The sequence below is a fragment of the Ambystoma mexicanum genome, chromosome 11, assembly GCF_040938575.1.
Source record: "Ambystoma mexicanum isolate Mex_15411 chromosome 11, UKY_AmexF1_1, whole genome shotgun sequence".
Lineage (NCBI taxonomy): Eukaryota > Metazoa > Chordata > Amphibia > Caudata > Ambystomatidae > Ambystoma > Ambystoma mexicanum.
The window spans coordinates 1,328,806,965-1,329,960,397 of NC_090934.1; the positions used below are offsets into that span (position 1 = coordinate 1,328,806,965).

At 46.8% G+C, this 1,153,433-nt stretch overlaps 3 protein-coding genes across 6 annotated transcripts; all 3 read right to left on the reverse strand.

Moving 5' to 3' along the window:
- Window positions 1-4,232: 4,232 nt before the first annotated feature.
- On the reverse strand, window positions 4,233-51,125 carry ARPP19 (cAMP regulated phosphoprotein 19). Its single transcript, XM_069624848.1, has 3 exons — window positions 50,865-51,125; window positions 31,166-31,288; window positions 4,233-5,754 (listed from the first exon to the last, which is right to left on the reverse strand). The coding sequence occupies exons 1-3, from the start codon at window positions 50,922-50,924 to the stop codon at window positions 5,584-5,586; spliced, it is 354 nt and encodes a 117-aa protein (XP_069480949.1). The 5' UTR covers window positions 50,925-51,125; the 3' UTR covers window positions 4,233-5,583.
- A 153,801-nt stretch (window positions 51,126-204,926) lies between these two features.
- Window positions 204,927-867,686, reverse strand: ATOSA (atos homolog A). Of its 2 annotated transcripts, none has more exons than XM_069624850.1 (12): window positions 865,026-867,686; window positions 744,653-744,837; window positions 695,706-695,908; window positions 567,405-567,530; window positions 565,387-566,878; window positions 493,547-493,663; window positions 420,377-420,456; window positions 352,272-352,380; window positions 348,316-348,474; window positions 345,977-346,045; window positions 306,704-306,903; window positions 204,927-205,579 (listed from the first exon to the last, which is right to left on the reverse strand). In XM_069624850.1, the coding sequence occupies exons 1-12, from the start codon at window positions 865,039-865,041 to the stop codon at window positions 205,426-205,428; spliced, it is 2,910 nt and encodes a 969-aa protein (XP_069480951.1). In that variant the 5' UTR covers window positions 865,042-867,686; the 3' UTR covers window positions 204,927-205,425. The 2 variants fall into 2 exon arrangements, with proteins under 2 accessions (XP_069480951.1, XP_069480950.1); XM_069624849.1 differs by lacking the exon at window positions 865,026-867,686 and adding an exon at window positions 776,187-776,317.
- A 140,973-nt stretch (window positions 867,687-1,008,659) lies between these two features.
- On the reverse strand, window positions 1,008,660-1,108,878 carry LOC138504390 (uncharacterized). Of its 3 annotated transcripts, XR_011279834.1 has the most exons (3): window positions 1,108,776-1,108,878; window positions 1,108,520-1,108,646; window positions 1,107,595-1,108,033 (listed from the first exon to the last, which is right to left on the reverse strand). XR_011279834.1 is itself a non-coding variant. In XM_069624851.1 (2 exons), exon 2 carries the CDS (start codon window positions 1,011,756-1,011,758, stop codon window positions 1,010,799-1,010,801), a length of 960 nt encoding a protein of 319 aa, XP_069480952.1. In that variant the 5' UTR covers window positions 1,011,759-1,012,057; window positions 1,108,776-1,108,872; the 3' UTR covers window positions 1,008,660-1,010,798. The 3 variants fall into 3 exon arrangements, 1 of the variants encoding a protein (XP_069480952.1); XM_069624851.1 differs by lacking the exons at window positions 1,107,595-1,108,033; window positions 1,108,520-1,108,646 and adding an exon at window positions 1,008,660-1,012,057 and having other exon boundaries at window positions 1,108,776-1,108,872; XR_011279835.1 differs by lacking the exon at window positions 1,108,520-1,108,646 and having other exon boundaries at window positions 1,108,776-1,108,872.
- Between the last annotated feature and the right edge of the window lie 44,555 nt (window positions 1,108,879-1,153,433).

Sequence of the window (1,153,433 nt, forward strand, 5' to 3'; positions counted from 1 at the left end):
GCTGGGTAGGGTTGCTCTTGCTAAGATGGTCGTGGTTCCTAAATTACTGTATACGTTTCAGAACATTCCTGTATGGCCGGGTGAAGCCTTTTTTTGCATATGTGAAGACTGTTGGTGGGGTCAGTGTGGCACTGCAAGCCTTCCCAAATTATTTGGGACACCTTGGTCGTCCTGTGGGTCCAGGGTGGCATATGAACACCTGCTGTGAAACTGAACTTTCTGGCAGCACATGTGCATTTTGCCTCCTATTGGATGTCAGGATCTCCAGCATACCCACATGTGCTTATTGAAAAATGCTCAGTGCGTCCCTATGCGATTCAAGGAGTTCTGGTGTCAAGTAAGGTTGCTGATCAGTGCAAATTCGATCCAGTTGCTTGCACGGGGCACGCATGGAACAGGATTCTGAAGAGGTTGGGTGTAGACATCCTGTATGACCCAGGGCTCCAGCTTTGGCATATTTAATTCCTTAAACCTACCTGTGATAAGAGCCCTAATGAACGAACAGAGAGGGGTGCATATAGGAACTATGGCGGATCTGTATTCCGATGGGGGTGATTGTCTAGCAAGAATTGTTTATGGCCTAGATGGGTGGTGGTTTCTGTAGAAGACTTCAATGTTTCCGCATGAGGGCTGTATTTAAAGCATGGTTCCATGCGCTTTCAAACTTCCTCACAACCACCACTCCCACTCCTAGAGCATCTCCTTAATTCGGCCTCTGCCAAGCGGTTGGTGTCTTCCATGGGTTGGTACAAGAGCCTCCCCAAGTGCCGTTGAAGTGTACAATACATTGGAAAAAGGATGCAGGAGTCACATTTACGGATAGGCACTGGAGGGCGCTGTGCATGAGGGCATTCAATACCCGACTCCAACTGATTCAGCTTAAGACTCTTCATACAGTATACCTTGCACCTGTCCGCCATGTTTTGTTTGATTCGACTAAGAGCAACAAATGCCCACACTATCAAGTGCACTGTGCCAACTTCCTCCACATGCTGTGGTGGTGCCCTCAGTTTTCAATGAAACTGAACTGTGCACTACCTCATCACATGCAAATGCTAAAAACCTTTAATTTTTTTTTTTTTTTTAAACTCCCAAATCTTTCAGGTATGTGGGGACAACATACTTCATGAACTGCTGTGCTACAGGCTTGGGTGGTTCCTAGGGGCCACAGATCCTGGCCAGAAGCTCTTGGCTACTAGTAGCATAGTGGCCCGGAACTGTGTACTGATGCAGTGGAACAATCAGGGCCCCCGCCCCTTCTAACCAGGCATGGTTCAATGATCCAATTGGGCTGAGTGATCTCAAGGCATACAGACTCCTATGTGGGCCGCGGACAAGGCCCAAGAACATATGGGCCCTTCTGGCTCAGTGCATGGACACTGCTGCTGCAAAATTGGTGTCATCGGACTGAGGATTAATAATGCTGTTGCATACCTCTCACAACAGTCTCAACTGCAATATTGTTGTGTCTGGTATTGTAATATATGATGTTCAACTGTGCCCATCATCAGTAACTGCAGTATTGTTTTGAGACGTGAATCTTAAGGACAACATATTCAACTACCAGTGCTGAGCACAATGGGAGTCCAGACCTGTAGGCCACCTTAAATAGAAACATTTAACAATTCATTCAATGCCTTGACTCTAGTTTTTCTATATTTAGGGGAACACCACATGTAAGCACACACAGGGGTGATCTGGCAGCAGAGATAAGAAAAATAGCTTCACAAATCAAACCATTTTCCTCAAACGTTTGTTACCATTAAAGAGTTTAAGTGAGAGTATCAAGTGTTCCAAGATCCTGCACATACGAGGAGATCGAGTGCTCAAATCAATGAAGATCGCAGGATGAAGACAAATAGGAATAAACACTTTAATAGATGTTAAATGTTGTGCTGTTCCCATATGCATTGAGAGAGTTGGTCTAAAGACGATGTATAGTTTTACTGAGATTTGTAATTTTAATATTTACTATTCATGAATATAAAAATTGAATATTGACCAGGAGCACAATAACTCGCTAGTAAGGGAAGAGAAATCGCAGGAAATCCCTCAACTGCTGCTTTATGTATATCTGGCAAGAGACTTCAGGCCCAACGCTTCGCAGAATCCATTATCAGGCCAGGATCGTCCTTTGGGAGCTCATCTCTAGAACAACAACCAAAAAAAATAGTAAAATCAGCGAAAGACTCTAGCAGTATAGCCGAGGAAGCCGATGACAGATGTCAGCTGGGTGGAGCCAGAAGCTTCATAAATGCATATCAGAGGAGCAAATTATACAAACAGCTGAACCAGTGAACCAAGGTCTAGGTACAAATTAAGGTTTTCCATCTGGTCTGATATATATAATAAGCAACTCTTTTTCTGCATGTCAACTTGTACTGGCTGTGGCGTCAGTTGCAGTTTAGAGTGGTATCTCTTTCTGGAGAGCAATGTCTCTCCGGGATTCCACAAATAAGAGTTTAGATGGATACTAGAGTCCTGGCAGTAAATTGAAGGCTACTGCAGAACACGCAAGAGTCTGCCATGATGCCCAATTATCTTTTTCGAGCCAAACTCCCTCATCAACATGGAAACACGAACCACCCCCACCCTAGACCTGGATCAAGAGCAATGGAGTTGAGTAAAAAGGCAATTCACATTCATCTCTGTAGTTACTTCAGATTACATTTTTCCTGGCATCCGCGTACATGATTGCCCGTGCTTTATTCCAGATGTGAGAGCAAAGAGCGTTTTCTGGCATTACGCAAAGTGTGGGGTTGCGAGCCAAGCGACCCCTGGCTGTGCAAAATTCCTTTACAAATGGATTGTGTGTGAATCTTAGAATTGTCTTAATTTCTTGGAATATCTATTCGATTTTCTAGGCTGTAGTTCCGGAACGAGTGTTCACTTGGGTTATATGCCTCGCATTCATGGGCCACCTGTAATTCTTTGTATGAAGATCATGTCGCACTGTGCTCTAAAACAGACAAGGAAACTAATCACTGAGTGGCCAGGGGTGAGGATGTGGTCTTGCCTCGGGTAATCGGTTTCAATTTTTATTTTGGAGAGGGACCCTTTACTTTTGCTAAATGCATTCTGGAAGCAGTTACATGCGTTTATAACAAAAATAACGACAACTTTTTCTGTGACACCTAAGTAAGGAAAAAATATTTTGCCTTTTAATGTGGGACCCCCGCCGCAAGCCTCCCGTTTCTACAGGTCCACCCCAAACTATCCTCACTCTTTTTGATCCCCGCCCTCTTTTTTCCGTTCTTTAGGTGTCACTGAACAAGCGTTACTACATACCTCTGCAAGCAAATGCTGGCTTTTATGTTATCTCTCAAAATACCTTCAGTCCCCTACCACCATTTGTTTTGTAAAGTTATACATCACATTGCTTGCCTTGCATACCTTACGGAAAGAAGCAACATTTGTTTTTTAAAAGGGATGTTTTCAGACCAAGTCCATTTTGCATGTGCATGTTTTTAGTCCTTTGTTTTTCCAGCAGTATACTTTTTAATGAATAATGGCCTTCATGACGTTTCAGTAGCACTTCAGCACCTTTAGTGCCTATATCCTTCAACGCTGGCAGCTCGGTTGCAGTCGTTCCACCAACCCCCTCGTGTTTAACAATAGTTTCTCCTTTAAAGAAACTCGAGTTCGTGGAACCATTTTTACATAGAAGACTTCAGGATTATTTTGACTAGGGGGATTGTAGAAATTGTTGGCGGGAAAAAAATTGATTTAACATGTATTAAGCGTTACCACTCAACAAAAAACACTTATTTCTTGAGACATTTAAATACAAATGTATTAAAATGTTCTGAAAACTTCCCACTTGTCATTTTGAAAGGGGATTTAGTTCTGTGTGCAACAAACTGTAGGCAGTCTAGTATTCACCAGGCATATTATGCAGTAGCTGAAGGCTATGTAGGCTTATGACTGAACAAGGAATGGTTTAAATTGGGGTGGTAAGTTATATGATAGAATGACCAGACCATTTGCATAATGAAGTACCCAACCAAAATTACTATCTGTCACGATAATAAAGAAAATATGGCTTACCAGGTTATATTTTTAGCCAATATCTGCATTAGATTTTATAAAATGGCTAATATAATTGGCTGATGCTCACATCTTGGTCAGAAAACAAAAATATTCTAAAACAGTGTGGTATAAATGTACCCCGGCTGCTTGTTAATTGCGTGATGCGATGAAGAGAAACGTCCATAGTAACCAGGGACAAGCAGTATTGTGTTAATGTTTATTGGCATTCATGAATGTTCAGTAAATTTAGCAAGGAGGATTGTAAAAATGTTGATAATAAATAAAAGCCAATTCTAACCCAACATATGGCAGAAGCTGAACACTTATAAATGACTCATAGCCACAATCAGCCAGGTAAACAATGATTACCATAACTCTTCCGGATTTCTAAACCGAAACTAATTTTTTAGCACCATCCTAAACTCTGGTATTGAAAACTGTGCATCTTTTTGGCCTTGGCATCGATCAGTATGCACCACCCTGAAAATTCGTAAGCGTGCCAAAACTTCTCATTCACAAATAACCGGAAATGGCATTTAACGGAAGGAAATTAGCAGACGAAAGCAGTTAGTGCCCTCGGTTACTATGTTCTGAAAATTTGGCAAATGTGCTTTGAGGATTTTTTTAATACACTGACATTCCAAGTTCACGAATGTACTTGTACCATGCTTTCCAAATTCAAAGTGTTACTGCCAAAGTATTTTTATTAAGGGGAGGTATTTAAGACGTGGATCCACTTCTGCAAGAGCCCACACTGCTACAAGGATTATGCATGCCACTTTTTTAAAACTATAAAAATTACGCACTTGCAAAAATGTGTGCAAAACTATTGTATTTACAAAATGGCACAAGAGTGAATTGAACAGTCTATGCACATGCACACTTCATTCACATCTTCAACGAAAGAACATTCTAAGTGACACAAATGAAGGGATGCCAGTTTCAACAGGCTTTTCAGAGCACTAGATTCACAAAAAAGTTACTTCAAAATGGGCAAATATTGCCCAGGTCAATCTATTGTTAAAGCTGAAACAGGATTTAAGGCTGTTCAAGTCAAAAGGTCTGAGAGCGGAGATATCAACCCTTTAGAACCCAGTCTATTTTAACACATGCTTTACCTTCAAATAGGAGTATGTGGATCAAACCTATACTATCTACACACACACAAAAAAAAAACTATGAAAGCAAAACTACTAACAGTCTAATTCTACTGAAACAAGGAAGGCAGACATTAAAAATGGTAAAAGCCGCTGAAGTATCACTTGCCGGAACCATTCCTATAGTAGGAAATAGAAATTATGTACATTTTATTTTCAAGTAGATTTACATTACCTTAACAAAACGTTTCATTTATCAGTGCATTGTTCTCTTTAACAACTAGCCAAGTACTACACGTTAGTTTTAACGGCACACTCCCTCACCATAGCAGCACATGCTACCGTTTACCTGCAAAGCTGTCAGTCTCAGTGATTTAGTGTAATAAAAAAGCTGAGAAATAATGAACATTAATAACATAATGGGAATGGAGAGAGTCATGCAACATAGACGTGTTTATCAGCCAGCTAGTTTGCTCGCAACAAGGGAGGGCTTTCTCTGCGGAAGGTCCTGTGGAGTGGGAATGTGGTCTCCAGTAACTTCTGCCTTGTCAGCAATGGCAGTAGGAAGTTGCTTGTTCTTCATCTTTGCTTTTGCCATATTGTAGTCTCCAGAATCAAAGTACTTTTGCTGCAAGAAAAAAAAATCAATAGATTAAAAAAGCAGTTCAACATACACGCACGACCATTTATTTCAAATCAAACATTCCCAATTGGCGTTCTGCAAATGCCACCACAGACCACTGCAGAATTGTGGCGATATGAATAAACTTTATATTACCCACTTCAATAACACTTATTTTATCAACCTCAGAAAGATGAACAGTCTGCCCTACTAGGATTACCCATAACGTACGGATGGAAAACCCTTAAGTAGGCACTTGCCTAGCCAAAATGAAAACAGAGAGTCTCCACACACGAAACTTGCAGCATCCTTTAATTTTGGATGCATGGGTATAAAACAGCATTTTAGTATTTAAGGCCCTGGGTTGCAAAGTTACGCTAATGAAAATAACGGCAACCTCAATCATGTAAAAGGAAACAATCATAGTACATTTCCACACTTGAAAGCATGCTTTAAAAAAGGCGGCAAGTTTTGCATCCAAGAGGGGGAGCAGAGGAGCCACTTCACCAGCAAGAAAGCACAGTCAGACCTGCCCCCAGCAGATACAAGTGGTGGTTTCATCTTTAACACCAGTACCAGCAGTCTCTACCTAAGACATTCGTTTTGGGTGTCATTACAACTAGGAAAACACATCACGTTCATTCCTCTAGGCTGGATGAGAATGCAGAATCCCAGATTCCACACCACCTTTCCTAACAAGGTCTTAACAGCAGACAAGTGCTTCCTCGTTTCACAGTCTTCCAATAAGCATACACTCGAGTACCCAACCTTTACATTAGCTAGAGCTGCTTTCAGTGGAGGGTCAATAGTGGAGAGCTACTTGCGGGTGATATCAGGGGTGGGGATTTTCATTGTTTATTTTCCCCCATTATAAATTGGAGGGACTAACATATGCATTCACAGTGTTCTTAATGTTCAAAAACCTCTTTATTGCATTATTTACTATCATTAGCTGTCGCACAAAAAGACTTCTCACAATGTAGGAAAACGATTGGGACATTCAATGTGAAGGATGACCCTGCATGCTATCCATTAGTGCTCTGTAGGCTGATTTGTAACTTGATACCGCACTCTGATGGAGTAACTCAGATATTCATCAGTCAGGTGGGTTCGAAATTTCGATTTGGGGAAGTTCATATCTGAAAAGGCAGATTCATAGAAATGGGCGGAACTAAACAGGGAAGTCACTTTTAATGCATTTATGCAAAGGTTACTGTACTCCTAATCAACAAGGCTGCTTTTCAGCAGAATGTTCCGTTGCAGGCTGACTATCTCCATTTCCATAGCAAAACTGTTCAGGTTAAACGGCTCACTCATTTGATCTGCAAGTTCAAACATGTACTTCCATGAAGTGGTTTGCGATGATCTCACACTGTTCAATCTTTTAAAAATCCCTGAACTGGTAACTGAACTCTTCCTTAAGCCGGACCAGCTCAGGAGTTCAGCACCAGCTGTATTCTCCGTCAGCATTTGGATTACAGAAGGAAAATGCCGCCTTTTCTTTTCACCACTTGTTCACTGAGAGCTTGGACTTAAATGTCTTACTGCGCTCATCATGTCTGCAATGGTTTTACTTTTGCCTTGAAGTTCAGAGTATTTATTTTCTCAGTAATTTCTATCAGAAATCTCAAATCAAGAAGCCACAAAATGCTGCATAATTGGCAGATATCTTCCTTTCTTGACCCCATTAAGTCTGATTTCTGAAGTGAAAGAAACTGACGTAGCATTTTTTCCCCTGATAAGCCACCGGATTTCCGTGTGTAGCAATATATCAACATGTGCGGCAGATAGTTCTTCCAGGAATATTTTGAACATTCTGTGCCGTTTGGCCTTTGCACAAATTAAATAACTCACAACAGGGGCCATTACATGATCAAACCCCCATCACTTTGGCACAAATTGCCAGTTTATGGATGAAGCAGTGGTAGTGCAATAATGGAGGGAAATCAGGGCCGGCTTTAAAACAAAACCAAAACGACACCTTGTCGTTGCTAGTGCACCATCAGTTCTTATTGCCACCAACTTGTTCAATGGAATTTTTGTTTTGTCAAAATAAGACCTTGTTGTAGATAAACATTTCTGGTTGTGGATTTCGGAGTCAACAATATCAAGAATTACTCTTTGTTGGTCAAGTCTTCAAACACCATTCGAGCAAACACTGCCAGGTGGGTAGTTTGGATCAATTTTATCACATTGAATGGAGAGAAAAAATGTGCATATGCTCAGATCTTTCCTAGCTGCCCCATAGTGCAGATACCCTCCTTCCATTGTGTTTGCACCCAACTACACATCTGAAAGGGCAGACAATTTCAGGGCCCTTTTTAAAACCTTTCACAACTGCACCATCTGTATAAGTACATTTTTTTGGCCAAATTTGCAACTTGAAAGGACTGTTGCAGCATTTGCTTTGCTAGATGGGTTAAAAAAAAAAAAAGGTTGCATCTGCAAAGCAGCTTTTAGCACAGCTACTTTCTGGGATCGCAGACTGCTTCCTTTAGGAACATTTTCTTCATAATTTGTCTGCATTGTTGCAAAATTCCTCTAGACATTGCCCCCCCTCCTCCCACTGCAACTTTGGCACTGTAGATAAGCATGCACACTTCCCTTTTACACTTGAGAAAAAGAAACCGGTCTCCCACTCTTGATGGAAATAAGTCTCGCCTTTTGTTGGATGGTCTGCCTACTTCTGCATCCATGATTTCAAGTGTAGTTTGCACGTTTCTTTTGGGACAGCATGTGCAATGTAATCTGGGGAGGATTTCAATGTGTTCTGGTTTTAAAAATAATTGGGCACACAAAGTTCTGCTTAGTTTAAAACAATAAAAAGTGCCTTTTTTAGCACATGCCCAATTCCTACAAATATGAACTTTGTGGCATGCACCTATGCCAAGTCACAGAATTCAGGCTTTGACCTTGTTCATCCTTGGCTGCCCTTAAAAATTCTAAAGTCAAAATAACCGATTGAAAGAATGATCATGGCAGAGGGGGAGAACATTATTGTTGTCTCTGCTACAGTAATAAAGTAATTGTAGGTGACAGCATGGGGCTATGAGCAGGCGCACGAGTACACACAATTTTGTCTCTATAGATCTGCCTTAATCTAAGGGCATGCAGGCCCGAAACCTCTCCTCACAATTGCACCTTCACTTCTTTAAGACACACAAAGAAGTTTTGAAATAGTCAGGTAGGTATGGCGATTGTTAAAAACTTCTAGCTTGTTATGACTATCAGAATACTTTACTGAGGCCACAAAAGCAAACATTTTCCTGCATGCCAAGCTCGTCAGCATGGATACAGGCTAACAATTCAGGGGTGGCTAACAATACAACTGTCGGAGAGGGGCAAAACTTACTTGTGTGGGGGGCCTCCATTGTCTTTATGCATTCCAATTAGATTATTTTAGTGACGTTTCAATTTTACAGTTAACTCTCCTTCACATCTGAAGCCCCACTTAAGGACTTGAGGATGAGCCATATCCTATCCCCCTGTCCTGCCAATTACCCCCCCAGCAGGGGCAGACATGTCCACACTGAGGGAAGTGAGGGGGCCTAGGTCAAAACAGAACCATTTTGGAGCAGTGCGCAGCAAAAATAACGCAAAAAGCCAAAGTATTTACACACAGGTCTAAACAGGAGAATTTAGCAAGTCGCCTAACCTGCCAAACAGCTTTGGGCTGTCCAGCTCTCTCCTCCAACCATGCAGTCAAGCTACAGTTGCCATATTGATGAAGCTGCGTTCCCACTTAAGCGAGCAGCACTTGCTAATTTTACAAGATGCATTTCAGACCAGCAAGGGGGGTGGGGAGACCAAAAAAAAAAAACTATTACACCAAGTGAATTGAAAGAACAGCACCCACACCTCCTTCGTTTTCGTTTTGGGTGACAAACAAGCAGAATATCCACAGGCGAAAAGGGAAACTCCTGCCCAGGCTCGGACAGGCCTATAAGGCAATACCCAAACCACAAACAAACAGTGTGGGCCAGTTCTGATACTTCCATCATGCGGCTGGTAGTTTTGATCAGCATCATTTATATCACATTTGATCAAAATCCTCCCCCTTGGGTACTAATCAAACAAGTCGGTGACCAAAGGAATTAATTGCCATTTGTAACTGTGGGCCACTTTCATTGATTCGAGACAATTTTATGCTGCAGTCCAACCCTGCTCCTGCCCCCATGATTCAACCAGGACAGAGTTAGCTGCCCCCTTTTCCACCATGCACTCCACAACTATGCCCCTGGCATGCAAGTACTAAGCATACATCACTATTTGAATTGATAAAAATGTATGCATATGAAGGGAGGAACTACCAATGAAAATGAGTCCAGGATGAAACAGGCATTTAAGCTAGCATGCTTATGTGTCTCCGCTTCATCCTGGGCTAATTTTCAGTTACAGGAGCAGGAGCCACATTAGGAATGGTGGGGCTCTGGGGAGAAGCCCTGCTTTTTTCTAATTGCGTCAAGCTGAAACAGTGTCTGTATGACGGTCTTTCACACAGACACCATTTTAGCCTGCCACACTTTGTAAACGAGCAGGGTTTAGTCGCTGGAGATCTGCCGTTTCTAAATGTGGCTCCTGTGACAGAAAACAAGCCCAGAGCAAAACAGATTTAGCCATCATGCTTAACGTCTCCTCTTTGTATTGTGACCTCATTGTGTGCTGCTACAATCCACCTCCACTGACCCTCCCAACACATATCTTTGGATGATTGCGCCTCTTTCCGATGCCCTGAGACCGGACTGAAACCTTTGCTGTTCCAGTTGGAATTCTGCAACTGGACAGGCCACCAACATGGCCTTTTAAAAGAAAAGGCCCGGGCAAAGACATTCTAGTGTGCGCACAAACACACAATGGAAAACAGTACAACATATGGGGGCAAACTTGCTCAAGCCAATCACAACATTCCTTCTATGTGGTATTGAGATATGCTGTGCTGTGATTGGTCAGAGCAGCTTGCTTTTTCCGTGTCTGTTCAGCCCGCAAGGGACTGAAAATGCTCACGCGAGCTACTGGTCGCCTGTGATCGACTGTTTGGCGAGCTCTAATATAAAGTAAAACAAGGGTGCAGCCAAGTCTTCAAACATGCAGCAAGAATATTATATGAAGGGATACATGTCTAAATTGATAAGGAGAAACCTGTACACCGACTTTGTGAAATTCTATTGCCAGTACCTTGACTCGCTGGATGGATTTGGAGGACATTTTCTACAAAAAATGTCACGCCCACCCAAACTAGGCATTTATGGGAAAACTTGCAAAGAAAAAGTTAAGAAAACAAAAAACCTGCGGTTTTCATCCTAATCCCATTAACTTTCCAATAATAGACAAGAGCATTGAACACCTGCAGCACAGAAACTGCTGTACAGATGTGTACCAAATCAGAAATAACATGAGCACAAAGCATTGCAGTGGCTTCCTTTGCTGATTTGTGGTAAATCCATCCAATAGTTTACAATTCATGGTGCCTCCTCTCCCAAGCTCTTCATGGTGCATTGCAGCACCTTGGTACAACACTAGGAGACTAAATAATTCACAATGAGATTTGCAATGAATGTTCTCATTAAATAGTAGTCATTGATGTTGTACTTTAAAGAATACTTTATACAGCCCCCCCCACTATTTTATATTTTGTTGAAAGCGCAGACCTAGCGCGAGTGCAGCTCGCTGTACAGATCGGTAGCTAACATTTGGGTTGGTATACAGTAGCACAGTACTGTGAGGTCTGTGCAGCATTAGTCTTTGGTCAGGTGTTGTGAAAGCCATGTTTTGAGGGATTTGCGGAAATGGAGAATTGTATTCAATTCTGGCGAGTAGTTGTGTAGCAACTACTTTATCAAAGATTATGCCAATAAACAGGAGGTTTGTAAAGTGTCTGTAGTTGGACAGGTTGTCTGGATCTTGCTTTATTTTTCAAGAGAGGTCATATGAGACAATGTCCTCAAGAGAGTTTTCCTAAAGTCCACTTGAGGTAAGACTTCACAAAACTATTCCTTGGCATACAGGTCCAACTAAGTCTGTACTACCCAAAGAATTGTTGTAGAATGGAAGACCAGCCAGGCTTATCATAAGGATGTGAGCTGTAGATAAGTACACTGAACCCAAGAAACGTACACATTAAATGTTATATTAAAATATACATTATATTTACACAAGGAAGGTAGACAGTTCACCTAACAAACAGGAATTCTTAATGCTTTTCTTTTTCAAGGCCATTGTTTCAATGGTAGTTGCTCATGGTACAAGTTTGACACCAATGACAGTTCTATGTATTATCAGTACTACCGCGCACTGGCGTTACTTCAAAGATATACAGCCATTGTATTATGTTAGAAAAAATACACAAGATAGTCTTTTAGGAAGAAAAAAAGGTTGGTTAATCACAGCAGCTGAGCTTAACGTTCTAGAGACACTTTTCGGACAAACTAATGCTTTAAAAGTCCAATCCCTAACTTTGCGAAAACGTCAGTGTAGGAGTGGATCCAAAGTCTTGAGAAGCAGAACAGCAAAGGTTCCAGAGAATAGCTTAGGTCTCTAGGATAAGTTACTCAGCAATATTACACAACCAGGGGGACCCTGCAAAATAACTCCCTAAAGGGACACAAGCTGGCAAGCCTGGGTCAGAGGTATAGTGGACACCCTAGATACATCTTCACGCTCTCCAGTCACACTGAAACAACTTCTCAGTTCAAGTTATACCTTTCACCACACAGTACCTCAGGTTAGAAGAAGTGCTCGTAGCTGGATTCTCAGCTGTACAGCAGCGATCGGGCCAGTCTCCAGATTCCAGTCTGGTGACGAAAGGAAGGACTCTGAAAGGGATGTCTCAGCTGCAGCCTCAACAGAGGACCATTTGCACGGATTTCTTCAATCTCCTTGGTCCGTTTGGGGTTTTAGCGTCTTTTCTCAGCACCAAAGAACGGAATTCTCCCAGTCGCTTCTTTAGTACTGCACTCTGTTGATGGAACTCCGATGAGTCGGGTCACGCCTCTGGAGGTCCAACTGGAGCTCAAAGTTCTGGACGGATTCAGCCTCACAAATACGTTGCACTGCAAATGGCTCGGCAGTCTCCTGGTATTTGCAGTCTGCAGCTCTGAAAAGCACCTCAGGAGATGGCTCAATTTGTAGTTCGCCTCAGGGCAGGTTGTGCCCACCAGCCAAAGAGGATGAGTCCTCTTCGGAGCTCCTCTGTCAAGTAGAAAACTGGTCTGCAAGCATCTCTCGTCGTCTTCAGCTTCGGGTCTTCTGTTCCAGTGGTCGACTTGGCTTTGACCTCAAGAACCTCACTTTATTTATTCAATTTTCCCACACTCCTCTTCAAACTCAGCATTTTACAGAAAGGGGTGTATGGTTGTCCAATCAGGACAGCCAGCCCCTCAATGGGAACTGTTACATTCAGGCACTCAGGTAGACCAAGGACGGTTTATAGTGATAATATCGAATACAAAAAATGTCATAATTTCGAAAAAATGTCGGAAAAAAAAACCAAATTTCTTTTTCACTACGTTTTTTTATTAGTAAAGGGTGGGTTCGCCCCAACCCCCCCTTTTTTTATTTTTGTTTACCTTTTTTTAACTCTCGAAACCCCAAAAATATATATAAATAAAAAAAAATAAAGAATTCGATTTTTTTTCAGACATTTTTTCGAAATTGTCCTTCGACATTTTTTTCTCGATATTATGACTGAACACCAAGGACAGGGGGAGTGAATAACTCCTCCCCCACTTCCTGCCTGCCCAGACACACTGCAGCCTAGGCACGGACAAGGATTCCCATGACAGATAACCAGTCACAGAACCCCCGCCCCTCCCAGAAACAGAACCCTCACCCACTCCTAGAATGGTAGAAGGGCTAACAAAGAACCACCATGATAGAAATGGCGAAAAAAAGAAAGGTGTCACCATGTTACAACATAGGTGACCCTATTGTGCGTAACAGACTGAATACAGCCTGCAGTAAAAAGAAAATAACACAATAGTTGGTAGAACACATCCACTGCCACCAGCCCTAACTATAGGGTTGTTGATGTGACCAAAAAGTCACTGGAGCAGAGAGGAGGGGAATACTTAGCCCTCCACATAAGGTGGTGTGTGATAATCTCTCATAGTATAATTTTTACGAAGGACACAAATTATCCCTCCATCCTTAAGAACTGTAGTTAGTAAGGATAAAGAAACTCTCAAAGGAGAACCCAGAGGGTTCCCAGCAACACTGCAGATAGGTGCTGTGTGCTGAACACAGATGCCTTTAAAGAGATTTGGAGGAAAGCAGACTCCACAGTAAGGGTAAAACATTCCAAATGTCATAGCAAATGGGAATATATGGGGGTGGGGGGGGGGTGGCTCCCCTCATTTAGCATAGAAGTCCAGCAAAAAGTGCTGAGGGGGCTCACTAGTGGAAGGGATGAAACATAAAAATGATAAATCTTCTGCGAGAGAGGCATTGATGATGCTGTGGAGCGCATTGAGCGCCGGGCCCATCATTGTTTAATGATGGAGACCGGAATTATATTGTCAGTGTAATAAGTAGGGTTGAGGGAGGCAATCATTTTTAGGAGATCTGGAGGAAGCAGAAGAGCTTTCAACAATGTGAAAGGTGGATTCAATGTGCTCTTGGATTTTATTTTTTCAATAAAGAAAGTGTTGATTCAATTGCATGGTTCCTGGTTGCTGGTACCTCTGGGTCAGGTGAGGTTTGGTACAATGTTTTACTACTTCAAAGGGGGCTATGCTCCTGTTAGAGCCTGCTACAATGGTGGTGGAGTTGTAAGCAGCTTGTGTGCGGCAAAGATTCCACTTGTGTGTCCCTGTTTTGAAATGCAATTAATCCGAATAAAAACACTTAAGGGGGAGGAACCAGCATAAAAAAACCTATTTGGAATCGGGGGTGCAAGTCGTATACAAGCAACATTTTTTAAAGCAACATTTTTTAAAAGCATGTAAAAGGGAGTTAATTGCCAAGTCCAAAAGAGAAAACACTGGAACAGCATGTCTTAATATTCAGCAAGACCAGCAATTCACCAAAGCAATTCAGACAGTACAAATAAGCATCGAAAGAGTGGCCGAAATACCTTCTCAAAACAAAAATTTCAAAAAGTTGCACATTAGCATACCAATGCTGTACTAAAACTTAAATAGTGCCGATATAAGTGATGCACTCACCTCAGACACATTTCCTCTTTTAGCAGGCCACAAGCTCAAACCAAGCAGAATGAGCCACTCAACTAACCAGGTCCAAAGAAAATAAACAGTACCACTCCACTGGGTAGGAATAGCTCAACTGCTGGACGAACCGGACATTTAAGTGCTGTATACAAATGTGATTACCTTTGTAACGCTGACAATTCTTCTCCTGCGCTTAACCCCAAGTGGTGCTAGCTTGAGTTAGTAGACAATTTGATAGTGGAGGTTAAAGAATGAAGTTGCAGCCAATAGGGTGTGTATATATAAGGGGAGCCAGAGCTCCAGATAAGATTTGGAAGCAGGAGTATTTTACTCCCTATTTTTTAAAGTTGGGATTAACATTTTTTTTTTAGGGAGTAAAAATGTAAGGCCAATTCCCATTGTGTTTGATAAGCGAGTAAAAATATGATTTAGCACATTTTTTTTTTAATTTTCATTTCTTTACACCCGTTTCTTCGTGCACATTAGTATACGGCACAGGTTTTTCGCTCGAAAAAACATGCACTGATGTACATTTGCGAGCCTGATCAGACGGTAATCCCGCTCACGTACTTGCGCGTCCCTCACGCCAGTCTTTTTTTCAGGCAACAATGGAAAGGGAGAAGGGACCACATGTAGGCCCTTCTCCCTGTTCCATGGCTGGCATTTTTGCCGTTTACTTTTTCTTTCAATGTAAGTGAATGGCCACCATGGAAGGGGAGAAGGGACTACGGGTAGTTACTTTGCCCCTTGCATGGCAGCCATTTTGTTTACTATGGCCGTCACGGAAAGGGAAAACTGACATTTTGTCCGTGGCGGCCGTGTAAAACTTTTTTTCTGGCTGTGAAACACAACGCCTCTCGCAGCATGGGACAAAAAACATTAGTTCCCTGGTCTAACGGGCCAAGGTACTAACAGCAATAAGCCCCAGTTAAGGACCCTCGCTACGCTTGGGTCTGTAACTATGGGCCCTGGGGGCATTACCACAGACGGTAATGGCCTGCAGTCTCTGGGCTTATTGCACATTAAAAGATACATGTTTACCTCTTCTAATCAGGCAGTTCAAATAGTAGTTTTCTTCCTGTTTTACTATGTGCACTACTGGTCCAAATATATCCATGGAGCTGCATGGCTGAAAGCAAGGGCGCAAGATTCTGTTGGGAGTATCTTTTTTGGGAGTATTTGCCAATTTTATGGGAGTAAAAGTGGCCAATACACACCTTATCTGTAGGGATGAGGGGAGCTTTGCATTATCTCATAGAGGCTCTTGGCATCAATTAATCTAAAGGCAGATTATGTTGCACCTTCAGGTTGGCGGGGACCAGAAAATGTGTCCATTTGCCACTCCATATGCCAATGAACCCGGTGGCAGTCCTGATCAGGCAATTCAAATTACTGAGCGACACATTTAGGGGGCAACAAGCGCAAGGCCTCGATTTACCAACCAACAATCAATTTCAGTGGTTAGATAATTTGCATCTGTATAGCATATCATCTGGCAACAAAGTGAACTTTTCAAAATGTTGGGGTGGTCAGGAAAGGTCCCAAGTAGAAAGGGGTTCACGTTGTGCGTGCCATGGAGTGGCGAGGTTGGCACGATGTTGCAATTTTATATGTATCCAGCATAGTAAGGAAAGATTGTGTTCAAGTTGATACACTTAAGATTTGCATCTGCGCAGCAAGATAAAATGTCAAAATCAATGAAATATTAATATAATCTGGGTATGGGGTGGCACAATGCCCCTAGAAGCTGGGTAATGAGGAGCTTCATAGTGCGCATGCAAGGAAGGGGATTAGTCATTAAGAAACCACTGTAAAGAGGACACAGTAGTCTTAAACATGCATGCACACTGATATACATACATGGGGAATTGACAATCTATATGCAGAATGCTCTTTTTATAAATTGGCTAAACTCTGCAGTCAGAGGTTTATAAGGTGAAATCTGAGTGACTGGGGAAACATTTTTTGCAGGGTTTGAAGGCCAAAGGAAAGGTAAGAATTAGCCACAACATTAAGCAGATGTTAAGCCAAAAGGCCAGCCTGAGGTTTTTATGGCTTGGCAGTATCGCAGAAGGAAGAGGTTATCCCAAGTGCATAGGAGCTTGTTTTTTGTTCAGGGGGACCCAGCCATTTTCTTTTTGACCCACAATAAACCTGGAGCGAAGGACGCCTGAGGGCAGAGTGACTAATACTTCATGGGTTTCAATCGTTTTCTCAGGATGCTACCAGAGGTCATGTGTGTTGAATTGGTAGTCGTTTAGATTAGAGTGTCGGCATGGGAGATGGTGATCACCAGTTCAAAATGAACTGGTTCATTCTTCCTCTCCTCATATTGTTTGAAGTACTCTTGCAAACCACGTGAAATTACGTCTGGGGTTAGGAGCAGTCAGGCCAGCTGGGACTTGTAAGTAATTACATTTGTATGTGAATGTAACTATGCAAAGTCATCACCTACCACAGACAAATCCTAAAAAAAAGGGGCAGGGCTTGCTAAATCTTTAAAATTCCATTAGACCTGCAGGTCGAGTATCTTATCTAGTCCACCTAAGAGAAATTCACTCAACCCAGACAATCATGAGATGAACACCATTTGAAAAAACATTGCGACGGGTGGCCCAACGTTTAACAGTGCTGTTGATGTGCCTTTCCATAAGTGTAAGAACAAGTAGTACTTTTTAATCACAACTAATTTGAATATAATCACAAGCACTTCTTCTTGAAAGGAAAAAGACAATTAAACATTGGCCAGCACGGTCTGCCTGTAATATGTGCCTTCAGCTTTTCTTAACGATTGGGAAAAAAGTGTCAGGCTTAAATTTGTTTTAAGTTATGAAGATTACATTTCAAAGAACTAGTTGTTGCCTTCTGACAAAACTGCTTCTACTGCTTTTTTGCTGTGGGTTCATGGGGGCCAACTTCTGAGCTTCACTACAGGGGCAGACATATCGCACTACCGCCCAGATTATATTACAAGCAACAGGCCAACCCATGCTCTGGCCAAACACATTTTATAGCACCGACTTGGAATGGCAAACAAGTCATACGATTTAACTACTAATAGATAACATCCCCGCAATGAACCAAAGCTACCCTAGTAGCCTTCTGTAGAGTCTCTACAGATCCTTTAATGTACTAAAAGCTGCTGCATTACTAACATAATTTTGGGTGCACCACTGGCATGGAAGTTATTTTACGTGGAATTGATGTACAGCGTGGTGTCTGGAAAGAAGCAGTACGAAAGAAATTGCACCAATTTTAAACCATTATTTTGAACATTTCCTTTGAGCAGAGTTCAAATGTCCACTCTGCCCCCACTCTTTTCTATTTCCACCCCTCGAGCTAAGGCCACTCCTCATGGTGCAGGGGGCTACAAATGGAGTGCCATGTTGTCAACAATAAAGACATGTTAGGGCAAAAAGTCGGTACTTATTACACTTGCATGCTTAGTGGAGTGAATGGCACTTGCAGGCAGTCTGGGGAGTTAATAAGTGATGGTTACAATTAGGCTATAAAAGAAGTGAGAAAACATTGTAAAACATACAGTCATTAGCACATGCTGGTAAATCTGTGCCTAGAGTAGCCAGGGTACTTCGTGCGCAGACTTTACGGGAAGGTTCATCCAGAAGTGGGGTTGATCGCAAAAGTCAACTTGACGGACGTCTTGGTGAATGGAGGCACCGTAAACTGCAAAAGGATTTGGAGGATGATGGGGCGACTGAAGGCCTAGGCATAGGGCAAAACAGTTGCCAGGAAGAACACAGTTGCTGGGTAATCTAAATGTAGGTAGGGTGCCATTAGGAAGCGGTCAAGGGTAATTAAGGGCAGAAACGTTGGGCCAAACAGTGGCAGAGCAGACGGCAGCTGCCGGGCAATCTTAGTGCGGGGCAGGGATGGCACAGAACGTTGGCACAGGAGGGCCTGCAGGCGGCAGCGCTGTGGTAACAAGAACATGAGACATGCTGTCGCTGGCAGGCAAGTGTGGATAAGAGCTGTTTATCTACATGGTAACATTGTCTTGTATCGTATCTTGGCGGGAATGCGAGGAGAGAGGTGGGGTTGAAATCAGTAGACACAGCATTGAGCACTGGCAGTGGAGAAGGGGCGTAAACGTATACTGCTGGGTTAACCGAATACCAAAAGGCGTGCTGGCCGTAGGATTTAAACTGACGGTATTGGATACACATTTGAGTGAGCTGTGTAAACGAAGCAGAAGTATCTTTATTCTTGATACCTTTGTTAACGGAAGTGAAGGCTGGACATGAGTAGGTTTGCCAAATGGCGTTATTCCAACTTTCAAAGTACAGCCGAGAACTTTCAGCTACTGAAAAGCTGCAACTGACAGCCTCAGATCAAAGAGCTTCACCCCAACACACCCAACCCCCACCCCCACACCGACTGCACATGGTTGACATTCATCCCGCTCTAACACGTGGTGCTCTGGGCAGAAAGTCTGTGTCGGTTTCACGGGGCAGGCAGCACAATAATCAACTTAATGGGAAATTTAACACACCCATTAACACCAAGATGCACTACTCCTTGCTCACGTTGGGCCTCAAATCTGTAGGCGGCAGGTGAGAGATTTCCATTATCGCATCATTCTCGCCAGTAAGGTGAAGTAGCAAGGAAAAAGCTTGTCCTTTATACAACTTGATTTTGAGGCCCGATTTGTGCTGTACACACGAGTGGAAGAAGGTAGTTAAGATACTTGTGACCAATGAGACCGGTGGTACTGGAGAAAGACTAGATTTCTTTCGTACAGGTTTTGACCAATCGCGTGGGGGCGATATGTAATGCATGTTGTTGCAAAAGTGTATATTATGTGCCAACCTGTGTGGTTCGGAGAGACCAGGGTTAGTTTGACTCTTATAGAGTCCCTCCCGGCAGATTGTACAATAAATTTGCTTTGCACTTGCGTAAGTGGTGGCCCTGCTTTGGGTTAAGGTGATTGGAGGCCCATCCCCACAAAAAAAATCTGTAGTTTCTGCTGAAATCTGCTAACGGGATTGCAATTTTGGAAGGGCCCTTTACCAATTCAGAATAAGACATTTAAATTAATTAATCTGGATAGCCCAAGCAATGGACTGCCCATACTCAACTATGAACCAGTACTGCAAAAAATAAAATGATGCGACTCATTCAGTCGCAGGTAGATACACTGCTCAAACAAAATACCCCGAAACTATATCTACAACAAAGGCCACCCATCTGTATACCGGCAACATTCTTTTGTGATGTAGAAACAGTCTAGATTAACAATTTCCATCAAAAAGGCAAGTAAAGTTATGGGTGGCAAAGCCTGCCCCGATTGGAATGTGTGTCACAGATCAGCTGTAATGAAAGGGCGGATAACAAACTGGAAAATAATTGAAAGAGGAGTTGCTAATCGGTGATCCAGATAAGAGATTGACGTGCAAGTATTTTACCCCGCATTTTTTTTTTTAAAGCTGGGAGTAAAACGATGTTTAGGTCATAAAAAAGTAAGCCCCATTACCAGCGGGAGTATAATAAGTAAAAGTGAGTAAACATGTTTTATCTGTAAAACAAATAGTTTTGTAAGAAATAATTCTTTGCACCTAGTTATTCACACACATTAAAGGGTACATTTTTACCTCTTCAGATCAGGCAGTTATAGTAGAGATTTCTGAGGCACTAAAGTAACTGCTAGTACAAACATATCCATTGAGTTGTGTGGGTGAAACAAGAAGACATGCTCCGATTTGTTAGTTTCCCATTTTTGTTGGGAGTATTTGTATTCCCCATTTTTAATTTTTGCGAGTATTTGCCCATTTTTATGGTTTTAAAGTGGTTGATAAACCCGTTTGCCCTAGTTTCTTCACTGATATCTTGTACCAAAATATTTTTAAAAAACCTTTCCCATAAGATATACACTAACAATTTGGAAATTAAATTGAGTATTGCAAGGTCGTAAAGTTAAGCAAACAGTGAGCATTGCTCCAGGGGCCATAGTAAAGGATTTGAAGTTTCCTAACAGAACTGCACACGTAATTATTAAATATATTTTTGATTGGCCAAATGTATTACCATACACGACAATGCAAAAGAGGCATTGTCCAAATATTAGATTGGCTGCTTTAGAAGTTTAAGATTGAACAAATTAATAGTAGACACATGGAGCAATAAGCCCACATGCCTAAACCAACACATAAGAGGTGGCGAGGGACCTGGATGTAGAATACCCACACAAAACAAAGATGTATATGCTTACAATACGTCAAGGTTCGTAGCCATAGCCTCTCTTTGGTCGCAAGATATAAAATGTACAGCTCGAGGTCAACATGGCATATAGGAACTTAAGCCAAGATGTCTCACTCTCAACCAGCCTTGGGGAAAAGGAGTGTAAAGAAATAATGCAATTCCATTGTGCCGAGGGTAAATCGTTAATTTGATTGAGGAAGTCACAGTTATGCTGGCATGGTTGTGAATTACTGGAATCTATAGGCCATATGGTGTGGTCTTGTATTAACACACCTTTTATGGAGAGTGGTTAAAAAGGAAAAAAGGAGCGTTCTGTGAACCGCGCAGATCTGACATTTCCAATTTGTGGCGTAAAATATTAAAGCCACGAGATGTGTGCAATAAATCAGTTAACTGCAGCCAGGAAAACCATTATCTGGTCGTGGAAATAAAAGAGGCACCACTGCCCAAAGTTGGCGCGGACAATTAACATTGGCTGAAAAAGAGAAAGATATGCACCAAATAAACAACTTGGGCACAAAGCAATGTGGGTGCGTCTTTTGCTGGTTTGCGTTAAAAACCTTACAGTAGTTTTTAAATAATTAGATTGAGAATGGAATACCCTCTGTCCCAATTTTTTTTTATGACAGTGCATTGCAGCACTGAGACTTTAGGCTTTCCAGAAGGGACTGTTTCCATAAATAGTAACCAGAAGGCTCTTGCAAGCCTCCTGGCATATAGTAGTAGTTAAGTTCATGTACCATTTTCCCCCCCAATTAAAAATAAACAAAAACATGCCTACCACAAAATCCACAGCTTCAAACCTACAAATACCCTATTTTTAATGATTCTAAAAAAAAGTGCCTAAAGCATCATTTCGTTTTTTTAAGAGAGAACATGACTAACGCGAACTACTGAACTCAATATTATGTTTTAATATGGTCTCAAAAAAAATCTCCACATAAGCATATTTTCGACAACCTGCCAAAAAATGAGCAATTTCCCTCCAATACTACAATTACAGTATGCAAGTCAATCGTTTCTTCCATCTTTAATTCTTACTCCTAGATTTAAATGTACTCAACTAGACCAATGTATTAGTGTTTTAAGCAGCAGGGACTTATTCATTAGAGAAGTGTTGCTACCAAATGAAACAACATCTCACACACATATATATTATATGTACACATCCAGCACACCTCAAACCATCCACATGCAAAGGTGATATCCGTCCACCTATCATTTAAGATAGCGCCAAAGCCCTGGCCCTCCTCATCACTGCATTCATTAATGCATCATTCACCTCAGCTATTGTCCCTTCCAGCTTAAAAGAAGTGTGGGTCCGGCCCCTTGTAAAGAAACCCTCCCTTGACCCATCCTCCCCCAACAACTACCGCCCCATTACCACTGTCCCATTTCTGCTAAAGATCTTAGATGAAGCCACCCACAACCAGATCCAGCACTACCTTGAAACCAACTCCATTCTAGACAAAAGACCATCTGGATTTCGCAAAGGCCATGGCATCGAAAACTCCCTCTGACTTAAAAACCAAATAACTAAGATAATGGGCAAAGGCAAACTAGCCCTCTTGCTGCTAATCAGCTGCATTCAACCTCGTGGATCACAAAATACTTACGTCCCACCTCACCAATGCAGCCCACTTTTCTGAACAGGCCACATCATGGATAACCTTCCTAGAAGGCAGAGTGATGAAAGTCTTCTCAGACACGGCTAATGCTGCTCCCACCACCATCCACTGCGGTTTAACACACAATGGCTACAATAATGCCCTACATGTACGAGCCCGAGTATACCGAGGAGGAACTACTGGAAAGGGAAGCGCGCGAAAACGATGGGGATTCAGACGGCAGTTGGCAGGACGAATCAACAGATGAAGAGCCTGGGTCTAGCCGAATGGACGGCGTCTCCACCTGGTGCACATGCAATCGGTGCGAGCTAATGCCAACTGAGGACGAGAACTGCTGCTGCCGATGCCTGTCCTACATTTCGGAAGGCGAGCCACGACCGCAATGCATCACCGAGCTGACAGACTTCAGGGCAGCCTGCCTCACACGGGGCGTGTTGAGAATAATGATGGTGCTTATGCACGAACTTCGAGCAACTGTTCGTCCTCGTAATCCGAGTAACGAGTACGTATACTCTGCTTGTCATGCCACTCCTATTTCATGGTCTTCTACTATATCCAAAATTACATCTACATATCATTGTAAAGCATGTAAGTCGTTGAATAGTGTGCATTGTCTAGATAGCATTTGTCCGTGTAAAATGCCATTAGTTACAAGAATTGTCATTGACAACAAACGTTTATTAAACTTATCTTGGTAATTTCATTCCTTTTCACAGGTGGTACAGGCTGGTGGCCTATCGTTCCTTTACATGGTGGCTTCACGGGAGGCTTGGACACCGCGTTCGAAGAGTGATACCCGCCTGTGCCGTTCGTGCCATTAGAGAAACGTTCCCGAGTGACAGCGGTCAGTACAGGGGATTTTCTCTCGCTGACCTGTATAATCTTTAAAGTCTTGTATTTTTGTGTCATGAAAATAAGATACAAAATAAAACACCACATATATTTTAACAACGGTTGTCTCGATTTTTTAAATGAATCAAGTGCGTCTCCATTCAAGGATGGACGTCAGACATCTGTGCTCCGAATGGGTGAAGGTCTGGTTGCTGTGAAGCAGGGTGGTCACTATCTATCTAAGCTAACATAACATATTCTCGATAATGCATGCACTAAAACACACTTGTTCAAAGTCTTTCAGTAGGTTATGTCTCTATAAAAGTCACACATATATCTATACTAACATTTACCATTGGATTATACAGTCTTGACCACTATAATACACCGGTTGAAGTGTGGGTCTGTGCTCACAAGAATCTCCGGTATGTGGCATTTGTTATTTATAAGCAACGATATACTATCATTGATATAAAGGCGATATACTGTATATTGATACAAAGGCGGTTTGCGCCGGTGGATGCGCGCTGGCATGGGGGGCTGTCAGGGGCGCGAAAGGCCAAGGTGCCAAACTACATGTACACTTCAAAAGGTGTCCCACGCCAAGGGGCCATCGGTCACATGGCCTCCTCAGACCCCGTGTCTCCAGCCAGGCCTCCCCTTGAAGCAGGCCGCTCCCCTGCTATCCACATAAGTGTGTCTCCATTCAGCAGTCTTCCTGTGCCTTATCTGCACGCCCCAGGGCCATCCATCCCACACCCCTGTATCAAAGGCGGTTCGCGCCGGTGGATGCGCGCTGGCATGGGGGGCTGTGACGGGCGCAAACGGCCAAGGTGCCAAACTGCATGTACACTTCAAAAGGTGTCCCACGCCAAGGGGCCATCAGTCACATGGCCTCCTCAGACCCTGTGTCTCCAGGCAGGCCTCCCCTTCAAGCAGGCTGCCCCCCCCTAATACCACGACATACACACGTCATTCATTCACAAACACCCCAGTTTCTAATACTTTAAAAACCACTCGATAAGTCTCATGAGAACATCTTTGTGCTTTGCAAGTCAACTCCTGAATGTGCTACCTGGGAACCACTGAGATCTATGCTAATCTGCTCGTAGTCATGCTATCCGTGAACTTCTGTGACCGCTTCGAGCATACCCATCAGTGCACTACCTGTGGCCATCCACAGAAAATAGTCGTTGCAGCGCAAGAGGAAGGGAGGACATGCGGAAACGAATCGGAGCTACAGCGTGCAGATGTTGAAGGTCGAGCCAAAAAAATTGCAAAGAAAAAAAAAACAAAAAAAAGGTTACAAACAGTTCATAACTTTAAAAACATGTTTGTGCTGGGGACTATTTTATGGTTTTTTTTCCAGTCAATTCTACTACACTCCATCTTGTGTTTAAACTGAACATCCCTTTTCCAATCTCTCCTCCAGTTACCCGTGGGTGTCAGAACTATACACACACACAGACAGTGAAGCGAATGAGAGATGTGGCTTGCCAGACCGTGTACACTATGAAGGAACTATTAATTGAGGCAAGGCGTGTTCAGGCTCGAGATGCTCATGTCCAATGGCTAGAACATGAATTAATTGTGTTTGGAGACTACAGCAAAGTTGCATTGGACCATAGCTACAGTGCGACCGCACCACCACAAGATGTTATTGAATGTATTGAAGATAGCTCTGAAGTAGTTGCAGATCAATTTACACAATCTGCACCCGCCAAAAATTTGCCACCAAAAAACCTGTCAACATTGTTGTGTTCTCCCATCAATGTTGAAGTAATAGATGTTGAAATGACAGAGAATGAACCAGCCGCAGCATCCATAGACGCATCAGAACTTGATATCAGCGATATTACTTTCCAATGTGTTGAAATCTCCACAACGGCAAAGGCCGAAACAACGTTGACGCAGGATGACAGTCTAATGAAAGAGCAAATACATTGTATTCAACAGTTGTTTGATGGAAATTATAAGTATGCTGAAATGTGTGCATCCCATTAGAGGGAAAGTATGTGGGAAGCCATTGATTAATGTGACTCGTCAAATAAAAGGCAGTAACGTCAAAATAAATGCCGCCTGTAGATTAAATCATAGGTTCTCATAGTCTGCACAACCGATGCTGGGGAAACTGCCAGCAGGCAATCTACTGTGTGCAGCTGCATCACTTTTTAGTGGCTCCAGTTTTAGAAAGTTAGAGGCTTTCTTTCAGTTTGTGGGACTCCATTTCATTTCTAAAGCGCTGTACTACACATACCAACGTGATTATCTGTTTCCGGCCATTAGTGATGCTTGGAAAATTGAACCATTGTCTCTAGCAAGTACATTCGAAGGCAAAGGTTTCAGGCTAGCCGGCGATGGACATTGCGACAGCCCTGGATTTTCTGCCAAGTACTGCACCTACCACTTTCAGGACATGGATAGTAAGAAAATTGTGAGTTCGGTGGTCGTTCAGGTAACACAATGTACATCCTCCGTGGCCATGGAGAAACTAGGTTTTATAAAATCAGTGGAATATCTACAATCGAGGGGAATGCACATCGACCTCATAGCCGCGGATAGACACGTTTCAATTGCCAAGACAATGAGGGAGCAGTTCCCACATATTAAACATCAATTTGACGTATGGCATCTTGCTAAATCAATAAGAAAATCTCGGCTGCAGGGAAAAAAAAAAAAAGGTTTTGAAAGTATTTTGCAGTGGTCACATTCTATCACCAACCATCTTTGGTGAAGCTCAAAAACTTGAGGGGTCAGTGGAAATACTACTTGAAAAATGGCGGTCACTGATGCACCACTGTACCAACGTTCACCGCTGGACAGCAAATGAACATTTCCACCAATGTGAACATGGCCCTTTTGTCCCCAGAGGAGGCACGGAAGAAGAAGTGGTTGATTCCATCTTCACCGACACACAAAGCCATTGAGAAGATTGTTTTCGACAAAACTATCAAGAGATTTGAGAGGACTAACAGAATTCTGTCACACAGGAGATTTGGAGGTGTTCCACAATATGTGCCTAAAGTACAGGCCAAAGTGCTTGCATTTTAGCTTTCGGGGCATGAAACATCGCGCTCTACTAGCGGTCTTGCCCATAACAGCAATGTCGGACGTGAACAATCTAGGACTAGGGGTAAAGTAAGGATGCCTCGCTACACTAAGGTGTTTTCAAAACGAAGTAAGCAATGGGTGATCAAACCAGTCTATGATGAAATGCAGTTCGACTTTGTGAAAGGCCTTATTGTTGCTGTGTTAGAGAAGCACAGATATGGAATTTTGGATGTTTCTGTGCAGAGCAGTGATCCATTGCCACCGAACATTGCGACTGTGCCATGCCCACCCGAAGCACAGCTGATTGTGAAGTACAAATCCCGGTTTAAATAATTGCAATACGATTGTCTTTTTGTAAATAAATGTTATTGTACAGTGTACCTGTAAACCTAACCCCTACCTTCACCATCATGGGTGGCGAACAAGCTGGGTGTCGTCTTTGAATTCCCTCTATTCACCTCACATATGTGTATATATATATTTTTCTCATATCTCATGTAAATGTAAATACTGCGCACTGTTAACGGAGGGGAGGCTTGCGTATTGCAAATAATAAAACAAACAATAAATCTCACTTTTAACTCAACTCCTGTGGTACTTTATACTTTCCCCGACCTTCTGCCAAAAATTAAATGTCTCAATTTGGGCTGCAAAGCTCGCAGACAACGGGGTCAAAATTGGGGCAATTAGAACGTGCCAGCCAAGCGGGCCGTGGCATTTGGGAGAGAAGCCAGTTCGCATTTGCACATTGAGGCGCACTACATAGACCGATTCTAAACTTCAAGTTCTCACAGATGCCTATACTACGTGATGTTGCAAATAAAGAATGCGAAGGACAGCGCCCAGATGAGGCCCACAAGTCGCACTGGAAGTATAAGGGTCTATTGTTTTTTGACCTTGAGACAGGGACCATGCCGAAAGAACTACATTTGAAGGGAGTGCGCAATAACTTAAGAGACGATAAAGGCAGAAAATTCAGAAACTGGACCGAGTTTCATTTTAGGTCAGTATACGAAAAATCGAGCACGGTCCGTTTTACAGACTGCATTACGAAGAGACACAATGGAAATTTCAAATATAATGCAAGTAAATCTTACACGCTTTTATACCGGAATGAAGATTTAATTAATGGATGCATGAATAAATGAATGAATGAAGAGCTAGGAAAAGCAAGTAAAACTGTTCGTAGTGGGCACATGGGCATGCAGGTCCACTGGTCTCACCGATCTCGGTCCTTGGCCCAGCCACTTTTCCCTGCACTGCCTACCTGCACTACGGGACTGTCTCTGTATCCTTCAGCCCCTTCTCCCGGCATTTACCTTGCACTTGCCACCAGCTGGCCCTATTATTTAATTTGTATTCAACTAACCATGTACAGCCCTTCCCCAAGCGCGATCAGAAAGACACCGGGCCTAGTAGGATCGTTGTCTGTCTGCCCGCCCTTGTTCCCCACCTGCCTCGTCACACCTAGAAACACTTGAGTATAGGCGCGTTACACATGCCATATCATATATCATATCATTCCTCACGCATGTAGACTGTCGTTTATCATTGTGTGTTGGCCTCAATTTAGCTCGTTACTTTTCGCATTGATTTTAGAGACGAACATTCCATTGAACTATCCTTGCAAGCAAATAGTTTCTGATCGGCCGTAATAAATAAAATGAGTAATATTAATGAAGTTCGGCTAGCGAGACTAATTATCATTTTTTTGTTTTCATAACAGGTATTTGATCCCTTTCTGCCACTGCCATCTGTTTGAGACACCGGCGGATGGATTCTTCAGCAGACACCTGCAGCTTCGTGTCAACAACTGGAGCACGATCACCATATTATGGGACGATCGACAAGGGCCCACATGCCCTTACGCTGTACTAGTGGCTAGAAGCAACATATCAACCTTTTGGCTGGACTAGTGCCTAGTTGATGGAACAGCCTTGCGGTTCACCGTGCTTCCAAAGTGATTCTTTTTACGAAAATGAACACCCTGTGTACCATAAAGGAACAGCGCGTGACTCAAGATGAAACGGAACAGTTATTGCGGATACAGATAAAAGAAAATAAATGGCTTCCGGAGTTCATATGTCAATTGCTGAATATTCTCTAAACATTTAATGTCAAATAAATGTACTTTACCAAATGTACCGTGTTGCCGTTTCATTTTAAAGTACAGTTTCATATTCCGAATTGTGGCGCGCTGTGTTGTGAGTTGATCTGTGTTGGTTTCCGGGTTCTGTGTGGAGTCGCGTAGAAGACGACTGGGCGCGTTTGCCTAGGCAGCACAGTAACGTCACGGGGAGAGGCGGGGAATATGAATGTTTTGATAATGTCAGGCTCAGGGGCGGGGGAATTGATTTAGTGCCGCAAAAGCAGGTCAGCCAGGGCGATCGGGGAAAAGATAGGATTATCAGAAAATGGCGGCTCCCTGGTGCTTGTTTTCGCGTGCGTTTAATGGACGAAAACTCGGGTAAGGTCCATAGGAAAGTTTTCTAAAATCAAGCCACTTAGGCTTAAAAAAACATGGCCGACCCGTAGGGACAATACAAATTTTTACTAGACCATGCCTTTAAGACCCTTGGGGTTCATCTTGACTCCACCCTCTCCATGAACAGACAGGCCAGGGCCATTGCCTCTGCCCACACCACCAAACTAATAAACGCCATCAAACCATTCCTCTCTAACCAAAACTGCCTCTCTAATCGCTAGAGCCACTATGTGTGACAAGTTAGGCACTGCAGCAAAAAAAAATCTAAACCGTCTCCGAATTGTCTAGAGTAGCGTACTCAGAGCAGCCCCAAAACAGACCACATTACACATGCCAGACAAGATGCCCACTGGCTCCCAGTTAAGGAAAGAATCACATTTAAGACTCTTACCTTAACCCATAAATGCCTCAGCCCTTCTACCCCCTCCTACCTACCCGAAACCAACAGACCTCTGCGCGTCCCAAAAGAGCGCACCACGCTAACCAACAGCGCATCCTGCCCATCAAAAGAGCTAAAGCAGGGGGCATAAGATTTCCTCACCTAGCCCCCAAACTATGGAACGCTATGCTCAACGCCCTTCGAGCTGAAACCTCCCTCACCACTTTCCGCAAAAGTCTCAAAACCACATTTTTCAACTGACTCCTACTGTTGCCTCCTACGCACCCCCTTGTATTGACTATGTATGTATAACCAAACAGACCATCTGTAATTAAACTTACTTATTGCCTGTATCTGTTGACTTATTCTCCCTGTAATCAGACTTGTGGACCCTCCCCTTAATCTCGTTTTCCCAAATGTACAGGGAAAGGACACCACAGGTGAAAACACTGGCTGGCTGTAACTCATCAATGACCAGCTTGGGAACATATTGGATTCAGTGGGATATTGGAACAATTGAGAGAGACGCCAGAGTGGCAGAAGAGAAAAATTAAATGCAACTGATAACTGGGATATTGTTTTAAATGTGTATTGCAACACGTACTGAAGTAAAGCGTTGGACTCAGGAACTTTTTAAATATTCATATTAAATCAACAATCATGAACAAAATAAAACTCAAAATGCAGAGGGTCACAACTACGATTTGATGCAACTTCCGAAAACATATTCAAAACAGTTCTTCAAATTTGAAGTAACCAGCAACAGTAAAGAAAAACATCCCTAGGGTTTACAACCAACACAACATAAACTCCAGACACAAGACACACATCTACCCCTCACCCCTGCAACACAGCACAAAGTAATTCCACAACATCTTTCATAATGCACCCCTGCAACAAATGTCAGTTATACAAATCATTAAACTGTCCACAACTCAAGGTAAATCTCTTCACAGGCCCCGTTCAACAACATCAGGAACTTATTTGTAGTGGAGGGCAGAATGAAAGACAGAAAGGGGTCAACAAAAAAGTTTTGCTGTTCCAATTTACAATGCTATCATGAACAAGTGGTTATAGTCAGAGGATCTTTCACGAATCCAAGAAAAAGGCGAAGGAAAAAAAAACAACACACTGCATCACACACAGTCTTCGAGCAGCAGCTAAGCAAATGAGTGTTTTCAAAGTTGCCTTAAAAACCTTGAGATCGAAGAACCCTGAAAGATGTATTGGCAAGGAGCTAGGATAGCAATTGTGATTTAGGTCATCAGAAGAGAAAAAGGCAACCAGTGGTTAGCGACCAGTTTTCTGTTAAATGAAGATTACCAAAACAACCCACTTACTAGCTGTGATGGTTACATCAGGCATTGGGAATGAAATCACAGCAGTATCAAAATATTTAACTTCTACCAAGACCATTTACCCATATCTACTCAAAGCAAAACCTATGCTCCGGTGAACATCGGCTTTGGCAGATTTCAGAAGCAGATTGTACAGGTATACAGTGCCGCAAAAACCTCATCATGGGCCAAGAAAGTAAAACCTGGTCGTTTTTTTAAAATTGTTTTTTTTTTTTTAGCAGAAACAGATATTTACTTAAGACCACCTTACTCTGGTGACTTAAAATAAACCCATGCAGGCAATTTTCTCCATATATGGAACTCACTCCTTTTTGAAGTCGTTTTCTCAAGAAGTCAGATCCCCCAGGCTTTGGTCCCAAATGTGGATACCGCGATTTCAACTTTGCTTCTTCAACCTTTTCTGGACTGATAACCTTGTCATCCATTTCCTGCAAGAAAAGCTTAGTTAAAAAAGGCTTACTACTCTGTTCTTCGTGTGTGCTCACCTTTAATGCACTATAAAAGAAATGTAAAGCTACAATATAACATTCGAATGTTCTAAAAGTACACCTATTTTAGTGCTGTAAGATTATTTCACATTTTCAGGCATTGACTTTGCAATCTACATTAACACTGAATAAAGCGCAACTTTAGTGCCTGTATATCAACAGTCCTGCAACACAAAATTTAAAAAACACATTGTGCCAGAGTACAGCAATTTATTTTTTAAATAAAACGAGTGGATTTTTCCTATATTAGGAACTAGGGAATCACTGTTAAGGGGAAAAAAGGTTATCCTTATCTCAGCAGAATTGTATTTCCTTGTTTATAGGTAGTTACCTTAATGAAAGAATAGTAAAATAGCCAATTTAAAAAACACGTGTACATAAATTCTTTGCGACAAAGGATGATCTCAACACTACAACCATACACTCTCTAAAGCCGCCTTTTTTCTTTAATTGTCCTCACCGGATTAAGAAATACACGATTTGTTTTGGTTTTACGAAAGAAATCAAATCAATGATTAAGTAAAATATGAGCAGCACCTACGGTACCCTCACCAGCTTTGGTTTAAGAAACTCATGCAAGCATTTAATGTACTATCTACAATATTGACTCCAAAAGAGAACGTTCGCAGGAGCACAAATACATTTGACTAAAATCAGTCCTCCTGATTCTAAGTTAGTACAATATCAAATGTGCTTAATCTGTACAAACATTAATTTAATAGGTTTACATTTGTCATATCACTGCATATATACTGGAGATCAGACAAATGAAATTTGGGATTTTATGATGCTCCTGCAAGCTATTCATGTGCAGGGATCGAACTTATGTGGAGCAAGTTCACAGCTTGTTGCTTTAATCAATCAGGCTAGCTTAAACTTTGAGCCATTTGTCTTAATTTCCCTGCGTACCCATCTAAGAACTGGGTTATTACTGGGGGACAATACTAGAATCAAGTTCTTTTCTGCCTCAAACATCCACAAGTTAAGTGAATCAGCGGTGCAAACCTAGCATTCTCCGCAACCACAGCCCAGATTTGGAATGCTTTGCCTTGCATCAACAAATCCTAATAAAAATGCATGTGCTGTGTCCCAACTCCAGTATTCCCTGAGGAACCTCCCACTTTCTGGGCAATACCAGACACACAGGAGCTACTTTTAATGGCTGCTCAAATATTTCAATCTCTGGGGGTGAATGGCTGTAGTAATCTAAATGGCGGTGAGCTGGGGTTTTAGGAAGGGTGTGTTGATTTAGAGAAGCAATCAGCGAGCACCAAAAAGGTGATGTTCATGCCTCTTTTCCTAAATGGCGATGTTCCTGCCTTCCTTAGTTTCTAAAACCAGGCCAAAATGCCCAACAAAGGAGATGGGGAACAACAGGTACGCACGTTTGTAACGGTCTATGCCACCTCCACTGCTCTAGCGATGTGTTCAGACTAGTGGCAATAGAAGACGTCCCTGAAAAAAAACCCTGGCGTTAAGGAACAGAACTGTTTTATCATGTAGGCAAACATAAGGCCTGTAGGCCGTAGCCTCCCCAGAAGACCGTTCCACCAGACGGCCACAAAGTGCATGTTGCAGAGGAAAGTTCCTTGAGAGGTCAAAGGTAAGGCTCCTAGGCTGAAGGAACTTCCGTTTCAGTAACGTGAAAGAAAGTCAGTCACGAGAAGCAAAGGCATCGGGATGATGCAAAGCACAACTGTACTAAAAGAAAGCATACTAAATTGATATGACATTAAAGCAGGGCAAATTAGGAACAAATACATAGCCAACAAAATAAAACCGTCCTCAGCTGTGTTCAGCAGCAACGGCATATTACTTTGGCACCATTTATAAAGAATACAGCAATTATTCTGTGCTCCACAAGAGGAGACAATGTCCTTTGAAACATCACTGCTGCCTTGGAGAAACTATTAGCAGAGCCAACACACACACCATTTAAAATTCCGTCATCTCTACTGGCATGTAATTTACCAAGTGGTATTTTGCCCTGGTGTGGTAGGGTCAACCTCATCAGGTACAGCATAAATATATTTGCGCACAATGCATTCACCGTTTCTATGGCAGCACAATCATCTGATGGGCACATCAAAGATTTGTTGCAGGTGAATGATTCTGTGTACTGTTGGTAATCCGTCATATGAGGCACTGGGATATTACTAGATCCCCCAGAATTGCTCCTGAATCCTAGGGCTTTTAATTTAATTTTATCTGAAATAATTTCGATCTATTTAAAAAGGGAATGTTAGGCGGAGAGGTTAACACCAGAAACCCTCCTGACTCGCTTCCTTCGCTTGCATGCATCAGGGTTAAAAACCTTATACCACAGCCACCCCTATGTTATACTTTTAATTTTGAACAGTTCAACGATGCAGTCAGCGAGAGGTGTATGTAGGCCCAAATTGTACCATAGCCAGAGTTTCATAACCTTACTTTGCGGTAATTGCTAGGTACACAGAAAGTTGATTAATAACACACAGAAGATGGGAATAAGAGACTAGCGTTTACTTCTTCAAAAATCTCTGCACTCCCAACTTTCCACATGTAAAATATGCCAAAAGCTAATTCACAACTGGAACCCTAGACATTAGTTATGTATTAAAATAATTACATAGGGACAGGTACAACACACTTACCAAATATTGACAGGTCCTAGCAGTACCGGCAAATGCATGACGAGATACATATATGCATAGGTAAACATGCACAGACAAGCCCACACCATAGCCGAAAAGGCTGCAAACCCCACGCACAAGAATGGTGGAAGCAGCAGAGATTCTCTGCAAGAATCCGACATCCCATCAAATAGGGGTTCCAAAGGAATATGATCACAGAAGCAAAACTCTAAGCAGCTCATGAGTTCCTGCATCACCCAGAAAGCAAATATGTACACTTTCTCCACTATGTCACGATATATTATCTGATTAAAATTGTCAGTCTAACCAAAAAAGTGATGGGAGGAAGGTTTTGAATAAATCTGACCCACTAGCACAACTCTGGGCAACCTTCCACATCACTGTTTTTTTGCCCGCCTGCGCCACTACAAAAGGGGTCCAACCATATGCAAATCAGTCTGGTACTGCAATGGCAGTAGCCCTGCTTGGCCAGATCCCCTCTGCATGAAAACACAAGCAACCCCAGACAGGTTTGGCCTTTTTGGGGCTCATCAGTGAGGTGCAGCTTGGATCCCTACCTTCCACCCATCACTTTTTTGTTTACAGTTGGTCTTCGTGACGTGGGGTCCTTGCTTGCTGCGCCACAGGGCGCCAAGAGTAAAAGGAGGGCAGCAGTGATGGTTTGTCGAGGTGGGAATGGCCTGGAATTGGAGGGGAAAAGGAACTGGGCAAGGTAGTGGTCATGGCCAGTGGGATCAGATCATAGTGAGGGGGAGGGATAGGCATCAATCCCATCCCACTGCTAATGAGACAATGGACTCCAGTCAAGGCCTGTGAGCTACAATATGGGCCATGGCCTTAGTCCACAGGATGCAATCTTTCGCAATATTGTTGCAAGCCAGACATTGGAAACAGGAGATGGATGTGGTTGCCGTCCATGGTCCGGCCCTTCGGCCATGGCCTTTTATACAAAGTGTTGCTACAAGAAGAGGGGCTACGGCTAAAGGTTTCCTCCCCACGGCTCCAAGAGGAGTTGGCTGTAGGCTATGGGTTGAAATCTTTTGCCTTTTTGAAATTAGAGTTAGGGGCTTATCTGCAACTGCTGAATTTCATGCGTTTGTTGAGAACTGCTCATGGGTAGCAAAGCTTGAGCGATCTTCAATATGAAAATTCAGTCGCAAAGATGTCAGCCGTGACCAACCCACGATTAGGAGTGATCAACCTGAATATTCACAAGCCCCAGAGTTTTTTAAAAAATTAAGGAACTGTGGTTGACCATGGAGAAAGAACCAAAAGGAAACTTATATTTTAAGTTCTTCACTCCTACTATACCAAACCCCGCCAGTCTGACTTTTGAACCACATGTCAGCAAATGTCTTACAAGACTGGAAATCTATACGGATCATGCACAAATGGCCCTTTAAACTTAATTTTAACCTGCCCACACTTAGTCATTTACCTAAATATAACTGAATTCACTTTAAAGCAGAGGTAGGAAAGTTGGACTTGACTCCACTAACGTCAAACTGAGTGTGAGTTTACTACCAGGAACAAAGGAAAATAGTATATTGCACAAGCTGACAAGCACATGGTGGAAACGCAGGAAAAAGCAGAAGTGTGCAATAAAAGAACCATGCGAGATCAAGTATGGCACCAAGATTTCAAAGACGCCAATCTAGAGCATTAGGAACCCTAAATTCGACAAAATGTAAGAAAAACATTTCTTGCAGGAAATATTCGGCTGTTTGATCAGATTATTTTAGGAGGAAAGTCCTGAGCATGCGTGGGGAGCCTTGGGTGGAGGAAAACAAGCCAGCCATGGGCTATGCCGTTTTTTTTGTTGCCCCACGGGATGTTTTTTCAACCAATTTATCTGAAAATATACAGTAGAAGTTTAAACTTTGCCCCCATTTTCCACCGATTAAAACTTACCATATCGTGTGCTGGAAGTCACCAGGCACAGAAGAATTCTGTATGTGCCCTTACGAGTAAACTGCAGCTATGAACTAAACTAGAGCTGTAGTGAAAAAGCACATGGACAAGTTGAATGTTTATGCGCACCGGTGCCATCGGTTGATGAATAAGCGATAGAGAATCTTCAGAAGAGGGAAGTTCAATACTCCTTACTCACTTCAGCAGAAGATATTTATTGGGTAAATGCATTGAATTATTATTAGGAGACTATAATTAGAAGCTATGAAAATAGTTTTAAAAAATGACAGTTTAAAATGACTAATGTTCGCCAAAGGCTTGGTCTCCCGACATGAGCTGACAAAAATATTAGGGTACGGGAAGACTGTGGCCCAGAGGTCCTAAATCAGACGGCAACATTTGAAATAACATCCTAGGAGTAGGAGCTAGATCCTAGCCATTTCTAACCCTGGTCAGTTTCTTTGTAGCCGAGACACGTTACAGAGCTTGCAGGCTCGCCTCCCCTAGCCAAAAAAAATAACTATGTGGATGTCACGTTTAGCTCAGACAGCCCTTAAATGATATGTGATGCCCTCCCCTTTAATTGCATCTCCCTTCTGAATTGAGAATGAACTAAAATGGAGGCAGACAATATAAAAATAAATAGGTGACGAGAAAAGTGATTTGTGGAGAACGAAATGGCAATTGTCAATACATATGAGGTTACTGGTCTGTGTATCTTGTTGGGACTACAATCCACTGGGCACCCATGCCCTTGCTTGTGGGCCATTCCTTTTTATTTCTACCAGTTTTCTAAAGTGTCCTTATTGTGGGGCTTCTAGCTGACCGCTGTCAAATAAGGGGGCAGGGCTATTCAGAGCAGTTATGGCGGTGCTTAAAGCCTTGCCGTTGTGGATTCTAAAACTGATTTTGCTGTCAACATGCCATGTGGACATGCTGGGCCGGATGAACGTGCATGCTTTTCAGCATTGGTGGCTTGAAGGGCCCACATATTGCATTCTCGAGAGGTGCATGCTTAGGACTTGCTCCAATACCATTTCACTCACCATCGGGTCATGGAGTCATATTGGGTCTCCCAAGTGGATTGCTCAGTTAATAGTGCTCCATAAAAACACCAGTGGGTACAAGGGCTGAAGCCACGTGGCTCAAACGAGTGAATAGTGGGTGGCACTAACCTATACAAGTCAGCTACGGGTAATGCATCTAGATCATCGACGATGTGCTAGATGGTTAAAGGTCTTGAGTGTATAACCAAAATCACAGGCGGATTACAACACATGGAAGTGAATGTTCAATTTACTACAATCTTACCGTGCATGAAGGCAAATAAAGCAGCCCATCTTGAATGTCCATCTCCCCAATTCAAGTCCTTTGGCTGGTTGACTAGTTGGGAAGTTCTGATGGTACTTTCTTCCAGATATTCGAGTGTGTCCCATGATCGACACCCCCCGTCTCTACATCTCTCGAATCAATTTGCAACCCCCACCCAGCAGTCAAAGGATCCCAAAACTTCAAACACTTGAGCTTTCCCATCTAGCAACAAATTTTAGGTTGCACATGGATCAAAATTATTGGGCGCTGGGAGACAGTCGTTACCTGGTTGTGTTAGTGTGGCTTCTACTAGTAACCTCCTTGGTGGGCAGACCCTGCCAACGGCCTCTGCATTTAAGTGCTACCACTACAAAGTACCAAGAGTGGAAGACCAAGGCAGATGTTTGCATGGAGCGGTGACAAAGTGCTTGCTAATCGGTCATGGAAACTTAGCATGTAAATCACATCGCCTGCTCCCAGGTATAGGATTATATCCTATTGATAAAGGTGCCTTGAAAATGGCTCAGAGAAGTGCAGGCCTGCCGTGAGCAGCATGTGCCTAGGCACACCTTTTATTGCATTTTCATATGTGCACTGCATCAGCCACAACTGAATATGCACATCATTGTTTTTAATCAGGCATTCTTGCATCGTATTTATTGTTACTCCTAAAGTATTTACACCTAATGAATTGGTGCAATCAAATTTAAAATGACAAGTTAACACCTAAGCAGAATAGAAAGAAAACCATAAAGACAAAAAAAGGTAAATTGGTGTGTAAAATTTGCACTCCCCACTGGACTTTCAAAAAAAAGCTTTCAGATACACCCAAGAGAACTATTTTCAAATGGTACAAACAGATGGTAACCTATCGTCCTACATACCCACAGAAGATGAAAAGGTTATTGAAAGAGGAATGTGGTTCGTCTCGACTAATCTACACGACCCATTTAGCTTCCGTCAGGAATTCTTCAACTTTATGAGGAAGATTCATCTCTTCCAACATTTCTAAGGCACGAAGCATGAACCAGAGATATCCGACTCCAATTTACACCACAAATCCACCTACTGTGTACCCAGCCAGTCACAGAGTGCCGAGGCTAAAGTATTCCTGACGAGTGTACTACATGATTTGGAAGCACTTGAAAAAAAGACAAGGGGAAATCTACCTTCACCAACATGAGCACCCGAGAGAAAGCAGCAATGAAAAATCTCCTAGTCTCTGTACTGGAACCATTGTCCAGGTTTGCGGATGCATTCCTTCAACCGCTGGTCTGCAAAATGGCTTCATACATACAAGACACCATGCAGATTATCAAAGAAGTTGAAGGTGCCCGTTTGACCCAGAGATGGAGATCCTTGTAGGCCTTGACGTGGTGGCGCTTTACACAAGTATCCCCCAGAGAGCCTCCATAGAGATGCTAGAAGAAAAACTCAGACCATACACCCATTTCATGTATTCTATGATGTGCTGAAATGAGCCTGCAAGAAAGTTATTTCCACTTTAATGGCGATTTCTATCAACAGATCCAAGGTACTGTGATGGGTACCACTGGCACCTAGTATTGCTAATTTGTAAATGGAGCTATTCGAGCAGACCAAGATCAAGCATATTAACAACCCCTTTTTCAAAAACATAAGAAAATGGCTAAGATACATTGACAATATTTTTGTCATTTGGCATGGCTTAAGAAATGGCTTTCTGAATTTCTTGTCTGGATCAAGACCCAAAACAGTTTTCTTGAGTTCACCTCTAACTTTAGTAGCAACAATTTGAATTTCTTAGACATCACAATCTTGGTAGATGCCACCTCAAAAGCCTCGTTTGTGAAACCTTACAACAAACCTACCGACAGAAACTCCATGTTGCACTATGAAAGCTTCCATCCCAAACACGTTAGGGATAATCTCCCACTAGGCCAATTTTTAAGGCTTAAACGGAACAGATCAAACAAATCCGACACTTTGGATGGTGCCAAAAAAAAATGCAAGAAAGCCTGGAAGAGGATACCCAAGAGAGGTCACGAGGAAAGCTCTGAAGAGGGCGAAGAACAACCATCGTGAGGCCCTCCAGGAATATAAAGAACACAGCTCTATTAAAGAGCACCAAGACAAATTGGTATTCGTCAATACATATAGCAATATGTCAAACAGCATTAAAAGAAATCTTGAAGAATTGGAAAATTCTGGACAAAAGTGAGACACCAGTACCCAGACCAATTGTAGCATTCAAACGGAGCAAGAATATTAAAGACCTTGTAACCCGGAACAACATTTCCTTGAAAAAGCGTAAACAAACATTGACAGAGACATGGAAAACGCCCCTGTGATAGGCCATTTCCCTTGCGGACACTGCATCCATTGCTAATTCACCAGCAGAAGCACAGAGGTCGATCTGAGATTCCTTTCACCGTGGAAACAGAAGCACACCAACTGTAATTCAGCAATGGTGATCTATGCTATCTGGTGCCCGTGTCCCAAAGTTACATCAGCAAAACTGACAGAAAAGTCAAAGAATCGGGGTGACACAAAAGCTGTCAAAAAAAAAAAAAAATAGAACCAACAATGCCCCCTATGGTGGACCATTGGGTAGAAAACATGCGTACACCTGGTGATTTTAAGTGGACAGTTCTGTACAAACTTGCCAAGTATGGTTGCAAAGAGACAAAAAAAACTATTACGCAAACAAATCATTTTCTTGACCAAAAGCGCAGTAACTGGCCTCAATAAAAAAAATTGATTGGCTTCACGTGTAAATGCACGGGGAACGTACCAGTTTGCCCAACACAACTGTCAACTTCCATGGCCACCGCACATTGGGCCACCCAATGTACATTGTTTTGCAAATGGGCGCAGGGGTTAACTGCTTGTGTACACCCTCCACCACCCAGGAACCCAATTGAGCCCTCCACACCGACTACTAGATATGCGGAGCAAGTTTGTCTTGCCACACGTTTAATGTGCAGTAAACATCACAAATAATTTTGATCCGATACACTTACCGCCACACCTATTAATAGGTGGTCTTTTATTGTAATACGAAGAGATCCTTAACCCTAATGTAACCGTGACGGACACATCGCCCCCTGCCTGATCCAGAGTGGGAGTGGCTAGTGTTCCCTCGGGGAGAGAGTATATCTACGTAGTTTAATGTAACACCCCCCCAACCAATGGAGAACACGACGCCGGTTGACGTACGATCTAGTATTTCAGATGGGATGCGAGGCACATGACCTCACACTTCCGGGTCCTAACCTGTCAGGATCCGGTCTGTGCATGGCAGAGAACACAATTCGGGTAAGCTCCCCGTCCATTTGATGGCATGCTTGTCATGCTCATGAATCTTGAGGAGACAGCAACGGCTAACAGGAACAAGACCTGTGGCGTGGCTACTTTGCCCTCCAATATATCTGAATTTCTTTCCCCCCTTCTTCACAGCCCGCTGTACCGCTGAGCTGTACAGCACATCGAGCCGACAGCCACTGCACAACGTAATTTGTCTGCTGACAGTGTACAGCGACGCTGCTGCCCGACAAGCACACCAGGCAGCCGCGCACAAGATCTGCCCATAGAAGCCTTGAGCGGAGGATTTTCATATCGGAAACAAGGTAAACAGAACGTGCCGTTTAAGACGATGTGATTTGCATTTTTCTACATCACCTTGAACGGATCAACCTAACAAGGAAGCCCCGTGTAGCTCACTAACCGGTTTCCCTATGTGCTCTTCAACAGATACCTCTTTCCACAACTTGCGGGACCCTCCCATGCACACAGCTTCCATTTTTGTTGGCCTGCTGTATGAATGAAAGCCGTAATTTGTCCAATATCCTCTAGAATACCCTCCTGAATCTTCTGCCTAAAAGGCTTATGATAAGCTTTTTCCTCTAGTCATTAGGGCGCATGTGTAGGAATCACTTATGTTAAATCACAGTTGAACAGCACATTGCACCTTCAGGCCCATCACAAATTTCTAGTTTAATCCACAACCATTAAACGAGATGTTGTGAATAATGATGATACAAAATGTAGAATTCTTGTTCAGCTTTGCCTCTCCTTCTGAATTGCTCTCTACTAGTGCATGCCCGATAGGCAATTGGGTTGCCCTTTTAGCATTGTCCCATTTGATTTCCGAGACCGGGAGCACATATTGTTGATTTCTGCACATATGTTTAAAAAACAAATGGGCATTGACCCCATTGTCTTTTCTATTGCAGGTGATACGCTGTGTTACCAGTTGTTGCGTTTTGGACACACCCTCAACCTTCTATTCTCTTTTAGGTGCATGAAGTGATCTCAAAGCACTACTGTAGTGCCATATGTAATTTAGATTATGTGGAGGAGTGAGTGATGGTGAGAATGAATGGAGTGTCGGATGTGGTTCAATTGCGTATTTGCACAGCACAAGACACTTTTTGACACTACTGACTTTATAGGGCAGTGGTTTAGAAGCCCATAATTTAACCAAATTGCTGTCCATCATACATTTGCACTGTTGTACCAGTTTTCAGTAATTATTCCATTTGGATGACTACATTGTGTTGGTTTCATCTCATTTGTATTTTTACTTCAAAATCTACTACAATCTTTTTATCATTGTGACTACTGACTGGTGCTATTTGTACGTTAATAAAATGGTTTCTTTTTTTGCTACATTTGCCTTGCTTCACAATTTAATGTACTAGAGGCATATTTTCTCGCGCTTCACTGGTTTTTCCCTGGCAATCACTTGGTAACAATAGAGCTTGCTGCCCCTCCAACCCTTTTTTGTTTGCGTCTAAAAGGTTACGTACCTATACAAGGGTTGGTTAGAAGTGGGCATTTTATTTCCCCTCAACCTCTTGTTGCTTTTTATGGTGCGATATTCTTAGTCTAGTCCTACAGCTCCTTTGCCCAATGCTTGCCATCTATTGACCTTACAATAGCTCCTTCGCCAGGCTGTAAGATGTACATGCGTCTCGGTGTATCGCAGCTCAGAGATCATTAGGAGAAATTAAATTAGTTAATACTAAGAACTACGATATGGAATTACACCATCCTCCCTTCCCCCTCTTCAACTAATCCAAAATAGGACTGCAAGACATATCCTTGGCCTCAAGCCTAGGGGCCGCATCTCTTCAGCCCTAAAATCTTTCTCTGGCTCCCGGCTGCTGCGAGGAACAAGTTCAAGACCCTCTGCATCCAACCACAAGGCTTTCTGGGGGCTGGGACCCCTCTACATCCAACTCTCCCTAAATACTGTCCAGTCATCTAGCTCCAACTCTCTGCAGATCAGATGATTTCCAAGCAGAGTGGGGGGTAGATCTCTCCTCCGCAGGTGCCTCCCTCAAGAACGTGCTGGGCTCCTTCGCCCTCTGACTGACTCTCCTTTAGTTCCGGAAGCTTCTCAAGACCTTCCTTTTCTCTTCTTCTTGACTGGGCGACTGCTTCCTCCAGTATTCACGACACCAGGCCCCCCACCCCCATTCCAGTCTACCCCTGCACTTAAGACTCTCCACCCACCCTGCACCCCCCCTTCCCGGCCCCACACTTGCCTGGCTGGGCCTGCACCCTTGTAGACCTTCCATCCCCTTAACTTGCACTTAGCTTGTGGAACTTCCTTCCCCCGAGCACTCCGCTTTCCCAATGCTCTGTCCACCTGGCCTCCCCTGGTACTCGTTTTTCCCCACGGGCCCTCCACCCTGAAAAGCACTGCCCTTCCCCAGCACTTCTCTTATTGCATTTGTACGTTCTGAATGTCACAAAGCCTAGTAGAATCGTTTTTTTTGTTTTCCTACCTTCCCCCACCCCCTTGTCTTTTTGCGCCTTGAAACACATTGTGTATAGGAGCATTATTTAATCAGGTACGCTACTGAAATCTGTCAATTTGCCGAAAAAGTGGCGTTTTTACAAAGAGTGTCACTGTTAAATTAATGTTGGGCGGAGCCTTTAAAAGGAGTAACTGGAGTTGAAGATATAAGCAAGGCAAGAGTACAGGATTCTGTCCTTAAAACCCCCAGAACTTCTATCACCACCTCTGGCAATTATGTGGCACCAGATTCCAACGCTGCTTTATGCATTTCCAGTCTCTAAAAAAAATAATAATAGCGGTTGGTGTTAAACAAGGAGGAGGGTGGGGGAGGGGGGGTTGCTCTAAAAAGGAGGTGAATAGTAATTAAGGCGAGTACAAAGAGATGGGACAGTCGCTGAACCATTGGTTTTAAATGTGCCCAAAATCTTGTGTGCAGTAGTCAAAGAGCAGGTAAGAAAACAGGACCAGAAAAGTTACCAATCTACGGATTTAAGAATTGAGCAGCTCTTTGATAATTTTGCTAAGAAATAAATGCAATCTGCATGAATTTGAGATCTGAAATTCATGCAAGCTGGCACGAGGCCTAGATCAGTTGCGTAGTGGGGCACCCTTAGACTTCAGAGCAAATATTTCTGCTCTGCTTGTGTGCACGAGATGGAGTCGCTACAGCTCCTCCGAGCATGACAAGAACCAGGACGCGCTCATCGTCTGCGGAGAGTGCAAACCTGCCTGGAGAGAGGAGGCCCCTGGGACACAAATCGGGTGGAAAAAGGTAAGGGAAAAAACATTTGTTTTGTAAACATGCGTGTGAGCATTCTATGATGCCGTATGTTTGTATGCGTGAAAGGGTGTGCATCCCTGCCTCCCTTAAATTGAGCATCCCTGCAGCCCTTAAATAAACCATCACCGGTTCCGGAAGCAACTCAAGACATCTCTTTGCTTCTGCCTTCTCTCTTCCACTCCCACGATGATCACCTGCCTGATCCATGCACTGGTCAAGCTCTGAATTCGGGCCCAGGTCCCTGCCGGTCCTGTTGCAATGCTGCACTGCCTCTTGGCTCCCCTGCACTTGTGGTCTGTATCTGCAACCCTACAGTCCCTCTCTTGCACTTATTCTCCACCCGTTGGCTGCACTCTTGTTTGTCCATTCTTCTTGCACTTTTGCATCCTACCCCACCCTAGGCATTTCTCCCCTCCCTTGCTCGATCTGAATGACACAAGGCCTAGTAAGAGCTGTGCGTTGTCCTACTCTTGTTTCCCCCTCCTTGCCTTGTTGCGCCTAGAAACACTTGTGCACTGTACAGGCACGTTATAAATTACGTATTGTCCGCGCATTAAAACACATATACACAGTGACCAATTATGTACAGTGGAGGCTGGTACATTTCTGAACTTGAGGTTTAAAAGTTTGTGCCAGTTAGGTAGGATCAACAGAGCACAGCGAGGAAGCACAAACCAAACAAGGGTTGCTTGAGAGGAGGAGGGGGGGGGGGGGTCTCACTCCCAAGAAAATGTTTGAAACATTGGGTTAAAATTATGCATTTTACAGCACTTTCTTTGCAAAATTTGGTAGCAATCCATACAGTTTGCAATTGGTTTTGTATGGAAGCACATGGAAAATCCCAATAGTTGCAAATCACAAACCGTGCACAGGAACATTTTTCAATACATTTCATGCTGCCTCTCCACGCAAGATAGGCTAGTACAAAAATATTCATGCTGGTTGTTCTCATGTATGTGCCCATGCAGGCTGCGTCAATACATGTCATTGTTACCATGCACGGACTCCCAGTCAGTAAAAATGCCATGCCACAGAAGGTATATCCAGGCTGACTGTGTACGATAAGTGTTATTACTGGCTAGATTGGCCTACATTCAATGTGGACCAATTTAGTCAAGTAGTAGGTTTGCTTTAACCTTGATGCATAGTCCTGTGCATCAAGGGTAAATCGAAAAGAGCATTGGCAATGCTAACAGTTTGGGCATTCGTGTAGGCATGGGAAAGACACTTCTGTATTGGTATTAGCTGGCCATTAATAGTGCTGGTGCAAAATGGTTTGAGTACCTGAGCAGCTAATAGCAGTGCCTGGCAAATGCCTAACACTTATACACAAGCCAAAAGTGTTGGCTTTGCCAATTCTTGTTTTTAACAGGACTTCAGCGAAAGACACGCAGGGTGTTTTTAAATCGAGTGGCCAATGGCAGACCTGATTAAGACATTTTTATTACACCAGTTCCGTGTTTACAACTCCAATGAAGTCATGAACTCTCGGAAGACTCCTTTGAGAGAACATGTGCAGGCACATTGATGGCAAGGCTTGTTTAAAGCTAGCTCAAAGAGTTCCAGTGAGGAGGTGTTTTGGGTGGGGAGGGCAGGAACTGGGTGAGAAGTCAATGGGTGGGCAAATAACTAAACATCTACAAGTGCCTCCTCATATTAATAATAATTTGGCATTTATATAGGGCTACGAACCTTCAGGTATCTGAGCGCTGCTTATTATTACCCACAGTGTGTGGTGCTCATTTATCGACCTCGGAAGGATGAAAGGCCGAGTTTGGCCCTGCCGGGATTCGAACCTGCGTTAGCAGACTCTGCACCGATGTCAAAGCGAGCGCTCTACTCGCTGTGCCACTTGACCGGCATATTGCATTTCTTCCTATCTGTACTAAATGCTGTCATTGGGACGGATCTTCCCAGACCCAGGATCTGAAATAATTACTCAGATTGGAAATACAGCTCCACAATCTGGGAAAATCTGTGCACTATGTTTATTTTAGAATGCGCTGGTGTGTTGTTGTAAACTATGTTGGGCAGGGATTTAAACCGTGGCTGCTAGGTTCCAAAGTGAGACACTTCCCCACAAGACCACTTAAGGTTCTCAGCGGGAGCCCTGTGAAATCCCTTGCCAATGTTGCACTGTACTGGAAATATTGATGTGCATTTTTAGGTTTAAAAGGGGTGCAGATTTTGAAGTTTGCTGATGATAAATCCACTGAGTAGAAGAGGCAAATGTTCATGGGGAGACTAGAATACCTGCCCAACACCCTTGTAATCCTCCTGTCGCTGGACCTGGCCTCTATCACTGCAGTAGGGGGGATGCCCCTGAAAAAAGTCTATTTCCACCACTGTCTGTTCGCTAAAGCAATAGTTTGGCTTATTGGTGGCACACCTAATAACCCAAACAAATGCCATGCAGTGGCGCAACACCATTGAGCAGATCGGGCTCTAGCCGCTTCCTGAAAAGTTGGGCTTTGTTGACTCGAGCTGGGTCCATGGGCGGCGCCAGCCCCTGGCCACTTTGAGGCAGAAGGCATCTTTCAATGTGTCGCCAGCCCGTAGCACTCGTTAAGAAGCAGCATAAGCAAACATGCAGAGCACAAAAACTTATCCATGCGATATCAGACTCACTTTGATAAAACCAAAATCTTAACTTCTGGTCTCAGTTTTTAGATGGCCCACCTCTCCAGAGATTAGCATAGCACTATGAAAGTAAACAGCCTCTGAATTGGGGTAAAAAGGTATGACTAGCGGACAAAGGGAAGGTGAAATAGCTTTTTCGGCTTCCTAGCTGGGCTCAGGGAATTCAGAGGGAAATGGGAGCAGGGCTAGCTAAAGATGTATCAGGGTTGGTGGGGCCCCAGTTCTTTTTGATGTTTGGGGCACCCCTTACTGATTGGAACAATGGTCCAAGGCAACTGTGGAGTGCTTAAATCAATAATTAAGTCAAAACAATGCAGTAAGGAGGTTCAAAGCTGCAGATTATCAGGGGGTTTTCTGTTTCATAAGACTGCCAACATGGGGGCAGCTACTTGGGGGCCCATTTCAACTGTAAAAGGTTAAAGGCCCAGATGCCATCCCAAGGGGGGGGGGGGGGAAGAGACTTAAAGTGCAATGGGTTTATTGGCCCCACTCACTGTCTGCTTTCAAAACAGTCGTGCATCCCCTGCCGGGTTGTCCGACAGTGCCGTGGTCAGACCGAACAACACACAAACGTTAAATGGTGCCTTGGCTTCGCTGTTAACAAAGGCCCTGCAATAACAAACACATTTTTTACTGTTAGCACCTGCATTCATTTGCATAAATTTTTAGGTAATTGAAATCATGATGTGGGGTTAGCACTTGCATGCAAGGGGAGTGATTAGAAGGGAAGTGGTGACATAAGACATCTCATTCTCACAGCAGTCCTTAAGTGTGATGTCTCAGAAATGAAGGCGAGAGGTAGCTGCTTGTAACATTGAAGCTTCACCAGAATAGTCTCATTCGAATGTGAAAAGATGTTAGAAGTTTGCCCCTCCCTCACAGCCTCTGATGTTAGCGCCTCTCCCAACATTTGAAGTGTTAGTCACCACCCCCAGCCCCCTTAAACACCCCCTGACACTTTAGCCTAGGTGCACCTCCGATGCCATGAACCCACCCCTTAATGAAGTGGTCCCCAAGAAGGCTAAATTTTGGGGTGGGGCTGAACACACATTCACCTAAAACTCTTCCCATGCATTCATCTACCAGTTACACAACTCCATACATAAAACCAAACAGCATTGACCCAAATGCACGCATGCATTCATACATACACATATAAATACAAATTTAAATACACAAATTTAATTTAAAATAAAAACCACTTACCTTACCTCCATTCACCCTTTAAAAGCATCCACACAGCCGACACGTAGACATTATTTTGCTGTTTGTTGGGGAGCCAAACGGCTTCACAACAAACAGTAAAATCATTGCAGGGGCAGAGAGCAGACAGCACAGCCCCCTGTGTGAATAAAGGACATGGGAGACTGTGCTGCCTTCTGATTCGGGAGAGGGAGCAGCAAGGCCCCCCCGCAAGCGCGAGGCCAGGGCAATTTGCCCCCCCCTCCCCCCTCGTGACAGCCCTGTGTGCATGAATGAGTATCTATGGCTGGGTGAATGAGCGAATGGTGTGTGTAACTGAGCAAGGTAATATTGATCAAATGTGTTGTGCCTTTAATGCTGGACTGAGGAGATTATTTAGGATGGGGGCGGGTGTGGAAGTATTATTTTTAATGTGCAGACTGGAATTTAGGTGCATCCAGTCTGGCCTCTTCTTACAGTGGGATGGCATCTTTGAGGTAGGCCTGTTAAGTGTTATTACGTGGCTAGACTGGCACCTTGGTGCAGTGTGCTAGCTGTTTCTTACCGCGGCATGGCATTTTTAATGCATTTTTAAGGGTAATGCAAACATGATAAGTGTTGTGTCTAGACTGGCCAACATTCTGCAGCCAGTCTGGACAGGATTTCCTATTGTGGCATGGCATTTTTAACAGCAAAGCCAACAGGAGCATCTCCTTACCTGCTATGCAGAATTGGCTGGTACATTTGGGTTTAGGGAGAATGGCACAGTCCTCGTTTCTACGCTAGGTGAAAGATTTAAGATTGGAGCACATTTGTATCTTTGCCCCAGCATGGCCACGTACATGCATGGTGGTCCAGGCCTGGCCAGCATGTGGTGTAGCACATGTGTGTAGGGGGCACCCACATTGTGTTATGCCACTGGCTTAGATTATACTACAGCCATCTAAAAAGAAAACATGTGTACCCTGCAACTTATTGGCCTATCAAATTTACGGACAGCAAAGCTAAAATATGTAAAAACCTACTTCGCGGCCAAGAAACTGAGGACAGGAATAATAATTCTGACCACAGAATGGTTTTCAGCACAGGCTGGGTACCATGGAGCAGCTATTCTATTCGTTATTGCACACAAGGGCCCTATTAAGAAAACAAGCTTCATACTTCTCTAGATGCAGTAGCTCACAATAAATGTTGGGAGTATTTTCTTTAAGCTAGGAGGATCCTCATAGATGCTGTCTGCAATCTCTAAATTATGCAGTAGAAACTCAGCCCGAGTTACATGTGGAAGAGGTGGAGTGACAAGGCATTTCTCCCATTCAGACATTGAATTTGGTGCATTAGGACAGCCCAGCTCTTTTTGATATATTAACATCAACTCTAAATAACCTAGAAGTTGGCATACCAAGTTGGCGAACAACCGGGCATTTCTTTTGCAGAGGACACAATCTTAATATCCAAGACACCATTTGACGCACACAATTCAGTTTGTTTCTGACTAGATGGATTTCTGCAGATCTAAATGTAAAGATGCATTGCTTGTCATGCAAGAAAAGAACTGCAAAACTCTTGAGAAAGCACACCAATGTGTTCACCTGGATGTCTGGTTTAGCAAGACTGTTAGATGACACGTATCCAAAAGCACCAAGATATTTACAGGCCATATGCAGTTTGGTTGACATCAGGCAACAGAGCCTTTTCAAATTAAGGTTCCATTTGATGTTTAGAGCAGATTGTCTGGGGCTTCAAGGAACTATTCCCATTGAAAAATACGTTTCTAATGTCTGCTCCCAACTGCAGGACACTCACAACAAACGCTTCCAGGCCTCGAAATGTGCAATTGTCACTGGCTGTTGACCATGAACTCGTGATTAAGAAATGGTGTGACGTGGATCATTGAGGGTGCGATTGTCTTCATCCCATGCCTTAGACTGGAAGAGCATACATGTGAAATAAAGTTTGAAGATGGATGAGGCCTTTCGCTGTATGGGGTCAAGATTGTGTGCTCTCCTCTTCTCCATTATAAGAGTACTTACGCGAAGTTTGAGAATATTCCAGGAGAAAGTGACTACCTTTGGTTGATTAACCAGACCATGGTTTTCATCTATAATAACCCAGGGTCACCCTCATTCACTTATTTAGTTTTAAACAAGCATGTAGGTGCAACTAGGCAAACATTTGAGTGGGGCTAACCGTTCTAATGTTGGGAGAGGGGCTAGCTTCAGAGACTGTCAAGGAGGGGCAAACTTGAGCAGGGGAATTTAGCTTCTTTACACATTTTAATGAGGCTATTTTGTTGCAGCTTCAATGTTACAAGAAGTTAACTCTCCTTCACTTCTGAAACCACACACTTGACTGCTGTGAGATTGAACTACCCCCGGTCCCCCATACATACCCCTCCAATCACTTCCCTAACTCGCTCCAATCACTTCCCTAACACGCAAGTACTAACACCCCATCACAATTTCAATTGCCTAAAAATGAATGCGTAATAATACGGTTGCTAAATATGAAAAGCCTTATATTATTAATTGCCGTGCAGCTGTTAACGGTACAGCCGAGGCAGTGTTTATGGTCTGTGTCCCGTCACGGCTCTGAAGGTCAACCAAGTGAACAAAACCGACAATTTCGGGTGTTGTGCACCACTTGTCTTAAATGAGAGGATACACGTATTATGCATGTTGTGTGGACTATCATCTGTATAAACAGGTTTGCTTGTATGATGCATTTGGTTACAAAAAACGTGTACACATGAAACTGAACGAGGCTAAATAACCACTTGTGTGCTGCATCCCAATTGCACTAGCCCGGAGAATCACAGAACGCGGGCCAGGCCCTGAGGCAAGAAGCTTGGACGGAAGACCGCCTGCAAAAATAGGGCAGGGAAGGTCATGCAGTATCATGTCAGCGAGCAAAGCGAGCCAGGGCTGCGAGTGGGGGCCTACATCGAAGCCAGGGACCGGGGTGCTGCCTGATTATTTTCCACCATTATCGAAACAGAGGGATGGGGCGCTCTGTGGATAAGCCATCATAGCACCGTCTGAAAATCCCGCCAGGTCCCGCCCTGCGCGCGCCTGAACAAGTTCCAGCCAAGGAAGGGGTACGCTGGGGGAGGGAGGATAAGCAGGGTCCGTGCAGGGGGACAGGGCGCGTAGACCTGGAACTACCTACCACTCCTTCCCGTGGCAGTATAGTGACAGGGAAGCCGGGGCACAGAGCCCAACAGCGGGAGCGGTGTGTATAGAGGGTGGACCAGAGGAACAAGGCGCTCACCTTCTGCTCGTCAGACAGGTTGTCCTGGAAGGCCCGGGGTGGCTGGTACTCCGCGGACATGGCCCTAACACCAAGCAGGGAGCCCTCACAGCAGCGACAACGACAAGAGACAGACCACCCGCCGTACCCCTCTGCTTCCTCGGTAAGCTCCGCCCCCCTGCGGCCGCCTCACGCCTTGAAACGTCAGCGCGCAACGAGCGGCCGCAACGTCCCTTCCGTCACAAGGCCGGCCGGACGGATAGCTGTCACGATCCACATCCTGGTTGCCATGTTTAAGAGTTTTTGTATAAATGGTACTGCAGGGACTATGTCCAGAAAAACACAAGTTTACATGTGCAAGCCCCTTCGATAGAAATGACTTGCTAGCTTATAGCTAGCTTATGTTTAAGAGGATTTGTATAAATGGCACTGCAGGGACTATGTCCAGAAAAACACACGTTTACATGTGCAAGCCCCTTCGATAGAAATGACTAGCTAGCTTATGTTTAAGAGGATTTGTATAAATGGCACTGCAGGGACTATGTCCAGAAAAACACAAGTTTACATGTGCAAGCCCCTTCGATAGAAATGACTAGCTAGCTTATGTTTAAGAGGATTTGTATAAATGGCACTGCAGGGACTATGTCCAGAAAAACACACGTTTACATGTGCAAGCCCCTTCGATAGAAATGACTACCTAGCTTATGTTTAAGAGGATTTGTATAAATGGCACTGCAGGGACTATGTCCAGAAAAACACAAGTTTACATGTGCAAGCCCCTTCGATAGAAATGACTACCCAGCTTATGTTTAAAAGGATTTGTATAAATGGCACTGCAGGGACTATGTCCCATGTCCAAGTTTACATGTGCAAGCCCCTTCGATAGAAATGACTACCTAGCTTATGTTTAAGAGGATTTGTATAAATGGCACTGCAGAGACTATGTCCCATGTCCAAGTTTACACGTGCAAGCCCCTTCGATAGAAATGACTAGCTAGCTTGTCGGATTCTAACTCCTCTCATATGTTATACAGCACACAATGCTAGTACGTTAGGATTTAATTAACTGTTGCATGAGAGCCAATTCATGAATTTGTCGGCAACTAGATTTTAGGGAAGTGCCGTTGACGTCTATTGATATTTAGGGCAGATTGCTTTTCCCTGGGGATGGGGTGGTAGCCGGGCCCTGGAGCACCCTTGAAATGTTGCTTAATTTGCTGTATATATGTGTTAGAGTTTGATCCAGGCACAAAAGCTTGGATAAACAATAATTGTATTATTTGGAGATACTATTTCTAAATCGATAAATGTCCTGTTTATACTTCTTTTCACAAAAATCAAATTTTGGTGTATTAAATCATTAATCAACAAGAAAATGTGGCCTTTTCGGGAAATCATTGATGCCTTTCAAGTCTGACATTTTGGTAATTATTGTGTATCAATTGTATGAGGTGTGTATACTACTTTCCGCTACCCTGATCATTTTTCTATTTTTTTATCATTAACCTACCTGGGTAGATCAGTGCCAATCCAGGAGCCCCAATATTCACTCCCTTGCATACCTGCCAGCTAGCCCCATCTCCTTCGTAACACTGTGCCAGTCCAGGCAATTTCTGTTAAATGCTAGGACTGGTAATTTTGTTTTTCCCATTATAAATATCGGCTGCAAGGACCAGCACGTAAAGTGAAAATCCAGGACTGACTCATGGGGTCAAGCATGAAATGGGGCTCCCACTTGGCAGCAACACCCTTGAGAGTTGCTCCTCTTTTCTGTCGCCCCTTTGGTCCTTGACTCCCTTGTGAGTCACTCTCCTCTGGTCAGTCACACTTCTGGTCTTGGGCAACCTGGTTGATCCCTCTCCTCTGGTCCTTGGTTCATATGGTCCCTCACCCCTTTGGTCATTGGCTCCCTCATGAGTTGCTCCTTTAGTAAATCACTCCAGAAAAACACAAGTTTACATGTGCAAGCCCCTTCGATAGAAATGACTAGCTAGCTTATCAGATTCTAACTCCTCTCATATGTTATACAGCACACAATGCTAGTACGTTAATGGATTTAATTAACTGTTGCATGAGAGCCAATTCATGAATTTGTCGGCAACTAGATTTTAGGGAAGTGCCGTTGACGTCTATTGATATTTAGGGCAGATTGCTTTTCCCTGGGGATGGGGTGGTAGCCGGGCCCTGGAGCCCCCCTGAAATGTTGCTTAATTTGCTGTATATATGTGTTAGAGTTTGATCCAGGCACAAAAGCTTGGATAAACAATAATTGTATTATTTGGAGATACTATTTCCAAATCGATAAATGTCCTGTTTATACTTCTTTTCACAAAAATCAAATTTTGGTGTATTAAATCATTAATCAACAAGAAAATGTGGCATTTTCGGGTAATCATTGATGCCTTTCAAGTCTGACATTTTGGTAAGTATTGTGTATCAATTGTATGAGGTGTGTATACTACGTTCAGCTACCCTGATCATTTTTCTATTTTTTTTTATTATTAACCTACCTGGGTAGATCAGGGCCAATCCAGGAACCCCAATATTCACTCCCTTGCATACCTGCCAGCTAGCCCCATCTCCTTTGTGACACTGTGCCAGTCCAGGCAATTTCTGTTAAATGCTAGGACTGGTAGTTTTGTTTTTCCCATTATAAATATGGGCTGCAAGGACCAGCACGCAAAGTGAAAATCCAGGACTGACCCATGGGGTCAAACATGAAATTGGGCTCCCACTTGGCAGCAACGCCCTTGAGAGTTGCTCCTCTTTTCTGTTGCCCCTTTGGTCCTTGACTCCCTTGTGAGCCGCTCTCCTCTGGTCAGTCACACTTCTGGTCTTGGGCAACCTGGTTGATCACTCTCTTCTGGTCCTTGGTTCATATGGTCCCTCACCCCTTTGGTCATTGGCTCCCTCATGAGTTGCTCCTCTAGTAAATCACTCCTTAAATTTTGATGTAATAAAATAAATGGGTGGTTAGCAAGGATCATTTTGAGCAAAATAAGAAAAAGAATAGCCATGCAGAATGTTCACAAAGCATCCACTTGTACTCCCCAAGTGAACTAGCCAGGTGCTATGGCAGAACTGGTGACATGACTCAGTCATCTAGTTCACGCTAGAGTTGGCCTGTCAATGTACTGAGCAAGAAGGAAAATTAAACCTACAGGAAAAATAACAACATATGAACAAAAGTACACATTAGAAGACAGAATCATACCTGACCAGTAGAACAGGAATTGGAATAGTCCTGTTTTTATAATATGCCATATGCATACTTGTATGCAGGGACGGCGTATGACAGATGCTGCCCTTGTGTAACATGTACTGGCATCTAAACCCAGCACACTGTCAAATGTCCAGCCACAGCCATACATGAAGAGGTACAGCTATTATATGGCTCTTGTATGGTCAGATGTTTCCATTAAAAGTCCAAGTGTAGCCCATGGTTACGTAAGTAAGTACAGGTACTACTACCATATGCTATGTTATAGCGTCACACGCTCAGGCTTTGCCATCATGTGCCTGGTACTGGTTCACATGCCAGTGAACGTTTCATATGCCAAGGTACTGCCATAATGTACCTTCATCCCTCATATGCCTATGTAAAGCTGTACCCCACTTCCCTGTATCCCCAAAAACCCCATCTAGCCTCCTGAGCTTAAAAGGTGACTGTCCTTTTTAATTGTGTTTCTTATAAGCCAAAACTATTGCATTAGAGTACAGAGAGGGGGAAATCGCATATACGTGAGACACAGCTTGTAGGTGTTGTTTGGTTAATAGCCCACCCATTTGACCTCCCATTGCCATGCTAATCATCCACCCAGTTCTGGATCCTCCCTGCCCAAAACCCCTTCTCATGGGAACTCTTCGAGCTCTCTTTAATCAAGCCTTAACAACAAGCTTTGCACTCAAAGTGCATGCCTTCGTTTTTTCAAAGCAGTCTTCTGAGAGTTGATGACTTAATTTGAGCTGTAAATGCTACTGGTGTAGTAAAAATGTCTTAACCTGGACTGCCTCAGCCAATAAAGTTATAAGCACTGTGCGTGTCCTTCAGTGAAGTCCTGTTAAAAAAAAAAGCACTGGCAAAGCCAACAGTTATTGGCTTGTGTAAATGTATTAGGCATTTGCCAGGCACTGCTATTAGGTGCCAAGGTACTTGCACCATTTTGCACCTGCTACCGTTCATACCCTTTCCCATGCCTACACAAAAGCCCAAACTATTGCCATTGCCAATGCTTGTTTCCATCAGGACTACACTTTAAAAGTGTTGCCTTAAATACCCTGTAATTGTTTACGTCTTTGCTAGGTAATGAGTCTTCAAAAAGTCTTTCATACTGAAAGAGGCAATCAATGCAAAATGCCTCCACACAAACCTACAAAGGGAGTGCTGGTGATAAAAAAAGGAGTACTTGCTGGTTGATAAGGGGCTGCAGACAGCAGCGTGTAGCGTTGCACTAGAATGGCAATCAGTCCGAGCCTCACAGCGTGTGCTTAACTGGATATGGGCGGACGGGACGTTCACCTTTCATATGCATTTTTTTTCCTTTTTTGTGAATGGAGCCAAGTCAAACAAGGAATGGCAGAGAAGCACAACAAAACGCACAATGAGGGGAAAACGCAGACAAAAACCGCAACAAGCAATCTGAAAATATTATAAGCGACTTTGGGCAAAAAGAAGCCCAAAGTCGCTTATAATAAGCAGACATGGCAACACGGACTACAAATCCCAGTCTATCCAGTTACAAAACCTAAACTCATCAGGAAGGATATATCAGCCAAATTCTCTATCCGTTATCATGTAAGAGCACCTCTGACATTAGAGCGTTGGAGATCAACAAGAAAAGTATATATGAATGGGGTGACATTTTTTATTTCCAGAATAACTAAGACAGGATTGAAGTCTATATCATATGAATTCTTTTACCGATCAGCCCAAACTATGCCCAGTCAGATGTTTGACGGCATACAAACATATTACCAGGGAAGTGAGACCCCTAGGGATATCTCAATTATTCATAGCCTTCTGCAAGCCCTATAAAGCTGTGACACCGGCGACAATAGCCAGATGGTTAAGATGGGCGATGGCACAAGCAGGCATTGACATAGTTACGGCGCTCACTCTGTGAGGGGGGCGATGGCCACCAAGGCTTTTAAAATAGGTGCTAGGCTGGAAGACGTCATGAGATCAGCAGATTAGTCTAATCAATCTACCTTTAAGACATTCTATTTTAAACCGATGGGGAGTATGGCATTGTTGGCGGTGAGTAAGCTTTGAACAAGCATAATTCTAGCCTCCGGTCTTGACATAGATTTTCAACACATTAGTTCCAGAAAGTCATAATTCTATTAAAGACACAAAGTCAAAGGATTATCCCACCCATACAATCATATGGTTAATTGAAGCAATGTGCAATGTTACCCATGTTATATTATACCAATATGCTTATGTGATTTTGAATTGTTGTGTTAGTACGATTGTCCCAACCTTTTGGCTTTCATTTCACAGACTATGGGCCTCATTACGAGTTTGGAGGTAGTAAGGTCATGGCTGCCTCCAAACTCGGGTCCGGGTCCTTGGTCCCTAAATGGGGAAATACCGAGCCATTCCGACTTTGGAGGGCCCGGTATTTCCCCATTCATGGAACCCGGACCATCCCCATTCCCATTTGAGCCCCCATAGGGCTCAATGGGAATGGGGAGCATGCTAACAACAGGCACGTTAATGACGGCCCGTTGTTAGCATGCTTGTCCCCTCGCGGGACCCGCAAAGGACGTCTGGTAAAACCAGACATCCAGAGCGGGTCCCGCGAGGGGACCTCGTAATAGGGTAGTACGGGGTTAACAGCGCCAGCACCTTTACCGGCATCGTTAACCCCTTACCGCCCTCCTCGTAATGAGGCCCTATATCTAGTCAACTAGGTACCGTTGTGGATTCCAAGCCGTCTGGGAGTTGAGAAACAGAGCTGATCATGCATCGGGATTGTGGTTACCAGTTGGACGCAGTTTCGATTGAGCAAAGAAAGAGGAAGTAATGGAGGATTTACAGGGTTTATGGATATGGACAGTTAAGGTTTGGTTATGTTTATCACATGGTTATTTCAGAGACCAATAACATTTTCGACTACCAAAGACACTGGGCCTCATTACAAGTACTCCGGTCCGGAATTAACACTGCCGGTAAAACCATACCGGCACCGTTTCCATGTCCGCGCAATCATGACCCGCGGCCCCGGTAATAGCACCACCCTAAACCGCCACCGCGGAAATAGGGTTCCCGTTAAGTCCGTCTGCATGGAAACCCCTCCGTTACCGTCAACACGAAACACCGTGAGCATCACAACTAGCGCGGACACGGAAATACCGGCAAAAAAATGGCGTAAATACCGTGATCACGGTGGCGGAACCGCCGCCACCGCGAACATGGCGTTATACACTGCCTGCTGAACTGAATCAGGGCACAGGTGCACCAAATCAACCCAGCTGGACCTAGCAGGCCACTGGGAGCCTACAAAAGGGCCACACCCAGCCCAACACAACACAGAACCATGCAGGCAGCAGGTCTAGTAGCACTGGGACTGGGCCTACTCAACCAACAGGCAGCACTGCACATGGTGGCAGTAATGGCGCAGAGGAGGAGGCGTAGGCGGAGGAGGCGCAGGTGGCAACCAGCCAACCCTGCAGCTATGGCAAACCCCATTGCCCAGCCAGCCCGACCCCGCCGCCAGCCACCAATACCACGCATCAGGGCCTCACCCTGGAACCTCACCCCAGGACAGATCCACACCCTATACCGGCTGGACCGCGCAACAATCCTGCACATCACCGCCATGATTGTGGAAAACATCAGCAGCCTAATTGACACCCCCACCGCCACCCCCCACCCTCTTGAAGGTTGTCTCAGTTCTGCATTTCCTTGGCACTGGCACCTATCAACACACGATTGGTGAGCTGCATGGCATATCACAACCGTGTTTCTCAAAAATCCTGGTACAGGTACTGGATGCCCTGTTGCGCCATGTGTCGGAACACATAGCCCTACCCCGCACCCTCCCCGAGGTCATTGCCACCAAGTTGGCCTTCCATGCCATAGCAGGCATGCCAAATTGCATAGGCGCAGTTGACTGCACCCACGTCGAGCTGACAGTACCACATGCAATTGAGGCGGTGTTCCACAATAGGAAACAGTATCACTCTTTGAATGTCCAGATGGTTTGTGATGCCATGCAACTGATTACACACTGCTGCGCACGTTTCCCAGGCTCATCACATGACTCAATGGTACTGCGGAATTCCACGTTGCCACGGTACATGGAACGCTATGCCGGACAAAGCACATGGCTATTGGGTGAGTACAGCTGACGATGCTACAACCCTGTCGGAGTGGTGTGTGTGTATCCAGGCCAATGAGCATTGTGAGTGTGCCGCTGTGACCGCACATGCATCACCCCCTTCCATCTACCAAATACACAGCGGATGCCAAACATCATGAAGGAAGACATGACAGGGCACCACAATGTGCCCGTGCACACGCTGCCACAGCCAATCCCGTCACTGTCCCATGAACCCTGTGCCACTGCAGACACCCACCCTCAATTGAAACACTGCCCCAAAAAGCATGAGAGGCGTGTAAATGAGACGACGTGTATTTACTACTTCCGTACAGTGGAGTCACTCTGCCATGTGTGGACAGCACTGCACCATGACATGCACACAATCAAATGTCACCCGCAGGGCACAGTAAACATGCAAGTTAATGTGTAGGCCCATATGCAGTCAGCGACATACCTCGTGATGCCCAAGACATACCTCCATACACTGCATGGTACATATGCATGAATGAATGAATGATGATACACGAATGCACAGCAGCAGATGAGGACATGATGCCACAAACACTGACATGTTCCCCCATCTACATCCCATGTAGGTGATGCGGGATATGCACTCACGCCATGGATGATGACACCTGTACGGAGACCAAGGAACAGGCATGAAGAGGCATACAATAGGGCACATATCCGCACACGTGGAATGATTGAGAGGACATTTGGACTGCTGAAGGCCCGTTTCCGCTGTCTGAGCAGATCTGGCGGATCACTGCTGTACAGCCCAGTGAAGACGGGCAAAATCACGCTCGTATGTGCCATGCTGCACAATATATGCCTGCGCAGGAACATCCCAATGCCACCAGACGCAGATGAGGAAGATGGGGATGGGGATGGAGATGGGGATGGGGATGGAGATGGGGATGGGGATGGAGATGGGGATGGGATGGCACCGCCTCCCCCTGGGGGTCCACATGATGGCCAGAGAGCACGGGATGCCCTGATTCGCATTTACTTTTGAGTCACAGCACATTCACAGAAATGCACAAACATGGTGACGACAATGAATTAATAGTTGCACTGCAAAATAAATGATCAATGTCCACACATGTATGTCTTGATTTGAAATTGTGATGTATTGATGTGATAACAACAGGGAAGAAGGTGCATTGGTTAGGGAAGCTGTACACCCGGGGCCACCCACCACCCAAACGTGCCCACCCCCACCCAGAGCCCATTGTCCAAACCCCCAAAACTACCTACCCCACCACCCAAACGTGCCCACCCCCACCCAGAGCCCATTGTCCAAACCCCCAAAACTACCTACCCCACCACCCAAACGTGCCCACCCCTCTCACACCCTTGTAGTCCACATGTGTCCTGCACTGCCCCACACACATGCCATCACTTCCGTGTGCGCTTCTGTGCCTGTGCAACCTTGCCCGAAGGACCCGTTAGCCTACTCGAGCGCCTCCTTGGACTGGCAGTAGTGGAGCTGGATGGGGTGGTAGTGTTTGATGGGCCAGAATCTGGGATTGAGGGCATCCGTGCCAGATTTGCCTGTTGGCCAACCAACATGGCCTCTACAAGCCTGGAGGTGTGGTCGTTGCCCTCCCGCACATGGCGTGCAAGGGTCACTATGGTGCTCGCAAAGCGTCCAATGGACCTCGACAGGCGACGCACTGAAGCGCTGTAGCTCTCCCTCTGCAGCCTGGATTCCTCTAGCTGCCTCTCCACCAGCTGGGTGAGGGTAGCCTGCTGGTCCTCCATCCGCTGCATGCGGGCATTCAGTTCGGCCATCGATGGGGTGGGCGACCTCATGGGACTCCCCAGTGAAGTGGGGCTGAACCCCAGCTCATGGAAGGAGCCCAGGTCTTCCAATGTGGGCATCTCCCCCTGTGGCCCCGTTTCCGAGTGCTCTTGCGGGGCACTGTTATCACTGCAGGCCGCCCCCTCTGCAGTGCTGCTGCCTTCGGTGTTGTGTTGGGTGTCCATGATAGGTTCCCGTGGCACCTGTCTAGACTCAGCCAGTGTGGAGACGGTGGGGATGTCGGTGGTGGTGGTGTGCCGCACATCTGTAGTGGCTGGTAATGTGGCCAGAGGTGCAGAACTGCCAGCAGCATCCTCCTGTGTGGTGGCGGTGGCTAGTGTACTTGCCGATGCAGATTGGCTGGCCTGTTGTGCAGTATCACTGTCACTTGAAACGGCTGTGGGGACACAAAGGGCATGCAATTAGTGTTGTTGTGGTGGCAGATGGGTGCATCACATGTGTCATTAAGATTGTACATTGAATAGTGTTTGTCACATGCATCTGATTGCTGGTGTCTGCGTTCAGTGATATTGGTTGCCATACGGATCATGATGGGTCCTTTGGCCCACACATGCACTGCCTGGGGGGGTTGTTAATGGGTCCTTTGGCCCACACATGCACTGCCTGGGGGGGGGGGGTTGTTAATGGGTCCTTTGGCCCACACATGCACTGCCTGGGGGGGGGGTTGTTAATGGGTCCTTTGGCCCACACATGCACTGCCTGGGGGGGGGGGGGTGTTAATGGGTCCTTTGGCCCAGTACTCACAACTGCATATTTACATGTGGCATTCATGTTTGGGCACTTACCGGCATCTGCAGGTGGGCTCACTCCTGCCTCAGCCTGCCCGATCCCATGGATTCCCTCTAGGTGGAGGACGCTGCTGCAACGCTCCTCCCATGCTTGCAGCCTCAGTGGGGAAGGGGGTCCTCCGCCTGTCCCACTGCTGCGTTGGCGGTGTGCGTGGAAATGAGGTTGCGTACCCTCAGCCTCAGGTCGTCCCAACGCTTGTGGCAGTCCTTCACGCTCCTCACAGCCACGCCCACGGCGGTGCACTTGCGTGCAGCTTCGGCCCACACCTCCTTCCTCCGCTGCTGTGTGGCACGCCGTTGGTCGGCGCTGAACAGCATCTCAGCATTGTCCACAATGTGCTCCACCAAGACGGTTAGCTCCGCCTCGCTGAAGCGCTGTTTGCGCTGCCTCTGAGCAGGAATCCTGGCAGACATGCTGGTGGTCCCTTTTGGCTTCTCAGAGTTAGGATTGTGCTTGTGCTGGCTCTGGATGGCAATGGATTGTGCTTTTATATGATGGCCGCCTCTCTGTTTCCTGTTTTGGCGATCATGGTATTTCCGGTTCCGTGTCCGTGGTGGCGGAGGCGGAAACGGGTTTTGCGCCACTTGTGGCTTCGTTATTTCCATTTCCGTGGGGTTTTCTGTGACGGCGGTAACAACGTTTCCGAGTCCGTGTGGTGCGCGCGACCGACAGCGTGTAATTGGACGGTTTTTCCGCAACCTTGCGGACACGGAAACGTTTTTACCGCCGTCACGGATTTTGCACGGTCCCGGACTGGCAGGTTGTAATGAGGCCCACTACCTAAACTGAGATTTGTAGTTTGATCTTTGTTACTGTTATTTTATTGGTTTGTTTATGCTGCTCGAGTAGTAAAATGAAAGAGAAAGCATTATCCGAGCCTCTGGTCTTGACATAGAATACAAAATACCTTTGTTTGTTGATGCATGCCACATACATGCCAACATTTTAGTTCTCGAATGGAGCCAAGAGTACCAATTGGAAAAGGGCCACTTTCTTACGTATGCTAGGGTGGTGAAACGGATGGCGCAATTATGGGAGGATATCCCAGAGGAACATCCATTGATGCAGACGCTACTGGATCTGGAGGAGGGCAGGGGCAGGGTGTCGAGAGTGTAAAGCGTATTGGGAGCAAGTTAAGAAGTCATCTAGGAATGCACACTTCCAACTCACCCAATTCTACGGTCTACATAGAGTGTATCTGACACGGGAAAGAATACATTAGATCAATCATGAGGCGTCACATGCTTGCCCGCGATGCGGGAGGGACCACACTGGTTTTTAGCACATGGTTTGCGAATGCCCAGTAGTGGCAGGGTATTGGAAAACGTGGTCAGTAGACTGAATCCCCTGCTGCGTGGGAACCTATGAATGCTCGCACGAAGTGTGCCTGTGGGGCCTCCTACCGGGCGCAAAGAGATATAGACATCAAAATAGAATTGCACGGTTTCTGTTAAAATTGGCCAAAAGACAGATCGTGATAGAGTGAAAAAGGGAGGCGGGCCCATCAGTGCAACGGTAGCTACACAAGGTACGGCATTGGGGCATGGCCGAAATGGAACACCTAAACAAGTATAGTTACCCGGAGGGGGAAAATACACTGGTGGTGGACTGGGGCCAGCTGCTAAATGAGCTGGCTTCCACACAAGATCTTAAGCCACCGTAAATGCACAGGAGGATGCAGGCATGGAAAGGGTGGAGAGGGGACTGGGGTTGGTTGAAAGGGGAGGGGTCCTGCACTTGGGATGGCAAGAGATTGAGGAGGGGAGCCACGGGAAGAGGTGGGGCGAAGCAGCCCTTGGGAACGGGAGGATGGGGTTGGGTAAAGTTAGAGGAAGGGAGGGATGGGGGAGGGGAGAGGAAGGTGGGCAGAAGAGGAGGGGGAGTTCCTGGAGTTAAGATTGAAGTTAGTTGGTTTCATAAGCACGATAGTAGGCATGACAGCCATGAGTAGGTTGACTTTAAAAATGGAGGACATCTAAAAGGAACAGGGTGTCTACAACCAATCTGGAGAAAGTGCCAGACTGGTACGATCTGGGAACCACACTAATCTGCTGTCACAGTGTTCCAGTGGGAAAGCCCCTTGGTAGCGGGTTAGACGAAGGGATGAACATTGTCCACAGATCTGGGGGTAAGGAACATGAGGTACCCATGGTCATTGCAGGGGTGAAACAAATGGTGCAACATGCATTGGAAAACTGAATGTCTCTGTACCCTGTTTAACCTCCGACCCATGTATGATATTTATGGCTTGTTTAAATAAAATTATAAAATGTTTTTTAAAAAAAATCTTTCTCCTTTGAGGGAGATTTCATTTAATTTCAGAAAGCAAGAGAATACATTTTTCCCCTTCTTTTGCATTGGGGCTAGGATTATGTAAAAAAAAAAATAGCAACATTTTTGATACAACATTCTTGAGTCACCCACCTAAATCGGCAGGGCTTACATGTATGACGCAATGTGGCAGTACCCAGGTGCTCAGTGGTGGGGCTGTTTCTGTGTGCGTCATATTGAGTACACTTGATGTATCTGTCCATAGTGGAACTTCATATGGCCATGGTCAGAACTGAAAAGGAAGTGCCAAACATCATCCACACTCCAGCCACTCCCTTCGAAGTGCCTGGTACGTTCACACCAAAATATGTAACATATGACGAACAGATAAACTAGCAAAGAGCTGCAGCTGGGCTCTGCCCAGTGCCTATAAGAGTAACAGCACCTATTGAAGTACCGACATCTAAGAAAACCTGAACAGTAAGGTACCCATTGAGAAAGCCATATCTACAGACAAGACAAAATGACATTTGTCAGAATGGAATACCCGAAGCAGCCAAGAAGATATTAAAGGAAGACGAAAGGTGATGTCATAAGAAATTGGAGGGACACACATATAGAAGACGTAATGACTTTAGAATACTGAAAAAGAGAAAATACCATGGATAAGTGGAATCTTGAGCCTAAGGTGAAGCAGTTGATGTCAAGATGCAGAAACATATTCCATATGCACAATGAAGATATTAAGTTAGTTTAAAGGTGTACAGACGCAAGGAACCGCAAGAAGCAAAGAAATCGTGAAGCTTTCTTATGCTTAGTAGTACAATAGATTGCGGCAAGTGCCAACTATACAGATATATACCTCAAGAGCACTTTATAGATGAGTGTAAATCACTATGCCCATGAGCAGAATTGAACAAAGGTTACTAAAGGTCTCGAGGGAAGTGCTGCAGCAAACAAATTGAGAATTAAGACGGAGAGAAACCCAGCTGAATGTAACCATGCCAAGAAGCCAAGGTCGTATCGGGCTGGAAGAGGCCAACAGTGGATACAATTAAAGAGAAAAAGAACAGAATATCCTGTTCAGAAAGGTCAAGATAAGCCACAGATGGTAGAAGACTGGCAGAATTAAATCAACTATACGAAAATGCATGAAGAAGAGGCCGATTTCAGTTTCTGAATCACGTGACAAGGCAGGCAGGAAGGGATGAAACTTTCACACCTACCCATGGACCACTGCCATACCCATACTCCTTAATTTTCTCAGACCAAGAGCAGACTCAAGGCCAAACTACAAAGTAATTGAAACATGACCACTGAGGTGATGAATGATTGTAACATAATTGGAGGGAAAGATGGGGTGCAGACTAACTCCCTGCACCTGGCTGGTTATTCTGCATGCTGCTAGGCGCAAGTGGAAAAGTATGAGTGGGGTTGATGCTAACCCAATCATAGTGGACCGTGTAATCTAGGGTCCTATCGTGAGTAGAACCAATGAGACATCATACTTTTAGTGACGTTTATAGTGCCCATTTTGAAAGAAGGGCTTATTTGCCCCACCTGACATTGATTATCCAATCCCCTCTCCCCATTACCACATGCAGTTATAGTACCTATGTTAAAGTTACCTTCCTATAACCAATCACGTTGCATGTCAGGATTTTAAGATTGTGCGTCAGTGATAACGAGTTTTTGATATATATACTGTGTTTTTTCTGAAATTAAGTGGAGTTTAAGTGAGAAGGAAGATCGACCGTTTTTTGTACTTGTCCTTAAACTATTGAGTTGTCATAATTATTTGGTGCAAGAGTACGAATCTGCATCCCTATCTATCTCGTGAGTGCTGCTACTCATCTTAAAGGGCTGTTTGGAGAACCCCAGTCTGGGGTCCATCCAGTTCACCTGGTAGTAGAGAATAGATGGTTAAGATTAGATAAGACACCCATTGACCGTCGACATAAGTAACTTCGGGTCCTCGGCAATATCACAAGTCCTTTGCCATCCGGCTGAAAGAACGAGAAGCTCCCCGTAGATAGTGGTTAGTTTAATTGAAAACCCTGCAGGTTAGGTGTGAAGGGACCTTTGCTTTCCCCCAAGAACCCCTTCCCACATCTACGAGCAGCTGATTGAATGAGCGGCACGGAAAGGTGGTAATGAAGGCGGTGATTCCGAGCGTCCAGAGAGGAAAAACATGCGAGCGGTGAGTGAAAAAAACGGAATGCTTTGGCAAAAAAGTTGCATGTCTTAAAACAAGTAAAGGGAAGGTAACGGAGGGAAGTGGGACAAAAATAATAACGTCAGAGTAAGAGTATAATGTATATATAAGGGGAAAATATTGACTCGAGGGTGGCTGAGCAATATAGAGAGATACCGGTAATGACTGAGATAAGTGTATAGGTTTTAAAGAGCGCTAGCAGAAGCCTTCATTTAAAATCCTGAACTGATAGGATGACGTAGACGACCAGATCGATTAAAGACGACCCGAAAGAAATGGGCTTAAATTCCATGTCGGAATACAAATTAGGGGCAGGATGCATCTGAGGAAGCAGATGCATGACATTTGTGTAGCCGGCCGGAGTTTGTCTGTCTGTTTTATGTGTTTTAGTAGATCTATGACATCATAAGGTAAAAACATTTTTAAAATAGCATGAAAATTGCACGATTGGGATGATAAAATGTTGCATGGCATGGATTGATGGTTGTAGTTAACAAAAGTAAAAGTGAAATTATTGTAGGAAAAACAGGATTGGAGCTTTCAACGATTGGTGCTCGCTCATATTGTTGATCTTGTTTGTGAAACGTAAAGTATAACAAAGTGCTATATAGAGGAAAGGATAAACAGGTTAAGCATGGAAGACATTACACCATTGATACACATGTGCAAACAGCTGCCGAAGCATGCACCCAAGCTTAAACAGTACAGTGCAGAATGGGTTAAAGGTAACGCAAACAAAATGTTTATACCATGGCCACAAGGCGGATCGCTACCTAAAACAGTTCTGGGGTACATGATGACATATTTGCACGCCACGTATACCGGCAAAAGTTAGACAAACACCTAGCTCATTTAGAGCTTTGGAAAATGTACCAAGAGGAAAAGGAGGAGGAGCCACCATTAGATTGGATACTGAATATATGCACAGAGGGGGTAAAAAGCCTTCTGCGCCACCCGCCCCATCTGAAAAGAAAAGTGAAGCTAGTAAAGACAAAGGATTATACCCTTTGAGGGAACTTAAAGCAGCCACGGGATATAGCAACCCGGCATATGAGTTGCCTATGCAAAATGGTGACGAAAGCCCAGAGAAAGATAGAGAAAGAGATATTACCCCCAAAGTCCCAAAGGATAAGGAGAGACGCGAAAAGGAAAAAGGAGACGAAGCACAAGCAAGTACATCTCTAGATACGGGAGAGAGGGAAAGAGATGGAAAGGGGATGAGGATAGGACTGATGAGACGGCATTCACACAGAACGAATGGATGAGAGAACAGATTTTATTGAAGCTCGATGGTAAAGGCATTAAGGATATGAGACAAAGGGGAGAACAAGATGAATTAGAAAGGGAAGAGAAGGAAAAGGGAAAATGATAAGAGATGAAGGGGCTAAGAAAAAAGATAGGCAGACACAAAAGCAGTTATATCGTGATGAGCAGGTCAAAAAACAGGAAAAGGCAGAAGAACAAAGAAAACGCGATCATAAGCAGAGAACAGCTGGTGATCAGGATAGAAGAGAACAAGAAGAAAAAAAGATATGGGAGAAGAGAATAAAAAGACAGAGAGGAGGAACTGCGAAGGGCAAATGAACAAAGAGGTGCGAGGAAGCAAGAAAAAGACAGGGTCATAGAGGAAGCGAGGAAGCGTAGAGAGTTTGATGATGACATAGAACGTAAGCGAAGACAGAGAACACGGGATCTCGAATATCTGGAAAGAGAGGATAATAAAACCCGATCCAGTATTAGACTGGGAAGATATAGAAGAATTCTTCCCCGAGGACAATTCAGTACCAGGCACATCTAGGGCAAATATCGAAGATGACTTTGATACCAGAAGCATCGGAGAGATGATCAATAGAATATAAGATGAGATGGGGCTAGAAAAGGTACCCCAATGGAAAGGAGAGGATGAGCGTCTTGAGAGCACTCAGCTGCACGATACTGAGGACGCTTCCCGAAGTAGCAGAAATAGAGAGCTGTCATTAGATAGGCTAACTCTAAATAGAAATGAGGAGGATGAGAGAAGTTGCACGAGTTGGGCACAAACAATATCGGATGCAGAAAGAGAAGAATGTGAAGAAAGAAAAGACGAGAGAAGGCGCGAAAAACACTCCTCTAGGGGAAAGGGAATAAGATGGTTTTATTCTAGTGGGTCTGCACCCAGACATCAGAATTAGCCATAAAATCAGATTGGCATGAAGGAGTATTATACGGTCAGAGGGGGGTGTTTCCACCACCCTATGTGAGCAGATTAAGGACATTGCCAGGTAGACGGCAATGCAGGAATATTACCCCTGCGATAGACAGAAAAATGATGAGAGAGGAAAAGGTGTGTCATGTGTCAAAGTTCCCTTTACTAGAAAAAGGAGGCACGAGGCCACAATATATACCTTGGACACACATGGATAGAGAAAATCTAAACAATAAGCTCCCAATGTTGACATCTGGAACTGGAAAATGGATACATGAGTTAGAAAAAATGACGGGAGGGAACACGTTAGCTATAGGGCATATTAAGGGTATTTTAATCGCCATACTTGGTGATAGAGCTGACGATGTGTGGACACGTCCAGGCTACCCTGGGGTGACCACAGTTAATACTACGCATGACAGAGCTCCGTTTAACAATTGCAGAACCGCGGTATGGAAAGCGCTTCAAGTGCTATATCCAGGCACTTCTGATATGGGAGCTATAATGACACATAAAATGAAGGTGTCAGATGATCCGTTGATTTACATTCAGAATTTCCAAGATGCCTGGGTATTGGAAACTCATGTATCTTGGGGGAAATCTATACCCATGTTTTACCATATATTATGCCAAAGGCTGCCAGAACAGGTACAGAAACAGCTCAAGAAATTGGTAGGGATTGAGGTTAAGCCATGTTCTGAAATACAGTTGACCATCGCGCACTATTGCAGATTGCTGCAAGAGAAGAATCGCAAAAAGGATGCTTCAAGAAAAGGTGAAGAGGCTAAATTAGTGCAGAAAAAAATATCAAAGTATGCCATTGAGGGGCGATGATACCTAACACAGATGGATCAAATACACAGCAGATCAAAAATCAAAGGCAGTTTGATCAAAGCAATAACAGGCTTTACCCAAGGGGAAGAGGCTTTTGAGGAAGAGATTGGCAGAGTAATTAGGGAGTTTTTCAAAACAATCGGCGAGGTTTTCAAAATATGCAAAGCGGAAACCAGGATATGCAAAATTGGCAAATAATCAGGCCACCGCCAACATGTTGGACATGTGGGATGACAGGGCATCTAGCACGCACGTGCAGAAGTCAAACAATGAGAACCCCAGATGAGTTTCTGTTCAGGCCAAGAATACCTATGCATGAGGAAAAGAGGCGATTGTTTCCCTTGACAATACAAGCAGCCATAGTACGAGGAGAGATGGCTTTGCTTGATGATTGTGATGATGAAGGCAGACAATGGTGCACAGTAATCGCCATTGGGGAAGGTTACAGATTGACTGACGTCACTGATGATAATCTATTTGAAGAGCAAATAGGTGAATATGAGATGACAGTTGAGGTTAATCTCATTTATTGGGTGCAAATGATCAAAAGAGAGGTGCCTCAGAGAATGACGCTGGCACAAAAACGTCCTGAATATTTTGATGACGACATAGCAAAGGTGCCAGTCTCAGTATGTACTACAGGCCCTTCTGACGTATGCTTACTGAAAGGAGTCGGAGAAGTGAAGATTAAATTGAAACCAGGAGCAATATTACCAAAAGCACGACAGTATCCCATGTCTAGGGAGGCAGATGAAGTAATTTTTAAGACAATTTTTGGCATGATGGAGCAGGGCATCGTAGTAACGTCAGAGTCGACATGCAATACTTCGGTTTATCCGATTAAAAAACCAAAGGGAGTGTCTTGGCATTTAATCCAAGATCTTCGCCCGATAAACCAGATAGTGGAGGCCGAGTTCCATCTAGTCCGGAACCCGTCCATGATTCAATGTAATATACCTGTTGAAGCGAGGTATTTCACAGTGATTGACTTGAAAATGCATTTTTCTCAATCCCATTGCACAAAGACTCACAAGATTTGACATTGTTCACGTTTAGACAAGTTTGTCTGAAAAGCATGAGGCTGCTTCAAGGTTATTGTGAGTCTCCTTCGATTTGTAAACAGAGTCCTGCAGATGGACCTAAGCAATATCGCATTAGAGAGTGTTGTCTTGCAATACGTGGATAACATTCTAATTTGCAGCACAATAGAGGAAAAGTGCATACACAATTCTATTCAGCTATTAACTATACTGGCTGAGAAAGGATATAAAGTTGACAAAGAGAAGTTACAGTATTGTCAACAAGAAGTGCTGTACATAGGCCAGCTGATCTCACATGAAGGAAAAAAGGTTACACCTGAAAGAGCTGAAGCCATTTCAAAAACAGCCAAGCCACACAAAATAAACAAATGCAGAGTTTTCAAGGATTATGTAATTATGTCAGGTCATGGGTCTTTGACTATAGCTCTTATACCAGGCCCTTGTTACAAGCCTTAAAGAAATCACAGTCAACAAAAGAAAAAATCGTGTGGCCCGAGACCATGGAAGAAGGGTTTGCTGAACTAAAAAAGGCCATTTGCATGGCACCAGTCTTGGGGATCCCCAATTATGCAGAGGAATTTTACCTGTTTTCACACATGAATGGCAGTGTTATGACAGCAGTACTCACACGGAAAACCACGCTGGGGTACAAGCCCCTGGCATACTACAGTGGGAATCTAGACCCAGTGATGAGGGGTTACTTCCCGTGCAAACAAAGTTTGGCTGCCTCAGCGTTCACCATAGAAAAGGCTACAACCATTGTGATGGGATGCCCAATGACGTTATTCATCGAGCACAGATTATTTGCCATTTTAGAGAAACCAAAAGGCACATCTCAGAGAGCTTCTGCTTATGAAGTGGTTATATCAAATCCAGCGACTAAAATAGTTTGATGCAAAATAGTGTACCCAGCTATGTTTGTAACAGAGCCAGTCACTGAAGGAGAGCCAATACATGATTGCGTGAACTATGAAGAATTCTATGATGAGATTCCCAGAGTAAAAGGAAATGCATTGGCAGAAGGAAAAATTGTCTTCGTTTTTGGTTCTTCGAAGATCGATCAAAATGATGAACAGAGATATACAGGCACCGCTGTGGTAAAGCACATGGCAAATGGGGAGTTTTGAGTACTTATTAGTGCATGTTTACCCTCACATTATTCAGCACAAAGTTGCAGAATTATTGGCATTGATACTCGCACTCAAGAATCACGCAGACCAGGAAGTAACAGCATACAGTGACTCCGCCTATGTGATGTCTATGTGACGTCAACAGTACACGCAGGCCTAGCATGCTGGAAAAGGAGGGGCTATCTCTGTGCGGATGGCACGACAGTGCAGCACGCAGCCTTATTGGACAGGCTCATTAAGGCACAACTCCCAATGAGCATAGCAGTCGTGAAATGGGCCGCCCACAAGAAAGGGACAGATTTTATCTCACGTGGAAATCAAGCAGCAGACACTGAAGCCAAGCGTGTGGCAACCAAAGACAAAATAATAATGAATGTGGAAATAACTGATTTTCATGAGAGAATGATTGTTGCACGAAGCAAGCCGGAAGGCAATAGCAATATGTCAAACACTCAGTTAATGGAGCTCCAAGGAGAAGCACCACAGGAAGAGAAGAACCTATGAAAGCGACAAGGGTGTTCTTTAAACCCCTCCGAGAGCTTGTGGTGACAAGACAGCACTGGTAAACCAGTGATGCCTATAGCCTTATTGAAAATAGCACTGGAACAGTTACAATATGCAGCGCACATGACAAAAGAGAATCTAGCAGCAACCATTGCAGAAGACAGGTTCATACCGAACTTGGCAGAACACGTTGCATTTTTTATGGTAAACTGTATGATCTGTCAACAGTTGATGGGTGGGCATACACTACGTGTGATTATAGGAGTTATCCCAAGGCCAAATGGACCTTTTCAGCACTTGCATATCGATGATGTCGATATGATTCAAGTATGTAACGGGTATAGGTATCTAATTATTGTGGTGTGTCCATTCTCTAGATGGATAGAAGCAGGTCCATGTACACACCCAGACTCTACCTGTGAGGCCAAATACCTGGTGAGGGAGGTGTTTCACAGATGGGGTGTGTGTGAAGTCATGAGGTCAGTTAATGGTCCTCATTTTGTTAATGCAGTATTTGAACAGATTAGCTTGTTGCTTGGTATAAAGCACCAGTTTTCTGTGGCGTTTCATCCTCAAGGGAACGGGATATGCGAGAAGCTTAAGAGTTTATTAAAGGAAAGGATAGCCAAGTTGAAGCTTACTCTGAAGAAGGGATGGCTGCATTGTCTTCCACTGGCACTGTATGCATCCAGAAACCAGCCTGGTTCTGACCATCATCTCACACCGCATGAACTTGTGATGGCAGGAGGATGCACACGCCATTAACATCTCGAAATAGAGCTAGATGTGATGCTCAGCTAACAGGAGAAGTGTTAGGATCGGAAATGCAAACCTACTTGAATTGCATGACCTCTTGTCTTACTGTAATTTCAGGACGACAAGAAGGGTGTAGGGCAGTACAGAACACAGAAGGAGATGCTGTAACAGACCATGTTCCAGAATTACGTGTTACTCCAATATTCCCTGGGGACACGGTCCTGGTTAGAAATCACACGAGAAAAAAGTGGGACGAGCCAAGGTTCAACGGCCCTTTCAGAGTGGAGGACGTCACACCCTCTGCAGTGAAGCTACACGGTAGGAGAGCTTGGATCTTTCTGGGTGACATCAAGCCATACATCGGAGAAAACCCTCTGCCTGCACTCCAACGCGTAGAGACTACAGACAATGGGGAAGAATCACAGCACATGCAGACGAGATCCATGACGAGGAAGAAGGACGCATGACCAGCAAAGCACAGACAAATAACTTTTTGTGCAAGTTGTGGCTTAGTTTTGGACACTTCCTTTGAACAAAATAAGGGAAAAAGGGACATAAAAACACGGATACTCTGTGCATCCTAGTTGCAAGGTGAAGAAGAAGGATTGTGCGTGTAAACCACAACATAGCTTGTTGACTTTGAACTTTGAGGCACACTGAAGCCTAGATAAGAAAAGAGATGCCAAATTTTGATCGAGGATATATATCAATTGGAAGAGAATACAGTATCCTGATTCTTTTGACACACGATCCCTGTTTGGACTTGCTTATGGTATCATGAAAAAGTGACCTCACCCAGAACATTCTGATATATTTCGAGTTAGTATTGAGATCATACCCGTCATTGATGGGAAGGCTCACAAACATAACAGAGTTTCTTCAAGATCCTGAGAACGAAAATACAATAAAGAGGCTACTCACAGTGATTGCAGAGCAGTTCCTTCTGCTCCCGGAGTACAGCCAGGACAAGACAAATATGCCTGTCACCCTAGAATAGCAGACTAGCCAGTAATGTATTTTTTCGCTTGATTGAAGACTTTCCAGAACTTGTGGGGCGACATGCCAATGTCGACGTCCTCACATTCATCAGGGACCCAGCGAACACTACACATCTGAGTATGCTTCTGCATGGTATCGTAATGCAGGTGTTACGCTCACCTGGCTCCCACAGGGGTGTCGAGCGGAACTGGACAGCCACGGTCTCCACCAACGTGATGCGTAGTGCCGAGATGACTGACTGGACTGGCCCACCTAGCTTTGTCTGCTTGACCAGTAGAAGTAGTCTCCTAAAGACGGGGAAAGGGAATTAGCCACCCGTGGATTTGAGTATTAACACCTCACTGCGTCCCCACTTATCACTTCTGACATTCGCTTTCACAAAGCTCACTTTATAGTTTTGTATGATGAGCTCTCCATCCTGCGAAGAATGCAGGGGCGCGTTGATGGCCAGTTACTTCACTGGCTTGAGGATATTGGAAGAGTTCTGGATACATCTTGGCTCCAAACCTCCGGGTGAAAGGCCGTAAATATATAGTTCTAATGAGTTCAAAATGTCCGATTAATCACTTTTAAACACCCAGATAGCCCCTAACAGGGGTTGCTGGGTTTGCTCCAGGTAACATGATACCTGCTTCCGGGGTTGATGGACTTGGTATGGCTGCCCGGGGGTAGGCATCATGACAGCACCCCCCCCAAGGCCCCTCCTAAAGTCGTTCCTCCCCTTGGCCTTGGTTTGTCTGGGAAATTCCGGTGGAATCTTCTCACCAACCTAGGTGTATGAACGTGGTCACTAGGTTCCCATGACCGTTCTTGTGGTCGTAACCTTTCCAGTCGATTAAATAAAAAAGTCTTGACTTAACCATTTTGGAGTCCAGGATACTTTTCACTTCAAATTCGGGTTCCCCGTCTATAAGGACGGGGTCAGGTGGCTTGGTTAGTCTTGTCCCAGGTTGTACTGGCTTCAGAAGTGACACATGGAAGACGGGGTGAATTTGCATACTAGCAGGTAATTCCAATTTGACGCCCACCGGGTTGATAATGGCCTTAATAAGGTAAGGTCCCAAATATCTAGGGTTAAAGGTCCGCTTTCCTTTTAGAGGTATGTGTTTTGTGGCCAACCAAACTTGATCCCCAATTTGGTATTGTGGAGCATCACTTCGATGCTGATCAGCGTTTTTCTTGTACTTTTCTTTCGCATGTTTCAAATGTTCAGTTGCTTCCTTAGAGGCTTGTGTAATAGTAGCGTGCAGATGGTTCACTGCGGGTATTTCTAAGTGTTGAGGCGAGTCAAGTTCTGAGGTTCGAGGGTGGTGCCCGTATATGATATAAAAGGGGCTTTGTCCAGTTCCAGAATGTACAGAGTTATTGTGTGCATATTCAGAGATCCATAGAATGTCCTTCCAATTACTTTCAGTCTGGTGTAACATACAACGCAGGTACTGTTCAAGAGTCTGGTTGGTCCTCTCCGTTTGACCATCGGTCTGGGGATGGTGACTGGTTGATAACCTCACGTCGATTTGCACCAATTGACAACATTTCTTCCAAAAATGTGAAATGAATTGACTACCTCGTTCAGAGACCAATACGGAGGGAAATCCGTGTATTCGAACAATGTTTTCGAGAAACTCCTTGGCCAGAATTGAAGCAGAAGGTAATCCCTTTAAAGGAATAAAGTGGGCCACTTTGGAAAAAAGATCCACAATAACGAGAATGGTGTTAAATCCATTACATGGAGGTAGGTCTGTAATAAAGTCTAACAATAAGGTGTGCCATGGTGTAGGTGGAATATCCAAGGGTTGTAAAAGGCCAGTTGTTTTTTTCTTCTGACTTTTGTTTTGGGCGCAAATGCCACAGGACATTACAAATGACTTCATGTCTTTTCGCCAGGTGGGCCACCAGAATTGTCTCTTAATTTTAGCTTCAGTTTTTGCGATACCTGGGTGCCCTTCCATCAGGGTGTCATGATAATTGGAGATGACTAGTTCTTGTAGTTCCTTATGTGGTAGAAATAGATGCCCTTGATAATAAGGTAGGTCATTGATGACAGAGTAGTCTGAGCCTTTCTTTACCCAGTCCTGCAGGGCTGTTGGATCGAAGAGTTGTTGGATCTTTACCTGAATATCTTCCAGGGTTTGTAAAGTAGTTATGACAAGAACTCTTTGTTCTGAAATTATAGGCACCGGCTCTGGGTTCGCATATGCTTCTTCCATTCCTATTCGGTATAAGGCATCTGCCTTGCCCTTTTTACAGCCTGGTCGATAAGTGATCACGAAATCGAACTCGGCAAAGAACAATGCCCATCGAAGTTGGCGTGATGATTGGGCTTTGGCTGTCTTTAAATACTGCAAGTTCCGGTGATCAGTGATTACGGTAATGGTATGCCTGGCACCGAGAAGATAATGCCGCCAAGCCTTCAAGGTGGATTTGATAGCTAATAGCTCCTTATCAGTAACCACATAGTTTAACTCGGGTGCCGAGAACTTTCTGGACCAAAATGCTACTGGGTGAAGTTGACCGGTTTCAGGATCCTTCTGGGACAGGACAGCTCCCATGGCTAAACTGGATGCGTCGGTTTCAACTATGTATGGGAGTTCAGGACGAGGATGCTTTAATACAGGTCCAGAGGTGAATTTCGCTTTCAGTTCTTGGAAGGCATTCTCAGCTTCTTCAGTCCACAGGAAGCGTTTGTTTTTTGCAAGAGCGCTGTGATAGGGTGTACAACGTGCAAGAAATCCGGGATGAATCTGCGATAGAAATTAGCAAATCCGAGCATGCTTTGTACTCCTTTAACTGAATTGGGTGATGGCCATTTTGAGAATTGCGTCCACCTTTCGAGAGTCCATTCGAACTCCTTTTGGAGTCAGGATAAATCCAAGAAATTCAACTTCTGTAGTATGGAAAACGCATTTTTCCAATTTTGCATATAACTTGTGCTGGCGTAGTTTCTCAAGGACTGCACGAACGTGCTTCACATGGTCAGATTCTGAAGAGGAGTACACTAGAATATAGTCTATGTATACGACAACACAGACGTCAATGAGTTCACGCAGGACATCGTTCATAAAATACTGGAAGGCTGCTGGTGCATTGCACAACCCGAAGGGCATCACCTGGTATTCGAATAACCCGTACTTAGTGCGAAAAGCAGTCTTCTATTTGTTTCCTTTCTTTACACGTACCAGATTGTATGCCCCTCGGAGATCTAATTTAGTGTAGATGCAAGCGTCCTTTACTTGATCTAGTAATTCTGGGATCAGAGGCAATGGGTATCGGTTCTTAACCGTGATCTGATTTAAGGCGCGGTAGTCTATGCACGCTCTGAGGTCACCTTCCTTTTTTGGCACGAAGAACAAAGCTGAAGATGCAGTGGACTTGGATGGACGAATGAAGCCATTGGCAAGGTATTGGTCCAAGTATTGTCGTAGGTGAAGGTTCTCGGGTTCCGTAAATACATAGATCCTACTACATGGAGGTTGTGCACAAGGTATGAGATCAATTTGACAATCATATGATCTGTGAGGTGGTAAGGTGTTTGCCTGTTCTTTTTGGAAAACATCCTGGAATTCTTGATATTCGTGCGGTAACTGCACAACTGGAGTAGCGACTGTGGCCAGGTCCTTGTTCAAGCTTTTTATTGGGTAACAAGTATGTGCACAATCCGGGAAGGTTATTCTCTTCTCTCGCCAATCAATAAAAGGATTATGTGTTTCCAACCAAGGTATCCCCAGTATTATTTGGAACTGCAGGGCTTTGATTAAATCAAACACAATAGTCTCTCGATGCCCATCCTGACCCAATAATGTCATCTCTGCGGAGGAATGAGTTACAGGCCCAGAGTCAATTTCAGTTCCATCGACTGTGGTGATGACATCCGAAGTGGTCTTTCTGCAGAGAGGTAGATTCATCCTAGAAGCCAATTCGTGGTCCACATAGTTTCCTATGGCCCCGCTATCAATGTATGCCCTAACTGCGTGCAAACGTGATGGCTGCCTTGGATCTATAAGGTCCATTGGTATGATGAAATGCGAGGTCTGAGTATCCTTCTTCAAGCTCGGCAAGCGGACCTCTACGCTTGTCGGACGTGGTCGTTTCCCGAGTCAGGCTCCATATGGCTTTCATCAGCAGCTCCTACTTGGGTGGTTTTACAGGGCAATCCCGTAGAAAATGTCCCGAAGTTCCACAGTATAGACATAATTGCATTTGCCGCCTTTTTTCTCTTTCCTTCTGTGTCAAGGGTCCTTTAACTCCTCTGATTTGCATGGGTTCTGAGGCATCTGTTCCTTTGGGGTTAGCGTTGGGTTTAACCAACACCCGGTTCTCGAACTTGGCTCGATCAGCCTTTCGATTCTGAAGTCTGTGATCTAACTGGACCACTAAGTCTATATATTCAGCACAGTCTTGAGGTGGGTTCACAACTTGAGCCAAAACATCTTTGAGTTCTCCTCGAAGTCCCCGATGAAACAACGCAATCCGTTTTTCCTCAGGCCATCCAGTTTCCACCACCAACCTATTAAAGGTTGCTATGTAGGTTAGAAGGTCTTGGTTACCCTGTCGTAGGGACAAAAGTTTGTTATCCAGGGCCTGTCCTTGAGAGTGCCAGGCAAATAGTCTTTCCATGCTCATTTGAAAACCCTGAAAATCCCGAAGAATAGGGTCATCCTGATTGACTAGTGGGATTGACCAATCCGCTGCACTGCCGCTGAGATATGATAATACGAAGGCTACTTTGGCTTGATCATTTGGAAAGGCTCCAGGTCTGCATAAAAAGTGCAAACGGGATTGGTTCATGAACACGGTGAATCTTTTCGGGTCCCCCGCAAAGCGTTCTGGCGGGGCTAAAGGGATATTGCCTGGTAAAATCACTTGCACAGGGTTGCTTGGTGAAACAGGGTTTGGAATCCCCCCGAGTCCCGGTAGGGGTGTTTTCCCCGCTTGGTTTTGCAGTAATTGTCTAGCAAGATCATCAGTGCGTTCCTCCGAAACAATCAACTCTCTCCTGAGTGTATTAGTTTCTTGGCGAGCGGCATGTACTTCAGCCCTATGTTCCCCTAATAATTGGGCCAGTTGGTCAGTTTCTGAGGTCTCCATGACACCCAGGTGAGAATTTGTAGGAAGGCTTTGCGTTCTGTTACGCTCACCTGGCTCCCACAGGGGTGTCGAGCGGAACTGGACAGCCACAGTCTCCACCAACGTGATGCGTAGTGCAGAGATGACTGACTGGAGTGGCCCAACTAGCTTTGTCTGCTTGTCCCGTAGAAGTAGTCTCCTAAAGATGGGGAAAGGGAATTAGCCACCCGTAGATTTGAGTATTAACACCTCACTGCGTCCCCACTTATCACTTCTGACATTCCCTTTCACAAAGCTCACCTTATAGTTTTGTATGATGAGCTCTCCATCCTGCGAAGAATGCAGGGGCGCATTGATGGCCAGTTACTTCACTGGCTTGAGGATATTGGAAGAGTTCTGGACAAATCTTGGCTCCAAACCTCCGGGTGAAAGGCCGTAAGTATATAGTTCTAATGAGTTCAAAATGTCCAATTAATCACTTTTGTCCAATTCCTTGTTTCTTTTGCAGCTTAGACCCAAAAGATGATCGTCTTGTGGCAGCTGAAAGCGTTCAGGTAAGAGTCTGTGTTTTGTAACACTGTCCGGTAAATGATGCCAGGGTTCAACTCGCTGCTTTCTCTTTTCTTGCAGGTGCAGCGTAGGAAGATTTGGCGTGCTGGTGGATAATACCTCCTGCGGCAAAATCAGGTAAGCATATGGTGGCAAGAGATTGTCCTTGTTTGTTCCCTTGGCTCACCTTGTTGTTCTCTTGTCCCCCTTAGGCGCTGGAATGAGGCAACCAGGTGATGGAGACAGCACCGGATCGTAGAGATGCTGCGAGGAACGGTGAGTATGGCGCGGCGCTGCTGCTGGCGATGCGACGTGTTTAAAATGAAGTCTGTTTCTGGTTCAAAGATTCGCTGAATCCGAAATCAGGTAAGAAATCCAGTAAAGTTCTTGTTCTAACCTTTCTTCATCTTCTTTCCCTTCTTTCTAGGCGCTCTGAACTCAAGGTGGGCGTGGCAGGATGCTGTATGCTGACTGCAGACACGGTGAGCGTTACACTGCTGGATGCAGAATAACGCGAAGCATGTGCTGCTCTTCGGGTGTGGTTTAAATAGCCTTCAAAGTAGTCCCAGGTAAGTATTCCTCCACAGCCACAGCCACACCCGAGTAACAAAATAGTCCCTAAGATAAAATAGTCCCTTCAAGCCTCACCAGGGCTTGGATGCTTGATTCCCTTGCAGCATGGTCTGCATCAGGTAAGTTTTAACATATGAGCCTGGCGCCTATGGCGCCAGGACTGATGTCCCATATGAGCCTGGCGCCATAGGCACCAGGACTGTACCCAGATAGCCCCTAACAGGGGTTGCTGGGTTTGCTCCAGGTAACATGATGCCTGCTTCCAGGGTTGATGGACTTGGTCTGGATGCCCGGGGGTAGGCATCATGACAGCAGGTTGAACTTTCTAGTCAGGATCAGAATCACAGGTGAAGAGTGTAAACATTCCTTCCAGGGACAGATCGTAAAGGTGTTGCAAAGGACTTCACTTTTGTTTATGCTGACAAAGAACCAACATGTTTTCTGGAAGGAAACAGATTAGAGGCATAGACTGGGAATTGGTTTACATGGAACATGCAAATTAGGGACTTACTGAACTTATTGCCTCATTTGGAACTTTCGTTAATGGAAAATGAACTGTTTCCAGAGACAAGAGACAGTCTTTTATTCAGATAAAAAGGATAATCAGTCCAGCATTTGTGACCTGCAAGCCGAGGCAGCAGAATCCAGATAAAATGGCTATTTTTAGCATTTATTAAACATTTTGTTTTGTTTCTTTAGATGATCGAGATGGGAAACCAGAACAGTAACGTTGTCCTCCCTCATAAGGAAAGACATTCATATTGGACCAGTCACAAATGCTGTAAATTAACGTATAGGTGCATCATCTACAGATGCATTGTGTTCATTATCACATTACTGTCATTGACAATTAGAACTGCATTTTTCATTGGTGCTCAAAGCGTTCAGTCTCCCGTGCACCCACCTAATGATGTACGCATGAAACCACCAAAGGTACCCAGACCTTACTAAGTCATTCCAGTTCCTAGAAAGAATGATAGAGTGACTGAACTTGAGATGGATGTGATAAATAATGACACACACAAGACACTTGTGATAATAAATGAATTGAAACGCCGGAGACAGGGTCGGTAAAGTAAACCCGAGAAGGGGTTGATGAAAGGTACACGTGCACAAATAATGAGTACATGCACACCTGATCAAGTGTCAATGACTGCAGAATCACATTTCAGAAAATGGGGAGAGTTTGGACAGAGCTCAGCAAGAAGCTTGTTACCAAGGGGTGTCACAAGACACATGGAAAAGAAACTATTAAGCAGACAAAAGACTCTAGAGAATGAACAAACAGAGACAGCACCGACGAGCACACCTGATGCAGTGATGAAAAGGTCAAGCTTAAGTCCTGCAATACAATCAAGTGCTGAGATAATGGAAGAATTAATATGGACGTTCATAAACAGAGCCAAAAAGAGACAGAAAGACAAGGAAAGACTTACCGGACTTCCTTCTACTCAAATGGTACAGATGAAAATGCCAGGATCATTGATGGAGATACCTGAGAATCTTCCAGCAAGAAGAAGCTATACGGATGTGGTTAAGGATGTGGTTATAACAAACTAAAGGAAGACCTTAAGAATTAGAAGAAGGCCACAAGAAGACAATAACGAATTGAACGATTACCTGGACAGCACAGCACACTTGGGAAACAACATATAGTACAAACATATGAAGAAAGTTGGAAGACGAACTTCGGAGGAAGAATGCATTGTGTGTGCACTCCTACCCTACAGCATCGGGAAGTTAAAAATCTTCATAGCTGTTGAAATAGATGTCAAGACAGTGCACTGCCTATCACATTTTGCAATGTGCATGACCAGAGGCCAGTTCATTGGAAGTGATGCTTCACTCAAATGGGCAACTGAAGCAACTGACCCAGATGAAGATGATTATGTCCAATACATAAAGACGAGAAACAATGGCAAAACAAAGAACTTTGTGATCAGATATGAGAAGCCTGGAGTTAAAGGAGCAGAGATCAGGAGAGAAACCAACAAAAAGCTGAACGTCAAAGGGAAATCTACAGAAGAAGTTCGAAGATGGAAAGACAGAGGTCAAGTGCAAATATGGGGAACAGTGCTTCCCCAGAAGGATGGGAGAAAAGAGTAGTGATCTGCAGAGCATGGATGATCATTGGATACTATAAAGAAACAATTGAAAATGTACAGATGATATGAAAACCATTATGGCCAAGACTTGCAAGACTGCTAACATGGGTCGAAGATAGAGGAGGACCCCTACAGATAGTGCCATTGGAGAATTCTAAACTGTGCTTCAGAAACAATGGCACAAGAAAAATGGGAGAAAATCAAAATTGTGGACGCATCTTCGATGCTACAGGAATGATGCATGGAACAGCAGTGATCATGGATCATTATTGGGTGTTTGGATACAAAGCATATATCAGATTGCCGAAGAATTGGGGAGGTATATGTACTTTGGTAAATGTCCATGTTCCAGCATTGGTGATTCCAAGGAGTGATCTGAATGGTGTGCAGTCATAATGTCGACATCAATAATGTCGACAGTCAAAATGTCGACAAATTAATGTCGAAAATCAATAATGTCGACATACAAAAATGTCGACATTTTACATTAATGTCGACATTTTTTCGAAATGTTGTATAAATAAATAAATATATATTTATTGTTGTGTTGTATGTGTTGAGTATGAGGGGTGGGGGGTGGCAGGGGGTATTGGGTGAGAGGGGTTGGGGGGACATCCCCATAGTAAATGATATTCTTTTTATTTATTTGTTTATTTATTTATTGAATAATAAATAAATAAATAAATATATAATTACTATGTGTTGGGAATGAGGGTGAGAGGGTGGTTGGGGGGGGTGTGGGGGGGTGTCAGGGGGTGTTGGGTGAGGGGGGGTTGAGGGGGGGTTGGGGGGGGACCCCCCCCATAGTAAATTAGACTCTTTTTGGTTATTTATTTATTGAAAAAATAAATAAATAAATAAATAAATAATTAGATTGTGTTGAGTATGAGGGGTGAGAGGGTGGTTAGGGGGTGTGGTGGGGTGGCAGGGGGGTGTTGGGTGAGGGGGGGTTGGGGGGGGGACCCCCCCATAGTAAATGATACTTTTTGTTGGTTATTTATTTATTGAAAAAATAAATAAATAAATATATAAATAATTAGAATGTGTTGCATATGAGGGGTGGGAGGGTGGTGGTGTGGGGTGTGGGGGGGTTGCAGGAGGGTGTTGGGTGAGGTGTTGATAGTGTTAAGGGTTTATAGTCATATTGTCGAAAAAAAAATGTCGACATTTTTTTTTCGACATTATGACTTTTTACATTAAAAGTATAGAATGTCGACATTATTATTTTCGACATTATTTTTTCGACATTTTTGTCTGTCGACATTTTTTTGTCGACATTATGACTATAAACCGATCTGAATATTGACAGTTTCCCGAAAGCAGATACTCACCTGAGGAAGAAGAGATCTGTGGCACTGATAACCAGGGTGAAGCGAGAAAACTACTTCTCTGCCAAATCGATAGAAGCCTTTGATGCAATTCCATATGAACATAGGTTGTTCAGTTTAACCTCATCAGTGTTCACGACAATCCTGATGCCAAGAATTCAGGTTGGAGCAAATACTAAATGGTTGCTGATAACCAGATGGGAGTTACTACAGACCATCAACACAATCATAAAGGGATTTAATGCAATCAAAGAAGAGCTAAGAGCAGTTCGACTAATGACGCTCCAGAACAGATATGTCCTAGACATGATCACAGCTATGGATGGAGGTGTTTGTGCAAAAATTGGAGGATCATGTTGCTGTCACAGGTTTCCCCCCTTCTCACCTGTCTATGTTGTTTACTGGAGTTCTTTGAAGGAGTCTTCTTGCGCATGGTTAGGGTCTTGTATAACCCTGTACGAACGTCCTCGGGTTCCAGCGTGCGTTCAGCGTTCTGACTCCTGGAACATTTAGAATGTATGGGAAGTCCTGGAAGTGAAGCAGAGTGTACTCGGAGACGGTTACACGGAGGTCCAGGATACAAGAGGTAATAAAGAGGAAGGGAATGAATGAGGAAGGAAAAATAGGGGCCAGGAATCAATTAATTCAGCGAGAGCAAACTACGGCAGCACACGTCTAGCCACTGCAAGCGTTAGGGTTGAGACACACGGGGCTGCAGGGGCGTGGCTTCTTTATAGAACGTGCTACGTCCGACGCCGAAGCTGGTAAGCAACATTCTGTGTTTGACGGCCATGTTGGGAGTACTGCTGAGTGCAAGCCCCGATGTGTCAGAGACCAGGAAGTCCAAAAGGGACGCGTCCGACGGTTCATGACAGCATGCCTCCTCCGAAGGCCTGTCCCTCCCGATTTGCCGGGTGTATGAGATGATACCTTCTGAGTAATCTGAGGGCATTTAAGTTTGAGATTGGTTCCCAGGTGTGTTCACTAGGAGGGTACCCTTTCCACTCAACCAGGTACTGTAGCTGACCACGTTTGTACCTGGAGTCACATTCTCTGGACACTTCGTATTCCAGCTGGTCATTGATAATTACAGGGTTAGGCCTAAGGGCAGTCCGGGAGGACTGGATGTATGGTTTCATTAGAGACATGTGAAACACTGGATGGATCCTCTTCCAAGAGTCTGGTAGTTTGAGTCGGAAGGCCACTGGGTTTATGATTTCCTTTATGGAAAAGGGGCCATAGTACCGGGGGGCCAACTTATTTGGCCGTAAATGTTGAGGCAGTAGTTTTGAGGATAGCCAGAACTTATCACCCACTGCATAGGAAGGTCCTGGTTTTCTTTTGGAGTCCGCATAATGATTGGTGTGAGTTCAGGCCCTTTCTAAGTGTTCTTTGGCTTCCTTGTGTACATTGATGAAAGTTTCGATCCAGGAGTCGACTGTAGGTACAGGTGTAGGATGTGGGAGAATGGAAGGCAGAACCGAAGGGTGAAATCCTTGGCTGCAAAAAAAAGGGCTGGTCTTGACAGCCGAATGATCCGAATTGTTGTAGGCGAATTCAGCCACAGCTATTAAGAGTGACCAATCGTCCTGTACCTTGATAGTGAAGCAACAAAGATATTGCTCTAGGGTTTGGTTCACAGGTTCAGTAGCTCCGTTAGTCTGTGGATGATAACCTGAGGAGAGGGCGCGTTGGATCCCTAATATACAGCATAAGTGTTTTCAAAACTGAGAAATGTATTGAGGTCCTCTGTCTGATATGATCTTGGAAGGGAGTCCTTGAAGTCGGAATATGTGTTCCAGGAAGATTCCAGCAAGTTCTGATGAAGATGGTAGTTTATACAATGGGAGCCATATGATTGAATAAATCAATGGTGACCATGATAGTCGTGTATCCCCTGGAAGGTGGCAATTCCACAATGAAGTCCGTAGCAATGAATTCCCAGGGTCTTGTTGGTAGCGTAGGTTGAAGTAGGAGACCCGCCAGTCTCTTGTTATCATGTTTGTTTTGATTGCAGACTGCACAGGCTTGGATGTACAGTTGAACATCAGTTTTAATTCTTGGCCACCAAAATTGTCTTTGTATCAGATGGAGGGTTTTGGTGATGCCACAATGTCCTGAGTGAAGGGTATCGTGACAGAGGTTTATAATCCTTTGTTGTAGTCTCTGTGTGGGAATGACCAGGCCTTTATCCTTGAACAGATACCTGTCCTTTGTTCTTAGATTCCATCGATTCTTCCCTGTAAATTCCTTCCAGAGCTCAGAGGACTGGGTTTGCATCCGAATGTCTTCCAGGAGGCTGATTGCTTGGGCTACAAAAATTGTGTGGGGAAACATCTTTGGGAAGGACCGATCTTCAAGAGTTTCGTAGTCGGGACGTCGGGATAAGGCGTCAGCAATTATGTTCTGTGTTCCAGGGACATGATGGATCTGGAACTGGTACTGGGCAAAGAAGAAGGCCCAACGGGCTTGATGGCTATTTCTACATTCCAGAGACGTAAAACTTGAAGATTCCGATGGTCCGTGCGGACCTGAACAGGATGTTTTGCTCCCAGAAGTAGATGACACCACTCTGTGAAGGCTTGACGGATGGCTAACAGTTCCTTTTCCAAACTGAATAATGGGTTTCGCTGGGAGTTAGAGTTTGTGAAAGATACGCAATGGGATGTTCTAGATTATCCTCGAATTCCTGCTTCAGAACTGCTCCAATGGCATAGTTAGAGGCATCTGTTTCCACTAGGAAAGGTCGATTGATGTCAGGTTGAGCCAGGATGGGGGCTTGTGTAAACTCTGTCTTTAACCGTTGGAATGCTTCATCTTGGGCTGCTGTCCAGAGAAAGGGAGTATCTTTTTTCAACAATGTAATGATCGGTTGAACTATCTCAGAAAAGGAAGGTATGAATTTCCGGTAAAAGTTGGCAAGTCCCAGGAAGGATTGAATCTGTTTCAGGGTAGTTGGAACAGGCCAGGATAGTATGGCTTTGACTTTTGAGTGGTCCATTCCGATTCCTTCTGGGCTAAGGACAAATCTTAGATAGTGAACAGTAGAGACAAGGAAAAGGCATTTCTCGGGTTTAGCCAGGAGCTTGTTTTCACGTAGCTGCTCTAACACTGCCTTAACATGCTCTTCATGCTTAAGATGATCCTTAGAGAATATTAGGATATCGTCCAGGTAAACTATGACGAAGAGGAACAGCATATCAGAAAATACCCGATCCATGAAACGTTGGAAGACCGCTGGGGCATTGGCGAGTCCGAAGGGCATGACCAGGTATTCAAAGTGACCAAAGCGTGTTATAAAGGCCGTTTTCCATTCATCACCCTCCCTAAAACGGATCAGATGGTAGACACCTCTGAGATCCAATTTCGTGAAGACTACAGCTCCTCTCACCACTTCCAGGATATCTGAGATTAAGGGCAATGGGTAGCGGTCCTCGAGGGTGCACTGGTTTAAACCACGATAATCAAGACAAGGCCTAAACTCCTTAGTATATTTCTTAGGAACAAAAAACCACAAAGCTCCTGCTGGTGATTTGGATGGTCGTATGGTGCCATTTTCAAGGTTGGTATCCAAGTATTCACGGAGGGCCCTTTTCTCTGGTTCGGATAAAATGAACATTCTTCCAAAAGGAATCACGGCTGAGGGTTCAGTATCAATAGCACAGTCTTCAGGTCTGTGAGGGGGTAGGGCCTGAACTATGGCAGTTGAGAACACATCAGTGTAATCCTGATCGGCCTTAGGAACCTGGATGATATTTGAGACCATGAATGGGCTTTGCTGGTCTGTCAGCGTACCTTCTAGAAGATGTCGGTGAGGAATCCAGGGATAGACAATGAGACATACAATGCTCGGAACCAAGGAACTGTTACGCTCATCTGGCTCCCACAGGGGCGACGGTCGGAACTGGATAGCTGCGGCCTCTACCAACGTGAATTGTAGTTCAGAGATGACTGGCTGGACTGGCCTGATCAATTTCATCTGCTTGACCCGTAGGAGCATTCTCCTGAAAGCGGAGAAAAGGAATTAGCCACCCGTGGATTGAGCGAGCACACCCCCACCGTTTTCCACTAATCACCTCCGATATTCCCTTTCACCAGTCTCACCTTATGGTTTTGAATGATGAGCTCTCCTTCCTGCATGGAGTGCAGGGGCATGTAGATAACCAGTTACTTCACTGGTCTGAAGGAATTGGGTGAGTTCCAGATGAATATTGACTCTGAGGTAAGTGGAGAGGAGCCGTAAGTATTTGGTTCTTAAGAGTTCAAAATGTCTGTTATTCACTCTTGTCCGATTCCTTCCTTTGTCTTGCAGCTTGATTCGAGAGGAGGTTGTCCCGTAGCAGCTGATTGCGTTTAGGTAAGAGTCTGTGTTACCCAACACTGTCTGGTAAAAAAGGCCAGTGCTTAACCTGTTGCTTTCTCTCTCCTTACAGGTGCAGCGTAAGACGATGTGGCGTGTAGAAGAATAATATCTCCGGTGGTAACTCGGTAAGTCTATAGTGATAATAGAAATTGTCTTTGTTGGTTTTCTCGGCTCACCTTATTGTCTTTCTTCGTCCCCTTAGGTGCCGGGAGTTCGGCGATGAATGATGGAGCAGCGCCGGGTTGAGGAGGTGCTGTGAAGACTGGTAAGTATAGCGCGGCGCTGCAGCTGGCGGTGAAGAATGAAGGTAATGTTCTTGCTCTAACCTTTTCTTCTTATTTCCCTTCTTTCTAGGAGCTCCGGATTCGAGGCGGGCGTGGCAGAAGACTGGATGCTGGACTGACGGGCACGGTGAGCGTTACGCTGCAGGATGCAGAATAACGTGAAGCATGTGCTGCTCATCGGGTGTAGTTTAAATAGCCTCCAAAGTAGTCCCAGGTAAGAAGTTCCCCAAGACCACACCTGAGTAAAAAATAGTCCCTGAAACAAAGTAGTTCCTTCCAGTCCTCACGTTGGCTTGGATTCTTTGCAGCATGGTCTGCATGAGGTAAGTTTCTTCATATGAGCCTGGCGCCTATGGCGCCAGGACTGATTCCATATATGAGCCTGGCGCATACGGCGCCAGGACTGAACCCAGATAGCCCCTAGCCGGGGTGGCTGGGTTTTCAATAGGTGTCTGGATGCCTGCTCCCTGGACTGATGGACTTGGTCTGGATGTCCGGGGTAGGCATCATGACAGCACTCCCCCCCAAGGGCCCTCCTAAGGTCGTTCTTCCCCTTGGTCTTGGTTTGTCTGGGAAATTCCGATGGAATCTTTCCACCAATCGAGGTGCATGAACATGGTCACTAGGCTCCCATGACCTTTCTTGTGGCCCGTAACCCTTCCAGTCAATTAAATAAAAAAGTTGTGATTTGACCATCTTAGAGTCCAGGATATTATTAACTTCGAATTTGGGTTCCCCGTCTGTTAGGATGGGGTCGGTTGGTTTGGTTAACCTGGTTCCGGGTTGTACTGGCTTCAGAAGTGAAACGTGAAAAACGGGATGAATTTGCATATTAGAAGGTAATTCCAATTTCATGGCCACCGGGTTGATAATGGCTTTAATGGTGTAAGGTCCCAAATATCTAGGATTAAAGGTCCGAGTTCCTTTTAGAGGTAGGTTTCTTGTAGCTAGCCAAACTTGATCCCCAACCTGTTATTGTGGGGCTTCACTTCTATGTTGATCTGCATTTTTCTTGTATTATTCTTTTGCTTGTTTCAAATGTTCAGTTGCCTCCTTAAAGGCTTGTGTAAAAGTAGCGTGTAGATGGTTCACTGCGTGCATTTCCAAGTGTTGGGGCGAGTCGAGTTCTGAGGTCCGAGGATGATGCCCATATATGGTATAAAAGGGGCTCTGTCCGGTTCTGGAATGTACAGAGTTGTTGTATGCGTATTCGGAAATCCATAAAAATCCTTCCAATTGCCTTGGGTTTGGTGTAACATGCAACATAGGTATTGCTCAAGAGTCTGGTTGGTCCTCTCGTTCTGACCATCGGTCTGGGGATGATGACTGGTTGATAACCTCACGTCGATTTGCGCCAATTGACTGCGAAATAAACTGACTACCTCAGTCAGAGACCAACACGGAAGGAAATCCATGTATTCGGACAATGTTTTCAAGAAATTCCTTGGCCAAAGTTGAAGTTGAAGGTAATCCTTTTAAAGGAATAAACTGAGCCATTTTGGAAAAAAGATCCACTATAACTAGAATGGTGTTAAATCCACTACATGGGGGAAGGTCAGTAATAAAATCTAGGGACAAGGTGTGCCATGGTGTAGGCGGAATATCCAAAGGTTGTAAAAGACCAGCTGGTTTCTTCTTCAGACTCTTGTTTTGGGCGCAGATACCACAAGATTGCACAAATGACTTTACGTCTCTTCGCCAGGTGGGCCACCAGAATTGTCTTTTAATTTTGGCCTGTGTCTTTGCAATTCCTGGGTGTCCCTCAATCAAAGCATTGTGATAATTGGAGATAACTAGTTCTTGTAGTTCCTTGTGTGGTAGGAATAGACGACCTTGATATTAGGGTAGTTCATCGATGACTGAATAATCTTGGCCTTTCTTTAGCCATTCCTGCAAGGCATCTGGATCGAAAAGTTGTTGGATCTTTAAATGAATGTCTTCTAGAGTTTGTAAAGTAGTTATACCAAGGATTCTTTTCTCCGAAATTATAGGCACCGGTTCAGGGTTCGAAATATGCTTCTCCCATTCCTATACGAGATAAGGCATCTGCTTTGCCATTTTTACTTACAACCTGGTCGATAAGTAATCACGAAATCGAATTCCGCGAAGAACAAGGCCCACCTAAGTTGACGTGATGATTGGGCCTTGGCTGTCTTCAAATATTGTAAATTCCTGTGATCGGTGATTACAGTGATGGTATGCCTGGCACAGAGAAGATAATGCCGCCAAGCCTTGAATGCAGATTTGATGGCCAATAACTCCTTATCGGTAACTGCATAGTTTAATTCTGGTGCCGAATATTTCTTGACCAGAATGCTACTGGATGAAGTTGGCCGGTTTCAGGATCCTTCTGGGAAAGAACAGCCCCCATGGCTACACTGGATGTATCAGTTTCAACTGCATATGGAAGTTCAGGGCATGGGTGCTTTAAAACAGGTGCAGAAGTGAATTTCAATTTTAGTTCTTGGAAGGTCCTTTCAGCCTCTTCGGTCCATAGGAAGCTCTTATTCTTTCGCAAGAGTGCTGCGATGGGGTGAACAATATGTGAGAATTCTGGAATGAATCTGCGGTAGAAATTAGCAAATCCAAGCATGCTTTGTACTCCTTTAACTGAACTAGGGGATGGCCACTTTAGGATTGCGTCCACCTTTCAAGAGTCCATTCAAACTCCTTTTGGGGTCAGGATAATCCAAGGAATTCGACTTCTGTAGAGTGAAAAACGCATTATTCCAATTTTGCATATAACTTATGCTGGCGTAGTTTTTCAAGAACGGCACAAACGTGCTTAACATGGTCTGATTCTGAGGAGGAGTACACAAGGATATCATCTATGTATACAACAACACAGACGTCAATGAGTTCTCGAAGGACATCGTTCATAAAATACTGAAAGGCTGTTGGTGCATTGCACAACCCGAAAGGCATCACCTGATATTCGAACAATCCATACTTGGTGCAAAAGGCAGTCTTCCATTCGTCACCTTTCTTTACACGTACCAGATGATATGCCCCTCGGAGATCTAACTTGGTGTAGATACAAGCATCCTTTACTTGGTCCAGTAATTTGGGGATCAGAGGCAATGGGTATCGGTTTTTTACCGTAATTTGGTTTAATGCGCGGTAATCTATGCACGTTCTAAGGTCACCTTCCTTTTTGGGCACGAAGAATAAAGCTGAGGCTGCGGGGGACTTGGATGGACGAATGAATCCATTAGCAAGGTATTGATCCAGGTATTGTCGTAGATGACGGTTTTTGGGCTCCGTAAGGGCGTAGATCCTACTGCATGGAGGTTGTGCACCGGGTAAAAGATCGATCTAACAATCGTATGATCTGTGAGGCGGTAACATGTTTGCCTGTTCTTTCTGAAAAACATCCTGAAATTCTTGATATTCCTGAGGTAACTTCGCAATTGGAGTAACGACTGTGGCCAAGCCTTTATTCAAGGTTGTTTCCGGGTAACATGTGTGTGCACAATCGGGGAAGGTCATTCTCTTCTCTCGCCATTCAATACAAGGATTTTTGTGTTTCCAACCACGGCATTCCCAGAATTATTTGGAACTACGGGGCCTTGATTGAGTCAAACACAATGCTTTCTCGATGCCCATCTTGACCCAACAGTTTCACCTCTGTAGTGGAGTGGATTACTGGCCCAGAGGCAATTTCAGTCCCATCGACAGTGGTGATGACATCAGTTGTGGTCTTTTTGCAAAGAGGCAGGTTCATCCTTGTAGCCAATTCGTGGTCCATGTAATTTCCGATGGTCCTGCTATCAATGTATGCTCTCACTGCGTGCATACGTGATGGCTGCCTTGGATCAATAAGGACCATTGGCACAATTAGGTGCGAGGTATGAGTGTCCTTTTTTAAGCTCTGCAAGCGGACCTCTACGCTTGTTGGGCGTGGTCGTTTCCCGAGTCAGTCTCTATATGGCTTTTGTCCGCAACTCCTACCATCTTCTTGGGTGGTTTAACAGGGAAATCTTGCAGAAAATGTCCCGAAGTTCCACAGTACAGACACAATTGCAATTGTCGTCTCTTTTCTCTTTCCTTTGGAGTCAAGGGTCCTTTAAGCCCCCCGATCTGCATGGGTTCTGATATATCTGTTCCCTTGGGGGTAACGTTGGGTTTAATAAATACCCGATTGTCAAATTTAGCTCCATCAGCCTTTCTATTCTGAAGTCTGTGATCTAACTGGACCACCAAATCTATATATTCAGCGCAATCCTGGGGTCGATTCACTACTTGAGCTAACACATCTTTGAGTTCTCCTCTGAGTCCACGATGAAATAACGTAATCCGTTTTGCCTCAGGCCATCCGGTTTCCACCACCAATCTATTAAAGGTGGCGATGTAGGTAAGCAGATCCTGGTTACCCTGTCGTAGGGACAAAAGTTTGTTATCCAAGGCCTGTCCGTGTAAATGTCGGGCAAATAGTCTTTCCATGCTTATTTGAAAGCCCTGAAAATCCCGAAGAAGAGGATCATCCTGGTTGACTAGTGGAATTGACCAATCAGCTGCGCTGCCACTGAGATACGATAGTACAAAGGCTACTTTGGCTTGATCGTTCAGAAAGGCTCCAGGTCTACATAAAAAGTGTAAGCGGCAATGGTTCATAAATACGGCGAACCTTTTTGGGTCTCCGGCAAAGCGTTCAGGTGGTGCTAAAGGAATATTTCCAGGTAAAACTATTTGCACAGGGTTGCTTGATGGAGCAGGAGTTGGGTTCCCCCCGAGTCCAGGTAAGGGTGTTTGCCCAGCTTGGTTTTGCAGCAGTTGCCTAGCAAGATCATCAGTGCGTTCCTTAGACACAATCAGTTCTCTCCTGAGAGCATTAGTTTCTTGGCGGGCGGAATGTACTTCTGCCCTAAATTCCCCTAATAATTGGGTCAGTTGGTCAGTTTCTGAGGTCTCCATAATGCCCGGGTGGGACTTTGTTGGGCGCCTTTGCGTTCTGTTACGCTCACCTGGCTCCCACAGGGGCGACGGTCGGAACTGGATAACTGCGGCCCCTACCAACGTGAATTGTAGTGCAGAGATGACTGACTGGACTGGCCTGCTCAATTTCGTCTGCTTGACCCGTAGGAGTATTCTCCTGAAAGCGGAGAAAAGGAATTAGCCACCCGTGGATTGAGCGAGCACACCCCCACCGTTTTCCCACTAATCACCCCCGATATTCCCTTTCACCAGTCTCACCTTATGGTTTTGAATGATGAGCTCTCCATCCTGCGTGGAGTGCAGGGGCACGTAGATAACCAGTTACTTCACTGGTCCGAAGGAATTGGGTGAGTTCCAGACGAATATTGACTCCGAGGTAAGTGGCGAGGAGCCGTAAGTATTTGGTTCTTAAGAGTTCAAAATGTCTGTTATTCACTCTTGACGGATTCCTTCCTTTGTCTTGCAGCTTGATTCGAGAGGAGGTTGTCCCGTAGCAGCTGATTGCGTTTAGGTAAGAGTCTGTGTTACCCAACACTGTCTGGTAAAAAATGCCAGTGCTTAACCTGTTGCTTTCTCTCTCCTTACAGGTGCAGCGTAAGACGATGTGGCGTGTAGAAGAATAATATCTGCGGCGGTAACTCGGTAAGTCTATAGTGATAATAGAAATTGTCTTTGTTGGTTTTCTCGGCTCCCCTTATTGTCTTTCTTCGTCCCCTTAGGTGCCGGGAGTTCGGCGATGAATGATGGAGCAGCGCCAGGTCGAGGAGGTGCTGTGAAGACTGGTAAGTATAGCGCGGCGCTGCAGCTGGTGGTGAGACACGCACAAAAAAAAGTATTTTTCCTTGTTCGGATGCGCAAAGGATCCAGGATCAGATGAAGAATGAAGGTAATGTTCTTGCTCTAACCTTTTCTTCTTATTTCCCTTCTTTCTAGGAGCTCCGGATTCGAGGCGGGCTTGGCAGAAGACTGGATGCTGGACTGACAGGCACGGTGAGCGTTACGCTGCAGGATGCAGAATAACGCGAAGCGTGTGCTGCTCATTGGGTGTGGTTTAAATAGCCTCCAAAGTAGTCCCAGGTAAGAAGTTCCCCAAGACCACACCCAAGTAAAAAATAGTCCCTGAAACAAAGTAGTTCCTTCCAGGCCTCACGTTGGCTTGGATTCTTTGCAGCATGGTCTGCATGAAGTAAGTTTTTTCATCTGAGCCTGGCGCCTATGGCGCCAGGACTGGTCCCATATATGAGCCTGGCGCCTACGGCGCCAGGACTGAATCCAGATAGCCCCTAGACGGGGTGGCTGGGTTTTCAATTGGTGTCTGGATGCCTGCTCCCTGGAATGATGGACTTGGTCTGGATGTCCGGGGGTAGGCATCATGACAGGAACAAGGATACTGCTGCCTAGTTGATGTATGGGTTGTGCTTTTGTAACCAGGGCATACCCAGTACCATTGGGTAATGAGCAGACTTTATGATGTCAAATTTGATCACCTCTCGATGATGGTTTATCGAGAGCTGGATCGCTTTCGTTTGTAGGGTTATGGGTCCTGAAGAGAGAGGTCTTCCATCAATAGCCTCTACAGGTTGCGTGATGCCTCAAGTTTCATATGGAATGGGGTGGGTAGTGACGCAATCTTGATCTATAAATATCCCCATGGCTCCACAGACTGATGGACTTGGTCTGGATGTCCGGGGGTAGGCATCATGACAGGAACAAGGATCCTGCTGCCCAGTTGATGTATGGGTTGTGCTTTTGTAACCAGGGCATACCAGTACCATTGGGTAATGAGCAGACTTTATGATGTCAAATTTCATTACCTCTCGATGATGGTTTATCGAGAGCTGGATCTCTTTGGTTTGTAGGGTTATGGGTCCTGAAGAGAGAGGTCTTCCATCAATAGCCTCTACAGGTTGCGTGATGCCTCAAGTTTCATATGGAATGTGGTGGGTAGTGACGCAATCTTGATCTATAAATATCCTCATGGCTTCACAATCCACCAATGCCAAAATGGGGTAGGTTTCGTTCTTGGATGGCGATAGAAAGGCCTGTAAAATACCAAGATTGTTTTGTCCAGGAGAGTTCAAGGATGGAATAGATGTGGAGCAAACATCTCTCTCCCAAAGCTGTGCTCCATCTAGGATCGGGAGCTGGCGTTTCCTGAACGCCGTGGAGGAGCTAAGGGACATTCTCTCACTAGATGTTTGTCTGAGGCACAATACATACATAGCCCAGTGTGAATCCGTCGCATTCTTTCTTGCGGGGATACGGGTCCGCGGAAGGCCCCCAGTTGCATGGGTTCTGGGTCGTTAGTGGAGGCAGGGGTGGTCTCAGCATTTGAGGAAGGTTCTATGGGGGTCTTTTGGAAAGGCATTCTAGCCTTCTTCTTTTCTGCCTTCCTTTCCTGTATATGGAAGTCTCTCTGTAGAGAGAGGTCCATAAGTGCCTGGAATGAACCTCGGCGAGCCACTCTGGCTAGCTCATCTTTTATTTCTTCATTTAGTCCTCTTCGAAAAAGGGTAAAGCAGGCTTCTGAGGACAAATCTGCTTCTTTAGCCAGTTGTATAAAGCATGTCACATTTGTAAGCATATCCTGGGAACATTGGTGGAAATTCAGTAGGCGTTCATGGGCACCTTAGACCTGTTCTGGGCGATCAAACATAGTCTTTAGAGCCTGTACGAATCCATCATAGTCATCCAGGAGGGAATCTCCAGAATTAACTAAAGGCGTAGCCCAAGTTAATGCATTCCCGGAAAGATGCGAAACCATAAAGCCCACCTTTGCCCTGGGGGTAGAGAAGTAGTAGGGCTTAAAGGTAAAGTGGACTAAACACGAGTCAAGGAATCCGCAATGGGTTTTTGAAGAACCATCGTATTTATCTACTACTCCGCCCATTAATACGCTTTCCTTGGTCGCGGAATCACGGGACAAGACTAATTGTTTTAATGTGGCATTCTCGGCTTTAAGATTCTGCACTTCAGTTGTTAACTCCTGCATGCCGCGCATGAGATCTTGAACTGCTGCCTCCATGTCCATATCAATTTCAGTTTGTTGGCGTCTCAATCTCTCACAGTCCCCCCCCCCCCTTATCACCTGTCTATGTTTTTTTACTGGAGTTCTTTGAAGGAGTCTTCTTGCGCACGGTTCGGGTCTTGTATAACCCTGTGCGAACGTCCTCGGGTTCCAGCGTGCGTTCAGCTTTCCGACTCCTGGAACGTTCAGAATGTCCGGGAAGTCCTGGAAGTGATGCAGCGTGTACTCAGAGATACAAGAGGTAATAAAGAGGACGGGAATGAATGAGGAAGGAAAAATATGGACCAGGAATCAGGAATCAATGAATTCAGCGAGAGCGAACTACGGCAGCACACGTCTAGCCACTGCAAGCGGTAGCGTTGAGACGCACAGGGCCGCGGGCTTGGCTTCTTTATAGAACGTGCTACGTCCGATGCAAAAGCTGGTAAGCAATGTTCCGTGTTTGACGGCTATGTTGGGAGTACTGCTGAGTGCAAGCTCTGATGTGTCAGGGACCAGGAAGTCCAAAAGGGACGCGTCCGACGGTTCATGACAGTTGCACATTTATACCGTCACACAATGACGAAACTGGAACCTTAACAGAAGCCATAGGTATGCTGACAAAACTACAGAACCAGATGATTGATGAAGTTGACGAAGTTGATGATGACAGTTGGCTTGGATCACTGTTTTCATGGGTTCCACAAGGTATGGCAGACGCGTTCAAGTTCCTAGGAGCCCTGTTGGTGATGATATTGCTTGGATTCTGTATAATCAGGCTAATAATCTCTCAGTGCCAGAAAACTGCAAAAAAGGCGATAGGGATGAAAATCATGATTGATGTCGAGTCAGGAAGGAAGCCCAAAGACCTAACTGATGAAGAAATAAGAGACTTTGTGAAGGCCAGCATTTATGCACCAGAAGGAACAAAGTTCAGATATCTGGAGAAACACAGGAAATATGTGGGAAAATTATCTACTATAATCCAGGTGGAGAATGTCAACTAATGACATGGGACAAAGATGAGCACGTCAGAACAGCAGGATGCGTGAAGGGAGTCGTAAAGATATGGACCCCAAAGAAGTATTTCTTCAGACCTAGATGTTGAGAGCCAGAGGATGAAATACAAGTGAATGCCAGGAAAGAAGTGAGAGTGGTCGATGAATCGCCCAGAGGGGGAGTAAAGAGGAAGTGCCAAACATCACCCACACTCCAGCCACTCCCTTCGAAGTGCCAGGTACGTTCACACCGAAATATGTGACGTATGACTAACAGATAAACCAGCAGAGAGCCACAGCTGGGCTCTGAACAGTGCCTATAAGAGTAACAGCACCTATTGAAGCACCTAAGAAAACCTGGAAGTAAAGTACCCAATGAGAAAGCCATATCTACAGGCAAGACAAAATTACATTTGTCAGAATGGAATACCCGAAGAATCCAAGAAGATATTAAAGGAGGACGAATGGTGACGTCATAAGAAATCGGACGGACGCACACATTGAAGACATAATGACCTCACAATACTGACAAAGAGACGAAATAACATGGATTAGTGGCCTAAGGTGAAGCAGTTGATGTCAAGATGCAGAAACCTATGCCATATGCACGATGAAGATTTGTTAGTTTAAACGTGTACAGATGCAAGGAACTGCAAGAAGCAAAGAAATTGTGAAGCTTGCTTATGCTTAGTAGTACAATAGATTGCGGCAAGTGCCAACTATACAGATATAAACCTCAAAAGCACTTTATAGATGAGTGTAAATCCACTACGCACATGAGCAGAATTGAACAAAGGTTACTAAAGGTCTCAAGAGGAGAGTGCTGCAGCAAATAAATCGAGAATTAAGACGGAGAGAAACCGAGCTGAATGTAACTATGCCAAGAAGTCAAGGTTGTATCAGGCTGGAAGAGGCCAATAGTGTATACAATTAAAGAGAAAAAGAACAGAATATCCTGTTCAGAAAGGTCAAGATAAGCCACAGATGGTAGAAGACTGTCAGAATTAAATCAAATACACGAAAATGCATGAAGAAGAGGCCGATTTAACATTATCTGAATCACGTGACAAGGCAGGAAAGAAGGGATGAGACTTTCACACCTACGCATGGTCCCCTGCCATACCCATACTCCTTAATTTTCTCAGAACAAGAGCAGACTCGAGGCCAAACTACAAAGAAGTAATTGACACATGACCATTGAGGTGATGAATGATTGTAAAATAATTGGATGGAAAGCTGGGGTGCAGACTAACTCTCTGCACCTGGCTGGATATTCTGCATGCTGCTAGGAGCAAGTAGAAAAGTATGAGTGGGGTTGATGCTAACCCAATCATAGTGGACAGTGTAATCTAGGGTCCTATAGTGAGTAGAACCAATGAGACGTCGTACTTTTAGTGACATTTATAGTGCCCATTTTGAAGGAAGGACTTATTTGCCCCACCTGACATTGATTAACCAATCCGCTCTCCCCGTTACCACATACAGTTATAGTACCTATGTTAAAGTTACCTTCCTATAACCAATCACGTTGCACGTTAGGTTTTTAAGATTGCGTGTCAGTGATGACGAGTTTTTGATATAAACACTGTGTTTTTTCTGAAATTAAGAGAAGTTGAAGCAAGAAGGAAGATCGAGCAGTTGCTGATGTTCATTGAACTCCCCGTTTTTTGTACTTGTCAATAAACTGACTCCCTTTGCCAAACTATTGAGTTGTCATAATTATTTGGTGCAAGGGTACGAATCTGCATCCCCATCTATCTCGAGGATGCTGCTACTCATCTTAAAGGGCTGTTTGGAGACCCCCAGTTTTATAGCCCGGCTGGGGTCCATCGAGTTCAGAACAGTGATTATTTATGTTGGTTGAGCAGGTGTAACATTCTGATGTTTCAGTTCTGTTGGGAGGGGTGTGCAATTGCCATGTTTGGGTCACTTAATCGGTATGCGTGTTATGTATTGGGCCATAGAATTTGATTGCATAAGTGGATACCTCAATGGGCCTTTGAAACATCCATTTGGTTTGGCAATGCCAACATCCCAACTAGTGGTGGACCTTGACTAGGGTAATTGTGAGGAGAAATTCTCAGGCATGCAGGAACAGGATGGTGTACAAATGGTAGCAGCTGCTCCTTAGTGAGATTGGAGAAAACAAGATAAGACATACAGGAGTAGGCACCACTGGGTTCCAAGCCAACAATGGAGTGAAACCACTCCATGGGAAAAATCACAGTAGGGACACCTAGGAGTAGAATTGTAGCAGGTGGACAACTCTTTGTTTGTTTGTTGTTGAATACATCAGGCCCTCGAAGACAAGAGATTTAAAAAAAAGAGTCTTAACCATCGAAGAACCTGATAGCTGGAACAGAACTGTCGGCTCGTGCTGGGAAAGCTCGAGCGTGTGCTGTGCTCTAAGGTCCCATCTTGTCGCGTGCTGAAAACGGGGGGATGGGGGACCCCTAGCAATCACATCCTGACGTATTATTTGTGAACACTTCTTTATTGAAAACCCTGTCCCACACTCTTTCTGTAATTAGTTGTAAAGTTTAGGCAATAGTTTTAGTTTTTATTTAGTATAGGCCTTTTTTTTTTTTTACTTTGTCAAGACGACACAAGGTCTGCCGTATTTTTCATTTGATGGTCGAAGCTTGCTCCCATCATAGATTTAGGCTTAGGTTAGGCGTTTTTCCACCCTGCATTTACAGTTTAATAAACGGCCTTGAACTGTAATCACATGTGTCTGTCTTTACTGTTGCCACCATGAGTTCCTTACAGCACCTAGAACCAAAAGCGCAGCAGGGCAAAATGACAGTGAGGCGTGGGAGTAAACCCCCAGCTGGCAGATACACAGGACAATTTAGAGCAGAAGCGCAAGTGTAAAGTAGAAGGACAAGCTGGTTGGTTAGGGTGCACCATGAAATAAGGTACTCACATCAATGCCAGGTACTATGATATATTGCCAGCTTTTGCCATCAGATACCAGAAACACAGTTTACTAGTTATTTCAATAGGTTGGCATTATACTTATATCATACAATAGTAATTTGCTGATTTCACAGAGCTTCATGCAGATGGGCCGCTTCTATGTTCTGTAATAATGGGTGTTATTAGTAGTCATTGTTCACATTTGATTCATCGTCCGCAGGAGGATGAAGTGCCTAGCGGGCCCAACCATGGTTTCAAACTTGTCGCATGCAGGGTCCCATTCCTAAAACAAGCACATTGCACATGAGCTATCCAATCCGCGTCTAACTCTTCGCTAGAAGGTAGCATTATATGCCTGGGTACTTCTATAATTTGGCAGCTATTTCAATCACATGCCAGAGTACTCATGCAATATTCTAGCTATTATACTCAGGTATTCTCACTATATGGGACATTTTAACATTAAATACTCCTGCACTTACCCCCATTTGGCAGGTGTTATTGTAATGTGTCGATGTAACCAGATGATATGGCAACATGACCGATTCCTCTGAAGCATCTTCCAGGCACTCTTTCTAAACTAACATTTTTTAATATAACTGGGAACTGTCCTACTGCCTAACTCTCACCCCTCTTCCATTCTTCTTGTGGTGCATTTTGACTGGCTGCTGTGTTCGCCAACGGAAGAGATCATTTGACTCTTGCTCAGTAGCGGCTCATCTGTAATAGGTGAGGGGGGGGAGCACTGACCCACTAGTACACTCACCCATTATGGCGGAGCTAATCCTGCCCATTGTTAAAACGGAGTACTCCCTTAGCTGCTTTCGGCAGCTGAGGGAGAGCTCCTGTGCTGGCTTAACTTGTCAAAAGGAGTTGTGGTCTCCCTTTGACAGTTTATGTTTTTCAGCCCGCTTGCCCAATGGACCATTCAAAGACAGGGACGTTTTGTTTTCCTAACATTGTATCGCCCATTGCGGATGAAGGTTGGGAATGCACCTCCAAATGCACACAGGGGATGCTGCCATGCCTCTCTGCATATTCGGAGTGCTTGAGGCTCCTGCAGGCATGTGCAGGGACTAGGAAGCACTCTGCTTTCTGTTTGTGTGGTGCGAGAGCCGGAGTGCTTCTGTGTTCCCTGACAGGCAAGCATGCAGCAAAGAGCAGAGTCTGGACCAGGGCTGAAGGTAAGAAGATTGTATCCTGTATGCATGCATGTGTGAATGAATGAGCGTATGATGCATGGGTGGGTGCTGGGTATGAATGAGCAAGTGTATGGGTGTGCGAGTGCAAGTTTATGGGTGTGCGAGTGATTGTTGTGTGGTGTGCACTAGTGCAAGGCCGGCTGCTGATTTTGGGCGGGGAGGAGGGGCGAGGATATGACACACAGTGGCATTTTTTTACTAGGCCATCAACGATGAAAGTAAGCATGATATGTTATGATGGTTAGACTGGAATTTTGGTGCAGCCAGTCTAGCTATTTCTTACTGTGACGTGACATTTTGTTTACTGCCCGTCTATGAAAAAGCAAGATGTGTTATTACATGGCTATATTGGCAGTTTGGGCATGTTTTCATATTGTGGCATGGCATTTTTAATTGCAAAGCCAACAGGAGTATGTTCTTACTTGGGGATGCTGGCATATATTGGCAGAACCAGCATAGACATGTTTTGTTATAGTATCATTAATGGCATTATGCAGTAAGCAAACAGGAGTATGTTCTCCTATGGGGAATAGTGGCATATATAGGTGCATCCAGCATGGAAATATGAACAATTACCTTCATGGTGATTCAGGTTCTCTTAGTCCAGGCTCTCCCTCCTTCACAACTGGTTGGGAATGCCTGCATCCGCAGGCGGGCTGGAAAAGCTGGCTACAAAAGATAGCTGTCACTTTATGAATTTTGAAGGTGTGGGGCCTATGTCACGCATGCGTCCCTCCGCTCGCTGGACCCACACCTTACTCCCACGTCACCAGCGTTCCACACCCAGTTCCTGTGTTTCCCCTGATTGTGGTAGAATTTTAAGTATATGCTTACTAAAGGGGATGGCTTGTGGGTGTTGTGAAGGAGAGAGAGCCTGGATTAAGAGAACCTGAATCACCATGAAGGTCATTTTTCATTTCTCTTTTGTCCTGGCTCTCCCTCCTTCCCAACTGGTTGGGACCAGATTAAAAAGCCTTAGAATAAGTAAGGGCGGAGGAGACCACTTCGCCGAATTTTGCATAATTTCAAGAGGATGTATCCATGGCATAGTACTTGCAAAAAGCAAGCAAGGTAGCCCAGGTAGCAGCTCTACAGATTTCTACAACGGGAACATGTCTGGTGAAGGCTACGGATGCTGCCCTGGCTCTTGTGGAATGAGCCCGAAGACTCTGCAGAGTCGCGATTCCTTTCATATAATTAGCCTTGGAGATACAGGAGACAACCCATCTGGCGATGGAAGCTTTAGCTGCTTTATTGCCAGGAGATGGACCACTGTAAGTCTTGAAGAGCTGGTCTGCGTTTCTGCATGGTTTGCTCCTTTCTAGATAATATTTTAGAGTTCTTACAACATGTAGGTTATGTAATGTCTCTTTGGCCGTGGAAGTATGCGGCCTAGGAAGAAAAACGGGAAGACACATTTCTTGATTCAAATGAAAATTGGAAACCACCTTTGTTAGAAAGGAGGCGACCGTACAGAGGGCTAAGGTTCCTTTTAGGAGCGAGCATGGAGCTCTCCAATCCTTCTAGCCAAAGTAATGGCTACTAAAAATGCTGTTTTCCAGGTTAGAAATTCTAATTCACATGATGCCATAGGCTCAAATGGTTTTTGCATTAGAGCTGACAAAACTACGTTGAGGTCCCACTGAGGTGGAGGTTCACGAATAGGGGGATGCCAAAGTAGAAGGCCCTCAAAATGCCTACAAATGGCTTTGTTCGAAAGAGAGAAAGACTCATGTTCTCTGTTTAGGTATGCTCCAATAGCCGATAAGTAATGTTTGCAAGTGTCTACTTCGACAACTGTGGAAACTAGATAAGACATAAAGGACATGACATTATCAATAGAAGCCTCTAGAGGATTTAGGTCACACTCTAAGGCCCAGTGACAAAACCGTAACCATTTGCTATGATATTGCTTCTTAGTAGAAGCTTTCCTGGAAGCTGACATGATGGTTACTTTTTGATCTGACAATTTTAAGTGGGAGAAGGCGAGTTTTTCAGGAACTAGGCCTTCAGGTTCAGCAATTGAGGGGAGGGATGAAAAACCTGCCCTTTCTGTTGAATTAACAGATCCCTCGATGATGGGAGATGTAATTTGGAAGTCCCTGCTAATTCCAGGAGGTCTGGAAACCAAATCTGCCCAGGCCAGAACCAAGCTTTAAGAATCACTGTTAGATACTATGGCATTTTGAATTTCAGCAATATTTTGCGAATCAATGGAAGAGGTGGCAACGTGTAAAGTGCTAGGTTCAACCAATCCAGCCAGGTGTAGAGCATCGCCCAGGGGCTGAAGACTCTGACCTTGCCTTGACGCAAATTGAGTGTTGTGCTGGTTGGCCAAGAGGTCTACTGATGGATGGCCACACTTCTGAAATATCATCTTTGCTACTGACAGTTTCAGCTACCTCTCATGCGGAGCAGACTGTAACCTGCTCAGTTTGTCTGCTAGGATGTTCTTCTTTCCCTCCAGATGCGACGCCAACAAGAACATTTGATTCTGAATGGCCCAATACCAACTCTTCTCTGCCAGGAGACACAGGGGAAGGGAACAAGTACCCCCCTAGTTGTTGATATAGAACATTACAGTGGTATTGTCCATTAGAATTTTCACCACCTTTCCTTGAAGTGAGGGTAGAAATTATTTTAGAGCGAGAAATATGGCTCTTAGTTCTAGAACATTTATGTGGTCCCTTGAAAAGACCAAAGACTGTGTGCTGTTAGACTTAACAATGGGCTCCCCAACCGTACTCGGAAGAGTCTGTGGTAATAACTATTTGATGAAGAGGAGGCTGAAAAGGCGACCCGATTAATAGGTTCTCTGGGGAGTTCCACCAGATTAGTGAGTCCTCAACTTGCTTTGGAATTCGAATGATCATTTCCTGTGAATGCAACTGTTGGTTCAAGTTGCAGGCAAGATGCCACTGGAATGTTCTCATACAGAGCCTTGCAAAGGGAACTATGTTTATACAAGAGGCCATTAGCTCCACGAACCTTTGAAACCAACAACCTGTTAGAATCTGATGTGTTTTTAGAATCTGATGGGTTTTCAACTTTAATATGGCTTGTTGAATTACTTCCACCCTTTCCAGGAGAGGAAAAGCTCTGTGTAGAGTAGTATCTATAACTGCTCCTAGAAAATGGATCCGTTGTGAAGGGATGAACTTGGATTTTACCACATTTATGGAACACCCTAGGTTGAAAAGAGTGTGGCATGTTAATTGCAGCTTTTGAAGCAATTCCTCCGGTTTCACTGGGCCTTGAGAAGCCAGTGGTCTAGGTAAGGATATAGATGTACTGTCCTTAACCGAAGGTAAGCTGCCACTGTTCCCAGAATGTTTGTGAATACCCTGGGAGCAGAATTGAGTCCGAAGGCCAGACATGTGAACTAGTAATGAGACCTTCCTATGGTGAACCTCAGGAACTGACGGTGATCTTTAAAGATGGGAATGCGAAAATAAGCATCCTGTAGATCTATAGATGCCATCCAATCTGAGGTCACGATTAACAGAAACTGATTGAGTTCTGAGAGGTCCAGAATTGGCTGGATCACGCCAGTTTTCTTTGGGATCAGAAAGTAACAGAATAAAACCCCCAACCTAACTCCTCTTGAGGACCCAAGTCTTGGGAGGATAGCTCAGCGGCAACGTGCTCGCCTTGGAAGCAAGACGATGCAGAGCCACACAGGTTCAATCCCCATGCCCGCGCTTAGAAACCTCTGGGTATTAAGCATGTTATAAATATCATATCAATTTCAATATTCCTGTTAAGGAAAGGAGTTTTTGAATCTCTTCTAGGAGCTTGGGGGGGGTGATTTTTGGAGCTTCGGAGGAGAGGATGGGAGAATAGCCCGAACAGCAAGATGGTAACCATGTTGAATGATATTCAGGACCCATTCCTCTTGAGTAATGTTTTCCCAATGGGGAAAAAATGTTGACACCATTCCTGCTACCAGGGATGTATTCTCCTTGAGGATAGTAGGAGCGGAAGGTATGTACATGCCCGGAAGGAAGTCAAATAGAAGGCCCAGACTTAGATTTGGGTCTATATCTTCTTTTTTTTAGAAGAGTAATACAACTTTGTGGAAGTGGCAGTACCACTATTTCCTTGAGGACGTGGTTTGAATGATTTCAGGTTTTGGTGATAGGGTTGTTTCACCGAAATTGAGCTAAGGGTTTTAGTGGTAGTGACACTGGATTTACATTTTTGAAGGACCTCATCAGAGGAGGGATCAAAAAGTGTCTTGCCATCAAAAGGATGGTCAAGCACTTTCTCTTGGATATCCTGGTGAAGAGAAGAGGCTGAAAAGTATGCGTGTCTATGCATGCAGACTGCATTAGTGACTGCTTTTGTTGTATTAGTGAGGTCTATAACCACTTGAAGCTGCTGGATAGCTGCCTCTCTACCTTCTGAAATCCAAAAGGAAAACTCATGAGTGGCTTCCTGGGGGAGTATGTCTGTAAAGCGTTCCAGATTCTCCCAATTAAGGATATTAAATCCTGCCAAAATTGTAGCAGTGTTTACTTGCTTGAGTTGTAAGGTAGCACATGCGTATCAAGAACTGAAGGTAGAGAAGGACCTTTTCCCTTTGTGCCCAGGGCAGCGGAAACTACAGCAGATTGTGCAGGAACATTTACCATATGTATGAAAGGTTCTTCCTTAGGCACCTTATAATTGTTGTCTAAAATGTTGGAGATGTGTGGATCTGAATGAGGTTTTCCCCAACATGCTAATGCTTGCTCTAGAACCGACAACTCCATGGGATTATTTTACTTCTGAGATGGCAGTTTACCAAAAAAAACCTGCAGTTTCAGGCTTATCCTTAGGAAGGATTTCTAATGCCTGCATGGCTTTTGTCACTTTCTCATGAAACACCTTAGACGGTGACTGAGTGGTGTCATCATCCGAATCTGGGTCAGAGTCTTTGGAAATTCTTTGTTTCTTAGACGGAGGAGCTGAATCCTCGTTGTCCACTGACACAGTGATTGGCTCAGGAATAGGATTGGTGGGCACTGATCCTTGAGGGGGTATAAAAGGTGACATTTTGTCTTTAATGCGTTGAGCCAGAACTTCTAAGAAGGGCTCAGAAAGCATGCTTTCCAGAACTGTATTAGTTATATCATTCGACATTTGAGAAGGGCTAGGTTGAGGCTCTTGTAGCCTAAAAGGAGAAGTAGAAGAGTCAACCCTGATAGGCAGCTGGTTTGGATTGTAGATGTTAAAAACCACAGGTCTAGGTACTTGGATATTAGTTAAAACCAACTGTGGTCCACATTGTGCTGGAACTTGAGTTGGTTGAGCCAAATTGTCCTCAGACTGAGGAGAGCATTGTGACAAAATTTGAGGTGAATTCACTCTGACAGGAGTGCTGAATAATTTTTCCAGTGGAACTGTAAAAAAAATGTGGAAGCATCAAAGTCTTCCGATTCAGAAACTAGAATGGAATTATCTTTTTGACTCTCCGGCACCAAATCAGAGATAGATGCAACGGGTGAGTTTTTGCACTTGTGCTTCCGTGGAGAAGTCTGTACCGGACTGGATCTTGAGTGAGAATGTTTATGCGTCTTGTGAGAGGACTTATGTGACTTCTTCGGTACCAAGGAACTTGAAAGCTCAACTGCGATTACCGAGGATAAGACGTTGTCCTTCGGTAACGAAGTACTGGAATTTTTACATGCAGCAGCTGACTTGGCTGTAGCAGATACAGGGGAAATGGAATGTACTGAGTCAACCCCGGAGGCATGGACCTCTTTGAAGAAACCCTTGCCTGTTCAGTTTACCGAGGCATTGGAGGTTTTCCCAGGTATGGTCGTAATTTTCTCTGGTGTAAATAATTCTTCTGGTACCAGATGAATAATCTCTGAACCTTTCCCACCTGGAGGTACTAACACTTTCCCACCTGGAGGTACTAGTGCTTTCCAACCAAGAGCTACTCTCAGGTGAACAGGCCCAGGGTTATCCCTTGAATGGTCCTGTGAAGACCTCGGAAATGAGGAGGCAGTCTTCCCTTGGGTACCAAAGGTCGGTGTCGAAACATGTACCTCACCTGAAGGTACGGTCCCCGTTTTACCGATGTTGGCCTCCCTCCTGTTCCGTACGAAGTCTTCGGTCCTCTTTGGTACCAGTCCCAGTTGTAACATGGAGAGAAGACGAGTCCACAGAGACCTTGGATGAATCCTACAGAAGAAGACACAGGTACTCAATGGGTGATGTATACCCAAACACCGGATGCAGTCATGATGGGGATCGGCTGCAGAGAAATGCTTCCGCAATGTTGCATTGCTTGAATGCTGTTGCATACGGCATACATAGAGGGAGGCACAATGAACTGAAATAAAAAAATGAAGGGGACGAACGGCAAAAAGTAACACCCCAAAAAGGAGGGAGTCGCAGCGCAGCAATATTCCGACCTGCCCAGTAGGCGGAAAAACAGGAACTGGGTGTGTAACGTTGGTGACGTAGGGGTAAGGTGTGGGCCCGCGTGTGGAGGGACACACGCGTGACGTAGTCCCCATGCCTTCAAAATTCTTAAAGTGACTGCTATCCTTTGCAGCTAGCTTTTCCGGCACGCTTGCATATGCAGGCATTTCCAACCAGTTGGTAAGGAGGCAGAGCGAGGACGAAAGAGAAGTATGGGCACATCCAGCTTGAATTTTTTGTTGTTGCCGATATATATTGTGAGCATGCTTCTGTGCACTTTTGATGACTTGCATCTATTTGATATTTTCACGAGTTAGCCTACAAAACCAATTGCAAGCCGTCTGGCTTTTTACCCAAATTTTCACTAAAAGTGTGCTGTAAAATGCACCATTTTAACCCATTCTTCCAAAAAAAAATTCTTGGGGGAGAACTCCCACCAGGCCTCCCTCAATTGGTTCAGGGCCCCTTGCCAGGCTCCATCGCTCAGGCATATTTGGGGCAAATATTTACACTGCCCCAATTAAAAGATTCATCTGCTGTCATTGCTGTTGATACATTTTCAATTGAGAAGGACACTGTTAGATAAACAGATTGCATATCATTAATAGGTGCTTTTACAGAAGCAGCATGAAGAAGGCTTACATTCATTTTGATAATAAACAGCATGGGGTAATGAAAACAAATCTTTGTTTTTAATATTTCTGTATATATATAACTGAGAAAGCAGCGGAAATCTTTGAGAGATAGAGGTGATTGTGAACAGGGTCGAGTATACACTTTTGCACATCGGTTTGACCACATGAGACAAAAAGTAAAGGAGACAGCGGTACCATCAGGGTCTGAGAATGAAGCAAACCAAGAGTCGACAGCCTCTACTTCCGAATCAGATATCACGGAAAATGAAGAAGATGAACCAACAGTGCGCCTCAATTTTTTAGAGGAAATGAGGCTGTTATGTCAAGACGGCCCCTCAAACAAAAAATCTGAGGATCCACTACCGCGACAAGTGGACGAGGAAGAGGGGGACGAAAACAGCGAGGAGGGGGCAGAGCAGCAACAAGTTTAAGCAGCAACCCTCCACCAAGATCACTACGCTCTGGCAAATAAATGAAGACATTACACAAAGTTTGAATGAGCAACAAATTGTCAATCTATCCGATCATGTCTTAACACTAGAAGAGATTAAAGTTTTCAAGTTAGGTCTGAATTTTTGTCCCTTGGCAGGATACGACTATGTGCAGACAAGATTGGATTTGGACAGCTTTGTACGCAAGTTGCGTTTAAAAAAGTTTTTTGCAATCAACACACATCAAAAGAAACCTAAACCAATATTGGAGGGACAGACAGATATTATTATTGCAGACATGGGCACTCTCACTAAATGAGTCACTCTACAACAAGAAAGTGAAGATCCCTTGGATGTAGTGTGTACAGACTTAGAAACTTTAGGCATTTGCACTGATTGGCCATCCAAAAGCAAACTAAAATGCGAATCTAAGTTTAACCCATTGAGTGCCCAAAATATCCCTATTGAATCATTTTCCAATATGGTTGTTGATGAACTAAAACTAGAAAGAAGGAGAAATAAAAGACATATTAAAAGCAATCTATCGTGGAAACTACAAAAGGCTTGATCAGACATATGTAAAATGGACAAATATATAATAAAACTAGTGGATAAAGGTTGCAACATAGTCCTAATGCACAAACAGGACTCTGTAAAAGAAGCATATAGACAGCTCAGCGACGTGAAATGTTATGAAAGACTTACAAAAAATCCCATTCAACAAATGGAAAGTAAAATCTGGGATTTCTTATTAAAATGACAGAACGCAGGCATTTTGGAGGAAGAAATGGTGAAATTTCTATTCACAAAGCCCTCAGTGACCCCCGCGATATACTTCCTCCCAAAAGGTGCTTTGTGGTTCATTCCTCAAAAATATGTCTACATTCGTGGACAAAGTGCTTTGTACCTTTGTCTCTATTTTACCATCATATGTGAGAGACACCACAGACTTTTTATGTAAAATTGATGATTTACCATGGGAACCGACATACTTATTGCCCACCATGGATGTGGTATCACTTTATACATCAATACAACATGTACGTATCCCATGGCCAAACATTTTTCAGAATTTCACAACAGTGACCCTAAGGTTCTTACATTTTTTGGCATTTATAAAGTTGCAACAGGCTTGAGACGAGGTGATAGTGAAAAACGATTACGACAGGAGGAAATGAAATATATAATTGATTTTGAAAGTAAAAACTCAACAGGCCACGTTTTCCCCACTTGGTTTTGCAGTAATTGTCTAGCAAGATCATCAGTGCGTTCCTCCGAAACAATCAACTCTCTCCTGAGTGTATTAGTTTCTTGGCGAGCGGCATGTACTTCAGCCCTATGTTCCCCTAATAATTGGGCCAGTTGGTCAGTTTCTGAGGTCTCCATGACACCCAGGTGAGAATTTGTAGGAAGGCTTTGCGTTCTGTTACCCTCACCTGGCTCCCACAGGGGTGTCGAGCGGAACTGGACAGCCACGGTCTCCACCAACGTGATGTGTAGTGCAGAGATGACTGACTGGAGTGGCCCAACTAGCTTTGTCTGCTTGACCCGTAGAAGTAGTCTCCTAAAGATGGGGAAAGGGAATTAGCCACCCGTGGATTTGAGTATTAACACCTCACTGCGTCCCCACTTATCACTTCTGACATTCCCTTTCACAAAGCTCACCTTATAGTTTTGTATGATGAGCTCTCCATCCTGCGAAGAATGCAGGGCGCATTGATGGCCAGTTTCTTCACTGGCTTGAGGATATTGGAAGAGTTCTGGACAAATCTTGGCTCCAAACCTCCGGGCGAAAGGCCGTAAGTATATAGTTCTAATGAGTTCAAAATGTCCGATTAATCACTTTTGTCCAATTCCTTGTTTCTTTTGCAGCTTAGACCCAAAAGATGATCGTCTTGTGGCAGCTGAAAGCGTTCAGGTAAGAGTCTGTGTTTTGTAACACTGTCCGGTAAATGATGCCAAGGTTCAACTCGCTGCTTTCTCTTTTCTTGCAGGTGCAGCGTAGGAAGATTTGGCGTGCTGGTGGATAATACCTCCTGCGGTAAAATCAGGTAAGCATATGGTGGCAAGAGATTGTCCTTGTTTGTTCCCTTGGCTCACCTTGTTGTTTTCTTGTCCCCCTTAGGCGCTGGAATGCGGCAACCAGGTGATGGAGACAGCACCGGATCGTAGAGATGCTGCGAGGAACGGTGAGTATGGCGCGGCGCTGCTGCTGGCGATGCGACGTGTTTAAAATGAAGTCTGTTTCTGGTTCAAAGATTCGCTGAATCCGAAATCAGGTAAGAAATCCAGTAAAGTTCTTGTTCTAACCTTTCTTCTTCTTCTTTCCCTTCTTTCTAGGCGCTCTGGACTCAAGGCGGGCGTGGCAGGATGCTGTATGCTGACTGCAGACACGGTGAGCGTTACGCTGCTGGATGCAGAATAACGCGAAGCATGTGCTGCTCTTCGGGTGTGGTTTAAATAGCCTTCAAAGTAGTCCCAGGTAAGTATTCCTCCACAGCCACACCCGAGTAACAAAATAGTCCCTAAGATAAAATAGTCCCTTCAAGCCTCACCAGGGCTTGGATGCTTGATTCCCCTGCAGCATGGTCTGCATCAGGTAAGTTTTAACATATGAGCCTGGCGCCTATGGCGCCAGGACTAATGTCCCATATGAGCCTGGCGCCATAGGCACCAGGACTGTACCCAGATCGCCCCTAACAGGGGTTGCTGGGTTTGCTCCAGGTAACATGATGCCTGCTTCCGGGGTTGATGGACTTGGTCTGGATGCCCGGGGGTTAGCATCATGACAGCAGGTTGAACTTTCTAGTCAGGATCAGAATCACAGGTGAAGAGTGTAAACATTCCTTCCAGGGACAGATCGTAAAGGTGTTGCAAAGGACTTCACTTTTGTTATGCTGACAAAGAACCAACATGTTTTCTGGAGGGAAACAGATTAGAGGCATAGACTGGGAATTGGTTTACATGGAACATGCAAATTAGGGACTTACTGAACTTATTGCCTCATTTGGAACTTTCGTTAATGGAAAATGAACTGTTTCCAGAGACAAGAGACAGTCTTTTATTCAGATAAAAAGGATAATCAGTCCAGCATTTGTGACCTGCAAGCCGAGGCAGCAGAATCCAGATAAAATGGCTATTTTTAGCATTTATTAAACATTTTGTTTTGTTTCTTTAGATGATCGAGATGGGAAACCAGAACAGTAACGTTGTCCTCCCTCATAAGGAAAGACATTCATATTGGACCAGGCACAAATGCTGTAAATTAAGGTATAGGTGCATCATCTACAGATGCATTCTGTTCATTATCACATTACTGTCATTGACAATTAGAACTGCATTTTTCATTGGTGCTCAAAGCGTTCAGACTCCCGTGCACCCACCTAATGATGTACGCATGAAACCACCAAAGGTACCCAGACCTTACTAAGTCAGTCCAGTTCCTAGAAAGAATGATAGAGTGACTGAACTTGAGATGGATGTGATAAATAATGACACACACAAGACACTTGTGATAATAAATGAATTGAAACGCCGGAGACAGGGTCGGTAAAGTAAACCCGAGAAGGGGTTGATGAAAGGTACACGTGCACAAATAATGAGTACATACACACCTGATCAAGTGTCAATGACTGCAGAATCACATTTCAGAAAATGGGGCGAGTTTGGACAGAGCTCAGCAAGAAGCTTGTTACCAAGGGGTGTCACAAGACACATGGAAAAGAAACTATTAAGCAGACAAAAGACTCTAGAGAATGAACAAACAGAGACAGCACCGACGAGCACACCTGATGCAGTGATGAAAAGGTCAAGCTTAAGTCCTGCAATACAATCAAGTGCTGAGATAATGGAAGAATCAATATGGACGTTCATAAACAGAGCCAAAAAGAGACAGAAAGACAAGGAAAGACTTACCGGACTTCCTCCTACTCAAATGGTACAGATGAAAATGCCAGGATCATTGATGGAGATACCTGAGAATCTTCCAGCAAGAAGAAGCTATACGGATGTGGTTAAGGATGTGGTTATAACAAACTAAAGGAAGACCTTAAGAATTAGAAGAAGGCCACAAGAAGACAATAACGAATTGAACGATTACCTGGACAGCACAGCACACTTGGGAAACAACATATAGTACCAACATATGAAGAAAGTTGGAAGACGAACTTCGGAGGAAGAATGCATTGTGTGTGCACTCCTACCCTACAGCATCGGGAATTTAAAAATCTTCATAGCTGTTGAAATAGATGTCAAGACAGCTCACTGCCTTTCACATTTTGCAATGTGCATGACCAGAGGCCAGTTCATTGGAAGTGATGCTTCACTCAAACGGGCAACTGAAGCAACTGACCCAGATGAAGATGATTATGTCCAATACATAAAGACGAGAAACAATGGCAAAACAAAGAACTTTGTGATCAGATATGAGAAGCCTGGAGTTAAAGGAGCAGAGATCGGGAGAGAAACCAACAAAAAGCTGAACGTCAAAGGGAAATCTACAGAAGAAGTTCGAAGATGGAAAGACAGAGGTCAAGTGCAAATTTGGGGAACAGTGCTTCTCCAGAAGGATGGGAGAAAGGAGTAGTGATCTGCAGAGCATGGAGATCATTGGATACTATAAAGAAACAATTGAAAATGTACAGATGATATGAAAACCATTATGGCCAAGACTTGCAAGACTGCTAACATGGGTCGAAGATAGAGGAGGACCCCTACAGATAGTGCCATTGGAGAATTCTAAACTGTGCTTCAGAAACAATGGCACAAGAAAAATGGGAGAAAATCAGAATTGTGGACGCATCTTCGATGCTACAGGAATGATGCATGGAACAGCAGTGATCATGGATCATTATTGGCTGTGTGGATACAAAGCATATATCAGATTGCCGAAGAATTGGGGAGGTATATGTACTTTGGTAAATGTCCATGTTCCAGCATTGGTGATTCCAAGGAGTGATCTGAATATTGACAGTTTCCCGAAAGCAGATACTCACCTGAGGAAGAAGAGATCTGTGGCACTGATAACCAGGGTGAAGCGAGAAAACTACTTCTCTGCCAAATCGATAGAAGCCTTTGATGCAATTCCATATGAACATAGGTTGTTCAGTTTAACCTCATCAGTGTTCACGACAATCCTGATGCCAAGAATTCAGGTTGGAGCAAATACTAAATGGTTGCTGATAACCAGATGGGAGTTACTACAGACCATCAACACAGTCATAAAGGGATTTAATGCAATCAAAGAAGAGCTAAGAGCAGTTCGACTAATGACGCTCCAGAACAGATATGTCCTAGACAGGATCACAGCTATGGATGGAGGTGTTTGTGCAAAAATTGGAGGATCATGTTGCTGTCACAGGTTTCCCCCCTTCTCACCTGTCTATGTTGTTTACTGGAGTTCTTTGAAGGAGTCTTCTTGCGCATGGTTGGGGTCTTGTATAACCCTGTACGAACGTCCTCGGGTTCCAGCGTGCGTTCAGCGTTCTGACTCCTGGAACATTTAGAATGTATGGGAAGTCCTGGAAGTGAAGCAGAGTGTACTCGGAGACGGTTACACGGAGGTCCAGGATACAAGAGGTAATAAAGAGGAAGGGAATGAATGAGGAAGGAAAAATAGGGGCCAGGAATCAATTAATTCAGCGAGAGCGAACTACGGCAGCACACGTCTAGCCACTGCAAGCTTTAGGGTTGAGACACATGGGGCTGCGGGGGCGTGGCTTCTTTATAGAACGTGCTACGTCCGACGCCGAAGCTGGTAAGCAACATTCTGTGTTTGATGCCCATGTTGGGAGTACTGCTGAGTGCAAGCCCCGATGTGTCAAGGACCAGGAAGTCCAAAAGGGACGCGTCCGACGGTTCATGACAGCATGCCTCCTCCGAAGGCCTGTCCCTCCGGATTTGCCGGGGTGTATGAGATGATACCTTCAGAATAATCTGAGGGCATTTAAGTTTGAGATTGGTTCCCAGGTGTGTTCACTAGGAGGGTACCCTTTCCACTCAACCAGGTACTGTAGCTGACCACGTTTGTACCTGGAGTCACATACTCTGGACACTTCGTATTCCAGCTGGTCATTGATAATTACAGGGTTAGGCCTAAGGGCAGTCTGGGAGGACTGGATGTATGGTTTCATTAGAGACATGTGAAACACTGGATGGATCCTCTTCCAAGAGTCTGGTAGTTTGAGTCGGAAGGCCACTGGGTTTATGATTTCCTTTATGGAAAAGGGGCCATAGTACCGGGGGGCCAACTTATTTGGCCGTAAATGTTGAGGCAGTAGTTTCGAGGATAGCCAGAACTTATCACCCACTGCATAGGAAGGTCCTGGTTTTCTTTTGGAGTCCGCATAATGCTTGGTGTGAGTTCAGGCCCTTTCTAAGTGTTCTTTGGCTTCCTTGTGTACATTGATGAAAGTTTCGATCCAGGAGTCGACTGTAGGTACAGGTGTAGGATGTGGGAGAATGGAAGGCAGAACCGAAGGGTGAAATCCTTGGCTGCAAAAAAAAGGGCTGGTCTTGACAGCCGAATGATCCGAATTGTTGTAGGCGAATTCAGCCACAGCTATTAAGAGTGACCAATCGTCCCGTACCTTGATAGTGAAGCAACAAAGATATTGCTCTAGGGTTTGGTTCACACGTTCAGTAGCTCCGTTAGTCTGTGGATGATAACCTGAGGAGAGGGCGCGTTGGATCCCTAGTATACAGCATAAGTGTTTTCAAAACTGAGAAATGTATTGAGGTCCTCTGTCTGATATGATCTTGGAAGGGAGTCCTTGAAGTCAGAATATGTGTTCCAGGAAGATTCCAGCAAGTTCTGATGAAGATGGTAGTTTATACAATGGGAGCCATATGATTGAATAAATCAATGGTGACCATGATAGTCGTGTATCCCCTGGAAGGTGGCAATTCCACAATGAAGTCCGTAGCGATGAATTCCCAGGGTCTTGTTGGTAGCGTCGGTTGAAGTAGGAGACCCGCCGGTCTCTTGTTATCATGTTTGTTTTGATTGCAGACTGCACAGGCTTGGATGTACAGTTGAACATCAGTTTTAATTCTTGGCCACCACAATTGTCTTTGTATCAGATGGAGGGTGTTGGTGATGCCACAATGTCCTGAGTGAAGGGTATCGTGACAGAGGTTTATAATCCTTTGTTGTAGTCTCTGTGTGGGAATGACCAGGCCTTTATCCTTGAACAGATACCTGTCCTTTGTTCTTAGTTCCATCGATTCTTCCCTGTAAATTCCTTCCAGAGCTCAGAGGACTGGGTTTGCATCCGAATGTCTTCCAGGAGGCTGATTGCTTGGGCTACAAAAATTGTGTGGGGAAACATCTTTGGGAAGGACCGATCTTCAAGAGTTTCGTAGTCGGGACGTCGGGATAAGGCGTCAGCAATTATGTTCTGTGTTCCAGGGACATGATGGATCTGGAATTGGTACTGGGCAAAGAAGAAGGCCCAACGGGCTTGACGGCTATTTCTACATTCCAGAGACTGTAAAACTTGAAGATTCCGATGGTCCGTGCGGACCTGAACAGGATGTTTTGCTCCCAGAAGTAGATGACACCACTCTGTGAAGGCTTGACGGATGGCTAACAGTTCCTTTTCCAAACTGAATAATGGGTTTCGCTGGGAGTTAGAGTTTGTGAAAGATACGCAATGGGATGTTCTAGATTATCCTCGAATTCCTGCTTCAGAACTGCTCCAATGGCATAGTTAGAGGCATCTGTTTCCACTAGGAAAGGTCGATTGATGTCAGGTTGAGCCAGGATGGGGGCTTGTGTAAACTCTGTCTTTAACCGTTGGCTGCTGTCCAGAGAAAGGGAGTATCTTTTTTCAACAATGTAATGATCGGTTGAACTATCTCAGAAAAGGAAGGTATGAATTTCCGGTAAAAGTTGGCAAGTCCCAGGAAGGATTGAATCTGTTTCAGGGTAGTTGGAACAGGCCAAGATAGTATGGCTTTGACTTTTGAGTGGTCCATTCCGATTCCTTCTGGGCTAAGGACAAATCCTAGATAGTGAACAGTAGAGACAAGGAAAAGGCATTTCTCGGGTTTAGCCAGGAGCTTGTTTTCACGTAGCTGCTCTAACACTGCCTTAACATGCTCTTCATGCTTAAGATGATCCTTAGAGAATATTAGGATATCGTCCAGGTAAACTATGACGAAGAGGAACAGCATATCAGAAAACACCCGATCCATGAAACGTTGGAAGACCGCTGGGGCATTGGCGAGTCGGAAGGGCATGACCAGGTATTCAAAGTGACCAAAGCGTGTTATAAAGGCCGTTTTCCATTCATCACCCTCCCTAATACGGATCAGATGGTAGACACCTCTGAGATCCAATTTCGTGAAGACTACAGCTCCTCTCACCACTTCCAGGATATCTGAGATTAAGGGCAATGGGTAGCGGTCCTCGAGGGTGCACTGGTTTAAACCACGATAATCAAGGCAAGGGCTAAACTCCTTAGTATCTTTCTTAGGAACAAAAAACAACAAAGCTCCTGCTGGTGATTTGGATGGTCGTATGGTGCCATTTTCAAGGTTGGTATCCAAGTATTCACAGAGGGCCCTTTTCTCTGGTTCGGATAAAATGAACATTCTTCCAAAAGGAATCACGGCTGAGGGTTCAGTATCAATAGCACAGTCTTCAGGTCTGTGAGGGGGTAGGGCCTGAACTATGGCAGTTGAGAACACATCAGTGTAATCCTGATCGGCCTTAGGAACCTGGATGATATTTGAGACCATGAATGGGCTTTTCTGGTCTGTCAGCGTACCTTCTAGAAGATGTCGGCGGGGAATCCAGGGATAGACAATGAGACATACAATGCTCGGAACCAAGGAACTGTTACGCTCATCTGGCTCCCACAGGGGCGACGGTCGGAACTGGATAGCTGCGGCCTCTACCAACATGAATTGTAGTTCAGAGATGACTGGCTGGACTGGCCTGATCAATTTCATCTGCTTGACCCGTAGGAGTATTCTCCTGAAAGCGGAGAAAAGGAATTAGCCACCCTTGGATTGAGCGAGCACACCCCCACCGTTTTCCCACTAATCACCTCCGATATTCCCTTTCACCGGTCTCACCTTATGGTTTTGAATGATGAGCTCTCCTTCCTGCATGGAGTGCAGGGACGTGTAGATAACCAGTTACTTCACTGGTCTGAAGGAATTGGGTGAGTTCCAGATGAAGATTGACTCCGAGGTAAGTGGCGAGGAGCCGTAAGTATTTGGTTCTTAAGAGTTCAAAATGTCTGTTATTCACTCTTGTCCGATTCCTTCCTTTGTCTTGCAGCTTGATTCGAGAGGAGGTTGTCCCGTAGCAGCTGATTGCGTTTAGGTAAGAGTCTGTGTTACCCAACACTGTCTGGTAAAAAATGCCAGTGCTTAACCTGTTGCTTTCTCTCTCCTTACAGGTGCAGCGCAAGACGATGTGGCGTGTAGAAGAATAATATCTCCGGCGGTAACTCGGTAAGTCTATAGTGATAATAGAAATTGTCTTTGTTGGTTTTCTCGGCTCACCTTATTGTCTTTCTTCGTCCCCTTAGGTGCCGGGAGTTCGGCGATGAATGATGGAGCAGCGCCGGGTTGAGGAGGTGCTGTGAAGACTGGTAAGTATAGCGCGGCGCTGCAGCTGGCGGTGAAGAATGAAGGTAATGTTCTTGCTCTAACCTTTTCTTCTTATTTCCCTTCTTTCTAGGAGCTCCGGATTCGAGGCGGGCGTGGCAGAAGACTGGATGCTGGACTGACGGGCACGGTGAGCGTTACGCTGCAGGATGCAGAATAACGTGAAGCGTGTGCTGCTCATCGGGTGTAGTTTAAATAGCCTCCAAAGTAGTCCCAGGTAAGAAGTTCCCCAAGACCACACCCGAGTAAAAAATAGTCCCTGAAACAAAGTAGTTCCTACCAGTCCTCACGTTGGCTTGGATTCTTTGCAACATGGTCTGCAAGAGGTAAGTTTCTTCATATGAGCCTGGCGCCTATGGCGCCAGGACTGATCCCATATATGAGCCTGGCGCATACGGCGCCAGGACTGAACCCAGATAGCCCCTAGCCGGGGTGGCTGGGTTTTCAATAGGTGTCTGGATGTCTGCTCCCTGGACTGATGGACTTGGTCTGGATGTCCGGGGTAGGCATCATGACAGCACTCCCCCCCAAGGCCCCTCCTAAGGTCGTTCTTCCCCTTGGTCCTGGTTTGTCTGGGAAATTCCGATGGAATTTTTCCACCAATCGAGGTGCATGAACGTGGTCACTAGGCTCCCATGACCTTCCTTGTGGCCCGTAACCCTTCCAGTCAATTAAATAAAAAAGTTGTGATTTGACCATCTTAGAGTCCAGGATATTATTAACTTCGAATTTGGGTTCCCCTTCTGTTAGGATGGGGTTGGTTGGTTTGGTTAACCTGGTTCCGGGTTGTACTGGCTTCAGAAGTGAAACGTGAAAGACGGGATGAATTCGCATATTAGAAGGTAATTCCAATTTCATGACCACCGGGTTGATAATGGCTTTAATGGTGTAAGGTCCCAAATATCTAGGATTAAAGGTCCGAGTTCCTTTTAGAGGTAGGTTTCTTGTAGCTAGCCAAACTTGATTCCCAACCTGTTATTGTGGGGCTTCACTTCTATGTTGATCTGCATTTTTCTTGTATTTTTCTTTTGCTCGTTTCAAATGTTCAGTTGCCTCCTTAAAGGCTTGTGTAAAAGTAGCGTGTAGATGGTTCACTGCGGGCATTTCCAAGTGTTGGGGCGAGTCGAGTTCTGAGGTCCGAGGATGATGCCCATATATGGTATAAAAGGGGCTCTGTCCGGTTCCGGAATGTACAGAGTTGTTGTATGCGTATTCGGAAATCCATAAAAATCCTTCCAATTGCCTTGGGTTTGGTGTAACATGCAACGTAGGTATTGCTCAAGAGTCTGGTTGGTCCTCTCGGTCTGACCATCGGTCTGGGGATGATGACTGGTTGATAACCTCACGTCGATTTGCGCCAATTGACTGCGAAATAAACTGACTACCTCGGTCAGAGACCAACACGGAAGGAAATCCATGTATTCGGACAATGTTTTCAAGAAATTCCTTGGCCAAAGTTGAAGTTGAAGGTAATCCTTTTAAAGGAATAAACTGAGCCATTTTGGAAAAAAGATCCACTATAACTAGAATGGTGTTAAATCCACTACATGGGGGAAGGTCAGTAATAAAATCTAGGGACAAGGTGTGCCATGGTGTAGGCGGAATATCCAAAGGTTGTAAAAGACCAGCTGGTTTCTTCTTCAGACTCTTGTTTTGGGCGCAGATACCACAAGATTGCACAAATGACTTTACGTCTCTTCGCCAGGTGGGCCACCAGAATTGTCTTTTAATTTTGGCCTCTGTCTTTGCAATTCCTGGGTGTCCCTCAATCAAGCATTGTGATAATTGGAGATAACTAGTTCTTGTAGTTCCTTGTGTGGTAGGAATAGATGACCTTGATATTAGGGTAGTTCATCGATGACTGAATAATCTTGGCCTTTCTTTAGCCATTCCTGCAAGGCATCTGGATCGAAAAGTTGTTGGATCTTTAAATGAATGTCTTCTAGAGTTTGTAAAGTAGTTATACCAAGGATTCTTTTCTCCGAAATTATAGGTACCGGTTCAGGGTTCGAAATATGCTTCTCCCATTCCTATACGAGATAAGGCATATGCTTTGCCATTTTTACTTACAACCTGGTCGATAAGTAATCACGAAATCGAATTCCGCGAAGAACAAGGCCCACCTAAGTTGACGTGATGATTGGGCCTTGGCTGTCTTCAAATATTGTAAATTCCTGTGATCGGTGATTACAGTGATGGTATGCCTAGCACAGAGAAGATAATGCCGCCAAGCCTTGAATGCAGATTTGATGGCCAATAACTCCTTATCGGTAACTGCATAGTTTAATTTGGGTGCCGAATATTTCTTGACCAGAATGCTACTGGATGAAGTTGGCCGGTTTCAGGATCCTTCTGGGAAAGAACAGCCCCCATGGCTACACTGGATGCATCAGTTTCAACTACGTATGGAAGTTCAGGGCATGGGTGCTTTAAAACAGGTGCAGACGTGAATTTCAATTTTAGTTCTTGGAAGGTCCTTTCAGCCTCTTCGGTCCATAGGAAGCGCTTATTCTTTCGCAAGAGTGCTGTGATGGGGTGAACAATATGTGAGAATTCTGGAATGAATCTGCGGTAGAAATTAGCAAATCCAAGCATGCTTTGTACTCCTTTAACTGAACTAGGGGATGGCCACTTGAGGATTGCGTCCACCTTTCAAGAGTCCATTCAAACTCCTTTTGGGGTCAGGATAATCCAAGGAATTCGACTTCTGTAGAGTGAAAAACGCATTATTCCAATTTTGCATATAACTTATGCTGGCGTCGTTTTTCAAGAACGGCACGAACGTGCTTAACATGGTCTGATTCTGAGGAGGAGTACACAAGGATATCATCTATGTATACAACAACACAGACGTCAATGAGTTCTCGAAGGACATCGTTCATAAAATACTGAAAGGATGCCGGTGCATTGCACAACCCGAAAGGCATCACCTGATATTCGAACAATCCATACTTGGTGCAAAAGGCAGTCTTCCATTCGTCGCCTTTCTTTACACGTACCAGATGATATGCCCCTCGGAGATCTAACTTGGTGTAGATACAAGCATCCTTTACTTGGTCCAGTAATTTGGGGATCAGAGGCAATGGGTATCGGTTTTTTACCGTAATTTGGTTTAATGCGCGGTAATCTATGCACGTTCTAAGGTCACCTTCCTTTTTGGGCACGAAGAATAAAGCTGAGGCTGCGGGGAACTTGGATGGACGAATGAATCCATTAGCAAGGTATTGATCCAGGTATTGTCATAGATGACGGTTTTTGGGCTCCGTAAGGGCGTAGATCCTACTGCATGGAGGTTGTGCACCGGGTAAAAGATCGATCTAACAATCGTATGATCTGTGAGGCGGTAACATGTTTGCCTGTTCTTTCTGAAAAACATCCTGAAATTCTTGATATTCCTGAGGTAACTTTGCAATTGGAGTAACGACTGTGGCCAAGCCTTTATTCAAGGTTGTTTCTGGGTAACATGTGTGTGCACAATCCGGGAAGGTCATTCTCTTCTCTCGCCATTCAATACAAGGATTTTTGTGTTTTCAAACACAGCATTCCCAGAATTATTTGGAACTGCGGGGCCTTGATTGAGTCAAACACAATGCTTTCTCGATGCCCATCTTGACCCAACAGTTTCACCTCTGTAGTGGAGGGGTTACTGGCCCAGAGGCAATTTCAGTCCCATCGACAGTGGTGATGACATCAGTTGTGGTCTTTTTGCAAAGAGGCAGGTTCATCCTTGTAGCCAATTCGTGGTCCATGTAATTTCCGATGGTCCTGCTATCAATGTATGCTCTCACTGCGTGCATACGTGATGGCAGCCTTGGATCAATAAGGACCATTGGCACAATTAGGTGCGAGGTATGAGTGTCCTTTTTTAAGCTCGGCAAGCGGACCTCTACGCTTGTCGGGCGTGGTCGTTTCCCGAGTCAGGCTCTATATGGCTTTTGTCCGCAACTCCTACCATCTTCTTGGGTGGTTTAACAGGGAAATCTTGCAGAAAATGTCCCGAAGTTCCACAGTACAGACACAATTGCAATTGTCGTCTCTTTTTTCTTTCCTTTGGAGTCAAGGGTCCTTTAAGCCCCCCGATCTGCATGGGTTCTGATATATCTGTTCCCTTGGGGGTAACGTTGGGTTTAATAAATACCCGATTGTCAAATTTAGCTCGATCAGCCTTTCTATTCTGAAGTCTGTGATCTAACTGGACCACCAAGTCTATATATTCAGCGCAATCCTGGGGTGGATTCACTACTTGAGCTAACACATCTTTGAGTTCTCCTCTGAGTCCACGATGAAATAATGTAATCCGTTTTGCCTCAGGCCATCCGGTTTCCACCACCAATCTATTAAAGGTTGCGATGTAGGTAAGCAGATCCTGGTTACCCTGTCGTAGGGACAAAAGTTTGTTATCCAAGGCCTGTCCTTGTAAATGTCGGGCAAATAGTCTTTCCATGCTTATTTGAAAGCCCTGAACATCCCGAAGAAGAGGATCATCCTGGTTGACTAGTGGAATTGACCAATCAGCTGCGCTGCCACTGAGCTACGATAGTACAAAGGCTACTTTGGCTTGATCGTTCAGAAAGGCTCCAGGTCTACATAAAAAGTGTAAGCGGCAATGGTTCATAAATACGGCGAACCTTTTTGGGTCTCCGGCAAAGCGTTCGGGTGGTGCTAAAGGAATATTTCCAGGTAAAACTATTTGCACAGGGTTGCTTGATGGAGCAGGAGTTGGGTTCCCCCCGAGTCCAGGTAAGGGTGTTTGCCCAGCTTGGTTTTGCAGCAGTTGCCTAGCAAGATCATCAGTGCGTTCCTTAGACACAATCAGTTCTCTCCTGAGAGCATTAGTTTCTTGGCGGGCGGAATGTACTTCTGCCCTAAATTCCCCTAATAATTGGGCCAGTTGGTCAGTTTCTGAGGTCTCCATAATGCCCGGGTGGGAATTTGTTGGGCGCCTTTGCGTTCTGTTACGCTCATCTGGCTCCCACAGGAGCGACGGTCGGAACTGGATAACTGCGGCCCCTACCAACGTGAATTGTAGTGCAGAGATGACTGACTGGACTGGCCTGCTCAATTTCGTCTGCTTGACCCGTAGGAGTATTCTCCTGAAAGCGGAGAAAAGGAATTAGCCACCCGTGGATTGAGCGAGCACACCCCCACCGTTTTCCCACTAATAACCTCTGATATTCCCTTTCACCAGTCTCACCTTATGGTTTTGAATGATGAGCTCTCCATCCTGCGTGGAGTGCAGGGGCACGTAGATAACCAGTTACTTCACTGGTCCGAAGGAATTGGGTGAGTTCCAGATGAATATTGACTCCGAGGTAAGTGGCGAGGAGCCGAAGTATTTGGTTCTTAAGAGTTCAAAATGTCTGTTATTCACTCTTGACCGATTCCTTCCTTTGTCTTGCAGCTTGATTCGAGAGGAGGTTTTCCTGTAGCAGCTGATTGCGTATAGGAGAGAGTCTGTGTTACCCAACACTGTACGGTAAAAAATGCCAGTGCTTAACCTGTTGCTTTCTCTCTCCTTACAGGTGCAGCGTAAGACGATGTGGCGTGTAGAAGAATAGTATCTCCGGCGGTAACTCGGTAAGTCTATAGTGATAATAGAAATTGTCTTTGTTGGTTTTCTCGGCTCCCCTTATTGTCTTTCTTCGTCCCCTTAGGTGCCGGGAGTTCGGCGATGAATGATGGAGAAGCGCCAGGTCGAGGAGGTGCTGTGAAGACTGGTAAGTATGGCGCTGCAGCTGGTGGTGAGACGCGCACAAAAAAAGTATTTTTCCTTGTTCGGATGCGCAAAGGATCCAGGATCAGATGAAGAATGAAGGTAATGTTCTTGCTCTAACCTTTTCTTCTTATTTCCCTTCTTTCTAGGAGCTCCGGATTCGAGGCGGGCGTGGCAGAAGACTGGATGCTGGACTGACAGGCACGGTGAGCGTTACGCTGCAGGATGCAGAATAACGCGAAGCGTGTGCTGCTCATCGGGTGTGGTTTAAATAGCCTCCAAAGTAGTCCCAGGTAAGAAGTTCCCCAAGACCACACCCGAGTAAAAAATAGTCCCTGAAACAAAGTAGTTCCTTCCAGGCCTCACGTTGGCTTGGATTCTTTGCAGCATGGTCTGCATGAAGTAAGTTTCTTCATATGAGCCTGGCGCCTATGGCGCCAGGACTGGTCCCATATATGAGCCTGGCACCTACGGCGCCAGGACTGAACCCAGATAGCCCCTAGACGGGGTGGCTGGGTTTTCAATTGGTGTCTGGATGCCTGCTCCCTGGAATGATGGACTTGGTCTGGATTTCCGGGGGTAGGCATCATGACAGGAACAAGGATACTGCTGCCTAGTTAATGAATGGGTTGTGCTTTTGTAACCAGGGCATACCCAGTACCATTGGGTAATGAGCAGACTTTATGATGTCAAATTTGATCACCTCTCGATGATGGTTTATCGAGAGCTGGATCGCTTTGGTTTGTAGGGTTATGGGTCCTGAAGAGAGAGGTCTTCCATCAATAGCCTCTACAGGTTGCGTGATGCCTCAAGTTTCATATGGAATGGGGTGGGTAGTGACGCAATCTTGATCTATAAATATCCCCATGGCTCCACAGACTGATGGACTTGGTCTGGATGTCCGGGGGTAGGCATCATGACAGGAACAAGGATCCTGCTGCCCAGTTGATGTATGGGTTGTGCTTTTGTAACCAGGGCATACCCAGTACCATTGGGTAATGAGCAGACTTTATGATGTCAAATTTCATCACCTCTCGATGATGGTTTATCGAGAGCTGGATCTCTTTGGTTTGTAGGGTTATGGGTCCTGAAGAGAGAGGTCTTCCATCAATAGCCTCTACAGGTTGCGTGATGCCTCAAGTTTCATATGGAATGTGGTGGGTAGTGACGCAATCTTGATCTATAAATATCCTCATGGCTTCACAATCCACCAATGCCAAAATGGGGTAGGTTTCGTTCTTGGATGGCGATAGAAAGGCCTGTGAAATACCAAGATTGTTTTGTCCAGGAGAGTTCAAGGATGGAATAGATGTGGAGCAAACATCTCTCTCCCAAAGCTGTGCTCCATCTAGGGTCGGGAGCTGGCGTTTCCTGAACGCCGTGGAGGAGCTAAGGGACATTCTCTCACTAGATGTTTGTCTGAGGGACAATACATACATAGCCCAGTGTGAATCCGTCGCATTCTTTCTTGCGGGGATACGGGTCCGCGGAAGGCCCCCAGTTGCATGGGTTCTGGGTCGTTAGTGGAGGCAGGGGTGGTCTCAGCATTCGAGGAAGGTTCTAAGGGGGTCTTTTGGAAAGGCATTCTAGTCTTCTTCTTTTCTGCCTTCCTTTCCTGTATATGGAAGTCTCTCTGTAGAGAGAGGTCCATAAGTGCCTGGAATGAACCTCGGCGAGCCACTCTGGCTAGCTCATCTTTTATTTCTTCATTTAGTCCTCTTCGAAAAAGGGTAAAGCAGGCTTCTGAGGACAAATCTGCTTCTTTAGCCAGTTGTATAAAGCATGTCACATTTGTAAGCATATCCTGGGAACCTTGTTGGAAATCCAGTAAGCGTTCATGGGCACTTTAGACCTGTTCTGGGCGATCAACCATACTCTTTAGAGCCTGTACGAATCCATCGTAGTCATCCAGGAGGGAATCTCCAGAATTAACTAAAGGCGTAGCCCGAGTTAATGCATTCCCGGAAAGATGCGAAATCATAAAGCCCACCTTTGCCCTGGGGGTAGAGAAGTAGTAGGGCTTAAAGGTAAAGTGGACTAAACACGAGCCAAGGAATCCGCAATGGGTTTTTGAAGAACCATCGTATTTATCTACTACTCCGCCCATTAATACGCTTTCCTTGGTCGCGGAATCACGGGACAAGACTAATTGTTTTAATGTGGCATTCTCGGCTTTAAGATTCTGCACTTCAGTTGTTAACTCCTGCATGCCGCGCATGAGATCTTGAACTGCCGCCTCCATGTCCATATCAATTTCAGTTTGTTGGCGTCTCAATCTCTCACAGGTTTCCCCCCCCCTTATCACCTGTCTATGTTTTTTTACTGGAGTTCTTTGAAGGAGTCTTCTTGCGCACGGTTCGGGTCTTGTATAACCCTGTGCGAACGTCGTCGGGTTCCAGCGTGCGTTCAGCTTTCCGACTCCTGGAACGTTCAGAATGTCTAGGAAGTCCTGGAAGTGATGCAGCGTGTACTCAGAGATACAAGAGGTAATAAAGAGGACGGGAATGAATGAGGAAGGAAAAATATGGACCAGGAATCAATGAATTCAGCGAGAGCGAACTACGGCAGCACACGTCTAGCCACTGCAAGCGGTAGCGTTGAGACGCACGGGGCCGCGGGCGTGGCTTCTTTATAGAACGTGCTACGTCCGACGCAGAAGCTGGTAAGCAATGATCCGTGTTTGACGGCCATGTTGGGAGTACTGCTGAGTGCAAGCTCTGATGTGTCAGGGACCAGGAAGTCCAAAAGGGACGCGTCCGACGGTTCATGACAGTTGCTGGAACCTTAACAGAAGCCATAGGTATGCTGACAAAACTACAGAACCAGATGATTGATGAAGTTGACGAAGTTGATGATGACAGTTGGCTTGGATCACTGTTTTCATGGGTTCCACAAGGTATGGCAGACGCGTTCAAGTTCCTAGGAGCCCTGTTGGTGATGATATTGCTTGGATTCTGTATAATCAGGCTAATAATCTCTCAGTGCCAGAAAACTGCAAAAAAGGCGATAGGGATGAAAATCATGATTGATGTCGAGTCAGGAAGGAAGCCCAAAGACCTAACTGATGAAGAAATAAGAGACTTTGTGAAGGCCAGCATTTATGCACCAGAAGGAACAAAGTTCAGATATCTGGAGAAACACAGGAAATATGTGGGAAAATTGATCTACTGTAATCCAAGTGGAGAATGTCAACTAATGACATGGGACAAAGATGAGCACGTCAGAACAGCAGGATGCGTGAAGGGAGTCGTAAAGATATGGACCCCAAAGAAGCATTTCTTCAGACCTAGATGTCTAGAGCCAGAGGATGAAATACAAGTGAATGCCAGGAAAGAAGTGAGAGTGGTCGATGAATCGCCCAGAGGGGGAGTAAAGAGGAAGTGCCAAACATCACCCACACTCCAGCCACTCCCTTCGAAGTGCCAGGTACGTTCACACCGAAATATGTGACGTATGACTAACAGATAAACCAGCAGAGAGCCACAGCTGGGCTCTGAACAGTGCCTATAAGAGTAACAGCACCTATTGAAGCACCTAAGAAAACCTGGACAGTAAAGTACCCAATGAGAAAGCCATATCTACAGGCAAGACAAAATTACATTTGTCAGAATGGAATACCCGAAGAATCCAAGAAGATATTAAAGGAGGACGAATGGTGACGTCATAAGAAATCGGACGGACGCACACATTGAAGACATAATGACCTCACAATACTGACAAAGAGACGAAATAACATGGATTAGTGGCCTAAGGTGAAGCAGTTGATGTCAAGATGCAGAAACCTATGCCATATGCACGATGAAGATTTGTTAGTTTAAACGTGTACAGATGCAAGGAACTGCAAGAAGCAAATAAATTGTGAAGCTTGCTTATGCTTAGTAGTACAATAGATTGCGGCAAGTGCCAACTATACAGAGATAAACCTCAAAAGCACTTTATAGATGAGTGTAAATCCACTACGCACATGAGCAGAATTGAACAAAGGTTACTAAAGGTCTCAAGAGGAGAGTGCTGCAGCAAATAAATCGAGAATTAAGACGGAGAGAAACCGAGCTGAATGTAACCATGCCAAGAAGTCAAGGTCGTATCAGGCTGGAAGAGGCCAATAGTGTATACAATTAAAGAGAAAAAGAACAGAATATCCTGTTCAGAAAGGTCAAGATAAGCCACAGATGGTAGAAGACTGTCAGAATTAAATCAAATACACGAAAATGCATGAAGAAGAGGCCGATTTCACATTATCTGAATCACGTGACAAGGCAGGAAAGAAGGGATGAGACTTTCACACCTACGCATGGACCCCTGCCATACCCATACTCCTTAATTTTCTCAGAACAAGAGCAGACTCGAGGCCAAACTACAAAGAAGTAATTGACACATGACCATTGAGGTGATGAATGATTGTAAAATAATTGGATGGAAAGCTGGGGTGCAGACTAACTCTCTGCACCTGGCTGGTTATTCTGCATGCAGCTAGGCGCAAGTAGAAAAGTATGAGTGGGGTTGATGCTAACCCAATCATAGTGGACCGTGTAATCTAGGGTCCTATAGTGAGTAGAACCAATGAGACGTCGTACTTTTAGTGACATTTATAGTGCCCATTTTGAAGGAAGGGCTTATTTGCCCCACCTGACATTGATTATCCAATCCGCTCTCCCCGTTACCACATACAGTTATAGTACCTATGTTAAAGTTACCTTCCTATAACCAATCACGTTGCACGTTAGGTTTTTAGGATTGCGTGTCAGTGATGACGAGTTTTTGATATAAACACTGTTTTTTCTGAAATTAAGAGAAGTTGAAGCAAGAAGGAAGATCGAGCAGTTGCTGATGTTCATTGAACTCCCCGTTTTTTGTACTTGTCAATAAACAGACTCCCTTTGCCAAACTATTGAGTTGTCATAATTATTTGGTGCAAGGGTACGAATCTGCATCCCCATCTATCTCGAGGGTGCTGCTACTCATCTTAAAGGGCTGTTTGGAGACCCCCAGTTTTATGGCCCGGCTGGGGTCCATCGAGTTCAGAACAGTGATTATTGCCATGTTTGGGTCGCTTAATCGGTATGCGTGTTATGTATTGGGCCATAGAATTTGATTGCATAAGTGGATACCTCAATGGGCCTTTGAAACATCCATTTGGTTTGGCAATGCCAACAACCCAACTAGTGGTGGACCTTGACTAGGGTAATTGTGAGGAGAAATTCTCAGGCATGCAGGAACAGGATGGTGTAAAAATGGTAGCAGCTGCTCCTTAGTGAGATTGGAGAAAACAAGATAAGACATATAGGAGTAGGCACCACTGGGTTCCAAGCCAAAAATGGAGTGAAACCACTCCATGGGAAAAATCACAGTAGTGACACCTAGGAGCAGAATTGTAGCAGGTGTACAACTCTTTGTTTGTTTGTTGTTGAATACATCAGGCCCTCGAAGACAAGAGATTTAAAAAAAAGAGTCTTAACCATCGAAGAACCTGATAGCTGGAACAGAACTGTCGGCTCGTGCTGGGAAAGCTCGAGCGTGTGCTGTGCTCTAAGGTCCCATCTTGTCGCGTGCTGAAAACGGGGGGATGGGAGACCCCTGGCAATCACATCCTGACGTATTATTTGTGAACACTTCTTTATTGAAAACCCTGTCCCACACTCTTTCTGTAATTAGTTGTAAAGTGTAGGCAATAGTTTTAGTTTTTATTTAGTATAGGCCTTTTTTTTTTTTTACTTTGTCAAGACGACACAAGGTCTGCCGTATTTTTCATTTGATGGTCGAAGCTTGCTCCCATCATAGATTTAGGCTTAGGTTAGGCGTTTTTCCACCCTGCATTTACAGTTTAATAAACGGCCTTGAACTGTAATCACATGTGTCTGTCTTTACTGTTGCCACCATGAGTTCCTTACAGCACCTAGAACCAAAAGCGCAGCAGGGCAAAATGACAGTGAGGCGTTGGAGTAAACCCCCAGCTGGCAGATACACAGGACAATTTAGAGCAGAAGCGCAAGTGTAAAGTAGAAGGACAAGCTGGTTGGTTAGGGTGCACCATGAAATAAGGTACTCACATCAATGCCAGGTACTATGATATATTGCCAGCTTTTGCCATCAGATACCAGAAACACAGTTTACTAGTTATTTCAATAGGTTGGCATTATACTTATATCATACAATAGTAATTTGCTGATTTCACAGAGCTTCATGCAGATGGGCCGCTTCTATGTTCTGTAATAATGGGTGTTATTAGTAGTCATTGTTCACATTTGATTCATCGTCCGCAGGAGGATGAAGTGCCTAGCGGGCCCAACCATGGTTTCAAACTTGTCGCATGCATGGTCCCATTCCTAAAACAAGCACATTGCACATGAGCTATCCAATCCGCGTCTAACTCTTCGCTAGAAGGTAGCATTATATGCCTGGGTACTTCTATAATTTGGCAGCTATTTCAATCACATGCCAGAGTACTCATGCAATATTCTAGCTATTATACTCAGGTATTCTCACTATATGGGACATTTTAACATTAAATACTCCTGCACATACCCCCATTTGGCAGGTGTTATTGTAATGTGTCGATGTAACCAGATGATATGGCAACATGACCGATTCCTCCAATAACCCTCTGAAGCATCTTCCAGGCACTCTTTCTAAACTAACATTTTTTAATATAACTGGGAACTGTCCTACTGCCTAACTCTCACCCCTCTTCCATTCTTCTTGTGGTGCATTTTGACTGGCTGCTGTGTTCGCCAACGGAAGAGATAATTTGACTCTTGCTCAGTAGCGGCTCATCTGTAATAGGTGAGGGGGGGGGGCACTGACCCACTAGTACACTCACCCATTATGGCGGAGCTAATCCTGCCCATTGTTAAAACGGAGTACTCCCTTAGCTGCTTTCGGCAGCTGAGGGAGAGCTCCTGTGCTGGCTTAACTTGTCAAAAGGAGTTGTGGTCTCCCTTTGACAGTTTATGTTTTTCAGCCCGCTTGCCCAATGGACCATTCAAAGACAGGGACGTTTTGTTTTCCTAACATTGTATCGCCCATTGCGGATGAAGGTTGGGAATGCACCTCCAAATGCACACAGGGGATGCTGCCATGCCTCTCTGCATATTCGGAGTGCTTGAGGCTCCTGCAGGCATGTGCAGGGACTAGGAAGCACTCTGCTTTCTGTTTGTGTGGTGCGAGAGCCGGAGTGCTTCTGTGTTCCCTGACAGGCAAGCATGCAGCAAAGAGCAGAGTCTGGACCAGGGCTGAAGGTAAGAAGATTGTATCCTGTATGCATGCATGTGTGAATGAATGAGCGTATGATGCATGGGTGGGTGCTGGGTATGAATGAGCAAGTGTATGGGTGTGCGAGTGCAAGTTTATGGGTGTGCGAGTGATTGTTGTGTGGTGTGCACTAGTGCAAGGCCGGCTGCTGATTTTGGGCGGGGAGGAGGGGCGAGGATATGACACACAGTGGCATTTTTTTACTAGGCCATCAACGATGAAAGTAAGCATGATATGTTATGATGGTTAGACTGGAATTTTGGTGCAGCCAGTCTAGCTATTTCTTACTGTGATGTGCATTTTGTTTACTGCCCGTCTATGAAAAAGCAAGATGTGTTATTACATGGCTATATTGGCAGTTTGGGCATGTTTTCATATTGTGGCATGGCATTTTTAATTGCAAAGCCAACAGGAGTATGTTCTTACTTGGGGATGCTGGCATATATTGGCAGAACCAGCATAGACATGTTTTGTTATAGTATCATTAATGGCATTATGCAGTAAGCAAACAGGAGTATGTTCTCATATGGGGAATAGTGGCATATATCGGTGCATCCAGCATGGAAATATGAACAATTACCTTCATGGTGATTCAGGTTCTCTTAGTCCAGGCTCTCCCTCCTTCACAACTGGTTGGGAATGCCTGCATCCGCAGGCGGGCTGGAAAAGCTGGCTACAAAAGATAGCTGTCACTCTATGAATTTTGAAGGTGTGGGGCCTATGTCACGCATGCGTCCCTCCGCTCGCTGGACCCACACCTTACTCCCACGTCACCAGCATTCCACACCCAGTTCCTGTGTTTCCCCTGATTGTGGTAGAATTTTAAGTATATGCTTACTAAAGGGGATGGCTTGTGGGTGTTGTGAAGGAGAGAGAGCCTGGATTAAGAGAACCTGAATCACCATGAAGGTCATTTTTCATTTCTCTTTTGTCCTGGCTCTCCCTCCTTCCCAACTGGTTGGGACCAGATTAAAAAGCCTTAGAATAAGTAAGGGCGGAGGAGACCACTTCGCCGAATTTTGCATAATTTCAAGAGGATGTATCCATGGCATAGTACTTGCAAAAAGCAAGCAAGGTAGCCCAGGTAGCAGCTCTACAGATTTCTACAACGGGAACATGTCTGGTGAAGGCTACGGATGCTGCCCTGGCTCTTGAGGAATGAGCCCGAAGACTCTGCAGAGTCGCGATTCCTTTCATATAATTAGCCTTGGAGATACAGGAGACAACCCATCTGGCGATGGAAGCTTTAGCTGCTTTATTGCCAGGAGATGGACCACTGTAAGTCTTGAAGAGCTCGTCTGCGTTTCTGCATGGTTTGCTCCTTTCTAGATAATATTTTAGAGTTCTTACAACATGTAGGTTATGTAATGTCTCTTCGGCCGTGGAAGTATGCGGCCTAGGAAGAAAAACGGGAAGACACATTTCTTGATTCAAATGAAAATTGGAAACCACCTTTGTTAGAAAGGAGGCGACCGTACAGAGGGCTAAGGTTCCTTTTAGGAGCGAGCATGGAGCTCTCCAATCCTTCTAGCCAAAGTAATGGCTACTAAAAATGCTGTTTTCCAGGTTAGAAATTCTAATTCACATGATGCCATAGGCTCAAATGGTTTTTGCATTAGAGCTGACAAAACTACGTTGAGGTCCCACTGAGGTGGAGGTTCACGAATAGGGGGATGCCAAAGTAGAAGGCCCTCAAAATGCCTACAAATGGCTTTGTTCGAAAGAGAGAAAGACTTATGTTCTCTGTTTAGGTATGCTCCAATAGCCGATAAGTAATGTTTGCAAGTGTCTACTTCGACACCTGTGGAAACTAGATAAGACATAAAGGACATGACATTATCAATAGAAGCCTCTAAAGGATTTAGGTCACACTCTAAGGCCCAGTGACAAAACCGTAACCATTTGCTATGATATTGCTTCTTAGTAGAAGCTTTCCTGGAAGCTGACATGATGGTTACTTTTTGATCTGACAATTTTAAGTGGGAGAAGGCGAGTTTTTCAGGAACTAGGCCTTCAGGTTCAGCAATTGAGGGGAGGGATGAAAACCCTGCCCTTTCTGTTGAATTAACAGATCCCTCGATGATGGGAGATGTAATTTGGAAGTCCCTGCTAATTCCAGGAGGTCTGGAAACCAAATCTGCCCAGGCCAGAACCAAGCTTTAAGAATCACTGTTAGATACTATGGCATTTTGAATTTGAGCAATATTTTGCGAATCAATGGAAGAGGTGGCAATGTGTAAAGTGCTAGGTTCGACCAATCCAGGTGTAGAGCATCGCCCAGGGGCTGAAGACTCTGACCTTGCCTTGACGCAAATTGAGTGTTGTGCTGGTTGGCCAAGAGGTCTACTGATGGATGGCCACACTTCTGAAATATCATCTTTGCTACTGACAGTTTCAGCTACCTCTCATGCGGAGCAGACTGTAACCTGCTCAGTTTGTCTGCTAGGATGTTCTTCTTTCCCTCCAGATGCGACGCCAACAAGAACATTTGATTCTGAATGGCCCAATACCAACTCTCTCTGCCAGGAGACACAGGGGAAGGGAACAAGTACCCCCCTAGTTGTTGATATAGAACATTACAGTGGTATTGTCCATTAGAATTTTCACCACCTTTCCTTGAAGTGAGGGTAGAAATTATTTTAGAGCGAGAAATATGGCTCTTAGTTCTAGAACATTTATGTGGTCCCTTGAAAAGACCAAAGACTGTGTGCTGTTAGACTTAGACAATGGGCTCCCCAACCGTACTCGGAAGAGTCTGTGGTAATAACTATTTGATGAAGAGGAGGCTGAAAAGGAGACCCGATTAATAGGTTCTCTGGGGAGTTCCACCAGATTAGTGAGTCCTCAACTTGCTTTGGAATTCGAATGATCATTTCCTGTGAATGCAACTGTTGGTTCAAGTTGCAGGCAAGATGCCACTGGAATGTTCTCATACAGAGCCTTGCAAAGGGAACTATGTTTATACAAGAGGCCATTAGCTCCACAAACCTTTGAAACCACCAACCTGTTAGAATGTGATGTGTTTTTAGAATCTGATGGGTTTTCAACTTTAATATGGCTTGTTGAATTACTTCCACCCTTTCCAGGAGAGGAAAAGCTCTGTGTAGAGTAGTATCTATAACTGCTCCTAGAAAATGGATCCGTTGTGAAGGGATGAACTTGGATTTTACCACATTTATGGAACGGAACACCCTAGGTTGAAAAGAGTGTGGCATGTTAATTGCAGCTTTTGAAGCAATTCCTCCGGTTTCACTGGGCCTTGAGAAGCCAGTGGTCTAGGTAAGGATATAGATGTACTGTCCTTAACCGAAGGTAAGCTGCCACTGTTCCCAGAATGTTTGTGAATACCCTGGGAGCAGAATTGAGTCCGAAGGCCAGACATGTGAACTAGTAATGAGACCTTCCTATGGTGAACCTCAGGAACTGACGGTGATCTTTAAAGATGGGAATGCGAAAATAAGCATCCTGTAGATCTATAGATGCCATCCAATCTGAGGAATGGTCACGATTAACAGAAACTGATTGAGTTCTGAGAGGTCCAGAATTGGCTGGATCACACCAGTTTTCTTTGGGATCAGAAAGTAACAGAATAAAACCCCCAACCTAATTCCTGTTGAGGACCCAAGTCTTGGGAGGATAGCTCAGCGGCAACGTGCTCGCCTTGGAAGCAAGACGATGCAGAGCCACACAGGTTCAATCCCCATGTCCGCGCTTAGAAACCTCTGGGTATTAAGCATGTTATAAAAATCATATCAATTTCAATATTCTTGTTAAGGAAAGGAGTTTTTGAATCTCTTCTAGGAGCTTGGGGGGGGTGATATTTGGAGCTTCGGAGGAGAGGATGGGAGAATAGCCCGAACAGCAAGACGGTAACCATGTTGAATGATATTCAGGACCCATTCCTCTTGAGTAATGTTTTCCCAATGGGGAAAAAATGTTGACACCATTCCTGCTACCAGGGATGTATGCTCCTTGAGGATAGTAGGAGCGGAAGGTATGTACATGCCCGGAAGGAAGTCAAATAGAAGGCCCAGACTTAGATTTGGGTCTATATCTTCTTTTTTTTAGAAGAGTAATACAACTTTGTGGAAGTGGCAGTACCACTATTTCCTTGAGGACGTGGTTTGAATGATTTCAGGTTTTGGTGATAGGGTTGTTTCACCGAAATTGAGCTAAGGGTTTTAGTGGTAGTGACACTGGATTTACATTTTTGAAGGACCTCATCAGAGGAGGGATCAAAAAGTGTCTTGCCATCAAAAGGATGGTCAAGCACTTTCTCTTGGATATCCTGGTGAAGAGAAGAGGCTGAAAAGTATGCGTGTCTATGCATGCAGACTGCATTAGTGACTGCTTTTGTTGTATTAGTGAGGTCTATAACCACTTGAAGCTGCTGGATAGCTGCCTCTCTACCTTCTGAAATCCAAAAGGAAAACTCATGAGTGGCTTCCTGGGGGAGTATGTCTGTAAAGCGTTCCAGATTCTCCCAATTAAGGATATTAAATCCTGCCAAAATTGTAGCAGTGTTTACTTGCTTGAGTTGTAAGGTAGCACATGCGTATCAAGAACTGAAGGTAGAGAAGGACCTTTTCCCTTTGTGCCCAGGGCAGCTGAAACTACAGCAGATTGTGCAGGAACATTTACCATAAGTATGAAAGGTTCTTCCTTAGGCACCTTATAATTGTTGTCTAAAATGTTGGAGATGTGTGGATCTGAATGAGGTTTTCCCCAACATGCTAATGCTTGCTCTAGAACCGACAACTCCATGGGATTATTTTACTTCTGAGATGGCAGTTTACCAAAAAAAACCTGCAGTTTCAGGCTTATCCTTAGGAAGGATTTCTAATGCCTGCATGGCTTTTGTCACTTTCTCATGAAACACCTTAGACGGTGACTGAGTGGTGTCATCATCCGAATCTGTGTCAGAGTCTTTGGAAATTCTTTGTTTCTTAGACGGAGGAGCTGAATCCTCGTTGTCCACTGACACAGTGATTGGCTCAGGAATAGGATTGGTGGGCACTGATCCCTGAGGGGGTATAATAGGTGACATTTTGTCTTTAATGCGTTGAGCCAGAACTTCTAAGAAGGGCTCAGAAAGCATGCTTTCCAGAACTGTATTAGTTATATCATTCGACATTTGAGAAGGGCTAGGTTGAGGCTCTTGTAGCCTAAAAGGAGAAGTAGAAGAGTCAACCCTGATAGGCAGCTGGTTTGGATTGTAGATGTTAAAAACCACAGGTCTAGGTACTTGGATATTAGTTAAAACCAACTGTGGTCCACATTGTGCTGGAACTTGAGTTGGTTGAGCCAAATTGTCCTCAGACTGAGGAGAGCATTGTGACAAAATTTGAGGTGAATTCACTCTGACAGGAGTGCTGAATAATTTTTCCAGTGGAACTGTAAAAAAAATGTGGAAGCATCAAAGTCTTCCGATTCAGAAACTAGAATGGAATTATCTTTTTGACTCTCCGGCACCAAATCAGAGATAGATACAACGGGTGATTTTTTGCGCTTGTGCTTCCGTGGAGAAGTCTGTACCGGACTGGATCTTGAGTGAGAATGTTTATGCGTCTTGTGAGAGGACTTATGTGACTTCTTCGGTACCAAGGAACTTGAAAGCTCAACCGCGATTACCGAGGATAAGACGTTGTCCTTCGGTAACGAAGTACTGGAATTTTTACATGCAGCAGCCGACTTGGCTGTAGCAGATACAGGGGAAATGGAATGTACTGAGTCAACCACGGAGGCATGGACCTCTTTGAAGAAACCCTTGCCTGTTCAGTTTACCGAGGCATTGGAGGTTTTCCCAGGTATGGTCGTAATTTTCTCTGGTGTAAATAATTCTTCTGGTACCAGATGAATAATCTCTGAACCTTTCCCACCTGGAGGTACTAACACTTTCCCACCTGGAGGTACTAGTGCTTTCCAACCAAGAGGTACTCTCAGGTGAACAGGCCCAGGGTTATCCCTTGAATGGTCCTGTGAAGACCTCGGAAATGAGGAGGCAGTCTTCCCTTGGGTACCAAAGGTCGGTGTCGAAACATGTACCTCACCTGAAGGTATGGTCCCCGTTTTACCGATGTTGGCCTCCCTCCTGTTCCGTACGAAGTCTTCGGTCCTCTTTGGTACCAGTCCCAGTTGTAACATGGAGAGAAGACGAGTCCACAGAGACCTTGGATGAATCCTACAGAAGAAGACACAGGTACTCAATGGGTGATGTATACCCAAACACCGGATGCAGTCATGATGGGGATCGGCTGCAGAAAATGCTTCCGCAATGTTGCATTGCTTGAATGCTGTTGCATACGGCATACATAGAGGGAGGCACAATGAACTGAAATAAAAAAATGAAGGGGACGAACGGCAAAAAGTAACACCCCAAAAAGGAGGGAGTCGCAGCGCAGCAATATTCCGACCTGCCCAGTAGGCGGAAAAACAGGAACTGGGTGTGTAACGTTGGTGAAGTAGGGGTAAGGTGTGGGCCCGCGCGTGGAGGGACACACGCGTGACGTAGTCCCCATGCCTTCAAAATTCTTAAAGTGACTGCTATCCTTTGCAGCTAGCTTTTCCGGCACGCTTGCATATGCAGGCATTTCCAACCAGTTGGTAAGGAGGCAGAGCGAGGACGAAAGAGAAGTATGGGCACATCCAGCTTGAATTTTTTGTTGTTGCCGATATATATTGTGAGCATGCTTCTGTGCACTTTTGATGACTTGCATCTATTTGATATTTTCACGAGTTAGCCTACAAAACCAATTGCAAGCCGTCTGGCTTTTTACCCAAATTTTCACTAAAAGTGTGCTGTAAAATGCACCATTTTAACCCATTCTTCCAAAAAAAAGTTTTTGGGGGAGAACTCCCACCAGGCCTCCCTCAATTGGTTCAGGGCCCCTTGCCAGGCTCCATCGCTCAGGCATATTTGGGGCAAATATTTACACTGCCCCAATTAAAAGATTCATCTGCTGTCATTGCTGTTGATACATTTTCAATTGAGAAGGACACTGTTAGATACACAGATTGCATATCATTAATAGGTGCTTTTACAGAAGCAGCATGAAGAAGGCTTACATTCATTTTGATAATAAACAGCATGGGGTAATGAAAACAAATCTTTGTTTTTAATATTGCTGTATATATAACTGAGAAAGCAGCGGAAATCTTTGAGAGATAGAGGTGATTATGAACAGGGTCGAGTATACACTTTTGCACATCGGTTTGACCACATGAGACAAAAAGTAAAGGAGACAGCGGTACCATCAGGGTCTGAGAATGAAGCAAACCAAGAGTCGACAGCCTCTACTTCTGAATCAGATATCACGGAAAATGAAGAAGATGAACCAACAGTGCGCCTCAATTTTTTAGAGGAAATGAGGCTGTTATGTCAAGACGGCCCCTCAAACAAAAAATCTGAGGATCCACTACCGCGACAAGAGGACGAGGAAGAGGGGGACGAAAACAGCGAGGAGGGGGCAGAGCAGCAACAAGTTTAAGCAGCAACCCTCCACCAAGATCACTGCGCTCTGGCAAATAAATGAAGACATTACACAAAGTTTGAATGAGCAACAAATTGTCAATCTATCCGATCATGTCTTAACACTAGAAGAGATTAAAGTTTTCAAGTTAGGTCTGAATTTTTGTCCCTTGGCAGGATACGACTATGTGCAGACAAGATTGGATTTGGACAGCTTTGTACGCAAGTTGCGTTTAAAAAAGTTTTTTGCAACCAACACACATCAACAGAAACCTAAACCAATATTGGAGGGACAGACAGATATTATTATTGCAGACATGGGCACTCTCACTAAATGAGTCACTCTACAACAAGAAAGTGAAGATCCCTTGGATGTAGTGTGTACAGACTTAGAAACATTAGGCATTTGCACTGATTGGCCATCCAAAAGCAAACTAAAATGCGAATCTAAGTTTAACCCATTGAGTGCCCAAAATATCCCTATTGAATCATTTTCCAATATGGTTGTTGATGAACTAAAACTAGAAAGAAGGAGAAATAAAAAACATATTAAAAGCAATCTATCGTGGAAACTACAAAAGGCTTGATCAGACATATGTAAAATGGACAAATATATAATAAAACCAGTGGATAAAAGTTGCAACATAGTCCTAATGCACAAACAGGACTCTGTAAAAGAAGCATATAGACAGCTCAGCGACGTGAAATGTTATGAAAGACTTACAAAAAATCCCATTCAACAAATGGAAAGTAAAATCTGGGATTTCTTATTAAAATGACAGAACGCAGGCATTTTGGAGGAAGAAATGGTGAAATTTCTATTCACAAAGCCCTCAGTGACCCCCGCGATATACTTCCTCCCAAAAGGTGCTTTGTGGTTCATTCCTCAAAAATATGTCTACATTCGTGGACAAAGTGCTTTGTACCTTTGTCTCTATTTTACCATCATATGCGAGAGACACCACAGACTTTTTATGTAAAATTGATGATTTACCATGGGAACCGACATACTTATTGGCCACCATGGATGTGGTATCACTTTATACATCAATACAACATGTACGTATAACATGGCCAAACATTTTTCAGAATTTCACAACGGTGACCCTAAGGTTCTTACATTTTTTGGCATTTATAAAGTTGCAACAGGCTTCTATATAGTGAAAAACGATTACGACAGGAGGAAATGAAATATATAATTGATTTTGAAAGTAAAAACTCAACAGGCTACAATGTCGATGAAGAATTGTACACATTTTTATGGGTCTAGTTTGTCATGACAGTTGTCGATAGTTTTGAGAGTCAGTGCCCAATGATTTAGATTTAGATTTTGGTTTTTGTGCTTTTCTTTCTCTTCTTTTTCCCCCTTTTTCTTCTCTTTTTTCTTCGCTTTCTGCTTTTTTCTTTTCTTCCCTTTTCCCTCTCTTCAATTTCGCTCTCCTTTCTTGGGATTCCTTGCTGTGTATCATTGTAATTATCATTTTTACATATAATTTTTTGACACATACTAACAAATACTTTTGACTCTTGGCAAAACATGTAACATAATATGATGTCGGCTGAAATTAAGAGGTGAATGGAGGACTCAGAATACCTTGTGTTGAACCATAAGGTTTTTCTATAGGGTTTTTAATCTTGTAGTGAGTGAAAATGATATGATTTCCTTGTTGAATATGCAATTGTATATGCAACATGGTTACTATTACTGTGGTGACTTCTCTATAGATTGCATTAGCACTTTACTATTGGATTTGTATACAATGCAGATATTGAATGAATATCTAATATCTTAGCATAATGCACTTACACTTTATTACATGATGGATGTACATTCATATAGTTAAAAGATAATGTTGCTTATTCTTGCACAATGCACTTGCATGTTATTATTGGATTTGTTTACAAAGTAGATAATGAATAAATATCTAATATTTTAGCACAATGCATTTGCACTTTATTATATGATGGATGTACATTCATATAATCTAATGAGTATTTTGTCTAACTTTGCATAATGCATTTGTACTTTAGTATATCAATTCCATGCATTTGCACTTCAGTCTATGATATGTTTACAGCTATGAAAGTGGGACATATATATCCTTGTTGCGGCTTATTATAAGAGCACTTTGCACTTTCTTCTAATCATATTATTATTTTTATTCTAGATTGGATAGGGGTTTCCTAAACAGTATGAAGATCTCAATATTGGGATGTTAGTGTCTATGTTCCTATATGTCGCACTTGTATCCTATTGGGGATGATGCCCAGATCGACCATGCCGGGGAGTAGTATTTCTGTGTGCAACATTTACTTAAGATGATATGCACATCGTCTATGCAGACTTGGACAGCAGGGTCCTTGTTTTTTCTTTATGACCATTACATGTGGCCATATGATCCATTACAGAGCACTTTGCTACTACTATCACCCATACGCATGACCCATGATAAATACAAGGCAAGGTCGGCGATTAAAAAAGTCTTACCGGCATACATATGATATATCTCACAACAGATATAGGTGCGATATTGTATGAGCATAGCCACAGCATGCATAATATGGTAACCGACTTTTGCATCAAATCCATTGAAGTGCAAACTAAGGCACTAATGTTTATTCATCGAATGATATACAATTGGTATTGTTCATTGCACTGCTTTTTTCAACAATGTTTAAAACCGATTGTGGATGGGAAGTGTGTATTTTCACTAATTGCTGGTAAAGCCTCATATAAGTTTTGTTAAAAACATACTAGACAAATGGAAGAGTTATCTTTGGATTACATTTGTATATGCTGGACCAATTAGGACTATTCAGCAAACAGAGCGCCTACATATTTTGTGTGGTCCTTGAGTCCCTTCAAATATGGCCGACGGAAATACCAGAAGCCAGTGAAATTCACCTTTTCATTGTCAATGAATGTTTGTATGTGTTCAAATGGGCTCCCAACACTGGGAGGAGTCACTGTGAGCAAGCCACAGCAGTGTTGTGAAACGCACCAGTCAGCCTCTCTGGCATTAACGATTTTGGGAAGCTTTTTTAAACTGCATTGCTAATAAAACTTATATTTTCTACGACTTTGGGCAGTTTATGAATTGGTTTCTCCCAACATATTTATTTTTCGGCAATTTTTGCCGTTAATCAGTTAAAATCCACATCAATGGGAGTGCAGCTCTAAGGAATGGAGGCTTCACCACCTTTTTGACTTGTAAATATATATATATAAAAAATCACAATGTATATTTATTAGTTTTAAGTACAAATCAATAAACATTATTTAAATTGCAACGAGTAGCATGTGGTGTAATAGTAGAGGAGCAATTTGATGGCAGTGGCAGGGGGTTGGGGAGGGGGGTTGGTGTATTTTGCTGTTTTGCCTTTGGAGCAATATTGTCTAGAAACTGTCCTGGCTCCAGGACCTGGTGGCAGATGTCAAATCTAAACATGAGCAGTCTCTGGTTATGACATGGTGGTCTCTGGGACTCTACAATTATATTGGCTAAAACATATTGATGTCATTTTTCTCAGCTTGATTTCTATGATATGATATGATGATAGGTTATTTATAATGCGCTTAATACCTAGAGGTTTCTAAGCGTAGACCGGGATCGAACCTGTGTTGCTCCGCGTTATCTTGCTTCCAAGGGGAGCATGTTGCCCCTGAGCTATCCTCCTGAGACTACTGAATCTTCTGGTCAGAACCTCCTATGTATTAACTGTCTGGGATGGGTTTCACTCATAACAACCCATTTGGGCTTAGTCCCAGCAAAAACCCTGTTTTTCCCTGGGAAATGGTTGTCACCTCTGTGGTGGGACAGAAGAAGGAGTCTGGCACATTAAGGTCATTTTGAACTATATTTAATTAAATTATATGAACAAACCTAACTTTCGCTATTGCTAAAGGAATCACCCTGCCTATCTTAAGAAACTAAGGGTGCTCGTCTGTCATCAGGAAGTCCCAAAGTAAAATGTCCTTTGTCCAAGTCTAATTCTACCTGACCCTACCACCTACCATCAGCCAAGAGAAGGTATTTCTTATTCTGGGTGTCTCATAGTTTCTTATAGTCTCCTTCTTGAAACGTTTCTCTCTTTCACTTGAGTTTCTTAATACAATCGTCTTTGCTAAGCTCTGGATATCTCCTCCATGAGCTCTTGTAACCATGAGCTCTTGTAAAACACTTCTGGGCTTGATGCAAAGTTATGCTGCTTACAGCTTGTTTTGAGATGGTCTCTCGCGCTCTTGTTTTTACTTATGATCCTTTTATAGTCTCTCAATTCATCCTTGACTACTTTGCATGGGACTTGATCTCCTTTTACATTCCTCCACTCCTGGGTTCTCTCTTTTATACTCTTTCTTCTATTATCTGGTTCTCTTGATAATATTATATCATGTTCCTCAGAAGCCATTGTTTTATCCACTCTTGGTCTCTTTGTTCATAAGAACTTTTCCCTTCTTTCCCAGGGTAATTATCTCCAGTTTCTCTTTATTCTCCTCATGCTCCCAGCTGTGATAGTCTCTGGGTCGCTCAGCGGGTATCTCACACACCACAACACATTCATGGTCACACCACCACCAGTTCCTGGACACTCATCTCCTCTCGGGCAGCGGGGTTTCTCCGTTGCCATTCTCCGGGAATCTCACTGTGGCATTTCTCCACAATTTGAAAGCTGTGGGCTCTGCGGACTGTCTCTGCTCCGCCACTCCAAGGCACCATCACATTAAGGGGCTTTCCCCTGCATACCATACTATCCGCTCCGCCTTCCTACACTCGTCTCAGTTAAATACAGTCTCTTCTTAAAGAGACATCCGCTTTTCCTTTTTCTAATAGATTCAGTTCAGCATTGCCTGCAGCCAAATAAAATGATGTTGCATTCTTCTTCCCAGCAGGCTGTCCCATGTGTACTGATATGTTGGGTAATCTAGGGAGTTCCCCACAAGAATGAGAGTTCTTGTCCCCTAAGGCGAAGTCACTTCCAGTGAGGTCCCACTTGCCCATACACCTATTGAGGGTACTGCGCAGCTGGCTCGCCTCCCTAGCCTCAAAGGGGGGTGGCTCATCCCTTGGGGAGAAGGGACGAATACCTTTCATTCATTAACACTTCCTATAAAGGCAATCTCACCTGAGTCTGATGCCGGATTCGTTCCGAGGCTTTCGATTTTTCCTTCTTAGTCTTATTCTTGTCACAAAGTTGTTCTTCATAGAGGAAGGGCCTATCCTGACCTGCCGCCACTATGGCCTACTGTGGGTGACTATACAGAGGGCAAAGCAGTGGTCAGGAAGAATATGTACAAATATAAAAGAGGGAAAAACCCGAAGGCACTAAAACCTCTCCAGGCGGATGGTATGCACAGATGAAGGCACTGGAGTAACTGGAGTTGGGACCAATGAGAAAGGTCCACAGCGAACTGTCACAGCAAACTGTCAATAGTATTAGTGCAAAGAGAGCATTCCCCAAGGAAAGCAAGAGAGAACCAGGAATAGGGCGAATAAACAAGCAGGAGCGATGAGGAGCAAGTGGGGGCCAAGGCACAGAAGAAGGAATGCGAGCAAAAGTAAAACTAGCATCTTACCCAAAGCCAGAGCCGGGAGGGTTGCAATGCAAGGAGCTCTGCGGCTTACCAGCTAATGAGGAAAGTTGCAGCTGTGAGCAGCCATCTTGGAAAAGAACTAGACCGCTCGCAGCAGAACATGATGGAACATACGCTGCTCCGAGAGAAACAACTGCGTTAAAGGCTGTTAGCTTCCCTCTACGCCACCGATGCCACAGCAACCAACAGGCAGCAGTGACAGTATGCCCCCTCCTCATCCAACCAGGTCCCGGTTACCAGGAGAGGTACTTGCGGAACTGATGAACCAACCAAGGTACATGTAAATGGGAAACCGGTTCCCAGGTGCGCTCACATAAGGTAAACCTTTTCCAGTGGACTAGATATTGCAAATAACCTCTGTAATATCGTGAGTCGCAGATCTTTGAAAATTTGTACTCTGCAGGTTCAGAAATGGTGGGGGGGCTTCTTGTATTAGCGATCTCAAAGGACGATGGAATGAATCCGGTCAGTAGTTCTCGAGGAAGGATGTGTGGAAAACTGGGTGTGTGCGTTTCCATGAGGGTGGTGTAAGGAACTCATGGTGTCAACAGTAAAGACAGACACAAGTGATCACAGTTCAAGGGTGTTTATTGAACCACTAATGCAGGGTAGAAAAACACCTAACCTAACCCTAAATCTAAGATGGGAGCAATCGTCGACCATAAAATGAAAAATAAGACAGGCTTAGTGGCGCTGTGTCAAAATAAAAGGGCCCATACTTAGAAAAACCTATTGCCAATTCCTTACAACTAATCACAGAAAAAGTGTGGGATAGGGTACCAAAACAAAGGAAACAGTGTTCAAATAATAAGTCAGGATGTGATTGCCGTGAGGTCTCCCTTCCCCACATTTTTAGCATGGGACAAGGTTGGAGCACAGCACACGCTCAAGCCTTCCCAGCATGAGCTGATAGTTCTGTTCCAGCTGATACAGCATACGCTCAAGCCTTCCCAGCACAAGCTGATAATTCTGTTCCAAGTATCAGGTTCTTCGATGATAAAGTCTCTTTTCAGGAAAAGGCTCTTGTCCTCGAGGGCCTGATGAATTCCACAACAAGCAAACACAAAGTTCTGCTTCACGTATGCTTTGGGTGACAACTTCACCCCTGGGCCCCCCCCCCAATGGGCACAAACTCCTCAGTAATTATATTCAACAAATTCATAAGACAGTTCCCGTCTAAATTAACTTTTGGGTGACAGCTTTCCACTCCTGGATCTCCCGCAACCGGGCTCAGATCCCAAATGATAAGGGGCACATTCCCCTTCCCCTTGTCTTGCACTACTCCTTGCTTTCACAAACCTTAATGTCTTTTCAAACAGTTTTTTGGGCTTTACACCATGTTACTGGTTTCCCTCTGCCGGGTTCACTCTCACCGACCTTTTGGTTGTCGGTTTCCTTCTGCCGGGTTCACTTTCGCTGATGGTTATAGACAATTCATCACACAACTTTACAATTCGCCCCTGCTCATTAGCATCCCTCTGCCATGATCATTCTTGCTAATCTTTATGAAATACAGTTCATGTATTAATCTACACCATGTGGGATTCACTTCCCTTCACTTTCTCAATCATGTGCCGGTCAAAGACTTTCAACGGTACAGAGAATTTTACAAGACCCATGTATGCCTACTTTGACCTCTTCCCAAGGGCTTCTGGTTAGGGTAGTCTTTCTACCCTCAGGTAATCACCCAGAGTTTCCTGCCTGAGCACCCAAATGGTGCCGGCCTCCTCTGCTGCTTGTTTTGCCCATTTTTGTTACCAGTCTTGCTTGCTTTTCCAAGTTCAGTTAGCTCTTGGCTACTTTTCATTCAACACAGTTTGGCCTCTTCTCGATAATCCCCTAGACTCACCAGCTGTGATGAACCGCTTGGCTTTCTTCCTCTTTGGAGTCAAGGTTGGTACCACAGAGACAAGCATCTATCCACGGCTTGGTAATCAGTGGAGGAGGGTCTTGTGTACCATTCGCATCTGCTGTAACACAAGCTGGCTAGTGTTCACAGACTTATCATTCCTCTGCGGAGGTTCCATGGGCCTTGGTCAGAAAAGGCAGGTTCGACTCTCTCCTCGTCGCCCTCTCGGTCTGTGCCGTCTTTCTCCTCCTCTTGAACTGCTGTGCTGAGATAGCTCTTACGTTGTGTTCTGCATTGCTCGTCCTGTGCTCTCTTGCTCCACCTTTTATCCCTGTGGGCAAAGGAAAGGGCTGTCGGGTGTGTGCGATTCTGGTCAATTGCCTGACGTTCCCTGACCCTTGGGTTGGGACATGTCCGGTAAACAGGTTTTGCATTAGTCTGTTGTCTTTTATATTGCAAGAAAGTGTTGCTGTCGGAAAAGAGGAGAGAGTTTCCAAATATCCTGCAGGGTAGGAGGTGGTAATGGTGTACAAAATTATAACCTTCGACGGAGGGCATTTGGTAAATTCAGAAGGGCAAGATTTGTAAGGGGTGTGGAACAAACAGGAATGACCAGGATTATTGTCAAAAAATAAACAGGGGGGATTGTGGGAATGGTAGTGTTTGCTCCACGTAGACTAGGTGTGTGACAAACCATAATCAAAGGGGCATGGAGAAGTATTGACTGGGAGTGTTCAGATAGGAAACAAAAAAACAGAGATTCAGTGAGTTGTGGTTTTTGAGCGTTACAGGCTTTGGGGTCATAGGGTATTTGTCAGATATAGAGGGGTAGTTGGATTTGGGTAAGGGAAAGTCTGTGGGTGGAATAGAGGTAGACGTGGAACAACCCATAAAGGTCTCAGGGACTTCGTCCTCCTCACCTTCGACGCTGGTCTAATACCGCGTCTCACCTTGGATATTCCCCCCAAACAAAACTCTGGGCTCCCCTAACCAGGTGATCCTTCTCGCTCGTCCACCCCCAGGGTTGGGATCGGAGAGCGCCAACCCATCCCTGGCAACCTGAATAAGGGATTCTCAAGGTCTATCTGGGAGAATACCCTCATGTTCCTCACAGTGGTAACTTAAGCTTAAAGGCCACTGGGTTTATTTTGGCTTTGAGCAAAACAGGTCCAACATAACGAGGAGCAAACTTTGATGGTCGTATCCTTCTTGGTAGATACTTTGTAGACAACCATACTCGGTCTCCAATGTTTCATTCTGGGTTATCTTTTTGGTGTAAGTCTGATTACCTCTTTCATTCCTTAGAAATATTCAGATGGTGGTGAGCTGTCTTTTGGTTTTCTTTGATGTTCTTCAGGTATTCATTTAAGGCAGGGATGTTGGACACACCTTCTCCGGAAATACCCTGGGATGGCTATCTGAGAGGCAATAGAAGGGGCACATTTCTGTGGCAGTGTGAGCCGTATTGTTATAGGATAATTCTGCAAGTGGAAGTAGATAAGACCAGGATGAATGCACATTGGTGGTGTAACAACGAAGATATTGTTCCAAAGTATGGTTGAGCCCCTCTGTTTGCCAGTTTGATTGAGGATGATAATCGGAAGATAGTGCCCTTTTCATCCCCAGCAGATCACTGAGTCTTGCAGAACATGGAGGTAAATTGTGACCCCCCTATCAGTGGGTATCGATAAGGGAAAACCCTGTAAAGAGAAGATATCCCAGAGAAATACCACTGCCATAACAGGAACAGACGGAACTCCAGGAAGGGGAGAGAAATTAGCCATCTTGCTGAATGAATCTACTGTTACCATTATGGCAGTATGTCCATTGGAAAGCAGAAGAGCCACAATGAAATCAGAAGAGAAATGAGTCCAAGTTCCTAAGGGGAATGGAGCCTGCTCCAGTTTCCCGATGGGTTTGGATGTGAGGAACGTGCTCCTGGCACAGACTGGGCAAGACAAAACCTATTCCCTTATGTCCTGGCTAATGGTAGACCACCAGAATGATCGAGAAACAAAATTGTGGGTAGAAGCTTTGCCCTTGTGACAAGCTGTTGGATTGTCATGGCATCAAGTTCATATCTTGGTTTGCAAACAAGAGGTAGGTACCACTAGGCGGTTCAGGTAGAAGTATATCCCATCCTGCAGTACGAATATAGGATCACTTTGGAAGAGCCAATGGATGTCCAAATTACAAAAGGCTTCTTTGATCTGCTGTAGATAAGAAGTGATCTCACCAATGAAGGTTTTATTACCCAAAATCCTTTCAGAATAGTGTGGTTCTTTTCTCCTTTCTTTCTAGAAAGTGCATCAGCCAAAGTGTTTCGGTTCCCTGGGCTGTTAGTGATCCTGAAATGGTATTAGGAAAAGAAGTAAGCCCACTGGGCTTGCTGACTATTGTGACTTTCCATTTTCTGCAGCATCTGTAGGTTCTTGTGATCAGAGCAAACTTCAAATTCATGTAGGGATCCTAAGAGCAAATGTTGTCACTCTGTACATGCTGTCCGGATGGCTACGAGTTCTTTTTCTATGACTGGTTCAGCTCACTGGGGTTCAGCGTTTGGGAATAAAAGGCTACTGGATGTTCCAGGTTGTCATCTCCCACCTTTTTGAAAACAGGTCCCAAGGCTCTGTATTAGGCATCAGTGTCAACTATGAACATCTTTTATTGGTCTGGCTGACAAAGTATAGGAGCGGAACCAAATGCCTTCGTTAGTGACTCAAAGGCGTGTTCAGCTGCTTTATCCCACTGGAATGTGCTTCACTTTTTTTTATTTTTTATAATTTTTATTTTTGTTCAGAGAGTTACAACAGTACTAAACTGGTTGGCAGTTGGCGAAGCACATCGATCACAACAACAGACACATATTAACAGTATAGGTTGCACGTTTTCTCATTGCATAACAGTACTAGAGTGGCGACGTCGGATTATCTTCTCCATCAGATATCATATTAAATAAATATAGCCTGAACAGTGCCCATATATCTTTGGGACGGCATCTCGATGGCAATGTTATAATAAATTGTTCCTCCAATTCGTTAATCATTGACAAGTCTTTCAAAAAGTCCAGCCGCCTTAGAGGATGTACTGATTTCCAACATTTCAGTCTATTACGTTTTGCAACCACACATGCCAAGTTAAATAACCATCTAGTGGTGGTAGCGGCTTTACCGATATCCCCAAAGAGATATTTCAGTGGGGAAGGTGTGGCAGGTATCGCTGTGATGTCTTCCAGGATCTCCGCCACCTCCCCCCAGAATGCAGTGACCGGCAGACAGTCCCAATACATATGATAAGAGTTTGCATCAGGGGCATCGCATTTAGGGCATTTTCCTGTGTGACCTTGTACAAATTTAGCTAACTTAGCTGGGGTATAGTGTAGCTGGTTAAGAACCTTAAACTGAATGAGCCGTAGCCCTGAGTTCATGGATACATGTTTGGTCAACTGGCAGTATCTCAACCACGTGTCTTCACCCAGTTCCACCCCCAGGTCCCGTTCCCAGTTCCCTTTAATATCATTGCTTGACTTGGAGTGTGTTTGAAGAAGGCTATAGAGCGCAGACACACTTTTACCATGTCCACCCAGTTCCGTCATGGCTGCAATACATTCATGTGTGGCCGGCTCCTCTGGGAACAAGGGCCATTTAGCGGCAAAGGCAGCCCTCATTCTATGAAACTGAAATCGCTTAAGGTGATCTCCACCCACCGGCCCAATAAAATCGTCAAGAGCACAGTATTTCCCTTCCGGAAACATATCTTGCATTCGAAATTGCTTTTGTGGGTCCCAAGCACCCTGGAGGGCCTTAGCAAACGTGGGGCTTATGCCTGGGAAGTTCCATAGTGGCACTTCTGGGTCATACAGGGTTGTAAGGGCGAGCCTATTGTATATCATAGACCATGCACGTACAGTGGCGTTGACAGGGTCATATTTGCATGGCTCTTTTCGTTTAAGATCAAACATGACCGCTTGTAGTTCTATAGGGGAAGCTGCAAATCTTTCCAGGGGAATGTGTCGAGCAGTGTCTTCCGGGTCAAACCAGTGTCTCGCAAAGTGTGCCTGAGATGTTAAGTAATAAAGTTCAAAGTCTGGGGCTGCAATCCCACCCTTTTCAAACGGTTCTATCATTTTGGACCATTTCAACCTAGGCGTCTTCCCTCCCCATACAAAAGTGGTGGTTAGAGTGTCGAGTTTATTAAAGAAGGCTCTGCCCGGCCAGATCGGTATATTGCAAAAAAAATATAGGAGTTTGGGTAACACAGTCATCTTAAGTAAGGATATTCGCCCATATAGGGATAAGGGGAGCCTATTCCAGGATTGTAGTTTAGCTGTAAGGGATTGTAAAAGTTCACCGTGATTTTCCGTGTACAGTGTGCTCCAGTCTTTTGAAACCATGATCCCCAAATAGCGGATATGTATAGGTGACCATTTAAATCCGTGTGTATCCGACATTTCTCTAGTACTGGGCGTGAGCGGGAACAGTTGCGACTTGGATACGTTGATCTTGTATCCCAAGTATTCGGAGAACGTCTCATCCTCCAACATGATTGGCCCTAGGTTTACTTCCGGGTTCCTAATGTATAATAGGGTATCGTCCGCATATAGGGAGATGATTTGCGGTTTCCCAGTCATGCGAAGGCCTCTACATGCATGGTTTTGTCGGACATATTCAGCCATGGGTTCTATGGTAAGCGCAAAAAGGATTGGGGAAAAGGGGCAGCCCTGTCTTGTGCCTCTACCCAGACGAAACAGGGACGACATGGTTTGATTAGTTAGTATTTTCGCTCCCGGGGAGGTGTACAATAGCTTAACACAGTTGACAAAGTAGCTTCCCAACCCAAATCACTCAAGGACCTGAAACAGATAGACCCAGGAGACAGAATCAAACGCCTTCTCGGCGTCAAGGGAGGCCGCCACCGCGTCTGCCGCCGGATCTACATGTGCCATAACTCCGAAGAGTCTGCGCAGATTGAGAGCAGTAGACCTCGTTGGTACAAAGCCCGCCTGGTCGGGATCCACCAGTATGGGCATATAGGGCAGCAGTCTGGTGGCCAGGATTTTGGCGAAAATCTTCGCATCTGTGTTAATAAGCGAAAGGGGTCTATATGACCCCATGTCATGAGGGGGTCTACAAGGTTTAAGCAGAACAGTTATGACTGCCTCTCGCATTGGTGTCTGGTAGTATACCACATTCCATTGCTTCTTCCCAAACTGTCAGTAAAAGGGGGGCTAGTATGTTGTGATATTCTTTGTAAATTTTCGGCACCGAGTCCGTCAGGACCAGGGGTCCTACCAGAGGTTAACGCTTTTATTGCCTCCGTAATTTCATCTAGTGTTATGGGGGTATCCAATAACAGGCGCGTATCAGAGGTCAAGGTCGGGAGATCAATAACATGCAGGTACCTTGCTATTTCTTCTTTAGTTTTGGTGTCTCTATTAGAGTATAATGTTTTGTAGAATGCAGCAAACATGTCATTGATTTCTTGTTCACCATTTACTATGTCCCCACTAGGCACCTGGATGGCTGCAATAGGGGGGTGACCCTGTTCGGTTTTGAGCATCTGGGCCAGAAGTTTCCCTGCTTTATTACTTTCCCCGTATCTACGAGCTCGGATCGGGGCAGCCATATACTGTACCTCCCTTGCAGCAAGTTTATTAAAGTCTGCCAGGAGCTCGAGTTTGGCTTCTGTGGTGTCCAACTCTTGTCTAACTGTTTTAAGTGAGCCTGTGGTTTTAGCCATAATTGCTCCCCGAACCCACACCTTAAATGTTTCCCATACCGTGGCGCACCGTTTCACCGACCCCTCGTTTAGTTGAAAAAATTCTTCTATTTCAGTGCGCAATGATTCGCAGACATTCGGGTCTCTAAGTAGGGCAGGGGGCATTCTCCAGCGTCTGGCCCTGGGAACAGCCTCATCAACACTCAGAGTAAGTGACACAGGGGAGTGATCTGAGAGGGTGCAGGGATACATCTCACAGTGCTGGATCATATTCACAAGTGTGGAGCTCATTAACCAATAATCAATTTGAGACTCTGAATCATGCACTGATGAGTAGAAAGTGAAGCGCTGCTCTAGGGGGTGTAATTCTCGCCAGATGTCTACCATAGTCATTTGTTGCATTATTTGTCGTATGGCTAATGCGGCTCGGGTTAAGGGTCTGTATGACGTTGTAGACCTGTCAAGAGATGTGTCAAGGATTGTATTGAAATCTCCCCCCCAGACCACCGCTCTATCTTCAGCTTCAATCAACATATTATATATAGCATTATAGAAGTCGGGGTCATCTATGTTGGGGCCGTACGTGTTAACCAAAACCACATTTCGCCCTGCCAACTCTCCCCATACCAACACATATCTTCCCTGTTGATCGATCTTAACGTCATGAGTGCGGAAGCCCAGTTTCGGATGTATTAGGGTGAGGACTCCTCTAGATTGGGAGGAGTATTCAGTATAATATCTCAGTGGGCCCCACCTAGACAGGAAATTGGAGCAAACCTGCCCTAGTGCGTGCGTCTCCTGCAACAGTATAATCTGGGGGCTACGTCTGGTAACATATGCTGCAATTTTCCTAGATTTAATTGGGTTGTTCAAGCCTCGTATGTTCCATGAAAGGAGTTTAACACTTACAACTTTGTCACTCAGTACCATAGCATAAAGTCAATATCAATGAGTGAAGTAGTTCGCCCGTGCCACAAACCGTAACTGTCGTACCTGTTGCAACCTGACTCTGTATTTTAAAACATTTGCCAACTATGGCAACAATTTGTGCCCATCCCCAACCCCCACCCTCACCATCAACCCCAACCCGATGATGTATCCCTTCCCCCATAACCTGTGGAACGTTCCTGAGGGTCGCTAGTCACAGTCGCCAGGCCTCCATCAGTAGAGGCTCACGATCCCAACTTTTCCAAAACAATAACAACTGGGGCCGTTATACCCAAGAGGGTCAGCCACATGACTTGAACAGGATGTTTCCATAATCTCAATTCAGTCTGCTGAGTCCGGGATGTCATCCCCCCGTCGCGGGGGCCTATTTCGATCTCATGGATAATCTTCCGGAGGCATGGGGATGGACGACTCAATATACGAAATGGCATCCGCAGGGTTCTCAAAGAAATGCGATCTGCCTCCATGTTGGATCCGCAATTTCGCCGGGAAGATGAGGGCGTACGGGACTTTTTGGCCTGTTCGTAGGATCTGCGCTGCATCTGGACACTTGTCGAAAAATCAGGATATATGTGGACTTTGTGGCCTTCGTGCTGCAGAGAGCCCTTTTCCCTGGGCAGCCTGAGCACCGTGTCTCTAGCTCTATAATTGAGGAGACGGGCAATGATCGTGCGCGGTGGTGCCCCAGGCTTGGGCGGTGGCGCAAGTGTACGATGAGCCCTCTCAACCAGAAAGTGGTCAGAGAAGGATTCCGTTCCCAGAAGGGTTTTCAACAGGGCCTCTACCTGTCTCTCCATCGGGCCCTTGCAAAAGGATTCTGGAACGCCGACAACACGGATATTGTTTCTCCTGGATCTAGATTCAAGGTCCTCGTATTTTGCTTGAGTGTTGCGCAGTTCATCTTTAAGCTGTGCTATGTCACGGCCATGCTGTGTTATCGCATCTTTGTTAGTACTGATTCTGCTTTCGGCCTCTGTAATGCGAGAGCTTTCCTTGTCCACTCTAGCCTTGAGGGAGCTGATGGTCGAAACAATATCGTCTAACTTGACATTCACAGCTAGGAAGCCGTTCTGTACCATGGTCATAAGACGGTCTTCTCTGGCGTCATGCCCCGTCTCAGCAAGTATGTCATTTTCCATGGTTGTGGCTGCTGGCCTCCCCTGAGGATGGGAGCTGGCAAAGGAGTCCATCGGGCCAGTTTTTTTCCCCCCAGTGCTTTTCTTCTCGTTTCGGCCCATGAGCCGTCTTTACAGAACAAGGACAGATGACGTGGGTCAGGCCAGACTCACACGATGGTATAGTATCGTTCGTGCAGTTGGTTCTGTTACATTACACAATGAGTGCCGGTATATTGACTCTCAAAGCCCAAAGGAGTCGTTGTTGCCTGGGTTCCGGGCTGATATAGCATGCAGCAATATTCCCATGTATCCTGCCTGATAATGTAGATTGAAGGTAAGTTACAGGCAGGGGTTATGCCCGTTATAGGAGCTGCCAACCAAAGTACCACAGTGGGTCTGGGGCTGAGCCGCAGCACGGCGGCAGCGCCTCTGATCGCACCTGTCTTTATATATGGAGGACTACCACCACTCACGACCCTCCAACGGATTACTGGTAGTGTGTCGGGTCGCCTTTAGCGCTCATCCATGGCAACTGATGTCCAGCCACTTGTGGCGCAGTTTGGCCAGCTTTGTTAGGGAGCCAAATTGCCACGGATCACATACTTCTCCCAATGGTGGAGGTCTGCTAAAGGATCAGTAGAAATGTACAGGCCTCCTCCCAGCGACAAAACAAGGAGCAGCACCCTCAAGTTAACAGCACAGAGGTTTTGCCAGTATAATATAGCGCAAAGTCCCCTCTACGGATGTATTGTGCTCTCCCACGTTAATCAGGGTCTCCGATTGACGGGCGCTGCAAAAAGGATATTAACGCTGTATATACGCTCCGATGCAGCTGGGTCTGTGCACTTTCAAGCCCCTCACCTGCTTTCGTAGCGCCAGTCGGATCCCGATCGGCAGCAGACCCACAGAACTAGCTGGGGCCCTGCGTGGGAGACCGCGCGTCGACCCAGCCGTTGTTCGGGAGGTGGGCAGTAGCAGCAGTCAATCTTCGTCTTGCAGGGACCTCGGCACCGACACACACGGTCTGCTCGTAGGCCCGTGTATCAAGGAAGCTCTGCCGAGATCAGCGCCCCTGCCCCAAACGGCCCTCCAGCGTTTGCAGAGCCTCGGACTGGCGTGTGACTCTTCCGGATCTCAGGGGCGGCTTGCAGTCAGCCGGCTGGGCCGCCCCGCGAAACGAAGCTCCGAACTCAGCCGCGCCTCCGCGGTTTCACACTGGATTTGCACACAACGTGCAGTGGGAATGCCGGCAACAGCAGATGTAGTCACTTCCTATCTTCGCGGGCCCAAACAGGATTAATTTATGATAAGGATGTCATCGGGAACGGAGCACTCCAATCAGGCTGCCATTTTAGTTGCGCGCAACAGCGCCCCCTGATGTGCTTCCCTTTTTAAGAAGTTTAATAATGGGAAGAACGTTTCAGAAAACTGTCTTATGAATCTTCTATAGAAATGTGCTACTCCCAAGAATCTTTGGACTTCCTTAACTGAAGTAAGGGACTGCCATCATAGTATGGCAGACATCTTCCTGGGATCCATTTTGATACCTTTATTAGACAAGATGAATCCTAGGTAAGGTATTGATTGTACTTCAAACATTTTTCAGGCTTGACTAGAAGAATGTTTTTGTGTAGCCAGTCCAGAACGTCAGCTAAGTGTTTCCTATTGTCAGATAAGAGTAGTGGAATAGACCAAAAGGTCATCCAGGTAGACAATTACATGGTGGAAAGAACATCCGAGAACAGTTCATCCATAAACCATTGAAATACAGCAGGTGCATTGAGTAGGCCAAAAGGCATCACTTGATATTCAAAGTAGCTGAAAGGAGTGCGGAAAGCCGTCTTCCCTTGATCTCCCTCATTTATGCAAAGTAAATGGTAGGCTCCTCGTAGGTCGAGTTTCGTAAACACTACGGCAGAATGCACCACGTCTAGGATGTCATTGATAAAGGGCATGGGATATCTGTTATTAACAGTGTTCTGATTAAGGCCCCGATAATCAATGTAAGGTCTAAGTTCATGTCATGATCCCTGCTTCCAAGGGGTCAGGACTTGCCCCACGACCTTGGAAGCAGGCCCATTTTTTTTTTTTAAAAGTATTTTATTGGTTTTTTCAAGAAAGTGAGAAACATTACAAACTTACAAGTGTGGTAATAAAAAAAAAGCGATACAACAAACAAACAAAAAAGGAAAAAAGAAATAAAAAAAAGTAACGTGAGAACAACCAAAACAACAGCAGTCTACGTGTAGCGTTAATTATGAGATATTTGGTGGCAAGTAAAAATTATAGTTCCGATGTTACAGGAAGCGAGGGGAACAGTTTCGGGTAATTCCATCTCTGTTTCAGTATGAAAAATCGGGTGTTGCAGGACGCTACAGTCCCTCAGGGAGGCTTATAGTTCGCCTTGAAGCGCATGTCACTCAGGAGGGCTTTCCAGGAGTCCAGGGTCCCACTTGTGGCTTCTCCGCTGGTTGTGATCCCGTCTTGCCAGGCCCTGGTTTCAGCAGTCGTCCATCTCGCCAGTTCGCTCAGCCACCGAGCATGGCTGGGGCCCGCTGGGGTCTTCCAGGCCATCGCTATTGTTCTCTTGACCAAGATGCATGAGATGTCCATTAGTTTCACCAAATGTTTAAGTTTGCCCGGTCTAGGATATATACCTAGTAGGCACTCACCGGGCGTCCAGTCGTATCTTACCATGCCAGCTTCTGCGCAGGATTGTTTGGCTTTGGACCAGAGAGTTTTCACTTTGATGCAGGACCAGAACATGTGGATCATATCTGCCTTGTCATTTCCGCACCATGGGCACGTCGGGGGTATTTTCGGGTTGAATGTGGCAATCCTGTGGGGAGTCATATATGTTCGGTAAAGGACATTCAGCTGTATTTGTCCGAATCTGGAATTCCGGGACACTTTCTTGGGGTAAATCAGTGCTCCCTCCCATTCCTTGTCAGTAAGTGGTGATTCAAGATCTGCCTCCCATTTCGCCTTCAGTGCCTGACCTTTGGGGTTAGGCTTGTCTATGAGTCTGTTGTAAAGTTTGGAAACTGGTCTCCAACCATCTGAGAGGTCATGCATTTCCTGTAGCAGTGGGTCTGGGGTGGGCTCTTCCGGCCAACTGTTCCACTGCTTCTTAGCGATCTGTTTGATCCTGTGGTACCAGAGGAACTGGCCCTTGGAAAGTCCTTCAATGTTCTGTAACGACTCGAAGTCCCTGAATTCCCCATCTGTGAACATGTCTCCCCATGTGTATATGCCTGCTTCTTCCCATCTCCTGGGCGTGGGAAGTTCCGCCTCTGACTTGCACACATCCACCATTATGGGGTTATCCGGTGAGTACGGATGTTTCACTTGCCTTATGTGACAGGCCCTGGCCCATATCTGCCTGCCCAGTTTGACAATCAGCGGAGCTTCGGGAGGTAGCCGAGGGGGAAACCATAGAGTTTCTTTAGGTATTAAGTTTGTGGAAGATTGCCTGAGTAGCTCCAGTTCGGCCGATGTGTCATCAGACAGCCACTTCGTAATGTGACTGAGCTGGGCCGCCAAGTAGTAAAGGTGAAGGTCTGGGAGTTTTATTCCACCTTCCTTATGTGGGAGAGACAGCGTGGCCAATGTGAGCTTGTGTCTGCGCGGACCCCACAAGAAGTCCTTGATGATGGCCTCTAGTGTCTTGAAGAAAGGCGGGCGAACGTAGTGGCAAATATTGGCAAAGAAGTACAGAAATCGAGGAAGGATTATCATTTTGGCAATCGCCGCTCTACCCACCATTGACAGTGGTAGTTTGGACCAAAATTTGATTGAACGCCGAAGGCCGGTGACTGCTGCTATAGTGTTATGTTCGTGTGTGAGTAGCGGGGTGTGACCCACATTGATTCCCAGGTACCGGAACTTGTCAAGTTGCCACTGTATTCCGATAGGCGGGAGGTCGTCTACTGCAATGCCCCTCAGGCTAGCTAGGGGGAATGCAGTTGATTTGTGTCTGCTGAATCGTATCCCTGAGTACTTTGCATAATTGTCGAGAACTTCTAGCGTTGTGGGTGCGTTGAGCTCAGGGTTCCTCAAATAGAGAAGTACATCATCCGCGTATAATGAGATTATATTGTAAGCGTTGCCCACCTTAATGCCCGCATCAAAAAACTGTTGGCGAAAGTATATGGCTATTGGTTCTAGGCCCAATATATATAGCATGGGCGAGAGTGGGCACCCCTGTCTCGTGCCCCTTTGTATTGCCCAGGATCCCGAGACAATTCTGCCTGTTTTAACCCTTGCCATTGGCGAATTATAAAGTACCTGGATCCATCTGATGAAGCCCGCACCAAAGCCGAAGCCCCTCAAAACCTCCACAAGCCACTCCCAATAGATAGAGTCGAAGGCCTTGATGGCATCAAGTGACAGTATCGCCAGGTCCTCCTCTCGGTCGTGGGTTTCGGCCATGATATGTTGTAGTCTCCTGAGGTTGGCCGTGGTATTGCGTCCTGGGACGAATCCATTTTGATCTTCGTGAATTATGGATCCTACCACTCTGGCGAGTCTGTTGGCTAATATGGAAGTGAGGATCTTACTGTCGTAATTCAGCATAGCCAAAGGTCGATAAGAATCACATTCGGTGGGTGACTTGTGCGGCTTGAGCATTGGAATAATTATGGTCTCTTTCATGGTGTTGGGCAGGATGCCATTTGTGTAGGCTTCTTGATAAACTTCATGCAGGATGGGGGTGAGTATGGGTTCGTAGGTCTTGTAGAATTCGGGCGGGAGACCATCACTGCCGGGGGCTTTACCATTAGCGAGCGATCTGATGGCCGCTGTCACATCTTCGGAAGTGATTTCTGAGTCCAGTTCCTCCCTCTGCTCGCTGGAGATTTGAGGGAGGCCTATCTCCTCCAATGTTTCAATTAGTTCTGCGGCGGGCACCTGGGACTCGTGGGCATACAATTTGGAGTAGAACTTAGCAAAAGTCTCGTTGATCTCCATCTGCGTCTTGTGTGTTGCTCCTTTTTCGTCCTTTATCTCCGTTGGCAGGTGTTTAGGGTGTTCCCGCTTGCAGAGCCAGGCAAGCAATCTGCCGGGTTTGTCAGACTCTCTGTGGGATCTGGCGGTACGTGTTGCGAAGTCAAATTTCTCCAGTCTGACCCATGATTCCTGGCATTTTATACGGGCTGTTTTAAGGATCTTTTCGGACTCTGGAGAAATGTCAGGGGCGGACTCTAGTCTTGCGATCTCTAATTCCTGGGCCTCGAGAGAGGACTGTAGTTGTCTGCGGGTTCCGCCCGCTCTTGAAATGATTTCTCCCCTGGTAACTACCTTCATGGCCTCCCACAGTGTGGACCAGGTAGCCACCGATCCCTTATTGATTTCGACATATTCCTCTAGCTTCTCAGCAAGGTCCTCTCTGAACTCCGGATCATCCAACGCTGCTGTAGGCATCCTCCACATGGGAATTGGAGGTTTGGGTCCACGCAGCTGCCAATGCATGGCAAGCGGGGAGTGGTCGGAGATCGATCTCCCCAAATATTCAGTGGATGTGGCCAGTGGGGATTGTTCCTTATCAACAAACAAGTAGTCGATCCTTGTGTGGACGCCATGTGGAGCTGAGTAGTGTGAGTAAATTCTGGCCTCTGGGTGTTGCACTCTCCAGATGTCTACCAGGTTGAGCTGGTCGAGTGTTTCCGTCAAGGAGGTGGATGCGGGATTGCTTGGCTGAGGAGGAGGGCGCGATCTGTCCTTGCTTAAGTCCATGACGCAGTTGAAGTCTCCCCCCCACACGAAGGTCCTGCCTCGGTGTTGTGCCAGTCTAGCACTCAACGTGCTTAAGTGTGACGGGATTCCGTGTTGCGGAAAGTATGTGTTAATGAAGCACACTGGGGTTTGTTCTATGGTGCCCCACATTGATGTATATCTCCCTTCGTTGTCAGAATCCCATCCTTCTAGCTGGAAAGGCACATTCGGGTTCACCCATATCAGTACGCCTCTCGCATATTTGGAGTAAGGAGACCCCCTCGTGGTCCCATCCCATCGGTCTGTTAACTTAGACATGGAGTCCGCTGTAAGGTGGGTCTCTTGTAATAGCGCAATCGAGACCTTCTTCCTCCTGAGGTAGGACTGTACGCGGTTCCTTCTGAGGTATGAAGCCATCCCCCTCACATTCCATGTCATTACAACAAGTTGCGACGCCATCGGATCGGTGTTCTGAGTTCGTCTTGGGGTTCTGGCCCTCTGGCTCGGTGGTACGACGAGCCACAGGAGGCGTTCTGCGGGCGGGGGGCCCCTGGTTCATGAAGTCTTGTGTCGTAACTTGCCACCATCTTGTACTTTAACAACATTGATGATTCGTAGACTGCAAAACCAACTAAACTAATGATATAACACAAACTGGTGCGCCCAGCGACTACAACACTGTCGCGGTGCTCAGGCGCTCTCGAGCCGTCTGAACCCATCCGGGAATCGGGCGCGAGCTGGGTCGGGCGATGAACTGGCCCAATTGGATTTTCTGCTGGGGGTAGGGTTGGTGCGAGGCGGCAGGGCCGTGCGAGGGCCGCTTCCATAAGTTAAACTGTTATTTGGATTACCTGCTGGGGTCCGGTTACTGGTGGTGCGAGGAGACTCGGGACTTAATCTTCATTCCGAGGGGGATCCTTGCCATTGGCTAGGTTATTATATTCTAGCCACATATTGGCCGCCTCCGGGTTTTCAAGAAATATCGCTCGCCCATTATGAACAACTCTCAGGCGCGCGGGGTACAGCAGCCTGTATTTAATGTCCAGTTGGCGAAGCTTCGCCTTGATCGGGACGAATGAGTTCCTTTCCCTCTGCACTTTCTGGGTGTAGTCGGGGTAAATAGTAATTTTTGAGTCCCCCCTTTCTATGGGACCTGCTTCCCTGGAGTGCCGTAGGATGGTTTCTCTATCTTGAAAATTCAATATTTTGGCTATTATTGGCCGTGGATGCGAGCCGGGGGGAGGACGTCTCTGGAGGGATCTATGTGCCCTTTCAACCGCAAAGCCTTGTATTAGTTTTCCGGCCCCGATCTCCTGTAGCAGAAGGGTTTCGACATAGGATGTGGTGTTTAGGCCCTCTGTTCCCTCCGGGATACCCAGGATCCTGATGTTCCCCCGTCTGGCCCGTCCTTCGGCTTCCTCCACCCTTCCCTCCAGGAAGGCGACCCTCCTCTTTAGATCGGAGACTTCGGACTTCAGGGTTGTGGTGGCCCCGGACAGCTCCGTCGTGGAATTCTCGACGGTCGTTACCCTCTCCGTCAAGTTGCGGGCATCCTGGCGGATGAGTTGTATGTCCATTTTGAACTCATCAATCTTGGCGTCAATGTGGGTTCTCAGTGAGGCAATGGCATCTAATATCTGAGAGCGATTGTCGTTGACCTCCCCTTCGTTCGGATGGGTGTTTTCGGAGAGGCTAGGTCGGGACTGGGTGGAGGTCTTCGCCTTGGTCGAGACAAAGGAGTCCATGGTGGCGGCCCTGCTCTTGTTCTTGGTGGCCATCTTGAAGCCGCTGGACGTGGATCGCCGAACCTGCAGGGCAAGTGCGTGCCCCGGGCAGCCGAGTCGGGGAGCCAAGTGCAGGCGGCCCGAGGGTGCGGTGGTGGTCAGGGGCCCACCAAAGGGTGTTATGTAGGCTCACGCGCCTTGAGTTTCCGGGCCACCGAGTGCTTCAGCTGGAATCAGATCGTTCGGGTGATGGCCGTGGGGTGGGGTGGTGCTTCACAAAGGTGGCGAGTTTCTCTTTATGTGATGCCATGCACGTGGTTCTAGTTGTAGTCCGCGTTGCATAAATTGGGCCAGCCGAGGGGTAACGGGGTCAGGTACCTGGGGGCCTGTGTCGATTCAGCGTCGGACCGGGGTCACCCCCCCCGGCCTTGTTGCCAATCCCCAAAGCGCTCCGTCAGGGGACTCTGGTACAGGGGCTGCGTGAAACTGTGCCAGGCGCCATCTTGGATCAATGCGCGGCGGAGGGGAGGGTGGGATCCGGAGCCCACCGTTCCTCCCGGGGGCACCGAAAATTCCAACACTCGAGTAATTCCCAATGGGGAGCACCTCCCCCACCGATGCGTGCTTTTCCGCAGGCTGCAACCACTCTTGTACCGGAGAAAAAGGATCAGGAAGCGGCGTCTCGGCCGGAGCCCGGCAGATCAGCTTCCGCCCTCCATCGGCTCCAAGCCACGCCCTCTTGGAAGCAGGCCCATGACTCTGATCCCAGGAACCAGCCAGTCCCTATAGGGACCCTCTGGACCTTGTCCTGGCGCCAGTGGCGCCAGGCTCATGATGGTGACTGGTCCCGGCACAGGAAGCGCCGGGCTCATATTAGATAAGAGTGCTTGGTGGACCTACCTGTAGCAGACCATGCTGCTTACTTACCAGCTAACTGGTCTCCTGATCCTTCTCCGCCTGGAACTACTTTTTCTGTCTGGGTGGAGCAAGAGCCACTCCCTGGAAGCAGAACACAGGAACTCTTCTAGAAATCTGGAACTCTTTTCTTACCTGGGTGGGGCCGTGGAAGGAGATGCCTAAGCACTACAGAAGGCTATTTAAACCACACCCGATTGGTTTCACGTGCTTCGCGTTATTCTGCATCTGCAGCAGGACGCTCACCGTGTCAGCTCCAGGAAACCTCCAGCTCCAGATCCTGTGAACACGAAATAACCTGCTGGAATCCAATCTTCAGTCTTCTTCAGTCTTCTGCAGCTCCTGCAAAACAAAGGCACAGGTTAGGCTAAAGTAAAGGCAGCAAATCTACTTACCTAATCCAACGGCAGCATCCAAGGCGCCTTTTTCTGCCTTTCTCTTCCGGCATCCGACATCTGCAAAGAGAAAGAACATCGGTCAGTAATATTCAACTACAAGTTCTGCTTACCTGTGTTACGCCTGTTCCAACTCAGCTCGCGCTGCAGTCCGGCACCTGCAAGGCAAGATACATCGGTTAGTAACGCTTAGTTACAAGACTGCTTACCCGTCGCTTTCAATCTGTTCGCGCTGCACATCAGCACCTGCAAAGACAAAAGAGACATTACGGAGCATTCTCCAGCGCTAGTGCAGTCTTTCTACTTACGTGCCATTAGAAGGATAATCTTCATCGTCACAGCATCTGAAAAAGGAAAGACATAGACTTTACAGACTTAAGACTTTTGAAGGAGAAGAGAACAATGCAAAAGGAACTTTAATACTTACAAGGCACGCTCGTGCATTAACGGCGTCTTCGCTCTCAGCAAATCCTCTGCTATCAAGAGGCAGAGCTCGCATCCAGTGAAGCAACTGGATCCAGCGCCCCTGCACAAGACGCAGGATGGAGAGCCCGGCATTTACCTATATAAGGTAAGCGCAATATCAACCCAGTTCCACGGGGAAAGAAAGGGCGAGAGGGGCTAGGAACTTTCCGAATCTTCCAAACACTAATACCTTGGTTTACCCTTGCAGACATCTCACTCTTCAGCTTAAACTGTCGGTGGGAAGGGGGCCCAGTCCGGGAGCAAAACGAACCCTGCGCCTAACACTGAAGACAGTATCCACGCCAGATCAAGACCGGCGCCTCCGGGGGAACCAGGTGAGCGTTACAGAACGCGAAGCCTTACCACAAAATTCCCACCCAGGCGCAATGGAAACCTCAGACACAGACCAGTTGGCCCAATTACTCGGGGAGTTGAGGGCGGAAGTACACGCTGCACGTCAGGAAACAAATGCCCTAAGGAGGGAGTTAGTGGTCTCCAAAGAGCGAACAGACGATTTGGCTAGACAATTGCTGCAAGCCCAAGCAGGACAAATTCCTCTACCAACCCCAAGTGGGGGCCACGCTCCTCCAGCTTCCTCGAATCCAGTACAAATCAATCTACCAGGAAATATACCTTTGGCTCCGCCCGAACGCTTTTCAGGTGATTCAAAAAGGTTTGCTGTGTTCTTCAATCAATGTCGCTTGCATTTTTTGTGCAGACCCGCCGCTTTTCCAACGGACCAGGCTAAAGTGGCCTTCGTGCTCTCTTATCTCAATGGCAGTGCCGCAGATTGGTCTGTTCCTTTAGTGTCTCAAGATGACCCCATTCTCCATAACTTCCAGGACTTCCAAGCCAGTATGGAGAAACTGTTCGCAAGGCACTATCAGGGACAGGCCTTGGACAATGAACTTCTTTCGCTACGACAGGGCAATCAAGATCTTCTGACTTATATTGCATCATTTAACAGACTAGTGGTGGAAACCAGATGGCCGGAGGATAAGAGGATCACACTGTTTTACAGAGGTCTGCATGGGGAATTAAAAGACGTTCTGGCTCAAGTGGTAAATCGTCCACAAGACTGTTCCGAATATATCGATCTGGTAGTGCAATTGGATCATCGACTTCAGAATCGGAAAGCCGATCGATCCAGATTTGAAACCCGACTTTTTTCAAGGCCACAAAGTTCTACGAAAGGAACTGATTCCGTGGAACCCATGCAAATAGGGGGTGTAAAAGGACCTTTAACCCAAAAGGAGAGGGAAAGGAGGAGACAACTGCAATTATGCCTCTATTGCGGAAACTCAGGGCACTTTCTTCGAGATTGTCCAGTGAAGCCCAAGAAGAAGATAGTAGGGGCGTCTGATAAAGGTACCGAGAATTCTGAGCCGGGAAACGACCTCGCCCGGCAAGTGTAGAGGTCCGCTTGCCGAGCGTTAAAACCAGTTCTTTGACCTCGCATTTCATCATGCCCATGGTCCTCGTGAGTCCTGAACAACCTAATCGTATGCATGCCATTAAAGCATACATTGACAGTGGCGCAATCGGGAATTACTTGGACTGTGAGCTGGCCGCCAGGATGAATCTGTCTCTTTGTCCAAAGACGGTGAAAGACGTCATTACCACCGTGGATGGGACGGAAATAGCTTCCGGACCCGTAACTCACACCACCATGGAAGTAACGTTAGTAAGCCAAGATGGGCATCAAGAGAAGATCGTGTTTGATGTGATCAAGGCCCCTCAGTTTCAAGTCATCTTGGGAGTTCCTTGGTTGGAGAAACACAATCCTCAAATTGATTGGCGAGCAAAGACAATACGGTTTCCAGAATGCGCTTCTACCTGCTACCCTCAGCTCTCCACCAAACTAGCTGCAACTGTTTCTGAGAGTCCGCAACTGCCTCCTGAATACCAGGAATTCCAAGATGTCTTTCGGAAAGACCAAGCTAATTCTTTGCCTCCTCACAGATCATACGACTGTCAGATAGACCTGATTCCCGGATCCACTCCTCCGTGCAGTCGGATTTATGCCCTTACTGAACCTGAAAATCTCCACCTAAGGCAATATTTGGACCAGTACCTGGCTAACGGATTCATCCGTCCTTCGAAGTCCCCGGCCTCCTCAGCTCTGTTCTTCGTGCCAAAAAAGGAGGGAGACTTAAGAACGTGTATAGACTACCGTGCCCTGAACCAGATTACAATTAAGAACAGGTATCCATTGCCATTGATCCCAGAACTACTTGACCAAGTCAAAAACGCCTGCATATATACTAAGTTAGACCTCAGAGGAGCCTACCATTTGGTGCGAATAAAGGAGGGCGATGAATGGAAGACGGCCTTTCGTACCAAGTATGGACTGTTCGAGTATCAAGTGATGCCCTTCGGGTTGTGTAACGCACCGGCCGCATTCCAGTTCTTTATGAATGACGTGCTCCGTGAAATCATTGATGTGTGTGTAGTTGTATACATTGACGACATTCTGGTTTATTCGTCCTCCGAGGCAGAACACTCAAAACATGTAACCGCAGTACTGGAGAGGCTCCGCAAACACAAACTTTTTGCAAAATTAGAGAAGTGCGTCTTTCATGTTACGGAGGTCGAATTTCTGGGATTTATTTTGTCACCTAACGGAGTTCACATGGACTCGAGGAAAGTAGATGCAATAATCAAGTGGCCCTCACCATCATCTGTAAAAGGGGTTCAAAGTATGTTGGGCTTCGCCAACTTCTATCGCAGGTTTATTCCAGACTTTTCTCGGGTAGTCCAACCCATTACAGCTCTCCTCAGAAAAAACAAACGTTTTGAGTGGTCTACCGAGGCAGAACAAGCCTTTCAGGAGCTAAAGACTAAATTTACCTCAGCCCCGATTTTAAAACATCCCCGCCCGGAACTACCTTACATCGTCGAGACCGATGCCTCCAGCCTTGCTATGGGAGCAGTGCTTTCACAAAGAGATCCAGAAACCAACCAGTTGCACCCCGTGGCGTTTTGGTCTCGTAAATTATCAGCCCCAGAAATCAATTACACCATTACCGACAAGGAACTGTTGGCTATTAAGTCCGCCTTTAAGGCCTGGCGGCATTATCTCTTAGGAGCCCGACACACAGTCACTGTCATTACTGACCATCGTAATCTACAGTATCTTAAATCAGCCAAAGCTCAATCCTCCAGACAACTTCGCTGGGCATTATTTTTTGCCCAATTTGATTTTATAATCACCTACCGACCAGGCAATAAGAATGGTAAAGCGGATGCCCTCTCTCGAATCGGAGTAGAGGAACACATGGTTAACCCTGAGCTCGTGCCTATTATTCCTGAACAAAGAATCCTGGGTTTGATCAGCAGGCAATCCATTGAAGAAATTGAAAACCAGGTTAAACAACTCGTAACTCCAACGGACATACAAAAATGGCAGCTTCGGGGGGAAGACTTCACAGTAAAGAACGACTTATTATACTTCAAGGAACGACTTTATCTACCCTGTACCAGCTTACAAGATCAAGTCATCTCTTGTTATCACGACTCCTTAATGGAAGGACACCCGGGTATGGCCAAGACCTCGGAAAAGGTCAAGCGTCACTTTTGGTGGCCATCTTGGAGAAAAGACATCAGAAACTTTGTCATGTCCTGTGGAGTGTGCGCCCAGAACAAGAGTCCTAAGGAAAAACCAGCAGGCCTCTTACAACCACTTGAAATCCCACCTCATCCCTGGCATACCCTTTCCATGGACTTTATCACCGATTTACCTCCCTGTTCCGGATACAATACAATCCTGGTAATCGTAGACTTATTTTCAAAAATGGCACATTTCATCCCACTAAAGGGGTTACCGTCAGCAGCAATCCTGGCTCGAGAATTTCTTGAAAACATTGTTCGATTGCACGGCTTTCCTTCAGTTTTAATCTCAGACAGAGGAAGTCAATTCATCTCCCACTTCTGGTGGAGTTGCTGTCGGTTAGCTCAAATTGATGTGAGGCTTTCCACCAGTCACCACCCACAAACCGATGGTCAGACCGAAAGGACCAATCAGACTTTGGAACAGTACCTACGCTGCATGCTGCAACAGACAGGAGGAACTTGGAAGGACATCCTTTGGATAGCCGAGTACGCTTACAATAACTCAGTCCACTCTGGAACCGGAAAGACCCCGTTTTTTCTTTTGTATGGTAATCATCCTCGAACCTCTAACCTGGATCCACCTCAGGATCTTGGAACACCAGCAGTTGACCACCTACATTCAACCATCACCCAAGCCTTCAAGGAAGCTACTAGCCACCTTCAAAGGGCCAAGGAACAATACAAGAAAGGGGCAGATCAACATCGAAAGGAAGCCCCTCAATACCAAATTGGAGATCAAGTCTGGTTATCTACCAAATATTTACCCCTAAAGGGACCACGCACCTTTAACCCAAGATACCTGGGACCCTACTCTGTTACTGCCATAATAAATCCAGTAGCGGTCAAGTTGGATTTACCCCCTCGCATGAAAATGCACCCAGTCTTCCATGTTTCACTACTAAAACCAGTTCAACCGGAAACCCGATTGACTAAATCTCCTGAACCTATCCTAGTTGACGGAGAACTTGAGTTTGAAATCAAAAATATCCTGGATTCCAAGATCTCCAAATCAAAACTACACTACCTGATTGACTGGAAAGGCTACGGCCCCCAAGAAAGATCTTGGGAACCTGCAGAACATGTACACGCACCCCGACTAATCAAGAAATTTCATCGGACATTTCCTAACAGACCAAGACCTCCGGAGAAGTCAACCTTGGGAGGGGCCTTGAGGGGGGGTGCTGTCATGATCCCTGCTTCCAAGGGGTCAGGACTTGCCCCACGACCTTGGAAGCAGGCCCATGACTCTGATCCCAGGAACCAGCCAGTCCCTATATGGACCCTCTGGACCTTGTCCTGGCGCCAGTGGCCCCAGGCTCATGATGGTGACTGGTCCCGGCACAGGAAGCGCCGGGCTCATATTAGATAAGAGTGCTTGGTGGACCTACCTGTAGCAGACCATGCTGCTTACTTACCAGCTAACTGGTCTCCTGATCCTTCTCTGCCTGGAACTACTTTTTCTGTCTGGGTAGAGCAAGAGCCACTCCCTGGAAGCAGAACACAGGAACTCTTCTAGAAATCTGGAACTCTTTTCTTACCTGGGTGGGGCCGTGGAAGGAGATGCCTAAGCACTACAGAAGGCTATTTAAACCACACCCGATTGGTTTCACGTGCTTCGCGTTATTCTGCATCTGCAGCAGGACGCTCACCGTGTCAGCTCCAGGAAACCTCCAGCTCCAGATCCTGTGAACACGAAATAACCTGCTGGAATCCAATCTTCAGTCTTCTTCAGTCTTCTGCAGCTCCTGCAAAACAAAGGCACAGGTTAGGCTAAAGTAAAGGCAGCAAATCTACTTACCTAATCCAACGGCAGCATCCAAGGCGCCTTTTTCTGCCTTTCTCTTCCGGCATCCGACATCTGCAAAGAGAAAGAACATCGGTCAGTAATATTCAACTACAAGTTCTGCTTACCTGTGTTACGCCTGTTCCAACTCAGCTCGCGCTGCAGTCCGGCACCTGCAAGGCAAGATACATCGGTTAGTAACGCTTAGTTACAAGTCTGCTTACCCGTCGCTTTCAATCTGTTCGCGCTGCACATCAGCACCTGCAAAGACAAAAGAGACATTACGGAGCATTCTCCAGCGCTAGTGCAGTCTTTCTACTTACGTGCCATTAGAAGGATAATCTTCATCGTCACAGCATCTGAAAAAGGAAAGACATAGACTTTACAGACTTAAGACTTTTGAAGGAGAAGAGAACAATGCAAAAGGAACTTTAATACTTACAAGGCACGCTCGTGCATTAACGGCGTCTTCGCTCTCAGCAAATCCTCTGCTATCAAGAGGCAGAGCTCGCATCCAGTGAAGCAACTGGATCCAGCGCCCCTGCACAAGACGCAGGATGGAGAGCCCGGCATTTACCTATATAAGGTAAGCGCAATATCAACCCAGTTCCACGGGGAAAGAAAGGGCGAGAGGGGCTAGGAACTTTCCGAATCTTCCAAACACTAATACCTTGGTTTACCCTTGCAGACATCTCATTCTTCAGCTTAAACTGTCGGTGGGAAGGGGGCCCAGTCCGGGAGCAAAACGAACCCTGCGCCTAACACTGAAGACAGTATCCACGCCAGATCAAGACCGGCGCCTCCGGGGGAACCAGGTGAGCGTTACAGTTCACTGGTGTCCTTCTTTGGGATAAAAAATAGTGAAGTCCCTGCAGATGACTTTGATTCCCTGATTAGACCGTTCACCAAATTGTCATCACGGTATTGACGCAGTACCTTCTTTTCCGATAGAGAGAGGGAATACATTCTTCTGAATGGAACCACATCTGAGTTTGGTTTAAGATCAATGGCACAGTCTTCTGGACAACAAGGAGAGAGTTCTCATGGAAGTATGTCTTCAAATACTGCTAAATATTTATAGTAAGCGGATGGGATCTTGGTAACTTTTTGTACGAGAGAGGGTAAAGAGGATCAGGTCCTTGGACTGAGTCAAGTCCCATACCTACAGTGCCTTGAGATTGGTAACATTTCTCCTTGCACAGGGGAGAAATTAGCTGCACTGTACTGTTTGTCCAGTTTATCAGCAGATTGTTATATCGTAACCATGGTATTCCAAGAATGAAAGGGAAACGGGCCGCTCAAATGATATCAAAGACCGGTTGTTCTTGGTGATGGTTAATGTCCATCCGAAGGGGAATGGTCTGTTTTGTGATGGGGCCCGAACACAACGGACAGCCGTCTACTCCTTCGACTGGTTGAGCGTCCTTCCTATCGACTAAGGAAATAACTTGAGTAGATGCCCATTCGCTGTTCATAAATATGCCTGCGGCACAACAATACAAGAACTGTTAGGGGGCCTTTATAAGGTTCTCGAAGGACCAACTGAAGGACCATCAGGTGGTCATCCAGTAATTCCTTGAAAGTCGCGGTGTGGATGTGTGGATGTAGGGACAACATCACCCTGGTCACCTGTCCCCACTAGGGCCAGGGTCTGGTGTTTCCCTGTTTCCTGGGTGGAACTTCAGGACAATCTCGTAGGAGATGACCCTTGGAACCACAATACAAGCAGAGACCTTGATTCCTCTGTCTTTGTCTTTCGGCTGGGATTAGGGGGCCTCTTGCTGATCCTATCTGCATTGGTTCATCCGGATTAGGGGAGTCCCTAGCAATGGGTGAGGGTTTTTGACAAGGCACAAGAGAATAACCTTGATTCTTCTTTCTTTCTTCTTTTCTTTCGTGTTGTCGAAACTTGATCTGTAACACCACTGAGATCAGTTCGGCCAAAGAGGGAGGACATTGGATCTGTGACAATTCATCCTTTATTTCCTCTGTTAATCATCTATGAAAAATGTTTCATTGGGCTGACTCAGGCAATCCTGCCTCTGATGCCAGATGCTTGAATTTCGATATGTAGGTCAAGACCTCCATGTTTCCTTGTCGCACATCCAGGAGTCATTCGTAAAAATTGAAAGTCAACTCTTGCCTCTCAAAAATGTCCTTGACCGACAAGTTGGAAAGCATGAATCCAATCTTCCCCTTGTCAGTGGCAACGGTAGTACCGCGGAAAAGAAAATTAACAGTACAAGTGTCCAGGAACTCCTTCAGATGTCCTGCAGTCCCATCAAATTTACCGGAATTGAGCCCTTCTACGGGAGTATCAGAGGACAAGGAATCTCTTGCAGTCATCAGATGTCTTGATGTAGCATTCTCTGCCTTTAGATTCTGCACTTCCGCAGAAATCCCTTGAACAGCATTAATTAAGCATTACATTTGAGCTATCGTGACAAAATCATCTAGGTGTTGCAAACGCTCACCTGAGCCTGATGAGTCGGATCCTTTCAGAGAGGTTTTAGATTTTTCCTTCTTAGTCTTATTCTTGTCATGAAGTCGCTCTTTGTAGAGGAAGGGCTTATCCTGACCTGCCGCCACTATTTTTATTTATTTATTTGAATTTGTAAAGCACCCACTGCCCTCGAGCATCGTGGCGCTGTTAAAAAGGTTTGCTTGGTTACACAAGTGAAATTAGAAGGCATACATACATAGATGATTGCTTCAGACAATTACAGTAAGAGCATAAAAGTGATTACATAGATTGGTGGGCAAGTATATGGTGCCAGCCACATCTTACACAGCGGCAGCTACATAAAGTTGCAAGGTCAGCTTTGGTAGGCAAGAGCATGGTGCCAGCCACATGTTGCATGGCAGTAGCTACAAAACAGTTGCAGGGTCAAGAATAGTATGCATACTTTAGTGCTGCCTAAGGGTTGAATGCCGGCAGCATCTCATGAATGCGTGGTCATGTTCAATGGGCAAGTGTGTGGTGACCGGCACAGATACATAGGAGAGAAGCTACAGATAGGTGCATGGTTGGTTTCATACATAGAATAGCATGGGGCCAGTCCCTTATTGGACGGTGGCAAGTGCATACTATTACATAGGTTTCAATCAACGGGCACTTGCCTAGAGCAAATCTCATGGAATGGCGGGCAACTACACACCCTTACTGGGGTGGGAGGAGAAGGGTGGAAGGAACGACTAGGGGGTAGGTGATGGAGGTGGGGACAAACATGGGCAGACGGGGGGGAGAGTGGGGACATGAATGGGGGAGAGGAGGGTACGGGGCAGCGGAAAGGGTGGGGGGCATTCACTCTCACTAGCGACCAATTGGAGGGGGTGGGGGTTATTCACTCGTGCTGTGACTAGGGGGAGGTGGTGGGGGGCATACACTCACACAGGCGACCAAGGGGATGGGGTGGGGGGCATACACTCTCACTGGTGACCAAGGGGAGGGGGTGGGGGGCATACACTCACACTGGTGACCAAGGGGAGGGGGTGGGGGCATACCCTCACACTGGCGACCAAGGGGAATGGGTGGGGGGCATGCACTCATGCTGTGACCAGGGGGAGGGGGTGAGGGGCATACACTCACACTGGTGACCTGGGGGAGGGGGTGGGGTGCATTCACTCGTGCTGCGACCAAGGGGAGGGAGTGGGGACATACACTCACACTGGCGACCAAGGGGAGGGAGTAGGGGCATACACTCACACTGGTGACCAAGGGGAGGGGGTGGTGGGCATACACTCATTCGGGTCCCGGCGTACCATGGTGGACAGGGGTAGACAGGGCCTTAGGAGTGGGCCTTGTGTGGAGGGCCGGCCAAGCCTGCCGGCCTTCCCATTGGCCCTGATGTTACATGCTCCAGCCAATCAATACCCCCCAGCAGCACCAGGCCCTGCACTCCAGTGCAGGGTAAAAACGAGAGGCCATCTTGGAAAGGCAACTCCACATCAATACGGAGCATAAAGGACAGCAGAGGAAACGGAGCAATTTCTGGCTCACAGTCTGCAATTTACAGATGTAGCACAAGCCTGCGCATAAAATATCATTTGCAGAAATGTTCGATTTCGAGCATCCTTGCGAGCATCTTGGAGTGGCCCAATGGTAAAGGCCTTACCTTCCAGGGTGTCCGGGATCGTAGTGCACAGAGTGAAGAGAAGGTCAGGTGGGGGGAGCTGAAGCCGCTCCGGCAGCCCTATCAGATAGAGGAATAGTGAGGAAGAGTGAGCTATGGCCTACTGTGGGTGATTATACAGAGGGCAAAGCAGCGACCAGGAAGGATATGTCCAAATATAACAGAGAGAAAAGCCCAAAGGCACAAAAACCCTCTTCAGGTAGATAGTATGCACAGATGAAGGCACTGGAGTAATTGGGAGTCGTAAGAGAGGACCAATGCGATTGGACCACAGCGAACTGTCAATAGTATTAGTGCAAAGCGAGAATCCCCCAAGGAAAGCAAGAGAGAACCAGGAATGGGGCGAATAAACAAGACCAGAGAAGGATAGAGCAAGCCCAGTAAAGATCCAGCAGGGGGAATCCAGGATAAGAGGCAAGATGGTAAGAAGGAGAGATGAGGAGCAAGGGGGTGGGGGGCAAGGCACAGGAGAAGGAATGGAAGCAAAAGGAAAACTAGCATCTTACCCAAAGATGGAGCGAGGAGAATTGCAATGCGAAGAGCTCTGCGGCTTACCGGCTAATGAGGAAAGTTGCAGCTGAACGTGATTGAACAAACGCAGCTCTGAGAGAAACAACCTTGTTGCAGGCTGTTAGTTTCCCTCTATGCCACCGATGCCACAGCGACCAACAGGCAGGTGTGACATGCAGGAACTGTCCCCAGGAGGGAGGGAGAGGCAAAGTGCTTCAAAGGACAGTCAGGCCAATTGATGTCACAACGGGTTGTTCATTAACAGAATCCCTTTAATAAAGGCAGACCTAGGTAGGAGATAGAATAGGGAAGCACAGGAGAGGACTTTGCAGTTATTGAGGATTTCCACCATCTTGGATTTTCCTAGGGCTCCCAAACTCCCTGTTCTCCTCCTCAATTCCTGCAGACAAAGCATTCTGTGTACAACATCACCAGGCAAGAAGATTCTGAAATGGCAGTCACGACTGGGTCCTTTACAGAAGTCGAAAAAGGAACAAATCTGCTGTGGCCTTTTGCCCCTTAGTGGATTAATCTTTGGACACTTGAGGAAGGATTCATCTGGACTCTGGTTTGGAGTATAGTCTGCTCCGAAATCATGTGAAAGGGGTGAAGACCAAGATTTCTAAGGAAGAGGCAAACTCTTCCCCCTAACCATCCCAGAAAAATATTTTGGGGTGACCTGCTGTTGGGACAAGGCCTGATTGCAACCAGCATACTTGTACCCAGGGTCTTACTGGAGGTATCAGCCCCTGCAAGTGCTCTCTGGAACCTTCCTGGTTGGAAAGGGCAGCAAAAGCACCTCCCTTATTGTTGGAGACCCAACTAAACTGCTGCAAGGGAACCACCAGAGCCATACTAGAATTCAACCACCTCCCGTATCTCTGAGTTACGCTCAACGCTGATGCTCTGCTCCCTTGACATCTGATATCTAATGAATCTTATGTCATGCCCAACTCGACAATGCCAGCCTGGTTCCCAGCCCCTTTGATCCACAAGCCTTCTCCACTGCAAAACCACACCACTATGTGAAGCCAGTTGAGCCTGCTCACTGCTGAAGGCAAATCTTTGCTTCTCCGTGCCAAGATGGATTTCTAGAATCTGGTCAGGAGGGCAGATTTTAAAAGGCCACCCTAGTTATAGGGAACAGGGGAACTCAGAGGTTAGCCAAACCCAATCACGGGAAGTGTAGAGAGTGGTTAAGACTTAGTCTCGGAAGAAAGTGAGTGGGGTCAGGGGTTCACACTGAAGCACACACTAACTCAATTTATACAGATAAGTACAAAATACTCTTCTTATTATAGCCCCAAAAACACAAACTAGAAAAAAGAAATAAGCGGGTGGTCATATCACACACAACACTGAATTATAAAACATACATACAGTCACCTTTAGGTTTGCATAAAATAATTTAGATGACCAGAAAGAAGGTAAGTAGTGATGCAGTAGCATGGAACTAGTTCACAAGAAAAATTGTCATGCGCTAGTCCCCTTGGCGCTTGTGGTACAGAGTACGTCTGGGTGGCCATTGGGCGGTCCCACCCGATACGGTGCTAAACCATATGCTACGGTCTAGTGTTCTACGGTGGCCATTGATGGGGCTTATAGCCACACCTTCCCAAGCCACCGGCATGTTGCAACCTTTGCGGATAGCCCCGCAGCCTTTGGGCCGTTACGCAGTGTTTTTCCTTTCCGTTCTACAGTGGGAACATTCTCTCTCCTATTTTCTCTTTTCCTGTCTCAACTTTTCCATTTCCCTTGGATCCGCTTATGCTAATCTGACCCCTCTTCCTCCCTCTTTCTTATGAATCTGCGCATAGCTCTCCTTTTCTTGCCGTCTCCTGGCCGGCTTCAGCGATTCCTCTCTCTCTCAGGTCCTTTCGGAACCTGTGCATGCCTCTGTGCTTACTTGTGGTCTCTAATGCTAGCGCTTGCTTCTTTGCTAACCATCTAGTCAGTTCTGCTGGTCTTGCTCCGGTGGAAGCTCCCCCTACTCTCACTGAGTTTTAGCACTGCTGAAATATATTTCATGGAACTCCCGCTAGCTCTTATTTCAACATACTCATCATTGGAGCCTATCTTCCAGCGGAACCACCTGAGGATACGGAGCTCTGGAGTTCTACTTATCGCTACCTTCCCAATCATCCCATGGGGTTTTTTGTGCCTTTGTGTGGCTTTTTCCCCTGAAATCTATCCCGGAAGAGAAGTCACAGGACTGCAGGTGGGATAGCATTCACTGTGGCTTCCCACCGGGGTAGGCACACTCTTCATTAAAAAAAAAGGACTACCGAGCCCGCCAACCTCTACATTCCAACACAGAATCAAGTCTCTCAGGTGAGCAGGCCAAGGTGCTTGACAAAAATACCCTAACTTTATAAGTCCAGTCCCTATGATGTATGGGGCCTTGTGCCCAAAAGTCTCAAAGCTTCTTCTTAGGAGGAGGACAGATGTAGGAAGAGTTCTTGTGGTGGTGAACATTTTCCACAAGATACTTCAACTATGTTACAGGTCAGTAAAATTATTTCCCTATCTTTAGGTACAGCATTTAGATCAAACTATCAAAAGGTGATGGAATGGAATAACCAAAGTTTATTCTAAAATGTATTCTAAGGAGAAAAGGCAGAGGTGAATTTGTTGCAATTACTTACCCCATAACTCTGATTTTCCCTAGTGACTCTGCAGGTCGACTGGGGATTGATGGAGGTAGGTTTTCCCACTGTTGGATCCAATAGAAGATGCCCAAGAGCTTTGGGTGCAAGGATTCTTATGGTCGGTTCCAGAAGCAGAGTACAACCCTTTGCGAAGAAGAAATGCAGAAGGCACCAATGCAGACCTCTTCAGGACACTACACCAGACCGGGGAAGGCGAGTTCCAGCACTGGCTACCGCACAAAGGCAACAGCAGGTGTCTGATTCCAGTTGTGGTTGAAGAACTTCCAGAGCAGGATCCCTTGATGCTGGGAAGCTGAAACCTGGCAGGAAGGTGACTTTTGAGACACGAGCAGGCAACCACCCAAGTTTGGGGTGAAAATGCAGAAAAGTGACGATTTTACTGAGGTAGCCTACTGGAGAGCTGGTCAGTCCACTGGGTGGTCCAGGGACACTTCCAAAGGCTCAGTATGGCTGGATCCTTGAGAATGCATCAAGACTGGTTGGTACCACCAGCCCAAGGGTTGAAGCAGCCCAGATGACCTTTGCAGATTGAGTAGTCTAGCAGGGCTTTACCGCGACAGTTACAGGAAGGGATGCCATGACTCTTCGGGAGTCATCCACGGATCTTCAGTTGGCTGCTCTTCTTCACAGGCTACTTGGCTCCAATGCTGATCCCAGGAAATCACTGCATGAGTTGTACTCCTAAGAGAAGAAAGTCCAAGCCCACCAATGGTAAGGATCTGCACCATTCAAACAGCCAGCAGTGGTCCAATTGGGGACCACTGTGGGTTTCACTCATGCCCAACACCCAGACTCTCTGGCACCATGGATGTGGAGTGGGACCAGACAGTCCCGCCCACTTCCTGGGTCAACACACACCAGGCCAGCAGCAGCCAGTGAAAGCAGCAGCTTTCATGGGTGAATGCATGACCAGATAAGGGATTTCATGATCTGAGAAGGCAGGAAGAAGGACAAACAACAATATGTCCAAAAGGAGAATCGAGAAATCTTGTGGCATGGGCATTTTAGGACACCAGCCACGTTTAGTAGCCATACATGGTAAACATCAATGTGCACACTAAAAAATAATGCAAAAATGGTAACCAGAAAATCCCTAGTGTAGAACACTAAAGTGATACAAAAGTATCCCTACAGGAATTGCGTTGTAAGATGCTGTGTGCACTGTTAAAAAGTTAATAAAAGGTAAAACAGTAAAAAGCCAAAAGGGAAACATTTTCCCAGTACTGATAGGAGTAAAGGAGTGATCGGTTTCCCCTGGACCAGATGAGCAAAAGGCCACAGTAGTAAAGCTGAAGGCTTCGCTTCCCTTTAAAAAGTCAGGACAGGTTTAAAGTCAAAAACAAAATGTTTGGCGGTGCACAGAATATGGAGGGAAAGTTGCCTAAAGAGAAATCTTTCCTAACACTCTGGGAGGCAGCTGAGCTGAGTGATCCAGCACTGCAGACGCTGCACAGGTTGATGATTCCCAATGCTGAACTGCCCGGCATTGTTCAACACCGTCTCAAAAGCACCCAGACTCCTGGCTTGACATGGAAAATCTTGCAAAGCAAGAATAAAGGACCTGATAGAGGTTCCGTGCCCCATGCCTGATTGAAAGGGCATTGTGACTAGTCAGATCCAATCCTTACCTTTTAAACAAATACATCTTCCATGACTTGGACATTGCTGCTGAAAATATTTCCTGTGCACCCTGGTCTTCAAACCCAGGATGCCTCCTTATTGCAAAGTCTGTATTCTCTTTGTTTTCCCATACAGCAGTGGATCACTTAGAGTTTTTGTTAGTTGTGTCTATTTTGTAGTTTATTAAAAGTATCCTATTTTTTATAGAACTTTGGCTGTACATTACGGTACAATTTTTGTTTGCTCTTCTTCCGTACCAAGTCACAACTCACCTGAAGTGCATAGCCTGCTCTTGGTCTGCGCTACCCAAAGAGGCGAAAGTGGTATACCAGTCAGGCTGTGCCGGTTTCAACTACTGGATTAGGGTTTGTGCGCAGCTGAATAGGCGTTTTACTCACTACTCATCTCTGTATTGTATTAGAGCATGTGTCATTTTGTCACACCAATGCCCTTTTCAGTGACCAAGTTCACCCCCCATTCGCATAGCTCTGTTTTTCTCTACTATCAGGTTGCTCCCCGTGTCCCTCCATGTTGCTCCCCAGGCCTAATTCTGCTCCACGTTGCTCTCCTCGTGCAGATATGCCCCCATGTCATACTCAGGGTACAGTTCTACCCCCACCATATATTTCACAGAGCACAGGAGTGTGCCAATGTCGCTCTCAGAAATCGGTTTTGCCCTGATGTTGCCATTTCTGCTCCACACGGGCACTCCACACGGGCACTCTCCAGTCCCAGTTATGCCCCCATATCATCTCAGAGTCTATAACTTCTCTGATGCTGCTGTAAAACCACCACCACACATGCTCAGATACATATTGTGATGATCCTTCAGATGGTGTCCCTTCTCCCCAGAGGGGAGCCCCTTTCCACGAGGATAGGGAGGTGAGGTGCTAACAGACAGTCCCCCAGAGGTTGTAACATGCAGCAGGAACTCATGAAGAGAGACTCCCCTCGTTCGGACAATGGCATGAGTCTTGGACACGGCCCCTTTATCGCCCAACCTGACAGGGTTATAATAACACCCAACCCTTCCTTATGTGTGCCAAAATCCAAGATTATGGGCCTCATTATGAGTGTGCCGGTCTGGTAACAACAGTGCTGGTAAGCCTACCGGCACTGTTTATACCAGACCGGCACACTACGAGGCTGCGGGTGGCTGCCATCCCGCCCGACTGGCCTGTCCTGGAGGCCGAGACGGCAGCCATCCGCAGGCTTTCCGGGAAGCACCAGCACCATTATCAACCGTGCCGGTGCTTCTGTCATCCCCATTCCCATTGAGCCCTATGTGACTCAAATGGGAATTAACATTTTTCCAGGGTCGTAATACCCCAGTGTTTCCGTGGAGCCAGGCGCTGGAAAAATGCAAGAGTCTGGTGGTAGCCTGCCGGTTTTACCGGCACGACTACCGCCGGGCTCATAATGAGGCCCTATGTGTTACTGTGATGTGTCAGACATTCTCTCTATGATAAGTACTGGGATGAAGGAGAACTCAAGAATGCCACAATCAAACATGAAGAGTGTTCGACCAGCTGTTGTCAATAAAACTGACATTACACAGGGCAGTCCTGGCTACTTAGGCTAAACAGTAAAGAAGGACAAGGAGCGCAATATCCAAAGGAGCATGACACCCGGGAGGAGAAGTCTGCATGCTAGGAGGCTGCCAAAAAGCCTGGGAGTCGGAAACAGAACTTTCGAAGGTTGCACTGAGGCAGTCATGTGAAGTGACGAGAATTAACCAAGGGATGTGAGGAAAGCGTCTCATCGGTCGGCAGTAAGCCAACAACGGGGAAGCCGAGAATCAGTGTAGTGACCTGTAGAGGGTTGATCGTGCGGTCCAAGAACTAAACCGAGACCACCAACACTAGCCTACTGGGGAGTGTAAGGGACTCATGGTGGCAACAGTAAAGACAAACACAAGTGATCACAGTCAGTTCAAGGGTGTTTATTAAAGTGTAAATGGAGGGTGGAAAAATGCCTAATCGAAACCTAAATCTAAGATGGTGCAAGCTTCGACCATCAAATGAAAAGTAAGGCACTCCTTGTGGCGTCTTGTCAAAGTAAAAAGGTCTATACTAAAAAAGAAAACGATTGTCAAATCCTTACAACCAATTATAGCAAGGGTGTGGCATAGGGTTTTCAATAAAGAAAAAAGTGTTCACATATATAGGTCAGGATATGATTGCCAGGGGTCTGCCTTCCCCACGTTTTGAGCACGGGACAAGGTGGATCTCCTGAGCACAGCACACACTCAAGCATTCCCAGCACAAGTCGACAGTTCCGTACCAGCTATCAGGCTCTTCAATGGTTAAGCCTCTTTTCAATAAAAGTCTCTTGCCTTCGTGGGCCTGATACATTCAATTAAACAAACAAAAAGTTCCTCTCCAAATGAGCGTTGGCGTGATGCATTTCCACCCCCTGGATCTCCCTCTGCCAGGCTCAGAGCCTAATGCTATGGGGGACAATCCACTTCCTCTGGTCTTATAATCCTTTTTGCACTCACAAACCTTAATGTCTTGTCAAACAATTCACTGTGGACATCCCTTTGCCGGGTTCATTCCTGTCAACACACTGTTCGTGGGACTTCAGACTTCGTCTCTTCTTGTTAGCATCCCTCCGCCGGGTTCACTCTTGCCAACCTTTGCAACGCACTGTTCATGTACTAATTTCACCATGCAGGATTAATTTCCCTTCGCTTTCACAATCATCTGTCGGTCAAAGACTTTCAACGGTATAGAGTATTTTACAAGATCCCTGTATGACCACTTTGACCTCTCTTCACCTCTTCCCAAGACCTTCTGGTTACGGTAGTCTCTACCATTGGGTAATCGCCCAGAGTTTCCTGCATGAGCACCCACGTGGTGCCGGACCACTCTGTTGCTCTGGTTTTCCCCCTTTTTCATCAGCTGTTTCTTTAAAACCTTAACTGCCAACGGACCCCCACCCCCGCAGTGCCAAGGCCTTTTTGGTGATTTCGGTATGTTGCCATTCAATCCCTTGTAACCTTTTTGTTACATGATATATAGTGGCCCCTTTTCTTCCCACATGTAGGCGGTCATTACGCCACCAAGGAATCCTATTTTGCTGTAGGGAGGTGAGAGGAAATAATCAAAAAGGAAGCCAATTTTGGGTTTTTTCAGAAAATAGCAATAAAATGATGTACAAAGCCGCCTGTGGTTTTTTTCCTTGTAAGAGCTAGGAACTAATGGTTTGCTGTGCTGAATTCACAATTTTCCAGGCTTTTAGGAACAGGTTGAGTGGAAACCAAAAAAAACATATTTTTATATGGTTACCAGCCGTATTGTGAGAGGTAGGCCATTTTGCCCTTTTTTTCCAATAGGAAATGCATGGACGGAATGGAAGAGGAGGGGAGAAAAGCTGAATGGGAAGACAGAAAGGAATACAATTTTGAAAAGTAGACACAATTCCAAGTTTAGGAAGGGTTAATTGGCACAGGTCAACAACTATGTAGGGAAAAATTCCATAATTTGGGGAAAAATTACAGATAAAAAAGGTATGTGGTGGACATGGTTGGCCCAGTAAGGCAATGGCTTCTGTGAATTTTGAGAAAAGCAATGCCCCGCTACATTTCCCCCACCCCCTCCCCCGACTCTTCCAGTTAGGAAATCACAAATTTATTTCGGAATGTTTCACAAAACAAGCAAAACCACAAGCCAAAAACGGAGCCATGGTACACAAGTATTTTATGCTTACGGCCTAATCAGACATATTTAGCATGCGTATGTAAGGAAAGCAAATGTGATGAGGAATGGCACGCATACATTTTTTGAAAGAGCACAGGCAGACCTTTTGAAGGGTAGGGGACTTGTGCAGGTTACAAAAGTGTATAGTGCCTAAAGCAGCGACTAAATGTAGGTCACATTTGGGAAATTAAAGGGTTGTGTGACAAAGTGCAGCAGCAAATATTCAAAAACGTTAAGAAAACCACGCAAACACAACACATGTCCTACCTTCCAGCGTATCCACAGGTGTCCCGACGAAAACGGTACCTCACATGTGTGGGTGCACCTACCTGGGTGCAAAGGGAAAAGGCTCAACCACTGCTATCCCCAAAGGGTTTAGGGTACCAGCCTACAGATATGGGCCTGGGGTATTGCAGCCACCAAGGAAAACAGGGAACTCCATGCATTTCAGAAAAGAGGACACCAGTGGGAATTCACAGAGGTCTGACTTGCGCAAATCTCCCCAGAACTTATTACCCACGCCCCCCCCCCCTTTCCACTAAAACATCCATGGTGGTTTAGTGCCCCCCCCCACCCACAACACATTTTCTTTTTTGTTTTACCTCTTCCTTAGGGGCAGAGGGGAACATTAGTATGCCCATCTGCCCCAGGATGGGCAAAACGTACTGCCCCATGCATTGTGGAGCCATTACAATGTTTTCTGATGGCCCTCTCCCTCCCACCCCAAATGGATGGGGGGGCATCTCATGTTCCCCTTCCTAGGGGCAGAAATCTGCCCCTAGGGAGGGCTACATGAGGTGCCCCCCATCCACTTGGGGTGGGAGGGAGAGGGCCACCCCACTTTTCATTATACAAGATCACTGGTGGTTTAGTGTCCCCCCCAAATCATCTTTGTTTTCAAATGTTTGTTTTGCCCCTTCCCTAGGGCAGATGGGCACATGATTGTGGCCATCTTCCCCTAGAGGGGAAAAACGTACTGCCTGAAGCTTTGGGGTGGGGGGGGGTCTGCCAATATTTCTGTTGGCCTCTCCTCTCCTCCCCAAATGGATGGAGGGCATCTTATGTACCCCTTCCTAGGGGTAGAAATCTGCCCCCAGTGAGGGCTACATGAGATGCCCCCCATCCACTTAGGGTGGAGGGAGAGGGCCACCCCCCTTTCATTGTAAAAAGAATTGTGTGGTTCTAGTGCTCCCCCTGCCCCAAATCTCAATTTTTTGGCCTGTTCCCTAGGGGCAGATTGGCACCCATTTGCCCCCCGGGGGGGCAATACGTGTGGCCCCATGCTTCAGGGGCCAGGGGCTTCACTTCACAAACAGATCCCTGGTGGACTAGTGGCATTGATGGGTGTGGATCGAGCCCACTGCGCCCGATCCACGCCCAGCAGTACTTCAAAAAAGTTGTCGTTAGAAAGGGGAGAGTCTCCCCTTTCCAACACCACCTCCCTTGATCTGAACGGCACAATAGTGCCGCAGATCGAGGGAGTGAAAGGTGGAGACCCATTTTCTCTTTTCACCGCAGCAGACGAAAATGGCTGCCGCAGTGAAAATTACTTTCAGTTTCACGTCAGCACGCACTATGTGTGCTGACGTGAAACTGAAAGAAATCCAACCCCCGGGCCGTCCTCACATAGCCTGGGGGTTGGATATAACGGTTCGCACAAAATGACGTGTCAAAAAGGATGAGCTATCTCGTCCTTGGCAACAGAAAGGTAATGCTAAGGACGATATAGCTCATCCTTGGCACTTAAGAGGTTAAACCTTTCCAAGTTCAAATTAGCCGTTTGCTATTTTTCATTCAACACAGTTCGGTTTCTTATCAACTCTCCTCTCAACTCAATGGCAGTGATGAACCGCTTGAATTTCTTTCACTTTAGAGTCAAGATTGGTACCTCCGAGACAGGCTTCTCTCACTGGCTTGTTAATCAGCGGAGGAGGGTCTTGCGTACCGCTGACCCCTGCTGCACCACACCCTGGCTATCGTTTGTGGTCTTATGCATCCGTCTGCAGAGGTTTCAAGGGCCATGATCGGAAAGGGCAAGGTCACTTCTCTCCTTGTCACCCTCTCGGTATGCGCAGTCTTTCGCCTCCTCTTGAACTGCCATGCTGGGTTAGCTCTCACGTCATGTGGTCTGACTTGCTTATCCTGTGCTCTCGGGCTCCACTTTTCATCCCTGTGGAAGGGAAAGGGTCATGAGGTGTGTGCGATTCTGGTCAATTGCCTGACCCTTGTATTGGGACATGTCAGGTAAATGGCTCTGGGTTTAAGTCTGTTGTCTTTCGTGTTTCGCGAAAGTGTTCATGTCAGAAAAGGGGGGGCAGTGTTTTGGAATATCCTATGTGTCAGGAGGGGGGGGGAAGGTGTTGAAAGAAGGGGGATACCGCGTCTCACCCATCGGGGTCCCACTCCCATGAACCCCCCATCCAGGTGATCCTCCCTCACTGGTCCACCCCCAGGAACTGGATCCAATAGCAATTGCCGGGTCCTGGTCCCCTGGATGACAGATCACCGGGGACTAGCTAGGGAAACAGCCTCAGGTTTCTCACAGGAGCCACGCATGCGATTGTATGAAGTACAAGGAACTGTGTTGATGGCATGACCTGTGGTGGGTGGACCATGCAGACCAAGTACTATGCCGAACCTGCGAACAGTAACGAATCACAAAGCCAAGCGGGCTGAAGAAGAGAAAAAACTACCCCGTGAGCCCTGGCGAAACCAGTGAAGAGTTCCCTGAGAGAAGGTAATGGGAACATTGATACGTCCGGGAGGGGGCCGGGAAAACCTGAGAAGGTGAAACAAGAAGACAGGAGAGAAGTAGATCACTTTGTGAGGCAAATCCATAAGACTGCGGTATTGAAGAGTCAAGAAGGACTCCGGGAGCCTCTTCCTCATCCTGGTGCAGGGAGCTTGCAGAATATTGAGAAAACTCTGAAGAGTTAAGGAGGGCTCAGGAAGTCTCTCCTTCTTCAAGGTGGGGACAAGTTGAAGGACGGTTACAAAAGGACATACTAAAAAATTTGTGAAAGAACCTAAGAGTTGATGACGAATCAGAAGTTGCAGTTACTCAATGAAAGCTTGTTAAAACACTGGATGTAAACTAGGAGAAGGGAGCTGTTCTCCTAGTACCTTGGAATTTGTGGAAGGGTGTGAAACCAAACTTTGAGAGACTTCTACCCAGGATAAGGGAGTCATTCTCCTGGTATGGTATAAAAACTCTTCAGTTAGCTTAGTGTTTTTGTGTTTAAGTGATAGGGATAGAATAGGAGTTTTGACTAGAACAATACCTTTTCTTTTGGACACAATAGAGTTCCTGACAGGCCCAAGTTTTAGTTTTGGTGACATAGGGAAACTACTGCTAGTTTTACAGATAGATAGGATTGCATTTTCTTTAAAATAAAAGTCTATAACCCAAAACATGCCTTCCCTTGGTCAGACAACTCATTCCAGATCATCACAATATACACCCAGCCAAACAGATCTCTCTCTTGCAAAATCCCACACCAATCCACCTACCTTAATACACAGTCCATGGGTCTCTTCTCTATGGTACATTGTAGCGACTGGTTGCTCCAACACACTTAATGTTGGACTAGCATTCTTCCCTCTTGGACATGGCTGGAATACCTTTACCCTTCTCTCACTATGCTTCTTCACAACCTTGGTGTGGGATCGGCAATCTGACCCCATTTCTGTCTGAGGCAGGATGGTGGAGGGGTTAAGAGCTTAGTGCTCAGGGGCACTATATTTTTAGAGCTGTTTGTCACCAATACATCGATCCAATAAGCTACACAAATCAGTACTATGCTTGTGCAGAGGGTTTGACTCAACAAGGCATACCATAATACAGCCACAGTACATTAAGCATTAAGGCAATATTTATTTCATGTATTGGACATTTGTATAGCGCCTATACATAAGTGTTTCCAGGTGCCACAAGGCAAAAAAGGGGGGATGGGGACAGAGAGATGAACACACAAAAAGCAACACAAATGGTTCTACTAGGCCTTGTGGCATTCTTACAGTGCAAGTTGTAAGGAAGGTTTGGTAGCAAGAATAGACGGACACAAGTGATCACAGTTCAAGGTTGTTTATTAAACTGTATATATAGGTAGGGTAGAAAACGCCTAATCTCAACCTAAATCTAAGATGGGAACAAGCTACGACCACCAAATCAAAACAAAGCAGTCCCAATAGTGTCTTGTCAAATAAAAAGGGCCTATACTAAGAAAAACCTATTGCCAATCCTTATGCTAAATACAAAAGAGTGTGGGATAGGGCTCATAAGAAATAAAGAAGTGTTCACAAACAACATGTCAGGATGCAGTAGTCGTGGTCTCCCTTTCCCACGTTTTGAGCACGGGACAAGGCGGGACTCTGGAGCACAGCACAAGCTCAAGCTTTCCCAGCACGAGACGACAGTTCCGTTTTCAGCTATCAGGATCTTCGATGGCCAAGTCTCTTGCTCTAAAAAAAGTCTCTTGCCTTTGAGGGCTTGATGCATTCAAAATAACAATAAAGGTTCCCTTCTGCTTGCATTTTAGGTGATGCTTTCACCCGTGGGCCCCCCTCTTCCGGGCGCAGACCCCTCAAACAGTTTCTACCATTGTTAAGATCTTTGGATGTTCTCTCCTTCTTCTGGGGACCTGATAGGTCAAATAATAAAAAGTTATTTCGGATTGCACTTGGGCGACGATTCTTCATCCTTGGATCCCCCTATTCCAGGCACATACCCCACTCGAATATCAGCCTCCCTCCCGTCGGGTTCACTCTGGCTTTCTTTCCTCATGCTTCCATTTGCTGAGTACCAAGGGGGACAATCCACTTGCCCTGGTCTTTCTGACCTCCCTCGATCGGGCTCAGGTCTTTCTTTCGGGATCTCTCTCTGCCGGGCTCGGACCCGAGTGCCAAGGGGGACAATCCACTTCCCATGGTCTTTCAAACACCTTCCCCTGTTGTACTTCACAGTTTTCAACTCCCTGTTGGACGCCCCTGTCGGGTTCACTCCTGCCCCACAGTGCTTTCCTTGGTTCTTATTAAGCGGGATCTTTTCTCCTCAGCGTTTCACTAGTATTAATTCAATGTGGACCACCCTCTGCCGGGTTTACTCTGGTCAACACACTGTTCCCTTTGGGACTATAGACTTTGCCCCTTTTCATCGGCAACCCTCCTTCGGGGTTCACTTTTGCCAATCTCACAGTTCTTTCTACTTTCTTACGATGTGGGATTCACTTCCTTTATTCACAATCATCTGCCGGTCATAGACTTTCGACTATACAGAGGATTTTACTAGACCCCTGTATGACCACTTTGACCCTCTTCTCGTCTTTCCCAAGGCCTTCTGGTAATAGTAACTTCAACAATTGGTAATCGCCCTGAGTTTCTCGAGTGAGCATCCATGTGGTGCCTGGCTCATCTGCAGCTGGCTTTCCTCTTTTACGTCAACAGTTCTTGTTCAACACAGTTTGGTTTCTTTACCAGTCCTCCCCTCAACTCACTGGCTGTGATAAACCACTTGACTTTCTTCCTATCAGGAGTCAAGGCCGGTACCACGGTAGCAGGCGTCTCCCTCTGTCCTGCTTATCAGCATAGGCACACTCTGTGTACCGTTGACATCTGCTGCAACACACTTGGGCTATTGTTCACGGTCTTACAATTAGTTTCACTGAGGTCTCACAGGCCTTGGTCAGAAAGGGCAGGGTCGCTTCTCTCCTTATCACCCTCTTGGTTTGCGCGGTCTTTCTCCTCCTCTTGAAACGCAGTACCTGGATAGCTGTCTCGTCATACGGTCTGTCTTGCTCATCTGGTGCACTTGTGCTCCACCTTTTATCCCTGTGGGGAAGGGGAAGGGCAGTCGGGTGTATGTGATGCAGGTCAATTGCCTGACCGTTGTGTTGGGACACGTCAGGTAAACAGCTCTGGTGTTTGTACGTCATCTTTCATGATGTGCGAAAGTGTTAAGAGTTGGAGGGGGTAGAGTGTTTGAATATGGGGAAAACATGTTAAAGAAGGGGGATACCGCCTCTCACCCGTTGGTGTCCCACTCCCTGAGGTCATCCTTATCCAGGTGATGCTCCCTCACTGGTTCACCCCCAGGAACTGGTTCCAATAGCGATGGCCGTGTCCTGGCCACCTGGATGACAGATCCACGGGGTCTAGTATGGGGAACACCTTCAGGTTTATCACAGAGTGTAGTGAACAATAAGTGCAGGGGGTGGTCTGGCTGGGATAAGGAGGTAGGGGGGGGAAGTGCGGGAAGGAGTGGGCCCTAGGGGCTAGGCAAGAGAAAGGGGAAGCCACAAGGAGGGCAAGTGCCAGGGGGAAACCAGGGGTAAGCGTCCACTAGCTATCCACGAGGGAGACCATTTAAGACTCCTACCATTCATGTACAATGGCTTGAAAAGAGTTGCTGCACCACCCACTCTTCCTTCATGGGGCAGCCACCACTGCTTTGCATCCATACATATAGGTGCCTCCAGGTGTCAGGGTTCCTCACTACACAGTCAGGGTCCGACGATACAATCCACGTTTTAAACATTCTCACTAGAGATTTAGGAGTGGTGGGCAGTCTAAGGTTTAGGCTGGTACTGAGGCTGAGTCTTGTTCTGGGTGGTGATGAATTGGGAATTTCTTGGATATGTGAGAGATTTCCTTAATGTTTCTTTCAGGAAGCCTTTGTTTCCCCAGGCCAGGATGGAGGCCCAATTCAGCAGCATTGATTGGATAAGGCTGGGAGTGAAGTAGTTTGGCATTCTTTTCAGGATTTTAAACTGCCATTCATTTGAGTTTTCTTCAGAGCAGGTCACAGCCCTTTTAGCTCCAGTAATTGAAGTATATTAAACCCTTCATAGAAGTATTAGTTATCCTATTTCTTAGAAAACTAACCTATGAATATCCATCTGAGAATATTTTAGAGATTGTGCAAGTAGCTGTCAGGTCCCTGTGTACCCTCCCAATCCTCCTCACCTGATTCCACTGAAGTAAGGTCCTCGGATACAATACCAGATTTGCTCTTCCTTTTCTTGTTGAAATATGGCTTTTCTTTAGGCTTTTGGTCCTTCCGTTCGTGTAAATAGGGTCTGGCTCCCCCAGAGGCCACCTTGGCAGAGCTGGAACCTGTCCTTGGGGTACCCCGGGGAGCCAGCCCCAAAGCAGGGAAAAAACCAAGTGGCGGAAAAAACCCTGATGTCCAAGAGTCTTGATTGGAGTTAAACGTTCCGGAGTGCAGAGTAGAAACAAATGGGATCTTAGAACTGAAACGTGGCAGCAGGAAGTTTAAGCAGCTATTCCCTGGGATAGGAAGAATCGCCTCAAAAATAGAAACAGGAAAAAACACTGAGAGATTAAAGCAGGTGAGTGGTGCGGTAAGGAATAACTAACACCAAACCCAATGATGCGGAGGTCAGCGTAAGGATCCCTGGCGCACGAGTGCTCCAGGCAAAGAGAGCGGAGACCGCTGAAAGAAGGAGGCGAACCGCAGGAAACGAAGGTAAGAAATGAGCGGCAATAGATGCCGGAATAGTACTAGAAGTGAACCGCAAGACAGCGGAAGAAACCCGGGTACAAACTGGACGCGGATAGTAGGAATGCCGGCAAGACGCCGAAAGAGAAAAAGGTAAGGAAAGACAGAAAGAAACAAACCTTAGAAGGGAGGCAGGAATGGAAGAAAGTCAGGGCGAAACTGACAGGTAAGAGGACTAACGTTTAAGTCGCACAGAGCGTTGTGCCAAGAACAACAGATACAACGCAATGAGCGCGGGGGCGGGGTCTGGTAATATACTAGACGCCGCCATTTTGGATGAGGACTAGAGCGGTAGGAGAGCTAAAGTTAATGCCTCCAGCGCTCCCACAGCTTCCACCCGCAGTTCCTGACAGTAGCAGACATCAGCTGAAGCATTTCCAAGGAAGAAGAGGAGGCAAGTCTGCAGAGAAAGAAGAGAAGACGAAGCTAGGTGCAGTTTGATTTTTCTCCCTGAAGTTTCCAGTTTGCCCTTTCTGAAGACAAGTGATTTAATGTTTTTATGTAGTAATTTTAAGGAAGAGACTTTTAAGAGTGCTGTGTTAAAGAGGAAGAGTGTTCATTGCATGTTTAACGTGACATGGTATCACGGTGTAGTAAACCATGAGCAGGAACTTCAATCTGCAGTCTTTTATTAGCGCGAGTAACATCTACTAACAGTGGCATGCGGTCGATCAACGCCGCATAACATGAACATAAATTTAAATGTGAAATATTAACAGATAACCTTAGGAGCTGCGTATCATTTTCCGTTCATTGTTGTAAGCGCTGGAGGTTTATTCGTCGCTTGAGGAAAGGAACTAAAGACGTGGCGTGCATGCCTTGCTCTTTCGTCCAGAATGCCGTTTGACAGGAAAGAAGTCAGAAGCCTTCAGATCTGTTGCGCCAGCGGCAACTGTTTTTTCAAGATTATATGATTCCGACTCCACAGCTGAGAGAGAAGCAAAGTTCTGAGGTTCATCGTAAGTAAGCAGACATTTGTTAATAGCTGCGCAAGATCGCGCAACATTTTCGTTTGCAAAGAGAATTTTATGAAACACAAGTGTAAATATTCTGAGGCACAAAAAGAAAGACTAAATTGACTTTTGATCAATTCTTACAAGTTGCTAGTGTTACAAGGCGAGAAGCAGCAGCAAGTGAACTACCAGGCAGCATTAATCTACAAGAACCTTTGAAAGGGTGCTGCATTTCTTCAGTCAGTTCACAATTCAAGAGCCTATCAGAAATTAAGCACAGGCTGCAGGTATTGAAGGGAGACTGGGTTAAATTATAAATAAGTACAGTTTAGTTGTAGTACACCAGAGAGAGTAACATGTTTGTGATTGTTTTTTAGGTCTTGTACAGAAGAGTTCTCATCACGGACTGATCAGGAGACAAGGGCAGTAGAAGAATCTGTGTTCGTTATTTTCTCCAATTCCCCTTCACCCTTGGATTTGCTAGCTTGATAGTTGCAACTAAAGGATTGTTAGGCCGGCAGGCTTAGGGGATCTGGTGGGCAATCATCACTTCTGAAGGAAATTTCGGGCTGACCTGACAGAATGAAAGGCCCAAGTAACTAATCCTGCCTGAGTGAAGATGGACCCAGAGTCAGAGTTGAGTTTGGGAGCATTAGGGAAGTGTAACGCTCACCTGGTATCCACGAGGAGGTCACTCAGCCTGTTTTGACCTCTTACAACCTCAAACCCTTCCCTGGAGTCTACTTGACTGGAGACTGGGCCTGAAACACAGGACTGGTAGAGTTTAACTCCCTATTGTCTCTGTGTGCTTGAACCCCTTCTTCCCCGGGGTCCAACCCATCCCTTTGATCCACAGCTCACCTTGTTTTCTTGGAAAGTGTGCTCTCCATCCTGCTTTCAGTGCAGGGGCACGTTGATTGATGCGGGCTCGTTGATGCCTAGTTACTTCACTGGCAAGAGTCCTACAGGTAAGTATAAGGAGTCTTTTGAACAGTTCTCTAACTTCGTTCCTTTCCTCCCTTAGATGATGGCGTCGTGCTGCTGATTTGAGTTGCGCTGAAGGTGAGTGAGAGCATGATGCGCAATGCCACCCTTTCATATTTGTATTGAACTGAGTTATTTTTCTGTGTCTTTTAGGTGTTGCGACGTTTTCAGCGTGGATGCCGGTTATGAAGAAGAAATGCGGCGAGTAAGCGTGGTATGCGGCGCCTCTAGATGTTTCCACGCTAACCTGGAGTGTCTTTTCCCTCTTGCAGATGGATGAGAAGTTCCGGAGACAGAGTTCCCCCAGAGCGGCTGGGATTCAGGTAAGCGTTTGAAGCTCGTACAGTCTTTAAAAATAAGCGAAGATTTGCTGAATGCTTACTAATGCCTTTTTTCTGTTCTTTTCCCTTTTCCTTAGGAAGCGGCGTGCCGGGATGGGAATGACACCGTCGAAGATGCCCGCAGAACAGAAGGAGCGATGAATGATGGGCAGAAACCCCGCAGGGTAAGGCTGTTCCTAACAGTGTTCTTGTTCTTGCAGGAGCTGAGCGCAGAAGAAAGATGCAGGCCTCCTGGAGACCGATACGAACATGGTGAGTGTCACGCTGCAGGTGCAGAAAATGCAAAGCATGTTTCTCAGCCTGGGCGTGATTTAAATAGTCTCTGGGTATCCCAGGTGTCTCTGGGCTGAACCACACCCAAAACATGAGAACCGAACTATGTGGGGGCATCCATCTTGTCCCCATCAATGCACTACAAGTCCAATCCCCAATGTTATCCTATGGGAGTGAGTGAGTCTGGTGCCACAAGCGCCAAGTCTGACTCCAAGTGGGTCTTTGGAGGGATGGGGAGGCCCATGAGGGCCATGTAGGTGATCGTGGCCTGGCTCCAGCCTGACATCTTGGAGGGCTGGGGACATGAGGGGCAGGAATCATGACAGGAAGATGATGGAGATGAGGGAGGACATGAAAGAGGCTAGAAAGGAAACCTTGTCTTTAGGAGCTCGGATGGAGGAATTAAGTAGTTTTGTACAAAAGGCAGATTTGGCAGGCCCCTCAAGGTTGAGTCTGTAAACTGGAAAGGAACCTCCCGTTTTGTATCCTGAAGGAGGATTGGAGGGGCAGAAGAGTTTGTCTGGGGAAGAGGGCTATTACTACTTTGGGCATATGACAATGCATTACTTACCGTAAAAGCATTTCTGATGGTTGTATCTGCTTAGATTCACATGCTGTGCATAGATCCGACATCCAGTGGTCACTGCGGAGTATTGCATTTTGTTTTTCGTAGTCGAAAAGGGGACGTCGACAAGGCGTGTCTGTAACACTATCCCTATAGTGACGTGCGTTGTACCCACAATCCCTCACGCGTCGAGGTCCCTCTGTTTGTATTTTTTCTGCCCTGATGGAGCCTTCTATACGTGAGTGAGTACAGAAAAGAGAGAGATGTAGAAAGATGTCTATGTTCCTTCCATCCGAGCGGGGAGGAAGGGTGGGCGCATGTGAATCTAAGCAGATACAACCATCAGAAATGCTTTTACGGTAAGTAATGCATTGTCTTCTGATGTTTGTTAATCTGCTTAGAATCACATGCTGTGCATAGACTAGCGAGCAGTACCCGGAGTTGGCAGTGGGTTATGAGAAGGAACAGTAGAGAAAAGATGTCTTAATACTGCCTGTCCCACCTGGGAGTCAGATCTAGAGTGTGCATCTAGACAGTAGTGTTTTGTAAAGGTGTGCACAGAACTCCAGGTAGCCACTTTGCAGATGGACTCAAGGGGAACATTTGCAATGAAAGCTATGGAAGCCCCAGTGCCTCGAGTAGAATGTGCTCTTGGCTTGAAGGGTAGTTCTCTCTTAGCAAGAGTGTAACAGAGAGTGATGCATTGAACAATCCATCTAAATATAGTGGACTTTGAGACTGCATCTCCTTCTCTTCCTGCTGCCACTGAGACAAAGAAGTGATTAGTCTTTCTCAGTGGCCTGGTTCTTTCCATGTAGAACATGACAGCTCTGCGTACATCCAGTGTATGCAGACTTTTTTCTCCCAAGTTGGAAGGGTTTTGAAAGAACGTTGGTAGTTCTATTGACTGGTTTACATGGAATTTAGATATGAATTTCGGTGCAAATCCTGGGTGTGTGCGTAGAACCACCTTATCTTTGTGAACTGTTACGAAGGGGTCTAGAACAGAAAGAGCCTGTAGTTCACTTACTCTCCTAATGGAGGTGGTAGCTATTAGGAAAGCGGTCTTTAAGAGTTGCCTTGTGCATGGGTTCAAATGGCGAGCCCATGAGTCTGGAAAGTACCACATTTAAGTCCCATCCGGGAGCTGGGTTAGCTATCGGAGGGTGTATTCTCTTTACCCCCTCCATGAAGGCCTTGATAACTGGTATCTTCCACCACGACACTTTAAGTTGGGAAGTGGTGTATGCAGAAAGTGCCGCCAGGTGGACTTTAATGGAATTGAACACTAGACCTGAATCCAGTAAATGGGTCAAGTACAGAACAATATGTGTGGGAGAGCAGTCAACCGGGTTGATGCTCTTACCTCTACACCAGATGACAAATCTTCTCCTCTTGCTAGAATAGCAGTGGCGAGTATTAGGTTTTCTGGCTTCCCTGAGGATGTCCATACATCTCTGCGGAAGTTGTAGATGTCCAAATTCTATGATCTCAGGAGCCAGGCCGCTAAGTTCATGGTCTGAGGGCATGGATGCAGTGTCCTGCCCTTGCCCTGTGACAGCATGTTGTACGGGCAGGGAAGTTTCACTGGGGGAGATAGGGACATCTCCATCAAGTGCGCGAACCATGGCTGCCGGGCCCACATTGGGGCCACTAGTATCATGGTAACTTGTTCCTGGTGCATCTTGTGCACAACTTTGTTGAGAAGGGGAGTCGGGGGAAAGGCGTAGACAAATTTCCCTGACCATTGAATCAACAGACCGTTCCCCTTGGACTGGTTCTGGGGGTACCTGGAGGCGTAACTTTGGCAATGTGAGTTCTCCAGAGTTGCGAACAGGTCTATTTCCGGGAATCCCCATTGCGTGAAGACGTCTAAGACGATGTCTTCGTGCAATCACCATTCGTACTCTTCGGGCAGGGGGAAGTCTCTGCTGAGTTCGTCTGCTAGCAGATTGAGTTCCCCTGGTACGTGTTGTGACAGTAGGAACATGTTGTGTCTGAGAGCCCACTTCCATATATTCTGGGACAGCTTGGACAGTCCTGGAGAGTGGGTGCCCCCCTGTTTGTTGATGTAGTACATGGCTGTGGTGCTGTCTGTAAGGACCATCACTGTCTTCCCTTGTAGGTGTTCCTGGAAGGCTTTTAGTGCTTTCAACACCGCCAGTAGCTCCAGTAGGTTTATGTGCTTGGATGCTACGCTCGGAGTCCACACTCCGTGAGCAGTCTGATGGGATAGGTGAGCCCCCCATCCTGTGAGGGATGCGTCCGTGGTTAGAGTGGCCTTCACTGCGGGTGTGGCAAAGGGTTTTCCTATTATCAGGTTTTCCTTTGTCCACCACCGTAGCGAGAGAACCAAGGCCTGCGAGACCACCACTAGATCGTCCCATTGTCCGCTGGCCTGACACCACTGGCTGTTGAGCCACACTTGCATTGGGCGTATGCGCAGGCGCGCGTGAGGTACCAAGTAAATACACAACGCCATCATTCCTAGCAAGCGCATCGCTTTGCGCACCGTCACCTCTCGACCTGCCCCATATTGGGGGATCTGAAACAGCATGTTTTGGACCCTCTCGTTGGAGGGGGAAGACGAGGCCGTCCTTTGTTCGAATTAGAGCCCCTAGGAATTGTTTGACTTGGCTGGGGTCTAAGCTGGACTTCTTCTCGTTGATGGAGAAGCCCAGTTGGAACAAAAGGTCTACAGTCTTTTGGGTGTTTGAGAAGCATGTCTCGTAAGAATCCCCTGTTATGAGCCAGTCGTCGAGGTAAGGGTATACTGGGATGGATAACCTGCGCAGGTGGGCCGCTGCCACTGCCAGTACTTTCGTGAATACCCTTGGTGCAGATGCTATGCCGAAGGGTAGCACTCTGAACTGGTAGTGTTTGCCCTCTATCATGAACCTGAGGTATTTTCTGTGCGCTGGCAACATTAAAATATGAAAGTATGCATCTTTCATGTCCAGTGTTGTCATGTAATCTCCCTGTGATAGCAGTGGGATCACTTCCTGTAAGGTCACCATACGAAACTTTTGGGGTTTGACAAACTTGTTCGCTGGGCGCAGATCTAATACAGGGCGCATGGTTAGATCCTTTTTGGGTACAAGGAAGTACACTGAATAAATACCTTCCATTACCTGAGATAGAGGCACAACCTCTATGGCTCCTTTTTCCAGCAGTTGGTCCACTTCTTGGAGAAGGATGGCGAGGTGTTCCGATGTCATGCGGCGTCCCCTCGGGGGTCTGTATGTTGGGGAACTGTTGAACTCTATACAGTAGCCGCGGGCTACGGTGGAAAGTACCCAGCGGTCTGATGTTATTCCCTCCCATGCTGGAAGAAAGGATGTTAACCGGCCCCCGACCGGTGTTGCATGGGAGGGAACGCGAATCTTCACGTCACTTGATGGTGTTGGTGGCTTGGGAGCCTCTGGGGGTGGAACCCCGGCCTCTTCCTTTGCCACGGCGTGGACCCCTCTGATTGCACTGGCCGCTATTACCCTGGTAGTTGCTGGCAGAATACTGTTGTTGGTTTTGTTGCTGGCGTTGTCCATGAAAAAAGCGCTTATTACCAAATCCCCGCCTGTTAGGTGGTTTTGAAATCTAAGGTCTTTATTGTGTCGAATTCTTTCTTCGCGTTCTCCAGCGCGTCATCCACTGCTCTCCCAAAGAGGTTGGACTCCTCTATGGGTTTGTTAATAAGGGATGCTTGTGTTTCCGCCTTAAATCCGGAATTGCGAAGCCAGACGTGACGCTTCAGAAAAATTTCTTGTACCAAAGTGCGGCCAGCCGTCTCTGCTGCATTGAGGGTATTCTTGACGATGCTTTGATTGACCAGAGAGCCCTCGTTAACTGTAGCCAGCAAACGAGTCCTTAGGGGTTCGGGAACTTCTTCGATGTCCTGTTTGAGCTTAGCCCATTGAGCATCGGCGTAGCTTGCCAATAGGGTATTATTATTGGCGATTCTGGTAGAGAATGCTGCAGAGGTGGTGATTCTCTTGGCTAGGGCGTACAGCTTCTTCCCCTCTTTAACTGGGGGTGCCTCGCTGGTAGATAGTGGGACGCCTGCCCTTTTCCTGGTGTTGGTCACGACCAAGGAGTCCGGGATTGAGTGACCCTTAATATATAATGGGTCTGATTGAGAGGGAGAGAACAGTTTCTCAATCCTCGGATTGACCCCTCTCACCAATGCAGGAGTGGAAAGAGAAGGTGTAATACGTCTCTTAACTGAGGCGAGGATGGGTATAATTTGGCTAGTGGGGGGTTTTCCTTGATAATCCTCTCCACAAAATCGGTGTCTGGGGTGACTTCCCCAGTTTCAATTTCGAAATGTGCTGCTGCCTTCTTCAGCAGTGCATTGAAGGTGGGTTGATCATCGACAGGCGAATGGTTCCTGACTGGTGTAGTTTCAGTAGACCTGATGACTATACTGCTACTGCCTGTGTCTGTCGACCTAGCCGGTGACTGCCAGGGATTTGGGTCGCCCTCGCCTGTGTCCTCCTGGAATCCCTCCTCACATAGGTTAGTTTCATCATGAAAACCTTCCTCTTCTTGTTGGTCTTCAACATAGGTGAACTCATCTTCCTCCTGGAAGAAGGTGTCTTCCTCAGTGGGATTGTAAGAGTATATGTCCTCCTGTATGGGGTTATAAAACTTTTGGTATTTAGCCCTTGGACTCTCCAGGGGTGTCTCCCTTGGTCTCTTGGGTGCCCTGTCTTCTGGGATGAACATGAACCTGTCTAGTTTATCTATACAGTTCTGGAACCTTTCAAAGGTCCACTGAGGTCGGCCAGGACGGTCTGGGAATGAAAAAGGAGTTTCTTCCTCCTGTAACTGTCTGGTTCTGTCCCATAACGTCGAAGAAGGTGAGCCTTCGCCTTCTGAGTAGCCTTCTCGCTGGCTAGGGCCTTCTGTCGGCTTCGGGAACTGGCCTGATCTGTTTTCCGGCGCTTTCGGCGTATCTTTGGCCTTGTGCGCAGTTTTCGGAGTCTCACTCGCCGTACGTCTCTGGCCGTCCTTAGATGCTATGCGCGCAAGGCTTTCGGCGATCATTCTCTCTTCCGAGGGATCGGTCGCCGTCGCGCTATGTAACGTCGAGCCTTTGGTCGTCGAGTCCTTGCTCGTCGAGTCCTTGCCCGTCGAGTCCTTGTTGGCAACGTGAGCGCTCTTGCGATGCGCTTCGCCGGAGGTTTTGGTGTTAGCGCCCTTATTTTTAGACTGCCCAGTCGCCTGTCACGGAAGCGGTGCGGGGAGGGCCGACGACCCTTACGGTCGGTGGAAGACACCGGTGGGCCCGGCGCCCCCGTTGGCGCTATGGCTGCCTTCGTCTTCGACGAATGCGTGCCGGGGGGTATGTGCTTTGGTGTTTTTCCGTGTGCGTCCTTGTCGCCGGGGTGTTCATCCCCATAAGCTGGGCATGAGCCGGGCTTGTCGGGGCCAGGGACGGACGACGAGGAGCGTGAACGCTCCTTTGAGAGGTCTACATCCTCCGTTACAGGGGCCGTGTAGTCACTGTCCTCGTCACACTCGACGGCGGCGGCAGCGGGCGAGGAGTCAGGCCTAGACATGGCGTAGGCCGCCCACCTTTTGACCCTGCGGTCTTTTAGAGTTTTGGGCTTTAGTAATTTACAGGCCGCACAGCTGTCCTCCTGGTGATCGAGGGGTAAGCAACGGTTGCACCGTTTGTGCTTATCCTTCCAGGTATATTTACCCTTGCAAAGCGGGCAAAACCTAAATGGCGTCCTCTCCATAGCTGAGGGCAATAAGTGTGACTACGACCTCGAAAGAGAGGGAGGAGAAAGAGAAAGGCATTCTTAAAGAGAAGAAAGACCACAAAATCCCACTCTCCCTACTGTGTATGGCCGGCGAGGCCTGGTCACGTGTTCGGCAGCGCCGAAGGATCCCCTCCGCTCGTCCTTCCGTTGAAGATCTTGCTCGGTGGAGAAACAGCACTGCGTCGAGGGAGTGATCTACGTTATTGATATTAATAACAAACAACCAAAGGTCGAAGAAACTATTTGGCAATGTCTCTCGAGGAGCTCCGCGTAAAGGCGACCAGTAGCTGGGCGGAAAAAAACAATCTGAGGGACCTCGACGCGTGAGGGATTGTGGGTACAACGCACGTCACTATAGGGATAGTGTTACAGACACGCCTTGTCGACGTCCCCTTTTCGACTAGGAAAAACAAAATGCAATACTCCGCAGTGACCACTGGATGTCGGACCTATGCACAGCATGTGAATCTAAGCAGATTAACAAACATCAGAACTCTAGTTACTACCCCCTTAGCGCCTCCCAAAAGATTTGGTTGAGATTTGAGGAAATACAAGTCATTCCTTATGCAATGTGAGTTGCACTTTATATGTAGACCAGAGTCTTTCCCCACGGAAACTTCTACTAAAGGTAGCATTTCTGATTTCCTATTTAACGGGAGAAGCGGCAGCATGGTCGGTTCCCTTATTGGAGAAGGTGGCTGCTTAGTTACACAGTTGGACAGAGTTTCAAATTGAGTCTGGTAAGATGTTTGACAGGAAAACGTCATCTCAGTGTGTTGATGGAGTTACTGACAATACGCCAGTGAAATCGAGAGCTATTGGCTTATATAACTCAGTTCAGGGCCTTGGTATTGGAGAGTGGGTGGCCTGAGGAAAAGAGAGCTTCACTTTTTTATAGTGTTACGTGAGGAACTAAAGGATGCACTGTCAACATTAGTTGAGAAAACAACCTCATGTGAAGATTTGATTTCCTTGGTCATTCCATTAGATGTTAGACTAACCGAGAGGTGGTCTGAAAGGAGGAGACATTTTTCTTAAGGTAGGGTTTGGAGTAGGAACGAGCGAACTAAGACAGATCAGGCAGTGAGAGAGGTAAGAGGTCCTGTGCGGGAAGGTCAAGAGAGGCCGCCTCTGACCAAGGAGGAGAAGAATAGGAGGCGTAAGGAAAATATGTGTTTATACTGCAGGGACAGTACTCATTTCATAGGTAGATATGCACGCACCCCAAAGCGATTCCCACCATTCACTGGAAGAGGACAACTGGTGGCTAATACTATTCAGACAGTGGTGCCACATATCACTCTCAATGAATCCTTGACCTGGGAAGGTAAGCTTAGATGTGGAGGTCTGTGTCTGATTGACTCAGGAGCAACTGGGAATTTTATGAATTTTACATTGGCTAATAGAATGGGGGCGCCCGCGGTTAAAAGGGAGTTCCTGAACAGGTGCGAGCAGTAGATGGCACACAACTTACATATGGATTAATTACACAAACAACTAGTCAGTTGGAAATGTGGATTGGAGAAGGGCATAGTAAAGACAGTCTTTGAGCTTAAAGATGCACCACAGGTACAGATTATACTTGAAATGCAATGGCTTACTTTACACAATCCCATGATAGATTGGGGAAAGAGATTGTGGAATTTCAGTCAGAGTTTTCTAGAGAGCAATGCACAGTGGAGGATGAGGAGGGGGAACAGGAAGGAATTTTGGAGGTCCATGGGGTGTGTTTGGCAGCAGGGGGGGCGGGGGTGAAGGAACATATTGTAGGAGCCGTAGAGAGTTATTTGGAATTCCAATATGTGTTTAGCAAACAGGAAGCTTGTGAATTACCCCTGCATCGCCCATATGAGTGTACGATTGACCTGGCAGTTGGAGCGCCAATTCTGCGTGGTAGGATTTATGCTCGACCGAGAAGGGGCAACGTGCATTTGAAGGAATATTTAGAGGTGAATCTCACTAAAGGGTTTATTCGACATTCAGAGTCACCAGCAGCTTCACCCATATTGTCTGTGCCTAAAAAGGATAAAACCTTAAGGACATGCATCGATTAAAGAGCATTAAATAGGATTACAATCAAGAATCGCTATCCGTTACCTTTAATATCTGCAAGGCTTGATCGGATCCAGGGAGCGAAGGACCTTAGGGGAGCTTACCATATGGTGAGAGTTTCAGAAGGTGACGAGTGGCAGACTGCATTTATAACTCGCTATGGATTAATTGAATATCACAACATGCCATTCGGCCTTTGTAATGCTCCAGCAGCTTTTTAATTTTTCATCAATCGGATGCTTTGTGAATATTTGGGTGTCTTTGTAGTGGTGTACATCAATATTTTGATTTTTTCTAAGGAGCAAGATCAGCATGAAGTACATGTAAAGAAGGTATATTTTGGCAGAGAATCATCTGTTCGCTAAGCTCGAAAAATGCCAATTTCACACGGATCGTGTGGAATTCTTGGAGTTTGTTCTATCTACTGAGAATCTTGAAATGGACTCAACCAAGATTAAGGCAGTGAAGGATTGATGAAGATGAGGGAGGATATGCAAGAGGCTACACAAAGGAAACAATGGGCCTCATTATGACCCTGCTAGTCCGGAATGAACGGTGGCGGTAAAACCGATGCCACTGTTGTTTCCGGACAGGCTGATTAAGAGTCCTGCAAGCGGGCGGTGTCCCGCGGAAAAACGGAACTGAGCAACGGACGCTGCGCGCGGCCTTTATAGGCAGGATGACGTCGACGTCGGCACGGAGGCCGTCGAGGGTCATCGACTCGGCGATCATCGACGCGCAGCGCCCTCTGGCGAAAAAATTTTCCGAGGCCAGCAAAGCTGAAGGATTTATATCTAAGATAAGGAATGCGTCGGAGGACACAATCCCTTCGAATGGGGATTTACAGAATTCCGCCTCCGGAATTACCAAGTCACCGGGGTTGTAATGCCCCGGTGATTCCGGCAATCACGGAGGCGGAATGGTAATACGGGTCGGGCAGCAGCCTGCTGGTTTTTCCGGCACGGCTACCGCCAGACTCGTAATCAGGCCCCTTGTCTTTAGGCACTAGGATGGAGGAATTAAGTGTACACCAGACAGAAATCTTCTTTGGCCCCTTTGACTGGCCATTCCTCTCACACTTCCAACTGAGTAGGAGTAGCGAAAAGATCTACCCCTCCAAGGTTGTGCACTAGGTCGAAAAGGCTGAAGTTGCCCAATAGCGGTGCCTAAAGATTTGGCTGCCGCCTTCAAGGTCTGCAACTTCTCAAGACTCTCATCAGCCTTGTTGCCAAAAAAGGCGAGATCCATCAAAAGGCATGTTGAGAAGTCTGGGCTGCACATCCGGTGCAAAACCTGACTTCCGCAATTACGCAAACCTGCGCATAACGGTGCTGGTAGCCATGGATCTGCTGGTGCTATCAGCAGAATCCAAACCTGACTGAAGCGACTCGCACATGGCTCTTTTGCTGTCTCTAACTATGGCTAAGAACCAGTCTCTTTCATCCCCCACTGGAATGTGCTCTGGAGCTATGGAAATGCAGTCCCATAGAGTGAATGTAAATTTTGTGAGGGCACATGTGGAGTTGGCAGATTTGAGTGCTATACTACCTGCGGAAAATACCTTCCTTGCCCATCCATCTACTCATGTCGTCCCTATCTGGAGGGATGGTAGGGTAAGCAGCTTGTTTAGATGTTGCAATAGCTGACTGCACCACCAGACTCTCTGGAGTGGGGTGTTTTGACAGGTAGTCTGGGTCACTAATGGAAGGGCGGTACTTCTTGGGCAAGTTCTTACTCACAGCCGAATTGGTTTCCGGTGTTTCCCAATTCGTTGCCACCCTTTTCTACAAAGCAATATGAAATGGTAATATGGGCTCTGACTGAGGACCCTTATCTAAGATGTCAGTTTGATCATCTTGTTAGAATAGACAATGGAGGTCTATTCCACGCCATGTTGTCCATTACCTTAAACATGAGTGGTCTGTAGGACGCATCTGCATGCTCCCCAGCCTATTGTCTCCCAAACTCCAACTCGGGAGGTTTCCACCCCACTTGCAGTCTGCAGGTTGTCATAGATGTACCTCAACCTGGACTCCTCTGCAATAAAACTCTCGGGTACATTTGGCGTACCAAATTGGAGGCAAATGGAGCGTATTCATCTGATGGCTCATTCTCTTCATAAATGGAAGAAAGAGACTTAAAATAGTCTTTCCTTGGTAGTGGTACATAGGTTTTCTCATTTTGCAAATAATGGGTTTGACGCTGGAATAGTAAAAACCTTCAATGGCGCTGTAGATTTTACTGGGGGGATCGGAGTCGATGGTGCAGCTGACAATGATGGTGCAGCTGGCAATGATGGCGCAGCTGGTGTTGATTCCTTCGGCATCAATGTTGACGGTTTGGCTGGAGTCGAAGGCGTCGACGACGTTTTCGATGGCGTTGACGACCTCGACTTATGCTTCTGGCTCGAATGATCCTTCGATGAGACTTCATCGGATCGAGGCCTCGACGGCTCTCGATGCGGATCGGGTCTTCGTCCCGGGCACAAGGGTGTGCCGCATTTAGGTCGAGCCCTTTCCTTCCTGGTTTCTTTCGAAGGCGCGGTAGGAGCATGGCTTGGAGGCTTTTGTGTTTTTAAATATTTTCAGCATCTCAGCTCTGAAGGCCTCCCACTCGGCCGGAGTGGACTTTTTGGTTGGGCAAGAAACCCTCTCAGGGGAAGCGTCCGACGACGGAGTCGATGAAGGCGGCGTAAGGTGCCTTTTCTTCAACTTCTTCGAGGACGAAGAAGAGTGGTGGGTGTCACTCCTTGATCTCAACTGCTCAGCCTTTTCCTCCGAGGGGAGTCGCCTCTCGACTCTCCGGTCGAAGGTTGCTTGATCGGGGTAGGAGATTTAGGGATTCGACCTACCTTAAACTTCCCCTTACATTACTTCAAGGCCTTTCCAGTCATAGACTGGCACTTGGAGCAGTCCGAGGTGTTATGGTCTGCCCGAGGCACCACTAACTGATTCGATGGGGATCGGTCCAAGAAATTTTTGACCCACAATCCTGGCTTTTTGAACCCGGTCTTCGGGGTTGTCGGTGTCGATGAAGAAGACATCTCGATTTCTCGAAATAACTAAGTCGCCACGAAAGTGAAGAAGAGCGCCGTATTTCTCAAAGCTAAATCGGTCACAGAAAAACGGAACTGAAGCCAACGGGCTCTGCGCGTGCTATATATGCCTTTGATGACATCATATTCGAGACGGAGGCCTTCGAGGGACATTGAATCGATGCCATCGACACACAGCGGCCTCTGACAAAAAAAAAATTCTGAAGCAGCTGAAGCTGGATATCATATATCAAAGATAAGGAATTTGTGCGAGGACACTATCCATTCAAAAGTTTACTTTCTCTCTGCTACCCATTCTGGGTGTGTTCTTTAGTGGGCCAGTTGTGTTGCTTAAAAGATATTTTTAACAAGCCACCCCCAGATTTGTTCTGGAGGTTCAGTCAGAAAAAGGAGCATTGTCACGCCCTCTTTTCTGTTTAGAATCCTGACCCAATGACATGTTTCCTGCTCTGCTAACCAGCTCAGGGATAGATCTTTCTATACCGGTTGTCCGTCGTATAACCAGAAGTTGTTCAGAGGATCACAATGATCAGGGACTAACAGCAGTTTCATACAGAGGACTCATGTGAAAAGCACTGACTCGCCCAGAGGTCCTGTAAGGAGGGCAGAGTATCAAACAGTGAAAACAGACACAAGTAATAACAGTTCAAGGACGCTTATTGAACTTTAATGGGTTGGATGAATGCCTATCTAACCATAAATCAAAGGATGGGAGCAAGCTACAACCATCAAAGTAACCATAACAGTCCTTGTGGAGTCTGTCAAAATAAAAAAGGGCCTATACCAATAAACCTATTGCAAATCCCTACTTCTGAATAAAAATGGTGTGGGGAAATTATGTATGCAAAAGAAAGTGTTCAGGAAACAATATGTCAGGACAGCCGGAAAATTAGCTTCCATTTCCCACGTTTTCAGCACGGGGCAAGGTGGCACACTCGAGCTTAGCACAGACGCCGGCTTCTCCAGCACGAGAATGGAGTTGAGGATATAAACCAGGGTCTTCTGCGACAGTCCCTTTCCGTTCAGAAGTCTCTCATTCGTAGAATGCCTTGGATACAAAACACAACATCAAAGTTCCTTTCTCTTCAGGAGTCTCAAGCTTACAAAGTCTCAGGTGCACGGTTCACCCTGGGTCTCCCTCAGCCGGGCTCGGACCCCTTTTATACACCAATTAACAATAGGTCTCTCTTCGATCAGGCTCATACCTTGCACTCTCGCTTTCTCTGTATTTCGAAGTTTGATAAATTCACAATAGGTCTCCCTCAGCCAGACTCAGAGCTTGATGCATTTATTCATAATGGAAGGCTTTCCATTATGTGAGGGATTTTACTTATACCCCCGCAGGACCACTTTGATTCATTTTAACGTGATTTCTATTCTTCGTTTTCACATTCACATATTGCAGTCCCTTTTGCCACTTCTTTGTGGGATACATCAGTCAAGAGACCTTCGATTGGGCACACACAAAGTGCCGGACCACTCTGATATCTTGTATCTTAGTTCAAGTTATATGTTCAAACAATTCATCAGCCGTCTTGCCTTTGCCCGCATCTTTCATCAAATGCTTCAGTGTTCGCTCTTTCGTGTAACAATGCTGCCGCTTGCAACCTTCACTTTAACACAGACCAACCTCGTACAGTTTCGTTCAACTCACAACTCACTGGCTGTGTTGATTTCTCTGTTTGCGGCTTTGATCTCAGAGCCAAGGACGATACCATGGCGGCAGCTGCTGCTCCCCTGCTCGGCCAGTCATGCAGGAGGGCTACTGATAGCTCAGAGACACAATGCAGGATTCTTCAGTTTCCCTTCTTGGCCTTACAAGTGCTGCTTTCAAGGTCCTAGGAATATAACAATTACTTGTCAAAAAAGTCAAGGGCATCTCCTTCTTTGTTCTCCTTTCTCAGTCTGCCATCTCTCTCCATCGGCTCAGCTGCTGCCTGGGAAGAACTGCGCCTTTGTGTGCTTTGCCTCGCTCAAACTGTGCATCGTCTTTTATCCGAGTGGGGAAATTCAATCGAAGTCAGGTGTGTGTTGTCAAAAGTAACTGCCTGACTCTGCCCGACCATGGTAGTGTGTACTAGTGTGTTTTCTCCCAAAGCGAGCTGTCTGTGTAGCAGTGTTCGTGTAGGGAATGAGGGTTAGTGGGGGGTGAGTTAAAGTTCCCTGGTATACTACCTGGTAGGAGGGTTTGAAAGTGTTAGGGGAAAGAGATACTGCTGTCTCACCATCAGGTGTCCCACTCCCCAAGGACCCCTCAGCCAGGCGATCATCCCGCACTGGTCCACCCCCAGGGTCTGGATCCAAAGGTGATGGCGGTGCCCTGGCCACCTGAGAGATCGATCCCCACAGACCAGTGGGTGAGACACTCTCTGGTTTCCCACATACTGCATCAGCAATCTAAGGCTATCTGTAAAAGGGCTAAACCCTGGAGTACTACTTCCACAGGTCAAGTGCCAGGGTCATTCTCCAACTTCCTTTTAGAACCACCAGGGTTTTTCCCCGAAAGGCTTGAGTCTGGCAGAGCTGCGAGTTCAAGGTCAAGCTGAACTTCCTCCACGTTCATCCGGTGACGCACATCAAAATTGTGCACAAGCTGGTGGACATAGCCAAAGCTTTGGTGAACAGTAAAGGCAACATAATAGAACCTGTTGTCCCACTGAAGTTTTCCCATAGGAGTATGTAGGAGTTCCTTAATCATCCCACTTTGCCTCTATCTTTTCACTCTGGTCTCGTCACATCTTCTCTCAGCTCTTTCTAACGGATTGCATCTTTTGTCATTATTGCTGGACTGTGTACCAACTTCCTACATATACAGCGATTTGGCCAAAACGCAATAAAAATCCAGATAAATACAAATACTGCACAGACAAATGATAAAAGAACCAGTGGGAAAAGCAAGAGAGCAAGTGTAGAATGGGAAGGTGTTTGCCCAGGACTTGCACCCTTGCTTTATTGCTAAGGTTTTGCTGTGAAAAAATAGCTGTGGATCCGTCCCCGTAGAACAGATATCCCACAAGTATGCAGGAAAGGGTAGGAGTACAGAATTCACTACAGTGAGTAACTTACATTTGTTACTCACCAGAAATATCATAGAACAAGAAGATGCATTTTACATAATGTTGCTTCTATTTAACATTCTTGAATTCACTTTTACATTAACCCAATTATAGGGCATATATACATGCCCCTTGTCCTCCTTAAAATGTCAAAACTTCTGTACTGGGATAACATCATTTTAGAAGACAATCTGAAAATATGAGTGGTAAGTACCATAGTATTTGTGTAGTTTAGAATCTATGGGAAAACATTTGTGTCACTTTTAAGAGAAGAGAATTGCAAAATAAACATTCCTGCATAGTAAGACTGTCTTCACAGTTTATAAATTCAACATTTGTTTTAATAAATTAATTGCTTATCACATAAAACATCATACTGGATTAAAGACCTCTGTATATATATTTCAGATTTCAATATAATTAATGTCAAAAATACAATATGATTTTACATAGACGTTGTGCTACATTAGAACACTGAAGACACACATCACTTGCGTAATAAATGAAACATTAAATATTAAATAACCAAAAATAAAATAAAAATGTGTAAACACTAAACTAACAGGAAACGTTGCTATTGCAGCAAACCCAATAAAGTGGTTTTACATAGTACAAAAAAAGATTAGGACATAAGTATTAATTTCCAGTCTACAAAGAGTACACAAAGCGCATTCAGGAAACCTTTTACAAATTGGTCCATGATCGGGAGAGATTTATCTCTCGTTGACCACAATTGTTTGCCTGTGTTTTTTAAACTCTGTTCTACTCCAATTTTTGTTCTATGATTTGACATCTTAACAAATCCATGTTGCTGCTCATTAACATCTGGGTGAAAATTGAGGATTTGTTGGGGATTCAGTGTAAGATTTGAGTTTATATACGGCTCCGCTGTCAACCTCCATGGACTTCCGAGAAAATAGGAGTCTCACATCTCTGTGGAGGTAGATCTTCCCAGATTTTGAACTCTGGAACCTAAACAAAAATAAGAATAATGGTAAACCATTCAATTTTGACAGGTTTTAAAATATGAATTGTTTACATCAGTGAGGCATAACTTCACTTAGAACTCTTAAACAGACATACCCTAAACATCGTAAAAAAACATTTTGGTGTCCTTAAAGTTAATTTTAAGCTTTGGTAGTTGCAACACAAAATTATCTGATGAATAAAGGGTCAGATTGATGAAGCAGTTGAGCTAGAAGAAATTCAACTCAAGCAAATTGCAAAGAAGTAAAACTGCAATTGCTGAGGCATCAGTGAACTTATTTATACAAAGAGGATGTGGTGGGGTAAGACAATGTGCAGAGATAGGTTCAGTTAATCTACAACACTACCTTTAGGGAGTCTTACTAAAGTCGACCTGTGGTAGGATTGTCAAAGACTCACGCTTGGGGGCACAGGGTTCCAACTCTTAGTATAGGCCTAAACTACACAAATAGGTTTGTAGCAATGGCTGAGCAGCCAGGCTTTGTCTGGGAGGGAGATGGGCTGTAGTTGAGTAATACGACCTTTGAGCACAATTTTAGGAAACACAAACGCAGTAATTATTTAAAAATATGCTTTATTAAATTCAATGTGCCGGAGAGCGAGAGATTCAGATATACCCAGCTTCGCCACTGGCTCTCGAGCAGGGATATGAAACACCTCAGAAGCAGAGAACTTACTGCCCTGGAGCTCACTCTCACAGGATCCCCACCAAAGGGCAGAATAGCTACCCTCTACAGGCTCCTGGATAGAACAGACCCAACCTGCAAAGAGCCGTACATGCTGAAATGGGAGAAAGATATTGGGAGGCCAATCGAGCTGGAGGAGTGGGACCACATCTGGGCGAGGGCAAACAGAAGTTCGAAATGTGTTTCCAACAAGGAGGGGGCGTTCAAGGTATGCTTCAGGTGGTACCGGACCCCAGAAACACTCAACAAATGCAACCCGACAATTCCTCCGGTGTGCTGGAGAGGATGCCCAGAGGTGGGTACACTCTACCATTTGTTCTGGACCTGCTCCAAAGCCACCCAATTCTGGAGATCCGTGCTGGATAACATCAACAGGATCACAGGCCTGACTATCCCATGGGACCCGGGTATTGTTTTACTGGGAGCAAGTGGGGAGGGTCAATTCCCCCTTTCAGGGCACAGAACAGAGCTGTGCTCTCACCTGCTGACGGCCGCTAAGATTTCTGTGGCTAGGTTGTGGAAAAACCCAGAGGGCCCAGCAGTACAAATGTGGTGGACGAAATGCTGGGACATAATTGCAGCAGAAAAAATAACTGCCCTCCGGTTCGGGAATAGAGACAGGTTCCTCCAGACGTGGACCCCCTTCCTAGATTACACCCAGAAATTCCCAGGTCTGGCCCGTCAACCCCCCTCCTTATGATGGATGGACAAAACTGACTGAAAAGCAGAGGGGGCAGCGTACAGCAGGGGAATCGATCAGGGAAGCTCCCTTCCTGCCCGCAAGACCAGGAACGAAACATTGAAGGCCGAGGATGCCGGTGATTCCCCTTTCTCCGTCCATTGCCCAGATCCCGAAGCATGTACAATTCCCCTGGTCCGCCACCACTCAACTAACAGCGACTATCTTGGCGCCCCTACTCTTGTGGCTTCCCTCACGAACATTGCTCTGACCTGCTGATGTTTATGTTTTTTGTTTTTGTTTACCACATGCACTTCTAAAGCACGATCCCGCTGCTTGCAGCGATCTTCAAGTATTTGCCACATGTGATACTGTGTATGTATAAAACCAATAAAAATATATTTTTAAAAAAAATATATATGCTTTATTATATACGCTAGGCAATGTTAAATACAAAACAATTCAGGTAAGTAAAAACAGTTTGCACAGATAGATATTTAAACAAGATATTTGCTGTAGCAATAGCCATTTAAAATAGTAGACCTTTAGATGATAGTCGGGTAAGTACAAGAGTAGTTTTAGGTTAGCAAATCATACATTAGTACCCGGCAAGTGGGGTGTGGCAGCCTCCCAGTCATTGAGGAGGCTTGGACCGGGGGTCCTTACCACACAGGGAAAGAACCCACTCCAAGCCTCCTCTGAGCAGGAGACCACCATCTTCCCTTGCTGGGACTGAAGGTAAGTGCACTCCCTGCATCCACTGCCCCTTCTCCCCACCCTCTTGTCCACATATCTGTTCTCCTCCCTACCCAAACCCCACTTACCTGCACTCCTCTGTCCCTCGCTGGCGCGGCAAACAGGACTGTTCCCGACGCATCGCTGTCGTGTGAATAGCCACCATGGAAATAGAGAAGGGACTATAAATAGTCCCTTCTCCCAGATCCATGGCAGACATTTGTTTTGCTTTTTTTCCTCGAGACGAGAAACAGTTTCACCACTGTTTCTAAACTCGGGAAAAAAATTCTCTTAGTAACCGGGAACGACGTGCCGAGGTACTAACAGCAATAGAACCCTCAAAGGGGGGGAATTACTGGTCAGGTAATGCCCCCGGGGCTACGTTAAAGTCCTCGCCTCGCTCTGGCTTCTAACTATCGCGCTGCGGGCATTACCCTGCCGGTAATGCCACCCACTCATCAAGTTCTACTGTTTAATTAACCAACAATTACTCAACTAGCAAAACTGGGAAGTTAATAACTGTAGGAAAGCCTTATCTTTAGAAGTCCAACCCATTCGGGTGAATGGGAGTTTCAAAATGTCAGCAGATGGCAAAGGTAATCAAGGTAAGTAAAGAGCCTAGTATACTTTTAAGAATGGCATTCAGCAATTACAGGAAAGTAAGAGCTCGTATACTTTTATTAAGAGGGCTACAAGCAATTAACACCAAGACTATTTTAGAAATGCTCTAAAACAGATTCGGGAAAGCAAAACTCAATAACACACATTTAGAAAGACATTTATTTCAAGGAGGGTACATTCTATTGGTGAGCTTTTACACTCATTCACTTTAGAAGTAATAAAACACTACCAACACTTTTTAGAAGAGTGAAACAATTCAAAGCTAGTAAAATAACGTCTATACTTTCTAAAGGAGCAACAAGCAACTTAAAAAGTATGAACTTCAAGGACACTTTGTAACTTATTTTGTACAAGAACCAAAGTTACTTAACTCATTTATTATAAGTAGGCACTTTCAACACTTGTTATATATTTCAAGACAGAAGCCTTATCTTTTTAAAGTCCTTCCCTAGTTTATTGCATGAGTTTTCTCAGAGGCAGAAGAGGGACCCTAGTGGTCTAGGAGCCAGCTGTAGGCAGGTCAGGACCCATCATAGGGTTCAGTTGCAGGAAAGTTCCAGAGGATATCGCTTCACACATTTATCACTTCAGAGTTAGTTGAAAAGTGGTTAGAGACTTCACAGAAGGCTCCGGTTCCAGCATTAGGCCTGGTCGACTGGTATAGGCAAACTCTCAACTACATGAATCACCCAATCAGCCTAACAGGATTCACACAAGACTTAAGGTAAGTATTACCCAATCCAACACAGTACCTCAGCAAAGAAGAAGAGCTTCAGGGTGGATGCTTTCAGGATGCAGCAGCACAGAACACAGTCCTTGGGTTTTTTGTCTGGAGACCTAAGAAGGCTTCCAACAAAGGATTCTTCACAGCTTCTCCTGCCTCTGTTGATTTGGTGCCCTTTTACAGGTACCGGATGAAGAACGGTCAGATTCTCTCCACTCTCTCGGCCCTGCACTCTTGTGATTCACACCGTGTCTCTGGAGGTCCAGCAGGAGTCCACCAAAGATTTCGACAGGAATCAGACTTTGGAAGACATTGCACTGCACTCAGGCTCCAGGTCCCCGGGTATTGGCGTTTTGCAGCCCAGCAAAGTCACAGCATATCGAGGGATGGCTCGTTCTGCAGGTCTTCTTGAGACTAGTTGATCTCACCAGCTTCTCGGTATGAGTTGTTGTATTCGGGACCCCCCAGGTCGTTTGAAAGCAAGGGTTACTTCAGGCTCCGGTTACATAGCAGGCTCTCCGGTCGCTGGAAATGGTTACACCCCTCGTTTTCGAGCCTTTAATAGTTCTGACAAGGAGATTTTGAGAAGACGTTTTTTCATTGCTTGGATGCAACATGATTTACATTAAAAAAAGGCACATTTCATATTCCATATTGTACATTTGCCCTTTCATCACGGCTGCCTGTTAAAGAACAGTACATTTTAATCATCCAGAATGTTTGCAGGTCTAGTTGTTCTTACGCAACGTTAGGTTGATAGGCATTTCCGATTGCGTCTGGACAAACTTGAACATTGCAGTTTGTGAAGAATCATACAGATCCCTCATTGAAATCCTGCCTAAAGTCTCTTCCCAGGAGGCCAGGGAAAGGCAGACGCTTCCTGATCCTAACCTTGGGGGTGGTGTACTGTGAGGTAAGAATTGGTGCAGTCCAACTGGTGTGGGACTACACAAGACTTATCTCGTGGTATTAGGTAACCCACCTTTTAATATAAATCTGCACTAAAAAAGTTGGTACTGTGGCTGAGCAGCTAGGCTTATCTCAAGAGGGGTAATGGGTGTTGTACAATGAAATCAGTAAACACATGGGGACTCATTACGAGTTTGGAGGCAGCCATGCCCTTTGCAGCCCATCGAGAGCAGGAGCTCCCGACCACTGCAGGAGCAGTCGGTCGTAGCACCCACCTGAAGTGAAGTCCATTCCTGGGGTATGCCGACTATTGCTACCAATTGTAATGCAGCCAATTTAATTTGGCGATTCTTAGCGCATTAGGCGCGGTAACCCACGGCATTTCCGTCAGTAAATCTGTGCATTTATTAATAATGCACCCGTGCCGCACATAAGCTGTGCCGACCGCGTTTGCCTCCAGCATCCTCCACAATGCCATTACAACACACGAGGCGTTAGTCATTCTAAGATGGCCACCCGTGCTACTTGATTGATCTGCCCTGCTTAGTTTCCTCACCAGAGAACAGCCCTCTGCTGATTGGCCTCTCTTCTGATCATCTAAGCCTATTGGACGCCGGCAGGCGTGAGCCGGCTCTTCCTGGAAAGGCCCTGACAGCAAGGCCAGCGACTGTCCCGAGCTGACCAGTGCCCAGGGCCAGAGCCCCCCCGCCCCTGCCCGTGGGCGCCCAGAGAAAGTGAAGCTCCCTGTGTGCGCCAATAGAGGTAACTTATGCCAAATACCATAACCCTCGCCCTACATCGAGCTAGTGTCCATGTTTCACCCCCATATGTGACACCAGCGCAACCACACTCGTGTCAACGCGCCCCTCTGGCAAGTCTGCACTAACACACCTGGAACGCTATGGTCCCAACGATCCATCTCTGCATAAATCCACTTATAGTCTCTCGCAGACACTACAACTGTGTGCGCACACGTTACGCGTGCTCTGCAGCCTATGCTCCCTCACCTTCACTGCAGAATACCCGCAACAACTCTCAACATTGTCTAACTATCTAACTTTGAACAAACAATCTAATCAGGCAAGTCCCCTGGAACATGCAGAACCTCAACATAGAGCTTCCCCACTCTACCATGCTCGACATGTCTAACAAAGTACTGTGTGACCCACTGTGATTTATGCTGTTTGTGGAAATTCAAATCTAGATAAGCCAGAGCCCTTGCTAGCCACTGTGCTACTCACAACCGCCTTACACGAGTTGCTGCGTCCCACCTGATGTTAGTCGAGGTGCTATATCTCTACTGTCTCTACCAAATGTAACCTGAGACAACCACTGTTTATACAATGTGCGCTAGCAAGAGTCAAACAGCCACCCTACTGTACCTCCTCATGCCCCTACTACACCTCACCACCTCTACTGCTCTAGGAACCATGCACCCAGCAGGAAATGTACCTTGTCCGACCACAGAAAGAAACATCAGGCTTCACGCCAGAAACCCTGTCTCTATGAGCCCACCTGCCACAACAAAATCCCTAAACCTCTTCTGAGATCTACCTCAAGCCACCCTAAAGTATGTCCTAACCTAACCACGCCCTGCAATAACTCCACCCAACCTAAACCCATCCCTATAACTATCCAGGACTCACCCAACACAACCACACTATCCGGAGCCTTGATCAACTCTAGATCCCTAGTAGCCCACGCCACAGAAATAGCTGACATCTTATTCACCAACAACCTCGACCTACTAGCTATCACCGAATCTTGGTTACACGAAGCAGCCGGCACAGCACTCTCAATAGCCATCCCTGAAAACTACCAAATAATCAGAATGGACAGACCAAACTCGAGCTAAGACCATTCACTCAATCACCTCTCAAATCATGCGAGCTCCTCACAGCCAAAATACCCATCTCCAACTGCCGCACCTTGACCACTTACCTAATATATAGACCACCTGGCCCCATTGGCTCATTCGAGGCAGACCTATCCAGCCTCATAGCCAATAATACAAAAGACACCTCTCAAATACTATTATTAGGCGACCTCAATCTTGGTCTGAACGACCCTGATGACAAACCAGCATAAGTCATAGCCAACATGCTAGCTGAACACGGCCTATCCCAAAAAGTGCTTACCCCTACCCATAATAAAGATAGGACCCTGGAATGGATCACTGCCTTGAACTGCGATACCACCATCGCCAAAACCACTGGACAGACCACTACCTCATTGACTTCCCATTATCACTCAAAGAAGTCAGCAAAGAAAAGATCATGGCACCTCCACTGCCCACTAGAGCAAAAAAAATATATAACTCCCGAAAACCTCCTACCACTTCTACTGCCAACCCTCAATGCCCTCCCCGTCTAGTAGAAAGCTACAACAAGGCTATGAAAAAAGGACTAGACATCATTGCCCCTTTAAAAATGCAAAAAAGCCAACAACAAGCTCACCGAACACCTGGTTCACCCCCCACCTGAAAGAACTAAGAATGCACAAAAGGAAACTAGAAACCCAATGGCGCAACACGCCCACAGAAGAAAATAAATTACAACTTAAACTCTTCGCTGTCAATTACAGAAAAGAAATCTTGCTCACAAAAAAGAACCTATTCAACGAAAGAATTGAAAAATCCAGCTCCAACACCAGGGAACTATTTACTATACTAAGGGAACTAGAATCCCTGATACCCCCACCAGAGAACATAACTGAAGTCAAACAACGGTGTACCAACCTCCAAAACCCTCTAACCAATAAAATCAAAACTCTCCAATCTAAAATTGCACTGAAAAAGGGCTCCCTAACCACTAACGAATCATCTCCTAGCAACCATGCCAAAACAACCAATCCTTCTGACCCGAACCCTTTCAGATTTGCTAAAATCTCCATCCCAGAAACAGAAAAAGTCATCGCCTCACTAAAACCATCCAACTGCAAAGGGGACAACTGTCCACCCCAGATAATCAAGGATGCTGCCAGGGACTTGGCTCCCTTTATAACCAAACTGATCAACACATCCTTCTCCGCCAACACCATACCAAATAATCTCAAAAAATCATGGGTTCTGCCTCTCCTCAAGAAGCAAACTCTAGATCCCGCGATCCCCACCAACTACAGGCCCATCACCACGGTACCTTTCCTATTAAAGATATAGACAGAGTAGCATACCTGCAAATCCAGCAATATCTAGAAACTCACAAACTACCAGGCGCCCGACAATCTGGATTCAGACCGCAGCACGGCACTGAGACAGCCTTAATCGATCTTAAAACCCAAATTAATGAGACCAATGACAAAGGAAACATCGCCATGCTACTCCTCCTCGACCTATCAGCGGCCTTCGACCTTGTAGATCACACAGTCCTGTGCGAACACCCGGCCTCGGCTGCCCACTTTTCTAATGATGCCATAACCTGGATCCAATCATTCTTGGACAATCAAACCATGAGAGTCTTCTCTTCAGTAGCCACAACAGACCCTATCAAAATAACTTGTGGTGTACCACAGGGCTCCTGCGGCTCCCCCACCCTCTACAAAACTTTTACCAAGCCCCTATTTGACGAATTGGACAGACTAGGTGTCACATACACTAACTATGCAGATGACACCCAGATCTTCGTACCCCTTTCGGGCAACTTTGATTCAGATACGGCCTTGGTAAACAAAATATATCTCATCATTCAGGCATGGATGGCCACACATGGCCTATGCTTGAATGATGACAAAACTGAAATCTTGCTCCTCGGTTCCAACGCCAACATAAAAAAACTCATCTCCAACTACGAGGCTTCCAACATCGATGACAACACCATCACAGTAGCCAAAATAGTAAAAACCCTAGGCTTTCACTTCGACTCAGCATTGTCACTAAAAAAACAAGTAAACTCACTAGCATCCTCTACCGCCTACTCATGCAAGTTAATCAGGGCAAGCAGAGCATTCCTCTCCCAAGCTAGCTGCATCATCATCGCTAATGCCCTAATATTATCCAGACTTGACTATTGTAATGCCATGTAGCTAGGAGCCAACAAATGCATAACCAACAAACTTCAAACATTGCAAAACAACGCACTCAGAACAGCCCTTAACCTACCATCCAAGGAACACATCTCCAATAAAAGAAGAGAACACAAATGGCTCAAAATCGGTGATCGCATCTCACTCAAAACAGCATCACTCACTTTCAAATGCTTAAGCAATGCAGCACCCCTCCTACCTCGCAGCCAGAATAGTAAAAAGAAATTCCACCTGCCCCACCAGAATAATTAACTCTCACTGCCTTCAGGTACCCAAATTCAGACTGAAAAGAACGGGCGGAAGTAGCTTCCCGGTCATGGCTGCTCAACATTGGAACGCTCTCCCAATCAGCATCAGAACAGACCAATCCAACTATAGCTTTAGGCAAAACACTCTCTCCTGGCTGCGATCCAATGATTCCCTTGACTGAACCATGCCAACCTGACTGTATTTATGTACATTCCTAACTGACCCACTGCAATGTAATTAACTGCATATATATATGTAAATATGTCCCCTCACCAGCCTGCAATGTAACTATATATATGGGATACATTACTCACCGTAATCGTATTTCTGATGCTTGTATCTGCTTAGATTCACATGCTGTGCATAGGCCGACATCTAGTGGAAGCTGCGGAGTATTACAGTTTGTTTTTCGAAAGTCGAAAATGGGCGTCGACACAGGCGTGCCAGTAATACTATCCCTAGTGTGACGTCCACTGTACCCAAGATCCCTCACGCGTGTAGGATCCTCAGATTGTATTTTTTCTGACATGAGGAAGCATGAGGAGTAGCGTGAGTACAGATAATCCAAGCAGATAGACAGAAAAGGTAAGACTACAAGCAATCATGCGCCTTCTCTCGGAGGGGAGGAAGGGTGGGTCGCATGTGAATCTAAGCAGATACAAGCATCAGAAATACGATTACGGTGAGTAATGTATCCCTTCTGAGGCTTGTGGAATCTGCTTAGATCACATGCTGTGCATAGATTAGCGAGCAGTACCAGAAGAAGGAGGTGGGATGTGAGAAGGGTCATGAGTAAACAGGTGTCTTAGAACCGCTTGTCCCACTTGTGTATCTGTCTTGGAATGAGTGTCAATGCAGTAATGCTGAGTAAAAGTGTGAATAGAGCTCCAAGTAGCCGCTTTGCAAATGGTGTCGAGGGGAACATTTGCAATGAAAGCCAGAGTGGCACCAATGCCTCTAGTAGAGTGGGCCCTTGGCGTAAAAGGCAGAGTCTTGTCAGAAAGAGAGTAACACAGCTGTATACAGTTGATAATCCACTTCGAGATAGCGCCCTTAGAGACGCGATCCCCCTCTCTGCCTGTAGCTACGGAGACAAACAGTTGATCTGTTTTCCTTAGCGGTCTGGTTTTATTTACATAGTATAGGACCGCCCTACGCACATCTAGGGTGTGTAGTTTCACCTCAGCCGAGCTTTGCGGGTTCTGGAAGAAAGCCGGAAGCTCGATGGACTGGTTTACATGGAACTTGGATATGAATTTAGGTGAGAACCTAGGGTGTGTGCGTAAAACCAGTTTGTCCTTGTGGATAGTAAAGAAAGGATCCTGCACTGACAGAGCCTGAATTTCACTGACCCTTCTTATGGAGGTAATGGCTACTAAGAAGGCCGTTTTATAAGTCAGGTGTTTGAGACTACTTTTATGCATGGGTTCGAATGGGGGTCCCATGAGCTTAGCTAGCACCACGTTGAGGTCCCATCCTGGCGGTGGGTTCGAAATAGGAGGGTGAAGTCTCTTTACTCCTTCCATGAAGGCTTTAACCACTGGTACTTTCCACCACGAGACCTTGTTATGGGATGTGGTGTAAGCCGAGAGGGCTGCCAGGTGTACTTTCAGCGAGTTAAAAACCAACCCTGCATCCAGCAGGTGGAGCATGTATGTCACAACGTTGGAAGGAGTGCAATCAACCGGGTTGATTTGTTTATTCTGGCACCAGATAACGAATCTTTTCCACTTATCAAAGTAACAGTGCCTTGTATCTGGTTTCCTGGACTCCTTTAGAATGTCCATACACCTCTGTGGTAATTTGAGATGTCCAAACTCTATGACTTCAGGAGCCATGCTGCTAGGTTCATAGAGTTGGGTTCCTGATGCACTGTTTGACCCTGTTGCTGGGACAGTAGGTTGTACCAGGCTGGGAGTCTGATGGGTTCGCACACCGCCATCCTGCGTAGGTGTGGAAACCATGGTTGTCTCGCCCACATGGGAGCAACTAGGATGAGCGTCATAGATTCCTTGTTCATCTTGTACACCACCTTCCTGATGAGAGGAGTTGGTGGAAAAGCGTACGCAAACATCCCTGACCAGTTCATCCACAGGGCATTCCCTTGGGAGTCCGGCTGGGGGAACCTGGATGCAAATCCTGGGCATTGTTTGTTTTCGCTTGTGGCGAATAGGTCTATAGTGGGGAAACCCCACTGAGAGAAGAGATCTTCTACTACGTCTCTGTGAAGGACCCATTCGTGTTCTTCTGGGAGGGAGTTTCTGCTTAGAGCATCCGCTAGGGAATTGAGCTCCCCTGGAACATGTTGCGATGACAGGAAGATGTTCCGTCTGAGTGCCCATATCCATATTTTCTGGGCAAGCTTGGACAGATTTGGCGAACGAGTCCCCCCTTGCTTGTTCAGATAGAACATGGCTGTCGTGCTGTCCGTCCTGATCTGCACCGACAAGTTCAGTAGATGGGGCTCGAACGCCCTTAGCGCTCGGAATACTGCCAGAAGCTCTAGCAGATTGATGTGGTTCTTGGCTACTGAGTGAGACCAGAGACCCTGAGCTGTGTGGTGGAGATGGTGAGCTCCCCACCCAGTCAGGCATGCATCTGTAGTCACCACGGCTTGTACTTCGGGATCGTAAAAGGGTTTCCCCTTTGCGAGATTCTCTCTTGTCCACCAGTGTAGGCTCTGTACGAGTGTTGGCGAAACGACCACTAGATCGTCCCAATGACCACTTGCCTGAGACCACTGTTTCGCCAACCATTCCTGCATGGGACGCATGCGCAGACGCGCGTGGGGGACCAGGTAAATGCATGACGCCATCATGCCCAGTAACCGCATAGCTTCGCGTACTGTTATCTGTTGACCTGACTGATAATGCGGAATTTGCAGAAGTATATTCCGAATTCTCTCTTCCGAAGGGAAGGTCAATCCTTTCTGAGTATCTAGGATAGCTCCTAGAAACTGTTTTGAGGTGCTTGGCACCAGACTTGACTTTTTCTCGTTGATGGAGAAGCCTAATTCGTGGAGGAGGTCGATAGTCCTCTGAATGTTTGACCTGCAAATTCCTGGGGTTTCCCCCGTTATGAGCCAGTCGTCCAGATAAGGGTACACCGGGATTGCTTCCCTGCGTAGGTGTGCAGCCGCCACCGCCAGTACCTTGGTGAATACCCTTGGTGCTGAAGCTATCCCGAAGGGCAGTACCTTGAATTGGTAGTGGCGACTGTCCACCTTGAAGCGCAAGTACTTTTTGTGCGCTGGGAGCATGGAAATATGAAAATAAGCATCTTTCATATCCAAGGTTGCCATGTAATCCCCCTTTTTTAGGAGGGGGATTACCTCTTGTAGCGTGGTCATACGGAATTTTTGGGGCTTGACATATTTGTTGGCAGGCCGTAAGTCCAATACTGGGCGCATTGTCAAATCTTTCTTTGGCACAAGGAAGTAAGTTGAATAGATACCCTTGTTTACCTGGTGTCCTGGGACGAGTTCTATCGCGTCCTTTTCTAGCAGAATGGCGATCTCCTCGAGAAGGATCCTTTGATGCTCTAGGGAGTGCACTCTTTGTCGTGGAGGATGATTCCGGGGACGCTGCAGTAGTTCTATACAATATCCTGCGGATACTGTTGACAGCACCCATCTGTCTGAGGTGATCCCTTCCCAAGCCTGGGTGAAGGTGGAAATGCGTCCCCCTACTGGGGTTGCGTGGCAAGGGACCCTGAACTGAGCGTCACTGTTTTGGTGGAGGCGTGCCACCGCCCTTGTTGGGGCTGCCTCTGCCTCTTCCACGACCTCTCTTGTTACCCCTGCCGTAACTCTGGGTAGACTGCTGGTTGTTATTCCATTGTGTACCTTGTCCCTGGGCATAGTTGCCTCTTTGTGAATTTTGGCCGCGTGGGCGACGAAAATTATTGTTCCCCCTCTGGTTAGGGGGTTTGTTGGTAAGCTGGCCAAGGGATTTGAGAGTCTCATATTCATCTTTGGCATTTTTAAGTGCGTCTTCGACCGCTTTCCCAAACAATAGGTCGGGTTCCACTGGCTTGTCTATTAAAGAAGCCTGGGTTTCTGTCTTGAATCCCGACTGCCGTAACCACGCATGTCTCTTGATAACAGTACCTTCTGCTATCAATCTCCCTGCGTTGTCAGCGGCGTCGAAAGTTGCTTTTAAAATGCAACCAGACACGGCTCTCCCCTCTGCCGAGATCCGAGCCAGCTGGCCCTTAAACGGTTCTGGAGCAGAGGCAATGAGCGCCGCGACTTCTTCCCATTGATGGCAATTGTAACTAGCCAACAGGGTGGTGGAATTCGCAATCCTTGCTTGGTAGGCGGACGTTGAGGCTACCTTTCTGCCAAACCCGTAAAGTTTTTTGCTCTCCTTGTCGGGAGGAGCTTCTGATGAAGATAAGGGCGTGCCAGCCCTCTTTCTAGTGTTGGTCACCACTAGGGAATCTGGTTTAAGATGTCCCTTTATATACAGAGGGTCAGACTGGGCTGCCCGGAAAATCTTTTCAATTCTGGGGTTGACAGCTCTGGTGAGGTTAGGATTCACCAGGGAAGGATCTATTCTTCGTTGGATGGATTTGAGGATAGGGATGGTCTGAGCGACCGGTCTTCTCTCTCCTACAAACTCCTCCGCGAAGTCCCTTTCCTCCTGTACACCGTGGGTGTCGATGTGGAAGTGTTCCGCTGCTTGAGCGAGAACCTCGTTAAGGAGGGGCTGGTTATCAACTGGAGAGTCAGTAACTGGGGCTTCGCTTTGTACTGGGGAATCTACTCTGTAAATTTCCTGCTCATCTTCTCCCTCCTCCAGGTCCTCATCCTCTGCATAGTAATCTGTCCCGGTTTGTTCTTCCATAATTGCAAACTCCTGGTCCTCTTCAGGGAAAACTTGTCCCTGATAACTGGGGAGTGGAGTAGAATATGGAGTGGAGTAAGGCTGAACCTCGAAGGGTTCAGGTCTTTCGACCCGGGGCTTTTTACTTAGCGGGATAGGATCGGAGGAGCCTGAGGGTGTGGCCCCTTGAGGGTTATATGAAAGAAAGTGTTCTGGGTTCTTATCATAAAAATCAGCCAAGGAAGACATCCTAGACATAACCCTGTCTATGTCTTCACTGGACCATTCCCTGGAACAGGGTAGCTTTCCGCTGTTTCCCCCCTTCTCCGTGCGTGGAAAAATGTTTTCCCTGTCCCTTGGGGGCCCCAGAGACTTTCGACGCCTGGCGTCGAGGGTCTGGAAAGGTATCTGTGTGCTTCGGGCGTGGGGCCTCACTGGTGTTAACCGCGGTCTCGGTATCTTGGAGCGCGGCCTGGGGGTGGAAGTCGTCTTCGTCTCCCGACGATCGAACTTCCGTTAGTGTGTGTAGCGAGGCACTCTTGGCAAGAGTGGATGATTGCCTTGCGTCGTGAGGCGATCTCGATCGAGAGCGCCCAGAGGACACCGAGTCGGACCGTTCTTTTTGTGCCTCTTTCCGGGAAGTCGACGTCGTCGAGGTCCGGTTGGTCTTAGTGTGTTTAGTGTGTGTTAGGTGTGTAGCGCTTGCGTCGCCGGGGGTCTTCCCCATAGCCGCCTTGCCGGACGACCTTCCGAGGTCGGGGACCTGCGCTCGTCGGCTGTCTTTCGACGCCGTAATGCCCTCGCCGTCCGAAAGTACGGCGTCGCTGCCATCGCTGAAGGCGCCCTCCGCTGCCATGGCCTCCTGCCTGGCGTGGTGGGCCCAACGCTTTGTCGAACGGTCCTTAAGTGTCTTAGGTTTAAACCTACTACACGCTCTGCAGTTCGCTTCGGGGTGATCCCTCGGCAAGCAGAGATTGCACGTGGCGTGCCTGTCGACCCAAGGGTATTTGCGATTGCACTTGGGGCAGAATTGAAAAGGGGTACCCTCCATACGCACCTTAAGGCAGCGGGCTGCTAAGTGTAGGAATATATATAAATGTAACTATATATCAAGAGTGAAGAGTATGTACCACCCCCCACTCTCCCTACTTGTAAGGGCCGAGGCCAGCGGCCTACTAGGCCCGGGCCGAGGCCAGCGGCCTACCGAGGCCCAGATCCGTCGTGCAGCAGTCGACGGTCGATGACTTCTCCAGCCGTCGTCGAGGTTGAGGGTCGACGTTGGGGTGGGGAAGGGAATGAATAAGAATTAAAATTATAATAACAGCAAAAGTATGGCTAAGGCCAGGGAACTCCGCAAGATGCTTCCGACCAGTATGGCGGAAAAAAACAATCTGAGGATCCTACACGCGTGAGGGATCTTGGGTACAGTGGACGTCACACTAGGGATAGTATTACTGGCACGCCTGTGTCGACGCCCATTTTCGACTTTCGAAAAACAAACTGTAATACTCCGCAGCTTCCACTAGATGTCGGCCTATGCACAGCATGTGATCTAAGCAGATTCCACAAGCCTCAGAAATATATATATATATATATATATATATATATATATATATATATATATATATCTCCTCTCACCAGCCTTTACGAAATGTAATGCTTTGCTTTATATTCACATGTGCCTTATCCTACAACTAAGCTTTTATGTAATCTTGCTTTCCTGTTCTCTGTTTTGCCCTGTTACCTCTGGGCTTTGCGTGCCATATTAAATAATTAAACAAACAAACAAACAATAAGGGCATGGCTGCCTCCAACCTCGTGTCCTGGTTCCCTGAATGGGGAAATACCGGGCCCTTCAAAGTCGGAATGACCCGGACGATACCCATTCCCATTTGAGTCCCCATAGGGCTCAATGGGAATGGGGAGCATGCTAACAACGGGCCGGTTAACAATGGTCCCGTTGGTAGCATTCTAGTTACCTCGCAGGACCTGCAAAGGATCAGACCAGACGTCCAGAGCGGGTCCCGTGAGGGAACCTCGTAATAGGGCGGAATAGGTTTAACGGCGCCGGCACCATTACTGGCGCCGTTAAACCCAATCCGCCAGGGTCCTAATGAGGCCCATGGTGTACTGCAGGAGTGTTGGGTAAGAATTGGTGCAGTCCAACTGGTGTGGGACTACACAAGACATTTCTCTAGGTATTAGGTAACCCACCTTTTAATCTAGGCCTGTACTAAACAAGTTGGTAGTGTGACTGAGCAGCTAGGCTTATCTCAAGAGGGGTAATGGGAGCTGTACAATGAAATCAGTAAACACAAGTATTCAAGTAAACACTTAATACATTATTTATACACCAAGATATTTAAAGCATTCTTTAAAAAGCAGTAATTAGCTGTAACATTAATTCCAAGTTAGGACTAAATTCAAGAAGTGAACAATAAAGCAGGTGAGTAATTCATTCATATCTTACACATGTTCCAGCACCTGAAGGTGATGTCATTTGAGGTCAGTATAGCATTTATATAGTATCACCTTTCCAATATTGAGTTGTTTAAGGAAGAAAAGGTTTAGGTTAGGTCAGAACAGATTGATAGGTTATAAGAACAGTGATATTCTTCCAAAGGGATGCAGGCAGTCAATTATCTCATCATTAAAGTGTTCAACATTTAAAACCTGTAAGGGAACAATCACTGCCACAGCCAATAGGATCAGAAGGAGGCCTTTAGGGAGCCAGGACAGCCAAAGTCAATGGACAAAGTCAAAGTTCTGATGCTCTTCTTAGAAAATTGTTCTTAAATAGTGTTCAAAACAGAAATCACAGCAACTCAAGAGGAGTCACCTTTGGAAAGCACAGGATGTAAGACTAGTGCAGGTAAGTGGAGGTCAACTTTGTGTAGGATTAAATTGCACTCGCAAAGATAGGAAGCCAAATGGCCAAAGGATGAAAGCACCCCAAGACCCACAGTACCTTTGAAAGGAAAAAGTTGTTCCAGCTCGTTGCCATCACGATGCAACACAGTTAACCCTTGTTCCAAGTCCTTGGTCGTGGTGACGAAAGGGAGGATGCCTGGAGGGCTCCTGTAGCAGCACTCGAGAGAGGTACTCTGCAGCAATGGATTTCCATCGATTCAGCATCTCTTTGTGGTTTTGGCGCCTTTTTCTCAGCACCAAAGAAGAACGAAAAGCTCTGGTTAGGATTTCCTTGATTCCTCGGTCCTGCAGTCTGGTGAGGGGACTCTGGATGCGGTGTTCTTGCCTCTGTGGGGTCCTTTGGATGTCTACGAAGATCTGGCCGGATTCAGACTTTGGAAGACAATGCACTCACAAGTGGTCGAGGTACCCCGGGTATTGGGCTCCTGCAGCCTTGGAAAGTAGCAGCAAGTCGGGGGTTGCGCCAAAATAGAGTTTGTCTCGAGGCAGTTGGTCCCACCAGCCTAAGGGAGTTAGTCGTCCTTTAAGGGTCTTCCGAGTCGATTCGAAAACAGGGTCAGCACAGCTGCAGGGCTTCACCAGGAACGTGCGGTCCAGGACGGTGCTGCTGGCGCCGTCTCTGGTGTTCTGCTTCAGATGTTGTCCTCCAGTGGTGGACTCCCTCTTAGTCCCGAAAACCTCACTTTTTATGCAAGTTCCCATTCATTCACAGCCCTGAACTGTCAATCACACAGAAGGGTGGCTATCCTTTTAGGGACCCTCCCTCACCTTCCTGCCGTTCCAGACACACTGGAACCTGGGATGGCTTCAGGGCTGAAGCCCGCCAAAGGCAAACTACACAAAGGACTCAAAGCTGATGCAAACAACAGAGTAAAATCCCAGAAGAAACTATCAAGAAATGGCGAAAAAAGAAGACAGGGACCATTTTGAGAAAATGGTCACCCTTGGGTGCAGCACTGCAGCTGAGGTATCAGCCTGCAGATACATGTCACCGGGTAGTAAAAAAGCAACCACTGCCACCAGCCATTCAAGTGAGTTAGTGTAACAAAATGTTCCATGAGTAATTGGTTAAAGGAATTACTAGGTAACCTCCACCCCCAGCACTCCACATGGGGTGGTGTGTGCTTGACCCATAAAGTAAAGTTAATACAGGGGTCATCTTACTATTCTTGGGAACAGTAGTTCACCCAAGAAAAGGTAGTTATACATTAAGAGAACCTGGAGCACTGCACAAAAGGTGCTGTGTGTCACAATGCAAAAGCAGATGCATATGGAGTTTTACCAGAGTCCATAAAACAGTAAGGAACATAGAAAATCATAGTCAGGAAAACACAGGAGTGAGTGAGAAAAAGGTCCCACACAGGAGTACAAATTAAAAAGTCCTGAGTTCAGCAAAAGAGCTGGGGGTCTCTGAGGTTAAAGAAAATGGGCACAGAAATGAAAATTCTCCCCAACAGGGAGGATCACCTGGGAGGAGACAGGGCCCATGGAGGTGAGAAGATCCTGTGGGAAGAGACACAGTATATGACTTCTGAAGTACCTTTCTGGGTTGCCCAAACAGGTAATGACATATTGTCATTATAATGTCCCTGACCCACATATAAGATCTATGACTTGGGGTACAGGTTCTGTTAAATCAAAATGAGCACCCTCCTTAGGTATAATGTGAAAGGATCTAGCAAGCGTGTCTTAAATCAAATGTCTTGCTCTGTAACAACCAATTCTAATGGTTTACCTTTTAAGAAGTTTAAGGGAAATAAATCTACTCTTAAAAGTAACTCAGTTCTTAAAAGAACTAACTTTGTTGAAGGAGACCACATGCTCCCATAATCCCACGAGTACTGGGACAAGGAACCTGGGAGGCAAAAAAGGCCCCTTCAGGTGCAGGTAATTGGTAGGAGCTGAAACTGTGACTGGAGTGTGAGTTGTAGCAGTAGTAGCAGAAATAATAACACACAAGGCTGGCAAACCAAGCAGAAGTGGGAGAACAAGAGGGATGCCGGAATGTGGAGACAGCAGATTTCACCTGCATGTTCTGAGAAGGTCCCGTTTCCCCAAACTCTGAAGTCCAGAGGCTGTGCAGCAGAAGGCATGCAGAGAAACAGTCTTTCCCCATGTGAGCATGATTGCAGTGCAGCAAACGTGTTGGAGAACGAGGCGAGGAGCTATTGTCAAGCCGTGCATCTCAGGAGCGAGAGGGGCTCCTTAAACGTGTGGCCGGACCAAAGACACCTACAGAGAGGAAAGGTGCGGGTCCCTAAGAAGCCATAAGCAGTAGAAATTGTGGCAGAAGTTGTGGAAGTGGTGCGATCCGCAGAGCAAGTGTTAAAGAAGCTGGTGAGTAAAGCCTATTCACTTGTGTATGATTCAACCCCTTAACTGCCAAGGATCCCCCCGTGCCAAGGCCTTTTTTGGTGATTTCGGTCTGTTGCCATTCAATCCCTTGTAATTTATTTGTTACATGAGTTATCTTGGCCAAATTAGGCCCCTTTTTTCCCACATGTAGGCAGTAGTAACGCCACCAAGGAATCCTAGTTTGCTGTAGAGGGCTGAGAGAAAATAACCAAAAAGAGAACATTTTTTTTTTTCTCAAAAAATGCCAATAAAATGAAGTACAAAGAAGCCTGAGGTTTTTTCCTTGTAAGAGCTAGGAAGAAATGGGTTGCTGTGCTGGAATCGCCATTTTCCAGGCTTTCAATAACAGGTTGAGTGGATACCAAAAAAAAACATTTTGATATGGTTAGCAGCCATTCTGTGAGAGGTAGGCGATTTTGGCCTTTTTTTCCAATAGGACATGCATGGACGGAATGGAAGACGAGGGAAGAAAGCTGAATGGGAAGACAGAAAGATAAACATTTCTGAAAAGTAGACAAAATTCCAAGTTTAGGAAGGGGTGATTTGTGCAGGTCAGGCAACAACTATGTAGGAAAAAAAAAAAAGAAATCGGGAAAATGACAACAAAAAGGTATGTGGTGGACATGGTTGACCCAGTACGGCAATGGCTACTGTGAATTTTGAAAAATGCAATGCCCCGCTACACTCCCCTGGCGCTTCCGGTTAGGAAATCACACATTTTTTTGTACTGTACTAGAAAACAAACGTGGTGAGGAAGGGCACACATACATTTTGTGAAAGAGCACAGACATACCTTTTGAAGGTTAGGTGACTTTTGCAGGTACAAAAGTGTATAGTGGCTAAAGCAGTGACTAAACGTAGGTCACATTTGGGAAATGAAAGGGTTGTGTGACAAAGTGCAGCAACAAATGTTCAAAAATGTTATATAAACAACGCAAACACAACAAATGTACTACCTTCCCGCATTCCCATAGGTGTCCCGACGAAAATGGTTGTGTGGGTGCACTTACCTGGGCGCAAAGGGAAAAGGCTAAACCACTGGTAACACCAAGTCTTTTGGCAGAGCAGATTGTGAGGGATTTTGCTCATGTGGACAACCTACAGATTTGGGCCTAGGATGTCGAAGCCACCAAGGAAAAAACAGGGAACCCCATGCATTTCCAAAAAGAAGACACCCGTGGTAATCTACAGAGGTCTGACTTGCGTGAATCGGCCCAGAATTTTGCTACCCACAATCCCAGGCAAAGTCTGAAATTTGGCGAAATCCCCCCACAATTTTCAGACATTTCCCTCTGCCCACCCACAGAAACACACCTCCAACACATGTCCTACCGCCCCGCGTTCCCACAGGTGTCCTCCACACATGTGAGGTGACGAAAACGGTACCTCACATGTGTGGGTGCACCTATCTGGGCGCAAAGGGAAACAGCTAAACCACTGGTAACCCCCAAAGGGTTTGGGGAGCCAACCTACAGATTTGGGCCTGGGGTGTCGCAACAACACCAAGGAAAACAGGGAACACCATGCATTTCAGAAAAGAAGATACCCGTGGGTATCCACAGAGGTCTGACTTGAGTGAATCGCCGCAGACTGTATTAGCCACAAGCCCCAGCAAAGTCCCAAATTTAGGGAAAAAAAAACACAACTTTCAGACATTTCCCACCTGGAAACTACTGAAACATGCCCCCAACAACACATGCCCTACCTTCCCACAGGTGTCCGGATGAAAACAGTATCTCACACATGTGTGGTTGCACCTACCTGGGAGGAAAAGAAAAAGTGTCGACCGTCCACCAGTCCAACGGCAGTCCCAGGGATTCCTGGGAGGGTCCCCATACATTCCCAGAGGGAAATTCTGTAATGCTGCCTAGACAGAGTTCCAGGATGGTCAGGGTGATGTCCCTGGCCTTGGGTGGTTCTCCCTCATATGGGTTGACCGTCCACAAGTCCAGCAGTGGTTTCAGGGAGCCTCAGCGGGCTTGCCGTCCTTTCCCAGAGGGAGAAGGTGTAACGCAACCCAGCCAGAGCACAAGGATGGTCGGGGTGATGTCCCAAGCCTTGGGCACCCGTCACCCATGTTGGTCGACCATCCCCAAGCCCAGCCTGGAGCTCTGGCTGGGCTGTGTTACAGCTTCTCCCTCAGGGAAAGGTCGGGGACCCTGCCGGGGTATCCTGGAACCGCTGCTGGGCTTGGGGATTGTCGACCAACATGGGAGACAGGTGCCTAAGGCCAGGGACATCACCCCCGACCATCCTGGAGGTCTGGCTGGGATGAGTTACAGAATTTACCTCCGGGAAGGGATGGGGACCTTGCCGGGGCTCCCTGGGACTGCTGCTGCACTTGGGGATGGTCAACCCACATGGGAATCAGCCAACCAAGGACAGGGACATTACCACCGACTTTCCTGGAGCTCTGACTGGCCTGTGTTATAGGTTCTCCCTCTGTGAAACAACGGTATATGTCCTGCGCCTACCTGGAACCAACGCTGGGCTTGGGGACGTTGCACCCACATGGGAGTCAGCCGCCCAAGGCCAGGGATATGACCACCCTACCACCCTGGATTTCTGGCTGGGTTGCGTTACAGCTTCTCCCTCCGGGAAAGGTCTGGGACACTGCCAAGCCTCCCTGGACCCACCGATGTGCTTGGGGATGGTCAAACCACATGGGAGAGAGCCGCCCAAGGACAGGGACATCACCCCCGACTATCCCGAAGCTCTGGCCTGCGTTACAGAATTTCCCTCAAGGGAGGAAAGGGGACCCTGCCAGGGCTCCCTGGAGTTGCCACTGTGCTTGGGGACGATACACCCACATGGTAAACAGATGTCCAAGGCTGGGGACATAACCTTCAACAGTCCTGGAGTTCTGGATGGTCTGTGTTACAGCTTTTCCCCACCAGTGAGCCCAGGCAGTGTGCCAATACCTCCCCGAAGGGAAAAGCTGTAACACAGCTCAGCCAGAACTCTAGGACAGTTGGAGGTGATGTCCATGGCCTTGGGTATCCATTTCCCATGTAGGTTGAACATTCCCAAGCCCAGCGGTGGTTCCTGGTAGGCCCGGGACATTCCCCAGCCTTTGCTGGAGGGAGAAGCTGTAACGCAGGCCAGCCAGAATATTGGATGGTTGGGGATCAAATATCTGGCCTTGGGCACTTCCATTTGGGTTGACCATCCTCAAGTGCAGCGGCAGTACCAGGGATACCCAGCAGGATCCCCATTCCTCCCCGGAGGCGACATCTGTAACACAGGACAGCTAGAGGTGCAGCCTGGGCTTGCGGACGGTCAACCCACATGGGAGACAGCCGCTTCCAGGGAAACACCAATGTTACACTGGCATTGGGGGACAATTTGTGGCCTGACCCTGCAATTGTATCCCAGCCCACCAAAATACCTCCCCAAACGGCCCACTCCCACCCACAGCACCAACTATCCAGCCCCAGTCCCACCCACCCCACTGTCAATGGGCCCTGACCGTAGAATACTAAAAAACAGTACTCCCATAACGTTGCAGCTGCTCACCAAGAAAAAGCTGTAAAGGAAACAAAACATTTGTTACCTATAGTCGGCCCAGCAAAAACAAAACCATAACTACTACTCTATGATCACAGCCCCCCTTTCAAGCCATCCATGGGTGTCTACTGACCCTCACCCACCCAGTAAAAACACATGTGCCCCAATTCTAGGGGCAGATTGCCAGATTGCACTAGCAATCTGCCCCCCATGGAGGGCTATATGAGAGCCCCCCTTCCATTTTGGGTGGGGGGGGTTCTGAGGGCCACACCCCTTTCCATTACAAACATCTGTGATGGTTTAGTGTCTCCCCCAAACCTCCAACTAACTCACGTATATTTCTATAATTTCTTTTTTGTTTTGCCGCTTACGTTGGGCCAGATGGGCACATTAGTGTGCCCATCTGCCCCCGGAGTGGGCAAAACATACTGCTCCATGCTTTGGGGGGCCATTCCAATGTTTTATGGTGGCCATCTCCCCCCACCCCAAATGGATGGGGGGCATCTCATGTACTCCTTTCTAGGGGCAGATTGCACTAGAAATCTGCCCCCAGGGAGGGCTACATGAGATGACCCTCATCCATTTGAAGTGGGGGGAGAGGGCCACCCCCCTTTCCACTAAAAACATACATGGTGGTTTAGTGGCCCCCCAACCAAAACAAGTTATTACTTTTTAAAATATTTTAGTTTTGCCCCTTTCCTAGGTGCAGATGGGCACATAAGTCTGCCCATTTGCCCCTGTCGGGCTGGGGGAGAGGGACATACTGTTCCAGGCTGGGGGGGCCTCTGCCAATATTTACGGTGGCCTCTGCCCCCACCCCAAATGGATGGGGGGCATCTCATGTACTCCTTCCTAGGGGCAGAAATCTGCCCCAAGGGAGGGCTACATGAGGTGCCTCCCATCCACTCAGGTTGGGGGGGGGGGGAGGAGAGGGCCACACCCCTTTCATTGTGAAAAAATCCTAGTGGTCTAGTGGCCCCCCAACCCCACCCAAATCTCCTTTTATTTTTTATATGATTTTTTATTATTTTGTTTTTGCTCCCTTCCCTGGGGTTAGATTATCACCCATCTGCCCCCAGGGGGGCCAATACGTGTGGCCCCATGCTTTGGGGGCTGGGGGGAGGGAGAGATGGCTGCCCTCCTCTCACCTCCACTTCACAAACAGATCCCTGGTGGTCTAGTGGCATTGCTGGGTGCGGATCGAGAGTCTCCCCTTTACACACCTCTCTCGATCTGAACGGCACAATAGTGCCGCAGGTCGAGGGGGAGAAAGGTGGAGACTCACCTTTCGTTTTCACTGCGGCAGCCAAAAATGTCTCCTGCTGTGAAAATGACTTTCGGTTTCATGGCATTACGCACGCTGACGTGAAACTCAAAGAAATCCAACCCCCGGGCTATGAGGAGGAACCCCCTCCTCACATAGCCCGGGGGTTGGATTTGAGTTTTGTGCGAAAAAGGTCGAGCTACATCATCCTTGGCAACACAAACGTAATGTCAAGGACGAGATAGCTTGTCCTTGGCACTTAGGGGGTTAAAGTGAGCTGAAGTTGTTTGTTGAAGTTATAATACATGAACAATGGGAAAGTCTTTACTAGCGTTGAGAGCAAACGCTGCATTAAACCCATTGTTAAACCCTCAACAGACTATATACCTTAAGGACTGGTCTCATGTCATTAATTAAGAAGAATGAACGCAGCGAAGGCCATTACTGAATACCTAACCGTAAGAAAACAATTGTTGGAGTCTTTAACTTATGAAAATTACCTTAAGAAGTGGTCATAAGTGCCCAATTGTAATTCCTAAAGAAAGGCTGAACTATATCCTTTACTTTAACATTGCATACCTTTTCATATCAAAGAAGCTAAAGTGTATCTACTATTAAAGACGAGAACACACATTACCCAAGCCAAAAGCCTCCGTATATTAAAAGTGAAACTAACCTTTCTCAGAGTCAAAGAGCAATCTAAATATTACTGTGAAACGATCAATAGTTTAATGGGCCTAAGTTACAAGTGTACAAATATTACCTGAAGCCAAGAGTGGCACAAAGGCTTTTAGGTAATTACTTGGGCTGACAGCTGGCAGAAAGGTGAAGGTAAAGCTGGGGAAGGGAAACTGGCTGCGTGTAAAGACTATTTTGAAGTTCACACAACCTGTAGCACCAAAGACTGTGCAAAACAAAGATAAGTGATTCTCAAAGCAAACTCAGGTTATTAATGTGGCAGACAGACGAGAGGCAAAGAGGCTGCCCCTTTTTGAAGAGAGATATTCAGTGGACGAATGCCTGGCCTGCAAGTATATCTTGTCAAAGCCTATCTTGAAGTACACATCTCTGAAGTAACAGTAGTAGTCTAAAGTACTGAAACTGTGGTGGTATATCTGGTTGTCAGTAGATGCAACATTGTAGTAGCCTAAATAAAGCAGAGTACTGTGTGACAAAGGGGACAATTCTCATGGCGAATCAAGCAGAAGTGAAGTTGTAGAAGTGAAATTGTTGAAGTGGAAGCAGCAGCACTGAGAAATCATTCTATACCATTGTGAATTCTAAAACTGTAATTGAGGAAATACTAATTGTTAACCAAGAACTATATATCACTGACATGGCAAATCGTCGTGCTTGGGATTACTATTGGTACTATTTGGTGCAAGTGGAGATTTCACCAAGGAGAAGAGATTTGCTGTGATTGGACCTTTGGTTAACACACCTTACTTTGACTGAAACATCAAGAACTGATTTGAGACATTTCTTTCTTTGGTTAAACATTAGCAGACTTGACCTTGAATCCTGGGGAAGGGAATGTACCCAGGACATCGGAAAGCTATTCAGAAACTGTGAATGTTGTTTATGTTATGTTATATTGCCATATATTTTCTTTGTATATGTGTTGCTTAGTGTCAGGGCCAGAAATCCTGTGTTAGATTGTTTTCTCTAAGCTTTGGTTAGGCAGGGAATCCTTAGGGATAGTGAGGCATTTTATTACATTTATTTTGAGAATAAAATGGCATGTTTTGATAAATCATCAAACAGTTGTCCTTCTCTCATTACTGACCCCTCACAGGTTGCAGTATTTTTCCAACTTGGGCTCTAGGGGGAACTATGCCTGTATGAACATGCAGACATTGGCCTAAAATTGGCGTAAGTAATCACAGGCCCATATACATCTCAGTTCGGTTTTAATCGACATGCTGGGAGAAAAACGGAGCATTTACATCTGCTGCGTACTGCTTTATATTGCAGAAGCAGAACATGCAGGATATATTTGGCAGCATGGGAACAGTTTGTTCATTAAACAGCGATACATAGACGATGGTCCCTACCTCTGAGGCATTTCATTTGTGATCAAGGTATGCTATTGATCTATATGAAGCCTTTTAAGATGTTTGTCAGGGACTGAAACTTTCAAATCAGTTAGGAATGCTTTGTATTTCGTTTAGGCCTGCTTATCTCTCTACTGCAGCTGTTCTCTCCAGAGGGGTGATGATATGTCCCATCCATCAGAGTTTAATCCATGTGATAACTCTACATATTTGTGAGTGTCCAAATGACCTTTGGCTTGTACTCACCTGGGCGCACTGTGAGAGTTAATGATACACTTATTTGACAATTTTTTATCTTTTGGGTGGCAGAGTGTGATTTTTGGCACCGATGTGAAGGACTTTTTTAGTAAGTATTCTGCTTCTCATTATCGGTCTCACACAGTGGTCTCATACATTTCACCTTTAAAATGTTTACATGGCATTTGTCGTTATTTTTCAGAATTGTGGTCTTATGTCCTTGTGAAAACTACAGCACAGATCCCTGGAAGTTGAAACTAGACAGGATGACCTGGTGCTTTAGTGCCTCTGGAATGAGCCCCTTTCAGAAGACAACTAGCATTGATTCTGTTGTCTCATCTAGTAGACGTTTCTGATCTTTTATACATTATGAAATGACCTTTGATGTAATTGATTTATTCCATCTTATTTTTTTTCATTGATCAGGCGATAGGACTCACATGATGCTGTTTGGTTTAGTAATGGTTTCTATTTTCACTATAAATAGTGACAGAGTTATTTTATAGGTTCATTGACGGCTTTTAATTGTTTTACATTTGCAAGTGATGTTTTGTATGAATTGAATACAAAATATTTTTCATTTTCGAGACCCACATGCGATTCTTGTCATGAGAGCAAACACATATACTCTGATAGCTATGGTATAGATAGCATCATTACTTAGTATTTTCCTTAGTGTGTTCTCTTCAAACAAAATACCTTCTTTTGTTGTTTCTTACAGCCATCGTTTCCTCATCTTCCTCTTCAGATTTGGTTCCAGTGGTCGATTTGTCAGCAGCTTCCAGGATAAGAGATTTTTTAGTAGGAACTACAGCACAACCTCTGCAAACTCTCCCTGCAGTTTACAGAAAGGGGCAGTCTGGCTGTCCAATTAGGACAGTTAGCCCCCCCCAGTGGTAACTGGTTCCTTTCAGGCAAGGTGAAAGACAAAAGCCTGCAGAGTTTTGGACTCCTCCCTCGCCTCCTGCCTTCACAGATACTCTGGAGCCTCGGCAGGGGATTCACAGGATTCCTGCTGAAGACAAAACGTCAACCAGGATCCTTCCACCTTAGGACCGCAGAAGAAGACCCAAGAAACAACAAGCAAACAAGAAATGGTGAAAAAAGAAGGAGCCCACCATTCTAACAGAATGGTGACCCACCTTTGCATTACCGTGGCTGATTTGATAGCCTGCTGGTAATAATGACTACAATTCATAAAAGTAGTTTCAATGCCACCAGCCATTCAAGTTTACTTGTAATTGTAACACAAATGTTACCAGGTATGTGAGAAAGGGGATACAGTGCATCTCCCCAGCACTCCACTTAAGGTGGGGTGTGCTGGCTCAATATATAAAATATTAAAGGGATGGAAATCCCACTTTACCCCTTGGAAACAGTAGTTCACCCAAGTACATTAAAGAGAAATTATAAGGGGAAGCTCAAATTGCAACCCAGAACCACCGCATTTAAATGTCTGCTGCCATACAGGAAACTATAACTCCAATCACACACTATGGAGAGACATAAAAAGGTCATCCATAAAGAGTAAAAGACTAGGCGAGAGGGGAAAAAGATTCCCACTCACCTAGGGACAAGGAAAAATAATAAAGTCCAAGCAAAAAGGTTCTGGGGTTGACCCAGGCCAGGAAGATTTATGAAAATCTTACTTAATATAAGGCTTCTGTAAAGGAAATATATACTTACTTGCTATTTGTTGGTGCTGTAACTGTATATTCCTAAAATAGAATAAGTTACACGTGTTGCAAAGTTATTACATACCTGTGAATTGCTTACTGCCATTCTGAAAAGTATTACAAAATTATTTGCTCACCACTGCTTGAAACAGAATACGTGTAGCAGTTTACTACCAATAAGGTCTGCTTACCTTCAATTGCATACTGCCATTCTAAAAGTCTAATAATTTGGTTTTACTCACCTTGAATTTCATACTGCTATTCTAAATGTGTTAGATACTTTGCTTTACTTGCCATAACTATTGTGTTGGTTTTTATATTAGGTTTTTGTGACTTTTAATAGTACTTGTCTTCCTAAAGAATTCTCTTTGCCTGTATATGGGATACATTACTCAGCGTAATGGTATTTCTGATATTTGTATCTGCTCAGATTAACATGCTATGCATATGCCGACATCTAGTGGTAGCAGCAGAGTATTACATTTCTTGTTTTCGAAACTCGAAACGGGACGTCGACAGGGCGTGCTAGTAAAACTATCCCATGTGTGACGTCCACTGTACCCATGCTCCTTCACGCGTCGAGGTCCCTTTGTTTCTGACATGAGGTAGCATGAAGTGTAGCGCAAATACAGATGTAATAAAGCAGATAAGAATAGATAAAGCCAGAAACATCTATGCACCTTCTATGCCACAGGGGAGGAAGGGTGGGTGCATGTGAATCTAAGCAGATACAAGCAACAGAAATACGAAATATCATTACATTGAGTAATGTATCCCTTCTGCGGGTTGTGGATCTGCTAAAATCACATGCTATGCATAAATTAGCGAGCAGTGTCTGGAGAAGGTGGTGGGTTGTGAGATGGTATAGTGGCAAATAGATGTTTTAGCACCGCTTCTCCCACCTGTGAATCTGCTTTAGAATGTGTGTCAAAGCAGTCATGCTGAGTAAAGGTATGTATAGAACTCCATTTAGCTGCTTTGCAAATGGTGTCCAGTGGGACGTTTGTAATAAAGGCCAAAGTAGCTCCTGTACCTCTGGTAGAGTCTTTGGTGTGAAAGGCAGAGTCTGGTTTGATAGCAAGTAGCAGAGCTGTATGCATTTCACTATCCATCTGGAGATGGCATCATTTTAAACGTGATCACCTTCGCAGCCAGGTGCTATGGAGACAAACAGGAAGTTCAATGGACTGATTGACATGGAACTTGGATATGAACTTAGGTGAAAACCTATGGTGTGTTCTTAGTACCAACTTGTCTTTGTTGATAACAAAGAAAGGGTCTTGCACTGAACAAAGCTTGTAGTTTACTCACTCTCAGAAAAGCTGTTTTATAGGTTAGGAGTTTAAGGCTGATTTGTGCATAGGCTCATAGGGGGACCTAGGAGCTTTGTCAGTACCACATTTAGATCCTGTTAGGAAGAATTCTCATACATGTGCCAATTCTTCCCACCTTAGAGCCCTCCAGCTCTTTTGCTAAACTTTGAACTTTTTAATTCTGTTTGTTTTCTGTGTTTGTTTCTTTTGGTTATGGAGTTTAGACAACTCCATAGGCATCATCTTTTCATTTGTGACACACAGCACCCTCAGTGCAGTGGCACAGGAAAAACTTTTCAGGCTTTCCAAGGTGTAAATACCTTCTATGGGATAAACTACTGTTTCCCAGAGTAAGAAAAGTGAAATTGACTTTACTGGTCTTTTTTAAATTCCTAGACCCAGCACACCTTATCTTACAATAGGGTGCTGGAGAGGTTACTTAGTATCCCCTGTGTCTAGATACTCATCTAGCAGCCAAATGCTACCTTTCCCTCTCGAAATGGCTGGTGGCAGAGGTTTTACAACAAACTACCATGATTTTTCCCGACCGAACACCGGTAGCGTTAAATCACAGGAGCCATGTTTTTCAAGATGGCGTCTGAGCCCCCTCTGTAAAAACAGGTCCCGGTCTTCTTTTTTTCGCCATTTCTTTGTGGAAAGGTCCTTCTAGAGTTTTGCTCTGCACGCCAAACCAGGTTTAGTTCCTTTGTTCATTCGCCTTTGGTGGGCTTCAGGACTGAAGACCGCCTCTGGCGCCAGAGTGTCTGGGGTGGGCAGGAAGAGAGGGAGGTGCCCGTAACTCCCTGTGCTTAGTCTCCCAGGAGACCCAAATGCACTCTGTGGCGATTGGCTGGCTGACTGTCTGACAAGGCCAACCGCCCTGCTGGGTGAGTGACAGCTAGGCTGGAATGAATGGGAGAGAACTGAATAAAAGGCGAGTCTCTTAGCTTGCAAGGCAGAGTCGACCACTGGAACGAAAGAACCAAAGACAAGCTTGAAGAGGACGGCTGCTGCAACTCCTGGACCGTTGGTTTGCCCGGTGAAGCCCTGCTGCAGGTCCGAATCGCTAAGTTCATCTCGACAGAGAAGCCCTGCAAGTACGACTTCTCCCTTTGAGTTGGTGGGACCAATAGACTCGACACCAAGCCATCTGAATACCAATCTCGAAGCTGGTTGTATTTTCCTCAGAGTGCTGCAGGAAACCGAATACCCAGGGAGAGGGGCACAAGCTTGTGTGCTTGACTACAGCTACCAGAATCGAAGATTTGCCAGTTGCCAGCTTTTTGTCCAGCCCGAGTGCAATGCAGGAGTCCCCCCGATGTCCTCCCTCTTGTCTCCACGACTGAGACCCAGGTACAGCGAGATCTGCAGGAACTGCCAGGAAGAGAGGTCACCAGCTGCATCTTTTTCTTCATTTGTAAAGGTACTGTAAAACCAGACAGTGGGCATCATCAAGAGTTGGGCTGTAACCCTTAAATGCGGTGGTAACGGTATTAACGCCGCATTTAAGGGCTGGCCCTATCACGAGTTGGGCGCTAAATCGGCTGTTTAACTTCCAGCTTTTTTCTGGAGGTGAAAATCCCTGTTTTCGGCGGTATTAAAGCCGGCTGTATTAGCCTGCAGCATTAGCACCGAAAATTCCAAATTGGATCCAATAGACCCAATCAGGAATGGGGATTTGCCGTTAAGACCCAACCCGTGATCCGGTGGGAATACCACCGGGCCAGTCGGTGCTAGGGCTATTACAGCGGGCGGTATTACAGCCGGGAATACAGCCCAACTCGTGATGAGGCCCAGAGTACTTACCTCTCGTGGTGAAAGTGCTTGAAACTTTCCCAAATCACAGGCCTAATCAGCTTGTGACCCAACATATGATTCTTTTTACAAACTATTCTGGAGAACTTTGGCAGAGACTTTTCCATTTACTTACCAGAACTGCTTTATCCTATCCAAGACTTTAGCCCATTGACTTTGGTCTAGCCTACTGAATTTAATTGAATCTTCTGGTGAACTCAAAATATCTGCACTGCCTAAGAAATAACTGTATTCTTTCTATGTTCTGATAACCTATGCCTTTTTGCTCCTCCTTCAAAGTATTCTGAATGCCTCAGAAACTTAGAGTGTACAGTACTGAAGTATATTTGTGTACGATTATAGTGCCTCCTTCTTATGAATGTTTTATAACTGACAGTTAAATAAATTAAATAAAGTATTTAACAAAGAAACCTTGAGTGTAAGAGTTTATTTGAACACCTATGATTGTAGACCTCGGTGTAACATTACAGCTTACATTCCCTCTTGAGCTAAGCCTGGCTGCTCAGCTCTGCTACCTAAAACTCTGTAGTACAGACTTATACCAAAGGTTGGTTTTACTTACACCTGGAGTCCTAGTTGTGTGTAGTGGTCCCAAAGGGTACTGCATACAAACTTTGCCTCACAGATCCCACCCTGGAGGCGGGTTTAAAATGGGGGTCGGGGGGAGGGTAAAGTCTCTTTACTCCTTCCATGAATGCCTCAATGACAGGGACTTCCACCAGGACACCTTGATTTGAGAAGTGGTGTATGCGGATAGAGCCGCTAGGTGAAATTTGATGGAATGGAATACTAGGTCAGAGTCTAGTAAGTGGAGCATGTAATAATGAATTTGTGATGGAGTACATTCGATAGGGTTTACATATTTTGTCTGGCACCATATCACAAATCTTTTCCATTTGTTAAAGTAACAGTGTCTGGTGTTTGGTTTACGTGCCTCCTTGAGGATTTCCATTCACCTTTGAGTTCGTTTTAAATTACCAAACTCTATGACTTCAAGAGCCAAGCTGCCAAGTTCATAGATTGAGGATGTGGGTGTAATGTTGTCCCCCTGTGTTGAGTGAGCATTTTGTAGAGGCACAGAGTTTGCTTGGATTGCACATTGCCAGTTTGCACAGATGTGGAAACCATGGTTGTCTCGTCCACATTGGAGAAACCAGAATTAGAGTTACTTGTTCCTGGTGCAATTAGTTTACTATCCTGCTCTGGAGCAGTGTTGGGGGGCATGAGGGGGGGCGTAAGCAAATTTCCCTGGCCTGCTCATCCACAGGGCGTTCCCCTTGGATCTGGGTTGGGGACATCTGTATGCAAAGTCTGGCCATTGTGTGTTTAGGCTTGTGGCGAACAAGTCTGACGGAGGATAGCCCCAGAGGGAAAAGATATTGGCTGTAATTTCTCTGCTGAGCTGCCACTCATGCTCTTCAGGTAGGGGGTCTCTGCTTAGTGAGTTTGCTAGAGAATTCAGTTCCCCTGGAACGTGTTGTGATACTATGACCATGTTCCAACAAGTAGATAATGAGGTTTGCAGCCTGTCAAAGCTAACCCTTGGCGATTCCACTAGCAACATTAATAATTGCTGTTTATTTCTCCAATCCACACTTTGCTAACTTCATACCTTACCAGGATTACTAGATGCTTTGGTGAGTCATCTATCAGACTAGTATGAAACAATCAATCTGCTATTCTAGTAACATGTTTACTACTTGCAGTGACCATCTTCCTATAAGCTGAATTTTCTAACAATAATTTATGTATCTCTGAAACTAAGAGTAATGCACACTTTTGTTACAATATTTGAATTTTTTGAAACACCCTGATTAACACAAAGATAGAAGAAATGTGTTGATGAGCTTTTATTATTTTTGGCAATTTTAGAACAACCGATGTATAATATCTCTCCTGATGAACCATTGGATCTAAAATGGTGCAACACGTGTCGAGAGATTCTAAAACAGTTCAGCAATCATTCCTGTCAAAACTTAAGGATGAAAAGATTACTTTTTGAATTAAACACTACTTATTTGGCGCAAGAACATTGTCAGATTATTATTTGAACCTTGACTCACCGCGTCAACTTTAAAAATTCGAAATGTAATTAACAGTTCTACTACTGGTTGGCACATTTGAGAATATCCCTCCCCACACAGCAGTAGGAACGTGTCCGCTTCAGTGCCCACTTCCAAATTGTTTTGGGCTAGCCTGGACAGACTTGTAGAGTGTGTGCCTCCCTGCTTGTTTAAATAAAACATAGGAGTAGTGCTGTCTGTTAGGACTTGTACTGCATGACCTGGGAGGTACACTTGAAATACTTGTAGGGCTTTGAACACTGCTAACAGTTCAAAAGGTTTAAGTGTTTTTGGGCTGTGATCTGCGTCCACAGGCCATACGCTGTGTGGTGAAGGTAATGGGCTTACCTCACGGTGAGTGATGCGTCTGCTGTAACAATTGCTTGTACAGTAGGGTTGGGAAATGGTTTTCCTTTTAACAGGTTTTCCTTTGTCCACCAGCGTAGCGCTTGTTCTAGGGTTAGCGAAACAACCACTCGATCGTCCAAACGACCGCTTGCCTGAGACCACTGTTTCGCTAACCACTCTTGCATTGAGCACATGCGCAACCATGCATGCGGAACCAGGTAAATGCATGAAGCCATCATCCCGAGCAAGCGCATTGCTTTGCATATGGTTATTTGGCGACCGGCTAGATACTGAGGTATTTGCAGCAGTATGTTTTGCACTCTTTCATTTGACGGGAAGACTAGGCCCTCTTCCGTCTTTATGATAGCTCCTAAGAACTGTTTGGTTTTGCTTGTGATTATTTTTCTCGTTGATTGAGAATCCCAATTGGAACAGCAGATTGATTGTTCTTTGGGTATTTTTCTTGGCAATTTGAGGGTATTCCCCTGTTATCAGCCAGTTGTCCAGATAAGGGTACACCGAGATGGATTCTTTGCGTAGGTGCGCCGCCACTGCCGCTGGTAACTTGGTGAATACCTGTGCAGCAGAGTCTATGCCAAAAGGAAGCACCTTGAATTGGCAGTGTTGATTTGCTAATTTTGAAGCACAGGAGTCTTCTGTGCACTGGCAACATTAAAGTATGCATTTTTCATGTCCAAGGTTGACATGTAGTCCCCCGGTTTTAGCAGTGGGATTACTTCTTGTAGCGCGATCATGCAGAATTTGTGTGGGTTGGCATAGGTGTTGGCAGGGAGCAGGTCTAGGACATGGCGCATTGTTAGGCCTTTCTTTGGGACAAGGAAGTACATTGAATAGATACCCTTGTTTACCTGGTTTGCCGAGACAATGTCTATGGCATCCTTTAGTAGCAGTGCCTTGACTTCTTCAAGCTGGATGTGCTGTTCTTCCTGCATAGTTGGTCTTTGTCTTGGCGGGTGTTTGGCTGGTGTTTGTAGTAGCTCTATACAATAGTCCCATGCCACGGTGGAAAGTACCCACTTGTCCGATGGGATCCCCTCTCATGCGTGGGTAAAATGAGAAATACAACCTCCTACTGGGGAGGCATGGGAGGGGACCTGTAGTGGGTGGTTATTGCTTAAAAGGGGTGGATCCCCTCTCGAGGAGGAGGATCGACATCTACTTCTGGACCTTTTGTGGGCAATTTTGTTGGGAGGACTGCCCCCGTGAGGAACCCCAGGATGAACTCGGTCCCTGGTTGTAGTTGGAGGACCGCTTGGAGTTCTGTCCTCTAAACCGGCGTATATTAGAACCTCCTCTTTGCACAAATGTTTTGTTTGTGAGTTGGCCCAGGGATTTGAGGCTGTCGTATTCCTCTTTAGCGTTCTTCAGAGCGTCCTCTACCGCTTTACTGACCGCTTTACCAAATAATGTGTTGGGCTCAATGGGTATGTTCAAAAGGGTGGCTTGGGTCTCCAACTGAAACCCGATTGACGTAACGGTGCGTGGCATTTGATGAGTGTACCCTCCACCACAATCCACCCCATATTGTCTGCTGCATCTACATTATTTTTAAGATGCAGCCTACTACTTGTCTCCCTTCAGCAGTTGTTTGCAAGAGCCGAGTCTTTATGGGTTCTGGTACCGAGTCTAATTGCTGTGAGATTTCGTCCCAGTTGTAACAATTATAACTGGACAGTAGTGTAGTATTGTTGGCTATCTTAACCTGGTAGGGGGGCTGAGGAACTCACTTTTCTGCCTAAGGTGTAAATCTTTTTGCTCGCCTTGTCCGGAGGGGGTTTGGCAGAGGCTAAGGGTGTGCCCGCTTTCTTCCTTGTGGTGGTCATTACAAGAGAGTCAGGCTTTAGCTGGCCTCTAATGTACAATGGGTCTGATGGGGCTGGTCTAAACATTTTCTCAACGCGTGGAAGGACTGTCCTTGTCAGCAAAGAAGGCTGAAACCGTCTTTGGACAGATTGGAGCAGTGGGATGAACTGTGCTGCAGCTCTCTTATCCCCAAAGGATGTCCTCTACAAAGTCTTTATCGACTTGAGCCTCTTGGCTTTTAGAAGATTGTTATACTGCAGTTGTTTGTCTACAGGGCAATCAGCCACTGGTTGATCGCCTTGGTAAGCTAATGAGCCAGGGTCTTGGGAACCTTGAGTGGCATCATAGTATAGGTCATTAGGCACAGTTTGATAGGTAGATGTACTAAGTTGAGTTAGGTCTAGGTGGGCTCTTTTGGCATCAGGTTGCTTGCTACCTGCTTCGCCTTGAGGTGGCCCCTGGAGGTTGATAAATTGTTGTGGCTGTTGATCCAGAAAATCAACAAAAACTAGACATTCTTTTCATAACCCTATCAAACTGTTCTGGGGTCCTTTGGGAGGATGGTAACACTATGGGGGTAGGTGCAGGCAAAGGCTCTGGAGCAGGGGGCTGATTGTGGTGCTAAGGCTGTCCTTAGGGGCAGAGTATTCCTTATCCTTTGAACCTTGTGATTTTGAGGGTAGGTGCGCCGAGGATTTTGAGTTTTTCTACGTCTTTGCCTTAATGAGGGTGTCAGAGATGTGTTTTTTTAATGAGTGCACTCATTTTTTAAATTTTGGCAGGAGCCGTCAACGTGTCTTTCGACGTAGGTTCGCTGGAACCAGAGGGCTTTCCTGATTTTGTTGCAGTGTCAGAAACGGATGTCAACATTGTTTTCGGGGGTCTGTCATGTTGTGATCGTGAACACGATGGGCCAGAGGACAGGGATTTATCAGACCTTCCCTTCGGCACCGCAAGTGGCTTATCGGTCGACGACGTGGTCGACTGTCGGCCATGGGGTGTGCGTTTAGTGTGGCATGCAGTGGAAGTACCTGAGCCACCACCGGGTGTCATCTCCATAGCAGGACCGGCAGCCTGCCTCTTGTAGTAGTGGTCTTGCACGCACAAATCCATCGGGTCCCGATCGCCCTCAGCGTCACTTAGGATGCCAAGTGTTAGGGAGAATTCTCGGAAATGTGCCAATTCCGTCTACCTTAGAGACCCCCAAGCAACTTTGCTAGATTTTATTTTTTTAACCTGGTGAGAGTGAGACCCTTTTTCCCCACTCTATAATGTATTTTAATGTGATTTTGTACTCTGTTTCTCTTTTGGTTATGGAGTCTGACAAACTACATTAGGCATCATCTTTTACATTGTGTCACACAGCACCTTCAGTGCAGTGACATAGGTAAGTCGTTCACATTTCCCAAAGTAGAAAAAAAAGGTCAGGCGCGCACTCTAGTTCCCAGTGATTTAATCCTGATGCGAGTAATAACAGGGTTAAATCCAATTTGTAGCTACAGCAGGAATACTAGACTGGGAACCAGAGTGCGCACCTTGCCATCATTCTTAACACTATGTTCCAGGAGTCCCGGGCTCAAGAGGCTGCAGCACCAGGGCCATCATGCCTTACTATGGAGAGCCATAAAGATGGTTTTCCCCCTCCCCCTATCAAGGGAAATATGTATGCTTTGGAGGGAGTTGTTTCCCAGTCAGCTGCAATTGAAAAAAAAGTGAGAGAATACAAGTACCAGAATCCTTAGAGTCATCAATGTAAATTAACCTGAAACACCTGAAAAGGAAATGTAACTAGACACGCCTGAAAAGACAAAAAACCACAGCCTCCCTGATGATCGATAGAGTCAAGAAAACGTTTGGAGGAGAAGACAATTTGTTGCTACAGCAGGAATACTAGACTGGGAACCAGAGTGCGCGCCTTGCCATCATTCTTAACAGATTTCCCAAAGGTTTAAATACCTTCCAGGGATAAGCTTCTGTTTCCCAGAGCAGTAAAGTGAAATTGACTTTACTTACATTTGTAACTTTCTAGACCCAGCACACACTATCTTACAATAGGGTGCTGGAGGGGTTACCTATAGTATCCCCTTGCTCTAGCTTCTCATGCAACATTTTTATGTTACCCTTTCCTCGCTGAATGGCTGGTGGTAGTGGTTTACCTTTTACTTCCATTATGGGATTTTACCGCAGGGTGCTTCGCAGCCATGATAAAGCACCGATTGGTGCCCTTTTTGTCAAAATGGCCCGGTCTCCTTTTTTTGCAATTTCTTGTGGAAAGTCTTCTTGAGATTTACTCAGCGCGCCAAACCAGGTTTGATCCCTTTGTTCATTTTGTCTTTGGCGGGCTTCGTGAGTGAAACCCGCCTCTGGCTCCAGGGTGTCTGGCGGGGGCAGGAATTGAGGGAGGTGCCCGAAACTCCCTGTGCTTAGCCTCATGGGAGACTCAAATGCATTCTGTAGTGATTGGCCGACTGACTGTATGGAATGAATGGGAGCAAGCTGCATAAAAGGCAAGGCTTTTTGGCTTGGAAGGCAGAGTCGACCACTGGACGAAGGAATCCAAAGAGAACATGAAGAGGACACCTGCTCCAACTCCTGGACCGTTTGTTTGCCCGGTGAAGCCCTGCTGCTGTGCTGAAACTCCAAATATGTATCAAAAGAGAAGCTCTTGCAAGGACGACTTCTCCCTTTGAGTTGGTGGGACCAATCAACTCCAAAGTAAGCCTCCTGAACATCCTCTCTGAGCTGGTTGAATTTCCACAGAGTTGCCGAATAGCCAGGGAGAGGAACATCAGTTTGTGTGCGTTGCTTTTAAGCTGGACAAGAAATCAAGGAAGATCCTCCGGACTCCCAGGAAGCAGGACTGACCAAGCCTGAGCCCCCTCAACAGAGCGCGGGACTCCAGAAGCAAGGAAAGTCCACATCGACAGCCAGGAACCGCAGAGTTGCCATCTGCGGTAGACACAAGGATGTCACGCTTACCTGAGTTTCTGCAGGAGCAATGGAGTCCCCCGGATCCTTCTCTGGTTCTACAGCACCCTTCAGTTAGTGAGAAGTCTGACCTGCCAGAAGAATTAATTGTTAGGGGTGAACTCAAAAGGATAGCAACCCTCCTTCCCCCTTCCAATCCACCTAGATATCTAAGCACCCTGGCGCGTGTCTCACCTTGTGCTTAATTTAGTGCCCCCTCCATCCTGCTCATGCAGGGGCGCTAGTTCTTGGGAGTTGCTCAGGAGTTGCTGTCAAGTTCACTGCTTTAGCTCCAAGGGTTCGTGTTACCCAGTTAATGCACTGGGATTTTATTTCAGGAAAGTGTGCAGGTAAGTTCAGGCAAGTAGAGTCCCAAGGTTCGTAACTGCCCAGTTACCTCACTGGGTTTATTCAAATCTGGTGGTCCCGATCTGCTGCGATGCTGTTTGCCAGTTCACAGCACTGGACTGCAGCAATAGCGGTGAGCGGAGATGGCGAAAGAATACTAACGTCTTTTCTCTTTCTTTGCAGGGTACCTGAGGCGGGCAGAAGGTGCGCGAAATGAACAAAAGTTGTTTCTGCTGCTAGCGATGTTCGAGATAAGTAAACGTTCTGCTTTAGAACATGCTGCGCCGAGATTTGCAGGCGCGCGTAACTCATTGTGAGCTAACTGTTTTATCTCTCTCCTTCTTCTTGTTGTTGCAGGGTTAATGAAGCGAGCGCTGACTCCGGTCGTCAGAAGGAATCGAATTGGGAAGGCTGAAGACTCAGAACCAGGCGGCGGTAAGCATGTGTTCTCGAGCTTACAGGAAGCACACGAAGCACAGGCTCCTCTTCGGGCGTGGATTTTATAGACAGCCACACCCAAACACTAGAATGCCTTGTAGCTTCCTGGATGCCAGGATGTCCCACAATGCACATATTGGAGTGGCAGGAAGTGATGCAACAACCAGGAAACATGTGTGCAGCTACCCTAAGAGACAGGAGTGTTTATTCTGGGTGAATGCTGTGAGTGTCTTGAATGCCCGGCTTTTACCCACTTGGCCCCTACCTGATCTCCCCACCGGCCTCTACTTGCCAGAAAAGGGGGTAAAAGTTTAAAGGAGACCCCAAGTCTAGTAATCATGACAGAGGAGCTGAAACACTGAACAGCCACTTGTTTGAAGATTGCCGATTGTGAGCGGTGACCGTCCCACTGCAGTGCAGGAGTCCCCAGAAGTCCTCCCTCTTGTCCCCCCAAATGAGGCCCAGGAACAGGGAGATCTGCAGAGCTGAACAGGAACAGAAGTCATCTGCTGCACTTTTTCTTCAATCCAAAGGTACTGTAAAGTCTGAGAGAACTTCCCTCTTTCTGTAGAGTTGCTTGCATTTTCTACTACTCACAAGTCTAACAGCTTGTGGCCCTACATGTATTATTATTTTTCTTCAAAGACTTCTAAAAACATTGTGCAAAGACATTTCTTACTTATCTGCAAAAAAGTGCTTCAGCTCATATATACTTTTGCCCACTGACTTTGGCTTAGCCTGTACCACTGAATAATTCTTGTTGGGGGATCCAAAAGGATTTGTCTGGTTGGGAATATTTGTGATCTGTTGTATGTTCCAATAACCTTTTCCTTTAACCTAATTCCTAAGCTCTTCTAAATGCAACAGTGATATATCAATGTCCCCAGCACCCTAGCTAATGAAGTCACCTGTGGGTGTAGGTTGTGTCCGTGGGCCATCCCAAAAGGGTACTTCCTGATTTAGAAACTTAAGAGTGTGTATTTTTGGAGTGTATTTGTGTGTTGCTTTATATTGCTCCCTTCTGAAGAAGGCTTACTCTGACTGGTAAATACATTAATAATTGTTTCATCAAGAAACCTTGTGTGAAAGAGTTTATTTGAATACTTGTCACTCTGAATCTCTGTGCAACTCCCCTGCAGCTCACATTGAACCCTCTTGAAATAAGCCTGGCTGCTCCACACACTACTAACCTGTGTAGTGCAGACTTATACCAAAGGTTGGGTATCTATTGCCAGGAGGTCAGGGTTGTTGTAGTGTACCCAAAGGGTACTGCATACAATCGTGCCCAAAATCCATGGCGCCCTCAGCTTGCATGGCGCGCTGGGACCAGCGTTTGGTTTTCCATACCTTTAAAGTTTTGGGCCGAAACATATTGTGTAAGGATGGAAACCTGGCGAAATAAAAAGGAACTATAGGGGAATATGCATTCTCTAAATGAGAAAGGAAAGAAAGAAAGTCTAACTTTAAACTTTTTCTAAGTAATGGCGTCAGCCAGAAAGAACTCTGCGATATGTGTCCGACTACAATGGCGGAAAGAAAAAAAAATCTGAGGGACCTCGACACGTGAAGGACTATGGGAACAGTGGACGTCACACTAGACTAGGGTATTACTGGCACGCCCTGTCAACATCCCTTTTTCAGTTTCAAAAACAAGAAATGTAATACTCTGCGGCTACCCCTAGATGTCTGCCTACATATAGCATGTGATCTAAGCAGATCCACAAGCCATAGTAAATATAGTAAATATATACAATAAACCTTTATTTTTTACAATACATCAGTGTATAAGTGTTTCTTTGGACCATGTGCATGTTACAAGTATTTTTTACCTTCTTACAACCCTTTCTCCCACCTAAGATAATCCTGACTTCTCTGTCATAGCTTCCACTACCTTGAATAGTACAGCCTTATACTAAGAGTTGGGGCTTCTATATTGCCCAAGCGATAGTCTTATAAAGTCTTGCTTAGGTGGACTTTAGAAAAACGGTCCTAACAGAGTGCCTGAGAGTAACCAGTTCTGACTGGACGGTTGGCTATCCCCATTGGACATCCATCCCCAAGTTTTGAATGTTGCATGGGATACGATTGGTGGGCTCAGCCAGTGTTCCTGCATACATTCTGAGGTCCTGGAGCAGAAACTGAGAATCAACCACTGGAACAGAAGAATCACAAGAAGAAGCCTGAAGGAAGAAGACGCAGCCACTTCCAACTACCGCTGAGTAACTGCTGCTGTCCCGACCTCCACATCCTCCCTTGGACTGGTGGGCCAAGACGAACAGCATTTTTCAACCTCCTGTGCTACTGTGCTGCGCATCGTCGCCCGAAGAACAAATCCACACTGGAACTTTGTGGTCATCTTGTTTGACATGCAGAGACTTGACCCGGCTGCCGAAAGTCCCCTCACACGAGGTGAGGACCGAGAAAAGCAGAAGAGTCTAATGTTGCAACATCCTTGCTTCAACCAAGCCTGGGAAAGGCACTAAGAAGCCAGAACAGAGAAGATCATTTGCTGGGCATCTGTCTGCACGAGAGCTGTCGCCAGATCCACCGAAGTCCCCTTCTTCTGTTGCCAAGACCGAGAAATCTGTGACAGGGTCGGCTGCCACCTCTCCACTTGAACCATCCTGCTGAAACTAAGCATTTTAAAACTGTCCTGATCCCTGTAAAACATACCTGGAGCATTGCTTGCTGATCCTGTATTCCTAGGGGCTGTAGGCTGTATCTCGCAACCCCCTCCAGTTCTCCCATAGAGATACATTGGGGTGGACAACTCATTGTACTCCCTCCTGCCCTCGGACGCTGGCACTTGAGGCAACTCCACAAGGAAACCACTATGTTCCCTTGACTTGATAAACCTAACTTTATCTACCTAAAAACCCAGATGAGATCCTGCAGAACTCTGCCCCTTTTGAACCCTGAACACTATATCCTGTCTATCCTGCTCAACTCTAATTTCTGGTAGCCTAGGGCCCCTCTGAACATTGTGAGACTCTCACAAGCTATTGTTGGACTCTTTAAGAGCAGTTGGAACACAGTTATAAAATGTTATAAGGTGGAAAAGTTTGCATATATGTTTCGGATGGTTTTACTATGAGATTTGTTACTGTACAAGTTATTCTGAAAGTTACTATTCCTATGGTCGTTTACTTAAAAACATTGTAATTGCGTTCTTCATGTCGTACTGTGTTTTAGTACTTCCCTTGAAAATATTTAACAGTGCGCCGTGGTGGATATATCAAATGACTATTTTTTATATAACTAAGTGTATTAGTGTTCTTTTTGAATAAGCGTATGCTCAGAGTTCTTTGTACCTTCCTACATCCCTACTCCCCTCCTAGATTAAGCCTGGCTGCTCAGCCATTCTACCAAACCTTTGTGTGGTTCAGGCCAAACTTAAAGAGTTGGAAACCTGTACATCCAAGGTGGACTCTTCTAAGTTCTGTCACAGACAGTAACTTGTAAAAAAAAAAAGAAAGAATAACTCCCTAACATCTAGGAAGGTTACAAATCCCCATTCTCCTTTGGGTTGTTGGACAGGGGCCTCACGTACCTTAAATGTGGATGTCTTAAACTGGCTTCTTCACTTTCCAACTCCTCTTCCTCTTCTACCTCGTCTGATGATGTGATATGATAGTTTATTTATATAGCGCCTATACACAATGTGTTTCAAAGCGCTTCAAGGCAAGGGAGGGAACAAGGGAAAAAACAATGACATTCTTACAAGCCATGAACAGTAAGGATGTGAAATTAACTATTGTACTCGGCCTGACGACATTTCAGATAGTGCAAGAGCTAAGACATAGATAAGGAAGGGAGGGGGAGAGTGGGAAGGAAATGGAAACAGACAGGCGACTACCATACTAGGCCTGACGACATTTCTGGTAGAGTCGGAAAAAAAACAAGAGGTGAGGGAGAGGGGTGCAGAAAGGTAGGGGAGGAACAAAACAAATTAGGCCTGATGACATTTCAGATAGTGCTTGGGGGGGGGGGTGTTGTAAAAAAACAGTAAGGGGAGGGAGGAGGTTACAGACGAGGTTGCTATCATACTAGGTCCAGGGACAATTCTGATAGAGTAAGTGCATAGAAGAAAGTAAGGGGAGGAGATAGGAAAAGGAAGAAGGGAAAGGAGGAGAGAACAGAGAGTTAGCAGTCAAAAGAGTGGAGAAGCAAGAGGGGAGAGTGAATAAAATTGCAGAAGTCAGTAGTAACACATAAGGTTGCAAGCCAGGATACAAGATGAAGATGGGAACAGCATGAATCAGGGCCACCATGAGTACAAGATGCAAAAGAAGTTCACCACGAGAGTTGAGAAAGGGTGACGCATCATGAATGAATGAAGTCCATAAAAGTCAAATCCAGCATTGTCCATAAGATACATTCTGGTGAAACCAGAATGTATCAGTACAGACTCCTGCAGAAGTAGGCTTGAGTGGGGTGAGGGGGGGGCACGGTAGAAGATGTGGAGGACTGTAAGAGACCCTTATTCTAGAGTCTTGAGAGTAGGGTTTCATCTGCCTCTGCATGTATCTTGCTGTGATAGTGATTGGCTTTCTCTAAAACCTACTGTCTTGCTCTGTTAGGCCTCCTTTATAGGCCTACTACTTGTATGCTTCACATTGTCTGTATGGTGTGGGAATTTCTGTTTTCTCTTGAGTTACTAAGTCAGCGCCCAACATTCACTACAGATCAGTCGCCACTGATTTCAGAGCAATGCAGATTTCTTGTTGCTACTATCAGAGTGGGTATGTTTGGCGTTTTGTTGTAAACAGTCTTGTGGTTGCCAGGTAATTTTCCCTGTAGGTCGGCTTGACGTGGACCCTTTGGAGATGGAGCACTGATGAAGAATACAGTCTTTCGTCTGTGATTGTGGACAAAAAAAGCCTGCGTACCTTTACCCACAGACTGTCGAGGCTGGGCTCTGTCCCACGCTGCATACAAGTGCGCACAGAGGCTTTCAGGCCCGTCCTCAGTGTCCCGGAAGAGGTAAGTCTCGGGCGCTGAGAGCAGGTGTGTTTGTTGGTGGGCTACAGGTGCAGTATTTGAGGGGAGGTGATAGGGGGGACACACGGCAGACTGAAAGAGTAGTTTGGTAGCAGAAACCTCCCCCATACAAAACAATCCTGCCAGAGCAAAAATTGAGGGAGCAGCTACAAGGGGGTTCTAGGGAAAATAACCTCAGAATTCGGCATGTTCTATCCCTTGATGACTGCTCCAAATCTGCTTAAATAAAACAGCCGTTTTGGGTGCGGGCTTCAACTGGCAGTATTTCTACTGAGGATATCCCATTTAGGACCTCCTTTAAGGACTGCATGGGGTCAATCGCGACCTTGGCCTATCACTACTCAACCTAAATATCCCCTTGAGGTAGAGGCCGTAGCCTGCACCTACTGGTCCTGCATGGCGTAGGCAGCACAGAGCTTGACCCTGCACTGCTTGAATGGCTTGGTTTTGAAGCGATTCCAGGCAGAGTACTTGTCTTTAGAGTTGTTCATGTTAGGTAAGATTTTCATAAATGTGAATAATCTTCCTGACCTGTGTCAACCCCAGACCATTTTGTTTGGACTTGGTAATTGTTTTACCTTGTCCCTAGATGAGTGGGAGTCTCTCCCCCCCTCTTACCTAGTCTTTTACTCTTTTCTATGGGTGTCCTTTGTATGTGTTACCATAGTGCGTGAATGGAGTTATAGTTCCCTATAACTTTATACTGACTGTAAAGTACTATGGCAGCACACAGCATTTTAAATGCAGTGGCTTCCTTTTAAATTCTCTTATTTCTTGTTCCCAAGAAGTAAAGTGGGATTCCCACCCCCTTTACATTTATTTTAGTGAGCCAGCACACCACACCTTATGTGGAGTACTGGGAGGCTACACTGTATCCCCTTTCTTACTTACCTGGTAACATTTTTGTTATAAATCCAAGTTTACTTTAATGGCTGCTGGCAGTGAAACTACTTTTATGACTTAAAGACATTTGTCGCAGGCTGTCAAATCAACCTCAGTAATGGACAGGAGGGCACCATTCTGCTAGAAAGGTTGGGTTCCTTTTTTCACAATTTCTTGTTTGCTTGTTGTTACAGAGCTCTTCGGCCATTCTAGGCAGGAAAGACCCTGGTTCAAGTTTTGTCGTAGGCAGGAATCCTTTGAATTCCTTGCAGAAGCTCCAGAGTGTCTGAGAAGGCAGGAAACGAGGGAGGAGTCCAAAACTCTGCAGCCCTTTGTCTTTCATCGTGCCTAAAAGGAACCAGTTCCCACTGGAAGCTGCTGACAAGTCGACCACCGGAGCTAAATCCGAAGAGGAAGATAAAGAGAAGACATCTAGCGATTTCCAGCGACCGGTGAGCCTGCTGTGTAACCGGAGCCTAATGCAACCCTTCCTTCGAATCGATCTGGGGGTCCCGAATGCACCGATTCCTACACAGAGGCTGGTAGGACCCTATAGTCTCAAGAAGACCTGCAAAACAAGCCATCCTCGACGTGTTGCAACCTTCCTGGGCTGCAAACCGCCAATACCATGGGGCCTCAAGCCTGAGTAGATGCATGGTTTTCCGCAGTCTGAATCCTGCTGAAACTTTGGTGGACTCCTGGACCTCCAGAGTCACGATTCGAATCCCTGAGGTCCCCTCAACAGAGTGCAGGACCTAGAGACTCAGGAGAAACCGATATTTGTTCTTCGTCTGGCTCTTGTAAAAAAAAGTGCCAAATCCACTGAGTTGCGAGAAACCACAAAGAATCCTTTGCTGGAAGCCTCCTCTGGTGACCACTGCTGCAAGTTCCCATCCAGTGTCCATTTCTTCTGTTTCCAGACAAAGAATCCACAGAACGGGTCCTGTGCTGCTGCATCCTAAAGGCATCCACCCAGAAGCTCTTCTCTCCTAAGGTACTGTGTTGGCTTGGGTAATATTTACTTTAAGCCTTGTGTGACTCCTGCGAGGCTGAGTGGGTGATTTGTGTTGTTGGGAGTTTACCCACACCGTTCACCCAGGCCTAATGCTGGAAGGCATATAGGGAGCCTTCTGTAAAGTCCCTGAACACTTAACTAACTCTGAAGCCAATACATAGGTGTTGAAGAAGATATCCTCTGGCGCTCTGCCTTTCCTGTACATGAACCCTATCCTGACATGCCTACAGCTGGCTCCCTGACCACTAGGGTCCATTTGCTGCCTCTGAGATCACTCATGCTTTAGAATAGGGAAGGACTATAAAAGATAAAGACTTCTGTCCTGAAAACATAACAAGTACTTACTTATAAAGGAGTGAATATAACTATCTCTGGAATGGAATAAGTTAGAAAGTGTTACAAAAGTTATTACTTGCCTTTAGGTTGCTGATTGCTCCTTTAAAAAGTATATAAGTTGCTTACTTTGAATCGTATTCCACTCTTCTTAAAAGTAATAGTGTTGGTACGGTTTTATTATTCTTAACTGAATGAGTGTGTAACATTGTTTACCTAACTTGAACAACAATGAGTTCTTCTTAAAGTGTACTATTGGGTTTTTCTTTCCCTGATCTGCCTTGTGCATTTCTAAAACAGTCTTGGAGTTGATACTTGTTTTTGAATTGCTGAATGCCCTTCTTAAAAGTAGACTAGGTTCCTTAATTACCATGAATAGCTTTGCCATTCTTAAAGTGTATACTTGGATTATGCTTTCCCTGAACTGCTTTCGAGCACTTCTAAAATAGTCATAAAGTTCCCACTTACCTTATACTTCTGACAAGTATCCTTGGTTAAACGGTGTATTCCTATGCTCAGAAATAGTGTAATAGTTTAAAATACCAATAGGTTATACTGACCTTGAATAGCTGATGCTCTTCTAAAACTAATCCTGAGTTGTGCTTTCCCTGAACTGTTCTAGGGCACTTCTAAAATAGTTTGCTGTATTCATATCCATCATTTAGAAGCTTTAGGCCTATAGGTAGTATACACGTTAAGTTACTCCCTTTTAACTGTGTTCTGAAAAGTCACATTGGTCTGGTAACTGTATGCATTCTTGATAGAAGAAAGTTACATGGGTTGCAAGAGATACTTGTAACCAGTGTTGGCATAACTAAGTGACTCTGCAAGTGAATAATACTGTGTTATAACCAATAGGGTCTACTATGCTTGAATTACTTATTGTAATCTAAAAATAACTAACTGATTTTACTCCCCAAGAATAACTGAATGCGATTCTGAATGTGTTATAGGTTTGACTCACCTAGAACTGCTTATTGCTATTCTTAATAAGGTTATACTTTGGGTTGTATCCCATAATTATGGAGTTGTTTTTTATAATTTTGTTTATATGATATGTTATAGTATGTACCCTGGCCTACTTGTATTTAAATAAACCATTTATTTTTACAATACATAGTGCTTCAACGTTTCTTTGGATCATATGTGTGCTACCATTTCTTTGTAACAAGCTACAGCCCTCTCTCTCTCTCCTAAGAGGAGTCTGGCTGCTCTGTCCATGATATCAAGAGTGGAGCTTATGTAGTGTCTCAGATGTATGGTTTTATGAAGCCTTTAGTTGGACTTTTGAAAAACTGCTCTAACAATAGCAAGAACTATCTTTATATTATTTGTGTTTTGCAGGAAATCAGCTATTTTTTAAACATTTATACTGCAGGCCATGTTAGACCTATTAATATACAGCAAACAGTGACTTTGAGGTGGAATATATTTACACTTTGAAGGATACAGCACTCATCTGAGACTGTTATCGATCAGCGGTATGGCAATACATTTGGCATCATGTTGGTGCATTGGCACTCTTTACATTTGAACTTGAGAACAAGTCGGAAGGTATGCACTGAAACTGGTTTATGTGGTAATGAGGTGTGTTAAACCTCTGTTTTCTGCATGTATGGGGCACATTTCATACCCTGCTGGTTTCTTGTAACAATGGGAATTCAGGATGAAAAGATAGGAGTTATTTTATTGGTGGTAATGTCACTGTCAAAACAGTTTTTCTCAAGTCCAACTAACGGCTTCATAAAACCATACATCTGAGACTGTACAGAAGCTTGGTTAGGAAGGAATTGGTGTAGTAACACTGTGTGAGCCTACTCAACACTTATCTGCTTGGTATTGGGTAACACATCTTTTGGGACAGGTCTGTAGAACACAAGCTGGTAGTGTGACTGAGCAGCCAGGCCCATCTCAAGATGGGTAAATGTGAGCTGCAGAGCTGTAGCAATGAAATTCGCAAAACCAAGTAACACTCACACTCAAGGTTTCTGTTATAAATAGTTATTTATTTAACATCCATTTTTTAAATAAGCGTTCTTTAAAAAGGGCAAGATAAGTAACAATCAAATATACTTTAAAATACTTTTCCAGAATCAGCACAAGTTAGCGGATACTCTTAGTCATCCAATGAAATCTAGACAAGCCTTTCCGCGCCATAAGTCTAAAACAAGTTACCACCTATGAGGGACAGAAATATCAAAGTCAATGGATTAGAAGAGCCTGCAGAAAGCCAGGACAGCCAAAGTCAATTGGAGCAGTCTATGGAGCTGAGGCACTTCTTAGATAATAAAAAGTCTTGCACAAAGTTAGAGTTTTGTAGAAATCAACTGTAGGGTCACAAGCTGTTAAGCCAATGAAAAGCAAAGCTAGAAACAACTCTAGGGTAAGCCACTGCAAGTCTCAACTGAGAAAAGCACAGCTTAAAAAGACACTGAGGTTAAGTACCCCAAGTATAAACAGTACCTCTGGTTTGAAGAAGAGTGGACCAGCTGGATTCTGTCCTGTTGCAGCAGTGCAGACCCTGAGTTCCTGAGCCTCAGTCGTGGGGAAAAGAGGAAGGACACCTGGAGGGCTTCTGCGGCAGGAATTTGGATGCTGTCGGCAGCTACGGGCTCTTTTTGGATCAGCAACTCTTCACGGTTTCAGCACTTGGTAAGCAGCATCACTGCGGATCTTGGATACCGGTTGGGCTTCCTTCACTCCTTCACTCCTTGGGTCCTGCACTCTGGTGAGGGGACTCAAGTTCTGGTCGTCCTGCTTCGGGGGGATCCTTAGGGGACTCCTGGAGCTTCTGGCTGGATTTCAGACGTTGCACTCGACTATGGATTTCTCGACCCCTGGCACTCCGTTCTTGCAGCAGTGAAGAAGTACAGCCAATCAAGGAAGATGGTCCAGTGGTGTTCGTCTCGGGGTTAGTTTGTCCCACTAACACCAAGGAAATAAGTCGTCCCTTCCGTAGCTTCTCTTGTTGATTAGAAAAAGGAGTTTCAAGACACTGGAGCAGGGATTCACTGGTGAATTCAAAGGTCTGGGAGGATGTACCTAAGATGAGCCTGGCAGCTCTATCTATGCTACAAAACGTTCTCAGGTGGTACAGCCTTGTACTAAGAGTGGAGTTTTGTACCTCCTCAGATATGGTTTTATGAAGCACTTAGTTGGACTTTAGAAAAAGTGTCCTAACAATCCATTGAAAGGCAGTTATTACACACCATACGAGTGTCCTTCCAAGGTAACATGGTATTACACTCTGGGAAAAATGTAAATGGGGTCTTCCCAATGGGTAGGCTGAAAGGTAAGGTCAGATGGGAACGCATGTGGGAAATAGTAGCATTCTAGTACCACATGAGGAATGTATTATTGTGTCCCAGCCCACTTTCTCTTCTGTGTGGTTTTTCAGCGGCTGCGTCAGTGGTGGTCGTTTGGTGACTTTACTTGTTGGAGCTCCATCGATGAGGCGATTTCCGGTCTTGACTGTAGCAGACCTATGGCGCTGGACCCAACCAATGGCATAAAAAATTATCTGAGGACGTTAACCAATGAGGGATCATGCATACCTGTACACTTAGAGCAGGAGTAGCATGACTGAACACCACCTTCAACTCCGTTTTCAAATTCAAGAAAAAGTAAGTGACATGCTCTGGACCAAACACTACATAGCGGCCTATAGCAGATTTACAAGCCTCAGACATTTTGATAAACATCTGTGTAGAAATGTGGATACTTGACAATCCATTCTTTGAACTGTACTCTACTCCAAATTTCAGATCTCATAAATGTAAGCCTTACTACGCAGTCTTGTTACCAAGTGAGACTTTGGTTAAACCACTGTGTGAAAACCCCTTGTAGGCTCCCTAGGTTGGCTTCCTCCCAGAACCCTACACCAGTACACTTGTTTGTTTTATTATTTATAATGTGCAGCATACCCTAGGGTAACAGGGCGCAGCAATTACATGTATATGCAAAGCTTAGTTACAGCAACAAAGTAAAAATGTACATACAAGTATTAATTACATAGTGTATATACAACTGGTACCTATTCACAGGTAGATGGTACAAGAGCAAATATACAAATTAAACAGACAAGTTACATCAGCAATGTATGCAAGGTATAGGTGTTTGTGGAGTACAAGTATAAAGTCGGTGGGAAGGGTAGTTGTAACTACCAGCAGCAGTGAGTCCTGGTTACCTGCCAAGCAGGAGTTATCATTTAATGGTAATTCGATTTCAGCCACAAGATAATGTTGGTCCTGAAGTTTTGGTAGTTAAAACAAGGTAGTTAAAAGTTGATTGACTAAATGTTGAGCTAGTGATACAAGTGTGGCTTCTTGGGAGGTACATGATTCTCTACTGCCATGGAACCAGAGAAAAGGCTGCTCTCCATTTGCCCGCACCAGAGTCTATCGGAAATGCCCCAAAAGACTGTATCCATTTGTATGAACGGCACAAAAGACCAAAAAAAGGCCTGCACCATTCATACAAATGGATACAGTTTTTTTGGGCATTTCCATTGAGAATCTGAAAATGCCAAGCATGAGGAGCGAGTGTTGCTCCTCATGTTCGGCATTTTCGGATTCCAGGGTTGCGGGGGAAGAACAAGTTACTTACCAACTGTAACGTTCTTTCGACTGGATGTTCCTCCCACGTATTCCTCATTTTATGATAATTCGTTATCTCCAGCTTCGCTGCTACGGAAAACATTTTTCTCGGCAGAGGGCGCTGTGCTCGAGGTCGTGGCTTCGATTGTCCCTCGATGGTCTCTGTACCGTGTCGACGTCACTGATGGTATAAGTAGCTTGAGCCGCGCCCGTTGCTCCAGTTGTGTTTTTTTGATGAACACCCAGGCATGCCCCATGACTGATGCACACTTCGTGAGAGGAAAGTGTAAGAAAACGTAAACTGTACTGCGGGGTAGGATGGGAGGGTCGATGAGGAATACATGGGAGGAACATCCAGTCGAAAGAACATTACAGTTGGTAAGTAACTTGTTCTTCAAATGGATTGTGTCCTCCCACGTATTCCTCATCTTATGATAGACTCCCATAGCAGTAGTAATTTTGGAGGTGGGAGTATTAGTTTTCAGTTTTAATGGACAGAATGCAGAACTGCCTTGGCAAATAAACCCTCATTAGAGGAGGCAGTATCCAAACAATAATGTTTTACAAAAGTGTGTATTGTTTTCCAAGTAGCAGCTGAACAAATATCTGCTGCCGGGACTCCCCTCTTTAGAGCCGTAGAAGTAGCCATACCCCTTGTAGAATGGACACGAAGCCCATCTGGTGGGTCTTTTCCTGCTAACCTGTAGCATTTAGTTATGGCTAAGATGATCCAGCGGGATATGGTCTGTTTTGTTACAGATAATCCTAGTTTATGACCAGTATAACCCACAAATAGTTGGTCATCTTGCCTCAATTTAGCCATTCTTGAGATATAGAAGGTAAGAGCCCTCTTGGGATCTAGTCTGTGCAATCTCTCCTCTTCCTTTCCCAAATGAGGAGGATAAAAAGTTGGTAATATTATCTTTTGCGACAAATGGAAGTCTGAAACTACCTTTGGTAAAAAGGAAGGTTTAACTTTAAGGATCCTTATAAAAAGTAGTAAATGGCGGTTTGCATGAGAGAGCCTGAAGTTCGCTAACCCTGCGGGCTGATGACAAGGCCACAAGAAGTACCGTTTTTAATGTTAAGAGCCTCAATGGGCAGGAATGCATAGGCTCAAAAGGTATACAAGTCAAGAATTTTAGTACTAGATTTAAGTCCCAAGTTGGGACATGAAAAGGTACTGGGGGGTATACATTAGTAAGCCCCTTTAAGAATTGAATGATCAATGGAATTTTGAAATATGAAACCTCTTCTGAGGTGCGCTTGAAAATGGACAGCGCAGCAAGGTATCCTTTAATTGTCCCTATCTGGAGCCCCAGATTGGCTAGATGCAGTAGGAAAGAAAGCACCATTGGGGTGCCACATTGAAAAGGGTCCAGATTCTTATCTTTGCACCAGTTACTGAACTTGTTCCAGCGACATCGGTATAAAGATTTTGTTGCTGGCCTTCTGGACGAAAGGGAGATCTCCATTACGTCATCCGGAAGATCCCAATCCTTGTATCTCAACCTCTCAGAAACCATGCGTTAAGGTTGAGTGTCTTGACCTCTGGATGGAGAACCCGACCTTCCTCTTGCGAGAGAAGATCCTCTCTTTGCGGAAGACGTATTGGAGGGCAGATGGACATGTCTAGAAGGTCCGGGTACCACGTCCTCCTGGCCCAATCCGGGGCAATTAGGATCATGGTTTTCCTGAACTTTCTCAACCTCCTGATTACTTGAGGAATCACGGGGACTGGGGGAAATGCGTACAGCAGTGGAAACTTCCACTCGACTACGAATGTGTCTCCCAGAGCTCCTCTTTGAGGAAATTCCCTTGAGCAGTACTGCTCGCACTTCCGATTGATCACAGTGGCGAACAGATCCACTTGAGGGGTTCCCCAAAGGGCGAAGATCTCTTGAAGGACTTCCTGAGCTAGCTCCCACTCGTGGGAGACTGTGCTCTGCCTGCTCAGAGCGTCTGCCACCGTGTTTTGCTCTCCGGCTAGGTGAATTGCCGATAGAAAGATTCCTTTTCGTATTGCCCAGAACCAGAGCTGCATTGCCTCTCTGCACAGTGGTAGTGACCCTACTCCTCCTCTCTTGTTGAGGTAGTACATGGCTACTGTGTTGTCCGTCATTATCAGGACATTCTTTCCCTGTACAGAGGGCAGAAAGGCCTTCAGCGCTAGTCTGATTGCCCTCAGCTCCAATAGGTTGATGTGTAGTTTGGACTCCGATGGAGACCAACGACCGCTGATTGTCAGATCGTTGGTGTGTGCTCCCCACCCCGTGAGTGAGGCGTCCGTCACTACTGTTATCTCCGGCCATGGTTGCCAAAAGGATTTTCCCTTGAGAATGTTGTCGTTGCAAGCCCACCATAGTAGATCCTGAGCAACTGCGCTCGGGACTTGCAGAAGATCCGACATATTCCCTGAGAACTGGGACCACTGAGTTCTGAGTGCCCATTGAAGGGATCTAATTCTCAACCTGGCCTCTGGTACTAGGAAAATGCAGGATGCCATGAGGCCGAGCAGCCTGAGAAAATCGAAGGCCGGTAGATGTTGGGCATTCTGAAACTTCGTTACCATCTGCTGGATGTGGAGAGCTCTCACTTCGGGAGGCGAGGCTTTTCCCGATGAAGTGTCCAAGACTGCTCCGATAAACTGGAGTTTCTGGGTTGGTATCATGTGGGACTTCTTGAAGTTGAGGGAGAAGTCCAGTTTGTGGAGGAAGTGGTAGGTGATCGAAAGATGTTCCTGAGCTTGTTCTGGAGAACTTGCTCTGATCAACTCGTCGTCCAGGTAGGGATATATGTGAATACCTCCTCTCCTGAGACTTGCTGACACAACCGCCAACAGTTTGGTGAAAACCCTCGGGGCGGAGGTCAACCCGAATGGCAGAACTCAAAACTGATAATGAGAATTGCCAATCGCGAACCTCAGGTACTTTCTGTGCCCTGGATGGATTGACACATGAAAGTAAGCATCCTGAAGGTCCAATGATACCAACCAGTCTTGGAGCTGTAGAGCCTGTAGGATCTGAGAAAGGGTCACCATCTTGAACTTGTCCTTCCTGAGGAACTTGTTCAAGTTTCTTAAGTCCAACATGGGTCTCAATCCTCCGTCCTTTTTTGGGATGAGAAAGTATGGGGAGTACCAACCCCTGTTCCTCTCCGCTACAGGTACCTGTTCTATGGCACCTTTCTCTAGCAGGGTTAAAATTTCCTGCAACAGGAGCGGGTCTGGAATTTTTACGGAGTTGGGTCCCGGTGGATGATTCTGAGGCCTTTTTAGAAAGGGGAGACAGTAACATTGAGCTACTGTTTCCAGTGCCCAAACATCTGAGGTAATGCCTCGCAATTCCTTCAGATGTTGAGAGATCCTGCCTCCCACTGGTGTCTTGTGGAGCAAGGTCTCAGAGATTTGGAGGCGGCTGCAGGAGTGGCTGAGGGCAAAGATTCCGCTCCTGAGGCTGATTTCACACCTCTTCCTCGTCCACCACGAGGGAAGTTTTTTCTGCCTCTTTGAGAAACCTGTCCTCTTCCTCTACCAAATGAGGAGTACTAGCGAAAAGAACGACCTCTCCAGGAAGATGATCCTGAATAGGTTTTCTGAGGCTGGCGCATGGAGGCACTAAGAGATTTAGCTGCCGCTTTCGAGGTCTGGAGTTTTTCTAGGCTTTCGTCAGCCTTACTGCCAAATAGCCTCGAGCCATCAAAGGGCATGTTAAGGAGTCTGGATTGCACATCCTGTGCAAACCCCGACTTCCTCAACCACGCAAATCTGCGCAACACAGTGCTTGTAGCCATGGATCTGCTGATGCTATCAGCAGTATCCAGTCCAGACTGGAGACATTCCCCCATTGCCTCCTTTCCGACTTTGACTATATTCAGGAAGCCTTCCCTTTCCTCGCCTTCCGGAATATGCTCAGCCGCCGCCGAAATACAGTCCTCCCAAAGGGTATGGGTAAACCTGGCCAGGGTACAGGTGACATTTGTCGATTTCAGGGCCATGCTACCTGAAGTGAAAACTTTACGGGCCCAGGCATCAACTTTCTTGTCCTCTCTATCCGGAGGGATAGTGGGATATGCAGTTTGTTTTGCTGTGGATGCAGCCTGAATAACCAGACTTTCTGGAGTCGGATGCCTGTTTAAATATTCAGCATCCGTACCAGCTGGTCTGTATTTCTTTGGGAAATTACTATTTGTAGCAGCAATGCTATCAGGATTTTCTCAATTTTTTTCTACTGTTCTCTGAAGAGCCCTATGAAAGGGGAGAACTGGGTCTTTTTGGGGACCTTTGACAATTATATCTGTCATGTCGTCCTGTTCAAACACGGGTGAAGTGTTACCCCAACCCATGTATTCTACTACCCTGTTCATTTCATAACACCTCTGTACCCTGAGTCTGCATGTTCTGCAGGGTCAGGTTTGGCCAATTCTAACTCTGGGGAGGTGTCAATTCCACTAACAGAGTGTAGAGTATCAATCAGGTCTCTCATTCTAGATTCCTGATCAATGAGACCCTCAGGAACTTGTCTTGTGCCATATGAAACTCCAAAGGGAGTGACTTCGTCTTCCTCCGAGCCAGATTCCTCATAAATTGAGGACATAGCTTTAAAAAAGTCTGTTCTGGGCAACGGAGTAAATCTCCTTTCTTCCTCAACAATTTCCTTCGAAGGAATAGAAAAATCCTTCGAGGTTGTCGACGGGAACTTCGAAGACTTCGAAGAAGACTTCGATACAGGTGTCGAAGATGCTCTTGGCTTCGATGCTGAAGCAGTCGACGCCGATGGCGTCGATGAAGCCGTCGAAGCCTTCGATGACTTGAGCTTTTTATGAGGCACCGGAGATGTGCTCGACTCTCGAGGAGCCTTCGACGACTTGGCGTCGACTCGAGTAACTTCGATACTACTGAATTTTACCAAGGTAGTTCTCGACTTCTCTTTGTCGTCCAATGGAGCGACCTTAGAGGAATGGCTCTTCCATGGTTCTTTCGAGGGGGTAGGGGCCGCATTCTCGAAAACCTCCATCATCTTTTTACGGAATTCCTCCCATTTTCTGGGGAATACGATTTTGTCGGACATCGAATTTCTTCGGTCGACTCAGAAGATGATGACGATGAGGGAGATCTATGTCTCCTCTTCAGTTTTTTTGACGAGGAAGAAGAGTGTCTCGATCTACTCCTAGATCGAGATCTCTTGGAGTGTCTATGTCGATCAGATTCTTTCGAATCGGTCGCTTTCTTATGCTTTTTGGACACAGCCTTCTTAGAGGCTTCCCTCCCTACTGACAGTTTACCCCTCCTCTCACGAAGGGCCTTCTCGATCATGGACTGACAGGAACCACAGTCGTCGGTTCGGTGACTAGAACCGAGACACCAGAGACAAACTCGGTGAGGATCAGTGATCGACATTTTCGATCCACAATCGATACACTTCTTGAACCCAGTCTTGGGTGTCGAAGGAGTTGAAGAAGATGACATTTTCATGAAGAAAATCTCAGAGCGCGCCGTTCACGATAGCAAAGCAATTGGAAAAACGGAACTGAAGCAACGGGCGCGGCTCGAGCTACTTATACCATCGGTGATGTCGACACGGTATGGAGACCGTCGAGGGACAATCGACGCCACGACCTCGAGCACAGCGCCCTCTGCCAAGAATTTATTTTCCAAAGCAGCGAAGCTGGAGATAACGAATTATCATAAGATGAGGAATACGTGGGAGGACACAATCCATTTGAATAAAGTTTAAAAAAAAGATTTAAAAAAAGGGAAAGGACCTTGTGGCGCTGGTTCCCAAGCACGTAAGTGAAGGGAACCGGTGACGCAGGGAGTCGGAGGCACACAACGAGGAATGCCGCCAAAAGCAAAAAGGTAGAAGGGGTATTTGTGGGGTATTTTTGAGACATTTACTTTGGGTTGTTTGGCCTTAACAGTCAAATTAGCTATGGTCATTTCGGCTGCACACTTTTCCGTTATGGGCAAACAACCCAAATCCGAGACTAGGCTTGACTGCCAGGTCTCAGATACTGCAGTAGGACTGGCAAGGTAGATTTCTGCTAGTTCTACTTCGGAGATCGAAATTAAGATTGGCTAAGCAGGAGCTAAATACAGTCTTGGGTATCCAGAATTAACCAGAGACCAGGTGCTATCACTGGGGAATGAAGAGCTAGTGCATAGCATTCCACAAATCAAACTTCCACATAATGGACAAAATTATACGTTTGCATCATCTGTATTACCCCTTACCATTTAAATGTTGTATAGATGTGTGCCAACGTTCATTTATAGACTGTCCCAAATTCACAGAGCTAAATTTACATAGGTGCGTTCGTTCAGCATTCGATGGTCAGGGTCGCAAAAAGTAGCTTTTTGTAGGTGTTGGTATTAAGCTAACCAGGCTCTTCTAGGCTACTAGCAGCAGCTAAATCGCTCCAAGCTCCCCTCAATTTTGAACCCTGTACTTTCTGCTTTGCCACTGCCTTGCCCAGAAACACTTCCAAATACATTGCTGAATCCTTGAAATGGCCGGGAAAGAGGACTATTGGGAACAAAACCAAGAGGCTAATGGAAGTATGAAATAATGCAATCAGTGGCAAATTGAAGCAGTATAAACATTTTACACCAATATTTACGAGTAAATGCAGGAACAGAAACCAACCCAAGGAGCCCGGATAAGGAACAAGTTATTTACCTGTAACTATTGTTCTCCAGCATGGGTCTGGCATGGATTCACATGCTCATGAATATTCCCCGTCGTCAGGCTGGGAATCCTCGGTAAAGAAAAATCAGTATCAGTTTCGTTTCTGATCTGTCTTTCGTAGTAGTAACCAATCACTGATCTCTGCGTCATACTGACCACAGCCAATGACTGCCATCTCCCTAAGCCCCACCTCTGGCAGCCATCTTCAGATTTGATAGCACGTGAAGTGGCAGTATGACCAAGTGAAGAGCCGCAGAGGGGTAGGCGGGAGGGTTTGCATGTGAATTCATGCCAGACCCATGCTGGAGAACAACAGTTACAGGTAAGTATGGGGTCTGGCATGGATTCACATGCTCATGAATAAAAGAATACATAGCAGTACACACATGCACAACCACGGGAGGTGGCAAAGGCTTAACATTGAGCTTTACATCCAAAACTCAACATTAAGCAATTCTTACCTCCTCAGCAGGCTCACCTTAGGCGAACAGGTTGCGCAGCACTGCTTGGCCGACCCTGGACTCCTCCCTGGAATCCCGATCGACGCAGTAGAATTTAGTGAAGGTGTGCGTCGACCTCCACGTAGCAGCCCTGCAGATGTCCAGCAAGGGCACACCAGATAGGAACGCCGTGGTAGCTGCGATCGCTCTGGTGGAATGGGCTCTCGGACGGCCAGGCAGCGGTCGGTTTGCCAACCGATGACAGTACATGATACAGCCGGAGAGCCATCTGGAAATGGAAGTCTTCGAGAGAGCCTTCCCCTGGTTGACAGGTCCAAAGTTCACAAAAAGTTGTGATGTCTTCCGAAAACTCTTCGTGCGGTCCACGTAGAACTTCAGCACTCTAGCCACATCCAGCGAGTGCAAATTCCTTTCAGCCGGCGACAAAGGCGATGGGAAGAAAACAGGCAACACCAAGGGTTCGTTGAGGTGGAAGTCCGACGGCACCTTGGGCATGAAGGAGGGGTGCGCCCTGAGCACTACCCTCGTGTCGTGAAAAGTCAAGTACGGGGGCTTGCAGGAAAGGGCCTGGATCTCTCCCACCCATCGTGCAGAGGTGATGGCCACAAGAAACGCTGTTTTCCACGACAAGAACTTCAACGGAGCTGAGTGCAGAGGCTCGAACTGAGGTCCCATGAGCTTGGTCAGCACCACGTTGAGCTCCCACGCCGGGGCCGGTGCCTTCACCGGCGGGAACGATCTGAACAGTCCCTTCATGAATTCTTTCACCAGACGATGAGACCACAAAGACGTCCGCCCCGTGGTTCTGGTGTATCGGGAGATCGCAGCAAGATGAATCTTGATGGAAGCGTGCGCCAGTCCAGCCTTGGCCAGCGTCAGCAGGTACGGCAGTACTTGAGGAGCCGTAATCCGTAGAGGGTTAATCTTCTGTGCGTGGCACCAGACAGAGAACCTCTTCCATTTGTGTCCGTAGCATTTAAGAGTTGAGGACGCCCTGGCCTTTGCAAGAACCTCTCTGCAGTCGGCCAGTATGTCGTAACCTCCAAACTCTAATGCTGCAGGAGCCAGGCCTGCAAGTTCAGCGACTTCGGATCGTGATGGAGGATGGCGCCTCCTTCCCTGGAGAGAAGATCCGCGTCCACTGGCAGCTTGATTGACGGGACGCTGACAAGTCCAGAAGGTCCGGGAACCATATCTGCCTCGGCCACACAGGTGCGACGAGGATCATCCTGCACCGTGACCTCTTGAGCTGGTTGATGAGCCGGATCAGCAGCGGCAATGGAGGGAACGCATATAGGAACAGGCCCTCCCAGGGGAACGAGAAAGCATCGCCCATGCTCCTCGGCTGGGGAAACCTGCTGGCGAACCTCCGGCACTTGGAGTTCGTCGCCGTCGCGAACAGATCGATCTGGAGTGTGCCCCACCGTTGGAAGAGGCGGTCCACTAGATCCTGTCATAGTTCCCACTCGTGGCACGAGCGCAGCTCTCTGCTGAGCAAGTCGGCAATGGTGTTTTTTTTTTATCCCTGCCAGATGAAACGGCACCAGAAACATCCCTTGGGCGACGGCCCATTGCCACAGATGCTGAGCCTCCTTGGACAGGGCTGGAGATCTGGTACCGCCCTGCTTCCTGATGTAGAACATGGTGGTGGTGTTGTCGGTGAAGATCCTCACCACCTTGCCTTTGAGGGACGGAAGAAAGGACCCGAGGGCCCAAAACACTGCACGGAGTTCCAGGACATTGATATGGAGGGACTACTCCGTCGGCAGCCAAAGGCCCCTCGCGTGCAGATTTTCGGTGTGCGCTCCCCACCCTCCCAGGGAGGCATCCGTGGTCACTGTCTTCTGGTGGCCCGGGGTCTGGAAGTCCATGCCCGCCGTCAGATGTGCACGGGTGCCCCACCACCGGATCGCTCGTCGGAAGCTCTCGTCGAGTGTGATCCTGTCCTCGAAGCTGCCCGTCATCTGGATCCAGCGAGCGTCCAGGAACTCCTACAATGGGCGCATCCGAAGCCTGCACAGGCGGATGAGATAAATGCAAGAAGACATCATTCCGATGAGGGGTTTGATGGACCTCACCCTGGCCGCGTCCGCAACCAGCATCCGCTGCACCTTGCCCAAGATGGCCCTCGTCCTTTCCTCCGACGGAGAGGCCAGAAGCGCCACTGTGTCGAGTTTCGCTCCCAGAAACAGCGCGTCTTGCGCGGGCACCAGGTGGGACTTGGCGTAGTTTATGGAGAATCCCAGGTCCGTGAGTAGTTGGACGGTCCTCGCCGTGTGCTCCGCGGCGAGCTCCTTTGTCTTTGCTCGGATGAGCCAGTCGTCCAGGTAGGGGTAGACGTGGATCCCCTCCAGGCGCAGCCGCGCCGCCACCGGTGCGAGGCACTTGGTGAACACCCTGGGTGCCGACCTCAATCCAAAGGGAAGGGCTCTGAACTGGTAGTGACGCCCTTGGACCACGAATCTGAGAAACTTTCGGTGTCTCTTTAGGATGGGGATATGGAAGTAGGCATCCTCCAAATCCACGACGACAGGAAATTGCCCTCCTCCAGTTGACCCAGGACGTGCTGGAGGGTGACCATCCGGAACTTCTGTGCCTTGATGAATTTGTTCAGTCGTCGTTGGTCCAGGATAGGACGCCATCCTCCCGTCTTCTTCTTCACGAGGAAGTATCTTGAGTAAACTCCGGAGCCCCGAAGCCTCTTTGGGACGAGCTCGATGGCGCCTTTCTTGAGCAACGCCTTTACCTCCAAGAGAAGTTGAGGGACGTGATGTTCCTTCCTTGCCACGTGGGGGACGTGCGGGCACTTCTTTAGAATCTCGAGCGCGTGACCCTGGGCCAGGGCGTCCAGCACCCAACGGTCGGTGGAGATGGACTCCCACACGCTGACGAAGTTCGCCAGCCGGCCTCCCACCGGGGTGCTTCGGTGGGGGCCCGACCCCACGGCCGGTTCAGTCCTGCTTCGACGAGGCTTTGCCGCCTTGTCCTCCTTGGCGACGACGGCGGGGTCCGCCCGACTTGCCTCGTCCCCGTAGGCTTCCTGTGACGACGAACGGGCCGCTTGACGATAGGTGGAAAATCCGCCGCCGGAACCTTTGGAAGGACCCTGCTTGCCTCCGCCGCTCCGAAAGGGCAGCCATCTGAAGAACACCAAGAGCCCGGGCCGTCTCCGTGTCCGTCTTGATGGCTTGTAGGGAATCGTCCACTGTTTTCCCAAACAGGTTGCTCCCGTCGAACGGCATGTCCAAGACTCTGGTCTGCACGTCCTGACGGAAGTCAGTTGCCTTGAGCCATCCACGCCGTCTAAGGCACACGCCGTTGCCCAACTGGCGAAATCCAGGGTCAGCAATGTCCGTCGCTATCGTAATGGCGTGGTCCGACGCCACTTCTCCTTCCTGCAAGATCTCTAGGGCCTCTGCCCTCTTATCGTCTGGTAGGAAATCCAGCAGGGGGGCAATTTTGTACCACAACTCCCTGTCGTAGCGGGCTACGATAGCCAAGGCGTTAGCAGCCTTAATCGTCATCGCTGCTGATGAGATGACTCTGCGTCCCATCGTGTCCAACTTCTTTTGACGTAGAGGCCGAGGAACCCCCCGCTTTCTTCCTGGCTGCCGCGGAGACGACCGAGTCCGGGGTCGGCTGTGCCCGAAGGCACAAGGGGGCCGCGTCCGGGACTCGGTACTTCTTCTCGTACCAATCCCTTCTCGCAGGCGTTGTGGATGGGTTCTGGAGGAGGGCGAGACCCTCATCCCAGATATCGTCCAGTAGAGGTACAGCGAGGACCGTCTTCCTCTTGGTCTCGCGCCGTTGATAAAGGAAACCTTCCTTCTTCTTCTCTTCCGGGCAGAGCTGGAAAAGCTCGGATGCCCTGGCGATCATGGCATGAAACGATCCAATCTCGTCGGGCGGGAAAGCCCGGGGAGGAGGTGACGACGGGAGATCCTCGTCGTAAAACTTGTCGTCTGTGCCTGTCGCGGCCGTGTCAGTCCCCGTATCATCCCCACGGGTCGTGGACGGGGAGGAGGGCTGAGCAGGGCGCGGTGGTTGAAAAGGAGGTGGAGGATGGATCCTTCTTCTCTTAGGAGGAGGGCTCCCAGAAGGGCCTGGCTCCTGGTCCCCCGTGGGGAGAGGTTCCTCCGTTGGTGGTAACGGCAATCTCGTCCTTATCTCCGAGCATAAGGACTGTATAGCCAACAAAATGGCTGCCGAGTTGTCTTGCGGCACTGGTTGAGGGGAGTCCGACGGGCGGTCAGGAGCCCCGTCAGCACCCTCGACGTTCTCGTCGTCTCCTATGTCGGGGTCCCTCCCGATGGGCTGGTCTTCTTCCATGCCAACGCCGTGGCTTAAGACTTCGATCAGCTCCTCCTCAGAGGTTGAGGCCGAATCCACGACGACCTCCTGCCCCCCCCCCCTTTTTCTTCTCCGTCGGAGGTTTCACGGGGGTCCTGTCGATGGGCATGAAAGGGGACTGTCATGATCTCTGCTTCCAAAAGGTCAGGGTTTTCCCAACTCCCTTGGAAGCAGATCCATAACCCAGGTTCCGAGTGCCAACCAGTACCAATTGGGACCTTTTGGACCCAGTCCTGGCGCCAGTGGCACCAGGCTCATAAATATGCCCAGTCCCAGCGCTGGAAGCGCCGGGCTCATAATGCTTGGGTGGACTTACCTACAGCAGACCATGCTGCTTACTTGCCTGCCAGTTGAGCCTCTGATCCTCTTCTGTTTGGAACTACTTTTCCTGTTGGGTGGGGCAGGAGCCACTCCCTAGATTCAGAACACTGGAACTCTTCTGGAAAGCAGGAACTCTTTTCTTACCTAGGCGTGGCTGTGGAAGGAGACACCTAAGCACTACAGGAGGCTATTTAAACCACACCCGATGGATGAATCTTGCTTTGCGTTATTCTGCATCCTCTGCAGCAGAACGCTCATCGTGTCTTCTGCATCTGATCCTGGGCCTAAGGAAAAAGGCTTACCATCCTGAATCCAGTCTTCAGCAACACCTATAAAGACAAGAAAGAACAGGTTAGCATTACGGTCTTCAGTGACAGCTCTTCACTTACCTGGTCCATCGGCTGTCACCAACGCCTCGCGCTGCATTCCGGCATCTGAAAGACAAAGGCTTACCTACTCTTCGTGCGCTCCGGAGGTCTTCACACTGCATTCTGGCATCTGAAAGACAAAAGCTTACCAACTCTTCGCACGCTCCGGAGGCCTTCGGCGCTGCATCCCGCATCTGAAAGACAAAACAAGGTGCGTTTAAAGACATTGGGGAACTTTAATACTCACGTGCCATTACTCCTTTCCACATCTAACCCAGTGGGTATTCCGGCACCCTGCAGCCGCTCCGAACTTGTACCTGCAAAATAAAAAGACAGTTAGAGCGCATCGTGAAGCAGGCAACAAGCGCTTACTTACGTGCTTCCAGGCGCTTCTATTCATCACACGGGCTCCATCTTCAACTCACTTCAGCCCGTCATCCGCCATCGCCGGAACCCTGCGAAACAAGAAACATCATTACTAAAGACTTTAAAGACATTAGAATTACTCGAAACTTACCGTTCGTGCAGTAAACGACGGACAGCAGTCCTCTGAAGTCAAGAGGCCTGCTCCCCTTATCCAGTGAAGAAACTGGTTACAGCACCCTGCCCCGAGGCAGATGGAGAGCACGGCGTTCACTTACCTAAGACATCTTACCCTTCGAGTTAGACATACAGTACACAGAGGTCCAGCCCAAAGAGCCAGCCGTGTGTTACACATCACCTTTGAAGATACGGTATACGCCCAGTCAAGACCGGCGCCTCTACGGGAATCAGGTGAGCGTTACAAGGACTCCCTCTACGGTGGCAGGGAGACCCTGGGCCCCGAGGTCGCCACCACTGGTGTAGCCTCCACAGGCTGAGCCAGGGCCGCCGCGACTGTCTCGATAGAGGCCTTGGCCGGATGGATTAAGGCTTTCACCACCTTACGTGCGCTCACCGCCTTCTCCTTGGGGGGAGGGTCACTGTCTCGCTCCCCCTCAAATGGGGCCTTCGAGCTCGACCAGGGTCTCTCCAGGAGCTTCACCGGGTGCTCGGCCTTCCTCTTACCCGAGCCAGAGCGTTGGCTCGTGGTTGATGGCGCCGGGGAGGATGCGCCCTGCCTGGCGCCCGTAGAGCCCGACAGTTCGGCGCTCCCGGTGCCAGCGGACTCGCGGTCCTTGGCCTTCTGTTGGACCCCCGTCGCCGGGGCGCCCTCAAAGGTCTAAGAAGACCGCTCGGACTTCTTCTTCTTCTCGCCTGACGGGCTCTTCCCTTCCAGCCAGTTGGTGAGACGCAGATGGCGGTCCTTCATGGTCCGCTCCGACATATTGCCGCATAAAGCACAGTCCTTCTCCACGTGCGTCTTGTCCTCATGCAGGCAGTAGAGGCAAAGGGAGTGTTCGTCCTCCTTAAAGACATTCTGAAGCTGGCATCCAGGGCAGACCCTGAACAGCTTTCCGGGCATCGAGCTTCCCTTCTCCTGGGCCATGATCGAGATGGGTCTGAGAAACTTCTGGAGTCCTCCAAAAGCGTGGCTCGACGAAATCTTCACCCTTGAGGGGCGTAGAAGAATCCGACATGGGTCCCCGTTCATCGGATAAAGAAACGGTGGAGCTTGAGGCTCTTTTGACCGAAAAAGAGAACATTTTCCTAAGAAAAAGCGCGAAAAAAGCACTAAAGCTCGAGAGCAATAGCACGAGGATCCCAACACTTGAACGTGCAGTAAAAATCTGAAGATGGCTGCCAGAGGCGGGGCTTAGGGAGATGGCAGTCATTGGCTGTGGTCAGTATGACGCAGAGATCAGTGATTGGTTACTACTACGAAAGACAGATCAGAAACGAAACTGATACTGATTTTTCTTTACCGATGATTCCCAGCCTGACGATGGGGAATATTCATGAGTATTTGAATCCATGCCAGACCCCATGCTGGAGAAAGGAGTAAAATGTTGCGTTTCACAGCACAATTGCTGTGAACACTAAGTTAAAGAAACACACAGTTTACAATTAGTTTTGTAGGGTAACATGGAAAAATCGAATACATGCCAAATTACCAACAGTGCAATGTGCTCTCATGATGCCTTTGCACACAATATTTGCCAGCATTCAGCCAGTGTAAAAATAAAACATTTTCCTGCTGGGTGTGCCCAAACGTTTCAATGTTGACTTCCCCAATATATGCCAATATTCAGGTTTACTTTGCTCATTATACCTGAAGTGATGCTTGATGAAAACATGTCCATGTTGGCTCTGCCAATATATGCCAGGCAGTATACTCAAGCAAGAACAAACGGCTGTTAGCTCAGTAAATAAAAAAAGCCACGCCCCCTGTAAGATCACATTTTCAGGCTGGTTGCACCAATGTATCCCAACTCCATATACTCTCTTCATTTTGGCTTTGCCCGTAAAGGCAGTAATATTACAATACTAGTGTATGAAAACATGTCCATGCTGGTGTAAACCACCCACTCACAAATCACCCCCTCTTTACAACCCCCCGACCCTGATTCTGTTCACTCGTCATCACATCCAGGTCAATGATGTTTTCTCCAGAGGACTCCATAAGACATGGGCTGAGCAGTGTAAGTCAGTAGTCAGAAGCCTCCCTTCATCCACCTACTTTGTGCTGTGAATCAGCCCTGAGGCAGATTATTACTTTCTGAGGTGGAAGTGAGAAGACCAATAACATGCTTGAAGACATATAAAGCTCTAGGGATTGATAAAATACGAGGTGAATTGTTACTACATGACTCATCAATCTGGAGTCCAATATTACAGTGATTTTCTAATGTAATAAATTGCACTGGAGAATCCCCCAAGAGCTGAACTTGCATCAATATTAACCAGAGAATTATCGCTCGATCTCTGACTGATTTTATGGCTAGAGTGTACGGGGAAAATAGTATTGGTACGATTAGAAGATTGGGTGGAAGAAAAAAAAAGCTGATCATGGTTCTCCATGTTGGATTTATGAAGAATATCAATACAATGAGGCAATGTTCTCTGTTGAGCGCATCAAGTATAAATAGTGTGCAAAAGAAGGTATTTTTGTATTTACATTTTTATCGATTTTAAACGGCTTTCGATAGGGTATTAAGGGAGAAGTTGTGGGATGCCTTAATCCTATTAAAAATACCAGATTAATTATTGGCTATGAAAATAGCATTCAAATAATATGGCACGGGTAAGGTTTGCGCGAAAGTGAGAGTGCACTGCCTATTTTATCATTTTTAACATCGTAAGGCATGGGTGTGTGTTAGCCCCATTTTCTTCTTTTATATATTAATATTCTAGCAGATGCAATTCAGAAAGTAGATTTTGAGGCTCCAAAATTAGGCAGAAATAAGGTAGGCATCCTGTTTGAAGGCAGCCGATGATGCGGTGCTTACCTAAAAATCAGAAGCTTGGATTGACAAGCAACTTAAAGCCTTTTATATTTATTGGCAGGAGTGGGCACTGAAGGATAACCTGAAAAAAATGTATATATGACATGTCATCCATTTTTTTTAAATGAAGTAGTGTCTTTATTCAATTCTGAAGTCATTATTCAAATATATCCATTTGATTATATGGGCCCAAGATGATCCGCAAACAGCACTTGGTCTAACCAACTAACCAAATGAATAAGGTTGCATATTAAGGCAGAAGGTGGCCACAGTGTCAGTTATAAAATCATGGGTTCTTTCAGTTCGTTTGGGGTCATTGGAAGGTGGGCTAGTAGTTTATTTGAGGCTGCTTGACCTCTTGTATTCACACAGTTGTAGTTGCCTGGTATACTCTCCAGCCAGGACTTCTGTTCATACGGGTTCCCTGCCAGAATTGCACATATAGTTTGTTTGGTAATGTATCTTCTTGATATATTATCCTACTCGGGTTTCCCATACACATGAATTGTATACATTCACATGTTTTTAAGGGTTTTGCTTGTAATTCAATTTCCCCATTAACAACAAGGCCTTCTGTTCTTTCTCGCTCAGTTTTATTTATAATGACTCTTTCAGTGTGGAAGCTGATACTCACAGGTGTCTCCTCTGCCTCTGTGTCGACTCACTGAGCTTCTGTCTCTTTCCTTCTCGCAATCACGTCCTCTCGGTTTTCCAGTCTCTCGCGGCATCCGCTTGACCCATCTGCTCCGTGCCAGGCTCTGGTAAGTGAAGCGCTGCTCTCTGTCGCCTGCGAACGCCCAGGAGTCTCTCGTCAGCTCCTGGCATTCCAGCAGCATGTCCTTCATGTGCAGCAGCTTCTTTCTCCATGGTCGGTAAGCCACCGCCTCCACCTCTCAGATTCTACGGTTTCTTCCCTTGTTGAATCCTCACCTGAGGTTTCGGATGCTTCGCCAGTCGCTACTTCCCTCTTCTTTCTTCTAGATTCCACTTTCTTTCCTTTCTTCTTTTGGAAGAGATAAGGGCGAGCTCCCTCGGAGGCCACTGTGCCTTAATTGCTGTTTGCCAGGCAGTGGGGACTTCCGGGGAGCTGGCCCCAGCCCAGGGAAAAGCCAAGAGACAGAAAAACACTGGCAGCGGTGGTACGTCGGTGAGTAGAAGGGAGGTTCTTCTGTGGGCTCAAGTAAAGGACATGACTTCCTCCGATTCCTAAGAATATAGTGTTCCGGTGTATGGTTGGTAGAGCACCAGGAACAGTTCAGATAGAAGAGACCGGGAACACAGAATTATTGTAGCACACAGGAGCAGGCAGAGGACAGGAGTACAGAGGGGAGTCCAGAAGGAGAAACTCTAGTCATGACAGAATACCAGGCAAAAATGCTTCCGAGGCGAAGCATGCAGGGTAGCGAAAGGGAACAAGCAAATGATCAGACAGCGGATCCCTTTACCCAGCAGGGCGTTCGTGCAGCACGGTGCACAATGTGATCCCTTGAATGGCGCAAGCGGCGAAAAGGCAATGCAGCAAGGAAGCCGTGGAGCAGCAAAGAAGCAATGCTGCAGAGCAGTGAAAGTAGCAAAGCAGAGGAGAGTCAGAGCGGCAATGCAGCAGTGCCCTGGTCGCCGCAGTGTGGCGAAGGTAGCAATGTCGTGAGAAGCCACAGAGCAGCAAGGAATCAGTGCCGTGGAGTTGCAGTGCAGTGAAAGTCATGACTGCAGCGGGAGAGGAAACGAAACAGCAGGCTAAACACACAGGAAGGACAAAAGATAACCGGGACAAGAAGCAAGACTACGGAACATCTTACCCAGAAGAGATGTGAGGGTTGCAACGCCCCGAGCCAGTGACTGCTTGCCAGTATAAGCCGGCAGTAGCCATGATGGTCTGAGAACGAGACCGCTGATGCATGTTCGGAGAAGAACATGTGGGGAAAATAAATGGGAGTCTCCACTTGTTCCATACTTTCCAAGGTTGCCGCGTGACACCACGTCAGTCTCAGCCTTTCAGTCTTTCGATTCTCACGGAGAGATGCAGCTCTCTCCTGCCAGCAGCAGCCCTGAACTCACTGCTCTTTAAATTTCCCAGGCACAGGTGTACGGGAGCAACAACTAGAGCGCTTGCATGGCTTGTGGCTTCCTTTGCTCTGCATTGCTCAATCCCCCGTCGCAGTATTTTGGTAATTCTGGGAAAGGAAGTCAATTTTTGGCAATTGGCTCAAAAAACTTGGATAAACATTCTCAATGGTAAGTTGTTCCTGGATTATTGATAGGTGGAACTGCAGAAGGCAGATTCAGAGGTTTCACAAGGCAGGCCAAAGTTGGAAGGTTAGGCTATAGGTCTTCATAGGAGGACGAGTAGATGTACGACAATAGGCCATGAGGGTTTTAGATATGGGAGGGTCGGTTATATGTGATTTTACCAAATCTAAAATACTGAATGTAAAAAACAGTGCGACCAAATTAGAGAGGCATTAATCAGTGCAACCCCATAGTATTGCAGAAAGGCTCAATTACATTGGTGGAAAAACGTGCACGGCATTTGCGAAAAAGGCACCTCGAATATTGAGCGAAGAGCCAGAGTGATGTAATAGAAAGCACAACCACCAGCTAACATTCTAGAAGTGTCAAATAAACTAAAGCATTCGGCTGAAAAGGGAGTGATATCATATATATATGTATATATATATATATATATATATATATATATATATATATATATATATATATATATATATATATATATATATTTTATTTGCATCACGCTCATACACAAGTGTTTCAGAGCGCAACAAGGCAAGGGAGGGGAACAGGGGACAACAAATCAACAATCTTACTAGGCCCAGTGACATTGAGAATGCGCAAGTGCATGAGAAAGAGAAAGGGGAGAAAGTGCATGGAAGGGTGTAACACATAACAGAGTGCAGTGTTATAACGTATGATTTGGCATAGAAATTAACAGGGTAAGACACAGTTTTGAATTGCAAGGGAATTATTGTAAGAATGCAGTGTGAATCAATTTGGACAGGGAAGGAAATGGGTTGTCCAGGAATATTAACTAATTGGTGCATTTAAATTACAGGTTAGGATATGGAAGAGGCACGATTGGATTTTGTGTCGTCTAAGAAATGGATATACGTTCAACAAGGAGCGTAAGAGCAAAGACCGTATTTATTGGAAGCGTACAGGATATCATTCACATTGTTGTTGCGGAAGAGTGTTAACGCAGGGCGAAAACGTAATTCATGATAGTGGACATAATCATTTGCCCAATGGTGCAAAGGTTTAAGTAATCTGCTGAATTAAAGGAGCGAGCAGAAGGAGAAAATGCATGTGGCAGTGTAATCAAAGAAATATGTCAGTCAGTACCATTTCATATTGCTGGGCAAATGCCCAATGTGACGCTGCTACAAAGAAGAATAGGTCATAAAAGACAGTTGAAAGAAAATTACCCACCACCCCCTCAAACGTTCGAAAACATACACATCCTACAAGACTTGCAGGTTCCAGGCAAGCAAGTACCATTAATTTTATACAATAACAAATCAGAAGGGCACCTGATAATATTTGGAACTAACCAAGGTCTAGAATACTTTAAAAATTTGCAAACGTGGCAGGTGGATGGTACATTTAAAGTGTGCCCAAATCCTTTTTCTCAATGATACAGCGTACATGGGGTGATTAATGGAAACAAATCCCTTTAGTTTATGGATTATTACCATCTAAATCGTTCAAAATATTTAAGGAACTTTATTAATACATTATGCATGCTAAGTGTCCTGGAGAGCCAGAGGTGATTATTTCGGATTTTGAACTGCAACAATTAAAAGCAATCAAACAGACCAGTCCCATTACAGCAATTCAATGATTTTTTTTCCACTTAACACAATCAGTCTGGAGAAAAATACAAACGAGTTGTTTGCAAACAAAACATACAAGTGTCACAGAATTTGAATTTAATGTAAAACTGCTGTCGAACATTATTATGATTACACATCAAATGAAGAGATATTTGAACTAATTTTAGATTACTTTGAGATCAACTGGGTTAGACGGTAAACACGAAGCGGTAAAATACGTCGGCCAATGTTAGGTAAGAATTGATGCAGTCACACTGTGTGGGACTACACATTATTTACCTGCTTAGTATTAGGTAACCCACCTTTTGGTATAGGTCTGTACTACACAAGTGACTGGTCTGTGACTGACCCTCTCAAGAGGGTTAAATGTGAGCTGTACAAATGAAATCTGTAAATACAAGTAACCAAGTAACACTTATAACTCAAGGTTAGTTATATTTATTTAACATCAATTTTTAAATAAGCTTTCTTTAAAAAGGCAATTTGTTTAACAAGGTAAATATACTTTAAAATTACTTTTCAGAATCAAAACAGGGTAGTGGATAATCTTTGGATATGCTTCATACACAACTCCTAAACCCTGAGGTGACTTCAATCACAAGGACATTAATGGCATTCATATATCACTAATTATACTTTGCAGATTCTGAGGTTGCAGAAAGGAAAAGGTTTAAGGAAGGAAAAGGTTAAACAGGTTCTCAGAAAATGCAAGGACAACTAAATCTTCCACTGAAATCTAGACAAGCCTTTCCCAGCAGTAACAGTTCACAACAAGCTACCACTTATGAGGGACAAACAATATCAAAGTGAATGGACTAAAAGTGCCTTCAGTGAGCCAGGACAGCCAAAGTCAATTGGAACACAGTCTATGGAGCCGAGGAACTTCTTAGATCAGAAACAGTCTGAGTTTGTAGAAAATCACTTGTTGGGTCACAAGCTGTTAAGCCTGTGACAAGAGAGTTGGAATCAACTCTAAAAAGGTAAGCCACTGCAATTCCCAACTGAGAAAAGCACAGCTAAAAGGCAATAAGTTAAGTACCCCAAGCCTAAACAGTACCTCTGGTGTAAAAAAAGAGTGGTCTAGCTGGATTCTGTCTTGCTACAGCGGTGCAGAGCCGGTGTTCCTGAGTCTCAGTCGTGGAGACAAGAGGGAGGACGTTGGCAGCTACGGGCTCTTTTCGGTTCACCGGCACCTCACGGTTTCAGCGCTTAGCCAACAGCACTGTTGCCGATCTCAGATACCAGTTGGGCTTCCTTCACTCCTTCGGTCCTGCAATCTGGTGAGGTGACTCGGGATCTGGTCGTTCTGCATCTGGAGGGTCCTTAAGAGACTCCTGGAGCTTCTATTTGGATTAGTTACCGCTTCAGACGTTTCACTCGACTATGGATTACTCCACCCCTGGCATTCTGTTCTTACAGCAACGAAGAAGTACAGCCATTCAGGGAAGATGGTCCTGTGGAGTTTGTCTGGGGGTTAGATGGTCTCACTAACCCAAGGGAAGAAGTCGTCCCGTCCAGAGCTTCCTCTTGTCAAAATGAAAAAGGAGTTTCAGCACAGCATCAGGGCTTCACCGGGCAATTCAAAGGTCCAGGAGGATGCAGCAAGCTTCGTTCACGGTTTTTCATTGGGTGTTTCTCCCAGTGGGCGACTGCCTCTAGTTCCAAAACTATCGCCTTTTAAGAAGGTTTCTCCCATTCATGCACAGCCTAAGCTGTCAATCACACAGCAGGATGGCTGTCTTGAAAGGACAGACAGCCAGCCAATGAGGACTAGTTGCATTCAGGCATTCCTAGAGACCAAGGACAGGGGAGTTTTGGGAACCTCCATCCCAGACACACTGGAGTCAGAGGCGGGATTCAGGGCTGAAGCCCGCCAAAGGCAAGACGAGCAAAGGGCTCAAATCTGTTTCAAAGCACAGAGTAAAATCCAAGACATCACACACAGAAAATGGCAAAAAAAGAAGACGGGGCCTTTTTGACAAAATGGTCACCCATGGATGTTGTACTGGAGCTGAGGGTACAGCCTGCGGTAGAACCAACAGCCATTTAAAGTAGTGAGGGTAACATAAAAATGTTACATGAGAATGTAGGATAAGGGGCTACTAGATAACCACTCCAGCACTCCACATAAGATGGTGTGTGCTGGACCTACAAAGATAATAGGCAAGTAAAGTCAATTTCACTTTACTGTTCTTGGGAACTGTAGTTCACCCAAGAAATTGTATTTAAACCTTACAAGAAATCTAAAGGATTTCTCTGGGACAATGCACTAAAGGTGCTGTGTCTCAACATACAAAAAGTAGATGCTTCTATGGAGTTTGTCAGACTCCAAAAACAGTTAAAAAACAAAATCCAAATCATGTCAAAACACATGAGAGTAAGAAACAGGTCTCGCTCACTCCCGGGTTAAAATGAAGAAGTCCTAAAGTCCAGCAAAAGAGCTGGGGGTCTCTAAGATTGAAGGGAATTAGCACAGAAATGAGAATTCTCCCTAACAGCCACAATTTAAAAAAGGCAATTTGGAATTGTTACAAGGCTAGCTTAGAAAGGACTGCTAATCCGACACTATGGACATTTTTGAAAGCACTAAAAAAAGAACAAATGTTCCAGGAACTTCAAATAGCACAGACAATGTCGAGAGAGAAAACAAGTGTAACGAGAAGAAATACAGAGATACAGCACACAGGTTACAAGAATGTGGACCGGAGGACTGTTGACAAGTCAGCAGTAATGTAGGGGGAGAATCCTCACAGAGGAAGGAGGGTGCAGAGGTGACACAACCCAGACAATGCAGGACCCTGGGAGGACAATCTGGTGGCGATACAGAACATTGAGGATATGGGCGAGAGAAGCCACTGAAGCACGCCAAGAAAGCCGATAATGGAGAGCGGAATCCCAACATGAAGTGACAGTTTGTGTGTGATGTTTGTTGTTGTTGGTTGGTATATTATAAAACAATAAAGAGTAAAAAAAAAAAAGATATACATAGGATACATTACTCACCGCAATCGTATTTCTGATGCTTGTATCGGCTTAGATTCACATGCTGTGCATAGGCCAACACCTAGTGGAAGCTGCAGAGTATAACAGTTGTTTTCAAAACTCAAAAAAGGACATCGACCGAGCGTGCCAGTAATACTATCCCTAGTGTGACGTCCACTGTACCCCATGGTCCTTCACGCGTCGAGGTCCCTCAGATGAACAAGTTACTTACCCATGTTAATGTTCCTTCGACTGCATGTTCCTCCCACATATTCCTTATATTGGATATATCCATTTCCAGCTTGCTGCTTCAGAATTATTTTTTCAGCAGAGGGCGCTCTAACGTCAACGTCATTACAGGCATAAATAACCGCGCGCAGCATCCGTTGCTCAGTTCCATTTTCAAGTTTAGGTTTGTCCAGGATAAGAAAGTTACTACCCTTGAGGGAACGCAGACTGCAACTACAAGGGAAGTCTTACTGCGGGGAAGGATGGGAGGGGCAATATTCCTTATCTTTAATAAACTTCCAAAGCAGTATTGTATAGGAGGAGGGAGTAAAATTAGACTTCTTTAAGTGTGCCCAGAGTGCAATACAGCTATACTGAATTTTGTTTCTTGGCTAGTGGAGGAATCCAAACTATAGAATTTTGTAAAGGTGTGTGCAGATGCCCATGTGGCAGCTGCACAACTGTCTTTTATTGGAACTCCCCTTTGGAGAGCTAACGAAGCTGCAATACTCCTGGTTGAATGAGCTCTTGGAAGTTGAGGAGGGTCTTCATCTGCCAATTTATAGCATTCCAGAATTGTTAGGATAATCCATCTTGAGATGGTTTGTTTGGTGATGGCTAGGCCCAGCTTATGACCTGTTTATCCCTCAAACACTTGGTCTGCTTGTCTTAACTTTGCCAGTCTGCTAACATGGTAACTCAAAGCACACTTTGGGACAAGTCTGTGCAGCCTTTCTTCGTCTTTTCCCAGATGTGGGGAGGGTAAAAGGAAGGTAGTTATTTTTTGAGTGATATGAAACTCCGAAACGACCTTTGGGAGGAAATTAGGCTCCACTTGAAGCTCACTCTTCTGGCGGAAGTTATAGCCACTAGAAAGACAGTTTTGAGAGTAAGAAATCTTAATGGGCATGAATGGGGGGGTTCAAAAGGAGTACCCATTAGAAATTGTATAACTAGATTTAATTCCCAGACAGGAGATCAAGGGTATACATTAGTCAAACCTTTCAAAATTTGAATGACTAAAGCCATCTTAAAATATGAGGGTTCATCAGCCGTGCGTTTGAAAATTGATAGTGCGGCTAGGTAACACTTGATTGTGCCGACTTGTAGCCCTAGATTTGCTAAGTGTAGCAGGAAAGATAACACCATCGATGTAATGCATGAAAAAGGATCAACATTCTTATCTCTACACCAGCTGCAGAATTTTTTCCAACGGCAGCGGTATAGTGATTTGGTTGCTGGCCTTCTGGTCGAAAGCAACACCTCCATTATGTCAACCGGAGGTCCCAATCTTTGAACCTCAGCCTTTCAGAAACCATGCATGAAGGCTGAGAGTTCTGCTATCCGGATGGAGAACCTGACCCTCCTCTTGCGAGAGAACATCCTCTCTTTGTGGAAGATGAATCGGAGGACAGATGGACATGTCTAGAAGATCCGGTTACCATGTTCTCCTGGCCCAGTCCGGGGCAATTAGGATCATGCTTTTCCTGAATCTTCTCATCCTCCTTATTACATGAGGAATGACTGGGACTGGAGGAAACGCGTATAGAAAAGGAAACTCCCAGTCTACCACAAACGCATCTCCTAGAGCTCCTCTCGGGGGAAATTTCCTGGAGCAGTACAGTTCGCATTTCCTGTTGAGACTTGTTGCAAACAGATCCACTTGACGGGTTCCCCCAAAGGACGAAGATCTCTTGAAGGACTTCCTGAGCTTGTTCCCACTTGTGGGAGACTATGCTCTGCCTGCTCAGAGTGTCTGCCATCGTGTTCTTCTCTTCGGCTCTCTCTGCACAGTGGGAGTGACCCTACACCTGTTCTTTTGTTGAGGTAGTGCATGGCCACTGTGATGTCCGTCATTATCAGAAAAATGTTTCCCTGTACCGATGGCAGGAAAGCCTTCAGTGCTAGCCTGATTGCTCTCAGCTCCAATAGACTGATGTGTAATTTGGACTCCAATGGAGACCAATGACCGCTGATGGTTAAATCATTGGCATGGGCTCCCCACCCCATGAGTGAGGTGTCCGTCACTACGGTTATCTCCGGCCATGGTTGCCAAAAAGGTTCTCCTTTCAATATGTTTTCCCATCAGGCCCACCACTGAAGGTCCAGTGCGACTCTGTTCAGAATTTGTAGGAGATCTGATATCCTCCCTGAGAATTGTGACCACTGGGTCCTGAGAGCCCACTGAAGAGATCTCATTCTCAGGCGAGCCTCTGGCACTCGGAAAATGCAGGATGCCATGAGGCCGAGCAACCTCGAAGAATCGAAGGCCGGAAGATGTTGGGCATTCTGAAATTTGGTCACCATCTGTAGAATGTCTTGAGCCCTCACCTCTGGTGGCAAGGCTTTTCCCCAGGGATGTGTCGAGGACTGCTCCAATAAACTGGAGTTTCTGTGATGGTATCATATGGGACTTCTTGAAGTTGAGGGAGAAGCCCAGCTTGTGGAGGAAGTGGCAAACATAATCAAGATGATCTCGAGCTTGTTCCGGGGACACCGTTCTGATGAACCAGTCGTCCAGGTAGGGGTAAATATGAATCCACCTCTCTTGAGACTTGCTGCTGCAACCACCATTAGCTTGGTGAAAACCCTCGGGGCAGAGGTCAGTCCAAATGGCAGAACCCGAAAATGATTGTGAGAGCTGCCAATGGCGAACCTCAGGTACTTTCTGTGCTTAAGATGGATTGGCACATGAAAGTAAGCAACCTAAAGGTCCAGAGATACCAACCAATCCTGAAGTTGGAAGGCCTGAAGGATCCGAGAAAGTGTAACCATCTTGAATTTGTCTTTCCTTCGAAATTTGTTCAATTCCTGCAAGTCCAAGATGGGTCTCATTCCTCCATCCTTTTTTGTTACTAGAAAATATGGGGAATACCAACCCTTGTTCCTCTCTGTTACAGCTACCGGTTCTATAGCACCTTTCTCTATCAGGTCCAAGATCTCCTGCATAAGGAGCGGGCCCGGAAACATCAAAGAGTTGTTCTCTGGTGGATGACTCTGAGGTGTGTGCAGGAAAGACAGGCAGTAACCTTGGGCAACTGTCTCCAATGCCCAAGCATCTGAAGTAATAGCCTGCCATTCTGTCAGATGTTGAGTTAGCCTGCCTCCTACTGGTGTCTTGTGTAGTAAGACCTCAGAGGGGTTTTGGGGCAGCTGAAGCAGATGCTAAGGGTAAGGCAGCACCTGCGGATGCGGACTTGGTACCTTTGCCCCGTCCACCATGGGTGAATCGTCTCTGGCCCCTTTGAGCTGACTGTCCTCTGCCTTTTCTGAATGCAGAGTAACAGTGAAAGGACCTACCCCTCCAGGGTGTACCTGCGGGGCAGTTTGGAGTGTGTCTAATTGCAGCTCCAAGGGATTTGGCAGCCACTTTGGAAGTTTACAACATCTCCAAACTGTCAACCGCTTTGTTACCAAATAGATGGATGCCGTCAAAGGGCATATTCAGAAGTCTGGATTGCACATCAGCAGCAAATCCAGATTTCCGCAACCACGCAAATCTGCGGATTGTTGTACTAGCCACCATGGCTCTGCTGATGCTGTCAACAGAGCCGAGACCGGTCTGGAGGGACTCAAATATCGCATCCCTCCCGTCCTTGATAATGCTCAAAAAACTGTCTCTCTCCTCTCCTTCGGGGAGATGGTCAGCTGCCATCAAAGCACACTCCCAAAGGGCGTGGCTGAATCTTGCCAGCGTGCATGTGGCGTTAGCAGTCTTAAGTGCCATGCTGCATGCCGAGAAGACCTTCTTGGCCATGGCGTCAAATATTTTGTCGTCACGATCCTGAAGGATTGTGGGGTATACCGACTGTCTGCCTGATGAAGTTGGAGCTTGGACTACTGAACTCTCTGGAGTCGGGTGTTTGGATAAATAAGGAGGGTCTACAGTCGACACTATTTTGCAGAGAGCTTTTTACCGACTGCAGCAATCACCTCCCATTACCCTGTTCATAAGTGATCTATAGTTTCCTTCTGCATGGTCACCAGGTTCCGGTTTACTAAGGTCTACCTCTGGGGAGGTATCAATACCACTTGCCTCCTGTAAGGATTCTTGCAGATCCTTTAGTCTGACTTCCTCTGGTATGAATTCCTCTGGTACAGGAGGTCTTTTAGATCCTAAACTAAAAGGCCTTTCTGACTCTGAATCTTCCCCTTCTTCATATATGGAAGATAAAGTTCTGAAATAATCAGAACGTGGGAGAGGTGTTTAGCCTTTTTCAAGTGATGAAGGGGCGATATTAGTCATTACCGGCTGAGAAATACTTGAAATTATCGAAGTAAACATCATAGATCTCGATGGAATTGTAAAAGGCGTCAATGTACTCGATATTGGCCTTGATGTCGTCGAGGGATTTGAGGTTTGCTTCAATGTCGCTGATAGGCCTGACAGCAGTCTCAGCGTTCTCAAAGAAGACTTTGACGGCTCAGGCGTGAGTGGCGTCGAAGGAGTGGGCGTCCGAGGCGTCGGTAACTTTTCCTTCGACAAAGTCACTGATGGTGTTGATGATGCAGTTTTCGACTTCGAGAGTAATGTCGACTCCTTATGAGTCGAGGAGGCTTTTTCCCTACTCTAAGGTTCATGACGCTCTCGAGGAGTATATTTTGCCGAGGTCAACGACTCACGGCTTATGTTTATCGAGTTTTCTACCCAGGGTATCGCCTATAAGTATCTCCGACGGGGGCAAGGCTGCGATCTCGAAGACCTTGGGGATCTGTACTTGGTGGAGAATGTAACTTTGTCTGGTGAAATGGAGGACGGCTTCTAGCCTCTGATGGACATTGACTCGAGGGACATCGACACGCAGCGCCCTCTACTGAAAAGATTTTTTCGAGGCAGCAAGCTGGAGATGGATATATCAAAGATAAGGAATACGCGGGAGGACACAATCCATTTGAATGTTATTTTTCTGACATGAGGTAGCATAAAGCGTGGCGTGAGTACAGTTGTATCCAAGCATATACGTATCAGACAAGCTCAGAAGCATCCATGCGCCTTCTCTCTGCAGGGAGGAAGGGTTGGCGCATGTGAATTTAAGCAGATACAAGCATCAGAAATACGATAACGGTGAGTAATGTATACCTCATGAGGCTTATGGAATCTGTATAGATCACATGCTGTGCATAGATTAGCGAGCAGTGTTAGGAGAAGGTGGTGGGATGTGAGAAGGTTCATGGATGAACAGATGTCTTAGATCCGCTTGTCCGACCTGTGCATCTGTCTTGGAATGAGTGTCAATGCAGTAATGCTGAGTGAAAGTGTGTATTGAGCTCCATGTAGCTGCTTTGCAAACGCTGTCTAGAGGGACTTTTGCAATGAAGGCCAGAGTGGCTCCTGTGCTCCTTGTGGAGTGAGCTCTAGGCGTGGAAGGCAGTGTCTTGTTTGATAGTGAATAGCACAATTGTATACATCTGACTATCCATCTGGAGATGGCATTTTTGGAAATGCAGTCTCCGTCTCTGCCTTCTGCTATGGAGGCAAACAGTTCTGTTTTTCTTAACGGTCTGGTCTTGTTTACATAGTAAAGATCGTCCTCCTCATATCCAGTGTGTGGAGTTTTACCTCAGCTGAGCTGGTGGGGGTCTGAAAGAAGGCTGGTAGCTCAAACTGGTTTACATGAAATTTAGCGATGAACTTAGGGAAGAACCTAGTGTGAGTATGTAAAACCCGCTTATCCTTGTGTACAACAAAGAAAGGATCCTGCACTGACAATGCTTGTATTTCACTAACTCTTCTTATGGAAGTAATAGCCACTAAGAAGGTAGTTTTGTAAGTTAGGTGTTTAAGACTACACTTATGCATTGGCTCGAACGGAGGACCCATGAGCATAACGAGTACAACATTGAGATCCCATCCTGGCAGCGAATTAGAAATTGGGGGGTGAAGTCACTTTACCCCCTCCATGAACGCTTTGATGTCTGGCACCTTCCACAATGAGATCTTATTGTGTGAAGTGGTATAGGTGGTTCCATGTCTTAAAATCGCGTTAAAAATGGCTGGGTTTACAAAATATTGCGGCAAAAATGCAGTGGTTTTGCTGCCACAATCATGTAAAGGATGCAGGGGACACCCCTGCAATCCCCAGACCCATTATACCATTTAAGGGTGCAGGGACCCCTTAAATGGTATAATGGGGTACACCTTTACCAGGTGAAACCACTTTTTGCCGTGACTTTTTGCCAGCAACATTTTTGCCGCAATTTTATTACCTGATACCGTAAAGGCTGACAAGGCTGCCAGGTGGACCTTGAAAGAGTTGAATACTAACCCTAAATCTAGCAAGTGGAGCATATAAATTAGAATGTGGGATGGAGTACATTGTATGGGGTTAATTTGTTTAGACTGGCACCAAATTACAGATCTCCTCCACTTGTCAAAATAATAGTGCCTAGTGTTAGGTTTTCTTGCTTCTTTCAAGATATCCATACACTTCTGAGGTTGGTTAAGATGTCCGAACTCTAGGACTTCAGGAGCCATGCTGCCAAGTTCATTGAGTGAGGTTGAGGATGCACTGTTGGCCCCCCCGTGCTGAGAGAGCAGATTGGTCGGGCACAGGAGCTTGATGGGATCGCACATCACCAGTTTGCGAGATGTGGATACCAAGGTTGTCTTGCCCACACAGGAGAAATCAGGATGAGCGTCATTTGATCCTTTTGGTACTTGTTCACCACCTTCTTCATTAGAAGTGTTGGGGGAAAAGCGTAAGCAAATAACCCTGACCAGTTCATCCATAGGGCGTTCCCTTTGGAGCCTTGATGGGGGAATCTGGCCGCGAAGTCTGGGCATTGACTGTTTTTGCTTGCAGTGAACAAGTCTATTGTGGGGTAACCCCATTGAGGTAAGAGGTATTCTAAGACACCTGCGTGTAGTCGCCATTTGTGTTCTTCTGGTAGGGGATCTTTGCTCAGTGAGTCTGCCATAGAGTTGAGTTCCCTTGGATTGTGCTGTGACAATAGGAATATCTTCAGTTTGAGTGCCCATCTCCAAATTTGTTGCGCAATCCTGGCCAGATTTGGAGAACGTGCGACCCAGTTTGTTGATGTAAAATATCGCTGCAGTGCTGTCTGTCAGGACTTGCACAGCTTGGTTCGCTAGGTGAAACTCGAATGCTAAAGGGCTTTGAATACTGCCATTAGTTCCAGCAGACTGATGTGGTTCTGAGCAGCCGCCCAAGACCACAGACCCTGAGCTGTGTGGTAAAGATAATGAGCCCCCCAACCGACAAGTAGAAGGAATTTGCCCTTCAGCAGATTTTCCCTTGTCCACCAGTGAAGATTTTGTACTAGTGTTGGCGAAACAACTAGATCGTCCCACTGACCACTTGCCCGAGACCACTCCTGCCTGGGCTGCATGCACAGGCGCGCATGTGGCACCAGGTAAATGCAATATGCCATCATGCCTTGCAAACGCAAAGCTTCTTGCACCCTTATCTGGCGGCCGGCTTGATAATGTGAGAATTGCAGTAAGATGTTTTGGACTCTTTCCTCTGACGGAAAGACCAACCCCTCTTCTGTGTTTAAGACAGCTCCTAGGAACTGTTTGGTTGTGCTTGGCACTAGCCTTGATATTTTCTCGTTGATGGAGAAGCCCAACTGAAAGAAAAGATTGATAGTTCTTTGAATCTTTCATCTGCAAATCAGGTGAGACTGTCCCCTGTAATCAGCCAGTCGTTCAGGTAAGGGTACACTTGGATTGCCTCCCTGCCACCACTGCCAGTACCTTCATGAATACCCTTGGAGCAGAAGCTATTCCGACGGGCAGCACTTTGAATTGGTAGTGCTGGTTCGCTATCTTGAAAAGCAAGAATCTTCAGTGCGCTGGGAACATTGAAATATGAAAATAGGCATCTTTCATATCCAGTGTTGCATTGTAATCCCCCTTTTTTAGAAGAGGGATTACCTCTTGTAGCGTAGTCATGCAGAACATTTGTGGCTTGACATTTGTTTGCAGGGCGCAAATATAATACTGGGCGCATTGTTAGATCTTTCTTTTGCACAAGGAATTAAGTTGAATAAATACCCTTGTTTACCTGGTTGGCCGGGATGATTTCTATGGTGTCCTTTTGGAGCAGCATGACGATTTCCTCGAGGAGGATGCGTTGGTCTTCCTTGGAGTGGGATTTCTGGAGTGGGGCTGATTCCAGGGTTGCCCGAAAAGCTCTATACAATATCCGCCCGCTACGGTGGACAGCACCCATCTGTCTGAGGTGATTCCCTCCCATGCTTGGGTGAAGTTGGAAATGTGCCCTCCTACTGGAGAGTCATGGGAGGGCACCTGAAGCAGGATGTCACGGGCTGACTAGAGTAACGCTGAGACTTTGTCCCAATTATGCAGTTATAACTAGCTAATAAGGTCGAGTTATTAGCAATTCCGGTCTGGAATACAGCAGAAGAGGCCACCTTCTTGCCCATTGTGTAAAGCCTCTTGCTTTCCTGGCTTGGGGGAGCCTCAGATGAGGCTGCTCTTTTTCTTGTTGAGTAACGACTAGCGAGCCAGGCTTTAGCTGGCCCCCAATGTACATGCCGGTCTGATGGTGCAGCTATGAAAAGTTTTTCAATGTGTGGGTTCACTGCCCTCATCTGATTGGGTGTCTCCAGCGAGGGTGGTACCTTCCGCTGGACAGACTTTAGTAGTGGATAAACAGAGTAACAGCTTTTTTATCTCCCAAGATTTTGTCAAAGAAATCTTTGTCCTGTGGATCCTCTTGGGTAGATATTTGAAAATGTTTAGCCACTTTGATAAGTACCTCGTTCAGGAGAGGTTGGTTATCAATGGGTGAATCTACAATAGGGGAGTCTTGATCAACTGGTGAATCTACGATGTACATGTCTGTATCAGGGCCGCCCTCATCCTCTTCATCCCTATAATAAGGGTCTGCGGCTTCTTGGTCATAGAGGTCTTCATGATCAGTGTGCGGGTCATATAGTTCAATACAGTTGGATCCTTCGCTGGTTCACCGGGGCGAGACCTTTTAGCTGGTGATTCAACAGGGTTCTGCGACCCAGAGGCCGCTGTTGTGGCAGGGGTGGAGTGAAAACTTGTGAAGTAGCTAGGGTTTTTCTCATAAAAATTTGCCATGAAAGACATTCTTCACATGCCCCTATCTATATCTTCAGCTGACCATTGGGCAGAACTAGGAATGACCCTAGACTGGGGTGGGAGACCTAGATCTTCTGGAGTGGGTGGGATTACCTTAGAAGGTGTAGCCTTTTTCTTTAAGGCTGAAGACAGGGAATCCTGTGTCTGAGGTTCGTTACTCTTATGAGGGGACCTACCCATCTGTGTCTTACCCCTATAAGGGGTCTTAGAGGAGCTCTTTTTAGACTCCCTTTGTTTTACAATGCCTTCCGGTACATGCTTTTTAACTAACTGAGCAAGTCCGGCCTGTATGGGTTTTTTTACTGCAATCGACGAGGAAGGTAAAATCTCAGAATCTCGGCTATGGTTAGCTCCAAAGTCTCAGCCGACTCACGATCTTCGGGAATATTTTTATCCACGTCTGTTCTGTCTTTCGATAGTCGGGAACCATCATGTGGTGATCTCGATCTGGAGTGCCCAGAGGACAGCAATTCAATGGACCTCTCCCTAGACGTCGCACGTTGCTGTTTGCTCGACATGTGTGTTGAGTTTCGGCAGTGGGTTGTGTGTTTGGTAGGGGACTTAGTGAGCGCTTTCGCCGCCGTGTGTTGTCCCTGTAACATGGCTGCCAACCTGTCTGTTGGGATTGGGGGCCTGCGCTTGGGAAACCAGAGTAACCCTGTCACCTTCGGATACCGCTGTGTTACTGTGTCGCTGAATGCAACTTCAACCTCCAGGGTCTTGAGTTGCCTGGCATAATGGGCCCAGCGTTAAGTTAAGCGGTCCTTCAATGTCTTGGGTTTGAAGAGCCTACACGATCGACAGGAACCCTTGACGTGGTCCTGAGGTAGAGACAAGTTACACACAAGGTGTCTGTCGACCCATGGGAACTTTTTGTTGCACTTGGAGCACAATTTAAAGGGGGTCCTTTCCATAACAAAATGACACGGCAGTTAGGCGAATGTAGTGTACGAAAAGGGGTATATACATTCTACTACGACCTCCCCCTCTCTCCCTACTGTGTGGGCCGAAGCCCGGAGCGGCCTTCCAAGGCTGGAAAGGATCCGTCGACAGGAGTCTTCAACAGTCGTTTCTTTTCTCCCTCGCTGTCGGATGGTCTCGATAGCCGGTGGATATAAAGGGCTATAAAGGATAGTAAGAAAAACTATTGTTAATTGTAGAATAATTAATGGCGATAAGCTGAAAGGGAACTCTGCGAAACAGCCTCCATTTATGAGGCCGGAAAAAAACAATCTGAGGATCCTCGATGCGTGAAGGACCATGGGTACAGTGGACATCACACAAGGGATAGTATTACTGGCACGCCGTGTCGATGTCCCTTTTCAAGTTTCAAAAACAACAACTGTAATACTCCGCAGCATCCACAAGATGCCGGCCTATGCACAGCATGTGATCAAAGCAGATTCCACAAGCCTCAGAAATATATATATGGATTATTGTACGTTCTAAAATATACAGTCTACAATCTAGACATACTACCATAGAGCTGTGCATATGATACATTACTCACCGTAATCGTATTTCTGATGCTTGTATCAGCTTAGATTCATGTGCTATCCATAGGCTGACATCTTGTGGTAGCTGCAGAGTATTACAGTTTTTGTTTTCGAAACTCGAAAAGGGACGTCTACAGGGCGTGCCAGTAATACTATTCCTAGTGTGACGTCTACTCTACCCATGGTCCTTCACGCGTTGAGGTCCCTCAGATGGTTTTGTTTCTAACATGAGGTAGCATCAAGTGCAGGGTGAGTATAGGTGTACAATGCAGATGATTGCAGATTAAGTCAGAGAAACATCTATGTACCTTCTACTCCACAGGGGAGGAAGGGTGGGCACATGTGAATCTAAGCAGATACACGCATCAGGAATACGATTATGGTGAGTAATGTATCCCCTCTGAGGCTTGTGGGCACTGCTTAGATCACATGCTGTGCATAGATTAGTAAGCAGTGTCTGGAGAAGGTGGTGGGATGTGAGAAGGTACAGCGGCAAATAGATGTTTTAGCACTGCTTGTCCCACCTGTGAATCTGCTTTAGAATGTGCGTCAATGCAGTAGTGCTGAGTAAAGGTATTAATAGAGCTCCATGTAGCTGCTTTACAAATGGCGCCTAGAAGGACGTCTGCAATAAAGGCCAAGGTAGCTCCTGTACCTCTGGTAGAGTGAGCTCTTGGTGTGAAAGGCAAAGTTTCATTTGATAGAGTGTAACAGAGCTGTATGTATTTCACTATCCATTTGGAGATGGCATTTTTTGAGACGCGATCACCATCCCTGCCAGGCGCTATGGAGACAAACAGTTGGTCTGTTTTCTTTAGCGGTTTTCTTTTGTTTATATAGTAAAGGACCGCCATCCTTACATCTAGTGTATGGAGTTCTCTCTCAGCTGAGCTTGAAGGGCTTTGAAAGAAAGCTGGTTGTTCTATGGACTGGTTGACATGGAACTTAGATATGAACTTAGGTGCAAAACTAGGTTGTGTTCTTAGTACCAACTTGTCTTTGTGGATCACAAAGAAAGGGTCTTGCACTGACACTGACTCTTCATGTCGAGGTGATAGCCACCAGAAAGGCTGTCTTATATGCAAGGTGTTTAAGGCTGTATTCATGCATAGGCTCAAAGGGGGGTCCCAAGATCTTTGCAAGTACAACGTTAAGGCCCCACCTGGAGGCGGGTTTGAAATGGGAGGGTATAGTCTTTTACTCCTTGCATGAATGCCTTAATGACCGCGATTTTTCCATCAGGACACCTTGCTTTGAGAAGTGATGTACACGGATAGAGATGCCAGGTGAACTTTGATGGAGTTGAATACTAGCCCAGAGTCTAGTAAGTGGAGCATGTAGTGTAGAATGTGTGATGGGGTATATTCTATCGGGTTTATACTCTGACTGGCACCATATCACAAATATTTTCCATTTGTTATAATAACAGTGTCTGGTGTTTGGTTTACGTGCCTCCTTGAGGATGTCCATACACCTTTGAGGTTGTTTTAAATGGCCAAATTCTAGGACTTCAGAAGCCAAGCTGCCAGGTTCATAGACTGAAGTTGTGGGTGGAATGTTGTTCCCCCGTGCTGTGTAAGCATGTTGTAGGGGCACAGGAGTTTGAGTGGATCGCACATCGCCAGTTTGTGCAGATGTGGAAACAAAGGTTGTCTCGTCTACATAGGAGCAACTAGGATTAGGTGTTACTTCTTCCTGGTGCATTTTGTTTACCACCCTGCTCAGTAGCGGAGTCGGGGTGGAAAAGCGTAGGCAAATTTCCCTGACCAGTTCATCAACAGGGTGTTCCCCTTCGACCTGTGTTAGGAAAACCTGGATGCGAAGTCTGGGCATTGCGTGTTTTGGCTTCTGGCGAACAAGTCTAAAGGGTGGTAACCCCATAGGGAGAAGATATCGTTTAGGTTCTGTCAAGCTGCCATTTGTGCTCTTTGGGCAGAGGATCTCTGCTTAATGAGTCTGCCAGAGGATTGAGTTACCCTTGAACATGTTGCGATGTTAGGAACATGCCCCGCTTGAGTGCCCACTTCCAAATATTTTGTACTAGCCTGGACAGATTTGGAGAGTGTGTGCCCCCTGCTCGTTTATGTAAAACATGGCAGTTGTGCTGTCCGTGGGGATTTGTGCTGTCTGACCCGACAGGTGCACTTGGAAAGCTTGCAGTGCTTTGAGTATTGCTAGCAGTTCTAGAAAGTTTATTGATAGTGATTTTGGGCTGTGATCTGTGTCCACAGTCCATACGCTGTGCGGTGAAGGTAACGGGCTCCCCACCCGGTGAGTGATGCGTCTGTTCTGACAACTGCTTGCGCTGTAGGGTTATGAAAAGGTTTCCCTTTAACAGGTTTTCCTTTGTCCACCAGCATAGTGCTTGTACTAGGGTTGGCGAAACAACCACTAGATCTTATCACTGACTACTTGCCTGAGAGCACTGTTTCGCTAACCACTCTTGCAATGGACGCATATGCAGCCATGCGTGCGGTACCAGGTAAATGTATGATGCCATCATCTCACGCAAGCACATTACTTTGCGTACGGTTATTTGGTGACCGGCTAGAAACTAAGGTATTTGCGGCAATATTTCGTTTGATGGAAACATTTGACACGCTTCTGTCTTTATGATAGCTCCTAAGAACAGTTTGGTCTTGCTTGGAACAAGACTTTTCTCGTTGATTGAGAATTCCAATTGGAACAGGAGATCGATTGTTCTCTGAGTATTTTGCTTACAAATTTGGGGGGATTCCCCTGTTATCAGTGAGTCTTCCAGATAGAGGTACACTTGGATTAATTCTCTAAGTAGATGCACTGCCACTACTGCTAATACTTTGGTAAATACCCTTGGAGCGGAGGCTATGCTGAAGGGTAGTACCTTGAATTCATAGTGTTGGTTCGCTATTTTGAAACACAAGAACCTTCTGTGTGCTGGGAACATTGAAATATGAATGTATGCATCTTTCATATCCAAGGTTGCCTTGTAGTTCCCTTGCTTTAGCAGTGGGATTACCTCCTGCAGCTTTGTCATGCATAATCTGTGCGGTTTGACATAGGTGTATGCAGGGCGCAAGTCTAGGGCATTGAATAAATACCCTTGTTTACCTGGTTTGCTTGGACGATTTCTATGGCGTCCTTTAGAAGCAGTGCCTTCACCTCTTCCAACAGGATACGCTGTTCTTCCTGGGATGTGTGTCTTTGTCTTGGCAGGTGGATCAGCTCTTTACAATACCCCCCGCCGCGGTGGAAAGTACCCACTTGTCCAAAGTGAACCCCTCCCATGCATGGGCAAAGTGTGAAATATGACCTACCAGAGTGGCAGGGGAGGCAACCTGTAGTGGCTAGTCATTGCTTAGTGGGGTTTGAGCCCCCTTTTGAAGAGGAGGATCTACACCTACTTCAAGACCTTCTTGGGTCTCTTTGAAAACCCTGTTGTGAGGACTGCCCTTGTGACGTACCCTAGGACGAACCTTGGCCACTTTGATTGCAATTTGAGGCCCGTTTGGAGTTCTGTCCTCTGAAACACAGAGTTAGAGCCTCCTTGTTGCCAAAAGGGTTTGTTAGTGAACTGCCCTAGGAATTTGTGGGTGTCATATTCCTCTTTCGCGCTCTTGAGAGCGTCCTCCACCGCTTCATGTCAAACAAAGCATTGGGTTCAATGGGCATGTTTAGGAGGGTTGCCTGGGTTTCTAGTTCAAAGCCTGATTGGCCTAGCCATGCATGCCATTTAATCAGTGTGCTTTCTGCCACAAATCTCCCTGCATTGTCTGCTGCATCCAAGTTGTTTTTGAGGATGCAGTTGGCTACTTGTTTCCCCTCTGCAATGGTGAGTGAGAGCTTTGTTTTGAGGTGCTCTGGGACAGAGTCTTATCTGTGGAGCGATTTCATCCCACTAGTGACAATTATAACTGGCTAATAACGTTAGGTTATTAGCTATCCTTGTTTGGTAGGCTGCTGAGGAAGCCTCCTTCGTGCCCAGGATGTAGATTTATTTACTCTCCTCTGGGGTAGAGAAATCCCTGCTTTTAGTAGCTTGGACTTCTTCCATCTGGGATGTGGAAGATTTGGGGTCTTTCGACATTCGGGCCTTTAACAGGGTGTAAGGAACGTGTTTTTTGATTAACTCGCTCATCCTCGGCACCCGAGGACTTTGCAGGTTTAGACACAGTGTCGGAAACGGACTATCGGCTGTTTCTGTTGTGTGGTGATCGCGACCGCGATGGCCCAGAGGACAGGGAAAGTTCAGACCTCCCCCTCAACACAGCGTGTGGCCTATTGGTCGGTGGCGTGGTTGACCTTCGGCCGTGGGAGGTGTGCTTAGTGTGATGAGACTTGGTAGTGCTTGAGTTGCCGGGTGTCGTCCCTGTAGCGGAACCGCGGCCTTCCTCGGGTCGGGGGCTAGCACGCAGAAACCCGATGGATCCCAATCGTTCACTTAAGATGTCGATGCTGCCGTCGCTGGAGGCTCCCTCGACGTTCATGGCGGCCTCAGCCTGCATGGCGGGCCCAGCGTTTGGTCTTGCGGTCCTTTAGGGTTTTAGGCCTGAACAGTTTGCAAGACTTGCACTGTCCCCCGGCGTGATCCCTGGGGAGACAAAGATTGCACACCCACTGCAAGTCTTTCCAGGGGAACTTCCTATTACAGGATGGGCAAAATGTAAAAGGTGTGTTTCCATGATGCATGGGGGTGGCAGACTGGCGAAATAGTTGGGAGGAAAGGGGAATATACATTCTCTTAATGAGACTCGAATACAAGCCCCCCGCGCGAAGGGCTGCGGCATGGTGGGGCCTTCAGAGGCAGTAGATAAAGGGTCGCTGAGATGGGGGGGGTTTTGCTGTCGTTGACAATTGAAAACTCGTCCTTGAAGCCATCGCCAAAGATCTTGCGGTAAACAGATATCGAAAGGACAGAATTAAATACTAGAATTAAACTTTTTCTAAATAATGGCGTCAGCCAAGAAGGAACTTCACGATATGCGTCCGACTATGATGGCTGGAAAAAAGAATCTGAGGGACCTCGACGAGTGAAGGACCATGGGTAACAAACTAATACTCCGCAGCTACCACTAGATGTTGACCTATGCATAGCATGTGATCTAAGCAGATTCCACAACCCTCAGAAAAAATATATAAATATATTTAAAGTAAGTGTTTATTGCGGTTATATGTTTTTTAATAATACAGATTTCGGTATTAATGAGTATTTGAATTTTGATTTGATGCTATTTTATTTAATAATATCAGTGGATACCGGGAGGGTCCTCTTCAAGGGAAAATGGGTGATACCATGTCTCACCCAATGAAGCCATGACATCTCCCCAGAGGTCGTCTCCCCCCATGTGACCCTCCTTCATACAGCCACCCCCAGGGTCAGGATCATGTATCGGCTGCCGTCCCGTGGCCACATGGGAGGAGATCACTGCCGGGAAATCAGTGATGACTCCATCACAGAACCTAGTAAGCAAAGTGAAGGTACACAATCAAAATGTATTGTTTTTTAATACAAAGTGTTTATATTACCTCAATCTTATGCATTTGTGGAATTAATCAACTTTTCTATGAATAATTTAATATGATTAAGCTAGCTTTTAATGGATGGTTTCTGACACATTCACATTCTAATACCTCTTCAGGTTCACAATCCTTAAATTATTTATGCATGAAGTCAACATGGGGATGCAAACCATATTTACGCTGGATTATAATCCCCCAAAAACGAGCACTTTAAGATGTCAGTTTGGCATTTTGACAGACTGTTAACAAGTCTTGTGGCAAAATGGTATCGAACAAGACAAAATACTTGCACTTTAGGAGTGGAATCAATTATTAATCTCGTATTCTTCAGTCCTTAAATACAGGATGACGTTTCTCATACTCCATATTGCCAAGATTAAGATCTTGAGTTCAACTGAAGCATATGCATTTTTAGAGCATTGACAGAACAAGACTTGTTAAAAATCAGTGTCTAGCTTCTTGATTCTACATGGCGAATGAGGAAATGATGTATGAACATAACTAGTTAAACTGATATAAATATGCTTTATCTCATATATGTCATCTATGTTTTAAATTATTTGAAATGTTTGATTAGTGTATATTTGTGATGATGCCATTGTTATGCTTTTATAGATATCCATATATTATCCGGGTAAAGCTTTATAAAAAGAAAACACACAAGAAATATAATTAACAAATGTTACTGGTGCTCAACAGCTCAACAGTGTAGGTGGGGTTTTAACTCCTATAGGGCCAAGAAATTATATATGAAACTCACAGGGGAATAACTATACTGAAGTGTCAGGATGGATAACTTAGGGATGTAATAAGCAACTGACTACAGCGGTAGTCCACTAAGTTTCTCAAGCATGGAAAAAAGACCTAAGCACGAGTGAGGACAAAAAGAAACACAAACTTTCTGTGGAAACAATAGAGGGCTAAGCAAATAATGGTTGAATCTAGAATAAAAGAACTACAGACAGAAGTGAAGGACTGGAATCAAGAACTTCAAACGTAGAGTAAAGGGGACTTCATGCAGAGAGCAGCAACAGATTAACAATGATCCAGGGATAGTGCAAAAAAGACTTGGAGGGAGGACCAGGGAAGAGTGAGCAATGAGCAAAGGAATACAGGGACATAAATAGAACAGGTTGAATTTAGGAAAAAGGACCACAGACAAAATATTAACATGTCGATCAACCCAAATATCAATGAAAATGTGGCGTATAAAAATATATGCATATACTTCTTGCTTTCTCATTCCTTCACTTTCAAATAACTAGAACAACTTTTCTGACTGATTCACATGTGCTTTGACCATGCTTAAATGCAGCTATCTTGCTTTTTTACATCCTGGTTCTCCACTTGTCCCCTTAACCTTACCCTCCCTAACCCCAAAAAAGAGTGATTTCCATTGTGCTGATCTGCAGGCCTGCTATACAATTCGTTTTATTAGGTGGGTTGTCTTTCAGTCCTGTGGTAAGGGTCTTTATATAGGTCTTCCTGACATAGGCAGCAGCTAGTTGTGTGGACTTTGGCAGTCTTTTGAGGAAGTTAGTCTTTGTGCTCCAAGGAACAGTTTATGGAGTTCAAGCCACAGAAGATCTTCGTAATGAAGAGAAGAAAATTCAAGTGAAGAAAATACTTGTCAGCAGTGCAAGAGAGTCAGCAGAGCAATTATTTGGCTAAAATAGCAGTTCTGCAGCAAGCAATTATGCTTTTTCCAGAGGCAGTCAACTATGCATGTTTGGTGATCGCAGATTCCAGAGACAACAGACCGGCGCAAGGAGTTCACCAAAACCCTTGGCAAGAAAGATCAATCGAAATTCGGTGCTTCTCCCATCAAGGGCCTGAGCCAGAGGCACTGCTGTCGGTTGTAGTCGGTGATGCAAGGTTTCCCTGTCATTCTCGGACACAGGATTTGGCTTCTGAAACCGCAGTTGACTTGAGAAGACCCCAGGGAAAAATGAATATTGAAGATAATCTTGCCAAGTCACACTGAAGAACAGCAAGTCACAGAAGATGACAGGGAGGAAAGTTCAGCCATGCGGTTGCAGCAAAAAGGTCAGCTTCCCAGATAGGGGAGATGGAATCGCAGTGCTTTACTGAGGTCCTGGGTTGAAGAAGCTCTCGTTGGTTTCACATAAAGTGCCTTCAAATTACCAGCAAAGAGGCTACCAAGTCACGATCAAGCAATGCAGCACAGTCAGGATTAGGGGGGCGGTGGGTGGGGAAGAACTCTGCAATTGGTTCCTTCTGGTATTCTTGGAGAGTCAGAGCTTCTCTGCTGCATTCACAGGCACATAAAAGGATGCTGGTGGAGCTTTTCATTCATTCCCGAGCTGAATGCCTTCCAGAAGTGCAGATCAAAATTACAGTAGTAGTCAAGGTAAGTGAGTGAGTGAGTGAGTGAGTAAGGGGTCTGCTTTTATCCTCCTCAGGAGGCAAATACTAAGCACAGCACCCAGTCACACACAATGTATCATTGTAATAGATGGTAACCCAATGGTGAACCATTTCTCCAAACACAATTATGCACTCAGGAAGGGCTCTCACACAAAAGAAGAGATGCCACAATATCCCCGACAGACATCTGGAATTGTCAGTTGGAACTGGTTTCAGATTGACTACTGACTCGAGTTCTGTGATTCAGGCATTCAGTCGCCAAATATAGCCATCTCCTCTTCCACACACAAAGACAAAAGGAATAGTCCTGTGACCCACCTTAGGTCATGGACTTTCACTTTCTTTGCCTACATTTTTTTAAATGGAGGAGGTGGTTAAAAACGACCCAGCCAGTTAAAATGGGTTTCAACAAGTGAAGCTATTTTACACAGAGCACAAAGAGATACTGCCTCAGTCTAGCTACATAACTTACAAAGGTGTGGGGGCCCCTTTCTGGGACAATATGGGTTACCTTTGGGTACCCCTGCCTTAGGAGTAACAAGGATGCTTAAGGCACAGCACATAAAAACAGATCCACTCTCTCAGTTAGGCTTTAAATTAAGTCTTGCAGAGAGGAAACATAAAAACCAAAACCCATAAAAGCCATCAAATAGTAAAAAGGGGCTCTCTCATAAGGTACAAATGAGCTTTTCTACCCAACACTCTTGCCCCCATTTTTAATATCTTGCTGAGCCCATCCTTGTTGAACATAGAGAACTCTTGGACTGGAGGGTGGTCCTTCGAAAGCATTATTAGTAATAGCCAAAGCAAGAGGAATCCATGTGCTCAAGCCTAAAACCTGTGCACCAGTTCTTTTCAACTACATTTGAATGTACACTGGTACCGTCTAGTGTATAGTGCGGGGCAATGCGAAAGGTGGCCTGAGAGCTACTTGTATGTGTTAGGACAGTTTTTCCTAAGTCCAGTAAAACCATACAACCGAGACAGTAGAAGACTCCACTCTTAGTGCAAGGCTCTACCACCTGAGTATTTGCTAGAGTAGACAGAGCAGCCAGGCTTATCTTAGGAGGGAGAGAGGGCTGTAGGAAAGTACAAAGAACCTGTAGCATACAAATGGTTCAAAGGAAACACCGATACCCAGAGGTATTATAAAAAATAAAGAGTTATAATAAATACAAATAGGCCAAGGTAAATCTTGGTGGGTAAGTACTTTGCCATAGAATTATAAACACAATATAAAAATACAACACAATGCTTAAGGTACATAGACCAAAGCATGGACCTTGTTCAGAATAACTAACAGCATTTCTAGGCAAGTCAAACCTAATCATACACATTTAGAATAGAACACATCTATTCAGGGGTAGTAAAACAGCAAGTTACTCTTAGATTACATACAGTAATTCAAGGGTAGGACACCATGTCAGTTATGTAGTGACACTCAGTTAAGACAACACATAGTAAACTAACCCTGTTACCAGGATACCTTTCTGAATAGTGGAACACAAATTCATAGAACATTATGAACCTATAACTACATTCAGGATAACACTCAGTTATACCAGGTGTGCAAGACCTGATGTTGTAATATACTATTACAGTTGCTATTCAGATCATTGGAACACGGATTGAGGTAAGCAATAACTCTCTTATTTTAAGCTGGCATAAGGCAGACCAAGGTTAGTAAAACCCACAATACACTTATTAAGAATTGCACACAGCTATTCAAGGTAAGTAAACCCCAAGGCAGACTTATTCTAGACAGGCTAGACAGCAGGTCAAGGGAAGCAAGAATCAGGTGGTAAACTGATGCACTTATATTCTGAAAGAAATAGTTAGGTGAAGCCAATAACATTACTTTTGGGAAGTGGGTGAACCAATTCTCAAGTGAGTAAAATATATCTACTTTTAAGAATGGCAGAACACATTCAAAGGATAGTAAGAACCTTTGTAACTGCTCATATTTCAGAGAGACAGTTACCAAACCAACTCTATCACAAGTAAGTAACTTTTAAACACTTGTTGCATTAACTAGGCAAAAGGCCCAAACCATACAATGCCTTCCCTATTCTTGGAGCATGAGTGTTCTCAGTGGCAGGAGGAGGTCACCAGGTCTCTAGTGGCCAACAGACAGGTCGTGATAGGCACAATTTGAAGGAAAAGTCAGAGTTCCTAAGGAAAGCTGTCCAAACCAGTAAGCATTTTACTTTAGAGTTGCAAAAGGGTTCCAGGGACTTCAGAGAAGACACCCTAGATGGATTCCAGCAATGGGCCTGGGTGAACTGGATGATTGGACTCCCAATCACACGAATCACCTCCAAAGCTTCACATGAATCAAAAGCCTTAAGGTAAGTAATACCCCAGCCAACACAGTACCTAAGCACAGAAGAGGAGTTTTCAGCTGAAAGTCTTCAGGATCTGCAGCCAAAAACCCAGTAGATGAATTCCTTGTTGTGATGACTGAAGACAGGACACTGGAAGGATATTTGCAGCAGGGATCAACAGGGGAGACTCCAGGCAAGGGTTTCTTCATGGTTGGATGTGGTTCTCTGGTTTTGGTGCCCTTTCCAGGAGTCAGGAGAAGGCTTAAGGTCCCAGGGTTTTTGGGTATTGCAGCCCAGCAAAGTCGCAGCATGCTGTGGGATGGCTCAAAATGCAGGTCTTCCTGAGACTATTGGATTTAACAAGCCTCTGGGTAGGAGTCATTGAGTTTGCGGCCCCCGGGTCGATTGGAAGGAAGGGTTACAGCAGGCTCCGGTTACACAGCGGGCTCTCCGGTCGCTGGAAATCGCTACAGCCATCTTTCCTTCATCTTCCTCTTCGGTTTCAGCTCCAGTAGTCGACTTGTCAGAAACTTCCAGGTTCGGAATATTGACAGGAACTACAACACAACCTCTACAATCTCCCCCTGCATTTTACAGACAGGGGTGGTCTGGCCATCCAATCAGGACAGCCAGCCCCCCACTGGTAGTTGGTTCCTTTCAGGCAAGGCCGAAGACAAAATGCTGCAGTGTTTTGGACTCCTCCCTCACTTCCTGTCTTTTCATACACTCAGGGACAGGGGCACAGAAAACAAAGGATTCCTGCCGAAGACAGAACTTCTACTGAGGTTGTCATCTAGAATGGCGGGGGGAGGGGCGATCGGGGGGCGGGGGGGGGTTGAGATCCAAGAACCAACACTTCAAAATGGCAAAAAAGAAGGAACCCGTCATTCTAGCAGAATAGTGGCTCTTCTGTGCATTACTGAATTAACAGCCTGCAAGTAAACATGACTAAAAGTCAAAGATAAAACCACTGCCACCAGCCATTCAAGTAAACTTGCTATTGCAACAACAATGTTACCAGGTAAGTAAGAGAGGGGATACATTGTATCCCCCAAGCACTCCACAAAAGGTGGCTGTGCTGGCTCACTTGTAAAGAGGATGAGTATCTATTTATTCGGATTTGTAAAGCACGCAGCAGCCCAAGGGCATTCTGGCGCTTGTTACATACATAGCTTAGTTACATATACAGGATCAAAACATAAGTTACAGGCAAGAGTGATGTTGTACATATTTACAGCGAGGGTTCGAGGTTGGTTATATTTTTACTGAGCAAGCAATGAGATCTTGAGTTTCCTACGAAAAACAGGGAGTGAGTTTTCTGCTCCGATATCTGTGGGTAGTGCGTTCCAGGATTTGGCAGCAATATATGGGAAACCTAGGCCACCGGCTTTGGCTCTATTGATGCGTGGGATGTGGAGTTGGTTGGTGTATTAAGTCCTAGTGGGACAAGTGGAGGAGGATTTGGTGATAGTTTCCGATAGGTATGAAGTGCAGAGAGAGAGGCATTTATGTGTGAGGGTGAGGATTTTGAAAGTGATACGCTCTTTGACCGGGAGCCAGTGAGCCGATTGGCTGGCTTGGGAGATGTGATCCCTTCTTGAGATGCTGATGGCGGCACAGAGAGCACTGTTCTGCGTGACTTGTAGTCTGTTTAAGTTTTTTGCGGATGTGCATGCCAGAAGGGATTTACAATAGTCTAGTTTGGCTCCAATGGTCACTCTAGCAATTGATAGGCTGTTAGGTTCGGATAGGTACGGTTTTATGGCGTTTAGTAGATATGGGGATGATGGAGTTGTCAATGGTAAAGATGGCGTACAGTTTATCAAGTTTGGCTAGGGTGTTCTTTTGACCTAGTATCAGGATGTCTGTCTTGTCCCCGTTGAAACAGAGGCCATTAACTGCCATCCACGCCTGGATGGTGGAATAGGTTATGTAGAGTGCCTTGGCGTCATCTTGGTATGAGCCTATGAGAGGTAGAAGTACTTGTGTGTCGTCCGCATAATTCGAACATGCGATACCCAGTGAGTCAAGCTTGTCTAAGAGAGGCTTCGTGAACAAGTTGTATAGTGTGGGTGTGTGCAAGATCCCTGAGGGACTCCGTAGAGGATTGTGGTGGGTGTAGCATATGCTATATCCGAGAAGACTTTCATGGCTCTTCCTTCGAGGAAGGAGGTGACCCAGAGAGCTGCTTCTTTGGAGAAGTTGGCTGAGTGTGTAAGGTGTGATGTGAGAGTGTTGTAGGTACACCAGATCGAAGGCGGCTGAGAGATCTAGGAGAAGCAGCAAGGCTGGCTTGCCTTTGTCCATGATTTTGGTGATCTGATTCTTAAGATCGACCAGAGCTGTTTCTGTGCTGTGTCCTTTCCGGAAGCCACATTGCCTGGTCCGTAAGATGGAGTGGGTTTCCAGAAAGTGTTGGATTTGGCTATGAGCCGCTTTATCCGATAATTTCAGGAGGAATGGCACAGTGGTTATTGGTCTGTAGTTATTAGGCTGTAGTTGGTCGAGAGCCGTTTTTTTTTTTTTAGGAGTGGGCGGACCCAGGCCTCTTTGAGGCTGGCTGGGATAATTCCTGTTTTGAAAGATGCATTGATGAAGGCTGTGAAGAGCGGTGCGAAGCAGTCAGCGTAGTCCTTCATGAGCTTAGGAGGGCATATGTCTCATTTGCAGGGAGAGGGTTTGAGATTTTTGGGTAGGCTTAAGACTTCTGATTCTGTGATGTCTCTGAAGGAGAAATCAGGTTTGGTCGAATTGGTTTGGATATGAGTTGGGTTGCTTGGTTTAGGTAGTGCTGTGCAGTGGTCCTTAATTTTCTTTTGGAGGAGGTCAATTTTGTGTAACATGGCAGATTGGATACTAGCACACCAGGCTTCATCTTATTTCATCAGGTGTATTGGGTGGGGAGATGCGCTCATTGAAAACTGAGAACATTTCTTTAGAGTGCGATTTAGCATTTGAGATGCGCGAGTTGGAAGCATTGGCTTTGGCTGTGGTGACGGCTGCTTTGTATTGGTGGGAGAATAAGTTGAACTCGTTTTTAGCATTGTCATTTGGGTTGGTTTGCCACTTTTTTAGTGCTACTCTTTTGCAAGAGCGCAATGCCTGAAGTTCTTCGGAGAACCAGGAGTTGGTGAGTAGTGATTTCCTTTCTTTTTTGCATTCGAGTGGTGCTATTTCGTTTATGGCTTTGGTGATAATATCTTTGTAGATGTCTGCTAGGGTATTAGGGTCTTTGGCGAATGGGGTGCTAGTTCAGGGATATATAAATAGGGGCGCAGGTTGTCCTCGGTGAGCTTCTTGGAGCTCCTCACTTGCGCTGCGGTAGCAGGAGTGAGAGTTTTGTGGCTTTTGATGATGGGTATGGTGAATTTGATGCAGTTGTTATCAGTCCATGGCAGGGTGGTGTTAAAGGTGATGGTAGCGTGGCAGTTATGGTCGGCAATCCAATCTAGGATGCGGCCTTTGGCGGGAGTGGGATTTAATACTTTTTGGGTGAATCCTAAGTCATTAAGTTCCTTGGTGAGGGTATCAGCAAGTTTGTCTTTCGCATCATTGAAACCTAGGTTGAGGTCACCTAACAGGAGTGTCTTGGTGGAGCTTTTGATGTTATTACTGAGTATGTGGATGAGGGGTTCCTGAGAGTCTATGGGGAGGCCTGGGGGGCATTACAGTACATGGATGTTGATGGTGCTGGTGGGGGACAGTGTGAGTTTAGCAGATAGGAGGTCAGAGTTGCTGGTCGAGGGGGTGACTGACAAGTCGGAGGTGGAGGCTCTCATTGTAGGTGAGGGCTACTCCGCCGCCCACTCTTGCGATTCTATCATGTCTGAGGATGGTGAAGCATGGTGGAAGTGCCAGTGCGACAGCGGGGCCAGAGGCTTCATGTAGCCAGGTTTCTGTGATGGCTAGTAGGTCAATGATATTGTCGGTTATAAGGTCGTGAATCTCAGATGCATGTGCTGAGAGGGAGCGTACGTTGATGAGAGCACATTTGATGTGAGGTGTGTGTGAATTGTTCGAGGTGGTGGAGGTGGAGTCTGGTGTGACGTGTGTAGTGGCAGTGTGGATCCTGCTGTGGTTTGTGGGTGACTGTTTGCATGCATTGGGGTGTTCGAGGCCAGGGGTGTGATTATGGGTAGAGCGGGAGCCTAGTCTATTGTTTCTGCGTGCTGTGGGAATGGGTTGGGTGCTGTATTCTGCATTCAGAGTGCGAGCTCAGAGTCTTTCCAATCTACACATAGTTCTGATGCCTGATGGTGCATTGGATGCGTCTGATAGGGGTGGGTGTGTTTGCGCTGGCGTGTCCATGGCTGTGTGGTCCGTGGGAGTAGTGGCAGGCTTGGTGGTGTTCTTAATGGAAGGGGAAGTGTGAGGGTAGGGTGTAGGGTGCGAGAGCCGAGAGTGTGATAAGGAGGGTGAGCAGCGTGGTGAGGAAGGCAGAGAGCTTACTGGTAGCTATTGATATCATTGTATGCAGAGTGTCCTAAAGCACTAGTGAGCAGATACTGTTCTGAGCAAGGTGGTCTAAAGTACAACAGTTGGCAGATTCGAAATTGCGCAGGGTGGCCTAAACACAGCAGTAGGCAGAGTCAATTCTGAGCAGGGTGGCCTAAAATAGAACAGTAGGCAGATTCGAAATTTCACAGGGTGGCCTAAACACAGCAGTAGGCAGAGTCAATTCTGAGCAAGGTGGCAACAGTAGACAAAATCTAGTCTGAGCAGGGTGGCCTGGAATACATCCGTAAGCAGAGATGGTTTTGAGCAGGAGTGGTCTAGGATGGTAGTTTAGTAGACATGGGGTAGGCAGGATGGGCTGTATAACTACAACAACAGCCTTAGTCTGCAGTCTGGAGATAAGTGAATGAGGCATAATGCATTAGACTTTCTGGCATATGTTAAGCAGGCATTGATTAGGCAGGTATAGCTGCATATAGTAGAGAATGCACAGTTATGTGCTTGCATATTATGAGGTGCAGATTGCTTGATAGATGCCACTGTCAGCAGGGTGGCAGGAATACAACAGTGTGTTATCGCATGCCATGTGCCTGATAGGTACTGCAGGGAGATATTACATTGCAATGGTGTAATACCAATTGGGAATGCACATAGATTGGGTACCAGCAATCTAGAGTCAGTAGGGCATGGTCAGATAGGGCCCGTTAAGGTTAACAACAGCGAGCAATATTAGACATCAATTACTAACATAAGCAGTCGTTCAAGGTAATGCGACGTAGACCTTACCAGGTAGTAAGTGTACCGGCATTGGGGAGATTCAATGTCGAATGTTTGCGGCACGGACGGGCAGCGTTCCTGTCCCTGGCCTCTGCAGACTCTGGACAGGCTCAGGACAGGAGCCTTCTTCCGGGGCCTTACTCCGGTGGGCCGGGCCGGCGCTCACCTGCCAGCGCAGGCTGATTGGCTATTGAAGTTGCCACAGCAAATCCTGGTGCAGCCAGTCTCATGCACAGGAGACGATTGAGGCTGGGTCAGACACAGGGAAACGTGGCGACCATTTTGATGCAGGCATGCGTTTCGTTGCAAAGTGGGCGATTTTCCGCAGATGAGTAAAAAAGAAAGGAACGCCTGTGTGTCACAGAGCGGGCAGATTCACAGGATGTAATGTTATGAGAGGTAGATCATGCTCAATAATTAAAGCATATTGCAAGGCAGATTTCGGGAAGGGGCTTGCTGGCACTCGTTAAATGTGCCCAGCAGCATACCTTGCTGTGCATCCAGGGAATGGTTTCTCTGGCTGCTCCTGCAGCGTAGGCATCACTGATGAGCTCCTGCTCAAGTGGACGGAGCGTGTGATGAAATGGAGGCTCTTTACTACTTGTGAACAGTAGTTCACCCAAGGACATGAAAGAGAAATGAACAGGGGAGCCCACAGGGGCAACCCAGCCTAAGCCCAAAACTTGCAGTAAACTATAGCTCCAACCAAACACTATGGAGAGACATTAAAAGGTCACCCATAAACAGAGTAAGAGATCAGGTGAGAGGAAAAAGATTCCCACTCACCTAGAGACAAGATAAAGTCCAAGCACAAAGTTCTGGGGTCGACACAGGTCAGGAAGATTTATCATGAATATGAAAATCTTACACAACAGTATGCAGCTGGCTAGCTCCAAGCCCACTGGTTGGAGAGAGGTACATTAAACAAAATGGCGAGCCATCTCTAGGGATCTAGTTCTCAGCAGAAAGGTATAAGTCAATCATTGAGAGCTGGGAATCAGTTCCTTTAGCCCATACATTTCTTTGGAGGGTAAAGACTAGTTCAGTTACTAAGTATGGGGAGGAGCGGGGAGAAGAAAGAAGACCTAATTGAAAACAGGCAATTCAAACGAGACACTGTTGCCCTTTGGACCACCTGACTAATCTAATTTTCAGGCACTATTGATGCTCTGGAACCGGTCACTGCACAAGTGATGGATGTGGTGAGGGGGCATAGTAATGCTGTCTTTGCACACTCCCTAATAAACTAGATGAAGACTCATTTCATTTTTGTTTGCACATATTAAACAATCGGGATGTGGTTAGAGCATATATCTATTAAACGGGAGTGAGGATAAAGAGGACTCCTGAAGATCTATATAGGGCTGCCTTTTGAGGATGCACTGAACCCTATCCCGATCTTTTGGTTGTTGAGAATGTGACCTTCTACAAGGGCATTCCAGAATTAACCCAGCCAATTCTTGGAACTTTTGGTCAGGATACCTTGCCACTGGTCTGTGGTATCAGACAGATGCGAGATTGGGTGAAATAACCTTCGGTCCAAGGCCACACGCTATTGCTCTACATGCAGTACTGTGGTTTTGGTATCTCTAATGGGTCTATGACTATGTGATATTGTTAACATTTCAGTGCTATTGTTTCGATTACATTTTTACATGGATCCAGTAGTTTGGTGCAAGTGCTTTTCAGTTACGCACAGTATCTGCTCTGTAGGGCTATTTCTGTCTACTCCTTCCTGACACAAACTTTAAATGTTGCCCTGTTTGCACTTCAACCTGATGTACTAACATTGATTGCCCAGTTGACGCTACCACCCATTTGTACCTAGCCTAAATTAATACCAGCAGTGACTTAATTATTATAATTTATTTTAATGAGGTTGCTTAGAAGAGTTTCCATTTGAAATGGATAATTTAGTTAAGAAAATTAAAAATAACCATGGATGCATATCACAAACGTTAACAAAATCAAGTCGTAAATCTGAAAAATGGATTAACCTTTTGCTCACAATTTCTTCTGTATGAACATGTATCTTTACAAAAAAATTACCTCAGATGTATGAGGTAGCGTAATGTCCTTTCTTCAGTATTTAACAGGCTTTCTTCTTTGACGTTTCCGCTCACTTCTTTTTTCACAGGAATAGAAAATGTTCTCTGTCGTAGGAATGTTTGTTGATTGGCTGGCATTTCTCGTAAATCATATATCACAACAAACATTTTGACCACAGTATTGTTGGGATTAAATAAGGTCTGAAAAATAACAGGTTTTGTTTTTACTATGCGAGAACCAACACAATCATGTTTTATTTTATATAACTAAAGTAATGTCAGCCCATTTACAAAAGAAAATCCAAGTTTCAACATGCTGTTAGCAATTTAATCAAACATTCCTTTTTACCAATTTTAGGTAGAATTTCCTTCTCGAGTGCAATTCTTACCACTTATGAGTCCGCCAGCATCTTTGCTGGACTATTGGATTTTTGGGCTATTTCTCCTCATCCTTTTACTCTCTACATGGGAACCCTTTCTTATCCTTTTTGGATTCTTTTCAACAGAGTTATGCTTTCCTCCATGTTTGCTGGCAACTACAGTTATCAGGGCAGCGGGATACCATTTTGTCCCACCTGTATTTTATTTTGTGAAATCAGCACTCCTCAAACTTATGTGGATGGCTGAGGGGAAACATCGTCTCCCTTTTCTCACGATTCCAGTAACCTTTAGTTACTGTTACAAGTCCAACTGACAGGCTGGTGGCAGTGAACCTTTTTGCATGACTTTTTGTGGACTTCTACCTCAGGCTGTCTACACAGCTGTAGCAGGAGCACAGGGGCCCCCATGTGCCTAAAATGGGGCTGTACTTTAAGCCATGTTCATAATGACTTGTTCTTACCTGAGCTTTCTTCTACCTTTCTGTGTGGAGGAGGTCTTGATTGGTCTTTGGTCGTTGATGGGCTTCCCTAGAGTGCCTTAAAGGACAGGAAGTGGGGGGGGGGGAGGTAACGAAAAAAAAGCCCTTGGTCTTTGTCCTGCAGTGTGTCTGCCGAGAAGCAGTTTTAACTGGGAAGCTGGCTGTCCCCCTCCCACCCGCCCCTGACTAGCCGCCCCCCCCCCAGATTTGCATGAGGCTTGAATGACGATTGAGGTTCAGCTCCAGGACCCTCGGTTTTTATGCAAGAAAACTGTCTGAGCCCACCAGAACATTGCACTGTAGATCCGATGAGGAATTGGAAGGACGACTTCCCAGCAACTTCCAATTCACTTTCGAAGCAGTTGAGTGACCACTGAAGACCCGACCCCGAATTCCGAGCGACAGGGAAGATCTCTTGAAGACAACTTCCGCCCATAGACTGGTGGGACCAACCAGTCTGAAAATCACCTGCATTTTGAGCCATCCCACGAAGAGGCGTGACCTTCCTGGGCTGCAAACTTCCAATACCCTGGGACTTGTGCCATTTGGATTTTGCGTTGCAATGTCGTGTGAAGTGCAGATCCGGCTGAAACCTTGTGGGCATCCTTTTGGGCCTGCAGTGACACTTTCTCATCCCTTGAAGTCCCCTCAGCTGAATCGAGGACCAAGAACCAAAGAAAGGTCTGATGGGCTTCCCTAGAGTGCCTTAAAGGACAGGAAGTGGGGGGGGGGGGGAGGTAACGAAAAAAAAGCCCTTGGTCTTTGTCCTGCAGTGTGTCTGCCGAGAAGCAGTTTTAACTGGGAAGCTGGCTGTCCCCCTCCCACCCGCCCCTGACTAGCCGCCCCCCCCCCAGATTTGCATGAGGCTTGAATGACGATTGAGGTTCAGCTCCAGGACCCTCGGTTTTTATGCAAGAAAACTGTCTGAGCCCACCAGAACATTGCACTGTAGATCCGATGAGGAATTGGAAGGACGACTTCCCAGCAACTTCCAATTCACTTTCGAAGCAGTTGAGTGACCACTGAAGACCCGACCCCGAATTCCGAGCGACAGGGAAGATCTCTTGAAGACAACTTCCGCCCATAGACTGGTGGGACCAACCAGTCTGAAAATCACCTGCATTTTGAGCCATCCCACGAAGAGGCGTGACCTTCCTGGGCTGCAAACTTCCAATACCCTGGGACTTGTGCCATTTGGATTTTGCGTTGCAATGTCGTGTGAAGTGCAGATCCGGCTGAAACCTTGTGGGCATCCTTTTGGGCCTGCAGTGACACTTTCTCATCCCTTGAAGTCCCCTCAGCTGAATCGAGGACCAAGAACCAAAGAAAGGTCTGCCAGAAGACAACTGTCGCTGAACCGAAACCTGTGAAGGTCTCCAACGCACCAGTGCCGTGAAGAATGACTGCTGTGCATTTCACTGATCAAGTGCATCTGTCTGTTCCCTCCAATGTTCCGTCTTCAGTCATCCAGGTCAAGAAACCCGAACAGGCGACAACTGTCGCCTCACCTTGGTGATACACCTGCTGCACTAAGTTCTTCATTGATAAGGTACTGTTCCAAGCCTAGGTACATACCTTGGGTCTTGTTGCGTTGCTCAGGTGTTCCTGAGTCCTGCAGTTTAACCAGGTTACTCACTGTAGTGACCACATTACTCCTAGTCCATAGTCCACTTTCCTCCATACTTATGGGACACAAAAGCATCAAAATTTTGCAAAAATGTGTCCTTCCTCTCTTTTAGGCAGGGTACTGCATGCGGCCGTAACCCAGCCCATCTTACCTCCGCCCGCGCATCGCCCATCAGTCCTTTTCTATCGCCAGGTCAGAGACCTTTAAGCAATAATAGAGGAACCTTATTAGAGGGGACGGCGGGCTTATGGAGGAAAGGGGACTATGGACTAGGAGTAAGGTGGTCAATACAGTGAGTAACCTGGTTATACTCCTATGTCCCGTCCCCTTTCCTCCATACTTATGGGAGATTCCCAAGCACTCCTCACAGGAACTACGGGTAGATGGAAAACCCCTTATTGAAAAAGGTTCTTCAGCACAGCCTGGCCAAACTGAGTGTCAGATCTGGAGTTCAGGTCTAGACAATATTGTTTACAAAAAGCCGATGGGGAGGCCCATGTAGCCACTTTTGCGATGGTCTCCCAGGGGACATATTTCTGAAAAGCAACCGCAGCTGCCTTGCCCCGCACCAGGTGTGCATGAATACCTTTAGGAGGCTGCAGACCTTGAACGGTGTAAGACTCCGTAATACAGGCAGCAATCCATCTGGAGATAGTAGCCTTAGAGGCCTGTCTACCTTGTGGATTACCAAAGGTCACCAACAGTTGAGAAGAGCTCCTAAATTCAGATGTTCTGTCCAGATAGAACTTAAGAGCCCATTCTAACATCCAAACAATGCAGAACCCTTTCCGCTTCTGAAGCTGGGTTTGGAAAGAAGACCGGCAGGGAGATTGACTGATTCAGATGGAAATCAGAGACCACCTTTTGCAGGAAAGAAGGATTTGTCCGTAGGACCACCTTATCCTTGTGAAAAACCAAGAAGGGATGCTCCACCGACAGAGCTTAGAGCTCACTCACACGCCTTGCTGAAGTAATGGCGACACAAAAAAAGACACCTTCCACGAAAGGTGCTTAAGGTCCACCGTGGCCATTGGTTTGAACCGTTTATGGCACAACACCGTAAGGACCACATTCAGATCCCACGTCGTGTGCGGCTTGCGAACCGGAGGATAAAGATGCGTCAAACCCGCAAAGTGTCTCCTAATCACTGGATTTGGCAGTGAATAAGAGCACTGGTCCGTGGATAGGTAGGCCGCTATACCCAAAGGATCAGTCCTGCATGACAGAACATGAATGCCCGACTCTGCTAGGTGAGACACGAAGGACAGCATTGTGTCAATCGTAGCCACCCTGGGGTCCAGCTGTTTGGCTAAGCATTAGTGACAGAACCAAAGCCACTTGCTCTTATACTGAGACCTCGTCGAAGGCTTCGTGGCTGCCTGAATTATTTGCATGTTATCAGCAGACAGGTTGAGATGCTCTAAAGATCTGAACTCAGGCACCATGCCACCAAGCTGAACGATTGTGGGGAGTGGTGCCACAGCTGTCGATCCCTCTGGTGAAGTAGATCGGGACACACCAGTAGCCTGATCATTGCACACACCGACAGGTGTTGATGTTCTGAGAACCAGAACCTGGCAGGCCACCACGGGGCTATGAGCAGAAGAGAACAGTTCACTGTGTTCCTCAGCTTGCAGATCGTCCAATGAATCAGAGGCAGAGGTGGGAAAGCATAGGCCCTCACGTTGTGCCAAGGAATCTCAAGAGCATCCCCCAGAGAGGAGGCTCACAGACCATTTCTGGAGGCATATAGAGGAAGTTTCTTATTTGCCGATGTTGCGAAGAGGTCCACTTACGGAGTGCCCCAAACAGGAATATCCATGAGAGGATCTCCGCCTTCAACTCCCACTCGTAGCTGACCATTGTCCGCCGACTGAGGGCATCTGCCGTGATGTTCAGCTGGCCCGGGATGTGTACTGCTACCAGCCAGACACCATGACGAACCGCCCACTCCCAAATCTGATTGGTCAGGTCCACAAGAGGAGGAGACTTGGTGCCCCCTGCTTGTTGATGTAATACATTGCCATCACATTGTCCGTGCGGATACGGACCACTCTGTTGCCAATGACCGGCCTGAACGCCTTGAGCACTAGGATAATCGCCAGAAGGTTCAGATGATTTATGTGAAGGAGCTTGTCTTGAGGCGACCAAAGGCCCGAGACCTGAATAAGATCCAATGTCACACCCCACCCCAGAAGGGAAGAGTCCATCGTGACCGTCACCATCAGGGCAGGGTCTTGAAACCCTGCACCCACCGACAGGTTGCCGAGAGACGACCACCACAGCAGGTCCGCTCTCATGGAAGCCGGAATCAATATCATATTGCAGTCTGGATCCACAGCCTGGCGCCAAGAACTCCGAAGAGCCATTTGAGTCCACCTCATCTTGAGTCGGGCAAGAGGAAGAGCCAATACGCACAAGGCCATGAGGCCCAGAAGCCTCTGGAACCACCAGGCCGACATGCTTTCCGACTGCGCAAACATCTGACACGTGGCCAACAGATCCGCCATTCTGTCCCGGGTCAGGTAAACTCTGCAGTCGATCATGTTCCAGCGAAAACCCAGGAAAATCAAGTCCTGAGAGACCGTCATGGAAGATTTCCACCAGTTCACCGACAGCCCAAGGCGGAACAGGAGCTGGAGGAGAGACTGACGATTGCACGCGGCTTTCAGCGGGCAAGGGCTGCGTAACAGCCAATCATCCAAATACGGATACACATGGATACCCTGCAGACTAAGATGGGCCGCAATCACCAACATTAACTTCGTAAAGACACGCGGTGCCGAGCTGAGGCCAAAAGGAAGCACTCGGAACTGGAAATGCTCCTCTCCCACAAAGAAACACGTATCGGCGGTGTGGATTCCAGATCAGAATATGCATATATGCATCCTGAAGGTCCTCCACACTGAGCCAATCACCCATCTGCAAGGAGGACTTTATCTGACCAGGCGTGATCATCTTGAATTTCTCTTGGGGTAGGAAAAGATTGAACTGGGAAAGTTCTAGAATGTGCGCAGGCCAGCCTGGTTGGATTTGGGCACCGTAAACAGTCAAGAGTAGAAGCTCTCCCCTCGTTCCCCTAAGGGAATGGGTTCCACTGCTCTGAGATCCAGTAACTTCTGAATCTCGTCAGAGGACGAACCCGACTGCTGGAAAGCAGGATTTATGGGTGGCGTAGCGGGAAGGGGTAAGAGGAAGGCCACCCAAGTGACTGACAAGACCCACCTGTCCTCGGTGATAGTCTGCCACGCTTCCCAATGAGACGCAATGCGTCCTCCCACCGGGGTCTCATGCGAGCGCAGAGAACTATCATTTGGCTGGTTTTTCGGTGGCGGCACCTTCTGAACCTGAGGAGGAGGCTAAGGAGCGGGAGAAAAACCGACTCCGTTGCTGCCTCCGGTGGGAATTTCCCATAGGAGTATCGACTTTGCAGGATTTTCGATCTAGAAAACCCCTGAAACCGGAGGAGGGCCGGGATTGTGACAACGAGTTCTGTGTCCTAAAAGGTGGTTTTACCAGGACAGACAAGGACTTGGCGGTCTGGGTGCTATCCTTTGTTTTGGTCAGCTCCACATCCGTTGCGGAATGAAAAAGCTCCTTGCCGTCAAACGGCAGGTCCAAAACCTTGTCCTGCACTTCCTTAGAGAACTTGGTGGCATGCAGCCAAGCCTGCCGAGAGGTATCCACTCCAAGCATAAGGCCCCGGGCCAAAGTGTCAACGCGATGAGCCGCGGCCTCCAGCAGATCTTGAGCCAGGACCCTGGCATCCGACAATCCCGCCATGAAGTCCTCAAGCTTTTCACCAGGGATGAACTCCTCAAACTCCGACAGACCTTTCCACAATTTCACATTCGCCCCCGCTAACACTAGTTCTGCATTAGCCTGACGCAATTGCAGGGCATAGTTAACAAAAATTTTCCTCCTAAGGGAGTCGAGAAGCTTATCCTCTTTGCCCAGGACCTGAGTAGCCGTCGTAGAAGAGGATGCCGCAGCCACCACCGTGGAGGAGGTAGGCGGACATGATGCTAAGGCCACCTCTTCCGAAGAATGCAGCTTGTAGCGAGCGTCAATTTTCTTATTGACGAATAGTCCAGAGTGTGGTCTCTCCCAGACTCTACGGACCTCGGCCAAAACGTCCTTCTTCAAGAATAAGCCGGTACGCATCGACGGAGACAAGGTGAACGTCCCCGAAAGCACGCCCTCCTATTGGAGCGGGTGTTTCGGGCACTTCAACATCCAACAGACACATGTCCAGCACCCGGTCGTGAAAGGCTCTGATAGAGCGGGGCTGGCCTTCGCTGTCCTGATCGCCCTGCTTGTCATCCGAAAGGTCAGGGTGTGGCTGAACCACATCGGGCACCACAACAACCTCGTCCACTGGGGACACCAGAGGAAAGGGTGGAAGAGTAGGGGGAGGCCCCGCAAGCAAAGGCGGCATCGGCAGAACCACCAGAGACGCAGGTGGAACTGATGGCGCAGGCAGCCATATCTCCCTAAACAAGCCTTTAAAGTACTCCTTCATGGGGTCAGAATGCATACCTTTTTGACGACTTTGGGGCGGCCGCAGGAGGCCTCTCATGAGGAGGGTAATTCCAGGGATGCAGGGGAGCGGGTTGCCAAGAAAGCCCATCCCGAGAGGTGTCCACATAAATCAAGGGCGCCAACGCCACAGGCAACGAGACATTGTGAGGAAGGGGCATCCGGGCGTTCCAGTAAAACTGGATGAGACGGATGTGCACAAGGAAACCGATGTTCACCTACCGAACCAACCCCTACACCTAAGGCCGATGGCGTAGTTGTAAGGTATGTATCCAAAATGGCCGCCGTGGTCTTGGCGGGAATGGCCGTCATTTTGTCAGCACCTGAGGAGAACTGCGACACGTGAGGCAGGGGTCCCCACAAGTGGGTCAGGTGTCTTCATTGTAGCCTTAACACAAGGAATCTCGGTCGAGCCGGTACTGTGTGGCCTAGGATGTTTTTGTGACATGCTAATAGCCAAACTAGCCTTCTCTGGAAGGACCTCGGCACTGCCGATAAAGGAGGAATTACGGTTCAACACCTCACTCCTTGCTCCCTCAACAGTTCTGGAGTCACCGCAAGAGCGGGAACGATGAGGAACACCTTTCACCAAGAAAGCCTTAACAGGCCTCTCAGAACTGTTGGTCATCTTAGCCTCTAAGTGAAGGAACTCAGACCCGAGTCCGGTAGAAGCCTCTTCACGTCGGGCCTCGAACTTCCGTTCGGTATCAACAAGCCCAGCCGAGGCCTCGGGGCGCACCCCGGTACTTTTGAGAGAAGCTCCAATCAAGGAGGCCTCAGAGCGAGCTCCGGTACCCCACGACTCAGTAGAACTAGGTCTACAAACAGCCCCCACAGGAGGGGCCTTGGATTGTAATCCGGTGTCAACAGGCCCCTTACGGAGACCCTCGGAGAAACCTCTGGTACACTTTTTAGGCCTAGATGGCATCTCAGGGCAAGCACCGGTAACAGAGCTTTTGACGCTCCTCCCAGACCGGGAAGACATCGGGAAGGAGTCTCCCGGCTGGGGTGCCCTAAAAAGTAAGGTACTTACCGGCGTTTCTTCTTCTCGTCGATGAAGGAATTAAAAAGGGGAAGGAGGAGTGCGCTGAAACACCTCCTCCCACCGCTCTAACCGACGTTGAAGCGCCTGGACCGAAAGGGAATCGCAATAAAAAAACAAGTCCCACCGGTGGTCAGGGCCCAAACACTCTAAACAAAGAGGATGGGGATCCACCCTAGCGAAGCATCACTGACGGGAAGAACAATTTGGGAAGTCTAGCTGAAACGGCATAGACGGATTATCACACGATCGCTAGCGAGAGCCAGAGAGGAGGAAAATTGGAAGAAAAAACCTTCCGCAGATGCAAGTGCGTTCAGTCTCGAACGAGAAGGGAAAAGGACTGATGGGCGATGCAGAGCTAAGATGGACGAGGTTACGGCTGCGTGCTGTACCGCACGAAAAAGAGAGGAAGGACAACAAATTTTGCAACATTTTGATGCTTTTACAAAGTGCTCCGGTCCCGTCCCACAGGAAGGAGGAATGCCCCATAAGTATGGAGGAAAGGGGACGAGACGTACGTGTGAAGCCGTTACCTGCACCTCCCCCCCAACCCTCCAGTGCACCATGAGTCCCATTGGGGTGAACAACCAACTGGGCTCTTAATTGCTAAAACAAACTATTACCTACCTGCAAACCTGAAGACATCCTCAGACTTTGTTCTGTTTGCTGCTTACCTAACTCTTTCCTTCTCAGCCCTTGGTCGCTGGGCCCCCCAGTGCCCCTTTGACTCTGTGTCACTCATTTAGTATAGGGTTGGACTTTTGAAGCGTAGTTAAGAAAGAGCTAACTAAAGTTGCAAGGGTTAATTTAAGTTTGCGTTATTAGTATTGGTAGTTTTCACAAAATTTTAAGTGTTCTACCTTTTATTCTACTGTGATTTTACTGCGTGGATAGTACTTACATAACTTATTTTCTAAAGCCTTAGTTTATATAAAATAAACAAATATTTGTATATAACTGTTAGTGTGTCAGCGTTTCCTTGAACCACTTGTGTGCTCCAAGTACTGCGTGCCTCACTACAGCCCCGGTCTCACCTAGACTAAGTGTGGCTGCTCAGCCATTGCTACCAAACCTTTGGGTAGTTCAGGCTGAACCTAAGGGGTTACAACCCTGTGATGTAAGGCGGGCTTTTCCAAGTTCTGTCACAGACAGTAACTTGTGTAAAACTCCCTAACAACCAAGTTGGTATGGTTGAATATGGTTACTTAGAATAATGCATCAGTTACATTAATAAGCACATGCTCTCCAGAGTACCGCTTCTTGTTAGGGAGAATTCTCAAAAGTGTGCCAATTCCCTTCACCTGAGAGACCGCCAGCAACTTTGCTGGATTTTGAGGATGTTGATTTTTTTCCTGGAGGGAGTGTGATCCTTTTTTCCTCAATCTCTTTTGTGTTTTGAAATGTGTTTTACTCTTGTGTTTTATTTGGTTATGGAGTTCTAGACAACTCCATAGGCATCATCTTTTCATGTGTGTCACACAGCACCCTCAATGCAGTGGCACAGGGAAACCTTTTCAGGCTTTCCCAAGGTTTAAATACCTTCTCTGGGATAAGCTACTGCTTCCCAGAGTAAGTAGAGTGAAATTGACTTCACTAGTCTTTTTAAATTTGTAGACCCAGCACACCCTATCTTACAATAGAGTGTTGGAGGGGTTACTTAGTATCCCCTGTGTCTAGATACTCATGTAGCAGTCAAATGCTACCCTTCCCTCTCGAAATGGCTGGTGGCAGTGGTTTTACAACAAACTACCATGATTTTTCCCAAACGCGAACACCGGTAGCGTTAAATCGTGGACGCCACGTTTTTCAAGATGGCGTCTGAGCCCCCTCTATAAAAACAGGTCCCGGTCTTCTTTTCCCACCATTTCTTTGTGGAAAGGTCCTTCTAGAGTTTTGCTCTGCGCGCCAAACCAGGTTTGGTTCCTTTGTTCATTCGCCTTTGGTGGGCTTCTCTGGCGCTCGAGTGTCTGGGGTGGGCAGGAAGTGAGGTGCCCGAAACTCCCTGTGCTTAGTCTCCTGGGACTAAGTCTTAGACCTGCTGAGTGAGGGACAGCTAGACTGGAATGAATGGGAGAGAACTGAATAAAAGGCGTGTCACTTGGCTTGGAAGGCAGAGTCGACCACTGGAACGAAAGACCCGCAGATAAGCTTGAAGTGGACGGCTGCTGCAACTCCCGGACCGCTGGTTTGCCCTGTGAAGCCTTGCTGCAGGTCCGAATCCCTAAGTTCATCTCGAGAGAGAAGCCCTGCAAGGACGACTTCTCCCTTTGAGTTAGTGGGACCAATCAACTCGACACTAAGCCACCTGGATACCATTCTCAGAGCTGGTTGTATTTTCCTCAGAGTGCTGCAGGAAACCGAATAACCAGGGAGAGGGACACCAGCTTGTGTGCTTAACTACAGCTACCGGAATTGAAGATTTGCCAGTTGCCAGCTTTTTGACCAGTCACAGTGCAGTGCAGGAGTCCCCTGACGTCCTCCCTCTTGTCCCCACGACTGAGGCCCAGGAACAGCGAGATCTGCAGGAACTGCCAGGAACAGAGGTCACGAGCTGCATCTTTTTCTTCATTTGTAAAGGTACTATAAAACCAGAGTACTTACCTCTCGCAGTGAAAGTGCTTGAAACTTTCCCAATTCACAGGCCTAATCAACTTGTGACCCAACATATGATTCTTCTTGCTACAAACTATTCTTAAGAACTGTTGCAGAGACTTTTCCGTTTATCTACCAGAACTGCTTTATCCTATCCAAGACTTTAGCCCATTGACTTTGGCCTAGCCTATGAATTGAATTGACTCTTCTGGTGAACTCTAAATATCTGCACTGCCTAAGAAATAACTGTATTCTTTCTATGTTCTGATAACCTATGCCTTTTTGCTCCTTCTTCAAAGTATTCTGAATGCCTCAGAAACTTCGAGTGTACAGTACTGAAGTATATTTGTGTGTGATTATATTGCCTCCTTCTTATGAATGTTTTATAACTGACAGTTAAATAAATTAATAAGTATTTAACAAAGAAGCCTTGAGTGTAAGAGTTTATTTGAACACCTGTGATTGTAGACCTCTGTGTAACATCATTACAGCTCACATTCCCTCTTGGTTGGTTTTGCTTACACCTGTGGTCATAGGTGCGTGTAGTGGTCCCAAAGGGTACTGCATACAAACTTTACCTAACACTACTATATAGACCAGAAATGGGGTAAAAGACCCAAAAAACTTTACAAACCAAAATGATAGATATTGGCCTCTTGAAAAACATATACACAATAGAATAAAGGTGTATCAAGAGGAAAGCATGGAATTCTTCTAGCTGAACCGAAAAGAGGAAAGGCTAGACAAGCAGGGTCTCTCCACTTATTCAATGTGCTATGAATGGAAAGAAGTGAGCCGATTTTGTTCTTCGAAGACTCTGATATACACAAATATGTAGATGAACAAGTTACTTACCAACTGTAACGTTCTTTTGACTGGATGTTCCTCCCACGTATTCCTCATCTTGTGATAATTCGTTATCGCCAGCTTGGGAAAAAAAAAATTCGGCAGAGGGCGCTGTGCTCGAAGCCGTGGCGCCGATTGTCCCTCGACGGACTCCGTACCCCATCGACATCACTGATGGTATAAGTAGCTCGAGCCGCGCCCGTTGGCTTCAGTTCTGTTTTTTCAAGGAAATACTTGTGGAACATCCAGGCGTATGCTGTGACTGCTAGGCCCATTGTGAGAGGAAATTGTAAGAAAAAACATAAAACTGTACTGCGGGGTAGGCTGGGAGGGTTCGATGAGGAATACGTGCGAGGAACATCCAGTCAAAAGAACGTTACCATTGGTAAGTAACTTGTTCTTCGAATGGATTGTGTCCTCCCACATATTCCTCATCTTGTGATAGACTCCCATAGCAGTGATCAATTTGGAGGTGGGAGTGTTAGTTTTTGTTTTCATGGACAGAGTGAAGTACCGCTCTGGCAGATAGCCACTCATTGGAGGAGGAGGCATCTAAGCAGTAATGTTTGATAAAAGTATGCGTTGATGCCCATGTTGCAGCCGAGCAAATATCTTTTGCAGGGACTCCCCTCTTCAAATCCGCAGAAGTAGCCATTCCCCTAGTGGAGTGAGCACGTAACCCATCCAGTGGGTCTTTTCTCCTGCTAATCTGTAGCATTCCAATATAGAATGATCCAGCGGGATATAGTTTGTTTTGTCACCGCTAACACCAATTTACGACCTGTGTAACCCACAAACAGTTGGTCGTCTTGACGTAATTTTGTCATTCTTGAAATGTAAAAGCTGAGGGCCCTCTTGGGGTCCAGTCTGTGTAATCTCTCCTCTTCTTTTCCCAAATGAGGAGGAGGATAAAATGTTGGTAAAACAATTTTCTGTGACAAATGGAAGTCGGAAACTACTTTCGGTAAGAAAGATGGTTTAACTTTTAGAACTACCTTGTCCTTGTAAAATGTGGTATATGGAGGTTTACATGAGAGAGCCTGTAGTTCACTAACCCTGCGGGCTGATATTAATGCCACAAGAAGAACAATCTTTAGTGTTAAAAGCCTCAATGGACAGGAGTGCAGAGGCTCAAATGGTATACGTGTCAGGAATTTAAGAACTAAATTTAAATCCCAAGTTGGAACATGAAATGGTATTGGTGGATATACATTTGTAAGTCCTTTCAGGAACTGTATTATTAATGGTATTTTAAAGTAAGAAACCTCTTCCGAGGAGCGCTTAAAAATGGACAGCGCAGCAAGATATCCTTTTATTGCCCCAGATTGGCCAGATGCAACAGAAAAGAAAGCACCATTGGTGTGCTACATTGAAAAGGGTCCACATCTCTATCCTTGCACCAGTTACTGAACCTATTCGAACAATACTGGTACAAGGATTTTGTTGCTGGCCTCCTGGCCGAAAGCAAAATCTCTGTTACGGCATCTGTAAGATCCCAATCCTTGCATCTCAACCTCTCAGAAACCATGCAGGAAGGTTAAGTGTGTTGACCTCTGGATGGAGAACATGACCTTCCTCTTGCGAGAGAAGATCCTCTCTTTGTGGAAGAAGTACTGGAGGGCAGATGGACATGTCCAGAAGGTCCGTGTACCACGTCCTCCTGGCCCAATCCGGGGCAATTAGGATCATGGTTTTCCTGAACTTTCTCAACCTCCTGATTACTTGAGGAATCACGGGGACTGGAGGAAACGCGTACATCAGGGGAAAATCCCAATCAACTACGAACGCATCTCTTAGAGCTCCTCTCGGGGGAAATTCCCTTGAGCAATAATGATCGCACTTCCGGTTTACTGTGGTTGCGAACAGATCCACTTGAGGGGTTCCCCAAAGGGCGAAGATCTCCAGAAGGACTTCCTGAGCTAGTTCCCACTCATGGGAGACTGCTCTGCCTGCTCAGATCGTCTGCTGCCGTTTTCTGCTCTCCGGCTAGGTGAACTGCTGATAGAGAGATTCCTTCTTGTATCACCCAGAACCAGAGCTGCATTGCCTCTCTGCACAGAGGTAGTGATCCTCCGCCTCCTCTTTTGTTGAAGTAGTATATGGCCACTGTGTTGTCCGTCATTATCAGGACATTCTTTCCCTGTAAGGAGGGCAGGAAGGCCTTCAGCGCTAGTCTGAGTGCCCTCAGCTCCAATAGGTTGATGTGTAGTTTGGACTCCGATGGAGACCAACGTCCGCTGATTGTCAGATCGTTGGTGTGAGCTCCCCACCCCGTGAGTGAGGCGTCCATCACTACTGTTATCTCCGGCCATGGTTGCCAAAAAGATTCTCCCTTGAGGATGTTGTTGTTGCAAGCCCACCATGATAGATCCTGAGCAAATGCACTCGGGACTTGCAGAAAATCTGACATATTCCCTGAGAATTGGGACCACTGAGTTCTGAGGGCCCATTGGAGGGATCTCATTCTCAGTCTGGCCTCTGGCACCAGAAAAATGCAGGATGCCATGAGACTGAGCAACCTCAGAAAATCAAAGGCCGATAGATGCTGGGCTTTCTGGAAATTTGTTACCATCTGCTGGATGTGGAGAGCTCTCACCTCGGGCGGCGAGGCTTTGCCGAGGAAGTGTCCAAGATTGCTCCGATAAACTGGAGTTGTTGAGATGGTATCATGTGGGACTTCTTGAAGTTGAGGGAGAAGCCCAGGTTGTGGAGGAAGTGGCAGGTGATCGACAGATGTTCTTGAGCTTGTTCTGGAGAACGTGCTCTGATCAGCCAGTCGTCCAGGTAGGGGTAGATGTGAATCCCCCCTCTCCTGAGACTCGCTGCCACTACCGCCATCAATTTGGTGAAAACCCTCGGAGGGAAGGTCAGCCCGAATGGCAGAACTCGAAACTGATGGTGAGAACCGCCAACTGCGAACCTCAGGTATTTTCTGTGTTTGGGATGGATTGACACATGAAAATAAGCATCCTGAAGGTCCAATGATACCAACCAGTCTTGGAGTTGGCGAGCCTAAAGGATCTGAGAAAGGGTTACCATCATGAACTTGTCCTTTCTGAGGAACTTGTAGAATTTTCTTAAGTCCAAGATGGGTCTCAGTCCTCCGTCCTTCTTCGGGATGAGAAAATAAGGGGAGTATCAACCCTTGTTCCTCCCCGCTACAGGTACATGTTCTATTGCACCTTTCTCTAGCAGGGTTATAATTTCCTGCAAAAGGAGCGTGTCTGGAATTTTGGTAGAGCTGGCTCCCGGTGGATGATCGTGAGGTCTTTTTAGGAAGAGAAGGCAGTAACCTTGGGCTACTGTTTCCAGGCCCAAGCATCTGAAGTAATGCCTCACCATTCTTTCAGATGCTGAGAGATTCTGCCTCCCACTGGTGTTTTGTATGATAAGACCTCAGAGATTTGGAGGCTGCTGCAGGAGCGGCTGAGGGCATAGATGCCGTTCCTGAAGATGGCTTTGTAGTCTTTCCTCGTCCACCACAAGTGACATTCCTTTTGCCCCTTTGAAAAGCCTGTCCTCTTCCTCTACCAACAGAGGAGTAGTATCGAAAAGGACGACCCCTTCAGGAAAATGAGCCCGAATAGGGTTTCTGAGGCTGTCGCATAGAAGCACTAAGGGATTTAGCTGCCGCTTTCAAGGTCTGTCGTTTTTCTAGGCTCTCATCAGCCTTACTACCAAAAAGCCTTGAGCCATCAAAGGGCATGCTGAGAAGTCTGGTCTGCACATCTAGTGCAAACCCCAACTTTCTCAACCACGCAAATCTGCGTAGTACTGTACTGGATGCCGTGGACCTGCTAATACTATCAGCAGTATCCAGTCCAGACTGGAGACATTCCCCCATTGCCTCCTTCCTGTCATTGACTATATTCAGGAAGCCTTCTCTTTCCTCCCCTTCCGGAATATGTTCAGCCGCCGCCGAAATGCATTCCCACAGGGTATGTGTGAACCTGGCCAGGGTACAGGTGACATTGGTCGATTTCAAGGCCATGCTACCTGAAGTAAAAACTTTACATGCCCAAGCATCAACCTTTTTATCCTCCCTGTCCGGAGGTATGGTTGGGTATGCTGTCTGCCTGGAAGTAATAGCGGCCTGAATAACCAGACTTTCTGGCATAGGGTGTCTATTCAGGTATTCTGGATCAGAAGTAGAAGTTCTGTACTTCTTTGGAAGATTGCTGTCTACTGCAGCAATGCTATCAGACTTTTCCCCATTTCCTTTCAACTGTCCTATGGAGCGCCCTATGGAAAGGGAGAACTGGATCTTTCCGGGGTCCCCGGACTATAATGTCCGTCATATCGTCTTGCTCAAAAGTAGGGGAGGCTCTTCCCCAACCCATATATTCAATCACCCTATTCATCAAATTCCTATACCCTGAGTCTGCATGTTCTGCAGGATCAGGTGCAGCAAACTCCAATTCAGGTGATGTGTCAACACCACTAGCAGAATGCAGAGTTTCACATAGGTCTCTCATTTTTGTTTCAGGGTTTATAAGTTCCTCTGGAACTTGTCTAGTGCCATATTTTACTCCAAAAGGAGTGACATCTTCATCCTCTGAGCCGGATTCTTCAAAAATTGAAGACATGGACCTAAAAAGTCCGATTTGTGTAAAGGTGTAAACCTTCTTTCTTCCTCCTGATTTTTCGTCAGAAGGAATAGGTGTTTTCTTCAAAGGGGTCGAAGGAACCTTCAACACACTTGATGAAGCCTTCGATAAAGGCGTCGAGGATAATATAGGCTTTGTTGTCGAAGCTGACGGCGCCAATGGCGCCGACGAGGATGCACTCGACTTCGCCAATGTCTGCCTTTTATGAGGAATCGGAGAAACACTCGATCCTCGAGGATCTCTCGACGATTTGTCGACTCGAGTTGTATGGGTACTACTGGGTTTTACCGCCGTAGTTCCCGACTTCCTGTATCGTCCTGTGGAGCGACCAGGGTCTGGCTTTTCTGAGGTTTCTTTGAGGGGGTCGAGGCCGCGTTCTCAAAGACCTGCATAATTTTTCTTCTAAAGCTCTCCCATTTTGAAGTGGAATCCGATCTTGTTGGACATAGAACCAATTCGTCTATGTATCGGATGATGACGATGGAGATCTATGTCTCCTTTTTAGCTTTTTAGAAGAAGACAAAGAAGATCGTCTCGACCTGCAACAAGATCGGATCTCTTCGAATGTTTTTTTATGACGTTCCGATTCTTTTGAATCGGAAGATTTCTTATACTTTTTTGACAAGGCTTTCGAAGAGCCCTTCACCCCTCCCGCCCCACCGCTAACTTACTTTTCCTCTCACTGAGGGCCTTCTCCGTCATTGACTGACAGGAGCCACAGTCGCCAGTTCGATGGTCTGAGCCCAGACACCAAAGACAGATACGGTGAGGATGGGTGATAGACATCTTCGACCCGCAGTCAATACACTTCTTAAACCCAGTTTTAGGAGTCGAAGCGGTTGATGAAGAAGGCATTTTCTTGACAGAAAATCTCAAAGCGCGCCATTTATGCGAGAGAAGCAATCGGAAAAACAGAACAGAAGCCAACGGGCACAGCTCGAGCTACTTATACCATCAGTGATGTCGACACGGTACGGAACCCGTTCGAGAGACAATTGACGCCAAAGCCTCGAGCACAGCGCCCTCTGCCAAGAATTGTTTTTTTTCCGAAGCAACGAAGCTGGCGATAACAAATGATCACAAGATGAGGAATAAGTGGGAGGACACAATTCATTCGAAGTATATCTATGTATATGTGCGTGCTAGGAGGAAACCCCAGTCCTAGGGTTAGGATCTGGCATTGCGTTTCCAAATCTAGGCAACCTAGTTATCTCTTTGCTTAGCTTCCTCGCTAAGTGATTTTATTTTTAAATTTCTTTATTGGCATTTGTTATAAATGCAACATCAGTGTGGTCAAGTGGCCAACCGCAGCATGATTCATCTTGGATAAAGTAGAATAAGGTAAAAACAATTAGGTAACAGTAACAGAAACTTATAACAATAACAGTGGTTATCGCCATGTGGTTTTAGAATTAGTCCAGGATGGGGGGAATTATAGAGAAGTAGGGTAGACGGGGGAAGAGGGAAAGATGAGGCCAGGATAGGCAATTGGAAGCAAAGCCAGAGTCTGATTAAGGGAGTTGCATGCATGGGTATCGTTGGGGAAGCGGAACTCACGCAACAGGGAACAAATCGTTCAGGGGGGCTTCTCATCGTCTGAGGAGTGGAGCACTGCCCACGTCAGGGCTTTCCAATCATCCAGTGCCCGACTCTCCATGTCGGGAGATTTGGCCACACTGTCTTACCATGCTGTTGTTTCTGCCCCCACCCATCGCTCAAACTCCTTATTCCAAATTTGGAATCGTGGGCCTGCTGGTCTTTTCCATGCCATTGCAATGGTCCTCTTAGTTAGAATATAAGCCATGTCCATTAGCTTCACAGAGTGTTTGATTTTAGCAAGCCTGGGGTAAATTTCCAGTAGACATTCACCCGGGGTCCATTCATATCTGGACATACCCGCCACCGTACAGGCCTGTTCCACGTTGGCCCAGAGCGGCCGGACGCTGGTGCATTCCCAGAACATGTGTATGAGGTCTGCCTGGTCTCCGTTGGACCAGGGACAGTTATGATGAGGTAGTTTACTGAACCTCGCTTGTCTGTATGGGGTTAAGTAGGTGCGGTATAACACATTCAATTGGATCAGTCGGAACCTGGAATTCCTAGAAACTTCGTTGGGGGAACGCTAGGGCCCTCTCCCATTTCTTGTCGGTCATTTTGCACCCCAGATCGGTGTCCCATTTGGATTTCAGCTCTGGGTTACGTGGATTAGGCCCATCTATTAAGTGACCGTATATTTGGGACACTGGTTTCCAGCCGTCTCCCAAGTTGTACAGTAATGTTAAAAAGGGGTTTGTTTCCGGTTCCTCGGGCCACGTTTCCCATTTGGTTTGCGCCATTTTGCAAATCCTTTGATACCACAGGAATTGGCCGCTATGTATGCCATCTTCAGATTGCAGGGAGGAGAAATCCCGGAAGGAGCCATCTCTGAATAGGTCTCGCCACGTGTAGACCCCGTTCCTTTCCCAGTGTCTGGTGGTCGCCAAGTCGACTGTGGTCTTGCATAGGTCAGAGATCAGTGGGATGTCTGGGGCGTATGTGTGCCTCAAATGGAGGAGCGATTGTGTCCTGTGCCATATTTGCCTACCCAGGGTAGCTAGTAGGGGTGTTTCACTCAAAAGATGCTGAGGTGCCCAATTGAGCTCCTTAAACTGCATTGGGGTGATTGGGTGTTGTAGTAGTGCCGTTTCTGAAGTAGCTTCGTCGGCTAAGCACTTGGCCACAAAACTGAGCTGGGCCGCCAGGTAATATTTCTCCAGGTCGGGGAGTTGAATGGGAGAGTGAGTGTGTTTAGGGCCATCTTGTGTCTGCCCGCGCCCCATAGGAAGTCTTTAAATATCGACTCAAGCAAGCGGAAGAAAGGTGCTTTAATATAGCGGTATACGTTTTGGAATCCATAAAGGAATCTGGGGAGGATAATCATTTTAATGATGGACACCCTGCCCATCACGGATAGATTTACGTAGAGGGGGTAGCGCCACCAGAGTGTTATTTTCATGCATTAGCTCAGGAGTATGCATTATATTGATTCCGAGGTATCGGAATGTGGTCTGTTGCCATTGTGTTCCTAATGAGGGTAGGTCGTTGACGGGTTTGTTTCTGAGGCCAGCCAATGGAAAGAGACAGCATTTGCCGTATTCCAGAGACTTTGGCAAAATTATCTAGAACCTCTAGCATGGTAGGCACATTTAGGTGTGGGTCCTTTACGTATAGGAGGACATTGTCTGCGTATAGGGAGATAATGTGATGTACTCCACCTAGTCGTATGCCTGCATCGAAAACATTTCCTGAAGTAGATGGCAACAGGTTTTAGCCCTAGTATATAGAGCATGGGAAAGAGTGGGCAGCCCCGTTTAGTGCCTCTTTGTATGTCCCATGCTGTGGAGATTAGCCCTCCAGATGTTACTCGTGCTTTCGGTCTGGTGTAAAGCACATCAACCCATCTAATGAATGTCTCCCCAAAGCCAAAACCCGAGGACCGCCAGCAGCCATTCCCAATAGATGGAATCAAATGCTTTGAAAGGATCTAGTGATAGCAACGCGTAGGAACCACTGTTGTGGTTGGTCTGGGACATAATATGCTGGAGCCGGCGGAGGTTGGCAGTAGTGTTACGGCCTGGCACAAAGCCGTTTTGGTCAGTGTGTACTATCCTTCCTATCAACCTGGAGAGCCTTCTGGCTAGGATTGTAGTCAATATTTTAATGTCATAGTTGAGCATTGCTAATGGGCGATAAGAGTCGCATTCGTCTGCCGGTTTGTTGGGTTTAAGCACCGGGACCACCAGTGTCTCGCGCATGCCTTCGGGGAGAATTCCCAAATCGTATGCTTCTAGAAAGACCTCGTACAACAGTGGGGTCAGTGTTGATTCGTAGGTCTTGTAAAATTCAGGGGGTAGCCCGTCGCTGCCCGGGGCCTTACATGTGGCCAGGGATTTAATAGCCGCAGAAATGTCCTCCAAGGTGATATCTGTATCTAGGGCTTCACTGTCCGCTGGTGCTAGCCGGGGCAACCCCACCTCTTCTAGTGTGTCAAGAATCTCGGCAGGGGAGATCTGAGTGCTATGTGAGTATAATTGGGCATAAAATTGTCTAAAGGTGTCATTAATGCTCTGTTGGGTCTGGTGTAGCCCTCCCCCTGCATCTTTCAAGGCCACGGTTATATGCCTAGGGTGTTCCTTTTTACACAACCAGGCCAGAAGCCGGCTTGGTTTGTCTGCTTCAATGTGTGCCCTATTGGTTCTAGTGACATAGTCAAACTTGGCTAGCCTGCCCCAGGCTTCATTGCAATCATCTCTGATCTGGGCGAGTTTATTCTCGTCCTTCTGGGTGCCCTGGGTGTCAGATTCTAGCTCCCCAATCTCATTTCCCCATTGTTCCAGTTCAGCCCGTAGTTGTCTCCTGATTCCACCTGCTTTTGCTATGATTTTTCCTCGTATTACTACCTTCAAGGAGTCCCATATTGTGCTCAGGTGGTCTACACTGCCCATGTTCTCTTCGATAGGAGTTTCTGAATGCCGGGTCTTTCAATGCGTCTGTGGGCATTCTCCATGTGGGTATCGGGGATCTGGGTCCTGTGATATTCCAATCTATCATTAGGGGTGAGTGGTCAGAGATGGTTCGGCCCAGGTATCGTGCCGCACTGATTTGGGGTAGGTGTTCCCTGCCAGTGAATATGTAATTAATCCTGGTGTGAAGGGCATGTGGGGATGAGTAAAAAGAATAGGCCCTTTCGCTCGGGTGTAGTTCCCGCCAAAAATCCACTAGGCCGAGGCGGTTCAGCATAGTGCTTAGTGCTGCAGTAAGGGTTGACTGGCCTCTGGGGAGGGGTGTGGACCTGTCGAGTTCGGGGTTGCTCACACAATTAAAGTCCACTTCTGTATTGTGCGACTTTGGCATACATCGAGTTAAGGTGGGCTGGTATGCTGCTATCGGGGAGGTATGAGTTCACAATGCACACTTCAGTGTGGTCGATATGACCCCATAATATCACATATCTTCCTTCAGAATCAGACTCCGTTCTAGTTAGCTGGAAGGGGAGTTGAGGGTTGATCTACGTAAAGACCCCTCTAGCGTACTTGGAGTAGGTGGCCCCAAACCCTTGGTCGCCCCAGTGCTTCTGTAGCGTTGCCATGGAGTCCTTTGTAAGATGGGTTTCTTGTAAAAGGGCCACCGCGATCATCTTCCTGTGTAGGTAAGATTTAATCCTATTTCTACGGAGGTATGTGCCCAGCCCTCTGACGTTCCAGGTTAATACTTTAATGCATGCGGCCATGGCTGTTTCTGGGGGGGTTTCAGTGTCCCTTTCTCGTTGTCGTTGTCGTTCTCCCCAGTGAGCAGACAGTGCGGGCATCTGGCCCCAGGGTCACATGGTTTCGAATTTCCTACTTTTCTTTCCCGTGTCTTTGACAGAGATGAACAAGTTACTTTCTTACCTGGTAACGTTCTTTTGACGGGATGTTCCTCTGACGTATTCCTTATCTTTGATATACATTTCCAGCTTGCTGGCCTCGGAAATTTTTTCTGTAGCGGGCGCTGCGCGTCGACGTCCGCCGAGTCGATGTCCTTCGACGGCCACCGTATCCGCGCCGACGTCACCATGCCCATAAATAGACACGCGCTGCGTCCGTTGCTCAGTTCCGTTTTGTAGTATAAGAAAAGACATGCCTGAATTGGTTAGTAACCTTGAAGGAGCGAAAGCTGCAACCACAAGGGAAGTTATCACTGCAGGGATGGATGGGAGGGGCGATAAGGAATACGTCGGAGGAACATCCCGTCGAAAGAAGGTTACCAGGTAAGAAAGTAACTTGTTCTTCGAAGGGATTGTGTCCTCCGACGTATTCCTTATCTTTGATAGACTCCCATAGCAGTGGTATGTAATTGGATGAGGGAGTGATAGTGTTATGTATCCCTTTAGGGATGGACCGAGTGTAATACAGCTTTGCCAAATCTGGTCTCTTGAGCAGTGGAGGAATCCAGATTGTAAAAGTTTGTGAATGTATGTGCGGACGACCATGTGGCAGCCGCACATATGTCCCGGACCGGTACCCCTCTCTGGAGAGCCGAAGAAGCTGTGATACCCCTGGTTGAATGAGCCCTGAGGTTTTGGGGTGGCTCTTTCCCTGTTAGTCTATAACATTCCAGGATGGCCAAGATAATCCACCTGGAGATGGTTTGTTTTGTTATGGGTAGTCCCAACTTGTGACCCGAGTATCCTACAAACAGCTGGTCTGCTCTGCTTGCCTGATTCTAGCCATTCTGCTGATGTAAAAGCTGAGAGCTCGCCTAGGGTCCAGCCTGTGTAGCCTTTCCTCCTCTTTCCCCGGATGGGGAGGAAGGTAGAATGAAGGCAAAGTAATATGGAATTCAGAAACCACCTTTGGGAGGAAATTAGGCTTCACCTGGAGGACAACCTTGTCCTTGTGGAAGATTGTATGTGGGGGTTTACAGGAGAGAGCTTGTAGCTCACTCACCCTCCTAGCAGATGTTAGTGCTACAAGTAGGACAGTTTTAAGTGTGAGAAATCTCAATGCGCAAGAGTGAAGTGGCTCGAATGGAGTGCCCATTAAGAAGTTTAAGACTAAATTTAAGTCCCATAATGGAACCTGGAATGGTTTTGGAGGGTAAACATTAGTCAGACCCTTGAAAAATTGTACCACTAGAGGAATTTTGAAATACGATGGTTCCTCCGCAGTGCGCTTGAAATCTTGAAAAGCGCTGCGAGATAGCCTTTTACAGTGCCAACTTGAAGGCCTGAGTTTGCCAAGTAGAGTAGAAACGATAACACTGTTGGTGTATCACATGAAAAAGGGTCGATATTCTCTTCCCTACACCAGCTGCAAAACTTGTTCCAACGGCAGCGGTATAAAGACTTTGTTGCTGGTCTTCTGGCCGAAAGCAACACCTCCATGACGTCATCAGGGAGATCCCAATCCTTGTACCTCAACCTTTCAGAAGCCAAGCGTGAAGGTTGAGGGTTCTGATGTCTGGATGGAGAACCTGACCTCCCTTCTGTGAGAGAAGATTCTCTTTGAGTGGAAGACGGATTGAAGGACAGATGGACATATCTAGAAGGTCCGGGTACCACGTTCTCCTGGCCCAGTCCAGGGCAATTAAGATCATGGTTTTCCAGAATCTTCTCAACCTCCTGATCATTTGAGGAATAACAGGGACTGGTGAGAACGCGTAAAGGAGTGGAAACTCCCAGTCCACTACGAACGCGTCTCCTAGAGCTCCTCTCGGGGGAAATTACCTTGAACAGAACAGATTGCACTTCCTGTTGGTGCTTGGGGCGAACAGATCCACTTGAGGGGTTCCCCAAAGGGCGAAGATCTCTTGAAGGACTTCCTGAGCTAGCTCCCATTCGTGGGAGACTGTGCTCTGCCTGTTCAGAGCGTCCGCTGTCAAATTCTTCTCTCTGGCTAGGTGGACTGCCGACATAGAGATTCCTTCCCGAATTGCCCAAAACCAGAGCTGCATTGCCTCTCTGTACAGTGGCAGTAATCCTACGCCTCCTCTTTTGTTGAGGTAGTGCATGGCCACCGTGTTGTCCGTCATTATCAGGACATTTCTCCCCTGTACTGATGGCAGGAAAGCTTTCAGCGCTAGTCTGATCGCTCTCAGCTCTAATAGGTTGATATTGTAACGCTCACCTGATTCCCGTAGAGGCGCCGGTCTTGACTGGGCGTATACCATATCTTCAAAGGTGATGTGTAACACACGGCTGGCGCTTTGGGCTGGACCTCTGTGCACTGTATGTCTGGCTCGAAGGGTAAGATGTCTGCAGATAGAAAATGTGGGATTAATGAACTGGGTTATTGAATGTCTCTCTCTTCTTCCCTTTCTCTTCTCCTGTAGAACCCCAAAGGTTAACGCTCTCACCTTAGGTAAGTGAACGCCGTGCTCTCCATCTGCCTCGAGGCAGGGTGCTGTAACCAGTTTCTTCACTGGATAAGGGGAGCAGGCCTCTTGACTTCAGAGGACTGCTGTCCGTCGTTTACTGCACGAACGGTAAGTTTCGAGTAATTCTAATGTCTTTAAAGTCTTTAGTAATGATGTCTCTTGTTTTGCAGGGTTCCGGCGATGGCGGATGGCGGGCTGAAGTGAGTTGAAGATGGAGCCCTTGTGATGAATAGAAGCGCCTGGAAGCACGTAAGTAAGCGCTTGTTGCCTGCTTCACGATGCGCTCTAACTGTCTTTTTATTTTGCAGGTACAAGTTCGGGGCGGCTGCAGGGTGCCGGAATACCCACTGGGTTAGATGTGGAAAGGAGTAATGGCACGTGAGTATTAAAGTTCCCCAATGTCTTTAAACGCACCTTGTTTTGTCTTTCAGATGCGGGATGCAGCGCCGAAGGCCTCCGGAGCGTGCGAAGAGTTGGTAAGCTTTTGTCTTTCAGATGCCGGAATGCAGTGTGAAGACCTCCGGAGCGCACGAAGAGTAGGTAAGCCTTTGTCTTTCAGATGCCGGAATGCAGCGCGAGGCGTTGGTGACAGCCGATGGACCAGGTAAGTGAAGAGCTGTCACTGAAGACCGTAATGCTAACCTGTTCTTTCTTGTCTTTATAGGTGTTGCTGAAGACTGGATTCAGAATGGTAAGCCTTTTTCCTTAGGCCCAGGATCAGATGCAGAAGACACGATGAGCGTTCTGCTGCTGAGAATGCAGAATAACGCAAAGCAAGATTCATCCATCGGGTGTGGTTTAAATAGCCTCCTGTAGTGCTTAGGTGTCTCCTTCCACAGCCACGCCTAGGTAAGAAAAGAGTTCCTGCTTTCCAGAAGAGTTCCAGTGTTCTGAATCTAGGGAGTGGCTCCTGCCCCACCCAACAGGAAAAGTAGTTCCAAACAGAAGAGGATCAGAGACTCAACTGGCAGGCAAGTAAGCAGCATGGTCTGCTGCAGGTAAGTCCACCCAAGCATTATGAGCCCGGCGTTTCCAGCGCTGGGACTGGGCATATTTATGAGCCTGGTGCCACTGGCGCCAGGACTGGGTCCAAAAGGTCCCAATTGGGACTGGTTGGCACTCGGAACCTGGGTTATGGATCTGCTTCCAAGGGAGTTGGGAAAACCCTGACCTTTTGGAAGCAGAGATCATGACAGATATGTAGTCTGGACTCCGATGGAGACCAACGACCGCTGAGGGTCAAGTCGTTGGCATGGGCTCCCCACTCTGTGAGCGAGGCGTCTGACTACTGTTATCTCCGGCCATGGTTGAAACAGTTCTCCTTTCAAGATGTTCTCTGAATAGGCCCACCATTGAAGGTCGTGGGCTACCTTGTCTGGAATCCGGAGGAGGTCTGACATTCTCCCTGAGAATTGTGACCACTGACTTCTCAGTGCCCACTAAAGAGATCTCATTCTCAGGCGAGCCTCTGGCAAAAGGAAGATGCAGGATGCCATGAGGCCTAGCAACCTCAAAAAGTCGAAGGCTGGGAGACGCTGGGCATTCTGAAACTTGGTGACCATCTGTAGAATATCTTGAACCCTCACCTCTGGTGGCGATGCTTTTCCCAGGGAAGTGTCCAGGACCGCTCCAATGAACTGGAGTCTCTCAGATGGTATCATCTGTGACTTCTTTAAATTGAGGGAGAAGCCCAGTCTGTGAAGGAAGAGGCAGACATAATCTAGCTGGGTCCGGGCCTGTTCCGAAGATACGGCCCTGATCAGCCAATCGTCCAAGTAGGGATAAACATGGATCCCTTCCCTCCTTAGACTCGCCGCCACTACCGACATCAGCTTGGTGAAGACCCTCGGGGCGGAGGTCGGCCCAAATGGCAGAACTCGAAATTGATAATGAGAGTTGCCAATTGCGAACCTCAGGTATTTCCTGTGCTTGATATGGATTGGCACATGGAAATAAGCATCCTGAAGGTCCAGAGATACCAGCCAGTCCTGGAGTTGGAGGGCCTGAAGGATCTGAGAGAGAGTTACCATCTTGAACTTGTCCTTCCTGAGGAACTTGTTCAATTCCCGTAAGTCCAAGATGGGTCTCAGTCCTCCGTCCTTCTTTGGTATGAGAAAGTAGGGGGGGAGTACCAGCCCTTGTTCCTGTCCGCTACAGGTACCGGTTCTATGGCACCTTTCTCTAGCAGGTCCATAATTTCCTGCAAGAGGAGTGGATCTGGATTCCGTCAGATGGCGAGTTAACCTGCCCCCTACAGGTGTCTTGTGTGCAAAGGCCTCAGAGTGGTTTGGGGGCGGCTGATGCAGATGCCGAGGGTAAAGAGGCACCTGCTGCTGCTGCAGTCTTAGTACGTTTGACCAGTCCACCTCGGGTGGATCTTCTTTTGCCTCTTTGAGCCGGCTGTCCTCTGCCTTTTCCGAATGCGGAATAATAGCGAAAGGACTTTCCTCTCCCAGAGGTTCCTGAGGGGCGAGAAGGAATTTGGCGGATAGCAGCTCCTAAGGATTTTGCTGCTGCTTTAGAAGTCTGTACCTTTTCCAGACTGTCATCAGCCTTTTTTCCGAATAATGACGAGTCGTCAAAGGGCATATTCAAAAGTCTGGCCTGTACATCTGGAGCAAAGCCAGACTTTCGCAACCACGAATGCCTGCGGATTGTTGTACTAGCCGCCATGGCCCTGCTGATACTGTCAGCGGAATCAATGCCAGTTTGAAGAGACTCGCACATGGCATCTTTGCCATGTTGAATGATGTGAAGGAAGGCTTCCTTCTCCTCTCCATCGGGTATGCAGTCAGCCGCTGATGAAGCACACTCCCATAATGTATGACTGAACCTGGCGAGCGTACAGGTGGCGTTGATGGACTTCAACGCCATACTACAGGCAGAGAAGAGTTTCTTTGCCATAGAGTCGTACCTCTTGTCATCCCTGTCCTGTGGGACAGTAGGGTAAGCAGTCCTACTGCTGGATGAAGTTGCCGCTTGAACCACCAGGCTCTCTGGGGTCGGGTGTTTTGACAGGTATTCAGGGTCAGCAGCCGCTACCCTATACTTTGTCGACAGTCTTTTATTGACTGCTGGGATGACTTTGGGAGTCTCCCAATTGGATGCAATTTATATTTGTAGGGCTGCATGGAAGGGGACCACCGGGGCCTCCTGTGGGCCTTTGTCCAATATATCCGTTAGATCATCCTGTTGGAAAACAGGTGAAGGCGCAGACCAACCCATAAACTCAATTATTCTTGCCATCAGGGTTCTATATGGTGTTTCGGCATGTTCCCCTGGGTCTGGCTTTACAAATTCCACTTCTGGGGAAGTGTCAAGTCCACTGGCCTCATGAAGTGAGTCCTGTAGTTCCTTCAGCCTCCTTTCTTCAGAGGTGAAATCCTCTGCAGCAGGCAGTGAGGATCTCTGTAAACCAAAAGTTTCTTGGTCAGAGTCTTCTCTTTCTTCATAAATTGAAGAAAGACCAGGGTATTCTGATCTCTGAAATGGAGTAAAGCCCATCTCTAGGGCCGAAGGAGCCAAACTCGTCGTTATTGGACGAGAAAATGTCGAAGTCGTCGACGCCGATGTAACCGGCCTCGAAGGCGCCGAAAATGGCGTCGAAAAAACTGGAAGGAGCCTCGAAGAATTCGAGAGGATCGGGATCCTACTCGAGGGCATCGACGACGGTCACGGCGTCGTGCCGGAGGCCCTTGAAAACACAGTTGTGGCTGTGGAGCCTTAGTCCTCTCTCATCGATGTCGACGTCGACGATGGAGTCGAGTCGATCGACCGATGCGACGAGGAACCCTTTGACAATGGAGTCGATGGCGCCGACCCGTGCGTCGAAGGAATCTTCGACGACAAAGGAATCTTCGATGACGGCGTCGAAGGAACCCTCGACGACGGCGTCGAAGACGATGCCTTCTTACCCGATGGCTCATGGCGCTCTCGGGTGGAATGGTTCGCTGGGTGCTGCGACTTGCGGCTTTTCTGATTTTTTGGGTTTTTCACCTGGGGTATCACCCTCAGCTGTCTTCGAGGGGATCGAGGCCGCGTTCTCGAAGACGCTTAACATTTTCTTTCTGAATTCCTCCCACGCAGCTTGAGAAATGTGTTTGGTGGGGCAGGAAACTCTTTCTGGGGACACCGAAGACGACGAGGAATGGGACCTTCAACGTCTCTTTTTTGAGTGTCTAGATCTCGACGAATGGTGCTTCGAGATCTAGAATGGGAATGTTTTCGACGGTGAGGAGACAAATGCCTCGACTCGGCCGACGAAACCTTCGAGGAGGATTTGGCTGACTTACCTCTCTCGAGCTTCCCCTTTCGCTCCTTCAGGGCTTTCGCCGTCATCGACATGCAGTCCCTCACACTCCGAACCATGGTGCTTTGACCCCAAGCACCATAAACAGACCCTGTGTGGATCCATTATTGACATTTTTTTACCGCAGTCTCGACATTTCTTGAAGCCGGATCGCGGCGTCGTCGGTTCTGATGAAGAAGCCATCAAGAACGATAAGGAATATTCGTCGAAATAGATTTAGATAAACCTGACTGAACTGAGCAACAACGTTCCGAGGCCCCACGAAGCGCGAAAAAACAGAACTGAGCAACGGACGCAGCAAGTGTCTATTTATGGGCATGGTGACGTTGGCGCCGATACGGTGGCCGTTGAAGGACATCGACTCGGCGGACGTCGACGCGCTGCGCCCTCTACAGAAAAAATTTCTGAGGCCAGCAATCTGGAAACGTATATCAAAGATAAGGAATATGTCGGAGGACACAATCCCTTCGAAATTGATCCATATATTGGAGAATGTACCACTGTTTGAACTGTGACTTCAACGATTGAGTTAACAAACTTTAACAACATTGAACTGCCCCCAGCAGTTACAGTGAAGGGGCAACGCTCATGGGTTCCCACACCTCGTTGGCCTATCCTGGTCGTATGGCGCGTGTATAGTGCTGGCAACAGGCCGGCACAGATTTCATTGGGGTGGGTTGTGGCGATTCTCATAAGTGAGCACGTGGGCTCCCGTCCTTGGTGGCATGATTCGTGGTTGTAACGGTGGGGTGTCCCCCGAATCCGGTGCCTTGATGTTGTGTTTTGTGGTTGCTGCTTATGCTAGGTCAATGTTACACTCTTAACCCAGGAGTTCTTGGGATGCTTGTGACATCAGAGCATCATGGTGTATCATCGGCTTTGTCAGCCATGTTATTGTGCTCTAACCACATATTGGCCGCCGCTGGCGATTCCAGGAAGATTGCACTGCCTTTATGGATTATTTTGAGCCTTGAGGGGTACATTAGCATGCATTTAATGCTCAGTTGTTGTAGCCGCGCTTTAATTGGAACAAAGGAGTTCCTTGCTCTTTGTACTGCAGGTGTATAGTCTGGGTAAATGGCAATATTGGCATTATCCTTCCTGATTTCTCCGCCTTCTCGTGAATAGCGTAAGATAACTTCCCTGTCTTGAAAGTTCAGGATTTGGGCAATCATTGGGCATGGGCAGCATCCCGGGGGTGGTTTTTTCTGAAGGGACCTGTGGGCACTTTCGACAGCAAATCCCTGCGAGAGGTGGGAGACTCCCATTTCTTGTTGTATGAGGGAGGTGGGATTAGGGCCCTCCATCCCCTCCGGGATTCCACACATTATTGCTTCTGGAACGCCCATCGGCGTCTTCTGCCCTCTCCTCAAGGAACTTGTTGCGTTTCTCAAGGTCCAGCACTTTGCTTTGTATGTCTTTAAGTGCTTTGGTGGTCTCCCATTGCATCGATTCTGTGGTAGTTACCCGGTCTGCGGGGTTGCACAAATCTTGGCGCAACAGCTGTACATCTGACTTCACTTCTTCGATTTTATTATTTATGAAAGAGCGCAGTCCGTTGATGGCGTCTAGTAGTTTGTCATCTCTGCTCGGTTCCGCCGGTGTTCGTGACTCAGGGTCAGTATCCTTGGGCTTTTGGGTGTTTTCTTTTGGCCCCGGAGAATGAATCCATAATTGTAGTCTTGGCTGACCTTTTGGAGGCCGCCATTGTGGAGTTCGGTGCATCCACTGCCCAGTGGGGTGGGGGAGAGACGTGTAGCTTTCTAGAGTTCGAGGGAAGTTTCTGTCTGCAATTTGGTGCTGTCTTCAGGGGTACCCAAGAGAAAGTTTTATTGGTGCCGAAAGGCTGCCATTTGGCATTGGTGGCAGCTAAGGGTAAAGGTATCCAGGGGGTAGGAGTGGTCAGGTGCGTGTCAGCAGGACTTGTGTGTGATGCTGTTTGTTGCCGGACTTTTCATAAGGCAATGCTGTCCTCGCCAGTCTCTCGTCAGCAGAGGGCTGTGCCGGGGCTCCAAGCAATTCCTAACCCGGGAGGGTCAATTCGCAGGCCAACGTGGGGTCTTTGTGGAGGGCAAGTGGGCTAGCCGGTTATAAGTGATTGAGCCCAGTTCTCGCCTTAGTTGCCACAGTTAGGATACGTGGTGACATCCGCTCGTGATGGATTTGGACATGGACCAGGCGTGGACCGGCCTGGTGGTTATTCTTTTTGTTGGGGTGTGAGTTCTGATGTGTGCTTCTCCCGGGCGGTGGGTGCCCTCAATAATGAAAGACAGAGGATGGGAGGGGAACGCCGTACGCCCCGGGTCACCAGGTTTGTGTAGCTCTGCTGGTGGAGCTTCTCAGGCACTGCCCTTAGTTAGTGGATGAGACGTTGGCCTATGTAGGCCTCTTCAGCTGCTTCTAATCACTGTGAGGGCGGCGGGGTGCAGTGCGGGGCCGGGGAGCAGCGCTGGCCAGGGCGTCTCCGGGGGCCACACGTTTATGGTGTCTCTCCCCCTGCTCCTCTCGCCCGCGCGTGCACCGACTCCTGCAGCCGGAGCAGGGTGGGCAGGGGGGTCCGTCAGCACGCTGTGTGTGGGATCAAAGCAGGGCAGGTAGGGCGGGCAGGCGAGATCCAGGCTGCGATCGGGCCACCTGCCAGGGATGCCGCAGTGCACACCGCCCCCTGGTCCACTCCTAGCCGCGTGTTCAGGCGTCCCTGTTTGCCGGACAGCGTTCAAGGTTACGGCGGGTCGCCAGCTCCAATAACAAGGGGGTGTTCCTGTGAGAGGGGGTGTTCAGGGGCCCGGGTCCGCTGGTGTCAGTTTGAGCCGCAGGCTTCCAGATGGCTTCACGTGTGATCGCACGGCTCCTCCTCAGTCTTCGGGTCAGCCTTCTGTGGCAGCCGCCATCTTCATGCGCTGGGGACTTGCGTTCGGGGGCTTCGTTTTTCACTTTGGGAGATCCGTTTCTCGTCGGAATTGCTGCAGGGGCGTGCAGAGACGGTTACTCTACTCAAGCATCTAATTTCTGTAGCAAATATGTTAGTCGGGCCGTGTTCTCGGAGGATCAGATGCAGCTCCACAGTAGCACGGCTTCACACCATGCGCGTAGGCCACGCCCCCTTCCTTGCTAAGTGATGGCTCTGATCGAGGCAAGCTCAGATGTGAAACAAAGCATACAATAAAAACGGGTAACAGCATTATTTCAGAAAAAAAGGAATGCCTATAGAGAAGTAGAATGGGAAGTATACTTTACATCTCATAAAACGTGGGAAAACCTATACTAGCTTTTAAGCAGAAGCCATTGAAGTCTAGACAAATTTAAGCCCTCGAGGGGAATGATCATTAGTCTTGATCCTATTTGTTTGGGTCAAGAGCAAGTTCAACTGGAGCTCTGAAAACAGATTTATCAAAGGGTGCTGGGTGGCATGGCAGGATCTGTATAAGCTCAGTTCAAGGTTAATGTTTCATGGGAAACAGTGGGATTGATGGAGGCTTCTGAATGGCTGAGCGGGACACTGGTCCTGATGCTGCATGGCATGCCATTTCTAAAGTATAGGCCCATGGTTTAGTGACCAGAATGCTGCAACCCTTGCGATCGGGTATCTTTGGCAATTCCCTACAGATTAGAGGTCTATGGGGCAGTTCCAAGTGTTCCAGTTCTCCAGTATTGATTCAGGAGCAGCCCTCAGAGACTCTTCAAGCCAAAATGCCCACCCTTTTGTATCCCCTAACCAAGGCAAGAATTTGATGGTATTATTAGGCTGTTGTCTTTCTGCATATCACCTGTGTTCTTTACGGTGAGTGTTTGGGATGGACTGTTAAAACTCCAAGTTTCTTAACGGGGCTGGACTCTCTTTTGTATAGGTGTCGACTTTTGAAAGGCATAGGTGTCATGTAGCGATCCCCTATCACCCGTTGGTGGCATAGTGGGAGAAGACCGGGGATTCTTCCTTTGCTGCCCTTGGGAACAACATCACACGGCTTGTAGCGGCACTCCCCACCATGCACAGCTTTGGCAGGGGACTTCGCCCCCTGTCTGCATACCATAACAATTCGACAAGCTATGCATGTGAGCAGTGCAAGGTTTTGAATTGGCAGTATTTTACTCCTTTTTTTTTCAATGTTGGGAGTAAAGTTATTTTCTTGGGAGTAAAAATATAAGTGCATTCCCCAGTGGGAGTATTTTCAAAGTGAGTAAACATTTAACAGGAAAACAAATGTGTTCGCAATAATTATTTCTTTGCACCTAGTTATTCATGTACATTAAAAGATGGAACAAGTTACTTAACTGTAACATTTATTCTCCAGCATGGGTCTGGCATGGATTCACATGCTCATGAATATTCCCTGTCAGGCTGGGATTCCTCGGTAAAGAAAAAATCAGTATCAGTTTTGTTTCTGATCTGTCTCTTAGTAGTGACCAATCACTGGTCTCTGGGTCATACTGCCCCCAGCCAATGACTGCCCTCTCCCTAAGCCCCTACCCTGGCAGCAATCCTCCGATTTGGTAGCACGTAAAGTGGCAGTATGACCAAGTGAAGAGCCGCAGAGGGGTAGGAGGGAGGGTTCGCATGTGAATCCATGCCAGACCCATGCTGGAGAACAACAGTTACAGGTAAGTAACTTGTTCCTTCTCCAGCATGAGGTCTGGCATGGATTCACATGCTCGTGAATATAAGAATACATAGCAGTACACACATGCACAAACAAGGGAGTTGGCAAGGCTCAACATTAAGTATTACATAAACTCGACATTAAGCAACTCTTATCTCCTCACCAGGCCCACCTTCAGGCGAACAGGTTGCGCAGCACTGCTTGGCCGACCCTGGACTCCTCCCTGGAATCTCGGTCAACGCAGTAGTATCTCGTGAAGGTGTGTGTCGACCTCCACGTAGCAGCCCTGCAGATGTTCAGCAGAGGTACACCAGACAAGAAGGCCATGGTAGCAGCGATCGCTCTGGTCGAATGGGCTCTCGGACGGCCGGGCAGCGGTCGGTTTGCCAACCGGTGACAGTGCATGATGCAGCCAGAGAGCCATCTGGAAATGGAAGCCTTCGAGAGGGCCTTCCCTTGGTTCACAGGTCCAAAGTTCACAAACAGTTGTGATGTCTTCCAAAAACTCTTAGTGCGGTCCACGTAGTCCGACGGCACGTTGGGCATGAATGAGGGTTGCGTCCTCAGCATCACCCTCGTCTCGTGAAAAGTCAAGTATGGAGGCTTGCAGGATAGGGCCTGGATCTCTCCCACTCGGCGTGCGGAGGTGATGGCCACCAGAAATGCTGTTTTCCACGACAGGAACTTCAACGGTGCCGAATGAAGAGGCTCGAAAGGCGCCCCCATGAGCCTGGTCAGCACCACGTTGAGCTCCCATGCCGGGGCCGGAGCCTTCACCGGCGGGAACAAACGGAATAGTCCCTTCATAAACTCCTTCACCAGCCGATGAGATCACAGGGATGATCGTCCCGTAGTTCTGGTGTAGCGGGAGATCGCTGCCAGATGTATTTTGATGGAGGCATGAGCCAGCCCCGCCTTGGCCAGCGACAGCAGGTACGGCAGCACTTGAGGGGCCGTAATTTGCAGAGGGTTAATCTTCTGTGCACGGCACCAGACAGAGAACCTCTTTCATTTGTGTCCACAGCACTTAAGAGTTGGGGACGCCCTGGCCTTTGTAAGCACCTCCTTGCAGTCCGCTGGGATATCGTACCCTCCAAACTCTAGTGCAGCAGGAGCCAGGCCTGCAAGTTCAGCGACCCGGGTTGTGATGGAGGATGGCGCCTCCTTCTCTGGAGAGAAGATCTGCGTCCGTCGATAGTTTGACTCGGGGGGACGCTGACAAGTCCAGAAGGTCCGGGAACCAGATCTGTCTCAGCCACGCCGGTGCGACGAGGATCATCCTGCACTGGGACCTATTGAGTTTGGTTGACGAGGCAATGGAGGGAAAGCATACAGGAACAGGCCGTCCCAGGGGATCGATAAAGCATTGCCCATGCTCCTCGGCTGGGGAAACCTGCTGGCGAACCTCAGGCACTTGGAGTTCGCCGCCGTCACGAACAGGTCGATCTGGGGTTTGCCCCATCGTCGAAAAAGCCGATCCACTTGGTCCTGACGCAGTTCCCACTCATGGCATGAGCGCAGCTCCCTGCTCAGTGAGTCGGCGATGGTGTTCTTTATCCCTGCTAGGTGGAAGGGCACCAGAAACATCCTGTGGGCAACGGCCCAATGCCACAGATCCTGGGCCTCCTTGGATAGGGCAGGGGACCGGGTTCCTCCCTGCTTCCGGATGTAGAACATCGTGGTGGGTTCATAGTGATAATTTCGAATGACATTATGTCGAAAGTCATAATGTCAAAAAAAAGGTCAACATTTTTTTTTCGAATGTCTATTTTTGTTTGTTTTTGGTTCGAAATGGGGGGGGTTCCACCCAACCTCCCTTTTTGTAATTCTTTTTTGTTTTACCCCTTTTTTTTTAACTTGCGGAACCCAAAAAAACATGTAAATTAAGAAATAAAACATTTGAAAAAAAATGTTTTTCGACTTTTTTTTTCTTCGACATTATGACTTTCGACATGTTTTCAACTTTTTCACTGCACACCATCGTGGTGGTTTTGTCGGTGAAGATCCTTACCACCTTGCCCTTGAGGGATGGGAGAAACGACCTGAGAGCCCGGAACACTGCTCGGAGCTCCAGGATGTTGATGTGGAGTGACCTCTCCTCCGGGAGCCAAAGGCCTCTCGCGTGAAGATCTCCGGTGTGCGCTCCCCAACCCTCCAGGGAGGCATCCATCGTCACCGTCTCATGGTGTGCTGGGGTCTGAAAGTCCGCGCCCGCCGCGAGATGCTTGCGGGTGCCCCACCACCGAATAGCTTGGCGGAAGACTTCGTTGAGCGGGATCCAACGGGCGTCGAGGAACTCCTGTAGAGGACGCATCCGCAGCCTGCATAGGTGCACCAGGTAGATGCAAGAGGACATCATGCCGAGAAGTGACTTGATGGACCTCACCCTGGCCACGTCCGTGGCCAGCAGGCGCTGCACCTTAACCAAGATGGCCTTCGTCCTTTCCTCCAACGGGGAAGCCTTTCGTGCCACTGTATCGAGCTTGGCTCCCAGAAACAGTGCGACCTGCGACGGAACCGGGTGGGATTTTGGGAAGTTGATGGAGAATCCCAGGTCCTTGAGCAGTTAGACGGTCTTCGCTGTGTGCTCGACGGCGAGCTCACTTGTCCTTGATCGGATGAGCCAATCGTCCAGGTAGGGGTAAATGTGGATCCCTTGCAGGCGCAGGCGCGCCGACCCCGGATGCTAGGCACTTGGTAGATACCCTGGGCGCCGATTCCATCCGAATGGCAGGGCCTTGAATTGGTAGTGCCATCCTTGGACTACGAATCTGAGAAACCTTCGATGTCCTTTTAGAATGGGGATGGGAAAGTAAGCATCCTCCAAGTCCAGCAACGATAGGAAGTCCCAGCACGTGCTGGAAGGTGACCATTCGGAAATTCTGGGCCTTGATGTATTGTTTAACCGACGCAGGTCCAGGATGGGGTGCCATTCGCCTGTCTTTTTGACGAGGAAGTATCTGGAGTAAACTCCGGAGCCCCGGAGCCTCTTCAGGACGAGCTCGATGGCCCCTTTCTTGAGCATCGCCCTTACCTCTAACAGCAGTTGTGGGATGTGATTTTCCTTCCTGGCCACGGGAGTAATTCGGGGGCACTTCTTTAGAAATTCGAGAGTGTGCCCGTGGGCCAGGGCATCCAGCACCCAACGGTCGGTGGAGATGGACTCCCACACGCTGACGAACTTCGCCCGTTGGCCTCCCACCGGGTTGCTCAGGTGGGGGCCCGACGCCACGGCCGGTTCAGTCGTGCTTGGAGGCGGCCTTGCCGCCCTGGCCTACTTGGCGACGGGGTCCTCCCGATTTGCCGTGCCCTCTGTAGGCCTCTTGTGACGAAGAGCGGGCTGCCTGGCGGTACGTTGAGGAGCCACCGCCGAATCCTTTGGATTGCCTCCGGAGTTCCGAAAGGTAGGCCGTTGTTGCTGCAAAACTCCCAAGGCCCGAGCCGTCTCCTTGTTGGTTTTGATGGCCTGAAGTGACTCATCTACTGTCTTTCCAAACAGGTTGTTCCCGTCGAAGGGCATGTCCAGAACTCTGCTTTGCGCGTCCTGGCGGAAATCTGTTGCCTTGAGCCATCCCCGCCGTCAAAGGCAAACACTGTTGCCCAACTGGCGGAACCCGGTGTCTGCGATGTCCGTGGTCCATTGCCACCTCATCTTCCTGTAGGATCCCCATGGCCTCCGCCCTCTTGACGTCCGTAGGAAGTCCAGCAGGGGGGCGATCTTGTACCACAACTCCCCGTCGTAGCGGGCCATAATCGCTAGGTCGTTGGCCGCCTTAATTGTCATTGCCGCGGACGGGGTGACTCGTTGTCCCATGGTGTCCAGTCTCTTTCCCTCGCCGTCAGGTGGGGAGGTTAAAGTCGAACCCGTAGCCCCCGTCGCTTTCTTTTTGGCCGCCGCCGAGACGACCGAATCCGGGGTCGGCTGCGCCCTAAGGCACAAAGGGGCGGAATCAGGGACCCGGTACTTCTTCTCGTACCGATCCCTCTTGGCAGGCGTCGTGGATGGGTTCTTCAGGAGAGCAAGCCCCTCGTCCCATATGTCGTCAAGCAATGGCACCGCGAGGACAGTTTTCCTCTTGGCCTTGCGCCGTTGATAGAGGAAGCCTTCCTTCTTCTGTTCTTCGGGGCAGAGCTGGAAGAGCTTGTATGCCCTGGAAATCATGGCGTGGAAGGAGCCAATTTCGTCAGGCGGGCAGGCCCGAGGGGGTGGTGATGGAAGGCCCATCCCGTCGTCGTATCTGTTCCCGTGTCATCCCTAGGACCAGGGGAAGGAGATGAAGGCTAAGCAGGCCGTGAGGGCTGGAAAGGCGGGGGGGATGAACTCTCCTCTGCTTGTTTGGAGGGCTTTCCGACGGGCCCGGCTCTGCTGGGTCGTGCGTTGGGGGTAGAGGCAATCTCGTCCTTATCTCCGTGCATAAGGTTTGGATTGCCATCAAAATGGCCGCCGAGTCGTCCGGCAATGGTTGCGACGGGCACAATGGTTGCTGCTCCTCCTCGGGAACCTTTTCAGCACCACCGTCGCTTTCTTCGTCCGCCTCCCCGGGGTTCCACCCGTGGGACCAGACCTCCTCAAATCTCTTGTTGAGGCCTTGCACGACTTCAAATAGCTCCTCCTCAGAGGCTGTATCTGTGTCCGTGATGGCCACCGCCCCCCCCTTTTTCCCCTGGGGTTTTCACAGGGGTCTTATCGATGGGCTGAAAAGAGGATTCCCTCCGCGGTGGCAGGGAAACTCTGGGCCCTGAGGTCATCTCCACTGGGGTAGCCTCCACAGGCTTCGCCAGGGCCGTCACGACTCCCTCGATAGAGGCCATAGCCGGGTGAATCAGGGCCTTCACGACTTTTGGCGTGCTTGAGGCCTTCACCTTGGAGGGAGGGACACCGCCTTGCTCCCCCTCGACTGTCTCCGTCGGGATTGACTGGGGCTTCTCCAAAAGCTTACAAAGGATCTCTGACTTTATCTTCCCCAAGACAGAGCGTTGGCTCGTGGTTGATGGTGTCAGTGAAAGTGCGCCCTGCCTGGCAGCCGAGGAGCCCGACCGTTCGGCATTCCCGGTGCCCACAGACTCGCGGTGCTTAGCCTTCTGTTGGGCCCCTGTCGCCGGAGCGCCCTCAAAGGACTTAGAAGACTGCTCGGACCTCTTCTTCTCACCTACCGCTGGGCTCTTTCCTTCCAGCCATTTGGTGAGGCGGATCCATCGATCCCTCATGGGCCGCTCTGACATGTTCTTGCAAAACGCACATTCCTTCTTCACGTGCATTTTGTCTTCGTGAAGGCAGTATAGGCATCTAGAATGCTCGTCCTCCTTGAACACATTCTGTAATCTGCATCCAGGGCAGTTCCTGAACAGCTTGGATCTGGGCGTCGAGCTTCCCTTGTCCTGGGCCATGTCCACAGGGTGGGCCTCAAGGTCTTCTGGAATCTTCCAAGAAGCGTACTCGATGAAAACTTCGCCATTGAGGGGTGTAGAAAATTCCGAAACGGGTCCCCGTTGATCGGAAGTAGAAATGGTGGAGCTTGAGGCTCGATTGACTGAGAAATTAGATTAAACTCTTTGTAAAATCGCAAAACACAGTAAATGCTCGAGAGCTATAGCAGGAGGACTCCCAACACTTGAACGTGCGGTGAAAATCTGAGGATGGCTGCCAGGGGAGGAGCTTAGGGAGAGGGCAGTCATTGGCTGGGGGCCGTATGAACCAGGGTCCAGTGATTGGTTACTACTAAGAAAGACAGATCAGAAACGAAACTGATATTGATTTTTTCTTTACCGATGATTCCCAGCCTGACGACGGGGAATATTCCTGAGCATGTGAATCCATGCCAGACCCCATGCTGGAGAAACAGGTTTACTTCTTCCCATCAGGCCGTGGTAATTTTTTCCTTTTGTAGTACATGTACTACTGGTCCAAACATATCCATGGATCTGTTCGGGTGAAAGCAGAGGCACGAGGTGCTATGTGCCTGCAGACAGATAAGTGGCTGATACACCCCTTATCTGTAGGGCTGCATGCGAGAGCTGGACAAAAGCACTGTGAAAGTGCTTCATGACATCCATCACTCTAGAGAGTTTATTTTAATTAAACGCAATATCAATGAATTTAGTCATGCAACTTGCTGAGATTCTTTTTAGTACAAGCACAGCTAGAAAGCCCTATATATTATGTATATGCTTTTGTAGGGTTTTAACAAAACAAAGTTCTGTAGAGTAATAACTGAACCATTCCTTGATATAGTGTTAAAATGAAAATGTTAACTAGGCAAAACCCAATTTTAGTTATTATACAGAAAAGGAGTGATAGTCCAGGAAGGTCCCACAGAAGGATGAAAATGTATTGCCAACAGTTAATAAACAAGACTTACCACTTGTATTGTTCCAGAAGGTGGTACTCGATAGCCTCTTTTGCCAAGGGATTCCAAAGTTATCACACCCTTTAAAGAACCAAAAATGTCAGTTTACTTTGCTGCATATGGTCATCTAAGGCAATAAGATGCTAGGTAAACATCAGAAGATCCCCGCCCCACTCCCTTCCCAACAAAGGGCCTGATTCACAGAAGCATTTTACAATGGTGAAATCCCATTGGAAAACGCTTTGTGAATCAGGTCCCTAGTGTGGTAAGCCAGACATAGGTAACAGCCATAAAGACATAGTTGAACTACTCTTCATTGATAAAGATAAAAAGAAACCTACTTGAATCCCCATCACTCAGAGTTTCCCTGCTCTATAAAACAATAAAAACAGGTGCTCGTCAGGATGCGTCACAAAATCAAGTTCAGTCCTCGCTACAAAACCTATGTTAACCTATCACTAATCTGATTGGTTTGAGAAGATAGAAAATAACCCCAAAGTTGTGTGCTTAATCAGGGTCCTTTCACTCTGGTGGGGCTATGACTAGTTTCTTATCCTTCCTTCAATGGTTCGGTCAAGTCTCTGGTAGTTTCAAACCACCAGAAAACTGGTTAAAAATGTCTCAAAGTTTCTTATGGCCACAAAACAATGTTCCATCTAGGACCTCAATTTTTATCCCGTCTCCAGGAATATGTCACTCGGTCCTGGGAAGGTCTGTATTCCAGAGTCCTATATTGTTTGTTCTCAGGCCCTCCGGGTCTCTTTCTTATGGTTTGCTGGGTGTTCCTCTTCGTAGCCCCGGGTGGGCCTCAGGTGACTTTGGTCCAGTTAGTTTCTCAGTCTTTGTCAATTACTCGTAGGGTGGGGCATTGGTGGGCCCCTCACGGGTTATGGGCATTATTGGCCCTTGCAGTTCTTGGTTCCTGTTCACACAGCCTTGGGATACTGCTTTGGAGAGCCCCTAGCAGGCTTTGGGCTTCTCTTGCCTTGACATTACACTGGTTTTGTTCACCTGTGGGTCGAATATCGCTTTGGTGAGAGCCTTGTGGGCTTTTCTGGTCCCTGTGGTTCTCATGTCTCCCCTTTCACGCCCCCCGGTGACGGTACTGCTCTGGTGAGCCCCTCGTGGGCTTTGGGATTCTCTAGCCCCCTGTGATTCTCTGGCGTTGTTCCCCGCTTGGTGGGGTATTGCTTTGGTGAACTCCTCTGGGGTTGTTGGCTTCTCTGACCCCTGCAATTCTCTGCCATTGTCTACCCACATCTCACCCCGTCCATTGGTGGGGTATTAATCCGGTACACCCTTTGTGAGCTATGGGCTTCGCTTGCCCTGTGGTTCCTTGGTTTGTTCATCCCTCAGTGGAGTGTTGCTTTGGGGAGCCCCTCATAGGCTATGGGCTCCTCTGGCCCTTGCAAGTCAGCATCATTGGGTTGATTCAGTCTGCAGTTCTGAGTCGCTTCCCCCTTTTGGGAGCCTCAGAAAGGGTTTGTTGTAACGCTGGATCCTCACGCCCTTTGTGGAGGTGCTTCCTGCCTCAGCAGTCCTCCAGTCATCAGGGACTCTGCCTTCATCGAAGCTACAGCACACCGTAGGCATCTTTGTCTCTCCACCCACAAGTGTTTCTGACTGACACTCTGTATTGCCTCTGCACAGATTCGGAATGCTGCCTTCCTTGCTCTTCGGTGGATGCCATCTCTTCTAGCTGGTTTCCGGTCAACTTTAAGCTATGGTCCATAACGAAGTTAACAATTCCATTGGCTATCACTCTTAGAGACGGTAAGGAGTACAGGTCAGAAACCCAGCTATCCCTCTTGAAGGGGCCCTTTGTATTATTGGTAGGATCAAGTCCCATATAATCAACAAACATTGGGGTGGAACCTAGAAGGGAGATGTGAAATTTTCATTTGGGCATACCTTGCCCCCAGAGGAGAGTCACCCCCAGTGGGATCCCGCATGCTCTGTCCCCTGGGGAGGGTATTGCGTAGTCGGCTTACCTCCTAGTCCCAAAGAGGGTGGACCCCCCACTTTGAGAGAAGGGACGAATTCCTTATATTTGTCAAAACCGTCATTTTCAAAAGACAAATATTAAACAAAATACATATGTGCATAGTAAAACACACCAATGCAACAACTTTATCCAACAATATACACAAAATGTATAATGCATTTAAAATATGGCTTCTATTTCCCAAAATATCAGAAATTGTCCTTTTAAAAAGATGCCCTGGGGTACCAAAAAACACACCATGGGTAAGGAAGTAACTGTAATAGCAAATTCTCTGCATTTATTTTTTAACAATCTTATCTTATCTGTCAACTTCCCAATTAACACTTAAGAAATAAAACACACTTACCATGTAAGGTGACGGTGCATTGTCATCAGAAACACTATAAAACGATACTTCAACTGGAAGGGTCATGTGAGTAGGGCAAAAGAGGCCACTGGCCCCTACATCAGCTGTAAAACCATCAACAATGCCCAAAGGTTCCAATCGATAATTCAAGACAGACTCCTGCAATACAAAAACGTTCTTGTTGGTCTTTGTTGGCATTCAAATGTATAAAGATTTGTCACATAATTCTGCATAGCAGTGGTTTTTCCAACACTTTTAGCCTAACGCATCATGCATTCTCTGAAAACCCAGACAACATTGCTGACTGTATTAATGCACTTCACAGATGTATGAATAATTTTATGAAATTAAATCCTCAAAAGCTGGAATTTTGGTAGCTGGCACACATTTAGATTTAGCTTTGGGATGGCAACAGCTACATCTTTATTTCCACAACATGTCCCTGTGTTGAAAATACTAGCTATTGCCTTGAATAAAGGCTTATCCTTCCAACTGCAAATCAAGCCATTTTACTGACCAACTTCACAAGTTACTCCTGTATAAGGATCACACCTTCCAGAAACAGGCTGTGATCTTTCCTGTACCTCCTTGATTTGTCAAATAGAATTATCTGGGTGAACCTTATATTTTTATCCGAAGAATGTAGACGTTGTAGAATGAAGCAGCTCACCTTCATACTGATACCAGATGGTCATGCTACATCTCCATGGTCATCAGCACCCTGCCATAGTGGAAAGGGGACAGGCCCATCAAGTTTAACATAAAGTGAATGTTCCACAATGATATGCAGAATAAAGATCCTGTGTTCCTTGGAGTGTAAATCCAACCCTACATACTAGCCAAACACACAGACTGGCTATAATCCCTCGTTTCAAATGTGCCCGAATAGGAGATCTGATGATGTTTTCCCATCAAGCCCCTTTGCAGTGGAAATCTTTACTTCAGTGTCTTAATGACCCACACATCTCTTATTGGGAAGCCTTGATGACCTGGCTCTTGCTGCCGTAACATAGAAGGGAATTGGAGCCCCTTTTGCATGGGCTCCAGGAAATAACATTGCCCTTCTTCTAATGGCTTGTTGCACCTGCTCCACTCATCTATTTCCACACCACCTCCACTTAATATCTTTTGGTCTGTCCTTTTATTTTTATATGCATGGCTCTATCTATAGTTAGCAAGCCAGATCAATTGGCAGTGTAAGAGGGGTGCTGTCCAGTTGACAACAACTGAATTCAAGACTGAGGCCATCTGTTTCAATGTGCAAAGACATCTAAAAAAAACATGCTTATCAACTCATGCTTCACCTCTTTCTCCAGAGCCAGCATAAAGCTTAAAGGCAAGGTAAAGACCTTGGGTAAAAGGTGAGACAACACCTACTCTTCAGCATTACAGGTGCAAGTCCTAGCTAACTCTGTATTCAACCAATTTCAACATTTGAAGGATGCTCTTCATTGCATTTCCAAGACTAATCAAATTTGCAGTGGCAGGAGATATGCCCAATTCAAGCCTAGAGAAATGGAGTAGCCTTAATGCCACTATGCTGGTTGGGCTTTTCTGCCCGTGTTGCGGTCTAGGAGTGTGCACCAGCAGATCCAACTATTGGCTAATGAAGGCTCTAGATTGGCTTCCTCTTAAAGCAAGAATTCAATTTAAAATCAGGACGCTTGACCCAGAAATTCCTCCACAGACAGTCCTGAATACATGAAAAGAAGATTTCTAGAAAGGTATCCTCATGCTCCAATAGGTTTCACACTCAAGAGCAATTTGTAATTTCTTCTATTGCCAAGAAAAGACTGGTTAGCTGCAGGTTTAGGGGACTGGAGCTGTAAGGAAGGCATGGTATCAAAGTAAGACAGACACAAGTGACCACAGTTCAAGGGTGTTTATTGAACTTTTTCAAGGGTGTGATAAACGTCTATCTAAACCTAAATCTAAGGATGGGAGCAAGCTACAACCAGGCAGTCCTAGTGGAGTCTCGTCAAAATAAAAGGGTCTATACTAAAAAAAAAAACTATTGCCAAACCTTACTGCTAAGTTACAAATAGTGTGGGGAAATGTTCATCAAAAAGAAAGAAGTGTTCACAAAATGGTCACGATGTTCAGGCCGTTGGCCTCCCTTATCCACATTTTCAGCATTGGACAAGGCGGCTCACTCAAGCATTGCACACTCTTGGGCTTCTTTGGCATTAGGACACAGTTCCATTACCAACATCAGGGCCTTCTGTGCCCATGTCTCTTGAGTTATCAAAGTCCCTTGATTCATAGGGCCTGATGTACCCAAACAAATAAATAGTTCCTTTACGAATATTCAAGTCGGGCGATTCACTCTTCACCCTGGATCCCCCATCAGTCGGGCTCAGATCCCTTTTGTTCCACAATCTTCACCTTGGGTCGTCCCCCCTCAGCTGGCCTCAGATCCCCTTTCCACAATTAGTCTCCCTCAGCCGGGCTTGGACCAATTACAGTTAGTATTAGCTATCGAAGAATTTCCAATGTGCACAGGGTTTGGCATGACCCGTTGCAGGACCACTTCGATTTCACAGTTCAAAATGTTACACTCTCAGTGGATACCTAACGGAGACCTTCAAATGAGCACCCATTTGTGCCGGACCAGTCTGTGTATGGCATCGACTTTGTTTTTAAAAGTTCTGTCACTCGCTGGATATTCAATTATATTTGCGTCGCTCATCACATACGCCTTACATTCAGTTCTTTGCAGATTTGTTCATACAATGTCGCTGCTTGCAACCTTGGTTCTAACACAGACCGGTCTGCTATCAGTCTCCCCGACTCACCAGCTCTGCTGACTTTACTGGAGTGGCTTTTTTGTAGGAGCCAAGGTCAGTACCACAGCAGCAATTGCTCCTCCCCGCCTCGGCTATCGATGCGGGAGGGCCCCGGGTACCTTCTACACACAATGCACCTTTCTTCAGTTTTAATTCCCAGTCTTATGTTTCTTATTCTCGAGGGCTTGTGAAAGTAGCAGTTTTCTTCCTTTGAAAAGGCCAAGGGTAATTCCCTCCTTGCAACCCTTTCTGGTTTTGACGTCTTTCTCCTCGTATTAAACTGCCATCTTGGAACTACTTCTTCCTTGTGTGTTTTGCCTTGCTCAGAGTGTGCTTTCATGCTCCGCCTTTTATCCATGCGGGGACGTGTGATGGAAGTCAGGTGTGTGTAGTTATCAGTAATTGCCTGACCCTTCTGTTGGGACATGTCAGGTATGTTGTATGGTATACAGCTCGGGTGTTAGTCCATTTTCTTTCACAATGACCTCTCCATGAGAAAGTGTTTATGTCGGGAAAGTGGGGTGGGGGGTTGAGTTCGTAAGTATCCTACCTGGTAGAATGAGGAAAAGGTGTTACAGGGAGGGGGATACCGTGTCTCACCATCCGGTGTCCCACTCCCACAAGACCTCTTATCAAGGTGATCCTCCCGCACTAGTCCACCCCCAGGAACGGGATCCAAAAGCGATGGCTGTGTCCTGGTCACCTGGATGACAGATCCTCTGAGATTAGTGGGTGAGACACCTTCACAGAACTCAGTTTGTGGATCAATCTACAGGGTCTGAAATTAAGATTTCATAAGCAGAGGCTAACACCAGCTCCTGGGCATCAGGCATGACCAACAATAGAGCTACCCTAGAAGACCAAAACGTTTCAGGATTAAAATGAAATATATTGGAGCCAATCTGCATATCTACAGTGCATTTCTCAGTGGCTTTGAACTGGAGGTGACCTTCCTGGGGTACCTACTGGATGGCACTGTGGCATATGCGGCTTGTTGGCTGAAATGATCTAGGTATACATTTTTGGAGAGCTACCTCCTGCATCATTTTATGAAAGACTCGGTCATAATTCATAAAAAAGACAGGCATCAACCTGGCATTAAATCTCATTACAATAAGATCATTAGCATTAGGAGAAATGGTTAAAACATTCAGAAAGTCAAACGTTTACCTCAAAATTTCCCAAAAGGCTTAAACTTGTAGCTGGTGGAGCACTTGCACTAAGCAGATATGAATCAAAGCTGTCTGGGAAATCCTCTGTGTTTAAATACTGCTGCGTACTACAAAGGAATCAAGAAATAACAGTGTGTGAATATATCTTAATAGATCAAAGTGTTTAGGAATGTTCAAACCAATAGGTCCAGAATAAAGGCATAACTTTCAAGCCTACAGCGCAAAGAGGTGATTGTGCATGCTGAGAGAGTTCAAGGCAAACCAATGACGCTTTATTGCCTGGTTGAATATTGTAAAATAAATATATACCTGTACATTCCAAAATAAGTACAAAAAAGAAGATGCCATACGATGGACATAAAGAGACAAATAATCACTCTTGTATCTATAGATTTCTAGGACCGCTCCATGGCCTTTCCTGCTGTGTGAAATAAAAATATGAGGGCACAAATTCCGAAATAATATTTCTATGTATTCCCAATGAAAATTACATAGTAGGCTTTTGTTACAACTTTGACTTTGGAGCAGAGTTGACAATATTGATCCTCAATTCAAGTTTTGTAAATAATTTGAGATTTCCATTGTTCCCTCATCCATGGAGGGATTTCAGACTAAAGTTATTGATAAGAACTACTATGGCACGTAAGAGTGTTTATTTATTGTTACTTTGGGTGCCTTTCTGCTCATGTGTGTCCTGAAATAAATTCTACTGTTGCCCATGTTGCCCATGTTGTGAGTGGACATGGGCAGCAGGGCACAGTTTGAAACAGTAATGCCTGAAACAGCAAAGTTTTAAAAATGAATTGGAAACATCACAATTACTTTTGTATGCTTTTCATTTCAATGCCTTGATGTTTAAAATTTCGAGTTTGAAAATATACATTTTCTTGGAGCATTTCCTTTGTTGTTGTTCTTTTTCAGGCAATTTTCTTTTTGCTATTCACGTTTGTTCCTTCCCCCAGTCCAAACTCGTATTGCATAGCCCAGGGTGGAGCATTTTTATATTAACATAATAAGGGAACAATCCCTGGGCCCTTTCACATTGATGCCCTCCCTACCTCTTTTCCAAAATTGTGTACCATTCTGCCCTTATTAAAAAATGTTGTTTACAGTGTCATGACCAGTTGAAACATCTCCATCCCCTGCATCTCTCAGACCGCTTACTCCTGATTACTTTCACAAGTCTTCTGATCCACCTGTGTCCCTGCTGTTGTTGTCTAAATCAACAGATTGTGATGTTTGCACTGTAAAAATTAAATTAAAAAAACAAACAAGTAAAACAAAACGTTGAACTATGGACTATAGTGCAAAAGGCCTGGGACCATTTTGAACAGTAACAGTATTACAGAAGCTATTGGATAGAGGGGGGGGGGGTCTGTGGAATATGTGTGTTTAAGAGTAGAGAGAGAGTAGGGGTAGCGGTAGCTGTGTAGTTGTGGGAGTAGTAGAGTGGAAGTAGGAAGTGGTAGTAGTGGACAGTTGTGTTAGTGAGTGATAGTTGCAGTGGAGAGAGCAGCGGTAGTGAGAAATAGTGGTAGTAGCGACAGAGTAGAGGAATAGGGGGAGTGGTAAGAACAGAGAGGGTGTAGCGGTAGCGAAGGAGTAGTAGGAGCGAGGAGGTAATATAACAACAGAGGTAGTGACAGTGAGACGTGATAGAGTTGAGAAGTGAGAAAAGTCAGATGAAAGGGTGGAGGTGGAAAGGCAGAGTGAGAGATCAGAGGGACAGTAGTATGGTCGAAGGAGAAAATCTGTTGCGACCAGGGTAGAAAAGGGTCAGGATAAAAAGGGGGTGAGAGACAGGAGAGCGACACCAGTTGAAAGAAGGCACCATCTCTAATCCCCTAAGACTACTAAGCGGGATCGGTCAAGGAAAAACTAGAAGACCATGAGGCTGTTAGGTAGCCACCGTATAAGGGAAAACACCAGTAGTCCCAGGAAGAAGAACAGGCAGCAGGAGCCACCTGGCGGAAGTACAAACATCCTGTTACCGACGTCTGGGCTAGGGAGGAGGGAAACGCTGGGGTAGATGAGTGCAACGAATCCCGAGATGTCGTCACTCTTCCCCGAGGACAGAGCCCCTTTCCATGAGGTCAGGAAGGTGAGGCCACTACCCAATAGTCCCCCTGGGTTGGTACTCAGTGGCAGGATCTCATGGGGAGAGAATTCCCCTATAGGGATCAGGGAGGACATCTTGGAAGAACACATCATGACACTCCTCACCCAAGACCCTACCCACCTCGCTACCATGTAGACCCTAATACTTTGTCTAGTACCCCCATGTACTTGTATAGGGCCAGTGACATAAGACCCACATAGACGAGGAACAGTAGGGAATACCTAAGGATGACTCCCTCGACAAGTATTGAGACAAGGAATAGGCGCGGAACAATGAAGAGCCATAATGAGAACATGAATGGACATTCTAGTTGTCAGAGTCCATTTAGCATAAAGAGGAAGGAAGGAAGGACTTAGTTGCGTGTCCAGCCCTCCCTGGGGGAACTGTGAGCGAGGAAGCGGTTTGGCAGAGTACAGAGCAGAGACCGCTGGTTAGGACATGAGCGAGGGAGTCTTGACGACCCTGCTGGGTCCATTAAGAAAGGCCCACACAGAAGACTGGCAAGTCCAAGGTCCAGGCGTGCGAGAAGCTGGGGCTCCTGCCAAACAAATATCTCAGCTGCAGAAAGCTCAAAATGCAACAGTCAGACTGCTGTTTGGTGTTAAAAAGTCCTCACCAATGTCAGGGCTCCAACAGAGAAGGGAGTCATTCTTATGGACCAAGGAGGCCTACTTTAGTTTAATATTAAGTGTAACGGACAGAAGAAAAAGTTACTTACCCATGGTAACGTTCTTTGAACTGGATGTTCCTCCCGTGTATTCCTCATCTTTGATATTCAAGTCTGCTTCCAGCTTGCTTCGGAATTGTTTTTCATAGGGTTGAGTGTCGTGCAGAGCGAATCTCGGTCTTTGACGGCCTCCGTAGCGTCCTTCGTGATGTCGACGCTGATCTATATAGGCATGTGCAGTGACCGTTTCCTCGGTTCTTAGTTTTTCCTCCTCAAGTAGCATGCCATGTTCCAGGAGGAGATAGTCTTGGTGTTGCGAGAAAGTAAGGTGTAAGACAGGGAAATTCTAGGCAAGAGGGGATGGATGGGAGGGCGATGAATACGTGGGAGGAACAACCAGGGGCAAGTAACTTGTTATTTGAATGGATTGTGTCTTCCCACATAGTCCTCATTTTTGATAGACTCCCAAAGCAGTTTGAGTTTGGTGGAGGGTGATAAGAATTTACTTTATTTGTAATGCAGCTTTGCCAAATGTACCTTCTTCTCCTGAAAAAGAATCTACACAGTAGAATTGACTAAATGTATGCAGGGACTTCCATGTTGCCGCTCTGCAAATGTCCCTCACTGGTACACCTCTTTCAAGAGCCAATGAAGCAGACACTCTTCTAGTAGAATGCGCTCTTAGACCTTCAGGTGAATCCTTGCCAGCCAATGGGTACACTCAGTTATGCACATAACAGTTCGTCTAGAGATGTTTTTTTTGTGACAGCTAATCCTAATGTATGACCAGCCTACCCAATAAAAAGCTGATCATCTTGGCGAATATTTGCAGTCCTTGTGATATAGAAACTTAGAACCCTCTTTGGGTCTAAATGATGAAGAGCCTTAGATGGATGAGGAGGAGGATTAAAAGATGGTAGTGCAATATGTTCTGCCAAATGTAATTCTGACAACCTTAGGCAAGAAAGAAGACAACCCTTAAAACTACCTTATCCTTGAAGAAGGTAGTGAAAGGTTGTTTGGAAGTCAGAGCCTGTAGCTCACTTACCCTACGAGCAGATGTGATAGCCACTAAAAAAGCAGTTTTTATGCTGATCAACCTTATAGGACACGGATGTAAAGGCTCAAAAGGGAGCTCCCATAAGATCTCTTAGTACCAGGTTTAGATCCGATGATGGCATGATGAAGGGAGCAGGCGAGAACACATTTGTTAAGCCTTTCAGAAATGGTGTCACAATTGGTACTCATTCGGAGATCTTTTGAAAATTGAATGGGCCGCCAAATAGCCCTTCACTTTGGCTAGTTGCAACTCAGAATGGGTCAAGTAAAGTAGAAAAATAAAACCTGGGAAAGTTTACATGAGAAAGGATCTAGTTCATTTTGCCTGCACCAGTTGCGAAATCTATTACAACGGTAGCGGTACAGGGATTTAGTTGCTGGTTTCCCGCCGAAAGCAACACTTCTATTCTGTCTTCCATAAGGTCCCAATCCTTATATCTGACCCTTTCAGATACCAGGCATGAAGGTTTAGAGTCCTGATCTATGGGTGAAGAATGTGACCTCCCTCTTGCGAGAGTAGGTCTTCTCTTTGGGGAAGACCGCCATTTCCAGAAGGTCCAGTTATCACATTCTCCTGGCCCAATCCGAAGCAAGAAGATCATGGTTTCCCCAAACTTCCTCAACCTCAATTTTACGTGAGGAATGATGGGGACTGGTGGGAAACTGGAAACGCATACAGGAGTGGAAATTCCCAGTCCACTATGAACGTGTCTCCTAGCTACTCTTTGGGGAAAGGCCCTGGAGCAGAACAGCTCACACTTCCGGTTGCCACTGGTCACAAGCAGATCCACTTGAGGGGTTCCACAAAGGGCAAAGATCTCTTGAAGGACTTCCTAAGCTAGTTCCCACTCGTGGGAGATTGTGCTCTGCCTGCTCAGAGCATCCGCTGCTGTGTTCTTTTCTCCAGCTAGATGTACTGCCAGAAGAGTTATTCCTTCTCTTATAATGCGCAGAACCAGAGCTGCATTGCCTCTCTGCACAGGGGGAGTGACCCTACACCACCTCTCTTGTTGAGGTAATGCATGGCCACTGTGTTGTCCGTCATTATCAAGACACGTTTCCCCTGTATCGAGGGCAGGCAGGCCATCAGCGCTAGTCTGATTGACCTCAGCTCCAAAAGGGTGATATGGAGTCTGGACTCCGACTGAGACCAGTGTCCGCTTTTTGAAAGCTCTCTCATGTGCGGTCCCCAACCTGAGAGGGAGACGCCTGTCACAACTGTCATCTCCGGCGATGGTTGCCGAAATGGTTCTCCTCTCATCACGTTCTCTCGGCCGGCCCACCACAGGAGATCCTAGGCGACCTTTGTCGGGATCTGGAGAAGGTCAGTCATTCTGCTGGAGAATTGAGACCAATGGGATCTCGAAGTCGTAGGCCAGAAGACATTGGGCACTCTGAAAAGATGTTGAGACCTTAACTCGGGTAGGTCCGGCTGAGATGATCCAGGCACTGTTGTAGAGAAATGGCTCTGATCAGCCAGCCGTCCAGGTAGGGGTAGATGTGAATCCCCCCCCCCATTCTTAGACTTGCTGCCACCACTGCCATAAGCTTGATGAAAACCCTTGGGGTGGAGGTAAGCCCAAATGCCAGAGCTCGAAACAGATAATGAAAACCGCCAACCGCGAACTTCAGGTACTTTGTGCTTCTGATGTATCGGCACATGAAAGAAAGCATCCTCGAGGTCCAATGACACCAACCAATTCTGGAGTCGAAGGGCCTGAAGGATCTGCGAAAGAGTTACCATCTTGAACTTGTCCTTCCTGAGGAACTTGTTTAAGCATCTAAAGTCCAAGATGGGTTGCTCTCCTCCGTCCTTCTTTGGGATTAGAAAGTAAGGAGAGTACCAACTTTGGTTCCTCTCTGCTACAAGTACCAATTCTATCGCACCTTTCTCCAAAAGGGTGAAAATCTCCTGTTAGAGGAGCAGATTTGGAACCAAGGTTGATCTTACTCTTGCGGTGCAATAAGGAGGTATTTTAAGGAATAGCAGGAAGTATCAGTCTGATACTGTTTGTAGGACCCATGCATCCAAAGTTATGCTTCGCCAACTCTAGACATGGTAAGACATTCTACCACAGTTTTGTGGTTTAAGGAGTCATTTTGCTGTTCCACCTGCAGCTGAGGGTAAATCTGCAGATGCTAAACAGGGAGCCCTTCCTCCTCTACCTCTTCCACTATAGGGTCTTCTTTGTGAAAACTGACCTCCTCATCTAGATATGGAACAATAGAAATGAAAAGAATGACCTCTCCATCCTTTACTTGTAGATTGAGGTTGTCTTTCGCCGCCCCCAAAGATTTTGCTGCAGCTCTAGAAGCTTGCAGTTTTTTCTCGACTGCTATCGGCCTTCTACCCAAAAAGAGAAGTACCGTCAAACAGCATGTCTAGCAGATGTACCTGGATGTCTGCCGAAAATCCAGATTTTAATCAGCCTGATCATGCGTCTAAGTACCGTGCTGGCAGCCATGGCTCTCCTGGTTGAGTCCACTGTATCTAAACTAGATTGCAGCGATTGCCTCATGGCATCTTTGCCATCTTGTATCAAGCTTAAAAACTCTTCTCCCTCTGGTATGTAATCTGCTTCCAAAGCAGCTACACCCCAAAGGGTATGAGTGTATTTTGCTAATGCACTAGTAGCCTTGGCAGATTTCAATGCCATACTTCCTGCAATAAAAACTCTTTTACCCAAAAGTCAATTCTCCCATCTTTCTTATCTGCTGGAGCAGAAGAATAGGCTACAGCCTTTGAAGATGCTGTTGCTTCTTGAACCACTAAGCTTTCAGGCATTGGGTGCCTGTTCAGAATTGGAGGATCTATGGAAGCAGTCTTGTATTTCTTTGTCAATAACTTATTAAAAGATGGAATAAAATCTGGTTTCAACCAGTTCTCAATTATCCTTACTCTCAGGGCTGCATGGAATGGTAATATAGCTTCCCGATTTGGCCCACTGTCTAAGATGTCAGTGTCACTGTCTAAGATGTCACATCAGTTTCTACAGTGGCTGCAGGTCTAGACCATCCCAGATATTCAGCTACTTTACTAATAACCATTCTGTAAGAAGGATCAGCATTACCAAATTCTGTTTCTGGTGAGATTTCTCAACTAAGGGTTTTTGTATCGACAAGATATTGCATCTTAGACTCATCTGAAATTAATTCTTCTGGAACATTTGGGGTTCCATATTCATACCCAAAAGGAGGCTGATCCTCTTCCTCCTCATCATCTTCAAAGACAGAACCCCTCTGCCTAAAGAAATCAGGTCTTGTAATGGTTTGGAAGAATTTAAGCTCAGGAATGGATTTTACAGTCTTCGAGAGCGAAGAATGCTCCAATGAAGTCGAAGGCGTTGAATGTTTCGACATTGGGCCTCACTACGAGTACGGCGGTAGGGGGTTAACAGCACTGGTAAGGATGCTGGTGCCGTTAACCCCCTACCGCTGCATTCCAAGGTCCCTTAGCGGGTCCCACTAGGGCCGGCTGGTTTTACCAGCCACCCTTAGCGGGACCCGTTAAGGGACCAGGGAGCTAATAACGGGCCCGCTATTTGCGGGCCCGTTATTAGCTCCTTCCCCATTCCCATTGAGCCCTATGGGGGCTCGAATGGGAATGGTTTTCAGAATGGGGACTTACTGGGTCCTCCAAGGTTGGAATGACCCGGTAAGTCCCCATTCTGACTACCCGGACACGGGTTTGGAGGCAGCCTAAAAGCACCATGGCTGCCTCCAAACTCGTAATGAGGCCCATTGTCTTCGAAACTGTCGACGAATGCCTCAACAACTTACGTTGCTTCGAAGGCTCAATATGAATGATATGCCTCGAAGGTTCAGGTGACAAACATGAACGTTTGCGATTCCTGAGTTCAGGAGAGAAACTATTTGGCCTTAGCCTCAAACAGGTTGGCAGATTTTGCAGGCAAATTTCCTGTTCAATAAACTGCAAATAGTCACTTATTTCCTTCCAAGCCTGCAGGAATAACAATCGGCTCCCTCACACCAGGTGGGAAAGGATGGGGAAGAAAAGCCAATATTTTTTGGAGGCGGTAGCATATCAATTCTGAAAAGGGTTTTTTTATACAGTGCTCAGGTTAGGAGTGTACCTAGACCCATCTTTATTGAAGTAAAAGAATGTCAACCAAGTTTGGTCAAAACATTCTCAATGGTAACGCAGCAGAGAAGTCTGGCTTCACCCTTAGGTGGGGGGGTCAACTAGTATCAAGGTAAAATTAGGTCATACACATACCAAACAAAATACACTAGAGATAATATACTGTAACAATATACATAATGGGCCTCATTGCGGGATTGCTGGTAAAACCCGAAGGTAGGCAGAGGGTTACGTTAACCTTGTAACACCCTTACCACTAGCGGATATCCCGGTGCCACCGGGATATCACAAGCGACGGCGGGAAGAGGTAATCCCCATTTCCATGGAGTCCATTTGGTGTCCATTAGGTATCAAAGAAGATTGACCGGGCAAATCCATTAGGACTCCATGGAAATGGGGTCACTGAAGCACTGGCAACGGAGTGAACGGCATTCTCATAATATGGCGGTCCGGAAAGGGTGCCGGTACGTTGCTACCGGCACCCTTATTTCCGGACCGCCATACTTAGAATGAGGGCCAATGTTTATTAAGTATTGAATGAAGGTTAAAACATTACTAGATAAGTACTTTGGGTAGACAGATGACAATGCAATTACAATAAAACATTAATGGGTTGAATAAATGCTCCTACATACCTCCAAAGCTCAGTATAAGAGATAAATCCTAAAAGTAAGTATTAAATACATTATAAATGAAAGGAAGGCAGAAAAAAACAGTCAACTGGCAAGAACGTGGTAGTTATCAAAGTCAGGCAAGTACTAAAAAAGGCAACACAGTACTGGGTCAATGAAGGACCCAGGCCATCCCTCAAAACTCAGCAGAAACGAATAACACTTTGTTAGGGAAATCTATCATTTTTGTGCTTCGTCTCCTCTCCTAGCGAAACTCCTAGAACTTTTTTGCTGGACTTCTGGGCCTTTTTCTTTATATCCTGAATGAGTGGAGCCTTTTCCACTCATTCCCTTCTTATGGGTCCTACCTTTTGGAACTCTGTTCTCTGCATTTTATTTTTTCTATGGAATCTACTTTCCTCCATCTCTCTTAGGGCATCTGTATTTTACTTTTGCAGCACACAATGCTCTTTATGGGCAGTGAACCTTTGGGTTCTCCTTTGAGATCCTTACCTTATCCTCAATTTCTACAGTTCTTAAGACTAGAGATATACTTTGTATCTCTCCTAAAACTTTATATTCTGAGAGATTGGCACACACTATCTTATGTGGAGTGCCAAGGGGATACTTAGAATCCCCCTTCTCTCTGCTCCTGTGACAACCTTCTAGTTATGGCGGGTGGCAGTGGACATGTTCTACCGACTATTGTACTGCAGGCTGTATTCACAGTCCCGGTTGTGCACAATAGGGGCACCCAAGTACTAAGTTGTGAGCTTCTTTCTTTTTCGCCATTTCTAGCGTGTTTGTTCTTAGTTAGTCCTTATTCTAATATTCTGGGAGGGGGAGGTCTGTCTGAGTGTTTTGCCTTTTGCAGGAACCCTTGGGTGTCCCTGCCTAGTCCCCAGTATGTCTGAGCAGGCAGAACATGGGGGAGGACTTTTTCCACTCCCCTGCTCTTGGTCTGCCTGGAAAACTGAAGAGAAACGGCTCCCCGCTGGGCGTCTGGTTGTCCTGATTGGCCAGCGACCCGCCCTTTTCTGTAAACTGCTGAGAGAGAGATTGCAGATGATTGTGTTCTGAAACTGAATAAAAGGTGAGGTTCCTGAGGTGAAAGGCAAGTCGACCACTGGAAACTGAAGTAACCAGAGAAGACGACCAGAGACGCCTGCAGACCCTTTGTAGCACCGTGAAGCGACCACTGCTGTCCTGACCCAGTTTACTATGAGAGACAGGAACTGCAAAGAGGACTCCTTCCCTTTGGCTGGTGGCACCAACCAGCCCTAAGATGAATTACAATCTGAGCTATCTTCGGAGGTGCTGAAGTTTCCAGAGGTGCAGACCACAAACATCAGGAGACCTCCAACACAATCGTAGTGCAGAGTCTTGCCAAGACCGAATCCATCCAAGTCTTTGCTGAGCTCCAGAGAAACAATTCAACTCATCCAAGTCCCTTCACCCGAGTGCAGGACTCCAGGTATTGAAGGAGATTGACTGGGCGAATTGTGTCCTTTGTTGGTGCTGCAGAAAAGGCACTAAAACCGGACACTGACCAGAGAAGTTGATGAAATCTGTGCCAGTGGGCCTCTCTCGTGACTGCTGCAGAGAGATGCCGTCCATTGCCCTGCCATTGGTCAACAGACCAAGGAATTCGGAGGTCGGGTCCAGCACTGCCACATCGAGGAGAATCCAGCCACGAACATTTCTTCAAACCAAAAGATACTGTGGGGAAAAAGGTATAACTTACTTGAATCCAAAAAGTCACTGCAGAGCGTTGGAGTGCACGTATAGGTGTCTAGGGTATCCCCCTCTTACCTCCGACCCAAGCTGCTGCTTGTGTCCCTTTAGCAAGTCCTTTATCATGGAATCTAACATTGGTTTAATCCTCTTGCATCTTTAAGACTAGAGACTAGAAAATATCAACAGGAGTTTTCGTTGTTCTGCTGCTTTACAAGACTTTGAGGCTCTCCGAACTGCCTTTTAGCTAGAGTTGCGTTTTGGACTTAAAAAGCCTTGCTGTTCGAGGAAACTGCCTCTAGAACCTTAAACTCTGCTAATATACACCTAATCAAATGTTTTCCTTTTGAAAAAGACTATCTAATGAGGTTTTGCTCACTAAATACAACCATCTTATATCTTTGTTTGTGCGCGAGTGCACGTTATTATCGATAGTACAGTAGAACTGTCATTAGAGCCAAAACCATTTCTTTTTGAAAACGGAGCGTGGTCCGCGACTTGAGTGTGAACATTAAGGAGGGGCCAAAGAACCCAAAGGGCTTTTGGGAAGAGAGACCAGAGTGGAACGTGGAGCTGAGACGCCGACTCAGTGCTGGAGAGAGGCTGTGGCATGGCTAGGGAGATGTATCTCCGGGAAACTGCTGGCGATGCCCTGAATAAAGGCGAAATACAGATGAACTGAACACAGCAACCAGTTAATTTGAGAACGAAAGAAACCCCATGCGTGGAAGTGTCAAAGGAATTCATGTGAAATACATCGAACGGGTCATGCGGAGGCTAAGCAAAGGCCACGCACAGTCGAAAGTCTTCGATTATCTAAGAAGGAATTGTGAACAACAGTTGCAAGCCCAGCTGAGGGAGATCTGTAAATGTGTGAATAAGGGTTCTGAGCCCGAACGAGGGAGACCAATTGTAAACACTGTGCTTAAGGGGTCTGAGCTTGAATGAGCGAGACCAATTGTGAACATTGTGCTAAAGGACCCCGAGCCGGAATGAGGGAGATCCGTGGTCTGAGCCTGATCAAGGGAGACCAATTGCAAACAACTGGTCCAAGTCTGGCTCAGGGAGACCTATTGGGAACTTGTGTTTTGAGAGGGTCCGAGCCCGGCTGAGGGAGACCCAGGGTCCAAGCCCAGCTGAGGGAGACCCATTGAAAACTGGGAACCCTTAAACTTAAAAACCTGAAGAAGAGAAGGAACTTTGTTTTGTTCTGTATGTGTCCAGGCATCCTGTGAACAAGAGACTTTATTTTGAGGAAAACACTGTCGCAGAAAGCCCTGACGTATGTCCTGAACTGCATCTTCGAGCAACAGAAGCCAGAGTTTGTTTGAAACTCAAGTGTGCCACCTTGTCCCGTGGGGAAGGGAACACATTCTGACCTATTATTTTTTTAACACTTTCTTTTGCATACATCCTTTTCCCACACCATTTGTATTTAGAAGTTCGGATTGGCAATAGGTTTATTAGTAAAGGCGCTTTTTATTTTGACAAGACTCCACTAGGACTGCGTCATTTTTGCTTTGATGGTTGTAGCTTGCTCCCATCCTCACATTTAGGGTTAAATAGGCATTCATTCAACTCTGTTGAACTGTGATCACTTGTGTCTGTCTTCACTGTTTGATACCATGCATTCCTTACATTACCTACAGCTCACATCTTCCTCTTATGATAAGCCTGACTGCTCTACCACTCTACTAAGGCTCCATGAGTAATACGGACTGATACTTCGAGTTGGGGATCTACACACCATTGGGATCATTTTGTAACTTCTACCTCCAAAGTGGACTTTGGGAAAACTCCCCTAACACTGCTGTTACAGCTGGTGGGATTTTTGTAGGTTGGATTACATTGACTCCTGGTTGTATTGTATTGAAAGAATCTATCCTCAAGAATACTATACTGTAAAGTACTAAACCAGGTCTACTATGGAAAACTATATGTCAGCAGCTTTTGTACCTCTTACTGTTGAAAATCTAAAACCATTGTGTCAAGAAAAATGCCTTAGTACTAAAGGAAAGAAAGCCGAGTTAATCCAAGGTTTGTTGGATTACCAAGAGTCTTAGAGTAGGTCTGTAACCCCTACTCCCAGAATCAATCTAGAAAATAATGATGGTCAAAGATTAACCCTTAGCCCTCATCTTCCAGAAAGTGAGGTGGATGATGATGTGGATGGAAATGTGATTGTTAATCCACCTACTAATCCTCTGACCTCATCCCTACCTATGTCTAAAATGTCAACTGAGCTGGTTCTAGAAATAGAGAAAATGAAAATGCAGCTTGGATTTAGAAAACTGGATATACAGTCGGAAATGAGCGGCAAATAAATGATGACGTAACTGCAACTTGGGGAAAAGGAGATACAGCATAAGCTTGACATTAAAAAGTTGTCCCTTGATTCCACTTCTGTTTCAGAGTCCTCTCTGCCTGACAACACCAGGAGCAGGACGCCTCATCTCCCGAAAGATTTGGCGAGTGTGTATGATGCTAAAACTAATATTCTAGATTGGCTGGGTACAGAATGATGTTGATAGAGAAGATTACCAATTGGCAAAAACTGCTCTCATAGCAAGGTTTGGGAAGACCCATTCCCAATACCTAAAAAGGTTTAGGGACAACAGGAAGAGAGAAGGTACCTTGTGGGCCACTTAGGTGTGTGAAAGCCTGAAAAACTTAAATGGTGGATTAAGGGCTACAAGGTGAGCACTTATGATGGTTTGAGATGTCTCTATGTTAGAAAGTATTTGTATGCCTGTTACCCAGAGCTGAAACAGCACTTTACTGACTCCAAGGAACTGGACCCCAAGAAGCTAGCAATAGCTGTTGACTTGCGGGTGGCTAACAGGGCTCCTCACAAGGATTCTGGGGCTCCTCACAAGAAAGAGGACGGGGAAAAAGCACAAGAAATATGAGAAGGATCATAACATTAAAATAAAACCCAAAAGAGGGCCACAAACATAACAAGGGTAAATAATCCCCTAAAACAACCTTATAGGGCTTGTGAAACCTCTGGGCCCAAACCAGAGTAGGGAGGTCCAGGTCAGCCTGGCTGGAGCCTCCCCAGTGACTGTATGTTGTGGGTACACCCTAGGGGTGGGACCTGTGTGAATAGAGTGTGTGACCAATATGCATTCTAGGTTATGGCTGTCTGGGTGTGTGACACAATGAATGGGACTGCGCTGCCTTGAATGGACATGAATGTTATGTTAATTATATTTATAGAGCGCACGCAGGCCAAAGCATCTTGGCGCTAGGAATGATGCAGGAAGTTTAAAAAACTAGCTGGCAAATATTATTTTAAAACAGGTATGTTTTTGAAAGCAGATGAAAGATAAGTGGCCCGAAGTGATACAGGCAAATAATTCCATATTTTAGCACACACTACAGAAAAGGAGCGGCAACCACAAGCTCAAACTGATAACGGGAGAAGATAGGAGCCTTTAGAGCGTAGTTCATTAGAAAGCACACAAGGGCAGAACTTTTCCTGTAAGTATTCAGCACCTGATCCATAAAAAGCCTGATGAACTATCACCAGCGATTTAAACAATCCCGCTGAAGGACAGAAAGCCAATGGAAGACCGGAGGATGGGAGAAATATGGGCACCATTTGGTGTACCTGTAAAAATGCAGGCCTCATAATTCTGGAGGAGCTGCAAGCGATGAAGATACAGAGGTTGGGCCAGCAAAGGAGTTACAGTAATCCACCGACTTAAAACTAGGAAGTCTGTTACAATGGGCTTACGCCAGATAGGAAGAAATGGTAAGACTTTGCGAAGAACTCAAAGTTGGAAGAATCCAGCCCTACAGATAGTCCTAGCTTGAGCGTCCAGAGACGGAGAGGCTGAAAAAAATGCACTCCCAGATTTATTACCTCTGACACTGGGGTAGGGCAAGGACCAAGCTCATTGGACAAAAGGCTGCAGAGCAGGTCAAAACAGGGGAAGAAGCAGCTGAGTGAGAACCGTGCGGGGCTACACCACCTGGACCTCCATCTTGTCCCCATTTAACTTCAGCCAGTTATAACCCATCCACTTACTCATGGCCAATAGGCACCCCCTAAGCTGAGATGCTAGGCCTGGTTGGGTAGAGTCCAACCGGACAATGATTTGCATATCATCAGCATAGGAGTAGCACCAAAAACCGTGAGAGCGGATGAGCAAAACAAGAGGCTGAATATAAATGTTGAAAAGAGCCGGGGACAAGGCGGATCCTTGGGGGACCCCACCACAGTAAGAAAGAGGTGGCCGAGAAGGAAGAAGGAAGCAAGCATCAATGTTTGGCTGCGGTCAGCGGAGAAAGAGGCGAATCAAGCCAAGACCTGACCTGAGAGGCCAGCCACTGCAAGACGATCCAGTAGTACCTGGTGGTCAACCGTATCGAACGCAGCCGATAAGTCCAACAAAATGAGGGCTTCCCACCCCGCCACTGGCTGCTAGTAAACTGAGATCATCATGCACTGAAACCAGGACACTCTCCGTCCCTCCACCAGGACGAAACCCAGATTGGAACGGATTTAAAAAAGATGAATGCTCCAAGAAAGAGGCGAGAAGAGGTTAAACAAGAGATTCCAACAACTTTATAAAGAAGGGCAAAAGTGAGATGAGATGAACATTTGCAGGCAAGGAAGGGTCCAAAGAAGGTTTTTTCAAAAGGGGGATAACAATCGCTTGTTTAAGCTCTAAAGGAATGGATCCAGTTTGGCAGGATTCATTAACTGCTTCTGTCAATCATATAGAAATTTGCAGAGTGACATCAGAAGGCGAGGCAGACTTTAGGCGACCAATAGCAAGCTCCTCCTCCTGAATTGAGAATATGGGAAACACCGACCAACTATGGTCAGATAAACAGGGGAGAATCTCCTGCTCAAGAGTGTGGGAGCAAAATAGGTGAATCTGCTCGCATATGTGATTAACTTTGCTGATTAAAAAAAGCCGCCATGTCATCGCAAAGAGTTTGAGAGTGAGTGACCTGAGAGCCAGTGTCCGGGAGGGAGGAAAGTGACCGAACAACAGAGAACAATTCTATGGGTTGGTTGAGGGCATTTTCAACCTTGCAAGTATAGAAGGGGCTTTTAATCATCTGAATTGCAAGATGATAGGAGTTGCATATCAGGTTAAAAGCAGATTTATCACTGGCAACATAAGTGCGCCGCCATTTCTGCTCGGTCAGCCGTTTTTTTGCCCGTAAGGCTTTCAGCTCATCCGTAAACCAGGGCTGGGAAGGGCGGCCCCTCAATTTACGATGGGCGATGGCAGCTAACGTATCTGCTACAAGGGTGAAAATGTTTGTCAGCGTCGAAACATTGATGGCACCTGCTGCCTGACAATGTGCCTGAATGTTAGAAACAATGTCCACATCAAAGGTTTTAAGCAATTGCGGGGCAGCTGATATTTACCTTCCGGACAGGTACAGAAGACCTGAGCCTGCACAAGAACAGGAACAACAAGGTGGTCAGACCAGAGAAAGGAGAAAGGTGGGAATGTAGAGACCAAGGGAGTTCTGGCAAACAATAGGTCAAGTGTGTAGCCAGCTGAATGAGTCGGAGCTGTAACCAATTGAGCCAGACCCAAGACATTCATTGCTTCAAAAAAGTGTTTCTCAGACATCGTGGCAGAAGTAAAAATGAAGGTTAAAATCACCTGTAATAACTGGTGTGGATACCTCAGTTCCAACTCTATGATAAACACAAAGAATTGGTCACAAAAGGAGCTATCTGCTCCAGGGGAACGATAAACCACAAAGATGTGACGACTAAAGTGGGCAGAAACAGTGATTTTTTTTATAAAAAGTGCTTCCATTTTAATGGAGTGGATCAAAGGAATAGGGATGGCACTACACCAAGATTTAACAATCACAACAATACCACCACCTGTTTGCACGGAGGTGAGATCCAGTGGGAGAATACTGTAGTCAGGAAGAATCTGAACCACTCCAGGGCCATATGAGTCATTCAGCCACGTCTCTGTGACGCATACCACATCCGGGACCAAATCAGCCAGCCGGTCAAAACAGGCAGGTGTATGTTTAGCAAGAGAATGGGCATTGACAAAAAACCCTGTTAATATATTACGCTGAGTATCTTGAAGAGGGGTTACCAAATCATCTGGGAAAGTCAGAACTGTGCAAGAAGGTGCTAGCGCCAGTAGCTTCTCATTGGACCATGTGATGAGTGCCTTAGTCTCCATGCCATCAGTCCATGGCACGGAGTGCGCACGGACAAGCAGTGTAGTGTGCTGAAAGGCTGGCTGCTTGCCCCAATCCACATTCCTTGTTATGGGTGTCTGGGTGGAAGTGAATGGCCTGAATGACTGTGAGCCTGACTGGCTGCCTGCATGCATGAGCGCCCTTCTGTGCGATTGGCTGACTGAGCCTGGCTCAGCCAGAGTGAATGAGGGACAGATGTGTTTTGGGGACCTCTCACTTACCAATTGGTTCAGAAGTTGAAGTCTAAACTTGAAGCTCATCCTTGAAGCCCAGCTGGAGGAGAAGAATGCTGCTGCATTTCCTTCGAGGTAATCCAAGAGCTGTCGGAGTCTGTTGATGACTGATCCAAGAGAGGGCCTGGCTAGGAGCCCTCTCGCCGAGTTACGAGGGACCATCATGCAAAAACTTCTATTCTTCATCGAGGCACCCTGGGAGTCAGTTCTGCGAGTTTGACATCCGGAGAAGGTGTCCGCCGAGAATCCTGAAGAGAGGGTCTGGACATCCAAGGATCGTTGAAGTCCATTGGCGTCGACCGTAGTTCGGAAGATTTCCGTGACCGCTGGAGGCCAAGTCGAAACGTGTCGCCCAGAAGCGGGGACACCTTGACGCTGTGCTGCTCGACACCCGGAGCCGAGAAAGCTCCACCTTTGCCTAAGGACATTTGACAGAGGGCTCCCTTGCCATCACCGCCGACCACTTTGTCCCACTGGAGAAAGTCGAGGTCGCTGGCTACTGAGGAAAGACCGCTAGTGCCTTTCCCGCCACCACAAGCCGACAAAGATGTCCCGAGGACACTGACTGAGTGAAGACCCGAGGTCCAGCCCATGGTCGAGTCCTGATCGTCAAAGCTATACCAAGGTATGTGCTGCGGCTGCAGCACTGACAGGCCAGAGGACAGGCTGGGCCCGCGTCCATCACCGCCGAAGGTCTTTCAAGTCCACAGCATCTTACTTGCGGCACCAAACATTTTGCATTGAGGTCTACTGCATGCCTCATCTTCCCAGGACTTCCACCATAGAGGAAACTATCATCGAAGAGCCTTGCGAAGGTCAAGGCTGCTGTATCGACGCCAGTGTTCCACTTTTCCTCGAGGTTCATGAAGCGCAGTGGCTCCTGCTTAAAAGGGAGTCCCCCCTCGAAGGATCCCGTCGACGAACCGTCAAAGAAACTCTTCCACTTCAGGTACATTGGGGTGGTTGAACTTTTTAATCAAGAAGCAAGATTTATTGAGCATTATGGACTGGGCTTGTTAATTATTTTATTACATGTTGCCCAGGTGGGGGGATCCTCATTCAGAATTGTGCATCTATATCCAAAGAAGGCATTCTGCATTGCTTAACCTTAACCTGCCTTCGTAATTATCTATGCGAATACACCTTACTGAATGATTTCTACCACGTAGAATTGTATAGATTTATCATTATAGAATTACCAGAGTACAAAGTGTGTTATTAAATTGTGTATTTATATCTCTGAACCTTATTTTTATATAAAGAACTGTGTTAGCACATAACAGTGTGTGGACATTCCTTTGTTGGGGCTTGGGGACTCGCTGTACTTAAGAACCAGCCTGCATCACCTCCTGAGAGCTTAAGCCTTGGTTGCTCGTCCATAGCTACCATAGAGAACCTTGGCTGGGATGCTCTGTGCCTCTACTCTGCCATATAGAGGGCAAAAGTACAGATACCCCCCTCCAGTCCTTACAGAAAAAACAGAACATTGAAGTATATAATTCCATTCCTGATAATACTAAAGAGTATTATAAAGAGTATTATACTTGTAAATGGTCAGGACACCGCTGCCATTAGAGGCACCGGGGCCAGAATAACTTTGGTAGATGAACGTTTCTTTCAACATGAGGAAGGCTTACCAAGTTAGCAGGAGGTCCAGTACAAATGTGTCTCATACTGTCAGCTATCAGATGTAATGACATGACTGTTCTAATCACTGCGAGGTTCCAGTCTGAAGTGCCAGGTAGGGTACTCTTGGCCAATTAATTGAAGGCCCTGTGTGTAGTTTCCAGCACCCCAAAGCCTCCTTCTAAGAAGAGAAGGGAGCCGACAAGGACAGCAAGGGAGGCAACCTTATGAGACCTTTCAACAGAGACCAAGAGGAAACCCAGAGTCACCAAAGCCCAAAGCTTCCTCAAGGAAGAAAGTTCCTGTAGAACAGAAGTAAGAGGCCACCCCTGTAACCCCAACACAAGCTGAGGCTGAGTTGGTGCCAGAGGAATCCCCATAAGAACCTGCTTCTGATGAGTCAGAGGTGGAGGAGATTCAACCCTTGAGACCATCTAGAGATCATCCTAAGCAGCAGACTTTGTTTACAGAAGGTGGACCCTCAAGGACAGAGAGAGGATCCCTCTCTAGAAGGTCTGCGTCAGCAGGCAGCTTCCCAGAGTGAGGGGCAAGACCCATGGGCTTTACTGGGAGGATGGAACTTGTCTAAGGGCATAGCGTGAGCGTATTATGGGCTAGGAAATCTTTCCTAGCTCCTCTTTTGGGGATTTTATACCTTCTTCTGCCATGCCTTCTCTTTGCCTAAAGAGAAGTACCTCAAGCGGGAGTGGGCTTCGGTTACTTTCTCGTCATCCTGTGAGAGGCCCTTTGGCCCGATTAAGGAGCGTCTGGAGAGTGCTCCTTCCCTCAAGCCAGTAAGGATTAATGATGATATGCTAGGCCTCAGAGGATGGCACAGATTATGACAACTTGAAAGCTAGTCAAACAATGGCATGGCCAGCATGCTAACATGGTGGAGCTCTCATCATGGTTCCAGTAAGACAGAGGGTCTTACAGGACAAATGGACAGGAACCTTCAAAGTTGTAGGGAGACGTGGAGAGGTCAATTATTTGTTAGACTTGGGCAACACCAAGGTGGCCCCAGGGTCTTTCATACCAATCATCTGAAGGCTTATGTTTCCAGACCAGATGTAGGAGGTTTGCTCTTAGCCTCTGATCAAGAGAAAGAGGAGAGTGAACCTCTCCCAGATCTTCTAAGGGGACACACTCCAGATGGATCAGCAGAAGCGGGAGAACTCTCTACTAATCTGACAATGTAGCAACAGGAGGGGTTCAGAACTTTGCTAACTCAGTTTGCCCCTCTGTTCTCACTTACACCAGGCTTGACCCCTTGGGTCCAACATGACATTGACACTGGCGATAGTGTATCTGTAAAAAGCAGGGGCTACAGAATGTCAGATAATGTGAGAAACCACATTAAGGAGGAGGTTAACCAGATGCTTGACTTTGGAGTGATTGAACATTCCACAAGTGTATGGACTAGCCCAGTTTTGTTAGTGCCAAAGGCAGGAACTAAGGAACTTAGACTCTGTGTGGTCGATAAGCTGGGTTCAGCAAAATTACCCAGGACCTTTGACCTGACAAGTGGTTATTGGCAGATTTCCATGATGACCATGCCAAGAAGAAGACAGAATTCTCAACCCCAGAAGGCTTGTACCAGTTTAATGTCATGCCCTTTGGATTACAAAATGCACCTGCCACATTCCAGAGAATGGTTCATGTTCTGAATGGGTTAGAGAACTTCTGCATGGCATACTTGGATAATATTGCAGTGTTCAGTCCTACCTGGGAAGAAAATATTATTCACCTGGGACATGTGTTGCAGGCCCTTCAGCAGGCGAATCTGACCATGAAAGCAAATGCCAAGTTGGGCAGAGTATAGTGGTCTACACGGGTCATGAGGTAGGAGGAGGGGAGATAAAGCCCTTACCCAGGAAAGTACAGGCTGTACATGACTGGGCCACACCAACTACTCAACCCCAAGTAGGAGCCTTCTTAGGATGTACTGGGTGCAACAGGAACCTCATAGGGAAGTATGGGACCATAACTTCTCCTCTGAATACTGCATCCTCTCCCAAGTACCCCAAAAAGGTCAAGTGGATTGAGGAATGTGAAAAAGCCTTCCAGGGGCTGAAAGACACACTCTGTAAAGCTCCAGTGCAAAGAGTTCTAGTTTATATTCAGGCCTTCTTAGTCCAGACTGATGCTTCCAACACAGGGATAGGATCAGTCTTGAGTCAATCTGATAGCAAAGGCAGGATGCACCCCATCTGCTTTATTAGTTGAAAACTAAAAGATAGGGAAATGTGGTGGGCCACAATTGAACGTGAATGTTTTTCGATTGTATGGGCCTTGAAGAAGTTCAGGCCATCCCTCTATGGAACGACTTTCAGGATTCAAACAGACCACCAACCCTTAAGGTGGTTGATGCAGATGAAAGGAGAAAACCCAAAATTGCTCAGGTGGTCCATAAGTCTACAAAGCTATGACATCACCATTGAGAACAGGTCAGGTACCCAACATAAGAATGCTGATGGTCTCTCCAGAAAGTATGACCAATTGTATCAAAAGGTTTATTTAGGATTGGATTAGATCCTCCTGTCACTTAGGCTGGGGGGACCAGCGTTGGGGAGATTTATCATTTTTATGCTTTATTCCCTCTCCCAGTGAGACACCCAACACTTTTTGCTGGACTTCTGGACCTTTTTCCTTTAATCCTGAATAAGTGGAGCCTTTCTTCCCCTCACTCATTTTTACTTGTTGTGACTTTTGGAACTCTGTTCTCTGTGTTTTATCTTTACTATGGACTCCGTTTTCCCCATATCTCTTTAAAGGCATCTGTGTTACTTTTGGAGCACACAGCTCCTTATGGGCAGTGTTGCTGGGAACCCTTTTTCTCCTTTGATATTCTTAGATTATCCTTAATTTCGAGAGTTCTTAAGGACAGAGAGATACTTGGTATCTTTCCTAAAACTTTATATTCTAAGAGACTGGCACAACCACCTTGTGGTGTGCGAAGGGGATACTTAGTATGCCCCTTCTCTTTGCTCCTGTGATTTTTTTAGTCGCATAGCATCATTCTAGTTATGGCTGGTGGCAGTGGACGTGTTCTACAGACTATTGTGCTATTGGTTACCGCAGACTGTATTCACAGTCCCAGTTGTGCACAATAGGGGTAAGTACTAACTTGGTGGCTTCTTTCTTTTTTTGCCGTTTCTAGCATGGTTGTTCTGGTTAGCCCTTCTTCTACTATTCTGACGCGGGAGGTTTGTGAGTGTTTTGCCTTCGGCAGGAACCCTTGGCTGTCCCTGCTTAGGCTTCTGTGTGTCTGGGCAGTGTGAGAAACCGGAGGATATTCTCCCAAGTAGACCTCGGGAGACCCTTATTCAGGTGGCCAGTGGAGGGCTGGCACTCTCAGATCCCAACCCTTGGGGTGGCCGAATGAGGCAGGAACACCTGGATAGGGGTGCCTGGGGTTATGCTCAGAAGAATAACTGAAGGGAGACGCAGTATTATACCAAAGAGGGTTAGGGGGACGAAGTCCCAGAGGTTTTCCTTGGTTATTCCACATCTACCCCCCCTTCCAGCCAAAGAGGTTTCCTTAAAAACATCCTACCACCCTGTTACCCTCAAAACCCATAAATGCCAGAATTCTTGTTTCACTGCTCTTCATTCAAATACTCCCCATCCTTCCGCTCCACGCCCCTATGGTTATTCTTTTCCGCACACCCAATCTATTTCTGACAGAAAACTACCGTTCCCACAACCCCCTTGTTTATTTTTTTATGTTAGTCCTGATCATTCCCGTTTGCTTCCCAACCCCTATCAATCTCAACCTTTTAACTTTACCATCACCCTTAGGACGAAGAATATAATTTCCCCTGACAAATCCTCTCTTTTTGACACAAACACTTGCTCACCCCATGGAAGACAGCAGACTAACACCAGAGCCGCTCACCTGACATGTCCCAATAAAAGCATCAGGCAAAGTCAGGCAATTGACTTAAATCACACACACCTGACGGCCCTTCCTTTTCCCCAGAGGGATAAAAGATGGAGCAAGAGAGCACAGGACAACCAAGGCAGACAATGAGACAGCTATCCAGACCCGGCAGTTCAAGAGGATGAGAAAGGTGGCAAACATCGAGAGGCTGGTGAGGAGTGACACAACCTTGCCCTCTTTGACAAAACCCTGCAGACCCCCCGCTGAAGGAATCGTAAAGCCGAGGACAATAGCCCAAGTGTGCTGCAGAAGATGTCAACAGTACACGGAGTGTATCGACGCTGATAAGTTGGAGCGAGGGAGACTCCTGCTTGTGTGGTACCGGCCTTGACTACAGTTAAAGAGGAATGCCAAAGTAGTTCATCACAGCCGGTGAGTTGAGGGAAGTGCCGCTAAGAACCGGGCTTTGGTGAATGAAAGTCGCAAAGAGGAAAAATAAGAAAACCTTAAGGAACAGTAAAGGGCGATCAGCTGCAAAAGAGAGCCGTCACAATGTGGGTGCTGCTCCGACAAACGCTGGTCAGTACCCGTCTGAATGAAACTACTGATACCAGAAGGCCATAGGAGAGCCATCAAGATAGGTCAAAGTGGTAATACAGGAGAACAAGCAAAATCCCTGTACAGTGGAAAGCCTTTAACCTAAGAACTGTGAGAAAGCAAGGGAAGTGAATCCCCCAAGCATTGAAAACAAATGGGAATGTGAAGTTGGCAAGAGTGAACCCGGCTGAGGGATGTCCACTGGAACTGTTTAAAAAGACAGAGATTTGTGCGTGAAGGAAAAGCAATAGTGAACCTGGAGGAGGGAGGCTGAAAGTTAGAGAAGGGTCAGCGCGTGGAAGACGGGGTCCCAGGGGTGAACCCACTGTTAGGGAGAATTCTCAAAAATGTGCAAATTTCCTCCATCTTAGAGACCCCCAGCAACTTTGCCGGATTTTAAGGACTTGCTTTTTTACCTGGAGAGAGAGTGAGCCTTTTTCCCACTCTCTCATGTATTTTGATATGTGTTTTACTCTTGTGTTTTCTTTGGTTATGGAGTTTTAGACAACGCCTTAGACATCACCTTTTCATTCGTGTCACAAAGCACTCCCAGTGCAGTGGCACAGGGAAGCCTTTTAGGCTTTCCCAAGGTTTAAATACCTTCTCTGGGATAAACTACTGTTTACCAGAGACAGTAAAGTGAAATTGACTTTACTAGTCTTTTTAAATTCCTAGACCATGCACACCCTATCTTACAATAGAGTGCTGGAGAGGTTACTTAGTATCCCCTGTGTCTAGATACTCATGAAGCAGTCAAATGCTGCTCTCAGAATGGCTGGAGACAGTGGTTTTACAATGAACTACCATGATTTTTCCCGACCGCGACTATTTGTAGCTCTGGAAGCGTTAAATCGCAGGAGCGATGTTTTTCAAGATGGCGTCTGAGCACCCTTTGTTTAAACAGGTCCCGGTCTTCTTTTTTTGCCATTTCTTTTTGGAAATGTCCCTCTAGAGTTTGTCTCTGCACGCCAAACCAGGTTTGGTCCCTTTGTTGCATCACCTTTGTCGGGCTTCAGAGGTGAAGACCGCCTCTGGCGCTCGAGAGTGTGGGGTGGGCAGGAAGTGAGGTAGGTGCCCTAAACTCCCTGTGCTTAGTCTCCTAGAAGACCCAAATGCACTCTGTAGGGATTGACTGGCTGACTGTCCGGCAAGGACAGCCACCCTGCTGGGTGAGTGACAGCTAGGCTGGAATGAATGGGAGATAACTGAATGAAAGGTGAGTCTCTTGGCTTGGAAGATGGAGTCAACCACTGGAACGAAAGAACCGAAGACGAGCTTGAATCGGATGGCTGCTGCAACTCCTGGACCTTTGGTTTGCCCGGTGAAGCCCTGCTGCAGGTCCGAATTGCCAAGTTCATCCCGACAGAGAAGACCCCACAAGGACGACTTCTCCCTTTGAGTTGGTGGGACCAATCAACTCGACCATAAGCCACATGGACACTTTATTGCGGAGCTGGTTGTATTTTCCTCAGAGTGCTGCAGGAAACTGAATAAGCAGGGAGAGGGAGACCAGTCTGTGTGCTTGACTTACAACTACCAGAATCGAATATTTGCCAGTTGCTAGCTTTTTGACCAGTCCTAGTGCAGGAGTCCCCCCTTGTCCTCCCTCTTGTCCCCACGACTGAGGCCCAGGAACAGTGTGATCTGCAGAAACTGCCAGGAACAGAAGTCACCAGCTGCCTCTTTTTCTTTATTTGTAAGGTACTGTAAACCCAGACAGAGTACTTAACTCTTGCAGTGAAAGTGCTTGAAACTTTCCCAACTCACAGGCCTAATCAGCTTGTGACCCAACATATGGGTCTTCTTGCGGAAAACTATTCCTAAGAACTTTTGAAGAGACTTTTCCGTTTAACTACCGGAACTGCTTTATCCTATCCAAGACTTTAGCCCGTTGACTTTGGCCTAGCCTACTGAATTGAATTGACTCTTCTGGTGAACTCTAAATATTTGCAATGTCTAAAGAATATTGTAACCTTTCACGTTCTAATAATCTTTACCTTTTACTCCTCTTGAAAAATATTTCTAAATTGGTATTGAAGTGTATTTGTGTGTATGATATAATTGCCTCCTACTGAATGTTTTATAATTGAATGGTTAATACATTAAGTATTTTTAACCAAGAAACCTTGAGTAAGAGTTTATTTGAACACCTGTGATTGTAGACCTTGTGTAACAATCATTACAGCTCACATTCCCTCTTGAGATAAGCCTGGCTGCTCAGCCCTGCTACCAAAACTGTGTGGTACAGACTTATACCAAAGGTTGGTTTTGCTTACACCTGTAGTCATAGTTTTCTGCAGTGGTCCCAAAGGGTACGGGTACTGTATTCAAACTTTGCCTAACACCCACCACCAGAGAAAAGCCATAGTGAAGCCGGAGGATGGAGGCTGAAAACAAGGTGGGTCTAAGCTCGGAAGAGGGGGACCCAGGGGTAAAAGCAGCACCGAAAAATATGTGAAGCAGAAATTTGAGTTTCTTTGTTGTTTTTCTTGGCAAACCTTTCAGGCCTTCGGGACCAGGAAATCATGTCACACGGAAGGCCTTGATATTGATGGGAACTGTTTTGGGATCCAAGCCCGGAAGAGGGCGATTCAAGTGGTGAAAAGCTATCACCCAAGACCACGAAGAACAGGGGTTAGCACCCAAAAGAGAGGCACCCAGTGGTAAAAAAAATCCTCTCCATAAGTGAAACCAAGAAACACATTTTCATTTTGTTGAAGGAACCTTTTGTTTTGTTATTTAAATACGTCTCTCAGGACCTCTGCCAGCGCCTGGTCTATCTGGCATCAGTGGAGAAGGTGACATCCCCATGGGATTCGGTACCCTCCAAGATGGTGGCGGATTGGGACGATCAGCAGGAACTCGGACAACGCTCCAGCGCTTTCCAAGATGGCGCCCGGGAATAGCGTGATCTCTTCACAGGACCATCATATAAAACTGCGGTTCAGGTGAGCGCATTGAGTTGCTTCTTTCTTTGGAGCACTGATGCGGTTTTGCCTTCCTTATACTCTACCTGGTTACTTCTCTTACCTTGACTCTCCTTGCCATCTGAGTCACGGTGTGCGCACTCCGGCGCAGTCCTGTATCTTCCTCTGATTCATTCCTTCTCCGTTTCCTACCCTCCTCCTTGGATTCTCCCTTGTCTCCTCCTTGGACACTCTCTTTCCTGATACTTCCACTTTGCCTGGTGCAACCTTTTTGAAAGACATTTTTCTCATCAATTCGCCTGGAGGATTTTCCTGCTATCAGTTTGCCTATTCCACAAAGGATCTGGCCTCCATTCTCTTCTCTCCATCAATCTGGACAAGGGTTTTTTGTTCCCCTTACAGGTTTTTTTCCCTTTTGTGGCATAGCTCACAGAGCATCCCTTGTTGCCTTGTTGCCATAGGGCTCATTGGAGACTTTGTGGGCTTAGTTTTATTGCTGCTAACATCGGATAAAATAGTGGAGGAGTCATCACTGCTTGTTCAGGTCAGTCCCAGATACTGAATCCTAATAGCAAGCAACGCCCAAACACTCCCTCAGTATGGATCAAATGCAACAGGTATTGGCGGCTCTTCAAGATCTTACACAGGCAGTCCAACACTTGAAGAATGAAAACACAACGCTTCGCCAAATGGTTACAGCTTCCAATACTCGGACAGAGATTCCTCCAACGCCATCGATGGCAAGAAAGTTCAATGGCAATCCCAAAAGACTTGAGTTTTGGGAATCCTGTATAGTACAATTTACCTTAAAACCTTTTTCCAGACTGACCGTTCCAAAGTTAGTTTTATGATATCCAATTTGACTGCAGGGGCCCTAGCCTGGGCTACCCCTTTAGTGGTGACCATTAACTAAATTCTGGATTCCTACCCAGCCTTTGCTAACAGTATCCAGGACATGTTTGGTCAACAGGAACTGCCCATTTCAGCACAGGAGCAGCTTTTAGAAGCAAGACAACGGTCTTCGGATGTATCGACTTAAATCACCACTTTCAAACAATTAGCATCTGAGACTGCCTGGCCTGTTGACGCCTTGATTACGCTTTTTCGGCGTTGCTTATCAGAAGAACTGAAAGATGAGCTCTCGTGGGGACCGAGACCTTACAATCCAAAAGAAATTATAGCTTTGGTACTGCAGTTGGATTGCCATCAATAACGGCAGTCGGAGAAACAAAAGATTTGTCAGCCAAGAACGTCTGAACTCACTCATCCCAGTACTCACCAACCTTCAGAGGAAGCACCTATGCAAATCCTCTTAGCCAGAGGAACCTCGTCACCAGAAGAACAGAACCGACCTAAGACACTCAGTCTTTGTATGTACTGTAGGTCTATTAAACATCTGCTGAAGGATTGCCCCATAGTTCCACCTAGACGGGTGGTAAAGCCAAACCCTGTCCATAAAGGGAACCACGGCTCGAGGGGAGGAAGCTTCGCATGCTCCCAAACCACCAATCCTTAGGACAAAGTTATGCTGGTGCTGAAGGTTGATTTACAGCTACACGAGACACTCATACCAGACGTTCCTGCTCTCATTGATTGTGGGGCAGCAGGATATTTTCTAGATGATGGTTGGGCCAAGGGTACCCATGAGCCTACCTAAGTCTTTTTTTTTTAAACTCTTTATTTATGATTTTCAATAAACAATTAACTCATGTAACAACCAAACATTGAGCTTGAACTATGTAGTTACAATAACCAGTTTGTACAAGCAAAATAACATGAAATCACAGCAGTATATCCACTATTTAAAAAAAAACAAACTCAGATACTTTTAAAGGTACAACTTGACTTAACAAAACAGACAACATAAAGAGACAAGACGAGACGAAAGACAACAAATACATACCCATACCTACCTTCGTTCTTATCCCCATTGTCTTTGGGTCCTTTAAAGAACAGACTTGCAAACTCTTAATGAGTCTTTCTTCTCATAATGAGACCATCCGGTTCGACCTGATAAGAGCAGCCCATTATCTGATCATCCTGGGCCTTCCATGCCTATGGCTGCACAACCCCTTCGTGAACTGGACGGCTGGAACAATGTTCTTAGGTTTGGCATACTGTCTGTCTCATGGTCTATACAAAGGAGCTATAGGTTTTCACACACAACACGAAAAGCAAGAGAACAAATCAGTGCGTCAACTACAAAGGCTTCACAAGGAATATCAAGCATATCATCAGGTCTTTTTGGAAGAGCAATTTAAGTTTCTACCTCCCCATAGGAATGAGGATTTCTCTATAGATCTTATTCCTGGGATGCCAGTACCTTTTGAGCACAAGTATAAGTTATCCGAACCTGAGAAGCAAGCCTTATGGTCCTACCTACAGTCTAATCTCGAAAACGGTTTGTTACCCGAGTCAAAAGTCCCCTGCGGGAGCCTCAATGTTTTTTATCCCTAAGAAAGGTATGGCTGAACTACGGCTCTGTATCGATTACAGAGGAGATTTCTGTTAAAGACAAGTATCTGCTTCCTTTGATCCCTGACATCTTAGAAGCCGTCCGTGGGCCTCCATATTTACGAAACTGGACTTTAGAGATGCTTACTATCTCCTCTGGATTCGTAGTGGCGAAGAGTGGACAACTGCATTCCGCACTCCCTTCGGCCACTACGAATACCGTGTTATGCCCTTTGGACTGTCCAATGCTCCAGCAGTCTTTTAACAGTTCATGGATCATCTCTTCTCTGACCTCATCTTACACTCCGTTGTCGTGTACCTTGACGACATTCTGATTTACTCCAACAACCCACAAGAACATTGTATCCATGTCTCTGAAGTTCTGTCACTTCTTCTTAAAAATCATCTTTACGCCAAACTGGAAAACATATTTTCCACCAACACTCTATGACATATCTAGGGTTTGTGTTGTCTGCAGAAGGAACCTGCATGGTTCCAGCCAGGGTTCAAGCCATTCTACACTGGAAAGTACCCAGTTCAGTAAAAGAAATACAAAGATTCCTGGGTTTTGCAAATTTTTATAGGAAATGTATCCCAAATATTTCCCTGAAGATCCAACCCCTGACTGCTCTTCTCAAGAAAAGGCCTTTCAAGATATTAAGGAACATTTCACAAAGGCTCCCATATTGCATCATCCGGACGCAAATCAACCGTTCTTGTTGGAGACAGATGCGTCTATTGCCTCTGTTGGAGCAGTTCTTAAACAACTTTGGAAAGGTTGCGAGCATCTCATTCCCTATATGTCCAAAACCTTATCCGCTTCCTAGCAGAACTACACCGTCTTGGAAAAGGAACTCTTGGCTATAAAGAAGCCCTGGACGGAGTGGCGAGATCATCTTCTTGGATCGAAACATCAGGTGCCTGCGAGAACTGATCACTGTAACCTGAAGGTGCTACAACAGCTAGAATGTCAGAACAGCAGACAAGCTTTCTGGGCTTACTTCTTTTCCCAATATGATCTGTCATTTACTTTCCTTCCCACTATCGAAAACCATATAGCAGATGCGCTATCTCGTCTGCATTCCGGTGCTGGATTCTCTTTCCACCAGTAAAAGATATTACCTAAAGCATCATTTATTTTTTCTGTGACTACCTTCAAACAGCGGGTAGTACAAGATCCAACCACATCTCTCGACATCAAGCAGTATGGTTTGACTGAAGATCAGGGTCTCTTATTCCAGGACAAAAACCTTTTTATACACACCTCGGCATTTCGATGTGAGGTGTTACACATGTGTGAAGATGCCATGACAGCAGGTCATTGTGGAGTTTGCGTGACTTTGCAGAACATCAAGAGACACTTCTGGTGGTCCAACCTTCAAGAAGAAGTAAGGAACTATGTGTCTGCCTCTCTCGTTTGTCAACAGGTTAAGACACCTCGCCGACTGCCTTTAGGGAAATTAACACAGTCTTCGCTACTGTCACGTCCCTGGCAACACACATTAGTACCAACTTTATAGTAGACCTACCCGTCTCGAACAACCAGACTGCAATCATGTCGACTATAGATTGGCTCACTAAATTGGCTCACTTTGTCGCGCTCCCCTGAATACCCTCTGCTCAACAGGTGGCTGAAGTTTTTCTACAAACCATCTTTCACCTCCACGGATTATCAAACACTATCCTATCAGATCAAGGACCCCAATAGACCTCCACCTTTTGGGAGTTATTGTGTCAAAGGCTTGGTATTCACAGGACTCTAACTTCGGTATATCTTCCGCAATCCAACATTCAGACGTAGAGGCTAAATCAGTCCTTTGAACAGTACCTCAGATGTATCACCACAGCTTCTTATGACAATTGGGCTGATTAACTCTTATCCGCAGAATTTGCGTAGAATAATTCAATCCATTGGATCAGTCCGTTCTTATGTACTTATGGCTTACATCCCACTTGTATAACTGCCATTGATTCTGCTGATACCAAAGCTCCCTCATTAAAGCAGCTAACTGACAAGATTCAGACAGGCCATACTACAGCCCTACCAACCTTAACGAATGCTAGAGTTGCCAGCAAGAAACAAGCTGATCTAAGACGACTGCAAACACCCACGTTAGCCATTGGTGACCTTGTTTGGTTTTCGTCTTGTTGCCTTCCAAGACATTTAGGTTCCATCTAAATTGGCTCCACGCTTTTTTGGTCCCTTTAAGATCTGTCAACTGGTGGGTCCATTTGCCTCCAAAAGTTACCAGAGTCCTGGTAAATTTAACCAGTCTTTCACGTTTCTCAGCTGAAGCTGCATATTCCTGATCCTTTTCATAGGTAGGACCATAGACCTCCAGCTCCGATCAATACCACCTCTGGACCCAAGTACGAATTCAAGACCTTATGCAATTCCAGATACCATCAGGGTCAATTACAATATCTGTTGGAATGGAAAGGTTACGCTCCTTCAGACCGTACCTGGGAACCTGCTTCTGCTATGCATGCACCCAGGCTCCTTTGAAGGTTTTACAGGTTACATCTGTGGAAACCATGGCCCTTGCCTCCTCGGAGGGGGCATACTGCCAGGACCTCTGCTAGCTCCTTGTCTATCTGGCATCAGTGGAGAAGGTGATATCCTACAGGATTCGGTAACCTCCAAGATAACAGAGGATTGGGACGATCAGCAGGAACTCCGGCAGCGCTCTAGCGCTTTCTGAAATGGCGCCCGGGAGTAGCGTGATTTCTTCACAGAACCGTAATATAAGGCTGCAGTTCAGGTGAGCGCATCACATCGCTTCTTTCTTTGGAGCACTGACGCCGTTTTGAATTCCTTCTAGCGTGTATTGTTACTTCTCTTACCTTGACCCTCCTTGCCATCTGAGCCACGGCGTGTGCACTGCGGCGCAGTCCTGTCCACCTTCCTCAGATTCATTCCTTCTCTTTGTTTCCTACGCTCCTCCTTGGATTCTCCCTTGCCTCCTCCTTGGACACTCTCTCTTTCCCGATACTTCCATTGTGCCTGGCGCAAACCTTTTAAAAAGAAATTCTTCTCATCGATTCGCCTGGAGGCTGTTTTTTCCAGCTATCCATTTGCCTATTCCATGAAGAATCCTGCCCTCCATCCTCTTCCCTCCATCATCTTGGACAAGGGTTTTTTGTTCCCATTTGTTCCCATTTGTTTCCCTTGTTGCCCTGTTCCCATAGGGCTCATAGGAGACTTTGTGGGCTTAGTCACATTGCTACTAACCTCGGATGAAATCGTGCAAGAGTCATCACTGCTTGATCGGGTCGGTCCCAGATAGTGAATCCTAATAACGTCAGGCCCTCGAAGGCAAGAGACTTTCAAGAGAAATGAGACTTGGCCATCGACGGTCTTGATAGCTGCAAGTGGAACTGTCGTTTCGTGCTGGGGAAATCCTTGAGTGTACTGTGTTCCAAGATCCCGCCTTATCCTGTGCTCAAAACGTGGAGAAGGAGGTCCCAGCCTACCGCATCGGGACATATTATTTGAGAACACTTTCTTTTCTTGAGAATTATCCCACACCCTTTTTCTACTAGTTGTAAGGTTTGGCAATAGATTTCTTATTTTTTTATTTGACAACGCCACTTTGACTGCCTTATTTTCATTTAATGGTTGACGCTTGCTCCCATCTTAGATTTAGGTTTAGATTAGGCGTTTTTCCAACCTGCACACAGTTTAATAAACAGCCTTGGACAGTGATCACTTGTACCTACAGCAGGCAGGAGTTTTTCACTCCCCTGCTCCTGGTCTGCCTGAGCATCTGAATGGAACCAGCTCCCACTGGTGGTGTGGCTGTTCTGATTGGATAGCCACCCGCCCCTTTCTGTAAACTGCTGCGAGAGATTGCAGAGGAGTGTGCGCCGAAATGAATAAAAGGTGAGGCTCCTGAGGTGGAAGGCAAGTCAACCACTGGAAACTAAAGTAACCAAAGAAAAGACAACCAGAGATCCCTTCAGACCCTTTGCAACACCATGAAGCAACCACTGTTGGCCTGACCCCTTTTTCTATGAGACAGAGGAACTCCTACGAGGGCGACTCCTTCCCTTTGGCTGTTGGGACGAAACAACCTTAAGACGAACTACAATCTGAGCCATCTCCCGAGGTGCTGAGGAGTCCCAGAGCTGCAGACAGCAAATACAATGAGATGGCCGACCCAATCAGAGTGCATCGTCTTGCCAAGGTCGAATCAGTCCAAGTCTTTGCTGAGCTCCAGGTGAACCTCCAGAGACACAATTCGACTCATCCAAGTTCCCTCACCAGGGTGCAGGACTCCAGGAATCGAAGAAGATTGACCAGGCGAATCAGGTCCTTTGTTGGTGCTGCAGAAAAGTCACCAAAACCACAGACTGAACAGAGAAGCTAATGAAATCCGTGCCAGACAACCTCCCTAGGGACTGCTGCTGTGACATCCCATCCATTGTCCTTCCTTTCATCACCAGACCAAGGAATCCGGAGGTCGGGTCCAGCGCTGCCATATCGAGCCCCAAACATTTCTTCAAACCAAAGGCGTACTGTGGGGCAAAAAGCTATTGCTTACTGTGAGAAACCTGAAGGTGTCTCCCTGTCTAGTGCCCAGGGATCTGTCAATTAGGAGGCCAGGACACAACCATCGCTATTGGATCCAGTTTTTGGCGGTGGAGCAGTGAGGGAGGACCTCCTGGATGGGGGGTCCTTGGGCAGTGGGACACCGATGGGTGAGATGAATATCCCCCTTCTTTCAACACCTTTTCCCCATCCTACCACGTAGGATATTCCAAAATACTGCCCCCCCCTTTTCCGACACAAACACTTTCGCACAACACGAAAAACAACAGACTAACACCAGAGCCGTTTATCTGACATGTCCCAATACAAGGGTTGGGCAAAGGCAGGCAATTGACCAGAACCACACACACCCGATGGCCCTTTCCCTTCCCCACAGGGATAAAAGGTGGAGCATTAGAGCACAGTATGAGCAAGGCAGAATGCACAACATGAGGGCTAACTCAGCCAAGCAGTTCAAGATGAGGCGAAAGACGGCGAATACCGAGAGGGTGACAAGGAGAGACGAGACCTTGCCCTTTCCGATTCAGGCCAGTGAAACCTCTGCAATTGGAAACATAACACCACGAGCAAAGGCCCCCGTGTGTTGCAGCAGATGTCTACGGTACACAAAACCCTTCTCCGCTGATTACCAAGCCAGAGAGAGACGCTTGTCTCGTGGTACCAACCTTGACTCGAAGGAGAAAAAAGCAAAGCGGTTCATCACAGCCGGTGAGTTGAGGAGAGCGTTGATAAGAAACTGAACTGTGTTGAACGAAAAGTAGCAAGATCTGATTTGAACTTTGAAAGAAACTATTGAGAAAAGAGGGGGAAAACCTGTAACAGAGGCGACCGGCACCACATAGGTGCTCATGCATGAAACTCTGGGCGATTACCCACTGATAAGAGACTACCATAACCAGAAATCCTTGGGAAGAGACGAAGAGAGGTCAAAGTGGTCATGCAGGGGTCTTGTAAAATCCTCTGTACCGTTGAAAGTCTTTGACCAACCGATGATTGTTAAAGAAAGGGAAATGGTGAAAACTAATACATGAACTGTTTGTAAAAGTTGCCAAGAGTGAAGCCGGCGGAGGGATGCTAACAAGAAGGGGGACAAGTCTAAAGTCTCATAGTGAACTGTCTGTAGAAGTTGGTGAGAGTGAACCAGGCAGAGGGAAGCCGACAACCAGAATGGTGCGATAAGCGAAGTGAACCCGACCAAAGGTGCCTACAGTGAACTGTTTGAGGAAACATTGGCGAGAGTGAACCTGGCAGAGAGAAGCCGACAATCGGGGGCAACGCCTGAAGAATTGTTTAAAAAAGACATTGACTTGTGAAAATAAGAAGCACTGGAAGACCAGGGGAAGTGAATGGTCTCTCTTTGTCAAGTGGGTCTGAGCCCGGTCGAGGGAGATCCAAGGGTGAAAAGTCCTCACCCAAAGTCCATTGATAAAGGAACTTTTTGTTTGTTTGTTTGTTGTGGACTACATCAGGCCCTCGAAGGCGAGAGACTTTCTATTGAAAAGAGACTTAGCCATCAAAGAACCTGATAGCTGGAACTGAACTGTTAGCTCATGCTGAGAAAGCTCGAGCGTATGCTGTGTTCCAAGGTCCCAACTTGTCCCGTACTGAAAACATGGGGAAAGGAGACCCCTGGCAATCACATCCTGACTTATTATTTGTAAACACTTCTTTTTTTATTTAACTCTTATCACACACTCTTTGTGTAATTAGTTGTAAGGAATTGGCAATAGGGTTTTCTTAGTATAGGCCCTTTTATTTTGACACAACGCCACAAGGACTGCCTTATTTTTCATTTGATGGTTGACTTTCTCCCATATTAGATTTAGGTTTAGATTAGGGGTTTTTCCACTCTGCATTTACAGTTTAATAAAACACCCTTGAACTGTGAACACTTGTGTCTGTCTTTACTGTTGCCACCATGAGTTCCTTACATTACCTTAACCGGAAAAGTCGCTTCAGAGCGTTGGAGTGCACGTAGAGGTGTCCATGGTATCCCCTTCTTACCTCCGACCCAAGCTGCTGCTTGTGTTCCTTTAGCAAGTACTATACTAGGGTCCCCAACGTTGGTTTAATCCTCTTGCACCTTTAAGACTAAAGACTAGAAAATATTCTCAAGAGTTTTTCGTTGTACTGCTGCTTTACAAGACTGAGTCTCTCCAGGCTGCCTTTTAGCTAGGGTTGCTTTTGGGCTTTAAAAACCTTGCTGTGTGAAGACACTGCCTCTAGAACCTTCAGCTCTGCTAGTATATACCCAACCCACTGTTTTCGTTCCAAAAAGACTATGGGCCCCATCACGAGTTGGGCGGTAGCCCTTAAATGCAGCAGTAAGGCTATTACAGCATCATTTAAGGGTCCGGCCAAACATGAGTCTAGCAGCATTTACCCCCAGCTTCTTGTGTTTGTGTCTACTGTTGATACCATGCCTTCCTTACACTAATCACCCATCACTATCTTATGAAACATCCACCAACATTTAAATATGTAGGCAGACATTTCAGTAGGCATAGATGTCTTAAGGAGACCTCATCATTGTCCCCAGAAGCTGTAAGCACACCGCCGCATGGTCAACGAAAGTTGCTTGACCACAACCCTCCGGACCTCGCTGAGGGTGATGTCGTCAAACCAAGGAACTGTCCAGACTACGTGGGATTCACAATTGAAACAAGATGGAACATAAAAATAGTCCAAATGTGCTAAATCTGATGGCCAAGTTGGCCCAGGATTAAACAGCCTTACTGAACAAATGGGCAGAAAAAAAACAGCAGCAGCTGTGGTCGTAAATGAATGAAGGAGTCCCTACGCAAGTTTCTGTGTCTTGATTAACACGAAGGCGGGACACTGCAAAGGGGAAAGCACATACAACCACACAGGTGCATAAATATATCTGCCAAACTGGCGATGCACAAAGGGATAGAAAATAATTCTGTGCTTATTGCCTATTTACACATGTTATTCTTCTTCTAACGGCCCCGGGCCGATCGCACAACTAGCCTCTGTGGCTGTTTGGTCAGGGAAATGGAAAAAGGTAACATCCATTTCCCAGAACACCATGCTGGAACAGGCACAACTTTAGGTCTAAGTTGTGAACATCCATCATAGTTGGAAATAGGACCTGGAATGTGCACAGCCAATATGAGGGGTACATCATTATGTAAACCGAGCTGACGGTCCTTTAAAGATGGAGATATGTAATTTCTATAATGAACTATTTTTGCATGTTAGCTTCCTACTCACAGGCATGGGCGGGTCACACAGCCCGGCCTGTCTGGAAAGTGAATAGTAAACTGCCGAGGTAGGCGTGGAAACAGAGAAAAAAGGAGATTGAACTTTGTCCCCCAATTCGCCATGTTGGAACGGGCAGCACTATAAACATTGCTAATGTACGTCCCCCATTGGAAACAAATCATTTGCATCCCAACACTGAGGATGCTACTGAATAGGAACTTAGTGAGAAACTAAGTGACCGGAATAGACCTAGGAAAGTTGTGATATTCACAATTTCGTTTTTGTTATATTGGTTCATGTACACTGCAATTTTGTATGAGTTGGTTGTGTATATGGTTTGAGTGGGCATGTTGTGTGAATTGATTGATTGAAGTTCAAGTATGAATAAGTCTTTATTGTCAATTGTTATTGTATGTAGTATTCATGAGTTTTTCATTTGTACAAAATACAATAAAATGCTTTAATATTTGAGAAAAACATTTAATTAATTGTAGATTTATTGTTCCAGACTTTAACTTTCAGGTGTTTTGTTGTTGCTCCCATAGTTTAGAAGACAGGGACCCGTGCCTTCTGTATACTCATTTTGGGGCACTAGCCACATTTAGCAGCTATATGTGGCAAACACGAATGTGCACACTAGAAATAACGCAAACATTGTAAAAAATATATCTGCTGCCACCAACTTGTCTTTTGGCACAAATAAAAGTAACCAAAAATACCATGTGTAAAATGCTAGGGTGATGCAGAAGTAGCCCCATTGCACTGCATTGTAAGATCCTGTGTGACATGTTAGAAAGTTACAAAAAGTAAAGATAAAGGGAAACAGTTTCCCAATACTGATAGTCTGATAGCCAGTTTCTCCATAACAAATGAGTAAAAGGCCAGGACAAGTTCAAAAACAAAAGCAAAAAGTGTGGCAGTCCATAGAACTATGAAGGGAAAGTTGCCAAAAGAGAAATCTTTCCTAACATCCACAATGAAATATTCTTAAAATCATTCATAAAAACAAGCAAGAAGTTTGTGACAATCTCCATACCCAACTGTGTTTCTTACAAAACATCTTCTAGTACGAGTCTTAAAGTGGGGAACGTGCAGCAGGGACGTCATTCCACCAAAATACCAGGGGTAGCGGAAGTGACGGTTAAGTAGAGTTCGTGTGCAGTACCTTTTGGGACCACTACACACAACTATGACGACAGGTGTAAGCAAAACATACCTTTGGTTTAAGTCTGTACTACAAAGTCTTTGGTAGCAGAGCTGAGCAGCCAGGCGTATCTCAAGAAGTAATGTGAGCTGTAAGGATGTTACACAGAGGTCTACAATCACAGCTATTCAAATACACTCTTACACTCAAGGTTTCTTGCTTAAACACTTATTAATTTATTCAACAGTAAGTTATAAAACATTCACTAGAAGGAGACAGTTAAATATAATACATCAATACACTTCAATACTATACTTGTTAAGTTTCTGAGGCATTTAAACTACTTTGAAGGAGGAGCAAAAAGGAATAGGTTCAGAACATAAAAGAATTATGCGCACCTAGCGAAGTACCTTGGAAGTGTTTCTTTGCCTGGTACTCTCTCTTGCTGTGAACTCATAATTGTGGACAATACTGGACTTAATTATGGTACCTCGTGCATTTGCCATCTCAAGAAGCAAGGATTTTTCATCAGTATGTGAACGATATCCTCTAATAGACAGTTTTTTTCCTTTTTTAGTGTTTATTTGGGGCTTTAACAACTTGTGCGCCCTAAGCCACGCCCCAACGGTGTGATGAGATAAAACTGAGCTCGCGCGCGCACCTAGCGAAGTACCTTGGAAGTGCCTCCTTGCCTCTTCACCTCAGCACAGTGGCTAGTCAGCACTCCCAAGGATTACTTCAGTCTGTTTAGTTAATTGGCGCCATTATGTCGCATCTGCCAATCCCCACTCTCAAAACAGGCATGCCGCCTTGTACCCTACCCGTGAAACGGTCGGAGATAAAAAGATCACAAACTCCAAAATCACGGAAGTGGCCCTTGAATCTAACCTGCTCCACGCCCATTGAAACTGAGAGTTGGAAAAACATCTAGGTTTGTGTTCAAAGACACCTCTACATCTGACATACTAAGTTCTGTTCGGCTAATCCATTGAATTCAAATCATGATGGGCTCTTAGATCCTAACATTATGCCAAATGAACTATACCCGAGGGTTGTGGTGAAATGTATAACTGTGCAAATCTGCCAACGTTTGTCCGGGTGAAAAGACAAACACGTCGCCTGTTATAGATGTTGCTAAAGGAGTGGTCGATGCAAAATGTGCTGATACCGAAACTCATGTTTCACTGTATGATAGTGTTCTATTGAATAATGTCCCTGCCACAGCAAACAGAAGTAAGGACATCAGCCATTTTAGCTCTATATCTTCTGATGTTGCCGTAATTGATCTAAATCTGAGTAACTGTCGTTGTTCAGCCCAGCTGCTATCAAATCACCTTTCGAATAACCTCTCAAGATCTCCCATCATGTTTTCTGATATCGAAAATGTTTGCTCAGTGGTTGACATTTCTTATCTAGCACTTACTCTGCGGCGCCCCAAAAGCCCTTTAGTGGCGCCCATTATTCTAAAACAAGCGGAAATTGAGTCGAATTTGGTGGAAATTATGCTGAATGCGATGAATTTGGTGCTACAGTCTGTGTTTAAACTGTTTGAAATGCTTGATGGTAAACTAACAGATCAAGCAAGAAAATTTGACAAACTGTTATTATGGCAAATTGAAACTAGTTTGTTGTTGAACCGAAGAACGGGAGAACAGGTCGCTGCTCTGAAATTACCAGATACTTCTGTTGATGTGTGTACCCAAACCTATTGTGCAACTTTGCAAGAGTCACTTTTAACTCATCCAACAAAGCACCAAGTAATTAAACAAGTCAACATGGTGCCTTCGGTTGAGGGAATTATTCACGACCCCCATGCAAACATTGTCCCTACATCTGATAGATGGTCCGGCTGATCTGCAGCATATGGGAGTGAAGGTTCCCAAAACGGCTTATACCATTTTTACTAATGGTGAGAAAAAGAAATCGCGGGTAAATGAGCAAGTTAAATTGCAAAAAAATCTAAAAGATCCGAAGAAAAAGAATTTGACACAAACAAAACAATTCTTAATAAGTATAAATGTCCCTGGTAAAAGCACGATAATTGCGTTGAATGCAGTTGCTAAGAAATACCTTCACCAGGCGCAGGTCCGTGCCATTCTCAACTCACCTAAAACAAACAAGAATATTTTGCCCTATGCCCCACTAGATGCTCTGGTAAGTGTGGTAACCGTGCATGAATCAGCCCAAAACTATGCAAGCGCTAATACAATAGGAAAACAGATCAGTCCCTCAATTAATAATAATGGGGATACAACGTAACTTGCTGTAACTGAGTTTCATAGACAGGAAATTAGACGGGCAGTTGATGCATATATAGGAGGTCAACTCTTACTTCCAATATTGGGGACGTACCCTAGTAATGCTGAGTGTCAATCCAACGGGCAGGTGAATTTGCATGCAAATCAACCAATAATGGAACGGCCGGTAATAATGTCTTCTCGTCCAAGCTCTTCACTAAGTCATGTCAGCACTATGCCTATTGCCATAAAAACAGCGATGAAACCTCGAGGTCAAATGGTCAGTATGCCTCAGTGTAAGGATAGCGAGGAGCAGCAATCACATGTGGCCCCGATAATTAACAAAAGTCCTCTGGCCACATTAGAGAAACATCGCACTGTGCTTGCGGAAGTTGCTCCAGAGCTTTTCCAACTGATGCAAACAGTGTTGAACAAAGACACTAGAAATGTAACTACCCATATAAACAGTACCAAAAGGCCCATAGCTGCAAATCATGGAAAAGTGAATGAGCGAGTTGAGAAGTGACTGGCTACTTACTCCTTGAACTTGGCCTGTAGACCGAGGCCGTTCACACAGTATGATTTAAACCGTCAGTCAATTTTGGCCCACTTCTCTGACATTCCACAGTTGGAGGATATCATTTCTACTGACATTGTCTTAGTAGAGTTTCTGAATGATCAAAATCTGAATTCAGTCAGAATATGGATGAACTCCAGGGTAATCCAAAACACAATATGGTTGGCAAAACATCACCTACATGAAATGGGCTTTGACATCTTAGTAGAGTCCTCACTGATGGAATCACGCATTGGTAACAAACAGGATCAGCTAAGTCAGAAAAATGACATTACCATTCTGTCACAACAACATCCAGTTTCAATTACCTATTTGGGTAGTCAATGTAAGTGTATGGTTGCCCAGAATTAACTAGATTCAGTGGTTTTTGCTTAGTTGGAACACAAAGGGCTTTATTAATTTGTTAAATAACAATGAAAGTTCACTAAGCAAATATAACATTATCATGTTGCAGGGAACGTGGCTGATGACTACTCCAATATGGGACAGTTTTGATATTTTTCTGAATCCTGCCCAAAAGGGAAATCATGGGAGACCCACCTCAGGCCTATTAACAGCTATCAAACCGAGCTTAGGCACTAGTGCAAAACTATGGGCATCACACCTAACAAATACATGCAATTGGTCAAAATGCAAATTCATTCAATCACTTATGCTCTGCTAAATGTGTATTGGAATCCGGTGGGAATATCCGACAGATGCTTTTTGAAAGATCTGAGCAAGTTATTAAATTTGATTACACTTGATCCAACTGTTTCACAAGTCCTTACTGCGGGAGATTTTAATCTTGATTGTATTAATGACAAAACAACAAGCAATACATTTAGACTGGCAAAGTGGAATCAATTCATAAAATTTCATAATTTGCAGAGGCTCAATGGGGCCTTTAAATCGGATATTCCCCCCCATCCAACATGGCGCAGAGGCGAGAGTACCTCAGTAATAGATTATATATACACTAATGAAGTGCTCTTTCATGCTATTGCAGAATTTGGTATTTTGGCGACAATGGCTACTGATCACCACCAATTGATAGCAAAATGGTTGAATACAAATAGCAACTCAAATGACAGAATGATGCATCAACAAGGCTTTGTCACTGTAAATACTGGCTGTAACAGGCTATGATGGTCTGAGGAGTCCTTTGGGCAATTTTGACACATATTTGGTCGCACAATCTAAAAATGTTGGAACAGAGGACCTTGCTGACAATGTGGTTTACTCTGACACGATGCAAGCATTTCAGAGTGGCTCGAGGGCAAGATCTTCAAATCCAAAAAATCAATACCCTAAGACCCATGTGTACAACCATGATGTGAAATTAAGGAAGGCCTTATATAGAATGCAAAAGCGTGAAGCAATGAAACAACATCAGGCAGAGTCTTTTAGTTAATATCAAGACAAAATATAAGAATTGGCTAAAGACAAAACGAGCTAAATTATGTCTAAATGATTGTGCCTTAATGCTTTGCGCGCTGCAAACGAAGAACATAGGGAAGAGTTGGCACATACTGAATCAGGCAACTCATGGCTCGCAAGTCATTGTACAAGCCAATGGAGTCACGGAATAAAACTGGATCAATCACTTTTCTGAGCTATACTCTGTCCCGGAAGGGGCCCAAAGTTTAGATTCTCTTATAGCATCCAAGAGTTTCTTTCTTAAGTTTGATATAGAGGATATTCATTTATATATCAAAAAAGCTAGTCAATCAAGAGCTTGTGGTCCGGATGGGCTATCTAACCAAACTTTGAAAAGGCACCCGGAACTATGGGCAAATATACTGTTTAGCATCTATACAACTATTAATAAATCTCAATCAATACCACCAAAATGGAAACACTCTATTGTAATTCCTATTTACAAAAAGGGTGACAGACAATTGCCCAATAGCTATAGACCAATAGCACTCTTAGATGCGCCGGGGAAAATATTTTTGAGAATATTACGGAAAGAATTAAATGACTGGACTCTTCAAGTTAAACTTAGGGACCCTTTTCAGTCAGGCTTTGTGGCTGGCCTTGGCACAATCCTGAACATTTCCACACTAAATATGATTCTATCAGATTATGCTACTCGGAATCAACTACTATACTTAGCATTTGTTGATTTCCGAGTCACATTCGACCCCATTGACCGCCTATTCCTATATAATCAACTGGTTGATTACGATTGTCCACAATCTCGTCTTGCATTGATCATGTTGTTGCACACGAATACGACCATGCAAGTCAGCTTAACTTTGGAAGATCATCTATCCACTATTTTTTCTACCAAACTTGGCCTCAAACAGGGGTGTATTCTTGCATTCACAATTTTCTATATGTTTTTGTTTGACTTGGGTATTTCGCTTAGAAAGATCCTTAGTGACTCTCCTAGTTTGACTGATCATAATATCTGCTATATGCAGATTACCTAGTACTCATTTCTAAGACACATATTGGGTTGCAAATGTTGAATGATCTAGATGCATATGTGACTGTAAATCATCTTGTGATCAATACAGACAAGACTCAAATAATGGTTTGCAAACCAAATGTTGGTAGAAAAATACGGTTGTATAAATGGAAGTTACAGAATGTAGAACTCCTGAGAGTATCAGAATGTAAGTATTTAGGAGTCACAATAACTGACAATATGTCAACTGCGGTATATGAACAAGAGCTAAAAGCTAAATTAAGTACCCTAATATTGCAAGCAAAAATACTTACGGGTAGATATGGAAAATTCTCAGTGCAACACGTTATGTTATTCTATCAGCAAAAGGTGACTGATCATAACCTATGCCATAGAAGCCTCAAAGCCAAAAGACCGCAAATGGTGGGATACTTTGGAATCCTGCTTTTGGAAACAAGTACTTTGTCTTCCAAGTTCTACGCCATTACCAATAATTCGATTTGAACTTGGTTTACTTTCTTTGTATTCTCAAGTTGTGTGGAAACTTTGTGCCTTGTTAAGAAAGTGTCTATTGGGCCTGAAGTCACCTAATATATTGGGAGCATTGGCCCATCATTTACTTGCTCAGAATCAGATCTCTTCCAAAACTTGCTGTCAATATACCTTAAATGCAATGGCCGATGCCTCAGTTGAGTTGGAACTTCTTGTACAAAATCTGTCTCGCTCTAAAGTTAAAATCTTTCAGCATGATTGGTGTGTTAATCGAAGCAAATGTCTACTGTATAAGGATTTTGATACAAAACTGTTCGGTCATAAGCAATATCGACTAATGGCAGATTATTTAAGTGTCCATCTCCCTATACATGTAATAAATATCTACGTTTTAGACTAAATGTGTGGCCTACGTTGGATGTGATGGCAAGAAGAAGGTTGATTCCAAAAGAACAAAATGTTTGCCGTTTTTGTCAAAATGAATCACAAAAACTCTGGAACACTGTATGGTGTTTTGTCCTCAGTTAAAGTGTCAACGAAAGTTGTTTTTAAAAAAATCTAATTGCACAACATTGTACAATGAAACCGAATGAAATATGGCAATGTATATTCTCTAACACAAAAGTTAGAGTGGCCATAGTTCAGTATTTAGATGCAACCTTTTCAAAAGATCTTGAGCAAACATGCAAAAAGGATCTTTACAAATGCATTGTGAAGAATACATTGAAAAGAAATCTGTAAAATACTGGAGAGTATTATTCATTGCTATTCATTGGTACATGTATCTATGAGCATGATTTTATATAAGACATCACTTGTAGTTTATATTTATCTTTTCTTTTTTTCTCTCAATTGTGATATATATGTATGTCATTAATATGAATGTGGAATATTGTTATAATTTGAAAGGTTGATTTTATCAACCAAACAAATGTTTTAAAAAAATACAATTTCTTGGACAGTGCAGATACTTTAAGTTCACCAGACGAGTCAATTCAATTCAATTCAATAGGCCAAAGTCAATGGGCTAGAGTCTTGGATAGGTAAAGACGGTTATGGCAAGTAAACGGTAAAGTCTCAGTAGTTCTTAGAAGTAGTTTGTAAGCAGATGGGTCACAAGCGGACTATGCCTGCTACTTGCGAAAATTTCAAGCACTTTCAGCGCGAGAGGAAAGTACTCTCAGTCTCGTTTCACAGTACGTTTCAAATGAAGAAAAAGATGCAGCTGAAGACTTTTCCTGGCAGTTCCTGCAGATCTCACTGTTGCTAAGCCTCAATCGTGGGGACAAGAGGGAGGACGTTGCGGGACTCCTGCACTGCACTGGGACTGGGTGAAAAGCTGGCACTTGGCAAATCTTCAATTCTGGTAGCTGTAGTAAAGCATACAAACTGGTGTCCTTCTCTTGGTTATTCAGTTTCCTGCAGCACTCTGAGGAAAATACAACCAGCTCCGAGAATGGTATCCAAGTGGCTTACGGGCCGAGTTGATTGGTCCCACCAACTCAAAGGGAGAAGTCGTCCTTTTAGGGCTTCTTTGTCGAGATGCACTTAGCGATTCGGACTGGCAGCAGGGCTTCACCGGGCAAACCAACGGTCCAGAAGTTGGAGCAGACGTCCTCTTCAAGCTTGTGTTCGGTTCTTTCGTTCCAGTGGTCGACTCTGCCTTCCAGTCCAAGAGACTCGCCTTTTATCCAGTTTCCTCCAATTCATTCCAGCCAAGCTGCCTCTCACCCAACATGGTGGCTGTCCTTGCCTGACAGTTAGCCAGCCAATCACGCCAGAGTGCATTTGGGTCTCCTACGAGGCTAAGCATAGGGTGTTCCTGGCACCTCCCTCAATTCCTGCCCACCCCAGACACTCGGGCGCCAGAGGCGGTCTTGAGTCCTGAAGCCCGCCAAAGGAGATGAAACAAAAGGGACCAAACCTGGTTTGGCGCGCAGAGCAAAACTCTAGAAGGACCTTTCCATAAAGAAATGGTGAAAAAAGAAGTCCGGGACCTGTTTAAACAAAGGGTGCTCGGACGCCATCTTGAAAAACATGGCGATTTAATGCTAACGGTGTTTGCGGTCAGGAAAAATTATGGTAGTTTGTTGTAAAATCACTGCCACCAGACATTTCGATAGGAAAGGGTAACATTTGACTGCTACATAAGTATCTAGACACAGGGGATACTAGGTAACCCCTCCATCACTCTATTGTAAGATAGGGTGTACTGGGTCTAGGAATTTAAAAAGACTAGTAAAGTCAATTTCACTTTACTTACTCTGGGAAACAGTAGTTTATCCCAGAGAAGGTATTTAAACCTTGGGAAAGCCTGGAAACGCTTTCCTGTGCCACTGCACTGAGGGTGCTGTGAGACGCAGATGAAAAGATGATGCCTATGGAGTTGCCTAAAACTCCATAATCAAAGAACACACATCAAAATACATAAGAGAGTGGGGAAAAAAGGACCACGATCTCTTCAGGTAAATAAAATCAAGTCCTCAAAATCCAGAAAAGTTGCTTGGGGTCTCTAAGGTGAAGGGAATTAGCACATTTTTGAGAATTCTCCCTAACAGTGACACATCACACGACCCTGACCTCTGATGATTTCACAAGGATATCACAGGAAACTATGGAACACTACCTTTCACCCCTTGCTAAAACAGGAAGTGGCATCACATAGCATTGTTGTCCAAGTTTTCCAAGTATATTACTCACTGCATTAGCATTTCTGATGATTGTATCTGCTTAGATTCACATGCTGTGCATATAGTCTGACATCTAGTGGAAATTGCAGAGTATTGCATCTTTCTTTCAGCGATCGAAAGGGGACATCGACATGTGCTTGACTGTAACACTATCCCTAACATGACGTGTAGTGTACCCAAAATCCCTCACGCGTCGAGGTCCCGCTGGTTGTGTTTTTTCAGCCATGAGGGAGCCTTATAGTCAGCGTAAGCGAGTACAGAAGAGAGAAGGTGTAAGAAGTCTATGTTCCTTCTACTTGACGAGGGGAGGAAGGGTGGGCACATATGAATCTAAACAGATACAATCATCAGAAATGCTATTACGGTGAGTATACAGGTCTTATGATGCTGATGCTTGTGAATCTGCTTAGACTCACATGCTGGGCATAGACTAGGGAGCAGTATCCAGAGATGGTGGTGGGATGTGAGAAGGAACAGTAGCAAAGAGATATCTTAGCACCGCTTGTCCCACCTGAGAATCAGACCTAGAGCATGTATCTAGGCAGTAGTGTTGTGTAAAGGTGTGTATAGAACTCCAGGTTGCTGCTTTGCAAATGGAATCAAGAGGAACATTTGCAATGAATACTATGATAGCCCCTGTGCCCCGAGTAGAGTGTGCTCTAGGCGTGAAGGGTAAATCTCTCTTGGCAAGAGTGTAACAGTGTGATGAAGCTTACGATCCACTTGCAGATAGCCGATTTAGAGACAGGGTCCCCTTCTCTACCAGACGCCACTGAAACAAAGAACTGGTTTGTTTTTCTTAGTGGCTTTGTTTTTTCCACATAGTAGATAAACGCTCTCCTTACATCCAGTGTGTGGAGGCTTCTTTCCGACCACGTAAGTGGGGTTCTGGAAAAAGGCGGGTAGTTTATATGGAACTTTGAGATAAATTTAGGCGCAAAGCGAGGGTGTGTGCGCAAAACCACCTTATCTTTGTGAATCGTGACGAATGGGTCCTGAACTAAAAGGGCCTGTAGTTCAATAATTTTCCTTATAGAGGTGAGCGCTACCAGGAAGGCGGTCTTGTAGGTGAGTGCTTTGAGGCTACCCTTGTGCATTGGTTCAAAAGGAGGCCCCATTAGTCTGGTAAGAACAACATTCAGGTCCCACCCGGGAGCTGGGTTGGAAATAGGGGTATGAAGTCTCTCTACCCCTTCCATAAAGGCTTTCATTACAGGAATTTTCCACAATGAAACTTGTCCCTGGGACATGGTGAACGCCGAAAGCGTGGCTAAGTGGACATTTAGAGAATTGACCATCAGTCCTGAATCTAAAAGGTGGGTAAGGTGCAGGACAATATCTTTAGGTGAGCATTCAATAGGATTGATGCCCTTGCCATTACACCAGATGACAATGCTCTTACCATTTGCTGGAGTAGCAATGTCTGGTGTTAGGTCTCTCTGCCTCCCTGAGTATGTCCATGCATCTTCGAGGGAGCTGGAAGTACCCAAACTCTATGACCTCAGGAGTCAGGCTGCTAAGTTGAGAGTTTGAGGGCATGGATGTAGTGTTTCCCCCCTGGTCTTGAGACAGCATGTTGTACGGACACGGCAGCTTCCTGGGAGGGGAGACTGTTATTGCCATGTGATGGGAGAAACAAAGCTGGTAGGCCCACCTAGGGGCCACCAGAATCCTCCTGAATGGCTCTTGGTGTATCATGTGCACTATTCTGGTGAGCAGGGGAATCAGGGGGGGCTGGAGAGGTGGGGAGGGGGGTGTAGACACATTACCCGGACCATGTTATCCAAAGACCGTTCCCCTTGGAGCGGGACCGAGGGTACCTGGAGGCGTAATCTGGGCATTGGGTGTTCTCCAGAGTGGCGAGCAAGTTGATCTCTGTGAAGCCCCAATCTGTGAAGACGTTGAGTACAATGTCCACCTGTAGCTACCACTTGTACGGGCAGGGGGAAGTCTCTGCGGAGTACGTCTGCCAGAAGATTAAGTTCCCCTGGAACATGTTGTGAAAGGAGGAACATTTTGTGTTTGAGAGTTCACTTCCATATGTTCTGGGACAGTTTGGACAGCCCTAGAGAGTGTGCCCCCTTGTTTGTTTAAGTAATACATGGCCGTAGTACTGTCCATGAGGACTAAACTGTTTTACCCTGGAGGTGTGTCTGCAAGGCCTTCAGGGCCTTGAACACAGCTAGCATTTTCAACAGGTTGATGTGATTGGATGCTACCGCTGTGGACCATACACTGTGCGCCGTCTGTTGGAGGAGGTGAGCCCCCACCCCGACAGAGATGTGTCTGTGGTGAGAGTGGCTTCTACTGCAGGGGTGGTAAAGGTTTTCCCCTGCAGAAGGATTTCCCTTGACCACCACTGCAGAGAATGAACGAGGGCTGCCGAGACAACCACTATATCGTCCCACTGGCTGCTGGCCTGACACCATTGGTTCGAGAGTCACTCTTCCACATGGCGCATGCGCAGACGAGCGTGAGGAACTAGGTAGACACAGGAAGCCATCATCCCCAACAGTCACATGGCTTTACGTACGGTCACCTGGTGACTGGCTACATAGTGAGGGATTTGGAATAGCATGTTTTGCACTCTCTCATTGGAGGGAAAGATGAGGCTGTCTTTGGTCCGAATCAGAGCTCACATAAACTGTCTAGACTGTCTAGTAAATACACGACGCTTGATGCCAGAATTGTGACTTTTCAGGACGTACCTCGTCCACTAGTCTTACGGGACTCTCTCCATTTGTATCACCCACGTCATTTAGAGAAACCATGAACAACAAAAGATCGTTTGGATAGTAATTTGTATAAGAATAATTGCCCAGATTTGAGAAAGGCAAAGTTAGAATGCCGAAACACGTGTCATCAATATGGGCTGCAACTAAAAATAAACAAGGCTGAAAATGAACAAACATAACTGCTTTTGAACAATATTTTTTTGGTGGCGCAGTAATGGATGCGTGTAGAACTTTATAGTTTCATTTTTGACAAGCGAAGTGGGGGAACTCTATGTCTTCGCTCTCTACACACATCATTGCGACACGATTGAGTTATTACATATGTATTAAGTCGCCGAGGTTTAAGAGTGCAGCTAGAAAAGTTCCCCAAATTTGCAAACCTTGATAGGGTTGTAGACTGTTTTTTTTTCTCATTGATGGAGAAACCTAGGTTGAAGAGAAGATCTACTGTCTTCTGGGTATTTGTTTGGCATGTTCCGTATGAATCCCCTGTTATGAGTCAGTCGTCGAGGTAAGGATAGAGTGGGATGGACTGCCTGTGCAGGTGAGCAGCTAGTACCGCCAGTACTTTTGTGAATACCCGTGGCACTGAGGCAATGCCGAAGGGAAGAACCTTGAACTGATAATGGGTACCCTCTATCATGAACCTGAGGTACTTTCTGTGTGCTGGCAACATTGAAATATGAAAGTATGCATCTTGCATGTCCAATGTGGCCACGTAATCCCCCTGCTGCAGCAGTGGGATTACCTCCTGCAGAGTTGTCATTCAGAATTTTTGAGGTTTGACATACTTGTTCAGGAGGGGCAGGTCTAAAACATGGCGCATGGTGAGATCCTTTTTGGGTACAAGGAAGTACATTGAATAAATACCCAGCTTTACCTGGAGAATGGGGATGACTTCTATGGTGCCCTTTTCCAGCAGGACCGGAACTTCTTCCAGCAGGATGTACAGATGTTCTGGCGACAGGCATCTGCTTTTTGGTGACTGGTATCGAGGTGGCTGGTGAAACTCGATACAGTAGCCGTGGGCAGCGGTCTTTAACACCCCTGATGTGATCCCCTCCCAGGCGTGGATGAATGACAAGGGACCCCCGACTGGGGAAACGTGGGAGGGGATCCGAACCGGCGAGTCACTTTGAGGTGGAGGCCGGGGAGTCTCTAGGAGTAGAGTTCCTGCCTCTACCCATGCCTCTGCGAGGGCCTCTTTGTTCATACTGGTTGTTACTAGAAGAGCCTTGGCCTGAGGACTAGGGGGTACTTCCTGAGCCGTATTGTCCATAGAGAGAGCAGGAAAATGATTGCTCACGAAAAGACAGGCGTGAGTTAGAGTCTTCACACTGGTGGTAAGGCTTAGCTGTGATCTGGCTGAGTGATGTTAGTGTTTCGTGCTCTTTTTGCACAGTGTCCAGGGCCTCATCAGCAGCTTTTCCAAAAAGGTTGGCGTCCTCAACTGGTTTGTTGCTAAGAGAGGCCTGAGTTTCGGGATTAAAGCCAGAGTTCTTTAACCAGGCGTCTCTTAAGTAATGTCCCCTGGGGTAGAGTGCGTCCAGCGGTCTCAGCATAGTCCAGAATGTTCATCAATATATTATGGGTAACCTGTCTGCCCTAAGCCACGATCGCCAGCAGGCGTGATTGGGTGGCCTCTGGGACATCTTGAAGGCCATCCGGGACTAGGTCCCACTGCACATCGCTGTAACTTGCCAGGAGAGTGGTATTGTTTTTGCGATCCTAGTAGAGTAGGCCACAGAGGGGGTGACCAGTTTACCCAGAGCATAAAGCTTTTCACAGTCCTTGCCCGGAGGGGCTCCCGCTGAGGACAGTGGAATCCCTGCCCTTTTTCAAGAGGTAGTAACCACCAGGGAGTCTGGTGTAGCATGACCCCTTATATAGAGTGGGTCGGAAGGTGATGGGTGGAATACTTTTTCACCATCCGTGTGAGAGACGGCGACAGTAAGGAAGGGGACAGGCCCCTCTTTATAGAGTTCAGTAAAGGGATAGCTTGACTAGTCAGAGGCTTCTCCTTCAGGATATCCTCAACAAAGTCTGAATCTGGAGCTGCCTCATGTGTAACAATCTGGAAATGATCGGCTGCTCTTTTTAAAATAGCGGTAAACAACATCTGGTCATGAACAGGTGATGAATCCCTCTGTGGACGGGAAGAAGGGGGGAATCTAGACAGATGATGTCTGGGTCCGGGGTATGTGTAGGTGATAACCAAGGGCCCTGATCCCCCGCCTGATCTTGATCTCGGTCTGGCCCCTGATCAGGTGTGCCTTGTGCAAAAGGATTGATATCCTCATAGGTATCTTCCTGTGTTGGGTCCTCTGGGACATCCAAGATTTTCTCCTGGTGTCTCTGTGCAGAGATGGGGAATTTCTGTATCTTGTAAGGAATTGGGCAGGAGGTGTCCTGCCTGGGCCTTTTGGGTAACGTACCTGTCAGAAAAGTCAATAAACTGAGCCATTTTGTCCATGTATTGTTCAAATCTCTCCCTAGTCCATAAGGAAGAGGAAGAAGGGCCTGAAGGTGGAAACGGCTGCCCAGAAGGGGGAGATGTTCCCCAATAAGGCCTTAAAAAGAGGCTGGGGGGGCTTCAGAATACTCCTCTCGAGAGGGGGTGCCCTGGTGCTCTGTGGCTGCCAAAATGATAGCCGCAAAGTTTTAGCAGATTTTTGGTGGTTGAATCGAAGGTCTCAATGTGCCTAACGGCTCTGTCGCGGTCAGTGACTCCACCAAGGCCTTAGGGCTTGTGCGCCTTTATAGAAGACTGTATGTTTTAGGGTGAACACCCTTTCCAGAGAAATGCCCAGTCACATGCCGCGAAAGCAGGTGTGTGGAGGGTGCCAGAAGGTACTGTTGGCAGTGTGCACTTCGACGACTCTGTCGAAGAGGCCTTAGGGGTTGTGTGCTTTTGTATTTGTGGTGCGTGGGTGCCCTTATTGCCAGGGTGTGATGAACTCCCCATAACAGAGCCAGTGGCCTATCTGTCGGGGCCGGGCATCTGGGAGCCTGAAGGTTCTGCTGAGAGGTTGATGGCTTCCAATTCGGAGCTATGGCTGCCGATGGATTCCTCGTCATCTGAAGCGACGGCGCCAACTGGGGATGGGCTTTCGGCCTGCATAGCGTAGGCCGCCAACCGTTTAGTCCACTTCTGTCCTTCAACGTGTTCGGTCGAAAGAGCTTACAGGACTTGCATGAGCGCTCATCGTGGTCTCGAGGAAGACACCATTTGCAACGGCGATGGGTGGCCTTCCAAGGAAACTTGTCGTTACACGACGGGCAAAATTTAAAGGGCGTCCTCTCCATAGCAGAGGGTAGCAGCAGCCAGACCAAAAAGAGAAAGAGGGGTAACAGAAATACATTCTTAGAGAAGAATAGACCCGGGGCCCCACTCTCCCTACTGTGAGGGCCTGGCCTGAGGGCCAAAGCCATGCGGACAACAGTCGAACAGTTTAACAGTCGCCAAGTAGGTGTAATGTCTTCGGCGGCAGGAAACCCACAAGGTAGTCGGCAAGAAGATTAGTCGGGAGACTAGACGACCGAAGGTCGTGGGGACAAAGTTAGCAATATTAACCTCCTGCGAGCTCCGCATAGGCGACCAACTAGGTTGGCATAAAAAAAACAATCTGAGGGACCTCGACGCATGATGTATTTTGGGTACTATACACGTCATGTTAGGGATAGTGTTACAGTCATACCCATGTCGACGTCCCCTTTCGATCTTTGAAAGAAAGATGCAATACTCCACGATTTCTACTAGATGTCGGACTATAGGCACAGCATGTGATTCTAAGCAGAATCACAAGCATCAGAAAAGATGGTTACGATATCACTGTAAAGTGATATACATTTCATACAAGAATGGATCACCATATGTATCATTAATATCAGTGCGTATAGGCCAATGTTCCCAAATTACTTGAATGCAAGCAGACGTCGCAGGCCAAACGATAATGATGTGTTATTATATAGCACGTATCCTTAAGCCCTCCACATGGAACAAATATACATACAATATCACCCAACCTGTGTTGGTGCTCATTTATCAACCTTAGTTGGATGAAAGGCAGAGTTGACCTTGCCGGGAGTCAAACCTGCAACCTACAGATCACACACACATTGCAGCAGTGAGCACTGAACCCACTGAGCTATCTCATCGGCTGTAGCTATCAGAAAACCAGCCACTCTAGAAACAAAGCCGCATGCTGGTGGCCACGGCCCAGGAGCCTCAATTTAAAAAAAGAGAACAAGTTACTTTCTTACCTGTTAACGTTCTTTCGATGGGATGTTCCGACGACGTATTCTACATCTATGTCAGGTAATCACCACAGCTGTGCTGCTTCGGAAAATCTTGGGCATCTGCGTCGATACGCTCCCTCGAGGGCCTGCGTCGAGCTGACGTCACCGGATGTTTTAAGTAGGACACACGACGCCCATAGCCTCAGCTGTAGTTTTTTCCCAGAATGTGTGGCCCCAATCTTCTGCCAGTATGACTATAGAAAGCCTTGCGGAAACGTAAGCTGCAATCGCATAAGAAATTCTGTAGAGGGGCAGGTCGGGAGGGTGCGATGTGGAATACGTCGTTGGAACATCCCATCGAAAGAACATTACCAGTTAAGAAAGTAACTTTTTCTTCGAGGGGATTGGTTCCTCCGACATATTCCACATCTATAACAGACTCCAAAAGCAGTACCAATGTTTGGGGGTGGGAAAAGAATTTCGAATTTTAGAATGCCCAATCAAATTTCAGAATAGAGGACTGCCTTACCAAAGGCCAAATCTTGCTCATGGATGGAACTCAGGGAGTAGTGTTTGACAAAAATATGGACAGAGGCCCATGTGGCTGTTTCACAAATGTAATGATGGCAACACCCCTCTGCAGAGCAGTAGAGGCAGCCACACCCCTAGTAGAATGGGCCCGTAAGCCTACTAGAGGGTGCTTAACCGCCAAACAGTAACATTCAGAGATTGCCAAAACAATCCATCTAGACAAAGTCTGCTTAGTAACAGCTTGTCCCAAATGCCTTCCAGCGTATCCTACAAAGAGCTGATCGTCTTCTCTGACCCGGGACATGCGTGAGATGTAGAAACTTAAAGCTCTCCTAGGATCCAACCTATGGAGCCTCTCCTTTTCCTTACCAGGATGCGGAGGAGGATAGAATGCCGGAAGAATGACCTTCTGGCTCAAATTAAATTCCGACACAACCTTCGGAAGAAAAGAAGGACGAACCCCAAGGACAACCCTGCCATTATGGAACACCGTGAAAGGTGGCTTAGCAGATAGCGCCTGCAACTCAATCACTCTGCGAGCGGAAGTAACCGCAACTAAAAATACAGTTTTAAAGGTCAACAGTCTCAAAGGACAAGATTGTAAAGGCTCAAACGGAGCTCCCATGAGGAATTTTAGAACCAGGTTCAAATCCCAATCGGGCACCTGGAAAGGCGACGGTGGGAACACATTAGTGAGCCCTTTCAGAAACTGAGAAATGAAAGGAATCTTAAAATAGGAACACTTCTCAGACGAGCGCTTAAATATGGACAGCGCCGCCAGGTAACCCTTAGTGGTACCCACTTGCAGGCCCTTGTGGGCTAACGAAAGCAAAAAAGATAGGACCACAGGAATGGCACATGAATAAGGATCCACATTCTTTACCCTGCACCAGTCGCAGAACTTTCTCCAACGGCAACGGTACAGGGACTTTGTTGCAGGCCTTCTGGCCTAAAGCAACACCTCCATCACATCTTCAGGGAGGTCCCAATCCTTGTACCTCAACCTTTCAGAAACCAAGCATGAAGGTCGAGAGACTTCACCTCTGAATGGAGAACCCGACCACCCCTCCCGTGAGAGCAGATCGTCTCGAAAGGGAAGACTGCGTGGAGGGCAGATAGACATGTCAAGAAGGTCCGGGTACCACGCTCTCCTGGCCCATGCCGGAGCAATGAGGATCATTCGGGAACCGAACCTCTGCAACACTTGCGGAATGACGGGGACTGGAGGAAACGTATGAGCAGTGGGAAGGACCACTCCACCACAAATGCGTCCCCTAAGGCTCCTCTTGGAGGAAATTCCAGCTAGCAGAATCTTTTGCACTTACGGTTGACACTGGTGGCAAAGAGATCCACTTGTGGGGTCCCCCAAAGGGCTAAGATCTCCAGGAGAATCTCCTGAGCCAGCTCCCACTCGTGAGAGACTGTGCTCTGCCTGCTCAGAGCGTCGGCCACCTCATTTTCGTCTCCGGCAAGATGAACTGCCGAGATCGAAATTTCCTGCTGGATGGCCCAGAACCAGAGCTGCATCACCTCTCTGCACAGAGGGAGAGACCCTGCCCCCCCTTTTTGTTGAGCTAGTGCATGGCCACTGTGTTGTCCGTCAGAATCAGGACATTCTTCCCCCGCACAGACGGCAGAAAAGCCTTCAGGGCTAGCCTGACGGCCCTCAGCTCCAACAGATTGATATGGAGTCTGGACTCAGACGGAGACTAACGACCGCTGACTGTCAACTCATTGGCATGAGCTCCCCATCCCATGAGGGATGCGTCCGTCACGATCGTCACCTCCGGCCAGGGTAGCCAAAATGGAGCCCCCTTCATCAGATTGCCTTTGACGGCCCATCACAGAAGGTCATGGGCGACCGAGGGCGGCACTTGAATGGGATCAGACATCGTGCCGAAAGGCTTGTGACCACTGCAACTTGAGAGCCCACTGCAGAGATCTCATCTGCAGCCTGGCCTCTGGCACCAGAAGAATGCAGGATGCCATGAGGCTGAGCAACCTCAAGAACTCGAACGGCGGGAGACTCTGGGGACGTTGAAACTTGTCCACCATCTGCAGAATGTGATGAGCCCTCACATGGGGAGGCGAACACTGCCCCAGAGATGTGTCGAGCACTGCTCCGATGTACTGGAGCCGCTGGGTAGGTGTCAAGTGGGACTTCTTTAGGTTGAGGGAGAAGCCCAGCTTGTGAAGGGAGTGGCAGGTGACTGACAGATGATCCAGGACTTGCTCGGGAGAGCGCGCCCTGATCAACCAATCGTCCAGGTAGGGGTAGACGTGAATCCCCCCCTTTCCTGAGATACGCTGCCACCACCACCATGAGCTTGGTGAAGACCCTCAGGGCGGAGGTCAATCCGAACGGCAGGACCCGAAACTGAAAATGCGAGTCGCCAACCGCAAACCTCAGGAAACTCTTGTGCTTGGGATGAATCAGCACATGAAAGTAAGGATCCTTGAGGTCGAGAGACACCAACCAGTCCTGCAGTTGAAGGGCCTGGAGGACTTGAGAAAGAGTAACCATCTTGAACTTGTCCTTCCTGAGGGGCTTGTTCAAACCACGCAAGTCCATGATGGGTCTCAATCCCCCGTCTTTTTTTGGGCTATAAAATATGGGGAATACCATCCCTTGTTCCTCTCCGCTACAGGCACCAGTTCTATGGCGCCTTTCTCCAGCAGGGATTTGATCTCCTGCGCAAGGAGCGGATACAGACTCTTCAGAGAATGCTTCCCTGGTGGATTGTTGTGAGGCCTCTGTCGGAAAGGAAGAGAGTAGCCATGGGCTATGATCTCTAGAACCCACACATCTGAAGTAATGGCACGCCATTCTACAAGATGCTGCGCCAGCCTTCCCTCAACCGGCGAACTATGGGACATGGCCTCATGACTGAGCTGAAGCGGCTTTGGCACCTCGAGTACCTTGTTTTCCACCTCTGGTACTCCTACATTCTCCCCTTTGATTGCCCCCCCCCCCCGCAATCTACCAAAGGACAAGTAGTATTGAAAGGAACCTCCCCTCCATTGCTGTCCTCTTAGAGGAAAAGGCAGAGTTTGACGCACTGCAGCGCTCAGCGACTTTGCTGCAGCTTTGGAGCTCTGCAACCTCTCAAGGCTCTCGTCAGCCTTGCTGCCAAAAAGATGGTCACCATAAAAGGGCATGTTGAGAAGCTGAGCCTGTACATCAGGAGCAAACCCTGACTTCCGCAACCATGCAAACATGCGCATCATGGTGCTTGCTGCCATGGACCGGCTGACACAGTCTGCCACGTCCAGACCCAACTGAACGGATTCACAAATGGCATCCTGTATGAGGGCAAGAAAACCATCCCGTTCCTCCCCTTCGGGAATATGTTCAGCCGCCACAGATACACAATTCCACAGAGTGTGATTGAATCTTGCCAAGGCACAAACGGAGTTGGCTGCCTTTAAAGCCATACCCCCAGATGAAAACACATTCTTCGCCTAACCGTTGAAACGCTTGTCGTCCCTATCAGGAGGGATTGTAGGGCATGACGCCTGCTTTGCTGGGGCCGTAGCCGCCTCCACCAACAAACTCTCCGGAGTGGGTTGCAAAGTCAAGTAGCCGGGGTTGCCACTGGCTGGACGGTATTTTTTCGGCAGTGAATAAGTCGCTGCCGGGAGACTCTCCGGAGCAGTCCAAGCCACAGCCACCCTTCTTTGTGAGGCCATATGAAATGGCAGCACCGGGTCAGTGGGTGGACCTTGGTCCAAGATATCTGTCAGGTCATCCTACAGAAAATCCACGGGTGGAGCAGACCACCCCAAATACTCTGTCACCCTCAACATGAGATGCCTGTATGAAGATTCAGTGTGAGTACCAGGCTCAGGCCTACCAAATTCAACCTCCGGGGAGGTATCCAGACCACTGGCGTCATGCAAAGATTGATGCAGGTCTTCCAACTGGCTATGACCAGACAACAGGCCATCAGGAACCTCCTGAGGAACCAGACCTTCCACATCCGACTCTTCATCCACCTCAGAGATGTAATCCGGAGGCTGGAATAAATCCCAGGATGAGGGCACAGAAAAAGGTTCAAATACAGGCCTCACTGACTTCCTCAGGGCCTTCCTTGGAGTTTCCACCGATGCACGGGGTACCTCCGGTAAAGCCTCCTCAAAAGGCATCGACAGAATCGGCATCGACGTTGAGATGGCGCTGACAGCTTCAACACAGGCCTCAACACAGGCCTCGAGGCCGGAGCCCGAAGGGTGTCCTTCGATGGCCTCGGCGCCTATGGTGTTGATGACTTCCTCGGAGGTGGACAGGCAGACGTTGTGCAAGTCCATAAGCGATATCTTGGAACTGCAGCCTCGGCACTTCTTGAAGCCCGACCGCAGGGTAGAAGAAGACAAAGACATGATATCTTCACAAACAACCAAGTTCGAAGAACCAAGAGAAACCAGAAGAACCGAGGCGTGCCGAGATGTCCGAAGCTAACACGTTCGCAGAAAAAATGGAACTGAGGCTACTTAGGCTACGGGCGTCGTGCATCCTACATAACATCCGGTGACGTTGGCTCGATGGAGGCCCTCGAGGGAGCGTATTGACGTCATCGAGGCAGGACGCAGACGACAAAATTTTCCCAAGCAGCACTGCTGTGCTGATTACCTGTCATAGATGTAATACGTCTGAGGAACCAATCCCCTTGAAATTATGTTTTTTTTGGGGTAGCAAGGGAGACCTCAGGATGGCAGGTGCGACCCCTAAATGACGTCCCTGGCGTGCAGTGGTGTTAAATTGACATTTCAGGCTTGCATTATATGTTGGATACAGGAACTTATAGTTGGAGGATGTGAAAACTAAGCTACAATGATAGTCCTTTAACTTAACATGTTCCTAAGGTTGCTACAATGTACGAATTTTGCAAGTAAACTGTAGAAGACAATATTGTAGGCCATGAAGCCCAAAAGATAAATATTTATACCAAGTCAAGTTTGAAAGGTGTGCGGTCAGATGCTTATATTGTGCAGTAGGATAAAATCCCAGCTTCACTCTTACGGCATAGTGTGTTCCTCGGCACATAATGTTCTCCTAACTTAACTGCAGGAAGTATTAATGATTGTAGAGACAACATTGTGCACTCTGATTCTCCTGTGAGTGGCCACCTAGAAATCCATTCTTGCACTGGCCCTCCGTCAGTCACATATAAATTGATTTGATAGAGAGGAGATAGATAGTCTCACCAGCCATTCAGTGCACCAGAGATTCGAGTGTAGCTGGGGGAATGTGGCAGTGCTAGCATTAATTTCCTCCCCTGCTGTCGGTCACTGAAATTGCATGGGCAGTCTAGAGCTCTGCCCAAAAGGAGAATGAGCAAAACTCTTTTCAATGCCCCCTATGAGCTTCAGGAACTACAAGAGGTGAGTAAGGGGAATAATGTTTTAGCAGAATGCTTTGTTACACACCAGCTTAGAGAGTACTGGTGCATAGCATGCAGTGTCAAACTTCACATTGAATGTCCCAATCGGGCTCATACATGCGGATAGTCTTTTTACGAGACTGCTGCTATTAGAAAATTAAATAAAGACATTTTTGAAGTTCTTAACAGAAGGATGAATGCATACGGGGGCGTGGCTACGAGGGCCATGTAGGAGGACGTGATCTGGAGGAGCTCCCGAGATCCTGTAATGATCCGGGCGAAAAAGTGCGTAACGATGGGCCGACGACTGTTGAAAATACATATGTCGGCGTGTGAATGATCGGGCCACGCGTGGTAAACTTCTGGATGGTGCAGGAAGAACGGCGGCAGAGATCCGTGCGGAAAAGATAAGGAGCGCTGGAGACGAAAGACGACACAAAATGGCCGACCAATGTCCGGAACAAAGGAAGGAGCAGGCCGCACGGTGACCGAGCGAAACGGGCATACTGAGTGCGCATTTGTCTTTTGTGCAAAATACAGGTCCTCTGGGTCATGTCGAATAGAACGGTGAGGCCGAAGGCGAAACAGCCCACCTTAGACGACTTCGCTAAGACGTCCCCGGGTCAAGACAATACCAAGGGCAGGGACAAGCCGCCTGCAAGCGGCATGACGACATCGGGCGCTAACCAAGAAGTCCTGGCTGCGATTGCGGACCTAAGGGCGGCCTAGGAATCTAAACTCGAACTAGCCGTCACTGAACTGAAAACGGCACTGGACCTCAAGGTCAGAGAGGTGCAGGAGGACGTTAATCTACTCCGACAAGACGTCAGGGCCTTGGCGGAGCGCACAGAGTCCCTTGAGAAGGAAGTTAGCCCGAATACTGCGGATTGCGCCTCCCATAAGGCCGAATTGCATGCCCTGATACAAAGAGTGGGCAACTTGGAGAGCAGAGCGGAGGAGGCGGAAGGACAAGCCCGACGAAACAACATCCGCATCGTGGGCCTGCTAGAGGGATTGGAGGGCCATGATCCCACGGAATTCATTGAGTCCATGCTACTGCAAGAGATACCCGGAGGAGCCCTATCTCAAGGATTTGCGGTGGAAAGGGCACATAGAGCTCTAACAAGGAGGCCGCCGCCGGGGAACCTGCCTAGGCCGGTGATAGCCAAAATTCTTAATTACCGAGATCGGGAGAGGATATTGGAACACTTTCGTAAGGGAGGAACGATTACACGAGGAGCAGCAAACATCACGGCCTACCTGGACTATACCCTGTCTGCGCAGCGTAGTCGCATGAACTTTGGGACGGTAAAGCGGAGATTGAGAGAGGCGGGCCACAAATATATGTTACTGTATCCGGCAAAATTGAAAGTCATTCATAAACACAAAACTTTCTTTTTTGAGACCCCGGAGGATGCCATGGGATGGCTCGATGCGCAGGGATGTCCCCAGGAGTCAGAAGTTCGGACCGAGAAAGAGCACGGAAGAGATAAGTAATGCACGAGGAAGGTGCCACAAGATGGCGAAGCACGTGGAACTTGATTATAGTCGTTTGCACAGCCTTCAGTAGAGAAGGTCAGACTATTGCACTAAATGTTATAAGCACTGTAGTTATTATTGAATTAACGGGAGCCTTACAGAGCGGATCTCTTTACCCCACAACAATTTTAGTTAAGTGGCCATTAGGGCGACTTCACCCTACTGAGCTCTGTGCATTGTTTGGTGCTTGCAGGGCTAGATGTGGGGGTGCCCGAGTTCCGAGAATGGAGCTGGGCAGCAGTTGGGGTGTGTGATGTTGGGGAAGGGACGGGTGGGGGGGGGGAGGGAAGTTGGGAATTTGCTGTGTACATAGTTATGGGGAGTTTGACCTGGTACGAGAAGCTACAAGCAAAGATGGAGAGCTGTATCTGTATCACGTTGGCAAAGGGGAGTTGCTACACGGAGGGCAGGAAGACACTCATGAGCCATGGGGGACCTTAAGATCGTAACATGGAATGTCAGGGGACTTAACAGTTACTTAAAGAGAAACAAAGTCATGATGTACTTAAAAAGACAGAAGATTGATATTGCGTTGTTGCAGGAAACACATTTGACCCAGCAAAAATTGGAACTGGTGGGGAAGAAGTGGAGAGGTACTGTAGTAGGCTCTCCGTATTCTGCCTACGCTAGAGGAGTGCTGGTCTGGGTGGCACCGCACGTTCCGCTCCAACTTACACAAGAGGTGGTGGACACGGAGGGGAGGTTGCTCATATTAAAGGCTTTGGTAGAGAATAGAGAGGTGTGCATTATAAATACGTATGCCCCCAACCAAAACACTGCGACGTATTTTAGAACCCTGTGTACTCATCTGGGCGCGTGTATAGGAAGAGTGGTTATCTGGGGAGGGGATTTCAACTGCGTGCTCAACCCAAAGGCAGACAGATCTGATGGGAAGATTGATAGGCCCACCCCAGCGGCCAGGGTATTGCAGACATTACTAGACGACTTTGGGCTGGCAGATGTTTGGAGACTGAAACACCCTAATGAAACACAGTACTCGCATTACTCAGCTCCGCAGCAACTGCATACGAGGCTGGATTACTTTTTTGCCACGCCAGATGTGGTGATAGAGACCACCCAAATAGACTATAGAGTAAGGGTTGTGTCGGACCACTCGCCTCTGGTGCTGAGTTGGCAGTGCTGCCGCCCCAGGGCGCGGATACCGACATGGCGCCTCCGGGCGGAGGCGCTCCAGGACCCGGTCTTCAGGGAAGATATCAGGGATGCGATCACACAGTACTTTGAGGTAAACACAGGCAGCGTAGACTCAGCGCGCATGCTCTGGGAAGCCTTTAAGGTGGTATTGCGGGGTGGTGCTTTTGCTAAGTCAAAAGGCCTACAGGGTGGGGTCCTAACGGAACTAGAGGAAGCAGAAGAGAAACTGGAGCGCGAAAGCAACAGGGCGGGAGGGGATCCGGAACTTGTACTCGAGTTACAGCAGAGGTGCGCAGAGCTTTGGGAAAGGCTCTGCAACCTTAACTATAAGAAGTATGTCGAGAGGCAACATGCAGGAGGGGATAAAACTGGCCGCTTGTTGGCGTGGTTATATAAGAGCGAAACCCCCAGGCCCCCGATTAGGACAATAACTAAAGAAGGCGGGGAGGTGGTTGACACCCAGGAGGGAGTCAACGAGGCATTCTTGGACTATTATAGGACATTATATGAGGACAGAGGAGGGGACAATCGAGAGGAGATTAGAGAAACTCTAAAAGACATGGAATTACCTAAGATTAGTGCTGAAGAAAGGGAGGAGCTGGACGCACCGATTACCTTAGAGGAATTGGAGGAGGTGGTGAAGCAGCTGCCCACCTGCAAGATCCCAGGCGCGGACGGATTCCCTGGCGAGTTTTATAAAACATATAGAGTGGAAGTACTCCCCCTATGCTAGAGATGCTCAATGAGTCTTTTGAGATGGGTCGGATGCCGGAATCGCTTAGAGAAGTGTTAATTGTGCCGCTCCCTAAGCCCAACAAGAAAGGGCATAGCTGCGGCTCCTATAGGCCGTTGTCAATGTTGAACCAGGATAGGAAGATATTGACGGCGGTCCTGGCCAATAGGCTTCGTAGAGTTATTAGCAAACTCATACACCCGGACCAGACAGGTTATGTCCCCAACAGAAATATAACCCACAACCATAGGCGACTCCACCGGGTGATTGAAGAGGGAAACAGGAGCGAGGGGGAAATGGCGGTGGTGTCCCTAGATGCAGTCAAAGCTTTTGATTCAGTGAGGTGGCCATGGTTGTTGGAGGCCCTGGAAGAATACGGGATGGGGCCGGGTTACGTTAGGTGGGCAAAATTACTATACAGTGAACCACTGGCCAGGGTACGCACAGGTTTGGTGATATCTGAGAGATGGCAACTCAGTAGAGGCACCAGACAAGGGTGCCCCTGGTCCCCGATGTTATACATTCTAGCCCTGGAGCCCCTGGCAGTGTACCTAAGACAACAATATGACATGGTCGGTATTGAGGTAGGGGGAGAGAAACACCTAATATCTTTGTATGCTGACGATTTACTACTATATTTGAAATATCCGGAGGAAAATCTTCAGTATATTCTAGAGGTTATGGAAAGGTATGCAGAACTATCCGGCATAGCGGTGAACCCCCAGAAATCGAGCATGATCCCATTGGGGAGCTACATAGGAGCCCCTTTGGAGCGGTTGCCAGTGTTGCCCGTACCTTGGGCGGCTGATTCCTTCCGCTACCTTGGAATAGATGTGTATCATACGGTGGAGGGGGAACACTTGCATAATACCGAGGTGGCTGTGAAAAAAATCCGAACAAATATGAAGTTTTGGGAGAAGCTGCCGCTGGCGATGATGGGACGGGGGGCGATGCTCAAAATGGTGGTCCTGCCCAGGCTGTTACATTTCTTCAGTAATATACCATACTTGATACCCAAAAAGTTTTTTGTCAAACTGAACAGCATGTGCAGGGACTTCCTATGGCATGGCACTCGCAATAGAGTGGCGCTATGGAAGCTTCAGAACTTCCATGATAGAGGGGGCATTAAGCTGCCAAATTTTGAGGCCTATTATGTAGCTAGTCAGTTGCAATATGTAACCAAATGGCTCTCTGATGAGGTAACTCCTGAATTTAGGCTGTTTGGGCGGGACTGCACCCCGTTTTACCTAAAAGGAGATTATCTGGGTGCCTAGACTTGAAATTAAAGAACGCCCGGGTATGATGTTGCTTGGGTGGAAGATGTGGCGCAGAGTATGCCAACTGATGGAGAACCCGTACCCGTGTTCCCCACAGGTGCCGCTAGTCGCCTTAGCTGGGGGAGACAACCAACTCAGAATGATAATTAGGACCTATTGGGAATCGGTCGGGCTGGTCACATTGGGAGATGTATGGCAAGAAGGGATTATTAAAGATTTCGAAGAACTGGGAGAAGAGGCAGGTTTGCACAGAGGCCAATATGTCACGTATCTCAGGCTAGTGCAGACTATTCGTAAAACCTGGCCAGAGACTGTACTGGCGGAGGAGCCAGACATACTAATGGGAACAATATATGACATATCAAAAGGAGGGCATGAGATCTCTAGACTGTACGAGATGGTGATGACCCGGGTGGGGAAGGATTTGACTCATTTGAGGCTGGACTGGGAAGCAGAGGTGGGGGCACAGATGACCGATGGGATGTGGGAACGTGCTATGGGATACCACAAGAAGGTGTCCAGAAACGCCAGATTGCAGCAGATACAGTTATACATAACGCATAGAGCCTATATGACCCGGAAAAGAATATCTAAGTTTGTAAACGCAGGAAGACAAGCATGCCCAAAATGCGATGAAGAAGATGCTGATATGACACACATGTTCTGGTCTTGCCCAGTGATTGAAGCTTTTTGGGGGGAAGTGGGACGAAAACTAGCGGATAAAGGGGTCACGCTCAACATAGATACGGCCTGGGCCTGCCTGTTAGGAGGGTTTCCCAGACCACGGAATACTAAACATGTTGGGAAACTGAGGGACCTGGCATATGTGCTTGCTAAAAGAAGGATTGCCATGGGCTGGAGGCAGTGCCACAAGCCACGGGTTGAGGTATGGTGGCGGGACTTGCAAAAATGGGCAGAGGCTGAAACGGTAGTGTGGCAGGAGGCATGTAGCAAATGCGGGGAAGAAGAAGTGGGTAACCTGATGGCTTGGAGAATGTTAATAACAGGACTGTTTGGCACATTGGTGGATTCTGCAGCTTCGGAAGGAAGCGATACCCGGCCACACACAGCAGATACAGAACGAGAAACGCAAATAAGCTCTTGAGGGGGGAGGGATTTGGGGAGCAGTAACGTGCGTTAATTGATGTTCACGAGTCTGTTGTAAATAATGCTGCAAGTTTGGTTTGTATTGTTTATTTGTTTTCAAAATAATAAAACTTTATTAAAAAAAAGAAAAGGATGAATGCATACGGGTTTCCCTTCTGTGCAAAAAAGAAATAAACAGCCCAAAAAATACTGGTACAAATGGCAATGCTCATGAACTTCCGCCACTAGGGCACACTCGCCAGTCACACCCCCCTGTGAGCCCTCAACTACATGTAGATCTCACCAACTTAAAGGTTGGAGACCCCTATTCTAGAGCTACCAACATGTAATTGTGCTAAAGCATGTTCTTGTTCACTGATGCCTCTAAATTTAACTTTTCTTTACACTAAAAACCTTTTATCCCAAGTGGATACTACATGGCAGAGTATTCAAATAGAGGACTTGGTATAAAGAGTTAAGTTTTACGTTCTTGTTCATTAGCAAGAAAATAAACTAGGGGATTGGGTCTTAAATGAGCCCACAGGGTGGGTTCAGGATACCAGGATAGTTGCACTCAATCTGGCTTTCTACTGGACCACAGTCCTCAGTCCTTCTTGTCCCCCTGCTGGCAAAGCATCCACTCAATCTTTGGTAAAGTGTTCTGCACTGCTTTCTTTCATTGGGTCTTTATTGGTTTCTTCTTAATGTGTCTCACTGTTGCCTCTGGTCTGGTCAGGTCCTCCTCGACTTGGAACGTACATGGCAGCACTACCCCCCCCTTGTCCCATGGGTCATGTGGACCAAAATTATGCCAACTGATTTTATGACGCAAAATGCAGTGCATGCCCTCCACACTGCTGCTCCTACCTTTCCCTCTCCCCGTCCAAACCTATCATCTATCTTTTGCAGACACAATGGTAAAAAATGTGCAAACAAATAGCCTATAAAGATATTGGAAACCGTCTTTATGGGTGTCCGGAATCTGACTCTTTAGAGAAGTTGGGCCCCAGGGTTTGGCAGCCCCCCCACCAACATCCAAGAATGATAGGCAACCACAGCTAGTTGGCTTTGTAGTAGTCCTCAGTTGCCTCTCCCCCACTGGATTATCCTTTACAGGACCAAACCACTTATTTCCCTCTCCTCCGTCTGTCTTTTAATCTCCCGGTCACTTCTCTCCTCTCCCCCTTCACCCTGTCCTCATTTCGTCCCTTCCCTTCTTCCATCAATTATCCTATCTTGTACCTTCACTCATCCTTTCCCACTCTCCTCTGCAGTTGTGTATTCCTCCCATCACCTCCTTGTCACTCTGCACTGCTCCATCTTGGTCTTCTTCTGTTCCTCCCTCTATTCCTTTTTTCCCTTTCCTTATCCATTCCTCTTGTCTTCCCCTACTCGGATCTTCCCTCTTTGTACTTTCCTTTCTTCTCTCCTCTGTTCTGTCATTACCTCCTCCCCTCCACCCCTCCACCTAAGCTCTTTCCACTGACTTCGTAGAACTTGTGTGATATACTTTTAACCCACCTGTGTGCATTATTGTGCCAACAGCTCCAAGAGCAGAAGCTACTATGTGTGCCTCCACCTTCCTGACCTCACTTGGCGACTACTGCATGACTTTGCAGATGCATCCTCCATCCTGTGTGACTGCCAAGTATAAATGCTGTGTCGCCTGGATACTCACAGGTTCATGGGTATGAGTGGGGTCTGTAGCAATTCTCAGGAGCAACGCCGTGCAACGTACCATTCTACGGGTGTGCAGTTAAAAAGTCGAAAACATTATGTCGAAAGACAATGTTGAAAAAAAAGAAAAAAAAAATCCAATGTTTTATTTTTTTAATTATGTTTATTTTGGGTTCCCTTTAGTAAAAAAAGGGTAAACAAATAAAATAAAAAAGGGGGTAAGGGGAAACCCCCCATTTCGAACAAAAATCAATTTAAAAAAAATTTGAATTTTTTTCTACTTTTTTTTTGACATTATGACTTTCGACATAATGTCATTCGATTTTATCACTATAAACCCATTCTACGTCTAGTCCTGACTTACAGGTCTTGCAACTGCTGGTGGCTGCAGGCTTACAACCTATGGGATATTCTTCCAACAGCTGGTGAATCATTACAGAGCAGATGTTGGTCCCCAGCCGGTAGGCCCCATTACATAATCTCCAATTTGTCACAAACTCACTCAGCCTGTTAAAGCAGCTTAAAATGAATGCAATGCCTGAACACATTTTGGAACTTGACTGAAATTCTAATCACCACCACCATCTCCTAAAGCTTGTAAACAGGTGTCTTTAGAGATTAAAAAATAAAATCATACAACTATTATTAGTAATCAGATTTACTGCAATTCATGCAGGATTCTCCCTGCTTATAAGCACAATAATGTTGGCAGTCATTATTACCCAATTTAATCATACTCAATTTATCTTCCATGGTATGATGAAAAGCGGGGTCAGCTGTGCTTAGATCCAATCCTGTCTCTTCAGGTGAAACACAGATATCCCAAGTGAACATGTAACTCACTGAATTAGCTTACCTGAATGTGTGTTCTGAAGAATAGGGGTTCAGTATTTTGTAAACTACATTTTCTTTAATTTTTTGAGAGCACTTGCATGTTTTGCCCATTTTGGAGAGTAGAGGAATTGTTTGATCCCCAGGTGAAGACATTTGCATCATATTTAGATTACATTACATCTAGAATTGTGAAAATTAGCTTCGTCAGATCTAGACAGAATTGTAATACTAGCTCGTGTCACATCTAAACAGAATTGTGTAAACGACGAATTGTGTAAACAACGATGCCACCAACCAATCCACTAAACAACCTCACCCCTCTGTATACACATCTCTAACTAAACACAACCATATCTCCAATGCACAACAAACTGCACACACTTCGCTACACTGCACTGCAACAACAAAATATACTACACATAGCCTCACATGACAGAACACGATGACTTCCAACCGAAAAGCACACCTAAGATCAGCGAATGTTGCAAACTGGACTGGAGCTACCAACAGCACATCACTGCTCTCTTGCCTTTTCCCCACTCAATCGTGCTAATAATCTTACCCTCTTCCCTTTTCCAATCCGCCAGAGCGCCTAAGGGCCACTCTGGTGGTGACGGTGCACTGTGCAAATATCTTTAACAACATTTGAGGTGACATACATTTTGCAGGCATTGCCTGGTCCCTTGGTTTAGAGTAGGGTTTTTCTCTGCGACTAACTATCCGACACTGTATAAAACATTCTATGTACTTCTCCATGGGTTACGCAAACAAAAAATTCTCTGGTAAATTGGAAACTGCTCACATTTTCTGCATTCCAACTTCCGTAGATTCTGCAAAAAAGATGACTCTGACTCACTGCACTGCTCCTGCGGGCAATATGAATATTTTCATCATGCTATTTCCATTAAAAAAAATGGTATATCCAATTCTTGTTTTCCCCGATTCCTAGACCAAATAAATATACAAAAACTGCCAAATGTAGTCATTTCCAAATTTGATAGTGGCTTGTTTGATCCGAATGCGGTGTAAATTTACACAACATTTCACCGACCAAAGTCAAATTTATCAGAAACAGGCCTGATCATAGGTTACAAAAACATCTCAAATGAAATATACACAGTCGACAGGTTTAGAATGCCTTAGTTTTTGGTGTAAAGAACTGACATTCTATCCACTTTGTAAACCAAAAATGACTAGTTTTAACATAAATGTGTTAGACCCCTCCAATTAGCCTTCCTCTTTTTTTCTTTATTGAGCATAGGCCCTATTCTCAGAAATGACAAGCACATGTTTAGCTTGTAATGTCTTTGTAGAATGGTTAAAAATGCCCAATAGGACTTGCAGCTAATTATTTTAAATATCATATAACAGTTATCAAAATGGATAAATACCTTCTTGTGGATAAACTTTTAAGTTGCAGAAAGGAGGTGTCCAGGTCAAAATATCCAGATTTCGTTTTTCTTTGTGGAACCTAGAAATAAAAATGGAAACATTATATAAACTTGAGATATGAATTTTGGCACACAACATCGTACACACTGGCTCAGGTGTATAGGTAGCAGATTGAGCCGAAAATATTGGATAGTGCCATCTCCAAAATTACTCATTGTAGTGGCTCTTGTATTACTAGTCCAAAGTCGTCTTTTCTCCATACTCATGAGACATTATCTGTGAAGGGGCTGGTACCAGAGCAACTGCACCACAGCAGGGTCTTTAAATTTAGATAAAATAAGCTATTCCCACACGGCTCCTCACCTTCGAATGCCCCAATCTTCATCCCACGAATCGTTAAGTCATTTAACGTATTGCCTGAAAGAAGCCTAGCTAAGGGTAATACAGCAAGGTCCCCATGAAGCAAAGGGGACTATAAAACAGAGGCAATATGGTGAGAAATATGTATATCCTGTCCCCTTTCTTCCAGGAATTTTTGAGGTTATTCAATTTTTTGGGCTCTTTTGCTTAACTTTGCCAGTCTTGTACATTTTTTCCTGGCTTCCAGGTTTTTTTTTTAAACCTTTTATTTTATCTAAAGAAGAACTTCTACAAACGTCTCTGGTTACTGCAACCTTTGTATGTGCTACCATAAGGCCACCATATCATTTGCCCATGGTGATTCCATCCCCCAGTAAGTGTGTTGGGGAGTAGGCTGGCGGCAGCTGTAACTTTATTTTGGCTACATGATGGTTGTAGCCATTTGTAAAGCTTTAATATCATATAATATATGGTGGACATTTCTGTAGTAAGGTATTTACTTTTAGGTTCCACCCATGGACATTTTGTTTTGTGGTCTTTCTTTGACGGACCACAAGGGATGGTTAAAATGATTGCTTTGCTCACACATCTTGAGCATAGCATGCCACCCTCATTTGGGTTTAAGCAAGTCAAAATTAGTTTAGGGTCAGTGAAATCTCTAAAAATCCTGGTGTTGGAGTACTGTTTTTGGTGGTTTTTCTGACCAGCTCTTGTTGGCTGGCCTCCAAACCTTTGTGTATTGGCTTAGCCAACCTTTGTTTGAATGTGCTCATCAGTGGGACACTCTGAACATTCCTGAGATAGGGTTTACTACACAAGGTGTTAGTGCGACTGAGCAGCCAGACTTACCTCAAGAGGGGTAAATGTGAGCTGTAGAGCTGTAACAATACAAGTAGCCAAGTAACATTTATACTCAAGGTTTAGGTCATCAATAATTATTTATTTAACAATAGTTTTTAAATATGCATTCTTTAAAAAGGCAATATATGTAGCAATCAAATACACTTCAAAATACTTGTTTAGAATCAACACAAAGCTTAGTAGATACTCTTTAGAGATGCTTCTTACACACTTCTTACACCCTGAGGTGACTTCACTAACTAGGACAATAATTGCATTTATATATCACTAGTAGACTTTGTCAATTCTCAGGGTTGTAGAAAGGCAAGGTTAAAGGAAGGGAAAGGTTAAGCAGGTTCTCGGAGCATGTGAGCACTTTAAATCTTCCAATGAAGTCTAGATAGAAATGTTTCCCAGCAATATTAGTTTAAAACCAATGCATCACCCATGAGGGACAGTAAGTACCAAAGTCACATGAAATAGAAGAGTCTGCAGGGAGCCAGGACAGCCAAAGTCAATTGGAGCAAAGTCTATGGAGCTGAAGCAGTTCTTATATAGTAAAAGCCTTGAGAAGTTAGAGTTTGTTGAAAAAAAAAACAACACTGTAGGCTCACAAGCTGTTACACTTGCGAAGGGCGGAGCTGAAATCAATTCTAGCAAAGCAGCTACTGCAAGTCTCAACTGAGAAGAGCAAGCTACAGACAACGAGGTAAGTACCCCAAGTCAGAACAGTACCTTTGGTTAGAAGAAGTGGTCCCGCTGGCTTCCGTCTGGTTGCAGCGATGCAGATCCTGTGTTCCTGGGCCTCAGTCGTGTGGTCAAGAGGGAGGACGTCTGAGGACACCTCAGCAGCAATTCGGAGGTTGGCGACAGCTACAGGCTATTTTTGGATCAGCAGCACTTTGCGGTTTCCGCTGTTGTTTAACAGCACCACCGCAGATCCTGGACACCGGTTGGGTTTCCGTCACTCCTTGAGTTCTGTACTATGGTGAGGGGACTCGAGCTCTGGTCATCCTGCTTCTGGAGGGTCCTGGAAAAACTCCTGGAGCTTTTTCCCACCTTACAGACATTGTACTCAACTATGGATTTCTCGACCCCTGGCACTCGGTCCCTGCAGCAGCAAAGAAGTACAGCCAGTTGGGGAAGGTCTTCCAGTGGAGTACGTCTCTGTGTTAGTAGGTCCCACTAACCCAAGGGAAGAAATTGTCCCTTCCAGAGCTTCTCTTGTCGCTCAGAAAAAAGAGTTTCAGCACAGCAGCAGGGCTTCACTGGGCAGTTCAACGGTCCAGCAGGATGCAGCAAGCTTTGTTCAGAGTTTCTTTGCCGGGTAGTTCTTCCCAGTGGTCGACTGTCTTCAGTCCCAAAATCCTCACATTTTAAGCAGGATTCTCCAATTAAAGCACAGCCTAAATGTCACTTACACAGCAGGGTGACTATCCTGCAAGGACAGCCAGCCAGCCAATCAGGACTGGGTGCATTCAGGCATTCCTAAAGACAAAGGATAGGGGAGTTTTGGGAACCTCCCTCACTTCCCGCCCTTCCAGACACACTGGAGCCAGAGGCGGGTTGCAATACTGAAGTCTGCCAAAGGCAAAATGAACAAAGGGCTCAAACTTGGTTTGGCGTGCAGAGTAAAACCAAAGAATGACCTCACAAACAGAAAAAGATGAAAAAAGAAGATGGGGGCCATTTTGACAAAATGGTCACCCATGGGTGCTATACTGCAGCTGAGGATTTAGCCTGCGGTAGAAAAGCACAATGGTAAAAAAATTAAACCACTCTAGGTAACCGCCCAGCACTCCACATAAAATGGTGTGTGCCGGACCTACAAAGAGGAAAGGTAAGGAAAAATAATTTCACTTTTACTATTCTTGGGAACAGTAGTTCACACAAGAAAATGTATTTTAAACCTTATGGGAAATCTAAAGTATTTCTCTGTGACACTGCACTGAAGGTGCTGTGTGTCACCATAAAAAAGCAGATGCCTATGGAGTTTGTCAGACTTCAAAAACAAAGGAAACAGATCATACAAATCAGGTAAAAGCACATGAAAGTGGGAAAAAGGTCTCGCTCTCTCCAGGATTGAGATTAAAATTCCTAAAGTCCAGCAAAAGAGCTGGGGATCTCTAAGGTTGAAGGGAATTAGATTAGCACAGAAATGAGAATTCTCCCTAGCACTCGTCCCCCCCTCCTTACCCCCCCAGAATAAAGGATAGGACGATTTAATGCACTCCAGGGTGAATATCCTAATCCAGTCGGTCATAACTTCTGCAGACACCATCAGCATTTTGGTGATTACACCATGACCTGTGTTCTATGGTGAAATCCAACCCTTGGAGGCTGACTGACCACCTTAACAATGTTGGATTATCCCCCTTCATCTGCATTAACCATCTCAAGAGTTGGTGGTCTGTCTGAATAACAACGGTAAAACCATACAAGTATGGCCTAAACTTCTTCAGAGACCACACAATGGCAAAACATTCACGTTCAATTGTTGCCCACTTTGTCTCACGGCCCTTCAGTTTCCTCCTGATAAAGCAAATAGTGTGTTCCCTGCCTTTCTAATCCAGTTGACTCAAAACTGCACCTATCCAGGTGTTAGAAGTATCTGTCTGTACAATGAAGGATTGGTTGTAGTGCACTCCTCATTCCACCTGACCACCTTGGGGAATTTGGGTGAGGAGATCACATTCAAGGAAGAAGCTATGGTCCCACAGTTCTCTATGAAGTTCATGTAGTGCCCAGTGAGACCTAGAAAGACTCACTTGGGCCTGAGTAGTAGGGGTTGCCCAGTCTTGTACAGCGTGTACCTTGCTAGGCAATGGCCTTATTTCACCTACTCCTACCTCATGTCCAAGGTAGACCACTTTAATCTGACCAATTTGACATTTACTAGCCTTTATGGTCAGATGGGCCTGTTTCAGAGCCTGTAAAACATATCCTAGGTGGTGAAGATGCTCTTCCCAAGTGGGACTGAACACTGCAATGTCATCCAAGTATGACATGCAGAAGTCCTCTAACCCATTCAGAACGTGATTCACCATCCTCTGAAATGTAGCAGGTGCATTATTTAGTCCAAAAGCATAACTTTAAACTGGTAGAGGCCTCCTGTGGTGGAAAATGCAGTTAGTTTTCTCATTGGCATGGTCTGTAAGAGCAATTTGCCAATAACCTCAGGTCGGGTGAAATGTACTGAGTAACTTGGCTGGAACAAGTTTGTCCACCTGCTCATCTGTCCTGGGTAAAGGATGGGCATCAGTCGTGGTGACTGCATTAAGAGTTCAATAGTCCACACAGAAGCTCAACTCTTTGGTTCCTGCTTTTCACACTAGTACAAGTGGACTAGCCCATGGACTTGTAGATGGCTCAATAACCCCAAGATCAAGCATCTTCTTGTCCTCTTCATTTATGTGGGATCTTACATGATCTGACATTCTGTAACCCCTGCTTTTGACAGGGAGACTTGTCACCAGTGACAATATCATTCTGGCCCCAAGCAGTCAAGCCTGGTGTCCCTGAGAACAGGGAGGAAAACTGATTCAACAGAGCCTTGCACTCCTCCTGTTGTTGTAGAGTTAAATCTGAAGAGTTTTACTCCTTCAACTGTCTCAACGGAGGGTTGTCCCCTGAATAGATCAGGGAGACGCTCACTCCGCTCCTCTTGATCAGAGGCTAGAAGCAAAGCTCCTAGTTCTGGTCTGGAAACATAAACCTTCAGACGGTTAATGTGATAGACTCTATGGGCCTCCTTAGGATTGCCCAATTCCACTAAATAATTGACCTCTCCAAGTTTACCCACAATTTTGAAGGGTCCAATCCATTTGTCCTGTAAGGCCCTCTGCCTTGAAGGTACCATAACCAAACACACCATGTTGGCCGTCTGGCCATGGCAATTTTGACCAGACCCTGACCTGCTTTCAGGTTATCTGAAGCTACTGTCATCATGAGCGCCATCCTCTTCCTGAGGCCCAGCACATAGTCAGTGACTCTCACTGGCTGTAAGGAAGGACCACTCTCCAAACCTTCCTTGATCAGCGCCTAAGGGTCTCTGACCGGATGACCATAGAGAAGTTTAAAGGGGTTGTATCCAACCCCTGCGTGAGGGACTTCCCTATAAGCAAAGAGCAGGCATGGCAGTAGAAAGTCCCACTTTCTTCTAAGGGGTTCCTCTAAGGCACCTATCATGCGCTTCATAGTTCTGTTAAACCTCTCCACCAACCCATTTGTTTGGGGATGGTAGGCTGTTGAGAACTTGTAGGTGAATCCACAGTTTTTCCACATAGTCTGCATGTAGTAGGACATAAAATGTGATCCCCTGTCAGATGACCTCCTTAGGAAAACCTACCCTGGTAAAGATACCAAGGAGGGCCGTATCCACTGCCTGAGCAGTAACAGTTCTCATATGTATGGCTTCAGGATACCTGGTAGCATGGTCTACCACAACCAATATAAATCGGTTTTCTGAAGAAGTTGGAGGGTCTAGCGGTCCAACAATGTCAATCCCCACCCTTTCAAAAGGGACTCCCAACACAGAGAGGGGCACTAAAGGTGCCACATTCTTGTACTCCCTCTTGCCAGATGTCTGACAAGTGTGGCAGCTCTTAAAGAACTTTTCTACATCAGCCCCCATCTTGGGAAAGTAGAAGTACAGAGATAACCTCTCTTTGGTCCTCTTAAAACTCAAGTGGCCAGCCAAAGGAATCTCATGTGCTAAATGTAAGAACCTCTGTCTCATCTCCTGGGGCACTACCAGTCTCCTGTAGTCCCTTGGGGTAGACTCAGTTGGTTCACTGTAGAGGAGGCCATCCTCCCAGTAAAGCATATGCTTCCCTGGCTCTTGCCCTTCCAGCTGGGAAGCTGTCTGCCTGCACAGACCTTCTAGAGAGGGGCACTCTCTGTCCTCTGCTGAAGTATGCCCTAGAGGGCACACCTTCTGCAAGTAAAGTCTGCATTTCAGGATGGTCTCTAGGTTCCAGATCTCCAACGCAGGGAAGGTTTTCTTCCAGCTCTGTCACCAGTAGCTGTCTCATCAGAGTTTGGTTGCTCCTCCCACTCAGCCTCAGCTGGAGAAGGGGTCACTGGTGTGACCTGGGACTGTCCTCTCGGGATGTCCATTTCCTGTGAACAGGTTTAGGTTTAAGACCTTTCTTTCTCCAAGAGACTTTATATTTCTTTTTTGTCCCTTTCATTTTCCTAGAAATAGAAGGGTGGCCTTCCTGTGGACTGGGGGTATTGGAAATTTCAACCTCCCACTCAGGGTTGCCTCTCTGGCCAATCTTCTTTGTTCCTGCTCCCATTTGCTGGGAGGCGTGGGGGTACTTGATACAACTCCAAGAGTTTGCAAATCATTTCCCAACAGGACTCTCCCTGCACTTTATTCTGTACACCGATAGGTATTATAACAGTCATATTATTGCAGTGGATGAGAGCTGGCAGAATAGAAACCATTTCAATAGGGCCTCCTGCAAGTTTAGTGGGACCTTTCAGTGCGTGAGCCACATCCTCAGATTTGAAAAAAACGTTCAGCAACCACTGTAATGCTTGACCCCACAGTGTCTATGGTGGCAGTGGTCTCCTGTCCATTTATAAGAACACTGCCCTTATAATATTCTTTTCCGTTATCTGGTATGGAGTTGCTCAGATTCACATTCTGTTGTTCCAACATATCCAGGGACACTAAAGAAACACTGGCTTGAACTCCAAAGTAATTGAAAGTGTGCAATTGCCATTTGTGCTCCTCCCACAGGGATGAAGACTAATGGGCAGTGGGACCCCTGAAGGTTTACCCTTAAATCTGGGATCCCCTTTCACATGATCTACAGACCCACAGACAAAGCATTTCCCAAATGTTCTCTGGAATGGAGGTTTCGGTTGACCTTCCTCTGGTTTGGCACCAGAGGTTTCACTAGACTTACCAGGTTTCCATGGAATGTACCCTTACTATGTTTGTGGCCGTCTTTGGGATGGTTGGAATTAGAATTCTCTTTCCCCTCTTTCTTGTGTTGTTTCCCTTCTACCTTTTTCTGAGTTGCCCTGTGGTCCTTGTGAGTGGCCCTGTTGGCTACCCACAAGCCAGCAGCCTGTGCTAACTTTTTGGGATCAATCTCTCTTGAGTCAGCTAAGTGCTGTCTCAGCTCAGGAGATCAGGCATCAAAAATAGATTCTAACAAAAAAGATTCCTCATTCCTTCAACGGAGTTCACTCTGTAACCCTTAGCCCAAAAATCTAAATTCTTCAAACATTCACATACCCAGGTAGTGGGTGCAGTCAGTCTTTTTGAGGGTCCTAAACCTCTTAAGGTACTGGGAAGGAGTTTTCCCAAATCTGGCTATTAATGCCAGCTTCACCGATTCTTAATCCTTTCTTCGAATTTCACCAAACTCCATTACAGCATCACAGCCATTTAGGGGGAACCTAGACATGAGCCATGGAATTAAATTATTTCCACTGATTCCTTGAAGGCCATAGGTGTATTCAAACATACCCAGCCAATCCAACACATCAAGTTTAGGTTCATACATACTCACTGCTTCTTTGGGGAGGCGAGGCCTCTGGGGACTAGCCGACCTAGAGGACCCTAAAAAGGAAACAGAATCAAGGGACGTCCTTTCCATATCCTTTCATGTTGCATCTCTCTTTCTCTTAGATTCACCCCTTGATGTTTGGCTTCAGCTTGGGCATTTAACTTTTTGAACTCCAACTCGAATCTCAGTCTTTCAACAGAAACATATTCTGGGCTTAACTGTGGACCTTGTCGGGTCCCCAATGGAAAATGGCTGAGGCATAAGGGCAGGCTGTGGCAGAGAAGGTTTCTTTTCCTGAGACTCTTCTACCTCCTCCGACTCCTCTTGTAGATTGGTGCTCAACTCTAAACTGTCATCCGCATCATTATTTTCCACATTTGTTGGGTGAGTAGGTGTTACAGACCTGCTACCCAAACTTTGGTGATTCAACAACCTTGTAATCAATTCACATTTTTTTTCCTTTCAGATTAAGCACATATCTTTCAGTTGATCTACTGTCAGAACAATTAGGGATGCCTCATTGAAGCTATCCATAGTTGAAACCCACCAATACAAGTAGTCAAGTAACACTTATAGTCAAGGTTTATGTTATAAATAATTATTCATTTAACAATAAGAATTCTTTAACCTTTTAAGTGCCATGGGTCCTCCCCTCCCCCCAGTGCCAAGGCCTTTTTGGTGATTTTGGTATTTCGCCATTCAATGCCTTCAAATGTTTTCTGTTTCATTAACGCCTTAAGTGCCAAGGACGAGGTATCTCGTCCTTGGCAATGGGGAGGTAATCCCAAGGATAAGATGCCTCGCCCTTGGCACTTGAGGGGTTAAAAAGGGCAATATATGTAGCAATCAAATACACTTCAAAATACTTGTTCAGAATCAGCACAAAGCTTAGTAGATACTCTTTAGAGATGCTTCTTACACACTTCCTACACCCTGAGATGACTTCACTAACTAGGACAGTAATTGCATTTATATATCACTAGTACACTTTATAAATGCTGAGCGTTGTAGAAAAGAAAGGAAAAAGGTTAAGACAGGTTATCAGAACATGTGAGCACTTTAAATCGTCAAATGAAGTCTAGATAAAAACATTTCCCAGCAATATTAGTTTAAAACCAATGCATCACCTATGAGCGACAGTACCAAAGTCAAATGGAATAGAAGAGTCTGCAGGGAGCCAGGACAGACAAAGTCAATTGAAACAAGTATATGGAGCTGAGGCACTTCTTAGATAGTAAAAGTCTTGCACAAAGTTAGAAAATGTGTTGAAGAAATATCACTGTGGGTCACAAGCTGTTACTCTTGTGAAGGGTAGAGCTAAAATCAAATCTAGCAAAGCAGCTACTGCAAGTCTCAACTTAAAAGAGCAAGCTACAGACACTGATGTAAGTACCCCAAGTCAGAACAGTGCCTTTCGTTAGAAGAACAGTGGTCCAGCTGGCTTCTGCCTGGTTGCAGCTATGCAGATCCTGTGTTCCTAGTCCTCAGTCATGGGGACAAGAGGGAGGACGGCTGGGGACTCCTACGGCAGCAATTCAGAGGTTGGCGACAGCCTCTTTCCGGATCAGCAGCACTTTGCGGTTTCAGCGCTCGGCAAATAGCACCATTGCGGTTCCTGGACACCGGTTGGGCTTCCTTCACTCCTTGTGTCCTGCACTATGTTGAGGGGACTCGAACTCTGGTCGTTCTGCTTCTGGAGCGTACAAGACTCCTGGATCTTTTGTTCGGCTTACAGATGTTGCACTCGACTACGGATTTCTCGACCCCTGGCACTCGGTTCTGCAGCAGCAAAGAAGTACAGCCAGTCGTGGAAGGTCTTCCAGGGGTGTTCATCTCAGGGTTAGTTGGTCCTACTAACCCAAGGGAAGAAGTTGTCCCTTCCGGAGCTTCTCTTGTTGATCAGAAAAATTTCAGCACAGCAGCAGGGCTTCACCGGGCAGTTCAACAGTCCAGGAGAATGCAGCAAGCTTCGTTCACGGTTTCTTTGTCTGGTAGTTCTTCCCAGTGGTCTACTCTGTCTTCAGTCCCAAAACCCTCGCCTTTTAAGCAGGTTTCTCCCATTCATGCACAGCCTAGTCACTCAAGCAGCAGGGTGGCTGTCATGGAAGGACAGCCAGCCAATCAGTACTGGGTGCATTCAGGCATTCCTAAAGACAAAGGATAGGGGAGGTTTGGGAACCTCCCTCACTTCCTGTCCTTCCGGACACACTGGAGCCAGAGGCGGGTTTAAGTACTGAAGCCTGCCAAAGGCAAAATTAACAAAGGGCTCAAACCTGGTTTGGCGCGCAGAGTAAAACCCAAGAAAGACCTCACCAACAGAAAATGCTGAAAAAAGAAGATCGGGGCCATTTTGACAAAATGGTCACCCATGGGTGCTATACTGCAGGTGAGGATTCTGCCTGCGGTAGAAAAGCACAATGGTAGGAAAATTAAACCACTGCCACCAGCCATTTAAAGTAGTGAGGGTAACATAACAAATGTTACATGAGTAGGTAGGACAAGGGGCTGCTATGTAACCCCCAACATTCCACATAACATGGTGTGGGCTTGGCCTACAAAGAGAAAAGCTAAGTAAAGTCAATTTCACTTTGCTATTCTTGGGAACAGTAGTTCACACAAGAAAGGGTAATTAAACCTTATGAGAAATCTAAAGGATTTCTCTTTGACACTGCCCTGAAGGTGCTGTGTGTCACCATACAAAAAGCAGATGCCTATGGAGTTTGTCAGACTCCAAAACAAAGGAAACACATAATCCAAATCAGGTCAAAAACACATGAGTGGGGAAAAAGGCTCACTCACACCAAGGTTAACATTACAAAGTCCTAAAGTCCAGCGAAAGAGCTGGAGTCTCTATGGTTGAAGGGAATTAGCACAGAAATGTGAATTCTCCTCAACAGTCTCCTGTCGTTTCTGAGCTGGAAAGAAACTGTTGGTCTGTGTTGTACCTTGCTGGAATCTCTGTGCCTGCAGTGCTAGTGTTCCCTGGAAACCCAGTTGTCCTTGCTGGATCCCAGAGGGGAGAGCTCCTGCTCTCATTCTGGAGTTTTGAATGACTTGCTGTTACTCCCCATTATCTCTACTATGGGATGCACTGGGTTGTCTTCTGCTGCTGCTCTGGTCCGTGGGATTGTTTCCTGCTGCTTGGCTGATCCTTTTTTTCATCTGAGCTTTGTGTCACCCTTGCTTGATTTCCCTTCACTGCTGTGGCTTTAGTGGTGGCCTTCTTTATAGTGGGTCATCTAAAGAGGGTCCTAGTTGGGCTATTTGCTTGACCCTTAGCAACTGTGACTGGCTGAAAGCCAAATTCAATCTTGAAACCGAAACGGACCTCTGCACCTGTAATTCATCGATTGCTTTCACAGCAGCTGGCTCTGTAACGTGTCCGTTGTTCCATCCTTGAGGATTCCCTAGATCTGGGTGGACAGTAGTTTTCATAGCCACCCAGCACCACATTTGTGATAGCGTGTTAAAGTTACACACTGCATCCATCCTTCTCCAGGGCTCTGGTTCTGCAACTATAGTCTGAAACTCTTCTGTGTGAGTTCCCAAGACTCCCCACTCGGTGGTCACCACATCTACCACATCTATAGACTTTAAGTAGAGGTTACCTATAATCACAAAGACCTTTTGGGTTGAGCCCGTTCTCGCCTATGGGAGAACTTTGAGGACCTGAAAAGCTCCCATTAAGTGACTGAAACGTACCTGTTACGGTGATCCATAATTGATCCCTGTTCCCTGGAGTTTCTGGGCAATCACCATATTTGAAAAGTGTGCTAGTGATGTTATTTTGATTTTAGTATAAGAAAGCATGGCTTTTTATTCTGAATGCATTCCCTGTGACAGCTAACTTGTATTTATTTGTTGCCACGTTTTACTGGTGGGTTTTCAGGATGAACTGGGTCCTTCACTGACTCATAAGTGGGTGAGATAGAATGTGAGCTGAACTGAACTGGCTGTTTAATTCTTGGAAACCAAGACCTCCATACCTGGCACACTGTCTCCCCACATATCTACATCAAAAGCCATATTTATCCTCCGAAATCCTGAAAATCTACAACTGAAACCTTGCACCCTGCTCCAACTTCTCACGACACAAGCCATAACTGGCTTCCTAATTTTGGCAGATACCGCACAGTGAGGTCACATGATTTGCCCCAGAATCACACATATGAGCCCATTTTGCATTTTATGCCAACATGCTTATTTCTATTCAGGGAGTGCTAGCCCAGTTCTGTTAATTTTCTTTGCATTCTGGTACTGGTAGATGTGGATTTATAATGGGGAAATTCAGCATAAGTCCCAGAATGCACAGTAAAAAACTGGACTCGGCTAGCATCTCCTGAAGTGAATAGGGCATGTTGGTGTGTATGCAAATAGGTGTTATTTAATGGCTTTCAAAAGCTAAAGTATTACACAGCAACAAAAAAGAACTGTCAATGTCATGATATGAAGGCAATTTAGCTCCACAAAAGACAACCCAGTTTTTGTGTTCGAAAAAAGCAATGCAGATATGAATATGGTTTAAAAAGCAGGGATTATTATGTAACTTCCTTGAAGGCACAGACTGCCTGTTGGGAAAGCGGGGTGCATGAAGTTTAAAGCAGTGGGGGTTTGGTGGGACAGAGCCTTTCATTTTCAAATGTTCGTTTCAGCTGGGGAAAGGAGGGGGCTTCCAAGTACAAATGACTGCTCCTAGAAGGACAATGATTTGAGTGCTTCTCATATATGATGACGTAAGTTGCAATGAGATGCTAAAAAGCTGGTAGCAATGCCCTGAAACACTCGAAAGAGCAGGGGCATTATAAAAAGTCCCAGAGGGGGGCCTGGTGAACCCCCTTATATACATCCTGTGTGCTCAGCAACCCCTTATTTAAACTTCCAAAGCTCCACCCGTAAACAGAATAATGCCTTCTTACCTTTACTACAACTCTAGCCCACGACTGAACCACCAATTGGTGAATGCTAGACGGGAGCGCTGGAACCTACTGTCCTACAGAACTAGTGACATTTTTCCACATGAAATGAGAACTCCTATCATGCCAACATGGGTGAGCATGAGGGGCATTGGATTGCAGGCCCCTAGAAGCAGCATTAATCTATGCCACAAGATTGTTTTGAAGGTTTTGTCGAGCAGGCAGGTGTGTCAACTTGGACCCCACAACCTACTGACTTGAAGCATGAGTCAAGCTGAAATAGGCTCCCTGACCAGCAAGGAATCAGGCCCCGGCTGGCTCTCTTGCCTCTACCTCAGTACAGTACTTGCGTCAGTTACTTACCCGATTAGTGACTATTGTGGTCTGCCCGATTGATTTTACCTTCTTTCTTCCTTCCACAAACTGTATTTTGTTTAGTAGTGCACTGTTAAATTGTGTCTTGCTCACCAGGTTCTGGGGGGTGTTGGGATTCTTTCAACCCATGTGTGTACATATTGGTTTGTGTATTCTACTTCTAGTACTCATTTGACCTTATATGTACTTTATAGCATAAACCTAGCACACTTTGTTTTGTATGGACCTAACTCTACCTTGATACTAGTCCACTCCCCTTTTAAGATGGGAGCCAGATTGCTCGGCTACATTACCACTGAGAATTTTGGACAAAGTTGGTGGGAACTGTGAGAAACTAGAGGGCATCTCACCCGCTAGTCCCCAGAATCTCCCTCTCAAGTGGCCAGGGCACGGCCATCACTTTTGAATATAGACCCTGGGGGTTGACCAGTGCGGGGGAATCACCTGGGTGAGGGGTCTTCGGGGGGTAGGGGTGAGATAGCCGATGATTAAATGCAGTATTCCCCCCTTTTTTGTTAATCCACCCCATCCCATTTTTAGGATTTTCCGAAGTCCCAACGTACCCATCCTCCCCTTTTTACACAAACACTGGGCCGAGGAAGAGGGTGACAGAGTAACCAGACTAACTCTCTCACATCATACTGGACATGTCCCGTTATCGGGTCAAGCAAAATCAGGTACATCACCCTAACTGCATACACCTGATACCAATTAGCTCTCCTCACACAAATAAAAGGCAACCCCTAAAGACACACTCTGAGCAAGGCAGAACACAAGAATGAGCAGGACTTCCAGGATGATGGAACACCTACTGGAGCAGAGCAAGAGACCAAGGGACGAGAGAAGCGGGCCAAAAACCCCAAGGCTTCCCTATTGGAGGTTGTTGCCTCAGACAGACCGCAAAAGACGTGGGGTGAATGTCAGATCCCACAAGTGAAGATTGCATTGTGTTTCAAGGATGCCAGTGACCCTCACGGGTGAACGTTCGAGTTGGAGAGGCGAGGTCAAGCCTGTGGTACTAACCTTGACTCGAAAATCGGAAAGCGGCAAATAAGAAAGACGCGCACATAGTTGGCGAGTTGGCAAGCGACCGGAGAGACCGGTGCGAGTTAAAATGAATGAAGTAGCAACATCATATCACAGGTAAAGCCTGCACGCGTGTGGATGAAACACGAAGAAAGACCGACCTGTAAATGATCTTTAAAGTGAAATACAGCTGCAAGATAAGCGATACTAAGTAAACAGAATGGTCTGGTGAAACGAAGTAGCCCATTCGAAAGTCTCCGTGAAAGGTGCATTGTTTGAAGCTAAAGGGCAAACAAACAGCAAGAGTGAAACTAAATGGTGAACAATGAATCGAAGTGGTCCTGCGGTGGTCTACAAAGAAAGCCACACACATCCGAAAGACTTCGACATCCGAAAATGGTTTGAGCCCGACTTAAAAAGAGACCAGATTTATTTTATTTATTGTATTTGTTTGTAGCTCCCAGACCCGAACGTATCACTGCGCTTGGAAAGCGGTACCTGGGTTACATAGGATGGTTCGAACAAAGGTCACAGCAGACTTCCATAAAGAGAGATAAGCAGGTACAACATAGATAGTCAGGCAATATGGTTACACATTTTTTGGAACAGTGAGGCTTTGACTTTCTTTCGGAAGAGAGGGTAGGCAGGTTCATTTTGGATATGCTGGGGAAGAGCGTTGCAGAGGGAGGTAGCGATGGTGTTGAAGCAAGTAGGAGCCCCTTGTTCTCTTTCTGGCATATCTGGGTGTGAGCAAGGCTGATGTGGAGCAGTAGCGGAGAATGCAAATGTTCTGTTTCTTGGTGATATGGTTCGTGAGGTGGGGGGCAGTATTGTGTAGGCAGCGGTAGGTGATAGTGAGGAGTTGGAATTCAATACGTGCTTTGATGGGGAGCCAATGTACCTCCCGGCGGATTTGCGAGATGTGATCTGAACGTTTCAAGCCCCAGACTGTTCCGAGTGCGTTGTTTTGTAGCAGTTGTAATTTATTGATGTTTTTGCTTGAGGTCCCTGCTAGGATAGGATTACACTAATATAGTTTACTACCTATGATGGCTCTAGCTAGGGCGATACAGTTGTTCGGGGTAAGTTATTTTCTGGAGAGGTTGATAATTTTGGTGGAATAGGCCGCAGAGAGGCAATTGCTTTGACATGTTTCTGCATGTTAAGTTCTGCATCCAGATACACACCAAGTGTTTATACATGGGCGGAGACATGGATGGTGTTTCCGTCAATGCAGAAGGAGGTGAAGGCAGGGCTGAGGTGTTTGAGGCAGCGAGGGGAGCCTACGATGAGGCACTCTGTTTTTTCGTCATTCAAGCAAAGATGATGGGTGACCATCCATGCCAGAATGAAGATGAAGACGCAGTTAATATTAGAAGAGTCTATCTCGTAGTTGCCTGTGATTTTGAGGCGGACCTGCGTATCATCAGCAAAGTTGGTGTAACATATGTTGAGGCTGTCAAAAAGGTTGAAGAGGGGCTTGGTATACATGTTGTACATGTTGTAATGCCCACATTATTTTGTCTCATACAGTTTGCTCCTTCCCCTCTTTACCTCTTACTCAATATTGCCAGTTTCCATTTGGTTTCTCAATGTCTTTTACAATTCTCAGTCTGTCTCAAATTTGTCAAATGAGATTCATTTCTTCTTTTGGGACAATGAGTGTCCTTGGGTTCCCAGCATTTATCATAATAAATCGCTTTTCTCAGTTTACCATTCTCATACTTCTCATTCTCAAGTGCCATTATTTAAATCTCTATTGAGCGCTCCTCTAATTCTAGGCATCTTTCAGAGGTCTCAGCAATCCTGTTAGCATGTAGGCTTTTTGTGGGACTTCTCTGCGTCCCTCACAGGTTCTTGGCATCTTCTCAGGAGCATCTTTTAGCATCACCCTCCCCAAATGTCATGCAAGTATTGGGCGCCAGAGACTGTTTCCCTCAGCCTCTCCGTACAGCAGCTTGATGCTCCCACCGTAAGAGCTGCAAGATGGATCACCACCTTCCAGCACTCTTGCTCGTTGAATACACCTCCTCTTGAGCCCCAATTGGTGGAAAACATTCCTCCCTTTTCTTTTTCATTTGACTGTCATTGGAACGTTTAACCTTGCCCGGGTCACAGAAGATGGTACTGCCAGAGGATATAAATCAAGTTGGTAAGACTTCGTTTGTGCAAGACACCACATGGCTATGCTACGCCTTAACACAAAACAAATTGGTGAAACTAACAAGTATCCAGTTAGCTTAACATCTTGGGAATCTATCTTATTTCCATCCCTAGCCAATTAAACTAAACAGAATGCTTTGCAGGGCATAGGATAACCATTGAAACCAAGTTCAAGAAATGGTGAATTTTCTCTTATTAATTATGGAACTAGTTACTTACCTGTAACTCTTGGTCTCCAGCATGGGTCTAGCATGCATTCACATGCCCATGAATATTCCTCGACGTCAGGCTGGGAACCCTCAGTAAAATTAAAACAGTTTAGCTTTTAGCTAAAACTGCTCATCTCCTCTGCAGCTCATCAGTGTCACTTTGGGTCATACTGCCCCAGGCAATGATACTCATCCTCCTGTGCAGTAGCACCTGGGGCGCATCAAGTGCTAGACAAGATTACCACTAACTAATTTCAGGCCCAAATATCAGGACAGACTCAAAGAATTCAGCAAAAAACTACTTTATTATCAGTTCAACAAAGAAGGGAGATCTGGCAAGCATAACATCGCTGCTCACACTCTCAAATACATTTCAGTTACACAAAGGCTTTATACGTCAGCTATGATGCCATCCTTCGTGGCAAATAGTAAAAACCTATAGGGTGGAGGGATAGGGCAAGGGAACATGGGATACGTTACTCACCATACTCGTATTTCTGATGCTTGTATCTGCTTAGATTCACATGCTGTGCATAGGCCGACATCTGGTGGAAGCTGCGGAGTATTACAGTTTGTTTTTCGAAACTCGAAAATGGGCGTCGACACAGGGCGTGCCAGTAATACTATCCCTAGTGTGATGTCCACTGTACCCATGATCCCTCATGCATCTAGGACCCTCAGATTGTATTTTATCTGACATGAGGTTGCATGAGGAGTACCGTGAGTACAGATAATCCAAGCAGATAGATAGAAAGATAAGACTACAAGCATCCATGCGCCTTCTCTCAGACGGCAGGAAGGGTGGGTCGCATGTGAATCTAAGCAGATACAAGCATCAGAAATACGATTACGGTGAGTAATGTATCCCTTTTGAGCCTTGTGGAATCTGCTTAGATCACATGTTGTGAATAGATTAGCAAGCAGTGTTAGACGAAGGAGGTGGGATGTGAGAAGGGACATGAGCAAATAAATGTCTTAGAACCGCTTGTTCCACTTGAGTATCTGTCTTGGAATGGGTGTCAATGCAGTAGTGCTGAGGTAAAGGTGTGAAAAGAGCTCCAAGTAGCTGCTTTGTAAATGGTGTCAAGGAGTACATTTGCATTGAAAGCCAGGGTGGCCCCAATGCCTCTTGTAGAGTGGGCTCTTGGCGTGAAAGGCAGAGTTTTTTCAGAAAGGGAGTAACATAGCTGGATACAGTTAATAATCCACTTAGAGATGGCACCTTTAGAGACGCGATCTCCCGCTCTGCCTGTAGCTACAGAGACAAACAGTTGGACTGTTTTCCTTAGCGGTCTGGTCTTGATTACATAGTATAGGACTGCCCTACGCACATCTAGGGTGTGTAGTTTCACTTCAGCTGAGCTTTGTGGGTCTTGGAAGAAAGCCGGAAGCTCGATGGACTGGTTCACGTGGAATTTAGAAATAAACTTAGGTGAGAACATAGGGTGTGTACGTAAAGCCAGTTTATCTTTATGAACCGTAAAGAAAGGGTCCTGCACCGACAGAGCCTGAATTTCACTGACCCTTCTTATAGATGTAATAGCTACTAAGAAGGCCATCTTATAAGTCAGGTGTTTGAGACTGCTTTTATGCACGGGCTCGAATGGCGTCAGGTCCAGTCTTGTATCTTCTTGCAGGAGTGATGCTGGCCCACCAGACCCCCTTGATGTGCCTGCTCAATAGTCTTTTAAAATAAAACTACCAAACTGGCAAACCCAAGGGGAAAGGGGAATGGAGGAGAAAATAACTGCAGATCTTCACTGGTTCTCAAGACACGACACAGGCTCCCAGAATAATTAGACTCAGTAGATGGTTTACTCTCTCTGGAACTGGATTGATGAGGTTTCATCAGTATGATGTGTCTGTGAAATTTAAGCACAAGAATACACAGATTAAAATTACTCTATTCTGTATGTAGACTACTTCTATTTATATGATTACAAACTATGATCTTGTACCTGCTGCCTATGCTTGATTGCTGATAGGCATTAATAGTCTTAAGATACTCTTCTTATTTTCTTCAAATAAATATCTATTAAGTGTAATTCAATATTCTTATATTCTTGAAAACTTTGGTTTTCCCGTGGCTTAAATGTTGCTGTAACTCCGAATTGACTTGCTTGAAGATTTAAGTTCTAATAACCTTCTGATGAAGATTGTATTTAGTCACTTGTAGTCTTTCACTTTTCTTTTCTTTGCAGATAAACAAAATATGGAAGAATATTTGTTGAAATAAAAGTTCATAAGTCACTAAATACAAAAGCTCTTCTGATAGAATTACTTTCAGCTTTCTTACTTATTTGTACTCCTTTGAAGGAAAAAATGTATCTGCATATATATTTAGTTAAATTCTGTAGGCTTCCGATGCTCCGAAGGAATTTGATGACTTGACGCTCTGCAAACAAAATATCAGCTGATCTGAAGAACACGACGTTACGTGCAAACAGGACGGAGTTGAAAACTGAGACACGAAGCAAAAATAGAACCACGCTCTCAGGAAGTTACTGGTTACACGTTACGATGCTCAGCCGCTCCACATTAGGAAACCTAGGAAACAAATAAACAGAAAATGGCGGAACTCCAACACGACGCCACTAGAAAACGCTAGTACACCAAACCAGGAAGTGAAGAACACTAAAATCGGGACATACGCAACTTACGCAAACGGGTCATTTACTCGAACTGAAATCCAACGTTAAAACGAATATGAAAGACGCCCGTGCAATCTAATAATTACTACTCAATAGAAGTTAGAATTACACGCGTATGATATCCAAAAGATATTAAACTAATACAATACTAAATATTGCGTTCTAAATAATCCTATCTTAAATACACGATACAAAACAAACACTTTACTATAATTTTCCGCACACGCAGCCGCGACAGAAAAAATAAACGTACATTTGTTTTCTTTCATAAGTTACACGCGCAATAGAGTACAAGTAATAGTTCATTTAACAAATGCAGATAAGTACAGTTTCTTAGTTCTTATAAAATTAACTTCTCCTTGAGTTAAGCCAAAGGTATGAATATTTCACTTTAAAAACTTAGCTTGCTTCAACTGTAGGTTGTTCTTGAATTTCAACAATGACTTCTTCTTGAAGGATTTTTCTGTAGTAATTATTCTCACTAGATATTCTTCTCAAAGAGGATTACTATAATTACTTATACTAAATATTAAGAGAACTATAAAACTGCAACCTTCCTCTATGGAAACTGGAATGAAAGGCAGTTTAGAATTCTGGCCAATGTTCCAAACTACCTCACAATTCTTCTCCTCCAATCACTGTTGCTGAACTGAACCTCCATCTTGGCTTGGGGAAATAGGCATCTTCTATATATTTATAATTAAGGAAACTTATATAAATATTGACATGTTTAAATCTGAACCAAAACCCAAACATCACTCAACCAATTCTCTTACATAAATATGTGATGATGAAGGCTAAAAAATAAATGTTTACTAAACTCTGCTTAATGAAAGTTTTCTAGTGTAATGTCTCTTTGAACATCTGTAAATGTGCCATGGGATCCTGACAAATGGGGGGCCCATGAGTTTAGCTAGCACCACATTAAGGTCCCATCCTGGTGGTGGGTTTGAAACTGGAGGGTGAAGTCTCTTTACTCGTTCCATGAATGCTTTAACTACTGGTACTTTCCACCACGACACCTTGTTATGGGAGGTGGTGTATGCTGACAGAGCCGCCAGGTGTATCTTCAGTGAATTAAAAACCAACCCTTCGTCCAGCAGGTGGAGCATGTATGTGACAATTGTGGAAGGAGTGCAATCAACTGGGTTGATTTGCTTATTCTGGCACCAGATTACAAATCTTCTCTATTTGTCAAAGTAGCAGTGCCTCGTGTTTGGTTTCCTAGATTCTTTTAGGATGTCCATACATCTCTGCGGTAAATTGAGATGTCCAAACTCTATGCCCTCAGGAGCCATGCTGCCAGGTTCATTGATTTGGGTTGAGGATGCACTTTCTGAGCTTGGTGCTGGGACAGTAGGTTGTACCAGCCCGGGAGTTTGATGGGTTCGCACACCGCTAGTCTGCGTAAGTGTGGGAACCACGGTTGTCTTGCCCACATGGGAGCAACTAGGACTAGCGTCATTGATTCTCTGTTCATCTTGTTGACCACCTTCCTGATGAGATGAGTTGGTGGAAAAGCGTACGCAAACATCCCTGACCATTTCATCCACAGGGTGTTCCCCTGGGAGTTTGGTTGGGGGAACCTGGAAGCGAATTCTGGGCACTGTCTGTTTTCGCTTGTGGCAAATAGGTCTATAGTGGGGAAACCCCACTGAGAGAAGATATCTTCTACGACTTCTCTGTGTAGACACCATTCGTGTTACTCTGCGAGGGGGTTTCTGCTCAAGGCGTCCGCCAGAGAATTGAGATCCCCTGGAACATGTTGAGATGACAGGAAGATGTTCCGTCTGAGTGCCCATATCCAAATTTTCTGGGCAAGCTTGGACAGATTTGGCGAACAAGTCTCCCCCTGTTTGTGCAGGTAAAACATGGCTGTAGTGCTGTCCGTCCGGATCTGCACTGACAGGTTCAACAGGTAGGGCTTGAATGCTTGAAGCGCTCTGAATACTGCCAGAAGCTGTAGCATGTTGATATGATTCTTGGACACTGGGTGGGACCAGAGACCCTGAGCTGTTTGGTGGAGATGGTGAACTCCCCACCCTCACAGGCATGCGTCTGTCATGACTACCTGTATGTCGGGATCGCAAAAGGGTTTCCCTTTGGACAGATTCTCTCTTGTCCACCAGTGAAGGCTTTGTACAAGTGTTGGCGAAACGACTACTAAATCGTCCCACTGACCACTTGCCCGAGACCACTGTTTCACCAACCATTCCTGCATGGGACGCATGCGCAGGCGCGTGTGGGGGACCAGATAAATACATGGTGCCATCATGCCCAGCAAACGCATTGCTTTGTGTACCCTTATCTGGCGACCGGCCTGATATTGCGGAATTTGCAGCAGTATATTCCGAATTCTTTCCTCTGATGGAAAGGCCAACCCCTCTTGAGTGTTTAGGACAGCTCCTAGGAACTGTTTGGAGGTGCTTGGCACCAGACTTGATTTTTTCTCGTTTATGGAGAAACCTAATTCGAAGAGGAGGTCGATCGTTCTTTGAATGTTTGTTCTGCAAATTACTGGGGTCTCCCCCGTGATTAGCCAGTCGTCTAGGTAAGGGTACACTGGGATTGCCTCCCTGTGTAGGTGTGCCGCCGCCGCCACCACCTTGGTGAATACCCTTGGAGCTGAGGCTATTCTGAAGGGCAGTACCTTGAACTGTCAGTGCTGACTGTTCACTTTGAAGCGCAAGTACTTTCTGTGCGCTGGGAACATGGAAATATGGAAATAGGCATCTTTCATGTTCAATGTTGCCATGTAATCCCCCTTTTTTTAGGAGGGGGATTACCTCTTGGAGAGTAGTCATGTGAAATTTTTGGGGCTTGATATACTTGTTTGCAGGCCGTAAATCCAATACTGGGCGCATTGTCAAATCTTTTTTTGGCACAAAGTAGTAAGTTGAATAAATACTCTTGTTTACCTGGTGTCCCGGGACGAGTTCTGTCGCGTCCTTTGTTAGAAGATTGGCGATCTCTTCGAGGAGGACCTTCTGGTGGTCCTATGAGTGTACCTTTTGACGTGGAGGGTGGTTTCGGAGACGCTCTAACAGTTCTATGCAGTATCCTGTGGACACTGAGGACAGCACCCATCTGTTTGATGTGATCCCTTCCCAAGCTTGGGTGAAGTTGGTAATGCGTCCCCCTACTGGGGAAACGTGAGAAGTGACCCTGAACGGAACGTCACTGTTTTGGTGGAGGCGTGCCGCCGCCTCTACCGGGGCTGCCTCTACCTTTGCCACGTCCTCTTTTATTGCCCCTGCCATAACCCTGGGTAGACTGCTGGTTGTTGTTGTTCCATGGTGTACCCTGCCCCTGGGAATAGTTGGATCCTCTCTGTGAATTTTGGCCTCGTGGGCGACGAAAATTGCCATTCCCTCTCTGACTGGGGGGTTTGTTGGTTAGTTGGCCCAGGGATTTGAGAGTCTCGTACTCATCCTTGACATTTTTCAGCGCGTCCTCTACCGCCTTTCCAAACAGTAGATCCATCTCCACCGGTTTGTCTATTAGCGATGCTTGGGTTTCGGGTTTAAACCCAGATTGACGTAACCAAGCATGTCTTTTGATGACAGTGCTTTCTGCCATCAATCTGCCAGCGTTATCCGCGGCATCGAAGGTTGCCTTCAAGATGCAACCGGACGCGGCTCTTCCCTCCTACGCAACCTGTGCCAATTGGCTCTTTGAGGGTTCTGGGGCGGAGTCTATGAGTGCCGTGACTTCTTCCCACTTGTGGCAGTTGTAACTCGCCAGTAGGGTGGTGGAGTTGGCGATCCTTGCCTGGTAGGCGGAAGTGGAGGCTACTTTCCTACCCAAGCCATAAATCATCTTGCTCTCCTTGTCGGGAGGAGCTTCGGACGACGACAGGGGTGTTCCCGCCCTCTTTCGGGTGTTCGCAACTACCAGGGAGTCCGGTTTCAGCTGCCCCCTTATGTATAGCGGGTCTGATTGGGCTGCCCTGAAATCTTTTTCAATCCTGGGGTTTACCGCCCTGGTGAGGTTGGGATTTAAAAGGGAAGGGTCTATTCTCCTTTGTATTGATTTAAGGATATGGATGGTCTGGGCAACAGGTCTCCTTTCTCCCACTAATTCCTCGGCAAAGTCCCTCTCTTCTTGTGCTCCCTGGGTGTGTAACGCTCACCTGACTCCCACGGAGGAGCTGGCCTGGTTCGCGCTGCTGTGACCTCTTCTAAGGTGATGCGCAGGGTTCGGAAGACGGACTGGACCGGGCCCCCAATTCTGGCTTGTCTGGCTCACAGAAGTATCCTTCTGTAGGCGAAAATAGGGGATTAACTGTCTGCGGGGTAATGCAATCAGCCTCCCACTTTCCCCTCTCACCCTCCTCGAAACCCTTCTGTGATTCCTTGTAGCGTCTCACCTTAGGGTCTGGAAGGACAAGCTCTCCATCCTGCTTCTGATGCAGGGGCGCGTTGGTATCCAGTTACTTCACTGGATTTTCAGATTGGTGAGAATCAAACTTGCTTGGCTTCCAGGTAAGTTTTTTGATAAGAGGTTCCCCTTGTGTCCATGCATTAATGTACTAATGCTAGTGTCTTTTTCCCCATAGGGGCCTGAGTACGGAATGCCGGGGAACAGGCACCAACCCGAGATGAGAGGTGAAATCCTTGTAGAAATCAGCTAAGTCTTTAATGAGCGTTTTTTGGTAATGTCTTTTCATTCGCTCATTAACGCTGATGTCTCTTTTCCCCTTAGGGGCCGGGGTCTGGAAATGCCAGGATGCGGCGCGGACCCGAAATGAAGAGGGAATGAATCAATAGGTAAGTCTTAACATGGAGATTTAGCTTTCCTTATTCCCTTCTCTCTCTCACCTTTTGATCTGATCTTTTTCTCCCTAGGCGCTGGGGCGTGACTGCGAATCCGGATGATCGCTGCTGAACATGGAGGCGCCCTGTAAAGGTGAGTGGAATGCGGTGCTGCAGCGATCGACGCGATGAGCTTTTAAATAAAAGTCTTCCTTTTCAGGATTGTCGGCGAGATGTCTCCAGGATGCGGGTTTAGCAGGTAAGGACTTTTCCTTCTTCTGTTCTCTTCTTCTCTTCCTTTGCAGGTGATCCAGGATGCTGGCAGGCGTGGCAGAAGTCAGGATGCAGGAGCAGACATGGTGAGCGTCCAGCTGCTAGATGCAGAACAACGCGAAGCACGTGTGGCTGTTCGGGTGGGGTTTAAATAGCCTTGGAAGAAGTTCCAGGTATGTATCCTTCCTCCAATCAGGTATGTATCCTTCCCCGGCCACGCCCAGATGGTAAATTAGTCCCACAGGTAAAGTAGTTCCTTTCAGGCCTCAAGGAGGCCGGGATCCTGCAGCATGGTCTGCATCAGGTAAGTGCGCCCAAGCACTTCCATAATGAGCCTAGCGCCTATGGCGCCAGGACTGATGTCTTTTATGAGCCTGGCGCCATAGGCGCCAGGACACTGTCCAAAGGGCCCCTATATGGGGTTGCTGGGTCCTTCCTTGGGGACTGGATGTCCGCTTTCGGGGACGCAGGGCTTGAACCGGCTCCCCGGGAGCGGGCATCATGACAGCGTGTCAATGTGGAAGTGTTCTGCCGCTCTGGTCAAAACTTCATTCAAGAGAGGTTGGTTGTCGATAGGGGAGTCAGTAACCGGGGGATCTTTGTCTACTGGGGAATCTACCCTGTAGGTCTCTGAGTCGTCCTCTTCCTCCTCTTGGTCCTCGTCATCCCCATAGTAGCCCGCCCCAGATTGGTCTCCTAACATGCCCGATTCAGGATCCTCAATAAAGGGTGGATCCTCATTATATTGAGAGTAGGGCTGTATACAGAAAGGGTCCGAAGACCGTGTTGGTGCTTCAACCCGGGACTTCTTACTTGGGGGTATGGGGTCCTTAGAACCTGAGGGTGAAGCCCCGTCAGGGATATATGAGAGGAAGTGTTCAGGATTTTTGGCATAGAAGTCTGCCAAAGATGACATCCTAGACATAACTCTGTCTATGTCGTCACTAGACCACTCCTTTGAGCTGGGAATGACTCTCTCCTGTGAGTGTTTCCCTGTCTTGTCCTGAATGGACCTATGTGTTTGTGCAGGGGTCTTTAAAATGACAGAAGACTGAGACTTGCCCGTCTGTTTTTGCCTGTCTGACTGCTTCTGAGGTGTGGAAGAAGTTAGAGAATGCTTCTTTTGTTGTTTTCCCCCCTCCCCGTGGGTGGAAGAGTATTTTCCCTGTTTTTCCGCCCCTTCGGAGCCTTTCAACGTCTGGCGTCAAGGTTCAGGGGTAGTGTCCCTATCTCTGAGTGTGGAGTTTGGGACTCGGGAACAGCCGTTAAGCGGTCTGCTGACGCCGACTCCTGGAGTGCGGCATGGGGATAGAGGTTGGCTTTGTCTTCCGACGATCGAACCTCCGCTACCTTAGGGAGCGAGGCACTCTCGGCAACAGTGGAAGACTACCTGGAGTCATGTGGCGATCTAGATCGAGAACGCCCAGACGACACCGATTCGGTGGACCGTTCTCTGTGTGCCTCTTTCCGAGAACTCGACGTGCACGTCGAATCTCGGTGGGACTTATGTTTGGTGGAAGTGGTGTGGGTACCGCTTGTGTCTCCGGGTGTTTTCCCCATAGCCACCCTGCCGGACGACCCTCTGAGGTCGGAGACTTGCGCTTGGCTGTCTCTCAACGGCACATTGCCCTCGCCGTCCGAAAGCACGTCGTCGCTGCCATCGCTGATGGCGCCCTCCGCTGCCATGGCCTCTTGATGCGTGGTGTGGTGGGCCCAATGCTTGATCGAACGGTCCTTTAGTGTTTTCGGTTTAAACCTACTACACGCTCTACAGTTCGCCTCGGCGTGGTCCCTCGGCAAGCAGAGGTTGCACGTGGCGTGTCTGTCAACCCAAGGGTACTTGCGGTTGCACTTGGGGCAAAATTGGAAAGGGGTACCCTCCATATGCACCTTATGGCAGCGGGCTTAAGATTGTAGGAATATATAGAAGAGTACTGCTGCTATTAGAACTGCTACCCTACGCTTGCGATTCAACATCTGGCCCACTCGTGAGGTTAAAACAAGAAGGAAGCAAATTCCCTCGGACCTCAATTGGTGTAGGTTTTGTAAAAATGCAGCGATTGTCGAAACTCTGCAACATATAATATTGGATTGTCCAGCCCTCACGAGCTTCAGAAGTTCTCGTTTTGTTAATCATTTTGCGTACTTTGCACAAATTGACCCAAGAAATAGATGGGCCGCCTTGGCAGCAACTGAATGCATGAGCATAAGAATTGCCACCATTCATTTTTTAAAGGCCTTGAACATGGAATGAAAATTGTGTCACATTGTTTATTTTCACAATGATAAATTTGTCTGTAATAATTTTATCCTATCGTGAAAATATTTTGTCAACTCATGAAATTATCTGAAGGTTTTTTCTATCGTGAATATGAATTACCTTTTCTCGTTTTCAACTATATTCGATAAAAAAAATAAAAAAAAATAGAAGAGTACCTATACATTAAAGAGTGTAGAGTATGTGCCCCCCCCCACTCTCCCTACTTGCAGGGCCGAGGCCAGAGGCCTTCCAAGGCCCGGGCCGAGGCCAGAGGCCTTCCGAGGCCCAAGTCCGTTGTGCAGCTGTCACAGTTGATTCCTTCTCCGGGCCGATGTCGAGTGTCGAACTTCGGTGGCTCGCCGTTGGGGTGGAGAAATGGGGAAATATTAAGATATTTTAGCAAAATTGTGTCTAAGGCCAGGAACTCCGCGGGATGCTTCCAAGCAGTATGGTGGGAAAAAAACAATCTGAGGGTCCTAGACACGTGAGGGATCATGGTTACAGTGGACGTCCACTAGGGATAGTATTACTGGCACGCCCTGTGTCGACGGCCATTTTCGAGTTTTGAAAAACAAACTAATACTCCGTAGCTTCCACTAGATGTCAGCCTATGCACAGCATATGATCTAAGCAGATTCCACATGCCTCAGAAATATATCTATAGTTTATTTAGGTGTTAGTAACATCATTGGCTGCCCCTTAGCAAGTAGGCACGTGTCGAAGTACCTCCAACTACGTATAATACAGACAACAATTGAATAATAACAGCGGATTGGCTTCTGCAAAAATAACAATATATAGTTCATCATCACATAGGCCAATACAGATTTGTTGGCACTCTCTTCCAACCTTGGACATTTGGCTCGTTAGCAACAAGTAAGCTAAACAAAACCGAGGTGCGGGGTACAACTTCAGACAACTGCCCGCTTGGCCAATTAGCCTACCGTCTCATCAATTAGGCCCTAAGTCAAGGCCTCTTATTTGTAGTTGACCTTGCTGACTGTTCTCTTCCTCAGAACTTTAAAGGGAGTGAAGGTACATTGCTATCTTTGTCTGGAGCGTTATGAATAGCCCTGGTTTTGCACCACGTGTGAGGACACCATGATTTTGTCCCTCATCCTCAGGTTTAGTGGCATTTGATCCAATTATATTGGATGCTATTACTCCTCGTGATCTCTAGAGACTTGCTAGCTCCATCTTGCATATGCTTTCTGCATCTTTGCTTGTCCAATACTTAGCACTTGCAAATGTTTACTCCTTTACTTAATATAAGAGAAATAAGTCTTACGTACATGGCTTATCCTCTTCGACTCCTTTTGTGCTTTGCAATTGCTTCTTGCTGCAGCATCCTTGATCCTGAGTCAAACAAATATTCCTTGTTTTTGCACAAATTTGTATTTCACTGCCCGTCAGCTCTGCAGCCTTGGTCTCTTCCTTGGGGCTATTAGCTTGCTATTATACGAAACTGATGTCCATCTTATCATCATGGCTGTTTACCCGTGTTACATTTCCTACATTTTAGCAAGCTTCTATATGTCTCATCTACGTTGCGTTCCTACGTATATACATTTACTGCATCTCTTATCTTCTCAGTGTATATAATTTCTTCAAATTTGCATATTTTTTTACTTTATTACTTCAGTCACATCTTCATTCTTTAAGTATTTGTGTATCATTTCAGTGTGTCCTCATCTCTTCTCTTCACGACGTCACTTTACATCTGTCAGACTTTACTTCTAGTTCTTCCATGTCCAGTGGTGTCTGAAGACTTCCTTCCACCACATCAGTTTGAGGGTACATTCGGCACAGTTGTCTGAGCGTATAACGTCTTTCATATCTTCAATGAAGTATTGGGACGATACCAGGTGTTATGCACAATACTTTCTTGCTGTTATTCCAAAACGACAGAGGTGAGTGGGTAGATTCCATGGGTTACGTGTACATCTGCTTCTCTACATTCCCCTTTCTGGTCGGGTCCCCCACCACCTCATCAATTTTCTTCACCTTTCCTTCACACTGTGGTTTCTTCGGAATCCATATCTTTGTCCCCCCCCAGGTTACCTGCATTCTTTGTGTGTTCATCCACACTCCAGGTCGTGTGGCAACAATCCCCAGATGGTTGACAGAATACCAAACGTCCAACCTAGTTCTTATGATCCTTAGGGCAATAAAACTTCATTCCTGGGGGTGCCAGAGGACTTTTTTTTAAGGTGCACATGGGTGGTGCTTTCGGTCTGTGTGTGCTCGTCAGTTTCAGCATTCACGTCCATCATCTTCATCCCAATAGCTTTCTTTGCTGTCTTCTTGCACTGTCCTATGGGTATCTTTAAAAGACTGTATCCAAGCAATATTAACACTAGTATTGCTCCAAACAACTTAAAAGGCATTCGCCAGCCAGGTTGGAACCCATGAGAACAGAGACGAAAACTAGTCTTCATTTTCGGTTTCATTTACTTCTTCCTCCATTTTAATATGCAGAGTTGTCAGCATAGTTATTGTTTCTCCCAGGGTTCCATTTTCTCCATCATGTGCAGGTATGTATGTACAGCAAGAACACCCGATCTTGACGCACACGCCTCATTCCATATCCGTAATTAAGTCCAAGACATAGCTTTTCTGGAGGGTCATGAGCCTGATGGCCCTCAATTCTTCTCTAATTGCATTAAATCCTTTTATTATCGTATTGTTTGTAGCAGTGCCCATCTGGTTATCTGTAACCAATTGGCGTTCGCTGCCGTCTGAATTTCTGGCATGAATATAGCTGTAAATATCACTGCCATTCTACTGAACAATTTGTGCTCATCTGAAATGTCATGGTATGCTTCTATTGATTTAGCCAAATAATTATTCTCTCTCTTCTGTCGGGTGAGGTTGAGTGACCTCCCTTTCCTTTGGTGAGCATCCATTTTCAGAAAGCTGCTTATGTGAAGGTCTCTTTGGGGAATCACCAATGCAGGAACATGTGTGATAACTACAGAACACATTCCTCCCCAATTTTAGGCAGCTGCATATAAGCTTTGGATCCACAAGCCCAATAGTGGTCCATTAGCATGCCGGTTCCTCCATTCATTCCTGTTACATCAATTATTTGCTTGCATTGGCCTCCCTTGGACCTGCACCCACCTGCGAAGCAAGGAACCTGGGTGTCATCTTTGACTCCACTCTCTCCTTCTCTGCTCACATTTCAGACATCGCTAAAAAAAATCCTAACTATCAGCTTCACCTCAACAGAGGTACTCTATCCTTTCTCACTTTCCCAGAGGCTCACTGTCTCCAGAGCCCTCGTTCTCTCCAGGCTGGACTATTGCAACAGCCCCTTCCTCAACCTCCCTTCTTCTGCTCTGGGCCCTCTGCATCTCATCCAGAACAGAACCGCATGACTTATCCTTGGCCTCAAGCCCAGGGACCGCATCTCTCTGGAGCTGAAATTCCTCCACTGGCTCCCCGTGACTGCAAGGATCAAATTCAAGACCCTTCGCATTATTCACAAGGCTTTCCGGGGCCTGGGACCTACCTATCTGCAACACTGCCTACCTAAATACTGTCCATCAAAAGCCCTCCGCTCATCTACCTCCAACCTTCTGCGAGTGAGCTGGTTCTCCAAGCAGAGATTTGGAGGGAGATCCTTATCCTCAGTAGGTGCCTCCCTCTGGAATAGCCACCCTGCCGCCCCCCATCTTAAGACGGATCTCCTTAAATTCCGGAAACGCCTTCTCTCTCCCTCTACCCTGCTAACCTACTTCTCTGTTTTTCGCTCTCTCCCTCCTCTTCCTTTCAGCATGCTGACTGGCCATCAGGTTTACCTCTGTCTCACTGGTCCCTGTCAAATCCACCAGTCCTCTTTTGCACTTGTCTCAGGGCCCTACACCCCACCCACACTCAATGCACTTGAGAAATTAACCCTAGAGAGTAGCTCTCTCTGCACTTAACCCAGTCTCAACCGACCGGGTGCACTTAATCTCCCACGCCCCCTGTGACCCTCTGTGCACTTGCTCGATCGGTACGCACCACGCCTGAAGATCCTCTGTTCTGTTCTCCCTTGTCTTCACCCCTTATTTGCACTGTTAAAACTGCAGAATCGTAGCCAGGCCTATTTGCTGTCTCCCAAACTGTTAAATATATTTTTTACTCACTTACTCTGCCTGTGCAGACTATTATCGTCTCAGAATTTCAAGGGCTTTGAGCGATTGTTTATTTTTTCCCCATGTTCCCACCATCCCTGAGCGCTTTGAAACACTTGCATGTGTATAGGCGCTATATAAATAAACAATACCATATCATACCATTCTTTGTTTTCTCCAACTTTGGGCACACACTTGTTTCTGAAACAGTGTTGTATTATTCATGGGCAGTATGGATACAGGTCCTGCTTCATTTTTAACCCATGTTCATAATTTCGAATACTTGGTCCATTCTTTCAGGAATTTTTCATTCACTATTTGCACTATCTATACTGGTACTGTCCTCAATAAATGTGCACTGCATGCTAACATTCCGTCTTCCCATCCTGTACTAGTGGCTACTAGTCTGTATAACAATAGCAGATGTCTCTCCCTGGATCCGGGCATTTCCCCATGTGTCTGCACAACCCAGTCTCTTTTGTTCAACAGTCCTTATCTGTTCTCCAGTTATACCACTGAACGAATATAAGAGCATTGCACTTTTCCAATCTAGGTCCTTTTGCATTTTCTGCGTTTGTATGAATGCATCTTCATATTGTGAGAAACCGGGAGGTACTCTCACATTTACTCCCCAGGGATCTTCTGTTCAGGTGGCATGGGAAGGGCCATTGCTTTTGGATCCCAACACTGGGGGTGGACAAGTGAGGGAGGATCACCTGGGTTGAGGCTCCTTGGGAATTGGGGAGAGGGTGCCTGAAGGTGAGACATAGTATCCTCCTTCCCGGACACTGACCTACCCTCCCTCAGTCTTCATGGGGTATTGTCAGTCTTAGCCCATTTTTCCCAGTAGTTTCCCACCAAATACTGAGAAGAGGATGTTAAGAGCAGCACACACTTCCTATTGCAAACACCACTCTAGTAATGGGGTGGGGGGGAGAAAGAAAGCGAGAGAGAGAGAGAGAAAGAGAGTGAAAGAGACAGAAAATCTGCCATGTTGAGACAAGACCAGGAAGTCGAGACGCCGACAACGATCCCAGGAGAGCTGCAGGAGGGACTTTGCAGGACCGGAAGCCCTCCTACTGGACCGAGAGCCCTCATATTGGAAGGCAGGCAGCAGGCGCTGCCGTACATCAGAGAAACGAGAAAAGCCGTCCGTGCCCACGCCCGGGTTCAGCTGGAACTGTGGAAGCCGCCGGGCCCAGAGGTGACGTGGAGCAGAGAAGCTGGTGTGTGTGTGGAGACATGCCCAACAAACTGGCAGTCTGTTTCCCGTTCAGGGAGAGGAGAAGAGAAGATCAGCGGGAACGAAATTCTATGTTTTTTTTTCCCTTCTCACTCTTGGAGGATCTTCCTAGCAGGTGGCCAAGGGAAGGCCATCGCTTTTGGATCGCGACTCTGGGGTGGACTAGCGAGGGAGGATCACCTGGGTGGAGGGTCGCTTGGTATTGGGGAGGGATTACTCGAGGTTGAGACATGGTATCCCCCCTTTAAAATAAACCCCTACCGATATTCCCTCAGTCTAAAATCAGCCAGATCCCAATTTTCCCCAGAGCCCTGAAACGCTTTTCCCTTTTTAATGGTATTAGCCTATTTGGCCTAAAACAATTGACCTAATGACCAATTTGATCAAATTTTGCATGGGTTATTTGGCCTTCGGGGCAATTTGGTTGCATATATTGCAAAATACCAACTCTGGAGAGCGGGGGCTGTGGTGGTGTTCCCCCGCTCCGTATGTTTGATATTTTGCAATTTTGGTGGTGCGGTGGTGTCCCCCGCTTCCTTTAAATTGAAGGCGGGGGACAAAAAAATAAAAATAAAATGAATGTGCGTTTAAATTGGGCCCCGAGCAAATAAATAGCGGTCAGTTTGCCACGATAAAAACAAATGTGGTCAAACACACCCAAACCTTCTTAATAACATTATGACTGAACACCTGCACTGAAAAGGACTTCTCTCTTTCTATGAATGTCCCTCTAATGAGGACAGGCGAAGTCAGGCACTTAGCTACAATCACAAACACCTAAATTCAGTTGTGAACCGAACTAAGTATAAAAGGTGGAGCACGGAAAACCAGGAAGGCAAAGTTCGAGAAGGAAAGCAGGCGAGACGGCGAGCAACTGAGCAGAGGCTATTGAGAACCAGGCTTGAGAGAACGGGATGCTGAGATGCTACAAGGCTGCAGGTTGAAGCAGGAGAAAGTGTGGCTAGGGAGCCGTGTCTCCAGGAAGCCAAAAGGGTTTGTCCCGGGAGGATAGCACAGCGGCAGCGTGCGCGTCTTGGAAGCAAGACGACACAAAGCTACAACAGGTTCGATCCCCGGGTCCGCGCTTAGAAACCTCTGAGTGTTTAAGCGCGTTATAAATACGTAACTAAGACAAAGAAAAAAACACAATTGCACAACTAAGAAAAACTAACAATTCCTGTAACAGCGCCTCGATGCCTGCGGGCTGTGTGAGCGCTTTATAAATGTAAAATAAAAAAAAAAAAGGAAGCCGAAAAGAGTGTTAATTTCTCTGAATGTTGTGCCAAGAAATTGCTCGTTTCCCTGGGACAGCGAAGCCGCCCAGGAAGGTCTGAGGGTCAGGAGGGGAGAGACCCTGACCTTGAATAAAAGAATCCTGAAGGAGGTGTTGTCAAAGTACAGCTAGTGAGTTCAAAGTGATGAGTCCAGTTTGTAACAACGCAAATGATTACGGAGTTGAAAGCAAGGTTACACGTAAGAAGCGAGACATGTTGAAAGAAAGCTTCGATTTTTATGAACTGTGATGAATCAAAGTAACAGAGTGGTCCTGTGGAATACTGCATTGTATAAAGTCTCTGGGAAATGCAAAAGTTCAACTAAGCATTGCTGAGGTGGAAAGTGGGTTGAATAAAGTTATTGGAAGTGAAAGCCGGAGAGAAAGGCTACAGAAGAGAATATTGAGTGAAGCAAGATCCCGATGGGAATCGAATGAAACAGAACTGAGTGATTAAATTAATTGACAAGAAAGTGGAACTTGTCGGCGTCCAAAGGAGCACGCTTGATAAAGAGATAAGGCAGTAGAACTTGTTGTGGTGCTAGAAGGCACGTTTGAGGAAAGACTACGAATAAAAGAAATATGATAACCAGAATGCAACAGTGTCGGAGTGGTCAGGCATGGGAATGAGTAAAGCTGTGCCGTTTCAAAAGTCTTCAACATAAACCACATGATGAAAACAGGAAGATTGGGGAAGGGAACCATGTATAGCAAGATGATTAAATCATGTAATTAATAATGTAGAATAGTAAAAGTGTTGAAAGTAACGAGTAAAGAGGTTCTAAGCTCCACTGAGGCAAGCGCGAAAGATCCACCAAGGAATTTAATTTTGTTAAAGTAGAACTCTGTTGGGTCAGAAAGCACTGAATCAGGCGAGGGAAGCCTGAAAAAGAGAGCATCGTTAGAACAGAATTGTGTTGTACTAGAGAGCATTGAATAAGGCGAGGGAAGCCTGAGAGAGGTACATGAACTGTGCCTAAAATAAGAAAACGATTGAACTGCGTTTTTGTGAACGGTTTGGAACGAACTGAACTTTTGAAGATCCTGAGTGACCTAAGCTTGGGGAAGGTAGTTGAGAGGAAACTCCATGACCATTCCGATATTCTTTTGAGGCACATATTGTATCCATTACCCTACAGATTGTTAAGTTAGAACGTGAGGGCAAGTATAGGTTTGACACAGGCAGATACTTTACTTTTGACAGATATACTTTTGGACGATTTATAAAGGGGTGTCGGAAGGTACAGTGGGGAGATCCGACATGCACCTCACAATGCGTGAGAGAACTAGCAGGCGCCTCCAAGGCAGGCCTGCATCGGAACACTGACAGCAGACGCGGAATAGGAACCACGTCAATGGGGAAGGTGGAGTCCGATGCTGGACCACGGCCCCATCGGCTCTCCAGGTCCACCACACCGCGTTACCCAGAGGCAGCAACGCCGTGGTGTTTGCGGAGCAAGGCACAACAGTCAGGCATGGCAGGGACATGGAATTACCGGCCTACTGTTGCCCTTGCACAGAGGTGGCTACAACAAGGCACAACTTACCCAGGCGGTACACCGATCAGACGGGGAACCAAGCCCACTCGCCAAGCAGTTTGGAGCCTGGTAGAGTCCGACCGGCAAAGGCGGCAAGGCATCATGGCAGCCCTCTACTCGGCAAAAGGGGGCAGGGCCTGGGAGGGGTTTTATTGCCAATCACCACACCTGGGCCCTGATTGGCCACACTGCACCATCCTCTATATCAGGCAGAAAGGGAAGACGGACTAAGTGTGGTTTTCTCTTCGGATCACAGGAGAGACGAATGCCGGAGGAGGAGGAGACAAGGAATTACAGCTGAGCGTATGAGGATTGAACTGCTACATCCGTATCGCAGAAAACGGACTTAAGCCATGTTACTAGAGACTGAGTTCAAGCCAAGACGTTCTACAAGGAGGGGAACTCTGTTCTTATGTTCCTTTTTATTGAACCTACTACCCAGAATAATCAGCAATAAAGCAGTTATTCTGTTCAGGCAACCGGAGTCACGCTCATCATTTCACATTCCTTCTTCATTATTTTAATGGTCGAGACTACTCCCATTTAGAAATAGGGCAAGTTAGGCATTCTTCAAACACCATTTTTATAAAGGTTTTCAAAACCTGTATCCTTGTGTCTGTGTCTACCTCTGAACACCATGCCTTTCTCCCACAGAAGACACTGGGGAGACCGTAGCGCTCCAAAGGGATCGCAAATAAGTAATGGTCCACGAGCACCAGTAAATGCTACATCCATTGAATACCAAACTGAAAGAAAATTAGCTATTTGAGTAAACTACTATGTGCTGAATGGTGAATGAACACTCCAAGTCAAATAAACATATCAAACGACACACTGCCAATAAAATGCAGTGTGAGCAGAACTAAAGGCATGTGTAGGATTGAAGAGTTGTTTTGAGTATTACAAGTGCAAGGATAAGAAAGGCTTTCAATTATAACTGCAAACGTGAGAAAGAGTCACTAGTATATGACAAGCCAAGAACTGGTATGGAAGAGTGTGACGGCTCGAAGTCGGAGGAAGGGGCCGTGAGGAAGGAGGAGGTGGACTCCGAGGTGGAGACGTGGTGGGGTGCCGACTGCGGCTTGCACGCTTCTCAGTTCGAACCAATGCCGGCTGTGGGTGACTGCACAGTTGGTTGCGAACAGAGGAGGGAGGAGACTGGAATCAAGAGTGTGGCTGTGGTCAGGACCCAGACGAACAAGGAGGGAGACTGCCAGAGCCTGGCCTTTGCGCCGCAACAAGATAGAGACCCGGGTTTCGCGATGTCGGCATGCAGCCCCTGTGAGGAATGTGACTACCGGCTCCGCACGCGGCAGAGAAAGGAATATCTGGGTACTATCAAGTCGGCACGCCGACACACAACCATGGCTCGGGAAAGGGCACAGAACCCATACGAATTGCCACAAGAAAGACAATTAAAAGTCAAGTATAACACTCCCCAAAACAACGAAGCCCCAATACACACCAGAATCCTTACCTCATGGCACGCGGGTGTAGTGCATCATGGCGAATGGCCTCAAGGAAGGAAGGGGGCAGGGCTTGGGGGGGTTTATCAAGGCTTAGCTGGGTAAAGGACTCCGATTGGACCAGAAGTGTCCAGCCCCTATATAAACCAGAGAGAGATGTAGGACTAATGGTGAATTCTCCACTTCTTTGCAGAACCAACTGGAAAGCGAAGCAGCAGGAGCCTTTTACTGTTGGGTTTACAAGGACTAAGCCCAGATTTAGTCCATATTCCAGAAGGAAGCTTACAAGGACTACCTCCCAGGCACTAAGAAGGAATACTTGGAAGCCTGACTGAAAAGATTAATTTCTTTATTTTTTTTCCTTTTACATGCTATAACTTGAAGCTGTTCAAAAGTCAATAAAGACTAGTATTTTGGTTATATCAAACTACTTGTGGATCAAACTACTTGTCGGAGTGATCCCTTACAAAGAGTGTTACAAGGAATAAAACTGGAAAGTGAAAGGCCAAGGCAGAAGAGCCTATGAGGGGTCCAACAGCTTTGGGGAGATTTATGGTTATGCAACCTGTGATGTGTGGAGTGTGCGGTCTAACAACTGCACCTAGACCAGAAAGTCTCCTATTGCGAAAGTTACAAACATCAAGAAGCAAGCCAAAAAAAAGTATAGGGATACTGGTTGCGTGACCTGTGAAGGGTGGATTGTGTGGTCCGACAACTGAGTCTACACCAGGAAACCCTGAATGTTGAACAAGCTGTAAAGAACTGTGAAACAATTGGTGAATCAAACCTGAAGGTGGGCCAAACAGACCCAGATTTTTCTTTTGAACTTTGAGCAGATGAAACCAACGTTGAGTGCTATGTTAAAGTCTTGGGGAAGAGAACCCCGAGAGCCAAATAACTGGAGATCTTCATCTTGGGGAAGGGATGTCGCAATTCGCCCCCATTCCTGCCACTTGGAGGCCGGATTTGTGGTTTATTCCCAACTGGACTTTGCTTCCGGACTTCACGCGACAGTGCTGTGGTGAATTGGGAGCGCTAAATCCTTATTTTCCATGTAACTTCCTTTACGGATCCATTCCAGGTTTTTGGCAGCCAGTATGCTGCTTTAATCAAAAGACTATGCCTCCCAGAATGCCTGTCACACTGCTTCATCCCCACCCTTTCAGGTCAAGGTTGGGTAGAGGATAAGCAACACCTGTGGCTGGCAGGTGCAGCAAGCAGCACACCTGAAGCATGTGCTCGTTAGCCAGCTTTAAGCGCCTCAAGTTTGCTTCAGTCAAGCCCTGGTCATTTATGCAGTGTTCGGTTTGTGACTGGTCCCTTATTCCTGGTTCCTAGCTTAGTGTCTAGCTCCTAGTTTCTATGTTCTTGTTCCCCTTTCCCTGGATTTCAAATTTAGAATGCTTATTAGTAATTTCTGCTTCCTGGATACCTTTTTTGTCTTCCTATGTTTTGCAGTCAGCACTTCCCAGTGCTTTCCTTTTTCTGTGCAGCCCAGTTTGTCAGTGTTCGTTAGTCCTTTGACTTATCAGCAGCAAAATCTTGATCCTTTAGTCACTACTCATTTATAGATGTAGTATTTTGTCCCAGTTTGCCTTTCCTACCTGGTCGGGGACGGGGGGTGATAGTTGCCCTTGTCATTTCGTTTTCCTTGTTCCTGTTCCTTTAATTTCACTCGGAGTCTGTTCCAGGTTTTCTCTTGCACGTCTCCCTTTGTTCCCTATTGATTGATCGGTCTGGTTTGCTGTTGTAGCCAGCTCCTGCGTGAATGCCTATGTTTTCCTCACTATTCTGTAATCACTAGTCCTACTTGTCCCTGGTCAGGTGTCTGAGGTATTAAGTTATCCTCCCTTTGCTGTTATAGCCTTTCTGGGTCCTTGTTTGATCAACAGGGTTCGTGGGCTTCGCTGACATTTCAGGTGCCATTTCTTTTCCTTTTGAGTATGGTCTTTAAGTTACCTTATACAATACCATCAAGGGTGTTCGATCACAGATCCCGCTGTTGTATGCCCTGTATGTGGGCTTTGTGCTGACAGAACTTGTAACAGCAATTGTGGGTAAGGAGCTTGACGACTTTCTTTGTAATCATAAGGAGCTTTTTAGCGCTTACCCCACATCCCTTTTCATATATTTGTATTCTTATCACGCTCTACTTGCACAACCTAGGTTTCAATGTACATGTGTCTTGATTCCTGAGGGCATGTTATTTGACTCAAGGCTATTTACTGTGTGATCTTATGCACATTCCCCTTGCAATATTCACTGCCTTTGTCCTCTCATGAGAGAATGACCAGCCTATTATTCCCCCACAATGCCTACGTATTCCTAACATTCACTTGTGCACTTTGATTTGTTTGTTTGAATATGGCAAATTGTAGAAAGAAAGGCAGCAGAGTCTCTAACAAGTTTATACAGAATGCTTCCCCTACATTTACCTGCGACAATCAAAACACCAGTTCTAACATAAATGAACTCCTTGTCACGAATGGGCATTTACGTGCAGAGTATTTTTCCCACAGCATAGCACATCCTACATTGCCAGACCCTAATTATGTCTATTATTCCGATCCGGTTTCCATATCTGCACAAGTCTTAGCAGCAGAAAACAACACGATTAGGCTTATTATACAAGAGTACCTCTGTTGTTGAACCTCATTTTTCCAGTTACACTTCTCAGATTTAACAGTTTAATTATAGAAGAATGTAGGGTTTCCTTACATAACCTATGTTTTCTACCCTTAGTCTACAGCATACTCCTCTGCACAAGTACATACTGTTGTCCCTAATGTCAAGCAGTCCATTTTTAACAGTTTGTTTAAAGGAAACACAGACAAAGTTGGTAAAAGAAAGAAGAAATCACAGAACCTACAATCAGTAAACGACAATGTGCAATCAATGCACATCCAGGTTGGTAGTGCAGGAGATGCTAAAAGCTAAGCTTCATGAGTTAAAACAAGAATGCGTTTCTTTATAAATGACTGAGATCGTGCATGTTAAAATGACCCAGACAAATCAAAGTTGCATTAACTTGATACTAATGTATTGTCCCCGATCACCAATGTCTGGCTTCAGTGAAGAAATCATCCACATTTTCAGCAACTTTTCCGGTCGAAATTGTGCAACATTCTTTTTGGGAGATCTGAATCAGTGGGCAGGAAAACCAACTGGACAAAGAAGCTATAGAACTAGAATTAAAAAACATCAAGTTCAGAATAATGGAGCCCACCACTGGGAAAAAGAGCATCTTGGACTGGGTAGTCACTAGAAATCTCACATCCAACATCGACCGCGCCACTCTATGCATACATTCAGATTATTAGTTCATAGATTTCCATATCCAACTGAAAGATACTCTTCTAAAAATAATCAACAACCCCAAAACAGTTACCAGACGAAATATTAGCAAAGTACACACCCAAGATATACAAACTTGCTTGGATTCAATCATGGCATGCTCATTAGTCACAGACTCAGTAGGACTTCTGGTAACCACTTTCTCTAGTATTTGTTTCTGAGATGCTAGAGAATATAGCCACCCGCCCTTGACCAAAGATGGTAAGGGAAAACACTGGACATCAAAAATGGTTTACGCCACAGTTTTGCTCCGTAAGAAGACAAAAGCGTAAACTCAGTGGCTAAAATGCCCATCCAAGGAAAACAGAATTACTTGGAAAGTGGTTGAAAAAAAAAAACGTACAAACTTGATATAGTGGATACCAAAAAGAACTAATTTAATATCCTGATTAGCAAATCCTTAAACTGCACAGGAAAACTGTTTGAAATTTAAAAATGACTGGAAAAACCTAGGGCATTTCAAACAATTTTCCTGCCCACAAGCCAGGACTGTCGGTCCAGACCGCTTTTGAAGCCAAAGTCTTAAAAGCAAGAGATAAAATTAAAAACTCACTTCCCACGGTCACAATGAGTGAGGACCTGCAGATCTCAGACCCTATGGCTCACAAACAGCCTGCTTTTATGTTTGTTCCAATTTCAATAGTGGAGATGCAAAATACACTGTCCTCTATGCGACCTACTTCTTGCCCTGAAAACATACTCCTGCCAAAATTAATCTTCGAGCACAAGGAATTATTTGCGTTCTTCCTCACCAGATTAGTCAACGGCTCTTTTAAAGACAGCCTAGTTCCGGATTTAATCAAGGCAGTTAAGGTTACTCCCCTGCCTAAGAAGCCTGGCCTGAACCCAAAAGACCCAAATAACCTCCACCTATTTCGAATTGTAACGTCCTCCTTAAGATTGTTGATAAATATGCAACTTCTCAATTCCAATCTTTTGTGGAACAGAACGGTATTCTCCACAATAGGCAATTAGGCTTTCAGCTAACATAGTACAGAGACAGCTCTCGTGGATCTCCAGTCCCATATGTTAAAGATCATGGATGAGGGAAAATAAGGGATTCTGATCTTACTCAACCCGTCAGCGGCTTTTGATTTAGTTGATCACGACGGCCTCCTGCATTTCATGTCATCTGGGTCATTGTTCTAAAGAGGCCGCAGGTTGGTTTCCCTCTTATCAAATCGAAAGTCAAACATTCAGTGGGGCACAGCTTCTTCACCAGCGGCACCTATCTTGTGTGGGGTACCCCAGGGTGCATGCCTATCGCCTGTTTTGCTCAACTTGTATATAAGGCCTTTCTGCTCGCTTCGAGGATCTTGGCGTATTTTTCACAAACAAAGCCGACGATACCCAGCTAGTTCTTAAACCAGTGGTGATTACATCCAAGACTCTGCTGCTTTGGCAAATATTTATGATAAAATCGAAGCGTGGATGTCAATAAACTGGTTATACGTGAACAGTAGCAAAACAGAGCTCCTCAAGTTTGTCTCTCGGCAAGCATTGTCTATATTAAGCCCAGACTACAAAAGCTTATAAATAGGGAGAAGTATCACTCCAGTGCAAAGCAAAGAACGAACTCTGGGCACTCAGTTGGAGGCCTCACTAAATATAGATACCCAAGTTAATCATGTTAGCCAGAAATGGAACTACCACCTTCATCTGCTCAAAAACATCTGCCCCAACATCACTGAAAAGAAATGCGTAATCATAGCCAGAACCACTATCCTCTCGAGGCTCAATTACTGTAACTCTTTACTAATCGGAGCCTCAACGTCCAGTTTGAAAAAATTCTTGCAGAAAGATGGCGTATGCATTATCAAGAGAATCCCAAGAAGGGATAACATCTCAGATCACAGGAGGGATCTCCATTGGCTACCGATACGGGAACGTATAAACTTCAAAGTTGGCACCATGGTTCATCTGGGTTTATTTGGAAGAGCTCCCCTGTACTTAAAATCGATGGCTCGGTTACACTCCACTCAGAGCACTGCTATCTTCCAAGCCAGCACAGGTGTTTTGTCCTGGTTTCAAACAATCAAACGGCCTGGGAAGGTCTTACTCAATAAAAGAGGCCAAGCTCTGGAATACACTACCTTTAGCAGTTAGTTGAAGGGAAACAAGGAACTTCTGAAAAGCTTTAAAAACCTTTTTATTTCGGTAGTTCTGTTAATTATCTTTGGCCTGTCTTCTGGATCCGATTATCCTGTCTTTGTTCGTACGAGTGTGTAATTGTTTTGTGCCACAATGCCTGCAGGCTTTCGGCGCATTATAAACAAATAAATAAAGAGGAGAATAAAACCTTACAGTCTTTACTGAATACACCTCATACCTTATCCGTTGTTGTTGATGTGAACACTGTTCAGTTCGTGAGTGCAAAGACTTTAGTAGACCGTGCCATAAGTATTTCTTCTAGTACAACACTTAATCGGGGCACAGTTTCTGACATTTGTCCTCCTGTTTGTCAGGAATTCCAGTTAGCTGAATATTTACTATGCACTCCTTTACCTAAGATTTCCTGTGTTGCAGCTTGTCACAACCCTGATCTAGCACACACAAAAATCTCTGCTTTCCAAACATAATCCACATAGATTTAGTCACTACACTAGGCTTAGGGTTAAGCTCTGATCTTGATCCAGCTGCTGAAACTAAAGTAGATGATCTAGCTGATGTGGAACACAATGCTAACTGTTTGTTCACTCTTCCTCCTACCAATTTGGGTCACAACGAACTGTTCTAGAAGGTACAGATTCCATGTTCTGATGAACTCAATCGACAGAACTAGAAACCTTGCAGGCGATTCCTGAACTGTTGGTTGTTAATCTGCTACTTTCAGAGGCTAAGACAGATGAGTGGACAATTATTAAAAAAAACATAAAACAGGGAACAAGCAGGGTATATAAAACATTAATATACAAATACACACAACTGCATAAAAGAACAGGGAGTAGTGAAAAACTAAAAAAATCAGATGTACTTAAGGACCAGAAAAAAGAAATCTCCCTAAACAGTGGAGGAGATCAAATCAGTGTTTGGTTACTGGTACCAAGGAGTCTACTGTCCTAGAGGTGCCTTCCGTTCCTGAGCCACCAATGTGTCTGTTGATTTCTGAGACTTCAGGCAGTCTTCCTACAGCAAGGGACTCTTCTACGTTCCAGTCCCCAGCTCTGCAGTCATCTTTGGCACAAGTGTCTTCAATCAATGAACCTCTGCCATTTACAAGAGCCTCCACCATGTATGTGGTCAGCCCCAGAGACCTTTACATGCTGTCTTCAGCTGCTGAGATAGCTCCAGCATGCATGCTTTCAGCCTCAAAGTCCCTCTGGCATGCCTGTCTTCAGCTACAGCGACTCATCCAGCAGATCACCCGTCAGCCATACAGCCTCTGGCAGTCCACCCTAAGTGCATGTATTCAGTCCTAGAGCCTACTGCATGTCGGCCTTCAGTTCATGAGACACCTGTGGCATGCTTATCCTCATTGCCAATATCCGAGGTATACCTGTCTACACTGCCAGATCCGACTGCATTTCCTTCAGCTCCAGAGATTCCCCCTGAATGCCACCCATTTACTACCCAAGAACCTCCAGCATGCCCTTCTTATGCTTCACGGGGACCACCAGAATGCCTGCCTTCTACACAAGATGATTTCCCCCAACTGCTTGACTTCAGTATCAGAGCCTCCAGAGTATTCAGCATCGGATATTGAGACTTTTGCCAGCATGCCTGCAGTTTCTTCGCTTCCCGCCTGTCTGCTATTGGCAGAAAGACTAACAGACAGTTTACTATTGTCTACTGAAAGTTACACTAGCCTGCCATCAAGGACGTACAAGTGTCCACTCCCAGTGACTGAGTTTCCTGTGCCTTCCAACTCTGCTTGAAATCCTGCAAGTCCTTCAAACCTTCCTTCGACGGATGAGTATCTTCCTCACCAGAGCCCTGCCTATGATTCCTCTATGCTGCAGCCTGATTATATGTTCTCCAGTCCATCTGCTTTTGCCCACCGGCCACCATTTCCATCAGTGTCACCTCCAAAGAAAAAGCATGGAAACAAGAGGCCTGGTGAGGGTGGAGGGTGCCAGAATACGGCTGTGGGATGGGGAAGGCGGTAATGATTTTCTCCCGTGCCTGCCACTTGGGGGCCTGATTTGGGGTTTATTCCTTACTGGACTTTCCTTCCAGACCTCATGCGACAGTGCTGTGGTGAATTGGGAGCTCTAAATCCAAGGTTGGGTGGAGGATACGCATGCACCTGTGGCTGGCTGGCAAGTGCAGCAAGCAACACACCTGAGGCGTGTGCTCGTTAGCCAGCTTTAAAAGCCTCAATTTGCTTCAGTCCAGCACTGGTCATTGACAATGTTCCACTTGGTGACTGGTCCTTTGCTTCTGGTTCTTATCTTAGTGTATAGTTGTCATGCTCACCTGGTCTCCACGGGGGCGTAGCACGTAGTCGTATGACCGATATCTGTACTGGCGTAGTTTTGATGGTATGATGGTGTCTTCTCCCATGTTATCTCCCCAGGAGGCGTTACCCTGCAATGTTGAAACAAGATGTTAGCTAATGAGTGGGTTGGATTGGTCCCACTTCCTGCAACCTCCTGATGCCCGACTCCTCTCCGGCTCACCTTTGAGTTTGGTGAGATAGGCTCTCTGTCCTGCTTGACCTTCAGCAGGGGCGCAGTAGGCTCAGTCTTTCTCTGGGCACAGTTTCTTCACTGTTCTGAGTGCCTGTTGCTGTTTCGGGAATGCTTGGATTAATCAGATAAGTCTCTATCCCAATGACAGCTTGGTATAGATGCTCAAGTCTTATTGTTCCAAGGTTTAAACGTGTTTTGTCTTCCTTGCAGATGCGGTCTCGTACAGAAGTTTAGAAGAAGAATTGACTCTCATAGAATGCTGAACTGGTTGTCTCCAGGTGAGTATGAGCGTGGATGAGTGGCGCTGGATGGCTGAACAATTGTTCGTTTTTGTATTGTGCGCGACTAACCTGCTGTTTTCTGTTCCCTTTTTGCAGGCGCGGCCCCAAGGTGAAGAATGGAAGAACCGCTCCGAAGTAACACAGAGGAACGCAGAATCCCAGGTGAGTATTGGATGCCTGCGCAGAAGTCCTTTTCCAACGGGGGCGGTGATCAGAAGTCCAGCTGGAGACAGAACCGATGGACGGAATTGCAGGTAAGGCCTTTGACACTGAAGTAACACCAGTTCCTCTCCTTTTCTTCTTCTAGGCACCGATAGATGAAAATCTTGGACGGGCGTGGCTGCAGAAACCCGAGGACAGAGCAGACAGGGTGAGCGTTATGCTGCAGGAGTGCAGAATAACGCGAAGCGTGTTCTGCCTGCAGGGTGTGGCTTAAATAGCCTTGCAAGTAGTCCCAGGTAAAGTAGTCCCTTTACCACACCCTGTCTTCTCAGGAAAAGTAATCCCTCTGCCACACCCTGGATATACAGAAGGCTCAGCCTCACTAGGCAGATTAAATAGTTCCATAAATTCAGCCCATTTCATGAGCGTGGCGCCAACTGTGCCAGGAATGAGTCCATGAGGCTCTGGGGCACTTCCTTGGGGGCTGACAAGTCCTTCTGGGTGACAAGGACTGGGGTGGGCCCAACAGCTCCAGGGGTTTGGGAGCGCGCATCATGACAGCACTCCCCCCTAACACCCCCCTAATTGCAGGATCTCCCCTTGGTCCTGGTTTGTTTGGGTGATTCTGATGAAACCTTTTCAACAACCGTGGTGCATGAATGTGTTCACTAGGTTCCCATGATCTTTCATGTGGTCCATTTCCTTTCCAGTCTATTAGATAAAACAGCTTTGATTTGACGATGTTCGAATCCAGGATATCCTTGACTTCAAATTCGAGTTCCCTGTCGACCAGGATTGGTTTTGGTGGTTTCAGTACTCGGGTTCCTGGTTGCACTGGTTTCAGAAGTGAGACATGAAACACGGGATGAATTTTCATCTGCGAAGGTAAATTCAACTTCCCAACTACCGGATTGATGATGGCCTATGTATCTGGGGTTGAAGGTTCAGGTTCCTTTCATTTGTATGTGCTTCGATGCCAGCCAGACTTCATCTCCGACTTGATACTTTGGAGCTTCACTCCTATGGATGTCTGCTGACTTCTTGTATCTTTCGTTGGCTTGTTTCAGCTGATCCGTTGCTTGTCTGAAAGCTTGAGTAATCGTAGTGTGCAAACTTCTTACTGCTGGCATTTCCAAAGGTTGAGGCGAGTCTAGATTGGAGGTTCGTGGATGCAACCCATAAATGGTGTAGAAGGGAGTCTGTCCAATGCTGGAGTGCAGGGAATTGTTGGAGGCGTATTCGGTTATCCATAAAATGTCTTTCCAACTGCTTTCAGTTTGATGTAACATACATCTGAGGTATTGTTCTAGGGTCTAGTTGGTCCTCTCATTCTGACCATCATTCTGGGGATGGTGGCTTGTAGATAGTCTTACATCGATTTGTGCTAATTCGCAACACTTTTTCCAAAATCGTGAGATAAATTGACTGCCACGATCCGAAATTAGCATGGAAGGGAATCCATGTATTCGGACTATCTGTTCTAAGAATTCTTTAGCCAGGATTGAAGCTGAGGGTAACCCCTTCAGTGGAATGAAATGAGCCATCTTCGAAAACAAGTCCACCACCACCAAAATTGTGTTGAACCCGTTACAGGGAGGAAGGTCAGTTATAAAATCAAGAGACAACGTATGCCAAGGCGTAGGCAGAATATCCAGTAGTTGCAGTTGACCTGGTGATCTTTTCTTCAAGGCCTTGTTTTGTGCGCAAATTCCACAGGATAATACAAATTGTTTGATATCTTTATGCCATGTTGGCCACCAATAGTATCGCTTGATCTTGGCTTCGGTCTTCGCTATCCCAGGATGACCTTCAACCAGTGATTTGTGGTAATTCGAGATGACCCTCTCCTGAAGTTCTTTGCTGGGTAGGTAGAGACGTCCCTGAAAATATGGTAAGTGGTTTGAAACAGAATGATGAACACTTTTGGTAGACCAGTCTCTCAGAGTGTCTGTATCCATGAGATATGTGATTTCTTTGTGGATGTCATCTAAGGTTAGAGACGTTGTCACTCCTAAGATCTTTTCGCCGGGAATGATGGGCACTGGGTCTGGGTTGGTGGATTCCTCTTCTACCCCAATGCGAGATAGAGCGTCTGCCTTGCCATTTTGACAACCAGGTCGATAAGTACTCACAAAGTCAAATTCAGCAAAATATAATGCCCATCGGAGTTGGCGGGATGATTGGGCCTTTGCCACCTTCAAGTACTATAGATTGCGGTGGTCAGTGATTAATGTAATTGTATGTCTTGCTCCCAGAAGGTAATGCCGCCAAGCCTTGAAGGCCGCCTTGATGGCCAGAAGTTCCTTGTCCGTAATGGCATAATTAAATTCTGGTGCCGTGAATTTCCGTGACCAGAAGGCCACTGGATAGAGTTGACCCGTTTCAGGATCTTTCTGCGAGAGGACCGCTCCCATTGCCGAACTGGAAGCGTCGGTCTCGACCACGTACGGTAGGTCTGGACGTGGGTGTTTCAGGATCGGGGCTGAGATGAATTTTTGCTTTAAGTCCTGAAAGGCTTTCTCGGCTTCCTCAGACCATTGAAAACGTTTGTTCTTTCGCAGAAGAGAGGTAATGGGATGTACTAACTGCGAGAAGCCCGGAATGAAGCGGCGATAGAAGTTCGCAAATCCGAGCATACTCTGAGCTCCTTTAATCGAGGTTGGAGAAGGCAGTTGAGAATGGCGTCAACATTCCGTGAATCCATGCGTACACCATGTGGGGTTAGGACAAACCCAAGGAATTCGACCTCTGTAACATGGAAGAAGCATTTTTCCAGTTTTGCGAAAAATCTGTGTTGTCGAACTTTGTCCAAGACTGCATGGACGTGTTTCACATGTTCCTGTTCAGACGATGAATATACCAGAATGTCGTCAATGTTTACTACGACACACACATTAATCAGTTCACGCAGGACATCATTCATGAAATACTGGAACGCCGCTTGGGCGTTGCAAAAGCCAAAGGGCATCACTTGGTATTCGAATAATCCGCATTTGGTGCGGAAGGCGGTCTTCCATTCGTCCCCTTTTTTTATTCATACCAGATGATATGCCCCTCTAAGATCTAGCTTGGTACAGATTCGGGCATCTTTAACTTGGTCCAAAAGTTCAGGAATTAGTGGCAAGGGGTAACGGTTTTTAACTGTGACTTGGTTTAATACGCGGTAATCGATGCAAGTCCCAGGGTCTCCTTTTTGAGGCATAAAGAACAAGGGCGAGGCTGCTGGGGACTTGGATGGGCGGATAAAGCCGTTAGCCAGGTATTGGTCCAGATACTTTTTTAAATGCAGATTTTCAGGTTCCGTAAGTGTGTAGATTCTGCTACATGGAATCTGTGCGCCAGGAATAAGGTCGATCTTACAATCGTACGATCTATGGGGAGGAAGAGTATTCGCTTGGTCCTTCTGGAAAACATCCTGATAGTCTTGGTATTCTGGAGGTAGCGGATTAGTCTGATTCATGATAGTTGTGACTTCCTTAACTAAAGGTTCCTTTGTTTGGTAACAGGTACGAGCACATTCGACTGAGAAGGTCAGCCTCTTAGCACGCCAGTCGATGCAAGGATTGTGTGATTCTAGCCATGGCATTCCCAGAATTATTTGAAATTGTGGAGCCTTGATTAAATCGAACACGATGTCTTCCCAATGTCCGTCTTGGCACAAGAGTGTCATTTCTGTTGTTGAGTGCATCACTGGACGCAAAGCGATCTCAGTTCCATCGACAGTGGTGACTAAATCTGTAGTTGCCTTTTCGCATAGCGGAAGATTCATCCTTGTAGCCAAATCGTGATCCATATCATTTCCAATGGCTCTGCTATCGATGTATGCTCTGACTGCATGCATTTGAGACGGCTGTTGGTGATTTATGAGGATCATTGGCAAGACGAGGTGCAAGGTCTGACAGTCCTTTTTTTCGCTTGACAAGCGGACCTCTACGCTTGTCGTGTGAGGAAATTTTCCGCTTCCACTTTGCCAGCAACTCTGACTGCCTTCTTGGGTGGTTTTACAGGGCAGTCTCGAAGAAAGTGGCCGGCTGGAACGCAATACAAACATAGCTGTTGTCTTCTTCTACCTCTTTCTGCCTTGGTTAACGGCCCTCACACTCCTCCAATCTGCATGGGTTTGGCCAAGTTGGAAGTCTTGGATGCATTCTCCTTTGGGCGTACAAAAACCTGAGTATCCATTCTAGCCCGATCTGCCTTACGGTTCTGTAGTCTATGATCAAGCTGAACCATCAGATCTATGTATTCCGCACAATCACTAGGAGGGTTGACCACTGGAGATAAAACATCCTTCAACTCCCCTCTTAAGCCCCGGTAAAACAGAGTTGCTCTTTTGTCGTCAAGCCAATCAGTTTCTACTATCAGTCTATTAAAGGTGGCGATGTACTTCAACAGATCTTGATTGCTTTGGCGCAGGGACAAGAGTTCATTCTCCAATGCCTGACCCTGAGAGTGGCGGGCAAACAACTTCTCCATGTTCATTTGAAACCTCTGGAAGTCTCGCAGGATGGGATCGTCCCGATTGACTAGAGGTACTGACCAGTCCGCAGCACTGCCACTGAGATAAGACAATACAAAGGCTACCATTGATTGGTCGTTTGGAAAGGCCTCTGGCCTACATAGGAAATGTAGCCGGCACTGGTTCATGAAAACCGCATACCTTTTTGGGTCTCCTGCAAAGCGTTCTGGAGGTGCCAAAGGTACGGCTCCTGGAAGGACCACTTGAACTGGATTGCTGGGTGTAGTCGGAACCGTTGACCCCAATCCAGGTAACAGTGTTTGCCCCGCCTGGGATTGAAGCAATTGTTTAGCAAGCTCATTGGTACGATCTTTAGCCACAATCAATTTCCTCCTTAAAGCATTTGTCTCCTGCCGGGCCGCATGCTCCTCTGCCCTGAGTTCCCCCAAAAGCTGGGCTAGTTGGTCTGTCTCTGAGGTTTCCGTGACGCCCAGGTAGAGAATTTGTAGAAGGCTTCACGTTCTGTCACGCTCACCTGGTCTCCACGGGGGCATAGTACGTAGTCGTATGACCGATATCTGTACTGGCGTAGTTTTGATGGTATGATGTGTCTTCCTCCCCTGTTATCCAGGAGGCGTTACCCTGCAATGTTGAAACAAGATGTTAACTAATGAGTGGGTTGGATTGGTCCCACTTCCTGCAACCTCCTGATGCCTGACTCCTCTCCGGCTCACCTTTGAGTTTGGTGAGGTAGGCTCTCCGTCCTGCTTGACCTTCAGCAGGGGCGCAGTAGGCTCAGTCTTTCTCTGGGCACAGTTTCTTCACTGTTCCTGAGTGCCTGTTGCTGTGTTTCGGGAATGCTTGGATTAATCAGATAAGTCTCTATCCCAATGACAGCTTGGTATAGATGCTCAAGTCTTATTGTTCCAAAGTTTAAAGTGTTTTGTCTTTGTTGCAGATGCGGTCTCGTACCGAAGGTTAGAAGAAGAATTGACTCTCATAGAATGCTGAACTGGTTGTCTCCAGGTGACTATGAGCACGGATGAGTGGCGCTGGATGGCTGAACAATTGTTCATTTTTGTATTGTGCGCGACTAACCTGTTTTCTGTTCCCTTTTTGCAGGCGCGGTGCGGCCCTAAGATGAAGAATGGAAGAACCGCTCCAAAGTAATCGAGAGGAATGCAGAATCCCAGGTGAGTATTGGATGCCTGCGCAGAAGTCGGTTTCCAACAGGGGGGGGGTGATCGGAAGTCCAGCTGGAGACGGAACCGATGGACGGAATTCGAGGTAAGGCCTTTGTCGCTGAAGTAACACCTGTTCCTCTCATTTTCTTCTTCCAGGCACCAATGGATGAAAATCTCGGACGGGCGTGGCTGCAGAAACTCGAGGACAGAGCAGACACAGTGAGCGTTACGCTGCAGGAGTGCAGAATAACCCGAAGCGTGTTCTGCCTGCAGGGTGTGGCTTAAATAGCCTTGCAAGTAGTCCCAGGTAAAGTAGTCCCTTTACCACACCCTGTCTTCTCAGGAAAAGTAGTCCCTCTGCCACACCCTGGATATACAGAAGGCTCAGCCTCACTAGGCAGATTAAATAGTTCCATAAATTCAGCCCATTTCATGAGCCTGGCGCCAACGGCACCAGGACTGAGTCAATGAGGCTCTGGGGCACTTCCTTGGGGGCTGACAAGTCCTTCTGGGTGACAGGGACTGGGGTGGGCCCAACAGCTCCAGGGGTTTTGGAGCGCGCATCATGACACTAGTTCCTAGTTTCTATTTTATTGTTCCTTTTTCCCTGGATTTCAAATTTAGTGTGCTTATTAGTAATATCTGCTCCCTAGATTCCCTTTCTGTCTCCCTCTTTTTGCAAGTAATCCATAGGGCTCATGGCTAAACCCCAATCTACCCAGGTGGGTCAAAAATCAAAATAGCAACAGATGATCAGGGAGACCGAATGAGAACGACACACTTCAATAATCATCCAATTCAACAATGAATGCCTTTCTTTTGAGGTTGGGTAAAATGACATTTTGTTTTAAGCAATTGCTTCAATGCATACATATGTGATGGGATGAAATTATAACAGAACATACAAATAGTGAAGAAAACAGTGTTTTCTAAAATCCACTTCGAGTTTATTGGTGAAGGAGAAGGAATGATGCTAAACTTTCCTGCTCCCGGGGTCTCCCACATGTTTAATCTCGGCCCAGCAGCATATCCGCTTGACTCTACTGTGGAGGGGACCATCAAATATCCCGCTGAGATTAAACATACAGGAGAACCTGGGAGCAAGAAAGTTTAGCATCATTCCTTCTCCTCTACCAATGAACTCGAAGTGGATTGTTGAAAACACTGTGAAATTATGAAAACTCAAGAGCAACAGGACTCCATCACTGAACCCCTCCTTTCCGTCCTGATGAAGGTAATCCATTCCTCAGCACAATAGATCAGCTATCAATTGGCCAAAACACATCCGTGTCGACATCCCCCTCAGTGTTTAATGTCAACACTGTAAATGTTGTAATTTGGCTCACGCTAATGTTTTTGTTGAATTAGATCACCTTGATCCCAAAATGTTAAATGGGACCCTGTTTTTTTCTAGATGTATGTCCAGGCCCAAAATGCATGGACAAAAATGTTAGTGTATCATGTTAGGATACTGTATCTTCACTATTGTATGCCGTGTTCTAATTTCGTCCCATTATGTATTTATGAATTGAAGAAATTGGTTAACATTTTAATTCATTTTACCTAATCTCAAAAGAATGGCATTCATTGTATGAATTGAATGATTATTGAAGTGTGTCGTTCTTGCTCAGTCACCCTGATCATTTGTTGCTATTTTGATCCCTCTGTTCTGCAGTCAGCACTTGCCATTGCTTTCCTTTTTCTGTGCAGTCCAGTTTGTCTGTTCTTTATTCCCTTGACTTTGCCCTATACAGCAACAAAATCTTGATCCTTTAGTCACTCCTCATTATAGATTTAGAGTTTTTCCCAGTTTGCCTTTCCTTCGCTGGGTTGATCATTTCAGGTGGTATTTCTCGTTCTTGTGAGTATGGTCTTTAAGTTACCTTATACAATACCATCAAGGGTGTTCACTCACAGATCCTGGTCTTGCTTGCCCTCTATGTGGGCTTAGCGCTGACAGTACCTGTAAGAGCAATTGTTGGTAAGGCGCTTGCCAACTTTCTTTGTAATCATAACGAGCTTCTTAGCGCTTACCCACATCCCTTTTTATATATTTGCATTATCATCACACTCCACTTGCACATCCTGGGTTTTAGTGTACATGTGTCTTGGTTCCGGCGTGCATGTTTGACTCAAAGCTACTCTGATCCTGTGAACATTTCCCTTTCTATATTCACTGCCTTTGTCCTCTCATGACAAGGGAGTCCCAGGACCTTAGTTTTGTGTGAACTGTGCTACATTTGAACTTGGGGAAGTGAATCCCAAGACCACCTCTTTGTGTGAATTGGGGTACATTTGAACTTGTACAAGGTAACTGCAGAAATTGAGAAAACACTATTGAAGTGAACCTCTATTGGAACTGTACCGAAATTGAGATAGGGAACTAAAGAAGAACTCAAGCTGAAATTAACTTAGCCTTTACTTTTGAACACTTGTAGGGAAACTCCCACTATAGTATAGGGCAAGTTAGGTGCTACACCATCCTGATCATTAATAAAGTTTTGTTTAGAACTGCACATATGTTGTCCGTCTCATCTCTCTTGATACCATGCCTGTCCCACAATATGGGAACATCCTTTTCGACCTCCATAGTAGGGTTGCCCATCTTCCTTCAAACTGTCCTCTTGTTGTGCATGCTACTAGATGGCTGAGACACTTTGCATCCCGGATAGATATTTCTGTGGCAATAAATGTTCTGGCTGTGCTCATGGCATAACGGATGAGAGAACATACTTTGCAGCTTCTCCCCACCTCCTTCATGTGCTGATACCACATGTTATTCTTTAAATGGGCTGAATTATCAAGGTATTTATTTATATCCTCATGATCTTCTTCAGCAACCCTTTTAAAATGGATAGTTTGCTTGGAAATATCAGGGAATATATCACTTTTGCTTTTGTTTGGGATAAAAATAGATGTCCCATTGCAAAACACTTAATCTGTATAAAACAACATTATTTGACAAAATGCCATAACAATAAGGAAGAAAAGACAAAAGTTTGTACAGAATGAGGTTACAAGAAGTATTGGAAAAGAATGTATTGATCTTCCCGGCAATGTGTCTCTTATGAATTCGAATATTTCCCATTTTCTATCCTTCAATGTGTAATTTCTTTCACTTTTATAAACCACAATTTTTTATAATACAAATTGTAAAATTATTACAATTCTGATTCTGCAAATGATAGGACTGCTTTTAGGATTTCCCAAAAATTTGACAACATCAACGGGTCGTCTCACTAGAGCTGGATAAGATCAAAGTATGTATACGAAAACAGCATGCACATTGTCTCTTTAACCTAACGGGAATAGTTTTGTTCGAATACTGCAGTTTTGTTTGTCTCCTTTCAAACTTGGAATAACAAAGTTCAAGTTGTTTTTTCTTCATCCATTCTTTGTTGGCCCTTGGTAGCCGATCTGGTCTGCATTCGTGGAACTTCTTCTCTTGCTTCATAGTAAGCGGGAGGGGGGGTGAGGGTCTCTCCCTTATAAAGCTTTACATCATTCAAGTGCAGCTAAGCTCTTCTTCCTTCGAGTTTCACAGCAGTGGGAGTGACCCCCTCTACTATGTACGGTCCATCAAAGTGGGGCTTTTAGGCAGAATCCAGTGGAGTTCCCTTAGGGAGCACTACACCAGATTAGGACTACATGTGAGAGCAATAAATCCCCTTTGGTATCAGTCTGTACCACAAAGATTTAGTTGGTAGCTGTGGCTTAGCAGTCAGACTTATCTCAAGAGGGAGATGAGCAGTATTCAGGGTTTACACAATAGGCAGTACAGTACTATGGAGCAAGGAAACTCTGACCAAAGCTTTGTATCAAAAAGAGAATATATTTATTCTATACACATCTAGTTTCAACACATAGATCACAGTTGATAAAGTAAATTAATTTTAGTCAAGGAAAAACATATACAACTCCCTATTCAATTGTAGACAAGTTTGCGGTAGAGTGAAAACTGAGCAAAACGGCACAGTGAAAATCAACTACAAATGGCACTTTAACGAAAGGGAGGGAAAGCACAAGTTAAATTGAAATAGACACTCCCTAGCAACACTTCCCTGAAGTTTTGTGAACAAGTAATGCACAGTAACACTTTAGCAGAAAGATAAGTGAATGAAAACTGAGCAAAATGGCACTCCACAAGTTAAAACAGTAGGAAGGAAGAGGGGTTTAGAAGATTCAGGTGCATCCACACATTTCTCATTGAAAACCAATCTAGTGAGAGCAGATCTAACAAATCAGCCAGAGTCAATAGGCCTGAGCCAGAGTCAGTAGTACAGGACCAAGAGCTTGGGAGCCAAAATGTTCTTGTAGCTGCAGTTAAGTCTTTAGTAGAAAAATATTGAAGAGGTAGATGTGAGGCGAAAGACAATGTTAAGAGAGAGGGCGGCCGACCCCACAAGTAGTTAAAGTATTTAAAACACCTTTAGGGCTACCACGGAGAAAGGGCGGCCTGGCGGTACAATGTACCTTAAACGAGAAGAAGTGGCTCCTGCAGTGGCGGTTGTTCCTGGTAGTTCCTGCAGGTCAAGGTGTCCAACAGAGGAAGAGAGGCTCTCGTCGTGGAGGAAGGTTCGAGTCGCTGCACTACCCAGGGATGAAACCAGCCGCGTTGCTGCCAAACAAAGTTTAAAAGGTACGCTCCTTTTAATCGCGGTCCGGGTCAATAGCTACCTGGCTATCCGGTCTCCAAGTGCGGGGCACTGTCGATTCGACCAAGGCAGGTCCGAGGAAGCGATAGGTGAACTGGTTGACCCTACCAGCTCAAGGGAAGGATGCTCTTTCGCTGAAGATCTCCTCTCGTCGTGTGGAAGAAAAGTGGTAAGATGATCCGGCAGGGCTTCACCGGTTGTGTAGATGCTGAAGATGTCTGTGGCTTCTCTCCCCTTCGGTTCCATAGTTCCAGTGGCGACGTCTTGCTCTTCCAGTCCTCAGGACCCTGCTTTTATGCAGAAAGAGACCCATTCATACAGCCTAGCTGTCACTCACACAGTGGAGTGGTCTTCTTGGCGGGTGACCCTCCAGCCTATCTGGTTAGAGTGCGACCTGAGTTACTGTGGCAACTCGGTCCAGGGGTTCTACTCCCCCTCGCAAACAACAGACCCACCCCAGACTCAGAGGCGCCGAAAGAAGGGCTTCTTCGCAGAAGCCCGCCAAAGGAGCGAACAAAGGATCCCCGGCCTGGATTAGGAATATGGAGTAAGACTCGAGAAAGAAGTTATATCAAAGTTCTGGCAAATAAAACCTACTGGAGTAAAGTTAGTAGTAAAATAAACCAGCGGTATGTTAGAGGCTGTCAGTAAAAGTGTTGGCCTCGAACAATGGCAAAATCCCATAGGGAAATATTCGCCGTCGAATATAAAAGGTAGTAACCACTGCCACCAGCCAGAAACTTTGTAGAGGGGGACTTTAAGGTACCCTCTCAAAAATGAGCATAGGGGAAAAACTATTAACCTCTTCCAGTACTTCCATATTAAGATGGGTTGTACTGGTTTAGTCCATAGAGATTGACTAGTAAAGTCAATGGGGACTTTACATGCCCTGGGAGACAGTAGTCAGCCCCAGGGTATGGAGTCTATGTTTGGAGGTCGCTACGGCACCCCTGTGTCACTGCACAGAGGGTGCTGTGTAACACGTGCATAAAGATGGTTCCTATGGGTGAGAGAAAAGATCCCATAGGCAAACACAAAAATAGCCTAGAACACACATAGCAAAGATACCTAAGAGTGGGAAAAAGAGTCTCACTCTTAGCAGGTAAAAAAGAAATACACCCTTCAGATCCAGCAAAGCTGGTGGGGGACTCTATAGGTAAGGGAAACTAGCCAGAAGTGAGAATTCTCCCTAACAGGGGCTTATTCCAAGTGTGTACAAAACATTTTACAAGCACTTGGTCCCCTGGATACAAACTAGGTTGCTGTAGCAAATCTATCAGATCATTTATTTGGCTGTCTTAATCAACCTCCTTTGACCCTTCCCTCCAATTTTTGACCTGTTGAGAAAAAAAAAACATTAGCTGTCATATTTGTCAAATAATCATGCATCTCATTCCCTAATGTTTTTGCTACACTATGGGCCTCAGTTTTTTTTTTGAGTGGGAGGAGCTAGGGGTACTCTTATACACAGTCCAGTCATAAACTCATGAGGAGTCAGATAGTGATCTGAGCCAGGCTAGTTTCTCAGGGCAAACAGAGCAAGGTTTTGGCAATGGAGCCATCCTTTCTTCAAGGTAATTTTGATCTTTGCTATCCTTTCTTTAAAGAGTCTGTTTAGCCTCTCACAGACACCATTTGCCTGTGGTGATAAGCAGATGAAATGTGTGCTTTATGCCTAATAGAAGAACTAATTTTTAGAACAATTAATTTACAAAATGCGTCCCATTATCAGACCGCAGGACTTCGCACACACCCCATCTAGGAAATACCTCATGTACGAGAAACCTGGCAGCACAGGTGGTATTGGTGTGAGTACATGGAATGCCTCAATCCATCTGGAAAAGGGCCATACTGCCAATGACATGTATCTGTAGCCATTGCATGTCTGCAACATATCCACATCATCTATATGTAGATGCTGAAAAGGACCGTTGGGTCTGGGAATTTCTCCTCTCACTGTTCGCAAGGTGTGCCCTGCTGTGAACATCTATCTGGCAGACAATGCAGTTCACAATAAACTGTGCAACATGTTCTAAAAAATTTGGTACAACCCAATCTTTTGCAATCATGCCAGCAACACTCTCTCTAATTGTGTGTGCAGGATAGTGAAGCTGATCCAGTCCCACTTTCAATGATGTTAGAGTCAGGACTGGATTTCCAGTGCTATCTTGTCTGCATATAGCCTCAGTGGAGGATAAAGAACACCCTCGTCTCTTCCATAGATCCTGTTCTTCCAGTGAAGCTAGACCTTGCAGCTCAAATAATTTCACAATGGGTAGCATATTAAAAACTTCTTTTATCAGCATGCAACGTTCTGACATTTGCTGAACATCTTCTACTTCAAAATTAGAAATATTTGGAAAATATGCTGCTGTTTGGGCTTCAACGCTTGTGGCTTTGTTACAGCGAGAAATCATGTCTGCCCCTTTAGTATGGGCTGCACATTTCCCACGGCGATAGCCGATGGGAGCTTTAGCTGGCTGCACACTTAACCACAAAAACCCTAGCCATCCTTTCCACCCTTTCTTCGATGCCACAGCATTCACCAACAACAGAGCCTCCTCCTTGGTCCCCCCTCCTCTCACCTGTTCTTTTCTTTCGCCCGTCATACTGGATGAGGTCACCAGACAAGTCACCAGACAAGTCTGATTATAAAGGCTTCACCAAACAGGTGAACCCCTGACCCTCCAAAACCATTAGACAATACTGACTCCCTCGCTCCAGACTTGGCTGATCTCTGCAATCTCTCCTTTTCCACTGGAGCCTTCCCAACCACCCTGAAGCACTCACTTGTGCACCCTCTGCTCAAAAAACCCTCTGCCGATCCCTCCATTATGGCAAACTACCACCCCATCTCCATCCCTCCTTTCTTGGGCAAAATCCTGGAGAAACTGGCTATCTCTCAGCTTACCTTCCACAATGAATCTATTGGTTCCTTCCAAGACAATCAATCTAGCTCTGGAGCATCCAGAGGCATGGAAACTGTTCTTTTGAACACCCATGAAGACCTCCTCTCAAATCTTGACACCAACACCCCCTCTATCCTCATTCTCCTTGACTTCTCTTCTGCTTTCGACACAGTTAACCAAGACATCCTCATCGCACAACTCCGTGACACCCCGAGAATCACATGTCAGGCTCTGGCATGGTTAACCTCCTTCCTCTCTGACCGCCCATCACATGTGGAGCTTGGAGCCTTTCATTCGACTATCACTCTCTCAACCTGTGGTGTTCCCCAGGGATCTAATCTATCCCCCTGGTTCTTCAATGTCTATATGGCTACCCTGGCACATGTGATCGCCACTGTCACCTCTAACTTCCAGTGCTACGCCGATGACAACTAACTTTGAGGCTACCCTCTGCCGCCTCCTCCTCGCTCATATCGGATTGTCTGTCCGCTATTCAGTCTTAGTGTGCTGCAAACGACCTCTTCCTCAAAGCCACTAAGACTGAGATTATTCACATTGGGACCCCTGATCCCACTTTCCCACTGGCCGGCCTCCCTTGGCCATTCGCCCACACCCACCTGCGAGGTAAGAAACCTTGGGGTCATCTTCAACTCCACTCTCTTATCCTCTCACATTTCAGACATCTCTAAAAAAATCTAACTATCAGCTACACCTCCTAAGAGGCACTCTAACTTTGCTCAATTATTCCCAGAGGCTCACTGTCTCCAGAGCATTGGTTCTCTACAGGCTGGACTATTGCAACAGCCTCTTCCTGAACCTCCCTTCTTTTGCCCTGCGCACTCTGCAACTCATCCAGAACAGAACCGCAAGACTTATTCTTGGCCTCAAGCCTAGGGACTGAATCTCTCCAGCACTGAAATCCCTTCACTGGCTCCCTGTGGCTGCAAGGATCAAATTCAAGACCCTTTGCATTGTTCACAAGGCTTTCTGGGAACTGGGACCTACCTACCTGCAATGACGTCTTCCTAAATACTGTCCTTCACAAGCCCTACGCTCATCTACCTCCAACTTTCTGCGAGTGAGTCGGTTCTCCAAGCAGAAATGTGGAGGGAGATCCTTGTCCTCAGCAGGTGTCTCCCTCTGGAATAGCCTCCCTGCCGCCCTCGGTCTTGAGCCGGATCTCCTTAAATTCAGGAAACTCCTGAAGACTTTCCTCTTTTCCTCTTCCTTCTCTCTCCCTCAACCCTTCTAACCTAGTTCTCTGCTTTTTCCCTCTCTCCCTCCTCTTCCTTACAGCATGCCGACTGGCCGCCGGGTGCAGCTAAAGAGTCTCACTGGTTCCTGGTACCCCGCCAGTCCTCCCTTGCACTTGCCTTAGGGCCCTACACCCTACCATCACTCAATGTACTCGAGAAATTAACCCAAGAGAGTGGCTCTCTCTTAACTTACCTCAGTCTCAACTGCACGGGTGCACTGGATTCCTCCCACTCCCTGTGACTCTCTGTGTACTTGCTCGATCTACACGCACCACACCTGAAAATTGTCTGTCTCCCTTGTCTTCACCCCTTAATTGCATTGTTAAAATTGCAACTGTTAAATGTACTTTTTACGCACTTACTCTGCCTGTGCAGACTATTCATCGTCTCAGAATTTCAAGGGCTCTGAGCGACTTTGTTTTTTTCCCCATGTTCCCACCCTTCTTGAGCGCTTTGAAACACTTACCCGTGTATAGGCGCTATATAAATAAACAATACCATACCATACCTTAATGAGTTTATCCAATAGCGGCACATTTTGTAATTGTGTGCTGCATGCGCAGAGGAAACCCCTCAGTTTCCAGTGTGACAATCCTGCGTGAACATTTGACATCATGTAGGTGGAGTCAGAGTAGACTGTCACTTCCTCATTCTCAGATCTCTGGAGTGTGGCGATAAGCACCTCTAACTCTGCAGCCTTGGCTGAACAATCTGAAGGCTATCTTGCACTTGTCACTAATTCAAATTCACCTTTCTATTTTAGCTTCACTACTGCTTATCCAGTATGTCTTTCTCCTATCAATTGGTCAGTTTTTGAAGGACCATCAATAAATAGGAATTCCCCGCCTCCAAGAGCATTTTCTCCAACATGGGGAATATCATCATAGAACTCTGTAAATAATGTGCAGTCAAGAACATAGTCCTCCTTCCCTACTGGTTCTGCTATAAATGTTGCTGGATTCACTACTCTACACCTAACAGTTTTGATTGCTGGGTTTGAAATAGTAACTTTGTACCCCAACGCTCTTTGTGTAATCGATGTACTTTTGGGTTTCTCCAAAATGGTGAATAAGGAATGCTCAACGAATAACGTAATTTAACACCCCATTTTAATACTTGCAGCTTTTTGAAGAAGCAGCTAAGGCTAATGGTTTATGCCCATGTCCTAATGTTGTCTTCTATGTGAGGACTGCTCTCATCACTTCTCCATTTGAATGTGAGAATAAATAAAGCTCTTCTTTATTATCCAGAACCACTAACAGTGACTGTACAAATCGCCCTCTGTAATTATTCAAATCCTTCAGTCATCTCATCTGTCCATGTTACTTCACCTTTACCTATCTGTGCTTCCTTGAATCCTTTTAAAAATGGCCAAATAGATGTACTGTAATTGATAAACCAGGCCCTGCAATATTTACATATGCCTACAAATTGTTGCACTTGCCTTACCATCTCAAGTGTTGGATCTTTCATGATCGCTTCTGTTCTCTTAGGTGCCACCTTTCTCCCCACTTGAGAGGTTAACTGTCCTATGTACAGGACCTCTTCCTGGCAATTTAGTAATCTCTCTTTGTCCACTTTATACGCAGCTCTGCTAGTATTGTCATTAGTCGAACTGAAGCTTCCCTGCATCTTTCCTCTGTGTCACTGGACACCAATATATCATCTACATACTGAATTATGGTACTCTCAAGCTGGGGGTTACCTACGTCCATCTGAAGAACCCTACTAAAAATCGATGGGGACTCACAGTATCCCTTAGGTAATCTTGTATGTTTCCAGTGCTGGTTTCTATACGAAAACAAAGTCAAATTGTGTGAGTCTTCATGAAAGGCCATTGAAAATAAAGTGTTTTTTAAATCTGTGACTGTAAAATATTTGGCTTTAGCTGGGATGTTATATAATACTGTAGATATATTCAGAGCCAACGAAAACACTGCTTCAACAATATTGTATAAAGGGCATAGATCCTGAATAAATCTCTACGACCCCCCCCTGTTGCTTTCTACACTGGGTACAGAGCCGTGTTATATGGGGATTCTGAGGGCACCGATATGAAAGTGGAAATGGTTTCAAATATGCCTTCATCTGCTCCTCTGGACATAGGGTACTGTTTTTGCATGTGGCAATACTGCTCCTGGTTTGAATTCTATTTTAACTGCTCCTGCTCCACTCAACAGACTGACGTCATATGGGCTACTGGTCCATAAGATGCTTGGCACCTTTTCTAAATCTTGCTGGAAAAAAAGACGGTTGATTTTTTACCGATGCCATTCTCTGTGGTATCACTCTATTCTCAACTTTAATCCAATAAGTGAGACTTATGAAAAATATTAATACATCATCTGAATAATCATCATTGAACAATTCTTCATCCGTCAAGTCGGTTAGTCTGTAATCTTAATCAAGAGCTATCTCTGCTATCTGTACTATGCGACCATGCTGGTGGTCACTCAGAATATGGTGTAGGTTTTGGTGTTTTTTCTTTTTGGTCCTCTGAGTTTGACCACTTTACCCCTTTTTCTAGGTTCGGATCTATCGTAAAAACTGCATGTGCCCTCTCTTCGCGCGCTTTCATTTTCTTCATCTGACATCATTATACCCCAACTGGTATGATTATGTCCCTTTCCTCGTCATCAAGATCTAGTGTACTTAAGGACAGCATCCTATGCTTGTCCATCATTAAGTTATCTGCTCTACCTCTTGTTTCTCTCGGTCGAGATCCTTCGATACTCACTCTGGTTTCATAACCATCCTTTCCATCAACTTCCTACATAGATCCCCAATCCTTTTCCCTATGCCTTCTGCTCATAAGCCCATGTCTGTATTCTTGGTATCCCTTTCAGCTCCCTGCGGGGCTGTTGTGAGCCTCTCTGTTCTTACCATCGTTCTCGTGCTTCAATTGGTATTATACATCTATTAACAATGTGATCTACATCATCCCTTTGTCCCCTACTCCTTCTCATTTTTTCTTCCCTCCTCCCTTTTCTCTTCTTCCTCACATCTTCTTTGCAACCTATGTTGCTTGTGTTTCTATTTCTCCATGTTTCTTCTCCTCCATTCACTTTTTTATGTTCCTCACACCTTTGTTCTTCCTTTCTCTTCTTCTCTTTTTCCTTCTCCCCTTTGTATGCCCTTTCTTGTTCCTTTTCCTTCTTTTCCCATTCCGCTCTTTCTTTGACATCGTCAATACCCTTTCCATCTAATTTGATTAGCAACTGTCCTCCCATCCACTCGTTCTGTACTATTGTCACTCTGCTATTTCTGCCTTTCTCTCTTTTTTAGCTCTTGGTTTTTGCTTCTATCTCTATCTGTCTTGTCTCTTCATTCATCACACTCCTTATGTTCATCGCATGCTGACATATTTATGTTCTTTAATCTTGCTTTCTTCTATATTGTCTTCACTACTATAAGCGGGGGGCCGTATGTAGGATTAACATACCCCGCTGCTGCTTTTAGCTCCTTGAAAAATCCTATAAAATCCCTGTTTGTCGTCAGTTGTACTAATGTTTTCAGGAGAAAGAGGAGCCGTGGGCGCTGCGCCCTGCCCTTTATGCTGATTAGGCATCTACTCCTTCTCGGGCTGGTCTTCTCTCTTGCTCCGATACATTTCCCATAGCTCTAAAACAGCTTACCTTTGTTGTACCTTCTTCCCAGAGTATGCAGCATGTAAATATGTTGTCATGTGTTGCAATATTGTTCTGGATAGTGAACCTTCTTGCGGCCAAGACGAACATTTTGTCAGCCGTGCCTTTTACCCACTGGGCATGGTATTTCCTAATCTTAGGTGTGTATCTCAATAATGTTTTGCACAAGTCTAGAAGCGGAGTGTTCCACACAATGACAAGTCATTTTGTAACTGTCAATACTTACTGGTTCCTTTATATTCTGTTATTATTTTGATTAATTACACCACAACAATCAATTCGGGCAAGTACCATAAATCAATGCCCATTTCCCAAAAACAATCCTCTGAACAATTTTCAAGCCTACACAATAATATTCTTTTTACTACTTAGGTTTATGTTGCTATCAATTCTTACTATCCTGCTTTTATTATTGATCTAAGAATATTGTTTTACTCTATTTTATTTTTCTTCAATTGCTACCCTCCTACAATTGGCACCAATCGCTTGTTTTTTAGAGTCTGATAACCAGTCAAATTATTACTACTGTTCTATAGTTTCAAGCTACAATCTATATTATCACAACTAATACAAAGCATGAGAACTTTTTACACTAATATTTTCAACCCCCCCCCCCCAAAAAATGTGCACTATAATTTTTACGCTCGTCTTCCTTACTTTCTCTGGTAAAAGTATCTGATTTCTATTGTTACGCCATTTTGGAGTGTGACGCGCATCCTTCCTTGGCTTGGCAGCAGGAATCACTTGAATATATGTTCTGGAGTTTGATGCAGTCCCTTCTATTCTCCTTGAGATTGGGAAACATGGCATCTCACCTTAATCAAATCCAGTTTCGTATATGGGATCCATTACTCACCGTAATCGTATTTCTGATGCTTGTATCTGCTTAGATTCACATGTTGTTCATAGGCCAACATCTAGTGGAAGCTGCAGAGTATTAGTTTGTTTTTTCGAAACTCGAAAATGGGCGTCGACACAGGGCGTGCCGGTAATACTATCCCTAGTGTGACGTCCACTGTGCCCATGATCCCTCACGCGTGTAGGACCCTCAGATTGTATTTTTTCTGACATGAGGTAGCATGAGGAGTAGCGTGAGTACAGATTATCCAAGCAGATAGATAGATAAGACTACAAGCATCCATGCACCTTCTCTCAGAGGGGAGGAAGGGCAAGCACATGTGAATCTAAGAAGATACAAGCATCAGAAATACGATTATGGTGAATAATGTATCCCTTCTGAGGCTTGTGGAATCTACTTAGATCACATGCTGTGCATAGATTAGTGAGCAGTGTTAGAAGAAGGTGGTGGGATGTGAGAAGGGTCATGAGCGAACAGATGTCTTAGAAACGCTTGTCCCACTTGAATATCTGTCTTGGAATGAGTGTCAATGCAGTAGTGCTGAGTAAAAGTGTGAATAGAGCTCCAAGTAGCTGCTTTTCAAATGGTGTCAGGGGGTACCACTTGCAATGAAAGCCAGAGTGGCCCCAGTGCCTCTTGTAGAGTAGGCTCTTGGTGTAAAAGGCAGAGTTGTATTAGAAAGGGAGGAGCACAGCTGGATACAGTTTACTATCCATTTAGAGATGGCACCTTTAGAAACATGATCTCCCTCCTGCCTGTAGCTACGGAGACGAACAGTTGGTCTGTCTTACTCAGCGGTCTGGTCTTGTCTACATAGTAGACGACTGCTCTTCACACATCTAGTGTGTGTAGTTTCACCTCAACAGAGCTTTTGGGTTCTTGGAAGAAGGCCGGAATCTCAATGAACTGGTTAACGTGGAATTTAGAAATTAATTTAGGTGAGAACCTAGGGTGTGCACGTAGAACCAGTTTACCTTTATGAACAGTAAAGAAAGGATCCTGCACTGACAGAGCCTGAATTTCACTGACCCTTCTTATGGATGTAATGGCTACTAAGAAGGCAGTTTTATAGGTCGGGTGTTTGAGACTAGCCTTATGCATGGGTTCAAAGGGTGGGCCCATGAGTTTAGCAAGCATCACATTAAGGATCCATCCAGGTGGTGGGTTAGAAACTGGAGGGTGGAGTCTCTTTACCCCTTCCACGAAGGCTTTAGCCACTGGTACTTTCCACCACGACACCTTATTATGGGAGGTGGTGTAGGCTGACAGCGCCGCCAGGTGTACCTTGAGTGAATTAAATACCAACCCTGCATCCAGCAGTTGGAACATGTAGGTGACAGTATTGGAAGGAGTGCAATCAACTGGGTTGATTTGTCTATTCTGGCACCAGATAACAAATCTTTTCCATTTATCAAAGTAACAGTGTCTCGTGTTTGGTTTCCTAGAGTCTTTTAGGATATCCATGCATCTCTGTGGCAGGTTGAGATGTCCAAACTTTATGACTTCAGGAGCCATGCTGCCAAGCTCATTGAGCTGGGTTGAGGTTGCACTGTTTGACCTTGGTGCTGGGATAGTAGGTTGAGCCAGCACGGGAGTTTGATGGGTTTGCACAGTGCTAGTCTGCGCAGGTGTGGGAACCACAGTTGTCTCGCCCACTTGGGAGCAACTCGGATGAGCGCCATCGATTCTCTGTGCATCTTGTTCACCACCTTCCTCATGAGAGGCATTGGTGGAAAAGCATAGGCAAATATCCATGACCAGTTCATCCACAGGGCGTTCCCCTGGAGTCTGACTGGGGGTACCTGGATGCGAATCCTGGGCATTGTCTGTTTTCGCTTGTGGCAAATAGGTCTATAGTGGGGAAAACCCCACTGTGAGAAGAGGTCTTCTACGACTTCTCTGTGTAGACACCATTCCTGTTCTTTTGGGAGGGGATCTCTGCTCAGAGCATCTGCCAGTGAATTGCGATCCCCTGGAACATGTTGAGATAACAGGTAAATGTTCCGTCCGAGTGCCCATGTTCAAATTTTCTGGGCAAGCCTGGACAGATTTGGCGAACGAGTCCCTCCCTGTTTGTTTATGTAAAACATGGCTGTCGTGCTGTCTGTTAAGATCTGCATTGACAGGTTCAACAGGTGGGGTTCAAAAGCTCGAAGCGCTCTGTAGACTGCCAGAAGCTCTAGCAGATTTATGTGATTCTTGGCCACTGTGTGAGACCAGAGACCCTGAACTGTGTGGTGAAGGAGGTGTGCTCCCCACCCCGATAGGGACGCGTCTGTAGTGACTACGCCCTGTATCTTCGGATCGAAAAAGGGTTTCCCCTTTGACAGGTTGTCTCTCGTTCACCAGCGGAGACTTTGTACCAGTGTTGGTGAAACGACCAATAGATCGTCCCACTGACCACTTGCCTGAGACCATTGTTTCGCCAACCATTCCTGCATGGGTCGCATGCGCAGGCGCGCGTGGGAAACCAGGTAAATACATGACGCCATCATACCTAGCAAACGCATCGCTTTGCGCACCTTTATCTGACGACCGGGCTGATATTGAGGAATTTGCAGTACTATATTCCGAATTCTTTCCTCTGATGGAAAGGCCAACACCTCTTGTGAGTTTAGGACAGCTCCTAGGAACTGTTTGGAGGTGCTTGGCACCAGGCTTGATTTCTTCTTGTTGATAGAGAAACCCAATTCGAAGAGGAGGTCGATCATTCTTTGAATGTTGGAGCTGCAAATTACTGGGGTTTCCCCCGTGATGAGCCAGTCGTCCAGGTAAGGGTACACTGGGATTGCCTCTCTGCGTAGGTGTGCTGCCGCCACCGCCAGTACCTTGGTGAATACCCTTGGAGCCAAGGCTATACCGAAGGGCAGCACCTTGAACTGGTAGTGCTGACTGTCCACCTTGAAGCGCAAGAATCTTCTGTGTGCTGAGAACATTGAAATATGAAAATAGGCATCGTTCATGTCCAATGTTGCCATGTAATCTCCCTTTTTTAGGAGGGGGATTACTTCTTGTAAAGTAGTCATGCAAAATGTTTGGGGCTTGACATACTTGTTTGCAGGGCGTAAATCGAATACTGGGCGCATTGTCAAATCTTTTTTTTGGCACAAGAAAGTAAGTTGAATAAATACCCTTGTTTACCTGGTTGCCCGGGACGAGTTCTATCGCGTCCTTTGCGAAAAGATTGACGATTTCCTCGAGGAGGATCTTTTGGTGGTCCAGGGAATGTATCTTTTGTCTTGGAGGGTGGTTGCGGGGGCGTTCCAGCAGTTTGATGCAGTATCCTGTGGACAAGGTGGACAGCACCCATCTGTCCAATGTGATCCCTTCCCATGCCTGGGTGAAGTTGGAAATGCGCCCCCCTACGAGAAATGCATGGGAAGGGACCCTGAGCGGAACGTCACTGTTTTCTGGGAGGCGTACTGCCTCTGGCTGGGCTGCCTCTAGCTCTACCACGGCTCCTCTTATTACCTCTGCCGTAACTTTGGGTAGTCTGTTGGTTGCCACCCCACGATGTACCCTGTCCCTGTGCGTAATTGGAGCCCCTCTGGGAATGTTGGCCATGTGAGCGACGAAAATTACTATTCCCTCTTTGGTTTGCGTGTTTATTCGTCAATTGTCCCAGGGACTTAAGGGTATCGTACCTGTCTTTGGCAGTTTTGAGTGCGTCGTCTACCGCTTTTCCAAACAAGACATTCGGTTCCACCGGCATGTCGATAAGGGTTGCCTGGGTCTCGGGTTTAAACCCAGACTGTCTAAAACAAGCGTGCCTCTTAATGACGGTGCTCTCTGCTATGAGCCGGCCTGCATTATTTGCGGCATCAAAGGTCGTCTTTAGAATGCATCTAGACACGGCTCTACCATCTGACGCAATCTGGGCTAACTGGCCCTTTAGTGGTTCCGGTGCGGAGTCAATGAGAGCAGCTACTTGCTCCCACTGGTGGCAATTATAGCTCGCAAGCAGAGTGGTGCATATAAGGTGCGGTGTGCTACAAAAGTTAAACACATATGCCTTTACAGAGATATGTAGGAAAGCAGACTCCATAATAAAAATAAAACAGAGCAAATAAGAATGAATGAGGGGAAAAGGCTCCCCTCATTCATGATAGAAAGAAAAAGGTCCAGAAGTCCAGCAAAAAAAGTGCTGGGGTCTTACTAGGAGAGGGGACGAAGCATGATAAATTTCCCTAGCAGAGCGCCCTGCGAGAGATGTTGGCGAACTGACCACCACTGCTGGCCCTTGCGGAATACCCGATTTAGGGCGATCTTGTTGGTCCGTGTCCCAGTGACCTGCTGCCATCTGGCACCTAGAAACTCTTGAAGGGGTCTCATCTGCAGTCTGAAAAAGGGAACCAGATGGATGCAGTAGGACATCATTCCCAGCAGTGCCTTGAGAGACAGGATGGTTGCAATGGAAGCTGCCGACATCAGTTGGGCCTTTCCCAGGATGGTCTTCACCCTCTTCTCCGAGGTAGTTGCTAGACACAAGAGTGTTTTGAGAGGTGCACCCAAGAATAGTGCGTTCTGAGATGGGACTACGCAGGACGTCTGATAGTTTATCGCAAACCCCAGAGAAGTCAGGGATTTAATGGTCTCTGCAGTAAGCTGGATTGCCAGTGTGCGCGAGCAGGACTGATGAGCCAATCGTCCAGGCAAGGATAGATGTGGGTTCCTTTGCTGCACAGATGGACTACCACCACTGGCAAGCATTTGGTGAACAAGTTTGGCCAATTTTGGCCAATTTCAGGCCAAAGGAAAGGGCCTTAAACTGGTAATGATACCTGTGAATGACAAAACGCGGGAACCTCTGGTGTTTTTGATGATTGGGGATGTGGAAGTAAGCATTCTCCAAGTCTAGGGTCACTAGGAAATCTCTTTCCTCCATCTGGCCAATCAGGGGTTGCAACATGAGTATCCTGAACTTTTAGGATTTGAGGAACTTGTTAAGGTGTTTCAAGACTAGAATGGGTCTCCACCCTCCTGACTTCTTACCACAAAGCATCTGGAGTAGACTCCGGAGCTCCAGATGTGCTGAGGGACAGGCTCTATCGCCCCTTTGCATAGCATGGCCTGAACCTCTTTTAGCAGCTGTGCCCGTGCATTTCTTGTTGTGGAACAGGAGGAATGTGAGGGTATTTTTCCTGGAATTTCAGAGCGTGGCCCTGTTGAAGGACATTGAGCACCCATTTGTATGTGGAGATCTTTCGTAACTGGCCAACAAATTGCGATAAACGGCCTCCCACTGTGGTGCCGAAGTGGGGGGTGCAGGTCCTGGGAAGGTTCAGGCCAGCGTCAGCATCCTGGATGGGGGCAATGACATTGGGTGCCACTATCGTAGGCCTGGGAGCGTCCCCTTTAAACCTCCTGCGTCTTGGAGCGGGAGGGCTGACTAGAGAAGGGGTGGGAGAGTATAGCCTTTGGATGACCTGGAGAATCTCCCTTTAGATAAGCAAAAGGACGTCCTCTGCTGAAGGGTGCACAGAGAGCGCATTGTCTCTGTGTCAGTCTTATTGGACTGCAGAGTTTTGTTGACCGCCTTTCCAAACAGGTTGTTGCCATCGAACGGCAAGTCGATTACCTTACTCTTCATATCTGTGTGGAAATTGGTGGCCTTGAGCCATCCCTGGTGGTGTGGGGCCACACTATTGCCCATCTAGCAAAAGGCGGAGTCCGCAATGTCGATGGCTGTGGTTATCACGTGGAAAGAAGCCACTCCCCTTCCTGTATCAGGGCTAGAGCTTCAGCCTTCTCATTGTCAAGGAGGACGTAGCGTATGGGCCCCAACTTATACCATAGCCCCTATAGACAGGATGGCAAGGGCATTGGTGGCCTTGATTGTTGATGCTGCCTTAATAATGATGCACTTTCCTGCGGCATCTAGCTTTTTCCCCTCCTATACCGGAGGGAACATAGACAAAGACGAGGGGTTGGACGACCTCCCCCTAGCGGGGGCTGAGGCCACTGATTCGGTTGAGGGCTGGGACCTGAGGCACCTAGGAGCAGAGTCTGCAACCTGCTACTTCTTCTCCAAACTGTCTCTTTTGGCAGGAGTAATATGAAGGGCCTTCATGACAGCCAGGCCATCCTCCCATACGTCATCCAACAGGGGAACGGAGACGATGGTCTTGGAGGACTCCAGTAGTTCAAAAAGAAAACCTCCCTTCTTTTCCACCGGTACTAGGTTGAACAGCTTGGCAGCTTTAGATATCAAAGAGTGGAATTGACCGATCTTGTCGGCAGAAAGGCCCTGAAGGGCACATGGACGTCAGGGGTTTCCCCATCCGTGGGAATGTAATGATCAAACTCATCCGTGTGTGAACTGGTTGTGGCGGTGACCATGTCAGTCTGAGCGGTTTCCTCTGCCACTGGGGGCAGCACCACCAATGGCCAGGGGGTAAGAGGGGCCTTAAGAGACGGAGTCAGCTGAGCCAGAGAAGTCCACGGAGGGCTTCTTGCCAGAACAGGGATGGGAGCAGTGGGCAGTCTCTGCTGGAAGTCAGCCACCAGTGTGTGCAAGATGATCAAGATGTCCAAGGACATATCCGTTGGTGCAGGGGCTGGACTTGGGCCCAGTAGGGGGCTAAACGGCAGGGAAGGCCGGGCCGGTGACCCCTGATGAGGCAATGGCAGAATGCGGTTGGGTTCCCCTTGGCCCACCCTTCAGGATCCAAGTAAAAACCCTCTGGCAGGTCTTCAGAAGTGGGGTATATTGCTGGATACTTCCTGGGGGATCCCACAGGTGCCAGAGTGAAGAGTGGTGCAGCCTTGGAGGGTCTAGGTAGAACTCCTGAGATGGAGGCATGTCTCACCAAACCAGTGCCCATGGGGAAAGAGGCGATGCCTGGATCCTGCAGAGCCTGACGGGCCGCTGTCAGAACTATTGAAGTTGGCCTAGGCGGTAAGAAAACCCTTGGTGTGGTAACTGTTGCAGTGTTAAAGGTGAAAGTCATGGACAAACCCTTTGGTGTTGCAGCTGTCGAAGGCAGAGCAATCTTCGTAGACAGGGTTGTTGACAAAGTACTCGTCAACAAAGTACTCTTCGAAGGGGCGGTCCTCGGTGGGGATGGTTCTAGTGGATGAACCAGCCGACAGGGCTTGTGTTGATGATGGTGGAGCTGGTGACGGGCCCTTGGACGACTTGCTTTTCGACGACCACCTTTGTTTGGCTGCTGACGCCAGCGATTTTTTCGCAGACGGGGGAAGCCCACCTGCCGGTAGGCTAACCGTTGACAGAGCCGGTGATGGTGACCGGCCTCTCTCCGAACTGGGTCCTGCAGCTGCGGCGACTGCTGACAAAGAAGGCGTTGGAGCGTGCAACTTTACCTTCTTTTGGATCTTCGCCAGGGAAGCATCCTCAAAGGACCTCAACCTCTTTTTACCAGAGGGAGCACATTTTTTGGACCTGCCGGCTCTTTAAGAGGCGTGCCTATGCCCAGAAGCTGCATCAGAGGCCTTCCCTTCTTCGGTCCCCACCACCAACCTCTGATGGCAGTCTTTCTGTGTCTTCGAGAAAAAGGATTGGCAAATCGGACATGCAGACAGTAAATGCACCTGAGGTGGCGAGTCTCGAAGATATTATTCAGGCCGCAGTTGTCACAGGACCTGAAAATACTTTTCGTCGTGGCTTCCGTCATGGTATTGGGGTAAAGGCCCAAGCCTTAGGCTATTCTGCCACGAGCTGGAGATCTGGCGATGGATTGAGGATCTCCTCTGGCAACGGGTTCCTGCGGCTGGTATCCTTCTTCGTCGAACAGACTGATGTTCCTTGTAGAGAAATGGTCTGTTCCTCCCAGCAGCCACCTTGTCAGTCTGGTAGGACACAGACAACAGGGGGGTATGTCAAGTGGAAAGACCTATAGGGGAAAAGCCCCAGGTGCAAGACTTGTCAGAGAGAAGCTGTAGTGATTTCCACGTGAAGGAAGTATTGTAAATATCCAACTGAAAGCTGGACAAAAAGTCCAGGTAAATTGTAGAAAATAGTAAGCAACAACAGGACAAGGTGTGGAGAAGCAGAGAGCAGGAGATGCTTCAGAGGGTAAATCCAAGTAAAAGGTTGGGACATGGCAATGGAGCACTGCAGAAACAATTATGAACAACAACTGACAGCAACAGAGTAAACGAAGCCAGCAGGAAAAAAACTGAAAAACAAATCAGGAGGGAAGGCAGAAGTGAAGTATCCGCGGAGTAGAAGGCGGAATTCGGAGAGGGAAGAAGGGAACAATCTGAAAGGCACTGCAAGCAGATGGCACAGCGTCTTACCCCACGAACCGTGAGGGTTGCAACGCTTTGGGCAGCGCGTGTTAATGAAAATAAAGATGCGCAGTGCCATCCTGGAGGAAGTTTAGACCATCACCTCACATTATGGAGTGCTACGTTCTGGCATGTTCATGGATTGCCTGCCACTGTTGTCATAATGGCCATCTAATTGAGCATGGCAACCAGGGGTTGAGCTTAGGAGGCCATGTGTCATTCGCTGGTGCAGTATGACACAAAGTGACACTGATAGGCTATAGAGGAGATAGCAGTTTTAGATTAAAGCTAAACTGCTCTTAATTTTACTGAGGATTCCAGCCCGACAACAGGGAATATTCATGAGCATGCAAATCCATGCAAAACCCCATAATGGAGAAGATTACAGTTTTTATGGATGTTTCCCAAAAACTATACATTATCCTGCAAGAAATCTAGATCCAAGGCCCATTTATGTGGCTCCAGGGTGGTATCGAGATCAATCAGACCTTCTGTTGAGTGAGAAGCTTCTGCAAAGTCAAAAGCAGAATGAAAAACTTCAGACAAAAATGTGATGGTGAAAAGTTTTGAATGACAATCACTTGCAGTCCTCTTCAGTAACCTTCGACACCTGCCAGAGAACAGCCAGCAGATAAGATTAAAGCTGGTCTGTGCCACCACAGAAGGGGAACAGCCATATTCAGATCAGTATAGCCCAGATTGCTAGGCCATGTGCCCTCTTAACAGGAATACAAGCAATCCCAGACACGTTTCAGTCTTGTTGGGTCTCTTAAGTGAGGTGAAGCTTGGTTCCCTCTGGTGCAATGATCAAGTGCAATGATCAAGTGACTCATAGCTGGATACACGCTCACTCACATAGGGCGAGAGCTATAGCAGATACTCTTCCCATATAGTTACTTTCTCCAAAGCACTTTTCCTTTATGTCACCAATACAGATGACAGTCTTCGGCTAGCATGAAATTCAAAGCTGGCAGGTAGGACACTAGAACTGCTGCACTGCCAAGTGGGTATGTCTGGTGCCCTGCAGTGTGTGACATGCTCACCCTTGAACAGTTCCCCACTGTCACTCATTTGGGATATGAGTAGCAATTTTGAGGCCCATCAAATTTGGTCTAGACACTGTCTTTTTTGAGAGAACTGTCTCTTGACATCAATACAGCATCTAGCGCAAATGGGACAGGCCTAGAAACCGCTACTGAAATTCAAAGCAACTGATATTCCCATAGCCAAATTCGTTTTCAGTATTTAGACCTTATGGCTTCTAAAGCTCTTTCGATGCAGGAGGTTTGGTCAGTTGCGTAATGGACGCATCAATATTATGGATTAAAATTGAACTCTTTTGTGTCTCTTGAGAGCAGTGTTGATTACATGCATAAAATTGAGAGTGTTTCAACGCTTTTGAAAAACAAAGGTTATAAACTTGAATTCTGACATTTGAATCAGAGACTATGCTAAGTGTACACAAAACTGTCTTAAAATACACAATGTAACATGCCATCCATTTAAATACATTTAAAGTAGACCACTTACAGGACTCGAAAGTAAAGGCAATCCAGTGCCAGGATGGAAGGCATTGGTTGAGGATCCATCAAATGATCGAAATTCATGTTTCTTCCAAACAGATGAATGCTTGAGTGGTATTGTTTTCTGAACATAAAAAACAAAGTTGTAAGTAAATTCAGAAAACACTTCTGGATTGCCATTTCAGTTTAAAGATATCAATGTAACCTTCCGTAGATTAATGGTGGTTTACGGACTGATGCCTATTTGCTGCTTCAAAGAACTTTGGAGACTGATGCTTGGAAGGAAGATTGCCACAAAACAGTAAAAATAAACAAGTCAAAAGAGGACAGCTGTGACAGGGAATGTTATGCTATTGTATTGAGTGGATTCGCACAACACATGATGTCCAAGTGCCAATAATGCTAACAATTTGGTCTAGTTTTAATGATAACTTAGTGAAGGTCAAATCTTATATACCATTTGGCAAGCTAGACGGTGTACGTTAACAAAAAGTGGAAACTACCGGAAATTACTAACTGGCACCACTCTGCAGTAGGGAAGGACCATCAGTACGCCTTGTGTAAGGTAGCCAATATTTCTGTTGTGCATAGAAGGTCCAACCCTCTCCTATAAACGAACTACAGGACCATTTCCAATTTCTGATTCTTGGCAAAGCTCATCGACCGCACCTCATACTCACAGCTCCTTGGTTTTGTGAAATCAAACAATCTCCTAGACCACACACAATCAGTTTCGGTATGCATCATGAAACAGAAACTACACTGATCTCTATCTGGGACGACCTCAAAGTCACAGCAGACTCCAAAGGATGTGCAGCACTTGTTCTTCTTGACCGCTCCGCAGCGTTCGATATCATTAGTCACATATTCCTCCTTGACAGACTGCACTACCTATGAATACAAGACTCAGCGCTCGCATGGCTCGGTTTGTTCCTCACTAACAGAAAGCAAATCACGGTCCCCTCTGCCCAGGATTATCCGCTCACACAAACTCACCTGCTATAACTATGCGGATGACACACTAATCTTTTGAGAATGCCTAACTCGACCTCCGACCGTCACCCTGACCTAGCAACATGTCTCACTGACATCTGCAGCTGGATGATGAGTAACCATCAAACCATCTCCTTCTGAACCCATGGAAAACTGAGATCATGGTATGCAGCAACACTGCTCTATTCCCTCAACCTACGCCCTAGCCAGCATCACTTGCCCTCACACCACCACTGTCAAAAACCTCGGCTGCACAACAGACTCTGACCCAACTCTGTCTGACGAAATCAACAATGCATCCAAATCTGGTCAATTCCACCTTAGGCTTCTGAAACAAATCTTCCCTTATCTCACCTACCCCAATACTTTGGCTGCAATTATGTCCATTGTCATGTCCAGACTTGATTATGCAAACTCCCTCTACCTGGATGGATTGGCCTATCAACTAAACAAATTCCAAAAAGTCCAAAACTCGGCTGCCAGACTGCTTCTCGCACTGGGACCAAGGGACCACATCTCACCTGCTCTCTGCACCAAACACTGGCTCCCAATCGGACATAGAGCCACTTTCAAAATCCAGTGTATTACTCACCGGGCAGTGCACAAAGCAGGTCCGAAATACCTACAAGAAGAATGAAATTACGCCTTACCACCCAACTCGCACCCTAAGGTCAAGCACAGAGCTCTTAGCGGTGCCTGCCTCCAATTCGGTCAGGATCGGAGGGTCTGCCTACTCGACCCTGGCACCAACTTTGTGGAACTCACTGCCTCCGCTCATTAGAGACAGCCAAGATTAGATGGCTTTCCGAAGGCATTCAAAACCTCACTCTTCCCCTAAAAACTCCTAATGGGACCGCCTCGACCACCCAACTTACTACCACGTCCAAGAAATGGCTTAGTAACCACTTCAATATGGGCTCTTCAATAGGCACTCAGGCTAGTAGCTATCTACCGTCAACTATCTGGAGCCAGTGCCCTAGACGTGCAACCTGAATCGTAGTAGCACTTATGTGCCCGCGCCATGACGCAGTTGAATCATTGCCTCCCATCACCAGGTATACACTATGCTCTGAGGCTAAGAGATATCCATTTCCAATTAACTGGACCGACTGTGCTAGACTTGTAACCCAAGCATTAATACCACTTATGTACCTATGCCATGACTGACCCTGATCATTACCCCCTCCAGATATGCACGAAGCTATCAAGTAATGCCCAGCCGCACTAATCTTACTCATCTGGAAATCGCAGCAGCACTTATGTACATTCTTCATGACCAAGTTAATTAATTGCCTTCCTTCACCAGGTACACAATAAGCTACAAGGCTTATGTACCAATATGATGGCTGAACTTGATATTTACTCCCTATAGATATGCACTACGCTATTAGTCCAGGAGATAACAATTGTGGCACATCTTACTCATCTGGAAATCTCTGAGCAAAACTTCATACTGAGGGCCTACCAGCACTTAGATCTGTGCTAATCCTACCTATCTGGGAATGCATTTCTCCAGGTCCTCTCCAGCACCTATATTGAAACAATATGATTGGGCCAGATCTGGCTGTCATCATCCAACAGACACTGCCAATAAGCAACTGCAGACGCTACAAGACACAGGAAGTACAGAGCTTAATAGCCGAACCCAAAAGGTGATAGCATCCCCTCACAGGCACTGGAAACTCATAAGGAACAAGGTCCCCCTTGAATCCACACAAACACTCAAACACAACAATATGCAAACTCTTCCCTCTGCACCAACAAATGATAGAATGCAGCTATACCCCTCGATTAATTTGACCTAGCTGCAGACATAATAATACACCTCCATGATCACCTCAACATTCTTAAGAACGCAGCTATATCCCACGAAAATCGGCCTAGCTGCCTAGCTGCACCCATAATCCGATTCACAAACTTTGCTGCTGCCAGAATGCAGCTATCCGAGTCCAACTGGCCTTGCTGCACACATTCTGCGGATCTCACACCACCACCACGCCTAGCACTAGAATGCAGATAGACACTACTTAATCCGCCTTGGCTGCACACATACTGAGTGCACCGAAGCACTTTACTACACTACTCTCTCCACTGACCTGGACTATGGTGCCAGAGGGCCTTCAACCCACAGAGCTTTGTAGTCATACCAATGGTAAAAGACGCTATACAAATGCCCAATAACATAACCACATTTTAGAAAGGTAAGTGCATGTAGTAATTTAGGAACAATGGTGAGATTTTTCAACGTAATGAACATGTTAACATCGGTCCACCCCAATAGCGAACAGACTACACATTCAAAATATGTTGAGGTCCATTTGGAGAATATAAAGACTTGCAAAAATCCCTTTTCATACTCTGATTTGGCGGAAGCATGATTTGATTACAGCAATAACCTGAGGTCTAGTGATACAACACAATAGTCAGGCATGTAGTGTGTGGCTTGCATGTTCAAGGTTGCCATCAATATGCAGTAACATATGCTGGTCATTCGATGACGTGTAAAATTGGAGGTCAAACCAAAACAAGAAGGTTAAAGGAGCAAGCTACATGTAAACACTAGAGTGTTACTGAAGAGCCATGGGGAACCTCACAAGTCATGCTTTCGTCTTTTGAGAAAAAGAGGCAATTACATCTCCTGAGGTTTGTTAATTAAAACACCATAGATACCCTAGTGCAAATAGGGTGAACTGGCTGGCAGAATGCATTTGTGTGCTAGAAGATACTGACTGTCAGTGATAGTAAAACAAAACTAGCAGTGAATATATGACCTACCATAGAGCATTAAATTGTGCAAAGACTGCTAGGTGCCAGAGTAGCAGATTATTTTGCTCAGTTTAAGATTTGATTAGTTTAAGAGGAGAGCGCTTAGAGATTTATTTCTGTCTAAGTAGGGTTAAATATTGGGCATGAGCTTGCTGAGCCAACTGTATTGTATTGTAGTCCTTTATATAGCGTAATTTCCCCATTTGTATGGCCTCAATGAGCTTTGTAGTTGGAATGCCCTCGGAGAATGAAGTCTAGGTATAGTAAAATTCTATGTTTACTTTAAGATGCATGTGTGCATTCTGCCGGGATACTGACTTAGGAGCACTGGCTGGCGTTGGTTAAGACCAAGTGCTAGTGCAGGAACTTCATGTGTAGCCAGCCAGACCAAATTTGTTGTAGGTTGTCACTGTATACTAATGGCAGAGATTTTGAGGCACGTCAGGGGTTTCAGTGCGGACGGCTATGCGAGCAGCTATACCGAATTTGACATAGCCGTAGCTGAATTCTAGAGTGCATGGATGGGGAGCCGTGCCTGTGGCATTTGTGTCCACAGATGTAGTGCAATTCTTACATACCATAATCTCGGATGGAGTTTACATTAAATGCCCCATTCCTAGGTCTCCGAAGGCGGTGTGTTAAACGCAGGCCTTTTTTGTAGGAGGATAAAAGGAACATGCAACAAATATGGCATGGCAATTTAACGTCAAGTGTCTTCCTAAATGACTCATGGGCCTGAAGGTGTGCTGGGGGATAATCTTCCCTGGGTCTGTGTTCAGAGCCCAGTGATGACCAATGCATGCCAGACACAATTTGGTTACCCCTCCCCTAGTGTAGTAGTTGTCGAGTAGCCAAGTCACACCACTTAGGAAGGATTGAGTGTTAGAAACAGCATAACATGATATTAATATTTTCATACACAGGAATTTTCAAATTAACTTTGGCTACCTTGCACAATATGTATAAGAGTAGGAAAATAATATAGTTTCATAAAGTCCCTATGAGTGTTCTCAAGCCATGAAACTGCTTGTTAGGGTCACTTGCAAAGTAAAAGCTCAACTAGGTCCTTTGGATACAAGGTTTTAAAGTTCATACCACAGGGGTACCTTTGGACCTTTATAGGCTCAACTGGGAGTCAGTCACCCATAAGAATCAATTGGAAACAGACCGCTTTCGATTGGCGAGCTGGATACTGTTTCTGATCCTGTACGGTCCACCAATGTGGAGCATAGGGTACAATATTAAAGATGGGACTTTGTTTTGGGATCATAAAGTTATTTTCCCAAAGTCAATCCAAGCAGGGGAATTTTTGAAAGCTTAAGACTTGGTTGTGCCTGCCTGATCAAAGGAAGAGATCAGCATTTATGCATTTGTGCTTGGTGTAGAAGCATGTCCATATCTGCTATAGCTTCACTGTTCTGAACAGTTTTTGGAAGTGTGCAGGGACAGTAGAGTTTCCTCAAAGTTACTCTTTAGCTAGGCATCTTCTGTGCTTAGGGACTTGTTTGAGAGATTGACAGGGTAAGGGTGCAGATCCCAGAGTTATACAAGAATTAGGGAATAAGTGGGAAATCAAACTCCCAAAAACAGGGTTGCATTCAATGAAACTTTTGTTGACCACCAGAAAACTGGAAGCAGCCACATTCAATGTCTGCAGACTTCTTCACAGGTCCCCCTCCAGAAGTGGATTCAGGCTTAAATCCAGATACCATGATCAGTCAGTTATCTGTCTTTTGGAAATGCGGCCCTTGTCCTCAGAGGAAGACTAACAATGTGTCCCATTCTCCTTTACATATTGCATGTGGGATGGGCTGGTTGATGTATGCCATGCTAGCATTAGACAATGTAAAATGCTGTAAGCATGGAATCAGAGGGAGTGTTCTGTGCGAGTAAGTTACAACTGTCGCAGATGGCTTAAATAATACTCCCTTGTTCTGAGACAGTTCAAGAGTGTTCATTCAATTCTTGAAGGGACCCATAGCCATTCCTTCCTCTCTTGCCTAAAAAGCAGTCTTCCCTAGCCTAGGCATCCATACATCCCAGGTTAGCACAGCAGTTTAGGTTCCTACTTATGCTGGGATTGGAGACCCAAAAATAGTTTGCCTTCTCTATCTGAACTCCTTCAGGGACTTCCTAAATCTCGCAACACTATCCAGTGGGTAGTGATATAAAGGGGTTACTGGGATGTGCCGTACAGACACTCTGCCCTATTTGGACCCCTTCCCTTCATGCTCACCTACTCCTCTGCTGCTCGCTATCCCAATGGTCTTTCCTCACTACTTTCATCCTTCAACTCCATACACATTCCTATGTCTACTACATTTGTCTTCCTCTGTTGTCCCTCCTATACCTCTTACTCCTTCGCCTACAAACTTTGAGGTTACCACACCCTCCTCCACACTACAACTCCCTTCTCCATGTACTACAACTGCATCCTCCACCACCCTCCTACTCCGACATCCCCCTTTCACTCATAGATATCACTTCAAATTCACTCTCTATTCTCCTTCTCCTAACTAAACCTGCCACACTTTTACACACACTCACAACGCAGTGCTACTTGCACTCAATAACCAATTCCTCATCTTTTCCAGAAATCAAGCTCACACGCCGCTGCTCCTTCCTTCCTCTTGTTGGTCTCTTGGTCTGCCACCACCTTCTCCAATCTCACCTGAACTCCCCATACCTTTGTGTTTCCTGTGGTCCTTTAAATGCCCCGCCTCTTCTTTCCATTGGAATATTGGCCTAGGTCAATCTGGCCGAGTCCTCCCTGCTCGGTAGGTGTTAGAAGCAACAAACTCCACACATTGCAGTTTAAGCCCTGCCCTCTATCTCCACACAGGTCTGCCGTTGAATGGGAATAGTGGCCCGCAAAGCTAAACGTCCAAGTCCGTGTTATGGTGTTTTGGGGATGGCTTTCATACGGTAAGTGAGATGTGTCAGATGTTCCCCTGTTGACTCCATGGTGTTCTAGAGACTGTCAATGGTTGTGGGGTGTTGCCACAGCTGCTGCGGAGTGTGCCTCAGATTTTTCTTTTTCTCCCTCTTGAAAGCGAGCAGGTTGTTCTCGCCAAGTCTAGCCCAGACCATGTTGCAGACCTTGTGTGGCATGGAAGTCCTGCTAGTTCTCCTTTGTTGTTCATCTTCGTTTATCTCAGGTACACTGGTTCTGGAAGCATTGTGCATTTCAAAGCGGTACTTCACATATATAAGATGGAAAAAGGGTGAGGGGGCAGGAATTGGAGAACGCTCAATAGCTGTGTCTTCCTCAGTGGGGTGGGTCCCTCCCGCCCTCTCTCCCTCTCTCTCTCTCGCCCTCCCCGCCTCCCGCCCTCCTGGCCGTCCCTCCCTCTCTCGCTCCCTCTCTCCGTCACTCCCTCCTTCCCTCTCTCCCTCCCCCAGTGAAGATTCCCTTGATGTGCGACACTTCTTGTTCCCTTTGGTATCCTGTAACTAACTAGAACTGATACTTCATGGAAGAATCGTAATAAATTGTATGAGCATCCTTAGAGCATGCCGTCCGCTGTAACACCTTAGCAATATCTGGAAACATCCAGATCCCCCTCACTATTTTGTAGAAAAACACAGTCTGGTTGTAGAGATCAGTACTAGATTTGCACATGTATAGCTAACCTTGGGTAAGAAAAGGCTATACCCCTCAAGAATTTAAAAGGATAGACTTCCACCAACCTGAAGGGCCTTCACATCAGTCATGTGTGGAGTGTATACTATGGTTTCATCTGAATGAATCACTATGTGGAAAGTTACTTTGTCGTGGTAAAAATAGGTAGTTATATGTTGAGGGGTAAGGGCAACGGGTGGGAAATAGTAAGGGTGGCGAAGGATAGGGGGCATAGGAGAGACATAAAAAAAGAGGATGCAACCTCTGACAAATTACCTTGCCACAGAGCAATTTATTTTGATGAAACCATGCACAACTGTGTGGAGACTTACATGCGACTAGTACTAAAATAATTGGTGTACCCCAACGCTGACGGTCCTAGGATCCCTTAGGAGTCACACTGGTATAGGTTTCTGAGGAGGACCCTCCTGGGGGGGTGAAATGATTGTAAAACCTTTAAGGAAAAATTCAAAAGAAAGGAGGTCCTGTACCAGAGGTACATTTGAGGTATTTTGACCTCACAAGGCATACATGGTTAGAGGGTGTGCATTTCAGGCACATACCTCTTTGAGGACAAGTTCAGGTCTCGACAGTTTAAAAAAGTGCAACGCTGGCCGGCTGCAAGGATGATGATGCTACACTGAGTCCTGAGATTTGATTGAGCTAAAGTCTAGTAACAGGTATGACAAAGCACATCCCTGTATGAAATGGAAAAGAAAACACCCAGAATTTGAAGTCAACATACACGCCTGTGCAGCGGGAGACAGCTAGGACTTTCTGAAGATTTCAAAGTGGTTATGCCATAGTCAGACTTAAATTGGTGTGTCAATTTCCTTATGAATGGATTGTAGTTTCTGTAAGGTTCATTTGGAGACGAAAGGTCAACACTGCAGTATCTGATGTGATGTTTCTTGCCAAGGAGCAAGGTCTTAATTAAAATATCGCTTAAATTGAATGCTCACACAGTAACTCCTCAAACCACTAGGAACGTAGAGTAATGGTAACACGTGGGACAAAACTCTTCTCATCTATACAATAGTTATGTCATGGAAATCCTTGAAGAGGATTTGAAAGGTCAGATGTGTGCTACAGGTTTTCATTTAGCTCAATTCTGCCATTGTTAGTTGTTACATTGGTAACTACAGTGAGGTGGTCATAGAAACAATCCCATCTGAAAGGCTTACGCAGCAGTTTTCCTTCACATTTTCAGATTCATACTACTGACAGTTTGCAACCAGAAAATAATGTGTACTCCTGCTCTTAAAAGAAAAATAATGGTTTGTACAAATTAGTATAAAAGTTATTTCTCCAACAGTAACTGTTCTCTTTTGGAAACTTTCCCTCCATAGTTCTATGGGACCCAAAACATTTTGCTTTTGTTTTTGAATCTGTCCTGATTTTTTTACAGGGAAGTGAATCCTTCAACTTCACTCCCCTGGCCTTTTGCTCATTTTGGCACGGGAAACAAATCAGTCCTTCAGGCTATCAGTACTGGGAAACTAGGTTTTCCTTTTGGTAATTTTTTAACAGTGTACACAACATCTTATAATGCAGTGCTGTGGGGATACTTTTGTATCACCCTAGATGTTTACACTTGAGATTTTTGGTTACTTTTATATATGCCTGAAGACAAGCTGGTAGCAAGAATTATATTTTTACCATGTAGGCTTTATTTCTAGTGTGCACATTCACGTTTACCGCGTATGGCTACTGAAAGTGGCTTCTGCCCTTAAATGGGCATGGGATGAAATTGTTGCATGCTCTTTCGCCGTACTGATGTTTGGCCTTCTTCCTGTCTTGCCTGTCCAGAATGTCCCATATAAGGTTATGCACTTGCCTGCGAAAGCGCAAGCTTCCATGGGCTAGTAATGCCTGTGCGTGTGTGGCCCAGGAAGGGGGTGGGACTGTCTGGTTGCCACTCCACATCCGTGGTGCCTGAAGGTCTGAGGGTGGGACATAGGTGAACCACACAGTGGTCCCTGATTGGACCACTACTGGCTGTTTGAATGGTGCAGATCCTTATCATTGGTGGGTTTGGACTTGGTTCCAGGCAGGACTTTGGATAAGAAGAGGACTCCTGCAGCCATTTCTTTAGATCAGCAGTGGAGCGAAGTTGCCTGTGTAGAAGACCAGCCGACTGAAGATCTGAAGAAGAGTCCTGAAGATGCCCAGCATCCCTTCCTGTGCCTGACCTGATGAAGCCCTGTTGGACTATCAGATCTGCAAAGACCCTGTGCGGTGCTTTAACCCCTTGACTGATGGGACCAACCAGTCTTGATGTGTTGGAGGATCTAGCCGTCCTGAGCCTTCGGAAGTGTTCCTGGACCGCCTGGTGGACTGACCAGCTCTCCAGTGGGCTACCTCGCTAGAACACCCACCGTTCTGCATTTGCCGCCAGAACTTTTGTAGTCACCAGCATGTGGTGTAAGACACCTTCCAGCTGAATTTCAGCATCCCAGCATCTCGGGATCCTGCTGTGGAAGGTCTTCTTCAACCGTTACTGGAAGGACACCTGCCGTCACCTGTGTGCGGTGGCCGTCGCTGGAACTCGCCTTCCCCAGTCTTGTGAAGTGTCCTGAAGAGGTCTGCATCAGCGCTTCCTGCATTTCTCCATAGCGGAGGGTTGCACTCAGCTCCTGGATCTGACCGGAAGAATCCTTGCACTCGCAGCTCCTGGGCACCTCGCACAGGAAACCAACAGCGGGAAAGCCTACCAGAAAATAAGGCAACCCCCAGTCGACGCTTCGAGTCCTCCGGGAAAATCAAGAGTCAAAGGGGAAGTACACAGAGAGCACTTGCCCCTCCTCCTCCTCTGCCCCGTTCTCCTTAGAATAAACCTGGAGGTATTCTTCCATTCCACTACTTTTTGATCATTGCGTCGAAAGCAGTTGTACCCGAAAGATAGAAACACATTTTTACCTACCAGTACATTTGTGCATATCTTCGCTGCAACATTCACCAACACAAGAACCCTACCTACATCAGACACTTTCTGGGGAGAATTGTGACTTTTGGGCACCTAGCCTCACTCTTCATAGGGATTGGACTTCTGAAGTTAGGGCAGATGTGATGTGACTTGGTTCCATCTTATTGCATCACCTACTTACCTTCTTTTGTTGATCAAGTTATTGAATGCATGTATAAGAACCTAGAGTATTACAACCAAGAAATAAATCAAGCAGCTAACAGCACTAGATAGCTTTGAGACTCTCCGGCTCCTTGAAAAACCTAAAAGCACCCCAAGTCCCCTTTCAGCCGACTAACCACGATGCTGCAGCAGTACAGATGCCTTTCGAAGCTAAAATCCAGAATATAAGGGGAAAGATAAAGGACACACTAAAAAGGGCACCTAAACCTGATCCTCCCAAACACATTAATGGCAAGCTACAACAATTACCCTGCTACTCGTTCATGGCAACAACAGTCGAAATGGAGAAAATGCTTACACTCATGTGGCCCACAGCATGCTCAGAGAATATCATCTCTCCTAAACTCATACTGGAAAATAAAGATCTGTTAGTTCCTTTTCTAGCAAGCTTCGTAAATGCCACCTTTAAAGAAGAAAGGATCCCTAAATCCATCAAGACAGTGCCACTGCCAAAAAAAAGCAACCATGATCCATTACGCAAATCGCTAATTACAACTACTTACTTAAAATACTTGACAAATCTGCATACCTGCAATTCCAATCTTTTGTTGAAGAACAAGTTACTTTCTTACCTGGTAACATACTTTCGATGGGATGTTTTGACGACGTATTCTGCATCTATGACAGGTAATTACCACAGCTGTGCTGCTTCGAATTTTTTTTCGGTGTCTGAGTCCTGCGTTGATGACGTCGATACGCTGTCTTCAAGGGCCTCCATCGAGCCGACGTCACCAGATGTTATAAGTAGGACGCACGATGCCCATAGCCTCAGTTGTAGTTTTTTCCCCAGAACGTGTGGCACCAATCTTCTGCCAGAATGACTACAGAAAGCCTTGCGGAAACAAAAGCTGCAATCGCATAAGAAATTCAGTAGAGGGGCAGGTAGGGAGGGAGCGATGTGGAATACGTCATCGGAACATCCCATCGAAAGAACGTTACCAGGTAAGAAAGTAACGTGTTCTTCGTAGGGATTGGTGCGTCCGATGTATTCCACATCTATGACAGATTCCCAAAGCAGTACCAACGTAAGGAGGTGGTTAAAGAATTTAGAATGTTAGAATGCCCAATTAAATTGCAGAATAGAGGACCGCCTTGCCAAAGGCCAAATCTTGCCCATGGATAGAATCCAGGGAGTAGTGTTTTACAAAAGTATGGACAGAGGCCCATGTGGCTGCTTCACAAATGTTACGAATGGCAGGGCAGTAGAGGCAGCCACATCCCTCGTAGAATGGGCCCGTAAGCCTACCGGAGGGTCCTTACCCGCCAAGCGGTAACATTCAGAAATTGTCGAGATAATCCATCTAGACAAAGTCTGTTTAGTAACAGGTTGTCCCAAAAGCCTTCCAGCGTATCCTACAAAGAGCTGATCGTCCACTCTGACCCGGGACATGTGTGAGATGTAGAAACTGAAAGCTCTCCTAGGATCCAACCTATGGAGCCTCTCCTCTTCCTTACCAGGATGCGTAGGAGGGATAGAACGTGGGAAGAATGACCTTCTGGCTTAAATGAAATTCCGACACAACTTTCGGAAGAAAAGAAGGACAAACCCTAAGGACAACCCTGTCCTTATGGAACACTGTGAAGGGTGGCTTACCGGAAAGTGCCTGCAACTCACTCTGCGATCAGAGGTAACCGCAACTAAAAATACAGTTTTCAAGGTCAATAGTCTCAAAGGGCAAGAATGTAAAGGCTCAAATTGAGCTCCCATGAGGAATTTTAGAACCAGGTTCAAATCCCAACCGGGCACCTGGAAAGGAGACGGTGGGAACACATTAGTGAGCCTTTTCAGAAACTGAGAAATCAAAGGAATTTTAAAATAAGAACACTCCTCAGACGAGCGCTTAAATATGGACAGCGCCGCCAGGTAACCTTTAATGGTACCCACTTGCAGGCCCTTGTGGGCTAACGAAAGCAAAAAAGACAGAACCACAGGAATGGCACATGAAAAAGGATCCACATTCTTAACCCTGCACCAGTCGCAGAACTTTCTCCAACGGTACAGGGACTTTGTTGCAGTCCTTCTAGCCGAAAGCAACACCTCCATTACGTCTTGAGGGAGGTCCCCATCCTTATACCTCAACCTTTCAGAAGCCAAGCATGAAGGTTGAGGGACTTGACCTCTGGATGGAGAACCTGAAACCCCTCCCGTGAGAGCAGATGGTCTTGGTAGGGAAGACGGCGGGGAGGGCAGATGGACATGTCGAGAAGGTCAGGGTACTACGTTCTCCTGGCCCATGCCGGAGCAATGAGGATTATTAGGGAACCGAACCTCCGCAACCTCTGCAGCACTTGCGGAATGACGGGGACTAGAGGAAACGCGTACAGCAGTGGGAAGGACCACTCCACTACGAACGCATCCCATAAGGCTCCTTTTCGAGGAAATTCCTGCGAATCTTCGCACTTCCGGTTGACACTGGTGGCGAAGAGATTCACTTGTGGGGTCCCCCAAAGGGCAAAGATCTCCAGGAGAATCCCCTGCGCGAGCTCCCACTCGTGAGAGACCGTACTCTGCCTGCTCAGAGTGTCCGCCGCCACGTTTTCATCTCCGGCCAGATGAACTGCCGAGATCGAAATTTCCTGCTGGAGGGCCCAGAACCAGAGCTGCATCGCCTCTCTGCACAGAGGGAGAGACCCTGCCCCCCCCTTTTTGTTGAGGTAGTGCATGGCACTGTATTTTCCATCAGAATCAGGACAGTCTTCCCCCCACACAGACGGCAGAAAATCCTTCAGGGCCAGCCTGACGGCCCTCAGCTCAACAGATTGATATGGAGTCTGGACTCCGACGGAGACCAACAACCGTTGACTGTCAACTCATTGGCATAAACTCCCCATCCTGTGAGGGATACGTCCGTCACGATCGTCACCTCCGGCCATGGTAGCCAAAATGGAGCCCCCTTCATCAGATTGCCTTTGACGGCCCACCACAGAAGATCCTGGGCGACCGAGGGCGGCACCTGAACGGGATCCGACACCCTGCCTGAGGCTTATGACCGCTGCATCTTGAGAGCCCACTGCAGAGATCTCATCCACAGCCGGGCCTCTGGCACCAGGAGAATGCAGGATGCCATGATGCCGAGCAACCTCAAGAAAGCTAACTCCGGGAGACTCTGGGCATGTTGAAACTTGTTCACCATCTGCAGAATGTGATGAGCCCTCACCTGGGGAGGAAAACACAGCCCCAGGGATGTGTCGAGCCCTGCTCTGATGTACTGGAGCCGTGGGGTAGGTGTCAAGTGGGATTTCTTTAAGTTGAGGGAGAAGCCCAGCCTGTGAAGGGAGTGGCAGGTGACTGACCGATGATCCAGGACTTGCTTGGGAGAGCGTGCCCTGATCAAACAAATCATCGAGGTAGGGGTAGACGTGAATCCCCGCCCCGAACCTGAGATACGCTGCCACCACCACCATGAGCTTGGTGAAGACCCTCGGGGCGGAGGTCAATCCGAATGGCAGGACCCGAAACTGAAAACTCGAGACTTCAGGTACTTCTTGTGCTTGGGATGAATCGGCACATGAAAGTAAGTGTCCTTGAGGTCCAGAGACACCAACCTGTCCTGAAGTTGAAGGGCCTGGAGGACTTTAGAGAGAGTAACCATCTCGAACTTGTCCAAACCACGCAAGTCCATGATGGGTCTCAATCCCCAGTCTTTTTTCGGGATAAAAAAATATGGGGAATACCATCCCTTGTTCCTCTCCGCTACAGGCACCAGTTCTATGGCGCCTTTCTCCAGCAGGGATTTGATTTCCTGTGCAAGGGGCGGATCCGGACTCTTCAAACAGAGATTCCCTGGTGGATTGTCGTGAGGCCTCTGCCGGAAAGGAAGACAGTAGCCGTGGGCTATGATCTCCAGAACCCACACATCTGAAGTAATGGCACACCGTTCTACAACATGCTGCGCCAGCCTTCCCCCAACCGGCGAACCATTGGACATGGCCTCATGACTGAGGTGAAGCGGCTGCGGCAGTGCCTGAGGGCAAAGAGGCAACTGCCCGAGTGGCCTTGGCACCTCGAGTATCTTGTTTTCCACCTCTGGTACTCCTACGGTGGCCCTTTTGACTTGTAGCTCCCCTCGATCTACCAAAGGAAGAGTAGTATCAAAAGGAACCTCCCCTCCATTGCTGTTCCCTAGGACGAAAAGGCGGAGGTTGGCGAACTGCACCGCTCAACGACTTCGCTGCAGCTTTGGAGGTCTGCAACCTCTCAAGGCTCTCGTCAGCCTTGCTGCCAAAAAGATGTTCACCATCAAAGGACATGTTGAGAAGCCGGGCTTGTACGTCAGGAGCAAGCCCTAACTTCTGCAACCACGCAAATCTGCGCATCACGATGCTCGCCGCCATGGACCGGCTGACACAGTCTGCCATGTCCAGACCCGACTGAACGGATTCACACATGGCATCCTTACCATCCTGAACGAGGGCAAGAAAACCATCCTGTTCCTCCCCTTTGTTAATATGTTCAGCCGCCAAAGACACACAATCCCACAGAGTGTGAGTGAAACGTGCTAAGGCACACACGGAGTTGGCTGCCTGTAAAGCAAAACCCCCTGAAGAAAACACTTTCTTCCCCCAGCCATCAAAACGTTTGTCGTCCCTATCAGGAGGGATGGTTGGGTAGCCGCCTGCACCACCAAACTCTCCGGAGTGGGGTGCGTAGTCAAACAGCAGGGGTCGCTACTGGCTGGACGGTATTTTTTCGGCAATGACTTGCTCACAGCCGGGAGACTCTCCGGAGCAGTCCAAGCCGCCGCCAGCCTTCTCTGTAAAGCCATATGAAATGGCAGCACCGGGTCAGTGGGCGGTCCTTGGTCAAGGATATCTGTCAGGTCATCCTGCAGAAAATCCACTAGTGGCGCAGACCACCCAGTACTCAGTCACCCTCAACATGAGTGGCCTGTACGAAGATTCAGCATGCGTACCAGGCTCAGGCCTGCCAAACTCAACCTCCAGGGTGGTATCAAGACCACTGGCATTGTGCAAAGACTGACGCAGGTCTTCCAACTGGCTATGCCCAGATAGCAGGTCATCAGGAACCTCATCAGGAACCAAACCTTCCTCAGACCCTTCATCCACCTCCGAGATGTAATCCAGAGGTTGGAATAAATCCCTGGATGAGGGCACAGAATAAGGCTCAAATACAGGCCTTACCGACTTCTTCAGGGCCTTCCTCAGTGTTTCCACCGATGCACGGGGTACCTCGGGTACAGCCTCCAAAAAAGTTGTTGAGGGCATCGAAAAAAATCGGCATCGAGCGTGGCGCTGATGGCTTCGACAACGACCTTGAGGGCGGTGCTCCGAGCGTGTCCATCGACGGCCTAGGCGCCGATGACTTCCTCGGAGACAGAGCCTCGAGAGAGTCCCTCGACGGACATGGTGCCGATGGCATCAACGTCTTCTTAGAAGACATCACAGGCTCTACCGGTCCCGAGGGCGTCGAGGACAGGGACTTGGAGCGGGCATGGCAAGAGCGATCCACCTTGTCCGACCGGGACCTCGAAGGTTCCCAGTGATTGCGCCGACCGCCCAAGCCCGGATTACCAGGTTATTCACCGTAGTGGCCACCTTACTCCTAGTCCATAGTCCCCTTTCCTCCATACTTATGGGACATCTGTTCGTCCTGTGGGACGGGACCGGAGCACTTTGTAAAAAGCATCCCACATTTTTTTTTCAAAAATGTGTCCCTCCTCTCTCTCCTGCGCGGGACCCGGCACGCGCCATAACCCCGCCCACCTTGGCTCTGCCCCGTGCATCGCCCATCAGTCCTTTTCTATCGCAGGGTCAAAACCCATTAGCAATAACAGAGGAACCTTATTAGAGGGGACGGCGGGCGGGTGTATGGAGGCAAGGGGACGGACTAAGAGTAAGGTGGTCACTATGTTGAGTAACCTGGTAATACTCCTACGTCCCGTCCCCTTTCCTCCATATTTATGGGAGATTCCCAAGCACTCCTTACAGGAACTATGGGTGTATGGAAATACCCCTTACTGAAACAGGTTCTTCAGCACAGCCTGGCCGGACTGAGCGTCAGCTCTAGAGCTCATATCGAGGCAGTAATGCTTACAGAAAGCAGATGGGGAGGCCCAAGTAGCTGCTCTAGCGATGGACTCCCAGGGAACATACTTCTGAAAAGCAACTGCGGCTGCCTTGCCTCGCACCTGATGTGCATGGATACCTTTAGGAGGTTTCAGCTTTTGGACGGTGAAAGATTCCGTGATACAGGCAGCAATCCATCTGGAAATGGATGCCTTAGACGCCGGCCTGCCCCGGGCTTTACCGAAGGTCACAAACAGTTGGGAAGAGCTCCGAAGCTCGGCAGTCCTGTCCAGTTAGAACATAAGAGCTCTTCGGACATCCAGGCAGTATAGAACCCTTTCCGCCTCCGAGGCAGGGTTGGGAAAAAAGACCGGTAGGGAAATCGACTGATTCAGATGGAATTCGGTCACTACCTTTGGTAGGAAAGCTGGGTTCGTCCGAAGGACTACCTTGTCCTTGTGAAAGACCAAGAAAGGATGCTCCACCAACAATGCCTGGAGCTCACTCACTCTCCTCGCTGACGTAACGGCTACCAGAAAGGAAACTTTCCAGGACACGTACTTGAGGTCAACCGTAGCCATTGGCTCAAAAGGTTTATGGCACAGCGCCGTCAGGACTACATTTAGGTCCCAAGGCGGGTGTAGACTACGAACCGGAGGGTAGAGGCGTGTCAAACAAGCAAAATGTCTCTTCACCACCGGGTTAGTTAACGAATAAGAACACCGGTCTATAGAGAGGTAGGCAGAAATCGCCGAGAGATAAGTCCTGCAGGACAAGACGTGAACCCCTGACTCTGCTAGGGAGGAGACAAAGGACAGCACTGTGTCAATCGTCGCCACCCTGGGGTCCAATTCTTTCTCCAAACACCAATGACAGAACCTGAGCCATTTACTCTTGTATTGGGATCTGGTCGAGGGTTTCCTGGCTGCCTGGATAATGTGCATGTTATCCGCAGACAAACCCAAAGGCTCTAGAGCCGTGAACTCAGGCACCATGCCGCCAAGTTGAGCGATTGTGGGGAGGGGTGCCACATCTGCTGTTCCCCTTGGTGAAGAAGATTGGGAGTTACTGGTAACCTGATCGGCGGACACACCGACAGGTATTGAAGTTCTGAGAACCAAAACCTGGCCGGCCACCACGGAGCTATCAATAGAAGAGTACAGTTGACAGAACTCTTTAACTTCCAAATTGCTCGATGAACCAGAGGAAGAGGCGGGAAGCCGTAAGCTCTCATGTTGTGCCATGGGATCTCGAGTGCGTCCCCCAGAGAGGAGGCTCCCAGCCCCCCTCTGGAGGCATACTGAGGAAGCTTCTTGTTTACCGCCGTGGCGAAGAGGTCCAGCTCCGGTGTGGCCCAACGCGAGAAAATCCATGAAAGGATCTCTGCCTTCAACTCCCAATCGTAGCTGACCACTGTCCGCAGGATGAGGGCATCTGCGGTGACATTCAGCCGGCCCGGGATGTGCACTGCAAGCAGCCAGACCCCATGAAGCACGGCCCACTCCCAAATCTGGATGGACAGATCCACGAGAGGGGGAGACTTCGTTCCCCCTTGCTTGTTTATGTAGTACATTGACACCGCATTGTCCGTTCTTATGCGGACCACCTTGTTGACAATGAGGGGTATGAACGCCTTGAGCGCCAGAAAAATCGCCAGAAGCTCCAATTGATTTATGTGCAGGAGCTTGTCCTGAGGTGACCAGAGGTCCGAGACCTGAAGAAGATCTAACGTCGCACCCCACCCGAAAAGAGAGGAGTCTGTCGTGATCGTCACCATGGGGGCTGGGTCCTGGAACCCCACGCCCACCGACAGGTTGCTGAGAGAAGACCACCAGTCCAGGTCCACTCTCATGGAATCCGGAATCATTATCCGTTTGGAATCCGGGTCCACAGCCTGACGCCAGGAACTCCGAAGAGCCATCTGGGTCCGTCTCATTTTGAGACGAGCAAGAGGAAGAGCCAGTACACATGAGGCCATGAGGCCCAGAAGCCTCTGGAACCACCAGGCCGACATGCTCTCCGACTGCGTAAACATCTGACACGTGGCCAACAGATCTGCCATTCTGTCCCCGGTCAGATACACTCGGCAGTCTATCGTGTTGCAACGAAAACCCAGGAAAGTCAGGTCCTGTGAGACCGCATGGAGGATTTCCGCCAGTTCACCGACAGCCCAAGATGGAACAGGAGCTGAAGGAGAGACTGGAGGTTGCCCGCTGCTGCCAACGGGCAAGGGCTGCTTAGGAGCCAGTCGTCCAAATACGCATACACATGGATACTCTGAAGATGCAGATGGGCCGCGATCACCGACATCATCTTCGTGAAGACACGCGGCGCCGAACTGAGGCCAAAAGGAAGCACCTGAAACTGGAAGTGCTCCTCTCCCAAAGAGAAACGGAGGTATCCGCTGTATGGGTTCCAAATCAGGATATGCATGTACGCATCCTGAAGATCCACCACGCTGAGCCAGTCGCCCGCCTGCAACGAGGAGCGAATCTGGCCGGGCGTGATCATCTTGAATTTCTCTTGGGGTAGGGAAAGATTGAACTGGGAAAGGTCTAGGATGGTGCGCAGGCCAGCCTGGTTGGGTTTGGGCACCGTAAACAGCCGGGAGTGGAAGCCCTCCCCTCGCTCCCCAAGGGGAACGGGTTCCACAGCTCCGAGGAGCAGAAGTTTCTGAACCTCGGCCTTGAGGGAGGGTGAGCCTGACAGCTGAAAAGGAGGGTTGAGGGGTGGGGTAGGGGGTAAAGGTAAGCGGAGGCCCGCTCGAGCGACTGACAAGACCCATCTGTCTTCTGTGATGGTCTGCCACGCCTCCCAATGAGACGCAATGTGTCCTCCCACCGGGGTCTCGTGCGAGCGCGGAAAACCCTCATTTGGCAGGTTTATCGGTGGCGGTGCCACCTGAACCTGATGAGGAGGCTGAGGAGCGGGAGAAATACCACATTCGCTGTTGTCTACGGCGGCTATTCCCCGGGGAAGAGTATCCACTCTGCGATTTTTGCAGTCAAGGAAGCCCCTAAAACCAGAGGAAGGTCGACCTTGCGACAACGGCCTTTGAGCCTTGAAGGGAGCTTTAACCAGAACAGACAATGATTTGGCCGTCTGAGTGCTGTCTTTGGTTTTGGTGAGCTCTACATCAGTAGAAGAGTGAAAAAGCTCCTTACCATCAAATGAAAGGTCCAGAACCTTGTCTTGCACCTCCTTCGAGAACTTAGTGGCATGTAGCTATGCTTGCCGCGAGGTATCAACCCCTAGCATCAGACCCCGAGCCGAGGTGTCTACGTGATGAACCGCAGCCTCCAGGAGATCTTGGGCCAAGACCCTGGCATCGGAAAGGCCTCTGAAATCCTCCAGCTTCTCGACCGGAATGTGCTCCTCAAACTCCGACAGACCTCTCCACATCCACATGTTAGCTCCCGCCAAAATCAATTCTGCATTGGCCTGCCTGAGCTGCAAGGCCGAATTGGCAAAGATTTCCCTCCCTAGGGAGTCCAGGAGCTTGTCCTCCTTTCCCAAGACCTGAGTCGCCGTCGCGGAGGAGGAAGCTGCAGGTATGGATTGCAACGTGGCCGCAGCCATCACTGTGGAGGAGGGAGGCGGATAAGACGACAAGGCCACTTCTTTCGAGGAATGTAGCCTGTACCTCGCGTCAATCTTTTTATTTACAAAAAGTCCCTGAGTGTGGATTTTCCCAAACTCTTCGGACCTCGGCCAGAACGTCCTTCTGCAAGAACAGGCCGGTACGCTCCAAAGGAGACAAGGTGAACGCCCCAGAAAGCACGCCCTCCTGCGGAGCATGTGCCTCGGGCACCGGAACATCTAAGAAGCTCATCATGTCCAGTACCCTGTCATGGAAAGCTCTGGTAGAGCGGGGCAGGTCCTCGTTGTCCTGATCGCCCTGAGGGTCATCTGACGGGTCCGGATCCTTCTGAGCCGTGTCAGGCACTGCCTTGTCCACTGGGGACAATGGTCGCACAGGCAGAAGCGCAGGGGGAGGCGCCATGGGCAAGGGAGGTGCCGGCGGAACCACTGTCGGAACGGGTGGAGCCGGAGGCGCGGGTGGACATATCTCCTTGAAAAGCCCCTTGAAATATTCCCTCATGGGGTCGGTGCCCATAAGCACTTGAAATGTACCGAAAAAGGCGTCCTCAGGAGATTGTTTCGGAACCGGAGGAGGCCTCTCATGAGGTGGACAAATCCAGAGACATAACGGGGAAGGGTGCCACACCGGCCCTTCTGCCGATGTATCCACATAAATCAAGGGAGCCGCCCGCGCGGGCAACGAAACATTGGAACTCCCGGATGCCTCTTATGCACAATCAAAAACCGGCCGGTAAGGATGTGCACAAGGGACCTTAGGTTCACCCAAAGGACCGAACCCTACACCAGGGGCCGATGGCGTAGTTGTACCTAAAATGGCCAGCGTGGTCGTAACGGGAACGGGCGCCATTTTGACCTCATCTGAGGGGAACTGCGGCACGTGAGGAAGTGAGGCAGTGGTCCCCGTCGATGGATCAGGGGTCTTAATTTTAGCCTTAGCGTAAGGAACCTCGGCCGAGCCGGTACTATGAGGCCTGGAATGTTTCTGCGACATACCAACCGCCAACTGAGCCTTCGAAGGAAGAGCCTCGGCACTGCCGGTAAAAGAAGAAACTTTCTTCTTTGCCCCCTCAACAGATCTGGTGTCACCACAAGAGCGGGAACGGTGCACTGTCACCGACAGGGCCTTGCCCGGCCCCTCAGAACTGTTGGTATCCTTAGCCTCTGTACGAGGCACCTCGGACATAGGCCTGGTAGAAGCCTTATCGGCACAGGCCTCGAACATCCGTTCGGTAACCACAAGCCCTGCCAAGACCTCAGGGCGTACCCCGGTTTTGTTTTTTAGGGAAGCCGAAAGAGCGGTCTCAGACAAGCTCCAGTACCCCACGACTCAGTAGAACTGGGTCTACACATAGCCCCCACAGGAGGGGCCTCGGAGTGTACTCCGGTGATCACAGGCCCCTTACGGAGACCCTCGGAGAAAACTCTGGTAGAATTATTAGGCCCGACAGGCACCTCAGGGCGAACCCCGGTAACAGAGCGATCAACGCCCCTCCCGGCTCGAGAGGAACCCGGGAAGGTATCCCCCGGCCGGGATGCTCTGAAAATTAAAGAACTTACCAGGCGTTTTTTTCTTCTCATCGATGAACGCCTGAAAATGAGAAGGAGGAGTCCGTCCGAACACCTCCTCCCACCGCTCCAATCGACGTTGAAGTGCCCGGACCGAAAGGGAGTCACAGTAAAAACAGGAGTCTCAACGGTGTTCCGGACCCAAACACTCTAAACAAAGAGGATGGGTATCCGCCCTCGCGAAGTGATGGTGACACGATGAACAGTCTGGAAAATCTAGTTTAAAAGACAGACTAGTAAACGAATGCTAGCGAGAGCCAGAGAGTGAAAAAAGGGAAGAAAATCTTCTGAGGATGCAAGTGCGTCCGGCCCCGATCGTGCAGAGAAAAGGACTGATGGGTGATGCGCGGGGCGGAGCCAAGGTGGGCGGGGTTACGGCCGCGTGCCGGGCCCCGCGCAGGAAAGAGAGGAGGGACGCATTTTAGAAAAAAAAATTTTGGATGCTTTTTACAAAGTGCTCCGGTCCCGTCCCACAGGACAGAGAGATGTCCCATAAGTATGGAGGAAAGGGGACGGGATGTAGGAGTATGTATGCGAACGGTGGCCCTAGCGCGTTCCTTGCCGGCTTCTCTCGAAGGCGTGGATGGAACAGAGCCATGCAACTCGAAAATCGCCAACATTTCCTTAGGAAATGCGTCCCATTCCACAGGAGAGGAAAGCTTGGCAGGACAAGCTATCCGCCGTCTGGCGGAGTCCTCGGACGCGGACGGGTAAGGCGACCGGTGACGGCGCTTCCGCGAGTGCCTCGAAGAGGCAGAGGAATGGCGGGAATGATTCCGGGACCGAGACCCCCTGGACTTGCGCCGACGATGCGGAGAGTCACCCCTCGTATCGTCGGTCGAAAGCCCAGCAGAATTCGACTTTCGGGGCTTAGAAACCCTACCAACCGACAGCTTCTTCTTTTGCTCCCGCAAGGCCTTTGACGTCAAAGACGTGCATTCGTCACAGTCATCGGTGGTGTGGTCCTCGCCGAGGCACCAGAGGCAGACGTTGTGCGGGTCCGTAATTGACATCTTGGAACCGCAGTCCCAGCACTTCTTGAATCCCCACCGCGGGGTAGAAGAAGAAGACATGATATTTCACAAACCAAGTTCGAAGAACCGATGGAATCAGAAGAACCGAGGCGCAGCGAGATCTCCGAAGCGAACAAGTTCGCGGAAAAAACGGAACTAAGGCTACGGCCGTTGTGCGTCCTACTTATAACATCCGGTGACGTTGGCCCTCGAGGACAGCGTATCGACGTCATCGACGCAAGACGCAGAACATTTTCCGAAGCAGCACAGCTGTGGTGATTACCCGTTATAGATGTGGAATACGTCAGAGGAACCAATCCCTTCAAAAATAACATCCTTCACAATACACAATCTGGCTTTAGGCCTGGCCACAGTACAGCGACAGCACTGGTATATCTGCAATCCCATATGCTGAAAACCATTAAGGACGGGCAAGTGGGGCTGTTGGTTCTACTTGATTTATCGTCCGCTTTTGATCTGGTGGACCACGACACCTCCTCCAATGCCTACGCCAGCAGAGACATTGATCAGAGGAGGCAGTGAAATGGTTACACTAATTGCTATCTGAATGTGAATCCAGGATTCTGTGGGGGTCAGCACGCTCACCCACAAATCCGATCCACTGTGGAATCCTGCAAGGGGCCAGTCTATCGCCCATTCTGTTCAATTTATAGATTCATCCACTGTGTTCCCTCTTAGAGGACTTGGACACTTTCTTTATGAACTACGTGGACTATACACAGCTGGTCATACCAATTACTGGTGACTATGCTGCAGATTCCGTAACCCTCACCAACATCTATGGTCAAATCGAATCCTGGATGTCTACCAACTGGCTCTGTCTCAATAGCTGGAAAATGGAGTTACTTATCTTTGGCACTAAACTCTCCAGAGCCATATTGAGCCACCGTGCTCTCAGGCAGAGGCATTGCTAGGAGGGGCTGAGGGGGTGTCATGATGCCTACCCCCGGGCATCAGGACCAAGGCCATCAGCTCCGTGAGCAGGCATCCAGACATTTATTTAAACCTCAGCAGCCCCGGCTAGGGGCTGTCTGGGTTCAGTCCTGGCGCCTTAGGCGCCAGGCTCATCATAGAAATCAGTCCTGGCGCCATAGGCGCCAGGCTCATAGACTTTCCTTACCTGATGCAGACCATGCTGCAAAAGAGTCCAAGCCTACATGAGGCCTGGATGGGACTATTTTGTTACAGGGACTATTTTTTACTCGGGCGTGGCTCTAGGGAACTTCTTACCTGGAACTACTTTGGAGGCTATTTAAACCACGCCCGAACAGCAGCACATGCTTCGCGTTATTCTGCATCCAGCAGCGTGATGCTCACCGTGCCTGCAGCCAGCATCCAGTCTTCTGCCACGCCCACCTTGAATCCGGAGCTCCTAAAATAACAAGGAAGAAAAGGACAAGGTTAGAAAACGAACTTATTTCAATTTCCTCACCTGATTCCAGATCCATTTCATCTCCGGACCTGGAAAGTACATCAATCCTGCACGCGCCGCTTCGCCAGCTCCAGCGCCGTGCCATACTCACCAGTCCTCACAGCACCTTTCGATCCAGCGCTGTCTCCATCATTTCTTCGCCGCACTCCGGCACCTAAAGGACACAAGAAAGAACAAGGTGAGCCAAGGGAATCAACAAATCCTACCTCTTTACCACCATAGACTTACCTGATTTACGACCGGAGGCATTATACTATAACTCTCCACATTTTCATATGCCGCACCTGTAAAGAGGGAGCAAAACAACATGTTAAAGCATGCAATAGTTACCGGACTGCGTTGGGTAATACAGACTCTTACCTGAACTCCATCACAGCCACGAGACTTTCTTCTTACGAACTCCGCTGCAAGATAAAGAAGGAAGGGGACAAGAGTGAACATCGGACACATTGAATTCTTTGAACTTGATACTTAATAATCCCACCAGGAACCTCAGAGTCAATACTCTCCGGAACTCTCCCAACACCTTCAAACCAGTGAAGTAACTGGTATCTACGCACCCCTGCAAGACTCGCAGGATGGAGAGCTCATCATTTAAAAATATAAGGTCAGGTTACTAGAGGGGGTATTGGAGGGGATTAGTGGGGGAGAACGAGAACAGTGGGGTGGGGGGGCACCAATAAAACCCACGGGTGACTAAATCCCTGTCTGCACTTGCAGGAAAATACTTCTTCGGGTCCAGCAGACAAAACTAGGCGGGCCCGTCCAGACAGTCATCACTGCACTATGCATCACGTTAGCGGAGACCGCAGCTGTCTGGGTCCGATCGACGCCCCTGTGGGGTCCAGGTGAGCGTAACAGGGGGCTATAGCCCCTGCTCTTTTGGTTGTAGCCCCAGATAGAAGCTCAGGGGCTACAGCCAAAACGCTAGCTAGCCCCGAGTCCCAAAACCCCCGACATTAGAGTAGCCCCGGATCTCTTCCAGATCTAGCAACACCCCTGCTCTCAGGACTCGATTATTACAACTCCCTCCTGAGTTGGGCGTCAGATCTGAATATAAAAAAATGTCTGGTTCTGCAAAATAACGTGGTACGAATCATCAAGAAGATAACAAAAAGGGAATACCCATTGAAGAAAACTGCACTGGCTCCTGTTCAAGGAGCGGTTCAATTTCAAAATAGGAACATTTACCCATAGCTGCATTTTTGGGTCTGCTCCGGTCTAACTCAAATCCATAATACCTAGCTACTATCCACCTACAACTTTGAGATCAGCCAATACTACTCAGATCATTCGCCCCAGTTACAGGAAGGCAGGCGGCATGGGAAGATCTTTTCCAGTAAAAGCGGCCAGCTTCTGGAACTCCCTGCAAACTGCCCTGAGAGGAGAATTCCAACTGGGAAAATGCTTAAAACTCTACTCTTTAAATAATTCCCCGCCCTCTGCTAAACTAACTTCCCTGTCCCATTCTTTTTGTTCGTCCGTCCTGTGTTTGTGCCTGTGGGCTTCCGGCGCTGTATAAATAAATAAATGGTAACTGTATGGGATACATTACTCCCGTAATTGTATTTATGATGCTTGTATCCGCTTAGATTTATATGCTCTGCATAGGCCAACATCTAGAGGAAGATGCAGAGTATTGCACATGAAGTTTTCAAAGTTCTAAAAGGGACGTTGACAGGGCGTGACTAATACTATCCCTAATGTGAAGTACCCTGTACCTATGATCCCTCACGTGTCGAGGTCCTTCAGATTATTTGTTTCTGACAAGAGGGAGTTTAAGTTGTAAGCGTGAAGTGTAGACAGAGACCATGAGGTGTGAAAGATCTATGCTTCTTTCCCAAGTACCTTCTACTCCAAGACGGGAGGAAGGGCGGGCATATGTGAATATAAGCAGATACAAGCATCCGAAATACAGTTACGGTGAGCAATGTATCCCTTCTGAGGCTTGTGGATCTGCTTAGAATCACATGCTATGCATAGATTAGCAAGCAATACTAGTAGAAGGAGGTGCGTTATTAGACGATAACGCTGCAAAGAGAAGTTTCAGTACCTCTTGTCCCACCTGTTTATCACCCCATCATGAAGGATACTTCAGACGATGACTCTGCAGAGGATCTCTGTAAGAAATATCAAGAACACTTTACCAAACTAGTTGACCATGTGGCACCTATGAGAAGCAGAATGGTTCGCGAAAATCCAACACGTCGGAAATGGTTCAATGAGGAGCTGAAAAACCTAAAAAGGGAGAAACGAGGACTTGAATCTGTTTGGATCAAAAGCCAATCTGAGTCAGCTAAAGACAACTGGAAACAAGACTTATAAACATAGGGTGACAGAACAAAAGACATTTTTACAACGAGGAAATTGAAAAAGCATCAAACAGCTCTAGGAAGCTGTTTGAGATTGTCAAATCTCTAGAGAAACCCAGTGTTCTTCATGTACCTTTCACATCTTCTACGGAAGGTACTATAACAGTTCAAACCGCCTTTAATGAGAAAATTACCAAATCTCGTAAAAAGATCAAAGATGATATGCTGGCTAATATTACACAAGGCAATACCATAGGCCAGAAAGAGCACAACATGGCCAGTCAGATATGTCCTACTTTCACATTTGCAAGACTAGAAACAAATGACATAAGCATTCTACAAACCATGAAACCAACTAAAAGTTCAGAGAACATTGTTCCCTCAAAAATAATTCTCAATCACAAAGAAATGTTCTCACCCTTCCTAACTCGATTCGTTAATGCATCCTTTTCGGGATGGAAAAGTGCCAGTTGGCATTAAAACGGGTCAAAATGACACCCATTCGAAAAAAGCAGAATCTAGACCCCACAGACCCTATGAACCTCAGACCGTAACAAGCTTCACAAGATTCTTGATAAAGCTACATACAAGCAATATCACTCTTTCATTGAAGCTGAAAACATTCTGCATGTCAAGCAATCAGGCTTTAGACCAAACTATAGCACAGAGACTGCTCTTTTAGATCTTCACTCTCACATGCTCCAACTCATCGAGGAAGGCAAATTGGGTATGCTAACCTTGTTGGATTTATCCACTGCGTTGAATTTGGTGGACCACGGTATTCTGAAGGAAACCGTTGGACAACCAGGACAATGCTATGATCAAACACTGGATTGGTTCCCCTCATTCCTCTCGGATAGGGAAGCTCAAATTCACAGCGGGGAGGCACGATCTTCCAAGTCCCCAATCTGGAGTGGTGTTCCGCAAGGGGCAAGTTTATCCCCACTGTTCTTCAATCTCTACATCAGGCCCCTATGCGCACTGCTGGATAACAGGGGTGTGCTTTTCACAGGGATGACACAGTTGGTCCTCGAAATCACAGGTGACTATGGAAAAGATGCTGCTGCACTAACAGCTACATACCATCTCATATAGACTTGGATCTCAAACAACTGGCTCTGTATAAATAACGACAAAACAGAGCTAATGATTTTTGGCTCTCAAGCTCTTCAAACCAAATTGTACCTGAAAATCTCTTAATTCCAAATCGGTAACACTAGCATCCCCGTCTTGGGATAAGTAAAAACGCTTTGAATCCACCTGGAGGCTTCATTGGCATCCGATGCACATGTCAATCAAACCATAAAAATCTGCTCTTACTCCCTTCATCTTCTGAGAAACATTCGACCCTACGCATCACAGAATAATGCAGCAAACATCGCTAGAGCCACTGTACTATCCAAATAGATTATTGCAATTGGGGGAGATTCAGGAATAAACTTGGGCAAATGTCAAGTGACACAAAACAATGCTGTGCACATCGTTAATAATCTGTCTAAACGTGAACACATTACTCAGTATCGTAAAAATCTACACTGGTTGGCCGTTCATGACAAAATACTTTTCAAAACTGTATAACTTGCCCATAAATGTATATATCTGTCAACTCTAGGCGACTCACACTTATCCAAATCCCTCTTCTCCTCAACTGAACCTTCGGATGATTATGATGTCTTCTTCTGGCCCTTCTTCTTTTGTGGCTTTTTTCGTGAGAAGAGGTACGGCCGTCCTCGGGTGGAAGCCACCCTGGCACCCTCGGAAGACAGGGTTACAGGGGACCCCCTCCGAAGGAAGCCAGTGAGAGAAAAAATCGGATGCTCAATAAAACCGCTCTGGTTGGTTGTTAAGATTGTTGACAGAAGGCCCCAATCAAGAAGTCTGTTGAGGGCGTTGGTACACAGAGTCCCTTGTTCAACACAGAAGAGGATACGGGCAGAGTCTCCAGGTAAGATTCTGTTATATGCAGTCCTCTTGAAGGTAAGGAGTAGGTTTCCGTGGAGGAAAGATATCCGGAACGGAAACCGCCGAGGAGGGCTCCAAGGGAAGCACAGGTAAGAGGAGTCAGAGTAGCGAGGCAGAAAGCAAGCGGGAAGCAAATGGTAAGAGCAGTCGAAAAAATAAGTAGCTGCTGAAAAGGCGAGGAGCATGGGAAGAGCCCGAGGGAAAGCAAAGGATCCAAAAGCTAAAAGTATGAGAGGAACCCAGAACAGTGTGGCAAAACGATAGAGGAAAGCGAAAGTAAAGGTAAGCAGAGAAAAGCAAGGGAAAGGCGGAGCTAAACGACGCGGTACCAAAAAGGAGGTATGGGCAATGGGGAAAAAAATACAGCCAGGAAAAAGCAAAAACAAAACCAGGAGGCAGGAAAGCCGGGGATAGACCCGGAAGACAGCTGATCCAAAAAACAAAGCTGCACAATAGGAAGAACGCAAGCAACCGGAGCGAAAAGCAAAGGGTTGCAACGGACCGGTAAGAAAGGGAGGCGTGGTTATAAGCGGAACCATAGCAATTGGGACAGAAAGACTAGACCGGAAAAAAAAGGAAGTTGGAAAACAGAATGGAACAGTCTAATGGCGGAGAAACCGCCATCTACTCCACAAACGCCATGATGGAAGGCGCGAAGAGCGAGTGACAATATTGCACTGCCCCCCAATACCTAAAAAAATCAGATCCCCCAAAACCAGCCGAGCAGAGCACTAGGATCAGCCAGAAAAAAGCTGATATGGTGTCCTAGATACAAACGGGAATAAGGCCTTGGAAAATCCTTTGCCATTAAGGCGGCTAAATCATGGAACCTCATGCCTACCACGATAACGGAAGACCGTAATCTGAAAACCTTCCAGAAAGCACTAAAAACGCACCTGTTCAGATAACCCCTCCCGCTGAAATAAATATAACCTGCCCTCCTCTCAGAGCCTCCGATTTCCCCCCGTGTATCGTGTTTGAAGGACTGTCTTTTGTGTTTTTGTTACAACGCCCCGATGCCCACAGGCTTTCGGCGGTTTAGAAATACATAAAATAAAAAATAAATTAAATGTGTGTCCAGACATTAATGTTGGGTGAAGGTGTGTATTGAACTTCAAGTGGGAGCCTTGCAAATGGCATCTAGAGGCACGTTTGCTATGAAGGCTAAAGCTACCCCAGTGCCTCGAGTAGTGTGTGCTCTGGGCTTAAAGGGCAATGTTCCCTTGGCAAGAGAGTAATGAGTTGGATGCAGTTGACAACCCATTTAGAAATCGCTGCTTTAGAGTTAGGGTCACTTTCAGCGGCTACAGATACAAAGAAATGATCCGTCTTCTTTATCGACTGTCTTTGAAGGTAGAACATAACAGCTCTGCGTACATCCAGTGTATGTAGACTTCTTTCTGCTGCATTTGTTGGGTTCTGGAAAAACATAGGAAGCTCTATAGTTTGATTGACATGGAATTGTTATATGAATTTTGCCGAGAAGCGAGGATGTGTGTGTAGCACCACCTTGTCTTTGTGTATAACTACGAAAGGGTCTTGTACTGACAGAGCTTGTAGTTCGGTAACCCTTCTGATAGAGGTAATGGCTATGAGGAAGGCTGTCTTGTATGTCAGATGTTTAAGGCTGGCATTGTGCATAGGCTTGAAGGGGGCCCCCATGTGCCTTGCAAGTATGACATTGAGGTCCAAGAGGGTACAGCTTTTTGACACCCTCCATGAAAGCCTCAACTACATGCACCTTCCACCACAAAATGTTATTCTGAGATGTGGTGTAAGCGGAGAGAGCCACTATGTGTACTTTGAGTGAGTTAAAGACTAATCCTGAGTCAAGTAGGTAGAGCAGGTGGTTGACTATTTTGGTCGGTGAACAATCGGTTGGATTGAGAGACAGTGTCCTGCACCATAAGACAAAAGGGTTTCCATTTGTTAAAATAGCAGTGCCTTGTGTTAGGCTTGCGTGACTCCTTGAGTATTTCCATGCACCTTTGGTCAAGGTGACAAACCGTATGACCTCAGGAGCCAAGCTGCCAAGTTCAGCTTCTGAGGCCATGGGTGCAGTGTTGTTCTCTGATCCTGGGTCAACAGGTTGTCCGTGCAGGGTAGTTTCATGGGAGGACACAGTGACATCATCTGTAGGTGTGAGAACCAGATCTGGCGGGCCCACACTGGAGCCATTAGGATCAGTGTTACTTGTTCTCGGTGTAGCTTGTGGACTATTTTGTTGAGAAGAGGTGTCGGGTGTGGAGGAGCGTATGCAAATCTCCCTGACCAGTTCATCAGAAGTGCATTCCCTTTGGATCCTTTCTGGGTAAACCTGGATGCGTAATTTTGGCATTGCGTGTTTTCCAGGGTTGCGAAAAGGTCCATCTCTGGGAACCCCCAGTTTGAGAAGATATAGTTTAGCAAGTCTGTGTTTAGTTGCCATTCGTGCTCTGAGGGTAGCATTGTACTCTCGCTTAGTACATCTGACAGAGAATTGAGTTCCCCTGGTACATGTTGTGCCACTAGGAACATGTGATGCAGTGCCCACTGCCAGATGTTCGGGGCTAGTTTGGACAGCCCTGGAGAATGTGTACCCCCCGTTCATTTACATAAAACGTGGTTGTGTTACTGTCCGTAAGGACTTTTTTGTGCGCTGAGTCTTGAATGTTTTAAGTAATTTGAGAATCGCTAGTAGTTCGAGAAGTTTGATATGCTTCCTGGTTAGCGCCTGTGTCCACAGGCCTTGAGCAGTGTCATGCAGGAAGTGAGCGCCCCACCCAGTCATAGATGCGTCTGTCGTGAGTGGCCTCGAACGCTGTTGTGTGAAAAGGCTGTCCCTTTAGCAGATTGTCTCCATTCCACCGCTGTAGCAATTGAACCAGAGGTTGCGATACCACCACCAGATCGTCGGCTTGCTTGCAACCACTGTTTCGCTAGCCACTCTTGCATTGGGCGCATGCGCAGCCTGGCGCAAGGCACTAGGTAAATGCAGGAAGCATTTATTCCCAACAGGTCATCGGACGACCGGCTACGTACAGAGGTGTTTAAAACAGCATGTTTTGGACCCTCTTCAGAGGAGTAGATTAGACCGACGTCCGTTTTGATTAGTGCCCCCAGAAATTGCTTTACTTGGCTGAGCACCAGACTGGACTTCTTTTCAGAACAGCAGATTGATTGTTTGCTGTGTGCATTGAAGGCACCTCAGGGGAGAGTCCCTGGTACTTAGCCAGTCGTCTAAGTAAGGGTACACTGGAAATGACTGCCTTCAAAAGGAGGCGGCCACCATTGCTAGGACCTTTGTAAATACACTGGGGGCTGAAATGGTAAAACTTTGAATTAGTATGCATCTTTCATGTCCAATGTTGCCATGTAATTCCCCCCGTCCGTCCCCCATCTCCAAAAGTGGGATGACTTCCTGCAATGTTGTCATCCTGAATTTGTGGGGTTTGACATGCGTGTTTGCAGGGCGCAGGCGCAGCACTGGGCGCATTGTTAGATTTTTTTTTGGAACAAGGATGTACATGAATAAATACATTGATTTTGTTCTATGAAGGGTGCCAGCTTGGTGGCTCCTTTCTATAGTAGGATGTGGATCTCCTCCTTGATCTCCTCCTTGAGAATGTGGAGGTGTTCGTAGGACATTCATCCTACACGTGGTGGATGGTGGCAAGGTGTTGTGAGGAACTCCACCCATTTACCCACAGTGGTGATTTTAAGAAGGTGGGAGCGCGCTGGTTCCGGTATTGAGTCCAGATGTCGTGAGACCTCATCCCACTGGGTGCTGCTTTAACTGGCAAGCAAGGTGTTGTTGTTTGCTATTCTGGTGAGGTACGCAGCAGAGGTCGTGATATGATTACCTAGCGTATAAAGTCTCTTGCACTCCTTGTTGGGAGGTGCCCGGGAGGTTGAGAGTCCAACACCAGCTCTCTTTCTGGAAGTAGTCACCACTAGAGAATCGGGCTTGACGTGACCCCTAATATAGAGGGGGTCTGAAGGAGACGGCCTGAAAGATTGTTCCACCCGTGGGTCAACCGCCCTAGTAAGCGAGTGGGTAAACTGGTAGGGAGAGACCCTTTTCTTGATGGACTCTAGGAGTGGAATAGCCTGGCTAACAGGTTTTTTCTTGTTGAGAATATCTTCAACGAAGTCAGTCCCTGCAGGAATGGATTCTCTGGTGTTGATGCCAAAATAGTGAGTAGTTTTCAGCAACTCATTGTAGAGAGGTTGGTCTGCAATAGGAGAAGAGTGACCACCCTCAACTAAGGAGGGGTCAACAGGGTCGACAAAGATGAGGTCTAGGTCATCTTGGTCATGAAAGTAAGTGCCCTCACCCTCTTGGCCGGGGGGTCCTGGCCAGCTTGTGCGGACTGCATGTCCCCATAAAGCCTTGTGAAGGATCCCCGGGTGGCAGGGATGAGGCAGGGAGAGAGGGTGTTGCCGACACTGGGGGAGGTATAGGAGGCTGCCTAGCAGGCCTTGAGAGAATGGCCAGCTTAGTCATGAAGTCCACAAAGAATGACATTTTACCCATGGTCTCCTCAAACTGTGATTGGGTCCAGGTGGCTGCAGACAGGATGGATCTTGGGGGTCTCCGGAGTGACCCTTGGGGCCACAGGAGGTGTTACTAAGAGGAAATCTGCTCAGGGGTGTCTTCAGGGCTCTCCCAAGGGCACTTTTTGTTGAGGGCGGAAGACAGAGGTGAGGATTCAACCTCATAGTGTCTAGAGGCCTGAGAGGCGTGTTTACCCGGAATAGAAGGCTCCTTGTGGTGTTTTTCTGGGTGAGAATGTGATTTATGCTTCTTCTGCAGCTATTTCAGTGTCTCCACCTCAGCCGTCGAGCAGTGTTTATGTGTGCATTCACCGGAGTGCGTTCAAGATCACCTTGTGGTAAGCGCGTAGGCAGAACCAGAGTGGTCGCGGTCAGCGTTAAGTCGGTGGGCTGGGAGGTGTGCCAACCGACGGTGTGCGGCCCTCCATCGACTGACCTTTCGAGGGACAGTAGGGGGTATGTGTTTATGGGAGGAAGTGTGTGTGTGTGTGTGCCTTCCTTATAGCGGTGCTCTGCGACTGCCTTTCGAAGTTGGGGACAGGCGTGCAGGAACTAGAGATTGTTTCACGGTAGTGTCCTTGAGCTCCGAGTCTGAGTCTCGGCTGCCTCAGCCTTCGTGGTCTGACGCGAATATTCCAGCGGCTGTTTCCAACTCTGCTGACATGGCGTATGCCGCCCACCGCTTGGTCCGGCGCTCCTTCAGGGTTTTGAGCCTAAAGAGCTTGCACGCCATGCATGGTTCGAAGCAGTCATGTGGAAGGCAGTGGTTGCAAACTTTGTGCTTGTTGACCCACAGGAATTTTCTGTTGCACTTGGGACAAAACTTAAAGGGGGTGCGCGCCATAATGGAAGGCAGACACAGAGGCAGCAGGACAAAGCTAGAATGGGCAAACAATGGGGGTATGTATTCTTTAACAAAGAAGGATCAGTCCCTCCCCACTCTCCCTACTGGTTAGGCCGGAGCCCGGTGTAGGCCAAAGCCAGTCGTTAGAACAGAATGCCTGGATTCGGAAGCCGGGACCAGCTGTCAAGATGGTCCGGGCAAACAGCAGTCCAATTAGTGCGAACGCAAAACGACAGAAGAGATTTGGATGAGTTAAACTCTAAACATAGCATCTTGCCACAATGGCAGAAAAAAATTATCGGAGGCACCTCGACGTGAGAGGCATCATGGGTACAGCGTCACACTAAGGGTAGTATTCAAGTCACGCCCTGCCGATGTCCCTTTTGCACTTCAAAAACTTCATATGCAATACTCTGCAGCTTGAACTAGATGTCGGCCTATGTAGAGCATGTGACTCTAAGATCACAACCCTCAGAAGAACAAGTTACTTCTTACCTTGTAACGTTCTTTCGACGGGATGTTCCTCCGACGTATTCCTCATCTTAGATATCTCCTTCCAGCTCTGCTGGCCTCGGAAAATTTTTTCTCTCGAGAGGGCGCTGCGCGTCGACGTCCTCCGAATCGATGTCCCTCGACAGCCGCCGTATCAACGTCATCCTGCCTATAAAGGCCGCGCGCAGCGTCCGTTGCTCAGTTCCGTTTTGTAGCCCACAATAATACTTTCTGGACTAAACTAATCACCCTGAAGGAGGGTAAGCTGCAACAACAAGGGAAGTAGAACTGCGGGGATGGATGGGAGGGTCGATGAGGAATACGTCGGAGGAACATCCCATCGAAAGAACGTTACAAGGTAAGAAGTAACTTGTTCTTCGAAGGGATTGTGTCCTCCGACGTATTCCTCATCTTAGATAGGCTCCCATAGCAGTATTCTATTATCGGAGGAGGGAGTACTGACTTCACGCTGTCTTCTATTGATGAATAGAATGCAGTACAGCCCTTCCAAACCTAGTCTCTTGACTGGAGGAGGAATCCAAATTGTAAAAACGTGTAAAGGTATGGGCAGACGACCATGTAGCGGCCGCACAGATGTCTTTAACCGGCACGCCTCTTTTGAGGGCCGATGAAGCTGCAATACCTCTGGTCGAATGAGCCCTAAGGTTTTGAGGGTGCTCTTTCCCTGCCAGTTTATAACATTCCAGAATGGCTAGAATGATCCATCTGGAAATGGTCTGCTTAGTTATTGGTAACCCCAGCTTGTGACCTGCGTAATCTACAAACAGCTGGTCTGCCTGTCTTATCCTGGCTAGTCTACTGATGTAAAAACTTAAAGCCCTCCTAGGGTCTAGCCTGTGTAACCTCTCTTCCTCTTTCCCCGGGTGAGGAAGAGGATAGAAAGATGGTAGGGTAATCTTCTGAGTGATATGGAATTCAGAAACCACCTTTGGGAGGAAATTAGGCTTCACTTGCAGGACAACTTTGTCTTTGTGAAATATTGTGTGAGGGGGTTTACAAGAAAGAGCTTGTAATTCGCTCACCCTTCTAGCAGATGTAAGTGCCATTAATAAAACAGTTTTAAGGGTAAGGAATCTTAACGAACAAGAATGGAGAGGTTCGAAAGGTGTGCCCATCAGGAAAGTTAGTACTAAGTTTAAATCCCATAGGGGAACTTGGAATGGTCTTGGGGGATAAACATTGGTTAACCCCTTTAGAAACTGTATTACCAAGGGTAATTTGAAATAGGATGGTTCTTCCGCAGTACGCTTAAAGATGGATAGCGCTGCGAGATAGCCCTTAATGGTGCCAACTTGAAGGCCTGAATTTGCCAAATATAGTAGGAAGGAGAAAACCATTGGTGTACCACATGAAAAAGGGTCGATATTCTGTTCTCTACACCAGCTGCAAAATTTGTTCCAACGGCAGCGGTATAAAGACTTTGTTGCTGGCCTCCTTGCCGAAAGCAACACCTCCATAACATCATCAGGGAGGTCCCAATCCTTGTACCTCAGCCTTTCAGAAGCCAAGCGTGAAGGTTGAGGGTTTTGATGTCTGGATGGAGAACCTGACCTCCCTTCTGTGAGAGTAGGTTCTCTCTGAGTGGAAGTCGAATTGGAGGGCAGATGGACAAGTCTAGAAGGTCCGGGTACCACGTTCTCCTGGCCAAATCCGGGGCAATTAGGATCATGGTTCGCCGGAATCTTCTCAACCTCCTGATCATTTGAGGAATGACAGGGACCGGTGGGAACGCGTACAGAAGCGGAAACTCCCAGTCCACTATGAACGCGTCTCCCAGAGCTCCTCTCGGGGGAAATTCCCTTGAGCAGAACAGGTCGCATTTCCTGTTTAGGCTGGTGGCGAACAGATCTACTTGAGGGGTTCCCCAAAGGGTGAAGATCTCTTGAAGGACTTCCTGAGCTAGCTCCCACTCGTGGGAGACTGTGTTCTGCCTGCTCAGAGCGTCCGCTGTCAAGTTCTTCTCTCCGGCTAGGTGAACTGCCGATAGAGAGATTCCTTCTTGGATTGCCCAAAACCAGAGCTGCATCGCCTCTCTGCACAGGGGTAGTGATCCTAAGCCTCCTCTTTTGTTGAGGTAATGCATGGCCACCGTGTTGTCCGTCATTATCAGGACGTTCTTCCCTTGTACAGCTGGCAGGAACGCCTTCAGCGCAAGTCTGATGGCTCTCAGCTCTAACAGGTTGATGTGTAGTCTGGACTCCGATGGAGACGAACGACCGCTGATGGTCAAGTCGTTGGCGTGGGCTCCCCACCACGCGAGTGAGGCATCCGTGACTACTGTTATCTCCGGCCAGGGTTGCCAAAACTGTTCTCCTTTCAGAATGTTCTCCTGACAGGCCCACCACTGAAGGTCTCGAGCCACCCTGCCGGGAACCTGAAGAAGATCTGTCATTCTCCCTGAGAATTGTGACCACTGAGTCCTCAGTGCCCACTGGAGGGATCTCATTCTCAGGCGAGCCTCTGGCACTAGGAAAATGCAGGATGCCATGAGGCCTAGCAACCTCAAAAAGTCGAAGGCTGGGAGACGTTGGGCATGTTGGAACTTGGTAACCATCTGTAGAATATCTTGAGCCCTCACCTCTGGTGGCGAGGCTTTTCCCCAGGGAAGTGTCCAGGATCGCTCCTATGAACTGGAGTCTCTGCGATGGTATCATTTGTGACTTCTTTAAATTGAGGGAGAAGCCCAGTCTGTGAAGGAAGTGGCACACGTGATTTAGCTGGATCTGAGCTTGTTCCGAAGAAACAGCCCTGATCAACCAATCGTCCAGGTAGGGGTAGACGTGAATCCCTTCCCTCCTTAGACTTGCAGCCACTACCGACATTAACTTGGTGAAGACCCTCGGGCGGAGGTCAGCCCAAATGGCAGCACTCGAAATTGATAGTGAGAGTTGCCAATTGCGAACCTCAGGTATTTCCTGTGTTTGAGATGGATAGGCACATGGAAATAAGCGTCCTGAAGGTCCAGAGATACCAACCAGTCCTGGAACTGAAGGGCCTGGAGGATCTGAGAAAGAGTGACCATCTTGAATTTGTCTTTTCTGAGGAATTTGTTCAATTCTCGCAAGTCCAAGATGGGTCTCAGTCCTCCGTCTTTCTTTGGAATGAGAAAGTAAGGGGAGTACCAGCCCTTGTTCCTCTCCGCTACAGGTACCGGTTCTATGGCACCTTTCTCTAGCAGGTCCAAAATTTCCTGCAAGAGGAGCGGATCTGGAGCTTTCTGAGAGCTGATCCCCGGTGGATGACTCTGAGGTATACGTAGGAAAGGCAGGCAGTAACCTTGGGCAACTGTTTCCAATGCCCAAGCATCTGACGTGATAGCCTGCCATACCGCCAGATGTTGAGTCAACCTGCCTCCTACAGGTGACCTGTGAGGGGAGTCCTCAGAGTGGTTTTGGGGCGGCTGATGCAGATGCCGATGGTAAAGAGGCACCTGCTGTTGCTGCGGCTTTTGAATATTTACCCCGTCCACCTCGGGTAGTTCTTCTTTGTCCCCTTTGAGTCGGTCGTCCTCTACCTCTTCCGAATGCGGAGTAGAAGCGAAAGGACTTGTCCCTCGCAGAGGTTCCTGTGGGACGAAAAGGAGTCTGACGGATTGCAGCTCCTAGGGATTTTGCTGCTGCTTTTGAAGTTTGCAGTTTCTCTAAACTGTCATCCGCCTTTTTCCCGAACAAAGAAGAGCCATCGAATGGCATGTTCAAGAGCCTGGCTTGCACATCTGGGGCAAAACCAGACTTTCTCAACCAAGAGAATCTCCTGGTTGATGTACTTGCCGCCATTGCTCTGCTGATACTGTCAGCCGAATCAATGCCCGTCTGGAGGGATTCGCACATAGCGTCTTTACGTCCTGTATAATATTCAGGGACGCATCCCTTTCTTCTCCCTCCGGGATGCAGTCAGCCGCTGTAGAAGCACATTCCCAAAGCGTATGGCTGAACCTAGCAAGGGTGCAAGTAGCATTAACAGATTTTAATGCCATGCTACATGCTGAAAAGACTTTCTTTGCCGTAGCATCATATTTTTTATCGTCCCTGTCCTGTGGGACGGTAGGATAAGCCGTCTTGACATCGGTAGAGGATGCTGCCTGTACCACCAGACTTTCTGGGGATGGGTGTTTAGACAAAAACTCCGGGTCTGTAGAAAATCCCCTGTACTTTGTAGACCGTTTTTTATTTACTGCTGGTACTACATCTGGGGTTTCCCAGTTTGTCATGATCTTCCTCTGAAGAGCTTTATGAAAAGGCACCACAGGATCCTCCTGTGGGTCTTTGTCAAGAATATCCGTGAGGTCATCTTGTTGGAAAGATTCTGAAGGTGCAGACCACCCCATGAACTCTGTGATCCTGGCCATTAAGGCTCTATAGGGGATTTCAGCATGCTCCCCCGGGTCTGGCCTAGCAAACTCCACCTCAGGGGAAGTGTCTAACCCACTTGCCTCATGTAAGGAATCATGAAGATCCTTTAACCTGCGTTCTTCAGAGGAAATTTCCTCTCTAATTGGGGTTACAGGTCCCTGCAACTCAAATGTGTCTTCCTGTTCAGACAATTCACCCTCTTCCAAAATTGAGGACATAGTTCTCAATTGTTCTGAACTCATAAAGGGAGTAAATCCCATTTCCAAGACAGAGGGAGCCGAACTTGTCATTATCGGCCTCGAAAACGTCGATGTCGTCGACGCCGTCGTCGAAGGCTTCGAGCGTGGCGTCGAAAACAAAGGCGGAGGCCTCGAAGACCTTGACAGAATTGGAATTCTACTCGACAATCTCGAAGCCATCGACGTCGAGGACCTGGGGATAGTCACTGGGTGTGTTGTAACCGTGACTTTTCGTGCCGTCGACGCCGGTGTCGAAGCTGGCGTCGAGTCGACAGACCCGTGTGTCGAAGGTCCCTTCGACAACGGCGTCGAAGACATCGACCTCGACGGAACCCTCGTCGACGGCGTAGACGGAACCTTCGAGGAAGGTTTGGAGGTCATAGTCCTACTCGAGGGTTCGAGACGCGCTCGAGAGGTTTCCTTCGCCAGGTACTGCGACTCGCAGCGTTTTTGACCTTCGGGTCTTTCGACCAGAGCATCGCTCTCGGCAGTCTTCGAGGGGGTCGAGGCCGCTTTCTCGAAGACGCTCATCATATTTTTGCGGAATTCCTCCCATTCAGCCCGGGAACTATGTTTCGTGGGGCAAGGGATTCTTTTTGGCGAAACAGAGGAAGAGGAAGACGGAGAAGGGGATCTTCAACGTCTCCTCTTCGAGTGCTTAGATCTCGAGGAGTGATGAGACCCACTCCGAGACCTGGAGCGCGAATGCTGACGAGGAGACGAGTGTCTCGACTTCGTCGACGAAGAAGAAGCTTTAAAAGTCTTACCTTTCTCCAGCTTCCCCCTACGCTCCTTCAGGGCCTTAGCCGTCATGGACATACAGTCCTCGCATTCCGAACAATGGTGTTCAGCTCCCAAACACCACAGACAAACTCTGTGAGGGTCAGTCAGCAACATCTTTTTCCCACAATCTCGGCATTTTTTGAAGCCGGATCGAGGAGTTGTCGGTTCCGACGAGGAAGCCATCGAGTACGGATCGAATGACTCGAGGTAAATAGGATTAATCTGACAAGAACTGAGCAACGGTATTCCGAGGCACCGAGTAAGCGCAGAAAAACGGAACTGAGCAACGGACGCTGCGCGCGGCCTTTATAGGCAAGATGACGTCGACGTCGATACGGCGGCTGTCGAGGGACATCGACTCGGAGGACGTTGACGCGCAGCGCCCTCTAGAGAGAAAAAATGTTCCGAGGCCAGCAGAGCTGGAAGGAGATATCTAAGATGAGGAATACGTCGGAGGACACAATCGCTTCGAAATAAGCTTATAATTCAGTGTTGTGCAATATCACCTGCTTGAACTTACCTTCTAAATTTAATTATTGTGTGCTTCACTGTATGGATTCATTGCGGACTCCTGGCCCCACTCACACACTCCCGTGAATAGCCTTGACTGCTCTCCATTGCCTCCTTGATTGGGTTTTTGGCTAACCTCTCAGGGTTCCCCTGTTAACTATAACTAGGGGAGTCCTCCTAAAAAAGTCCATCGGGCCAGATTCTAGAAGTCCATCTCAACAGTAACAATATTAAAAATACGCCCCATGGTTAATGAACTGTCACATAGACAACTTATAAAAGAAAAAAGGATAACTGCTTTGGTCCTATAATGAAAAAAATACTTTGTTGAAGGGAAGTTAAGTTTGCTTGATTAATGTATGTAGAAAGGGGGCTTTAATAAATGTTGTGCAGTAACATTATGAGATACCTTTATTTAAAAAACATCTTTGAAAAACTTGCATTTGAAGTGAGGTTATGCATGAGCTTACACTTTAAAGACTATATAAATTCAGTCAAAAAACAACCAAGTTAGTCAATGAAGTACTGTACTGATCGCCGTCTGGACAATATGGGCGCAGCATAAGCCCTCAACTTTCTTGAAGCCAAACTAGTTTGCATGCGTGTGTACTTACCCTGGCACCACCCGGATATAACTTCTGGCCTCGCCTCCAAGACCTTTTCCATCCCAACAGGCCAAGCCTAATACACTGTCATGTTTTAGTGGGGTCGCAGGGTGTGAAGATGGATTGCTGAACAAGCCAGACCAATCAAGGTAGCATTGGCGGCGGTCGAGACTTGGTCTCAGGAGGGGTGAAGGTGACTGAAAGACCTCAATGAGCACACAGAGTAAAGGACACTTACAAATCACTCCCAGTCAGGCGTGTATATATATTAAAAATACAAATACATTTATTCAAGGCCTTTGAGTTTCAACACACAGTAATTATCAACAGTAATCCTTTCAAGCCAACACAATCCTACTACAATACATATATACAATACCAAGTGGCCTAATAACAAAGTTACTCACCATAGTGACTGCCTTACTCCAAAAAGCATCAAAAATGTAATTTTTTTGTCCTTCTGTTTTTAAGTGGGGTACCGCACGCAGCAGTAACCCCGCCCTCCTGAGCTCCGTCCCGCGCATCGCCCTTCAGTCCTTTCCTATCGCCAGGTCTGTGACCATTTTAGCAATAATAGACTATACTTATTAGCGGGGATGGCGGGCGGGCAGGCGTATGGAGGAAAGGGAACTATGTACTAGGAGTAAGGTAGTCACTATGGTGAGTAAGGAACAAGTTACTTACCTGTAACTGTTGTTCTCCAGCATGGGTCTGGCATGGATTCACATGCTCATGAATATTCCCCGTCAGGCCAGGAATCCTCGGTATAGAAAAAAATCAGTATCACTTTCGTTTCTGATCTGTCTTTCTTATTAGTAACCAATCACTGGTCTCTGGGTCATACTGCCCCCCAGCCAATGACTGCCCTCTCCCTAAGCCCCGCCTCTGGCAGCCATCCTCAGATTTGGTAGCACGTAAAGTGGCAGTATGATGAAGTGAAGAGCCGCAGAGGGGTAGGCGGGAGGGTTCGCATGTGAATCCATGCCAGACCCATGCTGGAGAACAACAGTTACAGGTAAGTAACTTGTTTCTTCTCCAGCATGGGGTCTGGCATGGATTCACATGCTCATGAATAAGAGAATACATAGCAGTACACACATGCACAACCACGGCAGGTGGCAACAGTCCCAACATTAAGCAAAACAACAACTCAACATTAAGCATCTCTTACCTCCTCACCAGGCTCACCTTAAGCGAACAGGTTGAGCAGCACTGCTTGGCCGACCTTGGACTCCTCCCTTGAGTCCCGATCGATGCAGTAGAATCTTGTGAAGGTGTGCGTCGACCTCCACGTCGCAGCCCTGCAGATGTCCAGCAGGGGCACACCAGACAGGAACGCTGTGGTAGCAGCGATCGCTCTGGTCGAATGGGCTCTCGGACGGCCGGGCAGCGGTCGGTTTGCCAACCGGTGACAGTGCAAGATGCAGCCGGAGAGCCATCTGGAAATGGAAGCCTTCGAGAGAGCCTTCCCTTGATTCACAGTCCCAAAGTTCACAAACAGCTGTGATGTCTTCCGAAAACTCTTCGTGCGGTACACGTAGAACTTCAGCGCTCTAGCTACGTCCAGCAAGTGCAGAGTCCTTTCAGCCGGCGACAAAGGAGACAGGAAGAAAACTGGCAATACCAAGGGTTCGTTGAGGTGGAAGTCCGACGGCACCTTGGGCATGAAGGAGGGGTGCGTCCTCAGTACCACCCTCGTGTCGTGAAACGTCATTTATGGCGGCTTGCAAGATAGGGCCTGGATCTCTCCCACTCGTCGTGCGGAGGTGATGGCCACGAGAAACGCTGTCTTCCACGACAGAAACTTCAACGGTGCCAAATGCATAGGCTCAAATGGGGCCCCCCCATGAGCCTGGTCAGCACCACGTTGAGCTCCCACGCCGGGGCAGGGGCCTTCACCGGCGGGAATGATCGGAACAATCCTTTCATAAATTCCTTCACCAGTCGATGAGACCACAAGGACAACCCGTCCCGTAGTTCTGGTGTATGGTGAGATGGCGGCCAGATGTATCTTGATGGAAGCGTGAGCTAGTCCAGCCTTGGCCAATGACAGTAGGTACGGCAATACTTGAGGGGCCGGAATCCGCAGAGGGTTAATCTTCTGTGCACGGCACCAGACAGAGAACCTCTTCCATTTATGTCAGTAGCACTTGAAAGTTGAGGACACCCTGGCCTTTGCAAGAACCTCTCTGCAGTCGGCCAGGATGTCGTACCCTCCAAACTCTAGTGATGCAGGAGCCAGGTCTGCAAGTTCAGCGACTCCGGGTTCTGGTGGGTTGTGGTGAAGAATGGCGCCTCCTTCTCTGGAGAGAAGATCTGCGTCCGTTGGCAGCTTGACAGGTGTGGACGTTGACAAGTGCAGAAGGTCCAGGAACCAGATCTGTCTCGGCCATGCCGGTGCGACGAGGATCATCCTGCACCGGGACCTCTTGAGCTGGTTGATGAGCCGGAGCAGCAACGGCAGCGGAGGGAACGCATAAAGAAATAGGCCGTCCCAGGGGAACGAGAAAGCATCGCCCATGCTCCTTGGGGGAACCTGCTGGCGACCTCCGGCACTTGGAATTCGTCGCCGTCGTGAAGAGATCGATTTGGGGTTCGCCCCATCGTCGGAAGAGTAGATCCACTTGATCCTGGCGTAGTTCCCACTTGTGGCACGAGCGCAGCTCTCTGCTGATTGAGTCGGCGATCGTGTTTTTTTATTCCTGCCAGATGAAGAGGCACCAGAAACAACCCTTGGGCGACAGCCCAATGCCACAGATCCTGGGCTTCCTTGGATAGGGCAGGGGATCGGATTCCGCCCTGCTTCCGGATGTAGAACATCGTGGTGGTGTTGTCGGTGAAAATCCTCACGACCTTGCCCTTGAGGGACAGAAGAAAAGACCTGAGGGCCCAGAACACTGCGCCGAGCTCCAAGATGTTGATGTGGAGTGACTTCACCTCCGGGAGCCAAAGGCCTCTCGCGTGAAGATCTCCGGAGTGCGCTCCCCAACCTTCCAGGGAGGCATCCGTCGTCACCGTCACCTGGTGAGCTGGGGTCTGAAAGTCTGTGCCCGTCGCCAGATGAGAGCGGGTAACCCACCACCGGATCGCCTGACGGAACGTCTCGTTGAGAGGGATCCTGTCCTTGAAGCTGCCCGTCGACTGGACCCAGCGGCGTTGAGGAACTCTTGTAAGGGGCGCATCCGAAGCCTGCAAAGGCGCACCAGATAAATGCAGGAGGACATCATCCCGAGGAGGGACTTCATAGATCTTACCCTGGCCACGTCCGGGGCCAGCAGACGCTGCACCTTGCCCAGAATGGTCCTGATCATTTCCTCCGACGGCGAGGCCAGCCGTGCCACTGTGTCGAGCTTGGCTCCCAGAAACAGGGTGACTTGCGACGGAACCAGGTGGGATTTTGGAAAGTTGATGGAGAATCCCAGGTCCGTGAGCAGCTGGACGGTCTTCGCAGTGTGCTCCACGGCGAGCTCCCTTGTCCTTGCCCGGATGAGCAAGTCGTCCAGGTAGGGGTAGACGTGGATCCCCTGCAGGTGCAGCTGCGCCGCCACCGGTGCGTGGCACTTGGTGAACACCCTGGGTGCCGACTTCAATCCGAACGGGAGGGCCTTGAACTGGTAGTGCCACCCTTGGACCACAAACCTGAGGAACTTTCGGTGTCTTTTTAGAATGGGGATGTGGAAGTACGCATCCTCCAAGTCCGGAACTTCTGTGCCTTGATGTACTTGTTCAGTCGTCGCGGTCCAGGATGGGGCGCCATCCTCCTGTCTTCTTTTTTACGAGGAAGTACCTTGAGTAAACTCCGGAGCCCCGAAGCCTCTTTGGGACGAGCTTGAGGGCACCCTTCCTGAGCATCGCCCTTACTTCCAACAGTAGTTGAGGGACGTGATGTTCCTTCCTGGCCACGGGTGGAACGCGAGGGCACTTCTTCTGAAACTCGAGGGCGTGTCCTTGGGCCAGGGCGTCCAGCACCCAACGGTCGGTGGAGATGGACTCCCACACGCTGACGAACCTCGCCAGCCGGCCTCCCACCGGGGTGCTTCGGCAGAGGCCCGACCCCACGGTCGGTTCAATCTTGTTTGGAGGCCGCCTTACCTCCTTGACCTCCCTGTCGACGACGACGGGCACCACCTGACTTGCCGCGTCCCCTGTAGGCTTCCTGGGACGAAGATCTTGCCGTTTGGCAGTACGTGGAGGAGCCACTGCCGGATCCCTTGGAGGCACCTTGTCTGCCTCCGGAGCTCCGAAAGGACGGCCGTTGTTGTTGGAGCACTCCCAGTGCCCGGGCACTCTCTGTGTCTGTCTTGATTGCCTGAAGGGACTCATCAACCGCCTTCCCAAACATGGTGGTTCGCGCCGAAGGCCATGTCCAAAACCTTGGTTTGTACGTCCTGGCGGAAATCCATCGCCTTGAGCCATCCTCGTCGTCTCAGGCAAACGCCGTTGCCCAACTGACAGAAACCAGTGTCGGCGATGTCCGTTGCCACCGTGATGGCGTGGTCCGAAGCAATCTCACCCTCCTGTAGGATTTCAAGGGCCTCAGCCCTTTTGGCGTCCGGAAGGAAGTCCAACAGAGGGGCGATTTTGAACCACAACTCCCTGTCTTAGCGGGCTACGATAGCCAGGGCGTTGGCTGCCTTGATAGTCGTCGCTGCGGATGAGATGACCCGTCGTCCCATCGTGTCCAGCTTCCTGCCCTCGCCGTCCGGCGGGGAAGTTGATGTCAAGGCCGATGCCCCCCCAGCTTTCTTCTTTGCCGCCGCCGAGACGACCGAATCCGGGGTAGGTTTGCGCCCGAAGGCATAGGGACTGAATCGCTGACAAAATGGCCGCCGAAGTGTCCTGCGGTGCCGGAAACGACAGGCACGAGGGCTCTTGAGGAACCTCGTCGGCGACACCGTGGCTCTCGTCGTCGCCCTCGTCGGGATCCTTCCCGATGGGCTGGGCCTCTTCCACGACTTCGATGAGCTCTTCTTCAGAGGTCGTGTCCGTATCCACGATGGCCACCTGCTCCTCCCCCACCTTTTCCAACGAGGACTTCGTGGGGGTCTTCTCAATGGTCCTGAAAGACGACTCCCTCCGCGGTGGTAGGGAGACTCTGGGTCCTGAGGTCGCCTCCACTGGCGCAGCCTTCACAGGCTGAGCCAGGGCAGCTGCGACATCCTCAATCGAGGTCTTAGCAGGGTGAATTAAGGCCATCGTCACCTTCTGTATGCCTGGGGCCTTCATCTTGGGGGGAGGGTCCGAGCCTCGCTCCCCCTCTGCCGGAATCTTCGAGATCAACCGGGGCCTTTCCAGAAGCTTTCCCGGGTTCTCGGACTTCCTCTTACCCGAGCCAGAGCATTGGAATCCTCCAAAAGCGTAACTCGACGAAATCTTCACCCTTGAGGGATGTAGAAAACTCCGAAACGGATTCCCGTTGATCGGACGTACAAACGGTGGAGCTTGAGGCTCTATTTAACCGAAAAATGAGAAAAGTCTCCTGAAAAAGGGCAAAAACGCAGCAAAAGCTCGAGAGCTACAGCACGAGGACTCCCAACACTTGAACGTGCGGTAAAAATCTGAGAATGGCTGCCAGAGGCGGAGCTTAGGGAGAGGGCAGTCATTGGATGGGGGCAGTATGACCCAGAGACCAGTGATTGGTTACTACTAAGAAAGACAATTCAGAAACGAAACTGACAGGGAATATTCATGAGCATGTGAATCCATGCCAGACCCCATGCTGGAGATCTTTGTTATACTCCTACGTCCCGTCCCCTTTCCTCCATACTTGTGGGAGATTCCCAAGCACTCCTCACAGGCAATACAGGTGGATGGAAACTCCTTACTGAAAAAGGTTTTTAAGAACAGCCTGGCTAATTGAGCATCGGCCCTGGAGCTCAGGTCTAATCAGTAATGCAAGTTGGTGGGGAGGCCCACATAGCCGCTTTGGCAATGGTTTCCCAAGGAACACATTTTTGGAAGGCAACCGCAGCTTCTTTGCCACGTACAAGATGGGCATTAATGGACTTTGAAGGCTCTGAATGGTATACGCCTCAGATACAGGAGGCAATCCATCGGGAAATAGTAGCTTTTGAAGCGGGTTTCCCTTTTGGGTCTCCGAACGTAACAAAGAGTTGGGAGGAGCCCTCGAGTTCAGTTTTTCTGTCCAGATAGAGCTTCAGAGCTTGTGTGACACGTCTAAATTGTGTAATACTCTCTCGGCATTTGAGGCCAGGCTTGAAAAAAAGACAGGTAATGGTATAGATGGATTCAAATGAAAATCTGTCACTACTTTAGGAAGGAAAAAAGGATGAGTGCGGAACACAACCTTGTCGAGGATGGTGCACAGGCCAGCCTTGTTGGGTTTGGGCACCGTGAACAGATGAGAGTAGAAGCCCTCCCCTTGTTCCCCAAGGGGAACAGATTCCACCACCCTGAGGACTAGAAGCTTCTGAACCACAGCTCTGAGGGAGGGTGTCCCGATCTGTTGGAAGGGAGGGTTGAAGGGTGGGGTAGGAGCAAGCGAAAGCCCACCCAAGCGATGGACAAAACCCAGCGGTCTTCGGTGATGGTCTGCCACACCTCCAGAGGAGACAAGATTCGTACTCTCACCGGAGTCTCATTTTTGCAGATTTGTCCGCAGGGAGATTACCTGCTCCTGGAGAGGACGCTGATGGGCGAGAAAAAAAAACGACCACTTTGTTGTTTTCAACGGGTGCCACCTGTAACGCTCACCTGATTCCCGTAGAGGCGCCGGTCTTGACTGGGCGTATACCGTATCTTCAAAGGTGATGTGTAACACACGGCTGGCTCTTTGGGCTGGACCTCTGTGCACTGTATGTCTGACTCAAGGGTAAGATGTCTGCAGATAGAAAATATGGGATTAAGGAACTGGGTTATTGAATGTCTCTCTCTTCTTCCCTTTCTCTTCTCCTGTAGAACCCCAAAGGTTAACGCTCTCACCTTAGGTAAGTGGACTCCGTGCTCTCCATCTGCCTCGGGGCAGGGTGCTGTAACCAGTTTCTTCACTGGATAAGGGGAGCAGGCCTCTTGACTTCAGAGGACTGCTGTCCGTCGTTTACTGCACGAACAGTAAGTTTCGAGTAATCCTAATGTCTTTAAAGTCTTTAGTAATGATGTCTCTTGTTTTGCAGGGTTCCGGCGATGGCGGATGACAGGCTGAAGTGAGTTGAAGATGGAGCCCGTGTGATGAATAGAAGCGCCTGGAAGCACGTAAGTAAGCGCTAGTTGCCTGCTTCACGATGCGCTCTAACTGTCTTTTTATTTTGCAGGTACAAGTTCGGAGCGGCTGCAGGGTGCCGGAATACCCACTGGGTTAGATGTGGAAAGGAGTAATGGCACGTGAGTATTAAAGTTCCCCAATGTCTTTAAACGCACCTTGTTTTGTCTTTCAGATACGGGATGCAGCGCCGAAGGCCTCCGGAGCGTGTGAAGAGTTGGTAAGCTTTTGTCTTTCAGATGCCGGAATGCAGTGTGAAGACCTCCGGAGCGCACGAAGAGTAGGTAAGCCTTTGTCTTTCAGATGCCGGAATGCAGCGCGAGGCGTTGGTGACAGCCGATGGACCAGGTAAGTGAAGAGCTGTCACTGAAGACCGTAATGCTAACCTGTTCTTTCTTGTCTTTATAGGTGTTGCTGAAGACTGGATTCAGGATGGTAAGCCTTTTTCCTTAGGCCCAGGATCAGATGCAGAAGACACGATGAGCGTTCTGCTGCAGAGGATGCAGAATAACGCAAAGCAAGATTCATCCATCGGGTGTGGTTTCAATAGCCTCCTGTAGTGCTTAGGTGTCTCCTTCCACAGCCACGCCTAGGTAAGAAAAGGGTTCCTGCTTTCCAGAAGAGTTCCAGTGTTCTGAATCTAGGGAGTGGCTCCTGCCCCACCCAACAGGAAAAGTAGTTCCAAACAGAAGAGGATCAGAGGCTCAACTGGCAGGCAAGTAAGCAGCATGGTCTGCTGCAGGTAAGTCCACCCAAGCATTATGAGCCCGGCGCTGGGCATATTTATGAGCCTGGTGCCACTGGCGCCAGGACTGGGTCCAAAAGGTCCCAATTGGGACTGGTTGGCACTCGGAACCTGGGTTATGGATCTGCTTCCAAGGGAGTTGGGAAAACTCTGACCTTTTGGAAGCAGAGATCATGACAGTACCCCCCCTCAAGGCCCCTCCCAAACCGGGCTTCTCCGGGGGTTTTGGCTTGTCAGGAAATGTTCGGTGAAATCTTTTGATTAGGCGAGGAGCGTGGACATATTCAGCAGGTTCCCAGGATCTCTCTTGGGGGCCGTAGCCTTTCCAGTCAATTAGGTAAAATAGTTTAGATTTGGAGATCTTGGAGTCCAGAATGCTTTTGACTTCAAACTCGAGTTCTCCATCAACTAGGATAGGTTTTGGAGATTTAGTTAGTCGGGTTTGAGGTTGCACGGGTTTTAATAGAGAGACATGGAAGACCGGATGTATCTTCATGTGCGGGGGCAAGTCCAACTTGACCGCTACTGGGTTTACTATGGTAGTGATGGAATAGGGACCAAGGTATCTTGGGTTGAATGTGCGTGGCCCTTTTAGAGGTAGATATTTGGTGGATAACCAGACTTGATCCCCTACTTGATATTGAGGGGCTTCCTTCCGATGTTGATCTGCTCCTTTCTTGTATTGTTCTTTAGCCCTTTGAAGGTGAGAAACAGCTTCCTTAAAGGCTTGGGTGATTGTAGAATGCAGGTAGTCTACTGCTGGTGTTTCAATATCTTGGAGGGGATCCAACTCCGAGGTTCGAGGGTGACTGCCGTACAAAAGAAAAAACGGGGTTTTCCCAGTTCCCGAATGGACAGAGTTATTGTAGGCATATTCGGCTATCCAAAGGATGTCTTTCCAAGTTTTTTCCGTTTGTTGCAGCATGCAGCGTAAATACTGTTCCAGAGTTTGATTGGTCCTCTCGGTTTGTCCGTCGGTCTGAGGGTGGTGACTGGTCGATAGTCTCACATCAATTTGAGCCGACCGACAACAACTTCGCCAAAAATGAGAAATAAATTGACTACCTCGATCCGAAATTAGAACCGAAGGAAAACCGTGCAGTCGGACGATGTTTTCGAGAAATTCTCGGGCCAGAGTTGCTGCTGTTGGCAAGCCTTTGAGCGGAATGAAATGCGCCATCTTGGAGAATAAGTCCACGATTACTAGAATCGTATTGTATCCGGAGCATGGAGGTAGATCGGTGATGAAGTCCATAGAAAGCGTATGCCAAGGGCGAGGTGGGATGTCAATAGGGCGTAAGAGGCCTGCTGGTCTTTCCTTTTGACTCTTGTTTTGGGCGCATACTCCACAGGACATTATAAAGTCTCTGATATCTTTTTTCCAAGACGGCCACCAGAAGTAGCGCTTGATCTTTTCTGAGGTCTTGGCCATACCGGGATGTCCTTCCATTAAAGAATCGTGATAACAAGAGATTACTTTTTTCTGTAAATCTGTGCTGGGTAGGTATAATCGTTCTTGGAAATACAATAAATTGTCCTTTACTGCAAAGTCCTTTCCCTGCAGATGCCAATTCTGTATGTCTGCTGGAGTTACAAGTTGCCTGGCTTTATCCTTAACTTCCTCTATGGATTCTGTGGCGATTACACCCAGAATTCTTTGTTCGGGAATGATTGGTACAGGTTTAGGGTTGATCAAGTGTTCTTCCACTCCCATCCGCATCAGCTTTACCGTTCTTTGTACCAGGTCGATAGGTAATTATGAAGTCAAACTCGGCAAAGAATAATGCCCAACGGAGTTGTCTAGAGGATTGGGCTTTTGCGGTTTTCAAATATTGCAGGTTTCGGTGATCCGTAATCACAGTAACAGTGTGTCGGGCCCCCAGCAGATAATGCCGCCAAGCCTTAAAGGCAGACTTGATAGCCAGAAGTTCCTTGTCAGCAATCGTGTAATTGATTTCAGGAGGCGAGAATTTGCGGGACCAAAATGCCACGGGATGCAACTGATTGGTTACCGGGTCCTTTTGTGATAGAACTGCCCCCATGGCAAGGCTTGAAGCATCAGTTTCCACAATGTAGGGGAGTTCGGGGCGAGGGTGTTTTAAGATTGGTGCTGAGATAAATTTAGTCTTCAAATCCTGGAAAGCTTGTTCCGCCTCGGTAGACCATTCAAAACGTTTGTTTTTCTTTAACAAGGCAGTGATGGGCTGGACTATTCGAGAGAATTCGGGGATAAACCTGCGGTAAAAGTTAGCGAAGCCTAACATGCTTTGCACACCTTTTACGGAGGATGGTGATGGCCATTTGAGAACTGCATCAACCTTCTTTGAATCCATACGCACTCCGCCAGGTGATAATATGAATCCCAAGAATTCAACTTCAGTCACGTTGAAAACACATTTTTCCAACTTAGCGAAAAGTTTGCGTTGACGCAATCTTTCGAGGACCATTTTCACGTGTTTCCGATGTTCAGATTCCGATGAAGAATAAACGAGGATGTCGTCAATGTAAACAACAACACACACATCTATGAGCTCTCTGAGGACATCGTTCATAAAATATTGAAAGGCGGCCGGGGCATTGCAAAGTCCGAAGGGCATGACCTGATATTCAAATAGCCGATACTTGGTGCGGAAGCCGTCTTCCATTCATCGCCCTCTTTTACTCGTACCAAGTGGTAAGCTCCTCTAAGATCCAGCTTTGTATATATGCATGCTTTTCTGACTTGGTCCAGGAGTTCAGGGATCAAAGGTAACGGATATCTATTCTTAACGGTGATCTGGTTCAGGGAGCGATAATCTATACAAGTTCTAAGGTCTCCTTCCTTTTTTGGAACGAAGAACAAAGCTGAAGAAGCAGGGGACTTGGAAGGACGAATAAACCCATTTGCCAGGTATTGATCCAGGTATTGTCGAAGGTGAAGGTTCTCAGGCTCGGTGAGGGCATAAATTCTACTACAAGGAGGAGTAGATCCAGGTATCAGGTTTATCTGGCAGTCATAAGACCTATGAGGAGGTAGAGAGTTAGCCTGATCCTTCCGGAAAACATCTTGGTATTCTAGGTATTCGGGAGGTAACTGGGGAGTCTCTGAAGAAATTGCTGCCAGTGCAACACCAGGTGGAGGGTGACAAGTAGAGACACATTCTGGAAACTGGACCGTTCTTGCTCGCCAATCGATCAGAGGATTGTGTTTCTCTAACCAAGGTATTCCTAGAATAATCTGAAACTGAGGGGCCTTGATCACATCGAACACAATCTTCTCATGGTGTCCATCTTGACTTACTAGCGTCACCTCTTGAGTGGTATGCGTTACTGGCCCGGAGGCGTTACTGGCCCGGAGGCTATCAATGACGTAGTAATGACATCCTTTACAGCCTTGGGACAAAGAGTTAGATTCATCCTCAAAACCATTTCATGATCCACATAATTGCCGATGGCACCGCTGTCGACGTAAGCTTCAATTGCATGTAATCGATCCGGATTATCAGGGCTAATGAGGACCATAGGTATCACGAAATGCGAGGTCACGGAACTGGTTTTCACGCTCGGCAAGAGGACCTCTATTCTTGTCGGGCGAGGTCGTTTCCCTGCTCAGAGTTTGTAACTTTGGTAACTGCAGTTCCTACTGCCTTCTTGGCAGGTTTCACCGGACAGTCTCGAAGAAAGTGCCCTGAGTTTCCGCAATAGAGGCATAATTGCAACTGTTTTCTCCTTTCCCGCTCCTTTTGTGTTAGAGGACCTTTCAGACCCCCTATTTGCATGAGTTCCCCGGAGTCTACTCCTTTGGAAGGAGTTGGCGGTTTGGAAAATACTCGAGCATCAAACTTGGAACGATCGGCCTTCCTGTTCTGCAGTCTGTGATCTTTTTGAACGACTAAGTCTATATAGTCCGAACAATCTTGTGGGGGATTCACTACTTGGGCTAACACATCTTTGAGCTCTCCACGTAGACCTCTATAAAACAGCGTAATCCTTTTGTCCTCAGGCCATTGAGTTTCCACTATCAGTCTGTTGAAAGACGCAATATAAGCCAAAAGGTCTTGATTACCTTGTCGCAAAGAAAGAAGCTCATTGTCCAAGGCCTGCCCCTGTGAATGTCTTGCGAACAGTTTTTCCATACTGAGCTGAAAAGCTTGAAAATCATGGAGGACCGGATCATCTTGATTTACTAGAGGGATCGACCAGTCTGCCGCATTGCCACTAAGGTACGAAAGCACGAAAGCTACTTTAGCTTGATCAGTTGGAAAGGCTGCTGGCCGACATAAGAAATGCAACCGGCACTGATTGATAAATACTGCAAACCTCTTTGGGTCACCAGAAATTCGTTCGGGCGGAGCCAGAGGTACATTCCCAGGTAGGTTGATCTGCACTGGATTCATAGAGGATGTAGAAGGAAGATTTCCCCCAGATGCGGGTAACGGGGTCTGTCCGGCTTGTGACTGTAGCAATTGTCTAGCGAGATCATCTGTTCGCTCCTTGGAAATAATCAGTTCCCTTCTTAGAGCGTTCGTTTCCTGACGGGCTGCATGCACTTCTGCCCTTAGTTCCCCAAGTAACTGGGCTAGCTGGTGAGTATCCGAGGTTTCCATAGCGCCTGGACGGGAGTTTTGTGGTAGGCTTTGCGTTCTGTAACGCTCACCTGATTCCCGTAGAGGCGCCGGTCTTGACTGGGCATATACCGTATCTTCAAAGGTGATGTGTAACACACGGCTGGCTCTTTGGGCTGGACCTCTGTGCACTGTATGTCTGACTCGAAGGGTAAGATGTCTGCAGATAGAAAATATGGGATTAAGGAACTGGGTTATTGAATGTCTCTCTCTTCTTCCCTTTCTCTTCTCCTGTAGAACCCCAAAGGTTAACGCTCTCACCTTAGGTAAGTGAACGCCGTGCTCTCCATCTGCCTTGGGGCAGGGTGCTGTAACCAGTTTCTTCACTGGATAAGGGGAGCAGGCCTCTTGACTTCAGAGGACTGCTGTCCGTCGTTTACTGCACGAACGGTAAGTTTCGAGTAATCCTAATGTCTTTAAAGTCTTTAGTAATGATGTCTCTTGTTTTGCAGGGTTCCGGCGATGGCGGATGACGGGCTGAAGTGAGTTGAAGATGGAGCCCGTGTGATGAATAGAAGCGCCTGGAAGCACGTAAGTAAGCGCTTGTTGCCTGCTTCACGATGCGCTCTAACTGTCTTTTTATTTTGCAGGTACAAGTTCGGAGCGGCTGCAGGGTGCCGGAATACCCACTGGGTTAGATGTGGAAAGGAGTAATGGCACGTGAGTATTAAAGTTCCCCAATGTCTTTAAACACACCTTGTTTTGTCTTTCAGATGCGGGATGCAGCGCCGAAGGCCTCCGGAGCGTGCGAAGAGTTGGTAAGCTTTTGTCTTTCAGATGCCGGAATGCAGTGTGAAGACCTCCGGAGCGCACGAAGAGTAGGTAAGCCTTTGTCTTTCAGATGCCGGAATGCAGCGCGAGGCGTTGGTGACAGCCGATGGACCAGGTAAGTGAAGAGCTGTCACTGAAGACCGTAATGCTAACCTGTTCTTTGTCTTTATAGGTGTTGCTGAAGACTGGATTCAGGATGGTAAGCCTTTTTCCTTAGGCCCAGGATCAGATGCAGAAGACACGATGAGCGTTCTGCTGCAGAGGATGCAGAATAACGCAAAGCAAGATTCATCCATCGGGTGTGGTTTCAATAGCCTCCTGTAGTGCTTAGGTGTCTCCTTCCACAGCCACGCCTAGGTAAGAAAAGAGTTCCTGCTTTCCAGAAGAGTTCCAGTGTTCTGAATCTAGGGAGTGGCTCCTGCCCCACCCAACAGGAAAAGTAGTTCCAAACAGAAGAGGATCAGAGGCTCAACTGGCAGGCAAGTAAGCAGCATGGTCTGCTGCAGGTAAGTCCACCCAAGCATTATGAGCCCGGCGCTTCCAGCGCTGGGACTGGGCATATTTATGAGCCTGGTGCCACTGGCGCCAGGACTGGGCCCAAAAGGTCCCAATTGGGACTGGTTGGCACTCGGAACCTGGGTTATGGATCTGCTTCCAAGGGAGTTGGGAAAACTCTGACCTTTTGGAAGCAGAGATCATGACACCACCGACCGGAGGTTCAGTTCTGCGCACCTGGCGGTCCTGAAACCCTTTGATGCCAGAGAAGGATCGAGACTGAGACCCTGACCTCTGTGTACAAGGGGCCTTTGCTGGGACCTTCACCATGACCGACAAAGATTTGGCGGTTTGGGTGCTCGCCTTGGTCTTTGTAAGTTCCTCATCCGTAGAGGAGTGAAACAATTCCTTGCCGTCCAAGGGACGGTCCAGAACTTTATCTTGCACCTCCTTCGAAAACTTTGTTGCATGGAGCCATGCTTGGGGGGAGGTGTGAATTCCCACCATAAGGCCTTGTGCTGAGGTATCTATGTGGTGTGCCACAGCTTCCAGTAAATCCTGTGCTAACACCCTGGCATCCGACAGACCAGCTTTGAAGTCGTCTAGCCTATCCACAGGAATACACTCCTGGAAATCAGCCAACTCCCTCTACAGCCTCATATTAGCTGTAGCCAGGATGAGCTTGGCGTTTGCCCGACGATGTTGGAGGGCTGAATTGGCAAAGACTTTCTAGAATCTTATCTTCCTTGGAGAGAATCAGAGCCGCAGCTGTTGAGGTCGCAGAGGCCGACTTGGATTGACGTGTGGCCGCAGCTACCACCATCGGGGAAGGGAGCGGACAAGCAGCCAAGGCTATCTCCTCAGAGGTGTGAAGCCTGTAACGGGCGTCAATTCTCTTATTGATATACAGCCCGGTGTGGGGCGTATCCCAGACCTTACATGGCTCAGCCAAAATGTCCTTCTGGAGGAACAGGCCAGTACGCTCTTGTGGTGACAAGGTGAACACTCCCGAAAGCACCCCTTCCTGCGGAGCGGGAGCCTCAAGTACTGGACTGTCGAGGAGGGCCATCATATCCAGAACCCGGTCATGGAATGCTCTGACAGAGCGGGGCTGCTCATCACTATTCTGATCTGCTTCAGGGTCATCCAGCGAATCAGGAGCAGAAGGCTAGGCCATCACAGGTTTTAAAGTGCTATCCGTTCTATGGGAGACAGCGGGGGAAGGGGAGGAAGCGCTGGAGGCAGACCGATAGGAAGAGGTGGCACCACTGCTGGAACAAAGGGGTGGAAGGTGGAGCCGGAGGTTCAGGGTAGATTTCCTTGAGAAGACCCTTAAAATACTCCTTCATAGGGTCAGAGTGCATGAGCCTCTGAAATGTCTCAAAAAATACATGCTCTGATGAAGGTTTAAGCGCTGGTGTAGGGAGAGGCCTCTCATATGGGGCATACCTCCACAAACACAATGAGGATGGTTACCAGGAAAGCCCACCACCAATCGGGTCCTCATAGATCAATGGAGCAGAAGCAGTCGGAAGCGAGACAGTATGAAGCAGCGTCATCTAAGCACGCCAGTCATAAGAAGGGCGGAACAGATTCCTACCTTCCACCTGAGGTGAAAACGGCTGCTCAGCCCCAAAAATAAGGTTCCCAGCACCTGCCGTCGAGAACCTAGGTGTAAGGGAAGAATCCAAAATGGCCACCTGGACCATGAGGGTAAGGCCGCCATTTTGTCGATCACATGGGCAGATGAGGCAACCGTCTCGTCAGGTTGGTCAAGGGACTCAAGTAACACCTTAGCCTTGACACAAGGATCCTCAGCAGAGCCGGTACTTGGGGGTCTCAGATGTTTACTGGACATCTTGGAGGTGGCCCCAAAATTAGCCTCCAGAGGAGGAACCTCGGCAGAGCCAGTAAAAGGAATTATGGTTTATGACCACCCTCTTTGCTCCCTCGACAGAACCGGTATCACCGCATCCTTGAGCGTGGGAATGCTGAGGAATCACTCTTACATACAAGGCCTTCAGAGCAGGCCTCTCGGTTTTGTCGGTACAGACCTTAGCCTCAAAAAAGGAACCGAGGGTTTCGTCCCGGCATGTGTAGCTCTCTCGTGAGGGGCCTCAAGCCGTGGCTTGGTACAGAAAGCTTAAGAAAAGGAGGCTTCAGGGCGTACCCTGGTGTCTGTGTGGAAAGCGCCAGAAACAGACCTCGGAGCGAAACCCAGTGTCCAAAGCCACAGATGAACTGGGCTGACGTTTAGCACCTTACAGGTGATCCTCGGAACGTGGTCCGCTCTTGGCAGGTCCGTTGTGGGAACCCTTGGAGAAAACTCTGGTACGCCCATTAGGCCTGCGAGGCACCACAGGGGAACCCCTGGTAGTAGTGCTGGTCAAGCTCCTCCCGGACCTAGAAGACCCCGGGAAGGAGTCCCCCGGCTGGGGCTCCCTAAAAAGTAAGGCACTTACAGGGCGTCTCTTCTTTTCGTCAATGAAAAGCTGAAGACGAGGTGGAGGAACACGATGAAAGACGTCCTCCCACCGAAGAAGACCCTGCTGGAGTGCCCGGACGGAGAGGGAATCACAGTAGAAACATGAATCCCAGCAATGGTCCGGACTGAGACACTCCAAGCAGAGCGAATGGGGATCCGCCCTAGTGAAGCAACATTTGCATGAAGAACAGGACACAAATCCCAGACGCTCCGGCATAGACGGAGACCTAAGTGACCGCAGAACCGCAGCAGGAGAGAAGGACAACGGGAACAAAAAACTCTTTCCCGGTGATGTAAGTGCATCCAGCCCCGACTGTGTGGAGAAAAGGACTCAAGGGCGATGCGCGGGGCAGAGCTCAGGAGGGCAGGGTTACAGCCGCGTGCTGTACCCCGCATAAAAAAGGAGGACAAACTATTTCAATTTTTTATGCTTTTTGGAAAAAAGTGCTCTGGTTACGTCCCGAATGGACAGAATGATCCACAGGTATGGAGGAAAGGGGACGGGACGTAGGAGTAACGGTTAAATGCAAAGAATGGGCCCACAACCTGCAAGGGAAGGGAGCAAGCAGTGCAAATTATCTTTAGGCAGTTCTGCAAAGTTCAATACCTAATTGAAAGGCAGTCCAGTCCCTACGTTAAGAGGAGCCTAGTGCTCAAATGTACTTTCAGGTGCTGCTGCACATGATTGTGCAGAAGGGCGAAACCGGGGTCTCTAGTAGGGTCTGTAGCAGCTCAAGAAGATGGGTGATGTGATGCAGAATAAGTTCCCACTATTCGTGGAGGGTCTCCCCAAAAGGGCAGAACAGGTTCCAGGATTTGGGAATGGTTTGATAGCTCAGGCTAATCTGTGGAAATGAGAGGGGCCCTCAGGGGCCACTCATATGCAAAAATTGATGGATATGCTAGGGGCCACCAGTAAGGGTTCCAAGTACTCACCGACCCCCGGTGCACTCGGGACCAAAGTTCGGCAGTCGAGTCCACTTCGTTTGTAGGTTCAAATGCAGCAGTTGTTCAGCTCTGCGGCTTTCAGCTGCGAAGTTACAGCGTTGATTCCCCAGTGGGACAGTGGCGATTTCACCGCTCCTGGTAGATGGATCAGGCCAGTTTCACTGTAGCAGGCTTCAGGGCACAGAGGGGCACAGCAGCAAGGCACCTGCAAAGTTAGTCACTACGGCTGGGTGACACAGAAACCGCAGGTACTGCGGTTCAGGCACTCTCTCTTTACTTCAGACCTGGAAATGCCAAGTGTCAAAATTTGGTGTGAGAGTGCAGTGAACACAGAGCTTGCAATGTACGAAGTTTCAAGGGTCTCCTCGAAACGGCAGTGGTGCCAGAGCAAAGGTCCTGCGCAAGCTGGTCAGCACACTGGCTGGCCCAGAGACACTTCTGAGGAGGCTTACTTGCAGGGTTTGATGAAGGTGCTGTTAATAGTTGGCCCCACTATTCTAATGGGTCAAAGCGTCTCCACAGACCTAATTCGATCAGATGCAGAGGGGTCCAGCGGGACAACAGCGGGCTCAGGGTGCCAAACCTTCCAGCGGGTGACCAGCGGTTCCTTGTTTCGGCTTCAGGATACTTCGAGCCTATCCTTCATTTAGTGAGAACTCCAGAGATCAACCTGGTCTGGGTGTTTGGAGCCTTCTCTTATCCAGAATCTCCTCCGCGCCAAAACGAAGAGGACCCAATGGGAGATCTGCTCACATACAGGCACACCAGACGTGGACCAATCGTGAACCACGGTGGTCCCAGTCATTCAGAGCACACCAGACTCTCTGGCACCCAGGATGTGTATTGGAACTAGACAGTCCAACGCACATCCTGGAAGCACACACACAAGGCATGCAGAAGCCTGCGAGAGCTTGGCATTTTGTGGGAGAATGCATGCCCAAATAAGGACTGACCCGGGTCGGCTCGACCTGGGGAAGGTGAAGGGGAAAGATGGCCAAAGGACAGGACAAAGAACTTTGCCCTATGGCCATTTTGGAGCCAGGCCACCTTTCTGTGCCAACCGCAGTAAACGTGGTTTGCATGGCAAGAAAGGTTTAAACATACATGAAAAGATAAGCTGCCACCAGCCCTGTCCAAGGCACATCTGCACTTCTCCTAAAAAATCCTTCAAGGGTGTCTAAGGTCTTTGGAAATGACAGGAGCCCCAAGCGCACTGTACTGTAAGGTACATTGTGCACTTGTACATGTTGCAGAAAAGTTGCAACATTGGAAAGGACTAAGGGAAGCAAAGTCTCCCAGTACTTACTGTCCTTAAGGGCATGTCAGTTTTCCCAAAATAAAGTGAGCAAAAAGCCCAGGGGAGTGTAGCAGAAGGCTGTGTTCCACTGGCAGAGTGGGTCTATGGTGTTTAAACAGCAGCAAAAAGTTGGGGAAAAACTTCACATAAATGGGAATCTTTCTTAACACTGTGGACATTTGGAGTAAAGGGAATTACAGCCTAAGAGTACAGAAGTTACTAAAGTAAGTGAGCTGTTCTTACTCCAATGTCCTGTCCCCTTTCCTCCATACTTGTAGGTGATTCCAAAGCATCATAATCTCCAGGGAACTTGGACCACATCCACCCAACCAACAGATTTCAAAAGGTCCTCCTTGTCAAAATCGTCCATCAATACCAGTTATTAACCCAATGACAATTGCCAAAAAAACAGTTTACGGCCAAGTAGCCATATAAAGGTAGCATCAGTTGGCAAGCGTCATTGCATGATTTGGAGGGTTAATTTCGAAGGGAGAAACCCTTCCATCTTGATAACTTCTCTCAATTGTAGGTCACTATTCATGTGCTTATAGAGGACTGTACGGTCAGTCTGTATTGTTATGGGAAAGACCATATGCAAATCAGACTTAGTCCCGCACCAAAAGGGGCAGTCCAGCCTGAACTGCTTGGTCACATCCCTTCTGCATGAGCCAACAAGCATCCCCAGACATGTTTCAGCCTCATTAGGCATTATGAGTAAGGAGTAGCTTGGGTCTCTAGGCCCAGCAGGCATGGGACCCACGTCTGGGCATACCCGTCCCACTCTGGGAGACTAAAGCAAAATAGAGGCGATGGCTGGGAGGTGTTGAATTAATCTTAACCTCTGGCATTGCTCTGGGCAGCCATCCAGACCATTGCTCTTCGCCTGCCAAGCCATTAAAAAAGGGTCAACACCATATGCAAATTGGGTAAAAAGGGGCAGTCCAGCCTGAACAGATCCAGTCTGTATCGTTGCCAATTAATGAATTGATCAGTCCTCTAGACAGTACTCATACGCATTATCAAATCCACAAAGTAAATGTTGTCACAAAACCTGAGCGCACACTGGGAAACATTTCCCAATTCATATTGCCCCATAGAATTTACTTACAAATGGAAATGTCTGATCACTACCACGTCATTATGGACGACTGACAAGACACTCAGTGAAAGGCTAAAGAAAAGACCACGTCTACGAGCTTGCGGTGAGGGCTGCACACCCTATACCCAACTGATTAGTTAGAAAATGTTACAAAAAAGTTCATAATGCAGACTAAACTGCATACACCAAGAATTACAGTACAGAGTTCACATATATAAAAAAGAGGGGTCTATACCATCTCCTCCTATACGGACTAGATACCAGTTTCACCAGTTCCTCTTCTGCTTGGCTTTTTCCTTTAATGGGTCAGAAGCCTGCCATTCACTGCGTGGCCTAGCATGACGACTTTTTCAGGCCATCAGTTGAAGATTTAGGAAGGCAGGGGTCGAAATTAAGATTAGATAAGCTTGAGCTAAAAGCAGCTCCTAGGTATTCGGCATTCACCAGTGAGCAGTAGCTACCACCGGGGAAGCAGGAGCTACTACATAGTATTCCGCAAACACAACATAAGATTCACATTTAAAATGTTTGCTTATTTTATATGATCTGTTATCCTTTAAATGTCATATATATGTGTCCTGATGCTTATTGATAGATTTCCCCAAATGCACATAGTTGTGTTTGTTTGGCATCAGTTGGCCTGGCGAGTCAAAAGTAGCTCCCAGTAGCTGTCGGTACCAAGCTAACCAGGCTCTTCTAGGTTAAGCAGGAACTAAATAGTTCCCAGCTCCCCTCAATTCCGAACCCTGGGAAGGGCTCAAATAATTTGACAATAGGAGCAAAGGACTATGTTTAAGTCCCATCAAGGAAGTAAGTGATGGTACCTCCATGAGTCCTCGGCACTAGTCGCACAGAATGATCAATCATCTGCACTTCAACAGCCCATGTAAGGCTGTAAATCAGTTGCCTTGGAAGTACTGTGCCATAGATCTTGTTCTACTGTGTTCGCTTGACCTATTGTGAATACTCTGTATACTGCCTAACTCTTCTTGAGGGAAGTCTGACTGCTCAGCCACAGCTACCAAGTGAATCTGTGTGGTACAGACTGCTACTAAGTGGGTTTACTGCCAAACACCTGTAGTCCTAAATCTTTTGCCGTGGTCCCAGAGGGAACTGCACAGGTTTCTGCCTAACACTCACTCCTTTCCATACTGCTAGCCCTACTCTTACCTCTCGTGTTCCTCTGATGACAGCATCCTCCCTCGCTCGATGCGAACCTCACTCGTACCGAGTCCTTGCTATCAACAGGCATCTACTCCCTTATCCAAATCAGAGCCTGGTACGTCTTCCGACTTTTGGTTGACAGTGAAACGCCCCCATTTAATACGATCACATCTTTCCAGTATAGCCTCCCGTCTTACTCGTTTCCAAGACAATGAGCACAGCGTATCCTAAACCCGGAAGCAGACCCCAGCGTCTGTGGCGCTGCTTGCTTCGCTCCTGAGATCGCTGACGAGGGTAGGTCCCCACTCCGTCTGCATTCCTCTCTCGCTCTATTTGCATGTACCCTTTTCTTCTCAAGTAACGATTACTGTTCTTGTCTGCACCTTTGTTTCAGTCGACTTGCTCCTCCTCACCTGGCCCCAATCTGCTTCTATACAGAGGAACTTGATCCTACGCGACTGGTAATTCTCCAGCTCTATTATCCGAGGTTTAAACACTCTTAGCCACAATATAACAATCTCCTTGCACTTTCCAGAACCTGTACGGAGAACATGGCCTACTGCTGCTTCCAGGTGCATCAAGAACCACGACCAGCAGGGCGCTATATACTGAAGCTGAATCTGGGTTTTCTTCCCCAGAGGGTTTCACGGGATATTCCTTTCCTCCCTGACAGTTTCTGTTCAGACTGGAAAGGGGATTCCTGGTACATTCAAATTTTTTTCGATTTGCTGCTTCTGATACAGGTTAGTGGATTTGACATATTATATCTCATGGTATGGAATCCTGGTTCACGCACATAACATTGTAACAGTCCCAGAGCTGCTGCTTCCTTGTGTACTTTGCCTTGCTCAGTGTGCTGTCGTGCTCCGCCTTTTATCCTTGTGGGGAAGTGTGACAGAAGTCAGGTGTGTGTAGTTATCCGCAATTGCCCGACTCTGCCTGACTCTTGTGTTGGGACATGTCAGGTATACGGCTCGGGTGTTAAGTCTGTTTTCTTTCACAGTGAGCTGTCCGTGAGAAAGTGCTTGTGTTGGGAAAGGGATAGGGGTTGAGTTCCTAGGTATCTTACTTGGTAGGATGGGGAAAAGGTATTATTGGGAAGGGGATATTGCGTCTCACCCTCCGGTGTTCCACTTGTACTCCCCAAGAACCCCTCATCCAGGTGATCCTCCCGCACTAGTCCACCCCTAGGAACTGGATGTAAAAGCGATGGCCGTGTCCTGGCCACCTCGATGACAGATTCCTGGGGACTAGCGGGTGAGACACCTTCAGGTTTCTCACATGCCCTTCCCCTATGCAATGTAGCCACATCCGTTTCACAGGGGAACCAAGAGAAGAAATGCACATTCCCTTGGAACTTACCTTTTCAGTGCTCCACAGTGAAACAGTAGGGTTGCAGGTCTAAGAATCATCGCATAACTCAAGGGTTAGAGTCTTTTCGTTTGCAAATCCAAACTAGTGGAGAATGGTCGGTGACGAGTGTGAACTTTCTTCCTAGGCAGTAGTATCTAAGATGGATAATGGCCCACTTGATGGCAAGGGCCTCCAATTCCAGCACAGAGTAATTTCTTTCACGTGAGAGAGGTTTGCAACTCGTGAACAAGATGTGATGTTCCAATCCGTCGCAAATTTGTGATAAGACTGCTCCTAGCCCTGTAAGGGTGGCGTCTGTCTGCAGTAGAAATTCCATGGAGAAATCTACTAACTTTATGATCGGGTTCTGGCGCAGGGTTTGTTTTAGGTTGTTTAACATATATCCTCCTCTTTGGTCCAATTAATTTTCTGGGTTTCAGCGTTCTTTTGTTGATCTGTCAGCCTAGTTGCCCTGTCCAAGACGTTAGGGATAAACCTATGGTAATAACCGATTAACCATAGAAATGCACTGAGATCTCTTTTAGTTTTAGGTGTAGGGGTATCTAGTACAGTTTTCACTTTCTCGTGTTGAGGTTGCACACTACCATTCCCTACAAAAAAGCTGAGGTATTTCTGCAAAAGACTGCCAAATTATGGAACTCACTGCCACTAGATACTAGAGCAGACCAACCCTACCTACACTTCAGAAAAAATGCCATCAAACACATCATCTCGACGGACATCTAGTCTCCTACCCTTTGGCCCATACCGTATCTGACCAACTTACTCCCATTCCCCTTACTCTCCCAGTCATAAGCTTTGACACCTGTAAATCATATATCTGCACACTACATAGTTGGTGTAAATATCTATGACTTTATATTGTATAATTGGTATATTTTGTAATTATGGAAACCTTTATTTTATATACTCTGTATATTTTGCAACATTGTAAGCCTTGCATCTTCCTATTGTTGCGCCCGGTTACCCATGGGTCTGGTGAGCATAAAAAGTGAATAAACAAACAAACGGCTGATTGGGCCAGCCTGTGTTTTGGATGGATTGGCAGTTAGACCACTGGAGACTAGAAAATATCCAAATGAACCTTTGTATTCTACTGCTTCACAAGACTTTGAGCCTCTCCAAACGACCTTTTAGCTAGGGTTGCATTTTGGACTTTAAAAGACTTTCTGTGCGAAGAAACTGCATCTAGCATTTAAGCGCTTTGAAACACATTGTGTATAGGCGCTATATAACTAAACTATCATATATCTATAACCTTAAGATCTGCTGGTATTGGTCTAACCAACTGTTTTCCTTCCAAAAAATACTACATCGTATATGGTTTTGCTAACTGAATGTAATTACTGTATTTCCCTTGTCTTACGCGTGTGCGCGGTAGCACCGATAATTCAGTAGAACTGTCATTAGTGTCAAACGCTGTAACAATTGAAATTGCGAGCCACTACAAATTATGCAGTGGCATTTGACAAGTATCTACAAGTATTTACATGTGTTTTGGTCAAATGTACTAAGTATTTAAAAGCATATCTTGTGTGTATATAATAAATCTATATTTTAATGTACATTTATGTGCAAGTGTTTCTTTGAATTGAACTAGGGTCAGTGTACGTACCTACAGCTCACATCTTCCTCTTATGATAAGCCTGACTGTTAGGGAAAAGTTTCATTTCTGTGACAATTCCCTTTAACCTTAGAGACCCCCCAGCTCTTTTGCTAGACTCTGGGCTTTTTAATTTTTACTCCCGAGTGGGCGGTTTTCCTCACTCTCTCATATGCTGTTTCTGACTAGGATTTCTGCATTATTTTACTGTTTAATGGAGTCTGGTAAATTCCATACGCATCTGCTTTTTGCATTGTGACACACCACCTTTTGCGCAGTGCCGCTAACTACATGTTCTTGGGTGAACTACTGTTCCCAAGAATAGTAAGATGACTCCTGTCTTACTTACCTTTTCTTGTGTGGGTCAAGCACACACCTGCCTATGTGGAGTGCTGGGGGGGCGAGGGGGAGTTACAAAGTAACTCCTTTATACCAGTTCTCAAGTAACATTCTGTTACACTAACTTGAACGGCTGGTGGCAGAGGTTGCTTCTTTTTTACTACCTTGTGCCATGTATCTGCAGGCTGATTCCTCAGCTGCAGTACAGTACCCAAGGGTGACCATTTTCTCAAAATGGCCCCTGTCTTTTTTTTGCACTTTGTCAGTTAGTTCCTTCTGGGCTTTTATTCTGTTTGAATTGGGTTTGAGTCCTTTGTGTGTTTTGCCTCTGGTGGGCTTCAGCCCTGAACCCCACCCAGGCTCCAGTGTGTCTGAAAAGGCAGGAAGTGAGGGAGGGTCCCGAAACTTCCCTATCCTTTGTCTCTAGGTCTGCCTGAGTGAGACCAGTTCTGATTGGCTGGCTGGCTGTGCAGGAGGACAGCCACCCTGCTGGGTGAATGACAGCCTAGGGCTGTGAATGAATGGGAACTTGCTTAAAAGGCAAGGTTTTTGGGATTAGAGACAGAGTCGACCACTGGAGGACAACATCCAATGAAGAAGACACAAAGAGATGGATGACCTGTACGGGATGACTATCTCCCTTGGGCTGGTAGGACCAACTAGCCTGAAGACGAGCTTCATTTTGGTGCAACCCCCGACTTGCTGTGACTTTCCAAGACTGCAGAATCCCAAAGCAAGCCCGGGACTCCTGACCATCGAGTGCATGGTCTTCGGAAGTGCGAATCCAGCCAAAACTTTGTGGTGATCCAGAGGACCCTACAGAAGCAGGAAATCTTCACCTAGAGTCCCCTCACCAGAGTCCAGGACCACGGGATCAAATAACTTCTAACCAGAGCGGTTTGTTCTTCTTTCACACTGACAAAAAGGTGCCAAAAACACAAAAGGCTGCTTAATCAAGAAGAATACACTGTGGCAGAGCCCCTCTCTCTCGAGTGCTGCCGCAGAAGCTCACCAGACTTCCTCCCTTTCGTCACCATGACCAAGGACCAGGAACAAGTGTCTGCTACACTGCAACAGGAAGGCATCCAGCTGGAACAAATTCTTCACTTCACAAGTACTGTGGGGCTTAGGGTACGTCTACCTTTTGCCAAATGTCGTGCTTTCTACCTTGGGGAGGGCAATTTTACAGTTGGCCTCAACTCACTTGCACTGGCCTTGCAGCTAATGTTTCTTTAAGGTGGCTTCTCTTGAGCTGCTGTGATTTTCTATTTGAACTACTGACTTTTCTAAAACATTTTCTAAGAAGATAGCATCAGAGCTTTGAACTAGCCCATTGACTTTGGCTGTTCCGGATCCCGAAAGGCCCCCTTCTGAACCTATTGGCTTTGGCAGTGTGTTCTCCCTTACAGGTTTTAATTATTGAACACTATTGTTGCTGGGATAAAGGACTTCTTAAATCCCTCTGTTTTACAAAATACAAAGTATGTTCTGGTCTAACTATAACTTTTCCCTCCTTATAACTCAATATTGCAATGGTGATCACTAATACGTGTTATTACTGACCTCAAATGATGTCACTCAATGTGCTGGAAAATGAATATCATGAAAAGTTACTCACCTGCTTTATTGCTCTTGTTGAAATTGAATCCTAACTTTGGGATTAATGTTACTATTAGTTGCTGCCTTTTAAAGATTGCCTAATTAGCCTTGTGTATATATAAATAAATATGTATACTATAACTTTAAGTGTGTAAGTGTTTACTTGGATACCAGTATTTACTTGATTTCATTGTACAGTTTTACAGCTCTATTACCCCTCTTAAAATAAGCCTGGCTTCTCAGTCACACTACCAACTTCTTTAGTACAGGGCTATATTAAAAGGTCGGTTACCTAATACCAAGAGCTATGTCTTGTAAAGTCCCAAACCAGTTGCACTCTAAAATTCTTACCCAACACTGATTGCTCTGCCACTACCAAGGTTCCATGAGCAGTACATACTGATACTAAGAGTTGGGGATCGAAAACCATTGGGATAGTTTTATAAAGTCTTACCTCATGGTGGACTTTAGGAAAACTCCCCTAACAACGAGATTTACAGGAATATCAGCAACTTTGATTTTAGTGGGCAAGCTAAGAGGTGGTACTGCAGACTTAGGTGACCTTTCATTTAGGGACATACAATTCTCAAGCTCTACCATTTCTTCATCTCCAACTTTTGTCCCCACAGCTGGCAATGGAACTTTCTTCACCAGAGTATTTCTTGTTCTTTGTAAACAAACCTTCCAGTGGCCAGCTGGTTAACGTACCAGATGTTTTCTTTGCTCTCTGTAGCTTCGTTGTTGCTTTCGTTCAATATTTTTTGTGCCAGCAATCTCACATTCGTTAGGAGCCATTGGTTCAGCTGGCAAATAAAACAGGTATTGTGTTTTTCCCCCCATTTTTCGCTTTTAGTGCTGCCAGCCATATCAGCTGGTGCCTTTCTTTCTGTGACATGAATATAGTGCTGCCGCTGTTTTCAAACTCAATGTCAGGTTCTACCCTCGCAGCTTCATTGTTCCCACAACCACCAACTAGGTTATTGTTTATCTGAGAGAGGCACTTCCTGCAGTGTCATTTCCATCAGAAATAACATTATACACTATCACAGGATTTTCACTGCCAACTGCAGGGTTTCCCCAAGTGTCATGATCGTAATGTGGATGGCTGCTATTTGTAGGTTCTGAGCCCCAACGTGAATTTTCGATGTAAAGTGCTGGTGACGCTGAGACACGATTCTGCGAGGGAGTAGTATTTGCCGCAAAAACCGACTCAGTCACTGGGACTTGCTCAATATTGTTAATTTCCTTTTGGCGGGAGTAAAACAAATCCAGTAGCGAGTTATTATTATCGAACATTGTGGAGGTAGCGTGTTAAGTATTGTTTGCAATGCCACCAGTCTCTTGTGGGACATGTTACTCAAGGTCGTTTAGATCAGGATTGAAATAATCAGTTATCCTTGCACCACAGGAAGAAACCTCCAGTGCACCCTTATTCAAGGGGGGAGCAGAATGTTTAGTTGCGGATATTTCAGAGTCAGGAGGTAAACCACAAGGTTCCATTGTAACTTTTGAGCACAGGTTGCATTTCAATGTCTTGGGCTACCTGCGCTGAGCATAGTAACCAGAAACCAGTAAGGATAGCAGTTTGCTTACCTCCTTCAATATATAGGCTAAATCAGCAGCCTCAATATATATCACAAGGCGAGTTTCACTTACTTGCAGTGGTACGACCAACCACGTGTTTGAACTTGTTTTTTGTGGCTAAGGCTGTACCGCCTTGTCTCACAGACTAACGGGCTCACCGGACTGCTGTATTGTCAGACTGCCTCAGCACTTGCACCACACTTGACGCGCAGCAGTGAAGGTTTTGAAGCCGCAGGCACTCCTGAGATCGCAGAGTCTCACAGTCCAAAGCAATAGATTATGTTAAGTCCACTGCACACCACCAGAGACATACACACTGCTGGACTGCCTCAACACTTGACCCACACTTGAGGCGCATTTCTTGCTTTTGGCCAGTGGTTTACCTTGTGGTTCTCCTAGGTGCCATGATGCCAGCAAATGTATACATCCTGCTTTACAAATAAAATAAATAAAACAGAAATAGGGAGTAGCACCACTGTTTCAACAATAAGTGTCTCAAGATATTGTTGTGGCGTCCTCCGGTTAGAGGGCTGGACGAGAGACTAGAACTTCCGGGTACTTAGAATAACCCTGCTCACACTGGGGAAGGGAATCTTGGAAACTTTATGGAGGAGTTTCTTTGGAAAGAACTATCTCTAGACTCCTCTGCTACAGCGTGCAAAGTTTCTAAGGCAAATAGGCTACCTGGAATAAGCAACACTTATGATCAAGATGCAGGAGGTGGGAAGGTTCTAGCTGTTCTTTTTTAGCCCATAGGCAGAGAGTAATCTATTTAGGTAGCAATGAAAACATGAAATCGTGCTTTGGGGCAAGGAAATCCCTATTGCTTCCTAATTCGGAGCTGTGATCACTCGCCTAACACAGATCCGATAGAAGATCAGGAAAGTCTGGTTAAGAAAGTTCTCACTGTGTCCGTCTTCTACCAAGCAAGACTCAGGACAAAGAGGAAGATATTTGTGTTTTCTGAAGTGGAATCAGACATGCCCTTTCTGGAGGGTCGAAATGAGAGATGGTCTTGATAACCATACATACGGGCAACTGATTTTTCTGCTTAGGTGAAGGGATCTAGATATCCCTGCTGAACCTAATAATGCCCCTTTAAAGGAACCTAGGAAAAGGAAACTGCAAACTGGAGACTGAAGAAGGAATACACAAATGTCCGAAAGATGAACTCTTTTTGTTTCTTCGCCCTCCCCCCCCTATGCTCCATCTTCTCTCCTTCGTAACCTCCCACTAGTGGGTGGACTAGGGGTACGTTTGTGTACCCTTCTGTAGAAATCAACCTGGTTGATAGATAATGTTACATGGTACAGGTGAGGCAGACTCTAAAGGATACGACAAACTATGCTGTAGATGTTCTTTCCTTTTCTTAATAAAGTTGGAAAAAATGTGTCACAAGATCGACATATACATGCATATCGTCATTCGCAATAAAAGCTTTTAATATTATCAAAGGATTATTACTGTACGTGATGAATTATGGTTGGCTTTTATAAAATATTTAATATGGAATGCTTAACCTCTATTTAAGCTGCTTAGTGACGACATGATTCACAGTGATCTATTGGAAATGTTACTACTAATTCACACATGTTCTGTATTTAATATTGTTGATTGATGTGTATTTTTTGTTTGTTTCCTTGTATGTAAATGATGCTATATTTTGTATTAGTGTGCAAAGTTTAAATTAACTGAAAGAATAAAATAAATTGCAATAAAAGCAAATACAAAGGCTGCAAATGAACTATCCAAAAGATAATTACACAACCTAAACTCATTTGCTGCTGGAGAAGCTGGCTATGAGGTTTGCAACAAAAGGTAATAGTGTATAATATGAAGGACAACAACGTTAATACATCTTCTCAGTTTCTTTTTTCTTTTTAAATTCAAGTCGACTCTTCTTATATAGGAGAGAACCACATAATTCCCAGCCTCCTCCCCCCTGCAATATTGCCTTTGTTTCACTAAACCTTCACTGACTCACCCCAATGCATCTCCAACTATTCCCTTCTTGCACCTTTTTTTCACAGGCCTCATCTTTTAATTTTTCTGACACTTTACGTCCTTCGGGTAAACATGGGATTTGATATTTAGCACCCTGTTATTTCAGTATTTTCTGAGACCCTAAAACAATTGTGCAAGTTTTCTATGCTAGATAAGTTTGCTATACTAAAACATTATTGGTGAGAAAAGAGCTGTGCAATTGTATGTGTATCATACCAATGGTAAAAAATGGATTCAAGTTATTTTTGGCCCATGGATGACAATCGTGGGTCTGAATCTTTTTTTGCTATGAAACAACAATAGGCAGTAGTAGGTTTCAGATTGAAGCAAATCATTTTTTTTTAATCATAACGTTACAGTCATCTATTGGACTTTTTACAAAATACAAAACAATTGGTTAGCAACAGCACATAAAACCAAATTGATTAATATCCAACTCGACAAGAGAAAAAGATCAACCAACCATCTGCAAATATTGTGTCAGGGGCAGAGTCAAAGCAATAGAATTTCTTGCACAGTTGACTGTTGCAGTGATTTTCGGAATAGAAGCCGGGCCATCGCCATATAGTCCATTAACAATATTGTTCACTCATACTGGGGAGGAGGTCCTGTTTTTCAGAGCAAGTTCCAATACATGTTTAAGCCAAATGTGTACCATCGCTTATTCCTTTTTATTGCGGCACTGCCTGACATTCTATTTCAACAGTGTTTGTCCAAGGTGGGAACTTCACTGGAGAATATAACAAGTAGCATAAATGTATTTAATCCATTCTCACACCCCAAGTGCGAGCATGCTTGCAGCCATATGTTTATAGCCATCCAAATGCCTTGTCAGAAAAACCTGAACGGGAGAGGATGTGAGACTGGTAAAATGTGTATTCAAGGATACGTGCATGTGCAGTAACATTTTCTTTTTGCTTTCAAAAAAAGTAATTCTGTTGACTCAATACTCTAAAGCATAAGACTAATGGTGCCAATCCAATCGTGGTGTCAAAAACTGATGTTCCTGTGCATGTATATATTCAACTTGGTTTCTAGGCAAGAGCTTCTCACAACAGACAAGTCTGCCCAAACCAATCTGCACTAAAACAAAAGCAGCAACAGAGAAGGCACAGATCTTGCAAGAGTACTAAACATTCCAAGGCCTTGCATACATTCTTTGCAGCTTCTCTGCATGTAGAAAAGTCACATTGTGGCAATTCCACCTTACCATTCTATTTATTTTGCCGTTTTTCTATAGTGCTCATGCCCTGGACACTCTACCTGTGTGCCTAGGACCTCAAGATCTGTACCCGGCCTACACACATGCTTATTACATTTATCATAGTTTTGCTTTAATATCATTTCCTGTAGTATAGGGTGCTACCATAAAGACATGCATTATGATCAGAAAGCTATCCCTGAAACACTGCCATTCTTCAGCATCTGCATAGGACACTTATCTTAAGTCATTAAACAATGGATCTAGTCTTACGAAAAATCTTATGGGTGCCAATGTACTGGTGTGAATTTATATTTTAGATTACATAAAAGAAATGACTATTTTGCAACTGTAGCAGACAAGCTTAAACACTTTTATATTGAAATAATGAGACAATAACATGAGGACGCTGCACAATGTTTGAGGCTTCTTTATTCCTCCAACTTGCTCAATTGTTGAGAACACTTACCGTTAGATTTTCACTCTTCCGTTGCTCACAATTAGTCAAACTATTTGCAATACAGTTTCTGTCGTGTGAGATCCGACACTCAATATTTCTTGGGTCTTCGTTTTCATTGTGTGCAGTTTTCAATTTATCAGGCTTGTCTGTGCACGTAAAACTGTTGTTGGCTTTTTTTAAATGTTCTATATTTATAAGCTGAATTTTCTGCTCATTCACGTTTGTTTTTGAGGAGTCCTCATTTAAACACCTCAGTTTTTTTATGTGCACACTGGCTACAGTTACTTTGTCTGAACCTTGCTTTTCGGAATGTTCTACATGCAAAGGTGAAGAAACATCTGTGAAACAGTCTTTATCTAGGATTGCTTTTGGATTATATGTATTAGTGCAAATGTAGTCTGTGGCCTTGCAACTTGAACAATGTTTAGAAATGTTGATATTGGTCACTTTATCTTTCAGTGGACTGTCAGCAATAAGAGTTTCGACATTCACACTGGCTTTCTCCTTACAAGGTGATAATGTGGTGCAAGTAGGTGGATTTGTAATTTTATTCAAAGACTGTAGAAACGTGCAACTGACAGGTTCAATGGACTGAGTTAGAAAAAGCTTCCGTCTTGCTTGAGGTTTTGGTGAGGTCTTATGATCTCCACTGGGTCTGGTAGAGCTACAAGGGGTATGCGGTTTTGCTCCAATCTTGCTTTCAGCATCTTCTTCCGCTACAGATGAATAAAGGCTATAGTTGAAGGTAGAAGAGGCTTCAGTGACATTCTTTAACATATTTTCATCACCGGAATTCCAAAAACGTTTTGAGCGGCTTGAACTTGAATCATGACCATTAAAAAGACGTCCATTTATATGGGAAGTTGGTGGATCACAGTGTATCAAATGCTGTGCAATCCTTGCAATAACATCTTGGCGTTCCTGAAGTAGAGACCCTATTAAAGGATTAGCTTCCACTATAGCAGGAGGAGGACAGAGGGGATTGGGCGCAAGGGGAGAAACCAAAGAGAAGGATTTAAAAGTTCTTGATGGAGTTTCATGCAACTGTGGCTTAGAATCCCCTATACTTTTACAACACCGTGCCTTAGACTGTGATGATTCAGTATCATACCCACAGCTTGTTGTTGTACACAACTGACAATGTCTAAGAGCAATGGAAAGATCAGGGGATAAGCAAGTTCTGGCGTGTAACACATGCTCAGGTGTAACAGTCCATGCTTGTTTGCCAAATGAATGTTGAGTGCCGGGCACAATCTGTGGTTCCAATGCTAAAGAATCAAAGTGTTGACGAGTACTGCGTTCATGCTCTTGGATTCTCTTCTCATAAAATGTCAGGTTTGTATGAATACTACAGTTCAGCACCGGGTAATTGGATTGTCTCGGCAAAGACTGAACACTGACTTTCAAGGCCACATTGTGGGAAACATTGGGGACAGGAAACATGTGCTCAGTTGGAGGTTGGGAAAAACTCCATTGTAGCTCTCCATCTGCTGCACTCACTCTGCAACATTAATTAAAAAAATAAAGTGGTTAGATCTATAAACCCGAAAAAAACTAATTAACAAAACATTTAATGATTCAGCCAATTTCATGTTTACCAAGAAAGTGGGGCATGCCTATACACAATCTTCTATTGGATGCACTGAGCAAAGGTAAGATTACAGTAAGGAACCACTAAATTGTTATAATGGTAGTTTTTAAAGAACACCTCTTTTAATCTGACAAACAATGTGGAGTACTTGTGTTTAAATACAAAACACATTCCTGGGAATATTAAGAACACAAGAGAGGAGATAAAGCAGCTTAAATAAAAAAAGTACATAGGACATTTAACCATCCCTTTCCATGGACCACCTGAAACTAAATCGACTCTACATGGACTGTTTAAATGTACTTGTCTCTAGGTAGACTCAGTGTATGCAACTTGTTTTTTTACAATTCCTTCATGAAGAGGTTACAAAAGGTAACCATCAGGGTAGTGTACTTGCAAAACAAATCTTTTGAGACTTACTAATAATAAAACATACCTGTACAGAATATTACGTGGTACTGCGCCATGAGATACACTCAACCAAGCACTTAATTGAGAAAAGAAAACAAATGACCGGACAGCCAGCAATAGGGTCTTTTCTTCAATAAATCGATCTCCACTTCTGTAATCAATGAAACAATAAAAGGTGGGTTGACAAGTGCAATTTAATTCCAATACTGAACACTTTTGATTATATTAGACATGTATTGGAATTCCTAAACACAGTTTTCAAAACACCAGTAAATGGGTCTGCCTTTTACCAAAAGGAAGCAAAATAGGTTATTTGAACATATATTTTAGAAAACAAATCTTAAGCATTAGAAAAATAAGCAGCAAAAAATGACCTTCTACCACAGATTCAAATTCTTAAATGATGCTAAATAAGAGCTTACTTTACATTTTTCTGATGATTTAGTCTCACTTTATGAGAACCCAAGTATATTTTCTTGCTTTCCTATGTCTGACACCAAGTAGGTGAAGAGTACTCACCAGAGGCAAATCAGCACAAGAGCGGCACTCATCAAGTCCTGGGATAGGAGACTACAACTGGTGAGTCCTCTGAAACTTCTTGGGGTTTTCTTTGGGTCCGAGCTACCATCAGGGGCTGTTGCTCAGATCCTTTACTTCCCTCCATAGAAGAACATTGGTCCATTGTTTCCCATCATCATATAGACTGAACTTGAGCAGTAATTGCATGATATTATAAACCCACCTGAATTATGTGAACTATCTGAACACTGTTGTCCCGTCAGTCTACTTTTGGTATTTTTAGCCACATTTCGAACGCTATTTAAAATGTGTACAGTGACAAGACTCCTGCACTGCTCTGTGGGGGTGTTAAGTGTGCAGAAGGAGGATATTGACACACAGTTGGCATAGCGATTGCAATAGATGTTTATTTAGTATAAGAATAAAGAGCAAACCTATATTTCCCTACATCTATGAGGGGTTTCTCTGCCTCAACTAAAGGGCCAATGGGTCTATCTTTGAAACTTAAGGAGGCCACTGACCTATGTCAAAACGTCCCTATTTATGTCCCTTACACCTACAACTGAAATAAAAGTAATGACAATATTCTTGGTCCAGGAGAATGACTCCCTCTGCCTGGACTGAATGGTACAGTTCTGGTTGCAAGTTCTTTATCAGGGGGAATTACTCCCTTCCCCTGGTTTCAATACTTCACAAACAAAGGTATTGCTGATCTTTTAACAATCTGCATTGAAATGTTAACTATTTCTATACGCCAGGGGGAATGACTCTGTTCCCCTGGATCAGCTGGTTTGATCCTTCTTACAATCTTAACTACCAGGACTCCCTTCCTGGCCTTCCTTGGCTTTCTTCTCACAGTTCACAACACTAGTGGGAATTGCTCACTTCCTCTGGTCCTTCTTGGCTTTCTTTTCACAGTTCACAACGCCCAGGTGGAAGGACTCCCTTCCCCCTGGTCTTTGACATACAAAAATACCAACTTGTAATGAGGTTCTGGGACCCTGGCTTCTCTTCTTTCACAAAGATACTCGGTGCACTCTCCTACCAAATACTGCCACGAGGAAGATCACTCCTAATCTTTTCTTTTCGTGTAGGTGCAGGTCCCAGAACTGTATCTCTCTAATACTTTGATTTGTCAGACCTGGTTCACTTTCCTACCAGGTACTGCCACAAAGAAGCTGACTTGAGCTATTCTTCTGTTCTGGTGTTCTCGACCCTTGCCTGGTGGTCAGCGGCTTTAGTGGACACCAGGCACGAAGAAAACTTCCCCGACTCTCTCTTGGTTTGTGTGCGGGTTCCAGACCCATCTATTGTGGTCAGTGGTATCTGTTCCCACTAGGGCAAGGCAATTAATCCCCGAGGCTATGCTTGGCTCTCCATGCCACCCTGTCGGGTCTGCCGCATTCCCCGCTTTCCACACGGGACACACCAATGGCTCTTCCAGGGTTCGTAGTTCTTCCTGCCAGCCTCTGCGGATCTCTTCTGTTCTGACTGGTCTGTTGCAGTGGCTCCTTGTGCCCCTCCAACTTTGAATGGTTCTGGTACAGTCACTGAACCCAACAGTCCATTTCACCACTGGTATGAGACTGCTACTCCTTTGGCAGTCCAGGTAGGAGTCGGCCACCTGCCGGCTCATTTTCTGTTTTGGCAACGTCTCACCCTTTTGCTCCTTCCTCTGGAACAGCGCTTGACTTGACCCAATGGTCCATTTCACCACAGCTGTGGGACTGCCACTCCTTCAGCAAACCCGGTAGGAGTCTGCCTCCTGCCGGCTCCTCTGCTGTTTCGGTGCCAGCAATGTTTCGTCCTCCCTCCTTCGCCCATTTCAAATCTCCCGGGTAGTTGTCGCTGACTCTTGATTTTTGCGTTAGAAGACACCAAGTCCTCCTTCAGTGTCCTTATTATAAGGGCTTGTCCCACCCTTGCGTAAAGTCAGTCCTTGTTGTGAATGGCTCCGGAGTATTCCTTATGCTTCTTGTGAGCCACCTCACCTCAGGCCTTTTAGTTTCGCCAGTCCTCCAGGCACTGCAGTAATACCTGGTTCTACTATCAGTACAGAAGTTGTTGAATCTTCAGGTTTGCAGAGATACAAGGATCGACAGAGAAGCCCCTGCAAGGACGACTTCTCCCCTTGAGTTGGTGGGACCAATCAACTCCAAAGTAAGCTACCTGGACATCCATCTCAGAGCTGGGTGAATTTCCACAGAGTTGCTGCTGGAAACCGTATAGCCAGGGAGAGGAACACCATATTGTGTGCATTGCTTTTAAGTTGTCTAAGAGCTCCAGGAAGATCTCCCAGGAAGCAGGACTTCCCGAGCCTGAGTCCCCTCAACAGAGTGCAGGACCCCAGAAGCAAGGAAAGTCCATTGCGACAGCCAGGAACCGCAGTGTTGCTATTTGCGGTAGATGCGAGGAGCTGAAACACTGAACAGCCACTGAAAGTGAAGTTTGCCGGTTGCAAGCTTTGACCGTCCCAGCGCAGTGCAGGAGAAACCAGACGTCCTCCCTCTTGTCCCCACGACTGAGGCCCAGGAACAGTGAGACCTGCAGAGCTGCACAGGAACAGGAGTCATCTGCTGCATTTTTTCTTCCTTTGAAAAGGTACTGTACAAAGTCTAAGAGAACTTACCTCTTGCTGTTGATTTGCTTGCATCTTCTACTACTCACAAGTCTAATCAGCTTGTGGCCCAAAATGTGATTCTTCTTTTCTTCAAAGACTTCTAAAACATTGTGCAAAGACTTTTCCAAGAACCTACCAGAAGTGCTTCATCCTATATTAGACTTTTTGCCCATGTTCTTTGGCCTAACCTATTGTACTGAATAACTCTTCTTGAGGGAATCCAAAAGTATTTGCCTGCTTAAGAATATTTGTGGTCTCGTTTGTTCTAAATAATCTTTTCCTTCGACTTATTACTATATGATCCTAAATGCAACAGGGATATATTAATGTCCCCTGAACCCTAGCAATTGAAGTCACTTGAGGGTGTAAGTAGTGTCTGTGGGCCATCCCAAAAGGGTATCTACTGATTTAGAGATATCAAGAGTGTGTATTTCATGAAGTGTATTTGTGCGTTACTATTATATTGCTCCCTTCTAGAGAAGGCTTATTCTAACTGACTAATAAATAAATTAATAATTGTTAATTCAAGAAACCTTGAGTATAAGAGTTTATTTGAATACTCGTAACTGTAAATCTCTGTGTAACTTCACTACAACTCACATTGACCCCTCTTGAGATAAGCCTGGCTGCTCAAGATGCTACCAAAACTGCGTAGTACAAGCTTATACCAAAGGTTGAGTTTCCTATACCTGTAGTCAGAGTTGTTTGTAGTGTTCGCAGAGGGTACTGCATACAAACTTTGCCTAACATCCCTAGAAGAGGGAGTCTCTCCCATGAGATCCTCCCGCTGTGTAGCACCCCCAGGGCGACTATTGGGTAGCAGCCTCAACTCCCTGGCCTCATGGGAAGGGTCTCCCCCTCGAGGATAAGTGATGACATCTAAGGGTTCATCACAGGGGGGTTTAGTTCACCAAAGAGCCTCAGTACCTCTGGAAACTAGTGCATGATGGGCCGACCGGAGGATCCCCTGGCCACCCTCTTGGTCCCAGTGGTGGGGCATGGGACAGTCGCAGGAGGAATCTACATTGACGTCTTACCGAAGTTAAAAAGCCGGAGAGTCCTACGAACAAGACCCAAGTCAATGAGAGGAAAAACCAAATAACATTCAGTTTGGTTTATAAACTACTAATAAAACCCACACTGTTACTGTTGCTAAAACACCAGCAGTAGCAAACAGCTTGCCTCAAAGACGGAGACCTAGAGAGTCCCTGCATATGGTAAAATGTTTCCAGTTTGTGGTTGTTTGATAGGTCACAAGCATACTAATGCATTGTCTACCAGCAGAATGTTCCTTCACATGTGATACAATGTTGCCTGAAGACAAGCATTTCTTTTGCACACAGAAAGATTGAAGAGATAGTCAATGGATTTAACATTATCAAGCTCCCATGCTCGTGGTCCTTCCCAAGCAGTGCTCTGCAGTAACAGGATGAAGCCTGTGGTAGCCAACATGGCAGTACAGTTCGGATAAAGGCTTGGTCCGTCTATAAAACCCAGAGTAAGCTCAGATGAACCTATAATGGGCAGCCAATACCAGCCCTTTGCCAATTTAAGGGCACAGGTGCAAATCAGAGCAAATAGCTCAACCCAGGAAGAGAGGGGAAATCCCCACAAGCTCAGTTTAGCAGTGTGGGGGATTGGAGAAGGAGGTTAGAGCAGGTGGATAGAGCAAGTGTGAGTGTTACAAGGGCTGGTGAGTAGAGCTTGGAGAGGAGGTTGGAGGCTACAGGGGGAGAAGGAGGTGGTTGCATTAGGCAGGAGGTTGGGCAGCATCAGAAAGGGGGTGGAAGGATATTGGTAGCAGAGAAAAAAGTTACAAAACAGGAAGTGGTGAAAAAGTCTTAGGTGTGATCTGGCAAGTACAACTAACAGAGGTTGATAACCTTGTGAAGGTGGTAAAAAATCAGTGAACTGGAGACACCCAAATGAGGCAGAGCCTAGGAAACTGGTAGTTAGGCAGATCAAAGAGGTGCAAGTAGACATGGTTGGCCTAAGTCAGGCACTAGAGGAGGGAGGAGGATTTAATTTTTGGCAAGGCCATCAGTGGCAGCGTCGAGTACTCAGGAGAGGTCCCTTCCAGAGACATGGAGGAGGGAAAGGGGCATAGCTCCAGCATTGCATGTGTAGTAACTACCATTATATCCAAGGCTTGTTATGGAGAGCAGTAGGTGTGTTCAGGTGATTCAGTGTGGAGGTTAACCGGTAAAAAGGTTCAAGAATCCTGGATAACCCACAACAAATTTACAAGGTGATACTGTATCATGACAGATATTTTTGCATGCATCTTTGTTTCCTCAACCGATTCTTTGGGGGTGTTAGAAAAACAAGTTACTTACCCCTGGTAACATTATTTCGATTGGATTTTCCTCCCACGTATTCCTCATGTTATGGTAATTATCTCTTCAGCTTTAGCTGCCTCAGAATTTTATTTTGACAGGGGGCGGTGTAAGCAGTCTCATCGAGTCGATGTCCCTCGAGGGCCTCCGTTCGACTGTCAACGTCATCATCAGTATAAGTAGCGCACGCAGCGCCCGCTTTTTTTCTCCCACCTCCTGAAGAGGAATTACCAGGCGTACCTTAGACCGTAGGCTCACAAGAGCATAACGTGGAAGAACACGTAAATTGTACGGCGCGGTAGGCTGGGAGGGGCGATGGGGAATACGTGGGAGGAACATAAATCGAAAGAATGTTATCAGGGGGTAACTAACTTGTTCTCCAAATGGATTCTGTCCTCCAACGTATTCCTCATCATTGACAGACTCCCAAAGCAGTATCCATAATTGGAGGAGGGTGAAGAATTTAGGAATGTTTGAAATTAAAGGGCAGAATAAAGGACTGCCTTACCAAATGCCACATCTGGAGCATGGGAAGTATCCAGGGAATAATGCCTGGTAAACATGTGTATCGAAGACAACGTTGCAGCATCACATATGTTCTTTACAGGTACACCCCTTTGCAGGGTTATCGACGCAGCTATGCCCCTGGTTGAATGAGCATGCAAGCCCTCATGAGGGACCTTGCTCACCAAAGTATAGCATTCAGAAATAGTGAGGATGATCCACCTAGACAAGGACTGTTTAGACACAGCCTGGCCTAGTTTGTGCCCGGTATAACCTACAAAGAGCTGGCCATCTACTTTCAGCTTGGACATTCTGGAAATATAAAAGCTCAAAGTTCTCCTAGGGTCCAACCTATGAAGCCTCGCCTCTTCCTTATTAGGTTGCGGATGAGGATAGAAGGCAGGTAGCACAATTTTCGGACTCAATTGAAAGTCCGAAACAACTACCTTAGGCAGAAAGGAGGGTCTGACTCAACACAACCCTGTCCTTATGGAATACAGTAAAGGTTGGCTTGGAAGAAAGTGCCTGCAACTTGCTCACTCTTTTTTCAGATGTAAGAGCAATCAACATAACAGGCCTAAAGGTTAACAGCCTCAATGGACATGAGTGCAATGGTTCAAATGGCGTCAACATCAATGAAAACCCCGGAGGCACTGTGCCACAGTTAGTCAAAATTGAGATGCATAATTTTCATTTATTATGGTGAAGTGGTCAGTCCGACACGTGTTTTGAGCTATCCAGCTCTTCTTCTGAGGCTGATTGAGCATAATTGTACAATCATTCATTAGATATTTCATGAGTAATGTGATCAACATTTGAAATTGGTGGCCCCCTGCCAGGGACGTCAAATCAGGGCAGTTACATAGTAAAAGAGAGCACATTGGAAAAACAAACAATAATTACACAACCCTGCATCCCCACACAACCACATGCATGCAGCAACTCACACACGTGTCACCCTGACTCCAGTCTGGATGACCAACCCATCTGGCCAACAGCTGCATGTCCAAATTAGATGTCCAAATCCATAGAACTGCAGAAACAACAACATATGCATGATGCACGTTGACCCATCACTGGTGCTATCCCTGTCTTACTCCCCCACAGGCTCACAATCTGACAGTGAGGAGCTGGACTCTGCAACGCAGGCCCCACCACCCAAAAAGCAGGCCAAGGGCAAGGATGCAGGCACCAGGCCCAGTACATCGAGGGGCACTGGGAAATCTGGAGTGGCCCAGCGGTCCAAAGCCACACACGCACCGACTACACCAAGGGTTGATATCCCATCCGACACTGTGGTAGCACCCACACCACCCACCCCCACCACTCAGGAGCCAGTGACAGAAGGGCACGCTGTCCGCAGCCAATAGCTCCGTCGGGGAAGCAGCTACCACGGCACCCATGAGTGATGTGGAGGACCCATGTCCGACACCGGAAGTGCAGCGTACACCCAGTCCCCAGCTGTCTTCACACCACAGCCCATGCAACACACCAAATGCCAGCATCCATGAGGTGTATGCCGGAGAATCACTGGCAGGGTTATTGAGTCCCGTGGCGAGCTCACCTGATGGCAGCCACATGCAGCAAGCTGCGCCGAGGAGAAACAGGGGCAGGGCCACAGACGAGAGCATAAGCCTAATACGACAGCGCCAGGAGGAGCTCAATGCCCTGGTTGGCCGGCAAGTGAGCGAGGCTGCCTTGTCCAGGGAGGAGATTCGGGAGTTTTCAAGGGACATGAAAGCCGCCATGGACAGCCACAAGACGCGCTTATGTAATGAGATGGCCGCTGTGAGGCAGGTCGTAACCCGCATTGCTGAGGCGATGGAGAGCATGCGTCACATACAGGGACCTGATCAACCAGGCCCTCCTCGTCTGCCAGCTCCGACCAAACAAGCACCCTGCGCAGGTCCAGCCGGTCCTTGCGGCGGCCAGACTCACAACCCCCCAATGGTGGTAGTGGAGGAGGGAAGTAGGGCCAGCCTGTCACTGTTGACACTTGCAGACTAATGCAGCACTGATGTGCACACCATGTTTGTGGGAGTTGTGGAGGAGGGGGGTGAGGGTGTTTGGGGGAGTTGTGGGGGGAAAGGGGGAGGGAGAGGATGTTTGGGGTGGAGGGTACATGCACTTTTGATTCACATAATGCTCAATACACAGGTTATGGCATGGATAATCACATGACTGGACATTGATTATTGTGTATGTGTGCTTTATTGGTGAAGGGTGCACAGTGTCAATGTCCTCCCAATACCCAGTGCCCTGAGCTCCACATCAATTGCACCCTCCTAATCCATGTGTATCAGAAACAATGGTCTATCAGGTGCTGGCGTACAGCACGTCCCTCCTTGGCATCGCCACCTGCATGACCTGCAGCCCCCTCTCCTCCATCCTCATCCCCGTCATCATCCTCAGCAGGTGGTTGCAGTTCAATGTCAGGGGGCATTGGCACATTCTGTCTGATACCCATATTGTGCAGCATGACACATGCCATGGTGATCTTGGCCACCTTCTCATGCCCGTACAGGAGTGCCCCGCCCGACCTGCTGAGGCACCGGAAGCGTGCCTTCAAAAGGTCAAATGTCTGCTCAATTACCACGCGGGTACGGGTATGTGCACGATTGTAGTCCTCTTTGTGCCTGTTCTGTGGGTTCCGTACAGGGGTAAGGAGCCACCTCTTCAGGGGATAACCCGCATCACCTGCATGGGTGCAACAATGGGTATGTGTAAGTGTTACCATCAAGTGGAACCTGTACATATCACACAAACAATCATAGCGTTGTGAATGACATCCACTGATCCAAGCACGCATGGCAATCAGGGTAACTGCAATGTGGGAAGGTGAGGTAGTCCTTGCAAGTGGACATGCACCATGCATGCATACGGCAGAGATTGCCATGTCCTGGCTGAGTTTAAGTCATTCAGGTTTCCCGGCCCTGGCAACGTTTGTACCACAATGCTGGTATACTGCCATTCCTCATTTGAAGTCACCATGCTGTTTAATGGCAATTCAGTAGTGTTGTACGGGTGTGGCTCACTTCAATGGCTACAGGAGATCCATTTGTATGCACTCATGGGCGCGGATCATTTCTGATGTTGTTCAGCGTACATTTCTGATGTGATTTTTCCATGCATGTTGCGGATTTGTGTTATGGGGCAAATGGTGTGTTGTGCGGTGTGCATGTGGTTGGAAATGGCATGTTTGGCGTAATGGATTGATATCTTTGTCCGTCAAATCACAACTTGCATGTGGTTTTGTGTCTGGTCCATTGTGGGCTGCCTCACTGGACAGTGATGCTAATATGTATGTCCATTCTTCTCCTGACACCAGTTCACACCCAGTTGGAGTATGGACCCCCCCCCCCCACACTCACACCCAGTTGGAGTATGCATCTCCCACCCCCCCCCCACTCACACCCAGTTGGAGTATGCACCCCCCCACACTCAAAATCCACATCACACTGCCATGTGGTTGGCCTGCTACTCACCAAGTAGCCACGAACGTTGTCCAGCATGTCGCTCCATGTATCGTGGTATTGTCGAGTTCCGCAGGACCATTGAATCATGGGTTGATCCGGGATATCGGGCACAACAATGTGTGATGATCTTGTTGGAGTCACATACCATTTGGACGTTGATGGAGTGGTATTGCTTTCTGTTACGGTAGACTACCTCATTGGCATGTGGGACCACCAGTTCACAATCTAACTTCAAGAGACCGGAGGTACTTCATTTACCGACCACTTATAAACAGCCCTCCAACGAACTGGTACTTAAACAATACAATATGTTCATAAGGTCACTTGCTTCCCCACTGCCGTTTTTTGGTTATTATTCTCTTTTTACATATGATTCACCATCATTATATTGTCATATACAACACCAATTTGTATCAAAAATAGTCATTTATTATTTTTTAGAATACATTGTTATTAAAACACTTTTTTTCAATTTACTTTTTTATAATTGCAGGGGTTCTCCATGCAAATTTTTTTTTTACAAACATACATTAATCTAAATGATTTTGAAATTCACAATGCACATCTAATAACATGTAGTAATACACTTTTTAACTATTTTATCGACACACAAATTTCATAGGGATCTGTTATTTGCTCCCCTCTCTCATAGAGCAGTGCAATACAGTCCATAAAGCATTTCACTCTGTATTAACATCACCCATGCTTACTTTCATACCTCATTCAAACCATACCCGACATGTTTCATTCCTAATACACTTTCATACAGCTCACAAGGAAATTCTTCAGGGTTAAAAACTTTTTTATACCACATTTCATTTCGATGTACAATTTTGTTTGTCTTCCTATCAAATTTTCTTTCTAGGGATCCACTGTCAATGAGGTTCCATTTATCAATCCATGAGGTCTCACCATCAAACAGACAGCTATGGGAAGCAAGAATGGGATATTCAAATATTAGTGTTCGAATCTCCTCCCGGATTACATTTCTAATATGTATCACCCACTGTCATTATTACCAGCACTAAGGAGTAAATATTTTTTTAAAAATTAACTCCTTCTACACAGTTAGTAGGACAACACGTCTCTCCAATTTGGTATATGCAGGTCACTCTTTAAATATTATAAGAAACCTTGATGGTCTTCATAAAGTTACAACCAATTGTTGTCTGTCATGTCTACCCGGTAATTAGATATTAATTAATTATCTAGGGTTGAAATATCTTTAAATTACCTTAATTTTATTCACTTTGACTTCTCAATCTTCTAAGTCTTAGATTTTCGGAGAAATGGCTCTGTTTGCTTAACCTAGATGGTCGGCTAACGGATGCTATCTTAGAACACCCTCCGTTCTTATGACCTGAAAAGCAACAAGACACTTGTTTATCTTTGGAGAATATCTATTATTCCCCCGTTAGAATTTATGTAGGTTATCCCCATCTCGCAAAATAACATGTTAGATATTTTCATACTAACCTGATCTTATTGTAGAACTGGGTCCTAAACACGGGGTCTACTAGCAGCTTCTGCGATGTTGTCATTCGCTGGTAGGTTGGAACACCGTTCTCCAATCCTCCCTTTTTGCCCCAGGCACCACATCAACTGTTCTCTACAGTGGTAAGACACACACAAAGTACTCTGTTTTACTATTTGTAGGATTATATATTGTGTCTCATCAGCCATCACCTGTACCCGTTAGTTGTACTTACCTTTACTATCTCTTTTTGTTGTCTGTTCCTTCCAGGCTCTGAAATTTTGGTTTTCTAACCCGTCTCCCTCGAACGCGTTGACTTGCTCGGCTAGCATCTTTCTCAACTTGTGGCCACTCATGGTTACCTGTATTGCCTTCTGTAGTCCGTCCTTTTATCTTGTATCCCAGGCCATGTGACCAATTCATCACATGATCGCCGGACGCTGCGTATGCTAATCTCCCTCTATTAGACTCCTTGATTGGCAGCTAATTGCCTTCGGCCCCCTACTCTTCTAGTTTGAGCAGTCTGTAAATCAATCGCGGGGCTATGCTCCCGACACCACACTCAAGGGCCAACTTCCCGGTGTCCACATAATCCTTCGGTCCCTACGTGGGTTTCCGCCGATGTGCAGCATCCCGCTACCCATGCGCAAGGCATGGAGCGGAGGTGCAGATACTGCCGGTTGCGGCATGTCCAAAGGCACCACGTCTGTTCTCCAGGTGTCCAACACAAGGTAGGCTACCAGTGGTCTGTCTTGCTCCATCTCCTTTGTTTTTATGGGGGAAAGAACAATTTTTGATCAGAAAAACTTCCAGTTGTTGTTCTCATCCTTACTGCGACGTACTTGTGAATTGTACACGCTCCCATTGTATCAGTAGGTATACATTATCTCTACTACTCCCATCTCTCCATTTCTTCACTTTGAAATATCTGGGATTAATGCGAACAGGGAACCATCCATGTTATACTTGATGTTGCACTAGCCCCTAAGTTTCACCCATGTCGTCAACAGGTCAGTGAATACCACCAGTTCAACATGGGTACAGTTGATGGCCCCGATGCAACTTGGGATGCCTGCCAGTGAATGGAAGCCAACTTTGGTGTTGGAGATCTCCTGGGCAGTCCGTGGAATGGCTATGTGTTGATTTGTGTGCTTCAGGAGGGCATCGAGCACCTGGTTCAGCGTGCGTGAGAATACTGGTTGTGATATGCCATGCATCTGACCTACCGTATGCTGGTAGGTGCCTGTGGCCAAGAAGTGGAGCACAGTTACCACCTTCAGTAGAGGGGGGATGGCAGTACGGATGTCTATGAGACTCACAATGTCGTTGTATATCATGTCTACAATGGTGGTGATGGTATCCCGGTCCAGACGGTACAGGGTGTCTATCTGCTCAGGGGTTAGGCTGAATGGACTGGCTCTGATCCTGGGAATTGGTGGCTGCCTCTGTGGTATCACTAGGTGCACTGGTGGTGCTTGCTGCGCCTGTCTTGCCCTCCTCCTCCTCCTCCTGCTTCTCCTCTGTGCTGCCTGTTGTTGTCGCTGCTGCACTGCAATCATGTCCTCCATCCCATGTAATGCTGCTAGTATTGCATCCATCTTGGTGTGGGAAGGGGTGTGGTGTGCTCTTTTGTGCTGCCAGTCTCCATTGCCTCCACCTGTGCTGATTTCGTCAACCTGTGGCAGGTGGGAACACTGCTCAGGTCTTTTAACGGGTGGTTCGCGATACCGGTATTAGCGCCTTGCCGGTAAGGGGTTTTTGGGTCTTCGCCATGCCGGTATTGCCATGTCCGCATGGCTTGTGATGGCGTGCTATTAGGGCTATGGCGCTATTTCCGGATGAGGGGTCGCGCGCCCACGGACTTGCCGCTAATAGTGTCACCGTACTTAGCGGTGCTGCTAATAGCGGTTTGTTCGGGTCGTGATTGTGGAGGGGATTTAACGATACCGGTAATCCCTTACCGGTACCGGTAAATCCCTACCGCAAACCGTGTAATGAGGCCCAATGACTTAGACACTGCCTTTTTAGGTGGTCACCACGGGCTGTGCCAGTAAATTTAGCACCGATGGCGCTGACAACAGCGCCAAAGACATCAAAGGTCTGCTCAGAGTGGAGGACCCGACAGGCACTATCGACTGGCGTGGCGGCGACGGCTTCGATGGCATCGAGGGTTTGGGCGGTTTCGATGGAGACAAAGACTGCGACCTCGCTTCATGTCTCGAGCAATCCTTAGCAACCTTGCCCGAACGAGGCCTCGAAGGCCCTCGAAGAGGATCGCGCCGTTTACCCGGGCTCTAGGTATGCAAGTATCCGGCCGAGACCACTCCCTGTCGACTTTAACAGAAGGCGCGGACGAGGCCTTGCCCTGCCTTTTGTAAATGTGAAGCATTTTCACCCGAAAGCTTCCCACTCCGCGGTCGTCGAATGTTTGGACGGGCAACTCACCCTCTCAGGCGTGCTGCCTGAAGAAGACGAGTAAGGCGACCGACTATGCCTTCTTCCTCTGTTGAGAGTCACCTCTCGACTCAGGCCCAGCAGGTCGGGACTTATGGGTCTTGCCTACCTCGAGTTTCCCCTTTCGTTAACGCAAGGCCTTACCAGTCATCAACTGGCACTTGGAGCACGTATGTGTGTCATGGTCCCCGCCAAGGCAAAATAGGCAGACATGATGCAAATCCGTGATCGACATCTTGTATCTGCAGTCCCGGCATTTCTTGAACCCGGACTGAGGTGTCGCTGGAGTGGAAGACGAAGACATATCGCAGCAAATACTACAAAGTACGAGGCGCGCTGAGTTTCACAAAACAAACACGTTTGCAGAAAAACATAACTGGGGCTACAGGCTCTGTGCATGCTACTAAAATAAAATCCGATAATGTCACCCTTGACAGAGGCCTTCGAGGGACATCGACCAGACGCCATTGACGCAAGGTGCTCTCTACTATAAAATTTCCAAAACAGCCGAGCAGTGGAAACAACATGTCAAAGATGAGGAATACGTTGGAGGACAGAATCCATTCGAAGACATTTTCTAAACGAAAATAACTAGTGATTTCACATTAGAACCAAAGTGGGTTCCAATGTGAAATCTTCAAAGTTCTCTTAAAGTGTTAGCTCGGAAAAACGGAACTGAAGCCAATGGGCGAAGCGTGCACTACAGCTACTGATGATGACGTCGATAGAATAGAGGCCCTCGAGGGCCATTAACGAGAATACAAATAGTGCCCCTGTCGAAAAAATTATTCCTAAGCAGCTGGTGAGATAATTATCAGAAGATGAGGAATAGGTGGGAGGACACAATCCATTTGAATAAAAGCTTTGCAAAAATATATGCAGTACACACTTACTGCTCACTCAGCAATATGACCGTACATATCTGTTATGACAGACTTGGGTCTGAGTCATGTCAAGGGGTAACAGAGCCCCTCTCAACCTGGGGTAGGCAGCCTACCAGAGCACATGCAAGAGCCAATCCTACCCCAGAGGCGATGAGAGTTGGAGCGACTCCAGCCCCTGACCCATCAGAGCGTGCCATGAGTTGTAAAGGTATTTTCTGGCCAGAGATCTTTTCCTTATTTTCAGAACTACGACATCCAGGATCCACTGTGCCAAAAGAGGACCACAGGAAAAGGACGATGGCAGCTGCAAGTCTCACATCACTGACCGCAATTGCAACCACAAAGGGGCAGCCTTCACAGGGTGGAGGGAGAGACGCTTTCGCCGCGAGCCCTGGCACCCCCTCAATCTTAGAAAAGGGAGAATGGAAAGGCGGTGGTGACGACCACAAAGTTTGAAACGTTTTGCTGTAAAAGGCAAGGACCAAGGGAAACCTCAAGGGAAGATTGGCCAAAGAGAAAAGGTGGCTTTAAGCACCAATGGGAAGGGGAATGAGGTCACTATCAAGACGGGGAAGGGTATAAAAGCCCTGCACTGCGATGCAAGAATGAGGAGTGTTTGGGCGAGGTCCGATGAAGAGGAAGACCGAGAGACCAGGTGATGAGGGCGGAAGGTGCAACAAGTTACTGAGAAAGTTGTGCAAGTGTCGAATGAAAGGACAGGTAAGGTATTGAGTCAGAGAGAGTGGTACCAAGATTGGAGCGACTATAGTGATTTGTGTGTGTGTCAAAGTTTGGGAGGAGTGGGTGGTATAAAAGATGAAGCAGTGGTGGAGGAGGAGGTGCAAGCATAGACAGTGGAAGGGGAGGGTGAGGGTGAGAATGAGGGTGTGAGAGGAAGAGAGGAGGGTGATAGGATAGAGGCGTATAAGGGGAAGTTGGAAAATAGGAGAGAGAAAGAGGAGAGATTGAGGACCTAGGAAGATGAAAAAGGAGAACAAATACTACTTTACCCAATAGTTGTCTTTCTGTGGCTTGTATCTGCATTGTGCTCGGTCCTATGGCTCCTAGTGCAGGTTACCCAATAATATTGTCTCAAAGAAGATCCCCTGGTACAGCCGAGTAACTCACTGACTGATGGCAGCTTATGTGCATTTTTTAAATGATGGAACGATGCAGGAAGAGGGAAGAGCAGAGATTGGGTACCTAGAAAGATGGAAAAAAAAGAGAACAAAAATACTACTTGATCCAATTATTGTCTTTCTGTTGCTTGCATCTGGTTAGAGTCACTGTCTTGTGCTCGGCGTGAGGTCCTATGACTCCTAGGGCAGGTTACCCAATAATAATGTCTCAAAGCAGGTCCCTTGGTATGGCTGAGTAACTCACTGACTGATGGCAGCTTATGTGCATTTTTTAAATGAGAGAACGATGCTGCAACCATTTTACAGTTTTTAGTTTTCATGGGACATAAGCTTGTCCCTGCAGGCCAATTTAAATTAACAAACATGTTTCTGAAGTCCAGTGAGGCTCCACAGTTGGGCTTTGTGTACCCTGGATGCATGGAAACTAGTGTGTTGTGTGAAGGTATCGTGAAGCAAGACACATACAACAGATTCATAGTTAAAACTAAAATAATTTACTAAATCAAATGTCAGGATGGTAAAAGGCATAACTTGCCCTATGCTAAGGGGGGGGAGGGGATTTCCCTACCAGAACAAAACTAGGGAAAGTCTGAGTCTTAAAGGTCTGCCTGTGTCCAAAACCTATCCTTGCCCTCACAACTAAAGCTAACCGATGTGTAGGGATATCAAAAATAAAAGAAATAGTGATTAACACAAAGTGCTGAGCATCTTCCAGCTCTTAGCTTCCTTTGCAGCTCACCTTCCCAAGTCCAAGAAAGTTCCACAAAAGTCTCAAAAGCACCTTTCTCACGTTCAAGGGCATACAGTTCCACACAATCCTCAAGGTTCCCTTCCCCAAGTTCCAAGCAACACAGTTCAAAAGAAAAGGGTCTTGGGGCTTCGTTCTCAAGACAGTACTTGCAGTTCCTCAAGTCTCAGGGTTTCCTTCCCCAAGACTTTAACTTAGCCACTGGTACTTGTTTTAGTCTTTTTAAAAAGTTTAACACAACTCGAGGTCAACCTGACCCTCCTTCTGGATTGCATCACTAGTTCACTTGCAGTGCTTCACCTTGGTTTATTTCACAAGGTCTTTGGTTCTCACAATTCAGGGCTCACCTGTCTAGGCGCAGTTGTCAGACAACACAGTCCACCCACCACAGCTAACGCAACCAGGATCCCAAGGCTATTCAGTTCACATAGGTTCTCCTATACTTATACTTGTCCCTGTGTACAGAGTCACGTTCCTTTAGTTTCTCTTTGTTGGCCTCTTGTATCTATGTGCAATGTTTTCACTCCTCTGGCTTCTCCTGGTTAGCCTCTTGGCTCTGCCATAACGTGTCGCACTTCCTGCCAGTGTTTGGCCTTGACGCACTGCATTTATTCATAAAGTTCACTTTGTGGTGGTCTTGTTCATGTCCCACCTTTCTATGGAACTCTTTCACACTTGCATTCTTTTCCATACATTGCTTTAATACGGTTGTCGAGTAGCTTTCCCAGACACTCATCGCCCTCAGCATTGTTCCTCAGCGGCTCCGGCTGCTTTCTTACCACTCCACAGGTCGGCGGGCCAGCTCCTGCGAGCACAAAAAGGCCTAACTCCCTTGGGCCATACAGGTTCTCTGGGCTGCTGCCCGGCATACTGTTTCCTCCACAGGTCCCACTACTGCTGCTTCCTTTGGGGAAAGGTTCTCCTGCTGGTCTCTCCCCACAGACCCCCTGTGCTATTTTCTGGCCCACTTTGCATACACCTGCAACTACTTAACAGGATGGAGGTGTACAACCTCAATTGGGCTTGCCGGACTATGATTAAGGGGACATGCCCGACTGTCACCATACTCTGCAGGCATCTTCTTCGTCCCAGTCCCAGAGTGGTAAAATGAAGGTTTAGTGTTCATTACTCAGTCTCCTCTTCCCAGTACTTTCAGAGGTTAAAGGAGGAGAAATGAGGGGACAGGTTTTGCAGCAGCCCATAAATGCCGGGGGGGAAGGGGTGCAGGGTAGGTTTGTTGTCAATAGGGAAAGGAGGAAGGGGGATACCATGTCTCGCCTGTGGGCACCCCACTTCCAAAGGACCCTCCACCCAGGTGATCCTCATTTGCTTCTTCACCCCAGGGTCAGGATCCAAAAGCGATGGCCTTTCCCTGGCCACCTGAGAAGTGGGTCCAGGGGGAGCAGGAGTGAGAATACTCGCAGGTTTCTCACAGTTTGCATATTTGGTCATGTCCTGCCCAAGGCTCTACATTTGGGCATAAAGCCGCTGTAGCAAGATCTAGACAGTTGTGTGAATACAATTCCTGGGATTCAAGGCTAAATACAGACACTGTGCGTTTTCACAGAGGTTTGAATATAGCAACTGCCACTTAATGGCAGCCTGCCAAATGCTTTGAGGGAGCAGGGTATTAGATCCGAAGCTGAATGCGCAGTCTGCTCCAATAGTGCTAGAAGACAGAGGAATCGGCACCCTACCTTTGTCACTCACTGGGGTTCAGACAACCTGAAAAAGAAGGGAGTAAAGGAAGGCAAATAGCAGCAAGAGAGCAAAAACTAAGAAAGAAAATCTTAACCAAGGCAGAGACTGGAGGAAAGCAACAAGAGTGAGGAGAGTGAAGCGAGATGGTAAAGTGTAGCGTGGCTGGTAAACAACCTTTGATAATATTCACCCAGATGCTGACAATGTTAAAATACATATTCTAACTTTTATTTAAGCCTCCTTCCATATTCCATGGGGCGCCCCATCAGTCATCTTTCTCAGAAATGTATCCTATACAAGAATAGATGCATCTGTTACGGTCAGCCGAGGTGCATTCCACCACTTCAGCAGATGTACAAACTCGGTATTCATTACCACCAGATTCTCCCAGCCCCCTCTGGCTCGTAACGATTGTGCAGCGACCCTTTCTCAAATTGTTTCTTGCGCACTCCTGCACTGGGTTACCAGATGTATACATGAAGCCAACATGTCAAATATTTGTATTACTTTCCTTAGTGTCACAGACTGACATTGGGTAAAAAGGAAACTGTATCCATGAAGGCTTCACCCACTATGGTGGTGTAAAATCTATCGATTGTTTCAGCTCTATCATGCACAATTTCTTGGTTTGGGGAAGGGAAGGAATTCTTTAGATTCTCTATCAACCACAAAGTAATATAACAAGGGCACGTTTGCTTATGTGTCCCCCACTGCACTGACTGGATGGATTTCTCTTTATCAGCCAGTTGCCTAGATAAGGGTAAATATGTGCAGCATTTTTGCATAGATGCAAAGCCACGTCAGGTAACACCTTTGTGAATACTCCAGGTACAGATCTTGTTCAGAATGAAATGTGAGGAACTCATGGTGACAACAGTAAAGACAGACACGTGATCACAGTTCAAGGGTGTTTATTGAACAATGTTTGCAGGGTGGAAAAACGCCTAAACAACCTAAATCGTAGATGGGAGCAAGCATCGACCATCAAATGAAAATAAGGCAGTCCTAGTGGTGTTGTATCAAAATAAAAGGGCCTATACTAAGAAACCTATTGCCAAAATTCACAGCTAAAAAAAGGGGTGCAGGATAGTTTAAGAAAAGAAAGAAATGTTCTCAAATAATATGTCAGGATGTGGTAGCTTTGTTCTTCCTTTCCCACGTTTTGAGCACAGGGTACGGTGAGATCTTGGAGCACAGCACACACTCGAGCTTTCCCAGCAAAGGCGACAGTCTCCCTTGCAGATATCAGGACCGTCGATGACCAAGTCTTGTTTTCCTTGAAAGTCTCCTGCCTTCGAGGGTCTGAGGCATTAAAATAACAAAACAAATGTTCCTTCAACAAAAAAAGCTTGTTTTCTACTTTTGCTTTGGGTGAGGATTCTTCACCTTTGGATCCCCCATCTTCTGGGGCTGACCCTTGTTCCTCTGCGTCTTGGGTGATTGGTTTTTACCCCTTGCATCTCCCTCTCCCAATTCTGCTCTACGTATTTCTCGGGCGATAGATTCACCCCTTGGGTCCCCCTCTTCTGTGGCGGACGCATTCACAAATTGTATTCCAGAAATTGTATAACATTTCTTTTCACCATGAATTATGGGTGGTAACTTTCCACCCTTGGGTCTCCCTCGGCCGGGCAGGGACCTCTAAAATGATAAGCAGGATAGTACTTATTTTTGCCTTATACTTTCTCTTGGTTTCTCCCTTGGTCAGGCTCAGTGCACTTCTCTGTCTTCCTAATGTCTTTTCAAACAGTTCTTAGTGGACATCCCTCGGCCGGGCTCACGTTTGTCAACTTCACATTCACAAATGGTTACGGGATTCTCTTGCCTTGCTTTCTCATGTGGCAGGATTCACTTTTGCCTTGCTTCCTTTATAGTTCGTAGATCAAAGACTTTCGACTGTACAGGGATTTTGCACGACCACCTTTACGACCACTTTGACCTAATTTGGCGGCTGTTCTACGGCCTTCTGGTTTCTGTAGTTTCATTCACACGGGGATCGATCAGAATCTCTCGAGTTAACACTCGTGTGGTGCCGATTTCCCTCTGCAGCTGGTCTCCCCTTAACAGTTTTCACAGTTCAATGACCTTGGTTCAAACTTGCCACTTCACGATTCTTATTCAACATAGTCTGGTTCTTATCTGCTCTTCCCTCGACTCACCGACTGTGATGAACCGTCTGGCTTTCTCAATAATTGGAGTCAAGACCAGTACCACAGTAGCAGGAGTTTCCCTCACCCCCGCTTATCAGAGTTGACACACACTGTGTACCGTTGACATCTGTTGCAGCACACTTGGGCTATTGTCCTCGGTCTTACGACTACCTCTGCAAAGGTTTCGGGTGTCTGCGTCGGAAAGGGCAAGGTCGTGTCTTTCCTTGCCAGCCTCTCGATATTCGCCGCCTTTCTCACCCTCCTGAACTGCCAGACCTGGATAGCTGGCAGTGGGGAAGGGAAAGGGCTGCCAGGTGTGTGTGATTCTGATCAACTGCCTGACTTTGCCTGACTCTTGGATTGGGACATGTCAAGTAAACAGCTCTGGTGTTAGTCCGTTCTCTAGTGTGTCGTGCAAAAGTGTTTGTGTCGGAAAGGGGTTAGTGGGGTGGTGGTTTTGAATGACCTGCGTGGTAGGATGGGGAAAAGGTGATGAAAGACGGGGGATACCATGTCTCACACGCCGGTGTCCCACTCCCACTTCCCGAGGACCGCCCATCCAGGTGATCCTCCCTCACTGGTCCAACCTCAGGAACTGGATCCAATAGTGATGGCCGTGTCCTGGCTACCTGGATGGCAGACCCCTGGGGACTAGCTAGGGGGACACCTTCAGGTTTGTCACAGAAAGCACCCTGACTTTATATTGATGGAGATCCACCTGAAAGTGAAGTTCCTTACTGTTCCTTGAATGCCCTGAAATATGAAAATATTCACCTTTGAGATTGATGGCGACGATGCGGTCTGTTTGTAACTGGTTTAGCAATCTTCTGAAGTGTCATCTTGAACTTTTTAGTCTTGACCATCTTACTATTTAGTAGGATTCAGTTAAGGATGGCTCTTAGTGTTGTTCCTTTTTAGTTATAAGGAAGTACAAGGAATGGAGGGCTTGTTCATTGTACTTTCTCTACAGCTCCTTTTAATGACATATTTGAACTCCTATTAAATGTGGCATATGCTCTGCCTTTGATGTTTTGGCAGTATAGACCATGGTTTGTGTATGAATCTGATACCACGGCAGAAGAACAAACCTTTTTGACATGGTCTTCTCAAAAAGTTATCATGGGGGTGCTACCTATAGAATCGTGCCACACACTCACAGAGTGGAAGAACTACAGAAAAAAGACATGTATAGGTGCACTCCTGAGGTGTTGATGGAATATGGTGACAAAGTATATTTAGGGGTGCTGGAGGATGCAGGGGAGAGATAAACAGCCCTATGTATTCACTAGGAGAAAGCAACCGATGTCCACAAGCTGTGGAGCTCTTGTGTCCCCTGCACACCTGGGGTGTTTGTATAAACAAACAGACTTTATGAACAATAAATCATATACCATTTAGAAGAAATAATTCAATATTAGAATTTTGATAATGAAAAACACAATGCTTTTATAAGTGTAAACCTGACAGAGTAAGTTCCATGTGTGGTTAAAACATATTACAATAAATTCATCAAATACATATACATTTACATGTGCAAATAAATGCCCAACACGTTTCGGGACTAAAGTCCCTTCATCAGGAGCTCAATTGTCAGTGTCCTCCTCATATCAACAATTCACAGCCATCTATAATGTAACATAAAGGGGTGATGTATTAGCCATTGTGATAATTTAAGGTTCACTCAGCATCTTATTTGCATGCTCATCATGGCTCTCATGTAACCACTTATTCACCAGGTAAGAATTTGTAGTGGATGATGGAAAAAGGAAGGCTTCAGTTCAAATGGTGATGGAAGGAACCTAAAAAGTCAATTAAGGGTGTGTTACTGTCTCAAATTGTAAAGTAATCTGGAATTCTGCATATGCAAAGCCATCTTACCTGGCTTCATATGGTGTGGAGAACAAAAAAAGCAATTGGGCAATTTCTCCCTTAAAGTAGGGGTTGCTGAGAAATTAACCTGTTTCTGGAAGAAGATGATAAATGAACAGGAGTTTAGATGTGTTGCTCACCCACTAGTCCCTTTGGATCTGTCATCCAGGTGGCCAGGACATGACTATCGCTTTTGGATACAGTTTCTGGGGGTGGACCAGTGTGGGAGGATCACCTGCCTGAGGGGTCTTCAGGAAATGTTACACCAGATGGCGAGACGCGGTATCCCCTTGCCTGTCACACCTTTACCTCATCCTACCAGGTAGGATAAGTGAGAACTCTATTGCCTCTTGTTTCTACACAAACATTCACACAAACAGCCCGCTCTGGGCGAAAACATGCTAACATCTGAGCAGTGGGGGCGTGGCCAGCTCTCTGAGCATGAAAATGTAGTTCTCCGGAGCTCCTGGGCCTCCCAAAGAAATCCTGGTGAAATCCTACTCTAAAAGGGAAAACAGAACGCAAACACGGTAATCCTTCAAACTGGGTACCAGGAAGAGTGTATGCAAGTCAGATCCTGTGGGGAACATTACCCCAGAGAACCGCGAGTGAAGGATCCAAAAACAGAGGACCTGATGAAAAGATGGCCACCAAGGCCAGGCAGAGCTGAGCCGACTACCTCCCGCGGCTTCTAGAGCGGGAGTGTCATTGGCTGACAACAATAGAGAACGCCCACCGATGAGGTCGGGAGCGCAGGCGAGACAGCTGAGAGGTATGCTGTGGCCCCTGATAGGCACACAACCACCGAACCCAGTGAGGGAAGTAGAGCAGCGGGAGCGGAGACGGAGGATGTGAGGATGGCCATCTGACAGAGGTGCCTCCGCTCAGAGACACGCTCAGGGGCATGGGTGATGGCGATATTGATGCGCCCACCAGTGACAGTGGAAGTATAGTTCAGAGGGAGGGGTCCAAGGCAACCACGAAACAAACTTGGAGGAGGGTGTGAGGAGGTCGGTCTGGGTACCACCTCTGCTGGAACAGTGTGAAAAGAGCAGAAACATAAAGGCTGTTGGGCATGTGTGGGGCAATTGGGAATTTGGACTGTGGTGGTATACACACTCTGGAGTCGGAGAGAAGGGAGACTGAGCATTGAAGTGAAGACCCCCCCCCGAACCCTCTATCGAGGGACACAGAATAAGGGAGGCGTGATTGGCTTGGTGACGCCATGACGGTTGTGAGCTCCTGAGCGGAGCGGGGGTAAGCTAGGTGGAGAGAGGAGACGGTAAAGGACCCGGCCTGGAGACAGTTGTAACACAGGCTGCTAAAATGGTGAAAGCCCATCAAAAAATGTTTTTTAAAAAGACCAGTTCACTGACCCCAAGACCAGACAGCAAAAGCAGGAAGGTGTCCGGTGCCTGAAGGGGCGGCTGCAGCAGGAAATGGAGGAATGACGCTACAGGCCATAATGGAGGCCATACAAGCTACAAAGACCTCCCTGGAGGGGAACACCAAGGAAGTGGGGGTGGACGTGTCCTTGGGGAGAGCGGACCTACGGGAGGTTTGCGAGAGGGTCACAGAGGAAGAGCAGAGGGTGAGCACTATTGAGGATAACCTACAACAACTTAAAAACCAGGTGGCGGGCCTGGTGGGACCTAAAAGGACACTTGAAACAAGAGCAGAGGATGCAGATGGACGGTCCCAACACTAACACCCGGCTGGTCGGGATCCCTGAAAGAGAGGATGGACTGAGCGTGGGGCTTTTTGTGGACGATCTCATCATGAATACACTGGGTGTGAAGGGCCTCTCAAAGCTCTTTACTGTAGAGTGGGCGTACAGGGTGCCAGGGAGAGCCGGGCCACCAGGAGGGCAGCCGAGAGTGATAGGTGCCAAGATCCTAAACTTTCGAGACAAAAGATGCAATCTTACAGGAGTCTTGGAGGGTGAGCTACTATGCGATCGGTAATACCAAGCTGCAAATCTTCCCCAACTTTACATTGGAGTACAGAGGCAACAGAGAACTTCTGATGCAGTGCGACGGCGACTACAAGAGCTTAATATCAGATACATGATGTTCTTTCCAGTTAAACTCAAGATTGTGGCGGAGTGGAAATCCTAGTTCTTTGCATCGACACAGGAGGTGAGTCTAAGCCACAACGTCCAACTTTCAGTGAGCATGGAGCAGAGGGGGGGGGAGACATGACTAGGGGGCTGTACTCATTCGGGAGGGGGAAGGAAGGGTGGAGGCATGGGTTGGTGGTTCAAACTGGAGCTAATGGGGCAGTAACTGATTGAGGATGGGTAGGGGGAAAGAACGACAAGGAAGAGGGAGATAATCTTTCCCTAGAGAGTTTTTTCTTTTTGGAACGGGAGGGACATGGACATCCCTGGTACTCCTGGTTGTTCGTCCATAGGGGAGAGAGGGAACGTGGACAGCGCGACTGGGGGTTGAGAACAGGGGAGGAACAAGGGAGCGGTTGGAGACTTTAGGCAGGGGTCAGGGGATGAGGGTTAGATGGGGGATGTTAGGCAGAAACCTGTGCAGTTCCCTCTGGGACCACTGCAAAAAGATTTAAGACTACAGGTGTTTGGCAGTAAATAATAATTAATAACAATAATAATAATAATAATTATTTAGCATTTATATAGCGCTACGAACCCTCAGGTATCTGAGCGCTGCTTATTATTACCCACGGTGTGTGGTGCTCATTTATCGACCTCGGAAGGATGAAAGGCTGAGTTTGGCCCTGCCGGGATTCGAACCTGCGTCAACAGGCTCTGCACAGATGTCAAAGCGAGCGCTCTACTCGCTGTGCTATCGGACCGGCTACCCACTTGGTAGCAGTCTGTACCACACAGATTCACTTGGTAGCTGTGGCTGAGCAGTCAGACTTCCCTCAAGAAGAGTTAGGCAGTATACAGAGTATTCACAATAGGTCCAAAGAACATAGTAGAACAAGCAAACACTGACCAGAGCTTGGTGTAAAAGAGATATAATTATTTATTTAAAACCACATCTAATAAAACACACAGGCACTAATATTAAGCAGTTCAAAAACACGGTCACTAAAAGATATACACTCCCTTAAAAGAATATTAGACAAGTCTTAAGTAAAGCTCCACTCATTTTCAGACAGCGGTGAGCGCTTAACGCAGATGGCACTCTAATAATTCTTTTTAAAAGGGAGAGAAAAGCAAAATATAAATTGAAACAGATCACAACACTTTCACAAGAACACAGCAAGAGAGGAAGGCAGAGTCAAACCGTGAAGTTAGAGTTCAGAAAGCCGAATCCACTTTAAGAGGATCAGAACGAAATGTGTCCAAGGTCACATGGTTAAAAAGTGCACAAAAGTCTCGAAAAGGTTCAGAAAGAGTTGGACCAAAAGAAAGGGGACCAGTTAGATGGTCAAGGCGGCCAGCCCAGTCCAGAAGGTTAAGGGATTATTATTACTTTGTAGCAATCTTTAGAAAGGGAGGCCTGGCGGACACGGTACCTTAAAGTGGTGAGAATACTCCAGCGGGGGCAGTTGTTCCTGGCAGCGGATGCAAGTTGGTGCTTCGTCCGGGGGAAGAGAGGATCTCGTTGGGGAGGAAGACAGGAGTCTGTTGCACTGCCAGGGAAGAAACCAGCCGCAGAGTTCTCAGTTAAAAGGAGCGGTCCTTTGGTGCGCGGTCCAGTGGTAAGTGGCTACCCGGTTGCCGGGGTGCTTGGCACGGTCAATTCGACCACAAGACGTCCTGGGATGCAAGGAAAAGAAGGTAAACTGGTTGTGCCCACCAGTCAGGCGAAGAAGACTCTCCAGCAGGGAGATCTTCTCCGTCGTCGGGAAGTGGCGAGTCGGTTCCGCAGGGCTCCACCGGTGGTGTCGTCGTAGCAGGTCGGCTCAGCTTCTCCCTCGTCGGATTCTCAGGTCCTGTGGCGACTTCTGAAGTTCCAGTCCCCAAAGCCCTGCTTTTATGCAGCACACCCCCATTCACTCAGCCTAGCTGTCAATCGAACATGCTAAGTGGTGAGCCGGCCGGCTCACCACTTGGGCCAATCAAACAAGAGTGCGACTTGAGTTACCAAGATAACTCAGTCCAGGGTGCCTAAACCCCCTCCCACACCTCCTGTGGCACCCAGACCGAGTGGCACCACTTTTGGAGGCTTCTGTGGAGAAGCCCGCCAAAAGGGGAACAAAGGGCTCGACTTGGGTTGGAGTCACAGAAGAGAGCACAAACGCCATTTTTAGAATCGAGTCCTGGCAAAAAATACCAACTGGCAAATTAATATTAAATAAATAAACCGGCGGTATGTTCGAGGCTATGAGAATTAAATAATTAAAGTTGGTAGCTTCGAACAATGGGAAAATCCCATAGGGATATATTCGCAGTCGAATATAAAAAGTAGTATCCACTGCCACCAGCCAAAACTCGATCAGGGGGGACGGAGATGTGCCCCCTCGACTAACAGACCCCGGGGCAATCGAATTGCCCCGACCAGTACGTCCACAATATGATGGTTTTTACTGGTTTCTGTTCATAATTTGGGACTAGTAAAGCCAATGGTGACTTTACATGCCCTAGGAGACAGTAGTCAGTCCCAGGGTATGGAGTCTATGGTGGGGTGTCACTATGACACCCCTGTGTCACTGCACGGAGGGTGCTGTGTAACACACATAGTAAAAACACATGAGACCCTATGGAGTAAAGGACCCCATAGCCCATAAAACATTAACAGTCAAAGGAACACCATAAATCATGTCCAAGAGTGGGAGAAAGAGTCTCACTCTTGGCAGGAGAAAAAAAACAAACTCCAGAAATCCAGCAAAGCTGCTGGGGGACTCACTAGGTTAGGACATTCAGCCCAAAAAGAGAATTCTCCCTAACAGGGGAGTTGGTGGGGGGAGGGTAGGGGGAGTTGTGGGAAGTTGGGGGGGGGGGAGAAGGGAATGTGCAGGGGAATTGGGAAGTTATAGAAGTGAGACCGAGAGGAGGACCCAGAGATGGGAATGTCAACCACAAGAGGAAGGGGAAATAGCAGAGGAGTGGTAGGAGGGCAGGATGTTAGACTGTGAGGGAACCACAAGCTATAACTGGAGGCCTCATTGGGGAACATAGACTTGAAGATCGGAACATGGAATGTTCGGAGGCTGGGAACGATCTGTAAAAAACTAAAAGTGGGGAGCTTTCTAAAAAGACTGGGAATACAGGTAGCTCTGATACAAGAGACACTTTAACCAGGGCCGACTTGGTGGCACTGGGGAGTCAATGAGTGGTTGGTACTTGATACGAGGGGGGTGTTGACTTGGGTGGTGCGGGGGTGCGCTTCAGGTGGAAAAAGTCTTGAAGGACGAGGTGGGGAGGACAGTAGTGCTTTTGGGAAAATTGGAGGGACGAACAATGTGTGGTCAATTTGCATGCGCTGAATATCGACAAGGAATATTTTCCATTGGTACTAAAAATAGTAGGGGCACATAGAGAAGGCCTGTTTGTATGGGGAGGGGATTTCAACTGCCAATTGGTTGTGAATTTGGATGGTGCTGGAGGGTCAGGGCCACATAAGAGGCAAATGATGGCGGCACTACGCAGGGTAGTGGAAAGGCTAGACCTAATGGAGCTGTGGAGAGGCACATAGTGATACGAAAACCCCCTCTCCTCACCCTGGTGCACATGGTTCCTACTCTTGTTTGAATCATCTTTTGGCGGGTAGGGAAAGCTTTCATCTATTTGAAGAAATGGAATACTTAGAACGTACCTTATCGGACAACTCACCCTTAGTGACAGAACTGCGGAGGACGGGGAAGAGGCCCCCGCGACGGTTGTGGCGCATGCAAGGGATGACCCTGAAGGGTATTGCTTTTAGGAACGAGATCCGGGGAGGAGAGAAAAATGCAGGGTCAGTGGCAACTGTGGGGGTACTATGGGAGGCCTTTAAGGCAACTATAAGAGGGGTTTGTATATCCACGATGGTAGGCACAAGAAAACGGTTGCTGGCAGCTCTGATGCACGATGAAAAACAAGTGGCGGAATAGGATAGGGAAGCGGCTGGAGGGGGGCAGGTTGGTGATAAGACTGGCCCAGGTTCTGTCATCATATAAGACCTTGGTCTACCTTTCAAATTTTGACAGTAGCAGACGTACGACTGCATAGGTCGGGGTGACAAATCGGAAAACTACTGGCCTGGTTAATAGACAAGGAACGTCCACACCGCACTATTTTCCCCAAATCAGGGATGAAACGGGTCAACCGGTGGGTAGCCAAGAGCTGTATGAAGAGGAAGATGCGGATGAGTTGCTCCGTGCAATCCATTGCCAATGATCGGGGCAGACAGGACGGAAGAACTGGAGGGTCCGATAGAGGAGGAATACATACTATGGGCATTGCGAACATTGAAGAAAGGCACGGCCCCGGGCAGTGATGGGCTCCCAGTAGAATTGTATTGTGAATATGTAGATCTCCTGGCCCCATGGCTCAAGAAGGGATATGAGGAGGTATTGGAGTATGGTATCCTTCCGGAATCTATGAGGGAAGCCATTATAACTGTCCTGCTGAAGGAAGGGAAGGACCCATTGGACTGCATGTCGTATCGTCCTATTTAATTGTTGAACGTCGATGGGAACATTTTGGCGTATAGACTGGAGGGAGTGGCCCCAGAGTTAGCACACCCAGACCAATGCAGATTTATTGGGGCGGGGGGGGGGGGGACACAACAAAGAACATTGGCCGACTGCATCATGTAATGTACGAGATCAAAACCCAGAAGGGGAAATGGTGCTAGCCTCTTTCAATGCCATGAAGGCGTTCGATATCCTAGAATGGAGTTGGTTATTCCGGGAGCTGGAGAAGTATTGGTTTGCTATGAATATTCATAGCTGGCTATGTTTATTATACAATAGATCATTTGCAGTGGTGAGGACCAATGATTGGGTGTCTGGATGATGGGAGCTGGGCAGAGGGACGAGCAAGGTTGCGCAGTGTCATTGATTTTATTTGCATTGGCTCTGGAACCGCAGGTGGCGACAGGAAATCGGGGAGGCTGGGATTCTAGTGGCGGTGGGGGGTGAAACACGTTGCCTCGCTCTATGCGGACGATCTGCTGATGTACGTGGGCAATCCACAGGATAATCTCCCAATGTTGCTGGAGGTGCTGGGGAATCGGGGTTTCGGATAAATAAGGAGAAGTCCCTACTGTTCCCATTAGGAGGACTTAGAGACAGTAAAGGGGAGGACCTACCGGACTGAGGGATAAGATGGGAGACAGAATCATTTAAATATTTGGGTACCGCAATATTTCACGAAATGGAGGAAACATTTGTATATAACGCGGGTAGGGTGCGATATAAAATAGGAGACTCTGTACATTTTTGGAAAGTGTTGCCCCTCTCCCTCATTGGAAGGGTGGCGATATGTGTAAAATGGTGATACTCCCGAGACTGCTCTACTAATTTATCAATATACCATATGTGATCAAAAAAGTAACATTTTAAATGTTGATGTTAAAATAAGGGAATTACTCTGGAACACAGGAAGGAGGAGGGCATCACTGGCGACGTCAAAGATTCGAGGGCGATCTTGGCTTATCAGATTATGAGGGTAATTTTATAGCAGCACAACTGCAAATGATGTTGAAATGGGGGCATTTAGGTGGAGTGCCTCAAAAGGCTGGTGGGGAATCTACGGACACACAGATTGGGGGAGGGGGTGGAGCTGTTGTGGGACTCGGTGGGAACCAAAGGGACAACAGATGTATTCCAGTCGGTCAGAGAGGTGTGGCGAAAGTATATTCAGAGAAGGCAACCTAAGGGATTGTATAGTGGGGCTTTTCCCTGGAGCTCGGTCCCAAAATTAAGGCAGGCGATCGGGAGGGTTGGGGCACAGAGGCTCCGGGAAAAGTTTTGCTGTGTGGTGAGGGACCTTTTTTTCATGGGAGGGAAACTGCTGACGTTCTCAGAATGGTGCATAAAGTATGGGCTCCCACAGGGGCTGTTCCTGCCATATGGAACAGTAGTTAAGAGACTGGCAGAGCTATGGGAGGGAATAGCTGAAGAACCAGCGGTCAGGCTGTTAATGCCGCTCACAGGGCCATGGGCTGGGGTTACGGTTATCACCAAAAAACATCTAAAATTCTTCAAGTCTTCTAGTGACTGCCAGAGCTGCCAAATCTTACACCTTAAGATGAACCCCACACCACAGAATTGTGTTGATCTGATTGTTGTCTATCAGCCTCCTGTTGACATGCCGGATTTTAATGCAGAATTGCTACATCTCCTCAGAGGGCTAAGTGGCCCTAACCGCTCTACTCTTCTTGTCAGCGATTTCAACCGCTGGCTTCATAATAACCAGGACAAAGAAGCTGCTACTCTATCAACCGGTCTGAATAACCTTGACTAACTTATTAATAAGAACCAGACTTCAATAAAAGGCAATATACTTGACTTGGTTGTGACTAGAAACCTTACGGTCAAGATAACTAAAACAATTCTGTGTATCTGGTCAGACCATTACATAATTTCGGTCACTAGCCGAAAGTCAAGAATCCATCTCAAAAGATCTCTTGTCGTAACTACAATAAAATACATGCTCTTGACCTTCAGGATTGTATGGATAACGTTATGGCCTCTACACAGAACTCTACTCCCCTAAATTTCTTGCTAGTGTATTTAATTCCACCCTTAGCTGGTAATGGCTGGTACTGATGTTAGAGCTACCAATAGAATGGTTTTAAAAGTTAACAACCTTAAAGGACACGAGTGTAAAGGTTCAAAAGGAGCACACATTAGGAATTTTAGAACCAGATTAAGGTCCCAAACTAGAACCTGGAAAGGAGATGGGGGGTGGCGGGGGACACACATTGGTGAGCCCCTTTAGAAATGGTGTCACCAGTGGAATTTTGAAGTATAAACATTCCTCGGACGAGCGCTTAAATATGGACAGCGCCGCCAAATAGCGTTTAATAGTACCAATCTGGACTTTGTTGCTGGCCTTCTGGCTAAAAGAAAAATCTCCATTACGTCATCCGGGAGGTCCCAATCCTTGTATCTCAGCCTTTCAGAAACCAAGTGTGAAAGTTGATTCTTTTGACCTCTGGATGGAGAACCCGACCCTCTCGCAAGAGAAGGTCCTCTCTTTGTGGAAGACGCATTGGAGGACAGATGTACATGTCCAGAAGGTCCGGGCACCACGTCCTCCTGGCCAATCCCAGGCAATTAGGATGTGTTTCCCAAACTTTCTTAACCTCCTGATCACGTGAGGAATGACGGGGACTGGAGGAAACGGGCACAGGCGTGGAAATTCCCAGTCCACCACAAATGCGCCTCCTAGAGCTCCTCTTGGGGGAAATTCCATGGAGCAGTACAGTTCGCATGGTTGACACTGGTCGCAAACAGTTCCACTTGAGGGGTCCCCCAAAGGGTGAAGATCTCTTGACGGACTTTCTGAGCTAGTTCCCACTGGTGGGAGACTGTGCTCTGCCTACTCAGAGCGTGCACCGCCGTGTTCTGTCCAGAACCAGAGCTGCATTGCCTCTGCACAGTGGTAGTGACCCTACACCTCCTCTCTTGTTGAGGTAGTACATGGCCATTGTGTTGTCCGTCATTATCAGGACATTCTTTCCCTATACAGAGGGCAGGAGGCCTTCAGCGCTAGTCTGATTGCCCTCATCTCCAAAAGATTGATATGTAGTTTGGACTCCGATGGAGACCAACAACCACTGACTGTCAGATCGTTGGTGTGGGCTCCCCACTCCGTGAGGGAGGCGTAAGTCACTACTGTCATCTCCAGCCATGGTTGCCAAAAAGTTTCTCCCTTCAGAATGTTGTCCTCGCAGGCCCACCACAGAAGATCCTGTATGACCCCGATTTGAACCTGAAGTAGGTTCAACATCTTTGAGGGATCTCATTCTCAGGCGGGCCTCTGGCACCAGAGAAATAAATGAAGGATGCCATGAGGCTGAGTGACCTAAAAAAAAAAATAAAAAAAAAAAAATCAATTTAAAAAAAAATACATCATCGAAGGTCGGGCGACACTGGCCACTTCAAAACGTGGGGACGTTTAGTAGAATGTGTTGAGCCCTCACCTCAGGTGTGCAAGCTCTTTCCCCAAGGATTTATCCAGAACAGCTCTGATGAATTGGGAGTTTCTGAGAAGGTGTCATATGGGACTTCTTGTAGTTGAGGGAGAAGCCCAGTCTGTGAAGGGAGTGGCAGGTGACGTTGAGATGATCCAGCACCCCGATGAGTCAATTGTCCAGGTAGGGGTAGACGTGAATCCCCCCTCTCCTGAGACTCGCTGCAACCACTGCCATCAATTTGGTGAAAACCCTCCCGGCAGAGGTCATCCCGAACGGCAGAACTTGAAACTGATAATATAACCGCCAACTGCTAACCTCGGGTATTTTCTGTGCTTCAGATGTATGGGCACACGAAAATAAGCATACTGAAGGTCCAATGACACCATCCAATTCTTTGAGTTGGAGGGCTTGAAGGATCTGAGAAAGCTTGATCATCTTCAACTTGTCCTTCCTGAGGAACTTGTTCAAGTATCTCAAGTTCAAGATGGGTCTCAGTCCTCCGTCATATTAGGAAATAAGGGGAATACCATCCCTTGTTCCTCTCCGCTAAAAGGCACTCTAGCAGGGTTAAAATGTCCTGCATAAGGAGCAGATCTGAAATCCTCTAAGAGTGGTTCCCCGGTGGATTGCTCGGAGGTCTCTGTACAAAAGGAAGGCAGTAAACGTGGGCTATGGTTTCCAGGGCTCAAGCATCCCAAGTAATGTCTCGCCATTCTTCTAGATGCTGAGACAGTCTGCCCCCCACGGGTGAACTGTGATTCAAGACATCAGAGAGGTTTTGAGGCTTCTGATGCATTGGCAGATGGTAAAGATGCCCCTGCTTGGGCTGGCTTCGGACCTCTCCCTCGTCCACCATGAGGGAATCTTCTTTGGCCTTTTTGAGTAGCCATTCCTCTCGGCCTTCCAACTGAGGAGTACTAGCGAGAAGATCTACCCCTCCAAGGCTGTCCACTAGGTCGAAAAGGCTGAGGTTGCCTAATAGCGGCACCTAAAGATTTGGCTGCTGCCTTTGAGGTCTGCAACCTCAAGGCTCTTGTCAGCCTTATCGCCAACAGCCTTGTTGCCAAAAAGATGAGATCCATCAAAGGGCATGTTGGAGTCTATATTGCACATATGGTGCAAAACCGGACTTCCTTAACCACACAAATCTGTGCATAACGGTGCTAGTAGCCATGGCTCTGCTGATGCGGTCAGCAGAAACCAGACCTGACTGAAGAGACTAACTCATTGCTTCTTTGCCGTCTCCAACTAAGGCTAAGAACTGGTCTCTTTCATCCCATTCGGGAATGTGCTCTGCCGCCATGGAAATGCAGTCCCGTAGAGTGAATGTAAATTTTGCAAGGGCACATGTGGAGTTGGCTGATTTGAAAGCCATATTCCATGCAGAAAATACCTTCCTTTCCCATCCATCTGCTCTTTTATCGTCCCTATCTGGAGGGTTGATAGGATAAGCCGCTTACTTAGAAATTGCAGTAGCTGCCTGTCCCACCAGAATCTCTGGAATGGGGTGTTTTGACAGGTAGTTGGTGGTCACTACAGGAAGGGCGGTACTTCTTTGTCAAATTTTTATTCACAGCCGGATTAGTTTCTAGTGTTTCCCAATTCGTCGCCACCCTTTTCTGGTGTTTCCCAATTCGTCGCCACCCTTCTTTCAGAGCAATGTGAAAAGGTAATATAGGATCAGACTGAGGACCCTTATCCAGGAAGTCTGTCAGATCATCTTGTTCAAATGGCAATGGAGGCCTACACCAACCCACTCTTCTCTCTGTCCCCCTGGTCCTCTTTCTCCTCCTCTCGTTTTTAGTTCCTTTCAGCACCTTTCCCTCCCTTCACTGGAACTCCCTACCTCTCACTATCCGTTCCATCCCCACCTATTCCTCCTTTTGGGTCTCCTTGAAATCTTTTCGTCTCCACTTCCCTCCCTCACACTCCTATCCCCTCCTTTCACCTTCCTCTCTCCTCCCTTTTACCATCTTCTTCTTACCCCTCTCTTCCTGCTCCGTTCCTCCTAAGTCCCCTCTACCCCTCTCTCATCCTCAGCCTATTCTTCTTCATGTTCCCGTTTCCCACTTCCTTCCCCTTCTCTTCCCCCTCCTCTCTCGTTTATCTTCACTGGCAAATTGTTCTACTTACTGTTTTACTGGTTTGATTCATATTTTGTAATTGCTTCTACCGTTTTATTGTATTCTTGTTGTAAGCGGTATATAAACACCATAAACACAAACATGTAGGTCACTACCTTGGACATGAGCTGTGTGTATGACAGATCAGCATGCTCTGCAGCCTCTGGCCTCCCAAACTCCAACTCAGGTGAGGTGTCTACCCCAATGGCCGTCTGCAGGTTGTCCTAAAGGTCTCTCAACCTTCACTCGTCCGAGATAAAACTATCTGCTACATTAATGGTGCCTCATTATAGGAGGGCTCATTCTCATGTATAGAGGTAAGGGACTTAAAATAGTCCTTTCTTGGTAAAGGCACATATGTTCTTTCAGGGATCAAAGGTTTACTGAACAATGGATTTGATGCTGGAGGAGCTGTCAAAACTTTGTTGCTGGCTCCATAGACTTTGATGGGGCGTTCAGCATCGATGGTGCAGATGGCAATGATGGCGCAGCTGGCGTCGATGCCTTTGGCATCGAAGTCAAGGTTTTGGATGGCGTCCAAGGCGCCGCCGGCGTCGGTGGTGTCAATGACCTCGAATTATGCTTTCGGCACGATTGATCCCTCGATGACACGTCATAGGATCGAGGCCTTGACTGTTCCGGATGAGGATCAGGGCTTTGTCATGGGTTTGAAGACGCACAGAATTTAGGTCAAGCCCTTTCGTTCCCAGCTTCTTTCAAAGGCGCAGTAGGAGCATGTCCTGAAGGCTTTTGATTTTCAATTATGTTTAGCACCTCTGCTCTGAAAGCCTTCCCCTTTGGCTGGAGTGGATTTTTTAGTGCGACACGATACACTGTGAGGGGAAGCGTCCAACAAAGTCCAAGAAGGCTACCTATGGTGCCTCTTCTTGCACTTCTTCGACGACGATGATTGGTGGGAGCCACGCCTCGATCTCAACCTCTTAACCTTCTTCCTCCAAGGAGAGCCTCTGCTCGACTCACTTGCTGAAGGTTTCTTGGTCGGGGTAGATAATTTGGGGTTTCCACCTACCATCAATTTCCCCTTTCGTTCCTTCAAGGCCTTTCCTGTCATTGACTGGCACTTGGAGCAGTCCGAGGTCTTATGGTCCACTCTGAGGCACCACAAACATATACAGTGAGGCTCAGTCAATTATATTTTCAACCCACAAGCATAACACTTTTTGAACCCGGTCTTCGGGGTTGATGGTGTTGACGAAGAAGACATTGTCTCAATTTCTCAAAGTAATGAAGTCATCACAAAGTGATGAAGCACACCGTATTTCTCGAAGCAATAGCATTTAGGGAAAAACAGAACTGAAGCCAACGGGCGCTGGTCGTGCTATATATGCCTTCGATGACATCCTCAAGCCAGAGGCCGAGGGTCATTGAGTCGATGCCATCGACACACAGCGCCCTCTGCCGAAGAAATAATTCTGAAGCAGCTGAAGCTAGATATCTAATATCAAAGATGAGGAACACGTGGGAGGACACAATCCATTCGAACTTTGATTACAGTGATTAATGTATGACTTCTGATGCTTGCGAATCTGCTTTGAATCACATGCTGTGCCTACACTGGCGAGCACTGTTAGGCAAGATTGTACGCAGTACCCTTTGGGCGCACTACAACAAAACTGACCTCCAGGCAATAGGAACCCAACCTTTGGTATAAGTCTGTACTACACAGGTTGGTAGCGTGTTGAGCAGCCAGGCTTATCTCTAGAGGGGTCAATATGAGCTGTAGGGGAGTTACACAGAGATTCACAGTGCCAAGTATTCAAATAAACAATTACACACAAGTTTTCTTGAATAAAACATAATTACATTATTTATCAGTCAGTTAGAGTAAGCCTTCTTCAGAAGGGAGCAATATAAAAGCAACACAAAAATACACTCCAAAACTACACACTCTTAGTTTTAAATCAGTAAAGACACTTTTGGGATGGCCCACAGTCACAACCTACACCTTCAGGTGACTTCAATAGCTAGGATGCTGGGGGCATTAGTATCTTACTGTAGCATTTAGAATATTCTTAGGAATTGGTCAAAGGAAGGGTTATTAGAACAAACAAGAGATCACAAATATTGTTGCAGGCAAATACTTTCGGATTCCCTAAGCAGAGTCATTCAGTGTAATAGGTTAAGCCAAAGTCAATGGGCAAAAGTTTATACGAGCTGAAGCACTTCTGGCAGTTAAGTAAGAAAAGTTATTTGCACAATGTTTCAGAGGTCTTTGAAGAAAAGAAGAATCAATGTAGGGCCACAAGCTGTTTAGGGTTGTGAGTAGTAGAAGATGCAAGCAACTCTACAATAAGAGGTAATTTCTCTCAGACTTAACAGTACCTTTGGATTGAAGAAAAAGATCAGCAGATGACTGTTCCTGGGCCTCAGTCGTGGGGAGGACTTCTGGGGACTCCGTCACTGCAATGGGACCGTCACTAATCGCAACCAGCAATCTTCAAACAAGTGGCACTTCAGTGTTTCAGCTCCTTGCAACTAACGCAAATAGCAACACTGCGGTTCTTAGCTGTCGAGATGGACATTCCTTGCTTCTGGGGTCCCGCACTCTGTTGAGGGGGCTCGGGCTCGGTCAGTCCTGCTTCCTGGGAGTCCAGAGGATTTTCCTGGAGCTCTTAGCCGGCTTAAAGGCAACGCACACAATCTGGTGTTCCTCTCCCTGGCCATTCGGTTTCCAGCAGCAACTCTGTGGAAATTCAACCTCCGAGAAGATGTCCAGGTGGCTTACTTTGTAGTTGATTGGTCCCACCAACTCAAAAAGGGATAAGTCGTCCTTGCAGGGGTTTCTCTGTCGATACGAATTTGGAGTTCCAGCACAGCAGCAGGGCTTCACCGGGCAAACCAATGGTCCAGGAGTTACTGCAGGCGTCCTAAAGTTATTTTTCGGTTCCTTCGTCCAGTGCCATCCAAGCAAAAAGCCTCGCCTTTTATTCATTTCTCTCCCAATCATTCCAGCCTAGCTGTCAGTCACCTAGCATGGTGACTGTCCTTGCCGGACAGTCAGCCGGCCGATCACTACAGAGTGCATTTGGGTCTCCTAGGAGACTAAGCATAAGGAGTTTTGGGCACCTCCCTCACTTCCTGCCCCGCCAGACACCCTGGAGCCAGAGGCGGGCTTCACTCGTGAATCCCGCCAAAGGCAAAGGGAACAAAGGGACCAAACCTGGTTTGGCGCACAGAATAAATCTCAAGAAGGATTTTTCCATAATGAAATGGTGAAAAAAGAAGACGAAGGCCATTATGACAAAAATGGCACCCTTGGGTGCTTTACTGTAGCTGCAAACGCAGTCCGCGGTAAAGGCACACCACGGTAGTCAAAAGTAAATCACTGCCACCAGCCATTCATCGAGGAAAGGCTAACATAAAATTGTAACAACATCTCAAGCGAACATTTTGACATATAAATGTGGTAAATACACCTATACGCATATAATGTCGTTTTACCAGCAGAAGGTGGTCCCAATTATTACCTACGGATCAGAAACAATGATGCCTAGAGAACACAAGTGTTGGGAATTCCTTGAGTTGCGCTTTTGGAAGTCAGTGTTGAAGCTACCTAAATGTGTGCCTACGCCCATGATACGTTTTGAATTCGGATCTCTCTCTCTCTATATGGTAATGTCCTATGGAAACTGTGCTGTTTCTACAGAAAATGTCTCATGGGTCCCTGCTCAAAAAACAAACTGAGCATAGTGGCACACTATTTAATGACATCAGTAGAAAGGTTTCCGCAGATATGGCAGAATTGCACAATGCATGCTCTGTTAGATGCGAATGTACCTGTTGAATTGCTAATAACTAATCCAGGAAGGGCAAAAACGAAGATTTATCAGTATGAATGGTTATGTAGTACACAAGAGATTTTAATATCTCTGTTTGGACATAAAAGGTTTCGCAATATGACGGATTTATCAGATGTCCTTTGACCTATATTCGTATGCAATATCTAAGAGTAAGATTAAATCTATATCCTACTAATGAAATTAGAGACGTATCATACCTAAAATCAAAACTTTTGTCCATTTTGCTAAGATTTGAAACAAAAAAACTCTGCCGCATATAGTGGTAGAATGTTGTGCCTTAAATGAAAAGCGAGAAAGATATTTTAAAAATCTATTTCATATATGTCGTCATCCAACTACTAACGAAATATGGCAAATTATTTTTTCCAGTACAAGAACATCAGTTAAAATTGCACTTGTACACTATTTGGATGCAGTGTTGCCTAAACCTCTTAATGTGGTATAGACTGAATTCCTGAATAACTGTTTATGCTCTTGCTATGTTTTGAGTTGTTTGTTTTATTGTTGTTCTTTCTGGTGTCTTTTTTATTTTATTTTGTTGTTCAAGATGGAAACCTGAAGGTCTTGCCATTACTCATCTTGTCTTACCAAATCACTGAGGATCTTGTATATATTTTAATGTAAAGAATGTAATCAATCTGTTGATAACCGAAATTGAAATGTTAAATTAGTCAAAACAAATAATAAATAATAATAATAATAAATACAATTGTTACATGAGAAGCTAGACAAAGGGGATACTGTAACCCCTCCAGCACCCTATTGTAAGCTAGCATGTGCTGGGTCTAGAAAGTTACAAATGTAAGTAAAGTCAATTCCACTTTACTGCTCTGGGAAACAGTAGTTTATCTGGAAGACTTCCCTGTGCCACTGCACTGAAGGTGCTGTGTGACACAATGTAAAAGATGATGCCTATGGAGTCCGTCAGGCTCCATAACCAAAAGAAACACAGAGTTCAAAAATCACATTAAACTACATGAGCGGGAAAAAAGGGTCTCACTCTCTCCAGGTTTAAAAAAATCAAGTCCACAAAATACAACAAAGTTGCTGGGAGTCGCTAAATTGGAGGGAATTAGCACATTTCTGAGAAGTCTCCCAAAAAAGCAGTACCAGTAGATTGTGGTGGGATGTGTGAAGAAACTGTAGCAAACAGATGTCTTAGCACTGCTCTTCCCACCTGAGAATCGAACTTCGAGTGTGTGTCTAAGCAGTAGTGTTGGGTTAAAGTATGAACAGAACTCCAGGTTGCTGGTTTGCAAATGGAATCTAGAGGAACATTTGCAATGAATGCTATGATAGCCCCTGTGCCCAGAGTAGTGAGCTCTAGGCGTAAAGGGTAGATCTGCCTTGGCAAGAGAGTAACCGTGTGATGCAATTTATAATCCATTTGGAAATAGCTGATTTAGAGTGTCCCCTTCTCTACCAGCTGCAACAGAGACAAAGGATTGGTTTGTCTTTCTCAGTGGCTTCGTCTTTTCAAGGTAGTATATTTCTTCCCTCCTCACATCTAGTGTATGGAGGCTTCGTTCTGCCAAGTTAGTGGGGTTTTGAAAGAAAGTGGGAAGTTCAACTGAATGATTCACATGGAACTTCAAGATGAATGTAGGCGCAAAGCGTAGGTGTGAGCCCAAAACCACCTTGTCTTTGTGAATAGTCACAAATGGGTCATGAACTGAAAGGGCCTGCAGTTCGCCAACTCACCTTCTAGAGGTGATGGCCACTAAAAAGGCAGTTTTATAGCTAAGGGCCTTAAGGCTAGCCTTGTGCATAGGTTGTAAAGGAGGTCCCATTAATCTTGTGATAACATTCAAGTCCCATCCAGGAGATGGGTTGGAAATAGTGGTCTGGGGGGAGTCTCTTTACCCCTTCCATGAAGGACTTAATGACAGGAATCTTCTACCATGAAACCTTGCTCTAGGATGTGGTATATTTGTTTATTTATTCACATTTGTAGAGCGCACAGCAGCCCTTAGGCATTGTGGTACTGGTTACATGGTGGATGTACAGGCTTAGTTACAGGGACAAAAATGAGACAGCGACAGGCTTAACATATGGAGGAAGGGTACCTATCGGTAGCACTGGGGTTAGTTGAAGAGGGTGGTTTTTAAAGCTTTCCTGAATGCTAGGAGGGAAGGTTTCGCTCTTAGTGAGGGCATTCCATAGTTTGGGAGCAATGTGCAGGAAGCCAATGCCTCCTGCTCTGTTCCTTTTTATGTTGGGGATGCAGAGTTTGTTGGAGTGATAGATTCTTTTTGGGTGCGTGGGAGAGCAGTCAGGTGGACCTTTAGGGAATTGAAATTGAAAACAAGTTGTGAATTAATAGGTGTGTTAGATGAAGGACGATATCTTTGGGAGAGCAGTCAATGGGGTTGACGTCCTTAGCATTGAACCAGATAACAAAGCGTTTCCACTTATTGGAGTAACCATGTCTGGTGTTGGTTTTTTGTGCCCCCCTGAGTATGTCCATACATCTCTGAGGGAGTTGGAGGTGTCCAAACTCTATGGCTTTAGGAGCCAAGGTGTGAGGTTGAGCGTTAAAGGGAACGTATGCGGTGTCTCCCCCTGGTCTTGTGACAGCATGTTGTACGGGCATGGCGGGTTCTTGGGAGGGGAGACTGGCATAATCTCGGCATTGGGCATTCTCCAGAGTCGCGAACAAGTCAATGTCTGAAAAACCCAGGGGTGGGAGGTTGGGTGCTGTTGCACGCACAAGAAATGGCCGCCTGAACGAGCAACATCCTGATGCCTGAAAAATCCTCATCGGTGCCACGTAACATTTACTAGAGCAACATACTGGTGACTGTCCGCTCAGGGCTACGGCTGTCAAACTGCCGTCTTTCACACCAAGCCCGAAATGGAGATTTCTGCTTTGGCCTACCCACTGACTGCGTCCAGAGCAGAGACCCGCGGCACACTCCCAGGCGGTACAGCACCTGTTAACTGGAGAGGTGCAGCTTCTGCGGCCTTAGTAGGGGGTGGAGCCTCTTCTGTCCCACGGCTCAGACTTCGGAATCCCCTACGCGGTGTCCTCTCCCGGCGCAGACGACACATTTCGGGTCGCTGGCCCTCGGAGCGAGTGACTACAAATCCTTTGCAGCAAGCTGGTTGGCGCAGCCGCCGGGCTCCTGTGTCCCGGACCCTAGCTTTTCCACCACCTGCAGGCCAGACCGCCTCCCGTCTTGCCTGCGATCAGAGCCCTCCCGCCACCTACATGTGAGACGCTTCGGGCCGACTCACTTTATCATACACAGTTGTCCTGGCGATGGAAGTCTACAGTGACTCCACGGGGGAGAGCAGGCGGGCTGGCTGAAGACGGCCTATGCATGCGTAGCACTGAGGCCGGAGTTCCCTTTCATCTCGCCTGCCGAACGAACCCTATGCCGCAGTCACAGTAGGCTCGCACTTGCACTGTGGAGACAGATAGGAGCGGAGGGGCCTGTTGCTCCTAGCCCCGGCTCCCGCTCCTGTGGTGCCCCCTCCCCATGCCCCCCTACTGCTTGACTAGTTTTACACTGGGCTCTGACATTATACCCTTGATGGCTGGGAGCTCAGCAGAAGCGCTTTCATTCTTGCCCTTCATGCAGAATTTGGTCCTTCCCAGCTGCCAAGTATCCCACGCAGGCGTCGCCCTCACGAGGCAGAGCCATGCGGTGTACGTGGATGGGCCACCCCCCTCAAATCCGTCACGAGTGGCTGAACTTCAATGATGGACTACACTTTACTCCCCCGCTACAGGACAGAGCAGTCGTGACATTCTATCCCCTGGCACTCTACATCCCGGACTGTTACAGGCTAAACTCACGAGTCGTCTAAGATAAGAGGCCGCAACCAAGCAACATCTGGTTACCCAGGACTCCACAAATATCCAGTCTATGACCTGAGATCCTGCGATAGGAGCGGGCTTACGGGGGAGAACACAATCCACTCTGCCCTGCGCTGATAGCGCTCTGCCAAGTGATTACAGAGGTATGTAGAGGTTGGTTTGGAGCTGAAACTAAAAGACGCTGTCTCATTATCCTCAAAGTGCCAATCTGTTGTTCTGCGCAACCAGTGCCAATGCCCTGCAGGTACTACCTCTACACAACTAACCCACGGGGCCCTGCCAGATTGCGCCCAGGTTCCTCACTACGTAAACATCACATATCAAGAGGGGGGCCACTCCACTTACTATGACAACCTCAAGAAGTCTTTGCGTCACGCACAACTACCATCCGACACCCCTACTTCTTTACTTTATGCCCAAGCCACCCCCCTAGTGGCTGTGAATTACTGTGCCCCGCGCCCCATCGATCAACTTAGGTGCACCATCCGGACACCCCTCTCCAACCACTGTTGATTGACTGGAGTGCCTTGCTTCCCCCCCTCCAGACCTTACTGCCGATCACCAAGCCTCACAGTGACCCAACCAACGCCTTGGTATGGTCAGGACTAAAGGGGCCAACAAAAAACAAAGCTCTATAAACATGTTTACTAAAACAACCCTGAAACCAAACGAAGCCCCACCCGAGGCACAGTCCCCCTCACCCCCCCGGCAGCACCCTCAGAGTCACCAGAACTTCAGAAAATGATGGAGTACATGCAGTAGGGGTTCACCACCCTCAACTCGAAACTCGATGATATGAGCGGAACAATCAGCCCTATTAAGGCCCGGATGGAGAAGACAGACACCAGAGTGACAGAGGTGGAGTCCAGTCCTAGTGGTGAAGTGGCCACGCTATCCAGGCAGGTTCAAACGGTGAGCAAGAAGAATGAGGACCTAGAATCCCAGTCCAGGCGGAATAACCTGCCTATCATCAGTGTACCGGAAGACAAGACACCAATGACCCTATGGAGTAATACGTGGAGCACTCCTTCTTGCACTACTGGATTCCCCAAAGCTCTCCCCTCAGTTTGCTATTTGAACGGATCCATAGATCCCTGGCAGCGAAACACAAGCCTGGTGCTCCCCCTCATGCCATTATTGCAAGAGTAGTTACAGTTAACTGTATCAGTACGCTGCCCCTCCTGGTCTGGAAGATAACCCACGGAGCATGCTCCCACCTGGACATGTATCCACAGATTCAAACCTACCACCTTGATGGAGGATGAATCCATTGTTTGTACGAGTTGGACTATCAAGGGGTTGGGTAACCCGACCAAAATGCGTAAATTAAAACTGTATGTGGAACATCACAAAGTGAAGGTACTCCTTTTACAAGAAACATACGCACTAGCCAAGGGATGCAAGGGGTTCACCAGGTCGTGGGGTCCCCAGCGTTATTACACTACTTACTCCACCCAAAACCATGGAGTTATGATCCTTATCCACAGGTCCCTTAAATGTGTACACATGCTAACGCATGACGATCCCTTGGGATGCTATGTATTATTATTCAGTTCACTCCTGGGAAGAGAAGTGGTTTTACTCAATGGCTATGGCCCCAATGTCGACAATCCTGAACTCTTTCCGCATCTCTCCTCCCTGCTCGCTGGATTCCCACTCATTCCTATACTCTGGGGGGATGGGGGGATGGGGGGGGGTTGAGAAGACTTCAATACCATAGTGGACACCAACCTAGATCGATCTGGCACAAAGCCTCGCCAGCTCACTAAAACCGCTAAAACCATTACTGAAGTGCAATCACAGCTAGGAATGGTAGATGCTTGTAGGCTGACACACCTCCTGAGTCTTCTCTTTTTACTCCTCGGAACATGACTCACACGGACGTATAGATATATGGCTAGTCTTCAACATCCTCATGAGATCTTGTACAGATGACCATCCTACCTAGAGCCTTCTCAGATCACTCTCCTGTCACTGTCTCCATGAAGTGGGCGGAGGGCAATGGGGACACACACACATGGAGACTGAAACCACACGCCTTGCTAGATACAGTATTTCAGTCTGAACTCGGGTCTAGTATCAACACATTTTTCCTACTTAACACTGGGTCCATAGGGTCTCATTCCACCCTGTGAGAGCGGTGTAAAGTCTACATCAGGGGCATCACACTAGCCAAGGAGGCGGGCATCCTTAAAGTCATTCAGAGGACCATCGAATAGAGCGAGTGCCTCCTTGCTAGACTTCAAAGTCAATATGTTGCTTCACCATCTAAGACTACACTCAGTGAGTTAGGCTCAGCATTAGACACCTTCCGGGAACAGGCCGAATGTGAGCAAATGTTCCTTGATGACTCTAAGGCCGCTCAGAGATATGGGGAAGGGGAACGCCCCGGCCGTCTATTAGCCAGATTAATCCATCTGGAACAGGGGGCACCCCATATTCCAGCCATCGAAAGAGCAGATGGTTCCCTGGCGCTCTCGTCTCAAGAAATTAACGAGTTCTGCTCTTTCTATGGAACTCGAATACGGACACTGCCCTACAGCGGAGATTGAAACTTTTTTGGACAGTTCACCGCTCTTGATTATATCCGCACAGACCAGGGACACCTTGGACCAGCCGGTGTCGGCAGAAGAGTTAACTAAGGTAATAGACTCCTTATCATCGGGTAAGGCGCCTGGCATGGATGGTTTTACCACCGATTTTTATAAATGCTATAAGGCACGCCTGGTTCCCTACTTACTTGCTGTATGGACAGAGGCATGCAAAGCTGGTAAACTTCCCCCCCATCTCTTAGAGAGGCGATCAGTACTACTTAAACCTGAACTGGCTACGCAATGCGACTCCTACCGACCACTTTCTCTCATCAACCGTGATTTAAAAATATTTGCCAATGTACTGGCCCTCCAGCTGGCACCATACATGCCAATTGTAGTCAACCCAGACCAATCCGGTTTTATTCTGGGGCGCTCCACCGCTCTCTCTATATATATGCCGGCTGTTTAACGTTCTTGCCCGAATTGACCCTAGTATACAGGCTGTGGCAGCCACATGAGACATGCAAAAAGCATTTGACTCGGTCTCTTGGAGGTTACTATGGTCGGTACAATAGAAGTGCAATTTTGGTCCCCATTTTATATCCGTGGTAAAACTGTTATATGCTTTTCCTGTGGCCAGGGTCCATACCGAAGACCGTTGTTCTGCCCATTTTGAGATAGCTAGAGGCACCAGACAGGGTTGCTCCATCTCGCTTTTAATATTTGCATTGGCTATTGAGCTTTTGGCAGACCAGATCCGGCAGCTGCACACTCAAGGGGTATAAGATTGTCTGATGCTCCCGAGATCATCTCTCTCTACACGGATGATGCCTTGCTTTACATCCGCTCTCTCTATGAAAACCTTGCCCCTATTTTAGATGACGTCATTCTTTTCGGTGAACTGTCGGGTCTAAAGATGAATTGTACCAAATCCATATTGTTTCCGTTGACCGATGCCACCATTGCCCCAGAGATCTCCAGGGATTCACATGGTCCCAAACTGAAATCAGCTATATTGTTGTAGTAGTTACCCGTCACCGGATCCCTCTATAAGATCTCAATTTTGGGAATTACCTCACCTTTCTCATCCGAAAGATAGGTGACTAGGCCAAGTTGCCGATCACACTAGCCGGGAGGGTAGCCGTTCTCAAAATGATAGTTTAACCACAACATCTGAATAGATTCCAAAATATACCGCTCTGGCCCGGTCATGAGTTCTTTAAATCACTGACACGGACCGATAATGCCTTCCTGTGGCACTCCGGGGCTGTTCACCTAAAATTAGAAACATTAGCTGCACAATGCGGGTTTGGTGCCCCCAACTTTGAAACCCTCATCGAAACCCTCTTTGTTGTGGAGATTGAAAACCACTGGAGGAGCTGTTTCCAGAAGCCCAGTTGGATCCCCCCTGGGGAGCGGGAGAAAAACTGCCCACGAAAGGGCCGATGGGTTTTGAAACCTCTTCCCTAGACTAAGGGCTTAAGATCTGAGTGAGCGATTTTAAGGTGTTGTGCTCCTTTTTGGCGGTTTTCTAGACTTCATCGACTGATTTCCCGAAAAAGTTGGAATTCTCCTCTGGCTTATTAATCATGGAAGCCTGGGTCACCGGCTCAAACCATGAATTCTTCAGCCAGGTGTGGTGCTTCAGAAGGGTCCCCCTGGGCAAGGACACGTCCCGCAGTTTCGGCAGAGTCCAAGGTATTTTTTTAGAATATTCTGGGTGACTTGCGCCCCTCCACAACCACGGCTAAAAGGCAGGTAGGTGCGAGTTGGTTCCGGGACATCTTGGAGGCTGTCTTGGACGAGATCCCACTGAATGTCACTGTAGCTCGCTAGGAGTGTGCTTTTGTTGCCAATTTTGGTGGGAAATGCAGCAGAGGTGGTGACAGGCTTGCTAAGGGTGTACAATTTCTTGGAGTCCTTCTTGGGAGGAGATTCCGACGAGGACAGTGGAACCCCCACGCTTTTCAGTGTAGTAGTGAGGACCAGGTTGTCCAGGATGGCATGGCCCCTGATGTACAACAGGTCTGAAGCAGCCAGGCGGAACATTTTCTCCACACATGGATTGACTGCACGTCTGAGCGATGGTGTGAGCAATGAGGGGGCCAGGAACTTCTTTATTGAGTTCAACAAAGGGATAGCTTGGCTGACCAGGGTCTTTTCCTTCAGAATACTTGAGGGACAGCTTCCTGCATGGTAATCTTAAAGTGATCAGCAGCCTTCTTTAGAAGGTTATTGAAAAGCATTGGTGTCAATAGGTGACGGGTCCCTGGATTGGGTGACAGGAGGAGCATCCAGAAAAACATTCCCAGGGTCATGTGGGGGGTGTCATACCACGTGCCCTGGTCATCTGCAGGGTTCCAGTCCGTGTCCTGATACGTAGGATCCTGGTCACCTTGGCTAGAATCCTGGTAATAGAAAACACCCTTGTTAGGGTCATGTGGGTCATCCAGAAATACATCTACTTGGGGGTCCTGATGGGATTCCTCCAGGGATGAAAATTGAGCACCTGGGGAGTGGAGCCTCTGTGACTTTGGAGGGACAGGACAGGAATCAACAGCCCTATATCTTTCTAAAATGTCATCAAACTGGCCAGAGAAATCAATGAACTCTGCCATCTTGTTCATACATGCTTCAAACCGGTCACTGGTCCATCCAGTGGAATCTGAGGGATCAGGAGGGGGAAATGACCATGGAGATGGAGCTGGATCCTGATGCAGTGCCTTGGAAAGAGGAGAAGGGGCCGCATAATAGTCGTCAGGCAAATTAGAGTCCTTCTTGGGGTCCGAAACGCGCATAGCCATAGAAAGCTTCTCCAGAAGCTTCGAGAGGGTTTGATGAGTGGACCCGTCTCGGGCCCCTCTTTCAGCTCTACCGCTAAAGAGGAAGATTTAGCACCATGCATAGGCAGGTGCGCAGACAGTGCCAAATTGAGAGGTTTGTAAGGCCCCGCCAGGGATTTCGACAGGCCTGCAGGCGTAGAAACTTTCCTCAACGGATCGGCCGGGGGAGGTTTGGAGGTTGTGTATTGTAGAGCATGAGGCTGTCGCCAGGGTAGGACTTCCCCATAGCACTGCTGGCGGCATGCATTTCGGGGCTGGGGACGGACACATAGGAGCTGAAGTGCTCCATCGTTAGGCCGACAGCCTCCGAATCGGAGGCTGCCCACCATTTTGTACAGTCTTTCAGGTCTTAGGCCAAAAGAGTTTGCAGGCTTTACAGTGACCCTCGTCGTGATCATGCAGGACAAACTGATTGCATCAACGATAGGTGTCTTTCCAAGGGAATTTGCCATTGTAAGATGGGCAGAATTTAAAATGCATCCTATTCATAGCACAGGGAAATGGCAGCCAGACCATAAGAAAGGGGAGAGAAGGGGTAAAGAAAAGGCATTCTCAAATGAAGTCAGCACAAACAGGGCCCCACTCTCCCTACTGTAAAGTCCGGGCCGGAGGGTTAAGGCCACATGTAAAACAGTCACAGAGCAGTCAAGGATGGATCATCGGCGGACAGGATCAGGTGTCAAACAGCCGGCGAAGGCAAACAAACCACCTAAGAACAGGAATCCACAATATAAAACTCTTACAAGTTCTGTATTATGGGCGACCGACTAGCTAGGCGAAAAAATGTTTTATCTGGTGGGACCTCGACGCATGAATGATTTTGGTTACACTATGTTAGGGATAGTTTTACAGTCACGTCCATGTCAACGCCGCTTTTCTATCTTTGGAAAAAAAAGATGCAATACTCTGCGATTACCACAAGATGTTGGACTTTATGCACAGCATGTGATTCTAAGCAGATTCACAATCCTCAGAAATAATGCCGTTTTTCATTTTCCCCAGACTCCAAGAATAAAACCCACCTTTGTCATACACGCATAGACAATTCACATTGTGCTAGGAGAAAAAGGTACACGTTGGAAAGCAACCATTAAGAGAGTGCACTGCCTTCCCTGTCCTCGCCCTTTCAACAAAACGACTGAAAGCGACTTCCATAATACTGTAGATACAGTCTTTCGTATCCCCATGCAGATGGTGGCATCAAGCACTGTCTTATTCACCTGCTTGCAGGAGCACTGAAATGAGGGACACAGAGCCATGAGAACGTAATGCTTTCTTTGATGTTAACTTTTACTTTCTGCTACAAACGTGGCAAATCACTCCTGCGCATGTGCAAGTGTGCACAAGTTCTATTGGCTATGTCCGGTGTGACGTGGCTCCTCCTCATGCCAAGTTAACTGTGTCCGTGCTGACTGGGCATAACATCTACCCCTGTCGGGCAAAACAGAGTCCCATTACTCACAGTTGGCCTCACATTTCCTCAATCAGGCTCATGGGCCTTGTAATGCAACACTTTGGTCTCGCCGACATCTTCACAGGCTGCCCACTCTCAGTCAACGGTGCATCCTCATTTTCTGACCTTTCTTGACGATCTTCCTCGACAATCTCCTCGTCCTCCAGCTCCCTCTCTCCCTCTCGGTAGAGCCTGAATTGTAACACATTTCGTGTGATCAGCCTGCCCGGGGATCGGGTTTTCACCATAGATCCGTTGATCTGCGTGAACATGATCAAATCTTGACTGACTTCCGTTCCGGCTTCCGACACATAAGAACTTTGTCCCCCGTTTGCAGTGTTGATGACTTAGCTCCCTGCTTTTCATCAGAATATCTTTTCATCTCGCATTTCCTAGTCGCATTCTCTGCCTGTAGCGTTTTGAGGTCGGTTTCCCGGAATTCTTTTCTGTCGTTTGGTGGCCACCATGCATCGATGCCCCTCGTGTGCCAAGTCCACTACTTGCTGTCGTAGGTCCGTAAGTATAATGATCCGCCTACCGCGCATCACAAGACCTTCTGCAGTGGCTAACAGCTCATTTTTCACCTGTCTGAAAGCTTGCATTTCTTGCTTCACAGTCTCGTGGTTCCCTTGTGTGTATTCTAGCTCAATGGGCCTGATCACGACTTTGGCGGTAACGCCGGCGGTATTACCGCTGGCGGTATTAGCCCTACTGCCGAACTCCCCAGCGCTAATAGCGCCGGATCACGAGTTTGGCGGTAATGTTAATCCCCATTCCCCATTGAGCCCATTCGGGAATGCCCCATTCTCCATTGGGCTCAATGGGGAATTTTCGCGCTCTTACCGCCAGCGGATTTACCGCCGGCAGTAATAGCACGAATTTTCAGCGGATTTCCCCCAGCTCAGAGATGGGGCGAAATCTGCCGAAGTACTGATTTGGCGGACCCTTAAATCCGGCGGTAATAGCGCTACCGCCGGATTTAAAGGTTACCGCCAAAGTCGTGATCAGGCCCAATGTCTCTCCACCTTCGCAATGAGCCCCTTCACCTTCTGCAGGTATCACTCATGGTGTGATCTCTCACCATGCTCCTCGTTGGCAGCTTTGGAGGTCCCTGCTGAGAGACAAAGTTTATGTATTCCTCTGCAATGGATGGGTCACGATCTTATTTCACAAGTGAATGCCGAGACATGAAGTCCGCCGGATTTTATTCTTTTCCCGGCTTATGAATGATGGTGAATTTGAAGTCCTGCAGCTTTAACCCCCACCTCTCAATCCTGGGAGGCCTTTTACACTTAGCTGTGACAAGTCACTACTGTGACCGGTTTTCCCTATAGGAACGTCTGAAAAAGCTGACACGTCCAAACGACTGCCAGCCTCTCTTTTTCGGGCTGAAAGTACTTCTTTCGACATCCGTCAGACTTTTGGATGCATACACGACGATGGCCCTTGGATGGTCTCAGTGCCGTGTCAAGATGGCTCCCAAACCTACTGGGCTTGCGTCCACCAATAGTTCAGGGCATTTAGCTGGGTTGAAACAGGTCATGCACTCGGCAGATCCAATGTCTTTCTTGATCTGTGCGAACGCCTTTTCGCAGGATTGGTCCCACTGAAACTCATTCCCTTGCTTGGGGAGTTCTCTTAACGGTGCGCTAATGGTAGCAAAGTCCTTCAGGTACCTGCTGCAATAGCTGGCCATCCCCAGAAATGACCTTACATCGCTCACATCTTGCGGGGGCGAAATGTTTTCCATCGAGATTACTTTCCCCAGATCAGGGCTCATCCCCTCTTGCAAAAGAACATTTCCGTGAGGTTTTTCTTGTGAAATGCACACTTTTCAGCATTCAACACTAGCTCCACCTGAGAGAGAGCTTGACACACCTGATGCAGCACCTGATCATGCTGTTCAAGATTCACTCCAAAAACCAAGATATCGTTGCTGTAGTTGAAACAATTCTTTATGTGCTGAATTACCTTCCTAATGCTCTCCTGGAAAATGTCGTCAGCCGACGAAATCCCAAAGCTTAACCTCTTCCATGAAACACACCTCTGTGGTTATCAAAAGTGTTTATTTAACGTGATTGTTCGTCTGGCTGATGGTACCCTTTGCAGAGATCAAGTTTCGTGAATACCCTCGCTCCATTTAGCATGCTAATCATGCCATCCAGGTGCATGCCAGGGTGCGTCTGTCGTTGAATTGCTGTGTTGGCCTGGTGCATGTCCACACACTGGCAAACCTTCTCGAATGACCCTTGGGACCACAGGCAGGTTCTATGATGTCCTCCCTTAACAGACACTGAATCTCTTTCTCTAGTTGTGGATGCAGGTGAATGTGTATCCACCGGGGGTGTTGCACCACTGAAGGTACTGATCCGTCTATGTGAAGGATTACTGGGTCCCCCTTTAAACACCCAATAGTTCTGAAATTGTTGCATCACAGAATCCATGCTGCATTGTGTACATCACAGCAGAAATCTTAATTTCAAGGGCAGTGGGTCGGCTTAGCAGATTGCGAGCCAGCACTACTCCTCGAAGAACATGCAACTCTGCCATGGTTCATCTCCCTTTTTAGTTCAGTTGCATCAAGAACTTTCCATGGTTTTGAACTGGCCCCCGGGTGGCCCACTGGAATACCTTCAATCCCGACAGTTCCAATTCCAGCAGATGTGCCACCTTGCGAAATTCAGATATGCACATGATATTCAATGTGGCTCCTGTTTTGATGACTAACTTAGCAGGGTGTTGACCTATTTAAATGGCGATATCTCTTTCTGGGGCAGTCACCACGTCATTCATCATGCATGCATATTCATGTTGGCTTCTCTCTTGATCTGGTGGGGGTGACAGTGACCACCCAGTGATATGCCGAACGTGGCTGACCACGTCTCTTCTCACATTAGTGTTTCTTCTGGGTCTTTGAGCTGTGACTTGTACTCCAGTCTAGTCCCACCAAGACCACCTACTTGTGCCCTATTTGGCGGTGCATTGCATACTCTCATGTGATTTTCCTGCCCACAGTTGGTGCCCTTCTGTCCAAAAGCAGAGCATTGTGTTCCTTCATCATGGGGAAACGGCAGACCACACCTGTAGCACTTTCCAGTGGTACCAGATCTTCTTGACGGGGCAATGCCACGGTTGTTACTAATCCCGCCTTGACCGACGTAGTACGCTTGCTCTTTCACCTGTCCCGGGCTGGTCTCTATCTGCGTAGCTTGTGTGTCTGCTCTTGCTTCCGTCCCTGCCATCTGTAAAATGGTGGCAAGCAGAAGCAGTTCACAGAGTAATCTCTTCCATAGGGTGGACGATAAACACCCTCTGATGATCCTTAACCTGTTAGCCTCTTCGTTCGAGAATTTATGAAGTCACAATGAGCCATCAACTTGCGCAATTGAGTCGCAAATGCATTCATGGACTAACCAGTGAAGGCTGGTGCATGAACGCTGAGACCAGCGACAATATAACCTGCTAGGGAAGAAAGGTCCAAGTCGATCTTGTAAGTACAACAAGTTTTAATCTCACACTTAGATTAGAACAACATCAAATAACTCTGCTGCTAAATACGTTCTGCCGAAAAGAAGTACAAGCAGAATGCCATAAAGGCAAACAAGTCATAGATGACGCAATACATGCAGTAATAACCTGTGCAGCTGGTTGGTGTGCAGGTGCACACCAACTGTACATGATCTGCCTGCTCCATAAGAGATGCCATAAGAGATACCAGGTCATTGGATCTAGCCCCGTCCGTCTTCCATCACGTGGGTGCTGCAGTGATCATCTTCTTCTCATGTCAAATTAACTACACCCCTAACCTAATGCTACTCTATCACTATACTATGCACCGCGCAGGCCTTAAGACAGGCACAAAGGAGGTTCTGGGGCACTCTAACCTTCACACACACATTTCACTTACTCCCTTCCACGCCATCCGGCCCCAAGGTCTCCACCCTTGTTCTAAACTGTAATTTATCCCTCCGAGCACCTTGCAATACAAATCATACGATTGTCGCACAACAATGTGCCCTGTCCATCCTCTTTGAACATTTCAGGACTTGCTACTTAGGGAATGGTGTTAAAGGGCACCTGGTGCCATGGAATTCAGGGATCTTAAGGTTTAGTCATTTATATGGGCTATAATAACCAGGTTACTCACCGTAGTGACCACCTTACTCCTAGTCCATAGTCCCCTTTCCTCCATACTTATGGGACATCTCTCCATCCTGTGGGACGGGACCGGTGGACTTTGTAAAAAGCATCAAAAAAAATGTTTTCAAAAATGTGTCCTTCCTCTCTTTGTGCGCGGGGCCCGGCACGCGGCTGTAACCCCGCCCCCTTGGCTCCGCCCCACGCATCGCCCATCAGTCCTTTTCTATCGCCAGGTCAGAGACCTATTAGCATTAACAGAGGAACCTTATTAGAGGGGACGGCGGGCGGGCGTATGGCGCAAAGGGGACTATAACTAGGAGTAAGGTGGTCACTATGGTGAGTAACCTAGTTATACTCCTACATCCCGTCCCCTTTCCTCCATACTTATGGGAGATTCCCAAGCACTCCTAACAGGAACTACGGGTGGATGGAAATACCCCTTATTGAAAAAGGTTATTCAGCACAGCCTGACCAAACTGAGCATCAGCTCTCAAACTCATGTCAAGACAATAATGCTTACAAAAAGCGGATGGGGAGGCCCAAGCAGCTGCCCTAGCGATGGACTCCAAGGGGACATATTTCTGAAAAGCAACCGCAGCTGCCTTGCCCCGCACCAGGTGTACATGAATACCTTTAGGAGGTTTCAGCCCTTGGACGGTAATGCAGGCGGCGATCCACCGAGAAATAGTCGCCTTAGACGCCTGCTTACCCTGAGGGTTACCGAAAGTCACAAAAAGTTGAGAAGAACTCCTAAGCTCGGAAGTCCTGTCAAGGTAGAACTTAAGAGCCCTTCTGACATCGAGACGATGCAGAACCCTTTCTGCCTCTGAGGTAGGGTTTGGAAAAAAGACCGGCAGGGAGATCGACTGATTCAGATGGAATTCAGTTACCACCTTCGGTAGGAAGGCAAGGTTTGTCCATATGACTACCTTGTCCCTGTGAAAGACCAAGAATGGATGCTCCACTGACAAGGCCTGGAGCTCACTCGCCTGCCTTGCTGAGGTAACAGCGACCAGAAAGGACACGTTCCAGGATAGGTACTTGAGGTCCACCATGGCCATGGGTTCAAAAGGCTCAGGACTACATTTAGATCCCACGGCGGGTGCGGACTACGAACTGGAGGACATATGCGTGTTAAGCCTGCATAATGCCTCTTAACCACTGGGTTACACAGAGAGTAGGAACATTGGTCTGTAGAAAGATAAGCGGAGACCGCTGAAAGGTAAGTTCTGCATGACAGAACGTGAACACCCGACTCTGCTAGGAAGGATACAAAGGACAGCATAGTGTCAATCGTAGCCACCCTTGGGTCCAACTGCTTTCCCAAACACCAATGACAGAAACTGAGCCATTTACTCCTGTATTGGGATCTGGTCGAGGGTTTCCTGGCTGGCTGGATAATACGCATGTTATCCGCAGACAAGTTAAGATGCTCTAAAGACCAGAACCCAGGCACCATGCCACCAAGCTGAGGGATTGTGGGGACGGGTGCCACATCTGCTGTTCCCCTTGATGAAGAAGATCGGGGGTCACTGGTAACCTGATGGGCGGATACACCGACAAGTGTTGAGTTTCTGAGAACCAAAACCTGGCCGGCCACCAAGGGGCCACGAGTAGAAGGGAACAGTTCACCGGGTTCTTCAGCTTCCAAATTGCCAGATGGACTAGAGGCAGAGGCGGGAAGGCATATAAGCTCTCATGTTGTGACATGGAATCTCGAGAGCATCCCCCAGAGAGGAGGCTCCCAGCCCCCCTCTGGAGGCATACTGAGGAAGCACCGCTGCAGCGAAGAGATCCACCTCTGCTGTGCCCCAATGCAAGAAGATCCATGAGAGGACCTCCGCCTTCAACTCCCACTCGTAGCTGACCACTGTCCGCCAGCTGAGGGCATCTGCTGTAACATTCAGCTGGCCCGGGATGTGCACTGCAAGCAGCCAGACACCGTGAAGCACAGCCCACTCCCAAATCTGGATGGACAGGTCCACGAGGGGGGGAGACATAGTTCCCCCTTGCTTGTTGATGTAATAAATCGACACCACATTGTCGGTGCTTATGCGGACCACCTTGTTGGCAATGATCGGTCTGAACGCCCTGAGCGCTAGGAAGATCGCCAGAAGCTCCAGATGGTAAACCATTTGAAGGAGCTTGTTCTGAGGCAACCAAAGGTCAGAGACCTGGAGAAGATCTAACGTCGCACCCCAGGAGGGAGGAGTCCGTCGTGATCGTCACCATAGGGGCTGGGTCCTGAAACCCTGCACCCAGCGACAGGTTGCTGAGAGATGACCACCATTCCGGGTCCACTCTCATGGAAGCCGGAATCATTATCAGCTTGGAATCCGGGTCCACAGCCTGACGCCAAGAACTCTGAAGAGCCATCTGGGTCCATCTCATCTTGAGACGAGCAAGAGGAAGAGCCAGCACACACAAGGCCATGAGGCCCAGAAACCCCTGGAACCACCAGGCCGACATGCTCTCCGACTGCGCAAACATCTGACACGTGGCTAACAGAGCCGCCATTCTGTCCCCGGTCAGGTACACTCTGCAGTCGATCGTGTTCCAGCGAAAACCCAGGAAAATCAGGTCCTGCAAGACCGTCATGGAAGATTTCCGCCAGTTCACCGACATTCCAAGATGGAACAGGAGCTGAAGGAGAGACTGGAGATTGCCCGCCGCTTCCAGCGGACAAGGGCTGCGTAAGAGCCAGATATGGATACACATGGATACTCTGGAGATGAAGAGAGGCCACAATCACCGCCATCATCTTCGTGAAAACACGCGGCGTCGAGCTGACCCCAAAAGAAAGCACTCGAAACTGGAAGAGTTCCTCTCCCAGAGAGAAACTGAGATATCTCCTGTGTGGGTTCAAAATCAGAATATGCATGTACGCATCCTGAAGATCCACCACACTGAGCCAATCGCCCATCATCAAGGAGGACCGAATCTGGCTGGGCGTGATCATCTTGAATATCTCTTGGGGTAGGAAAAGATTGAACTGGGAAAGGTCTAGGACGGTGCGCAGGCCAGCCTGGTTGAGTTTGGGCACTGTAATCAGCCGGGAGTAGAAGCCCTCCCCTCGTTCACCGAGAGGAACGGGTTCCACATCTCTGAGGTCCAGAAGTTTCTGAACCTCGGCTTTGAGGGAGGGCGAGCCCGATAGCTGAAAAGGAGGGTTGACGGGTGGGGTAGGGGGTAGTGGTAAGCGGAAGCCCGCCCGAGCGACTGACAAGACCCATCTGTCTTCTGTGATGGTCTGCCACGCCTCTCAATGAGACGCAATGCGTCCTCCCACCGGGGTCTCGTGCGAGCACGGAGAACCCTCATTTAGTAGGTTTATCGGTGGTGTTGCCAACTGAACCTGAGGAGTAGGCTGAGGAGCGGGAGAAAAAACGCATCCGTTGTTGCCTACGGCGGTTGTTCCCCGGAGGGGTATCCACTCAGCGAGATTTCCGTCGAGGAAGCCCCTAAAGCCAGAGGAAGGTCGGATTTTGAAAGGAGTCTTAACAAGGACCGACAAGGATTTAGCTGTCTGAGTGCTATCCTTCGTCTTGGTGAGCTCTACATCTGTTGTAGAATGAAAGAGCTCCTTCCCATCGAGCGGAAGGTCGAACACCTTGTCCTGCACTTCTTTTAAGAATTTAGTTGCATGCAACCACGCCTGCCGTGAGGTATCAACCCCCAGCATAAGGGCCCAAGCCGAGGTGTCTACGTGATGACTTGCAGCCTCCAGGAGATCTGTTACGCTCACCTGGTTCCCACAGGGGCGTCGATCGACCCGGACAGCTGCGGTCTCCACCAACGTGAAGCGTAGTGCAGAGATGACAGTCTGGACTGGCCCGCCTAATCTCGTCTGCTTGACCCGTAGAAGTATTCTCCTGCAAGTGGAGAAAGGGATTTAGCCCTGTGGATTGTAGTGATGGTCCCTCCCCACTGTTCTCGTTCCCCCCACTAGTCACCTCCGATATTCCCAATTAGTATCCTCACCTTATGTTTTTAAATGATGAGCTCTCCATTCTGCGTGGCATGTAGGGCCGCGTAGATACCAGTTACTTCACTAGTTTGGTGTACTGGAAGAGTTCCGGAGGAATATTGACTCCGGGGTTTATAATGTTCAAAGAGTTCAATATGTCCGATGTTCACTCTTGCATCCCCTTGTTGAATTGCAGCTAAAAAATATTGTCTGGAGGCTGCTGATGGCGTTCAGGTAAGAGTCTATATTACCCAACACTGTCCGGTAAAAGTTGTGAGTTTAACTTGTTTTCTCTCCCTTTATAGATGCGGCATAAGAAGATGTGGCGTATTGAAGGGTAATGCCTCCGGTGGTAAATCAGGTAAGCCTGGTGGTAAAAGTGATTGCATTTGTCGGCTCTCTAGGCTCACCTTGTTATTCCTTTGTTTTCCCCCAGGTATTGGAGTTCGCCGAAGAAAATAATGGAGGCAGCGCCGATTCGAAAGATGCTGTGGACTGGTGAGTATGGCGCGGCGCTGCAGCTGGCGATGCGACACGTGCTGAAGTAATGTCCTTTCAGGCACGGAGTCGTGCAAGATCCAGAATCAGGTAAGGAATTGAAATAAAGTCCGTGATCTAACCTTTTCTCCTTCTTTCCCCTTTTTCTAGGAGCTCCGGATTCGAGGCGGGCGTGGCAGAAGACTGGATGCTGGCTTGCAGGCACGGTGAGCGTTACGCTGCAGAATGCAGAATAACACGAAGTGTGGGTTGCTGGTCGGGCGTGGTTTAAATAGCCTCAAAAGTAGTCCCAAGTAAGAAGTCCCTAGAACCACACCCGAGTACAAAATAGTCCCTGTAGTAAAATAGTCCCTTCCAGGCTTCACGTTGGCCTGGATTCATTTGCAGCATGGTCTGCCTGAGGTAAGTAATGACTGAGCCTGGCGCCTTAGGCGCCAGGGCTGATTTCTGTTATGAGCCTGGCGCCTAAGGCGCCAGGAGTGAATCCAGATAGCCCCTAGCTGGGGCTGCTGAGGTTTTAATAAATGTCTGGATGCCTGCTTCCGGGGCTGATGGGCTTGGACCAGATGCCCGGGGGTAGGCATCATGACAGATCCTGGGCCAAGACCCTGCGGTCGGATAAACCCCCTTTAAGGTCTTCCAGCTTCTCGACCGGGATAAACTCCTCAAACTCCGACAGACCTTTCCACATCCGCATATTAGCTCCCGCTAACACCAATTCGACGTTGGGCTGCCTGAGCTGCAAGGCTGAGTTGGCAAAGATTTTCCTCCCAAGGGAGTCAAGGAGCTTGTCCTCCTTTCCCAGAACCTGAGTAGCCGTCGTGGATGAGGATGCTGTAGGCCTGGATTGCAAAGTGGCCGCGGCCACCACTGTAGAGGAGGGGGGGTCGGACAAGACGACAAGGCCATCTCTTCCGAAGAATGCAGCCTGTATCTCGCGTCAATTTTCTTATTGACAAAAAGTCCAGAGTGTGGCTTTTCCCAGACCCTGCGGACCTCGGCCAGAACATCCTTCTGCAAGAACAGGCCGGTATGCTCCAAAGGAGACAGGGTGAACGCCCCAGAAAGCACGCCCTCCTGCGGAGCGGGTGCCTCGGGCACCGGAACATCTAAGAAGCACATCATGTCCAGTACCCGGTCATGAAAAGCTCTAATAGAGCGGGGCAGGTCCTTGTTGTCCTGATCGCCTTGCGCGTCATCCGACAGGTCAGGATCCTGCTGAACCGTATCGGGCGCTGCCTTGTCCACAGGGGACAATGGAGGCAAAGGCAGAAGAGTCGGGGGAGGCACCGCAGGCAAGGGAGGCGCCAGCAGAACCACCTGAGGAACGGGTGGAGCCGGGGGCGCGGGCGGACACATCTCCCTAAAAAGCCCTTTGAAATACTCCCTCATGGGGTCGGTACGCATTAGCGTTTGAAATGTACCGAAAAAGGCCTCCTCCGGGGACTGTGTCGGAACCCGAGGAGGCATCTCACGAGGTGGACAAATCCAGGGACGTAACGGGGAAGGGTGCCACAAGGGCCTTCCACCGACGTATCCACATAAATCAAAGGTGCCGACCCCGCAGGCAACAATACATTGTGTGGAAGCGGCATCCGGGCGTTCCAATCGTAAACTGGCCGATAAGGATGCGCACAAGGGACTCTATGTTCACCCAAGGAACCAAGCCCTACACCCGAGGCCGATGGCGTAGTTGTAGGGGTAGCACCTCCCACGTATTCCTCATCTTAGATATCTTGTCTCCCAGCTTTGCTGCTTCGGAAAAAATGTTCACCAGAGGGCGCTGTGTTCGAGGCCGCGGAGACGAAGTCCCTCGAGGGCCGCCGTCGAGCATCAACGACATCCGCTGTATAAATGGCTCGAGCAGCGCCAGTTACCTCATTTCTGTTTTTACGGCGTTCGCGACCGCATCAGCTGATCAGGCTTTACATTCCTCAGGCTCTTAAGGAAGTTCGAGTGCAACTGGTGCAAACTGTACGGAGGGGTAGGTTGGGAGGGTTGATGAGGAATACATGGGAGTAACATCCAATCGAAAGAACATTACAGTTGGTATGTAACTTGTTCTTCGAATGGATTGTGTCCTCCCACGTATTCCTCATTTTAGATAGGCTCCCAAAGCCGTAATAATTTGGAGGAGGGAGTACCGGGAATTCAATTATGGAATGAATGAAGGACAGCTTGGACACCCCTCTGAAGAGCCGTGGAAGTTGCCATGCCCCTGGCTGAATGAGCACTTAATCCATCTGGAGGCTCTTTTCCAGCCAATTTATAGCACTCCGAAATTGCTCGAATCATCCATCTGGATAGGGTTTGTTTAGACACTCCAAGTTCCAATTTGTGTCCAGTATACCCAACAAATAGTTGGTCACATTGTCTAAGGTTTGCCAATCTGGAAATGTAGAACAGAGCCCTTTTTGGGTTCAGTCTATGCAACCTTTCCTCTTCCTTACTAGCGTGAGGAGGAGGATAAAAAGAAGGTAAGGTAATTTTCTGTGACAGATGGAAATCAGAGATTATTTTAGGCAAGAAAGATGGTTTGACTTTTAGAATAACTGTCTCTATGGAAAATGGTGTGAGGAGGCTTACAAGAAAGTGCCTGCAACTCACTTACCCTGCGGGCTGATGTTAGAGCCACCAACAAAATTGTTTTAAGAGTGAGAAGTCTTAATGGGCAAGAATGTAAAGGTTCGAAAGGTGCTCACATGAGAAATTTTAACACTAAATTAAAATCCCAGATGGGCACCTGTAAAGGTGTCGGAGGGTACACATTTGTTAGCCCTTTCAAGAATTGAATGACTAAGGGCATTTTAAAATAGGACATGTGTAAGAGGAAAGAAAGTACTGTTGGAGTATTACATAAAAATGGATCCACATTTTTATCCCTGCAGCAGCTACTGAACTTGTTCCAACAACACCGGTACAGGTATTTTGTTGCTGGCCTTCTGGCCGAAAGCAAAATCTCTATTACGTCATCTGGGAGGTCCCAATCCTTACGTCTCAGCCTGTCAGAAACCATGCGTGAAGACTGAGTGTCTTGACCTCTGGATGTAGAACCCAACCTTCCTCTTGGGACAGAAGATCCTCTCTTTGTGGAAGATGTATTGGAGGGCAGATGGACATGTCCAGAAGGTCCTGGTACCACGTCCTCCTGGCCCAAACCGGGGCAATTAGGATCATGGTTTTCTGGAACTTTTAACCTCCTGATTACCTGAGGAATGTGTCTCCTAGAGCTCCTCTTGGAGGAAATTCCCTTGAGCAGTACAGTTCGCACCTCCGGTTGGCACCGGTCGCAAACAGATCCACTTGAGGGGTTCCCCAAAGGGGCGAAGATCTTTTGGAGGACTTCCTGAGCTAGCTCACATTCGTGGGTGACTGTGCTCTGCCTGCTCAGAGCGTCCGACGCTGTGTTCAGCTCTCTGACTAGGTGAATTGCTGATAGAGAGATTCCTTCTTGCATTGCCCAGAACCAGAGCTGCATTGCTTCTCTGTACTGTGGGAGTGATCCTACGCCTCCTCTTTTGTTGAGGTAGTACATGGCCACTGTGTTGTCAGTCAGTATCAGGGGTATCAGGTAATACTTTCGCCACCAAAAATATCGCCGTACATATGGTCGTCGGGAACGGCCATAGGCGATATTTTTGGTGTCGAAAAATATTAGGTGCGGGGGTGTCCCCCGCAGGGTATATGTGTTATTTTAGGCACAAAAATATGGCTATATTTTTGCATCGCGATATTTTTGCGGCGAAAATATCACATGGAACCTTATCAGGACATTCTTTCCCTGTACAGAGGGCAGAAAGGCCTTCAGTGCTAGTCTGATTGCCCTCAGCTCCAAAAGGTTGATGTGTACTTTGAACTCCGATGGGAGACCAATGGCCACTGATTGTCAGATCGTTGGTGTGGGCTCCCCACCCCGTGAGTGAGTCGTCTGTCACTACTGTTATCTCCGGCCATGGGTGCCAAAAAGGTTCCCCCATGAGGATATTTTCCTTGCAAGCCCACCATAGGAGATCTTGAGTCACTTTGGCCGGGACTTGCAGAAGATCTGACATCTCCCCCGAAAATTGGGACCATCGAGTCCTGAGGGCCCACTGAAGGGATCTCATCCTCAATCTGGCCTCTGGCACCAGAAAAATGCAGGATGCCATGAGGCCTAGCAACCTTATAATGTCGAATGCCGGTAGATGTTGGGCATTTTGAAACTTTGTTACCATCTGCAGAATGTGGCGAGCTCTCTCCTCGAGAGGCGAGGCTTTCGCTGAGGAAGTATCCAGGACTGCTCCGATGAATTGGAGTCTTTGGCTTGGAATCATTTGTGACTTCTTGTAACTGAGGGAGAAGCCCAGTCTGTAAGAAGTGGCAGGTCAAGGCCAGATGTTCCTGGGCTCGTTCGGGTGAACTTACCCTGATTAGCCAATCGTCCAGATACGGGTAGACGTGAATCCCCCTTCTCCGGATACTCGCTGCCACCCCTGCTATCAGTTTGGTGAAAAGCCTTGGGGTGGAAGTCAGCCCAAATGGTAGAACCCGAAACTAATAATGAGAACCACCAATTGCGAACCTCAGGTACTTTCTGTGCTTGAGATGGATTGACAAATGAAACTAAGCATCCTGAAGGTCCAATGAAACCTGAAGTCAGTCCTTAAGCTGAAGAGCCTGAAGGATCTGAGAAAGGGTTACCATTTTGAACTTGTCCTTCCTGAAGAATTTGTTCAAATTTCAAAGTCCAACATGGGTCTCAATCCTCCGTCCTTTTTGGGGATGAGAAAATAAGGGGAGTACCACCCCTTGTTCCTTTCCGGTACAGGTACATGTTCTATTGCACCTTTCTCTAGCAGGGTTAAAATCTCCTGCACAAGGAGCGGGTCTGGAATTTTTGCAGAGTTGGCTCCCGGTGGATGATTTTGAGGTCTTTGATGAAAAGGAAGGCAGCAACCAGGGGTCACTATCTCTAGTGCCCAGGCATCTGACGTAATGCCCCGCCATTTGTCCATATACCAAGTGATTCTGTCTCCCACCGGGGTCTTGTGCGTGAAGACCTCAAAGTGGCTTTGCAGCAACTGCAGCAGTGGCTGAGGAGGTAGTAGCTGCTGCTGGGGCTGATCTAGCACCTCTCCCTTTTCCACCACGAAAAGGTTTTCTCTGCTGGCCTCTTGACTGGCTTGCCCCCTCCCTGTTCCAAAAGAGGAGTAGAAATGAAAGGGGCGACTCCTCCAGGAAGATGAGCCTGCATAAGAGTGTTGTTGAGGCTGTCTTATAACGGCACTAAGTGACTTTGCTGCTGCTTTTGAGGTCTGCAGCTTCTCCAAGCTCTCGTCCGCCTTTCTGCCAAACAACCTCAAGCCGTCAAAGGGCATATTGAGTAATCTAGACAGCACATCAGGTGCAAAGCCAGATTTCTTCAGCCATGCAAATCTGCGTAGGACCGTGCTAGATGCTATGGACCTGCTTATACTATCAGCAGTGTCCAGTCCTGACTGAAGACATTCCTCCATAGCCTCTTTACCATCTTTTACTATCGCCAGGAAACCATCACGTTCCTCACCTTCTGGGATGCGTTCAGCTGCTGAAGTCATGCAGTCCCACAGGGAATATGTAAATCTTGCTAAAGTACAAGTTACATTTAATTTAAGGGCCATGCAGCCCGAAGAAAAAACTTTCCAGGCCCAAGCATCAACTTTTTTATCATCCCTGTCTGGTGGTATTGAGGGGTAAGCTGATTGCCTAGTGGAGGTTGCAGCTTGTACCACTAGACTTTCAGGGGAGGGATGTTTAGATAGGTATTCCGGATCTGATAAAGATGGCCTTTATTTTGCTACAAATGTCTTGTTTACTGCTGGAACTGAATCAGGAGTATTCCAATTTACCATCACCCTCTTCTGAAGTGCTTTATGGAATGGAACAACAGGATATTTTAGAGGACCCTCACTCAGGATGTCCGTCATGTCATCCTGGTTGAAATTTGGGGAAGCTGCCTTCCAACCCATAAAATCAATCACCCTCCCCATGAGATTTCTATAACTAGTATCAGCATGATCTGTAGGGTCTGGGCTCTCAAATTCTACTTCAGGGGAAGTGTCTAGGCCACTGGCATTCAGTCATAAAGATCTGTTATCATGGAATTCAGGTCCACTAGCTCTTCAGGGACCTCTCTGGCTCCAAACCCAACTCCGGCTGAAGTAACATTCTCTTCAGAGGAGTGTTCTTCAAAAATGGATGACATGGATCTGAAAAAGTCCTGTCTGGGTTGAGGATGGAAAGTTTTTTCAGGTAAAGAGGGGGTTATTGACTTATGCATGGGCAATGGCGTCACCTTGGGTATCGGGATTAAAGAATGCCTCGATAAAGGCGTTGAAGGCGGCGATAAAGAAGACGCTTGCTTCGATACTGTCGAAGATGGCTTCGATACAGTCAAGGGTGTCGACGCCACTTTCGTCAGCGGTTTCGACACTGTGTCGAGTAGAGTTTCAACTTTGACGCCGATGTCGATTCTGCTACCACCAATTTATGCACCAGAGGTTTTGTTTTAGTACGAGGCATTGGGGAACTTTCCCTTGATGACACTCTCGACTCTTTTTCGGCTCTTGCATATTTAATCTTTGATCTCCCTCTCTCACTTTTAGAGTGGGCAGAGGCATGATCTCCATGCGGCATCTTCGAGGGGGTCTGGACCGCTTTCTTGAATATTTTAAGCATCAAAGCCCTAAAGGCCTCCCATTTTTCAGGGGAATTGTGCTTGAATGGATAAGTTACTCTCCTCTCGGAGGAGGAAGAAGACCTGTGACATCACTTTTTTGACTTCTTAGTCGAAGACAAGGAGGATTTCCTCGAGCGACTCTTCGATCTCGACCTCCTCGACCCATGTCGAGATTTTCGACTAGATTCTTCTGAATATTTTTGAATTTTAGAAGGCTTGTAAGTTTCCTCCCCACCGCCAGCTTACCTCTCCGTTCCCTAAGAGCCTTATTGGACATGGCCTTCCAGGAACCGCACTCGTCAACCCGATGTTCTGGGCTGAGACACCAGAGGCAATTCCGATGGGGGTCAGTTATTGACATTTTCCTACCACACTTCTGTCATTTTTTGAAACCTGTCTTGTGTGTGGTGGGGGTAGATGACGAGGATATAGTCGAGAAAAAAACCTGAGGTGCTGTTGGTGACATGAAGCAGTTGCTTGGAAAAACGGAACTGAGGTAACAGGTGCTGCTCAAGCCCTTTATACAGCGGATGACCCAGGACTATTCCAAAGCAGATTTCAAGGCTATCTCTAAGGAGTACAAATCTGCCATAATCAAGGCAAAAGCGGCCTCCTTCAATGACAGGATAGCAAATGCAAAATCAAGGACTAAAGACATTTTTGCAATCTTTAGAGAGCTGGAAAATCCTGCTCCTCCACCACCCGCTCTTGCTAAAGATACTAGTTTGTGTAACAGCATCCAAACTGCCATGCTGAATAAAATCAACACCTTGCAAGCTAAAATTATAACCCATCAAAAGGATCTATCCAACCTATTATCCAACCTTCACTGCAACCCCTCTACTGCTACGGCCAACACTGCTAAGAATGAATATCCACCCTTTGAATTCAAAGACATGAGTGAACCGGAAGTCAGCGCTCTTCTCAATGCAATCAAAACATCTAATTGCAAGGGGGACGTCTGCCCGTCCCAGCTTATCAAGGATTGCGCCACTACTCTTGCCCCCTTCCTCACCACCTTTATCAATGCCTCCTTCCAGTCGGGCCATGTTCCGACCAGCCTTAAGGAAGCCTTGGTACGACCTTTCCTTAAGAAACCTTCCCTTGACCCCTTAGTCCCAGGGAATTATTGGCCCATCACGACTGTTCCCTTTTTACTAAAAATCTTGGACAAAGCAGCCTACGTACAAGTCCAAAAATTCCTCGAAGACAACCATCTCCTTGGCTTGTGGCAGTCTGGCTTCCGTCCGTATCATGGCACCGAAACTGCCCTTCTTGATTTGAAAAATCAAATTGATGACCTCCGAGACGCGGGCAAACCTGTGTTCCTCCTGCTCCTTCACCTCTCCGCTGCTTTTGATTTGGTGGATCACAAGACTTTATGCCGACATCTCACCACTGACGATAACTTCTCACCCAAGGCTTGTGCTTTCTACAAGACAGGGCTATGAAAGTCTTTTCTGACACCGCCTCTGCCACCCCCAGTCTACTCAAATGCAGAGTCCCAAAGGCCACTGTTCACCCTGCTAGATGCCCTGGGCATGTCGTACACTAATTACGCTGATGACACCCAGGTGCTCATCCCCCTCTCGGGTGACTACCAGTCCGACATGAACACCCTCAACTCCATCTATTGAACTATCCAATCTTGGATGGCACAGAATTGGCTCTGCCTAAACACAGAGAAAACTGAACTGCTCCCAATTGGGTCTCCTGCCACCCTGGGCAAATTGGGCAAACAGTACAGCTCCTTCACCATTGACAACACCAATATCATGGTGTCTCAAACTATTAAGACCCTTGGCATTTATCTCAACTCCAATCTCAACATGGACAGATAAACGCTGTTGCCTCATCCTCAGCGTACTACTCTAAATTGCTCAATGGAGCAAGACCATTCCTCTCTCAACTCAACTGCCTTACCATTGCTAGGGCAATAATTGGGTCTTGTTTGGATTATTGCAACACTCTCGTTGTAGGGACCTCCAGTAAGAACATTGCCAAACTGCAACTGGTACAAAATAATGCCCTCAGGGCGGCCACCGGATCTCCAAGAGGGATCACATCTCACAGGTGCGCAAGGAAGTTCATTGGCTCCCAGTAAGAGAGAATTGTTTTTAAAACCCTTGCCCTCACACACAAATGCCTTCATGCATTAGCACCACCCTACCTGGTGCAAAGAATAGTTAAGTCCATTTCAACCGGGCCCACCAGGACTGCCTACATCAACAGGATCTTCCTGCCCAAAACCCAAAGAGTGCGTGCAGGCGGAACAAGCTTCCCCTCCCTAGCAGCTTCCCACTGAAATGCTCTGCCACCACACCTTAGGCTCACTGATTCACACCTTGCCTTCAGCAAAGCAATGAAAACCCTGCTATTCGTCTGATGCCGGATTAACATGCACACTTCTCATCTTTTTGCTTCCTGATAACTGTTTGCACATTCTGTTATTGTCTTGTAACTAAGAAACTTGGCCAGCTTTTTTGTAACCCTTAATCAAGCTCTCGTTCATTTACTTGTGACAGCGCCTCGATGCCCCTGGGCTGTAATGCGCTATACAAATAAATAAAATAAATAAAATGACATTAACGCTCGACGGCGGCCCTCAAGGGACTTCGACTCCAGGGCCTCAAACACAGCACCCTCTGGAGACATTTTTTTCCGAAGCAGCAAAGCTGGGAGACAAGATATCTAAGATGAGCAATACGTGGGAGGACACAATCCATTCAAAACCCAAGCCATGGACAGCTGCAATGATATGGGATAATGATACATTCTCTGCATCCTCTGGAGGCACACATGTGCAGCATGAATCGCAAGATTTTTTTCAAACCCCTCCTTCCTTTGCTGTTAACATGTCCAACACATATCGGTTTTGCATTGTCATAAGTCTCAAGGCACGCAACCCAACCTTGATCACGTTGAAACCCGTTCTCTGTATCATTTGCGAGCTGTATCAGCTCCCATCTCACGGTCTGCAACCATTTGGCGTTTGCTACGGCCGGCACTCCCAACTAAAGTAAATGTGCGAAAAAGGATTCTGCTGAGCTGAAGAGCCTGTATTCTCTGGTATTTCAGCAAGCAATGCGGAAGAGTCTTCAGAGATGTAATTCGATCTTTTTGTCCTCTTTAGTTGTCGGAGAGGTCCTTTTCCTGGCAGGATGTGGAGCTCTTGTGTGGGCCATGGGCCCTTATCTTCATTTTCAAATGGGGGGAGACTAGTTGGCCCCTCAACAGAGAGTGCTCTCCCTTTCAGGTGTTCTTCTGGGATCACTAATAGCGCAGTGTGCAATGTGGCCAAGGAATAACAGCCACCCCATGATGGTGGGAGGTGCAAATAAGGATGTTGGCCACAGACCCAGTAGTAATCCATCATCACCGCTGTTCCCTTCTTCATGTCTGCGATCTGGAGAGTCTTGTTGCAATGCATGTTCATGCCGAGAAAGACTGTGCCCTTGCTGCAGAAACAGAGTCTATATTCTTCTTTCTTGTGCACCTGCAGTGGCTTTACCATTGTTGCAAAGCACGTCAGCTTTGTGTTATGCTCTGTCCAGATCTGTGCACAGAAATTGTCCACCTGTGCTATCCTTTTCTAACTGTATGTTACTAGTCCTGCCAAGCAAGGTAGTGGGGTGTCCTGCCAGTTGTTACTGACATGTTTACACCCCTTAACCATCAGATAGGGTAGTTTGAGGGGTTTTTTTTGTTGTTTTTTTTAAATCGCTGCTGCACTGTACAAGATCTGGATCCACCATTTGCAGTTGCACACTATCTGCCTGGAACATTCCTTTTATCCTACAAAGTGCAAGTTGAACTAGGCATTGAGCTTCTATAATTGGGTTTGCCTGCAGCACTAATACATTGGGAGCCGCTGACACGTGAGGAATGAGTGAACACACATAACAGATTGCATTCACAGCGTTCCTTCCCACACCACGCATCTTGGAATACCATGAGTTGGTGAACTCGGGATGACGAATTTCCCTAATCACATCCAAACCCAACCCTTGATATGTATCATACTTTCTTCGTACTTCTCTTTTCAGTATTCTATACACGCTCTCAGGTATGGCAGTTTTAACAGGGCTATCAAAAATTACATCATCACCAACAATTGCATCAGCACTATTGCCACACCTATCTTCATTTCCATTATTATTGTTAGTATTCACACTATTACTAATAGTATTAACATTTATATGTACTGTTTGGATAGTATACAATCCCATACCCCCACCCCTTTACAGAAACTCCCCATATAATAGCCTCCCCTCAAAGTCCCAATAGTACCATCAATATCACACATAGACCTGCGATAATGGTCAATCCACAATAATGAACATGGGTCCATATTTTCCCATCTGTGCATCTACACCTCGGGTCCCTACTTAAAGTATTTTCATAAGCCTCGTCCATCTTCTTCTCTCATGAAATGAGAACACAGATACACAAGACAACAGAAAGGAGAGACGTACATTTTACACAGAGAAAGAGAGAGAAAGAGAGAAACAGAGAGAAAAAGAGAAAAAGAGAGAGAGAGAAATATGGAGCTAGCAGCTGGGCTTCTGCACACCAATGGAGTGTGCCACTGCACATGTACCTCGCCTGGACTGGCCGGTGAGGTAGATAGGGCACAGGTATTGCTACCCCTCGTTTTACAATAACTGGTGTGCGAACATACTATCTGGAGGTGCCCTACGGACGTCGGAGAGGTGGACCCCAATAGCGCAAGATCTTTACTTTCACAGTGGGGAGGGAGGGGGAGTGTAAAACACCACCTCAAAGGGCACGTGGAGTCGAGGGTTGTTCCACCTGAGCACGAAATTATGAACATATACTAAATCACCAGGCAGCAGTGGTTGTGTGATCATGTGCTTGGGATCTGTCGCCGTTGTGCTGCTACATCCGGCGTCGGTCGTCTCAATCCTGGGAGGTGCAATCTGTCGGGAGACAACACTACCCTAGTTAATGTGGTCAAATAATCTTTGAACTCATCGCCTAGCAGCACTGCTGCCCTATGTGCACCTCAAGCTCTTCCTACAGGGGATATGGGAGCGTGCATACGCCTAACAGTGACCACTTTGTGAGGTGACAGATGGTGGTCTTTGCTGGGCTGTGTACGTAAACTGAAGAGGGCCACGGGCAAACAATGCACCCAGTTCTTCTTCAATGTGGTACACAGTTTGGATAATTTGCTTTTGGAGGAGCCTGTTTATACTCTCCACAATGTCGTTGGCATGTGGATGGTAAATCCAACACATCCGGAGCTTGATGCCAAGTAGTGCTAGGACGTGCTTAAACAATACATTGGAAAAATATGTGGCATTGTATGATCTTAATACCTCGCACACACCCCATCGAGGCAAACCCTCACGTACCAAAACTCTAGCAGCACACTTGGCATCCGGGTGTGTACACCTTCCACCTACCTCGAAAAAGGGCAAACCACTACTATGAGGTACCTGGAGCCATTACAACGCTCACCCATGTCAGCGTAATCTATGTGTAGTTTACGGAACGACCCAGTAAGGTGCCCCGTAACGTTGGTAATGCCATCCCTATATTAAAACTGACATGTGGTGCAGTGTATGACCATTTCTGTGATACTCTCCGGAACATTTGGTATAAACCAATCTTCCTAAATATCTGCTGCTATGCACTGCTTCGAACTGTGGGATGGATAATGTAACTGTTCAAAAGCTACTGTGAGGAGGTCCCGGGGCACTACTGTCTTCCCATAGCTCTCTTGCCTCCATAACAGATCTGTTGGGGATTGCTTGCAACCACTCCGTAACCACAACTCTTTCTCCCTTTCACGTGCCCTTACTTGTAACTCGAAAATCAGGGAGATGGGATATGCTGTGTAAAGTGCTGGATGTTCGCTTGCTGGTGGGGCTGCCACAACATACTCAGAAGGCATTTTGTTTGGCAGAAACACCACCATTTTGGCTGCCACATCAGCGGCTCCGTTCCCCATCAAAATGTCATCTGTCCCATTATTGTGAGCGGTGCACTAGCCGACCGCCACAACAGATGGCTGGGATAATGCTTCTATTAGTATTTCTAGTAGCGCCGCATGCTGCACTGGAGATCCATCTGTTCTCCGAAACACTGTCCTCTTCCAGTGGGATGAACCAGCGTGCACAGTTGTCGTGCCGTAAGCGGAGACTGAATGGAATGCATTACTTACCGTAATCGTATTTCTGGTGCTTGTATCTGCTGAGATTCACATGCTATGCATAGGCCGACATCTAGTGGAAGCTGCAGAGTATTACAGTTGTTTTTCGAAACTCGAAAATGGGCATAGAAATAGTGCGTGCCCGTAATACTATCCCTATTTTGACGTCCCCTGTACCCATGATCCCTCACGCGTGTAGGTCCCTCAGATTGTATTTATTCTGACATGAGGTAGCATGAGGAGTAGTGTGAGTACAAAGTACCCAAACAGATGCATACATATATGGAAGCACAAGTAAACATCTATGTACCTTCTTTCAGGGGAGGAAGGGTGGGCGCATGTGAATCTAAGCAGATACAAGCACCAGAAATACGATTACGGTGAGTAATGTATTCCTTCTGTTGCTTGTGTAATCTGCATAGATCACATGCTATGCATAGATTAGCAAGCAGCGTTATGAGAAGGTGGTGGGTTGTGAGAAGGAGTAGCGGCAATTAGATGTTTTATAACCACTTGTCCCACCTGTGTATCTGTTTTGGAATGTGTGTCAATGCAGTAGTGCAGAGTGAAGGTGTGAACTGAGCTCCATGTAGCTGCTCTGCAAATGTTGTCTAATGGTACGTTTGCAAGAATGGCTAACGTAGCCCCAGTATCCTTTGTGGAGTGGGCTCTAGGTGTAGAAGGCAGCGTTTTGTCTGAAAACGAATAGCATAACTGTATACATTTGACTATCCATTTGGAAATTTCTCTCTTTGAAACGCCCTCTGCTTGTCTGCCTGTAGCCATGGAGACGAACAGTTGATCAGTATTCCTAAGCAGTTTGGTCTTATCTACTTAGTAGAGAACTGCTCTCCTCACATCTAGTGTGTGGAGTTTGACCTCAGCTGAGCTAGTTGGCTTTTAAAAGAAGGCCGGGAGCTCAATAGACTTGTTTACTTGGAACTTGGAAATAAATTTAGGTGAAAACCTAGGGTGAGTTCGTAAAACCAATTTGTCTTTATGGATGACAAAGAAGGGGTCCTGCACTGACAAGGCTTGGATTTAGCTGACTCTTCTTATGGAAGTGATAGCCACTAAGAAGGCAGTTTTATAGGGTAGCTTGTTGCAAAGCCTCGAAGGGGGGGTCCCATGAGTTTTGCTAGTACTACGTTTAGATCCCAACCAGGTGGGGGGTTAGAGACTGGAGGATGTATTCCTTTTACTCCCTCCATGAAAGCTTTGATGACTGGCACTTTCTTTCCACCATGAGATCTTACTTTGAGAGGTGGTGTATGCTGATAAAGCTGCTAGGTAGACTTTAAGAGAATTAAAGACCAACCCTGAATCCAACAGGCGGAGCATGTTAGTAAGAATGTATGATGGCATACACTCTATGGGGGTGATCTGTTTAGATTGGCAGCAAATGATGAATCTTTTCCACTTGTGGAAATAGCAGTGTCTGGTGTTTGGTTTCCATGCTTCCTTTAGGATGTCCATACACTACTGTGGAAGATTAAGGTGTCCGAACTTTTGGGTGTAACGTTGATCCCTCGTGTTGAGTCAACAGGTTGACCTGGTATGGGAGCTTGATAGGATTGCACATCGCCAGCTTGCGCAGATGTGGATACCACGGTTGTCTCACCCACAAAGGAGCAACCAGGATGAGTATCATCTGTTCCTTGTGTATTTTGTTCACTATCCTGCTGATTAATGGAGTGGGGGGGGGGAGCGTAAGCAAATATCCCCAACCAGTTCCTCCATAGGGTGTTCCCCTTGGAGTGTGGCTAGGGGAACCTGGACGCAAAGTCTTGGCAATGCTCGTTTTCTTTTGTTCCGAACAAGTTTAGAGAGGGGTATCCCCAAAGAGAGAAGATGTGGTCTACGACGTCTGTGTGTAGTTTCCACTCGTGCTCTTCTGGTAGAAGGTCTCTGCTGAGAGAGTCTGCTAGTATGTTCAGTATCCCTGGAACATGTTGGGAGGACAGGGACATCCCTCATCTGAGTGCCCACTTACTTTGCAAAGATGGTAGTTTTCTCCCGTGATCAGCCAGTCGTCCAGGTAGGGGTACACTGGGATTGACTCCCTGCGTAGGTGCGCTGCCATCATCGCCAGTACCTGGCGAGGCTATTCCGAAGGGTAACATCTTGAACTGATAGTGTTGGTTTGCTACTTTGAATCGCAAGAATCTTCTGTGCACTGGGAACATTGGATATGAAAATAGGCATCTTTCATGTCCAATGTTGCCATGTAATCCCCCCTTTTTAACAGAGGGATTACTTCTTGTAGCATTGTCATGTGAACTTTTTGTGGTTTTACAAATTTGTTTGCAGGGCGCAGGTCTAGTAACGGGCGCATGGGAAGGTCTTTTTTGGAACAAGGAAGTACATTGAATAAATACTCGTTTACCACTGTGTGGCACGACCTTGATGGCGTCTGAGGAGTAGAGCTTTTACCTCTTCTAGCAGGATAAGTTCCTCCTGCGATGGCTTCTTTTGGCACAGGGGGAGGTTTAACAGACTTCCTTGAAGCTTTATACAATAACCCCCTGTCACCGTTGACAACACCCATTTTGTCCGATGTTATAATCTCCCATGCGTGGGTGTAAAAAGATATTCGTGCCCCGACTGGGGAGGCATGTGAGGGGACCCGTAGTGGGACATCATTCTTCAGAGGGTGTCCCTCCACCTCTGGTGGGGGAGCCTCTTCTGCGGGCCCTGCGCTGACCCCTGAGGTAACCCTGGGTGGCCTGTTGATTGGAATTCCAAGAGGAACCTTGGTTTTGGTTGTATCCGGTTCCTCTCTGCGCGTTTTGCCCCCGAAAGCGACGAAAATTACTACCACCTCTTTGACCTAGTTGTTTATTAGTCAGTTGGCCAAGGGATTTGAGGGTCTCATATTTATCCTTGGCAGACTTGAGGGCGTCTTCAACTGCCTTTCCAAATAATACGTTCTGCTCAACTGGCATATTTAGTTGGTTAGCTTGAGTCTCAAGTGTAAAGCCTGACTGCCTACGCCAGGCATGGCGTTTTAAAATGGTGGCTTCTGCAATAACGCGTCCAGCGTAGTCAGCTGTGTCAAAGTTATTTTTTAGGAGGACGGCTGCTGTAGCTCTGCCTTCGGCAGCCTGAAGGGAGAGTTTGGACTTTAGTGGGTCTGGCGGTGACTCTGCCAGGGCCTTTACCTCATCCCACTTTGTGCAGTCATAGCTGGATAGCAAGGTGGAATTGTTTGCTACGCGCGGCTGGTATGCTGCAGTGGACGCTATCTTTCTACCCATGGCATATCATTTTTTGCTCTCCTTGTCTGGAGGGGCTTCGGAGGAGGCCAAGGGGGTACCAGCTCTCTTGCGGGTGGTGGTAACAACCAGAGAGTCAGGTCGAAGTTGGCCCCTTATATATAAGCGGTCGGAAGGTGCTGGTTTGAAGAGTTTCTCAATCCTAGGGTTCACCGCCCTGGTATTGTTTGGTAGTTCTAGGGAAGGTCGAATCCTTCTTTGGACTGATTTTAGCAGGGGGATAATTTGGGTTGCGGGTTTTTTATATTATCTGCAAAATACTGGTCCTGCTGGACCTCTTGTGTTTCGATGCTGAAATGCTCCGCAGCCCTTATGAGTATATCGTTGAATAGTGACTGGGTCTTGCAGGACTGGAGAGTCCATCACAGAAACCCCAGAGTCAGTGTCATCTTGGTCTTGATCGTCCCCCCCCCCGGCGTCGTAACCCTCGATGTCACCATAATAGGGTTCACCTTACTCGCATTGCCATGGGGTTTGTGAGGGAGTGTGGTGCCCTTGCCGCCGGGTGCCTTCCCTGTAACAGGACCGCCGGCCTGTCTGCTAGGTCGGGGGCTGGCACTGGGGAACGTAGAAGTTCCCTGTTACCCTCGCTGTCCGAAGGGACGGCGTCGCTGCTTGTAACGCTCAACTGACTCCCACGGAGGCGCTGGTCTAGTCTGGGTTGCTGTGGCCTCTTCGAGCGTGATGCGCAGAACTCGGAACACCGACTGAACAGGACCCTCAAATCTTGCTTGTCTGGCCCGTAGGAATATCCTTCTGGGGATGAGAAAGGGTATTAACTGTCTGCAGAATAGTGTGCTTGCTCCCCCCTCCCCCCTTCGTTCTTCTCTAACTTCCTCCGAAATCCCCGGTTGAAGCTCACCTTATGGTTTGAAAGGATGAACTCTCCATCCTGCTTCTGGTGCAGGGGCGCGTGTTTGTCCAGTTACTTCACTGGTTTTCAGAATGGAGCTGGCAAAATCCACTTGACTTTTCCGAGCGGAACGCCGTAAGTATGAAGATTACAAAGGTTCAAGTGTTGAGCCTCCTTTTTTGTTGCCTTCCTAACCTGTGATCTGTCCTTTAATTCAGGTGCAGAATGAAGGCGATGCGTTGAGGGATTGAATTGCCGATAGTAAACTCAGGTGAGTTAGCGATGGGGGCGACCCCTCTTAATGTCTTTATATTCCTCCAGTAATGTCTTTTGTCCTTTCCCCATAGGGGCCGGGGTGCGGTATCTGCCAACGAAGCGGCGCCGCCCCGAAATGAGGAATGGTCCACCAACAGAAGACCGGTAAGTGTTATGGCGGAAAATTAGGCTTTCCTCATATGTTCCTTCTGCTCACCTTTTGTCTCTTCTTCTCTCCCCTAGGCGCAGAGATGTGGCGACCGGAGCAAACAGTCGCGGTGGAGCCAGAAGAACTCCCGAGGACAGGTGAGTGAAGCGCGGCGCTGCAGCGAGCAAAGCAGTGCTTTTAAAAAGTCTTTTCTCAGGAAGGCTGGCGTGAAGGTTCCGGATGCAGGTAAGAAGTTTGATAAAATTCTTGGTTTTCACCTTTCTCTTCTCTTCTTTCCGTACAGGTGTTCTATGATCAAGGTGGGCGTGGCTGGAGACCAGATGCAGGAGCAGACACGGTGAGCGTTCAGCTGCTTGGATGCAGAACAACGCGAAGCGTGAGCTACTGTCTGGGCGTGGCTTAAATAGCCCCCAAAGTAGTTCCAGGTAAGTATCCTTCCCTGGCCACGCCCGAGTGGCAAAATAGTCACAATGAAAAAATAGTCCCTTTCAAGTCTCAGGGAGGCCTGAATCTTGCAGCATGGTCTGCATCAGGTAAGTGCACAAAACACCTTCCTTTATGAGCCTGGCGCCTATGGCGCCAGGACTGATGTCCAACATGATGCCCTATAAAGGGCCGCTGGGCTTTTACCCGGGGGCATGATGCCTGCTCCCGGGGGTGCTGGGCCTGGCCTGGTGCTCCGGGGGTAGGCATCATGACACTGCTATTGTTCGATGCCTCTTCGACGTCCATGGAGGCCTCGGCCTGCATGGCGTGATGGGCCCAACTTTTAGTTCGCCTGTCTTTGAGAGTTTTTTCGGTCGGAGAAGCTTACAAGCCCGACACTGCACCTTGTTGTGCTCTCTATTCAAGCAGAGGTTACAGACCCTATGGATGTCGACCCACATGAACTTCCAATTGCAGGAAGGGCGGAACTTAAAGGGAGTACGCTCCATACTATATGTAGGCAGCTGGGCGACTATGGGAAAGGGTGGGAATATACATGTTTACGACCACCTCCCACTCTCCCTACTGTAAGGCCGAGGCCGAAATGGCCTTCCAAGGCCGGGTGGCGCCGTCGAAGTCTCCGTCCGACGGTCGGAGTCTTCTTCAGTCTTCACCGCATTGAGTCACGGCGTTGGCAAAGGACAGGAAGAAACACTAACTTAATTATTAAAGTTGAACGGCGTACGCCGAAAAAGGACTCCGCTTATATTTTGCGACTGCTCATGATGGCGGAAAAAAACAATCTGAGGCACCTACACGCGTGAGGGTTCTTGGGTACAGGGGATGTCACAATAGGGATAGTATTACTGGCACGCCCTATTTCGACACCCATTTTCGAGTTTCGAAAAACAACTGTAATACTCTGCAGCTTCTACTAGATGTCGGCCAATGCATAGCATGTGATCTAAACAGATTACACAAGCAACAGAAATATTGTGACATGGCACCCTTTAGACGCTCTCAATGCTTCAATAAGCGATACAAGTTCTACCACCAGTGCGGAATAGTGCATGGGCAATCTTTTCAAGACCTTTGTCCCGTACTACCCTTCCTCAAGTCCTACCACCACTGTCCTTGTATATCTTTGCCCATCCTCCTGATCAATTGTGGATGACCTGTCAACAAAGAGTACCTCACCCTCTGTCAATGCGCAATCCTTTGCTTTGGGTTTATCATCTTCCTCCCCCTTGTATGTGGCATAGTCATGCATTGTCAGGTCTTCGGCAGTGGGCATAACTGTTAAAAAAAGGTAGCCGGATTCACTGTTTTACATATAACCACATGAATGTGGGGCTTTGAAATAATAATTCTCGTACGCCGAAGATCTCTATGTAGTCAGTGTAGATTTTGACCTTTCGAGAATAGCAAACAAAGAGTGTTCCACAGCACCCCATTACAATGTGAGAACTTTTTTCTATTGCAAAAGCAGCAGCTGCTAAAGCTTGTTCACGCGTAAACAGTCCTTTGTGAGAAACCTGAGGGTATTCTCCCACTAAAACCTCGAGAATCTCTTATTCAGGTGGCCAGGACACAGCCACTGCTGCCGGATCCAGTTCCTAGGGGTGGACCAGTCGGGGAGGATCACCTGGGTAGGGGAACCCGAGGTTATGCTCAGGGGAATAGCCCAGGTGATATGCGGTACCATCACAGGGAGGATGGTGAGGTGAACAAAGTCCCTCCGGCTTTTATCAGCTAGTCCCACTCATCATCTCTTCCACCCATTGAATCTCCATTACCCAAAGGTAAAACCAACAAAACATTCACATCTGATACATACCCTAGGAGCACAAACCCCATCAGTATTGAAAACCGCCTCTCTCAGAATCCTTGCTTTCCTGTTCGCTATCTGAATACTCCCAGTCCTTCTTCCCTCCCTTTGACTGCTATCTTCCGCACTCCCAATCTGCTCAGATAGAATACTACAATTTCCACAATCCCCTATGTCCTGTTCTCCATCCCGACCATTCTCATCCATTTCACAAACCTTCCCTGTCCTTTCCTGTAGGATACTCTGACATTCCACCCCCCCTTTCTGACACAAACACATTTACACACCCAAGACAACAAACTAACACTTCTGTGAACTGTGATCAAAACCGGACTAATATGCAACCTGTGCAACTGACCTGAGGGTCAGGCAAAGTCAGGTAATTGACTCAAATCACACACAGCCGACGGCCCTTCCCTTTTCCCCACAGAGATAAAAGGTGGAGCAAGAGAGTGGAGTACGAACAAGGAGAGCACGGCAGACAGCATGACGAGACAGCTACCAAGAGGAAGTTCAAGAGAAGGAGAAAGACAGCAGGAATCAAGAGGGTGGCGAGGGGAGTAGTGACCTTGCCCTTTTTGGCCCAGACCCAGGGAACCTTTGTGAAAGAGAGCCTAAAACCGCAAACAATAGCACAAGTGTCCTGCAGCAGATGTCAACGGAACAGGGGGCAAACCTATGCCGATAAGCAGGAGCCAGGGAAGCTCCCGCGCCCATGACACAGGCCTGAGAAGCCAAAAGCCAAGCGATTCATCACAGCTGGTGAGTCAAGGGGAGAACCGATAAGAACCAGGCTGTGTTGAATGAGAATCGCAGGAGTGGCAAATTTTGAACCATGTTCAACGAACTATGGAAGAACTGTAAGAGTGTAAAAGGCGAGACCAGTTGCAGAGGGAAAACGGCACAACGTGGGTGCTAACTCAACAGACTCTGGTCAATCACCATCTAAGCGGAACTACAATTACCCGAAGGCCGTAGAAGGGCCAGCAAAATAGTCAAAATGGCTATACACAGGATCAATCAAAATCCCTGTACAATCGAAAGACTTTGATCTGCAAGCGGTGTGCAAGTAAGGGAGGTGAATCCCACACACATTGAACTGTGTAAAAAGGAGAACATTGAAAGTAAAGAGGGTTCAGCAGCGAGAAGAGGGGGGCCCAGTGGTGAGCCTACGAATCGAGATGGGTCAGAGCCCGGCAAAGGAGGATCCAAGGGTGAAAAGTTGTCACCCCAAGATTGAGAAAAGTGAAAGCAAAAGTTAAATAACGGCAAGAGTGAACCTGAAGGAGGGATGCCAGAGAAGAAGGGTCCGAGCCCGGCAGAGGGCGATCCAGAGATGAAACCATCACCTGAGTACTGACGGTCAAGGGGTCCGAGCCCAACAGAGGGAGATCCAGGGGGAAGTTATCATCCAAAGGTCAAGTAAGCAAAGAACCGACATAAATTAAGGAATACGATAAGTGAAGGGTCAGTGCCCAGAAGAGGAGGAGCCAGAGGGTGAATCATTATCACCTTAGCAAACTTTCATTTGGTTAAAGGAACTTTTGTTTTTGCCATTTAAAACACGTCGGGCCCCGAAGGCAACAGACTTTCAAAGGAAACGAGATCTGGCAATCAACGGTCCTGGGAACTGCTATTGGAACTGTCAAGTTGTGCTGGAGGAGCCCGAGACTGTACTCTGCTCCAAGCTCCCATCTTGTCCCAAATTCAAAACGTGGGGAAGGGAAACCCAGGATACTGCATCCTGACATATTATTTAAGTACACTTCTTTTTCTTGAGAACTATCCCACACCCCTTTTTTGTATTAGTTGTGAGGTTTGGCAATAGGTTTCCTGGTATAGGCCCTTTTGTTTCGACAACGCCACTAGGACTGCCTTATTGTTCATTTGATGGTTGACACTTGTTCCCATCTTAGATTTAGGTTTAGATTAGGTGTTTTTCCAACCTGCATACAGCATTCATTGTTCAATAAACACCCTTGAACTGTGATCACTTGTGTCTGTCTTACTTGTTGCCACCATGAGATTCGCACACCTTCCATTAATGCATCCAGAGTGCTCCTATAAGCCAATGGCTTATGACCCATAGTGCTCTTCTGTGTCAGAACCACTGTCATGAGCTGGCCATCTGAATGTGAGAATAAATAAAATTCCTGTGTGTAGTCTGGGGTGACCAGTACAGATGCCAAACTAATAACTTCTTTTAAATGGTCAAACTGTTTGATCATGTCTGCCGTCCACTGTAACTTATGGTCCTTTGTTTTTTGTGCTTTTCTAAGGGCCTGCAAAAGTGGCCTTGTGTATGCCGCGCAATCAAAGATCCATGCACTACAGTAATTGCACAGCCCCAAAAACGTCTGCATTTCTTTAACTGAGGCGGGTCTGGGGGTGGCACATACTGTTGCTGCCCTATCTGGTAATATCCTTTTACCATTCACTGATATGAACTGCCCTAGATAGAGCACCTCCTGTTGGTCGTATTGTAACTTGGTCTTATCAACCTTGTACCCTTTGTAGGCCAGCAATTGTAAGAGCGTAATGGAATCCTTGCAGCAGTGTTGCTCACTGGCGCTACACACTAACAAATGGTCCACGTACTGGATAATCGTACTGGGCACTTGAATGTTCCCTAAATCTGCATGCAAAATCCTATTAAAAATGCTCAGGCTCTCACATTATCCCCAAGGTAAACTAGCATGTTCAAACAGCATCTGATCCTGTGTAGATACTGAGAGGTACCTCGACTCTGGATGGAGTGTGATCGAGAAGAATGCATTTTTCAAGTCGACTACAGTAAGTATGTGGCCTGTTTGGGGATGCTGCAGAAAATTGTCATAGGATATGGGACTGGGATTTCTTACTGTACCACATCATTGAGCGGGCGTAAGTCCTGGGTAATTTTTCAACTGCCACCTGTTGATTTCTTGACAGGTATATTGCTGTGTTACACAGACTTCGATGGCACAATGATCCCCTGGTCCAGGAAGACCTGTATTGTCTAATACCCTCCTCTACCTCCCTTGATAACGGATATTATTTTACCCTGGGGAGCACTGACCTGGCTTCAGTGTTATACGCACAAGTGTTCCATCTTTCAGTAGTACTACATTGTGTGGATTTGTAGTCCACAACTGTGAAGGTACGCGTTGTACGTCTTTGTCAAGGAATAGAGGTGGGGTTAGAACTGCCATTAGGGGGCACTGCACCCTTCGGTACTATATCATTATGTCACAGGGGATACAAATCTCTAATATAATCACTCAAACAACTTGTCATCCGTCACTTCCTTTAACTGTACTTTTGGATCTATACGTAGCACTGTGCACCACTCACACACATCCCTGTCAATGCCTACCACGACAACCCTTATGTCAGAGACCAACAATCCATGTAAATCCAATGACAATAACATTGACACAGCTGGACGAAAGATGAAATTTGTGGGCACTCGCCAATATGGTTTAGCAATCTGAGGCAATGCCTCCACAAGCACAGTAATACCACAAATGAACATGGCAGGGTCCATGGGAGTCCTGCGGACCACCACCTCCCTTGCCATTGTGTGTATTATCAACATCGCTCTTATAGCACACACCTCAGGCGTGGAGCAAACTATATCGCGATCTGTAAATTATATTGTCATGTTTAATTTACTTAGCAGGTCCCTGCCCAGTAAATTCACATGGGAACTTTCGGAATATAGTAAGGGCACCCAAACTACCTTCCCTCCCACCTTTACATCCAGCTCCTCAGTGTATGGAACCTTGGAAATAGCACCAGAGAATCCCTACACACCACATCAAGATATTTTCCTGATAAGGGAACAATTCCCTCCATAATACAAGATTTAGTTGCACTGGAGTTCACCATAGTTATTAACTGTTTGTTTCCTATCTCCGCCCTCACCAAAGGTTCCTCTTCAGGGTGGATGGTTGTTGACAAGACCAGACACGCAAGTGCTCTCTGTGGGCTGTCCTAATCAGGATATGTGTTCGTTCCAGGGAACAAGAAGGGGTTACCCCCCCCCCATCACTGCTGCTCCTCCAAAAGGGAGCGGTTGTCGCACTCGGTACCCTGCTAAACAGGGCAGCACCGCCCTGCTGCTGCTGTGGCAGATGCCACACATTCCTGTCGGCTGCTGATAATATATGTTTGGTGTTGCCTCTGCAGATACCCTTGGTTCTGATATCCTTGATGCTGTTGCGTATACCCTAGTCTTTGGGGCCCTTGGCCCTGCTGGTGTGACCCGTAATTATACCCTATTGCAGATCAGCTCCTGCATTCCCTTGCAAAATGCCCCCACTTTAAACAGTTCCAATATTGTGATGGTCCAAACCCACCTCCTCGGATTCTAAAACCTCCCCCTCTTCCTCGCTGCTGTCCTACTTGTTGCCACTGTGGGCAGGATACTATTTCCCCTCCACCCCACTGTCCTTGTCCCCCTTCAGCCCAGAGCGCAGCAATAGTGGCGCTCACGACCTGTTGGGTGCTCTCTCTCCCAACCACCTTTACGGGGGTTGACACAGGTGCCTCAACAACACCCTTTGGCAATTTCTTTTCTACCAACTTTGCTTCCTCCGCCTGACGGCTTTGTGCTGTTTACCTCTCTTGCTTCGTTATCTTTTTGCAATGATGTACTATTATACTCTGTATCTCCGGCCTCTCCTTTGCTTCAATACCTACAATCTTGTCTTACGCTTTCTGCACTTCCTTTGGCAAGCCTCTCCTTACATTAAAACAGAAGAATGATTTAACGATCCCATGGTTCTCCCATTTCAGCTCGCCGCATCTCTTGTAATTTGAGAATGAATTTAGCTGGATCTTCATCATCACCCATTGTACACTGCATCAGGGACTGTAAATCGGGGGTATGTGGGAAAGTCTTCCGTAATGCTTCCCACACTTGTGCTCTAATTCCATTAAATGATGCTCCAGCATGTTCATCGCCCCATAGGGTGCTTCCCGGATACACAACTTTAACCAAAACGTCCCCAGTTTGGTCTCCGATTATAGCAACCATCAAGCTCTTGATATCCCCTATTGCAGGGCACCCCTGCTGTTTGCTTTTCAAACTCATATATCCACTTGCTCACCCCTGTTGTGAGCTATGGGAGGGCCTTAATCACATTATTCTCATCACCCCACTTCCAATACCCTTCTTCACACTTCCCCTTTTACTTACTAACACCATCTGGCCGGTCCTACTCCTCAACCTGCCCCTCCCCCATGTGCCTGCTGCTTGGGGGGGATACTCTCAGCCGCCTCTCCTCCCCTTCCTTCTTCTTCACCCTGTTCCTCAGTGAATGAATCATATCGCCTTGCATCTCAACATTTCCCACCACTGTATCTTGCCCAAAGAGTGTCCACTTACTCCACCTCCTTCCTTTTTGACACATACATTTCATATTCCTCCCTTATCCATTCTAAGCAAAAAATGTCCTATCTCCTATCTCGATTCTCCATTCTCCTGATCCATCTTTCGGGGCCCCTACATCCCTCACCCCTCTTGAGGATGCTTGTATCCTGTTCAGTTCTGCTAACAACCGGTCTTTGAACTCGTTTGACCGGATACCCCCAGATGCGGATACTTCAAGCATGTTTGCATATGGGGGTGTGGGACCAGTGGCCTGTGGTTTCCTGGTGCTGAAGGGGTCCCTATTTCAGAGGGTATATAGGTTGAATTTGTTTACCCTAGTGCAGGACATGCTGTCAAGGGAGAGAATCCCCTGCGCTCCGCTGGCGCTCCGTCCTCTCCTTCTCCCTTCCTACACTTTCCATCGGTCTGTGTCTGTGCCCCTATTCCATGCCCTTGGTCTTTTCTCATCTTCAAAACATGTGCCAGAGATGTAAGATTTCTTTTCTCTTCTGTAGCTTCTTCCCCTAATACTTAGCTACTAAAACTGTGGACATGTGTTCCAAGACACTCTTATTGTGTGAGCCGTGTTCTGGCCACAGGCGGGGCATTCCTCCTCCTCCTCCTCCTCCTCCTCTGATCCACTGCTTATGGTATTTCCCCACCCTGTCACAGTACAGTGGCAGGGCCTTATACATATACTCTATTGTTGTTCCCCACCCCCCCATGCTAGTGATGCCCATCTCTTACTGACCCCGCAAAGTGCCTCCAACGAGCTGCACACGCTGCGGCTTGCTTGTGGCAAAAAGACTAAATCAACCCCCACCCTTTTCTGTCCCCCTTCCTTGTGCACACACACCACTACACTAAACTATCCAATGCCACACCACACTGCGACACACTCAATTACTTCCCCTCCTAGGGCCTGTTCTTTATCCAATAGAACATGAATACAATACACTAAAATAACAAGCTAAAATAACAACCACTACTTGTTCCAGGTATACTCCTTATAAGAAACCATTACTTTTATTTCCATATTCCTCCTTTAAATATATTTTATTGTGGTACCACATTCCCTCCCCTTCTGAGGAGGGGCTCCCTGCCTTTCCTTTGTCTAACCTTACAATATCTTACCAGCACAAATATCAATATGAAATACACAAACCACACTACTGGTTATCGCTTACAAGAGTCTACTCACATGTGCATGCTCACCTGAACTTCTCCGTCACAGGGTTCCAACACCAGCCTGCATTCTCCTCACCCCGCTTCAAAGAGCAGAGAGGACTTCTCTTAAAATGGCTCCTCCTAAACCCTTCGGAACATGTTTTTTTCGGGACTGGTCACTGTGGGTGGGCGCAGCTCCATCTAGTGAAGCGACATGGAAGCCACTGCAAATACGGGGGGTGCTGGAATCACATTGGGGTCACCAATTGAAGGCAAGTCCCTGAACGATCACACCAGAGAGAATACAACCCACTAGGGAAGAAAGGCCCAAGTCAATCTTGTACGGATAACAAGTTTTAATATCACACGCAGATTAGAGCGACAGCAAAGAACTCTGCTACTAAGAACATTCTGGCGAAAACTAGTAAAAGCAGAATCTTATAAAGGAAAACATTGTCAGATGATGCAATACATAGAGTAAAAACCTGCGCAGCTGGTTGGTGTGCCACTATACATTATCCACCTGCTCCATAAGAGAGGCAAGGTCATTGGTTCTAGCCTACTCCATCCATCTTCCATCACGTGGGTGCAGCGTGATCATCTTCTCACGTCGAAGGTCATAGAACAAATTAACTACACTTCTAACCTAATGCTACTTTATCACTATACTGGGCACATGGGAGGCACTCTTACCTACCTACACCTACACACACACACACCTACACACACACACCTACACACACACACACACCTACACACACACACACACACACACACCCCTTTGCAACACTGTTAGAACAATGAATACGCATTGTGGAGGCTGGGCTGTCCTCATGGGAGCTTGGGCATGGCTGGAGTTTTCCCTTGTCTCGCAATTTCGGCCTAGTGCATGCAATGCCGCATTCGCCGTGCAAGCCTTACCTTCTACCTATGAATACTGATAGCTATGCAAAATAGCAGTTGCTCGCGCCTGGTGCTCCACTATGTGGGTTGATTATATTCAATTATATTGAAGTGGGGTCCTTTATATTGGGAGGTGGTCCGTTCACCGGCCCCCCCTTGCCCCTGGCCCATCATAGTGCTCCGAATGCATTTCGCCTCACTCTAAAGCGCTTAGGGGTGTGGGATGCAGTTGCCCCTTTCCCTACACAAGTCATTTGACAGGCTGTGTTGAAGGTGTGTCTTTCGCGGTCTATGTTGCGCTGAGGTACACAAAGCCTCCTTGAGCTCCTCATACATCTTGACTTCTTCAGGCGGGAACGTAGGGATGAGATCTTCAATTTCGTCACCAACCAGTTTGATTAGTAATCTCCTGGCAAACTTGTCTGGAGCCTATTCGACGTAAGCTGCCATGTAATTCTCAAATCTCCATCGCCATCTCTGTCCAAAGGCTTGTTGATCACCCATATCAAAAAGGCTTGGTCGGCGAAATGCAGCTGCACTGGGCCCTTTATCATCAGTGCATCATTTGTCCGCCTCCGACTGCCTCTCTTCATTCGCAGACATCTTGCTGCAGTCAGACACCTCTCAGTTGTGCACATTTTGTTGGAAAGACCAGGGTGCTTACCAAATGATGCATTTTGTTTCTTTTTTTTTCTCTGTGTGAGGTGGTGCAGAAACCCATCTTCGTCGCCAGATTTTGTATGCCCATGCAGTTGGTAGCCTCAAGCACCCTTTAATTTGCCTGAAATGAGGGACAGAGAGCCAAGAGAATGTAATACTTTCTTTAATGTTAGCTTTTACTTTCTGCCGTGAACGCTGCAAATCACTCATGCGCATGCGTGAGCGTGCATGATTTCTATTGTCTGTGTCCAGTGTGACGAGGCTCCTTCTCACGCCAAGTTAACTGTGCCGTGATGGACACGACAGTCTTACACAGTTTCCCTTCTACAGAGGACGGACTATCCACACCAGGCAACTTTAGCCTTATACTGGCTACAAGAGGGGTGGGGAGAGGCATACTGTACTGCATATTAACTCTAATATTCTCTTCCCTACTTACTGCAGCCCTTCAGCCTAGAAGACCTGCCCACATGAATCTTCTGCACTCCAACATCAAGGTGAGGAGGGTAAGGGGCTTGGTTAGTCAGAATTGTAGAACTAACTTTCCTTCTTTTGCTTGGTGTTCTTCCTTCATGATTCCCGAAAGCCAGGTCTGTATGCAAGTCACAACAGATTGAAAGACCTTCTTCCTTCCTGAACCATGGGGGCTATGTTCAAAAACTTGGCCGAGTCATGTACAAACTCCAAACTGAAGGTAGCGCATCTAGGCAAGTAAATGCTGTGTTGATTCAGACTATCACGAAATAAGGTTGACACTATGGCTAGCAAAAGCCCGGCTATCAGTAACCCGGGGGGATCCAACACTCAAGTCGGTGGACAAAAAACTGAAATACATCAAAATGTCGCCCTCAGAATTCTGACTCCAGAAATTCCGATTTCTTTTCTGACCCCCCTTACACTATATATATATATATATATATATATATATATATATATATATATATATATATATATATATATATATATATATATATATATTCACTGAATAAACTTTGTTAAAAGGGACATTATGGTTAAGTTGCGCTACTAAAAACCTATGAAATTCAGTGAAAAAACTTTGTTGAAGGGACGTTATGGTTCCAAGTAAAACCGAAAAACCCTTGAAATTTGCCAGTTATGGTAAGCTAAGCAACTTGCAACTCAATGCATATCCATATGCATGAACACAAACTACAGGTATGCATATTTTCTGTACAGTACATGAACACATTTTCAAACTGACTTTTAGCTTGTGTAATCTGGAAAAGGAATCTACTGTATTTTTTCCAATTTCCTAAAATCAACTGTCACTTCTAAACATTTATACTATTTACTTTCTTTATATACACACACACTCAAATCATGGTAAACTAACCTTTCTCAAATGAAATGTATAGACTACATATACTCAAACAAAATTGCATGCATGCACACTATGTTCAAATCTCAAAAAATAATGCTTATACAATTACATATTTTTTTTATTTTTTTTGAAATTACTTTTATTTAAGCATGACATTGAGGCACTATTACCTAGAACAGTTTAGTTACATAAATAGTGGTATTCAGTGGTACATTATGAATTTCACAAGACATAGTAAAGATATTCTGTTTGCTACAGTTAGTCATTGCAATACAATTTGTTCATTAAGATCATATCATATGTATTGACCTGGTGCGACATATCTTATGTAAATAAGATAGTTTTAATGGTTTTTAGGAAGGCGCTGAGGATTTCAATTAAAAAAAATCAATATCTAAATTAAAAACAGTGCTATACACAAACAAAATTACTAATTTGTTTTTTTTACAATTGCAGTGAAGAAGACCATTCTCCTGAAAAGAAGCAGCGAATTTGAAGAACAAAGAAGAACTAAGATTTAACCTGTTAATTTTAGAAAAAAGTAAGTAGAATATCACCATAATATTTGTATTATTACTCAAACATACTGTAAAGTTAATTCATGCTATTTCTGTGCCTAAAAATAGAGATTGTGCACCATTCTGTCCAAAAATCCCTATGTCTTAAACAGCGACTTGCAGCCAGAATGGCGCACACATTCCTATTTTTGGACACACAAATTACCCAACTCAACCGCTAGAATTGACATATAATAGAACAAACAACTGTTTTAATTGCATATATTAGATTTACTATTTATACTTCTGCACACCACTAGCTTATTTTTTTCTGTCATCTGAACCTGAGTTTAGGAACATATTAATTGAAGAATACCCATCCCCTACTAGTTGTAGTTCCCAATGCCCAATCACACATCATTACATACATCATCTTACTCAAACACTCATGCACACATCACACATACATTGTAGAACACCCCAACCCATACCATCTTTATTTTTTTCAACAGACCCTAAAGAATGCCTACCAAAAGTTAAGTCCATAGAAAGCAACGTTGAAGCAGAGCAAATGAAAATAAAAGTGTGCAACATAAGCATCCATCTCTAGCAGAATTTGTAAAAAAAGTTGAAACAAAACAGCTAATACAGTAATTTACTGAAACACAAGAGGTTTCAAGTACAAAAACTTTGCCTCCTCTATCAAAATGTAAAACAAACCAAAAACCAATTAACAGAAAATCAGCTATCACTACAGATAAAACTGCTTCTTTAAATTTTTAATATAGTGCAAAGTAAGCATACCAAGAAAAGTATTTTAGCCAAAATGTTCCGTCAGAAAGTCCTTCAAAATCAGGAGAGAAATCAGGTTCAATGCTTAATACCTATCGTAGTAAATTAATCTTAGAAGCGTTGGTAGACAGTGCAATTATTCTCAAAAGAAAGTTATTTATTTTAGTGTTAAACAAAATGAAACCACTAACAAAACTATTAACTAAATTACAAAAAAAACTTCACAATAAACAAAATGTCAACAGAAAGAACTTATTAAGTCTCTGCGAAGGTGAATGGAATCACACTACGAGCACAGAACCATACTTTAATGAAGAAGCGTACAAACAAAACCAAACAAATACAATAGCCATACATAGCAGTGGTCGAAGTTACGAAAAAGTTAATAATACCATAATGGAACAAGAAGTACTCCTTACAAAAATATGCCCTAAAAACTTAGACTTACCCTTCCATTCAACTGAATCAGAACGTCTAGTGTACAAATGGCCATGCACGTCAATATGTAACATTCCCAAACAATTTTTCAAGTCTTTACGCCAATTCCTCAATCAATATGTAAAAAGCAAAGACAAAATCAAAATTAAACTACTGTAAAATATGGATACTTGTCCAGTGCGCAAATACACAGGACTACAAGGACATTCATTGGCCTGCATTACAGGACCTACTTGTAAAACCACCTTCCATGATATCAAAAGAATATCAACACATCATTCAACTATAAGAAATCTAGTCTATAAACTGTACTATGCTAAAAGTCCCGCTTTAGCACTAGCAAATTTAAATAACATTCTTCTACATGGTACAGCGAAAGACCTACTTCAAGAAATTGACTATATCCAGAAAAAATATTTTGGAAGTGAAAGCCATTTACAGAATGAAATAGCTTTAAACCAAATTAGCAACAATTCTACACATGGCAACCTTTTGCTAAACACATACAAAAAAGAAATACTAAAATTTAAAAGTACATCAGCTGAAGTACCAAACCATGTATGTGTATGTTGCCGCAGAACTTTTTATAAAAGTAACACAAAAACTGTAGACCTATCATATAAAATAGAAGACAATGAAGATTCTAAATGGTTTGAATTAGCTCTCTACCTTGCAGCAGAAAGCAAATATGAAATAACGGACCCCTTAATACTTGGCAGTTACTGCACTACAAAACTTGACAACAGCCAAACTCCTTCACGTGCTATCACAAATAATTTGGAATTATACCCACTACCAAAACCCCTACAACAACTTAATTTATATGAGAGCATCATAATTGAAACAGTGCACCCATTTCAAGCAATAATACGCCTTCAACCAAAAACAGCAAAATTACCTCCCTCTGAATTGGTAAAAGGCATTCGTGGAAAAGTAGTTTATTTACCATTTGATCTAAAAGAAAATGTGCATACTCTAGGACTGCAACGTCCAATGCAGCAATCTTTAACTATCTTAGTAAATGGAGTACCTACAAAAGACAAAAAAAATATGGCAACAGCTGGTAGATTTACATAAAGTTAGACAAGCCTTGCAATATCTTAAAGAGAATAATGAATATTACAAAGAAATTAATATTGAAGAAAACTTGAAGGATACAACTCAAATAATTCAAGAAACACAAGAAACTGGTCAATTTGAGCTCCTAGATCCTGCTACAATATCAAATACTTTAGACCATTATACAATTCATCCTTTGCACTCTAATGACACCATAGAAGATGCACTGGAAACGTACCAAATGCGTCAAACAAAAGGATCACCAATCAGCATATGGGAAAAAAGTATAGAAGCACGTGCTTTTCCTCTACTCTTTCCTACTGGCAAAGGAGGAAGGTACGATGATAGACCTATTCAAATAACAGCATCAGAATATCGCTCATTACGGATGTATTCTGAAGATCCCAGATTTAGACAAAATGAAAGTGAACTAGCAACTTTATGTTACGGAGTTGCACACATATTAAAATCAGGATCACACTTCCAAAATATGACAGCTACACAATTATTACAAAAAGTGCAACAAAAGGATGAGGTTTTACAATCAAATATTACAAATCTATTAGCAAATATGCGTGGTACTAAAGAGTACTGGTTTCAACGTCATGGGGATGTACGTTGTATGATCAGAAACCTTGGTCCACCCACTTGGTTTGTTACATTAAGTTGTGCAGAATATGCATGGGAAGATTTACATGATTTCCTACGCAAACAAAAACAAATTAAACATAGATATACTAACACCAGGAGAACTTTGTTCTTTGGATCCTGTTAATGTTTCAAAATATTTTCACCATCGCTTCATTACTATGCTACATTTTATTTGTAATAAAACTGTTCCTCCCCTTGGAGAAGTGCAACACTTCTTTTGGAGAAAGGAATACCAAGCCAGAGGAGCACCACATATCCACATGCTTTTATGGATTAAAGATGCTCCTAAATTTGGTCAAGACAGTGATGCCACTGTTTTACAGTTTATTGAAAAATATGTCACTTGTGAAATTCCATCAGAATCCACAAATAGTGATCTTCATGCACACATTTTACAATTTCAAAGACACAAATGTGGCAAATATTATCGTCGCAAATACAAAAACAAAGGGAAATACTACACCAAATGCCGATTTGGTTTCTCTAGACCAGTTACAAATACCGGTCAAGTGAACAACCACATGTCTTCAGTTAGACATAGTGTTAAAGGTAAGTCACCTAAAAATACATACTACATAAAAAGAAAAGAAGAAAAATATATCAATGATTATAATGCAATCTTTGCCCACTTATGGAATGCAAACATAGATGTGCAGTACATTGCAGACAATTCTACTGCAGTTGCACGATATGTCACAGCATACTTAACCAAACAGAAAAGACAGAGCTCCAAGACCTCTGGAATGACCTGTCATCAGATAAAACAGTGTCTCAGAAATTATACAGCTTGGGCATAAAAATGCTCTCCAATAGAGAATGTGGATCATATGAAGCAGCTGATCGTTTAACTGGTACTGCATTGTATGGTAAATCTGAAAATATAGTATGGCTAAGTCTTGGTCCAGCTAAATCTAGAAAAAGAGTTCTAAAAATCATACGAAGATATAGAAACAATAGCCAAACATGATCCCAACAGCCAAGACATTTTAAAAAACAATTTATTGGACCCATACTACCCAAACAGAAGTAATACTTTGGAAACCATGTGTCTATACCACATAGCCCAAAACTACACATACAAAAATAATATAAAACCTGATGAAAAAAAGGTAAATACACAGTGACAAACTGTGAAGGCAGCTTAGTTAAACTCACTAAACCAAATTTAATTAATCATATCAAATTGTCATTGAAGACTCCTCAACATAAAGAGGTATATTACATGTCCCTGCTACAACTCTTTAAACCATGGAGAAAAGAAGAAGAAATACTAGATAACTACGACTCATACGAAGATGCTTTCAAAGCAAATGAAAGCACTATAACTGATGTAAACTTTACACAATACAAAACAATGTTGCACAATGAACAGCAACACGAAGAAGAACTCCAAGCCCAACTAGATAAAGACACTCCTGACAGTAGTCAACCTTCTGTAACAGGAAGCCAAGAACCACTGGGAGAACCACTAATAATAAATGAGGCAGAATTAGCTATGATAGAAGTAGAAAACACCATGTCAGTATGAAGATAAAGAAGACTTAACTATACTACAATCAAAACTAAACAACGAACAACGTAGCATTTTTGAAGAAGAAGTAACAAAACAAATTGCACATGGTGTACAACATGAAAATAAAGAATGTTCCTGCCATAATTATAAACCTATACTACTGTACATCAGTGGTGAAGCTGGTTCTGGCAAAACATTCCTAATCAAAATCATCAGTAAATTCCTTCAACAACTGACAAACAACAAACTGTCAGCTGTTGTCACTGCCCCCACAGGATTAGCTGCCTACAACATAGGTGGTGTCACTTTACACCGATTACTACTATTGCCAGTAGAGCACCAGAACAAATTAGACTATTACAAACTTTCTGCAGAAGCTGCAATGGAACTACGCAGAGTATTGAAACAAATGAAAATGCTACTAATAGATGAAGTGAGCATGGTCTCCAACCTAATGTTGGCTTTGATTCACCTCAGATTACAAGAAGTACTCAAAACAAACTATGAAGAGCTCTTTGCAGGAAATCACATTATTGTTTTCGGAGATCTTCTTCAATTGACACCAGTAAAAGGTGAGCCTATTTTTAAAACATTAGAACACAAACTCTGCCATAAAACTGTTGGCAGCATTGGAAATGTCAACCTTTGGCAACATTTCCAATACACAGAATTAACAGAAAACATGCGGCAATCTGCAGATCTCACTTATGCCAACATCTTAAAAAGTATCAGAGTTGGTATACTTTCTAAAGAAGCAGAAGCAATATTGAAAACCCGGCAAATTAATGCACTTTATTTCGATAAGGCATGTGCTACAGATGTTATGGAACAATTAGCCCACAAAAATGTCAATCGTATGGCCTTAATGCCAACTCTTGCAAGCTGTTTCAAATTCAATGAAATAATGTTAAGCAAAGAAATGCAACCAATAATGGAAATTAGCGCCACAGACACACTAGATGTACATGGTATGACACTACCTATGTATGACCAAGCCACAACAAGACTAAATAGTTTAGAAAAATCAATCTCAAACACAGCAGGCTTAGAAAAGATATTAAAATTATCCTTAAATTGCAGAGTAATACTTAAACGTAACCTTGACGTGGACCAAGGACTAGTTAATGGAGCACTGGGTACAGTTGTTGGCTTTCAAACATACCCACGTGACAACAAAATTCAGTTTGTCAATATACTCTTTGACAAACTTTCAGAAGTAAAAAGGATAGGACGCTCAACAGCTCTATTCCTTCTCTTCAAAGACATGTATGTATGCAGAGAACAATTTTCTCTAACTCTTGCATACACAGTCACGATTCATAAATCACAAGGTCTTACCCTAGACAAAGCAATGATAGATATTGGTAACAGTCTTTAAAGAAGGCATGAGCTACGTAGCACTATCACGCTTACGTACACTTGACGGTCTATTTCTAATCAACTTTGATGCAAGTAAAATAAACGCTGATATTCCTTGCATTTTAGAATACAATAGACTTCGCTCACTATACACCCCCCATCTAAACACATATTCTGTTCCACAAAAAGTAAAACGTTATAAAAGAAAAATAAATCAAACAGAAATGCAACAGGATGTCACTGCAAATCCTCCAAAGAGACTAAAAGAAAGTAATATTTCATCAAGTACCACAAGCAACAAAGAATCAATTAGGGAAAGTAAACCAGGTACTTCTTCAAAGTAGGAAGACAAACTCCAAAAAAAGCAGTCAGATACAGAACTACCTGGTCCATTTAAACTCTCAAATATAGTTGGTGTAAGCAATGAATATTCTATTTCAATTACCACCAATTGTTGGCAACATTTACTTGCACAGTACAGACCCATTGTGTATGCAAATGTTAGTACTTCACAGAAATGCAGCAAACAATCCTGATAACACATAGTGTTTATGGAATAAGACAACAATTGGACTACTGTGCTGGAATGGTGAAATTCACTATAAACTCCCAGGAAGATCCATAAGAATTTCTAATGTACTTACTACAAGTACTGGAAAACAAAAACATACCTATAATTGAAATCTTCCAGATTTCATACATGTGGAAACATACATGCACTCTCTGCAACAATGTGACACAAGAAGAAATCCTCAATGAACGCTTCGTATATATATATCAATACCTAATTGTGAATCCATTCCCTTTCAGCAACTTGTACAAAATGCAAACCATGGTAGATTATGTTCTAGCTGCAATTCAGATAATCGCTCCACATTAGTAATACAAACACATAGTACATATGTAATACTAATGTTTCTATATTACAATGCAGATGGTACCAAAAACAACTGCAAGCTGATTGGATTCACACATGGTCAAATATCACTCGGCAAGAAAACCTTCACAACAATAGGTATAATCTACCACGCAGGAGCCACAACCAATGCAGGTCACTACACTGCATACATAAAAAAGAAATGTGGATGGTTTGAATGTAATGATAGTACCATTACTCTAAAGCAGAGATTACCAGCAAATCTTACAAACGCTTATTTAATGTTCTTAAAACCAAAATTTGATAAATAAATTGTTCTTAAACCTTAACTAAACTTGTAGTAAAAAAATATAAACTGTTAGAATATTCCAAAAGCTATATAAACTGCCCAAAGATTCTACAACAACTAATCAGATAAATGAATACCACTAAAATATATAAAAAAATAGACAGAATACACCAATTGGTATCTAACTGTCCAAAAATGTAACAATATCCAAACAAATAAATCAATAGCACTAAAATATATCAATAAATAGACAGTTGGAATACGCCTACTGGTATCTAACTGCTCCAAAATGTTATAATATCCAAACAAATAAATAATATGTTATTGCTCCAAAAAAATGCAACAACCCAATGTATAAACCATTAGCCAGAAGCAACAAGTGAACACTGAAAACAAACAAATAAACTGTAGCATAACAAAAAAAGTTTTTTTTTTAATCCAACATGGATTTTTTTTTCTCCCACAGACCCAATGATTTTAGCAACGAACACAGAAACTGAGCCAACTGCACAGTACTCTGGTTTGTAATCTAATATGAGGGTCCAAAAAAAAAAAGAAAAGTTGATTATACAATGTAATAAGTCATTACAAAATACTAATACTAACATGCTATTTTCTTTTATCACAGAAATTAACAAGAAATACATGTACTCCAGTTACTAAACCAAACAGTAAGTATATTATACACTCTATACCATAGCCACAACCATTGCAGCATATCACACCCATAGTATCTTATAACTTTGTTCCTTATAAATTTGTTTTTGACCCAAAGTTATAAGCAACTATAACTGTGATATGCTGCGGTGGTTGTGGCCAGGGCATAGAGTGGTCATGCACCCAACACTCTATGCCCTGGCCACAACCACTGCAGCATATCACACCCATACAGTCAAACATTTCAACTATGGCCTATGGAAACTTTTAATGTCCGCAGACATTACCAGTGTTCTTAGAACACTTTCAATTTACCAGCGAACAATACAGACAGCGTCTTCAGGACACCCCCTACGAACATTTCAGAACACTGCGAGAGTTCTTAGAGCACATTCAACTTGCCATCGAACAATACGGCAGCATCTTCAGGACACCCCCTACGAACATTTCAGAACACTGCGAGAGTTCTTAGAACACACCCCCATTTTGTTTATTTGCGAACATTTCAGGACACCGCTAGAGTTCTTACAACACATTCAACTTGCCACAGAACAATACGGACAGCGTCTTCAGGACACCCCCTACGAACATTTCAGGACACCGCGCAAGTTCAAAAAACTGAATTTTCGGCCATCGGAATTCTGGGGGGTCATAGTAATCACATAGATCCCAAAAAACAATGAGCATTTCACGTTCCATACTAAATCCAGCCACACTACCACCTCCGGGAGCAGGCCCAAACATTCCCACCCCATCTATGCCCAACAAATATAGAGGTGATCCAAAAGAATTGAAAGCCTTTATTACGCAGTGTAAAATACACTTCCTTAATAGACCAGGACAATATGCCTCGGATCAAGCCAAGGTCTCCTTCATCCTCCTTAACCTGGACAAAACAGCCTTGTCTTGGGCCACTCCGTATGTCGACACAGATGATCATATCCTGGGTAGATATGATGACTTCTTTGAGGCTTTCCAGGCTATGTTCAAGTAGGCAGTATGCTACTCAATCACTCAAACAAATTCATGTATCTACGCCAGGGGAGTAAATAATTACTATCCTATATAGCTCTATTCAGGAATTTAACCTACCATACTACATGGCCAGACGAAGTAGAACTCATTATATTCCAGAGGGGAATAAGAGACGACCTCAAGGATGCACTTTGTCAAGTTGTGAACCCCCTTAGCCACTGTACAGCAACGTACAGCCATGGTAGTGAGATTAGAACAACACTGGCAAGAACGCAAAGGGGAACGCTGATGTTCCGAATGGGCGAAGAAACCTTTATCCAGTGGACCACGAGACCATTTCCTCCCAGATGGAACATGAACCAATGCAATTGGAAAGTACATGAGTTCTTGTCACGCCAGAAGAAAAGGAAATCTTTGTTTCTATTGTGGCAACCCAGGACACCCAGTACAGTCCTGTCTGAAAAGATCAATCCGTAAATCGGGAAATTAACACACTCTCTCCGGTGACAGGGCGAAAAAGCGAGGCGTGTACATACCATCTCTCCTACATTTCCTCCATTAATCAATGCCATAGAACCCCAACAGCATTTCATCATTCTGGTTACCCTCAAAGGAACTTCCCAGGAATTGGTGGATGTCTTATACATGACAGCAGAGCTACAGGCAATTTCATGGATGCATCCTTTGCCCAGAACAATAGATACTGTTGCTTCGGAACTTAAAGAACCCATAGTATCCATGGACGGCTCTGATCTGATAGCAGGACCTATCACGCACTAAACCAGTCCTTTACAGATGATTGCCCCAAGAGACACCACAAAGTAATCCAATTCGATGCTATATCGGCTCCTAATTTTCAGTTAATTTTAGGTGTCCCTTGGCTTACCGATCATAGATCTATGATCAAATGGACACAGAAAACTCACCATCTCTGGAGATGGATGTCCTAGTGCTTACCAAGTCCCTAGCGAACAAAAAGAACAGCCTTGTTTGACGTCTGTTCACTCACCTGCTATTCCCCCGGAATATCAAGACTTTATGGATGTATTTGAACCCACCGAAGCCAACACACTCCCCCCCCCCCCCCCATAGGCGATGAGTGGCAATCACACTACTGGATGATTGCTGCAAGGTAACGCAGCGATTTCATGTGCGTGAGAAAGAGAAAGCTGAACAAATACATCTCCTGTGCAGCAGCGAACACGAGCAATTAAGATGAAGGAACAAATAACGTAGCAGTGGTTGCAACTTTAAAACAGTGGAAGACAAGCTCTGTAAAGCAGTAATCCTGAGATTGCGTTACACCAATCATGAAAAGATACCTTCAGGGAACTGATGTTTTCAAGAAAAAAGAAAAGTCAAGATGAATAGATGGTTTCTCAGTTGAAGACGCCAATGAGAGGCTTCAAAGGAACAAAGCGAGAACAGCATGCAGTCTTCACAAGATGGTACAAGACGAAGCATATTGTTTAAAAAAAAAAAAAAAACAAAGGGGTGCTACATTGGCTGATTGTGTCCTGATGAAGGACCGGATTTTAACAAAGGAGTGGGATACCCCTTGCGGAGGCTGACCCCTGTGAGAAGGGCTGAAACACAGATGTGTCCACATACTTGTTCTAGCTTGTGTGTAGAACGGTAATTGGTGGGCCATGGAGTTTGAGATTTCCACAGGATTTGCCTTGAAGCTAGAAAGCAGCTCCTGTGTGTCTGTTGCCAGAATTGTCCAGTGTAAACTATGTGAATTAGATTGAAAAATAAGGACATTGTATGGACTGTTTGATGAAGCAGTAATCCAAATTAGTACCAAACATTAACAGGATGGTTTAAAAATGAACTGAACTTAGGGCCCTTGGCAGGTAGTGTCATGCAGTTGATGTAAAGTACCTCTTTACACCAAATAATCAGACCAACTCAGAAGATGGTAAAGTTAGTTGACTGTTCTATTATCAATTGTTTAAAACAAAGTTATAACGGACATCAACATAGCTCGCATACTGTTCTTCCGCTCAAAGCATTTCATAAAAAATAATACTTTTATAGTAAAAACTCATCATACTACGTGGCAAATAAGAAAAACCTATGGGGGGTTGTGGTTGGCTTAAGGGGACCATCTACGTATACTTTCTATAAGGGGTCAGGTTGCGATTGAGTCTCTACAGGTAGGTGGACAACTCATGCCCACCTCTAGTGCAAGCCATCTTCAATAGTTATTAGAAACAGTACACATTGGCTCTCAAACTATAAGGCCCTTCGTTATATGGCTCTCTACAATTGGTTGGCACGCTCATGCCCTTCTAGAACATTCGGCTCACTAGGACGACCGCCCTTAAACTGCCCCCCCAATGAGCGAGCAACCAGATAACACCCCCCCACACCCCTCCGCCCCAATCCCGATCCACCCACCTTCAACTCATTCAGACCCATCTCCAGAGATGAGTTTCTTGACCTGCTATCCGCTAGAAAACAGTCTGGATCCCACATTGATCCCTTCCCCGCCTCTGTCCTAAAAGAAATATTCTCGTCCACCTGCGCTGGAGAACACGCAAGAACCATACTGAATGATTCTCTCATCTCTGGCATCTTCCCCGATGCCTTCAAAATTGCACATGTGAAGCCTCTTCTTAAAAAGCCATCCCTCGACCCTAAAAACTACCAACCCATCTCGAACACCAGATTCCATGAAAAACACATCGACCAAAAATCATACTCCCAGCTAAATGCCTTTGTTGAATCCAACAACCTCCTCGACCCCGCACAATCAGGCTTCAGACAACGGCATGTAACCAAAACCACGCTGACTTCGATCTGGGATAATCTTAAAGGCATGGTCTAGTAATAAATTTTATTTAGCCCCAAATGGGAAATCAGCTGTAGGTAGAAATACTACGCGGCATGTAAACATAACCGTGTTGTGTTTCTGCCTGCTGTGGCTTTCACTTTGGGTCTCCTGGGGGAGCACCGGAGACCCAAAGTGATAGCCACAGCAGGCAGAAACACAACGCGGTTGTGTTGGAAAACGCTGCGGTTTCCAACACAATAACGTTGTATTTATGTTTGCGGTCGCTCCTCTTACCGAGATTCAGCTGCAGCTTTCCTGCTCTGGTCTCCGGTCCCCGTCCTCCGCGTACAGCACTAATGAAGGGAAAGCCACCCAGCAGTAGCTTTTGTTTACTACAGCTGGCTGGCTTTTCCTTCATTAGTGCCGCAAAAGCAAAAGCCAGCACAGGAGGGCATCCATTTCACAAAATGGATGCGCCCATGTGCTTGCTTTTGCGTATTTTGAGCTTGAATAGCTCAAAATTTTACATAGGAAGTTTTAAAAAAGAGAATGCTAGTATTTTTTTTTTATGTTGCCTATTTTTTAAATAACATTTTTTACTAGACCATGCCTTTAAGTTAACTGCAGACTCTGAAGGATGCGCTGCACTAATTCTCCTTGACCGCTCTGCAGCCTTTGACACGATTAACCACTCAATCCTCCTTGACCATCTCCACTCCCTTGAAATCCGTGGCACCGCTCTCAAATGGATTGCCTCCTTCCTCAGTGACAGTTAACAAATAACCCTCCTCTCCCCTTTTGTCTCAGGTGCTCGCTCGATTAATACTCGAGTCCCGCAAGGCGCATGTCTGTCTGCTCTCCTATTCAACCTCTATATGTTCACCCTTCCTGGAATCATCCGCCTGCACCACATCTCATGCTATAACTACGCTGATGATACCCAAATCATCCTTAAAATCCACAATTCAGACACCAACCCCCAGTCCGACCTCGAAGCTTGTCTCCTAGACATCGACCGATGGATGACAATAAACTATCTCATCTTAAACCCCACAAAAAACGAAATCATGGTGTGCGGCAACACTACGCTTCCACCTCATCCTCTCCCTTGGCCCCCTTCCCTGGGCAACACCCCCTGAACCCTCCACTCCCTCTGACACATTAAAAAAACCTACGCTGCACTATGGACTCTAGCTTCACCCTCTCCCGACAGATCAACAATGTGTCTAAATGCTGCCACTACCATCTCAAACTTCAGACGCATCTTCTCCACCTCTCCTTCCCGAACAGACTTGCTGCTGTTATGTCGATTGTAATATCGAGACTGGACTATGCCAACTCCCTATATCTAGGAGTCCCAGCATACCACTTAAAACTCCAAAGAGCACAAAACGCTGCTGCTAAGCTGCTCCTTGCCCTGGGTCCAAGAGACCACACCTCGCCTGCTCTCCAAACCCTCCACTGGCTCCCTGTCGGACGAAGAACCAACTTCAATACCCTGTGCATTACTCACCATGCAGTGCACAAGACTGGCCCATTATACCTGCAGGAAAAGCTAAAACCTTACCTCCCACCATGCACCCTAAGATCAAGCACTGCCCTCCCTTTAGTGATCCCTACCACTAACTTTTTCAGGATCGGAGGTTTGGCTTTCTCTACCTTGGCCTCGACTCTGTGGAACTCTCTTCCCCCACATAGTCGACACACCCAAGACTATATGACATTCCGCAAAGTACTAAGCTCTTTACTTAACACCAACCTCAACCTTAAGAAGCGATTGAATTTCCAAAACACCGAAAGACAAAATACAATGTGACCCAACCATGTCATCAATGAACACGACCATTGATTCAGCCATAGTCAACCCTATCCCTGAATACCGAATAATGGATCTCCTGGATCATCACTCCTCCCAAGCTGCGTCCCGGTACTGTAACACAATACCCCTTGGTCCTGGTCCCCTATGATATCGCTGTACACCCATGCCCTCTCGTGTCCCACGTGGTGACTGCCTGCCCAGCCCGTCCAGACCCTCTGGTCCCGTAATGTCTCTCTATACCTCTGGCCCTGCATCCTTGCTGTTTGTCCCTACCACAGCCACCGCAATGTGTACCTAGCCCTTCCGGTCCTCATGTACCGTTCCTGGCATGACCCCACTGTTCGTACCTAACCACTTGCTTCGAAGCGCATTATGCTTCATGAACCATCATATCACTACGCTTACTCTGTACTCTAAACCATCACACAGCTTATAACCCTTGATAAATTCGGCCTAGCTGCTCACATACGAACACTACCTCACGAACACCTCATCACTAATAAAACGCAGCTATATCCCATGACAAACCGGCCTAGCTGGTCACATAAGCGTCCTACAGGCCTAACTCAGCCAGAACCCAGTCTAGGTGTCCACCCACCAGACTGCACACATTCAACTGATATCTCCACCACCACACCTAATGCTAGGATGCAGCTACCATCATGAAATTACACCAGCTACACACATAACTGGTGCACCCATGCACACTACGACACTAACTCGCTCTACTGACCTTTACTGCGGTCCCCGAGGGTGTTCAACCTACCAGCGCTTTGTGTTCATACCAATGATATATAGAGCGCTATATGAATGGCAAATAACATAACTAGCAGCATGTACGCTCATACCCCCAGGTGCCAGGAGGTTGACTGAACTGTACCTCCCCACCCAATTAGCCCAACATCTCTCATCACCCATAGCTCCTGCCATGAAGGTTGTCTTTGAATTTGGCCTTGCAATGTATTCTTGTCTCTAGGAATATGAGGGAGTGTGGGCACAAGCTTATCAGAGTGCAGGAACTGCGTGGCCAACTCTATTTTCATCTTTGGCTCACGTGACAGGAGACCGCAATTTGGCACATTTTTGCAGCATTTAAATGAATACACTTGGCACTCATGGTGTTCTTTCTTTGCGCCTTAACAAGGGAGCTTCTCACATTCTCTGCCTTCAAGAATAGATAACCAGTCTTGGATGCATTCAGTCTTGACACCAAGCCAGACAGCCCTTCTCGATTCTTCAATGCTCCCAGCTACTTATTTGCAGTGACACAGCTTTCAGCCTCTCTCTTCATGGTTTGAACTTACTAAAATTGTAACACTGTAGTCCAGCTTCTATATAATGAAGACTCTGCCTGCATTCTATTCACTACATATAGCCAGCTTCTATGACTACTTGATCTACTTGCGTTGCTGCAGCTGTACAGTTATTGAATGATTTGCATTTTCTGCAGTGCTCTTCACACGCGCAATCTTCGTCTTGCATATGAAAGTTTACTCGATTCTTTACTTCGTCATCAGTTTCTAGAAGGTCCATACATTCTTTTCGTCAGCCAGTCTTCTCTGTGTGTCACGCCCGTTTCTTGCAACGTCACCAACTTCTCTTTCTTTCTTTTTTATATTCCTTCTGGGATCTCCTCCAAGAGATTGTCATTTCTTCGGGAATACATCCAATAGGGTTTTCTATGTGGATATCTTTTCTCGAAGATTCAACGCAGAATAGTCACAACTGCTGGTGTCAAACATAACACAATTTCAGGCTGCCAGCATACAGGTAGTAGGGGGGCAGGACTTCCTGTAGAGGCATTCAGCTTCTTCTCTACACCTCCCCCTCTCTGGTTGATTCATTCAGTCTCATATCTTGTATAAATCTCCACGGCCCTCCTTTTGATTGGATACACAGCGGTGTTGCACAATGATTCTTATGGCACCAGAATACCTGGTTTCATCAGTGCTGAAATGATTTTGAACATACCATCATCGGCCTCTCGAGACATGGGGGACATTTTGCGTGAGGTAAAATCGCCCTGGCTTCAGCTTTATTTTAACTTCCCCTAACGTCATAAGAGCCTCTAGTGAATAGGACGCTAGGCACCTTCTCCAAGTCCTCTTTCCATTTGCTGTGGCATTTCCCTCTTCTCTATTTTTATCCAGTATGTAATGTAAAAGAACACTACTTCATGGTCTGTTGGGTCTTCTCTAAATTGATAATCATCAGTAATGTCAGTCAACCTATACCCTTCTATGATAGCTATTACTGTCCTCCATGGTCTATCCTCATAATCCGTTCCTTCAAGCATCCGCAATTTCCCTTCGTACTATGGCTACTTCTAACTCTAGAGGGATTGTCTGTCCCCCCCTCTTCGTAAATAGGTATCTGTGGTCTGAACAAATTGTCAGGTACCTACAGTCTTCCCCACTAAACCAGGTAGCCATGTTAGTAGAATGCTCTCCCAATAAAGAAAATTCTCTGGCTCTACTGGAAGACTTTGCAGGGGCATTTGCCCTGTGAACACCAGTATGAATTCACCCACATTTAAGTAGTGTATTCCGGGAGTGGAACACACTGTTCCAATGTCATTAAAAGAATTTGTCATGTTAAGTTTTGTGATCAAATCTCTTCCTGAAATAACTGGTGTCTGTCGTGAATACAACAATGGAACAGACATGTCACACTCTCCTATTGAGACTGGTAATTCATCAGCAAAAGGAACTCAACTCGTAGCTCCAGAGAACCCTTGAGCATTCATGGCAATTCCTGACATTGGTTATTTTCCCTCTCATATGCACGAACAAGTAGCCCCAGTATCTACTAGAAAAGAAAAAGATTTGCCTCCTATCGTCATATCAACCCTTGCTTCTGGTGTCACTGATAGCACTAAACACATCAAGTCGCCCTGTGAGCTGTCCTATTGTGGGTACCTGAATACCCCCGTCCCTGTGAAAGGATTTCCTCCGACCACAGTAGCACCTCCTATTCTAGGTGTCAATTCTCCCGTGTTTGCATACTGTTGTGTGTGCATGGGGCTTGTTGCGACTGCCCTTGCTGCGGATTCATTTGCACTGGCTCTGGTTGCTGTGTCTGTTGCATTTGCGGCGCTTGTGTCTGATACACTATCTGATTTTGGGCAAACCCTTCCCTAGTGTGTGTGCTATATGGCTGCCCCCCCTCTTGAGAATTGGCAATTATGTACATTCCCTTGGCTCCCACATACACGTGCAATGTGCCCTGTCATCCCGCAAGTCCAACATACAAGGGGAAACCGCCTGACTAGTCCCCCTTGGTTGAATCCTCCTTGCACATTCCGATTCTCATTCTGCGCATTTTGAAACCCACCTTGATCGTTTTGGAATCCACCCCTTCCTCTATAGCCCATACCAAAGGTATGCTTTGTGGCATGAACCCATTCCCTCCTTGGTCCGCTGATTTTTCGCCTGCAATGCACCCACTGCTTGCTACATTCCCAATCCTTCTCTGCTTGTCAATACCGCCTCTTCTATGTCAAATTTTGACAATTTTTTCTGAACCATTTTGGCTTCCTCTATTTTTTTGCTAGCCTCATCTTTCTTCCTGTTTTTCTCTTTTAATAGCCGACAGTGATGCACTATCATCAACTGTATTTCAGCCCACGGCTTCGCTTCCATTCCCACTTGTTTCTTCATTTGCCTCTGTACTTGCTCATGCAAGCCCCAACATACAATGTTGCCAACGCTCTTGAATATCCTGAATGAAAGCAATAGGGTCTTCATCTCGTGATTGCACCCATATCTGATGTATCTGGATATTGGACCGTAAGAGCCTTCCAAACATCTGCTCTACAATTATTGAATGTTGCTCCATCATGCGCTTGTTTTGTGCCGTCGCACTAGAATAGCCTGCTCTCCTCCATATGTCATCAGCTCCCTCCCCAAGAATAGCTGCCAAAAGACCCTTAATGTCCAGTGCGTTTCCTCCAGTCATTTTTTCTAACTCATATATCCATTTCCCAGCGCCTGAAGTAAAACTCAGGAACTTGCACCTTAAATTATGCTTATCCATCTGTGGCCATACAATATACTGTGGTCTTGCTCCCGTTTTTCCAATAAGGGAAATTGCATAAACCCTAACCCGCAGTCTGCTCCCATCGGCTGCCTATTCATGACAGGGACAATTGTCCCCGTCTGGAGCCTTACTGGTTACGATATTAACCTGCTCACATAAGGCAGTGATTCTCCCTTCTCACTATACAATTGTCCTTGGGATGTTCTGGATATGCTATGGGATCTGGCGTCCTACCCTTAGGTTGCTCTAGATCGGACCATCTTACTTCTTTGTCGGTCTGCAGGCTTCCCACGGGGGCACATGCACTGTCATGATGCCTACCCCGGGGCAGCTGGACCAAGCCCATCCGCCCCGGAAGCAGGCATCCGGACATTTATTTAAACCTCAGAAGCCCCGTCTAGGGGCTATCTGGGTTCAGTCCTGGCGCCTGAGGCGCCAGGCTCATAGTCATCACTTACCTCAGGCAGACCATGCTGCACATGCATCCAGGCCAACCTGAGACCTGGAAGGGACTATTTTTCCACAAGGACTACTTTTCATTCGGGTGTGGTTCTAGGGACTTCTTACCTGGGACTACTTTTGAAGCTATTTAAGCCACGCCCGATCTTCAATACATGCTTCGCGTTATTCTGCATTTAGCAGCGTAACGCTCACTGTGTCTGCAAACCTGCATCCAGTCTTCTGCCACGCCCGCCTCGAACACAGAGCCCCTAAGAGAGAAAGGAAAATAGGAGAAGAGGTTAGATTACAGACTTTAATCTGATTCCTCACCTGATTTCGGATTTTGCATCGCTCCGAGCCTGAAGGGACATTCTTCCGGCACGCGTCGCATCCCAGCTGCAGCGCTGCTCCATTTTCACCAGCCCACAGCATCTCCGACTCGGCGCTGCCTCTGTCACTTTTTTGGTGATTTTCAACATCTGGGGAAAAGACAAGAAATAGCAAGGTGTGCCTAAAGAGACTAAAAAGACAATCACTTATATTACAAGAATTACCTGATTATCACTGGAGGCTTTATCCTTCAATACGCTGCATCTAGGAAAAAAGGAAAAGACAGTAAGCTAATCTCACGCAACTTTACTGGACAATTTGGGTGATACAGACTCTCACCTGAAAGCCGCCAGCAACCCCCAGACAGAATTTGCCGCCGCAAATCAACAGGGAAGTGCAAGAGTGAACATTGGACATTTTGAACTCTTTAAACTTGGCAAACTCTGGACTCAATAATCGTCCAGAACTCCAGCACTTAAAACCAGTGAAGGAACTGGTATTTACGCGCCCCTGCATGCCACGCAGGATGGAGAGCTCACTAATCAAAAACATAAGGTGAGGGCACTGACTGGGAATATCGGAGGTGGCAAGTGGGGAGAACGGGAGCAGGGAGGAGGGAGGAGGGTCTGCATTCACACCCACAGGGCTAAATACCTTTCTCCATCTACAGGAGAATATTTCTATGAGTCAAGCTTACAAGACTAAGGGGGTCCGTCCAGACGGTCATCTTTGCCCTACGCTTCACGCTGGTGGAGGCCGCAGCTGTCCGGGTTCGATCTATGCCCCTGTGGGAACCAGTTGAGCGTAACAGAACGCGAAGCCTACCTAAAAATAAAAACACCCAGGCGTTATGGAAACCTCTGAAACCGACCAACTAGTCCAACTGTTAGGGGAACTTAGGGCAGAGGTGCACTCTGCACGCCAAGAGACTAATGCCCTCAGGAGAGAACTTATTTTGTCAAAGGAATGCACTGATGATCTTGCTAGACAACTGCTGCAAAGCCAAGCAGGCCAAACACCACTACCTGGACTCGGAGGGAATCCAACTCCTGTCTCTTCGAGCAAACCTGTGCAAGTGGTTCTACCAGGGAGCATTCCTCTAGCTCCACCCAAATGTTTTGGTGGGGACCCGAAAAGGTTCGCCGTGTTCATGAACCAGTGCCGTTTGCACTTTCTATGCAGACCAGGAGCTTTCCCAAACGACCAAGCCAAAGTAGCCTTTGTACTGTCGTACCTTAGTGGCAGCGCAGCAGATTGGTCAATCCCGCTGGTCAACCAGGATGACCCTCTTATTCGGGATCTTCACGGTTTTCAATTGAGCATGGAAAAACTATTTGCCAGACATTTGCAGGGTCAGGCCCTGGATAATGAACTTTTATCCCTACGACAAGGCACTCCGGATCTGCTAACCTATATCGCAACCTTCAACAGGTTAGTGGTGGAAACCGGCTGGCCAGAGGAGAAAAGAATTACTTTATTTCATCGTGGGCTTCGGGGTGAGCTCAAAGATGTTTTGACCCAAATGGTGAACCCACCCCAGGAGTGCACAGAATATATAGACTTAGTAGTCCAGTTAGACCACCGACTCCAGAATCGAAAGGCACATCGAGCTAAATTCGAGAATCGAGTACTGGTCAAACCACGTTACCTCCAAAGGAACTGACACATCAGAACCCATGCAGATCGGGGGGGTTAAGGGACCCTTAACGCAAAAAAGAGAGAGAAAGAAGACGACAAATGCAATTGTGCCTTTATTGTGGGGCTTCAGGGCATTTTCTAAGGGATTGCACTATTACACCATCCAAGAAAGTAGCCAAAGTAGCTGTTAGAAATCAAACAGAGCCTGAATCGGGAAACGACCACGCCAGACAAGCGTAGAGGTCCGCTTGCCGAGCTTGAAGAAGGACACTCAGACCTCGCATCTAATCATACCAATGGTCCTCATTGATCCAAGACTCCCATCACGTATGCACGCAGCAAGGGCATATATCGATAGCGGGGCCGTAGGAAACTATATGGACCATAAATTGGCTTCTAGGATGAATCTATCTCTCTGCAGAAAGACCTCTCTGGATGTTGTCACCACAGTCGATGGAACTGAAATTGCCCCAGGGCCTGTAACTCATTCCACTACAGAGCTGACATTGCTGGGTCAGGACGGGCATCGAGAGACTATTGTGTTTGACTTAATCAAAGCCCCACAGTTCCAAATAATACTGGAGATACCTTGGTTAGAAACACATAATCCTTGTATTGATTGGCGAGAGAAGAGAATAACCTTCCCGGATTGTGCACACACCTGCTACCCGGAAAAACCCTTGAACAAAGGCCTGGCCACAGTCACTACTCCAGTCGTGCAGTTACCTCAGGAATACCAAGAATTGCAGGATGTTTTCCAAAAAGAACAGGCAAATTCTTTACCGCCACACAGATCGTACGATTGTCAAATCGACCTCATCCCCGGTGCACAACCCCCATGTAGCAGAATCTACGCCCTCACGGAACCCGAAAAACCTGCACCTACGACAATATCTAGACCAATACCTTGCTAATGGTTTTATTCGTCCTTCCAAGTCCCCTGTTTCCTCAACTTTGTTCTTCGTACCGAAAAAGGAAGGTGACCTTAGAACATGAATAGACTACCGCGCATTAAATCAGATTACTGTGAAGAACCGATACCCATTCCCTTTGATCCCCGAGTTACTAGACCAGGTAAAGGATGCTTGCACTTACACTAAATTAGATCTCAGAGGGGCATATCATTTGGTATGTGTAAAGAAGGGCGACGAATGGAAGACTGCCTTCCGCACCTAAGACGGATTGTTCGAATATCAGGTGATGCCCTTCGGGTTGTGCAATGCACCAGCAGCCTTCCAGTATTTTATGAACGATGTCCTTTGTGAACTCATCGACGTTTGTGTTGTCGTTTACATTGACGATATTCTAGTGTACTCTTCCTCAGAATCAGATCATGTTGAGCACGTTCGAGCAGTCCTTCAGAAACTACGTCAGCACAAGTTATTTGCAAAACTGGAAAAATGTGTTTTTCATACCACGAAAGTAGAATTCCTAGGATTTATTTTGGACTCCAAAAGGAGTCCGAATGGACTCTCGAAAAGTGGATGCAATCCTCAAATGGCCATCACCCAATTCAGTTAAAGGAGTACAAAGCATGTTCGGATTTGCTAATTTCTACTGCAGATTTATTCCAGACTTCTCACAGGTTGTACACCCCATCACAGCACTTTTGCGAAAAAACAAACGCTTCTTGTGGACCGAAGAGGCTGAAAGAGCCTTCCAAGAGTTGAAGTCAAAATTCACATCAGCACCTGTCTTGAATCATCCACGTCCCGAACTTCCATACATAGTCGAAACAGATGCGTCCAGTTTAGCCATGGGGGCTGTCCTGTCCCAGAAGGATCCCGAAACCGGTCAACTTCATCCTGTAGCCTTTTGGTCCAGAAAGTTTTCGGCCCCCGAATTAAACTATGCAGTTACCAATAAAGAATTGTTAGCCATAAAATCCGCCTTCAAAGCTTGGAGACATTACCTTCTCGGTGCTAGGCACACCATCACAGTAATCACTGACCACAGGAACCTGCAGTATTTAAAAACAGCCAAGGCCCAATCATCCTGTCAACTCCGATGGGTGCTATGCTTCGCCGAATTCGATTTTGTGATTACTTATCGACCTGGTTGCAAGAATGGTAAGGCAGATGCCTTATCCCGAATAGGAATGGGAGAAGCATTTCCGAACCCAGAACCAGTACCCATAATTCCAGGACAAAGAATTCTCAGCGTAACTACTTTACAGACTTTGAAAGATATTCATTTAAAGATTCAACAACTTTTCGATTCAACAGCCCTGCAGTACTGGAAAAAAGAGGCCCAGATTATTCAGTATTAATGTGTTACCCTACTATCAAGGGCGTCTGTTTTTACCACACAAGGAATTGCAAGAACTGGTAATCTCCAATTACCATGATGCTTTGATGGAAGGACACCCAGGTATTGCCAAGACTGAAGCTATAATTAAAAGACAATTCTGGTGGCCCACCAGGCGAAAGGACAAAGTAATTTGTGTTGTCTTGTGGGATCTGCGCCCAAAACAAAAGTCGGAAGAAACCAGCCGGTCTTTTACAGCCTTTGGATATTCCGCCTACACCTTGGCACATTTTGTCCCTAAACTTTATTGCAGATCTACCTCCATGTAATGGGTTTAACAGCATTCTAGTAGTTGTTGACCTTTTTTCCAAGATGTCTCACTTAATTCCTTTAAAGGGATTACCTTCCGCTTCAATTTTGACCAAGGAATTCCTTGAAAATATCGTTCGAGTACATGGATTTCCTTCTATATTGGCGTCAGATCGAGGAAGTCAATTCATTTCGCAATTCTGGAAGAAATGTTGCCAACCAGCGCAAATCGACGTGAGGTTATCTACTAGTCACCATCCCCAGACCGATAGTCAGACGGAAAGGACCAACCAGACTCTGGAACAATACCTACGTTGCATGTTACATGAGACCAAGGGCAATTGGAAGGATATATTATGGATTGCCGAATACGCATACAATAACTCAGTACATTCAGGAACCGGACAAAGTCCCTTTTATACCATTTATGGTCATCATCCTCGAACCTCAGAACTTGATTCATCCCAACACTTGGAAATGCCGGCAGTGACCCATATGCATTCTACTATTACTCAAGCCTTTAAGGAAGCAACTGAACATTTGAAAAAAGCAAAGGAGAAATACAAGAAGAATGCCGATCAGCATAGGAGTGACACTCCCCATTATCAGATTGGAGATCAAGTTTGGCTGGCAACCAGACACATACCCCTAAAAGGGACTCAAACTTTTAATCCTAGATATTTGGGGCCTTACACCATTAAAAAAATTATCAACCCGGTAGCAGTTAGATTAGAATTGCCCTCTAGTATGCGGATCCATCCCGTCTTCCATGTTTCACTTCTAAAACCAGTTAAACCCAGAACAAGATTAGCCAAGCCACCCGACCCCATCCTAATGGATGAGAACCTGAATTTGAGGTAAAGGATATCCTGGACTCGAAGATGGTTAAATCTAAACTTTTTTATTTAATCGATTGGAAAGGTTATGGACCACAGGAAAGGTCATGGGAACCCAGTGACCACGTCCATGCACCTCGATTAGTGAAGAAATTCCATCGGAACTTCCCAGACAAACCAGGGCCCAGAGGAAGGACCACCTTAGGGTGGGCCTTGGGGAGGCAGGGGGGGGAGAGGAGTGCTCTCATGATGCCTACCCCTGGGCAGCTGGACCAAGCCCATCCACCCCAGAAGCAGGCATCCGAACATTTATTTAAACATCAGAAGCCCCGGGTAGGGGCTATCTGGGTTCAGTCCTGGCGCCTTAGGCGCCAGGCTCACAGTAGAAATCAGTCCTGGCGCCTAAGGCGCCAGGCTCATAGTCATCACTTACCTTAGGCAGACCATGCTGCACATGCATCCAGGCCAACGTGAGACCTGGAAGGGACTATTTTTCCACAAGGACTACTTTTCATTCGGGTGTGGTTCTAGGGACTTCTTACCTGGGACTACTTTTGAAGCTATTTAAGCCACGCCCGATCTTCAACACACGCTTTGCGTTATTCTGCATTTAGCAGCGTAATGCTCACCGTGTCCGCAAACCTGCATCCAGTCTTCTGCCACGCCCGCCTCGAACACGGAGCCCCTAAGAGAGAAAGGAAAATAGGAGAAGAGGTTAGATTACAGACGTTAATCTGATTCCTCACCCGATTTCGGATTTTGCATCACTCCAAGCCTGAAGGGACATTCTTCTGGCACGCGTCGCATCCCAGCTGCAGCGCCGCTCCATGTTCACCAGCCCACAGCATCTCCGACTCGGCGCTGCCTCTGTCACTTTTTTGGTGATTTTCAACATCTGGGGAAAAGACAAGAAACAGCAAGGTGAGCCTAAAGAGACTAAAAAGACAATCACTTATATTACAAGACTTACCTGATTATCACTGGAGGCTTTATCCTTCAATACGCTGCATCTAGGAAAAAAGGAAAATACAGTGAGCTAATCTCACGCAACTTTACTGGACAATTTGGGTGATAAAGACTCTCACCTGAACGCCGCCAGCAACCCCCAGACAGAATTTGCCACCGCAAATCAACAGGGAAGTGCAAGAGTGAGCATTGGACATTTTGAAATCTTTAAACTTGGCAAACTCTGGACTCAATAATCGTCCAGAACTCCAGCACCTAAAGCAAGTGAAGTAACTGGTATCTACGTGCCCCTGCATGCCACGCAGGATGGAGAGCTCACTAATCAAAAACATAAGGTGAGGACACTGACTGGGAATATCGGAGGTGGCAAGTGGGGAGACCGGGTGCAGGGAGGAGGGTCTGCATTCACACCCACAGGGCTAAATACCTTTCTCCATCTACAGGAGAATATTTCTACGAGTCAAGCTTACAAGACTAAGGGGGTCCGTCCAGACAGTCATCTTTGCCCTACGCTTCACGCTGATGGAGGCTGGAGCTGTCCGGGTTCGATCTACGCCCCTGTGGGAACCAGGTGAGCGTAACATGCGCTCCCTCCCTCTTCCCCAAGGAAGGATTCTCTTTCCTCATCTGACATGTCTAGTCCCCAATTAGTGCGACTCTGATCCCTTTCACCCTTATGTAAGTTCAGTCTGCTTAAGGATAAGGCTCTGTGCTCGAGGCTAAATGAATTTTCTTCTTCGCTTCACGATTGGAATACTAGGGACGGATCTCACTTCCTTCGGTTTCCAGATTTGCTACCTTCCTTCATTTCTTGATAGGCCTCATCGATCCGGTCTCCGATACGTCCTATATCAAAGTTTTCTTCTTCTAATACTCTAGATGCCACTGATGTTGCGCCCTTTAACGGAAGGAACTCTTCAATTCGTTCCCATCGTATTGCTGGACTTGGCTCTACTGGTCCTTACGAACAAGGCTAATATCAAAGAACCGCTGTCTCTCTCGTTCTAACTCTTCTCTTCGTTTTCTCGACTCCCTTCTAATTCTCTCTTCTTCTTGCCTTCGCGCTCTTCTCTCCTCACTCCTGCTCTCATCGCCTCCTCTTGGTCTCTGTATCCTTTTGACCCATAGTTTCTGCTCTTCCTCCTCCTCTCTTCCTTTCTTTTCCATCCCTTTCTCCTATTGCTCTCTGCCTATTGTACTTTTTGCTCCTCTGCCCGTTCCTCTTTCTTCTCTTGCTCCTCCTGATACACCCTCCTTTCTTGCTGTCTTTTCTATCCTGTTCGTTGTTATCTTCTCTTTGCCTTACTTCCTCAATGCTTTTTCCATCTAGCTTGAGTACTATCTGTCCATCCATTCGTTCTGCACGAGCGTTACCTTGTCAGCTTTGTCCTTTTCCCCTTTCAATCTCCCTTTCTAATTTTGTTGATACGTTTGATCGCTCAGTCTTCTTTTCTTTATCTTGTATGATCTTAAAGATTTCCTCTTTTCTCTTACTCTCCTCTGGAATGTAGTCACTGCTAAAAGCTGGCGTTTCGTATATCGGATTACTATACCCGGTTGCTGCTTTCAGTTCCTTTAGAGGGTACAACCCTATTTCTTCCGCACTAGCGCCTTTCACTTCAGGCGAGGTAAGGGGAGCAGAGGCTCAAAGCTTCCTCCTTACACTGGCTAAGCATCTACTCCTCAGATGGCAGATCTTCCCTTTCTTCCTGGTATATCTTCCAGAGCTCTAGAATAGCTAGCCTTTTCCCCGATTTCTTCCCGTTGTACGCAGCGTGCAAGTATGTGGTCATGTGTTGCAAAACTGCTTTTTACCATGATCCCCCTTCTGGCCATGGCATGACCATCTTATCTGCTGTGCCTTTCACCCATTGTGCCCAGTACTGTTTGACCTTGGGCAAGTGCTTTGGCAATGTCTTACATAAATGCATCAGAGGAGTGTCTCCCATTGTGAAGAGACTCAATATTTACCAGATTTTTTAAATACTTACCAGATTTTGTAAAATACATTCGCCACTTTTCAATAATCTTAAAACAACAAATATTAGCGCGCTCCAACAATCGCCGCTCAACCCTCTACCGTTCCAATTATCTCAGTCTATCTCTGGATTGGTACCAACCACTTCCCTAGATGGTCTTTTTAGCTGCTTAACTTAGTGTCAATTCCTTCACAACTTGTGTCACACTTCAACACCTTAACTCAGTAGATAACACAGACTAGTCGACTTTACACATTTACTAATAATACTCTGTGATCACCCTTTTTCTCCTAGCCCCTATTCAAATATCCTGTCACAGGATTTAACTTGTCTCCTTATATCAACCTGTTCACAAGGAGCCTAGTGACTCCCGCTAGAGTGTGAGACGACTTCTTCTAGACCCCCTTGGGTCAAGCTTCTGGGCGCTTCTCTCTATCTCCACACAATATTTGCTGGTACTTTTTAAATTACTAGAACCCGCCCCCTTAATCTGCCATTCCCCTCAGTCTACTCACCATTTGTTCGTTATTTGACTCAAGGCCTTCGGTATCGTCTCTGCCTCCAACCGACCACTTTCGCCTTCCGTAGGGATTTCGTAAGAGAGGGACCCTGCCCACTGTCTCAGTTTGTCTTGCAAGATTTCTATTCGGCCGCTCTCCAGAGGAAACCCTGCGGTCTTCTTTCTAGATGGCAGAGGATGTCCGATCAGCCAAAACTCTGGAGCTAACTGATCAATGGGTCTAAACCATCCTCTGCTACCACGTAATCTTAGGGCCGTTGGCGGATAGCGTGTCATGCAGTGGATGGGATGCAGTGTAACTCTTTACACCAAATAATCAAACCAACTCAGGAAGATGGCAAAGTTAGTATACCGTTTTATTATCCACTGTCTAAAACATCAACGGACGTTGCACACTGTACTTCCTCTCAAAGCATTTCATAAAAAAATATTACTTTTATAGTAAAAACTTATCATACGTGACGTCATACTACGTGGCAAATAAGAAAAACATACGGGGGGTTGTGGTTGGCTCAAGGAAATCGTTTAAGTAGACTTACTATAAAGAGGTAGGGTTGTGAGTATACTTCTATAAGGGGCCGGGTTGTGATTGGGTCTCTACAGTCAGGTGGACAACACATGCCCACCCCTAGTGCAAGTCATCTTCAATAGTTATTAGAAGCAAGGTACATCATTGGCTCGCAACTATAAGGCCCTTTGTTATATGGCCCTCGACAATTGGTTGGCACGCTCATGCCCTTCTGGAACATTCGACTCACTAGCAGCACATAATCTCATACCCCAGGTGCCAGAGGGCGACTGGACTGTACCTCCCCATCCAATTAGCCCAACAATCTCCCATCACCCATGCCTTCTGCCATGAAGATTGTCTTTGAACTTGGCCTTGCAATGTATTTTCATCTCTGAGAATATAAGGGAGTGCGGGCACACGCTTATCATAGTTCAGGAACTACGTGGCCAACTCCATTTTCATCCTTGGCTCACGTGACAGGATACCGCAATTCATTTTGCAGCATTTAATTGTATTGAATTAATAAACCTGGCACTCATGGTGTGCTTTCTTTGCACCTTAACAAGGGATGATTCAGCTTCTCATGTTGTGCAAAAAATAGGTAGCTTGAAAAAACAAGATACAACCAGGTGCACACACAATAACTCTCAAGTTATAAATTTCAATTAAACAGAAAAATCTTCAATTTTACTCAAATTTATTTATATTAGTTTTTCGTGTTATACAAGTTTGCATAATATACATTCATACACATCAGTATTTAGGCTCCTTTTATCTTCATAAAACAATTTGTACCATGAACAGTAAATAAAGTAGTGCCACTTTATGTAAACATTTCATGTATCTTTTCTGAAATTTCCAAGTTAAGAGAACGATTGGAAACACCAAACAATATTTCTTTCTCCGTTTGCCGTCACAGATAAATTAATACTCTTGGGCAAAACACCCCTTCTCCACTTTTTGTCCAAATAATCTGATAGGTTGCTGTGTTGTGTGCCTATCTTTTACTACGCGTTTCGGGCCCATCGCTGCCCTTCTTCAGGTAAAGATTGTTTGGATTCAATATTTTCTATACAATAGTAATCACAGTTGTGCATTTGTAAATTAATTCATCATTCTTAGTCCACACTTTTCTAGTTCCAAAAGAAAACTCTGTTGTGTCCATCAGCTGTAACTATGCGCAAACCTGTGGCTCAAGTAGGCCTCTCTGTGTTCTTATGTGTAGCTTCGTCTTTTTCAGAGACCTGTAAAGAGACATATTTGTATTACCACTCTACTAATTTTCTTTAGTGCATCAAACATGGAATTTGTGTGGGAACAGGCACAAAAATATGCGCTGGGTCCCACTACAAACCCCTCCCATTTAGATGGTTCTAATCTGTACTTATTGAAATTCTGTACTCACTTGAGTTTGTATCTTTGTCAGCTCTGAATGTATTACTTGGGTAACATCTTAATGGCATATTAAAGGAGATCTATGTATCTCATTTCAGATCCTCAGGCGAACAGGAGCCTGCTCAAATTAATGCATATTTTTGTGTTTTGCAAAACACAAACTGTACTGTGGGGTAGGATGGGAGGGTCGATGAGGAATATGTGGGGGGGAACATCCAATCGAAAGAACGTTACAGCTGGTAAGTAACTTGTTCTTCGAATGGATTGTGTCCTTTTCCAGCTAGCCTATAACACTCAGTTATGGCTACGATTATCCATCTTGATAATGTTTGTTTGGTTACAGCTAGTCCTAAGTTACGGCCAGTGTATCCCACAAACAGTTGGTCACACTGACGTATTTCTGACAATCTTGAAATATAAAAGCCAAGAGCCCTTCTAAGATCTAATCTATGTAGTCTTTCCTCTTCCTTACTTCTGTGAGGAGGAAGGTAGAAAGTAGGTAGTATTATTTTCTGTGACAGGTGAAAGTCTAAGACGATTTTTGGCAAGAAAGAAGGTTTGACTCTAAGGACAACTTTATCTTTATAAAAGGTGGTGTGAGGAGGACCACTAGAAAGTGCCTGCAACTCACTTACCCTGCGGGCTGATGTCAATGCAATTAGAAGAATTATTTTCAGAGTAAGAAGCCTTAATGGACAGGAATGTAAAGGCTCAAAGGGTGCACATGTAAGAAACTTTAGTACCAAGTTTAAATCCCACATAGAAACTTGAAAAGGTATTGGTGGAAATGCATTGCGGCGGGGCAAGGGCACGGTGTTTGGCGCCGCAGCGGATCCTCGGCAGCTTCCTGGTTGGTGGCCACGCCCCCCCTGGGCTCACACTCCACTTCACGGCCCCGCAGCGGTGAAGCCCGCGGCGGGGCAAGGGCGCGGTGTTTGGCGCCGCAGCGGATCCTCGGCAGCTTCCTGGTTGGTGGCCACGCCCCCCCTGGGCTCACACTCCACTTCACGGCCCCGCAGCAGTGAAGCCCGCGGCGGGGCAAGGGCGCGGTGTTTGGCGCCGAAGGTGTTAGGCGTCCGTGGTGGGAGGCACTTTCCGGTTGCGGCTGGAGGGAAAGTAAGTGCAGGGGAGTGCTTACTTTTGTGACTGTGCCTGAAGGAGCAAACGGAGGAGTAAATGTCCGGAATGTTATTGTGATTGAGGTCTTGGCTCGGGGGAACTGCCATGCGCCTATTAAAGTCATTAAGGTCCCACAAGGGCCATGTTCAACCTAAGAAACCCTCTTCCATCCTGCCTTTCACCCCGCTCCTGTGCTGCTCTGAGCCTGCCCCCATTAGTATTGAGCAGTCAGTGCGTAAAATTGCGGTCATTAAGCGTCAGAGCTACCAAGGAGGAACAACTGGAGCTAAGGCCTTTATTGCGGACTTCTCGTTTACAGACACTGTCTCTGAGAGCTGTAAAGGAACCCTCCCAACTCAGAAGCTCGAAGACACTGTCTGTCAAGAATCTCTGCCCACCGATTCTGGGAACTCTGAAGCCACGCCTCTGGCCAATGCCTCTGGCACAGGCATAGGGGGGGTTGGTGATGTGTCAGTTCTTCCTTTTGCATCCCTGGCACCTGTTGTTTCTGTCACCCCCCAACCCAGTTCGCCCATTGTAAGCCTACATCAGCCACCTGTTCTCCCACCTACCTCGGGCCCTATTTTCGTCTGCTCACCCCCAGCCACAGCTGCTACCACTTTGGATCTATTGGACACAGAAACCACTGGAGCAACTGAAGATAACCGCCCGCATATCTCCACCTGTAGCTCATGGAGCGAGACGTTACTAGCATCGATCTCAGGGTCCTGCTCCTTTTCTCATATAACCCCCTTCAGGGCTCTCAAACCCGTCACCCACGGTAGCTATTCTTCCACCGTTCCACCACAGAAGGAGGTGTATACTGTCGGCTGTTGCTCCTGTGCACAAGTGCTCTCTGAAATTGCAATCATCAAGAAACTGCTGTTGGTATTGATTGATGCCCGGGGAATAAGAGGGGAGGGGAAGGGTGGAGGGGACACGCCGGGGGAGTCTTCCAGTATGCTCCCAGTTGGCAAGGGACTCTACCCCCCTCAGCTACCTCCAATTATTCCACCCTGCGAAAGGACCGCCAATGCATCAATGAGCCCTACCCGGGTTGTTCAGCCGATGCACCCTAACGCAGAGAGGGGCCATCCCACTGGGAGCATCGAACCAATTGTGATGGGGGAGAGTCCCCCAAGCGTCCTGACAATCAATCCTCCTAGGGAGGGAGGGAGCGGAGCACGTGGTTTTTGTCCAAGGGGGCGCAGCCCCAAGAGTCCTGTACTTGGGGGGAAAAGAATTGCTACGGTTTTCCTGCATGGGGTACCTAAGTTGCCTTTGGGCAGGCGAGAACCAAGGGATGCCCTCTCAAACAAATGTCTCCACTGGCTACGTTCTGTTGGGAACTGTCCCTTTGTGACCAGGGAAGCGTTGGTGGGGTGCGTCAGACTGGAAGGCGAAGGTATAAACCCCTCTGACTCTGTTAAAATTGTCTTCAGGAATGGTCAAATGGTCAGGGAAGTTTTGAGAAGATCTGGGGGTTATGTGCGGGCCCCGTATAGTGGGATTTCAATTAGCTCGTGCCCCTATTTGGGAGCCGTCGCCCCACCTGGACCCGTCACACATTGTACTGTCCTGTCGGGAGCGAACTGTACTCCTCTGGGTAAAAGGCATGTGGGGGGCCGCGTCTGAGTGACAAGGGCGGACAATTAGTCTTGTGACCACTTGGTCAAGTTAAGGGACCATGTGTAACGTAATGGGGTCCTTGGGGTTGACCCCTTTTTCCACCCTAAATATTTTCTGATCTATGGTGTTGGGGTATGGTGCAAAGATTGCATTTCCTTTTACGTGTTTTGATCTTGTTTATCTTGGGTATGATGGATTCTTCAAACTGTAACTTGGATTTGTGTTATAATCTGTATTTTGTCGTTTAATGGTTGTTTTTATACATCCGAATAAACTTGTCTGACTGACTTGACTGACGGAAATGCATTGTTTAAACCTTTTAAAAATTGGGTTATTAAAAGTTATCTTAAAGTAAGATTCCTCTTCTGATGAGCGCTTGAAGATAGATAGCGCTGCTAAGTATCCTTTCATAGTACTAACCGGGAGCCCCAGATTAGCCAAATGTAACAGGAAAGATAATACTGTTGGAATATTACATTGAAAAGAGTCCACATTCTCATCTCTGCACCAGTTACTGAACTTGTTCCAACGACACCGGTACAGAGATTTAGTTGCTGGCCTTCTGGCCGAAAGCAAAATCTCCATAACATCATCCGGAAGGTCCCAATCCTTGTATCGCAACCTCTCAGAAGCCATGCGTGAAGGTTGAGTATGTTGACCTCTGGATGGAGAACGTGACTTGCGAGAGAAGATCCTCTCTTTTTGGAAGATGTATTGGAGGGCAGATGGACATGTTGTGCAGGTCCGGGTACCACGTTCTCCTGGCCCAATCCGGGGCAATTAGGATCATGGTTTTCCTGAACTTTCTCAACCTCCCGATTACCTGATGGATCACAGGGACTGGAGGATCGCATACAGAAGAGCAAACTCCCACTCCACTACGAATGCATCTCCTAGAGCTCCTCTCGGGGGAAGTTCCCTTGAGCAGTACAGTTCACACTTCCTGTTGACACTGGTCGCGAACAGATCCACCTGAGGGGTTCCCCAAAGGGTGAAGATCTCTTGAAGGACTTCCTGAGCTAGTTCCCACTCGTGGGAGACTGTGCTCTGCCTGCTCAGAGCGTTTGCCGCTGTGTTTTGCTCTCCTGCTAGGTGAATGGCAGACAGAGAGATCCCTTCTTGTATTGCCCAGAACCACAGCTGCATTGCCTCCCTGCACAGTGGTAGTGACCCTACTCCTCTCTTGTTGAGGTAGTACATGGCCACTGTGTTGTCTGTCATTATCAGGACATTTTTTCCCCATACTGAGGGCAGGAAGGTCTTCAGAGCTAGTCTGATCGCCCTCAGCTCTAATAGGTTGATGTGTAGTCTGGACTCCGATGGAGACCAACGACTGCTGATTGTCAATTCGTTGGTGTGAGCTCCCCACCCTGTGAGTGAGGCGTCCGTTACTACTGTTATCTCCGGCCCTGGATGCCAAAAGGATTCTCCCTTGAGGATATGTTCTTTGCAAGCCCACCATTGTAGATCCTGTACTACCCTGGTTGGAACCTGTAAAAGGTCTGTCATTTCCCCTGAAAATTGGGACCACCGAGTCCTGAGGGCCCACTGAAGGAATCTCACTCTCAACCTGGCTTCTGGCAACAGAAAAATGCAGGATGCCATGAGGCCGAGCAACCTGAGAAAAATCGAAGGCCGGTAGACACTGGGCATTCTGGAATTTTATTACCATCTGCAGAATGTGGTGAGCTCTCTCTTCGGGAGGCGAGGCTTTGCCCGAACAAGTATCCAAGACTGTTCCTATAAACTGGAGCTTCTGTGATGGCATCATGTTTGACTTTTTTAAATTCAGAGAAAACCCTAGTTTGTGAAGGAAATGGCAAGTCTTGGATAGATGATCCTGGGCTTGTTCTGGAGAACGTGCCCTGATCATCCAATCATCCAAATAGGGGTAGACGTGAATCCCCCCCCTCTTCTGAGACTCGCTGCCACTACCGCCATCAACTTGGTGAAAACTCTTGGGGCGGAGGTCAACCCGAATGGCAGAACTCGAAACTGATAGTGAGAATTGCCAATCGCAAACCTCAGGTACTTTCTGTGCTCGAGATGGATTGGCACATGAAAGTAAGCATCATAAACGTCCAATGATACCAACCAGCCTTGAAGTTGGAGAGCCTGAAGGATATGAGAAAGAGTAACCATCTTGAACTTGTCCTTCCTGAGGAACTTGTTCAAGTCTCTCAAGTCCAAGATGGGTCTCAATCCTCCGTCTTTCTTTGGTATGAGGAAATATGGGGAATAATAACCCTTGTTCTTCTCCGCTACAGCTACATGTTCCAATTGCACCTTTCTGTAGCAGGGTTAAAACTTCATGCAACAGGAGCGGGTATGGATTTTTGGTAGAGTTGTATGCCGGTGGATGATTCTGAGGTTTCTTTTGAAAAGGAAGGCAGTAACCTTGGGATACTTTTTCCAGAGCCCAAGCATCTGAGGTAATGCCCCGCCATTCCTGCAGATGCTGTGAGATCCTGCCTCCCACTGAGGTCTTGTGGATCAAAACCTCAGAGTGGTTTTGCGTCAGCTGCAGCAGCGGCTGAAGGGACAGATGCCACTGCTGGGGCAGATCTAGCACCTCTTCCTCGCCCCCGAGAAAATCTCCTTTGTCCTCTTTGACTGGCCTGTCCCCTTCCTCTCCCAAATGAGGAGTAAAAACGAAAGGGACGACCCCTCCAGGAAGATGAGCCTGTGTAGGGGCGTTTTTGAGGTTGTCATATAGCGGCACTGAGTGATTTTACCGCTGCCTTGGAGGTCTGCAGCTTTTCTAAACTTTCATCTGCTTTGCTGCCAAACAACCTTGAGCTGTCAAATGGCATATTAAGGAGTCTAGATTGTACATCCTGTGCAAAACCTGACTTCCTTAGCCATGCAAATCTGCGTAGCACTGCGCTAGATGCCATGGGCCTTCTGATAATGTCAGCTGTGTCCAAACCTGCTTGAATGCATTCCCCTGAAGTCTCCTTGCCATCCTTTACTATGGATAGGAATCCATCACGTTCCTCTCCTTCTGGGATGTGTTGAGCTGCCGCTGACATGCAGTCCCACAGGGTATATGTAAATCTTGCCAGAGTGCAAGATACATTTGTGGATTTTAGAGCCATGCTTCCTGATGTAAATACCTTTTTAGACCATGCATCAATCTTTTTATCATCCTTATCAGGGGGGATTGTAGGGTATTCAGCATTTTTGTTGATGTGGCTGCTTGAACTACCAGACTTTCTGGAGATGGGTGCTTACTTAAGTATTCTGGATCAAAATTACATGGTCTATATTTGGCAACATATTTTTTTATTTACTGCTGAAATGGTTTCAGGTCTTTTCCAAGCAGTATAACTCTCCTTTGTAAGGCAATATGAAAGGGAAGTATGGGGTCTGGTTAAGGTCCTCCTGATAGGATATCAGTCATGTCATCATCCTCGTATACAGGTGAATTTCTACCCCATCCCATAAATTCTGTAACTCTATTCATTAGTTTTCTATAACCCAAATCGGCATGCTCTGCTGGATCAGGTTTTTCAAACTCGTATTCAGGGGACGTATCTAGTCCACTTGCAGATTTTAAACACTTATAAAGGTCTTGCATTTTAGATTAAGGATTAATTAATTCCTCAGGGACTTGTCTTGTACCATATTTTACCCCTGCAGATGAAAACTCCTGTTCATCTTCATCTTCTTCTTCTTCTTCTTCTTCTTCTTCATCCTCCTCATTTCCTGACGACATTTCTCCATATATAGATTACATGGTTTGGAAAAATTCATTTCTACTTTCTGGGTGAAATACCTTTTCAGGTATAGGTTTTAACATTGGTGTTGATTTCACCACTGTAACAGGTGTCGACGTCCACAGAAGCGTTGTTGTGGATATTACCTACGATGTTGTCGAGATACTCTTCAATGATTTCGAAGGAGCTATAAATGTTGTCGAAGGAGTTTGAGACCATCAATGCCGTTGAAGGGGTCTTCGAGGCTGTCGATAGTGTACTCGACGTAACTTTTTACGGTTGGGTCGTCGACCCCTTATACTCGACAGCCTTCGAAGATGTTTTTGTCGAGGACTTCAATGACGTATCGAAGTCTGAGGTCCTTTTCTTAAGGTCTGCCTCCTGTTTATGCACTGGAAGGCTTTTCTTTTTAGGTGTTTGGGAAGATTCCCTGGAAGACAGCCTTGACAATTTCTTGTCGGATTTTCTAGTCTTAGACCTTCCCCTGTCACTTTTTTTGTGCGTAGAGGCATGGTCTTCATCAGACATTTTTGAGGGGGTCTGGGCCGCATTCTCAAAAATGTTCATCATCGATGATTTAAACGCTTCCAACTTTTTAGGGGAGTCATGCTCTGTTGGACATGTAATAACTTCCTCCGATGTAGTTGAGGAAGAGGAAGAGTGAGACCCGTGTCGTCTTTTCTTTGCTTTTTTGGACGAAGAAGAGCACTTTCTCGATCTACTCCTCGACCTGGACTTTTTATGACGTTTTGTCATAAGACTCAGCTGAGTCTTTTTTCCCCCCCTCGAAGAAAACTTTGAGGATTCCTCCCCCACCGCCAGTTTACCTCTTCTTTTTTTTAAGGCCTTATGGGTCATTGATTGACAGAAACCACAGTCAATTCGATGATCGGAACCGAGGCACCAGAGGCAATTACGATGAGGGTCGGTCAGCACCATTTTCCTCCCACACCTTTGGCATTTCTTAAAACCAGTTTTCGGTGTGGACGGGTTCGAAGAAGACGACATAATTCGTTATAACTGAAGCGCCATTTTATGTCGATCCGAAGCAAAGCTAATGGAAAAACGGAACTGAAGCCAACGGGCGCGCTCGAGACATTTATCCAACAGATGACGTTGATGCTCGACGAATGCCGCCGAGGGGCATCGACTCCGCTGCCTCGAGTGAAGTGCCCTCTGGTGGAGAGAGAAAAAATTTCCGAAGCAGCAAAGCTGAAGGTAAGGATATATCTAACATGAGGAATACGTGGGAGGACACAATCCATTTGAAGGCATGTTTATGTTAATTTATTTGTTATTTAAATATGTTATGAGCAAGTGTATGATGATGGGTACTCACGTGAATGGCTGTGTGAATGCGTGTGTTTGTGTTGGTCTGTGGAGCTGATTTTGGCGAATTGGGAGGGTGGGGGTTGTACAACAAAGGCATTTTGCACAATTCCCCTACCCACCTGCCAAAATCCGCTCTCCTTCCGAGATGCTGCAGAGCTCAGGGAACAGGGATGGTATTTATTTTTACTGGACATCTATCATAGATGTCCAGTAAAAAAATACCATGCCGGCCCTCTCAGCCCCCAGCATCAATTGCAAACTGTTTGGCTTTTTACCAAATTCTTTTTTAAAGTATGCCCTAAAATGCAGCTTTTTAACCCACTATTTTAAGAAATGATCTCCCCCGGCCCATCCCTCAAAACCTCCCTTGATTGGTTCAGGCTACACTCGGTCGCTATGGCATATCTGGGAGAAATATTTATGCCCCTCCACTTAAAAGATTCACCAACTGCCACTGGCCTCGGGACTTTGCTGGGAGCAGGATTGGGGGCGTGGTGAGGGAGTCATGGGATAGTAGTGGGAGCAGGGTGGTGGAGAGCCCAGGTTCAATGGTGGGGTGGGGAGAGCCCAGGGACAGGGCTATGAGTTGCATGAAGGAGCCCAGAGACTGTGATGGGAGCAGGTGGGGGACACCATGGACTATACTGGGAGAAGGGTGTTGTGACGACACGCAATAATTCATAGCCATTTGGACTTACTGTCCAGTTGGCATTTTTGGGGGGGCCCAGCCTGCCCACATTTTGCTCATGGGGGGCCCAAGCTAAAAAAGTTTGAAGACAACTGCTATAAAGAATAGACATCTGTTGCCTCTGATCCATGTCCAGCGATCAAGCCTGTTATAGAAAAGTATATACAAAGCTAGACTTAAATGGAGAATACAACCTGGTAAGAATAGCAGCAGGGGACGAATGTAAAACTGTGTTCGCACTACGAATATCTTGTAATGCCCTTCGGGCTGTGTAATGCCCCTGCTACCTTGCAGTTATTTCTAAATGACATTCAGGGACATCCTCCCCATGTAGGTCATGATTTATTTGGACGATATCCTGATCTACACATCTTCCAGACAAGAACCATTAAGCATGAGAAGTCCTATCATGGTTGAGGAAACACAGCCTATATGCCAAAGCATCGAAATACGTGTTTCATAAGGAGAAAGTAGCCTCCTTAGGTTACATACCTTTCAACAGGCAAAGTTGAAATGGACCCCAGGAAAAATCGACGCTATTCTTGACTGGCCAGTTCCAACCACAGTCAAAGAACTACAAAGATTTCTCAGTTTTACAAACTTTTATCGCTGCCTCATCCCGCAATTCTCAGAAATCTTAATACCTTTGAAGTTCCTATTACAAAAAGAAAGTGCCTATGTGTAGAATTAATGAACCCATGAGGCATTGGACTGTCTGAAACTCAAATTTACTACTGCCCCGGTTCTGAAAAACTTGGATCTTGACCTCTTATGTGGTAGAAGCCGATCCATCCGATTATGCAGTGGGCGCAGTTCTGTCGTAGAGTGATCCCATGTCCAAGCTAAAACATCCATCTGGATGCCATTCAAATAAAAACTCAATGCGGTTATTTGACAAAGAGTTACTAGCCATAAAAGAAGCCTTCATCATTTGGAGACACCATTTGGAAGGTGCAACACGCACTGTTCTTGTCATCACGGATCACAAAAGCCTTGAGTTGTTACGTACTGCCTGATCCATTAATAAGAGGCAGAATAGATTGGATCCACTTCTTTTCTCCCTTTAACATCAAGGTTACGTACACTCCTGGGAATCTTAATACAAAAGCAGACGCTTTGTCTCATGGAGATCAGACTCCTCCTCGACCCTGTGGTGGGACTCCCGTTCGTGGATCCTTCCCAAATCTTGAACACACTCAAATCAGAACTAGAGGGCTACAAAAAAACAACGATTCCTAGACGACCCTCTCTATCACGGAATATGGTTTCATGGTAACCGGTTGTGGCTACCTACAAAGTCAATCCAGTTATGTTTCTAATGATGGTGTCATGATGACGTGGGGTCCGGACATTTTGGGGTACTGAAAGTAGAACGATATGCATGGTGGAAAGGTTGAGCCAACAACGTCAGAAATGACATTCAAGAGTGCTGTGTATGCACCCGATCAAAGACAAGCCACCTAAAGACCATGAGATTACTAAAGCTTTGCCCCTATACCAAAAGGCCCCTGGACTCATTCTTCAATGGACTTCAGTACAGTACAACCCAACCCCACCAGACCCCCCGTACATGGACAAACAACCATTTTGACTATTGACCATTTTGACTATTGTCGATAACTTTACCAAAATGGCTAATTTTATAGCCCTTGCCCGAATACCATCAGCAGCAATGTTGGCCAGTCTTTACGCGACACGTCTTCCCAAAGCCATTATCACGGACAGAGTTTCCAATACATAACCGGGTTTTGGGTATAGACCTCTGTAGCAAATCATCTCCAAAGCGATGGCTAAACCGAGAGAGTGAACAAATACTTATGCTGCTATGCTACTATTTGTGACCAAGACTCAGTGACTTTACTCCCCATGTCTGAATTTGCCTAAAATGAGGCCCACCATTCACCCTTAGCTCATTGCCCTTTTCATTTATCATACAGGTACCATCCATCGTCTTTTGCATTGATTAAGTCTGGTACCTCTCTCATGCCAGATGCACAAGACTGCACCAGTAACCTCCAGGGCTTTCAAAAGGCATTATCCCAGTTGAAACATGCTCAAGACAACCAAAAATATGCTGACAAGGAAAGGCGAGAAGCCTCCTGCTACAAGGTTGATGATGAAGTCTGGTTAGCCAAAACAAATATACAATTACCCGCTTGTCATCGTAAACTTAAGCATCGATACATTGGCCCATTCAGAATAGAGAAGGTCATCAACCCTGTTGCTATCAGACTAGCACTACCTGCACATTATTGAATCCACCCGTTCTTCGACGTATCCCCCCTGAAACCTGCGACTCATTCCCTTTGTCATGGAGACCGATTCTTACCACATCCCCCTGGTCCCCAAGATTAATACGAAGTCAAGAGAATCGTTGACTCCCGGTTTTGGAGAACATTTCAGTATCTGGTTGATTGGGTAGGGTACAGCACCAAAGGACAGAACCAGGGTCTCTGCCAAGGATGTTTTTGCTCCTGGTTTAGTGAAATGTGTTCACCTTCTTCACCCTGGAAAGACTTGTGATAAGAAACATGATCCCGTGTCCCGGGGGTGGGAGCAAAAGGGAAGCATACTATCAGGTTTGATAAACCTGTCACGCGAACCAAAAACCCTGTACGAGATCTCTTGCCTGGAAGGCTATGGCAGCCTTATTGGACTCAGGATATGGGCGCGTTAGAACCTACACTACTTATAAATGGCTGCCTTGTTACAACAAGACAGCCCTTGAGGCACAAACGTGTTTGCCCTTTGAATGTCCTTTTTATGACCAGAGCGCAGGGACGCACTCATCTTTCAAACATTCTATGGATGAGACCGATGTGATTCTTCTCACATTGACAGATCCCGAAAACCCACTTTTTTGCCCGACGTAGAGCGACACCCTGCTAAGACCAACTATGAGATTCACGAATGCTGCCTATCATATTTAGGTAATTAGATGAGGTAGCAGCATTTATAACTGAGGCATCAGGGCTCCACAGTCTTTCAAGCTGCTACTATCTCATATCACGGAACAGACCTACAGAACTGTTCACGCTAGCAAGATTATAAATAATGCTTATGGTGTGTTTTTCATTTTCCTGGACTCCTAGTCAATTCACATTGTGCTAGGAGAAATGCACACATTGCAAAGTAACCATTCAGATGAGCCATACTCCTGACAGCAGGGCACTCTCTTAAGTTTATAAGAAAAAGTAGACTGGAATGCACCAGGTAAGGACGATCCGATCTGGCAGCCACACCACCCGGCAACAGTTGGCGTGAACCCTGGAGAGACCTCAAAGAAAAGGGAAAAAACCCACAATTGGCAAAAAAATAAAACTTAAACAGACTGTAGATGATGAGTTCTTAATCCTTGTTTTACAAATGTGGTGTTCCGTAAGATTAGTAGAGCAGCAATCAGTAACAGAAGACAAAGGGGCAGAATGTAGCATGAACGGCAGCAAAACAAATGTCAAACAGAGAATGGAAGGAGACAAGGTAGGTATGAGTAGCAGAAAGCAAAATCCAGAATATACGGTGAAAGATGCAGGTAAAAATGAATTACACAAAACAAAAGCCGGAAAAACGGTTGTAATCAAGTTGGAATCTAGGCGGAACAGAGCGGCAAGGAAATGCTAGGAAAACAGGAACAAGCCCTTAGTAGGAAGGAAGTGCTGAGCTAAGATAGCAACACAGCGATAATACGCAAGGCTACTCAGTCCACACTTTTAATTTATAATTGGTTATTTATAACGTGCTTAATACCCAGAGGTACCCAAGGATCGAACCTGTGTTGCTCCGCGACGTCTTGCTTCCAAGGCGAGCGCGTTGCCCCAGAGCTAACCTCCAAGATTGCCTTCAAAGAAATGCTGCACAAACTGCACAGTGCCAGTAAGGAACAAACAGCTTTAGAAGGGCGATTTCTCCATTTGTGTCAAAAGGACCATCTTAAACCAGGGTGATATACGACACCTGCCTTCCTTGTCCTCAACCCTTTCAACAAAACTACTGAAAGTAACTTTAGCCTTGAACTGGTTACAAGAGGGGTGGGGAGAGGCATCCTGTACTGCATTTAAACTCTCATATTATCTTTCCTACTTGCTGCAGCTCTTCAGCCTAGAAGACCTGCCCACCTGAATCTTCTGCACTCCAGATTCAACTTTAACACCAAGATGAGAATGTAAGGGGTTCTGTTATTCACAACATCGGAACTACCGTTCCTTCTTTTCCTTGGTGTACTTCCTTCATCGTTCCTGAAGGAAAGGTCTGTATCTGTATACAAGCCTCGACATAGATTGAAACCACTTAGAAACTGTCAAAATAGCCTCACTGGGACAATATTCAAAACCATGGCTATTAAAATTTAAAACATGAAAACATATTGAAAACATTTAACATAGTTTAGAAACTGAAAATTCAACGACGCTGTATGCCACCTTCATCACCCATTGTGCTTTGAGTAACAAGTTTGTATACAAGTAGTCAGATGATGTATGCAGCTAAAAAATAATAGATACAATGTATGTTAAATAGCATTTAGTTCTCCCTCAACAGAAAACAATTGGCAAAAGAAAATTCCCAACAGAATAAACAAATAACAGCTGACCAGATTGTCTACAAAGTACATGATAACTTACTTAATTTTTAGTAAAATAATGAAACCGGCCACCTCCCCTACACTGCACCTCTCGAAAAAAGGACTTACTGTCTCGGAACAGGCTCCAAAAGCCACCTTTCCAGAAGCATTGCATCTTGCTTGATTGCCGGATCCTTTAGATCACTTCCCTCTGCAGTGCTCCCGTCATCACTGTAACAGCAGTCTGGAAGAAGCATCACCTCCACCATAATAGGAATATTATTCTTCCACAGCACTACAACTTCAGACCTAGTTCTTCTTGCTTGACAACACTTAAAAAAAAAAAGAAATTAGGGTGACATTTTGTAAATAAATAAAATACAAAATAATCTATTACTTTTGTGAATTCTCTATGCTAGCATTACAATAAAACCCTGAAGGGGTTGTCCAACCAACAACACAGATAATACAGGAGAGGATGTATCTGGTAAAACAAGCACCATAGAAAAACAGTAAATTTCAGTGGAAAAGGGAAAACCTATTAGACACTGCCTCTGAATAACATCAGAAAGATGGGAGAATCAAAAGTAAAAAAAAATCAAATTGGAAAATTAAACAAATAATACAAAATAAAAATAAAACACATTCTTGCTGATAGGATTGCAATAAAGATGTCCAAACAGTGAAAGGGCAACACAGAGCTCAAAACCTCCAATTGCATGAGATGTGGCCATGTAAGTCAGTTACAAATGTGACAGGGTCATGGGTAAGAGCCTGCCAAGGTTGGCCATGGACCCCTCTCAAACTGGGGTAGGCGGCCTACCAAGCCAACACCAAAGCCAGATCCACCTCAGAGGCGGTGTGGGAGAGTTGAGGAGGACCCCCCTGCTCTTCTCCTTCATATGCATGGAGCTGAGCATGTACTTTGGTGCCTCTGTCTAAATGCCCATCTGCCTCAGTCTGGCCAGGTCTCTTTCTATTGTTTTAGAGAATAGAATAACCAGCATGCACTAGACTCCTACGAAACCTGATATAGATCATTAAAGCCGCGAAGCAGCACCAGCTGGAGACAAAAAACGACAAGTGCCACAATCCACCTGGGCTATAAAGACAAGACAGTGTCTGGAAAATGAGGAACAGACTGATTACCAAAATGGGAATGGACTAGGCTTCACCCTTTAAATACTGACTTCCAACACCTACCCTACAAAACCTAGACTGGTCATAGGGAAGCAGTGAGGCAGCAGCAGTGGAACTGGAACCAACAGGGAGCTGCTCAGTACCAGGGGAGACCAGGGAACCCCAATGATTTCTTTAGGCAAACACTTGATCCAGGAGGGAAACCGAAAACCAACAACCCCTCATGACCACATCGCTGGCTGGAGGAAACTAGAGACCAACAAGGAGACAGGGCTAGAGGGATTTTTGAAGACTACCAGGGGAGGTCCTGGCACTCAAGGGGATAGCTTCGAAAGCGAAATGAGCAGACTCGATGGAAGCCAGAGAGGAGGGTATAGCAGCTGGAGGAGACTTTGGAGTGGTTAAAGAGGAAGGAGTTATGATTTTGGGATTGAAAAGGGGAATCAATTGTGTGTGATCAGAGTAGTTCTAGAAAGCTTTAGAGTAAGAGTAGGAAAGAGAAGGGGGGAGGTGAGAGGCAGGGAAGGAGAGGAAGTAGAGGGAGGAAAGGTTGCTTTTATTTTTAAACCTAGCCTGACTTTTTCCAGTGGAGCACAGCCTTCAGCTACGCTCCCCTGGGATTTTGCTCATCTGTTATGGGGAAACTGACACGTCCTTCAGCCTGTCACTACTGGGAAGCTATGTTTCCCTTGCCATTTCTTTGTAACTTTTTATCTATGTGCCAAGTACCTTACTGTACTGCACATAGGGGTCCTTTTGTTTTATGGCCCTAGACCCCCTGTAAGGATTTTTTGGGTGATTGTACAAGGGTGCCTAGGACGAACTGGTGGCAGCCGTAGTGTTTTTACTTCTTTTTAATTAACCATATTGCGTTTACAACGTTTGGCTCAAGACTGTGGCCAGTGCCAAAAATGGCCATGCCACCCAGTCTTTTGTTCAGTCCTTTGGCCATTTAGTCCCTTTGCCTTCCCCAGGTTGCGTGACCATGGAAATCCTTATTGGGGCATGCAGCCTCCCACAAAAACTGCAACTTGCGGTCTCCTGCATGTTACATGTGCTAGTGCCCAGGAAGAGGTTTGGGACTGTTGGTCCCAATCCACACTACTGGTGTCAGTATGTTTGGTAGGCCTGAATGACTGGAACCACCGCCACATTTCGTAGTCCTAGCTCCTCTGTGTCAAGATTTAAGAGTGTGCCACGCCGCAAGCAATTGCGGTCCCTGTGTCACCCTGCTGTAGTGACGGTCATTGTAGGAGCCGTGCCTGCTTGCCCCCCTGTGCCCTGAGACTGAGCAACATGCAAGTGCAGAGATTGTACCTACAAGCGACCTGGCCTAGACTGGCAAAGTTTAGCCCGGACTGAGTCGAGGGTTGGTTAGTACTTGCATCACTTACCGGTGACTCGCTGGCACAGCCAAGGTTCTTTATGCACGAGACCCCCTGAAAAGATACTCACCTTAGCTGGTCTAGTCGGCAATCCTTAGCTATTCCCAAAACCGAAAGTCGCTCTAACTGCAAGGGTAGACCCTCCTCGAATAGTAGGGAACTGTTCTTCAACACCTCAAGCCCCTTTCTTGAACTGCTACAGCTCCCTGAAGAGGACCCGCTTTCTCGCATTACGCATGACTGTGTTTTCAATGTATTACTGTTCCTTTGAGCATAAGGCTCCCCACTTTGTAGGGCTGGACTGCTTAAGTTAGGGATCGATTAAGGAACTGCCTAATGCTATATTTGTGTTAACCTACCCTTCCTGTTGCAAGTTGTGGATTCCCCTTTCACAGCACTGGGCGAAACATAATTGTATTTATGGTAAATAGTGAAAGACGTGTGTGGCAACTGTTTTATATTACTGTGTTTTATTCGTGTTTAATTATTAAGGTCTAAAATAAATGTATATTTATTTTTTATATACACTTTTTCGAAACGCATTCCCTGGAGTTTCACTGTGTGTGCTCATTGTGGGCTTCCGATCACACTCGCCCCTCCTGAGACTTAGTCTTGACCACCTGCCAAGCTACCGTGATTGGTCTGGCAGTTGAGGTCTGTGATATCATGGACATTCCATTTGCAGGGGTCTTCAGAGATCAACTGTCCCCTCATCCCAGACTCTAGCAACAGTGCACAGCTTCAGAGGAAACCAGAAGACACCAGGGATGGCAGCTTATTCAAGATTCTGCTCCAATTTAGCAAAGCATTCAATCCTGCAATGCGGGAAGTAGGTGTCAGGTTTCCATTGTCCCGGTTCTTACTCACCAGGGATGCTCTGTTGCTCCAACATCCACAGGATCAAGAGCAGAAAAGCAAAAAGGTGGCCAGCAACAGACCCCAGAGAAGGATTAGTCACAATGTGTCCTTGGGACCACACAGGTAAGAAGCCAGCTACCTCTGAATCCAAGGATTGAAATTGTATTGATGCGGTTGGCCTACAAAGTAGTGTCTCCGCAGGGTCGCAGTTGTACGAGATGGAACCAGGGCACTTGCCAGATGACCCAAGATAAGGAAAATCGTGTCCAGCAACAGGTTGTATGCAGCAATGGTACTACAGCTTTCTAGGACAGGCAATAAGGGTATGTTCAAGAGCTTCAGGGAGATGCAGCATTTAGACCTTTTCAGGTGAACCAGCTGTCCCCACCGCATCTGACAGAAGGAGAGACTGAGCCACTTCCTTTTTAGTGGCTGTGGAGGCAGCACTTCAACATCACATTTTATGGAGCGGTAAAGATGTAGGTGCAGACCTTCAATCCCCTTCCTCGAGCAGCACGCCTTCCAGGTAGGTATGCAGGTGTGTGTTCCAACAGCAACACAAGGTGGGCGGGCAAGAGGTCTGCTTTTATGTGGCTACGGCATTATCAAGCACCCAGAACAGAGATTCACATAAAGGAAGCTAAATCCACAATCCCTGTAGCGATCTGCCAGTCATAACTACTTCAGGATGCCACAGCCCCTAGCTCATGGAGACACGCATCGTGTGGTGATATATAACAATTTCCACCATAATGGTGGAAGCCAATTTGCACAATGGAAAGGCGCCACCAGTCTAAGCAACCTAACTAGCAGGAAGGTTAATCCACCCTGGGACTCAATGGGTCCTCTTTGGGATAATCCTGCCTTAACAGACTTGATGACTTTAAAGGCAGGTAACAAATGTACAGAGGCATTTTCTCACAAAGGCTTTAGATTGAGCTTGGCTGGGCAGAAAAAGAGTTATAGTAAAGAAGTCAGCAAAAAGTACAGGGATTCACCGTACCAAGTAAAAGGAGGGCTTACCTCCTAACAGCAGGGATGCCCACAGAGCATTAAGCCAGAGTATCCATGTAGAGAGTAAGCCAGTTACCCTAGCAAGTACATTCCACGTTCCCACTTTGGTCTACACGCCGTGAGCACAGCGCACCATTTCTGACTTGCCAAGAGCCAATTATCAGTCGCTAATGACTAGTGGTGAGTGTACATTTTGAGGCCCAGCACAGGAGGTTGACAGACTTTTCTTCAATCATCATTTTATAACAGCAAATCTAACTTACAACCCCCCCCCCCCACGCCCTTTAGTTCCACCAGAGTGTCTGGGAACCATTCAAATAGCAGCGTTGGGTGGTATAAATCCCCTAACCCATGCGTATGTGAGATTGAAGCTGTTAGTGCGATTACTGCAAGCTAATTTCTTGGGAGCAACACAAACTTCATCCTGTTGGGGTCTACCATTCCCTTGCATGCACCTTAGTCCCTCATCTTTGCATGAGGCACCAGATGAGTTTCCTCTCAGAGCAGAGGTTGCCAGCGATCATACCACCGTCCAGATAGGCATGCAAAACTGCATGGGCTTAGAGGATGGAAACCCTACAGGCAGAACCCTCCAGTCTCCTATCGTTTTACATTCAAGTCCGACTTCTCTGACTTAGTCGCTGAAACTCAAATTGACATTGGCGAAAATATGCTTTTTTACAACAAGTTCTGCTTAAAATAATAACTTCAAAAATTGGAAGAACAACACGATCTTCAATATTGACAACATGGTTTAATGTGCCCTGCTGATTTAGTACTTGATTTAATTATGAGCATTGTCTGTCTATTTGTTTAGAGCTAGGTCTTGTGTCTAAACAGAGATTGTTGGTTAAGTATTTTGTCTTTGTGTCCATGTTCGTTCATGGATCCGTTGTATTTTTGCACTTCACTTTTTGCATTTCGTGATTTTTGCATTGTTATTATTGATTATATTGAATACTGACTGTACAAACAGTTGAAGTCCTTTTTGTAGAGAATATGGTATTCCTTAATGCATTTAAATGAACTGTGTATTAATGTTGTTTATTAAACTAGTTTTCAGGAAAACTTTGTTTGATATTGCGTTTACTACCCATATGTTCCTTGGATTTAATTAGTTGTTTGGGAGAGGGGCTCTCTTGTGGTATTATTGTGTACAGCCCCAGGCATTTAACTGGTGCAACAGAATATCACTACTTTAAGTTACCAGGTTTCTATTGCACAAGTGACCCTAGCTCAACCCCAGCCATTTAGAGAAACATGCTAGAAAATGGAACTCATAGCTCTGCAGATAAGCAAATGCAACAGGCCATTAGTGGCATATCCTTATATTTACCGGACTATGTGACTATTTCTGCAAACGTAAAGAGTGACTGTTTGCTCACAATTAAAAAGATCTGCTTTATGACAGAATTACATGGCCATCTTTGAAAGGAATACTTAAATGCCAAAACTATCCCCATAGGCCTGAAAATTCAGATTGCACCGGTCTTATTTCTTGAAGACGACGAATACAAAATAGGGTTTTGCCAGACAGATACAAAGTGTGGCGCCTGCCGCTTCACACGATCAACACTGCATTCTGTCATTCCAAAACTTGGAAAAACTGTTTCTGGAAAATTATTAGATTACGGATGCCAAAACTAAAATTGAATCTATGAACAGATAGAGAAATTCCGAAACTTCAATCTCTAGAAGAAAGTTAACAAACGTAAGTAGGATAACCTTTTTTCAAGGGCCAGGTTTTATCCATATTTTACTGTAGACTACATGATTAACACCAAAGTTATAGGCCAGCTACAGAGGGAAGAACATGCCTGTAATAAAAAGAAACAATAGGTAGCATTTTCAGACTCCAGAAGTGCCTCAACAGATGAGTACCAAAATCAAAATCAATCCAATACTGAAACTAGAACTTTTTAGGAAGAGGCCAGCTAGGAGGAAGGAGGCAGTTCCAACAAATGAATTATACTAACCAGGGAGCACAGTGAATATTCAGGAATCGCCAGAGCAGGTAGTATGTGCCCATGTTTGATTTTCCTCTTTGACATTGACAGCAACTCAAACTCTGGTACTAGCTAATGCTGGTCGTTTGTCCCTGCACATTCCACCACCATTCAACACACTGATACTGCGATTGCCATCTAATATTGCACTGCCCACAATTTATGCATCTTATCATGGCACCTACCAGGCCTTTACCCGAAGGTCCATGCATAGCTCTCTAAGAGAAACCTGTACCGGAACATATTGAATAGAAACACAATATGTCCTACAAACGCCTGTTGCACGGCCCACTGAGCCCTATTGCATATTTAGCCCATGATATGTATTACCTGTTCCACTAGCCCACTGAGCCCTATTGCATATTTAGCCCATGATATGTGTTGCCTGTTGCACTAGCCCACTGTGCTCTACTGCATATTTAGCCCATCATATGTATTGCCTTTTGTACTAGCCCACTGAGCCCTACTAATCGCAATTTGCGGTACCTACATTGTTACAAACATAATGTATGACATCATCCTCTACTTAATTGCTCTCTGGACCGTAACAACCTTAACCGTTAGCCCATCACCACAAAATAAGTCTGTAAATATGACGACTAGCAACACGAGGGGGGAACACCCTAAGCGTGGAATGTTTCCCAGGAAAGCCTATCAACTGCAGCCATATTCCTAACCCTCCGAGAACCAACATCCCATGCAACCTCACGCAGAGGAACATTAAACTACGCTCGAGACTATCCAAACTATTTGAAATGCCCGCCAACCACCCCACCACATTTGCCTATCATAGGAAGAAACACAATACCATCCCTATAAAGCTGAATTATATCTGACCAAGTGTCACCCACAATTCGAATCCTAGAATAACTAGACACAATAAACATCCAACTATATTGGCTGAACCCAGTAGCAAAGCCCCGTCCACTGTGACTCCTGGTCTCCTTAAAAGGAGCACTTATTAATGCAAGATCATTGGTAGCCCACGCTACAGTAATTGCTGACATATTACAAATAGAAAACTATGACTTCTTAGCCATCACTGAATCCTGGCTACATTAGGCAGCAGGCCCCGCTTTGATGCTTGCTGTGCCAGCTATCTACACCATCCATAGAGAAGATAGAGCTGACACCCGTGGAGGAGGCATAGCTATCATAGCTAAATTTAGTCTAGCAATTAGAATAGCAGCACCTCTGTGCACCAAATCGTGCAAATCCCTCACAGCCAAGCTACCAATCTCAGATTCTCAAACCATCACTATATATGTTATTTATAGACCACCAGGCCCCATTGGCTCCTTCGAGGAGGACCTTCCATGATCCTGTCAAGACAACCTAAAAAATGCTTCACAGGCACTCTTACTAGGAGACTTGAATCTGGGCTTCAATGATCCCTAAGTTGCTCAAGCAACATCCATAGCCAATGCCCTTTCGGAGCTTGGCTTCAGCCAAAAAGTGACAGAGCCAACCCACAAGAAGGGTAGAACGCTTAACTGGGTGGCTGACTATAACTGTAATACCACCATTTACTACTATCAGCCCGCAGGTATGGACAGACCACTCTCTCATAGCTTTCACATTAGATGCTTAGACCCACTTGACCCAAAATAACCCCATAGCACCTCCTACATTAACTAGGCATAAAAAGAATATAACCACTGAAACTCTTACCGCTGATACTCCCAACCTTAAACTCACTACCAGACACTTGAAGAGGGAAAATGGGATAATACCTTCTCCCGATTCCCGTCCAGACCATGGCCTATGACATCACGACCTAAGCACCCACCGCGGGATGAGTTCAGCCCTCTGACTGCTGCCCCGGACGTCAATATCCACCGTGGCCACGCCCCGCACACCCAGGCCAGCTGTGAGTCATCCAAAGCACGTGGTGGGGCATCGGGTGGAGCTGAGACCGACCATATGGGCCAACTCGATTAGACGTCGCCCACAAATATCACCATTAGAGATGACATGACCACATAGCCAACGGACAAGAACACACGTGCCACCAAGCACCTGGATCAGACACACCAGCTCACACGAAGAACATAGTCAGTGCTATGATGTAGAGGACCGCATACGCTCAAAGACATGCATCGTTGTTATTTTTCACATAGGCCAACTACTGCACCGCAGAAACCCAAGACGCCAGAAGAGCTTGTGTCTATGTTTGCAGATGCTTTTTTGCTACTGAAACCATGAAGATGTCACCCTGTAGATGGACTAATGTATAAGGACCCAAGTCGCACCTCCCGACTTCCCTTGTTATGGACTGCATGCCTCCACCCATAGACTAGGCCAAAGTAGGATGCAAACCAGAGTTCCCAGGCCCGGAGCAGCTCAGACAGAGTTGCAAGGTGCTGATAATGCAGAAAACACCCTGACGGGAGCCCCACAGCCAAGGCCACGAAGTTGCAATCTACACGCCGCGCTCCCAGCGCCAAGGTTACACCTACCACTGCTAAACACACCTCGGAGCAGAAATACAAATCAAATCCCCGTACTTCTGCTTCAGCCACGGTCTCTCAACACGTGACCAGGCCGACCTGATACGGTGCCAAGCTCCAAGGACCAGAGAAGCTCTGGGGTCTCACGTCTGGGACCAAGACTGCAACAGCAAAGTTACAAGTTGGACACCATCAGCAATGGGAAAAGGACACTCAACAGCCAGTAGTAAGACCTGTCCATTGTCCGCCACTGACACAGTCATACATTGTTGCCAACATCAGGTACATCGCGAGCTGGGAACGACGATGGTCCCAGGCTTCGGGGCTCGTGGATGAACCAATCAGAATGTGAGGGGCTAATCATTGACGACACTATAATTCAACCAATCACTAACTTTCTTCATGTAACACTTTCTATGTAGCCATTTTTAGGGACGACCCAAGTGTACCACCTTACCTCTTCTCCACCACTAATATTTTCTCCTATACTGATCCATACTGACCCTTCCACCTGGGGTAGCTTTAGGTTTAGGGGCAAGCTTTCCCAGGTGACGCACGTAGTAGCGTCAACCGATTAGAAAAAGGGCCTGCAAGCCCATCACCGCTGAGATGTTCCTTGGGTACCTATGCTCCGAGAACCTGTCCCTGTCTATTTTGTGCAATAAACAGCAGTAACTCTTTGCTCTTGTGTGTGCCTCATACTCCTTTGGGACACAGGAGGGAGTTGTGACCTCCCCAACCCCAGAGGTCCGCGGACAGCCCTGCCGACCCCCGGGAAATCACCCTGACAAGTTGGAGGCACTGCTGAGATAGATGGTGAGAAACCACAGCGAGACAGTTTGCGTCAAGGTGGCCCGGCAACGTGGCCCCCTCTGCCGTTGCCCCCTTTGGAGGACTGCAGGACGATCGTGGAACTGCGAGACGACAGGACAGCGTAATCCAGAGATTGACCGTCGGGAGCCGACTTCAGAAATTTCCCACCTGCGGTTGGCGAGTGTCCAGACGTGGTCCAGACGAGGGGAGGCAGCGAGCTGATTGGGAGGGGTGCCCGCAGCAGAGCGGCACCGGCAGACGAGAGCCCGATGTGAGTATGGCACAGGCAACCAGCAGCGTAATGTTGTGCGGGTGGCGGGAGGAATTGTGAACAGGTGGTTTTACAGTGTGTTAAGAAAAGATTTTGGTAATTTAGCGGCGATCGATATGTAAGGTGTAGTGGGAACAGAACGAAGGCCGTCCTTTCTGGTGTTACGGAGCGTGCTGGGTGGGCTTCAAGCTCCCACGTGTTGACTGGCAGATCACGCCGATTGGTCGAGATCGCGGACACCTGTACTGGGGATGTGGCATTACTATGAGTTGGCACTGAGAGATTGTTTCTTAGTGCAGAAGATAGTTGGCTGGTGAAGCTCCACTGGGCTGGGGGCATATCACACATGAGGCGACGCAGCGGGTGCAACACAATTATATTAATGAAAGCGATTAATGAATACTCCACTCCGGGTGCGGTGGGAAGACAGCTGTGGGGATTGTGGGAAAACAACATTGTCAAAATTGCCACACATTTTTATGTTGCAACTGTACGTACAGGTAACACAGTGTACTAGATGGTGACGTCACCCATAGGGCTTGCATAGGACACTGCAGTCTTCCTCGGCATAATTGGAGCAACGGCACGCAGCTAAGAAGGGGTGAAGGGGGACAGGCGGCCGCACACAAAGAACACTGGCACGGTCTCAACCAAAGGGGTCGCGCTGAGCAGCGGTGCGATCAGTGGGAGGGGGAAAAGAGGGGCATACACTGCACAAGCAGTGCGGACAGAAAGAAAGGGGGAGGGGTTAGAAGAATACTGCAGGCGCGCCGAGTAGCGGCAGCGCTGAGAAGGCAGGGCGACTCAAAAGCATGCTGCGCAGGGTGCGAGGACGCAGGGGGCCTCGCGTGCCACGGGTCGAAGGGGACCCTAGCTCCGAAAGGAGGGGTGTCAAGGGGGTGATGGCATTGTGAAAAACAGACGAGTGGTGGTGAGCAGCACAAAAGTACTGTAATAACAATATTGCTTTTCTTTGCAGCGGAAAGTCGGAAGTGTCCAAATTATGGGGCCAGGTAACGGTGGTATATACATTGGTATATTTGAAAATGTCCTCGTATTACGGGTTAGGAGCCGACAATGGGTTCCACACATTAACAACACCACTCCAGCACATCTGCGCAATACTACCACTGCACAGAGACAAAATAGTAAAATACAGTATTGAATGGACCAAAGGGACAGATGAGAGGATAAGTATGTCATGGCCGCCCAACGGTAGTTTTAGAATGGAAGCACAACATTCACTGTTAGCTTATCTACACAACACATACAAAGGGAAGAAATTGGCAAGCCACTTAGAGGTTTTCGACCTCTGGAGGATGTTTCAGGGGTATAGCCCGGGGATGATGAGCATGCAGGAGGTAAAGAAAGAGGGGGTGTGCGAGGGGGAAGGGTGTAATGCACCCACGGCTCCTCCTCCTCCTCCCAGCGACGCAGCAAAGAGCACCGAGGAGAGCGAGGAGGAGGAAGAGGGGTCATACCCAATAAAGGAGGTAAAGAAAGAGACTGAGGGTTTGTACCCAATGATAGAATTGAGAGAAGCAGCACAACCCCAGTTAACAGCCGCTGAGGGATACTGAAACCCTGCATACAGCCCACCTCCGTACGCACAAGAAGATCACTTCCAGAAAGAGTCGGGTATAGGGAGTACTGTAGACACCAAACAGACACAGGTAAGCTCTGGTAGCATAAAAAAGACCCAAATAGATTTGGCGAGTATAGGACCAGACGAATGGATAGTAGCACAGGTGTTATTGAAGCTTTGGGGGACGGTAACAGGAGAAGAGGAGGAGGTGATAAAAAAGGTATTTATTTATTACATTTATATAGTGCGCAGGCAGCCCAGGGGCATTGTGGTAGATAAGGAAGAGGTAGAACACACTCAGAAAGGGAGCAAGGCAAGTACCAGGGAAGAGGGAAAACATGACGAAGGAAGAGGAGGCAGTGTTGCAGGCGAAATTAGCAGAGCTGAGGGAGGCGCGAAGCGTATTGATTAGACAGCTCGAGCAAAAAGAGTGGGAGAGGAAGGTGAAGAAGCGAGAAGGAAAGGAGGTGTGAGCGGGATTAAACCAGCAAGAGGAAGAGAGAAGGAAAAGGGAAGAGGACCACATAAGGGGGATTGCAGAAAGAATAGCACGTATGGAGCAACGGGAGATCAGGAGGAAAGAAGAGGAACGGGAAGAGAACGACAAGGAGATGACACTATGGAAGAAGATGATTATATCAGAAAGCACACGGAAGTACGAGGAAGGGAGAATAATAGAGACTATACTGGCAAAAGAGGGCGGGACGTGGAACGACAAGGACAGAGACGCAAGGGTGCTAGGACAGGTAAGTGACGTGATGATGAACGCACTTCGCAGGGTGAGGACGGTGTTAGAGAAAGAAGGAGACCAACAAAGCAATCAAGGGCTAAGAAGAACAAGCCAAGCACCCAGGATTAACATCAATGCATGTAGTTGTAAAGAGGTAGCGATACCGCAAGTACCGGGAGACACGGAGGAGGCAGGTGAGCACACAGATATCGATTTGGAAACTAACAGTGGGAGGAGCACACCCACGCACAAAATTGACATTCTCAGGCGGCTTTTGTAGTGAGGAGGACCGACGGGAGTGGAGAAGGGCTAAGTAAACTATATATCGCACGCACAGGCTGCAGGTCGTCATTGGAATGTAGGACACAAGAAGGAGAAGAACAAGTTACTTTCTTACCTGGTAACGTTCTTTCGATGGGATGGTCCGACGACGTATTCCATATCTATGACAGTAATCACCACAGCTGTGCTGCTTCGGAAACTTTTTCGGCGTCTGCGTCCTGCGTCGATGACGTCGATGCGCCGCCGTCGAGGACCTCCTCCGACGTCCGACGTCATCCGATGTGATAAGTAGGACGCACGACGCCAGTAGCCTCAGTTGTAGTTTTTTCCCCCAGAACGTGTGACAATAGTCAACTGTCAGTCCGACACAAAGCCTTGCGGAACGTAAGCTGCAAACGCAACAGAAATTCTGCAGCGGGGAAGGCAGGGCGGGAGCGATATGGAATACGTCGTCGGACCATCCCATCGAAAGAACGTTACCAGGTAAGAAAGTAACTTGTTCTTCGAGGGGATTGGGTCCTCCGACGTATTCCATATCTATGACAGACTCCCAAAGCAGTACCAAATCAAGGAGGAGGGAAAGAATTTAGAAACAAAATTTAGAATAGCCAATCAAATAGCAGAGCAAAGGACCGCCTTGCCAAAGGCCAGATCCTGCCCTCTGATGGAATCGAGGGAATAATGCCGCACAAATGTATGCACTGAAGCCCAGGTGGCAGCATCACAGATGTTGCGAATAGGAACACCCCTCTGCAGGGCAGTAGATGCAGCCAAGCCCCTGGTAGAATGGGCCCGCAAGCCAGCCGGAGGGTCCTTGCCCGCCAAGCGGTAACACTCCGAGATGGCTAAAATAATCCAGCGGGACAAAGTCTGTTTCGTCACAGCTTGCCCCAAACGCTTACCAGCGTAACCAATAAAGAGTTGATCGTCCACTCTGACCCGGGACATGCGAGAAACATAAAAGCTCAAAGCTCTCCTAGGATCAAGCCTATGGAGCCTCTCCTCATCCTTACCAGGATGCGGAGGAGGATAGAATGCCGGAAGAACAATCTTCTGGGCCAAATGAAATTCCGTCACTACCTTCGGAAGAAAAGAAGGACGAACTCGAAGGACAACCCTGTCCTTGTGAAAAACAGTGAAGGGTGGCTTAACAGAAAGTGCCTGTAACTCACTCACTCTGCGAGCGGAAGTAACCGCAACTAAAAACACAGTTTTCAAAGTCAACAGCCTCAAAGGGCAAGAATGTAACGGCTCAAACGGAGCACCCATAAGAAACCTAAGAACAAGGTTCAAATCCCAACCGGGCACCAGGAAAGGCGACGGAGGGAACACATTAGTGAGCCCTTTCAGAAACTGTGAAATTAAAGGGATTTTAAAGTAAGAACATTCTTCAGATGAGCGCTTAAAGATAGACAGCGCCGCCAGGTAACCCTTAACGGTACCCACTTGCAAGCCCCTGTGGGCCAAAGAAAGCAAAAAGGACAGAACCATGGGGATGTCACATGCAAAAGGATCCACATTCTGAACTCTGCACCAGTCGCAGAACTTACGCCAACGGCAACGGTACAGAGACTTAGTTGCGGGCCTTCGGGCCGAAAGCAACACCTCCATCACGTCTTCAGGGAGGTCCCAATCCTTATACCTCAACCTTTCAGAAGCCAAGCGTGAAGGTTGAGGGATCCGACCTCTGGATGGAGAACCTGACCCCCCTCCCGTGAGAGCAGATCGTCTCGGTAGGGAAGACGACGTGGAGGGCAGATGGACAAGTCGAGAAGGTCCGGGTACCACGTCCTCCGAGCCCACGCCGGAGCAATGAGGATCATCCGGGAACCGAACTTCCGTAACCTCCGCAGCACTTGCGGGATGACGGGGACCGGAGGAAACGCGTACAGCTGTGGGAACTACCACTCCACCACGAACGCGTCTCCTAAGGCTCCTTTTGGAGGAAATTCCCGCGAGCAAAACCTTTCGCACTTCCGGTTGACACTGGAGGCAAAGAGATCCACTTGAGGGGTCCCCCAAAGGGCGAAGATCTCCAGGAGAATCTCCTGAGCCAACTCCCACTCGTGAGATATCGTGCTCTGCCTGCTCAGAGCGTCCGCCGTCACGTTCTCGACTCCGGCCAGATGAACTGCCGAGATCGAAACTTCCTGCTGGATGGCCCAGAACTCGAGCTGCATCGCCTCCCTGCACAGAGGAAGTGACCCTGCCCCCCCCTTTTTGTTGAGGTAGTGCATGGCCACTGTGTTGTCCGTCAGGATCAGGACATTCTTCCCTCGCAGTGTCGGCAGAAAAGCCTTCAGGGCTAGCCTGACGGCCCTCAGCTCCAACAGATTGATATGGAGTCTGGACTCCGACGGAGACCAACGACCGCTGACTGTCAGCCCGTTGGCATGAGCTCCCCATCCCGTGAGGGATGCATCCGACACGATCGTCACCTCCGGCCAGGGAAGCCAAAACGGAGCCCCCTTCATCAAGTTGCCTTCGACGGCCCACCACAGAAGGTCCCGGGCGACCGAGGGCGGCACCTGAATCGGGTCCGACATCCTGCCGGAGGACTGCGACCATTGCATCTTGAGTGCCCACTGCAAAGATCTCATCCGCAGGCGAGCCTCTGGCACCAGAAGAATGCAGGATGCCATGAGGCCGAGCAACCTCAAGAACTCGAACGCTGGGAGCGTCTGGGCATGCTGAAACTTGCGCACCATCTGCTGAATGTGAAGAGCCCTCACCTGGGGAGGAAAACACTGCCCCAGGGAAGTGTCGAGCACTGCTCCGATGTACTGGAGCCTCTGCGTTGGCGTCAAATGGGACTTCTTTAAATTGAGGGAGAAGCCCAGCCTGTGAAGGGAGTGGCAGGCGACGGACAGATGATCCAGGACCTGCTCGGGAGAGCTCCCCCTGATCAACCAATCGTCCAGGTAGGGGTAGACGTGAATCCCCCCTTGCCTGAGATGCGCTGCCACCACCACCATGAGCTTGGTGAAAACCCTCGGGGCGGAGGTCAAACCGAACGGCAGGACCCGAAACTGAAAGTGCGAGTCGCCAACCGCGAACCTCAGGTACTTCTTGTGCTTGGGATGGATCGGCACATGGAAGTAAGCATCCTTGAGGTCGAGTGACACCAACCAGTCCTGAAGCTGAAGGGCCTGGAGGACTTGAGAGAGAGTAACCATCTTGAACTTGTCCTTCCTGAGGAGTTTGTTCAAACCGCGCAAGTCCATGATGGGTCTCAATCCCCCGTCTTTCTTGGAAATCAAAAAATAAGGGGAATACCATCCCTTGTTCCTCTCCGCTACAGGCACCAGTTCTATGGCGCCTTTCTCCAGCAGGGCTTGAATTTCCTGCGCAAGGAGCGGATCCGGACACTTCAAAGAGAGGTTCCCCGGTGGATTGTCGCGAGGCCTGTGCCGAAAGGGAAGACAGTAGCCGTGGGTTATGATCTCCAGAACCCACACATCCGAAGTAATGGCACGCCACTCTACAAGATGCTGCGCCAGCCTTCCCCCAACCGGCGAACCATGGGACAAGGCCTCATGACTGAGTAGGAGCGGCTGCGGCGTTACCTGAGGGCAAAGAGGCAACTGCCCGAGCGGCCTTGGCACCACGGGTACCCTGTCGTCCACCTCTGGTACCCCTGCGTTGGCCCCTTTGACTGCCAGCTCCTCTCGCTCTACCAAAGGACGAGTAATAGCGAAAGGAGCCACCCCTCCACTGCTGTCCCCTAGGACGAAAAGGCGGAGGTTGGCGAACTGCAGCGCCCAACGACTTCGCTGCAGCCTTTGAGGTCTGCAACCTCTCAAGGCTCTCGTCAGCCTTGCTGCCAAAAAGATGTTCACCATCAAAGGGCATGTTGAGGAGCCGGGACTGCACATCAGGAGCAAACCCCGACTTCCGCAACCACGCAAACCTGCGTATCACGGTGCTCGCCGCCATGGACCTACTGACGCATTCAGCTAAGTCCAAACCCGACTGAACGGACTCACACATGGCATCCTTACCATCCTGGACCAAAGCAAGGAAACCAACCCGTTCGTCCCCTTCGGGAATATGTTCAGCCGCTAACGCAACACAGTTCCACAGAGTGTGCGTGAAACGTGACAAGGCACAAATGGAGTTGGCCGCCTGAAGCGCCATACCACCAGAAGAAAACACCTTCTTCGCCCAGCCATCAAAACGTTTGTCGTCCCTATCAGGAGGGATGGTAGGGTACGACGCCTGCTTTGCCGGGGCCGTGGCCGCCTGCACCACCAAACTTTCCGGAGTGGGGTGCCTGGTCAAGTAGCAGGGGTCGCCACTGGCTGGACGGTATTTCCGCGACAAGGATCTGCCCACTGCCGGGAGACTCTCCGGAGCAGTCCAAGCCGCCGCCACCCTACGCTGTAAAGCCATATGGAATGGCAGAACCGGGTCAGATGGGGGACCAACATCAAGGATGTCCGTCAGATCATCCTGCACAAACTCCCCTGGGGGAGCAGACCAACCCAGATACTCAGACACCCTAGCCATAAGGCGCCGGTATGAGGAATCTGCATGGGAGCCAGGCTCAGGCCGACCAAATTCCACCTCCGGAGAGGTGTCCAGACCACTAGCATCATGCAGCGACTGCCTCAAATCGTCAAATTGACTATGGCCCGAGACAATGTCATCCGGCACCTGATCAGGAACCAGGCCAACCGAATCCTCATCCGCCTCCGAAATATAATCCAAGTGGTGGAAAGGCACCTGAGAGTGCCTGCTCTTAGCCAGAGCCTTCCTAGGGGGTACACCCGAGACACGGGGCACCTCCGACACGAAAGGCGTCGATGGCGTCGAGCGAATCGGCGCCGCCGTCGAGAAAACCGGCAACGGCGCCGAGAGGATCGGCGTCGACGTCGAGGAAATCGGCGTCGACGTCAGATGCAGCGCCTCCAATATCGGCGGCGTCGACACAGCCCTCGAAGCCGGAGCCCCGAGCGTGTCCCTCGACGACCTGAACGTCGACGGCTTCGACGACTTCCTCGGAGCCGGAGCTTCGAGAAAGCCTGTCGACGCCCTCGACGCCTCAGACGTCGATGTCTTCCTCGAAGACATCACAGGTGCACACGGTCTCGATCGCGTCGAGGACCGGGACCTGGAACGGGTACGGCGAGAACGAGCCTCCTTGTCCGAACGGGACCTCTCCCGTGACTCGTGCCGACCACTCTTGCGAGCGGCGTCTCTCGACCTCACACGGCCGACCCCACTCGGGGGCGCGGACGGTTGAGTACCCTGCGACTCAAGAATCGCCAACATTTTCTTCCCGAAGGAAGCCCATTCCTCCGGCGTCGCACGGCTGGTGGGATAACCGACGTGCCGGGCAGAGTCCTCGGAAGAGGACCTGGAAGGCGACCGGTGGCGGCGCTTCCGAGAACGCCTCGAAGAGGCAGAGGAGTGGCGAGACCGACTCCTAGAAGAAGACCGACGAGACCTCCGACGATGACGCGGAGAGTCACCCCTCGAATCATCCGTCGAAAGCCCCGCCGACTTCGACTTCCGGGGCTTGGACACCCGACCTACCGACAATTTCTTCTTACGTTCGCGTAAGGCCTTGGAAGTGAGCGACAGGCAGTCGACACAGTCATCCGTGTCGTGGGCCTCCCCGAGGCACCAGAGGCAGGCGTCGTGCGAGTCAGTCACCGACATCTTGGACCCACACACCCCGCACTTCTTGAAGCCCGGACGCGGGGTTGAAGACGAAGTGGAAGACATCGCTGCGAAGGAATATTCACAAACGAACAGGCTCGAAGAACCAGAAAGAACAGAACTCCAAAGAGTCGAGGCTAGAACCGAGAAACACGAAGCAACACGTTCGCGGAAAAAACGGAACTGAGGCTACTGGCGTCGTGCGTCCTACTTATCACATCGGATGACGTCGGACGTCGGAGGAGGTCCTCGACGGCGGCGCATCGACGTCATCGACGCAGGACGCAGACGCCGAAAAAGTTTCCGAAGCAGCACAGCTGTGGTGATTACTGTCATAGATATGGAATACGTCGGAGGACCCAATCCCCTCGAAACAACAGGACGGGAGGGCAAAAACTCACAAAGGGAGGGGACACTACGAACAATGATGCCACCAGCACAGCACACGCCATATGTCAACAGGCTTAGAGACTTCCCAGGACACAGAATGGAGGAACCGGCCACCACATGCAACAAGGATCAGGCGGGCCAATGGAGAGGTCACAAGGGCATAGGGGACACACGGCTTGCACAACACCTTACTGAATTTATCGAAGAATGTTCTGACATGGAAGAGGAGAGTGAGCGCGCACACACACACATAACCTCATCGACGCACGCCAGAGGAGATAAGAGAATACACACAAATGCCATTATTAGACAGAGTGGGGGGCAAGGCCCAATATGTCCCATGGAAGCATGCAGACAAAGAGAATATTAAATGTAGACTACCATCTTTGAGCGGAGGGGCGGGAAAATTGATTTTTGAAATGGAGAAGCTAACTGCAGGGCACAAGTTAGCGGTTGGAGATGTCATGGGGTTATTAATTTCAGAGGGCAGGATTCCCAGGGGTGACCATCAGTGACACTTTGCATGAAGGGGCACCATTCGCAAATTGCAGACACACACTATGGAAAGCACTGAGGGTACAATACCCAGATACCTCAGACATAGGGGCAATAACATCACGCAAAATGCGTGAGAACGAGGACCCTGTTAATTACATCTAGGAAATTCAGGAGAAGTGGCGCCATGGGACAAAACATTAGCAATTTTTTACCACATACTTAACAGGGGCTCCCCGAACCAGTACAGAGGCAGTTGAGAAAATTGGTAGGGATGGAAGCAAAAGCATGGCCAGAAATACAATTAACAATAGTACACCATTGTAGGTTATGGCAAGAAAAGATGAAGCAGAAAGAGGAAGATAGGAAGGCAGATGAGGCAAAACTGGTCCAGAAGAAACTGAAAATATGCCATGGAAGGTGCACTGATAACAAGCCCCGCCCCACCGACACCAGCCGCTGCACAGCAGTCACAACCACCATCAACACTGTCACAGCAATTACAACACAGCAATTGCTGCCACCACCCCCATACACAGCACAACACATATACCCACCACCGATGGGGGTGTATACATGCCAATGGGTAACAGCTACACCACCAACTACAGAGGGAGGGGTGGGTTAACAAGAGGGAGGGGATTAGGTCCAACGGGACACATGCCAGGGGGAGGGTTGCGAGGGTATAACCAATACTGACAGCAGGAGTAGTTAGACAACACTGGAGGATACCCATGGCAAGCAGGAGAGCCGCCAACGTGCTGAACTTGTGGACTAGTAGGACATGTATCACGCACATGCAGGGCAAGGCCGACACAAGCAGCACGGGGAGAGCAAGGGCAACAGGGTTACAACGGGGACAAAATTACTACCACAGCTACAACAAATGGGTGAAACACACATGCAACAGCAAGAGGGACCGGCACAACAACCACAGCAGCAAACATACGTGACGCCGACCGCACAACAAATACAACACCAACCAGTCCAACACCAAGCACCACGACAAATGACGACGGCACAACAACACATCCAACCGGTACAATAGCTCACACAAATAAAAGACAATACAAAACTACCTACGGACACGCCAATACCACAGATGCGAATGGGGAAAGAGACGATACTGGGTCACAACCCATACAAATGGAAAGGACAATCACTATACCCCCCCCCCCCCAATAGGACAGCCCACAGATGTCCTTGTTGTGTCCCATTCTGTCGGTAACACCTAACCCTGCAGAGGAACCACGCATATAGGTGGCGATAGGTGACAAAATATTTTCTTTCCTAGTTGACACAGGGGACACTAGATTCTGAATCAGGGAAGGGAAGTTCAACTTGTCAGGCGATGCCATGCACACTCAAGGATACTCTGGGGATCGAGGGCTGTTTCCTTTTACTGATAACATCTCCTTATCTGTCGGAGATCACAACCTATCTCTGCCACTGCTATACTCAAAACAATCACCAGTAAATATACTAGGGAGACCCATCATGAGCAGATTGAACAGGACTATATCCTTCACCGACAAGGGAATAGTATGCTCAACACCGGGCATGGAGGAGGCCGGCAGCATACCTTTTCAGACCAGAAAAGCCCACTTGTGAGAAAGAAGAGGCAATAATATCAGTGGACATCGAGAGTATTGTGGCAACCAAAAGACTACATTGCAGTTCACGCTCAGGATGGGGAAGGGAAAGCATGGAGGACAGTAATAACAGTGGCTGAAGGATGCAGGCTGACGCAAGTGTTAGACAAGGAACTGTTCTCAGACGAAGTAGGAGATGGGGAGATGGTGTTCCAGATTAACGTCTACGTTTGGTTGACGTACAAGGAGGTACCACAGAAAATGGCAATGGCACTAGAAACACCCCTCCCCACACACAATCAGACTTGTACGAGGAAGACTTAACAGCTGTACCCGCCTCACTATGGACTACTAGTCCCTATGATGTAAAAAAAGGGAGCAATGCTGCCCAGAGTAAAGCAGTACCCACTATCAAAAGAAGCTGATGAAGGTATTTATGAGACAATAAGTGCCCTTGTGGAAAGAGGAATATTGGTACCATCAGAATCACCATGCAACACTGTGGTATACCCAGTGTGCAAGGCGAAGGGAGGGTCTTGGCATTTCATACAGGATTTAAGACCTCTTAACCACATTGTGGAGGCAGAGTACCCGATAGCAGCTAACCCAGCCACGATACTGTACGGAATACCAGCAGAGGCATCACAGTACACTGTGACCAACCTAAAAAATGCATTCATCTCAATACCACTGCACCCAGACTCACAGGATTTAACAAGTTTCACATACCGCAGCACAAAATGGAAACACACTAGGCTACCCCAAGGGTAATGTGAGTCACTATCCATCTTTAACAGAGTAATACAAATGGACCTAGGGAACATCGACCTGGAAAGCGTCGTGCCGTGGTATGTGGATGACATCATCATCTGCAGAACCACTGAGGAAAAGTGCAGGAGGGACTCAGTGAAGATGCTCACAGTACTAGCTGAGAAAGGATACAAGGCTGACAAGGACAAACTGCAGTACATTCAGGAGCAGGTACTATACATATGGCAGATCATTTCACAAAAAGGGAGGAACATTGCACCACAAAGAGAGCAATCAATAAAAAAACACACCACAACCACAAACGATAAGGGAACTGCAACAATTCCTTGGCCTATGCAACTATTGCAGAGCATGGGTTTTTGACTACAGCACATACATAGGACCCCTATTAGAGGCTCTCAAAGAGGCACAAAGGGGGTTGAGAAAGTTGGGATGGACCAGAGAAATGACCGATGCATTTAATGAACTAAAACAGGCCATTTCAACGGCACCAGTTCTGGGTACCCCCAACTATGATAATGAGTTCTACATATTCTCACATTGCGATGGTGCAGTAATGAAGGCAGTGCTAACACAAAAGACAAGCATGGGACACAAACCAATAGCATTTTACAGTGGCCATTTGGATCCAGTAATGATGGGACACTTCCCGTGCAAACAACACTTGGCTGCAGCAGCTTTCACAGTAGAAAAATTATCATCCATTACTATGGGGTGCTCCACCACACTAGACGTGGAACATGTCCTCTTCGCAATATTAAACAAACCAAAATCCACACTGACCAACCTGAGAGCAACAGAGTATGAGATTATTCTTTCTAGACCTGAATTGAAAATAGTAAGGTGTAGCAATGTTAATCCAGCGCAGTTCATAGCAGAGGAAGTGGCCGAAGGAGAATATGTACATGACTGTACACATGTAATTGAATATTTCTCATCCACTAGAAAAGTAGAATAAAATGCCCTAGAGGGGGGGTGAGGAGTTATACATTGATGGGTCATCGACAATTGACTAAAGTGTGAGGAGGACTGAAACAGCTGTAGTGCGATTGAGGGAGGAATGGACATCCGTTCCGGTCAAATGTGTTAGACTACCCCAACAATACTCAGCACAAGCAGCAGAGTTGGTAGCACTGATCATAGCTTTAGAAGAAAGCAACGGGAAAAGAGTAACAATATATTCTGATAGTCACCTCAACAGTGCATTTAATAAAGTGGCTCAGAAGAGGATTTAGGAGAGCAGATGGTACTCCAGTGCAACATGCTCTCCTCCTGGGTGAACTAATAGAAGTAATAGCATACCCAGCAGAGGTAGCCCTGGTGAAGTGTCAGGCACACACAAATGGGGAAGATCCAATATCAAGAGGTAATGAAACAGCAGACGCACATGCAAAATATGCTGTGTACTTGGCGCGACATGGGACCTCCAAGAAAAATGAAAAGATAAGGGGTGGGTAAGACAGATGATAATGAAGGATGGATACACACACATCACAGAGACACAGATTATGGAACTGCAGGCGACGGCTCCAATGGCAGAAAAGGAACTGTGGGTCAAAAGAGGATGCACCATGTCCCCCACAGATGCACTATGGCGACAGAGTAATACAGGGAAAGTTGTGATGCCCCTGGCCCTACTGAAAACAGCTCTGGCCCAACTACACCACCCCACTCATACAGGGAAAGAAGTAATTACAAAGTATTGTGGTCAGACAACGGCCCCCACTTCACCAATGAATTATTTCAGCACGTAACTACACTTCTGGGGATCAAGCATAAGTTTGCCTGTGCATATCACCCACAAGCCAATGGCGTCTGAACGCCTCAATGGGCTCCTGAAAGAAGCAATAGCAAAAACAACAACCAACCAAAAAGAGCTAGCTCTATTGCCTTCCTCTGGCTTCGTTTGAATTGAGGAATAAACCAGGTTCGAACCACCACCTCACACCACATGAGGTGGTGACCTGACGCGAAATGCACCTTCCCCTCACACCACCATCAAGGGCAATGCGTGATTGTCATGCAGCAAGTACGGTTTTTGGTGAAGAAATGCATGAGTATGTCTCTTCACTGGTTACTAGTGCCGCTTTTATCTCTCAACAGATTCAACGGACGCAGGGCGGGTCAGAGAACAACCAACGGGAAACAGCAACCAACGAGGAACAGGAGCTGACTGGACAGTGGACAGTGAAAGAAGGAGACAAGGTACTCCTTAAAAACCATCAGAGAAAGTGGAACGCCCCTAGATTTACGGGGCCCCACACAGTCCAGAAAGTGGCCCCTAGGGCCGTCAAACTGTCCGATAAGGACGTTTGGACACACATCCACGACATCAAGCTCTACAAAGCACAGACCTAGCCCCATCCCTACAGCGACAGGGCTAAAGCTTCAGCAATGACAACAACACAAGCGCTAGATACCCCAAAAGACACAAACGACCAACCGCCCATAGCCCACCCCATGGTTACAAGGTTGCAGACAAAGTACGCCCACACACCAGAACAATAAAATTATTATCGTTAAGAAACTGTCAATAGAAACTGGAAAAATAAGCTTGACTAAACAAGCACCCGCGAACAGCAAAAGAAGAACATTATCGGAAAGATCTGTAATATACACCACACTGTGTAAACACGTGCATGCTCCCTTCTCTTTGGTCTCGCACATGTAGGTAGTGCGCACTGTTATTGTTGTATGAAAATATCTGACAAAGAACATACGCCATTGCCCAGGGGCAAATGCTACCCACAGACGATATCCCAGAAGCACTGTCACACCAGTTTGTATACATTATAAAAAGGCCAAAGTACTTAAGGCCCAGGAGAATATGCATCTATTATAACACGTTTCTCATGCTAATAGTACAATCATTTCCACACCTCCATGCAGCATTACCTGCCTTGAGAGATAGGACGGTAAGGAAGGCGTGGGGGAGCTTTTCGCCTGGGCATTGAACGACCACTTGATACGCAGGGCTTGAATAACAAACACTAACGGAAATAATGCACATTTTTTGAGATTGTCAGGCGGGTGCCTATATCATCTAAAGTAAAGTAGCTGCAAGACGGGAGCACAGTTAAGATAAAAATGCCAGTGGTAATAGCAACTGTAATAAAGGTGTTGGGGATATTTTTCACCACTGGTCTGATAACTGCCGCTGTCTGACGGGCCTACTATGCTTTTCATATCACTGCAACTCCCAATACTAACATTTCCCCTACCACGGCTGCAAGGAGAAATGTGTCAGGTGGTACAAGTAACACGGGACCCAACGTAAAAAGAGGTAAATGTAGTGTTTCTATAGGATGTACATGGGGTGGACACATATCTTACAGAATCCGCACACGCCTCCAACAACAAGTGGTATAAGCACATGTTCAAAATTGTTAACGACAAAGGCCAACTGCTATGTGTGCTCGTTGATCCCATACGCCATGAGCGCCTCAAGAACATTTGTGGCTACTGAGTACCAGCACAACAGCAGAATGCCTTTTACATTTAGCATTATTTCAAACACAATGGCGATTTCAAGGTAAACAGGCAACACAAAGATGGAAGTCAAGATCAACATACCCCTACGAAGACAACTTCCTCAAGACACTACCGATGTATGACAATTACTGGCAGCTGACTGAAGGACTTCAATTCAATACATAACCGACAGACCCGACAAGGGAGACACAAAAGAAGTGTCATTGAACTACCCGCCATGCAAATGGAATGCAAGAGAGGTTGGAGGTGAACCAGGGTGCTGGGAGAGACCACTAATATTAGTATATGGCAAAGTATATACGAAGAATGGATGGGTGGATGGAGTAGTAGGAAGCAAGGTAGTGACATTGGCAAAATCATCAGTGATGACAGTAGAAGAGGAAAACGACAAGTGCTACAAGGAATGGACAGAGTGCAACGCTGCTAACATGGTTGGACAAAGAGGAGGAACCCATAACGATAATACCCGTTGCAGAACCAAAACTATGTTACCAGCACGATGGTGAGGTTGATGTTGGAATAAACAAATGATGTAAAAGAACAATAAAGATTCCTGAGGGGGGAGCAGGAACAGCCGTGCTGGTGGATCACTATTGGGCCTGCAGAAGAACAGCTTACCACAGTCATGGAATGGGGTATGTACCATGGTACACGTCAATGTACCATCCCTAGTAGTACCGCAAAACCACATCAACCTGGAGAATTTCCCTAAGATGGACGAAGGAAACAAAAGGAAGAGAAGGTCCCTAGAAAAAGCAGGAAGTGCCTCAAGGAGTGACATTACTACAGAGAGTAAAGTATCCAGAGTAAAAAGACAAGGAAAACCACTGACTGGAAATTACCTGTGGGGAAGGTCAGAAACAGCACCGAGTGAGATTCCACCAGCACACAGACTATTTAGCAGAGCAGCAATGTTCTTTTCCCCTGTGATACATCCAGGAGTGCAGGCGTATGCAAATGAAAAATGGCTACAGATAACAAGATGGGAGCTAATGATGACGATTAACTCCAACGTTAACAGATTCAACGCAATCAAAGAGGAACTGAGGGCAATAAGGATGGTGGCCCTACAGAATAGGTATGTGCTAGACCTTCTAACAGCAATGGAAGGAGGTGTTTGCGCAAAAATTGGAAGTTCATGCTGCATGTACATTCCTGCAAACGACGAGGACAATGGCAGCCTTTCTGCAGCAGTATCCCAGCTGGCCAAGATGCATGCCAAGATGGAAGAAGAAGCAAAGGGAGTAAAGAAGGATGGTAGCTGGTTTTCGTATATCTGGTCCTGGATGCCATCATGGCTGTCGGATGGCCTCAAGGTTGTGGCGGGATGCATGATCCTGGGAATGGCGTCACTGATGGGGTTAAAGTTATGGATGGCAAGGTCGAGGCATAATGCCGATGAAATGATAGGCATACACGTGCTAATGCCCGCTGACGACGACAAGCACACAGATGAACAAGTTACTCCTTTCCTGGTAACGTTCTTTCGATGGGATGTTCCTCCGACGTATTCCTTATCTATGATATTTGTATCTCCAGCATGCTGGCCTTGGAAAAAAAAAATTTCCCCAGTAGAGGGCGCTGTGCGTCGACATCCGTCGAGTAGGTGTTCCTCGACAGCCACCGTATCGATGCCGACGTCATCATGCCTATACATGGCCACGCGCAGCGTCCGTTGCTCAGTTCCGTTTTGTAGAGTAAAGGTAGTTATTGCATGAATGGTTACTACCCTTGAAGGAGCGTAAGCTACAACCACAAGGGAAATGTTACTCCGGGGAATGGATGGGAGGGGCGATAAGGAATACGTCGGAGGAAGATCCCATCGAAAGAACGTTACCAGGTAAGGAGTAACTTGTTCTTCGAAGGGATTGTGTCCTCCGACGTATTCCTTATCTATGATAGACTCCCATAGCAGTGGTATGGGATTGGAGGCGGGAGTAAGAGATGCCATATTACTCTTTAAGAATGAACAGAGTGTAACACAGCTTTGCCAAATCTAGTCTCTTGACTAGAGGAGGAATCCAGGCTATAAAATTTGGTAAAGGTATGTGCGGTCGACCATGTGGCAGCCGCACATATGTCTCGAATTGGTACCCCTCTTTGAAGAGCTGAGGAGGCTGCGATACCCCTGGTCGAATGAGCCCTTAGATTTTGAGGGGGCTCTTTCCCTGCCAGTTTGTAGCATTCCAGAATGGCTAAAATAATCCATCTGGAGATGGTTTGTTTAGTTATTGGTAATCCCAACTTATGTCCTGCGTAGCCTACAAAGAATTGGTCTGCTTGTATAATTTTAGCAAGTCTACTGATATAAAAACTCAAGGCTCGCTTAGGGTCCAGCCTGTGTAGTCTCTCTTCCTCTTTCCCCGGATGGGGAGGAGGATAGAATGAAGGTAAAGTAATCTTCTGAGTAATGTGAAATTCAGAAACTACCTTTGGGAGGAAGTTAGGCTTCACCTGTAGAACGACTTTGTCCTTGTGAAAAATTGTATGAGGAGGTTTACAAGATAGGGCTTGTATCTCGCTAACCCTTCTAGCAGATGTTAATGCTACCAATAAAACAGTTTTGAGGGTGAGAAACTTCAATGAACAAGAGTGGAGTGGTTCAAAAGGAGCACACTTTAGGACGTTTAAAACTAGATTTAAGTCCCATAAGGGAACTTGGAATGGTCTTGGAGGGTAAACATTAGTTAGACCTTTCAGGTATTGTATTACCAATGGAATTTTGAAATATGAAGGCTCCTCTGCAGTGCGCTTAAAGATCGATAGCGCTGCGAGATAGTAGGGATGTAACGGTATAACGGTATACCGTTAAAGATACCTTGAACCGCTTAATTGAACAATAACAACCGTCACATTGTTTATACCGTTAAGTGTGCTTTTCAATCTGATTCTGAAAGGCTGCAGTAAGCAATTGCTGTGCAGTCTTGGTTTTGCACTGTTGGATGTGCCGTCTACCAAGTAGTTTCAGTTGGAGCAGTTTTTAATGCCATTCCATAAACCACACGTGCCTTACACAAAATCAATATGTTAGCAATAGGAAGAATAGATACAGAGCCAAGAAGGAATAGGGTTTACTTTGGAGTGGCGGCTTTGGGTATTATATATTTATAATGGATAATATTCTCTAAACATATGGCAATGGGGTTTTTACTGGTTCTATCATTGAATTTACATATAATAAGTCACACTGCGAAATTCACTCATCTCTGTGGGTATTCCCTGCTGCCATACCAAAGGGTAACATGTCAGTGATTACTGAACACCTTTTGGCCCGCAAGTAATCTAAAGGGAAAGGGAGAGGGAAAGGGAAAGGGAAAGGGAGAGGGAAAGGGAAAGGGAGAGGGAAAGGGAAAGGGAGAGGGAAAGGGAAAGGGAAAGGGAAAGGGAAAGGGAAAGGGAAAGGGAAAGGGAAAGGGAAAGGGAAAGGGAAAGGGAAAGGGAAAGGGAAAGGGAAAGGGAAAGGGAAAGGGAAAGGGAAAGGGAAAGGGAAAGGGAAAGGGAAAGGGAAAGGGAAAGGGAAAGGGAAAGGGAGAGGGAGAGGGAAAGGGAAAGGGAAAGGGAAAGGGAAAGGGAGAGGGAAAGGGAGAGGGAAAGGGAGAGGGAAAGGGAGAGAGGGGGGGAGAGGGGGAGAGTGTGTGTGCGTGTGCGTGTGCGTGTGCGTGTGTGTGTGTGTGCGCGCGCACAAGCTATACTACCATCAGCCTCCATTGATCTGTAGCATGCAGGTTATCAAGATGGCAACATGTTCATCTTCACCAGGAGCCAGTGGGGAAGCAAAAAGCCTAAATGACCACTTAAGAAAAGCTATTTAGTTTGCTTTGCCAGTTGCAGCAGGCCTCCACCCCACCCCCTCGTCTCCACACGTGTGTTTGTGTTTGGTGGAAGCAAGGCATTTCAGTGGAAAGTATGTTGAAAAGCCCAAATCTGGCCCTGGGTGCCGGGTTTTGTTTGTGATGATACATCTGTCAATTTATGACCTTTTAGAAAATATTTGTTAAGATCAGTTAACTCCACCTGCTATACCGCGATAACCATGATATACCGTCATTTGGCAAGAAGGTTAGTGTACCGTCATAAAACGAATACCGTGACACCCCTACGAGATAGCCCTCAATAGTGCCAACTTGAAGGCCTGAATTTGCCAAGTAAAGATAGAAGGATAACACCGCAGGTGTACCACATGAAAAGGGTTCGATATTCTTTTCTCTGCACCAGCTGCAAAATTTATTCCAATGGCAGCGGTATAGAGTTTTAGTTGCTGGCCTTCTGGCCGAAAGCAACACCTCCATTACGTCATTTGGAAGGTCCCGATCCTTGTACCTCAACCTTTCAGATACCAAGCGTGAAGGTTGAGGGTCTTGATGGCTGGATGGAGAACCTGACCTCCCTTCTGCCAGAGAAGATCCTCTCTGTACGGTAGACAAATTGGAGTGTGGATGGACATGTCCAGAAGGTCCGGGTACCACGTTCTCCTGGCCCAATCCGGGGCAATTATGATCATGGTCTTCCGAAACCTTCTCAACCTCCTGATCATTTGAGGAATGACAGGGACCGGAGGAAACGCGTACAGAAGTGGGAACTCCCAGTCCACCACGAACGCGTCTCCTAGAGCTCCTCTCGGGGGAAATTCCCTTGAGCAAAATCTGTCGCACTTCCTGTTGATACTGGTGGCGAACAGATCCACTTGAGGGGTTCCCCAAAGGGCGAAGATCTCTTGAAGGACTTCCTGAGCTATCTCCCACTCGTGGGAGACTGTGTTCTGCCTGCTCAGAGCGTCCGCTGTCAAGTTCTTCTCTCCGGCTAGGTGAATTGCCGATAGAGAGATTCCTTCCTGAATTGCCAAAAACCAGAGCTGCATCGCCTCTCTGCACAGTGGCATTGACCCTACGCCTCCTCTTTTGTTGAGGTAGTGCATGGCCACTGTATTGTCCGTCATTATCAGGACGTTTCTCCCCCGTACAGACGGCAGAAAAGCCTTCAGTGCCAGTCTGATGGCTCTCAGCTCCAACAGGTTGATGTGTAGTCTGGACTCCGATGGAGACCAACGACCGCTGACGGTCAAGTCGTTGGCATGGGCTCCCCACCCCGTGAGTGAGGCGTCTGACTACTGTTATCTCCGGCCATGGTTGCCAAAACAGTTCTCCTTTCAAAATGTTCTCTAGATAGGCCCACCATTGAAGGTCGTGGGCTACCTTGTCCGGAATCCGGAGGAGATCTGTCATCCTCCCTGAGAATTGTGACCACCGAGTCCTCAGTGCCCACTGGAGGGATCTCATTCTCAGGTGAGCCTCTAGCACAAGGGATATGCAGGATGCCATGAGGCCTAGTAACCTCAAAAAGACGTTGGGCATTTTGAAACCTGGTGACCATCTGCAGAATATCTTGAGCCCTCTGGTGGCGAGGCTTTTCCCAGTGACGTGTCTAGGACTGCTCCAATGAACTGGAGTCTCTGTGATGGTATCATCTGCGACTTCTTTAAATTGAGGGAGAAGCCCAGCTTGTGAAGGAAGTGGCAGACATAATCTAGTTGGATCCAAGCTTGTTCCGAAGAAACTGCTCTGATCAACAAATCGTCCAGTTGGGGGTAGACGTGAATCCCTTCCCTCCTTAGACTTGCAGCCACAACCGACATTAGCTTGGTGAAGACCCTCAGGGCGGAGGTCAGCCCAAATGGCAGAACTCGAAATTGATGATGAGAGTTGCCAATTGCGAACCTCAGGTACTTCCTGTGCTTGGGATGGATTGGCACATGGAAATAAGCATCCTGAAGGTCCAGAGATACCAACCAGTCCTGAAGCTGGAGGGCCTGAAGGATCTGAGAGAAAGAGTTACCATCTTGAACTTGTCCTTCCTGAGGAACTTGTTCAATTCTTGTAAGTTCAGGATGGGTCTCAGTCCTCCGTCTTTCTTTGGTATGAGAAAGTAGGGGGAGTACCAGCCCTTGTTCCTGTCCGCTACAGGTACCGGTTCTTTGGCACCTTTCTCTAGCAGGTCTACAATTTCCTGCAAGAGGAGCGGATCCGGCACTTTCAGAGAGCTGTTCCCCGGTGGATGGCTCTGAGGGATGCGGAGAAAAGGTAGGCAGTAACCTTGGGCAACTGTCTCCAATGCCCAAGCATCTGACGTAATAGCCTGCCATTCCGTCAGATGGTGAGTTAACCTGCCCCCTACAGGTGTCTTGTGATGGGAGACCTCAGAGTGGTTTGGGAGCGGCTGATGCAGTTGCCTAAGGTAAAGCGGCTCCTGCTCCTGCTGATGCGGCTTTCTTTCCTCTACCCCATCCACCACGGATACATTTTCCTTGGCCTCTTTGAGCCGGCCGTCCTCTGCCTCTTCCATATGAGGAATAATAGCAAAAGGACCTTCCTCTCCAAGACGGATCCTGAGGGACGAAAATTAGTTTGGCGGATTGCATCTCCTAGTGACTTGGCTGCTGCTTTAGATGTTTGCAGTTTTTCCAAACTGTCATCCGCCTTTTTACCAAACAGGGAAGAGCCGTCAAAGGGCATATTTAAAAGTCTGGCCTGTACATCAGAAGCAAAGCCGGACTTTCTCAACCACGCATGCCTGCGGATTGTGGTACTTGCCGCCATGGCCCTGCTGATACTGTCAGCAGAATCAATGCCAGTTTGAAGGGACTCACACATTGCATCTTTACCATCTCTGATGATATTTAAAAATGCGTCCCTTTCTTCTCCTTCCTGGAGGCAGTCAGCCGCTGATGAAGCACACTCCCAAAGAGTGTGGCTGAACCTAGCGAGCGTACAAGTCGCATTAATAGATTTTAAAGCCATGCTACAGGCCGAGAAGACTTTCGTAGCCATGGCATCATATTTTTTATCATCCCTATCCTGTGGAGCAGTGGGGTATACAGATGTACTGCCTGATGAAGTTGCAGCCTGGACCACCAGACTCTCTGGAGTAGGGTGTTTAGATAGGTATTCAGGCTCAGAAGCAGATACCCTATATTTCGCTGACAACTTCAGGAGTTTCCTAGTTAGTTAAAATCTTTCTCTGTAAGGCAGAGTGAAATGGAACCACAGGATCCTCCTGTGGACCTTTATCCAAAATGTCAGTGAGGTCATCCTGCTGAAAAACAGGTGAAGGTGCTGACCAACCCATGAATTCTATGATTATTGACATTAGGGTTCTATAAGGGGTTTCAGCATGTTCCCCTGGGTCTAATTTGACAAATTCCACTTCAGGGAAAGTGTCTAAACCACTTGCTTCCTTTAATACATCCTGAAGGTCTTTCAACCTTCTTTCCTCAGGGTCAAAAGTCTCTGGTTCAGGTGATGTGGTCCTCTGCATGTCAAAAGGACTTTCTTGATCTGAGTCTTCCCTAAATTGAGGTTAAAGGGGGGTGTTCTGAGTGAAAAGGGACAAAACTCATTTCTAAAGCAGAAGGAGCCATCATCACTGACACCGATGTAAAAATCCTCGAAGGCGCCATCAAAGGCGTCGAGAAAACTGGAAGAGTCCCCGTAGAACTCGAAAGGATTGGAACCCTGCTCGAGGATGTCGACGACGCTCTCGGCGTCGTGTCGGAGGCTTTTGGCCTAACAGTTGGCTGTGGAGTAGCCGTGGTTTTTTTCTTTTATCGGCGTCGACTCAATCGACGGATGCTTCGAAGGGGCTTTCGACGATGGCGTCGAAGATGCTTTACTTTCCGATGGCTCATGGCGCTTTCGGGTCGACTCTTTCGCCGGGTGCTTCGACTCGCTGCGTTTAGATTTTTTGGGCTTTTCACCCGGGGTATCACCCCCAGCTGACTTCGAGGGGGTTGAGGCCGCTTTCTCGAAGACGCTTAGCATCTTTTTTCTGAATTCCTCCCACTCAGCCTGAGAGCTGTGTTTTGTGGGGCAATGTACTCTTTCAGGGGAACTAGAAGACGACGACGAAGAAGATCTTCTACGTCTCTTTTTCGAGTGTCTAGACCTCGACGAGAGGTGGGAGCCACTTCAAGACCTAGACCGAGAATGCTTTCGACGGTGAGGAGACGAATGTCTCGACTCTACTGCGGAAACTTTCGAGGATGTTAAAACTGACTTACCTCTCTCGTGCTTCCCATTACGCTCTTTCGCCGTCATGGATAGGCATTCCTCACACTCCGAACACTGGTGTTCGATTCCCAGACACCACAAACAGATCCTGTGAGGATCCGTCAACGACATTTTCTTCCCACAGTCTCAGCATTTTTTGAAACCGGACCGAGGAGTCGCCGGGTCGGAGGAGGAAGCCATCGAGTACGAGTCGGTTTTCTCGAGGAAATATGAATATATTTCGACTGACGAACTGAGCAACGGTATTCCGAGGCACACAAAGCTGTCATGATGCCTACCCCCGGAGCACCAGGCCAGGCCCAGCACCCCCGGGAGCAGACATCACGCCCCCGGGTGAAAGCCCAGCGGCCCTTTATAGGGGCTCTTTGGACTCTGTCCTGGCGCCGTTGGCGCCAGGCTCATGTTGGACATCAGTCCTGGCGCCATAGGCGCCAGGCTCATAAGGGGAAGTGTTTGGTGCACTTACCTGAAGCAGACCATGCTGCACTCTCACCTGATGCAGACCATGCTGCATGAAGAACCAAGCCAAATGAGGCTTAGGAGGGACTATTTTTCTGAAGGAACTATTTTGTTACTTGGGTGGGGCTGTGGAAGAATACTCACCTGGAACTTCTTCCAAGGCTATTTAAGCCACGCCCGAACAGCCACACGTGCTTCGCGTTGTTCTGCATCCCAGCAGCTGAACGCTCACCGTGTTTGCTCCTGCACCTGGACTCCAGCCACGCCCGCCTCGAACCTGGAACACCTGTAAGGAAAGAAGAGAAGAGAAAGGTGAAAACCAAAAACTTATTCAACCTTCTTACCTGCATCCGGAATCTTCACGCCAGCATTCCTGAAGGAAGACTTCCATTTAAAAGCACCGCATTGCTCGCTACAGCGCAGCGCTTCACTCACCTGTTCCCGAGACGCTGCCCGGCTCCATCGAGGCTCTAAGCACCAGTCGCCACCTCTCTGCACCTAGGGGAGAGAAGAAGAGACAAAAGGTGAGCAAGGGAACACAAGAGGAAAGCCGAATTTTCAGCCATATTACTTACCGCCTTTTCTTGGTGAACCATTCCACATCTCGGGTCGGCGCCGCATCTTTGGCAGGTACCGCACCCCGGCCCCTAAGGGGAAAGGACAAAACACATTACTGGGGAATTATAGAGACATTTAGAGGGGTCGCCCTCATCACTATCTCACCTGATTTTACCACCGGAAATTCAACCCCTCAACGCATCGCCTTTGTTCTGCACCTGAAATAAAGGACAGATCACAGGTTAGGAAAAACAACATAAAAGGAGGCTCACACTTGAACTTTTGCATCTTCATACTTACGACGTATCGCTCAGAAAAGTCAAGTGGATTTGCCAGCGCCATTCTGAAAACCAGTGAAGTAACTGGACGAACGCGCGCCCCTGCACCAGAAGCAGGATGGACAAACCATAAGGTGAGCTTAAACCGGGGGTTCTGGAGGAAGTCAGAGAAGAACGAAGTGGGAAAGGGGGGAGCGAGCACACTATTCAGCAGACAGTTAATCCCCTTTCTCATCTGCAGAAGGATATTCCTACGGGCCAGACAAGCAAAATTTGGGGGTCCTGTTCAATCGGTGGTCCGAATTCTGCGCATCACGCTTGAAGAGGCCACAGCAATCCAGACCAGACCAGCGCCTCCGTGGGAGCCAGGTGAGCGTTACAGAAGCGCAGAAAAACGGAACTGAGCAACGGACGCTGCGCGTGGCTATTTATTGGAGATACAAATATCATAGATAAGGAATACGTCGGAGGACACAATCCCTTCGAAATAATAATAATACAGGAACGCGAGAGACTGCGGCATTAGATAGTGGAAGCAGACTTGTACCCACCACTGATAAAAGTTGAGAATCTACGAAACACGAAGAGCTATGTTGGAAAATGGGTTTATTGCAAGCCTGGTGGTGGATGCGTAGACATGTACTGGTCCTTTAAAAATCACATGGACCGATATGGACACCAGGCAGGAGTAACGAAGGTATGGCGAGTGAGAGGAGACAAAAGTGGATCATTTCGTGGTCGACAAGTTGACTAGAGGGCGGGACTGAAGAGGGAAAATGGGACAATCCCTTCCCCCGATTCCCATCCAGACCATGGCCAATGATGTCACGATCCTAAGCACCCACCACGGAATGAGTTCAGCCCTCTGACTGCTGCCCCGGACATCAAGATCCACCGTGGCCATGCCCCGCACACCCAGGCCAGCTGTGCGTCATCCAAAGCATGTGGTGGGACCTCGGGTGGAGCTGAGACCGACCATATGGACCAACTCGATTAGACGTCACCCAACAATATCGCCATTGTTAGAGATGACATGACGATATAGCCAACGGACAAGAACACACGTGCCACCAAGCACCTGGATCAGACACACACCAGCCCACGCGAAGAACATACTCAGTGCTATGACATAGAGGACCGCTCACAGACATGCATCATCGTTATTTTTCACATAGGCTAACTACTGCACCGCAGAAACGTAAGACGCCAGAAGAGCTTGTGTATATGCTTGCAGACGCTTTTTTGCTACTAAAACCATAAGGATGCCACCCTGTAGATGGACTAATGTATAAGGACCCAAGCCGCACCTCGCGACCCCCGTGATATGGACTGTATGCCGCCACCCATAGACTAGGCCAAGGTAGACCGCAAACCAGATTCCCCAGGCCTGGAGCAGCTCAGACAGAGTTGCAAGGTGCTGATCGTGCAGAACAAACCCTGACGGGAGCCCCACAGCCAAGGCCACGAAGTTGCAATATACACTCCGCGCTCCCAGTGCCAAGGTAACACCTGCCACTGCTAAACACTCCTCGGAGTAGAAATCCAAATCAAGTCCCTGCAATTCTGCTTCAGCCAAAGTCTCTCAACACATGACCAGGCCGACTTGATACAATGCCAAGCTCCAAGGACCAGAGAAACTCTGGGGTCTCACGTCTGGGACCCAGACTACAACAACGAAGTAACAAGTTGGACACCGGTGGCGATGGGAAAGGGACACTCAACAGCCAGTAGTAAGACCTGTCCATTGTCCGCCACTGACACATAGTCATACATTGTTGCCAACACCAGGTACATCGCGAGCTGGGAACGACGATGGTCCCAGGCTTGGGGGCTCGTGGATGAACCAATCAGAATGCGAGGGGCTAATCACTGATGACACTATAATTCAACCAATCACTAACTTTCTTCATGTAACACTTTCTATGTAGCCATTTTTAAGGACGACCCAAACGTACCACCTGATCTCTTCTCCACCACTAATATTTTCTCTTATATGGATCCATACTGAGCCTACCACCCGGGGAGCCAACCCGGGGTAGCGTTAGGTTTAGGGGCAAGCTTTCCCAGATGACGCACGTAGCAGCGTCACCCGATTAGAAAAAGGGCCTGCGAGCCCATCACCGCTGAGATGTTCCTTGGGTACCTATGCTCCGAGAACCTGTCCCTGTCTGTTTTGTGTAATAAGCAGCAGTAACTCTTTGCTCTTGTGTGTTCCTCATACTCCTTTGGGATGCGGGAGGAGTTGGGGCCTCCCCAACCCCGGAGGTCCGCGGACGGCCCTGCCGACCCCGGGAAATAACCCCGACACACTCTAGATACATTTACATTAGTCAACGAATTTAATAAAGTTATGGCAAATACCCTTGACACTATTGCCCCTTTAAAAATGAGTAATAGTAAACCGAGAGCACACCTAAATGCCTGGTTTGCTCCTTACCTAAAATCACTAAGGAAAGAAAAACGTAAGTGCAAATCCACCTGGAGGCTAATACCATCTGATGTAAACAAAGTTAAACTTATCAACATTTCGACAAAATACAAAACTGAAATACGACGAACAAAAAAGAAAAGCTTTGACATTAGGATATTGCAAGCTAAATCAGGAACTAAGGAACTTTTTGCAATACTAAAGGAACTGGAGAACCCAATCACCTTACCGGATAACTGTGTCAAAGATAAGACGTGGTGCTCTGACATACAGAAGGTACTCACTGACAAAATAACCACTCTCCAAGTCAAAATCGATAAGAAAAGATTAACCATACCGACTTCAATCCCACAAATCGGTAAACCACCTACTCTACCTAAACCAGAACATCGATTCAACTTCTCTAAAGTCTCGATACTGGAGGTTGAAAAAATAATACTTTAGCTTAAACCATCAAACTGTAGAGGAGATAATTGTCCTGCCCAAATCATAAATGACGCTGCAAGGGACCTAACACCTTTCATCTCTAAGCTCATTAATGCATCATTCACTTCAGGCACCATCCCGAGTAACCTTAAGGAATCTACTCCTCCTTAAGAAACAAACGCTGGATCCTGTTATACCGACAAACTATAGGCCTACCACCACATCGCCATTCCTCCTAAAGATACTAGACAGGGTGGCTTACCTACAGATTCAGAAATTCTTGGAGAAGAACCAACTTCTTGGCACACAACAATCAAGTTTCAGACCAAAGCACAGTACTGAAACAGCACTTATCGACCTTAAGGCCCAGGTAGACTAGTTGGGAGACCAGGGAAAATCTGCCCTACTACTTCTTCTGCATCTCAGCAGCATTTGACTTGGTGGACCATAAGGTACTCCGTACCCACCTAGAGTCAGCAGCACATTTCTCACAACAAGCTATAACCTGGATTGAATCCTTCTTAAGCGAGAGAACCATGAGGGTCTTCTCCACTTCAGCAGCTGCAGATCCCATTCCTATCACTTGTAGAGTTCCCCATGGGTCTTGCTTTTCCCCTACTATGTACAACATATTTACCAAGCCCCTGTTTGATGATCTGGACGGTCTGGGCGTCACCTACACCAACTATGCAGATGACACCCAGATTCTCATCCCACTTTCAGGGGATTATGATCAGGATTTGGCCTTGGTGAATAGAATATACCTCATCATCCAGGCATGGATGGCATTCCATGTCTATGCCTGAATGATGACAAAACGGAACTTATCATCCTGGGGACCACATCCAACATTAACAAACTCAGCCACAATTACTCATCTTACAACATAGATGGCAACACGATTAAGGTTGCTAAGGAAGTAAAAACCCTAGGTTTTTACCTCGACTCCAGCCTTACTTTGGTAAAACAGGTTAACGCAATGGCATATTCCAATGCCTACACATGTAAGCTGATTAGATTGGCTAAACCCTTCCTCTCAACAAGTAGCTGTACCGCACTGGCAAGAGGACTGGTGTTGTCCAAATTGGACTACTGCAATGCCCTTTACCTTGGGTCCAAAAACAAAAAAATCATCACTAGGAAAATTCAAATACTCCAAAACAACGCCCTGAGAGCAGCGTTAGGAATGACAAAAAGAGAACATAACTTGGTAGTAGGAAGACAATCTAACTGGCGCTCTACATTTGACAAATTTAGACTAAAAACTGCTTCACTAACATTCAAGTGCCTTAATAATGCAGCACCTCGTTACTTAACAGAGAGGTTCAATAGAAGACCCACACTCCGACCTAACAGAGCCACCTACACGAACTGCCTGACAGTCCCTTCCTTCAAAAGGATGACAATCGGTGGTAACAGTTTCCCTGTCAAAGTGGCCCAACTTTGGAATTCCCTCCCATCCATCCTAAGAGCAGACCAAACTTACCCCCACTTCAGACTAAATATCATCAACTGGTTTAAAGAAAATGATCTTTAGTCCCAATATAACTGCTTATCCTTTGCACTCCCCACCTCACGGAGACTGCATAGCTTATTGCTCTGCTTAGAGCTATAACCCCACCTACTTGCTGTTTCCTCTCTAACTTGCTTTGTAAATTTGCACTCTTTGCCACATGTTTCCTGTATTGTATTTGTGTAACTCTGTAAGACACCCTGTATTTTGTATCACACTTCTTAACTATGTAAGCTGAAAGTTTCCTTGACCTTGCGCCCTGATACCCTTGGGTCTGGTGTGCACTACAAATTTTAAAAAAAACAAACAAACTGAATTTGAGTTTAGGAATATTTTTTCAGATGATCACATTTGAAGCCTTTTTCAGTGTTATAAGGAGATAACGAACAGCATGCTTTCATATAAAATCTCCTTCCACGTATTCCTTTACACTAGGACATGCAGGTAGAAATCCTTACATTTAAAGGATAGTTCCGGGACTTTTTTTTTATTGTCCCTACGGTTCGGCCATGTGTTTTTAAGCATAACTCGGAAGATCGTAGAAAACTTTCCTATGGACCTTACCCGACTTTTCGTCCATTAACGCACTCGAAATCAGCCGCCATTTTCTGATAATCCTATCATTTCCCCCCCATCGACCTGGCTCACCTGCTTTTGCGGCACTAAATCAAATCCTACGCCCCTGAGCCTGACATCAGCAGACGCGTAAGGCCCATTTCCCAACGCCAAAGCACGTTTCGTGTCAACAATCGCTGCGCCTCAGCTAATGAAGTGTCGCCATGGAAATGGCAGGATGCCTCTTTCCTCAATAAGTATAAACACACCGTTTCACAACACACAGCAGCAGATTTTCGATTCCATTACTCTCTCTGTGTTACTTTGAGTATTCTGTGACTCGTTTCTGTGCTCTGGTCAGCTACATTCGCCGCTTCTAGGCCTTGTGAACACCTGTACCATCTCTGTAAATTATTTTACTTTCTTTACCACACAATGGCTACAATAATGCCGTATATGTACGAGCCCGAGTACACCGAGGAAGAACTACTGGAAAGGCAAGCACGTGAAAACGATGGGGCTTCGGACGGCAGTTGGGAGGACCAGTCAACGGATGAAGAGCCTGGACCATGTCGCATGGACGGCGTCTCCACCTGGTGCACGTGCAATCGGTGCGAGCTAATGCCAACTGAGGAGGAGAACTGCTGCTGCGGTGAAAATTCCGGGTGCTTGGCCTACATTTCGGAAGGCGAGCCAAGTCTGCAATGCATCACCGAGCTGCCAGAGTTCAGGGAAGCCTGCCTCTCACGGACCGTGTTGAGGATGATGATGGTGCTTATGCACGAACTTCGCGGCACTGTTCGTCCGCGTAATCCGAGTAACGAGTAAGTATACTCTGGTTGTGATGTCAGTGATGCCACTACTATTTCATGGTCGTCTCCCACATATAAAATTACATCTACATATCATTCGAATGCATGTAAATTGGTTCCATATTGTGCATTTTCTAGATAGAATTTTTTTCAAAGCAGAATGACATTTTTTACCTGAATCGACAGTGATAAGAAAGTTTTGTCATTTTAATACAGTTTGCATCTTTCATTTTCACAGGTGGTACAGGCTGGTGGCCTATCGTTGCTTCACTTGGTGGCTTCACGGGAGGCTCGGACACCGCGTTCAGAGAGTAATACCTGCCTGTGCGGTACTTGCCATTAGACAACATTTCCCCAGCGACAGTGGACAATACCGCGGATTTTCACTGGATGTGCTGCAACCGGAACTTTACAATGTGTAATGTTTATTATTTATGTTCAATTGAAATTAAGATCTAAAATAAAACCCAACATATATTTTAACAATGGTTGTTTTGATTTTTTAAATGAATCTAGTGTGTCTCCATTGAATAGTCTTCCTGTGCCTTGTCTTGTCACACCACATGTCTCCGGCCAGCATCCTCCCTCACGCTGGCCGCCCACCTTCAATCCACATAACCGTTGAACCCATATGCAGCAGACATACATATGTTATTTTGCGGGTTGGCATCAAGCCTCCCGGCCTTGCCTCCTCCCCCAAAAATACTTACCACACCACTTTGTTCAAGCGTTGGCAATAAAAGGCCGTTGGATTTTATTGATACAAAACATGGTTATAGGTAAATAATCAATATGGTTGATCATAATAAATCATCCTTTTGGGCACCGGGTACAGAGATGACCCCCTCTGGCCCGTGCCGCCTTGCCACCACAGGCCAGCCTGCTGCTGACTAACTGCCTAGGCATCCAGGGTCTCCAGGGTGAACTGCACCCATATATTCTCCTGGGAGGGTGAGGTATTTATAAACTCACCCCCCTGCCTTCCATGTACTAGATCCTGCAGCCTGCCTCTTACATGCAGTTAGATGGCCTCTCCTTGGTGAGGCCCTGCGGCAAACTAGTCTTGTCTGCACGACCACCGCCCCAATCCACCCCCCCGCCCTATCAAAGGCAGTTCGCACCGGGGTACTTGTGCTGCCAAGTGGAGCTGTCAGGGAGCGATAAAGGCCAAGAGGTGCCAAAGACCATGTACACTTCAAAGTGGTCTATAGAGCATGGGTTGTTGTTCCCCTGTCTACCTCCAGACCCCGTGTCTCCTGCCAAGCATCCCCCCTCACGCTGGACGGCCCCCTGCAATCCACGTAAGTGTGTCTCCATTCTCGAGTCTTCCTGTGTCTTGTCTGCACGACCACCGCCCCAATCCACCCCCCCGCCCTATCAAAGGCAGTTCGCACCGGGGTACTTGTGCTGCCAAGTGGAGCTGTCAGGGAGCGATAAAGGCCAAGAGGTGCCAAAGACCATGTACACTTCAAAGTGGTCTATAGAGCATGGGTTGCTGTTCCCATGTCTACCTCCAGACCCTGTGTCTCCTGCCAAGCATCCCCCCTCACGCTGGACGGCCCCCTGCAATCCACATAATGCCATGACATATACACGTCATTCATTCACAAACACACCCCTGTTTCGAATTCTTTATAACCCACTTCATATTTCTAATGAGAACTTCTTTGCGCTTTGCTAGTCAACCCGTGAAGGTGCTGGTTATCTGCTCTTCGTCTCTGTGAACTTCCGTGACCACTTCGAGGAAACTCGTCAGTTTGCAACCTGTGAACTGCTCCCTGTTCTACGACAAGAAACTACTCTGATCCCTGCATCTAACTGTTTGTTCGTCAAGGTAAGGCCATGTACCATAATCATTTTGCGTCCAATTTCTTTTCGTTCAAGACAGAACATGCAAGGAACTAGTCACATGTTCTGAGTTTAGTCAAATTATTTTTCTATTTTTTTAAAGTTATTCAAATACTTATCCGCATGTGAATAACGTGTATAGTTCCAAGAACCAAAACGAACCTTGCATTGAACCTTTTATGTGTCATTTAATTTTTTAACACATTGGTATTCATAGAGAATTGTTGATCTTTACTTTTCAGAACTTTCCACAATGCCTGCCTGTTCCATTGGCGGTTGCCCTTCGAAGACCCATAATAAATCTGAAGGTACTATTATGCATGTTTTCCCTAAGACAATAGATCAGATAAGAGAATGGGTCCGATATTGCGGATATCCACTGTCTGAGCTTGAAAGTAGAGTCCTAGAAGTCTTTGCGGACAAGAGGGGTGATCGATACCGCATCTGCAGCAGGCACTTTAGCTCATACATGTACTCCACATCATTGCTAATAAAGAAGAACACACCGCGAGCGAGGCGAAAATTGCTCTCAACCGCTATTCCCACTCTATTCGTCCACATCCCTCCACTGGTGAGTCAAGTTTACGTATTTATCTCTCGGCCTTGCGGTAGTGTGTAGCATTAGCTAACAATAATTTCCCCATTTATGTATCCACTCAATATGAAGGTGGAAGATTCTCCATCCGTGTCGTTATTGCAGTCATCAGCCACTTCAAGCGCCTATCGGGTAATCTTACTTGGCTATTCTGCCACTGACTTGTTTTAGGCATGTAAATCAATAGTTTTAATTTATCGTGTAATTATTTTACCTAATGGTACACCCTTGTACTCATCCTCTAGTCTTTGTTTTCAGTTATAATTATTGTTATCCAAAATAATGCAAGTACTGTCTTTCAGGGAGATGCTGAGGAGTCCAACGCATTGATGACAACCGTTGATGTCACTCAGATGCTCGAGGTACGTTTCCGGACAGTTCCATCGATGGAGATCATCAGATCTTGCATTCTTGTAGCGTGATTGTTACACACAATGTTTCTTTCGTTTTTAGCCATTGATATGTCCTTCTGTCGTCGCCCTCCTATGTGTCTTCTTTTTTCAATATTGTGTTCATTACTAATGAAAGTCCTATGTTTCAGGGAGTCGATGGAGCATTAGTCCAAGAAGAAGGGGGAGCATGCAGTTACGGGTCGGCGCAACAGCTTGCAGAAGTGTGCACCGCAGTTACATCGTCCCTTGATGTTCTTATGCATTTCGAGGTATGGATACTGACAGTTCGATCAAGCGAAATCATATGACGTGATTACATCCGCTATACTTCCTTCTTTATTAACGCAAGTACTATGTTTCAGGGAGATGACGGAGCTTCTTCTACAAGAACATCACACCTAGTAGTTGATGCAGATTTCTGGGTGGTGACACTTCCAACAATCGAGCAAATCGAATCATATTTAGATATCCATTATTTATTTTAGACAACTGATCATTTGTGCAGGTCTATTTCGATGAGCCGTTGACGCCTGCACAAAGTGTATGTTCTTTTTAACAAAATAGAAAACCATACTAATGCAATTACTGTGTTTCAGGGAGTTACTGAAGTATCATCTTCAATAATATCATCAATGGAAGTCTATGAGGAGCCCGAGGTATGGATCTTGACAGTTCCATCTAACTAGATCAACAATGCGTGAATAATTGTCGTTTGAATGTTCTACACAAAGCGTTCATTCGTGTTTTGCTATTGAGATGTACGTGGGTATTGGTCCCCAAGTACATTTTGTGTTTTCAATATTATTATACATACTAATGAAAGTTCTATGTTTCAGGGAGTCGATGGAGCGTCAGTGCGTGATGGATGTGCTTATCATGAAAATATAGTCGTTGCAGCGCAAGAGGAAGTGGAGACATGCACACACAAGTCGGAGCAACAGCGTCCCGATGTTGAAGTTCGAGGCAAGAAAGTTTCAAAGAAAAGAAAGCAAAAGAAGGTTAGTGTCCTGGTCACTATATTATGTTGTTTTTCACTGTTAATAGTTCAATACTGTAAATTGTGTTTAAACTGAACATCCCTTTTCCAATCTGTCCTCTAGTTGCGAGTGGGTGTACGAACTAGATCTACACAGACAGTGAAGCGAACGAGAGATGTTGCTTGTCAAACCTTTTGGCAGGGACTTGAGACTGGAGATGCATCGTGCCAATGGGAAGAATATGAAGTGATTGACAACGGAGCTATACCACATCCAGCCATCGATAGTGAATGTCCTCCTGGTAGTTCGGATGCAGTCGGAGATCAATTCACAGAATCCACACCCGCAAAAACTAAGACCGCGAGAAAGTTGAAGAAATTGTTTTATTCACCCATCGCCGGAGAAGGAACAGATGTTGCAATGGAAGAGAATGAAGTGGACGACAATGAAACACCATCAATATCACTGAACATAGCGGAAGACGATATCAGAGATTCTACCTTTCATGTGAGTGACATGTCCTCAACGTTACAGGCCGAACCAGCTGGGATGCAGAGTGACAGTATAAGGAAAGAGGCCAAATTCATTGTATTCGATAGTTGTTTGATTGATATTATTATTCGGATGAAATGTGGGCATTCGGTTGGTGGGGAAGTATGTGGGGAGCCATTGATTAATGTGACTCGTGCAATTCGAGGCACTAACCTTAAAATACATGCCACCTGTACAAAATATCATCCTTTCTCATGGTCTGCACAACCCATGCTGGGGCAACTGCCAGCAGGCAATCTACTTTGTGCAGCGGCTGCACTTTTTAGTGGTTCAAGTTTTAAAAAGTTAGAGTCTTTCTTTCAGTTTGTGGGAATCCATTTCATTGCGAAAACTCAGTTCTACAAATACCAAACCGATTATCTATTTCCAGCCATTAGCGAAGCTTGGAGAATGGAAAAAATGTCTATTGATAGTACATTCGCGGGCAAACGGTTCAGGCTAGCCGGTGATGGACAGTGCGACAGCCCAGGATTTTCAGCCAAGTACTGCACCTACCACTTTCAGGACATGGAAAGTAAGAAAATTGTGAGTTCGGTGGTCGTGCAGGTGTCACAAAGCACATCCTCAGTGGCCATGGAGAAAGTTGGCTTTGTAGCATCATTGCAAGAACTACAATCGTGGGGAATGGTGATCGACCTGATAGCCACGGACAGACACGTTTCAATTGCCAAGACAATGAGAGAAGAGTACAAAAATATAAATCACCAATTTGACGTTTGGCATCTTGCAAAAACAATCAATAAAAAAATGTCGGCTGCAGGTAAAAAAAAAGATATGCAAGGTATTTCACAGTGGTCCAAGTCAATCAGCAACCATCTTTGGTGGAGCTCAAAAACATGTGGAGGGTCGTTGGAAATTCTACTGGAAAAATGGCGGTCAGTAATACTACACTGTAGCAACGTTCACCGCTGGACCACAAACCAACATTTCCACAATTGTGAACATGGCCATTTGTCCACAGAGGAGGCACGGAAGAAGAAGTGGTTGATTCCTTCATCACCCACTCACAAAGCCATTGAAAAGATTGTATTTGATAAAACTATAACAAGAGATTTGAGGGGACTCACGGAATTCTGCCACACAGGGGATTTGGAGGTGTTCCACAATATGTGCCTAAAGTACAGGCCAAAACGATTGCATTTTGGCATGGAGGGCATGATAAATCGGACTCTTCTAGCGGTCTTGGCACATAACCATAATGTTGGCCGTCAACAAAGTAGGACGACCAGAACTTTAGGGACGCTTCGCTACAATAAGGCCTTCACTAAAAGAAGTAAACAATGGGTGATCAAACCAGTGTTTGAGGATATGCAATATGAGTTTATTGAAAGACTTATTGTTGATGTCCTAGATAGGCACATACATGGAGTTGTGAACGAACCTGTGCAGGGGACAACTGCATTGCCACCCAACATTTCCTCTGTTCCATGACCACCTAAAGCAGAGCTCATTGAGAAATACACATCACGGTTTAAATGATTGTCATTTGATTGTCTGTTCCCTCGAGTCTCCTCATGTTGCAGGCCCATTGAATATGTGTATCTATGTAATGTGTAAATAAAAGTGATTGCTCAGTGTACATGCAATGTGTCTCTCCACCCTTGCCCCTCCCTTCACCGTGCAGTAGTGCGAACCACCCGGGTGTCACCTGTGACTTTGCTCTCCAGTCTCCTCATGTTGCAGGCCCATTGAATATGTGTAGCTATGTATTGTGTAAATAAAAGTGATTGCTCAGTGTACATGCAATGTGTCTATCCAACCTTGTTCATTTGCGCATTAAATTAAACCAAACAGTAATATAAATCATTTTTCAAAAAATATAGAATGTCTCCGTATTTATGGTTCTCTGGGGCTGCAAAGCACGCAGACAAAATGCAAAGATAGAGTGTAAATTTCAAGTCCTGTGAGATGGCCTTACACTGAATGTAGCTAACTAGGAATGTGTGCTCGTTCAAAGTGAAGGTCAGCTGCTTTGATTTTTTGCTCGGGTGCCGGAATGGCCCACGACTCAGCATAAGGTTCCATTGTTATTTGACCTTGACAGGCCGGGACCATCCCGAAAGACTTCTTTTTGGGGGTGTGGTGCAATAACGTAAGAAACAATAATGAATAAAATTTCAGAAACGATAGCCATTTAATGTTCGTTCATTAGAAGAAATAACGTCGGCATAGAAGGAGTGGTATTTCGGGGCTGCCCTACGCACAGACACAATGGAAAATGCAAATATAATGTAAGTAACTCTTTAGATGAGTTTATACCGCAATTTAATTACTATACAGTAGCTTTAAAGACGGGTTAAGTTGTACTTGTTCGTTCTATGTGGCATATTGTTTTGTACCGCGCACTATCTTGAGGAGAACCATCTCCTTTTACGGAAGCACCTCAAAACCTTCCTCTTTGCTTCTGCTTTCTCTCTCCCTCTCCCCTGCTACAACTGGTCCACTGTCTGCGACCTCGGTCCTGGGCCCTTCCACTCTCCACCTGCACTGCCTCCCTGTCAACCCCTGCACTGGGGGACTGCCTCAGTATCCTACAGCCCCCCCTTGACGTATAATACCCAGTTGCACTGTCCTAGCTATGAAATAATTTCCCGACCTAATATATAAAATGAATAATTTTAATAAAGATCTGATGGTGAGACTAATTTCATTTTTTATGTTTTTCAAACAGGTACATCCTTCATTATTGTATGTGTCACGAGTACCAGACACCGGCGGATGGCTTTTTCAACCGCCAGCTGCTTCTCCGCGTGAACAACGTTACCACCCTGACCATTTTATGGGACGATCGCCAAGTACAAGTATGCCCTTACGCGGTACTAACAGCTAGATGCAACATACAGACCGTTGTGGTGGCCTAGTGCCTCGTTGTTTGAACAGCCATGCGATTATCAGTGCGACCGAAGAGCTTATTTTATCGTAAACCAACACCCTGTGTACTGCACACGAACATCGCTTGCCTCAAGACGAACTATTTTGGATCGAGAGCAAAGAAAAATGCAAATCGCTGAATATTCTCTAAACATTTGATGTCCGATAAATGTACTCTGCCAAATGTACAATCTTGCCGTTTGCTTTTAAACCACAGTTTCATATTCCGAATTGTGGCGCTGTATTGTGAGATGATCTAAGACCCTGTGTACAGCAAAGGAACATCGCGTGCCTCAAAACGAACTTTTTGGAACGTGAGCAAAGAAAAATGCAAATCGCTGAATATTCTCAAAACATTTGATGTCAAATAAATGTACTTTACCAAATTTACAATCTTGCGGTTTGATTTAAAAGTACAGTTTCATATTCCCAATTGTGGCGCGCTGTGTTGTGAGCTGATCTGTGTTGATTTCCGGGTTCTGTGTGGAGTCGCGTAGAAGACGCCTGGGCGCGTTTGCCTACGCAGCACAGTCACGTCACGGATAGAGGCGGGGAATATGAATGTTTTGATAAAGTCTGTTTCAGGGGTGGGGGATTTGATTTAGTGCCGCAAAAGCAGGGGAGCCAGGTCGATGGGGGGAAATGATAGGATTATCAGAAAATGGCGACTGATTTCGAGTGCGTTAATGGACGAAAAGTCGGGTAAGGTCCATAGGAAAGTTTTCTACGATCTACCGAGTTATGCTTAAAAACACATGGCCGAATCGTAGGGACAATAAAAAAAAAGTCCCGGAACTACCCTTTAAGATTTTTACTTAACATAATATGAAGAAAGAAAATAAGGTGCTAAAAGAACTACACAACAATGCAAAAATAACCAAAAAGCCAATAGTTCAAGATGGTGGTTATAGTGGCGTTGGTCACAGAAAAATGTGTCATCATAGCATTAACCCTTTTACACAACACAACACATTATTCCAAGCTATACGCAGATCCCACCATGGGACTTACGAGGCGATTGCAAAATGCATGACAACGACTAAGAAAGCTTTCCTCAATTTCAACAAGAAGCCATGTATAAAAAACATCAAAAGACCCACAAACTCCATTATTTTATACTTTGCCCAAAATCCACAGACACATGCAAGCCACCTGGAAGACAGACTGGCTCCACGTGCAGTTCAGTGGTGGAACCCAGCAATAGTGATGGTTTTCTACAACCGATTGCTCAACAAACTAGATCAATCTTCAAAGTCCCAGAGATGTGATTAAACTGTTAGGGGCCTAGAATCGAATGCAGCAGAGAATAAGTTAGGAACTTGTGAGATTAGTTAACTCTATACTAATATACAGCAAAGCTTTATATCTCGTTAACAAAAACGTAATGAACGACTGCAGCCACATCAAGTTCCCACGTAGTTTCTCATAGAGATGTTGGAGAACCGTCTTTGTAAAAATGTCTTAACCTTTGGAAAGGAGTAATACGGTCAGATAAAAAGCGAATCCAATGGGGAATTCTTTGAAACCAGTTTGGCCAATATATACACATGCCAGTCTTTGAGGATATCTCTTCACACATTCTTTCTAAATCTAAGGTTAAAACACGGTTTTGATTAGAATTTGAGACCATTTCCGTTTTCAGGTGCAACAAAACATTTATATAGGGCTAATAGCCACAATAACATCTCAATTATCAATTGTATATGCCACAAAAGGTGTTTATGCAGCATAACTGGATATGCAAACAATTAGGATTGCGAGTTGATATTGCCTTTTCAGACACACTGAACCCAAAAATACTATTTTCCTACCTGTGCCACTTTATCACTGCATTCATGCTTGGTGGACACTGGTTCACTAGATTTCGCAGGTGGACAATGAAATCCTTCTGTACGCCCCTTTGCTGAATATTCTGGTGTTCTTCCTTCTGTAATCAACAAGGCCAAGGAGACCAAGAACTCCTCTGCATCATATTCAAAGAATTCATCCGAAGTATCTGGAAAAACACAAAGTTAAAGAAAATGAAGAAATTAAAACGTACTACTAGAATCAGTTGTTAATGCACTGTGCATGGTGAAGGTAAAATGTCATAATACAAGATAGGCACTGTATGGATATTTCTCTCCCTCACTCACACAAATCACAAACTGGGGGTGTGATTAGTAAATTGAAAAGTAAGATTCCCATGACACACACACACGCAATTAGGAATGAGTTATTGAAGAAACAGACTGTTGACACCACCATTTGTTATATAAAAGAGTACATCTCTGAGGAACTCTACTACCCTTCGTCAAGAAGTAATAGACTGAGAAGAAGAGCCAGAGAGAGCCATCTATTGTTGCCTCCAAGAAAAAGAAATGTTAGTGGGGGCAGTTTCTGAGGTGGAATGTATAAAATGTAGGGCGACGGAAAATGGCGGGATATCAAATTCTACATTTTCTGGGGCAAACTTTCCAACTTGTGCTTAGTAACCGTCTTTACAAGAGACATCATGAATGCGTTTTGTCTCAAGGAAGAGGGCGCTGGGAACTTGTACTACTGCCCAGATACATATGCAATGTGGGGCATGGTTACAAAGATTTGAGACAAAAATAAATCAGATTTTACATGTTGAGCACAGGTGCCGCACCACATGAATGGTGGGCGGCAAGGATGACTGACAAAACGAGTAGGATACAAACAATAGGTTAGAGACAGACATTAAACACTGGAACTGGTTTTTACCAATGGCTCGAATATTGCAGACTGGGTGCAGGATACATACTTCAAATTGGACAGCAGGCACCACACAGCGATCAGGCCTAAAGATTGCGAATTAAGACGGATCAAGTTACACATAGCTCCAGACCGGTTCCACACAGCATTCGAGTCTCATCTATTCAGGAATTGAACCCTTGATAGATTCTTTTTTTGCTGCTCATGGAATTGTTTTAGCAGATGCAAAAATTAGAAATACTTCAGAATGCCTTACAGAGTAAAAACAAAAACAAAAAAGGTCCACAAACGCCCCATTCTGTTCATTTACAATGCCCGATTGTGAACAATGACGAAAGCTTTCAAACTCTTGCATGATACAATACCCAAGGTTTTGTTTATTCCAAGCACCTATATCAAGCGGACTTACTGGAATGTCAATACTCGACCAAACACACACTACCTGCTAGAAATCACTAGATGGATATGACCTATGGACGGGGAGCACTTAGAATCAAAAGGGTTCATCTCTGGAAAGTTCAAGCCAGGGAAACGCGAATTGAGGCAAATGAGTGTACCCGTTTTATTACATAAGCGGTGAGATATAAACACATAAACCTTTAGAATCGGTTGAGCATGTCGGCACTAAAGCTGTAGTGTGAAAAAGGAGCGGACTGCAACTTAATTGCCTAAGCCCCTGGCGAGTGAACGTTGGACATTATTAGCAAAAGGAAAATCCAACCCTGAATGTGCATATAAATAGGCGTGTGTCCTCCTAACAAACGTATATTTGGTTTACTCCTACAACGGTCCTGTACGAACCACGTTCAGTAGCCATAGTCTACATACAGTGACTAACAGGCTGAACGCCTAACAAACAGCAGTGCTGGTTAATTCATCAAACAGGACAATAAATGTAACGAGCTCATACATTTATGTGTACAATAAAAACAAACCTAATCCGAATCCTTTTGAGAGCAATACCTGTACAGGGCTCATATCCACACATTTCATTACTGAGGAGCGTGGTGGCGGGACTAGACTGATTTCAATCCTTAAACAGGCAATCCGAAAGAATGTGCATATAAACACCTACTTCTTCTCCAGCCACAATCATGCACCCCGCATAACCCTGTCCGGAAACTCTGAAAACCTTAAAAGTGTGGAAACATCAAAGACAGACAAAATATGGGGCAAGACATATTTTTCAATACTCTAGTAGCCCCACTTCATGGACTATTACAAGCCCAAATGCCAGCCTTGATCCAGAGTAATCTAAAGGCACCCAAAGAGGAACAAACAGGATCACCTCTCTCGCAATTTCGATTATATGGTGCTTGGCAGGTGCTCCACTCTCTTTTCAATGTTCCCTCTCTAAATCATGTTGTGTGGAACAATTATGTAACACTTCTGAGAGAAGTGCAACTCTGATGCAGAGCGCCTGCTGAGGCACAATGAACTTGGCACTGGATGGGGCTTCAGCGACAAGCACTAAATGTACAAAAGAGACCTGCTGAAGCACATTGAAGGGAGCACCAATATAGTACTTAGGGTAAGTTGTACTCTTTAGCAGGGCACCTATTGAGGCACATAGTTAGAAAACTACTAAAAGTCAGGGAACAAATGATACAAGCCACTAGACTCACTTCTATAACGGTTTTAAAGGTGAGAATCTTACAACATGGGTAGAGTATGCAGTGAGCTACAAAAATGAGGAGTGGGAAGTGTGGAGCTAGAAAGGTTAGACCCAACTAAGGAACTTCCAACACACCAGCTCATATCTTAATTCCTGTTCTGCCCTCTTTAAGGAATGCACTTATGTCTGTGAACCCACAGCCACCAGGCACCAAAGCTTGTTAGATGCAGTGTTCCGGCTATCCCTGAGGGATTATCCCTCTTTAAAGGTACTCATGGATTTTGGTAAGCGATGCTACCCAGAGTAGATCGGATTTGGGCTACCTTCAGAACACTGTCCTTGCCATTGGCTGGGATACATGTCACTGGCACACGCGCCCTCAACCAGGTTAATCATATGCACTGACAACTATACCCACTGCTGTGAAGAATGGCCCAACACAACCACAGGAGCTGGGCAATAAGAGGGCATTAATGTCACAGATAAAGAGGAACTGACCCCAGTGCTTTCCAGTAGAACCTCCCAAAGGGACAAACACAAAACAGGACAAACAACTGCTAACTACTAAGCATATGTTAAGACCATACTTCCAGCAGTACGCGAAAACAGGAACTCAACAATGCATATATTAAGTTAAAGGCAAAAATTGGCGGATAACTTTGGTATTGTCAACAATTTAAAATGATTTTTTTAATAACATTTGTATATATTAAAATACAGTTTGCATTCATTTGTTTATAGAGAGCATCAAACCCTCAGGTATCTGGGGGCATTATATAGTTCATTAAGCTGTGAACTGACTTGTTAATGTAGAACAAATCACAAAGACTACAAAAACAGGGCAAGACACAGGACATGGGTAGTTAATTATAGTTTCTGAAGAAATTAAAAGCGGTTATAAAGAAAAATCTTGAATTAGGTGCAACCCATTTTGCTTTTATGTATCGTGCTCTAAAAACATCTTCACGTGGAATTACAATTGTTGCCAAATTTCAGGACCATCTCTAAGCCCCCCTTAACATCTAGTCTATTTTCTTTTGTTATGTTCACTTCCTCGCCATTAGCATTGATCCTATGTTCAGTGATTTTAATCCAGGCTAGAGTTTGCGTTCCTTGTATTCCAGATTTAAAAAAAAAATATATATATATATATATATATATATATATAGAAGAAGATCAGTTCTTCGGAAGGGGAGAGGCTAGTTTCACAATTCGTAAGTTTCTGAAATATGTCATACCACCAGCATCTTACAATGGGCCAGCGCATAAACATGTAATCATAGCAGCCTTCCTTTAACACAGTTACATTTCCAGCCACCATCCATCAGGTAGCCTTTATCTGGCATTTTTTGATGGGGTCCAAATATTCTGCAGCAGGATTAACTGATGAATTAGGTGCAAGTGTCAGTCAAGAGCAGATTTCCTTGACAAGTACAAAATGTGCACCAACAATTCTTCATCAATGCTGCAATCTATTTCTGATTGCCAATTAGTAGATCATCCTCATGTCTACCTCCCGAATGGATAACTCAGTATTTAAGTTTTTTGGGTGCAGCATCCAACTTAGAAAGTAAGTGGTACGTGGTAAATCCTTATGCCACTAGAACAGTCAATTTGTTATGGAAACCTCTCAGACGTCGCGCTCGGCCAATACTTTGAAACAGTGTCCTTGGATATAATATCCATGCACTTAGTGTCCCAGTGTCTTGAAAAGTGTGTTGATGATGTATTCCAATGGTCTCCCACATTGGAATCTATAATTTAGTGTTGTAGGTGTCCTGTACAGATTCACCTCAAGAGGAGTCCCGCGTTACAGAAACGCGAGACGTATCGCCAGGTGAATCTCTACAGGACACCTCCAACACTAAATTATAGATTCCAACGTGGGAGACCATTGGAGTATTTGTAATCTAACAAGCAATTTGAAACTAGAAAGAATGGATAAGGATCACCTAAATAGGACAAACTAAAAAGAACTTATTGGCCTTGAGAAAGACATCTTGTTGAAACACATGTTGGCTGTTTTGCGTGATAAGATTACTAAAAAATAAACAACAACCTACTTTACAGTACCATGGGACACTAATTGTAGGGGTATTATATCCAAGGACACGGTTTGAAAGTATTGGCCAAGCCGCGAAGTGCGAGAGGTTTCCATAACAAAATCAGCACTCAAATTAGTAGCAAATTTGTTCATCCCTTGCAAATTTTGGTAATGTTTCTGATAAAATACAGCTCCTTGTAAACATTAGAAATCAGAACATGACTGGGGCTTGGACAGAATGCTGCAACTCCCCCCTTCAATCCCATACCGCCCTCAGGCAGTAAGAGTGTAATGGCTATTATGTCGTGAAACTGAAGCATATGTCATGCCAATTAAGTGAGGAAGCCACAGAGTGGGAGCGAAGGGCACTTCAGAAAGTGTGATTTGCAAGGAGAGGCGAACACTCTCGTAATGTTACGTAGAATTCTGGAAGTAGAAACTATCCCCGCTTGACAAAAACATACCAGGAAATGCTGTGTGTGAGAAACACATGAGCTCTTTTTGCAGTGAATGTTAACAAAGCACAGTAGGTAACGAAACAGACCCCGTTATTAACGCCCAAAACACTGCATTATAGAACACTGTTCCCTTATTTGCTTTCATAATAATATACCTGTTTTGACATTTCAGAAATACAGTATTTATAAAGTTTTAAATCAATCAAACACATTTAGTGTGCGTTTAGACTTGCTTGTGAAATAGCTGTGGATGGGGCCTCAACAGGGGAGGATATTGTTTAGGGTAGCACCTTCCGTACCCATACGGGGGACAGTCATGGGCTAGTAATCTGAATTGACAAGATATGCAGGTCCTCTGCCCACTTGGGTATCGGTTCCGACCTGTGACTGTCACAGTACCATGAGAAACCTTAACAATTTAAGTGATGCTGGACAATAGTGTCCAATTACCCAAGCTAGTCAAAGAACAGGAGATAATGGCCCTGCAACGATGGGCAAAGCAGTCTTCTCAAAGAGTTATACAAGCATGTTTTGAACTAAGAGTCAAATATAATAGTGCGGTTTATTCATGCTGAGAGTTGATTTAACTTAATACACGTCTGTTGGTGTATTGCTATGGACTGATGGCCGATTCTGCATCTAGCCTTCTTTGCGAATGGCCACCCTAATGGTTTGTCTCCTTGAATATTCAGCGACTAAAAACAGTCCCATTACGATTTGGAAAGCGTTGGTTTATCCACAGAGCCATGACGTCCAAATTGCCCTCTTACAGGACAAGCACTTGTTGCACCAGGCACATGAGGGGAATAGTGAAAACATAGGTCAAGAATACATGTTTTTCGTGTTAATCCACGTATGCGAGAGAAGCAATGATATTAACATATTAAATAAAGTAGACTTTATGCCCATCATGGCCAACCTTGATGTGGAAGGATGATCAGTAATGATTTCTGGTTCATTATTTGGAATCAAATTGTCTTTGTAAATATCTGTGCCCCAAATCAGGATAAGCCATAGTCCTTTCACTCCATCTTCTGAAAGTAATCTACTCTTCACGAGATCCTCATTGGTGGGGATCTTAACACCTCACCAAATGATCATCTTAATAAAACTACTGTAGGAGGTAGGGGCCACCCTAATTGTAATAAGTGCATTCTAGATGCAATGCCATATCAGACTTTAACTGGCATTTGTTGAAAGCACAATGTTACTACTTGAGAATATGCGTATTAGTCCTCTGTGCACGAGTCACACTCTAGGTTAGATACGCAGTTGGGTGCCCCTGGTTCTGTCCGGATGGATCAGTGGATGCAACATACTATCAAGGTTCATCTCTGACCCTTCCCCGCTTATAATCTTAATTCTGTATTCCCGCTCTTGTACTCACACAGGGCGTTTTCAATCTGACGCTTTAACTGGCTTGTTCTATATGACAGACAATTGTTCTCTCTTCAGATTAATGCAGCCTCTGTTCCTAGTGTCATTTCAGTACGTTATTTCCGGGGTATAACTATTTGCAAGGAATTGACTGACTGACAAGGAATTGGGGTATTCCGAGTTATACGAGAGGAGTTGAATAAATGTCAAATTTCAATTAAGTGACTTAAAATTGAGATGGATTCTGTCAACTCCATCAGAAATATGGACTTGTATGACCAGCTTACTAAATTCATAAACCTGGCAGAAAGAGAAGTTAAGAAGCAGAACAATGGCTCGTAGATCCATGGAATCTCATCACCCTTGCCTTCTTTTGGCATGGACGGCTGAACAGGAAAGCGAATCCTCAGAGATCTAAACCATCCTGTCAACAGATGGTATATCTGATGCAAATCCTACTGTTATGAATACTATAGTACTACAATACTACTCCTCTCTCTATTCCTCCAAGTCTAATATGATGAACCTTGGTATTCACAGCTGCTTAGACAGAGTCAAACTAATTTGGTTGAATGACGATCAGATATAGTAAGTGGGCTATTATGTGGTGCGCATTCAAGTAGACAAGGCAATTAAGGGTCTTCCATTTGGGAAAAGCCCTAGGTCCCGACAGACTCGAAGCTGAATTTTACAAAATATGTGTGGATATCTTAGCCCATAAACTATTGAAGATATACGTTCAAGTGCTCAGCAGAGAGGCCCTAGCGCTTTCTAAAAATGAAGCGCCCAACACAGAATTCCTTAAGCCGAATAAGAATCCCAAGGACAGTTGACCCTAAAGGCCATTATTAATGTTCAAACCTGACAAAAAATTCTTGCTAAGGTGCTGGCCTGTAGAATACTTTTCCTGTTAAAGTCCATGATATTAGACAAACAATCCATCTTTGTCCCTGGGACGGCCACCTCACATAACTTCCCAAAGCCATGTCGTGCGTTTTATTATTATTATGGCATTCATTGAGCGCTGACCTAGCTCCGAGAAGCAACAGAGTGCTATACAGAGGTATACAACAATGCAGAAATACAACAGAATGCTTTTCAGAGGCAACAATAGAATACGTATAAAGCAGGGGGTAGGATACAGAGAGGCACAGAGGAGGGACACAGTTTTATAGTGTGGCGACGTGATGCCCTAGATGTTGAGGTGGAGAGACTCCATGAAGAGGTTCTTTTCCAAATTGTAAGAGTGTGGGGGTGAGTCTGATGCTGACAGAGAGGAGGTTCCATAGTCTTGGGGTGCAGGCAGAGAAGGCTTGTTCTCTGGTCCTTTCCTTTTTGAAGCGGGGGATTTCAAGTCTGCACGTGTCCTGGCTTCTTGTGGTGCGCTGTCCGCCAGAGATGCAGAGTTTCTCGGCGAGGTAGCTGGGTGACTTGAGGGTGACGACCTTATAGATGATGCAGCAAGACTTGAAGGTGATGTATGTGCAGTGGGAGCCAGTGAAGGTCGATTAGGGCCAAGGTGATGTGGTCGTATCTGCATAAACCCTTGATGAGGTGAGTGGTCGCATGTAGGAAACTTCTCAGGGTGACAAGGGAGGACCACGGGTGGCCTTTGAGGAGGGCACTGCTCCATCTACATGGGATAGGACCAGTGCTTGAACGGTGGATCTAAAGTTCTCCAGAGGAAGGGCTTGATTTTCCGCAGGAGGCAGAGCTGATACAAGCTGCCTAAGTTTTCTTAGCTATGTGTGGCTTGAAGGAGAGAGGTTTGTCAATGTGGAACCCGAGGGACTTGGCACAGGGTGAGCTCAGGTGTGAAGCCCTCAGGGTTCAGGTTTGATTGCCAGGTCTGTATGTTCAGTGTTGTTGGTGAGTAGCAGGAATTCAGTGTTGGAGGGGTTGAGCTTCAAGTATGCACTGGACATCCAAGTTTGGATCAGCGAGAGGCAGGTTTTGAGCCTTGATGAAGTGAGTTATAGCTCTGGGTCGTCGTCGTATTGGTGAATGTTGTGCGAGGTTAGGACGGCTCCATGTATAGACTGAAGATCACTGGGGAGAGGATGGAACCCTGCGGGACTCCACAGGTGACTGGTAGCATTTGCGATCTAAAGGAGTCCATCTGAACAAACAGCTGGCGGTTGGCGAGGTAGGACTATACCCAATTGGCCCCACCATGCCCACCCATTTTTGGAAGCAGAGAAAGCTTTGGATTCCCTTGAATGGATTGAAATGCTGAATGTCCTGAGCTGTAAGTGTGTCAGTCTATATTTTGTCGTTAGTGGCTTTATTATATTCAGCACCTATAGCAGAGTATATACTGATGTCATCATATCTTAGAAAATCCATCGATTTAGGAGTTACTTGTCAGGGTTATCCCTGGTCCCCTAATCTCTTTGCCCCATCTATGGAGGCCTTGGCATCGATACTGACTTAATACGACAGAGAGGCCTTGGATTATTTGTTCTGTTGTCAATGTACACTGATAATCTTTTCATCAAATACCCTGAAACAAATCTACAAATAGTGGAAGAGAGACAGTACTCTAGACTGTAAATTAACTGGAGCAAATCAGAATTGTTTTCCTTACCAAATTCTGTTGTACCTTCCCAGTATAGCATGGATTTCAAATGGTCCCATGACTAGGATAAATACCTGGGTATTAAACACGGACAAAACTACAAGTTACTTATATACATTTAATTTTGCCCCTTTTTACTAGCTGTATTCCAAATCAAAGAGCAACAGAAAAATGAACAACACTCCCGATATCTCTTACGGCTAGGATCTCCCTAATCAAGGTAGTTCTTCTGTCCAATGGCCTTTATTTATTTATAAACATCCCTCTTAAATTTTTCTACTCAAATGTTTTCTTACTAAATTTAATTTGGGGCAGGGTGGCTGCTAGGATTCAATGGGCTATCCTAACTTCGCTGCACCATGCTGGGATACCCATGTCGGATTTTGAAATCTACATATTACTTGGTATGATGCATTATTTTATCTTTTGGTACATACACCCTCCCAAACATCTGTGTATACAATTGGAGAAGATGTTAGCTCAGCTTCATTCTCCTGAATCAGCATGGTCAGTGGGATCTACCTGCTGGACGGGTCAGACTGCAACTTATATACTCACATCCCATTGCTCTGTACTTAGGTTTCATACATTAGTTGTATAGAATTGAAGGGCTAACATTTAACTCCAACACTGGAATAATAAGGCGGCAAGATAGGAATTGTTAGATTGGAGGATTTGTTTGAAAACAGCACCTTCAGCAAACTTTCTAAGTTCTGTGAATGAAGGGAATCCTCATTTTCCAGTACATTGCTATACCTCGAGATGAAGGATGAGTTGGCATCCGAGCTCCCCACGTTTTCCCTTGAGCCGTTAAGTAGCACTGTCCTACAATACATTATGAAAGCAAATAATTCAATGGCCATTTCTGCATTATATATCTTGACCATGTGTTGGACTACAGATAATGTGGCTGCTTCTAGGTGATGACATGAATCTGCGTTTAGCACTGTCATTTATGACGAGGAATGGATCAAAATGTGCATCCAAACCAAAAGCATATCGATGAACCATAAACATGGAATCTTGCATTTAAAGTTTCTGCACTGTGCTTATTACACACCACCGAAAGTGCGTACGTTTAATGTATCTGTGTCTGGTGCATGCCCTAAGAGTAAGCAAGAAGATACTACATTTGTATATTTAGCTTGGACATATCATGGAGTTTTGGATGCCAATACAACTGGTATTACGCAAATGCCATTGTCCACAGATCCCACATCATGCTCATGTGTACTATTGTTGCCTATGGGTAAAACTTAACTTGGCACTTCTGACCCGAAAATACGTTGCTCTCCACTGGATGAATATATTGCGCCCATCTCACATGATACAAAAGGGGGAGGGACTACCAGCCATTCTATGATAGAGGCACGTTTGCATTTCTTGAAGGGTAACAAACCAGTGCCCTATACTACGTGTCATCCAATTCAAATTAACTGCATGTGCGTGCATATGTTGCACTGTATTACATGCTTTAAATAAATAAAAAGATTTAACAGAAAAGGAACAGACGCAAAGATGCATAAACGCGCCCACCGCGACATCTCCCTTCACGCTTAATTCCCTCTATCGCCATGATCCATTCAATGGAAACTGTGAAAGGACTTCGTGGTTTCCTTTGCCATGTTCGTGCTAGTCACGTTTATTGAGGTGTTGGGATTATTATTTGCCAAGACAAACGGCCTGCTATTAGGCAATAATCAATGCTGCTGCGGGCCTTATCGAGTGGAACGACCCTTCGCTCTCATTAAAAGGCACCCACTGAATTCAAGCTGGTCAACGCAAGCTCGACCGTTACCACTAATTAATGCTCTAGGAACTTTGGGACATCAACTTAGAACAGGCATGACGTAGTTTCATTATCACCCAGGGCTTGAGGCACAGCCAATAAGGATATTCAGATTGTATATTTTACCTAATGGCACCCATGTTCCAGGTTGGATGATCTGGCTCTGCACCGTAAGCCTCTCTTGACTTCCACAACAAAACAGCATCACGTATCTGACCTCAGCATACACTCCTTGCCCACCTTTTATGCCACTGCTGTCAACTTCAGCCGCACATGGTTCTCTGGGGCAACCCCGGAAATCGGAAAGCGACTTCTCTATGGGCTATATTTTGCCATTTCCCTGGGCAACTCTAGTTAACTCTAGTTTTTGGGGGCTGTTTAATAAGAAAAATATCGTGTGGGCAGGCAATTTTACCTTTCCAAAAAAAGCCACTTGTACCAGACGTTATCCTGAGGGGAGAATGTCAATAATGGCAGAAGTGGAGGGTGCTACCCTAATGGTAATATCCCACTGCCTTCATGAAAGACTGGTTAACTCAGACAGAGACAGTTACCACTCAGTAGGTCCCATTAAAAATGCATTATTGCCCAAAGGATGTTATAGGAACACCAAGTCCAGCATGAAGAACTCTTTGTTCGACTCATTTTCATCAACGCTCTAAGAACTTCGGGAAGTCACCTTCATGCCTATTCTGCAACCATAGGCACAATGACAGATTAAGACGAGTAGAATGGACTGCGTTTTTAGAGACTCAATCAGCTCAAGAAAGAGGGTAAGCAGTATTGAAAAAACATAGTTCTGCTCAAACGACAGCACATTTTATGTTCAAAGGTGCCTACTATGATCATACTGGTCGTACTAGGAAACACAAATGCAGATCATTATCCACCATTTGGTGTTAGGTTCCCCATCACCTGGATCATGCATCACTGCCGTAGGTTTGTACCGTCAGTCCGACATAGATTGTGCCTAGGTGCAGCCCACCACAGATGGGGCAACAAACCAAAGACACTGGTAATTGTGCTTTACCAAATTGTTACTAACACGCAGTACGCGTTGCGTCCGTCCAGCTCTTTCAAAACATTAGTTATCTTAGTACGAAGGCCTACGACCTTGTTTCAAAAGATCCAGGGGGTTGTCCAGTTAAAGTTTCGAAAACAAAAGGATCGAATGCCAAAGGTGAGAGTGCATTCGACTGAAAATTAAAGGATCGAAAGAAAAATGTAAATGTATATTTTTTTTTGCTCTAGTTTAGCTTTAAAGGGATGTTTAAAAAAAATATACAGTTCGATCCTTTTTTTCGGTCGAATTGACTCGACCCTTTTGTCATTCGACCCTTTTAATTCGGTACTATAACCTATAACCATCCAGGGGAGCCCCATACATCTTCTTGGAAACTCTCTGGTGCCAAAACAGAAGATTAATAGTCTTGGGTTGGATTGGCACGAGAAATACTCTGCAAAGCTCAAGTAGGATCCGTAGGAAAAGTCCCTTTACTGTACAGATTTTTTTAAAATACTTGTTTCTAACCAGAAGATCGAGGCATTTTAGTTGGGATGGACATTGTGACAGGGCGGCCTATCACAAACAACCACACCGACTCAGCTGGCAAGTCCAAGGATGTTTATTTGAAATACAGACAGATAGGCTGGCTCTGTATTTGTATAAAAAAGTATTTCGGGTCTACCAGGATATCAGGGAAGTTGGCACTACCCCCATCCCTCTGCAACTATTTCCCTTGGGTTACCCCCTCCCTAGCCCAGGCGTCCTTGGCAGGGATGTTAGTTTCTCACCAACTGCGTCACCTATCGATCTGTCAGATGCCCTTTTCTGTTGATGTTTCCCTAACATGGTGGCTCACTAACTCCCTCAGGGATTTTCTTGACTTTCCCTGACCTACCCCGCTTAGTAGTCTAGGGATGTAGGGAATAGTGCCTTTTGCCCAGTGCCAATCGTTCCTCTTCCACACCTTTTCCCACCACCAAGTTTTACCACTGTGCTGGGTGCACTTGTACTAGATGTATTTCTGCCAGAGTACAGGAGAAACCTGTGAGTAAGTTCTTTGTGGAATCCATGGACCCTAACTTGGATGATAATTACTTTGCCTCTTATTGACCAAGTGTTTACTCTTAAAGTACATCTTAATGTAAATTACATTACATGTACAGTGTCTGCCACAACGTATGGGGCTGTCATTTTAGGGTCAAGAATGAGTTGCAATTTAACTGATCCTTTACTGTTTGCATAACTACACCATGCTCTATTGCGTTATGTTTTACCCGAGTACTTCTTTTAATCTAATTGATATTATGTGTGTGACCTTGTAATTTAAGGGTTTCTTTTTCAGTATATTAGAGTGGTGATTATTGTACCTCACTACTAGGTTCCTCCCTCTAAGCCGGACTGCCCTGCTTCATCTACCATAAGAGAGAGTTTGGTCTTTTCTTTTTAGTAGCACACTGTACTACCATTGGGTTAGGTGGTCACACAGCCCTCACCAGAATCTGTGCACAAATCTCCCAAACACCTCGACAGGACAGCTCTACCAAGTACGTAAGAGACGTTTGCTTACATAAAGTGCACAATTATAAAGACTGTATATATGTTTTTGAAGACTTCCATTTTTAGCAGTTGCTAGGTATGTGTGGTTTTTATGAGTAAGGATAGCTAGGGCAAGAAATTAATAAACAAATAAATAAAAACCGGTATTTGGATGTTCACTGATTATTTTACATAAAACAGAAAAGATACTTGTGTACTGGGTGCGTCTTTGCCATGCTTGATCTAGGACAAAGCTGGAGAGCCTGTGCAGCATAACAGCGTGTATGCCAGCTCAATGCAAGAGGATAGTGGTGCCAAACTGATCTCTTCTACCATGGTGAACGCTTTAATGGTCATGCTCCAGGAACCATCCCTCTCCCATCTGAGCATGGGCCCTATGTCACCTGAAAACCTACTTGGGGAGGAGGGGGAGGAGGAGGAGGAGAAGGAGGAGGAAGAGGAGGAGGGTTGCGGGGGAGTAGCCTACCACGAAGCCTGAAGACTAAGATCAGATCTGAGCGGACCAAGCGAAGCAGCTGTAGCACGACTGGAGGGCATCTGACGTAAGAATGATCAATGAGTGGCAGTCTCCAAGGTCTTGTACAACAACTCATCCAGACATTCTATGCCATGCATTCGGACAACACCATGGATGACATGTAAATGTTGGATGGAGTCTTTGAAGCCACCAAATATGCTGCAGGCTGGATGCTCAATTATTAAGCCAACGTCTCCAAACGGGTGAGAGGTTATCAGACTACAAAGCCAGAAGCAACCCCTTCTCCACTTGGCCTTCCAGTGGAAGATGATTGGGCCTGAACCTGGTTAAGCTGCACAAAGTCACACACGGAGCAAGATCAATACCACGGAGGCAGCTCTGACTCTGGGAACAGACGCAAAAGCCACCATCTTTTCGGAAACTGGTTCAGGAGATGTACCCCCCTGGAGTGAGAGATGGAGGACACAGTACAATGCCTACTCATCATCACCTGATGACCCCATCTACAGCCGGGTGGGATGATCTGAAATATCAGGCTGAGAAGTTAAGACAGGCCATCCAAGCCATGAAGCTGCAGAGAGCACCTACTGTAAAATCGCCTATTGTGGCAGCCAAGCTACCAGAGCATGGAAGAGGCTTTGCACCCCAGGTTCAAACAGAAAATACCAGTTCTCCCAAAGCACTAAGAGCCCAGGCAGCCATGGGAGGATTACCAAATGGCAAACCGCACCACTCCAGCCCTAGAGGTTCTACCGTATGTGGGCCACACCCACTGTAGGTGCACACACCCAACAGATTACACCAACATCACTGAACCTAAAGACTCCAGCTTGCAAGATGATGGGAGAAAAGCCAGTGAGGACCAGGAAACAGAGCATGTGGATGCTCACCAGAACTATGTTCTGACCAAGTAAAAAGTTACATCACGTCTTCGCTACCAGACGCCCCAAGCGGGCAAAGACCCCACCAGCAGAAAAAGTAATCTGGGAAACAGCACCCAGCCAGGCCGGCTAGTCCGCCCCAGATTAAGATTGCCTGCAGACTCACTACCAGCAAGCACAGCACCTCAAGGTAATGGGGATTTCCTTAAGGACTTGCAGGGCCGCTAAACCGTTACCAGCGCTGACAGCAGGCTTATGCACTACTGAATAGCGGCTTGGAGGTTGAGGTTGATATAGTGTACGAGCCATTCTACAAATATAAAACCTGGCACATATCCAGTTATCAAGACGCCTAGCCCCAGGAGACTTGGAGGATATTCATGGCTGCCTGGATAATCTCCTAGAGGCAAGGTTCATCACCTTGGGGCACAACAATGGGAGAAGCGAAGGAAGGAGATGTCTATATTTGCATAGAATACATCAGAGGGAAAGCACACCATATTCTGGAACAAGGCACTGGATTGCCTGGCAGAGAGCAAGTGCTTTTCAGTCCTGGACCTTAGACACAGCTACCACTGGATCAGGATAGATCTGGTGGACCATTAAAAGACTCCTTTCACCTGCCTATTGGTTTTCTACAGATTCATCAGGATGTCACGGGGTATTTTCGGCATGAAAAGACTGTGCATCACATGAATGTCCTGGAGGTGCTGGCCTACCTCGATGGCATCATTGTGTTCAGCAGGACCATGGAGGAACAGAACAGGAGGATCGTGGAGGTGCCAGAGCGCCTGGACAACTGCCAGTTTTGCCAGAAGAGCATCCAATATGTCAGACAGTCTTGGTGGATAGCATCATTGTTGACCTAGCAAAGACAGGTGCCCTCCTCATCTTGCCAGGACCTCAGACCCTGAAGTGTTGCAGAGCTTCCAGGATTCCACAACTACGACATGAAGCTCCTAGCAGAATTTGCCTCATCGCTCATCCACTTGAGAAAATGAACAAAGGATATCAGTCTACCCAGAAGGGCAAGAGGAAAAGCATCAGTCCCATAGAATGCCTACATCATCCCCAAGACCCTCTTGGTGGGAGATGGACAGACCAGTGCCAGCAGGTCTTCAAGGAGATCAGCATGCCCTCGCTTCAGCACCGGTCCTAGCCTATGTGGATCCACAGCTGCTTTATATCTTGCATGTGGTCATGAGTCTGGAGGGGTTGAGGGCTGTCCTCCATCAGGAGACAAACGGCTAGATGAGAACGATAACTTTCATCAGCAGAGACCTGCATGTGACAGAACAGAACTACTCAGTCCACATGGTGCAGTTTCTGGAACTGAAGTGGCCCAATACAGACAACAATCCCCTAATGTATGTGTTCAAGATGGCAAAGCTGGATGCTATTGGACAACGATGCCTCCCCACACTATCCACATACAATTTCAAATTACAGCATCAACCTGTATGCATCAACATCGCTGCAAATGCCCTGTGGAAGGTGTTTTTTTCAGTAGGAGTCAGAGCTATCTGCTAGGGTGCAAGTCAGCGCAAGAAAGTCACAGGCATGAGCTCCTTGGGAACAAGGGTTGAGGCTCAGTCAGTAGTCTTCTGCTATTGCACCAACCAGGATACACCAGAGCTACCAGTGCTCCAGATAAGATTTTAGAGTAAGAGTATTGTACTCCCTAATTTTAGAATTAGAGAGTGAAAATGTGTTTTCTCCTTCCCAAGGGAGTAAAACTTCATGTACATTATTTGAACCACTTGGCACTTAACATTGCAGGTTAACACGGAGAGAAGTTCCAGTTAGCTGAAAAGAGATGACGACAGTCAGACCGAAGCGTGGCCCCACATGCGTGGCTGCTGACCCCGACAAGTGCTGACCCTGACAAGTGCACTGGAGAACAATGTAAAAAGGGGTGAGAGGGGGAAGCAACATGTTGCTCAAGTGCTACAAGTTGCGGACCCCTGCCCTAGTGTTTACACAGCCCTGATGGCACTAACAAACTTTAGAAAAATGATGCACTGTGCACATATGAAGGACAGTGGTGGCTGGTGAAATTTAAATGTTTGCCATGAATAGGGTGCTGTCCTCCTGAGAAAAAAAAAAGATTTAAAAAAATAGGTTAATATTATGCATTTTACAGTACCATTCCGGTGAAAACCTAGTAAAAGGCCAAAGTTTGCATCTGCTTGACATGATAACAGATGAAAAAATGCACTAGATGTCAAGACACCGACCGTGCACGGGGGCACTTTCCAACGTATTTCCATAAAGCCTTTGCCCACAATATATGTTAGTATATAAAAACAGGATCATACTGGCTGTGCCCTATCCTGTTCCGCATCAATATTTGTCAGTATTCCCATGTAAGAACGTTTGCTTTGCACATAAGGCCGTTAATGATACTGTAAGAAAACATTGCTTTGCAGTATCTGACGATATATGCCATGCCAGTATCCCTATGTAAGAACACTGGGCCTCATTCCGAGCATGCTGTATACTGGCGATAGAGTCGCCAAGATAGTGGCATTTGGTACTTCTCTTTACCAGCACTCGGTCCGGCAGTATTTCCGCCGGATTACGAGTGCTGGCGGGATGGTGTAAGTCCCCCTTCATGGAGTCCCCATGAGGGGATCTTACGTCATTACCGTTGGTGATTTCTTGTTTATTTGGGATATATCATGTCAACATATGTACTGGTTCATAAAAAAAGAAAATCACAATACCCTGCTAGCATGGGTCACAAAAAGAGAAATAAAGCTAGAGCGTTGCTGCAACGCTCTGTATAGAAAATGAACGTTGATTACTTAAACGGTGTAACCTTTTTTGCCTTTCAGTAACGTGCACAATGTCACGAGAAACATATCTCTCTAGCAATTAAATATAAAGCGTGTCATCGACAGCCCTACTTAAGTTATGCTCGTGAGGGACTGGCTCATTAAATAGAATAATGATCCACTTTATCAAACTTGGTATCGTGGCCGTTAAATATATGTGTGGGTTCACAAGTTTGGCCAGGATCTTGCTGACCCTTTCAGAGGCATTGATTACTCCCTGCGTTACAGAGTGAGCAGTGAGAGGGTAATCAAATGAAGACTGCTTGAAATTAACCAGGCAGTCTTCTACTAAATGAATGTTCATGATAAGGAGCCTACCGGTGAGAGATTTTTACTGTAGTCTCACTAAACATAAATAATGCATTGCAGTTAATCTTAGTCTGATTGGAAAATAGTGTGGGTTTGTTGCCAACATGCAGGACTCTGCATCATTTGTCTCTATAGAGGGTTTGTACTACAACTCCCATCACCAGCAAAATCAACGAAAGGGGATCATGGGAGTGGCAGTTCAAAACCGGAGAGCCGCACAATGCAGACCTCTGCAGAGTCACCTGCCCCGTGTGCATCCTGGCAATGTCATATTACATATATATGATTGATTCGTTTTGTGCAAAAAATAAACTCCTAAAAACATCACATTTCTTTAATTCAACTGAGTATTCAACCTCTGGGTTCAGCGTGCTACTGTTTTATCAAGATTGGGGATTATCACACAAGTATTCTTCAATTCTGGAGACCGCTTAGCCTGCACATTTACCCCTCTGATGCCTTACACCAGCATTCCAATCCAGTGCCCATTCGGTCCCAATTTCACACTTGGGCCAGCACCCAAGGCTAATCAGTATGTGAAATTGCACATGCCGTGTTGTGCCCATGCCAACCCTGAAGAGACACACGGATTGTCATTCTGAACTTTTAACTCAAAAAGCACACTTCGCATGCGATGTTGCTCTGATGGCCATTCCTAATCCACCAAGTTATGGCACCCTGTTATGGCCACGCAACACTACAGGCACCACGTTGTTGCAGTGGCAGTCCCCATTCAAAGCTCTCCACAAGCCAATATCAGAGAAATAGTCTTGATGTGGCACTCTGCCCCCATGCGAGCCTGCAGAGACATACATACGATCATGCGCTGTTATTTCAAAATCATATGACTCAGCAGCTGTTTTCTCCTCCTAATAGTAACCCCAGATACCATTATACCCACGCAACTATCCCGTCAGAACCAAAAAATAATAAGCGGCTGTGGGTTTGTCCCCCGCAACATCCCGCTCACTATACTACACAGTATAGTGAGCAGGGGTTGCGGGGGACACCCCTGCATGTTCGCATGGGAAATGTATGAACATTTTGTATTTGTGCATTTCCCATGCAAACATTTCCGTCGCTGGAAAATCTGCTGCGGAGGCATCACGTAGATCCGTAATTTTGAGGCCTCAGAAAACATTGGACCCTTGTGACCACGTGCAGCTCATGACACACAGAAATAAAAAGATACCGTCACTGCGAGAGACAGGGCTAATCTCTGAATCCCCCAATCTGATCCTTTAGTGTGATGCTGCAAGGAGGCTGGTATCTGGTAGCTACAACCATGGGTGTAATTTTAGGGGGGGGGGGGAACAGGGGTGTTTGTCCCCCCAACTTTCATGGCACACCATTTTGTCTCCATTCATTTAGCTGGGGCACCTTTTCTTCAGATGGCATGTCCCCCCCCTCCCCAAAATGTTCAGCAAATTTACTCCACTGGCTACAACCACGAAGAGTAACAGTCAATCGCTGACAGGAGATGCCAACAGGATAACTTTATAATTGGCTCCTCCAATCATCTCGGTGCTGCTATCAAATGGTCTGAATGCACACATCCCTTCGCCATTGCAGCCAACACTTTTCTATGAACGGCATAACCAGCTGAGCCCACAAAGCCAATGCCTACCTATTTCTCGGTGGGAATAGGAGGCAGACGCACAAGATGACAGTATGAGACAACCTGGGCTTGCCTAACAGCGTTTCTGCTCACTGCTGGGGCACCATAATGACTCATTGTCCTCCAATTACTGCACGTGTGAATATGTCCATGCCCACTTAAAAATGTAAACTCCACCCCACGCACTGCACATCTTCAAATTCCATTGGTGAAAAAAACACAGTCAATAGCTTTTAATGGTGTGCACGATTGACAGCAGACCCTGGCTTCATACCGTCCAACGTCTGCTTTCAGTCAGACATTGGAAATTGATGCGATGTTTGCGTATAGGTTGAGCGAGGCAGCATGGCCACACACCTCTGACAAAGGCGCTGCTCTCCCCCACGATAGAGCAGGACATTTCAGGCCGATTTGGCATGGACTTTTCACCGCAGGAGGCAGTTTGGGGCACCCTCTTCGGCGCGGCCAGTTCTGCACAAGTTCAATTAACATTGCATTGCAATTATTATTTAAAAAAAATAAATGATAGAATTAGGGCCTTCGCGGTTTAGGGTTCTGAAACTGAACAGTTAACTGCAAGGCCATAGAGATCTTATCGATTTAATCTGCAACAGTTACTTATATTAAGCATAACTTATTCGAAATGACCCATGTTAATATAACTAACAGGTGACTTTAAAAATGATAAGATCTCGATAGCCTAGTGGTTAGCTCGTCGGTCTCGCAGCACTGCAGGCCAAGGTTCGAGACGGCATCAGTTCTTTCTTTTTTTAAATTGAAAATACTTGAACTGCCGCGCCAAAACATGCTGGTGCCAGAAGATCCCTGTGCCAGACTGGTTGCGCCAAATCGGCCCACGCCAAATTGACCACGCCGAAATGGGGTGTATCGTCCCCACCAAGCCAGCCAAGCTGAAAGGAAATTCAGAGGGGGCACTGCAGAGTCTTGTACAAAACTTGCATATACTGAAGTAATGATATAGACTCTAGTGTCATCTACTGGAGGAAAGAGGAAGCTATTTTTATAAATACTGTAATAACACTGCGTAAATGAAACGCATTGCAAAATTAAATGATCCATATGTACAAGAATTAAATGCGTAAAAAGGCCCGATATGCCCTCTATCTGTAGTGCTGAAAGCTACGGTTTCTAACCAAAGAAGAGATCTGTCTATACCAACTAGAGGAATCTGGCATCACTCTGTTCCTTGAAGCCAAAAATACAAGAGCAGATATGCACAGAGCCGAACCAGGAAACCAGGGGGGTGGACAAACGAGGGAGGGTCACAAGGGATTGGAAGGAGAATACCCAAGGACGAGACAAGGTATTCTCCCTCTACCCATTTTCCATCAGCAACCCCCTTCCTCAGTCTTCATGGGATATTTTCAATCCCATCCCATCTTCCCCTGCCCATTTCCAACCAATACTGGGAAGAAGAAGAGGCAACCGGGAGTAGTGAGGATTACCTGCAAGAAACACCTTGAGAAAAAGAAGGAAGAATGCCACCTATTACCATTAGGTTGTTCCATTAATAGAGTCAGGCAGGGTCAGGCATTTAACACTGACTACTCACACCCGACTCCACCCGATTGCTGTTAAAAAGGTGTGGTTTTGTACAATCAAGTGAGCAAGATGTGAATCCAGCTCGGAGCCGAGAAGTCAAGGAGCAGGGAGCTGAAGGGAGAGAAGCCTGGAGGATCCGGAGAACAGTGTGCTGAGGCGCTGGCCCGGTGTTTGTGAGGGGGTGCAGCATGGCTAGGGAGCCGGGTCTCCAGGGAGACAGAACGAGGCAGCCCATGACCTGTTCTCAGTGCGCGGAAGAGTGCTTGTTCCCTTGGGATGTGCGCCGGTCCCAAGGGCAGCTGAGGGGCAGGTGGTGAGACCCTGACCTCGATCCCAAATACCTGGAGAGACCACTTTGCAGCACAACGCTGCCCGGTGAGTTTCAAGCCTGTTACCGAGAGAAACTCAGGAGTGTGCGGCTAGCTGGAGCAGGAAGGGAGAAAGACAGATTTCTGCGAGCGGCGCGAAGCGGAAAGCAAGAGAGAAAAACAAAGTGAATGGAAAGCGAGAGAATGGTGCTAAGAGAGCGGGAAGGAAGCAAAAAGAATTGAGAGTAATTAAGAAGGGTGTGAGTGACCCGAAAGTAAAGGAAAGGTCCAAGTGAGCACCGAAGAACAAAACAAGTGCGCGCAAGGCACAATAAGGAGAAGGATAGGTGCAATGGTTCACGAAAGTAAAGAAGTAAATGTGCAAGAGGCACAGTGAAGAGAAAGTGAACCAAAGGAAGGTGCCAGGGGCACGACAAGGTGAGAGAAGAGAAAGACAAAAAAGTTGCAAGTGTGCACAGCAAAGTGGAAGATAACAAAGGGGTGCAGGAAACACCTGAAAGATGAAAGAATAGAAGAAAAGCAAGTACAGGAAATACAGAGGGGCTAAAGATCAGATTGGTCGTGCTTAGGAGGAGCAAAGAACCTAGCCTTGTCGAAAGTCTCGGATGTTAACCCATGAGAAGGTGTGTGTAAAAGGAAATGCAAATCAGTAAAAGACACAACCTGACAGGTTTAATATTGTGTCTGCAATTGAAGGAGCCTAAGCTTGGGTTCAGGGAACCCTGAGACCTAAAGAGGAGCTTCATGGTTAAACTGAACTTTTGTTTGGAACTGAAGAGGCCTGCGCTTGGGGAAGGGAACCCTAAGAGGCCTAACAAAGGTCAATACTGCAACTCCTTTCCTGGGCCAAGTGTTTTTCAAACAAAGAACGCCTATAGGTACTAGTTCAAGAACACCTACCAGGCACAAAGAGGGCAGACGGGGAGAGGGGACAGAGTCAGTGGAAGAAGGAACTTTAAGGTCATCGTAACAAAAGCTAAACCCAAGGAGGCCCCTGAGAAACCCTGACTTCAAGAACTCAGAACCCCACCAGTCATTAGGAGTAGCTTCCATAACTTCAGCAAAGCTCGACTAGTAGAACCCTGCAAATGGGCTTAACATATATATATATATATATTTATTTTTTTATTTTTAATGTTATTTCTTTTTTTTTAAGATTGTAGAAAATGGGCTGGGGCGGCTCACATGGTCGGACTGGACCATAAAACTGTCTCAGGCACCAATGAAAAAGCGGCCCACAGTTATAAATGGATATTCATTCCTTTAGTCACAGACTGTTTTAATAGTACCCAAGGGGGTATTTTTTTTTAATGTAAGCAAATTGTGATATCTAAAGAATATTTATTCAGCAACAATGGTCAAAACTACTAGCTGCATAGTGAAGTAACTCAAACTGGCCCACATTGGCCAGAAAAACAGGCCCATTTTGACTGGCCTACACCAGCCTTTTGGGTACGGGCATTGCCCTATTGCTCTATACACCAGTCCGAGCCTGGAGTCTCATCCATAATGGGCGAGGGGGCGTCCACCCAGTGGTACCCTCACCCATTATAGAGGAGTTGAGGAGACAGCCCAGTGAAACACTGAGTACTCCCTCAGCTGCTTTTTCCAGCCGAGGTAGTGCTCTTGGGCTGGCTGAACTGTCAAAGGGAAACACGGTTTCCCTTTGACAGTTCAGTTCTCCAGCCGCACATGCTCACCGAGTCATGCAAGGCTGGGGGCGTTTTACTTTGCCAGCCTTGAATAGCTCATTGGACATGCTGGTTGGGGCACTGCATGTCTATGTGTGAGGGGGCGCTCTCCTGTGCCTCCTCGCACATACAGACAGAGCAACCTGGAGCATTTCAGCACCCTCGCGCAGGCCCCTGCATAAGGTACGTTTATGTTCATTTATTTTTTATTTACATGTGTATGGATGCGTGTATGCTTCAGTTATGAGTGAGTGTATGGTGATGGGTGATTGTATAAATGACAGAGTGATTGCTGTGTGAATGTGTGTTTGTTTTGGCCCACTGAGCTTATTTTGGCGAGTGAGGGTTAGGGGATGGCAAGAAGGGTTGTAAAAACAAAGCATTTTGAAAATGCCTTTGTTGCACAATCCCCCTACCCACCTGCCAAAATCGGCTCCCATTCCGAGGCGCTGTGGAGCCCAGGGGACAGGGATGGTATTTTTTAATGGATATCTATTTGATCTAGCCAGTCAAAAATACCATGCTTTCCCCCTTGGCCCCCCAGTGCCAATTGCAAACTGTTTGGCTTTTTACCCATTTTATTTTAAAGTATGCTCTAAAATGCACCATTTTAACCCATTATTTAAAAGAAATCACGGGGGAAACCCACCCAGAACCCTCTTTGATTGGATTGGGTTCCCTCACTGAGCTCAGTCGCTATGGCATTTTTGTGGGAAATATTTATGCCCCTGCACTTAACAAAAATTCACCAGCTGCGATGGGAGCAGGTGGGTGAGCCCAGGAACTATACTGGGAGTAGGGTGCAGTGACGGCGTGCAATAGTTCATAGCCATTTGTACCATACTGTCCATTTGGCATTTTTGGGGGGGGGGGGGGGGGCTGCCCAAACTTTGCTCAGGGGGAGCCCAGGCCAAAAGAGTTTGAAGACCATTGCCTTAGGGGAATGAAGTCCAATAATGGACATTAAGTCAACAGATCAGAGACATTACAGGGGATGGGGAATCATCCCTACAGTGTCACAAGTGCCAGACGTCCAGCTACCTCATGAATGCCAACTTCTCCATCCTCCTCTTGCGAGGATGCAGAGGATTTTTGCAATGGGGACAGGACATTAGCAGGACATTACCAGTTCCAGGATCTTCCCTTTGGACTGCGACACGCACCAAGGTTTTTCACAAAAAGTCCTCACTCTCCTCTCGTGGTAGAGATGTACACAACCAGGGAATTGGGATACATTCCTGCCTAGACCATTGGCTCATCCATGCCCCCATTCTTATATTGTGCATGGATGGACACAACTACCATGGACAGCCTCCTGGCGACATTTAGCAGTGTGATGATCGTGAAGTCTTTCCTGATATCCCACACACGAAATAGGACTAGTCAACTTCTGTGAGGGTGATCTCACATTCGCCACACAGAGCATGTAAGCTACAGAACACATGGTTGGCTATCCTGTAGAGAACTGGGCCAGGGCCCATCAAAGGTTGACCGTATAGGCGGACATGGCGGCATCAGTCTTTGTGGCCTTGTTTAGCAAGCATCACCTGATGCCACTGCTAAACCACAATCTGGCATGCTGCCTCAATGGATTGTACCAAGAGCGTCAGTGTGCCACCCCACATTAGGGAACACCAGGCATGGTGGCTCGAGGAGGAACATCCCCAGGGTTTACAAATACACCCACCTCAGCCCGTGAACTTCACAACAGAATGTATTGTGTATTTATAATGAGCCTATACAAAAGGTGCTTCAAGGTGCAAATCCAGAATTCAGCCAATTGTGTGGATTGCAAATACGTTCACCCTCCTCGATATAGAGAAACTAGACCAAGAAATAAGGGAAGAGATCCTCAAATTGGAGAGAGATTTCAGCTATACTCACCCAATGTTTACCACCCACAGTGCATAGGACGTGGTGGATATGATATGTCTAGACAACCTCTGGGGGGAGCAAAGGGGGGGGGGCAGGGGGAGATCACGCTCCTTGCAGTTAGTGGCCCATGAGATACATGCTGGTCAGAGTTCTACCTACTGTTACTTCATACCACTCATGTAGCAGGGTGGAGAATACCAGGGCAGATACTCTCAGTTGAATTGTTCCCCTTCTTCAGTGGAGTAATTCCTGAAAGTCTCCGTATACTTGCATATGCAACAGATTAGGGACATCAGAGACAGATTTGTATGCATCAAACACGGTATCTTCCTGCTGAGGGACATATCGCATGGCCCCTATCCCCAACTACTGATGCTCTCAACTTCCTGGATGGCCTGCAACTCCTGTTTCCTCCTCCTCCACTTATTCAGAAGGTACTAATCTTAGCAACAGGTACCCTTCCTTTCCATCTAGGTCCCAGCTCAATTAAGTAACCCCAATTCCCCTTCTCTACTGTGAAATTGCTCCAGCTGATAGCTAGTTGCGGAAAGGGTAGGACTAGGAATAGCAGACAATTCTCACTAAGTGCCTGGCCCATACAGGAGTACAGATGTTTGTCGAACCTCAAAGGGTATGCTAGACAGTGGTGCTCCTCAGCATGGTGCAAAAAGTTGCAGATCGAACATCTTGAACGCAACACAGTTCAAATGTTGGAATTCATACAAGAGGGGTCTCGATTGGGTCTTGCTTCTACGCCCAATAAAACAACTAGCAGCTATTATGTGGTTCCATGTGTCCTGGGTTTCCCCATCCCCTGGTGAAAATACTAGCATTCCTCTTTCTTGAGGGATGTGAGGTAGCACAGCCAAGAGCCTGATCCCACTTCCCCACACGGGATCTCCCCATGGTGCTTGGGAGGTTTTCTGCCACACTCGTCAGGCCTCTGGAAGAAAGAATCCTTCTTTACAGTGTTGTTTCCTGGTCACCATGGCATCAGCCTGCTGAACAACTGAACTGAGGGCTTGACTTTCCACACCACCCGATTGTTCAGAGGATCCTCTCCCTTTTCCCCTGGACATCAATGAGGACCATGTTTGCTGGCCATTTTCAGGATGCTACGTGGGTGACAACGGATATACATGCATCACCCATATAAACTACATGTTGGGTTACCAAGGCCATCCTCTGGTTCTGTCATTTCTAAAAGAATAGATTCCACATTAAAGGTTCTTAATGGCTACACTGCATTAGGGTGTCTAGACTAATATTATTGTGGATTACCCTCACATACTGCTTTTCGCGTCCTCATATGTGTGTGAAGAGGATGTGTAGGTAATCCCATAACTCAGTCCTTTTTGTCTTCACTCAAGTCATAGAACCCCCCTCCCCCCCACACAATGGAAAATATTGCAAGGCATAAAATAGTTTTCAAAAATTGATTAGCAGAGTTTGCTAATTAACATGTTTTTGATTAGCAAACAGGCCCCTTTGATTAGCAATTGTGTACTGTTATTGTTAATGTAACCAGAATGTATTTGTACCCAAGAAATTAAATTAACAATAATACAGCAGTTTTGCGTACCGTTGAAATAAGACTGAGAGGAGTCAGGGCTTGCAAATTCTTTAAAATTCATCTAGACCTACAGGTAGGGTAACTTAGTTTACCTATTCAACCCAAGAGAAATGCACTCAACCCATAGCAATGGGGGACAACAAATTTCGAATCCGATTTCTGTAAAATGGTGCACGGCGCTAGAAACCAGATTTATGTTTGGCACACTGCTACCACCCAGTGGCCAGCCATGCGCAGTGAAACTTTATTTGGCATTCACTGCAAACAAAGTAAATGTTAAATTAATGTTGCAAAATATATTGCAAATTCTACTCGCCCTTCATAAAATCTACAAGACTATGCGAGTGGACAAAAAGACAAGCCATAGATGAGTGTTTGTAAAATGTAAAAGGTTAGCTGCATGAACGGACACAAAAACATAGATATGATAAAAAGTCTCTGCAAACAGTTTGGCCAGCTGTCTCCTACAGGTGGGAATATATAATGCAAACAGAATCCTATAGCAAAGGGAGCTCTAGGGGTTAACTACAGTGTTTGGTATTGCAGTAGATGTACAGACTGGATGAAACTATTGATCACTACTTTGCATAAGAATCTAGTTCGCTTTGTGTACTCCTTGTGTAAGAGGAAAGAAAGAGACTAAGCAGAATGATTGCGTAGCAGGCAGAGAACTGGGAAAACTAGGTAGAATATTGTAGTTTGTGGTCATCCCACTTTCAGGGTACCTGGTATAAAGCAACACAGTGATAATATAGAATGTCAAGGAGTATGGGTTCGCTCATGGGTTGAGCACTAGTTGCAATATGTATGCAACCTGCAGGTTACAGAACTAGGTTTGCAATCAAAAGCATTTGTTCATGTGATCATGTACACTTTCGAAAGTGTTCACTCATCAATATGGATACCCAGTGGTAGTATTGCAGGAAATATTAACAACTGAATTTACAAAGAGGAAAAAATATTTCTAGAATTAATAGTGGGTAAAAAATACCGACCAGCAGAAACAATATCGAAATAAAGGCAAGAAAGTGTAATGATAGGGTTGAGTTTTAGGTGTAAAAAAATACAACAAAAAAACAGATTTAGGTTAAAATTGTGATAAAGGGGACGGAGACGAGGAGAGTTTAGGAGTAGGAGAGGTAAGGGTGGGGATAGGGGAGGTCCCCCCGAAAAAAAAGGTATTTTTGCAATGGGCAATGTAAAAGGCATGTGGATATTTTTTCTTGCAATATTTATAGCACTTTGTAATTGTAAGTCACTGTAATTTCAGCAATACAATCACAGAAAATCATTGTCCCGAACAAGATAAAATATAGTTGAGACTATGAAATTTAGATATACTAACCTAAACTTTACTGTAAACAATGGAGATGATGCAGTGCTTTACAGTATCAATACTGTAATGACGCATTATGTAACAACTTGCATTTTAGAAATGGAATTGCAGGACTGTCTTTAGTTGACACATACTGGTCTGCCGGACAGGATATAGAAAGCTTAATAAAAATCATCCCGATTACTTCTGGTTTGCCTAGCACTCCCGGTTAAGATGGATTTCTGAACTCTGTCCTGGAGGGGCAGAGGTTCAGAAGGCCAGCCTAGTTTCTTGGAACAGGATAACCTCAGGACAAGCCAGACCAATCAGGGTAGCGATGGCGGCGGTCAAGACTAGGTCTCAAGAGGGGTGAGAGTGACTTTAAGCCCGCAATGAGCACACAAAGCAAGGACACTTACAAATTACTCCAGGCAGGTGTTATATTAAAAATGTAGACACATTTATTACAAGGCCTTTGTAACATCGACCATAGTAAAGAATCACGATAAAACTCAAGTAAACCAACACATCACAATCAATACAATATATATACAAGATCGAGGGGTCTAACGAGTTAGAAGCACGAAATATGCAGACCACCTAGATGGGGAGGAAAACAGGCAGTGCAAGTAATCGTTAGGCCCAGTTCGACATCAGAGACCACCTAACTAGAAGGAAGTCCGAGCCCTACGAAGAGTGGAGCCTTGTGCTCAAAAGTACCTCCACACACAGGTGCCAAGGGGCCAAGGACTGTCTCTTCGGGGAAATCAGGCAGTTCAGAGAGGTGAACAAACGATGGCGAACAGACCTCTGCTACTCAAGCGCAGCCTCCACTTGTGGGCAGAAGCAGGGCGCGAGTACGGAGAAAAGGGGTGCTGTTTTCAACAGCGGGGTTCAGGGTATTGACTACTCACCGGTCCCCGATGCAGGCAGACCCAGGCTTCTCTAGGTTAGTTTCTTCGCTGGCAGGTTCAGATGCGATCAGAGGGACGTCTCTGCGCCGTGTAGATTCCACAGCAGCAGAAGTCAGGGTCGAGGGTGTCCCAAACGCAGCGAACACGCACAGATGGTTACCTCAGTGGCAGCTTGTATTCCAGACCCAATGTACACGTCTCACTTCAGACCTGGGAACGCCAAGTGTACGAATCGTGTGAGAGTGTAGAGGGCTCAGATTTTAGCAGTAGCCAGACCGCAGTGACAGAGCAAGGTTCCTGTGTAGGCTGGTCAGTCCACTGGATGGCCCAGGGACGCTTCCGAAGGCTTACGTACAGGAGTTTGTGAAGATGCCGAGAATAGTTGTTCCCACTATTCTAAAGGGTCGAAGCGCCAGTACAGGCCTTCTCGTTCGATCAGAGGCAGAGGGGTCTCACAGGACGACAGCAGTGCAGGGTGCCAAACCTTCAGCGGGTCACCAGCGATTCCTCGACCCAGCTTCTTAGTTGCAGGATACTTGGCTCCTTTATCCTTCGTTCGTGAGAACTCAGGAGATTGACATGGTAGTGGTGTTTCCAGCCTCCTCTTATCCAGAGTTCCCTTCACGCCAAAACAGAGAGGACCCAGTGGGAGGTCTGCTAACAAAACAGTCACACCATACGTGGACCTATCACGGACCACGGTGGTCCCAGGCATTCAAGACACACTAGACTCTCTGGCACCCAGGATGTGTATTGGGACCTGACATCCCAGCCCACATCCTGGAGGCTCACAACAGGCCTGTAGAAGCCCGCGAAAGCATCTGTGTTTTGTGGGAAAGTACATGCCCAAATAAGGATGGCCCCGGGTCGGCTCGACCTGGGGAAGGTGAAGGGGCAAGACGGTCAGCGGACAGGACAAAGAACGTTGTGGTCTGGCCATTTTGGAAGCCAGGCCACCCATTTGGGCCAAACGCGGGAAGCGCGGTTAACATGGCAAAGAGGGGTTCAAAACACAAAGAAAGGATCGCTGCCACCAGTCCCGTCCGTGACATACTTGCACAGTTCGTTATAAATCCATCGAGAGTTTCTAGGGCCTGTAAGAGACCCAAGAGTGCAGTAACTTATCTTGCAGTGCCCTCTTGTGCCATGTTGCGCGAAAGCTGCAACATGAGAAAAGAACTACGGAAAACAACGTTTCTCGGTACTGACGGTCTTAAGGGCATGTCAGTTTCCCCGTAAGAATGGAGCGAAAGCCTAGAGGAGTGCGGTGGAAGGCTGCGCTCCTCTGGCAAAGTCTAGATCAGGGTGTAAAACAACAGCAAAAAGTTTGGGGGTTGCCACATGGAAGGAAAGTTACCTACAATATGAAATCTTTCCTAACACTCCCACACATACCATTGGCTTAAGACTAAAGGAGATGATAACTGCTGCACTTTCTCTCCGTTAGCACTTGAAGTGAACAGAAAAAAAGAGGGTAGAGAGAACACCCAGGGTAAGAAAGGAACGTAGGGGGAGCTGTGCTTTCATTGAAGAGGGCAACTTAAACAGCTAGCTTTGCTACACAAGTGTCCATTTGTTTAGCAAACCTACAGAACTGCATAGCAAATTGCTATGCGACACTGCTTATTTTATGTATTGTATTGCTGAGTCTTTCATTGCTGTTGTGACAGGCAGATGTGTGGTTAAGTGGTGACCTTGTAACCTACCCACCATAGTGAAAGGTTCAGGAGGTAAACTTTTTTTTTAAATAAGGGCTTGCTAGTCTACGAAGGCAAATACATCACACGATAAGGGCTGAGACGTGTACCAGAAGAACTCGGAGTAATATAGTCACCTATAAACAAGCTAGGCGTTTGTTAAATAGTTGTACAAATGGCTGCCTCCTTTCACTAAAATGTGATAACTACGGGCAACAAAGCTGTGACGAAATGTATGGGCAAACGACAAAACAAAACAATAACCATCCAAACTTGGACAAAGTAATAAAAAAGGTAACAAAGGAAATACTTCAATACATTTATATATTCTGCTTTCTTTTTGACACCCTCGAAGAAACACAGCTAGTTGGTTTGCGGTTTTTCATTAGCAGAACTTGCAAGGTCTTGAAATTCTGATTGTAAAATGCTGAATTTACCTTGTACCTTTTTCCTAAGCCCCCCAGCGCCCTCACTCCCGCTACCCTAGCAAGGATCTGCACTTCTGCGTTTCCATTTCAAGCACTGCCCACCTGAACATATGCATACATTTTCAACCGCCACAGGTTAATTTAGGCAAAGTAAATTACCACGATGTCATTTACTTCGACAGACGACTAAACAGTGTATGGAAATTCCCATTCACTTCCATACTGCACTCTTCTGAACAAAACACGCCGTGCTGCAACCTCTTATTTCGTGTCTAAACAATTGACAGGTTTTCAAATTAAACACCATGATAGACGGTAAAGCCTGCTCTCGTTTTTTCTGAGATAATGCAAAAAGTAGCATAACATACACACTCTAATCTACTGATGGTTTAAAAATGTTACATTTAGCAAAGTTTGTGAACTAACTAGAAAACCGCAAATGCGATATTAACTGGCATTCTCCGACTGCATCGCGGACAGAAAATGCCAACGTATACATGCAATAAGTTTGACAACACTGTTTTTTCATGCCGGTGCATTTTTCATTGGTCTGGATTAGTTCTTATTTTGGCCTGGTGCAGGAAAGTTAAATACAGGGGCTTTAATTCCGATTATTGATTGACATGGACAGTTCCAGGAGTTCCATAAGGTAACATGAACATGAACATGTAAAGGGAACTTTCTTGATTACACACCTTTTCGACGCGGTTTGTTGCCAGTGTAAATCATGCTGAGCCTCTGGAGCTAGGCGGCGTCGGGGAATCCAGAGGCCGGCAGGGGTTACAGGGGAAACAGTCCGCGGTGGCTGCCTGCAAGACATGGCTTCTTTGTACTGTACGGAGAAGGCAGAGTAGGGCACACATAGCAACAGCGGCCGCGGCTGATTGGACGGGAGGCGTGCTCAACTCTCCCCTGCTTGCTTGCAAGATCTACTACGGTTTCCTGTGTCCGCTTGGCAATAGAGTAGGGTTTGCTTCTCTGTGCCTGCTGTGAACCCAGCTGTGTTTGAGCAGCGTTAGAGAAGGAAACAGCGGATCGCACGGAAGCCAACGGAGATGCATTGATCTGCCTGTATCCCTCTATGCTAACGATAACTAACACACTAACTTTCTGGAGTGTTCAAGATTTCACCTGTTGGTAAACAGTACACGATAAGGGCACATACAACATCAGATTCAAAACACATTAAGAGACGTAGAAAAACATATTTTAAAGTTCACGTTATCAGTTTGCCAAAGGCAGATTACAAGAACAAAGAACGCACGAGGCTTCGGGGCACAAGTCCTGAAGCAGGTGTCAGCAATAGTTAAAACATCTTGTTCTCCACCCCCCTACCTTTGCGCCTCGGAGGGTATGCACTCAACAGCATCGCTCCGCACCACTTGGCATGCTGCGGAATGCCCCAAGTATGACGTCATATTTTGACCTCAGTGTTCTACTTCAGTGGTACACATATATGCAGACTCAGTATATATAAGGTGTTGAATTGTATGAAACTAAAGAAAGATCATGGTTTATTATCTATGCCGTGAAAGACGTGGTTTTTATTCCCATTTATTTCTGTAAAGAGTCTCCCCCAACAAAGAAAAAAGCAGTGGAGCCTTTGAACACATACATGCCGTTGAATTTTTAACACTTGCTCCTAACCAGGGAATGGGGAGGCTGGATGGCAGTTTTGAAAACTGTTAGTGAGACAGGACATTAAACCTTTTGCGCTACTGATTACCCCCTGGCCCCCGTCCTACCATCCCCTCCCCAAGCCCAGGAGGCTGAGTAGATATTACGCTTTCCTTTGGCCCATTAGATCTGTATTTCACCCCAACTCACCAGAGGCATAGCCATGATTCTGTAACAAGTGGGGCCTGGAGCTAATGTAGTGGGACCCACACTAAGACGAGGCGGCAGAAGGAAGGGCACTTGTTCTGCCCCCAGCCAAGTGCATAGGAGTGACACGAGTGCAAACCAATCATGGGGGGTGGGGCAGGTCTCCTCGAGAAAAGTTTTAAAATAATGGGTTAAAATAGTGCATTTTTCAGTACACTTTCTGTGATAAATTGGGTAAAAAGCCACACAGTTTACAATCGGTGTTGTAGGGTAAGACATAAAAAGTCAATTGGATGCCAAGTCACCAACAATGCACAGGAGCATTTTCAAAGCACATTTTCATAATGCCTTTGCCCAATATATGCCAATACTCTGCAAGTGTAAAAAAGCATTTTCATACCAATTCTGCTCACAGATGTCCATTCTGGTGCATCTATATATGCCACTATTCCCACATAGGAAAACACTCATGTTTGCTTTGTCCATAATGCAAGTAAGGATACTTTAACAAAGCATGTTTCTGCTGGCTCTGCCAATACATGCCAGTCTCCCCGTGTAAGAACATACTCCTGTTGCTTTGCCTTAATGGCAGTGAAAAAAAAGCCATGCCACATTAAGAAACATATCGTGGCTGGCTACACAAATCAACCACTCCCCATATAAGAACTATCATCATGTTGTATTTTCTCCCTAACGGCAGTAAATGGCATGCCACAGTAAAAACAAAAAAAACAAGCATTGCCCATTGCCGTGCAAGCTGCACGAATGCAGCCACCCCAATGTAAGAAGATTTATGTTGCCTTTGGTCTGAACACCAGTATACACTGCAATGCCACAGTAAGAAAACATGCTCTTGCTGGCTAGCCGGTAAAATAGCTCAGCGGGCTGAGCGCATGCTGTTGTAATCTCAGTGCAATTCGCAGGTTCAAATCCTGGCAAGGACAACTCAGCCTTTTATTCTTCTAAGTGACCTCCCTGATCTCTACCCTCCTCCACAGACCTTGTACTATTATGTTGCTTTTGCACTGCGTTACCGCTCTCTTACTCTTTACCGTACTCTTTTTTTTTCCCTGCTCACCAAGTTGTACCATCGCCATGATACGGGTTTGGGCACCGTCAATAAATGCGATCAATAGATAAAGCTCATTAAATGAGTGCAAACTTAGGTTGGGTCATACAGTTTATGTAAATATGTTGTCTGTAAGCGCTTTGGCGAAATCGCTATATAAATAACATGGTCATTACACAAATCACCCCCATATAAGAACACTTACATTGCACTTATGTTATATTCCCCCATGTAAGAATATTTATTAACACCAGTAAAATAAAAAGAAAAGTAAAAATAAGGAAACATGCCATCCCCATGTAAGAACACTCATGTTGGCTTTGCCCTTAATACGAATACAACATTCCATGCCAGAGTAGGAGCCAGCCGGCCAGCCCCACTGTAGTATTTCCACAAACCGCCCCCCTCCAGCCCCACCATCACATAAAACTACTCATGTTGGCTTTCCTTTGCCCCAAAAACGCCAGTAAAACATGTCATGCTCGTGTCAAAAACGATTCACACACCAATGCCCCTCCCCAGGTACCAGCGTGCATACACACAGAGATATAGACACATTCAGACACATTCACCCACCAGTCACGAAACCACAGAGCTGATCTGCCATTCACAGGAGCACCCCTAACATTTAAACGCAGTCACACCCATGTACACCATTCACACTGCATTCATTCATAGGTGTGCATTTGCAGACACCCGATAGCATACAGACATACACCCACTTACACACTTCCTCGCATGCATGCACACATACATTCATACATACATACAATTCCTGCATGCACGCAAATACTCTTTTGTTGTTAATGGAAATTATTGAAAGCATGGGCCATGCAAAAGCTGAGCAAGCAGTTAAGCCTTTAGCTGCAACATGGGGGTGGGAGGGTCTACTGATATCCCCATGGCAGGATTTTGTCCTCTGCCTTTACAGTCACTTCAATGCCCGTTTTCTCACCTCAGAGAGCACTCTATTAGCTTAAGTTAATACACTGCACTCCGAGGTGACAAATGTTCCAGGTTCTAGCAGTCTGGGTCAGAGGGGGGGTAAGGGGGGGCGTTACAACAGGGATGCCTACTGCATGTCAAAATGTGGGGGGGCTTTAGCCTTCCCAAGCCCATGCCTGGCGCCGCCCTTGCTCCTAACAAACGTTGTGAGGGGGGGGGTGTATTGGGTGCAGGGGAGAGGGAGTCTGAGGACAGATCCAAGAGTGGAGTTGAACTATCATACCCATGGATTTCCTGATCTACCAGGGAACATCGAACTTCCATTGTGGTTTCATTCCGAATCACATGTGACAAAAAGGACTATTGCTCTGCAGGTGTAGAGAGATGAGTAGGGAATACAAAGCCTACTACTAAGAAGAATGCCGATGACGCCCATCCCCCCTCCCCCACAACCTCCCTACATTACAGCTAGTAGATTTAGTTTAGCCATCACACTAAATCCGGGTCACTACTTAGAATGTAAATAATGCATTTAACCTCTTTATGTCCATGCATCGAGGAAATCCACCGAAGGTACGGCCGCAAACACACACCTGCCATCATACACCATTTGAAAACAATTTGCACAACATCTCTGCCATAAGAATGCAGCTACCGTTCACAACAAAAATTCGATATGTAGTTGCACACAACTTTTATCCCGCTCTCGCTTACCTCCGCTAGACCACCCATTCACATGCCAGCTCGATATGGTTGGATAGCAGGGACTTTGCCACCCCTCATATCTTAAACATTGGCCAATATGTGCACACACATACTAGCACCTCCTCAAATCTTTTCCCATACCGGGACTCCGGTCCCCCAAGGCATTCATCCTACAGCGTGTTGTAACCATACTAATGGTGAAAGGTGCTATATAAGGGACGCACCACTACTAATACGCCCCAACCGACTACTAAACCAGCATTGATCACAATTATCAAGCTGAACTAGGCACAGCCCAATAGGTATACCCCTTTGCTTCTTAGGGCAGTGCAGGCACAGGGCAAGCTATGTTATTCAGGAACCATGTGTACTGGTACAGAAGCAAACCAAACAATAGAACTGTGGTAGCAAAATAAAAGCATATCCAACCATGGCACTTAAACTAACAATACCAACAAACTACTCAAAAACACTATAATCTACCCCTGCAAAGAAAAACACAGAGAATGCAGACTTTGGAATACAGGGGGCGCCCTGAGTTTGAAGACAAAGGTGCACAGGCAATGATTTCAGCAGCAAAGTTTTTGAAGATGTCTGGAAAGGAGCATAGGTCTCCTGAACTGCTCTACACTGCCCCCTTCCTCTGTATTTGTACATCAAAAGGGCTTTGTTAAACACCTTTGGGTGTCTTCCCTTGGACTGGCAAAGCCTGCCCTTTGAAGCACTGTACATCAACCAGTCCCAAGAGAGCAGTTACTGTATTCCTGGGTGGTGGCAATCCTGTCCCATGGACGACAAATACGTTTGCTCGGACCAAGCTGAAATAGTTTGCTTTAGGCGAAACTCAGTCCCAGACAGCAAATACACAGGAGCCCTTGACCAGAATAAAATCACAAGGAACCAAGCTGAAAATAAAATAACACAAATAGGTTCTGCCCAATAGAATTGTGGAATCCCACAGATCATTAAGTCCTAGCCATTGACTGCATATTGTCATCTGCCCTCGGATCCCGGGGTGCACATTTATATAATTTAGTTTAGGGTCAGGATTGCCCACGGTTGAAGGCAGATCCAGACATGCTGGACATTTGGATACAACAGAGGCTGGCAGGAATGCACGTCACTTTTCGACTGCCCTTTTGCGAGAGGTGTAGTAGACAAGCTCAGCAAAATCACATGTGTGCACTATGCCTTTCTAGTATGGAGCAGTGTCAAAGGGAAGTTTGATTAGCAGACCTCACTTTCAGAGACATAACCACCTTCACAGATAGCATTCCAACACAGCTCCACATAGAACCTTAAGCACAACTGCACTTAATCACAGCGCAGATGAAAGCTACTTTACATTTTCTGGAGCCCCAAGCCACAGGAGCTGGCAAGCAACTGCCACTCAGCACACCACACTGAGATCCATTTACTCAGTGACAGCAGCACCAGTAAGTCTGCAGCGACATTGCTCGCAGATGGGCTTGGGTAGCTGCCAAGGCTTTCAGTGCTGCCCTCAGTGAGGAAGATCAGAAGCCCCAAGTAAGAGTCCTGTACATATTCAACTCTGCATCCTGACTCATCCCCTCCCTCATAGGGGGGCAGGTTAGATGCGCTGTCTGTCCCCGGAATCGAAGATGGTTGTAGTGACAAGCCAGCAGCTTCCATTGGGTAATACAATGTTTTTGCAGCTGCCAGGGAATCTTTTGCACCCGTTCATTTTTAGTATATTTTGTACTATAAGTCTCAGCCCAGTTTCACATTTGTACCAATACAGTCCGCCCCACAACCCGCCCCAAGAAATAGAGACGACCAGACACTGCTGAAGGGTTGAAGATGAATACAAAACAGCTTGCTGACTGACAGACACATTGCGGTTTTGTATAATAAATAAACTGCTTCTTTGCATCAGGAGGCCACAACCACACACTTGTTATTGTTTTCAGATTTGATAGTTAAAAATACAACCTATATGATAACAGTTACTCACTTGTTGCACTGTGTATTTCTAGCCGAGAGTGCAAGGGCATGAAGTTTAATGCTACCTTATTACATAGTAATAGACTCAGGCCTCTAAATCTGCACCCACCACTTGCCAATGGCAAGCAACTAATTGACTCTGGGTGAAAGGGACACAATATGCATGTGGAAAATGGAGTGGGCGAGAGACCTTTAATGTCTGGCTAGTGGTTTGTAAATTGAAGATTTTACCCCTGGATTATATGGCATGTACCAATACTATAAGGAAACCAAACCGTGCAAATACGTTAACTATTTCCATTCTGTGTATTGTGACGATTCACAAGATCCGTCACTTCTTCCCCAAGGGGAGCCCTTCCCTATGGAAATTAGGGAGATGAGGCTGCTACACAACAGTCCCCCCACGGGTGATATAAAGCAAGAGGATCTCATAGGGAGAGACTCCCCTCATGGGGATAAGAACTCTCATCCTGTGAAAGACCCTTGTGCCCAGAAGCCATGGCCCCATTGACTCCTCCCTCCCAACCTGAAACTACTACTGTGTGTTTTTGTGAAGTCTCTACTAGCTCCCCTGTAAGAACAGATAGGACTGAGATGAGGAAGAACCAAAGAAACATACAGAACAACAGTGGAAGGGATTACCAAAGTAATGTGACGAGGTGGCCACCAGGAGGCATGAAGAGAACGTTAGAGGCATTGATAAACAGTGATGGTTTGCTGGGGCGGTTCCAGCAATAAAAAGTAAAGACTGAAGATGGACTAGAGGTGTTCGGGAGCAGGAAGAACAGCGAGGGAAGATGGCCTCCGTCCTGCAGGGCCATGGAAATTCAAACCCACACTGCCCGAAGCGTCGAGAGACAGTCGGTATAAGAAGAAGAACTCAAAAGGAATCACATGAGCCTAAATAAACCCAATACGTTACAAAGGCTGGAATAATCCAACAGTGTCCTGGCCTCTCCATGGTGGACTGTGTGGCCCCTAAAACATGCCGACTCTGTGGAGCTGCACATACCAAAGAGGAGGAAAACAGGAATATGCGCTGAAAGCGTGCAGAACCAACAGCAACCTCAGACCCGGGAAGACTGGTAGAGCTCACCAGTGAAGACACAGATACCAGGAGTTGCAGGAAAGCAGAGTGGAGTCCAGGGAGCCCAGAGAGTCTAGCATTGCTTGGGCGAAATCGCCATGGTCACAGTAGTAATATCCAGAGAACACAAAGTCTGGTATTCCTTGGAATTGTCTCCCTCGTCATGGTGGTGCCACGAAAAACCATAAATCTCAAGAGTGCCTCGGGAGTGAACTCCCTTGTCACAGTGGGAACCCAACACATGTTAAAGATATCAAAAGGACCAAGCACCATCATGGAGCAATCTTGCAAATAGTCAAGATATAAAAATTCTTGAAAAAGTGCCAGCATGAAGAAGAAGACTTGCTAAAGCCTTAACTGTATTGTTTGCAAATCCTTAGGAGGAAGTAAAGAGACTTCTAAAGAATTGTACAAAGGACTATCCACAACAGTGTTCAAAATTCTACCAGATAGACCAGGAGAAGGGGGTCATTCTCTTGGTCCAAGTGCATTTGGTAAATCAAACCATATTGCAAGAGACTGCTTTTAAGGCAGCCTAACACTGGATTGTTTCACCAGGAGAAAGGAGCCATTATCACAGTGGCCTTGATAAGAAGTTCATTGCATCCTTCTTGGTTTATTTGTTAGTGGTAGGGATAGAGTAGCTGGTTTGGACAGAGGACAGTATATTGGTTTTTGACTTACATGAGCACTCGAGTTATTCTGTGTTGAGGTAGGAAAGGCTCTCTAGAATAGGGAGAGGTAGGTTCTTTTCTTTATTTCAATAAAAGTCTATAGCCAAAATGATACCACCTCGTCAGCCTCCTTACTTTATCGCCCCACAGTACACCCATACAAACATTTTCTATCAAACTCAGGGAGGGACGCTGTGGCCCTGTACCTTATCTCTTGGAAGTAAACAGTAGTGCTATTGTGCGTGCATATTATACATTTTTTTATTATTGCCCAGTCCCAGGCTATACATGCACAGAAAGATTCTCTAGTAAAACAAAAAGGCATTCCTTAGTGCTGTGCACATAGGTACATCTGCTGCTGTTAGTGTCTCCATTTTGGGGTTTAACCTCAATCATAAGCTACAGAATGTGTGTGAAGGTTAATGCTATATTTCTACTGATGCGGCTTTAGAACAGTATGCCCTTTCTGACTCTTCTGTGACCACTGTAACTCTCCCTCACCATTCCTCCCTCTGGTCCGACACACTCAGCCGAGCAAACCTTGGATGCACTCATCACAACCGACATGTCCATCTCTAACCCCCTCCCCACACTTCACTCCCGGTCTGACCACTCCCTCGTCTCCTCTCATCTGGATCATTTGGGCCCGCTGGCTAAACCTCCATCAGCACTGCCAGCCTCCTTCTCCGTCATTCGACAGATGAAGCAGGTGTCCGCTGCTGATTTTGCAGCCACTTTCATTCCCCCTCCGACCCCTGCCGCAGATTCTCCCACTGACTTAGCCCTTGCTAACCATCACCTCTCCATCTCCAACACCCTTCATACCCTTGCCCCCATCATGAGGATCTGTTTGAAGCCTGCCTCCAAATGCAACAGTTGGTACGACTCTGACTCAGGCACTCTGAAACGCAAGTGCACAGCTGCTGAACGCTGGTGGCAGGCATCAAACAAATTCACTGACAAACTGGCCTGCCGCCTGCTCCAAAGGCATTATCGTCTTTCCATCCGCTCCAAGAAGAGGGCCCAATTTTTCAAGATCTGTAAGGAACTCGCCAGCTGTACTGCAGTCTCCACCTCTCCTCTTCCATCCCATACCCTCTGTACTACACTGGCCTTTCATTTCACTACCAAAACCCAGGACACCCTGCCCTCCCTCTCCTCTACCCTCCTCACCTGCTCTCAAGCCTCCCATCTCTCCTTTCCCTATACTCCCCTCCTTCTCGTCCATGGCATTGGTGGAGTTCTCTAAAGCTGTCTGCTCTATGAAAGTCTCCTCCAAACAGGTGCTTCCTTGCTCCTCCAGAACCATCAAGGACAACATCTCCACTCTCTATCCTGCCTTGTCTGATTTCTGCAACCATTTCTTTGCCACTGGGTATTTCCCACTTTTTCCTTAATCACTCCCTTGTGCACCCTCTCCCAAAAAAGCTGTCTGCTGACCCATTCTGCCAGGCTTACTACCGCCCTATCTCCACTACCCCCTTCCTGGGCAAACACCTGGAGAAGTTGGTCATCTCCCAACTGTCCCGCCACACTGAATCTATTGGCTGCCTCCATGATCATCAGTCTGGCTTCAGAGCATCCAGAGGCACGGAAACTGCTCTCCCGTGAAGTCCTGCTCTCAAACCTTGATTGTAATTCCCCCCGCCCCTGTTCTCATCATCCTTGATCTCACCTCTGCCTTTGATGCAGTCAATTATGTCACCATCATAAAGCAGCTCCACAACACCATTGGTATCACAGACCATGCACTTGATTGGCTGACTTAACTTCTACTCGACCTTTCCAGGTGTGGGCCCACCTTCCTCTCCTCCACTGCTCACTCTACCTGAGGAGTCCCTCAGGGCTCTATCCCATCGCTGTGGCTCTTCAACATCTACCTTGCCCCTTCGTCCACTTGATTTACTCCTGCTCTCCTCATTATCAATGTTATACTGATGACACTCGGCTCTCCTTCAAACCCTCCCACCCTCTACCTACTCTTCCTCCTCTCTCATTCCTGACTGTTTTGACTGCTGTTTGGGCATGATGCTTAGCTAATGATCTCCATCCTAATGCCAGTAAGAAGACTGAAATCCTCATCATTGGAACATGGTCCCCTGCTTACCTCCTCTCTCACTATGCTCCTTGGTTCCCCTCCCCTCATCATCTAATGAGGCAAAAAAACATTGGTTTCATCTTTAACTCCGCTCTCTCCTCCCCACACGTTACTGACCTTGCCAAGAAGGCCCACTTTCAGCTTCACCTCCTCAGAGGTATTCCCTCTTTCCTTACCTTCCCCCCAAAACTCAATGTCTGTAGAGCTCTGGTTCTCCCTCTAGGCTGCACTACTGCAATAGCCTCTTCCTCAATCTACTTCTTTCCACTCTTCGCCGCCTTCAATTTATCCAGAATAGGACTGCAAGACTTATCCTTGGCCTCAAACCCAGGGACCGCATCTCTCAAGCCCTTAAATCTCTCCTCTGGCTCCTGGTGAGTGCAAGGATCAAATTCAATACCCTCTACATCATCCACAAGGCCTTTTGGGGCCTGGGACCGCGCTACATCAAACCTCCTCTCCTTAAATACCTCTCTGCTAGAGCCCTTTGGTCCTCTAGCTCCAAGTCTCTGCAAAATCAGATGTTTTTCCAAGCAGACAGTGGGTGGTAGATCTCCCTCTTCTGCTTCCCTCGAATGGCCTCCCTGCTCCAGTCAGACTTGAGCTGGACCTCCTTAAGTTCCAGAAGCTTCTCAAGAATATGCCCTTCTCTACCTCTTTCCCCCTCCCTTGCTAAATGCCCCCTCCTCTGACTGATGGTCTGGTGCACTTATGAGTCACACAGTGTACCAGGCTCTCCCTGACCAGTCTCCACCAGCACCCCCTTAACAGCACTTGGCTGGCCTACGGGATGGGCCCATCCCCTGCCCGCCCTGGTCTCTTTCAACGCCCAACCTGATGGATGGGCACCTCCCCAGAGTCCAAATCCCCCCCCACCCCTTCTCGCACTTAAGAAAGTGCCCCTCCTCTGTTCCCACACCTGAGTACTTGTATTTTTATTTATTAGGTTTATGTAGCGCTTTACGCCAAAGCACTTTACAATAAAACAACAAGAATACATAGTAAACAAGAAGCATAAAGTTACAAAGACATGAAACAAACCATCAAAAACAGTATGTAGATCAATTGACCAGTTCTAAAGGAGGAATAGATAAGAGGAAGAAGAAAGGGAAGTAGAAAGGGACGTCTCAGCGGGGGAAGAATACAGAGATAACAGGAGGAGGAAAGGATGGATGAGAAAGAAAGGGAAGAAGAAGGGAGGAAGGAAGGAGGATAGAGATAAAGGAGGGAGATAATAGAAGGAGGAGAGTTAGGGCAGGGGTGAAGAAGGAAAGATTTCAAGGAGGCACAGAAAGAGGGGTAAGAGGAAATGGAACGGATGGAGAGAGGTAAAGAGTTCCAGTAATGGGGGGGCTAGAAGCTGAAAGGAACGGAAACGAGAGAAAGCACAAGGGGAAGGAGGTTCTGTGAGTTGGAAGAGATCAGCGGATCTGAGGGAGCGAGAAGGAGAGTAGAAAGAAAGGAGAGAGGAAAGGTAAGGGGGAGCTAGCCCATGAACAGATTTAAAAACTAGGCAGAGGAAGTTAAATTTAATTTGGCAGTGAAAGGGAAGCCAGCCAAGAAAAGAAAGGGAGTCCGGTACCTGGTCTGGCCCATGCCCCTGAGCACGTGCCTGGCCGATGGGCTTGTCCCATCCCATCCCCCTCCCTCCCTCCCTCCCTCCCCCACCACCACCACCACCACCACTTCTCTACCCCCAGCACTTCTTCCTGCACTTGCATGACCCGAACGTCACAAGACTAGTAGCAGTTACTGTTGCTTTATATCCCCTGTTCACCCCTCCCCCTTGTGCAGCCTAGAAACACTTTTGTTGTACAGTGTGCCTTATAAATGCGCAGTAAAAAAAAGAAAATTCATCTTCATGGATAAAGTGATTAAAAAAAAACATCTTGTTAGTGTTTACTACCTATAAAGGGATTAGCACTCGGATGGTGTGCTTGTATCAGAAGTCTTAGAATATGGGCCATACCTAATGGCAAGGTCTATCCTCCAAAGGCTTTGGATTGGCTTGTTTGGCTCAGCACACCTCCTGGTTCAATGCCTGCATCTTTTTTATTTCTGCACCCAACGCACCTCATATTTCCATCCCTGCAAATATATTTACTTTTTGTGATATGTGCCCATCCAATCCCTCTCGCTCTTCTCATTTCAGAGGCTGCCAATGTAAACGAAGAAAGTACTTTTGGAGACTCACTTCCCCATTTCCATGGTAGCCAAATGTGTCTTTTTTGGGGGGTTTGTTGGTGCCATTTGTTGGGCCAAAACACCCTGGCTATCGTACCCTTGGCGTAATGCCAGGGATGATTATGATTTACCAGGTTACTCACCGTAGTGACCACCTTACTCCTAGTCCATAGTCCCCTTTCCTCCATACTTATGGGACATCTCCCCGTCCTGTGGGACGGGACCGGAGCACTGTCCTTCCTCTCTTTCTTGCGTGGGGCCGGGCACGCGGCCGTAACCCCGCCTATCTTGGCTCCGCCCCACGCATCGCCCATCAGTCCTTTTCTATTGCCAGGTCAAAGACCCATTAGCAATAACAGAGGAACCTTATTAGAGGGGACGGCGGGCGGGCGTATGGAGGAAAGGGGACTATGGACTAGGATTAAGGTGGTCACTACGGTGAGTAACCTGGTAATACTCCTACGTCCCGTCCCCTTTCCTCCATACTTATGGGAGATTCCCAAACACGCCTTACAGGAACAACGGGTGGATGGAAATACCCCTCACTGAAACAGGTTCTTCAGCACAGCCTGACCAAACTGAGCGTCAGCCCTTGAGCTCATGTCGAGACAATAATGCTTACAGAAAGCAGATGGGGTGGCCCAAGTAGCTGCCCTAGCGATGGACTCCCAGGGGACATATTTCTGAAAAGCAACCGTGGCTGCCTTGCCCTGCACCAGGTGTGCATGAATACCCTTAGGAGGTTTCAGCCCTTGGACGGTGAAAGACTACGTGATGCAGGCGGCGATCCACCGAGAAATAATTGCCTTAGACGCCTGCTTGCCCTGAGGGTTACCGAAGGTCACAAAGAGTTGAGAAGAACTCCTTAGCTCGGAAGTCCTGTCCAGGTAGAACTTAAGAGCTCTTCGGACATCAGGACAGTGTAGAACCCGGTCGGCCTCAGAGGCAGGGTTCGGAAAAAAGACCGGTAGGGAAATCGACTGATTCAGATGGAATTCGGTCACAACCTTCGGCAGAAAGGCCGGGTTCATCCGAAGGAGTACCTTGTCCTTGTGAAAGACCAAGAAAGGATGTTCCACCGACAATGCCTGGAGCTCACTTACTCTCCTTGCTGACGTAAGGGCGACCAAAAAGGACACTTTCCAGGACAAGTACTTGAGGTCCACAGTAGCCATTGGTTCAAAGGGTTTATGGCACAGCGCCGTCAGGACCACATTTAGGTCCCATGGCGGTTGCGGATTACGAACCGGAGGGTAGAGACGTGTCAAGCCAACAAAATGCCTCTTCACCACTGGGTTAGTCAGGGAATAAGAACACTGATCTGTAGAAAGATAAGCGGAAACCGCTGAGAGATAAGTCCTGCATGACAGAACATGAACCCCTGACTCTACTAGAGAGGACACGAAGGACAGCATTGTGTCAACCGTGGCCACCCTTGGATCCAACTTCTTCTGCAAACACCAACGGCAGAACCTGAGCCATTTACTCCTGTACTGAGATCTGGTTGAGGGTTTCCTGGCTGCCTGGATAATACGCATGTTATCCATAGACAAATTCAGATGCTCTAAAGACTTGAACTCAGGCACCATGCCGCCAAGCTGAGTGATTGAGGGGAGTGGTGCCACAGCTGCTGTTCCCCTTGGTGAAGAAGATCGGGAGTTACTGGTAACCTGATCGGCGGATACACCGACAGGTGTTGAAGCTCTGAGAACCAAAACCTGGCCGGCCACCACGGGGCTATGAGTAGAAGGGAACAGTTCACCGAATTCTTCAACTTCCAAATTGCCCGGTGAACTAGAGGCAGAGGCAGGAAGGCGTAAGCTCTCATGTTGTGCCATAGAATGTCGAGAGCATCCCCCAGAGAGGAGGCTCCCAGCCCCCCTCTGGAGGCATACTGAGGAAGCTTCTGGTTTACCGCCGTAGCGAAGAGGTCCACCTCCGGTGTGCCCCAACGCGAGAAAATCCATGAGAGGACCTCCGCCTTCAACTCCCACTAGTAGCTGACCACTGTCCGCCGGCTGAGGGCATCCGCTGTGACATTCAGCTGGCCCGGGATGTATACTGCAAGCAGCCAGACACCATGAAGCACGGGCCACTCCCATATCTGGATAGACAGGTCCACGAGGGGGGGGGGGGAAGAGACTTAGTTCCCCTTTGTTTGTTGATGTAATACATTGCCACCACATTGCCCGTGCGTATGCGGACCACGTTGTTGGCAATGAGCGGTCTGAACTCACTGAGCGCCAGAAAGATCGCCAGAAGCTCCAAATGATTTATGTGCAGGAGCTTCCTGAGGCGACCAAAGGTCCGAGACCTGAAGAAGATCTAACGTTGCACCCCACCCCAGAAGGGAGGAGTCCGTTGTGATCGTCACTATGGGGGCCGGGTCCTGAAACCCTGCACCCACCGACAGGTTGCTGAGAGATGACCACCAGTCCAGGTCCACTCTCATGGAATCCGGAATCATTATCCGCTTGGAATCCAGGTCCACAGCCTGACGCCAGGAACTCCGAAGAGCCATATGGGTCTGTCTCATCTTGAAACGAGCAAGAGGAAGAGCCAGCACGCACGAGGCCATGAGGCCCAGAAGCCTCTGGAACCACCAGGCCGACAAGCTCTCCGACTGCGCAAACATCTGACACGTGGCTAACAGATCCGCCATTCTGTCCCCGGTCAGGTACACTCTGCAGTCGATCGTGTTCCAGCGAAAACCCAGGAAAATCAGGTCCTGCGAGACCATTATGGAAGATTTCCGCTAGTTCACAAACAGCCCAAGATGGAACAGGAGTTGAAGGAGAGACTGGAGATTGCCCGCTGCTGCTAGCGGACAAGGGCTGCGTAAGAGCCAGTCGTCCAAATACCGATACACATGGATACCCTGGAGACGAAGATAGGCCGCAATCACCGACATCTTCGTAAAGACAGGCGACGCCGAGCTGAGGCCAAAAGGAAGCACTCGAAACTGCAAGTGCTCCTCTCCCAAAGAGAAGCAGAGATATCTCCTGTGTGGGTTCTAAATCAGGATATACATATAGGCGTCCTGAAGATCCACAACGTTGAGCCAGTCGCCCGTCTGCAAGGAGGAGCGTATCTGGCTGGGCGTCATCTTGAATTTCTCTTGGGGTAGGAAAAGATTGAATTGGAAAAGGTCTAGAATGTTGCGCAGGCCAGCCTGATTGAGTTTGGGCACAGTAAACAGCTGGCAGTAGAAGCCCTCCCCTCGCTCCCCGAGGGGAACGGGTTCCAAAGCGCTGAGGTCCAGAAGTTTCTGAACCTCGGCTTTGAGGGAGGGCGAGCCCGACAGCTGAAAAGGAGAGTTGCGGGGTGGGGTATGGGGTAGATGTTAGCGGAAGCCCGCTCGAGCGATTGACAAGACCCATCTGTCTTCTGTGATGGTCTGCCACGCCTCCCAATGAGACGCAATGCGTCCTCCCACCGGGGTCTCGTGCGAGTGCGGAAAACCCTCATTTAGTAGGTTTATCAGTGGCAGTGCCATCTGAACCTGAGGAGGAGGCTGAAGAGCGGGAGAAAAACCGCGTCCGTTGTTGCCTATGGCGGTTATTCCCCGCAGCGGTTTCCACTCTGCGAGATTTGCGGTCGAGGAAGCCCCTAAAGCCAGAGGAGGGTCGACTTTATGACAACGGTATCTGGGTTTTGAAAGGGGCCTTAACCAGGACATACAATGACTTAGCTGTCTGAGTGCTATCCTTCGTCTTGGTGAGCTCTACATCCGTTGTAGAATGAAAGAGCTCCTTACCATCGAACGGAAGGTCCAACACCTTGTCCTGCACTTCTTTTGAAAATTTGGTGGCATGCAGCCACGCCTGCCGTGAGGTATCAACCCCCAGCATAAGGCCCCGAGCCGAGGTGTCTACGTGATGAGCTGCAGCCTCCAGGAGATCCTGGGCCAAGACCCTGGCGTCGGATAGGCCATCCTTGAAGTCTTTCAACTTCTCGACCGGGATGTGCTCCTCAAACTCCGACAGACCTTTCCACATCTGCATATTAGCCCGCGCTAATATCAACTCAGCATTGGCTTGCCTGAGCTGCAAGGCCGAGTTGGCAAAGATTTTCCTGCCTAGGGAGTCAAGGAGCTTGTCCTCCTTAACCAGGACCTGAGTAGCCGTCGTGGGAAAGGATGCTGCAGGTCTGGATTGCAAAGTGGCCGCAGCCACCACTGTGGAGGAGGGAGGCGGACAAGACGACAGGGCCACCTCTTCCGAAGAATGTAGCCTGTACCTCGCGTCAATCTTCTTAATGACAAAAAGTCCCGAGTGTGGCTTTTCCCAGACTCTTTGGACCTCGGCCAGAACATCCTTCTGCAGGAACAGGCCGAAACGCTCCAAGAGAGACAGGGTGAACGCCCCAGAAAGCACGCCCTCCTGTGGAGCGGGTGCCTCGGGCACCGGAACATCTAAGAAACTTATCATGTCCAGTACCCGGTCATGAAAAGCTCTGATAGAGCGGGGAAGGTCCTCGTTGTCCTGATCGCCAAGCAGGTCAGGATCCTGCCGTGTCAGGCACTGCCTTGTCCACTGGGGACAATGGAGGCAAAGGCGGAAGAGCCGGGGGAGGCACCACGGGCAAGGGAGGCCCCGGCGGAACCACCGGAGGAACGGGTGGAGCCGAAGGCGTAGGTGGACATATCTCCCTGAAAAGCCCTTTGAAATATTCCCTCATGGGGTCGGTGCGCATAAGTGCTTGAAATTTACTGAAAAAGGCATCCTCCGGAGACTGTTTCGGAACCTGAGGAGGCCTCTCATGAGGTGGACAAATCCAAGGACATAGCGGGGAAGGGTGCCACACCGGCCCCTCCACCGACGTATCCACATAAATCAAAGGTGTTGCCCCCGCGGGCAACGAAACATTGTGCGGAAAAGGCATCCGGGCGTTCCAATCATAAACCGGCCGGTAAGGATGTGCACAAGGGACCTTAGGTTCACCCAAGGGACCAAGCCCTACACCAGAGGCCGATTGCGTAGTTGTAGGGGTAGCACCTAAAATGGCCTCCGCGGTTGTGGCGGGAACAGGCGCCATTTTGTCCTCATCTGAGGGGAATTGCGGCACGTGAGGTAGTGAGGCAGGGGTCCCCATCTATGGATCAGGGGTCTTAATCTTAGCCTTAACATAAGGAACCTCGGCAGAGCCGGTACTATGAGGCCTGGAATGTTTTTGTGACATACCAACCGCCAACTGAGCCTTCAAAGGAAGGACCTCGGCACTGCCGGTAAAAGAACTTTGCTTCTTTGCCCCCTCAACAGGTCTGGTGTCACCACAAGAGCGGAAACAGTGAGCAACAGCTTTCACCGACAAAGCCATGACCGGACTCTCAGAACTGTTGGTAGCTTTAGCCTCTGAACGAGGGACCTCGGACCCAGGCCCGGTAAAAGCCTTATCTGCGCGGGCCTCAAACATCCGTTCGGTAACAACAAGCCCAGCCAAGGCCTCGGGGCGAACCCCGGTCTTATCGTTGAGGGAAGCAGACAGAGAGAGAACTGGGTCTACAAACAGCCACCACAGGAGGGGCCTCGGAGCGTACTCCGGTATTCACAGGCCCCTTACAGAGACCCTCGGAGAAAACTCTGGTAGAATTATTAGGCCCGAAGGGCACCTCAGAGCGAACCCCGGTGACAGAGCGATCAACGCCCCTCCCGGCCCGAGAGGAACCCGGAAAGGTATCCCCCAGCCGGGGTGCTCTGAAAAGTAAAGAACTTACCGGGCGTTTCTTCTTCTCATCGATGAACGCCTGAAAATGTGATGGAGGAGTTCGTCGGAACACTTCCTCCCACCGCTCCAACCGACGTTCAAGTGTCCAGACCGAAAGGGAGTCACAGTAAAAACAGGAGTCCCAACAGTGATCCGGACCCAAACACTCTAAACAAAGAGGATAGGGATCCGCCCTCGCGAAGCGACGGTGACAGGATGAACAATCAGGAAAGTCTAGCTTGAACGAATAAACAGACCAGTAAACGAACGCTAGCGAGAGCCAGAGAGGAAAAAAGGGAAGAAAAACTTCTGAGGATGCAAGTGCATCCGGCCCCGATCGAGCGGAGAAAAGGACTGATGGGCGATGCGCAGGGCGGAGCCAAGATGGGTGGGGTTACGGCCGCGTGCCAAGCCCCGCGCAGGAAAGAGTGGAAGGACACATTTTTGGAAAAAATGTGGATGCTTTTTACAAAGTGCTCCAGTCCCGTCCCACAGGACGGAAAGATGTCCCATAAGTATGGAAGAAAGGGGACGGGACGTAGGAGTAAATACTTAAACTAGCTGAGCAGCAAAGGCTGTCTCTACACGTGCGTCCTGAACTTGGTCCACAGGGCGTTACCATACAGTAAAGACAGCCAAGTCGAGTAGGATTGCTTAATTAGTACTAAATGACCATGGTGTCCGAACTCTTATTGAGAGAAAGCACAGACAAGTGAGGAGAAGGAGGAATATGCAGGTGGACAGCGGGCATGAAAAATAAGAGGTTACAGTTCTCGTCAGACTCCTCGGGTTGCTTGGATCTGAGTATTCGGCAGGTCTATGGAGGTGTATAGGGGTGAGTGTATAGGGGCGTGCGTGCGTGTGTGTGTGTGTGTGTGTGTGTGTGTGTGTGTGTGTGTTCGTCCACATAAGAGACTTGTTCAAGGTACAAGAATCAACAATGGAGAGAAAGTTCATACAATGATGCTAGCCAGAACTCATGCTTACAGAACAGAAATGTGTATATATATGTATATATATATATATATATATATATATATATATATATACACACACACACACACTAAAAAAAAAAACTTTGCTAAGGGGACGTTATGGTTAAGTTGCCCAACCAAAAACCTGTGCTCTTTCAAAGCAAAACCGAAAAACCCCTGAAATTCGCCAGTTATGGTAGGCTAAGCAACCATAACTGGCCTCACCATTGTGCACTGCTAACACTAACACCCAGGACATCAAAGATGACATCACAAATGTCATTGATGACATCACTGATGACATCACATGTATATTTGATTTTCAGAGAAGGGGTTGTGAATGTCATGTTGGCAAAAAAATATCAGGGGTTATTTTAGGACATGTGTAATAAACTACATACTCATCATGCAATATAGGGTGCTAAAGAAAATTCCATTGCAGTGTTCTTTCTAATACCAGAAACTACTCATACAGAAATGTAGGTAGAGCCTGCAGCATACACCATAGAGGTTCTACATTTGCACTTTCTAAAGTTGTACAAGAAAGTGGTGAATACTTCTGTATCTTAGTTATCAGGTGTGTGAAACATGTACTAAATTGCTAATAATGCATCACTTACTTCACATTTCTAGTAATGCACAGAAAACATAAATAGACCACAATGTATAAAAATATGGGGCTTACATATGGAGAGAACAGTAAACAAACAAGAGCCAGTATCATTAGCAACTGTGTATAATGTACATGATTGTATTCATGCACAAAAACGACAGCTTTCTTTCAGGTCTGCTTCTTCCACTGCATATGTAATTATAGGATGAGATTAAAATGTAAGGAAAGTTTTGTAAGATTATGTGAAAATAGCAATATCTATAAATGTACTAACTTTTGAAAGTTACCTTTCCGACTGTCAGTAAATAAAACCACCTAGCCTAGATGTGGCAGTGAGCAAAAACGAAGGGGCTACACATGTCATGTCATCAGTGATGTCATCTTTGATGTCCTGGGTGTTAGTGTTAGCAGTGCACAATGGTGCGGCCAGTTATGGTTTCAGGGGTTTTTCGGTTTTTCTTTGAACCATAATGGCACTTTTGAATAGGTTTTTTAGTGAAGAGCACAGGTTTTTGGTTGGACAACTTAACCATAACGTCCACTTAACAAAGTTTTTTTTTTTTGATGAATTGTATGGGTTTTTAGTAGGGCAACTTAACCATAACGTCCCTTTAACAAAATTTGTATTGTAACTGAATTGCACACATTTGTTGAAGGGGAACCTAAGCATAACAGCACGTTAATGAAGTTTTTATGCTGAATATACACTATCAGCATGTGATCTTGCAGATATGTAGTATAGTTTGATTACTTAACAAACATACAACGTAGACCATACAGAACCTCCTCGCTGTCGATATTGTGAAGGCACAGACTGAGCGAGCGCCTGTCTGCGGACGGACGTAGACGAGGTCATCACTACCAAAACAGTCAGGGGCCATCTGAAATTGTACTAATGTGTCACACAAAACATGTGAAACTTTGAGAAAGGACACAGAAAGGCATCACAATTAGTAGTAAATAGAGAAACCTAACCGTCTGAAACAAAAACTATGCATTTAATGACCATGTAGAATGAAATGTATTGTACCATAAAAAGAAAAAGGATGCCTCAAACATAAGTACCACACAGAAACTCTGTAGGCAGGACCGACTGTAGACGCATGCACTTCAAGGAAGACAAATGACAGCAAAAAAGTAAGTTGACTTCTTTTTTCTTATATGAGCGTGCACTTTTTTGGTATAAGGTGCAGAAAAAATAAAGTCTTTCTGTTCTTTGCGTACAGAAATGTGCAGTACTTTGGAGTGGCTGGAGGAGAATTTTCCGCTTGGGGAAATGTCTGAAGATAGCGACAGTAATGGTACACAGTGCTCTGCTTAAGCAAAATAACGTGCAGTATTTTATGGCCATTTAATATATATATATATATATATATATATATATATATATATAGGAAAAGTATGTTACCACTGTCCCACCTGTACCTGCCCCCCTTCTCCATTTCCCAGTGAACCGCCCCCAAACCTTCAAGAAGAAAATAGACGTTTTGATGAAATATCCATCCCTTCTTCCCCACACAAATCATCTCCTCACAATCAACCCGTGTTGAACCCTAATTCCCCTATATTCGTGTCAGTGTCTGCATCCCCCTGAGTTTCTGTTGATTAAAGTGCGTGTCATTTTTTATAAAAGGATTGTATAGTATTTGTTGAATACGGGTCAGAATTTTTTTTTTTTTTTAAAAGACTTCAAATGTTTGCGAACAGCGCGCCTGTTCGATCTAGCCGTAAGCAATACAATGTGGATGTTCTAACGGCAATGTACCTACCCGTACCAATGGCAACCAAGATGCAACTGATCTTAGAAGGCACCATCTGTGCAGGTTGTGTGTAAAGAAACAGAATGGGGTGTGCTAAGGACATTATACCTCTCCGTACGGCTCACAAACAAGTTAAAAAATGTTCCCAGAACATAGTAGATAGGCAGGATGTATATAAATGAGGCAAATTAGAAGTGTTCTAGGGACACTATATTTGTCCGTATCATCCGCAGAAAGATGGAACTGTCCGTAGAACAGGCGCGGTAGCTGGCAAGTTCGTTATCAAACAAAATGGAGGTGTCCTAAGGAGACAGGACCTGTCCTTACAGTCATGAGATCACGTACGCACATGCGCAGTACACCCATAAGTACTGTGACCATCCCACTCGTCCCTGACTGTCCATCTCACATGTGGCGCACTTTTAATTAGTTGCAGTACCCGACCACTGTTCGTAGAACACTGGCGCGCATGTGCATGTGTGTTAGTCTGCATTTGCTGTTGTGCAGCCATGCTTTTCCCCTCACGGATGTGTACAGGACATCATCATGTGACCACACCCACGCTAAGCGTGTGGACTAATTTGCGCACTTTGTCTGCTTCCGCAACTCTGCGAAATAACTGACACATAAATGGGAAAGTATTTTTCAGTATAACATCACCATTTGACACTTCCCATACAACAGCTCCACCTATGATTGTGTCGTTTACAATTTTTGCAGCGTTTTAGGGCGAGCAACGTGGTCACGAGCCGCATCCTTCGATCCCTATAAATAGCCACACCCCCAAGCTCATCTTCATTGTGCTTCTGTCTATAGCAGTTAGAGTTGTGTAGCCTTTACTGCTGTAGCGACCATTTGGCAAAAAATCCTTACGGCATCCATAGCTGCTACTGCTGCCTTACCCTCAGCACCACCCCTAAACCCCCCCACCTCCAACAACTTCCCAAGGGCCTGCAGAGGGATATACGGGTGAGGATGTAGAGCTCGAGGAAGAAGCAGAAGAGAATGAGGTGGAGGAACTCCGCACTACAAACACTTAGCGGGAGTCGTGGGTGTGGCGGTTGTTTTCTGTTTATGGGAACGTACCGAAAGCATGTGCAAACCTGGTCAAGTGCAACCAGTGCCATTTCGAGCTGAGTCGCGGGAGACCTGGTGCGTACAGCTTTGGTACGACACCCATGAAGCGACAACTAACGTCGTTCCACAGTGCGGACATTCGCAAGGTGGTGCCACGTGAAGAACCTAGTAGATCAAGTTCCTCCACAGCATCCTCCGTGTCCGATCCTCTCACCACAAGAGACACTCCTGGGGGGGAGTGCATTCCTCCAGCTGCGTCACAAGCCATTTGCGATCCTGTTGACCTTACCTTTCGAGGGTCACAATAGTGTATGTGTACTGTGACAAAGTTCTCTGCAGGGGGGAGAGTCTTTGAAGTGCTTTTGAGGCTACAGTAACCGAGCACGAGAAGAGCTGCACCCTACCTAAGTGAAGTCCACCCTATATCCTTCTCTCTCCACCTGGCCCTTCTTCTCCCCGTGGTTGGTGTCCCTGCCTTACCCTCCCTTGCCCTCCTCTCCTAGTGTGTCATGTCCATAAAAGCAATGAACTGAAAAGTTAGCAAAATTTAACAAAAGGCTCTTTTCAGAGCCGCCATTCTGAGTGCAACAATAGAGCTATGAAAAGACTGTTGTAGGCCCCATCGTTTTTTTTTAAAAAAGTCCGCGGACAGTCATGAGACACACAAAAATGGAGGATGCAAGCAGAGCAAAACCAATGTACTTTTCGCTGGGAGTAAGTGGTGGCTCTAAAAAGAGCCTTTCGGTGGTGTTGAGTATGCTTCAAAAACTGTAGGGTGTAAAAAATGGATTACCAAATAGGTTACTATGATTCCAAAAAGAGTTGCAATGCATGTTGTACATTGCAAAGAAACATTTGATTGCCAGCATATGTGAGATGAACTCCATCTCTGCGAAATATGAAAGAGCTGCGAAACAAAATGTTTTCATTTTGGAATGAGGACATGCCAACATCTCTTAGAAATGCACAAACAGCCTTATTCACATTGCGCCGCGCTTTCTCCATTTGTGGGCCAAATGCAGATGAATGTAGCCACTTTTGTCTTTGAGCAATACAGGAAAAAGTATATGGCAATTTGAAAACATGTCCATGACTTGTGCAAGTCCTTCCTTCATTGCAGATTGCAAAGAAATGCCAGAAACGTGGCCTAAACTATTGCCGCAACAATGAATGATAAGTATATCAGGATGACACTCTGTCTGTAAAGTAATGCAGAGAGGTACCAAGTCAACCACCTCATTCCGCGCACGCCATGCCAGTGCACTTCCACATGAGGAAATCCAAGATCTGCAGATAGACCGCAACTTTCCGCATGCACCTTCAGCCAATGTATCCACCAGTCTCCCATAATCCAGATAATCTGTTGTCGAGCACACAGAGCCATGGCTGTCTGGTCTCCTGTCAGGGAAAATATGTTCTGACTAAATATCTCTGTACGAAACACACCCACTGACCTTCACTGACCAATCTCTACCTTCGCACATTCTCCTTTGCATGCGTCTCCACCCCAAAATCCCTGTTGGTAAAAGGCGGCGCCTGCAAACTACCGCCATTTTTCTTTTGGGCAGATGCCTTACAGACACCTGTTATTTTTCTTTTTTTTGTGTTTTTTTGTTCTTACTTTACTCCTACAACCATTACAGAACATTCTCCAAAATAAGCCTCACAATCCAAAAGAACATGGCATTTCCCAAAGAAGATAACGCAACACCATCTGCTTCGAAATAAGCCACATTACTGGGTACAATGTTCTCGTGGCTGCAGAAAGAACATACCAGCACGTAACATAAAAGCACACATGCCGCGATTAATGTTACACCTCCCAATACGTTGATCAGGACAGAAAAAATAACTATTGTCCCATTTTCCTCTAGGCGGTAACCCAGAAAAAATTATTTTCGCTGTTGGAAAGATGTTCATGACGCCTTCAACCAACTGTTCCAAATCTTTCAACAAAGTATGTGAACTCAAGTAGCCCAAATGGCAAGCACCGTAGTGCAAAAGTACCACATGAGGACTGGTCATCGTTCGCATCTCAGTGCAAACTTGGAGAAGTGCCGCACCGCAACATTGCGATCAGTCTCAGCACTCCAAACCACCTCCACTCCTCTCACATCAAAATGATGTTCCACATGCCTACTTTCGGCATACAGCTGTAAACCTTGGACAAAAATGTTTCCAAGGACCAAAACCCTGACCCTCTGCGCCTCTGCCATCTTCAGTATACGCACCGTCTTTCACCACAAAGGAACAATGTGAACATCTGATTGGCTGATGGCCACAGTCCCTTTTCCATGTTCCATTTGCTGTAGATACCCGTTTGTGACACGCCCTACCCACGGACAAGCGGTGTCTACTTGCGGCACGTAACTCTTAGCCAGTCCTTCTACCCTTTCCACATCACTCGCAATTCCATTTCCTCATTGGACACAGCTAAGCAGTCACACAACCATCAACCAATCACATTAACTAGCGCTACATCTAACTCCGTTATCAAAATTTTGCACTTCAAATGTACTACTGATCACTGTGAATGCAAGTCGCATATCATTGCAAAGCACCTACTTCAAAAACTACTGTGCAAGTGTCGCAGATTTCTACGTACAGCTCCATCCATGCGCATATGCACTCGTGTAAACTACAGGTATGTATATTTTACTCAGAGAACATGTGCAACCCTTATGATTTCATTTAAACAAATTATTCCAACTAAATCTGCATAGGCAATACATACCAATGCTCGTCCTTCAAGTACAAGAAGTCTGATTTTTCATTAACAAACTGCACTACTTCTTACTGTCTTCCACATAACTTATACATACGTGAGAACCCTCCCTTCGATTTTCCATTAGAAAATGGCACATTTTTTTTTACTGTGTACCGTCTACATAAATGGTACTTCCAATGCGATCGTATGAGAAAAAGTAAACGCTCCCGATTGATGTGGTGACATCTCCCTTCGAGGGTCTCCCGATTTTTCAAAATCGTACTTACAATCTGAAAGTACAGATTTTTTTCCCCCATTTACTATACTAACCTATCGCTTACAAACCTCTCTGCCATAGATAACACAGCTTAAAACAAACAAGACATTTGCATAACCTAAAAAGTGTATGCAGTTCTGAAGCACGTCCAACTGCCATACTGCAAGTAACATAGAAAGTCAGCACATAGTGCAGTGAAAAGCACACATCCACTGTGTTCAAATGTCAATGAAGAATACTGCAATGAAAAATACAACATTAATGTGTACTCTAATATCACAGCGTTAAACACACAAAGTTACTAACTTCTTTTTACAATTGCAGTCAAGACTACTATCCTGAAAATCAACAGCATCTACACTGCAAACGACATATCCGAAGAAACCTGGTCATTCTTCAAAAAAAAAGTAAGTACAGTACGACCTTTATATTCTAGCTATTCCTCAAACAGACTGTGTTGGTTATGTATTTAGTTTGTGCACCAAAGCAAACAGTGATTTCTGAACCATTCTACCCACAAATCGCCATTTACTAAACAAAGATTAACAGGCAGAATTGACTCACAAACAACTGTATGTTTAGAACTCAAATAACATACAGATCCCTTAGAATGTTAGTACTAGAAAACAATTAGCTGTTTCAATTTTATGACACTACATTCACTATTAATGCTTCTCCTCACCACTAGCCCACTTTCTACTGTCATCTGAAGTACATTGTAGTAGTATGTAAACAGAAAACTAGACTTTCCAAAACATTTTAAGAGGCCAATACACATTCACACACCACCACAAAGTGCTTACCCAGCAAACTCATGCACACAAGCACACAGCACACATACATGGTACAAAAGACCAAACCATGCCTTTTTTTCTTCAACAGTCCCCAAAAAATGCCTACCAAAAAGCAAGTTCGTAGAAAGGAACGCAGAAGTAGAGCAAATAAAAATAAAAGTTTCCAACCTAAGCATCCATCTGTAGCAGAGTTTCTTGGGAACGTTGGAACAAAAAAGCTAATGCATTCGTTTACCAATACAAAGCAAGCCTCAACTACCGAAACTTTACCTCCTCCAACAAAATGTGGCACAAAGCACAAAACTCTACACAAAAGAATTGGCTACCAGTACCGCCAACAATGCTCCTATTAATCCTGATATAGTAACAAGAACCTATAGTTAAAAACAATATTTTAGCAAAAATGTTTCGCCACAGAGTCCTTCAGAATCTAATAAGAAGAGGACCGAAATCATCCACACCCCTTAAAACTTACCGTACAAAAATAATCCTACAAGCTCTCGTGGACAGTGCAATCATTCTCAAAAGGAGGTTGTTTATATTGGTGTTAAATAAAATGAAACCACCAACAAAACTAAGTACCAAACTGTAAAAGAAACTTATCAATAAATGAAATGTGAACAAAAACAAATTCTTACATATTTGTGGAGGTGAATGGAGTCACACAACAACCACAGAAGCATATTTTAATGAAGAAGCATACAAACAAAATCAAACAAACACAATTGCCATCCATAGCAGTGGACAAGGATATGAAAAAAATCAATAATACCATGAAGGAACAAGAAACACTGCTTAGAAAAGTATCCCCTCAAAACATAGAATAACCTCTCGATTCAACTGAATCAGACCAGTATACAAATGGCTGTGCACGTCAATGTGTGCCATTCCTAATAAATCTTTCAAATCTTTACGTCAGTTCCTCAATCAGTATGTGAAAGGTAAAGAGAAAATTAAAATTAAAGTGCTGCAAAATATGGAAATCTGTCCAGTGCGCAAATACACAGAACTATAAGGACATTCATTAGCCTGCATTTCTGGACCTATTTGCAAAAGAATCTTACATGATATCAAAATGATATCAATACATCATTCAAATGTAAGAAACCTAGTGTATAAAATATACTGTGCTAAAAGTCCAGCTTCAGAATTAACCAATTTAAATAAGACTCTTCTGCATTGTACACCAAAGTAGCTACAAGAGGAAATTGATCGTATCCAGAGAAAATATTTTGGAAGTGAAAGTCACTTACAAAATGAAATAGTTTTAGAACAGACTACCAACATTTCTGCACATAGCAACCTTCTATTACACACATACAAAAAAGAAATAGTAAAATTTAAAAGTGCATCGGCTGAAATACCAAACCATGTGTGTGTGTGTGTTGCCGCAGAATGTTTTACAAAAGGAACACAAAAAATGTAGACATAGCATACAAAATAGAAGACAATGAAGATTCCAAATGGTTTGAATTAGCTCTCTACCTTTTAGCCGAACACAAATATGAAATAAGTGAACCCCTAATATGTTGTAGTTACTGCACTACAAAACTAGACAACAATCAAAGTCCTTCACGTGCTATCACAAATAATTTGGAATTGTTCCCACTACCAAAAACCTTGCAACAACTCAATTTGTACGACAGCATCATAATTCGAACAGTTCATCCATTTCAAGCAATTATACACCTTCACCCCAAAACAGCCAAATTACCTCCCTCTGAATTGGTGGAAGGCATTTGTGGCAAAGTAGTTTATTTGCCATTAGATCTTACACAAAATGTACACACTCTAGGACTGCAACGTTCAATAGAACATTCTTTAATTGTGTTGGTAAATGATGTACCAACCAAAGACAAAAGAATTTGGCAACAACTGATGGACTTACATAAAGTTAGACAAGCCTTGCAATATCTAAAAGACAATAACGAATACTACAAGGAAATAAATATTGAAGAAAGCTTAAGGGAAACAACTGAAATAATTGAACAGTCAGCAGAAACTGAACAATTTGAACTTCTGGATCCTGCTGCAGTATCCACTCTTTTGGACAAGTACACAATTCATCCATTGCATTCCAATGAAAGTATAGATGATGCACTAGAAACTTACCAAATGTGACAAACCAAAGGTTCACCAATGAGCATATGGGAAAAAAGTATAGAAGCACGTGCTTTTTCACTACTATTTCCTACTGGCAAAGGTGGAAGGTACGATGATAGACCCACTCAGATTACGGCATCAGAATACCGCTCATTACGAATGTATTCCCAAGATCCAAGGTTTGACAAAATGTGGAATACATATTCCACCTATTCTCTGAAAGTGAACTAGCAACCCTATGTTACGGAGTTGCACACATTTTGAAATGTGGAACTCACTTTCAAAATATGTCAGCTACACAATTAAAACAAAAAATACAAGATAAAGATGAAGGTTTACAGTCAAGTATAACAAATTTGTTTGCAAACATGCGTGGTACGGGTGGCGCTGTGGAGCAGCCCAAGATGGCTGCCTAGCCTTTGAGCTCTGTGTGGGCTTGGTGTACATCTGCCTGCATCTGCGGCCACAACGTGCGATTTGCTCCCACACCTACAGGGCTGCTGCCAGAAAAATTCCGGCTCTTCTACGACCCTGGGAACCCCAGACCGAGGCTCCTGCTGTAGCGGCCCTCGCCCTCGCGGAGGCCGCGGCGCCGATCTGAATCCCGCCCCTCCCTTCGGCCTGCCTATCCCTCCGGGTGCTCTGTTGGGCGGACTGCGGCCCGATCCGGGTCCCCGCGGCTGGCTCCGGCTGCCCCCCCAGGCGGGCCGCCTCATCGGAGACCTGTTGCTGGGGCCGTCGCCAGAGCGCGCCCCGGCCCCATCTCCGCATCCGGCGGTGTGCCTTCGTCGCCATCCCCTGAGGGGTAGCTGGACCCCTGAAGAGCGCGGAGCGGCGCTCCCTTGAGGTGAGGAGCGGCCGCCCACACAACCTGGACCCCGCTGTGGATGTGACCGTTGCCCTCGCTGGGGCCGCGGCTCCGGCTTCCCCCCCGCTCCCCCCGCCCTGCGGCCCGGCAGGGCGCTACCTGGCTCCTGCCCGCCCTGTCCATCCTTCCTGGGCGGACTGCGGCCCGATCGGAGGCCCGTGGCTGTCTGGCCGACTGTGGCTGCCCCTCCTGGGCGGGCCGCTGCATTGGAGATCTGCTGCTGGGGCCGTCGCTGGAGCGCGCCCCGGCCCCCATCTACATCTGACTGTGGGCCTCTGCTCCCGTCCCCTGTGGGGTGGATGGGCCCCCGCTGAACTTGGGCACTGCTCCTTTGTGGCGAGGAGCAGCCACCCGCATACTTTTGCCCCCCCTCTCGAGTCCCTGGGGCTGCCTTGCCCACCGGATCCTGCCTCTCGCGCCCTGGGGGGGTGGCACAGGGAGCCCTTCCTGGAGGACTCACACCAGGCCCGTGTGTCCCACGGTGCGGGCTCTACCCGGGGCGCACATCTCCTGCCCGCACATCGCCGTGGACACTGACCTCCGAGCCCCGCTTTGTGACTCTGGTGTGGTGGCGGGGTGACTGGCGGGGCGGCGGTTGCTAGGCCAGATCCCGCTTTTTCACTGGTGCTGAGGCGCTGCCCCCCGGATCCATCTCCCGAGGCGGCCAGCCCTGTGGTCCCGACACTTCCTCTCTGCCAGACCCTGGGGAGCCGCTCAATACCAACATACCAGCTACAGTCGGCTCGCCCGTGCCCCCACTGTGCCCCACTTCCATTTCAGCTGGGATAACACCGGCATCTACGGTCTGCACACCTGGCCTGGGGATCACGCTCTTTCCCCTGGTGGCTGCCCCCTCTGCCTGTGTAGCTCCTGGAGCTAAAACAATAATGCCTAGCAAGATCAAGGGGACCCCCAAAGGGGGTGCCATGGACAGATTTGCTAAAGCTGTCCCGAGGGGAGAGGTGGAACAGGACTCGCCCATTCAAGAGGAACCGGAGGTTGACCATCACCCCACTCCTGCACCCCCTGATCTGACTACACTCATGGAATCGATGGCCAAAAACTTTTCACGAGAAATTAGACGACATCAACGCCAATGTTGCTTCTCTAAAAACGCGGGTGGATCAGGCGGGGACCAGAATTACCGACGCTGAAAATCGTATATCCTCTAATGAGGACGAAATACATGCATTGCAGGATACTGTGGCCTCCCTGTCGCGAGACATGCGTAGTGTGAAAGCGAAGTGCGACGACCTCGAATCGCGCTCTCGCAGAAATAATCTGCGTATTATCGGGGTCCCTGAAAATGCTCTTAGAGGACGCATGGAGGACGCTGTGGAATCCCTGCTAAAGGACCTTCTGGGCAACCCAGCCCTGTCCCCATACTTTACGCGCTCATCGGGCTCTGTCACCGAGGCCCAAGCCGGGAGACATCCCTAGACCCATTATAGCCAGGATCCTCAACTATCGGGACAGAGACCTTATCCTCCGCCTGTCGCGAGAGAAGGGTGATCTGCGCCTCGAATCACATACTATAAGGATCTTCCCGGACTTCTCAATAGCGGTTCAGCAGGAGAGGCGTCAATTCATCGGAGTCAAGAAGCTGCTTAGAGAACGAAACGTCCCTTATGCTATCCTGTTCCCAGCACGCCTCAAAATCACACATAATGGGAAACTATATTTCTTCACTGTTCCGGAGGAGGCGGTGAAATTCATTGAGGCGCACCTACCGTTCCCCAATCCAGTGGGGGCCCCTGCCATTGAGGGGTGAGTCAATGAGACACAAGCCGGATATTATTTCTTCATCCAGAACATCCGAGAGTTGGAACGTGTATATGGAAACAACGCACTACAGATCCATCGCATCAGGCTCCCCCGGCGCCTGACCGGGCTGAGACTAGACCAGAATACGGCGGACAATGCTCTCCCGCCCCACGGGGCGCCGTACTGTCTATGAACCCTAGTATCTTCCTCATCCCTGTCTCTCCCGCAAAGCTCAGCTGGGCATGGAGTCCTATCTTGAGATCCGCTTATCGCAGAACCTATTCCTGACAGCATTTGCTCTCCTACATGTTAGTCTAGGAGCCGCCCACACGGCTACAGCACACCTCACTGCAATTGCAATGTTCTTGGTTTATTGGTTGTCACTGCTTTGGTGCCCCTGTTGGGCACGGAATGGGCATCATCCCTGTTGGATTTCGCCCCCCCGACCTCCACCTCTTGGGGAGAGTCGGATTATTTGGTGACACCTACTTGGGGGGGCAGGGGATCTACACTGCAAGTTGGGGGTGGGCAGTGAGGGTGGGGGGTGGCATGGTTGGGGATTGGGGAAATGTTCTAGAAAAAGGCAGTGGCGGGATGGCAGACTGCTGCACACCGGATCACTTGTATTTGAGTATGCTCATTCCCGTATTTGAATTTAAACAAGTGTGGTGGGATGCACATTAAAACCGTTGAGATGCACGCAACTGCTTCAATCACAAGCACTCTGGGATTGTGGGACCTGGTGACTTCAGAGTTAGTAGCTCGTGGTGGGGGAAACGGGTACGGGCGTCACCAAGTCGGAGATCACTCTCCATGGGCTCCTTGTTTAGGGATATTATTGGCTGGAGCGCTAATATGCCGGTAACGATAATGTCTTGGAATGTCCGGGGCCTAAGTAATTATACCAAGGGCCACAGGATCATGGCATATGCCAATAGACACGGCTGCAAGGTACTGCTCCTACAAGAGACACACTCCACCGGTCCGCTTGCCAAAAGCATTGCGCCTACTTGGGGACCCCACAGATACTTTACTCCTTATTCCACACGTGCCACAGGAGTACTGACATTGATCCACAAGTCTCTTAAGTTTGTCCTCCACAAGAGCTATATAGACCCTGGTGGGAGGTACATTGTGCTGTACTGCGCCATTGCCAATAGAGATTATCTACTTGTCAACACCTATGGCCCCAATGTCGACTCCCCCGAATTCATTGACCAGGTGTCGTCCATACTGCTGGGATACATGGAAGTACAAATCATCTGGGGTGGGGATATGAACTTTATTCTGGACTCCACCGTAGATAGGACTGGCATAGCCCCCAGGCCCCTAGCGGGCGCAGCGCGCAGACTCCTGTCCCACTGCAAGACACTTGACATTCATGATGCATGGAGAGCTCCACATCCGCTCACGCGGGAATACAGCTACTACTCATCAGTGCACGACAGTTCATCCAGGATAGACTTATTCCTATTGTCGGGCCCTATGCTAGGCAGGGTTTCCGATACATGCATACTTGCACGTACACTATCTGATCACTCACCGATTCTGTTGTCCTTTGATTTGGGAATACCGGCCCCCACCATTAATACTTGGCGCTTTAAATCGGCCGCTTTACAGGACATTGTTTTCAAGGCAGACATACTTGCAGATATTCAGTCCTACTTTGAGAACAACTCACCACAGGACACCACCCGGGGGATCCGCTGGGACGCCTTCAAAGTCTTCATTAGGGGGGCATCCATTTCTAGGGAGTCGGGGGTCCTCAAATCCATTAGAGCCACCCTGTCACGCGCTGAAACTAAGCTACGAGACCTGGAGCGTGCCCACCCAGCCTCCGTTGACCCTGGTATCCTCTCCCAGATTAGTGAGGAACTCAAGACTTTCAATGAACAGGCCAATAGGGAAGTGCAGTATTTTAGTCGACCACAGGCTGCACGGAAATATGGTGAGGGAGATAGACCTGGCAAAACACTAGCCGCCTTGGCCAGGGGGGAGTGGGGCCAATCCCAAATTACCTGCGTTAACGATAGTCACGGGACGACCCAGTGGTCCGACCAGCGTATACTAGAGTTTTTCACAAGCTTCTACTCCAAACTATACTCTCAACCCCCCGAACATAGTGAAATCCAGATGCGCGAGCTCTTAGACCAGATTCCCACCACTATCGTCTCCCTGGCAACATGAGAACAATTGGACTCCCCCATTACATTAGATGAGATAGTTGAGGCCATATCCAGTCTCCCGAGGGGGAAGGCGCCAGGCCCCGACGGGCTTACGGCGGAATTCTTTCAGGAGCATGTGGCCATATTGGGCCCCGAATTGCTCGAGGTGTGGAATGAGTCTCTCCGGCTGGGATCCCTCCCTCCGTCTCTACGCGAGGCCGTCATTATGGTCCTCCTCAAGCCTGGTAAACCCGCCGACGACTGTGGTTCGTATCGGCCCCTCTCACTCATGAACTTGGACACGAAGATCTTTGCCAGGGTGATTGCCAATCGCTTCCTCCCTATTATGCCATTCATGGTACATGAGGACCAATCTGGCTTTGTCCCCAGTAGATCCACATCACACAATATTAGGAGGCTCCTTAACGTCATGGCTCGTATCAGTCAAGACGTGTGCGCGGTGGCGGTCACATTGGATGCCCAGAAGGCCTTCGACATGGTGTCCTGGAAGTACATGTGGCTGGTCCTGGAGACTTTGGGCATCGGACCCGGGATGATCGCATACATCAGACTACTGTACACTTCCCCGGTTGCCAGGGTTCGCGTCAACTCCCAAACATCTGCCTTGTTCCCTCTCTTTCGGGGCACCCGCCAGGGCTGCCCGTTTTCCCCGATCCTGTTTGCTCTCGCCATTGAGCCTATGGCGGACTTCGTCAGGGAACGTCACTCATGCAAGGGGATACGTCTTCAGGGTACCCCCCGAAATTATCTCACTCTACGCCGATGACGTCCTGCTGTTTATCAGGAACCCGGATCTCCACCTTGACCCTCTCCTCCGGGACATCACTCCTATTGGAACATACTCAGGCTTTACTATAAACTACACCAAATCCAAACTTTTCCCCCTCACGCACTCCACGCTCTGACCGGCCACCGAATACCCGCTCCGCTGGTCCCCTAACGGGATTAAATATTTGGGAGTTCAGGTGTCTTTGTCCAGGGAGGCTCTCTTAACCAACAATTACTCGGCAGTGGCTGAAGGCTGAAACCAAGATTGCACGCTGGCGCTCCCTCCCGTTATCACTAGCTGGGCGGCTATCACTGGTTAAGATGATTCTGCTTCCCAAATTTTTGTATACATTCACAAATGTTCCCATATGGCCTGGCGGGAAGTATTTCGCAGACCTGCACAGGCTGTGTGCACAGTTCATGTGGCACTCCGGTGCTGTGCGGAAGAAGTGGGGTGCTATGATTCTGCCATACGAAAGAGGCGGGTTCACGGCTCCTGACCTGATACGATACTGGACCGCGGCGCAGGCACAATTTGCCACTTATTGGTACCCTGGACCCCCCCCGCCCGCACGTTAAGCTTGAAACCCTTGCTGCCTCTGGCGCCAATATTATGACCCTAATTTTGCATCGTCGGTATGAACCTGACTCACCCATAGATCCAGTCCAGGCCACTTTAACGGCCTGGAAGCGGATATTTGCTACAAGCACTGAGGAACTCCCATACTACAAGTGGCTCCCCGCCTGGCAGCTCCCCGGGTTGGAACCCACGAACGATATAGCCCTGGCGCGTCACTGGCGGACCCTGGGATATCTGGCCCTGACTGACTTCTACCCAGATGGGGTGTTTATAACACCACAGACTTGGAATCCGGCCCACTCTGGTTCACCGATGGAACTGCTGCAATACTATAGACTCCGAGCAGCGTTCCGGGCCGCTTGGCCTGTGTTCCCCAACGAACCCCCCTGACCATCCCGCTATTTCTTATATCGCCAACTCTGGTGGGGCCCGTGGGGTAGTTTCATCATTATACAAACTCCTACTCACAACTGCCACACCACCGCTCTCTAGGACACGAGATGACTGGGCCTCTGAAATTGGGGTTGATCTTACGGACCAATTATGGGGTAAATTGTGCGCCCACACCAGCAGGGTATCCCTGAATTTTCGATACCGCACTATACAGTATAAACTACTGAATAGGTTATACTATACCCCGCGTAGACTCTCCAGGTTCGCCCGCTCTGATACGCGGCTCTGCCCCCGCTGCGGTGCGGAGGATGCAGGCTATCTCCACATGTTTTGGGACTGCCCTCGACTAGCCCCATTCTGGGATGAGATCCTTAAAACACTGTCTGAGATCTGCGATACGATGATTGAGCCCGACCCGTTGGGTGTGTTGTTCGGGGTGTGGGGTGGTGAGGGGGCCAGAGGGGAGGCCAGGCTCTTGAATGTATGCTGTATAATTGCCAAAAAATGTATCCTTCAAAATTGGAAGTGTGCTGCTCCTCCTACCTTCCGGAAGTGGTTGAACCTATTGACCTGGTCCCGAAACTGTGAGGAGGATTATATCACTACCCTCCCGGCCCGATCCCGGCCAAAAAACATTTGGACTGCCTTCAACAGTTACCTTAACGGCCTTGTCGCCCCCCCTTCGGGGGACACCTCGCCCTAATTTCTACTGCCGTGTACCGAGTTCTCTGTAGCGCTGATATGCTGTTCTCAACTTGGTGCTATCTCTCGCGGTTTATGGGCATCCCTGTATACTGTAATTTTCTTACATTGTTATGTCATAGCTGACCTGATGTGTGTGTTTGTCATCTACCACTGCCAGCAAAAATAAAAGTTTAAAAAAAAAAAAAAACATGCGTGGTACAAAAGAATACTGGTTCCGACGACATGGAGACATACGTTGTATGATCAGAAACCTTGGACCACCGACTTGGTTTGTTACACTAAGTTGTGCAGAATATGCATGGGAAGATTTACATGAGTTCCTATGCATATCAAACAACAACAAAACCAATATACATTTATTAACACCTGGAGAACTTTGCTCTCTAAATCCAGTTAATGTGTCAAGATATTACCATCATCGTTTCATTGGTATGCTACACTTTATTTGCAATAAAACTGTTCCTCCGCTCGGAGAAGTGCAGCACTTTTTTGGGAGAAAAGACTACCAAGCGAGAGGAGCGCCACTTATTCACATGCTTTTATGGATCAAAAGGTGCACCTAAATTATGGTCAGGACACTGATGCCACTGTTTTGCAGTTCATCCAAAAATATGTCACTTGTGAAATCCCTTCACAACGGACACATAGTGACCTGCATGGGCAGATTTTACAATTTCAAAGACACAAATGTGGCAAATGTTGTCGTCGCAAATACAAAAACAAGGGGAAATAGTACACCAAATGCCGGTTTGGTTTCCCTAGACCAGTTACAGAAACAGGTGAAGTGAACAACTTCATGTCTTCAGTTCGACATAGTGTGAAAGGTAAATCACCTAAAAACACGTACTACATAAAAAGAACCGAAGAATGTAAATATATCAATGATTACAATGCAATCATTGCCCTCTTATGGAATGCAAACATAGATGTGCAGTACATTGCAGACAATTCCACTGCTGTGGCACGATATGTTACAGCCTACTTAACAAAAGTTGAAAATACAGAGCTTCAAGACCTCTGGGATGACTTATCAGACAAAAAAACTCTTTCAGAAATTGTACAGCCTAGGCATAAAAATGCTCTTTCATAGAGAATGTGGCGCCTATGAAGCGGCAGATCGTTTAACTGGTACTGCTTTGTACAGAAAATCAGACAACATAGTGTGGTTAAGTCTTGGACCTGCTAAATCTAGAAAATGAGTTTTGAAATCATATGAGGACATAGAAACAATTGCCAGAAATGATCCCAAAAGCCAAGACATTTTAAAAAACAATTTACTGGACACATACTATCCGAACAGGAGGAGCACTTTGGAAAGCATGTGTCTATACCAGATAGCTCAAACCTTTGGATACGAAAATAATGTAAAACCCGATGAAAGCAAAGGCAGATATACAGTCACAGATTGTTAAGGCAGCTTAGTGAAACTTACAAAACGAAGCTGGATTAATCATGTTAAACTGTCATTAAAAACTACTCAACAGAAAGAACTGTATTACATGTCTTCCTCTACAACTTTTTAAACCATGGAGAAAAGAGGAAGAGATACTAGATAACTATGACTGCTATGAAGATGCTTTCAAAGCAAATGAAAGTACTATCACCGATGCGAACTTCACGCAGTACAAAGCCATGTTGCACAATGAACAGCAACACTTCAGGCCCAACTAGATAAGGACTCTTCCGACAGTAGTCAACCTTCTGTAACAGGAAGTCAAGAACCACTAGGACAACCACTAATAGCAAATGAGGCAGAATTAGCTATGGCAGAAGTGGAAAACACGATATGTCACTATCAAGAAAATATAGAAGATTTAACTGTACAACAAACAAAGAGCAGCGCACCATTTTTGAAGACGTAACTAAACAGATTGCACATGGTGTAGAACACGAAAATAAAGAATGTACCTGCCAAAATTACAAACCAATACTACTGTACGTCAGTGGTGAAGCTGGGTCAGGAAAAACATTCTTAATCAAAATCATCAGCAAGTTCCTTCAGCAATTGACAAACAACAAACTATCAGCTGTTGTAACTGACCCAACAGGTTTAGCTGACTACAACATAGGCGGTGTCACTTTACACCGATTACTACTCCTGCCAGTAGAACACCAAAACAAATTAGACTACTACAAACTTTCTGCAGAAGCTGCAATGGAACTACGCAGAGTATTAAAACACATGAAAATGCTACTAATAGATGAAGTGAGCATGGTCTCCAACCTAATGTTGGCTTTAATTCACCTCCGATTGCAAGAAATACTTAAAACAAACTATGAACAACTCTTTGCAGGGAAACACATTATCGTTTTTTGAGATCTTCTACAATTGACACCAGTGAAAGGGGAACCTATAAAACCGTAGGACAAACTCTGCCATAAAACTGTTGGCAGCATAAGAAATGGCAACCTTTGGCAACATTTCCAATACAGAGAAATAATAGAAAACATGCAGCAATCTGCAGATCTCAGTTATGCCAACATCCTGAAAAATATTAGAGTTGGTGTACTATCTCAGGAAGCACAAGCAATATTGAAAAACCGGCACATTCATGCACTTTACGGCGATAATGCATGTGCTAATGATGTTATGGAACAATTAGCGCACAAAAATGTCAATTGTATGGCCTTAATGCCAACTCTTGCAAGCTGAGTCAAATTCAATAAAGCAATGTTAAATAAAGAAATGCAACCAATAATTGAAATTCGCGCCACAGACAAACTAGACGCACATGGTATGACACTACCCATGTGTGAGCAAGCCACAACAAGACTAGGTAGTTTAGAAAATTCAATATCCAACACAGTTGGGTTGGAATTTTTTTTTAAATTATCCTTAAATTGTAGAGTAATGCTGACACGTAACCTTGACGTGGAACAAGGGCTAGTTAATGGGGCACTGGGTACAGTTGTTGGCTTTCAATCATACCCGCGTGGCAGGAACATTCAGTTTGTCAATATTCGCTTTGACAAACTTTCAGAAGTGAAAAGAATAGGGCGCTCAACTGCTCGATTCCTTCTGTTCAAAGACATGTATGTACGGAGCGAACAATTTTCTCTAACTCTTGCATATGCAGTCACCATTCATAAATCCCAAGGTCTTACCCTATACAAAGCATTAATAGATATAGGAAACATAGTCTTTAAAGAAGGCATGAGCTACATAGCACTATCACGCTTACGTACAATTGACAGTCTATTTCTAATCAACTTTGATGCAAATAAAGTGATCACTGATATTCCTTGCATCTTTGAATACAATAGACTGCGGTCACTGTACACCTCCCATCTGAAACAATATCCTTTTCCAGAAAAATTCACACGTGGTAAAAGAAAAGGAATTCAATCAGAAATGCAGCAGAATCTGATAGCAAATCCTTCAAAGAAAAGAAAAGAAAGATAAGGGTCATCAATTACCACAAGCAAAGAAGAACCTATTAGGGAAAGTAAACCAGGTACTTCTTCAAAGAAGGAAGAGAAACTCTGAAAAAAGCATTCTGAAACGGAACTAGCTGGTCCATTCAAATTTTCAAATGAAAGCGGTGGAAATTGCTATGCAAATGTAGCAATGAATATTCTATTTCAATTGCCACCAATGGTGAACAATATTTACTTACACAGTACAGACCAATTGTGTTTGCAAATGTTAGTCCTTCATAGAAACGCAACAAACAATCCTGACAACACGTACAGTGTTCATGGAATATGAATTGGACAACTGTGCTGGAATGGTGAGATTCACTATAAACACACAGGAAGATCCACAAGAATTTCTAATGTACTTACTACAAGTACTGGAAAACAAAAGCATACCTATAAATGAAATCTTTCAGATTTCATACATATGGAAACATACGTGCACTCTCTGTAGCAATGTCATACAGGAACAAATCCCAAATGAGCGATTTGTGTATGTATTTATACCTAATTGGGAATCCATTTTAGCAACTGGTATAGAAATGCAAACCATGCCAGATTATGTACTATCTGCAATTCAGACAATCGCTCCACCTTACTGCTCAAACTCATAGTAAGTACATAATGCTTATGCTGCTACGTTATAATGCAGATGGTACCAAAAACAACTGCAAGCTGACCGGATTCACACACGGTCAAGTGTCACTGGGAAAGAAAACCTTTATAACAGTAGGTATAATCTACCATGCAAGAGCTACAACCAATGCAGGTCACTACACTGCATACATTAAAAAGAAATGTGGATAGGTGGAATGTAATGATAGCACCATTACTCTGAAGCAGAGATTGCCAGCTAATCTTACAAATGCGTATTTAATCTTCTTAAAGCCAAAATTTAATGACTAATGTGCACTTCAACATTACCAAAAAAAGAAGTGAAAGCCTACATACAGTTAGAATACGCAAAAAGGTATCTAACTGCCCATGAGTGTGTAACAAGAACACAGATAAATGAATACCACAGAAGCATAACAACAAATGCACAGTTAGAATACGCCAACAGGTATCTAAGTGCTGTTAAAAATATCAATAAGGCTACAAGCATAACATAAATCAGAAAGGACAAGGAAACACTCAAAGAACGTAAAGAAATAGTTTGTACCATAGCAAATGAAGGTTTTTTTTTAATCTGACAAGGATTTTTCTCTCTCCCAGACCCAAGGATTTCAAAAACAAACACAGAAACTGAACACAATGCACAGTACACTGGTTGGTTTTTAAACTAAGTATGAGGGTAAAAAAAAAGCTAAACTGTCTATTATACAATGTAAGAAGTCTTCATAAAATGCAAACACTAACATGCTTTTTTCTTTTATCACAGAAATTAAAAAAGGCTAGGTGCGCAAAGTACTGCAGTCATGCAAAACATATGTGGATTCTGCACAAATTAAACAGTAAGTATAATTATAGGCATTTCATACATATGCGAATCAACACGGCTAATCTATAGAAGTAATATGGTACAGTGACTATAGGCTAGACTTAGCATCTTTGATGTATAACCCACCACCTACACCCTACGGGCAAGCAACCCACACTATAGGTCCTACCTACAAACATTGCTACATATCAAAACCATGGTGCTTCTAATTTCACTATTTTTAAGGTTAGTTCTGCGTGCGTGGTCTGCAGCCATACAACCAAGACAGTACAGCATGCACACAAACAAACCACGCCATGTTCACTTATATCCTCACTCCCCATCACTGCAGACTTGGGTGCATGGCTTTTGGCCATGCACCCAAGACTCTGGGTCCAAGGCAGAAACAGCAAAGCATATTGCAACCATTGTGCCTTCTAATTTCACTACTTATAAAGTTGGTTTTGGGAGCATGGCCAAAGGCCATGCTCCCAAAACACTACGCCCTCCCCACAACCACCTGACTAATGTTTCATAGTACGAGTGGTGTACCTATGCCTGTTATATACTGCAGTAGTTGTGGTCACAAGCTACAGACTTGGGTGTAAGGCCATAGATTTGTCAGTGTATGGCTATGCAGTGTTTGAAAACCATAGTGGCTTACAACTACAGTCCTTATAACTTTGTTTATGGGTGCATCGCCTTTGGGCATGCACCAAACACTCCTCGCCACAACTACCACACCATATCACGGCCATTGTGGCTTGTAACAAAACTTCAGCCATGCAGCCAAGTCTGTACACACTCTCCACAACCATTTGACCCATAAGCAATTTCTATAATATGCTGCGGTGGTTGTGGCCAGGGCCTAGAGTCTTGGAAGTATGGCCTACGGCCATGCATCCAAGACTCTACGCCCTGGCCACAATCAGCACAGCATATTACACTCATGGTCGCTTACACATGAGTGACACACCCATACAATGAAACATTATAACTGTAGCATGTACTCAATTTGTACCCAGGACTCTAGGCCCAGCCCACACCTACCAGATTCATAATCGAATGTGTGGCTGAGATGTATGACTGATATCCGCACTGCTTGTGGGCACGGTCTACACTCTTCAGTGTATGGCGTACAGCCATGCACCCAAAACTGAACATGCTGGCCACAACTACCGCACTATGTAAAATCCATGTTGGCTTATAACTTTAGAGTTGACAACCACCTCAGTGATGTGCGGTAGTAGAGGTGCAGCGATAGTTGTATGCTTCAGTGGTTCTGGCCAGAGGCTAGACTCCTACCTCTATATCCATACATATTACAATTTACGGGTGTGCAGGGGCGTATACCTCCAGTGCTTATAACTTTGTTCTTAGGTGCATGGCCTGCGGCATTGCAGCCAAGACTGTACACACTCCCCACAACCATCTAATCGATAATCAAAACTACAGGTGTATTCATGGGTGTGACATGCTGCGGTGGTTGTGGCCTACAGTCTTGAAAGTATGGCCTTCGGCCTACGGCCATGCATCCAAGACTCTAGGTCCTGGCCACAACCACCGAAGCATGTCACACCCTTGGCGGCGTACTAATCAATAGCACACCCATAGGAACAAATAATATAATAACAACATGTACTGAATTGCAATGTTCGCTAACACCACGCGTGTCCTTAGAACAGTTTCAAGGTGCCTGTGTGCAGGACGGACTGAAATAATACCCCTATTAAAACCCTTATTTTGTGTACACACAAACATTCCGAACAAGGCGTGCATAGAGAATACAATATTAACACCTACCGCCTGAACAAATACATTTTTTCACCTATCTCTCACAGTGTGAACCACCCCAAGCACTATGACACAGCAAACTAGGTTTTGAAATAGCATGTTGCCGCTGCTGTACTTTCGAAGGATCCAAGATGTTGGGCGCACCCAAACAATCTGACGCACAACACGTCTCACTGCAGCCAATCCACAGACACGTCGCGTGTCCGCGGTCATAACGCCAGCCCCTTAGCCAATCGGTATCTTTTCCGCGGAGCGAATAGGGAAGTGTGACCGCGGAGCAGACATAGATATCACTAATTTTTTTAGACCTACTTTTTGATCGTTTTAAAGAAAAGTATTGCACAAATTGTCACCAAATGTACAAAAGCACGCTTTCGAGACCAAGCCCCTGCCGCAAATTTGGTTAAAATCTGTCCAGCGGTTTGGCCTGTAGCCGTGCGCAAAGTTTTTCCCCCATTCAATCTATGGGAAAAAAAGATGTTTTGTGACCCCCCCCTATAACTTTTCCCCCCCGGACGAATCCTCACCAAACTTTGCAAAAACATTCAGAGTGGCCCATATACTTTTTTTGGTGAGGATTCGTCCAGGGAGAGCCAAGTTATAAGCCGGCCAAAAAGTGCTCTTCCTATGGAAACAGCAACTTAACCATAACTAAACGGCCACTATCGTGTGATTAATATATATATACACACATACATACACACACATTATAGGCGGTAGTTAAGGGGAGTTGGACTCCCATAGGAAACCCTCAAAATGATATTGTTCATAATTTTTGATTAGAGTAATGGTTTTAGCCGATAAGAGATACACATATAGTTATGGTGGGTTTAACCCTTTAAATGCCACCGACGAGCCGGCTCGTCGGTGGCAGGCGCTCCAGGTTGCCACCGACGAGCCAGCTCGTCAGTTTAGGCACTCTGTTTTGCTCGATCCCTGCTGATCGAGCAAAACTGTAATCCAACCCCCGTGTTATGTGAGGCGGAGGTCCCCCCTCACTGCCAGGGGGCTGGATTACCTTCAGTTTCACGTCGGCGTACATAACGCATGTCGGCGTGAAACTGAAAGTAAATTCCCCGCAGCAGCCATTTTCGGCTGCTGCGGGGAAGAGAGAAAGTAAGAGACCTTGTTCCGCCTCGATCTCTGGCTGCATTTCAAGCCGGAGATCGAGACGGGTGTCGTTGGAAAGGGGAGATCCTCCCCTTTCCAACGATACCCATTGTGTGACATTGCTGCGCGCGGATCGGGTGCAGGGCGCGTGATCCGCGGGCAGCAATGCCACCGGATCAGTACAGATCCGTTTGTGACGCGGGGGAAGGGGGGCCTGCTTACTAGGTAAGTGGCTCCCTCCCCCCCCCCCCGTGGCCCCAAAGCATGGGGCCACAGCGCCAGAGACCCCTGGGGGCAGATGATCACTGCCCCCAGGGGTGAAAAATAAATAAAGGGATGGGGGAGGGGGTTTGGGGCCCTGGGGCCCACTAGACCACCAGGGATATGACAAAAAGTGGTGTCCCGGGAAAGGGGAGGTTCTCCCCTTTCCAAGGACACCACTGATATGATGCATTGCTGGTCACGGATCAGCGCAGACCGCTGATCCGTGACCAGCAACCCACTGGACCACCATTGATTTGTTTGTGAGTGGGGGGGACTGCTTCAAGTAAGCAGCCCTCTCCCCTCTGCCCCCAAAGCATGGGGGAACATGCACATGAACCCTGGGGGCAGACCATCTGCCCCCAGGGAATGTAAAAAATAAAAATAAAAAATTATGGGAAAAGGGGGTGGGGGTAGGGATGGGGGTGGGGAGAGGGTGGGGGGCCACGAGCCACCATGGATGTTTTACTGATTGAAAGTGGTGGTGCCCCCCCCAACCGAAGTAGAAAGGGGGGCACCCCTTGTAACCCTCCCTGGGGGCAGATATCTGGTCCTAGGAAGGGGCATCTGACCCCAGGGAGGGATGCATGAGATGGGGACCTCCATTTTTAAGAGTGCCCCCCCCATTGCAGTACAACATTTGCTGCCAATTTAGGGTGCCCCTCAGCACCCCCCTAAAAAACAGCCTACGATTTTGTATTATTTCTTGGTTTACCCAAGTTCGCTTGGCGCAGATGGCCACATTAGTGTGCCAATCTGGCCCCAGGGTGCCCAAACCCTACTGCCCCATCTATTGGGGGTCCTGCCCCAGCTTTTGTCGTGGCCCTCTCCCCCCCACCCCAAATGGCTGGGGGGGGAGACACCTCATGCAGCCCTCCCTGAGCCTCCTAGGAAGGCTAGTTGTTGTCCAATCCACTGTGCCTTTTTACCTTTATAATAAAGGAGTCGGTCGCAGAGTCTTTGAGTCTGCACTAGAGAAGGTTCACTCTTTTTTTGGCTGCTGCTGCTGACTACATTCATTGGACCGCCTACAGTCCTCTTTCTACTGCAATCACCCAAGAACTTAAAATCCCCAGAACACCACGGAGCAGCCGCGGAGTGAGTCGCAGAGTTTTTGGGTCTTCGGGCTCTGCGGGCTCCGACCCGCCTACCCGCCTCCCCAAGACGTGAGCAACATCGATTTAATCCATTGATCGGTAGAATCTGACCCTATTCCTACATCTGCCAGCCCTTTCCTACCCCTTCCTACCCCCCCCTCCCCACCCCCTCCCTGGAACTCCAAGAAGCGTCGACTAGATCCACCCCGACCCCTCTGTCCTCTAAGACCACCACAAGATCCACAAAGGAGCTCGCGGGTGTCCCGCCCGCCCCACTGCAATTCCTATACAGAATATTGGGCAGCACCGCCCCCCCCCGGCACGACTGCTCAACAACTGCTCACCAACTCTTGACCCCGTACATCATCTCCAACACCTTCCCCGCATAACCACCCGCTTAACCAACACTGCACAGCGGGAAATCAACAAAGAGACGACCCTCACCTTCGGCTCCTGTCCAGGCCGTCACCCGGCGATTCCCCTCTGCGGAAACTTCCGCGACTGTCTTCACCCGTGAAGCACTGCCCCGGGGCTGTCAGACGGCGCTCGCCGGTGCCTTACAGCGAACGGAGCCCAGCAGCCCAACGTGGGATCCTGCACCAGCTTCCTCGCCCCTCGGGAGGCCAGCGGCTCCCCTCGTCAGCGCCTGCACACTAGACCACATACTCCAGTGGGGAAACGGGAGATTCGAACGGTGGTTCGCTCGCTTTCCGGAGGAGCCAACACCGACATTGCCACCAGGACACCGGCGTGAGCTGCGCAGCACCGGCTCCCTCCAGAGCTCACGGCAGCTCGCACAGTGGCTCGCTCATTTCCTGGAGGAGCTTGCGCCGCCTGACACCATCAGCACCAGGACACCAGCGACAACTGGGATCCCCAGACTCACACAGCGCCCCCCCCCCCTCACCCTGCTAGCCAACTGCGGCCCTCGAGACATTTGCACGAGCAGACTGTGATTCCCTGACAAGTCCCAAATAGCTCAAAAGAGACTGAGCAGCAAAAGCTACGGCTGTGACACGAGCAAGCAGTGGTCGCAGCCACCATAGCGATACCAAAGAAGTGACGCAAGAGCGACACAGCAGTGCTTCTCATTGACACACCCTCACTGGATTCTCACCACGAGAGCAAAGGAACTCCCTCTCCAACCCTGCTCCTCCTTGACATTCTATCTGCAGGAACCCAAACAATCGGTGAAGAAACCTGCGAACAGAAAGATGTACTCTTCAAGCCATAGATTTCTCCATAGCACGAAACAAAGTTAGGGAGAAGCCCAGGACATTGCTCCACAATGGAATCAAGAAGCACACCCTTTGTGCCCCCTGACTATTAGCTTACCACAAATATTTCTGCAAACAGGCATTAAAAGATCGAAATACCGCCGGCTTGGGAGACCGAAAGGACTTGACCCTTGGATCCCAACAAAGAAGTTACAACAGCATACCGGACATCTCTAACAGAGATCTGCGCCAGCTTCACACAGGAGATCTGTGCCAGCTACCTACTTCTGCAAACAGGCATAAAAAATCACCGGCTTGGGAGACCGAAAGGACTTGATCCTTGGATCCCAACAAAGAAGTTCCAACAACATACCTGACATCTTTGACAGAGATCTGCGCCAGCTTCAGACAGGAGATCTGTACCAGCTGCCTACAGGAGACCGAAAGGGCATTTCCCTTGGATCCTGTGCCACACATCCGCTTTAACACGAAACCGAATACCAGTAGGAGACCGAAAGGGCTTGTCCCTTGGATCCCAACAAGGAAGACTCATCAATCCACATTAGCCATACTAGAGTCTTGGTTCTACTACCGTTCAGGAGACCGAAAGGGCATACCCCTTGGATCCTGAATACCACATCAAACATAACCTAACTTTAAGTGCTGCTAGGAGACCGAAAGGGCTCGTCCCTTGGATCCTAACAGGAAACTCATCAACTCAAGAAGAATGTCAACAAATCGAATCACTAAGCAACAAAGCATTCAACGGCCAAAAACAAGACAAAGAACTAAACTTGCTACTGCTGGCTCCTCTGATCAAGACTTGTCCCAATTAACCATGGAACAATCCGTCCAAAGAGCACCAAATCCAAAAGGAAATCCAAAAGTTCTATCAAAGAATCCCGAAGCCAAACGAGAAGACTTCCTCATCACAGAGGACCCTCCCAATATTGGCACCACTCTACATGAAAATCCACAACCTCAATTTGAGAAACAAACTGCTGAGGTCACCCACCATTCCAACCCCGAAGAAACAATACCTACTCAAATCAAAGCACAGGTACACAACCGTTGATCCATCACTTCCAACCATCTTCACTCCACTGGCACCCCCAAGTAGCCAGATAACTGATACTTTCGCCCAATCCAGCGAAAAGGAGCGAACTGCAAAGCCCAGTCCTCAGTGTAACATGACACAAGACGCGACATCAACACCCATAACTAGCAATTGAGAATTCAGAACAACGGTATCTGACCACATTGAACCTCCAAACAACAACTCGAACTACTCTAGCGATAACACCAAGACAGCAAAAACAGAAGTTCAAACGACAAGTGAACAAACACACTACATTCCAAACCTATCCCCGCAACACAAGAAACCATCAACAAATCGGTAACAAAAGACCTAACTAACTATATTCCTGGAAAAGACACCCCAACACACCAATCAACCAAACCTAGAGATGACATAAATCCCAAAAAACCAACATGGATGTCATCTCAACAAACGAAGAAAGAAAAAGTAAGATTAGCGAAACTTGCTTGGTTACACACTCATAACTCCATCAATCTTGGACAACCATTAGACGCTGCCGGCAGCAAACCAAAAACCAAAGCAGCAAGACTATCAATGGACATTACCGTCATTGAGTCGATAATGACAAGCATTGAAAAAAGAAAGGAAATATTTGGTAACCTAACAGAAATACATCAATTTAAACTAACCTCGACCCCGTGTATCACACGACAGTCAAAAATTACCTGCGAAAACAGAACCTCAATCAGACTACATTGAGAAACAAACCTTCCCAACACGCTTCAATTACGATTCAGATGACTCCTACTACACTCCAGATCCCACAACCAAGAACTCAAAACTGAACACTTTACAAGATAAAAACACCAATACTATACCAAAAGATGATCACTCTGAGGAAAACAACAACCCGAGAATTCCGACCACGATGATAGACTTACAAAACATGCTCATTGAAATGCTCTCTCAAGCGATGATTCCCTTGCTCAAACTACATGAAAATATAAAAGACAGCATCAAGGACCAAGCAACTCTCTTAGCCCTGATACACTCGAAACAAATCTACATGGAGAACTTTGTCTCGTCAATCGAATCACGCTTGACTGCTGAAGCAGAAGAATCATATCGCTAGCAACAAAGATTAGCCGAAATAGCGAGAGGCGATCGCCAAGAAAAAACAAAGCTAACAACAGAATTACTACAGTTGCTTAAAGTACACCACCAACAGCAACCAGCTCCGCAACCCAACCCACCAACTGACCTAGGAATACCAACTCTCCTTCCTGCGAATTTGCTGAAACAACCACTTGTCGCAACCCCGACTGACGAACAACATGTCCTGAAAGAAACAGCTGGAAAAATTACCATTCCACAATTGGATACCATCGAACCCAAACAAGCAAACAAGAACCACACAGAGGCATACCAGATTTTTGCAAAAGAAAAAAAACCCAAAGGACCCAAAACCTACACAATCAAAAACCAACAAAAAATGACAAACGGGCTCGAGAGCATTTCTAGGAACCGTGAAACCAACCGACCAACATTCCACAGCTATAAAAAGCAAAACCCAAACTCCACTGACATTATTAACCACCGAAACCCAGAGAAATCAAAGCTTTAAAACCCACACACAGCCTCAAGTGCCACAAAGACCGCTAGCTGGACCGTCCACAGATGAAGAACTACTTAATTTATCTACCCACGAAGATCAAATATCAGATAACATACTACCACCTATCCAATGAACAGGCTACGCAAGCTTCATAATAATCGGCGAATATCCTATAGAACATGAACAACCAACAAATGACAACCAAGATGAAATATCAGACTTCTCTGTAGAAGAAATCTCAGATGTGTCCCTAGAGAGTGACACAACGGATGAAATAACAAACAAAACCTACGACCAGATCTCATCGGATTCACTCATGACAAGATCACAAGATTCCACTGAACACAGCTTCAACTTTCCATCATTTGTTAATCCGCTACGACGAAACGAAATTTATGAAATTCACATTGAAAACGAAACCAACAGATCGGAACCTCTAATTCTAAATAGAAACAATGTTCTACGCCTCTTTGGCGCAATACTGGATCTGAACAAAATAGCAACAAAAGACATTCACCTCATAACATTCAAAGACGATCTAAACCTAGATAAGATTGTCATAGAGCTAGCAGACTTTAACAACCAAGAACTGATCTTATCAAGACGTGCCCAGCTACAAAAACTTGGATTAACATGCTAGGCTGCCACAACCACAGGAATACCCAACAAACCGAAATACAGAGTAGTCTCAGATAGAGACGACAACTGGCAACACCAATCGAGACCTCCAATTAACAACTACACAGCCGACCACACTGGAGCTGACAGAAAGTGGAGCCAATCACCACAAACACAACAATCACGCAGAGACAAACGACCGATCAGAAGAACCTACGATTCGGAAACTTCTTTCACAGAAACTACATCCTTAGAGGACTTAACGATCTCCAGCTCATAACAATCAATGAACCTGGGATACACGTGGTCACTCTGCTCGTGGAATACCAGAGGAAATTTGCATCTTTTCACAAACCCCTCCAAAGACCTAGAACAATTTCAAATCATATGTTTTCAGGAAACCTGGCTCAGCGAACCACCGGCTTGTGATGGCTTTCTTACTTTCCTCAACCCTGCTATCGTCAAAAAACAAGGAAGACCAGCATCAGGGCTCCTCACCCTAATCAAGATAAATCCCCACTGCACAGTACTGAGCACTGAAAATATCAATCCCTGGACCCAACTAACAATACTAGTGTACACCAAGATCCACTCAAATGGGAAACAAAAAAACGACACAACACTTGCAATTCTAAACCTCTATTGGAACCCTGCAGCAATATCAACCGAGGCATTCATCGACGGTGTGTTCCTGGCAATTGACAAGGTTGTGACAACGCATCAACTACCAGAAATAATAATCTGTGGGGACCTGAATATCAAGCTATACAATCAGAATGGATCTCTCCAAACTCATTCACATCTCTGCCCGAAAGCAAGCAGATGGATGACTGAAATCACAACTCAAAATCTCATCCTCCTGAATCACGCAAAGAACAACTCTGTAGCATATACGCCAACCTGGACCAGAGGATCATCAAATGCAATCATTGATTACATATTTCTATCATACAACCTACATGAATCAGTTACAAAAGCGCAAACGATAATAACTGATAAAAGTGATCATAACCAACTCACTGTTCACTCCCAGTTATCAACTCAACAAAGCGAACCAGCACTAATAGTCTCCGTAGAACTTGACGGCACAACATCAAGACTAAGGATTCCACACCCAGCCATGGCAAACCTACCGAAGAAACTTCAAGACGCCATCCTGACAGATTTTGAGAAACTCAACTATGAATGGATTCTACTCCCATTCCGGCAAACGCTGAAAAACCACCCACATAAAGAGCATCGTCATACATACAACCAAGAAATAGTTGACAAGAAAAAAATGGCTAAATCAATTAATACGACACCTAAAGAAAACAACATCCACGGAAAACATGAAACAGATCATAAATCTGAAGCAGAAATATGCTAACTGGCAAAAATCTCACCAAAAAATCCTACAGCAAGCAGACGCAGAAAACATAATGAAACTACACAAGACTCACAACACGAGGGAGCTCTGGAACTTGTTCAACGATAACCTGCAAAAACAGCACAAACTAACAGCCAACATTGGGCAGGAAACTCGGATCACGCACTTCTCGACCATGTACGGAGCACGAAAAACGCAACCTCAAATTCAAATGCCCACAAACGAACCGAAATGGTACGTAAATGCAGAATTTGAAGACTTCATCAAGCTCATCAAAAACCTGAACACGTCTAGAGCGCCTGGTCCTGACAGACTATCTAATGCTGTCATCAAACAAGACCCGTCTGCCTGGGCGAACTTCATGTGCCATATCACAACTCTGGTAAACACACTTAACCGAATACCAAACTCCTGGAGGTCGGCAATAATAGTTCCAATCCATAAGCAAGGACCATGAGAAGAACCCCAAAACTTCCACCCAATTGCCCTACTAGACCCGCTTGGGAAGCTATTCGCCTCAGTACTGCTCAAACAACTAACTACATGGGCACTTGAAAACGACAAATTTTCGATCAGGCAAACAGGCTTCACTGCCAATGTTGGAACCAATCTCAATCTGATATTACTCCACCTAATAAAGCATGAAGCCATCAACTCTCCGTGCCCAGGCCCAACCGTGCTGGGGGGGCGGTGTGGCCCTCATCTTCCCTGAGTGGATTCCTGCCACTGTTACTCCCACGCAGACCTACTCCTCTTTTGAATGTCTTGTCTGTCGACTCTCTCTCTGTCCTAGCCATTCCCTTACCGTGGCCACTATCGGCCACCTGGTCAAATTTCCTCCTTCCTCTCCGAGTGGGCGGACCTCTCCGCCTCACTCCTGTCCTCAACCACTCAACTCCTCTTTCTTGGAGACTTCAACATCCACCTGGATGCCTCCTGTCCCCCCTCTGGACTCTTTTGCGACCTCTGCGACTCTCTCTCACTCTCTATTCTCTCGTCTGGGCCGACTCATTCTGCAGGGCACACACTCGATGCTCTGATCTCTTCTGACCTTCCCCTCTCTGTCCCTCTCTCCACTCCTCTCTCCTGGAGTGATCACTTTCTCCTCTCCTCCCACCTCACCCTCCCTACCCCACAGGCAAAGCCATCCTCATCTCTGCCACCTTCCTTCTCGGTCATCCGACCCATGAAGCGCGTGTCAGTTGAGGCTTTCGCTGCCACCTTCTCACCCCCCTCCACCCCCTTCGGCTGACTCCCACCCTGACACAGCCCTCTCCACTCTCCACTCTGCTATATCTGATACTCTTGATATCCTTGCCCCTGTCATGAGAATCCGCCTGAAGCCCAAAGCCAAATGTAACTCCTGGTATGACTCGGATCTCGTCACCCTTAAACGCAAGTGCAGGGTGGCAGAGAGGAAATGGCATGCTTCATGTTCATCCTCTGACAAACTGGCCTGTCGCCTGCTCCAAAGGCAATACCGGCTCTCCGTTCTCACCAAGAAGTGAGCCCTTATCCAATCCCGCATCTCTGCGGCATCTAATAATTCAGCCAAACTTTTTAAAATCTGCAAGGAGCTGGCAAACCCTGCTGCAGTCTCTACCTCTCCTGTCCCCTCCCAGGCCCTCTGCACGGCACTGGCCGCTCACTTCATCTCTAAATCTCAGGACATCCTGTCCTCACTCTCCTCCTCTCACCTCCCCCCTCTATTCCCTGCTCTACCTCTGGCCCTTCTGCAGCCACCCCTCCTCTCTCCTTCTCTGCCTTTCCCCTGTTTTCTACGGACGAGGTTTCGAGAGTCTTGTCAAAACAGGTCCACCCCTGTTCCTCCAAAACTATCAAGGACCACATCGACTCCTTGGCTCCTGCCCTTGCTGACTTCTGCAATCACTCCTTTGCCTCTGGAGTCTTCACATCCCCTCTCAAGCACTCCCTTGTGTACCCCCTTCTTAGGAAACCCTCCTCTGACCCCTCTTGCCCTGCTAACTATCGCACAATCTCTATCACTCCCTTTTTGGGCAAGCTCCTGGAGGAACTGGCCATCTCCCAGCTTAATCTCCATGCTGAATCTGTTGGTAGTCTTCATGACCATCAGTCTGGCTTCAGAGCTGCCAGAAGCACGGAAACTGCTCTCCTGAACATCCGTGAGGACCTGCTCTCGAATCTTGACTCTAACACTCCATGTGTTCTCATTTTGCTTGATCTCTCTTCTGCCTTTGACACCGTCAACCATACCATCCTGCTCAACCATCTCCGTGATAACCTGGGTATCACTGGTCAGGCTCTGGCGTGGCTGTCCTCTTTCCTCTCTAATCGACCCTCCCAGGTCCAACTGGGGTCTTTCCTCTCTGACATCTTTTTCTCTACCTGTGGTGTCCCCCAGGGATCTAACCTCTCTCCTTGGCTGTTTAACCAGTATCTGGCACTCCTCGCCCACTGCATCGCCGCTCTCTGCCCCTACTTTCAGTACTATGAGGATGATACCCAGCTCATTTTCAGGCTACCCTCGGCCTCCTCTTCTCCTTCCCTCGTCTCTGACTGTCTTTCTGCTATCCAGGAATGGTGTGCCGCCAACAACCTCTGCCTTAATGCCAGTAAGAGTGAGATTCTACTCATCGGCACACCCACTCCCTCCTTCCCTGCAGCTCTCTGGCCCGCCTCTCTTGGCCCTCTTCCTGCTCCTACCTGCAAGTCAAAAGGCCTCGGGTCATCTTCGACTCCACACTCTCTTTCTCTCCTCACATATCCGACGTCTCTAAGAAGTCACACTACCAGCTCCACCTCCTCCGAGGTATCCTTCCTTTCCTCTCCTTCCCCCAGAAGCTCACTGTCTCTAGAGCCCTGGTTCTCTCTAAGCTGGACTACTGTAACAGCCTCTATCTAAATATGCCCGCCTCTACTCTCCGCCCTTTGCAACTCATCCAGAACAGGACTGCAAGACTTGTCCTTGGCCTCAAGCTCAGGGACTGTATCTCTCCAGGACTGAAATCACTACACTGGCTCCCAGTGACTGCGAGGATCAAGTTCAAAACCCTCTGCATTGTCCACAAGGCCTTCTGGGGCCTTGGGCCAAAATACCTTCAACTCTCTCTTCCTAAATATCTTCCTTCTCGAGCTCTTCGCTCATCCGCCTCCAACTCCCTCAGGGTCAGCCGCTTCTCCAAACAACGAGTTGGGGGCAGATCTCTCTCTGCTGCAAGGGCCTCCCTCTGGAACAGCCTTCCTGCCTCCCTGAAACTCGAGGAGAACCATCTCTGGTTCCGGAAGCACCTCAAAACCTTCCTCTTTGCCTCCGCCTTCTCTCCCCCTCTCCCCTGCTAAACTTACTGAAACTGCACTGAATCTGCAACTGGGCCACTCACTGCTCTCGGTCCTTGGCCCAGCCACTCTCCCCTGCACTGCCTCCCTGGCAACCCCCTCCTCCGCGGGACTGTGTCTGTATCCCTACAGCCCCCCTTCCCAGCACTTTTCTGCACTTATCTCGCACTTGCCACTAGCTGGCTCCTTGTTATTTATCCTGTATGCTCTTAACCCTGTACTGCACTCTCCCCTTTCCACCTCCCCTTTGCACTTTTCCCCTCCCCTCTACCCTTGCACTTGCGCAATCTGAATGATACCTGGCCTAGTAGGATCGTTGTCTGTCTCCCCTTGTTCCCCCCCCCGCCTCGCTGCGCCTTGAAACACTTGTGTATAGGCATGTTACAAATGCCATAATATATATCATATCACTACGATATACGCAGCATTCATCGACTTAAAGATGGCCTTCGATGCAATCTCACGGCACAAACTATGGGCAAATCTCAGAGCATGGAACTGCCCATCGAACATCCTTGAGCCGATCATTCTCCTCTGTTCAGAAACCACCATAAAAGTGAGATTATCAAAACAAGGAGCCACCACTAATGCAATCCCAACAATAAACGGTCTAAAGCAAGGCTGCCCCTTGGCAGCAACTCTTTACAACCTGTTCACGTCGGACATCGAAAAACATCTAAAATCCAACAAAACAAATCCACTGAAAATAAATTCTACACCAGTTCCTGCCATGCATATTGGCATATGCAGATGATATCGTTCTGTTGGACAAAACACCCACTGGACTACAAGCATCTCTGACAGCTCTGAGTAGCTATATGGAAAAAAACGAATTAACGATCAACATCGGAAAAACTAAGACAATGACTCTAACCAAACCATTCACAAAAAAATCATACCAACCGAGCTTCAATATCAACGGGAACCAAATAGAAAATGTGACAACTTTCAAATACCTTGGTGTCCTAATAAACCAATCAAACTCGGAGGAGCAATGGATCAATAAAATCGAACAAACGGCACAAACCCTAGCAAGACAAGGATGTATACTTCACAGGAAATACGGCCAGTTTTCACTCAAACCCATAATAGCCTATTACAGACAAATGTACATCCCGATACTAACATATGGAACAGAAGCAATGCTGAATCCCCGTACAATAAACTGGATGTAATTTGAAGCAATATTCTGGCGTAAAATTCTCCACCTACCACAGTCATATCCAATGCCAAGAATTCGATATGAAATGGCAACCCAGTCAATTGAATCCATTGTTCTATGGAAAAGACTAGACATTTTCCGAAAAATACTCTCCGACCAAAAAACCCCAGCTATTCAAATCCTCCGAGCCCAAGCTAACACCTTCAACAACACGGTATTACAAAAATGGAAACAGTCAATGAGGAAGGAAATGGAAAATGAAGACATCACAGAAGAACAGCTAACTCTACGCCCACAACACGCAAAAATAAAACTTCTTCAGTTTGATTGGATAAAAACTATTCAAAAAAGAACGTCTACAAACAAAATCTTCAATGCACCAAAGATAACAGGAAAATTCATGTGTTACCACCACACCTTCAAATTTTCCCAGACCAGAGCATTAGAACAACTTTCTTAAGATTACGTTTGAACATTCTACCTACAAACTCATATCTATCGAGGAAGATTGACGTCCAAAACAATTACCGCCGATTCTGTAAGGATCAAGCGATCCCAGAAACCATATTTCATCTGGTCATGGAATGCCAATCACTTTCGTCTCAGCGTAAACAATTTGGAGCGTTCTTCCAACTTTCAGCGCAATGAATGCACTCAAGAAAGATGGGCTGCCCTACTCAGTGGATAGAACAATAAATATACATATACAATCACTCTTTTTCTAAGTACTATATTGGAACTCAACAAAAGAACACTATGAGATACAATTTAAATAATTAGCTCTTACCATTTACAGATAATGACGGAAATGATGAAACTTTACAAATAAACTAAATCATCAAAAAATAAATAAATAATTTATTGAGTCTCCCAGTTCTTCCTGGATTCATATTGGACGTTCAAGAATACTTCAATGGATCTCTATTGGGCGTTCAGTCCGTTGTGAGCTGAACCAATCCGGACCTCGCCTACCTGTGCCAAGCTTCTTCGTGCCACATGCCATCAGAGCTTTTGGACCCAGTCAACAGCTCACCAAACCAGTTCTGAATCACCACCTCAGGGTGCTCCTAGAAGGCTGGTTCAATACTGCTGAGCTACCAAGACAAGAATAAGGTACTCTGAAGAGCTCCAGTACCCACTGCATGTCCACTTTTGGGACCCTAGTGACTTAAGACCCCCCCACCTCTGCCTTATACTTCAAAGACATATTCTCGAAATTGTGACATTGCTGCAATTGCTTGCCTAAGGCAAACATGCTGTAGTACCAAGAGTGTGATCATACATATACATTCAGGATTTTCTGTCTTCTTCCCATAGAGGTGGGTTTCAGTTAGTGTTTTAGTTCAGTTATTTGTGTTCTTGAGTGTTTAATAAAATGTTATCTTTATAGAACCCCCGCCCACATAGGTTTTATGTACTCTCCTGGTGCAGGGTTCTAGCTAGGCAGCCGCATTGGGCACTCTCTCGCTCTTCACAGCCACACACCCTCTGTGTGCAGTGGCAACTAGCTCCATGTATGTTACAGATGCGCTCCCCTGATTGGCTGGTTTGTTTGTTTTCCCGTGGTCTCCCTTGCTGGGTTGGGCCCCGATTGGGTCCGAAGCTGAGTCAGCCATAGTTAAAGGGACAGCAAGATTTTCATACACTTTAACCCCTACATAACCCATAAAGGTACTAGTGTCTGGAGGGTGGGGGAAGGGAGTGACTTAAGTCCCCCTCCGGGCTATTCCTGTCCTAAAGGGGTGGGGAGAAGTCAACTCCAGAGGGATCCCTCTTGCCCTGTCCCCTAGGACGTGTTAAGCATAGCTGGCAAACTTCTCTAGTCCCAAACAGGGAGGGGGGAGGCTTGCAATCTTCTTGGATTCATCACAACACTTTTCATGACTAGTGACCCTTGGGCCTTGCAGACATGTTGCCAGTTAATCTTAAAAAATTGACTTTGTGTGGTGTAATGGGGGAAGAAAGCTTCAGAAATCCCCAAGAGAATAGCTGCTTCCCCCACTAATGTGCCCATAAATATGCTATCCTGGAAGCCGCCAAACTTCTAAAATTGTGGTTTCTAGCTTGTAATGGTAGATTTATTCAAGATTCTCCAGCTCTCTCTACATTCAGGGTCCTAGGAAAATCCAGCACAATTGATTATATCAGGTTAATTTTAGCAAGCAGTAATAGTGTCAGATTTGTGTTAGAGCCTGGAAGAGAAAAGGGGCATGATCTTCAAACTACCTTTACAATTGGGTTACTAGAGATTTGAGCCGGAACAACTAACTGTAGGAGTATTAAGTGGAATATCTTGGATCTGAATACTGTGGCCTACAACTGTACAGCTCATTTCATCCTTTACTCTTACAGACCGAAGAGTATGTGATTTCCCTAGAGTCGTCACTCTAAAAGGAATGCAATGCATCTAAGGTTTACTTAGCTACCCCTTTCATCACAGAACAAAAATTACAATTCTGGCTAACGAGCAAAGAAGAGTCAGATCTTGGTTTGATAATGATTGTGATTTCATGCGAACTGTTAAAGAAGATGGGGCAGAGGTAGACCTAGTAAGTGTCCGAAAAGAGACAGGAATACAAAACCCTCATTCTTGCCAAGAAAAAAGCAAAACAAAACAGGAGGCCCCCTGAAAAGCAGTAACTAACACATACAGCACACAGTTCTATTGTAGACGACGCGACTCTTCCAGGTCCTGGGGCATATGCTAATTTCAGCTTCTTGTATCCAGTTAAGGAACCCTCTGCCACACTAATAAAGGTGTCCGCAGGTGGATTAATTGGAAGTTATATCAGGGAACGTGGCTATCCTTTCCCAACAGGACAGTAAGGCATCTGGACCCGTTGAACTTCCTCTTAGTCTTTTTCAAAGTGCACCAACTCTTTGGAATTTGACAAAGATCAATCCCGACCTCATGACACACAGCAGAGGTTGTACCTATTTTTAATGAGGCTATAAAGCACGTATTAGCCAATTATCAGCCCATTTCACTACTAGATTCCGCCTGTAAAACATACAGGAATGTTTTGTTAAACCCCCTCCAACAGTGGTGTAAAGACAATTTAATTTCTAGTTTTCAATCAGGCTTTTGTAATGGTATCAGTACGACTGAAAAGGCTTCCTGGATACAATTCATAATACAGAAGCTTTCCATCAACAGAACGGAGGTTCTTGTCCTTCTCTGTCGATTGAAGACTGCTTTGGATGGGGCGATTAGCTATACATTAAGGGCTGCTTTGAATGGCTTAGGTATTCTTGGAAAGTCGTCATTGGCTTATGTACTCCTAATACTACTGAGGTGCTCTGGGGACTGGCTAGAGAAATTATGGACTCTTTCCGTGCCCTAGGAGGAGCGCAGCTGGGGGTGCTTTGCCCCTCTCTGTTGTTCTCCCTATACATTGATAAGATAGATGTTGACCTTTCTGAATTGCCTGTAGACACTCCCAAAACCGATTTAAAAAAACGATAAGTATCTTTTAATTTCAAATGACGCTGCCATGATCTGGAAGGGCCCTCACGATTTACAGAAGCTGTTGGTCACTTAAGTCCTTTAGTGCTCAGAAGGGACTAGAAATTAATATTAGCAAAACAGTGCCTATGGCATGGCCTCTGTAAGGTTTTGCCATTAGAATTGACCTCAGGTAAAGCCAATATCGGGAACTTTACAGTATTTGAATATTTGGGGGCCTATTTTCATTTAAACGAGGCTGGGATTTCCACATCTCGAAAAATGTAAGCTTTTGCAAAGAGATACACTGGAGTAACTCTTGCTTTTTCTAAAATGTTTTGTACACAGGACGTTTCAGCAACCATGGACACACACACAGACAGGTAAAATCTGCTATTTGTAATGGGCCAGAATTATGGGGTTGCATCATTGCCCACGGATTAACAACAAGAATGAATACATTTTTTGAAAAACCTTTTAGCATTACTTAAGCCATAAATTCAGAGCCAGGGTTTGGGGGGCATTACCGCTTCAGGTAATTCCCCAGGGCCCATAGTTACAGGCATGAGCAAAGTGAGGGCCTTAATGCAGAGCCCATGGCATTACCTGAAGTGCTAATGCCCCCCCCCCCCCCAAGGGACTTATTGCTAGAAGTACGCCAGCCCGTTAAACCAGGGTACTGATAGTTTCTTTTTCAGTTGTCAAAGGCTCCAGCGTTTAGCAATTGAAATAAAAAAGGATGGCCGGGATGGAACAGGATACATAGTCCGCCCGTTCTCCCTTTCCATGGTGGGCATTCAGAAGAATAAAAAAAGGAAACAAAGAAGATGGCCACCATGGAAACGGAGAAGGGACTACACGTAGTCACTTCTCCCTTTCCCTGGTGTCCATTCGAAAATGTTACGGGAATCAAAAGGCTTTGTCGGGCTGGTAAGCACTCGGCGAGGGCCAATGAGATTGCTTGCTACAGAATAATTGCATTGTTTAAGAAGAAAGTATACACAGATTTTCTTTCAAACGTAATTTCACAGATTCAGAGTGCGCTCCCTGAAATAAACGGCTATTAACAAAAACATTTTAACAATCGGCGGCACCAATTGTATGGTGTGCTCTGGTGTTTCAGAACTAGGAGGTGGCGTCCTGTTCTCTGGGGCAGCGGAAGTTGCTTCGTTCTGCTGAGAGGTTGATGAAAAGAAAGTCCATCTGGGTGTGGGGGATCAGCCACTCTATCCCCAAGGAGAGAGCAGAGACGGAATGAGGGCCAGAATCCACATAACAAGTCTTAATCCAAATCTGGTATACAAATATCCAGTACTTGGGCAAGGTTGCATTTCCAGAGCCATCATAGGCATTCCTGTACAATAGGGTAGGGATGGAAGGCTGTTGAGAAAATAGTTTAACAGCAACGTACAGCACAGTAGGAGCCTTTTACAATTGGCAACAGTATCAAAATAGTAGCCGCTAATACACATTTAAAACAGATCTGCAATAAAAAAGCACTGTCAGCACCATATATCACAGAGCTGTTCAGGAGACCGTCGAATATACCCCAGTAGTAAGACTCATGGTCCCTGAACATGTAAACAATGTGTTACAAGGTAGCACATCTCGAACAAAAGCCATTATGCACACAGTGTATCATAAACAAGCTCATTTACTATGAGCCTGTAACAATATTCAATGCTTAAAAGCGTGCATAAGGAATTTACGCACTAGATTCCCGTCACAGCTCATTTTCATTCTTTTGTATGGTGGAGGGCGAGGGGCCGATCAGAACTTATGATTCCAACGCGCCCTTCCTCTCCACCATAGAGATGGATACTACAGCATTTATGCCAGCCTCGCACAAATGCTGCTGATTACTACAGGGTCTGCCTACTTTTTACACTAGCAGAAAGCAGACAGATTCCATAGGAATCCATTGTAAATGCCTTCTGCCATGCATACATTCATTACATTGTATGAACTGCGGAGTGCAAAAGGGCAGAGTAAAAGCATGTACACAGCCTTTGTACCCTCCCTTTTGCACTCTATGCAAATGAGGAAAATTAGGCGTCGGGGGACCAGTTTACACAAAACCGTAATTAGTACAGGACTAATTACGAAGGAACTCAAATATGAGCTCCATAGAGCACAGACTAACCCAACAAAGTCCAGATATTTTTTTTTTATGTGTTGAACTGATTTTTTAGCAAGCCCTTGATCTTTTTCCCAATTTCAAAAATCATCCATACTCCTCCTCCCCACCCCCGTTCTCCCCATTACAGGGCAGAACAAATGGTCTCCTGGACTTTCCAAGCCTGGGCAATTGTCAGTCTACAAAGCATAAATTCGTTTTCGAAAATTGATTAGCAGAGTTTGCTCATTAAAATGTTCTTTATTAGCAAACACACCCATTTGATTAGCAAGGTTATACTAACATTTTGAATGTCACCAGAAGGTATTTGTACACATGACAAAAAAAAAGGCATCAATGCAGCATTTATTTGTACAGCTGAAGTAAAAACATTAGCGAGAAGAGCCAGGCCTTGCAAATTCTTTAAAATTCTGCTAGATCTGCAGGTTGAGTAACTTAGTTTACTGACTCGACATAAAAGAAATGCACTCGACACAACCACCGATGACAAAAAATGTAAAAGCTATTTCTGTAAAATGGTGCATGCCACCCCAAACACACTTTATGTTTGGCATACTGCTGCTACCCAGAGGCCAACTATGCAGAGTTAAACTTTAATTTGACATTTACTGCAAAGTAAATGTTACAGAAACATTTCAAACCTCTCCTGCAAATGGTACTCGCCCTTAATAAAATCTACTCAACTATGCAAGTGGGCAGGTAGACTTTGCAAGCACTGTATTAGTGTCTGGAAACTGTAAATGGTTAGCCACATGAAAGGACACAAAAAATTAAATATGGTCCCAAAGCTCCAAAAACAGTTTGACCAGATCTCTCCTCAGTTGCTAATATATAATGCAATCATAATCCTAGAGCAAAGCGAGCTCTGGAGATTAACTACAGTGTATGGTATTGAAGTAGATCTGTAGATGTACAGACTGGACGGAACCATTGATACTACTTTGCGTCAAAACTAGTTAGCTTCGCGTATTCATTATGTAAGAGGAAAGAAAGTAAGAGACAAAGAGTGGATGGTGTAGCAGGCAGAGAACTGGGCAAACTAGGTGGAATATTGTCTAGCATGTCGGTGGTGGACTGCCCATGTGGGTGGGACAAAGACTGCTATGCAAATGGATAATTCTCATCTGTGAAGGGTGCAGCGAGCTAAAACATGGTTGTAGACCCTCCTGAGTGGGAGAAATTCCAAAGAATAGGGCATTTGACCCATGTTCGTTCTCAGTAGAGGGGCTCCCACACTCCTTTATAACTAGGTGGAATATTGTAGTTTGCTGCCAACTCACGTCCAGGGTAGCTGGTATAAAGCAACAGGGTGATAAGATAGAATGTCAAGTATGGATCAGCTCATGGGTTTAGCACCATTCGCATAGATGTATTCAACCAGCAGTTCACAGACCTAGGCTTGCCATCAAAAGCATTTGGCCATGTGATCATGTACATTTTCAAAAGGTGGTCACTCGTTAATGTGATGTAGCTTGCCCAACAAAATGAAATATAGTTTACACTATTAGGTTTAGATACTATAACCTAAACTTTACTGCAAGGTATTGAGACTATGCAGTGTTTTACAGTAGCAATAATGTAATGTAGCAACTTACATTGAATTGCATGACTGTCTTCAAAAAAAATAAAGTTACACATACTGCACATTGCCAGACAGGATATAGCTATGCTAGGAATAGTATAATCCAGATTACCTCTAGTTTTCAATTATTTGGAGGGAAAAAAACATTCTTGCCTAGAACTCCTACCTAGGCCTTTTTGTCACTTAAGAGTGGGGGAGGTGATCACTGTCTTCCCTCTGTATTAGAACCTTTGAACTAGCAGTGAACAGAGAAAAGGGGGTGGCGAAAGCACTGAGCAAGAGAAGAATGCAGGGTGAGCTGTGCTTTCATTGAACAGGGTAAGAAATAGCTATTTTGATACACGTGTCAATTGAATTAGCAAACTAACAGAATTGTATAGCAAATTGCTTTGTGACACTACTTATTTTATGCCTTGGTCTAGAGGCTTAAAGAACGGGGATAAGTCTACCAGTGACCTTTCCATCTCTTTCATATCTCTCTCACGTCTCCAAATACCTTCACTACACTAATCACAGCTCTGCAATGAACACCAATGTTGGTAAAATGTTTCTTTTTGCAGTTTTGCTTGGTCTCTGCTGTAACTTTATATTATTTTAGACGTTCCAGTTGTGCTAGAATACTGTATTCTCCTAGCACCAGAAGAGTTGTTGCTACATTTCATTATTTGATGTACCTTGAAACATGTTAATTACCAGAGTTCAGAGTCATCTTATTTTCCCACCACTGATTTCAATGGGATCCCCATCATATTTGCTCATGTATAGAATCCTGGCCCACATTTGAGTTAAGTAATGTCTTTTTAGCTTCATTTGCCTACTCAACACATTTATTTTAGGGGCACTGGTCTGTCCCTTAAGCTACAAGAGCAGGGTAACGGTTTATCCCATTTACGGTTTCTTGTATTTTTACTTGCAACACATCACCTTAAGTGAAGTGTCAAAGCAGTACTTTGTATCCTTTTTTCCCCTTGTGTCGGGAAACTTTTTTTATTGTGATGTGATAAGCACAGGGTGGTGGGAGTTTGGGTTTTTTAAAAACTTTCCGGTGCACTACTGGGGATTATCTTTTTTACTGCAAAAATGACATTTTGAGTTCATGGTTTTAGCACTGTCCCTTGGCCATCTTACTTTTTGGCTGTCTTCCTGCCCTTGCAGTCCAGAAGGCCAACAAAAAAAATGCATGTACTTTCATGGTGCCCTGCTCACGACTCCTGGGCAAGTGCTTTGTGTGACTGTACTGGAATGGTCTATTCAGAATTCACTTTTCTCAGAGGGCGGAAAGGGGTCCGTTTCTGGGCAGATGCAGGATAAGAAGCCACCCATCAATGGACTGCCCTTTTAATGGTGCAGATTCTTGCCACTGCAGGGCTGGGGAACATCCTCAGCCTAGATTTCCTGTATTGTTAGAGAGGGTCTGGAATCATTCTAGGAGGTTTCCCGCAGGAATCAAGAATCCAAAGTGAATACTGCACTGAAGACCAAGAGGACTGCTGTTGAAACAAACCAACAGTGCCCATGTCATCTCCCAGTGAACATCTGCTCACCTCTTACAACCAAGTAAGAACTTTGCTGTTGTCTTCAAGTGGGATTAACCAATCCTGTGTCCTGGAACTCTTATGTCATCGGTGGACTTATGAAGTATTCAGGGACTCTCCTGTGGACTGACCATTGAACAACACATTTTAAATGCTGTAACGAGCACCGTTCCGAGTTGGAACTTAGTATGCTGCAGGTCTTCAGTTGGTGGCCCAGGAACAAAGTTGCCTGCATCTGCTGCTCTCCATCGCAAAGAGGGGCATGCCTCGAGCCCCTTTGCTGCCACTACCTCCCTCGAGCTGAGCCTGCTGATCCCAGGGTGGGGTTTCCTCACTGCTTCAAGTCTTTCGATGGGTCTGTCCTGGGTGTCAGTCCTCATTGTGAGAGCACCTCATGCTGCATGTCTGTTTGAACTATCCCTGAACCCGGAGATCAGAACTGCCACCTAGCTGGACACAAACCTGACACCTACTTAAGTCACTGCACTCACATGGCTTGGACCACCACCCACAGAGCCACTGACTGAAGTGGCCCCGTAGATTCAGAGTATAAGGTGGGGGAGGTGCTGGGCAATACTTGGGAGAGAAAAAGAAGAATAAATTGAGAGGAAAAAATTCAAATACTACTTTTGCTGCAGCCTCTCTGCCTAGAAGGATTGTATGGGCATAAAGAAAACTCCCCGCCGCTCCCGTTTTCTGGTTGTTGGTGGTTGAGGTTTAGCCTAGGATTCCTCCATGGGCAACACCTATTATGGTGCAATGCGGAGTACAATCCTGATATTAATTTAAAACCGTCTTACTAAAAAAGGTGTGCTTTTAAAAGACATTTTACTTGGATGTAGCGAAAAACCTGTGCAGAGGAACAGAAACTTTCTATTCCTTTTCTAGGTCCTGTGACTTGATCTCTTTGAGACATTGGATTCTTATTCGTCTCTTAGGGAAGGACTGCTCAAGTCAGCGCCTGCCTTATTGTTAGGAGGTATGGCTGATCACTGTTTTTATTGTAAAGTGTGGTGCAGTCACACTTTAGGGGTAGGGTGGTGGTGGTGGTGGTGGGGGGGGGGGGTGTGTGTCTGTGTGTATATATATATATATATATATATATATATATAAAGAGCATGTTGTAATGCACCATATTCTTATGTTGTGCCTGCATGGGTATTCAGACCTAATGAATCGCGTATTTGTAAACTTCTGTGTGGAGAACTCATTTCCCTGACAGTTTGTCTCCACGTGTTAACTGTCCTTACACAATGAACCCCTGATCGCCGATCTCTGCCTTACTGCTCAGCTTACGCTGCTACCCTGAGAGATGTTGGTAAAGTCAAATGTGAAAAGCCCTTGCACCTAACGTTGTTTGGCCTCATGGTTGGTTCTGACAATACCTCCCAACAGCCGACATCTCGCACTAGGAAATCTATGATTTTAGACATGGCTACCAATAGTGCAGCTTAGTGCAATTTTGCTAAACCCATCCACTGCTAAAGGACCCTTCAAACTCAGAAAATATTGCATACATTTGGTCCGTAGCCGTAAAAGTGGTTTTGAAGTATTTATAGTCATATCCATTCATTTGTTTAAAAGTGGGCTAGCAAACATCCCTCGCCAACTGGACTAGCAGAATTTCTCTGAAATTCAAATTACGTTTCCCCATCTAATCCTAAAATCTTGTGGCGAACGGGTAAAGGAAGCACACAAAAATATGTACATTCTATTGACATTCTATTTTTGAATTACCAAGAGGTAATATCCTTAATATTGCTGTCAGAATGGCAAGTCTTTTCATAAAGTGATACTTTTGGAAATTCACTAAATTGCCCAAAATGCAATACCAGGCCTCAGGTCACACAATATCTCTTGGCAAATTCATTACATCTCCCAGCATGTCCCAAAATAGCCCTATGCCCCCCCCCCCCCCCAACTTCAGGCCGCCTCCTCCTCCTCCAGTAGCTCTTTCTTCCATCTCACCGCTTTCAGATCTCACTTATCCTCCTTCTCTTTTGAGTCGCTTCTGCTTGTAATTTTTTCTAAAATTAGAACCGCATTGCTGGAAATCTCTCTGTCCTTATGAACCTCTTTGGTTTACTGACTTGTTTTTCCTCATTCCCCAGCATCGAAACTCTTGGTTTCCTTGTGAAACGTTGTGGGCGTTAGACAATCTCAGGCCCCCCATCTTGGTTTGCCTATACCGCTCTGGAGCCCTGGTCAAAGATGAGAGATTTCTCTTACTCTGGCTTCTGGCCGTTTCTAGCTACACCTGGGTTTGCACACAACAAATAAGTGCGCTGCATGAGTATTTGAGGTGTTGGAAGTAATATGCACGTTTTTGGGACCACTTGCCTGCACTTCTTCACAGACAGTTTCAAACTAGTAGCATGTTATAATACAGGATAAACCTGTCATAGTATGTGACAAGAAAGGTCCTGGTAGGTCAACAATTCAAATCTAGTACACACCCTCGTCGAACCAATTTTGTCAGACCAAAGCATTCAATAGCTTCATTTTGTAAGTTTTATTTTCTGGAACTATGAATCCTTCCCAACACTACTCAAATGTCAGCTTGGCACCCAAGCTGCATGAGCCCCCGCCCCATTCTCTTTGCCAGCTTGTAATTGGGCTACTCAAAAATATCTTCCAAAATCAGGAATAGCAAGTCCCCCAGTGGAAAGTTAATGTTAAATAGCCATACTGGACCCTTCTTCAGCATCCGGCATGGTAGATATACATCTACTGTGGGCAAAATACCAATATTTGCGTGTAAACACAGGATTATTGAAAATAACCCTGGACCTTTAGCCACACGCTAAAGTGAGATTGAGAACTGAGGAGAGAGTGAGATAGGATGGGGCCTTAAGCAATTTTGGTGACAGGTTTACAAACATTTGTAAAAGTTAGCGTTATAACTTAGAGAACAAATCAAAAAGTTGACTAGGATGCCTTTGAACTATGACAATCTGAAGTAATTGAATGCTTTATCCAGATAAAGCTTAGACAATGCAATTGGGATCTTCCCTGGACTCTTTGAATAAATACATTTATAGCTCATTTGACCTCACCAAATGTGGCTGATTTGGATAAAGCCAGCATGGTCTGGTTTTATCAGTCTGGGATGGTTCATACTCCTTCCCATTTGCAAGGACTTTAGTGTAAATACTAGTAGTATCAAAATTCCAAAGATAAATTGTCCAATATGGCATGCACTCCATTACCTTTGCTGGGAATTTATCCCGGGTGGATCGTATTAAATACCTACTCTGCTGCATCTTAAGTTTACAGGGTGAAAGCCTATTTGTGTCGTTTAATTTTGGCACAGCAAAGAAAATCTGTACACAATGTCAGCCATTCTGGATTATCCACCAACAGAGCTTCGAGCTGCCCTTTTATGTGTCATAGTTCTACAAGATCCCTACATGAGCTAAACAAATACAATTTTGTCTTCAAAAGACAAGTAGTTTAACCTCCAGGGCAATACAACCAACCCCATCTGCTCCCTTCAAGGTTGAAGAAAGAGCTACGAATTCACCAAAGATGACTGCACTGACACCACCGCAATGACTCCCATGACACCTGCGGTCAATAACAGATAAGAACTACTCATCCGGGACTGGGTTCATGCAGTAGAGGATTATTCAGTTACCACAGTGCTTCCCGCCTGGGGCGACCAATGCAAAGGCCCACTGTTTGTTTGTTTATTCATTTCTAATGCGCACCAGACCCAAGGGTATCGGGGCGCAGCAATTACAGGAAATGCAAAGCTTAGTTTCCACAGTTACACAATGAAGCAATTGCAGGACCTAGACAAGTCAAACGTATACATAGTTACACAGTGGAGATGTTACAAGAGGAAAAATCAAATATATACAACAGATGAAAACATTGTTACCATGCAGGGTGCTCGCATGGAAGTGGCTTAAGATCAGAGGAGTTGAGCCAATTTAAGTAGTTAAGTTGGAAATTCAGGTAAGGTTGATCTTCTCTGATGATATGTGGCAGGGAGTTCCATAGTTGGGCAGCTTTGACGGGAAAACTACAGCCGCTAACCTTGGAGAGCTTGAATCTGGGGATAATAAGACAATTGGAATTGGCCAGTCTCGTGGGTCTGGTAGAAGTTCTCCTGTGGAATCTGTCCATGAGATAGATGGGGGCTGCGTTATTCAGTACTTTGCGAGTGAGGGATGCGGTTTTGAGCTGAATTTTGTTGAAGATCGATAGCCAGTTATTTTGGCGCCTAATTATAGTTATGTGTGACTTCTAGCCACACCGAGAGCCGCCCTTAGGGCGTTGTTTTGGAGGAATTGTATCCTCTGGACGATCGATTTGTTAGCCCCGATATAGAGGGCGTTGCAATAAAATCGAGCCTTGAGAGTATAAGGGCTCTGGCCAGGATAATGCAGTTTTCATTAGAGAGAAAGGGTTTGCCAGTTCGAATGAGCTTGCAAGTGTAAGCTGTGGCAAATGCCATGGCATTCACTTGTTTGGTAAAAGAGAGGGTAGAGTTGATGTAGAAGCCAAGGGTCTTAACCTCTTTGGCAACCTTGATGGGGTTACTATCAATTAAGAAGGAGTAGTAGTCCTGGTCTAATTTCTTGAGATTGGCGTGGGTGCATAGGATGATAAGCTCTGTTTTGTCATCATTCAGGCATAGACCGTGGGTAGCCACCCATGCCTGGATGATGAGGTGCACTCTATTCACCAAGGCCAAATCCTTAGCGTAATCCCCTGAAAGTGGGAGGAGAATCTGAGTATCATCTGCGTAGTTAATGTAGGTGATACCAAGATGGTCCAGATGATCGAAAAGGGGCTTAGTGAATATATTTACAGTGTAGGGGAGACACAAGATCCCTGGGGCACTCCACACGCAGTAGGGATGGGGTCTGCCGCTGCTGTAGGGGAGAAGACCCTCATAGTTCTATTGCTTAGGAATGACTCAATCCAAGCGTCTTTGGAAAAGTGGCCAGCGGAATCCAGGTGGCTGCATAAGACCTTGTGGTCCACAAGGTCAAATGACGCTGCTAGGTCAAGCAGCAGAAGGAGGGCAGTTTTCCCTTTATCTCTTAGCTCATCGACATGGGACCCAAGGTCGATAAGGGCAGTCTCGGTTCCATGTAGTGGGCGGAATCCAGATAGTCGTGCTCCTAGCAGTTTGTGGTTTTCCAAGTATTTTTGGATTTGGAGTTAGGCAATCTTATCAAATATTTTTAAGAGAAAGGGAACGGTCATAATGAGACGTAATTAGTGGGTATAAGTGGGTCGAGGGTTTGCTTTTTCAGCAGCGGGGGCACCCATGATTGTTTGAGATTAGAGGGGATAGTACGGGAAGCAAAGGAGATATTGATAAGTTTAGAAATTAATGGGGCAAGGTCTCTTGCTGCATCCTTTATCAACTGGGCCGGGCAGAGGTCACCCTGACAGTTGGACAGCTTAAGGGAGAGTATAACTTTTTCTACCTCCAGAATGGAAGTTTTGGTAAACTTAAATTGGGCCAGAGAGTCGGCTGAAGGTTCTTTAGGGAGTTGGTCCGGAGAAGTTTTAAGCATGTGAGATAGCGAGTTTATTGAGGCCTTTTTTAAATGCTATTTTGTCCTGAAGGTTAGTTACTTTGTTAGAGAGTGCGTGTTGTATGTCTGAGCACCAAGATTTATTCTTGATGTAAGTATCAGGGATAGGGATGGGAGTTTCTAGTTCCTTGAGGATGGTAAATAATTAATTCTTTCATACTGGAATTGGCATTAGAGATGCGTTTGTTATAAGAGTTGCATTTAGCAAGGCAAATTTCTTTTTTGTATTGGGATGAGACTTCGGTTAGTTTGGTTTTGTTAGTTTCTAATGGGAGTAATCTCCAGGCGGTGTCACGCCACCTTTTTAGTTGTCGTAGCTCCTTTAGCTGTGTGGTAAATCACTTGTTTAGGTGGGATTTGGGCTTGTTGGGTCTAAGTTTGAGTGGGGCAATGGTGTCTAGTGAGGTTAAAATGATTTTGTTATATTTGTTCACAAGAGTTTCTTGGTCTAAGTTATCTGCAAGCGCATTAAGGGTCGGGAGGATGGCAGGGATCACCTTGTCGACAGTGATGTTCTTTTTATTCCTTGTTAAGCAAGGTGGGGCAACCGGTATGGCTAAAGGAAGTGGTCTTGCGGTTAAGAGGGTAAATGACAGGAAGAAGTGGTCCGTCCAAGGTTGTGGTGTGATGGAGGTGATATTGGCAGTGCAATTATACTCAGCCACCCAGTCGAGGGTTCTCCCTTTGTTGCGAGTATGTGCACTGATTTTTTGGGAGAGGCCAAGTTCAGACAGGATGATGGCAGTGGCTGTGGCATGCTTATCTAATGGGTCGTTAAAGCCCTCTTTAAAGTCACCTAAAAGGAGAAGTTGGGAAGACGTTTTAAAGTTGTTAGAGAGTACGTTATAGGTATCCTCCTCAAATGTTCCAGTAGGGCCAGGGGGTCTGTAGATAAGGTGCATACTAAGGGTTTGGGAGTTAACCAAAGGGAGTTTGACAGTAAGGACTTCGCAAGAGAGGGTGAGTTGGGTTGGAGCTAGTCTCATGGAGAAGCTAGATTTTGCAATGATGGCAATGCCTCCACCTCAAGCTTTATCTCTGTCCTGTCTAAGGATGGTGAAGCCGCCAGGGACGGCTAATGCAAGGATAGGTCCTGCCCCTTCATGCAACCATGATTCAGTAATGGCCAGAAAGTCCAGGTTGTCAGCCAGTATCAACTCAGACATGTCTGTGGCATGTGCAACCAGTGACCTCGCATTTATTAAGGCTCCTTTGAGCGGGAGGGCAGGGGTGGTGGCAATGGCAGAGGTTTTGGTAATTGTTAGATTTCTTTTATTGGATTATGGACCAATATGGTGCTTAGAGGTAATGTAGTGGCATGGCTTAATGGTGGTATGGTTAGCAGTGGTGCTGTTCTGGTCATTATGAAGATTAGTTTTCTTATTTATCGAAGGTAGAGTTCTGGTAAGTGGTTCAAAGATTTTGGGTAGTCTGGCGAGCAGTCTAGAATTTCTGTAGCTTAAGGTGCAGGGGTTGCTTAGAATAGGGCAGACTTGTCCTGTTGCGGGTTGGACGTCAGTCAGCATTATTGTTAAGCTAGAAGCGGCTTGTGCGTTTAATGGAAAGAGCCTAAGGCACAGTAGTAGATTAATAGTAACAAAGGTACTGAGGGTGCAGGGGTTGTGGGCTATGGTGACCATATTGTAATAGGGAGTTAGTTGTGACTAGGTCTAATGCCAAACAGTATGGGCTAGGCCAGTTAATATACTGAATTAATCTAACAGTGCAGTCAACAGCAGTTTACATTTGGTAGGATAGGCTAATTCGACTTTGGCATTAGGTGGGAGAATACTAGGCAAGTCTAGAGTCAAACAGTATAGGCTAGATCAGTTAATATGCTGAGTTAATCTAACAGGGCGGGCAACAATAGTTAGTAGTTGGCAGAAGAACTATTGTGGTAATAGCATATACTCAAGCTTGCAGAGTGCGGCTGGGTCTTATGGGCGCTGTGCTGCAATGCTATGTATATGTGGTAATGAGACAAAACTATGCATATAATCCAGCTGAGGCATAATAGACAGAAGTCCAAATCTTCACAATAGGGCAGGTAATTAACATAGGCATAAAAGCACCTTAATGTATACCTTTCATGTAAACATACGTAGCTGTGAGCTAAGAGGACTGCGATTAAGGCATATAACTTAGCGCGGCCGTTCAGGTAAGGGAACAACATATGCATACAGGTTGAGAGGCCACAAGCTGTAGGTGACGTGGACTGACACTAGCACAGAATTGAGGTTTGGGAAATTAGCCTCAAATGCATTATGGACACCAGAAGAATAGTTTCATCAGGACACCAGTAAATTATCCGAAACAACCTGGTCTTCAATTCTCACATCTAGTGGTGCACTTTCCCCGATTAGGAGTCAAGAGGAAGCACAAAAAGACAAAAAAGTCCTGAAGTAGCCCATTTGGAAATTTGAGTAATGGGTATAGTTACTCCTGGGTCAAGCCATCCAACACCAAATGTACTACCAACAGAAAGGATGAGGCTGATGAGCCTAGTTTTTGCAAAGGTTGTCAGGATCTTAGTGGGGAGCATGCTGTGCTAGGGTATATTTAAGCACTCAGCCAGTGCTTAGTAGGAGAAACGTGATTGTGCAATGAGAATATGCTTTATTAAAAACACAGTCGTGGGTAAAAGAAGGTGAAACCATACAATATGTTGTTTATTTTCATGGAAGCAACTGAGGGTTGGGGGGAGTATAATCTAGTGCGTTCGATAGGGAACACGTTTCATGCCATCAGAAAAAGAGTTTTTAAAGGATAGTTCCGGGACTTTTTTTTTATTGTCCCTACGGTTCGGCCATGTGTTTTTAAGCATAAATCGGTAGATCGTAGAAAACTTTCCTATGGACCTTACCCGACTTTTCGTCCATTAACGCACTCGAAATCAGCCGCCATTTTCTGATAATCCTATCATTTCCCCCCATCGACCTGGCTCACCTGCTTTTGCGGCACTAAATCAAATCCCCCGCCCCTGAGCCTGACATCAGCAGACGCGTACCGCCCATTTCCCAACGCCAAAGCACGTTTCGTGTCAACAATCGCTGCGCCTCAGCTAATGAAGTGTTACCATGGAAATGGCAGGACGCCTCTTTCCTCAATAAGTATAAACACACCGTTTCACAACACACAGCAGCAGATTTTCGATTCCATTACTCTCTCTGTGTTACTTTGGGTATTCTGTGACTCGTTTCTGTGCTCTGGTCAGCTACCTTCGCCGCTTCTAGGCCTTGTGAACACCTGTACCATCTCTGTAAATTATTTTACTTTCTTTACCACACAATGGCTACAATAATGCCGTATATGTACGAGCCCGAGTACACCGAGCAAGAACTACTTGAAAGGCAAGCACGCGAAAACGATGGGGATTCGGACGGCAGTTGGGAGGACCAGTCAACGGATGAAGAGCCTGGACCATGTCGCATGGACGGCGTCTCCACCTGGTGCACGTGCAATCGGTGCGAGCTAATCCCAACTGAGGAGGAGAACTGCTGCTGCCGTGAAAATTCCGGGTGCTTGGCCTACATTTCGGAAGGCGAGCCAAGTCCGCAATGCATCACCGAGCTGCCAGAGTTCAGGGAAGCCTGCCTCTCACGGACCGTGTTGAGGATGATGATGGTGCTTATGCACGAACTTCGCGGCACTGTTCGTCCGCGTAACGAGTAAGTATACTCTGGTTGTGATGTCAGTGATGCCACTACTATGTCATGGTCGTCTCCCACATATAAAATTACATCTACATATCATTCGAATGCATGTAAATTGGTTCCATATTGTGCATTTTCTAGATAGAATTTTTTTCAAAGCAGAATGACATTTTTTACCTGAATCGACAGTGATAAGAAAGTTTTGTCATTTTAATACAGTTTGCATCTTTCATTTTCACAGGTGGTACAGGCTGGTGGCCTATCGTTGCTTCACTTGGTGGCTTCACGGGAGGCTCGGACACCGCGTTCGGAGAGTAATACCTGCCTGTGCGGTACTTGCCATTAGACAACATTTCCCTAGCGACAGTGGACAATACCGCGGATTTTCCCTGGATGTGCTGCAACCGGAACTTTACAATGTGTAATGTTTATTATTTATGTTCAATTGAAATTAAGATCTAAAGTAAAACCCAACATATATTTTAACAATGGTGGTTTTGATTTTTTAAATGAATCTAGTGTGTCTCCATTGAATAGTCTTCCTGTGCCTTGTCTTGTCACACCACATGTCTCCAGCCAGCATCCTCCCTCACGCTGGCCGCCCACCTTCAATCCACATAACCGTTGAACCCATATGCAGCAGACATACATATGTTATTTTGCTGGTTGGCATCAAGCCTCCCGGCCTTGCCTAATCCCCCAAAAATACTTACCACACCACTTTGTTCAAGCGTTGCCAATAAAAGGAAGGCCGTTGGATTTTATTGATGCAAAACATGGTTATAGGTAAATAATCCATATGGTTGATCATAATAAATCATCCTTTTGGGCACCGGGTACAGAGATGACCCCCTCTGGCCCGTGCATACTTGCCACCACAGGCCAGCCTGCTGCTGACTAACTGCCTAGGCATCCAGGGTCTCCAGGGTGAACTGCACCCATATATTCTCCTGGGAGGGTGAGGTATTTATAAACTCACCCCCCTGCCTTCCATGTACTAGATCCTGCAGCCTGCCTCTTACATGCAGTTAGAAGGCCTCTCCTTGGTGAGGCCCTGCGGCAAACGAGTCTTGTCTGCACGACCACCGCCCCAATCCACCCCCCCGCCCTATCAAAGGCAGTTCGCACCGGGGTACTTGTGCTGGCAAGTGGAGCTGTCAGGGAGCGATAAAGGCCAAGAGGTGCCAAAGACCATGTACACTTCAAAGTGGTCTATAGAGCATGGGTTGTTGTTCCCATGTCTACCTCCAGACCCCGTGTCTCCTGCCAAGCATCCCCCCTCACGCTGGACGGCCCCCTGCAAACCGCATAATGCCACGACATATACACGTCATTCATTCACAAACACACCCCTGTTTCGAATTCTTTATAACCCACTTCATATTTCTAATGAGAACTTCTTTGCGCTTTGCTAGTCAACCCGTGAAGGTGCTGGTTATCTGCTCTTCGTCTCTGTGAACTTCCGTGACCACTTCGAGGAAACTCGTCAGTTTGCAACCTGTGAACTGCTACCTGTTCTACGACAAGAAACTACTCTGATCCCTGCATCTAACTGTTTGTTCGTCAAGGTAAGGCCATGTACCATAATCATTTTGCGTCCAATTTCTTTTCGTTCAAGACAGTACATGCAAGGAACTAGTCACATGTTCTGAGTTTAGTCAAATTATCTTTCTATTTTTTTAAAGTTATTCAAATACTTATCCGCATGTGAATAACGTGTATAGTTCCAAGAACCAAAACGAACCTTGCATTGAACCTTTTATGTGTCATTTAATTTTTTAACACATTGGTATTCATAGAGAATTGTTGATCTTTACTTTTCAGAACTTTCTACAATGCCTGCCTGTTCCATTGGCGGTTGCCCTTCGAAGACCCATAATAAATCTGAAGGTACTATAATGCATGTTTTCCCTAAGACAATAGATCAGATAAGAGAATGGGTCCGATATTGCGGATATCCACCGTCTGAGCTTGAAAGTAGAGTCCTAGAAGTCTTTGCGGACAAGAGGGGTGATCGATACCGCATCTGCAGCAGGCACTTTAGCTCAGACATGTACTCCACATCATTGCTAATAAAGAAGAACACACCGCGAGCGAGGCGAAAATTGCTCTCAACCGCTATTCCCACTCTATTCGTCCACATCCCTCCACTGGTGAGTCAAGTTTACGTATTTATCTCTCAGCCTTGCGGTAGTGTGTAGCATTAGCTAACAATAATTTCCCCATTTATGTATCCACTCAATATGAAGGCGGAAGATTCTCCATCCGTGTCGTTATTGCAGTCATCGGCCACTTCAAGCGCCTATCGGGTAATCTTACTTGGCTATTCTGCCACTGACTTGTTTTAGGCATGTAAATCAATAGTTTTAATTTATCGTGTAATTATTTTACCTAATGGTACACCCTTGTACTCGTCCTCTAGTCTTTGTTTTCAGTTATAATTATTGTTATCCAAAATAATGCAAGTACTGTCTTTCAGGGAGATGCTGAGGAGTCCAACGTATTGACGACAACCGTTGATGTCACTCAGATGCTCGAGGTACGTTTCCGGACAGTTCCATCGATGGAGATCATCAGATCTTGCATTCTTGTAGCGTGATTGTTACACACAATGTTTCTTTCGTTTTGAGCCATTGATATGTCCTTCTGTCATCGCCCTCCTATGTGTCTTCTTTTTTCAATATTGTGTTCATTACTAATGAAAGTCCTATGTTTCAGGGAGTCGATGGAGCATTAGTCCAAGAAGAAGGGGGAGCATGCAGTTACGGGTCGGCGCAACAGCTTGCAGAAGTGTGCACCGCAGTTACATCGTCCCTTGATGTTCTTATGCATTTCGAGGTATGGATACTGACAGTTCGATCAAGCGAAATCATATGACGTGATTACATCCGCTATACTTCCTTCTTTATTAACGCAAGTACTATGTTTCAGGGAGATGACGGAGCTTCTTCTACAAGAACATCACCCCTAGTAGTTGATGCAGATCTCTGGGTGGTGACACTTCCAACGATCGAGCAAATCGAATCATATTTACATATCCATTATTTATTTTAGACAACTGATCATTTGTGCAGGTCTATTTAGATGAGACGTTGACGCCTGCACAAAGTTTATGTTCTTTTTAACAAAATAGAAAACCATACTAATGCAATTACTGTGTTTCAGGGAGTTACTGAAGCATCATCTTCAATAATATCATCAATGGAAGTCTATGAGGAGCCCGAGGTATGGATCTTGACAGTTCCATCTAACTAGATCAACAATGCGTGAATAATTGTCGTTTGAATGTTCTACACAAAGCGTTCATTCGTGTTTTGCTATTGAGATGTACGTGGGTATTGGTCCCCAAGTACATTTTGTGTTTTCAATATTATTATACATACTAATGAAAGTTCTATGTTTCAGGGAGTCGATGGAGCGTCAGTGCGTGATGGATGTGCTTATGAAAATATAGTCGTTGCAGCGCAAGAGGAAGTGGAGACATGCACACACGAGTCGGAGCAACAGCGTCCTGATGTTGAAGTTCGAGGCAAGAAAGTTTCAAAGAAAAGAAAGCAAAAGAAGGTTAGTGTCCTGGTCACTATATTATGTTGTTTTTCACTGTTAATAGTTCAATACTGTAAGTTGTGCTTAAACTGAACATCCCTTTTCCAATCTGTCCTCTAGTTGCGAGTGGGTGTACGAACTAGATCTACACAGACAGTGAAGCGAACGAGAGATGTTGCTTGTCAAACCTTTTGGCAGGGACTGGAGATGCATCGTGCCAATGGGAAGAATATGAAGTGATTGACAACGGAGCTATACCACCACCAGCCCTTGATAGTGAATGTCCTCCTGGTAGTTTGGATGCAGTCGGAGATCAATTTACAGAATCCACACCCGCAAAAACTAAGACCGCGAGAAAGTTGAAGAAATTGTTTTATTCACCCATCGCCGGAGAAGGAACAGATGTTGCAATGGAAGAGAATGAAGTGGACGACAATGAAACACCATCAATATCACTGAACATAGCGGAAGACGATATCAGAGATTCTACCTTTCATGTGAGTGACATGTCCTCAACGTTACAGGCCGAACCAGCTGGGATGCAGAGTGACAGTATAAGGAAAGAGGCCAAATTCATTGTATTCGATAGTTGTTTGATTGATATTATTATTCGGATGAAATGTGGGCATTCGGTTGGTGGGGAAGTATGTGGGGAGCCATTGATTAATGTGACTCGTGCAATTCGAGGCACTAACCTTAAAATACATGCCACCTGTACAAAATATCATCCTTTCTCATGGTCTGCACAACCCAAGCTGGGGCAACTGCCAGCAGGCAATCTACTTTGTGCAGCGGCTGCACTTTTTAGTGGTTCAAGTTTTAAAAAGTTAGAGTCTTTCTTTCAGTTTGTGGGAATCCATTTCATTGCGAAACCTCAGTTCTACAAATACCAAACCGATTATCTATTTCCAGCCATTAGCGAAGCTTGGAGAATGGAAAAAATGTCTATTGATAGTACATTCGCGGGCAAACGGTTCAGGCTAGCCGGTGATGGACAGTGCGACAGCCCAGGATTTTCAGCCAAGTACTGCACCTACCACTTTCAGGACATGGAAAGTAAGAAAATTGTGAGTTTGGTTGTCGTGCAGGTGTCACAAAGTACATCCTCAGTGGCCATGGAGAAAGTTGGCTTTGTAGCATCATTGCAAGAACTACAATCGCGGGGAATGGTGATCGACCTGATAGCCACGGACAGACACGTTTCAATTGCCAAGACAATGAGAGAAGAGTACAAAAATATAAATCACCAATTTGACGTTTGGCATCTTGCAAAAACAATCAATAAAAAAATGTCGGCTGCAGGTAAAAAAAAAAAAGATATGCAAGGTATTTCACAGTGGTCCAAGTCAATCAGCAACCATCTTTGGTGGAGCTCAAAAACATGTGGAGGGTCGTTGGAAATTCTACTGGAAAAATGGCGGTCAGTAATGCTACACTGTAGCAACGTTCACCGCTGGACCACAAACCAACATTTCCACAATTGTGAACATGGCCATTTGTCCACAGAGGAGGCACGGAAGAAGAAGTGGTTGATTCCTTCATCACCCACTCACAAAGCCATTGAAAAGATTGTATTTGATAAAACTATAACAAGAGATTTGAGGGGACTCACGGAATTCTGCCACACAGGAGATTTGGAGGTGTTCCACAATATGTGCCTAAAGTACAGGCCAAAACGATTGCATTTTGGCATGGAGGGCATGATAAATCGGACTCTTCTAGCGGTCTTGGCACATAACCATAATGTTGGCCGTCAACAAAGTAGGACGACCGGAACTTTAGGGACGCTTCGCTACAATAAGGCCTTCACTAAAAGAAGTAAACAATGGGTGATCAAACCAGTGTTTGAGGATATGCAATATGAGTTTATTGAGAGACTTATTGTTGATGTCCTAGATAGGCACATACATGGAGTTGTGAACGAACCTGTGCAGGGGACAACTGCATTGCCACCCAACATTGCCTCTGTTCCATGTCCACCTAAAGCAGAGCTCATTGAGAAATACACATCACGGTTTAAATGATTGTAATTTGATTGTCTGTTCTCTCGAGTCTCCTCATGTCGCAGGCCCATTGAATATGTGTAGCTATGTATTGTGTAAATAAAAGTGATTGCTCAGTGTACATGCAATGTGTCTCTCCACCCTTGTTCATTTGCGCATTAAATTAAACCAAACAGTAATATAAATCATTTTTCAAAAAATATAGAATGTCTCCGTATTTATGGTTCGCTTGGGCTGCAAATGCACGCAGACAAAATGCAAAGATGGAGTGTAAATTTCAAGTCCTGTGAGATGGCCTTACACTGAATGTAGCTAACTAGGAATGTGTGCTCGTTCAAAGTGAAGGTTAGCTGCTTTGATTTTTTGCTCGGGTGCCGGAATGGCCCACGACTCAGTATAAGGTTCTATTGTTATTTGACCTTGACAGGCCGGGACCATCCCGAAAGACTTCTTTTTGGGGGTGTGGGGCAATAACGTAAGAAACGATAATGAATATAATTTCAGAAACGAAAGCCATTTAATGTAAGAAACGATAATGAATATAATTTCAGAAACGAAAGCCATTTAATGTTCGTTCATTAGAAGAAATAACGTCGGCATAGAAGGAGTGGTATTTCGGGGCTGCCCTACGCACAGACACAATGGAAACTGCAAATATAATGTAAGTAACTCTTTAGATGAGTTTATACCGCAATTTAATTACTATACAGTAGCTTTAAAGACGGGTTAAGTTGTACTTGTTCGTTCTATGTGGCATATTGTTTTGTACCGCGCACTATCTTGAGGAGAACCATCTCCTTTTACGGAAGCACCTCAAAACCTTCCTCTTTGCTTCTGCTTTCTCTCTCCCTCTCCCCTGCTACAACTGGTCCACTGTCTGCGACCTCGGTCCTGGGCCCTTCCACTCTCCACCTGCACTGCCTCCCTGTCAACCCCCTGCACTGGGGGACTGTCTCAGTATCCTACAGCCCCCCCTTGACGTATAATACCCAGTTGCACTGTCCTAGCTATGAAATAATTTCCCGACCTAATATATAAAATGAATAATTTTAATAAAGATCTGATGGTGAGACTAATTTCATTTTTTATGTTTTTAAAACAGGTACATCCTTCATTATTGTATGTGTCACGAGTACCAGACACCGGCGGATGGCTTTTTCAACCGCCAGTTGCTTCTCCGCGTCAACAACGTTACCACCCTGACCATTTTATGGGACGATCGCCAATGACGATGGCATACAAAATGCACTATCAAGTAAAAAAATAAACAAACAGAAAAACGCCAACACGCATCAATGTCAGCTGACCTATAAACTACATCAAATTCCAAACACTTTTACGACAGAAGGCAGTTTGATATTTAGTAAAGTTTGCTTGACAGAGGGTTGTTTAGTAATATCAGCACCCTCGATTAAATCATAATTCTTTATTTTTCCCCTTTAGATCTACCAAAAACATCACCACTGCAATCTGCAGGTTTACCCTTCGACCATGCATCATTTCCAACCATGGTGCATTTAGATCCACAAAGTCAGTGTTAGATAAATTTGCTGAAGCATCGAATATGGTCAGGTCTCAAGGCCACACAGGTAACCAATAGATGTGTTAACGTTTCCACCGTGTCTGCCGAATTGCAGAATCTGCTCAGGGATGATATAACTTTCTTTATGTCCCTGATGTCTTTAATTTCACCTGTTTCCAGCACATTGAATCATAAGCGCAGGAAATGATGCCTCCAGTGTTTGTCTGGGAATTTGAACAAGTAGGGCTCCATCATACCCGTTTTTTTATGATGGGATACGAGCTGACTGAATAATTTGAATTTAAGCACCTTTTCAACTGTGTTATTCCAATCCATAAATTGCAACAATTTTTTTACCTTCAGTGGATTGAAAATAAGGAGGTCACCAGATACCCCTGTATTATCCAGGATTTCATGACACTCAGTTTTCAAAGTTCTCAGGTATAATGATTCAGCCTCACCAGAGCGTAAGGCATTACTCATGATATAATAAAGCGTTGATTTCTTGCTAATCAATAGCTTCCTATAAAAAAGGGACAGCCGATGCCATTCCACCACATTTGACAGAGAAAGCAGACCAAGTTTGTACCGAACTGCAGCAAGCGGAACAGGAAGACATCTTACAACAGATTTCAGAATTCGGGATTCAGATTTGTACAGTTCATCTGTGCCCCACAAAGGAGCAAGTTCTAAGCCATAATTAAACTGAGGTATCGCCTTGCATTTTTAAAAACGCAAACACGGCACAAATTAACATTTCCCATATCTTTGATCGATTTTTCTCAGTTGGGCGATTAGAGGGCCACCTTTCTCTTCCAAGTACTCTCGGAAATGGCTTTTTTTTGTTATCTCCAAAAATGGGGTAGCCTAAATATCTGATCACTGGTCTTACTGCAAGTTTCTCATGATTAAAAAACCTTGTGTATTTTATAGGAAACCTTGTGTCTGTCAAACGCAAGATTACTGTTTTTTTGTGATAATGTTAAGTGAATTTGCCAGTGTAAACTATCTAAAAGGCACACAAAAAACACTGCAGGCCTTTTGGCGTGTGGTCATATAGCATGACATCATCTGCATAAGCAGTCCAACACACCGTATGTCCCTCCACGACCAGTGAAGCAAAAGCTGCTTTTTCCAATTTGTCACCCGCATCTGCCACATACAGGTTAAAAATTGTAGGGGCAAAAATACACCCTTGATGAAGCCCGTTCAGTATTCGGATAGAGCGAGACAAATCTCCCCTGCTATTCAGGCGGATTCCGATTCTGGAGCCCTCATGAAGGAGGAAGAGGAGGGATAGTAGGTGTGCTGGCCGCCCCGCTCTCAGCAACTTTGACCAAAGTATATTTCGGGCCACAAGGTCAAATGCCTGCGAGAGGTTCATTGAAGCCAAGTATGTCGGTACACTCCCAGACCTCCAAGCCTTTTCTTGTAAAAATTTGATAAGCATACCACCCACATCAGTTCCCACATTCTGCCTGAAACCAAACTGAAAGGCAGATAAAGAATTATTTTGATCTGCCCATTCCTGGATGTGTCCCAGGACCAGACCAGCAATCAGCGTCCAGAAGGGCGATAGGTCTGTAGTTGGAAGGACAGCCCTATCGCCCTTCTTGTATATACGAACAATATATGATATGTGCCAACTTTCAGGGATACATCTGGACACAACTATATTCCTAAACAGGAGGAAAAGAATTTTAAACCAGAGATCTGTACTGCCTTTCAGGACATTTGCAAACCTATTAGGACCCGGGAGTTTGATGCACGGGTAATCAATTTTTTGATGTCATCTTGTATGAATGGAAATTCACAAGGGGATAACCTAACTGCCATAGGTGAAGACCAGGCCAATTTTGAGGGAGCGTACACCGCAATAAAATGCCAGTCCCACATTCCTGTGATATGGAGACTGATTGAGCAGTAGCATGAAGTATTTCCCCTTTATTAATGAAAGCCCAAAACTTCCTTGTGGAGGCGTCCCTCAGAGCAGATAACATAATCCCCGCCATCTGCTTGGTACAGCGCTGCGTGAAAAGTTATTCGCGCAGTTTTTCCATTTATTTTTAACGCTTTTCATCATTTGAGCTTGCACAGACTGCGAAAAAGGCAAAGCACAAATGTGTCTAATCTCCCTATTTCTAGGATTTTTCATTAACTTGACCTCCTCACTGAAACTGTCTGTAGCTAGATCTAGTGGGATTTGTTTTCACAGGAAGCATTATTTTTTGCATAGTTGATTCTGCATAGTGACCAAAGACATCATGTGTGTAGAGAGAGAACAAGATCGTAGGAAATGAAGTCATGTGCAAAAACTGAATTAACTTTCCTCACATTATCCCTATGCCAGGTTATTCTTGTAAGCGCTTGATTAGTTTCTGCAATTAAAGGAAACCAGTCTCGTTTTACAAAAGGACACTCCCAAGAGAGAGACAGGCTCAACATTTTAAAAAAGGATTTCACCACCTCAACTAAGATCCTTGACAAGAACAAAATCAATAATTGAAGACAAAGTTCCGTTGGACCAAGTGCAGGTAGGAATCAAAAGAGTCAGCTATTAAATCATTAGCACAGAAGAAACCCCCGTTTTTAAGAAAGTATGCCACTGAAGTCCCTGTGATTTTTTCCCCCGTCATTCCCTTATTGCCCCCCTCATGGGTAGACATGGAGGCGGCAACCGAGGTCGTTCCCATAGGGTCATTCAGGGCCCCTACCTTCAAATTTCCGCATTCAAGTCACCAGCAATTATAACAAGAAGACCTGAGCACAATTCCTGGCAGTCCAGGATGACCATATTTAGCAGCTTCAAAGCTTAAGTTAAATTATACTCAGGTGTCCAATGGATGTTAATAATCAGAATATTAATATACGATGTTGCCAATTTTAACTCCAGCAAGATGGCTAGGGACCAGTTTGAGATATTTAAACATTTAAGTATTTTCCCATCAATGTACGTCCTAACTGCCAAAATCAGTCCACCAGATGGTCTACCTTTGGGGCCCTTAACCGCTGCTTCGTGAAAGACTGTGAAGCCATCCAAAACAGCAGCAGAAGTGAGAAAGATTTCTGAATACACAGAAAGGAGTATCCACAAAGCATAGTACACAATTCAAAGCATAGTACACAATTCAGGTGAGTTCTTAAGATACCAGGAGCACCTAGAGTTCCAACATAACAGTGAAAACTCTTGACTGGCTAGGAATTTTCCTTAAAAGCCTGTAATTTAGAAATGGACCCTCGGAGGCTCAGGGCTAGCCATCTCAAGTCAGGATCATGTTCAGTTCCAGTCCCCCGAGACTGAGCCGTCCCCCATTTGGGGACTTCACTATTCGGTCATTTATGCACTTGTAGAGCCCCACCCCATGTATTCAGAAAACCTTGACTATAGATCGAAACATCATAGCCAAATTTTTTGAGGCCCTCCGCTTCCATATGTACAGCATCATAAACAACACAGGAGTGAAAAACAATGCGAACATTCATAACGCTCAGGGTGTATAAAATCTACCGGTTTAATGTCCCCTGATGAAATAAGGGACTAGCCAGGAATTTCATTAAAGAGTGAAAGGATACACCACCGATTCAGAGACTCAGGACCCCCATATGATAACATAAAATGAAGTAGAACACTTGGGTCATCAGGATGCTTAGGTTGTCTCCATGGCACATCCCCAAACTCTGTTATGGAAAGTTTTAGGTGCCCACCCTGGATTTCCCCATCAAACCATCAACTCCATGGTGTCTGGCCCCAGCGTTTTCCAGAGCTGTATTGGTAAGTGCATACCACCCGTGTTTGGAGCGTTAAAGCCATCTTTCAAAATGACAGGTTGTTTTTTTGACTTCTTTCATGCCTGTTTTCTTAAGGCAGACATGATTGTGTAATATTACTGGCTGCTGCCATTAAGAAGCGGTCAAGCCTCTTGACATATGCACCTGACTTATTCAAACCAAGCACCTACGAAACATGTACCAGAAGCATGATACCCGGGATGCCAAATAGATTTCGGAGTTTTGTAAGCACCAGTTTTGTCAAGTAGTCATACACCTTGTCTGCCCCACACAATAGTGTCATAGCATTCACTTTTATTCCAGAAAAAAGGATAAACAGAAAACATTTTTAAAAAAGGAACAAAAACACCTCTATTAAAACATAGCAAGCACAGACACTTCTATGGAAATACTCAAGCAGTGCAGTGCCACAAGAAGTAGCTCAAATGTTATTACTACCTCACCCGAAGGAGAACTTTAAGGTAAAAATAAGATTTTAGTTTCAAATGGATAATGGTGTTGGATTCAAAACACATTTACTTGCCTAAAATATACCCCATTTACTCCTACAAAATCAATTCACTCCCAGTTTAAAAGAAAAAAAAATAATAAAATAAAATAAAAAAACATTGCCAATAAAACAATTATTATTTCGACACCATATCTTTAATCATGGTGAAACAGCACAATAATAACAACACACTGTACCTATCGAAGGCAGAATACAAAATACATATATAGAATCCCAGCGGGGCTGAAATCAGCCTTTCATCCTTCCGAGGTCATAAATGAGCACCACACACCGTGGGTAATAATAAGCAGCTTCGTAGCGCTATATAAATGCCAAATTATTATGATTAGGGTCTGTGGCTGGGTTAAGACAGTTACTCTGGCTTGACAATTGTCTGCAGGCTTGCAGTTGTTGTAAGTGCATGATTTTATAAAAAAAAGTAATGGAGAAAAGAAAAAAAAAAACCCACCCCAAAAGAAAATTGATGTACAACCTGATTTGATCAAAAAAGCCTATTTTCTAGGTTTATTAAAAGGAAAGAGAAAAAAGTGGAGCCTACTGATTGGCTAGCTTACGTATATATGCATTAAGTTGAGATTTTCACTAGAGACGCTCAGCAAACCGAGTACCAACTCTTGACATGTCCACTTATTTTGCTAAAGAATTTGCAAATGAAACACTTGTGCAGCCATGTTTGGATGGATCACAATTAATTAGTAGAGGAATGAAGTCCACAGTCAGTAAATACTTATTCCTTCTGTTGTGAAAATACTCCTATGCCCCGCCCAGTTTCCTCCATACTTGTGGGACATTCCGTCCTTCGGGACGGGACCAGAGCACTTTAAAGCATCAAAACAAATTACTCTTTTGTCCTTTTATTTTTACGCAGGCCACCACACGTGACTGAAGCCTCGCCTTCCTGAGCTTTGCCCGCGCATTGTCCTTCAGTCATTTGCACCACACGGTCGGTGTTCGGTCACACTTCATCACAGGGAATATTTTTCTTTCAGTTCCCTTGTCCTTCATTCCTGCTCCGCTTCCATGGTCATCTTTTCCTCCGTCTATGCCGGAGCGTCTGGGATTTGTGTCCTGTTCATCCTGTGAACATTGTTTCGCAAGGGGGGGATGCCCACTCTCTTTGCCTGGAGTGCTTAGGCCCGGAACACCATTGGACTCATGCTTCTACTGCGACTCCCTCTCCGTCTGGGCACTCCGGCGTCGGCTTGTCAGGTGGGAGCAGGTGTTTCCGCCACATTTACAGCAGTTCAATGAAGAAAAAAGGAAATGGCTGGTAAGTTTGTTCATTTTTAGGGCACCCTGGCCAGGGGACGCCTCAACGGATCTTCTGAGTCCGGGAGGGACTCAAGTAGCTCTATTACCAGGGATCTCCCCGAAGGGTCCCGAAAGGGATCTAACCGGCTCTCCAGAATAACCTCAACGGACCCCCGCAGAGGGGCTGCCAAAACTGGACCTTCTTCTGCGGTTCCTCTTTTGGGGGCTAAATTTACACCCAGTATTTCTAGGGCTGTTGTCACGGCGGTCAGCCCCAAGATTTCCACATCGGGAACTAAGTGTACTCAGTCTCGGCTTGAGGTCCCTCTCAAGGTGACTAAGCGTACGAGGGTTGTACCAGAGTTTCCCCTTCTTGGGGCTATATCTAAGACCAAAAGAATTGAGGGGACCTCTTTTGGGGGTTCTGACTTCAGGTGGTGACTCTAAGCCTTCCCACACTCAGACCTGTGGTAGAACCGATCCTGCTGAAGGGGGGGGGGCAAATAAGCCGGGTAAACACCTTAAGTCTTCGAGTACCAGCTCCGCCGGAGGTTCCCTCAGCAGTCTCTACGGTGTCTCAGAAACACTCTAGATCTGCTAGCACCAGCTCTGCCAAGGTTCCTTGTATCAAGGCTAAAATGGAACATAAGAACCCCGTCTCCCCTGCGATGAGGACGCCTCACTTACACCTGTGACGCAGTTCACTTCAGGCATTGACAAAATGGCGGTCCAAGGCAGCCATTTTAACTACCTCTCTTACACCAAGACTCACCATGGCTGGTGCTGAGGGGCCTGTTTTTGGGGCAGAACAGCCTTTCCGCGCTTTGAGAATAATAAGACCCTGTTCCGCCTGCCAATGGATTGGCGTGCTCGGACTTCGCTACCGCATACAGTCTCGCTTTCTCCTACGTGCGCACCTTCGAGCTACGTAGATTCAGTTAGTGGGGGACCATCCTGGCAACAATCCTCTTTGCGATCCTGGCGTTATGCCCCTTTCCGAGCAGCCTCTGCCCACTCCAGCGCTTAGACTTTTGTTTAAGGATGCATTTTTTGGAAAGTTTCAGATGCTTATGCATTCTGATCCCATGAAGGTGTACTTTAAGTATTTATTTAAGGATATGTATCCTACGCCGCCTGAACCGGCCCCTGCTCCGGCAATCCCTATGCAGGTTCCGGTAGTGCCACCTCCTCGACCTCTCCCTGTTGGGCCTCCTCCTCCACTGTCTCCTTTGCATCCACTTTCCCCTGTGGAAAAGACTCTGGGTCTGCAACATGTGGCCCTCTAGATGTTTTGGACTACAGCTCACATAATTCCTCACCAATGACTTTATAACTAAGGTGGATGGGAGCGGTTGTGCGAAACAGGCAAAAAGGTGCCAGATATCCTTATGGTTCTATGTGTTATACTTGATTGAAGATTAAATGAAAAAAGTTGTGTCTTTAAAGCTGTGACACAAACTAACATGCAGGAAATGTTGCTTAACTAAGTTGGTGTGTTCATCCAAAACAAAATACACAGTGTCCTCAAAAATTGACACAGCCAGATGGCTCCCTAAAACCTTGGCAGAAACTGCAAAGGTACAGAGATTGACATTTGGCTAACATAGGAGTTTAAGGAATCAATGCGTTTCCAAACTTGGGCGTATAGAGTTTGCTTAGCATCCCACTACTTAAGAAAAACCTATGCTGTATGATGTACAGCCAATTCCGATCATACTAAACTAATGCAATTTATTGGGCACACAAAACAATAAAAATATGCAGAAGACCAGGTAACAAACCTGGCCACACAGCCGCTCTCTGTATAAGCCCTACCAAGGGCAGTGCAATTTGCAAAATTAGAGTCAACTAGTAAATGTTCACTGTATTTACAGAATGTAACTCATCCAAATAAATCTCTTAGTCGGATCCAAAAGTAATATGCGTTTATCAAAAAGAAAATTCCAAGTTGGTCACTAATAAAATCTTAGTGAGGCCGCGGCTAACTCATCCCATAATTGTTATAAACATAAAGTGCCAATGCATTTCGGAGCATACAGCTCCTTCATCAGGGCAGGTCTAATTTACACAAACTCTTACGTTTGTCTGCGCTGCTCCTCTCCTGCACGCCGCTTACCTTCCTGTTCTCACCAAAACAATAGCCACAGCCACCAAATAAAAGACACATTTTCCGCACAGTCCATGACTGACTACCAATTGTAAAGAAGTGAATAAACGTGCTAAAAACATAACATGACCTTCCTATTTAGTAGAAGGCTATGCATTTAGTGTTAACTATTTAGTAAGTAGTGACCTGCCTTGCATCGTTAGGAAAGGATACAACGTCATGCCCTCTGGGTGGAAAGGGGTGCCCTTCTAACGCCCAGTTTCAGAAACGAGGTCTGTTTGCCCTAAAAAAAAAAATGGAAAACACCTAAACTGTGAACACATTACCAGAGACCAGGACAAGCCAAGGGCAAAGCATTTACATTCATCATTTGCATATTAACTGGTCGCTCCTCCTGCCCAGTCTTTAAGGCACCGCGGGCTGTACAGAAAATGATAAGACATATTAGTCGGTCAGTCACTAAAAAACATATGCTGAAAGACTGCTTTTTATTTTTTTATTTTTTAACAGAGCATGGTGAGGTCTTAAACAGAACATGGCACATGTGGATTCTGGACTTCCGGAAATATGAGTAACTATCGACTGACCGCAACAAAACTGTCAACAGATTCAAGCAATTCGGAAAACACGGCCCCTGACAAATTATAAGAGACCAGGGACCTGCACAAGTATGGCCCCTATAATACAGTTCAAACCCAACCTTACCTCCTCCGGGAGACCCAAGCCAGCAGCAAAGCCTGCTTGGCTATTCCTGCCTACTTATGTTATTTCTGTCAGGGAAGAGCTCGGTGTTTGTATACACTGCCTGTGGACTCCAGACAAGCCTGCTTTTGTGCGGATCAGCTGCTCCCCAAGCAAACACACTGGAGCTGCCAGCTCAGCTGGATCGCGCTGCTCCCCGTCTCATCCACTCCTGGGTACCTGTTGTTCTCGATCACTTGAAACCCGACACGGACAAACAACGCCTGCAAGGGTCGTACGGTTCGAAGGGATTCACATGTAAACGTACTGGGCGCCTACACAGGTCCCCGAGCCATCTAGGGCTGGCCTGACAGTGCGGACCCTGGATCCGATTTAGAAAGCGGTTCACCGAAATTATTTAACAGAGAAAATCGCCACATTTCGTAACCAGTGACTTATGACGACAGCTGCGAAGCTGGCTTCCAAAAAGTTTAATCAGATGCGCCCGGTCAGAGCCGTGTGTACATAATGAAGTGTTTACTTGGCTCAAGCGAAGATTGAATAAAAATCGGTTATAATACTACTGAAAAACACAACGAGCTGAAGTTCGAAAGCAGCCAGAGGAAAACATCATGCAACACCAGAGACAGTTAAAAAGGGGGACAAGATAAAGAAATGCTCTGCGCACAAAGGATTGAAGTACCAAGGCACAGACAACAACCTAAAGAAAAGAAAGAACTGCAGCAATCATTTGGTATATAAACATGTTTAAATTGCGAAAAATTGACACGTGACATTGTATGCATCGATCCGCTTCCACTGAATTGTAGATCACTCCTCATTCACACTTCCCAGGTTGTCTGGTGTGGGTCATTATTATAGCAAAGGAGTGTGCCCTGCGAAGAACACTTGGCAGTGAGGGAAGGGACGTGCGAACACTGGTTTATTTACCTCTGTCTGGCTTCATGGCTTCGCCCGATCACTACTTTCCAGCCGATTGCCTCCGAAAAACCCCTTTACTGAAGCAGGGAGAGAGGAGCTCCCCCCGAGAGCCTTACAGGGACATGTTGTGTCAGGTCCCGGCAGCCAGATCCCCACAGTCCTCACAGCAGCAGAGGCTGGCAGGGTGTCCTCTCCTGACACGACGGATCCTGCAGTCTATTTATAAACGGACTGGCACATCGAGGCAGCCCCTCCGCATAATCACAACGGGCCATGCAGAGAGGCGAGCAGTCGAAGCATTATCAGCACGGTACCTGGGGGAGGAGACCAGCCTGGCTGACAGCACCCACCGCAATCGGCACTGTCAGTGTCTGGGGGAGGGACCAACCACCGCTAGTCTGCAGGACAAGGACTACCTATAACCACCGTCGGCATCTGGGGAGGGACCAACCACGGCTAGCAGCCAGAACAAAGAATGCCAGTGGCCACCATAGTCAGAGCGTCAGTGCCAAACTGATGGCCAGAACTCACCATTACCAGCGCTGTCAGTGCCTGTGATGATGGGGAAGGGAGAGGAATTAACCACTGCAAGCTCACAGGCCAAAGACAAGCAGATCCCATGGAAACCAATAGTGCCAGAGTCCAGAGAATGGCCAAACACCACCAGCATCCAAAACTGCTGCCAGCCTCAACCCCGCAGAATGACAGCTAGGACCCAAGGTAACCAGTACTTTCAGTGTCTGGGAAAAAGACCAACCACCACAGAAGTTAGTACCCAAGGGAGAAACGAACCACAATCCATCCGCGTTGTCAATGTTTAGGGAAGGGAACATCCACCACTAGCATTTGGGATGATTGACAACAAAAGACCAATCACCAAGAATCCACGATAGCCACTGCCAGCACACATTCACCACATGGTGGCTTGTGCGCTAGCACTTTTACCCCAGACAATGTCAGCTACGTGCATAGCCACCACTGTGCCCGAGAAAAAAGTAAATGTCAACACCCATTCTAATGGCACAAGACACTCAACAACTGGGAGCTGAAACAGACCACAGTGCCACTCCAACAAAACCTCACTACCCTAGGATGCAGGTTTGCATGTTCTACTCTAGTTGCATTCAAACTATATGCAACTGGTCAGCATACCTGCACTTAACCCCTCTTACAGGCAGCCAAGTATCCTAGGGGTAATACTACTCAACCCACAATAACCACTTTTCGCAGATGTCCTTGCAGCCAACAAAGAAACGGTCACCAGGCTTGCTGTTTATAGCATCCAACTTAATGAGGCCACCCTGGCATATTGGGCCAGCTTACACCCTGATGGCAACTACTGTCACCCCACCAAACATTGCCTATATGCCCTGGCAACACAAATACAGAAATAGAGCAACAATCCCTCCACCCCCCCCCCGCTCCCCAGCCTAGTTCCAATTACTTAAAACACAACTCAACCAGCTTGGTTGCTCCAGCGCCCAAACGTAACGCGATCTCCCAATTTTGGTTGCACCACTACCCTGCCTAATCAGAACTCACAATTCTGGCTGCACCAATGCCACATCGGAAAATCCATCCTGCCCTGGTACCATCAGCAATTTGCATAAGGACGTCTCCATTTATCAGCCACTCTGGCACCAAGCCTAACAGATGTCCTTGGCCTGGCTGCACAAACACATTGACTAACAATGGCGCCCCTCTGCTCGTTTACCTCTTATTTGCCTCCTATTCCCGACTCTTCCTGCAACCGGCCTAATGATCCCTCATCAGCTACACCAACATACTGTCTAATAAGGCCTACCCGCACCAGCATACTGTCAACGGCGCATTCCTGACCTGGCAGAACCCTGCCTTGTAAAGACACCCAACCAAGTACGTATCATCACTCTGCCTAGTGAAGCTTTAATAGACTAGCACCTTGCCAAGCGATGCACCCATGATGGGATAACACCAGCACCCTGCCCGATACCTCCTTGTTCCAGCTGTGCGAGTACCCTGCCTAATGCTGCCTGGCCGGTGAGGCCTCTAGGTAGCAGAAGCATCTGCCTGCACTAGCAAAGAGCCGAATCATACTGGTCTTGACTGCAAATACCATGCAATATAAGGATACCCTCTGACATGCCCAAAGCAGCTGAACGTAATCTGCCTGCATCATAACACTACCCCTACCCCTCACTAGCACACCCGTACCAGCTCTCTGCCAAATGACGCCACCCTGTTTGGAGCAACCACTCTACCCAAGCACTCGGGTCAACAATGAGTCCCTAGAAGTGGCAAGAGGAGTGTTTCTGTCCCTCCAACAGAACTCAAAGAGAGCTCAGCTTTGCTTTAACCTCAGCCACTACCCCGTTTGCCAGCCCCACCACAATATCATCAGTCCCTGCCACCTCTACAGCCTTCTCTCCTAAGAAGTACTCGAAGCCACCGTGTCCTCGTCGTCGCAAAGCAGCCGCTGCCTCCCCAGACTCCGGCAGCTCCCCCTCTCCGACCTCTCCGCCCATTTACTGCTAGGATGGTAGCTCCAAAGACCCTTTAAGTCGCCCAGTAACGAAAAGATCATTAACCCAGGCGATCTACTGCGCCACAGGCTCAAAGCGCCTCAACTCTTCCCCAGGTCACTTGCTCCAGCTGCGCGAGACTGTCCCCCGCCCCTCGCACTTCTGTCATAACACTGGACTGAAGTAGACATAAAAGAGGGACAACCATCAGCTGGCCATTCCTGCGCTAAGCTCTAAGCTGCGTGAAAACACGATAATGTAAGAGCCGCATGATTAATTAAAAACGCATACTTGGAAACAATATCGGGCACAATATATTATGAAATGGGAACTATTACAGTTTGAAAGAAAATAAATTCCATTGAATGGATATTACTTTTTAGAATTCAATCTAGTTATATTTTACAGAACATGTTGCTTTATTCCGCCATTTCAAAACCTTTTTAAACAACATAATATTAAAAATAATAAAGTCTTTATAATTTATGATTTCCGATTATCTTCTGCTACGATGGGCCTTTCGCCATTTACTGTTTGCCATTCGAAGATGGCCGTCGCACCACCAGATGTTAAGTACTATTGCCTCTACAACTCGTCTCACGCCTTCTCTTTTTTTCCACTCGTCAAAACATTACGAACGTCTCACCCCTAGGTCACGTGTCCCAACAACAACTTCTTGCACTTTCGTCACTTCCTCTTCGCAGCCCTTGGGCGAACTCTTTGTTGTCATAGCAACATGAAGCCGGGCCTGCCCGTGCCTGGGAGGCCTGTGTACAGAGAAGTAGGGCAATGCATGTTTATTCTATGCTCATATGGTAGAACGAGCCTGCTGCCCTCGTCACCAGGGCTGGGCCGATAATCCACCTAAACGCTGAACGTCTATCTATTTATAACTCTGGAAAAAATATGTGACGCGCTCACGTGAACACACGATCATGCTTCTGATCAATTATGTGTCTATAGTTCCACAAAGAGGTTGACGGCAGGGCTTTAAGTGGGGGTAAGAAATCGAGTGGGCGGGGCCTAATTTGGGGGCTTGGCTTGTGGGATGGGCGTGGCCTTAAAACGTACACAAACCATACTAAGGTAGCAAACATGCTATATATTTGTATGCTAACTGTTATGTTCTGGCTCCACGCGGAGGCAGAACGTAGTAGGCCTCTGAGGTAGGCCACAATGGTGCAGCTCCAGCTGGAGTGAAAGAAAACACGCCACACTTTGTTGGAGTCTGTGCCTGGAACTGCCTCCCATGCGCGGGGGCGGGGCTTTTATTCAGACGCCCTACGTCACCGTGCAGCAGGGCGCAGGGCAGATGTAACATTCCTCCTTTATTATAAACAAACACAACAACGGAACACACCCACACGAATGGGCATATACTTATGAACATAACAAATACAAACGTCATTCCACTTTCACAGGTCTCAAAGTTCAAACTACCACACATAGTCCTTGAGCCGAGCTGGCGGCTGAGTGGTAGTTCTCAGGCCATATCTGCCACCCCGGGAGGTGGGTTCTACCGTCTCATCAGATCTCTCACCTTCCACCTCCGGCTCACCCAGGTCTTGTTCACTCCACTGCTCCCACGTTCTGTCACCTGCATTTTCTTCGCCCTGGTGATTCTCGGGTTCGTCCGCGATCAGCGGAGAATCCTCATCTTCTTGGGGACAGTCCCCATCAGTCCAGAGGTTGCGCGGCACCGCCTTGAACGACGACGTGTTGCGCATCACCTGACGATGCCCCCTTTGTGCGGTTATCATGGTCCCTTGTGTCTCGCGGACGGTCCATGGGAGAGTCTCGTAGTGGGAATCCATTTTGGACTTCGTCGGGTTCCGTAACATGACCACCTGGTCGCCCACCTGGTGGTTGGATGGTTGCAACCTCCTCTTGGCACTCATGTGGGCATTGGGGTCCCTTCTCCTTCTATCGGATCGCCCCTCGTCGAGCTTGTCCGGTCTCCTGCTGGGGTGATGTGGAATGGACGACCGTATGACAGTGCCGGACATGAGATCTGCTGGGGGAACGCCAGTTGTGCAGTGCGGAGTGACCCTGTAGTTCCTCAGGAACCGATAGAGGTTGACTTTCCACGGGCTGGCATTTGCCTTCGATAGCCTCAACACTTTATTAATCGTTCTCATGAATCGTTCCACATCCCCATTCGCCTGGGGCCACCTGGGCATGATGTGGTGATACCGGATGTTCAGATCTTGCAAGTACTGTTTGAACTCCACCCCTTGGAAGGGTGCTCCATTGTCACTTTTGATCGTGGTTGGGAGTTCATGTGTCGCAAACATCTTCTCAATGGCTGGGATGACCACTTCCGCTGCCGTGGATTCGACCACCTCGACTTCGGGGTATCGGGATTGGTCATCGATAGCCACCAGGAGGTACAGGCCCTCACGTAGTTTGCAAAAGTCAATACTTATTGCGTCCCACCTGCCAGAGCCTCGTTCAGCCGATAGGATGGCTTCTGGATCAGGTGGGGCTCCGGTTATCAGACACGGCAGGCAGGTGTTGACAAGTTTTTCCACCTTTTCGTCAATCCATGGAAACCACACTCGGTGTCGAATGCGAGCCTTCGTCCGAGCCATCCCTTGGTGGCCCTCATGGGCGAGGGCCACTATCCGGTCGTGCAGGTCTGGCGGAATGACGATGCGATTTCCGCGGAGCAGCAGACCCTGGTCTGTTATCGACAAGTCCTGGCGGACGGTGAATGTTCCTGTGAGGAACGCCTTTGCCTCTTCCGTCCTGTTGTGCGTGTTTTTCATGAATGACTTCCAGTCACCCGAAATGATGGCATCTTTCACCAAATCGCAGCACGGGTCATTGCCTGTTTCCTCCGCGATGTCCTCAATGCTGACCGCCTTCGGCCTCATTGCTCCCACCACCTGGCAGATGTGCTCTTCGGTCTCTTCGGCCACCTGAACCTCCTGTGGTGTCGCCGCTCTCGGGTGCCTGGAGAGAAAATCTGCCGGGTTGCCGCATCCCAGCTGATAAATCAGCTCAAAATTGTACTGCTGAAGATGTAGCAGCCATTTGGCTATTCTGGCCGGTGGGTGCGAGGAGGTGCCCATGAAGATGGGTAGGAGGGGTTTGTGGTCAGTAATCGCCGTGAACCTGCGGCCGCACAGATATAGGTGGAAGTGGCGGCACCCCCACAGTACGGCGATTGCCTCTTTCTCAATGTGAGAGTACCGCTGTTCCGTCGCCATAAGAGCTTGCGACGCATAGGCGATGGGTCTCTTCTTGCCCTCTTTTGTGACCTGAATGAGGATGGCCCCCAGGCCGACAGGGCTGGTGTCCACATAGAGTTCAGTCAGAAGAGCGGTATCACAGTACGCCATTCTCGTTTCCACAGACAACGACTCTGATACTCTCGAAGGCATCCTGGCAAGCTTTTCCCCATTCCCACTTCGTGTTGAGCTTTGTAAGTTCTCGAAGGGGTTCCGACAAAGTGGCCAAGTTTCGGATGAATCTCCCACAGTACGTGGCCATCCCAAGGAAGCTGCGGACATCGGTGGGTGTCTTGGGCGGACTTGCGGCCTGTATGTCAGCGACCTTCTAGGGGTCCGGCGAGATGCCACAACTGCTGAACTTGTAGCCAAAGAACGATATCTCTGTCTTGAAAAACTCACATTTTTCCTTATGGATGGTTAGGCCCGCATCCTCCAATCGGTCCAGAAGCATCTGTAGCCTTCTCGAGTGTTCGACTTTGTCCTGGGCGTGGATCAGGATGTCGGCACTCACATTCAGGACACCTGGTATGTCCCGGATGACTTCTTGAATGGTCTGTTGGAAGACTTTGGCCGCCGAAGATATGCCAAAGCTTAGCCGCTTGTATCTTCGCAGACCCAAATGTGTGGAAAATGTCATTATGTACTGAGAGTCTTTGTGTTGCTTCAACTGATGGTAACCTGCTTTCAAGTCAACTTTCGAGAAGACTCTCGATCCCGTGAGGTCAGCCACAATTTCGTCGAGGGTTGGCGTGATGTGGCGCTCCCTCTTGATGACAGTGTTCGGGAGGCGCATATCTATGCAAATGCGGACCTTCCCCGGCTCTTTGGGTTTTCTTGTGACCACCATCGGGGACACCCATGGTGTCGGCCCCGTCACCACCTCGATGATGCCTGCTTCTTCCAACGCTTTCAGTTCAATCTCCACCTGTTCGCGCATGTGGAATGGGGTCCTCCGATGTCTGACGGCCCTTGGCTGGACCGACTTGTCAATGTGGAGTTTGATCGTCTTTCCTTTCAGGCACCCAATCCCGTTCAGCAGGTTGGGATGTTGCGCAAGGATTTTCTCGACCTCTTGGGCTTCCTTGATTTGATTGACGAACTATACCAGCCCTAGGTCCTCAGCCGCATCACCGCTCAGAAGGCATTCAAACCCCGCATTCACTACGTATATTTTGGACGGTAGCCTGTTTTCACCATGGCTGAGGGTAGTGCGGAATCTGCCAACCACCGGTAGCGGCTTTTTGCAGCCATATGCGAACAGGAGAGTGTCAGTGTTCTTAAGGGCTGGTCGCAGTTGCAATGTCTTGAAAGTGGACGTGGGCATGACGTTCACCGAGGCTCCCGTGTCTATGGTCATCTATACCTGCTGGTTTTGGAGGGTGACCTGGCATTTGCGCCTCCGGAGCCCTTTCTTCTGCGTATCATGCCCACGATCCAGGGCTGACACTAGGTAGACTTATCTTCCTTTGGTCCGCTGCTCTCTACCGGGGTCCAGTTGAGTTCCTGTGATGTCATCCCCGTCTTCCTCAGTCGACGAGTTGTTCGTTTCAACGCGCCTCGTGACTGCCTGCTTCTTCTTCTTTGTTCCACTCCTCTCCTGGGGGTCCTGCGGGGGGCGGTAGGGGAGCACCCGACGAACGGCACACCTTGGCATAGTGGTCTTTTCTGCCACATGCCCCGCACGTTGTGCCTTGTGCTGGGCAATTTCGCCGTCCAGGACGCGATCCACCACACCATCCACACTCCGTGGGCCCCGGGATCCGTGGCTGCCATCTGGCCGGTGCGTAATTGCCACCAGATTCATCTCTTGTGGACTGTCTATTTGTGACCTGGGCCACCATGGATGACGCGTGGGCCGGCTGTAATTTTTGCAGAGTCATACCCATGTTGGCGGCTCTGGCATGTGCCAGCTCCCTCTGACGACCCATGCGCGTCAAGCAGATACCCCTCTCACCCAGCACCAACCTTCTTAGTTTCTCGGATTGGATGCCGTTGATGAGTTGTCTCCGGATTTCTTTCTCGACATCCGTGAACTCACACGACATTGCCTGTTTCCTGAGACGGGTGTGATAGGCATCCAAAGTCTCCTCTTCCGCCTGAAACGTGACTGCAGAATATAAAAGTCTCATAATCAGGGTTGAGTTGCGGGAGAAAGTGAGCCGTCAGAGCGTCTTTCGATAGTTGGTAAATGTCCTGGCCATCCGCAATGGTTAGCGCGTTGAAAATGTGTAGCACCTCGTCCCCCACGTTCAATAGTAGTTGCGATCTCATCTTCCTGGACAAGGTTACGTCCTTGCACTCCATAGCCATCTCAAATATTTGGAGCCATAGCTGCCACTGGGGGCCAACCGAGGATGGATCCGTGAACGGATCGAATGGCTGAATCATAGTAGAGGAGCTGCTTTGTGGGCGAGCTGGCGGTGGCGTGACTGACAGATTTGCCATGATTCTGGACGGCGTGCCAGGCCCGGGGGTTGACGTGCCGGTTGCCATGTCGTGTGTCGTCGTCCCTTGATGGTCCCTGTTGAGGCCAGCCTATGAAATCGTTGGCGGACAGGGACGCTGCCTCTCTCCAACTGTCCACTGTCGTGAACGCACGTGCGCCTTGCGTGTGCGGGAGGCCCACACGTCGAAGAGCAGTCCCAGAGGCTCGCAGACAAATGGTCTGTCGTGCGATGCAGGAGGAATGAGATGGTCGGGCGCCGAGCGCATGTGCTGGGTCCCGTTTCCCTCGTCGCCAGTGTTACGTTCTGGCTCCGCGCGGAGGCAGAGCGTAGTAGGCCTCTGAGGTAGGCCGCAATGGCGCAGCTCCAGCCGGAGTGAAAGAAAACACGCCACACGTTGTTGGAGTCTGTGCCCGGAACTGCCTCCCTTGCGCGGGGCATTTATTCAGACGCCCTACATCACCGCATAGCGGGGCAGAGGGCAGATGTAACACTTACCATACTATGATTTGTGTAGTATGCAAGCCATCTTTTATAAACATAGAAATATGAAACATATTTCTATGTTCATAAAAGATGGCTTGCATACTACACAAACTATAGTAAGGTACACACATAAATATAAAAATGATTAAATTTATATATTTGTTTGCGTGCCTTACTATGGTTTGTGTACTTCAAGATGGCTTGAAAAGTACATAAACCATAGTAAGGTACACACACAAATATATAGCATTTATATATGTGTGCGTACCTTATGTTTTGTTTACTTTCCAAGCCATCGTTGTTAAAAAATTTTATGCTTATAAAAGATGGCTTGAAAAATGCACAATTCATTCCATCTTTTCCAAAGCTTTCCCAATGGACAAAGCCCAAGCCGTCTCTGTCCGTCGGCAAAGCTTTACAAAAGATGGTTTGAATTGTGCACTTTCCAAGCCATCTTTTATAAACCTCAAAATATGTTAAGGAGTTCCCAGGTCCGCCGAGGGTTAAAGACGCCTCAGCGACCTGGGGAAACAAAGGCACAGTAACTTCCTCTGGTAACCACTCGCACGAGAGGTCACCATAGGAAGTTACAGTGACTGACAGAAGTGCCAGCCAGCTACAGCGATGCTGTAGCTGGCTGACACTTCTGTCAGCTTGCCTGACCTAATGGCAGGCGCATCTTCCGTCGTGGCTGCGGCCGCAACGAGATAATGCATCCAGCCAATGCTGTGGTGGGACCGGGGGGCCCCGGCTCAACCCCACTTTTGGGAGACTGGGCCTGGCCCCAGCAGGCCCTGGCCCACTTAAAGCACCGGTTGACAGTGAGCAACGACTCTTCCAGAGCAGTGTTAGGCAAGTAAGAAATAATGCTGAACGCACGTCCATGACACAATCACACAAGTATGGGTATATTCTAAATATCCACGGCAAATACTCGGTTTTAGGAGTAAAATCCTCCCTCCTTTCCTTTGACGTTGTGTGTTACAGGTTGCCAGAGTGCCCATCCGACACTGTGAGCCCCCCGAGCTACAGAGCACACAGCACGCATTGCTTACTGTCCGGGCTCCACGGTCGCACTGCTGGAGTCGTGGCAACGCCCCATTTATTACGAGCACACGCGGTGGAGGTGCATCACTCCGTCGCGTGTTTGACCTTAAAGGGGCACACACCAAAATCCTCCTTTTTCATAACAAACAAATGAATTAGGCAAAATACAGGCACTTCAAAACATTACAATGCACTCATAATCCCGCTGTATTTGCTTCCCTCCCGGTCCCACAAGTCTCCACTCAGCCCGTGGGCTGGTCCCACCAGTTCAGGTGTCCAACACATAGTCACTGAGATGGGCAGTTTTCCCCCACTCCAACCCTTTGGGGATACCTCCTGCCCACCTCCTGGATCAGGCCCTCCTCACCTGAGTCCGCTCGACCTAGGGCACGCAGCGGATGGGCCAGGCTACTGCCCTCATCTGGTACCTCGACACAGTCTTTTCTCAGGATCGCCTCTGGCCTGGTCTCACCCACCTTCTTGAAAAAACGGGCATTTCGGGTAACAGTGGCAGTCCCGTCCGATGCAGTCACCATTGAGCCACGCACCACCACCACATCCATGAGACCAGGCTCATAAGTCAGTGAGAGCGTGCCTTGTGGATGCCGGTTCTTTACTAGTACTTCATCCCCTGGAGTCAGCTGCTGTGGCCGGAGCCCTCTTCTGACTTTCTCTCCCTCTGTCCTGAGTCTCCTTTCACGCTCCACCTGAGCATCATCAATCACGGCCAGTTCTCGCTCCCTCACTTCAGGGATTAGACCCCTCGGACACCGCAGAAACATTGCTCCGCTGGTGCCACTCCAGTTGACACATGAGGGGTGGCTCTATACTCCCTCAGGAACTGGTACAGCGCCTGTTGCAGGCAGTGGCCCTGACCATGAGCGATGCAAAACATCCTCATGAACCTCTCAGCTTCACAATTGGTATGGGGCTAGACTGGTGTAATCTTCTGGTGTTGTATGCCATACTCTCCCATCAACTGGGCTAAACTGTCCCCTTGGAATGGCAGTCCATTGCCGGAGTACAGGCTCTGAAGCAGCCCTTGAGTGGCAAAGATCTTTTCTAGGGCCACAACCACCTTGTCAAACAACACTGAATTCCACCTCAGGGTACTGTGACCAGTCATCCACCACCACCAAGAAGTGAGTATCCCAGCCCATGGACCCAACGTCAGCATGGACGTTCTCCTAGGGCCTCGTTCCTCGGGGCATTGTCTCAATGAGGGGCTCTCTCTGTGCTGGGGCAGCCGCCTGGCACCACACACAGGCCGACACAAACTCCTCCACCTATCTCTCAAGGTCAGGGAACCATACTTTCTGGCATAACCTTGCTTTCGTCTTGGCCGTTCCTTGATGGGTCTGGTGCACTAACTCAATGACTTGGGGAATCTTGCACATCGGTATCACTATGCAGTCTTCCCTGAATAATAGCCCAGATTCAACAAATGTCAGCTCTTCCTTTGCTCTCCACAGCTGTTTCAGTGCGAACCGCGCCTTTTGGGTCCTTTGTGCCAGCGTGTCCACCACCGACTTCCACGACCCTTGCTGAAGGGTTGCCTTCAGTATTTGGAAACAGTCATCCTCGGCCGCCACCCATTCGAGCACTTGGAGAGGCACTGAGTTTGTGGTTGGTGCCTCCACAATTAGCTGCACATACTCATCTGCCTCCTCCCCACTGATGTCCTCACGTCCTTCAGCCCGCCTTTGGGGTGCCTAGACAGATAGTCTACTGTGTTGCTACTGCCTGACCAATACACCAACAAGACCCCATATTCCAGGAGCACCAACATCTACCTTTTAATCCGGGCTGGAGGTTTGAATGACGAGCCAGCCATGATCAGCAGCAGGGGCCTGTGGCCAGTCACCACTGTCACCGGCCATCCTTGCACGTACAGCCGAAAATGCTGACACCCCACAAGACTGCCCACGCCTTCTGCTCGATCTGCGAGTAGTGCTGCTCCGTTTCCAACAGTGCTTTGCTTGCCTAGGCGATTGGTCTGACCTCCCCATTAGCGTCCGTTTGAGTGAGGACCGCACCCAGGCCAAACAGGCTGGCGTCCACCACGATCTCTGATGTGAAGGACGGATCAAAAAACACCATGGTGCCTTCTGCCGTCACTACTCTTTTCACATCTTCGAACGTCGGCTGTGCCAGCGGATCCCACTGTCATGTTGCACCCTTCATGGTGAGACTTCTCAGGGGCTCAGACCCGGAGGCTACGTTCCGGATGAACTGGCCACAGTAGGTGACCATCCCCAGGAAGCTTCGGACTTCAGATACATTCTCTGGGGGCCTTGCCTCCACAATGTCTTTGACCTTTCGGGGGTCGGGTACCAAGCCTCCCTCCTTGAATACAAACCCGGAAAACTCAATGTTTCTTTTGAGGAATTTGCATTTTTCCTTGTGCAAGGTCAGCCCCAAAGCCTGCAACCATTCCAGAATCCTCACGAGCCGTTCCATGTGTTCCACCTCCGTCTTTGCAAACACCAGGATGTCATTGCTGATGTTGAGGACACCCTCTAGATCCACCAGGGCCCCACAGCTGATGTTTTGGAACACCTTTGCTGCTGATGGCACCCCAAAACCCAGGCACTTGTATCTGTACAGGCCTCGTTGGCTGGTAAGGTGGTAATGTATCTGTGAGTCTGGGTGCAACACCACCTGATGATATCCTGCCCGTAGGTCAAGCTTCGAAAAAAGAAATGCGCCCGTTGCAGCTCAGCAATGATGTTGTCGATCGTGGGCGTGAGGTACCTTGCTCGCTTGATGGCCTTATTCGGGAACCTCATGTCCACACAGATCCTCACAGAATCCGGTTGCTTTGGCTTCTTTGCGATAACTGTTGGGGACACCCACGGGGTAGGTCCATCTACCTTCTCAATGAGGTCCAGCGCCACCAAATTGTCCTGTTCTTTGTCTACCAGGTTCCACAGATGGAATGGGACTCTGCAGTACTTGAGCGCAATCGGCTGTATGGACTCATCAATGTGCAGCCCCACAGGTTCGCCGGCTATTTGGCCTATTCCTTCAAAGAATTGGCTGTACTTTGCGAGAAGCCCCTGTACATCTTCCACATACACTGCATAGGCAAAACTCACAATGCCCAACGCTTCGGCTGTTGCACAGCTCAGGAGAGTGTTGCTGCTTACACTCGTCAAATAGACATTTGTTGGACGATCCTCCATGCTCAACCTTCGCCACAAATGCTCCGGCCAATGGAATGGGCTGCTCCGCGCCAAAAGTGAATATCCGCGCCCTGGCCTTCTGTAATGTGGGCAGTGCCACCATAGCATCATAGTGCACCCTGGCCATTAAGTTGACTGACGCCCCTGTGTCCACCAGCACCGGTACCGTCGACTCATTGACCTTCACAAGGCACCGTGGCTGCCTTCTGGTGGTGGCACGTAGCGCACTGACGCTGGAGATGAAGACAATGTTCTCCTCCTCAGCCTCCTCTTCTCCTTCGTGAGCCACGCCATCTTCCCCTTGATCTACTTGGGAGACACTGGGCGGGAGCTGTGGCCTGAAGAAGCCTGCCCTTACCGGCCCCCTCTGCATCACAACCGGCAACAGTGCCCTGCAAATGCGGGCATAATGGTCAAGTGCCCCACAGCGTCCACGGGCCTTCCTCTTCTCAGGGCATTCTGTGGGGTGGGAAGATCATACCCACACTTGAGGCAGGACTCGAGGGTTCTGGTTCCTCTTTCACACTGACAATCACTTGGGTGTCGGGCCCCTCTTCCTCTTTGACCTTGGGCCACGCCACACACCTCTGTCTTGCCTGGCCGAATTGCTGCATCCATTTTTGACGGCTGCACCTCAAACACTTGATAGCACCGGCCTAGCTCCAATATGTGGGGCAGCGTGAGTCCCGTTTCCCGTAGCACCTGCCTTCTCACCTTTCCAGATGAACAGCCCTGTATGAGCTGTTTCCTGACCATGGTCTGGGGGTTTTCCCAAGCACACGACAGCGACATCTGGCGCAAACATCCATAGAACGTGTCCAGAGACTCATCGTCTTTCTGCCTGGCTCTACACATGACAAAGCGTTCATAGTCCGTGTTGGCCAAAGACATCAAATGCTCGTGCAGTGCATTCTTGGCCGACGTGTACGATTCATCAGCTGGTTGTTGGGACTGAAAAACATTGTGCACTCCGGGTGCTGCCGAATATAGAAGTGTGGCCACTTTGCTGTCCTCATCTGCCTCACCCGTGGCCCGGAAGTACATGTCCAACCGATCTATCCAGAGCCTCCACCTTAGTCCAAGGCTTGACGGGACACCAGAAATATCAAACTCAGGCATTGGTGTGAGTGCCCCTTGCTGTCTCAGTGCATGCGCACCTTCTGGGCCCACTGGTCCTGCCTGCGCCGCCGGGGCTCCTGCACCGTCTTTCTGGTCACCCATGGTGGTGAGTGCACAAGCACCCTACGTGATCACTGGGGCCACAAACTCACAATGGCCCTCCTCTAGGCAGGATGCACTAAAATATTGAGCGTGCCGATGATTGCCCTGCCACCAAATCCGCACAGCTCTAAATGGCCCAAAATGTAACGTGCAAACACTTGCCACAACTCCACCCTTGGGCTCGCTGTATTGATTGCCCCTCCACCAATGTCCAAACAGCCAGGAATATGGAGTAGCCTCCTTAGCCCATAGGCTGTAAGTTCCAAAAATTTAGTGGGGTGGGCCACAGGGAAAAAAGAAAAATACATGCCCAGGCCTCCCCTCCTCCTCCTCACCTCATAATCGACGAGAAGAAAGTGTCCAAAACACTCCAAAAAGATTTAACAGCACCACAATGCTGCCCCCTTGCATGAAGGTGTTCCAAAAATACACATGGGAGGCGCACAAGCACTCCTGATAGGAGCCGCAACCCTCACCACCAGGTGGACAAAATGGCGGCGCATCAACCTTGCCGCCTCCGTGGCATGAAAATTCTCACCTCTGCGGGTCCGCGTCGGGTCGGAATGTCCACGTGACCTTGTCGTCACTGTTACAGGTTGCCGGTGTGCTCATCCGGCCCTGTGAGCCCCCCCCCCCAGCTACAGAGCACACAGCACAGCTTACTGTCCGGGCTCCATGGTCGCACTGCTGCAGCCGTGTCAACACCCTGTTTATTACGAGCACAAATGGTGGAGTTGCATCACTCCACTGTGTGTTTGCCCTTAAAGGGGCAGACACCACATTGTGGTGTTGTAACCAATTAAGAATAAAAGATACTGGACACTTTCTTTAGAGCTTGCCTGTATCTATTTTCAGTTGTGCTCTTTATCGCTACCAATCAGATTGATTATATGCATATTTGTAATCTATATGTAAATTGCGCTTACGCGTGTGGTATTGCCCCTTTCATGACTAACTGTCAATAAAAGCAGCCTCAGCAGGCAAGTGTGCCAGAACGGCGCTGACTCCATGAATGGCACACCTGTCTCGTATTTAATTTAGTGGGCCTGCAGGCAGATATGTGTGATCATGGCCCTGCTACCCTGGCTTGCAGGCTGCCGCTGTGTGACCACGGCACTACGGCCACCATATCTGGGTGCCCCCAGATCAGTATGAGTAACCTGTGAGCCCCCAGGCCACTGTCATGCTCTGTGAAAACAGACCAGTTGCAATCTCGGGGCCCCCGGGAACTGATGTCAGCCATTTGACCACAGCAACTGTATGTGTCTGGTGGGTGCCCCAGCACCCATCGGGCTGGCCTGTGCCTGTGAGCTAGCCTGCAACAGTAATTTAGCATGGAGATCCCCATTGGTCACCCCCACCTCCCGTAGCCAGTATAACACACACACATGATGAAATAACCACAGACAACGTTTGTAAGGTTCTTTGGAATATCCAAGGTCACAGGTTTATTCGGAGCAAACAATAAACTTGGGACGGACCCAGCCACATATTACATACAGTCAGGTAAGGGTGAACCGTGTCACCATCTTTGCCAGAGGCACAATCTGACAACGTTTCTGATTACAACCAGGAGAACACCGGTTACTACCAGTAGGACACTTATGGGCACTGACAAGGAGGTTGCTGGCCTAGAGCCCTGAAAGGGAAGTCAGTGCCCGTCGATGGATTTGGCTCGAGCCCGGCCAATCCTGAGCCGCTGCCCTTGAAGCTGCAGCGTGAACGTCCCTCATTGGCTAGGACAGCCCCGATACTCCGCCTGTAACAGAAAAAGGAAAATTAGACACAATTTACACAACACAATATCAATACCATCTATCTCTACTTTGTAATTGGTACAACCTCTACCTGAACTCGTTTGGTGATACGAACGCCTCACCATGATCCTTACAAACTATGCTACTTGTATTAATCAACACCTTACTACTGCGTCACGCAACTACTTCTATGATCTCAACACTTTATCGATGTTAATATCTCCCTTTCGATAATACCTGGTGTGGGTGGGTGGGAATCAAGAGACGGCGGGAGCTGCTAGACAAAAAAGAGACTGATTGTCTGCAGCTCCCGCCCTTTTATGAGTCCCCCCGGAATCTGACCGGAAGTCGGGCCCTGAGGAATGCCTCCCCTGGGGAGGAAGAGTAGAGGCTAGCCCCTACCCGGAAGGGGGTGGCCAGAGGGGACAGTCCGCTATGTAGGCTGTCCCTCTAGCGCCCCATCGGGGCGGTACAGCCTCTGAAACATATGCTGGCTGCCCCAGCACTGATGAGAATGGCCTGTGTGCCCATGGACCGCCCCCACGACAATGGCGATGAGGGGGCCGTGAAACCTGTGGTGTGCAGTGTTTCAGATGTGCTCTGTGATCGAAGCTTGAAGAATTGGAAGGAGAAGGGCTGTCGGCGTGGTCTCTCGCAATTCTACCTGCAGCGTCCTGCTGTTTGGGAAATGCAGCTGCTGCCGGTGGGCTGTGCCCTGAAATCGGAGCTCAAAAAAACCCCCAAAAACAAAGGAAGGTGAATGCCTGGCCCTCTGCAAGTGTCAGTGCCAGCCTGCAGTTCGCCACACCGCCGAAGCCCCCAGAGTGATCCCAGGCCAACTGGCAGTGAACAATGACGCGCTCTGTGTCGGAGCTGGGGAAACAAAGTTGGGAAAGGTAGATGGGTCACGCGGCTGGTGGTAATGTATGTCTGCACTCTGCTGTGCCGGTGATCATCTCCACTGTGTTTCTGGGCCGCTTGGCAGGGCATTCTGCTGCGCTCCCAAATCACAGCTTTGAAAAAGGGGAAAGGTAAAGAAGCACACGGCAGCTGTCCTTGTTTCTGTGAAGTATTGGCCGGTAAGCCCTCCCGGGTGATCGCCAAGGGGCGGTGAGCTTGCAATATGCTTCATGTACTGAGCTCTGGGAAAAAAGAGTGCAAGTGGCACTGTATATCCTGCAGTGCTAGATGCTAGTGTAACATCCCACTGCAGCACCCTAGTTCCCAAGAGCCCCGCAGCACTTGTGAGGTGACACACTGCAGGCCAGGGACCCTGTGAGATACTGCACAGAAGCAGATGAGGGCAGGAGTGATTGTCTGGCATGGCCCAGTGTCAGAGAGGGCTGCAAGTAACATTGCAAGGTTTTCCAGCCCAACACACGTTTTAGGGAAACTTGCAAATCCTCACCATTGAAGGGCAATTAAGGCCCCGGGACTGCTGCCGGCCAGACCTCCAAGGCCAGTCACCCCACCGCTGCAAGGATGTGACTCCTGCCTGGGGGAGCCTTGTTGCTGCATGGCACAGTCTCTCTCAAGCCGACCTACCATCATGCCGACGCTGACCCAGCCACGGCCCTCCACTGAAAGGGTGTTTGTGCGACATGGAAGGGGGGATGAGTAGCACTCTGCCACCACAATGCCCTGTCAACAGCTAGGACATTTCTGCCTGGGGGAGCCAGAACGTGGGGCAGCCCAGGCACCCTGCCACCAGTGTCTCCCTGCCTACCCCACCGTCAAGGGACTACAGCCGATGTGGCCCTTGGTGTCCCCGATGCAACTTTGCGGCGTACTCAGGAGGATAGCTCATGGGCAATGTGCTTGTCTTGGAAACATGATGACACGGTGCAACACAGGTTTGATTCCCGAGTCCGTGCTTGGAAACCCCATTATAAATGACAAATTACAAATGACTAAAATTCTCTCTCAACTGTCCTGGACTAATAAAGGTGGTTTCCTGCAGCCACGCAAATGCTCAAAGAGGACTCAGTAAATATTTACTTTTGACGCTGAGAGCCCGATTGTCATTGATGTGCTTAAAGTGGTCCCAGTAATTAAATGTGTGTGAACCTGTGATCCCGCAGATTGTCATCATGCTCAATATGGTTCCAGTAATTGATAATGGTGTCATCCATTGGTTGAAGTTTCCCATCTCCCCCGCTGAATAAAGTCTCCCTCATAATGTGGTAGAACTGGCAACATGCCACCAGATCCAACTGGCACCAGCAATATATGTGAAGAGTGGTTGGTGTATATTTTAATGTTTGTAACTGACTGAGCCTCAATGTATGTGGTTATTGTATTACACCATGGCTCCCAAATGGACCAAGTATTGTGGCGTTAACACCTGATCCCGCTGGCCAGATCGGGTGTTAAGAACATTAGCACCCTGGGTTACCAAAGCAGTAACCCGGGATGCTACAAAAAAGGTTTTTCCTCCATACAACGGGACACACGCAGCGTCCCATTGTACGAGGGAAAACCTTTTACCAACATGGCCTCCATGGCGGCTATTCTGAGCAGAGAGGAAGGTGCGGCTGAGGTGGCCAGTGCTGCCGCATCTGCAATAAGGTAAGTTTGGGGACGGGGTGGGATTACAAAAAAAAAAAAAAAAAGGGGATAGGAGGTGTGGGGGGAGGATGGTGGTGGGAGGAGCCGGTTGCCAGACGACTTGGAACGCAGGCTTACACCAGCGGTTCAAGCCCACGTTCCTAGCCACCTGATTGGATGGTTTCCACCTGCCGGGTGCTAATGCTGTTTGTGACTTGATTTATTTGATGTCCATTGATGCTGTCTTTGGTTTGTTTGTAATGAAAAAGGAGAAGTGTGGTGTTTATGTGGCATGACTTCGTCATGACTGACTTTCAATAACAGTAGCCTCAGCCGGCATGTGTGCCAGAATGGCGGCAGACTCCATGAATGGCACTTCTGTCTCGTATCTCATTTACTGGGCCTGCAGGTTGCGTGATCACGGCCCTGCTACGCTGGCCTGCAGGCTGATGTTGTGTGGCTACAGTACTTTGGCAACCACTGATCTGGGCCCCCGCAGATCAGTATGTGTAACCTGGGAGCCCCCAGGCCACTGTCATGCTGTGTGACCACAGTCCAGTTGCGAGCTCAGGAGCCCCCGGCAGCTGATGCCAGCCGTGTGACCACAGTAACTGAAACGTATGTTGGGTGCCCCAGCACTGATAAGGATGGCCCGTTTGCCCATGGACCGCACCCCACAATAACGCGGTATGCTGTGGCAAGGATTTCAGGCAAGCAGGTCTTACACCTGCACTTACTTGCTCCATTATGCCCGTGCTCCCCTCGCCCATGCTTTTCAGCCCTTCCTGATCTTGCTTGAGTTCCTGCTTAAGTGTACCAAATAGCATATTTAGTATTTGGTGCGATACCAAATAGTTTGTCAAGTATTCGGCTGAAGCGGAAGATTAAGTAGAATAGTTTTTTCATTTCATAAATTATGTTCCAAGCTTGAAATATGAAAACCCTATTACTTATTGCCATGTTTATTTTATTTCTCTTTAATAACATGTAACCCTTATTTAATGGACACAATCCAGAAAAGAACAGAATAACAAATAAAGTAGGGACCACAATGTACGTAAGGATATTGCATATGCAAAACCAGTGCTACTCAAAGTGGGAGGCTTCAAGAGCGTAAAGTCGTAAGTTCCAATGAACAAAAAGGATACTGCACTTTAAAACTGCGAGTGAGAATCACACACATTGCAATCTGTTACGAGTTGCAAGGTAGTTTACCGGTAATCTTCATTACTTCTAGTTCTACTCTTCCTTGTCCGAGTACTTACCTGCGAGATACCTTACCTCCCTTCAGGAATACCTTTTTGCTGTTTAATCCTCTCCATCAGGGCCTGCCTCCCGCCTTCAAGCATATTCGCTATTATCATCTCAAACCATTCAGTTATTATTAAGTGGTAGGCCAATTCGCCATATTACCAGTCGGGAGGGAGAGGTGGAATGCAAGTACTGGGATGAGGAAGAGTAAAACTAGCAGTAATGAAGATTACCAGTTAGTAATCTGAGAATTACCTCCACGTCCCTCTTAGTAGTGACTTGTGAGGTATACCAACTCAGGGTAATGACTGGGCCTAGAACAAGAAGCATTAGACCAGACAGTGAAATGCACACCAACCATCACCGATTTTTTTTCAAGAACCAACATACAACAAAACCTTGTCCATGTCCAAGAATTCTCAGCAGTATTACACTTAACACCTCAGTTCCAAAAGACACAGCCTCGTGTAGGTTAAGATAGTGTCTAATGAATGTTTTCAGGTCAGCCCAGGTAGCTACCCTGCAAATGTCGGGAATGGAAACTCCTCTGGATCTGCCCAGGACGCTGTCATGCCCCTGGTGGATCTCCCCTGTACCCTCAAAGAGGGCGTTGAGCCCATTGACACATAAGCAAGGGAGATGGTATATCTTAAGCAGCGACTGGTGGTGGGCCCCACTGTCTTCTTCCCCAGGAAAGATGAATTGTTGGAGGAACGGAAGGTCCTGCTCCTTTCTAAGAACATCGGTTCCAGCCTCCTTCCATTTAAGTTTTCCCAGGGTTCATTCTACGGTGACGATGGGTTGGGAAAAAAGGATAGTAGTGCAATTTCCTGTGAGTTGTGGAATTTTGAAACTATCATAAGCTGAAAGGAGGGGTAGTATCTGAGGTAGAGTGCTTCAGGGGAGATCACTAAGTACAGAGCCTCGTAGGGCAGAACACATATCTCCTCTAGTCTCTTAGCTGAGGCGATGGCCACTAGAAATATTGTTTTAAATGTCACAGACTTCAAATGGACCCCACCAGTGGCGACAATAGAGGAAATTGCAACAATTTGAGAACCCAGTGTAGAGCCCAGGGTGGTAGACCCAACACTACGATAGGCCTGGAAAGGGAGAAACTGTTCAGTAACCTAACCCCTAAATCCTGTAGATCAGAAGCATCATCCCCCAGACTGTGAAAGAGCAGATAATAGCCCACTGTGCCTGGGGAGTAGAGACTGACCAACCCAGGTTACACTCTTCCTGAAGAAATTGAAATATACTTGCTCCAGGGCCTGTTGAGGATGAGAGGCCCTTTACCCGATATCATGAATCAAAGTTCCTCCAGTTCCTCTCATAGATCCCCATTGTGGGGACTTTTATCATTTTGGAGGGAGCAAGCCACTTCATTGGAGAGAGCCACTAACCCCAGCATTTCCCCCTCAAATTCCAGGCCCCCAAACCAATTTCCTTTGACTGACCACTCCCCTGCGGGAAAACAAAGGCTCTGGAAAAGTGGGGAGGTGAAGCATGAGTGCTATAGTCAGTTCATTGTAGAGGGGTAACCAATTCCTGCGTGGCCAAAAGGGAAACACTACAATTACTTCTGCCCTGGAATTGGAGAAAGCAGAGGAAAAGCACCAATAGACATTGCTTCTTTTACATCAGGAAGACACAGAGGAATGAGTGTAGAACTAACCCTTCTACCTCGAATGGCCTGAAATATTGACACTCCCATTGTTGTGCTGGCGGTGTGTTGGTGGGCAGATACTACTTCTAAGGCTGTTTTAATAGGCTCCTGATGAGAAGCAAGTGCTGCTTGTTTGCTACATTTGGTAAAGTGGTTTTCTCTCTCCACTAGCTAGGCCTTTGGACTGGGGATGGTACAATGCTGCACTGTAACACAAAATGTTTCACAATCATATGACATTTTTTGAACTCTACAGAGGCAAGATGTACCCATTGTCTGTCACCAGCATATGAGAAATGCCCTCTTGATAGAACAGTTGTTTGAGTACTTCTATGACTGTGTGTCTCTAATGATTTTGGGAGCAAAGTGTAGTTCCATCCATATAGTCAATTAATCCAACATTGCAATGTCAAACCGCCATTGTCTACGTTTGGTCTAATGATCCAATGAAGTCTAATCCTACGTTCAACAAGGGTGTTAATGGAACCTCTACACTCGTAAGAGGAGCTTGATGTCTCCTTAGCTGCTTGTCACTATCAATACCCTAGCCGTGAAAAATACTGGAAGTAATCACCATAACACAATTCCAGGAATATGTCGAATTAGAAGGCCTCCTGCACCTTCTCCAATCGGGATTCCACCCTAAATCCAGGACAGAGGCCGCACTGGTTGCAGTCTGGGATGAACTTTTAGCAGCTGGAGATCAGGGCAAACCGTCTCTACTGGTTATGTTGGACTAATCTGCCACATTGAATACAGTGGACCATATTATCCCTCTGCAGCAATTGAAGATCATAGCAAATGCTTTCCCCAGTGTGTCACAGTGGTTCCACTCTTTTTTATCAGGACATCAGGAGCGGGAGAAGCTGGGTTGTTTTTTTCTGACACCCTCCCATAGTGGTGTGGAGTCCCACAGAGGTTCTCCCTCTCGCTGCTACTGTTTAATCTCTACGCCCCTTTTTTAACATCATAAGAAAACATAAGGCTAATTTTCAGTCGTACGCAGACGATACCGAACTGTTTCTCAGACTGGATGATGTAGATGACTCTCTGACACGGATCAGCAGGTGTCTGGAAGAGGTTGGAGGTTTGATGGCCACAAATTGGCTACAACTTAACCCAAAGAAGACCAAGGTGATGCTGTTTGGCTCAAAACACCTTCTGGGTGGAAATAGAGGCCCTCTTCTTTCATTCTTTGGGCGATTAGAACTAAAGTATGTATCTAGGGTCAGGAATATGGGGTGCATCTGGCAGAGTGATTTGGGATGCAAAGGGCAGGTTTATGCCAAAGTACAGGTGGCCTTTTTTGGTCTTCGGCTTCTCTGGCAGGCTCTGCCTTATGTTTCCCAGAATTATCATGCCACTGTGGTGGGAGCCCTTGTTAACTCTAAGCTGGGCTATTGCAACAGCTTTCTGGCAGGGGCTCCCACCAAACAAATCCACTGAATGCAAAAAGTGCAGAATGCAGCGGTTAGATACATTTTTAGTGTAAGAAAATCTACACATATCTCTGATCTCCGACGCTCTGTCCATTGGTTAACAGTGGAGAACCGTAAAAGGTTCAACATTGGCTGCATGATCTATAAATGCCTGAATAACCTAGCACCTGGACACCTAGCGGATAAACTAAAGCTGTACTTCCCTTCCCGGTCTCTAAGATCAGAAGATAAGTTCCTATTGGTCGTCCCACCAACTCGATGCGTATCTCGATGTGATTGCAGATTTTCTGTGTTTTGGCCGAGGCTTTGGAATAGTCTCCCTCTGGAAAATAGAAAATCTGATTCTCAGACATCTTTTCATTAAAAACTAAAAACGTTTTTGTTTAAATAATGGTTTTTGTAGAGATCGCCCTAAGAGGTTAGCTGGCACTCGATAGTTGGGATCCAACATCCCAGCTATATATCCATACAATTCGGTTTGTCTAGTCGTACAGTATAAATACCTCCCTCCATCTATCAATACACATGTGACATGCGATCACAGCTTGTTTAGTCTCCTGACTGTGAGAAACCTGAAGGTGTCTCACTAGCTCGTCCCCGGGGATCTGTCACCCAGGCGGCCAGGACACGGCCACCGCTATTTGATCCAGTTCCTGGGGGTGGACCAGTGAGGGATGATCACCTGGATGGGGGTCCTTGGGAAGTGGGACACCGATGGGTGAGACGCAGTATCCCCTTCTTCCGACACCTCTTCCCCATCCTACCACGTCGGATATTCCAAAACACTGCCCCCCCCTTCCAACACAAACACTTTAGCACAACACGAAAGACAACGGACTAACACCAGAGCTGTTTACCTGACATGTCCCAGTACAAGTGTCAGGCAAAGTCAGGCAATTGACCAGAATCAAACACACCTGATGGCCCTTTCCCCTTCCCCAAGGGGATAAAAGGTGGAGCACAAGAGCACAGGATGAGCAAGGCAGACCGCACAACGTGAGAGCTAACTCAGTACAGCAGTTCAAGAGGAGGTGAAAGACGGCGCATACCGAGAGGGTGACAAGGAGAGGAGTGACCTTGCCCTTTCCGACCAAGATCCGTGAAACCTCAGCAGATGGAAACATAAGATTGAAAACAATAGCCAGTGTGTATTGCAGCAGATGTCAACGGTACACTCCTCCGCTGATTACCAAGCCGGGGAGAGATGCTTATCTCTGATGTACCAGCCTTGACTCCAAAGAGAAGGAAAGTCAGGCGGCCCATCACAACCGGTGAGTCGAGGGGAGAGTCGATAAGAAACTGAACTGTGCTGAATGAAAAGTAGCAAGTGGCTAATTTGAACTTTGAAAGGTTTAAAGGAACTATTGAGAAAAGAGTTGGAAAACCAGCAACAGAGGAGTCTGGCACCACATAGGGGGCTTACACAGGAAACTCTAAGTGAGTACCCAATGGCAGAGACTACCATAATCAGAAGGCCTAGGGAAGAGGCAAAGAGAGGTCAACATGGTCATACAGGGGTCTTGTAAAATCCTCTGTACCGTTGAATGTCTTTGACCGACATATGATTGTGAAGCTAACGGAAATGAATCCTGCATGGTGAAATCAGTATATGAACAGTGAGTTGTGAAGTTTGGCAAGCGTGAACCCGGCGGACAGATGCTAACAAAAAAAACGCTTGGTGAAACTAGCGCATGAACTGTGTGTCGTAAAGGTTGACAAGAGTGAACCTGGTGGAGGGATGCTAACAAAAAGGGGCGAAGACTAAAGTCCTGAAATACAGTGAACTGTTTAGAAAAGGTTGGCAGAAGTGAACCCCGTGGAGGGATGCTAACAAAAAGGGGCGAGGCCTGAAGTCCCTATGAACAGTGTGATGACCGAAGTGAACCCAATCAAGGGGCATCCACAGTGAACGGTCTGTAAAAGTTGGCGAGAGTGAACGTTACAGAGGGAAGCCGACAACCAGGTTTGAAGCCTGAAGAACTGTCAAGTGGGTCAGAACCTGGTTGAGGGAGATCCAGGGGTGAAAAGCTCTCACCCAAAGTCCATTTGGAAAGGTACTCTTTGTTTGTTGTTGAATACATCAGGCCCTCGAAGGCAAGAGACTTTTTATTGAAAGAGATGTAACCATCGAAGAACCTGATAGCTAGAATGGAACTGTCGGCTCGTGCTAAGAAAGCTCGGTAGTGTGCTGTGCTCCAAGGTCCCACCTTGTCCCTTGCTGAAAACATGGGGAAGGGAGACCCCTGGCAATTGCATCCTAACTTATTATTTATGAACACTTCTTTCTTTATTGAAAACCGTATCCCACACTCTTTCTATAATTAGTTGTAAGGATTTGGCAATCGTTTTTTTTTTAGTATAGGCCTTTATTAATTTGATTGTTGAAGCTTGCTCCCATCTTAGATTTAGGTTTAGATTAGGTGTTTTTCCACCCTGCATTTACAGTTTAATAAACACCCTTGAAATGTGGTCACTTGTGTCTGTCTTTACTGTTGCCACCATGAGTTTCTTACACTCACCCATCTGTGGCCCATCAATAACAGTCTCTCACGTTTCTTGTGGTTAGCATGATCCCTTTGTGTGCCTGGTGTGCCATATCTACAAAGGCGGGGCAAACGTTCTGTACAGGGATTTCTTTCTCCTTTCTAAACAGGATGTTCTCTACATTGGACAGTTCTGATGTGACTTTCCATTGAGATTGTAAGGATGGAGGGAACATTCTAAAGTCATGCGTTCCCACTGGGTGAAACAAAGTTTGAGAGAGGGTCAGGGCTGGACTGAGCCGTCGGCCAATCGGCCCGTGGCCGATACAAAATCATGGAGGAGACCTGGGGGCCGGTTCCTGAAGCCCACGCTGGGCCGGTCTCCGGCTCAGTCATGGGCTTCAAGTCTGTGCCTTCACACTTCAGGAACCGGCCCCCAGGGCCTCCCCCACGCTGCCACCGGACGGACGCAAGTTGCAAAGGATCTGTAAGTAAGTATCTTACAGATCCTTTGCAATTGCAGCCCCGCCGCCGCCAGCCCGCCGCAGAGGCAGAGAAAGGTAACACCTAAATGTAACCTTCCTTTGATAAATGCGGCAGGCCGCGACACCATGGAGCCAGCAGCAGTCAGTGCTACAAAACACTGGTAGGAAGCGGCAGGGCTGGGCGGGGCCGGGGCTGCCTCAGCCCGGCCTGCTCCCTCCAAGTGTTTTGTATTACAGACTCTGGCTGCAATCACTCTGTATTGCCCCCTTACAAGACGCCATGCTACTGCTGTCCAGAGGGCACGGTCCCTTTACACACGAACGGCGGCTGCCATGCTGAGTTCATGGCCACTGCGAGTCTCTTTTAATCTTACCAAAGATGGTATCCATTGGTGCTCAGTGGGCACTGGGTAGCCTCTGTGTTACAGACACGGCAGTGCCTTGCAAGGAATGATCGGGCGCAGAGACCTGCTGCCTTTCAGTTTATGTTGGACATTTTGAAGCACAGGTAGGTCTGTTTACATGTCGCTGTCAGGTTGAAACCATTCTTTTCAGTGTAGTACACTGGAACATAAACTGGTAGCAGATTTAGGTTTTTTTGTAACTCCCAAACTCAATAACTGCCAATGCCATCCACATAGAATAAATGGCGCATGCAGGGAGCCCTTCTGCCGTTACGGAAACTTAATGGAAACTTAATTGAAAGGTGTATGCGTCGTTGGCTTCCCATTCATTGCCAGTGCACACTTCAATTGGCTGCCGGCCGATGGCAGCACTGCACGCTCATGCGAGCCATCCCAGGCATTTATAGCACTGCTCGTCCTCTGGGTCTCATGTGGAAGCGGGTCTGGCTTTCCGCTGCCGCTCCCTCTCCTTTCCATCACATGGGATGACAGCCAGCCAGCCAGCGCACTGTGCAGCCCTGTGCGGCCACCCAGGAAAGGGCGGGAGAGAGAGACGCACAGGCGGCACTGACAGCCCTTAACCCCACAGCCACCAGCCACGCACCTGCTGACCGGTGCACATACGTCACTGTGGTGGAGTATTTGGAGACAATGAAATAGCAGGGTGCCACTGGCGTAGTAGCCCTCTCTGTATAGCTAAGCTAAGCTTAGAATGCTAGTGCATGCTGTGCTGATAAATAGAGATACAAGGACGCAGTCGAGACAAGTGGGATCTTTTGCTGCTTTTTTCTGAGCATCTGCAAGAATGTTGACTAACGGAACAAACATGATTCCTCCGAGCAGCGTGATGGAAGACAGCGTGGAGTGACCGGATGCACAGAGCAGCTGCCGCATGAGCCAGGAGGAGTCAAAGGTAGGTCACTTTGCCTCAGGGTTCTTTTGTGCAGTGTTTCCCATTTTAAACACAGGACTTTCTGTGGTTGAATAAGAAAACGTATGATGACAAGAGGAGCGTGTATTTATTATCCAGAGTTGTCCCATTGCTTTTGAAAATAGTCAAGCATTGTTATGCTCGCCACTGTCACATCATGGAGAGACAGAGACAACGATCCTACTATCCTACTAGGCCAGGTGACATTGAGATCACGCAAGTGCAGGGAAACTATAAAAAAGAGCTTAAAACGTAAGTGCTATACAGTAACATATCATTCGGTCTTGGGCATCTGCTTGCATTCACAGTAATTTGACAATATGGATCTATACACACAGATATTAATGATACATATGGTGATCCATTCTTGTAGGAAATGTATATCCCATTAGTGAAATCATAACCATATTTTTCATAGTGTACTTAGGAACAATGCTATTTGATGCCACTTCATGTTTTGTCAAGGGGTGAAAGGTCGTGTTAATGCCACTCCTGCGCCTCGTAGCTGTGGACCCGGTCAGAGAACTGTATGCAAAGTAATGTTATGAGGTGTGTTGTAATGTAGCATTTTCTTGAATTGACGCAATTCACGGATGATGGTTTGAGGGCCACTTTTTTGAGGTGTGGGGTGGGCCACTTTTTTTGAGGCGAGGGATGGGCCATTTTTTTGAGGCAAGGGGTGGGCCACTTTTTATTTCATGTCCCAGTCCGACCCCGGAGAGGGTCTTTGTGCACTGGTGGTATCCCTCTTCTTTTCCTGTCGTCATTCCAGGAAGCAGGCCTCTAAATGTAAAACTTAGGAGATCAAATCACCCAACGATCAACTCATGTAAGTTTGTCCTTCACTTCATATTTCATATTTCAAGCCTTTCCTAAAAATTGCAAACATGGATAGTCAGGAGGACCAGTATCCTTTTCCAAAGTTTTGAACTTGGTAATCGAGCAATTCCTTGTTCTTGAGCTGTGTGCATATTCCCATGTCTGACAAAATATAGTTTTGAACTCTTTCACAAAGTAATCATAATTGTTTGGCATATGACATGCTTCTGTTGCAACAGGAGTCAAAGCACTACCAGTCAGATTTCCAATCAAGAAACTACCAGTCAGATTTCCAATCAAGAAACAAACTTTGGCTCTAGCTGTGGTGTACTGATGAGGTTTAAAGGTGAATGGAGCAGCACACATATTCAGAAACGCATTGTATGTTTTTATAATACACATCATACTCACCACCCGTTAGTTGATAGTCCTTGAATTTGAGGATCCAGGTTGTTAGGTTCTAATGGCCTTGAGCGTGTAGTGTAGCCGTACAATTCCTGAAGGTAATATAATTCTTGAGGGAGAGAAAACCTGAAAACACCAAGAACGATATTATCCAGAAGATGGAGACCAGTTGATGTCTTGGACTGCACCGGGATGGTTCAACGAACACACTGAAGACGTTGGGTACCTGTAGAACAAAGTATACAGATATCACTAAACAATCATAGTGCAGATGCCAAAAACTGGAGTGACAAGAATGTAGACTAACCTGTGCTAACGGTAAGTAGGGAGGACCACAGATTTAGAAACATTAGTACCCAAGTAGGACTTCCCCTGCAAAAACAATAACCAGGCAATAAGGAATGCTATAAGGTCAGTAAACTGGTAAGGACACAACTCCAGTCACCAAAACAGAAATGGACCTACCACTGTGATGTGAAATAATAGATGCTGTCTTTGGTCCAAAGAAAAGGGAGGCTGACCCCGACAGAACGAGGACGCCTATACCTAGAGTGGCAAATCTCTAGTCTGTAATGCCACTGGACCCGACGGCTGTAACGCTCACCTGTTAGCCACGGGGATGTCACTCAGCCTGTTCTGACCTCTTACGACCTCAAACCCTTCCCTGGAGTCTACTCGACTGGAGACAGGGCCTTGTTTTCTTGGAAAGTGTGCTCTCCGTCCTGCTTTCAGAGCAGGGGCGTGTTGATTGATGCAGGCTCGCTGCTGCCTAGTTACTTCACTGGCAAGAGTCCGACAGGTAAGTATACTGAGTCTTTTGAACAGTTCTCTAACTTAGTTCCTTTCCTTCCTTAGATGATGGCCGGCGCCCGGGGATGGTGACGTGCTGCTGAGATGAGTAGTGCTGAAGGTGAGTGAGAGCGCGATGCGCGATGCGTGATGCAACCCTTTCGTATTTGTATCGAACTGAGTTCTTTTTCTGTGTCTTTCAGGTGCCGCGACGTTTTCAGCGTGGATGCCAGTTATGAAGAAGAAATGCGGTGAGTAAGGGAGGTATGCGGCGCCTCTACATGTTTCCACGCTAACCTGGAGTGTCTTTTCCCTCTTGCAGATGGATGAGAAGTTCTGGAGACAGAGTTCCCCGAGAGCGGCTCGGATTCAGGTAAGCGTTTGAAGCTCATACAGTCTTTAAAAATAAGCGAAGATTTGCTGAATGCTTACTAATGCCTTTTTTCTGTTCTTTTCCCTTTTCCTTAGGAAGCGGCGTGCCGGGATTGGAATGACACCGCCGAAGATGCCCGCAGAACAGAAGGAGCGATGAATGATGGGCAGAAGCGCCGAAAGGTAAGGCTGTTCCTAATGGTGTTCTTGTTCTTGCAGGAGCTGAGTGCAGACGAAAAATGCAGGCCTACTGGAGACCAATCCGAACACGGTGAGTGTCACGCTGCAGGTGCAGAAAACACAAAGCATGTTTCTCAGCCTGGGCGTGGCTTAAATAGTCTCTGGGTATCCCAGGTGTCTCTGGGCTGAACCACACCCAAAAGACTAGACTGCACATGCAGTTTTGGGAACCGAAATATGTGGGGGCATCCATCTTGTCCCCATCAATGCACTACAAGTCCAATCCCCAATGTTATTCTATGGGAGCGAGTGAGTCTGGTGCCACAAGTGCAAAGTCTGACTCCAAGTGGGTCTTAGGCGGGATGGAGTGGCCCTTGAGGGCCATGTAGGTGATCGTGGCCTGGCTCCAGCCTGACATCTTGGAGGGCTGGGGACATGAGGGGCAGGAATCATGAAAGCACCCCCCCCCCAAGGCCCCTCTCAAGGTGGCTCTTCTGTCTGGTCCTGGTTTGTTTTGATGGTTTTGATGAAATCGTCTAAGCAAGCGAGGTGCATGGATGTACTCACAAGGCTCCCATGTCCTGTCTTGTGGACCATACCCCTTCCAGTCTACTAAGTAGTATAATTTGGATCTGACGTACTTTGAATCCAGGATGTCCTTGACTTCGAATTCTGGCTCCCCAGCGACTACTACTGGCTGCAGTGGCGTTGCTACCCGGGTCCCAGGTTGAACAGGTTTAAGGAGAGACACGTGGAACACAGGATGAATCTGCATGTTTGACGGCAAAGCTAGTCTGACCGCCACAGGATTTATCACAGAGGTGACGGTGAATGGACCAGGTATCTTGAACGGAAAGTTTGGGTTCCTTTAATGGTCACGTGTTTAGACGCCAGCCAGACTTTGTCTCCCACTTGGCAGTTGGGGGCCTTTGCTCTGTGTTGATCAGAAAACTTGCTTTGGTGATTCTTAGCTTGATGTAGGTGTTCAGCCGCCCTTTTACAGGTTTGAGAAATGGTAGTGTGCAAGGTATTGACTGCTGGCATTTTCAGGGTTGTAGGAACGTCCAACTCAGAAGTACGTGGGTGCCTGCCATACATGGTATAAAAGGGTATCTGCCCAGTACTGGTGTGTAGGGAATTATTATAAGCATATTCAGCTATCCATAATAGGTCGAACCAGCTTCCTTCAGCTTGGTGTAACATGCAACGTAGATACTGCTCAAGCGTCTGATCTGTCCTCTCAGTTTGACCATCCGTTTGGGGATGGTGACTGGTGGATAGCCGGATGTCGATCTGGGCCATAGAGCAGCATTTTCTCCAGAAGTTAGATACGAATTGAGTACCTCGGTCAGAGACTAAAACTGAAAGAAACCCATGGAGCTGTACGATGCCTTCAAGAAATACCTTTGCCAGAGTGGAAGCATTTGGGAGCCCCTTAAGAGGAATGAAATGTGCCATTTTTGAAAATAGGTCCACGATCACAAGAATAGTGTTAAACCCTTGACTGGGTGGTAAGTCAGTAATAAAATCGAGGGACAACGTGTGCCAAGGTGCTGGTGGGATTTCCAATGGTTGTAATAGCCCAGCCGGTTTCTGCTTGGATGATTTGTTTTGAGCACACACTCCACAAGATAGGATGAATTGGATAATGTCTTTACGCCACGTGGGCCACCAATAATCTTTTTTTACCATGGCTAGGGTTTTAGCGATTCCAGGGTGGCCCTCGATCAAGGAATCATGATAACTGGACATGACTTGTTCTCGTAGTTCTTGGTTTGGTAAGAATAAACGATTCCTGAAGTAAGGAAACTGATCTTTTATCATATAATGATCCTCTTGTGCACTCCATGCTTGTAATTGCTCCGGACTCATCAGGTTTTGGATTTCTTCATGTAATTCTTTCTGAGTTATGGTTGCTGTGATTCCTAGGAGCTTGACACTCGGGATGATTGCTATTGGGTCAGGGGTCAGATACCCTTGCTCTTCCACCCCATACGGGAAAGGGCATCGGCCTTCCCGTTTTTCACCCCTGGTCGAAATGTAATCACGTAGTCATATTCAGCAAAAAAAAGAGCCCAACATAGTTGTCGTGAGGACTGGGCCTTTGCTGTTTTTAGGTACTGGAGGTTCTGTTGGTCAGTTATTACGGTGATTGGGTGTCTGGCGCCCAAGAGGTAGTGCCGCCATGCCTTACAGGCTGACTTAATGGCCAGGAGTTCTTTGTCTGTGATAGCGTAATTGAGTTCAGGGGGTGTGAATTTACGCGACCAGAAGGCAACAGGGTGTAACTGGCCCGTTTTGGGGTCCTTTTGTGAGAGGACGTCTCCCATAGCCATGCTTGAGGCGTCGTTTCCACCAGGTATGGGAGATCAGGGTGTGGGTGGCGTAAGATTGGGGCAGATGTGAATCTTGCTTTGAGTTCCTGGAAAGCTTCCTCAGCTTCTGTTGTCCACTGGAACTTTTTGTTGCTTTTCCTTAGCAATGACGTGATGGGATGCACGATTTGCGATAATCCTGGGATGAACCGGCGGTAGAAGTTTGCAAAACCCAGCATACTTTGAACCCCCTTGAATGAATTTGAGGATGGCCAGTTCGGGATAGCATCTACTTTGTGTACATCCATTCGGATTCCATTCGGGCTGAGAATGAAGGCCAGGAATTCCACCTCGGAGATGTGGAATGAGCACTTTGCGAGCTTGGTGTAGAGCTGGTGTTGACAGAGTTTCTCCAATACGGATCGGACGTGTTTAACGTGGTCCTGCTTTGATGCGGAATATACTAGAATATCGTTGATATACACTAGAGCACAGACCTCAATCAATTCCCGTAGGACATCGTTCAAGAAGTATTGAAATGCTGCAGGCGCGTTGCAAAGGCCAAAGGGCATTACTTGATATTCGTACAAGCCGTATTTGGTGCGAAAAGCGGTTTTCCATTCGTCCTCCTGTTTAATGCAAAGAAGGTGATATGCCCCACTCAGGTCTAGTTTTGTGTAGACTTGGGCATCTTTGACTTGATCAAGCAATTCAGGGACCAGTGGCAGGGGGTAGCGGTTTTTTACGGTAATCTGGATCAGTGCGCGATAGTCGATGCACGTTCTCAAGTCCCCCTCTTTTTTCGGTACGAAGAATAGAGGACTGGCTGCTGGAGACTTCGAGGGACGGATGAACCCTTTGGCCAGGTATTGGTCAAGATAGGGCTTCAGGTGCTGGTTTTCTGGTTCCGTGAGTGCGTAAATTCGCCCACAAGGGATTTCTGCGCCGGGTATCAGGTCGATTTGGCAATCGTATGGTCTATGCAGTGGCAGGGTATTAGCCTGTTCTTTCTGAAACACATCTTGAAAGTCCTGGTATTCACTTGGTAGGTTGCCGATTGCCACAGTCGCAAGCGTGGAGGTTCTGGTGTCTATTGGTTGTTTCTCTTGGCGATAACATGAGTGGGCGCAAGTCTCGGGAAAGGCCAATTCTTTTGCTCGCCAATCGATTCGAGGATTGTGAGCTACCAACCATGGCATTCCCAAAATCAACCAGACCTGTGGTGCCTTAATGAGGTCAAAAACGATAGATTCTTGGTCTCTATCCTGGCACAGAAGGGTTAAAGCTGCAGTGCATTTGTATACTGGACCAGAAGCAATTTCCGTGCCGTCGACAGTGGTAACAGTGTCAGTGGTTGATTTAGGGCATAACGGAAGCCCCATCTTTGCCACAAGATCGTGGACGATGTAATTCCCAACGGCTCCACTGTCAATGTACGCTCTTACTGCGTGCATCCGAGATGGTTGTTGGTGATTGATCAAGAGCACAGATAGTGCAAAATGGGAGGTCTGCAGTTCACTTTCTTCGCTCGACAAGTGGACCCCTACAATTGCCGGGCTGGGGAGTTTTCCGATTCCTTGATGGTATCTTCCTTGTCCGTGGCCCCTACCGTCCTCCTCGGTGGCTTCACAGGGCACTCTTTAAGGAAATGACCTGACCTTCCACAGTACAGACATAATTGCTGCTGTTTCCTTTTATCCCTTTCTGCTTTAGTCAAGGGGGATCTGACCCCCCCGATTTGAATTGGTTCTCCTGAACCTTCCGTTGTGCGGGCAATATTGTCCTTTGAACGCACATACATAGGGCGAGGGTCCGGTCTGGTTTGATCTGCTCTTCGGTCCTGCAACCTATGATCCAGTTGAACAACAAGGTCAATGAATTCTGAACAGCCTTTTGGGGGGTTCACTACTTGTGAGAGAACATCCTTGAGCTCCCCCCGCAACCCCCAATGAAATAACATGGTTCTCTTCTCCACTGGCCATTCTGCTTCAACTACGAGTCTATTGAACGTGGCTATGTATGTTAACAGGTCTTGATCCCCTTGGCATAGGGACAGAAGTTCGTTGTCTAATGCCTGCCCATGAGTACGACGGGCGAACTGCTTTTGCATCTCCTGCTGAAAGCCCCTGAAGTCATGCAGCAAAGGATCGTGTTGGGCCACAAAGGGTACATTCCAGTCCGCGGCGCTACCACTCAGGTAGGATAGCACAAAAGCGACCCGTGATTGGTCATTCGGAAAGGCCACTGGTCTACAAAGGAAGTGCAGGCGGCACTGGTTCATGAACGTTGCAAACCTCTTGGGATCCCCCGTAAATCATTCCGGCGGGGCCAAGGGAACTGCCCCAGTGCCCCAGGAAGGGTTATCTGAACGGGATTGGCTGATGGTGCTGGCATCGAGGGCATGCTTCCCGGCAATGGTGCATGCCCTGCTTGTGACTCGAGAAGTTGCCGGCTTAAATCATCTGTGCGTTCTTTGGCTACTATCAGCTCTCTCCTCAGGGTATTGGTCTCCTGCCTGGCTCCATGTACTTTGGAACGTAGCTGCCCCAACATGTGGGCTAACTGGTCGGTTTCTGACATTTCCATGACGCCCAGGTGGATTTTGATGTGAGGTTTTGTGTTCTGTAACGCTCACCTGATATCCACGGGGACGTCACTCAGCCTGTTCTGACCTCTTACGACCTCAAACCCTTCCGTGGAGTATACTCGACTGGAGACTGGGCCTTGTTTTCTTGGAAAGTGTGCTCTCCGTCCTGCTTTCAGCACAGGGGCGCGTTGATTGATGCGGCTCGTTGCTGCCTAGTTACTTCACTGGCAAGAGTCCGACAGGTAAGTATAATGAGTCTTTTGAACAGTTCTCTAACTTCGTTCCTTTCCTTCCTTAAATGATGGCTGGCGTCCGGGGATGGCGACGTGCTGCTGAGATGAGTAGCGCTGAAGGTGAGTGAGAGCGCGATGCGCGATGCAACCCTTTCGTATTTGTATTGAACTGAGTTCTTTTTCTGTGTCTTTTAGGTGCTGTGATGTTTTCAGCGTGGATGCCGGTTATGAAGAAGAAATGCGGTGAGTAAGGGAGGTATGCGGCGCCTCTAGATGTTGCCACGCTAACCTGGAGTGTCTTTTCCCTCTTGCAGATGGATGAGAAGTTCCGGAGACAGAGTTCCCCCAGAGTGGCTGGGATTCAGGTAAGGGTTTGAAGCTCGTACAGTATTTAAAAATAAGCGAAGATTTGCTGAATGCTTACTAATGCTTTTTTTCTGTTCTTTTCCCTTTTCCTCAGGAGGCGGCGTGCCGGGATGGGAATGACACTGCCGAAGATGCCTGCAGAACAGAAGGAGTTATGAATGATGGGCAGAAGCGCCGCAAGGTAAGGCTGTTCCTAATGGTGTTCTTGTTCTTGCAGGAGCTGAGCGCAGAAGAAAGATGCAGGCCTACTGGAGACCGATCCGAACACGGTGAGTGTCACGCTGCAGGTGCAGAAAACACAAAGCATGTTTCTCAGCCTGGGCGTGGCTTAGTCTCTGGGTATCCCAGGTGTCTCTGGGCTGAACCACACCCAAAAGACTAGACTGCACATGCAGTTCTGGGAACCAAAATATGTGGGGGCATCCATCTTGTCCCCATCAATGCACTACAAGTCCAATCCCCAATGTTATCCTATGGGAGTGAGAGAGTCAGGTGCCACAAGCGCCAAGTCTGACTCCAAGTGGGTCTTTGGAGGGATGGAGAGGCCCTTGAGGGCCATGTAGGTGATCGTGGCCTGGCTCCAGCCTGACTTCTTGGAGGGCTGGGGACATGAGGGGCAGGAATCATGACACGGCACGAGGACGCCTTGACCTGGGGTGGCGAGTCTCTAGTCCATAAGCCACTGGACACGACATGAAGACGCCTTACCAATGTAGGTAGCACCGATGGACCAGAGGATGGAGATGCGGAAAGTCTCATAATCTTCAATGGAAGGGCAGTGTCCCCTGATGAGTTATGTGGTCAAGTTGGAGCAAATCCAAAGGAAAAAGGGAAATGAAGTGGATGAATTCCAAAGTAGGCGTGAACAGAGTATTGCAGGAAGGAAAACAGTGGAAGATCACTGGACTCCGTAGAAACAGGAAGTCCAGGCAACTACTTTGGGTGAGCAGGGTGTTGTGGAATGTGACACAAGGCAGTCCTTGAGGCAAAGATCAAGATTCGGCTAACACAGGATTACAGTGTTACATGCAGCAACAGTGAGATGCAAAGCAACATTTTCTTTTTTTAAAGACATGACTTCAGTTTTCAAGCGGGCCACTGCAGTGGTTCCTGCCATTGACCATGTCTTTTGTAGGTCGTAAAATCCTTCTTGCTTGCCAGGAAAGAGGTTGTGAAGTCTTCTGCCAAGCTGCTGCAAGACTTTGGTAGTCCTCTGTTCCCTATTCCACAAACAGGAAGACGCAGAGACAGCAACCTGGGATAATGTTTATTTTCTTTAACCTACGGAGGGAAACTATTGGGCACAATGATACAGCTAATGGATGAAAAACCTCGGCAAGATTCTTTAGACTTTTTTTATTTTAAAAAAAATGTATTTATTTACATTTTATATACATAACATTAACAATTCTGAAAACACAAACACAGAGTCAGGTTACAGACATAATGTACATGTCAGCAGGAAACAGGAAATACATATAAAACAATACCCAACCACAACCCACCACCCCCCCAAAAAAACACTTCGAATTAATAAAAATCAACACATTTTCCCCAGATCTTGTCATAAGAGGTCAGTTTGTTTTTCAGCTTATAGATCATCCTTTCCACCTTTGAAAGTTTGTGCATTTCCGCAACCCATTTGTCTAGTAATGGAGTTATCTTAGTTTTCCATCCTCAAAGAACCAGGCGCTTGCCTACAAAAGCGCCCCTGAACAGCCATTTCTTTTGAGCTGAACTCAGTTCATTTAACTCTGTATCATCTCCTAGTATCAATGTTTTGAAATCCAGATCTAGACTCACACCCAGAATTTTAACATAAGCCTCACACACCTCTGCCCAAAATCCACAGACTCGTACACAACTCCACAACATGTGTTCCATGGAGCCAACATCCTGTACACAGCCCCAACATTTATCTGTATTTGACAGACCTCTTTTTTTCAATCTTTCTGGACACCAATAAACTCAGTTCAGTATTTTTATTTGTCGAGATCTCTCTCCTAGATTCACCGAACATAAAAGTGTTATGCTTACCTTGTCTCTGCAGGGATGTCGGGCTCTGATGCGTGGAGTGTCTGCATCCCTGGTTAGAGTTGCTGCACGTTTTTTGTTCCCTGGACTGGCTTTGGGTCAGCTCCTACGACAGGGGATAGGGTGGTGAGTGAGATTGTCTGTGCCTGCCACCTGTGACCCCCCACCTTGCTCCTTCCACACATGTTCCCCACTCCGGGGCGCTCTCACCTTGTGTATATGTTTGGTGGGCTCTCCTTTCTGCTTAGTCTCAGCAGGGGCGCAATGTCCTGTAGGATCCAGTTACTTCACTGCCACTTGAAGTTGAGTGGCAATCCAGTACTGCTGTGGTCACAACTTGTGTTGTTTGTGTTGCTCTGCTTGTTATTGTCCATGTAATCCATTGAATTGTATGTTGTCCGTGTTCAGTTATCTGTGTTGTCCTTTGCTGCGTGCCGCAGTCCGTGCTTGTTTCACTGTCGTGACTCGTGTCGCTGGTGTGGCCCTAAGCCCTCCTCGGTGTGCGTTGGTTTGGTGCAACGTGTGTGAGCGGCTGAGCCAGTGGGTCAGGGTGGCCTGCCTTGTGTCTAGGGGTCCAGCGCGAGCTCAGGTGCGGTTTGTGTGAGCTAAACTGTTCTTTCTTTCTCTTTTCCAGGTACCTGTTGTGATGCTGGAAATGCATTGGAGGGACAGGGCCTCCGTATCCTTGTCCTTTACTGCCTTTGATTGTGTGTTCTGTCATGTTTTCCGTGTAGGAGTTCATGTGGGACTCCTGGCGGTGCAGCTCTCTCTTTTGGTTTGGTGTACAGACCCATGGGATAACCTAATGGCACCCATGGGTGGGGGTACAATCCTGTGCCCCTAGTGTATGTTTTTGGACACCTGTGTGTGGCACACAGAGCAGGGTATGGGCTGGTGGTAGCTCCATGCTGAATTCGACAGGTGCTCTGAGTATCCTCCATTTTGGGATACCCAGGCCCTGCCATTGGAATCAGTTGATTCCAGATAGGAAACAAGACAGCCCCTTGCTTTCTATTGTCTGTTACCTTGTTTAACCAAAGTCCTGGGAAGCCCTGACTCTGTCCCTTCCCCCTGACTGGCTATTGGGTGGAAGTTCCATATATGGCGTTGTTGTGAAGTCCAGGCCAGACTGGCTGGAGCCTTCCCAGTGACTGTATGTTGTGGGTACACCCTGTGGGTGGGACCTGTGTGAATAGTGTGTGACGAATACTCAGTCTGTGTTGTGGATGTCTAGTATCTGGTGTTTGACACAATGACTGAGACAGCCCTGCCCGAAACTGGTATGAATGCAGTGTGGAGGGTTGAATGGCTGGGCACTTGTCCCAATACACATAAATTGTTGTGTGTGTCTGGAGAGAAGTGAATGGCCTGAATGCACTATGCACCTGATTGGATGCCTGCCTGCATGAATGCCCTTCTGACTGTTTGTTTGCCTGAGTGTGACCCAGCAGAATGAATGGGAGATCAACTAGTATATCTGGGGGCCTCTCAGTGCTAGAATTCGTGTTCAGAAGCTGAAGAGAAACTGGAGTTGAGACTAAAGCTTAACCTTTAAGCCCTACTGGAAGAGAAGAATTGCTTTTGCCTTTCTTCATCAATCTGAAAGCTGCTGTGTCTCCAAGGACTGACCCAGAGAGGACCTGGTAGGGCGCCCTCTTCCCGAGCTACAAGGGACCATCGTGCACCAGCTGATCTTTGCCAAAGCTCCCTTGTAGACAGACCTATGACAGGCTGCCGATTGGAGACGGGGACCGCCGTGGAATCACAAGGAGAATCGCCCGGACACTGTTGTCCACCACCGTCGACGACCGCCGTCACCGACCAGAGCTGCCATGCTCCCGTTGCCTAAGAACTTTCGATTCACGGATGCACTCATCCACAGCGCTGCCTGCCTTATCCGGCCAGAAAAGGCCTGGCCGTTGAGACGCAGAGGAGCATCCGCCGGTGGGTTTACCGTCACCCAAACACCACAGAGACGCCGACGACTCGACGCCCTTGCTGGGCCACAGTTCTTCAAACTCTTTGCGGTCCTGAACTATCGACATCGAGGTGCCCCGCATGCCTCATCCTTGCAGGACGTCTATGCTCCGTCGCCGACGAGCACCGCTAGGAACGAAGCTGCCACTTCACTGCCGTAGTTCACCTTGTTCATCGCCGGACGTTCGGCGACCCGTGGCTCCTGCCTTACAGGGAATGCACTCAAGAAGGGCTGTCGATTTCCTGACAAGGAACTCTACAACACCAGGTACTTTGGGGTTGCTGAACTATTGGAAAGATTCTTGTGAACAATATATGGATGGGGATTGTGATATAGCTTTATTTTACAGGTTGCCCAGGTGGAGGGATCTCCACACAGAACTGTGTCTAGGTAAACAGGGCCAGTATTCTGCCTATTGTTCTAACAAACTGCTTTCCTCTTATATCTATTGTTGGTTTCCCTTACAAACTGATTTGTGTGACATTTAACCATACAGTTGATGCACTTTAATGAGATCTAATAGTAATAGTGGTACTACGTAGAACTGTACATTTGCCATTATAGATAACTGAGTACAAAGTGAGCTATCGTGATATTGTACATAACCTTGAATATTAATTATATAAAGACAGTGTTTCAACTAATACAGTGTGCGGACATTCCTTTGTGGTTGCTTGGGGACTACACTGTACTTAAGAACCAGCCTGCATCACCTCCTGAGAAGCTAGGCCTTGATTGCTCGACTAAGTTGCCAATAATAGAGAATCTTGGCTGGGGTCCTCTGTGCCTCTCCTGTACCATATAGAGGGCAGAAGTACAGACCCCCTCCAGTCTTTACACCTGTGAGCCGGCGTGATGAATGAATCCAGTCGATGGTGACGGAAGCAGTGAGTAATGCACGGCAGTGACAGGGCGCGATGAATGAGCTCTGTGGTTAACTTTGTTTTCTTTCTCTTGCTTCTGCAGATGCCGGCGACTGATGAAAGCTTCAGTCCTCGATGAAAGCTGGAGTCCTTGACGAACAACCGGGTCATTGCTGGAGGTGCAGGTAAGTCAGAGCAGGTGAGTATGCGAGGCCTGATGGTCTCCGGCTTTTCTTTGCAGGTTTGTAGATGATTGCTGGCAGGAGTTCCTGGGAGAGCATTACGCTGCTCACTGCAGAATAACGCGAAGCATGCCTTAGGGCTTGGGTGGGGCTTATATAGCCAACCACGCCCTGCCACTCCCATTGTGCTTTTAATTCCAGAAGCTCTCTAGCTCTCTGTCACACCCATGATTGCAGAATAATGCACAAGCTAATGGCTTAGAGCCACGTCCTTAACTGCAATTAGCACAGAAGTCAATCACTCAGTGGCAGACCGACTGTACCTGTGTTTTCCTTTATGTTAGCTCCATGAGCCTGGTGCCAGAGGTGCCCGGACTGGGTCCAGGTAGCTCTCCTTTGAGGCTTGATCCAGTCAGGGCCCTTAATGTGCCCCAATGTTCCCACTGCTGCTGGGCTGGGGCGATCTGGTCTGCTCATCATGACAAAAAGTACCTTCCTGCACATGTAGTGCCAAATCGCAGGTGAGATATCAAAATCAATCCTCCTATTCCATTCTTCTTACAGTCTGTCAATACCGTGAAAGTTTGCCACAAACATTTTATATATTCTGCTAGCCAGTCCACCCTCTCCCTCCTTAGGTTTTGCCAAAGAAATGTCCAGATCCAGAGTATTAGTCCAATCAACCTTTACCAACCGATTTCTTTAAACGCCTGTAGGCAGTTTCTAAAAAGCCCCCAATGTCCCACTTCTCTCTCACCTCATTCACTGAAAGCCATCTACCATCCTTTCCAAGATCACTTATCCTTCTAATTCCGCATAGAAACCACTCAGGCCAGAAAAGTGTTCTAGTATTGTCTTTAATCTTTGGGTTCATCCAGATTGATGCCCGCTGACACTTAAAAGCATCTGTCCCCAACAGCTATAATAAATCACACCATGCAATGCGCAGAAATCCCATAACAATTGATTTACTAACACGCTCTTTTGAAATAGTAGTTATCAGAGCCTTCGGACCAAGCGGTCCATAGGCATTAGATTCTGCAATCGCCCATGGGTCTGGCACCTCAGTCAAAAAAGGAATGAAGGACTGGGCCGAAAAGGCCAAGTGATATGTTCTAAAATTTGGAATCCCCAATCCGTCTTGACCAACAGGAAGCTGTAATTTCCAAATTTTAATCCTAGCAGGCTTCCTATCCCAAATAAATTCCTGCATCATGCGCTCTAGTTCCTTCCAGTACTGATTACTGATTTTCAAGGGTAACATGCCAATGATGTAATTTACTGTGGGAGCCAAATTCATTTTAAGGGTGTTGACCTTGCCCCAGAGCGACAGATTTAGGAGTGACCATCTTTCTAGATCCATTTTGAAGTCTTTACTAATCTCTCTCCGGTTTTCCTCGACCATATTATAAACAGACGGCGTCAACCAGATACCCAAATGGCGCATTCTGACATCACAGCAGAGAAAACCAGCAAATTAACTTTGTAACCTGATGCTTCGTGAAAGTTAGTCAGAGTCTGCATCAGGCATGGGAGAGAAACATCTAAATTTTGAAGGACAAGTAAAAGATCGTCAGCATAAAACCAAACTTTCTGCATAACTCCCCAAGAGCTGACACCAAACATCCTAGGCTCACACTTAAGAGCAATAGCCAATGGCTCGATTACCAGTATAAACAAAAGAGGTGAAAGTGGACACCGCTGTCTGGTGCCACGCTCAAGACGAAAGTGTTCTGATATAACTCCCTTTGTTTTCACATCGGCCGTTGGTTTGGCATACAACAACTCAATCCAACTCATCACCAATATTCATCGCCTTCAAACTGTATGTAAGTATTCCCAGTTTACTCGACCAAACGCCTTTTCGGCGTCAAGGGTAAAGACAGCAGCATCAATATCACAATCATTCGCTTTTTCCATAGTATGAATTAGTTTGCGGATGTTGCTGGAAGTGCTCCTGTTTTTCATAAAACCAGATTGTTCGTCACCAATCAATTTAGGAAGAAACTTTTAAATTCTCGATGCCAGAACCTTAGACGGGATTTTATTGTCAGTATTAATAAAGCTAATAGGGCGGTAGCTAGATGGTTCATTGCTGTCTCTGCCCTTTTAAAAAATAAAATGAGATCGAAGCGTGACTCGTACTCACAGATAGTGTCTTTTCAATTCTACTTGCCAAAAACATATCTTTCAGTAGTTCAAGAGCCGAATTTGGAAGCATTTTATAAAATTCAAACGGAAGACCGTCCGGGCCAGGGGATTTACCCGTATTCAACCTAGAGATAGCAACTTTCAGTTCATCAATTGACAGATCTGCACCTAAAAGAGAACTCTCAGCATTTGAAATCTTTGGGATCGCTAGATTCCCAAAAAATTCCCTCCCCTTTCAAGAAATGCCTGACTCGTTATGATATAAATCCATACAATATTGACAGAACACCATATTTATCCTTTTGGGGTCAAATGTGATCCTACCATCAGATTCAGTGATTGAAGTGATAGCCGATTCAGAGTTTTTCTTTCTTGATCTATGCACGAGCCATCTGTTGCATTTTTCACCCCTTTCGAAGTAAGCACACTAAAAATAGAATAGACTACTTTCTGCCTTCAACGATAAGATGCCCCCATCTCTCTTTTTAGTTTCTTTAATATTCCAACTTTTCTAAAATCAGTCGGGTCACGCATTAAATCCTGAGAGATTTCTCTAATACTCTGATCAAGTTCATTTCTCGCTGTATCTTCCTTTTGCCGTCTACTACTTGACAATCCAAGGCAAATTCTTTGCATAGAACATTTGAAAGCCTCCCAGATACTTTGTAAACTAACGTCACTAGTACGGTTCTCCTCAACAAAGTAATTGGCTTCAGACACAATTTTGTCCAATATTTCATCATCCAACAAAATTGAAGTATTTAATTTCCATGAAAATGATCTACAACATTTGAATTTTAGTTTTAAATGCATTGTGATCGGAGCATGGTCGCTCACCATAATATTCCCAATATCACAAGAAACGTAACTTTCTGTCAAAGCCCCACCAGTGAAAAGCATGTATAACCTGGAATACAATCCATGCGCTCCGGAGAAAAAATGATATTCACACACCTTGGGGTGTTCTAGGCGCCAATTATCTTTTAAGTTATGTTCATTTAAAAGTGCCATTAGTGCACAATGATGAGAGTCTGACTGACCAACTATTAGAGACAAGCTTCTATCAAATATTCTTTAGACTAATAAGGAGCAAGCCAAGGTAGCATGTGGGGCAGGTAGCTGGGGCATTCATCAGCACTCGTAGATACCAAGGGCACTGACAGCAGAGAGAAACCAGAGCGACTGCCCCACGGGAGAAGGCATAAAAGTCAGAAGACAGTAAGACACTAAGAAATAAGGTGAGAGTGACGTGGAAGGGAGTTGACAGCTGCTAGGGCCACCCAAAGCTGTTGGATGGTTTCCTGCTGTGCGATTCCAAATAGGAGCAGATTCCAGAAAATGAAGCGAAAGCGATATATGATTTTCGTGTAGAAAAACCTTTCACTCTAGAGACTGACAGAAGAAGCACACATAAACTGTTACTATTTCATAAGACAAAGCTTCGCTTTATTTTTTTTTCAAAAGGAAAGGTCTTTTGTTTATTTGTCAGGCTGATGAATGGGTTAGTGAAAATCTCTTATTACGTCTTTAGGAAATTCCATTAATTTACCAAATTTCATATCTAAGTATTGGAATCCGTCTCATTCACAGATTTTCTAGTAATCACTGTCACGTGCGTGACAGAGCAACGGACCAGCCAGACCAAAGTGCAGTTTTAACCACTTTTATTTTTGAAAAAATGTGTATAAAAGTGAGCCACATAGGGGTTTAAAATGAACATAAAGGCTTACTCCCTTCTTAAATGTTCCTGCCTGTTTAACTTCACAAGCAAGGAATGAGCCAGCCACTCGTCGAATTCATCACCCCAATCTGGACAGTATTTTCTCCTTCTGGCTTTGGGGTTTGCAACACTGTACTTTCTCTTGTGCATTCCGGTTTTAAGGATTTCCCACACATTTTTCTTGCACCAATCTGCGTTCAAGGAGTCTACACCCTTTCTCTCTGTGATGGTCTCCTTACGTTTATGGTTTCCCCAAATCCTTCTTTATTTTATGTCAGTGTGTGCATACATTTCTTTTTTGGTGGCTGCCACCTGATGATACCCCGTGGCTATATCCACCGCACCAGGGCTTTCCCCCTCACAAAGTCCCTTTGTAATATGATCCTTCTTCAGGTAAAGGAGTAGGTCTTTGGGGCTAAGAGCATGGCAATTCTCAGAGCCCAGGGTGAATGCTCAGAGATCCAGGCATGCAGAAAGGGTGGCCAAAATAATGCTGTTCTTCCATATCCACCTACTATCAATCACCCCCCTGACGTTTCACACATTCTCTGACTCTGCCTACTCTACCCCTCTGCTTCGTCTATTTGTATCTGATGATTCCAGGCATCCATTCTCTGATCAGTTCAACCATGTACACCCAGTCTCACTCTTACTTAGCCACCTGTCATTCCCTGCTTCTTCACTTTTTTCGACAAATTCTACCTTCCTCCGACTGATCTGCCACACTACTTTGTCCTTCTTGTCTTCTCCACCCATCCTGGCACTTTTCACTTCCCAACCATGAGTCTCCCACAATCCTTTGCCAGTTCCACTCTTCTCACTACTTTTAGTACTTTTTCCATCCCTTTAGGCAGCAACTGGTCCCCAATTACTCCTCTCCAATACTTGTGTGTCTATTCTCCCGTCCTCACGGTTTTGAGTGCCTTCTTTATCTCTCTGGGCACCTTCCACTGCCCAGTCAGTCGACTCCTACTCTCTTGTGTTTTTTGACCCCCCCCCCCCCGCTTTGGGCATTTTCTTCACCTCTTTGGGACCCTTCTACTGATTCATGGTTTCCTCCCCCTCTACCTCCAGGTATTCCCCTCTCTCTTCCTCCTCACCATAATATTCACTGCTCTCTATCTCTTGATATTAATTATCTGTTGCCTCATCTCTTCTAGCTGTTAGCCTCAGATCCCCCTTTCCACTCCTGGGCATACGATTCAGCTCCTCTCTCCAGTTATTGGAGTCCTATTACAAGCTCCTGGATATATGTTCTCTGCACCTAGTGGACTCTTCATCTCTCTCCAGCTATCTGGAATCTTTTTCTTACTTCAACATCTCCATCTTCTTCCCAGGAGCCCCTATAAAATTGCCCCTTCTCCAAACACCAACCCTGTCTGAATGAGAGCCTGGATTTATATATCCTTGTGAGTCCTCCCCCTGGGTTGGCCTCCCTATGATGGACTGCACCTGTTTTGAGGAATTGGTACGGGAGTTGGGATTGACTGGAAATAATTTGGTCACATATGCTGAAGGGCTGGGAGGGTGTACAAAGCTTTCAAATGGTATTTTGGAATGCACAGGGAGCTTTGGTGTTAGTTCTGCTACATCCCTTGATGGGTACACTCCTTGCCTCTCTCTCTTCAGGCCAGGCAGCCAATAGCCACTCTCTTTGGGAGCTGGTCTGTTGGTAAGGCAATGAAACGCATCTTGTTCTCTTTTCCAAGGACAGTCAATGTTCACTGTGCTTCCATGCACTGAGGTTTGCAAGGTGGTTTTCCAGGGAGCCCACATAAGGCAGATCAGCGCAGGGTGCAGATCGCTAAGCAGGGACCAAGAAACCAGACTGCGAACAACTGGAACAAAGATGGCAGTGAATCATTTACATCCATTGCATTTTATCCAGATAAGTCGTCTTTAGTTGCTCAATCACATAACATATCGTCATCACTTATGACGTCAAAACTTAAAATAAGTGCATAAATTGTGGCAATTTTCGTATTGCCACGTAGACAATCCTCTGATGCCACATGTTGTTATTTCGGTTGTCTGGTAAGGCGTGCAGAATAGTTTATTAATATTGTATTAAAATAGGTGCTATACTAGTCTATTTGATGCTTCTACGAAGCTACCTGGTGGCACTTTGAAGCACAATTCTGTTGTATAAAGCACCTAACAAATGCTCAATAAAAAAATAAATAAAATACTTTTCTGATCTCCACTATTTTTATTTTTTACAACCAGATATACTGATAGAGTTATTTAAATCAGACCGCTCCATAGGTGAGAATTTATTCCAAGCATGTTAGCAATGAACGCCTTGGAGTGCTTGATGAAAGACACTGTGAGTTATCCAGGAGGGATCTTTTGGTGATATTATTTCTTGTTCTTTTAGACACACATTGGTGGATTCAAATCTTTCTAGAGGTGAGATTATGGTTCCGGTTAGTAGCTCATGAGAGATTTTGTTTAAGAGTTCTGGAGGATGGTTTATGATATTGATTCCACGCTCTGTCACACTAGCTTTTTTGCTCCATGTCTCGGTGGATTGACGATTAGGTACATGACACATTTTTTTATTTGATATTTATTTATTTCTACCATTGTCGATTGAATTCTGACAGTTTTGAAAATTCATTTAAGAAAATTACTGTTCCTGATGAAGGCACCTGGTCAAGTTTGTTCCATGGATTTACAGAAATATGTATAATTGTTCACAGTTGTTTCTAGTAAATTGTACATTTATATGTATCTTTGAACCTATTTAACTTCTAGTTGTTCTCAACATTGGATGGTGTGCAGAGGACGGGAGTTGTTGCAGAGTTAAAAGGAGCAAGGGACCTTTAAGGGGAGAACAAGGGAGGGTACACAGGACTGGGGAGGAAGGGGAGGGATGAGGGAAGAGAAGTTAGTTAGCGGTAGATATTGAATAAAGAAGTACCAGCATATGCAAGTCTCTGAGTTACCTTTATATGCATATATATATATATATATATATATATATATATATATATATATATATATATATATATATATATATATATGAACCTGTGTGAGCTGATGTCTTAAAACAACTGGCGACGAGGTGATCCCAATAGCGTGACAGGGACCCACTCGTTCACCCAGGGCGACTACATTACAGCGCGAGGACGAGGTATGCGCTTGCTCCGACTCGGAGGCTGCTGCACCCTGCGGTGTGGGAGCAATGAGTGGACTGGTGTGAGAAGCCATGAGGGGATCAGCACTCACAGAGCTGGCTGCGATGCCGCACTGAGCACGACGGACCTGCCCGCACTCAGCCTAGAGGTGGGAAAGACTCCTGAGTCCACAGGAGGAGTGGAAAATGTTGCAAGCAGCAATTCGGAGTGGCAGAGAGTGACAGGAGAGGCCTGGAGGTTGCAGGAGATGGTGAGCATGCTAAGGGGCACACCAACAGGAAACACTCAAGGGGCAAGGATCAAGGTCCCCAAAACAGGAATAACCCACATAAGGGCCACACTAAAGAGAAAAAGGAACACCAGGAAGAAAGAAGGAAGGTATACATAAAGGACCCAACAGGCAGACTGGGCAGAAGGACTAAGAGGTACAGAGGATACAAGAAAACAGGAAGGAGGCTGTACACCAGGACAGGCGGCAGTCAGGTCGACAGACAGGAGGGCAAGAACAGTGCAACACAGGCAGAACAGTGATAGAGACAAGGACCAGGACGTTGGTGACCATGGTGCCATCAGAATCACTGCACCAGCACCAATGACAAACACATAAGTCACCAAATACACTGAGTGGACGGCCAGGGGGCTGAACTCTGTGGACGTGCAGGGACGTGCACATAGCGCACCCCCCAAAGAAGAGATATCAGGACCTCAAGAAGCACCTTGAAGGCTAAGACCCACAGAGACAGCGAAAGGCACAGCGGGAGAGGGTCCCAGCTGGAAAATAAGACCAGTGTGAGAAATCAGAAGGTGTCTCACCCGCTAGTCCCCAGGGATCTGTCATCCAGGTGGCCATGACACGGCCATCGCTTTTGGATCCAGTTCCAGGGTGTGGACCTGTGTGGGAGGATCACCTGGGTCAGGGGTCTTCAGGGAGTGGGAGTGGGACACCGAATGGTGAGACGCGGTAGCCTCTTCCCAGTAATACCTCTACCCCATCCTACCCGGTAGGATATTCAAGAACTCAAACACTTTCTCACTGACAACCCACTCTAAAGGAAAACAGATTAACACCCGAGCCATGTACCTGACATGTCCCAATACTACAGCCAGTCAAGGTCAGGCAATTATCGACAATCACTCCCACCTGATTTCCATTACACTTCCTCACACAGATAAAAGGCGGAGCACAAGAGCACACTCTGAGCAAGGCAAAGCACACTGTGAAACAGCAGTTCCAAGATGGCAGTTTAACGAGAGGAGAAAGACATCAAATAGAAGGGGGTCGCAAGGAGGGATGTTCCATTGACCTCTTCAACAAAGAGCTGTTATTTCCACAAAACCTCGAGAGAAAGCGTAAGACCAGGAAGCCAGGCTGGAGAGTACGGCATTGTGTGTCAGAGGTACCCGGAGCCCTCCCGCATTTGTAATCAAGGCGGGGAGTATCTTCAGCCACCGGATTACTGTCCTTGGCTCCAAGAAAGAACAAAGCTGCTTCAGTGAAAGCAACACAGACGGTGAGTTGGGGAGACCAATACAAGACCAGTCTGTATTGAAGCCAAGGTTGCAAGCAGCAACATTGTATGAAGTATGCTGGAATGAACATTGTTAAAATGCGTGCCATAAGAGAAGCAAATTAAGTTAAACTGCTGATGAGTGATTGAACATTCAAGCAAGCTACAATACCTTTGACAGAGTGGTGCGACACCGCGTCGGTGCTCAATCAAAGGTCTCTGTAATGTACCCAGCTGAGAAGGGAATAAAAATAGATAAAGTTGGTCTGAGCCCAACGGAGGGAGATCAGTTCAAAGAGAACCAATAAATGTGACTCGAAGTGATCCTGCCATGGGTCAAGTCAAATCCCATGCACAGTCAAATGTTTTCGATTTCGATGCAGTAGAGAAATTTCAGAAAAGTACATGGATTTGGTCCGGCCCGACATAGGGAGATCAATTGAAAGCTTTGTGTTAAAGTGAGTCTGACTCCAGCAGAGGGGGGCCCGGGATGAATCGAAAATCCCCCAAGAAGTTGTACATGAGAATCCTGAGGAGAAAGGAACTTTTGAATGTTTGTTTGTCACATCAGGCCCTGTGAAGTAAGAGACTTTGAATGGCAAAGAAACTTTGAGATAGAAGGCCCTGATACTGAGATTTGAACTGCATCCTCGTGATAGAGAAGCCAGAGACTGTGCTAAGCTCGAATGTGCCGCCTTGTCCCGTGCCGAAACCATGGGGAAGGGAGGCCAATGGCTTGAATATCCTGGCACATCATTTCTTGAACACTTTTTTTTGCATAATATTGTTTCTCACACTATTTGTATTTAAAAGTAAAGATTGACAATAGGTTTATTAGTATATGCCCTTTTATTTTGACAAGACATCACTAGGACTGTGTTATTGTTATTTGATGGTCGTAACTTGCTGTCATCTTTAGATTTAGGATTAGATAGGTGTTTTTTAAACCCAGTTGAATTTCAATAAACACCCTTGAACTGTAATCACTTGTGTCTGTCTAAATGTTTGATACCATGCCTTCCTTACATCAGACATGTCACAAACTGAAAGGAAAGGTTGTACCACACTGACAGAAACAAGCGCCATCCCTCGAGAAGAGATGGTGCACAACACACAGGCTGCCGCGACCCTGGAGCTCAAGTGGACGCAGGGGCACTAGCATGAGTCATGGCAGGCATGCCATGAAGAGCAACATTTTTACCATGACCAGGACCCTATTCTCTACAACCCCACCAGGACAAGGGTTAGGGATGGGAAGAATGGATGGAGGAATTTAATGACATTATAAGGGCAGTTGGTGAGCAAGACTCGCCTAACATGTTGGACATATTCACCAACCTGGCGGGGAAAGAATTTAAAGTCAACATAAAGATGATCCCTCCCCAGGAGAAGACCACGCACACCATGATGATTGCTGCGGTGAACAGGAAACTGATTGTGCTGCCCAACAGAGACTATGAAAGGTAATCAGTGTGCCCAACTGCCCCATGAGACAATAGGGGAGTTTTTTTCTGGCACCAGAGGAAAATAACCTACAGTGACTTTGCAAACTTTTCGGACGATGAGGCAATCTGCCTCAGGATAATAGAAGGGTGCACATCGTCTACATTTCGCAAGCACCTACTAAAATAACTGATGTCACTATCACAAATCTTGGACTTGGCCAGGGTGTACGAGAGGGTAGGCATGCAAGTTGTTGCCATATAAAACCACAGGAAATCAGACAGTACGGTGGCTATACAGAACATGCAGACGACAAACTTCAGGAAAAAGGGAAGCCCGTTTAGGACAGGACAAGGTGGTCCACACCCGAGACTCCAGGGAGACAGGCAGTTCTGCAGGTGTGTATTTGACTTTCCCCATTGAGGACAGTGCCCAGCACTAGGACAGATGTGCTTGAAATGTGGCAGAGAAAACCATGTTCAGGCAATGTGCAGGGAAAAGATCCCAGAAACTCTGAACTATACAACCCCAATACCGGCAGGGTCGGCTGGATGCCAAGACTCACCCAGGGGTTGAATGCTAGAATATACCCTGAGCAGAACTTCCAACGACCACCTCAAGGGAGGTATGTGGTGCTGTTTCAACCCCAGGCCAGATCCTCAGAGCGATGGAGGATATTACCCTACAGACGCCACCACAGTACCACGAAGAGTGAGCATACTTATTGAACCCTGCAGAACTCTATGCAAGCCAGCCGGAAAGGTATGAGACTGATTATTGAAAGGTAGCCCGATTTACAGGAGTACCCCTTAAATACAGGTACCCCTAATCATGCTCACACCATATTAAAGTTCATCCCTCTAGGGAATTAAGGCCAAGAGTCTTGTCTTGCAAGGATAACAAATTAATCTGTACAAAAATGAGGATGAGGGGGCAAAGGACTCTGCCCCCCAACCAGCATTCTGTCCTTCTACTGTGGCCGGCTCCTCCAGACTGATGGCAAGCAGGCACCTTTATATACTGTTCAACTTGGTTAATGGATGCTGGCATAGCTCATCAAAAACTGTCTTTTTCCCTTACAAGGGACGCTGCAGTCTTCCTTCTTGCATGGCCGGGTTACAAACTACTTGGCAAACTGCTTCCTATGCAGTAATACATTGCGTGTTAATTTTTCATCATTTTGCTATATTATAAACATTTATATATAAACATACCTTCACACCATACTCTCAACACTTCACTCAATATTCTTATATTTTATCTGGTCCAGCAATTCCGCTTAAAACCCTGTTTTCCCATAATGTTGCATATCGTGCATTAAGCATGTACACGCCTATTCTTAGTATACATGGGATTTTGATGGGCGGGAAACAGCTGCTCAGCCACTTCATGTGCTCTGTCAGAGCTAGCCAGGCACAAGGCAATGCCTGTAGTCTATTTTTAGTGCAGGCTGCATTTCTTTTGATACAGAGCTCTTTACCGTGTTCTGAGAAATACAAACTACTATTTAACAGTTTTACAAATGTATGCAGATAAATAGTTATTTGCACCTAATATTTAAATACTATTTTAATTTAGTGTCTGGCCACGTCTGTGTGTGATTATTTTTACTTTGAAAAAAGCTTTCTAAGTGCTATAGTGCTTAGAGAAGTCTTGCCTAACTGTAAAGCACTTGGGGGGTGCAGGAAGGTGCTATCCAAGGTGCTAGCTCCTCCCCAACATTCCCCCCTTTCATTACTTCTACAGTAATTAACTCATCCCCACCCGACATATCTACAATCCCAGAAATATTAGTTTACGTGTCCCTGTTTATTGTATGGCAAGGTGTTTTAGATCCCCCAATTGATAACATCATCTTCATCGGAGACCCAATTGGCGCATGCAGAAGAGGACCAGTAAGAATAGGATCAAAGGAACCAGTAGTTTTACTGCTGCCCCCAGCCATGACGAGATCCAATCAAAGGCAAGCGATAGCCAATCTGTGTTCTGAATTCCACCTTCTTTCTTCATTTGAACACCTAGATTGTGCACCGCCATGATGATGTCGGTTAGTGACCCATTCTCAGCATCCTCCGGGGGTATAAAAGTGCAGCAGCTGCCTGTACCCCAAGAGCCAAAAAAGATTAAAAAGAAAGTCTCTGCTGAGCTAAAAGGCTGATACTTGTCAGGTATTCCTCTGAGCAGTGTGGAACAGTCTTTTGAGACATTTTGATCTCTTCTTTCTTCCCGCCATTGAATCAGTCTTTTTCTGGCAGCATGCCAAATTCTTGTGTGATCTGCAAGCTTCATTCGACTTCTTTAGGTGCCAGAGTGGCTGTTGACACCTCGACAGACATTTCTTCTCCCTTCAGGTGTTCTTCCAGGATTACTAGTAGCAGTGAGTGCAGGGTGGCCAGTGAACGCTTGCCCCTCCATAAGAGTGGGAGGTACAAGTAGACTTGTTGGCCACAAACCCAGTGGTAATCCATCACCCCTGCCACACCTTTCATCATATCAGGGATCACAAGAGTGTGGTTGCACTATGTGTCTGCGCCACCAGGAACTGTTCCTTCATTGAGTCTATGGCTCTATGTATTCGGACTGGGTTCTTCATTGCTGCAATCCGTGTCAGCATTGTGATATGTTGGAACCATATTTGCGCACACATACTCTCTATTTGGGATATTGCTTCTCGACTGTACTCAATCAGTCCATCTGCATGCCATGTTACTGTGGTGCCCCGCCATTTGTCATTGTCATTTGAGTAACCTCCCAAGGAGAAATATGGTCCTTGTAGACACTGGAGATATTTTGTGTTGCTATTGCATAACGCTTGGTCTAGATCAATGCTTCTAAACTGCAAGTTTGTGCCTGGAATGTGCCCCTTATCCCCTATAGTGCAAGATGTACCAGGCATTGTGCCTCTGTAATTGGGACTGGATGTGAAACTAAAACCTTAAGAGCCCCTGTTGTGTGCGGGATAAGTTTACACACGTAACAGCTTTCATTGATTATATTCCTTCCTGCAATGTGCATATCAGAGTACCAGCTATTCAATGTTTCTAAATGCTGGATGTCAGAAATAGTGTCAAAGCCCAACCCCTTATATAAATCATGCGCCATTCATACTTCCTGTTTCATTCGTCTAAGAAAACTTGTAGGGGTGGCAGGCAAAAAATTAGCCATTTTGTATTTCCTTTTTTATAGACATGTTCATTTTAGCATTTTTTTTAAATGTTCCCGACTGTCCATCCCCCCCTTTCTATGGCCACCCCATATAACACACATGCCTTCATCCACTCCAACAACCACAACCAGTGCCATACAAAACAACATAGTACTTTATATAATACATATTTCCTGGAACAAATTACTTTTGTTTTAATCTTATGCCTACATAACAGAGAGGTCGGTCAGCCATCTTTGCTTATTCCTGGAGTGGTGAAAAAGGTTATCAAGAAAGAGAGAGAGAAAGAGAGAGAGAGAGAGAGAGAGAGAAAGAAAGAGAGAGAGAGAGAGAGAGAAAGAGAAAGAGAGAGGGAGAAAGAGAGAGAAATAGAGAGAAAGAGAGAGAGGGAAAGAAAGGGAGGGAGAGAAAGAGATAGAGAGAGAGAAGGGGAGAGAGAGGGAGAGAAAGGGAGGAGAGAAGGGAGAGGGAAAGGGAGAGTGGAGGGAGGGAGAGAGACGCTTTTTCCACCAGGGCCAACTGGGTTCTGAACCTTCAAAAAATTGAAAAATCAAAAAAATTAATTGAAAAAAGATAAAAAATTAAAAAGACAATAAAAAATGAAAAAATTTAAATAAAATGAAATCTGGCATGTGCCACTGCACACCACCCTGGCATGGATCCTCAAAAATGTATCTTCTTTGGCTATGCCCTTACTAAACTCTGCCTTGTCCAAGGTGCTCTTCGGACAGCCAAGAGATGCATCCAATACCTAACTCCTTCATACAGACGGCGAAAGGAGTACAGAACGCCTCCTCATATGGACCATTAAAACTGGGGCTTATCAGTTCCCCGGGCAATAATGGTCCAGTTGTAATATGAGCAATGCTGTGTATGGAACTGTGGTCTCGCTTTCTACAGGGGTGGTCACTATTTCTCCCCTCGTTTACCGCATGCCACTATCACTCCTGTGTGCTTATGTCCCGTCCCCTGATCAATTATTTATGACCCATCAAACATATAATATGTCTCCTTCTGTCAATGCATGAGCTGTTCATCAGAGTGGGAAAATAAATTAAACTCCTGTATATAATCCGGAGTTGCTAAAACAGGCGCCGCGCAAATAGCTTAAGTCCTCAAATTGTCTAACCATTTTGTCAGTCCATTCAAACGTACTTTTTAGTCCTCTTTCCTTCCCAGAGACTTTGTAACAGTGGCCTTGTGTAGACTGCGTAGTCTAGGATCCATGCCCTCCAATAATTACATTAGCCAAAACAACTGCTACATTTTCTTCACAGTAATGGGCCTAGGGGCGGCACGTACTGCCGCCACCCTATCTGGTCATATTTTTTCCCCATTGCAAAAATGAGTTGTCCCAAGTATAGTGCATCCTGTTGGCAGTATTGTCGCTTCTTTGTATCCGCCTTGTACCCTTTGTGAGCCATCAATTGCAATAATGCAACAGAATCCCTCCTTTGCACTACATACCATCCGATCATCCACATACTTGTGCTAATCACCTGACTTCAATGTAATATGTACAGGGGTCACATCTCTTAGTACCCCATCATCATGTGGATTAACAGTCCCTACTTGTGCTGGCACATATCACATGTCCTCCTAAAAAAATAAAAACAACTGGGTCACCACTGCCATCAGGGGCACTGTATCTCCCTATACTGCACCATGATATCACAGGGGATGCAGATTTCCAAAATTATCTCCCCATTCTGTTCACTGTGCTCAAATAACTTCTCATCAGTCCTTTTCTTCAATTGTACTGTTGGGTCTCTACACTACATAGAACTGTGCGCCACTAGCACCCGTCCTGGTCTGTTCCAACCAGGACTACTCTTTTGTCTGACACTACTAGTTCTTGTAAATCTAATGACAATATTGTCCCTGCCACCATCTCGGTGGCACCATGGGAAATATTATCTGTAGGCACTTGCCAACACTTTGTAGTAATTGGAGGCACTGCTTTTACTAATACCTTTAACACTGTAGAAAAAAATATATAGTTAGGCCCACAGGAGCCCCATGGACTACTGACTCCCTTGTTAGTGCATTGATTATTACCATCTTTTGAGCTACAAACATACCTGCCCAATTTACCGGGGTACCCCTTAAATACAGGTACCCCTAATCACGCTCACACCAGATTTTCTTTTTCCAGTTATATTATCATTTTTATTAAATATTTAAACAAACAATACAAACCAAACTTGCAGTGTATACAATAACATTTTAATTATACATCAGTCAATCGCGTCCACTGCTTCCCTTCCCCCCCTGTTATGAGCCTACTTCTACTAATGTTCTATTCCTGTAACGCTCACCTGACTCCCACGGGGGCGCTGGCCTGGTTCGCGCTGCTGTGACCTCGTCTAAGGTGATGCGCAGGGTTTGGAAGACGGACGGGACCGGGCCCCAGATCTGGCTTGTCTGACTCGCAGAAGTATCCTTCTGTAGGTGAGAATAGGGGGTTAACTGTCTGCGGGGTAATGCAATCGGCCTCCCACTTACCCCTCTCACCCTCCTCAAAACCCTTCTGTGCTTCCCCGTAGCGTCTCACCTTAGGGTCTGGAAGGACGAGCTCTCCATCCTGCTTCTGATGCAGGGGCGCGTTGGTATCCAGTTACGTCACTGGATTTTCGGATGGGTGAGAACCAAACTTGCTTGGCTTCCAGGTAAGTTTTTCTATAAGTGGTTCCCCTTGTGTCCATGCATTAATGTTCTAATGCTAGTGTCTTTTTCCCCATAGGGGCCGGGGTACGGAATGCCGGGGAACAGGCACCGACCAGAGGTGAGCGGTGAAATCCTTGTGGAAATCAGGTAAGTCTTTAATGAGTGTTTTTATTCACTCATTAACGCTGATGTCTTTTTCCCCTTAGGGGCCGGGGTCCGAAAATGCCTGGATGCGGCGCGGACCCGAAATGAAAAGGGAATGGCCCAACAGGTAAGTCTTGACATGGAGTTTTAGCTTCCCTTTTCCCTTCTTTCTCTCACCTTTGTTCTTGTCTTTTTCTCCCTAGGCGCGGGGGCGGGACTGCGAATCCGGATGGTCGCTGCTGAACATGGAGGCGCCCTGTAAAGGTGAGTAGAATGCGGCGCTGCAGCGATGGATGCGATGTGCTTTTAAAAATAAATGTCTTCCTTTTCAGGATTGTCGGCGAAATGTCTCTGGGATGCAGATTTAGCAGGTGAGGCCTTCTCCTTCTTCTGTTCTCTTGTTCCCTTCCTTTGCAGGTGATTCAGGATGCTGGCAGGTGTGGCAGAAGTCAAGATGCAGGAGCAGACACGGTGAGCGTCCAGCTGCTAGATGCAGAACAACGCGAAGCACGTGTGGCTGATCGGGTGTGGTTTAAATAGCCTTGGAAGAAGTTCCTAGAATGTGTCCTTCCTCCAATCAGGTATGTATCCTTCCCTGACCACGCCCGGGTGGTAAATGAGTCCCACGGGTAAAGTAGTTCCTTTCAGGACTCAAGGAGGCCGGGGTTCTGCAGCATGGTCTGCATCAGGTAAGTGCACCCAAACACTTTCATAATGAGCCTGGCGCCTATGGCGCCAGGACTGACGTTTTCTATGAGCCTGGCACCATAGGCGCCAGGACGCTGTCCAAAGGGCCCCTATAAGGGGTTGTTGGGACCTTCCCCGGGGATTTGATGTCCGCTTTCGGGGACGCAGGGCCTGAGCCGGCTCCCCGGGAGCGGGCATCGTGACAATTCCTGCATCTTGTGATGGGGGATTCCTTTCTGTGGGATCCGACGAGTCATGCGCTGACCCAAATAGTTCTTCTATCAGCAGTTTCCAGGCCATCAGGGTCTCAGTTTCCAGCTCCCCCCCAACATTGCTAGCTTCTAACCATACCATGGTTTCCGCCTCCGCCCATTTATGCAGATCTTTACACCATACCTTCAATCGAGGTTTGTGGCATGTCTTCCACCCCATAGCAATTCTCCTCTTTGCAAGCGCATATGCCAGATCTTTCTGTTTGCTCACATGCCTAAGTTTCGGTGGCCTAGGGAACCCCCTAACAGGCAGGCCCACACAGTATCCACCACAATCTTAATACCCTTTTCTGCTAATGTATGCGCGACCTCACCCCAGAAGCGCTCAACAACCGGGCATGACCAAAACATTTGCACCATGCCCGCGTTATCCTCGTCACACCTAGGGCATGCCTGCTGCCCTGCGTTTTTGAACTTGGCTATCCTCTGGGGTGTCAGGTACGCCCTATATGCGTTATATACAATTGTGTCTGCTTAAGTCTTGCATTCCTTGACACCTTCTTGTGATACCTTGCGCTCGTTCCCACATCCCATCCTCCATCGGGATCCCCACTTCCTCCTCCCATTCTAGTCTCAATTGCACCACCTCCTTTCCCACTTTAGACATCATCATCTCGTATATTCTGGATATCTCGTGTCCCCCCCTCCGCTATATCATATATAATGTCTATAGTAGCATCTGGCTCTTCTCCCAGCACCAATTTGGACCACGTTCTCCTGACTCTTCACACCAATCTATGGTACGTGATATACTGGCCAGAGTGTAGCCCGGTTTCCACCCCCAATTCCCCAAAATCTGTTATGGTCCCCTCCTGCCAGATATCCCCCATTGTTGCTACACCAGCCGGCTCCCAATGATTCCTGATTATCATCCTTATCTGCTCCTCTCCTCCCGCCAGTGCAACTAGTGGCACCTGGGGGGAGCATGGGCATGGGTTCCCCATCAGTTGACATGCCCTGCGCCACATCTTCCATCCTAATACTAACATCTTGGGGCGACCATCCATTACAGCCTGGAGCAACCACATCATTTCCTTTAGGTAAAACGGGACACAGTCCCGTCTGAACAGCCTAGTTTCAGAGGTTGCGTCCTCAGAGCCATTTGGCCACATATTGTAGCTGACTGGCAACATAGTAAACTTCATAGTTAGGAAATGTTATGCCCCCCTTCTCGTAAGTGTTCTGTAGTTTCCACAGGGCCACTCTGTTTCATGTGCCATGCCACAGGAAGTCCCTACACATGCTGGCCAGTCTATTAAAAAAACCTCTTGGGTATCAAATGCGGGATATTCCCGAAGTAGCGCAGGAGCCTAGGCAAGACCACCATCTTTAACACTGCACAACGTCCCATCATTGCTAAGGGCAGTTTTACCCAGAACCGCATGCAATTCTCAATTTTGGTAATAGCTACTTCTGTATTGCTCTTAGGCTCTTCCTCCACTTCATGGTATATATATATATTCCTAGATAGCGAAATGTGCTAGTTGCCCATGGTACCTGAAACTCCGGCAATTGTTTCAGGGGGATCCCTTTGTATCCACCCAGTGGGAACATGCTAGACTTCTGAGAGTTCACTGCTATACTGGACATTCTTGCATATCTTCCCATCACCTCCAAAACATATTGGAAGTTTTCCTCTGGGTATCGCAAGTACAGTAGTAAGTCATCTGCATATAAAGATATCAGGTGTCGTTCACCACTCACAGGGATGCCTATCATGTCATATTGTTGTCTTAAGTAGATCGCTAGGGGTTCCAGAGCCAATATGTAGAGCATAGGTGACCACGGATAGCCCTGCCTGGTTCCTCTACAAGGTTTCCACCTTTCCAATACAACCGACCCTGTTTTAACCCTGGCCAGCGGTTCACTGTATAACATTTTAGCCCATTGTAGATATCCTGGACCCATCCCATAGCCAGCCAGGGACGCCAACAGCCAGGGCCATTTGACTGAGTCGAAGGCTTTTATTGCGTCCAGCGACACAATTGCAAGTTCGTCCTCCCTTTCGTTTCCATATTCAATGACTCTATGGAGCCTTCTAAGATTATTGCATATGTTCCTATTAGGGACATAGCCTGTCTGGTCCGAGTGTATTAATTTGCCTATGACTCTCCTTAATCTGTTCGCCAAAACAGCAGTCAGAATTTTACTGTCTTGATTCACCATCGACAGGGGTCTATGAGAGCTGCAGCTATGCCCTGGCTTCTTAGGTTTGGGAAGTGGTATTATAATCGCTTCTCTGAGTGACTCTAGTAGTCTACCTAGCTCATACGCTTCATTTAACATGTCTACCATCGGGGGCAGCACCTCATCTTTAAATATTTTATAAAACTCACTTGGGAGTCCGTCAGCCCCCGGGGTCTTACTAGTTGGCAACTGTCTCACCACCTCTTCTAGCTCCTCTAAAGTAATCGGTGTGTCCATCTCCTCTCTTTCCTCAGCACTGATCTGCGGTAATCCGATGTCTTCCAGTGTTTCCACTATCATTGCACTATCATCCTCCCCATCATCCCCATATAGCAACCCGTAATAGTTTGCAAACTCCTGATTAACTCCCTCTTGAGTTTCCACCACCCTTCCGTCCTCCCTCGTTATCGATCTAATCGGGGGTCTAGGGGTTTCACTCTCCTATAGCCATGCCAAAATCCTTCCTGGTTTATCTCCCCCCGCATGCTGCCTCTCACGCTCACACCAGATTAAAGTTAATTCCTCCAGGGAATTAAGTCCGAGCATCTTGTCTTGCAAGGATAACAATTTAATCTGTACAAAAATGAGGATGAGCATTCTGTCCTTCCGTGGCCGGCTCCTCCAGACCGATGGCAAGCAGGCGCCTTTATATACTGTTCAACTTGGCTACTGGATACTGGCATAGCTCATCCAAAACTGTCTTTCATCCTTACAAGGGACGCTGCAGTCTTCCTTCTTGCATGGCCGGGTTACAAACTACTTCGCAAACTGCTGCCTATGCAGGAATGCATTGCAGCTTCATTTTTCATAATTTTGCTATATTATAAACATTGATATATAAACACACCTTCCCGCCATACTCTCAACACTTCATTTAATATTCTTATATTTTATCTCGTCCAGTAATTCCGCTTAAAACCCTGTTTTCCCATAATGTTATATGTCATGCATTAAGCATGTACACTCCTATTCTTAGTATTCATGGGCTTTTGATGGACAGGAAACAGCTGCTCAGCCACCTTGTGTGCTCTGGCAGCACTACAGGGCCCCATGCAATGCCTGTGGTCTATTGTTAGCACATGTTGCATTTCTTTTGGCACAGAGCTCTTTACCATGCTCTGAGAAAAACAAACTACTGTTTAACAGTTTTACAAATGTATTCAGCTAAATAGTTATTTGCACCTTATATTTAAATACTAACTATTTTCATTCATTCCATGTCTGTGTGTGATTATTTATGCATGAAAAAAGCGTTCTCAGTGCTATAGTGCTTAGAGAAGTCTTGCCTAATTGTAAAGCACTTGGGGGCTGCAGGAAGGCGCTAACCAAAGCGCTGGCTCCTCCCTAACATTAAGTGAGAGACCCGGATGAGAACCCACCCACTGATCGAGAGGAGGTTGCATACGCTGAGGAGAGCTACACTCAGCATGACCGATACAGCAAGGAGTATGTGCGGTTGATCAGTGTAGAGACCGATGATGGCACCGCCTTCAGGGTAACCATTCAAATAGTGGGATTGAGCCACCAATTCATCGTTGACACACAGGCCACCATTAGTATGATGTATGCAAACCTCTACCAGATGATAAAGGACCTCTAGCCTTTGACCCCTTCCCAGATGAGAATTTTCCAGTGGGGAGAAGCACACCCGCTTCAGTCGGCAGGACAGTTCAGATGCGACCTACACCATAAAGGACGCATTGTGTCACCAACTATTCATGTGATACAAAGCCTGATGACAGGCAAATGCCTGTTAAGCTACCGAACAGCACAGGCCGTAGCCCTCATTGACATTCAGTACAACCAATCGGAGGTGGTGGAGGGGCTCCCAGAAGGAACAGATGAGGTTAACAATCTAACGAATCAAGAAATGACACTCCAGTGGATTATGATAATGTTGCTGACACTGTTCGAAGGAGTATGCATGCTTAAAGACACAGTCATTACTCTCCATGTGGACTCGACAGTGACCCTTCTGCCCCAACACCCTCACCGGGTAGGCTTTCACCTGCAAGCCCAGGTGGCCCGAGAGCTGAAGCTGATTCTCGACAATGACATAATAGAGAGGGTGAGCGGCACGACACTGTGGGTATCGCCACTGGTGATGCCGCCAAAGGAGAACGGACAATTGCGACTCTGTGTCGGCATACGTATTCCAAACAGAGCAATCCAGAGAGAGATACACCTTGGTCCGAGTATTGAGGACATGATTATTAGACTGAATCAATCCAAAGAATTCTCGAACCTCAACCATGGTTACCACCAGCTCGTTATTCACCCTGACTCCAGACCAATCGCTACTTTTATGACTCACAAAGGGCTCTTCAGCTACAAATGCCTAGATTTTGGAATATCGTCCGCAGCAGAGATATTCCAGGAGACCATCCGCCGGCTGATTTCAATGGCTATGGCTACCTTGAACTACAGCAATGACATCTTGGGGTTTGGCACGTCCCAAGAACAACACGACAGAGCGCTCTTACAGGTATGTGAAATTCTACAAGCAGCGGCCTCACCCTCAACGGGCCAAATAAGACATTAACAAGCCCAGACTTAAATTCTTTGGGCAAATCTTCACAGCCCAAGGTATGCCAGCCGACCCAGACAAGATACGCTTGATTGTGGACCTAGCCCCGCCAACAGATGTGTCAGATCTCAGATCGTTCCTTGGCATGGCCGGGTATTGTTTTCGATACCTTCCCAACTATGCTACCCTTAACACCCCCTCAAGCAGCTGCTCAAAAAAGAATCAATATTTGAGTGGGGCAGTGAATGCAGAGAAGCGTTCCAAGCTATCAAAGAGGAACTTGTCACCAGCCGCAGGCTGGCGTGCTTCGATTCCAAGTGGGTCACTGAAATAGCGGTGGAGGCCAGCCTCGTAGGACAGGGAGCAATCATTGCCCAGAGTGAATCTGTGCAATAACCTGGACAACGCATAGTTGCCTATGCTAGCAGTGCCCTATCAACCATTGAGAGGGCATACTCGTAGGCCGAGAGGGAGAGTTTGGCGACAGTATGGGCCTGTGAAAAATGCCACCACTTTGTCATTGTGCAGCGATTTACCTTTGTCACAGACCACCAGGTACTGATATCCCTGTTCGGAAGCCCAAAGACCAGAATTACCCTGCTCATTGAGAGATGGGGCATCATACTCCAAGAGTACGACTTCCGCATTGCCTGCAAGCCTGAGGGGGGGCAAACCCAGTGGACTACCCGTCCAGGCACCCAGAAGGACAAGCAAAAGACATGCTGGAGAAGGAAGCCGAGCACTACGTCCAATACTTATCAGAGAATGCGCTACCCCGACGCTCACACTGGCAATGTCCACGGACAAGAGCAGACACAATCCCACCATCAAGGCAGCTGTACAGCTCGCAAACACAAACAAGTGCAAAAACCATCGGAAAGAGGTGCAGGAGAGCAAATAAGTGGATGTGAAAGAAATAGAGAGGGTGGCCAAAGTACAAGGTTAGCTAGCCACCACGGAGCAAGGGATTCTCTTGAGAGGGAGTCGCCTGGTAGCACCCAAGGCTCTGAGAAATACAGTTGTTAACCTTGCACACGAGGGCCACCAAGGATTATTGAACACAAAAAAGATAATGCGCAAACAAGTATGGTCCCCTGACATGGACGCAGTGGTAGATGACATCCTCACGCACTGCCAGGCCTGCTAGAGAGCAGCAGCAACTACGGCTCCATGCCCCCTGCGGATTGTGCCACTACTCAAGGGACCCTGGCAGTGAGTGGCAATGGACTTCTACGGGCCACTGGAAAAGATGGGCACCTACTAGTGGTCATGGATGAATATTCAAGATTCCCAGTGGTGAAACTAGTACAATCCACAGCATTTCACAGTGTCTTGGGGTCATAGATGAACTATTCAGTGAGTGGGGGGTACCAAACATAGTGAAAACAGACAACGGACCCCCCTTGCAAGGCAAGACTTCAGGAGGTTTGCGGCCCATCTGGGGTTCCAGCACCAAAAAATCACACCACTCTGGCCCCAAGCCAACGGGAAGCTGTAACGGTTCATGTCCACATCAGATGAACCCGTCAGAAAGCCGTTGTTGATTAGGTGCTCTTTCCATAAGCTGTGTGCCAAGTGCTGAGGAGCTACAGGAATACCCCTCACAAGGCAACACGGACGACTCTGCTGAAAATAATGATTAGCTACAAACCCCAAACCTGCATTCTACAATTTTAAACGGTAAAACAGGAAACAGAGATCTGGGAAAGAGATGCCGAGAGAAAGAGGAAAGAAAAGATATAGGCCGGACAGCAAAGAGGAGGCAGAGAGCCACAGCAGCCGGTCGGGGGAACAGGTCCTGGTCCACCAAAGGCAAAATAGGAAGACCGACATGCACTAAGACCCCGACCGATTTCAAGTGACAGAGGTAAAAGGGTACATGGTTACGGCGGCCAGGGATGGGCGCGACATAATCCAAAATGCCTCTTTCTTCTGCTGATTGCACACACAGGATACCAAACCCATAGAGCCACCGAGAGGAGACAAAGCACTCATGGGGAAAAGAGAGAGAAATCCAGAGGAAAGTCCTGTGGAATAACCTGAGGAAGATCAGGCAGAAACCAACGAAGGAGGATGCGGAGAAACAAATCTCCAGGGCGCCCTCAACAAGCCATATGCAAACCCTCCAGGCTAATTGAACAGATGTGAGCCCGATACGCTTCACCATAAGCAGGGGGGAGATGTTGCGGAGTAAAGCGGAGCAAGGGACCTTTAAGGGAAGAACATGTGACAAGGGAGGGCACGCGGGAGCGGGAGGAAGGGAAGGGAGGAGGGAATGGAAGTTAGTTAGCGGTAGATGTTGAATAAGAAAGTAGCAGGATACAACCTTGGATCTGAGTTCTCTTCCCATACTATATACATTTCAGTCTGTGTGAGCTGAAGCCTTAAAACAGGAGTGTTCTTCACTTTTGGGCGATGTTCCATTGATAGTGAAACTTCTGTGCCAGAGTTGCTTTTCTCCTCCACACCCGAAATATTTCTATAATATAGTGAATGTCGACCAACTTTCCTTCACATTGAGGTCAGCTCCTCCGTAGTTTGTTGTTCTTCTGACGCATGACCCCGGGACACTTGAGAGCTGTGGCTATGAACAGACATTCTTAGCAGATTTGTGGAGCGGCTGCCTTTCTACCGTGCTTGTGGGGTTTCTGCCTTAATTTCTACCGTGCTGGGCTGCTGCCGTTTCCCAGGCAAGGGCAGGCTCGCGTGCCTCCATGAATCGCGAGCGCCACTTATTAACAGAGCGTTCAATGGATCGTTTTCTCTCCGTGTTTGCAAAGTGTTTCCAAATCTTGATAACAAGAGCTAATCCCACCAAAACCTTTTGGCTGACCTTGTTTCCAGCTCTGCCACCGTCCGCTTGCCCGACCCATTTACACCCTTACACTCGTGCACACTATCACATCCACGTATTCAATTGGTGTATTGTATTCATTTTCAACAAATCGTTGTGTAGTTGTGTATTCAAGTGGTTGGACCGGGCTAGTGTCTGCCCCTTGAACATATCCTTTGTCCCACCACTTCTGCTCCCAACCCCATCTCCTAAATGAAATAAAGCTTTGACAAAGCAGATGGCTCTGCCTTTGTTTTGTCTACGTCACGCTTGTGTGTGTTGAGGATGAGGGCGTGTTGCGTTTGGTAAGCGAACTCTATTGTTAAAGAGGGCGTTAGTGCAACAGTACAGAAGCAAGCTGGCTTCGTATTACTACCGGCTTCAGGGCATGTGAAAAGAGATTGGCTGGCCGAGGCAAGTGACATTTTGCCTTTTCCCTTTGACCTCTAATTCTGCCTTCCCCTTGCACCGCATCTGAATGTTTCTGCCAAGAAATTATTTTTTAACATCATGATATTATATTTGAAAAACAGAGTATAAAATTGCATTCCACGTAACATTTTCCCAGTGAGTCACAGCACTTACTACTCACTAAGGAACTAAACGATGGCAATGACTCAGAAGCAGCATGGACTTAGAATTGCTTGACAAGACTTTTCGCACTATATTTAATAAGGAAACTATTGCCCCCCAATCACCCTCCGCGCGGGGTCTTCACGGTGCACAGGCCCCCCTGATTGATCATAGCATACAATTTCCCTGAGAAAGGGGCAGGTATTACAGAAGAAAGAGTGGTGACCAGACTAGGGCGTTAGCGTTGCGTGCCACACGTTCATAGGTCCAGGGTCAATGTAAGTCCAAATTTAATATGACGAGGTGTGCCTGACACTGGGGCATGCACTATAATGAACACGCAGGGCCTCAACACGAGTTGGGCGGTAACGTTGGCGGTATTACCGCCGGTGCTATTAGCCCTGCCGCCAAATCCCGCGGCGCTATTAGCGCCGGATCACAGGTTTAGCAGAACGGTTAGTGCCCATTGCCCATTGGGCTCATTCGGGAATTCCTCATTCCCCATTGGGCCCAATAGGGAATTTTCGTGCTATTACCACGTGCGGATTTCCCGCCGGCAGTATTAGTGCTGAAAATCGGCAAAATTGCAGCAGATTATCCCCCAGCTCATAGCTGGGGATAAATCCGCCATGGCTATGATTTGGCGGACCCTTAAATGCGGGGGTAATAGCGTTACTGCCACATTTAAGGGTTACCGGCAAACTCGTGATGAGGCCCACCGTATTTTAAGCCCGGCCAAACAGCCAGGACATTGCTATAAAGGTGGTAAGCAGCGAGGTGGTGGAAAGGGGAACGCGAAGATGAGAAGCCCAAGGGTGGGCTACAGGATGCCTCAGGACCTGCTTTGTGTAAATAATGAAGTGTTTTATGTGCGAAACACAGGCCCAAGGAGGCTCTAAAGAGGAGGGAAGATGATTTGGCACAGCGTTCACGGCACAAGTGAAGAGCTGAAATAGGTGGTAATGTGGGACGTGTATAAAGCAGCTTGGGAGAGGATGCACTGGGCAAGCAGAGTGTAGGAAGTATCTGCCAGGTGCATGTATAAAGGCACAATTTCCTCCATATATTTCTCAATGTTAAACCGAGCTGCAGTTATGTAAGGGAAAGGAGATTGGAGAACAGTGTGAACATTGGGGCACTTAACTGCTTTTAGGGGTACTTGGCAGACTCTGGTAGTTATGTGTATCAATTCATGGATGTTCTTTAGCATACCTGATTATAAGGATTTACGGGTTCACACGCTACTGCAAGGGGGGCGGAATGCAATCTCGAAAATGGGGATAGGCTTTGGAAGTGAGAGGGAATGATTTTGACAAGGAATGTGGGGAAAAGTAGCGCTATTGCGTGACTTCGCACGGCTGCTTAGAGCTACCCACCTCACCGTTGTCCAGGTTGCGACCACGAGATGATGAGGGTTTGCCCTAAAGTAACTACAAACATAAGCGGGCGGGTTTTGAGGGGAGAAGGGAGCTGTGAGCTCTCCCGGGGAACTAGAAGAGTCTGGGTCACGTCATAACAACTGCGACCGGGGGCCGATTTTGGCTCGTCACACCAACTGGGGTCAAACACAACAGGAGAGAGCTATACAACATTTCAAAATGGAGGGGTAATAAAGAGTGACCTCATCGATAGGTGGGCATTGGATGTGAAAGCTGGATGGGCAGAACGCTATGTACTAGCACCAAGTTTCCTGGTGGTCTCTCCTGGTCCCTGGAGGGCTTGCAAGGGAATTAGACCAGCAATAAGGAATAACACAATCACATGGGAGCACATTTGATGTGAGGGACGCAAGGGCTGGCAGCACGGGTGGGAGGGAGCAGAAGGAGGTAATTACAGTTTACAATATGCAAAGATCTATACAACAGTAAAGGGGATTGGGTTGGAAATGGTGCACAAAGTAAGAGGTTGGTGTCTTATGAGGAAATTAGATTTCAGTAATTTATCGTGAATATGGGCTAGATACAGCTGTAGGGCGATACAATGGGAATGAGTAACAAGGGAGCAGCATTTACTGACACCTCACTGCTTCTGGGCAGCAGGCGTCCCGCAGCAAAAGGGAGGGGTGCGGGGTGCGTGTTGCGAGCCTCATACGGGCAGCTACCAGGACGCAAACTGACTAGGCGCACACTTGAGTCTAACTATGTGCATTTGGGACTATCTATGCATAAGGAGTGGAATAAATCTATAAAACATTGGAAGGGCAGAAGGAATATAGGGCTGACATGTTCCGGGTAATACACGCAAATGGCAAGAACTTCCAGGGTCTATCTGTGGGTTCTGGACACACAGGAGCAGTGAAAGTGGGAGTTTGGCACTAGAATTTTGTGGGGACATGTACTGTCTGAACTATTAATTTTGTAATTTGTCTCACAGGAACAAAGGACCAGGCGGAGGGTCGCAGGAAAGCGGCTCAGTGTGGCAACAGCTCTGAGGAGTTGGTAAGATCAGCACTGGTAAGGCGAGCCTGTGCAGGTGAGGTAAGACACACGGTTCGGGAGGGGCCTCCAGGAAATTAGATCTGTAGTGTCGTTGATGAAGGGGCACAGTTGAGGGGTGCTTGGACCCAACGCTCTGGGACACAAGTGCCAGGAGCGGTCCAGGGGGCAGCGGAGATGCATGATGCTCTGTGAAGAGGTGCCTAAAGGCAATTGGCTGGTAGCAACCAGCAATGGGCCGCTTGTGAGGTGGAGCGGTTAGGGGGGGCTACCCCAAAGTGTGGCAGAGTTACAAGGCCAGTCCCAGAGAAGGAGGCACAATGCAGGCTTCTCCGTGAGCTAAAACCACTGGCTGCTTCAGCCAGGATGGGGTGACACAGCACTGATACCACTTGGGACGGTTAGGACTCCTCAACAACTGATGCAGTGACCATGGTTTCGCTCCACTGTCCAAATGGGAGTGACTGAAATGGCAGTCGGATACCATGGCGGGCCGATCTCACAAGAGCGGAAATGGAATTGGTCACAGGATTTTGGACATGGGACTTTGTAAGGCGGGATTGGCTGCAGCCACCCGGAAAAGGACTATGTTTTGCCCCAGGCATTTGTAAGACCTGAGCAGGGCCTGGGGCCGCCCGATATGATGACTCTAATAATGCAACCATATGTTTCCAATAAAGTGTAATATGTTTCCAACTTTCATGTCACAACCCTCATCCCCGATCCCCACTGGCAAGCCCATTTGCCAGGTAGGATCAGGACTCGGGTCTTTAATAAGGCCTGGCATCCACTTCCAAAGCCTTTTTGGGGCCAGTCCAGGCACCTATGGCACCAGGCTCACACACCGTGAAAGGCATGTGTTCAGGGAACTAATTTATTTGAGACTTTCCTCCAACATGGAAGCATCCACATAGCTTGGCTCCTAGGAACTGAGCTATGCGGTATAGTGTTTTGGGTGTGGTGGCCTAGGGACTATTTTACTTGGATTACTTTGTTGAGGCTATTTAAACCACACCCAAACTAGACAACACGCTTCGCGTTACTTTGCAGTCTGGAACATGACGCTCACCGTGTCCAGCTATACCAAAGAGCCTCGGAGAAACAGAACCTGCAAGGAGACAAAAGGAACATCGTTAGCAGCAGCATCTAACCTGCAATCTCCATTTTTATCTGCTCGAAGCTCCTGTGAACAGCTTCCTTTGGATCTGCACGCCTCCCGGACCGAAAGACCTGAAAGAGGAAGAAACGACAACATTAAAGAAGGCATTCGAGACATTACAAAACTACAAACTGCTCAAAAGGCTTACGTGGCTGGTCGCCTCTCGGCCGGCATCGCTCCGGAATTCCACACACGCTGGAAGAACACTGCGACCTACGAGAAAAGAACGAAAACAGGTTAGCAAAGGCAAGACATCACAGCGCTGCGCATAGCGATTACTTACCGCATCATAGCGCCCATTATGCACCATCATTTACCAGCGAGGCCCAACTTAGCCAATTCGCCATGCTGACGCTCTGCATATCTAAGGGAGAAAAGAGACATTATTAAACCAAGAAAGGCATGCAGGAATAACAACACAATACGAAAAAACAGCAATACGACCTACCTGAAAGACATCAAACGGGCCAGCGTCAGTGAAGTAACTGGACTGCACATGCCCACAAAAGACAACGCGCCCCTGCCAAGAAGGCAGGACGGAGAGCACGCCTAATTCTACAACAAGGTGAGGAGAGGGCCCAGAGGGGCTGAAGTCATACGGGGTGGTAGGAGGATACTTACCTCGGTCGGCCAGTCTTGAACACAGCCCTCCTGTATTTTCAGGCAGAACCTTCCCCGGTGGCCACATCTGGGAACCACTGAGAAGGATACCAGCGACCAACCCGGCTGGGAGGCGTCCATGTGGATACCAGGTGAGCGTAACAGAACGCAAAGCCTACCATAACTAATACACCTGGGTGCCATGGAGACATCGAAAATTGACCAATTGGCCCAATTGTTAGGGGAACTTCGTGCCGAGGTTCATTCTGCCCGACAAGAGACTAACGCCCCCGGGAGAGACCTAGTAGTGACCAAGGAGCGCACTGAGAAGATCAGTAGGCAGTTCTTGCAACCACAGGCAGGACAGACTCCTCTGCCTGGGAGCAATCCAATGATGCAAAATCCCACCTTACCATCCACTACCCCCACTCAGGTACAGATCACGTTACCTGGAACAGTTCCCCTGGCACCACCGGAGAGGTTCTCAGGCGAGCCACGGAAGTATGCAGCATTCATGAATCAGTGTCGCCTTCACTTTCTTTGTAGGCCTGGAGCATTTCCAAACGACCAAGCTCGGGTAGCTTTTGTTTTGTCATACCCGAGTGGTAGCGCAGCGGATTGGTCGGTGCCGTTGGTGACCCATGATGATCCTCTGTTACATGACTTTGGGGGGTTCCAGAGAGAAATGGAAAAACGTTTTACTCGCAATACCCAAGAACAAGCAGTAGACAACAAACTCTTATCCCTCCGACAGGGGAATCAGGACTTGTTAACGTACATTGCTACCTTCAATAGACTGGTCGCTGAAGCTAGGTGGCCGGAAAACAAAAGAACCATGTTATTTCATCGAGGCTTACGAGCCGAATTAAAAGACGTCGTAGCCCAGGTGGTTGATCCCCCCAGAGACTGTACCAAATTTATAAATTTGGTCATGCAGCCAGACCACCGGTTGCAGGACCGAAAAGCAGACCGGTCCAAAATGGACCCTCGGGCCGTGTATGGTAGACCAAGGGACAACGCATCTCGTGTGCCAGAAAACGCTGTAGAACCCATGCAGATCGGAGGAATACAACCTCCATTAACAAAACAAGAGCGGGATAAAAGAAGACAACAACAATTATGTTTGTTTTGTGGAAACCCAGGACATTTCCTGAAGGACTGCCCAGTAAAACCCCCAAGGAGGATAGTCGGGGCCACAGCAAAAGGATGAAGTTAAGGAATCGGAAAACTACCAAGCTCGGCAAAAGTAGAGGTCAGTTTTTCGAGTGAGAGGAAAGAGTCGCTGACCTTGCACTTTGCAATACCAGTGATCTTAATTAACTACCAATGGTCGTCAAGGATGCATGCCGTTGAAGCATACATCGACAGCGGAGCAGTTGGAAATTACATTGATCAAGAGCTGGCAGCAGAGATGGGGCTTCCCTTATGTTCCAAGCCGACCATGGACAAGGTAACCACCATGAATGGGACAGAAATCGCTTCCGGACCCGTAATCCAGTGCACAGCCGAGGTAACCTTGCTGTGCCAGGATGGACATTGGGAGTCTATTTCATTCGATCTCATCAAGGCACCTCAGTTCCGGCTAATACTAGGGATGCCATGGTTAGTTGCTCACAACCCTTTGATAGACTGCCGGGCACGGAAATTAACCTTCCCCAGTGACTGCTCCCCTGCCTGCTATTATCAAGAGCAGAAACCCGAGTTCTGTATCTCCATGACTCCCGGCGCGACAGCATCAACCCTAGGAGTAACTAATACCTTACCAAGTGAATACCACGATTTCCAGGATGTATTCCGAAAGGACCAAGCAAACACATTGCCGCCGCACAGGCCCTATGACTGTCAGATTGACCTTGTTCCTGGTGCACAAATCCCTTGCAGCAGAATCTACGGTCTCACAGAACCAGAAAACCTTCATCTGAAATCCTATTTAGACCAGTACCTTGCAAACTGATTTATCCGCCCATCGAAGTCCCCGGCAGCCAGTCCTTTGTTCTTTGTACCGAAGAAAGAAGGGGACTTGAGGACCTGTATTGACTACCGCAGATTAAACCAGATCACCGCGAAGAACCGATACCCCTTGCCACTTATCCCTGAAATGCTAGACCAAGTCAAAGATGCCCAGATTTATACCAAATTGGACCTTCGAGGAGCGTACCACCTGGTCCGAGTCAGAAGCGGAGATGAGTGGAAAACCACTTTCCATACCAAATACGGCTTGTATGAATATCAAGTCATGCCATTTGGGTTATGCAATGCTCCTGCGGCTTTTCAATATTTCATGAATTACGTCTTGAGAGAATTAATTGACGTCTGCGCCTTAGTGTACATAGGCGACATCTTAGTGTACTCAGCCTTGAAACAAGATCATATCAGGCACGTTCGTTCAGTCCTCACCAAGCTCCGCCAACATCGCTTATATGCAAAGCTTGAAAAATACTGTTTTCACGTCACTGAAGTAGAGTTTCTTGGTTTTATCCTTACTCCAGGAGGCATCAGAATGGACATGCACAAGGTAGACACCATTTTGAAATGGCCATCACCGACGTCACTGAAAGGGGTACAAAGTATGCTGGGCTTTGCGAACTTCTACCGCCGGTTCATCCCAGACTTCTCTCAGGTTGTGCACCCAATCACAGTACTGTTACGAAAAAACAATAAAAAGTTTGCTTGGACCGAAGAAGCAGAACAAGCTTTTCAGGACATTAAACAAAGGTTTACCTCCGCTCCAATCCTGCAACATCCTCGTCCAGACCTCCCTTATGTCGTGGAAACTGATGCTTCCAGTATGGCAATGGGGGCTGTCCTTTCACAGAGAGACCCAGAAACCAGCCAGCTACATCCTGTGGCCTTCTGGTCAAAAAAGTTCTCACCTCCAGAGATTAATTACGCCATCACTGATAAAGAACTCCTGTCTATTAAATCCGGCTTTATGGCCTGGCAGCACTACCTTCTCGGGGCCAGACACACCATTACAGTTATCACAGACCACCGAAACCTGCAATATCTTTAAACAGCCAAGGCCCAGTACTCGCGCCAATTGCGGTGGGCCCTTTTCTTCACCGAATATGATTATGTAATCACGTTTCGACCAGGGGTCAGGAATGGAAAGGCTGATGCATTATCTCGAATGGGCATTGATGAAATGGTATATACAACTCCAGATCCAGTACCCATTATACATGAAGACAAACTCTTGGGTATCACGACAACCTTAACAGAAGCAGAACTACGAAATGAGATTTAATGGACAATGACCCTGATGCTTTCCTTGCATGGCAAACTCAAGGAGTACAATATTCTATCAAGGACCACTTATCCTTTTTTAGGGATCGTCTATATGTACCCAAGAAGGAATTACAACAACATATTATTTCAGGTTATCATGATTCACTGATCCAAGGACACCCTGGGATCGCCAAAACCCTAGCTAAGATGAAACAGAACTTTTGGTGGCCTACCTGGCATAAGGACATCATCCAGTATATTCATTCCTGCGGTGTCTGCGCACAAAATAAATCACAAAAACAAAAACCATCTGGTCTCCTACAACGATTGGACATTCCTCCCGCTCCATGGCACACTCTTTCCCTTGACTTCATCACTGACCTACCTCCCAGTCAAGGGTTTAACACCATTTTTGTAGTCGTGGACTTATTCTCAAAGATGGCTCACTTTATTCCGCTCAAAGGCCTCCCAGACGCATCCACTTTAGCAAAAGTGTTCCTGGAGGGCATTGTTAAGCTACATGGCTTCCCATCAGATCTGGTCTCTGATCGAGGTAGCCAGTTTGTATCCAGCTTCTGGAGAAAGTGTTGTGCAATGGTGCAGATTGACGTCCGGTTATCTACCAGTCACCATCCCCAAACGGACGGCCAAACCGAGAGGACCAATCAGACTCCCAGGCAATATTTACGGTGCATGCTGCACCACAAACAAAGGAATTGGAAAGACTTACTATGGATAGCCGAGTATGCATATAACAATTCCTTGCATTCAAGCACGGGACAAACGCCCTTCTATACTCTTTATGAAAGACACCCACGTACCTCTGAAATAGACCTTCCAGCCAGCTTGGAAATGCCAGCAGTGAAGACTCTTCACACCACCATCACTCAGGCTTTCAAAAAGGTGAAGGAACATCTCATTCATGCCAAGGAAAAACAAAAGAAATTTGCCGACCAACACCGAAAGAAAGCCCCTGACTATCAAGTAGGAGACAAGGTTTGGTTGGCCGCTAGATTTGTACCCATCAAGGGATCCCGGACCTTTTGTCCTCGATACTTAGGACCTTATACCATCAAGGCAATTATCAACCCAGCAGCCGTCAAACTGGATTTACCACCTAATCTACAAATCCTTCTGGTATTTCATGTGTCCCTCTTAAAACCAATACAACCTGGTACACGAATTGGGACACCACCAAAACCCATACTTATTGACGGAGAACCAGAATTCGAAGTCAGAGGTATCCTGGATTCTAAATACTCTAGGTCCAAGTTATATTATCTCGTCGATTGGAAGGGATTTGGACCCCAAGATAGATTCTGGGAGCCCAGTGAGAACATTCATGCACCACGTCTGATCAGGAAGTTTCATCAGAACTTCCCAACTAAACCTGGGCTAGACAGAAGGAACACCGTGGGAGGGGCCTTGGGGGGGAGTGCTGTCACGACCCTCATCCCCGATCCCCACTGGCAAACCCATGGGCCAGGCAGGATCAGGACTCGGGTCTCTAATAAGGCCTGGCATCCACTTCCAAAGCCCTCTTGGGGCCAGTCCTGGCGCCTATGGCACCAGGCTCATACACAGTGAAAGCCATGTGTTCAGGGAACTACTTTATTTGAGGCTTTCAGCCAACATGGAGGCATCCACATAGCTTGGCTCCTAGGAACTGAGCTATGCAGTATAGTGTTTTGGGTGTGGTGGCCTAGGGCCGATTTTACTTGGACTACTTTGTTGAGGCTATTTAAACCACACCCGAACTAGACAACACACTTTGCGTTACTTTGCAGTCTGCAACATGACGATCACCATGTCCATCTATACCCAAGAGCCTTGGAGAAACAGAACCTGCAAGGAGACAAAAGGAACATCGTTAGCACCAGCATCTTACCTGCTATCTCCATCTTTAACCACTCGCAGCTCCTGTGAACAGCTTCCTTTGGATCCGCACGCCTCCCAGACCAAAAGACATGAAAGAGGAAGGAAATGACAACATTAAAGAAGGCATTAGAGACATTACAAAACTACGAACTGCTCAAAAGGCTTAACTGGCTGGTCGCCTCTCGGCCGGCATCGCTCTGGAATTCCACACACGTTGGAAGAATACCGCGACCTACGAGAAAAGAAGGAAAACAGGTTAGCAAAGGCAAGACATCACAACGCTGCGCATAGCGCTTACTTACTGCATAATAATAATAATAATAATAATAATAATAATAATAATAATAATAATAATAATAACAATTTGGCATTTATATAGCGCTACAAACCCTCAGGTATCGACCTCGGAAGGATGAAAGGCTGAGTTTGGCCCCGCCAGGATTAACCTGCGTTAGCAAGCTCTGCACGGATGTCAATCATAGCACCCATTACGTGCCATCATTTACCGGCGAGGCCCAACTCAGCCAATTCGCCACGCTGACGCTGCGCATATCTAAGGGAGAAAAGAGACATTATTAAACCAAGAAAGTCCTGATAGTTTGGTGAACAAACATATCCTGCCTATTAACCATCCGCTAAGGAGCCTTTTGAGATTCAGATTTATTTCGAAAAGTCTTTTCCTCACACGTCCCGAAGCAATCTGAGCCACACACAGACTGCGATAGTAGCACTTGGGAAAGTATTGACTACGTTTTTAACAAACCTGTTTCTTGTCCTGAAGACAGCCATTACCAACTACACCAACGACACAGAGAGAGTGTATCGTATGAGTGATAAAGGCTGAGACATATGTCGACTTTATTAGGAAATCTGTATCTTCTTTTTTTCCTGTCTCTCTATCCACATCGAGTATTCCACAAGGGGATCCTTTTAGATTACATCAGTGTATACCTCTGATTGGCATTTAACACAATTTAGAGCGGTTGTTAAAAAAACATATACGAAATGAACACTTAACAACTGCCCCTCTTGATCGCTTTTTTTGTGACATGCATGATTGCAGGAGGGATCAAGACGATTGATCCCACAAGTAGTGAAATAACGAAGTGTGTTAACAGTATCCTATACTGTCTTCCCTTTTTAAGCATTATTGTTTCTGGTTTTATTCATTATGAAAGGTGATGTGTTATCACCTGATTTAGATTGTAAGTGCCTAGCACAGTTATGTGTATTTTAGTCTGTTATGTATAGGATTTTGCTTTATGTATAGGAGTTTGCTTTAGTCCTTTTTTATTTAAAAAAAAACAAACAAAAAAAACAAAAAACTTTTGACATAAGATGTAAAATAAACAATTCATATTTTTTCTAAGTGATGAAATTGTGGGTTGTTCTCATCTTTGAGGTTCCAAGATTTTCTTAGATCTGGCCCTTGTGTGTCCTAGGGACAAAAGGAATGGGTAGTCGACCTATCATGTTTGTGTGTTGTCGATTACTTATGGTAATCCCATTACTCTGAGTACTTCTCTTCCTCTTCCCAGTCCTTATCATGTGAGCCTTCCACCTCCTGCAAGATAGAAACTTCCAGTATCTTTCCTTTGCCCAATAAGTTGCTGATGGGGGTGACTCTAGCCCCATTGCTGAATCAGGGAAGGGAGAAGGGTCATACCCACCATTCATACCACCTGTACAATAGTCAGTAGAGGACATTCCCAAATACCCTTGGTACGGAGGGGGAAGAGTTGAAGGACTGCGAAGAGGAAGAAAAGGACTCACAGTAATGGGATTATCGGTAAGCAATTGAGACATTACCTCCTTGTCCCTCCTCTTCATTTCCTTCCTTATCATGTGAGGATATTCCCTGCAACCCTAGGGGAGGCGAGGCAGGATTGTATAACCTCAAGAAGCACCCACACAGACAGAGTTCAACACAAGCACATTGAATCAACAAATTCAGTCATTGACACAAGACAACACAGATTACCCAAAGGATTGCCTGGGAAGACTGGCATGCCGTTTATAACGAGAGATGAAAGTCTCCAGGAAGCCCATGTGGCAGACCTGCAAATATCTCCCAAATGGATGCACTTGAAGGCTGCCCCCCAGAGACTGACATGGCACAGGTGGAGCTACCCTGCGCGTCCTTTGGAGGGGGAAGATTCGAGGCCTCGTAGCCAATGGCAATGATAGTCCTTCTCCTTACCTATCAATGCAAGGGAGCCATAGGAGGCTGTCTGCCTGCATGGACTGGGCAAAAGGTGACTTTTGCTCATATTTCATAGAGTCCACAGTCTTGGCCAAGTAACATTTCACTACCGTGCCCACATCCAGGCAGTGTAGCCTTCGGAGGGCCAGGGCTGTTGGCCAATTCACTAAGAGTAGGGAGCACCAGATCCTTGTGGAGGTGAAAGTTTAAAATTACCTTGGCACAGAAGAGAGGAGGTGGTGAAGACCCAGTCCCTTAGGGACACCCTTAGGTGTGGCTCAGAGGAGGTGCGCAGAGCCCCTAATTCCTTTAACCTATGGATGGATGCCTGTGCCACCAGAAACAAACATTTGTAAGAGAAAAGACTGATGGTAATCTCTTTCAAAGGCTCAAAGGGTGACCTGCAGACGACCGTCAGGACCAGGGGAAGGTCCCATGTAGGGAATGGAGAACTGATTCTGGGATGGGAGATCTCAACTTCAAGAGGAAGGCAGGTCTCCAGGTTCTCTCCAGGGGCAATAGACACCCATTGAGCCCTTAAACCTCTGACAATCGCTAATTGAGCCCCGAGAGTGGAGGTGGATAAACTCTGATCGGATCCCTCGCCAAGGAAATCCAAATCCTAGACTGAGTTACAGGACAGGGTGTCAACCTCATCTATGATACACCAGGAGCTAAAGGAACACCAGTGCTCAACATAAGCCTTGAGGGTGGATGGACACCCACATGTCTGAACTGCAAGAGCAAGGGCTCAAAATAACCTATAACTACCTGCTCAGATGCCAGGCCGTTAAATGCAATCAGGACAGTGTCGGGTCCGTGAGGATCGGGCACCTTGAAAAAGTTCAAGAGGGATATCCTGGTCTCCAACCCAAGCCTCCCTATCGCTGATATCTACCATACAAGTGTTTCCTCCAGACAGACTCTCACCAACTTCCTCTTTGTTGTTCCCTCTCCTGACCTATGGACCCCTCATATGGCCTCTGTTCTCTCTCTAGTCTCCTCCTCTCCCATTAATGGTGGCACCATCCTGGCCTCCTTCCATTCCTCCAGTACAATCATTAATGTATATCTGAATGGGACCGTCTTGGTCCTGGGCCCTCTGCCCAATCTACTCCTTTTCGATAGGCGCTTCCCGCGTCTTATCAACCTCATCTCTTCTCCTGCTACTCCTTCTAACACCTCCCTGGCCCCTTTGCCATCTCCCTCCTCCTTCGCCTCTCTGGCACCTACCTCCTCCTCCTCTCTGACCCCCGTCCACTTCTGTCTATTGCCTCTGCCCACTCTAGGGCCCCTCTACAACCTCCACAAGTGTACCTCCCTCCAGTTCCCCATCCCAAAAGTCTTTCAAATGTGGCAACCTGCTCCACATCGTTACTCTCAACTCTTGCTCTGCTGTCAAACACTCCTTTGACATCTGCTGCCTCATTGAAGAGCTTGACCTGGATGTCCTCGCGCTCACTGAGACATGGTTCACGGCCAGCTCTGTCACAAGTTTTGACACTCTCCTCCTGGAGGGCTTCAAGATCCTCTCTAACCCCAGAACCCACCGTCCTGGAGGTGGAGTGACCCTGACCTTTCCAGAGTGGGTCCCTGCTTCTGTCATTCCTACTCAGGCCTACTCCTCCTTTGAATGCCTAGTCTCTCTCGGACTGTGGCTACCATCTACAGGGAACCTGGCCAGGCCACACTTTTCTCTTCTTGCCTCTAGCTCTCAGCTTCCCCTCCTCAGAGACCTCAATGTCCTCCTGGATGCTTCTAATCTCTCCTCTCGGCTCTTCCGCAACCTTTGCAACACTCTCCATTTCCTTTCCATTCTTCCCTCTGGTCCGACACACTCTGCTGGCCACAACTTGGATGCGCTCATTTCCTCAGATATCCCCCTTTCTAACCCTCTCCCCATTCCTCTCTCGTGGACTGACCACTATCTGCTCTCCTCCCATCTGACACTGCATGTCCCACATTCAAAGCCTACCCACGCACTGCCACCTTCCTTCTCGGTCATTTAGGCCATGAAGTGAGTGTCAGTGGATGCCTTTGCCTATACATTCTCTGCTCCTCCGACTCCTGCAGCTGACTCACACTCTGACACAGCCCTCCCTAACCTGCATCTCTCTTTCTCCAACACTTTGGACATCTTTGACCCTGCCATGAGAATCCATCTGAAGCCTACCTCCAAGTGTAACTCTTGGTATGACTTCAACCTTGCTGCCCTGAAATGAAGTGCAGGGTGGCTGAGAGGAAGTGGAGGGCTTTGAGCGCATCCTCCAACAAACAGCCTGCCACCTGCTCCAAAGGCAATACAGACGCTCACCTTCTCCAAGAAGAGAGTCTGCATCCAAGTCTGCATCAATGTGGCCAACACAATGTGGCCAATGTGGCTAACAACACAGCAAAACTCTTTAAAATCTGCAAGGACCTGGCCAATCCTACTGCAGTCTCCACGCTGGCTTCTCATTTCACCACTAAAGCTCAGGGCATCTTGTAGTCACTTTCCTCTTCCTCTCCCTCTACCTCTCTCAGGCCCCCCTGTCCCTCTCCTCTGCCTTTCTCCTCCTTTGCTCTCTCGTCACCTGATGATGTTTCGAGACAAGTCCGATCTATGAAAGTTTTGTCTAAACAGGTGCTCGTCCAGAACAATCAAAGAGCACATTGACACTCTCGCTCCAGCCTTGCCCATTTTCTTCAATCACTCTTTCACCACTGGATCTTCCCCTCTCTCCTCAAGCACTCCCTTGTGCCCTCCCTCCAAAAAAAAGCCTTCTGCCGATCCTACCTGTCTGGCAAACCGTCGCCCGATTTCTACCTCTCCTTTCGTGGCCAAACTCTTGGAAATGTTGGCCATCTCCCAGCTTACTCTCCACACTGAATCTGTTTGTTGCCTCCACGACCATCAGTCTGGCTTCAGAGCAGCAAGAGGCATGGAAACTGCTCTCCTGAACACCCATGAAGATCTGTTCTCTAATCTTGACTCTAGCTCTCCTTCTGTCCTCATCTTCCTTGACCTTTCTTCTGCTTTCAACACAGTCAATCACTCCACCCTGATCAATTGACTTTGTGAGAACCTGGTGCGAGAAACCTGAAGGTGTCTCACCACTAGTCCCTGGGGATCTGTCATCCAGGTGGCCAGGACATGGCCATCGTTATGGGATCCAGTTCCTTGGGGTGGACCAGTGTGGGAAAATCACCTGGATGGGTGGTCTTTGGGGAGTGGAAGTGAGACACCTAAGGATGAGACGTGGTATCCCTTTCCTTATGGCACCTTTTCTCCATCCTACCAGGTAGGATATCAAGAAACTCACCCCCCCCTTTCCAACACGAACACCATCTAACAGACAGTTCATTGTGAGCGACAACGGACTACACCAGAGCCGTATACCTGACATGTCCCAACATAAGGGTCAGGCAGAGTCAGACAATTACTGATAACTACACACACCTGACTCCCATTTCACTTCCCCACATGGACAAAAGGCGGAGCACAAAAGCACATTCTGAGCAAGGACAAACGCATGAGGAAGCAGCTTACCTGAGACGGCAGTTTAAACCGAGGAGAAAGGCGGCCGGGTCTGAGAGGACGACAAGGAGGGAATTATCCTTGCCCTTTACAACCCAGAACCGCGACTTTCAAGAAGCCTCAAGGAAAAGAAACATAAGACCAGGAATTGCAGCTGATGAACGGTGTAGCGTGTGTGTGTCTGTCAAAGGTACATAGGGCTCTCACCCACTGATTTCCACTGTGGTACCATCCTTGACTCTGACAGCAAAGCAACGCCAATGAGTTCATTACAGCTGATGAGTTGGAGAAACTGATAGCAGACCGGACTCTGTTATGCTCAAGGTTGTAAGCGGCAACATTGTATGACGAAAGAGAACTTGAATATAATTGAACTTAGTGAAACTAAGATTGGTACCAGATACAGAGCACTCCGGCGCTGGCTGGGTGCTCACTAAAAGGTCTCTGTTTGGTTCCCCCACCGCTCTCTGAGTGGGGAAGCATTCTTGAACTGTAAAATCGAAGTGGTCTTGCAGTGGGTTGCATTGAATCCTGTGCACCCTCGAAAGACTTAGATTATCTGTAAACTGAAGTTGGTCTGAGCCTGGCTGAAGGGGACTAATTGCAGAAAAGGGGTCTGAGCCCAGTAGAGGGGGATCCTGGGTGAAGAGTAACACACTCGAGAAGATTATTGAGGTAAATGAGAACCTGGCTGAGGGATGCCTACAAATTGAAGTTGGTCTGACCCGATTGAGGGAGGCTAACGGCGGAAGAAGAATCGGAGCCGGCTGAGGGAGATCCTGGGTGAAGAGTAAATCGTCCTATGTGGATATCAAGAAAGGAACCTTTCTTTATTGTTTATGGGACATCAGGTCTTTTAAGTCAAGAGACTTTGCACTAAAGAGACTTGGGCACAAAAGATCCTGACGTTGGTCAAAGGAACTGTGACTTCGTGCCGGAGGAGCCCTGGAGTGTGCTGTGCTCAAGTAACCCGCCTTGTCTCATGCTAAAAACATGGGGCAGGGAAGCCAATGGCCTAACATCCTCACTTATCATTTTGTGAACACTTCTTTCTTTTTGTGAACATTATACCACACTATTTTGTAACATAGCGGTAAGGATTGGCAATCTTTTTTATTTAGTATGGGCCCTTTCATTTGACTAGATTCCACAAGGACTGTATTATTATTATTATTTAAAGGTGGTAGCTTGCTCTCATCTTAGATTTAGGTTTAAATTAGGTGTTTATCTCACCCATTTTTCAGTTGAATAAACACCCTTGATCTGTGATCACTTGTGTTGTGTCTTTCTTACTTTGATACCGTGCCTTCCTTACACTGGGGATCACGGATCAGGCTCTGGTGTGGCTGACCCCCTTTCTCTTGGACAGACCCTCCCAGGTCCAACTTGGGTCCTTCTTCTCCACCACCACTCTCTCTACATGTGGTGTCCCCTAGGGCTCTGTTCTCTCACCCTGGCTCTTAAATGTCTATCTGGCCCCTTTGGCTTACATGATCTCCACCTTCTCCTCCAACTTCAGTGTTATCTGGTTGACACTCAGCTCTCCTTCAGGCTTCCATCAGCCGCCTCTCCTTCCTCACTCATTCCTGACTGTCTATCCGCAATTCAGGATTAGTGCTCCTTCAATGGTCTCTGCCTTAATGCCAGTAAGACGGAGATCCTTCTCATTGGGACCCCTGCCCCTGCTTTCCCACTCTTACTCTGGCCGCTCTCCTTGGCCCTCTATCCTCGCCTTCCTGTGAGGCAAAAAACCATGGTGTCATCTTCGACCCCACTCTCTCTTCTCTCCTCAAATCATAGACATTGCCAAGAAGGCCCACTTCCAGCTGCATCTCCTCATAGGTATTTTCAACTTTTCTCACCTTCCCCAGAAGCTCACTGTCTCCAGAGCACTGGTTCTCTCTAGGCTGGACTACTGCAACAGCCACTTTCTCAATCTGCCTGCCTCTACTCTACGCCCTCTGCAACTAATCCAGAACAGGACTGCAAGACTCATCCTTGGCCTCAAGCCCAGGGACCACATCTTTCCTGCCCTAAAAAGTCTTCACTGGCTTCCGATTGCTGCACGGATTAAATTCAAATCCCTCTCTATCATCCACAAGGCTATCCGGTGCTGGGAACTACACTATCTGCAACTCTTTTTTTACTAAATTCCTTGTGTGTAAAGTGGTTCGCTAAACAAAGGGCAGGTGGTCGATTGCATTCCTCAGATGGCTCCCTTCTTTGGAACAGCCTCCCCCTCCTTCTTCGTCTTGAGCAGGACTTTCTTAAATTCCAGAAGCGCCTCAAGACCTTCCTCTTTACTTCTCTCTCCTGTTAATGGCACAGTTGCTTGATTGGTGTGCACGGCTCTTATGCATCCTCAGGGGCTAGACCTCCCACACTGTATCATGCCATCTGCTGTATATCCTCAGCACTTGCCTCGGCTCACCCTCCACCCTTGGAGGCTTGCACTTACCTTATTTTGCACTGCACCTGATGTTCACCCATGAGCACCACAGCACCTATCCCATTCCCTTTCTCCTCTGCCTGCACTTGCACGTTCTGAACGCTCATAAGGCATAGTAGGTTTGGCTTCCCCTCCCCATTGTATTCTTATATTTATTATTGTTATGTACTGTAATTGTAACTGTCTATCCTCCCCGTCCCTCTCTGTTGCCCTGAGGGCGCTTTGAAATAGTATTTGCTTCCTGTATAAACACCTAACAAGCAATAAATAAATAAAATAAATAAAAAATGGGGAAAAACAACTGGTCTCCCGTTTTCTGAATGTCCGTCAAGCTTTGAGTAGGGTCTTCCTTGTCTGGTTTCATGGAACTCAAGGTTTCTTCTGATTTTGCACTGCTGTAAAATATTAGGGTGTTCCCTTCCAGGGTGGATTGCCACTTAAACTGGGAGGAAGATTGATTTTCAAGAACGGAGAAGGGTTCCCATCACCTGTTTGTTCTCCTACAGAGATGACAGTGATGCCTGGGTCTTGGTTTTTCTTGAAATGGAATTCTACTCTCTCAGAAAGTCGATCAATTAAATGACAGGAACCATTCATGCTTACATAATTGGGACTTATTTTTAATTTAATAGGCCGGTTAGTCTGGGCCCAGAGAACGTTGCTTACACAGTCGATCAGAGGTGATAACATCTTTAGGAGATCAATCCCCAGTAAACAAGGTGTGCTCTCTGTAGGCACCTATCATTGGATGTTTTAATCTATGTCGTCCAATTTTGATTTCCAGATCCCCAGTCCCTTATGTTGGAGTTGTCTGAGAAGTGGTGTGAGGTTAATTTGGTGCCCCTCCCCCATCCTAAGTTTAGTTGTTCAATGGCCTTTTTGGACAGGAGGGTGGCTTGGGATCCAGTATCCACCAGAGCTGATAATTCACACTTACCTGCAGCCTTACTGGTGCATACAATCTGCCTTCTTTCCCCTCCTGGGTGCACAGAAATTGTGAGTTTTTTGCCAGCCTGGTGTTATTTTCTTAATATTGAAGTTTGACACTGTGTGATCTTGAGCAATTTTTTTCATGTCGGGGTTCGGGAATCTGTAAAGTAAATGTTACAACTAACAATGGGTGGAGTTTGGCAATCCTCTTTCTCCTCCGATTCTTTACAGTCCCATTTTTCCCTGGGGCAGTTCTTAGAACCTGTTTGGGGAAAGAACACCTCAGTTTCTATTCTATCTGGCTAAAATTTTGGAGGTTGAATAGTTTCTTGCTCTGGGTCGGTCTTCATAATTCAACTGTTCAATTCAGAGTCTTTTGAGATACATTTTTCTTTTGGAGGGATAGCTGTGAGAGGGGAAAGATCATCCAGTAGAGACCAAGGAGATAGGCATCGAGATGCTCAGCTTAAATTAATACCACTCCTGCCTCAGATCATGTCTTAAATATTTTCGCAGCTTGATTTGGTAAACGACTCACCCTAGGTAGGGGAGAGTTTATCGATGGTTTGTTGGAATACGCGGGGTTCCAGTAGTTTTTATTAATCAAAAGAGAGAGTGTCAGTATTTTTGGTCCATTTGATATAGTCTTCCATCAAGAGACATGGCTACTTCAACCGTTTGTTAGAGATGGCTTTTTGGATATTGATTCTTTGGCTGTACACTCTAATGGGGGTCGGCCCTCAGGAGGACAGGTAATTGCAACATGAAATGCCACTTTCCTGGACCTTGTAAAGTTACCTGTTGATGAACCAGGAATTTTGGCTGTGGTGGCCAAACATAGAACAGGCATTGATCAGATAAATTCTAAATCTATAGTTTAGTTTAGTTTTTTTATTTGTTTAGCACGCAAAGCCCTGAGGCATCTGGGCGCTTGACTTACAGGTTACATAGTTACTATATATATATATATATACACACATATATACATATATATATATGTATATATATATACATGTATATATATATATGTATGTGTATATATATATATGTATATACATATACATATATATACAGTTAGTTTTGACAGTTCAATGACAGGTTACATATATACAGTTAGATTTAACAGAAACATACCATTGATGTAGTAGGTGTGCCAGGGCGTCCTTGACATTTAGTATTGCAGGTATACAGTAGTTAGGTTGAGTAAAAATCTATACATATGATAATTACAATGTCAGGGGACAGCTGTACAAGGTGGGCAATGTTATGATGCTTTACTATGTTCTTGCTCGTGTAGCCACAGCTTGACATTTTTCCTAAATAAGTGGTAGGATGGCGCGTATCTTAGTGTTATAGGAAGCACATTCCAACTTTTAGTTGCAAGGACAGGGAAGCTGATCCCTCCTGCTCTTTGTAGATTGAACCAAGGGATCTTGATGCATAGTGTCTGACAAGATCTGGTTGGAGGGGCTGACATGTTGCATATGAAGCTATTGGCCAGCATTGGCCAGGTATTGAGGTGCCAAATTGGCAAGACATTTGTGAGTGAGAGGCAGAGTTTTTAGTGTGATTCTGATGGCAAGCCAGTTTAGGTTCCCTCTGGTTTCGGAGATGTGTTGTGATCTCGGGATATTGAGAGCAGACCTGATGGCGTTATTTTGTATTACTTGCATTTTGTTTAGATTCCGTTGGGTAGTGCCAAGATACAATGCATTACAATAGTCCAGTTTTGAGAGGACTAGGGCTCTAGCTATTGTGATGCAATTTTCCGGATTTATGAATGGTCTGCAAGCTGTGATTAATTTACAGGTATAGGCCGAAGAGGAGGCAATGGCATTATGTTGTCTTGTTAATGAAAGAGCAGAATCAATGTAGATGCCTAGGGTTTTTACATCCTTGGAGATATTGATTATGTATTTATGTTACCATCAATGTTAATCTAGTTTGTTCAGTTTAACAGGTGACACAAGGAGGAGCAACTCTGTCTTATCATCATTTAAATTGACAAGGGCGGTCCTGGGAGTTCCTCTGCCAGACATTAGTGCTGGTTAGGAGAAACCTACCCAGAGTCTTTAGCTCACTATCTTTCACAGAGAAGAAATATCCCAAACATATCAGTCTTTGTCCTGCCCTGGGGCAGTCCAGCACTGAAATGCTAGGCAATTCTCCTCTGAACAAGAGTACCGACAGCAACCCCAGACACGTGTTTTAGTCTGGTTGAACCTCATCAGTAGGGTGTAGCTGTGCCTCTCTAAGAATAGTGAGCAAGGGGTCCACGTCTGGATTCCCCTAGTAACTTAAGGTGAGACCCAAAGTTACTTGAAATATTCAAATAACAAGGGGGGTCCTGGGAGACTCTCTGTCAGACATGAGTCCTGGTTACAAGAGCCTTACCCAGAGTCTTTAGCTCACTATCTTTCACAGAGGAGAAATATCCCAAACATATCAGTCTTTGTCCTGCCCTGGGGCAGTCCGGCACGGAAATGCTAGGCAATTTTCCACTGAACAAGAGTACCAACAGCAACCCCAGACACATATTTCGGTCAGGTTGAACCTCATCAGTGAAAAATAGTGAGCTAAAGATTCTGGGTTGTTATAATTGTATTTTTTGGCTTGGACAGTGGCTTCTTTATAGTTGAGGCTTCTCTATAGTACTGATAAATCTCTATAGTATTGATACATCTCATATGGATTCGCTATAGTACTGATAAATCTGTACTGGAACCCCATGTCCACTCACCAAGGTGGTTTCCTGCTCTCGTTAGAGGCCCTTCTGTCTAATATACCAGACTTAGAAGAAGGTTCTGGACTTATTGTTGCAGGGGACTTAAATTCCTATTGTCTAAGCCAGGATGACTACAGCGGTCCTAGGGGTAGTAAGTCCATAGCTAACGGGAGCACCTGGTCTGACTTTATGCAGGGTTGGAATCTGAAAATGGCCAATGGCTCCATCTTGGGTGACACTCCACTGGCCCCTACTAGGAGAGCAGGTCTGTGAGAGTCGATTATCGACTAGATGTTCCTCTTTGCTGAGCTATTTGGGCAATGTAGCTATTTTGAAGTAATTCCCTCGTCTCTTAGTGACCATGAAATGTTAGTCCTTACTTTAAAGGGCAGACAGTTGTCATTTGGATAACATGTTATATCCCAGGTTTATTGTGAACCAGGCTGGGTCCCGTCTATCGAAATTCAAGGGCAATGTGAACATTTGAAATAACAAATTGCATGCTGTCTTGAAAGACAGAGAGGAGGGGGAGTTGGAAGCACTCCATATTCCCAAACTCTTTTGGGAGTAGTTGTGGTCACTGGACGAACCATGTCAAGTGTCTGTTAGGAGGAGCAGACACAAAAATGATTTTGATGAGGCCACAAACTAACGTAAAAGGGATATGAGGAGGGAGATTAGACTACTCAAGAGAATCACATCCTCCAATGCGAGTTACATACAACAGCACAAAAAACATCATGAATGTATATAAAGGATGGTCGAGGTCACATATATTTCTACACCTCCAGAGGATAGCAAAGCTATCATTAGATGTTTGGGTGGTCAATCGTCAAGGACATTTTGGGAGTTGGTAAATCGGGAGGGAAATTCCCAGTCCTCCATGCAGGCAAATGTGATTCCCGAAGAGGTCTGGAGGTCACACTGCCTTAAACTATACAAGAAGTCTGATAGTGATAACTTTAAATGGGACAATTCAGTTCCTTTGGAGGGTAATCTGTCAAGGGAAGACATTAGGCAGACGTCTACATCCAGAGCAGCAGTGCCTAAATGGCTCACTAATTCAATCATGAGGGCAGAACCCCAGGTTATGGTCAGGGATTCTGTGGGAACTGTTTAAGAACATTCTTGAGTTCAGAGAGTTACCAAATTCATGGGAGACAGCAAAAGTTATCCTGATATATAAAAAGGGGGATAGGAATTCTCCCCTCAACTATCATCCTATAGCCTGCTAGACACGGACAGTAAAATCTTTGCAGCCACTGTATTAAGGGACATTGAGGCCTGGGCTGTAGATGAGAGCATCCTCCATAGACAACAGATAGGCTTTAGGAGGGGCCTCTCTACATCTCTGAACGGCTTGGTTACGAATGTGGCCATAGACCGATCATGGTTGAAGGTGGGGCTAATTCTGTACCGTGCATGGCTCGACCTCTCTCTTGCCTTTGATGCAATAAATTGGGATCGGCTTTGGAGTAAGTTACAGAAGTGAGCCATCCCACAGGGTCTACTAACCATACTGATCCATCTACATGCAAACTCTAAAATCAAGATTCCCTGAATGGCGAGGGAGATCTCTCATGGCCCATTCCAACAGGCAGGGGAGAAAGGCAGGGATACAGATTGGCCCCCTGTCTCTTCAACCTGTATCTGTCGGATGTCAGGCAGACGTTGTCATCAAGCGCCCTGGTTAGTCCGAAGAGTGGGCTAAGGTATGCATTGTGGCTTGCATACACGAATGATGTGATTCTATTGGACTACACTCCGTAGGTCTCCAAAGGCAGATTGATGCCTTTTGGACACTACGTGGAGGTAAACAAGCTCACCATCAATCCCAATAAATCAAAAATAGTCTGATTCCATTTTAGAGGGAAACAGGTCCCCAGATTTGACTGGAGGCTCAATGGAACACCTAACCCTGTGGTCCCTGGGGTTAAATATTTGGGATTTGTGCTTACCTCATCCCCGTGTATGGCACCATTTGTGGACAGATTGAATCGGATGGCTGACCAACTTTGCTCCAGGATGAAGAGAATAAATAAATTATACTGCAGTTTTTCCATACTTCCTTTGATTAGATTTTACCGTAGTAAAGTCATTCCTAAAATTTTGTTTGGGATGGAGATTGACCCACGTTCCTGGTGTATTGATTGGATGATAATAGAGGGAAGAATTTGGAAGAGAGCCTTGAACCTCCCACTATCTCTTCCTATGGCTAGCCTGAGATATGAACTGGGTCTAACATCATTGGCAGCCCACCTGCATAGTAGACCTATTTTATACTACAGGCACATACTACTTACGGAGAAGGCTACATTATATCAAGATCTAGCTCTCCATTCATAGATGGACACCTCTTCTGTGTTGTCCTGACTGAGGGATATTGTGGCTAAGATCCTATGCAATATCAATAGACCACTGGATAATGTTAAGGCAAATTCTCTGGGTGTTAAAAAGGCTATATTGGATAATGATTGGGCACATACACTGGACACAATGTGCTCATTGTGTATAGCTGCCTCTTACTGAACAAAAGATAAGCCTAGAGGGAGTCGCTTGGCCTACCTCTCCTGACTCCTGGACACCAGATGAAGACCAGAGTTCCTGACATTAAGGTTAAATCCGATACCTACCGGGGAGATAGGGAGATTTGAGCAAGTACTTTCTGAAGAATAGCTGACATCTGCCCCTTTTTGGGAAAGATAATCATCTGGCATGAATTGAGTGTGGTATTGGTGGTATTGAGATTTCTTAAGGTTTTAGGTTTTATTGAAATGTAAGGGGGAAACAACTATTTTAATCTTTCTTTATGTTGAAATCAATGAATTAAGTCAAATGTCTTTTCTTCCCCTTTTTTTAAGCTGTAGCATTGATTAGTTTCTTGTGTTTTTCTTTGCACAGTGTGTATTTGTTTAGTAATCTTGTAATGTATTTTTGAAAAGTAATTTGATTTCCTTACCTGAATCCTCCAGGGATTTTTCTCTTTCAAAGGGGATGATGTAGAGTTCCTACAAAAAGTAGGTTCTTCTTTGGCCTTTCCTACTTACACTTTGCTCTTTGGGTTCTAACTTTCTGGGGGTAGAAGAGTCACTTTCAGACTGGGTGGTTTCTAGGGGTTCTGTCTGGGAGAGAAAGGAAGCTTCCTTTAGGCTTAGGCATCTCCCGTCCACCCGGGCCCCCTCCTCAGGGACATGTTGTTTGTCAGATGTTTCCTCCCGTCATTCCACTCCCCCCAGGGGCATCAGCACTGGGTGTTTGGGCATTCTGGGAAGCAGGGTTAGGGTGAGAGTTGGACTGAGCCCTCAGAATGCGCCCGAGGTTGTCGGTCAGTTGCTGGACCTGTCGCTCCAGCTGCAAGACCTTTTTTGGGTTGTAGCAAGGTCTCGAGTCATACCTCTGCTGCTCCCGAAAAGGTCAACTGTCCCTTCTCCCAGAGTAGAACGGGTACTGGAAATTTCCCACATCATTTTTCATCCTGAATCTCCCTTCTCTCGGGTTCAGGGATCTATTGTCCTGGACCCGTGGAGAGAAAGGAGGATTATTTTGGAAGTTCTGGTTCAGGGGTTATCTGGGGAAAACGTTCAGATTGGGAGGTCGAGTGATACTTCTCTCCTGAGGGAAGTTTTGAGGGCAGTTTCCCGGGGCAGTACTTACCTGATTCCCCCACCCCCGTTGGGCCGGGGGTAGTGTATACATACCCCAAGATTGGTTTGGTACCCTTGTATCTAGGTCTCACATAGGTGGCAGGGTCAGAGGGATCAGTGTTCTGAGCCCCCGCCTGACTACCATTCGATTGGGGTGGGGGGTCCATTCTGCCTTCCGTTTTGCTTGTTGGCAAAGGGTTACTTTTAGGCTCCCCATCTCCATGTCCAATGGAGGGGTAGTTCTCCCCTCTGCCACCTTGACAGAAGTAGGTGTGTTAGATGTGTTAGGAGTTTTGGGGTCGTTTTTACTCTCAGTGGGCTTCTGGACTTCATAGATCCTGGAGGGTTGTTCAATCACCCAATCCAGGGTCCTGTGCTCGTTAAAATCACAGACCGACTGAGTCATTATGTACTTGGGGAGCGCATGGAAATATGTAGCTATGAACTTCCTAATATTTGTGTTCACCCACTGAGAAGTCTGAGCAAATGCTCACTTTAACTCCTGCACAAACTCCTAGGCACCTGATCCTCCCCACATTGCAAATTATATGCAGCCTTACGGACCTCTTGTGGGTTCCTATGTGTGGATTTCTTTTTCAAAATATCCGCCTTATAGGTGGACCATTTATAATGATTCTGGTCGTCCAGCTCCAAAAAGAAACTGAAATACTCAGGAGAGAACGTCCATTTCACAAACTCCATAACATGTACATAATTTTTAATTCCAAATGAAAATATCGTTGGTACATACAAGTCTAGAAGTTCCCACACCAAATACTTTGTTTTTTTATGGTATGGGGTGATGAAACTCTTTATTGCCTTGCTCTGTCTAATTGGGTCTTTGACAAAATCCTTTCTTTGTTTCCCTGCCTTCCTTTTCTCTGCACCCGAGTCCATTCACCTTCTGACTCAGAGCTGCTATTGGTACTCCATTCCCTATCTTCTAGGTGCACCCTATCTCTATGAGACTGGGAACACCTCCCAGAACCACTGTGCCGCTGTGAATTCTCAGGGTCATTTCCCCTGTAATCACCTTTTGGCACAGGATAATACTCAGTCGCTTCCTCAGACTGACTCAACTGTGTAGTCTCCCCCCTTCCAGATAATCTGGGGAAATTCACCCCTTCCCCTGAATATAAGGAGGATTTTAATATGCCCCTACTGGGCTAAAACATTGTATGTTCTTCTTCAGCAAATGGAGCTAGGTGGTCCCTCTGCAATCTCATTTTTTTAAGTCCAACTCCCTCATTTTCTTATCAAGGGAGTTTTCATGGTCTCAAGTAGTCACTGGATTATTCTTAACTTTCCAGGACACACTGGTCCGGCCACCTTTCCTTTTGTGGGGTAGAAGTGAGTACTCCGCAATCTCAGATTAGGGCTGGCTTTCTGGATCGTTTGGATAGGCTGGGTAAGTCTCAGTGTCGCATATTTCCTTGGGCTTTGTAGGTGGAAATCATGGGGTCAGTCGCAGTCGGCCCATTAGAAGTTGTGGTTAACTGGCATGCGGTTCCTGATAGGGAGGGCATCACCCCTGGAACCGGCAGCCCTTTCCCATACCCTGATTGGTAAGGGTGCCTCAATGTGTTAAAAAGCACCTTCTGTAGTCTTCTTAGGTTTATCCAGACATCTTTATTATAGGTTACATCAAGACTTCATGAATGAACCACTGGGTCCCATCACCCAGGCTTAACTGACCTTGTCTGGAACACTACACTCATACATCATTCAACACCAAACATTCCATATGACATCACCAAGTCTCCCATACAGTGACAAGAACTTCACAACACATCTCCTTCCTTTCCAATGACAACACACACATATTGAACAAACCACCTACAAGCACTTCACTACACATCTCTTTGCTTACACCCAGGCACAAACACACACACATAATCCACACAACATTAATTTATAACTGGAAGATTGGTCACACGCAATATGCAACCAAACACTACCGTGGAAACCAAGATTTGTTGAAGCCTCCATGCCAGACAACATCCATATCATACATAAAATACATCTGCTTATTGAGAGATGCTGCTCAGAACATTTCTGGGACACAATCCCTACTCTTCTGTTGTAGGACGTTATCCCTAACACAAATGGGACGCTATCCCAATCTACTTCTATTGCGGGACGCTATCCCAATCCACTTCTATTTCGGGACACTATCCCAATCCACTTCTATTGCGGGACGCTATCCCTACACAACACCGGATGCTATCCCTACTTTAATGCGGGACGCTATCCCTACTTCACGCGGGATGCTATCCCCTCTACACACAGGATGCTATCCCTACTTCACACGGGATGCTATCCCTACTTCACACAGGACGCTATCCCTAGTTCACACGGGACGCTATCCCTACTTCACACAGGACGCTATCCCCACTCACACGGAATGCTATCCCACTCCTTACCACATTGGCGACACACACATCTCATGCAAACAAACATTTGCATTAAAAATATCAGGACAATTCCAGTTTATCTATAATTCGCCAACATGCTCAGCCCTAAGAGTCCATGCTGCCTTCTGGCAGCCTAATTGTCATGAGGTCCTATGAGTCCATGTTGCATTAAACAATGTAGTGCTGAAATTCCTCAAAGTATTACAACTAAATTTACACAGGACCTTTCTTACACCTCTTCAACAAGCACTTCCAACTCTCAGATTACACAACTCACAGAATTATCTAGAGTCCATATGAGTCCATCTGCAGCTGCAACTCCTCAAAACGTTATTTCTGCAATTCACTTCCTATCTTCACTCTTCACTTAGACACTCTACCATGCTCCATTCAGCACGTTGCTTGAATGTCTAAACTTCCTTTGGCGCATTGCAGCGCTTACTGAAAATCCTAGTAAAGTTAGACATTAATGAATATATATATAGTCATTTTTATCTGCTTCACCACACTTGCAATCATACTGCAAAACTTTAATTCCAAACTTATGCCATAACATTATTGTAAGTACCACTGCTTACTATAAAAGGATACTCGGCATGACTGTATACTTCTCCTTTGTGCCAGAATTCCAAGCCCACATTGACGTCACACTCCCAAGTGTTCTATGCTTCCTTTAATGTTCACCCTTCACAGCACTCGTTGCGTTTCTTCGACTACCAGTGAACTTGCATTACACTTGCTTCCTTAGTGTAGGCCGGTACCTTCTTATCATTGTACACCTTCATAGCAGCCCTGTTGTGTCTTAGCACTCCTTACTTCGTAAACCACAACCAATCTGTCGCACTCCGGCTGCAGGAATCTTCACAACGCTGAATGCTGAAACTTAGCTCATGTAGGCCAAACAATATTTTGAACAAAATCTTCCGTTCAGCGAGACTTTCACTAGTCACATCACCTTGCAGCTATTGGCATATCTCTTTCTCCTGACACGCTGTGATGGGACTTCCTCCTGACGTTCGAGCATGTCCTCTCGGGCCCTTCCTCTTAATGTCACCCTTTACTTAACCGCCTATAACTGCGCACCAAAACATGTTCAGTCTCTAATGGAACAAAGGCGAATGTTCCATTTTTATAGCCAACTCCTTTAGATCTCCTGTGATGTCATCATTTCTTCTGCTAAACAAGGTACAGCACAGAGCTCTGCAACTCCAACCATCGGAACAGTTTCAATGATGTATCACCACCAGGTCATCATTTGGTAAACACTGTTTTGCTTCAAACCAAATGCCATTCGCACACTTCTTTTATGGATACTTCACATGCCCTTCAGCCACTTCACAGCATTATGTGCCATTCAGGCAGTGCTTTAGTGCTATAATAAATGTTCCGGACCCGGGTGGTGCTTCCACCCCTTTCCTTGGGTGACGCTGTGGCTTTCTTCACTTCACTCCCCCTGCGATTTGCTTCTGCTTCAGAACTTCTCCTTTAATGTCACCTGCTTCACTATGTGGGGCTTCACTTCACTTGTGGGGCTTTATTTTCCTTTTGGGTCTTTACTGTGCTTTGCCCCCCTTACTTCATACTTGGCCTCTTTATGGCCTGCTTCACTTTTGGGGTTTCCCTCCACCTTAGGGTCTTAGCTTCACTTCCCCCTTTTGTTTCTGCATCAACATCTTAGCCCTGTGTCTCTGCGCAGGTGCTTCCCCCTTGCTCTTCCCCCCGGTGATGGGACTCGTTTCTTGTTCTTTGGGGGGCAGTGGTTGCTCTCCTTCTTCTTCTGCTCCCCCCTCAGCAGTCGTCTTCTTCTTAGCACAGGTTCTTTGTTTCAGTAATCCTTGTCGCCAGTGTTAAAAAGCACCTTCTGTAGTGTTCCTAGGTGTATCCAGACATCTTTATTATAGGTTACATCAAGACTTCATGAACAGAACCACCGGGTCACCCAGCTTAACTGACCTTGGGCCTCATTACGACCCTTGCGGAAATGGAAAAATGATGGCGGAAATGCAATACCGCCATCGAACACCGCTCGTTGCGATCATGACCCGTCACCGTAAAGTACGATGCCATTAGCGACACCGCAGTGAACGGCAACGCTAACTGCACCAAGTACGCGCACGCGCGCCTTGCAAAACCGGAATCACCGCCATGGCGCAACGGTACGCGAATTCTGACCCTAGCGGACATGTACTGAACGCCATCAAGCACGTCGTAAAGTACCATTCCGCCATGGCGAGAAATACGGCAACGCGAACCAACCGTAAATGGCCCACTGAGTGCCTGTACTCCACTCCCTGGCCTCATTGCACAACTCCTGGCAGGCGCAATGTACTCACACTATGCAACCAGTGAAATCCACAATTCACCCATGCATGCCAACGTAGAAAAGCATGCAGGGGCTCAAAGCGCCCCGTGAGTGGGCATCCATGTACGGCATGTCACCATAGCCGTACTGACGCAGCACAGGCATGTGAAGGTACAATACATCAAAATGAAAATCAAGAACACATGACACAAAACAACAGTAGTCCCCCATCGCTTGCCACCAGCGCAAGGCAACATCCAAAACAGCATCCTGAGGGGGATTGCACCAGCCCTGTACTCATGCCAGTAAACAAACCAACCATCAGCAGAAGCATGTACCACACAAGTCGGCAGAGTGACTGAGCAGCCAGGCTCATCCCAAGAGGGGCCGATGGGAGCTGCAGGGCACAGATGGCATCAATACAGAAGCTATTCCAATGGACATGACCCCAGTCCCCCTCCAACAAACGCACGCAAACACAGTCACCTGTGACCAGCCACATTCTGAACAACCCATCATTCCACCAATCGACCTGGCTGACAGGCACCAGTCGGCCAAAAGCCAATCCCCCGCCCCTGAACAGCACATCATGTAAACAGTCACAATGGCAGCCCCTATCCGTGACCATACTGTGCTACGTAGGCAAACGCGGCCAGTACTGTACCACACAACTCAACTCAGAAGGCGGAACACAATGCAGATCATCACGCAATACATACCGCCACAAAGCGAAAATCGCCACATCACCTGCAAAGAACAACGCAACACGACAAATATCGGAATACAATTTAAATGCACATCCAAATGACAAAGGCCCCACAGCAATTTGCAAAATACCACCAAAACAACCATCATCACCGAGGGCTGCATCTGCAATAATTGACCGGCTTCCACTTGTGTGACGCCCTGTACCATCATGGCACACAGGGCCTACATCAACGTTCCAAAAGGCAACATGGAAGCGGCAAGAACCGCAGGTCCGTCCCATGAGGCAGGCACTAGTCGAGCTGAAAGGCCGAAATGTTGCACCTAGCCACCAGTACAGCGTAAGGGCATGTGGCCCATTGGCGATCGTCCCATAAGATCGAAATGGTGCTCCACTGATTCACCCGAAGCTGCAGGAGTCGAGAGTAAAAACCATCTGGAGGAGTGGCGTAGAGATGGCATCTGCAATAGGGCAGGAGATACCTGTCACCCAAAAGAAACACAAATTAACCGATTGCATTACGGGACTCATGATGCATTACAATCTTCATTCAACACACCAAATCCACACCCATATGCATGCTAGCCCACTCCAAAGGAATATACACACCCCTAAATCAGTATCGAATCATAACGAAACCAATCGAGCTAAATACACCATTGTCAACGTCGGTTACTGTGCATGCGTCCGTCAAGATAGAACCCATGACATGGGATTAGTAACGTGCCTAGACACAAGTGTATGAAGGCGCGTCGAGACAGGGAGGATCCGACAAGGGCAGATAGACGTATGTCCCACTATGGCAGCCTTGCATCACATAACGCAGGGGAAGGGGAGTGAATCAAAAAACCCATGTACATGGCAGACCCTAAACGGAATCATCAGTCCATGCATCCACACATCATTCCCTCATCCCGCAATGAAAACGCATGAATATTCACTCACATAATATGTGAAACTTCCATCGCGTCTGTGCGTAATGCAGTCCGCAAAAACCACTGTGCCCCTGGCCGGATCTGTAGTGTTGTGAAGCAAGATGGATTTGGGAACGTCCTGCCTTATCGTCCACTACGCTGTTGCGCATCCCATTCAATTCATATCATTCATTGCCTGCTCGTTATGGGCCATGTCCCAAGGACATTCTACAATAGAACGTTACATTTCCAGCCAGACCTGTGGGCGTATCCTCGCCGCTACTTCAAAACCCAAAATGCTGGCCTTCGAATTCCTCACTTGCAACATTACGTCGAAAAGGCTTCTGTGAACGCTTGCATTCACAATTACATCAATGTAGTGCGGCTGTGTGTCATGATGCTAACTGGCTGCAATCACAAATGGCACGCCACGCCCGTCGGTGAAGTACGTTACTGTGCTGCATGAGGGTCGGCCATCGATCGAGCCCTACATACCACTGACTCTTCACAGGTATGTAAGCGGCTGCAATCATAGCATGTGTAACAATGGGAGCATAGCATGAAAATCAGTCAAAGTACATCACACTGCCATCGGGATTTGATACATGATTCAAATCCCAAGATGCCATGCGGCCAAATGCAGCCTTACGTGCGGGACGTGCTCGGCCAGAAGGGATTGCATCTGCCACAGATTCATTCAATCAGCACAGGTGGAGGCCATACAGGCCGACAGCACATATATTGCAGACCCAAACCCCTCCCACAACCACTCCCACTCCAAAATGCTACCGGCAGGACTAGCGATGTTGGGCCTGGGGTACCAGATAGCACTGCAAGTGCTACAACTACAAGAAGACGACGAACAACAACAGGTACAACAACCGGGCGCACAGGGGAGACGGAGGAGAAGGAGGAGGAGGAGGGCAAGGCAGGGTCAGCAAGGCCCACAAGCACTGCCACTACCACCACGCAGGCGGCCCGCAATCCCACGCCTCCGAGCCGATCCGTTCAACCTCACTGCTGAGCAGATCCACACCCTCTACCGTTTGGACCGGGACACCATAATCGCCATTGTGGACATGACACATGCTGACCTCGTGAGCATGATAGATAGCCCAACCGCCATCCCACCCCTACTGAAGGTGGTGTCTGCACTCCACTTCCTGGCCACAGGCACCTACCAGCACACAGTGGGACAGTTGCATGGCATTTCACAGCCACTGTTCTCACGGACACTCTTCCAAGTGCACGATGCCCTCCTGAAGCACGCCGACGACCACATCACACTACCACGCACGTACCAGGAGATTACCAACGCTAAAGTGGGATTCCATGCACTTGGCGGCATCCCGGGTTGCATTGGTGCCATCGACTGCACCCATGTTGAATTGGTTGTCCCACATGCCATGGAGGTCCAGTACCGCAACCGGAAACAATTTCATTCAATCAATGTGCAAATGGTGTGTGACTCCAACAAGATATTTACGCATTGTTGTGCCAGATTTCCAGGATCTACCCATGATTCTATGGTCCTGAGGAACACAAGAATACCACGCTACATGGAGCGACACGCAGGGCACAGATCCTGGCTACTCGGTGAGTCTCATTCCATGCATGACATCGTGGCCCATTTGATGCGTCAATGACCTTGCAGGGGGGGGGGGGGGCTACTTAGCACTATCATTCCACTGACACCCTTTATTCGTCTCATACAGGTGATGCCGGGTATCCACTGAAGAGATGGCTCCTTACACCAATCCGGAACCCACAGAACGAGCATGAGGAGGACTACAACCATGCCCACTCACGTACCCGTGTGGTCATTGAACAGGCATTCGGCCTACTGAAGGCTCGTTTCCGCAGCCTCAGCAGGTCTGGCGGGGCACTCATGTACAGCCATGAGAAGGTTTCTAAGATGGTCATGGCATGTGTCATGCTGCACAACATGTGCATACGTAGGAATGTGCCCATGCCCCCTGACGCTGTACTGCATGCACCTGAAGATGATGATGATGATGAGGGTGGGGATGTGGAGGCACCTCAAGGAGTCCATGAGGCACAGGATGTACGTGCAATCCGACAGAGCATCATAGATGCATGCTTCTAGCAACCACGCATGGTGCCTATTACACGGAAAGGGGACCTGTGGCACTGTGTGTGTGTAGTACAGGCACATTGTGGACTGTACGCCTATGAAGGCCTCGTACGCAAATATCAATGTCCACACATGTCATTGGATGATAATGAGGTGCTGTATTGTTAATGTGATTTGATTTATACACCCTATGGACCCGCCACCCAGTGAAGCCCAACACACCCCCTCCACCCTACTACCTCCCCCCCCAACACCAGTGTCCAAATATGCATGCTGTCCGTGGGTAGACGCTATTGCAAGCCCCCTCTACGGGTATCAGGGGCACCCCTGCCCGTGGAGCGCAGGTTCCTGCCAGATCTGCGTTGGGGGCTGCCCTGGACGGAACTTGCCACGGATGATGTCTCTGCCTGCTCGCGTCCATGCATGTCTCTGAGGGTTTGTGAGAGCTCCGAGAGCACACGGCGCACAGCAGCAAGTTCAGCACAAACGTCTTTGGACGTCGCATGCAGTTCCCCCCTCAGGCTCTCGGTGCTTTTCTCCATTTGTGCTCTCAGGCTCTCGGTGCTTCTCTCCATTTCTCCCCTGAGGCTCTCACTACTTTTCTCTATTTGTGCCCTGAGTGTCTCGGTGGATGTTTCCATGGCTGCCCTGGAACCCCCGCATTCATTTGCATGGTCCTTGAGTAGCGTGGACGCTTCCTGCTGTTGCTCGATCAGCAGGTCGAGGGACTGTTGCCTCTGCTGGGCCATGGACATTTGCGGTGGTGTGACAGGGGGGCTGCTCAACACATGTTGCCTTGGCACAGGACTTGTGGGGGTTGGCCAGTCGTCGTCTTCAGGGTGCCCTTGCGTGGTTTCGTCATGGTGTAGGGGATGGAACATGCAGGGGGATTGGGAAAGGTCATGGATGGTACCTACGTCGCCAGCATTGTTTTCCGTGTCGGAGCATGCTGGCATGACAGCTGTGTCACCTATGGTGCTGCTACCACCAGAGGCAGTGCCATCAGATACGTTCTTTGGGGGGACCTGTGGTGCTGGGGTTGTGGACTTGCTGGCTGCTGGGGTGCCTGTTGCAGTCCCCTCCAGTGTGCTGCCACTTGATTCCTGCTGCTGCCGTGTCTTGATCCTTGCACCTGAGGTGGAGGCTCTTGGGACGTTGGTCCTGGCCCTCTTTGCAGGCGTGCTGGTAGGGGTGTCCTGCAGCTCGTCGTTGGTATCGGACCCTGTGGTGGAGTAAAGAGGGGCGAGCGTTAGTTATGGGTCTGTCGGATTTGGAATGGCAACGTATCAAATGCATTGGGGTGGTACATGAGGCTGATTTGGGACTGGGCCTTGGAGGTGGTCTCATTTTCGTGTGGATTGAGGATGCATTCATTTGGCTGCCTGCAGTTAGGGGGTGCATGCTGCACATGTAGGGGTTGTTTATGGCTTCTTGATTGATTTGTTTGTTCATTCTGACTTTTAGAGGGCGCTGTCAGGGCAAAGTATGTATTGCACTATGGGGTCACATGGTACTGCACATGTTCGTGGTTTGTGGATTTCGCATTGTTTCTCTTGGCCAACCTACCTGATTCTCCGGATGTCGGCACTCCTTTCTCCATCCCTCCGACTCCCTCTATGCTCTCCATTCCTATGGTGGAGGCGCAGATTTCCTCCCAGGGGGTCAACTTGATGGGCGACTCTGAACCCCCCCCGGTAGCTGTGGCGATGTTCCTGTTCGCAGAAAGTATGCTGCGTACGCGGATCCGCAGGTCGTCCCACCGCTTGCGACATTGCTGTGGCGTGCGGGGTGTTGTCCCCACCGCACTTACGTGCTGTGCCACCAGGGCCCATATGGCCTTCTTGTTGGCAAGGGCCGTCCTGGTCATTTGACTGGAGAAGACGACGGCGGAATTTTCCTGGAGGGTCTCAGTGAGCACGGTCAGTTCCTCTCGGGAGAAGTGTACCTGCCGCTTGCGGTCACACGCTTTCTTGGCTACCTTTCCCATATTTATTTTTTTAACTGGGGTTGCTAACGGGTTGGGATGTGTGTCAGGGTCGGATTTTTTATGGTTGTGTTGGGATTCGGATTTTATAGTTGTGCGGCGTGCTGTTTCCCGTTCCGGCCACATGCTTTTACTTCCGTTTCCGTATATTTACGGTGGCCGTAATTTGCGGTGCACGCTCGTTACGGTGACCGCTCATTACGGTGACCGCTAAGATGGGTGGCGGTATTGCACCTGGTGCAGCGTACGGCGGCGGTAAGGGCCGTTTTGGGGTCATTTCCGCCATCGCAGCCTTTCGGATTCCGCCATGGCGTAATGCTCGTGCCCGATGGGTCGTGATTGGCCGCACTTTGCTCCTTCGTGCAATGGCGGAAACGCTATTTACGCTGTTGCGGTCCGGTCAGTCACTTTCCGCCAGGGTCGTAATGAGGCCCCTTGTCTGGAACATTCATACATCATTCAACACCAAACATTCCACATGACATCACCAGCTCTCCCATACAGTGACAAGCACTTCATAACCCAATACCTCTTTGTATTTTTCAATTTCATTTGTCAAACTCTCACACCTGTTTCTCTCTGTCCTTATTTCCTGATGGTGTTCAGATATCTGGCTTTTTAACTCTGACACCAGGGCCCGATTGGCCATGAGCACTTTACTCTGAGCCATTATTCAATCTTTCAATTCCCTGATTTAATTCCAACTTGACTAATTTTCGTTTTGTGCAGCCTGCATTGTGTGTGCATATTCAAAGTGGTTTGCTTTCAACATACCAATCTCTTTTTCTTGCGTGTTTCTACACTGTGCTGCCTGTAACAGGTCAGCTTTCATTTGCATCACATGCTCCATGAGTTCTACATTTTCTTGCCTATTTTCCGTGATTTCCTTAGAACCTGACTGACTCGTTTCTGCATCCATTTTCAACTGATGCACCTCCTGTGTAAGGACACTATTCTCCTGGTTCAAGAGCCCTTTTTCCTTCACCAGTTGAATGTTCTCTTGTGTTTTAAAATAAGTACCTTCTGATATATCTGATAAAAGTCATTTTGGGACTCAACACCTTTTATAATGAACTTACTGTTCATTTTTCAACTCCCTTTTTTAATTGAAAGGCCATAAGGTCATCTAACAGCTCTCTATTATAACTATTCTGATCATTTACCTTATGTTGCATTGTGCTAACATTTTTCCCACACTCTTTATGTGCATCTTGCAGTGCAGAAAACTGTGTTTCATGCTCTGCACTCTCTTGCTGCTGGGCTTTTAACTCATCTTTGAGTTGTTTCATGAGGCTTTTTTGTTTTATCCCAAAATGATGGCTCTGCTGTGCTTGATCTTCTAACTGTTTAAGTTCTTTCTGCTCCTCATTCAGAATCTCAGTCTGACTCCGCGCACAGGCCACACTGTTCTGCACTCGCTCTTCCATTAACTGCAAGTGGAAGTATAGACAAGCTGTGAGCTGAGCCATTTAACTCAGTTCTTCCTAAGTATTTCGGGTCATATAAAATACCTCTAATGCTTTGTGCCATATCCCACCTTCACGCCAAATGTCAATTCCTTCTGATGAAACATCTTGCATCATTTTAGCTTGCCAGCTCCTTTCACCGCCTCTGTCCACTCACACTAATGAACAGCTTAGCAAGGTAGTGTCTCCTGGCATCATATAATTCCATTGCATTCATTTTTAAAAATGGCCTTTTTGCAATTTCTGTAGAATGTCCTTTGTGTGGGGGCAAAATCACCCTGTTTCTGCTTAATTTCTGCTCACAATGCCAAATCAAAATCAATGTTTACTCAATCTTAATTTTTTCAGCTATAAACCTCCCTGGAACTCAGGGGTCAAGTCCTCATGGCACTTTAAAAAGGCCAAGATGACTTTCCCTCCACCATAATGCTATTAGATCAAAATGAATAGTATGCCACAATGCACTTGTCATGAGTCAAAAATAGCCAGCTAAATCCCGGCCACGAGCCCCCAATTTGTAACAGTTTATTGAGCGGCCACCCTCAACACAGGGAGTCCCTTCCCTCGCCAATCAAGGTGTCACCCTACAAACTGTTTAATGTCAGTTCTTTATTCAGCCCTATTTCCGATTCATCTCATGCACTTGGTTCCCGCTCCCTGTCCTACCAATGAGTAAACAACCAGGCCGGTGTACAGACAATACATTTGTATTTATTTGAATGATAGATAAGGGAGATCACATTAAAACAACACACCACCTTTTTTGGCTCACAATTAAACATCTTGTTACACAAATAAATCATACAAGTTGGTTGGGAAAAACACAAACCAAAATACTTTACTTTCTATAGATTTAACTTCAAGAAATATTCAACACTGCTCAACCAACAAAATCAATTTACATATGGATGCAATTTTGTTTTTCCTGCACATTTAAAAGGCTAGCAGTTTGGTTTACAGATTTGTACAAAAGCATATGGCAATTATTATTTCACCCACACTTTTGCTTTAACATAAACACAGGGTGATTTAGCAGTCTGTTTTTGAGACCCCCCATGCCCCAATTTGGTCTGTGTTGGGGAAGTGAGACAGAAAAATTGGGATGATTTGGGAATTTTGGATTTCAGCATTCTAAACTTAAAGGCCTGTTTTGGGGACGCTGGACAGAAAGAACTTGGGATGATTTAGGAATTTGGGATTTCAGACCCCCACCTACTTAAAGGCCGGTGTTGGGGAAGTGGAAAAGAAATTAAATTACAGTCTATAGTTTTCAGCGCACACTGGGAATAAGCTTTTTTAATTTTTAATTTTAACAAAAATCACCCTGTGGTATTCTGCCAAGGGGAATTAATTAAATTAGTATTTTTAGTTAAATAGGCTAAGGATCTACACAGTTTTGCCCCCCAACCCCATCGACTATAAAGGGAAAGGATTTAAGGTGAGCAGACTGCCCCACATTTTGGTTTCAAATGGCTCAATTCTACTTACATTTAAAACCTCTGTTTACAGTTCAGAAATGCCTGCTGCATTTCAGGACCATCTTAGAGGATTGGGCAGGGGTCTGGTCACTCAACTCTCAAGGATGGTCCCCAGCTCTTCACCATAGGGCCCAATCAGCATTTAGGCCTCCCCACAATAGGCAGCTCCAGCCACATGCAATTTCATCAATCTCCTTTGGTGTTTCCTTGAGACGGTCAGATGGTAATTTATAGCAGCTCTGCACTCTCTCATAGTGCATCCACTTTATATACCAGTGATGACACCATTAAGATTTCAATGTATGTTGTGTAGTGCCCTACAATAATTCCAGTGCCTTTGATTGGTCCTTCATATTCTTATCCAACCCCCCAGCCCATCCCTTGCCTAATGATTGGTTCAGGAGTCTAGAAATACAATGAAAATCCTTTTTTTCTGATACCAACTTTAGCCAAAAAAGTAGCTATATGGCAAAACTTTGTGATTTACTAGTAACTGCCATAATGTATATATTTTCTGATTCAGCTAATCATGGGGAATTAAATGAAATGACAGTTGGGTCTGCACCCTGTTGCACAGGCGTTTGTCAATTTTCAGCCATTTTTACAAAAAATATAATAGTTATGCACATGCATCTTAGTCTCCTCATAACTAATTTTACACTCCACCAGCATGGCCAATTCTGAAATTTGGGACATGTTCAGAGCAGCCAGAAACACATTTTAGCTTGCCATTACATTTCCCTAAATCGAAGGTGGACACATTTTATTTCAACAAATCGTCCCTGAAATTATTTAAAAAATGAAACATACATGTATGTAGCGCGACTTGTGGTTGCTGAGAAAATGCAACAATTGGGATAGTCCATTTAAACTAACAGGGAATCTTCCTATGTGCAAATATGAGCTCCCCTTCCTCCAGGTCATTTGCCATTCCTGGCCAGCATGTGACCAAATCTTCCTGGACTGTGTTTTTGTTAGCCTCTTTGTTGTTTGAAGTTAGTGGCTGCCGGTCATAAATCCCTGGGAGGCCTTGGCAACACAGAGATCTCCCACTTCAGATAATGAGTTAGGCCGGCCCTGTGATGTCAAGAGGCCCGGCTGCGATCTGACATATTGTGCTGCTATCTGATGTGGACCACCATTTTGATGTGAATACCTCCTATTTTCTTTTATTTTTGTAGAGTTTCTGCTCCCCTTGATTGTAGCCCCTCCCCACATTCCAGTCATGCATTGGCTAGGACATTTGTCCTGCACAGAACTGAGCCTTCAGAGACAGCAGGACATGGGAACTTTATTTTCAACACCCTTTAGGCAGGACATATTTGATGGCAGTTGTAAATATTTGGGATGTACGAACCAGGCCTGCAGTGGGGGACGCCATTTGCGAATTCTGCCCAGAGACCCACCGATTGTACTTGACTGAAAGGAACTCACAGATAGCATTTTTTAACATGAGCCTTTATTCTTTAACATACAGTGTGTTATACTGACCAGGATTCACTTTGCCTTTATGATGAAAGTAAAGGGCTGCTTCTTTCAGTCATTAATAAAATACACTTTTTATTATCTGTTGTTTGTTTTTCTACTGAAAAGTCAGTCTGAACTGTCACAGTGCACCCCCTTTTGATGGGTGGCAGTTTCAGTGAAAATGCATTTATTTCTCAGCCAGCAATGTGATGTGCCTTTCCAATGTGCACTTGGATTACATTTTTGTTTTAACTTTCTCTGGATTTCAGCTGCAGAAAGATACCCACATAGTGTGACTAAATTGGACCATTTTCAGAGTGAAGGTTTTTGAATGCTGACAGGTCATTTTACCAGTGGGCCCTTCAGTTCTGTTCGCTTGGGGACTTTGATTAAACCTCACAGGATAGAAAGAATCAATGTAGAGAAGCAAGTCATCAGGGCCATGGTGCAGGAGAGAGGGTGCCAATGTTCAGGGGGTGGGACCAGTGGAGGCAGTGCTGGTGAGATGCAAGGTCACTGGGGCAAACTAGGTGGCAAGCCTTGTGGACCTTGGACCAAATGGTTGTAGGCTTACAGTCTGAGAACCCAAAGAATCCTCTGGGGCACAGCCCGGGACCACAAATAGGGGATGAGTAAGCTCCAGAACATCCTACTGATTCACTACCTAGGGAGGCAGGGGGCCTATTTAAGAACTTGGGACAGAAGCAGGCAGGAGCCAAATAGGGGATAACGATAAGGTTGCTGAGAAAGTCATGGGCAATGAATACCATAAAATTAGCAGAGTAAGCGCAGTGCTTAATCACAAAGACCCATAGGAGTGGAAGCAGAGAAATAGGGATGGGGGTACTGACTGCCAAAGCAAGGACCGGGCCATCGGGACTACGCCAAGATCTTAAAGTTTGTACCCAGATAGGAAGGAGGAAAACCTTATGCAGATCAACCCAGGTAGGGGATTTGCCTACCTGAACTGTTCCAGGTTATGAAAGCCAAGCTGGGGCCATCTGGAGTGCAGAAAAGTAACTATGCACTTGCCTGTTCCTCAAGTTGGAAAGGGTGCAAGGGCCAATCCCAGGATACCTCTTGAGCTGGAAGGGTAACTATGTGCATGGCCACTCCAGGTCCCTTTGGATATTGCAGGTCATCTACCATCCCAGGAGAACATGCGGACGGGAAATACTAAACTGTGACCTAAAGTTTACGAGAACCAGACCCCATCATGATGAAATAATGGTTCTGGGAGCACACAACTCTAGAGGACTGTGAATGACTTTGTAGGATGTTGGAAACTTGCTTTCTAGAAGAGGGCCTAGACATTTGAACTTGGGAGTAATGGGCCTTCTAGAGCAGGTGAGGTCCCGTGTTTTTGTTGATCCATAGTGATACCTGGGTTGACTCTGAGAAAGTTTCCTTTGTTTGTTGGTTAAAGCTCCAGATCCTCAAGGAGTGCTCCAAAACCCGTCCTTGTGAGCTTTACTGTCCAGGTGTTCAAGCTCGCCGGCTGTCAGCAGACAGTACTTGGGCAGGGAAACTGTGGGGGCGAAGGAGCCTTGTGGTTTATAGTTTAGTTTCATGTGGTCCAGGCACTGTGCTTTTTTTGTTATTCCCTGAAGTGTGCACCATTCCTGCATGTGTCAATAGACTTGTGTTGGGAACTCCAGATTAAAGTGCCTGGCTGTCTTGTCCATTCCACTTTGTGACACGTTTCATCATTTTAAAATGGAATTATAGAATTCCAACATCCAAACATGTATCAGCCAGAAGAGCTCTCTCTATAAGATGATAATCAAATTCTCTCAAGAGTTCTGTCAGATCAGTGACAAAAAGGGATCCTCTAGACTCTCCTGTCCTCTTGGTGCCCAAAAACAATGCTTTTACATAGGTATGGAAAAATACCTCTGTTTATAGTATGGGGATATCTGATTGTGAGGTCACATACATCTTACATAGAATGATGGAAAGCCAATTAAACCAAAGCTCTGTAAGCAGAAAGTATCAGCAAGCAAAAGTAAATTCTGTATGGAGCTCAACCAGACCCACCATGGTGAAGCCACACTGTACAATCCTTCTTCTTTGTGAATAGATGAGCTTTAAGGCAAGTTTTTTTGGGCTCTTTAAAAAACGATTTAGTTTATTCTTCTGTTGATACAATATGGAGACGTTGTACAAAATGCACGTGAAGGGCTGGCCCTGTCAGGCTTTTTGAAGAGCATTGAGATGGGATAGGGCATAGATTTAAGTAGAGAATATATATATCTGTCTTCTCTGGTCAATCCTTGAATGTGATAGTATCCCCTGACTCTGTGACTTAGGATTTATAAAATGGTGGGGAAATATGTTTTTTTACATTTTGATTTTATCCTTTTAATGTAAAGAACCATTGAATATAGAATTTCGTATGCTTATAATTGTATTTAGAGATGACATTTTATGATTTGATGAATTGTCTTGGATTTATTGATCTGTAGGAAGCTTTTTTCCCTTTTGTTCTTCCTATCTTTCTTTTTCAGATTTTCTCTAAACCCAATATTACTTTTAGAATATATTAGAATTTTTTTATGTCATTTAGTCTGATGTAAATGACTTTGTAATTGATTTATGTATTTTCTTTTTTTTCTTTTTTTTAAATAAATTGTAAAGGTTTGATTAAACCAATTGCAATAAAAAAATAAATAAATAGATGGGCTCTCAGCACTGGCAATGTCCACCAGTCACGTGAGGAATTGCCTGGAGGTGTTACAGGAGGTTTTCTATAGAGCCCTACCAGATTTCACAGGCCACCCTGTGTGCTAGTAACATAAGCAGCCACTGTCCAACCAACCTGTGGTGGAAGGAAGGCGATTAGAGCAGGCTTTTCCTATGAGATATCACTTGCGTTTTACTTTGCCCACCTCTACTCCCAACCAAATATTGTCCCCTCCAATATAGCAGTCAGGGAAGAGGCTCCCTCGAACCGCAGGACAATTACAGAGGTACCATCTGCCACGCATTCCTTCCCGTATGCACTAAGTGTTAAATATGGAAGCAGGGCGTACCCCCAAACTTCTTAAATTCTGACATGCTCTCAAAACGTGGCCTTTTCAACAATACCTGACTATGAACTAATCCCAATGGACAAGCAAACAGCAACTCACAGTACTATGTTATTGTTAAAAGACCCCAGCACAAATGATGGCTTCCTGCACTCAGTACAGTGCTTCACTACTCTCGAGCGAGGTCCGTTCTTTAAACAATAAAATAATGTTGAAATCATCACACACCTTAACATAATAGCATTTCTGTTAATTATGTAAGTTGTCTGGAAGGAAGTTTCTCACTTTATACCTTTGAAATGTTAGCTTTCTAAAGACAGCATGGAGTTGTGGTCTGTTGGTTTTGTAAAGGCTTTCGTCTGTAGGACCTATGAAGGTCTAGAAAGTGAATTTCTTCTTGTCTTGACTTGAGCAAAACCCTGGTATCTACATTCAAGGTGTTGAACTAGAAGATAAAATCACCCAGCTCAGATTGACTACCTGACCAAATCATGCAGATGTCCTCTGCAGACTACTTCCAGCATTGCATCTGATCCTGTAAGGGATTGTTTTCTGTGTGGATAAGTAATCAAGACATTACAGCGGGATTACCATGGGTGCCACATGAATTGTGTTACTGGTTAAAAGAGGGTTGTAGTAATAATGTGTGATCTAAATTAGGGTATTCAGAATATAAGTGTTTTGTGCTACTTTTGGAGATCGATTTAATTATTAACTCAGTGCATTTTAAATAAGATTTTAGTGGACACTTTGCCTTAATTTAGAGGCGATAAACTAATGTTATGTTTTTGGCCGTGATGAATCCCACATATCGACTTTTGTTTTTATTTGTAGACATTCAGGACATATTCAGGAATGTATGGTGAAGCAGAATGCTACTGTAAATTATATTATTCACTACACCTGTGCATTTATTGCATTGCCTAAAGTCATCTACATTCTGACTTATCAGACAAGGAGCAAATGTAGCCCCTTTTGAAATCCCTGAGATCTGTGCGCAACAGTCCCCATAGAAAGAGAGAAAATGTACCTGTGCTAATTCAGTCATGCGCATGATAATTTTAGTACGGTTATCCAAGTTAAATTCCTGCTGTTACAACACTCACTAAACAGAATAATTCCAGATACTGGTTTGTACCTATCATTGCTCGTAGCTGATGATGTGGGTCTAAAGTGCAGTAATTTAGATAATTCACAATGGTGTTGGTTTCCTTGACATAGGATCCCATCATCATCACTTCATCTTGTATGAAAAAGTCTTCATATTGAGACAGATGTTACATGACAGATGCAGTGGTACATACAGTTGATCTACCCTGGGCAGGGAGATATGCTTTTAGTGACCTATTTGCGTAAGACATCTGCCTCCTTCTTAAAGACTTAAATATCAATTTTCATGTTTCAGCTTCTTCCAAGTTGATCAAAGAAGCATAGTGGTGCCCACCTTTAACCATTTCGTTATATACAACTATGTACATCACAAGACACTTTTGTTTTTGTTCTCTTGTGATCTTTGTAGGCCATGTTGGTGCACACTTTCCAACCAAGAAGAGGTTGTAGAATAACAAACACAGGTAATGAAATTACATTCAATGCCTAATGACTGTTTAGTACATTAAATGGGATGTGGGTATATTTGTTATCACAGCACAACTCTCACATTGCTTTTTCCTTAGTTGTAAACCATCCACACAGTATCAGGTAATATGAATATCTGCAACATTCTTTTGAAAGAGGTGTATTATTGTTGCATATAAATGAGACTAATGGTTTCATCTTGGTGTCTTTGTCTTGTCTATTTATGTGCATTTGCGTTTTTTTTGTGTGTTTGGTATACTCATTTATTAATCTTGCTGGTTTGATTTGGTGATCTATCCTGATTGTATACAATTTATATTGTCATATTTAAACAGTGTTTTAGCCCTGAAGACAGACTCAGTTCCAAAATGCATTGGCTATACAACAACTATGAACACGCACTGCCTTCCATGATGGAATAAAGGAACTGAGTTATACATCTGGTCTTGAATGATATTTTTTAAAAATGGCATTAATACTCAATGTATCATTATTGAATGTACATTCATTTGAACTTTAAATAAGTGAGGATTGAGAGCATATGGTTGGTCCAGGGGGAACCCTGAACCACTTTTCTTCAGCTTCTTCCATCGTCGCTTTCATGAGTTCGAGGAGCTCTGATTGTGTGCTCGCGTATAATCCTGCTCATAACTATACAGATCATTCAAGAGGATCCTGACTTCTGTATTTGTATTTGTATTTGTTTATTTATATAGCGCGCCTGGCTCAAAGGCATCTGGGCGCATTTCTTGTGGTTACAGTGACATAGTATAAGGCAAATATATAACAACATATCAATCAAAGAATACTTACACACTGTTTAAGAGATAATTTACAAGATGTTACCGATGAATTTGTAAGGAGCAGCAAGGCCTGGCAAAGCCAGGAGACAAAGAGTCAGCAGAAGAAGGTCAATGAATACGAGCAGTGTAGGTAGTTACGTTCAAAGAGACAAGTGGAGGCTTTAAGAGTCCTGCGCTATAAGCCACATTTTAGCTTTACTCTTAAATGCATGGAAGGTGGCTTCAGATCTGAGAGGATTCTTTGGGATACCAGAGCCAATGTAGGCTGTGTCTGGTGTCAGAGATATGCTGGTTCCTCGGGATATTTAGTGCTGCACTGATGGCATTGTTCTGGGTTACCTGTAACTTGCTTAAGTTCCGTTGACTAGTCCCTAGATATAGTGCATTGCAGTAGTCGAGTTTCAACAAGATGATTGTTCTGGCAAGGGTGGTGCTATTGACCGTGGTAAGGAATGGACGACATGCTGTGATCAATTTACATGTGTAGGCTGATGACAAGGTAACAGCATTGGTTTGTCTTGTAAGAGATAGGGTAGAATCAAGATAGATGCCTAAGGTTTTAGTGTCATTGGGTACCTTGATGGTATTGCCATCAATAATGAAAGATTGAAATGCTGGGCCTAATTTGTTGAGTCTGTGGTGGGAACCAAGAATGAGTGGCTCTGTCTTATCGTCATTAAAACAGAGCCTGTGTTGTGCCATCCATGCCTGGATGACCTGATAGACATCATTTAAGGCTTTGGTGTCGGCTGTGTGGTCACCTGTGATAGGGATGAATATTTGGGTGTCATCTGCGTAGTTAGTGTAGGTGACACCCAAATAGTCGAGAATATTGAAGAGCAGCTGCGTGAACACATTATAGAGTGTGGGTGAGATGTAAGATCCTTGAGGCACCCCGCATAGGACTGGTGAGGGTTCAGCGGAGGCCGTGGGGGAGAAGACCCTCATGGATCTGTTCGCCAGGAAAGATCTAATCCATGTAGTGGCTTTGTCTGAAAAGTGGGCTGCAGATTTAAGATGATGGCAAAGAATTTGATGGTTAACCAGATCAAATGCTGCTGATAGGTATAGCATTAGTAGCAGGGCCATCTTGCTGTTATCTTTAAGGTCCTCTATTTGAGTTTTTAAATCGATAAGGGCAGTTTCTTTTCTGTGCCTTGGTCGGAATCCAGATTGTCTGAGGCCAAGAAGTTTATTGGATTAATTCTATATAATAATCTTTTTTGTTCTTCAGCACTATTGCCCCCCTTTCCTGCTGACTTGATAAATGATCAAGGATCTCATCTCGGTTTCACAGGACTTTTTTCTCAATTCTAGAGAGGTTTTGAAACATGGCCAATTATGATCTTTTGAAAATGATCTAGTCTTTCAGGATCTCTTTTTAAAATGCCACAGATTCAGGGGAGATTTTGGATGCGTAAAAAGAAGAGGGACAACATAGCCATATCATGTTATCACCCGCTATCCCTTCTTTGATTGGGGTACCTCAAAAAATTGTTTCAGCTTGATTTTCCAAATTAATCATGCCACCTCAATTCTAATGATGAATGAATCATATACATTTGTGCTCACAGAGTCCAGTACGGAAGCTGACATGGGATTCAATTGTGGATGAGGTTGATTCGTCAAACCTTTAATAGCAGCATTGCAGGGTGGACAGAGATGAGAAGAACATGCACCCCCATGCAATCCCAGATTGTGTTACACCACCCCCAAAATGTGCACTCATTTATATACTTTTCAGTACATTTCAGTACAGTAGAACCCTCCCTAGTGAAGATATCAGGACCTCACTAGAGAGGGCTGTAATCTTCCCCATTTAACACAATGGCTGACTCAATGGAACCAGGCAAACGTAAGCACTCAAAGTCGGCTTCCAGACGGAATGTGATAACCCACGCAGATGTGCACATCAAATACAATGATGCCTTAACACTCTTTATCAACACGCTCAAATATATTTTTGGCAGTGTAAGCATAACTCTAAATGCGTTGCTAGTGAAACAGATTATAAACAAATGAGTAAATGCATGGTAAATTGCCAAGCTACCTTTTCCCATTCTGCTGGAAACAATACACTTTTCAAAATGGTTTCTCTTTTTAGCTGCACTGGGCCTACTAACATTGAGGCCTAGTCTTTCTCAAATCAACATACGCTTTACAGTTGCATTAAATTCAGTTGCAATTACGTTTCCCATTAACATCCTTTAAGCATACATTTGTATATGTTTGCATTTTTCACCGACAGTGCCTTATTGATGACAGCATCTTGAAGTGCCGCCAAGACATGATCAGAAATGTTTAGAATCTGGGTCGCTTTTCATTCTAGTCTTTTCCTTTAACCCAGGGTGTAAGGATAATTTATTTGGCCCCAGAGTTTCTCTGTCTGCAAGTTGATCATAAAAACGGACATGGTTGGACCATGGTGTAGAAAATGGGTATTTGCAGAAATAGACGTTTACAAAAATACCTAATGAGAAATTACCGAATTTTGTTGGTCGGATTTTGTTCATTTTTATTAAAAATAGACGTGGGTGAGGTAGGTGATAGGTTAAGGTAAGGGTATGTGGGGGATAAGCAGGGGGTCTCCCTCTGCATTATTAAAAAAAGTCATTAGATTTTTTTTTAATCAGTCATTTCTTAGCAGGTATGTTTTTTCTCCATTTCGTTATAATCCTGGAAAATGTACTCAGTGATCACTGCCCCTAGTTTGGTCTGAAGTAACTACCCGGGTTGTCGAGAGCTGCCTTGTGTCTCCACCACTATCACTCTAAAGCCAAATCCTGTGTTTAGGTTGTTGATACTTAGGTCATATATTTGACTGTGATCGTTATGTCTTCTGTGTCTTTGGCTCCGGGTTCACGTTGTCAAAACATTCATTGTAAAGGAAGCCTTCTCCTGGCTGGAGTCCACTAGCACTTTTTAAAGTTTTATGCATTAACTAAGGAAAATGTGACTTTTTGATACCTTTTGTGGAGACATTAAGGACTTGGGCCCTCATTACGACCCTGGCGGTAAGTAACGGACATTACCGGCATGGCGCAATTAACGTGTCCGTGCTGGTCACATGCCGCTAAAAGCGACACATTACGACTTCTCGGGCACGAGCATTGCGCCATGCCTTACATGTAATGTAATCACTGCCATGGCGGTAACGTCCAAAAAACGTCACTTACTGGCATCGTATGCCGTGCAAATAGCACGTCCGCCACCCTAGCCATCGATATCAGCGATCACCGCTAATAGTGGTGACTGCAAATAGCGGGAACCACCATTAGCGGTGACCGCAAATAAGCGGATCCCGAAGTTGCGTCACCGCACAGGAACGGGAAAGAACACGGCGGCCATCTTGAAAAACACAATCCATTGCCATCCTCCTCAACCAGTGGACACCTGACCCCCACAACCTCTACATACCTTCACCTACATCCATCAATCCTCACAATGCCTAAAGTAGTGAAAGAAAGTGGTGATCGGCTGCGGCAGGAGCGCTTCTCTCGGGAGGAGCTTAACATGTTGGCTGAAACACTACAAGAACATGCCGACGTAGTATTCTCGACAGAGATGACCAGACCGGCGATAGCACGAAAGGAGGCCATATGGGCCATAGTAGCACAGAGGGTCAGTGCAGTTGGCACAACACCCCGCAATGCAAGACTGTGCAGGAAAAGGTGGGACGATCTACGGCTCCGCGTAAGGAGTATACTGTCTGCAAACAGAAACCTGGGCATGGCAACTGGTGAAGGAGCAGAGTCACCAATCAAAATGCAGCCGTGGGAGGAGATATGTGCCGCAACCATTGCCACAGAGAGCATAGAGGGGGTCGGAGAAATGGAGAGAGGAGCCCCGACATCAGGTGACGCAGGTAGGTGCCTTAAATCCAGCCATGCCAAACTCACTGAAGTCCAGATTTTTGGGAAGTGCAATGATGCCTGACAGGGTTAACGCGACACATTAGCAGAAGACTGCCTACAGGCAGTTCTGACATCCACCTTGTACACATGCAGTATGCACACACTTACTGTAGGCACCCACATGCCTCCATGCTTCTACAACCTTAAAGGGAGACAACCTGTATGTCACGGCCTCCAATGTGCACCATCTAGTAATCAAAATGAATGCTGATGTTGTTGTGGGTCCCCCCACTGGCCACCTTCATTCCCCCGCTCCTGTCCCCATGCAGCCAGCATGGTGATGGCATACAGGGGCAATCCCCTGATGACTCTTGGCAACCACTCCATGCCCAGTTTAAGATGTGCCGGAGGGGAGCAGCACAATGGACACGCCACTGGCATTATCCTTATACCAAAAAAAAAACAGGAGTCGATGGAACAAATCATCACGCACCAACAACAAATGTCCTCACTCTTGAATCAGCATGTGGCCGAATGTGCAAGTGCAAGGGCGGAAATGCAACAATGTGCAGAAACTGTGAAGGCAGCCATAGAATCCTCCTCCAAGGATATCTGTGCAGAATTAGCCACGGTGCGGCACATGCTCTCGGAGCTTGTTCAAACTATGAGGGACATGCGTCCTTGTGAGCAGCCAAGTACCTCCTCGGCTGCCAGTTCTGCCCCATCCACAGATCGGCCAGGAACCTGCGGAGTACAGGCAGGGGTGCCCCGGGTGCCGGGAGAGGGGGGTGCCAATAGAGGCCGCCCAGTGGAACAATCCCACATGATGCACTTGACCACAGGCATCCACACACTTTTGTGGGGAGTTGAGGGGGGAGGGGGGATGGCGTGTGTTGGGGAGCTGTGGGGGGAGGGGGGATGGGGTGTGTTGGGGAGTTGAGGGGGAGGGGGGATGGGTGTGTTGGGGAGTTAAGGGGGGAGGGGGGATTGGGTGTGTTCTTTCAAATCACAATTTCAATACACTTTTTGGTTATGCACAAATCACATGTGTGGACATTGCTCATTGTGTACATGTGCTTTATTGGTGAACAGTCCACAGAGTGCATGTCCCAGACACACACAGTGCCCCAAGTGCAATCTCCATGTGACACCCACCGTCCATGTGTGCTAGAAGCATTGGTTAATGAGAGTCTGACGAATTGCACGTCCCTCCTGTGCATTGCTTCCTCCTTGAGGTGCTGCCCCATCCCCACCCTCCTCATCCTCATCGTCGGGTGGTTGCAGTTCAGCGGCAGGGGGCAGGGGCACATTCCGTCTGATGCACATATTGTGTAGCATTACACATGCCATGATGATCTTTGCCACCTTCTCATGGTGGTACAGGAGTGCCCCATCAGACCTGCTGAGGCAGCAAAACCGTGCCTTCAAGAGGCCAAATGTCTGCTCAATTACCACACGGGTCCGTGTATGTGCACGATTAAAGACCTCCTCATGCCGGTTCTGTGGGTTCCGGACTGGGGTAAGGAGCCACCTCTTCAAGGGATAGCCTGCATCACCTGTATGTGGGCAACAATGTATGTGTCAGTCATGACATCAGATTTCAAATCATGACGCGACACCATGGCATGCATTCATCTCTTACTTTGAACCCCATTTCCATGCACAAATGGAGTCACACAAAGTGACCGCTATATGTGTATTCCTCTTATGGACTGTTTTGCATGCCATCAACCAGTGCATGCAGGGGGGTACAGTACCTTGTGAGTGCCCATCCACTGTGTTAGTCCATAGCAGTTGTTTTGGTGATCTGGCAGATGTCCAGTGATATCAATGCTCTCATCATGGCACCATAGCTGTCAGCCTCATGATGACCTCACTGAGCACTACAAATGTTGTTATGCAATTTATTTGGGCCTCTGTGTCAGTGTAGTGGTGTATTGATGTTTATGTCCGTTATGTGACTCCTTTGTGCACAGTTATGGGGGACTGGCATTTCAGTTGATGGTGTTTGGTGGTGTGCATTGGCTGAAGTCATTGCATGTAGGTGCATTTTGTTGAGGTGGATGCGGTCTGATTAGGTACAGTGCACATGCAGATGGTTGTGTCATGGTTGGGACACATCTTCATTCACATGGTAGGGCTGCTTACATCTGGCATTATGTGGTCAGGTATCAGCTAAAGTCTGGGCTGCTTTAGGGTATGAGCTGGCTCCATTACCTCTGGTACTCTCAGCCAGGTAAAGTATGCATCTCCCCCCCCATGTCAGCCAGGCAAAGTATGCAGCTCTCCCCCGTCCCCTATGTCAGCCAGGCAAAGTATGCATCCCCCCCCCCATGTCAGCCAGGTAAAGTATGCATCTCTCCCCCCACCCATGTCAGCCAGGTAAAGTATGCATCTCCCCCCCCCATATCAGCCAGGGAAAGTATGCATCTCCCCCCGCCCATGTCAGCCAGGCAAAGTATGCATCTCTCCCCCCCCCATGTCAGCCAGGCAAAGTATGCACCCCCCCCCCCATGTCAGCCAGGTAAAGTATGCATTGGTACGTCAATCACCTACCCACTTCACATTTCCATGGCCATGACATAAGACTCACCGAGTAGCCAGGATCTTGGCCCTGCATGTTGCTCCATGTAGCGTGGTATTGTGGAGTTACGCAGGACCTTGAATCATGGGTTGATCTGGGGAATCGGGCACAACAATGTGTGATGACCATGTTTGAGTCACATACCATTTGTACGTTGATTGAGTGGCATAGTTTACGGTTGTGGTACGCTACCTCCATGGCATGTGGGACCACCAATTCCACATGGGTGCAGTCGATGGCACCAATGCAACCAGGTATGCCGGCCAGTGCATGGAAATCCACTTTGGTGTTTGCGCTCTCCTGGGCAGACCGTGGTAAGGAAATGTGGTCGTCTGTGTGTTCGAGGAGGGCATTGAGCACTTGGTTCAGCGTACGTGAGAATAATGGTTGTGAAATGCCATGCAAGTGCCCCACTGTGTGCTGGTAGGTGCCTGTGGCCAGGAAGTGGAGCACGGACACTACCTTCAGTAGGGGGGGGGGGGTGGCGGTGGGTGTTTCAATCATGCTGACGATGTCGTTGTGTATCATGTCCACGATGGTGGTGATGGTGTCCCGGTCCAAACGGTACAGGGTGTGGATCTGCTCAGCGGTGAGGTTGAATGGACTGGCTCTGATGCGTGGGATTGGGGGGCTGCCTGCGTGGTGGCATTGGCTGTGCTGGTGGGGCTTGCTGGCCCTGCCTTGCCCTCCTTCTCCTCCTGCGTCTCCTCTGTGCTGCCTGTTGTTGTAGTTGTTGTTGTTGTTGCTGTAGCACTTCCATTGCAATCAGGTCCTCCAGCCCCAACATTGCTAGTCGTATTGGAATCATTGTGGAGTGTGACTGGGTGTGGGAAGGGGTGGGGTGTGCTCCTTTTGTACTTGGCCAGTCTGTATTGCCTCCACCTGTGCTGATTGTGTGCACCTGTGGCAGCTGGGAACACTGCACATGGCCATATACGGTTGGTCTGCGATGGCGGTATTAGCACCATGATGGTAAGGTACTTTACAGCCTTCGCATGCGCGTTAAGAGCATGTCCGCTTGACTCTTGATATTCCCCACTGGTGCTGTTAGCGGCACCGTTAACTACGGTGCCGCTAATTGCACTTTCTCGGGTCATAATCGGACCTAGCGGTAAGCGATGCCGGTAATCCTTTACCGGCATCGTTTTTCACATACCGCCAGGGTCGTAATGAGGGCCTTGGACTAACTTGCAACCTCTCGTATGTATATCTCTTTCTCCTGCAGTTAATATTGTTCAATGAGGAATACAGATAGTCAGATCGTGTTCCTGAAAGATTAGCCATTCTGTGCAAACACTTCTTCTGCCATTTATTTTCTGCCTGGCATCCTACACGTGCTTATCTGGTCTTAAATATATTCATTTTGTCTTTTATCTTGGTTTCATTCTGTGCGACACGTTTTTGGTAGTAATGTATCGGGTGGTTGTCACGTATCTGCCCGACTTAAATGCCCTCCTGAAATATGTAGTAGTTCTACGTGCAATGTCTTTGCTGTGCCCTGCTGCCCTTCTCTTTTGAAAGTGTTGGTCCTTTCTGCAAAAGAAACACAAGGGAAAGAGGAAAACGCCTGACAAAGACTGTTTGTTGCAGTAAGGCTGTATGAAAATGTAGCATTTTGCATTCTGGCAGTTTTGTAGGTTATTTAAAGCCTCGTGGTAGGGACCGCTAGGGGAAGTGCGGTTTGGTGTGTTTTTGCGTTATCAGTCTCACCCAGATGTCTTTGCAGCTGAGCATGATCAGAGGGGGGCTGTTATAGGACACCTAAGAGGAAACCCATACATTGATGTTGAGGTCAGCCCAATACAAAATCATTTATTCCATGAAAAGTCAGACTGTCAGGGACGTCATTTCACCAAAATTCCAAGGGTAGCGGAAGTGACATCACACGACCCATGACCTCTGATGACATCACAGGAAGTGATGTCATTTGACCCCACCATGAAGTGACATCACGGGAAGCAATGGGACACGACTTTTCACCCCTTGACAAAACAGGAAGTGGCATCACACAGCATTGTTCCTAAGTACACTACGAAAAATATGGTTACAGTATCACTGTATTGTGATATACATCATATACAAGATTGGATTACCATATGTATCATTAATATCAGTGTGTATAGGCCCATATTAGCAAATTACTGTGAATGCAAGCAGACGTCCAAGGCCAAAAGATGATGATGTGTTATTATATAGCATTTATGCTTAAGCACTTTATATACATACAATATCACCCACCCTGTGTTGGTACTAATTTATCAACCTCAGAAGGATGAAAGGCTTAGTTGGCAATGCTGGCATTCGAACCTGCAACCTGCAGATCACACACACACATTGCAGCGGCGAGCGCTCAACCAATTGAGCTATTTTACCAGCTACATCAATCCTAACGGCTATCGTAATTACATGTCTGACTGTTCTCAAAGTCAGAAAGCGAATTAAACTCTGTAGTGGATTGCATTAAACTGGTAACTGAGATTTAACAGCAGGCCAGTTCATCTGCAGGTCTGGTGCAAAGTTGTCCACATGTCAAGCCTGCATGGATCTACTTTTCAGGCTTCAGAGGTTGGCAAAATACATACGATTGGGGGGAGAGGAGTTTATAACTGTGTATTAAAGAATTTAGAGTAGTGCAGGGAAAGCAGTACACTCACACAGCATCCCGTACCATGGGCACTCGTTACCTCATAGACGCAAACAAACATCCTGAACAGCATGCCAGGGAGATAGGAAAGATAGACACATTACAACAAAGCATTAATTGTGGCACAATGAAATCAAGGGCAACTTTATGTGCTATGGTCAAACAATTCTACATTGTACACAAACATTTAGGCACAAGGATTTTGCCAAGTGACCGAGGACACCGAGATGGAATGTTTATGATCGTAACAGATACAACGGCAGAAAAAGACATGCTATAACTACAACTTGAGAAAAGCAAAATACATAGTCCGAAATTGACGCTTATTCTACTCTAAGATTTTGTCTGCATTGAGTATTTGAAGTGTTTGAGAGCAGACTAAATCAGTTACTCAGCCCAAGAAGTGTGCCTGAAATAAACCTTTTATGATTCTAGCAGTTATTGGCCCTCATCACGAGTTTGGCCTGAGCCCTTAAATGTGGCAGTAACTGTATTACTGCCGCATTTAAGGGCTGGCTGTTAAGACGGATTTCTGAACTCTGTCCTGGTGGCGCAGAGGTTCAGAAGGCCAACCTAATTACTTGGAACAGGGTAACCTCTGGACAAGCCAGACCAATCAAGGTAGCGATCGCGGCGGTCAAGACTAGGTCTCAAGAGGGGTGAGGGTGACTGAAAGCTCACAATGAGCACACAAAGCAAGAGCGCTTACAAACTACTCCAAACAGTTGTTTATATCAAAAATAGATACACATTTATTATAAGGCCTTGAAACTAATAACTACAGTAAAAGCAGCAATATACAACGATATTAAACCAACACATACACTATCCACCCAATATATATACAGAATACACAGTTTCACAGCATTAGCAGCACGAAATATGTTATCCACCTGCAGGGGAAGGAAAACAGGCAGTGCGAACCAATGCGTGTGATATGTCCGCCTTCTGAGGCCCCTAACTAGATGGTAGTCCAATCCCTACGAAGAGTGGAGCCTAGCGCTCAAAAGTACCTGCACACGCCGGTGCCAATGGGCAGAAGGTGAAGCTCTTCGGAGGACGTTGAACAGCTCTGTAGGGAGCTCTAATGAAGGAGAACACGGTCCGCGACTCTAGCGCAGCCTCCACTGTGAGGCAGAAGCAGGGCGCGAGTACGGACAAGGGGTGCTGTATTTACAGCGGGGAAAAGCAAGAGGCACTGCAGGAGGGCGACCAGATCCTAGCTAATCTACTCACCGGTCCCCGAAGCAAGCAGGCCCGAGCTCCTCCTCGATAGATGCAGCTTCTGGCAGGTTCTGAAGAGCAGGGAACGTCTCGTCGTCGTGCAGAGTAAAAAGACGTCCCGATCGAAGAAACAAGCACAGTTTTTGTCGCCACAGCAGGGCAACGGAACGGCCGGGTGTATTCAAGCCAAACGAGCACTGCTCACCTCTAGCTTAGGACTGCTAAGCAAACGAAGCGTGTGAGCATGCCCCGGACTCAGAATACCACCCAACCTGTCGGCGATTACAGAGCAGGCCTCCTTAGTAAGCTGGTCAGTCAACTGGATGGCCCAGAGACACTTCCGAAGGCTTACAGCAGGAGTTGATGAAGGTGCCGGGAATAGCTGGTCCTGCTATTCCAATAGGTCGAAGCGCCAGTACAGGCCTTCTTGTTCGATCTTAGGTGGAAAGGGCTTCACCGGACGACAGCAATGAGGAGCAGAAGTTCTTCAGGGGGTCACCAGCGATTCCTCGGTCCAGCCTCGTGTTCGCAGGATACTTGGCTCCTGTATCCCTGGGTTCGTAAGAACTCAGGAGATCGACATGGTAGTGGTGTTTCCAGCTCCCTCTCATCCAAGGTTCCCTTCGCGCCAAAACGGAGGGGAGCCAATGGGAGATCCGCTCATCAACACACATACCATACGTGGACCAATCACGGACCACAGTGGTCCCAGGCATTCACACCACCCTAGACTCTCTGGCACCCAGGATGTGTATTGGGACCAGACAGCCCAGCCCACATCCTGGGGGCACTCAAACGACATGTAGAAGCCCGCGAAAGCAACCGTGTTTCGCGGGAAACTACATGCCCAAATAAGGAAGGCCCCGGGTCGCCTGACCCGGGGGAAGGTAAAGGGAGCAAGACGGACAGTGGACTAGACAAAGGAGCCTCGTGGTCCGGCCATTTTTGGTAGCCGGGCCACCCTTTTGTGTTCGCGGCAAAAACGTGCTCAGAACGGCAAAAGGAGCTCAAAATAACCCAAATGATCGCTGCCACCAGCCCAGTCCCTGAATGACTTGCACCGATCCAAAAACCATCCTATAAGAGTGTCTAGGGTCTGTAGAAGGCTAGAGACCCAAGAGAGCTGTAACTTAGCTTACAGTGCCCTCTTGTGTCGTGTTGCACTAAAATGGCGACACGATAAAAGAAACTACGGGAAACAGCGTTCCCCGGTACTGACTGTCTTAAGGGCATGTCAGTTTCCCCGTAAGAAAGGAGCGAAAGCCCAGAGGAGTACAGCAGAAGGCTGCACTTCTCTGGCAAAGTCAAGAAAACAGGTTGAAAACAATAGCAAAAAGTTTAGGGGTTGCCACATGGAAGGAAAGTTCCCTACAATAACGAAATCTTTCCTAACACTCGCCCCTCCCAGACTATGGACAGGGGGAACTAATCCACCCCTGGATGAGTCTCTTGTTCAGGTCGGTAAAACATTCTGGACAACCCATCAGCATTGCTATGTTGGACACCTGGCCTATGCTCAATAGTGAAGTCGAAGCCTTGTAGACTTATGGACCACCTAAGCAACTTTGGATTCTCCCCCTTCATGTTCATTAGCCACTTTAACGGCTTATGGTCAGTCTGCACAGTGAAGTGGGTCCCATAGAGGTAGGGCCGCAGCTTCCTTAGGGCCCACACAACAGAGAAACATTCTTTCTCTACCGTGGACCATCTGAGCTCTCTGTCCTTAAGCTGGCGACTAATAAAACCGATAGGGTGTTCCTTACCCTTCTCATCTACTTGTGATAGTACAGCTCCTATCCCAGTGTCAGAGGCATCCGTCTGCACGATAAAAGGTCTTTGATAATCAGGGGCCCTGAGCACAGGGGCCTGGCACAAGGAGTCTTTCAAGCCATTGAAGGCCTTCTCACACTCGTCAGTCCAAGTTACCTTCTTGGGTTTCTTCGGAGTTGTGAGGGCAGTCAGAGGAGCAGCTATGGTGCCATAGTCTGCCACAAAATTGCGGTAATAACCCGTGAGTCCTAAGAAGGCTCTCACTTGGGTTTGCGTAGTGGGGGTAGGCCAGTCTTGTACCGCTGGTACCTTACTGGATAGAGGCTGTCTCCTCCCTCCACCTACTTCATGTCCAAGGCAAACCACTGAGCCTTGTCCATTTTGGTGAGGGGCCACTCGGACACCCTCAAAAGAGCTTTCTGAAGGACTGCTTTGGAACAGGTCAGGGAGAGGTTCAGACTCCTCTTCCTCAACGTCTGAAGCCAATAGCAGTGCTGCGATTTCGCCGCTTGGGACGAAAGCCTTCAGCCTATTCACGGGAAACACTTTTAGAGCCTGTCCAGGCCTTCCAAGGTTCACTGAATAGCTAACCTCACCCAGGGGCTCCACCACTGGGTAAGGGCCTGACCATTTGTCCTGTAAAGCTCGAGGCCTTATGGGATTCACGATCAGGACTTGCTGGCCATGTGTAACGTTGATGAGGGAAGCTTTCTGGTCGTACCAATGTTTCACCAGCGCTTGCCCTGCCTTCAATTTAGCACTAGCCAAGCCCATCAGAAGTACCATCCGTTTTCTGAGCCCTAGCACATAATCAACTACATTGGTAGTAACAGGGGGAGTGGGCATCTCCCATCCCTCCTTGACAATGGCTAAGGGTCCCCGTACGGGATGACCGAACAGAAGTTCGAAGGGGCTGAAGCCAACACCCTCCTGTGGTACCTCTCGGTAGGCAAACAGTAAGCATGAAACAAGAAGATCCCATTCTCTTCTCTGAGGCTCCTCCAGAGCCCCAATCATGCTTTTTAACGTCCTGTTAAGACGCCCCCCCAGACCATCGGTCTGGGGGCGGTATGCAGAAGAGAACCTGTAGGTGACCCCACATTCTTTCCACATAGCCTGCCTATACTTCGACATAAAGTTGCTGCCATCACCCGGCACAACTTCTTTAGGGAAGCCAACCCTAGTAAACATGCCGAGTAAAGCTTCTGCAACTGGCTTGGCAGTTACAGTTGTAAATGGGACGGCCTCAGGATACCTGGTTGCATGGTCGACCAGCACCAGGATAAACCTATTGCCTGAGGATGTTTGCGGGTCAAGGGGACCAACCATGTCGATCCCTACCCTTTCAAATGGTACCCCCACAACTGGGAGCGGTACCAACGGAGCTTGGATTGTCGCGCCAACCTTACCAGACAACTGGCAGGCGGCACAACTCCTGCAGTGACTTTCTACTTGCACCCCCATCTTGGGCCAGTAGAAGTGCATAGATAACCTTTGCTTGGTCCTCTTCATTCCAAGGTGACCAGCAAGGGGAACTTCATGCGCCAACTGCAGGAGGAAGGGTCTAACAGAAAGGGGAACCACCAACCTCCTATGGTCTCCTTCTGTAGACTCTGTGGGCTCACTGTACAGGAGTCCACCTTCCCAATAAATCCGATGCTTCCCAGGAGGTTCACCCTCAAGCTGGGAGCAGGCCTGTCTCCTTAGGCCTTCCAGAGATGGGCACTCACGTTGGCCCTTACTGAAGTCGTCCCTATCAGGACCTCCTTCAACTAACAAGTCTTTTAGTTCAGGATGGTCGTTGGGGTCGAACACTTCAGGCATCGCCACCTCCTCGTCAGGCTCGGGCGATTGACCAACTCCCTCCACCGCAGTGGTAGGCGAGCTCGGGGGAATATTCTCTTTCCCCCGTCGGGACTTGTTGACTCCTTTCGCCTTGGGTTTCCCCTTCGGCTGGGGCGGCGTATTGGACTTGGCCAATGCTGCCCGTGCTTGAGACCGTGTGTAGGGTCTTTCGGCAGTGTCTCCTACGAGCCCTAGAGCTCTGAGATCATTGCCCAACAAGACCTTTCCCGGGACGTTTCTCTGAATGCTCACTGGAATCCTAACTGCTGTACCATTTAAAGTTAGATTAACAGGGATCACGGGAAACATACGGAGGGGGCCGTCAGCCAACTTAGTGGGCATCAGAGTAGCTCTGGCAACTTCCTCTGAGTCTACCAAGGTAGAATCCACTACAGTTCGACTGCACCCACTATCCCTAAGAGCTGGAGTATCCACTCCATTGATCAGCACACTGTCTTTAAAGTAGTGCTTGGTATTATCCGGAATCCTAGCATACGCCTCTGCGACTTTAGGCTCCCAGGAACCCAGGGACACTAAAACTACCTCAGCCTCTATTCCGCTGGGAAATGAGTCTGAGGAGAAGGATGCTCCTGTAATCTCTTCTTCCTCGTAGGAGGAGAAGGCCAGATTAGCGGAGTGGACCCCCAAAGGTCTAACCTTACAACGGGGATCCCCCTTCACATGGTCAGTTGCTCCACAAGAAAAACAAGCCCCATTGGGTCTGTTTACGTAGGGAGGCTTATTATAACCAGAGTTCTGTTTCGGAGGCGAACCTCCACTACCCTGTGAGTTCTCGGATGGCTTACCCTTATTTTTCTTTTTGTGGCCCTTATGGGAAGAAGATTTAGCAGATTCCCCACCCTCCATATCTTTGGACTTTTTCCCTTCCTCCTGCTTACCAGGATGAGTTTTGTCCTTATGGGACACTCGATGTGACACCCATAAGTCTGCTGCAATGGCCAGCTTCTTAGGATCTATCTCCTTCGAATCGGCCAAATGCTGCTTAAGCTCCGGGGAAGAAGAAGCAAAAATGTGTTCCAGCATGACCAGATTGATCATGCCTTCGAAGGTAGAAACCTTATAACCTTCAACCCAGCCAGTCAAGTTTTTCAGGGACTCAGCTACATACGACACCCAAGTACCACCTTCCTTTTTCTTATACTCTCTAAACCTTTTCAAATATTGGGTCGGAGTCTTCCCAAACTTTAAAATGAGAGTCTGCTTCAACATTGCAAAATCAGCGCGCTCAGCCTTCGACATTTCCATAATGGCACTGCAACCAGAATGGGGCAGTCTGCTGAGTAACCATGCAATCTTATCCGCATTATCAACCTCCTGAACCTCGCATGCATACTCAAACGCATTTAACCAGTCCATAATGTCATTTCGTTCCTCATACACACTGAGCAGATCTTTTGGAAACCGTGGATGAGAGGAAGCCCCAGAACCATGTCCAGGACCCTTGGACCCATTTGCGAACTGAAGCTTGGCCAGTTCCAACTGGTGATCCCTGTCTTTTTGTTTTTCTGCCTGGTCGATTTTCAGTTTGGCTATGCTTAATTCAAGCTCCTGCTGCCTAAACCGCAGCTCTTGCTTCTTGAATTCAAGCATAGCCTCCCCATCAATACTGGCAGAGGAAACATTAGACATTACATCCTCCCTGTCCTCGTGGTCGTGATGGATCAGTGCGGCGGCAGAACCGTCGGTTCTGCCAGTGAGAGCAGCCCCACCACCTTCTGCACTGTCCTCGGAAGTTATAGCGTCAAGCTGCGCTTCTTGCCACGCCACGATTCTCTGGATCATTTCCAATTTAGTGCCTTGAGAGGAAACCCCTCTCTCCGCACACATCTTCTTCAATGTTTCAGATTTCGAAGCATTTAAGGTTAACAAAGTATTTGTTTCCATACTGTTGATAGGACTATGGCCTTTTTAACGTTATATTCAATACTTTACTGCGTGTCCTGGTTGGAATAACCTGAAAACGCCTTAGCTCGTGCGCAACACTGGATACCTTCAGTCGTATCCCACCGCTGTACACCAATTTGTTAAGACGGATTTCTGAACTCTGTCCTGGTGGCGCAGAGGTTCAGAAGGCCAACCTAATTACTTGGAACAGGGTAACCTCTGGACAAGCCAGACCAATCAAGGTAGCGATCGCGGCGGTCAAGACTAGGTCTCAAGAGGGGTGAGGGTGACTGAAAGCTCACAATGAGCACACAAAGCAAGAGCGCTTACAAACTACTCCAAACAGTTGTTTATATCAAAAATAGATACACATTTATTATAAGGCCTTGAAACTAATAACTACAGTAAAAGCAGCAATATACAACGATATTAAACCAACACATACACTATCCACCCAATATATATACAGAATACACAGTTTCACAGCATTAGCAGCACGAAATATGTTATCCACCTGCAGGGGAAGGAAAACAGGCAGTGCGAACCAATGCGTGTGATATGTCCGCCTTCTGAGGCCCCTAACTAGATGGTAGTCCAATCCCTACGAAGAGTGGAGCCTAGCGCTCAAAAGTACCTGCACACGCCGGTGCCAATGGGCAGAAGGTGAAGCTCTTCGGAGGACGTTGAACAGCTCTGTAGGGAGCTCTAATGAAGGAGAACACGGTCCGCGACTCTAGCGCAGCCTCCACTGTGAGGCAGAAGCAGGGCGCGAGTACGGACAAGGGGTGCTGTATTTACAGCGGGGAAAAGCAAGAGGCACTGCAGGAGGGCGACCAGATCCTAGCTAATCTACTCACCGGTCCCCGAAGCAAGCAGGCCCGAGCTCCTCCTCGATAGATGCAGCTTCTGGCAGGTTCTGAAGAGCAGGGAACGTCTCGTCGTCGTGCAGAGTAAAAAGACGTCCCGATCGAAGAAACAAGCACAGTTTTTGTCGCCACAGCAGGGCAACGGAACGGCCGGGTGTATTCAAGCCAAACGAGCACTGCTCACCTCTAGCTTAGGACTGCTAAGCAAACGAAGCGTGTGAGCATGCCCCGGACTCAGAATACCACCCAACCTGTCGGCGATTACAGAGCAGGCCTCCTTAGTAAGCTGGTCAGTCAACTGGATGGCCCAGAGACACTTCCGAAGGCTTACAGCAGGAGTTGATGAAGGTGCCGGGAATAGCTGGTCCTGCTATTCCAATAGGTCGAAGCGCCAGTACAGGCCTTCTTGTTCGATCTTAGGTGGAAAGGGCTTCACCGGACGACAGCAATGAGGAGCAGAAGTTCTTCAGGGGGTCACCAGCGATTCCTCGGTCCAGCCTCGTGTTCGCAGGATACTTGGCTCCTGTATCCCTGGGTTCGTAAGAACTCAGGAGATCGACATGGTAGTGGTGTTTCCAGCTCCCTCTCATCCAAGGTTCCCTTCGCGCCAAAACGGAGGGGAGCCAATGGGAGATCCGCTCATCAACACACATACCATACGTGGACCAATCACGGACCACAGTGGTCCCAGGCATTCACACCACCCTAGACTCTCTGGCACCCAGGATGTGTATTGGGACCAGACAGCCCAGCCCACATCCTGGGGGCACTCAAACGACATGTAGAAGCCCGCGAAAGCAACCGTGTTTCGCGGGAAACTACATGCCCAAATAAGGAAGGCCCCGGGTCGCCTGACCCGGGGGAAGGTAAAGGGAGCAAGACGGACAGTGGACTAGACAAAGGAGCCTCGTGGTCCGGCCATTTTTGGTAGCCGGGCCACCCTTTTGTGTTCGCGGCAAAAACGTGCTCAGAACGGCAAAAGGAGCTCAAAATAACCCAAATGATCGCTGCCACCAGCCCAGTCCCTGAATGACTTGCACCGATCCAAAAACCATCCTATAAGAGTGTCTAGGGTCTGTAGAAGGCTAGAGACCCAAGAGAGCTGTAACTTAGCTTACAGTGCCCTCTTGTGTCGTGTTGCACTAAAATGGCGACACGATAAAAGAAACTACGGGAAACAGCGTTCCCCGGTACTGACTGTCTTAAGGGCATGTCAGTTTCCCCGTAAGAAAGGAGCGAAAGCCCAGAGGAGTACAGCAGAAGGCTGCACTTCTCTGGCAAAGTCAAGAAAACAGGTTGAAAACAATAGCAAAAAGTTTAGGGGTTGCCACATGGAAGGAAAGTTCCCTACAATAACGAAATCTTTCCTAACACTGGCCAATTCACGAGGTGGGCAGAAAATGCCATTTTTACTTCCAGCATTTTGCTGGAGGTAAAAATGACAATTTGAAGGCTATTTTCGGTTGTTTTCAGTGCTACTCCCGCCGGTGCAATTACTGCCAGTGGTAATAGTGCTCGCAAATGGGGAATGGGGATTTACTGCCCCCGACAACTCGTGATCCGGTGCGAATTGCGCTGCACCGTGCTGCGGTAGTGCTATTAGCGTTGGGCAGTATCTCGGCAGTGTTACCGCCAGGGATCGCCCCAACTCGTGATGATGCCTATTGTATAGAATTCCAGAAAGACAAATTCATTGTAATTCATATTCTTTCTTATTTAGGGGCACTGCTCAAAGGGTTACCCTTGTGGAACCGCAAAAACAAAGAGGTGATGGCTGGAAGGTTTAGAATGAATCTGAACCACTGGCGTTGCTCTGGGCAACCCTCCAGACCACCGTTCTTCGCTTGCCAAGCCATTACAGAAGGGGAAAGACCATATTCAAATCAGGCTTGGCCCCACCCCAAAAGGGGCAGTCCAGCCCGAACTGCTAGGTCACATCCCTTCTGCACGAGACCACAAGCATCCCCAAACATGTTTCGCCCTTGTTGGGGCTCATCAGTGAGGAGTAGCTTGGGTCTCTAGGCCCAGCAGGCACGGGACCCACGTCTGGGCATACCCGGCCCTATCGGGGTGACAACGCAAAAACAAAGAGGTGATGGCTGGAAGGTTTAGAATGAATCTTAACCACTGGCGTTGCTCTTGGCAACCCTCCAGACCACCGTTCCTCGCCTGCCAAGACATTACAGAAGGGGAAAGATCATATGCAAATCAGGCTTGGCCCCCACCCCAAAAGGGGCAGTCCAGCCCAAACCGCTAGGTCACATCCCTTCTGCACGAGACCACAAGCATCCCCAAACATGTTTCGGCCTTGTTGGGGCTCATCAGTGAGGAGTAGCTTGGGTCTCTAGGCCCAGCAGGCACGGGACCCATGTCTGGGCATACCCGTCCCTCTCAGGGTGACAAAGCAAAAACAAAGAGGTGATGGCTGGAAGGTTTAGAATGAATCTTAACCACTGTCGTTGCTCTGGTCAACCCTCCAGACCACCGTTCTTCGCCTGCCAAGCCATTACAGAAGGGGAAAGTCCATATGCAAATCAGGCTTGGCCCCACCCCAAAAGGGGCAGTCCAGCCCAAACTGCTAGGTCACATCCCTTCTGCACGAGACCACAAGCATCCCCAAACATGTTTCGCCCTTGTTGGGGCTCATCAGTGAGGAGTAGCTTGGGTCCCTAGGCCCAGCAGGCAGGGGACCCACGTCTGGGCATACCCGTCCCTCTCGGGGTGACAAAGCAAAAACAAAGAGGTGATGGCTGGAAGGTTTAGAATGAATCTGAACCACTGGCGTTGCTCTGGGCAACACTCCAGACCACCGTTATTCACCTGCCAAGCCATTACAGAAGGGGAAAGACCATATGCAAATCAGGCTTGGCCCCACCCCAAAAGGAGCAGTCCAGCCCGAACTGCTAGGTCACATCCCTTCAACACGAGACCACAAGCATCCCCAAACATGTTTCATCCTTGTTGGGGCTCATCAGTGAGGAGTAGCTTGGGTCTCTAGGCCCAGCAGGCACGGGACCCACATCTGGGCATACCCGTCCCTCTCAGGGTGACAAAGCAAAAACAAAGAGGTGATGGCTGGAAGGTTTAGAATGAATCTTAACCACTGGCATTGCTCTGGTCAACCCTCCACACCACCGTTCTTCGCCTGCCAAGCCATTACAGAAGGGGAAAGACCATATGCAAATCAGGCTTGGCCCCACCCCAAAAGGGGCAGTCCAGCCCGAACTGCTAGGTCACATCCCTTCTGCACGAGACCACAAGCATCCCCCAACATGTTTTGCCCTTGTTGGGGCTCATCAGTGAGGAGTAGCTTGGGTCTCAGCCCAGCAGGCACGGGACCCACGTCTGGGCATACCCGTCCCTCTCGGGGTGACAAAGCAAAAAAAAAAAGAGGTGATAGCTGGAATGTTTAGAATGAATCTTAACCACTGGCGTTGCTCTGGGCAACCCCCCAGACCACTGTTCCTCACCTGCCAAGCCATTACAGAAGAAGAAAGACCATATGCAAATCAGGCTTGGCCCCATCCCAAAAGGGGTAGTCCAGCCCGAACTGCTAGGTCACATCCCTTCTGCACGAGACCACAAGCATTCCAAAACATGTTTCGCTATTGTTGGGGATCATCAGTGAGGAGTAGCTTGGGTCTCTAGGCCCAGCAGGCACGGGACCCACGTCTGGGCATACCCGTCCCTCTCTGGGTGACAAAGCAAAAACAAAGAGGTGATGGCTGGAAGGTTTAGAATGAATCTTAACCACTGGCGTTGCTCTGGGCAACCCTCCGGACCATTGTTCCTCACCTGAAAAGCCATTACAGAAGGAGAAAGACCAAATGCAAATCAGGCTTGGCCCTACCCCAAAAGGGGCAGTCCAGCCCGAACTGGTAGGTCACATCCCTTCTACACGAGACCACAAGCATCCCCAAACATGTTTCGCCCTTGTTGGGGCTCATCAGTGAGGAGTAGCTTGGGTCTCTAGGCCCAGCAGGCACGGGACCCACGTCTGGGCATACCCGTCCCTCTCGGGGTGACAAAGCAAAAACAAAGAGGTGAAGGCTAGAAGGTTTAGAATGAATCTTAACGACTGGCGTTGCTCTGGGCAACCCTCCAGACCACTGTTCCTCACCTGCCAATCCATTACAGAAGGAGAAAGACCATATGCAAACCAGGCTTGGCCCCACCCCAAAAGGGGCAGTCCAGCCCGAACTGCTAGGTCACATCCCTTCTGCAGGAGACCACAAGCATCCCCAAACATGTTTCGCCCTTCTTGGGGATCATCAGTGAGGAGTAGATTGGGTCTCTAGGCCCAGCAGGCATGGGACCCATGTCTGGGCATACCGTCCCTCTCGGGGTGGCAAAGCAACAACAAAGAGGTGATAGCTGGAAGGTTTAGAATGAATCTTAACCACTGGCGTTGCTCTGGGCAACCCTCCAGACCACTGTTCCTCACCTACCAAGCCATTACAGAAGGGGAAAGGCCATATGCAAATCAGGCTTGGCCCCACCCCAAAAGGGGCAGTCCAGCCCAAACTGCTAGGTCACATCCCTTCTGCACGAGATCACAAGCATCCCAAAACATCTTTCCCGCTTGTTAGGGCTCATCAGTGAGGAGTAGCTTGGGTCTCTAGGCCCAGCAGGCACGGGACCCATGTCTGGGCATACCCGTCCCTCTCAGGGTGACAAAGCAAAAACAAAGAGGTGATGGCTGGAAGGTTTAGAATGAATCTGAACCACTGGCGTTGCTCTGGGCAACACTCCAGACCACCGTTATTCACCTGCCAAGCCATTACAGAAAGGGAAAGACCATATGCAAATCAGGCTTGGCCCCACCCCAAAAGGAGCAGTCCAGCCCGAACTGCTAGGTCACATCCCTTCAACACGAGACCACAAGCATCCCCAAACATGTTTCGCCCTTGTTGGGGCTCATCAGTGAGAAGTAGCTTGGGTCTCTAGGCCCAGCAGGCACGGGACCCACATCTGGGCATACCCGTCCCTCTCAGGGTGACAAAGCAAAAACAAAGAGGTGATGGCTGGAAGGTTTAGAATTAATCTTAATCACTGGCGTTGCTCTGGTCAACCCTCCAGACCAATGTTCTTCGCCTGCCAAGCCATTACAGAAGGGGAAAGACCATATGCAAATCAGGCTTGGCCCCACCCCAAAAGGGGCAGTCCAGCCCGAACTGCTAGGTCACATCCCTTCTGCACGAGACCACAGGCATCCCCCAACATGTTTTGCCCTTGTTGGGGCTCATCAGTGAGGAGTAGCTTGGGTCTCTAAGCCCAGCAGGCACGGGACCCACGTCTGGGCATACCCGTCCATCTCGGGGTGACAAAGCAAACAAAAAAGAGGTGATGGCTGTAATGTTTAGAATGAATCTTAACCACTGGCGTTGCTCTGGGCAACCCCCCAGACCACTGTTCCTCACCTGCCAAGCCATTACAGAAGAAGAAAGACCATATGCAAATCAGGCTTGGCCCCATCCCAAAAGGGGTAGTCCAGCCCGAACTGCTAGGTCACATCCCTTCTGCACGAGACCACAAGCATTCCAAAACATGTTTCGCTATTGTTGGGGATCATCAGTGAGGAGTAGCTTGGGTCTCTAGGCCCAGCAGGCACAGAACCCACGTCTGGGCATACCCGTCCCTCTCTGGGTGACAAAGCAAAGACAAAGAGGTGATGGCTGGAAGGTTTAAAATTAATCTTAACCACTGGCGTTGCTATGGGCAACCCTCCAGACCACCGTTCTTCGCCTGCCAAGCCGTTACAGAAGGGGACGTCCATATGCAAATCAGGCTTGGCCCCACCCCAAAAGGGGCAGTCCAGCCTGAACTGCTAGGTCACATCCCTTCTGCAGGAGACCACAAGCATCCCCAAACATGTTTCGCCCATGTTGGTGCTCATCAGTGAGGAGTAGCTTGGGTCTCTAGGCCCAGCAGGCACGGGACCCACGTCTGGGCATACCCGTCCCTCTCTGGGTGACAAAGCAAAAACAAAGAGGTGATGGCTGGAAGGTTTAAAATTAATCTTAACCACTGGCGTTGCTATGGGCAACCCTTCAGACCACCGTTCTTCGCCTGCCAAGCCTTTACAGAAGGGGAAGTCCATATGCAAATCAGGCTTGGCCCCACCCCAAAAGGGGCAGTCCAGCCTGAACTGCTAGGTCACATCCCTTCTGCAGGAGACCACAAGCATCCCCAAACATGTTTCGCCCTTGTTGGTGCTCATCAGTGAGGAGTAGCTTGGGTCTCTAGGCCCAGCAGGCACGGGACCCACGTCTGGGCATACCCGTCCCTCTCAGGGTGATAAAGCAAAAACAAAGAGGTGATGGCTGGAAGGTTTAGAATGAATCTTAACCACTGGCGTTGCTCTGGGCAACCCTCCAGACCATTGTTCCTCACCTGAAAAGCCATTACAGAAGGAGAAAGATCAAATGCAAATCAGGCTTGGCCCTACCCCAAAAGGGGCGGTCCAGCCCGAACTGGTAGGTCACATCCCTTCTACATGAGACCACAAGCATCCCCAAACATGTTTCGCCCTTGTTGGGGCTAATCAGTGAAGAGTAGCTTGGGTCTCTAGGCCCAGCAGGCACGGGACCCACGTCTGGGCATACCCATCCCTCTCGGGGTGACAAAGCAAAAACAAAGAGGTGATGGCTGGAAGGTTTAGAATGAATCTTAACCACTGGCGTTGCTCTGGGCAACCCTCCAGACCACTGTTCTTCACCTGCCAAGCCATTACAGAAGGGGAAAGACCATATGCAAATCAGGCTTGGTCCCACCCCAAAAGTGACAGTCCAGCCCGAACTGCTAGGTCACATCCCTTCTGCACGAGACCACAAGCATCCCCAAACATGTTTCGCCCTTGTTGGGGCTCATCACTGAGGAGTAGCTTGGGTGTCTAGGAGCAGCAGGCACGGGACCCTCGTCTGGGCATACCCGTCCCTCTCGGGGTGACAAAGCAAAAAAAAATAAAGAGGTGATGGCTGGAATGTGTTTAGAATGAATCTTAACCACTGGCGTTGCTCTGGGCAACCCTCCAGACCACTGTTCCTCACCTGCTAAGCCATTACAGAAGGAGAAAGACCATATGCAAATCAGGCTTGGCCCCACCCGAAAAGGGGCCGTCCAGCCCGAACTGCGAGGTCACATCCCTTCTGCACGAGACCACAAGGATCCCCAAACATGTTTCGCCCTTGTTGAGGCTCATCAGTGAGTAGTAGCTTGGGTCTCTAGGCCCAGCAGGCACAAGACCCACTACTGAGAATACCCATCCCTCTCGGGGTGACAAAGAAAAACCCAAGAAGTGATGGCTGGAAGGTTTAGAATGAATCTTAACCACTGGTGTTGCTCTGGGCAACCCCCCAGACCACTGTTCCTCACCTGCCAAGCCATTACAGAAGAAGAAAGACCATATGCAAATCAGGCTTGGCCCCATCCCAAAAGGGGTAGTCCAGCCCGAACTGCTACGTCACATCCCTTCTGTACGAGACCACAAGCATTCCAAAACATGTGTCGCTATTGTTGGGGATCAACAGTGAGGAGTAGCTTGGGTCTCTAGGCCCAGCAGGCATGGGACCCACATCTGGGCATACCCGTCCCTCTCTGCGTGACAAAGCAAAAACAAAGAGGTGATGGCTGGTAGGTTTAGAATTAACCCTAACCACTGGCGTTGCTATGGGCAACCCTCCAGACCACCGTTCTTCGCCTGCCAAGCCGTTACAGAAGGGGAAGTCCATATGCAAATCAGGCTTGGCCCCATCCCAAAAGGGGCAGTCCCGCCCGAACTGCGAGGTCACATCCCTTCTGCACGAGACCACAAGCATCCCCAAACATGTTTCGCCCTTGTTGGGGCTCATCAGTGAGGAGTAGCTTGGGTCTCTAGGCCCAGCAGACACCGGACTTACGTCTGGGCATACCCGTCCCTCTCGGGGTGACAAAGCAAAAACAAAGAGGTGATGGCTGGAAGGTTTAGAATGAATCTTAACCACTGGCGTTGCTCTGGTCAACCCTCCAGACCACCGTTCTTCACCTGCCAAGCCATTACAGAAGGGGAAAGTCCATATGCAAATCAGGCTTGACCCCACCCCAAAAGGGGCAGTCCAGCCCAAACTGCTTGGTCACATCCCTTCTGCACGAGACCACAAGCATCCCCAAACATGTTTCAGCCTTGTTGGGGCTCATCAGTGAGGAGTAGCTTGGGTCTCTAGGCCCAGCAGGCACGGGACCCATGTCTGGGCATACCCGTCCCTCTCAGGGTGACAACGCAAAAACAAAGAGGTGATGGCTGGAAGGTTTAGAATGAATCTTAACCACTGGCGTTGCTCTGGTCAACCCTCCAGACCACCGTTCTTCACCTGCCAAGCCATTACAGAAGGGGAAAGTCCATATGCAAATCAGGCTTGACCCCACCCCAAAAGGGGCAGTCCAGCCCAAACTGCTTGGTCACATCCCTTCTGCACGAGACCACAAGCATCCCCAAACATGTTTCGCCCTTGTTGGGGCTCATCAGTGAGGAGTAGCATAGGTCCCTAGGCCCAGCAGGCACGGGACCCCCGTCTGGGCATACCTGCCCCTCTCGGGATGACAAAGTAAAAACAAAGAGGTGATGGCTGGAAGGTTTAGAATGAATCTGAACCACTGGCGTTGCTCTGGGCAACCCTCCAGACCACCGTTCTTCACCTGCCAAGCCATTACAGAAAGGGAAAGACCATATGCAAATCAGGCTTGGCCCCACCCCAAAAGGGGCAGTCCAACCCGAACTGCTAGGTCACATCCCTTCTGCACGAGACCACAAGCATCCCCAAACATGTTTCGCCCTTGTTGGGGCTCATCAGTGAGGAGTAGCTTGGGTCTCTAGGCCCAGCAGGCACAGGACCCACATCTGGGCATACCCGTCCCTCTCAGGGTGACAAAGCAAAAACAAAGACGTGATGGCTGGAAGGTTTAGAATGAATCTTAACCACTGGCGTTGCTCTGGTCAACCCTCCAGACCACGGTTCTTCGCCTGCCAAGCCATTACAGAAGGGGAAAGACCATATGCAAATCAGGCTGGGCCCCACCCCAAAAGGGGCAGTCCAGCCAGAACTGCTAGGTCACATCCCTTCTGCACGAGACCACAAGCATCCCCAAACATGTTTCGCCCTTGTTGGGGCTCATCAGTGAGGAGTAGCTTGGGTCTCTAGGCCCAGCAGACACCGGACTTACGTTTGGGCATACACGTCCCTCTCGGGGTGACAAAGCAAAAACAAAGAGGTGATGGCTGGAAGGTTTAGAATAAATCTTAACCACTGGCGTTGCTCTGGGCAACCCTCCAGACCATTGTTCCTTACCTGAAAAGCCATTACAGAAGGAGAAAGACCAAATGCAAATCAGGCTTGGCCCTAACCCAAAAGGGGCTATCCAGCCCAAACTGCTAGGTCACATCCTTTATGCACGAGACCACAAGCATCCCCAAACATGTTTCAGCCTTGTTGGGGCACATCAGTGAGGAGTAGCTTGGGTCTCTAGGCACAGCAGGCAAGGGACCCATGTCTGGGCATACCCGTCCCTCTCAGGGTGACAAAGCAAAAACAAAGAGGTGATGGCTGGAAGGTTTAGAATGAATCTTAACCACTGGCGTTGCTCTGGTCAACCCTCCAGACCACCGTTCTTCACCTGCCAAGCCATTACAGAAGGGGAAAGTCCATATGCAAATCAGGCTTGACCCCACCCCAAAAGGGGCAGTCCAGCCCAAACTGCTTGGTCACATCCCTTCTGCACGAGACCACAAGCATCCCCAAACATGTTTCGCCCTTGTTGGGGCTCATCAGTGAGGAGTAGCATAGGTCCCTAGGCCCAGCAGGCACGGGACCCACGTCTGGGCATACCTGTCCCTCTCGGGATGACAAAGTAAAAACAAAGAGGTGATGGCTGGAAGGTTTAGAATGAATCTGAACCACTGGCGTTGCTCTGGGCAACCCTCCAGACCACCGTTCTTCACCTGCCAAGCCATTACAGAAGGGGAAAGACCATATGCAAATCAGGCTTGGCTCCACCCCAAAAGGGGCAGTCCAACCCGAACTGCTAGGTCACATCCCTTCTGCACGAGACCACAAGCATCCCCAAACATGTTTCGCCCTTGTTGGGGCTCATCAGTGAGGAGTAGCTTGGGTCTCTAGGCCCAGCAGTCACGGGACCCACATCTGGGCATACCCGTCCCTCTCAGGGTGACAAAGCAAAAACAAAGACGTGATGGCTGGAAGGTTTAGAATGAATCTTAACCACTGGCGTTGCTCTGGTCAACCCTCCAGACCACGGTTCTTCGCCTGCCAAGCCATTACAGAAGGGGAAAGACCATATGCAAATCAGGCTGGGCCCCACCCCAAAAGGGGCAGTCCAGCCAGAACTGCTAGGTCACATCCCTTCTGCACGAGACCACAAGCATCCCCCAACATGTTTTGCCCTTGTTGGGGTTCATTAGTGAGGAGTAGCTTGGGTCTCTAAGCCCAGCAGGCACGGGACCCACGTCTGGGCATAACCGTCCCTCTTGGGGTGACAAAGCAAAAAAAAAAGAGGTGATGGCTGGAATGTTTAAAATGAATCTTAACCACTGGCGTTGCTCTGGGCAACCCTCCAGACCACTGTTCCTCACCTGCCAAGCCATTACAGAAGGAGAAAGACCATATGCAAATCAGGCCTGGCCCCACCCCAAAAGTGACAGTCCAGCCCGAACTGCTAGGTCACATCCCTTCTGCACGAGACCACAAGCATCCCCAAACATGTTTCGCCCTTGTTGGGGCTCATCAGTGAGGAGTAGCTTGGGTCTCTAGGCCCAGCAGGCACGGGACCCACGTCTGGGCATACCCGTCCCTCTCGGGGTGACAAAGCAAAAAAAAAAAAAGAGGTGATGGCTGGAATGTTTAGAATGAATCTTAACCACTGGCGTTGCTCTGGGCAACCCTCCAGACCACTGTTCCTCACCTGCCAAGCCATTACAGAAGGAGAAAGACCATATGCAAATCAGGCTTGGCCCCACCCGAAAAGGGGCCGTCCAGCCCGAACTGCTAGGTCACATCCCTTCTGCACAAGACCACAAGGATCCCCAAACATGTTTCGCCCTTGTTGAGGCTCTTCAGTGAGTAGTAGCTTGGGTCTCTAGGCCCAGCAGGTACAAGACCCACTACTGAGAATACCCATCCCTCTCGGGGTGACAAAGAAAAACCCAAGAAGTGATGACTGGAAGGTTTAGAATGAATCTTAACCACTGGCGTTGCTCTGGGCAACCCCCCAGACCACTGTTCCTCACCTGCCAAGCCATTACAGAAGAAGAAAGACCATATGCAAATCAGGCTTGGCCACATCCCAAAAGGGGTAGTACAGCCCGAACTGCTAGGTCACATCCCTTCTGTACGAGACCACAAGCATTCCAAAACATGTTTCGCTATTGTTGGGGATCATCAGTGAGGAGTAGCTTGGGTCTCTAGGCCCAGCAGGCACGGGACCCACGTCTGGGCATACCCGTCCCTCTCTGGCTGACAAAGCAAAAACAAAGAGGTGATGGCTGGTAGGTTTAGAATTAACCTTAACCACTGGCGTTGCTATGGGCAACCCTCCAGACCACCGTTCTTCGCCTGCCAAGTCGTTACAGAAGGGGAAGTCCATATGCAAATCAGGCTTGGCCCCATCCCAAAAGGGGCAGTCCAGCCCGAACTGCTAGGTCACATCCCTTCTGCACGAGACCACAAGCATCCCCAAACATGTTTCGCCCTTGTTGGGGCTCATCAGTGAGGAGTAGCTTGGGTCTCTAGGCCCAGCAGACACCAGACTTACGTCTGGGCATACCCGTCCCTCTCGGGGTGACAAAGCAAAAACAAAGAGGTGATGGCTGGAAGGTTTAGAATAAATCTTAACCACTGGCGTTGCTCTGGGTAAACCCTCCAGACCATTGTTCCTCACCTGAAAAGCCATTACAGAAGGAGAAAGACCAAATGCAAATCAGGCTTGGCCCTAACCCAAAAGGGGCTATCCAGCCCAAACTGCTAGGTCACATCCCTTATGCACGAGACCACAAGCATCCCCAAACATGTTTCAGCCTTGTTGGGGCTCATCAGTGAGGAGTAGCTTGGGTCTCTAGGCCCAGCAGGCACGGGACCCATGTCTGGGCATACCCGTCCCTCTCAGGGTGACAAAGCAAAAACAAAGAGGTGATGGCTGGAAGGTTTAGAATGAATCTTAACCACTGGCGTTGCTCTGGTCAACCCTCCAGACCACCGTTCTTCACCTGCCAAGCCATTACAGAAGGGGAAAGTCCATATGTAAATCAGGCTTGACCCCACCCCAAAAGGGGCAGTCCAGCCCAAACTGCTTGGTCACATCCCTTCTGCACAAGACCACAAGCATCCCCAAACATGTTTCGCCCTTGTTGGGGCTCATCAGTGAGGAGTAGCTTGGGTCCCTAGGCCCAGCAGGCACGGGACCCACGTCTGGGCATACCCGTCCCTCTCGGGATGACAAAGTAAAAACAAAGAGGTGATGGCTGGAAGGTTTAGAATGAATCTGAACCACTGGCGTTGCTCTGGGCAACCCTTCAGACCACCGTTCTTCACCTGCCAAGCCATTACAGAAGGAGAAAGACCATATGCAAATCAGGCTTGGCCCCACCCCAAAAGGGGCAGTCCCGCCCGAACTGCTAGGTCATATCCCTTCTGCACGAGACCACAAGCATCCCCAAACATGTTTCGCCCTTGTTGGTGCTCATCAATGAGGAGTAGCTTGGGTCTCTAGGCCCAGCAGGCACGGGACCCACGTCTGGGCATACCCGTCCCTCTCAGGGTGACAACGCAAAAACAAAGAGGTGATGGCTGGAAGGTTTAGAATGAATCTTAACCACTGGCGTTGCTCTGGGCAACCCTCCAGACCACCCTTCTTCACCTGCCAAGCCATTACAGAAGGGGAAAGACCATATGCAAATTAGGCTTGGCCCCACCCCAAAAGGGGCAGTCCAGCCCAAACTGCTAGGTCACATCCCTTCTGCACGAGACCGCAAGCATCCCCAAACATGTTTCGCCCTTGTTGGGGCTCATCAGTGAGGAGTAGCTTGGATCTCGAGGCCCATCAGGCACGGGACCCACGTCTGGGCATACCCGTCCCTCTCGGGGTGACAAAGCAAAAAAAAAAAAAGAGGTGATGGCTGGAATGTTTAGAATGAATCTTAACCACTGGCGTTGCTCTGGGCAACCCTCCAGCCACTGTTCCTCACCTGCCAAGCTATTACAGAAGGAGAAAGACCATATGCAAATCAGGCTTGGCCCCACCCCAAAAGGGGCAGTCCCGCCCGAACTGCTAGGTCACATCCCTTCTGCACGAGACCACAAGCATCCCCAAACATGTTTTGCCCTTGTTGGGGCTCATCAGTGAGGAGTAGCTTGGGTCTCTAGGCCCAGCAGACACCAGACTTACGTCTGGGCATACCCGTCCCTCTCGGGGTGACAAAGCAAAAACAAAGAGGTGATGGCTGGAAGGTTTAGAATAAATCTTAACCACTGGTGTTGCTCTGGGTAAACCCTCCAGACCATTGTTCCTCACCTGAAAAGCCATTAAAGAAGGAGAAAGACCAAATGCAAATCAGGCTTGGCCCTAACCCAAAAGGGGCTATCCAGCCCAAACTGCTAGGTCACATCCCTTATGCACGAGACCACAAGCATCCCCAAACATGTTTCAGCCTTGTTGGGGCTCATCAGTGAGGAGTAGCTTGGGTCTCTAGGCCCAGCAGGCACGGGACCCATGTCTGGGCATACCCGTCCCTCTCAGGGTGACAAAGCAAAAACAAAGAGGTGATGGCTGGAAGGTTTAGAATGAAGCTTAACCACTGGCGTTGCTCTGGTCAACCCTCCAGACCACCGTTCTTCACCTGCCAAGCCATTACAGAAGGGGAAAGTCATATGCAAATCAGGCTTGACCCCACCCCAAAAGGGGCAGTCCAGCCCAAACTGCTTGGTCACATCCCTTCTGCACGAGACCACAAGCATCCCCAAACATGTTTCGCCCTTGTTGGGGCTCATCAGCGAGGAGTAGCTTGGGTCCCTAGGCCCAGCAGGCACGGGACCCACGTCTGGGCATACCCGTCCCTCTCGGGATGACAAAGTAAAAACAAAGAGGTGATGGCTGGAAGGTTTAGAATGAATCTGAACCACTGGCGTTGCTCTGGGCAACCCTTCAGACCACCGTTCTTCACCTGCCAAGCCATTACAGAAGGAGAAAGACCATATGCAAATCAGGCTTGGCCCCACCCCAAAAGGGGCAGTCCCGCCCGAACTGCTAGGTCACATCCCTTCTGCACGAGACCACAAGCATCCCCAAACATGTTTCGCCCTTGTTGGTGCTCATCAATGAGGAGTAGCTTGGGTCTCTAGGCCCAGCAGGCACGGGACCCACGTCTGGGCATACCCGTCCCTCTCAGGGTGACAACGCAAAAACAAAGAGGTGATGGCTGGAAGGTTTAGAATGAATCTTAACCACTGACGTTGCTCTGGGCAACCCTCCAGACCACCCTTCTTCACCTGCCAAGCCATTACAGAAGGGGAAAGACCATATGCAAATTAGGCTTGGCCCCACCCCAAAAGGGGCAGTCCAGCCCAAACTGCTAGGTCACATCCCTTCTGCACGAGACCACAAGCATCCCCAAACATGTTTCGCCCTTGTTGGGGCTCATCAGTGAGGAGTAGCTTGGATCTCGAGGCCCATCAGGCACGGGACCCACGTCTGGACATACCCGTCCCTCTCGGGGTGACAAAGCAAAAAAAAAAAAAGAGGTGATGGCTGGAATGTTTAGAATGAATCTTAACCACTGGCGTTGCTCTGGGCAACCCTCCAGACCACTGTTCCTCACCTGCCAAGCCATTACAGAAGGAGAAAGACCATATGCAAATCAGGCTTGGCCCCACCCCAAAAGGGGCAGTCCAGCCCAAACTGCTTGGTCACATCCCTTCTGCACGAGACCACAAGCATCCCCAAACATGTTTCGCCCTTGTTGGGGCTCAACAGTGAGGAGTAGCTTGGGTCTCTAGGCCCAGCAGGCACGGGACCCACGTCTGGGCATACCCGTCCCTCTCGGGGTGACAAAGCAAAAACAAAGAGGTGATGGCTGGAAAGTTTAGAATGAATCTTAACCACTGGCATTGCTCTGGGCAACCCTCCAGACCACTGTTCCTCACCTGCCAAGCCATTACAGAAGGAGAAAGACCATAAACAAATCAGGCTTGGCCCCACCCCAAAAGGGGCCCTCCAGCCCGAACTGCTAGGTCACATCCCTTCTGCACGAGACCACAAGCATCCCCAAACATGTTTCGGCCTTGTTGGGGCACATCAGTGAGGAGTAGCTTGGGTCTCTAGGCTCAGCAGGCACGGGATCCACGTCTGGGCATCCCCATCCCTCTTGGGATGACAAAGAAAAACCAAAGAAGTGATGGCTGGAAGGTTTAGAATGAATCTTAACCACTGGCGTTGCTCTGGGCAACCCCCCAGACCACTGTTCCTCACCTGCCAAGCCATTACAGAAGGAGAAAGACCATATGCAAATCAGGCTTGGCCCCATCCCAAAAGGGGTAGTCCAGCCCGAACTGCTAGGTCACATCCCTTCTGCACGAGACCACAAGCATTCCAAAACATGTTTCGCTATTGTTGGGGATCATCAGTGAGGAGTAGCTTGGGTCTCTAGGCCCAGCAGGCACGGGACCCACGTCTGGGCATACCCATCCCTCTCTGGGTGACAAAGCAAAAACAAAGAGGTGATGGCTGGAAGGGTTAGAATGAATCTTAACTACTGGCGTTGCTATGGGCAACCCTCCAGACCACCGTTCTTCGCCTGCCAAGCCGTTACAGAAGGGAAAGACCATATGCAAATTAGGCTTGGCCCCACCCCAAAAGGGGCAGTCCAGCCCAAACTGCTAGGTCACATCCCTTCTGCACGAGACCACAAGCATCCCCAAACATGTTTCGCCCTTGTTGGGGCTCATCAGTGAGGAGTAGCTTGGATCTCGAGGCCCATCAGGCACGGGACCCACGTCTGGGCATACCCGTCCCTCTCAGGGTGACAAAGCAAAAACAAAGAGGTGATGGCTGGAAGGTTTAGAATGAATCTTAACCACTGGAATTGCTCTGGGCAACCCTCGAGACCACTGTTCTTCGCCTGCCAAGCCATTACAGAAGGGGAAACACCATATGCAAATCAGGCTTGGCCCCACCCCAAAAGGGGCAGTCCAGCCCAAACTGCACGAGACCACAAGCATCCCCAAACATGTTTCGCCCTTGTTGGGGCTCATCAGTGAGGAGTAGCTTGGGTCTCTAGGCCCAGCAGGCACAGGACCCACGTCTGGACATATCCGTCCCTCTCAGGGTGACAAAGCAAAAACAAAGAGGTGATGGCTGGAAGGTTTAGAATGAATCTTAAAAATTTGGTAGAGGAGGTGCACTCTGAGTTTATATTTTCTTTATGTTAATCTAAGTCTCTGTGAGAATTAATTTGAATACTTAGGTGAAATCCGTTAAGCCTGTGCTACCAGACTAAAAAACTGAGTGAATTGTATATGGTCAACCGTTGTATCGGAAAACATAACAGATGCACACTTTTGTGCTGCACTACGACAGCCAAATATTGTTCAATAAACTTCACGTGTATGACAACTTGCTTATGTAAAAAACACAAACTTGTGTGTGTGTTTATTTCTTTCGTAACAAAGAATTTCTGTTATCTAATTCAGTATATCATAGGCACATTGCATATTATATTGTCATATACAAACTTGTTTGTGTATGCCTGTTTCAATAATAATTTTCTTTTATTATTTTTTTTTTTCAATTACAGTTTTAATCACATCATGATTCTTCAACAAACAGTACTTCATTCATTTGTAGTCAAATTGTTCCAAAATGTCTTGATAGCCTTGGTTTATTGTCTCAGTTTTACACAAGCCCTCTTGCAGGCTTTTAGGATTCTAACCTATGGGTTCCACTACGCGTTTCGGGCAATGTATTCTCCCTTCTTCAGGTGGGGATATCAATATTTTCTGTCTTTTTTCTGCAAAATCAATGTGTACAGATATCTGCATTAGTTTCATTTACTTTCTACAATCATTCTATGTATACATCTGACAGTTAACACTTGACTAACCTTGGTCCCGGTTTACCGGTATGTGGCAATACTCTGCACACTTCTGTGTGGTGACTGTGTGTCTCTTAGTTTCTCTTTTGTACAACTTCTTATTTTGAGAGTTCCACCACTACAGGAGATAAAGTTAACAGCCTGGATTCAGTCATGTATTCTGTGGGGAATCATACTAACATTGCTTCTTTCATTTGCGCTTTTGGTGAAAAGTAGTCAGATCACAAGTGGGATCAGTCGCTAAAATCAGTGCTGAGTCCCACTATGTGATCCGTATTACAGATATTGCTTCTTTCATTCATTCTTTGTTCGGTGAAAAGTAGTAAGATCACGAGTGGGATCAGTCGCTACATTCAGCGCTGAGTCCCACTCTGTGATCAATATTGCAAACAAGTAAGACCTTTGCTGTTTAAAAGACTCACCGTTAGGTGTGGGACCCGTCTCATGTATATGCGGTTGCGGTGTTCTGTGTCCAATGTTATAAGCGTTCCTGGGTTAAGATCCCCCTGGGGATTCCTTCGCTCTGTTCATGAGGCTCGTGGGCTAAAGGACACTCGTCCTACACAGTGGACATGGAGCGTCCTACTGTGGATGAATGTGCGAGGGCAAAAGGAGTCCCTCGCGATACGGAGTACTTTCGTTTCACTCGCATTCGCGTGTTCATCGCTGTTTGATTCCTGTGTTCTTTTCCCCGTAATGATGGTGTTGCCGTATGCTGGGCCCTACATTGGAGGGTTGCTAAGCAACCAATCTATGGCTGTGTGTCTACTGACTTACCTGTTTTGGTTCACGGTGTACTTAAAGGCGCCATGTGGAAATAATGTACTTGCTGCACTGTCTTTCATGTAATGAGTTCTTGCTCATTGCCTACATGTTGTGTCTGCTATATTGTCTATTCGGGGGCCTTGTTCATATTCGCCATGTGCGGTCGGTATGTTTAATGAAGATTACCGGCATTGTTAATTCTGAATACTTTCCCTTTTACATTCAGATAATTTTCAACATAAACTAAGCCCATTAGCATCCATTGTAGTATATTCAGATGTACCACCAATTCAATACATTTGATATAAATCCTTTTGAGAAGTGTCACTTACAATTTCTCTTGAATATACATAACTGTTGTAACCAATGGTATATTTACCCTTTAACCATGTATTGTTACCATACAAAATATATGTTGGTACATCTTATATATGACAATTATTATAATACAATATCTTCAACCTTTCTGATGGTTAAATAACAGATCACCACGTGCATTACATTCGTGGATGTTGTAAGTCCTGATCAGTACATTTGTGAATATGTTTTAATACAGTTTGCATAGAATAAATGACTCTAAGTTTCTTTTATTCACATTGTTATTTTCACCCACATTGTCCAATCTATCCAAGGATTGATAGTTCGTACTGAGGCAGTTTCCTTCATAATTTATGGCCTTTCTAACTTTTCACAGGATAGATATGCCTTGTGATGAATTCACAGGAAACAATTTAGATCCCATTCCATGTTCATTGCCCTTGGGTACATGCTATCAAGTTTTTCTATCCAGAATATTTCTCTTTGTTGGAGCATTTTGTTTAGATTACCTCCCCTCCTGGGTAATATCACATGTTCCAGTATGACAAACTTAATTTGTGCAATTGTGTGATTTTCTTTCACAAAATGTTGGGCCACTGGGGATTTTTCTGATTTCTGTCTGATGTTAGATTTATGCTCCCACCGTCACGTCTTTGCTTTGTGTCCTGTAAGTCCCACATAATAAAGTCCACATGGACATTTGATTCCATAAATTACATTGCTGGTATCACACGTTGAAGTGTGATGGAGTTGGATTCTTTTTCCATTATGGGGAGGGCTAATCTCATTTCCTTTGATAAGGTTATTACAGCAATTGCAATTGTTACATGAGATGGTTCCTTTGTATATTGTTTCAGTTTTCTTTTTGTGTCCAATGTCTGATTTCATTAGGTGATCTCGTATAGATGGGCTTTTAGCATACGCAAATAATGGTGGTTTAGGAAACAGTTCTGCCAGTTTGGGATCTAGTTCCAACAATTTCCAATTTTTTGTGATGATTCTTTTAATCGAATTGCTCTGGTGTGAGTATGTGGTTACATAGACCAGTTTAGTAGCTGTATTCTTTATTCTAGGCAGCATTGCTTCTGTCCTTGATGTTCCTTTGACTTTGGCTGCATGTCTAGATATGGTGTCTGCACTGTACCTCCTTTTCAAGAAGTTTTTCGTGAGATCTCTTGCTTTAATCTCATGCTCTTCCTCATTTGATATAATTCTTCTGTATCTCAGAAACTGACTTAAGGGAATGCTTTCTATTGTTTTCTTGGGATGGAAACTTGATGCCAGTAATAAACTGTTTCTATCGGTGGTTTTCGTAAAGATTGTTGTCTCCAGTTTGTTGTCCTTTAGGTAAACCTTCACATCCAGAAACTCAATTGATGTTTGACTGAATTTGTGTGTAAATTTAATTCTTGGTGTGATCGTATTCATGTATGTGAAGAATTCATTTAACTCGTCCACTGATCCGTTCCAGATTCCAAACAGGTCATCTATGAACCTCACTAGGCATTTAAGTTTGTTCTTCCATCTCGGGTTTTGTAGTACAAATCTTTCTTCTAAATATGTCATATAGGTGTTTGCGTAACTTGGGGCCATGGCAGCCCCCATAGATGTTCCTGAGATCTGAATAAAGTACCGATCTTTCGAACATAAAGTAGTTATTGTTCAATATGATCTTCAGTAATTTCAATATGAATCCACGATCACACCTGACTGTTTCTCTTGTATTTAGTAAAAGCCATTCCATGGCTTCAAGCCCTCCCTGATGATTGATGTTCGTATAGGGGCTCGTCACATCCATTGTGAATAGAATGTCTGTGGATTCTTCAAATTTGATAGACTTCAATATTGCTAAGAAGTGATTTGTGTCTTTGATATAGGTAGTCGCTTTCTGTGTTAAACTGAAACTGTAATTGAAAAAAAAAAATATTATTGAAACAGGCATACACGAACAAGTTTGTATATGACAATATAATATGCAATGTGCCTATGATATACTGAATGAGATAACAGAAAATCTTTGTTACAAAAGAAATAAACACACACACAAGTTTGTGTTTTTTACATAAGCAAGTTGTCATACACGTGAAGTTTATTGAACAATATTTGGCTATCGTAGCGCAGCACAAAAGTGTGCATCTGTTATGTTTTCGGATACAACGGTTGACCATATACAATTCACTTAGAATGAATCTTAACCACTGGCATTGCTCTGGTCAACCCTCCAGACTACCGTTCTTCGCCTGGCAAGCCATTAAAGAAGGGGAAAGTCCATATGCAAATCAAGCTTGGCCACACCCCAAAAGGGGCAGTACAGCCCAAACTGCTAGGTCACATCCCTTCTGCACGAGACCACAAGCATCCCCCAACATGTTTCGCCCTTGTTGGGGCTCATCAGTGAGGAGAAGCTTGGGTCTCGAGGCCCAGCAGGCACAGGACCCACGTCTGGGCATACCCGTTCCTCTCAGGGTGACAAAGCAAAAACAAAGAGGTGATGGCTGGAAGGTTTAGAATGAATCTTAACCACTGGCATTGCTCTGGTCAACCCTCCAGACTACCGTTCTTCGCCTGCCAAGCCATTAAAGAAGGGGAAAGTCCATATGCAAATCAAGCTTGGCCCCACCCCAAAAGGGGCAGTACAGCCCAAACTGCTAGGTCACATCTCTTCTGCACGAGACCACAAGCATCCCAAAACATGTTTCACCCTTGTTGGGGCTCATCAGTGAGGAGAAGCTTGGGTCTCTAGGCCCAGCAGGCACGGGACCCATGTCTGGGCATACCCGTCCCTCTCAGGGTGACAAAGCAAAAACAAAGAGGTGATGGCTGGAAGGTTTAGAATTAATCGTAACCACTGGCGTTGCTCTGCTTAACCCTCCAGACCTCCGTTCTTCGCCTGCCAAGCCATTACAGAAGGGGAAAGACCATATGCAAATCATGCTTGGCCCCACCCCAAAAGTGGCAGTTCAGCCCGAACTGCTAGGTCACATCCCTTCTGCACGAGACCACAAGCATCCCCAAACATGTTTCGCCCTTGTTGGGGCTCATCAGTGAGGAGTAGCTTGGGTCTTTAGGCCCAGCAGGCACGGGACCCACGTCTGGGCATACCAGTCCCTCTCAGGGTGACAAAGCAAAAACAAAGAGGTGATGGCTGGAAGGTTTAGAATGAATCTTAACCACTGGCGCTGCTCTGGGCAACCCTCCAGACCACTGTTCCTCACCTGCCAAGCCATTACAGAAGGAGAAAGACCATATGCAAATCAGGCTTGGCCCTCACCCCAAAAGGGGCAGTCCAGCCCTAACTGCTAGGTCACATCCCTTCTGCACGAGACCACAAGCATCCCCAAACATGTTTCGGCCTTGTTGGGGCACATCAGTGAGGAGTAGCTTGGGTCTCTAGGCCCAGCAGGCACGGGATCCATGTCTGGGCATACCCGTCCCTCTCAGGGTGACAAAGCAAAAACAAAGAGATGATGGCTGGAAGGTTTAGAATGAATCTTAACCACTGGCGTTGCTCTGGGCAACCCTCCAGACCACCGTTATTCACCTGCCAAGCCATTACAGAAGGGGAAAGACCATATGCAAATCAGGCTTGGCCCCACCCCAAAAGGGGCAGCTCAGCCCGAACTGCTATGTCACATCCCTTCTGCACGAGACCACAAGCATCCCAAAACATGTTTCGCCCGTGTTGGGGCTCATCAGTGAGGAGTAGCTCGGGTCTCTAGGCCCAGCAGGCACGGGACCCACGTCTGGGCATACCCGTCCCTCTCGGGGTGACAAAGCAAAAACAAGAGGTGATGGCTGGAAGGTTTAGAATGAATCTTAACCACTGGCATTGCTCTGGTCAACCCTCCAGACTACCGTTCTTCGCCTGCCAAGCCATTAAAGAAGGGGAAAGTCCATATGCAAATCAAGCTTGGCCCCACCCCAAAAGGGGCAGTACAGCCCAAACTGCTAGGTCACATCTCTTCTGCCCGAGACCACAAGCATCCCAAAACATGTTTCACCCTTGTTGGGGCTCATCAGTGAGGAGTAGCTTGGGTCTCTAGGCCCAGCAGGCACGGGACCCATGTCTGGGCATACCCGTCCCTCTCAGGGTGACAAAGCAAAAACAAAGAGGTGATGGCTGGAAGGTTTAGAATGAATCGTAACCACTGGCGTTGCTCTGGTTAACCCTCCAGACCTCCGTTCTTCACCTGCCAAGCCATTACAGAAGGGGAAAGACCATATGCAAATCAGGCTTGGCCCCACCCCAAAAAAGGCAGTCCAGCCCGAACTGCTAGGTCACATCCCTTCTGCACGAGCCCACAAGCATCCCCAAACATGTTTCGCCCTTGTTGGGGCTCATCAGTGAGGAGTAGCTCGGGTCTCTAGGCCCAGCAGGCACAGGACCCACGTCTGGGCATACCCGTCCCTCTCGGGGTGACAAAGCAAAAACAAAGAGGTGATGGCTGGAAGGTTTAGAATGAATCGTAACCACTGGCGTTGCTCTGGTTAACCCTCCAGACCTCCGTTCTTCACCTGCCAAGCCATTACAGAAGGGGAAAGACCATATGCAAATCAGGCTTGGCCCCACCCCAAAAAAGGCAGTCCAGCCCGAACTGCTAGGTCACATCCCTTCTGCACGAGCCCACAAGCATCCCCAAACATGTTTCGCCCTTGTTGGGGCTCATCAGTGAGGAGTAGCTCGGGTCTCTAGGCCCAGCAGGCACAGGACCCACGTCTGGGCATACCCGTCCCTCTCGGGGTGACAAAGCAAAAACAAAGAGGTGATGGCTGGAAGGTTTAGAATGAATCTTAACCACTAGCGTTGCTCTGGGCAACCCTCCAGACCACTGTTCCTCACCTGCCAAGCCAATACAGAAGGAGAAAGACGATATGCAAATCAGGCTTGGCCCCACCCCAAAAGGGGCATTGCAGCCCGAACAGCTAGGTCACATCCCTTCTGCACGAGACCACAAGCATCCCCAAAGATGTTTCACCCTTGTTGGGGCTCATCAGTGACGATTAGCTTGGGTCTCGAGGCCCAGCAGGCACGGGACCCACGTCTGGGCATACCCGTCCCTCTTGGGGTGACAAAGTAAAAACAAAGAGGTGATGGCTGGAAGGTTTAGAATGAATCTTAACCACTGGTGTTGCTCTGGGCAACCTTCCAGACCACTGTTCCTCACCTGCCAAGCCATTACAGAAGGCGAAAGACCATATGCAAATCAGGCTTGGCCCCACCACAAAAGGGGCAGTCCAGACCGAACTGCTAGGTCACATCCCTTCTGCACGAGACCACAAGCATCCCCAAACATGTTTCGCCCTTGTTGGGGCTCATCAGTGAGGAGTAGCTTGAGTCTCTAGGCCCAGCAGGCACGGGACCCACGTCTGGGCATATCCGTCCCTCTCGGGGTGACAAAGCAAAAACAAAGAGGCGACGGTTGGAAGGTTTAGCATGAATCTTAACCACTGGCCTTGCTCTGGGCAACCCTCCAGACCACCGTTCTTCGCCTGCAAGCCATTACAGAAGGGGAAAGACTATATGCAAATCAGGCTTGGCCCCACCCCAAAAGGGGCAGTCCAGCCCGAACTGCTAGGTCACATCCCTTCTGCACGAGACCATAAGCATCCCCAAACATGTTTCGCCCTTGTTGGGGTGCATCAGTGAGGAGTAGCTTGGGTCTCTAGGCCCAGCAGGCACGGGACCCACGTCTGGGCATACCCGTCCCTCTCGGGGTGACAAAGCAAAAACAAAGAGTGATGGCTGGAAGGTTTAGAATGAATCTTAACCACGGGTGTTACTCTGGGCAACCCTCCAGACCACTGTTCCTCACCTGCCAAGCCATTACAGAAGGAGAAAGACCATATGCAAATCAGGCTTGGCCCCACCCCAAAAGGGGCAGTCCAGCCCGAACTGCTTGGTCACATCCCTTCTGCAGGAGACCACAAGCATCCCCAGACATGTTTCGCCCTTGTTGGGGCTCATCAGTGAGGAGTAGCTTGGGTCTCGAGGCCCAGCAGGCACAGGACCCACGTCTGGGCATACCCGTTCCTCTTGGGGTGACAAAGCAAAAACAAAGAGGTGATGGCTCAAGGTTTAGAATGACTCTTAACCACTGGCGTTGCTCTGTGCAACCCTCCATACCACCGTTCGTCACCTGCCAAGCCATTATAGAAGGGGAAAGATCATATTCAAATCAGGCTTGGCCCCACCCCAAAAGGGGCAGTCCACCCCGAACTGCTAGGTCACATCCCTTCTGCACGAGACCACAAGCACCCCCAAACATGTTTCGGCCTTGTTGGGGCTCATCAGTGAGGAGTAGCTTGGGTCTTGATGCCCAGCAGGCACGGGACCCACGTCTGGGCATACCCGTCCCTCTCAGGGTGACTAAGCAAAAACTAAGAGGTGATGGCTGGAAGGTTTAGAATGAATCTTAACCACTGGTGTTGCTCTGGGCAACCTTCCAGACCACTATTCCTCACCTGCCAAGCCATTACAGAAGGAGAAAGACCATATGCAAATCAGGCTTTGCCCCACCCCCAAAAGGGGCAGTCCAGCCCGAACTGATAGGTCACATCCCTTCTGCACGAGACCACAAGCATCCCAAAACATGTTTCGGCCTTGTTGGGGCTCATCAGTGAGGAGTAGCTTGGGTCTCTAGGCCCAGCAGGCACGGGACCCACGTCTGGGCATACCCGTCCCTCTCAGGGTGACAAAGCAAAAACAAAGAGGTGATGGCTGGAAGGTTTAGAATGAATCTTAACCACTGGCGCTGCTCTGGGCAACCCTCCAGACCACTGTTCCTCACCTGCCAAGCCATTACAGAAGGAGAAAGACCATATGCAAATCAGGCTTGGCCCTCACCCCAAAAGGGGCAGTCCAGCCCTAACTGCTAGGTCACATCCCTTCTGCACGAGACCACAAGCATCCCCAAACATGTTTCGGCCTTGTTGGGGCTCATCAGTGAGGAGTAGCTTGGGTCTCTAGGCCCAGAAGGCACGGTACCCAAGTCTGGGCATCCCCATCCGTCTTGGGATGACAAAGCAAAAACAAAGAGGTAATGGCTGGAAGGTTTAGAATGAATCTTAACCACTGGCATTGCTCTGGGCAACCCTCCAGACCACCGTTCTTCACCTGCCAAGCCATTACATAAGGGGAAAGATCATATTCAAATCAGGCTTGGCCCCACCCCAAAAGGGGCAGTCCAGCCCGAACTGCTAGGTCACATCCCTTCTGCACGAGACCACAAGCATCCCAAAACATGTTTCACCCTTGTTGGGGCTCATCAGTGAGGAGTAGCTTGGGTCTCTAGGCCCAGCAGGCACGGGACCCATGTCTGGGCATACCCGTCCCTCTCAGGGTGACAAAGCAAAAACAAAGAGGTGATGGCTGGAAGGTTTAGAATGAATCTTAACCACTGGTGTTGCTCTGGGCAACCCTCCAGACCACTGTTCCTCACCTGCCAAGCCATTACAGAAGGAGAAAGACCATATGCAAATCAGGCTTGGCCCCACCCCAAAAGGGGCAGTCCAGCCCTAACTGCTAGGTCACATCCCTTCTGCATGAGACCACAAGCATCCCCCAACATGTTTTGTCCTTGTTGGGGCTCATCATTGAGGAGTAGCTTGGGTCTCGAGGCCCAGCAGGCACGGGACCCACGTCTGGGCATACCCGTCCCTCTTGGGGTGACAAAGCAAAAACAAAGAGGTGATGGCTGGAAGGTTTAGAATGAATCTTAACCACTGGCGTTGCTCTGGGCAACCTTACAGACCACTGTTCCTCACCTGCCAAGCCATTACAGAAGGAGAAAGACCATATGCAAATCAGGCTTGGCTCCACCACAAAAGGGGCAGTCCAGACCGAACTGCTAGGTCACATCCCTAATGCACGAGACCACAAGCATCCCCAAACATGTTTCACCCTTGTTGGGGCTCATCAGTGAGGAGTAGCTTGGGTCTCTAGCCCAGCAGGAACGGTACCCACGTCTGGGCATACCACCCGTCCCTCTCGGGGTGACAAAGAGGTGATGGCTGGAAGGTTTAGAATGAATCTTAACCACTGGCGTTGCTCTGGGCAACCCTCCAGACCACCGTTCTTCGCCTGCAAGCCATTACAGAAGGGGAAAGACCATATGCAAATCAGGCTTGGCCCCAACCCAAAAGGGGCAGTCCAGCCCAAACTGCTTGGTCACATCCCTTCTGCACGAGACCACAAGCATCCCCAACCATGTTTCGCCCTTGTTGGGGTGCATCAGTGAGGAGTAGCTTGGGTCTCTAGGCCCAGCAGGCACGGGACCCACGTCTGGGCATACCCGTCCCTCTCGGGGTGACAAAGCAAAAACAAAGAGGTGATGGCTGGAATGTTTAGAATGAATCTTAACCACTGGCGTTTCTCTGGGCAACCCTCCATACCACCGTTCCTCACCTGCCAAGCCATTACATAAGGGGAACGATCATATTCAAATCAGGCATGGCCCCACCCCAAAAGGGGCAGTCCACCCCAAACTGCTAGGTCACTTCCCTTCTGAACGAGACCACAAGCATCCCCAAACATGTTTCGGCCTTGTTGGGGCTCATCAGTGAGGAGTAGCTTGGGTCTCTAGGCCCAGCAGGCACGGGACCCACGTCTGGGCATACCCGTCCCTCTCGGGGTGAAAAAGCAAAAACAAAGAGGTGATGGCTGGAAGGTTTAGAATGAATCTTAACCACTGGCGTTGCTCTGGGCAACCGTCCAGACCACCGTTATTCACCTGCCAAGCCATAGAAGGGGAAAGACCATATGCAAATCAGGCTTGGTCCCACCTCAAAAGGGGCAGTTCGGCCCAAACTGCTATGTCACATCCCTTCTGCACGAGACCACAAGCATCCCCCAACATGTTTCGCCCTTGTTGGGGCTCATCAGTGAGGAGTAGCTTGGGTCTCGAGGCCCAGCAGGCACGGGACCCACGTCTGGGCATACCCGTCCCTCTTGGGGTGACAAAGCAAAAACAAAGAGGTGATGGCTGGAAGGTTTAGAATGAATCTTAACCACTGGTGTTTCTCTGGGCAACCCTCCAGACCACCGTTCTTCGCCTGCAAGCCATTACAGAAGGGGAAAGACCATATGCAAATCAGGCTTGGCCCCACCCCAAAAGGGGCAGTCCAGCCCGAACTGCTAGGTCACATCTCTTCTGCACGAGACCATAAGCATCCCCAAACATGTTTCGCCCTTGTTGGGGTGCATCAGTGAGGAGTAGCTTGGGTCTCTAGGCCCAGGAGGCACGGGACCCACGTCTGGGCATACCCGTCCCTCTCGGGGTGACAAAGCAAAAACAAAGAGTGATGGCTGGAAGGTTTAGAATGAATCTTAACCACTGGTGTTACTCTGGGCAACCCTCCAGACCACTGTTCCTCACCTGCTAAGCCATTACAGAAGGAGAAAGACCATATGCAAATCAGGCTTGGCCCCACCCCCAAAAGGGGCAGTCCAGCCCGAACTGCTTGGTCACATCCCTTCTGCAGGAGACCACAAGCATCCCCAGACAAGTTTCGCCCTTGTTGGGGCTCATCAGTGAGGAGTAGCTTGGGTCTCGAGGCCCAGCAGGCACAGGACCCACGTCTGGGCATACCCGTTCCTCTCGGGGTGACAAAGCAAAAACAAAGAGGTGATGGCTCAAGGTTTAGAATGACTCTTAACCACTGGCGTTGCTCTGGGCAACCCTCCATACCACCGTTCTTCACCTGCCAAGCCATTACATAAGGGGAAAGATCATATTCAAATCAGGCTTGGCCCCACCCCAAAAGGGGCAGTCCACCCCGAACTGCTAGGTCACATCCCTTCTGCACGAGACCACAAGCATCCCCAAACATGTTTCGGCCTTGTTGGGGCTCATCAGTGAGGAGTAGCTTTGGTCTCGTGGCCCAGCAGGCACGGGACCCACGTCTGGGCATACCCGTCCCTCTCAGGGTGACTAAGCAAAAACAAAGAGGTGATGGCTGGAAGGTTTAGAATGAATCTTAACCACTGGCGTTGCTCTGGGCAACCTTCCAGACCACTATTCCTCACCTGCCAAGCCATTACAGAAGGAGAAAGACCATATGCAAATCAGGCTTGGCCCCACCCCAAAAGGGGCAGTTCAGCCCGAACTGCTATGTCACATCCCTTCTGCACGAGACCACAAGCATCCCAAAACATGTTTCGCCCTTGTTGGGGCTCATCAGTGAGGAGTAGCTTGGGTCTCTAGGCCCAGCAGGCACAGGACCCACGTCTGGGCATACCCGTCCCTCTCAGGGTGACAAAGCAAAAACAAAGAGGTGATGGCTGGAAGGTTTAGAATGAATCTTAACCACTGGCATTGCTCTGGTCAACCCTCAGACTACCATTCTTCGCCTGCCAAGCCATTAAGGAAGGGGACAGTCCATATGCAAATCAAGCTTGGCTGCACCCCAAAAGGGGCAGTACAGCCCAAACTGCTAGGTCACATCCCTTCTGCACGAGACCACAAGCATCCCCAAACATGTTTCGCCCTTGTTGGGGCTCATCAGTGAGGAGCAGCTTGGGTCTCTAGGCCCAGCAGGCACGGGACCCACGTCTGGGCATACCCGTCCCTCTCAGGGTGACAACGCAAAAACAAAGAGGTGATGGCTGGAAGGTTTAGAATGAATCTTAACCACTGTCATTGCTCTGGGCAACCCTCCAGACCACCGTTATTCACCTGCCAAGCCATAGAAGGGGAAAGACTATATGCAAATCAGGCTTGGTCCCACCTCAAAAAAAAGGGACAGTTCGGCCCGAACTGCTATGTCACATCCCTTCTGCACGAGACCACAAGCATCCCCCAACATGTTTCGCCCTTGTTGGGGCTCATCAGTGAGGAGTAGCTTGGGTCTCGAGGCCCAGCAGGCACGGGACCCACGTCTGGGCATACCCGTCCCTCTTGGGGTGACAAAGCAAAAACAAAGAGGTGATGGCTGGAAGGTTTAGAATGAATCTTAACCACTGGTGTTTCTCTGGGCAACCCTCCAGACCACCGTTCCTCGCCTGCAAGCCATTACAGAAGGGGAAAGACCATATGCAAATCAGTCTTGGCCCCACCCCAAAAAGGGGCAGTCCAGCCCGAACTGCTAGGTCACATCTCTTCTGCACGAGACCATAAGCATCCCCAAACATGTTTCGCCCTTGTTGGGGTGCATCAGTGAGGAGTAGCTTGGGTCTCTAGGCCCAGCAGGCACGGGACCCATTTCTGGGCATACCCGTCCCTCTCGGGGTGACAAAGCAAAAACAAAGAGTGATGGCTGGAAGGTTTAGAATGAATCTTAACCTCTGGTGTTACTCTGGGCAACCCTCCAGACCACTGTTCCTCACCTGCCAAGCCATTACAGAAGGAGAAAGACCATATTCAAATGAGGCTTGGCCCCACCCCAAAAGGGGCAGCCCAGCCCGAACTGCTTGGTCACATCCCTTCTGCAGGAGACCACAAGCATCCCCAGACATGTTTCGCCCTTGTTGGGGCTCATCAGTGAGGAGTAGCTTGGGTCTCGAGGCCCAGCAGGCACGGGACCCACGTCTGGGCATACCCGTCCCTCTCAGGGTGACTAAGCAAAAACAAAGAGGTGATGGCTGGAAGGTTTAGAATGAATCTTAACCACTGGCGTTGCTCTGGGCAACCTTCCAGACCAGTATTCCTCACCTGCCAAGCCATTACAGAAGGAGAAAGACCATATGCAAATCAGGCTTGGCCCCACCACAAAAGGGGCAGTCCAGACCGAACTGCTAGGTCACATCCCTTCTGCACGAGACCACAAGCATCCCAAAACATGTTTCGGCCTTGTTGGGGCTCATCAGTGAGGAGTAGCTTGGGTCTCTAGGCCCAGCAGGCACGGGCCCCACGTCTGGGCATACCCGTCCCTCTCAGGGTGACAAAGCAAAAACAAAGAGGTGATGGCTGGAAGGTTTAGAATGAATCTTAACCACTGGCGTTGCTCTGGGCAACCCTCCAGACCACTGTTATTCACCTGCCAAGCCATTACAGAAGGGGAAAGACCATATGCAAATCAGGCTTGGCCCCACCACAAAAGGGGCAGTCCAGACCGAACTGCTAGGTCACATCCCTTCTGCACGAGACCACAAGCATCCCAAAACATGTTTCGCCCTTGTTGGGGCTCATCAGTGAGGAGTAGCTTTGGTCTCTAGGCCCAGCAGGCACAGGACCCACGTCTGGGCATACCCGTCCCTCTCAGGGTGACAAAGCAAAAACAAAGAGGTGCTGGCTGGAAGGTTTAGAATGAATCTTAACCACTGGTGTTGCTCTGGGCAACCCTCCAGACCACTGTTCCTCACCTGCCAAGCCATTACAGAAGGAGAAAGACCATATGCAAATCAGGCTTGGCCCCACCACAAAAGGGGCAGTCCAGCCCTAACTGCTAGGTCACATCCATAATGCACGAGACCACAAGCATCCCCAAACATGTTTCGCCCTTGTTAGGGCTCATCAGTGAGGAGTAGCTTGGGTCTCTAGCCCAGCAGGAACGGTACCCACGTCTGGGCATACCACCCGTCCCTCTCGGGGTGACAAAGAGGTGATGGCTGGAAGGTTTAGAATGAATCTTAACCACTGGGCCACCCTCCAGACCACCGTTCTTCGCATGCAAGCCATTACAGAAGGGGAAAGACCATATGCAAATCATGCTTGGCCCCACCCCAAAAGGGGCAGTCCAGCCCGAACTGCTTGGTCACATCCCTTCTGCACGAGACCACAAGCATCCCCAAACATGTTTCGCCCTTGTTGGGGTGCATCAGTGAGGAGTAGCTTGGGTCTCTAGGCCCAGCAGGCACGGGACCCACGTCTGGGCATACCCGTCCCTCTCGGGGTGACAAAGCAAAAACAAAGAGTGATGGCTGGAATGTTTACAATGAATCTTAACCACTGGCGTTGCTCTGGGCAACCCTCTAGACCACTGTTCCTCACCTGCCAAGCCATAGAAGGGGAAAGACCATATGCAAATCAGGCTTGGCCCCACCTCAAAAGGGGCAGTTCAGCCCGAACTGCTATGTCACATCCCTTCTGCACGAGACCACACGCATCCCCCAACATGTTTCGCCCTTGTTGGGGCTCATCAGTGAGGAGTACCTTGGGTCTCGAGGCCCAGCAGGCACGGGACACACATCTGGGCATACCCGTCCCTATCGGGGTGACAAAGCCAAAATAAAGAGGTGATGGCTGGAAGGTTTAGAATGAATCTTAACCACTGGCGTTGCTCTGGGCAACCCTCCAGAGCACTGTTCCTCACCTTCAAGCCATTACAGAAGGAAGAAGATCATATGCAAATCAGGCTTGGCCCCACCCAAAAGGGGCAGTCCAGCCCGAACTGCTAGGTCACATCCCTTCTGCACGAGACCACAAGCATCCCCAAACATTTTTCGCCCTTGTTGGGGCTCATCAGTGAGGAGTAGCTTGGGTCTCTAGGCCCAGCAGGCACGAGACCCACGTCTGGGCATACCCGTCCTCTCGGGGTGACAAAGCAAAAACAAAGAGGTGATGGCTGGAAGGTTTAGAATGATATCCTAACCACTGGCTTTGCTCTGGGCAACCCTCCAGACCACTGTTCTTCACCTGCCAAGCCATTATAGAAGGGGAAAGACCATATGCAAATCAGGCTTGGCCCCACCCCAAAAGGGGCAGTTCAGCCCGAACTGCTATGTCACATCCCTTCTGCACGAGACCACAAGCATCCCAAAACATGTTTCGCCCTTGTTGGGGCTCATCAGTGAGGAGTAGCTTGGGGTTCTAGGCCCAGCAGGCACAGGGCCCACGTCTGGCCATACCCGTCCCTCTCAGGGCGACAAAGCAAAAACAAAGAGGTGATGGCTGGAAGGTTTAGAATGAATCTTAATCACTGGCATTGCTCTGGGCAACCCTCCAGACCACTGTTCCTCACCTGCCAAGCCATTACAGAAGGAGAAAGACCATATGCAAATCAGGCTTGGACGCACCCCAAAAGGGGCAGTCCAGCCCAAACTGCTAAGTCACATCCCTTCTGCACGAGACGACAAGCATCCCCAAACATGTTTCGTCCCTTGTTGGGCTCATCAGTGAGGAGTAGCTTGGGTCTCGAGGCCCAGCAGGCACGGGACCCACGTCTGGGCATACCCGTCCCTCTTGGGGTGACAACGCAAAAACAAAGAGGTGATGGCTGGAAGGTTTAGAATGAATCTTAACCACTGGCGTTGCTCTGGGCAACCTTCCAGACCACTGTTCCTCACCTGCCAAGCCATTACAGAAGGAGAAAGACCATGTGCAAATCAGGCTTTGCCCCACCCCTAAAAGGGGCAGTCCAGCCCGAACTGATAGGTCACATCCCTTTTGCACGAGACCACAAGAATCCCAAAACATGTTTCGCCCTTGTTGGGGCTCATCAGTGAGGAGTAGCTTGGGTCTGTAGGCCCAGCAGGCACGGGACCCATGTCTGGGCATAACCGTCCCTCTAAGGGTGACAAAGCAAAAACAAAGAGGTGATGGCTGGAAGCTTTAGAAGGAATCTTAACCACTGGCGTTGCTCTAGTCAACTCTCCAGACCACCGTTCTTCGCCTGCCAAGCCATTACAGAAGGGGAAAGACCATATGCAAATCAGGCTTGGCCCCACCCCAAAAGGGGCAGTCCAGCACGAACTGCTAGGTCACATCCTTTCTGCACGAGACCACAAGCATCCCCAAACATGTTTCGGCCTTGTTGGGGCTCATCAGTGAGGAGTAGCTTGGGTCTCTAGCCCCAGCAGGCACGGGACCCACGTCTGGGCATCCCCGTCCCTCTTGGGATGACAAAGCAAAAACAAAGAGGTGATGGCTGGAAGGTTTAGAATGAATCTTAACCACTGGCATTGCTCTGGTCAACCCTCCAGGCTACCGTTCTTCGCCTGCCAAGCCATTAAGGAAGGGGAAAGTCCATATGCAAATCAAGCTTGGCCGCACCCCAAAAGGGGCAGTACAGCCCAAACTGCTAGGTCACATCCCTTCTGCACGAGACCACAAGCATCCCCAAACATGTTTCGCCCTTGTTGGTGCTCATCAGTGAGGAGTAGCTTGGGTCTCTAGGCCCAGCAGGCACGGGACCCACGTCTGGGCATACCCGTCCCTCTCAGGGTGACAAAGCAAAAACAAAGAGGTGATGGCTGGAAGGTTTAGAATGAATCTTAACCACTGGTGTTGCTCTGGGCAACCCTCCAGACCACTGTTCCTCACCTGCCAAGCCATTACAGAAGGAGAAAGACCATATGCAAATCAGGCTTGGCCCCACCCCAAAAGGGGCAGTCCAGCCGTAACTGCTAGGTCACATCCCTTCTGCACGAGACTACAAGCATCCCCCAACATGTTTCGCCCTTGTTGGGGCTCATCATTGAGGTGCAGCTTGGGTCTTGAGGAGAAACAAAAGAAAAAACAAAGAGGTGATGGTTGGAAGGTTTAGAATAAATCTTAACCACTGGTGTTGCTCTGGGCAACCCTCCAGACCACCGCTCTTCACCTGAAACATGTCTGGGGTTGCTTGTGTTTCCGTGCAGAGGGGACCTGGCCTGGAAGTTCAGGCTGGGCTGCTACCATTGGTGGCAGTACCGGACTGATTTTCTTATGGCTGGACCCCTTTTGCAATGGCACAGACAGGCTAAAAAACGGTGGTGTGGAAGGTTGCCCAGAGCAATTCCAGTGGTACGGATTCATTCAAAACCTTCCACCCATCACTTTTGTGGTCACAGTTTGTCTCAATATGTGAGAGATGGTATGCCCAGACGTGGGTCCCTTGCTCGCTGCACCATAGGGAACCAAGCTGCACCTCGTTGAGGAGGCCCAACAAGGCCGAAACATGTCTGGAGTTGCTTGTGTTTCCGTGCAGAGTGGACCTGGCCTAGCAGTTCGGGCTGGGCAGCTACCATTGGTGGCAGTACCAGATTGATTTGCTTATGGCTGGACCCCTTTGGAATGGCGCAGATGGGCTAAAAAATAGTGGTGTGGAAGGTTGCCCAGAGCAATGCCAGTGGTACGGATTCATTCAAAACCTTCCACCCATCACTTTTGTGGTCACAGTTTGTCTCACTATGTGAGAGGGGGTATGCCCAGACGTGGGTCCCTTGCTCGCTGCACCACAGGGAACCAAGCTGCACCTCACTGAGGAGGCCCAACAAGGCCGAAACATGTCTGGGGTTGCTTGTGTTTCCATGGAGAGGGGACCTGGCCTAGCAGTTCGGGTTGGGTTGCTACCATTGGCGGCAGTACCAGACAGATTTTCTTATGGCTGGACCCCTTTTGCAATGGCGCAGACAGGCTAAAAAACGGTGGTGTGGAAGGTTGCCCAGAGCAATGCCAGTGGTACAGATTCATTCAAAACCTTCCACCCATCACTTTTGTGGTCACAGTTTGTCTCACTATGTGAGAGAGGGTATGTCCAGACGTGGGTCCCTTGCTCGCTGGACCATAGGGAACCAAGCTGCACCTCCCTGAGGAGGCCCAACAAGGCCGAAACATGCCTGGGGTTGCTTGTGTTTCCGTGCAGAGGGGACCTGGCCTAGCAGTTCGGGCTGGGCTGCTACCATTGGTGGCAGTACCAGACTGATTTTCTTATGGCTGGACCCCTTTTGCAATGGCGCAGACATGCTAAAAAACGGTGGTGTGGAAGCTTGCCCAGAGCAATGCCAGTGGTACAGATTCATTCAAAACCTTCTACCCATCACTTTTGTGGTCACAGTTTGTCTCACTATGTGAGAGAGGGTATGCCCAGACGTGGGTCCCTTGCTCGCTGCGCCATAGGGAACCAAGCTGCACCTCATTGAGGAGGCCCAACAAGGCGGAAACATGTCTGGGGTTGCTTCTGTTTCCGTGCAGAGGGGACCTGGCATAGCAGTTCGGGCTGAGCTGCTACCATTGGTGGCAGTACCAGACGGATTTTCTTATGGCTGGACCCCTTTTGCAATGGCGCAGACAGGCTAAAAAACTGTGGTGTGGAAGGTTGCCCAGAGCAATGCCAGTGGTACAGATTCATTCAAAACCTTCCACCCATCACTTTTGTGGTCACAGTTTGTCTCACTATGTGAGAGAGAGTATGCCCAGACGTGTATCCCTTGCTCGCTGCACCATAGGGAACCAAGCTGCACCTCACTGAGGAGGCCCAACAAGGCCGAAACATGTCTGGGGTTGCTTGTGTTTGTGTGCACAGGGGACCTGGCCTAGCAGTTCGGGCTGGGCTGCTACCATTGGTGGCAGTACCAGATTGATTTGCTTATGGCTGGACCCCTTTGGAATGGCGCAGATGGGCTAAAAAACGGTGGTGTGGAAGGTTGCCCAGAGCAATGCCAGTGGTACAGATTAATTCAAAACCTACCACCCATCAGATTTGTGGTCACTGTTTGTCTCATTATGTGAGATAGAGGGTATGCCCAGATGTGGGTCCCTTGCTCGCTGCGCCATAGGGAACCAATCTGCACTTCACTGAGGAGGCCCAACAAGGCCGAAACATGTCTGGGGTTGCTTGTGTTTCCGTGGAGAGGGGACCTGGCCTAGCAGTTCGGGCTGGGTTGCTACCATTGGTGGCAGTACCAGACAGATTTTCTTATGGCTGGACCCCTTTTGCAATGGCGCAGACAGGCTAAATAACGGTGGTGTGGAAGGTTGCCCAGAGCAATGCCAGTGGTACAGATTCATTCAAAACCTTCCACCCATCACTTTTGTGGTCACAGTTTGTCTCACTATGTGAGAGAGGGTATGTCCAGACATGGGTCCCTTGCTCGCTGGACCATAGGGAACCAAGCTGCACCTCCCTGAGGAGGCCCAACAAGGCCGAAACATGTCTGGGGTTGCATGTGTTTCCGTGCAGAGGGGACCTGGCCTAGCAGTTCGGGCTGGGCTGCTACCATTGGTGGCAGTACCAGACTGATTTTCTTATGGCTGGACCCCTTTTGCAATGGCGCAGACAGGCTAAAAAACGGTGGTGTGGAAGGTTGCCCAGAGCAATGCCAGTGGTACGGATTCATTCAAAACCTTCCACCCATCACTTTTGTGGTCACAGTTTGTCTCACTATGTGAGAGAGGGTATGCCCAGACGTGGGTCCCTTGCTCGCTGGACCATAGGGAACCAAGCTGCACCTCACTGAGGAGGCCCAACAAAGCCGAAACATGTCTGGGGTTGCTTGTGTTTTCCGTGCAGAGGGGACCTGGCCTAGCAGTTCGGGCTGGGCTGCTACCATTGGTGGCAATACCAGACTGGTTTGCTTATGGCTGGACCCCTTTTGCAATGGCTCAGACGGGCTAAAAAGCAGTGGTGTGGAAGGTTGCCCAGAGCAATGCCAGTGGTACAGATTCATTCAAAACCTTCTACCCATCACTTTTGTGGTCACAGTTTGTCTCACTATGTGAGAGAGGGTATGCCCAGACGTGGGTCCCTTGCTCGCTGCGCCATAGGGAACCAAGCTGCACCTCATTGAGGAGGCCCAACAAGGCCGAAACATGTCTGGGGTTGCTTGTGTTTTCCGTGCAGAGGGGACCTGGCCTAGCAGTTCGGGCTGGGCTGCTACCATTGGTGGCAATACCAGACTGGTTTGCTTATGGCTGGACCCCTTTTGCAATGGCTCAGACGGGCTAAAAAGCAGTGGTGTGGAAGGTTGCCCAGAGCAATGCCAGTGGTACAGATTAATTCAAAACCTTCCACCCATCAGATTTGTGGTCACTGTTTGTCTCATTATGTGAGATAGAGGGTATGCCCAGATGTGGGTCCCTTGCTCGCTGCGCCATAGGGAACCAATCTGCACTTCACTGAGGAGGCCCAACAAGGCCGAAACATGTCTGGGGTTGCTTGTGTTTCCGTGGAGAGGGGACCTGGCCTAGCAGTTCGGGCTGGGTTGCTACCATTGGTGGCAGTACCAGACAGATTTTCTTATGGCTGGACCCCTTTTGCAATGGCGCAGACAGGCTAAATAACGGTGGTGTGGAAGGTTGCCCAGAGCAATGCCAGTGGTACAGATTCATTCAAAACCTTCCACCCATCACTTTTGTGGTCACAGTTTGTCTCACTATGTGAGAGAGGGTATGTCCAGACATGGGTCCCTTGCTCGCTGGACCATAGGGAACCAAGCTGCACCTCCCTGAGGAGGCCCAACAAGGCCGAAACATGTCTGGGGTTGCATGTGTTTCCGTGCAGAGGGGACCTGGCCTAGCAGTTCGGGCTGGGCTGCTACCATTGGTGGCAGTACCAGACTGATTTTCTTATGGCTGGACCCCTTTTGCAATGGCGCAGACAGGCTAAAAAACGGTGGTGTGGAAGGTTGCCCAGAGCAATGCCAGTGGTACGGATTCATTCAAAACCTTCCACCCATCACTTTTGTGGTCACAGTTTGTCTCACTATGTGAGAGAGGGTATGCCCAGACGTGGGTCCCTTGCTCGCTGGACCATAGGGAACCAAGCTGCACCTCACTGAGGAGGCCCAACAAAGCCGAAACATGTCTGGGGTTGCTTGTGTTTTCCGTGCAGAGGGGACCTGGCCTAGCAGTTCGGGCTGGGCTGCTACCATTGGTGGCAATACCAGACTGGTTTGCTTATGGCTGGACCCCTTTTGCAATGGCTCAGACGGGCTAAAAAGCAGTGGTGTGGAAGGTTGCCCAGAGCAATGCCAGTGGTACAGATTCATTCAAAACCTTCTACCCATCACTTTTGTGGTCACAGTTTGTCTCACTATGTGAGAGAGGGTATGCCCAGACGTGGGTCCCTTGCTCGCTGCGCCATAGGGAACCAAGCTGCACCTCATTGAGGAGGCCCAACAAGGCCGAAACATGTCTGGGGTTGCTTCTGTTTCCGTGCAGAGGGGACCTGGCCTAGCAGTTCGGGCTGAGCTGCTACCATTGGTGGCAGTACCAGACAGATTTTCTTATGGCTGGACCCCTTTTGCAATGGCGCAGACAGGCTAAAAAACGGTGGTGTGGAAGGTTGCCCAGAGCAATGCCAGTGGTACAGAATCATTCAAAACCTTCCACCCATCACTTTTGTGGTCACAGTTTGTCTCACTATGTGAGAGAGAGTATACCCAGACGTGGATCCCTTGCTCGCTGCACCATAGGGAACCAAGCTGCACCTCACTGAGGAGGCCCAACAAGGCCGAAACATGTCTGGGGTTGCTTGTGTTTCCGTGCACAGGGGACCTGGCCTAGCAGTTCGGGCTGGGCTGCTACCATTGGTGGCAGTACCAGATTGATTTGCTTATGGCTGGACCCCTTTGGAATGGTGCAGATGGGCTAAAAAACGGTGGTGTGGAAGGTTGCCCAGAGCAATGCCAGTGGTACAGATTAATTCAAAACCTTCCACCCATCACATTTGTGGTCACTGTTTGTCTCATTATGTGAGATAGAGGGTATGCCCAGATGTGGGTCCCTTGCTCGCTGCGCCATAGGGAACCAATCTGCACTTCACTGAGGAGGCCCAACAAGGCCGAAACATGTCTGGGGTTGCTTGTGTTTCCGTGCAGAGGGGACCTGGCCTAGCAGTGCAGGCTGGGCTGCTACTATTGGCGGCAGCACCAGACTGATTTCCTTATGGATGGACCCCTTTTGCAATGGCGCAGACGGGCTAAAAAACGGTGGTGTGGAAGGTTGCCCAGAGCAATGCCAGTGGTACAGATTCATTCAAAACCTTCCACCCATCACTTTTGTGGTCACAGTTTGTCTCACTATGTGAGAGAGGGTATGCCCAGACGTGGGTCCCTTGCTCGCTGGACCATAGGGAACCAAGCTGCACCTCACTGAGGAGGCCCAACAAGGCCGAAACATGTCTGGGGTTGCTTGTGTTTCCCTGCAGAGAGGACCTGGCCTAGCAGTTCGGGCTGGGCTGCTACCATTGGTGGCAGTACCAGATTGATTTGCTTATGGTTGGACCCCTTTGGAATGGCGCAGATTGGTTAAAAAACAGTGGTGTGGAAGGTTGCCCAGAGCAATGCCAGTGGTACAGATTCATTCAAAACCTTCCACTCATCACTTTTGTGGTTACAGTTTGTCTCACTATGTGAGAGAGGGTATGCCCAGACGTGGTCCCTTGCTCGCTGCACTATAGGGAACCAAGCTGCACCTCACTGAGGAGGCCCAACAAGGCCGAAACATGTCTGGGGTTGCTTGTGTTTCCGTGGAGAGGGGACCTGGCCTAGCAGTTCGGGCTGGGCTGCTACCATTGGTGGCAGTACCAGACGGATTTTCTTATGGCTGGACCCCTTTTGCAATGGCACAGACAGGCTAAAAAACGGTGGTGTGGAAGGTTGCCCAGAGCAATGCCAGTGGTACAGATTCATCCAAAACCTTCCACCCATCACTTTTGTGGTCACAGTTTGTCTCACTATGTGAGAGAGAGTATACCCAGACGTGGATCCCTTGCTCGCTGCACCATAGGGAACCAAGCTGCACCTCACTGAGGAGGCCCAACAAGGCCGAAACATGTCTGGGGTTGCTTGTGTTTCCGTGCAGAGGGGACCTGGCCTAGCATTGCGGGCTGGGCTGCTGCTATTGGTGGCAGCACCAGATTGATTTGCTTATGGCTGGACCCCTTTGGAATGGCGCAGATGGGCTAAAAAACGGTGGTGTGGAAGGTTGCCCAGAGCAATGCCAGTGGTACGGATTCATTCAAAACCTTCCACCCATCACTTTTGTGGTCACAGTTTGTCTCACTGTGTGAGAGAGGGTATGCACAGACGTGGGTCCCTTGCTCGCTGCACCATAGGGAACCAAGCTGCACCTCACTGAGGCCCAACAAGGCCGAAACATGTCTGGAGTTGCTTGTGTTTCCGTGCAGAGTGGACCTGGCCTAGCAGTTCGGGCTGGGCTGCTACCATTGGTGGCAGTACCAGATTGATTTGCTTATGGCTGGACCCCTTTGGAATGGCGCAGATGGACTAAAAAATAGTGGTGTGGAAGGTTGCCCAGAGCAATGCCAGTGGTACAGATGCATTCAAAACCTTCCACCCATCACTGTTGTGGTCACAGTTTGTCTCACTATGTGAGAGGGGGTATGCCCAGACGTGGATCCCTTGCTCGCTGCACCATAGGGAACCAAGCTGCACCTCACGGAGGAGGCCCAACAAGGCCGAAACATGTCTGGGGTTGCTTGTGTTTCCGTGGAGAGGGGACCTGGCCTAGCAGTTCGGGCTGGGCTGCTACCATTGGTGGCAGTACCAGACGGATTTTCTTATGGCTGGACCCCTTTTGCAATGGCACAGACAGGCTAAAAAACGGGGGTGGAAGGTTGCCTAGAGCAATGCCAGTGGTACAGATTCATCCAAAACCTTCCACCCATCACTTTTGTGGTCACTGTTTGTCTCACTATGTGAGAGAGGGTATGCCCAGACGTGGGTCCCTTGCTCGCTGGACCATAGGGAACCTAGCTGCACCTCACTGAGGAGGCCCAACAAGGCCGAAACATGGCTGGGGTTGCTTGTGCTTCCCTGCAGAGAGGACCTGGCCTAGCAGTTCGGGCTGGGCTGCTACCATTGGTGGCAGTACCAGATTGATTTGCTTATGGCTGGACGCCTTTGGAATGGCGCAGATTGGCTAAAAAACGGTGGTGTGGAAGCTTGCCCAGAGCAATGCCAGTGGTACAGATTCATTCAAAACCTTCCACACATCACTTTTGTGGTCACCGTTTGTCTCACTATGGAAGAGAGAGGGTATGCCCAGATGTGGGTCCCTTGCTCGCTGCACCATAGGGAACCAATCTGCACTTCACTGAGGAGGCCCAACAAGGCCGAAACATGTCTGGGGTTGCTTGTGTTTCCGTGCAGAGGGGACCTGGCCTAGCAGTTTGGGCTGGGCTGCTACCATTGGTGGCAGTACCAGACTGATTTGCTTATGGCTGGACCCCTTTTGCAATGGCACAGAGGGGCTAAAAAACGGTGGTGTGGAAGCTTGCCCAGAGCAATGCCAGTGGTACAGATTCATTCAAAACCTTCCACACATCACTTTTGTGGTCACCGTTTGTCTCACTATGTGCGAGAGAGGGTATGCCCAGATGTGGGTCCCTTGCTCGCTGCACCATAGGGAACCAATCTGCACTTCACTGAGGAGGCCCAACAAGGCCGAAACATGTCTGGGGTTGCTTGTGTTTCCGTGCAGAGGGGACCTGGCCTAGCAGTTTGGGCTGGGCTGCTACCATTGGTGGCAGTACCAGACTGATTTGCTTATGGCTGGACCCCTTTTGCAATGGCACAGAGGGGCTAAAAAACTGTGGTGTGGAAGGTTGCCCAGAGCAATGCCAGTGGTACAGATTCATTCAAAGCCTTCCACCCATCACTTTTGTGGTCACACCCTTGTGGAACCACCTGTTTTTTAAAGAGGCCTGAACAAGAAAGCCAGCCACGCCAGAGACAACGAGCTACATGGCGCTGACCACAGCCCAGAAGTTTCCATTTAAAAAAAAAAAGATTTTTTTTAGGGGTAGCAAGGGAGTCCTCAGGGGTCGCAGGTGCAACCCCCAAATGACGTCCATTTTTTACCTAAGTAGGCACTTAAGGTGATATTTAAAGTGATATTTATCATTTTTTAGACAATTCCCTTTGCTGGCTGTTTTTGTCATACTGAATGAGTATATCTCTTTTTTGCTCTGCTGTGAAGACATAAGTTGCTGCCCTTGCTGCAGTGTCTGGTGTTTCCCCATGAATGGGATAGAGCTGTTCTTTCTGCCTTTGCATCTGAAAGTCTACATTTTCCTTGCAGAAATGTATGTTATGTTATGCAGGTTTTATACTCTACGAATCGAGTGGTCTCAAAGTGCTGAGACCTTGGGGAAATATGGGACCAGATGTCTTTGCATTTGGGAGAGTAGGATCTGCAACAGTTGATTGTCCAGATATTTTCGCCTACAACTCACGTCCGCTCTAGCCAGCATAGTCAATGGTGAGGATTCATGGGAGATGTTGTCCAAAACTTCTGGAGAGCCACAGGTGGCAGACCCCTTGTGCAGGAGTAAGTGCCTCTCATTGTGCACTTCTCTCATATGTCCCAATGCATATTCTGGCCTCTCCTGGTTTCATGTGTGATCTCGGTCTGCCAGTCTCTATCTCTAGTTCAATAGTATAAAATAGCATAAAATGTACATGGTATCTCATACCCCAAAACATTGTAACAGTTCTCTTTAATAATAATAATAAACGGAGTCAATGAGTAGTTTGTATGGGTTGAGAAGAGAACCCAAATCTTTCATTAACACTCTTTTTTCTTATATATAGATATTATGGAAAGGATACGTCTTTCGTGCCGATTCTTCGATGTTTTGTATTAAGAACGGCAGTTCAGCAGGTTGAAGGTAAGTTCATTGTCTCTGTATTGTTCAATACCGAAACCTTTGTTGTATCAATGTATTTTTTTCCCCTTCGTTAAGCAGCTCTGAAAAAAGTCCCTCTTTTCACTTTTCTTAGTTCTCTGTTATTGTCTATCGTTTACTATTCTTTTCTTTGTCTACTCTCCATTACTTTAAGTCTCTTCCTCTTGTGTCTTCAACCTTTATTTCAGACAAGCTTGGTTCCTGTTCAAGCAAATAACGTTGGTTTCAGATTGGCCACGTTTATTTACAAATGCTCCTTAAGAACATATATTGATGAAGTCTATGTAGTAATTCGTTATAGACCTGTATCTGATTTTAAAGAGCTCCTGTTCGAGCGTTATTTTACTTGCAATGTGTAGTAAATGAGTGCCTGAAGAAAGACAGGAGCCAGGCAGGGATTTCACCAGGACTTTATTTCCAATACCTCTGGATCAGATAGTGCATGGATAGTGTCCAGGATTTAATGGGCCAACGTGGCCAACAGGGGTTTAGATGCTATGGCTCAAATATGCAGCAAAAATCCTTTAATATGTCCCGTGCTCGGAGGAGCCGGGAAGACGCTGCTGTCCGCGTCCTCTGCTGTCCCGTAATGCGCGCATAGCGCGCGGGGGCGGAGCTGATGGCGCGAGCGAGATCTCGCGAGAGCGGGGCTCTCGCGATATCTCTACACACCTCCCTTTTTCCAAAAGCAGAACGGGTTCACTGTACCACATAGTCATTGTATCTCACCGGTCTTATGTGCTCCCTTCGGGGCCTCTCACTGGTTACAGGGCATGGTCTCTGCTGCTCTGGTTCTGGACTTTCACATGGTTCTTCCCGTTCCGTTTCGGTTTCATCTCTTTCTCCATCGCTTCCTTCTGTTTCTCGTTCCTCGTTTCTCCAGTTATCTCTTTCGGTTTCTAAGTGTGGTGTCTCTTGGGTCCTCGCTTCTTCTTGCCTTCGCTGGTATAACGCTACCCTTTCATAGTTCCACGAGCGGCCGTCTTCCGTGCGGACGTGATTGGTTCTTTTGTGAGTTACTTTTATGGGCCGACTATAACGGGATCCCGTGGCTTGGTCCTTTCTTGGCAGTTTGATTTTGACCCAGTCCCCTTCTTTTATGTTAGGCGCTTGCTTCGTCCTTCTTCTCTCATCACTCCACGATTTCATGCGTGTCTTGTTTCTCTCCATGCGCCATACTACTTCCGTCATGTCAACTGCTTCATCTTCCCTTACTTTCGCCAGCCATGGTGGAATGAGGGTGGATGCCGCACTCCTCCCTCTCAACATTTTGAACGGGGATATTTGAGTAATTCCATTTGGCGTGAGCCTGTGAGCCGCTATGGCTTCTTTGGCAGTTTTGAGGGGGTTCATTCCTGACGCTGTTGCAAGTTGGATGGCCCCTTTTATGAACCTGTTCGCCCTCTCCACCAGTCCATTTGCTTGGGGGTGATACAAGGCCGCTTTCTTTTGTTTAATGTGGTTCTTTCTTAAAAATGCTTCCATATCTTTGGAAACTAGTTGCACACCATTGTCTGTGACGACTTCTTTGGGGAGGCCTTCCCTTTGGAAAATTTCAGTGAGCACCTCTATGACCGTCTCTGTGGTTATGTTCGGGACAAACTCGGCTTCGACCCACTTGGATAAGTAGTCGACCAGCACTATGCCATATTTGTGATCCGTTTCCATCGCCTCCAGGGGCCCTATGAAGTCAATGCCCACTTTGGACCATACTGCTTCTGGTATCTCCGTGGGAATGAGAGGCGCCTGTCGAACTTTCAGTCTTTTGTCACTGTTTAGGCATTCATGGCAGCGCTCTATCATGGCGCGTATTTCCTGGTCCATAGACGGCCACCAGTAAGCTTCTCTCACCCTGCGGCGAGTCATCGTGTTCCCTAGGTGTCCCGCGTGGGCCCTGCAGAGTATGGTGCGCCTCATTCCTGTGGGGGGATGATCTGATCCATTTTCATGATTATTCCCTCCGTTTCCAACAACTCATCTTGCACCTTCCAATATGCTCTCATGCCCTCCGGCAGCATTTTCTCATTCGGCCAGCCTTCTTTGATCCAATTGCGTATCTTGGCCATGATTGGGTCCTTCCCGTCTTCTTCTTCCCAGTGTCTCTCACTGAGTTCCAGGTAGTCTGGGGCCCTTATGTCTGATATGGATGCGACTATGCATTCTCCGTGTAGGAATGTGGTAGCCCTTTCCTTGTTCTCGGGCAGTCTCGACATGCAGTCGGCTTGCGAGTTTTTCCATCCTGAGATGTGATGGATTTCGAATGTGTATTCCTGTAGTTTTGCTGCAATGCGAGCTAGTCTGGGCGTGGATGTTTTGGTGCCTCCCGGGCTGAGCATGTGGATGAGCGGCTTGTGATCTGTCACCAGCTTGAACTTTGTGCCCCACACATATGTTCTGAAATGTTCGACTGCCCATGCGCATGCTAGCATTTCTTTTTCAATCGTAGAGTAGTTCTGTTCCGCCTCTGATAGTGCCTTCGACGCAAAGGCCACCACCTGTTCGGTGTCACCTCTCCTCTGCGTTAGCACTGCTCCTAATCCGTACGCACTGGCGTCAGTGGTAATGACCGTATCCCACTCTGGGTTAAAGGGTTGCAGACATGGAGCTTTCATGATGTGTTGCTTTATGGTGTCCATCGCCCTCTTCTGAGGTTCTCTCCACGAAAATACTGTCCCCTTTTTAAGTAGATCGCGTAGGGGTGACGTGGTTTCTGAAAACTTTGGTATAAATTTCGCGTAGTACTCAGCCAATCCCAGAAAAGACCTCACCTCTTCTTTGGTGGCAGGTTCAGGAGCTTTGGTGATGGCTTGCATAAGATTTTCTTTCGGGCTGATCCCCTTTCCCGAAATTTTGTAGCCCAGATGTTCAACTTCTTTTACTCCAAATGAGCATTTCTCGTGACGTAAACGCACTCCTGCATCTTGTAGTTTGTTGAGAACCACTTTGAGGGTGGTATCGTGCGTCTGCTTGTCCTTTGCATAAACCAATATGTCATCCTGAAAATATACTACATTTTTGACTTTCCTTAGTAGGACGTCCATCATGCGCTGAAAGGCCGACGCGGCTGACGACAACCCGAAAGGCATTTTAGTGAATTGAAATGTGCCAAATGGCGTGATAAATGATGTAAGGGGTTTCGATTCTTCGTGGAGCTGTATCTGATGATATGCATTTCCCATGTCAAGTTTTGAGAATATTTTGGCCTCTTTCATTAATAATATGAGTTCGTTTATGCTTGGGAGCGGGTAGTTGTCCGTGATAACTTCTAAGTTTAGGCTGCGCAGGTCTATACACACCCTTAATTCCTGTGACTGGGGTTTCTTTATCAGGACGACTGGGCTCAGCCATTCGGACGCTTCAATTTCTTCTATCACTCCTTCCATCTTCATTTTGTCTAGCTGTTGTCTAAGGGTGTCCCTTGCTGTGGCCGGTACCGGTCTCACCCGGTGCTTGACAGGGACGGCATTTCTTTTGAGCACGATCTTGTGAATGAAATTTTTAATGTGCCCCGGCTCCTCCGAGAAAAGTGTTGGGTAATCGCTCTTGACAACAGATTCGTTCCTCGTATGGACTGATAGGACTTGATCTTCTGTGCTGGGATCCAGTCTGATTTTTAACTTGTCTTGATCATCCCAGCCCAACACTGCAGGCCCTTCATGGCTGAAGTAGACTCTGGTGATGGTTTCTCTTTCTTTGAATTCGACTTTGCCGTTGATATACCCTAAGAGTTCGACTGAGGCCCCCCCAAACACCGTGGGCTTGTGTCGTGTGGTGAGCACTTCCACTTTCTCTTTACCCACCATGTCTTTATATGTCTGGAGGGGTAGGATGGTGAGGTCCTACCCGGAATCTGCCATGACCCGTGTCTCTCTTCCATCGATTTTGATCACGCAGTGAGGCTTCTCTCTCCTGGCTCGGGTGCTGTTCACCATTATGACTGTGGGTCTCCCCTCCTCCTCTAACGAGGATTCCCTTTCCTTTGTGTGTTCTGTGGTGAGGCTTGTGACTTTCTTGTTCCTCCATCGACATACTATCAAGAAGTGTCCTATGCGTTTGCAGACTGAACACTCCTTGTCTCTGGCTGGGCACTCTCTGGCAAATGCCAGGTGTTTGGTGCTGGAGCACCTATGACACTTGAGGGGTTCTCTCTTGCTGTTTCTTGACTCTCTCGTGTCTGGTGCAAACTTTTCCTTTCTTGGACGGAATCCAACTGCTTGTATTTCAGTGGGGACTTGGGCCCCTGTAAACTCTTTCCTTCTCCCCGCAGTTTCCTCTACCGCTCTGGCAATTTCTACGGCTTTTTCTAACTGTAGCTCTTTTTAGAGGATGAACTTATCTTGGACCTTGCGACTGTTGGTATGGACGACTAGCATGTCACAGATGCGGTTTTCCGCATTGGTGCCGAAGTTACACAGGGCTGCTAGTTCCCTTACTTTCGTGACGTAGTCATCGACGGGTTCGGACTGCTCTTGTTTTCGAGTGTAAAACCTTATTCTATGGAGTACAGTGTTCTCTTTGCTGGCGAACCTCTTAATGATTCTTCTAACGGCCTCCTTGAACAAATCATCATTTTCGTCATCTACTGGTATCGGGGTAAGGCCCTCGAATATTCTTTGCCCTTCTACCCCTACGGCGTTAAGTAACATGGCCCTGCGTCTCACCGCTGAAAATCCTGATCCACCCATTGCCTCCACGTACGTCGTGAACAGGGGCTGCCATTGTGGCCAAGGAATGGCAGGCCTACCTGGTGTCTGTAGAAAGGGTGGTGGCGGTGTGACTCCCTGCATGTTTCTGCGCGGTTTCCTGTGGTGATCCTCGTCGCCAATTTATGTAGTAAATTAGTGCCTGAAGAAAGACAGGAGCCAGGCAGGGATTTCACCAGGACTTTATTTCCAATACCGCTGGATCAGATAGTGCATGGATAGTGTGCAGGATTTAATGGGCCAACGTGGCCAACAGGGGTTTAGATGCTATGGCTCAAATATGCAGCAAAAATCCTTTAATATGTCCCGTGCTCGGAGGAGCCGGGAAGACGCTGCTGTCCCGTAATGCGCGCGTAGCGCGCGGAGGCGGAGCTGATGGGCGAGCGAGATCTCGCGAGAGCGGGGCTCTCGCGATATCTCTACACAATGTCTCTCTCTCCCCTCATTAAAATATAGCATTCTTTGCCTTTTCCTCTTGGTACGTCACTCGTATCTTCAGGGTGTCACTCAAGTTTCCTTCTTGTCTATTTCTCCCACAGACTGCTAGAGCAACGGCACCGACTTCTCCCCTCTTCAAATAGCGATAACGATCGCTTGTTTTCGTTCTGAGTCGGCAGCCTTCCTGTGTCACGGCGTCGACTCCACCACTCTGGCAAGCGACAACAATCGCTTTTATAATGAAACAAACCTCCTGTAATGGCGCAACGGTGCAACTTTATAACTATCAACACAAACTCATCAGCTTCTTCATGCGGCGTCTCTCGCTCAATATGCCCAGCTATAACTGTCGTTTTCTGAAACTTCTCCCACGTCTCCGGTTTCCTAGCGACGACAAGCACAGCCAGGCTCATTAGACGAAAGTACCTACTGCAGGTCTTTCTGTATGTTAACATTGTAAAAGGACTGGATTTTATAGCAAACCGGATTCTCTGTATGTTTCATTGTGCAAGGGCTGTAGATGTAATTACCAACTTTGTCACACCCCCTCTACTAAGCCCTTACGCTTGGGAAGGGTTTGAGCTCTTGACAAATAATCAGCTTGAGTTAATAACTTGCCAGGTTTATGAATAGTCTTAAAAGAGAAGGGCTGGAGAGAAAGAAACCACCTGAGTACTCTCTGATTTGAGTCTTTGTTACGTGCTAGCCAGACTAAAGGAGCATGGTCTGTTATCAAAGTGAACTCTCTGCCAAGTAGGTAATGCCTCAAAGTATCAATGGCCCATTTGACCGCCAAACACTCTTTTTCTAATGTTGGATAACGTAACTCGTGAGGTAGTAATTTCCGGCTTATAAACAGTATCAGTCTTTCATCCTCTCTCTGATTTTGGAATAATACCACTCTGACGCCTGTGCCTGAGGAATCAGTTTGAAGAAAAAATTGAGCCTTAAAGTCTGGACAATGTAAAACAGCCTTCTTGGTTAGGGCCTCTTTTAAAGAGTTGAAGGCTTTTAGTGTCTCAACTGTTTGCCACGTCTTCTTTATAAGAGATGTCTTCTTCAGCAAATCCGTCAACGGGGCGGCCAATGTAGAAAAGTGTGGAATAAACCTCCTGTAATATCCCACAAATCCCAAAAAGGCTCGCACTTGTCTCAGAGTTTCTGGGAATTTCAACTGCTTGATGGCCTTTAATTTCTCCTCCTGAGGTTTAATGGGTCCTTGACCCACGTAATATCCCAAGTATTTAGTGTGGAAGTTGGCAACATGGGTTTTCTTTGGATTTATATGTAAGCCTGCTCGCTTCAGTGTTCCATGTATGGCCCCTAAATGCTTCAGATGTTCCGGCCAGGTTTCACTGTAAATTATGATGTCATCTAGATAGGCTCCGACGTATTGTTCATGACCTTTTATAATATAGTTCATCAGTCTTTGAAATGTTGCTGGAGCTCCATGTAAACCAAATGGCAACACTGTAAATTGACAGAGCCCCGTCGGAGTGGCAAATGCCGTCTTTTCCTTATCAGAAGATAACAACGGTATTTGCCAGTAACCCTTGGTTAAGTCTATGGTGGTAAGGAATTTTGCTTTTCCCAGATTATTTAACAAATCCTCTATTTTCAGCATTGGGTACGCATCGAATTTAGAAACCTCATTTAATTTTCGGAAGTCCATGCAGAACCTAACACTGCCATCCGGTTTTGGTACCAAAACTACAGGAGAACGCCAATCACTATGGGACGGCTCAATTAGCCCTAAATCCAGCATCTCTTGAACCTCTTGATAAATGGCCTTTATCTTCGCCTCAGGTATTCTGTATGGTCTGAGCCTTACTATAGTCTCAGGTTGAGTGACTATGCGGTGATAAGTTAGTTCCGTCCTCCCCGGTAAGGAAGAGAATATTTCAGTAAAACCTCTCTATAATAAGGCTAATTCATTTTTTTGAACAGACGATAACTCAGAATTAATGTTCAGACTTTCCAGTCCCACTTTTTCCTTGATCTGTGGAAAATGTTCTTCCTGTGGTACATCCAGAGTTATCATGGCCACTGATTGAGCTGGCGGTATCCATTTTTTAAGAAGATTTACATGATCTGTCTGGGAAGGTACCAGACTTCCATGTTGTCTCACTTTATACGTTACCGGACCTAATACTTCTTGGATTTCATACGGTCCCCTCCATGCTGCCAACATTTTGTTTTCTGATGTAGGCAATAAGACTAATACTTGCGCTCCTGTTTTAAAAGTGTGTAGACGAGAGTTCTGATTATAATACTTCTCCTGTTTTACTTGGGCCTGAAGAAGATTATCTCTGGCTATGGTCTGCAGTTTTTCTACTCGTTCCTGTAATTGAGAGGCATACTCTGTAAGAGTTAACTCTCAATCTGGTTGTTCTTACCAGTTCTCTTTCAGAATATCCAACAGAGATCGTACTGGCCTTCTGAAGAGTAGCTCAAAAGGTGAAAAACCTGTTGATGACTGAGGAGTGTTTCTTAAAGTCATCAGTATCCAAGGTAAAACTCTATCTCAGTCTTTGTTCTCTGGAGAAGTAGTTTTCTTTAGCATTTGTTTAATGGTTTGATTGTAGCGTTCCACTAAACCATCAGTCTGAGGGTGTTAAACTGCTGTCTTAACGTGTTCAATTTTCAGAGTCTCACAGACTTGCTTAAGGATATTAGACATGAAATTCGATCCACGATCTGTGACGATCTCCCAGGGAATTCCAACTCGTCCAATAAAGGGAATAAGAACATCACAAATCTGTTGAGTATTTGTAGCTTTTAAGGGAAAAGCCTCCGGATATCGAGTTGTGTAGTCTACCACCAAAAGAATATACTTGTGACCTCTTCTAAATGGTACCCTGGGTCCCACAATATCCACTCCTATTCTGCTAAAAGGTTCCAAGACGAATGGCATAGGTTGTAATGGTGCCTTCTTCACATTTGCTCGGTTCTTCTTTTGGCATTCCTCACATGATTGGCAGAATCTAACTACTTGATGATATACCCCTGGCCAGTAGAACCTGTCTAGAATTTTTTTAGAAGTCTTCTCAGATCCCAAGTGCCCTTCCCCAAATTGTATGTGAGCGACTTCTAGAACAGTCTTGTAGTATTTACTGGGAATTAACAGCTGTTTCAATTCCTCCCCACTCTGAGACTTGCTCAGTCTATACAACAATCCATTCTGTTTTATGAAATGGGGTCCTTGCCCCTTTGAGTCTTTTAAGGCACGTTCCTTGGCATATCGTAGTAAAGGACCCAGCTCTTGAGTGGTCCTAAAGCTATCTCCCCCCTCGTCTAGTTTCCAGTCGACAGCTATAGGTAGAACATTCTTGGTTTTCCATTCTTGTTTAATTAATTTTTTTATCTTTTTACTCTTCTGTGATTTAAGAAGTGGACTGTGTATTTCTTCTTCACAGAACGGGGCCGTTTCTAACCAGCTCTTCTCGTTTTCGTGGACTATTTTAGAAAATGTTGGTATGTCCGAACCAACTAATAAGGGCTTGGGTAAACTGGGTAATACAGCAGCTTTTACTCCCATCATTTCCCCGGCTAGCTTATCCTGTATCTTCTTTGAAGGATAAGCCTTTATATCCCCATGAACACACCGAATATGTATTTCCCCTGAAGAATGATAACCTTCACCTACCAGGTCCAATGTCACAGCCGTCTGTAGGCTTCCTGAATCAACCAACGCAGTGGTGGTTTTTCCCATCTACTTCGGCTTCACAGGTATACAGATATTGGGATTGTCTTCCTGGTATTTGTTCACAATATTCAGTGTCCTTCAGAGATTCAAAAACCCCCACATCCATCGGCTCCGTTTTAAGTTTCTTGGGAAAGAACCTGGCAAGATGCCCCCATTCTCCACAGTCGAAACACTGGGGCCCTCAAGCTACTGTTGGTGCTTGACGATAGTTAACATGGTTAACATGGCCCTCGCTATTAGGTCAGGACCGAATACTCTCTAATTCCGGTTTTCTTAGCATGGAATGTGGCCACCTTGATTGAGACAGGGGTTTATTCATAATGGCATGAGGTCGGGGATGGGTCGAATAGGACAACACCTTGCCTTGGCCAGCTTTTTGATAAGCTGAGGCTACGTCCACAGCTTCAGTTGATGAAAGTCGATGATGCTGCTTGACCCATCTTTTTTTACAGGTCCGGGTTGAGTTTTTCGACAAATAGTTCCAATATCACTTTTTCTGCTATTTCACTAGGAGATGACATAGTAGGTTGCAACCACTTCTCTGCAAGCTCTTTTACTCTATAAAACAATTGTGTCGGAGTCTCTTCTCTAACCAACTTAACTTCTCTGAATTTAATTCGATAAGTTTCCTCATCATGCCCCAATCTTTCCAACACCACCTTCTTCATGCCGCCATAGTTTGTGTCTCCAGCTGTGTTTGCAGTTTGGTAAGCACACTGCATTTCACCGGTCATTAATGGCGCGATGTAATGACACCATCTCTCGGTGGGCCACTGGGCGTTTCTGGCCACTTTCTCGAAATATACAAAAAAATGTGCGGGGTCCTCACCAGCCGAGTATTTTTGCAAAACTGAAGTTGGGACTTGAGGGTTGTTTCTGACCTTGGTAACCTCCAACAACTGAGCCTGTTGTAGTTGCAAAGCTTGCTGGAAAGCTGGTCTGTCCGCCTGGGCTTGCTGGCTCTGAAGTTGCAAAGCTTGCTGTAGTAGTTGCTGCCCCTCACTCAGAGTCTTAATAAGTTCCTCCATGGCGTTCTCGTAATCCCACTTTGACACCAAATGTAACAGTTCTCTTTAATAATAATAATAATAAACGGAGTCAATGAGTAGTTTGTATGGGTTGAGAAGAGAACTGAAATCTTTTATTAACAATTTTTTTTTAATATATTGATATTATGAAAAGGAAACGTCTTTCCTTCCGATTCTTCGATGTTTTGTATCAAGAACTGCAGTTCAGCAGGTTGAAGGTAAGTTCATTGTCTCTATATTGTTCAATACTGAAACCTTTGTTGTATCAATGTATTTTCTTCCCCTTTGTTAAGCAGCTCTGAAAAAAAAGTCCCTTTTTTCAGTTTTCTTAGTTCTCTGTTATTGTCTATCGTTTACTATTCTTTTCTTTGTCTACTCTCCATTACTTTAAGTCTCTTCCTCTTGTGTCTTCAACCTTTATTTCAGACAAGCTTGGTTCCTGTTTAAGCAAATAACGTTGGTTTCATATTGGCCACATTTATTTACCAATGCTCCTTCCGAACATATATTGATGAAGTCTATGTAGGAATTTCTTTATAGACCTGTATCTCTTTTTTAAGAGCTCCTGTTCGAGCGTTATTTTACTTGCAATGTCTCTCTCTCCCCTCATTAAAATATAGCATTCTTTGCCTTTTCCTCTTGGTACTTCACTCGTATCTTCAGGGTGTCACTCCCTCTCTTTCACATGCAACCAGTTTGTACCAAAGACCAGGCATTCTGTTTGTTTACTGTCTTTGATAGACAGCGTACCCAGCTTCATGCACTTGCCATCAGGCAAACAACCCTTCTCCTCATCAAGGCACAAAAATGTCTTGCTTCGCCGTTAAATGCTGCCCTGTTCGGCCGCACGTCTACTCATTCAACTCGGCACACAGAGACTGCTTGAAACGTCTCCAATAGTGCAAAGGTGTAAACACTCACAGTTCCTCAGAGCCGGCAACCTTATCCGTCCCTCACGGACATGTTAACCTGGCTTGGCATCGATCGGGAGTTTCCTTCTGGTCCATTTCTCCCACAGACTGCTAGCGCAATGGCACCGACTTCTCCCCTCTTCAAATAGCGATAAAGAACGCTTGTTTTCATTCCGAGTCGGCAGCCTTCCTGTGTCACGGCGTCGACTCCACCGCTCTGGCAAGCGACAACGATCGCTTTTATAATGAAACAAACCTCTTGTAATGCGGCAACGGCGCAACTTTACAACTCTATCAACACAAAGTCATCAGCTTCTTCATGCAGCATCTCTCGCTCAATACGCCCAGCTATAACTGTCATTTTCTGAAACTTCTCCCACATCTCCGGTTTCCTAGCAACAACAAGCACAGCCAAGTTCATTAGAAGAAAGTACCTACTGCAGGTCTTTCTGTATGTAAACATTATAAAAGGACTGGATTTTATAGCAAACCAGATTCTCTGTATGTTTCATTGTGCAAGGGCTGTAGATGTAATTAACCACTTTGTCACAGGTATCTCATATCCCAAAACATACAACATCTATTTACAGTGTAAAAGCAATTAATATCTGCTTACTCTTCTGAACAAATTCAAAATTCTGAATTTCATGAGATTATCTAAAAGCACAATTGTGAAAATTCAAAGCGTCGTTTTCAAAACAAGGTGTCCTTGTTGTCTCTGGATGACTTGTCACCCCAGCATGTTTCAGTTCTTCTTCCTTTTGAACCTTCTTCAGGGTGCACCTATTTCGTTTTGAGAGTCCTGGGAGCGCTGTTTTTGAAGAGTCGCTCTGTTGGCTACTGCCAATTTGGATATTTCAATTTCAGATAAAACCTCTTTCAAAATTATTTCCAGTTCGTTTTGCGTATCCACCTTTTCTTTCTCTGCAATCAATGGGGGTCATTCCGAGTTTGGAGGTAAGTAACATCCCTTACCGGCATGGCGCAAATAGCGTGTCCATGCTGGCACCAGTCCGCTAATAGAGGACTATTACAACTTCGCGGGCACAAGCTTTACACCATGCCGGTAAGGTATCTAGCGCCATGCCGCGAAAGGCTCCCAAAAAGCCCTTACCGGCATCAAGCGTAGCGCAGATAACACTACCGACATAGTCCAATGCGTCATTAGTGGTGACTGCAAATAGCGGTGACTGTAATTAGCGGTCACCGCTATTTACGGTCACCGCTAATAAGCGGAACCAGAAATAGCATCATCGCACAGGAACGGGAAGGAGCACAGTGGCCATCTTTTAAAACACAATCCATTGTCACCCTGAGCACACAGGACCCCTGGGACACTGCTGATTGTCAGAAAACTTCCTCCTACAAGACCAGAATGCCCGAGGCCCTGAAGAAGGGAGCTGCCTGCCTGAGAAAGGAACAATTTAATGAGGACAAGCTCCAGATGCTTGTGGACACATTGCACAAGGATGCAGGCACAGTCTTCTCCGGCAACACGAGGAGAGAGGCAGTGCTACGGAAAAAAGAGATCTGGCCACTTATTGCCCAGAAGGTTAGTGCTGTGGGCAACACACCACGCACAGTGAAAGACTGCCGTAAGCGATGGGACGACCTGCGCCTAAGGGTGCGCAACATACTATCCGTCAATCGCAGCCAGGCCATGGGAACAGGAAGAGGTCCTAGTTCCCCTATAAAGCTTTCCCCGTGCGAGGACATATGCACAGGCATGATTGGGACGGAATCCATCGAAGGTGTAGGCGAGATGGAGTGTGGCGCCACAACATCGGGCGATGGAGGTGAGTGTCCAAAGTAAACACTGCTATGCCAAATCTGATGAAAGTCAACCCCAATGTCAGTCCAAAGAGTCACGCCATGGTCACCCACAGACACCCACACTCCCCGTAAAGTGGGCCGAAGCATCACAGACACATGCTGATGCCTGGTGCAAGGCAATATCGTACATGATACATAGTACACAAAGTAGGAAATTCCACGAGGCACACAGCGTGCATGACCAAAATAGTATGCATGTCAGGCAGCACTGTTCCTGGCAAACATGAGTGAAGCCGACATATGCCTGCATTTACCACCCATGAATCAAATGACGTGCCCTTCCAAACACAAATGCCTATTACCCCCAATTGTGTGGATGAGCAATTGCCCCAATGTATGTATGATGCCTATCAAAACATCACTCACGCCGTTTCTCTCTTCCACTCTCACAGGCAGTGACCATGACAGCGATGGGCAGGACGCTACCCCTGCACAGGCCACACCCTAGTAGAGGTCCCAAGAGGACATGTGAGACACCCCATTCGAAGGAGTCTACTTTGGCTGGGGAGGTGGCAGCCACGGCATCCCTGACTGTGGATGACACCCAGGAGGACATCTGGGGCACCATGGAGGACGATATAATGGATGTGGTCCATACCCCAACCCAACTTGCATCCACCCAAGTATCATCGTTCGATACCGGGAACGCCACCACCCCAGAGCAGTCCGGCCATGACCACACCAAGGGACATCTCAGTCCAGTTTTCAGTGTTGGGGAGGCTGAGCAGGCTGGGCATGACAGCCAGGTTCCCAGCACATCCACAGGTGCACCCGCAGGGCCGCAGCGGGCTGACCTGCTCACTGCACTCATTCGTGAGTTTGTACAGGACAACCGTCAGGCCAGAGAGGAGTGGTGTGCAGAGTTAACTGCACTAGGCCGGTCCATTATGGACAGCACTGCCTCCATGGCGAGATCCTTCTCGGACAACACCAGCCGCCTCTGCGAGGAGGTCTCGGCCCTCCGGCAGGTGCTAGGGTGCATCGCGGATGCCATGGAGGCAGGGCATCTCGCCACACAACCTCAGCAGGCAGCCACACTGTCGTCCTGCAGTTCCACATAAACAAGCCCGCTCGACAGGTCAGCCCGTGCACAGCGCCGACAAGACATGCCCCCCCCCTGGGTCAGGGAGTGCCGAGTAATAGTAATGGCAGCCTCATGTAGGGTTTGGGGACTCAATGGGACTTGTGTGGGGGAGTTGTGGGGGGAGCAGGAGGGGGGTGAGGGTGTGAGGGGGAGTTGTGGGGGGAGGGGGGGAGGGAGTGAGGGTGTGTGGGGGAGTTGTGGGGGAGTGGGAGGGGGGTGAGGGTGTGTGGGGGGAGGAGGGGGTGAGGGTGTGTGGGGGAGTTGTGGGGGGACGGGGAGGGGGTGAGGGTGGTGGAGGGTTTTGTCACTTACGTTTATATTGTTACATTAAATACACCGGTTTTGTGAAAAAGAAGACCTGAGTGGACATTCATCATTGCGCATGTGTCATTTAATCATTTACAGTGCATAGTGTACATGTACCCCCACACCCAGTGCCCTCTGTCCAACCATCATGTCACCCTCTGCTGACATATGTGTCAGAAATATTGTGCAATCACAGACTGGCGCTCAGCACGTCCCTCCTGTGAATCAGCAACGTGATGATGTCCTGCCACATCTTCTTCTTCCCCTTCATCATCATCAGGTGGGCAGGGGCACGTTCCGGTGGATGCACATATTGTGCAGCATGACACATGCCATGATGATCTTGGCCACATTCTCATGCCTGTAGAGGGGTGCCCCACCCGACCGGCTGAGGCAGCGAAATCGTGCCTTCAACAAGCCAAAGGTCTGCTTGATGACCACACGGGTACGGGTATGGGAACGATTGTAGTCCTCCTCGTGCCTGTTCCGTGGGTTTCGGACAGGGGTGAGAAGCCACGGCTTCAAGGGATAGCCACTACCACCTGCATGAGAGGGAGATAAAGGTAAATGTTAGGCGAATCATGATGGACAGCTGTACTAGTCACACATGCCTGCAGGTTATCGTTGCCCACATGCACATGTCCCTTGATGCATTAACGACATTTTCAGTCCCTCAATGTGTCCTGTGCCATGGACTAATGGTATGGGTTGCATCTTCAAGATGATACATGGTGTGCACTGACATCTTGTTGCACATGCATGGTGTATGCATACAGCTGTGTTAGTGTCAAATTAGTGAGGTGTTGTGTCCTGTGAGATTTACATAGAGGGAGCGTTGGCATTAGTCTGTGCAATTTTGGGCAATCAGCATTGATAATTCCCATGGTGACATGCAGCACTCCTGTGAGTGTGCTGGCCCTGTGCCAGACAGTGGATTCCCTAGTAGGTTCAGTTTGATGCACTCCCAGTGATGCTTGTTCTGTGTGTTGATATGCTGGAGACAGCAATATGGTGCATATGCACTGCATGGTGCAAGATGGCGTTACGGAGGGTGAGGGTCGCTGATGAGTGGTGCATGTGTTGTGGGGTGGTTTCCTGTTAGTCATGTAGTGATAGGTGTCAACCTTACTTCATTCATATGGGATTTGGGTGTCATGTACGGTTTGTGATGGTTTGGGGCACAGTGTTCGGTGATGTGCACATCGTGCAGTCACATCAACATTGGCAGCATGGTTGTGTGTGCATCTCTGCCCCCATTTCAATACCATGTGCCAGTCCTGCTACTTACCAAGCAGCCAGGCACGTCGTCCAGCATGTCGCTCCATGAAGCGTGGTAGCGTAGAGTTCCACGGGACCAAAGAGTCATGAGTTGATCCTGGATATCGGGCACAACAATGTGTAATGATCTTGCTGGCATTGCCTACCATCTGCACAATGATGGAGTGGTATTGCTTGCGGTTGCGGTACACCACCTCCATGGCATGCAGGACCACCAACTCCACGTGGGTGCAGCCGAGGCCACCTACACAATTTGGCATGCCTGCCAGTGCATGTAAGGCAACTTTGGTATCAAATATCTCCAGGGGAGTCCGTGGAAGGGATATGTAGTCCCTTGTGTGCTTGAGGAGGGCATCCAGCACTTGGCTCAGAATCCAGGAAAATAAGGGTTAGTGCCCCACTGTGTGCTGGTAGGTGCCTGTTGCAAGGAAGTGGAGCACAGACACTACCTTCAGTAGAGGGGGGATGGCGGTGCATATTTCAATGAGGCTCACTATGTCGTTGTGTATCAGGTCCACTATGGTGGTGATGGTGTCCCAGTCCAGATGGTACAGGGTGTGGATCTGTTCAGGGATTAGGTTGAAAGGACTGGCTCTGATGCGAGGGATTGGGGGCTGCTGGCGTGGTAACGGTGGCTGCACTGGTGGGGCATGCTGAGTCTGTGTCACCCTCCTTCGCCTCCTGCGTCTCCTCTGTGGTGGCGGCTGTTGTTATTGTTGTTGATGTTGTGGCAACGCAAGCAAGTCCTCCAGCTCCAGTAATGCAACTACTTTTGGAATCATCTTGGTGTGGGAGGGGGTGTGGTGTGTGGGTGTGGTCCTTTTGTACTGGTCCTGACTTCATTGCCTACACCTGTGCTGATAGTGTGCACCTGTGGCAGTTGGGAACACTGCTCAGGGCATTTTACGGTAGGTTGGCGATGTCGGTATTTACGGCATGCCGGTAAGCACTTTTTCCGCCTTCATGAGGCCATTATTTGCATGTCCCCTTCACTTATGATCTACTCCAGTTTACGGCATGCCGCTAATGCCGGCTTGGTGGGTCGCGTGCACGTGCCTAGACCGCTATTAATGGCATCGTACTTTACGATGCCGTTAATAGCGGTCGGGTTGGTCAGAATATCCCTTAGCACCAACCTCGGAATGACCCCAAATTTGTTGTATATTTCCCTTGTTTAACTCTGGCAAATGATTTTCTGTGTCGAAGGAATGGCAAATCATTTACAAATAAACCACTAACCCTCTTGTAGTTGTAGCTCAAAATGCAGGAACACCTGGCATGAAGACTGCACGTGCACGTGCCTAGACCGCTATTAATGGCATCGTACTTTACGATGCCGTTAATAGCGGTCGGGTTGGTCAGAATATCCCTTAGCACCAACCTCGGAATGACCCCAAATTTGTTGTATATTTCCCTTGTTTAACTCTGGCAAATGATTTTCTGTGTCGAAGGAATGGCAAATCATTTACAAATAAACCACTAACCCTCTTGTAGTTGTAGCTCAAAATGCAGGAACACCTGGCATGAAGACTGCTGCCAGCAATTCACGGTCAAACTTTCTGAACGCTGCCATCATTATGTTGTGGACAGCCGTCTTTATTCTGCAAACTTGAGCTCTGAGATGCATGTTCTGTAGCATTCAAGCTTTGCTGTATTGCCTGAGCTGTGTCTCCCAGAACAGTCTTGTAGAGAAGGAGGCAAGTATCCCCACCTCAACCACTTCGTCCATATTGCCTATATGTTGGTAACCAGAGTGTGAGACACATGCGGTACCAGTGAAAATACCGACACCGAAGAGAATCCTGGAGGCAAGGTTCCCATTGAGAAAGCCATACATGCATAAGAGACAGTATGATGGCCATTTCAATGAAATCCCAGAAGAAGCAGGACCAATGAATGTAAGAAGCAAGCTGACATACGTAGAAGAGATGTAGAGACAAGAGCATGCAGATATTCTACAAGGCATCAAAATAGTATCAAAGATAAGTGACATCTTGGGATCAAGATGAAGAAACTTATACTACAGAAATGATGAAGATATCAAATTATTTTACACGTGTACAGATGCAAAGAAATGCAAGCAAACAAAGTATTCTTGAGGCTAGCTTTATAGTGAATAGACTGCGGCTATATAATATATACATATATATATATATATATATATATATATATATATATATATATATATATATATATATACATATATATTGAAGTGAGTAATGAATGGATGTTTCCACTACGTATTATAGCAGAGCTGGACCAGAGAAGGAAGGCCTCTTTTCCAGTGTGTCGCAGTTTAAAACAAGTGAACGAATTAACAGGAGTGAAACTCTGAAAAGCAAGGCTGGCCAAGCCCCATGAAGCTAAGGATTTATCAGGCTGGGGTGAGCAGACATTGGATACAAATCATGTGAAAGAACGAAACTCCTGTTCAGAAGACATGGACAAAAACAAGGAAGATGTCAAGGGTCTATTAGAAAATAGTATTTTAAATGCACTAGAGCTCAATTTTGTGGTCTTCAGTCACGTGGAAGGATGAAGTTGGACGAACTTGACGGTCACACCTGTGCATGAGGGCAGAGCGTGTCTTCACTCCCCTGAATTCTCCAGAGCAAAATAACTCTCCCAAGGACAAGTTCAAAGCCTTAATTGACAGCAGACCACTGAGGTGATGATAGATGAATATGCTGATTGGTGAGACGTTATGGTTAAGACTAGCTCACCAGAACCCTGAAGACCAGCCTGCGTGCTGCTAACGAAGGTGGAAAAGTACTGATGAAGGTTAGAGTGCCAACCAATGGTTGGGGCCTCGTGATTAAGGGTCCTATAGTTTGTATAACCAATGGGACGTTGTGTATTTAGTGACCTTCATAGTGACCTGTTTAAGGGGAGGGCTTAGTTGCCCCACCTGATGTTATTTTTCTTCACTCTCTTAGAGACAAGTATGGATCGTATGTTTAGATGTTCCTTAAGAACCTATCACAATAGCCAATAGGTTTTTGTAGTTTGCCCTGTAGGATGACGTTAGTAAATACCTAGGTTGATGTCATCAATGACGATTCTTTGCTATAAAAGAATGTTTTTTTAGGATGCATTGAGGGACCTTACCCGGAGACATCCGTTGATGTCCATTATGCTACCTGTTTTAGATAATTGATATTAAAACAGTTACCTTTTTGCTAACTACCTGAGTCATTTCGATTATTGATGTTTGAGTAACTTCTGCATCCCCAACCATCTCAAGGGTATTGCTATCTCGTCTTAAAGGGCTGGGGTACACCAGTTCATGTGGTAGCGGAAAGAATGGTTAAAATTCCATCGAGATAGTAGGCTTTGGGGTCCCGGAAATATTGCACAAGCTCTGCCATTCAGCTGAAAGGACGTGAAGCTCCCTGTAGATAGTGGAAATAGTTTAAATTATCAGACTTGCAAGCTAGGTGAGACGGGTCCCTTGTTTTCAGGCAGAATCCCCTCCCAGCATCTAGAGGAAGCTGAATGAACAGAAAGTTGAAGAGGTCGATAAAGAGGTGGACGATACCGAGAGTCAGAAGTCGAAAAAGCGAATGGTGAGTAAAAACTGAGCGAGGTGGCAAAATTGTGAATGGGCAGGGAGTGAAAAAAGCGATAATGGAAAATAGAGTAAAGGAGGGAGGTTGGGGTAAAGTAACTTGAGAATGATGAGCGTTGAATATTGAGTAATTGACTTGAGGAGAGGCCAAGCAATTAAGAGGTATCGTGAGAGAAGGTGCCACGGTAAAGAGTACGCCCAGTTTCCTGCGTCGTAAAGACGTAAAAGAAGGAATCGTTTCTAGAGCCCTATTGACGGGTAACGTAGGCTACGAACTTGGTTAAAGACAAGTTTAATGAGAACGTTTCACATCCCAATCGAGTATGTGCGTTTGTGTTTGTTTTATGTCAATGTATATGGTGAAAAAACAATAGAGGAATTGATAGATGTGAAAAGAAAACATGAGATTTGAGAATTCATTATTTATTTAGTGGAAATTGAATTGATGGTGTTTTGTGAACAATTAGATTAAAGTAAAAAACATGATATAGAGGGTTTGGAGCTTGCGATGATTTGGTGCACGCTCATATTGTATTGTTTTTTTAAAATGTATTTTTGAAATCTGCAAAGAGTAAGGGTGAGTATTGATAGTGAAGAGTGATGAGCCCGAATGGATAATATTACTCCACTTATATACCTCTGCAAACAGTTGCCGAAACACGCACCCAAACTTAAGCAGTACAGTGCGGAATGGGTTAATGGAACAGCAGATAAGATGTTCATGCCATGGCAACAAGGGGGATCCTTATCGAAGCCAGTTTTGCAGCATATGACGACATATTTGCATGCAGCATATACAGGAAAAATGGTTACATAAACGATTATCGAGCATAGAGCTCTGGAAAATGTACCAGGAGGAAAGAGAAGAGCCAACTCCTGAAGACTGGATATTGAATATATGTAAAGAGGGGGGTGAGGGGCCTTCTTCTCCCCTGCCGCACCTGAAGCAGACGGCAATAGTAAGAAAGATGATGGGTTATACCCATTAAGGGAGCTTAAGGCAGCAACAGTGTACAGCAATCTAGCACATGTGTCGCCTGCGCAAAGCAGAGACGAGGGTCCACAGAAAATTGCTGAGAGAGATGTGATCTCTAAGGTCCCGAGGGACAAGGAGAGACCCAATAAAGAGAGAAGTGATCAACTAAGTACATCCTTAGATATAGGACGAGAAATAAAGAGATGGAAAGGAGAAAGAGACAAGACTGATGAGTTGGCACTTATATAGAACGAATGAATGGGTGGTCAGAATTTGCTCAAACTCGATGGTAAGAGGGAAGATTGAGACGAACCGGACAAAAAGGATAGAGATAGAGAGGAAAGACTGAAAGGAGACGGGGTAAAAAGGAAGGCTAGACAAAGACAGGAACAGTTGTATCAAGAGGAGAAACTGAAAAAGCAGGAAATAGGAGAGGAGCCAAGAAAGTATGACAATAGACAGAGGTCAATCGAAGAACGAGAAAGGCAAAAAAGAAAGAGAGGAAGAGGAGGAACAGAAATTAGGGGATAAAAGAATACAAAGACAAAAAGACAGAGATACGAAGGGCAAATGAGAGGAGAGATATGAAAAGAAAAGAGGAAACAAGAGTAAGAGAAGAAGCAAGCAAGCAAAGAGAGTTTGATGATGAACTAGAATGAAAGAGGAGACAGCGAGCACGTGATCTTGAACATGTGGAAGAGGAATTAATAGATCCTAATCCAGCAGCGGCATGGGAAGACATAGAAGAGTTCTTCCCAGCACATGAGCCAATAGCAGGTCCGTCTAGAGCAAATCTAGAGGATGAGTTTGAGTCTAGAAGCATTGGGGACGCTATCAATAAAGTCTATGATGATATGAGGACTAAGAAAGTGCTGGTGGGGAAGGGTAAAAATGATCGACTCGAGAGTATGCAGTTGTATGACAAAGAAGGAGCCTCTTGCAGTTTTGAGCCAAAAGAGCTGTTTCTAGATAGACTGACTCTAAATAGAGATGAAGAGGAGAGAAGTCACACGAGTTGGGGACAGGATATGTCTGACGAGGACAGGGAAACCTTCCATGGGGAGGAGGAAGGCAATGCATGTGGCCCTGAAGGGTGTTTTTTCAATGGATAAGAAAGTAAAATGGTTGGATCTAGACCTACCCAAATCTCGGACGTCAGAATCATTGATGCAGCTAGATCCATGTAGAGGGCGATCTCATGGTGAGGGGGGGGGACTCGCCACCTTATGTGAGCAGGTTAAGGTCACTGCCAGATAGAAGGCGGAGCGGATCCATTGCCCCTGCTATGGACAAACAGACAATGGGAGATGATTGTGAGTTTGGGGTTTCATAGTTTCCTTTGTTAGAAAAGGGAGGAGCTAGGCCACAGTATATACCTTGGCCATAGACGGATAAGGATAATTTAAGGTGTAAACTCACAAGTTTAACTTCTGGTGCTGGGAAATGAATACATGAGTTAGAGAAAATGACAGGAAGAAACACGTTAGCTATAGGGGACATTAAAGGTCTGCTGATTGATATCCTTGGGGAAAGGGCTGATGGTGTTTGGTCAAGAGCAGGGTATTCTAGTGTTACCACGGTAAACAATGCTCATGAAAGAGCACTGCTCAATAACTGTAAGGCGGCGGTCTGGAAAACACTGATTCGTCCGACATGGGAGCTATAATGGCAAAGAAGATGCAGGAAGGGGAGGATCATCTGGTTTACATTCAGAATTTCCAAGAGTAGTGGGCTTTGGAGACACACAAGGCTTAGGGGAAATTCATACCTGTATTTTATCATATATTGTGCCAAGGGTTACCAGAAGCAGTCAAAAGGCAGCTCAAGAAATTAGTGGGCATGGAAGCAAAGCCATGGTCAGAGATTCAGCTGACAATCGTGCATTATTGCAGCCTGTTGCAAGAGAAGAATCAAAAAAAAGACGATGTTAGGAAAGGTGAAGAGGCAAAGCTAGCGCAGAAAAAACTATCAAAGTACGCCATTGAAGGGCCGATGTTGACTAGTGGAGACGGATCGGGTTCGCAGCAAGCATGCCACAGGTGAAAAACCAAAAGGCAGTTCGATCAAGGTAATAATGGATTTGCACCACGGGGGAGGGGAGGCTTTCGAGGTAGAGGCTTCCAGAATAATCAGGGAAACTTCCAGAACACTCAAAGTGGGTTTCAAAACATGCAGAACGATAGTCAAAGCATGCAGGAGGGGCAAGTTAGGAGACCTCCTCTTGTATGTTGGACATGTGGTATGTCAGGGCATTATGCTCGCACATGGAGAAGTCAAGGATTCATGCAGAATGGGCAATTTTCAAGAGGGGGACCGTTAACCCACCTCCATATTCACAGCAGAATGGAGATGGGTTTGCTCAGAATCAGACAGTGAAGAAAACACAAGCGCTGAGAATGCAACAAGACTTTCAAACACAGCAGGCAATAATTCATCCGTCACAGCAGTCACCCATTCAGATACAGCAAAGCACACGCACGGGACAGTTAATGACTCCTAGAATAGGGGGTGTTACTGTTGAGGGAGGGAATCCTTTCACAGGTACGGGGATGAGAATGTATCCACAATAGGACAGCACACTGGGCTACTTGATTTGTTTGATACTATCAGTGATGCCCAATCCTCAAGAGAAGCCGAGGGTTGGCATCAATATAGGAGGCAAATCTGTTTCTTTTTTTAGTAGATACAGGTGCAACACGCTCGTGTGTACGAGAGGGGACATTTTCGATGTCTGGAAATGCCATGAATACTCAAGGTTTCACAGGAGATACAAGTAGAGTTCCTTTTACTAAAGATTTGGCAGTCTCTATAGAAGAGTGTGACATGTCTCTGCTATTGTTATAGCCAAGGCAGATACCTGTCAATATATTGGGCTAGATTTAATGACCAAATTGAACATGATGATTTTGTTTACTGATAAAGGCATAGTATGTTCAACACCAGGAATGCATTATTTGAACATCAGTGAATTTATTATGGCATTTGCAGGACAAATGGCCATACGAGCAGTACTGTTAGAACCAGAAGTTTTTTTATTATGGGGTACATATTCTGTTAACATGGCTGCCAGTTTTGATGAATTTTTATTTAGGCCTAAGATACCTATGGATGAAGAGGAAGGGCAAGTTTTCCCTTTAGAGTTACAAGCAGCCATAGTAAGAGGAGAAATGGCTTTGCTTGCTGGAAATGATTATGAAGGCAGACGATGGAGAACAGTGATTGCCATTGGGGAAGGTTACATATTGACTGACGTCACTGGATATGTTTGGAGATCATCCGTCAGATGACAAAGTAGTATTTGAGATGAGCATTACTTATTGGGTAAGAGCAATTAAACGTGAGGTTCCTCAGGAAATTATGTTAGCACAGAAGCGCCCAGAGTATTTCGATGAAGGCAAATGGCGAAAGTGCCAGTTTTATTACGAACAACTGGCTGCTATGATGTAGGCCTGTTGAAGGGGGTTGGAGAAGTGAAGATTAAATTGAAACCAGGAGCAATTTTACCTCAAGCACAACAGTATCCTATGTCTCAAGAGGCAGATGAAGGTATTTTTATGACGATATCTGCTATGATGGAACAGGGCATCCTAGTGATGTCATAGTCACTGTTAATACCGCAGTTTATCCTGTGAAAAAAGGGAAAGGGGGTCGTGCCATTTAATTCAAGATTTACACCCGATTAATCAGATTATAGAAGCTGAGTTCCCTCTAGTTCCTAATCTTGCGAAAATCTTATGTAATATCCCTGTTGAAGCACGATATTTCACTGTGATTGACTTAAAAAATTTGATTTTCTGAATCCAATTGCATAAAGACTCGCAAGATCTGATGTCATTTACGTTCAGAGAAACTCATCTGAAAAGTACTCACCTGCCCCAGGGGTACTGTGAGTCTCTGTCATTTTTCAATAGAGTCCTGCAGGTGGACTTAACAAATTTTGATTTGGAAAGTATTGTATTGCAATATGTGAATGACATATTGGTCTGTAGCACCTCAGAGGAAGAGTGCAGACATGATTCAGTTCAACTGATGATTATTCTTGCAGACAAATGATACAAAGTAGATAAGGAGAAATTGCAGTATTGTCAAAAGGAAGTACTGTATATAGGCCAGTTAATTTCGCATGAAGGAAAAAAAAAATTACTCCTGAGAGGGCTGAGGCTATTTTGAAAACAGTAAAGCCACTCATGATAAAGCACATGCAGAGATTGTTGGGACTGTATAACTATGTAAGAACATGGGTATTTGATTACAGTTCATACATAAGGCCCTTGTTGCAAGCTCTGAAGAAAGCACGGGCAAATGGGGAATACATTGTCTGTACTGAGGAGATGGAAGAAGGGTTTGATGAGTCAAAAAAGGTAATTTGCACAGCTCCAGTTTTAGGGCTTCCCAATTATGCTGAGGAATTATTTTTGTTCTCACACATGAATGGCACTGTTATGGCAGCTGTACTCATGCAGAGAACCATGTTGGGGTACTATCCCCTTGCATATTACAGTGGGATTCTAGACCCCATAATGAGGGGTTATTTTCCTTGTGAACAATCTTTGGCAGCCGCTACGTTCGCCAATGAGAAGGCTGCTAGCATAGTAATGGGGTGTTCCATGATGTTATTGTCATGATTCCTGCCCCTCATGTTCCCAGCCCTCCAAGATGTCAGGCTGGAGCCAGGCCATGATCACCTACATGGCCCTCAAGGGCCTCTCCATCCCTCCAAAGACCCATTTGGAGTCAGACTTGGCACTTGTGGCACCAGACTCACTCACTCCCATAGGATAACATTGGGGATTGGACTTGTAGTGCATTGATGGGGACAAGATGGATGCCCCCACATATTTCGGTTCCCAGAACTGCATGTGCGGTCTAGACTTTTGGGTGTGGTTCAGCCCAGAAGCACCTGGGATACCCAGAGACTATTTAAGCCACACCCAGGCTGAGAAACATGCTTTGCGTTTTCTGCACCTGCAGCGTGACACTCACTGTGTTCGGATCGGTCTCCAGTAGGCTTGCATCTTTCTTCTGTGCTCAGCTCCTGCAAGAACAAGAACACTGTTAGGAACAGCCTTACCTTGCGGCGCTTGTGCCCATCAGTCATCGCTCCTTCTGTTCTGCGGGCATCTTCGGCGGTGTCATTCCCATCCCGGCACGCCACTTCCTAAGGAAAAGGCAAAAGAACAGAAAAAAGGCATTAGTAAGCATTCTGCAAATCTTCGCTTATTTTTAAATACTGTATGAGCTTCAAACGCTTACCTGAATCCCAGCCACTCTGGGGGAACTTTGTCTCCGGAACTTCTCATCCATCTACAAGAGGGAAAAGACACTCCAGGTTAACGTGGAAACATCTACCGCATACCGCGCTTACCCACTGAATTTGTTCTTCATAACCGGCATCCACGCTGAAAACGTCACGGCACCTAAAAGACACAGAAAAATAACTCAGTTCAATGCAAATACGAAAAGGGTGCATCGTGCTCTCACTCACCTTCAGCGCTACTCATCTCAGCAGCATGCCGCCATCCCCGGACGCCGGCCATCATCTAAGGAAGGAAAGGAACGAAGTTAGAGAACTGTTCAAAAGACTCATTATACTTACCTGTCGGACTCTTGCCAGTGAAGTAACTAGGTAGCAACGAGCCCACATCAATCAATGCGCCCCTGCGCTGAAGGCAGGATGGAGAGCACACTATCCAAGAAAACAAGGTGAGCTGTGGATCAGAGGGAAGGGTTGGACCCCGGGGAAGAAGGGGTTCAAGCACACAGAGACAATAGGGAGTTAAACTCTACCAATCCTGTGTTTCAGGCCCAGTCTCCAGTCGAATAGCCTCCAGGGAAGGGTTCAAGGTCATAAGAGGTCAGAACAGGCTGAGTGACATCCCCGTGGATACCAGGTGAGTGTTACAGTTATTTGTTGAACATGCATTGTTTGCTATTTTGGAAAAACCTAAAGGCACGTTGACTTCTCAAATAGCTTCTGCTTATGAGGTAGTCATATAGAATATGGCGAGTAAAATAGTCTGATGCAAAATAGTGAATCCTGCCATGTTTGTAGGAGAACCACTGGTAGTGGACGAGCATGCACATGATTGCTCAAACTATGAGGAATTCTATGATGAACTCTTGAGGGTGAAGGAAAACGCGTTGGTAGCTGGGGAGATTCTCTTTATTGACAGTTCTTCTAGAATCAATCAGAATGATGGACAAAGATATACAGGTGCTGCTGTGGTAAAGCACATGGCCAATGGAGAGTTTGAAGTATTGATGAGTGCACAACTACCGTCTCACTTTTTGGCACAGGCTGCAGAATTAGTGGCGCTGATTATCGTGCTCGAGAGACACGCAGACCAGGAAGTAACAGTGTACAGCGACTAGGCCTATGTAATGTCAACAGTGCACCCAGGGCTAGCACGTTGGAAAAGGCATGGCTACCTACGAGTGAACTGCACTCCAGTGCAGTACGCAGCTTTATTGGACAGACTTATTAAAGCACTACAACTCCCAATAGCCATCACAGTGGTTAAATGCACAGCACACACTAAAAGAGCAGACTTTACCTCGTGTGGAAATCAACAGGCAGATGAGGAAGCAAAACGAGTTGCATGTTCAGATATTATTATGTTGTTTGATATGCCTGGTGTGAATGAAAGCATGGTGGTGATAATGAGTGGGGTCTGAGTGTTATAATCATTTGTCTAGGACTCAGTCTGTAGAGGTTCAAGGGGAAGCACCTCAAGATGAGAAAGACTTGTGGACACGGAGAGGGTGTTCTTTAAACCCCTCTGAAGCATTGTGGTGACAAGACAGCACTGGTAAACTGGTGATGCCTGTAGCTTTATGAAGGGTGGCGTTGGAACAGCTACACTACCCTGCGCACGTTACTGGAGAGAGCCTCGCTGCAACTATTGCAGAGGATTGGTTTGTTCCAAATATAGTAGAACACGTTGCATTTTATGTAGTAAATTGTATCATATGTCAAATGTTTACTGCTGGGGACATACTGCGCACAATTAGAGGAGTTATTCCAAGGCCTAATGGTCCCTTTCAGCATTTGCATATCAACTATGTCGACATGCTGCAAGTATGTAATGGATACAGATATATGATAGTAGTGGTATGTCCCTTTTCGAGGTGGATTGAGGCTGGTCCATGTACACACCCAGACTCCACCTGTGCAGCAACGTTTTTAGTACGAGAAGTATTTCCTAGATGGGGGATATGTGAAGTATAAGATCAGATAATGTCTTTGAACAGAAAATCGTGTTGCTTAGCATAAAGCACAAGTTTTGATTGGCTTCTCACCTGCAAGCGAACGGGGCCTGTTAGCGACTCAACAGCTTGCTTAAAGAAAGAATAGCCAAATTAAAGCTTATATTGAAGAAAGGATGGTTGCGTTGTCTACCACTGGCATTGTATGCATTGAGAAATCAACCAGGATTAGACAACCATCTAACACTCCATGAAATAGTGACAGGGGGGTGAATGACGACACTTCTCACACCTCCGTCTAGAACTAGAAGGGATGCCCAGACAACAGCAGAATTGTTAGGAAAGGAGTTACGTGATTATGTAACATGCATAACCTCAAGTATCTCAGTCATTTCAGATCAGCTCAAGTGGAAGGGGCGTGGGGCAGCTCAGAACACAGAAGGAGATGTTACAGCAACCAGAGTTGAAAAACAATGTCTTCCCAAACTTTTTCCCGGTGATTCGATCCTAATTCATAATTTCACAAGGAAGTAGCACAGGCCGCGTTTCAACAGCCCCTTCATAGTGGAAGACGTGACACTGTCTGCAGTCAAGGTCCAAGGCAGATGCGCTTGGATCTTTCTCAGAGACGTGAAAATCGATGCTGGTGAACCCCCTTCACCCCCACCCCTGTCGGAAGCAAGCATTAGGGAAGAACCACAGCACGTGCAGAATAGGTCTATGACGAGGAAGAAGGACGCAGAAGCTGTTGAATAAACAGACAAAGAATATATTGGACTGTGGCTTATTGTCATGACACTCTTTTCAGTCACTTAAAAAGGCGTTAAGGGAAGCTATTTGTTCTTGAGCCATAGGAGTTTGTTGACATTGGACTGAGACATGTCTTGATCATAATGGAGAGCATGTCAGATTTGGTGTTTTTTTTCAATAACTGGAAGAGGGAACAGTTCCCCGATTCCTTTGTCACTGAATTTCATTTCGGAGGTGCCCATGGTGGTGCCCAATGACAACGTTTCACGGATCGTTCTTGCAGTTTTCTTGTTTGTTTTTCCGCATACCCTGCACTTGTGGGGAGAACTACTAGCGTTCATCTGTTCCTGCAAGATCCTAAGAATGGTCCAATCGTGAGGAGATTGCTCACAGCTATTATTATTATTATTTTTTTTTTTATTGATTTATTCAACAATCACAAAAGACAATACAAAATGAAAACATACATCAGGCTATCAGTGAATCCACGACTTAACCAGGGCTGTAATCACAAAATTCCCACAAGTAATCATATCAGTGTACTGCTCGGATTCCGTCCAGTCCCACACCCCTTTCCTCCCATTGTATGGCCGGAGCTTCTAAGTCTACCGCTTTTCCCATTTCCCCCATATTTTGGAGGCTTTGGCGGGGAAACCTCTTGCATTGTAAATCGGAGAGTCTGGGGCACCCCACTTTTGTGCAATGTTTCGCTTCATTAGCCCCACTACTGTGCATAGGAATAATTCCTCTCATTTGGTAGTAGTGTTTTCATCGGGTACACCCAGCAGCAGCACTCTCGGATCCAACGGTATATTGCGAGTCAAGAACTTAGTTAGTTCGTTGCAACACTTGCTCCAAAAGTTTTGGATCCGGAGGCAATCCCAGAGGATATGTATAAAGGTTCCCTCCTCTGCATCGTAACGGAGACAGTTTGGGTTTGGGGCCCGTTTCCAAGTGTGCAACACAGTACTGGGGTAATAGATTTGGTGCAAAATGTTTAATTGTACCAGGCGGAGTCTAGAAGAAATAGCAATCTCCCTAGGATGCATCAGCACCTGAATCCAGTCTTCCGGGTCTATCATACCTACGTCCTTTTCCCATTTAGTTTTAAGGGTAGTCAACTCAGGAGTGGCAAATGAAGACATAGCATTATATAAAATTGAGGTACACTTAGTGGGGATGTATGCCGGAAGTATATCACGTTATATGGGTGTACTCTCGGGTATGGTAGTGCCTGCCGGGATGTGTGTCTTCAGTGCGTGAGTCAGTTGTATATAGTGGTATTGCTCAGTGCACGGGAGTTGGAATTTTAGTCGTAGGGCATCAAACGAGGCTACCTTCCCATCTACAAGGATATCTCCAACTTTCGTAATCCCGGCCTCCTCCCATCTAGGACATGGTCCGAGTTTTCCCAATTCGGACAGGTTACTGTTATGCCACAAGGGCTGTATAGTGGTTATTTTGTTCTTCCATCCCACAAAAGCGTGTGCCTGTCTCCAAACCCTAAAAGTGTGGTCTGTGGACGTCTGTGCCGGGGGCTTGGAAAGAGGTTCATATATCAGATGAAGTGGGTCTATATCGTGAATGGCAGCAGGCTCAGCTGTTATATGTGGCAGGTCCCGGTCCCCATGAAGCAGGTTGTTGACCACCGCCAGCTGGGATGTCCAGTAATAGATTTGGAGGCGTGGCACACCGATACCTCCCTCCCAAACCGATCTCTGAAGTGTGGATAGTGCAATGCGGGGCTGTCCCCCTCCCCATATGAGCTCTCTAACTAGGCTCTTGATTCTGTCAAATTCGGAGTTAGGGATCGTGAGCGGGGCGTTCTGTAAAATATATAGGAATCGCGGTAGGGTCATCATCTTAAAAAGCGCAGCCCTGCCCATAAGTGTTAAGGGAAGGAGCTTCCAATGGCGAACAACGTTAGTGAATCGATCCGTAATTGATTGAAGATTGTGAATTGCGTAGTTTGTTAGGTCACCGGATACCCATATCCCCAGATATCAGAATCTGTGTTGTTCAACTTTATATGGGCAGTTTTGGGGGGTAGCCAGCGTTCCACCTTTTACCGGAAAGAAAATAGATTTTCCCCAATTGATTCTCAGCCCACTGAACTCACCAAAGCGAATGAGCATCTGTGTCACTATGGCGCAGGTCCGAATTGGGTCCCCCAAATATATCAAAAGATTGTCAGCATATAGAGACGTCCTATCCTCTTATCCCTGTGGCCATCTGAACCCCGTCCAGGCCTCGCTCTGTCATAGCCACAAAGTGATCCGCTCAATTGCGAGAGCAGAGAGGAGTGGGGAAAGGGGGCATCCTTGCTGTGTTCCTTTACCGAGAGGGAAGGGCACAGAGGGCCACCCATTCACTTTAACTTCTGCTTGAGGGTTTGTATAGAGTAGTTGCACCCAGCCCAGAAATGTGTCCCCAAACCCCATACGTCGCATGGTCTCCCAGAGGCTGTCCCACCGGACCGAGTCAAATGCCTTTTCAAAGTCAATTGCTAACAATGCAAGAGGGGTATTTATGACGGGAGCACGCTCCAACAATAGATGGGGGCGTCGTATATTCATACGTGCTGACTTATGTGGCATGAAGCCACATTGGTCCGGGTGAACCAGGGAAGAGATGACTGATTGTAACCGGTTGGCTAGAAGTTTGGCGAGGGCCTTGGCTTTGCTGTTAATCAATGATATGGGCCTATAAGAGGCGCATTGTTCAGGACGTTTGCCCGGTTTAGGAATAACTACAATTGTGGCCTTGCGTAGGTCTGGTGAAAGGGTGCCTTGTTCTCGGGCCCAGAGGAACATTTTGTGAAGGGGGGATGCCATTTTTTCGCCACCCACCTTTTTCCAGGTTTCGACCGGGAATCCGTTTGGACCTAGTGTTTTCCCAGATTACAGTTGCCCTATAGCCTCAGCGATCTCCGTTTCAGTAAGATCAGAGTGCACCTGTGTTTTCTGTTGTTCTGATAAACCCGGTAGTGTAATATCATCTAAGAGGGGAGGGTTCAATGAGGGCATCGGGGTACACTACAGGTCGGCGTAGAAATTAGCAAAGGCTTCCTGTATTTCAGGATTCGATTGTCACTTCTCATTTTGTGGAGTTATGATCTCCCTGACATGGTGTTGACCCTCATCCCTTCTCTCGAACCAGGCCAACATTTTTCCTGCTTTGTCCCTGTGTTCATATATCCGAGCTCTAGATTCCCAGTGGGCATGTTTAGCGCTGTCTAGCATCATATTGTGAAGTCGCTCTCTGGCGCTCCAAAAAGACCCATGGATCTCAGGGGCTGGGTCTAGTATATACTTGGCTTCCCATTCTCCCATTTCCTCTTCAGCCTCTGATATTTTTTGGAGTCGCTCCTTCTTTTTGTTCGCCGTCCAGGAGATTATCTATCTCTCTTCTCAGCACCGTTTTGTGGGCCTCCCCTACTGTCACGGGACTGTCAACTGGTTTGTTATTTATTTCAAAGTATTCATTAGTCGCCTCAGTGAGACGATCAATAAAGTTGGGGAAGCCCAGGTGATAATTATTCAGCCTCCATGTTTTAGGAGGAATTGCACCATGCATACGCAACACCACCATTAGCGGTGAGTGATCCGAGATGCCTCGGGGAAGGAGCTCCCCTGCAATCACCCTGTGTGTTTCAGTGTGCCTGAAAGGAAAAGGTAGTCTACTCTAGACAGGGAGCCGTGGGCTCCTGAATGGAACGGATATCCGTTCACCCCAGGGTGGAGGTCTCTCCACACATCTTGGAAGCCTAGGGCCGCCACAAATTTGGCCAGTTTTGTGAGGGTATTCGGATTACGATGTCGAATGTGAGTGTGGTCCATGGTGGTGTTACACATGACGTTATTGAAATCGTCCCCTAGAATCCACATGTCTGGTTGATGCTTTGCCATAAGGGTGGTCAGCTCATCAAACAGTTCCTCACACAGCCCTGGCAGTGAGTATATCACAGCAATGGCCAGTGTTTCCCCCTAAAGTGTACCAAGCACCACCACGCACCGACCCCTGGGGTCCTGCTCGACTGTCAGTGGCACTAACGGGGTACGTTTATGAATCAGGATAAGGGTGCCCCTGTATCCCATAGTGTATCCCGCATGTAATGCAGAGCGATAATTGGTTCTTCGAAAGAAAGTTTAGTTAGACCCTGCTAGGTGTGTCTCAGTTATCAAAGCAACATCAGGGGAGTGTCTGTTCAAAAACTGCGTGACAAGATGCCTTTTGATCCCAGAGCCCATTCCGTTCACATTCCATGTGAGAAGCTTGAGGGACCTAGGACATTCAGCAGGTGGTTATCAGGGTTATGTGGGCATCATTCATATCGTCTGGTACAGGGTTTGCAGAATCTATTTGGTCTGAGTGCAGGGATAGTGTTTGGCTAGTGGTCACTACTGGGATCTGTTGCCGGTAGGAGGTGGCATGGAACAGCATGCAGTAAGCGATGCGATTGATTTGCCATGTGAATATGTGATAGCCTAGCAGAAACCAAAAAACAGTGCAAACGTTCCCCCCTCCCTATACTCCACCCCATCATGAATACCTGTCGACTCGAACATTGTTGACACTCAGAAACTAGAGCGTCAGCTTAACACAACAACATTAACTGTTCGTCCTCCGCTTAGGCAACACCTACAAGTCCAGCCGGAGGTTTGGGTTCTTAGGTGGTGGCCACACCGGCCGCCAACATTGTAGTGCGGTCGTATGACAGGGAAAAAAGGGGGAATACAGACGAGTCCATTGATCCCAGAAGGGTGTATTTCCCCACTCCGATTCGGTGGGGACCAGGATCAATTAACGCTTGATAAGTGGAAGTGTCCGGAGTCCATATCTCTACTCGGGCTCCAACTCATTAAAGCAGGGTGGTGTGAAGGTTATTGATCCACGAGTGTATCAGAGTGTGTCCCCCGGATCTCAATGCAGTTGACAGCTTGCAGCATTTTGTTTTATGGGTCTGCTCCCTCCTCTGGATCAGGATGTTCCTGCGGCACAGGTTGTCATGGGGGGGCGATCCCTATGTGGTCTGTTATGAGATCCGCCTGCAGAAACCAGAGCGTGTGACGACCAATCTCCTTCGATGTGATTCTCGGCCCACTTCCAGGCTTCTTGCGGGTCCGTGAAATGCACCGTCGTGCCATTGTGCTGAATCCTCAGCTCGGCCAGATAGAGGAGGCTGTACTTAACATTCATGGAGTGGAGCATCCTCTTTAGGTGCTCAAAGGATTGCCTGGCTCTTTGAACTTCACAGGTGTAATCCAGAAAGAATGCAATTTTTGCGTCGTTGTACGTGAGTGATCCCTTTGTCCGGGCCATCTGTAGTATTGCATCCCTGTTGCGATAGTTCAGGAGTTTAGCAATGACCGTTCTAGGGGGTGCTCCTGGTATTGGTCAGGTTTTTGGTATATGGTGCACCCTTTCTACCGTGAAGAACTTGGAGAGGTATTTAGGGGCAAAAAGATCTGCCAATCATTGCTCCAGAAAGAGTCCCATACTGGGTCCCTCTTCGTTCTCCAGGAGGCCCAAGATCCGTATGTTGTTTCTGCCATCTCCCTCCTCCACTCGTGCCTCCAATGTTTTTAAGCAAGACCAATGCTTGCGATAGCTGTTGGCGTACCCCACCAAGATCGTCCTCCACCCCAGACACTCGGTGCTCTACTTCCCCAGTTCTGGAGGTTAATTTCTGGAGGTCATGGCGGAGGAAGGACACGTCGGCTGAAATGCCGTCTATTTTTTTCTCCATCGAGGAGCGGGAGTAGGCGATGGCAGCCATAACATCCTTGAGCGTTAAGGTCTCTGGTGGGGCGGTAGGAATCAATTGCGGATCCATCTCTGGTGTGTGGTTGGTGGTGGCGGTGGTAGTCATGGCGAATTGGTCCAAAGTGCTCTGTGTGGAGGCCTTCTTGGCTTTGTCTTTACCCATGTTGACAATGATACGTGCAGTAAGTATGTTGGGGCCACCACTCAACCATTCTTCTTTGCTGTCGGGTCACGACCAAGACCAAGTAGCACTGAGATGAATGCAGGCAGCTCTGGGCAAGACCTAGACCCCCGCCAGTATGCTGTGGTGCAATTGGATGTTACAATCCAGCTTTTTCCTACCACAAAACATCAGTGAACCACTTTGGCAAGGTGCTTCCGGTGTTCCAGGTTGTGACACACAGGAGGTGAGGGGCTCTACAATTAAACCAGACCAAGCAGGCCCGACAGCCCGATGACAACACTGATAGTACAAAATATGCCAGGAGCAGAGGGTGTTGTTTGCACCTAGAAGGGCTGACACTAGGCACACTGGTAGACAGCAATGGGAGGGGGGAGGGTCGTCAGTTCCAGTGAGGGGATTCCAGGTGCGGGGTTCATAAGCCACAAACCAGCAGGTTTGGCAAACCCCACTGTAACTCTTACTGTCCTCAGAGCGGTATACAGAGCACTATGCAGGGCGTAGTCGCACCTAGGGCACGCATGACTCCGATGTCCAGTGTGGGTGCACACCTTGTATGGGGTTTCAGAGGCGCAGGTAGGGGGCAACCCCACCAGCCGTCCGGGGGTGAGCACTTATCCTCTGCGACACTACACAGTAGCTGTTGCAAGTGTTCTATAAATCTATAAATTCTTCCTCTGGGGGTGTCGTGAGACTGTGAATCAGAGGAATAGCACCGTAGGTGAGTCAATCAGCCCCCACTTGCTGCTTTATTCCATGCAGCACTTCTTCCCCGATGTCAACCCTCTCCGGTCATGCACATGGGGGCCCGCGCCTAGCTATCAGTGCTCTGCTCACCTTATGAGAGCCGGGGGGGGGGGGCCCTGTGTCACAGTCGTGTCAAGACACGGCGCATAGGAGTGCCCTCAGCGGATGGTAGTTCACGCCTGTGCTTCAGAGGGGGAGGTGGACCAAGCCTGCTTCTTCGGTGCAGCGGGTCCGGATACTGCAGGACATCATTCCCTCCGCTGCATCCCCCCTCCTCGGTGTGCTGGCCTTGAGGTTCACAGCAAGGAAAGGTGCCTTCAGCTCCAGTAACTCTCTGTGGCTGTCCGTTGCAAAGGTGGCAGCACAAGGCTGCACAGCGAGCCGTGGGGCCAGCAATATTGTTGTCCCAATCCTAACAGGTGTTGGTAAAGTTCTTTTGGTCTCCGCTCGTGGAGCTGCCACAAGTGGTCCCTCAGCTATTCCTGCAGCCACGGATCATTTCGCACCTGCTCGTTCCAGGGTCGGAATCCACTGCTCGTTCCAGGGTCGGAATCCCCATTGAACAAGGCCGGACTCGGATACGGTATGGGAGGCAGCCATGGTGCTGATAGCACCATGGTTACCGCCCATCTCGTAATGACCCCCTATATCTTTAAATTGATTATTTCTAATATTGTTGCCGATTTTTTAAATAATGAAATGAAACATGTTTGTAATAGGCCCCTGATACATGCATGTTATAGATCGGAGATCGGCAGGTGAAAGAAGTTATTTTACTTTTTTAGTATGTGTACTGCTCAGAGGCGGCAAGTTTGTCTGGTGAGACTTGTGAGCATCACAAATTACTTTCTGCAACATAAACTCCAAGGCCAGCTGAAGAAGTGTGGGGGCATTTCAAAATGATATTTGAGGGCCCCCTTGCCTACAGCTGGGAATACTGATAGATTACAATTGAGAGATAAAGGAATGCAGGGGGGAATGCTGCATATTATTATGTCATTGCTCCTCTTGGCCTCTAGAGACTTGCTCACTCTACCTTGTATAGACTTTATACATGTTTAATTGTCCAATACTTGGCTCTTGCAGATGTTTTCTTCTTTAATCTTAGAGAAATATGTCTTACGCCCATGACTCTGTCTGCCTCCCTTTGTGCTTTGCAGCTATTCCTTAAAAATAGCATCCTTGATCCCAAGCCAACATTGACTCCTCTTTCTTTTGCACACAAAGCTGTTCTTCCAGCATCTCCTGACTCCTCAAACGTGGTCTGTTTCAGAGGTAGTTGAGTTGAATCTTTGCACGAGCCGGTGTCCATTTTCAAATAATGACCATGCTAGACACATTGATACACTGATTCATGGAATTTGTGCGCCGAAAAAAACGTGGATTTGTGCGCCATTCTGCCTGCAAATCCCTATTTGTTAAACAGGGATTTGCGGGCAGAATGGCGCACAAATCCCCATTTTTCGGCGCACAAATTCCATGAATCAGCCCCTATATGTTTCTCTTTAGCAAGTTTCTATGCATCTTTTCTACCTTGCCTTACTGCATATTTACACTTCTTGGTCAGCAAGTTACTTTATTCATCTCTTAAGTTCATGATTATTTTATCGTTTCGTGCATGTTTCTTTTGTCACTTCAGTTACATCGTAACTCTTCAGTATTTTTATATTGTTTCAGTATGGCTTCTTTTTGACTACACTCTGTCCACGTCAGGTTTCACTCAGCGCTCTAAGATATCCAGTGGTGCGTGCAGGCATCCTTCCATACGGCGTCCTTCAACACTTTCAGTGCAAGGGTACTTTCAATACAGCTGTTTGAGTGCATATTGTCTCTTGTACACTCGATGCAGTATAGGAACAACACATGGGGTCCCATACAAAGCCCCTCTCCTTCTCTTCCAGTATGGCGGTGGTGAGGGGACGAGAGTTAGGGATAATGCGTCCAACTACTCCTCTACATTTTGGTCTGCTGCTGCCCCACCCCCGTCTCACCCCTGACGAATGAGGCTCATTTCATGAACTTAATTGTCCTATTTATTTGAAAAGAGAACTCATTGTTTGCCAGAATTGAAAGATCATACTTGCTGTCATGTCACATGTAATCATAGCTTACTATTTCTGTAGTTGTTGCCAGGGCCTATGAAACATGTGTGTCGTGTGGTTTAAACTGCACAAGAGTATGCCCTGGATTGTGGAAGCTCGCTAGACAAAATGACAGGTCTTTTGCAAATTGTCCTGTTCGAATCACTGAGTCCTGTTTTTTCGCCTTCACAGTCTGGCACTTGTGGGTTTTGTCCACATTACAAAAGCAGAGAGCGAGTGGTTTAGGGAGGGCACCCACCTCCCGTGTGGCCAAAGCTGCGGAGGTGGGAGGGGGTGTATTAATAGAAGCATCCTTGAAGGTCAGAAGGTCAGACGGGTGAAAGGAAAAAGAACCGGAGAAGGAGCGCTTGCCGACTGGGGAGGCGCGATGACAGGGCATATAGCAGGGACTGGAACCGCACGGTGGGGAGATATGTACACAAACAGAGCAAATGACATGATGGGAGAGAAATGTCTGATGGGAGAGAGACTGGCTAGGAGATAAATACATGATGTGAGAAATGAAGTAATAAAGCTAACAACAGCACATGGCGTTTACCTAAGCGTGTAACTTTCCAATGTACGATGAATAAATAAGGCTACGAATCCATGTCACCGGTGACACCTCTATTCCGTCCTGGTTCTGCTTTGACTTTAGTTTAATTGAAGTCAATTGTATTTAATTGAAGTGTCCCAAGAATACAAGCCCCATAATGCATTAGGGGATAAATGAAAGGCGAGGATTTTGGCATGCTGTCCCAGAGGACGTGGGGGTTGTCTGGTAACCACATGAAAAAAGGAGAAATTAAACACCAGACCTTTCTGTCATCGACTTCTTTTAACAAGCCCAATTCTTGTGTCCTCCCTCACCTTCTCCTTCCTCCTACAGGGCAGGGTCTGGTCTGGTTTACCCCAGGCGGGGGACGATAGCCACCATCCAGACGAGCCTCAGTATCAGTAGAACAATCCGCTTGTAAGCGACTCAGTAGAAATGTTTATTGATACAACTTAACTTGCACAGACCCCAAGTACTCACTCAGGAACCAGCTGGTGTCTTTCGTCTCTCTCTCTCTCTCTACCCAGTCAATCTCCCTAGCGTCTTTAGGTTTACACTTGGGAGCCGACTGGGGCACCAGTGAAAAAGTGGCCCACGACCGCAATTGACAATTCATTCCTTTTGTGACATGCTTTTTGAGTAGTACAAAATATAGATTTTCAGGGGGGGGGCGGGGTCAAATATGTGTCACATTGTGCAATTTAAAATGTTATGTGTTCAGTAACACTAGCCCAAACTACCAGCTGCACAATAAATTAATTGGCCCACGTCTGCCAAAAAACTCGCCCACGCTAGCACACTGGGCCATAGGCTAGCCTGAGGCTGTTTACACCTGGCTTCACAGGACACTGTTACCTTGTGAGAGAGCCCACTCTTTCTGCCTTTGAATATAGCAAGGCCAGCTACCACACAGCATGCAGGCGCTCTCACTGTAGTGTGGGGCATACTAGCTTTCGGGTCGAGCTATCTCCGCATCTTATTTATGCAGGCAGGCTATAGATCCTGAGCTCTGCTGCGAGCATGTTACCCCCTGGGCTGAGTCTCCCCAACCCGGAATATATAAGCAGGCTTCAGATTACGACAGGCAAGCCCAGACGAAGCAGCACCTGGCAAAAACATGCAGTTAAAGGGCAACACGAGAGATCTGGCTCTGCAGGCCTACCTGACCCAACACATTAGGTAACTTTCACAAATAATGATCCTACAGGGATGACAAAAAGGCACACAACACACGGATAACTGAATGGTGTACATATTTAATATATGATTGATTTATTTAGGTGTTTTGTGAAGTGCTGACACCTTGCCTTTCAGTCGCTATGCTCAGTGAGTCATTCCAAAATGGCAGGAGGCGGGCTCTATACAAGACCGCTTTCTATTACATTACTGTGCTTGTTTATTTATTTATTAATTTATTTATTTAACATTTCAGGGAAAACATTGCGTTTTTGGAAACAAAATGCCTACAAAACCTTTTAACATTGATTTACAGAGCGTGGTACCTACCAGTGACTTAAACAATGGAGGAGAGTCAACAGTCGAGCATGATATAGGAACACGCTAGTGGAGGAAGTGCTACATTTTAGGATGAATGGGAGGGGGATAAGTGTTGTAGTATTGTACGTCTAAATAATACGCCTGCTTAGTAGTATGTTGCAGCCTATGATGTATACTTTGGACCATAGACGTACACAGAGTGCAATTAATTTAGCTGAAGATCGAGTTACAATGCTATTGCTAACCTTTCAATCCTATTGTCCACCCCTGCAGATAAACTGTGTTCAGCAACTGCTACTCCCTAAAATCAGGTGAACAGGTCAACAAAAAATAGAAAAAAACCTGCCACCTATGAGCCTGCCCCCTGCCTCAACCCACTATGTTACACTGACATGTTTAGATCAGAGCTACCAGAAAGGCGATACCACATGAATCAGCTTTAATATGTTTATTGCCTGATCTGAAGAGGAACATTAAGGTAACACATGTGTCTTTCAATAGGCATTACCTCCATGTCCCTCTTCCTCGTCACAGTACTTACCTCTGAGGCCCCACTTCCGATCCAGGAACACTTCTTCACTTTGTTTTCTTTAGATGTATAATACCCCCTCCTCACCCACAAGCCCCAGTTCTAAATTTCCTGTCCTCCGGCCAGGACTGTTTTTCAGGTGCGGGGCTTCTGAGATCACCGGGTCCCTCCCCTCCATAGTTCTAGCGTCCCCGTTTGCCGCACTCTCCAGGCTTGCTGCAGGCTCTGTGCCTTTGGTGATGGGTGCACTCTGTATATTTGTGAACGCATTGTTTGTGGAGAATCATGTTCCTGTATAACTTAGGGATGATTGGATCACACCCTTATTTAAAAAGAACAGGTCTGTGTCCAGCTACCCCTGCAAACTACAGGCCAATAACTAATACTCCATTTCTCATGAAGATCCTGGATCGGGTGGCATACCTTCAATTATCATCTTTCTTAAATGAGCATCAACAAATAGCAATCAGGTTTCAGGCAGGGTCGTTGTACCAAGGCGACACTGCTTGATCTTAAATCTAGGTTGTTACAGTATATGGACAAAGGCCAGACAGTGATGTTGATGCTGTTGGATTTGTTGGTCATCTTTGGCCTGGTGGACCATGGAAAGTTGGTCACCAGTTTAAAGGAGGTAGCATTCTTTTCGGACAACGCTGCCCTCTGGATTGCATCTTTCCTGAACAACCGCTTGTGTAGAGTTTAGAGTGATTTGTTCAAAGTCACCCCAGCCCACCTGAATTTTGGCATACCTCAGGGTGCCTGTTTGTCACCCTCTTTATATAAAATGTTTACAGTCCCTTTTTTTAACATGTTGGAAGAGAGTTATATAGCCTTTACGAACTATGCAGAAAACACTCAATGTGTCATCCTGCTATCAGGACTGCATGCGGAAGACAAAAGAATTATAAATGAGATATATGAAATCATACAACTATGGATGATGGAAAATGGCCTAGCATTAAATAAAGAAAAACTAGAGCCAGTTGTAATAGGTACAAGCAATGAAATAAGGAAGCTGGGTTCAGATTATGGATGCTTCCTTGGGTTAGGCTGTAATCGTCAAACCAAGAAAAAGATTAAAACCATGGGCATTATCTTAGACCAAAACTTGGATATGATGGCACAAACAAAACAGGTTTCATCCACTGCATACCATATTTGAAGCATACACGGATGCCGTTTGAAGTGTACACGGACATGTAGGAACGTCAAAATGGTTTTATTATATTAAGGTAAGATTATCTGTTACAAAGGGGATATGAATGCTGCCTATCCAGTCCTTCGTTTCTCTCGTCTCTCCAGCTGTCGTCTCCTTTCTCCCTGCATTCCTGGATGAATCCCTTACCCCTACATTCTATCGTTCTACACAATACTAGACATCCTCTTTACTTCACACGAAAACCCCTTCTGATGTACTCTCCTACTCAGCATAAGTCGCTGCTGAAGTACCCGAATCTTCTGACAAGGAAAATCTACTTCTTTCTCTATGCATCTCCTCAGCCTTTCTCCCTTCACCATTTCCCTTCATAACCATAACTCATTCATTGTTCCACACTTTACCATCCTTTGTTCTCACAGAATGTTTAAATACTTCCGCTTCTTCAATCGGTTTGGACCACTGACACCCATTGTCCCTCAGGGCAACCAGTAATTTGATCCTTACCCAACATCCAACCTGTGGAATTTGTGCTTGCTTGAAATTCCTCTTATCCTGTAGTGTCTTATTGCTCAAGTGCCTCTTTCTAATGTTGACTTCCACCTCATCTAGCTCCACTCTCATACCAGTCACCTCACCCATCCATTCCAGAAATAGTTTGGGTTTGCTTTCCTCCCACTGCTAAATTCAAAACTGGACACCCAGGTTGTGCTGTGCAGTGTGAACCTATAAGCCACAACCGTCCTCTTTACAACTTCCTTCCAATCTCTCCCATTGGACCATGCTTCCTGATCGCTTCCTTTATCACTCTATTGTATCGCTCCACCGTGCCATTGGTCTGGGGGTGATATATGGCACTGGATTTGTGTGTAATGAATCTTCCCTTCAGGTGCTCCTCCATTTCCCAAGTTTTAAATTGTGATCCATTATCTGTCAAAATCTCTTCAGGATAACGCTTGTGACCACAGAGCTCTTCCAGGAAATCAATCACTCTTTTGGTGGTTACATTCGGGGTCATCATCGACTCTGCCCAACTCGTTAATAAATCCATAACAACAATGCAAACGGTCTGACAACCCTCACTCCATACAGGCCCCACTACATCAATAGCTATTTTCTTCCAGGGTCTCTCCGGTATGTCTGTCAGAACCATAGGATACTTCTTACTCATACACACTTTATGGCAGTTAGTACAAAGGATACAGTTTCTGATGCTTCTTTCAAGCTCTATGTCACATCCCAGCCACCAATAGGTATTTATTATTCCGCCTTTAGTTTTCACAATTACTTGATGACCTTCATGTCCAAGATGTATCACCTTCTCCCTGATTCCCTCAGGCGGTATCAACTTATCTCCTCTCATCAAATAGCCATCCTGAGTACGTAGTTCCTCTCTCACACTCTAGAATCCTTTCACTCCTGCTTCTTGCATTTTCTGACAAATCACCTTCCTCTAAACCATGGGTGCACAACATACGGCCCGCGGGCCAGTTGCGGCCCGCCATGCCCTTTTGACCGGCCCGCGAGGCACAAAGACTTTCCTAATGGAGATTAGGAAAGTCTTTGTTGTCTTCCGGGCCGGTGAAAACACTGGCCCTCATTGGCTCAGCAAACACACGCATCACGTCACTCCTACAAGTAATGCGTGTGTGCTGCACCAATGGAGGGCCAGCACTACGGCTGGCGTGGTCCATAAGGCTTGATGCCGGAAGGCATTTCAGCCTTGGACCACGCCAGTCGTAGTGCGATTCCAGCGTTCCAGCTTACCTGCCGCTTACCTGCCTGCCTTCCAGCACGTCTCCGGTAAGTGATCTGTTTGTGTTTGTGTGTCGGGTTTGTTTTGCCTAATGTTTGTGCGTGTATGTTGGGTGGGGGGTGGGGGGGTGTGTCGGATGTGTATGAATGTTTGTGTTTGAATGTATTTTGTGTGTATGTTGAGATGCGGGGTGGGGGGGTGTCGGATGTGTATGAATGTTTGTGTTTGAATGTATTTTGTGTGTATGTTGACATGCGGGGGTGGGGGAGTGTGTCGTATGTGTATGAATGTTTGTATTTGAATGTATTTTGTGTGTATGTTGAGATGCGGGGGTGAGGGGTGTGTCGGATGTGTATGAATGTTTGTGTTTGAATGTATTTTGTGTGTATGTTGAGATGCGGGGGTGGGGGGGTGTCGGATGTGTATGAATGTTTGTGTTTGAATGTATTTTGTGAGTAAGTTGAGATGCGGGGGTGGGGGGGTGTGTCGGATGTGTATGAATGTTTGTGTTTGAATGTATTTTGTGTGTATGTTGAGATGCGGGGGTGGGGAGGTGTGTCGGATGTGTATGAATGTTTGTATTTGAATGTATTTTGTGTGTATGTTGAGATGCGGGGGTGGGGGGGTGTGTCGGATGTGTATGAATGTTTGTGTTTGAATGTATTTTGTGTGTAAGTTGAGATGCGGGGGTGGAGGGGGTGTCGGATGTGTATGAATGTTTGTGTTTGAATGTATTTTGTGTGTATGTTGAGATGCGGGGGTGGGGGTGTCGGATGTGTGTCGGATGTGTATGAATGTTTTGATTTGAATGTTTTTTGTGTGCTGAGTTGGGGGGAGGGGGTTCGGATGTGTATGGGTGCTTGTTTGAGAGTTTGCTGATTTGGGGGGGTGGGGGGTTCGGGTCTGTATGGGTGCATGTTTGTGTGTGTGCTGAGTTGGGGAGGGGTGGGGGTTCGGGTCTGTATGGGTGCATGCTTGAGTGTGTGTGTGCTGAGTTGGGGGTGGGGGTGTGGAGTTGGGGGGGTGGGGGGTTTGGGTCTGTGGGTGCATGTTTGTGTGTGTGCTGATTTCGGGGTGGGGGTTCGGGTCTGTATGGGTGCAAGTTTGTGTGTGTGCTGATTTCGGGGGTGGGGGGTTCGGGTCTGTATGGGTGCATGTTTGTGTCTGTGCTGAGTTGGGGGGTGGGGGGCTCGGGTCTGTATGGGTGCATGTTTGTGTGTGTGCTGAGTTGGGGGGTGGGGGGTTCGGGTCTGTATGGGTGCATGCTTGTGTGTGTGCCAAGTTGGGGGATGGGCGGTTCGGGTCTGTATGGGTGCATGTTTGTGTGTGTGCTGAGTTGGGGGTGGGGTTCGGGTCTGTATTGGTGCATGTTTGTGTGTGTGCTGAGTTGGGGGTGGGGGTTCGGGTCTGTATTGGTGCATGTTTGTGTGTGTGCTGAGTTGGGGGGTTTGGTTGGGGGTGAGGGGGCCATGGGGCATAGTGTTTGGTTGGGGGTGAGGGGGGCATAGTGTTTGGTTGGGGGTTAGGGGGCCATGGGGCATAGTGTTTGGTTGGGGGTGAGGGGGCCATGGGGCATAGTGTTTGGTTGGGGGTGAGGGGGCCATCGGGCATAGTGTTTGGTTGGGGGTGAGGAGGCCATGGGGCACAGTGTTTGGTTGGGGGTGAGGGGGCCATGGGGCATAGTGTTTGGTTGGGGGTGAGGGACATGGGGCATAGTGTTTGGTTGGGGGCGAGGGGGCCATGGGGCATAGTGTTTGGCTGGGGGTGAGGGGGCCATGGGGCATAGTGTTTGGTTGGGGGAGAGGGGGCCATGGGGCATAGTGTTTGGTTGGGGGTGAGGGACATGGGGCATAGTGTTTGGTTGGGGGTGAGGGACATGGGGCATAATGTTTGGTTGGGGGTGAGGGGGCCATGGGGCATAGTGTTTGCTTGGGGTGAGGGGGCCATGGGGCATAGTGTTTGGTTGGGGGTGAGGAGGCCATGGGGCATAGTGTTTGGTTGGGGGTGAGGAGGCCATGGGGCATAGTGTTTGGTTGGGGGTGAGGGACATGGGGCATAGTGTTTGGTTGGGGTGAGGGGGCCATGGGGCATAGTGTATCTAGGGTCAATAAAATATATATAATTTAATTAAACAGGCGAGATACAATAACTAAATAGAAATAAATTATAACAATGGAAAATGTGTAGTACAAAATGTAAGTTTGAAATGCAAATAAAAATCGTTACCCCTCAAAAACATTCTTTTTCGATGTGTTTAGTACAAATTGGGGGTTTAAAAAGCCTCCTGCCATGCCCCGCCTACCGCCCGCCCACATTTACTTTTCGGCCCACTATAGCCCTCATGTAAGGTACTTTCGGCCCTCTGTCAAAATCAGTTGTGCACCCCTTTGACAACCAGCATCATCTTAACACTTTTAGTCATGTCTTCACACCACTCTTGCTTTGAAATTGAGGATTTGGATATTTCACAAATCATCTCTTGTTCCTCCTCCTCCTCTTTAGCTTCTTCGTTGTTTGTCATTCTTGAAAGGCAGTCGGCTGCGTAGTTCCCTACTCCCGGGATACAGCTAATAGAAAAGTCAAATTCTTGTGGCCTGGATCTTCTCACTCTGCCTGATACTTTGTCAAGACCCTTAGTCAAGAAACTTCAACTAGCGGTTTGTGATCCTTATGTAGGTGAAATTTGATTTCTCACACAAAGCTTCTAAACTTGGCTGCAGCCCATCCGAGGGCAAGAGCTTCCTTTTCTATGGTTGCATATGTCTTTTCTGCTCCTTTCAGTAAATGAGACGCAAATGCTATTACATACTCTTTCCCTATGTGAATCTGTGTTAAAACAGCTCCTACTCCTACATTTCTTGCATCTGTCGTGATCATTCTACGTCTCCCTCACTCATAATTTCATAATGCTGGTGCTGTCTTCAAAGCCTTTTGTATTGGAATTGTGTGACCATGTTGTCTATTGCATTTGCTAGATCCTTCTTAGGTGTGATTCCATCCTTTGATATTACATGTCCCAAGTATTCAATTTCCTTTCTATTGATCTTAGATTTTTCTCTACTGAGTGTCATTCCTACATCGTGCAACTTCTTGAACACCCTTTCCAATCTTCTATCATGTTCTTCCTCTTTGTTGGCATATATCAAAATATCATCTTGGAAAAAAATGATGCCTTCCTCTCCATAAAAGATTTGATACATTATTTTTTGGAATACTGAGGCCGCAGATATTAAACCAAACAGCAATCTGCGGTATTGGAACAGGCCCTCTGGTGTGATGAATGCAGTTAAATGCCTCGACTCCTTGTGCAGTTTTACTTGATGATAGGCAGCAGCAAGATGAGTGTTGAAAATATCTCTGCAGGGCCTAATGTCGAAATCAATTCCTGGATATTTGTCCTGGATGGTTGTCTTTCAGGAACCCCACACTTATTTAATTCTCTTAAGTCAATGCACACCTTACCTTTCCAGAGCTCGTTCTCACCACTACTAACAGGGACACCCATTCCGATGCTTCAATTCATTCTATTATTCCTTGTTCTTCCAGTTTACTGTGTTTCGACTTCACCTCGTCTCTCATGGATATCGGAACATTCTGTAGTTTCTGTGCCACTGGTTTGCACCCTTGTTTCAGTACAATGCGTGTGTGAATCCTTTCACACAGCCAATCTTATCTCTAAATATTGCAGTTTGCATTTTCTCTTTGTTGATTTCAGGTGATTCAATCAAGAAAATGGATTCTGCTGCATTCAGATCCAGGCACTCTTTAAGTAACCTCTGATGTGTCCAGCTCAGTAGTCAAGATGACCCTTTGTGCAAAACATAAATGCATCCTTCAGCCCATGTGTCTTTAAACCCTAATGTTGCCTTGAACCACCCAACTAGATCAATTTGTGAGCCACCATAAGCCCTTGGCTTAATGTGAACATCATGTAAATATTCTGGTCCACATTTCTCCACACTACTTCTGGAATGAGTGTGTACTTGGCTCCTGAGTCTACCATCATAATAATCGGGTTCCCATTTACTATAATGGTGGTCATTGGGCTGTCAAACTCTTCATTTTCACCTCCTACTTCTGACACACATTCTTCTTCTTCATCACTATCCTCATTTCCTATCCAATTCGTGTTGATCCCTTTATTTCTGCAGCATCTAGCTAGGTGACCTTTTCCATTACAATTTCTTCATATTATCCTTAGAGCAGGGTAGTCTGGGCTGTTGGCCCAGTGGGATGGACTATCGTATCTTTAGCATTTTCTCGATGTAGCTCATCCTCTTCCTCATTGACCACTTTGACCACGTCGAAATTCAGTGCTGTGACCTTGACCCCTCACTGTTTCTCTAGAATCTTTGTTCTACCAGTTGTACCTGGTAAATCTGGGTTCTTTATTATCTTGATTACTTCTCCTTCTCATGTTCTGATTACTTACACTGACAATTACTTCTTCACTGGGGGACTGCAGTGTATTAATCGGCAACATAGATTTTACTGTAACCTCCTTCACTCTGCTTTCCAAAGTCTTCACACATTTCTCCGTGTGTTGAACCTCTTTAGCCATCCGTAGAACCATCTTTAATGGTGGGTCATCTTCAGTCCATAACTTCTCTCATACTTTGCTTCGATTGCATTTTAACATAAATTGATCCCTCAGTCTTTCTTCCAATTGTTGATTGAATTTGCATGTCCTGGCTAGCTTCCTTAGAGCCGTGATGTATTCTTCAACACTTTCCTCCTTCCTCCTGTATCTTCTTCCCAAACTTGTATCGTTCTAAGATGGTACCTAGTTTCTTCCCATAGTGTTTGTTCATCTTCAATATTGATTTCTCATATTCATTCATATCCCCACACTCAACAACCAAAAGATCAGGCAGATCTTCACATTTCTCTTAGCCAGCGGGCCCTAAACAATGTCAAAATAAAACAACATTTCTTTCCACACTGTAATTTGTGCCACAACCCCCATTAGCATAGTGCTCAAATGTTTTCAGCCATCAGCAGTCTCTAGTATTTGCCTTTTATTTATTGTCTGATATCTTCATGTTTATCCTGCTTTGTTTGACAAGGAAAGACAAAATAAATAAATAAATATATATATATATTATAATATTTTATATTCAGTTAAAGTTCTCCCCTGGCCAGGCAGGTGAACCCATGTCTCTGTGGTGCAGAGGGAGAGATCCTGACCTCCTACAAATACCCCCTTTTAGCTCCTGCTGCTCCCAATGATGGAGTGCCATTTTGGGGAGCAAAGGAAGTGGGAGCAAATTCAGCCAAGTGCATTCTGGGACTAGAAGTCCCACAATCTTTTCTTGGTTAAAATTGTGACTTTTGCAAGCAGGGTCTGTCCTGGAAGAGGGAGGCCTTTGTGAATCTAGAAAAGGGTCCAAGCCTGACTGAGGGAGAACCTTGAGGAGCATTAAGAAGGTTCAGAGCCTGACAGAGGGAGACCCAGTGGTGAAGCTATAAGACACAAATCAAATCTTCAGGACCAGCTGCAGAGTGTTCCGGCACCATGTGGGTGCCCGTGTGAAAGACTCTGGCTGTTCCCCCTTTGTTTTGCATTGAAGCTACAGATACCAGAGTGCCGTAGGAGGGCCAGTGAAATAGGTCAAAGTGGTCATACAGAGGGTCAAGCAAAATACCTGTACAATCGAAAGACTTTGATCTACAAACATGGTGAAAGTAAAAGGGGAAAGTGAATCCCGTGAACATTACAAGGGAAAGTGAATGTGAAGTTGGCAAGAGTGAACCCAGAAGAAGGGTGCTTATGAGAAGGGGCGAATCTAAAGTCCTGTGAAACAGTGTCGACAAGACAAGGAATGTCCACTATGAACTGTTTGAAAAGACATTGAGATGCTAAGGAGGGGACAGGAAAGGACATTGTCCCGCTGGTCATTTTGGAATCCAAGCCCGACGAGGGAGAAACCAAGAGATGCTGTAAGACAGGAAAAGTACCCTGTGCCCCTTGTCTAAGAAGAGGGTCATCGTCCAGAAGAGGGGCACCCAGGGGTGAGCTGCTATCACCCTGATCATGTGAACCCGAGAAAGGGAGGTTCACAGCATGGGCGTAGGACATGGGGGTTACTGGGGTGACAAATCCCCCCCACAATTTTAGGTGGGGGGGATATAATGTCATTTATCCCCCCCCAGCATATGTGTTTGGTGTGTTGTGCAGGGATCTGTTTTTGAAGTGGGGGGAGGGGCTGCTTACTATGTAAGCTGCCCTCTCCCCGCTGTCCCCCAAAGCATGGGGGCAATACCCTGGGGGCAGATGGGTTATTATCTGCCCCCAGGGAAGGGGGGCAAACAAACAAAAAACGATTATTTTTAAAGAAAACGTAGTTTTGGGTGGGGTGGGACCACTAGCCTCCAGGGATTTTTGCAAGGGGGTGGCCCTCTCCCCCCACCGTAAGTGGATTGGGGGCACCTTATGTAGCCCTCCCTGGGGGCAGATTTCTGCCCCTAGGAAGGGGTACATGAAATGCCTTCCATCCATTTGGGATGGGGGGCAGAGGCCACTGCAAATATTGGCAGAGCAACCCCTCCCAAGCCTGAGGCAGTACATTTTGACCCCTCACGGGCAGATGGCCACACACATGTGCCCATCTGCCCATAGGGAAGGACAAAACATATATATTATAACTTGTTTTGGGTGGGGGTGCAGGGCCCACTAGACCACCAGGATTTTTTGTGTTTGAAAGGGGGGGTGGCCCTCCCCGCCACCCTAAGTGGATGGGGGGCACCTTATGTAGCCTTCCCTGGGGCAGGTTTCTGCCCCTAGGAAGGGGAACATGAGATGCCCCCATCCATTTGGGGTGAGGGGAGAGGCCCCTGCAAATATTGGCAGAGCCACCCCACCCCCCAAGCCTGGGGCAGTACATTTGCCACCCCCTGGGGGAAGATAGTCACCCACATATGCCCATCTCCCCCTGGGGAAGAGCAAACAAATAAATATATATTATAACTTGTTTTGGGTGGGGTTGGGGGGCCCACTAGACCACCAGGATTTTTGTGTTTGAAAGTGGGGGGTGGCCCTCTCCCCCACCCTAAGTGGATGGGGACACCTTGTGCAGCCTTCCCTGGGGCAGATTTCTGCCCCTAGGAAGGGGTACATGAGATGCCCCCATCAATTTGGGTTGGGGGGAGGCCACTGCAAATATTGGCAGAGCCACCCCCCAAGCCTGGGGCAGTACGTTTTGCCCCTCCCCCGGGGCAGATGGCCACACACATGTGCCCACCTGCCCCTAGGAAAGGGGCAAAACAAAAATAAAACAAATGATAACTTGTTTTGGGTGGGTGGGAGGGGCACTGAACCACCATGGATGTTTTAGTGGAGAGGGGGTGACCCAAATGGATGGGGGGCATTTCATGTAGCCCTCCCTGGGGGCAGATTGCTAGCACAATCTGCCCCTAGGAAAGTGGCAAAACAATAACAAAAATAAAAAAAGATAACTTGTTTTGGGTGGGTGCGGGGGTTACTAAACAACCATGAATGTTTTTAGCGGAAAGTGAGTGCCCACGGGTGTCTTTTTTTTTGGAAATGCATGGGGTTCCCTGTTTTCTTTGGTGGCTTCGACACCCTGGGCCCAATTGTGTAGGTTGTCCACATGAGCAAAATCTGCTCTGCCGAAAGGCTTGGGGTTATAAGTGGGTTAGCCTTTTCCCTTTAAGCCCCGGTAGGTGCATCCACACATGTGAGGTACCGTTTCTGTTGGGACACCTGTGGGAACGGGGGAAGGTAGGACATCTGTTGTTGGCGGTGTGTTTCAGTGGGTGCGCAGAGGGAAATGTCTCTGAAAACGGTACCTCACATGTGTGGTTGCACCTACCTGGGCGCAAAAGGAAGAAGGCTAACCCACTGGAAACCCCAAGCCTTTCGGCAGAGCAGATTTTGCTCATGTGGACAACATACAGATTTGGGCATAGGGTGTCGAAGCCACCAAGGAAAACAGGGAACCCCATGCATTTCCAAAAAGAGGACACCCGTGGGAATCCACAGAGGCCTGACTTGCGTGAATCGCCCCAGAATGTATTATCCACAACCCCAGCAAAGTCTTAAATTTGGTGAGAAAACTACAATTTTCAGTCATTTCCCTCTTGCATCCCAACGAAACATGCGGCCAACACCACATGTCCTACCTTCCCGCGTTCCCATAGGTGTCCCGACGTAAACGGTACCTCACATGTGTGGGTGCACCTACCTGGGCGCAAAGGGAAACGGCTAAACCACTGGTAACCCCCAAAGGGTTTGGAGAGACAACCTACAGATTTGGGCCCAGGGTGTCGAAGCCACAAAGGAAAACAGGGTACCCCATGCATTTCTGAAAAGAAGACACCCTTGGGAATCCACAGAGGTCTGACTTGCGCGAATCGCCCCAGAATTTATTACCCACAATCGCAGACAAAGTGAAAATTGTGTTTTTTCCACCAAATGGGTCATAAATTATGGGGCAATTTGTGCAAGTCAGACCTCTGTGGATTCCCACGGGTGTCTTCTTTTCGGAAATTCATGGGGTTCCCTGATTTCCTTCGTGGCTTCGACACCCTAGGCCCAAATCTGTAGGCTGTCCACATGAGCAAAATTCCTGAAAATCTGCTGTGCAAAAAGACTTGGGGTACCAGTGTTTTCCCTTTGCACCCAGGTAGGTGCACCCACACATGTGAGGTACCGTTTTCATCGTGAAACCGGTGGGAACGCGGGATGGTAGGCAATGTGTTGTTGGCTGCGTGTTTCGGTGGGTGACCAGAGTGAAATGTGTGGAAATCGTGTTTTTTTCCTGTAATTTTCCAGATTTCCCCCCAAACTATGGAATCTTTCCCTACATAGTTGTTGCCTGACCTGCGCAAATTGCCTTTCCTAAACTTGGAATATTGTCTACTTTTCAGAAATGCATGTATTAAAATATGTTATTTTGGTTTCCACTCAATCTGTTTTTGATAGCCTGGAAAACGGTGAATCCAGCAGAAACCATTTGTTCCCAGCTCTTACAAGGAAAACACCACAGGCTTCTTTGTACAACATTTTATTTCTAATAAAACTCCAAATGTTCTCCTTTTTAGTTATTTTCTCTCACCTCCCTACAGCAAACTAGGATTTCTGGGTGGCGTTACGGCCACCTACATGTGGATAAAAAAGTGGCCAACTTTGGCATGTAACAAAGTGCGCCAATGGAAGTGGTCCACTCCATGCAGTTTACTTTGTGCGCCTTGATGCTTGGGGGTTTTGCGTGATGCTACACATGTAATAAATAAATAAATAAATAAATAAATACATTTAACATGACCCCAGATAAATGGCAATTCGTGATCAGAATGAGTGAGCATGGCATGTCACTGGTAAGAGGGTGTCCTGTGCTTCTTGAGTGCGTTGGCAAATGCCCTTAATTGCCATCTCATGTTAAGCAGGTGATTAAACCGATCAGTGTGGATTGTGCAATAATACGTCACAGAGATATTTCAAATGGCCAATTTTGCTCTTTGGGTGACATTGTCAAAGTGGGAGAATGTTGCCCAGCATGTGCCACTTTCTCTGCGGAGTGAATTGTGCCCACCCCGAGGAAGACATGTGAAAAACCCACAAGGGCACTGTGCCCTGCTCTTTCTGTGTTTGTGTTCCCCACAGGGCGACAGATGCCGACTCAGACATGGGTAAGTCTCAGATGGCAAGCCTGTACCCCAGTTGATGTGGCAAAGTATTAGAGACTTCTGAGGCTGATAACATTAGTAGCATTGAGTTACATGCCACCTGACAGGTATGTGTGATAAAGTTGCAAAGCAGAGCTGTTAGTGGGCTAAAGCAGGAGGCAATGTCTGCCCACCCTCAAAGGATACGTACAACCAAAAGTAATAAGCCCCACCCCCAATCATGACTGTAGGGTACAGGCTCCAAACCAGGGCAAGAATGCCCTCCAATCATCCATGCCTACGAGTAGGGTATCCCTCGTGCTCCAGGAACCTTGTTGAACAACCTCTTTGCTTTCCATGTGATACTAACATTATTTAAAGCCAAAAGTCTAAAAGGTAAACGCTTAATTGCATCTGGAAATGAGCACCTGGCGCGATCAAAATGTCTTAACCAAGTGTGACATCATCCCCTTCATTTATAAGCAATATTTGTGTTCTTGTGTTTCTTCATCCACTGAATTACTGAGAAACAAAGGCAAGAGTTGTGTCTCTTGTGTAGGCATTAAGAAGGCAGTTGCCAGCCTCTGGCATAATATGCCCATGTTCTTCCAATATTGGCTAGCTGTTGCCTTCTTATGGCCAGGTAGAACCATCATGGCAGTGACTGGCAAATAAATGCCTTTCCCCTGCAGACAGAAAAGCGGAAATAAGAGGCCAATTCAAGACAAGGAACAAATAGAAGTTAAGAAAGACTGCAGCTGCCATTGCTGTGTTAGGGAGAATATGTTGAGTGTTCAAGCAAGGAGGTATGTATTAAGCAAGCAAGCAGTGAGACAAGGGAGAGGCAAAGAAAGGCCAGAGGGGCTCTTTGAATACTGTAACAGGGTAGAGGACCCATGCTCTGTCATCCTAATAACATATGAGAGAAGCAAATAGATCAGGCTTTGCAGCAAATGTTAAACAAGAAAGGAACAGAGTCCAGCTCTGCATTCAGAATAGCAAAGGCAAAGAAAGGCTCTGAAACCAGCATGAGATGGAATAAGAGGGACCAGACTCATCGTGAGAGGTTGGCCCAGCCCTCGCATGGGGCGCTAGAGGGGCAGCCCACATAGCGGGCTGCCCCTCTGGCCACCCCCCTGGGTCCACATACACCCCACCTACTAGGCATCCCCCGGGCCTTACACATCCGGCCGCGGACCTGGGGAGTGCTTATAAGTTGGTGGGATTGCGATCGCTCATCCTCCTTGTTTGCAGTATCCCCCCTCCCACCGGAGGACAGTCAAAGCAGCAACATCACACACCTGGTCCCTCTACTCCTCCCATTACAGGGCTTACTCAGAGGTACAAACAAGATTTCCTTTTTCTTTGAAACCCCTATCCTTCCATTCCAAGAGACACACACGTCCCCTTGCTCCACACAAAAAAAGTTGCAACTTGCAGTTGGTAGAAAAGGCTTCAACTCCTTTATTTGGCAGGAGTCCACTTACAGGTGATCTGCCTCTTAAAAAGCTGGTGTCCTAGCTCTGGCCCACTGAAAGTAATTGTTATTTCCTCTCTCTTACCATGAGCTCATAGTCAGATGAAAAATCCAGAAATTCAACATACAAAGACATGTTCTTTTCTGCTGCATCTTTTAATTTTCTTCTGTTTTCTTTTCATCTTTTCTCTTGTTTTATATAGTGATATTTGTAATTTAATACATACTGCTATTTTAATTCTAATTTTGTGCAAAGTCGAGTTCTTTGACTAAAACACAATAAATAAATAAATAAAGCAAAGTCCCCCAAGATGTCCCCTGTCCCCCCCAGATTTTATGCGTCTCCTACGCCCCTTGTTCACAGGGAACTGATGAACAGACTTTTTGTGAGAACAATAGCAGAAGACTTGTTGAAAGCCATAGGGAACCCGGCAGAAGAAGGTCAACGGTCGAGACGGGTCCGAGCCTGACGAGGGAGATCCAGCGGTGAAGTCATCACCCAAAACCCATTAAGACAAGGAATAGTTTTGAAGGGTGAGCCAGGGGTGCAACCATCACTCGACGTGAACTGCAAAGAGAACTTTGTGTGTGTTTAGTTATTGGATACTTCAGGCCCTCGAAGGCAAGAGACTTTCAGAAGAAATAAGACTTGATCATCGACGGTCCTGATTGCAGCCATTGGAACTGTTAACAGGTGCTGGGAAAGCTTGAGTGTGTGCTGTGCTCCAGACTCTCATCTTACTCTGTGTAGAAAACGTGGGGAAGGGAGTCCCAGGCAATCGCATCCTGACATATACAAACACTTCTTTCCTTTCCTGAAAACTATCCCACACCCTTTTTGTATTAGGTGTGAGGCTTGGCAATAGGTTCCTTAGTATAGGCCCTTATTATTTGACACAACGCCACAAGGACTGGCTTATTTTTTCATTTGATGGTCAGCGCTTGCTCTCATCTTAGATTTAGGTTTAGATTAGGTGTTTTTTCCAACCTGCATACAGTTAAATAAACACCCTTGAACTGTGATCACTTGTGTCTGTCTTACTTGTTGCCACCATGAGTTCCTCAAACCACTCTGCCATCTACCACCTCTCTGGCCCCTCGACCACCTCCGTCCTCCTCCTCTCTTACTCCCTTGCTACCTCCTGCCTCCACCTTTCTGACTCCCTTGCCACCTCCGTCTAGCCCCCTTGCCATCTACCTCCTCTCTGGCTTCTCTGCCACCTCCCTGGTGCCTCTGCCACCTCTGTTGGGTACTCCTCTCCCCTGTAACCTTCCCCGGATGTCTTTCAAAAGTGACAACCTGCTCCACGTTGCTACCCTCAACTCTCACTCTGCTGTCAAACACTCCTCTGACATCTGCCACCTCCTTGAACTCCTGGACTTGGATGTTCTCTTACCGAGACATGGTTTAAGGCCAGCTCTGTCACAAGCTTTGACACTCTCCTCCCCGAGGGCTACAAGATCCTCTCCGAGCCCAGGCCCAAAAGGCCCAAGGTGGAGTGGCCCTGATCTTCACAGAGTGGATCCCTGCTTCTCTCATCCCTACTCAGACCTATTCCTCCTTTGAATGCCTAGTCTGCAGGCTCTCTCTCTCTCCTGTCTCGGGAGGATAGCTCAGGGGCAATGTGCTCGCCTTGGAAGCAAGACGACACGGAGCTCCACAGGTTCGATCCCCAGGTCCAAGCTTAGAAACCTCTGGGTATTAAGCTTGTTATAAATAATCTATCATATCCTGGCCTCTCTCTGCTCTTGGCCACCATCTACAGGCCACCTGGCCAGGTCACCCTCTTCCTCTCTAAATGGGCTGACCTCACCGCCTCGCTCCTTTCCTCTACCACTCAGCTTCTCCTCCTCTGGGATCTCAACATTCACCTGGACTGCCCAGGTCCTCCCCACTGGGCTTTTCTGCAACCTATGTGACTCTTTTCCCTCTCCATTCTACCCTCTGGTCTGACACACTCAGCCGGTCCGACCCTGGATGCTCGCCTAGCTTCAGGCATCCCCCGCTCTAATCCTCCTACTACTCCACTCTCCTGGACTGACCACTTTCTTCTTTCTTCTCACTTGAAGCTTCCTGTCCCCTTGGCGATTCCCCACCCAGCACTGCCACCTTCCTTCACAGTCATTCGACCTATGAAGCGAGTGTCAGTGGCCGCCTTAGCCTCCACTTTCTCTCCCTCCTCTATCCCTGCAGCTGACTCCCACTCTGACACAGCCCTTTCCAACCTTCACCTTTCTATCTCTAACACTCTGGATATCCTTTCCCCTGTCACAGGTATTCGCCTAAAGCCTACTTTTAGGTAAGATATTGACTTTAGAGCTAAATCTTCCTCACTTGTGAGAACCCCAGAACTTATTTCTGGACTGGGAGATTGTCCCTGTACCTCAGTGAGTAGGAACCTTTTTTCACACTCACAGATCCTTTTATTCTTGTTATGGGTGTCATTTTTAAGACTCTCCATAGTGTGCTTTCAATTGTATCCTCTTTGACAACTTTTGGTATATACCTTTTTATTGTTACAGGGTTGCCCTTGGGGCTCCCTTTTTACTTTATTTGGCTAACCCTGTGCAAACTACCGTTCCCAAGGGTAGAAAGGATATTTCTGTCCCTTCTACATTTTGTTAGGTGAAACCAGCACACCTGCCCTTATGTGGTGTGCTGGGGAGATACAAATGCGTCCCATTTCTCATTCTAGCTGTGACATTGCTGTACAGGGACAATCTTACCTTTAATGGCTGGTGGCAGTGAATCTTTTTACTAATTTGGTGTACCTTTACCAGAGGCTCTTTCCACAGCCCCGTTAAAGGCACCCATGGGTGCACATTTTCCGAAAATACCCTCTGTCTTCTTTTGTTGCCATCTTAGTATTCCTTGTCCTTTCTTGGATCTTCCCCTGCCCTCCAGAGTGAGAAAGTCCTTTCTGTGATTTCTATCTTCGGCGGTAGATCTCGGTCAAGCCTGTCCAGGCTCCAGAGTGTCCGGGAACACAGGAGTCCAAACCTCTGCAGCCCTTTGTCTTCCAGCCTGCCTGTGTGAATCCAGTTCAAACAATCTGCAACATTCAGAATTCCTCTGGCTTCTGAAAAGGGCGCCAAAACCACAGAGTCACATCCAGCCATGAAGAAACTGTTGCCTGGATCCTTCGCTGTTGATCTCGGCTGCAGAAGCCCTTCCAGTGCCCTCTTTTCAGTCTTCATGACAAGGAATTCAGCCACCAGGTTTTTGGCTGCAGATATTGAAGTTCCCCCCACTGCAACCTCTTCCTCTGTGCTGAGTAAACCATGCAAATAACCTCTTTCCTAGAGCCTGCCCCGTTATCCGTGCTACAAAAATCCCTTCCAGTGTCCTGTCTTCAGTCTGCATGCTAAAGGAATTCAATGACTGGGTTTTTGGCTGCAGATGATGAAGTGTTCTTGCTGCAACTCTTCTTCCGTGCAAAGGTACGGTCTTGGTTGGGGTATTTACCTACCTTAAGCCTTTGTGATTTCTGCAGAGCTTTGGGATGTTTCCTGTGATTGCGAGCCCTCTCATCCAGTTCACCCAGGCCCACTGCTGGAATCCTCCTAGGGTGTCTTCTCAGAAGTCCCTGGACTCTAACTTTAAAGTGAAATACTTACTTGTTTGAACAGTCATCCATAGGAACTCTGACTTTTTCTGCAACTGACTCCTATCTCACCCTGCCTAAAGCTGGCTCCTAGACCACTAGGGTCCCTCTTCCGCCTCTGAGTGAACCCATGCAATAGACTAGGGAAGGACTGGATAAGTAAAGGATTCTGTTGAGAAAAGAATAACAAGTGTTTAAAAAAAGTACTTACATGTGAAAGAGGTTAGTTGGTAACTGTAACTCTGAGAGTGAAAAGTAAAAGTTCTTACATATCTTGAATGTGTGTTGTGCCATTCTGAAAAGTATATGGGCCTCATCATGAGTTGGCCGGTATCCCGGCTGTAATACCGTCCAACTGTAATATTGGTAGCGCCCATCGGTCAGGCAGTATTACTGCCGGATCATGTGTTGGGTGCGAATGGTAAGTCCCGATTCCCGTTTCCCATTGGGTCAGTTGGATCCAATTGGGCATTTTCATTGCTGATACCGCGTGCTGATATAGCCAGTCTTAGTACAGGTCGCTAAATGGGATGCCACCCACCTGTGATAGCGTCAGTGCCCACTGGTCTGGTGGTATTACCGCTGGATCACGGGTTGGGTGCTAACGGTAAATCCCCATTCCCCCTTGGGTCGAGTGGATCCAATGGGGCATTTTCGGCGCTAATACTGCATGCTAATATAGCCGGTTGTAATACAGGGCGCTAAATGGGATTTTCACCTCCAGAAAAAAGCTGGAGGAAAAACAGCCCATTTATCGCCCAACTCGTGATAGGGCCAGCCCTTAAATTCAGTGGTAATATCGTTACTGCCGCATTTAAGGGCTACAGCCCAACTCGTGATAAGGCTATGTAAAGTTATTTTACTTACACCTGTGTATTGGTTGTGCCTCTTGCCCAGAAGTAATGTTGTTGGCTTCACTTTACTTTTCCTGTTAGGATATGCATGTTTTAGTGCTCCAATTGAGTCTTGCTCCCCCTGACTTGCTGTTAGCCTGTCTAGAATAAGTCTGCCTTAGGTTATACTTACCTTTAAGTTGCTGGTAGCTCCCTTAAAAAGTATATGGGCCTCATCACGAGTTGGGCAGTATCCTGACTGGGATACCACCCAAGTTTGTGTGCATTACTGCCCACCGATCTGGCAGTATTACCGCTGGATCACGGGTTGGGTGGTAAACGCTAATGGGGAATTTTTGGTGCAATTATCGCCGGCGGTATTACCGCGCAGTAATTGCACCGAAAATCGGCATTGTTTCAGCTTGTTTGCCCCCAGCTCTGAGCTGGGGGTAAACACGCCATACTCATGATTGGGCGGTCCCTTAAATGTGGTGATAACCCCGTTACCACCACATTTAAGGGCTAACGCCCAACTCATGATGAGGCCCTATGGGTTATACTTACCTTTGGGCTTCCTAGAATGAGGCCTTATCATGAGCTGGGCGGTAGTCCTTAAATCTGGCAGTAACTGTATTAGCGCCGCAAATACTGCTCTGCCTGATCACGACTGTAAATCCTGCCAACGCGATTACCGCCGGCTGTAATAACGCCACCAACCCACAGTGCTTTTACAGACCTATCACAAGTACAATGTCAGCGCTAGCACTATTAGTGCTGAAAAACAATTGCTAATACCGCTGGAAATACCCCCAGCCGCCTGCTGGAGGTAAATGAACCCAGGTGACAGGAATAAAGCCACAGGTGCAAACAATGCACACCAGAGGGCTACAAAAGACCCACCCAGGCCCCAAACACACTTCCCAACACCATGATGACATTTGTTGCAGGGAGCTTTGACATGGATTTCCACATGCTGCGATTGGAGCTACAAAGGCTTGACAACCAGGCAGGGCACAGGGAGCACTGGGCGGGTGGGGTATAAGGAGGAGGATGATGATGCTGAGGAGACCAGCCCCAGCAAGGCGTGCAGCCATCCTCAGGGTCAGGCCATCACCCCGTGCCATGACTGATGGTCAGTTGGTAGCAGAGTACAGACTGGACAGGAATACCATCACGCAGTAGCTGGCCACAATTGAAAGGGACAATGGGAGCAGGATTACCATCTTCCCTGCCGTGCCCCCACTCGTCAAGCTGGTGGCAGTCCTGCAGTTACTGGGCATCGGCACCTTCCAGCACTCAGTTGCAATGATGCATGGCATTGCCCAGTCCACATTTAGTGCAGTCCTGGGCCAGGTGCTGGATGCACTGCTGCGCCACATTAACAAGCCTAGGGCACTGCCCACCACCCAGGCACAGGTGAATGAACTGAAGGCACAATTCTATGGGGAGTGCCCAACGTAATTGCAGCCCTGGACTGCATACATGTTGTACTGGTTGCGCCCCAGGCCCATTAGGCAGCGTACCGGAATCGAAAACATTTCCATTCAATGAATGTCCAGATGACCTGTGGGCCTGACCTGACCATCAGCCATTGCTGCACCAGCTACCCTGGATCCAACCACGACTCCATGGTGCTGCGCAACAGCACACACACTGCCAGCCTACATGGAGAGGCTCAGAGGACAACGCACATGGATAGTGGGTGAGTACAAACCCTGCCAGAAATGCATGTTAAAGCACAAGAAATGAATTGGGCGGGGGGGGGGGTAGTGCGGTATAGACACAGGAAGCCTTGCATGCCACCAGGAGCCACAGCGAGCACCAGCACAGCACCAGTACCATGTGTGGGGGACACCCAAGGGCAACTGCATGCGGCCACCACACCTGGACCCACACAAAAAAATGGATACACCCTGCTGCAAATACTATAACACATGTGACTACAACAGCCAGAATGCACCTTGTCTGTGCTGTAGTGCTGCTCCACACCCTGACACCCAAGTGCAACTCCACCCAGTGTACCACCCTGGAATGAAAAGTGAGAGGATCACACTCCCTATCCACTAAAGCACTGTTGATGATCAGTAACAAACATGAACATCAACATTCCAGAGAGAGTGACCCATGAGTGTACATTAACATGCATGAAATTCAAAATCTAAATTGTGGCCATGATGCTAATTCTCTGCCATCCACTGATACAGGCACATCCAAATACAAATGCCCATTCTCCCTGAACAGCCAGTCATGACGATTGCCCCATCCTGAGGGTGTCCATACACTACTGTGCCAATCAAACACAGGGAGCGGTGCAGGTGGAAACCGGGCCACAAGGGCCATGGTGTCCCTTGCAGAGCAAACCCATGGAACATGACTACACCCTACTAGATGTTGAAGTGGTTACATGACCATACATGATGAGTAGGAGTGGGGCATACACCCCCATCCCCATAGTGCAGCATCCACCCATGTCACAGCAGTCATCCCATGTGCAGGCAACTGTCAGCCACCACAGGACAGCCCACTCAACCACACAGGGTGCATGTACGGGTCAGATGATGCATGGCATGATGAATGTACACCAATCACATGGCATGTACCTGTTTCACACAAGGAGGGCCATGGTGCATAGTGTAATAATGCCTTGTCACTGCACACCCATTCAAGGGACGTAGGCCTGATGTACTCATTTCATCCCATGCAGGTGACTCAGGATACCCGCAGCTCACATGGCTGATGACCCCTGAGGGCAATCCCGGCACACCTGCAGAGCAAGCATACAACCATGCCCACAGTAGGACACGCATCTGTGTTGAATGGACCTTTGGACTACTGAAGGCACGATTCAGGTGCCTGGACCGTACTGGAGGGGCACAAAAGTATGTGCCAGACAGAGTTGGGAAGATCGTCCACACTTGTGCCATGCTGCACAACATATGCTGCTAGCGGAATGTGCCACTACCCCTCTCCCTCCGCACCCCCCTGACGCAGACAGCCAACCCCCAGGGGATGACAGTGATGATGAGCATGTGGCTGGGGCCACGGCTCTTGCACACAGGGATGGGGTGAGGAAGGGGCAGTTGGCCAGACAGACGCTGATAGACAATTATTTTTAGCATGGTGAATACGCAAATACCACAACCTGCACATGTAAAATAAAGAGCACTTGTACACTATCATGATTGTCCTTGCATTTTCTCAGGTTTCAACTGGCTTTAATTAATGTGAAACTTATCCCCTAACCCCCACCCATCACAACTCCCCAGCACACACACCCCCCCTGCCACCACCCACCACCACCTCCCCATTACACAGACCCTCTCACCCCACCCAGTGCCAATGGGACTATATGTCCGGCCCTCAGGCCAACAGTGCAGTGTCAATGTGATGGGGACTTGGATGCTTCCCATGCACACCGGCATCAGGTGACCGGCGTTGCAACTGACGATGTGACCTCTGCATGGGTGACCCCTATTGGGACACCTCTTTGCGGGCGGTGGAGGTAGATGGCACAGATGCAGCCAACTGAAGCTGCTGGCAGAGCAGATTGTTTGACTCCTGCATTTGTTCCGCATGTGCAGATTGCCCTCACACAATTCACAGACTCACTGGCCAAACCCTGTGAGGGTGGCAGTGCATGCCTCCACGGTGGTACGCGTGCATGTATTGCCGTGCGCCATGGTCCCAGCCACGCCCCTAATTGCACGGCTGGTGGCCTTGATGTGCCGGTTGTGTACACTGGCTATGCCTCTATAAAGTCCAGTCGTGTCATGACGGTGCTTACATGACCTGTTTCTGTGGCCCGGGCAGGGCTGCGCTGTCTTGTGGGGCTGCTGTGGATGGAGGGGCTGCGCTGTCTGGTGGGACAGCTGCAGATGGAAGGGTTGCCTGCGGATGAGGCATACAATGGGGTGTCCTCATCCGCCAGTGGTTTGCGTGCACGGCAGTGCGTGCCCGGCCCTGTGGACTTGGGCTGTACATCTCCCCATGGTCAGGGGTCCCTTCTGGAGTGGCCATTTGCTGCCCCAAAACTGTGTATCTGTGTCAGGGCAGATGCAGCCGCTGCTCATCACTGGTTAACGATCCCTCCTTCGGGGTGGTTGCACTCGTGGCCACTTTCACTATGTCGTCCTGGTCAGCCCTGGTGGCTTGTGACCGGCTTGGTGGGGAGGTCCTGGTGACTTGGGACCGGCTTGGTGGGGAGGACCTGGTGGCTTTGGACCGGCTTGGTGGGGAGGCCCTGGTGGCTTGGGTCTGCCGTGGTGATTTGACACTGTGCGGTGGGGTGGGTCCACCACCTTGGTGTGTCCTGCTGGGCCCTTCGCGTGGTGGTGGTGCTGGTGGAGTCGCAGCTGGACACACATTGGGATGGCCCCGCTTCTTCGTCATCCACATAGGCCTAGGGTGATGCCTGCGTACCTGTAGGGTACATAGGGTATGACATGAGGACGCAGTCCCTCACATATTTTGGCATTCATTTCAGTACTTACAGGGGAGGTTGCACAGGGCAGTTTGACTCATGCTTGGGCCTGGCCTGCTTGCATTTTGCAATGGGTGGTTATTATTGGGGCCTGGTGCGTGAGGGGGGACACACTTTGAAATTTGTATTTCCTGTGCCAGCATGGCAGGGGGGCATTGTTAGCGTAGCCATTTCATGTCTTGCATGTGTATGATGCACAGGCACAGCTGGCCTGCCACATCCAGTGAGAGGGGGGCGCTGTTACTACACACGCCCACCTGTCAACGGGGCGATGTTGTGCCCCGCCATGGCTGTGTGCTGCATGGTGCTTGCATGTGTACATTGGCAGCCCTCCACACGACTTTGGCTCACAGGGCTGGCCTAGGTGCACTGGCACATGGGTGCTGCCATGGGTGCCTGTGGTCACTCTCACACACTGCACCTACTCACAATGCCCGAATCTCGGATATTCACACTGGGGCAGTGGTGGCTTATTCACATTGCAATTTGGCATGGGGGTTGACTCACCTCCAGCCGCTTGGGTGCCGGTGCCTGCCTCTGCTCCTCCCATCCATCGATGGAGACCATGGTGCATTGCTCCTCCCATGGGGTCAGGTCCGGTGGTGGTGGACATCCCGCGGTCACCATGCTCTCGCTCCTGTGCTGTGCCAGGATGCCCCAGACACGGACCCGCAGGTCATTGAATCTTTTGCGGCAGTCCTCGCCATCCCTGGGGACACAGCCCACTGAAGTGACCTTTCTGCTGATGTCTGCCCGAATTCTGTTATGCTGCTGGGACCCTGTCTTTTTTTGTTGGGGCCCATATAGTTCTATCTGGTGCACAATCACTTCCTCCACAAGTATTGACAGTTCACTGTCTGAGAACTTGGGCTTGTGCAGCCTATCCAAGCCAGGCTTGCCCATCACATGCTCCTGGGACATTTTCAGTGGTCTTTTTCAGTGGATAGCTTCTAGGGGCCCTGATTTTCGGTGGATTGTGATTTCCAAAATAGCCACTGTTTGTTTCCCATTCCGGCAGTGACGTATTTCCTGTGGCGGTATTAGTGCGTGCTATTGGCGCTAGCGCTGTGTTCGCTGGGTTTTCGGGTTTCCAGCCTCTATTACTGCCGAGCGGTATTAGCCGTAATGCCAGGGCCATGTGTGCGTGCCCGCCGACCCGTGATAGGTTACTGTTTGCGCCACGACTTCCGGTGTTCACGCTAATACCGCTCAGCGCTAATTATGCCCAGATACCACCCAACCATGCCATCCTGATTCATCGACTCTGCATGACCCTGGGCATCATGGATGAGGTCCTGACATGGCTGACCTCCTTCCTCTTGGACTGACCCTCCCAGGTCCAGCTTGGGTCCTTTCTCTCCACCGCCTCTCTCTCCACATGTGGTGTTCCCTAGAGCTCTATCCTCTCACCCTGTATTTTCAATGTCTATCTGGCCCCTTTGACCCTCCTGATCCCTACCTTTTCCTCTTCCTTTCAATGCTATGCAGATGACATGCAGTTCTCTTTCCGGCTACTCTCTGCCTCTTCCTCACTCATTCCTGACTGCCTATCCGCTATTCAGGCATGGTGTGCCTCCAACGATCTCTGCCTTAATGCCAGTATGACAGAGATCCTTCTCATTGGGTTGCCTACTCCCGCTTCTCCTCTCACACTCTGGCTGGCATACTTGAGCTTTCTCCAGTCCTCCTCGTGTGAGGCTAAAAACCTTGGTGTCACCTTTGACTCCACTCTCTCCTTCTCTCCCCATATCACAGACCTTGCCAAGAAGGCCCATTTCCAGCTGCACCTCCTCAGAGGTATTCTCCCTTTTCTCACCTTCCCCCAGAAGGTCACTGTCTCCAGAGCTCTGGTTCTCTCTAGGCTGTACTACTACAAAAGCCACTTTCTCAATCTGCCTAACTCTACTCTTCGCCCTCTTCAACCTATCCAGAAAAAGACAGCAAGCCGTATCCTTGGCCTCAAGCCCAGGGACTGTATCTCTCCGGCCCTGAAATCCCTCTACTGGCTCCCAGTGGCTGCAAGGATCAAGTTCAAGACTCTCTGCATCGTCCACAAGGCTCTCTGGGGGTGTGGCCCTTACTATCGTCAACTCTCTCTTCCCAGATACCTTCCTTCTAGAGCCCTCCACTCATCTACCTCTAACTCTCTGTGGGTCAGTCGCTTCTCCAAGCAGAGAGTAGGGGGTAGCTCTCTCTCCTCAGCTGGTGTCTTCTTCTGGAATGGCCTCTCTCCGTCTTGAGCCAAATCTCCTTAAGTTCCAGAAGCTCCTCAAGACCTTCCTTTTCGCCTCTTCTCTCCCGCTTCCTCTCCTCTGATAACCTACCTTTTGCTACTGCTCTTCCTACTCTGATGGACGGCTGCTTTGTACCCTCTAAATCCTACTAGGCACCACCACCCCCCCCCCCTGACCAGTCCTCCTGCACTTGCCACCTGGCCCACCTGGCACTGCTGTCTGGCCTACCTCTGCACTGGTTGTAGGTGACTTGTTCGAAATACAAAGGATCAAATGCCTTTTTTTTCAACACCAAAAGTGCCGGAAAAAAAAGGTTTTGAATGCTTTTTTTTAGATTTTTATTGGGGGGGGGGGTTCCGCCCCCAAACCCCCGTTTTCTTTTTAAAAAAAAACTTTTTTTATGCATACTAAATAAATAAATAAATAAATAAACATTCACATTTTTTTTTTTCTCAGTCCTTTTGGTTTCGAAAAAAAGGGCATTCAATCCTTTTTTTCCAAACTATGACTGGACACCCTTTGCACTACCTGGTTGGGATTGCACCTTGTAGTCCCAACCTTCCTCGCACTTAACTCAGAGTCCTGCTGCCCTGGTTGCACTTCTCCCTGCACCCTCTCCCCTGCACTTCTCATTGTGCACATCTGAATGACACTAGGCCTAGTAAGATCGTTTGTCATGTCTTCCCATTGCTCCTCTCCCTTGCCTTGTTGCACCTTAAAACACTTGTGTATAGGCTCATAATAAATAACTAATCAATCAATCTCTGTTTTTCGGAGTGCATCCCATTTATTATCTGGCATCATATTTCTTTTCCATCATCTTCAAATTTGCATGATAGTGCTAACCTAAGTAGGCGCGTGTGGTATGCGTATATAGTTTAGGTCTCTTCTTGAACCGTTGTACAAAATATCAATACTTTATAATCTGGGTTCAGTTGAATCGTGAAATGATTTGTGAGGGCCTCTTTATCTGTGTTGTAGTCGTTTGGTGTTCCACTGTTAGGTAGTGAGTTAAAAATACGTAGCGCATCATCTATGACATTCAGGAGGAGGTTAGATCTAATTTTCCTGGGTGTGGAGATGTCTTTACAGCCCATTGACATTTCAAACTTTTGTAGGCACATGGACCACCTGGGTCCAATAGACGAGGAGTGTGTATGGGTCAAATGGGGCTATAAGTGTTCTGGACCCACTATGGTTTCATGCTGATGTAGAAGGGTTAAAACTGGTGGCTACCCTGCTAGATACTAGTGTTCATCTGGCTGCGTTCTGTAGTGCTGCTTGGTCATAGTGGATTAATGGTCTTCTCCTTGCTTTATTCTATCTTGAGTGTTCTTCCCCTCTTTACTGTAGCCCTACTGCTTTTGATTGATATAATTTTCCAGCATGAGATTTGTTCTCATTATTTATTTAAATTGCCCTTTTTTCCCCTCTGCGGGTGTGAAGCCATCCTGCCTTCATTGCCAGTGTTATGTTGGCTCCTGAGTCACCTAGAGTGTCAGGGAATAAAGGTTGCTGTGCGCGAGGCTCAGATCCTGTGTGGTGCGATCAAAGAATGGAGCTGGAGAGTATGCTAGCGGCTTGGGTCGCAGAGCCAAATGACCCGGTAACACTGGCACTTTCTTCTTCTTGCGGATAGATTTTATCCATCAGCAGTGATTTTTGGATACCAAGGTTTGAGCCTCATTGCTCCATCGTCTCGGGTTGAGTATGTAGTCATGGGTTTGGATTCTTCGTGGTCTGTGTGGACTTGTCACAGTAGGGCTTGTTTCACAGGGTCTTTGCCTTAATGGGCGGCGGGAAGCGGTCGAAAGGGTTTGCAGTGCTGACAGTTAGTCTTCTGATTAGAGGGTTTGGGTTCTGATCCAGTCCTTGGCAGAAGTTCTTACTCAGCTTTGCTAGATGTCCGTCCAATGTTCAATGTCCAGTTCTCTGTGAAGCTCAGCTATCCTTGTGAAGAGTGGAGATCCAGACACTATCCACAGAGCCTTGTTCTGGTCTATCTGAAGACTCTTTCGGTGTCTCCCATGGCAGGTGATCCATGCTTGGGGGGGTATACGTCAGGGTAGGTCTGATGATTGCCTTGTAGATGTTGATCTTTGTCTGGAGGGGCATGGTTTTAGAGCGCAGCCATCTTTTCTGGTCACACTCTCTTTATTTACTTGTTTCCGCCCATGCACAATGACGTGCTGGGAGTGCATGCGGCGACTGGGTTACAAACATGTGGGGACATCACATCCAGCTTCTCCCATCACAGCATTTGTGCAAAAATGTCACAAAAGTCACTGCTTCTGGGTGAGTTTGAGTATGTTGATTTTTATAAGAACCTCTAGCATAACACCCTCCTTCAACTCACTCCTCAATGTCTTTTTTTCTGGAAATATCAACCACTTCCACAGCAGCACTAATCAATGGTGCACTGTGAAGTAACCATTCTGAAAATGACACACACATTCATGACTAAGTGGTTTTGGATGGGCCACTGAACCAATTGCACAATATATTGATAATATACCGAAACCTAAAGCCTGCCAAGTCCGAGCCCATCTGAAGGATACTACATCTGCCATTAAAACATTGGAAGCAATACAGTGGAAAGATACTTACCTGCTGGCAACCTGGGACGTGACAGCCCTCTATACTTCAATTGGACACACCCTTGCATTACAAACAATGGACTATACATTTAAGGATAAATCAGCATCACACTTCAGCTATGTGTGTATGCTAAAGGAAATGCTGCTTACCACGCTGGAAAATAACATCTTTATATTTGACAATGACTTCTTCAAACAAACATGCACATCGCAATGGGCGTCAAATTCGCACCAGCACTTGCCAATCTCGCAAATGGAATGTTCGAAGACCAGTTCATCTATCCATTAAGCACATTCAAAAACCACGTAGTCAAGTGGACCCGCTACATTGATGATGTGCTACTAATCTGGGAGGGCAATAAAACAGACCTGGACATTTTCCTGGGACAAGTCAACGACAATACATTTGGGCTCAAATTTACTGGTCATTATAAACCGGTTATCAAAAATATTCCCAAAGGGGGATTCATTCGAGCAAGGAGGGATTGCACCAACTCATCATAATTTGAAGCAGAGTGTGAACTACTTTCCAAGAGATTTCTCGCCAGGGGGTACCCTAAAAACACAATAGAAAATGCTCGAATTAAAGCCAAATCCATGGACAGACAAACGACATTGACTCCCAAAACTAAAGTAACAGAACAGGAAGGTACAGTACCATTTATCTCTACCTACTGTGAAAACAACAAAATAATCAGAAAGGCATTAAAAAAGAACTGGTATCTTCTGCAACTCGATCCTCACATCGCCAGCTATATTAAAGCTCAACCAACTTTGACCTTCAGAAGAGCTAAAACTTTAAAAAATGAGCATTAGTCCTTCATAACTACCTGACCAGGAGAAAGAACAAACACCAACAAATTGATTACAACAATCACCAATTGGCTTCAGAAAATGTGTCTTGTTTCATGTGACTACTACTCAGCCTGGATTTGAAAAAGGCACTCTTCTTTGCCGAAACACGTGTCATCCAACAAGGCTATAACACTGGAAATCTTTCAATTAAAAGCAAACACCCAAGCAAATTGCTCAAGTCGTCTTCATTACATTATTTCATGGCGCACCAACCATTGTAAGCTCACCAAACTACTATCAACTTTCAACAAACGGAGTGGAGGGGCTCCATGTCTCTGTTCTAGCTTACACAGATGCGACAACTGCTCTGAAGAGACTTTGATCCTAGATTCAATCCTAATCTAAATATATTCATCTGCAATAGGTCGCGAGATAGCATATGTGTCTACCAAAAAGTCCCTCAATACTTATCCACATTTATGACTACCCATACCTCCTTCGGTGACTCAGAATGAGGAAACCCCAAATAGCTTGCATTTTTATTTTATGTATTGCTGTAGTAGTGTTATCTAGCTTCGAGGTAATGGGGCACTTTGGAGAGTATGTTTATTGGAGGAGAAGGAGCAAGTCAAAGTTGAGGTGTTCTCGCTAGTCTCGGGAGGATAGCTCAGGGGCAACGTTCTCTCCTTGGAATCAAGATGACACAGAGCACCACATTTTCGATCCCCCGGTCCGATCCTAGAAACCTCTGGGTATTATGTGCGTTATAAATAACCTATTATATCATATGACATATAATGTGTAGAGCAGTGGTCGACAACTTGTGGCCTTCCAGATGTTTTGACATACGATTCCCATGATCCCTCAGAGGTAACTATGCTGCTTGGGGCAGGTAAGAGGTACAGGTGAAAACACCTGGAAGGCCCAGGTTACCCACAACAACATATTTAGAGTTATGTGAGGTTGTTCTGGGTCTATTCACTTGGGCTAGCACCAAACCGAGCATTCCCATGTTTAGTTTGCACTATTAGGTGGCGGATGCACCACCTATAAGCCAAGACTATTGCATTAGAGTACAAATTGGGAGAAATGGCATATGAGGAGGGACACAATGCTTCTAGGTGTTTGGTTATGTACCCAACCATTAACTGTCAATGGCCGTGCTAATTCCTATGGCTATTCCCACCCGGATCCTGCCCCTCCTCAATGGAAGCTTGCTTTAAACAAGTCTTACCATCAAGCTTTGTATCAAAGTGCCTGCCAGTGTTTTTTCAAAGTAGTCTTCTGAGAGTTAATGGCTTAATTGGAGGTGTAAGCCTGCCACTGGTGTAATGAAAATGTCTTGACCAGGTCTGCTTTCTGACACACGTTTTTTAAGCACTAAGGTGTCCTTTGCTGAAGTCTTGTTAAAAACAAGCATTGGCAAAGCCAAAAGCTTTGGCTTGTGCATAAGTATTGGGCATTTGCCAGCCACTACTATTAGATGCCCAGTGACTCGCACCATTTTGCAACTGCTACCATTAATGACCAGTTATTACCACTATGGCCGTGCCTGGCAAGTGCCTTTCCCAAGCTGCACATAAGCCCAAACTGGCATTGACAATACCTGTTTCAATGTACATTTCATTATTTCCTCTTAATTGAATATGCTAGCCTGGGGTGATGTGAGTTATAGTCCCACCCATCTGGAAGTCGCAAGGCTACAGGCCCAGTTCAGTTTTGTGGTGTTGTTTGGGGGGGGGGGGGGTTGAGTTGGAAGGGGAGGGGGGACCGGGTCAAACAACATAAGGGGATGGTGGGGTAAAGTAAAGTCCTGGATGTTGAACATTGAATTGTTGAGCGTAATACATCGTACAGTTTGTCCTTCACTTTAACTTTTGAAGAAAAAACTACAAGGGCGTGCTGTACTCCCAACCAAGACCTCAACATGTCAGAGCCCATACCCAGTTTGCCCGGGGTCAAGCTGTGGCATGACAGGCGCAAGAGGCTGGGTGTGGCGATTCTGCATGGTAACACGCTGATTAAAGAGATTACAAAGCCACAAGGTCAGGCGAGTGTTCTTATTCCACAGAGAAGTGATCTGGGGATAACACCATGGACAGCGTCAGAGCCTTTCAACCTTTTCAAAGGCAGCAACTGCTCCTGTTGCCAATCAGCAGTCTTTTAATAAGGCAATACATTGTTTTGTACTAGAGCGGCCTGAACTGCAGTGGTGTGTGTCCAGGGAGTGGCACGTGCTACCCCAGGAATCTGACTGGCCACCCCAAGTGCCACCCCAGTATCCCAAACTATGATCATTATGTGTGTGTGCCCTCGTACTTTATGCCACCCCTGCATAAGTCAGTGCCCCACTTGGGCCACCCCAGTCAAACGAGTCTGGACACGCCACTGCTGAACTGACACCAAGACCTCAGTATGTGACAGCCCCGCCCCAGTTTGCCTGGGGTCAAGCTGCGGCACGACAGGCGCAAGAGGCTGGGTGTGGCGATTCTGCACGGGAACACGCTGATTAAAGAGATTACGAAGCCACAAGGTCAGGCGAGTGCTCTTATTCCATAGAGAAGGCATCTGGGGATAACACCAAGGACGGGGGTCAGAGACTTTCAACCTTTTCAAATGAAGGGGCCTCGAGCCTGGGGCTTCGGGAGGCAGCAACTGCTCTCATTGCCAATCAGCAGCCTTATTTTTTTTTTATTTTACATTTATAAAGCGCTCACACAGCCCGCAGGCATCGAGGCGCTGTTACAGGAATAGTTTGTTTTTCTTAGTTGCGTAATTGTGTTTTTTTTGTTGTTGATATGGCAATACATTCCTTTCTATATTATTTTCATTATGGGTCTTTCAATGTGCGCTGTGCCCGCGCTCGCTTAACAGGCTTCTTTTGCTGGAGTCCTTGAGGCGGACACTTGGAAGTGGTGGCCCGAATGGCTCCAGTAAATGAAATTTGCAAGACAAGCGCTACAAAGCGAACATTTAGATCAAAGAAAAAAAACATGGGCCATGGGCGTTACTAGTCGCCGATTATCACGACCATGGGGCTGAAACACCAAATGCCCACTGAATGGCTACAATTTCTTCTTTGTCAGCAAGGGGTTGATGTGGAGGAACCGTTGTTAAAAGACGAGTTGATCCTCAGTGGGCATTTAGTGTTTCAGCTCCCTGCTGGTTGCCCTGGCTGTATTTGTCTTCATTAAAGGGGGATGGGGATGAACTATCATGTTGAAATGTGTCCCCGCACGCAGCCGGCCGTGAATAACACGGTTCGGACTTCAGTGAACATGTTAAGGCAATCTCTGCCATACACTGTGTCAAATTCCTGCTACACCCAGCAACACAATCCATAGACACCGGTACACTGTGTTTTGCACATCATCACAATCCAGGGATACAGGTAAACCACTGCACACAGCATCACATCCAGTGATAAGGTAAACTGGGCTACGTTGCATCACAATCCAGAGATATAGGTAAACTGTGCTACACACTGCATCACATAGATTCCGAGTTAATACACCAGGACACGTTCCAGGATACAGTCAGTCAGGCTGTGCGTCACAGTACCCACCCCTCCCCCCAACATAGTATCAAAGAACCACAATCTATAATACTGTCTGGGCTGTCCTGTGCACTACACCACAAGCTAGAAAAGACATCACATATTTTCTGTATTAGACACCTTGGTCAATTGCAGGAGTCAGCCAAACACTTTGTGTTACTAACAGTGACTAGTTCCAGGACACTGTGTCGAGTAGACTGTGCACCTAAAGCGTACATTAACACTGTGGTGTCATTGAGAGAGCATTTAAGGCGACTGACACAGTGACTAAATGCCGAGGACACGACCGGGCAGACCGAGCTGCAACATGTAGTAATTAGTCCAGCGGATACCATCGGCAGTGTTATCCTGGTAAAAACCAGGAAATAAAGTACATGCATACATTGCAGGAGTGACAGCATCTAGGAGACACGGCTAAGCAACGAATGCTGCACGTTGTGGTGAAATCGTGCAATTACTTTGGACTACAGCGTCCAACTGCAGGAAGGAACGGTCGCGTGGCCTGCCAGCCCAGCAATGTTTGCTACACTCCATTGCACAGGGCAGGAGGCAGAGGGCGATAACATTGTGCCACACACTGTGACGAAACCCACAGTTTCAAGTAATGATTGCACAATGTGGCGATGGCACATGGAGTGTGCGGGCCCAGCAGCGCATGCTGCTCACGAGTGGCGAGGGCAGGCTGTGGCATAGCCCACCCTCTTTCCTCTGGGCTTAACGTGCCATTGTGCAATATCACAGCAGAGCACACAGAGACCCCTGCCCTGGGCTCAGGTATATACGGTGCAGGCACGCTCTGTCCTGATTTCCTTGGAAGTGTTGCAACCTGTTGACAATCTCAAAGCGAGCTCACAAATCATAGAGAGGGAAAGGAAGCACTGCATCATGGGCCCAAGGCAATGAGTGAGAAACAGAATGTTTCATCACTACACCCGGCCCACCAATACAAAGCAGGAAGCACAATGCCCCACCACACAAACTACAACTAAACAACAGTCTCAAGGATGTTCGCTCCACGGAAATCAAAGAATCAGTCACGACAGAAGGATACCAACATCTGAATACACACGCTCACCAAGACAGACTCACTAGGACAACACTTCAACATGACCGCAACCCTGAACCACTCAAAGCCTAAACTGACCAGGGTCATACTAGATTACCTAAGAATAGATATCACCCACCCAGTCCCACACCTGAAGATTAGGTTCAGACGCACCCACCAATCCATACTATACTCAATAGGATACAGCTGGACCAGCGCAACACCACCAAATCGAGTCGGCCACCAGGAACCAGCAACATCCGAACCCACAGGTATACAACTCTAACGGAATCATAAGTACCTGAACCTGGATACAGACCCCACTAACCCAATCCTCAATCTTCTGCTTACTTAAACCCACACAAAACCACACAACCATCTCTCTCCCTGCAATCCGCACGCACTTTACCACACCTCATCAACAACATGTAAACTTCACCCATCGCACTCGAGGCCTTCATCCGATCCAATACTAGGACCAAAGCCCAGCACTCGGTGTCAACCGAGCTGAAGCTGCCAACAGCACACCACATCTCCCACTCTCCTTCTCCCCTCTTCCCGACTAACCCTACCCCCACCCTTCCTGTTTACAGATCCGCAGGAGCGCCTGGGGGCCAATTCCGTTGGTGACGGTGCGCTATACAAGTACCGATAACATCACATAACAAGTGTAAGCTTATTGCAATCTAATGGCGAAGTAGCTGTGGCTGCATGGTAATACGGCATTGAAGTTGCCCAATGTTTGAGAGCGATATTGGTGTATTACCTTATTGTTGCACCTACAGATATCCAAAAATAAGTAGATCTTTGAGTGATGAGCAGAGACACAATGAAGATACAGGCTCGTGTTTATTACATATATTGTTAACTTCACAATGAATTCGTATTGCTCTAATTCTTGGGAGTCCTTTGAGTCCTTTTCACAATGAGTTTCTATTCGTATTGCTCTAATTCTTGAGAGTCCTTTGAGTCCTTTTCACAATGAGTTTCTATTCGTATTGCTCTAATTCTTAAGAGTTCTTTGAGTCCTTTTCACAATGAGTTTCTATTCTTATTGCTCTAATTCTTAAGAGTTCTTTGAGGAGTCTTTCAGTAAACTTGCGTCCTGCATAAGTTTCTGAGATTCTTGTTAGCATGCTGGTTCCCACAACAAGCTTATTCCCTCGACACGTGTTTCCCCAATATGTAAATACTGATTCTTCAGGAGGGTATGAGAGGATAGACCAGTGGATAGTTGTAGAGCTGATTTTGCACTCTTAGTTCATTGGGGAATAGTAAACTTGGTTGCTAATCGAAAGAGAGAAGGGAGAGGGGAGAAAATGCAAAAGGGGTAATCAGTATTTAAAACTGGGTTGAATTAGCAAGTTAGTGTTCTCTGCTAAGGTGGTTCCATCTATTTAAAACATGTGGCTGAACAGTTGCTAATACATAACTTTCTAATTGGATGGAGTGTTAATTGGTATAAGGACTTAATGCACGAATAAGGCTACTAGTGCAGATGCAGTGGTACATTCGTGATAGGAAGTAAAGAGAGAAAGATAGAGTACTAGGTACACTTAGCCCAACTTAATTATTTTGGATGTTTGGTGGCATGCTATTTCCCATAATGGACTACTGCTGACGGGTGACCCTCGTTTGAGTCACACAACGTTTATTCACATTGTGGTGCGATGCACTTAAATGCAAAGGTTGATGCAAGGTTAATGCAAAAGAGTATTTGGCTTGCAGTTACAATATAGAGCAGGGTTTTGTACTCATATCTATTGAGCTTACATTACAGATTTTTGTAATTGATTTTCATCGGTGCCTATTAGGTACAGTGGCACGAGTTGATTCGAATTTTGAACGCGGCAGTGTTTGCGTGTCAATAGTTCTTGTATGCTCCGCTGGTAAGGAGTACCTAATAAATGGATGACATAAGCAACGTGAACCCGTGAATTTCGGTTCTGGAGGAGACTTTTACGCTTGTAAGCGGCGTCTTTGTGTTTAAGCATGGTCTTGAACCTATTCATAGGTACAACAAGCTTACCTTAGTGAAGTAGTCAAAAAGTGTAGACGATCGAACGCGGTATGATAGCCGAGATTTGCTGATATGGGAGATGATATGAATGTCCATTCGCGCTGTGTACATTTAAATAATGCGATGACATAGTACGTCACGTAAGCGCGTGTGTAGAGCGCTGTGATTGTTTGATGACTAAAGCGTGCGTGGCACCATTTTGGATTGGGGTTAAGATGATTTGTGGTTGTGCGTTCACTCTAGGTGTTATTTTAATAATATGTGCTGGTTTCAAATAACCAAATCATTGAACGTGGTTCACATAAACCTTGTTTAAATTACAAATGATCGCATGTGAGGCATGCTTGAAACATAGCCAGTGTGGCGAATGAGTGAAAAAACCTAAGGAGGTGTTGAAAGGGTCCGGATGGAGTTGGATTTGATTACAGAATGGAAAAACAGAGAAATGGAAAATGGAAGGTGTTACCTGCAGCATAATCACATAAAGTGAGTGATGTGTATTAGAATGTATGTTTACAATTTCGGGAAGTGTAAGTGTCCCATTTGTGTGGATGAAGTCTATGTTGGTCTGATTTTGTAATTTCTAATTTGATATCAATATCTAAAATATTGTTAGTAAAAATGATTCATTTAATGGTAAATTTAGAGAAAATGGACCAGCTCATTGTCTGAGTTACGAACTTGGCCTAACCTCAATCAATGCAAAGGTGATGTGGAACATGCTGTCAATCTACAGGAAGGTTTTGGGAGCAGATGACTTACCGCAATATAGAATCCTACGAAGAGATGACGGATCATCTAAAGCATCTGTTCTGCAAATGTGGAAACAATCTTGCAGGAACATTCTTACCCAGCTACAAACCGATCAAGTTACACTTTTACAGAACCCGGATGCTGTTAAAAAAAAACTGTGGGAGCAAGATTGGTGTGAAAATCAAGACAAAAGAGCAACACACAGATGCATGAATGAAAACGCAACGGAAGAAAGGGCTTATAACACCTTGCCAAATACCTCCAATTATTCCCATGCTTCAAAAGAAGATCTTACTACCTTAAATTTCTGTTGAACCTGTACAAAACCAAAACAATCCTACAGATACAAAGTAAAGTCAAAGACGCCGCGGATGATTGTAGATTCTGTAAAAAAAAAAAAGAAACGCTGAAACATTTAGTCCTCTTTTGTGAAAATTTAAGAGGTCTAAGAACGGCTTTCCTGGGTCTTGAAATCCACAAGAGGCCGACCTTGGATGGTGAAGATTGGTGGAATGTGTTCTCTGTAGGCTCAGACCTTAAACTTGTTATTGCTCTAACATTTTTATTAGAGAAATTGGAACTGCAAATGATACAGTCACCTGTCATGTAGCATATACAGCTATCAGAACCACCTGAAGGAATACAGTCCATCTCCGTAGAGACTCTCGAACAATTGAGCTACTAATTTAATGTCAGTACGGGTCGTATAAGATATAATCTGATGTCAGTTGATTAATCCCACATGTGAGCTGTTTTTATAAGTTGTTTTTGCTCAACTTGTGTTACGGTTTTTAATGTTGTTTAATGTGTTCTGCTTCTTTCTTGTTCTGTTCTTTTTTTTCTCTCCTTTTCTTCCTTTTCCTTCTATTGTTAATTGAAGCTGAAGGTCTGAGTTTGAAATGTATTCTTAAATTCACTTATTTTTAAAAGTTCGTAATGAACTAAATAAAAATAAAAAAAAAAATTAAAAAAAAAAAAAATTGTCTGAGTTGAGGCCGGTATGGCAGCAGTCCATTAGACAGATCCACTTTGCTTCTTGTTGGCGAAGTAGTCGCTCCCAGTTGCCCCCTCTAGGGGGTGAGTTGACTTTTTGTATCCCAAATAATTTTATTGATTCAATTTGTTCTAGTGGATGTGTGGTGAAGAAGTGAAGTGCCATTGGTGATATCATATCTTTGTTCCTGATATTGCGAATATGTTCTGATATCCGAGTTTTGAGTTTTCTGATTGTACTTCCTATGTACATTTTATGGCTGGAGCATATGATACCATAGGTATTGCAGTTAATGAAATCTTGAATGTAAGCATCTTTGCCGTTTGGCAGTTTGAAGGACTTTTTGGCGTCCTCTGAGAATTGGCAAATGCTGCAGGAGCCACATTTGAAGTTTTGGCTTGGGTCCATAGTTGTTGGAGGCCTGGTTTCTTGTTGCAGTATTGGAAGTGTGAGGGGCAAAGTATGTTCTTTAAATTCGGGGCTCTCCTGAATGTAAGATTGGGTTGGTCTGTTAAGTGATCTATGAGATCTTCATCTGCTTTGAGTATATTCCAATGTTTGGACAAGATTTTTCTAAGTTTTTGGGATTCACTGCTGTAGGTAGTTATGAATCTTGGAGGATTAGCTTTTGGTTCTTGAGTGGTAATTTTGTTCTGTAGGAGTTCTGTTCTTGATCTCACTGTTGTTTTCTGGTGAGCTTTTTTGAGCAGACCTTTGTTGTAACCTCTTGATTTGAATTTGGTTTCTGACTCTGTCACATGTTTAGTGAATTGCAATTCTGTTGTACAGTTTCGTTTGATTCTGAGATATTCTCCAAATGGGATGTTATTGATGATGTGCTGGGGGTGGTTGCTGTTTGTCCTGATTTCTTGGCTGCACGGAGTTGCCACTGGGAAGGAATGAAGGCAACGTGGCCAAGCAGTCATGGCTGTGCAGAGCTGCAGAATCAGTGAGACGGGCCAGGCAGTGGGCATCACACTCAGTGCCAACATCGAGGAGGCGGGGTCTGTGATCCACCAAAGCTGCATAATGTGGCACAGTCTCGGTGGTAGGGTATACAGTGCCAATATGGCCAATATGCAGGAGCCGGGGTCATCAATCTAGAGCACACAAATTGGCATAGTCTAGGAGGCAGGATCAGGCAGTGTGCATTACCATCCCTGTCAAAATCCAGAAAGCGGGGGGCGCTGTTGCGCACGACGAAGATGGCCGCCTGAATCCTGAGCTCCTGCTCCAGTGCAAGATCCGTCCAGAAAACATCCGTTTTGGAGCCGCCTAAGCACCCACAAATGGCTGTGTAGACGAGCCGAGGTCTGGTCCCCAACGTCTCCAAATCCTGGTGGAAATCAGTCTCTGGCGCCGAAGTTACGCCGCTCTGAATTTTGCCCGACTGGTGTTGGGAGCGCGATCCAACTCGGAGTTCCAGGCAGAGGCAACGCGGAGCCGTGGACTCTGGCGAGGAGGAGGCAGAGTGGGGGCGGGGCCATTGTCAACGGCCCGCGCCTGACTCGCGCCCGCGCTGGACGGCTGCGGACTGAGAGCTGTTCGGCCGTGAAGACGAGGAGACGTTGAGCCCCCCTCAGGTACGACACTCCCTACCCTTCTGTGGCCCCCACACCCTGGAATTTGCGGCGGAGACGCCACTAGACACGGCAGTGACATCCTGCTACGCGGCTGCCTGTTGCAGCCAGAGACAATCTCCGTGCTACGCTTGGCTGGGAGCCGGCATGCGGGACGCGGAGGAATTGGCCCCAAGTGACCCGACACTCCCGGTGGACGGGAAGCCGGTCTCTGTGTTACGCGCGGGCGATGCCCCCTAAGACATTACATAAATTTGCGGAGGCCAATGCCCACGGCTTCATGAAGGAGCGGGAGGTGAGGGGCCCCTGTGCCAGTGAGGGGGGATCAACGGAAACGCCCTACTAGCGGGCAACATTGCTCCTGATATTACATTGCACGCCCACATCCGTGAAGTCTGCTGCGGAGTCCTTACCTCCCGGTTCCCATCCAGAACTATCTGTTTGTCGTGGGCGCACATACGCAGGAGATTGCACTACCTTTGGCGGCTTCAGGCACGGTCGCCCTGGCGCATAAAGTCCTGTGCTGGTGGCCTGGCCGACCCCACACACTGGTGGACACCCAGACACCTATATAAGCCCTCTTTGGCATAAACTGTGGCGCACCCTGAGTTTTGACACCTAACTACGTGGGAGAAAATATCCATCGCTGGTGCCCAACATTGGGCTTTAGTGCCCTAGTGCTGGGGGCTCTGCCGGAAAATCTAAAGGCGTCCTGGGAGCAGGGGGGGTGAGGCGGAGGACCCCTGTTGCCCTAGCGGCAAACTCTGTCGTCCTGATCCAGGTGGCTTCGCCGAATATCCATAAACAACGGGCGGGGGCTCGGGCACCCAGCAGTAAGGGTAACTGAACCAGGTACTGTGGGACGGCACCATGGGCGAGCCACACAAGGCTGGGAAGGGAGGCAAAACACCCAGTAACAAGAGGAAGGGTCCTATGGATGCATTTACCGGCAGCTAGGCGCCGAACGCCATAACTGAAGTGCACGCTGACGCTAATGAAACCCCACCTGCAGACATTGAAGGACGGGAGGACAAGCTGGCCATGCTTGTGGAAAATGGATTCCGAGCAGTGAACATGAAACTGGACTACATAGTGTCTACCATTGGCTCCCTGAAGGCTAGAGTTGAAAAAGAGAGCATACGTGTCACTGATGCAGAAAATAGAATTAGCAGTAACGAAGATGCTATCTCACAACATGGTCGTGACATCGCTCAGCTTAAGGAAGCCATGTCTAAAATGCAACATAAATGCGAGGATCTTGAATCTAGATCGAGACGCAATAACATCCGTGTGGTCGGCGTGGAAGAGTCATTTGGGAAAGGCCAAATGGAAAAACAACTTGAACAACTGCTTAAAACACTATTTGGTCCTAAGTCATTCTCCGAACATTTCTTGGTGGAGAGAGCCCACCGTACTCTTGCCCCGGCCCCCAAACCAGGTGCTCCCCCTCGCACAATAATTGCACCGATGCTTAACTATAGAGACAGGGACACAATCCTGCGGCTGGCCAGGGAGGCTGGAACGCTTCAACACGAGGAGTGCCGAATACATATATACCCAGACTTTTCTGCCGGGGTCCAGGTGAGCAGGCGATCATATGAACCAGTCAAGAGACTCCTTAGAGACCGCCAGATTCCATATGCTCTGATGTTCCCGGCAAAGATGAGGATCCAACATGCGGGTAGGGCGCATTTTTTCGAATCCCCGACTGAGGCCACACAGTACAAGACCCGAGGACTAGGGAGCTCCGGCGGCCGGATTGGTTTGTATCCTTATGTAGTATCCACTGCAGCCCTATTGATCCTACAAGCAGGGCGGCTCCATTCCATGTGACTATTGGAGATCGGAGCTAATCAGGCAGCCATGTGAGGCAACATGGCTACCCCGGGAATGTTCCCCGAATTTTTTTGGGTACATCGTCAAGTTGGGGTGATGATGAGGGTGGGGGGGAGGTAAGAGGGGTTGGAAATGGGTGTTCTTGGTGTGGAAATTTGGACCACCTGAAGTGGTTTCATTCGAATACAAGGTTGGCTTCGGCCGGAAGTTTGGTCAATGCCAAAACAAGCTCGACCACGGTTATTGAGTGGGTCAATATTCCGCAGATGATGTGGGCGGTGGGTGGGACAGATGTTGTGGGTTCCTGGTGTCAGATCGGGATGGTTCGGGGAGTTTCTGTTTAAAGGAGTTCGATTGTTAAAATCAGAGAGCGGTTACATGGCAGAATGGCCGTATCACTTGCGACAGGGGTGAGGCTACGGACAGATGATCTTTACACTATGCGGGTATGGCACAGGCTGATAGGGGCTTAAAAGTCAAGTTACCCTCTTGGAATATTCGCGGGCTTAACAACCCGGTGAAGGCGAGGAAGGTGGCAGCATATGTTACACATCACGATCCTCATATTCTTTTCATTCAAGAGACGCACATACTGGGAAATGTCAATTCTGCATTCCTGCCACGATGGGGCCCCCAGAGATACTACAAGGAATACTCAACACAGTCTAGGGGAGTGTTAACCCTCATACACCCCAAACTGTGCTTTAAATACCACTCCAGTAAAATAGATCTGCTTGGCAGATATACACTAGTCTGGGGGGAGTTGGCGGGATACCAAATAATACTTGTTAATACATATGGGCCAAATGTGGACGAGCCACAGTTCTATTGTATGATACTTGATATGCTGACTACGTCAGGGGAGGCACTGATAATTTGGGGCGGCGATCTCAATACTATTTTGGACCAGTCCCTTGATCGGTCCTCTAACACCCCCAGGGCCCCCTCCAGAGCCGCATTGGTTGTGCGGCAGTTGATGGAAAAGATGGATATGGTAGACGCTTGGCGCACGCTACACCCTACTGAAGGAAATTCACCTTTTACTCTTCTGTCCATGATTCCCATTCACGTATCGATTACTGGTTCATTAGCTCACCCCTTGCCGGCATGGTCGCCAGTTGTGAAATACACCCCCGCGCCCTCTCTGACCACTCACCAGTAACACTTGGCATTCAGCTGGGTGATGCCCCTCCTCCAGTTAGAAGGTGGAGAATGCCCCCCGCCATACCCAGGGACACTAATATTTGTGAAGCCCTCCATACTGAGATCACGGAATTTATTGAAATAAATGAGGGATCGGTAATCACTTATGCTACCCTCTGGGAGGCATTCAAGGTCTGGATCCGGGGTACTATCCTGGGCAAGTCCACGGGTATGCTTAAATCTGTAAGACGGGAGCTGGGCGTAGTCGAAACTAAAATAGGCCTGTTACAAACTGAATATGGCGCCACACAGGACAAGGCAACACTATCGCAAATGCATGTCGCGTTGAAGGAATTCAACGCGTTTGCTAGCAGGGAAGTCTTATACATGGCTGCGCCTGCCAAGGCCCGTAGATATGGGGAGAGTAATAAGGCCGGGAAATTCTTAGCTACCATGCTTGAAACAGATAGACATCGGAGTCCAATCCCTGGTATTCTGACACCCACTGGGACTTTGGTTAATAAGGAGCAAGACATTAATTCCACCTTCGCTGAGTTTTATTCCTCCCTTTACTCCAATCATGACATCAAAAGTAAAGAAAACACGTTCTGGTATTTGGATAGCCTAGACCTCCCTACACTGACCACTGAGACCCGTAACATATTGGATCAGCCCATCACTATTGAAGAAATTGTAGAGGCCATTAAATCTCTGTCAGGGAGCCGCGCCCCTGGCTCGGATGGACTTAGCGCGGAACTATATAAAGAATTTAGGACTAAACTAGCCCCACTACTGTTAAAAGTGTGGGAAGAGGCGATGGATCAAGGGGACCTTCCAGAATCGATGCGCGAAGCTATTATCACTGTCCTCCTGAAACCCCGTAGAACTGCACATGACATGGGTTCGTATAGACCGCTCTCCTTGATTAATACCAATGCAAACATTTTCGCCAAGGTGTTAGCCACCAGACTCCTGCCGTACATGTCGATCCTTGTCCACCAAGACCAGGCGGGCCTTATACCAACTAGATCTACAGCTCTCAACCTGAGGCGCTTGTTTAACGTTATGGCACACATTGATCCCGCAGCAACGGCTGCCGTGGTGGCCCTCGATGCCGAGAAGGGCTTCGATTCTGTGTCCTGTTCTTATCTCTTCCTGGTGCTTTAACGGTTTGGCTTTGGCTGATACTTCATCAAATGCGTACAGCTACTATATACTCACCCGACTGCTAAGGTTCTGACTAACGCCACTTTGTCCCCCTCGTTTAGGCTCTATAGAGGTACCAGGCAGGGCTGTCCCTTTTCACCTATACTTTTTGCACTTACTATCGAACCGATGGCAGAATATATATGCCAGAACCACTCACATAGAGGGCTTAGGATGTCCGCCCCCCCACAGATCATTTCACTATTTGCAGACGGCACCCTGCTATATGTCTGCGACCCAGAAGAGAATGTACAGCACATAATGTCCGACATACATGAGTTCTCGGAATATTCAGGGCACAGAATCAATGTTCCCAAGTCCGAAATATTTCCCCTTACAGATTGTACTGGTAAAATTGCTGCAATTGCTGGGCTTAGGCCCACCCCGACTCAAGTACGTTACTTGGGTATTATGGTGGCCAGGGACAAACAATTGTTATATACACAGAACCATAGTGAACTGTTACTGAGTTTGACGACCAAGTTCCAAACGTGGGCTAGTCTTCCCTTGTCCTTGTATGGTAGAGTGGCTATTCTCAAAATGGTAGTCTTGCCCAAACTCTTATATTATTTTAACAACATTCCGATATGGCCCGGCAAGTCCTTTTTCATGAAACTCAGGTCGCTCGCCTCTAATTTCATTTGGAATGGGAAAACGGCCAGATTGGGGTGGGATAAGATGGTAGAACCATTCTCACGGGGTGGCATTGCTGCACCAGATTTTGAACTATATTATCTGGCTGCACAGGCTCAATTTATTAAACACTGGTTTGACCCTGAGGACACATCTCCCCACATTCCCATGGAGAAACATGCTGATCGCCCCAATGATATCAGATCACTTCTTCTTAACCCTGTCTATGGAGACACATGCCCGTTTGACCCGGTATATACAACCATACGCGCCTGGGCCAAGATATATAACAAATTAGGCCTTGAGACCCCCTATGACCCGGAGGTCCCCCTGTGGAACTTCTCAAGTATATCCCCAACATTTGATAAAGGCATTCAACAATCCTGGGATCCTAACAAGCTATTCACACTAAGGGACATGTTCCCAAATGGCACATTCTGTGAACTCACTGACTTCATCGGGATGGTGGGAGGAGGCCCACTTAAACTCTTTCAATATCATCGTATGAAAACTGCTTTTGCGGCTAGATGGCCATCTTTCCCGTTGGAACCCCTGGTGCATGAATGTATTAGGGCAATAGTGTCCCCTAACAGTCACAATAAAGGGGTCTCGTTGGTATACTCATTAGTACAAAGCCACTCCCCGTCACGTAATATGATGAGAGAAACCTGGGAGCGGGATATGGGCACTCAGATTGATGAAATATGGTGGTCACGCTTCTGTCAACTCACAAGATCCGTCTCTATGAATGCGGGGCTACGGCTGATCCAGTTTAAAGTTCTGAATCAGCTTCACTATGCCCCCGCCAGACTAGCCAAATTTGTTGAGAGTTGCACGGGAACCTGCCCCAAATGCAATGCACCAAACGCTGGTCCTTACCACATGTACTGGTCATGCCCTTTGATTATGGAATTCTGGCGGGAGGTGGCAGAACTCCTCGAAGACATAACGTCGATTCCGGCGACTCTGCCCCCTTGAAGTACTTGCTTGGTGACATTGGTAAGGTGAAAGAAACTATGAGGCGCTTATTTAATATTTCATGTGTTGTCGCCAAGCGCTGTATCCTTAAATCAGGGAAGTCTACAACTGCACCATCCAGAGCCAATTTCTTAAAAGACTTATGTTTGGTAAACGACGATGAAGAACTTTTTGTTTTATCGGTCCCGACACAGTTTCGGCCCAAAGACATTTGGTCGCTGTTACGTGTTTACTTGTGTTCCCAGATACCGGACGAGGATGCTACGCCTCTCTCTTCACCATGATGCGGGATGTCTGTTGTGTTTTTCTTGTTCTTCTGTATATATGTGCCAATACCGTACATGCCTCAATACCATGTCAAACTCTATCTTTTGTGGACGGTCTGAATGCTAACCTGCTCTCTTAATAAAATAAATATGAAAATAAAAAAATCCAGAAAGCGGGGCCAGCAATCCAGGCCCTCAAAATGTGGCATGATCTCGGACCCAAGACCAGGCAGTGTGTTTTACACTCAGTGCCAAAGTCATGGAGTCGGGACCAGCGATCTAGAGCCACGTAGTATTGTGACTGTCTAGGAGACAGGGCCAGGCAGTGCGCAGTAGACTTAGTGCCAGTATTCGGGGGAGAGGGCGCCCGACGCAGAGCCACACAATGGGGCATTGCCAAGGAGGCAGGGTCAGGCAGTGTGCAGTGCACTCAGTGCAATTTCCAGGAGCCTGGGCAAGCAATCCCGGGGCACACAATGTGGCACACTCTAGCATGCACGAGCAGGCAGTGTGCATTACGCTCAGTGACACATTCCAGACATTTGGTCCAGTGCTCCAGAGCCACACAATGTGGCACAGCCTAGGACACTTCGTCAGTTGGCGTGCATCACACTATTGCAAACATCCTGGAGAAGGGGCAAGAGTTCCAGAGCCATACAATGTGGCAGAGTCTAGTAGACAGGAGCAGACAATGTGTGTTACACTCAGTGTCAAAATCCAGAATGCGGGCTTGCGATCCAAAGCCACTTAATATAGCATAGTCTAGAAGACAGGGTCAGACAGTGTGCGGTACACTAGGGTATCAAAATCCAGACGGCGGGGCCAACGATCCATAGCATCTGATGTGGCTCAGTCTAGGAGGCACTCAGGCAGCATGCAGTACTCTCAGTGCCAATATCCATAATGCTGGGCTAGCAACCCAAGCCATTTAATGTAGCAGAGTCTAGGAGACAGGATGAGACAGTGTGCAGTACACTAGGGTGTCAAAATACAGATGGCGGGGCAAGCGATCCATAGCGTCTAATGTGGCTCAGTGTAGGAGGTAGTCAGGCAGCATGCAGTACTCTCAGCGCCAATATCCATAAGGTGTGGCTAGCGACCCAAAGCCATTTAATGTAGCATAGTCTACGAGACAGGATCAGACAGTGTGCAGTACACTAGGGTATCAAAATCCAGACGGCGGGGCCAGCGATCCATGACATCCAATGTCGCTCAGTCTAGGAGGTAGTCAGGCAGCATGCAGTACTCTCAGTGCCAATATCTATAAGGCGGGGTTAGCGACCCAATCCATTTAATGTAGCAGAGTCTAGGAGACAGGATGAGACAGTGTGCAGTACACTAGGGTATCAAAATCCAGAGGGCGGGGCCAGTGATCCATAGCATTTAATGTAGTTCAGTGTAGGAGGTAGTCAGGCAGCATGCAGTACTCTCAGTGCCAATATCCATAAGGTGGGGCTAGCGACCCAAAGCCATTTAATGTAGCACAGTCTAGGAGACAGGATCAGACAGCGTGCAGTAAACTAGGGTGTCAAAATCCAGAATTTGCAGCCATTTTACCAAAGATCACCCCATTGGATATGGTGGGTACTATGACTGTCACAAAAGGAACAACTTGCCTTTTGCAATGGTGGGCAACGTTTGAATTTTTGCCAGAGACATTTTTATGCCCCAGTCGACCCTGCATCGTGCAATCACAGGTTCTGTACTGCTGTGCTTGCAAGCTTCCTCCTCAGCTGCTGATGGCTATGTTTTCAAGACCAACCATCATTATTCAAATGTGGCAACTAAATATCGCTTTGGATCTTCATCGGTTGCGTTCTTTTTAGTGCATTCATAACACAGCAACAGTTTATTCCACGTAAAGTTATGAGCTTTTTAAACCCGATCTGCACAGAAGGGACGTTGGAATTCTAGCCAAGTCATTTTTTGTTTATGTATTAAATACTCTTTGGATGCTCCTGAAAACTCGAGACTGCCTTCTACCTGTGTCCTTCTATGAGTCCAAGCTTTGTCTGTATCTAACACCGTTGATGGAACTTGTGGGGTATTTTCACCCTAGTATACGTGAACTACATCTGGCTAAATTTTAGGCCCAACGGTGCAGCAATATTGAAAGCACTGTTGACTGGCAGACAAAAGGTCAACCTTTAACCTCCTATTGCCAAACCCTCAAATATTGTCTGCAGAAAAAGGAAAATAACAAATTGTGCCATGATGCCGACAACGGCCTGAAAGAAATGAGGCTTATTTTCCGTTACAGATGACAGATGCACTAAAGTGCAGATGGCTTAAACAGAGAGCAGCCATGGAGAAGTATGAGCATTTTGCCGGTGGGATGAAACTATAAACACATGAAAAACAAAACTCCATTGCCAGAGTAATTAAATATATCTTACGATATGAAGACGAACATTGATGGCATGTTGAGGAGAAAAAGTGTATGTGATATGATGTCAAATATTAAAGCAGGCCCCATGTAAAGAAAGAAATTGCGACATTTAAAACCACTAGTTTCTGTTCTTAAGAACTGACTTTAGCCTGAGCTGGAACACCCACAGAAGCATTCCCATGCATCAGATCACTAAGGTCAAAACCGCTTTCACCTCTCTATCTGGAAACCTCTTTGAATCCTCAGCCGAGCCAGGCAAGGGACAGGATTTGTGCCTGTGACCAAGGTTTACTGGGGTGAAGTGATGGCACTGGATAAACGAAGATACATCTCATGGATCTTGAACTCTGTAAAATGTGCTAAATTAAATATAGTTTGTGGTGGTGTTTTGGGATAAGTGACAATTGACAGGCACCAGAGAATGTCACATGAGTCAGGGGGTGAATGTATCCCAATTTCTCTGCTCAGGGAAGATAAGGGAACATATGTTCATACCCTTAGTTGTAAAAGAATTTTAAGTGTTTTATTGCAAGTCAACCGAGTTCAGATGCCCAAGCATACATCAATGTTTTGGAAAGAAGAAATCGTTTTTATTAATTAAGTGAAAAGTATGCATGTAATTAAAAAGCTACCATTGGATTATATGGAGAAGCACATTCTGCTCATGCACTGGGGAACTGTAGTAGATACAGACATGGTTCATGTGTCTTCAGAAAGCATATGAAGAGCACTATCTGTTAAAGCCCTGCAAAAACTGACCTTGGGAACTAAAGTTATTAGCTAAAATATGATTACAGCTCCCCAGAATAAATTACATATCAAAGAGCCAGGTACCCTGTAGCTAACAGAACCAGATACTTGTCTGTAAAATCTCACGATTCAAATTTGTATCCTTTTTGTGGAAATTACAAAAATCTGTCTGTCGTTCAGGCAACCACATGCCGACGCCAGGCGCAGGTCATTGCAGCCAGCATGATCAGACCAATTTAGAAATATATGGATTGTGAACCTTTATCTGTAAATTGAAGAAAGGTGTCATGTTAAAGATTTTTAAATTCAGATCTGAGTTGTTCAGATGGGTGAAGCAGGAACTCCCAGAAATGGGGCCTAGAGACCACAGTACCAATCAGAAGGAGAGGGCTAGGCCTTGTTAAAGTGGGAGGAAAATAGATGCCCTATCCGAATCAAGAGCCAATTAGTTGGCACATCCTAATTTTGATATTTCTAGGTGTAGTTAGGATATGTTAAAATGGGATTGTGAGGAATCTAGTGAGATCATCCCTGAAATCCCAGTATGGGCCTCTTCTCAAGTGGCCAGGGAAAGGCAGCCGCTGCCTTATCCTGAGCCTTGGGGCGATATGTGGGACGAAAACATGGAAGGGGACTATTATCAGAGGGAACTGGTGACCTTTTTAACTCATGAGTCCCCTACCTGAAGCAATGATGGCGTATTGTAAAATAGAGCAAACCAATGTAACTACCATGCAATCCATTCTGGACTTCAAGATCCATAATCCCTGTGGTACTGGGATCAGGAAGAAGGGCCCAGAGTTAGTAAAGATGATTGAAAGTACTACTGACCAGAATGTGCAGTCTAGTTCTAGACCAAAACACCTGAGTGGGACATTTAAACTAAGGAATAAGTTGCAGCTGGAGAGAGATGTGGAAGTTGTAGCAGAAGTAGAGGCAGTTCGGAGTGCTGGCACTGCCACAGGCAGAAGCAGAAGGAAGCCCAGCTGAGTCCGACACGAGAAGTGAAGGTGTGTGACATTGCAGAGTGCACGCAGCAGGAAGCCCAGATGAATCCGACACAGAAGTGAAGGCGTGCAACATTGCAGAGTGTGCTCAGCCGGAAGCGGCATCAGGAGAAGAAGGTCAGCCAAAAGGGAGATGTGCTCCCAACTTGATGTGTGGCGCTTCAGTGTGTGAGAAGATGTGGAGGATCAAGTCGAGCGGTCCCCTGAAGTTACATCAGAGCTGGCAGCAGAGCGGGGAGGATGCAGGAGGTCCACTGCAGCAGCAAACAGGGAAGCAGAGGCGCCAAAGAATACTTGTGAGTTGGCCTGAAGCTAAAGGTGACCCCGGGGCACTCTGGTCAGGACATTTAATAGTGGACAATAATTTTGAATACCAAACAAATAAAACAAAGAGGTGCCATGGGCGCAATTCCCCTTTTACGGGACACCAACTGGGGGAAACCTGTAACCCACATAACCAACAGCCAAGAGGCTGAAAACAAAAGTAGTAAAGAGGTGACAGGGGCACATCTCCCCTTCTATGGGACACCAACTGGGGGAAACCTGCAACCCGGATTGCCAACAGCCAAGAGGCTGATAAAAGAAGCAGCCACTGTAAAAAGAAGCAGCCACTGTTCAGCCTTCCTCACAAAGGATAATGGTGTGGGGAATCTTGGAAGAGATATTGCCACTAAGACCAATTGTAGTTGTAGGAGTATGTTTCTTCCTGGCAGGCGTGTACACTAGGAAAGGGATCATAGTAGTTAGTCCTGGCAAGCACGTGTACAAGGAAAGAAGAAGCAGTGTGCTTGTGGCAAAGAGGTGTGGTGGAAAGAACTTGTGAACTCTTCTATTATTTTGACCAACTGTTGCATTGTCAGAAGTAGTTGCTGTGCTATCCTGCCAATAATACTCTGTTAGAGGAAAACGGGTGAATTGCTAGTAATTGCTTTACATTTTGAAAAGAACAATTGCCTTGGTTTATGAACCTTTGTTTTGCGAAACAGACACTGGCCTTACCAAGAAGGATATTGTGGAAGATACCAGTTGCTGATACATTTTTAACAAGTGTTTTGTGAGAAAGACATTGGTTTTAGCAGAAGGGATATTGTGGAAGACAACAAGTGCTTTGATGTTTTCACAAGTGTTTGTGAAAGATACATTTTCTTTACCAAATGGAAGGACGCAGAGGTGGAAAAAGACATTTTGTGTTGAACTTAACAAAACCTCATTGAATCAGAACTTTTCCACGGGTATTGCTGAATTGATCCAGGGGAAGGGAGTCCAACCCTGGTCACAAGGAGTACCTTCTGAGTTTGAACATTTACAATGTTTTGCCAAGCTGAAGACAGCAAAATATTCCTTGCGTACTTTTATTGTTTATATTAGTGTGAGGGTCAGAGACATTATGGACACAAAGTCATCCTTCTTTAATTTTAGTTTGGTAGGTAGGGACATCCTTATTAGGATAGGGAAAGCTTGGTGTTTATCTCACGCTTTTTCATTTAATAAATGGCAAACATTGAACAAACTATATCTTTGTGTCCGTCTCGCATTTCTTTTTTTATTTTTATTCTTAATTTTGTGGCAGAAGTATACAACATACACACATGTCAAAGCATAATACACAATCGGTATATTCATCAGGCGCAATACATTCACAGTGGGGATGATACATTAAGAAGAGGAGAAAAACAGTCTATAGCGAAATACCATGACAATCGTGTTCATCCTGGGGATGAGTCACTTCCAGAACTATTTTCAACCTGATTGATAAGGTAACTGTTAAAAGCAGACATAAGTTTTGGGGACGAGAGTGAGCAGGGAGCATGGTAACATATTCTTCTTCCCAAGTCCGGGACCAGGTGAGTGCGTTGAGCCACTTCTGAAGGGTTGGGGGGAGGGGCTCTTTCAACATTGAAGTACACACTTCTTGGCTATCATGCAGATAATATTCAGGAATTTAGCCAACCGTCTAGTATCATTGGTGTTCCATATTCCAAACAAGACACCCAGCGGACTACGGTCAATCATTGTGCCAGTGATATCCATGAGAGCCTTTAAAATCCTGTCCCAGAAATCGCCCAGTATGTGACATGCCCAGAACATGTGTAGATGATCTGCACCCTCCACCCTGCAGCGAGTGCAAGTATGTACGACCGTGCAAGCAAACTTAGAGATTTTGAGAAGAGTGTAGTATAGCCTATTCAGTAATTTCAACTGCATGACTCGGTAGCAGCAATTAAGAGATACTCTACTGGTGTGTGAGCACATCTTTTCCCATAGATGATCAGAGACCTCAAGGCCCAGCTCATCAGCCCATTCGCTACGTGCCTTGGAAGGTCGGGAGGGGGTCTTAGCCAATAGCATTTTGTATAATGAGGAGACAATACCACGGGTGCAGCTCATCGGGGAAGGTGGGCCATCTGGCACGGAAATGCAGCGCGAAGCTTATAATACTGTAGTATCTCAAGTGCAGACCCAGAATCACCCGGCTTCCATGTCTGTGGATCAATGAACTTCCCATCGGGAAAGAAATCAGTCAATGCCTGATAGCCCAAGGCGCCCCAGCGTCTAGCCAAAGCTGTATCATGTGTAGGTTCCAGCCCGGGGAACCCCCAGATGGGGAGCCATTTATAATAGGGTCAGGATTCCGAGGTAGTGTTCAGGAGACAGCCCCAGGCAAACAGGGTGGTCGCTACAGGATCAAAAGGGGAATCCAGTACATAGTCTCGATAAAATATTAGGGTCATAATGTTAACTGCTGTCAGCTTGACATGGGGGCGACTAAGGGGACTCGGGTACCAATAAGTGGCGTATTGGGCCTGTGCGGCCATCCAGTACAGTGCGAGATCCGGAGCCCTGAATACCCCCTTATCATATGGAAGCGTCATGTCTGACCATTTCTTGCAAACCGCCCCAGAGTGCCATAGGAACTGTGCACATGTTTTATGCAATTTCACGAAGTATTGTTTCACGGGCCAGATAGGTACGTTACTAAAGATGTATAGCATTTTGGGTACGAGAGCTATCTTGATGAGAGAGAGCGTCACAGCGAGCAACATTGGGAGAGAGTGCCACTGTGCCATTTTCAACTCGGCGAGTTGTGCTACGGCCAGATAATTATCTGCCAGCAGGGTGGACTTGGAGAGGGACATACAAACTCCCAGATACCTAATACCACTGCGGGACCAGCGAAGTGGATACTCCGAAGCGTGTTGTTGTGTGGCGTTAGTAAGCGGGAGTATCTCAGACTTGGAATAGTTGATTGTAAAACCAGAGTAGGTACCCACGCGTGTGACATCCCACAGGATAGGGTCGAGGTGGGTGGCGGGGTCCCGGATGTATAACAATACATCGTCGGCATATAAGGATATTATCTCAGGGGTGTCTTTCAACCGTATCCCTCTATGGATATGGCACACCCTAACGTAGTCAGACATTGGCTCTATGACAAGAGCAAAAAGACCAGGTACCTGTCGGGTACCTCTGAAGAGACTCCTGCCCATTGCCTTGGACTCTCTGCTGCTCTGCTGACCTCTCCAACACCCCCTTGATCACTTTCTGCTGCATCCCCTATTCCTGGCCCCTGCTGTCCTCACTTCTCCAACATCCACCAGCACTTACTTCTTCCCCTTCCTGCCATGCACCCCATCTGTCTCTCCTTCGTCGTCTTCCCTCCATCTCCCTCCCCCTCTCCCTCCTACTCCTCTACCTTCCCCTCATCCTAATGTCCACCCTCTCCTCCCGCCTGCCCCCTGCCCACCCCTCCCTCCCTGCACTATCCCTTCTCGCCCCAATCTCTTCCACCTCCCCACTGCTAGCCCCTCCAGCATCATCAACATTGCCCTCTGGAATGCCTGTTCCATCTGCAATAAAGCCACTGCGACCCTTGACCTGTTCTTCCGACTCAATCTTCACTTCCTCTGCATCAATGAGACTTGGATCCCCCTCTTCAATTCCACAGTCCCTGCATCTCTCTCCACCTCTTCCTCCTCCTTCTCTCATGTCTCACGCCGCTCTGGTCGCAGAGGAGGCGTTGGCCTCATTTTTCATCCTAAATGTCTTTCCTCATCCCCTCCCCTCACCCTCCCCACCTTCTCTTCGTTTGAATTTCTTTTCAAATCCTTCACCTATCCTCACGCAATCTCCTTCTTAATTATTTACAGATCTCCTGGCCCCCTCTCTTCCTTCTATGAAGACCTTGACCATCTTCTCTCTCTCATCTCTCCTTCCCCTACTCCTCTCTCAGTCCTTTGCGACTTCAACCTCCCTCTCTCATCCACATCTCATTCTTCTCCTCTTTTTTCATTACTTGACTCCTACCTCCTCTCTCCCCTTCCTACCCCCCCACCCACTCCTCTGACTCCACACTCGATCTCATCTTTCTCTCTTCTTCCCCTGTATCGTCTCTTCCCAACTATCTCTCCGATCATGCCTTTCTCTCCTTCTCCCTCACTCCTCCCCCCTTATCTTCACCCACCTCTCCCTCCTTCTCTCATCCCGACCGCCGTAACTTTAACCCTACTCTCTTCCACGACTCATGTTCTTCCTCACTCCCCCCCTCTCTGATTTCACTTCCCTCTCAGAAGATGACGCCCTCTCCTCACTGTCCTCCTCTATAACCTCCAGTCTTGACCAACTCTATCCTCTCACTCCCTTCTCCCCTTCCCACATACCTTCCTAACCCTGGCTCTCTTCACACCTTCTGTCCATGCGCCGCCTCCTCCGACGCCTTGAACAACGCTGGATCAAATCCCCTTCTCCGACTATTCAATCCTCTTATTTCTCATATCACTCTCTCTACGACTCTTGCCTCTCATCTGCCAAACACTCCTACTACTCTAGCCTCCTCCACTCACAAGCCTCCCATCCTCGCCGTATCTTCCAGACCCTCTCCCGGCTTCTCTCCCCTCCCACTTCTGTCCCTTCCTTGAACTCTCCCCTCTCTCCCTCTAACTTCGCCAACTTCTTCTCATCCAAACTCATCTCTCTTCGCCAGAACATCCTCTCCTCTTCTCCCTTCTCCTCCCTCCCCCTCTTCCAGCTCTGCCAACTTGTCCACCTTTTCTCCTATCACCCCTGCATGTGTCTCCCACCTCCTGTCCCAAACTCACCCTACTGCTGCCCCCTCTGACCCCATCCCCACCTCCCTCATCCCCAAAATGTACCCCCTCCTTATTCCCTACCTAACCACCTTCTCCAACATCTGTCTCTCCTCTGCCACCTTTCCTTCAGCTTTCTAACATGCTACCATAATCCCTATCCTGAAGAAACCTTCTGCTAACCCTCTTCTTGCCTCCAACTTCCGTCCAATCTCCCTTCTCCCCTTTATTTCTAAGCTCCTCGAGTGCCTTGCCTACTCTCAACTTTCTGCTTTTGTCTCATCCCACTCCCTCCTCCCCACCTCTCAATCTGGTTTCCGCCCTAAAGACTCCACTAAGACTTCCCTCACCTATGTCCTCAACTCTCTCCTCACTGTTCGCTACACTAAGCAATCTTCAATTCTCATCCTCCTTGATCTTTCTGCAGCTTTTGATACCGTAGCTCACCCCTTACTTCTTAGCACTCTGTCCTCCTTCGGCTTCAAAGACTCTGTTCTCTCCTGGCACACCTCTTACCTCTCCAATCGATCCTTCACTGTCTCCTGGGGCGGCCGCACCTCCTCCAGCCTCCCCCTGAACTATGGTGACCCTCAGGGTTCCGTGCTGGGACCCTTTCTTTTCTCTGTCTACACCTCCCTTCTCTCCCCAGTCATTTCTTCTTTCGGCATTTCCCACCACTTCTACGCTGATGACACCCAACTCTTTCTTTCCTTCTCTTCCTTCACATCTGACCTCCACCTCACTCTTTCTTCCTGCTTCACCACCATAAAAGATTGGATGTCATCCCACTTTCTTTCCCTCAATACTGACAAGACTGAGGTGCTTTTCTTCCCTCCTAACACTCTCTCCCTTTCTCCCCCTCCCTTCATCCACTTTCCACCTTCCAACCTCCCCATATCTTCCCATGCCCGCAATCTTGGCCTCCACCTCGACTCCTCTCTCTCCTTCTCCAACCACATCTCTCTAACCTCTCGAGCCTGTCGCCACCACCTCTATAACATCCACAAGATCTGCTCCTCTCTCACATTCCATGCTTCCAAACTCCTAATCTCCTCCCTTATTTTCTCCCGCCTCTTCTACTGCTCCTCTCTCCTCTTTGGACTTCCTGTCTCTCACCTAACTCCCCTAAAATCAATCTACCACTCCTCTATCCATACTCTATGTCTCCTAGGTCCTTGAGACTCTATTTCTTCCTCTCTCTCTCTCTCAACTTGACTGGCTTCCCTTCCTCTCTCAACTGAAATTTCAATTCCTCTGTCTTGTCTACAAATCTCTCCATGATGTGGCGCCCCCTATCTTTCATCCCTCCTCTCATTTTACTCCCCCTCCCACTCTCTCCTCTCAGCAAACCTCTACCTCCCCACTGTACCCCCAGCTCCATGTGCCTCCTCACGCTTCCGATCCTTCCAACTCTTGGCCCCCCTACACTGGAACTCCCTCCTGCTCTCCATCCGCTCCACTCCTACCTACTCATCCTTCGGCCACTCCCTGAAAGCCCATCTTCTTCACTCCCCCCCTGACTTCCCTTCCCTACCCCACCCCTCCTACCCTTGCCCCCCTCCTTTCCCCCATCCTCTCTCCTTCCCCTCTGACCTTACATTGGTAACACATACTACTTAAAGGCAATGAGGACACCAGATCACTCCCCCTTCCCTTCCCCTCGCCGCCTCCCTCCCCCTCCACCCTCAAATCTTACACTGTAACTCCCTTCACCTACCCCCTCCTCTACCCTCTCCCTCCACCCCCTTTAAATAGTTCTACTTATTGTTCTAATGACCTGTTCATGTAGATAAATATGCTTCTCTCACTTTTGTACCTGTTGTTATATTGTAAAGCGCTTTGGCTTAAAGCGCTATATAAATTCAATAAACATAAACATAAACATGAGAGTGCAAACAATGTGGATGCAAGTAAATTGACCCGGACCCTCACAAATGGAGTAGTGTATAGCAGTTTGATATATCCAATCATGTTAGGACCATTCTCCATTGTTTCTAGAACCGGCCGCATGTATTTCCACAATACCATATTAAACGCCTTCTGGGCGTCAAGAGTAACTGCAACAGCACTCGAGTCCTGGTCTATTCTAGCCATCACATTGAAAAGACGCCGGATATTGTGAGAAGTGGATCTACCGGGCACAAAGCCCCCTTGGTCTTCATGGACCAAATATGTCATTATTGGGAGGAAGTGGTTCGCAATTACTTTGGCAAAAATCTTAGTATCGATATTCATGAGGGAGAGGGGCCTGTATGCGCTGCATTCGTCGCTGGGTTTGTCGGGCTTAAGTAACACCGTAATGACAGCTTCACGAAGGGAGGGAGGGAGGAAAGAACTACTGAGTGATTCATCCCAGAATTCCAATAATTTGGGAGCAAGGATGGCGACATATTCCTGGTAGAATTCAGGGGTGAGACCGTCGTGCCCCGGCACCCTGTCCTTTGGCATGTCTGATATGGCTCTGACGATCTCTTCCAGCAGGATCGGGGAATCTAATTGATCTCTAGTCGAGGAGTAGATACATGTTGTGGGGATCTGGTCTAGGAGGTCTCTCATATGTTGTTCACTATGTTCCGGGGGTGAGGTGTAAAAATCTTTATAAAACTCTGTAAAGATCTCAAGTTTTTGCTGGTCTGACCACTGTGGAACTCCTTGTGCGTCCTTAATGGACGTGATCTGGGCCTGGCCCCATTTTGCTTTGGTTAGTTTGCCAGTGTCGTACACGGTCTTTCACCCTCCCCATATTTCCTTGCAGCTTGTGGACGACTAAAATATCGAACCTCCCTCATGGCGTGTGCGAGTTTGGCAGGGTCGGCTGCTGCCTTAGCAGTCTTGTTTCAGCTCCCGTAGCTTGGATTCAGAACGACTAAGGTTGTTTCTTATGGTTTTTAGCACTCGCGCTTCCCTCGAGATGGACATCCTACTGATATATACTTTGAAGCTGCCCCAGCGGATTCCAGAAGTAGTTTCCTGTGGGGAATTGCATGCAAAGAAAGTCTCAATATCCGACAGTATGTCAGCCTTAAATACAATGTCGAGGAGGGCCGTGGATTTGACATGCCACGTGCTAAATGTAGGTGCTAAATGTAGGTGCAGGCATCCCGAAGTCCACTGACAGGGTGATCGGTGCATGGTCGGACAATGTACGGGTAAGTATCTGCGCTTTATCAACCCTCCCCATCAAGTAACTAGACACCAGGCAGAGATTGATTCTGGAGGAGCTATCATGAACTGACGAGTAGTAGGTATATTCACACAGCCGGGGATGGAGGGTTCTCCAGACATCTCGGATGTGAAGTGCTGTGCTGTGCTGTGCGTGTGTAGTCTACGTGCTGCACGTGATAGGGCTCTGGGGGCTGTTCCCGTCCTATCTAAACTGGCATCGAGTATCAGGTTCATATCTCCTCCCCAGATGATCGGATACCCACATAGCCCAGAAGTATAGAAGCAATTGCATCAACGAAATCTGTGGAATCTACATTGGGACCATAGGAGTTCACAAGGAGGTATTCCCTGTTTACTATTGTACAGTGTAAGACGATATATCTACCTTCTCAGTCTATGTAGTTTTTATGGAGTGTGAATTTAATAGATTTATGGATGACAGTTAGCACACCTCTGGCCTGTGTGGAGTAAGTCTTATAAAATCTGTTAGGGGCCCAGGATGGTGCAATACTCGTCACCAAATGGCCTTGGGAGTGCGTTTCTTGCAGCAACAGTATCCTTACGCCATATCTTTGAGCATAAGCCATGATTTTTCGGGTTTTGGTGTAGTTGCTCAATCCCCTGACATTCCAGGACATCACAGTTATCGACATTTCATCAACCTAGGGTACATCCCAGTTAGCATAATCCAGAACATAACTACTGAAATAGGTGTTCCCATTGTGACACCTTAACATGACATGAAATGCTGATCCACCTCTGCCATTTTCAATATAACTTCCCCAAACAGTGCCTCCCCCTCCCTCAACACCCAACCCCGATTGGCAGTGTCCCCAACCTCCCACCACCCCCAGGTACCAGTGGACCATCATGCACCAGGTCCCTCTGTACCAGCCGCCCAACAGGGGCATGTGCCCAACAAACCGTGATTGCAGCCGCAGTGGGGTGCGCTCTTGCCGTGCGGCCAACTTAACAGGAATAGTGGATTCCCACATTTAGAACACATGACAGGCGGTTAACGCCACTACAATATGGTTGCATCCTGCAGAGAAATGAATAATGAAGATTGTGACAATGCCAGCTTTCAATAGATGTGAATTTCAATCATTTCAGGCATGGTGTAACGTAACAATAAGCAGTCAATGCCAGCTCCTATGACATAGCGATGGCAACTGAAGAACATAGGGGGCCCCCACATAAGCCCACCTATGGCAAGGCAAACCAAGATACCATACTCCACTCCTACATATGATGGGGAATCAGCGGGTACCAATGCTACCATCGACCCAGACATTCAAGAATAAAAAGTTTACAAAAACCAGGCGGATCAGATGTTTTCTGTTGCCAGTTAGTCATTATCCATAATGTCATCTGCCGGACTGTTCAGCGGAATATGTGCTTCAATAAACTTCACAGCTTCGTCAGGGACAGTAAAGAAGTATAGCTTATACCTGAACGTGAACTTGAGGCACGCCGGAAACAGTATTGCATAGGGGATGTTCCGCTCCCTTAGCATCTTTTTCAGTGTTGCACGCCCACTGAAAAGTCGGGGGAAATTCTAATGGTTTGGGAGTTCATGCGCAGCTCCCCCTTCTCACGGGCAAGTCATAGGACCTGGTCCCTATCCCCATAGCTCAGAATTTTTGCAATAATGGGTCTGGGGAAATCTACAGGTTTGGGCCGTGGAGCCAGTGCAGAATGGGCACGTTCAACGGTGAAAAAGGGAGATAACTCAGGATTGCCCAACAATTCTTTAATCAGGTTTTCGACTGCCTGTTCAATACGGCCTTTGAGAGCATTCTCCAGAATCCATATAATTCGAACGTTGTTCCTGCGGGATCTAGACTCTAAATTCGTCGCATTTGGCCTTCACGAACTTTATGTCATGTGTAAGGGAGGCAACTGTATCCTGGAGGGAGTGTAGCCCATCCTCATCTGCACCAATCCGAGATTCTGCTTCTGTAATTCTGGTTCCGGCCTGGTCCAGCTGAGATTTGAGTGATGCTACATTTGCGTTTATGCCGTCCAGCTTTTCGTGGAAGGAAGCAAAGTTTTTGGCCATGGTCTCCATCATGGTGGTGAGGTCAGGGATGGGCGCAATCTGTGAGATGATCACATCTTCTTGGCCGTCTGAAGGTTGGCCCGGCTCAGACCTGGGCACTGCCTTGGCAAACTTGTCTATGGTGCCGACCTTACCAGCACCGTGGGATCTGTTGGACATGATCTGTGCAGTCGAAACTTTCTGTAGGACCAGGTGCCTATTGACACCAAATTTTGCAGGCAAGGTGGCGAATCCACGTGTGGGCCCGGTGGTATCGAAGGCCGCCAGCAGGGACCAGCCGCGGCCACCAGGACCAGGGCACCACCTACATTTGCGAATCTGGCAGACAAACTTGTAATAGGCAAGGGAAAGGGGACGTTGCTTGGTGCTGCTGGCGGGCAGGGAGAACCATTATACTGTCAATGATGCGACTGCGCAGAAATATGGTGCAAATTGTGGGCCACCAGATTCAGGTGAGGATTATCACTTTCGTTAGTTACCCCGAGCCGGGACGGTCCACCCAGTGGCGGGGGGGAAATGCAGGTAGTAGTGCTTTGCAGTCACACCCCGGGGTCGTAGGACTAGTAGGAGAAGAATAGACAATGGGGCCCTATCCACAGAGAGATTTAGAGAACATGAGCCTTCAAGGGACCAAGAGTACTGGCATGAGCCCCCAGCAGCAGGAAGCGGGCCCAACCATGTCCCAGCAGCGTGGGAAGCAATGAGCCCAGCAAAATGATCAGGAGAGTCACCGTTGAGTAGGGATCTTGCAAATGCTTCACGTGACAGAGTGCTCAGCTACGTTCATCCCCTACTGCACCGCATACTCAAGGCCTGTGGCTTATGAAATACGGCCTGGTGGGCCCGGCATAGTCCGAGGTACCAAAAAACAATGCAGCCCGTTTTCAGTCCGTGAGAGGCAGGCAGTCTGGTGGGAAGACCCACGTACAGTCAGCTGGCTAAAGGCCAGAGTGATGAGAGGAAGGCCGGCGACCAGGGGGTCCGCCCAGGTTGCCTGGTGATTCAGGACGGGCCCATGTGGGTCTTGGGGCGATGCAGGCGAGGCGGCAGCGTCACAGACAGGCGGCCGGGAAATCAGGGATCAAGCGGGCGGGCCAAGCCCCGCATCCCAGGAGGATAATATGGCAGCGTAGGGCAAGAGGGCAGGGTGTTGCAGCGCTGGCAGGCAGGAGCAGTGGAATGCAGCCTGCGGGCTAGCCTACCTGACTGTGTGGTCTTCTGGGCCCCCCGGTCCGCGGCCGCCAGAAGGCGGGACCTGCGTACTCCACTGTTTGAGCCGCCAGCAGCATTGCTGGCGGCCGCAGCCACTGCCCGGAACAGAGGCTGGGTGTGCGCGGCGCATAGCGGGCCAGCCTGCTCGCACACACAGCAGGGCAGGTCACGCCGGTCCTCCACCCAGGGCACTCAAGGACCCATGATAGGCAGGCACGGCCACCAGTCTACAGGGCAGGCGTCTCACCTCCACCCACCTCCACAGTGGGGATTAGATCGCCGTCTCCATAGTGGCATGCACAGCGAGCCGCAATAGTCTGTTCTCAAGGCCGCGGGCCTCAGCCCAGTCACAAGGGTGGGAGAATTACGCCAGCCGTTGCCGCCGCGTCTCAGTTACCAGTGCGGCTGTGCTCTGCGTGAGAGCCAGGGGAGCGGAACTCAGCCCCTGCGCAGCGAACCCACACGATATTTGGGGCAGATGGAGTCTACACCTTCACAAGCAGCTGGTGTCAAGAATGAGCAGAACCATACAGTGGAACCGCCGGTGTTTTCAGATTTCTCATCGGCAGGCACAGAGCTGTCTAGCTAGGCAGCCATTTTCTAGGCTGCTCAACAGTGCCCCCCTCCGTCTCCCATTTCTGACCCCTAACAGGATGCACAATGAAAAAAGGGATTGTCAATTAGCAGAATGAGAGGATGAGAGAGGGCCTGATGGAGACAAGAAGGAAAGAAGAAAGGTGGAATTGCAATCTGGAGAGAAGCAGCTGATCTGGGGGCTGGAGATCTTGAGAAGGACTGAGGCTGGAGTGTCTCCATAACAGAGACCAGGAGAGGCAGACAGCAGGATTGCGTCTGGAGTGCCCTCCCTACTAAGGCCACACTGGAAGGCAGTCCATCCAGGCTCTATTGCTACAAAGACGCTGACTACCTGATGACTACACCTGTGTATCAACCCAGAGAGATTCAAAGCAAGTACAGTTGTCCAACACGAAAAAACCAATGTGGGGTTCTATTTGAATGAATGTCTTCCCCTATATAGACATTCATGGGGTTAGCATCCAGAGTAGATCCTTAGCATTTCCTTATTAACTAACAATTTAATTAATTCCCACATAGCCAACGGACACAGGGGTGAGCTCAGGGAAATTTTAAATCTATGATTTATCTCCCAGCGCTGACAATGATATAGTAGTTAAAGTAACTGTGGACCACCTATTACCCTTTCGCCAATCCCCAAAATCCCCTAAAGGCTTGATCTCTGCAAAGGAGCAGAGGGGTCCAAATGATAAATTCAATCTTTGTGTCTGTACAGAAAAGTGTTTTCAGGGTTGAGTAAAGTGAGTGAAATAACTGATTTAAAAGCACACTGTCCACACAGAGAGAGCAAGGAACTCCAAAATGAAGGAGGATATTCTCACTCTATGGTGGTAAAGCCAAGGTTGTCATCATCTGTTGAGAAGAGTCTGGCACTAAATGTTTGTTGTGATAGAACTTTGCTACAATTGGAAAGTGCGCCGGGAGGTTAGAAATATAGAGCGCTGCGCATGTCTATTCTTTTGCCCAACAGAAAAGCGCTACATTTATTTGTGAAAGACCATAGACAAATGATATTGGAAAGAAAAAATGTTCTGTCAGTTTCTAGGGTGCTGTATTAATTATCTTTACATTAGGGGTATTCTTGTGAGTGACCCAAGCATTTGACAAATTATTTAGACCTGTGTTTCCTCTTTTTACATGTTAACAAGGGGGGAAAGAGACCAGGAAAGAAAACTATTCATGTTGTTTTAGAGAATCTGTGATATTTTGTTATCCTAAACAAACTGTGTTTTCAGTTTGTGTGTAATGTGAAGTTTTATAAGGAAAAGTTTTTCTGCAACAGAGTGGAGTGGCTTGCTCAGTTATAATCAGTGTGCATGTTTAGATTTTGTCTCAGAATTAAATAGATCAAGACATCTATATTCTTTCTATACATCGGCTAGGTTCTTGACTTCTGTCCCGTGGTAGGGGTGAGAGTGCACGGTGGTGTTATGAGTCAAAAGCAGAGGTAGCTAAGAACCCAAATAATTATAAATTGTGTGGATCTCTTGATTGGGGGAGGAACTCCCTGCATTCATTGTTGCCCCATAAATATATCCTACAACGTTGGCGCAAAATATAGATTTTTTGGTTAAATCTTTCTGGTCCTTGCATGAGACCCAAGGTTTAGGGGTGGTGAAATGGCCGAATTTTTCTCTGCCGTACAAATGACAAATTCTGGTCAAGATCCACACGCTTCATCATTTCACCTGTTCAACGAAATTGGCAATTTCAGATGTTTTTCCACTTGAAATTTTGCACTTTTCTCTATTTGATTTGACAGGGAACTTTTCAGTCATTTAGAGGACCACAAAGCTTTAAGCCTCCTATTTAGTAGACATGTTTGTGTGCTGGAATCAAAAGAGGCCCCAAATGTCAATTATTTTCCAGAGCTGTGAAATAAGGAATAATTATGCTGTGCCGGCGATGCAGAATCATAGGTGATTTGCCAATTTGGCTTAGGATAATTTGCTCACCCCTCACAAGGATGCAGTTTCTCAAGGCGGCTTCTCTATCTGCACACATGAGCTCTGTGCTGGCTACAGCCAATATGCCATTGGTTGGTACGCAAGTCTCATGAGGTCCCAAATATCTGATACCTCCCTCTTGTGTCTCCTCCAGTCACAGACTAAATCAGAAAGGAAAGGACAAGGGCGGCCATTTTAGTGTCTGATACACAAATAAAAGGCGGCAGTTGAGAAATCCACCACAGTGGATGATCTTCATGGCTCTGGCTCATTGGGCCTCATTACGACCCGGGCAGTAAGGGATTACCGGTACCGGTAAGGGCACTGGTACCGGTAATCCCTTACCGCCCTATTACGAGGTCCCTTTGCGGGTCCTCCCTTAACGGCTGGTAAAACCAGCCGTTAAGGACGGGTCCCGCAAAGGGACTTTAGAGGTAATAACGGAACCGCAATTTGCGGTACCGTTATTACCGCCTTCCCCATTGAGCCCTATGGGGGCTAAAATAGGAATGGGGAAGGGCCATAGTGAATGGGGAATTACTGCCCCGCCAACCTTGGAATGGGGCGGTAATTGCTCTATTCACCATGGCGGAATCGGTAAGGTTTTGGAGGCAACCATGGCGCTAATAGGTTACCTCCAGGGTCGTAATGAGGCCCATTATGTATTCAGAATTGTTTCCACGTCACTTCCTTCAGTGGGCGCAAAAACAGTGCCCTGCGCTCACCTGGGGGCAGTAGGTGGAATTTTGGGATGTGCGGAATGGGAAGTCATGATTCACCACAGAAGCAAACATGTTTTTGACATTGCAGTAATTTGCTTCATCTCTACCACAAGGCTAGGAACGCCAGTTCACTGGCTGGATTAGAGATGCAATCATGCCATAAAACAACTGAAGCCTAATAAACCTTCCTTTTCTTTCTGCAGAATCAATGACAGAAAATGATAGAAATGTACCTGCATCGCATAATACTGGGGTACCATATAACGGTCTCATTGTTTTGTTTCTGTATTTTAAATTAAGGAATTGTTGTTGTGCAGATCTAGAGCAAGGGGAGTAAATAGAGGATTTTCATCTGCTTTGTTTGTGGGGTCCCACAAAGATCTGTGTCTCCTTTTCTCCAGAGGATTTTCAAGACTTTGCGACAAGGAAGCAGTTCCAGGTACGTGATCCTTTTCTCTTTTCCATACCCGAGTCTGATGGCCTATTTCTTTCCCTGACCTGATTCAGTAGGAGCTAGCTGAGCCCTGGCATGGTCACCTTTCATGAACAACATGAGGGGGGTTGCCGTAATGGTGCTGTCTCAACCTAATACGGGTGCATGCAATGAGGTGCATTTGTGACCTTGGTTCACTGGTAACCATGAAGTGACTCCTCAGGGGCTTAATTGTACCAGTGGTTGCTATTAGGGGCTGTTCTGCTCAGTTACTGGGTGGTCCCCCAAGGTTCTCATACAGGATAACAGCAGTCAGAGGCGTTGCTAGGGGGGGCTGAGGGGGCTATAGCCCCGGGTCTTTTGGTTGTAGCCTCGGATATAAGTTCAGGAGTTACCACCAAAAGGCTAGCTAGCCCCGAGTCCCAACAGTCCCAACATTAGCTTAGCCCCGGATCTGTTGCACCCCTAGCAACACTGCTGAGACCCGTGCATGCACCAAGGATTTTGATGGACATAAGGTGTACTCATGCACTCATGCACAACAGTGTGGCAAAGGTACTCCACGACCATGCAGTGGAATGCATTAATATTTCCAATCCGACACAAGCAAATAAGTGGCAAAAAACCTGATAAATCTGGTTGCCCTGCAGAATAATCTGTGTAGAAACACAAATGTTACCCCTTCACATCAGATTTTCAAAGATGTGGAGCAAGTATGAAGCTCTGGCTGCAGAGAAGTCAAGATTCACAACCTACAGGCCTATATGCTTAGAGCCTGGAAGGTATTGATCTGAGGATGTCCCCCCATTCCCCTTTTACAGAAGGCATTTATGGACCTCCGTCAGAAAAGATCCAACAGCGGCGTCTGATCCCATGGCCGGTCTTTCTACTGTGGAAATGACAAATCCATTCCTCCCAACATAGATCTAGGAGCTGTGACCTGGGGGACACCAACATAGATCTATCAGCTGTGACCGGGGGACACCAACATAGATCTATGAGCTGTGACCTGGGGACACCAACATAGATAGATGAGATATGACCTGTGGACACCAACACTATGACCTTGAGACATCCCAATAGATTCTCCAATGAGAACTTCATGGCTGACCCCATTTACTGACTTGCTCGTCGGTTCCTTTTAAAGAAAACTATTTTTACCCTGGCCATATTGTGTACCTGGGCACAGCAACTTTCCTTTTGCTCAATAAACCCAGATCTCTGATGCACAGCTCTTAAGCATGTTCCAGAAGGCCATCACGTTGGTGACCATGAAGGTGTACCTGGTGGACTTCATGAAACATGTGATTCCTACAACCATGCAAATAATTCCTCCAATGGATAATTAGGTGCTAACTTAGGCTATCCCCATGTCCCTTAAAGGAGACTTATAGCCAGTTGTGCATCAACACCCTTAAGTGCGGGCTCTGTTACTAGGCCACCTTCCTCTCTGTCTCTTCCAGCAGCCCATCCCTGCTGACTTCAGGACCTATGTTTGCACCCACTCTACTGGATCCAGTAACTGCTCCGGGGGCTGTAGCCAGGGTACTCTTCACCTACATCACTGACTGCTGAATCCAAGGAAGGGACAACAGAAGAGGATGAAGCACACGCCTAGGATGAGGAGTTCCATGCTTTCACAATGGAGGAACCTCCCTATCTCACTCTCCACCCACGCTACGACAGGAACATTAGACCGGTGAGGTGATTCTACCAGGCAGAGAGATTGGGGATCACACTTCAACACAATGTGCTGGACACTGGTGGTACCCGCCTTCTGGTACTGTTAGATCTCACAGAGGACTTCAACATCATCATCTTCGGGATCCTTCTTGATATTCTGCATCATTGGGTGAGCTTTGTGTAAGGTGACCAAAAAAGAAAATACCAATATCTTGAAGGAGTGGTGTGGGTGGAAGGCTGCTATATTTTCTATTTATAGAAGTTGAATGAGGTCAGTAGTCACATTGGTGCCGCCCCAAAGTGAGGAGCAGCCTGGTATCCATTGTTATTGTGTCTGTCCTGAAGCAATGTTGCCATCATGATGAGGACACATCGGGCCACATTATGAGCATGGTGGTGTGGGTAAAACGGTGGTAATGCAACAATACATTGGTTACCGCCCTATAACTGCCACACTGCTGTGCTACAACTGTGGTAGTAAGGTGGAGGATTTACCCCCAGCAAAAAGCTGGAGGTAACTCCTACACCTTACTTTCAAAAATAAGAGTAATTTCCGCCAGCAGTAAATCTGTCGAAATCCCCATGGAGTCCTATATTTCCTAAAATGGTGATTAACACCACCCTGCCACCACTTGTAATTCCACATTAAGTCCACAGGACCAACTGGCGGTAACGGTAAACAAGCTTGGCGGATATTCAGCAGGTTAACCGATGAATTACCACCAAACACATAACGAGGAACATTGTCAGTATGGCAATGAGATTTAAGTGGTATTGTACATTACACTTCTTCCACTTTTGGTGATCTTGCTGCATGTGGCTGGCTCTGACGAAAAAAGGGGTGGGCTTTAGTGAGACACAGGGAGAGAGAGCTGCAAATCCTGTGGTATTGATGGGTGGAGGTCCGAGGTACCTGGTTCCTGTGTGCCAAACTGCTTCTGTGGATTTGGTTGATGGACGAGGCAGTATGTTATCCATTTATATGCAAATGACTAGGCCTGTGGCAACCGTCTGTGGGGGATTCTGTGTGTAGTGTCAGATAGTAGTACATCTTAGAGGGAAGTCGGTTAGCCAGAGGCAGAGGGGAATATGATTTACCTGACATGGCAACCTGCAATCTTGCCACTGGCCTCTTGCAGACAGGTCTCATTTCAATGTCTCACATTGCCACTATCAAACCCTCCCTCCTTCTTTCTTGAAAAGTATGTTTATTTGATTTTGAGGTACATTAGAAAAGAGAAAAAGAAAAACAAGAACAACGAATGAAGTCAAGCAAACAACAAGGAAAAGATATGTCAGGAGAAAAACAGTTCATACATGTATGCTTTCCAATACAAGAGCAATTAAGGGGGGGTAAAAGAAAGCTAACACAAAATGGGAGTACTGTGAACGTCTGCAGCTGTCAAGAAGAGTTCACCACAAGGACCTGCAATACATCACTAAACGTGACAAGGTAAGTCCTCAGCATATTGTCCATCTGCTGCTCTCACCCGCCTCTTATTTATAATAGCAAAAGCGATTTCTATTGCTGGGGAATCAGATGGCTGTAATCATCCGAGGCAACAAAAGTGATAGAGGGATCCCATATATACGCCTATATTTGGACATGGAATCTGAGAGGGTAGCAGTGATTTTCTCCATGGCGCATATATATCAAATTTTGGCCCACCACATATGAATCGAAGGAGCTTCCACCTTTATCCAAAGTTGAACGATGATGAGTTTAGCTGCGGCGAGCATATTATTAGATCAAACTGAATGAGGGGCACCAATGGTAAAAACATCCTGGTCATCTTTATCTCCCAACAAGACTACCAAAGGATCTAAGGGAAGCTGAATATCCACAATGTCTTGGATTAGAGTGAAAACAGCCGCCAAATAAGGTTTAACTACAGGGCAATGCTGCCATATATGAGCCATGGAACCAATCTCTGCACACCCTCTCCAACATTGAGGGGAAACAAGGGGATACATAATATGTAGACGGTCAGGTGTAAGATACCAATGACAAAGGATTTTGTAAGAGTTCTCTAATATTGTGGTACATATAGATGCTCTGAGGCCCTCCTCCATATAGCCTCCAATACTGTAAATGAAATTGTGTGATCCAAGTCTTTCTTCCAGCTCCCCATATATGCCTCAATCTCCTCCTCTGTGCCTTCCACTAAAGGTTTGTATACATTAGCCTCCTTCTTTCTATCTCTCTGTCGCATATAGATATATTGCACCCCATGTGCAACAAAAACACATCTGCATGTTAGTTAATGAGGTAAGGGGGCTGTTTGGAAATACCACACACTACCATAAGCTGCATGCTGAGGGTTATGGGAGGCAAGAAGATTTGGTTTAGGGAAGGGGCTGCTTGAAATCTGAGGACCATAGGCACCCACCCATTTCACCTTGTTTACTATGTTGGTTGGCAGGCAGAGACGTCTCAAAGCTCACTCTAATATTCCCAGGCGCTATGTCCATGGCCTGCCGGACTGTCGGGGCAATGCATGGCATTCATCAGGCTATCAGGACAGGGCCCATAATCCCTGCTTATTTCTCCCAGAGGTCTAACCTGCCTAGGGTGGCCTGAGAACCAAAGGAGGCCCTGGAAATCATTTTAAAAGTGACCCCATATTACATATTTTCAGCAAGGTCAACCCTTTTCCTATGAGAGAATGTGGAAATAAAAACAGCTTACCACAAAAAAGAGACCCAGGGTGCTTAGGCCTACCAGGAAATCTCCAGAGTACCCTATAGGCCAGTCCACCCCTGCACCATGCTATCTCCCACACGCCCCAAACTCCTCTCACACAGGAACACGGCCACAGGCAGACTTAAGATCGAGCAACAACCTCCAACTAGAAACAAGACACTACATGAAAAGGACATTCCGAGGAATAGCCTTCTCCTATCTGATATTATAACTATGGAACTCGATACCGAAGAAAATAAGAATGACAGAAGGCCACCTATTTTTCAGGAAGCGACTAAAACCTTGGCTATTGAACTCACAGAGATAAACACAGACACGGGCCTCTACAACCCATACACCTGGACGTAAGCAAACAACGGCAGAATACAGAATGAAGAACAGACAATAAAATTACTTGACATCCATAGATCACCAGAAGCCAACTAACCTCCCCCTTTTCTATTCCATATCCCCATAACCTCACATACTACACACGGCCAAAGGGCTAGTGAAATAACCCACCAAAAACATGCAAACCACACACCACTCTCTAATCATGCTACAAACCCAATATCTGCAGACAGCAAACAACTCAGACACTGGATGCCACCGTTCCGGAAACAACAAGCCAGTGCACATAACAACAGAGGCATCTAAGCACCTGGAGACCATGCAAATGGCAGCAGTGTGAGTTTAAATCAACGTAACATAACATAACATAACATAACATAACATAACATAACATAACATAACATAACATAACAGGCCAAAATTACATTTCCCCTTACGCCAACAGCCATGAGGAATATACATTGAGCAGTCCGGCACCGAAATGCTATGTTAGCTCGGCCGAAACGCGTGTTTGGAGTTGCTGTTGGTACTCTTGTTCAAAGGAGGATTGCCATAGCATTTCGGTGCTGGACTGCTCACGTGGGCGGGGTAAAGACTGATATGCAAATGGATATTTCTCCTTTGTGAAAGGTACAGTGAGTTAAAACATGTGGCTGCAGACTCTCAGTGGGTACATTCCCACAGCACAGGTTATCATGCCGTGCTCTTTCTTGCAGAGGGGTGCCCTGACCTCTATGTGTATGTAAAAGGAATTTGGGCTTGGTCACCCTAAGTTACCGAGGGTTATCCAGACATGGACCCCTTGCTCACTGTGCTCAGGGAGGCACAGCTCCACTTCACTGATGAGGCCCGACTAGGCTGAAACACGTGTCTGGAATTGCTGTTGGTACTCTTGTTCAAAGGAGGATTGCCTAGCATTTCGGTGCTGGACTGCTCAAGTGGGCAGGACAAAGACTGAGATGCAAATAGATATTCCTCCTTTGTGAAAGGTACAGGTAAAAGGTAAATTTGCCTAATTTGTGTTTGAACTAGCCCTTTGCCGAATCTGTGTTTGAACTAGCCCTTTGCCTAATTTGTGTATTGGATTAGCCCTTTGCCTAATTTGTGTTTGAACTAGCCCTTTGCCTAATCTATGTTTGCATGAGCCCTTTGCCTAATCTGTGTTTGAACTAGCCCTTTGCCTAATTTGTGTTTTGGATTAGCCCTTTGCCTAATCTGTGTTTGAACTAGCCCTTTGCCTTATTTGTGTTTTGGATTAGCCCACTGCCAATCCATCTGTCCAACTGTGATTTGAATAAGCCAATTAAGTCCATCCACGCCATACTATACCGGATACAGCCATGTTAGGCTGGATATTTCTCATCATGTTCCCGTTCTGCCTTGTTCAAGTTGATACACCTTGCACAAGTAATCACTTCCTTACTCTCAGAAACAATCTCGCAAGACTGACTTGCCCTAGACATTCGCCCATTCCCCGTCCAACTCCATTCCTCCCACTGACTCCACCATTTCCACCCAGCCCTAACCATACTTTCAGTCTCAATGCCTGTAACACGATACGTGAGGGAGAGCCTTCGCCATCAACTTTCACAGACGACCGGCTGTCACTCCCTAAACACAAAGTCAGCTTCAAAACCTATCCCATCATAGGGAACGACGGAACGCCTCACCTAAGAGCACGTACCAAAGCATTCCGCCATAGCACTACACCCACGCCCTTGCCTTCCAAACCACCCAAACCCCTGGATTACTGTAAAAATAAAAGGTTTATTCCACCTACAGCAGCAAACACTAAGAGAACTTCTAATGCTCCCTCCCCTCAGATGACCAAGCTTGCTCCCTCCTCTCAGATGACTAAGCCTGCTCCCATAAAGAACCCCAAACCTCCCATCAGCCTCAAAAAAGCCCTCATCAACGCCCGATCCTTAGGAGCCCACGCTATCAAAATACATGACCTAATCATTGAACAAAACTTGGACCTATTAGTAATCACAGAATCCTAGCTACACCAAGCTTCAGGGCCACTGCTAGCACTAGCTATCCCACCAGACTACTCTGTCCTCAGAACCGACAGAACTATCTCCACAGGAGGTGGCGTAGCTATCATAGCTAAGAACAACCTTCAAATTAGATCAAGCTCCATCGAAATAATTGCAGGGTATGAAGTACTGCTTGCTAAACTAGCCATGAATGAAAATACCACAATCAATATCCTGGAAATTTACAGAACCCCCAGCACAAATAGCCACCCAGAAATAGACATCCCATTACTACTTGCGCCCATTTTAAAACCTAATACAAAATGCATCATCCTTGGGGAACTGAACCTAGGATTCAACGATGACCAAGATATGAAAGCAGCAGCCCTACACCTAGCACTCAAAGACATGAACTTCAGCCAACTTGTTAATGCTCCCACACACCTCAAGGGCAGAACCCTTTATTGGATCCTCACTCTTAACACCAAACTCACCATAGGCCCAATTACTCCACTTAGCTGGACAGACCATTTCTGTGTAGAATTCACTCTCATGAGTGATGACCCCTGCCCCCCTAAGGCCAAAGTAATGGATACTTTTGAAAGCAGAAACCCCCGGAAGCTAACTGTAGAGAATTTTGACCCCATCCTGAATAAAACACTAGAAATTCACTCAATCGTCAGTAAAGATCCCATTGCCGAGTACAACCACAAATGCCTCTCCATCACTATCGATGAAGTAACTCCTATCACAATCAAAACGCGGGGCGTGCCAACAAAAAAAAACATTTCTGGTTTAACGAAGAAATAGTCACCCTAAGATGGACTAAATGCTCTTTTGAGCACGCCCATAGTAAACACCCCACCCCTGACTCTGCCAAAGCCTTTAAGGATGTCAACAAAATCTACCAAACAGCATCATCTGCCACAAATCTAATTCCTACAACACCTGCATTAGTAATGCAGCATCAGACTCTAAAGAACTCTTCACCATCCTTAGAGAACTAGAAAACCCCCTACCTACTGCAACGTCCACCAATTCCAGTAAAGAATGGTGTACCATCATACAAGATGCACTTTCCTCCAAAATTGCTTTGCTCCAGAATAAAATAACTACTAAAAGACTGCTGGTAGCAGATAAAAAATACCCCTATCCTCAACCCCCTCCCCACCACCATCGATAACCCCAATTCCTTATTCCATTTCACCCCTATCACCCAAGAACTAGTGTTTGACACTATCTCCAAGTTAAAAGCCTCGAATTGCAAAGGAGATACTGTCCCAGCTAAATTAGTCAAAGCATGTGCCTCCACCTTGACCCCGACTATCACCAGATTTGTCAACTCCTCCTTCAACTCCAATACAGTTGCAGTCACCATCAAAGAAGCCTGGGTCACCCCGCTTCTAAAAAAAACAACTCTGGACCCCACTATTCCGACTAATTATCGTCCTATAACCACGGTTCCATTCCTACTCAAAATCATTGACAAATTAGCTTATAATCAAATCCAAGCACACCTGGAACAGCACAAGCCCCTTGGCACCAGAAAATCAGGCTTTAGGCCTAACCATATCACGGAAACAGCACTCTTGGACCTCAAAATCCAGATGGATGCTATCAGAGATTCAGGGAAACTCTGCATTCTCCTGCTGTTAGACCTCTCCGCAGCATTTGACCTCGTAGACCATGATAAACTATGCACCTCACTTGCTCGGGACTTTAACTTTTCCAGTGATGCCACTGCATGGGTGAAATCCTTCTTAGCCGATTGCACTTCCATAGTGTCCATAGGAAAAGAAGCTGCCAACCCCATACCAGTCCCCATCGGAGTGCCCCAAGGATCATGCCTCTCCCCCACACTGTACAACGCCTACACTAAACTCCTCTTCTCAGCATTAGACGACAGGGGTGTCATCTACACCAATTTTGCGGATGACACCCAGATCCACATACCACTCACAGGCAACCATGACCAGGATACTGTGGCCATCAATAAAATATATGTCATCATCCAGAATTGGATGGCACTAAATAGTCTCTGTCTCAACGATGAGAAGACAGAGGTTCTCATCGTAGGATCCCCAGCTAAAATAGTGGCTCTCCACCCAGACTACTCGTCCATCTAAATCGATGGTACCCTTATTCCAGCGCTGAAACAAGTGAAAACGTTAGGAGTCTACCTTGACGCCAGTCTCACTATGACTAGACATATTAACTCACTCGCTTCTGCCACAGCCTACACCTCTAAAGTTATTGCTCTCAGCCAACAATTTCTGACCCCATCCAACTGCCTCACCTTGGCCAGGGCCCTAGTATTATCGAAGTTGGATTACTGTAATGTGTTATTACTAGGCACATTCAACACCAACCTCACCAAACTGCAACTATTGCAAAATAAAGTCCTAAGGGCAGCTTTAAGAATAAAAAAATCGGACCACATCTCTAAGACAAGGAAGGACGCTCACTGGCTTCCCATCAAAGCTAGAATTATCTTTAAAACACTCTGCATTGCGCACAAATGTCTTACCAGAAAAGGCCCAACATCCCTCAACAACACTCTGCAGTTAAAAGAATCCACTAGATCACTAAGATCCAATGACAATCTCCTACTTGCACCCCCTCGCTACAAAACCACTAGAGGGGGGGCAGCAGTTTCCTTGTTTTAGCTCCTAAACATTTGAACACCCTCCCCATCAATATCAAAAAAGAATCTTCTTTCCATGGCTACAAGAAACTGTTAAAAACCTGGTTATTTAACCAATATTAGCACAGTAAGCTATGCCTCTTCGCAGTGTAACACTCCAGTGGAAACTGTAAATTGTAAATTTTGTTTATATCTGTTATATACTATTTCGCCTTCTGTTAATAATTTCTGTACTCTGTAACAATGTATGACCAATGCCAAAGTTGTCCTGTAACCACGCCTTGATACCCGAGGGTCCGGGCGTGTAACAAATAAATAAAATAAATAAAAAATAAATACAGTGAGCTAAAACATGTGGTTGCAGACTCTGAGTGGGTACATTCCTACAGAACAGGTTAACATGCTGTGTTATTTCTTGCAGAGGGGTGCTCTGACCTCTTTTTGTATGTAAATGGTACTTGGGGTTGGTCACCCTAAGTTACCGAGGGTTATCCAGACATGGAACTGATGAGGCCCGACACTGATGAGGCCCGACTAGGCCGAAATACGTGTTTTGGGTTGTTGTTGGTACTCTTGTTCAAAGGAGGATTGCCATATCATTTTGGTGCTGGACTGCTCACCGCACAAAGATTGATATGCAAATGAATATTCCTACTTTGTGAAAGGTACAGTGAGCTAAAACATGTGCCTGCGGACTTTGAGTGGGTACATTCCCACAGCACAGGTTATCATGCTATGTTCTTTCTTGCAGAGGGGAGCCCTGACCTCTTTTTGTAACCTGGGGTTGGTCACCCTAAATTACTGAAGGTTATCCAGACATGGACACCTTGCTCACTGTGCTCAGGGAGGCACAGCTCCACCTCACTGATGAGGCCCGTCTAGGCCGAAACACGCGTCTGGGGTTGCTGTTGGTACTATTGTTCAAAGGAAGATTGCCATAGCATTTTGGTGCTGGACTGCTCATGCGGGTGGGACATAGACTGATATGCAAATAGTTATTTCTCCTTTGTGAAAGGTACAGTGAGCTAAAACATGCAGCTACGGACTCTCCGTGGGTACATTCCCACAGAACAGGCTATCATGCGTGTTCTTTCATGCAGAGGGGCGCTCTGAACTCTTTTTTTGTACTTCACAATGAAACGAGGGTCTGAAAATATAGAAAGTTGATTATGGATTTTTCGAAAATGCCCCACAATGCCGGGTGTATCTTTCCTTAGCCTAAAGGTGGTGCAGCGGCTGCAGGAATGTGGGGACAAGCATGGCGAGAGTGAAAGAAAGGGGATATGGATGATAGGATGGACAGTCCAATAACACTGCAATTTCGAGTTTGAAGCAAATACAGGCATGCAGTATTCATCCAAATTTAAAGGACTGTCCTTCTGCCAGAGATAAGAATATGCACATTGTGTGAGCGGTCCCACAGTGGGGTCTCCTGGAGTCAAGAAGATATCACCTCGCCCATTAACAGCTATACACATGGCAAAAGATAGGAAGAGAGAGAAAGGCTCCCTTTCTGGAGTAAGATAGGGGTGTGCTCTAGTATTTACGCATATTACACAATCTGGTATGATTTCTGGGATGAATGTCAGAGTATTGTGCTTGGGTTGTTTTGAAGATCATTCCAAAAGCTATTAAAATACATGCAGCGAATTCTGAAAACTTTTTGGGGGCCATCGCATTTCATGTCTTGCAACGTAAAAGGAGCAGGAACATTCTCAAGGGGTATCCGAATGAGCAGAAGACCCCAAAAAAATCCAATTTCTTCATCTCTGTGCAGCACCTCACACACCTTACCTCGTCATTAACCTGTACCCAAAACCTGTTCTATTTTCAGTCTGCTCACATTGCGTGCCTATATTTGAAAGAATGTTTTTAACTTTATTTAGGTGCTACATTGAAATGGGGACGTGCAGTGATTGGGATGGGTATTCTACAGCCCACATGAATATTCCACTGTGGTGTAGGCACAACATGAAATTTGACACTTTACCCTTCCACCTTTGCTCCTTTGCTTCCTATTGTTATTCTGCACTATAGGTATTATTTTGTTACTTATGCTACATACACAAGATCTATGTCTGTTGACATCTGTGAGTGCCCCAATACCCCTGAAGAGCACTGTTATTTGGCACCATGGCATTATGGGTGGAACCAGAGAACTCGGCACAGCAGTGGCTTATTGGCATGTCATCATCACGGGACATCTGCACATTCTCATAAAATCACTTTATTTAAAACAGTAAAAACATGAGTATAAGTACACATATTTACAATAGTACACGTCTCAGAGACATTTATAAAAAATCCATGGATACTACATTACATTAGAAACTCTGTTTGTACATGCCAGTATAGCAGAGTTACAAATACATCTAGTATTAATACAAACGTGGATAATACAGAAATGAATAGAAAGCAACTATATAAATATGCTAACATTTTTAAATCTCCAGCCTGTTTCCTTAATATGTACACAATCCTGTGTGCCTACCCTCTTTGTCGGTGTGGGCTAGACCCGTATCGGGCACCCGTCAAATAGAAATAGAAGACAGCAGAGATGCATTTCTGGCTAATGCTTGTCTCAAGAAAGACAGTAAGGACCAGCTAACAAAAGGGTTCTCTGCCCCCAAAAGATACAACAAAGCAGGTCGACATTGTGTGAATCGTCTCTCTCCAAGGACTTGGAGCAGCGTTCTTGCTCTGATGCCCTTGAAGGTTGGGCAAAAGTGCACAAAGTGCTGGATATCCTCCACTGCTTCGCAACTAAAGGGCCTCGCTTTGGTCTCCCTGCCCCCTGACCATCGGGAGATGTGGATCCTATGGGGATGCAGTTGAATCAAGCTTGAGTTAAAAGGTTTCTCTCATCTGGATTGTTTACCCATAGTAAATAATTTTGTATTGTATCAATTGAAATGATTGCTAAATTTCGGTTAGTGTCCTTCTGTATTACCATATGTTCTCGTTTAACCCTTGAGATAGGCGTTTGAGCTGGGTCGCAACAACTTTGGTAATTGACATGGGGTTGACCAAATGGTGTGCAGCATTCAGTTTTACTAACCACTTACTTACCTCTGATAGCCATGGGACTTACTTACATCTACCTCTGGCTATCAGATATTTGATCAATAAGTTAGCCCAGCTTTTGGGTTCGCCCATAATCTGACCCAGTGCAAGATAGCTCCAGCTCCATTTCATCACCCAAAACCGGCATCCCTAGCTCAGTAAGGGCACCATCGTTTGGGGCTGATTGAGGGAGGTCAAGAATGGCTTTAAGAAAGAGGTTCTGGGAGACTTGGATGCTTTGTATATTGTCATAGCCTCAAAGCGATGCTCCATATTTTGCAACTTTCTTTGCTTTGTTTGTGCACACCGTCTTTATCAGGTCCAATGGCTTTGAGCGGGACATCGACATAAACCTCCGGACCACCCAGAGAGATGGATTGAACCTGGCCCCTTGCTTCTCAATATGAGCCGCAGGTTTCAAATTTGGATAACGGTGTATCCCCAGATAGTCAAAAGACATAACTCTCAGGATTATGGCACCATTCGTGTAGTTTGGCGCCATTTCTGGGCTCTTCCTAGACAGAAGACACGACATAACAGCTGACTTGGCAGTATTAATCATCAGATTCAGTGATTTCATCAAATCTGTATACACAGTGACAAAGTCCTGCAAAGCTCTTGGTGTACGATCGATCAGGACCGTGTCATCAGTGTATGCCAAGACGGGGTATAGCTTCCCGTGAATTTCCAGCACATCCATAGTGACTTGCATCAATGCCTCCCTTAGCCCATTAATGTGTAATGAAAACAAGATGGGAGCCATCACGCATCCTTGTCGTACCCCGTATGGACGTGAAAGTAAGAGGTGTAATGACCAAAGGAACCACTTCTCACACAGGCCTGCGTATTTTTATGTAGACCAATCAACAGGCCCATTATCCCCACTGGGCAGTCCTGTGACCCAAACACAGCCCACAGCTTTTTCCTGTTAAGCTTGTCAAAGGCTGTGCTTAGGTCCATAAAGGCAAGATATATTGGCTCACACTTTAAATAAAGTGAGTTAGCCAGAATCAGATAGATATTTAGGATTTGCTCATGTTTCCCTATTCCTGGGCGAAAGCCCAGTTGTATCACATCCAGAGTGCCACTGGTATTAACCCAAGATTCAATTTTGCAAAGCAGCGCTCTTCCAAGGATCTTAAACAGAGAGTCGGGAGTGAGATCGGCCTATACGAGGCCAGAGTGTTTCTTGGGCCCTATTTATAAATGGGGTGGATTATCGCCTTCCCCCATGATTCTGGAAATTGCCCCTTTGTACACGACATTAAAACAGGCTTTTAGTGCTGGAGCCCACAGTCCTACATCTTCTCTGAACAGGTCAACAAGAATACTGTCCTATCAGTGCAAGCGGCCGGGTTTCTGATGGCCAATTGCATCTGCAACTTCTTCGATGCTAAATAACATCGACTACCCTTCCTCTCTATGCTGCCTTATTTCTAGCGACTCAGGTACCTCATCAGGAGTTTGTGTTTTCCACACCCATTTCTGCCTCTGGAAGATTATAAAGGGTGGCCTAGTCCCAAAACTTCTTGGTGTCATTGGATTTGGCACCCAGCAACAAGTCATCACATGCTTCCCTGTCGAGTTCTCGCTTTCGCTCTGCTACTACCTGTTTATAATTTGCTCTTGCTAATCTAATCAGATTTCTATTTGACTCTTTCCCTTTTAACAAGGCAAGCAGAGATGATTTAGCCTTCTTAGACTCCTTGTTAAACCAGGAAAAACCTGTTTATTCTGGGAAATTTTGGTGACCTCCTCTGGCACCCTGCAGTCAATTTCTTGCATAAGAGATCAACATTCTCCAAGGATCCTTGCTGAAGTTCAACCATCCCCTCTAGCATATAGGCAGTGCATGGTATTGCATTGTTATAGATCCTCTTCAACAGTTTGACTTTATTATCCGGATGCCACCATATTGTACACTTGGTGCCCTCCAGTACATTTGCACCAAGTTGCAGGATGAAGCCATTCTCCCGCGACTTGGTGAACACAAGCTCCAACACCAAGGGAGGATGATCACTCAGCTCATCCTCCAGAACATGAAAATCCTTGACCATGTTCGAAAAATGTATTGGAAGGCAACAATAGTCGATAGTTGTGCTTCCACTGCTTCCTTTAAAGGTTGTTTTTCCTGGTCTGTCACCCTTAGTGTGGCCATTAGTTGTTCTCAGGTCCCATTGGTACAACCAGAATGTTAGCCTGAGCCCATCCCCATACATTCAGGGATCCATCAATTCTGGTTCTGGTACTCCCCGCAGATGGTGCTCTGTATTAGCTAGTAAATCTTGTGGGTGCCCACTGCCACATTTGACATTAAAGTCCCCCACCAGCAGGACCATGTATGTGCCCTGGTCCAAGTCGCCTATACAGTCATCAAAGAGTTTCTTAAGTTGGACCAGGCACTGCCCCTTGTTGGATTTATGTGGGCTGTTGTAGTTAACCAGGACGATTTTCATATTAACATCCAGGCTAACTTTTATAACCTGCAAGCAAGAGTTCTGAGTATCTAGGTCGACATGATGGCATTCATACAAGGACTTAACAAAGACTGCCATCCCCCCATATTAACGGCCCTGTATGTTTTTTTGATGCTGGAATCTGGAATGATTGAAAACCATTCAAGAACAGTGTATCTTGTGCCCATGTCTCCTGGAAGAAAATGAATTCAAACCGCTGCATCAGTTCCCTTATGTCTTGCCTTACGAACATGGACTTGGCCCCAGCAATATTCCATGATAACAGAGAGACAGTAGCCCCCTTCAGTGGGTCCCACCCCGAGTAACCTCCCGATTTAGGATGGGAATCTGGCACCTCAACCTATCGCCTCGGGTCCCTACCTCATTCTATCCTGTTGTCCCAGCCCTAATCCCCCTCTTCCCTGTGGGATCATGCTCCCCTAGAGCTGCTTTAGTGGGGGGTTTGTGTCACAAATGCGTAAACCTTCTCTCCTGCCTGCTTGGATACTTGATGGTCCACAAAGGTGGCCTGCCTGAGCCTGTTCCCTAATTCCGGCCTTGTTAGGTCAATAATTAGACGATTACGATCCACAGGCTCTCTTTTTTGCTCCTACCAACCTGCACTCTCAGTTGGGTACAGTAACTCCTCTAAAGACCACTCTCTGTATACCAGGAATACTGTGAGTCATGCAAGTGGCATATTGCTGCCTTGGTGTCTTCAAAAACCTCAATCCCCTTCATACCTAGTTCATCTCTGCAGTTTAATATGCACATACGAAAATGTGGGTTCACAAAACAAAAGCAGACATTGCACCCCTTGCAAAACATACAATCCGAGACGATACAAATGTTTCGAAATAGACTGAATGAAATGTCACTCACACCGCTGATAGGGCCTTGGCCAATGCTCTTTTATAGCCATTCTTGTTACCATGCGTGAGACCCTTAAAACAGAAAATTCAATTAATGTTCCTCCATCCTGCCAAGGGGTCCAGACTGTCCTCTTTAGAAACTGTTTTCTTTGCATGGAGACAGGTGAGGTTCTGCTGTAC

Coding starts and splice junctions, on each gene's coding strand:
- ARPP19 (XM_069624848.1), bottom strand. CDS start 50,924: ATGTCCGCGGAGTACCAGCCACCCCGGGCCTTCCAGGACAACCTGTCT. Junction 31,289..50,864: donor ACCTGTCTGACGAGCAGAAG/GTGAGCGCCTTG, acceptor CTTTTCTTGCAG/GAAATGGATGACAAGGTTAT. Junction 5,755..31,165: donor GAAAACGACTTCAAAAAGGA/GTGAGTTCCATA, acceptor TTTTTCTTGCAG/CAAAAGTACTTTGATTCTGG.
- ATOSA (XM_069624849.1), bottom strand. CDS start 776,220: ATGATTTACACTGGCAACAAACCGCGTCGAAAAG. Junction 695,909..744,652: donor GCAGTGATAAAGTGGCACAG/GTAGGAAAATAG, acceptor TTTTTTTTTAAG/TGTTGTCAAGCAAGAAGAAC. Junction 352,381..420,376: donor AAAAGTTTATCCACAAGAAG/GTATTTATCCAT, acceptor ATTCCTTTGTAG/TACGCAGCAGTATTTAAACA.
- LOC138504390 (XM_069624851.1), bottom strand. CDS start 1,011,758: ATGGGGGCTGCCATGGCCCCAAGTTACGCAAACACCTATATGACATAT.